The sequence below is a fragment of the Heterodontus francisci genome, chromosome 5 (genome assembly GCF_036365525.1).
Source record: "Heterodontus francisci isolate sHetFra1 chromosome 5, sHetFra1.hap1, whole genome shotgun sequence".
NCBI lineage: Eukaryota > Metazoa > Chordata > Chondrichthyes > Heterodontiformes > Heterodontidae > Heterodontus > Heterodontus francisci.
The window spans coordinates 153345692-154499124 of NC_090375.1; the positions used below are offsets into that span (position 1 = coordinate 153345692).

At 44.0% G+C, this 1153433-nt stretch overlaps 1 protein-coding gene across 3 annotated transcripts; it reads left to right on the forward strand.

Annotated features, from left to right (window-relative positions):
• Window positions 1-186345: 186345 nt before the first annotated feature.
• LOC137369635 (cAMP-regulated phosphoprotein 21-like) lies at window positions 186346-944703 on the forward strand. Of its 3 annotated transcripts, XM_068030967.1 has the most exons (21): window positions 186373-186413; window positions 257420-257487; window positions 484594-484641; window positions 666567-666737; window positions 704303-704519; window positions 705080-705121; window positions 712226-712315; window positions 754245-754395; window positions 765936-766014; window positions 771067-771126; window positions 780579-780719; window positions 781058-781166; window positions 784768-784805; window positions 786582-786641; window positions 786731-786957; window positions 793662-793889; window positions 800326-800495; window positions 812154-812402; window positions 852406-852532; window positions 940364-940515; window positions 944018-944703. In XM_068030967.1, the coding sequence occupies exons 5-21, from the start codon at window positions 704343-704345 to the stop codon at window positions 944273-944275; spliced, it is 2358 nt and encodes a 785-aa protein (XP_067887068.1). In that variant the 5' UTR covers window positions 186373-186413; window positions 257420-257487; window positions 484594-484641; window positions 666567-666737; window positions 704303-704342; the 3' UTR covers window positions 944276-944703. The 3 variants fall into 3 exon arrangements, with proteins under 3 accessions (XP_067887067.1, XP_067887068.1, XP_067887069.1); XM_068030966.1 differs by lacking the exon at window positions 257420-257487 and having other exon boundaries at window positions 186346-186413; XM_068030968.1 differs by lacking the exons at window positions 186373-186413; window positions 257420-257487; window positions 484594-484641 and adding an exon at window positions 588401-588467.
• The last annotated feature ends 208730 nt before the right edge of the window (window positions 944704-1153433 follow it).

The window sequence follows — 1153433 nt, forward strand, 5'->3', positions numbered from 1 at the left end:
ATTCGGTGAGGAAAGATTGATTTTGTCTATGAATCCTCCATGTGAAGAATATCTTGCTGATGCTCATTCACTAATATCCCCATTGACATGAATAATTAACGACTTGAGCAAGTTATCAGGGAGTATATGGCATCCCTGAAACTGTACCTCAACAAGGAATCAATGCATTCTGGAAAAGAGAAAATTGTGTCAGGAAATGTATATTTCTCAACTTCGTAATGTTGCAAATTCTCTATAGGAGAACTTCTAGCAGCCAGGTTACCTTAGTTAGCGAATGATTGCACATAGCAAGCAAAGTAATTATAATGCAAAATTAGATCAAAAGGCATAACAGGCCAGCACAGACTATAAAACTATTTCTTCCACCACACAGTGGGAATGTAAGTAATCCACAGAAAATACCAGGAGAAATGCTGGCAACAACCATCCTGCAGCTGATTTGATCTTGCATGACTCAAACTGTAATTCTTTATGGCTCCCAAAGCTCCAGCAAAGACAATTATTGGCAGTAAAACTTTGTGGCCAGAAATAAGGGCAGATTAAATAATGGAGCTTTGCACAAATAGCAAAAGGGAGAAACAATCTCCAAGTTCAGAAAAAAAGGTGATGTCATTTTGGAATGCTGACAGAGATGTTGGCATCAGCAACAACTGTTTCCAGCCTCGATGTAGCAGTACCATGCACAAATGATTGACAGAATGCCCACAGCAACCTTGCCAGTTCAGCTCACTGGCAGGACTGACAGTCAACTGCAAAACACATAGTAAACCTACCTTCGAAAGAACGTGCATTCTTATCAGGGCACTCCAAAACATTTTATATCCAATGGGTTAGTTTTTGAAGTGTAATACTGATGTATTATTCTGCTCAAACCAAGGTTCCATGAACGAGAGGTGATGGATAGTCTGGGTTTTTTTGGTGTAATCTGGCATCAGGAAAACTCCCTTCTCCTCTTCGATTAGTGCAGGATCTCCTTGGACAGGAGATAGGGCCTTAATCTAATATCTTTTCTGAAAGACAACAATTCTGATAATGCAGCACTCTACTGCAATGAGGGATCAACCTACATTATGTAACCTCTAAAATACTTTTCATTTTCACACTTATAGGCAAGTATTTCTTTTCTTTGAAACTATACAGATCCAGATTTTACCCAAGGAGGTAACATTTGAGGTAATTAATCAGTTCTCCCTATGGTTTGTTCCAAATGAATTCAAAATTCAGAATGTTTAACCTGCCTGAAACATTGCCATATAACGCAAATATATCCTTGAGTACAATCAACAAATATAATTGTGGGTGAGTAAAGGCATTTTCTCAAGTCTGGAAGTATCCTGAGAATGGTTATGTGTATGATTATATTGCAAGTTAGTTTCCTGTTAATCATGAGTGGATTCATTGGGGTATAATGTGCTTGCTCATACACTTTCCAATTTTTCTGTGCACTGTCTGTCCTTCCACCTTAAACAATGCTCTTATTCCCTGGCTTTTACTATTTGAAGTGCTAATCTGGATGAGGTCCACAATGTGCTGGAAACAGAGAAACAATGAACAACTGTTTTGTTCACTGCTTTTAGCATAGCTATGCTCATTACAGATCAATCTTCTGAATGGTCCCTTGACTTCTGACAGAGAATAGAAACTGTTTGCATTGCAAGTTGAAATTAGGAGCAAAGGAGTAGGCCATTCAGCCCCTTGATCCTGTTCCACCAATTAGTTAGATCACGACAGATCTACACCTTTTGTCTGCTTTAGTTCCATATCCCTTAATTCCCTTACCTAACATAAATCTATCAATGGAGAGACCTGAGACGAGATGTTACACGGTCCATGCTGCCACCAGGATCCTCAATGCTTGAACAGATCAGAGAGACTGCTACATTGCACACAGGAGAACGTCACGAAGATTATTGTTGTTTTTGTGTCCTGCAGACCTAACCATGGAGCCGACAGGAGAAAAGAAGTGGCAACATACAAATAAGAAGACTAGGCTGGCATTACTAAGTGGAATTGATTACACAACAATAAGCTTAGTCAGGAAGAGTTATCAAGCAGGGTTTAGTAGAACAATACCTTATAGATCCAAAACACAATGATCATCTCCACAAATGACAATTCTCTCTACTGGGCCAAGCCAGTCCCATCCTGTGGAATCTCAAACCAAGAGACCCGGCAAGATACATTAGTGGGTCAGTCATTCAGTCAACTGAACTTTTATTAAACCTAAAAGAGTATGGTACAGGTGTGTGCAGTTTATTTTTCCCCAGTGCTTCCCCTCAGTAACAGTGTATGTTCTACATTGTAACTAAAGGCTCCTTCTAACTGATTCGTCCCACAGTGGTAGGATGAAGTAAGGCAGATGGCTGCTGGATATTAGTGTGAGCCACTAGGGATGGAGGTAGCCCATTTCTTCTTTGTGTTGGGTCAGAAGATGGCCCTGCAATGCAGGCATCGCTGGAATTGATGAGGTTGCTGTTTGGACCTAAGGACTTAAGGACACATCAAGTAGGGTGGTACAGTTGTAGGGCCTTGAGAGACATCACCATAATCCACTACTCTCCCACTTCTGGGCGAAACTTCCTCAGCATAGCTTTTTCTACCAAACACGGCCATCAAGACCTCGGCTACAGACCTGGAACGAATATGAATTGTCAACTGCTCCATGGGTGTCCCCAAACTATACAGACTGCTTGACAAAACTTCAAATGACTCAGTGAAGTGCTGATATTGACCTATTAAGTTACCTATCTACACAGGCCAAATCCTTGGGCTCAGCAGCTAAATGAGCCCAGGAGCTAGCCCTTCAGCCAGCATGTTGCCTCCTCTGCATGGTGTTGCAGGGTGCTCAGCTGAGGCTGTTTTGTACCTTGCCACCAGTTGAGCACCTGGAGAAGCAGAAGAACATACTTTACAATGCTTGCAGTAAGGTACCCTTTGAGCTGTTGCTTCATATGGCAGTGGTAGGTTGAAATGCTGAAATGTCTGCCTGTGTGCAAAGGAATAACTAAATGAGGCAATAAGCAATGGTAAACAAATGTTACAAGCCTTGAGCTTGTGGAGGCCTCCAACTTCACCCTCCTGCCTGCTGCCAGCACTGCCTCTATGCCCAAAATTTCCATGGTCCTCTCTTCCTAAGGAGTGAAAAGTCACTGCTTTGGTGACCTCCTCAGCCCCAAATGTGCTATGTGCTGCCTCTAGTTAAGTGCAGCCCTTTCCTAACAGCAAATATAAAAAGGGACACATGTTGAACAAAGGATAGTGAGAGAAAATGTGTGCCACCCAAGTGTTAACTTATGAGGACCGGTTCCATAAAATTGGCTTTGTTCCCTTGAGTTTAGAATTTTCAGATGTTTGTACTGTTAAAAAGATTCAATAGAGTAGATACAGAGAAACAATTTCCTTTGGTGGGGGAATCCAGAACAAGGCCATTTAGGAGTGAAATCAGAGAGCCCTTTTTCACATAAAGGGTATTAGAAATCTGGAAATCTCTGCCCCAAAAGGCTGTGGATGAGGGGCTAATTGAAATTATTAAGTTTTAGATCAGTAGATTTTGGCTAGGAGATGGTATCAAGGGATATGGAGCAAAGGTGTGTAAATAGAATTGAAGTACAGATCAGCCATGATCTACTTGAATGTTGGAGCAGGCACAAGGGGCTAAGTGGCCTACTCCTGTTCCGAAGGACCCAATTCTAAAGGAGATGTGGACACAGTGAATGGAAGGCCTGAAGAGGGTGGTGTACCGGCATCTATGAAGGAAACGAGACCCAGCTAATTTTAATATAAGAACCACATTTGAATAAGAGAGTTTGGGGTCCTGCTGGTGGGAATGCTGTCAAGGTGAGCAGGAGAAAACTGAGGCCAGAGCCGGCCTCTGCAGGGGAACTAAGAGAGCGGGCTATGGCAGAAGGCAATTCCTGGGAGAGGGTTAATAAATGCATGCCATTGAGAGGAGGGGGACTTAGGGCAGAGGCAGGAGCGATCCAAAGTTGTCTTCCTGCTGCTCTGAAGGTTCAACAATGTTGCTTATCTTGGTTCTTCTGGCCACTCTGCTGCATCCCTCCAGGTTTCTCTGACTGTCTTCATACCAGACGGGCATTGCAATGTCCATATAAAAATTACGTTGCAGCACCGATGGTGTCATCAACCTGCAAATTTACATTTAAATAAGGCCCTCACTTGCCTGCAATGGGAGCCTCAGAACAACAGATAAGATGTCGCTGGGCAGGAACAGTGTGGCCACAAGCCGTTAAGTTGATCTGGCCTGATTTTAACTCCTCCCATGCACCATTCCTGCTGGCGAATAGGGTTATAATCGACCCCTTTGTTCCTAAATGCCTAGGACATTAGTAATCTTCTGTGACTGTATGATCATACAGCATTAAGAAGGCTTGTGCTAGTGTTGTCCTTGTTACTTACTCCATTTAATGGACAGCATGGTTAGCACTTTGATATGTCTACATTAAACTGTGTCATTGATGAACATTATCAAGTCTGTGCATTTGGCAAGATCGGCAGTTTGCAAAGCCTTGTATTCTTTGATGGTGCTCCAACGTTATGGTGAAAATAGAACATGCTTCACTAGAAATCTATTAAGATGGTGCTTGAATAGACCGACAAATATCTTCCACACAGGTGATACTGTGCTTATACTCTCCCTCACATCCATCCATTGTGCTCTGACTCTACTCTACTACTGGGTGGACCTCCCCCGCAAAAAAAGGCTACTCTTCACTGAAGCACCTCCTGCAACAATGGACTGGATTTAGTCGTGCAGGTGGGACTCCTGCTCCAGACTAAAAAGGCAAGATAAACCACGCCTCAGCCTTTCGGAACTCCTCCAGCACGATTCAACAGCACTCAGGCACTGAAGTGCCTGGCGTGGGATTCCCATTCCCGAAAGGACTGAGATCCCGCCCCCAAGAGCTGCCAGCTAATCAGAGAGCTGGTGGATCAGTAGAATCAGCAGCACCACCGGTGGCAGTACCCACTGCTGGTACTACAGGAGGCTTGGGAGCAGGTTCAGTGCTGGAGACCGGGACAAGAGGGTAGGTGTGGTTGCTGGGGCCAGTTCGGCATGGCGGGGTGATGGTGTGGGGGTGGGGATGGTGAGGGCAGGGGGCATGTTAACGGAGGGATGACCTTTGCTGCTGGGGGTCCTCCATGGGCCACAGATTTCCCACAGAGAAAAGCCCCCCAAGCCCATAGGGTGGCCACCTCATTTCACCGGACAACTTTCCCACGTGGTGGAGGCCTCCATCCATCACTGACAATTCCAGAGGTGGTGGGAAGAGGCACTTAAGCGGCTAATAATTGGCCACTCAAGTGTCTCATTTGGGTGTGAAGGCCATCTTTGGCCTTTCCCATCTCCGACTTAATCGCAATGAGATGGGAAGTCGAGGGATCCTCTGCCCCGCCTCCCATCGCAATTCTCTGGACCTCTCCACCTCCCAGCCTATTTCTAGAGGTCCCATTAGATCTAGCATAATATCTCTAACACTAAGTCACTGTAATGGGCTGTTGCCCCCAAATACATTTCACACCATGCAGTTGTACAGTTTCAAAAGTAGTTGGCAGCCCTTTATGACCTGCTAGTGCCAGATATCCCACCCCCAATCTCTGATGGCTCCTAATACATCATGTAGTAAATGCTAGAAGTGTCTGAAATTTCTAAATTAGCTAACATCAGATAATAGAGCCCCTTGCGCTTGATATCCACAAGTCTAGGTGCCACTGACTGGGGACTATACTCCCCACCCCATAATATATTGCCTCAGATTTTGCAGTAGGAATAATGGTGAAATCATCAGCGTTCATTGACGTTAAAGTGTAAATCAGACAGCAACCTCCAGCAACCACACATGCACAGTTAAACAAGAAATTAGGAAGTTGGTGTCTGAGTTGCCCAACTCCTCCAAAAGCTTTGCTACAACAGTATCTCACCAAGAGTTTGAGAATAAGCATTCAAACACATGAAGGGTCTGAAGTTGTGGTACTCGCCCACTAGACACCTACTAAACACACCAGAAAAAAAGAGAGCTTGTCTATTCAAGTGTAAGGGAATTTTTAACATCATGATAACTCTTAATTACTGTGTCATGCACATGCAAGCATCATTTATAGACTGTAAAGTGAACTGGAGCAATTATGAACTGGAAAAATGAACTGATAAATTAAACTCCAAAATATGGACACATTTGCTACAGACAAGATGGAGTAAGAGGTCAGGTGACCCCTCCTATACAGCAAATATACATTGTGACTGTTGAAGACTAAACTCTTCATTACGTCTGAACTAGTCCTGGGGAAGACACATTCAAATGTTAAACAAGCCATTCAATGTTAAATGGCTCCTATCTTCAGCAATTGGGCTGACAAAGACCTTCGTAGATACAGCGACTCCGAATGCAAAGTCAAGATAATAGGTGGGAAATAACGCCACTTTATCCAGATCAGCCACATTCAAACCCCGTTGTGTAACAGTGGCCACGCGTTTAAAGACGTTGTATAAACACGCCAAGGAAGACCATCCATGGTCATCTGACCAAAGCCCCAAACTGATAAGGGTTTTTCTTAAAAAAGAGATTTCTCAGAGAGACAGGCAAAGAGAAAACCAGGAGCTGAGAGATCAGTGCCAGCCAAGATGAGGACCCTGCCTGCAACATCGCTAAACCACCGAGGCAGAGACTGCAGAGGTGACCTGGAAAACTCCCATCTGAGAATTTTAACAAGATTGTTCACCGACTTTGACTGAGTCTTAAACAAAGGAATCTGCAATATTTCAGTGAACAAGAAAGCAACGCTGTTAAAAAACCCTTCCGGAAAATGAAGAAGGCTTCAAAATGTAGTCTTTCTACAGCAATCAGACTTAAATGCATGCTATCCTCAATCTCTATCTTTTCTTGTGTGTGTATGTATGTGCTTGGGTGAGTGGGTGAGGTTGTGAATATTTTTGGGCATTATTAAATAAATAGTTAACTTTCTTTTAAGCCTATGAGAAAACCTGTTGGTAGTCTGTTAATTTGACCCTTAAAACACTCAGGGACTATAACACTAAAACATATTTAAAAAAATAATCTGCTGTCAGTTGAGAGGTGAAAAATGGAAATCATCTATACTATCTCTCATCTGTCTGTAACAACTGCCAAACAGCTTCTCTAGCATGAAAAATTAACTTACATTCCTTCAGATTTTAATTATTTTTGTAAATTTAACAAAAATAAAATCTTTTTCCTTCTTTCTCTTTTATCTCTCTTTATCTCATATTTCTTTCCATCTCTTTATTTTGCTTTCTGTATAAGATTGTACATTGAATTAAATATCCTAACTTACAATTCTTGGTTGAGTCTCTGTTTGTCTCAATGAGGATTCTTCGATCTGATTGGTTGAAGAGACATGCTCACACAGGCCCTTGTTCCCCTATAGAGGATGCTGCACTGTATAAGGTTTCAAATCACAAGTTCCAGTGCAAATGCCCATAGAAACTCTGTGGTCAAGTGTAAGTGTATGAAAGTCTAGCATAATTCATCAGCCACACACTGCAAAATCTAGGCTATTAAAATTCAGCATGTAGAAACACATGCAATGACTGGGCAGTGATATTAGGAATCCTGCTGGGAACCTGCCATACATATCAGATAATCCCTGCCAGGAACCTGCTGTACATATCAGATAATCCCTGCCAGGAACCTGCTGTACATATCAGATAATCCCTGCCAGGAACCTGCTGTACATATCAGATAATCCCTGCCAGGAACCTGTTCTACATATCAGATAGTTTCTGGTCAAGAGAGATGGGTAGTAGTTCTGTTGTGTACTGTTGTTAGTGTAGTTCGAGCGTTGTTTACAGATGTCTTGGAGTCTCTGTATGGTTAAATAGTAGCTCTTTATTTTGTAGACTTAACTATTTACACTCTCATTAAGCCTGTCCAGTGAGCACCTCTCATGATGCTTCCAGCTTCTTCCAAGCCTAATACCCATGTGACTATTACATCATCCTCACTACAGTGGGAGTGGTTATTTCCACTGTCCCAAACATTAACCCTTTCAGATCCTTATACTACACCCCCTAAGTCTTTGTCCATATGTGTATATATATATATATATATATGTTCATTCATTTTGACTTTACATACTACCCCAGCTCCTCCCAAGTCTCTGACATCACAGATTCAGTCTGTCAGGAGACTTCACGAGTCTCCCTGATCATGTTCTTGTTGGGCTCAGAAGATCTGTAGTCTTTCTTGAAAGTCTTGTTCGATGACTTGGATGATCTTAGCCAATGTTTGCAGTATCTTGTTGTCTCTGGGTTTCTTGATCGTCATTTGGTTCTTCCAGAAGTATGACTGGTTGTTGTGTTTGCGGTATAAGGTTTCTCCTATTTCGACATATAGTACCCTCAGGAGTGAGTACTACATAAGATCTCAGATGAACCTCCATAGAAAAGAAAAATTATGGTACAGAAGAAGACCATTCAACCTCATCTCTCTGGATGACTCTACTTTCATGTTCTAGATCTCTCCTTCCTTTACGATTGGCAGGTTTCTGGTACAAAATCTCTCATTGTAATAGGGAGCTTGTTGGTTCATGTAAGACTCCTCTCTGTCTTGAACTTTTTTGTAGTCTTGTACGTCTAGCCCCAGAAGTAGTTTTCTGGGTAGAATAGGAACTTGAGTTTTTATCTTTGTTCCCATCAACAGCTCTGAAGGTGAAAGTCCACATAACAATGGAGCAGATCGATAATTCAATAATGCAGTTGGAAGATAGACAGGGCTAAATGATCCCACAACCAACGATCGGATCTAAGCTCTGCAGTTCTGCCACATCCAATCATGAATGGTGGTGAACAATTAAACATCTAAGAAGAGGAGGATGCTCCACAAATATCCCCATTCTCAATGATGGGGGTACCCAGCACAGCAGTGCAAAAGACAAGGCTGAAGTATTTGTAACCATCTTTAGCCAGAATTGCCCAGTGGAGATCCACCTTAGCCTCCTCCTGAGGTCCCCAGCATCACAGATGCCAGTCTTCACCAATCCGATTCACTCCATTTGATATCAAGAAATGACTGAAGACACTGGATACTGCAAAGGCTATGGGCCCTAACAACATTCCGGCAATAGTACTGAAGACCTGTGCTCCAGAACTTGCCACGCCCCTAGCCAAGCTGTTCCAGTACAGCTACAACACTGGCATCTTCCCAGCAATGTGGAAAATTGCCCAGGTATGTCCTGTCCACAAAAAGCAGGACAAATCCAATCCAGCCAAATACCGCATTATCAGACTACTCTCGATCATCAGCAAAGTGATGGAAGGGGTTGTCAACAGTGCTATCAAGCGGCACTTGCTCAGCCATAACCTGCTCAGTGACACTCAGTTTGGATTCCGCCAGGCCCACTCAGCTCCTGACCTCATTACAGCCTTGGTGCAAACATGGACAAAAAAGCTGAACTCCAGAGGTGAGGTGAGAGTGACTACCCTTGACATCAAGGCAGCATTATGGCATTAAGGAGCCCGAGCAAAACTGGAGTCAATGGGATCAGGGGGAAAACTCTCCACTAGTTGGAGTCATACCTAGTGCAAAGGAAGATGGTTGTGGTTGTTGGAGGTCAATAATCTCAGCTCCAGGACATCACTGCAGGAGTTCCTCAGGGTAGTATCCTCAGCCCAACCATCTTCAGCTGCTTCATCAATGATCTTCCCTCCATTATAAGGTCGGAAGTGGGGATGTTCGCTGATGATTGCACAATGTTCAGCACCATTTGCGACTCCTCAGATACTGAAGCAATCTGTGTCCAGATTCAACAAGATCTGGACAATATCCAGGCTTGGGCTGATAAGTGGCAAGTAACATTCGTGCCACACAAGTGCCAGCCAATGACTATCTCAAACAAGAGAGATTCTAGCCATCTCCCCTTGATGTTCAATGGCATTACCATGGCTGAATCCCCCACTATCAACATCCTGGGGGTTACCATTGACCAGAAACTGAACTGGACCAGCCACATAAATGCTGTGGCTACAAGAGCAGGTCAAAGGCTAGGAATTCTGTGGCGAGTAACTCACCTCCTGTCTCCCCAATGCCTGTCCACCATCTACAAAGCACAAGGCAGGAGTGTGATGGAATACTCTCCACTTGCCTGGATGGGTGCAGCTCCAACAACACTCAAGGAGTTCAACACCATCCAGGACAATGCAGCCCGCTTCATTGGCACCCCATCCACAACCTTCAACATTCACTCCCTTTACCACCGACGCACAGTGGCAGCAGTGTGTACCATCTAAAAGATGCACTGCAGCAACTCACCAAGGCTCCTTCAACAGCACCTTCCAAACCCACGACCTCTACCAACTAGAAGGACAAGGGCAGCAGATGCATGGAACACCACCATCAGAAAGTTCCCCTCCAAGCCACACCATCCTGACTTGGAACTATATCGCTGTTGCTTCACTGTCACGGAGTCAAAATCCTGGAACTCACTTTCTAATAGCACTGTAGGTATACCGACACCCAAGGATTGCAGCAATTCAAGAAGGCAGCTCACCCAACCTTCTCAAGGGAAATTAGGGATGGGCAATAAATGCTGGTCTAGCCAGCGATGCCCACATCTAATGAATGAATTTTTAAAAAAATCTTTGTTCTTCTGCATCAACAATTTAACAGTCCGTACTCCTCTCTCCACTTCACCATTCGATTGAGGGCAACGAGGGCAACTTGTGAGATGTTCAAATCCCCACTTCCTCGCAAATAGTATGAAATATTCATTTGCAAACTGTGGTCCATTGGCTGACACCACCTCATCTGGAATACCATGTGTTACAAAGATCTCTTGTGAAGCTGTAATAACTGATTCTGTTGTTGTTGAGTACAATCTTTTCACTTCAATCCATCTTGAAAAATAATTGATCACTATGGTGTAAGATTTTCCACTGTACATAAATAAATTAATTCCAAGATGTTCCCATGATCTGGTGAAAATTATGCAGTTATCAGAGGTTCCCTTTGGTCTGTTTTGTGTACCGCGCATACCTGGCAATCCAAGGTCATATTTTCGATGTCTTTGGATATTCCTGGCCACCAAACAGATGATTGAGCTTGTGCTCGGCATTTTGTGATACCCATGTGGCCTTAATGTATCCTTGCCAAGATATCAGATCAAAGAGAAATCAGAATGATCAGTCTGTCGTTATACACCAGCAAATCATCCACAATTGTGAAGTGTCTCCTGAATTCAAAGAAAATTTTCATTACCTTCCCACTAGGAGGTTCATGTGGCCAACCTTGTGTACAATACTGGCTATCCGAATGCATTCTTCATGACCGTGATGAATTTCTTGAAGTTTTTGTGTACTTGCCAGCCTTGTGATGCTGTATAGTAAATACAACTCTATTTCTTAGTTAACATCCTGTTGTGTCGGATGGTCAACAGTTGCTCTTCAGCAGAAGTTTGCATCTTTCCCTGAACATATACCATCTCGTAGGTATATCCCATCAACCTCACTCAAAATCTCTGAATTTTTGGAGGCAACTTTGCAATTTCTTACTCATCCAGTAAGAGAACCAATGGTGTGTGGTTTGTCTTAATAATCACTTTAAGGCCAATAATGTAATCAGAAAACTTCTCGCAAGCCCATGCATAACTTGTTTCTGTCTCGGACAAAGCTCTAGATGCATAATAGATCGGTCTTCGACATCCATTTTGTTGTTCTTGAAAGAAGACTGCCCCTAACCCTGTAGATGAGTCATCTGCTGCGATTATAGTTGGCAATGAAGGGTTGTAATGTGCAAATATCTCCAGTGAGTCTAGCATCTTCTTAATTCTTTGAAATGCTTGTTCTTGATGTGAGTTCCAACACCATGCTTGATCTTTTTTCAAGAGTTGTCATAATGGTTCTGTTACCTGTGCCAAATTGGGTAAAAATTTTGCCAATTGATTCACCGTTCCAAGGAATCTTTGGTTATGCTGGACTGAAAATGGGATTGGGAATTCACTAATGGCTCTTGACTTTTGTGGGTCTGCCATTATGCCCTTGTTACTTACAATATGTCCCAAGAAACAAATTGATGTTTTTGAGCATTTACTCTTATCATTAAGTGCCATCCCTTCTTCCCGAAGATGACTTAAAACTGCTTTTACTTTCTGATCATGTTCCTCGATAGAAGTTCCATGGACAAGACTGTCATCCATGGGACATATCACCCTGTTAGGCCTTGCAGAATGTTGGACATGGTCCTTTGGAAGATTTCAGGTGCAGACGCTACACCGAATGGTAAACGATCGAAGCAAAATCTTCCGAGTGGTGTGATAAATTTTGTGAGTAATCTTGACTTCTCATCCAACGGAACCTGCCAAAAGCCACTATTCACATTGAGTTTAGTGAACATTATGCTTTTGGATAGCTTTGCCAGGCTGTTATCTACTGAAAACATAGGATGGATTTCCCTTGCCACGGCTTTGTTAAACTGTGTTAAATCCACATAGATAAGAAGAGTACCATTTGGTTTTTGAACTGGAAGCATCGGTGAACACCATTCTTGTTGGTTTTGTGACTGGAGAAATGGCTCCCATTCTGGTCATCTCTTCCAACTGATTTTGAACTTGGTTCATCAACGGGTGTGGTATCTTGCTTGGTGTAAAGATACATATTGGTCTGGCATCTTCTCTTAATGTTATGCTATATTCGGTCTTCAGTCTTCCTAGACCTGAAAATAGTTTTAGAAAGTCTGCTTGAAAGCGACTGTTGGACTCTGGCTGTTTGATTTCATCCACCTTTTTTATTAAATGCAGAACTAAGCACGCTTTTCTGCTTAACCGAGAGAATTCTTAGTTTTTTTTAGAATGTATAGGGTTTCCATCATCCGCCTTCCCCTGAAATGAAGTGTAGATTGTAACTTTCCTTTGACTTTCAGTTCAATCCCTCCTGGACCGTGTAACTGAATGTCAGGGGTTGTCAGCAATGTGTCGACAACCAGGGCTCTTGGTCTGACAGAACTATGGCACTTGCACCTGTGTCCAATTTGAAATTAGTAATATGTCCATTGACATAAATGACTGCCATCCCGAATGTCTGTTTGGGGTCATTAATTTCCCCTAGGAAGTCTCCTGGTTTGTCTTCCAATGGAAGTTGTTCCACTTCATTCACAGTCCGAGGTGTGAAGGCTTTTTGTTTGGCAGTTCTGTGAGAAGAGGTTTTGCTCTGGCACATCTTTCCGAAATGGCCTGTCTTATTGCAATTAAAGCATTCAGCTTTATTAGCAGGACACCGTTCATGTCTGTGGGTCTTTCTGGCTCCGCAGCGCTGGCAGGGTTTCACGGCATCTTGTACCTTCCCCCCTGAGTGTACCTTCTTTTCTGTAGAGTGCTTCTTTCTGTTCTAAGGCTTCTCTTCAGCTCACTGGCTCTATTTCGTCTTCTGACCTCTGTCACACAATCTGAATCGCTTTCTCAAGATTGAGGTCATCTTTTGACTGTAAGAGATCTGAAAAAGACTCGTCAGCTATTCCCACTACTATTCAGACTTCAGTTCTCCATACTCACATCCCTCAGCCAATCTGTACAAATCATTAATGAAAGCATCCGTTCACTCGCCCAGCTTCTGGACTCATTTAGTAAACTTTATTCTTTCCAGGCTCTTATTCCTTCTTAGATTAAAGTATTTGTCAAAGGTTTGAAACACATCATCAAACTTGTCTGAAGCTTAATTCATACCTTGCCTTACAATTATGTCACCTGCAATTGCACTGGTGGAGTATAATAAGAGTATTAACTTGCTCAACCTCAGATTTGGTGTGCAGCTGAGAAGCTATTCTAAATCTTCGGAATTTTTTTCTCCACACTGACCAAATCTGTAGCTAATTGGGTCCTTCCAAATTCTGGAAGCTTTCAGGCATCGTATATTTTGAATCCATTTTTTCCTAACTCTTTAGGAATTCTCTTTCTTTTAATAAATTTTTCTTTGCTTTACTGGAGGTGTTCCCACTCTTTTTGGGGATTTCCCGCTCTTTTCAGGTGTTCCCATGTTTGTAAGAATTCCTACTGTTTTTGGTGTTGCCACTCTTTTCCTCGGTGGTCTGCTCGAGTAATGGCCGCCGACTCCAGACTTGCCCTTGCAAGGGATCTACCATTTTCTTTCCCGTTTCACCTACCCAGTATACTGTGGAACACTAAATGCACCCTTTGAAAAAGGTTTCTCACCCGATCCCTGACTGTCGCTTGGTACTGTGACTTGCAGCCCGATCACTGGACCTGGTCTCTGCTCGCAGAGAACCATGCTTCTGGGGTGCAGCCTGAATGCCTGCATGGCTGACTCACCAACTGTCCTTGTCTTTCTTCAGCTATGGAGCAGCTCTGGAGCTCTTCGCAGTCTCCCTTCAAGATCTGCTGTCTTTTTAGTGGTATTGTATGAGGTGAGGTCTGTCAATAATTTCTAGGCATTTTCACCACCACCACCATATTGTGTAATGTTGTTAGTGTAGTTCAAGCATTGTTTACAGATGTCTCAGAGTCTTTGTATGGCTAAATAATAACACGTTTCTTTTATATACATAACGATTTAAACTCACATTAAGCCTGCCCAGCTAGCACCTCTCATGATGCTTCTAGCTTCTTCCAAGCCTAATATCCATGTGATTATTACATCATCATCACTAAAGTAGGAGGGGTTACTCTCACTGTCTCAAACATCTAACCCTTTCAGACCCTTATACTACAGTTTCCCTCTCACTTGCTGTAACTCTGCTCTGGAAAGGAGAGTCTGGCAGCTCTGAGATAGGGAAATATTAACCTAACTCACTGGGTGGGAAACCTATGGGATCAGGTGGAATGCTGATACTCCACCCCGCCCAATGGAGGCAATTTCCCACCAGTCAGGAAACTGACAGGGTTGGAAGCAATGTTGCTTTTACACCCTGCCCAATCTTCCTCGCCATTGAAGTCAAAGAATAATATTGTGTGGGATGTAAAAATCAGCATTGCACCTAATCCTCTGGGTTTCTCACCTGGCAGGTTAGTAGTAAATTGTTCCTGGGCTCTGGATGTAGTACTATTTGGAAGGGGAAACCAAATGACTGGGAGTACCGGGAAAAGGGGAAGTGCTAGGAATACTGAACAGGGAGATTCAAGCAACACTGGGCAGTTCCTGCTATCTGAGATCATTGAGAGAGGGATCCCAGGATATCAAGTCATTGGGGAGGGATATCACAGGCTCTGGAAGCATTAGTGCAATGTTGGCATCAGAAAACACTGGGAATGCATTGCCAGTGCACCAACCATGAGTTTTCCAATTTCTACAGTGTATGGGGAAAGATCAGGGGAGTGGGACTAATTGAATAGCTCTTTCAAAGAGATGTTATAAGCCTGATATGCCAAATGGTCTCCTTCTGTGATGGATTATTCTATGATCCTAAACAACAGAGGTTCTGAATTTCTTCAGATATTCTACACCTCTGTAACTTAGCCATAAATGGGGCAGAAAGTCTATTAACACACATAGATCAGTCTCTGCCGCATTCCCGGTGAATTTACAGTAGCATAGCAGCAGAAAGCCTAAAATGTTTTTAAAAATTCATTCATGGGATGTGGGCATCGCTGGCTAGGACAGCATTTATTGCCCATCCTTAATTGCCCTTGAGAAGGTGGTGGTGAGCTGCCGCCTTGAACCGCTGCAGTCCATGTGTGGTAGATACACGCACAGTGCTGTTAGGAAGGGAGTTCCAGGATTTTGACCCAGCGACAGTGAAGGAATGGTGATATAGTTCCAGGTCAGGATGGTGTGTGACTTGGAGGGGAACTTGCAGGTGGTGGTCTCCCCATGCATCTGCTGCCCTTGTCCTTCTAGTTGGTAGAGGTCGCGGGTTTGGAAGGTGCTGTCTAAGGAGCCTTGGTGCATTGCTGAGTGCATCTTGTAGATGGTACACTCCGCTGCCACTGTGCGTCGGTGGTGGAGGGAGTGAATGTTTGTAGATGGGGTGCCAATCAAGGGGGCTGCTTTGTCCTGGATGGTGTCGAGCTTCTTGAGTGGTGTTGGCGCTGCACCCATCCAGACAAGTGGAGAGTATTCCATCACACTCCTGACATGTGCCTTGTAGATGGCGGACAGGCTTTGGGGAGTCAGGAGTTGAGTTACTCGCTGCAGGATTCCTAGCCTCTGACCTGCTCTTATAGCCATGGTATTTATATGGCTACTCTAGTTCAGTTTCTGGTCAATGGTAACCCCCAGGATGTTGATAGTGGGGGATTCAGTGATTGTAATGCCATTGACTGTCAAGGGGAGATGGTTAGTTCTCATGTTGTTGGAGATGGTCATTGCCTGGCACTTGTGTGGCACAAATGTTACTTGCCACTTATCAGTTGAAGCCTGGATATTGTCCAGGTCTTGCTGTATTTCTACATGGACTGCTTCAGTACCTGAGTATTCGCCAATGGTGCTGAACATTGTGCAATCATCAGCGAACATCCCCACTTCTGATCTTATGATTGAAGGAAGGTCATTAATGAATCAGCTGAAGATGGTTGGGCCGAGGACACTACCCTGAGGTGCTCCTGTAGTGATGTCCTAGAGCTGAGATGATTGACCTCCAACAACCACAACTAGCTTCCTTTGCGCTAGGTATGACTCCAACCAGCTGAGAGTTTTCCACTTGATTCCCATTGACTTCAGTTTTAGTCGGGCTCCTTGACGCCATACTCGGTCAAATGCTACCTTGATGTCAAGGGCAGGCACTTTCACCTCATCTCTTGAGTTCAGCTCTTTTGTCCATGTTTGAACCAAGGCTGTAATGACGTCAGGAGCTGAGTGGCCCTGGCGGAACCCAAACTGAGCAGGTTATTGCTAAGCAAGTGTCACTTGATAGAACTGTCAATGACACCTTCCATCACTTAACTGATGATTGAGAGTAGACTGTTGGGGCGGTGATTGGCCAGGTTGGACTTGTCCTGCTTTATGTGTACAGGACATATCTGGGCAATTTGCCACATTACCGGGTAGATGCCAGTGTTGTAGCTGTACTGGAACAGCTTGGCTAGGGGCGCAGCAAGTTCTGGAGCACAGGTCTTCAGTACTATTGCTGGAACATTGTCAGGGCCCATAGTCTTTGCAGTATCCAGTGCCTTCAGCTGTTTCTTGATATCACATGGAGTGAATCAAATTGGCTGAAGTCTGGCATCTGTGATGCTGGGCACTTCAGCAGGAGGCCGAGATGGATCATCACATTAACATTTCTGACTGAAGATTGTTGCAAATGCTTCAGCCTTATCTTTCGTACTGATGTTCTGGGCTCCCCCATCATTAAGGATGGAAATATTTGTGGAGCCACCTCTTCCTGTTAGTTGTTTAATTGTCCACCACCATTCACAGCTGGATGTGGCAGGACTGCAGAGCCTAGATCTGATCCGTTGGTTATGGGATCGTTCAGCTCTGTCTATCGCATGATGCTTATGCCGTTTGGCATGCAAGTAGTCCTGGGTTGTAGCTTCACACAATTCTGCTGCTGCTGATGGCCCACAGCGCGTCATGGAAGCCCAGTTTTGAGTTGCGAGATCTGTTCGAAATCTATCCCATTTAGCACGGTGGTAGTGCCAACAACACGATGGAGGGTATCCTCAATGTGAAGGCAGCACTTCGTCTCCACAAGAATTATGCTGTGGTCACTCCTACCAATACTGTCATGGACAGATGCATCTGCAGCAGGCAGATTGGTGAGGACGAGGTCAAGTATGTTATTCCCTCACCACCTGCCGCAGACCCAGTCTAGCAGATATTCCTTTTGGACTCAGCCAGTTGTGCTGCTACTGAACCACTCTTGGTGATGGACATTGAAGTCTCCCACCCAGGGTACATTCTGTGCCCTTGCCACCCTCAGTGCTTCCTCCAAGTGGTGATCAATATGGAGTACTGATTCATCAGCTGAGGGAAGGCAGTATGTGGTAATTAACAGGTTTCCTTGTCCATGTTTGAGACTTCATGGAGTCCAGAGTCAATGTTGAGGACTCCCAGGGCAATTCCCTCCTGACTGTATACCACTGTGCCACCACTTCTGCTGGTGATGGCAGTGTCTGGGATATTGTCTGTTAGGTGTGATTCCGTGAGTATGACTATGTCAGGCTGTTGCTTGACTAGTCTGTGGGACAGCTCTCTCAACTTTGGCACAAGCCCCCAGATGGTAGTAAGGAGGACTTTGCAGGTTCGACAGGGTTGGTTTGTTGTTGTCATTTCCGGTGCCCAGGTCGATGCTGGGTGTTCTGTTTTATTGACTTTGTCACAGTTAGGTAGAATTGAGTGGCTTGCTGGGCCATTTCAGAGGGCATTTAAGAGTTAACCACATTGCTGTGGGTCTGGAGTCACATGTAGGCCAGACCAGGTAAGGACAGCAGATTTCCTTCCCTAAAGGACATGATGGGTTTTTACAACAATTGACAATGGTTTCATGGTCATCATTAGACTAGCTTTTTTTTTAAATTCCAGATTTCTTTTATTAATTGAATTTAAATTCCAACTTCTGCGGTGATGGGATTTGAACCCATGTCCCCAAAGAAATACCCTGGGCTTTTGGGTTATTAGTCTGGTGACAATACCACTATGCCACCGCCTCCTCCTCTCCCCTCCCCTCCCCCCCATTTATACTGGAGATTTCCATAAACAAGCAATATTACCTCATAAAATGTTCAGTAGACAGATCTTTCAACTGAATTTTCAACAGCAATAAACAACAATCCCTTCTCTCTCTTCTCTATAAATAAGCTCTTTGTTTTTTAATCAAAAACACAGGAACCATCAACATTGACGTCTCTGTTCCCTTGTGCTCCATTTCACAAGTGCTGCTGTCAATAAACTTAAATAAATGCCAAACTTTCCTGAAATAAACTTTTGAGAATTCAATTTATAGTTTCTTTTGGAAAAAGCAACAAAACTTTCAATTCCTTGCAAGATGAGGAAACATATTCTTCTTATCTTTCAACTCCTGGTGTTGTAGATTGCATGCTGGGAAATGCTGCAAGCTGCACATGCTCAGAATACACAGATGTGATTGAAAGCTCTGGGCATCAGCTGTGAGGTAAACCTATTCAACCTTTCTGAAGCCTTGAATCAAAACAAAACATCGAGAACATCAGTAGTAGGAGCACAGCTAGGCCGTACAGCCCTTGAGTCTGCTGCACCATCCAATAAGATCATGACCGAACTTTTACATCAACTCCACATTCCTGCCCCATTCCCGCATTCCATAATTCACTTAGTGCCCAAAAATCTATCAATCTCAGTCTGGAATATACTCAACGACTGAGCATTCACAGCCCTCTCAGGTACTGAATTCCAAAGATTCGCAACGCTCTGAGTGAAGAAATTTCTCCTCATCTCAGTCTGAAATGGCCGATCCCTTATCCTGGGATTTCCTAGTTCTAGACTCTACAGCTGGGGCAAACAGCTTCTCAGCATTTATCATGTCAAGCCCTCTAAGAATTTTATACATTTCACTGAGATCACCTCTCCTTCTCAGAGAATATAGGTTCATTCTAAGCAAGCTCTTCTCATAGGACAATCCTCTAACGCCAGGAATTAATCCAGTGAACCTTTGTTGCACTCTCTCTCAGACAAGTCTATCCTTCCTTAGGAAAGGGGACCAAAACTGTACACTGTACTCCAGGTGTGGTCTGACCAACACACTATATAAATTGCAGCAAGCCTTCTTTATTATTATACTCTAACCTCCTTGCCATAACAGTTAACATACCATATGCTTTTCTAATTGCTTGCTGTACCAGCATGTTAACTTTCTATGATTTGTGTACGAGGACCCCCAAATCCTCTGAATACCAACATTTACAATTTTACTACGTTTTAAAAAATAGTTGCTTTTCTATTCTTCCTACCAAAGTGGATAATTTCACATTTCCTCACATTATATTCCACCTGCCACCTTCTTGCCCACTCACTTAACCAGTTTATATCCCTTTGCAACCTCTTTGCATCCTCTTCATAGCTTACTTTCCCACATAGCTTTGTATCATTCGCAAACATAGATACATTATACTTAGTCCCCTCATCTAATTCATTTATATATAATGTAAATAACTGAGGCCCAAACAACGTGTTACAACCTGCCAACCCGAAAACGATCCATTTATTCTGACTGTTTTCTGTCTGTTACCCAATCCTTAATCAATGCTAGTAAATTATTCCCAATCTTAGAACCCTAACTTTGTGTAATAACTTTTTGTGTGGGACCTTATCAAATGTCTTTTGAAAATCCAAATACACTACATCCACTGGCACCGCTCCCCTCCCCTCACCCCCCACCCCCCCCCCCCCCCCGCCCCCTTATCAACCCGGCTAGTTACTCCCTCAAACATCTCTATAGATTTGTCAAACACCATTTTTCTTTCATAAAACCATGTTGACTCCGCCTAGTCCTATTCTGATTTTCTAAATGCCCCATCAGCATGACCCTAGTGATAGATTCTAGCATTTTCCCTATTACTGATGTCAGGCTAACTGGCGTATAGTTCCCTATATTCTCTTTCCCTGCTTTCTTGATTTGAGGGTTTAGATTGCTACCTTCCAATCCATGGGGTCAGTTCTAGAATCTAGAGAAGATCAAAAGCAATGTATCCACAATCTTGTAGCTACCTCTTTTATAACCCTAGGTTGTAGGGTATCAGGTCCAGGAGTTTGTCAGTCTTCTGACCCATTAGTTTCTCCAGTATTTTTTCTTTACTTACATTAATTACTTTAAGGACTGAATTTTAAGGGACAAAGTGGATCGGGACAGAGGCATGGGGAACATGAAATCGGGATGGGACACATCGGGCAGGAAGTCTGACGTCATGATGTCCCATCCCAAATTTGTCAATGGTGGCAAAATGGAGGGCAGAAGTCCAACAATGATGCTGTGGGCAGACAATCAAGGTACTTCAGAGGCCAATTGAAAGCGATTTTATGGTCTGGATTAGATTTTTCAATTGGCGCACGAGTGTCGTGGGGCTTCAGAGGCTCACTTCCTTCAAGGAGGCGATGTGGAGGTGGGAGAGCATGGCTGCCTGCTAGGGGAAGCCATTGGGAGGACAACCATTGAGGGCCTGGCATGGTTGCAAAAGGAGGGCTGAGCGCATTGCGTAAGGAGTAAAGGGAAGGTTGTTTGAGCTGTGGAGGGAGGGATGGGGACATTGCAAGGGGAGAATTGGGCAAGTAACACCTGGGCAAGGCTCACAAATGGGGCAACAAGGGACGGCTGCTGGCAGGGAAGGAGTTAATTTCAGGGAGAGGCCACCAATCATGGGTCACATTTATTCAGGCTTCGGGGACCCTGCTGAAGATGAGGTGCAACAGAGTGCGAAAGAAAGCCTGGCACCTGCAGAGGTACTGCAATGACCTGTGAGGCCACTGGAGGGTCAACAATGGCTTCCAGACACTGGAGAAGGGTGCAGAGAGGAAAGAGAGAGAGAGGGAGCTGCCCTATGCAGAAGGGGGTACCCTCCAGAGTTGGACAAGTTGAGGCTCAACTATCTGCAGATGTGCAAGACACAGTGCCAACGAAAACTCTGCCTCTCCAGGGAGGCCTTCACAGACCCATGTGCTATATTGCAGAATGAGCTGTGCCCCAGGGAACTTGGTGGGAATCCGATGCCATTGGCCCTGAAGGTCACCGTGGTGCTGAACTTCTATGCCCCTGGAACATTCCAGCGATCCACAGGAAACATGTGTGGGATCTCACAGTCAGCGGCCCATCAATGTATCAAGGAGGTCACCAATGCCCTTTTACAGAAGGGCCAGAGACTATGTGCACGTTCACACTGATCCCAACTCTCAAGCTGAGATGGCCATTGGGTTCGGGGCCATCACTGGATTCCCCCAGGTGCAGGGGGACAACACCAGCCAGTGTCCTTTATCACCAGGAAGGGCTTCCACTCCCTCAATGTACAACTGGTCTGCCACCACCGTAAATGGATTCTGCAGGTCCCTGATGTGACCGTAGTTACTAGTGACCGTAGTTACTAATGCCCTATCACCTATGTTAAACTCTGAACCCCTTCCTGACACATTCTTCTTGAGTTTAACCAACACATTACTCTGTTCTATAACATTGACTTTTCTCTTAATAAAGGTATGAAAAAACTCAAAAGACAATTTAATGGATATAGTTAATCATGCAATTTAAAATATGAGCTTTTTAAATTGTCATTTTCTTTAAAATCTTACTTTGAACATTATGATGCTGAAAATCCACAACTCCCTTGGAGACTGTAAGTGCAGAAGGAGTACAGTACAAGGGCAATGCATTAGTCTGCAATGTAAATCCTGAGGTTTCCAGGCTTCCCCTAAGCCCAACTCCCCCTATTTCCACAAAACCTTGTTAGAACAGAGCAACTGTCTGCCCCAGACATGCCCCCCACCATTTCCCACATCCTCCACTCAGCCTGCATTAGAAGGCTGTAGCAGGAGGAAAGAACACACAAGTCTAGTGACTCCTTTCCTTGGTCTGGGAATCCTCGGAGGGGTATTTCCAAGCATTGAGTAAATTCATATCAATTATTTTCATGGCTCTCTCCATAATGTTCTACTAGAAATGATTTGCCTATATGGGCGAGTGGAGGAAGAAAATGAGTGGGGAGGCCTCTATTTTCAACCTGGACCACAACTTCAGCCCAGGATATGAAGCATGAGTTCGATTGCCATTATACCAAGCAACAGGTGATGATGGCTGGAAAAGCTGGTGGAAGGGTCAGAATATTCAAGAAAGTTCAGCAGCATTGCCAATTATATTGTTCTCTAACAACATTTCTGCCCAGGGATGGAATGTGATACCTGTGTTGATTAGGCTGTGGAGAAAGCCCTTTCCTGAATGTAATACACTGCAGTCACACAGTGCACCAGACTCTATGACGATGCCTGCCACTCTACCCTCTACAACACTGGAAATATGTATCCACTTAAAAACATTCCTTGACCACAGCAGCATCATAAGTTTCTGGTACTTATCTATATATTTCAGGAACACAAGAGTTGCTGCATTTGTATCGCACAATTCTATATCAATCCAAAAGGTCTACATGGGACACTATCAACAAAGCTTTGTAGTGTTCTCCTATTTGATGATCCCTCTAGCACACAGAATTGTCACATGGTATCCTTGTATGCAGAAGTTCAAATGCAGATTTAATCATTACTTGCTATATTAGTGTGGATGTATTTTATATTAGTATTAATATATTAGTATGTGACATCTCTGAAATATTTACCTATGTCTTTCTGTGCTCCGAGGCCACCAGGGGTCAGGCCTGTGACACACCAACCTTTGTCACAGCAGTCTATGACCATACCCAGTGGTTATGTCATCAACTGCATAAATAAATTCAGCACAGTGCCATATAGTTTTAAGGATATTTTACTTCATGAGACTCATAACTGTCACCAAATGATGAGACTCCAAAATAAACTGAGACTTGAAACAAAATGTAGTTGATAATGTCGAAAGAAATAACCTCTCAACCAACAGCTGTCAGTGACAGTCATTCTTGCATGGTGCAGCTGACACATTGCTGCCTTTATTATACATTACCACAAAACCAGTAGAGTGTAATGTAATATTGAGGTGAGCTGAAGTGAGAGTGGGATGATTAAAGCTGATCAAAATTTATTGATATATGTACCTAACAGAAAATATCTGGCAGTGCTGAGCTTCAGTTGGCCCATCATAACCACTGGACTTCTCACAGTGGTAGGTATAACTTTTGTATACAATGTGGTTAACAAACTTTTGAAGGTTGAAAATACCATTCACCCGTAAAGAACCCTTACAGTGCTGTTGGTGAGCATTCTTATCCTGAAGCTGCCTATGAGTGAGATCCTTTGGTAGAGCCCATTCACTTCGTGTTTACACTTAAGTGATTGACTTGGTCAATCTTTACATTTTTCAGCCATTAAAGCTTTGAATTGCTGATGCATCCAAAATATATTTTACATTTGTTGTTGACATGTGAGTAACTGACCAGCAATATTTAATGTAGCTCTTTAGTTTCTCTGAGAGTCAACCATGCAGTATGAGATTGGAGTCACATGTAGGCCAAACCAGGTAATGGTGGTAGGTTCTCCTCTCTGAAGGTCATTATTAACCCAGCTGAATTTTTTACAACAATCATTGTCATCTTTTGATTCCTATCCACAAATCACCAGATTGTTTAAGTTTAATTTCCTGATTGGATTTGAACTCCTGGGACAGAATCTCCTCCGCCCCATGGTGACAGGTCTGGGGGCGTGGGGACTGAGAAAGTTGCATAAAGCCCTGTCAGGACAGCTGCCCAATGTGGTCCCACCTATGGGCTAGTTTCCCAGGGGTGGCCTGCTACTGGAATTGGCAACCCGCTCCATGGAGGTGGGCAGCCAATCAATATAATTAAGGCCTCAATCAAGGTCCATTTTCTGACTGTACTGTGTTGGGGTCCTGGTAACGCTTTGGAGGCGGCCTCTCGGTAGGAGATGAGAAGGCCATTGGAGGCTGATTGAAATGGCACTATCAGGGCTCTTCAAGGCTCAAAGAGGATCAATTGCAGCTGCAGATGTATTTGTGGATGGCTTTCCCCTCCCCTCATGGTTCTGGCACTTATTTTTGGAAACTGAGTTTGGAGTTTTCGTGAGCACTTCCATTTTGAGGCGCCCCCTAGGTCTCCCTCTTCAGCAGCACTCACCTCTCCCCATGGGGCTGTCAGCCAGATATTCCCGTGGGCCCTTCCATTGGTTCTCCCACCTCCCTGTTCCAACCACCATCCTTAGTTGGATGGTGAGCATGGAGGTGATCTGATAATTGGCTGCCTTCCGGGAGATCTCCCCTGCCAGCGCACGCTGACTCAAGCAAAATCGGGTCCTGGAAATGGTCTCAATGCCTTAAACTTTTATAAGTGCTGAAGATTCCAAAGGCAGAATTGTCCCAGTCCCACGGAGGTAGGTTTGAAGATAGGAGCGAGACAAGATTGGAGTCAAGGGCATTGGGTTGGTGCCACGACATGTTCCTGCCTCCCAGCATTCTTGTCAGAGGAGGGCGACCATTGGTAGCGCTACCCATCCAGCAGTAGTGGGCAGCCAATAATGATCTATTAATGGACTAAAGAGGGGGTTGGGGAGGACGCCGCTAGGATCTTCCTGGCGACGGTGCAGCCTCCAGCTGAGCACAGACAGCCTGACAGCTGCATGGAGGCAGCCTCCCAGTGACAGGCCAGGTGGCCTTCGGAATCATGCCCCACTGACAGGACCACGGGTCTGAAAGGCCAACCCGCAGCCCAAGCGAATCCTCCAGAGGGGTTTCCCCTCCACTTTGATTGCCCTACTGGCTTTGGGCCTCTTTTTTTCTTGAAATTATATGAACTCTTCCAAGGACACTTTCATTTTGAGTGCTGTGCGCACTCTTTCCTACCTCAGCAGCACCCACCTCTCCCGGTGGGGATGATGGTCATCCACAGATACAGGCCCTCTGATTGGGCCTGCAGCCTCAGGAACCTGCCCGCCATCCTAAATTGGATGGTGGATATGAAGGCCGCCAATGAGGAGGCTGCCTCCCAGAGGACCATGCCGGAGTGCGTGCAGCAGACCTGTGCGGGATCGGGGCCCAGAAATGGTACTGAAAATATTCAATCAGCACAAGATTCCTCCTATTATCTCATAGCCACTAGGCTAACATGCCCAAAATAGATGATGTGGATCATGAGAAAAGTTCAATTATTTTTAATAAGGAGAAACATTAAACTGAAGGTTGTTTAGGTAGAAAAATAGGACTGAAAAAAAGAGGAAATAAAAGGAAATGAGTCAGAGGGATAACAGGGTGACGCACTGCATGGAAATGTTTATTTAAGTAGTTTAGTGTTTCTCCTACAGTAACAAAACTACTCCTGAAACTTGATTACATTCATATCAGATTCTTTGTTGACGAGGATACAAAATGCCAATGCTATTCCTGGACATCCTCTCTGTCTGATTGTTATTACCTCATTCATTATTTCATGCCCCAAAAGACAGCACAATATACAATAATTATTTCCAATTAAATTTAAAAGCACTTGGCGGGCTTAAGGTCCTATCTGTTACACAAAGGACACTGCCATTTTGCACTCCTGGGCAGAAATACACATCATGGGAACATGTATTAGGAATTCGGGAACATAGATCTGAGAGTCCAGTCCTCTGTACCGGTAGTACTAAACTATAATATTTTCCCCATTATTGCTAAACTAGGAACACAGGAACAGAGGAGATCATTCAGTCACTGGAGCCTGTTCGGTCATTCAATCAGATCATGGCTGATCTGGACCTCAACCCATTTATCTACTTTAGCTCCATATCCCTTGATTGCCTTATGTAACAAAAATCTATCAATTTAGTCTCAAAAGCTCCAATTGTCCCAGCATCCACAGCATTTTGGAGGAAGAATTCCAGATTCCCTCAAGTACTTCTTGATTTTCCTCCTAAATGGCCTCGTTCTAACTTTAAGATTATGCTCTTCCCGTTCTGGATTCTTCCACCAGAGGAAATACATTCTCTTTATCTATCCTATCAAAAGCTTTAATTATTCAAGAACCTTAATTAGTTATCCCTCTATCTTTTATAATCAAGCCCCAGTATCATCCTGATGAATCGACTCTGCAACTTGCAATTAAATCCTCAAATGTAAGATAGATAAATGCTCTTTTATATCAAAGTGCTCTGGCAAAGAGCAGTTGGTTGCATGCATTACACTTACTTCATAAAGGAGAGGCACAAGCAAAATCAAAGCTCTTCTCCCTAGGAAGCATAGAAAATAATCAGAAGATTCAACATCCTGGACAGCTTAAATATTTTTCCTATGTTGCAGAATGGCCTGAGGAAAGGCCTTGGCAGCTGGGCCACCAGCACTTTTACTGGGAAATTATGAATTTCACAGAGGAAGGAAAATCACAGGGAGGAGAAAATACTTCCTGTCACAAAAACGTGCTTTATGACAAATGATGATTTTTAATCCACTGCCTGGAAACCTGAATTGAATTTTTAAATAAAAAAAAGACTGAAGGTGACTTGAGGTCACAGCTATAGTTGGCTCCCCCAATTTGCATCACTGTACCTTCCACTATCCAATCCATTTAGATGGAGAAACCATGTCTGCAAAGACCCATCAATGACCTGGGGAATATGAGTGGAACCACATATCCTGTCCCTATTAGCAAGGAATCAAGGAAATCACCTGAGTTATTTAACTGGTGGAGACGAACCACTAAACCTAATAATTTGAACAATAGAACCCTATCTGTGAGACGAGGATTCCCAGACTTGAACTGATTAAGTTGCAAGGGGAATACATTAGTAACAGCCATGTTTGAATCACTGGGTGATCACATGTGACAGGCCCACCCTTCGTTTGTTTAAGCTTCTGCTTTCTCTGCAGGAAAAGACCATCAGCTGAGACGCTGTCAAGAGTAGACCTGTGTGGGGTCTCTCCTTCCTCCCTCTCTTTCCAACCCATCTTGCAAGCTTTGAACCCTGTTTGCTGACCATGACCACCCAAGGACGCCCCTGCTGTAGATAGAGGCTCCTTGAAGGAAATCAACCTTGCACTGCTGTCTCCAGGAGAACAGCCAAATAAGCCATCTACATCTTTAAATCGGAAGCATTACGATCACCGAGGGAAAGTCGTACAATCACCGAATTCAGCCTGAGGCCAGCCAAGTCACCAACCTCCACAGACACTATGCCCCTTTTATTTCTCTGAACTCTAATTTGACCAATCTATCCTTCCCCATTCTGTAACCTATTTGTATGTGTGTGCGAACTTTGAGTGTGTCTGAAAGTCAGAGGGTATTTTATTATTTTACTTAGATCAGTTTAAGTATAATAAAACTAACCTCTTTCTTTGTTAGACTAAAAAACAATTGATTGGTTCTTTTATGATCATGGCGCGTAAGCAGTTAAACACTTATTGAATTGACAAGTATATCCTTTTCAAAAGCGAAGTAAATGTCTTGCAGTCAAACAGGGGGAGGGAAAGGCAGGGAGTCATTCGGTCCCTCCTCATCTGATTGTAGCACTTCCAGTTTTATTCTGCTATAGTATTATTAAATTTGTTGGAGAAATCAAATTCTGAACATACTGTTGGAGCTTGTCTTGCCTTATAGTACAAAACTTTTTAAAAAGGAAGCACCATGTGTGCAATCTGACAGATTTCTTCCTCCTCTTTCAGTGAGGCAACCTTTGCATGCCCTATCTAACCATCCTGCCTTTAATTAAAGTTTGCAACAATGTGGCTCTGACACGCTCGATGAAAGGCTTACCACTTCTATTTCTGCTCCATTGATCTTTTTCTCTATTTCTCATGGCTCAAGCATGTTCAACGTCTTTGCTATTTCAGTCTGAATAAAATATTTACCAGCAGTCAGCTTTTGTAATGACCAGCAAGCATTCAAAATAATCTGAAATTATTTAAAGTTGCATTGTCCTATCAGGGTATTAACATGTGAATATTGGAATAGGGATTATATAATAAAACCAAACCAGAACTGTACTTAGCTCTCTGGTCGCCGGTCTAGCATTGATTGGAATACTCCCCACTTGCCTGGATGAGCGCGATTGCAACAACACTCAACAAGATCAACCACCATCCAGGACAAAATATCTGCTTGATCGACACCTCAACTACTAGCCTAAACATTCATCATCAGTGAATGAAAGTGAACATTGTGCAATCTTTAGCAATGAGACCCAATTCTGACCTTTTGATGGAGGGAAGGTCGTTAATGAATCTGATGATGTGGATCAGTCTAGGACACTTAGCAAAAGGAACTCCCGCAGAAATGCCCTGGAGCTGAGATGATTGGTTTCCAACAACCACAACCACCTTCTTTCATGTTGGGTAAGACTTCATGCACTGGAAATTTTCCACCTTGATCCCCATTGACTTCAGTTTTGCTCAGGCTGCTTGGTGCCACACAGTCAAATGCTCCCTTGATGTCAAGGGCAGTCACTCTCACCTCGTTTCTGGAACTTAGCTCTTTAGTCCATGTGTGGACCAAGGTGGTAATCATAGAATCATGGAATGGTTACAACACTGAAGGAGACCACTTGGTCCATCGTGTCCATGCCGGTTCACTGCAAGAGTAACTCATCTGGGAGAGTCGATGCAGACACGATGGGCCGAATGGCCTCCTTCTGCGCTGTAACAATTCTGATTCTGTGACTCTGTGAGGTGATGCCTTACCCCTACTGCCATTGCTGTGGTAGTGCCACCCTCCCCATGCTCCACATCGTACTGCATAGCTATTTGCAATCAGTATTAAAAAGCGACTTATGGAGCACGCACCTTGGCAGAACGCAGGAGGTCATTGACCCTCTTTTGGCACTGTACCCAGTTCCAGGGAGTGAGCCCATAGCTGCTATCCTCCTCAGCTATCTCAATCCATCCTTGCTTGGTCAGGCGGGAGGACCTCTTCTTGCCATCGCTGGGGAAGAGAACCTCCAACCTTTCCCTTGCAGCCAGAAGGAAAATCTGGAGGTATGCATCACTAAACCATGGGCCATCCTGCGTCTTGGCCCAGCCATCCTAAGGGGTCCACCTCGGGGAGTTGGGGGATCCAGGAGTCACTCCAACACAGGTTTCAGCAGTTAAGGATTGTATAAGATTAAAAGAAAAGGCCTATAAAGTTGCCAGAAATAGTAGTAAACCTAAGGATTGGGACAATTTTAGAAAACAGCAAAGGAGAGCCAAGAAACTGATAAAGAAAGGGAGAATAGAATATGAATGTAAGCTTCTACAGGTATGTAAAAAGGAAACATTTGGCTGACAAATGTGGGTCCATTACAGGCAGAGTCAGGAGAATTTATAATGGGGAATAGAGAAATGGCGGAGAAGCTAAATGATTACTTTGTGTCTGTCGTCATTGAGGAAGATACAAGAAATCTCCCAGAATTAGAGATCCAAGTGATTAGGGGGAATGAGGAATTGAAAGAAATTAGTATTAGTAAGAAGGTTGTATTGGAGAAATTAATGTGGCAGAAGGCTGATAAGTCCCCAGGACATGATATTCTACACCCAAGAGTGTTGTAAGAGATAGCTATGGAGATAGTGGATGCATTGGTGAGCATCTTCCAAAATTCTATAGATTCTGGAGCGGTTCCTGCAGATTGGAAGGTTGCAAATGTCACTCCACTATTTAAGAAGGGAGGGAGAGAGAAAACAGGGAATTACAGACCTGTTAGGCTTACATCAGTAGCAGGGAAAATGCTTGAATCTATTCTAAAGGATGTGATAAATGGACACTTGGATAGTAATGATCTGATTGGGCATAGTCAACATGGATTTATGAATGGGAAATCATGTTTGACAAACCTGTTGGAGTTTTTTGAGGACTTAACAGACTAATAAAGGGAAGTAGGTGGATGTGGAATATTTGAATTTTCAGAAGGCTTTTGATAAAGTCCCCCACAGGAGATTGGTTAGCAAAATTAAAGCACATGGGATAGGAGGTAATATACTGGCATGGATTAAAGATTGGTTAACAGGCAGAAAACAGAGAGTAGGAATAATCGGGTCATTCTCGCATTGGCAGGTTGTGACTAGTGGGGTACCGCAAAGATCAGTGCTTGGGCCCCAGCTGTTCATAATATATATCAATGATTTGGACTTGGGGACCAAATGTAGTATTTCCAATTTTGCGGATGACACAAAACAAGGTGGGAATGTGTGTTGTGAGTAAGATGCAACAAAGGTTCACCAGACTTCCCAGGATGGCGGGACTGTCCTATGAAGAGAGGTTGGGGAAACTGGGCTTGTATTCTTTCAAGTTTCGAAGAATGAGAGATGATCTCATTGAAACCTACAAAATATTTAAAGAGATAGACAGGGTAGATGCAGGTAAGATGTTTCCCCTGGTTGGGGAGTTTAGAACCAGGGGACACAATTTCAAAATAAGGGGGAAGCCACTTAGGACAGAGATGAGGAGAAATTTCTTTACTCAGAGGGTTTTGAATCTTTGGAATTCTCTACCCCAGAGGGCTGTGGAAGCTCAGTCATTGAGTATGTTTATAGCAAAGATTGACAGATTTCTAAATACCAATGACATAAAGGGATATGGGGATAATGTGGGAAAATGGCATTGAAGTGGATGATCAAGCCATGATCATATTGAATGGCGGGGCAGGCTCGATGGGCTGAATGGCCTACTCCTGCTCCTATGTTCCTATGTTAACAGGAAACAACAAATGACTCTAAGGCAGCAATGAAAGCAGGCTGGCAGAGCTTTAAATATGGCGCCAGCACCTGCTCCGGAATCATCTGATGCCATCATCGGCGTCTCGCCTCCCGCCCCCACTGCATGATTGGGGGGCCCTACACCTCCACTATGCAAAATGGCCACCTACCGCATAATCGCATTGGGGCAGCCACCCATGTGAGTAACAGAAACAGAGCCCATTTCCGGACCCACCACCGGGACTGGCAGCGGGCTTACTAAATTCAGCAAGGTTTCCATCTCATCTACCGATTAGGCACACTACAGCCTGCCGGACTGAACATTGAGTTCAATAATTTCAGAGAATGACAGCCCCCCATTTTACTTTCATTTTTAGTTATTTTTTCTTCCTTGTTTTTACATTCTTTTTAACATTTTTTACAATCTTTTTTTTGCATTTATTTCATTTCATCTTAGTTTGTTCAGTTTGCTTACCCACTGTTTTTTTTCAGGTTTGCACTTGCTGCTGTTCAATATTCAGTGTATTAACACCTAATCTGTACTAATGCTTTGTCTTTCAACACACCATTAACATATTGTTTGCCTTTGCTCCGTGACCTTTTGGTCAGCTATATGGCCTGGTCCAATCTGCACCTTCTCCTTTGTTATCTCTTGCCCCACCCCCACCTCACTTGCTTATAATCTGTGACTTTTCTAATATTTGTCAGTTCCGAAGAAGGGTCACTGACCCGAAACGTTAACTCTGCTTCTCTTTCCACAGATGCTGCCAGACCTGCTGAATGATTCCAGCATTTCTTGTTTTTATTCCATTGCACTCTTGCTTATTCCATTCATTCTGAAATGAGCCATGACAACTGGTTCTTGGCCACCCTTCTAGCCACTTTGTGATGTCCCTCACCCTGGAACCAGCAAGACAATAGACTATTCAGAACTCATGATCACAGTTGCAAGACATGTTATTAGTGCCTCTTATTATGGCGACCCAACCACAATGAACTTATTCTTCTCCTTTGCAACTTTGCCCTCTATCCTTGAGTAGCCACCTTCCCTACAGTACTGCTGTGCTGATCAAGATCAGTCCCCCCATGTCACCATTTTTGTCTTCCTATAGGCACCCTCATCTATCACAATCGACTTTCTTCAGGACTCCAGGGTAGAATACCATTTTAAAAAATTTGTGTATGGCATGTGGACGTTGTCGGCAACGCCAGCATTTATTGCCCATCCCTAATTGCTCTTGAGAAGGTGGTGGTGAGCCGCCTTCTTGAACCGCTGCAGTCCATGTGGTGTAGGTACACCAACAATGCTGTGAGGGAGGGAGTTCCAGGACTTTGACCAAGTGATGATGAAGGAAGGTGGATACATTTCCAAGTCAGAATGGCCTGTGATTTAGAGGGGAATTTGCAGTTGATAGTGTTCCCATGCACTGGCTGCCCTTGTCTTCCTACACGGTTGAGATCACGGCTTTGGAAGGTGCTGTCAAAGAAGCTTTGACAAGTTGTTGCAGTGCCTCTTGTAGATGATACACATTGCTGCCACAGTGAGACGGAGGTAGAGGGAGTCAATGTTTAAGGTGGTGAATGGAATGTCAATAAAGCAGGTTGCTTTGTCCTGAATGGTGTCAAGCTTCTTGAGTGTTGTTGGAGATGCACTCATCTAGGAAAGTGGAGGGTATTCCATCACACTCCTGCCTTGTGCCTTGTAGATGTTGGAAAGGATTTGGTGAGTCATGTGGTGAGTTACTCACCACAGAATCCCTGCCTCAGACCTGCAGCCACGGTATTTATGTGGCTGGTCTAATTTAAGGTTCTGATCAATGGTAAACCCAGGATGTTGATGATAAGGGCTTCAGTGATGGTAATGTCATTGAACGTCATGGGGAGAGGGTTAGATTCCCTCTTGTTGAGGATAGTCATTGCCTGGTACTTGTCTGGCACCAATGTTACTATCCACTTATCAAACGAAGACTGAATATTGTCCAGGTCTTACGTATACGTGCATGAATTGCTTAAATATCTGAGGAGTTGCGAATGGAACTGAAAATTGTGCAATCATCATTGAACATCTCCACTTCTGACCTTATGATGGAGGGAATATCTTTTATGAAGCAGCTGAAGATGGTTGGGCCTAAGGCACTACACTGAGGAACTCCTGCAGTGATGACCTGGGACTGAGATGATTGGCCTCCAACAACCATAACCCTTTTCATTTGTGCCAGGTATGACTCTAGCCAGTGGAGAGTCTTCCTTTCTGATTCTCATTGACTTCAAGGGCTCCTTGTTGCCGTACTTGGTCAAATGCTGCCTTAATGCCAAGGGCAATCACATTTACTTCACCTCTGGAATTGAACTCTTTTGCCCATGTTTGGACCAGGTATGTAAGTTGATATCAAGCTGAGTGGTCCTGACGGAAACCAAACTGAGCATCAGTGAACAGCTTATTGCTGAGCATGTGGTGCTTGATAGCACTGTTGCTGACACTTTCCATCATTTTGTTGATGATCGAGAGTAGACTGATGGGGCGGTAAATGGCCGGATTGGATTTGTCCTGCTTTATTTTGTGGACAGGACATACCTGGACAATTTTCCACTTTGTTGGGTCGATGACAGTATTCTAGCTGTATAGAACAGCTTGGCTACAGACACAACTAATTCTGGAGCCTTCATCACTACAGCTGGGATGTTGTCAGGATCCATAGCCTTTGCTGTCTCCAGTGCGTTCAGCTGTTTCTTGATATCATGTGGAGTGAATCAGATTGGCTGAAGACTGGCATCTGTGATGCTGGGGACCTCAGGAGGAGGCCGAGATGGATTATCTACTTGGCACGTCTGGCTGAAGATGGATGCAAATCCTTCAGTCTTGTTTTTTGCAATCATGTACTGGGCTCTGCCATCATTGAGGATGTGGATGTTCATGGAGACTCATCCTCCCATTAGTTGTTTAATTGGCCACCACCATTCATGACTGGATTTGACAGGACCGCAGAGCTTTGATATGATCCGCTGGTTATGGGATTGTTTAGCTCTGTCTATAGTTTGCTGCTTCTGCTGTTTAGCATGCATGTAGTCCTGTATTGTAGCTTCACTAGCCTTCAATTTTCGGTATGCCCAGTGCTGTTCCTGGCATATTCTCCCACTCTCCTCATTGAACCAGGGTTGATTCCCTGCTTTTTGGTAATGGTAGAGTGAGAGATATGCCAGGCCATAAGGCTACAGATTGTGGGTGGAATACAATTCTGCTGCTGTTGACAGCAGACAGTGCCTCATAGATGCCCAGATTTGTGCTGCTTTGTCTGCTCTGAATCTATTCCATTTCGCAGGGTGGTGTTACTGCACAACATGATGGAGGGTTTCCTTAGTGTTAAGATGGGACTGCATTCCTGTGTCTCCACAAGAACTGTGGAGTGGTCACTTCTACCAAAACTTTCATGGATAGATACATCAACAACAGGTAGATTGGGTAGGATGATGTCATGCAGGTTTTTCCCTCGTGTTGGTTCTCTCACCATCTGACGCAGGCCCAGTCTGGTAATTATGTCCTTCAGGACTCAGTTGGTCAGTAATGGTGTTACCTCTAGAACACATGGTCCAGAAACTCCTTGATCTCCCATACACTGATAGCCCTATTGGCATGCAGTATGTTCTCAAATCAACATTTATAGGAGGTCACATTGAAGGCATAGTTTTGCATGTTTGTGCAGTAGTTTAAGATGCTACAGAATCAGGTGTGCTTGGGGATGGAAGGCAACCAACATAGCAGGACATAATTCAAAAGGACTCTCCAACCTTCTCTACAAGTACTTTTAGTTGGGTTATAGGAACATAGGAAGTAAGAGCAAGAGTAAAAGCAAAATACTGCGGATGCTGGAAATCTGAAATAAAAACAAGAAATGCTGGAACCACTCAGCAGGTCTGGCAGCATCTGTGAAAAGAGAAGCAGAGTTAACGTTTCGGGTCAGTGACCCTTCTTCGGAACTGACAAATATTAGAAAAGTCACAGGTTATAAGCAAGTGAGGTGGGGGTGGGGCAAGAGATAACAAAGGAGAAGGTGCAGATTGGACCAGGCCACATAGCTGATCAAAAGGTCACGGATCAAAGGCAAACAATATGTTAATGGTGTGTTGAAAGACAAAGCATTAGTACAGATTAGGTGTTAATACACTGAATATTGAACAGCAGCAAGTGCAAACCTGAAAAAAAACAGTGGGTAAGCAAACTGAACAAACTAAGATGAAATGAAATAAATGCAAAAAAAAGATTGTAAAAAATGTAAAAAAGAATGTAAAAAAAAAGGAAGAAAAAATAACTAAAAATGAAAGTAAAATGGGGGGCTGTCATGCTCTGAAATTATTGAACTCAATGTTCAGTCCGGCAGGCTGTAGTGTGCCTAATCGGTAGATGAGATGCTGTTCCTCGAGCTTGCATTGATGTTCACTGGAACACTGCAGCAATCCCAGGACAGAGATGTGAGCATGAGAGCAGGGGGGAGTGTTGAAATGGCAAGCAACCGGAAGCTCAGGGTCCTGCTTGCGGACTGAGCGGAGATGTTCCGCAAAGAGTAGGCCATACAGCTCCTTGAGTCTGCTCTGCCTTTCAACTAGATCATGACTGATCTTCCACGTCAATGCCATTTTCCCACAATATCCCCATATCCCTTGATATCTTTAATATCTAGAAATCTATCGATCTCTGTCTTGAACATACTCAATGACTGAGCCTCCAAAGCCCTCCGGGGTAGAGACTTCCAAAGATTTACTACCCTCTGAGAGAAGAAATTCCTTCTCATCTCAGTCCTAAATGGCCTACGTCTTATTCTGAGCCTGTGTCCTCTGGTTCTAGACTCCACCCCCCAAGCCAGGGGACACGTCCTTCCTGCATCTACCCTGTCGAGCCCTGTAAGAATTTTGAATGTTTCAATGAGATCACCTCTCATTCTTCTAAACTCTAGAGAATATAGGCCCAGTCTCCTCAACCTCTCCTCATAGAACAATCCCACCATCCCAAGGACCAGTCTGGTGAACCTTCATTGCACTCCCTCTATGACAAGTATATCCTTCCTTAGGTAAGGAGACCAACACTGTACACAATACCCCAGGTGCGGTCTCACCAGTTGAAGCAAGACCTCTTTACTCCAGTACTCAAATCCTCTTGCAGTTAAGACCAACATATCATTTGCCTTCCTAATTGCTTGCTGCACCTGCACGTTAGCTTTCAGTGACTTATGAACAAGGACACATTCCCACCTAGTTTTGCATCATCAGCAAACTTGGAACTATTACATTTGGTCCCCACATCCATATCATTGATATAGATTGTGAATAGCAGGGGTCCAAGCAGTACACAACTAGTTACAGCCTGCCAACCTGAGAATGACCTGTTTATTCCTACTCTGTTTTCTGTCCGTTAACCAATTCTCAAGCCATGCCAGTGTATTACCCTCAATCCCCTGCACTTCGTGTACAACTGGAGATCAGTGATATTGTGCTGTCATTGTCTGTCTAGTACAAGCCATTCCTCCCTCCTAAGAAGCGTCATAGGAAATTCCTGAGTGGTGTATTCAGGTACTTGTGACAGGAGACTGGTTGTATCGACCTCCAGGAAAGGGATCCTGACTTTCAGTTTTAGGTAGATGCCATGCATTGTGCACTATGTTTAAGGGAGTTACTAATTAAGGAAGTCCCAAAGGTTGTTTTCATATCTTCATGCTCCTCCCTTGAAGTATAGAGTGAAATAGTGAAAGGATTTACAGACTAACAAGCTTCAACATGCACTCTCCTTCCATGACTGTTATCATCTTAATACCAGCTGATCAGGTAGTTAGTCGTATGCAGTGGGAGAGTTTTCTGGACTAGGACAAACCATACAATTAAATGGAGGGGGAGGGGGTGGCATGAACACTCACACCAATGTGAGTATTCCACAGAATAGAGAATTCAGAACCAGAGCTCCAGTCTCCACCCACTGGGACTGTCTGCAGTGGGGTTCAAACCCTACACTTTCTGACTCAAAGGTAGGAACATTACTTCTAAAACAAAAGCTTCCTCATGGTTGAGATTACAGGTATCAAAGTGAAAATCATATCAGTTCCATTGAAGGGAATTGCAACTTTTTATATCAGGGAATCAATCAGCAATAACTTTAACAGTTTTTGTATCTGGCTATAAACAACATGAATTTAATTTTGTACTAACCTATCTGATTGTAAATCCAGTGGCAAAGACATCAACAGACGCAGACTGTAAAACAGATTTCACACAGTTCTGTTTTTAACTCTTTCTGAACACTATTCCTATTATAATGGCATCTGGCGTAAGGACAAATAGCAGATTTCAAACCCAGCTGGTGAAGTTTGCGACAATCCCTTCAGCTGTCCCTCCTCACTTCTCACTAACTGATTCCCTTTTTGTATTTCTCCCTTTCCAGTATATTTATATGCTTCTGTCATTTCACAGGCTCATCAGATTTCTCCTCTCTTGTCTTTTTCTCAGGAGGCATTAACGTTACAGCTGCAAAGCTGCAGTTCAGATCCCAGCCAGGCAGATCACTATGTGCACTGCTTGGCTCTCACCTGGTTGGGCATCTAATTGTCCTATTACGAAAGAGCTTTGCACAGGCCTGGATATACACATGGTTGAGTTCTCTCCAACGGTTAGCAGTTCAAACATTTATAGAGTGGGGAAGATAGAATCCCTGTTCCCTAAACATTGAAGTTGAGGTCAGGTACATGCAAAAAATGTCCAGAACATTTTAGAAATTCCCCCAACCTGAGCACTTTGCAAACTAAGTAGAAATAGAAATGGTGTAAACCAAGTCCTTCCAGTGTCTCTCACTATTGCTGTAGAGTATGGCTGGGTCCTGACTCCAAATTTACACTGCCAGCTTAGCACTGACACAAAGCAGAGCTAAAACTGCTGTGTAAATGCACCCTTAGTCTTGTCATTTGAGACAAAGCGCAACTACTCGTCCATTTTTGGTTTGGGACTGTTCTGCTTAATCTTGGGTTGAGGGAATTTAAACATCATGAACTTTAAGAATACTACATTGTACTTTAATAGGGATGAGGTCCTGACCACAGCACAGAAACAGTATAATATTTTTATCATTGTTCAGCTATTTCACAATTCGATAACGTCTTTTAACATGAAATTTGTAATGTTACTTTTCTGATCTTGTGATGTCCTCGGGACTGAATTGAGGTTTAACTGAGTTCAGCATAAGGTATGAAGCAAAGGCAGAGGAACAAAGACTTCTCCCTTTATTCTGTTTTAGTTTCACTTTCTCTTTGCTAGCATAAGTGTTTTACAGCAGCCTCAAGAGTGCAGAATGCACAATGCAATTGCAATTTCAAAACACTACAACACTACATCCTTCCCATTCTTAATAAATGAGATATATATCTTGTTTCAATGGTTTGTTTCCAAAAATGTAAACAATCAACATAAATAGTTCATTTTGTAACATAGTCACTGAAGTATGATGGGTGTTTTCTCTCACAAGTAGGATATCATCTGACATCAGGTGTAATCTCATTTCACTCATGTTCTTCATCTGTGGTGTCAATGTCAGAATTGGATTCAATGCTTGCAAGTGATGTTTTCAGTTCTTTGAAGAATGATGCATTTCTTGTGATGATTTGTGAACCGCACTTAGCAGTGATCATTGATCCTTTTGTGTTGGTCACAACAAATACTTGGATGTTATAAGGGGTTGTTTGCTTTCCAACATGACCATCACGTTTCACAAGTACTTTATCTCCTGACTTAAGTGGTGTAGCTCTAGGTTTCATGTTTCGCTCCATATTTTCTGTCATTCGATCTTTCTGTTCTTGATCGCCATTCGCATACATGTTGATCATTAGCTCTGTAGAATAGCTCAGGTAGATGTGTGTGCAAAGGATGTGCAAAGATGAGTGTAGCTGGAAGTTTTCCAGTAGTCAAGTGAGGTGTCGCTCTGTAATTACAAAGAAAGTGATATAACTCTTGCTTCCATAACTTGTTCTCAGCTGCAGCTGTACGTATCACTTTTGTCAAGGTTCGCATAAATTCTTTGACTTCACCATTATCTCTTGGCCAACAGAGTGTGATCTTCCTATGAGTGAACCATAGATAGTTTGCGAATTTACTGAACTCATCACTGTTGAATGAGGGGTCCATTGTCACTTCTTACCATTTGAGGGTTTCCAAACAATGTAAAGTTCTGGTCAAGCTTTGCATTTGACTGCTTTCATTGAAGTTGACATAACTAATTCCACGATTGGGAATCTGCTGTAGTCATCAGTGACAACAAGTAGGTGTTCACCTGTGGGCAAATCTGTGAAATGAACGCTGACTTCAATCCATGGTCCTGAAGGTAGTTCAGACATCTTCAGCGGATCATGAAGATTTGACATTGTGGTTGCTTGACATGGCAACACTGATTGATTTGATGCTCTATTGTACGGTCAGTTCCTGGGAACCATTCCTCTTCCCTAAGGAGTTGATTGGTCTTGACAATTCCCTGTTCTCTTTCATGTGCTATTTCAGCAACACATTCCCTCAATGAGTATGGAATGACAATACACTTGTTGTGTAATACGAGATCAGATGTGGTTGTAATGGTGAGCTCATTTCGAACATTGTGAAGACTTTGTAGGGTGTCAGTGATTTTGTTTGTAGATGCTTTCTCGATCACGACTTTCCAGATTTGTGATCCCATAACTTTCATACATAGTTGCAAAAGCTTCATCTTGTTTTGTTGTTGCTTTGATATCAGCTAGTTTTAGCAACAGTGACACCACAGTTATGCTTACGTAGTTAAGATGTTGTTCAACAACCTTTTCCTCATGGCTAGTAGGTCCGCCTGTTGACAAAGGATGTCGTGAAAGGTAGTCCGCTGAGTTGAGCTTGCCTTACTGATACTCAACCTGGAGCTCGTACTCTTGTAGTTTGAGTATCCAATGTTCTATTCGAGTGGGTAGTTTTCTATGTGGATTGTTGAACAAACTCATTAGTGGTCTACTTTAAATTCGCTTCCATTTAGGTAAAGATGAAAGTGTAAGATACCCCATGTGATTGAGAATGTTTCTCTCTGTTTGTGACTAACATAGAAAATAGGAGCAGGAGTAGGCCATTTGTCCCTTTGAGCCTGCTCTGCCATTCATTATGGTCATGGCTGATCAGTTGCTCTACAGGAGTTAACGACCTGTTTGTCATTGCAACAATTGTTTGGTTACCTGTCTTGCCTTTCTGTACAAGAACTGCATTTAAGCCAATGGGGCTTGCATTCACAACTAGCTAGGTGGTTTTCTCAGAGTCAAAATACGCATTTATGCAACTTGCTGACAAGTGTCGTTTGATCTGGTGCACCACCTGTTGGTGTGATTTAGTCCATTCCCACTTTGTGGTCTGTTTTGTCAGATCCCTTAGGGGGGAGGATAGTGTAGCGAGTACAAGACTGAAGTGACCACAGTATGTGGCATGTCCTAGCAGATTCCAGACTTCTGGCACATTTGTAGGATCCACACTGTTTGCAAGGGCTTCAACTTTCCATGGATTTGGTGATACTTCTTCACCACTGAACACATGACCAAAGAATTCAATTCTGCTTTCATTGTACAAACACCTGTCTTTGTTCAAGGTGAGGTTACATTTGCTGAGACATTGTAGGTATGCATGGAGGCGTGTCTCAAGTTCCTTTTCAGTGCGACTGTAGATGATAATGTCATCACTGATGTTCAGCGTGCCTTCAAGTCCTTGAAGTGCAGATTGAATCAAATGCTGAAATACCTCAGCTGCCGAGCTGACTTCAAAGTTGAGTCTCTTGTATCGGAAAAGTGAGTAGAGAAACTAGATTTCTCAATTCTTCTGCAAGCTCGATTTGATGGTAGCCTGCATTGAGGTCCAGTTTAGAGAAGTGTTTAGCACCATTCATTTTCTCTATGATATCATCGATTGTCAGTGTCAGGAGTCTTTTTCATTGCATGGCTTGGTTTGGTGATCATACAACAACGCAGATTCTAATCTGGTTCTTGCTCTTGGGTTTCTTGATGACTTGTATGGCTAAGACCCAAGGGGCAGGCTCATCCCCAATTTTCTCAATAATATCAAGGCTGAAGTTCCTTCTCTGTCTGTTTCCTGACATGAAATGGGATTCGTTGCTGTTGATGCACAAGTGGGGGCACATTAAGGTCTACATGCAGCTTGCATGTAACACCTTTCATGTTGCCTATATAAGTGAAGCGATCAGCATACAGTTCGAGAATTTTTTTGTTATGCGAAAGAATCGCGTATGTGACTGCAATCATGTGCAGATCTGTTGCTGCGTGGAAACTGATAAGCATGTCACATTCTCCAGTTATGACATAGAATACAGCATTCATTCTAGTGACTTTGATAGAGACTGGCGTTTCAAAAGTTCTGAGAATTTTCAATGCTTTGTCACTATTTTAAGGGAAAATTTTTGTATTCCCAGCTTTGCAGAGAATGGGGCAATCGTGAAGTCTGTAGAATGTTTTGTCTCCCATGACATTGACAGATGTTCCTGTGGAGATGAGAGTATCTACATCTGAGTAGCCAATGGTCACTGTCACATGTGGTTGTTTGCTGTGTCTGAGAGAGAGCTCAAAGGTATATCCAGGGTTATTCGCCTCTACTTTGGTTACATTCTCTCGCCCTTTTTGCTGTGGTACGCATTGTTAGCATTGCTTTTCACTGATTTTGCGGTGAGCGTCAAACAAGAGCAAAGTGGTTGGGTTTTCCACAAGTTTTCCACTGTTTACCGGTAGCAGGACACTGTGTCTGATGTGGATAAGCACCGCCATGGTGGAAACATTCTTTGAATAATTTGCAGCTCTGTTTGTGAGATGGCTGCTGTTGCTTTGAGGTGGTTTTCTGGTACATGAGCAACGAATAGTGTTCACGGGAGCTGAACTTGGAGTACGATAGTTACTATTAGCCTCAACTTCAATAGCTCTGGACTCTGACAGCGATAATGATCTTGCTAACTCAAGCAGCTCTGATAGCTTTCTGTCTTTCTCAAGTGCTTCTCAGTGTAGTTGACTGGAGAGACATTCGATTATTTGTGTTTTGATTTCCTGTTCGACATGTTCAGCATCACTGAAGTCACTAGTTGCCTCAAATGTGTGCAAAATTGGTCAATTGTCCTGTTTGCTTCTTGCATAGTGCGTCAAAAGACAATGGTTTCATATATGGTGTTTTTCTTAGGCGTAAAGTCGACGCAAGGTTTGCTGAGTCATAGTCATTTAGCTCAGACATAAGTGTCTAAAAGATATCTTCTAATTCTTCACCTCCATAATGTCAAGTTAGGCCTTTGTGATTGCAAGTTTGAAACTTTGCAGCCGCTTTTGCCAATGTGGGGGTACAGATAATGGCTCTGAATGTATATCAAAAGGTGCTAGATTGAGCATAGATAACACCATACTGATCAGCAAAGGATCCGGGCTCACGTTCCTTTCAGAGGAAATTTCTCTGCAGTGATCCTAGATTATATATATTTTTTTGATTGGATGGTTATTTTGGAGAGATCAGTTGTATGAGTATACACTGTACAAGCTTCCTGTGTGTGTCTAATACAGTCTTCAAGTTAAAATGCTGTCTGTGAAAGTAGACAAAAACCTTCAAAAATTTGCATACCTGAAAGCAATGTTTCTGGTTTTCTTTTTCATCCTTTTGCTGTTTACCATGTCGCCATTATGATGTCCTCGGGACTGGAGTCAGGTTTAGCCGAATTCAGTATAAGTATGAGGCAAAGACAAAGAGACAAAGACTGCAGCAGCTGAATATAAAAGCTTCTCCTTTAATTCTGTCTTAGTTGCATTTTCTCTTTGCTAGCATACGTGTTCTGCAGAAGCTTTTAGAGCACACAATACACAATGCAACTGCAATTTCAGAACACTACAACACTTCCGATTTCTTCCTTCGGACAGGGAAAATATCCAATTGAATACAATCCAGAAATGTTCTCAATCTGTATTGAACCAATATCTCTGGGTTTTTTCTGTTAATGTATTTTACATTTTAAATTTGTCATTTAAAGAGAGCCTGGGTTCAGATGTTTTGTGTCAAACACTCTCTTCTCCCCACATCATGATTTTGAAGTCCAGTGAAATCATGGAAAACACATTGGGAGATATTTCATACAGATAGAGTGAGATGAAGCAGGCTGGGAGGAGATTCTTGTGGAGTGTACATACCAGCGTGGACCTATTGGACTGAATGCCTGTTTCTGTGTTGTGAATTTTATGGACACACATTTTTATTAATAAAAGATTTATTTACAACACTCCAAAATTGTAGCTCTAGCAGCTTTAGTTGTTTAAATTTGAAGCAGACAGACTTTATAATATTGATGAAATATTCAGACTAACTATTTTTAAGGTTTTTTGATTATCAGGTAATTGCTGGTATTGAGTTGCAATCAAAGCCACTAAGATCGAGTTTCAATCATCTCCAGAGTCTTTATTGATTTGTCTTTGTGCTGACTCTTTAGTCTACTTTTTATCTCACTCTGTAAATTCAAGCTTTTCTGACACCACAGTCCTTACAATTTTTGTAATTGATTTTGAAGAAACCAAATCAGACACAGCAAGCACTGGGCTTGATATTAACTCTTCCTCACAGCAGGCAGGAGGAGGTCAGGGAGGAGGTTAAACTCTAAAAAGTGCAAATTGTGACCCCAACCCGACGTCACATGGCACGTGAAAGAAGGGGCACTTCATTAGCTATTTAAATCAGGCTCCCTCAGTGCAATTGCGGGCCTGATTTTAAATTTAACTGCTCGGCTGCAAAATGGAGGTGAGGGCCACCAGCTCAAGACAGTTAATTGCATTTACAGCACTCTTTGTGGGCTAGGAGGAGCAGGAACTCTACCCTGCCCCCTCGAAGAAGTCTTTAGCCTCCCCTGCCAATCCTGACCCCTCTTTAGCCTCTGCCATGATTGGCGACCTCCCCCCACTCCAACCCCGATCTTCAGTCTGCTCCCCTGCCACGAACATGGCAGACCCCTCAAAGCCCAATACGTGAGTACTGTTTCTTCCAGTGTGAAAAATAAATGCAATCAATAACTATTCAGCAAATCACCTAACACTTAAAGACAAAGAAATGTTACCACAACACCCTGTATTTGTGCAGGACAGGTCCCAGCCACTGGAGTCCTTCACACTGAGTGCAGCAGTACTGTAGATCGAGGTGTTTGATTGTATTGCAGAGTCCAATGGGTTGAGACAGCACTGCGCAGTCAAGTAGGGCCTGCTGTAAATCCTGAAAATGAAATGTTTCCACAATCCCACAGAAGCTCGAGCCAGTCCTTTATTCTGATATTCAAACAGGTGGTGCCATATGTTCAGGAGGTCCCTTTTACTAGTTTCACTCGCCATATTTCCAATTTTCCTCCAACCTTCTCCTACACCTGGCAACCAGCCAGCCTGTCAATTTGGCCAGCTGCTGGGTGGCACACAGAAGTAAAAATGATGAAATCCTGCTGTTAACTTCAGCAGGTTCTCTGTGTCCCTGGTCTTGCTGGCTTTCAGCCTCCCCACTCCCTCCTGGCATCCCAGGAGTATTGGACCCATTATGACAACTTGGTTAAATATTTGGGAGGTTATTTTGGTGAAAGGATGTTAAATTGATGCTGTGCTAATAAGCTATGCCTATTTGAAGGTTTAAGCATGCAATTCTGGTTCTAATTACTGGTTACCATAATTTGAACTTGCCTGGAGGTGCTAAAACTGACACCTGCAGGTTTAGCACTCAAGCACTGATTAGTCCCAGTTTTTGTGATACAGTGTATCTGGCTCCACATTCTTCCACAGAAGGTGTGGTAACTGACACAGAGTGCCTGTCTTCAGGGTGTACAGGTTCTTACACTCGGTACCAGAGGTCATGGTAGAGAAGGTCCTGAGGAGGAGGGATATCCTGTATCCGCAGGGGGAATGAGTTCACCTCACCCTCCTCTCCCACTTGTCTTCTCTCCTGTTGGCTGCTCTGCCTGACCTCATATCCTTCTCCCATTCCTCCTGCAGAATAAGGGAGAAACCTAGCTGATGACCTAGCAATCCCTTTCTCCTGGTAACTCCTTGAAGGTGTCCAATAAGGTAGAGTAGCACAGCACTCCTTTTAGGTGAAGTCCTCAGAACATTTCTGGAATTAATGTTGATAGAGTGTTGGTGAAGTCTTGACAAAGTGTCTCAGAAAATCTATTGATGTGTTTCAAAAGCTCTGTTTAAACCCTCAGCAGCAAGTGAACAGCAAAAGGTAATACATCTTTAAGTAGTGCTCAAAATCTTCTGCAACGGCTAGTTTACTCCTATTCAGCTTGTTTTTAAAAAAATATTCTTTCATGAGATGTGATTGTCGCTGGCAAAGCCAGCAGTTGTTGTCCATCCCTAATTGCCTTTGAGAAGGTGGTGGTGAGCCACCTTCTTGAACCTCTGCAGTCCGTCTGATGTAGGTACACCCATAGTGCTGGTACGAAGGAGTTCCAGGAATTTAAGCCAACGACAGTGAAGTCGCTGTGAGGATAAGGTATTAGATCAAGCGCTAGCCACCAAAATGTCATGCAGCCTCTTTAATGAGTGCTAGCAGGCATTTTAAGTAGCAATGAGCTGTTTAATGATTCTCTCAGCAGCCGCTGTGAGTGCAAGTTTCTGCTCCTTTATCAAGATAACTTTTTGTGCTAAACGCTGAAGTATTCAGGGAAAATCTCTCCTCGCACCCCCTCATCAGTATCTTACAGCAGAGCAACTTCAAATTATGCACCTAGTTCCAGTTGTGTGGCATGCATAAGGATATATATATATGTATATATATGTATATATATTTTTATATATATATGAGCTTCATATTATATGTGCTATATATACATTGGCAAATATATACATATAGTTTATGTATATGTGTAGTGTAGAATATATGTACATTACATACATTCAGAAAATGTATATGTATGCTATATGTACATATGTAGTACATGTTAGAACCATTACATTTTTTTTTGTTAATTTAAAAGCCCATGTTTTTGGACGGTTTTTCTGTTTTTGTTTTTAACTTTAATCAAGGAGAAATATCAGTGGAGTAAGAAACTGTACTCCCAAAAACCAGGGTATATTGAGAGAAAATCAGTATAAAAAAAAAAGGCTGAAACTGCACAGCATGTTCCAATTGTAAATCCTCAGGAGTTTCCTGGAAGGTCTGCATGAGGTGATCCCCTTACACGGCCATTGAAGAGGAAAAGGCCCAAACTGTAACACCTCATACTGAGATCTCCAACACATTGCCTTTAACTCCACTCTGCCTTAAGGTAATGCTTAAATGTAATAATTTTCTTTGTTGATAATTGTTGTACAAATGGCCTGATATTCCATGGAGGTTCTCCTGGTCTCCACCATCTTTAAGTGAGTGATCTCTCACCAAAGTTACTGTTGCATTATTGCTTTTATGCAGCAATAAGGAACCAAACAATCTTAAGTTGAGTGGTCATAAACTGTGGGTTCTTTATTTGTAGAGTAACACATTTACAAGAGAGCTCGGTCTTACATATGTGACTAGGTGTCTTGCTGAACTCCAACTAACTGGTTGCATGCTGAATGGCATCACTTCCTGTGATGCCATGTGGAGGACTTACATTGTTAAAGTGATGTCACAACAGCCCCCTTTCCTAAAATGGAAATACACAAAAGATAAATTATAATGGAATGAAATGACTTTGAAAAGTATTTACACATGCATTGACTCTAACGTTCTTTAGTCAAGTATCTCTGAAGTGTACAGGCAGTCTACTGACTCGACCTGATCTTGTCACAGTGTAGCTTGATGAAGAACGAGACTTATCATCTTTCTTTGCTTGACTTTAATGTGTATTCTGACAGTCACTCCGTGCTTGACTGTTACGCTGGTCATTTTCTCTTGCTACATTCTGCAGATCTGTGTGTGACTGTGTTCTCGATGCAATAGGATTGTCAAGCACAGTGTTGTTAGCTCGTTCTCTTAGCTGACTTTGATTTCTTCTTAGCACTGCCCTGTTGGGAATGGTTACTTCTAAGATCTTGGTTTGTTGCAGACTTTGGACACTTCTGCAGGGAACCACACTTTTTCTTGAGGACAAATTCCCCTAACTTTCTGTCCTAGCTGTAATGGTGGTAATTATACACTCGCATACCTATTGCGCATCGCCTTCATATCTTGTTTTACTAGGAGCCTATATTGTATTAAGGAAGATTTCATGAGATGGTGACTTGGAAGTGTTGTCTTAACCTGTCTTCCAAATATGATTTCTGCAGGGGATGGCAGCCCTGTGTCGATTGATGTCGCCCTCAGGTGTCACATGGATATATGTAGATCCTATTCAACTTCTTGACAATGAATGAGTTGACTGTGTGTACCATTCTTTGAAAACTTTAGTTAGACTCGATAGGGTCAAACTTGTTCTGGTCATGTGTCCTCAGCACACTGCTGATCCCATGGATTATTACCTTTGAAGCTCACTATATGCTGGCAGGCCTGCAACTGCTGGACCATCTGTGTTAACAATGCAGAAAACCTGTTGTGACCAGAGGTTCCACACCTGCACTTCAACCTTAGTGTACCTATGCAGTTGATCAGTGTACCATTGTACGCGATGAGTCTTGTCTTCATCGGTTGCATCATGGTTTTCCATCTCACCGGGTACATGTTCTTCACTACTCTTAGCAGCAAAATGTTTGCACTTGCCCTTGTATTGATCTTAAGCTGCAATGTATGCTGACCACTTTTCTGTCGACCCACATCCATTTAGTGTGCAAGGGTTACTGTGTGGAAGGCTTGCTCACCTTTAGTGCCCTGTACGCTATTCACATCTCTGTCAATCTCGAGGGAACCTCTGCATTTGGTTTGGCTGTTGGCAGATGTATCACTGTTGCTTCCACAAGGTGGTGTCTGTTTCTTGTCAGGTTGCGGTCTGTTGTGACTCCTGGCCAGATTTCCATTATTAGAGCTCCTGCACAGCCTTGCCCAGTGCCCTTTCTTGCTACACACCTTTCAGTTGTCCATATAGGCAGGATAATTCCTCAGTTGGTGAATCAAACCACACTTGCCACATGTCTTGCTTGACTGAGGTGTCCTGGTTATCTCATCTATAGCTATGGTACCATGTACCCATATGCGCTGCCTATTTGCATCAATTGCTTCTAACTTCCTGCCTTCTTTTAGGAGACTTTCAACATCATATCCTTTTTCCTCATTAAGTAGCTCTAACTGAAAAGCTTCCATCAGGGTAAGACACAATCACCAATTCCACAACCTGTTCTGACAATTCCACCTCTGAGAAGTCACAGAGATTGCCTTTCTTGCGATACCTGCTCACAAATTGGTTAATGGTGTCTCTTGATTGCTTCCTGTACGTCATCAGCTCTAGGGGGTGAATTCCAAAATTAACCCTGACTTTGAGCTGGTCCTCTAATGTAGACCACAGTCTCGCTGGGTCCTTCTGTTGCACTTCAGAAAGTCCCAAGGTGTTAATACGGTGTAGCCCACCGTTACCGATGTCTATTTTTATCTTGACTGCTTGTTTTTCCAGCTCTGTGATGGTCAGATCCAAGAAAAACAACTCCATCCATTGTTTAAAGAGTTGAAACTTGTGAAGGAGGTATTTGGCTTTTCAATTCATGGAGGGATATTTAGTGGACATGGTGCCAAATTCCCAGTGTCAAAAAATGCAGCTGCCGCTTTCCCCTTAAATCGCAGCCTCTCTTTTTTTCTTGAGTCTTTCCCTGGAGAAAGAAAAAGAACTTGCAGGTCTACTGTGTCTGCAGCGTTGATCTTCGGCCACACTCAGAACCTGTGCTTGTAGTGCCGTCAATCAGAGAGGCCCCGCCCATGAAGCACTAATGACGGGAAAACACCCAGTGCATAATAACAATACCGATCCGCAGCCTCAATGAGAACCGACCTTGCTTGCTTTTCCCGTCACGATTCCAATCAATGCCTGCTGTTTTTTTCCAGCCACAATCGATCTGAACATCTCCCTTTGTTTACTCACTGTGTCTTGAGCACCAACTTTATGGAAGGTCGTTGAACTTTCCCGTGCCAAATCACCGCCATCCCCGATGATGAGTTGTGCTGCCCTGTCCGTGTTGGACTGTGACAGAGAGATCGCTGGTCTCAATATCCTTCCCGAGATCGCTGGTACGACACATACAGGCAAGACAGGGAAAAGATCATCAGGCACTTGGAGAGGTTTGAGTTAAGGGGAGCCAGCACAGATTTGTAAAAGTCAGAGTTAACGTTTCGGGTCAGTGACCCTTCTGAGTGAATCCAGCATTTCTTGTTTTTGTTTCAGATTTCCAGCATCCGCAGTATTTTGCTTTTATTTGTAAAAGTCAGATTGTGTTTGACTAATCTAACTGACTTTATTGCTGAAGTAACAGAGAAGTTTGATGAAGGGAATGTAATGGATGTTGTCTCTATGGATTTTATGGATTTTAAGAAAGTGTTGACAAAGTACCACACACAACAAAGTTGAGGTTCATGGAATAGGAGGATGTCAGCTTGGATAAAAAATTGACTTAAGGACAGAAACAGCAGGTGTGTTAAATGATTGTTTTTCTGACTGCTGGATGGCAAATGCTGTTCCCCAAGGGTCAGTGCTCGGACCACTGCTTTCTTTGACATATATATATGTGTAGAGAGAGAGAGAGAGAAAAATGACTTGGATATTGGAATATAGAGTAAAATTTCAAAATTTGCTGACCACACTTCAGGAAGGAAGTGAAGGTCCTTGAGAAGGTGCAGAGGAGATTTACCAGAATGGTTCCAGGGTGAGGGCAATTAGCTACAAGGTTAGATTGGAAAAGATGGGATTGTTCTCCTTGGAGCAAAGGAAGTTGAAGGGAGATCTGATGACAGTCTTAGATAAGATAGACAAAGACAAGCTGTTTCCATTAGCTGATAGTAGAAGAACTAGGGAACACAGATTTAAGATTTTGGGCAAGAGATTCAGGGGGATGTGAGGAAGAACTTTTTATGCAGCAAATGGTAATGACCTGAAACTATGAGGTTAGTGGAAGTGGAAATGATCAATAGTTTCAAAAGGAAATTAAATAGGCACTTGAAGGAAATAAACTTGTGGGGCTAGGAGGACCGAGTGGGGGAATGGATCTGAACGGATTGCTCTAAAGAGAGTCGGCATGGACTCAATGAACCGAATGGCCTGCTTCTTTGTCATTATGGCTCAATGGCTGTTGCTTGACTGATCTGTGGAACGGCTCTCACAATTTTAGCACAAGTCCCCACATGTTAGTGCAGAGAACTTTGCAGGGATGAATGTGCCTTTGTTGTGTCTGGTGCTTAGGTTGATGCTGGGTAGTCTGTCCAGTTGTATTCGTATTCAACTGTTCTATAGTGGTTTGATACAACTAAGTGGCTTGCTAGGCCATTTCAGAGGGCAATTAAGAGTTGATCACATTGATGTGAATCTAAGTCACATGTAGGCCAGACCAGGTAAGGACAGCAGATTTCCTTCCTTAAAGACCATGAGTGAATCAGATGGATTTTTACAACAATTCAGTAGTTAAATAGTTATTACAGTTATCAGCTTTTTATTCTAAATTAATTGAATTTAAATTCCCCCACATTCTGTGCTGGGAATTGAATTATTGTCTCCGGAGCATTAGTCCAGGCATCATGATACCTAGTCCAGTAACATTGCCACGATGCCACCATTCCCATCTTTCTCATCCAAAAGACCACTGACTCAGAGGTGAGGGTGCTGTTACTGAACCAAGGCTGACATCCTTTATACCATGATAGAAGAGCTTGACAATTATCTGGATGATGAGATATGGAAGGGAGGGGACATGGGTCACACTATTCGGGGTTGGTAGTAATATGTGGAGGGGGGAGATAGGGAGACATACGGCGAATTTTGATTAGATATTCTTTCAGATTATCGAATCTCAGCAGTAGTGAAGGAGAGTCAGAATGGAGGGTGGCCAATGCTTCAGAGGTGGAAGGTCATATATGTAGAAGGAAGTTCAGGTTGGCTTGAGCTGAATACTAAGTGCTAGAACTTCTTCTGCAATATCACCTGAAATGTGTGGGATAAAGACAGGAAATGAGGCAAAATTAGACAGCAATGTCAACTGCCACTCCCTCGTCAGCTATCTTTTGCTCCCTTCGCCCATGCCAGGACCACTGCTGTCTACCCCCGTCCTTGTCTGCTGCAAGCAATTTCTAAGTGGTGAGGGGGTTGGGGGGCTCGCTTTCTGGCTCATTCCATCTTGTCCATTCCTCTTATCACTGCTACCTGTGGCTACCTTGTGTAACATGGGGGTGGACCTGGCATATCAGAAGAAAAGCCTTGATATAGATGGGCTGGTAAGATGGGCAGAGCAGTGGCAAATGGAATTTAATCCTGAGAAGTGTGAGGTGATGCATTTTGGGAGGGAATATAAAATGGATGTTAGAACCCAAGGGTCAGAGGGACCTTGGTGTACTTGTCCATAGGTCACTGAAGGCAGCAGCACAGGTAGATAGGTGGTTAGGAAGGCATATGGGATACTTGCCTTTATTAGCCAAGGCATAGAATATAAGAGCAGGGAGGTTATGATGGAGCTGTATAAAATGCTAGTTAGACCACAGCTGGAGTACTGTGTACAGTTTTGGGCACCACACTATAGGAAGGATGTGATTGCACTGGAGAGGGTGCAGAGGAGATTCATCAGGATGTTGCCTGGGCTGGAGCATTTCAGCTATGAAGAGAGACTGGATAGGCTAGGGTTGTTTTCCTTAGAGCAGAGAAGGCTGAGGGGGGACCTGATTGAGGTATACAATATTATGAGGGGCATTGATAGGATAGATAGGAAGAAACTTTTTCCCTTAGCAGTGGGTTCAATAACCAGGGGGGCATAGATTTAAGGAAAGGGGCAGGAGGTTTAGAGGGGATTTGAGGAAAGCATTTTTCACCCAGAGGGTGGTTGGAATCTGGAACACACTACCTGGAGGGGTGGTAGAGGCAGGAACCCTCACAACATTTAAGAAGTATTTAGATGAGCACTTGAAATGCCATTGCATACAAGGCTCTGGGCCGAGTACTGGAAAATGGGATTAGATTAGATAGATGCTTGATGGCCAGCATGGACATGATGGGCAGAAGGGCCTGTTTCTGTGCTGTATAACTCTATGACTCTCTGATTTTTCTAAATGAGGGAACAGGGCCTAATAGGAGCCTCCTCTTCCTTCAATTCTGGCTCTATACACTTACCATTGTACGCCTTGGTTTCAGCCAGGCCATCAAATGTTGTATAGGCCAAGCGGAGAGGGACAGCAAGAAAGAAAGACTTTATATAGCACCATTCACAACCTCCCAATGGACATCCTAAAGTGCCATAAAACCACTGAAGTACTTTTGAAGTGTAGTCACTGTTGTAATGTAGGAAACATGGCAGCCAATTTGCACACCGTGCGGTTCCCCCAAACAGCAATAGATAATGATCAGATAATCAGTTTCAGAGATTTTGAATGAGGGTTAAATATTGGCCAGGATACTGGGGAGAACTCCCCTGCTTTTCTTTGAAATGTGTCATGTGATCTTTTACATCCAACTGGGAGGGCATCGGAGGCCTCAATTTAATTTCTCATCTGGAAGATGGCACTTCTGAGTGCAGTGCTCCCTCAGTACTACACTGAATTGTCAGCCTGGATTTCATGCTAAATTCTCTGGAGTAGGCCTTGCACCCACAGCCCACTAACTCAAAGGCAAGAATTTTACTACTCAGGCACAGCTGATGCCTAAATGGCTATTTCTCTGACTAACCTGCTGACATATCAATTTCAGTCTCTGTTCTTCATGCATCAAGGATATTGTCTATCATGTCTTCATTCAAGTAATAGATAGCAAAGACAGTGGACAATATAATTTGCTCACCTTAAATCAAATCATTAATTTTGTTTAAGAAAAGCTATTTGTTTTGAGAAATGTTTTTGATGCCACTTATATTTTATTATAGTTTCTTTATATAATGAAACAAGTTCCTTTTGAACTTAAATGCTCCTTATTCTGTTGCAACTGCCAGAGTACCAAGTGCTGATTGGCGCACTGTAATTTTTTTTTCTAACTTGCAGGCTGCCTGCCTGTTTATGACATGCCTGTTATTAAAGGTTTCAATCATCTTGGAGTCAGAAGGCCATAAGAAATAGAAGTGATAGATATGATGAGACCGCCAGGAATGTGTCCAATCAGAATTGACAATCTTAAGCAGGAGTATTCCTCCTGGCTCCACATGGAAACCCCTTTCCAGAGGTCGTAACCCGATTCTCACTCACTTCTTGCCTGTTCTGGTTTCCTATTGAGGTCTGTGAGTTAATGGTTTCAAATTTTCTCCACTGAGTGCATTTCAAACTTGCTTTGCCCCTCACTCACCTGCCATTGAAATTGACCCCCCCCAAAATAATTAATTATTTGCAAAGCACTTTGAAACATCCTGAAGATGTGAAATGTGCTTTATAAATGTAATTTCTTTCTTTACTTAATGTAAGTAGAATTGATGCAGGACCTTCTGATTGATTAATCTGAAGATTGCATCCTGACAGACACAATGGGCAGGATTTTTGTTTTGGGGTTAGGACCCTGACATCGGGACAATTTCCAGGTCCCGACCCCACTTCACATCGTGCTTCAGGCCCGTCACAATTTTTGAAAGGCTGACCAATCAGTGGCCAGGGTGCATGCACGCTATCCAATCAAGGATGGTGGGCAGGGTCCCGAGACTGGAGGGGCCAATAGGCAGCCCTCCAGCCCGGAGAGATCGGCAGCCCTACTGTCAGAAGTGGGAGCTGCCGATGTAGGTAAGAGAGAGAGGGTGCCTCAGGATGGAGGCATCCTCTGTAGACTTTTAATGAAGCTTAAATTCATCCTGGCCACAGCTGCAGCTGCAGGCCACCCTGTGGAGGTGATCCCCTTCAATGTAGCAATCTGGCAGCTGTGGCCATCTAACAGACATGGCCACAATGGAGCTTAAAAATGTTATTATGGAGTGCTGCCCACCACCCCCGCTGCCCCCCCTCCCCCAGAGGAGCGAAAGTTTACATTTGTCACAGTCACATAGGATGTCATTTGTGACTTTGATAAGAGCCGTTTCGGTATTGTGGCAGGAGTAGAAAACAAATTGGATGGATTCAAACATGGAATTTTGGGAAAGATGGGCAGGATTTGGGAAGTGACAACGTATTCAAGGACTTTGGAGAGAAAATGGAGTTGGGAGATGGGCAGTAGTTTAGGATGGAGGGGTTCATGGTTTTTTTTTTAGGAGAGGCAGATTCAAAGGAGAGAAGGACAGTACCTGAAGAGAGAGAGAACATGAAAGCACAGATTGTGAAAGCACAAATTGTAAACCACGAACTATTAGAATTATAACTGAGGATCCAAAAATATACTTTGTATTCCACCCTGCTGTAACATGAATGATTTCCTCATAGGGCATTCTGTAGGCAGAATTTATTCGTGCGGGCGGGGCTCCCGGCACTGGGCCTAAAAAGTGAGAGGAACCCCACCTCGGCCCTTCGGAGCACTCCCAGCACCATTCAACAATGCTTGGGCATTTAACAGCCTGATGCCGGGATCCCTGTCCTATTTACGCAGGCCCTGGTGATGAGGGCGGGTGTGGGGGCGGTGGCATTTGTTACCAGAGGGGCAGCCTTTGCCACCGGGGTACTCCATGGGCCACAGCTTGCCCACAGAGAAGGCCTCCTTCCAAGCCCGTAGGGTTGTCACCCCGTTTTACTGGGTGACCTCCCCGCCTGGCAGAGGCGCCCCCCCCCCCCCCCCCCCCCGCACCGTCACTGCTTTAATTCCAGCGGTGGAGGGAAGAGGCCTTAAAGTGGCTACTCGTTGGCCACTTAAGAGCCTCAAATGGCCTCTGGGCAGGAAGACAATCTTCGACATTTCCCACTCCCAACTTCATCGCGGTCCAACAGGCCCTCCACCCCCCGCCTTCTGTCGTAATTCTATGGGGCCCTTCACCTACTAGCCCGTTCCCGGGGGCTGGTGCCATTAAATTCTGCTCTGTGTTTCTATTCCTAATCTTGGAAATGTCAATTGAAATAAATTACAGAATTATTTTGTTCTGTCAGTCCAGTCTGCTTGAATTAATGGGCCTTGTAGCATCATTATACATGTACCTTGGTACTTGTGGTCTATGAGAAAGAAGCACCCCCATAAATAATGAAAAAATATCTTGCCATTGCTATCAGTAAAGGTCAATCCAAGAGCACAACTACAAAACATTATTATCTTCCAGTTCATTGCTGGAGAAACTGTGACTGACAATATCTCTTAGCAGCAGGTGAAAGGGTTGTATTGTAAGTAAAGAAATACAGATAATGTACTAAGGATTCAGGTTATCTCTTGATGAGAAGTCCCCAAAGGTTTCCAGATGTGCGAGTTTTATAAAATGCTTCAATCTGACAAAGGCAATCGTTCCTGCACTCTCTCACTATCTGCATTCAACAGATGACTCGCCCAGCAACTCCTCATAATGTAGAAATCTACTCAATCACACTCATTTCAGAAAGATCAGAGATGGAAATGTGCCAAAAGTACACTTGCTGGATTAACAGATCATCATTTATCATGCATTCTTCCTTCCAGGAAGGGGAGGTACCTTTGATGTTAAAATAATTGAAATTGTGTTGTTTTCTTTCATTATATCATGGGGCGGCACAGTGGCGCAGTGGTTAGCACCGCAGCCTCACAGCTCCAGCGACCCGGATTCAATTCTGGGTACTGCCTGTGTGGAGTTTGCAAGTTCTCCCTGTGTCTGCGTGGGTTTCCTCCGGGTGCTCCGGTTTCCTCCCACATGCCAAAAGACTTGCAGGTTGATAGGTAAATTGGCCATTATAAATTGCCCCTAGTATAGGTAGGTGGTAGGGAAATATAGGGACAGGTGGGGATGTGGTAGGAATATGGAATTAGTGTAGGATTAGTATGAATGGGTGGTTGATGGTCAGCACAGACTCGGTGGGCTGAAGGGCCTGTTTCAGTGCTGTATCTCTAAATAAAATAAAATTAAAAAAATATATATATTTAACAGCACTGAAAGCTGATGCAAACTTGCTGTGTTGGTTTTTCCTTGTGGTGTTTTACTACAGTTATGGTCAATACAAACTGAAGTCTATAGGATATGCAAATACTCCAAAACGTTAGAGCTGCAGTAAATCTGTCACGATATACTGGCTCTGTCCCCAGATTTGAAACCAAATTAAAGCATAAAAATGGCAACAGAGCACAAATTCTAACAGGGAGAAACTACTGGTTGGGTAGAACTGTATATTCCAGTGAAGGGATACATTGAAGAAAACCAAGCGATTGTTTTTTGGCACCAAGGATAAGCAATGACACAAGGCGGTGGAAAGGCCTTGCTTTTAGAATCATCAAAGTAAGCAAAGTTTTAAGAAAGCAAAAGATTATGGTAAAAGAAATAAGGTGTTAAAACACGATGCTAGAATGACAATAACACATAATAATGAAAAATATATAATTAATGGATTAAGACTGTTACATCAGTCACCCATCTTACAGAAGGGAAAAAGCTGAAGCAGGCAGAAGGGTAATCAACCTGTAATCCAAGGGATCAGACATCTCTTCTGGCTCTTGAGGTTTTGCTAATATACATAAATTGCCTTTAGTTAGGTCCTACAATTTAGATCCTCCAGACTCTGAGCATATAATCTAGGCTGATATGATTATTTCCTCTTAGTGTGAAGTTGGTTAATTGAAATTGCTGGATAGTTCAAGTATTTTGTTTGTGAAAAATTACTTCACATTATTAGAAGTAAACTAGTTAGGTATAGTCCTGAGGGGTGATGCACTGCCACAGGGGCTGCCCTTTGGTTGAAATGTCAAACTAAGACCCTGCCTACCCATTATGGTTGATGTTAAATAGCTCTTGGCATTATTTCAAGACGACCAGTGAGCTCCCTTAGTTATTCATCTCATTTCTGCTTTAGTCAAAATGGCTGCCATATTTGTCTTACATAGCAGCAATTCACTTCAGCTCAGCATCTGAGGGTGGCCTTCAAATGGCTAACCCCTTTTCTGCTCCCTTGCTGCTATCTCTACTTGCTCATGTTGTGAGTATTGCAGTGCTCCCTGCTCTAATTCTGACACATCATCTGATTCTGAGAGTGGATACTCCTGGACTGGTGCTCAATGCATGTGAATAAGTGATGCTTTGTGGTACAAAGCAGATGCACCACAGCCTCAGACTTTGCAAGTTGCTCATCTTCAGCCATCTCTATGGATACCTAATAGGAAGAAACATTTAGTGTTCTCAGCCAGCCACACTTAATACCATGCTTCATTCCTTAGCATAGCATGTGAAGGAGTTCACTAATGTTTTAAAAGGCAGAATGCCAAAGTGTACAAAAATTCAAAGATGAGAGAAAGAGCAGCCATAATTTGCCATCTGCATGTCTGTCTCCAATGGGATCTATAAATTGTAAGGTTAGTTCCTTCAGCTGATTAGGGGCTTGACTGTAGGTGCCTTACTGCCCATTGTCAGCCTTTTCACTTCTGTTCTGGGATATTTCTTCTTGCAATCATAAAGAGATGGGTCAAGTGTTTGGCTAGTTCAGGTGCCCTGCCATCAATATGCAATTAGCCATGGTGCTTCCCAGAACAAGAATGTGCAGTGCGTGCTTTTGGAGATGTCCGATGTCCCAGCCCACCATCTCTGAAAGATATTCTTGCCAGAAAGACTCCCTATAGAAGAAAAATAAATCCTGTGTGTGTATGTAACAGTTGGAGGTGAATATATGTGTTGCTGCCATACTAGAATCATGAAAAGAGTGCTCTTCAGTACAAACTGAGCTTGGTAAACTTCTTCAATTTGCTAAATATTTTGTGCAACTAAAATGTTGGCCACCTGACTGCAGAAATTCCATTCATTTGTTTTTTTAAAAATAATTTTTCAGGATGTGTGCATCACTGGCAAGGTAGGCATTTAGTACCCAACCCTAGTTGCCCTTGAGGTGAACCTTCTTGAACCATTGTTCTGCCACCTCTTCCCAAGTAGCTGCATTAAGAGGATGGTGGTCTTCCAAACCAAAGATGATAGGTTCCCCACTCTCCCCAACCCCACTTGTCTCACCTCTGTCAGCATCAACCTGGGACCTCTCTCTGAACAGGCATTAGTGCTCCCTCCTGCCTGGGGCCTTATGGACTCCTCAGATATCTTCAGCAATGTTAACAATAGTCAAGGAGGAACAATCTCAGGACAGGACATACAGGTGCTGCATGAAAGTGCAACAGCTACTGTTCCATGCAGCTGGATAGGCCACACACCCAGAGGACCCATTCTGTGTTCAGAACACTTCATAATTATTTAAAATGAGAAAATACCCCGGGGGAGTTCCAGCCCAGACTTGCAGTGCAATGTGTACCAGTGCATTCTTTTGGTAAGCCACCACCGCGCCCATAGAAAAAAAGTTGCATTTGTATAGCTCCTTTCATGCTCTCCCAGAGTGTTCACAGTTAATGAAATATTTTTGAAGTGCAGTCACTGTTATAATGTAAGGAAATGCATTAGCTCAGTGCCATACAGCAACGTCCCACAAACACCATAGAGATAGATGATGGTAGTGACACTGGGAGCACTTTCCTGATCTTCTTCAAATGATGGCATGGCATCTTTTACATCTGCCTGAGCAGGTAGGTGAGATCTCCCTTTAGCCTGTCATCAGAAAGGCAGCACCTTCAACAGTGCAGCACTTACTCAGTACTGCACTAAATTGTAAATCGAGATTATGGGTTCAAGCCTGGTGTGGGGCTTGAATGAATAGCTGTCTGACTCAGAGACAAGTGTGATGTTATTGAGCCAAGGCTGACTTTATTAAAAGTCTCCTCCATCATAATCTGGCACCCCTCCTAAGAATCAAAGATCCTTTTTTCCACCATTGAATTGGTAACTGCAGCTGCAAATAAACTGAAGACTTGAAATACCATTCAAACATTTATTCCCAGGGCACTTGAATTTGTCTGAATCTAGTCACTAATTTGAGCATTGGATTATGCAGGAGTAATTCATTCTCTTTACAACTTGCTGTAATTTTTATCTTAAGTATATTTCCTTTCCTTCCTCTATTACATGAAACTAAAAATTGGATAAGCCCCATTAGCGGATTCAAGGATTCTGATACGTGATTACCTTTGCGCTGCCTGCTCAAGCGCTGAACACGTTGCTGAGTGGCCCACGCTCTCAGCAGTGGGCCCAGTTTCGCGCAAGGCTAGCACCAATTAAAGCAAGCCTGCACTTCTTAAGCCAGTCTGCACCCCATATAGGGTGCATTCTGGCTGCAGTAGGGGCTGGAAGTGGCTGTGAAAGACTTTCTGATTCAGAAGAAATTGAAAAAATAGAGCAGCATGCCAGAGAGAGGGCTCCCAGGTTCTCAGATGCAGCACTGAAGGCCTTATTCATGGATGTGGAAAGGAGGAGAGAAGTCATATTTCTGTAGGGGGATAAGAAGCCCTCCAGACATCCACTTAGAAGGGAATGGAAACAAATAGCCACAGAGATCAATGCCAGTATTCTGGCCCTGAGGACATGGATACAGTGCCAGAAAAAGTTCAGTGACCTCACATGAGTCATCAAGGTCAGTGAATACATCTTCAAATATCATCTCCTACTAACTGAACCAGTTGCCTCACACACTGCTCAATTGACCACAATCCTATTACATACTTATCAACAATTTCTCACAATCAGGATTCACACTTAGCATTCATATGGTCCACTTTACCCTCACAAGCTTACCACATCTTGCAACTTCTGCATAGAAATATCGAAAGATTTATGGCACACATGCAGGCTATTTGGCCCATTGTGTCTATGCAGAACAAAAAAAGAGCTATCCAATCTAATCCCACCTTTCAGCTCTTGGTCCATAGCCCTGTAGGTTACAGCACCTCAAGTGAATACACAAGTGTTTTTTAAATGTTGCGAGGGTTTTTCCTACTACCACCCTTGAAACCCCGCCACACTCTAGATAAAAAATTATTTCCCAACTCTCTTCTCATCCTTCACCAACTTTTTTAAATCTATGCCATCTGGTTATTAATCTCTCTGCTTGGTCTTTCCTATCCTCTGTATCTAGGCCCTTCTTATTTTTATACACCTCAATTAAATCTCCCTTCAGCCTCCTCTGTTCCAAAGAAAACATCCACAGCCTCTTCAACCTTTTCTCACAGCTAAAATTCTCCAATCCTGGCAACATCTTTGTAAATCTCCTCTGTACCTTCTGTAGTGTGATCATATCCTTTCTGTAATGCAATGACCAAAACTATATGCAGTACTCTAGCTGTGATATAACTAGTGTTTTATATAGCTCAAGCATAACTTCCTTGCCCTTATACTTTAGGCCTTGGCCAACAAAGGAAAGTATCTTGTATTGTTTGAAATGGCTGTCTAATAACATTATAATATCTTCAGAAATTTATTGCATCTTATAGAAATAGTTCTCTCTCTTATTAAGAAGGATTCTATATCAGGCAGACAGGACAGTGTAGGCCTGTTATCTCTGCCAAGGACATGACTCTAGATCAGGATGTGAAACACGACATTCCAAAAGTTGATAAAATGGAGCCTCGTATTCTCTATAGACAAGCGCCTGACAGAAGTTTGAAAACAATATCAAGCACGAGATAAGGTGAAAGTTGGATTCAGGGGGAAGACTGATGGGCATGGGAGGCATTTACCTTTAGTACTGTCCCTTGATGATTGAGAAACTACTAGCCCCTAGAAATAAAGTATATAAATAGCTGCTCAGGAGGGAAATCTTCAGTCTTCCTCAGATGGAAAAGAGCTTCTCAAGGTGGATCCATGCTGGTTCCAGCCTAACACTTTGTTTAGCTCAAGAAGACTGAGGACGCCCAAGGACCGAAGACACCACCAACACCTCGCCTGCCTCATCCATCAGGGAGACTGACAGCACTGTTCTGTCCCACTGTATGATGTGAGATCAGCAATCAGTTCAATCTGTTATGGGCCGTATGTCTTTTCTGTATATTTAGCTTATGCATCATCATATTTAAACTGCTGCTTCTTAATATACATTATATTTAAACTGTTGCTTCTTAATAAACTACATTAAAAACCACCTATGACTTCCACTCCCCTTCATTGAGTACCTGTGACTCCTGAACCTAAATCTTACAGTGGTGTCAGAAGTGGGATTCACAGTGGTCGAGATATCATAGGCTTGAAATTGAGAAGCAACAGTCTTAAATCATAGTTCCTAAGTGAAAGCAGGAGTTACAATGACATTGGCATATGCTAGAGAGCAACTGATAGAGAGCTTGACAGAGAAAACTGGGGCAATGGAAGCGAAGATATACTGGGGATCATAAAGGACCGTGATGGGAATTACAAGTGCATTCTTGATAGGCTTTCTGAGGAGGTTCAGAAATGTAAATTTCAGTTAAAAAAGGGCTGGGAAAAATTGTGCTCACAATTAAATAGAAAAAAACACGAACTAAGAGAGCAAGTGGATAAGTCACAAAAAGAAAGTAAAGGTTGGCAGGACAGCATAGCTAACCTGCACAATCCGTTACACTGGGAACAAGAAGCACATAACAGAGCACATTATACAAGGAAAGAACCAGAGAAAATGCTGGAACAAAATATTGAATTACAGCCCGAAAATACCAGACTAAGTGAGGAGCTGAAAGATGCAAGAGGGGCTTTGAGGGAGTTAGTTGGGCAACCATCTATCACTTTCCCTGAAGCAGACCATGCCCTGTGTTTAGCTAAAATCCATCAACTCCAGGCACAAATTGGCCAACTGTGGGCAGTGGCGGCTGCTGTCTCCAAAAGCAGAGCAGGTGACCCCAGCCCTTGTTGGAACACTATAGCTGAGAATCTCACCCCCTCTGCTCCACCTCTCCCACACAAGACTTTCAGGAAAATATGGATATATGTGGTCACACAAACCAGGGCCACAGGACAGACTAAGACCAAAACAGTGGAGACAGTGAAAGGTGGTGAAGGACCACCCTCATCAACTGGGGTCAAGAAAGAGGTCACCAACACGACCTTTCACAGCCCCTTTCCCCAGGCCTCTGAAAGAGGAGTTGGGGGGTGGGGGGAGGTGACAGTGGATGTGAACACCAACCTCCTCCTCCTCACGCTGAAATTAGAAATTTTTAAGACCTCACACCCAGAGTTAGAGAAAGATGACTTTAACCACGTCTTCCTAGCTGCATGCTCCCCAAAGTTAAAGCAAGAGATGGACAAGTCACTATGAGCAAAGGCTCACTCAAGAGGGTAGAGGATGACTTAAAAAGGGTTCTAGGGGAAGGGAACATTGATTTTCACAAGGTCCTTGTTAGCCTTAAATAGGCCCCCACTGAGACTCTGAGTGTATTCACAGATAGGTTGCATGACAGTTATAAGCGCACGAGGGGTGATAAAGATCACTATTTTGACTCCCCAAGCTTCAAAAGCCTCCTTTTGAACAGCCTCCAACTATTAGTCCATAGCGCATTGGGCATTTATAACCCCAAGACAACAATGGAATGAGTTGCTCCCCCATTCCTGTATAATCTGGGATCCATGGTAGCCATCTCCCTAGCACCAACGAAGGCTAAGGTAGCGGCTGGCAAGGGACCATTGCCGAGCCAGAAATCTGGACCATCCAGGAAATTGGTGCCAAGAAGGGGCATCCTGGTGTGTTGCTTTAATTGCAACTGCCTGGGCCACTATGCCCATGACTGCTGTAATAGTCGTGTTGTGGAGGCTGACAGTAACAGTGAGCTCTGCTTTCCCCTTCCTCCTGTACACTGAGTCCTGATCCTATCGAACAATGGCTGGAGAGGATGGAGGCAGCAATAGAAGCCATGCAAATTAGTAACAGAGCTTGGCCAGTTGCTGCGGTACATCAGGTACCCAGGCAAATAACTCCAGACCCCTACAACTTCAACGGGCCTCCCTCAGAGAGATGGTTTCTCTTCTCCGATACAATGGTAGTGGGAGACCTGTAGTCTGCACTTTTGATACCAGAGACCATTGTATTTGTAACCCACAAAAATAATTGTGGAAACATGACCAACTCAAAGATCTTAGCAGACTGGTCCATGCTCCTACGAAGCAGTACCCTTACACAGCTGCGAGTATACCGTATATTCGAGCCACTGCTGAGTCATTGTTAAAGCAGGGTGTTGTTCGTAAACATCAGAAATTTAAAAATTGGTTTGAGAAAGAAGCTAATAAGTTTGGAAACAACTGCAGTTTAATCTAAAATGCTCTCTTCCCTGATGTAAATGTTTTCCTTTGAAGTTGATAATGTTACCACTTGAATTTTGCTATTTTCAGTTCCTAAGGATAAAAGAAATAATGTGCAAATTTAAAAAGGGCTCCAAAACTTGGGAAAACATTTTAAACTGTTTGGTTCGTCTTCGATTGAAAAAAAAGTTATGTGAAGTGACGCAATTGCATGCATCTGAGAATTTTTTCTCCGCCCCTTGAAAACAAGCAGAAAAGTTGCGACAGGTTTTTTTTCAATTAATTCACCACACAACCTTTTTATTGCTGAGTGTAAATTTATATATTGGGAATTATTGCATTTTAAGTTTCTAAATTGACAGATATGTTTGGACATATTAACCCAGAATGGATTCTTTGTGTTTTTTGTTGACAGGTGACAATAGTTTTTGGACCACATGAATACTGATATCACAGCAAGAGATATAGCAGGTTTTTTTTAAATTTAAGAACTTATCTGCAGACATCAAATGTCACAGCACTTGGCCTTAACCCATTCAGGCCATTTGTTATCTTCCAAGACAAACTGCCTGAGAAGGGGAGATATTGAAGTCATCTTGAAATATTAAACCATCAAGCCTAGGCATTACAACAAATTGATATGAGTAGCTATTTCAAGCACTCAAAGGGAAAATGTACCTGAAATTTAAGGGGATAATCACATTCTCATTCAACAAAAAAACTGATGGAAAAGCAGCCTAGGTGGTTCCTGAGTATCAAAATAAAGGTTTCTTTTGGGGAAAAACAAATTGAGCATGGACAAAACCTGTCAGCCCAACAACACTGCTGTTTGAATTTGGGATAATTTTGAAATCTTTGAAGCATAAAAGGTCATCTAAAATAAAGAACAAACAAACAAATGTGTTAACAACTGGGACCACTTGGGAATGTATGATTTTTGTTCTAAAGATGTTATGAGAATATTGTATTGGACAGTAAAGTCCCTCCAGGGCTCATGAAGAAGTTAACATGGTAATTAATGGGATGCCTCACTTAGAGTAAAAGATAGATATGGGAAAATCACATCACCAAATGGGAGTTAGAATAACTCACCTTGTGTTTGGGTCAATGGAATATATCGATCTGGTAGCCATGTACATTCTAGCAAAAGTCAGGAAAGTGTAGCTGAGACTTGTAAATCGACAGTGGAAGCTTGCCTGTGGTACCCATGATGGACAGTCTGGCTGCCACCAAGATAGGGGTCGTGCATATCTTTGATGAATGAGTAACAATGGGAATTTATGTGCTTGCAGGAGAAGAGAGCTCATTACGCAAAGGAGAAGTCAAGTACCGAAGGTGGCATGTCCTACATGATCATCCTTCCGCCTTTGGAAGAAGAGGCATTGGAGTTGGGAGAAATGGAGACAGGAAAGGCAATCACGAATGGTAAGATGGGTGTGGAGCCCTGAGAGAGTTAGTGACCTAATAGATGGGTGCAAGAGACTCTGCCAACCGGTCACATAGAGCTCCAGATGATGAGTAATGAAAAGCAAGTGGTAAAGTGAATTGCCCTCTCATCACTCTTCTCTCTCTTGCAAGTCATGGACAAGAGCCCTAGCAAATGCATGGGAACACCACCACCTGCAAGTTCCCCTCCAAGTCACACACCATCCTGACTTGGAACTATATCGCCGTTCCTTCATTGTCGCTGAGTCAAAATCCTGGAACTCCCTTCCTAACAACACTGTGTGTGTACCTACCTCACAGGGACTGCAGCGGTTCAAGAAGACAGCTCACCACCACCTTCCCAAGGGAAATTAGGGATAGGCAATAAATGCTGGCCTAGCCAGCAACGCCCACATCCCATGAATGAATAAAAAAAAAGCGGCCTGCTTCCCAGTCTGAGGAGGAAGACGACACCTCAGAGGGTTCACTGTCAGATCATTCCCCCACACCCTCCACCAGTGCAGATACTCTCACATCGATTAGTAACAGGGTGACAAACTGGTGAACACAACACAGCCATGCTCAAGCAACTGATGGAGGCAGTGACAATTGAGGCCACCCAAACTCGGAGGATTGTGAGAGGGCCCTGCGATGCTCAGCCTCAGGCGGGTGACAAGCCTCTGGAGTCATCCACAAGGTGGCAGATACTGGAACTGCAGTGTGAGGTGCATGTACACCTGACAGAGCTTCCAGAGGCTATGTACACCCATGTGAGGACAATGGACGTGTCCATCCAGGCCATGAGTGATGCTGGCATGAATGTGCTTGGCTTCCTCCATTGAGAGATTGGTGACCTTTGTGGAGAGCTATATCCAGCAGACCAATGGATGTCGGAGAAGCATGCGGTCCTGCAGGCCATTGTCTCCTCCATGAGCTCTGTGGAGCAATGGCTGCACGAGAGGCAGATGAGATGCCTGCAGCCATTGCCAGGTCCTTGTACTTCTCAGGTGAGCAGGGAGGGCCAAGTGTTCCCTGAAAGGGTAGAGGAGCAGCTGTCTGGGGTCTCCTCTCAGGGTGCTCCTGGTGTGGACAGTGGCCTCTCAGCCCCTCTGATGATGACACCAGTGCCTCAGGAAGCAGTGAATTCAGAGGTGACTCCTGCATCTGTGCAGGAGGCCCTCAATATGTCAGGGCCCTTCAGGCCTCAGGCAACTAGAGGACAACCACCATTGTCATTGAAATCCATGGAGCGGCAATGTCAGCAGCCTGGCTCCACCTCAGCTGACAGTGCAGGGGGAGAATTATATAGGAGCACCCGCAAGGGTGGGAAAAAATCCACCTGGGGACACTTGGGTTTCAAGGGTTTATATTTTGATCTTAGATGTCACCTTAAATGTGTCTTAAATGAATTCTGAGATGGTGCACCACAGAAAGAAGGCTTTACTATTTTAAACACTGCTGGATTGCAGGCTCCCGCAAAGGGTGTGATGGGAAACACCACACCAGATGAGGTCAATGCATTTCCCATGCTGTTGCCTCATGTGATGACGAGTCCGGGGAAAAGATGAGAGCGTTCAAGGAAATGGTAACAGGTCTGCAGAAAATGAAGGGTTTATTGGATTGATCGGGTGTGAAAGTAAGGCTAATGTGAAATGTGCCTGTTTTCGTGAGCCAAAAGCCTCCCTCACGTGCATCTCATTGTGCCTTAACTGCTGTCACTTGGGGTCTTCATCCTATTGCACCTGGTCACCATCCCCCTCCATATCCTCATCTTCAGCGGAGCTTCGTGTTCCAGGATGTCCCCATTGTTCAAAGTTTCTCCCACCACGATGCGCAAGACTCTTGCAAGACCCTTGCTGGGGTGTATTGAATGGCTCCATCAGATCTATCCAGGCATCAGACCTGCATCATCAGAAGGCCTATGGCCTTCTCGATGGTCACTCGAGCAGCTGTTGTTTTTCTTCTATGCATCTGTGCTTGGGTTCTGCACTGGCATCAGTAGCCATCTCTTTAGTGGCTAGCCCCTATCACCCAGTAGCCAACCTTCAAGGTGTGTGAGGGGCCTGAAAATGTCAGGCACCTGGGGCTGCCTTCGTATGAAAGCATCGTGACAGCTTCTCAGGAACCTTGCACAGAACTGAAGGATTCATTTGTGGTGGTGTGGTGGTTGCCGGTTGCATATTCAGCGAGTGGAACCTACATTGAATGGGTTTCAATTCATGGGTCACTGGCACCAGTCATGGGGAAAGAGGGAGCTATTCCATTGGGACAGGTTTCACTTGAACTGCGTTGGCGCCAGTGTTCTGGTGAATCAAATAACTAGGGCTGTAGAGAGGGCTTTAAGCTAAATAGTTGGGGTGAGGATTCAGGTGAGGGGAAATTTAGAAAGTTAGAGAAAGGACAAGGCAATAGTGCAGGGTAGTGATATGGGTAACGATAACCAGAGTATGACAGGAAAGGACAGAGCATAAGAGTGCATCAGCAAATAGGGTCAGAAGAGGGAAAAATGGTAAAAAGACAGAAATATAGGCTCTTTATCTGAATGCACATAGCATTTGTAATAAGATCGATGAATTGATGGCACAAATAGCTATAAATGGGTATGATCTGATAGCCATTACAGAGACGTGGGCCAGTATTTTACCGGGCTCCATGGCAGTGAGGGGCCAGAAGATGGTTACGGCAGAGGCCCGCCACGGAGCTCGACGCTAGGAGGGCCCGGCCCAATCCTTCCTGCGGCAGCAAGGTTCCATGGCGGCTCCACCACCACAGGGCATTAGGACCTGAATTTCAATATTTAAAACAATAAAATGAATACATTTAAATAAACTTACGTTTGATCTTCTGAACTTGCTGCGATCTTCAGTGCAGTGGCCGGGACTCCCATGTCTTCACTTCTCCATCTGGGGAAAGCAGGCATGACACTGGTATGGAGTGGGGGGAGTCAAGGTTTATAGTGCGGGAGGGGGACAGGGTTAAATCATAGTAATGAGTGTAGGGGATGGTGGGAAGGGGTGAACTTTAAACTTTGTACAGTCTGTGACGGGAAGCAGATTTCAAAGGTAAGTGTTTTGGGGGGGAAAGGCAGATATTTAATTTATTTGTTATTGGAGGTCTGGAAAAGGGGTGTTAGAATTTTATTCCATACGTTTTGCGGGGGGCAGGGGTCTGTTTAGACCAGTGACTACGCAAAGGCAGCTGACACCATTGCTGGTGTCGGACAGCCCACCCCCTCCATGAGATTGGGGGAGGGCGCACTGACCCAGCTATTTAAATGAACCGCAGTGCAGGAGATTGCGGCGGCTGTGCGGTGTGCAACACGCACGTGCGGAACGCCATTTTTTTCGGCAGCGGGCTCTTAAAATCCGGCCCCCGGTTGCAAGGTAAACAAGGCTGGCAACTGAATATTCAAGGATATTTGACATTTTGAAAGGTTAGGAAGAAAGGAAAAGGAGGTCATGTAGCTCTGTTAATAAACGATGAGATCAGTGCAGTAGTGAGAAATGATCTTGGCTCGGATGATCAAGATGTAGAATCTGAAATGGATGGAGATAAGAAATAGCAAGGGAAAGAAGTCACTGCTGGGAGTAATTTATAGGCCACCTAACAGTAGCTACACTGTAGGACAGAGTATAAATCAAGAAATAATGGGGGTTTGTAAGAAAAGTACTGCAATAATCGTGGGCAATTTTCATCTTCCTATAGATTCAACAAATCGAATTGGCAAAGGAAGCCTTGAGGATGAGTTCATTCCGTGCATGTGGGATAATTTCTTAGAACAATACGTTGTGGAACCAACCAAGAAACGGTTATTTTAGATCTGGTAATATGTAATGAAACAGGATTAATCTCATAGTAAAGGATCCTCTAGGGAAGAGAAACTATAATATGACAGAATTTCAAATTCAGTTTGAGGATGAGAAACTTGGGTCTGAAACTAGTGTCTTAAACTTTAACAAAGGTATGAAGACCGATTTGGCTAAAATAAACTGGGAAAATAGGTAAAAAGGTAATAGGTAGATAAGCAGTGGCTGACATTTAAGAAGATATTTTGTTATTCTCAACAAAGATATATTCCATTGAGAAAAAAGAGAAGGACGAACCATCTGTGGCTATCTAAACAAGTTAAGGATGGTATCAAATTGAAAGAGAAGGTGTAAAATGCTGCAAAGATTAGTGGTAGGCCAGAAGATTGGGAAAATATTAGAAACCAGCAAAGGATGACTAAGAAAAATTAAGCAGAAGAAATTAAAATATGAGAGTAAACTAGCAAGAAATATAAAAACAGACAGTAAGAGCTTCAACAAGTATAGAAAAAGGAAAAGAGTAGCTAAAGTAAATGTTGGTCTCTTAGAGGATGAGACTGGGGAATCAATAATGGGAAAGGAAATGGCAGAAACTTTGAACAAGTATTTTGTATCTGGCTTTACGGTAGAAGACATTAAAAGCATCCCAAGAGTAGCAGAAAAATAGGGGCAAATGGGAAGGAGGAACTTGAAACAATCACTATCACTAGAGAAAAAGAACTGGGAAACAAATGGGACTAAAGGCTGACAAGTCCCCTGGACCTGAAGGCCTGCAACCTAGTGTTGTAAAAGAAGTGGCTGCAGAGATAGTGGATGCATTGGTTGTAATCTTCCAAAATTCCCTAGATTCTGGAAAGGTCCCAGCAGATTGTAAAACCACAAATGAAATGCCCCTATTTGAGAAAGGAGGAAGACAGAAAGCGGGAAACTATAGACCAGTTAGCCTAACGTCTTTCATTGGGAAATTGCTGGAATCCATTATAAAGGAAGTAGTAGCAGGACATTTACAAAATCATAATGCAATCAGGCAGAGTCAATGTGGTTTTATGAAGGGAAATGTTTGACAAATTTATTAGAGTTCTTTGAGGATGTAACAAGCAGGGTGCATAAAGGGGAACCAGTAGATGTAGTGGATTGGGATTTCCAAAAGGCATTCGATAAGGTGCCACATAAAAGGTATTGGGGGTAATATATTAGCACGGATAGAGGTTTGGCTAACTAACAGGAAACAGAGAGTCAGGTCATTTTCAGGTTTGGCAAACTGTAATTAGTGGGGTGCCACGGGGATTAGTGCTGGGGCCTCAACAATTTACAATCTATATTAATGACTTGGATGAAGGGACCGAGTGTTGTAGCCAAATTTGTTGACGATACAAAGGGAGTATAAAAGTAGGGAAGTCTTGTTACAACTGCACAGGGTATTGGTGAGACTGCACCTGGAGTACTGTGTACAGTTTTGGTCTCCTTATTTAAGGAGTGATATACTTCCATTGGGGGCTGTTCAGAGAAGGTTCAATTGGCTGATTCTTGGGATGAAGAGGTTGTCTTATGAGGAAAAGTTGACCAGGTTTGGCCTGTACTGGAGTTTCGAAGAATGAGAGGTAGATATTATTGAAACATATAAGATTCTGAGGAGGATTGACAGGGTAGATGCTAAGAGGATGCTTCCTCTCCTGGGGCCATCTAGAACTAGGGGGAATAGTTTCAGAATGAGGTGTCTCCCATTTAAGACAGAGATGAGGAGGAATTTCTTCTCTCAGAGGGTCGTTAATCTTTGGAATTCTCTTAATTCTCTTCCCCAGAGAGCAGTGGAGGCTGGGTCATTGTATATATTCAAGTCTGAGTTAGACAGATTTTTGATCTACAAGGGAGCCGAGGGCTATTGGGTGGGGGGGGGGGGGTGCGCTGTCAGGAAAGTGGAGTTAAGGCCACAATCACATCTGCCATGATCTTACTGAATGGTGCAGCAGGCTCAATGGATGAATGGCCAACTTCTGCTCCTATTTCCTATATAAGCCCTTCCTGTTGATGAAGGTCTCTGCCTGGTCTGTGGACCCTTGATGGCCTCATGAGTGCAGTCGATTACACACTGCACCTGAGGGAATCCAGTGATGGCCCCGAATCCTACGGTCCTTTCAGCCTGACTGTTCGGATCGGTGTAAAAACGTATGTATTGGTTGTCCATCTTGAACATGGCATTGGTGGCCATCTTCATGTAGCGATATGCCACAGACAGGGAGACCCCACAAATATCTCCAGAAGATGCCTGGAATGAACCTGAGGTGTAGAAATTCAGCACCACGGTGATCTTCAATATGAAAGCCTGCCCTTTCCCATAAGGCTCAGATTATCTTCCATCGTGGCACACAGCTCAGTGACTGCCTCTCTGGAGAGACGTAGACTTTGGCGACACTGCTGCTGCAACATTTGGATGAAGTTGAACCTCTGACTGTAATCCATCCCTGGTGGGTACTGTCGTCTGAGCACAAGAGGCTGGTTGTGTGCTTCTCTGCACCCTCCTTGCCCTGCCTCCTTCTAGGCTGATGACCCTGTTGCCCTTCTGGGTCCCGCTGCCCTGCTGCCTGTGGCTCCAGCTCTCTTCCTCTCTGATGCTTCTCCTCACTGCAGATCTCAAATCTTGAGTAAATGAGGCCCATGACAAATAGCTGCTCTCAGTTCTCTGGGCCTCCCACTCCATTTGCTCTGTACATACAAATGCCAAGTCAAGCAAAATGTCCCCACTGTGCTCGGCAAGTTTGTCTTTGCTCCGGATTGCTACTTCCACTGTCCATTTATCTCCACCCTCCCTGCCAAGCCATGCTACCTTTCGCAATGACTGCCAACTGCAGCCAATACTGATTTTCCACTGATCCCCCGCCACATTATTGCTGGCGAGGCTCTGAAGATCCGTTATTCCTGTGAGCCCCTTGTAAAATTGGAAAAGCCTGGTAAAATTGCAGTTAATTTCCTGTTTAACAGACTTAATTATCTTCCTGCCGCATTCCAAGGTGACCTCCTCCCACCAGGCTTTACGTAAATCTGGTCACGACATAAAGATGTCAGGCTTCCCTCCCAATGCCTTTCGCCACCATTTTACCATCTCACCCACCTCTCAGCCCATTCACAATGGGCTGATCACATTCAGGTCCCTTAGTTTTTCTATACTTTTCAGAATTTGCCCTCCCCAAATGCATTACCTCACACATCTCCAGACTGAATACCATTTGCCACTTTTCTGTCCACCTGACCAGTCCATTGATACCTTCCTGCAGTCCATAGTTTTCTTCCTCACAACCAGATGCCAATTTTTATATCATCTGCAAACGTCTTAATCATGGCCCCTATATTTAAGTCTCAACCATTGATTAATACCATGAAAAACAAGGAACCTAATACTCTTCCTTAGCTACAATATCTGCTTTTGTGAAAAGAGGTGCAAAGTATCCACTCAAGTGACATTTTTGGTCCTAATTGACCCTATTCATTCCTTAGTTCCAGCTTACTTCCAGCTATCAGGCACATCATCCAAACACATTCCAACACGCTCACTGGCACTCTTCCCTCTCTCTTGCAGGACAAGGTGGCACATAAAAGGAGGCAGCAGCAAAGAACTGGCAGGGTACAGGCATGATTGTATGTCCTCAACCCTTTGGAAGAGATGGTACTTTGAATTAATAGTGCAGCCTTCACTGAGGGGTTGGCAACCAGCATCGCTGAAGCCATCCAGGATGTTGGTATGTAATGACCTTAGGCACCTTCCCAAATCCAACTTCACCTTCATACAAACACAGCCTTGTGCCATACAAGTTCAGGCTGCTGCCACCATGGCTCTGGGTATGAGCGCTCAAAGGGACTTTTGGGGTTTCACAGCAATCCAGTCATCTGCTACAGTAGAATACTAGGATTGCTGAGGTCCCAACCTGGGGGAATGACCATGGCTTCATGGTGCATGAACCTACTGTACTCCCTTAGGATGACAGCATTCGTGCTCCCACAACTGAAACTCTGCCAGTGCCTTTCCTGTTTCCTGTCAGCCAGCCAGTCCAGATTGCTGCCAAACATGCTGAGGTGCTGCAGTGCAAAGCAGGCTCTCAAGGTCCAGAGCTGCTCGATGGCATTCTTCAAAGCCATATGCAGTCTCCCCCAGCAGAAGTCAGCAGCCTTCCACCAGCATTGCTGCAGCCACTGGGGTAGAACTACATAGGAGCACTAAGCTAGGAAAAGGTACCTGCAAGACAGGGACTAAGGGAATGCACAAGGGTGAACAGTTGAGCTTTGAGTGTATTTATTGGAACTGTTGTTGGTTTGAAATGGTTGTCTTGTGGTATCTTTTATTTCAGAATCTTGGCCAAGAGGATGTTGTGATGGTCCATGAAAGAGATGGAAAGGAGGGGAAGTGTGGAGCATTGGTGATCCGCAGATTTTTTCAGGAACTCGAGTCTGATGAGAAGCTCACAGATAGCCAATCTGGAGCGATGATGTCCGAGATGCCTCCTCTTCTCCTCCTCTACCTCCTCCTTCTCCTGAGATGGTTGCCGAAGCCCTGGTGGCAATGACTGCACCCTCATGATTGCCAGGTTGCAGACGATGCTGCAAACCATGAGTCACGAGGCACACTCTGCCATGCATTGGAGGGCTTCCCCCATGCAGCAGAACAGTTGTTTCAGGATGCTGATGGTCTTTTCCATGGCTTTCCTAATCACAAAATGGCTGTCATTGTAAGAGCAGTGTCCACGAATTGCAGAGGGAGTCATTAGTCACGTGTAAAGCGGGTAACCCTTGTCACCAAGCAGCCACCCTCTGGATCAACCTGATAGCTTGAAGATGGCGGCAACAGCTGACAGGCACAGGATGAAAATACCAGTTTTTAAGGATGGAGATCCTGCCTCCCAGAGCTGCTGGACGATTACAGGGTCCACAGCTAATTGTATTGGCAGTGCCACCAGCAGCAGTGGCCAATGCCAGTACTACGATAGGCCCATGACCAGGACCAGCACTGGAGCCCTGGACCCCAGGTAAGTGTGACAGGATTGCGGGTGCCAGTCTGGCATGATATTAGGGAAATTTGAGGGACTAAAATCTGACAAGTCCCCAGGACCAGATGGCCTAAATCCTCGGGTTCTAAAAGAGATAGCTGCAGAGATAGTGGATGCGCTGGCTATGATTTTCCAGAATTTTTTAAATTCAGGAATGCTGCCATCAGATTGGAAGTTGGCAAATGTTACGCCGCTTTTCAAGAAAGGGGGTAAAGAGAAAACGGGGAACTACAGGCCAGTTAGCCTAACATCAGTTGTTGTGAAGATGCTGAAAACTATTATTAAGGAAGTCTGAACATTGCACTTGAAAAAGCATAGTATGATTAGAACAAGTCAGCATGGTTTTACTAAAGGGAGATCCTGTTTGACAAATTTATTAGAGTTTTTTGAAGATGTAACTAGTAGGGTAGATAAAGGGGAACCAGTAGATGTAGTATACCTGGATTTTCAAAAGGCATTCGATAAGGTGCCACATAAAAGGTCAATAGGCAAGATAAGGGCTCATGGTGTTGGGGGGCAATATATTAGTGTGGATAAAGGATTGGTTAACAGACAGGAAGCATTTTAAAGTTGGCAGGCAATGAATAGTGGGCTGCCGCAAGGATCAGTGCTGGGGCCTTAGCTATTTACACTTTATATTAATGACTTGGATGAAGAGACAGAGAGTAACATATCTAAGTTTGCTGATGATACAAAGCTCGGTGGAAAGGTAAGCTGCGGGGAGGATGTAGAGAGGCTGCAAAGAGATATAGGTTCAGTGAGTGGGCAACAAGATGGCAAATGGAGCACAATGTAGAGAAGTGTGAAGTTGTTCACTTTGGTCGTAAAAATAGAAAAGCAGAATATTTTTTAAAAGATGTGAAACTGGTAAGTATTGATGTTCAGAGAGACTTGGGCGCACTCGTACAAGGAATACACAAAGTTAACACGCAGGTGCTTCATCATTGAATAAATTTAAGGCTGGGATAGATAGATTTTTGGTCTTGCAGGGAATCAAGGGATATGGGGAGCAGGCAGGAAAGTAGAATTGAAGCCCCGTAGCCATGATTGTATATAAAGGCAGAGCAGGCTCGATGGGCCATATGGTCTACTTCTGCTCCTATTTCTTGTGTTCTTGTATGATAATCTGTCCATGCTGCATGCTTCCAGCATGCACCCTGGATGTCCATGCTGTCATCCTTTCAAACTTGGCATTCGGCAGGGACCATACTGGAAGTTGTCAGAAGCATACCCCCCACCATTTTTGCCAAATTTTGCAGCTATGATGTTCCCAAACCACACAAGATTCCAGATGTGAGATTGAGCAGGAAGCTATTCCTAGATCACTGCCAATGTTGTTTAAGTGGTATTGGGAGATACTCAAACAAGGACTAGGATAATCCTTAATTCCTTTTCTCTCTTCTTCACTTAACTCCTCATCATGGCAGCACAACCGAAATCAAGAAATCATTCGGTGGAGAAAATTGAGACACTGTTACCCACCTCCTCAGACTATAGCCAACTGGCAAGTGACAAGGAAACCATTATTTCATTATTTGGAGTGCATTTCTGTGCATCCAATTCAGTGATGATGGGCACACGGCAGTCTGTCACTATTCATATTCAGTATTGTTTCATTGTTATTAGCCATTAGCTGTGTTTCCCAAGTGACTACACATGAAATAAACTTAATTGGCTGTAAAGCTCTTTAGTACATTCTGAGGTCATGATAGGCACTATATGACCTTTTAGTGCTACTTGTGCAGGCCTTCTGCTTAGTTTTATTGAGTGTAAATTTGCACAAACTTTCAATTGGGCACTAGTCAACATTCCCAATATACAGTCTCCACACACAAAGCTTTGCATCAGCAGTACTAGAGAAGAAACGTGCCCCAGAGTGTGTACTATAAAATTAACAGCCAGACAGTAATAAAGCTGCAACGTAATCAAGTTCCACCTTTATAATTTATGATACCACCTGAACAATTCACTTGAATTAGGCTATGACTCACTCTCAGACATCTATAATTGTTTGCATACGCTACCACGAAGCATAGAGTGAATGATGAACCAGAAGCATAGTTTGGAGTTTGATTAATGTTAAGTAATGCTTTTTTAGACAATGTGCCTATCAAGACAGGTTGTTAAGCTGGTTTGTCCCATTATCCTCTCGACAAAGCTCATACTTTCTACCATTCCTTTCATTATTAATTTCATAACAAGACCTGGCAAGAGGCCTGGTTCAAAAGTGGTGTGAAATCTGCTTCCAAAAAATATTTGGAGTGTTTAACAGGTTAGATTTTCAAGAGCAACAAAATGTTTCATTCCAGAAAGCCAGGAGGTGAAGGATAGAACTGGAGCTGATATTAACACACATTTATAAGGATTTATTTAAAGAGATACTTCTTCTTTTTTTTTTTCTTTTGGGCCTCCTTATCTCGAGAGACAATGGATACGCGCCTGGAGGTGGTCAGTGGTTTGTGAAGCAGCGCCTGGAGTGGCTATAAAGGCCAATTCTGGAGTGACAGGCTCTTCCACAGGTGCTGCAGAGAAATTTGTTTGTTGGGGCTGTTGCACAGTTGGCTCTCCCCTTGCGCCTCTGTCTTTTTTCCTGCCAACTACTAAGTCTCTTCGACTCGCCACAATTTAGCCCTGTCTTTATGGCTGCCCGCCAGCTCTGGCGAATGCTGGCAACTGACTCCCACGACTTGTGATCAATGTCACACGATTTCATGTCGCGTTTGCAGACGTCTTTATAACGGAGACATGGACGGCCGGTGGGTCTGATACCAGTGGCGAGCTCGCTGTACAATGTGTCTTTGGGGATCCTGCCATCTTCCATGCGGCTCACATGGCCAAGCCAGGCCTGGACAACGTATGCCAGCCAAGAGCGACGTCTCAATTCATTCCATCTTCGCTGCCTTCGGAGAATACTTGGCATCAGGTGGCAGGACTATATTTCCAACACAGAAGTCCTTGAAGCGGCCAACATCCCCAGCTTATACACACTAAAGAGATACACATTACAAAGATGTACCTCCTATGCTAGCCACCACAATTTCATTCTGTCCCTATTTATAGGGGCACAAGTGAATCCCCAGTTGATGTCCACCACCTGCATACAATTAAGCACAATCAATATACAATTAACAGATTCCCTTCTTTCTCTTTAAATAAAAGTTAGAATTTATATGTAAAACTAAAATTTCAAAACAAATTAAATCAAAGGCTTCCATATTCTGTTGAAAGCATTACATTGCAAGAGATCCCTCTTCCAGGACACCTAATAATCTCTCCATTCATACATTTCTTTTTGTAAAACAATCAGACAGTTCATGACTTGCATCCACTCATTTAATTTTAGTGATTTCTTCTCTCTCCAGCATTTGTTTCAAATCAGCAAGGTCAACCCATAATCTATACTCACTCACACTTTTCATTGGACTGAATTTGTGCTGGAGGTGGGGCTCCCAGCACCAGGATGTAAAGGTGGGAGGAACCCCACCCCCCTGCATTTTCATGCACCCTCCCCCCCTCCAAGAGCAATCCTCCAGTCTTTTTAAATCAAAATTTCAGGAGGTGGGATCCCTGTCCCTGTAAAACTTTAAAGGGATGGGGATCCCGCCTCCAAGAGCTGCTGGCCAATCAGAGGGCCAGCAGCTCAGCAGTATCGGCAGCGTCACAGGGAGTGGTGGCCACTATCAGTACTGCAGAGGCCTCGGACCCAGATCCAGCGCTGGAACCCCGGACCAGAGGGCGGCACAGTGGTGCAGTGGTTAGCACCGCAGCCTCACAGCTCCAGCGACCCGGGTTCAATTCTGGGTACTGCCTGTGTGGAGTTTGCAAGTTCTCCCTGTGTCTGCGTGGGTTTCCTCCGGGTGCTCCGGTTTCCTCCCACATGCCAAAGACTTGCAGGTTGATAGGTAAATTGGCCATTATAAATTGACCCTAGTATAGGTAGGGAAATATAGGGACAGGTGGGGATGTGGTAGGAATATGGAATTAGTGTAGGATTAGTATAAATGGGTGGTTGATGGTCGGCACAGACTCAGTGGGCCGAAGGGCCTGTTTCAGTGCTGTATCTCTAAACTAAACTAGGTGAGGCGCAGTTGCCAAGGCCAGTCTGGAAGGCCCTGTTGAAGTGGGGTGATGGGTGGTCATGCAGTCCAGGGGAAGGGGGGACCCGGGGGGTAAAGTTGTTCCCAGTGGGAGTCCTCCATGGGTCATAAATTGCCCATGAAGAAGGGACCCACCCCAAGCCTGCAGGGAGGGTACCTCATTTTCCAAGGCATCGTCCCCATGTGGCAGAGACACCCCCCGCCCCTGCTGCTGGTAAGGTCCCAGCAGAGGTGGGAGGAGGCCATGAATTACCCAATAATAGGTCATTTAAGAGTTTCAATTGGCCTCTGGGAGGGAAGGCCATTGTCAGCCTGTCCCGCCCCTGGAAGATCGCTGTGCGACGGAGAGGTGGCAGGCCCTCCACCCTGCAGACTGCTGCCACCCGCTGTGATACTCCGTGCGCCCCCGCCTCCAACCCCGACTCACAAAATCATGGCCTTAGAGTTTAAATTATCCCAAAGTGAACAATTATCTATATAACATTCAATGGATTTAATATCTTCATTACACCCATTGTACAGAATCCCACTTACAATATTTGACAATTAGAATCCAATATCCAATGTCTCCACAAGAGCCAGTGTTTCGGCAACCAGTGGACATTTAACAACCTTTTTCATTTTATTAGCTTCCCAAGTTAAAGGGCAACATTTCCCATTCTCACCCAACAGAATACCCATCGGGAAGGTTAGCACATGAAGCATCATTAAAAATTACTAGCTTTATGTTCTTTAGGTCACCTAAGAATGGGAACTTAACTATACATTTATCCACATTAATGTTTTATTATCCCTTAAAACATGCTCAATTTTAGGGTGTTTTATTATAGTACTCAACTCCAACACATCAAAACCAGCATCTAGTCCAGTCTGAGTGTACAACCAGTTCAATTAACCAATCAAGCTTCACAATTGCTATGTCCCTTTTTTAGATACAACATCATCTTTCTTTGATGATCTATGATTAACTGAGATGGGGAATAATACTCTCTAAATAGGATTATTGATTTAATGTAATTGCAGACCTACTTTGCTTATTATCTGAACCAATATATTTAAAAGCCCCACAAGCCTGACTTCCAATTTTTAACGCTACTCTAATCTTATTAAAAACACATTTCCCAAATTCCGCAGTACAACTGCATAAGAAATCATCAACATGCGTCATCAAAATGCCTGAAAGTTTTCCTTTATGATACCAATAAAACATTGTGGGATCGGGATCTGCTTTTAGTTGAATAACCAATTTTCAGCAAAACAGATCACACCCAAAAATATCATATCCTGGAAGCATCATTTAACCATAGATGCAGTTGGTTAGTTTCCATAGTTCTCCTTCTGCATCTGCTGCCTCTTTGTATGGTTTCAGAAACACTTTATTCTGAACAGGATCATCCTGCAGAAATATAGCTTTTATGTTGATTGACCTACACTCCCATGAATGTGTGGCTAAAAAGAACTAAAAAGATTTTTAAGATTACTTTTCCAGCTGTGGGGGAATCGAGCAATTATATCATTAAATTGCTGTTCAAAACCCCTAGCAACTAATCTTACTTTACCTCGCCTTACAAGTACCATCCACAAGGACTTTTTCCATACAAATCCATCTATGCGACAAAGTTTTTTGACCCTTATACCTCAAAATAAACTCGAAACTCTCTTCGACTAGCTAACGCCCTTTGTTTTGCCTCTCTTATTAGTTTACCCTCAAGTTTATTGACAGTCACCAAAACGTCATGACCATGAGGACTTCTACTTCTAGTTCTGTTACATGACTTTTTTGCCATTTTTATTTCTTTGTTTAATTTATTCAAGCTATGGTTTCTACTTGCACTTTTATGTCTGTCAGGACTACTACTGCGAGATTTTCTTCTTGCACAATTGGAGGTTCTTTCTCCTGTACATGATCATTTTCTGATGCAAGATTCATTTCTGGACCCACTATCAATATTTGAGTATTGCTGAAAATAGAGACGTTTTGTCGAAGCTTTTTGTCTTGCACTCATCAGGACAATTCACCAGAATACCAATGTAAGGGAAACAGCAACTTTATACTGTATGAGAACAGAGTGCCGATTGGTTGGTAAGTGGACTTTGATTGGTAGAAGCATTGCCTAGTTTATGGTGATTGACAGTTAACTGCCAAGCGTTGTTTGAAATTTAAACCAGGCAGCTTAACTCTGATTGGTAAAGGCATTGCCCTGAGGAATGAATCAGAAAATGGCTGTCACTTATTTTGTTTAGCTGAAAAAGGCGCAATGTGTGTACATGTTTTTTCTGTCTGCAAAGAACAGGGCCCTGTGTATTAATATATGTAGCTTCCAGTATGCACAAATGTGCCACACTGCGAGCCTGGCTAACAATCTTAAATTGGTTAAATAGGAGATAAAGAGAATAAAGCAGATATAATACTTTCATTCATTTTTTTGACAATTCTTCTCCCAACTTCCTGTCATAGGCGTACAGGTCATAGGAGCAGGAGTAGGCCATTCAGCCCTTCGAACGTGCTCCGCCATTCGATAAGATCATGGCTGGTCTGGTTGTGGTCTCAACTCCACTTTCCTATCTGCCTCCCATAACCCTTGATTCCCTTGTCTATCAAAAATCTATCTAATGCAGCCTTGAATAAATTTAATGACCCAGCCTCCATTGCTTTCTGGGGAAGAGAATTCCACAGACTAATGATCCTTTGAGAAAAAAAATTCTCCTCATCTCTGTCTTAAAAGGGAGATCTCTTATTCTTGAATTGCTTCCCCTAGTTCTAGTCTGCCCCACAAGAGACAATATCCTCCCTGTATCCACTCTATCAAGTATCAAGTCCCCTCAGGATCTTATATGTTTCAATAGGATTCCCTCTCATTCTTCTAAACTCAAATGGGCCCAACCTATTCAATCTTTCTTCATAAGATAAGCCCTTCATCCCCGCAATTAGTTGAGTGAGCCTTCTCTAAACTGCTTCTATTGCAACTGTATCCTTTTTCAAATAAGGAGACAGAAACTGTACACAGTACTCCAGATGTGATCTCGCCAAGGTCCTGTACAGCTGCAGTAAAGTTTCCTACTTTTATACTCCATTCCCCTTGCAATAAACACCAGAATTCCATTTGCTTTCCTAATCACTTGCTGTACCTGCATACTAACCTTTTGTGTCCTGAAGGTATGATTTCCTCTAAGCCACAGTTCCCATCTAATAATTCATACAAGTGGACATCCTTCTTTCATGAGCTTATGCAATGAGTATCAGAAGACTCAATGACAAGAAGGTGGCGGGCACCCCAAAGCTGAGTACTTTTTTAGCAGGATCACAGAATGCCTATCAGGAAGGAGGTTAGTTGTAGTGACCCTACCGCTCTACAAGCAACTCAGCACTGACTGGGAAGCAAACACACAGCTTTCTGAACTGTATGGTCTAGTATACTGGGGGAAAGTGACCTTACCTATTAGGAATGTAAATCTGTTTCAGTATATAGACAAAGGCTGCAGTCCTGTGCCCGTACTAATAATGAATTCAAGCATATATATCCCTTTACCCACTTTCAGTACCAGTTCCTATCAAGATGTTCCTAAATCTGCTAAATATTATGATCCCAAAGATGCACAGAAAGCATTGGTGATTGGACTAGCAAGGAATAAAAAAAGAACTGAGTGTCCAGTAAGGGTGAAAAGTGATCGAAATGTGAACAATGCGGAAGGATGTTGCACACGACCTCCCTACTCACAAATTTTCAGCTTTTCTGCAATCATTCAATTCTAATCCTAAGCTTTTATTTTTTAAAAAATGCAGAATTAAATTGAATCTAAGAATATAAATGGATTCTCTTAATATTCCTCAATCTTATTCTCTAACATTAGACACTAACATTAGACACTAACATTAACACTAGACGACCCAGGGTGTCCTGAAGTAATGGAGGGTGAATTTCCAAAGGGGTTCCCCCACTTGTCTGTTGCTGCTTCAGTGAAAGAGCCATGGAAATTATGGGAAAACAGCATAAACAGCAAAAGAAGAATCATCTGGAATGAATATCCACATAATATTTCAATGTGTTAAGTATTAATGTTGAGAGCAATATTAGTATTATAATAATAAAGCCATTCTTGTTATTTCAGTAGCATTATTAGTGGAGTATTAGAGGATTTTTCAGCATCACAGTGCATGAACTGAAACATCAAAATATAACTGACCAGCCAGTGGGCACAGAATTCCCTGGATGCATCTGCAATTATTTGATGAAACCATACTCTTGTCACTTCAAATAGTGGCAGCTTTTATAATTCAAATTTTAACAATAACATTGTCTTCTCACAAAAGTTCCCTATGCTATAAATGTGTATTACTGGCCAATATTTATCACTAAAACAGTTTATCTGGTCATTTACCACATTGCTGTTTGTGGGAGCTTTCTGTGCACAAATCGGCAACTATGTTTCCGACATCACAACAGTGACTACACTTGAAAAGTACTTCTTTTTTCCTTTTTTCCTTTTTGGCCTCCTTGTCTCGAGAGACAATGGGTAAGTGCCTAGAGGTGGTCAGTGGTTTGTGGAGCAGCACCTGGAGTGGCTATAAAGGCCAATTCTAAAGTGACAGACTCTTCCACAGGTGCTGCAGGTGAAGTTGGATGTCGGGGCTGTTACACAGTTGGTGCTCTCCTTACACTTCTATCTCTTTTCCTGTCAACTGCTGAGTCTCTTCGACTCGACTCTTTTCAGCCCTGCCTTTATAGCTGTCTGCCAGCTCTGGCGATCACTGGCAACTGGTTCCCACGACTTGCGGTCAATGTCGCAGGACTTCATGTCATGTATGCAAACGTCTTTAAAGCGGAGACATGGACCTCCAGTGGGTCTGATACCAGTGACGAGCTCACTGTACAATACGTCCTTGGGGATCCTGCCATCTTCCATGCAGCTCACATGGCCAAGCCATCTCAAGTGCCACTGGCTCAGTAAGGTGTACATGTTTGGGATGTTGGCCGTCTCGAGGATGTCTGTGTTGGAGATACGGTCCTGCCACCTGATGCCAAGGATTGTCCGGAGGCAGCGAAGATGGAATGAATTGAGACGTCGCTCTTGGCTGACATACGTTGTCCAGGCCTCGCTGCCGTAGAGCAAGGTACTGAGGTCACAGGCTTGAAACACTCAGACTTTTGTGTTCGTGTCAGTGCGCCATTTTCCCACACTCTCTTGGCCAGTCTGGACATAGCAGCGGACGCCTTTCCCATGCGCTTGTTGATTTTTGCATCGAGAGACAGGTTACTGGTGATAGTTGAGCCTAGGTAGGTGAACTCTTGAATTACTTCCAGAGCATGGTCGCCAATATTGATGGATGGAGCATTTCTGACGTCCTGTCCCATGATGTTCGTTTTCTTGAAACTGATGGTTAGGCCAAATTCGTTGCAGGCAGCCGCAATCCTGTCAATGAGACTCTGCAGACACTCTTCCATGTGGGATGTTAATGCAGCTTTGTCAGCAAAGAGGAGTAGAGGCCTGCTTTAGGTCGGGAAAAAGAACCCGACCGAACCACAGCGGGCCCGAGCCCGACCAGGCCCAAGCCCCTCCGATTTTGCCCCGAGCTCGACCCAACCCGAACCCGCCAATACTCGGCCTGACCCAAGCCCAACCCAACCATCCCTTTACTTACCTCCCTGACATCGAACCTGCAAGAAGCTGCAGCGCATGCGCGAGACGTCATAGTGACACCACTTGCTCACTGCGCAGACTCAGTTTCGTCCCGGCCTCCCGGCTCAGGTAAGTTTTTTTATTTTTGATACTTAGCAGCAGAGGACTTACCCTGTGTGTCCGGTCTGACCTGACCCGACTCAATCTGGACTCGGCCCGAGCCCGAAAGCCGGCCCCGGAAGAGGGGCCCGACCTGACCCGCACCCAACACATGTCATCAGGTTCCATTGGGTTCGGGTCGGGTAGCAGGCCTCTAAAGAGGAGTTCCCTGATGAGGACTTTCTGTACTTTAGTCTTCGCTCTAAGAAGGGCAAGGTTGAACAATCTGCCATCTGATCTTGTGTGGAGGAAAATTTCTTCTTCTTAAACGTGTGCGAGAGCAGCAGTGAGAAGAAGATCCCAAGCAGTGTACATGCGAGAACACAGCCTTGTTTCACACCATTCAGGATGGGAAAGGGGTCTGATGAGGCACTGTTCTGATGAATTATGCCTTTCATATTGTCATGGAATGAGGTGATGATACTTAGTAGCTTTGGTGGACATCCGATCTTTGCTAGTAGTCTGAAGAGACCACATCTGCTGATGAGGGCAAAGGCTTTGGTGAAATCTATGAAGGCAACGTAGAGGGGCATCCGCTGTTTGTGGTATTTCTCCTGTAGCTGGCGATGGGAGAACAGCATATCAATGGTGGATCTCTCTGCTCGAAAGCCATACTGTGCCTCAGGGTAGACACGCTCAGCCAGTTTCTAGAGTCTGTTTAAAACGACTCGAGCAAAGGCTTTTCCCGCCATGCTGAGTAATGCGATTCCATGGTAGTTGTTGCAGTCACCCTTGTTCTGATAGAGGGTGATGATATTGGCATCGCGCGTGTCCTGTAGTACTGCTCCCTCATCCCAGCACAGGCAAAGCAGTTCATGGAGTGCTGAGAGTATAGCAGACTTGGCGCATTTGATTATTTCAGGGGTAATGCCGTCCTTTCCAGGGGGTTTTCCGCTGGCTAGAGAATCGATGGCATTACTAAACTCCGATTTTGTTGGCTGTTCCTCCAGCTCATCCATGACTGGCAGAGACTGGGCTGCATTGAGGGTGGTATCAGTGACAACATTTTCCCTGGAGTACAGTTCTAGGTAGTGCTCCACCCAGATGTCCATTTGCTTGCCATTTGCTCAACCTCCATAAATTTGCCCAGGCATGCGCCATGGAGAGGTCACTCCATAGTTGCCTCACAGCGACTGAAACAACACGCAAGGCAGCAGTTACGGGTTATAAGTCCAGATAAATTGGCGTAGAAACTGGGCGCCACGGGTTGCCTTTGTTGGTGGGAGAGGTCATTGCACCTCACTGGACAGCTACCGCCCGCCTCAAACCGGGCAGCCCCCGGTCAATAAGGTTCTGTCCCGCCACAGTCTGCCTGCTTCAATGGGTGCTTGGAGCTCAGGGTCATTGCCCGAAAGGTGGACTGATACACCGCACCAAACAACATGAAAAAAGGAAAGAAGGTACCAGCCCTTCGCTTTGCAAGCTGGAACGTCAGAACTATGTGTCCTGGCCTGTCGGAAGACCTTACACAAATCAACGATTCTCGGAAGACCGCCATCATTAACAACGAGCTCAGTAGACTCAATGTGGACATTGCAGCACTTCAGGAGACTCGCCTCCCCGCGAGTGGCTCTCTAGCAGAGCAAGACTACACCTTCTTCTGGCAGGGCAGGGATCCTGAAGAACCAAGACAGCATGGAGTGGGCTTCGCCATCAGAAACTCCTTGCTCAGCATGATAGAGCCTCCCTCAAATGGCTCGGAACGCATACTGTCCATCCGACTGCTCACCACCTCTGGTCCAGTACACCTACTCAGCATCTATGCTCCAACACTCTGTTCCACACCTGAAGCTAAAGACCAGTTCTATGAACAACTCCATAACATCATTAGCAGCATCCCCAACACCGAACACCTATTCCTGCTGGGGGACTTTAATGCCAGGGTTGGGGCCGACCATGACTCATGGCCCTCCTGCCTTGGGCGCTATGGCGTTGGAAGGATGAATGAGAACGGGCAGAGACTGCTTGAGTTGTGTACCTATCATAACCTCTGCATCACCAACTCGTTCTTTCACACTAAACCCTGTCACCAGGTTTCATGGAGGCACCCAAGATCACGTCGTTGGCACCAGCTAGACCTCATTGTCACAAGGCGAGCCGCCTTAAACAGTGTTCAAATCACACGCAGCTTCCACAGTGCGGACTGCGACACCGACCACTCCCTGGTGTGCAGCAAGGTTAGACTCAGACCAAAGAAGTTGCATCATTCCAAGCAGAAGGGCCACCCGCGCATCAACACGAGCAGAATTTCTCACCCACAGCTGTTACAAAAATTTCTAAATTCACTTGTAACAGCCCTTCAAAACACTCCCACAGGGGATGCTGAGACCAAGTGGGCCCACATCAGAGACGCCATCTATGAGTCAGCTTTGACCACCTACGGCAAAAGTGCGAAGAGAAATGCAGACTGGTTTCAATCTCATAATGAAGAGCTGGAACCTGTCATAGCCGCTAAGCGCATTGCACTTTTGAACTACAAGAAAGCCCCCAGCGATTTAACATCCGCAGCACTTAAAGCAGCCAGAAGTACTGCACAAAGAACAGCTAGGCGTTGCGCAAACGACTACTGGCAACACCTATGCAGTCATATTCAGCTGGCCTCAGACACCGGAAACATCAGAGGAATGTATGATGGCATGAAGAGAGCTCTTGGGCCAACCATCAAGAAGATCACCCCCCTCAAATCTAAATCGGGGGACATAATCACTGACCAACGCAAACAGATGGACCGCTGGGTTGAGCACTACCTAGAACTGTACTCCAGGGAGAATGCTGTCACTGAGACTGCCCTCAATGCAGCCCAGCCTCTACCAGTCATGGATGAGCTGGACATACAGCCAACCAAATCGGAACTCAGTGATGCCATTGATTCCCTAGCCAGCGGAAAAGCCCCTGGGAAGGACAGCATTACCCCTGAAATAATCAAGAGTGCCAAGCCTGCTATACTCTCAGCACTACATGAACTGCTATGCCTGTGCTGGGACGAGGGAGCAGTACCCCAGGACATGCGCGATGCCAACATCATCACCCTCTATAAAAACAAAGGTGACCGCGGTGACTGCAACAACTACCGTGGAATCTCCCTGCTCAGCATAGTGGGGAAAGTCTTTGCTCGAGTCGCTCTGAACAGGCTCCAGAAGCTGGCCGAGCGCGTCTACCCTGAGGCACAGTGTGGCTTTCGTGCAGAGAGATCGACTATTGACATGCTGTTCTCCCTTCGTCAGATACAGGAGAAATGCCGTGAACAACAGATGCCCCTCTACATTGCTTTCATTGATCTCACCAAAGCCTTTGACCTCGTCAGCAGACGTGGTCTCTTCAGACTACTAGAAAAGATCGGATGTCCACCAAAGCTACTAAGTATCATCACCTCATTCCATGACAATATGAAAGGCACAATTCAACATGGTGGCTCCTCATCAGAGCCCTTTCCTATCCTGAGTGGTGTGAAACAGGGCTGTGTTCTCGCACCCACACTTTTTGGGATTTTCTTCTCCCTGCTGCTTTCACATGCGTTCAAATCCTCTGAAGAAGGAATTTTCCTCCACACAAGATCAGGGGGCAGGTTGTTCAACCTTGCCCGTCTAAGAGCGAAGTCCAAAGTACGGAAAGTCCTCATCAGAGAACTCCTCTTTGCTGACGATGCTGCTTTAACATCTCACACTGAAGAATGCCTGCAGAGTCTCATCGACAGGTTTGCGTCTGCCTGCAATGAATTTGGCCTAACCATCAGCCTCAAGAAAACGAATATCATGGGGCAGGATGTCAGAAATGCTCCATCCATCAATATTGGCGACCACGCTCTGGAAGTGGTTCAAGAGTTCACCTACCTAGGCTCAACTATCACCAGTAACCTGTCTCTAGATGCAGAAATCAACAAGCGCATGGGTAAGGCTTCCACTGCTATGTTCAGACTGGCCAAGAGAGTGTGGGAAAATGGCGCACTGACACGGAACACAAAAGTCCGAGTGTATCAGGCCTGTGTCCTCAGTACCTTGCTCTACGGCAGCGAGGCCTGGACAACGTATGCCAGCCAAGAGCGACGTCTCAATTCATTCCATCTTCGCTGCCTTCGGAGAATACTTGGCATCAGGTGGCAGGACTATATCTCCAACACAGAAGTCCTTGAAGCGGCCAACATCCCCAGCTTATACACACTACTGAGTCAGCGGCGCTTGAGATGGCTTGGCCATGTGAGCCGCATGGAAGATGGCAGGATCCCCAAAGACACATTGTACAGCGAGCTCGCCACTGGTATCAGACCCACCGGCCGTCCATGTCTCCGTTATAAAGACGTCTGCAAACGCGACATGAAATCGTGTGACATTGATCACAAGTCGTGGGAGTCAGTTGCCAGCATTCGCCAGAGCTGGCGGGCAGCCATAAAGACAGGGCTAAATTGTGGCGAGTCGAAGAGACTTAGTAGTTGGCAGGAAAAAAGACAGAGGCGCAAGGGGAGAGCCAACTGTGCAACAGCCCCAACAAACAAATTTCTCTGCAGCACCTGTGGAAGAGCCTGTCACTCCAGAATTGGCCTTTATAGCCACTCCAGGCGCTGCTTCACAAACCACTGACCACCTCCAGGCGCGTATCCATTGTCTCTCGAGATAAGGAGGCCCAAAAGAATGGAGGTCAGTGATTGTGTCCCCTGATTTAGACTTGAGTGGGGTGATCGTCTTGAGGGTTGGCCTAAAAGCTCTCTTAATGCCGTCATACATTCCTCTGATATTTCCGGTGTCGGAGGCCAGCTGAATACAACTGCATCGATGTTGCCAGTAGTCATTTGCACAGCACTTGGCTATTCTTTGTGCAGCGCTTCTGGCGGCTTTACGTGCTACGGATGTTAACTCGCTGGGGGCTTTCTTGTAGTTCAGCAGTGCAGTGCACTTGGTGGCTATGACTGGTTCCACCTCTTCAAAGTGAGATTGAAACTAGTCTGCATTCTGCTTCTCACGTTTGCCAAAGGTGGTCATTGCTGCGTCATAGATCGTGTCTCTGATGTGGGCCCACTTGGTCTCTGCATTCCCTGTAGGAGTGTTTTGAAGGGCTTTTTCATGCAAATTGAGAAACTTTTGTGACAGCTGTGGGTAAGAAATTCTGTTAATGTTAATGCGCGGGCGGCCCTTCTGCTTGGAGTGATGTAATTTCTTTGGTTTGAGTCTAACTTTGCTGCACAACAGGGAGTGGTCGGTGTCGCAGTCCACACTGTGGAAGCTGCCTGTGATTTGAACGCTGTTTAAAGAGGCTCGCCTTGTGACGATGAGGTCCAGCTGGTGCCAACGACGTGATCTTGGGTGTCTCCATGAATCCTGGTGACAGGGTTTAGTATGAAAGAACGAGTTGGTGATGCAGAGGTTGTGATAGGTACACAATACCAGCAGTCTCTGTCCATTCTCATTTATCCTTCCAATGCCATAGCACCCGAGGCAGGAGGGCCATGAGTCATGGCGTTAAAGTCCCCCAGCAGGAACAAATGTTCAATATTAGGATTGCTACGAATGATATTATGGAGTTCCTCATAGAACTGGTCTTTAACTTCAGGTGGGGAGCACAGTGTTGGAGCATAGATGCTGAGTAGGTGTACTGGACCAGAGGCGGTGAGCAGTCGGATGGACAGTATGCATTCTGAGCCATTTGTAGGTGGCTTTATCAGGCTGAGCAAAGAGTTTCTGATGGCAAAGCCCACTCCATGCTGTCTTGGTTCTTCTGGATCTCTACCCTGCCAGTAGAAGGTGTAGTCTTGCTCTCTTAGTGATCCGCTCACAGGGAGGTGTGTCTCCTGAAGCATTGCACTGTCCACATTGAGTCTACTGAGCTCGTAAAGTGGCTGTAAAGTGCATTGAGATGTCTTGGGGTTGTGAAAGGTGTCATATAAATGCAAGTCTTTCTTTTTCCTCTCACTACAATGAAAATAGCTCATGGAACTCCTGGAAGTGGCCCATGGTGATCAGAAGTAAATGGACTCAATAAGTTGACTCACCTGATCAAGTTGCAACTCTGCAGAAAATCCAAGTTGAAAATATGCAGTTTTTGAGCATAATAGATGTGTATCATTTCTCAGCATTTCTCCTGAACCCATAGTTGACACATGTGGATGTAAACATATCACATGCGATACAGTCCGAAAGCATGACCCCGAGCTTCTGGTTGCTTGCCATTTCAACACCGCACCCTGCTCTCATGCCCACATTTCTGTCTTTGGCCTGCTCCAGTGTTCCAGTGAACATCAATGCAAGCTTGAGGAGCAGCATCTGATCTTTCGATTAGGCACTCTACAGCCTTGCGGACTGAACATTGAGTTCAATAACTTCACAGCATGACTGGCCTTTTTTATATTTTTATGTTTTTTATTTTATTTTATTTTATTATTAACCATATGCCTGTTTCTCATGTAGACAGAGCTGCTCATTATTCTGCTATTAACACTGTCTGGACTAATGCTTTGTCTTTCACCACAAGCATTAACACACACTTTGCCTTTATCCCAGGACAGCTTTGTTACTTAATCTCTCTTGCGCTTTTACAAGCCTTCCCTTTTGTTCTCTTCCCCACTATTCCCCCCCCCGCCCCCTCCACCCCACTTGCTTAAAGCCTAATTCTTTTCTAACCTTTGCTAGTTCTGATGAAAGGTCACAAACCTGAAATGTTAACTCTGCTTCTCTCTCCTCAGATACCGCAAGACCTGTTGAGTATTTCCAGCACTTTCTGTTTTTATTTCACATGTGATACTCTCACTTTGTATCCTTCCTGGGTCAGCTGTGTTTATTATATAAGGGCAAGCGATAAATCTGAAGCAAACTATCGTTTATTGTTGATAAGTTCACAAGTGCTCAGCTGTGAGTTTGAAGTCGCAAGTATCTTTTTTCTCAACTGGGTACCAGTGAAAGCTCTGACAGGACAATAGTGTGATTATGCATGCACTATATGATATAATTGCAACTTCAGGCATAACGAAGGATTCTCCAGATAGAAGCTTATCCTTGACAGCGGTAGTCCTGAGCTGTCAGCTTGCTGCTGTCATTCTCTATTAAACCATACAATGTTTTGATAAGGCTGTCGAGTTCAATTGCTGTTAAGTATCCTGATCCATACACAAGAGCTAAGCTACCTAAAACTGGGCTAACCTCCATCTCTGGTATGTGTCAGCTCAGGGAGCATTTTCATTTAAAATATAAATAATATAAACAAAATGATTTTTTGTTCAAATCTGCAAGAACCTTCTTCATTAATAAGTTCTTTGTGAAATTCAGCCGATCTGTACACAATATTTAGGGCACAAAATGTATTTATATCATTAAAAGTTTTGCCTCAATCATCTGCCTGTCTCACCTCAAAGTGTCACACTTGAGAGTGTGCTACACACATGAACCTGATTGGCTGAAATATCACTGCGATAAGAATGTAGTATTTTTGTTTGCGTAATGTTGGCTTGGTAGCTCTCCCTTTAAATACAATGTTACGACCAGGTGAGAAAGTTGTCTAGGGGTCTTTTACTATCTTCACCTGGTCTTATTGTAACAGGGTTTGATTTTTAAACACACTGTTTTGAGCTCCCCCTTTGTGAATCCTTGTTCACCACTTTCCAATTATAAGGCAAAGAAATGAGCACACCAGGTTTTCTTAGGTTTAAAGAAGAACAGTGAAATTTATTAAATTTACTTAAACTCTAATTCAGTTAACACCGATGGATATATGACGTGCCCACACAAGCATGCACACGCGATACACACATGCAAATAGGGATGGAAAGGAGCAAAGGAAAAATAAAGTAGAGAGGTTTGAGGCAGTCTCTGAAGGGGTTTCTTGTTACTGTTTCTGTGTTTCCAGCTCGCCGTAGAGTCTTTGATTGTAGACAGATCTTACTTTTCGTGTGGGCCCAGTATTCTTCTTCAACCTTGTTCATGTAGGAGACTTTTCTCTCTTTAAGTTCAAATGTCTTTAATGGGTCTTCCGTTCATTGAGAAAGAGATGTGAGCAGACAAGAGAGAGGTGTTCACAGTCTGGGAGCAAACAGATTTTTTTCAGTTTCTTTCTCTCAGCAAGTTCAAATTCAAACAGCCAGTTAGTCATGTGACTAAACTCGCCTGACCAGGTTTTCTGTGTATTGGAGAAGCAGGGACTGGGTCCTTTGTTCCAACACTGTCTGCCAGCATGCAAATGTCTTTCCAGTCAGGGGCTTGGCAATTCCTTGTGATAAGCCTTCTTTTCTTCCGAGCCACAATTTTAAGTTTTAATGTTCATGTGATGAAATAATGTATGCCTGAGTCTTGGCAGGTGGATGCCTGCATGACAACAGTCACAATATATAAAAGCCCTGTATTTGCTTCAGGGTTGTCCCAATCTTCTGTTGTAACTTTGGCAGGAGATCAGAGAAATAGTATAACAAAGTGAAAACAAGTACAAAATGAACTTTATAGTGCAGGAATATTATAGGTGTTATGTTTTTGGAATGCAAATGGAAGAGAGAGAATCCCAATTATTTCCCCTTAGTTGATGCTGGATTATTGCCCCACAGCTATCAGCAGTACCTTCCTCAAATGTTTTTCCTTCATGTCTGAACTGCGAGTGTTGCATTCTATAGGCTGGATTTAATGCAGCTGTTGAGGGTGGGTATGGTGGCATGGAGGATGGAAAATCGTAACGCAATGGGCCTCCAGGAAATTCAACATCATGAAGTCAGTCCCGGATTTTGTCGGTTGGGGGAAAGCACAATGTCAGCATTGCCGCTGCAACACATCGGGAACCTATTTTCAATTGCTGAAATGCCGATTTACATGCATTTAAGTATAATTACAAGCAATTTAATGATCGGTGAGCGATTCTGTGAATGGCGGGTGGCACTGACATGACTCCGGATTTACAACCAGTAAAACCTGGCGGCACTGAGGCGAGAGGGCACATTGACACGATGTTTAGGCAGACTGGAGCATTGCTGCATAGGGGAAGAAGGGGGTTTGGAGGCCATTGACTAAGTTGCTGCGTGCTCTGCCCTGGGGTCCGGAGTCTCAGGGCTCCGCAAAGGGGACCAGGGTGCAGTGGGGTCTGCAAGGGAGCTAAGTGCAGGTTTGGGGGATTGGTGGGAAGAGGTCAGTATAGGGTTGGCAAACTGCTGTGTGATGGGTCTGTTTGCTCACACTGCTGGAACAGAGGGTCGGCCATCATCAAGTTTGGGCTCTGAGGTCCAACAGCAACTCTGCCGACAGAATTGGCACGTCTTCAGGTGCCAAAGCAGGAGGTCAGATGGGTTCGGCAACGCACAATGGAGGCCATAGACAACCTCATAACGACCTGTTTAGAGCCATCCTGGTGTCCATTCACAGAGAGTGAAATAAAGGCTCACCTTAATGCCTGAATTCTGTCACATCCTTTTCATTTGTGGCCACTGTCTTGTGTTACGACCAGGTGAGAAAGGTGTCTAGGGGTCCCTCTCAGTCTTCACCTGGTCTTACTGTAACAGGGTTTAATTTTAAGCACATCGTGTTTTTAGCTCCCCCTTGGTTGATCCTTGTTCACCACTTTCCAATTATAAGGAAAGAAACCAGCACAAACAGTCTTTCTTAGGTTTAAAGAAGAAAAGTTGAAATTTCTTAAACTTAAACTCTAATTCAGATGATACCTACGGATACACGACACACCCACGCGAGCATGCATACGCGATAAAATGGAAAGGTTTGAGGCAATATCTGAAGTGTTGTTATTACGGTTCTTCGAGCTCACTGTAGAGTCCTTGATTGTAGGTAGATCTTGCTTTTCATTGGGACCCAGTATTCTTCTTAAACTTATTCACTGTAGGAGACTTTTCTCTCTTGGGATTCATGTATCTTCAGTGGATTCAGAGGCTTGTGAGAAAGAAATGGGAGCAGACAGGAGAGATCTTCTCAGTCCAGGAGCAAACAGACACTCTGCCCAAACTGTTTGTACAAATTTTAAAAAACTCAGGTTGCCCGGCAGGTTAGTCATGTGACTAGCTGGTTTGACCATGTCTGTTTGTGTATTCGGCCATGTTTGCAGTCAACCTAGAATGTGAGCTCCCCCACCTTCAATGTCTGATGATCAAAAGTCCATTGTGGGTTGAATGTGTCAGGAAATGGCTGCTTTGTCTTTCCAAACACTATCTGTTAATATGTAAATGTCTTTTCCAGCCACAGCTGATCTGTTTAACAAGTCCTCCCCTCACTCCAGTAATAGTTTAAAATCAAAGTTCATGACAAAATTAATGTGCCTCATTCTTGGCTGGTGTGGGCCTAGCATGACCCTTGTGAGCGGAAGCAATGTGCACTAGTGCCCATGGTAGACCAGATGTTAATGAGGACTGTGGTCACATCAGCATTGCTCTAAGGGGGAAGGGGGAGGTCAACCTGGCATAATTAAGGCATAATAGCGCATGGCTTTCAGGCAATGAAGCCTAATGATCCGAACAAAGGATCTTTTAATTGTCTAACACAAACTTATATTGCACACCCCTGAGACTCAAAGTAAGCTATGTGTTCTTCTTAATACATTTGCGGGTGGTCCTACGCATGGCTTTTGGCCTGTGATCACTTTGGTGGGTGTCCTCTGGCTGCCTGAGGCCTGGAAGACCCCAGCAGCCTAGGAGTGTCCTGGACTAGTGCAGGACTATCCTCAGGTGTCGCAGCTGCTGCAGCTGGGCTCACTGGTGGAGCAGCCAGTGGCCACACTCAAACCACCCTGAAGGGGGCCTCCAGATGAGGATGGCAGCCTCTCCTCCTCCCTTTGAAGGATTTCTTGAACCTCTCTGCTCACCAGAGAAAGATCAGGAGCTACAGAAGCCACCAAACACCTGTTCCTTCTTTCCCTTGCCACTGCTGCTTTGAGCTCATGACCAAGGTGATGGTGTACACGTCTGCATGCATCTGTGGGATCTGGTTCTCAATGAGGATCGCCAACCTGTCGATGTATGAAACCATGCGCTCATATGCCTGGAACATGGCAGCACTCGTGGCATGGATGAACTCCTCCATCATCCACTCGTGGCTGGACATAACCTCTGGCATCTCCACCAGATGTTGCCTTATCTCTCTCTGCAACTCCTGCATGCCCTGTGCTGTCGACACCAGAGGCTCATCATCATCCTGGGGGGGCTCAGCATGGGCCTGGCCACCCACAGTCCTCCAACTGTCAGAGACCTCGGCTGTCTCAGTTTCAGCCAGTTGCTCGGGCACGTATGTGATACTTTCACCAGCTTGTGACCCTGATTCGAATGCTCAGCAGTTACCCATCACTGGTGGAGGGTGCAGGGGAATCATGGGACTGTCCATCCTCTAAGTGGTCCTCCTCCTCAGAGGTGGATATCTGTCCCCCTATGGAACCCCTGTGAATGGCTACCTGCAAGAGAGATCACAAACATACGTGGGTTAGGCTGTGAAGATCTCCGGATGTCAACCAGCCGTTATGTGGGTCTCCAACATTGATGCACATGCTGACAACAGGCAATCGTCACTCTCTTGCACAGGGATTCCAATCTCCTCATCTGATATTGCACAGCCACCCTGGGTGCCCACCTGCTTCAAGGCCCCTTCCTCAGCAAAGGTGAGTGTACGCAGATCTGAGAGTCCTCCGCCTGTCTGGGCCATCTCCCGCTAATTATGGGCCCTCTTGTCCTGCAAGAGGAAGGATGGAGATGGTTGAGAATGACACAGAGATCAACATGACATTTATGCTCATTTCAGACCCTCATTTTGACACTCACTGTCAAGGGAGTTAAGTGGGTGAGCTATGGAAGGATGGTGGCCTGTGGCCCAGATGCAGCCACGCATCTGTCAGGAAGCGACAGACCCCTAGCCACTCAGCCAATGCTGCAGCATTGCTACGTTCCCCATGTCATGCAACTTCCTGCGTTCTCACATGCAGTGCTCAGAAAGGCAACTGGATGGAGCATTCACCTTGGTAGCATGCAGGAGGTCATTGACCCTCTTCATGCACTGGACCAGTTACGTTGGGTGATGCCACAGCTGCTAACATCCTCTGCGATCTCCACCCAGGCTTGATTGGTCAGGTAGGAGGACCTCTTCTTGCCATCGGAGGAGAAGAGAATCTCCCACCTTTCCCTTTTAGCCAGGAGGAAAATCTGCTTGGAAGCATCACTGAATCATGGGGTCATCCTCTGTCTTGCCTCTGCCATCGTCTTCTGCCCTCCTCGGGGGGGTGGGGCGGGGTGGGGGGTGGTGGTACTAGAACAATCAGACAGAGTTGTAGGCTGCAACAAGCTGACAATGAATGTAAGGCAGGTGTCAATGCAGGGCTGGCAGGTCTTTAAGTATGGCACCAGCACCTACTCTGGAGACATTTGAGGTCATAATGAACAACTCGCCTCTTGCCCCCGTCACTTGATTGGGGGGACCCATGCCTCCCCTATGCAAATTGGCTACGCACCACGTAATCACAGTGAGGCAGGCACCCATGTGATGGACGGGAATGATGCCTTTTACGTGGCCTGCTGCCTGGACTGATGGCATGATCATTAAATTTGCCCTATAATACTGATATTCCACTTCTTGTCTCAACTGCTCTAACACTTGACTTACTGGCCTCCCATGTTCCACCTTCCTTAAGCTTCAGCTTGTCTAAAACTCTGCCACGTGCATCCTTGTGTTAAGTTCTTTTCACCCATTATCCTCACTGACTTAAACAGGACATCCCATTACCCCAAAACTTTACAGTTAAAATCTACACCTTTGGCAATAAAACTCTTTATGGCCTTGTTACCCATGTCCCAAAACCTGACTCTGGTGTTGTAATTGCCCCTAGTCCCAAATATACTCTATGGGCTGGATTTTGCCTCCGGGGGTAGGAAACAGGACTCGGGATTGTTTCTGAACCTGCCCCTGGGAGCAAACAGTCACACTTTGGGATTTTTATGGAGGCGACCCCTTCATTGGCATGGAGACAGGTTCTCTGTCCAATCAAGGGCAGCAGGTGGGCTCTCCAAGCTGGAGGGCCGATCAGAGGCAGTCCAGAGATCCGATGCAGGACACTGGTGACACAGTGGGGAGCAGCTACGTATTTCAGTGTGGTGGGCAGGGGGGGAGGTTGCTGGTGGGGAATGGGGTCAAAGTAATCTGATTGGTGTAGGGGATGGTGGGAAGGCGATGAAGTTAAAAGTTTAGAAACAGTGGGAGGAAAGGTCAGGTACACAAGGTAAGTATTTTGGGCGGGGAGAGGGCAAGAAATGAACTGACGGGGTGGGAGAGGGACTGGAAACATTAATTTAACTTTTTAAATAAAATTTAAAAGGCCTGTATCTTTAACTATTTAAACTAAATTGAAGGGCTCGAAGCCCTTTAAAAATGGAGTTGCCGCCTGTGCAATGGTGCCCAACGCCGTTGCCCGGTACGGACCGCCCGCTCCTTCCATGTCATCGGTTGGGGGGGGGGGTCCGCCCTCGCCATTTAAATGAGCCATCACATTTAATATCACAGTGGCTCCACGACAAGCGGTCCGTGCATGCAGACTGCTATAGTTTACAGCCGCCGCCAATCACAGGGGCGGCAACATAAATTTCAGCCTATTAACTCTGTTTCTCTTTCCACAGCTGTACCTGACCTGCTGAGTAATTCCAGCACTTTCTGTTTTCATTTTGGCTTCCGTAGGTGTTGGTCTTCTGCTGCTGCCAGTTCTTATATATCTGTCATTACCCATCTGTCACCTGTCCAAAGACCTTCCAAGCATCCTTAAAAGACCTTCCCCTTTAATGTGGGTCATATCACATGATCCCCAGAATGTATATTGTAGGTCAGGTTCCTTCTCACCAAACCTCCAGACCTTGACATAATGACCAAATTGAAGGTTTAACTGATAATAAATTTAACTTGACGTTTTCTGTCTGCCATTATAAAGGAACAGTAGATATCGTAGATCATTCCAGATAGTTAATGTGATTACTAGCTGGTCTATTCATCAATTTTCTTACTCGCCATTGTTCCAGTTAACCTCCAAAATTAACGCATATTCTTATCAGACCATGAGCTCGATATGTGATTATCTTCGATGAGACACTTGATACAAAGCATTTTCTAACAGACTATACATCAAGAATTTGAATACATGCTCCCCATGATTTTCTGTCCATTCAATGGGAGGAGCATGCTCCTGACTTTCCAAAATGCACTCCCAGGGCTGAATTATGTGCTGACGGTGGGGCTCCCAGCACCGGGCCAAAACGGTGGGGATCCAGCCACTTGGAGCCGAAGACAGTGGTTTGTTTGATGGCAGGGGCCCTCATGGACCACAGATTGCCCACAGAGGAGGGCCCCCCCCACCAAGCCAGCAGGGAGGTCGCCTTGTTTTACTGGGCGAGCTCCCTGCAGTGTGGAGGTTCCACTGCTGCTGGCTTAACGCCAGTGACAGGGGGAAGAGGCCCTTAAATGGCCATTAATAGGACTCTTAAGGGACTCAAGTGGCCTCTGGGCAGGAAGGCCTTCTTTGGCCTATCTTGCCACCAACAAAAATGCATTGTGACGGGAAGGCAATGGGCCCCTCTGCCCAACCCCCCTGCCCCCCACCCACCACCCCCCCCCCCACCCCCACCCCACCCTCGGCTTCCCATTGCAATTCTGTGGGCTCCCCCATCTCTGAATCCATCTCCATAATGCCCATAAAATTCAGATCCCATGGAGCACGACTCCTCGTTAAGTGCACAATTTTGTAAAATCAGACTTAAAGTGCCTATGATAATTAGACTGAGTTCATTTTTGACTTGGCGGTGATGGACCTGTTTAATATGTTTTGACTAAAATAAACAGGTCCGTTACAAGTTAAACAGCTTTTACACTTTTAAAGTGTAAACTTAGGGAAATGAGCATTGTCTTATTTCCAGTGAGAAATAGCTGTATGAGGGCAATGTCTGGCCAGCCATTCCAGCGGCCTCATTGATTTTTGGCAGGCAAGCTATAGTGTGCAAAACATGTGTTCAGGTCAGGGGTCGGCAACATATACATACATGGACACCAGTGTCCATGGTAAAAATGTTCAGGTCCGTGGTAATTTCAGGGATGAGAAATTTCTCATTGGCTTCTTCTTCCAGACCAGACAGATTTAAAAAAAAATCTCAGCTGACAGGTGCGTACAGCAGAGACAGCGTTTCCAAACCTTGGACAAGTTCATGGTTTCTGGCGGGTTCAAGCTTTTTTTTAAAGCCCACTGAAAACCACAAACTTGTCGACTTTTTTAAAAAAAAGGACCATCCACAAAGGTGCTCTGGGGAGAGTTCCCGCTCTCTACAACTGTCAGAGAGAGCGAAGCGGGGGGGGGGGTGGGGGTGGCGGTGGAAGAGAAGGAGAGAAAGGGAGAGAGGGACGGTGGGGGGGGGGGGAGAGAGAGAGAGGGTACGACAGGGAGAGTAGGAGAGAGAAAGAGAGGCAGAGTGAGAGGGGGGACAGGGATAGAGAGAGGGGAGAGAGAGGGGGAGAGAGAGAGGAGACAGTGGGGGAAAGAGAGGGCAGAGAGAGAGGGAGGTAGAGAGAGAGAGAGGGGAGAAAGAGAGAAAGGAAATAGAGTGGGCGAGAAAGAGGGCAAACAGAGAGAGAGCGGGGACAGATAGGGGGACAGAGAGGAGGGCCAGAGATAGAGAGGGTAGACAGAAATAGAGGGGGGACACAGAGAGGGGGACACAGAGAGGGAAGGGAGAGAGACACACACAGTGAGAGAGAGAGAGGAGAGAGAGCGATCAAGATCATTCCTGGAAGATGGACATCTATCTGGAATACTCCTCATTGCTACAACAAGTGTGCAGACAAACACTGACTACCTGTGTAAGCAAAAGAAATGCCAGGTATCTCACTAAATCAGTGTCCAACATAGTGATGAGAAAGTAAGTCAATAAATTAGTCTTCTCATTTAAAGCTTCTTCACAAAAATGCACAATTTTTTGTTGTTTTGATTAATAGTAAGATAAATTTATAATGCCTTTATCTTTCTGAAACTGTCTCACATGCCCCCTATGTAAGACAAAAATTGTAATGTGGTCCTCCCACGCTAAAAGTTTCAGCATCCCTGTTTCAATCCTTTAACGTTGTCTTTTAAACTAACCTAACAACTAGGTTATTTTAACACACAAGTTTAAAGGCTTGAGTTATGTAAACTCATTTTATAATGGCAGAAGTTACTTAGAGAATGTCTCAATTTCTGCCCTATTACTTTCACCTGAGACACAAGCTCAGTGACATGTGGAAAGTTGCTGAACTTCCATTTCTATATAAATTTCACAATCTGCTGCTATCCATTCGGAATCACATTGTTCCAGAATTTGTATTGAGGGGAAAACAGGCAAGAAAATCCAAGACATATCCAGAAGTCAGCACTGAGTTCCTCGTGAATACAACAATATGGTGTAATATTGTGATTGTGATTGCAAAAACAGAATGCTGCTGACCCATATACAGTAGTAAATACAATGTAATAGATAGCTTTAATAAACCTTAATTTATGATGAACTGTCCATGATTACTTAACAAAATCTATGCTGCATTTACAGTTTTAAAATCTGTCAGGGAAGACATAGTAAAAATTTATGATGTATCAATGACCATGTTAGAAACAGTCATTAACTATTTTTTTCCTGCAAATTAGATTAAAGTACAAGTTTTACAAGTATGTCAAAGATCAGTAATTGCAATGTACATCATTTACTAGCCAGTTGGAGGGCAAATAACCTGAGTGGCCAATGTCATTTGAAAGGTGTTTGTATCATGTAATTGCATTACGTTAAAAGTGCACATTTGCTAATAGGTAATAGATTTGGCCGAGATGTAAATTGGTTGATCTGGAGTACAGTCTTATAGATAGTGACTAAATATTTTCTAACTGAATAATACATGCAGTAACAACTGGTCAACTTTTTGTGGAAAAGCTTTTTGTTCATAATTATCTTGTCAGAGCTGAATTAGAAATCGAAAGTAATAAACTGAAATATCGGGCTGGATTTTAAGAGCCCGCGCCGATCTCAGTGGCGAGCTAAAAAAAAATGACGGCCCTCCCGTGCGGGTCGCATGCCAAAAAGCTGCCACAATCTCCTGTGCAGCAGCTCATTTAAATTGCTGGGGCAGCCCGTCCCCAATTGTGGAGGGGGCAGACAGTCCATCCCCAGCAATGGTGTCAGATGCCTCTGCGCAGGCGCTGGTGCCATTTTTAAAGGGCAGCCATGCCCTGCCGGCACATTAAATTTTTAAAGAGGAATCCCCCCCCCCAAAGTTAAACAAATAAATTCACAATGCCCTTTTTCCACCCCCCCCATAACAATTACATTATCTATTTGCCCTTCCCCTCAAAACACTTACCTTTCACATCTGACCTTCCCCCCCGAAACTGCACAAAGTTTAAGGTTCAACTCTTCCCACCATCCCCTACACCCATTACATTTATTTGAGCCCGTCTCCCCAACCCCCACACTGACAAACTTATCCCTCCACCCTCTCCACCGCGTTTCCCCAGATGGGGATCTGAAGGCGCAGGAATGCCGGCTGCCACACCAAAGATCGCAGCAGGCCCTCAAAATCGCTGGTATGTCTATGTTAATTTATTGATTTTATTTATTTGCATTTTTAAAGTCTGGTCCCATCGCCCAGCAGCGGGAGGGCCGCCATGGAGCCTCGTCACTGCCAGGTGGATCGGACCAAGCCCTTCTGGCGTCAAGGTCCATGGCGGGCCTCCTCCAGAGCCATCTTCAGGCCCCCCTCGCCATGGAACCTGATACCTGGGGGAGAATAAAATACAGCCCACAGAACAAGTGAATTTAAGACAATCACTTTATTGGAGGAAATGAAGGTGCTCTTTATTTGTAATTGTGTTGACATAATTTTGTCACTAGGTTTGGTGAGCAAAAGACATTTTGTCCATGAGAGATTCTGTTGTTTCTGTATGTTAGAATCCAGGACCTAGTTTAACAGCCTGTCAAGATGAATAAACTAGTCATGGCTACCTAGCATTAATCTCTCTGTCCCTTTTTGTCCCACTCTGCTTTTCTGTTTTATATGACTCTTCTGAAGTACTATCTCCCTCACCCTATAAAATTCTCTTGATTTGGAGATCACTGCCCTTTTGTTGGCTGCCCTGTCTTCAGACACATATTACAAGCAGGTGGAGAATTTGCACAAACATTGACCATCATGGGTCAAATTGTCTTGTGACAACAGCAGTGTGAGAAACGGTCCATCTTCCTATTGCTGATTTTTCTACCGCCTCACTTCAATAACCACAATAACAATCCTCTCCTTGAGTTTCATGGTTTATTGGATGAATTTGCACTCCTGACACAGTGTGAATCTACAGAGGTCATCTGATAAGGTCCATCTACCACCCCATGACATGGTGTAGCTAGCTCAATTCTGTCAACAAAAGTGATTCGCATTGGCATTGCTTACTATTTTACTTGCTAGCTAGCTGATATGGTCATGCTGCTCTCCCATTGATATTTGTATGCTTAGCTACTTTATTTACAGGGAGAAATGTGTTTTAAATAGGACTGTGTTTTGATGGCATTAGGTTGGCTATACACTTTATATACAGATTAATTGCCCCCATATCCATGGCTGAGTCAATAATTTGGTCAAATGTCTTTGGTACAAAATGTTGGTGCCCTTCCCTGATTCCAGTCAAGCTTGAGGTCTCAAGATTGGGCTAGTGCGACTGCCAGCAAGGTAAATTGCTGGGGTAGGGTTGCAACTGTAGAGGGGGTGGCTGTGGACAAAATTATTTCAATACTCACAATTGGCGGACCTATTCGGTTCCATTGCCCATGGAACGGGGCAGGCTGCAACCAGTTCCAACCTAAAATGAAAATCATGATCCTATTTACACCCTGGGGCCTCAATATCTAGATTAACAGGGGCCTATTGGCAAAAGCAGGTCGGCGCTTTCGACACCCAACGGCTATCCCCTTTCAAAACTGAGCCAGGCACATCACTGGTCTTAATGGGGTGCTAAGGTTACTTTTTGAGGCCATTATCAACCCATTAACATGAGGTGAAGACACTCATTATTGACCACATTGAGTATTATAAACCTGTTACTGGCGCATCTCATTGAGATAATGTTTAATATACATAGAGATTTGAAATTAGAGACAAAATGCATTTGCAAGGTGCAGCAGGGGTTGTACATCTTAATAAAGGGGTTGTACCATCAAACTTAGTTTCCATGGAGACTGGGCACAACGCGCACAACCATAGTAACACAATTAAATTAAGTCAGTTGGATATGTTAATAAATGCTGTGATTTATCCTCAAGAGCCAGATAGTTCTTGTTGTTTACCCAAACTCAAAACAAACTGATTTCTGTATGAAGTTTGGGCTTATCATTTTTCATTTAACCATTAATACAAATATGTTAGAGACACACTTACTCTATAACATAAATCCTCCAGTGATCATTAAAGATATCAGTTTTATGACCTTAGCTTAGCATTATTGTGTTTACAAAAGCAAATGTAATGCAGGAGTTGAATTCTGATAAGCAGACGACTGATTTACAAAGTCATTTGGAAGTAAAATTTAAGTCTCTCCTTCATTTGCTGTACTGCAATTTGCACAATGCTGCGGCAACAAACAGGGAGTTGAAATTTATACTTCCACTGCCGTAATCGGCGGCTGACGTAAACAATGGTGGTCTGCTTGCGCAGGCCGCACGTCTTGGAGCTGCCGCGATATTAAACGTGACTGCTCATTTAAATGGCTGAAGCGGACTAAACCCCCCCCCCTCCCCCACCCCCACCTGATGACGTGGAGGGGGCAGGCGGACCGTCCCCAGCAATGGCGTCAGCTGCCTTTGCGCAGATGCTGACACCATTTTTAAAGGGCTTCGAGCCCTACATGTCAATTTAAATATCTAAGGAAATATTGATGTTAAATTGATTGAAATAAATTAAATAAATGTTTCTAGCCCCTCTCCCCCCGCACCCCCCCCAATAACCATTACCAGAATAAATTGCCTGCTCTCTCCCCACCCACTTACCTGGTGACCGGAACGGCGGCTGGCGGACCTGGGAGAAATCTCATTCTGATCGGGACCTGAAAAGCAGAGAACGGCGCTCGAAGCCCTTACTTACCTTGTGGCCAGAGCGGCGGCGGGCTCTGTCTCTTTCTCTGTGCCGGCGTACGCTGAGATTCGAAAGAGGAAAAAGAATTTACAGTGCCAACACGGGAATTCTGCAAGTTAATTGGTTGTGTAAGTAACAGCTGTTAGTGCATTTAAGTAGCTTAAAAAAAAATAAGGGGAAAGTTTTTTTGGAAAAAAACATCGAAACCTACTGTATAAGTGTTACGGTGAGTACTACTAAAGTGTAATTTTTAAATCAGTGTAATTTATTAAGGACTTTAGATTGTAGTGGGTAGTGTTTGGAGTAGAACAAGGTGCCTACTGTAATTAGTATTTTTTATAGGGAGTAACTAAGTAATCTAAAGGTAAGTCATGGCAGGAGAGCTCAACCCCGTGATATGCTCCTCCTGCGCTATGTGGGAAATCAGGGACGCTTCCAGTGTCCCTGATGACCATGTGTGCAGGAAGTGTATCCATCTGCAGCTACTGGCTACCCACATTACGGAGCTGCAGCTGAGGGTGAATTCACTGTGGAGCATCCACGATGCTGAAAAGGTTGTGGATAGCACGTTTAGCGAGGTGGTCACACTGCAGGTAATGGCTGCACAGGCAGAAAAGGGATGGGTGACCACCAGACAGAGTAGTAGCCGCAGGCAGGTAGTACAGGAATCCCCTGTGGCCATCCCCCTCTCAAACAGATATACTGCTTTGGATACTGTTGGGGGGGGGATGGCCTCCCAGGGGAAAGCAGCAACAGCCAAGTTCGTGGCACCAAGGATGGCTCTGCTGCACAGCGTGGGGGGGGGAGGCAGTGGGGGGGGGGAAAGACTGGGAGAGCTATAGTGATAGAGGATTCAATTGTAAGGGGAACAGACAGGCACTTCTGTGGCCGCAAACGAGACTCCAAGATGGTATATTGCCTCCCTGGTGCTAGGGTCAAGGATGTCTCGGAGCGGCTGCAGGACATTCTGAAGGGGGAGGGTGAACAGCCAGTGGTCGTGGTACATGTCGGTACCAATGACATAGGCAAAAAGAGGGATGAGGTCCTGCAAGATGAATTTAAGGAGTTCGGAGCTAAATTAAAAAGCAGGACCTCAAAGGTAGTAATCTCAGGATTACTTCCTGTGCCACGTGTTAGTGAGTATAGGAACAGGAAAATAGACCAGATGAATGCGTGGCTGGAGAAATGGTGCAGGAGGGAGGGATTTAGATTCCTGGGACATCGGGACCTGTACAAGCGGGACGGGTCACACCCAGGCAGGCCTGGAACCGATGTCCTCACAGGGGCGTTTGCTCATGCTGTCGGGGAGGATTTAAACTAGAATGACACGAGGATGGGAACCTGAGCAGTGAGACTGAGGAGGAGAAAACAGGGATAGAAACGAAAGACAGGAAACAAAAAGGCAAAAGTGGAAGGCATAGAAATCAAGGGCAAGAAACAAATCGGGCCATAGTGTGAAATAATGTTAAATGACAAGGAATATTTTTTTTAAAGTCTAAAGGCATTGTGTCTCAATGCGCAGAGTATTCACAATAAGGTAGGTGAATTAACCGCGCAAATAGATGTAAATGGATACGATATAGTTGCGATTACGGAGACATGGCTGTAGGGTGACCAAGGATGGGAACTGACCATCCAGAGGTATTCAATATTTAGGAAGGACAGGCAAAAAGGGAAAGGAGGTGGAGTAGCATTGTTAGTAAAAGAGGAAATTAATACAATAGTGAGGAAGGATATTAGCTCTGAAAATCCTGATGTGGAATCTGTCTGGGTGGAGCTAAGAAACACCAAGGGGCTGAAAACATTGGTGGGGGCTGTACATAGACCCTCACATAGCAGTGGTGATGTAGAGGATGGCATTAAACAGGAAATTAGAGATGCATGCAATAAGGGTGCAATTGTAATTATGGGTGAATTTCATCTACATATAGATTGGGCAAACCAAATTAGCAATAATACTGTATAGGAGGAATTCCTGGAGTACGTATGTGATGGTTTTTTGGACTAATACGTTGAGGACCACATCTGGAGTATTGTGTGCACTTTTGGTCTTCTTATCTGAGGAAGGATGTTCTTGCTATGGAGGGAGTGCAGCGAATGTTCACCAGACTGATTTCTGGGATGGCAGGACTGACGTAAGAAGAGAGATTGGGTCGATTAGGCTTAAATTCACTAGAGTTTAGAATAATGAGAGGGGATCTCATAGAAACCTACAAAATTCTAACAGGACTGGACAGACTAGATGCAGGAAGGATGTTCCTGATGGCGGGGGAGTCCAGGATAAGGGATCACAGTCTAAGGATAAGGGGTAAGCCATTTAGGACTGAGATGAGGAGGGATTTCTTCATCCAGAGAGTAGTGAACCTGTGGAATTCTCTACCACAGAAAGCAGTTGAGGCCAAATCATTAAACATATTCAAGAAAGAGTTAGATATAGTTCTTAGGGCTAAAGGGATCGAGGGATATGGGGAGAAAGCGGGAACAGGGTACTGATTTTGGATGATCAGCCATGATCGTATTGAATGGTGGTGCAGTCTCGAAGGGCTGAATGGCCTACTCCTGCTCCTATTCTTTCTATGTTTCTATGTTTCTAAAATACTTACTATATAATACTTGCCTGACCTTCCTCCCCCCAAAGTTCATAAACTTTACACTTTACCCCTTCCCACCACCCCCTACACCAATGAAATTACTTTGACTCCTCTCCTCCACCCCCCGCACTGAAAAACTGAGCTGCTTCCCCCTCCCCACCAGTGTTCCACCTCAGAACCACTGGCCACAGGTATCAATATTGCAGCAGGACAGAAGGCAGAGGCACAGGTCTGATTAATTCATAAATTTTAATGGGTTTAAATATGTTAATGGCTGTCCCATCGACGAGCGGCGGTGGGGGGGGCCCTCACGAGGCATCAACATGGCCGGCAATATCGGGGTGGGTCTGTGATGGAGGTATTTTCCAGCCCCCACCCTCACCACAGCCCCCGAATGATTTCTGATGGACTTGTGATGAAACTTGTCCTGCATAAAATGAGAAATATTTATATATTTTTGTGACCAACATAAATTTAAATTTGGCTTTGGTTAACTTTTAGTCTAGAATTTTCTCGGAGCTGCACCGCTATAACTTAGGCAGAAAATGTGTCTGAAATGTCGTTTATGCATGGAGACTTATTTTCCGCCTCACATCTGGCAAAGTAACAGTGGCAAAACAGCTGCACACTAATTCCGGGTCTACAGTCTGGAAATTATTTTAAGTCTGATTTGGGGGAATGGGCAACATGCTCATAGTGCATGTCAGAGGCTGAAGGCTGGTCCAGAATTGGCAATCATCTTAATGGCCTGGAGTTTACAGTAGTAAATACAGTGAAATTGTCAGTGTTCATCATCAGCACATCTGAAACTGACAGCAACTTCTGGAGTCTACACATGCGCAGTTAAATGCACAAATCCAGAAGTTGCTGTCAGTGATTCTACACTTCTCCAGAGGATTCGCTGTTGAGACTACAATCAATTGGAAACCTAGAAACTGATTAAGACTTCGATTCTTACATTCCTAATCTAGCTGTTAAACATCTTGAAAAAGTTTTATATTGTTGAATGAGGTATAACTGGATTTTTAAAGGAGGGCTAAGTTCAGAATTACTGCTAAACATCCTCATTGGCCCCAAAAGAGTTATTTTATATTGTTAGAATCACAGAATAGTTATAGCACAGAAGGAGGCCATTTGGCCCATCATGTCCATGGTGGCTCTCTTTAAGAGCAAGTCAGCTAGTCTCACTGCCCCACTTTTTCCCTATAACCCTGCAATTTTTTCTCTTCAGTAACTATCCAATTCCCTTTTGAAAGCCAAAATTGAATCTGCCACTACCACACTCTCAGACAGTGGATTCCAGATCCTAACCACTCACTGCAAAAAATATTTTTCCTCATGCCACCTCTGGTTCTTTTGCCAATCACCTTAAATTGGTGTCCTCTGGTTCTTGACCCTTCTTCCAATGGGAACAGTTTCTCTCCATCTCCTCTGTCTAGACCCCTCATGATTTTGAACACCTCTGTCAAATCTCCTCCTAACCTTCTTTTCTCGAAGGAGACAAGCCTCAGCTTCTCCAATATATCCACGTAACTGACAGCCCTCATCCCTGGAAACATTCTTGTAAATCTTTTCTGCACCCTCTCCAAGACCTTCACATCCTTCCTAAAGTGTAGTGTCCAGAATTGGACACACTACTCCAGTTGAGGCTGAACCAGTGGTTTATAAAGGCGGACCATTACTCCCTTGCTTTAGTACTCTATGCCTCTATAAAGCCTAGGATCCCATATGCCTTATTAACTGCTTTCTCATCCTGCCCTGTCACCTTCAACAATTTGTGCACTTACACCTCCACGTCTCTCTATTTTTGCTTCCCCATTAGAATTGTAACCTTTATTTTGTATTGCCTTTCCTCATTCTTCCTACCAAAAAGTATCACTTCATACTTCTCTGCATTAAATTTCATCTGCCAACTGTCTGGCATTCCACCAGCCTATCTATGTCCTCTTGAAGTTTTGTATTATCTCTAAATCTCAAGTTTGATAAGAAATTCCATATATTTTTAAAATAATATCTTTTTAAAAGCTTGTTTATGATATTTTGTCTTCTACCTTAATCCCATGTATGTGTCCCAACCATTTATTTTACTATCTGTAAAAATCTTAATTAAAAGTGAAGGGATTCAGTGGTTTTTACTTTCTGGTTTGCTGTCTGTGAAACTACTTCAATATGATTGGCTGTTTACCCTGCTTGATGACACCACTGTTGCTGGACCCCTGGTGATCCCCTTAACTTGGCTCCAGATTCAAACTAAAATCAGGAAAGGGGAAATTCATGCCACAGCTATCGATAGATCATTGTGTGGAGCATTCTTTGAGGTCAGCAGTAATTGCCGTCACTTTGCTGCTGACCGCAAAATTCAGGCCAATATTTCTAGTAGCGCCCCCCAGGTAGGTGCTGATGTTGGAGGGAAGAGAACAGGACAGGGCTGAACACAGACCAGCAGCAATTCACAGTAGTGCTGGCAGGAGTACTGCTACTCCTTCTGTCTCCGTAGTAAGGAACATTTTTAAAAATAGTTACGCTTTTGGTGGTAGCCTTGGACTGCTGGTTAGGCCACAGAAGGCATCAAAAAGCTATGCATTGCAGACAAGGTGTTTATTCGGTACTGGACAATTTCCCAAATGGATCCTTAAACAGGAACTAGGCCCCTCATTAACATATGCAAAGGCCTTAATGCCTGATTCAGGCAGTCAGCAAGGTTGACTGAATATCTCCTAACCAATGGATGTATTTCAGGCATGCTTGGGATGCAGGATATTGCTGGGAAATTTGACATTTTGTACCCATTTCACCTCTGTAAAATGGACATAGATTGGTCCAACAACTATGCCTTGAAAGGATTCCCTTTCTTCTTTGAGGGTCATGCATGAAATTGTGCTAATTCATTTACATATCAAAGTTTGTAGATTGGGAAAAGTGGAGTATTTATAAAAGCAGAAAATACTGGAAATACCCAGCAGGTCTGGCAGCATCTGTGGAGAGATAAACAGAGTTAACGTTTCAGGTCTGTGACCTTTTATCAGGAACTTTCCAGCATCCACAGCATTTTGCTTTTGGAGATAATTTATCAGGTGGAACTGGTTTTCATGTTAATGGGGGTGGGTAGAGATAGGTTGATGGGTTGGTAGCTGGTTGCACAGGATACCTACCCATCCTGTGCCTGATGTATTTTCTGGTATCATTTTGGCTGGATTCCAGAAGCATTGGCCCAAAGTTGAGCTGGCAAGTTTAAATAAAGTGATTAACATCACGTTAACATTATGCATCACAAATCCATCGTTATCACTGACTGCTCTTCATGGCAGCATTCAACAGATGTCCCACGTGACTAGAAAATACAAAGTGCAGAGGAAACTTTAAATGCCCACAACAAGCACCATAATTGAGTGAATCATTTTACCTTCAACATTTCTATATTACTGGAATTTGACAACAGCAGTTGAGCCGGAAACATGATCCCTGTTGACAATGTTGCCTGAGCCTTCAAGCTGCTGTAGGTATACACTTCTTGCATCAGCAACCGATATCTGTTCCCTTTCTACTTTAATAGCAAACCCCAAGTACAGGTGGGAATACCACCAAAAATATTTTAATGAGACTCTGGGGTGTTCTTATTAACCTGAAAGTTCAAGAATCAGCCAAAAAGATTTTAATATGGTTTTCTAATTTTATTGACATTAAGACAGTACAGTTTTTCCAGATAAAAATGTCATACAACCATATCTAGGGAGCATAACTCAGAAACAAGGGTGGTCAAGCCATTGTTCAGAGAGAGTTGAGGGGTTTACTTCCTCATTAATGCTTTTCTCAAATGTTGCTTGTGGTTTCTTGAAAACCAGTGCAAACTTGCCTGTTTTATATTTTTCCTTTCTGAATCCTCGTTGTTTTTCCGTAGACTCATAGAACTTTACAGCATAGAAGGAGGCCATTCAGTCCGCTGTGCCCATGCGGCCCTCTGAAAGGGCTATCCACCTAATCCCATTCCTCTGCTGTTGCCCCATAGTTATTAAAATATTTTTTGTTAAATATTTATGCCCTATCCTTTTAAAAATGATTCTGGATTCAACAGAGCAGTTGTTCCTTTGTTAGGAGTAAAAGTGAGTTACAGACAGTATATTATTTCTCAAGGCAGCTTTGAGCTGTAAACTAGCCTACGATTCTTTTCGACCTTGGTCAAGTTGACAATTATGGCCCAGTGGCCTATGCTCAATTGGTGTTTCAATATAGTGAATCAACAAAGCAGGGTTGGGAATTGCCTAATTGTTTAGGAATTGCCTAATCTTGATGCTTCAGCCATCATGGAGTGTGGAACAGGCTTGGAGGGCCATCTTCATTTCCTGCCCGTCCATTTCATTTTTTTCATGCGTTCCTCGCCAAGCGATCAATCCTAAAGTAGTCCACCTGTAATTTTGCTTTGATTGTATTGGCTGCACAAGTTATCATTCTTGTATTGTTCACATTTTTAATCCATTAAGCTCTTTTACCAAGTATTCACCCCACTAATTTCTTCATCCACCTCATGGTTCCTGAGTGACCAAAACTTGACAGATCCCATTCCATAGACCGTACCTAGTCCTCCTTAAGACCAGGCACCAAAACGTTCACATCAAAAAGCTCAAAATCCTTCGGGGCTAACTCCAGGAAATTCCCCCAGGATCAGAAACAAGTCAATCACACAGTTAAAAGATTTGCCATGCCACACTTCCAGCGGCTTTGCCACCAGAGAAGTATGTTTTTGCCTATTATCTCTGGTGAACGACCCATTGGGATATACTTGAGAGGAAGCTAGTTAATGCCTCAGCTTTAAAGGCTGTGACACAAACAATTTTGTTCACATGAAGGCCCTGCCATACCCGTTCAACTTTACTTCAGCTGTCAGCTCATTTTTGGTTTTTGAAATTGACAGTGAATTCCACAAAGTGGGCAAAATGTCACCTTACTCATGTATAAGCATTAGATTGACAAGTCTGCAGAAGACTTTCTTTCGAAGTTCTTGAAGATTATCAGACAGTGTAAGTAATGCATTCTGAGCAAAATATTTTAACCTTTCGTGGACTGATTCAGCCTTTAGTACTTTGTAAGTATTTATAGCATTAGTATTTGGCTGTGTATTTATATTTCTGTGTAATGTCCTTGTAAACAAATATGACTATTAGTATTCATCTGAATGAAATTGTCTGGTGGTGTGGTACTTAGCACCTTTCGAAATAAATAATCAATGGGCATCCCACATACTGTAATTAAAGGGGTAATTGTTAGACGTGTGGCATGTTAGAATTACAATAAACCTTCTAACATACAGTGATTTAGTGGTCAGTCCATTGCTTCGACTGATGTGTTATTTTCAGTTATTTAAATTTTAACAGTAGGTGATTTATGATCTTTGTGTAGCATTTTAAAAAGCTTCAGAACATTATACTTGTGCTAGTAATGAATTGTGTACTGAAGGTGCTGACTAATCACCCCCTAATCCACCATTTAGACACTCTGGGGTTTTGCAAATGTTCTTGGGCAGTGCATAAATTGGCAATGGTGATTCAGCACCACACCCAATTTGCTTTTCCAATATACTCCAAAGGTAATGGTGCAGGAAGAATTTGAGCAAAGAATTAAATGCCCCAGTGGACAATTGTAGCTTAAGGCGGATTTTTATAGGACAGTATGATCCTGTCAACAAAACGTCCATGTCCAAGACAAGTATAAAGATCGTTGTAAAGAATGATTTGGTGCTGCAGTCGAGCAACTTGGTAAGTTGCTGAAGAGAACGATCAACAGGAGGTGATCTGTGAATGATCTGTGAGTGAAAGACTGTTTTTTCAGTTTGTGTGAAAGTGTATGTGATTTGTGGAAGGTACAGCAGTTTCTTTTGTTTGAATGTTTGTCTTTTTTTAAATCTATTTGAGTCAGCTCCACTGTTCTGTGCACAGAACTAAAAGTTGTTTAACTCTTTATTCTCTTGTCTTGGATGTTGTTTTAAGTTTGTTGTTTATTCTATGTGCGTACACATTTATATTATTGGTGAGATTTTGAACTGGGTGAAATTTTAAATGTTTCTTAAGGCACAAGACCTGTGAAAAGGACAGAATTTGGCACTTTGGGTTTATAACTCATTACAGGGATCAATATTTCTAGGTTGCATGTAAATATGAAAGTCTGAATGTGATTATTGAGTGTGTTCATTTCAATTAGAGATTGTGTACCCAGAATTGGATTTTTAAAAATTTGACTAAAGTCTACTTGCAGATCTGTAGGCAGGATAAATGTTCAGTGAGAAGTTAAAATGTGAGAAATATAAGCATGCTCTAAAGAGATGTGGAACTGATTTTGGGATGTTGAAATGTTGAGACAGGTGGTTATAACAGTTCCCAAGGGTGAAATGAGAAAAGGACTGGGACTCTTGGCTGGGTTTTCAGTGTTCCCTTCATCCTTTTCATTATGTCATTACATCTCTCCCATATACCAGATAAATGTGTTAAGAATTTTGCAGGAGGTAATGGGTCTGCGTGAGGACCCAAACTGTGGGGTGAATTTTACAGACCCCCTTGAAGCGGGGTCATGGCAGGGGGGCCAGAAAATGCCTTCGGGAGAGACCCGCTACGGAACTCAACAACGGGTAGGCCCGGCTCCATATTGCCAGCGGCAGCGAGGCCTCATGGCAGCTCCGCCTCTTGGTGGCGGCATCAGAATTTGAACATTTAAATTTATTAAAAGTAATGATTTAAATTCTTACCCGCTCCTGCCGTCAATTCCGGTGCGTTATTCATGCTGGTGACCAGCACTCCCACGCCTTCGGATCTCCATCTGGAGATCCAAGACGTAACACTGGTGGAGAGGGGGGAGCACGTAAGTATTTCAGGGTGGGAGGGGGGAGTGGGGTCAAACTTAAATGATTGGTGTAAGGGATGATGGGAAGGGTTAAGGATGAAAGTTTGTAAACTAAGTATTTTGGGAGGAGAGAGGGCAAGGAATGAAGTGTTTGGTTATTGAGGGGTGGGAGAGAGACAAGGAAAATGTGTTTAATTGTTTTTAATAAAATCGAACTCACTATTTCTTTAAAAATGTAAATGAAATGTAAGGGCTTGAAGCCCTTTAAAAACGGCATTGCGCCTGCACAATGGCGCCTGAGGCCATTACCGGGGGTCTGCCGCCCGCCCCCTCCAAGCAAATAAAGTAGGGATGGGGCAAAAGATAACAAAAAGGAAGGTGTTGATAGGACAGAGGGTCACAGAGAATAACTGACAAGAAGGTCATGGAGCAAAGGCAAAGGATGTGTTAATGGTGTGGTGAAAGACAAAGTATTAGTGTAGAGAGGGTGTTAAATGACAGAATAATGAACAGCCCTGACCAAAAGCACAAACATGAAAAAAAATGGGCGGGCACATGGTAAAAAAAATGAATGATGGAACAAACTAACATAAAATAAACATAATAATAAAAAATAAAGAAGAAAAAAGAGAACTAAAAATAAAAATGGGGGGGCCAGTCTTGCTCTGAAATTATTGAACTCAATGTTCAGTCCGGTAGACTGTAACGTGCCTAATCGTTACATGAGAACAGCATCCTTGTGGTCAAACAAGGAGAGGGAAAACAGGGAAGCCGTTTGACCCCTCTCACTTGACCGTAATTGAACTTTGGGGGCTCACGTCTGGAATCAGACCCAAAGACAAATGGGAAATTGGAAGCGGGAAATTAAATTGATCCCTAGCAATAATTGTAAAACTTCAGTACAGGTTTTCTTGTGGTTTTCAGTGCTAGAGTACTAAAATGTCCACATTCGAGGCCAGTACCTTCCTAGAACAGAGTGAAATAACTTGGGCCAGGTTAAAAGCCCTATCTGTTGAAGATTTGAGGAATGTAGCTGGGTAATTAGAGATTACAATCTGTCCAAAAGCTATGAAACCTGAAATCCTAAAACTTGCGGCCAACCATTTTAAAATTGACACTGAAGAACTGGAGATAGGCATAGAATCTGAAACAGACAAAGTAACATTAGTTAAGGTACAATTAGAACAGAGGAGACTAGAATTAGAATTCCAGAAGGAGAAAGAGCAGAGAGTTTCAGGAAAGGGAAAAGGGAGAGCTTTCCAGATAGAGAAAAAGGAGAGAGAATTCCAGGAAAGGGAAAAAGAAAGGGAGGAAAGAGAAAAAGAAAGAGCTTTCCAGAAGGAGAAGGAGGAAAGGGAATTAAGGCAGCTCGAACTAACTAGGGGAAGACCCAATACAGCCAGTGAAGGCACCGCTAGTGAGGGAGTTACCCCTAGCTCAGGACCAGATGCTGTGCTCTTAAAGTTCTCCCAGTTGATATCAAAGTTCAATGTAGTGGATGTGGAAGCATTTTTCGTCTCTTTTGAAATGCTTGCTAAACAGCTGAAGTGGCGGCAGAGAGCTGGACACTGTTATTGCCAAGCAAATGAACAGGAAAAGCCCATGAGGTTTATTCACTGTTGCCTGATGAGAGTTCATCAGACTATGAGATGACTAAAATTGCTATCCTAGGCGCATATGAGCTAGTACTGGAGGTGTAGCGGAGGCATACTGCCAAAAATGCCGAACCCTCCAAAAGCAGCCTAAACAAACTTACCTTGATTTTCAAAGAGTGAAGCAGCTTGCTTTTGACCAGTGAATACGGGCACTTAAGATAGAGTCCACCTATGAAAACCTCAGAGATGTGATCCTCCTCGAGCAATTCAAAAACTCGCTTCCCCTTTCCATAAGAAACCACGTGGAGGAACAAAAGGTTTCAAGTGCCAGGCAGGCAGCAATCCTGGCTGATGATTATACACTTATTCACAAGCCCTTTCCCCAAGGGAAACCCTTCCCTAGTCACTTCCAAAAACCTGAAAAGGATAGAAGACGGGAGGGTGATTTTGTGACTCTGGGGAACACGGAGGAAGCAGGAGGCTTATTCCAGTGGAAAGAGTGAGTCTGATTAGACCATTGAAAAGAATTGTCAGTAAGGATATGGCTATCCTGGCCAACGTTTCCCAGTGGTTTGCTACACTAACCTGATGTCATTGCTATACACTTCCATAAAGCAGGTGCACAATGATGACATCATACTGGTATAAAGACAGGTATGCAATGATGACATCATAATATAAAATAGGTGTATTTTAAACCAGGCTTTCGGGTTTGTAAAACAAAATCTCTTAAAGCTGCAGTTCCCATGTATTCTAAGTCACAGAGAAGAAGTTTTCTTTTACAAACTTGGGTAGTTATTGATGTTTTTCTTTACCTTTTATTGCTTTGAGGTCAGATCTCAGATTCCCAATGTTTTTTTTTATGCATCTACATCTGACCATTCTGGTGATTTCGTCTCTGTTTAGAACCAACCTCTGCAGGGTAAGTTGGACATTCCTTTAGAAATTCCTCTCATCAGCACAGAGGATCAGAAGGATTTCTACCAAAGGGAGCATTGGTAGGTGTGCCTTCTACCCAGGAAAGTCAGTGGATTCTCTCCTATCCCAGGAAGTGGTGTAGAGACAACACCACAATTACTTAGGACCTTCAGACGGGTTCTACATTCACCTCTTACACATCACCATGGAAGTGATCTGGAAATTGGGTTATGTCTTACAATGAGTTATTTAAACTTCCTCCATGACTGGGAAGACTGTCCATGGCAATGAAGGTCACCACTGCCTTGCATTCCTAAGTCTCTGGGCTTCCATCCAAACTACCAAAGGTGATAGCTGTAAGATCAGCTAGACTGCAAACATCAGGTCATTGGTGAGTCACTTTTTGGGGTTGAAGACTTCATCCATTTTTCAAAGAACAATGACTATCCATAAGAGAGAGCTTTACACTTTTGCAGAGTAATGGCTTCCTAAGATTGCAGGGCTCCATTGATGAAATCCATGTGGTCATACAGGCTACTTGGACCAATGCTGCAGCAGTTATACACAGGGAGGGCTTCCTTTCCATTAATATCCAGGTCAAATGTGACTATCATGCAGTTGAGTACCGGGTACCCGGGAAGCTGCCACAATGAATTTATTCTACTCCAGTCAACAGTCCCACCATTATTTCATAGTCCTGCTGCCATAGTTGAATCTTGGGTAACTAGCAATACCACCTCGAGTTCTGCTGGTGACAGTGATGTGGATTGCGGTAACTGCACCAAGAAGGAAATATAATGAGATATATGGCTCCACAAGGATACAAATAGAGTATACAATAGGCATGGCTAAAATGAAGATTCCAGCATCGGGATAGGTCCTGGAGTGAAAAGATCTCCAAAATTATAGTAGTGTGTGGCATGCTTTTTAAAAATTCATTCATGAGATGTGGGCATCACTGGCAAGGCCAGCATTTATTGCCCATCCCTAATTGCCCTAGAGAAGGTGGTGGTGAGCTGCCTTCTTGAACCCCTGCAATCCTTGGGATGTAAGTAGACTCACAGTGCCATTAGGATGGGAGTTCCAGGATTTTGGCCCAGCAATAGTGAAGGAACGGCGATATAGTTCCAAGTCAGGATGGTGTGTGACTTGGAGGGTGGTGGTGTTCACAGGCATCTGCTGCCCTTGTCCTGCTAGGTGATAGAGGCCGCAGGTTTGGAAGGTGCTGTCGAAGGAGCCTTGATGAGTTGCTGCAGTGAATCTTGTAGATGGTATACACTGCTGCCACTGTGCGTCGGTGATAAAGGGTGTGAATATTGAAGGTGGTGGATGGGGTGCCAACAAGTGGGCTGTTTCCTCCTGGATAGTGTCGAGTTTCTTGAGTGTTATATGAACATATGAATTAGGAGCAGGAGTAGGCCACTTGGCCCCTCGCGACCGCTCCACCATTTAACAAAATCATGGCTGATCTGATGGTAACCTCAACTCCACATTCCTGCCTACCCCCAATAACCTTTCACCCCCTTGTTTATCAAGCATCTATCTACCTCTGCCTTAAAAATATTCTAAGACTATACTTCCACCGCCTTTTAAGGAAGAGAGTTCCAAAGACACACAACCCTCTGAAAGAAAAAAATTCTTCTCATCTCTGTCTTAAATGGGTGACCCCTTATTTTTAAACAGTGACCTCTAGTTCTAGATTCTCCCAAAAGCGGAAACATCCTTTCCACATCCACCCTGTCAAGACCCCTCCGAATCTTATATATTTCAATCAACTCGCCTCTCACTGTTCTAAATTCCAGCCGATACAAACCTAACCGGTCCAATCTTTCCTCATAAGACAACCCGCCCATTCCAGGTATTAGTTTAGTAAACATTCTCTGAACTGCTACCAACGCATTTACATCCTTCCTTAAATAAGGAGAACAATACTGTACACAGTACTCCAGGTGTGTGCTCACCAATGCCCTGTATAATTGAAGCATAACCTTCCTACTTTTGTATTCCTTCTTGGAGCTGCACCCATCCAGGCGAGTGGAGAGTATTCCATCATGCTCCTGACTTGTGCCTTGTAGATGGTGGATAGGCATTGGGGAGTCAGGAGGTGAGTTACTCGCCACAGGATTCCTAACCTCTGACCTGCTCTTGTAGCCACAGTATTTATGTGGCTGGTCCAGTTCAGTTTCTGGTCAATGGTAACCCCCAGGATCTTGATATTGGGGGATTCAGTGATCGTAGCGTCATTGAACATCAAGTGGAGATGGTTAGACTCTGTCTTGTTTGAGATGGTCATTGCCTGGCACTTGTGTGGCATGAATGTTGCTTGCCACTTATCAGCCCAAGCCTGGATGTTGTCCAGGTCTTGCTGCATCTGGACAAGGGCTGCTTCAGTATCTGAGGAGTCATGAATGGTGCTGAACATTGTGCAATCATCAGCGAACATCCCACTTCTGACCTTATGATGGAGGGATGAAACAGCTGAAGACAGTTGGGCCTGGGAGACTACCCTGAGGAACTCCTCCATTGATGGTCTGGAACTGAGATGATTGACCTTGGGTATGACTCTAACCAGCAGAAAGTTTTCCCCCTGATTTCCATTGACTCCAGTTTTGCTAGGGTTCCTTGATTGCCTTACTCAGTCAAATGCTACCTTGATATCAAGTGCAGTCACTCTCATCTCACCTCTTGAGTTCAGCTCTTTTGTCCACGTTTGGACAAGGGCTGTAATGAGGTCAGAAGCTGAGTGGCCCTGGCGGAACCCAAACTGAGCATTAGTGAGCAGGTTACTGCTGCGCAAGTGCCACTTGATAGCACTGTCAATGACCGCTTCCATCACTTTACCGATGATCGAGAGTAGACTGATAGGGCGGTAATTGGCTGGGTTGGATTTGTCTTGCTTTTTGTGAACAGGACATACCTGGGCAATTTTCCATATTTTCAGACCGATGCCAGTGTTGTAGCTATACTGGAACAGCTTGGCGAGGGGCATGGCTGACACCTCATTTTTAGGTATGCCTGGTGCTGCTCCTGGCATGCCCTCCTGCACTCTTCATTGAAACAGGGTTGTTCCCCTGGCTCGATAGTAATGATAGAGTGGCAGATATGCTGGGCCATGAGTTACAGATTGTGGCTGACTACAATTCTGCTGCTGCTGATGGCCCACAGCACCTCATGGATGCCCAGTTTAGCATTGTTAGATCCGTTCGAAATCTATCCCATTTAGCAAGCAGTCGCGCCATACAAAACAATGGTGGCTCCCCTCAATGTGAAGACAGGACGTTGTCTCCACAAGGACTGTGTGGTGGTCATTCCTACCAATACTGTCATGGACAGATGCATTTACGACAGGTAGATTGGTGAGGACGAGGTCAAGTCTGTTATTCCCTCTTGTTGGTTCCCTCACCACCTGCCGCAGACCCAGTCTAGCAGCTATGTCCTTTAGGACTCTGCCAGCTCAGTCACTAGTGGTGCTACAAAGCCACTCATATGATGGACATTTAAGTCCCCCACCAAGAGCGCATTCTGTACCCTTGCTACCCTCAGTGCTTCTTCCAATTGGTGTTCAACATGGAGAAACACTGATTTATCAGGCGAGGGGGGCGGTAGGTGGTAATCAGCAGGAGGTTTCCTTGCCCATGTTTGACCTGATGCCATGACACTTCATGGGGTCCAGAGTCAATGTTGAGGACTCCCAGGACAACTCCCTCCCAACTGTATACCACTGTGCCACCACCTCTGGTGGATCTGTCCTGCCGGTGGGACAGGACATACCCAAGGATGGTGATAGTGGTGTCAGGGCCATTGTCTGTTAGGTATGATTCCATGAGTATGACTATGTCATGCTGTTGCTTGACTAGTCTGTGAGACAGTTCGGCCAATTTTGACACAAGCCCCCAGATATTAGTAAGGAGGTCTTTGCAGGGTCGACAGGGCTGAGTTTGCCGTTGTCGTTTCCAATATGTCGGTCGATGCCGGGTGGTACATCTGGTTTCTTTCCTTTTCTTATACTTTGTAGCGGTTTGGTATAACTGAGTGGCTTGCTAGGCCATTTCAGAGGGCATTTAAGAGTCAACCACATTGCTGTGGGTCTGGAGTCACATGTAGGCCAAACCAGGTAAGGACAGCCGATTTCCTTCCCTAAAGGACATTAGTGAACCAGTTGGGTTTTTACCATAATCGATAATGGTTTCATGGTCACTGTGAGACTAGCTTTTTAAATTCCAGATTGAATTCAAATTTCACCATCTGCCGTGGTGGGATTTGAACCCATGTCCCCACAGCAGTAGCTTAGGTCTCTGGATTACTAGTCTAGCGACATTACCACTAAACCACCACCTCATCTTGCCGCACAATTGTGCTGAAGGAAATGATTCATCGTGCGGTCAGCCAAGAGGATGGTGGTTAAGAAGAGCTACAAGAAGACGAAGGCAAAAAGTCAAAGCTGCTGAAGTGAAACAATGGCATGGAAGACAAATTCATCTCATTCAAACCTGGAAGCCCTTAATAATAACATTTCTGTGTCAAGTCCCAATAAGGTTTCACACAAACCCAAATGACATTATGACCCGAGAGTTCACTCCACCCACCAAGCACATACATTCATATTAATGGAAAGGTGTTTGGTTCCTAATTCTTATCCCATTGCTTCCCCTTAGTGTCTGTGTATTGTGAATGTATTCTACTGCCTATTCATGGCATAGAGTCATAGAGTTATACAGCATTAAAACAGGCCCTTTGACCCATCGTGTCTGTGCCAGCCATCAAGCACCTATCATTTCTAATCCTATTTTCTAGCACTTGGCCCACAACCTTGTATGCTATGGCATTTCAAGTGCTCATCTAAATAGTTCTTAAATGTTATGAGGGTTCCTGCCTCTACCATCCTTCAGGCAGTATGTTCCAGATTCCAACCACCCTCTGGGTGAAAAATGCTTTCCTAATATTCCCTCTAAACCTCCTGCACCTTACCTTAAATCTATGCCCCCTGGTTATTGACCTCTCTGCTAAGGGAAAAAGTTTCTTCCTATCTATCCTATCAATGCCCCTCATAATTTTATATACCTCAATCAGGTCCACATTCAGCCTTCTCTGCTCTAAGGAAAACAACCCTAGCCCATCCAGTCTTTCTTCATAGCTGAAATGATCCATCCCAGACAACATGCTGGTGAATCTCCTCTGCACCCTCTCCAGTGCAATCACATCCTTCCTATAGTGTGGTGCCCAGAACTGTACACAGTACTCCTTTTGTGGCCTAACTAGCGTTTTATACAGCTCCATCATAACCTCCCTGCTCTTATATTCTATGCCTCAGCTAATAAAGGCAAGTATCCCATATACCTTTCTAACCCCCTTATCTACTTGTGCTGCTGTCTTCAGTGATCTATGGACAAGTACACCAAGGTCCCCCGACCCTCTGTACTTCCTAGGGTCCTACCATCTATTGTATATTCCCTTGCCTTGTTAGTCCTCCCAAAATGCATCACCTCACACTTCTCAGGATTAAATTCCATCTGCCACTGCTCTGCCCATCTTACCAGCCCAACTATATCGTCCTGTAATCTAAGGCGTTCCTCCTCACTATTTACGACACCACCAATTTTCGTGCCATCTGCACACTTACTTATCATACCTCCTATATTCACGTCTAAATCATTAATGTACACTACAAATAGCAAGGGCCCCAGCACCGATCCCTGTGGTACACCACTGGTCACGGGCTTCCACTCGCAAAAACAACCCTCGACCATTATCCTCTGTTTCCTGCCACAAAGCCAATTTTGGGTCCAATTTGCCAAATTGCCCTGGATCCCATGGGCTCTTACCTTCTTAACCAATCTCCCATGTGGGACCTTATCAAAAGCCTTACTCATGTCCATGTAGACTACATCAACTGCTTTACCTTCATCTACACATCTCGTCACGTCCTTGAAAAATTCAATCAAGTTAGTTAGACATGATCTCCCCCTGAGAAAGCCATGATGACTATGCCTGATTATTCCCTGCCTCTCCAAGTGGAGATTAATCCTGTTCCTCAGAATTTTTTCCAACAATTTCCCAACCACTGATGTTAGACTCACCAGCCTGTAATTACCTGGTTTATCCCTGCTGCCCTTCTTGAATAATGGTATCACATTCGCTGTCCTCCAGCCCTCTGGTACCTCTCCTGTGGCCAGAGAGGATCTGGAAATTTGTGTCCGAGCCCCTGCTATCTCCTCCCTTGCCTCACATAACAGCCTGGGATACATCTCATCTGAACCTGGGGATTTATCCACTTTTAAGCCTGCTAAAACCGCTAATACTTCCTCCCTTTCAACGCTAATTTGTTCAAGTATATCACAATCTCCCTCCTTGATCTCTACACCTACATCGTCCTTCTCCATAGCGAACACAAATGAAAAGTAATCATTTAAAACCTCACCTATGTTTTTTCATGCCCCTCTTCGCTCTCCTAATTACTTTTTTAAGTACCCCCCTACTCTTTCTGTACTCCTCTAGGGCCACCACTATTTTCAGCAGACTGAATCTGCCATAAGTCTCCTTATCCAATCCTCTATATCCCTTGACATCCAGGGTTCCTTGGACATGCTGGTTTTACCCTTCACCTTAACGGGAACATGTTGGCCCTGAACTCTCACTATTTCCTTTTTGAATGACTTCCACTGGTCTGATGTTGACTTTCCTGCAAGTAGCTGCTCCCAGTCCACTGTGCTAGATCCTGTTTTATTATATTGAAATCTGCCTTCCCCCAATTCAGTACCTTTATTTCTGGTCCATCTTTGTCCATTTCCATAATTACCTTAAATCTTACAGAGTTATGGTCACTATCCCCGAAATGCTCCCCCACTGACACTTAAATCACTTGTCCGGCTTCATTCCCTAGGATTAGGTCCAGTACTGCCCCTTCTCTTGTATGACTTTCTACATGCTGGCTCAAAAAGCTCCCCTGAATGCACTTTAAGAATTCCACCCCCTTTAAGCCTTTGCGCTAAGACTATCCCAGTTGATATTGGGGAAGTTGAAATCCCCTACTATTATTACCCTATTATTTTTACACCTGTCTGAGATTTGCCTACATATCTGTTCCTCTATCTCTCCCTGACTGTTTGGAGGCCTGTAGTACACGCCCAGCCAAGTGATTGCCCCCCTTTTTGTTTTTAGGTTCCACCCATATGGCCTCATTTGAGGAACCTTCTAAGATATCAATCCTCCTTACTGCAGTAATTGACTCCTTGATCAACAGTGCAAAGCCACCTTCTCTTTTGCCCCCTCCCCTGTCACACCTGAAGATTCTATACCCTGGAATATTAAGCTGCCAGTCCTGTCCCTCCCTCAACCATGTCTCTGTGATAGCAATAATATCATATTCCCATGTCTTAATCAATGCCCTCAATTCATCTGCCTTACTAGTAAGACTCCTTGCATTAAAATAGATGCAAACCAGCCTTGCATTATTCGCTTGTGCCTTAACAGGTCTATATTTGCTCTGACTTCCAGACTGACTCAATTTCTCTTCTATATTTGGCTGTGCATCACCTCTTACTGTACCTCCACTCAGTATCCCATCCCCCTGTCAAATTAGTTTAAACACCACCCCCCCCAACAGCACTGGCAAACCTCCCAGCAAGGATGTTGGTCCCGTTCCGGTTCAGGTGCAACCCGTCCAACTTGAACAGTCCCACCTTTGCCAGAAACAGACCCAGTGATCCAGGAAACTAACGCCCTCCCTCTTGCACCATGTCTTCAGCCATGTATTCATCTGCTCTATCCCCCTATTTCTAAACTCACTAGCATGTGGCACTGGGAGTAATCCAGAGATTACAACCTTTGAGGTCCTGCTTTTTAATCTGCTACCGAGCTCTCTAAATTCTTGTTGCAGGACCTCATCCCTCTTTCTACCTATGACCCTAGCACCAGGGAGGCAACATACCATCCTGGAGTCATGTTTGCGGCCATAGAAACACCTATTTGTACCCCTTACTGTAGAATCCCCTTTCACTATAGCTCTCCCACTCCTTTTCCTCCCCTCCTGTGCAGCTGAGCCACCCGTGGTGCCACAGACATGGCTCTTGCTGCATTCCCCTGAGAAGCTATCTCCCCCAACAGTATCCAAAGTGAAAAATCTGTTAGATAGGGAGATAGACCCAGGGGACCCCTGCACTACCTGCCTAGTTCTTTTACTCTACCTGGCGGTCACCCATTCCCTTCCTGCCTGAGCAGTCGTTACCTGCGGTGTGACCACCTCCCTGTACTTGCTATGCACAATGATCTCAGCCTCGTGGATGCTCCACAGTGTCCCCAGCCACAAGCTCCAGATCCGAAACGTAGATTTCGAGTAGATGCAGCTGGAGACACTTCCCGCACACGTGTTAGCCCTGGACACTGGAAGTGTCCCTGAGTTCTCACATTGCACAGGAGGAGCACTCCACATTGTTGAGTTGCCCTACCATGACTTACCCTTAATTTACTCCCTTAAATTACCCAAAAATTAGATTATTTACACTAGGGATCTTGATTCCCTAAAAAAAACTACCTACTATATTTTTAAAAATTGTAGATCTTCTCTTTACTTTGGCTACTTACCCAGCTATTTAGAGTTATTCCCTAACAGCAGTTACTCAGCAACCACTCACCTTGCAGCTTTCCTGTGATGTGCTCCTAATAGGTGCTATTCTTATGGGAGAGGGAAATGAGGTGGCTGCTGTGTGCCTCTGAGGATGGCCTGCAGCTGAATCTCTATCAGCTTATAACCACCCTGACTAATCTTACTAATGACTGTGTTTGAGCTTTTAGATTAAGCAATTTTAATACTTTAAGAAGTACAAAGTTTTTCTTCAGCTTTATCTTATATTGCGAAATCAATAAGTAGCACAAAGTTCTGCTCGATTGAGTGCTGTGAGACAGAGGGCTTAACTTGGGAATTTGGTAAGTGGGAATTCAGTGCAGTGAGGGAGGAGGTACTATTCTGATCTTTAACTGAACAAGCAGTAATCCAAGAGAAGGAGCCGGAGACAGTGAGACCTGAGAGCTGAAGTCCAGAGGCTTTAATTAGGAAGCAGGTAGTTTATTGATTGGTGAGTTTTATGTTTTGTTTTTTCTATCTAAACTGGGGCAGTAGTTTAAACTGGGACTGGGAAAATATATCATCAAATTTGTAGCTTAACTAGTTAAACTACTTAATATAACTACAAATTATCAGTGATATTTCTAAACTTGAAACTTAATTAGTTAAATAAAATGGCAGGGCAGGTGCTGTGTTGCGGTTGCAGCATGTGGGAGCTGGTGGACACCAGTGTGATCCACGGCAACCATATCTGCAGTAAGTGTCTGCAGATCGAGGAACTTCAGCTCAGAGTTGATGCACTGGAGTCCAAGATTCGAACACTGCAATGCAACAGGGAGGGGGAAAGTTACCTGGATACTTTGTTCCAGGAGGCAGTCACACCCCTTAGGCTAGGTACTTCAGATTTGGTACGTTCTCAAGGACAGGAGGGTGTGACTAGGTGTGGGGGTCTAGAAGGTAGCAAAGGTAGACCCTCAACCCTTGCACTTGTCTAACATGTTTGAGGTTCTTGCAGCTTGTGTGGATGGAGAGCAGGGACAGTAGGGAAGATGAGCAAACTGACTACAGCCCCATGGTGCAGGGGGCCATTCAAGTGGGGGGAATGAAAAGGAATGTAGTAGTAGTATGGGACAGTATAGTTTGAGGATGTTACGACTGAGGCGGGAGGAGTGCACTGTTTATTCTCGTTCCACTTCTCCACAGGTCACAACATATATTTAAATTTTTTCTCACTTACAGATACGGTCAATCATTGACTCTTTTTATCCCAGAATAAAACACGCCATCCAGATATCTTTAATAAACAACAAAATTATAAGTTTATTATAAAACAAGACTTAACCAGTAATGAAGTAAAGCATAAACACACAGATTGAAATATTAAAGTTCCCTTTATACATTAGCCCCCTCTCACACACATATGCATACACTGGTTAACCAGTTAAAAAAAGAGATTGTTGTTTGGAGCTCTGTTACAAAAAAAAAGACAAAAAAAACCTTAGGTTGAATACTTGCTTATTCTTGAAGTAAAAACGGATGATATATGTTGTGTTTCAAAACTGGCATACAGCCTAGTCTCCAAGTACAGGTAGACAGGTCACTGGGATCTTTTAGAAAGTTCTTTTCAGGTGGCATTGAGAATTAATTTAGCAGACTTTTCTTCAAAGACAGGAGACCAGATGAGTTGACACAGTGGACTTCTTGGAGTGTTTTTGAGAGGTTCTGGAAAGCTGAGCTGGGTTGTGGTCTTCTCTCCTTCCTTGGGAATTCTCTTCTCTCCTTGCAAGTTCTCTCCCTTTATAAACAGTTGAACCCCAACTCAAAACAATCCAAAAGGGAAACTGACAACTGCAAGTCAACCTCTTGACCTCCATCAATCTTGACCTATCAATTCTTTGTAAACAACTTCTCCAGGTATCCAGAGTTCTCTGTTGTTTATTGATCTGGAAGTCAGGTGGTTTCCTGGAAAGGCTTGTTGTTGTTGCTGGGAGTCAGGTGGTTTCCCGGAAAGGCTTGTTTTCCTCACAAGACCTCTCAGTGCCCCATTTAAAAAACATTTCCAGGGACTGTTTTTTCAAAACCAAGTGGCCTTTACATGACCACCCCCCCCCCCCCCCCCCCCACTTTGAAGACCACAAAATCTTTCAAAAATGAATCCTCAAAAAATATATTTAACAAAACACAGAGGCACTTTCGTAGCAGGGGATAGATACTGTTCTCTGCAACTGAGACCTTGTGTCCCAATGGCTGTGTTGCCTGCCTGGTGCCAAGGCTAAGGACATCTTTTCAGGGCTGGAAAGGAACTTGGGGTGGGAGAGGAAGGATCTATTTGTCATGATCTATGGTGGGTACCAACGACATAGGTAGGGCTAGGAAAGAGGTTTTGCTAAGGGAGTATGAGCAGCCAGGAGCTGAATTAGAAGGCAGAACCACAAAGGTAATAATCTCTGGATTATTACTGAGCCACGAGCAAATTGGCATAGGGTAAATAAGATTACAGAGTTGAATGTGTGGCTCAAAGATTGGTGTGGGAGAAATGGGTTTTGATTCATGGGGCACTTGCACCCGTACTGAGGAAAGAGGGAGGTATACTGTTGGGATGACCTTCATCTGTATCATGCTGGGACCAGTGTCCTGGTGAATCGTATAACTAGGGCTGTAGAGACAGCTTTAAACTAAATAGTTGGGGGAAGGGATCGGGTGAGGAAAATTTAGAAAGTTAATGAGAAACCATAAGGAAATACTGCAGGATAGCGCTAACCAGAGTGTGACAAGACAGGACAAAACATGCAAAGATCAGAGTGCACCAGCAAATAAGGTCAGAGTAGGGAAAATGGTAAAAAGACAGAATTATAGGCTCTATCTGAATGCATGCAGCATTTGTAAGAAAATGGATAAATTGACAGCACAAATAGAAATAAATGGGCATGATATGATAGCCATTACAGAAACGTGATTGCAAGGTGACCAAGCCTGGGAAATAAATAATCAAGGGTATTTGGTATTTTGGAATAAGAGGAAAAGGAGGTGGGGTAGCTCTGTTATTAAAGGATGAGATAAGTACATTCATGAGAAATGATCTTGGCTCGGAAGATCAAGATGTAGAATTGGTTTGAGTGGAGATAAGAAATAGCAAAGAAATGAAGTCACTGGTGGGAGTAGTTTATAAGCCCCCTAACAGAAGCTACACAGAATATAAATGAAGAAATAATGGGGACTTGTAGGAAATGTATTGCAATAATTGTGGGTCATTTTAATCTTCATATAGATTGGACAAACCAAATTGGCAAAGGTAGCCTAGAGGATGAGTACATAGCATGTATGAGGGGCAGTTTCTTAGAACAACCAACCCAGAAGCAGGCTATTTTAGTTTAGACATGGTAATGTGTAATAAGACAGGATTAATTAATGACCTTATAGTAAAGGATCCTCTCAGCCAGAGTGATCATAACATGATAGAATTTCACATTCAGTTTGATGGTGAGAAGATTGGGTCTGAAATTAGTGTCTTAAACTTAAATAAAGGCAATTACAAGGCGATGAAAACATAGCTGGATAAAGTGGACTGGAAAAATAGGTTAAAAGGTAAGAAGCAGCGGCCGACATTTAAAGAGATATTTCATAACTCTCAACAAAGATATATTCCATTGAGAATGAAAGACACTATGAGAAGGATGCACCATCCATGGCTCACTAAGGAAGTTAAGGATGGTATCAAATTGCAGTGAGCCTGGAGTCACATATAGGTCAGACAAGGTAAGGATAGCAGGTTGCCTTCCCTAAAGGACATTAGTGACCAAATGTTTTTTTTAACTGCAATCAGATTATCACGATTACTGATACTGATCTTTTAGTCCAGATTTTTAAAGTTTATCTTAATTTAAATTCCACCAGCTGCTGTGATATGATTTGAACTTATGTATTTGGAGTATTAGTCAAGTTTACTAGTCTAGTAATATAACCATTGTGCTACTGGTGCTGCTGGAGCTGCCTAATTATAATGGTACTGGCATTTGTTCAGTGCAGGACTATCCCCTTGGAAAGGGCTCACACCCAAAAGCAAGAGAGGCTATGTACCATTGAGAAGCCTGGGAGGCTTTCAACAATGGCAATAGTTAACGATGTAGGGCCCTTCTGGCTGTGTATCTAAAACTGCAGCTTGAAGGCATTCAGTCTTAACACTTGTCCTGATAGTCCTGTAAAGAATTCATGCATGTTTTTGGATCCTCCTGAAATTTGGTCTCTTCCCCATCTCAGATTCTTTGATCTGAAGGGATTGAGCATAAGTGCTAAGATCTGCTTGATGTTAGCACTGATGCAGGAAATTGAGCGAAGAGGTGTGCTGATGACGTTCATGCCTCATTATCTGTTGCAGGCAAAGGCACTCTGTCTCTACTCGGGGAAATCCTCATTAGTGTCAGTGAGGTATAAACCCCAGCATCACAGGTTTGCTCTGCTTTGAGCCTGGGAAATAACTATACTTATGTGGCACCTTGCTGTGTGAAAATTGGCTGCTGCATTTCCTACATTACACTTCAAAAAGTACTTCATTGGCTGTAAAGCACCTTGGGACATGCTGAGGTTGTGAAAATCACTGTATAAATGCAAAACTTTCTTTTTCTTTTTCTCTTCTACTTCAGATTATTAGCAGAGGAATGTCAGCTCCAGATATTTACTTTGGCCAAAAAAATCATTCTTACGTTTTGGAGTCACGTTAAATTAGCATCTAAAATTTAATTAGCAGCATGAAGCAGCTCAGTCAGTGCCTATGAGCTGCAGGATGTTAGTCATACAAAAGCACATTAAAGGACATAATTCTGTTCCTTTCTCTCCTGCTAAATATACAAATGTAAAATATACACGATTTATGTATTCCATTGAGATAATTTTTATGTAAGATTCATAGGAAATTTATTATGTAAAGCATAATCACGGATAATTTTGTGTATTGCTTCAGAGCCCAACAATGCAAGCAACCTAATTCTGTTCAAAATATAATGAGCAATTCAACCGGAGACTTGTCAACAACTCTTATTTATTTATATTCTAGTTCCTCATGTCGGGTAAATTCTGACCACACTCCTTTCGTATATTGTCCAAATGTGTTCCCCTCCATCCCAGTTCTCCCATTAAAATCCGACAAATAGCTGTAGCTGTTAAAATTATCTTAGAGAACTGGTTTAGAGGAGTTATAGATAATCATAAAATCATTGAATTTTACAGCACAGAAGGAGGCCATTCGGCCCATTGTGCAACTGCCAGTTCTCTGAAAGTTCTATGTTCTTCAATCCATTATCCTATTTCTTTTCCCCCGTACCCTTTTAAATGTTTATTTTTCAAATGTTTACCCACGTGCCTTTTAAAAGCTATTATGGATTTCACTTTTACCCACCCACCCTATACCTCCCAGGGCCTCATCTCTTTCTGGTTGTGTCCTCCATGTTTTAACAACACCGAGCAGGATTTTTTAGGTCTGACTGAGAGTGAGAACAAAGGCAGACAGGCACTAAAAATAGCACCATCAGCTGGCATGCAGGTTTCCTGTTGCCTTTCTGACTGCGGCAAGTTTCATCACGATGGGGGAAGGCAGGCTCTGGCAACTCACCCAATTCTGCAATGAGGCCAATTAAAATAGTTAAGAGACTCATTGAGAGCTCAAAGAGGGCCAGTTTAAGACTTTGGTGTGACCTCTGAAAATTGCAGCTTGCTGAATTTGTCATTTCTGACCAAAATGTGAGGTGCACTGGGCTCATTGTTGCTGAATCAGTTCTCTTGTGCCTATAGAAGGATTGACTTGACAAATACTTGACAGAGAATGTTTGGATTTTGGACTTTTTTCTGATCTTTTTTACTGTTAATCTGAGTCTTGCCTATCAATATATCTTTTAACAGTTTTATCCATTTTCTTTATCCAAAGTCTTAGGTGTCAGCTGTCTTAGATACTTGACATCCTCCTCTGGACCTCCCCCACCATGACCTCCAGTTCTGCGTCCAAAAAGCTGTGCGCCCTCTCCCTTTGTCCCTGAGCCATCCTGAAAACTGCCATTGTGTGTCAGCCAGCGAACTCCACACCGTTAATGGAAGTGTATGTGTGCAGTCCACATATTCTGCTTTCGAAAATTGCTCCAAATCAGCAGTATATGTGGACATTTAATACAGTCTATCATAAGAGGCTATTAACTAAAATTGATGTCCATGGAATTGAAGGCAAATTATTGACCGTGTTCGGAAATTGGCTGAGCAACAGGAGACAGGGACTAGGGATAATGGGCAGGGACTCTAATTGGCAGGATGTGGTGTCCTGCAAGGATCTGTGTTGGGGCCTCAACTATTCACCGTATTTGTTAATGGCTAAGATGATGGTACAGAAAGCCACATATCCAAATTTGCTGCTGCACAAAAAATAGGTGGCATTGTAAGCAGTGTAGGTGGAACATGGATGCCAGAAAAGGACACCCTGAAGGTTTCACTAAAGAGTTTCAACATCACCCCAGAGACATGGGAGAAACTTGCACAAGATCACTCTATAATTGGGGCAGTCTCATCGACAAAGGTACCACCTCCCATGAACAGAACAGCTTCACATTGGCCAACAGAAAACGTGAGCTTCACAAGTCCGGAGCCCCAAGCACCTCTTCCACACCAACAATACATATGTGTCCAACATGCAACAGGTCTTTTCATGCTCAAATTGGACTGATTAGTCATCTTCAAACACATTGCACCTGAAACTTATTGAATTCTAATTGATGTCATGATCATCTTCAAGTACGAAAGACAAGCATGTGATGGAAGCATAAAATTACAAAGAGGTATTGATAGATTAAGTGAATGGCCAAAACTGTGGCAGATGGATTTCAATGTAGACAAAAGTGAGGTCATACACTTTGGACCGAAAAGGGATAGAACAGGGTGTTGATGAATAAAAGAGAAAGTCCTATATGAACCTCACATTGACCCTTACTGTTGTTACAATATGGAATAGTTTAGCTAAATAGCAGCACTGATGAAACTTTGATTTTTCAAACAAATGCAGACAAACGCGCTAAAAGAATAGACACGCCCAATGGGGTGATTGTTGCTGTCCCCATGTGCATTTATGGTTTGTATCAGTACTGTATAGTTCATTAACATCCTTAATGCATGATGATACAGGGATGGCACTGATTTAAGAAAGGCAAGATTCTGCAGCCCAAAGGGTACACTTCCATTTGTGCAGTCTGTTGTTCTTCCTTTCTAGGTTGCATTGAAAACAATTTCTGCCCTTCCAGTCCCATTTTGGTGGGCGAGGTTTTGGCCATCCAATTGTGCATGTTGATGCTGCAGTCAAAAGTTACCCCTTACAAGGGTTAAGGTAGAATTCTATAGTGCTGTGCTGATTTTAGAAGTCCTTTCTTGCTCATGCCTTTAAGAGTGATGTCCCTTTAAGATCTTAGTATGCTAATGAGCTAAGTACCAGGACATAATCATGTGACTGAAAGCCTGAGTCACTCTGCAACTCCAATACCCAGAGTAAGATTCTGTAAATAGTTAGCTCTGTACTGTATATAATAGTCTAGCTGTAAATAAACCTGTTTGAGATCTTCAACCAACTGGATTCCACGCATCTCATTTATGTTGCACAGACAACATAAAATAACTCACTACATAGGGTACTTTATAAATGGTGAAAGGCTAGCAGCAGTGGAGATCCAAAGAGACTTTGGGGGTCCAAGTACATAGATCATTAGAATGTCAGGTACAGAAAATAATTAAAAAGGCAAATGGAATACTGCCCTTTATATCCAGAGGACTAGAATACAAGAGGGTAAAAGTTATGTTTCAGCTATACAAAACCCTGTTAGACCACACCTGGAGTACTGTGAGCAGTTCTGGGCATGACACCTTAGGAAGGAAATATTCTTGCAGGCAGTGTAACGTAGATTTACCCGAATGATACCTAAACCCAAGGGTTAAATTATGAGTAGACATTGCACAAACTTACGTTGTATTCCCTGGAATTTAGAAGATTAAGGGGTAATTTGAATCATGTTTTCAAGATATTACAGGGAACAGTTAGGGTAGATGGATAGAAACTATTTCCACTAGCTGGGAAGTCTAGGACGCGGAAGCAGAGTCTAAAAATTAGAGGCAGACCATTCAAGAGTAAAATTAAAAAATATTTCTACACATAAAGTATGGTAGAAGTTTGGAACCTTCTTCCCCAAATGGCAATTAATGCTCAATCAATTGATAATTTTACTCTGAGATTGAAAGATTTTTGTTAATCAATGGTATTAAGGGATTTGGAGCAAAGGCCAGTAAATGGAATTAGGTCGCAGATCAGCTATGATCTTATTGAATGGTGGAACAAGTTCAAAGGGCTAAATAGTTTACTCCTGTTCCTAAGATCCTATGTTCCAGTGGTCCTAAATAACACCAAAATTTGCACACTGAAACCAAACTTTCAAACTGGTGTGTCTTATGAGCATTCATTTAGTAGTGTTTTCACACTTTCACCAAAATGATTCCCCTGGATTTTTCACCACTTCCAAGGTTTCTGGGTCAGGTGAAGAGTGTATGCATTGTGATTACATTTGAGTGAGACAGGATGAATGGACCTGTCCATTCTTTTCCTGTCCAGCAATTTTGTATGATCGTGTGGATCTGTCACTGTTTATTAGAAGATCAGGTCTAAGATCCACCAGGTATCTAGTGGTATGAGTGCAAGGATAAACCTAGTTATCTCTTAATATATTAGTAGTTCACCAATATCACTTCTGGGGGAGAATGCAGTGTGTATTACTAATAAACTAATTAACTAATAAATAAAGGAATGGCAGGGTGCTTCAACCTCGACAGTGCACCTCTTGTGTTATGTTGGAGCTCCAGGATGCTTCCCATATCCTGGAGAACCGTTTGTGCAGGAAATGTTGTTAATTGCCGTAGTTTGAGCTCTGGGTTTTGGAACTTGAGCGGCAGCTGGCGACACTGTGGTCCATTCGTGAAGATGAGTGCTACGTGGATAGCATGTTCATAGATGTGGTCACCCCACAGCTTAACAGTATGCAGGGAGAGAGGGAATGGGTGACAGGAAGATATTGATGGTCTGGTCAGATGGGCAGAAAAGTGGCAAATGGAATTCAACCTGGAGTCGTGTGAGGTGATGCATTTGGGGAGGTCAAACAAGGCAAGGAAATACACGATTAATGGGAAAATGTGAGAAGTGTAGAGGAAGTGAGGGACCTTGGAGTGAATGTCCACAAATCCCTGGAGGTAGCAGGACAGGTCGATAAGGTGGTTAAGAAGGCATATGGAATCCTTTCCTTTATTAGCCGAGGTATGGAATATAAGAGCAGGGAGGTTATGCTGGAACTGTATAACTCATTGGTTAGGCCACAACTTGAGTACTGTGTGCAGTTCTGGTCACCTCATTACAGAAAGGATGTAATTGCACTAGAGAGGGTACAGAGGAGATTTACAAAGATGTTGCCAGGACTGGAAAAATGCAGTTATGAGGAAAGATTGGATTGGCTGAGGTTGTTCTCCTTGGAACAAAGAAGGCTGAGGGGAGATCTGATTGAAATGTACAAAATTTTGAGGGCCTGGATAGAGTGTAGGTGAAGGGCCTATTCATCTTAACAGAGAGGTCAGTGACAAGGGGGCATAGATTTAAAGTGATTGGTAGAAAAATTAGAGGGGAGCTGAGGAAAAACTTTTTCACCCAGAGGGTGGTGATGGTCTGGAACTGACTGCCTGAAAGGGTAGTTGAGGCAGAAACCCTCAACTCATTCAAAAGAAGTCTGGATATGCACCTCAAATAATCTGCATGGCTACGGACCAAATGCTGGGAAGTGTGATTAGAATAGGTGGATTGTTTTTCGGCTGGCACAGACACGATGGGCTAAGAGGCCTCTTTCTGTTCCTTAAACTTTCTATAATTGCTATGATTCTATATTAAACTAATTGCACAATGCCACATTTCTGTTGCACATTATGTCAAGCACTTACAGCTTTGCAAGAAGATAAGATAAAACAACAGGTGGCTTGGCCACAGAGTAATCGTTTGGCTGGCACACAACTGAAAGGTCACAGTACCACATACAAGATAATTTGTATAACAGAAGTCAGTGTGGATGAGTACAGTGATGAGCTGGATGAATATCCTTGTAAATTTGATAGGCAGGATTGTACAGCCTAGATATTCAGCACCAAGAGGCAGGAGACTTCCAGCTGGCATCTCAAGGGCAACAAATACTGGATTTGCCAATGACACATTCCATGAAAGAATTTTTAAAATTTGATGTAGCAATGTGTCCTCCACAATCTACTCATTTAAATAATATTGGGCAGGCAGGCAGTCCAAATATAGCATACTGCACCACAATGGACACAGGCGAGGTGAGAATTTGGTTCATGAAGAAAGAACAACTTGCATTTATACAGCGCCTTTACCGCATGGCTACCTGAGTTCTCACACTTCCCACGTCTGCCCTCCCCAGCAAATCCACTCCATCATTTACCTTTTTCTCTCACTCACCTTTTTCTCTCACTCACCAACTCAGAGAAATCTTGATGGATCTGATAAAGATTTATCATTGGGTAAGGTTCAGAACAAAAGGGTCCTGGAAGAATTAGTGAATTCTGACAGTGGGACCAAAGGCTCTCAAAGATATCAATCCCTAGCTCTACAACTGCTGAATCCGAGCTCAGCGTCCTGCAGACCAAGTTGCTGGATCAGTGTTACATTTACTGAGGACCATTATGGAGGATCTGAGACAGGTGCAGAGGTCACAGCAAATTCCAATGACCCTCAGTACCAATAGCTGAGAACGATTTGACAGAAACAGCACTGCCTGGGTTGGGTGGCAGTATCAGATAAATTTGCATATGTCCTTAACTGAGAGGGCTACGGAACAATGATTCCACTGTGCAAGAATTGACAAGGGACCTTCAGATCTCAGAGGGTCCTATGGAGACTGCCTCCCAACAGCTTTAGGATGCAATATCTCCAGATCTGCAAGATCTAAATGCCACCCTCAGGTCTGCCTTCTGGCTGATCGGTGGAAGGTCAGATCCAATGCCCACCACAAACAATGGGGCAAGTGTCTACTTTCATGAAGCATTTTCATTCATGGTCACTGCCAATGTGAATCTATCCTTTCAGATACCTGTTCATGTAGGTGACAGGATACAGGACCAGGCTGCCCATGCACTGCAGTAGCAATGCAGCTTGTTTAAGTGTCCCTCCAAGAGTCAGAAGTCCAGAGAATAGAGTATTGGTCCTATGAGACTCCTGATACCACAGTTCAGCCAAGAACCAGACTGCCTGTCAGGGAACATCTAGACAGAATACCATAAAAAGATTGAGGCCAGGAGAGAGAGACACCAGAGGGAAGTATGGTGAAAAAAATCACAAAAAAAAGGTAAAGGGGAACCTGTCGATGTGGTGTACTTGGAGTTCCAAAAGGGTGTCACATCAAAGGTTACTAAATCAGATAAGAGCTCATGGTGTAGGGGGTAACATATTAGCACAGGTAGAGGATTGGTTAGCTAACAAGAGGCAGAGAGTAGGGATAAATGGGTCATTTTCAGGTTGGCAAGTTGTTACTAGTGGTGGGCCACGGGGATCAGTGCTGGGGCCTCAAATATTTACAATCTGTATAAATGACTTGGATGAAGGAACCGAATGTATGGTAGCTAAATTTGCTGATGATGTAAAGATAGGTAGGAATGTAAGCTGTCACGAGGGCATCAAGAGTTTACAAAGGGATTTAGATTGGTTAAATGAGCCGAATGGCCTACTCCTGCTCCTATTTTCTATGTTTCTATGTTTCTTACCTCCCTATGATTACATTGAATACTCAAGCCTGAGTCTAGATCTGTCCCCCTACTAAATCCAACTGCCCCCTGTGACTGTGACCATTCCCTCTGCCAGTGAGTACCCTGAGTGTGCCTCACAGCACTCCGACATCGACAGAACTTACCCCTCCCTTCAGGCCCGTCATGACCACTTTAATCTTCTTCTCAAAACAACCCTTCCAGCCCTGTCGAGCTGCAGCAGCAACAACATCTAGTACACACCCTGGACGCTAGACAACTCCCTCCCCTATGCCTCCACTCACCAGAGACCACAACCCATGTCCTCCACGGCTACCCACCCCCACGCCTCCACCCACCCGAGACCCCACCCTGTACCACCCTGCCATGCCTTCCCCACCTTCCCTGCAAAGGAATCACCCTTTCTGGCGCCAAGCCTGGCACAAAACATCCATTCCAATGTTGGCCTGCCTTGTGCTGAAGAGTTCAGGAAAGAAAACTACTGACCTCAGACACGACTGCACAAAACTGACTGGTTTTAAAGCTACCTTTAGATGAATGTGAACCAGGTGCCATGAGATTGCCATGCGCCGCTGACTTAATCTGGCAGGTAGAACTTAATTTGAAATAATTATAAGGTAATAAGTACCAACGCTATGCATATGTATGGAAAGCTGGAACCTGACATAGGACGGGGTGAACCCTGACCCGCCAGAAACATGCCGCTGACTTAATGTCAAAAATATAACCCGCCATCAAGAATGTGAAATATCACCTCTTGCCTCATGAAATCATCCTGCCAGCCGCAAAAGCCATTCTTGCAAGCCCCATAAAATTCCCTCCATATGTTCTAGAGAGGTCTAGTGAATGGAGGGATGTGACCATTGTGAGACATGTAGGAAAAGCTAATGGCAAGTGTAAATATTGGTTGAATGTTAAGGATGATGGCCAAGAAGTGAGGTCCATGGACTGGCAGAATGGGGTGAAAGAGTGGAGGGTAAGAAAGCGCAGCGCAAGTACCGATAGTGAGTTTGGAAGTGACACTGGTGTCAGAAAATGATCACGTACTGGAGAAAGAACCTCTAATAGTGCAAGAGGGAGATCTCGCAGTGGTAGTTCCAACTGACATAAAAGTGCAAGTGGGGGCAGAGCTTGATTGGAATAGATAATGAAATAAAGGCCACAGAACAGTCTCGTAACAGAACTGGAAGCAAAAGTCCTCATAATGTAATGTTTTTGTGGCTGCCAATAAAGTTGAGGATAAACTAACAAGAGAGGCAAAACAAAGGGAGTTAGATAGTTGAAGAGAGTTTGGAGTTTATTCTGAGGTACCAGGTAAGGGTCAACCAGCCTTGTCGCATAGGTGAATTTGTACAGAAAAAGTCCTTGCAGATGGGACTTATAAGGCTAAAGCAAGACTAATTCCTAGTGGTCTTGAAGAGCAACTGGGTGTTACAGATGTTGGAGTGGATTCTCCCACAGCTGGAAAAGTAATCTTAAAAATCTTTTTAGTTCTTTTGGCCACATATTCATGGGAGGTAAGTTCAATAGACATAAAAGTTACATTTCTGCAAGGCGATACTTTTTCAGAGAGAAGTATTTCTGAAACTGCCCAAAGAAGGAGCAGATGCAGAAGGAAAACTATGGAAACTAAACAGATGCATCTATGGCCTGAATGATGCTTCCAGGGTGTGGAATTTTTGAGTGAGACCTGCTTTGCTGTAAATAGGTTGTGTTCAACTAAAAACAAATCCCACTATGTTTTACTGGTATCCTAAATTCATGATGTATGTTAATGATTTCTTATAGGAACATAGGAGCAGGAGTAGGCCATTCAGCCCATCGAGCCTGCTTCGCCATTCAATACGATCATGGCTGATCATCCACTTCAATGCCTTTTTCCCTCATTATCCCCATATTCCTTTAGTCATTATTATTTAGAAATCTGTCAATCTCTGTTTTAAATATGCTCAATGACTGAGCTTCCACAGCCCTCTGGGGTAGAGAATTCCAAAGATTCACAACCCTTTGAGTAAAGAAATTTCTCCTCATCTCTGTCCGATGTGACTTCCCCCTTATTTTGAAATTGTGTCCTCTGGTTCTAGACTCCCCAACCAGGGGAAACATCTTACCTGCATCTACCCTGTCTATCCCTTTAAGTATTTTGTAGATTTCAATGAGATCACCTCTCATTCTTCAAAACTCCAGAGAATATAGCCCCAGTTTCCCCAATTTCTCCTCATAGGACAGTCCAGCCATCCCAGGAACAAGTTTGGTGAACCTTTGTTGTACTCCCTCTATGGCAATAATATCCTTCCTAAGGTAAGGGGACAAAACTGCACACAGTACTCCAGGTCTAACCAAGGTTCTATACAACTGAAGCAAGAATTCGCTACTCCTGTATTCAAATCCTCATGCGATAAAGGCCTACATACCATTAGCCTTCCTAATTGTTTGCTGCACCTGCATGTTAGCTTTCAGTGACTTATTGACGAGGACACCCAGGTCAATTTATATATCTAACTTTCTAATCTCTTAACATTTAAGAAATACTCTGTACATCTGTTTTTTCTAACAAAGTTGATAACCTCACATTTTTCTACATTATATTCCATCTGCCATTTTCTTGCCTACTCAGTAAGTCTGCCCAAATCCCCTTGAAGCTGCTTTGTATCTTCCTCACAAAACACATTCCCACCTAGTTTTGTGTCATCCGCGAGCTTAGAAATACTACATTTGGTCCCCACATCCAAATCATTGATATATATTGTGAACAGCTGGGGCCCAAGCACTGACCCCTGCGGTACCCCACCAGTCACAGCCAGCCAATGCAAGAATGACCTATTTATTCCAACTCTCTGTTTTCTGCCTGTTAACCAATCCTTAATCCATGCCAGTATATTACCTCCTATCCCATGTGCTTTAAATTTGCTAACCAACCTCCTGTGGGGGACTTTATCAAAAGCCTTCTGAAAATCCAAGTATACCACGTCCACCGATTCCCCTTTATCAACTCTGTTAGTAACATCCTCAAAAAACTCCAACAGGTTCATCAAACATGTTCTCCCAATCATAAATCCATGTTGATCATTATTATCCTAGTGTCCATTTATCACATCCTTTAGAATAGATTCTAGCATTTTCCCAACAACTGATGTTAGGCTAACAGGTCTTCAGTTCCCTGTTTTCTCTCTCCCTCCCTTCTTAAATAGTGGGGTGACATTTGCTATCTTCCAATCTGCAGGAACCGTTCCAGAATCTATATAATTTTGGAAGATGATCACCAATGCATCCACTATCTCCATAGATACCTCTTTCAGCATTCTGGGATGTAGAATATCAGGTCCCGGGCGGTGGTTCTGCGGAATTTGAGAAATATGTATTTAATAAGATTAGAGTAGAATTTAGAATTGGGAATAAGTCTTGTCGGGCTTTTAAAAATATTGGTTTAAAGATTAAATATAGTAGGTGTGCATCTGCAATAACTTTAAATCAACAATCCTATTTAGACAGTGTTACTCCCATCCTGGTTAATCATGCTAAGTCAGCACAGAAAGTTGATGTTATATTTAAAGAAGAAACAGAGCAATTGCACAGCTTGATTGGCAGTTGAGCTGGTTGTGCTCTCAAACTGGACCTGATGCTGCTTTTGTTGTGTTGGAGTAAAGTACTACGATGAAACATCCTGCAGTAGAGAATGTTTTGAGAACAAATAAAACATTGAACCATTAATTATGGATAAATACTTACTTACATTTCCATCCTAAGATGACCCAAACAACACAAAACTCATAATTTTTAGCAATGCTTCACATGCTAACCTTTCTGATGGGTATTCTGTACAGCTGATTTCATCATATTTGAATGGATGTGAATGGGAAACGTTGTAATTTAGCTTGGGAAGCAAAGAAAATAAAAAGGGTTGTTAAAAGTACTCTGGCTGATGTAACACTGGGTCTTGTGGAGGCAATGGATATGGGATTCTATTTGTCAAATATTTTAGATTCTGTATAATGGGTAAACTGGGGACTGAGCTGACTGCCTCTAGATCAGCTGAAACCATAATGGTTGCACCATGTGGGAATAAGAGGAAGCAGATGAGAAAGACTTATTAGTTGCACAAGGTACAATGCACTTGTATGTTTATACCCAGGGTAATCGCATTATACTGATGCTTATTTCAATGAACAAAAGGTTTTACTTGAACTCTTCATCCTCATGGCCATTACTTTGTTGCATCCCCCATTCACTTTGGACAGTAGCGTTCAGTTGAATGGTGTGATAGGTCCCTATGAAGCAGTGAATGTTATGCTTGTCTGGTTGACTGTTGAAATAAAGTGTGTCTTGGGCCGGGGGCAGAGACAGGGGGCTGAATTTTACCAGCGCTTTGGGGAGGGGCTGGAAGGTGGGAAGGCTGTAAAAATGGCACAGGAAGGCATTGGGTGGCGTGCCCAATGTCTTACTGCAGACGTGCCATTTTGCCAGCAGCGAGAAAGCTGACAAGCAGCCCAATTGAGCAAGTGGCCAAATAAGGCCCTCTTCCTGCCTCAACTGACATTTTACCAGTGGTTGGGCAGCCCGCTGCTGCATGGGGAGACCACGAGATAGACCCTGGCAGCCTCCCAATGGGCTCCGGAGGGGGCCCTTCTTTTTGGGCACTCTTTGACCCATGGAGGGGCTCTCCAGCTGCAATGGCTACCCCGCAGCAATGGTGCCACCTGCCCTCAGCGACCCCCTTCCCCTCTTCTGGGCCTGCCTCATCACCCGCCAACCCCATTTACCTGACTTTGAGGGTTATGGCCATCGAGGCGCCCTCATTCTCCAGCTGCAGCCACGGTAATGGCACTTCTGAGGCTGCTGAGCTGCCAGCCCCCTGGTTGGGCCAGAAGCTCGTGGGTAGGCCGTTATCCTTAATAGGGATGGCAGCCCCAGTGACAGCTATTTAATTGGCTGCCACCAGCAAAATACAGCCCCTGGTCCTAACGCCGCTGAAGCAGGGTTGCCCCCTTGCTTTTGGCCATGGCAGTGGGATCTCTGCTGCCTCTGCTAAGTCCAGGCCAGTATTTTTGATGACACTCTCAGATGGCCTCACCCACACATATTAAGTGAAACATGCATGGATGCGTCTGTCACAGGCTTCTCTGGCAGCCAGTTGTGTGCCTGCAGGACCATGCCGCATTTGCCTCCTTGGAGAAGGACAAGGAGGAGGGGAGGAGGAGGGTAACAGGCGATCTGCATCTTCCTCTTGCTGCAGCTCCACTCCCCTCTGCAGTGCAATGTTATGAAGGGCACAGAAGACCACAACCATTCTGGAGACCCTTGATGGTGCATATTGAAGGGCGCCTCCAAATCTGTCGAGGCACCTGAAGTGTATCTTGAGCAATTCAATGGCTTGTTCTATTATTGCCCTGGTAGTGATGTGGCTGCTCTGGTTCCTTATAGGAGTCATCAGCCAGGTCTTCAGAGGGTCGACCTTGTCTCCAAGGACCCAGTCTCTGAGGCTGTTTGGAGGAGCGAAAACCTGCAGGAGATGTGATTGCCACAGAATGAATGAGTGAGTTATGACTCCTTGGATATCAAGTACCGGTAGTCACAAACTTTCTGAACATCGAGGGAGTGGAATCCCTTGCAACTGATGAAGACTCCAGGCTGATCTGAGGGGCCTTGATAGCCATAAGTATGCAATCAATGACTCCTTATCTAGGACAATCCAGCCAATGCAGCAAAGCCGATAGCCCTCTGTGTTTGACTGACCTTATCCATGGCAAAGTTCACATAATTGGTGGCCTTGCAAAACAAGACATCCGTGGCCTGGGAAATGCATGTATGGTGGCAGATTAAGAGATTTTTGAGATGTCACCAACCGATGCTTAGAAGGTGCTGAGGTGAAGAAATTCAAGGCTATGATGACCTTGACAACACGTGCCCACCTGGTCTTCTTGGAAAGAGGTCTTCATCCAGAATGCTGCAAATGTCAGCAGTGACCTGATACAAAAGCCTGAGCCTCCTGAGGCACTGTTGCTCTGTCATGTTGAGGTAGCTCACTCTCTGTCTGTATATGGTGTGCTGGGAGTATCACCTCCTTTGAGCTGCTGCTCTCTGTCCATCCCCTCTGTCATGTGGAACAGCATGTGCCTGAAGAGAAGGCTGCAGCTTTTGGTGCTGTTGCAGTTTCACTCTTCAAAGGCTTTCCAACTTGTCAATTTCATGAAACTATCACTCCCCGCTGTGGTCTTGGCTCATTGACCCTGGCGAGATGCAGAGAGCTCAGGAAATCTGTGCGCTAGCTGGTAAAGCCAGAATACAGGATTAAATTCAAAGTTAATTAACTGTCTGCATATTATAATGACTTTCCTGGCAGCTGCACGAGGCTCACCTGCAAACCTGCCTGTGTCAAATTCGGAAGTGCAAAGGATCATGTCAGCTTCCTGACCTGATGCCACTTTTCAGGAATTTAGCCCTGCACCAGCCTTCATTTGGCAGTTCTGTCCTTATATTCCACTGAAACCTCTTTCCTATCATTGGGGTTTTCATACAATGGTGTCAATGTGAGGACCTTACACACAATTGGACCTATATCAGGTTCATTCTAGAGAAAATAGTTTCCAGTGTTGGGGGATTTCAATCCTTTCAGTCATTTCCCTTTACAGATCACTTGAAAAGCCTGGCCTGGCTTGGCCACCACAGATTTGAATTATTTTGTTTATTTATCTAATATGCCTTCAGTTGTCAATATATCAGATTTAGACTGTTAATTCAATTCTTCTCAGTTTGAAGCCTTTTGAATCTGAGAGGCAAATTTTAATCTTTAAGAACCAATGGGTTAGGAACAGGTGGGCATGGGTATAAATGTTTTTGATTTTCTGAGCCAGGGTGCAACATGGCTCCAACTCTAATTCTGAGTTTTACAGTGTTGCATTAGGATGCCAACAAGAAACCTAGATGCTGAAGTCCAGGATTTATTAATTGTATATGGGCAGGAACTTATTGGCAGGTAAAATCAAGAAAAACCCAAAGATGTTATATCAGTACATTAAGAGCAAGAGGATAACTAAGGAAAGGGTAGGGCCTTATGCGAAGGGAACTTATAAGGGAACTTATGCGTGGATGCAGTAGATGTGGGCAGCGTTCTTAATGAGTTATTGTCTCTGTCTTCACAAAGGAGAGGATTGATGCAGACATTGTAGTTAAAGAGGAGTGTGAAATATTAGATATGATAAGCATAATGAGAGAGGAAGTACTAGAGGGTCTGACACCCTTGAAAGTGGATACATTGCCAGGGCCGGATGGATTGTTTCCCAGGTTGTTAAAGGAAGCCGGGGAGGAAATAATGGATTCGCTGAGGATCATCTTCAAATCCTGACTAGAAAGAGGTGAGGTACCAGATGATTGGAGGTCTGAGAACGTTGTACCATTGTTTAAAAAGGGTATGAGGGATAGGCCAAATAATTATAGGCCAGTCAGTCTGACCTCACTGGTGGGTAAACTGTTAGAATCAATTCTGAGGGGCAGGATAAACTGCCACTTAGAAAGGCACAGATTAATCAGGGATAGTCAGCATGGATTTGTTAGGGGAAGGTCATATCTTACTAACTTTATTGAGTTTTTTGAGGAAGTGATGGGGAGGATTGATGAGGATACTGCAGTGGATATGGTCTACATGGATTTTAGTAAGGCACTTGACAAGGTACCGCATTGGCAGACTGGCCAGTAAAATGAAAGCCCATGGGATACAGGGGAATGTGGCAGGTTGGATCCAGAAGTGGCTCAGGGACAGGAAACAAGGGTAGTAGTCAACGGATGGTCTTGCGAATGGAAAGCTGTTTCCAGTGGCGTTCCACAAGGCTCAGTGTTGGGTCCCTTGCTGTTTGTGCTATATATTAATGATTTGGAATTAAATGTGGGAGGCACGATTGGGAAATTTGCTGATGACACAAAAATTGGCCGTGTAGTTGATAGTGAAGAGGATAGCCATAGACTCCAAAATGATATCAATGGTTTGGTTGAGTGGGCAGAAAAGTGGCAAATGGAATTCAATCCAGAGAAGTGTGAGGTAATGCATTTGAGGAGGGCAAATAAAGCGAGGGAATATACAATAAATGGGAGGATATTGAGAAAGGTAGAAGAAGTGAGAGACCTTGGAGTGCATGTCCACAGGTCCCTGAAGTTGGCAGGACAGGTAGATAGAGTGGTAAAGAAGGCATATGGAATGCTTTCCTTTATTGACCGAGGTATAGAATACAAAACAAAAGCAGGGATGTGATGCTGGAACTGTATAAAATGCTGGTTAAGGCCACAGCAGGAGTATTGCGTACAATTCTGGTCACCACATTACAGAAAGGACATAATTGCTCTGGAGAGAGTACAGAGGAGATTTACAAGAATGTTGCCAGGGCTTAAAAGTTACAGCTACGAGGAAAGATTGGATAGGCTAGGGTTGTTTTCCTTAGAACGGAAGAGGCTGAGGGGTGACTTAATTGAGGTGTACAAAATTATGAGGGGCCTAGACAGAGTGGACAGGAAGGACCTGTTTCCCCCAACGGGGAGGTCAGTTACCAGGAGACACGGATTTAAGGTGATTGGTAGAAGGATTAGAGGCAACATGAGGAAAAACGTTTTCACCCAGAGGGTGGTGGGTGTCTGCAATTCGTTGCCAGGAACGAATGTGGAGGCAGAGACCCTCAATTCTTTTAAAAGGTATCTGGACATGTACCTGAAGTGCTGTAACCTGCAAGGCTACGGATCAGGTGCTGGAAGGTGGGATTAGATTGGGCGGCTAATTTTTTTGGCCGGCGTGGACATAATGGGCTGAATGGCCTCCCCTTGTGCCGTAATTGTTCTATGGGTCTATGGTTCTATTAACATCCTTAGGAGATGTTAATGAGGTCCTAGCAAATTATTTTTAACTTTGCTCCAATTTAACTTGTGCAACATGGGTTTCCCGTGGCTCTGACCAAGGAAATGGAGTAATATTGAGCTGCAGTTAAGGTGGCTATTTAAACTTGTCCCATTTGAATAAAAGATCACTTATTACAGCTGCTGTTTCAGTTTCCTCTGGCAAACTAATTTCAACAGCTTTATTGAGATAAAATTTATATTGCGTGTGCTTTTAAAAAGAAAGGCTGCTGTGTGTCTGTGAGAATGATTAAAAAATATACCTGTAGTTTGGCAAAGAGCTCTTGTGTGGATACAATTTTTTTTCCATCTTGGAGACTTTCAAACTGATATCAGGGTGGGAAGTGCATTGCATGTGTTTGACAACACATTAAAAGAGGAAGACCATCACCACAGCATGTACACATGAGGGAGGTGTGCAGGAGGTGAGGCTGAGGCTGCAGGAGGCAGTACCCACAAAACAGGGTTTACAGACAGTGTCTGAGCTTCCTTGACTGCTCGGAAGAGCAGTGTTTCCATAGGCTAAGGTTGGCATATCAGGTGCTGGCAGACATCTGCTGTCTCCTACAGGAAGATCTACTACCTGTTGGACCTGGTGGTCACACATTACCAGTGGCTGTGAAAGTGACCATCACCATCAACTTTTTCACCTCTAAACCGTTCCAGGGCACCACCAACAACATATCTGTGATCTCGCAGTCTGCTGCTTGTAACTGCTGGTTTGTTTGCCAGGGCAAATAATGTAAACTTCCCTGTGATGACAATAGTAGAAAGAGCAAGCACTCGGATTTTCTGTGATGAAACGTAGGTATAATATGCTTAATTAGGTAGAATTTAGATATAATTAATACGTTATACCTTTAAGAATTAAAGATTGAATAAATGGTCAGTTTTCAAGACTCACTGAAATTCCCTTTTAAGAGCACAGTTAAAAATTTATATGCATCCCTGTTACAATAGAATGTGAACCAGAAACACCTCTTAAGTTAAAAAATCCATTCCAAGGTCTTCCAAGATCTCTGCTACAATGGAATTAGAAGATGAAACTCACTGGGACATCCTATGTGAGGTCAGTACTGATGACAATAAACTTAATTAGTTGATAGTGTTAGTGGTATAGACAGACTGACTCAAGAGGATAGAACAAGGTACCATAAAAAGACAATTACAGATGGTAAATTACAAAATGAAATGGTACTTACAAAAACAGATGCCAAGTAAACCCAATTACAAACATTTTGACCAGATAAAAGTTCACAACTTCAAGGGAATTTCAAGCAAATACATTAAGTGGGAATGGTAGCTAATGATATTACCATAAACAGATCTCAAAAGCAGGAAAAACACGCACAGAAAGGGAACAGCTACGTTCTAAAAGATGAGATGATAGATTAGAAATGGTATAAACATAAGAGTTTTGAATCAAAAAAACAGAAGTATTGAATTTCTGATCAATGCTTCTCAACCTGTGGTACTCGGGGAATGTAAGGTAAAAGTTTACTTCAAATTTTGATGGATATTCTAAGATATTTTGCTGTAACATTGGCAAGGTTAAACTTTTGGATTCTATTTTAGAAATAAGATTATGTTTTATATCTCTTAGTAATCATTGATATTGTAGTATACTTAGCCACTTAAAGTGTATTGCATGTTCAATGCTTTAATAAATATGTAAATGTTAATACATCGTCTCATGTAGCATTCTATATACAATGACAAGAACCCCCTTCTCTGTGTCTCCTTAAGTGGGGAGATACTTATTGAAGAGAGTTTTCCAGACCTTTATAGTATCTGGGATATTTATAACTTAGCTATAATTATTTTTTTAAATAGGCCATCTGAAAGATAGTAATATTTTCTGTTGGTTTTCTTTCTTTGAGGGAAGACTAGTTCAGTTCTTCAGACCCAAACAAGTGTCTGTGTGAATCTGTCTGGTTTGAACTTAATTAGGAATGTACGCTTGATTTGATTTAGTCTCCATAAGGGGTTAAAGTCAGAAATCACTTCATCTCCTCTCTGGCTGGATTTCACAGGTACTGGATGCCATCAACTGCACTCATGTGGCAAGCCCAGCATCACCACAGCAACCAGGAGTTTTCATAAACTGCTTAGGATATTCATCCATCAATGCTGAACTGCTATTCAACCATAAGAAGAGACTCTAGGAGGAGTGTGCTATATTCCCTGGAAGCTGTTGTAATGCATTCATATCACAGTAGTCCAATATAGCAGACGTTTTCATTCTGAGAAGCAGACTTAAGGGCTGGCTCATTGGGGTCAATAGATAACTCCTTCAAAGTGGCCCATGACGCCTGTGAGGCACCTCATCAATGAGGCACAGGAGTGCTACAACAAGAGCCGCATGACCGTCAGATTTGTCATTGAGCAAGCAATCAGAATGTTGAGAATGTGCTTCAGGTGCTAAATAGGTCTGGATGTGCCTTTCAACAACATTGTGCAGCAGAGAGGATTGCAGGTGAAGAAACACGAAGAAACTCACCACTCATCTTAATGGCGGAGGTGGAGGAAGATGATGTTGGGGTACCCATTGCCAGACCAGTTGCTTACATTGCTGACAAGGCATCCCTAATATTGCAAAGGTTCATAGAGTCATAGACTCATAAAGTTATGCAGCACAGAAACAGGCCCTTCGGCCCATCGTGTCTGTGCAGGCCATCAAGCACCTAACTATTCTAATCCCATTTTCCAGCACTGGGCCGGAGCCTTGTATGCTATGGCATTTCAAGTGCTCATCGAAATACTTCTTAAACGTTGTGAGCATTCCTGCCTCTACCACTTCTTCAGGCAGTGCATCCCAGATTCCAACCACCCTCTGATGAAAATAATTTTCCTCAAATCCCCTCTAAACCTTCTGCCCCTTACCTTAAATCTATACCCACTGGTAACTGACCTCTCCGCTAAGGGAAAAAGTTTTTTCCTATCTACCCTATCTATGCCCCTCATAATTTTGTATACCTCAATCAGTTCCCCCCTCAGCCTTCTGTGCTCTAGGGAAAACAACCCTAGCCCATCCAGTCTCTCTTCATAGCTGAAATGCTCCAGCCCAGGCAACATGCTGGTGAATCTCCTCTGCACCCTCTCCAGTGCAATCACATCCTTCCTATAGTGTGGTGCCCAGAACTGTACACAGTACTCCAGCTCTGGCCTAACTAGTGTTTTATGCAGCTCCATCATAACCTCCCAGCTCTTATATTCTATGTCTCGGCTAATAAAGGCAAGTATCCCATATGCCTTCCTAACCACCTTATCTACCTGTGCTGCTGCCTTCAGTGATCTATGGACAGGTACACCAAGGTCCCTCTGACCCTCTGTACTTCCTAGGGTCCTACCATCCATTATATATTACCTTGTCTTGTTAGTCCTCCCAAAATACAGCACCTCACACTTCTCAGGATTAAATTCCATTTGCCACTGCTCCGCCCATCTTACCAGCCCATCTATATCGTCCCGTACTCTAAGGCTTTCCTCCTCACTATTTATGACACCACCAATTTCGTGTCATCTGCAAACTTACTGATCATGCCTCCTATATTCACGTCTAAATCATTAATGTACACTACAAACAGCAAGGGTCCCAGCACTGATCCCTGTGGTACACCACTGGTCACAGACTTCCACTCACAAAAACAACCTTCGACCATCACCCTCTGCCTCCTGCCACTAAGCCAATTTTGGATCCAATTTGCCAAATTGCTCTGAATCCCATGGGCTCTTACCTTCTTAGCCAATCTCCTATGTGGGACCTTATCAAAAGTCTTACTGAAGTCCATGTATACTACATCAACTGCTTTACCCTCATCTACACATCTAGTCACCTCCTCGAAAAATTCAATCAGGTTGGTTAAACACAATCTCCCCCTGACAAAGCCATGCTGACTATCCCTGAATAATCCCTGCCTCTCCAAGTGGAGATTAATCCTGTCCCTCAGAATTTTTTCCAATAGTTTCCCTATCACTGATGTTAGACTCACTGGCCTATAATTACCTGGTTTATCCCTGCTACCCTTCTTGAATAATGGTACCACATTCACTGTCCTCCAATCCTCTGGTACAGCTGGTGTGAAACATTAAAAATGAAATCCTATGGTCCTCTTCCCGAGCCCCTCCCTTTGCACTAAACGTTCCTTCAACCACTGATCCATGCATTGCACAACCCACCCAATAGGCGCCATCATGTGTTTAGTCTATATGAAGGTTAAAGACCCCATGTTTATTGCATTACCTTTGTTATCAGCTCTTCTTATTTCTTGATTAGAACTCTGTCCAACTGTATTGGACAAGGGTAGCTGTTCGAGGGCCCATAAACTACTCCCACTAGTGTTTTTTGCCCCTTGTTATTTCTTATCTCCACTCATACTAATTCTACTTCCTGGTCTTCTGAGTCAAAACCTCCCTTTATACTGTCCTCATCCTTTATTATTATGGCTATCCCAACCCTCCTTTTCCATTTTTTATGTTTTTTTAAAATGTCAAGTACGCTGGAATATTTAGTTCCCAACCTGGTCACTCAGTAATCACTTTTGTGTAATGTTTGTTAGATCAAATGCATTCATCTATTTGTGCCATTAGTTCCACTATCTTGTTACAAATGATTCTTGCATTCAGATAAATAACCTTTTAGCCACTTTTCCCTGATTTGACCTTAATTACTGTTGCACTATCACTGTTAAACTCTCTGTCCCTTCCTGCCACACTCTGCTTACCTTTACCAAAATCTCTACACTGCTCTATGGCCTTGACTTACCCTTTAGATTTAAAAATTTCCACTCACATGAACCCTCCACAGCACACTTTTAGTTTAAAGCCTTATGAACAGTCCTAATTATTTTATTTGTTTCAAGTTCCTCACTTTCTGTAGATCTCACTAGTCCCAGGCTTAGTGGAGGAACAGCTGTCTCTTTCCCCACTACTGGTGCCAGTACCTCATGAATAAAAATCTCTGTCTCCACTTCACTTCTTGAGTCACACATTCAACACTTTGATCTGTTTGATCCTATGCCAATATACACATGGCTCAGGTAGTAATTCAGAGATTACCTTTGAAGTTCTGTTTGTTAATTTGAGCCCTAGCTCCTCAAACTCCCTCAGCAGAACCTCATTCCTAGTTCTACCTATGCCATTGGTTTCTACCTGGATCATGACAACTGAATCTTTCCCCTCCCATTCCAAGTTCTTCTCCAACTGCAAGGCGATATCCTTAACCCTGGGACCCTGCAGGCAACATAGCCTTCCGGACTCCCAGTCATGGAAGCAGAGAGCAGTATCTATCCCCCTGACTATACCCCCTCCCCCACTTGAATGGCCTTTTATACCACAGTGCCATTTTCAAATTGCCTATCCTCTCTGCAGTCTTTGTTCTCATTCATACAGAGAGCAAATACCTCAGACCTGTTGGACAAGGTCAAAGGATGAGGAGTCTCCATCACTGCATCCTGGGAACCCCTTACCTTCCTGACTCACAGTCACATCCTCACGTCCCTGACCACAGACTAAATCTAAACTAAGGCCTAACGTAAGGACTGCCTTCTGGATCAATGTCACCAGATAATTCTCCTCCTCTCTGATGCAATCCAATGGCTGGAGCTCAGACTCCTGCTCAACAATTCTGAGCTGAAGGTTCCCAAGTTGCAGAAACTTACTGTAGGTGTGCTTGCTTGGGATCTCACTGGTCTTCACAAATTCCAGTATGCTGCAGTTACAGCAGACCCCCTTCACTCGATATTAGCTAATTAGTTTATCTCGCTTTACATTATTGATTTGATGAGGTAATAGCTATATTTTTCGAGGGCTTCGTTTCAACTAATGCCCTAGCTGAAAGAGCACAAAAAAGGTAATACTCATGAACCACTCTATTGTTCTGTGATGGCACTCCAGAGGCTGTATTTAGTGCAGCTGTTAGGAGCAGGAATGGAGGCATGTGGGACTGTAGAATAACGTCAGACGAGTCGGCCCGGAAATCTGACATTGAGACATTGGTTCCGGACTTAGTCAGCAGCAGGAAAGCACCAAGGTGGCCTTGCCCACCCACCACTCCAAAACCAACACCCCCCCACACCCCCACTGTGACGGAAGTGTAATTTAAATTGTAGAACAGTTAGTTTTAATATATTTGCATGTAATTGTAAGCAATTCAATGGGGCGCTTGGAATGAAGTGAATGACCGGCGGCCCTCACACGCCTTCGGAGCCCTGGCCGTTGAAAGCTGGCGGCACTGAGGCGAGGCCTTCATCAACAGGAAGAGCTTCCATTCTATCAACATTGAACTGGTCTGTGACCACCAAAAGCTTTTCCTGTAGGTGTGTGTCCGCTTCCCAGGACTAGTCACGATACCTACATACTTCAAAAGACCCAGGTGCCACAGCTCTTCAGGCCCCCTGCTCACCTCCAGGGATGGATTCTCGAAGACAAGGGCTACCCATTGAAGACATGGCAACTGACGCCTGTGAGGATCCCTTGATCTGCAGTAAAGGAGAGGTACAACACTTGCCATACCTCCACTCAAGCGACCATTGAGCAGGCCATTGGGCTGCTAAAGATGAGATTCTCGTGCCTGGATCGATCCAGTGGAGCCCTGCAGTATGGCCCAGGTAGGGTCTTGCATATCGTGATGGTCTTGCATATCGTGATGGTCTGCTATGCTGCACAATCTAGCACTATAGAGGGGGGAGGCCTTGCATGATGAGGACATGATTGAATGTCACTCCTCAACCGACGAGGAGGACACGGAGGAGTGTGATGAGCAGACAGCACTGGAAGTTGAAGCCCTTGCACCAGAGGCCAGGCAGATTGAGTGACGGGCCAAGGAGGCAAGAGACAATCTCATACTGATCTGCTTCCAGCCACCATGAAGGCCTCTCAGAGTAAAATCAATACGGACTCACCTCAATGTATGTTGTCTGTCATCTCCTTTCTATTTGTCTTCTGGCCTAGCGCCTAGTGGAACTACATGCTATGACCCATGGGAGGCACTAATCAAATGAGGGCTGTGCCTCTATTGTGTCATGCAGGCCTCCACCTGCCAAGAATAAGGCACATTGGTTTTGTCATATGAGCATTGATTTTAAACTGTTGCTGGAGCAAGGAAATGACTTGTTAAACAGATCAGCCGTGGCTGGAAAATAATATTTACATACTAACAAACATTGAAGGTGAGGAAACGCATTCCAGGGCCTACTAAGGAGAATACAATTCACAAGGGCCAGGACTGGTTAGACCAGCTGGTCACTGGCTGTTCCAGAGTTTTTTGAATGAGCCACAGAGAGTTTGGATGGAGAAGGACTGAGAAGAACTCTCCTGTCTGCTCCCATCTCTTTCTCACAAGCTTCTGAATCCACTGAAGACACATGAACCCCAAGAAAGAAAAGTCTCCTACAGCGAACAAGGTTTAAGAAGAATACTGGGCCCCAACGAAAAGCTAGATCTACCTACAATCAAACACTCTACAGTGAGCGCAAAGAGCCGTAACAAAAACTCTTCAGACATCGCCTCAAACTTTTCCACTTTATTTTTCTTCCGCTCTTTTCTGTCTCTATTTGCATGTGTGTATTGCGTATGCATGCTAGCATCGGCACGTCGTGTATCTGTAGGCGTTAACCGAATTAGAGTTTAGGTTTAAGTTTAACAAATTTCAACTTTTCTTCTTTAAACTTAAGAAAACCTGTTTGTGCTGGTTTCTTTGCCTTATAATTGGAAAACAGTGAACAAGGATTCACCAAGGGGGAGCTAAAAACACAGTGTGTTTAAAATTAAACCCTGTAACGGTAAGACCAGGTGAGAGCTGAGAGGGTCCCCTAGACCCCTTTCTCATCTGGTTGTAACAATTGGCATCAATTAAGGGGGAAGGGGGAAGTCAGCAGTTCACAATTAAGGCATGGTAGAACAATCATTTTCCACAGTGAAAGTTAATTTCAAAAACAGAAGAACGTCATATGATAAAACAATGGTCAAATGTCAAGCACCTGTGAAACCCCAAGTGTCTCTAGGTAGTTTTCTTTATACATGTACGAGTGCTTCTATGATGTGTAAGCCCTGTGTTAGCAGCTGGGCTGGAGGAAGGCTGCTGATCATGCTGACCCTTGGACTGGGGTGACTTCAGCAGACGTCCTCTGACTGCCTGATGTATGGAGGGTCCCGGCTTCCTGCACTCATGCAGGACTCTGCTCAGGCATCATGGCTGCTGGAGCTGGGTTCACTGGCAGAGGGGCTGAGGAGTCGGTGTCCACACTCGGAGCGACCTGAGGGGAGCCCCCAGCTGTGGAGCGCAGCCTCTCCTCTGTTAATATCCTGAAAGCTTGTTATGGAACGATAATGCTGGAGCCTATATTTACTCAGTTTCACGATTATTGTGCAGAGAAAAAGGACTACAAACATGTAGCTCCTCATTCAAAACCCTCCACCAGTCTCAGTGAGTGTCTGCTTATAAGTGCTCAACTAAGACCACACTTAACACCCTTCACCTGCATTGACACACAATTAACAGATTAACATCCTCCTCCCTTTCAAGGCTCACTTGAACCTCCCTGCTGACCAGAGAAGGGTGAGGAGCGGGAGAAGACTCCAGGTGCCTCCTCCTTCTCTCGCCTTGCCACTGCTGCATAGAGCCTGTGGTGAAGGCAATGGTGTGCAGGTCTGTGTGCATCTGTAGGATCCGGCTCTCCATGAGGGTCACCGACCTCTCGATGGAGGAAGCCATGCGCTTACATGCCTGAGACATGGCAGCAGTCACGGCATGGATGGACTCCTCCATTGTCCGCTCATGGCTGCACATGGCCTCTGGCATCTCCACCAGCTGTTGCCTTAGCTCTCCCTGAAGCTCCTGTATGCCCTGTGCTGTCAACACCAGAGGTTCGTCATCATCCTGGGGCTCACAATGCGCCTGGTCACCCACAGTCGTTCAACTGTCAGAGGCCTCGGCTGTCTCAGCCTCAGCCAGCTGCTCGGGTGTGTGTGCAATGCTCTCACCAGCTTGTGACCCTGATTCTAAAGCCAAGCAGAAAGCCACCAAGGTGAAAGTATCTGCACTGGTGGAAGGTGCAGGATGGTACATCCTTTGTCTGTGGATCCTCCTCCGAGATGGAATTATGTGCCGCTTCTACTGGAGTCTCCTGCAGATGCTGACCTGCAAGAGAGAACACAAACACGTGTGGGTTGAGCATTGCAGATTTTTTCATGCCAGGCACGCATGATGTGGGTCTGTAGAAGTGTGTCGGACACAATCCTCACCGTGAATCCAGTCTCTCCATCCACTATTGAGTGGCCATTCTCAGTGCCTGCTAACTCGAGTGCTTCCTCCTCAGCTGTCAAGAGAAGCCATATGTCAGCGCTTCCTCCGCCAGTCCGCGAGGCCGCCCTCCTGTTGTGGGCCCGCATGTCCTGCAAGTGGACAGAGAAAGACTTCACAGGAAGAGTGAGATAACAGTTCTGCTAGTGGCAGCCCCTCATCCCCTGCTGGGTTTATCGACATGGCTTTTCCCCACATGTGCTGTCAGGGGAGATAATGGGGGTTTGCTGTGTAAAAAGTGGCCTGTGGCTGAGATGCATCTATGCATCTGCCAGGAATGGTGATGCCTAACCCCTTTTGCCTGCACCTTTGTGGTGCCTCTATCCACATGTCACTCCACTTTTTTCATACCCACATGCAAGAACCAAAAGGAGAGAGGTGGAGCACTCAACTTGGCAGACCGAAGGAGGTCGCTGACTCTCTTCCTGGACTGGGCCCATGTCCGGGGGGGTGGTGAGTAAACCCACGGCTGCTGCCCTCCTCTGCGATCTCCATCCAAGCTTGTTTGCTCAGGCGGAGGACCTCCTCTTACTATCCCTGGAGTAGAGGACCTCCTGCCTTTCCCCTGCAGCCTGGAGAAGATTCTGCAGGGAGGTATCGCTAAATTGTGGGGCCACCCGGTGTCTTGCCTCAGACATGGTCCCAGTTCGAACAGGCTCTGTCCCAAGGGTTGGAAGTGTAGTATTAGGGTCTGAAAGGGTTAATGTTTGGAACAGTGAGAGTAACACCTCCCACTGTGATGATGACATAAGAGATAACGGGTAATATGCTTGGGAGATGCAAGAAGCATCATGAGTAGCAGAAGCTAGACAGGCTTATGGAAAGTGTATATAGTCCACATCAATAGAATAAATGAGTTACTATTTAGCTTTACAACGGCTCCGAGATCTCTGTAAACTAAGCTCAACCTAGCATCTAAAATACTAGCAACAATATCCAACAGGAAGTCCTGGTGCAGCGGGGTCCAGGAGTTACAGACACAGGAACCAGCAGCCACTGTAGTCTAGCAAGGGGTTGCAGCAGTTCAAATTATCATCAAAGGGCTTCAGTAGCACTCCAGCTTCACTGCCTCACTGAAAGGCAATAATATAAACAGGCCTGGGAGTGCTTTAAATATGGTGAGGCAATCTCACTTTGAAGAGCTGGAACCTGTCATAAACGGCAAGCGCATTGCACTGCTGAGCTACAAGAAAGCCCCCAGCGAGTTAACATCCGTAGCACTAAAAGCAGCCAGAAGCGCTGCACAAAGAACAGCCAGGCACTGTGCAAATGACTAGTGGCAACAGCTATGCAGTCATATTTAGCTAGCCTCCGACACCGGAAACATCAGAGGAATGTATGATGGCATTAAGAGAGCTTTTGGGCCGACCATCAAGAAGATCGCCCCCCTGAAATCTAAATCAGGGGACACGATCACTGACCAATGCAAGCACATGGACCGCTGGGTGGAGCACTACCTAGACCTGTACTCCAGGGAAAATGTTGTCACTGAGACCACCCTCAATGCAGCCCAGTCTCTGCCAGTCATGGATGAGCTGGACGTACAGCCAACAATATCGGGACACAGTGATGCCATTGATTCTCGAGTCAGTGGAAAAGCCCCTGGGAAGGACGGAATTACCCCTGAAATAATCAAGAGTGCCAAGCCTGCTATACTTTCAGCACTCTACGAACTGCTTTGCCTGTGCTGGGACGAGGGAGCAGTACCACAGGACATGCGCGATGCCAATATCATCACCCTCTATAAAAACAAGGGGGACCGCAGTGACTGCAACAACTACCGTGGAATCTACCTGCTCAGCATAGTGGGGAAAGTCTTCGCTCGAGTCGCTTTAAACAGACTACAGAAGATGGCTGAGTGTGTCTACCCTAAGGCACAGTGTGGCTTTCGAGCAGAGAGATCCACCATCGACATGCTGTTCTCCCTTCGCCAGCTACAGGAGAAATGCTGTGAACAACAGATGCCCCTCTACGTTGCTTTCATTGATCTCACCAAAGCCTTTGACCTCGTCAGCAGACGTGGTCTCTTCAGACTACTAGAAAAGATCGGATGTCCACCAAAGCTACTAAATATCATCACCTCATTCCATGACAATATGAAAGGCACAATTCAGCATAGTGGCACCTCATCAGACCCCTTTCCTATCCTGAGTGGTGTGAAACAGGGCTGTGTTCTCGCATATACACTGTTTGGGATCTTCTTCTCCCTGCTGCTCTCACATGCGTTCAAGTCTTCAGAAGAAGGAATTTTCCTCCACACAAGATCAGGGGGCAGGTTGTTCAACCTTGCCCGTCTAAGAGCGAAGACCAAAGTAGGAAAGTCCTCATCAGGGAACACATCTTTGCTGACGATGCTGCATTAACATCCCACACAGAAGAGTGTTTGCAGAGACTCATCGACAGGATTGCGGCTGCCTGCAACAAATTTGGCCTAACCATCAGCCTCAAGAAAACGAACATCATGGGATAGGATGTCAGAAATGCCCCATCCATCAATATCGACGACCACGCTCTGGAAGTTGTTCAAGAGTTCACCTACCTAGACTCAACTATCACCAGTAACCTGTCTCTCGATACATAAATCAACAAGTGCATGGGAAAGGCTTCCACGGCTATGTCCAGACTGGCCTAGAGAGTGTGGGAAAATGGCGCACTGACACGGAACACAAAAGTCCGAGTGTATCAAGCCTGTGTCCTCAGTACCTTGCTCTATGGCAGCGAGGCCTGGACAATGTATGTCAGCCAAGAGCGACGTCTCAATTCATTCCATCTTCGTTGCCTCCAGAGAATCCTTGGCAGAACCGTATCTCCAACACAGAAGTCCTCGAGGCGGCCAACATCCCCAGCTTATACACCCTACTGAGCCAGCGGCACTTGAGATGGCTTGGCCATGTGAGCCACATGGAAGATGGCAGGATCCCCAAGGACACATTGTACAGCGAGCTCGTCACTGGTATCAGACCCACCAGCTGTCCATGCCTCGGCTTTGAAGATGTCTGCAAACGCGACATGAAGTCCTGTGACATTGATCAGAAGTCGTGGGAGTCAGTTGCCAGTGATCGCCAGAGCTGGTGGGCAGCCATAAAGGCGGGGCTAAAGTGTGGCGAGTCGAAGAGACTTAGTAGTTGGCAGGAAAAAAGACAGAAGCGCAAGGGGAGAGCCAACTGTGTAACAGCCCCAACAACCAATTTTATTTGCAGCACCTGTGGAAGAGTCTGTCACTCTAGAAATGGCCTTTATAGCCACTCTAGGCGCTGCTTCACAAGCCACTGACCACCTCCAGGCGCTTACCCATTGTCTCTCGAGACAAGGAGGCCAAAGAAGAAGAGTCAGCTGACAGGCACATAATCTGCGCCTCGTGTCCATCCCTATCGTGTAATTGGATGGGCCCTGCACCTCCATTATTGTAACTGGCCACCTGCCATGTGATTGCGGTCGGCCCACTGCACATGTGATGAGCGGAAATGGTGCCCACTTCCAAAATTCAGCCCCTTGTTTAATTTTTGGTGTCTCTCTGCTCCCACTCCCTACATCCCATCGCTCTCGGTTGCTGGCTTTGCTCTCACTTTTTTCTCTCTCTCTGCTCCCACTCCTATTTTCCCTACTGCTCTCAGTCATTGCTCTGATTCTTGCTGTGCTCTCTTTCTGCTCACATTCATTTTATCCCTCAGCACTCGGTAGCTGGTTCCTCTCTCCCAGTGACAGGTGAAAAAAATGGCAGTTTCAGTATTATATTTAAATTCTGAATTTGGGATTAGTGAAATTACAGTGATTATCGTATTTCTCTTGGAAATGCAAAGCAGACATTTGATCCTTATGCTTTTTTAAGTACAATTGAGTGATTTAATTAAATTTGACCACAACATAAAGTGGCCTCAACCATAGTTCTCCACTAGAGCATGTTCTTTAACCTAAACCATCAGCGTACAAAGCCATAGTTTGATAAAATTGCTAATTATGTTCCAACATCTTCACATTGTTACAACCAGATGAGAAATGTGTCTCGAGGTCTTTTGTTGTCTTCACCTGGTCTTATTGTAACAGGGTTTAATTTTAAACACACTGTGTTTTGAGCTCCCCCTTTGTGAAACCTTGTTCACAGCTTTCCAATCAAAAGGCAAAGAAACCAACACACGAGGTTTTCTCAGGTTTTTTGAAAGGGAAATCATGTTTAACCAATTTGTTTTTATTCATTCATGGATGTGGGCATCGCTTGCCAGGCCAGCATTTATTGCCCATCCCGAATTGCCCTTGAGAAGGAGGTGGTGAGCTGCCTTCTTGAACTGCTGCAATCCATGTGGGGTAAGTACACCCACAGTGCTGTTAGGAAGGGAGTTCCAGGATTTTGACCCAGCGACAGTGAAGGAATGGCGATATAGTTCCAAGTCAGGATGGTGTGTGAATTGGACAGGAACTTTCAGGTGGTGGTGTTCCCATGCATTTGTTATCCTTGTCCTTCTAGTTGGTAGAGGTCGCAGATTTGGAAGGTGCTGTCTAAGGATCCTTGGTGCGTTGCTGCAGTGCATCTTGTAGATGGTACACACTGCTGCCACTGTGCTTCGGTGGTGGAGGGAGTGAATGTTTGTAGATGGGGTGCCAATCAAGCGGGCTGCTTTGTCCTGGATGGTGTCAAGCTTCTTGAGTGTTATTGGAGCTGCACCCATCCAGGCAAGTGGAGAGTATTCCATCACACACCTGACTTGTGCCTTGTAGATGGTGGACAGGCATTGGGAAGTCAGGAGGTGAGTTACTCACCACAGGATTCCTAGCCTCTGACCTGCTCTTGTAGCCATGGTTTTTATATGGCTACTCCAGTTCAGTTTCTGGTCAATGGTAGCCCCTAGGATGTTGAAAGTGGGGGATTCAGCGATGGTAATGCCATTGAATGTCAAGGGGAGATGGTTAGATTCTCTCTTGTTGGAGATGGACATTGCCTGGCACTTGTGTGGCACGAATGCTACTTGCCACTTATCAGCCCAAGCCTGGATATTGCCCAAGTGCTGCATTTCTACATATTGTCCAGGTCTTGCTGCATTTCTACACGGACTGCTTCAGCATCTGAGGAATCGCAAATGGTGCTGAACATTGTGCAATCATCAGCGAACATCCCCACTTCTGACCTTATGATTGAAGGAAGGTCATTGATGAAGCAGCTGAAGATGGTTGGGCCTAGGACACTACCCTGAGGAACTCCTGCAGTGATGTCCTGGAGATCAGATGATTGACCTCCAACAATGACAGCCATCTTCCTTTGCGCTAGGTATGACTCCAGCCAGCAGAGGGTTTTCCCCCGATTCCCATTGACTCTAGTTTTGCTAGGGCTCCTTGATGCCATACTCAGTCAAATGCTGGCTTGATGTCAAGGGCAGTCGCTCTCACCTCACCTCTTGATTTCAGCTCTTTTGTCCATGTTTGAACCAAGACTGTAATGAGGTCAGGAGCTGAGTGGCCCTGGCAGAACCCAAACCTAGCGTCACTGAGCAGGTTATTGCTAAGTAAGTGCCGCTTGATGGCACTGTTGATGACACCTTCCATCACTTTATTGATGATTGAGAGTAGGCTGATGGGGCGGTAATTGGCCGGGTTGGACTTTTCCCGCTTTTTGTGTACAGGACATACCTGGGCAATTTTCCACATTGCAGGGTAGATGCCAGTGTTACAGCTGTACTGGAACAGCTTGGCTCGGGGTGCGGCAAGCTCTGGAGCACAGGTCTTCAGTACTATTGCCGGACTATTTCATGGCCCATTGCCTTTGCAGTATCCAGTGCCTTCAGTCGTTTCTTGATATCACGCGGAGTGAATCAAATTGGATGAAGTCTGGCATCTATGATGCTGGGGTCTTCAGGAGGAGGCCGAGATGGATCATCAACTCGGCACTTCTGGCTGAAGATTGTTGCAAATGCTTCAGCCTTATCTTTTGCACTGATGTGCTGGGCTCCCCCATTATTGAGGATGGTGATATTTGTGGAGCCACCTCTTCTTGTCAGTTGTTTAATTGTCCACCACCATTCACGGCTGGATGTGGCAGGATTGCAGAGCTTCAATCTGATCCGTTGGTTATGGGATTGCTTAGCTCTTTCTATTGGAGTTCTTTGAGGGTGTTACAGGTACTGTGAATAAAGGGGAACCGGTGGATGTATTGTGCTTAGATTTCCAGAAGCCATTTGATAAGGTGGCACATCAAAGTTTATTGCAGAAAATAAAAGCTCATGGTATAGTGGGTAACATATTGGCATGGATAGAAGATTGGTTATCTCATAGGAAAAAGAGAGTAGGCATGAATGGATCATTTTCTGATTTTCACGACGTAACGAGTGGTGTGCCACGGGGATCTGTGCTGGGGCTTTTTACAATTTATGTATATGACATGGATGAAGGGACCGAGGGTATGGTTGCTAAATTTGCTGATGACACAAAGATAGATAGGAAAGTAACTTGTGAAGAGGACAAAGGAGGCTACAAAGGGATATAGATCGGTTAAGTGAGTGGGCAAAGATGTGGCAAATGGAGTATAATGTGGAAAAGTGTGAAATTGTCCACTTTGGCAGGAAGAATAAAAAAGAAGCGTATTATCTAAATGGTGAGAGACTGTGGAGCTCTGAGATGCAGAGGGATCTGGGTGTCCTAGTACATGAATTGCAACAGGCTAGTATGCAGGTACAGCACGTAATTAGGAAAGCTAATAGAATGTTATTGTTTATCGCGAGGGGAATGGAATACAAAAGTAGGGAGGTTATGCTTCAGCGATACAGGGCATTGGTGAGACCACATCTGGAGTACAGTACTGGTCTCCTTATTTAACGAAGGATGTAAATGCATTGGAGGCAGTACAGAGAAGGTTTACTCAATCGATGCCTGGAATGGGTGGGCTGCCTTACGAGGAAAGATTGAACAGTCTAGGCTTGTATCCACTAGAATTTAGAAGAGTAAGAGGTGACTTGATTGAAACTTATAAGAGGGGCCTGAGGGGTCTTGACAGGGTGGATGTGGAAAGGATTTTTCCCCTTGTGGGAGAATCTCAAACTAGGGATCACTGTTTAAAAATAAGCAGTCGCTCATTTAAGGCAGAGATGAGGAGAAATTTCTCTCAGAGGGTCATGAGTCACTGTTGTAAGTGAGGAAATGCAGCAGCCAATTTGTACACAGTAATCTCCCACGAACAGCAATGTGATAATGACCAGAAAATCTGTTTCCATGATGTTGATTGATGGACAAACATTGCCGGTACACTAGGGACAATTCCCCTACTCTTCCCTGATGTAATGCCAGGAATCTTTTGCGTCCAGTTGCAAGGGCAGACAGGGCCTTGGTTTAACATCTCATCTAAAAGGCAGCACCCTCTCAGTACTGCACGAGTCTCTGGACTGGGGCTTGAAGCCACAGCCTTCTAATTCAGAGGTGAGAGGGCTACCCACTGAGCCACAGCTGACACTGTAGTCTTAGATAAAAAAGCTCTAGTAAACACGATGATATAAATCATAAAGCATCACCATGACAAACATTATGCATGACTCATTTATTTTTTTTCCCTTTCCAAAAAAATAACTTTATCAAACACTTTTCCACAAAAGAATATTAATTTCGTAGTGTTGCATAAGCTATCTTTGCCTCATTATTCAGCACTGATTATTGCCTTGAATTATATTAACTTGCAGTTAGTCCTTTAAATCTACCTCTTTGATCAAACTGCCCTAATACCTCCTTATGTGGTTCAGTGTCAAATTTGTTTTATAAAGCTCTAGTGAAGCACCTGGCAGCACCTGGCAATGTTTTATTACTTTTAAGAGCATGATATAAATACAAGTTGTTGTTAGCGTTAGCTAAAAATGTCAGCTGACAAAATGATTCACCAGCAAATTGAACAGTAAGATACAGGCTCACATTCATAAGTCTCTATATTGCTAATTCCCAGTCTTGTCAGAGAAATTGGAAGAGTTGGGAAAGGTCCCACTAACGCAACATTCATTACTCTCTAACACAAAAACAAAATATTGTGGAATGTTGGAAATCTGAAATAAAAACAGAAAATGCTAGAAATACTCAGCAGGTCAGGCAGCATCTGCAGGGAGAGAAACAGAGATAACATTTCAGGTCAATGCCCTTTCATCAGAACCAGAGATCTGACAATTTATAATTAAGTACAAATCCAGGGAAAAAGATGCGGAAAGGGGACGGGGCATGGGGGAAGGGGGGGTTAGGTGGTTGGGAGAGAAAAGAAGGAGAGATTACATGACAAATGGGATGATGGTTTAAGACAAAAGGGGATGTTAATGGAATAGTAAGGAAACAAAAGAAAGTTGCAGGAGGTGTAAATGGTAACAGCAGAACTATTAACACCCCACTTGCTGTCTGAGAAAGTGGGAGCACTGGTTATGATCTGAAATTTTTGATCTCAGTGTTGAGTCTGGAAGGCTGTAAAGCACCAAATTGAAAGATGAGGTGCTGATTCTTAAACTTCATTGAAACAGTGTAGGAGACCAAATCAGAGAGGCCAGAGTGGGAGTGGAGCAGAGAATTAAAATGGCAAGAGGCAAGAAGTGCAGAGTCATGCTTCTGGACTGAACAGAGGCGGCCATTAAAACAATCACCCAATCTGTGTTTGGCCTCTCCAATGTAGAGGAAACTGCATTGTGAGTAATGAATACAATATACTAATTTGATGTTTCACTTGGAAGGAGTGTTTGGAGCTGTGGTCCCTGGGAAGGGAGAGAACAAAAAGGCAGGTGTTACATCTCCTGCACTTGCATGGGTTCAGGTGTTGGGGGTGATTGAAGATTGGACCAGGATGTCATGGAGGGAATGGTCCCTTTGGAATGCTGAAAGAGGAAAGGAGGGGAGGATGTGTTTGTCAGTGGCATCACCCTGGAGGTGGCTGAAATGGCAGACAATGATCCATTGAATGTGGAAGCTGGTGGGATGGAAGGTTAGGATAAGGGGAAACTATTGTGGTTCTGTGAAGGATGAGAAGGGTTGAGGGCAGAAGTGCGGGAAATAGGCTGGGCATGGTCAAGGTCCCTGTCAATCATGGTAGAGGGGAATCCTTTGGTGAGGAAAAAGGAAAACTCAAGTGACGGTGGGAATTTGGAAGCAAAGTAGATTAAATTTTCCAGTTCAGGGTGAGAAGTGGCACTAACACAATCCTCAAAGTATCAGAAAAAGAGGTAAGAGTGGTGACCTGAGTAGGACTGGATCAAAGAATGTAGCACATATCCCGGGAGAAAGCAGTTATTGCTAGGACACAGATGGATTCTGTAGCAGCACTTTTCATTTGGAGGAAGAGAGTGGAGTTAAAGGACAATTTGTTCAATGTAAGAAATTGTTCAACGAAGTGGAGGAGAGTGGAGGATGGGGAATCGTTGGGCCTCCATTCAAGGAAGAAGCGTTGGGCTTGCATACCATCCTGGTTGAGGATGGAGGTTTTGAGGGGCTGGATGCCTATAGTGAAGATTTGCTGGTTAGGACCAGTAAACTGGAAATGGTTAAGGTGGCAGATAGCATCAGCAATGTCATGGATATGGGCCGGAAGAAACTGGACAAGGGGAGGAAAAAGAGAGTTGAGATAGGAAGAATAAGCTTCATAACTGTATCACATGGTTGCAAAATCACTCTATCCATAGGTGATCACTTATTCCCCGAAGTTTTATTCGACAACTCTGGTGTGTCCCAGGGTATTGTTCTCTTTCCCCAGCCTGTTCCTTCTTCATACTAATTACCTCTTCTATTCAGCATCAAACCTTATCCATTCTTTTAATGATGTTTCCTCTCTGCAGATTTCAACTTCCTTCAGTCCTTGCCAAGACAAAGTCCCATCTTTCACTGAGAATTCTCACCATCATGTTGTGTGGCACTACTACCGTGCTAAATGGGGTAGATTTTGAACAGATCTAGCAACTCAAAACTGGGCATCCATGAGGCGCTGTGGACCATCAACAGCAGCAGAATTGTACTTCACCACAATCTGTAACCTCATGGCCTGGCATATCCCCCACTCTACCATTACTAACAAGCTGGGGGACCAGCCCTGGTTCAATGAAAAGTGCAGGAGGGCATGGCAAGAGCAGCACCAGGCATACCTAACAATGAGGTGTCAGCTGGTGAAGCTACAACACAGGACCACTTGCGTGCCAAACAGTGGAAGCAGCATGCGATAGACAGAGCTAAGAGATCCCACAATCAACGGATCAGATCTAAGCTGTGCAATCCTGCCACATCAATTCATGAATGGTGGTAGACAATTAAACAACTGACAGGAGGAGGAGGCTCCACAAATACCCCCATCCTCAACGATGGGAGAGCCCAGCACAGCAACTCAAAACTGGGCATCCACGAGGTGCTTTGGGCCATTAGCAGCAGCAGAATTGTACTCACCCACAATCTGTAAGCTCATGGCCTGGCATATCCCACACTCTGCCATTACCATCAAGCCAGGAGACCAACCCTGGTTCAATGAAGAGCGCAGGAGGGCATGCCAGGAGCAGCACCAGCCATACCTCAAAATGAGGTGTCAACCTGGTGAAGCTACAACAGAGGACTATTTGCATGCCAAACTGCGTAAGCAGCATGCGATAGACAGAGCTAAGCGATCCCATAACCAACGGATCAGATCTAAGCTCTGCAGTCCTGCCACATCCAGCCATGAATGGTGGCGGACAATTAAACAATTAATAGGAGGAGGTGGTTCCACAAATATCCCTATCCTTAATGATGGGGGAGCCAAGCACATCAGTGCAAAAGATAAGGCTGAAGCATTTGCAACAATCTTCAGCCGGCAGTGCCGAGTTGATGATCCATATCGGCCTCCTCCTGAAGTGCCCAGCATCATAGATGCCAGCCTTCAGCCAATTCAATTCATTCCATGTGATATCAAGAAGTGACTGAAGGCACTGGATACTGCAAAGACTATGGGCCTTGACAACATTCCGGCAATAGTACTGAAGACCTGTGCTCCAGAACTTGCCGCACCCCTAGCCAAGCTGTTCCAGTACAGCTACAACACTGGCATCTACCCGGCAATGTGAAAATTGCCCAGGTATGTTCTGTACACAAAAAGCAGGACAAATCCAACCCAGCCAATTACTGTCCCATCAGTCTACTCTTGATCATCAATAAAGTGATGGAAAATATCATCGGCCGTGCTATCAAACGGTACTTGCTTAGCAATAACCTGCTGACTGATGCTCAGTTTGGGTTCCACCAGGGCAACTCAGCTCCAGACCTCATTACAGCCTTGGTTCAAACATGACAAAAAAAGCTGAACTCAACAGGTGAGGTGTGAGTGACAGCCCTTGACATCAAGGCAGCATTTGACCAAGTATGGCACCAAGGAGCCCTAGCAAAACTGAAGTCAATGGGAATCAGGGGAAAACTCTCCACTGGATGGAGTCATACCGAGTGCAAAGGAAGATGGTTGTGGTTGTTGGAGGCCAATCATCTCAGCTCCAGGATATCACTACAGGAGTTCCTTAGGGTAGTGTCCTAGGCCCAACAATCTTCAGCTGCTTCATTAATGACCTTCCCTCCATCATAAGGTCAGAAGTGGGGATGTTCGCTGATGATTGCACAATATCCAGCACAATTCACGACTCCTCAGATGCAGAAGCAGCCCATGTCCATATACAGCAAGACCTGGACAAAATCCAGGCATGGGCTGATAAGTGGCAAGTAACATTCGTGCCACACAAGTACCAGGCAATGACCATCCTGAGCAAGAGGGAATCTAACCATCTCCCCTTGACGTTCAATGGCATTACCATCGCTGAATCCCCCACTATCAACATCTTGGGGTTACCATTGACCAGAAACTGAACTGGACCAGCCACATAAATGCTGTGGCTACAAGAGCAGGTCAGAGTCTGGGAATTGTACGGTGAGTAACTCACCTCCTGACTCCCCAATGCCTGTCCACCATCTACAAGGCACAAGTCAGGATTGTGATGGAAAATTCTACACTTGCCTGGATGGGTGCAGCTCCAACAACATTCAAGAAGCTCCACACCATCCAGGACAAAGCAGCCCGCTTGATTGGCAGCCCATGCAGCACACTCAACATTCACTCCCTCACCACTGATGCACAGTGGCAGCAGTGTGTACCATCTACAAGATGCACTGCAGCAACTTACCAAGGTTCCTTTGACAGCATCTTCCAAACCCACAATCTCTACCACCTAGAAGGACAAGGGCAGCAGATGCATGGGAACACCACCACCTGCAAGTTCCCCATCCAAGCCACACGCAATCCTGACCTGGAACTATATCACCGTTCCTTCATTGTCGCTGGGTCAAAATCCTGGAACTCCCTCCCTAACAGCACTGTAGGTGTACCTACACCCCAAGGACTGCAGGGGTTTAAGAAGGCAGCTGACCACCACCTTCTCAAGCCCAATTAGGGATGGGCAATAAATGCTGACCTAGCCAGCGACGCCCACATCCCACGAACGAATAAACAAAAAGATCCCATACATTCGGTGCTCACCACTCCAAATACTCTTGCTGAATCACTACATCTGGATTTCCTCTGCATCCTTCAGTGCAGAAATGAAAGTCTTGTTTCTGTCAGTTCTTCAAAGGCCTGTCTTCCTGTCTCTTACAAGTTTACCCAACCACCTTTTTCCTTTAAAGAATTTTAGAATTAGAACATTACAGCGCAGTACAGGCCCTTCGGCCCTCGATGTTGCGCCGACCTGTGAAACCATCTGACCTACACTATTCCATTTTCATCCATATGTCTATCCAATGACCACTTAAATGCCCTTAAAGTTGGCAAGTCTACTACTGTTGCAGGCAGGGCGTTCCACGCCCCTACTACTCTCTGAGTAAAGAAACTACCTCTGACATCTGTCCTATATCTATCACCCCTCAACTTAAAGCTATGTCCCCTCGTGTTTGCCATCACCATCCGAGGAAAAAAACTCTCACTATCCACCTTATCTAACCCTCTGATTATCTTATATGTCTCTATTAAGTCACCTCTCCTCCTCCTTCTCTCCAACGAAAACAACCTCAAGTCCCTCAGCCTTTCCTCGTAAGACCTTCCCTCCATACTAGGCAACATCCTAGTAAATCTCCTCTGCACCCTTTCCATAGCTTCCACATCCTTCCTATAATGCGGTGACCAGAACTGCACGCAATACTCCAGGTGCGGTCTCACCAGAGTTTTGTACAGCTGCAGCATGACCTCGTGGCTCCGAAACTCGATCCCCCTACTAATAAAAGCTAACACACCATATGCCTTCTTAACAGCCCTATTAACCTGGGTAGCAACTTTCAGGGATTTATGTCACTGGACACCAATATCTCTCTGTTCTTCTACACTACCAAGAATCTTCCCATTAGCCCAGTACTCTGCATTCCTGTTACTCCTTCCAAAGTGAATCACCTCGCACTTTTCCGCATTAAACTCCATTTGCCATCTCTCAGCCCAGCTCTGCAGCCAATCTATGTCCCTCTGTACCCTACAACATCCATCGGCACTATCCACAACTCCACCGACCTTAGTGTCATCCGCAAATTTACTAACCCACCCTTCTACACCCTCTTCCAGGTCATTTATAAAAATGACAAACAGCAGTGGCCCCAAAACAGATCCTTGCGGTACACCACTAGTAACTAAACTCCAGGATGAACATTTGCCATCAACCACCACCCTCTGTCTTCTTTCAGCTAGCCAAATTCTGATCCAAAGCTCTAAATCACCTTCAACCCCATACTTCCGTATTTTCTGCAATAGCCTACCGTTGGAAACCTTATCAAACGCCTTACTGAAATCCATATACACCACATCCACTGCTTTACCCTCATCCACCTGTTTGGTCACCTTCTCGAAAAACTCAATAAGGTTTGTGAGGCACGACCTACCCGTCACAAAACCGTGCTGACTATCGCTAATGAACTTATTCTTTTCAAGATGATTATAAATCCTGTCTCTTATAACCTTTTCCAACATTTTACCCACAACCGAAGTAAGGCTCACAGGTCTATAATTACCAGGGCTGTCTCTACTCCCCTTCTTGAACAAGGGGACAACATTTGCTATCCTCCAGTCTTCCGGCACGATTCCTGTCGACAATGACGACATAAAGATCAAGGACAAAGGCTCTGCAATCTCCTCCCTAGCTTCCCAGAGAATCCTAGGATAAATCCCATCTGGCCCAGGGGACTTATCTATTTTCACACTTTCCAAAATTGCTAACACCTCCTCCTTGTGAACCTCAATCCCATCTAGCCTAGTAGCCTGAATCTCAGTATTCTCCTCGACAACATTTTCTTTCTCTACTGTAAATACTGACGCAAAATATTCATTTAACACTTCCCCTGTCTCCTCTGATTCCACACACAACTTCCCACTACTATCCTTGATTGGCCCTAATCTAACTCTAGTCATTCTTTTATTCCTGATATACCTATAGAAAGCCTTAGGGTTTTCCCTGATCCTATCCGCCAATGACTTCTCGTGTCCTCTCCTTGCTTTTCTTAGCTCTCCCTTTAGATCCTTCCTAGCTAGCTTGTAACTCTCAAGTGCCCTAACTGAGCCTTCACGTCTCATCCTAACATAAGCCTTCTTCTTCCTCTTGACAAGCGCTTCAACTTCTTTAGTAAACCACGGCTCCCTCGCTCGACAACTTCCTCCCTGCCTCACAGGTACATACTTATCAAGGACATGCAGTAGCTGCTCCTTGAATAAGCTCCACATTTCGATTGTTCCCATCCCCTGCAGTTTCCTTCCCCATCCTACGCATCCTAAATCTTGCCTAATCGCATCATAATTTCCTTTCCCCCAGCTATAATTTTTGCCCTGTGGTATATACCTGTCCCTGCCCATCGCTAAGGTAAACATAACCGAATTGTGATCACTATCACCAAAGTGCTCACCTACATCTAAATCTAACACCTGGCTGGGTTCATTACCCAGTACCAAATCCAATGTGGCATCGCCCCTGGTTGGCCTGTCTACATACTGTGTCAGAAAACCCTCCTGCACACACTGGACAAAAACTGACCCATCTAAAGTACTCGAACTATAGTATTTCCAGTCGATATTTGGAAAGTTAAAGTCCCCCATAACAACTGCCCTGTTACTCTCGCCCCTGTCGAGAATCATCTTCGCTATCCTTTCCTCTACATCTCTGGAACTATTTGGAGGTCTATAAAAGACTCCCAACAGGGTGACCTCACCTCTCCTGTTTCCAACCGCGGCCCATACTACCTCAGTAGACGAGTCCTCAAACGTCCTTTCTGTCGCTGTAATACTCTCCTTGATTAACAATGCCACACCCCCCCCTCTTTTACCATCTTCTCTGTTCTTACTGAAACATCTAAATCCCGGAACCTGCAACATCCATTCCTGCCCCTGCTCCAAAATGGCCACTACATCAAGATCCCAGGTACCAACCAACTTCATCCTTAGTCACTCATCTATTATATTCTTGGCCTTACTTGGCCAAGTTTCCGGATGACCTTCCTACATCTGCTCCACTGACATATCTGCCTCTAAGAAGCTTAGGGGCAGTTCTTCATCTCCTAAGCACACATTACGGAGCGTATGCGGTACTACAAACTCAAATCCAACAAAAATTAGTTCTGTTTGATTCCTGCTGCTTTTGAATCTTGCTGTATCTTATGATTGAACCCAGGGGAAATAGCAGAATGCAAAGCAGGTAGGAGCTTCATTAGCTTATATAAAATGGGAAAGGAAAGGGTGCCATGCCATCTTCATGCATGTTTGACAAAGAGCCACTAGCAAATCGATGAAAACCTGGGAAGGTGGCTTTGGGCAGACCTGCAGGTAGAAGCTCTTTAAAAGTTCCAAAGACTTTGAAAATAAGTGGATTTGGCCTTTTATAGACCCTTCTAGTAATTTAAATGCAATTGTGCCACCTGGCACATACTTTCATGAACCTTGGTGCCAGTTATGATTTTTTTTTTACCTTAAGCTCCTTTTCTTGGCACCAGAGGTTTTGCTGCTGAGGAATTCTCCAAGCTGACATGTTTGGAAGAGGAGGAGCTGTGGAGGGTTGTCAGGCAGAGCAAGGGGTGCTCTGTGCCCTTCTACTTGCAACCATTTCCCCACATGTGCAGGGAGACGTAGCAAACCTCACTTTGACAGAACTGGAGGCTCCTCCCTCGAAGCAGACAGCACCTTCAGTTGGATGCGAATGGCTGATTTACCCTTATGTTGGAATGTTCTTCAGAAGCACCCCAAGCACAGCATGCTTTGTTTTACATAGCACTGCATGAAAGAAGGCCTTTTTACTCGAATGGTGACAAGCCAGCATTGGCCTGTTTGGCTACAACATCTCCAACATTATTGCATGCAGCACCATCTTGACCTCAGAAGAGGAGGTTTGTGCAGTCACTTGTCTATTTACTCATTCCTGTATCTATAGTTTCCTTGCCTTCATCCTGACATGCTCCTTCTTGTTACCTACTTCCTTCAGTTTTCCAAAATGTTGCTGATGAGTTATCGTTTAATGCTGTCCAGAAGCTTTCTAAATTTTTGACTCCTTGTGACTCTCCCTTCTAATGAGGGTTTCCAACCTTGGTTGGATGTATTTTGGAAGGTTCATCACATACCTCCTGCCTCCAATTGCCCAGTCCCCAGGCTGCTGCTATTATCCATCCTCAAGGTGCACCACCTGCTCATACCAACTGGAAAGTGAATAGACTCTTTGTCACCAGATTTGTTGATTCTTGACTGTCAGTCAAACAGTTTTCTTTCATTTTCTATCATTTTTAGAAACACCCCTATGCTTAAAATCTCCAAACCAAACTAATAAGAAATCTGCACAAATAGTTAAATATGCCTGATAAAGGAGTGTACAATCAGTCCTTGTAGGGATACAATTTGAGACATTTGCTGAATGTGCTCCAAATCCTGTTGGGACTTCTTTCCAATTCCCACTGAGGCCAAGAAGGTATTTGTCAGGTAAATTAGTCCTTTCTGCTTGTGCCGTTTTACAAGTTGTAATTTTATAAACTCATTAGCCACATTGGCATTTCAGAATAGTCATAAAATGTCTTAGTGTTCTGATACTGTGCTCATTTATAACATTAGTAGTTGTATTAGGGAATATAACTGCCAAAGGTGCAAAATAAATCTGGGTAAATGTCAAGTGTTCCAGTCCACATTTAAACAAGCCAAAAATGGCTTCAAGTACACTGAAAATCACTTTACCAACATGGGGAGGGCAGGTGAAGGAAGGATTTTATTTTAAAGAAAAGTACCAAGGTGAGAAGATAGATACCAAGGTGAGAATACAGATGATAGTGAAAAATGCAGACATTTTTCGATAGAGGCTGTCAGTTATTTAGCTAGATGTTGATCAAAAATGAAGTGCAGGTCTAAGGCAAACTTTGGTGTCTTGGTTCAGTGTTTGAGCTCTCACCTCTGAGTCAGAAGGTCTCCCAGGTTGTTGTAAAAGATCGCATGCCACTATGCAAAAAAGAGCAAGAGTTTTGCCAATAATTATCCCTCAACCAACAGCATTAAAAACAGTTTATATGGCCCTTATCTCATTGTTGTTTGTGGGTGCTTGCTGTGTGCAAATTGGTGGTTGTGTTTCCCAGTGCTATTACAGAGATAATATTTCAAAAGTACATCATTTGTTATGAAGTGCGTTGGGACTTCCTGAGGTTATGAAAGATGTTATATCAATGTAATTTTTTTTATTATTACCTATACTTAAACCCCATTGACTCAGTACCCTTCAATTGCAAAACAAATGGTAATAATGAAAATGGACTGAAAACTAGAATAATCCTGATTATCAGTGATCTACGTAAGGCAGGTTCTGGCTCATTTCTCCAAATGCTCTGTGTTGGGCTTGTCTCTTCATTTCTCCATAGGCTCTCCCATTCCTTAGAAGGTCTAGAAGTACCCCTCTTTGCCTGCTTTTTGGTCTTTTGCCTTCCATTCATTCTTTCAAAATCTCATCGCTTTTTAAAAATTCATTCATGGGATGTAGGCGTCGCTGGCTAGGCCAGCATTTATTGCCCATCCCTAATTGCCTTTGTGAAGATGGTAGTGGTGAGCTGCCTTCTTGAACTGCTGCAGTCCATGTGGGGTAGGTACACCAACAGTGCTGTTAGGAAGGGAGTTCCAGAATTTTGACCCAACGGCAGTGAAGGAACGCAATTATAGTTCCAAGTCACGATGGTGTGTAGCTTGGAGGGGGACTTGCAATGGTGGTGCTCCCATGCATTTGCTGCCCAGTCCTTCGAGTTGGTAGAAGACATGGGTATGGAAGGTGCTGTCTAAAGAGCCTTGGAGCATTGCTGCAGTGCATCTTGTAGATGGTGCACACTGCTGCCACTGTCCGTCGGTGGTGGAGGGAGTGAATGTTGTGCATGGGGTGCCAATCAAGCGGGCTGTTTTGTCCTGGATGGTGTCGAGCTTCTTGAGTGTTGTTGGAGCTGCATCCATTGGGGCAAGTGGACAGTATTCCATCTCACTCTTGACTTGTACCTTGTAGATGGTGGACAGGCTTTGGGGAGTCAGGAGGTGAGTTCCTCAACACAGGATTCCTAGCCTCTGACATGCTCTTGTCTCCATGGTATTTATATGGCTACTCCAGTTCAGTTTCTGGTCAATGATAACACCTAGGATATTGATAGTGGGGGATTCAGCGATGGTAATGCCATTGAATGTCAAGGGGAGATGGTTAGATTTTCTCTTGTTGGAGATGGAAATTGCCTGGCACTTGTATGAGGCGAATGTTACTTGCCCAAGCCTGCTTCAGTATCTGAGGAGTCGCGAATGGTGCTGAACATTGTGCAATTATCAGCGAACATCCCCACTTCTGAACTTATGATTGAAGGAAGGTCATTGATGAAGAAGCTGAAGATGGTTGGTCCTAGGACACTACACTGAGGAACTCCTGCAGTGATGTCCTGGAGCTGAGATGATTGAGCTCCAACAACCACAACCATCTTCCTTTGTGCCATGTATGACTCCAACCAACGGAGAGTTTTCCCCCTGATTCCAATTGACTTCATTTTTTTTCGGGCTCCTTGATTCCATACTTGGTCAAATGCTGCCTTAATGTCAAGGGCAGTCAGTCTCACCTCACCTCTTGAATTCAGCTCTTTTGTTCATGTTTCAACCAAGGCTGTAATGAGGTCTGGAGCTGAGTAGCCCTGGCAGAACCCAAACTGAGCTGATTATTGCTAAGCAAGTGCTGCTTGATGGCACTGTCGATGACACCTTCTATCCCTTTACTGATGATTGAGAGTAGATTGATGGAGTGGTAATTGGCTGGGTTGGATTTGTCCTGCTTTTTGTGTACAAGTCATACCTGGGCAATTTTCCACATTGCCAGGTAGATCTAGATTTGTAGCTGTACTGGAACAGGGGCACGGCAAGTTCTGGAGCACAGGTCTTCAGTACTATTGCCGGAATATTGTCAGAACCCATAGCCTTTGCAGTATCCAGTGCCTTCAGTCATTTCTTGATATCACATGGAGTGAATCGAATTGGCTGAAGTCTGGCATCTGTGATGCTGGGGACTTCAGGAGGAGGCTGAAATGGATCATCAACTCGGCACTAGTGGCTGAAGATTGTTGCAAATGCTTCAGCCTTATCTTTCGCACTGACATGCTGGGCTCCCCCATCATTGAAAATGGGAATATTTGTGGAGCCACCTCCTCCAGTTAGTTGTTTAATTGTCCACCATCATTCACGACTGGATGTGGCAGGACTGCAGAGCTTAGATCTGATGCATCGGTTATGGGAATCACTTAGCTCTGTCTATCGCATGCTGCTTATGCTGTTTGGCAGGCAAGTAGTCCTGTGTTGTAGCTTCACCAGGTTGACACCTCATTTTGAGGTATGTCTGGTGCTGCTCCTGATATGCCCTACTGCACTCTTCATTGAACCAGGGTTGGTCTCCCGGCTTGATGGTAATTGTAGAGATTGTAGAGTGGGGAATATGAGGTTACAGGTTGTGGTTGAGTACAATTCTGCTGCTGCTGATGGCCCACAGCGCCTCATGGATGCCCAATTTTGCATTGCTAGATCTGTTCGAAATCGATCCCATTTAGCACAGTGGAGGGTATCCTCAATGTGAAGGTGGGACTTTGTCTCCACAAGGACTGCGCGGTGGTCACTCCTACCAATACTGTCATGGACAGATGCATTTGCAGCAGGCCGATTGGTGAGGATGAGGTCAAGTACGTTTTTCCCTCTTGTTGGTTCCCTCACCACCTGCCTCATATGCAGTCAAGCAGCTATGTCCTTTAGGACTTGGCCAGCTCGGTCAGTAGTGGTGCTACCGAGCCACACTTGGTGATGGACATTGAAGTCCCCCACTCAGAGTACATTCTGTGTCCTTGCTACCCTCAGTGCTTCCTCCAAAGTGGTGATCAACATGGAGGAGTACTGATTCATCAGCTGAGGGAGGGCGGTACGTGGTAATCAGCAGGAGGTTTCCTTGCCCATGTTTGACCTGATGCTATGAGACTTCATGGGGTCTGGAGTTGATGTTGAGGACTCCCAGGGCAACTCCCTCCTGACTGTATACCTCTGTTGGGTCTGTCCTGCCGGTGGGACAGGACATACCTGGGGAATGTGATGGCAGTTTCTGGGACATTGTCTGTAAGGTATGATTATGTCAGGCTGTTGCTTAACTAGTCTGTGGGACAGCTCTCCCAACTTTGGCACAAGCCCCCAGATGTTAGTAAGGAGGACTTTGCAGGATCAACAGGGCTGGGTTTGCCATTGTCGTTTCTGGTGCTTAGGTCGATGCTGGGTGGTCCGTCCGGTTTCATTGGCTTCGTAGCGGTTAGATAGGCCAATTATTAGGGCATTTAAGAGTCAACCATATTCCTGTGGGTCTGGAGTCACATGTAGGCCAGATCAGGTAAGGACAGCAGATTTTCTTCCCTAAAGGACATTAGTGAACCAGATGGGTTTTTATAACAATTGACAATGGTTTCACGTCGATCATTAGACTAGTTTTTAATTCCAGATTTATTAATTGAATTCAAATTCCACCTTTTGCTGTGGTGGGATTTGAACTGTTGTCCCCAGAGAAATACCCTGGGTCTCTGGGTTACTAGTCCAGTGACAATACCACTACACCACCGCCTCCCCCTTCTGATGATATCATCATTCTTGCATCATTGCCAACTTTTCTCATTACTTTTCTTGTCTTTCTTTCCTGATGCTTCTCCAAATCTAATATCACAGCTCTCTAGGACCTGACGTCATCTTTTGTTAAGCTTCCATGTTTCACCATCACAGTACCACACCCCATATCAAACTCTTCAGTAATCTTTTCTTCAGTTGCCTATCCAGTTGTTCAGTCAATGTCCCCATCCCTCTATTAAATGCAATTTTTCCTAATATGATCCTATCTCTATTTCCTTGGCTCAGCTGCCATCTTTAGTCAATATGCTTCTCAGTTATTTAAACTTGATCACCTGATCTGATTGTTCCTTGTTTATTAAAATGCTCACTCTTTCACCTGCGTTCTTAGAAATTTGCATAACTTTGGTTTTGCCATTATTGACCTTCATTCCATAATCCATTGCTACATGATTCAGACTATCAATAACTGCAGCCCATTCATGATACTTGCTACCAAAGCTTACTTCTCAGTAAATTTGACAGCTTGCATGAGCTGATCTCCAGCTTTCACTCCTTGCTCTACCTGAATCAGCATTTCTCTTAGCATTGCTTCTGCATTTAGATTTAGCAACACATGTGACAGAAAGCATCCGTGTTACACTTCTTTTCTAATCACTCCTGGTTCTCACTGTCCATTTTCTATCCTAAAAAGTACATTTTATCCCATATACAAATCCTTTATTAGGTGTGTGTTTTAAATTCATTCTTGGGACGTAGGCTTTGCTGGGAAGGCTGCCAATTATCCATAGTTGTCCGGAGATGATGATGGTGAGTCTTCCTCTTGAACCACTGCAGTCCATGCAGTGAAGGTACTCCCAAATGCTTTTAGGTAGGGAGTTCCAGGATTTTGATCCACCGATGTGTAAGAAATGGCTGTCTAATAACCTTATAAAACCTTAAGAAATTTAATTGAATATTATAGAAATAGCTATCTCTCTCTCTTATTAAGAAAGATTCTATAACAGTCTGCCAGTCTGACAGACATAGGACAGTGTAGGCCTGTTAACTCTGCCAAGGACATGACTCCAACACAGGTTCTGAAACAAAACATTCTTAAAGCTGATAAGATGGAGCCTCGTACCCTCTCTGGACAAGTCTCTGGCAGACATTTACAAACAGTTCCAAGCATGAGAAAAGATGGAAGGTGACTCCAAAGGCAGAGTGATGGGCAGAGGAGGGGTTTACTTTGGGTACCTGCCCCTTGTGGATTGGCAATTGGAATCGACCAAGTGATTGACATGGGACACACACCAGCACCAAGAAATAAAGTATAAAAACAAGTGCTCAGGAGGGAAATCATCAGTCTTCTTCAGACAGAAGGAGAGAAGAAAAGCTTCCCAAAATGGAGTCTGTTCTGGCTTTGGCCTAAGTTTTGGTTATCTCAAGAAGTCTGAGGATCCTGAGGACCATAGAAACAACTAATGACTTTCCTGCTTCATCTGTTGGGGAGACTGCCACCACCGTTCTGCGCCACAGTACGATCAGTACACCGTTCAACGTGTTACAGTCGTACATCTTTTCTCTCTATTTGGTTTTGTGCATCATCATATTTAAACTGCTGCTTCTTAATAAACTACTTTAAAACCACTTATGACTTCGATCCCATTCTTTTTAGGTAATCTGTAACTCCTGAACCATATCTTAAAGACAATGCAGAGATGACAATATATGAAGGATGGTGTATAACCTGAATGGTGACTAGGAGATGGTGGTGTTCCCTTCAACCTGCTACCCATGTCCTTCTAAGACAGTGGTGATCATGGTTTTGTGAGGTGGTGCCAAAGAAACCTTGGTGACTTGCTGCAGTACATCCTGTAGATAGTACATACTGCAGCCATGACTGAGGGGCTGGATATTTAGGCTGGTAGATGAGAAAGTCAAAAAGGAATACAGAAGTTGGAGAACTGTGAAACCCCAATGCACTGTTGGGAAGTGATGAAGGCAAGCATCTAGAGGTTCTTCATCCTCAAAGGTGTTCAGAAGACAAGAGACAGAGACAGAGGGAAATATCCTGACTCCAGAAAAGCATGCAGAATCTGCTCCTGCTGCAGTCGATGACAGCTGATGACAGGGAGGATCTCCAAGAGATAAGAGCCAGCAGGCCTTGGTCTTTGCCTCGGAGGCCTCCAAGAGCATCTCCCGGTCCAGAGTCCACTCAGCGGAGCAGGATGAGACGTGCTCATGTTTCTTCTTCCAAGAGGTACAGAGAGAGAGTTCGCTAATCAGCAGTCTGAAGGAAGAAGACGGCTTGGTAATGTCATTGCAGCCTGACATACTAAGGAGCAGCAAATCCATTTCTGTCAGGCTGTAGGGTGGGAAGCCCACAGACAGCATGACCTCCCGGTCCTTCCTATCCTCTATCACCAAGGTCTTAGAGGACAGTAAATGGGAGAGTCTGGACAAACTGCTAACTCTGGACAAGCTGACAAAGACTGTCAGGTCCTTTGAGATGAGTAAAACTCCCAGAAGTGCTGGTTTGCCAGTGCAGTTGTATTCGACTCTATGGGACTGGCTTGGCCCAGACCTTTTGCTTCTGGCTGGCAGCATATCAGAATCCATGAGGAAAGGCATCATCAGCCTCATCTACAAGCAGAAGGGAGATAGGGAGGAAACCAGAAATTGCCAGCCCATTTCATGCTTAACGTGGACTACAACATTTTGCCTAAGATGATCGCCAATGGGGTCAAGTCTACTATGGAGTTGGTGATTCATCCTGTTACACCAATGTGTTTTGTTGAATGATAATTTTCTTTAATCCATTGATTGGAGATATGAATTTGTATTTTTTTAAAAGACAAGCTGCCAGCAAGGTCATCCTTTCAGCATAAGATGATCACCTAGTTTGCTACACTGTATCCTACATTACAAAGGACTGTGAGGAGAGAGATGAAATGTCTGCTCAGTCCCCAGCAAGAACCAAGAACCACGAAGGTCAAAGGAACTATCTGTTCTCTTAGCAAGAAGAGAAATACTGCTAATTGCTATGTTTGAATAACTGTGTGACTGTCATGTGACAAGCCCCTCCCCATCTGTGGTTTTAAGCTGGTGTTTTCTCTGCAACAGAGGAGAGCAACTGGACTCTGACATGAGCAGACCCTAAGTGGGGGTCCTTCTCTTTCTTTCTCTCTCTCTGTCCATTCCAGCTCGAAAGCTTTCAAATCCTGCTTGTAGACTGACCACCTTTGCCTACTCCGGCTACAATCAGAAACCTCATTGGAGGAAATCATTCACATTGTTATCTCCAAGAGACTCATTGAACCAGTCATCTACCTCTTCAAACTAAAGGCCTCAGGACCACTGAATTCAGCTAGAAACTAGCCGAATCACCAAAGTACACAGACTGAATACCTTTTTCCTTGGACTGTAACTTAACCAATCTACCTTTCCCCACTATTTGTTTGTATGTAAACCTCTAGCTTGTGTGTGAGAGTAAAAGTTGGCATGTTGTTTATTATTTTATTAGTTCAGTTTAAGTACAATAAAGTTAACCTCTTTCTTTGTTCACTTAAGAAAACCTATCTGATTGGTTCCGGTTATGATCATAGCAAGTAAGTAATCAAACACCTACTGAATTGGCCAGTACATCCACTTTAAGAAAGAATTAAACCTGTTGTGTTCTAACAAGGAGAGGGAAAAGACGGAAAGCCTTCAACCCCTCTTCACTTGACCGTAAGAACTCTGATCAGACCTGCGCTGTACCCGGCATGCAGATCTCTGATGGCCTCGTGCTACTCAGGGATACAATCGTCTACATGCGGGACAAGAAGGTGGACACCTGCCTCATCAGCTTGGACCAGGAGAAGGCTTTTTAAAAAAATGCACACCTACATGATGAAGGTGCTCTCCAAAATGGAGTTTGGGGACAAAATCCACAATTGGATCCAACTGCTCCACACAAACATCAGTAGCATAGTTTCAGTCAGTGGGTGGGAATCAGAAATCTTTACAATTATATCTCGAGTCAGGCAAAGCTGTCCTCTCTCATGGTATTGGTGGTAATATATTAACATGGATAGAGGACTGGCTAACTAACAGGAAATAGAGAGTCGGGATAAATGGGGCACTTTCAGGTTGGCAGATTGTAACTAGTGGAGTGCTACAGGGATCAGTGTTGGGGCCTCAACTATTTGCGATCTATATTAATGACTTGGATGAAGGGACCCAGTGTATTGTAGCCAAATTTGCAGGCTATACAAAGATAGGTAGGAAAACAAGTTGTGAGGAGGACACAAAGTGTCTGCAAAAAGATATAGATAGGTTAACTGAGTGGGCAAAAATTTGGCAGATGGAGTATAATGTGGGAAAATGTGAGGGTCTCCACTTTGGTAGGAAGACTAGAAAGGCAGAATATTATTTAAATAGAGAGAGACTGCAGAAGCTGTGGTACAGAGGGATCTGGGTGTCCTTGTAAATGAATCACGAAAAGCTAGCATGCAGGTACAGCAAGTAATTAGGAAGACAAATGGAATTTGGCATTTATTTCAAGGGGGAATAAAAGTAGGGAAGTCTTGTTACATCTGTACAGGGCATTGGTGAGACCGCATCTAGAGTATTGCGTACAGTTTTAGTCTCCTTATTTAAGGAGGGATATACTTGCATTGGCAGCAGTTCAGAGCAGGTTCACTCAGCTGATTCCTGGGATGAAGGGGTTGTCTTATGAGGAAAGGGTGAGCAGGTTGGGCCTATAGTCATTGGAGTTTAGAAGAATGAGAGGTGTTCTTATTGAAACATGCAAGATTCTGAATGGGATTGACAGGGTAGATGCTGAGAGGATGTTTACCATCCTAGAGGAATCAAGACCTAGGGGGCACAGTTTCAAAATATATTCAAGGCTGAATTAGATTTTCCATCTACAAGGGGGTCAAGGGTCATGGGGACAGGCAGGAAAGTGGAGTTGAAGCCATATTCAGAGCAGCGATGATCTTATTGAATAAAGCAACAGGCTCAATGGGCTGAATGGCCTCCTCCTACTCCTATTTCTTTTTTTCTTATGTTCTGTCTTGTTGGTGTGCTCCATTGAACCTTTTGTCGAGTCCATCAGGAACGATGCAGCCATAAGAGGGGTGATGATCCTAGGCAGCGGAGGCACTCAGATCAAAGCCTGTCTGTACAATGATGATGTTGCCATATTCTGCTCAGATACGCTGTCAGATGTGCTGAGTATTTCTTAAATAGTAAGAGATGGGAAAGTGTAGATGTACAAAGGGACCTGGGTGTCCTCGTCAATAAGTCACTGAAAGATAACATGCAGGTGCAGCAAGCAATTAGGAAGGTAAATGGTATGTTAGCCTTTATCACAAGAGGATTTTAGTACAGGACTAGCGAGGTCTTGCTCTAATTGTACAGAACCTTGGTTAGACTGCACCTTGAGCACTGTGCAGTTTTGGTCCCCTTACCTTAGAAAGGATATTATTGCCAGAGAGGGAGTACAAGACAGGTTCACCAGACTTGTTCCTGGGATGGCGGGACTGTCCTATGAAGAGAGACTGGGGAAACTGGGCCTACATTCTCTAGAGTTTCTAAGAATGAAAGGTGATCTTATTGAAACCTACAAAATACATAAAGGGATAGACAGGGTAATGCAAGTAATATGTTTCTCCTGGTTGGGGAGTCTAGAACCAGGGGGCACAATTTCAAAATTAGGAGGAAGCCACTTAGGACAGAGATAAGGAGAAATTTCTTTACTCAGTGAATCTTTAGAATTCTCTACCCTAGAAGGCTGTGGAAGTTCAGTCATTGAGTATGTTTAAAGCAGAGATTGACAGATTTCTAAATACCAATGACATAAAGGGATATGGGGATAGTGTGGAAAAAAGGCATTGAAGTGGATGGTCAGTCATGATTGTACAGAACGGGCTCGATGAGCTGAATGGCCTACTCCTGTTCCTGTGTTTCGATGTTCTTGTGTTCCTAACAGTGATCAACCCCGTAACTGCCAACTTGTAGAGTTTTGGTTGTCCATTCAGTAAATTTCACCATGGTGCTTTCTTCTGATTGAAACATAGCTTAATATTGAATAATTTCTTCAGATAGGTAACACAAAGCAGACATATTTAAATCATCTAATCTACCTGTTCCACTTTGTTACTCTCAAATCATTTGTTAGCACAGGACAAGGTTAGGAATAGGGGACAGACCCCTCCAAAAAGCCCCTAAAAATAAATTATATGCCATCAAGGACAATGCCTGTGAGTCTAAGTAGTTTTTTTGCTTGATATGGAGAGTAGGTTCTCTTCCCATTGGGAAATCATCCCAAGTGCCATCACTTAGTTAGACCAAGAGAAATTAAGTGAGGCTGGCAGAGGCCACTAGTTAGGGGTTCAATATTTTGAGAGGTTCTGATAAGTTATATTGGGGAAACCTAATTCTACTGATCAATGTGTTGGTAACAAAAGGACTCAATTAAAATCAAGATTGAAGTGAGAGGCTAGGAGACATTCATTTACATGAGTTGTTAGGACATGGATTGGCCAAGCAAAAACAATGGTGGAACCAGGGAAATAGGTCTAAATGGATAATTATTTCAGAGAGTTGGCACAGGTGTAAGTGGGCTGATGAATTTTAAGGCAATGAAGTGGACGGGAATGGAGGCAAAGAGGACATACAATTGGGATAAGACACATTGGACAGAAAGCCCAACGTCACGAAGTCCCATCCCCATTTTGAACATGGTGGCAAACATGGAGGGTGGTGTTCCAATGGTGACATGTTAGGCAGGTAATTAAGACAGTTAACAGGCAAATTGAATGTGATTTTCTAGACGGGAATGAATTTTATAAATGGCGCATGTGTCTTACAGGACTTTAGAGGCTCACCTCCTTCTACTCCCTTAATGTACAACTGATCAGTGACCATCGTAATGGATCCTGCAGGTCTGTGCACACTTCCTGGAAAGTTGCTGTGATGTCTACATTTTATGGGAGTCCCAGGTGCCAGAATCATCAGGCCTCCCTCCAGCTTCCAGGGATGAATCGTTGGAGACAAGGGCTACCCAGTGAGGACATGGCTACTGTCGCCTGTGAGGAAGCACATACAGATGCAGAGGAGAGATACACTGCCTGTCATGGGACAATGCGAGCTACCATTGAGCAGGCCATTGGTCTGCTGAAGATGCGATTCAGGTGCCTGGATCAGTCGGGTGGAGCCCTTCAGTATACCCTGGCAAGGGTCCCATGTATCATCATGGTCTGCTGTGCACTGCACAACCTGCCCCTGGAGAGTGGGGAGCTGATGAGCAACAAGGATAGCAAGGAGTGTACTGGCTCCTCGGATGATGAGGATGTGGAGTGGGAAGGTGGGCAAGCCAGGCTAGATGAAGGGCCCCAAGAACAACAGGAAAGTGGCCAGGAAAGACATGCAAGGGAGGCTCGCGATGCCTTTTACATTTACATTTCCTTTAAAAGCATAGAGCCATAGAACCATAGAAAAACTACAGCACAAAAGGAGGCCATTCAGCCCATCCTGTCTGCGCCGGCTGAAAAAACTATCCAATCCCACCTTCCAGCACCTGGTCCGTAGCCTTGCTGGTTACAACACTTCAGGTGCATGTCCAGATACCTTTTAAAAGAGTTGAGGGTTTCTGCCTCCACCACCATTCCTGGCAGTGAATTTCAGACACCGACCACCTTCTGGGTGAAAACGCTTTTCCTCATGCCCCCTCTAATCATTCTACCAATCACCTTAAATCTGTGCCTCCTGGTAATTGACCTCTCCGCGAGGGGAATCAGGTCCTTCCTGTCAACTGTCTCTAGGCCCCTCATCATTTTATACAATTAAGTCACCCCTCAGCCTCCTTTGTTCTAAGGAAACAACCCTAGCCTATTCAATCTGACCTCATAGCTGCAACTTTCAAGCCCTGGCAACATTCTTATAAATCTCCTGTGTACTCTCTCCAGAGCAATTATGTCCTTCCTGTAATGTGGTGACTAGATCCTTACTGCGACTTGTACCTTCACCAATAAAGACTTAACTTTGTGCAGCCATGTTGCCGCCTTCCTTCCTTAAGGATGCATTGCCTTATTGAACATTCAAACAGAGCAGATCTGGTGAGGTTCCAGAGTTGACCCTCGCAGCATATTCTATCACCCCCAGCCTCTTCATAGAGTCTGGGTTGCAGCAAAGGGCTAAGTTCTTGATGGAAGAGAAAGGAAGGGAGTCCATGCTCTGCAGAAAGATTTATTGACATTCAGACTGCAGACTGCCATTTGCATCTGAAGCACACACTCACCCGTGATAACCCTGTGATTCTACATGCACTTCTTAATTCTCTTTGGTGGACTCCTACGCGGTGCTGGCCCTGTGCTGTCAGCTGACGTGGAGGCTGCCTAGGGTTGACCTTGGCGGTTGTCCTCTTGATGCCTGAGGCCTTGAGGGCCTCCTGCACAGAACCAATACCACTGTCTTTCGGCAGGGATGTTGGAGGAACTGGTGACACTGGCAGAGGGGCAGAGGATCAGCTGCCTACACCAGGAGCATCCTGAGAGGAGCCCCCAGCTGCGGGAGGCAGCCGATCCTCCTCCCTAACAAGGCAGAGCTGACCTGGGAGGGTGAAGGACCTGGTGGTAACTTCAGATTCCCTGTCCCTCTCTCACCTTGCTACTCCTGCCTTGCGCCCACGGTCAAGACAAGTGTATGCAGGTTTGCGCAAATTTCCAGCAGACATTGAGTGCTCTGCTGGATGCAGCTCTCCAGGACAGCAGCCAATCTCTCAATGGAGGATGCCACTCGACACCAGTCAGAAATAATATCGAGCTCAAGACCAGGATGGACTCCTCCAGTGTCTGCGCTTGGGCATGCATTGCCTCTGGCATCTCTGCCAGATGTTGCCTGACCTCTTGCTGTAGTTGCAGCATTCCCCGTGATGCTGCTGAAACCAGAGGCACGTCATCAGCATAGGCTTGGCCTCCCACAGTCCTCCAACTGTCAGAGGCCTCAGCTGTCACAGCCTCCATCAGCTGCTCGGCCGCATGTGTGCTGTGCTCTCCAGCTTGTGTGCCCAAATCTAAACTTGTGCACAAAACCACCCCAAGGTGCAAGCACCTGCACCAGTGGAGGGAGCAGGAGTATGAGGTGCTGATGGACCCTCTGAGGCTCCTTTTTTTGTTTCTTTCATGGGATGTGGGCGTCGCTGGCCAGGCCAGCATTTATTGCACATCCCTAATTGCCCTTGAGAAGGTGGTGGTGAACTGTCTTCTTGAACCGCTGCAGTCCATCTTGTGCGAGTACACTCACAGTGCTGTTAGGGAGGGAGTTCCAGGATCTTGATCCAGCGACATTGAAGGAACGGCGATAAATTTCCAAGTCAGGATATTGTGTGGAGGGGAGCATGCAGATGGTGGTGTTCCCATGCATCTGCTGCCCTTGTCCTTCTAGGTGGTAGAGGTTGCGGGTTTGGAAGGTGCTGTCCTAAGGAGTCATGCTGAGTTGCTGTAGTGCATGTTGTATATGATACACACTGCTACCACTGCGTGCTGGTGGTGGATGAAGTGAATGTTTAGGGTGGTGGATGGGGTGCCGATCAAGCGGGTTGCTTTTTCCTGGATGGTGCCAAGCTTCCTGAGCGTTGTTGGAACTGCACTCATCCAGGCAAGTGGAGAGTGTTCCATCACACTCCTGACTTGTGCCTTGAAGATGGTGCATAGGTTTTGGGAACGCAGGAGGTGAGTTACTCGTTGCGGAATTCTCATCCTCTGACCTGCTCTTTTTTTAATATTCTTTTCATGGCGTGTGGGCTTTGCTGGAAAGGCCAGCATTTGTTGTCCATTCCAAATTGCCCTTGATAACTGAGTGGCTTGCCAGGCTATTTCAGAGGGCAGTTAAGAGTCAACCACATTGCTATGGGTCTGGAGTCACATGTAGGCCAGACCAGGTAAGGACAGCAGATTTCCTTCCCTGAAGGACATTAGTGAACCGGATGAGTTTTTACGACAATCGATGATAGATTCATGGCACCATTACTGAAACTAGCTTTCCAATTCCAGATTTTTAGTAATTATTTGAATTTACCAGAAGTGTAAAGACCCTACACAATGGGAACCCCTTTTAACTTGCTGATGTAGATGGTGTGCCTGCAGCTACCTCAGTCGGGTGTTTAAATTATTCATGTGATTTCCCAGACCAAAGAGAAGATTTACAGTTGGAAATAATTAGTCTAATTTGCTATCTGGGACATATGTATGTACCACATGCGATGGAGATCGATGATGCAGGGGGTGTGTTTTTTTTTGATCTGTGTGCTTGCTGACAGAGACAACCTGTTGGCTTCAGACAAGCAGTTGGCTTTCAGTCAGTTGGCTTTTGGAAAACTCTTGGCTTCAGGTAAGCAGTTGGCTTTTGGAAGTCAGTTGGACTCAAGAGCAAAGAGGCCATCAGGAACCAGGGGTGTTTGCTTTGAGTAAGGCATGTGCTCAAACTGGGAAGTCCAGATTCGGGAGATATATCTCCAAAAATAGCTGAGAAACTAAGGCATCAAAGTGAATCCCTAAGAGCTGTGGTTCATTGGATTGGTCCCAAGAGAAGTGAACAAACTGCCAAGATCCTGTAAAGTAGGGGGACTCCTGGGGTGTAAAATTGTAGTGTTTAGTCAGCAGTGTTATGCCTTGTTTAGCTCTTGCACAGTGACGTTTTTTGTTTAAAATATGAAATCTCGTGGCATAATTCTTTCAGTAATAGCTAGGAATTCGACTTTCCCTTTTTAAAAGTTAACAATCCCTACAGGATCGTAACTTTTGAAGGAAACTCGGTTTTGAAAGGTTTTCCCCAGGTCTGCAGTGGAGGCAGGTTAACAGTTCTTTATTCAGCATCAATTACCAGAGACTTCAAAAACAGACAGGTGCATGAGCCAAAAAATTGTATTTTCAACCCATTTCAGAGGTGAAACTATGCAGATGTGGGAACATGCAAGTGATTTCAGCCTATGGGGGGAATTTCCTCCACGAGCTAGAGGAAGAATTGCAGAGACGTTTGGCACAAACATGAACCCTGGATCCAGTCAGCGCATGAGCCCCATCCCCAAGGGGCGCCCCCGGCAGAACAGCGCGCCAACGGACAGTGCACAGTGACAAAATAAAGCGGCAGGGAGCGCGCTTCGGGGAGGAGCGCACACTGACAGACGGGACCGCGCAGAGCCAGAGTGCACCGGGACGTGCGAGGGGCAGCGGAACGTCTGAGCAGCACCGCGGTAAGAAATCGAGAGGCCGGGCAGAAGGCGGGTGGAGGGCAGGGGGCACAGGTTCAGGCAAGCGCTGTGATGGGCCAGTGTAACTTTGACTGTGTGTCACTGCACTAGGGGACAGTGCTGTCAGTATCAAGGAGACTGTGTGTCACTGCACCAGAGGACAGTGCTGTCAGTGTTAGTGGGACTGTGTGTGACTGCACTAGGGGACAGTGCTGTCAGTGTGAGTGGGAATGTGTGTCACTGCACCAGAGGACAGTGCTGTCAGTGTTAGTGGGACTGTGTGTGACTGCACTAGGGGCCAGTGCTGTCATTGTGAGTGGGACTGTGTCACTGCACTAGGGGCCAGTGCTGTCATTGTGAGTGAGACTGTGTGTCACTGCACTAGGGGCCAGTGCTGTCAGTGTGAGTGGGACTGTGTGTCACTGCACTAGGGGCCAGTGCTGTCAGTGTGAGTGGGACTGTGTATCACTGCACTAGGGGCCAGTGCTGTCAGTGTGAGTGGGACTGTGTCTCACTGCACTAGGGAACAGCGCATTCAGTGTGAGTGAGACTGTGTGTCACTGCACCAGGGAACAGTGCTGTCAGTGTGAGTGGGACTGTGTGTCACTGCACCAGGGAACAGTGCTGTCAGTGTGAGTGGGACTGTGTGTGACTGCACTAGGGGACAGTGCTGTCAGTGTGAGTGGGACTGTGTATGACTGCAGTAGGGGACATTGCTGTCACTGTGACAGGGACTGTGTGTCACTGCACTTGGGTACAGTGCTGTCAGTGTGAGTGGGATTGTCGGTCACTGTACTAGCAGATAGTGCTGTCAGTGTGAGTGGGATTGTGTGTCACTGAACTGGGGGCCAGTGCTGCCAGTGTGAGTGAGACTGTGTGTCACTGCACTAGGGGCCAGTGCTGTCAGTGTGAGTGGGACTGTGTGTCACTGCACTAGGGGCCAGTGCTGTCAGTGTGAGTGGGACTGTGTCTCACTGCACTAGGGAACAGTGCATTCAGTGTGAGTGAGACTGTGTGTCACTGCACCAGGGAACAGTGCTGTCAGTGTGAGTGAGACTGTGTGTCACTGCACCAGGGAACAGTGCTGTCAGTGTGAGTGGGACTGTGTGTGACTGCAGTAGGGGACATTGCTGTCACTGTGACAGGGACTGTGTGTCACTGCACTTGGGTACAGTGCTGTCAGTGTGAGTGGGATTGTCGGTCACTGTACTAGCAGATAGTGCTGTCAGTGTGAGTGGGATTGTGTGTCACTGAACTGGGGGCCAGTGCTGCCAGTGTGAGTGGGACTGTGTGTCACGAAACTAGGTGACAGTGCTGTCAGTGTGAGTGGGACTGTGTGTCACTGCACTAGGGGACAGTGCTGTCAGTGTCAAGGAGACTGTGTGTCACTGCACTAGAGGACAGTGCTGTCAGTGTGAGTGGGACTGTGTGTCACTGCACCAGGGAACAGTGCTGTCAGTGTGAGTGGGACTATGTGTCACTGCACTAGGGGCCAGTGCTGTCAGTGTGAGTGGGACTGTTGTCACTGCACTAGGGGCCAGTGCTGTCAGTGTGAGTGGGACTGTGTGTCACTGCACTAGGGGCCAGTGCTGTCATTGTGAGTGGGACTGTGTGTCACTGCACTAGGGAACAGTGCTGTGAGTGTGAGTGGGACTGTGTGTCACTGCACCAGGGAACAGTGCTGTCAGTGTGAGTGGGACATTGTGTCACTGCACGAGGTGACAGTGCTGTCAGTGTGAGTGGGACTGTGTGTCACTGCACTAGGGGACAGTGCTGTCAGTGTGAGTGGGACTGTGTGTGACTGCAGTAGGGGACATTGATTAGATTGATTAGAGATACAGCACTGAAACAGGCCCTTCAGCCCACCGAGTCTGTGCCGACCATCAACCACCCATTTATACTAATTCCTACACTAATCCCATATTCCTACCAAACATCCCCACCTGTCCCTATATTTCCCTACCACCTACCTATACTAGTGATAATTTTTTTATAATGGCCAATTTACCTATCAACCTGCAAGTCTTTTTGGCTTGTGGGAGGAAACTGGAGCACCCGGAGAAAACCCACGCAGACACAGGGAGAACTTGCAAACTCCACACAGGCAGTACCCAGAATCGAACCCGGGTTCCTGGAGCTGTGAGGCTGCAGCGCTAACCACTGCGCCACTGTGCCGCCCTGACTGCACCAGGGAACAGTGCTGTCAGTGTGAGTGGGACTGTGTCACTGCACTAGAGGATAGTGCTGTCACTGTGACAGGGACTGTGTATCACTGTACTAGGGGACAGTGCTGTAAGTGTGAGTGGGATTGTCGGTCACTGTACTAGCAGATAGTGCTGTCAGTGTGAGTGGGACTGTGTGTGACAGCACGAGGGGACAGTACTGTCAGTGTGAGTGGGATTGTGTGTCACTGAACTAGGGGCCAGGGCTGTCAGTGTGAGTGGGACTGTGTGTCACTGAACTAGGGGACAGTGCTGTCAGTGTGAGTGCGACTGTATGTGACTGCACTAGTGGACAGTGCTGTCAGTGTGAGTTGGACTGTGTGTCACTGTGCATGGGGACAGTGCTATCAGTGTGAGTGGGACTGTGTGTGACTGCATGAGGGGACAGTACTGTCAGTGTGAGTGGGATTGTCTGTCACTGCACCAGGGGACAGTGCTATCAGTGTGAGTGGGACTGTGTGTGACTGCAGTAGGGGACAGTGCTGTCAGTGTGACGGGGACTGTGTGTCACTGCACTAGGGAACAGTACTGCCTGTGTGAGTGGAATTGTGTGTCACTGCAGTTGGGGACAGTGCTGTCAGTGTGACAGGGACTATGTGTGACTGCACGAGGGGACAGTGCTGTCAGTGTGACTTGGACTGTGTGTCACTGCACTAGGGAACAGTGCTGTCAGTGTGAGTGGGACTGTGTGTCACTGAACTAGGGGACAGTGCTGTCAGTGTGAGTGCGACTGTGTGTGACTGCACCAGGGAACAGTGCTGTCAGTGTGAGTGGGACTGTGTGTCACTGCACTAGAGGATAGTGCTGTCAGTGTGAATGGGACTGTGTGTGACTGCAGTAGGGGACAGTGCTGTCAGTGTGACAGGGACTGTGTGTGACTGCACGAGGGGACAGTACTGCCAGTGTGAGTGGAATTGTGTGTCACTGCACTTGGGGACAGTGCTGTCAGTGTGAGTGGGACTGTGTGTCACTGCACCAGCGAACAGTGCTGTCAGGGTGAGTGGGAATGTGTGTCACTGCACCAGGGAACAGTGCTGTCAGGGTGAGTGGGACTGTGTGTCACTGCACCAGGGAACAGTGCTGTCAGTGTGAGTGGGACTGTGTGTCACTGCACCAGGGAACAGTGCTGTCAGTGTGAGTGGGACTGTGTGTCACTGCACCAAGGAACAGTGCTGTCAGTGTGAGTGGGACTGGGTGTCACTGTACCAGGGAACACTGTTGTCAGTGTGAGTGGGACTGTGTGTCACTGCACTAGGGGACAGTGCTGTCAGTGTGAGTGGAATTGTGTGTCACTGCACCAGGGAACAGTGCATTCAGTGTGAGTGGAACTGTGTGACTACACTGGGGGATAGTGCTGTCAGTGTGAAAAGGACTGTGTGACTGCATTAGCGGATAGTTCTGTCAGTGTGAATGGGACTATGTGTGTCTGCAGTAGGGGACAGTGCTGTCAGTGTGACGGGGACTGTGTGTGACTGCACTAGGGAACAGTACTGCCAGTGTGAGTGGAATTGTGTGTCACTGCACTTGGGGACACCGCTGTCAGTGTGAGTGGGACTGTGTGTGACTGCACCAGGGAACCGTGCTGTCAGTGTGAGTGGGACTGTGTGTCACTGCACTAGGGAACAATGTTGTCAGTGTGAGTGGGACTGTGTGTCACTGCACCAGGGAACAGTGCTGTTAGTGTGAGTGGGACTGTGTGTCACTGCACCAGGGAACAGTGCTGTCAGTGTGACTTGGACTGTGTGTCACTGCACTTGGGGACAGTACTATCAGTGTGAGTGGGATTGTGTGTCACTGCTCTAGGGGACAGTACTGTCTGTGTGAGTGGAATTGTGTGTCACTGCACTAGGGAACAGTGCTGTCAGTGTGAGTGGGACTGTGGGTCACTGCACCAGGGAACAGTGCTGTCAGTGTGAGTGGAACTGGGTGTCACTGCAGCAGGGAACAGTGCTGTCAGTGTGAGTGGGACTGTGTGTCACTGCACCAGGGAACAGTGTTGTCAGTGTGAGTGGGACTGTGTGTCACTGCACTAGGGGATAGTGCTGTCAGTGTGAGTTGGACTGTGTGTGACTGCAGTATGGGGCAGTGCTGTCAGTGTGAGTGGAATTGTGTGTCACTGCAGTAGGGGATAGTGCTGTCAGTGTGAGTGGGACTGTGTGTGACTGCAGTAGGGGGCAGTGCTGTCAGTGTGACAGGGACTGTGTGTGACTGCACTAGGGGACAGTACTGTCAGTGTGAGTGGAATTGTGTGTCACTGCACTTGGGGACAGTGCTGTCAGTGTGAGTGGGACTGTGTGTTACTGCAGTAGGGGACAGTGCTGTCAATGTGACAGGGACTGTGTGTGACTGCACTAGGGGACAGTACTGTCAGTGTGAGTGGGACTGTGTGTGACGGCTGTAGGGGACAGCGCTGTCAGTGTGACATGGACTGTGTGTGACTGCAGTAGGGGACAGTACTGTCAGTGTGACTGGGATTGTGTGTCGCTGCACTCGGACACAGTGCTGTCTGTGTGAATGAGACTGTGTGTCACTGCACTAGTGGACAGTGCTGTCAGTGTGAGTTGGACTGTGTGTCACTGCACATGGGAACAGTGCTATCAGTGTGAGTGGGATTGTGTGTCACTGCTCTAGGGGACAGTACTGTCAGTGTGAGTGGAAGTGTGTGTCACTGCACTTGGGGGACAGTGCTGTCAGTGTGAGTGGGACTGTGTGTCACTGCACTGGGGAACAGTGTTGTCAGTGTGAGTTGGACTGTGTGTCACTGCACCAGGGAACAGTGTTGTCAGTGTGAGTGGGACTGTGTGTCACTGCACCAGGGAACAGTGCTGTCAGTGTGAGTGGGACTGTGTGTCACTGCACCAGGGAACAGTGCTGTCAGTGTGAGTGGGATTGTGTGTCACTGCACGAGGGGCCAGTGCTGTCAGTGTGAGTGGGACTGTGTGTCACTGCACTTGGGGACAGTGCTGTCAGTGTGAGTGGGACTGTGTGTCACTGCACATGGGGAACAGTGCTGTCAGTGTGAGTGGGACTGTGTGTCACTGCCCCAAGGAACAGTGTTGTCAGTGTGAGTGGGACTGTGTGTCACTGCACTAGGGAACAGTGTTGTCAGTGTGAGTGGGACTGTGTGTCACTGCACCAGGGAACAGTGCTGTCAGTGTGACTTGGACTGTGTGTCACTGCACTTGGGGACAGTGCTATCAGTGTGAGTGGGATTGTGTGTCACTGCTCTAGGGGACAGTACTGTCTGTGTGAGTGGAATTGTGTGTCACTGCACTAGGGAACAGTGCTGACAGTGTGAGTGGGACTGTGTGTCACTGCACCAGGGAACAGTGTTGTCAGTGTGAGTGGGACTGTGTGTCACTGCACTAGGGAATAGTGCTGTAAGTGTGAGTGAGACTGTGTGTGACTGCAGTAGGGGGCAGTGCTGTCAGTGTGACAGGGACTGTGTGTGACTGCACTCGGGGACAGTACTGTCAGTGTGAGTGGAATTGTGTGTCACTGCACTTGGGGACAGTGCTGTCAGTGTGAGTGGGACTGTGTGTTACTGCAGTAGGGGACAGTGCTGTCAATGTGACAGGGACTGTGTGTGACTGCACTAGGGGACAGTACTGTCAGTGTGAGTGGGACTGTGTGTGACTGCAGTAGGGGACAGTGCTGTCTGTGTGAATGAGACTGTGTGTCACTGCACTAGGGGACAGTGCTGTCAGTGTGAGTGGGACTGTGTGTCACTGCACTAGGGGACAGTACTATCAGTGTGAGTGGGATTGTGTGTCACTGAACTAGGGGACAGTGCTGTCAGTGTGAATGAGACTGTGTGTCACTGCACTAGGGGCCAGTGCTGTCAGTGTGAGTGGGACTGTGTGTCACTGCACTAGGGGCCAGTGCTGTCAATGTGAGTGGGACTGTTTGTCAGTGAACTAGGGGACAGTGCTTTCATTGTGTATGGGACTGTGTGTCACTGCACGAGGGGACAGTGCTGCCAGTGTGAGTGAGATTGTGTGTCACTGTACTCGGGGCCAGTGCTGTCATTGTGAATGGGACTGTGTGTCACTGCACTAGGGGACAGTGCTGTCAGTGTGACTGGCATTGTGTGTCATTGTACTAGCGGATTGTGCTGTCATTGTGTCTGGGAATGTGTGTCACTGTACTTGCGGATAGTGGTGTCAGTGTGAGTGGGAATGTATGTTACTGTACTAGGGGACAGTGCTGTCAGTGTGAGTGGGACTGTGTTTCCCTGTACTGGGGGCCAGTTCTGTCAGCGTGAGTGGGACTGTATGTCACTGTACTAGGGGACAGTGCTGTCAGTGTGAGTGGGACTGTGTTTGACTGTACTGGGGGCCAGTTCTGTCAGTGTGAGTGGGACTGTATGTCACTGAACTAGGGGCCAGTGCTGTCAGTGTGAGTGGGACTGTATGTCACTGTACTGGAGGCCAGTGCTGTCAGTGTGTGTGGGCATGTGTGTCACTGCACTAGGGGCCAGTGCTGTCAGTGTGAGTGGGACTGTGTATCACTGTTGTTACGACCAGGTGAGGAAGAGGTCTTGTGCTCCTTTTCTGCCTTCACCTGGTCTTGCTGTAGCAGGTTTTTATTTTTAAGCACGTCCTGTTTTTATCTCCCCCTTGTTGAATCCTTGTTCACTGCTTTTCAATTATAAGGCAGAGAAATGAGCACAAACAGGCTTTCTTAGTTTTAAAGTGGAAATGTGAAATTTTGTTAAACTTAAACTATGAGTCGTTTGACACCTCCGGATACACGACGCGCCCACGCTAGCATGCATATGTGATACTCACATGCAAATAGAGACAGAAAACGCAGAAGGAAAATAAAGTGGAAAAGTTTGAGGCAATATCGGAAGAGTTTTTGTTACGGGTCTTCGAGCTCACAGTCGAGTACTTGTTTGTAGGAAGATCTTGCTTTCATTTGGGAAAGTATTCTTCTTAAACCTTGTTCACTTTAGGAGACTTTTGTGTCTCATGGTTCATGTGTCTTCAGTGAATTTTTGGAGTTCCGTGAGAAAGAGATGGGAGTAGACAGGAGAGACTGTGGCGAGCCAGCCAGGAGAGGTCTTTTCAATCCAGGAGCAAACAGCTTTCTGCAGACTCTTAGTTCAAACTGTACAGTTCAGAAAAATACCCAGACTGCTAAGCAGGTTAGTCATGTGACTTAAATAAAAACAAGAAATGCTGGAACCACTCAGCAGGTCTGGCAGCATCTGTGGAAAGAGAAGCAGAGTTAACGTTTCGGGTCAGTGACCCTTCATCGGAAGTCATGTGACTAACTGGTTTGACTACGTCTGTTTGTGGATTGTATTGGAGTAGGGGAACGCTCCTTTGTCTCCAAACACTGTCTGTTAATATGCAAAAATGTCTTTCCAACAAGGCAACCCCTTGTAACAGGCCTTCTCTTCTTCCCAACAACAATTTGAAATTTAATGCCTTTGTGGCGAAATTCATGTGCCTCATTCTTGGCAGGTGTGGGGCCTGCATGACACTGTCCTAGGGACCAGTTCTATAAATGTGATGGAATTAGTACTGTGTCACTGTACTAGGGGCCGGTCCTATCATTGTGAGTGAGACTGTGAGTCACTTTCTAAGAGGCCAGTGCGTCACTGTGTGAGTGGGTCAGTGTGAGTGGGACTGTATGAGGGTCCAGTATGATAGGACTGTGTGTTACTGTACTAGGGACCAGTGCTGTCACTATTGGTGGGACGGGACTGTGTGTCACTGTCTGAGGGGCCAGCGTGATTGTTCCTTTCTGTTATTATATGAGGACTGACTGCTGTCATAGTGAGTGGGGTTCTCTTGCTGTAGAAGGGGGTCAGTTCAGTCACTGTGCATACTAGTCGGTAATAGAAATAGGCAAGCAGCACTATGCACAAATAATTCTTCAGCAGTTTGCTATACTTTCCATATAAGCAATGCCACATAATGGCAGATGAGCACTTGTCTCAATGCCTGAGAACTACCTTTTAAAAATATTTGTTTCGGAAGGTGGGTGACATTGGCAAGGCCATATTCATCACTAGTTGCCCTGAGGGTATTAAGGGTTAATTATGTAGTGTGAGGCTGCAGTCACATGTAGGCCAAACTGGACACGGATGGTAGGTTCTCCTCTTTGAAGGTTTGATTTTTAATGACAATCTGGGGGATTTTTAATGCATATTTTAATGGGTTCCAGTTCATGAGTGACCAGATTTTACTAAATTCACTTACTCAACCTGCCATGATGGGATTTGAACTCACAAGCTCTGGATTGCTCGTGCAGTACCATAACCGTTGGGATCATTTTGCCTCTGGTATTTTATAATTTTGGATAGCTACATCTTATTTCACCTGTTGAGGTCTGAGTGCGAATGATGTGGCGAGAACCATTTTGACATGTTTTCACATGTTTGTGCCTCAGTGTGGCTTGTGCTCAAGCTGTTGATGGTCATAATTTGAATGCAACTTTGAGTTTGTATTGTTATTTCAGTTTTCCAGGATTATGAGCTGGGCCTCAAATTGTTATTTTGATTTATTTTGAAAGCTGTGTGCTGTTCAGTCAGCAGACTGAAATTTTTAATGTAAGTTATTAAGTGGTAATTCGGTCTGAGCGAATCTTTCGTGTTGTGGACTGATGCTTTATTATTTGATTCAGTTTAGTCTCATTTAGTGTTAGTCAAAACTAGAGATACAACACTGGTATTCTATCCACCCCAGTGATAAACTGGATATATAGGGAATCATAGAATAGTCATACCACAGGAGGCCATTCAACCCTTCGAGCCCATACCAGCTCTTGCAAGAGCAGTTTAGCTAGTCCCATTCCACCCCCCTTTCCCTGTAGCCTTGCATTTTCTTCTCTTTAGGTGCTTATACAATTCCCTTTTGAAAGCCACAGTTGAATCTGCCTCCACTACCCTCTCAGGCAGTGCATTCCAGATCCTAACCACTCGCTGTGTAAGTAAAGTTTTTCGTCACCTTTTTGGGTTCTTTTGCCAGTCACCTTAAATCTGTGTCCTCTGGTTTTCGACCTGTTCGCTAATGGGAACAATTTCTGTCTACCTATTCTGTCTAGACTCCTCATGATTTGGAACACCTCTATCAAATCTGCTCTCAACCTTCTTTGAGGAGAACAATCCCAGCTTCTCCAATCTATCCACGCAACTGAAGTCATTCATCCCTGGAACCATTCTCGTAAATCTTTTCTGCACCCTCTCTAAAGCCTTCCCATCCTTGCTAAAGTGCAGTGCCCAGAATTGGACACACTGGCTGGGATTTTATCGGCATGCCATGGTTCCAACGTCAGGACCCAGTGCGGGTCCTGAGCCCGCGAAGGTGAACGGCGGGACCACAGCAGCAATTTTACTAGTAACGGCCAATTAATGTATCATTTCATGCTTCTCTGCATTAAATTTCATCTGCCAAGTGTCTGCCCATTCTACCAGCCTGTCTCTGTTCCCTTGAAATCTATCACGATCTCTATAGTACTTCCAAATTTGGTGTCACCTGTAAATTTTGAATTTGTACCCTGTACACCCAAGTACTAAGTCATTAATATATATCAAGAAATGGAGTGGTCCTAGTACTGTCCCCTGGGGAATCCTACTGCATACCTTTATCTAGTCCAAATAACAACCATTCACCACACTTCTCTATTTAATGTCACTCAGCCAACTTCGTATCCATGCTGCCACTGTCCATTTTATTCCAGGGGCTATAACTTTGCTGGAAAGTCGATTATGTGGCTCTTAATCAAATGCCTTTTGGAATTCCATATACACCACATCAACCGCATTACCCGCTTCAGCCCTCTCTGCTACCTCATCAAAAAAACTCAATCAAATTGGTTAAACATGATTTGCTTTTAACAAATCCACACTGGCTTTCCTTAATTAATTTACACTTTTCCAAGTGACTGTTAATTTTGTCCCGGATTATCATTTCTATAAGCTTTCTTACTATTGAGGTTAAATTGACTGGCCTGTAGTTGTTGCTGGGTTTTTCCTTACACCATTTTTTGAACAAGGGTGCAACATTTGCAGTTCTCCAGTCCTCTGGTAGCACCCCTATATCTAAGGAGGATTGGGAAAATATGGCCAGTATCTCTACAATTTCCACCCTTACTTCCCTCAGCATTCTCAGATGCATCCCATCTGGTCCTGGTGATCTTTCAACTTTAAGCCAGCCTTTCTAATACCTTTGCTTTATCAATTTTTAATCCATCCAGTATCTCAATTACCTCCTCATTCACTCTAACTCTGGTAGCATCTTCTTCCTTGGTAAAGACAGATGCAAAGTACTCATTTAGCCCATCAGCCGTGCCCCTGAATCCATGTGTAGATCACCTTTTTGGTCCCGACTTGACCCCACCCCTTCTCTTACTACCCTTTTACTATTTATATGCCGATAGAAGATGGTTGGATTCTCTTTTATGTTAGCTGCCAGTCTCTTTTCATACTCTCTCTTTGCCTCTGTTATTTCCTTTCCTACTTCCCCTCTGAACTTTCTATATTCAGCCTGGCCATTCCACATTTTTAGCAGGTAGCATGCTCCTGCAGTCCAGTCCTGGGGTGCATGTTATGCTCTATTATATTCTTCAGATGTTAAAGACGAGCAGCATCAATAGAAAGAATAGCTAAAATAAATATAGCAAAGCTAGCTCACATACCAGAGGTTGATGGGAAATTTCTATAAACGGCACAACAGTGTTGTAGAACAGTGTGATGTCTGCTGCAGAACTGTAAGCAATCCATCACACAGGGTGAGTGGACTGCAGTCCAGTGACTGATACAGTTATCAGCAGGAAAGAAATGGGCAAATGTGACTTTGTGCAATAAAGCAGTGGTTTTGAATTATCAACACTACTTACTTGGATTCAGCTAAGGTACTTGCATGAAGATATTTGATTTCTGAAAATGGTTTTCTGATACGTTTGCCTTTTAAATATTGGACAAATTGAACGGGTAGCACAAGGCACTGAACTAATTCATGTCTTATGCACTATAGTTTTGGAATACAGTGTTATGTTAATAATTGTTTCAGCGTTCCTGAATAAAATTTGTTGAATAAACCTAGGGTGGCTTTCCGTTATGGCAATTAGTTCACAGGTGTGAAAATTCCTCAATCAGTAACAGATGCAAACGACTATTAGTCTTGATAGAACCCTTTGGAATGTATTTCACATTTGTGCAATGTCCTTTAAAGCTTGTTTTAGAACATAAATTCATATTGCTCTTAACTGCTGTTGGAAATTGTTATTGTGACTTGTTTGGGGCATCATATTCTGTATTAATGTATCTGTCCAGAGAGTGTTTAGTTTAGTTTAGAGATACAGCACTGAAACAGGCCCTTCGGCCCACCGAGTCTGTGCCGACCATCAACCACCCATTTTATACTAATCCTACACTAATCCCCATTAGTGTAGAATGATTGGATGTGAGTTTGTGTTCTCAGAGCAAAAACGGGATGGGACTATTATTGGATGTGTCTATTTATCCAGCACTTGATTGCAATATGTTATCTTTGGAGGTTTCAATTAGTTTAAAAGTTCAATAATAAGGTTCCCATTATGAATTTCAGTCACTAAATTTTTAAAAGCATTTACTCTCAAACCTCTATTGTTTTCCCCTTAATATTTGCTTTGTAATATTGTACCATAAGAATCTTCAAGAGAAAGGAAAAGAATGGGGTATATTTCTTATTAAAATTACTGTGCACAGTTGGCAAATTTAAGTCTTTTTTGGAGTCTTTTCCATTAAAGCTATGTCAGTTGTGGTTCAGTTGGTAGCACTCTTGTCTAAGTCATAAGGTTCTAGGTTCAAGCCCTACTCCAGACTTGAGCACAAAAATCAAGACTGACACTGAGATACTGTGTTTCAGATGCAAGATGATAAAAGATCCCATGGCACTATTTTGAAGAAGAGCAGCGGAGTTATCCCCGGTGTTCTGGCCAATATTTGTCCCTCATTTAACATCACAAAAACAGATTATCTGGTTATTTATGGGAGTTTGCTGTATACAAATTTGCTGCTGCATTAAAGCCTGGCTCGGGTATAAAATTAAACCCCGACCCGACAACAGCCAACCTGAACCCAAACCGGGTCCGAGTCCTTTAATTTTTTTAAATGCCCAACCCGACCCGAACCTGACACATGTAGTTGGGTTCGGGTCGGGTAGCCAGGCTTTACTGCAGAGTGCGGAGTCCGGACTTCAGATTTACCGCCTTGACGTCCTGAATGTTCATTTGAAGATTACTTCCCGGAGCAAGGCAGCACCGTCCACATCCAGCCCCACCTGACCCGAGCCCGAATGCTGGATCCGGAAGAGAGACCCGACCAATCCTGAACCCAACACATGTCGTCAGGTCTGGTTGGGTTCAGGTCGGGTAGCCATGCGTTATTCTGCATTTCCTGCATTGCTACAATGACTACACTTTTTTTTAAAAAGTGCTTAATTGGCTGTAAAGCACTTTGAGACATCCGACGGTTGTAAAAAACACGATATTAATGCAGGTCTTTTTTTCTTTCTAATCTGTAGCTGAACATCTATTTGCACTGCTATTCTTCCACATTGTTGGGCTGCTGACGTGTTGCTTTCACATCAGACTCTGGGAAGTGTACTTCAAGGTGCTCAGTGTTGTGTTATGAAGTGAAAAAAGAATGGCATTCCAGAATAGCCTAACTCATTGCAACCATGCCCAAATTCAACCAGCAGCCAGACATGAAAGGACTACCAGCACAGGCCTAGGACCATTTAATTTGTGAACTGGACCAGCGGGACAGGATTCAAACCAACCAGTTCTGTGCACCAATCTAAAGTCTAACCCAGAACCCTGCTGGACTCCATCAGACCCAGCCCCATTTAGTAACTGTGCACCCTGCCCGATTCTACCCTCCACTATCAGTTTTGCACCTGTTCCCACCAGTTCCCAACGGGCAGGCTAGAATAAAATTCTCTCCTTAGTGTGCCAAACTTAAAAAAAGAAAAAGTCTATGCGAAGGTTCTGGGATCAATTTTAATCCCCTCCCCTGCTGTGTTGATGCCATTCCCACTGCTTTGGTTAGGAACCTGTTTCGGGTTATTCAAATGATTCCCTGGAGTTATCATTTCCCAGACCTTATGTTCTTAGCAGTCAAACATATTGCCGCCTGCTTTGGCCCAGCACCCCCAATTCCCAGACCCAACTTACAACCACACCCTCTGTGTTCATAGCGCTCTCCCCTCATATAATAAAGGTATGTGCAAATTGTCCTCCCTTATTATGTATCCATTTTTAACTAAACCCCATTTGCTCGTGTGTGATATTAAAGAATGCGGTGTGGGATGTGCAGGTAATTGTCCGCAACACTGCCTGCCCCAGTGAATCGACATGAACACGAGTGGCACCATGCCAACACATTTCTCCCCTGCAGTTTTATAGAACCTTAATATGCCTGTCAAACACATTCAAAACACTTAACATTAAAACACTTAAGATCCCACAAACAGCATTGTAATGAATGACTAGATAAATCCTTTTTTGGTAATGTCCTTTGAAGGAGGAATTTTTGCCAGGACAGTGGGAGAAATCCCCGTATTTCTTTGAATAGTGCTGTAGAATCCTCATCATCTACCTGAACTACTGGAACAGGCAGATGAGTCCTCAATTTAATCTCATACACAGGAACTGCACCACCTCCAGTGTAACATTCCCTCACTGGAGTATCCAGCAGACCATGGGGGTAATATTCTCTTTCGACAGTGCCAGAAAACTGGCGGTAGTGGATTGGCTACCTGACCTGAAATATGTTACAAATGCATGTTGTTGTTGCAGCAGTAGTTGTTGTAGCTTAGCTAGGGCATTGTAGATAAAGTCTAGTAGTCTAGCTTAGGTCAACTAATAACTGTTTCACTCTCTTCAAGCCTTCTTCGATAGTATCCTTCGTGCTGCTACTCTCTTCTTCCAAAAGCCCATTACCATGTGACTATTACATTGTTACAGTCAAGTGAGGAGGGGTTAAAGGGCTTCCCTCTTTTCCCTCTCCTTGTTGGACCACAAGAAGTTTAATTCTTTCTTAAAGTGGATGTACTGGCCAATTCAGTAGGTGTTTGATACTTACTTGCTATGATCATAACGAGAACCAATCGGACAGGTTTTCTTGAGTTAATAAAGAGGTTAACTTTATTGTACCTAAATCGAACTAATAAAATAATAAAGAATGTGCCAACTTTCACTCACACACACACTCTGGAGGTTTATACACACACACAGGTTACGGAGTGGGGAAAGGTAGTTTGGTTAAGTTAGAGTCCGTAGAAAAAAAGGTATACAGTCTGTGGAGTTTGATGATTCGGCTGAATTCTAGCTGAATTCAGTGGTCTTGAAGCTTCTAGTTTGAAGAGGTAGATGTCTGGTTCGATAAGTCTCTTTGATTTCCTCCAGTGGGGTTTCTGATTGTAGCCAGAGTATGCAAAGGTGGTCAGTCAACAAGCAGGATTTGAAAGCTGCCAGGCTGGAATGGAGAGAGAGAGGGACCCCCACTTAGGGTCTGCTCATGTCAGAGTCCAGTTGTTTCTCCTCTGCTGCAGAGAAAATACCAGCTTAAAACCACAGATGGGGAGGGGCTTGTCACATGACAGTCACACAGTCATTCAGACATAGCAGTTAGCAGTGTTTCTCTGCTTGCTGAAAGAACAAGTATTTCCTTTAAACTTCCTGGGTCTTGGTTCTTGCTGGGGATTGAGCAGACATTTTATCTCTCTCCTCACAGTCCTTTCAATGTTGGATACAGTGTGGCAATCTAGGTGATCATCTTAAGCTGAAAGGATGACTTTGCTGGCAGCTTGTCTTTGAAAAATGTTTTTTTTTAAATATATAAATTCGGATCTCCAATCAGTGAATTAAAGAAAATTTTCATTCAACAAAGCACATTAGCGTAACAACATCATCATCTCTACGGTGGGAGGGGTTTCTCTTACTGTCTCCAAATTAACCCTTGCATGACCTGATACTACATCTTCCCCCAAGTCTTTATCCAACATTTTCTTAAACCTATATACATTCTTGACATAACCTACTATCCTTTCTCCCCCCAAGTCTCTGACTTCACAGATTTAATCTATTCGGAGGTTTCATGACTCTCCCCAATCTTGGTCTAATCTGAGTGGGATGATCAGTAGTCTTCCCTGTAAATCTGGATCATTGACTTGGTTGATTTCTATTAAGATTTGTAGTATTCTGTTTGCTTTGGGTTTGTTCAACTTCATCTGGGTCTTCCAAATGAATGATTGACTGTTGCTTCTTGGGAATAGGGATAATGTTTCCCCTATTTCAACATATGTTTCCTTCAGTTGTGTGAACCACATACGATCTCTGGTAGGTTTCATCTCTGTAGATTACAGTACCTTCCTTTTCTAGATCTCATATCCATGCTCAGGCCTTCATTCAGTTTGGGTAAATCTTTGACACAAAATCCTTTGTTGTAATTTCGAGTTTGTTGCCTTCTAGAAGAGTTTTCCTTACTCTCTCGTAGTCCCAGACATTCAATCTTGGAAGCAATTTTTTAGGCAAACCAGGAAGTTGCATTCTTCTCTTCCTGCCCAACAGTAACTGTGCAGATGATAGCCCACACATCAGTGGTGTAGATCAATAAATTAGAAGTGAGGTTGGAAGATGTTTATTCTTCTTCGAAAAGGACTTTATGGTTCTTACACCTCTTTCCGCTTCACCATTTGACAGTGGATACTGTTGTGAACTTGTGAGGTGTTGAAATCCCATTTTTGTTGCAAATTGTGTGAAACATTCATTCGCAAACTGTGGTCCATTGTCTGACAGTACTTCGTCAGGGATACCATGTGTCGCAAAGATATCTTGTAGGACTCTTATAGCTGCTTCCATTGTAGTTGAATATAACCTTGTCACTTCTATCCACCTTGAGAAGTAATCAATGATGATTATGTAGGACTTTCCGTTGAATATGAATAAATCCATACCTAGATGTTGCCAAGATCTGGTTGGAAATTGAGAAGTTCAAGGAGGTTCACCCTGTTCTGGTCTTTGTATTGCACAGGTCTGACACTTCTGGATCAGAATTTCAATGTCTTTGGATATTCCAGGCCACCACACCGATGATTGTGCTCTTGCTGTGCACTTCGTTATTCCCACATGACCTTGATGTAGACGTTCTAAGATCTCCAATCTCAGTGAACTAGGAATGACTAGCCTGTCATTATAAACTAGCAAATCATCGATAATTGTGAAGTATTTTCTATGTTCATAGGAAGTTTTCATCATTTTCCCACACAAGGATGTTCTTGTGGCCACCCTTGTGTGCAATACTGCCTTATATGAATACACTCTTCATCGCTTTTTTGGGCTTGACAAATTTCTTGCAATTTCTGTATGTTTACTGGCCAGTTTTGTGCAGTATACTGCAAATTTGACTCTCTTTCATACACAAAATTCACATCTTGTGTTGGATGGTCTACCGGCGCTCTTGATAGGGCATCAGCAGATGTTTGCTTCTTTCCCTGGACATATACTGTCTCATACGTATACTTCATCAATCTTAAAGAAAATCTTTGGATTTTCTTTTTCAATTACCACATACTTTCTGTCTCTGTGTCGGACAAAGCTCTCGATGTGTAGTATATTGGCCTACGAGAACCATCAGGCTGCTCCTGGAGAAGGACTGCCCCTATCCCAGTTGAGGAGGCGTCGGCCGCCATCATCATTGGTAATGTAGGGTTATAGTGTGCCAAGATGTCCAGTGATATGAGCATATCTTTAATCTTCTGGAATGCTTGTTCTTGGTGTGAACTCCAACACCACGCTTGCTCTTTACTGAGGAGCTGTCTTAGTGGTTCTGTCACCTGCGCTAAATGAGGTAAAATCTTTGCTAATTGATTCACCATTCCCATGAATCTTTGGAGTTGCTGAATGGAAGTATGAGTAGGGAATTCTGTAATGGCCCATGTCTTCTGTGGATCTGCCATTTATACCTTTACTGCTTACTATATGTCCCAAGAGACAAATTGAAGTCTTGGAAAAATCGTACTTCTTGCTCAGAGTTAGCCCTGCTTCTTGAAGTCGTTGTAGAACTGCTCTGACTCTTTGGTCATGTTCCTCTACTGTCCACTCATGTATCAGGATGTCATCCACATGACAAATAAATCCTTTGAAGTAATTAGGAAGGCAAATGGAATTTTGGCCTTTATTGCTAGGGGGTTAGAGTTTAAAAATAGGGAAGTCCTGTCACAACTGTACAGGGTGTTGGTAAGGCCACACCTGGAATACTGCGTACAGTTTTGGTCCCCGTATTGAAAGAAGGATATACTAGCATTGGAGGCAGTTCAGAAAAGATTCACTAGGCTGATTCCTGGGATGAAGGGCTTGTCTTATCAAGAGCGGCTAAACGGGTTAGGTCTTTATTCATTGGAGTTTAGAAGAATGAGAGGTGATCTTATAGAACCATATAAGATTTTAAGGGGGCTCGAAGGGTAGATGTTGAGAAGATGTTTCCACTAGTGGGGGAATCTCGAACTAGGGGACATAGTTACAGAATAAGGGGCACTAATTTAAAACTGAGATGTGAAGGAATTTCTTCTCTCAGAGGGTGGTGAATCTCTGGAATTCTCTGCCTCAGAGAGTTGTGGAGGCTAGGTCACTAAATGTATTTAAGGAGGAGGTAGATAGATTTTAGAAATCTCGGGGAGTGGAGGGTTAGGCAGAGCAGGCCCGAAAGAGAAGTTGAGGACTGGGACAGATCAGCCATGATCTTATTGAATGGCGGGGCAGGCTTGAGGGGCTGAATTGCCTACTCCTGCTCCTAGTTCTAATGTTCTTATGTTTGAGCCCTTCGAAGATGTTGGACGTAGATCTTCGGAACATCTCTGGTGCAGAAGTTATTGCAAACGGTAACCGATTGAAACAAATCCTCCCGAAAGATGTTATAAATGTGGTTAGTAATCTTGATGTCTCTTCCAAGGATAGCTGTCAAACTCCACTATTGGCGTTGAGTTTGGTAAAAATGGTGCTTTGAGACAATTTCGCTAAGCTGTCATCCACTGTGGACATTGGGTGAATCTCATGTGCCACTGCTTTGTAAAGCTGCATTAAATCCACCCAAATACGTAGAGTTAAATTTTGTTTGAGGACAGGAACTGTGGCCGATCAGCACTCCGTTGGCTGTGTAACCGGAGAAATGACTCCGTCTGGCCATCTCTTCTTGGTCTTGAACTTGGTTCATCAATGGATTTTGTTACTGTGTAAATTGAAATATTTGTCAAAGAGCTTGTAGCACAACCTCAAATTTATCAGAAGCCACATTTATCCGTTGCCTCACAATCACATCATCCACAATTGAACCCATAGAATATAAAAGGGTATTTACTTATTTTATTTCTGAAGTAGTATGGAGTTGGGAAGCAAACCTAAATGTAGGAATTTTATTGTCCATAAGGACCAATTTTGTACCTGGCTGACTCCTTCCTGATCGTGGAAGCTTTCAGGCATTCTGAATTTCGAATCTATTCTGTTTATTATGCTTTGTTAGGCTTTTTAAGGTGTTCCCCTTTCTTTTTAAATTATACCTGCTTGAGTGAAGGTGTTCATGCTCTTTCTGGGTTTTCCCAGGCTTTCCGACTGTTCCCGCGCTTTCTCTCCATGGTCTGGTTGAGTAATGGCTGCTGTCTCCGCCCGACTCCCGAATCGCCTTTTCACCCTATCGACCTACTACTTTTATTGACCCATAGCGCAGTTAGCCAAGAATGGCCCCTTTGAAATTCTCTCACCTGATTCTGGACCGTCGCCTGGTGCTGAGACTCTGAACCCGATCGCTGGACCTGGATGCTTCTTTGCAGACTACCACACTTCTGTGGTGCAGTCTAAATGACTGCATAGCTGACTTATCGACTGTCCATATCTTCTTCAGCTGTGGAGCAGCTCTGGAGCTTGTAGAAGTCCCCCAACGAGATCTCCTATTCTCCTGGCGCTACTTCATGAGGTAAGCTGATTTTCAACATTTCCTGGTTGTTTTAACACGTGCCATCATGTTGCATGTTGTTGTAATAGTACTTGTTGTAGCATAGCTAGGCTGTTGTAGATAACGTCTAGGAGTCTAGATTTGGTCAACTAATAACTCTTTATTATATATATATATTACTATTTACACTCTCCTCAAGCCTCCTTAGCTAGCGTCCTTCTTGCTGCTATGCTCTTCTTCCAAAAGCCCATCACCATGTGACCATTACATCATCATCTCTACAGTGGGAGGGGTTGCTCTCACTGTCTCCAACATTAACCTTACATGTCCTTATACTACAGAGACAATTGTAGTATAAGGGTATCAAAGGGTTAATCTTGAGAATGTAAAGATTACCGCCCACCATAATGAGATAAGAGATCCTGTGGGAGAGAGTCGAACAGTTACTGCGTGGCTTTTGAAGGAGAGACAAAGGCTAGTGTGGAGTCTATTTCGTTACCATACAATAAAAATTAATGTTTAAACAATATAGTCTAAGAACCTCTCTGGCTAGACTCTATATGGTGGCAGCATAAAGAACCAAATATATAATATGATGAACAGCGCTGGGATAGAAGTCCTATACCCAGAAGAGAAAACTTGAAGCAACAATCATCCTTCAGCCAGAAGAGAAGAAACTTTAAAACAAGTAGCTGAAGAGAAAAAACAAACTACATACCATAGAAGGCAGAGAAAAGCTCCGTAGAACAGAAGGGTGGCTGAAAAGCAAGCAAGGGTGAGTTATTGTGTCAACAATTGAGAAATCCCAGTTTAACAAAAAAGCCTTTGAAGAGCTTAAAAAATTAATCTCTAAATGCTCTGTGTGAGCGGGAGAAACAAAATAAAGGGGAAAACCCAATCCCTTACTTGGGCTGAACACGAGGGCGGAGAGTGGGAAAACCCTGAGAAGCGCGTGAACTGAAAGAAAAGTCTAATAGTGAGAAAAAAAAGTGTGGCAAACCTCTAAACATAGCAGAGTCTCCATTAACGCAGCTAAGCTGAAGAGAAAAGAAATCATTAAAGCAGTCAAGCTTGCACAAAATAAATAAACTCTAGCTTAACAAAAAGTAACTGGAACTGTCGATCGAACAGCTTTGTCATGTCCAATAGTCAGCTGTATAAACATTTCAGTGAACTGCTGAAAGAAAGGGGAGGTCCCTGCCAGAAGGCTATAGAAAATAAACAGGCAACACTGTCAAGCACCTGCTACACTGCTAAACTCCATCAAAGCAAGCTAGCTGGGAAAAAAAAGAGTTTTTTAAAGGGGATAATTCTAAAAAGCCTATAATTTTTTTTTAAATGGATCAACATTTGGAAGTGCCAGAGAGTTTCAAAAACCATGAGGGATTCAATCAGACTCAGACTGTGATGCAAAAACTTCCCACAGGCATCAACAGTGTATTGCCAATAGAGCAGAAAGCTTGTATTGCCAAAAAATAGGGCATTTCAGTAAGATGTGCCGAAATAAAATCTCGACTACCTCAACCTCTAAAGGAAATGTAGTTAAGAGTAGAGAGGTAAATGAAGGTACGCAATCTCCTGCAGCAGACCAATCAAAATATTTTCTGGGTGAAATCAATGAATCGAAACAAGCATTTTGGTCAGCAGACGTATATATCAATAGACATATCACTAATTTCAAACTCGACACCAGAGCAAGTGTATCGGTCCGGTCAGATAAAGAGCCATGGCTTTACACACACATTCTGTAACCAACAGAAACTCAGTTACGTGGCCCAGGAAGTGTTGTACTTGTAGTAAAGGGAAAGTTGCAAGCAATGCTTCAATATAAAGGAAAGCAGATATTAGAAACAGTGGCCGGAATTTTACGCCCCCCAAAAGAGGGGGCTGGTGGTCGGGGTGGAGGTGGGCGTAAAATGGAGTGGGAGGCTGGGGGAGCCCTTCCTGAGCCGCTCCTATCTCCGCTGCCAATTTATGCGGGACGGCGGCAGCGAGAAACGGCGCACCTGCCCGAGGCCAATCAAGGTCCTTAAATGGCCAGTTATCTGCCGCTTAATGTCTTCCACCTGCTGCCACAGGGATTTTACGTTTGGCTGGCAGGCAGCTGAGGCCTCTGAAAACTCGCCTGATAAAACTAGGCGGCCTTCTGGGGGCTGGGGGTGGGGCCTCCTGTTCGGGCACCCTGTGCCCCACAGAGGGCCGCCCCCAAAGCCCCAACTGCCCCCAACGCACAACATGCGTCCTGCCCCCCAACCAATTCCCTTTGCCTTGCTGTGATCCGATCGATTGTCCCCGGTGAGGCCCTAAAAATGTACCTTTTTTCCGGGGACGTTCGATATCTTCCTCCTGCAGCCGGGTGGCGTTGCTGGGACTAAGAGTTGCTGACCCGCTGATTGGCCAGCAGCTCCATTAGACGAAACCTCCTTCCTCAATGAGGTGGAAGTCCCCCCAAAGACCAATTAAGGGCCTGGGGATCGTAAAATCCGGTCTGAATCCCCAGGCTCAGCGCAGGTGGGCATTCCACTGACTTTTCGGCCAGTGCATGGGTCCCTCCCCCACATCGTAAAATTCATCTCAATGTATATCCTAAGAAATCAGGAATTCTCACTCGTAAGTAGAAGAGCTTGTATTGACTTTCATATTATAAAGGAAGTTGAAGAAGATAAACAAGAAGAATCAAGGAACCAGGACAGAGGGAGAGCCCACAACCTGATCTGAGCACTGCCAAGAGTCCGGATTCCTCCAGAGAGCCCGCACAACACGACACAGCCCGTCGTGCCACTCCAAGAGCGCGAAAGAGAAATACAGCAAGCTCCTACAGGAGTGCTACAAGGACAGAGAACTTGGGAAGAAGCAAGTCCAACAAATTTGTCAGGTACACAAACAAGATCAGAGAGAACCACTACTTTCGACCCAATTCCCAACTGGACTGTGGGAACGATTGGCGATGGATTTATTCTTCTTTGAGGGAAGATACTATCTAATTATAGTTGATAACTTCGATCCATCTTGAGAAATAAAGTGGATGTACACAACAACAACTGAAGCAGTCATCAGAGTTTTACAAGAAGTTTTCGCAACATATGGTATACCTGATCAGATAGTATCTGATTACGGACCACAATTTGCAAATGATTACTTCATGCACATTGCTGAAGAATGTGGATTTGTTCACCTAACAAGCTCTCTTAAGTATCCACAATCAAATGGAGAAGCAGAGCAAGCAGTCAGAACCTTTAAAACTATGTTGATTAAAAATAAAGATTTCCAGTTAGCGCTACTGACATACAGAATATTACTGTGCGGATTAGCACCATCAGAATTTTTAGTGGGAAGAAAACCTTGAACACAACTTCCAATCCTACCCAAGAAATTACTTCCAAAAGCAAGGATTATCAGAAAGTACAAAACAAAGAAAAGTTGTATCGAAACAAATAGATCCATAATTATAACAGAAAATACTGTACCAGAAACCGACCAAAGTTGTCAGAAGAGCAAAAGGTACAGGTACGAGACCAAAATAGAGGATTAATTCCCCAGAAAGACGAAAATCAACAGCAATCTTACCTAGTAGGCACTCAAGAAGGTTCTATATGGAGAAATAGAAAGAATCTTATTTCTTTCCATCAAAGACATCAATTGGTCATACATTTAGACGATTCCAATGATGCACCAAATGCTACAAACCTCAATGAAGGCTGTCCAAGTCAAGAAACAAGGGATCAGAGAAAGACTAGCAATCTTCCACATCTGACCACAAGAAGATCAGGGAGAGTTGTGAAGCCTCTTGATAGGTTGAATCTATGCAGTCAGAGACTTGGGGGAGATGGGGAAGCATGTAAATAAGAAAAAGTGAATGAATGTAAATATATATTGGGATAAAGACTTGGGGGAGATGTTGTATATGAGTATCAAAGAGTTAATCTTGAGAGACTGTAAGGATTACCACCCACACAATGAGGTAAGATATCATGTGGGAGATACTCAAACAGTTACAGCCTGGCTTTTGAAGAAGACACGCAGACTAGAGTGGAGTGTATATAGTTACCATACAATAAAGATTATTGTTTAAACAATACAGTCTAAGAAACTCTCTGGCTAGACTCTATATGGTGGCAGCATAAAGAACAAAATATATAACAACTATCACTGAGCAATGTCGCAGGAGATCTGTTTGTGCCTTAAAATATTTTTGCAGCACCTAACCCCCTTTCCTCCATTACTCAGTGGCTTAATTTCCTTATCGAATGGTCGGCACTGATAGCTGACAGTTTTATCAAGGTGTACGCTCTAGGAAAAAAAGAGTGTATAGTTTAGGGGTGAGCAGATGGGACTCAATGCTTGAGCTTTCAAAGTCTAGCACAGTTAGTGATTGAGCCATGTCAAAACTTGAGATAGGTTAGATAAGTCATTGAAGGAAAGTGGCACAAGGGGACATGGGATATGGGATGAGGACTACAGCACACTTACTCTATCTGCAGAACACTTCTCTCGTACTAATTCCTGTACATACAGTACACCAGCTGCAGAAGTTCTCTCTCATACTAATTTCTGCACCCCTGTTACTCCTGCAGCTAGAGTCCTCTCTTACACTAATTCCTGCACACTGGTTAATTGTATAGTATTTGGTTGTTTAATTGCATTCAGGTGGTGGACATTAACTGGGGAGTCACTATTGGAGCAGGCGTAACCTTTTGTTGTTGGATTGGAGGTGCACAATATGTAATGTGTGTCTCTGTAAATAAAAGCTTATAAACGTATAAAGACTAGGCTGCAGTTCTGTTCTACACGATCTGGTTATCTGAGATGTAACACTTGTTACTCCTGCAGCTCTAGTCCTCTTCTACATTAAGTGCTGCACACACATTACTCCTGCACAGAGTCCTTTCTTCAGCACCCCTTATTCTTGCTTAGCTCTCTGGGGTTGCTCATACTCCAGGGAATCAATTTTTGGATTATAGGACTACATGCATGTTAAACAGAAAAAGCAGCATGCTGTAAGCAGAGCTAAGCAATTCCATAACCAGCGTACAAGCTTTCAAACCACTACCCGCCCCCCCCCCCCCTCCGCCCACCTCCCCCACAGCCTCATCCTGCACTGTGTGAGTTACATTCAGCCATATGTCCTTTGGATATTCTCTACTAATCTTATTCTGGATCTTAACATTTAGTGTTATTAACTGAACGTGACTGTATCTCATCACCTCTTTATTGGTATCAAATTGCATCATTTGTAGAATTAACATTTTGACTTCTGGAAGGTTGGTAAGTCAGCTGGATTCAAAATGTGGTATTGTGTTAATTTTGCAGAGGTCTTGCATTTGTTCTGACTAGCAATATTTTAATATAATTTTCTATGAGCACACATGATACAAGTAGTTCAGTAGCTTGTAATAGTAATTCAGAAGCATTGGCCTTTTAGGCAAATGATTTTGAAGCAACTTTTAATTGAAACTAGTGTCAATATTAAATTGTCATAATTTTATCTCATAATTTTGAATCTAGCTAATTTGCAAATTTGTAATGTTTTGAAGTTAAACTGATTAAATCCTTTCCCCATGTAGAAACTTTGTGAAATCAGTGTTTATTTGTTAACATTAGAAAACCCTAAAATGCATTCTTTAATTATCCCTCCTCGTCTGCAGCCTTTGACAGGGGTGACCACACAATCCTCCTCCAAGTCCACTCCACCTTTGTCCAGCTGGGTGGGACTGCACTCGACTGGCTCAATTCTTATCTATCCAGTTGTAGCCAGAGAATCACCTGCAATGTCTTCTATTCCTGCTCCCACAGAGTTAACTCGAGTGTGCCCCAAGGATCTGTTCTCGGCTCCCTCCTATTTCTTATCTACATGCTGCCCCTCGGCAACACCAGCCGGAAACACAGCATCAGTTTTCACATGTATACTGATGACACCCTACCTTATCACACCTCTCTCAACCCTTCCACTGTCGCTAAATTGTCAGACAGCTTGTTGAAATCCAGTACTGGAACAGTTGAAATTTCCCTCAACTAAGTATTGTGAAGACCAAAGCCGTGGGCTAGATTTGGTGGATGTGGCAGGGGGCCCACCGTTGGGGCCGAAAGAGGGGATTGACCCTTCTGCGGTGGGTGCTGAGAATGGGGCTGCATTTTGCCGGCATCAGTCAATTAATTGGCTACTGCTGGGGCTGCTGTCTCTTAAGTGTGGTGCTGTCATAATCGGAGGTTGGCAGCTCAGCAGCGCCACTGCTATTGGTGGCTGTACCTGGAGCACTGCCGTGCACCCTCAAAGTCAAGGTAAGTGGGGACTGTTAGGGCCAGTTACTGAGGTGGGGGAAGGCTGGGAAAATGGCACAGGATCCCACCGCCATACCATTTTGCCAGATGGGAAATCTCGCAGACGGCCCCCCACATCTGGAGCCCAATTGAGCCGCTGAAGTGGCTAATTAAAGGGTTCTTCCCACCTCTGCTGATATTGTACCAGTGGCTGGGGCACGGGGAGGCAGCCTCTGCTGTGTGAGGAGACCATCAGGTAAACCCCAGCAGTCTCCCAGCAGGCTTTGGAGGTGACACCTCCTTTTTGGGGTCTCTTTGGTCCACAGAGGGGCCCCTCGGGTGGCAATCACCGCCCTCGTGACAACGGCGCTAATGACACCGAGCTGGATCTGCCTGACAGCAGCCCCAGACCACACTTATCTGACTTTGAAGGTGCACAGTCTCTGTTTGGACCAGCAGCTCCTGGGGACAGGCCAGCAAAATGAGGGCCCGGTTCCGGCGTCCCGCTGACATGGGGCTGGCCCCTCGGTTTCGGCCCCGGCGGCAGGACCCCGACACCTCTGCTGAATCCAGCCCATTGTCTTTGGATTCTGGCATAAATTCCATTCCCTATCCATCGACCCCATCCCTCTCCCTGGCAATTGTCTGAGACTGAACCAGCCAGTTTGCAACCTTGGTGTTGTACTTGATCCCACAATGAGTTTCTGACCACTATGCACCATCACTAAGACCGCCTATTAATTGGGTACCGCTGGGGCTGCTGTGACCTACGTGTGGTGCTGTTGCAATCGGAGGTTGGCAGCTCAGCAGCACCACTGCTATTGGTGGCAGCACCTGGAGCACTGCTGTGCACCCTCAAAGTTAGGTAAGTGGGGACTGTTGGGATCAGTCACTGAGGGGGGGAAGGCTGGGAAAATGGCACAGGATCCCACCGCCATACCATTTTGCCAGCGATGGGAAAGCTCGCAGACATTGCCTGTCTCCACCCCTGCTTCAGCTCATCTGCTGCTGAAACCCTCTTTTATGCCTTTGTTACCTGTAGACTTGACCATTCTAAGGCACTGCTGGTTGGCCTCCACATCTTCCACACTTGTAAACTTCAGGTCATCCAAAACTTTGCCGGCCATATTTTAACTCACCCCAAGTCCCATTCACCCATCACCACTATGCTCGCTGGCCTAATTGCCTTCCAGTTAAACAATGCCTCGATATTTAAAATTCTGAACCTTGTTTTCAAATCCCTCCATGGCCTCACCCCTCCCTATCGCTGTAACCTCCTCCAGCCCTACAACCCTGCTAGAAGATAGCTGTGCTCCTCTGATTCTGGCGTCTCAAGCATCCCTGATTTTAATCTCTCCAGTATTGGTGTTCGTGCCTTCAGCTGCCGATCCCCAAAGTTCTGGAATTCCCTCGCCAAATCTCTCTGCCACTTGACCGATCTTTCTCTTTTCAGGTGCTCCTTAAAACTCACCTCTTTGACCAAGCTTTTGGTCATCTGCCCTAACATCTCCTTAAGTGACTCAGTGTCAAAACTTTGTTTGATAATGCTCCATTGAAAGGCTTTGGGCATTTTACTGTGTTAAGGGTGTGATATAAATGCAAGTTTTTATAGTTATTACATAATTTATTTGATTTTACTTATAATCTATTATGTTTTTGAGTTCTTTCAAATTAATAGAAAAAGAAGATTACTGCACAAGATCATTATTTACACCCGAATGCTGCCAATCCATGAGTTTGTCAACTGAGCTCAGAGGTTCATTAAAATATTTGCTCTGATTTTGCATGTTTAATGGATCCTTGGACCATTGAACCCTTCTTTCTCCCCACACCAAAAATAACAATAGAAAATTGTCAAAATAAGCAGCAATAAAAGAAAAAAGGAAAGCCTAATTTTGTAATAGTTATCATTAGAATATGGAAGCTTTGTAAATGCTTGTCAGAGACAATTTTAATGTCTTAGGGCATATCTTACAGTTTTCTAATCAGTTCCAAAAGGTATTTTTTGTCTTGCTGCACACCCACAAAGCATAATGTAACAGTCCTTGTGAACCAGTAATTGTGAAATAAAAGTAGAAAATGCTGGATATGCTCAGCAGGTCTGGCAGTATCTGTAGAGAGAAAAACAGAGTTCATGTTTCAGGTCAATGACCTTTCATCTAGTAACCAGTAATTGTGAACCCTGTTTGCAAAAGACTGATAGCAAAAGAGCTGTAGATTGATGTGACTTTTGAGATAGATATTTAGATTAGATTAGAGATACAGCACTGAAACAGGCCCTTCAGCCCACCGAGTCTGTGCCGAACATCAACCACCCATTTATACTAATCCTACACTAATCCCATATTCCTACCAAACATCCCCACCTGTCCCTATATTTCCCTACCACCTACCTATACTAGTGACAATTTATAATGGCCAATTTACCGATCAACCTGCAAGTCTTTTGGCTTGTGGGAGGAAACCGGAGCACCCGGAGAAAACCCACGCAGACACAGGGAGAACTTGCAAACCCCACACAGACAGTACCCGGAATCGAACCCAGGTCCCTGGAGCTGTGAGGCTGCGGTGCTAACCACTGCGCCACTGTGCCGCCCATATATTTTGAGTTAAAACATAACAGTAAGTTTGGCACTTTATAATTATGAATATTATTTACAAGTGGCAGCACTTTAGGTGAAGACTAGTTGAACCAATGCAGTCTGTGTGGTGAAGGCACTCTCACAGTGCTGCTAGATAGGGAGCTCCAGGATTTTGACTCAGCGATAATGAAGGAACAGCGATTATACTTCTAAGTCAGGATGGTGTGTGACTTGGAGATGGTTACCTGAAGAGGAATGCCCACGAGACGTCACTATGAAAAAGATTCCCAAAAAATAAACAATGTGGTATGCATCAAATATATGTTTGATACCATGAAAGATAGCTTTCTATGTGAACAGCTCAAACAAAAGCGGACAGCTACAAGTTACTGCAGGAAACAGACCATAAACAGAGATAGCCACAGAGTAATAGTCATCCACCAATTAACCTCCAAAAATACAATTCATACTGAACAAACAGAAGAGTTCTCGAATACTTTGACAGCAGACATACAAAACTGAAACATGGGGCAGGATTTTTGAGCCCCCCATAGCGAGCATGGAGGCAAGTGGGGATGGAAAATTTTGACCACTGGCTGGCATGCCATTTTGCTGGCACCATCCCACTGAGAACTATCTTTCACAGTTGTATAACTTTGTGCTATGGGGTCCAAATGTGTATTGAATGTTTGTTTAGCCTATGAGATTACAGAGATTTACAACAAGGAACGGGTTGTTTGGCCCAGCCAGACCATGTTAACAATTATCCTCCATACAAGCAGTAGTCCTAAACTCAGATGGAGTTCAATCAGGGCAAATGCGAGGTGATGCATTTTGGAAGATCCAATTCAAGAGTGAACTATACAGTAAATGGAAAAGTCCTGGGGAAAATTGATGTACAGAGAGATTTGGGCGTTCAGGTCCATTGTTCCCTAAAGGTGGCAACGCAGGTCAATAGAGTGGTCAAGAAGGCATACGGCATGCTTTCCTTCATCGGACGGGGTATTGAGTACAAGAGTTGGCAGGTCATGTTACAGTTGTATAGGACTTTGGTTCGGCCACATTTAGAATACTGCGTGCAGTTCTGGTCGCCACATTACCAAAAGGATGTGGATGCTTTGGAGAGGGTGCAGAGGAGGTTCACCAGGATGTTGCCTGGTATGGAGGGCGCTAGCTATGAAGAGAGGTTGAGCAGATTAGGATTATTTTCATTAGAAAGACGGAGGTTGAGGGGGGACCTGATTGAGGTGTACAAAATCATGAGAGGTATAGACAGGGTGGATAGCAAGAAGCTTTTTCCCCAGAGTGGGGGATTCAATTACTAGGGGTCACGAGTTCAAAGTGAGAGGGGAAAAGTTTAGGGGGGATATGCGTGGAAAGTTCTTTACGCAGAGGGTGGTGGGTGCCTGGAACGCGTTGCCAGCGGAGGTGGTAGACGCGGGCACGATAGCGTCTTTTAAGATGTATCTAGACAGATACATGAATGGGCAGGAAGAAAAGAGATACAGACCCTTAGAAAATAGGCGACATGTTTAGATAGAGGATCTGGATCGGCGCAGGCTTGGAGGGCCGAAGGGCCTGTTCCTGTGCTGTAATTTTCTTTGTTCTTTGTTCTTTGTTCATAAGCCTCCCCGTTCCCTTATTTTTTTGTAGCCCCTTTTCCTTCATTCACCTATCTGACACACATTTCAATGTTGGCACGGTCTTACTTCAATCACTAACTTCAATAGTGCATTCCACAGCCTAAACTGAGAATGAAAATGTTTCTCCTGATCTTTGAATGAGAAGCATCTGTATGTACAGCCACCAGAAAATGACATTGAGGTAGAAGATCAGCCATGATCTTGTTGTATGGTGGAGCAGGATCGAAGGGCCGAATGGCTTACTCCTGCTCCTATTTCGTATTTTCAACCTTGTGTTGTCACGATTGATGTTTCGTGAAGCAGCTTGTAAATCCTTTTCTTTGAGTGAGAAACTTACTCTTATCACAAATCCATCTGATAAATATATGAGGAAACAGTGGGCTGGATTTTAAGAAGCCCTCGACACGTGATCTGTGGCGGGTGGGGGGGGGGGACCTGAAGATGGCTCCAGATGAGGCCCGCCACGGACCTCGACACCGACAGGGCGTGGCCCGATCCTCCGAGCGGTGGCGAGGCTCCGTGGCGGCCTCATCCCCTGCCGCTAGGCGACGGGAACACAACTTGAATATTTAAACCAATAAAATGAATTAATTTAAATACACTTACCTTCTACCTTAAGGGCCTGCCGCGATCTTCGGCATGGCAGCCGGCACTTCAGATCCCCGTCCGGGGAAACGAGGCGTGACACTGGTGGGGAGTGGGGAGGAGGTAAGTTTATCAGTGAGGGGTGGAACAGAGTCAAATACACATAATGGGTGCAGGGGATGGTGGAAAGGGTCGCAGGCTCATAGAATCCAGCCCAGTGATTGTGTTCTTTGATATTCTGTGATGTGAAAGAAGATCAGTTATTATGAATCATCATGGCTGTGTTGATGTGCAATTGTAAATGGGGGTTAGTGACCATATTTTGTCCATATGCAAAAGAATACATTATAAAAGGCCACTGGCAGTAGCAGTTAGGGTATAGCTTTAAACTTTGCACAGAGAACATGCCCCATTTTGCTGTTACTGCAGTTAGAATATTAGCTTTATTAGCATTTAAGATATTTTAATAGTTTTAAAATCTTTGATTTAATCAAGATTTTGGACAGACATATTTATAATTTCTATAACTGCTGGACAAATAACCATTTTGAGTATATATGGTGCCTTTGAATTTAGAATTATCAAAAGTGTTGAATATTGTACAGGACATAATATATTGTGCCGACAATAAAATGATTTTGGATATGAACAGATCCAGAAAGTGCCCATTCTTAAATGGACGGGAGCATGGAGTTCATTAGAAGGGCAAGCTTTCTGTGTGTCTTTCTTTCATGTAATGATTTCACAGTTTCAGTTATGTTTGTTTTTATATTTTATTTGGCCAACTAAACGGGGACTAGGCGGTATATTTCAATACACTGCAACACGTTATTTTTGTTGGGTAGACTAGCTCCTGCTGTCATTAACAACAGCCCAAGCAATAACTGTTTAGATCAATACAACATTTCTCTGTTCCAAAATGATGCATTATTGTACAAGCTGAACACTAACTGTATTTGAACAAGCTATGCGTTGTAATAATTGAGCCTCATTGGCTACAATAAAATTGCATCCCAAATTGGGCATGAGGAACTATGGGTAAATGAGAGATTTCACCCCAAGATTGATACTGATTTTAGGGTAAAATAGTGATTTTGCTACAGATTCCTCCCCTCCCCCCCCACCACCCCATCCCCACAAACCACAGTGGGGAACATGTGGGGATTTGACAATGAAAAGTTGTAAAAGTTAAGATGTTAAAACAAGGACCATAGGCATGAGTCCGTAGCCCCTATATTGGCCCTTTCTGATAATGTAGCAGGCTGGCCTTATACCCAGAATAATTTGGTAAATAGTGTTATGCCCTTTTGCCCTTTAGTCCTATGGCAATAAATTATGGATTGACATGGGTTGGCCAAATTGGATGAGGAACAGGATAAATGTTTATGCTGCAATGTTAGAAAAATATATATTTTGAATGAGATTTCCAGTTCCTCCCTTCACTGAAGTACATGCTGGATTATTCTCCTTGTAGCTGATAAACTCAGATTGGCTATGTATTGATTACTGCTTATGTCAATAATTGTGTGTACCTTAATTCTTAACAGCACTAAAGTAAAAATAACAAGCCTCTTGCATAATTTGGAGCGGTGAAATGTTTAAGATGCTGCATTTGAACATCTGAGTTGATTCAAGTGTTATAATACTTTAAAAAAAATTCTACTGGCAGCAGTGTTATAATTATCCCACCAAGAGAATTTGTGCAATATGCAAGTGCCTCACAGAAACCACATGCACAGAACAATAATTCTGAGGCAAGGGAGGAGATAGCGGGGGCTCTGACACAAATTTACAAATCCACTCTGGCCGCAGGAGAGGTACCAGAGGATTAGAGGACAGCGAATGTGGTACCATTATTCAAGAAAAGTGGCAGGGATAAACCAGGTAATTACAGGCCGAAAGTTTAACATCAGTGGTAGGGAAACTATTGGAAAAATTTCTGAGGGACAGGATTAATCTTCACTTGGAGAGGCAAGGATAGTCAGCACGGCTTTGTCAGGGGGAGATCTTGTCCAACTCATTTGATTGAATTTTTCGAGGCGGTGACTAGATGTGTAGATGAGGGTAAAGCAGTTGATGTAGTCTACATGGACTTCGGTAAGACTTTTGATAAGGTCCCGCATGGGAGATTGGTTAAGAAGGTAAGAGCCCATGGGATCCAGGGCAATTTGACAAATTGGATCCAAAATTGGCTTAGCGGCAGGAGGCAGAGGGTGATGGTCGAGTGTTGTTTTTGTGAGTGGAAGCCTGTGACCGGTGGTGTAATGCAGGGATGGGTGCTGGGACCCTTGCTGTTTGTAGTGTACATTAATGATTTAGACGTGAACATAGGAGGTATGATAAGTAAGTTCACAGATGACACGAAAATTGGTGATGTCATAAATAGTGAGGAGGAAAGCCTTAGATTCCAGGAAGATATAGATGGGCTGGTAAAATGGGCGGGGCAGTGGCAAATGGAATTTAATCCTGAGAAGTGTGAGGTGACGCATTTTGGGAGGACCAACAAGGCAAGGGAATATACAATGGATGGTAGGACCCTAGGAAGTATAGAGGGTCAGAGGGACCTTGGTGTACTTGTCCATAGATCACTGAAGGCACATGTAGATAAGGTGGTTAGGAAATCATAAGAGATACTTGCCTTTATTAGCTGAGGCATAGAATATAAGAGCAGGGAGGTTATGATGGAGCTGTATAAAATGCTAGTTAGGTCACAGCTGGAGAACTGTGTTGGCATCGCACTATAGAAAGGATGTGATTGCACTGGAGAGGGTGCAGAGGAGATTCACCAGGATGTTGCCTGGGCTGGAGCCATTTCAGCCATGAAGAGAGACTGGGTGGGCTTGGATTGTTTTCCTTAGAGCAGAGAAGGCTGAGGGGGGACATGATTGAGGTATACAAAATTATGAGGGGCGTTGATAGGTTAGATAGGAAGAAACGTTTTCCCTTAGTGGAGTGATCAATAACCAGGGGGCATAGATTTAAGGTAAGGGGCAGGAGGTTTAGAGGGGATTTGAGGAAAAAATGTTTGGTTGGAATATGCAACAAACTGCCTGAAGGGGTGGTAGAGGCGTGAACCCTCACAACATTTAAGAAGTATTTAGACGAGCACTTGAAACGCCATAGCATACAAGGCTACGGGCCATGTGCTGGAAAATGGGATTAGAATAGTTAGGTGCTTGATGGCCGGCACAGACACGATGGGCTGAAGGGTCTGTTTCTGTGCTGTATAACTCTATGACTAATTCATACACACACATGCATATAATTCATGGAGTTTCGTGCTTGTATCTGGAAAGAAGTGTTTTAATTTGGCTTGAGTTTTGAGCTTTGTTAGTATTTTTGACATGAATGGACATTGTTGTCAAACTGCCTTTATATTTAACAATTCATCTGCTTCAATCTCTATAACTCAATAGGTATCACAAGATATTGATATCCAGTTTAATATCCAGAATTTGGTCATTTGTGATGTTCTTCAGGCCTGTAGTTACCTTTTATTTCTTGCCCCTCCCCTGCTTTCTACCCCACCGCTGGCCTCAATCTCTATATGTTCTATATATTCTAGTGCACTTAAAAAGTGAACATTATTTTAATGTAACAAAGAGTTTCCTTTTTTGTATTAAAGCACTTGGATTGAAAGTAGTTACCTTCAACTCAGCACTGGACCTGACTAGAATGGTGATACATAAACGTTGATTTTCTTTTAGATTTAGTTTTAATAATGTGCTATATGGAAGAAAAATCTGTTTAAAACATTTTTCTATTGGCAGGTAAAACCTACTTGTATTTTTGTAATTAAATGAGAAAAATGCAATGTGATAAATGCAACAAAGTGAGTAATGTATTGCACAAATGTTCCATTGATGACATTTAATTAATAAATTGATGTCCAATGATCAATTTTTTAAGGAACATTGTCTGGCAAAGGAAATTGGTGTGATGAGGCAGCAGAAAGTTAATGATTTTTTTATGGCTTAATGACTTCAAAAGAGGGTTGATTGTCTACTGATACCCTGCATGAAGGCAGGTGCGTGTCTGAATGAATCACGGTTGCAATTAGAGCAGAACAAAAAGTGAGGTTTTGCAAGTTATCCCATTAAAGATTATTTAACAACCACAGGAAACATCTCTATAAATAGCTAATGCACAATTTAAAAAAAAAACTTTTGTTCCTTCAGATAACGATACTGTATTCTAGTTACGCCATGGCTTTCATTTGATTGTTTTATTAATGCTGCACTATTCCATAATTTAATGTATACAGTGCAACTAATTACAAGTAACTTGAAACTTTTTTTTGCAGGGATTGTATTTTAAATGTTAATGACAGAGAAAACTTATTAGGAATAATTCCACAGCTTAGGCACTTGATAATTAACTGCAGAGGAAATAAAGGTCACAAACTGCAGATAATTATCACTTAACTCATGCACTAAATGATGTGTTCAAGTAATCCTGTTGAAAAAATACAAGGTTGTAACATTGATGGTGTTTATTTGACATGCTTTTGGCTCATCTGAAAGGTTATTATATTCTAGTTCTTTTAAAACTGTTACAAAAGTGCTTCTGTGTTTTGATAAATATATTTTTTGAGGATTCATTTGTGAAAGATTGAAGAAATGTTAAACATTAAGGTTTTCAAAGGGGGTCATTTAAAGGCTACTTGACTTTGTAAAACAGTCCCTGGAAATGCTTTTAAAAGGGGCACTGAGAGATCTTGTGAGGAAAACAAGCCTTTCCGGGAGACCAACTGACTTTGAGCAATAATAACAACAAGCCTTTCTGGGAAACCACCTGACTTCCAGCTCAATAAATAACAGAGAACTTTGGACACCTGGAGAAATTGTTTACAAACAAGTGACAGGTCAAGATTGATGGAGGTCAGTTTTGCTTTTGAATTGTTTTGAGTTGGGGTTGAACTGTATAAAAAGGAAGAGAACTTCCAAGGAAAGAAGAGAATTCCCAAGGAAGGCGAGAAGACCAGAAACCAGCTCAGCTTTCCAGTACCTCTCTAAAATGATTCTGAGAAGTCCACTGTGTCAACTCATCTCGTCTCCTGTCTTTGAAGAAAAGCCTGCTAAATTAATTCTCAATGCTACAAGAACTGTTCTAAAAGATCCCAGTGACCGTCTACATGTACCTGGAGGCTAGACTGTATGCCAGTTTTGGGACACAACCTAACACATCTGTTTCTTCAAGAATGAGCAATTATTCAGCCAATTTTTTTTTTCTTTAATAGAGTGCTAAAAACAAATATCCCTTGATTTTTCCAGTTAATCAGTGTATGTGTGAGTGTGATGGGGCTAAGGTAAAAAGGGAACTTTAATATTTCAATGTGTGTATGCTTTACTTCATTACTGGTTAAAACTTGTTTTATAATAAACTGAAAATTTTGTTGTTTATTAAAGAAACCTGGTTGGTGTGATCTATTCTGGGATAAAAATAGAGTCTATGATAGAGTCAATCAATAAGTGGGAAAAAGTGTTCATATATGTTGTGACCTGTAGAGAAGTGGAACTAGAATAAACAGTGCACTCCTCCTGTCTCAGTTGTAACAAAACATCTTTTCCAAAGCTGTGAAAGAACATATGTAACACTGTCACCAGTGCAGAGTCCAGATATTGTTATGTTCAATTATTGCTGACCTGGGAATGACATTTTCTCTTAGATGAGAACATAGTTGTGCAAATTGGTATGGAAAAGAGCAAGGTTCCTTCAACAGCACCTTCCAAACCCGTGACCTCTACCACCTAGAAGGACAAGGGCAGCAGATGCATGGCAATGCCACCACCTGCAAGTCCCCCTCTAAACCACACACCATCATGACTTGGAACTATATTGCCATTCCTTCACTGTTGCTTGGTCAAAATCCTGGAGCTCCCTTCCTAGCAGCACTGTGGGTGTACCTACACCCAAAGGACAACAGCGGTTGAAGAAGGCAGCTCACCACAACATTCTCAAGGGCACTTTGGGATGGGCAATAAATGCTGTACTGGCCAGTGACGCCTACATCCCATGAACAAATAAAAGAAAACATTTCAAGAATAGCTGCCCAGGCAAGGTTTTTTACTAATAGTTTGTGTAAAGAAAGGAATTGCATTAACTGAGAAAGAAACTTGCATTTAAATGATTTCCTATCTTGTCTTCAAGATGTACTTTAGTGGCAAATTGCTTTACAAGCAATGGATTACTTTTAAAGTGAAGTCAGTGTTATTGTGTATACAAATACCAATGTGCATGCAACCACACCCCACAAAAAATGAATGAATGATCAGATAATTTTTTTTGGTCGTGTTGGTTGAGACTAATATTGGCCAGATGCCAGAATTCCAACACCTCTTTGAATAGTGCCCATAGATCTTTAACATCCACCTAAGCAGGCAGACAGGGCCTCAGTTTAACATCTCACCTCAAAGATAGCACCTCTGACAATGCAGCACTCCTTTAGTACTGCATTGTTAGTGCCAGCCTAAGTTATTGTAGTATAAGGGTATCAAAGGGTTAATCTTGAGAGAATGTAAAGATTACCGCCCATCATGATGAGGTAAGAGATCATGTGGGAGAGACTCAAGAATAGTTACAGCATAGCTTTTGAAGAAGACCAGACAGGCTAGTGTGGAGTGTATGTAGTTACAATACAATAAAGATTAATGTTTAAACAATATAGTCTAAGAATCTAAAATAAAAACAAGAAATGCTGGAAATACTCAGCAGGTCTGGCAGCATCTGTGGAGAGGGGAGCAGAGTTAATGTTTCATGTCAGTTACCCTTCTTCAGAACTGACAAATATTAGAAATGTAAAATATTTTGAGCAAGTAAAGCGGGGGTAGGGCAAGAGATGAACAAGGTAAAAGAATCAAATGAAAATCCTGTCAGAGAGAAGAGCAGAACTTCTTCAAGGTAGGCATTCCAGGAGAGAAGTAGCAGTGAATTAAGCATTAAAATAAAAGCAAGATACTGCAGATGCTGGAAATCTGAAATAAAAACAAAAAATGCTGGAAATACTCAGCAAGTCTGGCTAGTGTGGAGTGTATTTAGTTACCATACAATAAAAATTAATGTTTAAACAATCTAGTCTAAGAATCTCTCTGGCTCAACTCTATACGGTGGTAGCATAAAGAACCAAATATATAAGAGAGTGAACAGCAGTAGGATAGAAGTCCTATATCCAGAAGAGAAAATTTGAAGCAACAATCATCCTTCAGCCAGAAGAGAAGAAACTTTAAAACAAGTAGCTGAAGAGAAAAATCAAACTACATACCATAGAAGGTAGAGAAAAGCTCCGTGGAACGAAAGCGTGGCTGAAAAGCAAGCGACTGGGTAAGTCATTGTGCTGGCGATTGAGAATACCTGGTTTTTAAAAAAAGCCTTTGAAGACCTTAAAAGATTAATTTTCTAAATGCTCCATGTGAGAGAGAAAAAAAGGAAAACCCAATCCCTTACTCAGGCTGAACACAAGGGCAGAGAGCGGGAAAACCCTGAAAAGCACACAAACTGAAAAAAAAGTCTGATAGTGAAAAAAAAGCATGGGAAACCCCCGAACACAGCAGAGTCTCTATTAATGCAGCTAAGCTGAAAGAAAAAAAATCATTAAAACTGTCAAGCTTGAACAAAATAAATAAACTCTAGTTAAAAAAAAAAGCAAAGGGGAAAACCCTTGAACTGTTTATCCAACAGCTCTGTCAATTCCAATAGGCAGCTGTGTAAACATGTAAGTGAATTGCTGAAAGAAAGGGGAAGTCCCTACCAGAAGTCTATTTAAAAAAAGGCTGCGTTTACTGACAATGCAACCCCTAAGTGGCGCAGTACTATCACATGCTCAAATGCAGCCTCATCCACTGCGACTTCTCAGGCAGCTGCCAGAAATAAAGATGGCGCTGCTCAATTTATCACAAAAAGCAAATTCAACCTGAAAATCCCCTCAGTGGTTGTGATTGCTGCCTCCGTCCCACCCCCAACAGTTCCCCGCTCCCTCCTGTCATTGCACTTCTCTTCGCCGCTCCCTCTTGCGCCGGTCTTCTCATCAATTGCTTGCTCACCACTGCCTTCCCTCAGCCACTTGCTCCCGGCCTCGCTTCTCCCCCTCCGTGGCCGCTCGCTCCCCGCTTCCCCTCCCCTGCTCCAGTCGCTTGCTCCCCGCTTTCCCCGCCTCCAGCTGCTTGCTCCAGGCCGTGCCACTTCCCTCCTCTTGGCCACTTGCTCCCACGTTGCCCCGTCACCCCCCACAACCCACCTTGCTTCTTCGGGCAGTGTGGCGGTGAACAATTGGCTGAGGGGAGGAGGGGGAAGCGGCGAGGCCTACAGTGAGTAGCTGAAGGGGGGAAGAGGCTGGGGAGGGGCCAGCGAGTGGCTGAATGAAGGCAGCAGCATGAGGGGGAGTGAACAGCCGAGTCGGGGGGGGGGAAGCGGCGATTTAAGCTGGAATAATGGGAGGGAGCAAAGTGCTGTTCAGTTGAATGGAGACAGCTATTGAGGCCTGAGGACGTCAATACGTGGTGACGTCATGCGCGCATTCATAGTGGCAAGCTGGCAAATGTTCACATGCACTGATGGCATCCACGATATCTCTGCGCATGCTCTAAGTTGTTAGGAGTCACTTTGTAAAAAAAAAGGAACACTATCAAGCACTTGCTACACTCCATCAAAGCAAGCTACTCTGAAAAGAAGAGTTCCTTAAAGGGGAACACTCTCTTAAAAAGTTTTTAATTTTTTTAAAAAAGGATCAAAATTTGGGAATGCCAGAGAGTTTCAAGTCATGAGGGATCCAATCAGACTCAAAACTGGGTACTATGGAGGAAAAGGTTCCTCAGATACAGAATTGCATTGAAAGTGGACAGCAAGTCTGAAACAGAGCAAGTGAATACATTATAATATTTAATTGGTGCTGTAGCTGATGATATAATAACAAGACAATATATTGATGAAACATCAGCCAAATTTGATGACATCTTAAACGCTTGGGATTGCTACTTCAATTTGTCCAGTAATAACAGACAATCCTGCAAGGTGAAAAAGACCTTGGTTCAGGAAGCCTCCTGCAACTGTTCAGTTCCTTCACCAGAGGGCTGAACAACAGGCACCAGGAAAAAAAAAGGTACACTGGAGAGGGGAGTGGGGGAGAGTGAAAGATTCCTTTAAACCCTGCCAGCGCTGTGGTGCAAAAATGTCCCACAGGCGTGAACTATGCTCCACCAATAGAGCAGAATGCTTTTATTGCAGAAAAATAGGGCATTTCAATCGAATGTGCTGAAATAAAATCTCAACTACCTTGACCTCTAAAGGAAAAGTAGTTAAGAAAAGAGAGGTAAATGAAGATACGCAACCTCCTGCAGCAGACCAATTGAAATCTTTTCTGGGAGAAATCAGTGATCTGAAACAAGCATTTGGTCAGCAGAGGTATCTGTCTGTGGACGTATCACTAATTTCAAACTCAACGCCGGAGCAAGTATGACGATCCTGTCAGATAAGGAGCCGTGGATATCCACACACGTTCTGCAACCAACAGAAACTCAGTTACATGGCCCAGGAGGTGTTGTACTTGAAGTAAAGGGGAAGTACAAGTGATACTTCAATATAAGGGAAAGCAGATATTAGAAACGCTATGTCCGAAGCAATCAGGAGTTCTCACTCTTGAGTAGAAGAGCTTGTATTGACCTTCATCTTATTAAGAAAGTTGAAGAAGATAAACAAGAAGAATCCAGGAGCCATGATAGAGGGAGAGTCCCCCAACCTGACCTGAGCACTGCAGAAAGTCCAGACTCTGCCAAACAGCCCATCCACTGGAGAGAGAACCCACACAACACAACACAGCCTGCCTTGCCATTCAAAGACTACCAGTGCTAGAGAGAGAAATACAGCAAGTTCCTACAGGAGTGCTACACGGACTGAGAACTTGGGAAGAAGCAAGTCCAACAAATTTGTTAGGGACATGGACAAGATCAAAGAGAACCACAAATTTTGACCCAATTCCCAACTAGACTGGAAACGGATGGTGATGGATTTATTCTTCTTTGAGGGAAGATCCTATCTAATTATAGTTGATTACTTCTCAAGATGAATCAAAGATAAGCAGATTTACGCAACAACAACTGACGCAGTCATTAGAGTTTTACAAGAAGTTTTCGCAACACGTGGTATACCTGATCAGACAGTATCTGATAATGCACCACAATTTGCAAATGATTACTTCACGTGCTTTGCAGAAGAATGTGGCTTTGTTCACCTAACAAGCTCTCCTAAGTATCCGCAATCAGATGGAGAGGCTGGGCAGAAGTCAGAACCATTAAAACTATGTTGATGAAAGAACAAGATTTCCAATTAGCACTACTAACATACAGAACTACTTTATTATTGTGCAGATTAGTGCCATGAAAACTCTAAATGGGAGGAAAACTTATTCGTTCATGGGATGTGGGCGTCGCTGGCCAGGCCAGCATTTATTGCCCATCCCAAATTGCCCTTGAGAAGGTGGTGGTGAGCTGCCTTCTTGAACTGCTGCAGTCCATGTGAGGTAGGTACACCCACAGTGCTGTTAGGAAGGGAGTTCCAGGATTTTGGCCCAGCGACAGTGAAGGAACAGCAATATAGTTCCCAGCCAGGATGGTGTATGACTTGGAGGGGAACTTGCAGGTGGTGGTGTTCCCATGCATTTGCTGCCCTTGTCCTTCTGGTTGGTAGAGGTCGCGGGTTTGAAAGTGCTGTTTAAGGAGCCTTGGTGCGTTGCTGCAGTGCATCTTGTAGATGGTACACACTGTTGACTCTGTATGTCTGTGGTGGAGGGAGTGAATGTTTGTAGATGGGGTGCCAATCAAGTGGGCTGCTTTGTCCTGGATGGTGTCGAGCTTCTTGTGTTGTTGGAGCTGCACCCATCCAGGCAAGTGGAGAGTATTCCCTCACACTCCTGACTTGTGCCTTGTAGATGGTGGATAGGCTTTGGGGAGTCAAGAAGTGAGTTACTTGCCACAGGATTCCTAGCCTTTGACCTGCTCTTGTAGCCACAGTATTTATATGGCTACTCCAGTTCAGTTTCTGGTCAATGGTAGCCCCTAGGATGTTGATAGTGGGGGATTCAGCGATGGTAATGCCATTGAATGTCAAGGGGAGATGGTTAGATTCTCTCTTGTTGGAGATGGTCATTGCCTGGCACTTGTGTGGTGTGAATGATACTTAAAGTTATCAGCCCAAGCCTGGATATTGTCCAAGTCTTGCTGCATTTCTACACGGACTGCTTCAGTATCTGAGGAGTCACGAATGGTGCTGAACATTGTGCAATCATCAGCGAACATCGCCACTTCTGACCTTATGATTGAAGGAAGATCATTGATAAAGCAGCTGAAGATGGTTGAAACACAACCTCCAATTCTACCCAAGAAATTACTTTCAGGATTGCAAAGCAAGGGTTATCAGAAAGTACAAAACCAGGAAAAGTTATATCGAAAGAAACAGACACATAATTAAAACAGAAAATACCACACAAAAAGTTGTCAGAAGGGCAAAAGGTATGGGTACGAGACCAAATTAGAGAAGGGGTAATTCCACAGAAAGATGAGAATCAACAGCGATCATATCTAGTCGGCACTCAAGAAGGTTCTGTATGGAGAAGTAGAAGGAATCTTATTCCTTTACATCAAAGACATCAATCGATCATACATTTCGACGACTCAGATGTTGAACTGAAAATTCAAAAAGCACGAATGCTACAAACCTCAACAAAGGCCGTCCAAGTCAAGAAACAAGAGATCAGAGAAAGACGACCAATCTTCCACATCTGATGACAAGAAGATCAGGGAGAGTTGTGAAGCCTCCTGATAGGTTGAATCTATGAAATCAGAGAACTTCGGGGGGGGGGGGCGTGGTGAGCAGATGGGGAAGCATGTAAATAAAAGAAGTGAATGTCTATAAATATATATTGGGATAAAGGTTTGGGAGAATGTAGTATAAGGGTATCAAAGGGTTAATCTTGAGAGAATATAAAAATTACCACCGACCATGATGAGGTAAGAGATCATGCGGGAAAGGCTAGAGAACAGTTACAGTGTGGACTTTGAAAAGAGACACACAGGCTAGTGTGGAATGTATATAGTTACTATATAATAAAGATTAATGTTTAAACAATACAGTTGAAGAACCTCTCTGGCTAGACTCTATACAGTGGCAACATAAGAACCAAGTATATAAAAGTTATATCCAGAAGTGCATAGGGGAGCTTAAACTTACAATGTTCTGACTTATTGGCGAGACTGCCACTAACTGAACCAAGTTGAAACTGGTAGTTGGTAGATCTAGAAATACTAACTATTTAAAGCTCCAAAAGGCCCACAATCCTTGCGTTGCCCAATATTATTAATGGTCATATATGTGCTCATATCTTATAATTTCTTTCCTTTAGTTTTTTAAAAGTTGTGCCACAGCCAGATGATTTGAGACAAGTCAAGTAAGAGTATCCATTAAAGAAAATCCGTGAGATTTGTGGAATTTTGCCTCTTAAATGTAATGCACCTTGGGTTTTATTATGGACAGGTGGGAAATGGAATGGCTGGTTTCCACTGGTAACCTCCTAACTGACCACAGATGAGGCTGAATCTTGTGGTCCCGCCACCGGGAGTGGCGGCAGGCGTAAAAAATGTTGGCTGGCACGCACAGGCTGCTCGCCGCCATACCACCGTGGTCTTGGGTCCGGCGGCTCATTATCATATTCAGGGCCACCCACCCCCCCCCAATCATGCTGCGGGGGTAGGCTTGGCGACGTTGTGAACAGCGTTAACTGTTTCTGCGCAGGTGCTATTCTTAGAGGGCTGTCAGCCCTGCGAAGAAACTGCAGAGTTGCCCCCACCGTTCAACTACACCAAAAATACATATTTGCCCGTGAACGGCCTTCCCACCCCGCCGCCAATTGAATACTTAAATGGGAAATTAATGCTTAGTTAAGGGCCTCATCCCACTGCCACTGGAATTAGCCCAGAGGCAGGCAGGCATGTCGCCACATGGGGAGTACGCTAAGCAAACCCATGCAGGTTGCTTGCTGGCTCCGTGGGGTGAGGGGGGTCCTGTGTGTGGAGGTGGGGGGAGCGGTGTGGTCCCTTGTTAAAAAGTACTTGGTGCCTGAATGAGTGACTTGCCATCTGGAAATGGTGGGGGGGGGTGGTGCCTGCTGAGAGCCACTCCACTGTCCTTCCTGCTGAGCTTCCTACAACCCCCCACTGCCCTGACGTAACTGTGGCCAGGTTCCAGTGCCTCGAGTCATTGCTGTATTGGCAGCAGCAACCGCCTCCATGGTGGTGTTGCTCAGTTAAAGAACTGCTGGCCTGTGATTGGCCGGGAACTCTCAGCAGGTGGGACTTCTGTTGCCGGGCTCCCCTTAATCCCGGGGAAGGTCTGCCACTGTCTACTTCAGTGCCTAATTGACACTTGATCCGGCAGGCTTTCCCCAGAGGAGGCGGTGCGGGGCTCAAGCCAGCCCTTTTGCAGTGGTCGAGACCTCCATTGCCAGGAAAAATCCTGGCCTTGGAAGGTATGCTTTTAAAGTTGCAGACCTGTTCGCTGGCTGTCTTGCCCTTGCTGGGTTGTTGAACTCTTCTGGCAGTCAACACGTCAGTTCAAAGACGGTGCTGGTATTTCTTGGTTCAATTTTCACAGGTGGAGGAGTTGTTCAAAAGGCACTCTCTCATTTCTCTGCTGCAGTTGGTTGCCAACTCGACTGAGCAGGGTTCAACTGTCTTAGTTGGAATTGATCTCTCTCAGCCTTGTGCTGGAATTCAAGATGGCTTTCAATGTTCCCTCTGTGGCTGGAGATCTCAGACTGATGTTCTGATGACTTGATGACTGATGACTTCCTTTGTTTTCCAAAAAGGTTACCTTTAATGGTAAATTCATAAAGTGTTAGTTTTGCCCATGTGACTTTAGGTTTTCAATTTCTGAGGGGCTCTACAATAGCTTCTGATTTCAGCCCATTTTGTCAAGTTGAGGGATGTTCACGCTTTATTGTAGTGATTGTAGCTGGAGCCGGAGAATCTGCAGGTGCCTTTGTTTTGCTCACTTTGGGGATAGCTCGGGTCCATGTGTGATGAGCTGTTTAATTTCAGTGCAGACAGGGTTAATGAGTTCCAGTTCTGGCAGACATGAATGTGTATTTCAGTGCAGGAGAATAATGTATGTGTCATGTGACTTTGTCCTCCATCCTGTTGAAGATAAGTGTGCCAGTCTTTTTAAATTGTTCTTTTTTATAACTCTTCAATTTATTGATGTATTTCCATTGCTGCAGTTCCCGTGAGATATTGTGCCGATTAATTATTGAAACTAAACACTGTTTTGAAAAATTATTTTGCAAATGAAAAGTCACAAACATTTTTTCTGTTAGAGTCTTCAGTTGCCTCAGCCCTCCCTTTGGCACTGCTTTCCTAAATCCCTCTGCCTCTACACTTCACTCTTCAGCTTTTAAAACCCGACTCAAAACCATTCTTTTTGACCTAGTTTTCACTCACTGTTAATAATATCTCTCCTGCATCCTCCCCTTAGTATCCAATTTCCTTATGTAATTCCATTTCAATGAAACTTGGGAAATCATTATTACACTGTTAGCAATTTGAAAATAATGGATGACTACTGGTATGTCACTGAGTTATTGAGGACAGGCAGGTTGATCTGTGGGATGAAATTACAGGTTCAGTTGACTTCCTTTTCTCTTGCTTCCTTCTTGTTTCTAATTAAGCTTTCTGGATTTTGTGTTAAAGTGATCGACATTCAGTCCTCATCAAAAGTTTTTGAAATTGATATTAATGCAATTATAGTGATAAAACATCTGAACTAACCATCCTGTGAGTGATAATCGTGATGACTGTTTCACATCAGAAAAAGTTTTGAGTCTCACTTTCAGCTCCTGTTTCCCTGTGCCCTGGCGCCCTTATGTAGATGAGTGGCTGATGTTGCCATGTTCATTTCTGCTCTTGTAACAGTCGCTAAACACATCAAGGTGAACAGACAACCCCGTGAACCTGTTGTTACTCAGCACCTTGAGTTATACCGTGGGAATGTGTGGGAATGTAGGATTAGTATAAATGGGTGGTTGATAGTCGGCACAGACTCGGTGGGCCGAAGGGCCTGTTTCAATGCTGTATCTCTCTATGACTCTATGACTCTGGCTGTGGATGGCATTTTGCAGAGTTAGCTCTTGGTGCTGGGCCTGTCTTAGAGCCACAAACATGAGTAACTAATGGTCTGATCTGACAGCTTGTAGGCCACCTGTACCTGTAGGTCATGGGTATGGTAGCATAGTGTTTATGCTACTGAGCTAATAATCCAGAGAATGGGAGTTCAAATCTCAATCTGTCAGTTTATGAATATGAATTCAGTTTTTCAAAAATGAAATAAATCTGGAATAAGAAGCTGGTATCAGTAAAAGTGACCATGAAGTTGTCTGATTGTTGTGAAAACCCAGCTGGTTAACTAACTATTAGGGAAGGAAACCTGCCATCCTTACCCTGTGTGGCCTATATGTGACACAAATGTGAAAGCAAAATACTGTGTATGCTGGAAATTTGAAATAAAAACAGAAAATGGTAGAAATACTCAGCATGTCTCAAACGGCATCTGTGTCAAGAGAAACAAAGTTAACGTTTCAGGTCAATGACCTTTTGTCAAAAAAGTGACACCAATGTCACTGACTCTGAACAGCCCTCTGAAATAGCCTGGCAAACCACAGAGCATCTTCTCAAGTGCAACTCGGGATAGGCAATAAATGCTGGCCTTTTGAGCTACACTAATATTCCAAGAATGAATTTAAAAGAACTCCCACTTAAGTGGCCACTCAGGATCATTTTCTTTTTCTTTCTATAAACAGCATTGTCAAACGAACAGATTTCACCTGATTTTGCTCAGACTGTTTTTAACAAATTGTAAAGCACTGATCAACCTTGGCTTGCAATCACAAAATGGAGAATGATCTCAAATTTCACCCCTCCCCATGACAAAGTCAGAGCCTAGAAACCATTGCTGTTTTTGGATAGACTAAGTCCAATACGTGGTACGATCGAAAAGTTGACATCGATCACATTTGTGAGTTCAAAAACGTACTCATTTTTGCTGTCTGTAAATATCGAAAGGAAAGCAAGCAATTTTTCTTATGTGCTTGGAAGTATGTTAGACATCTAGAAAGGAGCTGCAGCTGTTATAGTGAATCTTTGAAATCTGGTACAGAATCATTCAATTACAGGCACTTTTATGTTGTCTAAAGGAGTTAAAAAGCTTCCTTAATTCAACTTTTCACAAGTCTCCAATATTGATGGTTCCTGGACCACTTAGGCATTTTATGCTTGGAGTGCAGCCAATGGAAGAAGGCCAATCTGTTTCCTCTCAGCTGCAGCCTAGAATAGGTAAAGCCACCGATAGCTTTTCCTCTAAGCTTGTGTGGTCTTGGTTCAGTTTTAAAGGAACACTGATGAAAAACACTTGAAAATGAAACTCCAGTAACTGCAAGGTTCTTGGATTAAAATAAAATTAACTGTTTTTAATTACTGTGTTCTCATGGTATGAGGTCTCTCACTATAACTGGGTTGTTGCAGCTATTTGTCTGTCTGTGATTATTTTCAGACATTAGGGCTGGAATTCTACAGCCCCCCTAATGAGCAGGCTGGTGGCGGGGGAGAGGTATAAAAGTGAGTGGGAGGCAGGGGGTGCCATTCCTGTGCTTTCCCACTGCAATTTTACGCGGGGCGGCGGCGGTGAGAAACGGCCTGGCGTCCCAGGTTAATCAAGGCTCTTAAATGGCCAATTAACTGCCATTTAAGGGCCTCCTCCCACTGCTGTGGGTATTTAACCCACAGTCGGCAGATGACAAAGGCCGCAGGAACACCGCCAGGTAAAACCTGCCGGCCTTCTTGCGGACGGGGGTGGGGGGGGTGGGTCCTCCTGATTGGGCACACTGTGTCCCATGGAGGGCCACCCCTGAAGCCCTAACCACCCCCACTGCACTACACGATCCCCCCTTGCCTCGCCGGGGCCTGGCCGATTGTACCTGGTGAGGCCCCAAAAACTAACTGCTGTTCCGGATCTGTTCTTCCTCTATCTTCCAATGGCTGGGTGTAGTTCCAGCAGTAGTGCTGCTGGGACTAAGTGCTGCCAGCCTGCTGATTGGTTGGCAGCTCCATTAGGTGGCACTTCTTGCCTCAAGAAGGTGGAAGTCCTGCTCAAGACAATTAAAGGCCCGGGGAGCGAAAATCCCAGGCTTGCCCCTGTCTTTCCAGCTGGTGGACAGGGCCTCCCACCCGACGTAACATTCCGGCCTATGGCTTTTGAAAGTGTGAGATGGAATGAGGTTGCTGGCTGCTGATATAAGCACTGTTCACTGGGAGGATGGCATGATATTTTAATCCCACACCTGACTGGAGGAGGGGTAGCTCATCATGCTGTTCCATGCTGTCTTTCAGCACCATAGCAATCTGACAATCAGTTGAGGTGAACTTCCTAAGGTTGGAACGATGCTAACAAAGTGAACAGCCATTAGCATATGAACATAGGTCGATATTAGTTCAGGTTTTTAATTGGCGAAAGTGCTAGGAAATACAATTTGCTTTTATCCTTCCCTGGATTATTTCTGTAATGAGACGCACAACATTAGCTGTTATTTAAAGGGAGAACTCCTGATAACTGCTTCTTGCCTAGTGCTTTGCAACAAACCACACTCTATGGGCTGGATTTTGTGTGGGCCTATGAGGCGGATTGTGGGGCGGTGGACCCGTCGCTCAGCGAACTTCCCGGGGAAGGGATAAGCTGACAATGACCTTCCCGCCCAAAGACCAATTGAGGCCCTTAAGTGTCTATTAGTTGTCAACTAAGGGTCTCTTCCTGCCATTGCTGGGATCTTACCAGCAGGGTGGGGGCCTCCACCATGCAGGGAGGACACTTTTTAATACGAGGCGCTCTCCTTGCGAGCTTGGGGTGTTGGGGGGGTGGTCCCTTTCTCTGTAGGCAATTTGTGGCCCCTAGAGGACCCCCAACTGGAACCAATTCACTTCCCGGGACCTCCCTCTCCCCCTGTACTGCAAGACCACCCCCCAGCTCCCCCTCACCAGGGGATTCCGGACTGGTCCCGGCGACCCCAGCTCATCTACCTCTTCTGCGGGGTACCAGCGCTGATCCGGGGTCCAAGGCCTCTGCTGTACTGGCAGTGGCCACCGCTCCCAGTAGTGCTGCTGATACTGCTGAGCTGCCGTCCCTCTTATTGGCTGGCAGCTGATGGAAGTGGGATCCCTAAAGCCTTTAAAGACAGGGATCCCACCTCCTGAAATGTTGATTTAAAAAGACCGGAGGATCGCTCTCAGGAGCGGGAAAAGACAGAGGCGGGGTTTCACTCGCCTTTTCGGCCTGGCGCTGGGAGCCCCACCTCCAGCACAAAATCCAATCCTATATATGCCTCCCCCACCTTCTATGATGCTAAGTCAGCCACCGGAAAGGTCGTGGCATTTCTTCTTTTGGCTGGCCCCGTTGCTGCTTTCATTCTTCTGCAGATGAAATTCCATCTGTATGGGAGGCTTCACAATCTCACTGTTTTTGAATTTTGCCCTATCTAGTAATGCACCACAGCATCTTAGTCTCTTGACGAAACTGAAGCATTTGAACCAGATTTTTGTTGATGTGTATCATATAAGATCTACTGTAGAACTGCGAAATGAATATTTATCGGGAAAAAAGTGTCAATTGTTATCCAGCGGCTGTTCTTTCTGTTCCTTTGCCAAAGTTATCTTGTAATTTTTCTGAACCACTTTTTCACTTTTCTTTCAGCCTGTGCCGTTTACTAACTGCAAAAGAGAAAGCTGACATTTTTTGGCTTACTTTTTCCACCAGCTCTAATCTGAATAATTTTGGTAAAGAAGCTCCCTCTATTTCTCCATTCGGTTCAACCAATGTGACCAACGTTGAGTTTTATCCTCACTGGGTCTCTTGGGAATTCTGTAGGAGCACTGGCCCTGATGGCATCCTCTCATCTTTCTCAAGAAGTGCGTTACGAGCTCACAGCACAACAGTCTTGCTTGTACTGTGTCTTCATTGAACTGAACTCGTGATGGCTGCCTGCAGTGAGTGCCTCATAGTAGAGGTCACATGACTATGGCAAGCCAGGAGGCACATTAGTACAGTATTGCATTTCTATCCCAAACATCCCCCTTTTCATACAAAAAAACAAAAATAAAAAAATTGCATGCATTTACACTGTGAGTTTCCCAAGTTACCCACTATGCACACAGCTGTTCTCATGCATTAGCAGTCCGTTATTCTTGTCAGTCTCTGCACATGCATTGCACACATAGGGCTGAAATGGTGGACGTAAACAATGGTGGTCCGCCAATGCAGACCACACATCGTGGAGTCGCCACGATAATAAGCGTGGCGGCTCATTTAAATAGCTGGGGCGGACCGCCCACCATGATGAAATGGAGGGGGTGGGCTATCCATCCCCAGAAATGGCGTTAGCTGCATTTGCGCAGGCGCTGATGACATTTTTAAAGGACTTTGAGCCCTATATTTCAATTTAAATATTTAAAGAAATAGTGATTTTAAAAGATTAAATAAATTGATCCTAACCCTCTCCCACCCGCCCCCCCCCCAACCATAACCATAGGATTAATTACCTGCCCTCTCCCCCACAAAACACTTACCTTGCGCACTTGACCTCTCCCCGCCCCCCCAAAGTTCATAAACTTTAATCTTTACCCCTTCCCACCATCCCCTACATCAATGAAATCACTCTGATGCCTCTCCCCCCCCCCCCCCCCCACCACACTGAAAAAACCTACCCGCTCCCTCCCACTCCACCAGTGTTCTGCCTCGGATCCCTGGACAGGGATATGAAGGCGCAGGCGTGCCGGGCACTGGCACAAATATCGCTCTGGATAGACGGTGGGAGTGGGAAGCTAACTTATTCATTCATCTAAATTATTTTACAGATGTAAATTTGGCTCCCGTCATTGAGCAGCAATATTGGGCCGGACTTCCCGGCATCGAGGCCCGTGATGGGGCTCTGCCAAAGGCATTTTCCGCCCCCGCCACGACCCCCGATGCCGGGGGATTGGGGTCTGTAAAATTCAGCCCATACTCTTTAAATCGTGCCAGTCTCTTAATGGTGCACATTGTCATTGGCTGTTCATCTAGGTGATTTTTCTTCTCTGGGAGTGTTGTTCCCGTGTCACTTGTTGCCGCAGTAATTGTTGTTCCATTTCTGTTATTGGGGTGCTGTGAGCCTCTGGGACTGATGGTTGATCTGTGGTCTGTGCAGATTGTGAGTTCACATCTTCCTGATTGGCCACCTGCGATGAAGGAACAGCTTCTTCAGTTCTGCATATGTGCCTGCGGTTTCGATAGTATAAATGGTCGTTCATTTCCACCGCGTACGATTGAGGTGACAGCCATTCTACGCAGGTCCCAAGTTGCCAAAGGGCTGATTCTTGTTGAGAGCATTGAAGGTTTGTACCCTTACTGGTTCTCCAGTGCTCAATTCTGACAATGATTTGACAGATTTGTTAAAATGAAATTTGGCTTTCTGCCGTTTCACCTTGATTTTGTCACTCATGCCTGTTACTACTTCTGGCTTCAGTAGCTTTTTTGCTATTGGGAAAGTAGTTTGGGTGTGGCCTGACATTAGTCTTTGTACTGGACTACTTTCCATGCCTTCTGTAGGTGTGTTTCTCCACTCGAGGATTGCCCTGTATACATCTGTGCTGGATATGCTTGCATTCTTTATGATTCCTTTGACGATTTACTCTGCTGTCTCAGCCTTTCCATTTGACTGGGGATAGTGTGGAGATGATGTAAGAGGTTGAATTTCCCAATCCTTTGTGAAGTGGCTGAATTCTTCACTCATGAACTGAGGGCCATTGTCACTCATCACAATGTCTGGAATGCCATGCATTCTACAATCTCACCAGTAGTCATTGAGGTCAACTGGTCTACTTCCCAGGAGTCAGAATAGTAGTCTACAGTGACAAGATAATCAGTTTCTGCGAGAGTGAAGAGGTCTACTCCCAGCTTCATCCATTGGATGTTGTGTGTCATCAGTAGCTCTTTAGCTTGCTTAGCTTGGTACTCATTACACGCACTGCACTGGCTGATGTGGTCCTTGATTAAATTGTTCATGTTTGGCCAGTAGAGTACTTCTCTTGCCTTCCTCAGACTCTACTCAATTCCTTGGTGGCTTCATAGATGTGCTCTAGCATCTCTCCTCTCATCTCCTTAGGGATAATGACTCTATTTCCTTTGTACCAGATGCCATCTTGGGCTGTCAATTCATCTCCGTCAGCCCAATATTTTCTTGTGACCACAGGCATGTCCTTGATGCTGTTAGGCCATCCTTTCATCACTACTTCTTGCAACACTTGGAGAGTTGCATCTTGTTGGGTAGTTTGCTTGATTTGAGCAAGGCGCTTGTCTGTCAGATTCAATGTCTTTGCTGGGTTGATGACTTCCAGAGCATGTCGAGTTTCAGCTTCACGTTGAATCTGGAAGATTTCACACTCTGTCATAGCATCCTCTACTTTCTTCATAGGGATTGCTGCTCTCGACAGCATGTCAGCGATGTACATCGGGTTCCCTTGCTTGTTTGTCATGTCCAGATGGTATCTCTGTAACCAGAGTAACATTGTTTGCAGACGCTTTGGAGCAGAAAGTAGCAGCTTGAGAAAAATGCTTTGAAGTGGCTTGTGGTTGGACTCTACTGTCACTTTGTCTCTTCCAAGTAGACATTGATGAAAATGTTCACAAACAAAGATGATGGCCAGGCACTCTTTCTCAATTTGAGCTTAGCGTCATTCTGTTTGCGTTAACATCCTGAATGCAAGTGCAACCAGTTGTTCTTGCTGCATTAGGATTGCTCCAAGTCCTGTCTCGGTGGCGTCACACTGCGGGTGACTTCATCATTTACGTAATAGTATTTCAGCACTGGTGTTGCCGTCACCAGTTGTTTGATTTTAATGAACACTATTTCTGGTTCTCTGCCCAATACCACTGCACGTCCTTGGCAGTGAGTTGGCATAATGGTTCCCACTCTGATGACAAATTGGGCATGTATTTTGCTAAATAGTTGACGAATCCAACAAATTGTTGCACTGCTTTTAAATCTGTTGGTTGTTGCGTCACAGCTACTGCTCTCACCTTTATCCGGACCAGGGCTAAGACCTTTTGCTATCAGTACATGACCTATGTACTTGAGTTTGGGCATCTTTAATTGCAATTTTTTCTTGTTCAGCTTCAGGTTCATCTGGCGAGCTCTGTCTAGCTGTTGCACTAGATTCTGCTTGTGGTCAGTAATAGCTTCTTCCATTGTGTCTCCACATCCATAAACTAGCAGATTATCCACTATAGTTTCCACTCTAGGAAGATGACTAACTAGCTCATGCTGTCTGCATTGATACTCTTCTGGAGCCATGGAAATGCCAAACAGCATGCGCAACCATCTATATCTCCGGAACGTTGTCCAGAATGTAGTTTGAAAGCTACTGTTTTCGTCCAGCTTCACTTTCCAGCCACCATTCTTCGTATCTGGGATAGTGAAGATTTTTGCCTTTGCAAGTTATGGCAAAATTCCTTTGATTGTTGGCATGGGGTAGTGTGATCTCTTCAGAGCTTTATTTAGATCTTTTGGGTTGATGCATACACTCAACTTTCCAGGTCGTTTCACTGCTACTATGCTGCTAATCCATTCTGTAGGGGTTGTCACTTTCTTGATTACTCCCTTCTTTTCCAGTTCTTCTCTCTTGTCTTTCAGGCTGGCCTTGAGGGCAGCTGGAACTTTCCTCAGCAGATGCTGAATTGGTCTTACCCTCCCATCTACTTTGAGATGATATTCTCTAGGAAGACATCCTAAACCTGTAAACACATTGTTGTACTCCTCTAGGATCTGTTCCACGGTCAATGATTTAGTGTGTTGTGACGCATTGCAAATCTATTTTTGCACTTTGAGGGTTACCAGTCCAAGCTTTAAACTTGCTTCTGCTGAGATGAGTAGCTTTTGCTTGCCGTCTATGATCTGGAACTCCTGATCTTCGTTCTTGTCATTGCATTGAGTAATTTGCCCTCTCGGCACTAGTATGGTACCATCGTATAGCCTCAACCTTACTTTCGAAGGCTTCATTTTTGGATCGCCATGTTGAGCCACTTCACACAGGTGTGTGAAAGTGATGATGTTGCATGACGCACTGGTTCTATCTGGCACTTTATGTTGACTCGATATTCTCCTTCTGCAGTCATCATTCCAACAGTCAGAAACCATTCAACCTGATTGAACTAACCTGTTGTATGGTGTATAGTGATTCACCAGAATCTTCGGCTGATATCTCTCCGGTGGCCATCTGTATCTACTTGTTGTGCTTCCTTCTATCCAAACACTTGTGTGCAAAATGATTCGTCTTCTTTCAGTGAGAACACTGCTTTCCCCATGCTGGACATGCCTTTCTTTGTATGGCGTCTTCTGCAGTATTTGCATCCTGCCCTTTGTCCGTAATCTTTCTGTCCTTTCGGCCTGGAATGTCTTTCAGCATAATGCAAGGCCTAGTCTGTTCGGCCATGAATATGCTCTATCTGCTGATTTATAACCTCAGCACTTCTGCACATGTCGATCGCTTTCCTGATAGTAAGTTTGTCTTCTATCAGTAGACGTGCTCTCACTGTGGGATCTCTTATGCCAAATACAATCCTGTCTTTAATTAGATCATCCTTTAGTTGCGCAAATTCACAGAATTCTGCGAGCTGTGTTAATGCAGTCACATATTGATCAGTGGACTCTTTCACCTTGGGTCCTAATATTGAACATATACTATTCATAAGTTATGTTCACTTGGGATTCAAAGCGTGCCTTCAAGGCTTTCAAAATTTCTGCTGTCTGTTTTTATTTGTTCTTCAGAGAGATTTAGGGTGGGATACATTTTGTAACAGTCTCTCCCCAATAGTCAGAAAAGTGTAGTTACTTGTAACTGCTCTGGTTTGTTAATTAAATCTGTCTTAATTTCATAATTTTGCCATTGCGAGTGGATAAACTGCTAGTTCTGCTTCAGATCACCTTTCATTTCAGCTGGTGCCAGGAGAGGAAAATTTGCAACTATTGTGTCTTACCCAGTGCTTTCAGCTGTGGCTTGTTTCTTTGTTCCTTTTCTGTGGCTTCCTGTGGCTTTTAGCAGTTCTGAACATTCCTGTGTTCCTCTTTTATTAGCTGTGTTTCTATACAGCTCTTCAACACTCAATCTCAGCTCTACTCTGACACCATGTTACGAGCTCACAGGACAACAGTCTTGCTTGTACTGTGTTTTTATTGAACTGAACTTATGATGGATACCTACAATGAATGCCTCATGGTAGAGGTCACAAGACTACAGCAAGCCAGGAGGCACATTAGTACAGTATTGCATTTCTATCCCAAACAAAGTGTGCCCTTGTTCAATGTCATATCTACAGTCTTGCATTCTCAGTCCGTTTTTCGGTCATCTTGCTCACCCTCTCACTAAGAAAGGTGAGTTATTTTACTCTTCAACTACCATACTATTGCCCTTACATTAATATTTTCAAAACCTATGGAAGCTGCTGTTACTTATCTGGCCTAATCCATAATCAGCATTATACTTTAAGCATGATTATTTCACTGGTAATCTTGTTAGCTATATTATGCACATCTGAAACTCTACTTCTGCATGCTTTTATGAATCATCTGCCATTTAATTAGGTAGCTCTGAAATCTTTTCTGGAATCTGGTACCATGAACTTTGAACAAGTTTATTTCATGTAATCTCACATCAAAATTATGTTTGTGGAATTCCAGTTTCTTCTGAAACTGTTCTCTGCTGTTGGATGAGTTGGCTCATCCTCTGATTCAGTAGTTCTCTGCCCTCTGCCTCTGCTGCTTCTTCAAATAAATAGTCTCTTTCTCTCATCATCCAACCCTATTTGTTGCTTTGCTTTTGATACTACTCAATTGTCACATTGGTTCAAAGCACACAATCTCCTGTCCTCTCATACTGTACTTTTGAATCACTTTATCTTGGGCTCCTCCTTACCCCTCGGAACATTCAAATCTTGTTTCTTTCTATTTTTCAAAGTGACAGGCCTCGATATTAATACCCACCATGTCTGGCAGGGTGGGAGGTTAAAAAGTGGAGTGTGCCGAATGTGACCCCAAACCTCCGTGCATGTGCGTATCGTCATTTTTCCTACATCGCCCCTCTTCCCCATTGCCACCCTCGCCCCTCTTCCCCATTGCCAACCTCGCTCCTCCACTTGATTGATGTCCTCAATCGTGCCCCTCCCCATTCCTGACTGCTGGCCTCGCTATCCATTTGGCCATCTCCTGGGAGGGAGGTGGAGCTACAAAATCTTAATCAGGCCTGCTTTTAATATCAGTAGGACCTCTGCATCCCCGGCCTTGCCGGGTTCTTCGGCTGTGAATAAGGCATATCAAGTTTGACAAACTCAATAGCTTTTTTGAAAAAGTGACCAATTTGTTGGATGAAGAGAATGTAGTATATGGTTTTGCTCAAAGGAGACACAACAGGCTTGCTGTAGCATTCATGCATTTGGTATTAGAGGATTGCAGCAGTGTGGCTGCACAGTTAGTTGATGAAAAGGAAACAAAGGGCTAGAGTAAATGGGTGGGCTCAGATTTTAGAAGGATTGGAAGTGGTGTACAGTGGATCTATTTTTGTTCTTGCTGTCTATAAAGGATTTGGACTTGGGTATGAGGTGTGATATTAAAATATGCCATTAACACAAAAGTGGAAGAGATTTGGCAAACATCTATGCATACTTTTTAAAAAAACCTTTAGGAATTACTGATGAACAGAATGGGCAGATGGATGGCAAATGCAAGTGTTAAATAACACCATTTTGGGAGTGAAAGTAAAAAATTAGGTATAAACGTTTAATAGAAAGACAACAGAAGAATCACTGAACCGCTACAGCACAGAAGGACGCTATTTGGCCCATTGTGTCTGTGCTGGTTCTATAAAAGAACAGTTTACCTAATGCCACTTCCCCACCTTCTTCCCTTAGCCTTGCACAGTCTTCATTTTATGATAACAATCCAATTGAATGCCTCAATTGAACCTGCTTCCATCTCACTCTCAGGCAGTGCATTCCAGATCCTAACCACTCACTGCATGAAAAAGTTATTCCTCATGTTGCCATTGCTTCTTTTGCCTATTACCTTAAAGCTGTGTCCTCTTGTTCTCGATCCTTCCACCAATGGGAACAGTTTCTCTCTATCTACTCTGTCCAGACCCCTCATGATTTTGAATACCTCTATCAAATCTCCTCTCAACCTTCTCTTCTCCAAGGAAAACAGTCCCAACTTCTCCAAACTATCCATGTAACTGAAGTTCCTCATTCTTGGAACCATCCTCCTGAATCTTTTCTGTACTGTCTCTAATGCCTTCATATCGTTCCTAAGGTGTGGCGTCCAGAACTAGACACAATACTTCAGTTGAGGCCGAACCAGCATTCTATACATCTTTAACATAACTTCCTTGCTTTTGTATTCTCTGCCATTATTAATGAAGTCTAGGATTAACTGCTCTCTCAACCTGTCCTACCACCATCAATGATTTATGCACATATACACCCAGGTCCTCTGCACTCCCTTTTGAATTTCACCCTTTATTTTATATTCTCTTCACGTTCTTCCTACCAAAATGAATCACTTCACATTTCTCTGCATTACATTTCATCTGCCTACTTGTCTGCCCATTCCACCAACGTGTTTATGTCCTGTTGAAGTTCTACACGATCCTTCTCACAGTTCACAATGTTTTCAAGTTTCATATCATCCACAAATTTTGAAATTGTGCCTTGTACACCAAGGTCTAGGTTATCAATATATATCAGGAAGAGCGTGGGTCCTAACACTGACCCTTGGAGAACTCCACTACAAACCTTCCTCCAGTCCAGAAAACATTCATTAACCACTACTGTCTGTTTCCTGTCAGTCATCACAAGTCTGTTGTGTGACACTTTATCAAATGCTTTTTGGAAGTCCATGTACACACATGAACAGCATTACCCTCATCAACCCTCTTTGTTACCTCATCAAAAAACTCCAGCAAGTTAGTTAAACATGATTTACCCTTCACAAGTCTGTGCTCGCTTTCCCTAATGAAGCTGCATTTGCTCAAGTGACTGTTAATTTTACCTGAATTATCATTTCTAGAAGCTTCCCCACCACCAAGGTTAAACTGCCTGTGGTTGCTGGGCGTATCTTTACACCCTTTTTTTGAAACAGGGTGTAACATTTGCAATTCTCCAGTCCCTTAGTGCCACCCTGAATGTAAGGAAGACTGGAAAATTATTGCCAGTGCCTCCGCAATTTCCGTTCACACTTTTCTCAGTATTCTTGGATAAATCTCATCCGGTCCTGGTGCCTTATCAACTTTAGGTACTGCTAGCCTATCCAATACCTCCTCCTTATCAATTTTGAACCCTTAAGTGTCTGAATTACCACCTCTTTCACCATGACCTGCGTAGAATCTTCTTCCTTGGTAAAGACAGATGCAAAGTATTCATTTAATACCTCAGCCATGCCCTCTGCCTCCATGCGTAAATCCCCCTTTTGGTCTCTAATTGGCCCTAGTCCTCCTTTTACCATCCTTTTACTATTAATATGCCTATAGAAGACTTTTGGTATCCCATTTCTTACGATCAGGTGGGAAGGGATCTAGGGGTTCCCTCTCAGCCTTTGCCTGGTTTAACTGTAATAGGGTTTAATTTTAAAACACCATGTTTTAAACTCCCCTTAGTGAATCCTTGTTCACTGCTCCAATTGTAAGGCAAAGAAATCCAACAAGGTTTCCTTAGATTTAAACAAGAAAGGTAGAAGTTTATTAATCTTAAACTCTAATCCGGTTAATGACTACGAATATTCGACATGACCACACTAGCATGCAGATGTGAGAAACACACATGCAGATAGAGGCAGAAAAAATAGAAGGAATAAAGGGGAAAAGGTTCAGGCAATATCTGGTAATTGCAGTCCTTTAAGTTCAATGTGGAGTCTTTGGTTGCTGGTAGGTCCTGCTATTCATTGGGGCCCAGTTCACGCTTCAACTTGTTCCTATGTAGCAGTCTTTTCTCTCGTGAGGTTTATGTGTCTTCCATGGGAGAAAGCAAGAGATAGAGAGAGACTTCCTTGTTCCAGGTTCCAGCTCAAACAGCCTTCAATGTCTGGTGATCAAAATCCATTGTGGATTAAGTGGACCTGGGAATAGCCCCTTGTCTCCACAAGTACTGCCTGTTAGTATGCAAATGTCCTTCCAGCCAAGTGTCTGGTGAATTTTAGACAAGTCCTTTCTTCACTCCACCAACAGTTTAAAATCAATGTTCATATGATAAAATTAATATGCCTCATTCTTGGCAGGTGGAGGCCTGCATGACACCTCCACACCCAACGAAATGAAATGCGATTTTTAAAGAGAACATTTCATTAAAAGGGTTGAGAGAGAAAATAGATGATACAGGGGAAAAACATGAGTCTCTCTTTCTCATTCATTCATTCATAAATCCTAAAACTTATTACAACCTGTCTTTTATTGGTGCCAGTGCTGTTTTAACTACCCCCTTTTTGGCATCCCAGTAAACATGTGTTTTTTTGGGGGGGAAGCATTTCTTCAGTTTGCCCATTTCCATGACTGCCTAGGGTCTCTGTTCCTGTTGAGGTCTGCAAAGGGCAAAATTAGATTTAATTAGCCCCAAATTGGAATTTTTTTCCAGGAGAGTCAGTAGAGGCCAGGTCTATCCTGAACTCTCCTTCAGTGCTTTGCTGAGTCATGCAAAAGATTTTGACTTCCGGGGATAGGTGGTTCTCTTTTTTTCTGACTGTGGGGAAGGAGTCTTTAATAATCTCTCCTTTGTCCTCTGGGACATTCCTGCCTGCAGGTATTTGTGCAGACTCTACTGCACTCCCCTGTGGCACTTTGACTAGGTGAGGCATCACACTCCTGGTTTCTATGTCCCCTAGAGGTTGGTACTTGTTTCTGCAGGTTCTTGTAAATGCTGTTAGCAATCCTGGTGGGGTGCCTCTAGTGTCTGCATTTACATAGGAAGATGCGGGGTCTAACTTTTCAAATTTTTCAGGGTTTGGCTGACCGGACAGTGGGGGTTTTCATCCGGGATTCCTCCTGGACTTCCTTTAACCTGTCCTATTGGTCGCTTTTTCCCCTTCCCTTTCTAAGCTATTGCCAGCCTTGTGCCTGCCTGTCCCCTTTTGTTCTCGATGGGGTTCCCTTACAGTTCACCATCCCTCTGCTGGAGGGTCCTCCTAACACCAGTACAGGACTTAGGGGTGCAGGTTTCATTGTAGATTGGTGTTTCCCCTCAACCTGGCACATGTGCCAACTTCTGCAGTACTCCACCACATCTTTGTGGTGTTTTGACCAGTCAAACTGCAGTCTTATGTGGGCTTTGGTCTTTCGTATACCGGCATGTACAGCCACTGTAGTCTTGTGGGCCCTTCTTAATATTTCTCTCCGGTACCTCTGTGGCACCACTAACTGGTGAACCACTGTCCATTCTTTGCTCTCAGGTCTGTGAGGAGAACTCCATTTCCTCATCAGTACCTCATCCTTTACATAATAGCAATCAGGGACTCCCTCTGTTTCACTTTCAGACTCGGCAGCCTGTGTTAACTCTCGCAATACTTGGTCGGTTCGCTGAGCCTCAGCTAGGGAAACTGTATTTAATTCATTCCCTGGGTCTTCTAACTTTCCAAAAAAAGTCTCAGATGTACAGACCTCATGGTCATTTACCTGCAGTGTTAATGCAGTCTCCTCTGGGGGAGCTGGTTTGATCATGGCCTGATTCATTACATATTCAGGGAAATTGCAGGGGTCCGTCTCCTACCACTGCCCTGTCTCTCTGACTTCCTGCGGTCTTTCTTTCACTAATGGGAGGGCTATCACCTTCACCCCTGCCAGAACATTACCTAGGAGCAGGCAAACAGGCAAACTTGGGAGAAGTCGTACGGTCACCGGTCCCGAAAATAGGTCACGCTCCAGGTGCACCCGGTGTACAGGTCCAGGCATACACTGCCCTCCAATACCACTCACCACCTTTTTAGAGTTTACTGCACTCTCTGGAGGAAAGGTAAAGCCATTTCCCTGTAAAAGGGATCTAGTGGCCCCTGTGTCCCTGAGAATTACTATAGGCTTGCTTGCCCCACTCGAGGGGTATGGGGTTACTTTCCTTCAGACTCAAAACCTTGATAACCTTCAGGAATCCTATTAAATTTTCCTGCACTTGTAGTGATAGATTTCCTGGGTCTGTCGGTAAAATCCTGGACGAGCCCCCAAATTTCTGTTATGACCAGATGAGGAGGGGTCTAGGGGTATTCTCTCAGCCTTTGCCTGTTTAATCGTAACACGGTTTAATTTTCCCGAGCACATCTCCACCATTCTCCTACCACCTACCTACACTAGGGGGAAATTACAATGGCCAATTTACCTATTAACCTGCAAGTCTTTGGCTGTGGGAGGAAAATGGAGCACCCGTCGGAAACCCACGCAGTCACAGGGAGAACTTGCAAACTCCACACAGACAGTACCCAGAACCGAACCTGGGTTTCTGGAGTTGTGAGGCTGCGGTGCTAACCGCTGCGCCACTGTGCCGCCCATTGTTCACTGCTTTCCAATTATAAGGAAAAGAACCAGTACAAATAGGCTTTCTTAGGTTTAAAGAAGAAAAGTTGATATTTATTAAACTTAAACTCTATTTCGTTTAACGCCTACGGATACATGCCACGCCCCAGGCTAGCATGCATACGCGATACACACGGGCAGATAGAGACAGAAAAGAGCAGAAGAAATAAAGTGGAAAGGTTTGAGGCAATATCTGAAGAGTTTTTGTTATGGTTCTTCGACCTCACTGTAGAGTCCTTGATTGCAGATAGGTGTTGCTTTTCGTTGGGGCCCAGTATTCTTCTTAAACCTTGTTCGCTGTAGGCGACTTTTCTCTCTTGGGGTTCATGTGTCTTCAGTGGATTCAGAGGCTTGTGAGAAAGAGATGGGAGCAGACAGGAGAGACATCGTCTCAGTCCAGGAGCAAACTGTTTATACAAATTCAAAAAACTCAGGTTGCCCAGCAGGTTAGTCATGTGACTAGTTAGTTTGACCATGTCCATTTGCGTATTAGGTCATCTTAGGAGTCAACCTGGAATGCAAGCTCCCCCACCTTCAACGTCTGGTGATCAAAAGTCCATTGTGAGTTGAATGTGTCAGGGATTGGCTGCTTTGTCCTTCCAAACACTGTCTGTTAATATGCAAATATCTTTTCCAGCCACAGTTGATCTGTTTAACAAGTCCTTTCTTGACTCCAGTAACAGTTTAAAATCAATGTTCATGACAAAATTAATGTACCTCATTCTTGGCAGGTCAGGGCCAAACATGACAATAGGGACAAAAAAAGTAGAAGGAATAAAGGGTAAAGGTTTGAGGCAATATCAGGTAGTTACAGTCCTTTAAGTTCAATGTGGAGTCTTTGGTTGCTGGTAAATCTTGCAATTCCTTGGGGCCCAGTTCACGCTTCAACTTGTTCCCATGTAGGAGTCTTTTCTCTCTTGAAGTTTACATGTCTTCCGTGTGGCTTGGGAGAAAGCGAGAGAGGTAGAGGCTTCCTTGTTCCAGGTTCCAGTTCAAACAGACTTCAATGTCTGGTGATCAAAATCCATTGTGGGTTAAGTGGACCAGGGAATAGCCCTTTGTCTCCACAAACACTGTTTGTAAGTATACAAATGTCCTTCCAGCCAACTGTCTGGTGATTTTTTAACAAGTCGTTTCTTCACTCCAGCAACAGGTTAATATCAATGTTCATATGACAAAATTAATATGCCTCATTCTTGGCAAGTGGGGGCCTGCATGACACATTCCATTTTCATACTCTGTCTTTGCTTCTCTTATTTGCTTTTTCACTTCCCCACTGAACCTACTATATTCATTGGAACATAGGCACATAGGAGCAGGAGTAGGCTATTCAGCCCGTCGTGCCTGCCCTACCATTCAATGTGATCATGGCTGATCTTCCACTTTAATGTCCTTTTCCTACACTATCCCCATATCCCTTTATGTCATTTGTATTTAGAAATCTGTCAATCTCTGCTTTAAACATACTCAATGACTGAGCTTCCACAGCCCTCTGGGGTAGAGAATTCCAAATATTCACAACCCTCTGAGTAAAGAAATTTCTCATCATCTCTGTCCGAAATGGTTTCTCCCTTTTGAAATGGAATCCCCAACCAGGGGAAACATCTTCACTGCATCTACCTTGTCTATCCCTTGAAGTATTTTGCCCTACCTTTGCCCTGCATGGGAATATAACTTGACTGTGCCCAAACTATCTCTTCTTTAAAGCTCAGTATCGTTCAGTACCGTTTTGCCTTTGATTCCAATTTATCGGGACCAGATCCATTCTTGCCCCATTGAAGTTGACTTTCTCCCGGTTAATTATTCTTACTCTGAATTGTTCCTTGTCCTTTTCCATAGCCAACCTAAACCTTATGATACAATGATTACTGTCCCCTAATTGTTTCCCAACGAACACATGATCCACTTGGCCCACCTCATTCCCAAGAACCAGGTCAAGCAGTGCCTCCTTTCTCATTGTATTAGAAACATACTGCTGTAAAAAATTCTCCTGAATACACTGTAGGAACTCTTGCCTCTCTCTGCTCTTTACACTACTACTTTCCCAGTCTACATTCAGATAATTAAAGTTCCCCATTATAACCACTCTATAATTTCTGCACCTCTCCATAATTTCCTTGGAAATTTGTCCCTTTACATCTTTCCTGCTAGTTGGTTGCCTATAGACTACACTGAGCAATGTAATTGCACCTTTCATGTTCCTCAGCTCTAGCCAAATAAATTCTGTCCTTGATTCCTCTGGGACATCCTCTCTCCCCAGCACTGCAATGTTCTCCTTAATCAAAACTGCCATCCCTCCCCCTTTCCTTCATTTCCTATTTATTTTTAATTTTTATTTAGAGATACAGCACTGAAACAGGCCCTTCAGCCCACCGAGTCTGTGCCGGCCATCAACCACCCATTTATACTAATCCTACATTAATCCCATATTCCTACCACATCTCCTCAATTCCCCTACCACCTACCTATACTAGGGGCAATTTATAATGGCCAATTTACCTATCAACCTATCTTTCCTGAACAGTTGTGGATGAACAGAGGTGCCTAGAGATTCAAATGCATAATTTCCTAAAGGTCCAGGCGCAGGTAGATTAAAGCTATGAAAAAAGGCCAATAACATTTTGGTTTTATAAGTGTAGCAGTAATACATTTGTGCAAGGTTGTACCGTTGGAGTACTGTGTCACATTAAAGTCATAGGCCTAGAAATTCAGTCATGTCCATTTTTGAGGATGCAGGGACCATCTTTACAAATGGACCACTGAGTTTTGGACATTTAACAGGCAGCTCGCCAACGAAATGCAATTCAAGAAGAGTGGCCTTCAGGTAAGTGGTGGGGGGTGGTCGGTGGGGCAACTGGGAAGGGGACGATTAGGCTGGGGAGGAAAAGGTGCCAGGGTGGGAGGTAGCAGTGGCAATTAGGTAACCAGCAACAGCCCACATGCTCCTCCCAGCTCCATATTCAGGTAAATATATATTTTAAACACTGTAGCGCCCCCTTTAAGGGCCATCTGTAAGGCTGCATGTAGACCTGGTTTTGCTAAGTGCTGCTGGTGCAATCAGACCACATTTGCACTGGGAGTCTCAAACAGGCTTTAGAATCCTTATTTGCATATGCAAAGAGCCTTCATGTATGTATAGATTTACTAGGATGATGAGAAGCTATAGTGTGAGGACAAATTTGAGATATTAGGACTATTTCTGCAGAAGGATAGTTATAGAGGTTGTTACAATTATGAAGGATTTTGTCAGAGTGTATAGGGAAATACTACTTCCTCTACTTGCGGAATCAGTGACAAGAGGCCTTTTGAAATTCTTACTGAGTGAGGAGAGAAGTTAGAAGAAATTTCTTACTCGTAGGGTTGTTGTCATCAACAATATTATGGAAGAGACAATTGCACTTTGATAGGAAAAGTGGATAAACATTTGAAACGGTGGAAGGTACAGGGCTGTGGAGAGAGAGTAGGGTCATGAAATTATTTTTGAATTACTCTAACAAATACAATGGGCCAAGTGACCTCCTTCTGTACTATGGTCTGAAGTTCTTTGGTTCCATATCTCCTGGATTACTAAGGTACCACCGCTAATAAGCTTGTTCTACATAAAAACAGGAAAAGCTGAAAATACCCAGCAGGTCTGGCCCAATGGAGAGAAAAAAAAAGTTAATGTTTCAGGTATGTGACGTTTCATTCCAAAATTTGGTTTCATCATTTGTGCCAAACACTTCTTCTCTTCTCAACAATTCTTGACTTTTTCTAAAACCTTCATTTACAATTTGCTCTGGGAAGGCTCTTCTAACACCTGTGCAATGATCCTGTACACTCTCAAGAAAAATGTCCTCTGATAGGAAATCTCTCACTTATTTCTAGCCTCCACTACTGCTCTCAAAATCAATCTTTCTTATATCTTGTTATGGCCACGTGGTGAGATGTGGTGGGTTCCCATTGTTAAACTCCTCACCTGACTGCAGCAAGTGTGCTTTTGTTACTAATGTTTAACCTCTTGGTGTTTTATTTGTCAAATAAACAGACAACGACAGGTTTTCTTGTAGGTTTAAAAACAGAAAATCAATTTTATTTTATTGATCAATATGCCTTATCCCAAAATTGTCACAACCACATCCACTTACACATTCGCTTGCACGCGCGCACACACATGTACACACACACACATACACACATGCACACACACACACAAGAAGAGACAGATAGAGAGGGAAAAAAGTGAAAATGATTATAAGTGGGTGAGGGGGAGTTAGATTTCAGGGAAGGTTACGATAAACCTGTTGAATTCTCCTGGAAATTGAGTTCTCGTTGCAGACTTCAGATGATTGTAGATTTCTGTCTTGGTTGACAGTTCTGTTGAAGTCAGTGAATCACTTCTAGTTCACTGTTGTATATTGTAGATGCAGAATTCTACAGCTGGGTATGTGCCTTCTGGTTTGCTGGAAACAAGCCTCTGGATGCTGCTTTTCTTCTTTCTCTTTCTGGAGTGTCTCTCTCCAGGCTGTTTTTTTAAGGTATAGCTCTGTTACTTCTCACCTCCTGGTAGGGGACACTTTGGTCTCTTACCCCATGGTGATCGCACAATGGCCCAGGATGTGGCTACTTCACACTGTTTGTTCCAGAAGAAGACATTCAATTCTGGAATGTTTTGGGATGAGTCTAGGATGGGTTTAATTGACACCTCTTAGCTTTGAAGATATCCCTTTGTCCCTATCAGACAGTTTGAATAAACAAAGGCCAAACCCTTTTTTCTTTGGCAGCCATTTTGGAGCATTATTCCCTTTTTAAAAGAAAGGTTCATTTTTAAAAGAGAAAGTCAGTTTTTATAACTCTTCACATTTAGTCCATCATTTGTAGCATTGCACTTTCTGTGTGCATGACAGTCTCCCTGTTTTATTACATAGAATTATATAGAATATACAGCAAAGAAACAGGCCACTTGGCCCAACTAATATGTGCTGGCATTTATACTCCACCTTCCATCTGTCTCATCTCAGCCTTTTAGCCTTTCTTTCTATTCCCTTTTTTCTCATGCTCATCTGGTTTCCTTTTGAAAGCATCTAAACTATTTGCCTTAACCACTAGCTGTGATAGTGAGTTCCACATTCTAATCCCTCTCTGAGTAAAAAAGTTCTCCTTATTTCTCGATTGGATTTATTAGTTACTAGCTTGTATTTATGGCCCCTAATTATGGATTCTCCCACAAGTGGAAATATTCTCATCCACCCTGTCCAACCTATTCATAATTTTGAAGAACTCTATCATGTCATCTCTAAGTCTTTTCTTTTCTAAAGTAAAAAAACCCTGACCTGTTCAATCTTTCCTGGTAGCAGTAATCCTTTAAGTTCTGCTACCATACTTGCAATATCTTTTGTACTTTCTCCAGTGCTTCTATATCCTCTCTGCAGTATGTAGAGCAGGAATTTACTCCAAGTGCCCTGTACAAGTTTAACATAACTTCACTACTTTTTAATTCTATTCCCCATAGAAATACATCCCAGTGCTTTGTTAGCATTTTTATTTGCTTAGCTGAACGGTAATGCTGCTTTTAATGATTTGTTTACCTAGATCCCTAGATCCCTTTGCTCTTCTACCCCGTTTGTTCTTTTTATTTTCTAAGGTGTAGGTGAAATATCTATTTTTCCTACCAAAGTGCATCGCCTCACATTTATCTGTGTGAAAGTTCATTTGCCACTTAACTGCTCAGTCAGCACGTTTTCTAATGTCTTCGTGTATTAAGTAGCCTTCTTCCTGAGTGTTAACAAAATCCCCTAGTTTGATACCATCTGCAAATTTTGAGAGTGAGTTGCTTGTTCTTAAGTCCAAAGCATTAATGTAATTTATGAATAACAATGGTTCCACCACTAATTCTTGCGCAACACTGCTTTCGACCTTCCTCCAATCTGAATAACTACCCTTTACTCCTACACTCTGCTTTGTATATATTTTTTAGCCAATTTGTTGTCCATTTTTAGGTAATTTGACTTATTGATGCAATTATGGGCAGTGTTCCTCTGTACATTCCAGTTTCTCCCTTACCTTACTTAGTCTTTTCTTCCCGCTACAATCTCCAATCCCAGCTCCATGACTCAATCACGAATTCCTGATTTACCTCCATTACTCTTTCCAATTTTTCTGTTACCTTGCTTTACAGGGCTTTGTCCTTCAACTTTGGTTTCTCAATTGATAAACAAGTCAATATGCAATTGGGAAGTTCTATTCCTAAACAACAATTGTCAGTAAAAAACTAACAGAACTTTCTGAAGCCTCAAGTTGCACTTGTGTACCTACAATTAGCTAATGATGAAATGTACTACAAAATGCTCTAAAGGAGCTTTCAAGATGAAAAGCTCTGATATGACTTCGGTCATTAAACAACCACCTAAGGTTTCACGTCTATAGCGCTAAAAATTAATCTTGGGCAGTGTCGATCAGCCACTGGTTCTAAGCAGCACTCAATATTCAATTCCATTGCAGCCAGTGGAATTATATATCGGGTACTGCATAGACTGGGTGGCTGATCTGATACCACCTGTTTTGCACCACTACCTGAGACTAATTTTTAGCTCAGAATCATGGAACTTTACAGCAAAAAGGATACCATAACTCAATCGTGACTGTGTTGGCTCTCTTAAAGAGCTATCAATTTAATCCCATTTCTCAGATTCTTCAAATTATTTGAACAAAAGGCAAAATACTCCAAATGCTGGAAATCTGAACCAAAACTGAACACGATGAAAAATGTCAGCATGTTAGGAGACAGCTATGGAGAGAACAGATAAGTCAGCATTCCAGATGTGTGGACCCTCAGTTATGATAGGGTCAGCACATTTGAAACATTGACTTATCTCTTCCCTCCACAGATGCTGCCTGTGTTTCCAGCAATTTTTATTTCTGTTTCAGATTTATCATGTGTTAAATTTGAAAAGGTAATGCTAAAATAATGGTGCCGTGAATAAAACATTTGTGAGAAATGCATTTGAAAAACAGAATAGCACCTTCATACTTGGACAGGGAATTCAATTTGAAGTTTTTGCTACTAGATTGATTTTCAATATGCAATTTGTGTTTTTGTTAGATTATATTTCCAGGGGAAGGACAATGTTCTGTCTTTAATAATTTCATGCAGAACTTTCGTACATGTGTGTGTATATGTGTATGTATATATTTATGCACTTGAGAACATTTGCAGGATGTTGCTCTAAGAGACCCAAATTTATTGTGCAGTTTAATGCATTATGGAATACCTAATTCAGTCCTCATTCTGTCACTGTTTAGGACTACAAGTTAGACCTGGATGTAAAACTTATAGATTTGTAGTGAGTGCCCTTAAAGTGCTTTCAAGAGATTCTCCCCATGCCATAGAACTCCAAAGTGTCAGATGTATATTTACAAAGAGAGATAAAACTCCAGTAAATATAGCTCGAAATACCATGGTATGTGAACAATTTAACAATTCAGTGAATACATAAACAAAAATTATCCTTAAACTTGCCATAGACTGTTACCTCCAACAGCTTTCTCCTCACAGGCCTTTTTTTTCTCTCTCATGGGTCTGATGTTTGTATCATGCTCTGTTGACAGAAACATGCATGACCTGACTTCCTCTCTGTAGCCTCGTTTTCCCCTCAGTCTCCTGCTGTGTCCTGTACATGAATGCCTTTCTGCCCTCTGTGCACATGTGGGACAGACAGTGCACATGTTCCTTCAGGGGTATCTAGCTTATATTTTTTAAAATAAAAACAAAACAGAAAAAGGTGGCTGGAAATATTTAATCTAAGATCGTACCTGCTAATTTGTCACTCCAAGATTATTGGACAAAGATTTTTTATGTTATTTCCAGAGCTGGTGGTCCCATGAAATTTGAAAGTGTTCCAATGCTACAGCTGTCCTGTTTGGTAATCCAGAGTGGCAGTGAGAGTGCAGCTGAAGCAACATAAATAAAATAGGACAAAAACATTCTATAGATGTCTTCATAAAGGGCAAGTTACATCAGGAAGTTCATGATTCACACTTTCATTTCCTTGCATTTGATATTAATTCAGCATAAAATGATTACACAAATTCACATTCTTTTCCGCCACCGTTTAACAACGGGTATTGTGGAGATGGACATTAAAAATGGCAGAAAGCTGGGATATGAGCTGAAACTGCTTATACTTTTAAGAATAGATTAGAAAGGTGTTTGAAGGAAAGGGGATAAAGAGACAAAGTAATATAGGATTAAGCCTACTGCTTCAGTGGAGGATAAAAGCCAATATGGACCAGCTGGCTATTGCCCTGTTTGAGTGTCATAATTGCAATGTTATGTGCTATCTTTTTTTTCTGACCTTCTAATTTCCCTCCCATCCACACCTCCCCCACAAAAAAGGAGTGATGTATGTACATTGTAGTTTGCAAAATCTGCATTTCTTTGTTAGGAACATGTCATCGAGCTTTCTGCTGCAAGTGAATTAAAACAGTCAGTTTTGGAGTTTGCTAAATCATCAAAATGGTTAATTCAGCAATGAGCCAGCTAAGCTGTTTGAATTGATATTTGTTCAGCCTGGAATTTGCTGCAATTGTTACTTTAACTGTTCCAGTGTTGGCATTGATGGGAGAGGGCTACCAAGAAGTGCAAAAACCACCTGATACTAAGTACTACGCACAGCAGGTACCACTGGGGCATTGAAGCAGTTTTACTACTTTACCAGAAGTTACGAGAATCTGTGTGTTAGTAGTGGCTCAGCTGGGGGCACTTTCACCTCTGAATCAGAAGGTTGCGTCCACTCCAGGACTTTAGCACAAAAATGAAGGCTGATACTCCAGTGCATTACTGAGGGAGTGCTGCACTGTCGGAGTTACCATCTTTCAGATGTGATATTAAACTGAGGACCTGTCTGCCCTCTCAGGAGGATGTAAAAAATCCCATGGCAAAATTCGAAGAAGAGCGGGGGAGCTATATAGTCTTGGCCAATATTTATCCATCAATCAACATCACAAAAACAGATTATCTGGTCATTATCATTTTGCTGTCTGTGGGAGCATGCTGTGTTCAAATTAGATGCTGCATTTCCTACATTGCAATCATTAAGACCCTTCAAAAGTACTTGTTACAACCAGGTGAGGAAGGCGTCTAGGGCTCCCCTCTCAGCCTTTTCCTGATTTGGCCATAACGGGGTTTAACTTTAAAACAGTGTTTTTAGCTTCCCCTCAGTGAGTCCTTGCTCACTGCTCTCTAATTGCAATTGCAAAGAAATCAAAAAGACAGGTTTTCTCGGATTTAAACAAGAAAGGTATAAGTTTATTAACCTTAAAACTCTCACTCAGTTAGAACTACTAAAAATATGCAACACGACCACGCAAGCATGCATACGTGATAAATACACATGGAGGAGGAGAAAGAATTAAAGGGGAAAGGTTTGAAGTAATAGATGGAGTTCAGTTACTGGCTTTGGGTTGGATGTAAAGTCTTTGATTGAAGTGAAGTCTTGCAGTGCTCATTGGGGCCCAGTGCACACTTTCAAACTTGTTTTGCTGGTCTTCTGTCTTGAGGCTTAAGTTACTTTCGTGGATCCCTGAAACTTTGCGTAGAGACAGAGAGAGGGAGTGCTCTCTTCTTAAAGTTCAATTGCAGTCTCTTCAAAAACAGTTCTGTGAGCACAATTCAATTAACTCCAGGTTGGCCAGCAGGTTAGTCATGTGACTAGCATTTTGCTTGAGACAGCCTCGCCTGCGAGGTTTGAGGTTTCCTCACAGTTTACCAGATACTCTCAGTGGGGGGTTGGAATGCTGGCTCTTACACATTCAGTGACTCTCAATGTCTCTTGATTATCACTATTGACAAAACCCATCTGGCTAATTGAATCCAGGAGTACTCCCATTGTTACTCCATGCCACTGTCTTTTAGAATGCAAATGTGCAGCCATATTTTCAGCCACTGTTCTGTGGTCTTTTTAAAACAAGTTATGTTCAATGTCCAGTAAGCATTCAAATAATGTTTCATATGACAAAATTAATATATTTCCAACTGGCAGGTGTGGTTTCCATCACATACTTCATACTTCATTGGCTATAAAGTGTTTCAGGATGTCTGGTGGCTGTGAAAGGTGTGATATAAATGCAAGTTTTTCTTTTTTTTTAATTAGGGACAGAGTGACTGAGCATTTGAACAAATGTGAACTGTTCAAAGAGAACCAGCATATATTTATAAAGGGTAAGTCATGTCTAATGAATCTAGTTCCATTTTTTGAGGAGGCAGTGAATGTGGTAGATATGGGAGTGCCTATGGATATTATTTGTATGGACTTTCAGAGGCTTTCGATAAGGTTGTTAGCAATAGTAAGACCCTGTGAAATTGGAGGCAAACTTTTGGCTTTGGGAAATTGGTTTGGAGGTTGGATGTTGAGAGTTGGGATAATGGTTACATAGTTAAATTGGCAGAATGTGACTAGTGGTGTCTCCCAGGGATCTGTTCTGGGGCCTCAACATTTCATTGTATTTACAAATGACTTATATGAAGGAATAGAAAGCCATATATCTAGGCTTGCTGGCATTAGTTAGGTGGCACAGTAAATAGAGTAGATGGAAGCAGGTAGTTGCAAAGGGACATTGATAGTGGTAAAATGGTATTCAGTGTGGAAAATATGAGGTCATCTACTTTGGACCTAAGAAAGATAGATCTGAGTATTTTCTAAATGGCGAGAAGCTAGGATCTATGACTGAGCAGAGAGATTAAGGGGTCCCAATAACAAACATTATTAAAAGCTGATTGACAGGTCCAAAAATAATTGAAAAGGCTAATAGAATGTTGGCCTTTATCTCAAGGGGCTGGAATACAAAGGGATGGATGTTATGTTTCAGCTGTATGGAGCTCTGGATAGTCCCCACCTGGAGTACTGCATTCAGTTTTGGGCAATACACCTCAGGAAAGATATGTTGGCCTTGGAGTACAATGAGATTCACCAGAATGATACAAGGGCTAAAAGGGTTAAATTATGAGGACAGGTTGCATAGACTAAGCTTGTTTTCCTTGAATATAGAAGATTAAGGGTGATCTACTTGAGGTGTTTAAGATGATCAAAGAAGTTGATAGGGTAGATCAAGAGAAACTAATTCCTCTGGTCGGGTGTCCAGACAAGGGGGTATAATCTTAACAATATAGTGTGGCCATTCAGGCATGATGTCAGAAAGCACTTTTTCACACAAAGGGTAGTGGAAATGTGGAACTGTCTCCTCCAAAAAGGTGTTGAGATTGGGAGTCAATTGAAAATCACAAAACTGAAATTGATCGATGTTTGTTAGTCAAGGGTATTGACGGTTATGGAACAAAGGTGGATTTATGGAGTTACGACTCAGATTACCCATGATGTAATTGAATGGCAGCGAAACAGGCTCAAGGGACTGAATGGCCTATTCCTGTTCTTATGTTCCTGCTTTGCTTTCAATGGCATTTTAATAAGCCGTGCGGTCCTGCGTCCTGCCCACAGGCACTTGATGCATACGTTTAAAAGCTAACTGTACATTTAGATCTCATTCATGGGGAATAGAAGATCTCATCATTTAGTTGTTTAGTTCATTACAAAGAATGCCAAACTAACCAAGAAATGTATTTGCCAATATTATTTTCAATATAACCTACCCATGTAGAGAATGTACATCATTTTCAGAATCTGATAGTTCACGCTTTGTTTCTGATTGCAGAATTTGGAGTTGAGTACACATTTAATACTTGGTTCTACTGCCATAGATAGTAAAGCACTCTTTCAAAACCTTTATAGCTCAAATTCATAGCTCTTAATTTGGTATGGTTTCCTGATCTCTGAGCCGATACCATTGGCCGATACCATGTGACACGTTACGTGACTTGTTATTTGAAAGGTGAAAAATGAGCATTGTTGAAATTGAGTCCAATTTAGGCAAGTTTCTGCTTGTAAGGCTAACAAAATCCTTCAGAACAAACTCATCCAATGGAAAACTGAAGCAATTGTCATTACTATTCAGTGCAGTTTTTTGTCCAGAAAAGACGGTCCAGTTTCAAATAATGGGCAATGTTCTCTCAAAATAGTAATTATAATTTTTTTTAGACTAGACATTACTGTCTGAAATATTGCATGGCCCAGAATGGATCATTTGCATAACTCTTCACTAATTTCTGTCATGTAAACGTTTTACGGCACTTAAGTGCTTCCTCCTGCCGCCGTGGGTATTTTACCCTCGGCGGCTGGATGGCAAAAGCCTCAGGAACCCCACCTGGTAAAATCAGGCGTCCTTCTTGCGAGCTGGGGGGGTGGGACCCTCCTGATCGGAAACCTTGTGCCCCATGGAGGGCCACTCCCCTTGCCCCTACCGCCCCCAATGCACAACACCAACCCCCACCCCCAACCGGCCACGCTCTTGCCTCGCTGGAGCCTGGCCGATTGTCCTTAGTGAGGCCCTAAAACCTACCTGTCTTCCGGGGTCGTCCTTCACTTCACTTGCGACGGCTGGGTGTAGTCCCAGCAGTGGCCACCGCTCCCGGTGGCGCTGCTGGGACTAAGAGCTGCCAGCCCACTGATTGGCTGGCAGCTCCATTAGGCAGGACGTCCTGCCTCGAGGAGGTGGAAGTCCCGTCCAAGACCAATTAAGGGCCTGGGGAGCAAAACATTCCGGCCTGGCTCCCCAGGCCCGGCAGAGGCGGGCTCGCCACCGACTTTTCAGCCAGTGGACGGGGCCTCCCGTCCAATTAAAAATTCCGGCCTATGTCTCCCACAATGTTTTCATGGCTTGAGAGTGCTATGAGTTTAAGGAGCTCCAAGCTCCTAACTTTGATTTCAAAAAGGAAATCATGAAATACTCTATAAATTCAGGCACTTCCTTCCCCCTCTCCCCCACCCCATCAAAACCAAGATTAGACTACCTTGGCTCTTAATAATGCTATCTTTGCAATGTGAAGCTTTCTTACAGATGAGCGTTAGGCTGCTTGCTTATGTATGAAGTTTTTCTTTGATAAAATTTATTCTGAGTTTCTGAGTTGTGGCTTTTTAATAGAACCATACTAGCTATTGCGTTGCAGTGGCATGGCAACAGAGTTGCCACAGAACAGGATTGGGGATTTGATATTTGAGACTGTTTTATGTACTTGCATCAGGATCCAGCAGAGGGAGTTAGTCATGGAGGCAATGCTGTCATTCATCAGGTGAACAAGTGTTTGATCTTCAAGTTAGAAAAATAGCTGTCACAACAAAAGAATGAAGATGAAATGATCTTCTAAAAGGAGTGATTTTAGTTTTATTGGGGTCCAGTTCCGTACACAGTAATGTTCCCATTTCAATCCATCTTTAGTTATGGCCATGAGTTGACTGATTTTGACTTCATTTTGACTGATTACCTAACAATATAAATTGTATCAAATGAGCTTTGATAATGAACAAATTTTTCCCCTGCTTTGTATTTTTCTCTTAAATTCTCTTAAAGGTACAAAGTCACAAACATGAAGTATTGCTTGTGTTCTATTTAATGTACATGTCGAGTAATTTTTAATCTAGATTAAGAAAATTCAAATATCTAGGGAGAAAATTGGCTAACTCACAAAAACGGATATGGAGATTGACCCACCTCCATTAATTATGTTGCAGGCAGCATAGGAAATTTGGGTTGCCTGCTGCTTTACATAATTGCTGTGTGCAGTCTATGTGACCCGTGTTGTTCATTGGTCGCATGCATCAGCAAGGAGCCCAAAATTGTGATTGGCTGGTGCTACTTAAAGGCAGCTTGCACCTCTGAAAGGGGGGGTGCCTTGTGTCTGCAAGCAGTGATGGGAGTCATCTGAAAACTGAGCCTATGCTGTGATACTTCGAGGAATGGCTGAACGTGTGAAATAGGGTGCACCAAGGTTTTCAGATGGTCTTGGTGGAAGAGGTAGAAAGAAGGAGAGATGACCTGTATCTACAGGGTGAGGTGGGGGTGTGCAGGATGCTCAGGGCACAGTGGGAACAAGTAGTAAGCAGCAGAGGTCAGTGCCATGAGCGTTGCTCCAAAACATGGATGCAGTGCAGAAAGAAGTTTAAGATCTCGCACAAGTTGTCAAACTGAGTAAGTTCGTCTTCAAATGGCATATCCTACCAACTGCACCACTAGTCTTATTCACTCCTCAATTTGCTCTACTGCCATCATTCATCTACCAACAATCTCTCTCAATAGGTCCTCACCCTTCATTCATATGCTTTACCTCACCCTTAGCAGTGTTGCAAGCCCACATCCACAGCTCACAGCTTGCACATACTAGCAGCTATTCAACCATGACAGCCACAGCACCCAAAATATATTGTTGGACACTCATTCACACACTTCCCTCTTTCTTGCAGGGGAAGGTGGCGCATAACAGCGGGCAGCCCCAAAGAACCAGAGGCAGACAAGTGTGCCTGCCTTTAGTAAGCCTCAGTGCTGGCCATCATGGGATGAAGCATCACTAAGGCCATGGTCATTGGTGGGCTGAAGCAATCGATGATGAGGGTATCTGCATATCTAATCTTCCTTCTCTCATCCCACTTCTCCCTCATCCTGCAATCTCTTTTTTTGAGTTAGAATCTACAGATGATATCAGCATGCATTTCTTACTTTCTTCTCTCCCCCTGCCACAACCCAACCCTTGACCCTTTTTCATTTCAGATACCCAGAAACTGGCTTCAGTCTTCCCAATATTTAATTGGAGGAAATTTCTACTTATTCAGTGCTGCATGTTGGGTAAGGGACTGAATTTTAAGGGCTGGCAATAATCAGCAGTGTGAGGGGAGGGCGGGACAGGAATTCCTTTCTCCCTCCAACTAAGGCCAATTAAGAGTTGAACGGCTCATCAAGAGCTTGCAAGTGCTGGAAATTCTAAATTTTAAAGGGCAGATGGGTAGCATGTGCCCTCTAATGCCAATCAGCTGTGGGGAGGTGGGTACAGAGTAGGGAGCCAGTCATGACTCCCCCAGGGTATCTCCCTAGCCCTTAAAAGGGTCAGCAGGGCAAAGGGAGACCCAGTTCTTAGTAAGGGGGTGCCCTTGGTGCTGCGCAGGTGGGAGGGAGAGTGGGCACTCAGTACCAGGGCTTTAAACCGTCCTCCTGGAATCGTTGGGGCAAACGGGCAGGTGGCAAGGCTGTCAAGGAAACTTGGGCAGCCACCTGACCAGAAGGAATGCGCGACCTGGCAATGGAGCACAACTATCAGATTTTGGGCCCAGTAACAATGAGGGGCAACACCCTCGACAGGAGTGGAAGAACCCCGGGCTTCAGGAGGGCAATGGAGAGGAAAGAGGTACAGGAAGGCATCGGAGACCAAACCCTGAACATAGCTCCATTTTTGTTGGTAGATCCTATCTGGAGATGACCAAGACCCAGTGCCACAGGAGACTATGATTCTCCAGGCAAATGGTCACAGAGATCTGTGACCTCATCACTGAAGACATTGCATTGCACAGCAGTGGTCTCCATTCCTTGCCAGTAGCCATCAAAGTCACTGTGGCCTTGAACGTCTTTGCTTCTGGCTCCATAAAAGGAACACCTGCAGACCTTGGTGGCATGTTGTAAGTGGCAGCACACCACTGCATCTTGCAGGTCACTGCTGCCTTCTTTGTGAGAGCGGGACAGTACATTTAGTTCACGACACACGCAGCCTTGCAGGGACAGAGGGCATTGGATTTTGCTGCAATCGATTGCACCCATGTGGCCATTAAGACACTGACTGACTGGCCGGTGAGGTTCATTAACAGGAAGGGCTTCCACTTCCTCAATGTGCAACAGGTCAGCGAACACAACAAGAGCTTCCTGTTTGCACTCGCTATGGTGGAAGCTGCTGTGATTCCTTCATCCTCTGGCAGTCCACGCTGCCTCAGATCTTCACTCAAACCCTGGAAGTTCCTGGATGGATCCTCGGGGATAAGGAATATCCCCTGTAGACATGGCTACTCACCTCTTTACGGAAAACCCAGACAGGGAGATACAACCAGAGACGTCTGCTCACCAGCACAACCATTGAGCAAGCCATCGGGCTTCTGAAGATGTGATTCCAGTGCCTGGACTGGTTGGGTGGTGCCCTGCAAAACGCTCTTGCAAGGATTGTCATTGTTGAGGTCTGCTTTGCTCTCCATAACATGGCCCTTCAGAGGGGTGTGGACCTTGAGGTCAGTGAGGCCCTGAAAGGAGACAGCTTATCAGAGGAAGAGCATGAACAGGAGGTGATAGAGGAGGAGGATGTGGAGCCAGAGAAAGATGGTGCATGACAGAAAGGTGCCACTGCTGCACAATGCGGTAGCCGGGCATAGCTTGGGTGCGAAAGGCTCGCGAGGATGCCATGAATGTCAGGGATCTTTAATGCAGGGAACTTTCAACTGAGCCGCTCTGACCCAGGTTGAGGGGCATGCCATGGAAGGGAGTTTGAGTTACCTGTGCTTACATGGAAGATGCAGCCTGGAACTTGTAATCGCTTACCACCAGTGGCAGAAGAACATCTGTCCAGAGGCTTTGTCCTCACTGCAGAGGATCCCATTATGCCATTTACCAACTCAAACCATTTCTCCTGTCATGGCAGCAATAACAGGAATCCCAGATGTATGCCTTAATGTGTCATTCTTTATAAAGTGGCCAGAGATGAAAACAGTTGACAGAGACAGAAGTAAGACATCCCAGTGACACACTTAGTGCTCCTCGTGACATGGTGGCCTGTGTGCTCAGCCATTCTTACATGGTGGCCTTGGAGGACATGGAGGCAGTCTGCTCACTTGACTCTGCTTGCGGCTGAGATGCATGTGGCAGTTGTCCTCATCACAGAGATGCTGTTGGGACATCTCCAGAGGCTGCTGCATCTGAATCATTGCATAGGCAGTTGCCATCACTTGGCCTTGCTGCACAGGTGGTCCCTCAGTTGCAAGGGCTGAGGACAATGAGGGTGCCCCTTGAGGGTTGGCGCCTTCATCCTCCTCCGTGACATCCTCAGCCTTTGTCGGGCATGCTGGATGCCTGGCGGAGGACACCAGCTGGGTACAGCTGGCATCCCCTCCAAAGATCTCAGTGCCACTGACTGGTCCTCGCTACCCAGCAGCACTTGGATCCCGTGGATGTCAGTGGGCAAATCCTGAATCCACTCAGAATGATGCTGCATATGGCTCTCCAAGAGGTTGGCCAGTCTCTCTGCGGAGAGACTCCCTGTGTTAATAACCCTTAGCCATTGTGGCACACATGAGCTGGATGGACATCTCCATGCTCTGTCCATGACTCTGCACTGCCTCAGGGAACTCAGATATGTGGATGCACACCTCCTGCTGCTGTTCAAGGTAGAGCCTTCTTTCATGTGACTCCTGAGGCCCTGCACCTGTGCCCAGCGGAGCAGGGATGTGTCTGTCCTCCCTCCTCCGAGGGGAACTGACTACAGCTCCCTCTACCTCTGGCCCCTCCTCCTGTACACCAGTGATGTGATGATTACATGGTGTCACCATATCTACATGCACGCTAGGATCCACTGAGGTGAGAGTATATGTGCTGGTGGATGATGCACTTGCAAGATGTGACAATGCTTCTTCTTCTTATCCACCCTCTTATAGCTCAGGCCATAGAGTTAAAGGGAGAGGATGCCCTGGGTTGGGCATCTGTACCTGTGGGACACACAAGAGGAGGTGACAAGAGCCAGCCTAGCAGAGTGGAAACCTCTGCAATGCTAATGCTAACCAATGTTACTCAATGTGTGACATGCTATTGGAGGGGGTGGGGTGATCTGCACCCTCTTAATGACCACTTTGCCCTCTGAAATAACCAGGAGCTGCAGTTTTGCCATGCGCCACTGCCTTCTTCACCACAATCCTGGCTATGTCCAAGGCTGTCTCCTCCAATGGGGGTGATTTGATAGAGGAAGGACACCCCTCCTCCCATCTGGGCCCTTTTCCTCACGTTGTGCCTGTGTTTCTCCTGCAAGGACAAAAGAGACCGAGATAAGGCACTGCTGCCATCTGCCCCTATCCATTAGGAGCTCCATGTCACAGTGGTAACAGGTCTTCAGCAGCACTATGGCAGTGAGCCATTCAGAGGGGTCGTTAATTACTCTGGACACACACTGCTCCCATCTTCAGGAGCAGCATGTGCTCTGAGGCTCCTCAGTTATTGTGGCTGCTGGAGGGTGCAAGCCTGAGACCTGTCCTGAGGACTGGGGGTTGCACTCACCTTTCCAGAACGTATGAGGCCATTGAGCCTTTTCCGGCACTGGATCCAGGATCTCCGAGTTTCACTCCTGCCACTCACTGCGGCAGCAATCTCCAGCCAGGCCTACTTGCTCTCAAATGGTGGCCTCCTCCAGCTACCCTCCAGGGAAGGGATCTCCCTCCTTTCCCTCATGGCCTCCAACATGACATTGAGGCCCGCATCAATGAAGTGAGGGGCAGACCTGCCCCAGATACTAGTCCTACAGCTCTCCTGCATCATTTTGCTTCCCCTTGGATGAGGTGAAGGCTTTGGCACGATGCACTGTTGCCCTCAGGGCAGCCAGGAGCCTCAGTAATGGCTGCCATGGAGCCCCCACTGGCTCTAATTGGACAGGAAATGTACCAATTAAGGGCTTCCCCACTGAAAATCTGGACTTAAAACAGTTTCCCTGCCTGAGGTGGGTTTTCGACCCAGAAACAGACCTGGCTCCTGTTTCCTGCCTCCATGGTGCAAATTCAGCCCAAGCAGTCTAACAATTTAGAGACATGGAGAGGTCAAGAGTGATGGTGGTGAGGTAGAACTGGGTGTCGTCAGCGAACAAGCGGAATCTGATGTGTTTTTGGATGATGTTGCCAAGGGGCAGCTTGTAGATGAGAAGTAGGAGAGCGCCAAGGATAGATCCTTGGGGGAACACCAGAGGTAACGGTGTGGGAAAAGAAGCCATTGATGGTGATTCTCTGCTTGTGATTAGATAGATAAGAATGGAACCAGGCGAGTGCTGTCCCACCCAGCTGTACAACGGTGTCGAGGCGTTGAAGGAGAATGGTGTGATCCTCTGTGTCAAAGACTGCAGACAGATCAAGAAGGACAAGGAAGGATAGTTTGCCCTTATTACAGTAGAAGACGATTTCATGAATGCATGCTCCTGGCATGAGACTTTGCATATTGGAACACGTATTAGGAATTGTGTTCCCCATGATTTTCTTTCCATTAATTATAATGGACTGACAATCCTGGGAATTAGGCCTGCAAAATCCTGATCACAAGTGCACAAGCTCTGCTGGGAGGAGAATTTAATATAATCGCCCTTTAGGTACCTTTGCCAAATATGTTTATTCAGAAAGAACCAGTTAGCTGAATATATGGGTTTCTAAGTTTTTACAGTACTGTTACATTATTCTTACAATCATTAGAGATGAAAGGAAACTTTGGGAATACTGCAAATCTGAGATTAAGAACTGACAAAAACAGAAAAACAGAGTCAATTCATTAGCATCTAAGATAGATAACTTAACATTTTGGGTGCAACCCTTTACTAAACTGTTTGATGTTAACCTACCTTCTTCTTGTAGCTGATCTAGGACAGGATTTTCCATTTTGGGTTGGGACCCTGACGTCGGGGTAAAATACGGATCCCGGCCATGCACCCTGTCGGGAGCAGTCACCTGACATCAATTTTTGCAAATTGGCCAATTAGTGGCCCAAGGGCACGGCCGCCATCCAATTCAGGATGGTGGGCAAGCTCCCAAAACTAAAGGTCCAGTTGGAGGTGCTCCAATGATGACATATCGGCTGACCTACCCTGGGTGTTGCTGATTCCTACATAACGAGAGAGAATGGGCACCTCACAATGGTGGCGTCCTCTGAAGAGAAGGTAAAAAAAAATGTAATTTAAAAAAAGGCCACAGCTGCCTGGCCGTGATCATGGAGGGGCAAACCTTCCACTGGACGGCCAAAGGCCACAGTTGTGGCCCGATGGCCATGACAGGTGCTGGGGGTGAAATCCCTAGCGCAATGAAATGCAACACCTTTCCCCCTGCCTCCCCCCCTCAGCCCCGCCACACTGGGAGGCCGCCTTGTTTAACTGGCCATGTTTCGGCCATTGTGTGGGGCCTGCCTGCCGACTGGAAATTCCAGTTGGCGTGGGAGAGTGGCCTTAATTGGCCCCTTGATTACCTCAGTTGGCTGCCTGCTGCTTGTGGGCCCCAACCTGGCCTTCCCAAAAATGGTTCAAGGGTGGGATGGTACCAGCGCACCAGTTGGCTGCAAGAAATTACACACCCGCCTTCCTCTGTTCCCATCCACACTGGTCTCTGAAAATCCTGCCCCGATGATGTGTTGCGCAGTTCCTACTTTGTTTTTACATTAATTTTGTTTTAAAGTTTAGTAAAGCAATTTATGCCCATGCCTGCCAGTATGGACGTTGCATCTGAATGTAGCCTGATGAAGCTAAACGGTACTGTGCTTTGTTCAGGCTACACATTTTAGTACTGTTTTCAGTTCCCAAGAGAACCATGCAAACCATAAAGGCAGAGATGGGCCAGGAGGCTGATCGCTTGTGGGAGTTCTGTGTATATACTAGAATAACTCAGACTCTTTAATTTGGATGGGAGGCAGATAAGACAACATCTTATTGAAATAATAATCGGAATAGAAAAACCAAGATGTACGACAAGGGAATATAGATACAAACTGATGTCAGGAAGCACTTCTTCACACAGAGTGATTAACGCCCGAAATGATAGTGGGGACAAAAACTCCAGAATCATCTGGGTATAATTAGATGGCCTGATTGGAAGAGTCCTATGTTTCTATGGAAGGATGAGCCTGATGGCCTCCCTCATCTATACTCATCTTATACAGTAAGTATTGTAGATTTGCCATGAATTAGACAAATTCATGTAAAGGTTAAAGCTGTTTCAATTCTTAGTGGATGATGGTGTTATAATATATAGGAGTGCATTTTCTAGACACAATTGCAGAAGATATAAACTGTTTAACACTCCTGTATTTCTAGGAAGGCCTGTAGTTTGCTCGCAAATTGCTGACTAACACATCTTCACTAATGCATTTTAAATTTAGGGCAGTTCTGTTCTTCTTACCTTCCTTTCTGATTTTTTTTTAATGTTACCTGCACTTGACTCTAAATGTAGATAAAATGACATCATTTTGCTGTCTAAATGAGGAATAATGGACCTATTTGATTTCTATTTGATTGCCCTATCACCACCTCCCATACCTGAATGTACCCATTATAACAATTAGCCTCTTTTGGGCTACTTATGCCCCTTGCTCCCGCATAAAATACAGAAGATCTGGAACATTTTGAACAGCTCCATGGACTGGTGTGAATCTGAACATTTCACTAACTGTCCACTAACTTTGACTTGTTACTTATTCTGAAGTAAGGTGTGGATGTAGACTGTACTGCATCTGACTTTGTATAGAAAGTGACAAAACTGAGAGTCTTGTTGTGACTTTTAAAGGACAGACAGGTGCAGAGCTACCAACAGTGGAGTCATTACGAGTGATAGTTTGATGGTGAAGAATTATATTATAACCCATGTAGTTATGTTTATATTTTTATGAATAGCGTACATTAAAATTTGTTGAATTTTTAAGCCAAAATGAGGTCTTGCCACTTGAAAAGAATGTTGCCCAACAAAAGTGCTGGTGAGGCCATTCATTATAATCCACAACAATGATTAGCTTCACCAATGACAAGTCTTGGAGTGTGGTGCCGTGAGTCTACAGATTGTATCTGGTTACATCATTCCTCTGTTTCAGACTTCCCATTCCTTAATAACTATCACGTGAAATACAGTGATTGGGGAATAGTTTTATTGATTTTTAAAGTGTAGTTGAAAGCATCCGGTGTCTTGACCAATGTTTTGTTCTCTAAGGAAGTTAAACCAATGGTGTTACTTAGGAGTAATCATGATTATGTTAAAAAAAAAGAAGTGCTTCGTCAGATAGAGTCTGCTTCTTGTGTGCTATTCTAAAATAGCACAAACTCCAGTAGTCCTATCAAGACTTGTTTTAAGGGCTAATCATTTGATATGTTTGACCAGTGAGTGGGCTCCTTGCCTGTACCATGCTTTTGGAAAATCAATACTATAGTATAATTTGCCTGCAATTTTCCTGTGGAAGGGGCTTTACCAGTTGTATTGCTGGTCATTTTATTTCCGTTTAGTTGATGATCTGCTTGGCTGTACTTCATTTTTGTAGTTTATAGCAGATTCCCAACATCGTCTTGTCTCTTTCTATCTTTGTAACTTCTTCCAGGATTACAAATCTTCTCCCTCCACCCCCATGCCCTTTCCCCCACCAACTCTCGCTTTCTGACTGTAGTTTCTTGTTCATCCCCCGGCCCATTTTGCCCCACCATTGGCAGCCATGTCTTCGGCCAGTTAGTCCATTCTCTGGAGTTCCCTCCCTAAACCTCTCTCCTCTCTAGCTCCCTTTCCTCCCTTAAGACTCTCCTTTTTGACCAAGGATTTGAAACTCTAAATCTTTCCATTTTTGGCTTGGTGTCTGTTTTTCATTATGCCTCTGTGAAGTGCCTTGGGATATTTTTTCTATATTAAAATGGCTGTTATCATGCAGGCCCCCACCTGCCAAGAATGAGGCACTCTTATTTTGCCAAATGAACATTGATTTTTAAACTGTTACTAGAGTAAAGAAAGAGCTTGTTTAAAAAAAAAAGACACCAGACCCTTGAGTGGAAAGACATTTGCATAGTAACAGACAGTGCTTAGAAAGGACAAAGGGGCCACTCCCTGCTCCAATTTAATCCACAATGGACTTTTGATTACCAGACATTGAAGGTGGAGAGGCTAGCATTCCAGGTTAACTGCTAAAATGGCTGAATACACAACAGATGTGGTCATACCAGTTTAGTCACATGACTAACTGGCTGTTGGAGTTTTTTGAATTTGAACTTGCCACAGAGAATTTGAACTCAGAAAGCTCTTTGCTCCTGGACTGAGAGCATCTCTCTCCTGTCTGCTCCCATCTCTTTCTCACGGAACTGAAGACCCATTGAAGACACATGAACCCCAAGAGAGAAAAGTCTCCTACAGTGAACAAGGTTTAAGAAGAATACTGGGCCCCAAGGAAAAACAAGAATTACCCACAAGTAAGAACTATCTATAAAAGGACTACAGTGAGCTGGAAGCACAGTAACAAGAATCTGTTCTGATATTGCCTCAAACCTCTCTACATTATTTTTCTTCTGTTGTTTGCTCTCTATTTGTATGTGCATGCTAACATGGGGTGCAGCGTGTATCCATAGGCTTTAACCGAATTAGAGTTTAAGTTTTAATAAATTTCACTTTTCTTCATTAAACCTAAGAAGGCCTGTTTGTGCTCATTTCTTTGCCTTATAATTGGAAAGCGGTGAACAGTGATTCACCAAGGGGGAGCTCAAAACACAGTGTGTTTAAAAATTAAATCCCATTACAATAAGACCAGGTGAAGGCTGAAAGAGACCCCTAGACACCTTTCTCGCCTGGTCATAACACAGTATAAATGCAAGTTGTAGTACAAGATCTATTTTTCTGTGAGTTTTCCTTTATTTTCATTTCAATGTCAGGGTCTACTTCAGTATTCATTATTCATTTATTTTCTTCCTTTTGAGGAGGTGGGGATAGTACTATTATTATCTTCTCTATATATATATATATATATATATATATGAGTATGATTAAACATTATAAATGGTTTCCATAGAAACTGTAGTGCAAGCTTGAGGGTTATTAAAATTCTTTGCATGAGAACGGTTTTATTTTAAGTGTGTGTCTGGCAGTGGAAAAACATTAAAGTGGTAACTGAACTCCTTTCCAATATAATTTAACCCAATTTAAAAACCTGCGATTTTAGACCTGTCGCAGTTTGTGATTGTAGTCATCATCGCTAATGAATGGTGCTGCTTAAATATGTCAGTTTTCACTGTAGTAGTAAGGTTGGGCCAAAAGGCAACTGAGAAATGCTTTTAAGTACCTGTAATTGCTATCTGCCTGTTATAAAGCTTGAGCTTGGTGCATTATTCTTATGGGTTTTGTTTGCTATGTATTACAGATACTGAATAATGGCTTAGGCAAACTATGGTGTTTCTATTTGCAAAGTGGCTACATCACGTTTGAATATTATAGTTTCAGCCTTGTTAATTGTTCACAGTAACCCGCCTACTTCATTGTCTGTGTATTGCAAGTTTTGTCTTCCAATTCTGTATTGTTGCAAAAATTTAAATTGTGTTTGGTTTAGAAACCTGTTTGAAATGCTATTTTTTTAAATTAAAATTTTCAGGTAAAAAGCAGATATTGCATGTTAATGTTCAGGGAAACGTGGGTGTGCTCGTGCAAAGAACACAGCAAGTTTGCTTTTATTTCAGTAAGTTAGCATGCAGGTACAGCAAGCAATTAGCAAGGCAAATGGCATGTTGGCCTTCATTGCAAGGGGATTAATGTACAAGAATAAAGAGGTCTTGCTACAATTGTACAGGGCTTTGGTGACACCACACTTGGAATATTGTGTGCAGTGTTGGTCACCGTATTCAAGGAAGGATATACTTGCATTGGAGGCAGTACAGCAAAGGTTCACTAGATTGGTCCCTGGGATGAGAGGGTTGTCCTATGATGAGAGGCTGACTGAATTGGGCCTATATTCTCCAAAGTTTAGAAGAATAAGAGGTGATCTTATTGAAACTTACAAGATTCTGAAGGGGCTTGACAGGTTAGACACTGAGAGGTTGTTTTTGCTGGCTGGGGAATATAAAACTCGGGCACAGACTCAGCATAAGGGGCTGATCATTTAGGACAGAGAGGAAGAGAAATTTCTTCACTCAAAGGGTTCTGAATCTTTGGAATTCTCTACCCCAGAGGGTTGTGGATGCTCCATCGTTGAATACATTTAAGGCTGGGATAGACATATTTTTGATCTCACAGGGAATCAAGGGATGTGGGGAGCAGGCGGGAAAATGGAATTGAAGCCCAACATCAGCCATGATCATAATGAATGGTGGGTTGTATGGTCTATTCCTGTTGCTATTTCTTATGTTCTTAAAAAATGCCATGGAGTATTTCACTATTTTCATTTTATGTAGACTGAGGGAAATATAAGATGGCTGGTGTTGGTATTGAGCATGAAAAAATTGTAGATTAATTACTCATTTCTGTAAGTAGTAAAGCGTTTCTTTCAAAATTCAAGTGCATACACATTCTTTTATATTCTCATTCTGCTGCATATTGGAAATTGGTATGGCAAGAACATTGAATGAAACTTGTTGCTGGGTATGGTAGTATAGTGGTTATGTTATTGGACTTCTCCCTGCAAGCGGATCTCTAAGAGAGCAAGACTACACCTTCTTCTGGCAGGGTAGGGATCCTGAAGAACCAAGACAGCATGGAGTGGGCTTCGCCATCAGAAACTCTTTGCTCAGCATTATAGAGCCACTCTGAAATGGCTCGAAACGCATACTGTCCATCCGACTGTTCACCGCCTCTGGTCTTGTACACCTACTCAGCATCTATGCTCCAACACTGTGCTCCCCACCTGAAGCTAAAGACCAGTTCTACGAGCAACTCCATAATATAATTAGTAGCATCCCCAACACCGAACACCTATTCCTGCTGGGGGACTTTAATGCCAGGGTTGGGGCCGACCATGACTCATGGCCCTCCTGCCTTGGGCGCTTTGGCATTGGAAAGATGAATGAGAATGGACAGAGACTGCTTGAGTTGTGTACCTATCACAACCTCTGCATCACCAACTCGTTCTTTCACACTAAACCCTGTCACCAGGTTTCTTGGAGGCACCCAAGATCACGTCGTTGGCACCAGCTGGAGCTCATCGTTACAAGGCGAGCCTCTTTAAACAGCGTTCAAATCACACACAGCTTCCACAGTGCAGACTGCGACACCGACCACTCCCTGGTGTGCAGCAAGGTTACACTCAAACCAAAGAAGCTGCATCACTCCAAGCATGAGGGCCACACGCGCATCAACACTAACAGAATTTCTTATCCACAGCTGTTACGTAATTTTCTAAATTCACTTGAAAAAGCCCTCCAAAACACTGCCACAGGGTATGCAGGGACCAAGTGGGCCCACATCAGAGACTCCATCGATGACTCAGCAATGACCACCTATGGCAATCGTGTGAAGCGGAATGCAGACTGGTTTCAATCTAATTTTGAAGAGCTGGAACCTGTCATAAACGCCAAGCGCATCGCACTGCTGAACTACAAGAAAGCCCCCAGTGAGTTAACATCCGTAGCACTCAAAGCTGCCAGAAGCGCGGCACAAAGAACAGCCAGGCGCTGCGCAAATGACTACTGGCAACTCCAATGCAGTCATATTCAGCTGGCCACTGACACAGGACATATCAGAGGAATGTATGATGGCATTAAGAGAGCTTTTGGGCCAACTATCAAGAAGATCGCCCCCCTCAAATCTAAATCAGGGGACACAATCACTGACCAACGCAAGCAAATGGACCGCTAGGTGGAGCACTACCTAGAACTGTACTCCAGGGAGAATGTTGTCACTGAGACTGCCCTCAATGCAGCCCTATCTCTGCCAGTCATGGACGTACAGCCAACAAAATCGGAACTCAGTGATGCCATTGATTCTCTAGCCAGTGGAAAACCCCCTGTGAAGGAAGGCATTACCCCTGAAATAATCAAGAGTGCCAAGCCTGCTATACTTTCAGCACTGCACGAACTGCTTTGTCTGTGCTGGGACGAGGGTGCAGTACCACAGGACATGCGCGATGCCAATATCATCACCCTCTTTAAGAACAAGGGTGACCGCGGTGACTGCAACAACTACCGTGGAATCTCCCTGCTCAGCATAGTGGGGAAAGTCTTCGCTCGTGTCGCCTTAAACAGGCTCCAGAAGCTGGCTGAGCGTGTCTACCCTGAGGCACAGTGTGGCTTTCGAGCAGAGAGATCAACCATTAACATACTGTTCTCCCTTCGCCAGCTACAGGAGAAATGCCGTGAACAACAGATGCCCCTCTACGTTGCTTTCATTGATCTCACCAAAGCCTTTGACCTCGTCAGCAGACGTCGTCTCTTCAGACTACTAGAGCTACTAAGTATCATCACCTCATTCCATGACAATATGAAAGGCACAATTCAGCATAGCAGCACCTCATCAGAACCCTTTCCAATCCTGAGTGGCGTAAAACAGGGCTGTGTTCTGGCACCTACACTGTTTGGGATCTTCTTCTCCCTGCTGCTCTCACATGCATTCAAGTCTTCAGAAGAAGGAATTTTCCTCCACACAAGATCAGGTGGCAGGTTGTTCAACCTTGCCCGTCTAAAAGCGAAGACCAAAGTACGGAAAGTCCTCATCAGGGAACTCCTCTTTGCTGATGATGCTGCATTAACATCTCACACTGTAGAGTGTCTGCAGAGACTCATCGACAGGTTTGCGGCTGCCTGCAATGAATTTGGCCTAACCATCAGCCTCAAGAAAACGAATATCATGGAACAGGACGTCAGAAATGCCCCATCCATCAATATCGGTGACCACACTCTGGAAATGGTTCAAGAGTTCACCTACCTAGGCTCAACTATCACCAGTGACCTGTCTCTCGATGCAGAATTAAACAAGCGCATGGGAAAGGCTTCCACTGCTATGTCCAGACTGGCCAAGAGAGTGTGGGAAAATGGCTCACTGACACACAACACAAAAGTCCAAGTGTATCAAGCTTGTGTCCTCAGTACCTTGCTCTATGGCAGCAAGGCCTGGACAACGTATGTCAGCCAAGAGCGACGTCTCAATTCATTCCATTTCGCTGCCTCCGGAGAATCCTTGGCATCTGGTGGCAGGACCGTATGTCCAACACAGAAGTCCTCGAGGCAGCCAACATCCCCAGCTTATACAGCCTACTAAGCCAGCGGCGCCTGAGGTGGCTTGGTCATGGGAGCTGCATGGAAGATGGCAGGATCCCCAAGGACACATTGTACAGCGAGCTCGTCACTGGTACCAGACCCACCAGCCGTCCATGTCTCCGCTTTAAAGACATCTGCAAACGCGACATGAAGTCCTGTGACATTGATCACAAGTCGTGGGAGTCAGTTGCCAGCGATCGCCAGAGCTGGCGGACAACCATAAAGGCGGGCTAAAGTGTGGCGAGTCGAAGAGACTTAGCAGTTGGCAGGAAAAAAGACAGAAGCGCAAGGGGAGCGCCAACTGTGTAACAGCCCCGACAACTAATTTTAGCTGCATCACCTGTGGAAGAGCCTGTCACTCTAGAATTGGCCTTTATAGCCACTCCAGGCGCTGCTTCACAAACCACTGACCACCTCCAGGCGCTTACCCATTGTCTCTTGAGACAAGGAGGCCAAAGAAATATTGGACTTCTAATCTAGAGAATTTGTATTCAAATCTAACAATTAATCTAATTTCAAAGCAAAATCTGGAAACAAAAATCTGCTGTGTGCCAGTGTTTCTCTCCATGGGCTACCTAGTCTAATCCCACTCTGTTGCTTTCCCCATACCATTTAATATTACCTTTTTGAGCAATTGTTAAATTCCCTTTTAAAATAATTTATGGTCTCTGCTTTATGGCAGCAAATTTCACATTCAACAGTGACAATTATTCCACTTTAACCTCTCATCAATTTGCTACTTGTAAGCAGCTGTTTCCTATTAGTGTGCAGGCTGTCTCCTCTGGTACCTTGGCTTGAGTGGCCACTTTTTTTAGGTGTGAGCCCAAACTCATTTATTCAGTGCCAGTCTTGGTTCAGTCGTAGCACTGTCTCCTCTGAGTCATAAGGTTCTGGAGGCCCACTCCAGAAACTTAAGCACATAATCCAGGTTGATAATTCATTGCAGTATTTTGGGGTACTGCACTGTCAGAGGTGCCATTTTTCAGTTGAGATGTTAAACCAAGGCCCGATCTTCCCTCTCATGTGAATGTAAAAGTTCCCATGGCAATATTTGAAGAAGAGAAGGGAGTTCGTCCCAGTGCCCCAGTCTATTTTTATACCTCAACCAGCGACTAAAAACAATTGTTCGGCCATTATCACTTTGCTGTTTGTGGAATCTTGCTGCGTGCAAATTGGCCGACACGTTTTCCTACATTACAACAATGACTGTACCCGCAAAGTGCTTTGGGATGTCCTGAGATACTATATAAATGCAAGTCCTTTCTTCCTCAATGGAGCATGTTAACTGGTCACAGCAGGCTGTGGTGGCATTGCAGTAGATTCCAATCCTCTCCTCACCTACCGCTCATATTTCCACACTTTAGTTTTCCTGTTGTCACTCTGGTTGCGATCAACAATTTCACCTCAGACTGGATTTTTTCGCTATGATCTCCCTGGTGTCCATTGCTTTGTTCCACACTGCACAGCTATATTTTACTAATTGAACTGTCAAGTGAGGCAAGTGTACAATACTGTTCCTTTCAATCAGGTGACTTGGTTGTATGTTGATATTTTGTGTATTTTAGTGGACGCTTCAGCCAACGTAACCACTATTAAAAAGATATTCAGATCTTACTGTGCATCAAGAGTATTTAAAATATGACTTTGAGTGGCAGTAACAGTTCTAATCCAAAAAGTAACACTGGAAACATTTACATTCTCCAGAAAAATGCTATATAAGATTAAGCAGCTCTGTGGATCAATATACAATATTTCTCTGCCATAAATGTATTAGGACTGTTGATGCAGTGAAATTCACACAGCATATGGTCCATTGATTTAGTAAACAACTAACCTATTTGCTGAGTTCTGATGAAAGATCACTGACCTGAAACATTAACTCTGCTTCTCCCTCCACAGATGTTGTCAGACCTACTGAGTATTTCCAGCATTTCTTTGTTTTTATAACCTATTTGTGGATTATTCTTTAAAATGCATTTCTGTCTATTTAAATTGAAATATTTTCACATCCTTCTGCAGCCATCTACTTTGTGATCTTAGTTATCCAATCTTTGTAATGTTTCAGTAGGTAATTATCAATAAAATCATCATCTTTGGTAAGAGTAGCATTTATTTGTATTTTATGTGATCATGAATTATCCAGTTACTGTTTCAAATACTTGTATCAGACAGTTTTCTGAAGGAAAATATGGAAATCTTACCAATGTAGTGACATACAATTGGGTGGAATTAATAAACTATACTTTGGTAATAAATGGGTGAAGTAATATCATGGTAATGGCCCTAGAATTGCAATCCAGAGATTGTGAGTTCATATCCCACCTGGCAAATTCTGAAATTAAATTCAATAAATCTGGTCATCCTGGAACTTGCTGCCCACGAGGGTGGTTGAAGTGGAGACAGTCATTGATTTCAAAAGGAAATTGGATGGGCACTTGAAGGAAATAAACTTTCAGGGCTATGGGGATTGAATAGGGGAGTGGGACTGACTGGATTGCTCCGCGGAGAGCTGGTATGAACTCGATGGGCTGAATGTCCTCCTTCTACGCGTAAATGATTCTGTGACTCTCTGATTCATTTGTGGGGTGACAAGTTGTGGTAAAAACCAAACTGGTTCACTATGTCCTTCAGGGAGCCTACTGGTTTGGCTGCAAGTGTCTCTTATGGGCATTATTTGAAGTGACCTAACAAGCCACTCAGTTGTTTTACCAATTACTCAAAGAAAAGGAGTATTGGCTGCTCTGGGCCACGAGGGAGGGGCAATAAATACAGCTTTGGGAATCTCCTACATCCCAACAGCAAGCTTAAAAAAAGAGAATTGGTGCACTCAAAGGGTAGATAGAGAGTCCGGAATTTTATCCAGGTGACGGGGGTCTCGAATGTCTGGGAAAGCATCGCCAAGAACCCTACATTGTCTCTTCTGTGGGAAGCCCAACAAATCAGGTGCCAATTAGGCACTTAAATGGACAAAGGTGGGCCTTCCACGGGATCAAGGACCCTGGCGACGGAAGTCCCGTCCTCTGAGAACTGTCAGCCAATCAGAGGCTGGCAGCTCTTTAACTGAGCAGCGCCACCATGGAGGCGGTAGCTGCTGCCAGTGAAGCATCTAGCCGAGGCCCAGGAGCAGTGCTGCATCCAGGCCATAGGTAGGTCAGGGCGAGAGGGGTCTCGTAGGGTAGGAGTTGTGGGGGAGGGTGGTGTAGGGTGGTTGACAGCAAGGCAGAGGGTGGCTGTCAGCAGGACCTCCCTTCCCAATGCCAGTTCCTCATTCAGGCACAAAGTGCCTTTTAACGAGGGATCCCCCTCCCCCCCATCACCCCGCCCACTCCCCACCCCCCACCCCCTGGAGCCAGCAAGCAGCCTACACGGTTTTTGCTGCCACACTTTCCATGCGGTGACAGAGTCACCTGCAGCATGACTAATAGCGGACGGCGGCTGGATGAATCCTTTAATTGGGAATTAATTGCCCAGTTAAGGGCTTCAATTGGCGACGGGGTGGACGGGCCATTTAGAGGCCTTCCTGTCACATGAACATATAAACTAGGAGCAGGAGTAGGCTACTCGGCCCCTTGAGCTTGCTCCGCCGTTCCAAAAGATCATGACTGATATGTTTGTAGACTCAGCTCCACTTTCCTGCCTACCCCCGATACCCTTTGACTCCCTTGTTTGTCAAGAATCCGTCTACCTCTGCCTTAAAAGCATTCAATGACCCTGCCTCCACCGTTGTCCAGGGAAGAGAGGTCCACAGATTCCTGACCCTCTGAGAGAAAAGGTTTCTCCTCATCTACATCTTAAATGGGAGACCCCAGCCTTAATTTTGGTGGAGGCAGGAAGGTGGCATGGTCCCGTCCTCCCCGTCACCATCCCATCCAATTTAATGCTCTCCCTGCCTCCAAACGCGCCACTGGGGAGAGCATAAAATTCCCCCCAGAGAGGGAGGAGGTGTCAGGGTAGGGGATCGAGAACAAGGGGGGCAAAATCTTAACATTTGAGATAGGCCGTATAGTAGTGAAATCAGGAAGCAATTTTTCACACAAAATGTAGTGGAAATATGGAATTCTCTATCACCAAAAGGCTGTGGATGCTGGAACAACTGCTGTGCATGAATTGGCTGTTGTGTTTCCTTACATTACAAAAGTGACTATACTTCAAAATGCTTAAATGCCTACGAAGCGCTTTGGAATGTCATGAGATGGTGAAAGGTGCACTATCAATGTAAGTGTTTTCCTTCCCTGAAAAAGGACGCACAGCTCAAAACTGTCCTGAGCTTTACAATAATTGACAGTAAATTGGCATGTTCACTCAGGGAAGACATATGATACTTGTGGGAAAAAAATACCACACTATTGTATAATGTTATGATGACAATGGATGACCAAATGGAAAGTTTTCCACTTGCTAACACCAGCATTCTCTTACTTGTGCAACAAAATACACAATTTATTTTTAATAACATAGTGTAGCAAAAAGGCCAGTGAGCCAATCCAACTTTGTGTTATCAAGATCATATGTCAGATCTCAGTCTTACATATTCCAAACTTAAATAACTCAATTCTGCTAAATCAGGAAGCAATTCCTGTTGAATAGTTCAATTTATTCAATATTAGCAATGATGGGTCTTTTAGAATCACAGAAGGTTTATGGCACAGAAAGAGGCCATTTGTCCCATCATGTCTGCATGGCCAAAAAAAAACCAGCCTAATCCCACTTTCCAGCATTTGGTCCGTAGCCCTGCAGTTATGGCACTTCAGGCCCCTTTTAAATGAGATGAGGTTTTCTGCCTCTACCACCCTTTCAGGAAGTGAGTTCCAGTCCCCCACTACCATCTGGATGAAAACATTTTTCCTCCTCTCCCCTCTAATCCTTCTACCAATTACTTTAAATCTATGCCCCTAGTCACTGACCCCTCTACTAAGGTAAATAGGCCCTTTCCATCCACTCTATTCGGGCCTCTCACATCTCAACCAAATCTCCCCTCAGCCTCCTCTGTTTCAAGGAGAACAACCCCAGTCTATCCAATCTTTCCTCATGGCTGCAATTTTCCAGTCCTGGCAACATCCCTGTAAATCACCTCTGTACCCTCTCTAGTGCAGTTACATTCTTTCTGTAATGAGGTGACCAGAACTGCACACAGTACTCAAGTTGTGGCCTAACTAATGGTTTATATAATTCCAGCATAACCTCCCTACTCTTATAATCTGTGCCTTGGCTAATAAAGGAAAGGATTCCATATGCCTTCTTAACCACCTTATCGACCTGTCCCACGACATTCAGGGATCTGTGGACATTCAGTCCGAGGTCCTTCACTTTCTCTACACTTCTCAGTATCCTCCCGTTTATTGTGTATTCCTTTGCCTTGTTTGACCTCCCCAAATACCTCACCTCACACTTCTCTGGGTTAAATTCCATTTGCCACTTTTCTGCCCACCTGATCAGTCCATTGATATCTTCCTGCAGTCTATAGCTATCCTCCTTGCTGGCAACCACGTGGCCAATTTTTGTGTCGTCTGCAAACTTCTTGATCATTCCCCTACATTTATGTCCAAATCATTAATATATACCGTAAAAAGCAGGGGTGCTAGTACTGAGCCCTACGGAACTGCACTGCTAACAGCCTTCTGGTGCAAAAACACCCGTCAGCAATTACATTTTGTTTTCTGCCACTGAGCCAATTTTGTATCCACCTTGCTACATTCCTCTGGATCCCATGAGCTTTTGTTTTCTTTTAACCAGTCTGCCATGTGGAACTTTGTCAAAATCCTTGCTAAGATCCATTTGGACCACATCAACTGGACTATCCTCATCAATCCTCCTTGTTATTTCTTCAAAAAATTCAATCATTAGTCAGACACAACCTTATTGATGAGGATGTTATACTTTCTATCCTTTTTAACCTGCTAAGTTTACAATCATGTCTCCTTTTTTAAAATAAGAAATGCATCTCAACATCCATCTCATTGATTTCCTTAATTGTTGGCAAACCTTCCAATTCCTGCTTTTTGTGGGACAGAATATGTGCTGATCGCCTGTAGTTTTCTTTGTAGAGGAAATAAAAATCTTCTTTTCATGCAATTATCTTATTTTTTTCCTAATTTCTCATTCTTTTCAGTTTTCTTTGTCTCTCAATGGCTCTTACCAAACGTTTTTGTTTTCTCCTGCCATTTTTGCCTTGTGCTCATAGCATGGAGACCATGTAGGATGCTCCCCATAGTCTCCTGTCTATTCCAAGCGTGGGCACTGCCAAATTATTGCATTCAGACTAAAAGTAATAGTCACAATTATCTACAAATAAGATAATTACAGAAAGGGAAGGACTGTGTGGATTAAAGCTTTTACGTGGTCGAAGATAGCATTGGCAAGATTATTGGCAACCTTTTTTTCAACATTATTTTTCATATTTTTCTATATTTACTATCGATTACATTTTTAGAACTATATAACTGGGTGTGTGGGAACTCATTTCTGGGATTTGATTGGGTGTTTTTTTTTGTGGTGGTTGTTAGTTGCGTTTAGTACATGAAAAGTTTTGATGCAAATTTTTAAATTGGATTTGATTGGTTGAATTTTTTTGCTGGGTCAAATGTTCCACTGATTAAAAACCAGTGAGTATGTTTCGCATCCCGTGGGTATGCCATACACTTCCCCAAGTCTTACAGACATAGCTCTTAATTTTATGCATAGATTTTTCAAACATCTGGTTCAAACATCAAACAAAGGTCTGGTAGCACCTGTGGGGAAAGAAGCAAAGTTAACGTTTCAGGTCTGTGACCTTTCATCAGAACTCCTTAATAGATCCCAGTAGCAGCCTGGTACGTTACCTGTGTTCATATGAACACTGCCTAGTAGGGTTGTTTGATCATTAGGGTTGGGGAGGTGGATGGTGCAGAGCATCATAGCAGAGCCCAGTCTTTCACTATGCTGATATCTGCACACTACTTTTTTTCCCCTCCTTTCTCAATCTAGAGATGCTGTGTTCAATCATAGTGTTCCACAGCAGAGACAGGAGAATCAAACCCAGGAATTTTTTGAACATCATTTCTTATTTCTAATAGTTATTTCACTTTGGCTTTTTCAAATAATTAAACAACTTCAAATTTGCAATTTTGTGTTTGTATTTTTCCAAATCAGAAGCAGTTTTAGCATGTCCTTTAACACGTTTTGTCATTGTTAAATTTTGTACTGTTTTGCAGTCTTTTGATTGCATCCTTCTCTCTGGTAGAATAAAGTTGATGAAGTCCACATTTAATTTTGAACAACTAATTCCAAGTTCAGTCCTGTGGCTATTCATAAGATGGAATTTTATGGACTCTGTATTGCTTAATTTTTTTTTATTTTCTATTTTTATTATATTATTTAGACCTTCATTTTCTGTGGAGTAAAGTTCCACACAGGTCAACCATGGGATTTAAACAAAAAGAGTTTAAATCTTCCTTAAAGGCAGAGCTGGCTAAGGACTAACTGAACCACACAGGCCAGGAAGGCTCAAGATCAATCCCCACTCTGTGCTGTATTAGCTGATCTCACCCAGACAGTGGTAGCCTAAGTTGCTGACCTTTTTATGGAAGTCTCGACAGTGATTGATAGGAAGCTGTTCGATCATGGAGGCATCACAACCAAGCTTGATCATGTTCACTCCAATAGTGTTAGGTTTATGGGCTAGTCATTTATCCTAATCTGTTACAGTCAAATGAGGAGGGGGGGTCGAAGGATTTCCCTCTTTTCCCTCTCTTTGTTTGACCACAACAGGTTTAATCCTTTCTTAAAGTGGATGTACTGGCCAATCAAGTAGGTGTTTGATTACTTATTCGCTATGATCATAACAAGAACCAATCGGACAGGTTTTCTTGAGTTAACAAAGAAAGAGGTTAAATTTATTGCACCTAAACTGAACTAATACAATAATAAACAACATGCCAACTTTCACTCACACACACTCTCTGGCATTTTACACACACACAAATAGGTTACAGAGTGGGGAAAGGTAGATTGGTTGCGTTAGAGTCCATAAAAAACGGTATACAGTCCGTCAGGTTTAGCAATTCAGCTGGCTTCTAGCTGAATTCAGTGGTCCTGAGGCTTTTAATTTGAAGAGGTAGATGACTGGTTCGATTGGTTTCCTGGAGACAGTGAAGCAGATGATTTCCTCCAATGGGGTTTCGAATTGTAGCTGGAGTATGCAAAAATGGTCAGTCAACAAGCAGGATTTGAAAGCTTTCAAGCTGGAATGGCGAGAGAGAGGGACCCCCACTAGGGTCTGCTCATGTTAGAGTCCAGTTGCTTCTCCTCTGCTGCGTAGAAAACACTAGCTCGAAACCACAGATGGGGAGGGCTTGTCACATGACAGTCACTCAGCGATTCAAACATAGCATTTAGCAATATTTCTTGTTCTTGCTAAAAGAATGGGAACAAATAGTTCCCTTAAACCTCCTGGGTCTCAGTTCTCACTGGGGAAATGCACAGACGTTTTGTCTCCCTCCTCACAGTCCTTTGCAATATAGGACACAGTGTAGCAAACTAGGTGATCATCTTAAGCTGCCAGCAGTCATCCTGCTTTAAATGTTCTTTTTAAATTTCTTTTAAAAAAAATATAAATTCAGATCTCCAGTCAGTGGACCAAAGAAAATTATCATTCAGCAAAACACACTGGCGTAACATAACCCCTTAAAACAAGGTTGAGGAGGAGGAACCATTGAGATGTTTGATTAATCTATTTTTATTTATCAAAACATTGATACAGTTCATTATATGCAATGCCCATGAAATTGGTAACAAAAATAATAAGGTGCAGAGAACTCAACGGGTGTCATAAGCATGTCGTCAAAACTGCTCACAGTAGCCTACAAGACTAGGTAATGGGAGAGAGAGAGAGGGAGAGGGCAGAGTGAGAGAGAGGGCAGAGTGAGAGAGAGGGCAGAGTGAGAGAGAGGGCAGAGTGAGAGAGAGGGAGAGGGCAGAGAGAGAGAGAGAGGGCAGAGAGAGAGAGAGGGAGAGGGCAGAGAGAGAGAGAGAGGGCAGAGTGAGAGAGAGGGCAGAGTGAGAGAGAGGGCAGAGTGAGAGAGAGGGCAGAGTGAGAGAGAGGGAGAGGGCAGAGAGAGAGAGAGAGGGGAGAGAGAGAGAGAGAGAGAGAGGGCAGAGAGTGAGAGAGAGGGCAGAGTGAGAGAGAGGGCAGAGTGAGAGAGAGGGCAGAGTGAGAGAGAGGGAGAGGGCAGAGAGAGAGAGAGGGCAGAGAGAGAGAGAGTCCTGAAGGGTTTCCAGTGTGTTGTATCTTTATAGGGTTAATTACATTTCCCCAATGTGACAATATTACAAATGAACTGTTAAGACCAGGTGAGAAAGGGTCTAGGGGTTCCCTCTCAGCCTTTGCCTGGTTTAACCGTAACAGGGTTTAATTTTAGAAACACTGTGTTTTAAATCCCCCCTCAGTGAATCCTCGTTCACTGCTCCAATTGTAAGGCAGGTTTCCTTAGATTTAAACAAGAAAGGTGGAAATTTATTAATCTTAAACTCTAATCCGCTTAATGACTAAGAATATGCGACACAACCAGGCCAGCCTGCATACGGGATAAAAACACACGCAGATAGAGACCGAAAAGTAGAAAAGAATAAATGGGAAGGGTTTGAGGCAAAATCGAAATTATAATTACAGTCCTTTGAGTTCAATGTGGAGTCTTTGGTTGCCGGTAAGACCTGTTATTCGCTGGGGCCCAGTTCATGCGGCACAGTGGCGCAGTGGTTAGCACCGCAGCCTCACAGCTCCAGCGACCCGGGTTCAATTCTGGGTACTGCCTGTGTGGAGTTTGCAAGTTCTCCCTGTGTCTGCATGGGTTTCCTCCAGGTGCTCCGGTTTCCTCCCACATGCCAAAGACTTGCTGGTTGATAGGTTAATTGGCCATTATAAATTGCCCCTAGTATAGGTAGGTGGTAGGGGAATATAGGGACAGGTGGGGATGTGGTAGGAATATGGAATTAGTGTAGGATTAGTATAAATGGGTGGTTGATGGTCGGCACAGACTCGGTGGGCTGAAGGGCCTGTTTCAGTGCTGTAACTCTAAACGCTTCAACTTGTTTTTATGTCGGAGTCTTTTCTCTGTTTAGGTTTACGTGTCTTCCGTGGGTCTGGTGGCTTGGGAGAAAGCAAGAGAGAGACAGCCAGAAGCCAGCTTCAGTTGCAAACTGCCTTCTGTTCCTTTCTCTGTGGCACAATTAAAAAAAACAGGTTGCCCAGAAGGTCAGTCATTTTACTAACTGGCTTAACCACTTCTGCGTTTGTGGATTGTATTATTTTAGCAGTCCCTGGAATGCACTTCCTGACACCTTCAATGTCTGGTGATCAAAATCCATTTGGATTAATTGGTTCAGGTAATAGTTCTTTGTCTCCACAAGCAACGTCTCTTTGTATGCAAATGTCCTTCCAGCCCAAATGTCTGGTGATCTCTTTAACAAGTCATTTCTTCACTCCACCAACAATTTAAAATTAATGTTCATATGATGAAATTAATATGCCTCATTCTTGGCAGGTGGGGGTCTGCATGACACCTCCACACCCAGCAGAATGAAATGCGATTTTTAAAAAGAGCATGTCGTTGAAAGGGACTAGAGAGAAGATAAGGACAGGAAAACACACATGCATCTCTCTCTTCCATTCAGAACCCTTAGAATTGTTAGAGCCTGTCTTTTCTGGGTAGCAGTGCTGCTTTAAACTGCCCTTTTTGGCATCTCAATAAACATGTGGTTTTTGGGGAAGTTTTCAGTTTGCACATTTCCATGATGCCTGTGGTCTCTTTGTTCTTGCTGAGGTTTGCGGGGGAGGGTTAAGTTTAATTAGCCTTAGGTTGGAGATCTGCTCAGGGGCAGCAGCAGTGGGCAGTTCCACTCTGAACTCTCTTTCAGTGCCTTGATGAGTCATGCAAGGGCTTTTCACCTCAGGGCTTGGCTGGTTCCCTTTCTTCCTGCCTGTGGGGGTGGATTCTTTGCTAATCTTCCCTTTATCCTCTGGGACACTCCTGCTTGCAGGTAATTGTCCAGATTCTACTGCACTCTCCTTTGGCACTTCAACTAGGTGAGGCATCATCCTCACAGTTTCTCTGCCCTCTTGAGGACTTATTGTGTCTCTGCATGTTCCTGTAAATACTGTTAGCCACTCTGGTGGGATGCCTCTATTGTCTGCTTTTACACAGGAGAATGTGGGATCTAACTTTTCAAATATTTCGGGGTTGGCTGGCCAGAAAGTCGGGGTTTCCATTTGGGATTTCTCCTGGACTTCCTTTAACCTGCCCCGCTGGTACCTTTTCCCCCATTCCTTCCTAACCTGTTGCCAGCCTTGTATCTGTCTGTCCCCTTTTGTTCTCAGCAGGGATCTTTTACAGGTCACCAGCACTCTGCTGGAGGGTTCTCCAAACACCGATACAGGACTTACGGGTGCAGTTTTGACGGTAAGTTTGGGTTTTCCCTCAACCTGGCACATGTGGAAACCCCTACAGTACTCCACCATAACTTTGTGGAATTTTGGCCTGTCAAACTGCTGTCTTATGCAGGCTTTGGTTTTTCGTATACTGACATATATAGCTACTGCAATCTCACGGGCAATTATTAATATTTCTCTTCAGTACCTCTTCGGCACCAATAAGTGGTGAACCACTGTCCACTCCTTGCTCTCAGGTCTGCGAGGAGCACTCCATTTCTTCATCGGTACCTCATGCTTTAAATAGTAGCAATCAGGGACTCGCTCTGCTCAATTTCAGACCAGGCAGCCTGCGCTAACTTTCTTAATACTGGATCAGCCCACTGAGCCTCAGCTAGGGAAGATCCATTAAACTCATTTCCTAGGTCTTCTAACTTTCCAAAGAAAGTCACAGATAGATAGATGTCATAGTCATCTGCCTGCAGTGCCAATTCTGTCTCCTCTGGGGGAGCTGGTTTGATCATGGCCTGAATCGTTACACATTCAGGGAAACTGCAGGGGACCGTCTCCTGCCACTGCCCTGTTTCTCTGACCTTCTGCAGTCTCTCTTTCACTACTGGGGAAGCTACCACCTTCATCCCCGCCAGATCATTACCTAGGGGCAGGTCAACCCTGTCCATAGGTAAACAAGGGACAATCCCTACGTTCACCGGTCCTGAAACTAGATCGCATTCCAAGTGTAAAGGTACAGGCAAATGCTGCCCTCCAATACCATTCACCACCATTCCTGAGTTTACTATACTCTTTGGGGGAAAGGTCAGGCCTTTTCCCAGTAAAAAGTATCTAGTGGCCCCTGTTTCCCTGAAAATTACTATGGGCTTGATTGCACCATTCGAGGGGTATGGGGGTATTCTCCCTTCAGACACAAAATCATGATAACCTTCAGGAATCCTATTAAATTTTCCTGCACTTGCAGCAATGAGCTTCCTGGGTCTCATTCTTACTGCAGTTAAAGCCACGGCTTGTTCTGCTGTGCTTTCCATCAGGAGCCCTTCTTCACTGAGCGGGTGTGCCCTGATTAACCCTATTGGTTTTCCTTTTAGTTTCCAACAGTCAGCTCTTAAATGCCCTACTTTATTACAATGGAAGCACTCAGATCTCCGGGTCTCACTCCTGCTTACAGAACCTTCCTTTTTGGCTGGAGGAGGGCCCCTTGTGTCTCCTGTTTTCCTTTCCCTCTCAGGACTGCTTGGGCTCCTATCACCTTCCCACCCTTTGTCCTTTTTGGATTTGTGGGGGTGATTAGGAAAGGTTCTCCCCTGGGAAATTGACTTATAAATGAGAGCAAACTCACCAGCCAGAACTGCTGCCTGCCAGGCTCTATGAATCTTTTGTTCCTCTACATGTGTCTTTATAGAGAGTGGGAGAGAGTTTTTAAATTCCTCTAGCAAAATTACTTCTCTGAGAGTTTCATAGCTGAGCTGCACTTTAACAACCCTCAGCCACTGGTCAAAAGCCAGCTGCTTCCTGCTTTCAAACTCCAGGTAAATTTTATCAGCTTGCTTCTTGAGGGTTCTAAACTTTTGGTGATAGGCTTCCGGTACTAACTCATACGCCCCGAGTATAGCATTTTTTCTCAGTTCATAATCTGATGAACTCTCATCTGGCAACAGGGAATAAACCTCATGAGCTTTTCCGCTTAGCTTACTTTGTAGCAGGAGAGTCCAAGCCTCAGTTGGCCACTTTAACTGCCTTGCCAGCTTTTCAAAAGACGCAAAAAACATTTCCATATCTCCCTCATTGAATTTTGGGATCAGTTGGGAAAGTTTTAACGATCCTGTACCCAGCCCTGAATTACACTCTTCCATTTTGCCCAGGCTTTCACTGGGGTTCCTCGGTCCCCTCCTAGTTAACTCAAGTCGTCTCAGCTCTCTCTCTTCGCAATCTTTCTGCAAGATTCTTTCCCTGTCTGTCTCCCTGCTCTTTTTGTCTTCATGTTCCTTTTGGAAGGCTCTTTCTTTCTCTCTCTCCTGTCTCTCTTTCTTTCTCCTGTCTCTCTCTCTCTCTCTCTTTCTCTTTCCCTATCTTCTAATTCAAGTTTCCTTTGTTCCAATTGTATTTTTGCTGGCAATACCCTGTCAGAGTCTACTTCTAACCCTGCTTCTGCTTCTTCACATTCAAGGGAAAAATGGTTGGCCACTAGCCTTAGGAGTTCAGACTTCCTAGCCTTGCCACGTACAGTGATCCCACACTGCTCAGCCATTTTCCTCAACTCCTCCATAGACAGTGTTTTTAACTTATCCCAAGTTACTTCACCTTGGCTTGGGGAGCTACTCACTTCAGTTGCAGACATGTTAGTATTCAAGCACACACAACCACTAGACAAGCTGTATTGAAATCTTTTCTCTTTTTTTTGATAGGGATCAATTTGGCTTCCCACTTCCAATTTCTTTTTTGTCTGTGGGTCAAATCCTTGACGCTAGCCCCCAAACTTCTGTTACGACCAGTTGAGAAGGGGGTCTAGGGGTTCCCACTCAGCCATTGCCTGATTTAACCGTAACAGGGTTTGATATTAGAAACACCGTGTTTTTAGTTCCCCCTCAGTGAATCCTTGTTCACTGCTCCATTATAAGGCAGGTTTCCTTAGATTTAAAAAAGAAAGGTGGAAGTTTATTAATCTTAAACTCTAATCCGGTTAATGACTAAGAAAGAATATACGATGCAACCAGGCTAGCATGCATACGTGATAAACACACACACAGATAGTAGAAAAGAATAAATGGGAAAAGCTTGAGGCAATATCGGAATTATAATTACAGTCCTTTGAGTTCAATGTGCAGTCTTTGGTTGCCAGTAAGACCTGCTGTTCGTTGGGGGCCAGTTCACGCTTCAACTTGTTTCAATGTCGTAGTCCTTTCTCTGTTTAGGTTTACGTGTCTTCCTTGGGTCCGGTGGCTTGGGAGAAAGCAAGAGAGAGACAGCCAGGAGAGCGGCTTGCTTGTTCCAGCTTCAGTTGCAAACCGCCTTCTGTTCCTTACTCTGTGGCACAATTCAAAAAAACCCAGGTTGCCCAGAAGGTCAGACATATGACTAACTGGCTTAACCACTTCTGCGTTTGTGGATTGCATTATTTTAGCAGTCCCTGGAATGCACTTCCTGACACCTTCAGTGTCTGGTGATCAAAATCCATTTGGGTTAATTGGTTCAGGTAATAGTTCTTTGTCTCCACAAGCAGCGTCTCTTAGCATGCAAATGTCCTTCCAGCCCAAATGTCTGGCGATCTCTTTAACAAGTCATTTCTTCATCCACCAACAGTTTAAAATTAATGTTCACATGATGAAATTAATATGCCTCATTCTTGGCAGGTGGAGGTTTGCATGACAGTACATTCTGCCTATTTGAGTAATGTATGAATATTTTTGTTTAACAAGTTACTACTTCAAGTGACATTGCTACGTTCTTCCCTGAGACACTTCTGCACAATACCATCTATCTCAGTTCAGTGTTCTCTCTATATGAGTAACCACTGTAGTTTAACTTGGTCTTCACTTTATTATCTCATCTTGATTCATTCCGTATATTCCTTTCCTATACCCAGACTATCTGACACCATGCTCATTCATTAACATTTCTCTCTCATCTTTTCCTACAGACTGATATTGAGTCCTGCCTATCACATCAGTCAGACACTGAGATTCGATACTGATTAGTCCCTCCAACAATTCATCTAAAGTATGTGTGGCTATTTTAACTGGTGTGTCTATTCTTAAAATAGTAGGCAGGAGCCAAAATCCTGGTGCTACCCCACATAAAGATAATAATTCTAGCACTTCTACTGCTGCCCTGGTTGAGATCAGCTTATGCCGCACATAGGGGATACAGCCGAGTCTGTGTGTTTACGCAAATTGGAGCCATTTTACCTGCTGTAGTGCCAGTATTTAGGTGATTAAGAAACCTCTGAGGTATCCAAGATGGAATTGTGAGCTTCAGTGCCGGGTTAGCCTGCTTTTGGCACAAGATGCTATCCTGGTATAGGAGTTGAAGTGCGTGCTAAAAACGGCTGCTCCCAGGATGATTAAGCCTCTTATTAGCAATTAAATTGGCTCCTTACGCTCACTAAAGAGGCTGCGCATCATTTTGGTAGGTAACACTCCATTTACAACCTCTTCTAAAAGCCACTAACTGAACACGTCATTGCTGAGGATTTTGAGCATTACTTAAACCATGCTTAGCTTTCAGTGTTCACTTGCTGATTGAGATTGACTGACTACACTGTGTTTGAAGAGGACTTTTGAGATACCTCAGGAGACTATCTGGGACACTTTGTCAAGACTCCACCAACACTCTATCAACATTTATTCCGGAAGTTCTGGTTGACAGGCAACTGCACGTGTAGCGGTGGAGTAGCAGGGTGGGAGTGGTAATCTGGAGAAAAGGCAGTAAGTTCCTGCGCCATGATTTCTATGCCACTACCTCAGGGTTGGAGCGGAAGTGGGGGTGGGGGGTGGCTTCTGGTCAGCTCGCCCAGTGATCTGCTGGAGGACAGATCTCTGGCCATTGACAACACTCTGCAAGACCTCTTCGAACAAAAAGCTCAGAGCCACCATGGAAACTGCCTGAGCTTCAATTGCAGCATTTTGTTTTTCTATTGTTATGACCAGGTGAGAAGGTCTAGGGGTTCCCTCTCAGCCTTTGCCTGGTTTAACTGTAACAGGGTTTAATTTTTTAAAATACACTGTGTTTTAGATCCCCTTTCGTGAATCCTTGTTCACCACTTTCCAATTGTAAGGCAAAGAAATCAATTCAGACATTTTTCTTAGATTTTAAACAAAAAAGGGAGAAGTATGTTAATCTTAAACTCTAATCCAGTTATCGACAACAAATGTGTGACGCAAACATGCTAGCATGCATACAAGGTAAACATGCACGCAGATAGAGACGGAAAAGTAGAAAAGAATAAAGAGGAAAAGTTTGAGGCAATAGATGTGTTTCTATTTTACCATCCTTTGAGTTTGCTGTGAAGTCTTTAGTTGCCGGTCAGACTTGCAATTCGTTGGGGCCCAGTGCATGCTTCAACTTGTTTCGAGGTTGTAGTTCTTTCGCTCTTGAGGTTTGTGTGTCTTCTGTGGGTCTGGTGGCTTGGGAGAAAGCGAAAGAGAGAGGGAGAGGCTTCCTTGCTGCCGCTTCCGTTTCAACTGCCTCCCTTTCTCTGTGGGGCAATTAAAAAAAACCCAGGTTGCCCAGCAAGTTAGTCATGTGATTAGCTGATTTGACCACATCTGTTTGTGGATTCTGCCATCTTAGCAGTCATCCTGCAATGTGAGCTTTCTCACCTTCAATGTCTGGTGATCACAGCCCATTTTGGGTTAAGTGGACCAGGGAATAATCCTTTGTCTCTCCAAGCACTGTCTGTTAGTAAGCAAATGTTTGTCCAGCCAAGTGTCTGGTGATTTTTTTTCAACAGGTCCTTGTTTCACTCCAGCAACAGTTTAAAATCAATGTTCATATGACAAAATTAATATGCCTCATTCTTGGCAGGTGGGGGTCTACATGACACTGGAAGCCACAATGACTGCAATGGAATCAGTCTTGGCTTCCACTGCAGCATTTACATGTTCCATGGAAGCTGTGACCTGTGTCATCAGATGCTGCATGATGTTGTGCTCCACAGGTTGTTGGATGAAATTGGCCAGCCTCTTCATGCTGGAAAGGATGGGTTCCAGGCTCTGTGTCAAGCCATGGTCCAAGCTGGAGGTGGATCCCACCCTCGCCTTAAACATGAGCTCTCGTGTTTCAGGAAGGTTGACCATTGCACCAAGCATTGATGTATCATATCCACCAACCTTCTTCTGAAGCTTGGCCCTTTTGAGGTCCATATCTGACTTCTCTACAGCAGAACTAGTACACAATCTTGTCCCCCGGTAAGATGTCACCTGGCATGGCTGCTGTCTACTACTGCCCTGGCACTGTGGTGATCCCTGTTCTTACCCTAGCTTCTAAGTTAGGCATGGTGCCAGTCTCCAAACTGGTGCCTGCAACTGTGGTAGTGATTGACACAGTGCATTCTTCCTCATGCTGCTCCTCTGGGAGAGGGAGAGGTGGTTTTTGGTTGTCTTCCACTGCCCCGGGAATGCGGGTGGGGGTGCGATGTAGACTTAGCTCCTGGGAAACTGCAGTAATAAAAGTAGAAGTGTTAGGATGCAGCTGTGTAGCCATTATAGGAGGTCATGTGTGATAAGACCATATGGAGCTTGTAAATGAGGATAGGTTTGGGGATTAGGAATCAGGAATAGTTGAAGATCTGTAAGGAAGCTAAAGTGGCCACATACCTCCAAGCAATATGTTCCCTGCTCTGTCTCAGGCCATGGTGTCAGCCACTCCCCTCCTGATCATGGCCAACGTTGCCTTCTCAAAAGGAGTGATCTCATGCAATAGTGCTTACCCTCCCCTGACCAGGTCCTGTTGGCACCTGTTATGTGCTACCTTGCCCTGGATGGGAAGAGTGATGATTGTGAATGAGTGTATTGATAGGTGTGTTTTTGTGTGTGATACCTCACATGGTTGAAGAGCTTTAAGATGTGGCTGAGGTGTGAGTAGTGCCTGTGAAATACAGTAGTGTGAGGTGTGTGGATATCAATGTATAGTTAGATAGTTGGTGTAGTGTGTTGAGGTTGTGATACTGGCATTGATGCAGTTATTTGTTTTGCTTGTGAGATAGGATCTTACCTTGACTCTGATGTGAAGTTATTAAATTTCTTGTGGCACTGGAGCCATGTCCTGGGGGCAGGGCTCCTGGTTGTGACCTCCTGGGTGATCTCTTCCCACATCCACTGCATTAATAGTCTCTGTGGCCTCCTTCTCCCTTGCGGGCCCAGGACATCCCTCCTCTGCTATACCTCTTCCACCACTGCTGCCTCTGATAATCTGTGAGCTCTCTCAGTTCCTAGGCCTTCCTGAGAAGTGCTGTTGTCCTACTCCTTCTCTTTCACTCAGTCAGCATATTTCAGACCTTTAATGGAAGTGCGTGTGTAGAGGCGAAATCTGCAGGTCTCTGTTTTAGTGCTCGAGGCATGTTTAAATCATGATAATTAGCAATTAACCCCAAGATTGTGGGTAAATCCAGAATTTTAAACAAGTGCTCTTTATTGGCACAACACCCACTTAATGTCTGTTTTCACCCTTTTCTTAAAATAAACCCCTCAGTGCCTTCACCAAATGTGCCTTTGGGGAAATTTTGAACTTTTAAAAATTCTGTTCATTTTTGGGGATGTTGTATTCTGAGGTAAATTGCAAGATGGGTTATTGTGTTGTGTAAAAACTTTACTAATATTGTGGTATCATCTATTGGTAAAATTTAAATTCTTCTCTTTAGCATGCATCCACAGTGTTACATCTTTGAAAGTACACTGTGAAAGTCTGGCCTCGTAGGTATAACACTGCAAAGTGACTTAGGTAGTTGGTCAAAACTTCATGATTGGATTAATTAGTTGTTTATCTGTTAAGTTAACAATCAAATATCTGGCTGGCTAAATATAATCAAGTCAACAGCAGTGAGGAACAAGAAACCAGCAGATAATTCTTTTTTTTAACTCATTCATGGAAATCGGGCATGGCTGGCAAGGCCAGCGTTTATTGTCAATTCCTAATTGCCTTTGAGAAGCTCGTGGTGAGCCACCTTCTTGAATACAGCTGAGTGGTTTGTTAGGCCATTTCACAGGGCAGTTAAGAGTCAACCACATTGCTGTGGGTCAGAGTTATATCTAGGCCAGACCAGGTAAGGATGCCGAGTTTCCTTCCCTAAAGAACATGGGATTAAGATACTCAGATAATGGGTCGAGTGGTAATGAGGATTAATGTTCTCAGCAGCAGAGACAGACCCTGGGCAGGAAGGCAATGGAGGCCATACCCTCAGCATTGTGTCTACGACCAAAGAAGAAACTACCTGGACATGTCGGAGAACTAGTGCCACGGACTGCATCTGTCTAGGCAGATGGTCACAGATTTGTGGCCTCGTTGCGGAAGACCTCACTCCTCACAGCACTGCTCGCAATGCCCTGCCAGTGGCTTTCAGTCATTGTGGCCTTGAACAATTTCACCTTTGGCTCCTTCCAAGGATCAGCTGTGGAACTTGATGACGTCTGTCAAGTGCCAGCACACCAATGCATCTCCTAAGTTACTGATGCCCTCTTTGCGAGAGCTGGGCAGCACATATAATTTCATACAGATGGGGCCTTGCAAGCACAAAGGGCAATGGGATTCACCTCAATCGCTGGATTCCCATAGGTGGAGGAGATCATTGATTGCACCCATGTGGCCATCAGGGTGCTGAGTGAGCGGTCAGTCAGAATTATCAATAGGAAGGGCTTCCACTCCCTGAATGCTCAGCTGATCTGCAACACAACAAGACCTTCATGCATGTGTGCGCTTGTTATCCTGGCAGCTGCCATGGCACCTTCATCCTCCAGCAATCCGGGGTGCCACAGCTCTTCATTCCACCAGCCAGACTTTGTCGATGGATTCCAGGGGATAAGGGCTATCCCTTGAAGAGATGGCTACTCACCCCTTCACATCAACCCAAGACAGAGTCACAAAGGCGCTACAACCGCAGCCATCTGCACACAAGGATCACCACTGAGAAGGCATCAGGCTTCTGAAGATGTTCCAATTGCTGGACCGGCCATGTGGCATCCTGCAGTTCACTCCTGCCAGGGTCTTGCGCATTGTAGAGATCTGCTGCGGTCTCCATAACATGGCCCTCCAGATATGTCTGGACCTTGAAAAGGGTGAGAGCCCTGGATTGACACAGCTCATTGGAGGAAGTGGAGGAGTAGGAGGAGGACGTAGAGGAGCAGGAAGAGGAGGAGAATGAATTTGAAGATGCTGAGCAGAGAGGTGCTCGGCTGTGCGGGGAGATGACCGGAGCTGACGTAGCAATCAAAGGTCTTATCAGGATGCCATCAACACCAGGGAACATCTGATTCAGCTAGGCACATTTCACCTGAGAACTTCTAACCCAGGAGGGTTGCATGATGTGGAACTCACTTGGAGCTGCCTGTGAGAATACTTCCATTTGAAGACACAGTCTCGAATGGATCCATTCTTACTGCTAGTGAAGGATGCACATTGTGTCTGCTTGTGGCGGAGATGCCCGTGGCCATTGTCTTTGTCATGGAGATGCCAGTCGACACACCTCCTGAGGCTGCTGCACCGTTGTCAGTGCAGCAGCAGCCTCCATCACAGGGCTCTGCTACATAGTTGCTTCCTAGATGCATAGGTGCCAAGGAGGCTGATGATGATGATGGTGCTCCGTGAGGGGAGGCTCCATCATCCACATTGGTGACTGCCTCAGCCCTTGGTTGGTGCTCCAGATTGCTGGAGGGGAGCACCAGTTGAGGTGCAATTGGCATCCACTGCATGCATCATTGCACCACCAGTGCCAACGCTATATAGCGTTGCACACATTCCATGCATGCCAGTGCTTATGCATCTATTCCAAGTGCTACCGCATTTTGCTCCACATGAGGTTGGCCACTCTTTCAATGGAGGATCTCTTGCGTTCAAAGTCCTGAGGCATGATGGTGCACATGAGCTGAACAGACTCCTCCATTCTCAACCCATGACACTGCACTACCTCAGGGAACTCTGGCATGCGGGTACATATCTGTCACTGCTGGTCAAAGTAGAGCCACCTTTCTTGTGACTCCCGAGACCCTGCATCTGCGCCCAGCTGAGAATGGCTGTGTCTGTTCTCCATCCTCCGAGGGAGACTTCCCACAGCTGCCTCTACCCCTCTCAGCTCCTCTTGCATACTATTGCCACACTCTTCACCCAGTGCTACCCTTCCTAAGCGCACGAGAACCCAGTGATGTGAGTGTATTTGTGCTGGTGGAGGGTGTGCTTGTAAGATGCAATGGCACTGGCTGTGTTGTTTTGTAATCTTCAGATGGCCCTGTTGATGGAACAGAACTCGACATTTGCCCTCTGTGACTGAACTGGTGGAAGACACAAGGAGATCATGAGAAGCAGCCTTTGACAGCAGAAGCCTCTGCAGTGCTGAGGCTTCCCAATGCAGCTGAGTTTTTGGCATACTGTTAGATGTGGGGGAGTGCACTCCACCCCCTTTATCTACGTATAGAAATATCTTTTCACCCTCTCGTCCAGGTATGCCCTTCTCTCCAGCCCCCTGTGGGGTCACCCTGGCAATTTCCATCGCTGCCTTCTCCATTGCACTCACGATAGTGAGGAGGGGCAGGCACTCCTCCTCCAGTGTGAACTCTCTCCCTGTTATTGTGTGCCCCTTTCCCTTGCAATTAAGGACAAAGAGAGAGAGAGATAAGACAGTGCTGGTCTCTCTGACCTATGCCAGCAGCTCATTTAAATAAGTTGCATGTTTCTGTGCTGCCGGGTCCTAAACAGTGTTCAATTTCTGAGCTTTGCTGAGGTGTCAGTAAGTACCCTGGGCATGCATTTCTCCCATGTTCAGGAGCAACATGCACCCTCTGGCTCCTCAACTGGTGTATCTGCTGGAGGTTGAATAGCTAGAGGTCTGTCATCAGGGTCTTGCATTGCATTCACCTTGCCAGAGCAAAGAAGGTCTTTGAAGCTCTTGTGGCACTGCACCCAGTTCCTCCACACTACGCTCTTGCTGCTGACAGTTTTAGCTGCCTCCAGCCTTGCCTGCTTTGTTTGGCTGGGTGGCGTTCTCCCACCCTCTGGAAAGAGGACCTCCTGTTTCTCCATCACAGACTCCAGGAGCACTTCAAGGTCAGTATCAGGGAAGTGAAGGGAAGCCCTGCCTCGGGTGCCAGGGCTCTGCTTCTCCTCCTGTCACCCTCGTGCTTGCATCCTGCTTCCAAATGGCGGCCTCAGTAATGGCTACTGTGATGCCTTTAAATCGGGCCCATACTTTAGAAGTCCAGCCTCCATCCCGCACCCGCTGTTGCTACTTCACCGCCCAACCCAACCTCAAGCCAATTAGCAGCCCGGCTGTATGAAAAAAATGATTACAAAGATATGAAGATGAAGTTGGCTAAAGTGGACTGAGAAAATTGATTAAAAGTGTTACGACCAGGTGTGAAAGGTGTCTAGGGGTCTCTTTTAGCCTTCACCTGGTGTTGATGTAACGGTTTTGTTTTTTAAGCACACTGTATTTTAGCTCCCCAATGGTCTGTCCTTGTTCACTGTTTTCCAATCATAAGGCAAAGAAATGAGCACAAACAGACCTTCTTAGGTTTAAAGAAGATAAGTGAAATTTATTAAAACTTAAACTTAAACTCTAATACGGTTAACGCCTATGGATATATGACACGCCCATGCTAGCATGCACAAGCGATACACACTTGCAAATAGGGACCGAAAAGAGAAGAAAAATAAAATAGAGAGGTTTGAGGCAATATCAGAAGAGTTTCTTGTTTACTGTGCTTCAAGCTCACTGTAGTCCTTTTGTAAGAAGTCTTGCTTTTCGGTGGGGCCCAGTATTCTTCTTAAACCGTGTTCACTGTAGGAGACTTTTCTCTCTTGGGGTTCATGTGTCTTCAATGGGTCTTCAGTTCCGTGAGAAAGAGATGAGAGCAGACAGGAGAGAGGTGTTTTCAGTTCAGGAGCAAACAGCTTTCTGAGTGAAAATTCTCTGTGGCAAGTTCAAATTCAAAAAAACAACAGCCAGTTAGTCATGTGACTAAACTGGTCTGACCCTTCTTCTCTGTATTGGGGAAGCAAGGACTGGGTCCCTTGTTCCAACGCTGTCTGCTAGCATGCAAAAAAGGTCTTTCTGGCATGGGGCCTGGCAATTCCTTATGATAGGCCCTCTTTTCCCAGCACCAATTTTGAGTTTTAATGTTCATGTAACAAAATATGTGTCTCTTGGCAGGTGGGGGAGGGGGAGGGGGGGGGTTACCTGACAAAAGCCAGATGGTATATAAGCAGTGGCAAACATTGAAGGAGATATTTCATAATTCTCAACAAAAATATATTCCATTGAAAAGGGAAGACTCTACGAAAAGGATGAACAAACTGTGGCTAACTAAGGAAGTTAAGGATGGTATCAAATTGAAATAAGATATACAATGCTGCAAAGATTAGTAGTACACCAGAAGATTGGGAAAATTTTAGAAACCAGCAAAGGATGGCTTAAAAAAGGGAGAAAATAGATTATGAGAATAAACTAGCAAACAATATAAAAGCAGACAGTAAGAGCTTCTAGAAGTATCAAGCAACAGCCTGACTTAGTCACACCCATAGAAACATAGAAACATAGACAATAGGAGCAGGAGTAGGCATTCGGCCCTTCGAGCCTGCTCCGCCATTCATTATGATCATGGCTGATCATCCAACTCAGTAGCCTGTTCCCGCTTTCGCCCCATACCCTTTGATCCCTTTAGATCCAAGAGCTATATCTAACTCCTTCTTGAAAACATACAATGTTTTGGCCTCAATTGCTTTCTGTGGTAGCGAAATCCACAGGCTCACTACTCTCTGGGTGAAGAAATTTCTCCTCATCTCAGTCCTGAAAGGTTTACCCCATATCCTTAGACTATGACCCCTGGTTCTGGACTCCCCCACCTTTGGGAACATCCTTCCTGCATCTACCCTGTCAAGTCCTGTTAGAATTTTATAGGTTTCTATGAGATCCCCCCTCACTCTTCTGAACTCCAGCGAATATAATCCCAACCGACTCAATTTCTCCTCATACGTCAGACCCACCATCCTAGGAATCAGTCTAGTAAACCTTGGCTGCACTCCCTCTATAGCAAGAACATCCTTCCTCAGATAAGGAGACCAAAACTGCACACAATATTCCAGGTGTGGCCTCACCAAGGCCCTGTATAATTGCAGCAAGACATCCCTGTTCCTGTACTCAAATCCTGTCGCTATGAAGGCCAACATACCATTTGCCTTTTTTTACCACCTGTTGCACCTGCATGCTTACCTTCAGTGACTGGTGCATGAGAATATCTAGGTCTTGCTGCATATTCCCCTCTCTCAGTTTATAGCCATTCAGATAATCTGTCTTCCTGTTTTTGCTACCAAAGTGGATAACCTCACATTTATCCACATTATGCTGCATCTGTCATGCATTAGCCCACTCTCTCAACTTGTCCAAATCACTCTGAAGCCTCTCTGCATCCTCCTCACAACTCACCCTCCCACCCAGTTTTGTGTCATCTGCAAATCTGGAAATATTACATTTAGTTCCCTCATCTAAATCATTAATAGATATTGTGAATAGTTGGGGTCCTAGCACTGATCCCTGTGGCACCCCACTAGTCACTGCCTGCCATTCGGAGAAAAACCTATTTATCCCTCTTCTTTGTCTCCTGTCTGCCAACCAATTTTCTATCCATCGCAATACACTACCCCCAATCCCATGTGCTTTAATTTTACACACTAATCTCTAAGTGGGACTTTGTCAAAAGCCTTCTGAAAGTTCAAATAAACCACATCCACTGGCTCCCCCTCATCAACTCTACGAGTTACATCCTCGAAGAATTCTAGTAGATTTGTCAAGCATGATTTCCCTTTCGTAAATCCATTCTGACTCTGTCCGATTCTACCACTGTTCTCTAAGTGCTCTGCTATAAAATCTTTGATAATGGACTCTAGAATTTTCCCCACTACCGACGTCAGGCTGACTGGTCTATAATTTCCTGCTTTCTCTCCACCTCCCTTTTTAAATAGTGGGGTTACATTAGCTACCCTCCAATCTGTGGGAACTGTTTCAGAGTCTATAGAATCTTGGAAGATGACCACCAATGCATCCACTATTTCTAGGGCCACTTCCTTAAGTACTCTGGGATGCATACCATCAGGCCCTGGGGATTTATCGGCCTTTAATCCCATCAATTTCCCCAACACCATTTCTCTACTGATATCCTTCAGTTCCTCTCTCTCACTAAGCCAAGTGTTCCCCAACATTTCTGGTATGATATTTGTGCCCTCCTTTGTGAAGACAGAACCAAAGTATGCATTTAGTTGGTCAGCCATTTCTTTGTTCCCCATAATAAATTCCCCTCTTTCTGACTGTAAGGGACCTACATTTGTCTTCATCAATCTTTTTCACTTCACATACCTATAGAAACTTTTACAGTCAGTTTTTATGTTCCCTGCAAGCTTGCTCTCGTACTCTATTTTCCCCTTCTTAATCAATCCCTTGGTCCTCCTTTGCTCAATTCTAAACTGCTCCCGATCCTCAGGTTTGTTGTTTTTTCTGGCAAATTTCTATGCCTCTTCCTTGGATCTAATGCTATCTCTAATTTCCCTTGTAAGCCATGGTTTGGCTACCTTTCCCATTTTACTTTTGCGCCAGACAGGGATAAACAATTGTTGCAGTTCATCCATGCGCTCTTTAAATGTTTGCCATTGCCTATCCACCATCATCCCTTTAAGTAATGTTTCCCAATCCATCATAGCCACCTCATAGAGTCATAGAGCACTGAAACAGGCCCTTCGGCCCACTGAGTCAATGCCAACCATCAACCACCCATTTTTATACTAATCCTACTTTAATCCCATATTCCCTACCACATCCCCACAATTCTTCTACCACCTACCTGCACTAGGGGCAATTTACAATGGCCAATTTACCTATCAACCAGCAAGTTTTTGGCTGTGGGAGGAAAGCAGAGCACCTGGTGGAAACCCACGCAGTCACAGGGAGAACTTGCAAACTCCACACAGGCAGCACCCAGAATCAAACCCAGGTCGCTGGAGCTGTGAGGTTGCAGTGCTAACCACTGTGCCGCACTCATGCCTTATACCTTCGTAGTTTCCTTTACTAAGATTCAGGACCCTTGTCTCAGAATCAACTACATCACTCTCCATCTTGATGAAGAATTCTATCATATTATGTTCGCTCATCCCCAAGGGGTCTCACACCACTAGATTGTCAATCATACCTTACAGCCCATGTCTCAGACTCCTTCATCATCATTCCTGAGTGTGTCCTGTTTTACTGGCAGTACAGACCCACCAGAGGTGGCAACTCAGTGATAAACAGTCAGGAGAGAGTGGTGCTGGGAGTCCTCCACATTCAGGACCCCATAACGTCCCATGGCACCAGGCCAAACATGGACAAGGGAACCTCCTGCTGATTACTGTCCTCATTCAACTGATGAATTCAGTGCTCCTCCACGTTGAATACCACTTGGAAGAAGCACTGAGGGTAGCAAGGGCACAGAATGTACTCCGGGTATGGCACTTCAATATTCATCACCAAGAGTGGCTTGGTAGCAGTACTACTGACTGAGCTGACCGAGTCCTGAAGGACATATCTGCCAAACTGGGCCTGCGGCAGGAGGTGAGAGAGCCAACATGAGGGAAACACCTACTTGACCTTGTCCTCACCAATCTACCTGTCACAGATGAGTCTTTCCATGACAGTATTGGTAGGTGTGACCACTGCTTTGGCGATGATGTTCCATCTTCACACTGAGGACATCCTCCATCGTGCTGTTGGAAGGTCAGAAGTGAGGATGTGCGCTGATGATTGCACTGTGTTAAGTCCCATTTGTAATGAAGCAGTCTGTGCTCTCATGCAGCAATACCTGGACAACATTTACCTGGACAACATTCCGTATTTTGCTGATAAGTAGCAAGTGACATACGTGCCACACAAAGGCCAAACAATGATCATCAACAAGAGTTAATCTAACCATGTCCCTTAGATGTTCACTGACATTGCCATCATTGAATCCCCACCATCAACACCCTGGCAGTCACCATTGACAAGAAACTTAATTGGACCAGCCACGTATATACTATGGCTACATGCAGATCAGAGGCTGGTAATTCTTCTATGAGTAACTCACCTCCTATCTCCCCAAAGCTTGTCCACCATCTATCATCTAGAAGTGTGATGGAATATTCTCCACTTGCCTGGATGAGTGCAACTTCTTGACACCATCCAGGAGAAAGCAGCCTGCTTGATTGGCGCCCCATCCACCACCTTAAAAATTCACTTCCTCCACCTTAAACATTCACTTCCACCATCATCGGCACACAGCTGCAGCAGTGTGTACCCTCTACACGATGCACTGCAGCAACTCACCAACCCTCCTTCGAAAGCACTTTCCAAACCCGCTATGTCTACCACCTGGAAGAACAAGGGCAGCAGACGCATGGGAACACCACCACCTGCAAGTTCCCCTCGAAGTTACACACCATCCTGATTTGAAAATGTATCACCGTTCCTTCACTGTCACAGAGTCAAAATCCAAGAATTCCCTTCCTAACAGCACTGTGGGTGTACCTACACTGCATGGACTGCAACGGTTCAAGAAGGCAGCTCACCACCACCTTCTCGAGGGCAATGAGGAATGATCAATAAATGCTGGCACAAAGCTGTCTTGCAATCAACAGTTCATGCCTCTCACAGACACCCATTGCTCATCTTTAACTCTTGTCATACCATTCCTCAGTAGACCACCTGGCAGGTGACATACAAAAATGGGCACGACGGGACAATGAAGCAGTAAAATAAATTTTGTGGAGCATAAACATGTAATGGAAATGTGACAAAGTAACACTGTGTTAAGCTCCCCAGTGAATACCCTTGTGCAACTACAATTCCTTTATTGTCCCTTTTCTACAGCTCCTAAGTGATTCCTGTGGCTTCAGCAGAGCTAGAGGCAGGCTGCTTGTATCCATCCTCTGACAGCTCAGATGCTCTTGATGACATCCTCTAGTTTTGGGAGGCCAGGAAGGCCCTGTCAGGAACTACTCCATCTGTAACCATTGACAGAGGAGGCGGAGCAGTGGTTAGCACCGCAGCCTCACAGCTCCAGGGACCCGGGTTCCATTCTGGGTGCTGCCTGTGCGGAGTTTGCAAGTTCTCCCTGTGACCGCGTGGGTTTTCGCCAGGTGCTCCGGTTTCCTCCCACTGTCAAAGACTTGCAGGTTGATAGGTAAATTGGCCATTGTAAATTGCCCCTAGTGTAGGTAGGTGGTAGGGAATATGGGATTACTGTGGGGTTAGTATAAATGGGTGGTTGTTGGTCAGCACAGACACGGTGGGCCGAAGGGCCTGTTTCAGTGCTGTATCTCTAAATAAAAAAAATAAAGCCATTCAATAAGATCATGGTTGAAGAAGAGACCTATGAAAATGACCTGTGGAATGTTTTGAGAGGTTGAAAGGAAATCATTTGAGGGATGGGTGTGCTACTGCAATAAGATGAGGGTGATTGTGAGTTGTGGCTGGTTGCATGGGGACATGAGGAGGAGCCTTGACAAAGAGGGATGGTGCACCTGCAAGGTGGATTCATTTGAGGAGTGATGTACAGGAGAGAGCTGGGGAAGGCAGAGTTGGGGGGATGGTTTATACTTGAATGTGCTATGCCACTCACCTCTCCTGTCCTCTTGAGGCTCTATATTCAACGGTGAGCCATTTTATTCCAGCTGTGGACATCCTCTGCCACTTCCAACCATGTCTGCTTGTTCTCAGTGGCAATCTTCCATCTATCTGCAAAGAACAGAATCTCCCAGCATGCAGCATCACCTCCAGATATGCATTGCTGAAGTGTGGTGCTGCCATGCCACACTGAGCCTTCATTTCTGCTGACTTTGGCTCTGTCTACACACCTCTAACATCTTTCAGGTCTGATGTCGCAGGGTCATTTTAAGTAGTGGAGTTGAAAGAGACTGATGTGGCTTGTCATCACGCCCGCTTGCTCTAATTGGTTGGGAAACCTGGAAGTCAGACACAAGTGCAGTGGCTGGCTTAAAAAGCCACTGACAAGCACGCTGCTGAAACTTCGGGGTTCCCATGCATTGCCGGCCTCCAATGCTGCGAGCGCGTCTGAAAGTTAAAATTCTGCCCTTTGTGTGGGAAAAGCCAATGCTGTGCTTGCATCTTTTGCAGAACTGTTTGTGGCATTGCAAATTTATGCATTACAATTTCCTGCTACACTAAGGCAGAAGTGTGCTTGCCTTGGCACTTTAAATTGTGACAATGAATGGTGTAGTTTTGTGGCACTTATGTTAAAAAGCCCAATTTTTTTTCCAGAAACATGTGTTCTTGTTTTTCCCAATGGTGTCTAGGTGTATATTGCTAATATTGGCTAGAATTTAACACCCCCCACCCCCTCCGGGAACGAGCTAGGAAGTGGCGGGGGGGAGGCACAAAATCATATGGGAAGTAGAGGTTGCCATACCTGTTGCCCATCCGCCCTAGGCTAATTGAGGCCCTTAAGTGGCCAATTATTTGCCACTGAATGGCCTCCTCCCACCACTGCTGGCATTTTACTAGTGGTGGACAGGCAATTCGACGTAATACCCTGGCGGCCTCCTTGCGGGATTGGGGGGGGAGGTGGGGCGGTGACCTGATCTGGCACCCTGTGCCCCAGGGATGGCCTCCTCCCCAATATAATGGGCCACCCTTGCTGAAGCTACCCCTTTGCCCTGCTCTCCGACTCCGCCCACCACCCCCCTTGCCGGGGCTTAGCTGATTGTCCATGGCGAGCCCCGACCCCGACTTGCCTCTTTGAAGGGCGATGTCCATCATTCCTCTTCTTGCTGGATGCAGTCCCAGCAGTGGCCACCGTTCCCATTGGCTCTGCTGGGACTGAAGAGCTGCTGGCCCTCTGGCAGACAGCTCTTCGAAGTGGGACGTTTTGCCTCAGAGGGGTTGAAGCCCCAACCGAGGCCAATTGAGGGCCTGGGCTGTGCAAAATAGCAGCATGGCTTTCAGTCTCGGCGGGGCGGGCTCTCCCCTGTCTTTTCAGCTGGAAGGTGGGGCCACCACCATAACGTTAAATTCTAGCCATTACTTATCAGTCTGAATTGCTGAGAAAGCCATAATAGCATTTGACTTACCTGAATTAATTTTAATATTCATGTGACTGTTTTGCTTTATCAATTTGGGCCTTGATCTTAAATACTCTCCCTTCCACCCCCACCCAACAGGACAAAAAGGATGATGCAAGCAGGTAAAATCTTGAAAATCATGATTCTGTCTCCAACCCGCTATATTCCCCGTACTGCAATATCAACATATTAGGCCATTCATGAGGCTCCTGCTAAAGGAAGGCGTGTCCTACTTAAGATGGAAAAGTCATAGCCTGATGACATAATTGGCACCGTGACATATTAGCAAGTGGATGAGTCCAGGGACTGTCTGCTGCCTGGCAGTATAACTATGGTGAGAAGAGCCAGCTGGCTAGAAGAGGCTAAGGTAACTTTAAGAAATGTCCTTCTTTTTGAACTCCTTGTGGGCCAGGAGGAGCAAAACTGGTCCCTCAAGCCCCTTAAGAGAGTACATAGCGCTCCCCTATAGCACACTGCAAGGGAATATCCAGCCCTCCCCGATCATGCACCTTTCAGCACTACAAAATAACAGATTGTAAGATACATTAAAAGTGGCATAATTTTATTTAGTGAATTAGTGTATGTGATGTTTCAGTGAAAACAATGATTTTTATTTTGTATTTCTAAGCTTGCTTTAAATGAAGTCAAGTTATTTGCATGATTATTTCTTTTTCATGTTCTCTACTTCATTAGCTGAGAGAGGAACAGTGGTAATAAATTGCTGAGCCTATGCTTAAGACCAGCTACCTGCATTAACTACAAATTTTGACATGTGGGCAGTAGTTCCCCTGTTCCATAGTCCCTGAGGGTTACTGCATTGAGATGATGCATGCAGCTATGTGATCTCCCAGAACTGCCACTGAGAATTCTTGTCATTTGATTGCACCTGTACATCTGCACAAATGTCAGTGCTGAAAGCCACCTCTTCACAAGTGGAAGTGGAAGATAGTGGTCCTCTATATGGTCATTGAATCCCTTCCAGTTGTTTATCTGTAAGTGAAGGCAGCTTTCATTGTTTTTCTGATCTTGGACTCCAAGGTCTCCATTAGCAACAATGAGACTGATTGATCTTACAATGGTGATTATGAGCTGTCACTTGTGTTGCTGTTTGACAATTGCAAAGAGCCATCACTGTATTGCAGAGAGTCATCACTTGCCCTGTCATAAGAATAGAACCAAGTTCTTGCTCACAAAAGTTCATCTGTTCTAATATCCGCTGTTAGAAAACAGACCTATAGAAGTCTATAGGGTTATCTGGCAGGTGCATGTTAGAGCCCTGGAATGGAACACCTAAATGTCTGGATCTAGACTGCTGATCAAGTATATATGATTAATATTGTAAGTGATGGAGCCAAAAACATCCTTATCAACGATGAGACCAATCTTTCGAGGACCTAATTCACCTTATTACTGGGTTATTTGCTACACAACAATAACAGTAACTTGCATTTATAAAGCACTTTTAATAAAATAAAATGCCCCAAGTTGCTTCACAGGAGTGTTATCAAACAATATTTGGCACTGAGCCACTTAATAAAATATTAGGGTAGGTGACCAAAAGCTTGGTCAAAGAGGTAGGTTTCAAGGAGCATCTACTTTTGTTGTCCTGGGACAGGCTACCCTTCTAATGATTGAGATTGAGTGGATCTGGTCAGCAATCTGTGACTGTACTCTCTAGCACTGCAGTGCAAGCTTTTGGGATGCTCGTGCTCTCGTCAAAAGCAGTTCAATATGCATTTTAAACAGTCTTCCTAAGTCCTAGTTACGGAAATCAGCTTCAACAATTTTGTTGTCCCATTGCAAACAAGCTTTGTGCACTGTATGGTTGGATGCATGAAACATTCTGCATTTATATTGGTGAAGTGGCCTTTTAGTTGGCTGAGAAGGGCGAAAACAGCATTATTATGTTATTGCCTAAAGATCGAGATCACATAGAATTTTAAAAAATTCTTTCATGGGATGTAAGCGTTGCTGGCAAAGCTGTTATTTGTTTCTCATCCCTAATTGCCCTGGAGAAAGTTCCATAAGATAATCACATACACCTTGCCATCTTCATTTGGGTTTGTTATTTTCCATAATAAAAAAAGACTTGCATTTATGTAGTGCCATTCATGATCTCAGGACATCCCAGAATGCCTTAAGTACCTTTGAAGTGTAATGTAGGAAATGCTGCAGCCCATTTGTGTAAAGCAAGCTCCCACAAACAGTAATGAGATTAACGATCAGATCATCTGTTGGTTGAGGGATAATGGGGTGGCCAGGACACTGGGGGAACTTTCAAAATTGTGCCATAGGATCTTTTACATTCACTTGACTGGACTGAGGGAGCCTCAGTTTAGCATCTCATCTGAAAGATGGCATCTCCAACAGTGCAGTGCTTCATCAGTGCTGAACTGGAAGTCAGTCTAGATTATGTACTCAAGTCTCTGGAGTGGAACTTGAACCGATAACCTTCTGACTCGAATGCAAGAGTGCTGCCTCTGAACCAAGGCTGACATCTTGACAGAATTAACCTTTTATTGGGAAAAGTAATAGACAATAAGAACTTAAATAAGTGGCGTAAAATAGAGCGGGAGGCTCAGGAGCCCTTCCCGACCCGCTCCTGCCTCCACATTACGCAGGGCGGGCGGCGGGAAAAAACCAGCCACCCGCCCCAGGCCAATGAAGACCCTTAACTGGCCAGTTTACTCTTTACCAAGGATTTTACCTTTGGCCAGTCGGGCGGCCCACGTCCCAGAAAAGCCACCTGACAAAATCAGGTGACTTTCTGACAGCCTGGGGAGGTTGGGGGGTGGGAGGGGGGGCGCCCTCATGATCAAGCATCCTGTGCCCAACAGAGGGCCGCTCCTGATGCCCCAACCACCCCCAACACCCAATGCACCTCCGACTCCCAATCGACCATGCTTGCCTCGCTGGGGCCTGACCAATCCCCAACGGCACCCCAAAAACTTACCTTCGTTCCTGGGCCATCCTTCATCTTCCTTCTGATGGCTGGGTTGCAGTCCCAGCAGTGGCCACCGCCACTGAGAGCTGCCAGCCCACTGATTGGCTGGCAGGTCCATGAGGCAGGACTTTCTGCCTCAATGAGGTGGAGGTCTTGCCTCGGACCAGTTAAAGGCCTGGGGACCGTAAAATGTGGGCCGGATCCCCAGGCCAGGCAGAGGCGGGTTTGCCACTGACTTTTCAGTCGGTGGACGGTTCCCGTCCGCCAAGGGTAAAATTCAGCCCCTAGTGTTTAAAGTACAATTTATTTTCGGAGTTAATTTCATAAAATTCAAACTCTTGAAACACATTTAATTTGGTGGCTTTGTGCTTGTCAGTTGGGGCTTAGTTAAATGTTATCCCAGAAATTTTTTACTATATGAATTTGTAAACCAACTAAAAGGCAATTATGATGAGCCCGGGAATGTATTTGGATGGTCCAGTCTGTGCAAAGAGGTTTGACTGGCTTCTTTGTTAGTTTAATTTAGACAAATTTTTATCTCAGGGTATTTCCCCACATGTGACAACCACACAGTCCTTGTGGAGATAAAGTCCCGTCTTCACATTGAGGATACCCTCCATCCTGTTGTGTGGAACTAAAATCGTGCTAAATGGGATAGATTTCGAACAGATCTAGCAATGCAAAACTGGGCATCCATGAGGCGCTGTGGGCCATCAGCAGCAGTAGAATTGTACTCAAGCACAATCTATAACCTCATGGCCCAGCATATTCCCCACTCTACAATTACCATCAAGCTGGGGGCTCAACACTGGTTCAATGAAGACTGTAGGAGGGAATGCCAGGAGCAGTACCAGCCATACCTCAAAATGAGGTGTCAACCTGGTAATGCTACAACCCAGGACCACTTTCATGCCAAACAGTGTAAGCAAAATGCGATAGACAGAGCTAAGCGATCCCACAACCAAAAGATCAGATCTAAACTCTGCGGTCCTGCCACATCCAGCCGTGAATGGTGGCGGACAATTTAACAACTAACTGGAGGAGGTGGTTCCAAAAATATCCCATCCTCAATGATGGGGGAGCCCAGCACATCAGTGCAAAAGATAAGGCTGAAGCATTTGCAACAATCATCAGCCAGAAGTGCTGAGTGGATGATCCATCTTGGCCTCCTCCTGAAGTCCCAAGCATTATAGATGTCAGACTTCAGCCAATTCGATTCACTCCATGTGACAGCAAGAAACGACTGAAGGCACCGGATACTGCAAAGGCTATGGGCACTGACAACATTCTGGCAATAATACTGAAGATCTGTGCTCCAGAACTTGCCGTACCCCTAGCCAAGCTACTCCAGTACAGCTGTAACACTGGCATCTACCCGGCAATGTGGAAAATTGCCCAGATATGTCCTGTACACAAAAAGCAGGACAAATCCAACCTGGCCAATTACCGCCTCATCAGTCTACTCTCAATCATCAATAAAGTGATACAAGGTGTTGTCGGCAGTGCCATCAAGTGGCACTTACTCGGCAATAACCTGCTCAGTGATGCTCAGTTTGGGTTCTGCCAGGGCCACTCAGCTCCTGACCTCCTTACAGCCTTGGTTCTAACACGCACAAAAGAGCTGAACTCCATAAGTGAGGTGAGAGTGACTGCCCTTGACATCAAGGCAGCATTTGACCGAGAATGGCATCAAGAAGCCCTAGCAAAACTGGAGTCAGTGGGAATCAGGGGGAAAACTCTTTGCTGGTTGGAGTCATACCTAGCGCAAAGTAAGATGGTTGTGGTTGTTGGAGGTCAATGATCTGAGCTCCAGGACATCACTGCAGGAGTTCCTCAGGGTAGTGTCCTAGGCCCAAGCATCTTCAGCTGCTTCATCAATGACCTTCCTTCAATCATAAGGTCAGAAGTGGGGATGTTGCTGATGATTTCACAATGTTCAGCATCATTCGCGACTCCTCAAATACTGAAGCAGTCCGTGTAGAAATGCAGCAAGACCTGGACAATATCCAGGCTTGGGCTGATAAGTGGCAAGTAGCATTTTTTTTTTCTTTGTGTTTTGGTGAAAGCATGACATCTGATGTATGCATGGCTAATGCAAGTGCCTGCTGTGGAACAAGTCCTTGCAGACATTGCACTCAGCCATGAAGCGCCCGGCATCATATAGCTGCTGGGACAGTGTAGAAGGGGCTTTACTCTGTATTTAACCCCGTACTGTTCATGCCCTGGGAGTGTTTGATGGGGACAGTGCAGAAGGGACTTTACTCTGTATTTAACCCATTTATTTTTTTGTGGCCTTTATACTCCAGGCCCCTTTTGTGTATTTTATGTCGAGGGGGCTTTTATTCCTCAGGCCCCCTTTTTATACATTTGAAATAAATAACTTTATTAAAATCGAATAAATAAAACAAAACTCAAATTAAAATGCCATTCTCAGCATGGCAAGTGATATTCGCACTACACAAGTGCCAGGCAATGACTAACTCAAACAAGAGAAAATCTCCCCTTGACATTCTTACAATTGCTGAATCCCCCACTATCAACATCCTGGGGGTTACCATTAACCAGAAACTGAACTGGAGTAGCCATATAAATACCATGGCTACAAAAGCAGGTCGGAGGCTAGGAACCCTGTGGCGAGTAACTCACCTCCTGACTCCCCACAGCTTGTCCACCATCTACAAGGCACAAGTCAGGAGTGTGATGGAATACTCTCCACTTGCCTGGATGGGTGCAGCTGCAACAACACTCTAGAAACTCGACACCATCCAGGACAAAGCAGCCTACTTGATTTGCACCCCATCTACAAACATTCACTCCCTGACGCTCAGTGGCAGCAGTGTATACCATCTAGAAGATGCACTGCAGCAACTCACCTTAGACAGCACCTTCCAAACCCATGACCTCTACCACCTAGAAGGACAAGGGCAGCAGATGCATGGGAACACCACCACCTGTAAGTTCCCCTCCAAGCCACACACCGTCCTGATTTGGAACTATATCGCCGTTCCTTCACTGTCACTGGGTCAAAATCCTGGAACTCCCTTCCTAACAGCACTGTGGGTGTACCTACCTCACATGGAGTGCAGCAGTTCAAGAAGGCAGCACACCACCACCTTCTCAAGGGCAATTAGGGATGGGCAATAAATGCTGGCCTTTCCGGCGATGCCCACATCACATGAACAAATAAAAAAAATGTTCCAGATAACTGGCACCAAAATAATGATGACCCATTTCTTGTCATCACATTGTAATTTATTCTTTTTTTAGAAAAAACCTGCTCTAGCTGTCTTTACCTTTCCTTGTAACACTCGCAGTTTCAACAACATCCCTTATGGTTAAGGCTACCGATTTATCGTGACTGAGTAAGTCCAATGCCATTTTTATAATGTAGGATTCTACTCTGAGGTATTGACTGTTCTGATCCTAATGTGGCTATACTCTCAATGCTGAGATACAGGATTAAAATTAGACCTATAAATATGTACAGAATTGACAGTAACTTGCATTTCGAAAGCACCCTTCGCACCTAGAAAATGTCAGTTACAGTTCAACTTCAATGGAAAACAAATTGGACAGGGTGTAAACGGGTTGCCAATTTTCTAGCTCCCATTTTGTGCTACCATCCAGGACCAATTTCACTGCCAACTCTCTTGTGAAAAGTAAATTGAGTCTTATTACCTACCAGATACAGTGGGGATATGGTGGTGGGAGTCTGGCTCCTTACTGAGCTTTATGACAAAGTCTGCATCCTTCTCCTACACAGCACCAGTCTTCTTTAATTTTTGAAAACTATCTCTTTATTGCTGTAATAATGTTCTTGATTGGGATATTTGAATTTCTGAATCAGGCTGCTTGTTAGTTCAAGGATGTGTTGCTGGAGTTTTTGCTATAATAGACAAGATTAAGAAATTTGTTTGCAAACTTGCCTCCTGTTCTTTATGAGTAAGGAAAATGATTTCTGTGCTCCTTTGACACTTTGGAAGAGTTTGAGATTTTTCTGTCAAATGGAAATGATTGTTCAAATCTGACTGGGTGATGGGAGTAACTTTCCAGAGTCTGATGGCTAAATCCAAGACATGCTGAGATGCTATCCAATCATGCTGCTACCTGCTTTGCCACTATTTGTGCCCAGACAGTGATTTGCAAAGCTGCAAAATAACAAGCGGAAGAAAACAGTGGCTCAAATGGAGCTGACTTATTGGAGGAGCCAACAAGGCTTTTTAATCAAGTCAACTCTTGCAGATACCTGTCAACAAAGTCTCACTGGGCTAATGATCAAATGCTGAAACTGGCACATTTTCCTTAATACACTTGCCAGCTTTTGGGTGTTTGTTCAATGAGCTCTGAGATTAGAAAGATGGAAGAAAACAGGATTGGTCAGTGTACATTTGATTTGACAGTGCTACCCACTTTAGAGCAGTGCAAGTCAGCTGCTGTATTTAGGCAAAGCCAAGCTCTGCATGTTCATGTTTACACAAATGTCATGCAGACCCCCACCTGCCAAGACTGAGGCATATTAATTTTGTCATATGAACATTGATTTTAAACTGTTGCTGAAGCGAGGAAATGACTTGTTAAACTAATCAGCTGTGGCTGGAAAAAACATTTACGTACTAACAGACAGTTCTTGTGGAGACAAAGGACCATTCCCGGACACATTCAACCCACACTGGACTTTGATCACCAGATATTGAAGGCGAGGAAGCTCACATTCCAGGATGACTGCTCAGATGGCCGAATCCACGAACAGACATGGTCAAACCCGCTAGTCACATGACTAACCTGCTGGGCAACCTGAGTTTTTTTGAATTGTACAGACAGTTTGAGAGAGCGAAACTGTTTTACTCCTGGATTGAGAAGACCTCTCTTGTCTGCTTCCATCTCTTTCCCACAAGCCTCTGAATCCACTGAAGACATGAACCTCGAGAGAGAAAAGTCTCCAACATCGAACAAGGTTTAAGAAAAATACTGGGCCCCAACAAAAAGCAAGATCTACCTACAACCAAGGACTCTACAGCTGGCTCGAAGAACAGTAACCAAAGCCATCTTCAGATATTGCCTCAATCTTTTCCACTTTATTTCTTCTGCTCTTTTCTGTCTCTATCTGCATGTGTGTATCGCGTGTGCATGCTAGCATGAGCGCGTCGCATATCCGTAGGCATTAACTGAATTGGAGTTTAAGTTTAATAAAGTTCAACCTTTCTTCTTTAAACCTAAAAAACCTGTTTGGCTTTTTTATTTGCCTTATAATTGGAAAGCAGTGAGCAAGGATTCACCAAGGGGGAGCTAACAACACAGTGTGTTTAAAATTAAACCCTATTACGGTAAGAGCAGGTGAAGGCTGAGAGGGACCCTTAGACCCCTTTCTCAGCTGGTCGTTACACAAAGCATAATTCTGCTCACCAATATCTAGATGTAAGTTACATTTTCAATGTTTAAAAAAGACCCAGGGAATAAGTTGTTTGTTTGCTAATTAAAAAAAAGTCATTTTAGAAAGACCTTGCACCGATTATATGATGACACAATTCTCCAGGGTGATCTTGTACCAATTCTCAGGACTAAATGTGCAACTAGACTCCACTCCAGTTTGTTTTGGCAGTGTAAGTGTTTCCATAAAATATTTTTAACTGACACTTGCTTTTGTAGAATGTAGTTTTTATTATACTTAATCCTGTTTCTTAACCACAGATATAATGTCACATTGTTTGTAAATAGTCTTTTGTGTTGCTCCTTCCTTGGATAAATCTTTGCCATATCAATAATTTCAAAATACTATTGTACATTTTTCAGAACACTTCAGAATTTACTTTTTTCAACCCACTCTTTGTACCAGATCTGCACATGCATTTATCCATTCCCCAAATCTTCCCTCTTATTTTGGAGCTTTTTAGATTTGACCGATGACAATGACTTGCATTTTTATAGTACTTTTAATGTGGCAAAATGTCCCAAGGCACTTCTCACATGAGTGTTATGAGACAAAATTTGACACCGAGTCACATGAGATATTAGGACAGGTGACTGAAAGCTTGGTCAAAGAGGTAGGTTTTAAGGAGCATCTTAAAAGAGAGGTAGAGAGGTGGCAAAGTTTAGGGAGGGAATGTCAAACTTAGGGGCTAGACTACTGATGGCATAGCCACCACTGAAAGGTCGAAGGAAATCAAAATGCACAGGACATCAGAATTGGAGGAGCACAGAATTCTCAGTGGGTGGGGGGTGTTTTAGGGCTGGGGTGTTGTCCAGCTGAGTGGAACTGCCCTTCCATTACTCTCTATCGATTCATAGCCAGAGAATCACCTGCGATGGCTTCTTTTTCCATTCCTGCACCACTACATCTGGAATCCTTCAAGATCTATCCTTGGTCCCTTCCTATTTCTCATCTTGACTTCTCCCCGACATTATCCGAAAACACAGCGTCAGTTTCCACATGTACGCTGATGACAACCAGCTCTACTCATCACCACCTCTTTCGGCACCTCCACTATCTCTAAATTGTCAAACTGCTTGTCCAACAGCCAATACTGGATAAGCAGAAACTTCCTCAAACTAAATATTGGTAAAACCAAAGCATTGTCTTCAGATTCCACCACAAACTCTATTCCCTAACCACCGACTCCATTCCTCTTCCCAGCAACAGTCTGAGGCTGAGGCAGCCTATTCACAACCTTGCTGTCATATTGGACTCCAAGATGAGTTTATGACCACATATAATCAGTGTAAGACCACTAACTTCCACCTTGCTAACATCGCAACAAACCATGCTTGCCTCAGTTCATTTGCTGCTTAAATCCTCATCTGTGCCTTTGTTTCCTCTAAACCTGACTGTTCCACACACTCCTGGCAGGCCTCCTATGTTCTACTCTCCGTAAACTTGAGGTAATCCAAAACTCTGTTGCCTGTGTCCTAACTCACAAATCCCATGCACCCATCACCTCTGTGCTCGCTGACCTACATTGGCTCCTGGTTAAGCAACAACTTGATTTAAAAATTCTTATCCTTGTTTTAAAATCCCTCCTTGGCCTTACCCTTCCCTAGCTCTGTAATCTCTCCAGCCCAACAACCCTTGAGATTTCTGTGCTCCTGCAGTTCAGGCCTCTTGACTTTAATTGCTTCACCATTGGCAGTCATGTCTGCAACTGCAAAATCCATAGGCTCCCATATTCCCTCTAACCATCTCCACCTATCTACCTGTCTTTTCCCCCTTTAAGACACTCCTTAAAAGCTATCTCTTTGAATGTAATTGAAATTTACGGCCAGCAAGTGTAGCATTCAAATAGTTGAGTCTGGAGCTAAAACAAAGGATGGATGGGAGTTTCAGCAGGAGATGGGCTGAGGCATTGGTGGAGATGAGCAATATTATGGAGGTGAAAGTAGGTCAGAAGTTCAGCTCAGAGTCAAATAGGAGGCCAAGGTTGCAAATGGTCTGGTTCAGCCTCAGACAGTGACCAGGGTGGGGGATGGAATTGGTGGCTAGGGATCAGAAATTTTGGTGGGGACTTACGAACATATGAACTAGGAGCAGGAGTAGGCTATGTGGCCCCTCGAGCCGGCTCTGCCATTCTATAAGATCATGCTGATCTGTTTGTGGACTCAACTCCACTTTCCTCCTGTCTACTCCCGATACCCTTTGACTCCCTTGTTTGTCAAGAATCTGTCTACCTCTGCCTTAAAAACATTCAATGACTCTGCTTTCACCACCCACAGGGGAAGAGAGTTCCAGAGACTCACGACCCTCTAAGAGAAACAATTTTTCCTCATCTCTGTCTTAAATGGGAGACCCCTTATTTTTAAACTGTGTCCCCTAGTTTTAGTCTCTCCCACAAGAGGAAACATCCTTTCAACATCTACTCTGTCAAGTCCCCTCAGGATCTTATATGTTTCAATAAGATCACCTCTCATCCTTCTAAACTCCAATGAATACAGACCCAACCTGTCCAACCTTTCCTCATAAGATCACCCTGTCATCCCAGGAATCAGTCAATCAATCAATCAGGGACTGAAGACAATGGCTTCAGTTTTCTCAATGTTTAACTGAAGTAAATTTCTGCTTGTATTAGATAATGGAGAATGCCATGAAGGATTTTGAAATGGAGATGAGGATTTCAAAGTTGATTTTTAAATTTGTGGGAAGACAATAGACGACCCCATTGGTGGATAAGTAACATAGAAGGTGCCAAACTTAACTAGAAGTATTAAACAGTGGTGAAGCAAAACTCCTTGGATTATGTGTAGTGTACTATAGTGTAATCTGTTGCATTAGATTACATCTTCAAAATAAATTTACTTAGATAGCATTTCTAGGAATTGACATATAATATTGTCCTCAGTACTTGCAATTTCCTAATTCACTTAACTATGCTCCTTTTCCTTGGAAAATTCTATAGTTAATTTTATTTACAGACATGCACCAAATTCTTTCTTCCGTTTTCACCCCAGCATAACTATTTTAAAAAACATATTTTTGACGAAGCTTGAACTGTGCTCTCTTTTCTTGTTGAAAGCATTACTCATCTACTTCCTGTGTGGTGGAAGCAGGGCCCATCTTGCTTCAAACCATAACATTTCTATTATATATTTCATATGAGATTTCAGCTATGTTATGAATTTAAAATTAAACTCTGCTGCTTTCGGAAAGTTACCCAATTGGTGTGTACATGCAATGGTAGGAAGTAGAATAATGGAGCCAGCTGCTAGTTGCCTGGAGAGTTATCATCATACAGAAATTGCATGGAAATTCTCCCTTATTTGAAACATTGGATTCACAGAAAGCCTTCAGATGCATAATGGTCATCAAGGATTGTTCTTGAGACCAGGCTACTTGATGCACAAGTTAGTTGTTAGAGGACAACAAAACCCATCCAAATTCTAGAAGCTAGCAGTTTATGCTGTACCGAATGAAAGGTGAAACTGATCAAAAACATGGTTACATGCCAATTGCAAATAGATGAATTTGGGGGTGGCAAAAGCCTATGTAGAGAAATATAAAAAATAATTGGTTTTATCTATTTAAGAGTTCTCTTGTTTCAAACATTTGTTTCAAAGTTGTGGCAGTGAGACTAAACTCATTAGGCAAAAGCGTGTATTAAAATTCTCAAAGATACTCGTAAAAACTTCTAAAAAGTACTGATGATTTTGTGCACTGATTATTCTGCAATATTCCTTTTACTTCTGTGTAATTAAAATCATACAAATTAGGCATGATTATAAGGTGTAATTTTCTTCATCTTTTTCAGGTGGACAACTTGTACAACTTCCAGTGTAAAATAACTTGGTATTAGTGTAATTCTTAATCTTTCACACTTTGCTGCTGCTATTCAGGCATCTATAGGGTGTTCATTTCAGATCACAGGAGATGTCAGACTGACTATGAAAACTGTAATTTGATATGAACATGAATAAAGAGATTTGGGAGAAATTCTGAATTATAAAGGATGCTCGTCCTTGTTTGTTGAAGAACCTCCCGGTTATTTGGTGTCATTCTACCTTTGTCCATATATCTTTTGCTCAGAGTTCATGGAACAAAACATTGCTCAAAGAAGTCATCTATAATGCCTGTGGTTGTTAGAAGGAAAATCACAACATTTAGTGATGCCTTTCACAATCTCGGGATGTGCCAATTTCTAGCCAGTTAAGCACTTTTGAAGCGTGGTCACTGTTATAACATAGGAAATGTAGCAGCCATTGTATGAACAGCAAGATCCCACAAACAGCATGTGAGAGTAACCAGATAATCTGTTTTAATGGTGTTGGTTACTCTGTGATATTATTGAACTATTGAACGCAGAAAACATCATTTTATGATGCACAGTCATTAAATGTTTTCCATATTCAGTGGCTCTCTAGTTTTATTTTCCTTTTTTATGTACTTAACCATCTGAAGTGTAAGCTGTTAGCTTGGCTTCACCCTTGTGCCTTGCCTGATTGTCTCAACATGCCATTACAAAGCACTTCTGATTGTTCAGCCTCCAGTTGTCTGAATGCCTGCATCATAGAAACCTTTTGTGTTGGCCATATGGACTTCCAATGACTTGCACATTGATTCTCAGAACAGTCAAATAGTTCAGATCTGCAAGAATTGTACTGTATACACATTATGCCACATTACTTTCACATATTATAATCTGTAGGTCCAGTAAACCTTCTTAACATGATATATAGCAATTATAGCAGTTATCGTAATTCTTGAGTTCTGTTATGTTTCTGCAAAGTGAACTACATAACATGAGCTGTATCAGTTTTGAATTTCTGTACTGCAAACTTAAATCTGTCTTATGTTGCAGTAGGCTTCCAAAATCATCAGTTTTGTAAACAGAACAAAATAATTCCAGGTAAGTGTACTGTTACACAAAGATATGTGAATCAAATTTGTAAAAAAATAAGTTTGTATGTGTGCTCTGCATGCTGACATTTAATGTTTCTTAATTTTGTTTATGTCTAAAGGACTAAAATCAGCTTGAATTTGCTGATTGAAAATTTGTCCAATAACTATTACATTCAATTAATGTATTGTTCTGAAATTCTTAGCTCGGTATTCAGTTTGTACTATGTATTTCATTTTCAACTGCAATGGTCTTTGTAATATGAAATGCGAACGAGCAATGAAAAGGAGCAGATTCGTGCATAAAATAACAAGGATTTTACCAATTGGGATTGTGTGATTTGTTTGTGCAAACTGGACAACGTTGCTTTTGAAACTGGGAGGAGATTCACAACTGTGGACTAGCAGAAGTTTGGTACATTTGGAAGTTCCTGTTCCCAAAAGAGGCTAGGGCAGTACTAATGGTCGTAGAAGACAGTGAATCCCTAACGACTGTAATGTTGGATGCCTCTTCACAAGCACCACAATCACAGAATATCATCCTTTCAGTGGGACTGTAGGAAGAAAGGCATGCTAGGATGATCAAAAGCCAGTGCGTCCTAATTGACTGCAACTACCAGGATGTCACCAATGATATCTAAAGGCTCTAGAAAAATCTATCTGGTACTGACCTTCATGGTGTCTGTGCCATCAGAGAGCTAGATGCAAAGCTTTGCCATCTGCAGCAAGGATACCTGCAGTTACCATGCAAAACAGAGCTGATACAATCAATGATAGTTTGGCTTGAAACATGACTCCACTGCTTTCCAGGTGTGTTGCAATGCTGACCTATGGTGGGAGAAGCATCGAGTGGTAAAGAGGACAGCCCTCCTTGCAATCACCTCATATAGCACCTCTCCAACTTCAGCTGCCATCAAACAGTTGGCAGACTGCTCTGATACTTGCCACCCAATTCGCATCTGCACCATGGCTTTCCCTTCACTTTATTTTTGTCTATCACTTCTTAGTTCCTCTTCCATAAAGGCTTTAAATAGGTTTGCATGCCTTTTAAGATTTTCTAAGAGCTTTCTGCAAATGTGGCACTTCTTTCATTGTTCCCATTTCCTTATACTTGACTGACTGACTTTTTGCTCCACCATTAGTGTCCTTCCTGTATGTGGAGCTTTCCTGAATTATGCTAATGAGCTGATCTTGGAAACCTTGGGGTAATTGTTCCTGTTGTATTCACATCAGTGGAAAATCAATTTCTAAATATTTCGGTATTAACTGTTCCCATCTCTGAAAATCCCTCCGAATGTATCACAACTGGACAAAATACAGATGATTAAGGAGTTAAGTATTGGAAATTTATCTTTCAAACAATGTCTGTTAGAAAGTACTTCTATTATTCACTATTTAAGTTTTTATTTTGTTTTGAGAAGAGTTTTTAGAGGATACATTCACAATCACTGGCACAAATTTGTTTCACACTTATGCGACAGTAATTGTGCAAATGCAGCCTGAATCTCGACTTGGGGCCCAGTCCAACTTTGGAACGATGGGGGATTTGCTGTGGAGCCAGGCTGGGCCTTAACTCTACAATCACATAAATGCAAGTTAGTTTGAAGTGAAAATCACTTAGCACCACACTGACAAATTTGTAGTGCAGATGCACTCATTTAAATCTCTACCTTGGCTACTCTCTTCCTGTTACTTTAGCAACATTATAACTTATCCAAATTCTTTCATCATTTTATTATTTTCTGTAGAAAGTCAATAGTTTCCCTGGAATTAGGATCTTACTTTATATTTTGGGGGTGGGCATGGAGTCGTTTGGTTGGGGAGGAGGGGGTGCTGGTGGCAGTTTTCCATATCAACTCAAATTACTGTGCAGTGTTTCCACAAACAAAAAGGAATTTTAGGAGATGGTGTGCTGAAATTGCATTCAGTTGCATTGCAACTTAAAACAGTTTTTTAAATGGCCTGCCATTTGGGAAATCATATTTCCAGTGGCAACTGTTTAATCCAGCACTGTAGTACAATATGTTTTTGTCACAATAAATGCTTAATTGATTCAGTAAACTAATGATTGCAGTAACTTACTTCCACCTTTCATCGATTCAGTAATTAGGTAACTTAATACTAACCTGCTACGGTGTGCTGTTATATTAAATATAGTAACTAAAATGTGCTCATTAGGGCAAAAGATAAACTCCATTCAGTTATATAAAATAATGCATTTTGTATTACATGCCAACTGTACTAATTTGTATTTATATATCATCTTCAACATAGAAAAAACATCTCAAGGCATTACAAAACAAGTACTGTATATACAGTGCAGTTTCATGTGTCAAACCCTACCGTTCAGGGGCTGGCCTGCTCTCAAATTGTTGTTTCACTGTTGTCATTTGGCTGGTAGATGTGGAAAAGTAGTCATTATGGATCATCCAAGCTCCAGACTGCAACATAATGTGAAAAGTGTCCATTCCATTTCCTTTCTTGGTAGGGTTACATTAGCATTGTTGTTATTTTTCTCTGCAGTGTTTTCAAGAGACTGATAAACTGACTGATATTTGCAGTGCATATTCCTTCTGTCACTGGCTTTTGGACATCCATATAAACCCAGATTTCAAACATCTTGGGATATATCCTTGTGACAGAGTGATATTTTGCACAGTCTTATTCGCAAGAATGATGTGGGCAAATTATGAGCTTTGAAATAATTATTTGATGGTCAGAAAGGAGACCTTGTCCCATTTCTGTAATGTGGATAGTATCAAGCATGATATTACCAGTGGCATTTGTAGGTGCCATCCAGTATCCTTGACAGTTGTATGCTTTATCTCCACAGTGGTGTGATAAATGCTTTTTATAATATTAACACTTTGATTCGGTGGCTGAGTGATCAATATATTTGGAGAGAGATGTACAAGATAGTTGTTTTGCAAATTAATCTGGTGGCAGGTTGTACAGATGTCCAGGTAATGGCTGTCTTCAGCTGTAGTAAGTAGTTGCAAATTTTCAGCCAGTAACTGAACATGTTCAGTTTTATTACATTGGTAAGTTACATGGAGTGGTGAGCCCACCTACTGAAAAGGAGATTTTACCTGTTTCTGATTATGTGTGCAACGTCATGCTTTTGATCCAGCACAGCAACAACTCTGACAATAAGAAAGATGGAAATCAGAAAAGGCATTTTGACTCAAGCCCACTCCTTCCATAGACCATGTACCCAATAATGACTTGACCCTGCTTGTTTAATCTCCTGAGAAACAGTTATGCAAAATCATTCTCGTTAATGTTGAGCTCTTCAGTGTGATGCCATTTTGGAGTAGGATACCATGAATTGCGCATAGTATGGAGCTTCACCAATGTCCAAAACAAGGTTAGAACAACTTGTTTAAATTTATACCATTGAAATCCATCTCTGTACATGATGAGCCTTGTTTATAGTGATAGCACACCGACTGGAAGCATTAAAAGATCACTACCCATACCTAATTCCTTGTCCTTTTCCTTTTTAATCAATGAACATCCATTAAACATATGTATGCTTTGTATTTGTTGTTCCACCATGCGCTTATTGGCACCTGGTTCACTTGCTGTTCCTTAGCCCAAACATTTTTGAATGCTTTCTTTTGCTAAGTGCTCCAGACCTTTTTGAATACTTTTCCTCCTTATTTTTGCCACTAGACAAAAAAAGCTTAGCACAAACAATGAATTTTATGCAGAAGTAGTACTCTCCTCCAAGTCATTTGTACATAGCATTAACACCAAGAAAGTGGAACAGACCCTGGCGGAACTCTACAAGTCTCTCTCCACCCCTGAGAGCTTTCATTTTGCATTTATCACCACCTCTGTTCAGTTTACTTATGTTTTTAGTTTTTTTAGTTTTAGTTTTAGAGATACAGCACTGAAACAGGCCCTTTGGCCCACCGAGTCTGTGCCGACTATCAACCATCCATTTATACTAATCCTACACTAATCCCATATTCCTACCACATCCCCACCTGTCCCTATATTTCCGTACCAACTACCTATACTAGGGGCAATTGCTAATGGCCAATTTACCTATCAACCTGCAAGTCTTTTTGGCATGTGGGAGGAAGCCGGAGCACCCGGAGGAAACCCACGCAAACACAGGGAGAACTTGCAAACTCCACACAGGCAGTACCCAGAGTCGAACCCGTGTCACTGGAGCTGTGAGGCTGCGGTGCTAACCACTGTGCCGCCCATATGTAATTTCCATCAGCCTTAATCTTCATAAGTCTCAGATGTGGAATTTCATCAAATGATTTCCAAGAATCCAAGTAACATTGATTTATTAGCTTATTTATTCTTCTCAAAGAACTGCAGCTGATTATTGAGGAATGCTCGACTGCCTCTAAATCCATGTCAACTGCCCCTGTAACTACTGTTCCCATTAGATGAGTGTTGATAGCATCCTGTGTAATGATCTGGAGCTTCTCATCAATTACAGATGTGAGGCTTACAGGTCCAGAATTCCATCATTCCTTACTCCTTTTTTGAATCAAGAATCAAAATTTGCAGCTCCAGTACATATTTATGTAAAATATTTACTGTAATCTTATTTAATTCTTCTTTAATTTTCTTAAGGATTGAGGGGATGTATTTTATCTGATCCATGCATTTTGCATCCTTTTGAGTACTTTAATATTTACCTGTATAATAAATTTACAGTAGCAGGGTCATTTGAGACCTCAGGGGATGGTTGTCCCTGCCCTTTTACAAGTTGCCCCAAGCCCAGGTAAGGATCCCATGCTCAGGTTACAAGCCATGGCCAATGGTGGAACCAGTGAATTTTTGGTGGTGATGGCAGAAGAACTAGACCCTCGAGGGACAGTGGCTGCTTACAGGCAGAGGATCCTTCAGGAAGAGGACTTGAGTTTCCTTTAAAGCACAAAGGAGGAAGGCGATGGGAAACCACTTCATTTATGGTTTTCCTAGTCATATTGCTCATTTCTTGTGGCAGTTAAAAATTGGGAGGCTCATACAAGCAACAATAACACAGGATCATGAGGTATGGAAAATGAGCAGAGAACCTGCCCTTGGGCAGATCACCACGACTATGATAAATTCCCAAGCTAAAATGATTGGACCTGGAATTTATTTTCAATGGATTTCATAAATTATTCTTACACAGTGAGCACACCTGTAAACTCCTAGAATGATTTGATGTGTGCATCTTTTATACTATCAATTGGGAAAACTCACTGCAAGATGGGCCGCACAGATGCACAGTGGTTAGCACCACAGCCTCACATGCCAGCGACCTGGGTTCGGTTCTGGCTACTGCCTGTGCGGAGTTTGCAAGTTCTCCCTGTGACCACATGGGTTTCTGCCAGGTGCTCCGGTTTCCTCCCACAGCCAAAGACTTGTAGGTTGATTGGTAAATTGGCTATTGTAAATTGCCCCTACTGTAGGTAGGTGGTGGGGATGTGGTAGGGAATATGGGATTAACGTAGGATTAGTATCAATGGGTGGTTGATGGTCAGCACAGACTCGGTGGGCCGAAGGGCCTGTTTCAGTGCTGTATCTCTCTCTATGACTATGACTCTAAGATCAGTTATAGAAGAGGTATCATTAAGGTGGGATGGCGGTGGGGTTCAGATTTTAACAAAAGGAAATGCTATATCTGTAAAAGCTAGTCTTCGATATGTGGTCATTTCTTTCTGTAATGTATGTGGCATTACTTGTAGCCTCTTCCCTAGGAAAAAGCAATATTTGCCTTACATTAGAAGTCCTGGAATGTAAACTGGGAAAAGTTAGGTGCCACAATATGGCACAGTATTTCTACTGCCAGAGTAGCAATCAATTTAGGTCTGCTTATATGCTTATGATTGGTTTGTAGAGAAGAGGAGCATAGCTTGGGAAATTCATAAGCTCTTTTTTTTCCAATGCACTAAGTCTCCTTACAAATAGCATAAACTCATTTTAAGATGCTGTTTGCCTGAATTATGCTTTTGGTGCTATCAACAGATCTTGCACCCGCCTAGGCTGGCAAGACTTCAACCATGAATATGATATTATTGTTATCACAGAGGCATGGTTGAGGGAAGGGCAGGACTGGCAGCTCAATATTCCAGGATATAAAATCTTCAGGCGTGTGTAAAAGAGGAGGTGGTATTGCACTATTGATCAAGGAGTCAATTACTGCAGTCAGGAGGGATGATATTTTAGAGTTTAGAGAGATACAGCACTGAAACAGGCCCTTCGGCCCACCGAGTCTGTGCCGGCCATCAACCACCTGTTTACACTAATCCTACACTAATCCCATATTCCTATCACATCCTCACCTATCCCTATATATTTCCCTACCACCTACCTATATGAGGGGCAATTTCTAATGGCCAATTTACCTATCAACCTGCAAGTTGGAAGCCGGAGCAACCAGAGGAAACCCACGCAGACACAGGGAGAACTTGCAAACTCCACACAGGCAGTACCCGGAATTGAACCCGGATCGCTGGAGCTGTGAGGCTGCGGTGCTAACCACTGCGCCACTGTGCCGCCCCTATCTGAGAAGGTTCCTCAAACGAGGCCATATGGGTAGAACTTAAAAACAAAAAGTGGGCAATCACTTTGCTGGGAGTGCACTACTGGCCTCCAAACAGTCAGGGAGAGGTAGAGGAGCAGATATGTAGGCAAATCACTGAGAGGTGTAAATAAAATTGGGTAATAATAGTAGGGGATTTCAACTTCCCCTATATTAACTGGGATAGTCTTAGTGCAAAAGGCTTAAAGGGGGCGGAATTCTTAAAGTGCATCCAGGAGAGCTTTTTGAGCCAGCACATAGAAAGTCCAACAAGAGAAGGGACAGTACTGGACCTAACCCTAGCGAATGAAGCCGGACAAGTGATATAAGTGTCAGTGGGGGAGCATTTCAGGGATAGTGACCATAACTCTGTAAGATTTAAGGTAGTCATGGAAAAGGACAAAGATGGACCGGAACGAATTGGGGGAAGGCCGATTTCAATATGATAAAATAGGATCTGACCAAAGTGGACTGGGAGCAGCTACTTGTTGGAGAGTCTATATCAGACCAGTGGCTCTCATTCAAAAAGGAAATAGTGAGAGTACAGGGCTAGCATGTTCCCGTAAAGGTGAAGAGTAAGACCAACAAGTCCAGGGAACCCTGGATGTCAAGGGATATAGAAGATTGGATAAGGAAAAAAAAAGAAGGCTTATGGCAGATTCAGAGGGCTGAAAACAGCGGAGGCACTAGAGGAGTATAGAAAGTGTTGGGGGGTACTTAAACAAGTAATTAGGAGAGCGAAGAGGGGGTATGAAAAACATTGGTGGGCAAGATAAAGGAAATTCCTAAGGCATTTTTTAAGTATGTTAAGGGCAAGAGGATAACCAGTAGGGCCCATTAGGGTCCAAGTGGCAATCAGTGTGTGGAGCCAGAGGATGTAGGTGAGATTTTAAATGATTACTTTTCATCTGTGTTCACTATGGAGAAAGACGATGTAGGTGTAGAGATCAGGGAAGGGGATTGTGATATACTTGAACAAATTAGCATTGAAAGGGAGGAGGTATTAGTAGTTTTAGTGGGCTTAAAAATGGATAAATCTCCAGCTCCAGATGAGATGTATCCCAGACTGCTATGTGAGGCAAGGGAGGAGATTGCAGGGGCTCTGACACAAATTTTCAAATCCTCTCTGGCCACAGGAGAGGTGCCAGAGGACTAGAGGACAGCGAATGTGGTGCCAGAAGAGTAGTAGGGATAAACCAGGTAATTACAGGCCAGTGAGTCTAACATCAGTGGCAGGGAAACTATTGGAAAAAGTTCTGAGGGACAGGATTAATCTTTTTTTAAATTCATTCATGGGATGTGGGCGTCGCTGGCCAGGCCAGCATTTATTGCCCATCCCTAATTGCCTTAACTGAGTGGCTTGTTAGGCCATTTCAGAGGGCATGTAAGCGTCAACCACATTCTTCACTTGGAGAGGCAGGGATTAATCAAGGATAGTCAGCATGGCTTTGTCAGGGGGAGATCATGTCTAACAAATTTGATTGAATTTTTCAAGGATGTGACTAGGTGTGTCGATGAGGGTAAAGCAGTTGATGTAGTCTACATGGACCTCAGTGAGGCTTTTGATAAGATCCTGCATGGGAGGTTGGTCAAGAAGGTGAGCCCATTGGATCCAGGGCAATTTGGCAAATTGGATCCAAAATTGGCTTGGTGGCAGGAGGCAGAGGGTGATGGTTGAGGGTTGTTTTTGTGATTGGAAGCCTGTGACCAGTGGTGTACCGCAGGCATCATTGCTGGGACCCTTTCTGTTGGTAGTGTATAATGATTTAGATCTGAATATATGATCAGTAAGTTCACAGATGACACAAAAATTGGTGGTGTCGTAAATAGTGAGGAGGAAAGCCTTAGATTACAGGACGATATAGATGGGCTGGTATGATGGGCAGAGCAGTGGCAAATAGAATTTAATCCTGAGAAGTGTGATGTGATGCATTATGGGAGGACTAACAAGGCAAGGGAATATACAATGGATGGTAGGACCCTAGGGAGTACAGAAGGTCAGAGGGATCTTGGTGACTTTCCATAGATCACTGAAGGCAGCAGCACAGGTAGATAAGGTGGTTAGGAAGGCAAATGGGATACTTGCCTTCATTAGCTGAGGAATAGAATATAAGAGCAGGGAGGTTATGATGGAGCTGTATAAAATGCTAGTTAGGCCACAGCTGTACTGTGTACAGTTCTGGTCACCACACTATAGGAAGGATGTGATTGCATTGGAAAAGGTGCAGAGGAGATTCACCAGGATGTTGCCTGGGCTAGAGCATTTCAGCTATGAAGAGAGACTGGATAGGCTAGAGTAGTTTTCCTTAGAACAGAGAAGGCTGAGGGGGGACCTGATTGAGGTTGAGGTATACAAAATTATGAGGGGCATAGATCGGGTAGATAGGAAGAAACCTTTTCCCTTAGCAGAGGTGTCAATAACCAGGGGGGCATAGATTTAAGGTAAGGGGCAGGTGGTTTAAAGGGGATTTGAGGACAACTATTCTCACCCAGAGGGTGGTTGGAATCTGGAACACACTGCCTGAAGAGGTGGTAGAGACAGGAACCCTCACAACAGTTAAGAAGTATTTAAATGAGCACTTGAAAACGCCATAGCATACAAGGCTACGGGCCAAGTGCTGGAAAATGGGCTTCGAATAGATAGGTGCTTGATGGCCAGCGTGGGCACGATGGGCCGAAGGGCCTGTTTCTGTGCTGTATAACTCTATGACTCTATAAATTCCATGGGAAAATCAATTTTTATTTTGAAAAAAATCACTGACATTATTTAATGATAAAAAGCAATCTAAGTAACTTATACATCAGTTGTAACTTGGAACAAAGTAATTGGATAATCAAATAATATAAATAAATGCAGAAATAACTTGCATTTATATAGTGCCTCAGAGCACCCTGAAATGCTTTACAACTGACACTTTTGATGTGTAGCCACTGTTGGAGAGAAATCATGCAACCAATTTGCACAGATCAAAGTCTCAAGCAGCAAATGAATGAATGATCAGATACTCTACTTGAGTTGTTCATTTCTGGCTACAGCCTGTTGCAGAGAAATCAGACACCCTGGCTGACATTGTGGTGGTGGCTAACCTTTCAAATCTCATGAACCAGAAAAATATATATAGACAAAGAACCAGAAGTTTTATAGTATATGTGCTTTAGTTCCAAACATACACAAATCCCAATTACGCCTTCATGTCCACAGTAATACTTGGCATGAAATTGGGATGGGTAGTGCCTATTGTTTTGGCACTACAGGTGCCATTTGGAATCCAAAATTTCATCTGTGAAGCATGCACACACTTTTGGAATGAGTTGTGCTGGACACCATACAGGTGAGAGTATTAGTGAGTGCGCAGTGAACAGCCGCCAGAAGAATGGACAGCTGACAGACCATGACCTCACTCAGAGTTCAACACTGATTTGATGTTAATGGTGCCATTTTGTAGCTCAACGCTCCAGCTAACACCCTCGCTTAACCTTGTACAGCTAAATAACGGTTCAGCAGCAGGAAGGATGTTATTTATATGAACTTCTAAAAGGCATTTGATAATGTCCCTCGTAAGAGCCTTCACTAAAATTGAAGCTTATGGAATTGAGCCAAATTATTGACCTGGTTAGGAAATCGGCTGAGTGGCAGGAGACAGAAGATCGTAGACAGATAATGAGCAGGCACACTTATTGGCAGGATGTGACTAGTGGTGTGCCGCAAGAATCTGCACTGTTCTCACCTACTTCTTCTGAAACCCTGGGATAGAAACCACCTAGTCCTGGGGATTTGTCACTCTTTAGTGCCACTATTTTCATCATTACTCTTATTTTGCTTATGTTAATTTTTGAGAGTTTCTGTCCCTGATTCAACAAGTTTCCTTGGGATTTCTGGCATGCTGACCTCTTCCTTTACTGTAAAATTGATGCAAAATAATTATTCAGCATGCCTGCCATTTTCTTATTTTCATTGACAATATTACTGATATCAGTTTGAAAGGGGCTAACCTTGCTGCTGACCACTCTCTTTTTCTTAATGTGATTGTAAACATTTTTTATGTTGGTTTTGATGGCCATTGCAAGTTTATTTTCATACTCTCTTTTTGTATCTCTTACTTTCTGAGTTGTAGCCCTTTGCTATTTGTTTTGTATCTTTCCCATTTGCTAGTATGCTGCGCTATTTTTTGGATTTTTGTATGCTTTTCTTTTAATTATGCAGTCTCTTACCTCTTTAGTTGCTAAATGCTGTCTTTTTTGACAAGTAGATCTTTTGCCCCTTAAAGGTATAAACTGGTTCTGTGTCACTTTTTTTTTGAAAACTTCCCACCGATTTTCTGTCATTTTGCCCATTAACAGATTTACGCGTATACTGTGGAAAATCTCTATCACATAACATTGACGTCAGCCTTACCTATATCTAGACTCTGAGGTATAAAAACAGAAAGTGCTGGAAATACTCAGCAGGTCTGGCAGCATCTGTGGAGAGAGAAACAGAGTTAACATTTCAGGTTGATGACCTTTCGTCAGAACTGGCAAAGGTTAGAAATGTAATAGGTTTTGAGCAAATGAAGGGGGGGTGGGGAAGAAGAACAAAAGAGAAGCTCTGTAATAGGGCAGAGGGAGGGAGAGATTAAATTACAAAGATGTTATGGAACAAAAGGCAAAGAGAGTGGTAATAGTTGTAATAAAATACAAAGAATTTGTAGTGAGAGAGTGTTAGTGGCAAAATAATGAACAGCTGTGTCCGAAAGCAAAAACATGAAAAACAAGTTTAAGACTGGCACATGGTTAAAAATAAACACAATCAAAATAGGGTCATGGTCTGAAATTGTTGAACTCAATGTTGAGTTCAGAAGGCTGTAAAGTGCCTTATTGGAAGATGAGGTGCTGTTCCTTGAGCTTGTGTTGAGCTTCATTGGAACACTGCAGGTCTAATCTAGTCACCTCTTCAAAAAATTCAATCAGATTCATCAGGCATGACCGTATAATTATAGCTGAAAACTAATCTTTGAACGTAGAAACTTGAACAGATGATCTACTTGGGGAAAGATCAAAGCATTTTTTAATGCCTTTTTTTGTCAAACTGTAGTGCAGATTCATGTCAAATACTGTGCTAAAGCATTGGTGTGCAATATATTTAAATAATAGAGTTATAAGGACACATTGCTTGTAATTACCTCTTACCCCCTTTTTCTCTTCTTTGCGGAGAATTGATCCAGAATTATGTTTTCACTTCCATATTATTCAAGATTACAGTTTTAGTATTCTTGAACAAAAATTGCTTAATATTTGAGATACCAGAGCAGTAATATGAGGTTGCTAGCTGCACTTCAATTCTTTTGAGGAGTATGTTTGCTGCAAAATATTTTCAGTTTATCTGTTTCAGGAGTCCTGGAGCAAAAAGTAAAAAGAGATTACATTATAGAAACAGGCCACCTGGCCCAACCAAGCAATGACACCGAATCACTTTTATTCAGCCTGGTCCCATATCTCTCTATCCTATTTTCCTTCATCCACTGATCGAATCTTGAACCCTGACATAGTTTCTGGCAAACCCAATAACTTTGGAGTGAATTCCATAGCCTCACAACTCTCTAAAGAATTTTTTCTTGCACTCTGTTCTAAATCATCTGCAATTAATATTGTATATATGGCCTTCTGCCATATTTTCAGTTAAGTTCAGTGGCCATTTCTGTACACAATGTATATCAATGATTTGGATGTAGGCCTAGAGGGAATGGTATCTTAATTAGTAAGGGGTTATGATATAGTAGCGATTACGGAGAAATAGCTGCAGGGTGACCAAGGATGGGAACTGAACGTCCAGGGGTATTCATTATTTAGGAAAGACAGGCAAAAAGGGAAAGGAGGAGGGGTAGCATTGTTAGTAAAGGAAGAAATTGATGCAATAGTGAGGAAAGATATTGGCTCAGAAAATCATGATGTGGAATCTGTATGGGTGGAGTTAAGAAACACCAAGGGGCAGAAAACATTGGTGGGGGATGTCTATAGGCCCCCAAACAGCAGTGGAGATGTAAGGGATGGCATTAAACAGGAAATTAGAGACGCATGCAATAAGGGTACAACTGTAAGCATGGGTGACTTTGATCTACGTATAGATTGGTCAAACCAAATTAGCAATAATACTGTGGTGGAAGATTTCCTGGAGTGGTTACGTGATGGTCTTTTAGACCAATACATTGAGGAACCAACTAGAGAATAGGCTATCCTAGACTGGGCATTGTGCAATGAGGAAGGATTAATTAACAATCTTGTTGTGTGGGGTCCCTTGGGGAGGAGTGACCATAACTTGATAGAATTCTTCATTAAGATGGAGAGTGAAGTAGTTGAATCCTAAACTAGGGTCCTGAATCTAAATAAAGAAAACTACGAAGGTATGAGGCACGAGTTGGCTGTGGTAGATTGGGGAACTGTACTAAAAGGGTTGACGGTGGATAGGCAATGGATGATATTTAAAGAGCGTGTGCATAAATTACAACAATTATTCATTCCTGTCTGGCGCAAAAATAAAACTGGAAAGGTGGCTCAACCGTGGCTTACAAAAAAAATTAGGATCGTATTAGATCCAAAGAGGAGGCATATAAAATTGCCAGAAAAATCAGCAATTCTGAGGATTGGGAGCAGTTTAGAATTCAGCAAAGGAGGACAAAGAGGTTGATTAAGTGGGAGAAAATAGAGTATGAGAGTAAACTTGCAGGAAACATAAAAACTGCCAGTAAAAGCTTCTATAAATAGTGAAGAGAAAAAGATTAGTGAAAACAAATGTAGGTCCCTTACAGTCAGAAACGAGGGAAATTATAATGGGGAACAAAGGAATGGCAGAACAATTAAACACATACTTTGGTTCTGTCTTCACAAAGGAGGACACAAATAACCTCCCAGAAATGTTAGGGAACCTAGGGTCTAATGAGGGGGAGGAACTGAAGGAAATCAGTATTAGTAAAAAATAGTGCTAGGGAAATTAATGGGGTTAAAAGCTGAAAAATCCCCAGGGCCTGATAATCCCAGAGTACTAAAGGAAGTGGCCCTGGAAATAGTGGATGCATTGGTGGTCATCTTCCAGAATTCTATAGACTCTGGAGCAGTTCTACAGATTGGAGGGTGGCAAATGTAACCCCACTATTTAAAAATGGAGGGAGGGAAAAAACAGGGAACTACAGACCAGTTAGCCTTACATCAGTAGTGGGGAAAATGCTCGAGTCTATTATAAAGGATGTGATAGCAGAACACCTGGAAAGCATGAACGGGATTGGACAAAGTCAGCATGGATTTACGAAAGGAAATCATGCTTAATAAATCTGCTGGAGTTTTTTGATGATGTCACTAGTAGAATAGATCAGGGAGAACCAGTGGATGTGGTGTATTTCAATTTTCAGAAGGCTTTTGATAAGGTCCCACGTAAGAGGTTAGTGTGCAAAATTAAAGCATATGGGATTGGGGGTAATATATTGGCATGGATTGAGAATTGGTTGACAAACAGGAAACAGAGAGTAGGAATAAACGGGTCTTTTTCTGGGTGTCAGGCAGTGACTAGTGGGGTACCGCAGGGATCAGTGCTTGGGCCCCAACTATTCACAGTATATATTAATGACTTGGGTGAGGGAACTAAATGAAACATTTCCAAGTTTTCAGATGACACAAAGCTAGGGGGTAATGTCAGCTGTGAGGAGGATGCCAAGAGGCTCCAATGTGATTTGGACAAGTTGGGTAAGTGGGCAAATGCATGGCAGATGCAGTATAACGTGGATAAATGTGAGGTTATCCACTTTGGTTGTAAAAACACAAAGGCAGATTATTATCTGAATGGTGATAGATTGGGAAAGGGGGAGGTGCAACGAGACCTGGGTGTTCTTGTACACCAGTTGCTGAAAGCAAGCATTCAGGTGCATGCAGTAAGCAGTTAGGAAGGCGAATGGTATGTTGGCCTTCATATTACGAGGATTTGATTACAGGAGCAAGGATGTCTTACTGCAGTTATACAAGGCCTTGGTGAGACCACATCTGGAGTATTGTGTGCAGTTTTGGTCTGCTTATCTGAGGAAGGATGCTCTTGCCATGGAGGGAGTGCAAAGAAGATTTACTAGGCTGATTCCTGGGATGGCAGGATTGACATATAAGGAGAGATTGGGTCGACTAGGCCTATATTCACTAGAATTCAGAAGAATGAGAGGGGATCTCATAGAAATCTATAAAATTCTAACAGGACTAGGCAGGCTAGATGCAGGGAGGATGTTCTCGATGGCTGGGGAGTCCAGAACCAGGTGTCACAGTCTCAGGATACGGGGTATGCCATTTAGAATCGAGATGAGGAGAAATTTCTTCACTCAGAGGGTGGTGAACCTGTGGAATTCTCTACTGCAGAAGGCAGTGGGGGCCAAGTCATTAAATATATTCAAGAAGGAGATAGATATATTTCTTAAGGGATATGGGGAGAAAGCGAGAACAGGGTATTGAATTAGATGATCAGCCATGATCTTTTTTGAATGGTGGAGCAGGTCCAAAGGGCTGAATAACCTACTCCTGCTTCTATTTTCTATGTTTCTATGTTTTAATTTATAGATGATACAAAAATAGGAGGTACTGTTTATTCTTTAGAAGACCAAAGGAAGTTGCATAGGGATAGTGATAAGATGGAGGAATGGGCTAAAAAGTGGCAAATGTCAGTAAATGTGAGTTGGTACATTTTGGTTTTTTAAAAAATCAGTAATTATACTCAGAATTGTGGAAGAGCAGAGCGATTTGGGGGTATAGTTCAGAGGACATTACATGGGGTACAATGGCCTTGTCATTATAACCTTTAAATTGTTAGTCTAGTAAATTTCACCATGGCAAGTTGGGGAATTTAATTCATTAAAAACTGGTAATTTGTTGCTGGCACCAGATAAAATAACCATGAAAGTTTCTGGATTATCATTAAAAACCCTACTTATTCAATAATGTCCTTCAGGGAAGAGAACCTGCCACCCCTTTCCATTCCTGCCTCCAGGTGACTCTGGTTCCACACTACATGGTTGACTGTGAATGCCCTTGGGATGGGAAATAAATGTGGCTTTAACAACATCAGCCATATCCACAAAACAAGTACTTGAGATTGATAAGGCTGTAAAACAAAAAGCTAATGGAATTCAAGGTTTTATTTTAAGAGGTATGGAACATGAAAGACAAGAGGTAATGATTAACATTGATAAAACTTGAATAAGTCGTCACTTGGAGTACTGTGTGCAATATTGGGCTGCACACTATAGGAGGGCTATTGGAGAATTAGAGAGGGTACAGCACAGATTCAGTAGGATGCTATAATAAAAACAGAAAGTGCTCGAAATATGCAGCAGGTCTGGAGGCATCTGTGGAGAGAGAAACCGAGTTGACGTTTCAGGTCTGTGACTTTTCATCAGAACTCTGAATTATTTGGACCCCAAAGTTAAACAGGCATCAAGTGTAATTCTTTGCAATGAGAATGTTACTATTTATTTTTAAAAAATTGATTAGTTAATAGACTTAAGTTTATGTCTCCATTTTTCTTAAGCCAGAAGAGTTGACATTGTAGCATAATTGGAAAAACATACAATCTGATTAAGGTCACAGACCTGAGGCGATGGCTCGGTTTCTCTCTCCACAGATGCTGCCAGACCTGCTGTATATATTTCCAGCGCTTGTTTTTATTTCAGATTTCATGCATCTGCCATAATTTGCTTTTATTTCAGTAGGATGCTGTCTGGGATGAGGATATATGAAGAAAAACTTGAAAAACTGCTTCATTTTTCATTGAAACAATGCAGATTCTAGGGCAATATGATAAAAATGACATTATGAAAGGATAGAACAGGGTAATTACAAGCAGACTGTCTCCAGTAATTAAGGTGTCAAGAGCAAGAGGTCATAGGAGCAAGGTTAAAGGTCATAGGAGCAAGGTTAAATGTCAGAGAATTAGAAAATAGTGCAGAAGAAATTTCTTCAAAGCTATGAGGCTGTGGCATTCACTTTTAGGCAGGGTTAGTGGTTAAGATAGAAACTGTCGACATTCAAGATTAGAGTGGATAGGTGGATGAAGGAAAAGAAGTTCAAGGAATATGGGAACAGGGTGGGCAGATGTATTAGGACTATTTGCTCACACGGAGGGTAATTGTAGACACAAACTGGTTGAGTCAAAAGTTTGTGTTGTAACTTCTTATATTTCTAGGTACCTGTAATCAGGGAGGGAGGCTGTATTACTGATTGGAGTCTGCAGATCTGCAGGCTTTGAAAGTGCATCTGGTGTTAGAGCTCGAGCCACTGGCATGTCTGGAGCCTGTAACAGCTGGGAGCTCAATGCTGGGAAAACCAGTTGATGTGCACCTAGATGCGTTAGAGGAATAATGAAACCCAAATATGGAGCATGGAATAAGTGTAATATAGACAAGTTATTCAACTTTTAAAAAAAAATTCATTCATGGAATATGCGTGTCACTGGCAAGGCCAGCATTTATTGCCCATCCCTAATTGCCCTTGTGAAGGCAGTGGTGAACCGCCACCTTGAACTACTGCAGTCCATGTGGTATAGGTATGCCCACAGTGCTGTTAGGGAGGGAGTTCCAGGATTTTGACCCAGCGATAATGAAAGAACAACACTATAGTTTCAAGTCAGGATGGAGTGATCTGGAGGGGAACTTGCAGGTGTGGTGTTCCCATGAGCCTGCTGCCCTTGTCCTTCTAGGTGGTAGAGGTCACAAGTTTGAAAGGTACAGTCTAAGAAGGCTTGATGAGTTGCTGCATTGCATCTTGGAGATTGTATACACATGTGCCACGGAGCACTGGTGGTGGAGGAGTGAATGTTTAAGGTGATGGATGGAATGCCAATCAAGTGGCTGCTTAGTCCTGGATGGTGTTGAGCTTCTTGGGTGTTGTTGGAGCTGCACTCATGCAGGCAAGTGGACAGTGTTCCTTCACAGTCCTGACTTGTAGATGGTGGAAAGGCTCTGGGGAATCAGGAGGTGAGCTACTCACCGCAGAATACCCAGCCTCTGACCTCCTCTTGTAGCCACAGTTTTCATGTGGCTTGTCTAGTTATTTGCTTTTGATTTACACTTCAAAATTTATCTCAATTACAGGCAGACCTTTTCAGTTCGTCAAGGAAAAAAATAATCAAATGCATTTTAGACCATAAGTGATGCTCACCTGCACCATATTTACCACACTTTGACTCCTGGCTTGTGGAGGTACACTCACTTCCATTGATCTTTTAAATAATGCAAGAGGTTGTTTATCTGGATTTTCTAGTAAAGTTCCAGTGGAAAACACCCCATAACATCATGTACATAGCCAGCTTCACAACGGTGCTGGGGCATGTTTTCTTGTTAGGATGTTCATGCTACATGTTAAGAAACATGCAAGGCAAACCATACCTCAGAGAACCCAAGCTTGATAGCAACCATATTTGCTCCAGTGCAAGGCTGTTTATTTCAGCAGTTCAATGTACTGGTACAGTGATTGCATTCTTAGACTTCTGCTGAGTCAAAATCCATCCACTATCTGTGGCAGATAGGGGAGCGGCTTAGCTCAAACTGTTCCCTTACTTAATACACCTGTCACCAGTAATCTCCCTTCACATAAGCAATAGTAATTTTGAAACTAAATGCCATGCTGTTAGATATACAGCATATTTGATTGCAACCCTGGCTGGGGAGTCCAGAACCAGGAGACACGGTTTCAGAATAGGGGGCAGGCCATTTAGAACTGAGATGAGGAGGAATTTCTTCACTCAGAGGGTGGTGAATCTTTGGAATTCTCTACCCCAGAGGGCTGTGGAAGCACAGTCATTATGTTCAAGGCTGAGATCGATAGATTTCTACATATTAAAAACATCAAGGGATATGAGGATAGTGCAGGAAAATGGTCTTGAAGTAGAAGATCAGCCATGATCGCATTGAATGGCGGAGTGGGCTCGAAGGGATGAATGGCCTACTCCTGCTCATATTTCTTATGTTCTTATGTAACTCAGTTCCTCTATGGACTGATGTGGATTTGCTACGGTGCAAAAAATGATTTATCCCAGGTTTGTAGAGATGTGTTAAGATTGATGCAGAGCCCATTACTTGTTAACAACAGAATATGTTCCTACTTTAGAACAAGTCCTTATATAGAGGCCATCCCCATGGCAATCTAGAATTTGAAGTGTTTTCAGGTGGGCATTTTCACACAAGGACATCTAAGATAGATTATGGTTTCAGCACTGATCTTTACAATATTGTCCTGGAAGCTCACATCTTTTCTCTTTCTGTTTCTTTCACTCACTGTTTTTCACTTTCACTGTTGTTCAAAGATCTTGCAATCCATTCCCAAAGTCGAGCAATTGTACATCCATTGTTATGGAACCCTAAAAGTGGTTATTAGTTGGTAACTTACTTTATAACTAAGGCTAGACTTCCCAATCTATATAAGAAATTACTATTCTCAAATGTGTTTGAGAGTACAGTATTCAATCAGTTATTGTCCTTCTATGAGCTATAATAAATCCTTTTGGAGCATCAAAGGGAACGTTTAGCCACTTCCTTTGAATGGCCTTATTCTTATATCTTCATGGAGAAAATATCTATCTAATTGAACAAATATAATTTTAATGTAACTTTTTTTTAAGAAGTTGCTCAAGATGGCTGTGATTCTGGTTAGAGACGTTATTAACTCTAAATGCGATTGGGATGACGAAACTGATTTTTGGGATGGTGAAACATGACACTTCACTTATTCATTGCTTGCACAGCCATTTCACTTGTTTACTTTATTATGGAGGAAAGAAAGATGTCTCAAAGCTGTGGAAAAAGAAGTAAAGATGTGGGGAGCATTTTCTTACAAATATTGCAGGATTAATCCAGCCTTATTCTGGGATGCTTCTTTAAGTGTCATTATAAAGTTTAAGTAGCACATCATGGATACAAAAAAATAGCCTCATTCTCCATAAATTTGGCAGGAGTTTGGTCATGGTTTCACAGTAAGAATCTTGTAAGTCTCTAGTGGAATAAACTCTACTCAACAAGACATTCTGACTCCTCATTTTCACACTGATGGAGCCTGAGAACTGCTGTTTTCTCAAAGGGACAAATGCTTTCTTTGAGAAGTTTCTTTCTAATGTCTGGTTTTATGTCCTCTCTCCCATTCCCTTTAAAGAAGACATGCAAAGTTTGAAATCTATACCACTAGCTGGTAAATAATGTAGGGCATTAGGATCTTAGCCACTAGCAAACCGAGGAAACTATTCTAGTTTTGTGGTTGTGGCCACAAACCAAAACTGAATATTTTAAAACTTTGAGTAACATATACATCCAGATGTCTGGTCTGTGGAAATCTATCACTTACACATTTTTATTCTTGCATTCCAACAGGTGCAGCAATGTGCTGTTGAATGTATTTCTACTTCCAGGGACAACCCATTTAATTTTTTGCTCACCCCATAGCCAGCGAATCAATCTTGGTTTTTAATAAACTGTAGCCTTTAGTTATGAAATATGCACTTTAACCTTTAATCTTTCTAAAAGGATTATGAGCAAATCTTGCAGTCTATTGTTAGTTTTAACTGTGCATAATGAAAAGCAGACATTACTATACATATCCTTTAAATATGTAAAAGTGGCAAATTTACTCATTTGGTACAAAGCTTTAATGGACTAAATGTCTGATGCTTTTGAACTTTCTCGCTTATGCTCTTCCCAAATAGTGTTGTTTCTTCATGTGCCTCACCAGTGCGGCACAGTGGCGCAGTGGTTAGCACCGCAGCCTCACAGCTCCAGCAACCCGGGTTCAGTTCTGGGTACTGCCTGTGTGGAGTTTGCAAGTTCTTCTTGTGACCGCGTGGGTCTCCGCCAGGTGCTGCGGTTTCCTCCCACAGCCAAAGACTTGCAGGTTGATAGGTAAGTTGGTCATTGTAAATTGCCGCTAGTGTAGGTAGGTGGTAGGAGAACGGTGGGGATGTGGTAGGGAATTTGGGATTAATGTAGGATTAGTATAAATGGGTGGTTGTTGGTCGGCAGAGACTTGGTGGGCCGAAGGGCCTGTTTCAGTGCTGTATCTCTCTATGACCTTACCTTTACAAATCCATGCCAGTGCTCTATGATCAGCTGAAAATTTTCCAGATGTTCAGTTACCCTATCCTTAATTATAGACTCTAGTAATTTTTCAACAACAGATGTTAAGGCTAGCTGGTCTATAATTCCTTGGCTTCTCTCTGTCACCGTTCTTAAATAGTGAAGTGACATGCACAATTTTCCAATCTAAAAGAACGGTTTGCAAATTGAGAGATCTTTGGAAGATTATAGTTATATAAGACTGACTTCAAAGCAATGAGGGCTGTGAGGAACCGGAGGAGTATACTGTACAGTAGGAATGTGCTCCAGGATATACAGCACAAAGCGGTTCAATGACCAAAGCAGATAGAAAAGGTGAGAGAAATGGCACATTCACCTGTATCCTGATGTGCACATCCCCCCGCAAACTCCTCACTCTGCCTTCTTAAGCCTACTCCAGCACAGCACTGCTTACACCAACTTACTGTTAGGGAATTTCCATATATTTTTTGTTCAAACCTGGAATCTGTATTTTTAAAACTGAAGAGGCTGACCTTTGGGTGTTTTTTTTTCAAGAAGGTTGACCTGTGGACAAGTTTTTCTGGAAAGCATGTGATTTCCAGTAAACATAGCAGGGGGTTTTGACCTAAGAGCTACCCTTTGTTGTGATAAGGGAGAATTTATGACTTAGCATTAGACTTGCTTGGAAAAAGTTCATTTCACTTTGAACTGTTAAAAGATGCTTTTTTTTGGCCTAAAAGCAGGCAGTTGGAATCTGCATATGGACCTGCCAGGAAATCAGAAGAAAAAAACAGATAACTGTTACCTCTCTTTGAAGAATCCCTGCTAATGAAAAGCAAAAGCTTGTATGAAGTGGTACTGTTGCCTCCTGCATTAAGAAACCCTGAATGCTTGCAGAAACCTTGTATCTTAAAAAAGGGCTTTTGCATCGAATGTGTGTGAGAACTGACACCTGTTGCTGCACACCTGATGGAAGTCCTATGTGAAGCTTCTGCAGTTGAATTTATTTGAACACCTACCCAAAACAGACTGTTTATCAACATCACCTGGAAGGACTCTGAGTGGCATCCAACTATTCGACTTTGCGATAACTTGCTAAAGCAAAGGACTTCCACCTCTTCGCTTCAGTATGTTTTTTTTAATTCCTTTTATTCCTTTGAAACAGCTGTAAACAAAAATCCTTTTTTTCCCGGTTAACTGGTTTTTGGATGTATGTGCGTGTGTGCGAGGGCTAGGATAGTAATACGGGGCTTTAATATTTTGTTTCGTGTATATATTTACTTCATTATTAGTTAAGACTTGGTTTTATAATAAATGGGTAATTTTGTTGTTTATTAAAGAAACCTGGTTGGTGTGCTTTATTCTGGGGACAAATAGAGTATCTAATTGGTTGTTTCGGTAAATGGGAAAATTTATTGATATGTTGTGACCTGTGACATATGAGATGTGGGACTGAATTAACAGTGCATTCCTCCCACCTTGGCCGTTGCATTACCTTGCAGATACATTGATCCCTCTCAGTTTATGCACTTCTTCACATCCCCATCTGTCCATTCACCACTGACATTCACCCTCATCATTATGCAATGTCATGCCTCTCCCTCATAGTCACCCTCAACAAATGCCGTCCATCTATCCATTCTATACATGCCATTACTTTCATCCATAGGTCCCTTAAGTGGCAGTTATTGGCACTGGATATTTCATTGTTTGTTCTTATCGATGATGTGTTGTTTTGTTCAGGCTTTCTTTTGAAGCTCTGTATCCTTGTCTGCTGTGGTTTCTGCGAACCTCTTGGTGAAAATGTTGATGACTGTTGGCATGTAGAATTCCAAATAAAGTTTGGAGCTAAAGTGAGTTTCTACAAGATTTTATTAAGTGAAGCAGCAGCAGATTACATGTAAACTACATCCACTTAGCTAATGAGAATTTTACAAGAACCAAGAAACCTTCCTTTCTGCTGCTACTGTCCCTTATAGGCTTCACATACTTTTAGTAACACACTCACATCTTTATTAACATTGATTATTAGGATGTGCCCAAGTCCCTCATGAATATTAGGTCTCTTCCTTTGCCAACCAGTAAATTTTAGTTCCAAAGTCTTCTTCTTTCTCAGTCCTTGGGCCTTATTTTGTTTTTATAGTCCTAGCCTTTCTCCATTTGATCTGACTTCTCTACCCTTCAAATTTGTGCCTATTCCTGTTATAGTCTGGAATTAATGGTTTTGAGCCATTATTGTCTAACTGAGTAATTTTCCAATATGAGCTCAGCATAAGCAGAGAACATATATTCCCTATAGAAACCACACATTGATTTTAATCTATCTGTTGCCAATGGTGAAAATGATGATGATCATCTTACAGACAATAGTACAGTCTATATCTTAGGAAACATAAAACTTCCTTTCACTTTTATGTGCAAAACATTTGCATACATCTGAATATGTTAATAGATATTCACTGTAGAACAACTTGGCAGGTGCTATGCAGTGCATCATTGCTCAGTGAGGAAAACTCAATGTTTCAGCACTGATGCTAATATGTGGACAGTACATGAGAGAAGCTCAGGCTGGCCTTGCATTGTAGCTTGCATCTATACTGTTGGAGAAGTGACAGTTCCATGTTTGAAGCCTCTCTTTAGTTAGTTGGCCATGATTGAGAATTTTTATGGAAAACTGAGCTTGCAAGCCCATGTCCTACTGCTCTGACACACATCACCTTAGAGAACCTACACAGTGCATAAGAAATAGGAGTAAGAGTGGGTTATTTGGCCCATCGTGCCTGCTCTGCCATTCAACAAGATCATGACCAATATTCTACCTCGACTCCTCCTTTCCGCACTATCCTCATATCGCGTAATTTCTTTAGTACCTAAAAATCTATTGACCTTTGTCTTGAATGTATTCAACAGCTGAGCATCCACAGCTCTCTGGGGTAGAGAATTTCAAAGATTCATAACCCTTTGAGTGAAGAAATTTCACCTCATCTCAGTCCTAAATGGCTGACCCCTTACTCTGAGACCATGACCCCGTGTGTTAGATTCCCCAGCCAGGGGAAACACATTTTCTCAGCATCTACCCTGTCAAGCCCTTGAAGAATTTTATGTTTCAATTAGATCACCTCTCATTCTTCTAAAACCCAGGGAATATTGGTCTAGTCTACTCAATCTCCCCTCATAGGACAATCCCCTCATCCTAGGAACCAGTCTAGTGAACCTTCACTGCATTCCCTCGAATGCAAGGATGTTCTTCCTTAGGTAAAGAGTGTGTTATGGACAGGGGAGAGATGATAGGAATGATTCCCCCTTTTTCACTTCTCGACTCTCTGAAGACTCTCTCTTTTAAAGATGTTTATTTATCCCCTGAGTGCTTCAGTTGTTAAGAGCAGACAAATGACAGGTTTTCTTGTATTTAAAAAAAAAGATAAATGTTTATTTTCCAACACCTGAAATATATGCAACAACACCCAATCTCACACTCAAACAGATACACACACATTCAAGAAAAGATAGAGATTATAAAGATAACGTGTTAGGTTTGATGATTTTAAAGAGTCATCTGTTAAACTTGCTTTTCCCCGGGGTTTTTTCATTCGTTCATGGGATGTAGACCTCGCTGGCAGGCCGGCATTTGTTGCCCATCCTATTTGCCCTTGAACTGAGTGGCTTGCTAGGCCATTTCAGAGGGCAGTTAAGAGTCAGCCCCATTGCTGTGGGTTTGGAGTCATATGTAGGCCAGACCAGGTAAGGACGGCAGATTTCCTTCCCTAAAGGACATTAGTGAACCAGATGGGTTTTTATGACAATCAATGGTAGTTGCATGGCACCATTCCGGAGACTAGCATGTTCTTGCCCACTCACCCAACCTGTCTCTATCCCTCTGCAGCCTCTTTGCGTCCTCTTCACTGCTTACTTTCCCACCTGAATCTGTAACATCAACAAATTTGGATATGTTACTCTCAGTCCCCTTGTCCATCTTACCAGTTACATTCTCAAAAATCTCTAACAGATTTGTCAAACACAATTTCCCTTTCATTAATCTGTGTTGACTCTGCTTAATCATATTATGATTTTCTAAGTGCCCTGTTACCAAGTCCCTAATAATAGCTGCTATTGATGTTAGGCTAACAAGCCTATAGTTCCCTGTTTTCTCTCTCCTTTCTTAAACAGTGGGAGTATGTTTGCTACCTTCCAATCTTTGGGACCTGCACCATAATCTAAGGAATTCTGGAAGATCAGAACCAATGTATCCACTATTTCTGCAGCTATCAAGCGGCATTTGCTCAGCAATAACTTGCTCATTGACACTCAGTTTGGGTTCCACCATGATCACTCAGCTCCTGAACTCATTCCAGCCTTGGTTCAAACATGGACAAAATAGCTGAACTCCAGAGGTGAGATGAGAGTGACTGCTCTTGACATCAAGGCAGCATTTGACCGAGTATGGCATCAAGGAGTCCTAACAAAACTGTATTCAATGGGAATCAGGGGGAAAATTCTCCACTGGTTGGAGTCATACCGAGTGCAAAGGAAGATCATTGTGGTGGTTGGAGGTCAATCATCTCAGTCCCAGGACATTACTGCAGGAGTTCGTCAGGGTAGTGTCCTAGGTCCAACCATCTTCAGTTGCTTCAACAATGACCTTCCTTCAATCATAAGGTCAGAAGTGGGGATGTTCGCTGATGCTTGCACAATGTTCAGCACCGTTCGCGACTCCTCAGATACTGATGCAGCCCTGTCCATATGCAGCAAGACCTGGACAACATCTAGGCTTGGGCTGATAAGTGGCAAGTAACATTCACACCACACAAGTGCCAGGCAATGACCATCTCAAACAATAGAGAATCTAACCATCTTCCTTTGACGTTCAATGGCATTACCATCGCTGAATCCCCCACTATCAAAATCCTGGGGGTCACCATTGACCAGAAACTGAACTGGACCAGCCACATAAATACTGTGGCTACAAGAGCAGGCCAGAAGTTGGGAATTCTGTGGCGAGTATCTCACCTCCTAACTCCCCAATGCCTATCCACCATCTACAAGGCACAAGTCAGGAGTGTGATGGAATACTCTCCACATGCCTGGATGGGTGCAACTCCAACAACATTCAAGAAGCTCGATCCCATCCAGGAAAAAGCAGCCCGTTTGATTGGCAGCCCATCCACAGCTTTCAAGATTCATTTCCTCCACCACCGACACATAGTGGCAGCAGTGTGTACCATATACAAGAATCACTGCAGCAACTCACTAAGGCTCTGTCGACAGCACCTTCCAAACCCACGACCTCTACCATCTAGAAGGACAAGGGCAGCAAATGCATGGGAACGCCACCACCTGCAGGCTCCCCTCCAAGCCATACACAATCCTGACTTGGAACTATATTGCCGTTCCTTCTCCGTCGCTGGGTCAAAATCCTGGAACTCCCTTCCTAACAGCACTATGGATATACCTGCAGCCCAAGGACTACAGCGGTTCAAGAAGGCAGCTCACCACCACCTTCTCAAGGCAATTAGGAATGGGCAATAGATGCTGTCCCATCCAGCGACACCTACATCCCACAAAAAAAAATAGGCAGACCACACTTGGAGTTGAGTGAACAGTTCTGGTCTCCATATTATGAAAGGGATACTGAGGAACTGGTGTAGGTGCAAAGAAATTACTAGAATTATACGAGAACTGAGAAGTTATACCTATCAGGAAAGATTAAACAGGCAAGGGCTCTTTTCTCTCGAGAAGGGAGGACTGAGGAGTGACCTATTAGAGACCTTTAAGATTATGAAAGAGGTTGGTAGGATAGACATAGAGAAGATGTTTCCATTTGCAGGGAGACCAGAACCAGGGCCCATAATTATAAACTCATCACTAATAAATCCAATAGGGAATCGGGAGCAGCTTCTTTACTCAGAGAATGGCTGGAATGTGGAACTCGCTACCACAAGTAATTTAGGCACCAGAATAGATACATTTAAGGAGAGCTAGAAAAGCACATATGAAAGAAGGGAATGGAAGGATATGTCAATGGATATGTTGATGAAGCAGGGTGAGAGGAGGTTTGTGTGGTAAATAAACACTGGCATGGGCTGTATGGCCTGTTTTTGTGCTCTAAATACTACATAATACTATGTAGCACCACAGTCAATCTGTGTACAGCAAGGTCACACAAACAACAATAAGATAAATAAAGAGATCATTTGTTTTAATAATGCTTGTTAAAGAATAAGTGTTGGCCAGGACTCTAGGAGAATTCACCTGCTCTTCCTTTAGTACTGCCATGAGATCTTTTACATCTGAGAGGGCAGACAGTGCCTCAGTTTAACGTCTCATATGAAAGACGGCACCTCTGACACTGCAGCACTTCCTCAGTACTGCACTGAAGTACCAGCCTGGGTTACGTGTTCAATCTCTGTGGTGGAGCTTGAACCCAAGATCTTCTGAATCCCAGGTCAGTGTACTATGGCACTCTGTTTTATCTATTGGCTCTTCTCAATTCACAAGAGGAATAAACAAAACATTTGTGAACATGATGGTGTTTTTTTTAGAAAGGCTTGCTATTCATGCAATGCACATACCAAAAACAATCTGAAATATTTATATGCAGAATTTGTGAAAATTAGGATGAAAAATTGTGGATTCTACTTGAAATGTGACCTTTCCCATTTATTTATTTCTTTTGCTTTCTGTGCAACTGTTATTCTCTTTGATATTTTTTCTTTGTCCCTCAAGCACATGCAGTAATGATATGCCAGCTCCATATGCTACAGAAAGGACTTTGTTACCTGTATAAATCGATTTGTCTGAGCGAAAAATAGACTATTTTTAGACATAGCTCTCGCTGTTGCTTTGAAGCATCTTTACAGCTTGTTACATAATACAATGTCTGGTGGTCAGTGAAAGAACAGAAATAATCTGATAATGAAAAAACATTCATGATATGGAATGTGTTAATTGCTTCATTGTAAAGATTGTAAATCAGATGTTGTAGTTGCAAATAGCAGCTACACTGTCTAATTGATTTGGAATTTTCTTATAGTCAGATTGTTTCAATATAGCATTCAGTAGTAGTACCTCTACGTAGCATTCCCACAACTCAATCAGTATCAACATAGATGAGCCTGACTAGATTATTTTGTCACCTCACAAATACATGATGCATTTTATTTCTTTTCTGGCTATAATGTACTCCAATCAATGGCTTCCTTGTAGATATTTCCCCTAATCTTTCAGCCCAAGAAAATGTAGTTAAAAGTATTTACAATGTAGCTTTAACAAAGTGTTATCACATCTGTTGAAAAATGAGCCCTTCCTCATGCACATGTTACAATGATTTTATTAGGTTGAAATGCAGTGTCTGGGTGTAACCTTTCTGCTTGTTAGCTAACCAGTTTTCCATTTTGACTACTGGTGAGGGTGATGGTTCCTCAGAGCAGTGCAGCCAGAGCCAAGTCCGTGGCACCACGGGTGGCTCAGCTGCACAGGAGGTTAGGAGGAAGAATGGAAGAGCAATAGTAATAGGGGATTTTTTTAGCTCAGGCAACAGATAGGCGTTTCTGTGGCCTTAGACGTGACTCCAGGAGGGTATGTTGCCTCCCTGGTGCCAGGGTCAAGCATGTCACAGGGCAGCTGCAGGACATTCTTCTGGAGGAGTGTGAACAGCCAAAGGCCGTGGTCCACATTGGTACCAACGATGAGGTCCTGAACGCAGATTTTAGAGAGTTAGGAAAGAGATTAAAAAGTGGGACCTCAAAAGCAGTAATCTCAGGATTACTCCCAGTGCATGTGCTTGTGAGCATATGAATAGGAGGATTAAACGATTGAACATATGAGGGGAGAATTGGTGTGGGAGGGAGGGCATCAGATTTCTGATGTTTTTAAAAAAATATAGTAGGTAGTTTTTTTTTAGGGAATCAAGGTCCCTAGTGTAAGTAATCTAATTGTTGGGTAATTTAAGGAGATAAATTAGGGGTAAGTCACGGCAGGGCAGCTCGGCAATGTGGAGTGCTCCTCCTGTGCAATGTGGGAAGTCAGGGACACTTCCAGTGTCTAGAGCGAACAGGTGTGCAGGAAGTGTCTCCAGCTGCAGCTGCTCGAAATCCGCGTTTCGGATCTGGAGCGGTGGCTGGAGACATTGTGGAGCATCCATGAGTCTGAGATCATCGTGGATCGCATGTACAGGGAGGTGGTAACACCGCAGGTAAAGACTGCTCAGACAGAAAGGGAATGGGTGACCGCCAGGCAGAGTAGAAGAACTAGGCAGGTAGTGCAGGAGTCCCCTGGGTCCATCTCCCTTTCTAACAGATTTTCCACTTTGGATACTGTTGGGGGAGATAGCTTCTCAGGGGAATGCAGCAAGAGCCAGTCTGTGGCACCACGGGTGGCTCAGCTGCACAGGAGGGGAGGAAAAGGAGTGGGAGAGCTATAGTGATAGGGAATTATATCATAAGGGGTACAGATAGGTGTTTCTGTGGCCGCAAACGTGACTGCAGGATGGTATGTTGCCTCCCTGGTGTTAGGGTCAAGGGTGTCACGGAGCGGCTGCAGGACATTCTGAAGGGGGAGGGTGAACAGTCACAGGTCGTGGTACACATTGATACCAATGACATAGGTAGAAAGAGGGATGAGGTCCTGCAACAAGAATTTAGGGAGCTTGGTAGCAGATTAAAAAGCAGGATCTCAAAGGTTGTAATCTCTGGATTACTCCCAGTGCCACGTACTAGGAATAGGAGGATAGAGCAGATGAATACATGGCTGAGGAGATGGTGCAGGATGCTTTAGTTCCCTGGATCACTGGGACTGTTTCTGGCAAAGGTGGGACCTGTTCAATTTGGACAGGTTGCACCTGAACCAGAACAGGACCAACATCCTTGCTGGGAGGTTTGCTAGTGCTGTTGGGGGGGTATAAACTACTTTGGCAGGGGGATGGGATACAGAGTGGAGGTACATTAAGGGGTGATGCACAGTCAAATATAGAAGAGAAACAGAGTCAGTCTGGAAGGCAGAGCAAATATCTACCGATTAATGCACAAGTGAAAAATGCAAGGCTGGATTGCATCTATTTTAATGCAAGGGGTCTTACTAGTAAGGCAGATGAATTGAGGGCATTGATTAGCACATGGGATTATGATATTATTGCTATCACAGAGACATGGTTGAAGGAGGGGCAGGACTGGCAGCTCAATATTCCAGGGTATAGAATCTTCAGGCGTGACAGGGGAGGGGATAAAAGAGGAGTTGGTATTGCACTGTTGATCATGGAGTCAATTACTGCAGTAAGGAGGGATGATATCTTAGAAGGTTCCTGACATGAGGCCATATGGGTAGAACCTAAAAACAAAAAGGGGGCAATCACTTGGCTGGGAGTGTACTACAGGCCTCCAAACAGTCAGGGAGAGATAGAGGGGCAGATTTGCAGGCAAATCTCAGACAGGTGTAAAAATAATAGGGTAATAATAGTAGGGAATTTCAACTTCCCTCATATCAACTGGGATAGTCTTAATGCAGAAGACTTAAAGGGAGCGTAATTCTTAAAATGCATACAAGAGAGCTTTTTGAGCCAGTACGTAGAAAGTCCTACAAGAGAAAGGGCAGTACTGGACCTAATCCTAGGGAATGAAGCTGGACAAGTGGTAGAAGTGTCAGTGGGGGAGCATTTCGGGGATAGTGACCATAACTCTGTAAGATTTAAGGTAGTTTTGGAAAAGGACATAGACAGACCAGAAATAAAGGTACTGAATTGGGGGATGGCCGATTTCAATCTGATAAAACAGGATCTGGCCAAAGTGGACTGGGAGCAGCTACTTGTAGGAAAGTCTACATCAGATCAATGGGAGTCATTCAAAGAGGAAATAATGAGAGTTCAGGGCCAACATGTACCCGTTAAGGTGAAGGGTAGGACCAAAGGTCCAGGAAACCCTGGATGTCAAGGGATATAGAGGATTGGATCAGGAAAAAAAAGGAGGCTTATGGCAGATTCAGAGTGCTGAAAAAAGTGAAGGCCCTACAGGAGTACAGAAAGTGTCGGGGGGTACTTAAAAAAGTAATTAGGAGAGCAAAGAGGGGACATGAAAAGACACTGGCAAGCAAGATAAAGGAAAATCCATTTTATAACTATATTAAGGGCAGGAGCATAAGCAGGGAAAGAGTAAGGCCCATTGGGGACCAAAGTGGCAATCTGTGTGTGAAGCCAGAGGATATAGGTGAGATTTTAAATGATTACTTTTCATCTGTGTTCACTATGGAGAAGGACGATGTAGGTGTAGAGATCAGGGAGGGGGTATTGTGATATGAACAAATTAGTATTGAAAGGGAGGAAGAATTAGTGGTTTTAGCGTGCTTAAAAGTGGATAAATTCCCAGGCCCAGATGAGATGTATCCCAGGCTGTTATGTGAGGAAAAGGGAGGAGATAGCAGGGGCTCTGATACAAATTTTCAAATCCTCTCTGGCCACAGGAGAGGTACCAGAGGACTGGAGGACAGCGAATGTGGTACCATTATTCAAGAAGCATAGCAATGATAAACCAGGTAATTAGAGGCCAGTGAGTCTAATATCAATGGTTGAGAAACTATTGGAAAAAATTCTGAGGGACAGGATTAGTCTCCGCTTGGAGAGGCAGGGATTAATCAGGTAGAGTCAGCATGGCTTTGTCAGGGGGAGATCGTGCCTAACTAACTTGATTGAATTTTTCGAGGAGGTGACTCGATGTGTAGATGAGGGTAAAGCAGTTGATGTAGTCTACAAGGACTTCAATAAGACTTTTGATAAGATCCTGCATGGGAGATTGGTTAAGAAGGTAAGAGCCCATGGGATCCAGGGCAATTTGGCAAATTGGATCCAAAATTGGCTTGGTGGCAGGAGGCAGAGGGTGATGGTCGAGGGTTGTTTCTGTGAGTGGAAGCCTGTGACCAGTGGTGTACCGCAGGGATCAGTGCTGGGACCCTTGCTGTTTGTAGTGTACATTAATGATTTAGACGTGAATATAGGAGGTATGATAAGTAAGTTCGCAGATGGCACAAAAATTGGTGGTATCGTAAATAGTGAGGAGGAAAGCCTTAGATTACAGGACGATATAGATGGGCTGGGAAGATGAGTGGAGCAGTGGCAAATGGAATTTAATGCTGAGAATTGTAAGGTGATGCATTTTGGGAGGACTAACAAGGCAAGGGAATATACAAGGGATGGTAGGACCCTAGGAAGTACAGAGGGTCAGAGGGACCTTGGTGTACTTGTCCATAGATCATTGAAGGCAGCAGCACAGGTAGATAAGGTGGTTAGGAAGGCATATGGGATACATGCCTTCATTAGCCGAGGCATAGAATATAAGAGCAGGGAGGTTATGATGGAGCTGTATAAAACGCTAGTTAGGTCACAGCTGGAGTACTGTGTACAGTTCTGGGCACCACACTAGAGGAAGGATGTGATTGCACTGGAGAGGGTGCAGAGGAGATTCACCAGGATGTTGCCTGGGCTGGAGCATTTCAGCTATGAAGAGAGACTGAAAAGGCTAGGGTTGTTTTCCTTAGAGTAGAGAAGGCTGAGGGCAGACCTGATAGAAGTATACAAAATTATAAGGGGCATAGATAGGGTAGATAGGAAGAAACTTTTTCCCTTAGCGGAGGTGTCAATAACCAGGGGGCCTAGATTTAAAATAAGGGGCAGGTGGTTTAAAGGGGATTTGAGGAAAAGTTTTTTTCACCCAGAGGGTGGTTGGAATCTGGAACGCACTGCTTGAAGAGGTGGTAGAGGCAGGATCCATCACAACATTTAAGAAGTATTTAGATGAGCACTTGAAACGCCATAGCATACAAGGCTACGGGCCAAGTGCTAGAAAATGGGATTAGAATAGGTAGGTGCTTGATGGCCAGCACAGACACGATGAGCCAAAGGGCCTGTTCCTGTGCTGTATGACTCTATGACTGTGAGTCATTGGGACAAGTTCTGGGGCAGGTGGGACCTGTATAAGATCGATGGGTTCCACCTTAGCAGGGACTAACAACCTTGCAGGGAGATTTGTTAGTGCTATTGGGGAGGATTTAAACTAGATTGGCAGGGGGATGGGAACCTGAGAGGGAGCTCAGATTGGAGAGGAGCAAAACTGGTAACAGGAGGTCGAAAAGTAGTCAGCGAAATTAGAAGACAGACGAAGCAAAGGCAAGCATTAAATAGGATCAGAATGTGAAATAATGTTAAAAAGACAAAGTTAAGGGCATTCGCAATAAGGTAGATGAATTGAAGGTACAAATGGAGGTAAATGGGTGTGATTGCCATTACAGATATGTGGCTACTTGGTGACTAAGACTGGGAACTGAATATTCAAGGATATTCGTTATTTAGGAAGGATAGGCAAAAAGGAAAAGGAGGTGGGGTAGCCCCCTTAATAAGGGACAAGATCAGTACATTAGTGAGAAAGGATCTTGGATCAAAGGATCAAAATGTAGAATCAGTTTGGGTAGAGCTAAGAAACAGCAAGGGGCAGCAAACATTGGTGGAAGTTGTTTATCGGCCACCAAACAGTGGTGGTAATGTTGGGCACAGTATCAATCAGGAAATTAGAGGTGCGTGCAACATGGGTAATACAATAATAATGGGCGATTTTAATTTACATATAGACTGGGTAAACCTAATTAGCACTAATGCTGTGGAGGCTGAATTCCTGGTGTGTGTACGAGAAGGGGTTCTGGAATTGTACGTTGAAGAAGCAACTAGGGATCGGACTATTTTAGATTTAGTATTATGAAATGAGAAAGGGCTAATTAATAACCTTGCTATAAAGGAGCCTTTGGGAAATAGTGACCATAATATGATAGAATTATATATTAAGTTTGAAAGAGATATAGTTCATTCTGAAACTAGGGTCTTAAATCTGAACAGAGGAAACTATGAACGTATGAGGGGCAAGTTGGCTACGGTGAATTGGGAAAATACACCAAGATTTGATGGGTGGACAGACAATGGCTAGTATTTAAAGAAGTATTACATGGTCTACAACAAACATACATTCCTCTAAGACACAAAAACCCAACAGAAAGGGTGAATCTTCGTGACTACCAAAAGAAGTTAAAGATTGCATTAGATCAAAGGAAGTGGCTTATCAGGTTGCCAGAAAACGTGCTAAGCCCAAGGGTGGGAGTAATTTAGAATCCAGCAAAGGATGACCAAGAAACTGATCAAGAAAGGGAAAAGAATATGAATGAAAGCTAGCGAGAAACATAAAGGTGGAATGTAAAAGCTTCTTTAGGTATGTGAAAAGAAAAAGACTAGCAAGAACAAATGTGGGTCCATTACAGGCAGAGACAGAAGAATTTATAATGGAAAATAGGGAAATGGCAGAGAAACTAAACAATTACTTTGTATCTGTCTTCATGGAGGAAGATACAGAAAGTATCCCAGTAACACTAGGGAACCAATGGATTGGTGAAAATGAGGAACTGAAAGAAATTAGTATTAATAAAGAGGTAGCACTTGAAAGATTAACTGGATTGAAGGTTGACAAATCCTCTGGAGCAGATGAGCAACGTCCCAGAGTGTTGATGGAAGTGGTTGTAGAGATAGTAGATACATTGGTGGTTATCTTTCAAAATTCTATAGATTCTGGAAAGGTTCCTATAGACCGGAAAGTAGCAAATATAACCCCATTATTTAAGAAAGGAGGGAGAGAGAAAATGGGGACATACAGACCTGTTAGTTTGACGTAAGTAGTAGGGAAAATGTTAGAATTTATTATAAAGGATGTGATAACTGGCCACTTAGAAAATAATGATATGATCGGGCAGAGTCAACATGGATTTGTGAAAGAGAAATCATGTTTGACTAACCTGTTGGAGTTTTCTGAGGATGTCACTTGTAGCATAAAGGAGAACCAGTGGATTTTTAAAAAATTTATTCATGGGATGTGGGAGTCACTGGCCAGCATTTATTGCCCATCCCTAATTGCCCTTGAGAAGGTGGTGGTGAGCTGCCTTCCTGAAACACTGCAGTCCATGTGGGGTAGGTATACCCACAGTGCTGTTAGAAAGGGAGTTCCAGAATTTTGACCGAACGACAGTGAAGGAATGACGAGATAGTTCCAAGTCAGGATGCTGTGATTTGGAGGGGAACTTGCAGTTGGTGGTGTTCCCATGCATTTGCTGCCCTTGTCCTTCTAGTTGTTAGAGGTCGCGGGTTTGGAAGGTGCTGTCTAAGGAGCCTTGGTGCGTTGCTGCAGTGCATCTTGTAGATGGTACACACTGCTGCCACTGTGCGTCGGTGGTGGAGGGAGTGAATGTTTGTGGATGGGGTGCCAATCAAGTGGGCTGTTTTGTCCTGGATGGTGTTAAGCTTCTTGAGTGTTGTTGGAGCTGCACCCATCCAGGCAAGTGGAGAGTACACCATCACACTCCTGACTTGTGCCTTGTAGATGGTGGACAGGCTTTGGGGAGTCAGGAGGTGAGTTACTTGCCGCAGGATTCCTGGCCTCTGACCTGCTCATGTAGCCATGGTATTTATGTGGCTGATCCAGTTCAGTTTCTGGTCAATGGTAGCCCCTAGGATGTTGATAGTGGGGGTTTCAGCGATGGTAATGCCATTAAATGTCAAGGGGAAATGGTTGGATTCTCTCTTGTTGGAGATGGTCATTGCCTGGCACTTCTGTGGCGCGAATGTTACTTGTCACTTATCAGCTCAAGCCTGGATATTGACAAGATCTTGCTTCATTTCTACATGAACTGCTTCAGCATCTGAGGAGTCGTGAATGGTGCTGAACATTGTGCAATTATCAGCAAACATCCCCACTTCTGACCTTATGATTGAAGGAAGGTCATTGATGAAGCAGCTAAAGATGGTTGGGCCTAGGACACTACCCTGAGGAACTTGGATTTTCAGAAGGCTTTTGATAAAGTCCCACACAGGAGATTAGTAAACAAAATTAGAGCACATGGGATTGTGGGTAATATACTGGTATGGATAACAGACAGAAAACAGAGAGTAAGAATAGATGGGTCATTCTCAGGATAGCAGGCTGTTACTAATGGGATACTGCAAGGATCAGTGCTGGGGCCACAGCTGTTAACAATCTATATAAATGATTTGGATGTGGAAACCAAATGTAATATTTCCAAATTTGCTGTTGTCACAAAACTAGGTGAGCAGGATGCAAAGAGGCTTCAACAGGACTTGGACAGGCTAAGTGAATGGGCAAGTACATGGCAGATGGAATATAATGTGAACACATGTGAAGTTATCCACTTTGATAGAAAAAAACAGAAAGCTATGAGTATTTCTTAAATGGTGAGAGGTTGGGAAGTGTTGATGTCCAAAGGGACCTGGGTGTCCTTATTCATGAGTCACTAAAAGCCAGCATGCAGGTGCAGTAAGCAATTAGGAAGGCAAATGGCATGTTGGCTTTCATCGCAAGGAGATTTAGGACAGGAATAAAGATGTCTTACTGCAATTGTATGGAGCCTTGGTGAGATTGCACCTGGAGTATTGTATACAGTTTTGGTCTCCTTATCTAAGGAAGGATATACTTGTCATAGATGGAGTGCAACGGAGGTTCACCAGACTAATCCCTGGGATGGTGGGATTGTCTTATGAGGAGAGATTGAGGAAACTGGGTCAGTATTCTCCTAGAGTTTTGAAGAATGAGAGTGATCTCATTGAAACTTACAAAATTCTTACAGGGTGGATGGAGATAGGATGTTTCCCCTGGCTGGTGAGTCTAGAACAAGGGGACATAGTCTCAGAATAGGGGGTAGGCCATTTAAGACTGAGATGAGGAGGAATTTCTTCACTCAGAGGGTGGTGAATCTTTGGAATTCTCTGGGAATAGCACAGGTAAGTGGAGTTGAGGTAGATGGTCAGCCATGATCTAATTGAATGGTGGAGCAAGCTCGATGGGCTGAATGGCCTACTCCTGCTCCCATGTTCCTAGCCAGATTCTAGGCTACCTTTCTTCAGTAGGAGAGCCCCCTTCCCCACCCTCCACCACTTTCTGTTCACAGTCATTCCTATATAATTCTATTCTTTGCTGAATAAATGCATCTCTTTCTCTTGTTACTTTTCCACGCAGAAGTGAAATGAAACAAAAATACAGATCTGTTCTAACCCTACAGGAAATGTTGGTCCAGTGTTGACACAGTTTCAATATTTCCCCACAGTGCTTCTTTTATTGTGCAGCGATTTTTGTGATGTTGTCTTAAGGACATAAAAGCTTATTGACGATAGGAAAAGACCATTTAGTTCATCAAACTTTTTTGATTGAATAACTTACTTTTGACTTGGTGTGACTTTTATCACTTACCTTATTGGCTCTTCAAGGCAGTTACATTAGTTGAATGGAAGATTGCTTTGTTTAATGCATAAAGTATCTTGGAGCGCAGCAGCAAGTTTTAAAATTCCATTGAATAGGCTCATTACTATTCTGTTATCCAGTCTCAGACACAGTTATTAATATGCGTGCACCTATTGATGGATTACATAGTTATTGTGGGTATGATTCCTTGTGCAATGCAGTAATATGATCCAAGAACTTTTTAAATCTGAAATTATCAAATATTTTTCTGTCAGAAAATAAGCTGGAATAGTTAAAAATAGGTAGATAACTTTTTTTAATCGTTCATGGGATGGGAGCACTGCTAGCAAGGCCAGCATTTACTGCCTATCCCTAATTATCCATGACAAGGTGGCGGTGAACTGTCTTCTTGACCCTCTGCAGTCCTTATTGTTTTTATATACCCACTGTGCTATTAGGGAGCAAGTTCCAGGATTTTAACCCAGCAACAGTGAAGGAAGTTGATGTAATTCCAATTCAGGATGTTGTGTGACTTGAAGGGGAACTTATAGGTGATGGTGTTCCCAGGCATCTACTGCCCTTATGCTTCTAAGCAGTAGAGGTTGCGGGTTAGGAAGGTGCTGTCACAAGCGTCTTGGCGAGTTGCTGTAGTGCATCTTGTAGATGGTACACATTGCTGTCACTGTGTGCCAGTGATGGAGCAAGGAAATGCTTCAGGGGTTTGTTACGGAGAGAAAGGAAATTATTGAGGTGGTTTCCCTTTTCACCTCTCAACTGACTACAGAGTGTTTTTATCAGAATTATATTTTAACCCCTTGAGTGTTTTAATGGGCAATAAGCATAAATGACAGGTTCTCTCATGCGTTTAAAGGAAGATAAACGTTTATTAAACAAAAAACCCGAAATTCGCAACTTACCCACACACATATGCACACACACAAGAAAATATAGAAATTAAAAGATAGCATGCATTTAGGTAGTTTTTTTTTAAAGAGTTCATTGTGAAATCTTGTTAGTTTTCTTGGGAGGAAAATTTAAACAGTCCATGCCTGTTCTTCCTTTTCTCCTGGTTCACTGGAGTCAAGCTTTGGAGAGTTCCAGGTGGATGGATGTTTTGCTGCAGACTTCTTTGGTTAAATCCCACTTACAGCCTGATGATGTAGATCCTGTTTCAATCTCTCAAGTTTTTTTCAAAGGTAACCTTTTCATCTCTGCCTCTTAGTTTTTAAAATGGTATTTGGCAGGGTCTCTTTCTTAGCTGGAATAGATCTCTCTCAGCCTCCTGGCTGGTGGCTTTCTGTCTGCTCTGGCTTTCCTCACAGAAAAGTCTTTTTTAAACAAAGAAACCACATCAGGCTTGCTTCCTGTCAGGTGCCCAAAGTTGCATTCCCCTGGTGTTTTCATACAATGCATTTGAATGTGTGGCCATTGTTAGACAATGGTGTTTGAATGTTGCTCATCTTGATAAAGTGCTGTTTGGTCACACCTGTGAACCAGAGTTTGGGTCTGGAGACGCTGTGTCTGCAAAGGTCGTTATTAGTCCAACTGGTTGAAAAGGTAGCCATTAACATTGAATGGGGCTATCAGCATTTCTCCTGCTTTCTTCAAGGCTGGCCCAGAGATGGTGATGGTTTCAGTCTCCAGAAATCAGTATGTATATTTGCAGTACAGGAGAGGTCAACTGACCTCTTACTCCATTTTATTTGGTAGCAAAAGTGTGTCCATTTTTTTGGATGCTTAATTCATCAGTTCGTTTTTTATAGTTCATAATTGCTATTTTTGTGAGCATGACATGGTGGATACAGTGACAATCAAGCGGGCTGCTTTGTCCTGTATGATGTTGAGCTTCTGGTGTGTTGTTGGAGATCCTCTCATCCAGAAAAGTGGTGCACATTCCATCACACTCGTGACTGGTGCCTTGTTGATGGTGGGAGTGACATTTCTCTGAACAAAGGGGAGGTGAGAGGCACTGTCCACATGTGCAAATGTCTACAACAGCCTTTGAGGAGCAATGAGCTTGTGTTTGCAGCGAGCCTGGAAAATAGCAAGGAAGAAAGGTGAAGCCTGAAATGTGCAGTGGTGGACAAGATGGACAGGTCTGTCTGGGGCACAATTGTGCAGGGAATTTTAATGTGTAATGAGTAAGCTAAGTAGATTTTTGAAAAGTACCTAATTTTATTGTATTATGTTATAAATTTAATTTAGGAATATAATACAACGTATAGGAAAATGATAAAACAGCTTTGAAAACAAACATAATGGGGGAGAAATAAAAACAAGAAATGCTGAAAATACTCAGCAGGTTTGGCAGCAACTGTGGAGAGAGAAGCAGAGTTAACGTTTCATCAGAACTGATGAAGGGTCACTGACCTGAAACGTTAACTCTGCTTCTCTCTCCACAGTTGCTGCCAAACCTGCTGAGTATTTTCAGCATTTCTTGTTTTTATTTCAGATTTCCAGCAGTATTTTGCTTTTATTATAATGGGAGGGAAATTGGTTCGCTTAGTGCCGCTTTGAACGGTGGCCACTGCCAGAACTGTAGAGGCCTTGGACCCATGCCCCGCATTGGACTGCAGGGGCCTCGGACACAGCCCCAGCACTGGCGACCCGGACCAGAGGCAGGTTAGGTGGGTTGCTGGGGCCAGTCTGGAAGGCCCCCGCTGGGGGGGCATGGGGGCGGTCGTGTTGTCCAGGGAGAGGGGGGTCCAGAGGGGTGAAGTGGATCGGTGAGGGACCTCTGTGGGCTACAGATTGCCCACGGAGGAGGGAACTCCCATCCAAGCCTGCTGGGAGGGCATCTCATGTTACAAGTCATCCTCCCCGCTTGGCAGAGGCACCCCCCAATGATGGTAAGATCCCAGGGCGGCAGGAAGAAGCCCTTAATTGGCTGTTAATGGGCCACTTAAGGGCCTCAATTGGTCTCCAGACGGGCAGCCCATCATCGGTCTATCCCACCCCGGGAAGATCGCTTGGCATTGGGCCTTCCGCCCTCCCCCCAACCACCCGTCGTAATACTCCATGCCCCCTGCCTCTGACCCGCCTCAGGGGGCCACATAAAATCCCAGCCTTGCTCTGTTTTATGAAGGAGAGGGTTTACAGTTCATTGATTTAATTCTCAAATAACTCGCCAATCTCACTTGGTGTGCACATGTGGAGCAAAGACCAAGTGTAGCCTTAGGGTGAGAGGACAGGATAATTGGGTCAGGGTAGGTGGATGTAATTCAATCCCCATTTGAAGTCATATATGGATATTCATGATGTGAATGCCTTTGGCAAAGCAAAACCTATTGCAGCCTGACTAATCAGTTGGATGTATTTTCTCACACTCAGGTCTGAGGTCTCTATGGTGGTAGTGTCCCGAATATGCCTGGTTTCCCTGTCATCCTTCTCAGTGAGCACCATCTCCTTACTGGATAAGTTCAACCATTATCAAACAACTCAAAAATGACCAACTTATGTTCTTACTGAAACCTTGTGGCGGATTATAATCCTAGCCACTTTGGGACGATCTCAGATCAGGCGTACTTCTCAGATATTTACTCTCAAGTTAAGATTAAGTTAGCCAAATCCTGAAGACACTTGAATGGGTCTAAAGGTCTGGTCTAGCCCTCCCCAAAGGAAAGGAACAAACCATGAATATTACCATTCTCCAGATAGCTCATTTTAGTAAATTCCAGCCAGATTATAATGACACGGATATTGTAAGGGTGTGGGGGTCTCTCCTTAGTAATGTACCTCTTCACCAATGACACATTTCAATCACAAACAAGAATCTTAAACTTAAAGCCAATTACGAAAGTATGAGGGGAGAACTGGCCAAGGTTAATTGGGTAAATAGACTGGAAGGCATGGCAGTAAATGAACAGTGAGAAACATTTAAAGAAACAATTCAAAGGGTTCAACAAAAATACATTCCATTCAAAAACAAAAACTCGTCCAGAAAGACCTATTTGTGGCTCATTCAGGAGAGTATTAGACTAAAAGAAGAGACTTCAATGTTGCAAAAAATAGTAGCAAGTCTGGGAGTGCTTTAGAAACCAGAAAAAGGGCTACCAAAAAGTTGGTAAAAAAGGAAAAAAATAGAACATGAGAGTAAGCTAGCCAGCAACATAAAAACAGATTGTAAGAGCTTTAATAAGTAGATAAAAAGGAAGAGAGTAGCTAAAGTAGGCATTGGTCCCTTAGAGACAGAGACAGGAAAAATCATCCTGGGGAATGAGGAAATGGCAGAGGTACTGAACAAATATTTTGTGTCTGTCTTCACAGCAGAAGACACAAGTTCCATACCAGAAATAGGCAATAATCTAAGGGCTAAAAAGAGTGAGGAAATTAAGGATATTGATATCAGTCAAGAAAAAGTATTGGAGAAACTTGAGGGACTAAAAGCTGACAAGTCCCCGGGACCAGGTGGTCTCTATCCTAGGGTTCTAAAAGAGATAGCTGCAGAGATAGTGGATATGCTGGCTATGATTTTCCAGAATTTCTGAGATTCAGAAATGATCCTGTCAGATTGGAAGTTGGCAAATGTTACACCGCTTTTCAAGAAAGGAGGTAAAGAGAAAACAGTGAACTACAGGCCAGTTAGCCTAACATCAGTCATTGGGAAGATGCTGGAAGCTATTATTAAAGAAGTCTTAACATTGTACATGGAAAAGCATAGTATGATTAGAACAAGTCAGCATGGTTTTACTGAAGGGAGATCCTGTTTGACAAATTTATTAGGGTTTTTTGAGAATGTAACTAGTAGGGTAGATAAAGGGGAAACAGTAGATGTAGTATACCTGGATTTTCAAAAGGCATTCAATAAGGTGCCACATAAAAGGTTAATAGGCAAGGTAAGGGCTCATGATATTGGGGTAATATATTAGCATGAATAGAGGATTGGTTAACAGACTGGAAGCAGAGAGAGGGCATAAATGGGGCATTTTCAAGTTGGCAGGCAGTGAATAGTGGGGTGCCACAAGGATCAGGGCTGGGGCCTCAACTATTTACACTCTATATTAATGACTCGGATGAAAAGACAGAGAGTAATGTATCTAAGTTTGCTAATGATACAAAGCTCGGTGAGAAGGTAAGCTGCGGGGAAGATGTAGAGAGGCTGCAAAGAGATTTAGACAGGTTAAGTGAGTGGGCAACAAGATGGAAAACAGAGTATTAATATAGGGAAATGTGAGGTTGTTCACTTTGGTCATAAAAATATAAAAGCAACATTTTTTAGAAAGGTGTCAAACTGGTAAGTGTTGATGTTCAGAGAGACTTGGGGGTACTCGTACAAGGAACGCCCAAAATTAACATGCAGGTGCAGCAGGTTATTAGGACGGCAAATGGCATGTTGGCCTTTATTGCAAGGGGATTGGAGTACAGGAATAAAGAAGTCTTACTAAAATTGTACAGGGCTTTGGTGAGACTACACCTGGAATACTGTGTGCAATTTTGGTCTCCACATTTAAGAAAGGATATACTTGCACTAGAGGCAGTGCAGCAAAGATTTACTAAATTGGTCCCTGGGATGAGGGGGTTGTCCTATGATGAGAGGCTGAGTAAATTCGGCCTATATTCTCTGAGTTTAGAAGAATGAGAGGCAATCTAATTGAGACATACAAGATCCTGAAAGGGCTTGATAGGGTAGAAGCTGAGAGATTGTTACTACTGGTCAGGGAATCTAGAACACGGGACACGGTCTCAGGATAAAGGGTCAATCATTCAGGACTGAAATGAGAAGAAATTACTTCACTGAAGGGTTGTGAATCTTTGGAATTCTCTACCCCAGAGGGTTGTGGTTGCTCTATCATTGAATACATTTAAGGCTGAGATAGATAAACTTTTGGTCTCGCAGGGAATCAAGGGATATGGGGATCGGGCAGGAAACTGGAATTGAAGCCCAAGATCAGCAATGATCATGTTGAATGGAGGAGCAGGCTTGATGGGCCATATGGTCTACTTCTGCTCCTATTTCTTGTGTTCTTATGAGTGTATGGCGATGTGGTTCACAATTTAGTGAAACAGAAGAAGATGTGAGACAATATAAGTTCTACGTTATAGAGAAATTTATCAAAGAACAGACATGCAATTTACAGCTGGTGAGACTGTTAATTGCAACATTAACAGTTCCTAGGAAAAGTAAAAACCATTATCTTATTTCTAGTAGAGAATCCAACTTTTAAATCTAAATATTGTTACAGTAAAATATTCTTAGAGCTAGTTAGGTAGTTTATTCATCAATGATTAAATTATTAAAGTAGCATGTACCGTAAACCCCTGAGTAGCAGAAGGCTATAGAGCTGTTGAGCTGTCTCTGTCTCAGTTAAGGGGATGATCATGCTCACCTTGCTTTGATAGCCAACAAGATCGGCTCCAGTGAACCTAAGCAAATCTATAAACCTAATCTTTGGTTCCATTATTTATACTATTTTTTAAGTTGCATAACTAATTTCTTATCTATGGGTGTATTAACCTCAACTGTAAGTAAGTTCTCCCCCCCACCCCTTTATTTCCCAAAGAAGGCTTTTTTACTATTAATTTCTAGGTAAGGTCCAGGCCTCTTTAATTTCTCAGAGAACCAGGCTAGTAGCAACCTGTGAGCCTCATGATGGTGAATTTTTCATTAGTCATGTAACTATGTTTCAAGAGTATAATTCAGTTTTTGGATTTGGTTAGCTTTGCCAAATATTTAGTTGACTGTGATTTAGGGCTAGCAGCATAAAACCATCTTATCAAATATTACACTGTGGTAGCTTTTGTAACAGTTTGCAAAACTATGTTATCAGTGTTTTATTTTGTGGTGAGGTTTGTGACTTTAGAAGGGAATCCCACTTACCAGAGGATTCCTTTATTGGTTCTAATATGAGGCAAGCTTTTTCACTCAGAGGCTTGTGTCCATTTAGAGATAGACTTTCTTTTTACCTTTTAGGAAGATGAACCATTTTAAATTTGTTAATCCCTCATTTATAGGAAAATAACTCTTTTAACCTTCCTTTAGTATCTTTGGAACCTGTAACTGTTCAGTAGATCTGAGACATATAATAATGCTTTGTTTTTATACCAATTTTATGATTTAAACATCCATTGTGGAAAAAAATCTTCCTGTCTCAACTCATCCATCTTGATTTGTTGCTCTTTAGTGCCATTAATTTCTCCATTAATATTGTCCCTGTCCCTGATTCAATAATAGTTTCCTTCAAATGTCTGACGTGCTGACCTCTTCTACTACTGTAAATACTGACGCAAAGTAATTATTTCAGCATGTCTACCATTTCCTTATTTTCTTGACAACATCACCATTATCGGTTTCCAAGAGCCCACATTGCTTCTGACCACCTCTTTTTCCTAATGTAATTGTATGAGGTTTTTGTGCTAACAACAAGGGGGCAGGCCATATTCGATTTAGTAATGAGTGGTAAGCCAGATTTAGTTAATAACCTAACAGTGTGTGAACACTTATCAAATAGCGATCATAATATGATCAATTTCAATGTAATGTTGAAAAGGGAGAAACGTGAAATAGCTACTGACATTCTATATTTAGGTAAGGCTGACTTCAGTGGGATGAGATAGCAACTGGGCAAATCTGTTAATGCGAAATTGACAGAAGATAAGTAGGAGGTGTTTAAAAAAAGAATTTAATATGATGCAGAACCGGTTTTTATGCCTAAAGACCATGAGTTCCACTCGCTAAACAGACATAACATTATGCCCGCCATAACATTAAGCTAAACAAAAAAGCATACCAAGTGCAAAAAATAGAACAGATCCTAGTGAATGGGAAAGATGCAAACAGCAGCAAAAGGTGACAAAGCAGACAGTAAGTGCTACAAGAAAGGGAATATGAAAATAAACTTGCAAGGGATGTCAAAATCTATTCAACAAACTTTTACAAATTACATGAGGAAAAAAGAGTCAAAAACAATGTGGGCCCATTGAAAACTGATAACTGTGATATTGTCAATTTATTTTATTCATTCATCGGATGTGGGCTTCGCTGGTTAGGCAAGCATTTATTGCCCATCCCTAATTGCCCTTGGCAAGGTGGTAGTGAGCTGCCTTCTTGAACCACTGCAAAGAAAATAAGGAAATGGCGGTCATTACGAATAATTACTTTGCATCAGTTTTTATAGTAGAAGAGGGGGTCGGCATGCCAGACATCCCAAGGAAACTAATCTGAATCAGGGATTCAACAAAATTAACATAAGCAAGATAACAATGGAGAAATTAATGGCACTAATGAGCAGCAAATCCCCAGGACCAGATGGTTTCCATCCCAGGGTTTCAAAAGAAGTAGGTGAGAACATTGCTGATGCCCTAATTATATATTCTTTTAAAATTCTCTCGATTCAGGAATTGTTCCTTTAGATTGGAAAATTGGGAATGCCACTCTACTATTTGAGAAGCTAAGAGAGGGAAATCAGGGAATTATAATCCAGTTAGCCTAAATTTGTTGTTGGAAAATTGCTAGAGTCTATATCTAAGAATAGGGTGACTGAACACCTTGAAAATTTTCAGCTGCTCTGAAAGGTGTCTAAAGTAGTGGACAGAGCAATGTCTATGGATGTTATTTACATGGTCTTTCAGAAGGCATTTGATAAAGTCCCTCATAAGTGACTGTTAATTAAAGATGAAGTTCATGGAATTGAAGGCAAATTATTAACCTGGTTAGTAATTAGGCTAAGACAAAGGGCTGAATTTCTGGTTCTCCCCCCACACGCTCCCCCCCCCCCCACTCCCACCACCATCCCCCCCAAGGGTGGGAACGGGTGGGCCCAAAAATATTGGTGCCAGCTCGTGTGTCAGTTTAAGGATGCCGTTCCTGGTGCTGGCAATGTTAAACAGGGCAGGACAGGGATCCTGCTTTCCTCCCTATTGAGGCCAATTAAAATAGCTGAAAAGCTCATGAAGAGCTTGTTGGGGAGGGAGAAATTTTGAAGGGGTCGTATGGTTTAAGGAGGTGTCTGTTGAAGATCAGCTGAAGGATGGTGGGTACAGAGTGGGGAACCAGTCGTGGCTGTCCCAGGGAATCACCCCAGCCCCATGAGAGGGTCAGCAGGGCAAAGGGAGATTGAGTATTTTGCAAAGAGATGCCCTTGGTGCTTTGCAGTGGTGGGAAGATTAGGCACTCAGTGCTCATGCATTGAAAGGGGTTGTCATCCCCTGCATTGCAGGGGCAGAAGAGCAGGGGCGCAAGGCTGTCAAGGACAGTTGGGCAGCCACCTGTCCAAAATGAAGGCTATGGCTGGCAATGGGGCCATGACTGTCAGATTTAGGGCCCAGTGGCGATGAGGGGCAACACCCTCCACAGGAAAGCCGGAGCCCTGAGCAGCAGGAGGGCATGGGAGTGAAAAGTGAGGCAGAAGGGCAATGGAGGCCATACCCTCAATACAGAAACTACTGCTGAAGGCAGAGTTGCCTGAAGATAACTGAGACCCATTGCTGTAGGGGACTGTGATTCTCTCGGAAAATGGTCACAGATATCTGTGACTTGGTCGCTGAAGACATTGCACCTTGAAGTACTGGTTGCCATGCCCTGACAATAACCATCAAAGCCACTGTGGCCTTGAACTTCTTTGGTTCTGGCTCCTGGCTCCTTCCAAAGATCAACTGCGGACCTTAGTGGCATCTCAAAAACGGCTGCACACCACTGCACCTCAAAGGTCACCGATGCCCTCTTTGCCAGAGCTGGATAACACAGTCCTTTCACAGGGACAGAGAGCAGTGGGTTTTGCCTCCATCGAAGGCTTCCCCCGGGTGAGGAGAAACATTGATTGTGGCCATCAAGGCCCCCATTCACCAGCCAGTGTGATCCATCAACAAGAAGGCTTCCACTCCCTCAATGATTAATTGGTTTGTGACCAGAACAAGAGCTTCCTCCATGTGTGTGCTTGGTTTCCTGGCAACTGCCAAGACTCCCTCATCCTCCACCAGTGCAGGCTCTCAGATCTTCATTCCAACCCCCAAAATGCAGGGAAAAATCATAGGAGATAAAAGATATCCCTTGAAGACATGGCTACTTACCCCTCTACAGGAGCCCCAGCCAGAGGCGATACAGTCAATGCCACCTTCTCAGTAGGGCAGCCATTGGATGGCACCCTCCAATACCCTCCTGCAAGGGTCTCAGTCATTGTGGAAGTCTGTTGCACTCTCCATAACATGGCCGTCCAGAAAGGTGTGGACCTTGAGGATGATGAGGTCCGAGAAGGAGACAGCTGGTCAGGGCAAGAGCAGGAGCAGGAGATGAGATAGGTGGAGGAAGTGGAGGGGGAGGGTGATGATCCTGATCAGAGAGTAGCTCCTGCTGCATGACGAGGTGGCTGGGCACAGCTTGAGGCGTGAAGGGCTCGTGAGGATGGCATCAATGTCAGGGATCTCTTGATTCAGGAACATTTTAACTGAGCCCCTCTGATGCAGGTTGAAAGGCGTGGCATGTAAGGGAGCCTAAGATGCTTGTGCGAACACATCCATAGAAGATGCAGCCTGGAACATCTGGGGATGGATTTTCGCTTTGGAGGTGAGAGAAAGGAACTGGCTCTGGTTCTGGGTCAGAAACTTGCCTTCAGTGGGAAACTGATTCAGATTGGGAATTTCAAATTGGTGAGCCCTTAATTGGTATGGAGATGGATTTCCAATCCACTCAGTCAGTGGGGCCAGGAATGGAGGTCAGTCAGATCAAGTGTGGGATTCATGTAGACTCCCGTGCAGCCATCACCGAGGCTGCTTGTTATTCTGAGTGGGCGATCTGCCTTCCACAGCACCAGAGGGGAGTGAGATGTCACAGGGGAGCTGGAGGCCCAGCACTAGGGGCAGGGCAGACCCTCGCTTCATTGATGTCGACCTGGATCTAATGCTGGTGGCTGTGAGGGAGAGGAGGGAGGTTCTCTTCCCAGAGATAGGCAGGAGGAGGTCACCTTGTCGTGCAGCAGGCGCACCTCTCTGTTCAGTGTTCTCCCCTTCTGCCTCCTCTTCCTCCTTCTCTTTTACCTTCTGCTTATTTCCTCGAGGAGCTGTCTGTTTCTAGGGCCTCATTGTCCTCAAGGTCCATACCTCTCTGGAGGGCCATGTTATGAAGAGCACAGCAGATGACCACAATGACTGAGACCATTGCAGGAGGGTATTGAAAGGTGTTATGACCTTAGTAGAGACTGTTAACTTTAAAACAAAAGAATGAACTCTCCAGACCGATTAACGAATTACATGACAAGATTTCACATTTTAACACTTTTACTATAACAACTAAGCTAAAAAAAAATCAACATTAACTAAACAGTAATTAATAGGTAGCTAATACACTAAATCACAGAGAAAGGTAATTTCCTATTAACTTATTAATACGCTTGAAAATCCCACACCACATTTATGTTACACGGTGTTCTCCTCGAAAAGGTATACTTGTAGTTAAAAAATCCCAAACTTCTCCCAGTTGCAGTTGGTTGGATCTCCCAGTGACCTTCTCAAAGCCAATATCATCTTCACTCACTTCTCCTCCCGAGCACATTCGACTGGTCTTCCATTAATAAGGCAATCTCTGGTGACCCCGTTGGTCTTTTCTCATCCGCAAACCTCAATTTTCGAATCGAATTCAAGTCTTAGCATCCTTTTGCTGTATTGGTGATCTGAGAGCAGTTGTTTCTCGCTCTCTTTTGAGGCTGCCGCTGACTGCTGGCCTTCCTTTCTTCCTTACAGCCTGCCTGACCTCGGAAAGCCTGTTGCATCTATCCAGAACAAACATCAACAGCTGTTTGCCTTTTACAATTCTCAGAGTCCATAAGTCTGACCATAGAAAAGTCACCGAGGTCTTCCTTTGTTTCCATGTGTTTAAGATCGCAACTCGAATTTGCATTTAAGAGTCCCTGGCTCCATGTTTACCATCTGTGAGTCTGGGAGAATGAAACGCATTGTCCTTTAGGTATTACCACCTTGCACCCTGCTTTCAAAAGGGTCTTTGATCTGGGTTCCTTGTTTCCATGGTAACTAAGACTTGGCTTGTCTCTGGGCAGAATTGTTATGAGGTCACCTGTCTCTTCCAAATCAACTTTACACTGCATTAAAGATCACAGTTTTTAAAACCATACTACAAAGTCCAGCATTCATAACAGAGGACACCAACCAGTCTAGACACTGGAATTGCATCGTCAGATGTCTGATGGCCTGCCCAATGGTTGGCCTGCTGAGTGGGTGGCATTGGTTGTATCGCCTCTGTCTGATGTTCGTATAGAGGGGATAGTAGCCATCTTTTCAAGGGATATCCCTTGTCCACTTGTATCTATCCATGCTCTTTTGGGTATGGAGTGAAGATCTGAGGCATTCTGGACTGGTGGAGAACGAAGGAGTCATGGCAGCTGCTGGGAAAGCAAGCGCACACATGGAGGAAGTTCTTGTTGTGGTCGCAGATCATTTGGATGTTGAGGGAGTGGAAGCCCTTCTTGTTGACAGATCTCACTGGCCAGAAGCCCAGGCCCATCTGTGTCAAAGTGGATGTAGTCCCCCGCCGTCTGGAATATGGCATCCGTGACCTACCTGATGGCATGATGAGATGCCACTTAGGTCTGCAGATTATCTCTGGAACGACCTGTTTGCATAGAAATTCAGGATGACGGTGACCTTGATGACTGCAGGTAAGGGAGGGGGGGGGGGTGCGGGGGCTGTGAGGTCTCAGATCATTGTGGATCAGAGCAAAAAGGTGCAAGACCATCGACCTGGATAGGCACAGCCTCCTATGGCACTGTCCCTCTGACATTTGCAGGTGGCTGACTCTTGGGTGGTGGAACCAATGTCCTGGGTCGCACCTTCTTCCCCTGGCAACCCCCCGCTGTGCTCCTCTGGCCTCCTGCTGTCCAGGAGGTTGCATTTGTTGACGCTCATCCTGGCTGCTCTGTCCAGTGTCAGAATTGACTGCTGCCATCTGAACTCCCTCAGCACGGGTTCATTCGTTCACCAGGCCTTCCCCTGCCAACTTCAGGTGCCCGTGATGCCAGGGGGCTCATGCACCCTCTCTGGTTTCCTGCTAATCACCACTAAGAAATACAAATCTCACAGCTCCAGCAATGGCTACTCTGGCACTTTTGGAGCAGCTGCGCTTTATTTTGTGGCTCAGCATTATTTTAGTCGGCCCTTCCTATAGCCCTCATGGCCCTCCGCTTTGTTCACATCTCCCAAACCCTGCTGTGTTCCATATATGGCGTTCTCCCCGTTCCCTACCTTTAAGAATCCCAAACTGTTGCTAACAAGCCTGGTAATGAGCTCCATAATCAGGTTTTTAATTGGAGGTGTGTGGGCTTGCCATTCCCTCCCTCCTGGCTTCCCTTTAAAAATAAATAGCTTCGCGTTCGGAGGCCAGGGGTCAGCAACATGTCGGTACACAGACACCAGTATCCATGGTAAAATATGTTGAAGTCCGTGACTGGTAATTTCAGGGATGAGAAATTTCCCATTGGCTTCTTCTTTTCGACCAGAGCAGCTGTAGAAAAAATCGCAGCTGTCAGTTACACAGCTGACTACTGACAGGCATTGGGAGCAGGAACAGCAGTGTCTAAACTACGGACAGCTTTGAGATTTTCCTGCGGATTTTGATTTTTTTTAAAAAGCCCGCCAGAAAACCCTGAATTTGTCTGAAGTACAGAAACCATTGTCCCGGTCAGAGAGAAGGGTGGAGAGAGGGGGAGAGGGAGAGTGTGCAGGGAGAGGGATGGACACAGAGCAGGGAGAGAGAAGTGAGAGAGATGGACACAGAGAGGGGAGTGAGAGAGAGGGGTGAGCAGAATTATGCTTTGTGTTATGACCAGGTGAGAAGGGAGTCTAGGGGTCTTACCGTAACAGGGTTTAATTTTAAACACACTGTTTTAGCTCCCCATTAGTGAATCCTTGTTCACTACTTTCCAATTATAAGGCAAATAAACCAGTCAAACAGGTTTTCTTAGGTTTAAAGAGGAAAGGTTGAACTTTATTAAACTTAAACTCTAATTTAATGAACGGCTACGGATACGCGACGTGCCCACGCTAGCATGCATACGTGATACACACATGCAGATGCAGATATAAAAGAGCAGAAGAAATAAAGTGGAAAAGTTTGAGGCAATATCTGAAGATGGTTTTTGATTACTGTTCTTTGAGCTCACTGTAAAGTCCTTGATTGTAGGTAGGTCTTGCTTTCCACTGGGGCCCAGTATTCTTCTTAAACCTTTTTTGATTTAGGAGACTTTTCTCTCTTGAGGTTCATATGTCTTCAGTGGGTCCAGAGGCTTGTGAGAAAGAGATGGGAGCAGACAGGAGATGTCTTCTCAGTCCAGGAGCAAAAACTCTCTCTCTCAAACTCTCAGTACAATTCCAAAAAAACTCAGGTTGCCCAGCAGGTTAGTCATGTGACTAGCTGGTTTGACCATGTCTGTTTGTGGATTCGGCCATCTTAGCAGTCATCCTGGAATGTGAGCTTCTTCACCTTCAATATCTGGTGATCATGGTCCATTGTGGGTTGAATGTGTCAGGGAATGGTCCTTTGTCTCCACAAGCACTGCCTGTTAGTATGTAAATGTTTTTCCAGCCACGACTGATCTGTTTAACAAGCCATTTCCTCGCTTCAACAATAGTTTACAATCAATGTTCATATGACACAATTAATATGTTTCATTCTTAGCAGGTGGGAGTCTGCATGACAATATAGAGAGTGGATAGGGATTGACACAGAGAGGGAGAGAGAGTGAGAGGGGAGAGAAAGAGATTGAGAATCACTCCTGACAGATGGACATCCATCTGGATTTTCCGCATCGCTATATCAAGTGTGCGGGCAGACATTGACTACTTGTGCAAGCAAAAAGAATGCCAGGTATCTCACTAAGTAGGGAGAAATGCGTTTTAAATTGGATTGTGTTTTGATGGCATTAAGTTGGCTATACACTTTATATACAGATTAATTGCCCCCATGTCCATGGCTGAGTCTATAATTTTGCCAAAGGTCCATGGTGCAACATGTTGGTACCTATCCCTGGATGGGACCCAGTGCCGACCTCCAAGAATGCAATCTTTAAATTGCACTCGCACCTGCATCCACACCGAGTGGACTTTAAAAATCCTGTCCCTTGTCACTTACCCACCAATGAAGGAAGCACATCTGCCCAGAAGCTTTGCCCTGTCTGTGGAGAATCCCATTATCTTTTTCATTACTTCATACCACTTTTCATGTCATGGCAGCAATAAAAGGAGTCCCAGACACCTGGCTTAAAGTGTCATAATTCAAATAGAGGAAAACAGTAGACAAGAGACAGTAAGAAAACAACGTAGTGACCTACTTAGTGCTCTGCGTAATACGGTGGCCTCCTCCTGCCACCCTCCAGAAAGAGAACCTCCCTCTTCTCCCTCGTGGCCTCCAACATTAGATCCAGGTTGGCATTGATGAAGCGAAGGGCAGCCCTGCCCCGGGTGCCAGGCCTCCAGCTCTCATGTGGAATGCTTTGGCACTATCAGCGGAAAATTTCTCTCTTAGGACAACCAGCAGCCTCAGTGATGGCTGCTGTGGGGAGTCTAAATCAGTCCCTCACTTCAGCTGACCCACCTCCGATCCTGCCTCCACTGACGGTCATTGGACAGGGAATCCGTGTCCATATCAATTAAGGGTTCACCCCTATGAAAATCTTAACTTTAATCAGTTTCCTGTTGTAAAAAAGTTTCTGATCCAGTAACAAACCTGTCTCCTGTTTCCCACCTCCATGGCAAAAATTCAGCCCAGAGAGTCAGGATAATGTGCAGGTACTCTAATTGGAAGGACGTGACTCGTGGTGTCTCACAAGGATCTGTGTTGGTGCCTCATCTATTCATTGTGTTAGGTAATGACTTAGATGATGGGATGAAAAGCAACATATCCAAATTTTCCAATGACACAAAGATAGTTGGTATTAAAAATAGTGTAGATGGAGGCATAAATTTGCAAGGAGATATTGATAGATTAAGAGAATGGACAAAACTGTGGCAAATGGATTTTAATGTAGACAAATGTGAAGACATCCACTTCTTTGGATCTTAAAAGGATAGAATAGAGTGTTTTCTAAGTGGTGAAAAGCTAAAAGCAGTGGAAGTCCAAAGAAACATGGGAGTCCAGGTACCAACAACATTAAAATGTCATGTAAAAAGTACAAAAAATAATCAAAAAGGCTAATGGAATGTTGACATTTAGATCAAAAAGTCTGGAATACAAGGTGGTAGAAGTCATGCTTCAGCTAAACAAAGCCCTGATTAGACAACACTTGAGGAGTACTTTGAGCAGTTCTAACACCACACCTAAGGGAAGATATATTGGCCTTGGACGGAATGCAGAGTAGGTTTACTAGAATGATACTTGGCCTCCAAGAGTTAAGCTATGAGGAGAGATTAAACAAATGAGGATTATTTTCCCTGGAATTTAGAAGGTTAAGCGGTGATTTAATCAAAGTTTTTAAGATATTAAGGGGAACAGATGGGGCAGATTGGGAGAAGCTATTTCTGTTAGTTAGGGAGACTAGGATGAGGAGACGTAGCCAAAAAAATTAGAGCTAGACCTTTCAGGAGTGAAATTAGGAAAAACCTCTTCACGTAAAAGGTGGTGGAAGTTTGGAACTCTTGTCTGCAAATGGCAATTGATGTTAGATAAATTGTTAATTTTAAAACTGAGATTGATAAATACCTTTGGCTAACAAAAATGTAAGGAATATGGGGTAATAGCAAATTTATGGAATGAGAACAGAAAGTGCCGGAAATACTCAGCAGTATTGATGAAGGGTCGCAGAGCCGAAACGTTAACTCTGTTTCTCTCTCCACAGATGTTGCCAGACCTGCTGAGTATTTCTGGCACTTTCTGTTCTCATTTCAGAGTTCCAGCATCCGCAGTATTCTTTAGCGAATACGTGGAGTTAAGTCGCAGATGACCTTATTGATTGGCGGAATAGGCTTGAGGAGCTAAATAGCCTTCTCCTGTTCCTATGATTTCACTTGCATCAGATGCTACTGCGATGCTGCTGTGTGTGGGAAGATGATGTGCTGAAGGTACAATTCAGTTTCTGGAGTCTGAATTCATTTGTAAAGCTATCTGTCCCTCCCCATTAAATGACACCCTAGAAGCTTTCCCCAGGTTACTGCATTTATTCTGTCTTGATATTTAGCTTTTAGGTATAACACTGCTCTTCTGCCTGTCAAACATCATTTGCTTAGCGAGCGAGCCTCTCAGAGTCAGAAGTTCAGTGAATTCTACATTGGCTGTATCTGGGGAGGTGTGACAGTTGCCTCAACTAGATTAGGCCACAATCTATCCGCGACATGGAATGAGTGAACCTGCTACAGTACTGCTTTTGTGTAGTGCATAATGCTTCTCTAAAAGAATGCATTTATTGTGTTCACTTCTGACAGATGCATGGAATTAATTTCATCCAGTAAAGGATGTACATTGATGATAAGCACTAAAATATACCCCAGCGCAGTAGCATGAAAGTCCTTAACAGTAATTGGATAACAAATTACTTCTTTTGCATACAGACCTTTTCACACAAATGATACCTTTTGAATTTATGCAAAAGAAGGTCTGAAAGCTGCTTCATTTGTATTCAAGTCATCCGATTGGCATTTGCTTTTGCTTTTAATGGAAAGGATATAAATATTTGATTGGAGTCAAAAAGTAATAAGGCAAAAATTTGCAGTGAATTGAACAGTATTGGTATAGGATAGAATATTTTGGTGAGTTTTCCAGAAGGCATATTTTTAAGAAAGATTCTTGATGTTTAAGGATGTGACTCATGCAATGCAATGGGTAATGTGACTACAAAATATACAATAGGACAATGGTTAAAAAAACAATTAAATATTTACTTGATATAATTTAAAGTTTAAAAATGTGGCAAACCCTTCGGGGGAAAAATGTGTTTGAGTAGTGCTGCTTCAAGCTTATGTCAATTCTCTAGGGACGGACAGTGCCCTGGGCTGCTACCCATGTAGCATTCCTCATTGATATCGTTGCTGAAACCTGCACAAGAGTAGCCCAAGGCACTGCCTGCCCCATGGTGCTATATGAATGAGTTTTTCCCCCTAAGCTTTTTTTACTAGATTCTATACCTAAAAGAAAATGTTACTTTTATATTGATGGATGATTGGATGTCATTTGATCGTTCCTCTGTGATTTGTAAACTCAGTTATGTTGTAGTATTGTCTTTTTCTTCCATGTCTTTGTTGGCTGAAGTTTTTTTGTAATTAAAACACCACTTAAATTGTTTCAATAGTAAAAAAAAAATACAAACAGGAAAAGACCCTCTGGTCCATCCAGCCTGTTTAATACAATTATGATTCCTTGTGTATCACAATATATACACTCTCCAGTAAGTTATATATTATATGTTTAAAATTTAATTAAAATGTCTGCATTCATGAATACACTTCATTAAATATAATGAAATTAGGCTTGTTGGTGCCTACGTTTGGGGGTCTACGAGTGCTCTTATAGCTACAAAACTGCATCAGTAGCACGTGCAGAGACTTGTGGGGCAAAGTGCGTCAGGTGCCATATTGCTGAGGGCATTAACATGCACACAGTGAACATCTGACAGAAGTATGCGGAGTAAGCAGATGACGATTTGATGACAGCAATGCTGTTTTGGAACTCAATGCTCTAGATAATGCCCTGTCTTCACCTCGCACAGCTGAACGCATGTTCAGCAGCAGGAAGGTTCACCCACCATTGTTATTTAAGGAGATCATCAACTACTTACAGGTTAATCGCTGATTGATTTCTTCTGAATGCTGCTGTGATTCTGCAAGTGTTTGGTGCTTTCTACAGTTATTTCAGGTTGCAAAAGTCTACAGAGAGTGCTGTGGTAGGTGCTAAAAGAGTTTTTGCTGATTTCAAGGCTTCTGCACAAACCAGTAGCTCCCAGAATTGGGCACAGTAAGTAGGCATTTTCTTTGGAATACAACATGACTTGGAGATTGAATAGAAGCCACACAGAGCAAAACAAGCTGCTGGAAGAGGAGGGGGAGAAGAGTCTCAGCAGGAGGCCATGTTCACCTAGCTCGACACCATCCAGGACAAAGAAGCCTGCTTGATTGGCACCTCATCCACCACCTTCAACGTTCACTCCCTCCACCACTGACACACAGTGGCAGCAGTGTGTACCATCTACAAGAGGCACTGCAGCAACTCACCAAGACTCCTTCGACAGCACCTTCCAAACCTGCAACCTCCACCATCTAGAAGTACAAGGACAGCAGATGAATAGGAACACCACCATCTGCAAGTTCCGCTCCAAGCCACATACCATACTGACTTGGAACTATATCGCCGTTCCTTCACTGTCGCTGGGTCAATAATCCTGGAACTCCCTAACAGTACTGTTGGCGAACCAAAACCCCAAAGACTGCAGCAGTTCAAGAAGGCAGCTCACTATTACTTTCTCAACGGCAATTAGGGATGGGCAATAAATGCTGGCATAGCCAACGATGCCCACATCCCCCGAACGAATAAAAAAAGGGGTATCCAGGAAGCAATTCTCCGATCTGAACCTTAGGGAGGAACAGCGTATGAAACGTCTGTGCTTCAGTAAGGACATCCTCACTGAAATCTGTCACCTGCTGCAGCCGCAACTGCAACCTCATGGCAGGGCAAGGACTGCATTGTCTGTGGCTGTGAATGTGACTGTGGTGATGAACTTTTATGCATCTGGTTTCTTTCAGACTGGAGCTGGCGATATTTGCAACATCTCATAGTTTGCCATCCACTGTTGCATAAGGGAAGTCACTGAGACTCTCTACTTATTGAGAGCTAACTAAATTTCATTCTGTCTTGCCAAAGAGAAGCAGTTGAAATGAGCACGCAGCTTCCCCGATGGTGCAGATTGACTGCACACACATCGCTTTGTGGGCACCGCATATCAACTCTGCCCTATACTGGAACCAAAATGGAAACCAGGCTATCAAAATCCAGCTGGTGTATGACCATAGGCAGAGAATCATGCAGGTCAATGTCCAGTATCCTTGCAGCAGTCATGATGCCTTCATTCTGTGCCAGTCCTCTGTGTCAGCTACATTTGATTCACCATGACAAACCAAAGGGTTGCTACTGAGAGATAAGGGCTATCCACTGATAACATGGCCAATGTGCAACCTACCCACACTTGTTCAGCATACAAACAATGAAAGCCATGCTGTCACACAAAATGTGATAGAGCAGATCATTGGCATGCTGAAACAATGCTTCTACTGCCTGGACCACTCTGGAGGAGCCCTGCTGTTCTTGGCGGAGCAGGTGCAAGATTTGTGGTATTCTGCTCACTGTCATGAGGGAACAGCCCTTGTCACCAGCTATATGGCAAGTAGCTGAGCAGGAGGAGCAGTAGCGGGAGGAGGAAAAGCAGGAGCAAGTGGGGTGGGGGAGGAGGATGAAGAGAAAGAGAGCAGGCAACCTAGACAGCCCCTTTCTAGCCTGGCTGTCCATGAAGAGCTCATCCAACTCTGATACTGGTGAACATTGCCCCGGTTCCCCATGAACTAACATACCCAAACCTTTCCTTGACTCTGTTACTGACCAACACAGCATCCGCTTGGCCATAATAAAAAAGTAAAAGCCAACTCAAAATAAATATTCCAAACCAAATTTATTAATCAAAGCATACCATATTACATACAAATGTCAACTAATCACCCATAAACAATCCCTTTGTGCCTGTCTTCCATGTGCCTTTGCCTATCCTAGTGTTACTCCAGTGGCAGGAACATTGGTGTTAGAAGGCTGCTGACTTTCAGTGTAAGAGACTTCAGGTGGTCTTTAAGGACGATCGCGAGCAATTTGGACTGCACCATTTCGGCATGGGCAGCAGCAGCCTGGGCTGGCAGATGTCACACAAAATGTGTTAGAGCAGACCATTGGCATGCAAGGACACCAGCAGAGTGATAGTGTTGGGAGGCCAAATGCTGTCATATTGAGAGGGAATAATAGAATAGAATAAAAAGAATGGTTACAGCACAGAGGGAGGCCATTTGGCCCACTGTGTCAGTGCTGGCTCTCTGCAAGAGCAATTCAACTAGTTCCACTCCCCTGCCCATTCTTCATAGCCCTGCAGATGTTTTCCCTTCAGATAATTATCCAACTCCCTTTTGAAAACCATGACTAAATCTGCCTCCACTATATTCTCAGGCAGTGCATTCCAGATCCTAGCCACCCACTGTGTAAAAATGTTTTTCCTCATGTTGCCTTTGGTTCTTTTGCCTTAAATCACTGTCCTTGGATTCTTGACCCTTCCACCAATGGGAACAGTTTCTCTCTATTTACTCTGTCCTAACCCTTCATGGTATTGAACATCTCTATCAAATCTCTTCTCAACTTTTTCTTCTGTAAGTAGAACAACCCCAGTTAGAGTCATGGAGTCATTTATGGCACAGAAGGAGGTCATTCGGCCCTTTGAGTTCATGCTGGCTCTCCACAGAACTATGCTGTCAGTCCCACTCCCCCGTTCGATCCCTGTAACCCTGCAAGTCTATTTCTCTCAGGTGGCCATCCAACTTTCTCTTGAAGTCGATCATCTCCACTTCCACCATCCTTGAGGGCAGCGAGTTCCAGATCATTAACACTTGCTGCATTAAAAAAAATGCTTCCTCATTTTCCAATGCATCTTTTGCCCAAAACTTTAAATCTGTGTTCCCTAGTCCTTGCACCATTTGTTGATAGGAACAGCTTTTCCTTGTCTAACTTCTCTAAGCCTATCATAATCTTGTACACTTAGAAAGTTTAAGGCACAGAAAGGTCACTTGGCCCATCGTGTCTGTGCCGTCTGAAAAATGATCCACCTATTCTAATCCCATCTTCCAGCATTTGGTCTGTAGCCCTGCAGATTACAGCACTTGAAGTGCAAATCTAGACTCTTTTTAACGAGTTGAGGGTGTCTGCCTCAACTACCCTTTCAGGCAGTGAGTTCCAGACCCCCACCACCCTCTGGGTGAAAAAGTTTTTCCTCATCTCCCCTCTAATTTTTCTACCAATCACTTTAAATCAATGCCCCCTCAACACTGACCTCTCTGCTAAGGTGAATAGGCCCTTCACCTCCACTCTATCCAAGCCCCTCAAAATGTTGTACATTTCAATCAGATTTCCCCTCAGTCTTCTCCGTTCCAAGGAGAACAACCCCAGCCTATCCAATCTTTCCTCATAGCTGCATTTTTCCGGTCCTGGCAACTTCCTCGTAAATTTCCTCTGTACCCTCTCTAGTGCAATTACATCCTTTCTGTAATGAGATTACCAGAACTGCACACAGAACTCAAGTTGTGGCCTAACCTATACAGTTCCAGCATAACCTCCCTGCTGTTGTATTCTGTACCTCAGCTAATAAAGGAAAGGACATGCCTTCTTAACCACCTTATTAACCTGCCCTGCTGCCTTCTGGGATCTGTGGACATTCACTCCAAGGTCCCTCACTTCCTTTACACTTTTCAGTATTTTTCTATTAATCGTGTATTCCTTTGCCTTGTTTGACCTCTCCAAATGCATCATCTCACTCTTCTCTGGGCTGAATTCCATTTGTCAGTTTCCTGCCCATCTAACCAGACCATCAATACCTTCCTGCAGCCTACACCTATCCTCCTTGCTATCTACCACACGGCCAATCTTTGTGTCGTCCGCAAACTTCTTGATCATGACCCCTACATTTACGGCCAAATCGTTAATATACAGCACAAAAAGCAGGGGATCCAGTACTGAGCCCTGTGGAACGCCACTGGAAACAGTCCTCCAGTCGCTAAAACAGCCGTCAACAATTACCCTTTGTTTCCTGCCACTGAGCCAATTTTGTATCCACCTCCATCTCTGACACTTCCCTTCCCTTCCTCGACTTCTCTGTCTCCATCTCTGGGGATAGGTTGTCTACCAATATCCATTATAAGCCCACCGACTCCCACAGCTACCTCGACTACACTTCTTCACACCCTACCTCCTGTAAGGACTCCATTCCATTCTCCCAGTTTCTCCGTCTCCGACGCATCTGCTCTGATGATGCTACCTTCCATGACGGTGCTTCTGATATGACCTCCTTTCTCCTCAACCGAGGATTTCCCCCCACTGTGGTTGACAGGGCCCTCAACTGTGTCCGACCCATTCCCCGCACCTCTACCCTCACCCCCTCCCCTCCCTCCCAGAACCGTGACAGGGTTCCCCTTGTCCTCACTTTTCATCCCACCAGCCTCCATATCCAAAGGATCATCCTCCGCCATTTTCGCCACCTCCAGCGTGATGCCACTACCAGTCGCATCTTCCCCTCCCTTCCCCTGTCAGCATTCCGAAGGGATCGTTCCCTCCGCGACACCCTGGTCCACTCCTCCATTACCCCCACCACCTCGTTCCCGTCCCAGGGCACCTTCCCCTGCAATCGCAGGAGGTGTAATACCTGCCCATTTACCTCCTCTCTCCTCACTATCCCAGGCCCCAAACACTCCTTTCAGGTGAAGCAGCGATTTACTTGTACTTCTTTCAATGTAGTATACTGTATTCGCTGCTCACAGTGTGGTCTCCTCTACATTGGGGAGACCAAGCGCAGACTGGGTGACCGCTTTGCGGAACATCTCCGCTCAGTCCGCAAGCAGGACCCTGAGCTTCCGGTTGCTTGCCATTTCAACACTCCCCCCTGCTCTCATGCTCACATCTCTGTCCTGGGATTGCTGCAGTGTTCCAGTGAACATCAACGCAAGCTCGAGGAACAGCATCTCATCTACCGATTAGGCACACTAGAGCCTGCCGGACTGAACATTGAGTTCAATAATTTCAGAGCATGACAGCCCCCCATTTTACTTTCATTTTTAGTTATTTTTTCTTCCTTTTTTTTTTACATTCTTTTTTTACATTTTTTACAATTTTTTTTTGCATTTATTTCATTTCATCTTAGTTTGTTCAGTTTGCTTACCCACTGTTTTTTTCAGGTTTTTTTTCAGGTTTGCACTTGCTGCTGTTCAATATTCAGTGTATTCACACCTAATCTGTACTAATGCTTTGTCTTTCAACACACCATTAACATATTTTTTGCCTTTGCTCCGTGACCTTTTGGTCAGCTATGTGGCCTGGTCCAATCTGCACCTTCTCCTTTGTTATCTCTTGCCCCACCCCCACCTCACTTGCTTATAATCTGTGACTTTTCTAATATTTGTCAGTTCCGAAGAAGGGTCACTGACCTGAAACGTTAACTCTGCTTCTCTTTCCACAGATGCTGCCAGACCTGCTGAGTGATTCCAGCATTTCTTGTTTTTGTTTCAGATTTCCAGCATCCGCAGTATTTTGCTTTTATTTGTATCCACCTTGCTGTTTATCCCTGGATCCCATGGGATTTTATTTTTTTAACCAGTCTGCCATGTGGGGCCTTGTCAAAAGCCTTGCTAAAATCCATGTAGACCACATCTACTGCACTACCCTCATCTATCTTCCATTAAGTCTCCCCTCAATCTTCCTTGTTCTAAGGAGAACAAACCCAGCTTTTCCAATCTAACCTTGTAACTAAAATCCTTTATCCTTGGAACCATTCTGGTAAATCTCCTCTGCACCCTCTCAAGGGCTCTCATATCCTTCCTAAAGTGTGGTGACCAGAGCTGGATGCAATACTCCATTTGGGGCCTAACTAGAGCTTTATAAATGTTCAGCATAACTTCCTTGCTTTTGTACTCAATGCCTCTATTTATAAATCCCAAGATGCCATATGCTTTGCTAACCACTCTCTCAATATGTCCTGCCTTCTTCAAAGATCAATGCACATGCACCCCAGGTCCCTCTGTTCCTGCAAACTCTTTAGAACTGTGCCTCTCCCTATTCCTTCTGTCAAAATGCACCTTCTACCTTGGTCAAGAGAGATGCAAAGTACTCATTTAGTACCTCATCCATGCCCTCTGGCTCCATTCATAGATCCCTTTTTTGATCCTTAATGGACCCACCCCTCCTTTTTCTACCCTTTTACTATTTATTTGCCTATGGAGGACTTTGGATTCCCTTTCATGCTAGCTGTCAGTCTCTTCTCAGACTGCTCATTGCTTCTCATTAATTTTTTTCACTTCCTCTCTGAATTTTCTATGTTCAGCCTGGTTCTCACTTGTATTATCAACCTGACATCTGTCATACACATCCTTTTTCTGCTTAATCTTACCTTCTATCTCTTTTGTTATCCAGGGAGCTCTGGCTTTGTTTTCCCTACTTTTCTCCTTCGTTGGATGTACCTCAATTGTAACTGAACCATCTTTTTAAAGGCAGCCCATTGTTCTGTTACAGTTATGTCTGCAATCTTTGATTCCAATTTACCTGGTCAGATTTGATCTCATCCCATTGAAATTGGCCCTCTCCCAATTAATTATTTTTTCTTTGGATTGCTCCTTCCCTTTTCCATAGCTAACCTAAATCTTATGATACTATGATCACTGTCCCCCAAATATTCCCCTACTGACAATTGATTCCCTTGACCCAGCTCATTCCACAGAACGAGATCCAATAATGCCTCCTTCCTCATAGGGTTGGAAACATACTGATGTAGAAAATTCCCCTGAACACCGTTCAGAAACTCTTCCCCCCTCTGCCCTTTACATTATTACTAACCTAGTCTCTATTTGGATAATTGAAGTCCCCCCATTTTAACTACTCTATAGTTTTTGCACCTTTTTATAATTTCCTTACCAATTTGTCCCTCTATCTTTCCCAATAGTTGGTGGCCTATAGAATATACCCAGTAGTGTAATGATACCTCTATTGTTTCTTAGCCCTAACCAAATAAGCCCCTTCAGGACATCCTCTCTCTCCGACACTGTAATATATTCCCTAATCAATACTGACACCCCTCCTCCTTTCTTTCCTTCTCTAGAACAGGTTTATGCTCCATGGAGCTAATGCTACTTCCTCAGGGCAGTGTCTCAGTAATCCTAGTAATCTGTTGGAGGACATATTTCTGGACTGCTATGAGACTGTACAAGCCACTTTGAAAACTGGTATCCACAACCATGTTGTCAGCAGTTTGAGCTTGCTTGGCAGCAACCTGTGCTTACGTGAGAGCAGCCTGAGCTTGCATACCAGCAAACTGATCTTCCATGACATAAGTTTGAGCTTCGCTTGCAGTAATAACATTGGGTTGCTCCTATGTGAATTGGAATTAGCCATCAGATGCTGCATCATAATTGGGTCCACAAATGTGCGAATGGAACAAAGAACAAAGAACAGTACAGCACAGGAACAGGCCATTCAGCCCTCCAAGCCTGCGCTGATCTTGGAGGCCTGTCTAAACTAAAACCTTCTGCACTTCCGGGGACCGTATCCCTCTATTCCCATCCTATTCATGTATTTGTCAAGATGCCTGTTAAACGTCGCTATCGTACCTGCTTCCACCACCTCCCCCGGCAGCAAGTTCCAGGCACTCACCACCCTCTGTGTAAAGAACTTGCCTCGCACATCCCCTCTAAACTTTGCCCCTCGTAGCTTAAACCTATGTCCCCTAGTAACTGACTCTTATACCCTGTGAAAAAGCTTCTGACTATCCACTCTGTCTATGCCACTCATAACTTTGTAAACCTCTATCATGTCGCCCCTCCACCTCCGTCGTTCCAGTGAAAACAATCCGAGTTTATCCAGCCTCTCCTCATAGCCAATGCCCTCCAGACCAGGCAACATCCTGGTAAACCTCTTCTGTACCCTCTCCAAAGCCTCCACGTCCTTCTGGTAGTGTGGCGACCAGAATTGCACGCAATATTCCAAGTGTGGCCGAACTAAGGTTCTGTACAGTTGCAGCATGACTTGCCAATTGTTACACTCTATGCCCCGACCCATGAAGGCAAGCATGCCGTATGCCTTCTTGACTACCTTATCCACATGCGTTGCCACTTTCAGTGACCTGTGGACCTGTACGCCCAGATCTCTCTGCCTGTCAATACTCCGAAGGGTTCTGCCATTTACTGTATACTTCCCACCTGTATTAGACCTTCCAAAATGCATTACCCCACATTTGTCCGGATTAAACTCCATCTGTCATTTCTCCGCCCAAGTCTCCAACCGATCTATATCCTGCTGTATCCTCTGACAATCCTCATCACTATCCGCAACTCCACCAACCTTTGTGTCGTTTGCAAACTTACTAATCAGACCAGCTACATTTTCCTCCAAATCATTTATATATACTACAAACAGCAAAGGTCCCAGCATTATCCCTGCGGAACACCACTAGTCACAGCCCTCCATTCAGAAAAGCACCCTTCCACTGCTACTCTCTGTCTTCTATGACCGAGCCAGTTCTGTATCCATCTTGCCAGCTCACCTCTGATCCCATGTGACTTCACCTTTTGTACCAGTCTGCCATGTGGGACCTTGTCAAAGGCTTTACTGAAGTCCATATAGACAACATCCACTGCCCTTCCTTCATCAATCATCTTTGTCACTTCCTCAAAAAACTCAGTCCAGTTAGTGAGACACGACCTCCCCTTCACAAAACCATGCTGCCTCTCGCTAATAAGTTCATTGTTTCCAAATGGGAGTAAATCCTGTCCCGAAGAATCCTCTCCAATAATTTTCCTACCACTGACGTAAGGCTCACCACCCTATAATTTCCTGGATTATCCTTGCTACCCTTCTTAAACAAAGGAACAACATTGGCTATTTTCCAGTCCTCTGGGACCTCACCTGTCGCCAATGAGGATACAAAGATTTCTGTCAAGGCCCCAGCAATTTCTTCCCTTGCCTCCCTCAGTATTCTGGAGTTGAAAACCATTTCCATGCTGGAAAGTTTGGGCTCTAAGATCTGCGGCAAGGCCTGTGCAAAGTTGGTGCTGCACTCTTTCCTGATTCTTCACATAGCGCGCAGGTTTTCCAGCAGGCTTCTGATTGAACTAAGAAAATCATTGTGTATACCCATCAGTCTTCTTCCATAGCCTACCCCATCCAAGTGCTCATCTAAGTCCTCTGCAGCAGAACTTGTGTGTGACCTTGCCCTCCAGTGAAATGGCATCTGTGTTCACCTTGCCCCCTGCCCTGGCTACAGGCCACTCGTGCCCAGTGTATCATCATGTGCAGGTCTCACCTATAAGCTACCCTCTAGATTATGCGCCGTGCCAGTATCTGAGCTGGTGGCTGCGAGCTTGAGGTAAAGTGATGGTGTTTCTTCATTTATCCATGTCTATTTGCCTTCCACCTCTTGCTATTCCACCACTGCTTGGTCAAGTGGCAGCTCTTGGTTATCCGAAAGGAGAATGGAACAAGGGTAGATTCGTGTTGTGGAAGTGGGAGTGGAACTAAGATGTGCATGCTTAGACCATCTGAAGCTTCATACCATAAGAGATTGCGAGATGAGTGGGTAGTGGAATGTGAGGAGGAGGATTAGGTATGAGGATGCCGTCATCTTCTATGGTTTTAGCCTCGTTGTTGGCCATGATGTTGGCCATGACATTAGCCATGGCTGCTCCAATGATGGCGAACACCGTTCCTCGAAGGGGATAAGGACATGCAGGTGCGCCTGTTTCCTGTCGGTTATCATCTACTGCCTCCAGTTGTGAGTCACCTAGTTCTCCAAGAGAGAGGGATGTGTGTCAGTGAGTGTAATCTGTTTGGATAATATAGCTGTCATGGTTGACTAGCTGGCACAGAGTGCAAGCTGTGAGATATGGGTATGAGACTTGCAGCAGTGCTAAGTGTGTGAGAGTGCGGTGAAGCTATGAATGAAGTTATGTGTCCTGATTGACAGAGATTGTTGGCAGGGGAGTGATGGGCATGCGGTGCATTAAGCAGTTGCTGAGATTAATGGTACAGTTGATTGGCTATGACATTTGAAGATGCATTCACTGATTTTGACCATTCGAGTGAGGTCATTGAACATCTTGTGTTATTGCATCCAGGTCCTCGAGAGTTGACTCCTGGCATTGACTGCCATAGCTACCTAGTGCCACTGCCTTCTAAGAGTTTGCCTGGAGGGCCTCCTGTGGATAGAACACATTTTCCTCCTGTGCCCCTCCTGCACCAAGGTCTGCAGTGCAGCATCGATAAACCTTAGAGCCCACTCACATTTTTTTTCTCAAAAATATACTTTATTCATAAAAATCTGTAAAAAATACATTATAAAACAGTTTAAAACAGCACCAAGTTGACATTCCAGAAAGTGCTTGGGAAATCAGTTTTCTTCAATAGAAGAGTGAGTTGCCTCACAACGTTCCATTCCATTTAACATACAATGTACATTTTACAGCAAACCCATATTTTGGTGTATACAGCCCGAGGGGTTTTCCATGGGGCCAGCCCCTCAGTTCACTTTGAATGGAAGACCTTACACTGTGGTCTTTCCCTATTGAGCCTTTGTGGCAGCTGCCCCAAGCTTTAGTGTGTCCCTCAGCACGTAGTCCTGGACCTTGGAATGTGCCAGTCTGCAACATTCGGTCATGGACAACTCCCAGCATGCTTTGGGCAGCCCAAAGAGCGTCTTTCACTGAATTGATGGTCCTCCAGCAGCAGTTGATGTTCAACTCGGTATGCATCGCTGGGAACAGCCCGTAGAGCACAGACTCCTGTGTTACAAAGCTGCTTGGGATGAACCTCAACAAAAACCATTGCATCTCTTTCCACATCTGCTTTCCAAAGGCACATTCCAGAAGGAGTGGGCAACAGTGTCTTCCCCACCACATCCATCTCGAGGGCAGCGTGCAGAGACGATGAGATTCCGGGCATGCAGGAAGGATCTGATGGGGAGGGCCCTTCTCACCACCATCCAAGCTACGTTTTGGTGCTTGTTTGAAAGTTCTGGTGATGAGGCATTCTTCCAAATGACTTTGGCAGTCTGCTTGGGGAAACAGGATCCACCATCTCCTTTTTCTGCAGGGCCTTGAGGACATTCTGTGCAGACCACTGCCTGATGGATTGGTGGTCAGAGGTTTTTCTGCGCAAACTTTCTACGAAGGATAGGTCCAACTGGATGGAGCGTTTCGCGGCAACGAGGCCAGACCCATCCTTCGCAACACCCGGGGACAGATAGAACCTCAGCACGTGGCGACATTTGGTGTTTGTGTACTGGGGCTCTACGCACAGCTTGATGCAGCCACACACGAAGGATGAAGGCGACGTTGGGTACATTTCTTCATCCATCAAGCTGATTTCTCTAATATCCTAGCATATCCAGCATTGCATCCAAATACATTTTGAAATAATCTATCTTCGATTCTAGGCTTCACATTCTCTATGCCATTCAATGTTGTAAGCACCTGAATGAAGTTGCATTTTACTTTCTCTCTACACTGTAGACCTTAAGCTTCTTTGATCTTTCTTTATAGCTCATCATTTTTACAATGATGATTTTTCATGATGTCAATGTCCAAGTTTGTCATCCACTCTACGGCCTCTGGCGATACAGAATGACTAGAAGCCATTTAACCAGGGATGATCTTAGGAAGCAATGGTTCACAAGATGTTCCGTGGTTTGGATAGCCTCTGCACAATCACACATAAGTCTACCATTCATCTTCCATTTACATAGCAGTGGTTGCAGTTACAATGTGGTTCACAGTGACTCATATGTTACATGGCATGATGAAGCCAGGTGGTTGATCTGCAGGTCCATGATCAGGTCTTGATTCTGAACCCTGTTTCCTGCCTCCTCTGCCACTTGTCTTTAGGTTAGAGTTCTGAGGTTTTAAGAAATATGGTGGCTAACCAGAATGGGTTCCAGGACTTCAGGTGGCACAGTACTTGGAGGGAGTGCTTCACTGTCTGAGGTCAGATGAAATATGAAACTGAGGCCCTATATAACCTTTCAAATGTATGTTAAAGATCATGTCCAAAGGAGAGCAGGAAAGTTCTGTTTGTGTTCTGGCCACTATTTACCCCTTGACCACAATTGCTAAAACAGACTATCTGGTCATTATTTCATTGCTGTTTGTACGACCTTGCTCTGCTTCAAAAGTATTTAATTGGCTTAAAGCACTTTAGGACAACCTGAGGTCATGAAAGGTGCTAAATAAATCTTATTTTTTATTTCTTTGAAAGGTACATAACATAGAAATTTAGTCATCATGGTTGTTCATAAATGATTAAGCAGAAAGATTTTCCTCTCCTTGAGGAATGCATCAATTCAATGGACTGCATAGGTGCTTAATTCAAAGACTTATCTGCAGGAGGTTGCCAACCCACTTTTGGAATATTTGGCATTCTTGCTGCTTGTTGTGCCAGTTCATTCAATACATGCTCAATTAAGAAGTCCTAGCTTTGAGCACTATTCAGAGATGACAAGATTGCAGGAACATTGTGCATAGTAAATTTATGATTCCATACAGAACCTAATTGTTCAAAGTTATTCCTTCAAATTTTTATTCCAGCAGCCATTTTGTTTCAAAAAGTTTTTTTTTGTTTTATCTTAAGCTCAGAGCTAAAAACTCATCTCCAGTTAGCCACTGATGCAATACATTCTGTTAGGTCTGTCTTGGGTCACTGAATATTAGTTTCATTCCTATTAACTGGATTTTGAAGATGGTAGATATTGACTTCTGCAAACATTTGAGAAACTGCTCAGGTGACATGAGAAAAACTCCACAAAAATATAAAGAACCTCATCCGAAATCATTTAATAATAGCTCAACAGATTTTAAACTAGATCAGAATGAAAATCACATTCTCACTGATGCTTTAATATAGTTTTCTATCCTTGAGCACAGCATAAAATCTACTGAATTATTTACATTTTCCCAGTTCACTAAAAAAGTGTAAATATATTTACCTTCCCCCCAAAAATGCAGTCAATTCTTGAGTCTTTTGTCCACTGTAGTTCATCATTTAATATTCACTGTGCACTAATAAAACTATAATTTCTCCATAACCCTGTAAGTTCCTCATTCTCAAATACCTGCTCTTTTAAAATTATTATGGAATCAGCTTTCATCACCTTTTCAGGTAGAGTGTTCCACATCCTGAGAATTCAAAGTGAAAATTTGTCTAATATTTTGGTCATTGTCTACATTTTGTTAACCAATTTTCGAATGCTACATTATTTCTTTCCGTTAGGTATCATTCCAAGGTTATAAATGATGATTCAGTATACTTAAGGAAGGCAGTAATGAAAAATCTGGTACCTTTTATATTGGCGTCAGATATGGAGAGTGATTTTATAGCACCAGTGAGAGTTCAGTATTTTAATTGTGAGCATTTTGATCTGTTTAAAGCCTGTTGTGCTACTCACAAATACTTAAGGATGAGATGTTATTTGTGGTGTTTTGCTCATTTCCCCCTCTCCCTTTGGTAGTTTAGAATTAAAAATGATCCTTTAATCCAAAGCAATTAATGACTGCTGGTTCCCTTATTAGAACTATTTCAGTTACCTATGTGGTAGCTTAATTCAACAGGTTATTAAAAATCACCCATTAATACATACTGTAGTAGCATTAATAATGTGCTATTGATATTATTTCCCTTGTGTTTAAAACCTAACAATCAGTTCATGAATATTCTTTGCAAGTATTAATAGCATAAAAAGTAAGAGGACATAAGCCTTAATTAAAAATAATTCCAGAATGTTAACAGGAGGAACTTCAGATATCTCACAGTCTTCACTAGCATTTTTGCTTATAAATTATTTTTTTCAACAGAGGCAAAAGGAAGGAAGTCAGGAAGTGCAATGTTTTTAGAAATTCTAAACGTCTGCTTGGTTCAGTTAGTGACGCTTCATTGAATCGGTAGATTGTGAACTCGTGCACCTGATTTGAGCATTTTATCCAGGCAGACACTCCAGTGCAATGCAGAGATAATGCTGCATTGACAGAGATCTTGTCCTTTGGATAAGATGACAAAATTGAGATCAAGCCTGTCTGTTGGTCCGAAGAAGAGCAGAGCATTCCTGATATCCTGGCTCACATTTAATGCTTGGCCAAACTGATTATTCACCTTTTGTTTGGAGGATCGTATGATCAGTAAACTGACTGCCATATTTGCCTATATAATGGACTGCAGCAGTTCAAGAAGGCATCTCACCACCACCTTCTCAAGGGCAATTAGGGATGGGTAATAAATGCTGGCATAGCCAGTGACGCCCACATCCCATGAATGAATTTTTAAAAATAGCAGTTTTTGCACTCAATACAAATCAATTCAATGACTTCAAGAACGTTGAGAGGTGCATTAAGGTACTGTACAAAGTATATAGGGGAAGAAATTCATCCGCTTAGCACAGGTATGCAGACTTAGGTTGATTGACGGCAGTTACACTTTGACCATATAGCTTCCTCCATTGATATCATTGAGGAACACCACGCGGGCTGCACAGTACTGGCGATTGCACTGCTTGCCCCAGTGAATCGATGTCGTGCTCTGCGAATGAAGTTCTCCCCATAACATTTTTTTTCCAGCCATTTAGATTATTGTGCTCTCTTTAAAAGGTTTTCCCACAACTCTTCAAACTGTTCATTTTAAAACCTTTGTAAGTCGATGCAGTGATTTAAAAAATATTCTTATGGTACAGGTGGCTCTAAAGGGTTGTGGAAGCCCCTAAAACTCTCCCGCCGTAGAGCACTAACCCCCCTATCGGCGGGTAAAAAGATAGTTCCGGCCATGGAAGAATAATTCATATCACGGTCAGTCAGACTATTAATTGGTCTGTGAATACATCTACTACTTCACATTGTTCTCCAAGGAAAGAGCATGAAGATATGAAAATAACAACCACTTCTCTGTTTTCTCCTAGCATAGGCTGGACAGCATTGCATTTTGGGCAGTTGCGACTTTTTAATGCTAGCAATTAGGGTGGTGTCCGTAAATAAAACGAATTAAATAAATGCACCATGACCTTTACTCATACTATGTGACCTGTTTTGCACACCAGTCCTCCTAATGGCCTCTCCGGGTGAGACTTTCAATTTGAGTGCAATATGTTCTTACTAGGAAGTGAACTTGAAACTGATCAGACCCTTGGAGTCATCAGGGAGTGTCGACGTTCATCCCCTTCATTTGAAAGAAGAGAAAGACTTGGAATTCATATAAGGTCTTTCACAAACTCACGTTACAGCTGATTAACAACTCTTGAAGTGTAGTCACTGTTGTAATATAAGAAACACGTCTGCCAATTTGTGTACAGCAAGGTCCCACAAACTGCATTGTGGTAATGACCAATTAATCTGTTTCAGTGATGTTGGTTGAGGAATAACTATTGATTAGGATGCCAGGGAGAACTCCCCTCCCTTTCTTTGAATAGTATCAAGGGCTCTTTCAAATCCACCTGAGCCTCAGGTCAACGTCTCAGCTGAAAGACGGCACCTTCGACAGTGCAGAACTCTGTCAGTACTGCACCAAAGTGCCAGCCAGGAATATGTGCTCAAGTCTCTAAAGTGGGGCTTGAACCACAAGCTCTGACTCAGACAGGACTCAAATTTGGGCTTGAATTAAACATCTTCTCAAAGGTACAGTGTACTATTTTTCGCAACTAGGCAGTACTTCATTAATCCTTACATTCTTAAGGTAAATCAGAGAAATGGTACTTTTTCAGTTGATCAGTGTATAACATATATTAAGCATAATCAGAATTGACATCAGAAGGAGGTCATTCATTTCTTTTTCTGTTGTGTGATAAGCACATTTTAAAAATATTTGTTCCGAATTGCCAGCTGGACACAGCTTCACATTCTGCTTTGGTGGCAGTTATTGAATCAAGATAATTAGCATCCTGATGAGTTATGTTGTATCCAAAGGAACAGTTGCTTGACTTGGCAACGTATATTTGTTATCTCAGATACCTCATTTAAAAAAAAATAGTCAGGGGGGATAGTGGAATGGTAATGATTAGGATAAATATGGTAATATGTTGAATTTTACTTCTGAGCTAATTAGCATAGTTTGTTTTTCAGTGTGACATGAATATTCATGTTTTCAACTGCAATAAATTGTATATCTCCACCGTTAAATATAATTTTTCTTCTGATATTGTGTGCATTACTTATAACAGTACACATTTTCATGTTCCTAGAATTAAATCCAAACTCAGTGTTTTACATGGTCTTGACTATGTTTCCTTAAAATAAATTGCTTGTCTTTAATCCATTTAGTTTGCAGTGTTCTCTAATTTGGTCCTACAAGGTGGAGACATGACAGTAAGATTCTACAAATATGGACTGACAAGCGTAAGTCTTAAATCCTTATTATTTATGAGGATTTATCAGTTGTAGCAGTTATCCTGGGTACAGCTGTTCTCTGAACTGAAGTGAATATAGTACAAGCTTAATGCAATGTATAAAGGCTTATTTTACCAGATGTAATATTTTTACACAATCATCATCTATGAGATTTGTTTTTTATAGTCCTTCACAATCATGTTCTTGCCTGATCGATCCACTGTGGGAGTATTGTGGCTTCTATGAATGCTAGTAATTTAGAGGCAAAAGCTTGCTCAAGAAAATAGCTAGTATTCAGCCTGGATTCTTGTTTGTGAAACAGTCTGTAAAGTGGGTCAGGTAAAAATACTTTATTTTTGCAAGCAGAATAACATGAATATAACACTGGATACTCCAGAGAAAAAAAATGGAAATTATATTATGAAGGTATTTCCAGCTGTAGTAACTGATAACTAAATTACTAGCTATGAATTACTGCTGGAAAATCTACACATGATGCAGATATGTGCACTGTCTCAGTGGCAACCACCGTATACTGGGAGAGCTCCATATGATAGCATTTTTAGGATAAAGACATTTTAAGTGACCAGGCAAGATCAAGTTGAGATGTATAATTGCAACTTTTGCTATAGTATTGGTTCAGTTTTATTTTCCGACCCTGAGGCAGGATTTTAAATTGGTAAGTGTGCGTTTTTCTTATCCTAGATATGAGCACTTGCTTTTAAGTGTATAATTTCTTCACAACTTACTTCATTTTCTTCTGAGAAAGGGAAAAAAAAGTGCATTTATATATTACCTTTCATGACCTCAGATCCAAAAATGCTTTGCAGCCAATGAGCTACTTTTTTCAAACTGTTGTAATGTAAGAAGCACTGCAGCTAATTTACGCAGAGCAACATCCCACAAGCAACAATGTGATAATGATTATATAACCTGATTTAGGCAATTTTAGTTGAGGGATAAATATTTACCAGGACATTGGTGAGAACACCTTCTTTGAAATAGTACCACGGGATCTTTTACATCCGCTTGAGACGACAGGTGAGGCCTCATCCAAAAGATGGTTCTTTTGATAGTGCAGCTGTCCCTCAAGTGCACTGAAGTGTCAACCTTTAGGCTCACATGTACTCACATCTCTGGAGTGAGACTTGAACCCACAACTTTCTGTCTTAGAGGTGAGATTGGTACCACTGAGTTGTGGCTGTCACCAGAAAATATTGGAAACGCTCAGCTGGTCAGGCAGCAATGCAAAGGTTCCTTTCAACAATTCATCTGTTGTGTTGCTTGTTTCTGTTGTACAGGATTTTAGCTGACTTGGCATAGATTGGAAATCTAATGTGGGTTCATTCTGGTCTCAGGGGTTCAGCTATTTACTCTGACAACCAGCTAAACCGCTGTGGAATCTTCAACCATGTGTTACGTTGGGCTTGATTTTAACTGTTTCTGCTGGGTGGGAAACAGCAAGATGCAAAATGGATGACTGAACTGCTGCTGCCCGATGTTTGCTCACAGGCGCAGTTAGAGTTAGCCCCTTTGTCCTTATGATGACTGTCATATGCACTGTTGGTAGCTGTTGAAATTTATTCACTGTTGCAATAACTTTCAGGTGGAGTGCCTGATAATTAAGAATTTTATATAACAGACTTTGAAGATTACAGTTTAAAGTAACCCTATTTACAATTTTGTGCTCCTACTGAATCTTAGAAATAGAACCACAGAATCATAGAAATTTACAGCACAGAAGTAGGCCATTCGGCCCATTGTGTCTGCACCAGCCGACAAGTAGCCATCCAGTCTAATCCCACTTTCCTGCTCTTGGTCCGTAGCCTTGTAAGTTATGGCACTTCAAGTGCATATCCAAGTACGTTTTAAATGTAATGAGGATTTCTGCCTTTACTACCCTTTCAGGCAGTGAGTTCCAGATCCCCACTACACTCTGGGTGAAAAAATTCCCCTCAAATCCCCTGTAAACCTCTAACCCTAAAACTATGTCCCTTGGTTATGAACCCCACAACCAAGGGGAATAGGGCCTTCCTATCCACTCAATCTAGACCTCTCATAATTTTATACACTTCAGTCAGGTCTCCCCTCAGCCTCCTCGGTTCCAAAGAAAGCAACCCTAGCCTATCCAATCTTTCCTCATAACAAAAATTCTCCAGTCTAGGCAACATCCTCATAAAGCTCCTCTGTACCCTTTCTAGTGCGGTCACATCTTTCCAATAGTGCAGTGACCAGACTGCATGCAGTACTCCAGCTGTGGCCTAACCACTGTTTTATACAGTTCAAGCATAACCTCCCATCTCTTATAGTCTATGCCTTGGCTAATAAAGGCAAGTCACCTTATCTACGTTTCCATCCATTTTCAGGGATCTGTGGACATGTACTCCAAAGTCCCTCTGTTCCTTTACACTTCTCAGTATCTTACCATTTATTGTGTATTCCTTTGCCTCATTAGCCTTCCCCAAATTCATTACCTCACACTTCTCCGGATTGAACTCCATTTCCCCGTTCCGCTCACCTGACTAGCCCATTGATATCTTCTTGCAGTCTACAGCTTTCTTCTTCATTATAAATCGTATAGCCAATGTTTGTATCGTCTACAAACTTCTTAATCATACCCCCTACATTCAAGTCCAAATCACTGATGTATACCACAAAAAGCAAGGGACCAAGTACTGAGCCCTGTGGATCCGCACTGGAAACAGCATTCCAATCATTATAACACGCATCGACTATTACCCTTTGCTTCCTGCCTCTGAGCCAATTTTGGACCTAACTTGCCACTTTGGGGCTTTTACTTTTGTGGCCAGTCTGCCCTGTGGGACCTTATCAAAAGTCTTGCTAAAATCCAAATAGACTACATCAAATGCACTGCCCTCATCAACCCTCCTTGTTACCTCCTCAAAAAATTCAATCATGTTAGTCAGATACAACCTTCCCTTAACAAATCTGTGCTGACTGTCTTTGATTAATCTGTATCTTTCTAAATGAAGATTTATCCTGTCCCTCAGAATTTTTCCCTATAATTTTCCCACTACCGAGGTTAGGCTGACTGGCCTGTAATTACTTGGTCTATCCCTTTCTCCCTTTTTAAACAATGGCACAATGTTAGCTGTCCTCCACTCCTCTGGCACCACACCTGTAGCCAGAGAGGACTGGAAAATGACGGTCAGAGCCTCTGCTATTTCTTCTCTTGCTTCCCTTAATAGCCTAGGACATATTTTGTCCAGGCCTGGAGATTTATCCACTTTCAAAGATGTCAAACCCCTTAATACTTCCTCTCTTTCTATGTTAATTTTATCTAATATTTCACACTCTTCCTCCCTGATTGCAATGTCTCTATTGTCCCTTTCTTTTGTGAAAACCGATGCAAAATATTCATTCAGAACCATACCAACCTCCTCCGCCTCCACACACAGGTTACCCTTATGGTCCTAATAGGCTCTGCTCCTTCTTTAGTTAACCTCTTGCTCTTTATGTATTTATAACAAATCTTTGAGTTTTCCTTTACTTGTCAATGTTTTCTCATGCCCTCTCTTTGCTTTCCTAATTTCCTTTTTAATTTTATCCCTACACTTTTTATACTCCTGTAGGTTTTCTGCAATATTGAGCTCTCAATATCTGTCATAAGCTTCCCTTTTTTCCTTTATCCTCTGCTTTAAGCCCATTGACATCCAGGGGGTTCTGGATTTGTTAGCCCCCACCCCCTTTTTCTTTAAGGAATATATTTGCTCTGAACCCTAGCTATCTCTTCCTTGAATGCCTCCCACTGATCTGTCACTGATTTGACTTTAAGTAGGTATTTCTAGTCCACTTTAGTTAAATCACATCTCAGCTTAGTAAAATTAGCTTTTTCCTAATTGGTCTATCTTTGTATTTTCCAAAACTACCCCACACTAGATGTGTCATACTGGAGTTACATCAATCTCAAAAAGACTTTGCTTATTTCCCCCTCTCATCTCCTCCCCTCCCCTTCACTACAAAGAGAATAGCCACTGTAATATTACTTGTCCCTTTGGTATGTGAACTATTGTAAGATTCACAGGACTACAAGTAATAGCCAAAGAAAACTTGGGTTTTATTGTACTTTAAAGTAGAACAAATATATAAAGTTACTGCACAAGCACATTTAAACACAACTCACTCTATCAGCTACACTCACAACCAACTGGTCATGTGTGACGTGACATCACTACCTCTGGCGATTTCCACTTACAGCTCTTAAGGTGATCCGCTCTTAAGGTCTGCCCACAACAGCCACTAAGTGTTATTGGAGAACTCACAAATGTGGATCTGAGGCCTCGCTTAGTAGACAGCAAGAACCAGGGACTACTTACAAGTGGCCTGATGAGCAGCACAAGAAACCATTAAATGTATGAATGCATTACTGCTACTCTGGACTGATGAGCATGCCATAACATGGTGGCGCAGTGGTTAGCACCGCAGCCTCACAGCTCCAGCGACCCGGGTTCAATTCTGGGTACTGCCTGTGTGGAGTTTGCAAGTTCTCCCTGTGTCTGCGTGGGTTTTCTCCGGGTGCTCCGGTTTCCTCCCACAAGCCAAAAGACTTGCAGGTTGGTAGGTAAATTGGCCATTATAAATTGCCCCTAGTATAGGTAGCTGGTAGGGGAATATATAGGGACAGGTGGGGATGTGGTAGGAATATGGGATTAGTGTCGGATTAGTATAAATGGGTGGTTGATGGTCGGCACAGACTCGATGGGCCCAAGGGCCTGTTTCAGTGCTGTATCTCTAAACTAAACTAAACTAAACAAAACAACTATTAGACATAGGCAGCTTTAGCAGCAGCTGCCTGCCTCAAGGCTTCAGGCTCGGCAAGGCAACGTAACAGGCTCGGTAATGGTAACGACGTGTTTCAACAGGCAGGTCCCACTTCTGGTCTCCTGTTCCTGGAGCCTGTTGTCTGAAGTGGGACCTCCCAAAGCACATAGTTCCTGCACCTGCTAAGTTGTCTTACGAAGCCTGGAGGCAGGGAGATGCTGCTGTTTATCAGGCGACTTGTAACTAGTTCCTGGTTCTTGCTGTTTATCGAGCGAGGCCTCAGAGCCACATTTGCTACAGGCTCCAGGCTTAGGAACCAATGTGCTTTGGCTCGCAGGCTTCACTTCAGGTTTTCTCTCCAGTCACACTCCGAAGACTGAGCGCATACATAGGTGTGTCAAGTGCCCACGCACAAAGGGACCAATTTGCCTTGCTAGTAATCACTCGGGCATTCTTTAGGTGAAGTCCTCTGGGAATTTCTGGAATGTTGCTCAGGTGTTGGTGAAATCTTGATGAATGTCCCAAAATGTCTCCTGATAATATTTCAGAGGTCCTGTTCACAGCCACAGCAGCAATGAGCATGAAATGGTGAACAGTTGCTCGCTGTTAGGAGAAGGTGTGAAATGAAGTGCTCGCCAATGCTGTGCAGCTTCTTTAATGAGCAAGTGTTGTAAGAGGCAATTAACCCCTTAATGAACCTCCAGGTGGTCATTTCTAATGTTGGCTTCAACACCTATACCAAGGTGACATCTTGCCCTAAATGCGGGTAAACCAGGGGACTGAATTTAGTGCTGGCAGCAGGGGTTCTGCTGCTAGTCCCAAAAGCGGGGGGTGACGATTCAGTGGAACCTGGGGCTGCATTTTGTCAGTGGTAACCACTGGGACGGCTGTCCCTCTTAAGGACGGTCTCTTGCTTCCAGGAGCTGCCTGCCAATCAGAGGGCTGGCAGCTCAACAGCGCCACCGGAAGCGGGAGGCACCGCTGGGGCTACACCTGGAGGAAGAGCACACATTGATGGACCAGTTAGGTGGGGTTACCAGGGCCAGTCGGGCAGGTCCTGGGGAGGGGTGATGTGTGGTTTGTGAAGGCAAGCACGGGAACAGCCATTGCTGCTGGAGGGGCCCATCCATGTACAAAAGTGTGCCCATAAAGGAGGGACCCCAGGAGCCCGCCAGAAGGCTGCCAGGGTTTACCTAGTAAAATGCCAGTGGAGGTGGGAAGAGCCACTTAATTAGCCAGTTAAGTGGTTCAATTGGGCTCTGGGCCAGAAGGCTGTCCACCATCTTCCCCGCTGCTTACAAGATGGTGTCGCAGCTGGAAGATGGCGGGCACGCCACATCCCATCTTCCCATGCCAGTTTACGGGCCCTCCCTTCTCCCAACCTGTCCCCATCCAGTGTTTCAGCTTACGAGCCCATCTGGGTCATCCCTTTCCTTCTTCAATGCCCAAAGAATTCAGCAAAAATCACCCCTGGAACTCTTAAGTGATGCAGAGGAAAAAAATGAAATTGTTTTAATTGGAGAGGATTGAGAGGGTACATGATCAGGTCTTTAAAATAGTGTGAGGTGCTGATCTAAGTTTACTTAGGTTTCTCAATTTCAGCCACAAGCACAGAACTAGGAGATGAGCCCAAAATGGCAAGCCGTAAGTGAAATTAAAGATTGGAATTCTTTTTCCCTACATTATAGACTATAACCAAAAGTATTTAACGCTGTCTTGATGAACTCCTTAACAATACAGCTGGGTAAATAATGATCTAACAAATGCATTAAAGATTATAAAGGAGGTGATCAAAAATCATATTGAATACTTTTGTTTCTGTGCTGCTGGGATGATGGAATGAAAATTGTCAGGATCAAATAATGTAACATTTTGATGTTAGATTGGTATCCTGGAGTTTCACCAGATTACCTTTGAGGTTGAGGGAAAATTTTATAGAGCAATATTCATTTGGAAGTTTTGTTTGTACTTTTTCTCCCCCCTTGGATGATTAAATAGTTTGGATAGTCCATGTCAAAGGTAGCTGATAGAATAATTTTAACTCCTGGATAGAAAGCCAGCAGGTGAGCTGCCAACTTGAAACGGGCATCCAGATGCCACTCACTTGGCTCTGGATTGCAAACATTGGGCAGCCCAGAAGTGCGATTGGCCGGCACTCGGGTAAGTTGCAGAGGAGGTTTGAGAGGATTTTGCAAACATGGAAGAGGGAAGTGAACCAGTGGCAACACCCTTAAAATGTCTATTTGATACAGATTTTTTTGTGGGTCCAGAAGCACATTTCTGCTCCTTCTAGGTACATCATTTTTTAATTGCCACACAGCCCTTCCACTTCTGCTCTGATCACTTCTACAGAGCAAAGCAGACACAGCAGACACACTGATCAGTAGGGCATTAAAATGGCTTCTGGACCTGATGTAAATGATAGAATCTCAATTTGCATATATCCTGGAGGCAACCACCTGCATTAGGCATCAGGGAGGGTAAGCAGCAGCTTGATGAAGCCTGCAGAACAGTGAGTGACTGCGTTCATGTTCCATTCTGTCCAATTTCCAGCAGGCAGAGGGAGTTAAGATCCCCTACCTAGTTTATATCTATGGAAGGAATAGGCTTGATCAGCCAAATTGTCTTTTCTTGCTCTATACTTGCTTCTCATCTTGTGAATGTAAAATTGTTTTTATTTAAAAAATCTGTATCAAATATTCAGATGCTAATTGATGTTATTGCTCAGGTAGTCAGGGAAAAGAATGAGAGCTTTGATAAATTACTTGAACAATTTCACTGTATGGCATCTGTATGTAGTTGCTGCTTTGCAATAATATGTGGACCCAAATGAATTGCTAAGTAACGTTAAAACTTAATTTATTTAGTACAGGGAAAGCTTTAATTGGGCTAGTCTAATTACTAAAATATGTCAGCTTTTTGATAAAAGAGCTGATTAAATATTCATCTAAGGACGTATTTTAATAGAGATTTGCCCAGGCTATATCATAAACTGTTCAAAGAAATGCTGATATTTTTGGAGTTAAGCCAGTGTAGGTCACCGTCATGTAGACCATCTTTAAAAATGCACATTAGATACCACACTTTTGTTGCACACTGATACATAACAAACTGCTAATTACAATGCAGACCAATGTGATGTTAATGATTTAATAGTTTTGATGGTGCAGTTTGTTCTAGCTAACTATTCTAAGATTTTGCATGATATATAGACTACATTAATACATTTAAGATGGTGGTTACTGCGTATGGTTGATTTAAATGGACTAAGTCTATAAGATTTGATTTTTGTTTTATCATTCTTTAAGATGTGGTGTTGCTGGAAAGGCCACCATTTATTGCCCAACCCTAGTTATCTTGGACAACTGAGAAGCTTGTTAGACCACTTTAAAGGGCAGTTAAGAGCCAACCATTTTGGTGTGGAACTGGAGTCACATAGAGGCCAAACCAGGTGAGAATGGGAGATTTCCTTCCCTAAAGAACATCAGTGAACCAGTTGGATTTTTATGACAATCTGACAGCTTCATGGTCACTTTTACTGACACCAGCTTTTTATTTCCAGTTTAAAAACTGAATTCAAGTTTTCAAGCTACCATGGTGAGATTTGAACTTATGGGCTGAATTTTACTGGCCCCGGGATGATGGGATGGGGGGTGGGTGGGGGGGAACAGTAAATTGGCTAGGGAAGGCGTCAGAATGGAACCCCAATGTGTTCTGCCTTCGGCTAATTTTTCCAGAGGCTGTCGGACAGCGGGGTCGAGATGGCGCATGGCAGTGGTGAGCAGGCAATTAAGCCTGTTGAGATTGCTATTTTGAGCTGGTTTTTAAATTTTACCAGGACCGCATGGGATCCTTAGAGTTTCAGTGCTCGCCAGCTATGAGGAAGCAAGAGCTCAGCAGCAGGTGAGTGGTGCCTGGAGGTGGAAGCCATTGAGAGCTGCAGGGTTTCAACCTAGGAAAGGTGAGAGGCATTAAAGAAAGGAGGGAGTAGCTACAGCTACTGCCAAGTGGGCACACACATTGGAGGCAGATTGTGGGAAGGGTTTTTCTGATGTTCAAGTCATATCTGCAGAGTTAGGGGATTGAGAGGCTTTGAGACCTGAATGCAGCAATTAGCAAAGGGTCTTATGCACTCAGATTTTGACTCCTCTAGTGAGGAGGAGAATGAGAGAGAGACAGGTACAGGCACAAGGAGCAGGACTGCAACATCCAGAGGAGCAGCAGGCTCATGAGTGAAAGAGGATGAGGAGGGCAGAGACTGTCATGATTGGAGGCTTATGGTTGCGCAAGGTGCTACATTGCTGAAAGTGTTTACTAGCAAAGACTCTGCAAAGACAAAGAGGTGGTGGTGTAGTGGTAATGTCACTGGACTAGCAATCCAGAGACCTAGGCTAATGCCCAGGGGACATGGGTTCAAATCCCACCACAGCAGCTGTCATGTGATTATAAGCCATTAAATTTAATTAATACAAAATCTGGAATTGAAAGCTATTCTGCGTGATGGTGCCATGAAACTATCATCGATTGTTGTAAAAACCCATCTGACTCACTCATCTCATTTAGGGAAGGAAATCTGCCTGGTATGGCCTACATACAACTCTCAGAAATTTGGTTGACTCTTAAGTGCCCTCTGAAATGGCCTAGAAAGCCACTTAGTTGTCAAGGGCAATTAGGGATGGGCAACAAATGCTGACCTTTCCAGTGACGCCCACATCCCATGAAAGAATAAAAACAGGGTGTTAGTTTCTACGAAGACTGTGGCTGTCCAGACAGGTGGTGTCGGAGCTGTGTGCAATGCTGGAGAAGGATTTGAGGCCGTTGGGATGTGGTGGCCATCCATTGCCTGTGGCGGTGAGCGTCATCATGGTCCTCAATTTTTACAGCTCAGGATCGTTCCATGGATCCTCTGGAGACATATGTGGGATCTCCCAGTTAGTGGCCCATCACTACATCAAGCAGATCGTGGATGCACTGTACTAGAGGGCAGGCCAACACATATGTTTTTGCACAGATCGGGCCAGTCAGGTCAAGAGGGTGATACAATTCGGGGCCATCGCTGATTTCCCCAGGTGCAGGGGGAAATCGACTGCACGCATGTGGCCATCAAGGATTCCGTGAAATGCCAGGAGCCTTTGTCAACAGGAAGGATTTCTGCTCGCTGAATGTATAGCTAGTATGTGACTACCGCAAACAGATCCTCCAGGTATGTGCAAGGTTCTGGGAAATCTATCACGACTCCTACATCCTGAGACAGTCCCAGCTGCCTCAGCTTGTCAGGTCACCCGAATGCCTTTGTGGATGTATACTGGGTGACAAGGTTACGCTCTGAAGACATGGCTCCTTACACATGTGCGGCACCCCAACACATAGGCAGAGGACACCTACAACCTGCCATGTGACCACAAGGTGATATTTTGCTTCAGCTAAGGTCATAGGCCTTCTGAAAGTGAGTTACCGATGCCTGGATAGATCTGGGGGAGCCCTGCACTACGCGCCATCATGGGTCTCATGTTTCAAGGGGAGGGGTGAGTAAGGAGAGCATTGCAGTGCTGGAGAAAAAGGATGCCCCCCAGAGGGGTCGAGGACAGAATCAATTTGGCTAGAGCTAAGGAACTAAAAAGGTGTAGTTACATTGTTCGGTGTTGTCTATAGGCCACCAGCTGGTGGGAAGGAAGTGGAGGAACAAATTTGCAAGAAAACTATAGAGTAGTTATAATGGGGGACTTTAATTATCCAAACATAGACTGGGATAGTAGTAGTGTAAAAGGCAGTGAGGGGCAAGAGTTCCTTGAGCGTGTTCAAGAAAAATTTCTACAGCAGTATGTTTCTAGGCCAATGAGAAGGGAGGCATTGCTAGACCTGGTTCTTGGGAATGAAGTGGACCAAGTGGATCAATTGTCAGTAGATCATTTATGGGATAGTGATCATTGTATCATAAGGTTTACGCTGACTATGGAAAAGTACAACGAACAATCCAGAGTAAGAATTATTAACTGGGGGAAAACCAACTTCAATAGTGTAAGAACGGAGCTGGGGCAAATAAATTGGATTCAAAGGTTGGCAGGAAAAACAGTAGCTGAACAATGGGCTACTTTCAGAGAAGAGATAGTTTGGGCACAGTCAATGTCTGTTCCCTCAAAGGAGAAAGGTAGGGCAAACAAATCCAGAGCTCCCTGGATGACAAAAGAGATAGAGATTAAGATAAAGAAGAAACAGTGTGCTTATGACAAATGCCAGGTAGAAAATACTATCGAGAACCAGGCTGAATATAGAAAGTCCAGAGGGGAACTGAAAAAGCAAATAAGAGAAGCCAAGAGAGAGCATGAGAAGAGACTGGCAGCTAGCATTAAAGGAAAACCCAGAGTTTTCTATAGGCATGTAAATAGTAAAAGGGTGGTAAAAGGAGGAGTGGGGCCGATTAGGGATCAGAAAGGGGAATTACACATGGAGGCAGAGGGCTTAGCTAAGGTATTAAATGGATACTTTACATCTGTCTTTTCCTGGGTTGCATCTTCTTCCTTGTAATGTTGAAAGAGGAGGTAAGTCAGACACTAGAGGGGATTAAAACTGATAAAGAGGAAGTATTAGATAGGCTGTCTGAACTTAAAGTGGATACAGCACGAGTGCCAGATGAAATGCATCCAAGGATACTGAGGGAAGTGAGGGTGGAAATTGCAGAGGCACTGGCCATAATTTTTCAGTCTTCCTTAGGCTCGAGTGGTGCCAGAGGACTGGAGAATTGCAAATGTTACACCCTTCTTCACAAAAGGGTGTAAAGATAAGCCCAGCAACTACAGGCCAGTCAGATTAACGTCAGTGGTGGGAAAACTTCTAGAAAAAATAATTTATGGAAAAATCAATAGTCACATGGACAAATGCAAGTTAATTAAGGAAAGCCAGCATGGATTTCTTAAGAGAAAATCATGTTTGACTAACTTGCTGGAGTTTTTTGAGGAGGTAAGAGAGAGGGTTGATGAGGGCAATGCTGTTGATGTGGTGTACATGGACTTTCAAAAGGCATTTGATACAGTGCCACACAACAGACTTGTGAGCAAACTTGTAGCTCATGGAATAAAAGGGACAGGAGCAACGTGGATGTGAAATTGCCTGAGTGACAGGAAACAGAGTAGTGGTTAATGTTTTTGGGCTGGAAGAAGGTTTGTAGTGGAGTTCCCCAGGGATCAGTGTTGGGACCCTTGCTTTCCTGATATATATTAATGACCTAGACCTTGGTGTACAGGGCACAATTTCAAAGTTTGCAGATGATATGAAACTTGGAAGCATTGTGAACTGTGAGGAAGATAGTGTAAAACTTCAAAAGGATATAGACAGGTTGGTGGAATGGGCAGACATGTGGCAGATGAAGTTCAATGCAGAGAAAGTTGAGGTGATTCATTTTGGTAGGAAGAACATGGAGAGACAATATAGAATAAAGGGCACAATTCTAAAGGGGGTGCAGGAGCAGAGGGACCTGGGTGTATATGTGCATAAATCATTGAAAGTGGCAGGACAGGTTGAAAGAGCAGTTAATAAAGCATACAGTATCCTGGGCTTTATTAATAGAGGCATAGAGTACAAGAGCAAGGAAGTTATGTTGAACTTGTATAAGACACTAGTTCGGCCTCAGCTGGAGTACTGCGTCCAATTCTAGACGCCGCACTTGAGGAAAGACGTGAGGGCATTGGAGAGAGTACAGTAAAGATTCACAAGAATGGTTCCAGGGATGAGGAATTTCAGTTATGAAGATAAATTGGAGAAGGTAGGACTGTTTTCCTTGGAGAAGAGAAGGCTGAGAGGTGATTTGATAAAGGTATTCAAAATCATGAGGGGTCTGTACAGAGTAGATAGAGAGAAACTGTTCCCACCTGTGGAAGGATTGAGAATGAGATTTCAAGTATTTGGTAAGAGAAGCAAAAGTGACATGAGGAAAAGCTTTTTCACGCAGTGAGTGATTAAGGTCTAGAATGCGCTGTCTGAGAAAGTGGTGGAGGCAGGTTCAATTGAAGCATTCAAAAGGGAATTAGACTGTTATATGAAAAGGAAGAATGTGCAGGGTTATGGGGAGAAGGCAGGGGAATGGGACTGAGGAATTGCTCTTTCAGAGAGCCAGTGCAGATGCGATAGGCCGAATGGCCTCCTTCTGTGCCGTCACAATTCTGTAATTCTGTTGTGTGATGCTGTGCTCTGCACATCCTGGCGCTGGAGAGGAGAGGAGACTTAGAGAATTAGGATCTCCTGGAGCATACATCTTCCTTCTCCGAATCTGGAAGGGGCTTGAGACCAGGTGGCCAATGGCAATGCACCCAAGGTGCTGATGCCAATGGGCATTGACATGCATACCAGGGAGACACATGAATCACTCATATGGACACGTTTCTCCTGAGTCTACCTTAAACGTCTAAGTAAACACTTCACTTTTCTCCCTTGTTGGCCTTTCCTTGATTGCTCTTACCATCTCAGTTGACCCATCATGAAAGGATACCAAGGCATATATTTGCCATTGCCCTCATGCAGTGCAGATCTTCTCCTTACCTCCTTCTCAAGAGCTCACCATCTGGTAATGGCCCGATGGAGTAGAAATGAGCACTCGAGACCTTAACTGAAGCAAAACATCACCTTTCACTTTATACATTGAGCTACATCTTTGCCATTACACAATAAACTATCACCCGGTGAGACCCAAGTGCAGCTAGGTGGTTTTACATGAACACTTGCAGGTGCTCCTACATTGTGCAGTTGTGGCGCATGCAGCTGAGGTGGATGCAGGCTGCTTGATTTTCTGATCGGGTGTTTTAGATGACCATAGCATTTGCCATCTGGGTGGCTGAGGTCTTGAGGACCCCGGCACATGGAGGGCCACTTCTATCTGTACAGGAGTCACCTTTGTCATTACAGCTTCATGAAGCATTGGTGTCACCATCAAGGGGGCCGAGGAGCTGCTGTCGACACCAAGAGTGGCCCTGAGAGGTGCTCCCAGGGACTTCAGGCAGTCGCTGCTTCACCCTTTCAGTTCCCACCTGTGCTTCCCTGCACTCATGGAGTGCTTGTGCTCCTGATGAGGGGCCCATGTGTCTCAGCCCCATCTCACCCACCCATTGCTCCACAGAGCTGAATGCTTAGTCATGGTATGCAGGCCAGCTGGGTGGTATGCTGCACATTGCTCTCTATGAGGGTTGCCACTCTCAATGGAAGAGGCCATGAGCCCATAAGCCAGAGACATGGCACTACTCATGCCATGGATGGACTTCTCTATCATCTACGCATGGATGTGAACAGTCGCTGTGAACTCTGACAAATGTCCACACGTTTCACGCTGCTTCACCAGCATCTGCCACTTTGATGATGACTCCTGAGGCTCGCCATCTGTGTGAAGCTGAGCATCGCTCAGTCCTCCAATGGGAAGTGGCTGCAGCTGTCAGTGCCTCCTTTAGCTTCTGTGTTGTGCTGACCAGTTGGTGCCGCCTGTTCGAACCGTGTGCTAATGCCCACTGACATGTGAGTATGTGAGCTGGTGGACAGTTTGCTAGAATGATGTGACACCATCTTTTCAGATGGTGACTCCTCTTCTGAAGTGTTAAGTGGTTGCTCTGCCCTTGTTACCTCATCTGCTACTTGAACTGTGAGAGAGATATGAGTGACGTTAGGGCGCTGCACTTTGCACCAACCCCTTCTGCCTGTCATGCATCTGGAGTTCCCTGTGTTCATCACTGGCCACAGGTGCACTATAGCTAGTGCATGTCTTAAGGCCAATGGATGCTTCCATGAAGCAACACTCTCTCCATGGGTTCCACACCTGCCTCATTCCTAGTGAAAGACTGCCCTGTTGAAACCTTTCCTAGCTTCATTGCCTTCTCCTCCATCGGCGTCAATACTGTGAGCAATGGCAATCCTCCTCCAGTTTGTCTCCGCTCCCTGGCATTGTGAACTCATTTCTCCTGCAAACACAGACATACACCATGTCACTGCTCTCTCATAGCCCAGCTGCACTCATCATTCTGTGCCAGTTTCAAGGTCCAGCAATCTGCCACTGGGGGACCTGCTGTTAGGGGCCATTTAGTATTGGCAGTGCAGCAATCAACGCTGACTGACACAATCTCTGCTGTGAGGCTACTATGCATCTCGTTGGAACCATGCCCATGCCTGGATCGTCAATCCCTTCTCACATTTCATCGGCACATTTTGAGACATCCAAGGCTGCGAGCTTGATATAACGAGGTCCACCCACTTTGCCAGATCTCAGGTCATTGAATCTCTTGCGGCACTGCAACCATGTTCATGCAACCATGCTTTATGGCCTCTTCCTCCCATCGAGTGCATACGAACATACAAATTAGGAGCAGGAGTAGGCCACTCAGCCTTTCGAGCCTGCTCTGCCATTCAATAAGGTCATGGCTGAACTGATTACTCCACATTTCCACCTACCCCCGATAACCTTCCACCCCCTTGCTTGTCAAGAATCTATCTACCTCTGCCTTAAAAATATTCAAAGACTGCTTCCATTGCCTTTTGAGGAAGAGAATTCCAAAGACTCACGACCCTCTGAGAGAAAAAAATTTCGCCCCATCTCTGTCTTAAATGGGCAACCCCTTATGTTTAAACAGTGACCCCTAGTTCTAGATTCTCCCAGAAGGGGAAACATCCTTTCCACATCCACCCTGTCAAGGCCCCTCAGGATCTTATATGTTTCAATCAAGTCGCCTCTTACTCTTCTAAATTCCAGCGGCTACAAGCCTAGCCTGTCCAATCTTTCCTCATAAGACAGCCCCCCCATTCTAGGTATTAGTCCAGTAAACCTTCTCTGTACTGCCTCCAACGTATTTACATCCTTCCTTAATTAAGGAGATCAGTTCTGTACACAGTACTCCAGATGTGGTTTATATCCCTTTGTCACCCCCTTATGTCCTCTTCACAAGTTACTTTCCTATCCATCTGAGTGGGACAAGCACCTCCTGCCATGCCCATGCCACCAGGAGGAGCAGCTGCAGAGAGGCATCTCTAGATCTGGGCACCACTCTTCCTCTAACTGCAGCCAATCCTTGAAAGCAACCCTTGATTACTGCACCTTTCAGGCTCCTCTCTGTGATGCCTTTATACCGAGTGCTGCCATCCCTTTAATTATGGCACCTGCATATCAGCTGCTGGAACTTCCTCCCACTCACCATCCATTATTGGCCGGCTCTCATGCCTGCTGGCTGTTAATTGGACGCAGGTGACATAACCATTTGCATGTCCCGCCTCCTGCTCAAGTGCCCATGCAACCTGATTTGGGCCCCGACAATTCCAGTAAAATTGAGCCCAGGTTCTCTGGATTATTAGTGAAGGCCTCTGAATTAGTAGTTCGGTAACACAACCATTACTGACACTTTATCTTAGAAGGTTAGCTTCCTGACATTTATTAAATAGGGCAAACTTATTTAATGTTGGAAAATATTGTAACAATGGAGGAAAGTATTTGGAAATTAATGAACAGGAAAAGGCCATCTGGTCCCTTGAGCTTGTTGTGCAATTTGTAGCTCTGCATGGCAAAACATTTAGCTCCACTGGTTGATGGTGATTTTGAGTTTGCTTTGCTTGTGTTCAAAAACAGGGCCACAGCAGAACCAAAATGGAGCAGCTGCTAGTCCTCCTGACATACCGCTGCTTTGACATCCAGTTGAAATTTTCAGGCAGATTTGAATCCTGGTGGCCAGAGCTCTTGTCAGAAATAGGCTTGAGCCTCATGTACTTGCAGCTGACATCATATAGACCTTGCTGATATTTTCAACTCTGCCCACTTATCTCTCTCCATTCCCTCTCCTACCTACCAACCATGGCTTGTACAAGTCAAGAGGCAGTTATTTCCAGCGCTACTTAACAGGATCTTCAGCTGCTGTCAGGTAAAGCTGGATGGTGCTATTGGAGATATTTTTCTAGCAGTCACTTGTGGGTTTTTCACCTTTGAAAGCTGATGCACATGCTGTTGTAACTCCTGCAGTTATTGCCTATTTCTCCTTTCTCTTCCCAACGAAGAATACATCTCCCCTTTAAGCTGCTGCTGTAAGCCCTTCACAAGTGGCATTACTGCTCAATCTTTTGCCTCCGAATCAACGAGCCACCCATCTGCATTATTGTTCACACTGGCAGTCCACCAACTGTATGATAACAAGGTCCAACCCTGAAGATGGCCACAGTTTGATGCTGAATCCTCTGGGCAGCCACTGAGCATACTGTACCTATTGCTTTGCCCAACATCAATAATAAAAAAAAATTCATTACTATTTGTGTGGCCTTGCTATGGTCAACAGTGATTACATTTCAAAAAGTACATAATTGGTTGTAAAGTGCTTTGGGATGACCTGAGATTGTGAAAGGTGCTTAATAAATGTAAGACTTTCTTTCTGTCTCTCTTAATGGCAATAGAATTTAAAAAAGTAAATAGAAACTGTAAGTAAATATGTTGATTTATGCCACTTCCCATTTTATACACCGATAGGGGGAATTTTATGCTCTTCCCCTGTGCCAACTTTGGAGGCGGGGAGAGCGTATAATCGGGCAGGTTCCTGCCTCCACCCAAATTAAGTCTGGGTTGGAAAGGCCTGTGAATAGCCTTCCCACCCTGCTGCCAGTTGAGGCCCTTAAGTGGGCAGTTAATGCCCAATTAAGGGCCTCAGCCTGCTTCCACTGGTATTAGCCCAACGGCGGGCAAGCCTATCGCCGCATGGGAGCATGCCAAGCAAACCTCTGTGGGTTGCTTACCAGCTGCAAGGGGAGGGGGGTCCTCATTAAAAGGCACTTGGTGCCTGATTGAGGGACCCAGCATCGGGAAGTTGAGGCCCACTGAGAGCCAACCCCTCCCCAGCCTTTCTGCTGATTTCCCCCCCCACACACCCCTCCCCCGTGACCCCTACCATGTGAAATCCCGCCTACCCTGACTTACCTGTGGCCTGGATCTCACGCCTCTGGTGGGTCCAGTACCGGCAGCAGCCACTGCCTCTGCAGTGGTGCTGCTCAGTTAAAGATTTGCTGGCCTCTGATTGGCCAACAGCTCTCAGAGGATTGGATTTCCATTGCTGGGGTCCTTGATCCTGGGAAATGGCCGCTGCTGTCCACTTAAGTGCATAGTTGACACTAGTTTTGGCCAGAGGAGGTGATGCAGGGCCCTCACAGGTGCTTTCACTGGTTGTTGAGACCCCTGTCATCCAGATAAAATCCCGGCCATGGTGTGTAAGCACTTGGATCATTTATTCATCTTTGGTTGCATTCACATTCCACTTGGAATGTTATTGGGTCCCAAGGTCTGAGCTGGGTCCCAAGCGAAGCATGGTAAGATGAGCTTGTTACTTAATTACTTTTGGTATCAGATCAGGCCTGATGTCTACTTCGGGGTGTATCGAAAATGGAAGTATAGTCTTATGGCACAGGACTAGTAATCCAAAGGCCTGAGCCAATTCTTCGGAGACAAGAATATGAATTTCCTCATGACTGATGGGGGAATTTAAATTCAATTAATTAAATAAATCTGGAATAAAATGCTAGTCTCAGTAATGGTGACCGTGAAACTACCAGATCGTCGTAAAAGTCCATCTGGTTCACTAATGTCCTTTTAGGGAAGGAAATCTGCCATCCTTACCCAGCCTGGACTACATGTGACTCCAGGCCCACTGCAAAATGTTCAGCTCTTAACAGCCTTCTGAAATCGCCTAGCAAGCCACTAAATTGTATCTAACTGCTATGAAAAAAGCCGAATAAGAATAAAACTGGACAGACCACCCGGCATCGACCGAGGCACTGGATATGACAAGTCAACCCTGCAAAGTCCTTCTGACTAATATCTGGGGATTTGTGCCAAAATTGGAAGAACTGTCCCACAGACTAGTCAAGCAACTAGCATAGTCATATTCGCCGAGTCATATCTTCAACCAGCATCCAAGACTCTTCCATCACCATCCCGGAGGTAGCAGCACAGTGGTGTACAGTCGAGAGGGAAAGGCCCTGGGAATCCTTAACATTCACTGAGGCCCCAGGAAGTCTCATGGCATCAGGCTAAACATGGGCAAGGAAACCTCCTGCTGATTACCACCTTCTGCCCTACCTCAGCTGATGAACCAGTACTCCTCCATGTTGAACATCACTTGGTAGAACCACCTTGGATAGTAAAGGCACAGAATGTACTCTGGGTGGGGGGGATTTCAATGTCCAACACCATGAGTTGCTTGGTAACACCACTGCTGGCCAAGCTGGCTGAGTCCTGAAGGACATATCTGCCAGACTGGGCCTATGACAGGTGGTTAGGGAACCAACATGAGGGATAAACCTACTCAACGGCGTCCTCGCCAATCTACCTGTTCCAAACGCAACTATCCTTGACAGTATTGCTAGGAGTGACCATGACATAGTCCTTGTGGTGATAAAGTTTTGTCTTCACACTGAGGAAACCCTCCATAATGTTGTATGGCACTTCTACCATGCTAAATAGCACCATGAATCATAGAATGGTTGCAGCAAAGAAGGTGTCCCTGCTGGCTTTCTACAAGAGCGAATCCTCTAGTCTCTTACCTGCAAGTGCTTATCTAATTCCCTTTTGAAAGCAATTATTGTATCTGCCTCCATCACACTCTAACGCAGTGGCATTCCAGATCCTAAATGGGATAGATTCAGAACAGACTGAGCAGCTCAAAACTGGGCAGCCATGATGTGCTGTGGGCTATCAGCAGTGGCAGAATGGTTTTCCACCATAATCTGTAACCTCATGGCCTGACATCTCCCTGACTGTACTGTTACCATCAAGTGAGAGGAACAAGCCTGGTTCTTTGAAGAGTGTAGGAGAGCATATCAGGAGCAGCAACAGGCATACCAACTGGTGAAGCTATAATACAGGACTATATGCATGCTAAACAGGAGCAGCATCATGCTATAGACAGAGCTAAGCAATACCATAACCAACAGATTAGATCAAAGCTCTGCAGCCATGCCACATCCAGATGTGAATGGTGGTGGATAATTAAATAACTAATGGGAGGAGGAGGCTCCACGAACATCCCCATCCTCAATGAAGGCGGAGCCCAGCAAGTCAGTGCAAAAAACAAGGCTAAAGCATTTGCAACAATCTTCTGCCAGAGGTGCCAAGTGAATAATCCAATCTTGGCCTCCTCCTGAGATGCTCAGCATCACAGATACCAGTCTTCAGCCAATTCGAATCACTCCACGTGAAGACATGACTGAGTACACTGGATACAGCAAAGGCTTTGAGTCCTGACCACATCTCGGCTGTAATGCTGAAGACTTGTGCTCCAGAACTAGCCATGCCCCTAACCAAACAGTTCAGTACAGCTACATCACTGGCATCTATCCGACAATGTGGAAAATTGCCCAGGTATGTCTTGTCCACGAAAAGGTCAAATCCAATCTGCCCAATTACTGCCCTATCAATCTACTCTCAATCATCAGCAAGGTGATGGAAGATGTTATCAACAATGCTGTTAGGTGACACCTACCAATAACTTGCTCACTGATGCTCAGTTAGGGTTTCATCAAGGTCATTTGACTCCAGATCTCATTACACCCTTAGCGATCTGGACAACATTCTGGCTTGGGCTGATAAGTGGCAAGTAACATTCATGCCACATAAGTGGCCATCTCTAACAAGAAAGAATCTAATCGCCTCTCCTTGATATTCAACAGCATTACCATTGTTGAATACCCCATCATCAACATCCGGAAACTTAACTGGATCAGCCATATAAATACTGTGGCTAAAAAAGCAGGCCAGAGGCTGGGTATTCTGCCGTGAGTACCGCACCTCCTGACTCCCAAAAGTCTGTCTACCATCTACAAGACACAAGTCAGGAGTGTGATGAAATACATTTCCACTGGCTGAATGGGTGCAGCTCCAACAACACTCAGGATACTGGACAGCATCCAGGACAAAGCAGCCCTTTTGACTGGCACCCCATCCGCCACCTTGATCATTCACTTCCTCCACCACAGGCACACCATAGCAGCAGTGTGTACCATATACAAGTGGCACTGCAGCCAACAGCAAGCCTCCTTCGAGAGCACCTTCGAAAGCCACAAATCTGCTACCGACAAGGACAAGGGAAGCAGCGCATGGGAACAACACCACCTGCAAGTTCTCATCCAGGTCACACCTCATCCTGACTTGGAAATACATCGCTGTTCCTTCATTGTCGTTTGGCCTAAATCCTGAAATTCCCTCCTGCGCAGCAATGCGGGTGCACCTACAGCACATAGACTGCAACAGTACAAGTTGGTGGCTCACCTTCTTGAGGGCAATTAGGGATCAGCAATAAATGCTCGCCTTGCCAGAAACACCCACATTCTATGAACAAAATAAACCACAGCATAGGTGGAAAGCTAAACTCTGTAAACACACCTTTTGAAGCTTAGACAAATTGTGAATGATAGAATACTGAAAATTGAGATTCTTGCATTGATGTACACCTTATATCTTTAAAAGATGCTTGATTCCTTGTAGCTTTCAGCATAATCCAGAAGTGGTCTACAAAATAATAGATTATTTGTTAATTTACAATTCTCATCTTTTACTTCTGTGGCAGATCTTTACTTAACTGCTTATCAGTCATGGCAGTTCATCATGAGTACTGATAAGTAAGGAAACCTACCCAAGAGCAAGTCTAACACAGAGCCCTTCTGTTGAGGTATTGGAGACATCTGGTAAACCTTGGTGAGACCATCTGTAACTAAATCTTAGGAGCCAATTTGGCAATTGCTCAGAGAAAGGTTTTGCTACTGAGGGACTTCCTTGGATATCTAAAATCAGCTGGAGTGCTTCCTCAGTTGGCAATAAAATCATAAGTCCTTTTACGTCATGGCTGTAGCTGCATATTCCAGTTTGCCAAGCTCTCCATGAATCTGTTTCATTACTCAAAGTTTGTCCAAGTACTTCTCAGGAACAAGGTCATGGTAGATATAAGAATTATTCACTGTTAGAAATATGGTTTATTTGAAAACAAATGTAATTGGAATGTTGACATTTATATGTGTATGATTAATAACACTCTTAAGTATTGTATTTTATGACCACTATGGCAAATGTGAATCACAAAGTGCATATTTTAAAATGTACAAAATATGTGAACAGCATTGTTTTGTACTAGTTGCAGTTTTTGAACAAACCAAATGCCTCCAATTAGCATACGTCTGGTACGTTCTATATTGGCTTTCAGTGTTACTGCAGCAATTAGGTCTAAAATTCTGTTTTGATATTGAGTGCATTTTTCTTCTGACCTAATTTATATAATTTCAGACTTTGAGGATGGTCAAGCACTTTAACATACAATTTATTTTCTTTTTGTAAAATATGCTTTGACAGCTGGTTAAATTGATCCATTGGATTGTCTTTTGTGCCTTTTTAATGTCTTCATTAACGTTTTTACTTGAAGGTCACAGAGTTATCCAAAAGCCTGATCATGAACTTAAGATTTTTAGCCAGGACTGTGTTAATGTGAGCTGTATTTGGATTGTGCAGTTTGATCAGGTCTGGTTTACATAATTTCCTAGAATGCATCAGTAGTGTTCAGTGATGGTGCTGATGTGCTTTCTATCCAGTGGGTTGAAAAGCAAGAGGACAAATTTCAAATGCTTTACAAGGGTAGAATTTATATTAGGTGCATTTTTGTATTAAAAAAATGCTGGGCATCTTTTGCATGTGTAAATGAAAAAATCAGAAAAAATGACAATGTTCTAATTGCACAGCTGTTGGAGTTTTTCCTTTGAGTTTCATAAACTTTTGAAATTGGAGTATGCTGAAGGAGGGAGAACAAGGTAATGCTAGTTCAGTTTTCAAAATGATCTGTTGAATCTAGTAAATTATCCAACCTATTTTGGCAGGAAAGGCAATCATTAATCCCTTACATCTAAAAGAGAGAGAGAAAGGCATAACGTCAGATTTGAATTCAGAAGCAAATTAATCCTTTTTGAGGGAAACAATTAAGAATGGGGGAGGTGGCAGAAGTAGGTTGAGGGGGTCTATGGGGGATGGTGAAAGGTGAATAATAGATTGAGGGTGAGATGAGCGACAGTGGTGTAAGGGATGGAGAATATCCAGGGATTGAGTGAGTAGTTCAAAGGTGAGGATGGTGATGGGAGTTAAGTAGGTAGTAGGAAGAGGAGGAGACGAAAGGTGACTAAAGGGGTCAGACATGTATTGGGAGTGAGGAAATGAAGAGAAGCATCAGTGATTGGGAGAGGGGATGGGAAGGGAGCCGTTGAGGACTACAGTTTCCTTATGACCCAACCCCAGGTCCAAAGTACAGCTGTCGATAGCTCCCTTCTGCTCTACACTGTACATCGATCATGCCATGCCATCCACCCCTTCCATTTAGAAGAAAAGAATAAAAGAATGTAAGACAGAGAGAAAAGCAAAAAGAGTTGAGGGCAGCAGAAGTGAAAAGAGTGGCAGAATAGGCAAGGCAGAGAAAAACAGCAAGATTAAGACAACAAAGATAAGTAAGAGTGACCATATGCTCTGACTTACTGTAAGAAACACCACAAGTGAATGACTAGTCATATATTAATATATTGGAAGTCTCGCATCTTAATGCGCTTTCTGTTTGTCTTAATTATTTTGTGTATCATGATTTGGTTACATCTGGTGTGACAGTTTACTCATCTTTGAGGTAATCCCTGTTGTCACTAAATGCCATAGGAAAATGACTACATATTAAAGATGCTTACTTTATAATGCAGGCCTCCTAACAGTAAGTGGTGCTATTGCGCCGCTTCTTTCCAGCTCCTCTGCCCTAATGCTGTCCTTGACCAAACCTACCATCTCGCTTTGCAACCTTCCTGCTCAGCTGCTAATACTGCTTGCCATTTCATTTTTTATTCCAGGGGCCAGTTACTTCCTGCTTCCTAATCCCTTTGACCTTGGACAGTAATCTTGCCCTGTGCTGCTTGCCTCCTTAGCCACTCCTGGACCTTTTGTTGCTTTTCAGCTATACTGTTGGAGATGGTGTTTTTTGGATGAGGTGTTAAACTCCCAGTCCATCCACCCATCTCTACTTCATCCTTCTCCTGAGGAAAAGAAGCTCCTCTTTCTGCCCCTTAGTCACCTGTGTTCCCTGCCCTGCAGCCCAGTACGTTCTGGTCCATCTGCTTATTCATCTGTCCAAATTGTTCCTTGACTCACCTGCTAAGAATCATTACAGCTCGTCTGCTTCACATCTTAAATGCTTTAGCAGCCTATTTGCTTGTTTGCTTTCCTGCTCGCTCACCCACCTAGCCTGAGTTTTTCCTGGCCTTCTCATCCTGTGCTTCCTGCTCTCTCAACTCATTCCCCAATTCCAAATGAAAAGCAAAAGAATGAGGCCTATAAGGTACAATATAAATAAGTAATTCATTCATGCTTTTCTTAATTTTTCAAGGAACTTTCCAAATTTCCCATCTTGTTTACTGTGCAAATTTCCATACTTCACCAGAACATGCATCGCTATCAACTGAAAAGTTTGAATACTCTGAATAATATTTGTTGCTAACATACATATTTCTTTACATTGCTCACAAACACATATATGACTGGACTGCATCTGTTTAGGCACAAACATTCTACAATCAGCATTTTTCGTATCATTGCCTATTGCTTCTTCCATTGCCTCAGTATCATCAGTAATTCTTTGAAGAGTTTTACAATTTGTTTTTTAATCATTTGTGGGATGTGAGCATCCCACCTGGACTGCAGTAGTTAAGAAGGTGGCTCACCACCAGTTTCTCAAGGGAAATTAGGCATGTGCAATAAAAACTGGCCTTGCCAGTGACGCTCACATCCCATGAATGAAAAAAATATAAAACTCTGAGGCAATGAAACAAACAATAGGCAATGATATGTAAAATATGATTTGTAGAATTTATGTGCCTAAGAAGATGCAGTCCAGTCATATATCTGTCTGCGAGAAAAGTAGAAAAATATGTAGGTTAACAAGTAACTATTCAGAGAATTCAAACTCTTCAGTTGATAGCGATGCATGTTCTGGTGAAGAATGGAAATGTGCACAGTAAACAAGATAGGAAATTTGGAAGGTTCCTTGAAAAATAGAAAAGAAGAGTATTAATGGATTATTAATAGGAGTATAAATAGATACTAGATTTAATGACTGGAAGAATGTTGATGGAAGAAAACAGCTGACATTATGGGGGCAGGGAGTATGAAACAAAAGTGAGAAATTAGAAACAATAACAGACAGCAAGGCTCCAAGTAGAAGGTACTGAGAGACGCTAGCACAAGGCAATTAATTGTAATGGGGATTCCATCATTAGTTATGTGTTGGAGGGACTCATGTTGTGTTTTCAGTTGGCTTAGGAGAATAGTAATGTTGAGTGTTCTGACCCTACACTAAAACGGCTGAAAAAGTGTTCATCGTTTGATTTATACTGGAGGCCGATGATCCAGGCAATTGAAAGCCCTCAAAAAATTATGGATATATGTTTCTGAGGTTGAAAAAACTTCAAATTTATTAAAACCTAGACTACTGCCTGTGATGTCTTGGAGCTATGAACTGCTGAGTTGACTGACTGACTTCAATGTTTGGTTAACGATTGGTGCAAGTAGAGTAGAAGAATCTAGGATTAAAATTGGGATTTTTTTTGCAGGTGCAATAATCTCCTCTGAAAAGATTGGCTGTATCTAAATAGGCAGAGTTAGGACATTTGCCTCAATGTTTTATGTTCATTTGTGGCATGTTTAAACTGGACGTCAATAAGAAAATCACTAATACTAAGGCAAAATACTGTGGTTGCTTGAAGTTTGAAATATAAATAGAAAATGCTGGAAACACTCAGCAGGGCGAGAAACATCTGTGGGGAGAGAAACTGAATCAAGGTTTCAGGCCTGTGACCTTTGCTCAGAAAAATTTGACTTCTCTATATAGATTCTTCAACTCCGCTTGCAACAATCTCTAACTAATCACCTGAAGTCAGAAAAACATTCAATGGCCCATAATAAACATAACAGGGTAACTCATGATGATGAGGGAAGAAAGACATTAAGAAACCTTTTTCTTATATCAATAAACACATATTTGATAGTAGGAGTCACTACAATACTGGTGTACTTTATTTCCTCATGTTAAAGGATCAAATTATGTAGTTTATGCATGGAACGAGATAATTTAATCAATTTGAGGCATTATTGCAGTCTGAAGATGGACATGAGCTACATATGGTGATGTTTAGTAAAAGTAACAAACACAGGTAGGTGAGAGGCATAATGTTGCCAATAAGATAGAATCTGTGAATCACAGAAATTTAATGTTGGGGTGCGAAGAGGACTGAGCCAGTTTAGTAATGCTGAGGGAACTGTTAGAGCAAAAGAGTATGTCAGATTTATTCAAGCTAAAAGGGGAGCATTGTACCAAAGGAAAGTACAGTTATGGTGATCTTAATTATCCATATGTGGAATAACTGTGGGAATATTTCAAAAACAGGAGGTTTGTTAGTGGAGTTAACATATGTTTCTTCAGTCAAGGGTCCTATTCTGGGTTTCATTATAGAGTCATTATGGCACAGAAGGAGACCATTCAGCCCATCAAGTCCATGCCAATTCTTTGCAGGGTAATCCAGTCAATGCCATTCCCCTGCTCTATTCCCATTGTCCTGCAAATTTATTTCCTTCATGTGCCTATCCAATTTCCTTTTGAAATCATTGTCTCCACTTCCACCATGCTTGTAGGCATCACGTTCCAGGACATTTACCACTTGCTGCATAAAAAGTTCTTTCTCACATCCCCTGCCTGCACCCTCCTCCTCCACCCCAATATTCCTTCCTCAAAACCTTAAATCTCTATGCCTTAGGCCTTGTACCATCAGCTAATGGAAACAGCTTTTCTTTGTCTATCTTACCTAAAACTGTCATTATTTTGTACATCTTAATCAAATCTCCACTCAATCTGCTTTGCTCCAAGAAGAACAACCCAGATTCTCCAACCTAACCTTGTAGCTAAATTCCTTCATCCCTGGAACAGTTCTGGTAAATCACCTCTGCGCCTTCTCAAACAGGGCGTAATAGAGCAGAAAGGTGGATGAAGATCTGTTCCATTTAAAAAGGATGTTACAGGAGGATTGTTTTTAATGATGCAAAAATTTCCCAGGGACAATGTCATAAAAATGACCCCATTATTTCCCAGTGTTCAGTCAAATTTTGGATTTACATTTTTTTCATGTAGCATATTTCACATCCTCAGAATGTCTCAAAGTTCTTCACAGCCAATGAAATACCTTTGATGTGCAGGCACTGTTGTTTTGTAGGCAAACTTTGCATACGAGGTCCTAAAAATAGCAATGAGGTACATGATCAGTTAGTTGTTTTGTTGGTTGAAGGATAAATGTTCGTCAGGACACTTGGAGACTTTCTCTGCTCTTCTTTGGTCTTTCACACTCTCTCTAGTGTTCCCTTTAATGACTGTTGTTTAGGTTCCCATAGCACTTGAAAAAACTAGTTGGAGCTTGTACAGTGCAAGCTTTAGCTGGTTTGTTTTCCAAAAATTTTGAAAATATGTTCTTAAATCAGGCTTTAAGCTCCTTATTAACATATTCAAGCATCCTAATGTCTGTTTTAGACTTATGCCCGAATCAAAATGTTTCCAATGCTGTTCAGGCACGGAAAGTTAGCCCCCTAAATTGGATTTCTGTCTGTTTGCTACTCAAACAACACGTTCAACAAGGTCCAAGTCTAATTTCACCTCCAATGGCTATAGAAACATTCAACAAAGATTTGGATGGATTTCTGATTGCTGAAAAAGTACAGGATTATTGGTTTGAAGCATGAAAAATGAAGTAACCAGATTTTGAAGTGGAATATTGAAGGTGGAGAAAGATAGACAACCTAGATTGACTGGTCTCATTCTGGATTTAATGGAAGAGTACAGCTCAGTTGTATTACACATAGAAGTAAAAAAATCAGATCAGATTAAAGCTCTGCAGTTCTGCCGCATTCAGTACAAATGATGGTGGACAAATAAACAACTAATGCAAGGAGGAGGTTCACGAATATCCTCATCTCCAATGATGGCGGAGCCCAGCATTTCAGTGCAGAAGATAAGGCTGAAGCATTTGCAACCATCTTCAGCTGGAATTGCCGAGCGGATGATCCATCTCAGCCTCATCTTGATTTCCCTACCAGAAGACACAGAAGTCAGTCTTTAGCTAATTCGATTCATTCCACGCGATATCAAGAAACAGCTGAGTGCATTGGACACAGCAAAGGCTTTGGGCCCTGGCGACATCCCAGCTGTAGTACTGAAAACGTGTGCTCCAGAGTTAGCCACACCTCTAGCCAAGCTGTTCCATTATAACTACAACACTGGCATTTACCTGACTGTGGAAAATTGCCCGGGTATATCTTGTCCACAAAAAGCAGGACAAACCCAATCCAGCCAATTACTGCTCTATCAATGTACTCTCCATCATCAGCAAAGTGATGGAAGGTGTTGTCAACAGTGATATCAGGTGGCACTTACCAATAACCTGCTCACCGAAGCTCAGTTTGGGTTTGCCAGGATTATTTGGCTCCAGACGTCATTAAACAGCCTTAGTCCAAACATGGACAAAAGAGCTGAATTCCAGAGGTGAGGTATGTGTAACTGCCCTCAGCATCGTGGGCAGCATTTGACTCAGTGTGACATCAAGGAACCCTAGTAAAATTGAAGTCAATGTGAATCAAGGAGGGAACAGTCTATGTTGGTTGGATTAATACCTTGCACAAAGGAAGATGGTTGTGGCTGTTGGAGGTCAATCATCTCAGCGCCAGGACACGAATTCAGGAGTTCCTTAGGATAGTTCAGCTGCTTCATTAATGACTTTCCCTTCATCATAAAATCTGAAGTGCAGATGTTCGTTGATGATTACATGATGCTCCGTTCCATTTGAAACTCCTCAAATGGCGAAGCAGTCTGGCTGCATGCAGCATGACCTGGACAACATTCTAGCTTGGCTGATAAGTAGCAAGTAGCATTCACGCCACACAAGTGCCAGGCAATGACGATCTCCAACAAGAGAGAATCTGACCATCTCCCCTTGACAGTCAAAGGCATTACCATTTCCCTCACAATCAACATCCTTGGGGTTACCATTGACCAGAAACTTAACTGGATCAGCTACATAAATACTGTGGTTACAAGAGCAGGTCAGAGGCTGAGAATTCTGCAGCGAGTAACTCACCTCCTCACTCCCCAAAGCCTGTCCACCATTTACAAGACACAAGTCAGAGTGTGATGGAATACTCTCCACTTGCCTGGATGAGCACAGCTCCAACAACACTCAAGAAGCTCAACACAGCCCAGGACAAAACACCCAGCCTGATTTGCTACCCCATCCACCATCTTAAACATTCACTCCCTCTACCATTGGCGCACTGTGGATGCAGTATGTATCCTCCATAAGATGCACTGTAGCACTTTGCCAAGACTTTGACAGCACCTCCCAAAGCCTCGACCACTACTGCCTTGAAGGACAAAGGCAGCAGGCACAAGGGAACTTCACCACATGCATGTTCCCCTCCCAATTACACATCATCCTGCTTTCGAAATATATCACTGTTCCTTCTTTGTCGCTGGATCAGAATCCTGGAACTTATTACCGAATACCACTGTGGAAATACCTTCAATATATGGATTGCAGCTATTCAAAAAGGCAGCTCACTTCCACCTTAAGGGCAATTAGGGATGGACAATAAATGCTACTGACCTACCCAAACTGATGTCTGGCATGGTCTGCATCAAAAGTCTGTGCACACGATGCAGACTCCAGTTTGGATGTATTGCAGCCCCCACTGGGCCGAAAATACAGGCCCTACGGAGCTGAATTTGGCGGCTGCACAGCCTAAACTTGGAAGTGCATGCTAGAATATTTAATTCAATGTAAAAATATGTACAGAAAGCAAAATAAAGAGCGGGAAAGAAAGATAGGATTGAGAGAGAGGTAAAAGAGACAAAGAAAAGGTTAGAAAAAGATTATTTAGATTTAAATTTTTGAAAAAGTTCCAACAATAATTAAAAAGTGAAGAAATAAGACACCACAATTATAAAAATAAGTGTTCAGTGCCAGAGAAGGGTTTTTTGCATTAATTAAGACTTATCACGCTGTTAAAATTTCACTTACGCCTGAATGGACAAGCCCTAGCCTTTTCTAGATTGCTGAATGGGTATCTAGTGGATAAGTAAATTGTAAATTCACGCCCTTACATGTGTTTTAATGCCAAGTCTCTTGGCGAGGTGCCAGTATCGCGAATCCTTTGGAGAAGCAGGATAAATCACACAGCAATTTGCATATTTTCACATTTTCCTTCACCTGTTTGGATGACAGAAATAGCAATCTGATTTATTTCATTATAATGGTTGGCCTTTAACTTGGCATTAATAGTAAAAAAAGGTTGAGTTCATTATAAAGCATTTTGGGTTAATGTGGTCCATGTGATTCCCAAACCTGGTGGTGCTCCTGGGGGAGTTTGGGGATCTGAAGGCCTGGCCCTCATTTGAATATAAATCCTGGATTCCCACACGAACCAGTCAGATCCACTACCTATCAAGTGGGCAGGAGCGACAGGAGGCTGCAGCTAAGGACCCATATAAATGGTGCCCAGCCATTAGTACAGGGAAGTGTCTGGAGACCATTGGGGGAGGGGTTTCTAGCCATGATCAGGGGGACGGGCATGATTGGGGTGATTCTGGTTGCAATCTGGAGGGAGGGATACGATTGGGAAAAGGGGAGGGGAGTTCTCTGGTCACAATTGGGGAAGGGAGGACTCTGAAGGCAATCATGGGGGTTTTTTGGCTGTGATTGGGTTGGGGGGGGAAGGGGGATAGCTCAGGGCAAGGAAAATCTAAGGTTTCCTTGTTAGGTTTTGAGGACCAATCCTGCCAATAAGGAAACCTAAAATTTAATTTTCTGGAGTTAAGTGCCTGCTTTGAAGGTGACATATCCAAAAACGGCATCCAAGATGCACCTGCACACTTATGATGGGAAGTGCAAAGTGCGCCATCATGGTAAAGGGCTTAGGGCAGGTGTGCACTTACAGAATGTCAGCAACATGTAGCGGAGGGAGATCATGACATGAATCAGCATGCAACACTGAACTGAGGTAACCATTGCCATTTTACAAGGCCTCATTCAGTCAAATGTCCTATGTTCACGTTGTTCATCAGAACACGACACAAAAGGGCATGAAGGACCAACCCACTCCCCCCCCAACCCCACCCCACCCCCCGCCAGTGATGATTAAACGGATCATACTGGTAATTGCTGGATTACAATTTTTGGCTGTTGCTTGACTTATAGGCATTTTTTTGTTCAGTCAGTAATTTAGAGATATCTCTGGTTTCTCTTGCAGTCCTGTGGCTCTTACCAACTACACTAATTATTTTCCTCCAGACATGGGTTGCCTGGTAGGGATACCTTTTTTATTCATTCATGGAATGTGGGCATCGCTTTTGATGCCAGCATTTATTTCCCATCCCTAACTTCCCTTGAGAAGGTGGTGTTGAGCTGCCTTCTTTATTCGCTGCAGTCCATGTGGGGTGGGTACATTCACACTGCTGTTAGGAAGGGAATTCCAGGATTTTCACTCAGCGACAGTGAAGGAACAACGATATAGTTCCAGGTCAGGATGGTGTGTGACTTGGAGGGGAACTTGCAGATACTGGTGTTCCCATGTATCTGCTGCCCTTGTCCTTTTAGGTGGTAGAAGTCGCGGATTCGGAAGGTGCTGTCTAAGGAATTTTGGTGCGTTGCTGCAGTGCATCTATTAGATGATACACACTGCTGCCACTGTGCGTCAGTGGTGGAGGGAGTGAATGTTTGTGGACGGGGTGCTAATCAGGTGGGCTGCTTTGTCCTGGATGATGTCGAGCTTCTTGAGTGTTGGTGGAGCTGCACCCATCCAGGCAAGTGGAGAGTATTCCATCACACTCCTAACTTGTGCCTTGTAGATGGTGGACAGGCTTTGGGGAGTCAGGAGGTGAGTTACTCATCGCAGAATTCCTAGCCTCTGACCTGCTTTTGTAGCCATGGTGTTTATACGGTTACTCCAGTTTAATTTCTGGTCAATGGTAACCCCCAGGATGTTGATAGTGGGGGATTCAGCGATTGTAATGCCATTGAATGTCAAGGGGGGATGGTTATATTCTCTCTCTTGTTGCAGATGGTCATTGCCTGGCACTTGTGTGGAGTGAATGTTATTTTCCACTCATCAGCCCAAGCCTGGATATTGTCCAAGTCTTGCTGCATTTCTACATGGACTGCTTCAGTATCTGAGGAGCCGCGAATGGTGCTGAACGTTGTGCTACCATCAGCGAACATCCCCACTTCTGACCTTATGATTGAAGGACGTCATTGATGACGCAGCTGAAGATGGTTGAGCCTAGGATACTAGTCATTTCTTGATATCATGTGGAGTAAATTGGATTGGCTGAAGACTGGCATCTGTGATGCTGGGTACTTCAGGAGTTTGCCAAGATGTATCATCCACTCGGCACTTCTGGCTGAAGATTGTTGCAAATGCTTTAGCCTTATCTTTTGCACTGATGTGATGGAGATATTTGTGGAGCCACCACCTCCTGTTAGTTGTTTAATTGCCCACCACTATTCCCAACTGGAAGTGGCAGGAGTGCAGAGCTTAGATCTGATCCGTTGGTTTTGGGATTGCTTAGCTCTGTCTATCGCATTCTGCTTATGCTGTTTGACACGCAAGTAGTCCTGGGCTGTAGCTTTACCAGGTTGACACCTCATTCTGAGGAATACCTGGTGCTGCTCCTGGTATGCCCTCCTGCACTCTTCATTGAACCAGGGTTGATCCCCCAGCCTGATGGTAATGGTAGAGTGGGAGGTATGCCGGGCCTTGACGTTACAGACTGTGGCTGAGTAGAATTTTGCTGCTGATGGCCCACAGTGCCTCATGGATGCTCAGTTTTCAGTTGCTACATTTGTTTGAAATATATCCCATTTAGCACAGTAGTAGTGCCACGTAACACGATGGAGGGTCTTCTCAATGTGAAGATGGGATTTCGTCTCCACAAGGACTGTGCAGTGGTCACTCCTACCAATACTGTCATGGATAGATGCATCCATGACAGGTAGATTGATGAGGACTAGGTCAAGTATGTTTTTCCCTCTTGTTGGTTCCCTCACCCCCTGCCGCAGACCCAGTCCAGCAGCTATGTCCTTTAGGACTCGGACAGCTCGGTCAGTAACGGTGCTACCGAGCCACTCTTGGTGATGGACATTGAAGTTCCCTACCCAGAGTACATTCTGCGCCCTTGCCACCCTCAGTGCTTCCTCCAAGTGGTGTTCAACATGGAGGAGAAGTGATTCATCAGCTGAGGGGGTGCAGTAGGTGGTAATCAGCAGGAGGTTTCCTTGCCCATGTTTGACCTGATGCCATGAGACTTCGTGGGGTCTGGAATAGATGCTGAGGACTCCCAGGGTAACTCCCTCCCGATGATTTACCACTACCGCCACCTCTGTTGGGTCTGACCTGCCGGTGGGACAGGACATACCTGGGGTTGGTGATGGTGGTGTCTGGGACATTGTAAGGTATGATTCCATGAGTATGACTATGTCAGGCTGCTGCTTGACTAGTCTGTTGGACAGCTCTCCCAACTTTGGCACAAGCCCCCAGATGTTAGTAAGGAGGACTTTGCAGGATCAACAGGGCTGGGTCTGCCGTATAGTTTCCACTGCCTAGATTGATGCCAAGTGGTCCATTCTGTTTCATTCTTTATTGACTTTGTAGTGGTTAGATACAACTGAGAGGCTTGCTGGGCCATTTCAGAGGGCATGTAAGAGTTAACCACATTGCTGTGGCTCTGAAGTCACATGTAGGCCAGACCAGGTAAGGACAGCAGATTTCCTTCCCTAAAGGAGATTAGTGAACCAGATGGGTTTATCTGAATAGAACACGATTGGGTGCATGAAGGAGGACACAACAGAGCAGGATAAAATGCCAAAAGAAGGATGAAGCAAAGGATGTGGGAACTCACGAGGAGCAGGCAGGAGACCATATCCGCAGAGGGTCTTCAGGGAACAAATCTCCTACCTTAACTTACAGCAGTGATTTTGGTCCCTTGCTCCTTCACCAGTTTCAGTGTGCTGTTTGTTGTTATCTGCTTCCTTCTCTTACTAGAAAGAAGAATTAAAGAAAGATTTGAATAGAGCCTTTCATGACCTCAGAATGTCCTAAAGCACTTTACAGCCAATTAAGTAGTTTTTGAAGTGTTGACACTGTTTTAGTATCAGAAAAGTGGCAGCCAATTTGTACACAGCAAGCTCTCATAAACAACAATGTGATAATAACCAGATAATCTGTATTTGTAAATTGATTGAGGGATAAATATTTTGCCAGGACACCGGGAAGGACTCACATACTCTTCTTTGAAATACTGCCGTGGCATCTTTTATGACTACCTGAGAGAGAAGACAGGCCTCAGTTTAACATCTCATCCAAAAGACAGCACCACCAACAGTGGCGCACCTCTTCTGTACTGCACTCTGTTATGACCAGTCAAAGCCCCCAATCAAAATATATGATTCTGATTGTGGTGGGAGAAGTGCACTGATAATTCAATCCCGTCGCTCCACAGATTGCCTAATGTATTATTTAAGATTTTCCAAATTAAAGAAAGACTCAGCCAAATTGTACCATCTATTTTCCCCTGAATGAGGTTAACCAAACCAGGTGTCTTTAAATCAACAAATGAACTCTTTAATTAGAAGAACTAAATTCTTAAACACTATGAAGATATGAACAACAATTAAAATAGAAAAAATTAGAGTCCTTGCAAATTTACAGTCCAATGTTGCTTGAAGTCCTCACAGTCGTCCGATGCGGGAAAAAAGGTTCTTCCACAGTAGAACAGTCAGTAGTCTAACTTCAGCAGTAGGTGATGCTTTCTTTCTTCAGTGAATTTCAACAATTAACGACTTGCAAACACTTTCAATAGAATCAAGCTGACTTCAGAGTTTTTGAGGGATAAAAGATTGTAACAGTCTAACTTCCCTTTCTTCAATTTAAATTACCAGAGATCTCTGTTTTGGCTTGACTTTTTTTAGAATTTTGAGAGATAATAATAAAAAAACTAAAATCCTATTCCTTCAGTTTAAATGGTTGTGAGCTCTTTCTTCAGGTGCCAACACCAGCTGTATCTGTATGTCTCAGTGTCTGTGTTCTGTTGGAACAAACTGTCTTCAACTAAAAAGCCAGTCCAAAATTGAATTGTAACAAATGTATCACTTAATACTCACTCCTAGTGGCTGTATCTATGGTAACGAGAATGCACCCTTTGAATTGCAGTCTCTAAATGGCTGTTTCTAAGGCAACGAAAATGGGCCTTCCTATAACTCCTGAGGCTTGCTGGTTCTTAAAGCAATACTGATCCTTTGCAAACCTTATAGGCGAACCGCATATTCCCGAAAAAAAATACTACAGGCCCATGACAACTCAAGTGTCAATCTAGATTTTTATGCTCAAGTCTCTGGACTGGAACTTAAGCCCACACCCTGCTGACTCAGGTGAGAGTGGTTTCCAATGAGTCACAGCTAACAAAGAGGGAAATGTGCTGGTGAGAGTCTTGCGAAATGTTTGGGTGATGTGCCTGTCATGGTTGAATACCTGGCATTTTGTGTGTGAAATGTGAGTTGTGGGTGTCAAGCTTGCAATAGTACTGTGTGTGAGGGTAAGGTTAAGCATATCTATCGAAGTACTGTGTTAGAAATTGTAGGTGGGTGGGACTTGGGGTGATGTGAATTCACAAATTGACGAACCCATCAGCGGTGCAGCTGGTATGAGATGTCAGTTGAAGGTTCACCTTGATTTGACAACTCTTGTCAACTCATTGAACTGTATCTAGGTACGTGGAGCCATATTCCTGTCATTCACCTCCTCTGTGAACTCCTTCTATTGCCTCCATATCAGGTGCCTTGAAGGTTCAACCCCCCCCTCCCCCCCACCCCCGACTGATACAAGATGTCCCTCTTCCTTTCTAACTCCTGCAATAGGGCCTCCAGTGCAGCATTGGAGAACCTTAGTTGCACAGTGTCTGCCAGCTTCTGCCATTATTTTACACAGGAAGATCTTCCAGTTAACTTGTAGCCAAAATCAGGCTAGTTAAATCAAGGAATTAATGACAGCTGTATTAGGATAAATTCTCATCTTTGCTACAGATTGCCCGTCTTTTATTGAACCCGTATGATTAGTGGACTTCGGTAACTGGCAGATACCTTGACTAACAAAAAAATATTTGAGATCACTCCCAGGAGATCTGTGGATAAAGTATATGCCCATGGGATCAAAGATGAAGCTGTAAATGTCATTGTGAGTTGATTAAACAATTTCAGGAAGAACAATTAGTTGTAAGTAGGAAGCTACACCCAGTAGTCTTTCTCCCAGGAACAGGCTAAGCAGAATCTGTGCTGCACATAATAACTTCAACAAGGTAAGTAGAATGTCTTGGGTGTATCTATACAGCATAACTTGCATTTATATATTGAAAAACATCTCGAGGTGTTTTACAGATGACTAAGGAAAAATGGATGCCTTACCAATCTAGGAAATATTAGAGCCGGTGACTAAAAGCTTGAGCAAAGAGGTTGTGTTTTAACTGGGGAAGATGGAGGAAGAGAGATTTAAAGAGGGAGTTCCAGAGTATGGGATCTAGGTGACTGAAGCCACAGGCGCAATTTTGAGGCGAACGGAGAGGGAATGCACATGAAGTCAAAGTCAAAGGAATGGAGGGTTGATGGGGTGGGATGGTGTGGTAGTGCTGGAGAAGAAAACAGCAAAACTATGGATGGATTTAAACAAAAGGATGAGCATTTTAAATTTGAGTTGCTGAGGAACCAAGAGACAATGTTAGTGAGAATGGTGTGATGGATGAATAGGATTCGAGGTGGGATAAGAAACAAGAAGTTTGGATCAGCCAAGTTTGTAGAGGGCGGCAAATGGAATGCCAGCCAGCAAAGCATTGATATACTCGTATCTGGAGGTGATAAAGGCATGGGTGAGGATTTTATGGGCCCATGTGCTGATAAAGGGATGGCGGCAGGAGATGTTACATCTCTGTGATGGAAAGGATATAGGATTGGAAGCTCAGCTTGGGCCATATAAGGTGCTTTTGCCTTGGACGGTAACCAGAGAGGGAATGAACCGATAGTTTATGTCTTTACAATGTTTAGCTGGCAGAAATTGCATCTCATTCAAGACTGGAGGTCAGACAAGCAATCTGACCACAAAGAGACATTGGAGACATCAAGAAAACTGGGAGAGTAGTAGAGCTGGGTGTTGTCATCATACATGTAGAAGCTGACACCATATCTGCAGATTTTGTTTTTATTGTTGAGATGTGGGTGATCACTGGCAAGGCTGGCATTTATTGCCCATCCCTAATTGCCCTGAGAAGGTGGTGATGGGCCACCTCTTGAACTGCTGTGGTGAAGGAGCCCAGTTGATGCTGTGAGATAATGCTCTTGAGCATTTTGATACAACTGAATGGCTTGCTAGGCCCCTTCAGACGGCACTTGCCAGTCAACCAGCTTGGGGCTGAAGTCACATGTAGGCCAGACCAGGGATGGAGGACAGATTTCCTCCCTGAAGAACATTCTCGAACCAGTATGGACATTTACAACAATCTGAGAGCTTGGTGCTCAAGATTACCGATACCACATTTTAAATTCCAGATTATTAAAACTAAATTCAAATTTTCAAACTGCCTTGATGGGATTTAACTTGCATTCTATGGATTATTGCTCCTGGCCCCTCTATTCCCAGTCTAGTAACATAACCACTTCATGACTGTACCTCCTTGTTAGTGCAGCTTGTGGATGAGGAAAGGAAGGGCTCAAGGATGAGTCCCAGATGAATGGGTGAGGAGTGAACCCATTGGTAGATATGAACTGGCTGTGATTTAGCTATCCAAAGTAGAACCAAGCAAGGACACTGCTGACGTGATGGACAACAGAAGAGAGATAGATGTTGAAGAAGGATAATTTGATCAACTGTGTCCAAGGGTGCAGAGAGGACAAGGGGCGATTAACATACCATGACCACAGTTATAGATAATGATCTTCAGGACTTTCATAGGGCTGTTTACCTCAACTAATGGTGTGAGACTGTAGTATAAGGAGGTAAAGGGTTAATACTGAAGCCAGAGTGATCGCTGCCACTGTGGGAGTGATGATGTCACAGTCACATGGTATGAGCTTGAGGAGAAGAGATAGCAGCACAGAGGATGCTAGCTTAGGAGACTTGTGGAGAGTGTATAAAGTAAATGTAAATAATAAAGTTGTTAGTTGACTTTATCCAAAGTCTAAGACTTTCTCCAGAGAGCCCCAGCAATGCTACAAATAAGACAACAGAGACTTGTAGCTGCAGAATTATTTCCACTTGAGCAGTACCTCGTGTACACTACCTGATTCTCAATTGAACAGTTAGGGCACGTGCAGAGCACTGTTCTCAGATGATAAATGTTACATGTTTTGAGAGCACAATTGCAAAATACTGGCATTCTTTGAAGAATTAAACTCCACCTAATTTTATAAAGTTCAACATCCTGGGTAGGGTCTCCTCGGTATTTTTAAAACCTGGTCTGGCATGGCAACATATTCCATTTGGTGTTGAACTTAAAGTAGTGTGATACAAATTCCTTTCCAGAATAAGTGATACTGTCACTTTTATGTTGCTCCAAAGTGGAAACTGTTTTGCAATGACGCAAAAGTAACAATAAAGCTACCCTTTAATTTTGTGTGTATTGCAAAGTTCTGTCAAAAAGGATATTTCAAGAAGGGAGTACTGTTAAGAGACAGCAATGGTAACTTAGCAGCTGAACAGTTGATGGCAAAAAGTAATCAATACTGAGAAATGCATGATGGTGCTAAAATAGCAAATTTAATTAAACAATAAACAGTATATTGTTAAATGAGTTGTGACATCTAACTATGCTTATTGACCAAATGTTGAAAGTGTCATTGCATTGTACAGCAGCAGTTGCCAAGAAACACAGAGCGGTGTATAAATTCAAAAGATTATTGCAATTTTATAAACATAGGTGAGCCATACTTTGGAATGCTATCTAGTGTGGTAACTATGAATGGAAAGACAATAGAAGCTTTGGAAAGGGTTCAACGAATACATGAGAGTTATGATTGAGTTGTGAAGAGGAGTCACTAGCTCTAAATAAACTAACTGGGACACCATTTATGTTTTAAAAGCACATAGTGAATCAATAATGGAGAACTCCTTTTGATGGAATCTGGTGAACTGAAATACAATTGACTTAGGAAATTGCAAGCTGAATATAATGTTAGTAGTAATCACACAACACTTAATTGTCATGTTATATAATGGACCACCTCTTAGTGCAACAATTGCAAACTTCATTAATACATATTATATTTAAAGCAAACCATGATTTAAACAGGGAGTTAATGAATAAGGGATTTGTCTGAAATTAAGTATAAGCAAAAATTCACACTTATATAGTATCTTTCAAATCCTCAGGATGTCCCAAAATGATTCACAGCCAATAAATTACTTTTGTAGTGTAGTCACTTGTAGGTAAACGCAAGAGCCAATATGGATACAGCAAGGCCCCACAAATAGCAATGAAGTAAATTTTTGATGGTGTTGTCAGGGATAAATTTTGGCCAAGACACCAGGAGAGCTCCCTTGCTCTTGTATGGATAGTGAGGCCGCACTTTAACATCTCACCTGAAAAACTATACATCTGACAGTACAGCATTCCCTCTGTCCTGCACTGAAGTACCAGCCTATTTTATGGTACTCAAGTACAGGAGTGGAGCTTGAATCATGAGCTGCTGACTTAGTGGTGAAGGTGCTGGCACTTAATATGTAGACCTTCTATGAAAATCTAAAGATGGGAGCAACCAAATGGCATTTTCTATTTGCGTCTCATTTATTGTGTTGTCAGCTGTCAGTTTATTACAGAAACCCACAAAAGGCATGAACCATATGATGCCTTTGCCATGAAATACAAGTTACCACTGCTTTTGCTAATCTGATCATTTTCACGGTTACCAAAATATTAGAATATATTACTCTGAGGAAGGGTATATAATTCATATACTGGCAGTGCTGTGGTGATGAATGTGTTGATATAAAGAATTATTGAAATACTTATTATCTCAGTTTCTAGGAATATGCATTTAAAGAAAACTAACATTTTATTAACGAAATAGCTTACAACCAATAAAAGGGAGTCCTTTCAATGCTATGATTTAAATTCTACTTTCACTTGATTGGCATATTTTAGGTATGTATATATTGTAGTACTTATTTTCTACATCATGAATGAAGCAAGCATTCACAATAGTTATATTTGCTGCCTTAATGAGAATAAGTGAAGCTCAAGTTATATACTAGCCAGTATTCTAACCAGAAAATATTGGCCTGGATCTTTGGTATCATTTTAATCTTGGAAGCAACCAGGACAAAGAATCAAACTAAATCTACAGTGATCTGAATTAGGCTAGTATGATGTCATTTGGCAAGTACCCAAAAAAACAAGTTTGATTTAGCATTTTCATTTTTTTTAAAATTATGCATAGAGATGCAAGGCACATCAGGAGGGGGAAATTGGCCTTCTGTGTGTGATGCATCTGTCTGAATGGCTTTTTGCAAGTAAAATGCTGTTTGTCAACTATGGGCCAGAATTTTACATTCAGGAGGTGGCCCTGTTCACTGGCTGAAAAGTCAGGGGCGAGCCTGCCTTCGTTGGGCCTGGAAGCCATGCAGCGATTTTGTGTGGCCCAGGCCCTTAAGTGGTCTCGGGTGGGATTCCGCCCCTCTGAGGCAGGAAGTCCCGCCTCCAAGAGCTGCCGGCCGTTCTGGGGGCCGGCAGCACTTCAGTTCCAGCTGCGCCACTATGAATGGTGGGCGCTTCTGGGACTGCACCCATCCAGGACCAGCGAGATGGAACGGGCCCCGGAATCGAAGTAAGTGTATGGGGCCTCGCCTGGGACAATCGGCTGAACCCTGGTGAGCCAGGGATGGGGACTGTCAGTCGAGATGCGGGGGTAGGTGGTCCAGCGGGGGTGGCTTGTGCTGCTGGTGGGGGGCCCTCCGTGGGGCACGGTGCCCGATCAGGAAGGCTCCCCCCCCCACCCCCGAGCCCACAAGGAAGCTGCCTGGTATTACCAATGGCGATGGAAGGAGGCCCTTAAAGGGCATTCAATTGGTAAAATGGCAGCGGGGGCGGATAAGCTATGGGAACAGCACTGCCTGTTGCCCACTCGACTTTAGCACTCCACCCCCCCCCCCCCACCCCCCGCACCTCCAACCTGCTGCCGGCATGGGGCATAAAATTCTGGCCATTGTCATTAGAATAGCTAAACTACAGCACAGCTAATCTTTTAAAGCTGTTTTACATTTGATTGTATGTGAGTAAAAACTATCAGCTTTTCGATTTGCATAGCATGATTTTAACACTTGTACTTTGGAACCTAGAACACAGGACATAACAGCATAGAATCTGAGTAGGCCATTCAGGCCCTCAAGTCTCCTCTACCATTCAGTTAGATCATTGCTGATCCGTACCTTAACTCCATTTATTCACCATTGATCCATATCCCTTCATAACCTTACATAATAAAAATCTATCAATCACAATCTTATTGACCCAACATCAGCAGCATTTTCGAGGAGATTCCACTTTTCTGTTACCCATTCTGTGAAGAAGTCCTTCTTGATTTCATTGCCAAATGGCCTAGCTCTAATTTTACGATATTGTCACCTTGTTCTAGATTTTCCCAACAGAGGAAGTAGTTTCTGTGTATACACTCTAACAGACTCCAAGTCCCTTGACCTAAAGGCCAATGTTCCCCGAGCAATTTTGAATACTATTTGTACCTGTGCACTAGCTTTAGGTGATTTGTGTACCTGGACATCCCTTTGCTCCTCCACGGTTCCTAGTCTCTTGCCATTAAGAGAATCTTTCCATGTGTTGTTCTTGGATCCAAAGTGGATTACCTCACACTTCCCCACATTAAACTCTACCTGCCACAGTTTTGGCCACTCACTTTATGTAAGTTCTTGCTCCCATCTACACAACTTATTGTGTCTCCTAACTTATCGTCATCTGCAAACTTGGATCTATGACTATTCCTTCATCCAAGTCGTCAATATATATGGTGAAATTCACTGTCAGGCAAACTGAAATTTTAATCCTTTGAATTCAAAAATGCTTAACTTTCCGCAAAAAAGTGCAAATTTATTTATTGTATGATGAATTTATTTGATATACAATGGTCCACCAAAGGATTATTTCACCCAGTGTGTGGTTTAGTAACTGCTGATGTACTGTGCAAATCTGAAGGAGCTGAATAGTTAGATAATGTCGCTGTAAAGTCCTGAGCTGCAAAACTCAGCTCTGGTAGCTCTGGTAGTTTCGGTGCTACGGGCGACGTTTTAGTACCAAAATTATTTCCATGCAGTGCATGCACACTTCTGCGTGGCCCACAGCAGGTGCCATTTTCAGCGTGGGTGTGAGGAGCGTGTGCCGGAATATGCAGTGTAGGTGAACCATAACACAAAAGCAAAATACTGCGGATGCCGGAAATCTGAAACAAAACAGAAAATGTTGGAAATACTCAGCAGGTCAGGCAGCATCTGTGGAGAGAAAAACAGAGTTAATGTTTCAGGTCTGTGACCTTTTATCAAATAAAAGGTCATACCTGAAACGTTAACTCTTCTTCTCTCCACAGACGTTGCCTGACCTGCTAGATAAACCATAATGTCAGTTAGCGTATAACACAGATTTAATGAAAGCACTGCCAATTTACCTGTCGCCGTTCCAGCTAACACCCTCTATTAAACATACACAGCTGAACATGTGTTCAGCAGCAGGAAGGACCCGCCCACCACACCAAATATTTAAAGGGATCATCAACTACTTTCAGGTTAGTTGCTGATTGATTTTGACAGGCTCTGGCTGAGTTTGTAGCAGTGCTGTGAGTTTTCTAGTGCTATTTAAAGTTGGGAAGTCAACAGGGAGTGGTATTGCACATGGTGAAGGCCTTGGTTCTGATTTCAAGTGTTCTGGTCAGACCATTTGCTTCCAGTCATGGGTACTTTAGTTAACATCCTTCTTGGTCTGCTGCTTGACAGGAGGATTGAACAGAGGCATCACAGAGGATGGAAAAGATGCTCACAGAGGGAGAAGAAAGAGGGGGAGAAGGACTTTCAGCAGCAGGCCTATCCACTGAGGGTCTTCAAGGAGTATTTCTCTTAACTCAACCCAAGCCAGGAAGTGTGTGTAATGTCTTCATTTTACGAAGGGGTGCTCACTGAAATCTGCCACCTCTTGCAGGCAGACCGAAAGTCTTGGAGCAAGGCAAGGACTGCTCTGCCAGTATCTGTGAAGCTGACTGTAACCACAAATTTCTTCACATACAGATCCTTCCAGGCTGGAGCAGGTGACATCTCCCAGTTTGTCATCCACTGATATATAATGGAGGGGGCTAATGCTGTTTATGCCAGGAGAGGAGAGTACAGTGGGGGGGGGGGGAATTTATGTGGGCGATGGGGTCTCAGCCACTGGCTGAAGTGCCGGCGAGAGCCCCACGTCACTTCCCCTAGGGAAGGCCCACCGCATTACACGCCAATTGGACACTTAAGTGGACAGCGGCAGGCCTTCCCCAGAATTAAGGACCCCAGTGATGGAAGTTCCACCAGCTGAGAGCTGCTGGCCAATCGGAGGCCGGCAGCTCTTTCAGTGAGCAGAGCAACTGCAGAGGTGGTGGCTGCTGCCGGTAATGGACCCACCAGAGGCGAGGGAGCTAGGCCATAGGTGAGTCAGGGAGGGAGGGGCTTTGTGGAATGAGGATCATGGGTAGGGGGGGGGTGGGGGTCAGCTGCAAGGGCAGGGGGTGGCTCTCTGCGGGCCCCCCTTCCTGATGCCGGGTCGCTTGATCAGGCACTAAGTGCCTTTTAACACAAGAACACAGGAAATAGGAGCATGGGTAGACCATATGGCCCATCGAGCCTGCTCTGCCATTCAAAATGATCATGGCTGATCTTAGGATTCAATTCCACTTTCCTGTCCGCTCGCCATACTGCTTAATTCCCTGAGAGACCAAAAATCTGTCTATCCCAGCCTTAAATGTATTCAACGATGGAGCATCCATAACCCTCTGGGGTAGAGAATTCCAAAGATTCACAACCCTTTGAATGAAGTAGTTTTTACAGGCCAGTTAGTTTAACATCAGGGTGAGAAAGGTTTTAGAAACAATAATCAGGGAAAGCATCAACAGGCACTTGGAGAGGTTTGAGTTAATTAAGGATAGCCAACATGGATTTGTAAAAGACAGATCATGCTTGGCTAATCTAATGAAATTTTTTGATGAAGTAACAGAGCAGTTTGATGAAGGGAATGCAGTGGATGTTGTCTATATGGATTTTAAGAAAGTGTTTGATACAGTGACACATAAAAGGCTGGTTAACAAAATTGAGGCTCATGGAATAGGAGGGTCAGTGTACAACTGGATAAAAAAATTGGCTTCAGCACAGAAAACAGTGAGTCATGGTAAATGATTTGTTTTTCAGACTGGAGGATGGTAGACAGTGGTGTTCCCCAAGGGTCAGTGCTGGGATCACTGCTTCTTTTCCTACATATAAATTACATAGATCTTGGAATTGTTACGACCCAGGTGGGAGGAGTGCACTATTTTTTCTAATTCCATTTCTGCACAGGTCACAACATATATTTAAATGTTTATCCAGTTACCGATACTGTCAATCATAGACTTTATTTTCATCCCAGAATAAAATACACCTACCAGGTTTCTTGAATACACAACAAAATTATCCGTTCATTATAAAACAGGACTTAATCAGTAACAAAGCAAAACATTAACACACAGATTGAAATATATGAAAGATCCCTTTTTACCTTAACCACACAAGCACACACACCAAAAAAAAAGAAATTTTCTTTTTAGAGCTCTGGTACAAAAAAAGACAAAAAAGAATACTTTGGCCAAATACTTGCTAATTCTTGAAGAAAAGAGAAGATATGGAAAGATGTCAGTTGTCCCTTTTTTAGTTTGACATCCCAAATACGCGTAGAAAAGTCCAACATTTATAGAATCATTTTTTTCAGCTTGAAAACACAAGTACTCAAAAATTTAACAAAAAATGGAAGTACTTTCATAACTGAATACAGAGTAGAATTTCAAAATTTGCCGATGATACTGAACTTGGAGGAGTGACAAACAGTGAGGATGATGTGAACCGTCTGCAACAGGACATAAATAGGTTCGCAAAATGGGCCGACAAGTGGCAGATGGAATTTAGTATGGACAAGTGTGAGGTGATGCATTTTGGCAGAAGGGATAGGGTGAGACAATATAGACTTAATAGTGCTGTTCTAAAGAGTATGCAGGACAGAGGGACCTGAGGGTGCATATGCATCGATCTTTGAAGGTGGCAGGACAAATTGAGAGAGTGGTCAGCGAAGCATATAGAATCTTGGGCTTTATAAATAGAGGCATTGAGTACAAAAGCTCTGGTTAGGTACCAGCTAGAGTATTTTGTCCAGTTTTGGTCACCACACTTTAGAAAAGATGTGAGGGTGCAGAGGAGATTTACCAGAATAGTTCCAGGGATGGGGATTTTATTTACAAGGTCCAGTTGGAATAGCTGGGGTTTTTCTCCCTGGAGCAAAGGAGATTGAGGTGAGATTTGTTAGAGGTGTATAATGTCATGTCAGGCTTAGATAAGTTAGCCAAGGAAAAGCTGTTCCCTTTAACTGATGGTACAGGACTAGGGGACGCAGATTTAAGGGTTTGGGCAAGAGATGCAGGGGGAATGTGAGGAAGAACCTTTTTACGCAGTGAGTGGTAATGGCCTAGAACTTGCTGCCCACGAGGGTGGTGGAAGCGGAGACAATTGTTACGACTGTTGCGGGAGGAGTGCACTGTTACTTCAGTCCCACTTCTCCACAGGTCACAATATATTATTTAAAATGTTCCCACTTACTAATGCAGGCAATCATATACTCTATTTTTCCCAGAATAGAACACACTAACCAGGTTTCTTTACTGAACAATAAAATGATCAGTTTATTATAAAACAAGTCTTAACCAGTAATGAAGTAAAACATAAACAGATTAAAAACTTTTAAGATCCCAACATCAAACTTTAAAAGTTCTCTTTTTTACCTTAGCATCTCACACTCACACGCACACACATATACGTATAGCGGTTAACTGAAAAAAAAGGGATTTTTGGATCAGAGCTCTATTACAGACAAAAAAACACTTGGGCAGATCATTTGCCCACCCCTGAAGAAAACAGCAGATGAGACTCACTGCACCAAAACTGGCAGACAGTTCAACCTGTTCGGGCGGCGTTGACAAGCAACTGTAGCAAGCCCTCGTCAGAGACAGGAGATGAGACAAATTGACACAATGGACTTCTTAGAGTCTTTTAGGGAATTGCAGGAGAGCGAGCTGGGTTGTAGTCTTTTCTCCTTCCTTGACACTTCAGCAGTCTTGATTTTATCTCCTTCCAGAAGGTAAAACACACTCACTCTGACTGACAACTAGAAAGTGGTTAGCACTGCAGCCTCACAGCGCCAGGGACCCGGGTTCGATTCTGGGTACTGCCTGTGCGGAGTTTGCAAGTTCTCCCTGTGTCTGCGTGGGTTTCCTCCGGGTGCTCCGGTTTCCTCCCACATGCCAAAGACTTGCAGGTTAATAGGTTAATTGGCCATTATAAATTGCCCCTAGTATAGGTAGGTGGTAGGGAAATATATAGGGACAGGTGGGGATGTGGTAGGAATATGGGATTAGTGTAGGATTAGTATAAGTGGGTGGTTGATGGTCGGCACAGACTCGGTGGGCCGAAGGGCCTGTTTCAGTGCTGTATCTCTAAACTAAAAAACTAAACTAAAGCTTGTCAGTTTATCTGCCCATCCCAGGTGCTCTTCTACTACTGGGCTGAACCAATCAAAGGAACGCTTGTGACTTCTCTGCTCCTGTTACTGGGGTTTCTGCCTGTCTCCAAACTGTGCCATGTGACAACCAGCAACAACGTTGCCAAATTAGTTCTTCCAGTGCCCTCTTAATTAAAAAAACAATTTTCAGTTTAACTATAAATTGCTTGAAAATATTTTTAACAGAAAAACAATCACTTTCAGAACACAATTAATGACTTCAAAAGGAAATTGGATGGGCACTTGAAGAAAATAAACTTGCAGGGTTATGGGGATCAAGCAGGGGAGTAAGACTGACTGGATTGCTCTGTGGAGAGCTGGCATGGACTCGATGGGCTGAATGGCTGCCTTCTATGCTGTCGATGACTCTGACTCATTCCGGATTCCAGTGTTCCTACCTGACACACTCCTCCCCAACACACTCTCTTGCTTTGTCAATTCTCCATTCTCCAGCCCTTTGCCATGAAGAAATGAAAACACAACCAGGGAATACAGCCGTATCAGTGGTGAGAAAGTTATTGGAAGGGATTCTGAGAGACAGGATTTATATGCATCTGGAAAGGCATGGTCTGATTAGGGATAGTCAGCATAGCTTTGTGCGTGGGAAATCATGTCTCACGAATTTGATTGAGTTTTTTGAGGAGGTGACCAAGAGGAATGACGAGGGAAGGGGATGGACATTGTCTACATGGACTTTAGAAAGGCCTTTGACAAGGTCCGCATGGTAGGCTGGTCCAGAAGGTTCGAACACATGGGATCCAGGGTGAGCTAGCAAATTGGATACAAAATTGGCTTGGTGATAGGTGGCAGAAGGTGGTAGTGGAGGGTTTTTTTTCAGATTGGAGGTCGGTGACCAGTGGTGTACCGCAGGGATCGGTGCTGGGCTCTCTGTTGTTTGTCATATATATTAATGACTTGGATGCGAATGTAAGGGGCATGATTAGTAAGTTTGCAGATGACACCAAAATTAGTGGTATAGTGGACAGTGAAGAAGGTTGTCTAAGGTTACAACAGGATATAGATCAACTGGGAAAGTGGGCAAGGGAGTGGCAAATGGAATTTAACACAGACAAGTGTGAAGTGATGCATTTTGGGAAGTTAAACCAGGGAAGGACATATACAGTGAATGGCAGGGCCCTGGGGAGTGTTATTGAGCAGAGAGACCTTGGGGTACAAGTACATAGTTCCCAGAAAGTGGCAACACAGTTAGACAGGGTGGTGAAGAAGGCGTATGGCATGCTTGCCTTCATCGGCTAAGGCATTGAGTACAAGAGTTGGGACGTCATGTTACAGTTGTACATGATGTTGGTTAGGCTGCACTTGGAGTACTGTGTGCAGTTCTGGTCGCCGCACTACAGGAAAGATGTGATTAAGCTAGAGAGGGTGCAGAAAAGATTCACAGGGATGTTGCCTGGTTTGGAGAGCTTGAGTTATAAAGAGAGATTGGATAGGCTGGGTCTGTTTTCCCTGGAGCGAAGGAGGCTGAGAGGGGACATGATAGAGGTATATAAAATTATGAGAAGCATAGATAGGGTAGGTAGCCAGAGTCTGTTTCCCATGGTAGGGGTGACTAAAACTAAAGGGTATAGATTTAAGGTGAAAGGGAGGAGGTTTAAAGGGGATCAAAGGGGTAAATTCTTCACACAAAGAATAGTGGGTATCTGGAATGAGCTGCCTGAGGAGGTGGTGGAGGCAGGAACAGTAGCAACATTGAAGAGACATCTGGACAGGTACTTGAATGAGCAAGGCATAGAGGGATATGGAATTAATGCAGGCAGGTGGGATTAGTATAGTTAGGCATTATGGTCGGCATGGACGCGGTGGGCCGAAGGGCCTATTTCTATGCTGTACGACTCTATGACTCTAAGTCTGCCTTAGTGCAACAACATGCCCAGTGTGTTATCCAATAACAGTTTGATGTTGTGCACAAGAGTTATCACTCAAGTGACCCGCAAAGTGACATTACTGATGGGGTGGCCTACACTCGTGCCCACCCCTATGAGATATTCCCCCTGTGGCTGAAGATGAGGTGGAAGCAGTCTCCTTGCTAGTGCCTGCCTGGGCCTGAGATGCCTGTGGTGCTCGGCCTCATCTTGGAAGTATTGGGGGGCTCCTCCAAAGGCTGTTGCACTCGCATCACTGCAGGGGAAGCCTCTGTCACAGTGCGAAACTCTACAGATTCTTCATGGCCCCTCTGATGAACAGAGACAGATGATGATGATGAAGAACTCTGTGAAGGGTGGCCCCTCTCATCACCATCTGTTGCCACCTGAGCCTCATAGCATCCTTGGTCATTACAGGGAACCATCAGCTGGGGCATAGCTGATATCATCTCCATACTTCTTTGCACTCTTAGTGCCTGACCAGTCAACGCTACAGACTGCGGCATGCATTCCGTGCATGTCAGTGCGCTGAACCTGCATTCACTCAGAGTGATTCCACATATGGCTCTCCATGAGGTTAGCCACTCTCTCAATGGAGGAGTTCATGCACTCAAAGCACTGAGACATTGTGGAGCACATGAGATGAATGGACTCCTCCATTCCCATCCCATGACTTCACGGTGCCTCAGGTAACTGTGACATGTGGGCACACATCTCATGCTGGTTCTCCAGGTAGAGCCATCTGTTTTGTGACTCCCTGGGCTCTCTTTCTCCGCCCTGCTGAGCTGGGCTGTTCCTGTCCTCCATCCTCCGATGGGGAATGGCCACAGCCGACTCTGTGTCCCCTGTATCCTGGAATCATAGAAAGTTTACTGTGTGTTTGCGCCAGCCAAAAAATGAGCCACTGAGTCCAATCCCACCTTCCCGCATTTGGTTTGTAGCCCTGCAGGTTACAACACTTGAGGTGCATATCCAGACACCTTTTAAATGAGTTGAGGGTTTCTGCCTCTACTACCCTTTCAGGCAGTGAGTTCCAGACCCCCACCACCCTCTGGATGAAAAAAGCTTTCCTCATCTCCCCTCTAATCTTTCTACCAATCACTTTAAATCTATGCTCCCTTGTCACTGACCTCTCTACTAAGGTAAATAGGACCTTCCCATCCATTCTATCCAGGCCCTTTACAATTTTATACATTTCAATCAGATCTCCCCTCAGCCTTCTCTGTTCCAAGGAGAACAACCCCAACCTATCCAATCTTTCCTCATAGCTGCAATTTTCCAGTCCTGGCAACATCCTCGTAAATCTCCTCTGTACCCTCTCTAGTTTAATTACATATGTTGCAGATGCATCTGTCGATGACAGTATTGGTAGGAGTGACCACCGTACAGTCCTTGCGGAACTAAGTCCCATCTTCACACTGAAGACGTGCTCCACAGAGTGTTGTATAGTACTACCAGTCGGCTAAATGGGATAGATTCAGAACTGATCTAGCAGCTCAAAACTGGGTATTCATGAGGCACTGTGGGCCATCATCAGCAGTGGAATTACATTGAACCACAATCTGTAGCATCACGGCCCGGTATATCCCTCATTCTACCATTAGCATTATGACAGGGGACCAACCCTGGTTTGATGAGGAGTGTAGGAGGGCATGCCAGGAACAACACCAGGCATACCTGTTGAAGCTGCAATGCAGCACAAACAGTGGAAGCAGCATGCTATGGACAGAGCTAAGCAATCCAACAACCAACAGATCAGGTGAAAGCTCTTCAGTCCTGCCACATCCAGTCATGAATGGTGGTGAACAATTAAACAACTGAGTGGTGGAGGAGGCTCCATAAACATCCCCATCTTCATTGATGGCTGAGCACTGCACATCAGTGCAAAAGGCAAGGCTAAAGCATTTGCAACCATCTTCAGCCGGATGTGCTGAGTGGATGATCCATCTCAGCCTCTTCCTGAGGCCCCCAGCATCACAGATGACAGTCTTCAGCCAATTTGATTCACTGCACGTGATATCAAGAAACAGCTGAAGGCACTAGATACAGCAAAGGCTATGGGCCCTGACAGCATCCCGGCTGTAGTACTAAAGACTTGTGCTCCAGAACTAGCTGCACCCTTAGCCAGCTGTTCCAGTACAGCTACTGCCATCTAGCCTACAATGTGGAAAATTGCTCAGGTATGTCCTGTCCATAAAAAGCAGGATAAATCCAATCCTGTCAATTACCACCCCTTCAGTCCACTCTCGATCATCAGCAAAGTGATGGAAGGTGTCGTTGAAAGTGCTATCAAGCACCACTTACTCACCAATATCCTGCTGACCGATGTTCAGTTTGGGTTCCGCCAGGGCCACTTGGCTCCATGCCGCATTAAAAGCATGGACAAATGAGATGAATTCAAGAGGTGTGGTGAGAGTAACTGCTTTTGACATCTGGGCACCATTTGACTGAGTATGGCATCAAGGAGCCTTAACAAAATTGAAGTCAATAGGAATCGAGGGGAAACTCTCCACTGGTTGGAGTCATACCTAGCACAAAGGAAGATAGTTATGATTGTTGGAGGTCAGTCATCTCAGCCTCAGGATATTGCTGCAGGAGTTCCTCAGGGCCCAACCATCTTTAGCTGTTTCATCAATGACTTTCTCTCCAATATAAGAACAGATCTGGGGATATTTACTGATGATTGCACAATGTTCAGTCCCATTTGCAACTCCACAGATACTGAAGTAGTCTGTGCTCACATGCAGCAAGCCCTAAACAACATTCAGGCTTAGGCTGATAAGTGGCATTCACTCCACACAAGTGCAAGGGAATGACCATCTCCAGCAGGAAATAATCTAGCCAGTACCCCTTGATATTCAATGGCATTACCATTGCTGAATCTCCCACCATCAACATCCTGCAGGTCAACATTGACCAGAAACATAACTGGGCCAACCATATAAATACTGTGGCTACAAGAGCAGGTCAGAGGCAGGGAATTCTGCAGTGAGTAACCCACCTCGTGACTCCCCAAAGCCTGTCCACCAACTACAAGGCACAAGTCAAGAGTGTGATGGAATACTCTCTGCTTGGCTGGATGAGTAGAGCTCCAAGAACACTCAAGAAGCTGAACACCATTTAGGATAAAGCAGCCCGCTTGACTGGCACTCCATCCACCACCTTAAATATTAAGTCTCTAAACCATGGGTACACAGGCAGCAGTGTATACCATCTACAAGATGCCTTGGCAAGTTGCTGCAGTGCTCCTTTGACATCACTTTCCAAACTTACAATCTCTACCACCCAGAAGAACAAGGACAGCAAATGCATGGGAAGATCAGCACAAGTCACACACCATCCTGACTTGGAAATATATCGCTGCTTTTTCACTGTTGCTGGGTCAAAATCCTGGAATTCCCTGCCTAACAGCACTGTGGGTGTAACTACACTACATGGACTGCAATGGTTAAAGAAGGCAGCTCAACACCACCTTTTTAAGGGCAATTAGGGATGGACAATTAATGCTGGCCTAGCCAGTGATAATCACATTCCATGAATAAATACAAAAAAAAACACTCTGTAGTTTCACTTTGGTTGCAAGCATGTTCAGATGACCTACATATCTGAATAATGGGAATTTGCTTTTTTGAGGCATTATTTCAGAATGAGATGAACTGCTCACTTTGGGCTCATTTTGTGTGCTGCTACATCATTAATTTTATCTACAATTACTGTTTTAAGATCTGTTTTATTATTATGTAGCATCTTAAAGGATCACTAAAATTGTGCTTCCTTCTTAGTTAATAATTGACCAAAATGAACAGTTTCCATAGGGTTAGATTAAATAATAATCTAAGCTAAATAGGTATGTGAGGAAAAAAGGAATAGAAGTTTATACTGGTAGATTTAGAGGAAAGGGTGTGAGTGGAGGTTCATGTGGAACATAAACAATGCAGAGACCAGTTGGGTTGAATGACCTGTTTCTGTGCTGTAGACTTGATATCATTCAATATAGTTGTGTGTCCTTTTTAGTGGCTGAGCCAAAGCAGCTCTTAAATTTACTTGACGTACACAGGCTCACAGGGAATTCATTTAATCAGTATCACATAATGCTGGTTTTATATATAGTTCCACACTTTTTCTTTGCAGTCACAATTCATTTTTCAAGGAAATTGTGGCCTATTTCAGGAAGACCTTAATATTACAAATGATCAGTCTTCACTTGCACATTAGCTGAATTATAAAATGGATGGGCTAGAAATTTGTTCGTGTAGTGTGACTTCAAAGCAGTGCTACGTAGATTATGTCAATTCCCTGGGGGAAGGTAATGCCGCAGAGAGGGAGGTAAAAGGGGTGGAGGAGTTGCATTACTGGTCAAAGAGGATATCACAGCTGTGCTGAAGGAGGGCACGATGGAGGACTCGAGCAGTGAGGCAATATGGGCAGAACTCAGAAATAGGAAGGGTGCGGTAACAATGTTGGGGCTGTACTACAGACCTCCCAACAGCGAGCGTGAGATCGAGGTACAAATATGTAAACAGATTATGGAAAGATGTAGGAGCAACAGGGTGGTGGTGATAGGAGATTTTAATTTTCTCAACATTGACTGGGATTCACTTAGGGTTAGAGGTCTAGATGGAGCAGAATTTGTAAGGAGCATCCAGGAGGGTTTTCTAGAGCAGTATGTAAATAGTCCAACTCGGGAAGGGGCCATACTGGACCTGGTGTTGGGGAATGAGCCCGGCCAGGTGGTTGAAGTTTCAGTAGGGGACTACTTTGGGAATAGTGATCACAATTCTGTAAGTTTTAGAATACTCATGGACAGACGAGAGTGGTCAAAAAGGAAGAGTGCTAAATTGGGGGAAGGCCAACTATACCAAAATTCGGCAGGAGCTGGGGAATGTAGATTGGGAGCAGCTGTTTGAAGGTAAATCCACATTTAATATGTGGGAGGCTTTTAAAGGGAGGTTGATTAGCGTGCAGGAGAGACATGTTCCTGTGGAAATGAGGGATAGAAATGGCAAGATTAGGGAACCATGGATGACAGGTGAAATTGTGAGACTAGCTAAGTGGAAAAAGGAAGCATACATAAGGTCTAGGAGGCTGAAGGAAGACGAAGCTTTGAAAAAATATCGGGAATGTAGGACCAATCTGAAACGAGGAATTAAGAGGGCTAAAAGGGGTCATGAAATATCTTTAGCAAACAGGGTTAAGGAAAATCCCAAAGCCTTTTATTCATATATAAGGAGCAAGAGGGTAACTAGAGAAAGGATTGGCCCGCTCAAGGACAAAGGAGGAAAGTTATGCGTGGAGTCAGAGAAAATGGGTGAGATTCTAAACGAGTACTTTGCATCGGTATTCACCGAGGAGAGGGACATGACGGATGTTGAGGTCAGGGACAGATGTTTGATTACTCTAGGTCAAGTCGGCATAAGGAGAGAGAAAGTGTTGGGTATTCTAAAGGGCATTAAGGTGGACAAGTCCCCAGGTCCGGATGGGATCTATCCCAGGTTACTGAGGGAAGCGAGAGAGGAAATAGCTGGGGCCTTAACAGATATCTTTGCAGCATCCTTAAACACGGGTGAGGTCCCGGAGGACTGGAGAATTGCTAATGTTGTCCCCTTGTTTAAGAAGGGTAGCAGGGATAATCCAGGTAATTATAGACCGGTGAGCCTGACGTCAGTGGTAGGGAAGCTGCTGGAGAAGATACTGAGGGATAGGATCTATTCCCATTTGGAAGAAAATGGGCTTATCAGTGATAGGCAACATGGTTTTGTGCAGGGAAGGTCATGTCTTACCAACTTAATAGAATTCTTTGAGGAAGTGACCAAGTTGATTGATGAGTGAAGGGCTGTAGATGTCATATACATGGACTTCAGTAAGGCGTTTGATAAGGTTCCCCATGGTAGGCTGATGGAGAAAGTGAAGTTGCATGGGGTCCAGGGTGTACTAGCGAGATGGATAAAGAACTGGCTGGGAAACAGGAGACAGAGAGTAGAAGTGGAAGGGAGTTTCTCAAAATGGAGACGTGTGACCAGTGGTGTTCCACAGGGATCCGTGCTGGGACCACTGTTGTTTGTGATATACATAAATGATTTGGAGGAAAGTATAGGTGGTCTGATTAGCAAGTTTGCAGACGACACTAAGATTGGTGGAGTAGCAGATAGTGAAGGGGACTGTCAGAGAATACAGCAGAATATAGATAGATTGGAGAGTTGGGCAGAGAAATGGCAGATGGAGTTCAATCAGGGCAAATGCGAGGTGATGCATTTTGGAAGATCCAATTCAAGAGTGAATTATACAGTAAATGGAAAAGTCCTGGGGAAAATTGATGTACAGAGAGATTTGGGTGTTCAGGTCCATTGTTCCCTGAAGGTGGCAACGCAGGTAAATAGAGTGGTCAAGAAGGCATACGGCATACTTTCCTTCATCGGACGGGGTATTGAGTACAAGGGTTGGCAGGTCATGTTCCAGTTGTATAAGACTTTGGTTCGGCCACATTTGGAATACTGTGTGCAGTTCTGGTCGCCACATTACCAAAAGGGTGTAGATGCTTTGGAGAGGGTGCAGAGGAGGTTCACCAGGATGTTGCCTGGTATGGAGGGCGCTAGCTATGAAGAGAGGTTGAGTAGATTAGGATTATTTTCATTAGAAAGACGGAGGTTGAGGGGGGACCTGTTTGAGGTGTACAAAATCATGAGAGGTATAGACAGGGTGGATAGCAAGAAGCTTTTTCCCAGAGTGGGGGATTCAATTACTAGGGGTCACGAGTTCAAAGTGAAAGGGGAAATGTTTAGGGGGGATATGCGTGGAAAGTTCTTTACGCAGAGGGTGGTGGGTGCCTGGAACGCGTTGCCAGCGGAGGTGGTGGACGCGGGCACAGTAGCGTCTTTGAAGATGTATCTAGACAGATACATGAATGGGCAGGAAGCAAAGAGATACAGACCCTTAGAAAATAGGCGACATGTTTAGATAGAGGATCTGGATCGGCGCAGGCTTGGAGGGCCGAAGGGCCTGTTCCTGTGCTGTAAATTTCTTTGTTCTTTGTTAGAACAAAGAACAAAGAAAATTACAGCACAGGAACAGGCCCTTCGGCCCTCCAAGCCTGCGCCGATCCAGATCCTCTATCTAAACATGTCGCCTATTTTCTAAGGGTCTGTATCTCTTTTCTTCCTGCCCATTCATGTATCTGTCTAGATACATCTTAAAAGACGCCATCGTGCCTGCATCTACCACCTCCGCTGGCAACGCGTTCCAGGCACCCACCACCCTCTGCGTAAAGAACTTCCCACGCATATCCCCCCTAAACTTTTCCCCTTTCACTTTGAACTCGTGTCCTCTAGTAATTGAATCCCCCACTCTGGGAAAAAGCCTCTTGCTATCCACCCTGTCTATACCTCTCATGATTTTGTACACCTCAATCAGGTCCCCCCTCAACCTCCGTCTTTCTAATGAAAATAATCCTAATCTACTCAACCTCTCTTCATAGCTAGCGCCCTCCATACCAGGCAACATCCTGGTGAACCTCCTCTGCACCCTCTCCAAAGCATCCACATCCTTTTGGTAATGTGGCGACCAGAACTGCACGCAGTATTCCAAATGTGGCCGAACCAAAGTCCTATACAACTGTAACATGACCTGCCAACTCTTGTACTCAATACCCCGTCCGATGAAGGAAAGCATGCCGTATGCCTTCTTGACCACTCTATTCACCTGCGTTGCCACCTTCAGGGAACAGTGGACCTGAACACCCAAATCTCTCTGGACATCAATTTTCCCCAGGACTTTTCCATTTACTGTATAGTTCACTCTTGAATTGGATCTTCCAAAATGCATCACCTCGCATTTGCCCTGATTGAACTCCATCTGCCATTTCTCTGCCCAACTCTCCAATCTATCTATATTCTGCTGTATTCTCTGACAGTCCCCTTCACTATCTGCTACTCCACCAATCTTAGTGTCGTCTGCAAACTTGCTAATCAGTCCACCTATACTTTCCTCCAAATCATTAATATATATCACAAACAACAGTGGTCCCAGCACGGATCCCTGTGGAACACCACTGGTCACCCGTCTCCATTTTGAGAAACTCCCCTCTACTGCTACTCTCTGTCTCCTGTTGCCCAGCCAGTTCTTTATCCATCTAGCTAGTACACCTTGGACCCCACGCGCCTTCACTTTCTCCATCAGCCTGCCATGGGGAACCTTATCAAACGCCTTACTGAAGTCCATGTATATGACATCGACAGCCCTTCCCTCATCAATCAACTTTGTCACTTCCTCAAAGAATTCTATTAAGTTGGTAAGACATGACCTTCCCTGCACAAAACCATGTTGCCTATCACTGATAAGCCCATTTTCTTCCAAATGGGAATAGATCCTATCCCTCAGTATCTTCTCCAGCAGCTTCCCTACCACTGACGTCAGGCTCACCGGTCTATAATTACCTGGATTATCCCTGCTACCCTTCTTAAACAAGGGGACAACATTAGCAATTCTCCAGTCCTCCGGGACCTCACCCGTGTTTAAGGATGCTGCAAAGATATCTGTTAAGGCCCCAGCTATTTCCTCTCTCGCTTCCCTCAGTAACCTGGGATAGATCCCATCCGGACCTGGGGACTTGTCCACCTTAATGCCCTTTAGAATACCCAACACTTCCTCCCTCCTTATGCCGACTTGACCTAGAGTAATCAAACATCTGTTCCTAACCTCAACATCCGTCATGTCCCTCTCCTCGGTGAATACCGATGCAAAGTACTCGTTTAGAATCTCACCCATTTTCTCTGAGTCCAAGCATAACATTCCTCCTTTGTCCTTTAGTGGGCCAATCCTTTCTCTAGTTACCCTCTTTCTCCTTATATATGAATAAAAGGCTTTGGGATTTTCTTTAACCCTGTTTGCTAAAGATATTTCATAACCCCTTTTAGCCCTCTTAATTCCTCGTTTCAGATTGGTCCTACATTCCCGATATTCTTTCAAAGCTTCGTCTTTCATCAGCCGCCTAGACCTTATGTATGCTTCCTTTTTCCTCTTAGCTAGTCTCACAATTTCACCTGTCATCCATGGTTCCCTAATCTTGCCATTTCTATCCCTCATTTTCACAGGAACATGTCTCTCCTGCGCGCTAATCAACCTCTCTTTAAAAGCCTCCCACATATCAAATGTGGATTTACCTTCAAACAGCTGCTCCCAATCTACATTCCCCAGCTCCTGCCGAATTTTGGTATAGTTGGCCTTCCCCCAATTTAGCACTCTTCCTTTAGGACCACTCTCGTCTTTGTCCATGAGTATTCTAAAACTTACGGAATTGTGATCACTATTCCCAAAGTAGTCCCCTACTGAAACTTCAACCACCTGGCCGGGCTCATTCCCCAACACCAGGTCCAGTATGGCCCCTTCCCGAGTTGGACTATTTACATACTGCTCTAGAAAACCCTCCTGGATGCTCCTTACAAATTCTGCTCCATCTAGACCTCTAACCCTAAGTGAATCCCAGTCAATGTTGAGAAAATTAAAATCTCCTATCACCACCACCCTGTTGCTCCTACATCTTTCCATAATCTGTTTACATATTTGTACCTCTACCTCACGCTCGCTGTTGGGAGGCCTGTAGTCCAGCCCCAACATTGTTACCGCACCCTTCCTATTTCTGAGTTCTGTCCATATTGCCTCACTGCTCGAGTCCTCCATAGTGCCCTCCTTCAGCACAGCTGTGATATCCTCTTTGACCAGTAATGCAACTCCTCCACCCCTTTTACCTCCCTCTCTATCCCGCCTGAAGCATCGATATCCTGGGATATTTAGTTGCCAATCATGCCTTTCCCTCAACCAAGTCTCAGTAATAGCAATAACATCATACTCCCAGGTACTAATCCAAGCCCTAAGTTCATCTGCCTTACCTACTACACTTCTTGCATTAAAACAAATGCACCTGAGACCACCAGTCCCAGTACATTCATCATCTGCTCCCTGCCTGCTTTTCCCCTTAGTCACACTGACTTCATTATCTAGTTCCTTACAGGCTTTTGTTACTACCTCCTTACTGTCAACTGACCTCCTCAATTGGTTCCCATCCCCCTGCCACATTAGTTTAAACCCTCCCCAACAGCGTTAGCAAAAGCACCCCCAAGGACATTGGTTGCAGTCCGGCCCAGGTGTAGACCGTCCAATTTGTAATAGTCCCACCTCCTCCAGAACCGGTCCCAATGTCCCAAAAATCTGAACCCCTCCTTCCTGCACCATCTCTCAAGCCACGCATTCATCCTGACTATTCTTTCATTTTTACTCTGACTATCACGTGGCACTGGTAGCAATCCTGAGATTACTACCTCTGAGGTCCTACTTTTTAACTTGGCTCCTGACTCCCTAAACTCTGCTTGTAGGACCTCATCCCGTTTTTTACCTATATCATTGGTGCCTATGTGCACAACGACAACTGGCTGTTCACCCTCCCCCTTTAGAATGTTCTGCAGCCGACCTGAGACATCCCTGACCCGTGCACCTGGGAGACAACATACCATTCGGGAGCCTCGTTTTCGACCACAGAACCGCCTATCTACTCCCCTTACAATCGAATCCCCTACGACTATAGCCCTTCCACTCTTTTTCCCGCCCTTCTGAACAGCAGAGCCAGCAACGGTGCCATGAACCTGGCTACTGCTGCCTTCCCCTGGTGAGCCATCTCCCTCAACAGTATCCAAAACGGTATACTTGTTTTGGAGGGAGATGACCGCAGGGGACTCCTGCGCTGCCTTCCTGCTCTTTCTCTGCCTTTTGGTCACCCATTCCCTTTCTCCCTCAGCAATCCTAATCTGCGGTGTGACCAATTCACTAAACGTGCTATCCACGACCTCCTCAGCATCGCGCATGCTCCAAAGTGAGTCCATCCGCAGCTCGAGCGCCGTCATGCGGTCTAACAAGAGCTGCAGTTGGACACACTTCCTGCACGTGAAGGAGTCAGGGACATCAGCCATGTCCCTGAGCTCTCACATTTAGCAAGAGGAGCATGACACGGGTCTGAGATCTCCTGCCATTTTTAATCTTAAGCTTAACTTAGTTAAATGAAAAAGGAAAGAAAAGTTTTTACCAATCACGATAAAACCAGAGAAATAGAAAAAACCTTACCTTATATACACCCCACCGAGTCCTTTTTTTTGGTTAGAGGAGGAGGGCGGGTGGGAGACACTACAAGTGTGGTGTCTCGGGTTCAGAAACCGCCCAAATATATAGTGTTTTACTTACCCAGCAGCCCCCTGGCCTCCACCGAAAACAAAAGGAAATTAAGTTTACTTTCAAACTGACCTTCCCAGCTGCTCACTCGCTCGCACTCTGCTCCTGAAAAAGCTGCTGCAATGAAAGGAAAGTTATTTTAAACCGCCCAAATATATAGTGTTTTACTTACCCAGCAGCCCCCTGGCCTCCACCGAAAACAAAAGGAAATTAAGTTTACTTTCAAACTGACCTTCCCAGCTGCTCACTCGCTCGCACTCTGCTCCCGAAAAAGCTGCTGCAATGAAAGGAAAGTTATTTTAAACCGCCCAAATATATAGTGTTTTACTTACCCAGCAGCCCCCTGGCCTCCGCTGAAAACAAAAGGAAATTAAGTTTACTTTCAAACTGACCTTCCCAGCTGCTCACTCGCTCGCACTCTGCTCCCGAAAAAGCTGCTGCAATGAAAGGAAAGTTATTTTAAACCGCCCAAATATATAGTGTTTTACTTACCCAGCAGCCCCCTGGCCTCCACCGAAAACAAAAGGAAATTAAGTTTACTTTCAAACTGACCTTCCCAGCTGCTCACTCGCTCGCACTCTGCTCCCGAAAAAGCTGCTGCAATGAAAGGAAAGTTATTTTAAACCGCCCAAATATATAGTGTTTTACTTACCCAGCAGCCCCCTGGCCTCCGCCGAAAACAAAAGGAAATTAAGTTTACTTTCAAACTGACCTTCCCAGCTGCTCACTCGCTCGCACTCTGCTCCCGAAAAAGCTGCTGCAATGAAAGGAAAGTTATTTTAAACCGCCCAAATATATAGTGTTTTACTTACCCAGCAGCCCCCTGGCCTCCGCCGAAAACAAAAGGAAATTAAGTTTACTTTCAAACTGACCTTCCCAGCTGCTCACTCGCTCGCACTCTGCTCCCGAAAAAGCTGCTGCAATGAAATGTTCTTTGTACCTACGAAGCCTGTGCAGGTTTCTTCAATGATATCAATGAGAAAATCTGCAAGGGCCATGCAGATAGCATTCCTGTGATGTTATCTGCCCCGGGCAATTTTGGCCTCTTGTGAATCCCCAATTTTCATCACTCCACCATTAGCAGCCCTGCTTTCAACTGCCTGGCCCTAAGCTCTGTTCAAAATATCCAGAAAGCTGCCATGATGCCTTCATTTTGTGCCAGTCATGTTTCCCACTGATCTTCCAAACTCCAAGCAGTTTCAGCGGATGGCTCCTTGGAGACGAGGGATACCCTCTATGGAGGTGGATGATGACACCTGTGAGGCGCCCCACCACTGATGGGAAAGTACAACAGAAGCTACATGAGCACTAGAGTGTTAATTGAGCAAGCCATTGGGCTGTTGAAGATGTGATTCGGGTACCTGGACAGAAATGGGGCATCCTTCAGTATGTATGAGCAAGGGTGTTCTGAATGATACTGGTGTGCTGTGCCTTGCACAACATGGCAGAGCAAACAGTACTGTTGAGGAAGTTATGGTGATACTGCACATATGGATGAGGAGGAGGAGGAAGCGGAACAGGAGCCTGATTTGGCCACGGTCCTTGCAGACACTCACCGAGCTGCCAGAAATGCCCTTATACAGGCACGATTCGGCTAACCTGAGGCAGTGCAGCCAAGTGGCTCATCAATACTGAACCCACTGCCTCCCAACCCCAGCACAAAGCATTCCCACAGTCAGTAATCCTTCCATTTCATTGACACCCACTGCTCATCTTCTACTTTTGCCATACCATTGACCACAAATCCGATTGCTTCTTGGCAGGCGAGACATAACAATGGAGATGACTGGACAATGCAGATTTGAAATAAAGTTAATGGTGCATAAAAATTTACAATGAATTTAACAGATTTCTAAACACTCAGGTGATTTCTCTTGGGAAACTACAGTGCGAGGAATTTAGTTGAGCCGGTGGGGCTTCTGGCTTCAGGCCGAAAAGGTGATGGGAACCATGCCTCGGCCTTTCAGAGCCCACCTCCCCCCGTCCCCAGGTGTGATTCAACGACGCTCAGGCATTTAACAGCCTGCCGCCAGGTCCCTGTCTCTATAAGGACAGGGATCCCGCCTCTAAGAGCTGCTGGCCATTCAGAGGGCCGGCAGTTCAGTAGTATCTGGAGTAGTGGCCACTGCTGGTACTATAAGAGGCCTGGGACGAGACCCAGCGCTGGAGCCCTGGACGATCGGATTTAAGATCTGCAGTCTTGCCACATCCAGTCATGAATGATGGTGGACAATTAAACAACTAACTGAAAGAGGAGGCTCCACAAATATCCCCATCCTCAACGATGGGGGAACCCAGCACCTCAGTGCAAAAGACAAGGCTGAAGCACGTGCTTCCATCTTCAGCCAGATGTACCATGTGGATGACCCATCTCTGTCTCCTCCTGAGGTCCCCAGCGATTTATTCCACGTGATATCAAGAAACTGCTGAAGGCACTGGATACTGCAAAGGCTTTTCGTTTATTCATTCATGGGATGTGGGTGTCGCTGGCTAGGTCAGCACTTATTGCCCATCCCTATTTGCCCTTGAGAAGGTGGTGGTGAGCTGCCTTTTGAACCACTGCAGTCCGGGTGGGGTAGGTACACCCACAGTGCTGTTCGGAAGGGAGTTCCAGGATTTTGACCCAGCAACACCCACATCCCTGGAACAAATAAAAAATATGATCCAGTATCAATTTGCCAATTGGTCTGGATCTAATTTTTAGATTATGTCCTCTCGTCCTTGACTCCCCAACCAGAAAAAATAGTTTCTATCTACCCTATCTGCTCCCCTTAATATCTTCAAACTTCAATCAAACCATCCCTTAACCTTCTAAATTCGAGGAATACAACTCCAGTTTGTGTAATCTCTCCTCATAATTTAACCCTTGGAGTCCAGGTATCATTCTGGTAATCCTACACTGCACTCCCTCTAAGGCTTCCTGAGGTGTGGCATCCAGAACTGCTCGCAGTACTTCAAGAACTGTTTAACCAAGGCTTTGTATGGTGGAAGCATCGCCCTCTTGGTCGAAGACCCCCGAGGCTCAACAGCTGCGTCCAGCTGTGCAAAGCTAAGAGGGTTCTGTGCTCTCTGACAGGGATTCTCCATTTCTGTTGCTGTTTCCAACACCTGCTGCTGCTCGCTTGTGATGTGAGAACCCAGTGACCTGTCCTGGAGGCCCCCACTGAGGAGCGTGTATCTGAGCTGGTGGAGAGTGCACATGAGTTGTGTGATTGCACTTCCTCCAGAGTGTATGACTTCTTCTGAGGACTCCTCAGCCTCCCCCTGCATTATCTCCTGTGTTGTATTGCAGGTCCTGTGGAAGATTTAAGATATATGATATAGGGGCGGCACAGTGGCGCAGTGGTTAGCACCGCAGCCTCACAGCTCCAGGGACCCGGGTTCGATTCCGGGTACTGCCTATGTGGAGTTTGCAAGTTCTCCCTGTGTCTGCGTGGGTTTTCTCCGGGTGCTCCAGTTTCCTCCCACAAGCCAAAAGACTTGCAGGTTGATAGGTAAATTGGCCATTATAAATTGTCACTAGTATAGGTAGGTGGTAGGGAAATATAGGGACAGGTGGGGATGTTTGGTAGGAATATGGGATTAGTGTAGGATTAGTATAAATGGGTGGTTGATGTTTGGCACAGACTCGGTGGGCCGAAGGGCCTGTTTCAGTGCTGTATCTCTAATCTAATCTCTAATCTAATATAAATTAGAACTGACAGGGGAAAGGGTTCAAAGTTATCATTGTGCAGATGATCAAATTCAGTTACAGGTGACACCAAATCAACATGAGTGATTGTAGTGTGCCATTTGGCTGTGTGATATCTAATTCTCTTACCAGGTATCTGGGAGACCCCCATCTTTCCATTTCTAATGGCCATGCACTCTGTCTCTTTTCTGATATCTAGTGCATTGTCGTCTGCAGCAGTCAGGATCGTGCCACCCTCCCAGTTCTCTGCCTCTCCCTGGTGTTCTGTGTTCTCTTCTGCATGGAGGAAAAGCAGAAAATTAGGAGTATGAGAAATGGATTGTGATGAGAGAATTGATGGGACAATATTTGTGGAGGGTCACTGTGAGGGATGAACACGACATTGTTATAAGATGGTAGTGAGTGTCAGTGGTGGCTGTTCGGATGGGGATGTAAGGAGATGCCTCGAGAGAGAGGAATGGATGGAGCAGCAAATTGTGCTGTTCTGAGGAGTGTTGTGTGATGTCAGAGTGATGGGTCGGCACTTGAATGTGGCATGCCACTCACCTTTCTTGCCCTCTTGAGGTGTTGAATGTCTTTTGGGACTGTATCCAAGAGCGAGAGACCACAATCCTGCTGCTCACCTCTTCAGCCACTTCCAGTTACGCCTGCTTGGTTTCAGAGGCTGGCCTCTTCCTCCTGTCTGGTGGGAAGAGTATCTCTCTTTGGACCCTAATAGCCTGCAGCACGACCTCCAGGGATGTCTTGAGAACGAACTGGAGGGTGAGGTGGGGTGAGGCTGGCGGACTTCCCACATTGAGACTTCATTATTGCAGTTGCTGTTTGTGTACTGGCCGTTGTAGTATGAATCCATTCTGTCCCCGACCAGGGATGAGAAATTTCTGCCGAACGGTGGATTTTAAACCTTGGGGTTTTGGAAATTGGGCAGCTCGGTGAGTGAGTGAGTCAGTGGGATGACTGCTGAGGGGGGAGAGGGGGAGAGAGAGAGGCCGAATGGAGAGGTGGAAGCAGGCCAGCACACAGCCAGTGGTACAGGGCAGAGCGGCACTGAGGGAGCACACAGAGACAGTCAGGCAGCCCTTTAAACCAGCCTGGGGAGCGGGGGGGGGTGGTGGGTGGGAGTGAGACACAGAGTGGGGGGGTGGGGGGGAATGGTGAGTGGGGAAGCAGGAGAGAGAGACACACACACACACAGAAAGAGACAGAAAGAGAGGGAGAGAGAGAGAGGGATACAGAGAGAGAGACAGACATCTAGAGAGAAGGAAAGAGAGAGACTGAAACTGGGAGAGGGAGACAAACAGACAGAGAGAGAGATAGAGACAGACACAGAGTCGGGGGGAGAGAGACCGACAGAGTGGGGGAGAGAAAGAGTGATCAAGATGACAGATGGACATCTAACCAGAGTACTCCCCATTGCTACGTCACGTGTGCGGTCAGACATTGACTACTTGTGCAAGCAAAAACAATGCCAGGTATCTCACTAAATTAGCGTTGAACATAGTATTGAGAAAGTAAGTTAATAAACTAGTCTTCTTATTTAAAGCTTGTTCACAAAAATGCATATTTTTGTTGTTTTTATTAATGGTAAAATAAATTTTGAATGTCTTTATCTTTCTGAAATTTGCTTACCGGTCCCCTATGTCGGACAAAAATTGTAATGTGGCCCCTCATGCGAAAAGGTTGGACACCCCTGCAGTTTCTGACCTTCAACCCCCAAAAGACCGACTTAAAAAAAAATTTGGAACTGTCAGTTTCACTGACCGTTGCTGCGACTAGGAACTGCTGCTTCTAACCTTCGGGGCAGCTTTGTGGTTTTCCGGCAGGCTTTAAAAAAAAAATTGAAACTGACAGTTCTGGTGTTAAATTTTACTTCATCCTTAATAATTACATGATGTACTAACTGTACTAAATGTTAGAATGCTGAGGTCACTTTGGTTATTTTATACACTTGCATTGGTCCACTGTCTTGACGGTAATTGAAGATCAACAAAGGGAAAACTAACACATTTGAAGTGTCTGGAAGCATTTGTATTCATGACAGATCATTAACAATGCTATAATTACCTGATTCCTTGTCAAAAAACTTTTTTAGACTTTTTTTGTCTTTGACCACTAATTTTCAGACGTTTCGGTCTTTGGCCACTCTTTGCCCTGCCTCTGATTCCCCTTTAAATAGTAAGGCTTGAGCAGTCAGGTGTGGGGCGTCATTATGTATAGCCACTCTGATAAGTCAAGAAATCTGGAAACAAGTGCTAATGCCGTGGCTGAGTTGAAAAGCCATGGCAAAGCCCGCTCCACTAATGTTAGGGTTCCCGACCTACTGCTGGGCTCAACTGCCTTTAGTAGTACATCAGTTAAAATTCTGCCCATGTCTCTTCATCGTATTTATAATCAAGCAGTATTGCTTGGGATATTGTACGTTAAATGGTTAGAGAATGTCACTAGCTCTACAGAATTTTTCTGATTTGTGTTAGTTGTGTTTGAAACTGCGTCTAATAACATAAAGTTCCAGTTATGAAGAGAAGCAACAAGAACATTCAACATGATATAAAATATAAGCAATTGAATTTCTTCAGTTAGAAGCAACAACTAACAGAAACTATTGATATTTTGGTTCAGTCCTTTGTATCGGTGCCAGTGTTAGGTTAATAACAACAGGAGAAGATGCTGGAAATACTCAGCAGGTCAGACAGCGCCTGTGGAGAGAAAAACAGAGTTAACGTTTCAGGTCTCAGATACTACCTGACCTGCTGAGTATTTCCAGCATTTTCTGTTTTTGTTTCAGATTTCTAGCATCTGCAAAATTTTGCTTTTGTTTCCATTTAAGTTAATAGTGTTTCATATAAATTGAAAAAGACATCATACTAGATTTGGGTCTTCTTTAGTTATATTGCCATAACAAAGGGATTCATGGTTGTGGTTTTCCTGACTTTATTCAAGGAGTCAATGAAGTTCATATGATGGGCATGGCAAGTTCGGCATAATAATTCACTTAATGAATGGTCATTATCAAATCCTAATGTTCTAAGTAATGTAGGTTTTTTTTTTAGTTTTGCATTGGTAATTGTAATGAAATTTGAAGGTTAAAATTACATTTTTGATGCAGTGTTTCACTCTGGTTTTAGCTGTGCTGGCATCCATAGTAGATTTGTCAACCTTTTTCTTTTATACCTGTATAGCACTCAGCAAAAGCAGAGGACTTGTAAAAAGAGAGAGGGAAGAAGAAATTTGTTTCTGAATAGAAGAGTCTTGAAGTTTCTAAATTTAAAAAAAGTGTGTTCTTGCATTTGCTTTTTTGTAGCCTCAACTTCTGAATCCTTTTTTATAGTCCTATAAAAACATTGTTCTGCAAAATCTGAGGTCTCCCAATTTAAATGAAAAAGTAGAAGTATTCTACATTACTGACTGAGGGGTTTCCACAGTACTGTGTTTTAGTGAAGGAGTTGTTCAGGCACTGGCAACAATTCCTGATGTTTGGAGTGCCTTGAACATTGTTGTGATGTGCCAGATACTACATCATCTCACTATTTAATTCTGTGCTTTCCCATTATTTTAAAAGAAAACAGAGTGCAGCTAATAGTCATTTCTGTGCATCTTTACTGTAGATATTAGTGCTGATTCTTATTTCTCACCAATTTTCTCTCATTCTCTCCTTTTTGTAGTACAGTTCCATAAGCATTTGTTTCCTTGTGGTATTTGGCCCAAATGGTCATTATTCTTGACAGTGAATCTTGACAGATTTTCAAAAATAAGGGAGTATCACTGCAGATCTTGATCCTTTCTTCACCCAGCATCTACACACGTGTTCCTTCAGCAGGGATTGTTCAATTGCATAGCTTTTATATCTTTCACCCAAACTCTGGGAGTGACATCAATTATAGTACATTTCTCTGTTACTATAGTGCCCCTAAAGTTGCTCTGCCTTTGATTGACTGACTGACCCAGCATAGATAGGGGATCAAACTTGGGACCCACCAGCTCTTCATGGCTCAGCAAATCATTGGATAGACTCACCAGGGCGAGCTTTCTGTCTATACAGAAATTTTAATTAAGCCTTACAATTGTGAAATATTGATGTACTTTTGCATCTAGATCCTGAGTCCCAAGGGATTTTTGGAACGTTGAGTTTTATAGATGAACATATTTTCTGAGTAACTTAGTTTGTATAGTTAAGTTTGCTTAGCATACATTGTAAATCATAGAATATAAGGGCTTTATCATCTAAGTTTGGATTTAAGTTGGGATGGTGGGACCTGACGTGTGAGGAGAGATTGAGTCGGTTAGGATTATATTCGCTGGAGTTCAGAAGACTGAGTTGGATGATCAGCCATGATCATAATGAATGGCGGCGGAGGCTCGAAGGGCCGAATGGCCTACTCCTGCTCCTATTTTCTATGTTTCTATGTAATTTAAAGGTAATGGCATGTGGAAATTAGATTGAATTGCTAAACTCCTAAATAGATTACCTCCATAAGTAGAGTAAACTCACTAGCAGGCTGAAATGCATGAAAGTTTGTCTTTGCCTTCTCTTGCCTTGTTACACAGGCAAATTAACTGATGTGCCAGGATATTTCCCTCCCCAAACACACATTCTTTCTGTGGTCACGTGAAAATGTTCCAAGACAGGATTGGCTCCAGTGTTGATTTTACTGGTTTCAAGTCCAGTAACAATCCACCTTAGATTGTTGGTCTCACTTAAAAGAGCTGTAAAAAAACTGTTCAGTGGGTGGTAGAGTCACACTGGTTCAATCAACAGTGACCCAAAACTGGAGTTTAGGCAAATGCATACATGCTATTTGCCACAACCACTCCATGTGGTAACAAGTTCCGCATTCTTACCACTCGAGAATAAATAATTTTTTCCTGAATTTCTTACTGTATTTATTAGTGACTTTTGTTTTTTATGGCCCCTAGTTTTGGGCTGCCTCAAAAGTTTTTTTTAAATTTGTTCTTAGGATGTGAGCATTGCTGGCAAGGCCAGCATTTATTCCCCATCCCTAATTGACCCAGTGGCCGGAATTTTACCGGCATTAAACCTGTCTCTTCGGAGGCGTCCGGATGGTAAAATGAAGCGCGATGATGTCGGGCCGTATCCCCGGCGTCATTAAGCGCAGACGTCATTTTACCAACGTCGGAAGTCGGGCGTGAGCGAGTCTGCACCCTCCGCCCGAATACAAGTAATTGAAAGGTAATTGAGGTCGTTTAAAAGCAATTGACTACAATTTTGAGGTCTGATTTAATGTCCGTAAATCGGCTCGTGGGGCGTGTCCACCAGCCGGCAGCTACATAAGGGTGGCAGGCATTGATTCAGGAGGGAGTTGGAAGTACAATTTTCAGTTTTACTCTGAAATAATTCTAATGCTATTTGTATATCCTGACAAGGTGTGTGACTTGCAACTAGTGCTAAAGGATTCATCTGAATGTTCTGCACTGCTGATGGGGACCCATCAACTTTGATTTATGTGGTGAAAGGAAGGGGATCTCGTGAGCCAGTCCTAACTGCTGGAAGCTATTACCTGTGGTCAGAGCATCTGGTGAGTAGTACAGCAATGGGAATTGTTCAATGTGGAGGTGGATCATCAGATGAGGAGGACCTTGCCCCTATGAGGGACAGAAGGACAAATGTGCAGGGGAACATGCAACAAGCTTACCCAGTGCACCATCGTGATGTGGGAGGGAGAGCAGGTGGCAGAGTCGCCCGTTAGCAAACACGTGTCAGGATACGTGCCTACCCACCAGGAGGGGCATACCGGCCGCGTCTGAGCTACCTGCAGCTGTCAGATCACCAGTGCAGAAGAAGACTGCGGCTGTCACGGGAGACTGTCACATCTCTTTGTGAGATGTTGGCAGTGGATGTTTCCTCAAACTGTATCGGAGGCCATCCAATGCCGGTCACTCTAAAGGTTACAATATCTCTTAACTTCTATGCGTCTGGCTCATTCCAAGCCTCAGCAGCAGACTTGTGTGGAGTCTCACAAGCAGCAGCGCACCACTGCATCAGGGTTGTGACTGATGCATTGTTCCAACGTGGTAACCAATTCATCACGTTCAAGGCGGACAACACTTGTGAGGCTGAGAGAGCCAGAGGTTTCAGCACTATATCTGGGTTTCCAATGGAACAGGGCGTGATCGACTGTACTCATGTGGCCTTCAGAGTCCCAGCAGGTCAGTTGGGGGCATTGATTAACCGCAAGAGATACCACTCAATGAACGTTCAGCTCGTCTGTGATCATCGTCAGAGAATCATGCAGGTGTGTGCACGTTACCCTGGGAGTTGTCATGATACCTTCATTCTCCGAAACTCCCACGTACCTGCACTTTTCAGGCCTCCAGACAGAATGGAGGGATGGATACTTGGCGACAGGGGGTTATCCTCTGAAGACATGGCTCATGACACCAGTGAGGAATCCAAGGGGTCATGCGGTGGAACGATACAATGAGAGCCAAGCGGCCACCACAGTGACCATCGAACAACTATAGGCCTCCTTAAGATGAGGTTCAGGTGTCTTGACCGCTCAGGTGCAGCACTGCAGTACACACCTTCAAGGGTTGCAAGAATAATTGTCGTCTGCTGTGCCTTGCATAACCTGGCGACTGAAAATGGAGAGGCACTGGAGGAGGATCAAAGTCAGCGCGATGTGTCATCAGATGACGATGATGTTTCTGATGATGAAGCTGGACACCACTGACTTGATGGTCATGGAGCGGAAGCTGAATTTAATTTGGATCTAAGTGCTTGATAGACAAGGGTGTCTTTAAGAAGCAGACGTTTCTATTGAGAGTGTGTAAATTTTCGCACTATTGGGATTACCGTATGACAAGACTAATTGTGAGGCTCTGAAAGGGCAAATTCACTCACCTTCACGGGGAGAGAGAATGAATGATGCAATCCTTCACATCATAAGGAACGCCACCCAGGTGTGAGATCTCACATGTTGAACTACTTTTGTTGAGCAACGATGTTGGAATTGACTTCAGGAAAGCCATGACAAAATCTCAGAGAACCCGATTTTATTACAATATTTTATAACACATTCAAACAAAAAACCTTTCAATTCACCCCGTGAACCATTAGTGATGTTAGAGTGATTTCTTAAATCTTTTCTGAGTGCTCTTTCGGGTGCATGATCCCTCGCTACCAGACACACCAGAGGCAGGTGGCTGAACTGTTTGCCGCCCTGCTTGTGATGACTTTGGCGGATGTCCTCTGCTTGCTCACAGCCGTGAGGACCCTGGCATCTCCGGGTTCCCCTGAGAAATCTCATGAGCATCCTGTAACACCCTGGGATATCGCTGATCACATGTCCCTGGCAGAGGGAGCAAGGAGCTGGAGGATACATCAGAGGCTTTTTTCGTCAGTATTTACAGTGGAGAAAGAAAATGTTGTCGAGGAGAGTACTGAGATACAGACTATTAGGCTAGATGGGATTGAGGTTCACAAGGAGGAGGTGTTAGCAATTTTGGAAAGTGTGAAAATAGATAAGTCCCCTGGGCCAGATGGGATTTATCCTAGGATTCTCTGGGAAGCCAGGGAGGAGATTGCAGAGCCTTTGTCCTTGATTTTTATGTCGTCATTGTCGGCAGGAATAGTGCCGGAAGACTGGAGGATAGCAAATGTTGTCCCCTTGTTCAAGAAGGGGAGTAGAGACCTGTGAGCCTTACTTCGGTTGTGGGTAAAATGTTGGAAAAGGTTATAAGAGACAGGATTTATAATCATCTTGAAAAGAATAAGTTCATTTGCGATAGTCAGCACAGTTTTGTGAAGGGTAGGTCGTGCCTCACAAACCTTATTGAGTTTTTCGAGAAGGTGACCAAACAGGTGGATGAGGGTAAAGCCGTGGATGTGGTCCATATGGATTTCAGTAAGGCATTTGATAAAGTTCCCCACGGTAGGCTATTGCAGAAAATACAGAAGTATGGGATTGAAGGTGAATTAGTGCTTTGGATCAGAAATTGGCTAGCTGAAAGAAGACAGAGGGTGGTGGTTGATGGTAAATGTTCATCCTGGAGTATAGTTTCTAGTGGTGTACCGCAAGGATCTGTTTTGGGGCCACTGCTGTTTGTCATTTTTATAAATGACCTGGATGAGGGTGTAGAAGGGTGGGTTAGTAAATTTGCGGATGACACGAAGGTCGGTGGAGTTGTGGATAGTGCCGAAGGATGTTGTAGGTTACAGAGGGACATAGATAGGCTGCAGAGCTGGGCTGAGAGATGGCAAATGGAGTTTAATGCGGAAAAGTGTGAGGTGATTCACTTCGGAAGGAGTAACAGGATTGCAGAATACTGGGCTAATGGGAAGATTCTTGGTAGTGTAGATGAGCAGAGAGATCTTGGTGTCCAGGTACATAAATCCCTGAAAGTTGCCACCCAGGTTAATAGAGCTGTTAAGAAGGCATATGGTGTGTTAGCTTTTATTAGTAGGGGGATCGAGTTTAGGAGCCACGACGTCATGCTGCAGCTGTGCAGAACTCTGGTGCGGCCGCACCTGGAGTATTGCGTGCAGTTCTGGTCACCGCATTATAGGAAGGATGTGGAAGCTTTGGAAAAGGTGCAGAGGAGATTTACTAGGATGTTGCCTGGTATGGAGGGAAGGTCTTACGAGGAAAGGCTGAGGGACTTGAGGTTGTTTTCGTTAGAGAGAAGGAGGAGAAGAGGTGACTTAATAGAGACATATAAGATAATCAGAGGGTTGGATAGGGTGGATAGTGAGAGCCTTTTTCCTCGGATGGTGATGGCAAACACGAGGGGACATAGCTTTAAGTTGAGGGGTGATAGATATAGGACAGATGTCAGAGGTAGTTTCTTTATTCAGAGAGTAGTAGGGGCGTGGAACGCCCTGCCTGCAGCAGTAGTAGACACGCCAACTTTAAGGGCATTTAAGTGGTCATTGGATAGACATATGGATGAAAATGGAATAGTGTAGGTCAGATGGTTTCACAGGTCGGCGCAACATCGAGGGCTGAAGGGCCTGTACTGCGCTGTAATGTTCTATGTTCTAGGCGCCCTGAGAGGAGATCCCATATGCGATCTGCTGTCCCTGTGCCCTCGTGAGGCTCTGACGATCCTCAATGGTGACATCAGAGGGATGAGCAGCCTCGACCTGGTGCCAGCGCATCAGATTCTGCTCTCTGATGCTCTGGTCCAGGGAGGCCACAATCGATCTGACGTCACGAAGTGCATCCAGAACTGGCCCTTCCACTGCAGCCGCCAATCTGTCAATGGGGGAAGCCAGATGTTCAATTGCCTGAGAGTGAGCAGAACTCATACTCTGGATGGATGTAGCCAGGGTTTGATTAATTCTGCGCAGTCTCAGGCAGCTCCGCCAGATTTTCAAGGACCGCTTGCTGCATCTGCAACATCTCCCGCTGAATGGATGTTCTCAAAGGCATGTCATCAGCTTGCTGCTCTGCACTGGCCTGGCCTCCCACACTCCTCCGACTGTGTGAGGCATCGGCCGATTCTGCCTCCAGTGGCTGGCCTGGCACCTGTGCTGTGCTGACACCTGGATGTGAAATCGAATCCACGGACACGCAAATCCCAACCGAGGTGTCTGTATCTGCGCTTGTGTTTGGTGCGTCGCGAGGATGTAACGCTGCACCCTCTGAGGCGCCCTCCTCAACCTCAGAGGTGGATGGTGGTACAACTGAGACGCTTCCTGTTCCATGCAGTCGGTCATCTGCTGGGAAAATCATATTGATCAGTTTGATCAGAAAGCCAGAGTGGAGAACGTGTATTTGAGTTCATTATGGTCACATCAGTGTGATGGGACCTTTGAGGGCTTAATTATGTTCATTAGTAACTCATAACAACATTGGCCCATCAACCTCCCCCACCCTGCCCCCTCCCCCCTGAAATGCACTAATACACCACTTTCTGGATCACTCACTCTCATGGCCATGTCCACTGGCCTCGCCATCTGCTATGGCTCATCTTCCTTCCTCCCCTGCTATCATCAATGCTTCCTCCTCCATTCTACTGAGGAATGCTGGACAGGCCACGCCACCACCTGTCCGGGACCTCTCTCGGGCGTTGTGTGCCCTCTTTTCCTAATGAAAGACAAAAATTAGGTCAAACATCTGTGTGCGCATTTCACGCAATCACCCAAATGGGTTGATGTGGCATTTAACTGCTGTGCCATTGCTGAGCATGCCCTCATCAATCCCTCCTTAACGTTCATCTCACATATGCCCATCTTGCATCCCAATGCAAGGAGGCAGCCAGGCAATGATCACACAGGGGTTCCACATTGCATCATGAATACAAATACACCCTCCCTTGACAAAATAACGATTAGATGAATGAGGAATGCCCCTTACCCGGGCAGAGCGAAGCAGGTCATTGAGGCGCCAACGGCACTGTATCCATGTGCGCCGAGCGACGCCACGGCTGCTGACCTCCTCCGCCACCTCCAGCCAGGCCCTCTTTGTCACTGTCGACGGTCGCCTTCTACCATCTGGGTTGAAGAGGATATCACGCCTCTCCTCAACCGCCTGAAGGAGGACCTGTAGTGAAGCATCTGAAAAACAGGGGGCTGAGCGAGTGCTTCTCCCCTCCATGACTTCCTCCACCTGTGTTTAAATCTCTAACTCCTTCTGCACTAACAGAATTGTAGCCTCTCAGTGAACCACAACTACTACTGCATATTTTTAAACAATGAATGAGTACCTGGTCAATTTCATTGAGGTAAACATTTGTCAAGGGTTTACGTCAGACGTTCCCGGATGTGGCTCCGCCCCCAATGATGTATATCTTCCCGCCCGCAGCAGCCGATTCAGGTCTCAGTTACGCCGCGGGGCCACTAATTGGCTGCCCCGCGCGTGATGCCGGTGGATAGGAGACGCAGCGCGGGAACGGAGGCCGCATCCGTTTGAGTTCCACCCGTGCCGGAGCCAGCGATTACAGTAAAATTCCGGCCAGTGTGTCTAATCTGTCGGTGGTTCATTTTGCACCTTCTGACTTATGGTACTTATGCCTTTGTGTTATGAGTCAGACTTACGAACATAAAAATTAGGAGCAGAAGTAGGCCATTCGGCCCCTTGAGCCTGCTCCGTCACTCAATAAGGTCATGGCTGATCTGTTTGTGTCTCAAATTCCACACTCCCATCTACACCCGATAACCTTTTATTTCCTCTCCTAAGAAGAATCTATCTGCCTCCGCCTTAAAAATATTTAATGACCCCGCCTCTGCCACTTACTGAGGCAGAGTGATCCAAAGTCGCAGAACACTTCGAAAGAAAAAATTTCTCCATTTCTGTCCTAAAAGGATGACCCCTAATTTTAAAACAGTGCCCCCTAGTTTTGGACACATCCACAAGAGGAAACATCCTTTCCACATCCACCTTGTCAAGACCGTTCAGGATCTTATAAACTTCAATCAAGTCTCCCCTCACTCTTTGAAACTCCACTGAAAATAAGCCCAGTCTGTCCAACCTTTCCTCATAAGACAACCCGTTCATTCCAGGTATTAATCTAGTAAACCTCCTCTGAACTGCCTCCAATGCATTTACGTCCTTCCTTAAATAAGGAGACCAAAACTACACACAGTATTCGAGATGTGGTCTCACCACTGCCCCGTATAACTGAAGTATAACATCCTTACTTTTATTTTCAATTCCTCTTTTAATAAAGGAAAGCATTCCATTAGCCTTCTTTATTATTTGCTGTACCTGCATACTAACTTTTTGTGACTTGTGCACTAGAACACCTAGATGCCTCTACACCCCAGAATTGGGCAGTCATTCCCCGTTTAACTAATACTCTGCTTTTTTTATTCTTCCTGCCAAATTGAACAACTTCACAGTTTCCCATATTATACACCATCTGCCAGATTTTTGCCCACTCTCAACCTATCTATAATCAGTCTGCAAGCTCTTTAGGTCCCTCATGGCAGACTGATACAAAAGGTGAAGTCACATAGTATCAGAGGGGAGCTGGCAAGATGGATACCGAACTGGCTCGGTCATAGAAGACAGAGGGTAGCAGTGGAAGGGTGCTTTTCTGAATGGAGGGATGTGACAAGTGGTGTTCCGCAGGGATCAGTGCTGGGACCTTTGCTGTTTGTCGTATATATAAATGATTTGGAGGAAAATGTAGCTGGTCTGATTAGTAAGTTTGCAGATGACACAAAGGTTGGTGGAGTTGCGGATAATGATGAGGATTGTCAGAGGATACAGCAGGATATAGATCGGTTGGAGACTTGGGCAGAGAAATGGCAGATGGAGTTTAATTCGGACAAATGTGAGGTAATGCATTTTGGAAGGTCTAATGCAGGTGGGAAGTATACAGTAAATGGCAGAACCCTTAGGAGTATTGACAGGCAGAGAGATCTGGGCGTACAGGTCCACAAGTTACTGAAAGTGGCAACGCAGGTGGATAAGGTAGTCAAGAAGGCATACGGCATGCTTGCCTTCATCGGTTGGGGCATAGAGTATAAAAATTGGCAAGTCATGTTGCAGCTGTACAGAACTTTAGTTAGGCCACACTTAGAATATTGCGTGCAATTCTGGTCGCCACACTACCAGAAGGATGTGAAGGCTTTGGAGAGGGTACAGGATGTTGCCTGGTCTGGATGGCATTAGCTATGAGGAGAGGTTGGATAAACTCGGATTGTTTTCACTGGAACGACGGAGGTGGAGGGGCGACATGATAGAGGTTTACAAAGTTATGAGCGGCATGGACAGAGTGGATAGTCAGAAGCTTTTTCCCAGGGTGGAAGAGTCAGTTACTAGGGGACATGGAAGCAGGTACCATAGAGACGTTTAAGAGGCATCTTGACAAATACATGAATAGGATGGGAATAGAGGGATACGGACCCCGGAAGTACAGAAGGTTTTAGTTTAGGCAGGCATCAAGATCGGCGCAGGCTTGGAGGGCCGAATGGCCTGTTCCTGTGCTGTACTGTTCTTTGTTCTTTGTCCTATTCACAACATACTTTCTTACCTAAAATAAAAACAAAATACTGCAGATGCGGGAAATCTGAAATTAAAATATAAAATAGTGGAAATACTCAACAGGTCTGGCAGCATCTGTGGAGAGAGAAGCAGAGTTAATGTTTCAGGTCAGTGACCTTTCATCAGAACTGACAAAGGTTAGAAATGTAATAGGTTTTAAGCAAATAAAGCAGGGGTGGAGCAAAAGATAACAAAATGGAAGGTGTTGATAGGACAAAGGGTCACAGAATAGCTGACCAGAAGGTCATGGAGCAAAGGCAAAGGGTGTGTTAATGGTGTGGTTAAAGACAAAGCGTTAGTGCAGAGAGGGTGTTAAATGACAGAATAATGAACAGCCCTGGCCAAAAGCACAAACATGAAAAAAAAAGTGGGCTGGCACATGGTAAAAAAATGAATGAATTTGTGCTTCTCTGTTGATCCCATCTCCTAGCCCAGTAACCTAGTTCACTTCAGCTAGCTCAGCTTTCATGCCCACATAGTTGCCCTTCTTTAAGTTTAAAATACTAGTCTTAGACCCAGTCTTCTCTCTTACAAACTGGATGTAAAATTCAATCATACTAGAATTTCTGATGCCCTAACACATTTGCAGATCCCTTGAGTGCATTCTGCTAATAGAGTAAAACCATCCCTCAACATGAGAACCACTAGATTTTTATTTTTATCAGGAGATTTTATTGTGTCCACATTTCCCAAAACCTATTTCCTTAGTGAGAGTGGTTTGTGTGCACTGTGTCGTCTCTCCAAGGACAAGACCCCTGTTCATCTTTTTGTGCCTGCCTATATTTTTTTTTTAATAAAGAGGTGTGGCAATTCTTTCTCCAAGTCACAGGGGTTCTGCTATGTGCTTAGTATTTACTTCAGCTTTTCCATCAAGCTATTGCTTTGAGAGTGAAGGGGCTCCAGAGCCACCTTATGTCACACTGCTTTTATAATTGCCGGACTAAGTGGACATTTGAACCAAATTTCTACTGGAATTCTGACCTGTGAAAATATTTCTAGCAAGGACTGTGTCTACGTCAGACCCATTTTTGTATTTTGTCAGTGGTGAGATGGAGGATTGATCTACTGGACTTCTGAAGCCTGGATTTATGGTGCTAGAGTGCTGAAATTTCCATGTTTTGGTTGATTACCACCTTACATGGATTACCTTGCAGCAAATGTCCCCTTTTCCATTAAATATTTCGTAAAACTCACTCCCTGTACATACTTTGTAGAAGATAGAAAATTTATGCCACTGTTTTGGGGTTAAAGTAGGTGGATTGTCTTATACATTATTATAAACACTAAGAAATTCAGGAAGCATTCCCGACATAGCCTTTCACAATCAGCTTCCTGTCCTATCTTCACAAAGTTATTCTCAGGTTCCCAGATGACGGGTAGCACCCAAAAGGCAGCATGATCAATTTATTAATTACGTTATTTTTTGTTTCAGGGAATAGCATAAGGTCTGAATATCATTTAAGGCAGTCAACACAAATACATATTGAAAGTGTTGCTCACATCTGGGATCTATAGAGGGACATATGCACAACAGCAACAGCCTCCCATCAAAATGTGGCACAATACAAGGTCTTGCTCCAGCTCTGGGGCCCATATGAGTAATGGAGACTGTGAGCTCAAAACAGTAGAAGTTTAGAAGAAATAATTTAGCAGCATGATTGACAAAAGACTAAAGTTGGACAATTTAGGTCACATGAATTCCTCTACCTGACTGGCAGTGCATTTTCTGTCACAAGTGCTACTGTGATTGCATAATCCACCAATGCCACAATACATCTATTCTCAAATTTACTGCAGTCAAGCAGTATTCCCACTACATATATGAAATATCCTTTCACCAAAAATAATCCTCGCCTACAAAACTGACTATGCCCCCAGGTCAACATGCCAAGTTTCCAAAGATTACATCCGTTAGGGGGTGTTTTGCACATTGCACCCATATTGTCAGGCATACAGCACCTGTGGTCAAATTAATTCCAAACCTCCGACTACTACAACCTAGAAGGACAAGGGCAGCAGATGCATGGGAACACCACTACCTGCAAGTTCCCCTCCAAGCCACATACCATCCTGACTTGGAACTATATCGCCATTCCTTCACTTTCACTGGGCCAAAAATTCTAGAACTCTTCCTAACAGCCTTGTGGGTGTACCTACACCTCAAGGACTGCAGCAGTTCAAGAAGGCCGCTCACCACCACCTTTTCAAGGGTAATTAGTGATGGGTAATAAATGCCAGTTTAGCCAGCGATGCCCACATCCAATGAGCAAATAAAAAAAAATTAATGCAGTGTTACTTACCTGTACCTATATTGACCAACAGTGAATTGATGCCTGGCCCTACTGTGTTTCTCCTGCTGCTGCTGCTGTAAATGCTTTACATTCAGTTTAAATTAGTCTAAATTCAGTCAATTGCTGCAGTGTAGGACACACCTGTGAGGCTTCAGTTGATTGCTGGTCATAGGTTTTATGTATTAAGGGCAGATCAAAGCAGTCACTGGATGCCAATTGCAAAGTAAGAGCAATCATAGAAGCTCACAGCACAAAAGAATACCATTCGCCCCGTCGTGCCTGTGCTGACTCTTTGATAGAGCAGATGCGCTTAGACCCACTGCTTACAGACCCCCTGTAAGTTCCACATCCTCAAGTACAGATCCAATTCCATTTTAAAATTATTTGTGGAAACAACTTTCACCACCTTTTTAAAACAGTCAGTTGAAGAATGACTCATTTCCTGGCATTCCCACCGTTGTGTAGTTTTGGGGAATGCTCAGTTCCTGTCACGATTCCATTATGCTCCTTGATTTTTTTTTACTTGTTCATGGGATGTGGGCATCACTGGCTAGGCCACATTTATTGCCCATCCCTAATTGCCCTTGAAAAGGTGGTGGTGAGCTGCCTTCTTGAGCAGCTGCAGTCCTTGGGGTGTTGTTACTGTTGTATGATCACCTTGAGAGTGATGTCCCTTTAAGATCTCCGTATGATAATGAGTTAAGTACCAGGATGTAGTCACGTGACTCGAAACCCGAGTCACTCTGCAACTTTAAGGTTCTGTAAATAGTTTGCCCGACTGTACTGACTAGTTTAACTGTTAATAAGCCTGTTAGAGATCTTCAACAAACTGGACTCCACGCATCTCATTTATGTTGCATCAGACAACATAAAGAACTCATTACAGGTATACCCACAGTGCTGTTAGGAAGGCAGTTCCAGGATTTTGATCCAGTGACAGTGAAGGAACGGCGATATAGTTCCAGGTCAGGATGGTGTGTGACTTGATGGGGAACTTGCAGTTGGTGTTGGCATGCATCTGCTGCCCTTGTCCTTCTAGGTGGTAAAGGTCGCGGGTTTGGAAGATGCTGTTTAAGGAACCTTGGTGCGTTGCTGCAGTGCATCTTGTAGATGGTACACACTGCTGCCATTGTGCGTCGGTGGTGAAGGGAGTAAATGTTCTTCATCCTATGGTGATAAGAGAAGTGGCTAGTGAGATAGGTGTCATCAACAGTGCCATCAAGCAGCACTTGCACAGCAATAACCTGCTCAGTAACGCACAGTTTAGATTCCGCCTGGGCCACTCAGCTCCTGACCTCATTACAGCATTGGTTCAAACATCGACGAAAGAACTGAACTCAAGAGGTGAGGTGAGAATGACTGCCCTTGACATCAAGGCAGCATTTGACCGAGTATGGATTCAAGGAGCCTGAGCAAAACTGAAGTCAAGGGGAATCAGGGGGGAAACTCTCCGCTGGTTGGAGTCATGCCTAGCGCAAAGGAGGATGATTGTGGTTGTTGGAGGTCAATCATCTGAGCTCCAGGACATCACTGCAGGAGTTGCTCTGGGTAGTGTCCTAGGCCCAACCATCTTCAGCTGCTTCATCAATGACCTTCCTTCAATCAACAGGTCAGAAGTAGGGATGTTTGCTGACGATTGCACAATGTTCAGCACCACTCGCGAATCCTCAGATACTGAAGCAGTCTATGTAGAAATGCAGCAAGACCTGGACAATCTCCAGGCTTGGGCTGATAAGTGGCAAGTAACATTCATGCCACACAAGTGCCAGGCAATGGCCATCTACAATAAGAGAGAATCTAACCATCTCCCCTTGACAGTCAGTGGAATTACCATCGCTGAAGCTCCCACTGTCAACATCCTGGGGGTTGCCATTGACCAGAAACTTAACTGGAGTAGGCATATAAATACCGTGGCTGCAAGAGCAGGTCAGAGGTTAGGAATCCTGCGACGAGTAACTCATCTCCTGACTCCCCACAGCCTGTCCACCATCTACAAGGCACAAGTCAGGAGTGTGATGGAATACATTGTGTGCAATTCTGGTCGCCACACTACCAGAAGGACGTGGAGGCTTTGGAGAGGGTACAGAAGAGGTTTACCAGGATGTTGCCTGGTCTGGAGGGCATTAGCTATGAGGAGAGGTTGAATAAACTCGGATTGTTTTCACTGGAACGACGGAGGTGGAGGGGCGACATGATAGAGGTTTACAAAGTTATGAGCAGCATGGACAGAGTGGATAGTCAGAAGCTTTTTCCCAGGGTGGAAGAGTCAGTTAGTAGGGGACATAGGTTTAAGGTGAGAGGGGCAAAGTTTAGAGGAGATGTGCGAGGCAAGTTCTTTACACAGAGGGTGGTGAGTGCCTGGAACTTGCTGCCAGGGGAGGTGGTGGAAGCAGGTACAATAGCGACGTTTAAGAGGCATCTTGACAAATATATGAATAGGATGGGAATAGAGGGATATGATCCCCAGACATGCAGAAGGTTTTAATTTAGACAGGCATCAAGATCGGCGCAGGCTTGGCGGGTCGAATGGCCTGTTCCTGTGCTGTACTGTTCTTTGTTCTTTGTACTCTCCACTTTCCTGGATGGGTGCAGTTCCAGCAACACTCAAGAAGCTCAACACCATCCGGGACAAAGCAGTCCACTTGATCGACACCCCATCCACAAACATTCACTCCCTCCACCACCGATGCATAGTGGCAGCAGTGTGTACCATCTACAAGATGCACTGCAGCAACGCACCAAGGCTCCTTAGACAGCACCTTCCAAACCCATGACCTCTACCACCTAGAAGGACAATGGCAGCAAATGCATGGGAGCACCAGCACCTTCAAGTTCCCCTCCAAGTCACACACCATCCTGACCTGGAACTGTCGCTAGGACAAAATCCCGGAACTCCCTTCCTAACAGCACTGTGGGTGTACCTACCTCACATGGACTGCAGCGGTTTAAGAAGGCAGCTCACCACCACCTTCTCAAGGGCAATTAGGGATGGTCAATAAATGCTGGCCTAGCCAGCATTGCCCTCATCCCCATGAATGAATAAAAAAAAAACACAGCAAGGGTACACAAAAGATGAGCTTACAGTGATAAGTAGGAACAATATTGAATTTATATCATAAGATTGTAGTTTTATGCCACATTACAGGATTCCAGTACATAATGTGGTTTGTGACTGGTATGACATATGAGTCTGTCATTTCAGTGCAGTACTAAAGAAGTACTACATTGCCAGAGGTGATGTTTTTTGGATGAGATATTAAACTGAGGCCTGCTCTGTTTATTTTGGGTGGTGTAATGGCTATGTAGAGATGGTGTGGCTGGTTTCCACCGTTCACCTCTCAACTGTCCACAGACAATGTTTTTTTTATTCATGTTTTAGCCCCTTCATTTTGTTTGCCAAATAAATAGACAGTGATGGGTTTTCTCATAGGTTTTAAAGACAGAAGACTAAATATATATTGAACTATATTCTTCATCCAAAATATTTGTAACACTACCCATACATGCATTCACTCTCACAAACACACCCTAGAAGATAGATAGAAGGTAAAGGCAGAGGTATGAAGAGTTCAAGGTGTTAAAAGTCTGTTATTTAAGGAGAACATGTGGGATCCTCTCGGAAGGTGAGTTTTAAAGTTGCAGGCCTGTTTGCTGGTTATCTTGTATTTGCTGGGTTGTTGAAGACTTCTGGCAGTTCACTTCAGTTTGAAGATGGTGCTGATATTCTTAGTTCAGTTTTCACAGGTAGAGGAGTTGTTTCAAAGGCACTCTCTTTTCTCTGCTGCAGTTGGCTTTCAATTTGTCTCAGCAGGGTTAAAATGTTAGCTGGAACTCTTTCTCTTTCTATTTTTCTCTTTCTCTTTTTCCCTTTCTCCTTGTCTCTTTCTCTTTTTTCTCTTTCTCTCTCTCTTTTTCTCTTTCTCTTTCTCTCTCTTCCTCTCCCTCTTCCCCTCTCTCCCCATCAGCCTCGTGCTGGAATTCAGGATGGCTTTTGATGTTGACTGTGTGGTTTGTGTCCAGACAGATGTTGATGACTTGATGACTGAACTGGAAAATACTCCTTTGTTCTTTAAGATTTAAAGATAAACTCATTAAGTGTTAGTTTTGCCCATGTGACTTTTGGTTTCAGTTCCTGACAGGCTGTACAATAGCTTTTGATGGCCTCATAATAACATAAGGGCTGTTCACACTGTTGTGGTGAAGGGTAGCTGGAGATGTAGACTGTGGAAGTGTGTTTTAGTTTGTTTTGTGTATAGTTCACATCCATGTGTAATAAGCTGTCTCATTTCTATGTAGACGGGGTTAATTGGTTTTAGTTCCAGTAGACATAGATGTAGATTCAAGTGCAGGAGTTGCTGTGGGTCATGTGACTTGTCCTCCATTTTGTTGACAGCTAATGTATCCGTCTTTTAAAAGTTGTTCTAATTTTTTTATGACTCTTCAGTTTGTTTCTGTATTTTATCGCTGCACTTCTCATGAGCGTGACAGTGGACATAAAAGATTCCATTAAATTTTCTCAAAGAAGAGCAGGGAGTTCTCTTGATGTTCTGGTTAACATTCATCCCCCAATGAACATCACCAAAAGAGATTAATTGGTCATATATCTCTTTGTTGTGTCCAAGACCTGTCTATGAGCAAATTATCTGCTGTGTTTATCTGCATAAAAATAGTATCTACACTTTTAAAGTAACTGTTAGTTGTGAAGTGCTCTGGGATGTCCAAAAAGCACCATATATTTTCATTTTTCTTCTAGATCAAACTCAGGTGGTAAGGTTAATTGATTGAAGAGCTCAGAAAATCATAAAACACTAGGCTATGTATTGAGAGGCCTGATTCAAATGATACATACCAATTCCAAGCCCCATTTGTGGTTGGGAAGCAGCTGATCAGTAAATACATATACTGGCAATTTTAATATTTTGTCCTTCTCAGAATAAACCTTAGAAAATTATACAGCACAGAAGGAGGCCACTTGACCCACCATGCTGGCTATAAATATTTTAACTTATTCTGGAGCCCTACTTTATAAATTTTTACATAATTCACTTTTTCTCATAACAGTTAAACAACAGCAAAAACAACTTGCGTTAATTTACTACCTTTAATCTAGTAAAATGTTCCGAGGTGTTTCACAGGAGCACAGAGTGGTCAGGGAACAGAAGGCTTTGGAAACTGAGTGCTGAAGTTGTGTATTTGGTGCAAGTGGTAATTCGGTGCAGAGGGGGAAGAAGGTGTTGCTTTTTACCTCCAGTACTTGCTTGTCTTTTGTGTTCAGCCTAGGACACTGTAACTTGCTATTACTTTGCTAAATTAGTAACTAGTTAACTAATCAAATAAATAAATAAATAAGATTAGACAGACATGGCAGGGCAGGTGATATACCATAACTGAAACATGGGGGAGTTTGGAAAGCACTGCATTCCTCGGCAACATCTCTACAGAAAGTAGTTGTAGCTTGAGCAACTGTCCTGAGGGAGAGATCTGCAGTTTGTGCCAAGGCCTTCCACTGCACCAGAGGGAAGCGAGATGTCATAGGGAGCTGGAATATATTAGCATGGATAGAGGATAGGCTAACAGACAGGAAGCAGAGAATAGGGATAAACAGGGCATTTTCAAGTTGTCAAGTTGTAACTAGTGGTGTGCCACAAGGATCAGTGCTGGGGCCTGAGTTATTTACAATCAATATTCACACCTTAGACGAAGAGACTGAGAGCAACGTTTTTAAGTTTGCTGATGATACAAAGCTTGGTGGGAATGTAAACTGTGCAGAGGACACAGAGGCTGCAAAAAGATATAGACGGGTTGAGAGAATGGGCAACAAGGTGGCAGATGGAATATAATGTGGGTAAGTGTGAGGTTATTCACTTTGGTAATAAGAACAGAAAAGGAGAATTTTTTTTAAAGGTCTGAAACCTTTAAATGTTGATCTTCAGAGGGACTTGGGTGTACTCGTAGAAGGAAAACAGAAAGTCAGCATGCAGGTACAGGGCTTTGGTGAGACCACACCTGGAGTACTGTATGCAGTTTTAGTCTCTATATTCAAAGAAGGATATACTTGCATTAGAGGCAGTACAGCATAAGTTCACTAGATTGGTTCCTGGAATGAAAGGGTTGCCCTATTATGAGAGGCTGAGTAAATTGGCTTATACTCTCTGGAGTTTAGAAGAATGAGCGGTGATCTGATTGAAACATACAAGATTCTGAAGGTAGACACTGAGAGGTTGTTCCCCTGGCTGGGGAATCTAGAACACAGGAGCACAGTCTCAGGATAGGTGGTCAGTCATTTAGGACTAAGATGAGGAGAAACGTCTTCACTCAGAAGGTTGTGAACCCTTGGAATTGTCTACCCAGAGGGCTGTGGATGCTCCATTATTGAGTATATTTAAGGCTGAGATAGACAGATTTTTGGTTGCTCAGGGAATCAAGGGATATAGGGAGCAGGAGGGAAAGTGAAGTTGAGGCAGAAGATTAGCCATGATCGTATTGAATGGCGGAGCAGATCTACTCCTGTTCCTACTTCTTACGTTTTTATCAAACAAAATAACTCATACTGACTATTCAAATGAACCCATCAGGAGAAACAGGCATTAGTGTGAGAATTGCACATTGTGCCTGGTTGTACGTATTCACAATTGATGAGTCACTGTCTCATCCAGGAAATAGCAAGAATCTATAATCTTATCTAGGCAACCATTATCAACTTATAGTCAACCTTCCCCACCTGCTCTGAGAAGGAAGAACATTATTTGCAATATGTCATGTCACTTTCTGTGTTCTACCATGAGGTTGTATGTATTTTTATTTGGTCGCTGGATAGTGCTTGTTAGTGCCCATTCCTGATGGTTTTGAGGTTGGGGTTATCTCTACATTGTGTAGCAGACCAGGAAAGATTGCATATACATATTAACTTATGAAAGTTTACACCAAAGTAGGAGGCCATTCAGTCCATGTTTCCTGTACCTTACTCACGGAAAGAACTATTCACTTATTCCTTTGCACTGTCCCCATTTTTTTCCCCAAAGTTTCTTGTTAGAATGGTTATCTACTTTTTAATTAAAAGTTATTATTGTCTCTGCTTCCAGGCATTCTATGTCCTAACAGACCTCCACCTAAAGAAAATCCTCTCACTTTGTTCTGCTCATCTCTTTGACAGGATTTCCATTTTTCTTACCTGGTTGACCTTAATTGCTTTTTCTTTCCCTTCTCGTCTTTGATCAGGCATCTACCAGAACCCACTTTTGGTTAGATACTTTACAGACTTCCAGACTCAACACGGAGTTTAACCATTTGAGATCATTATCTCTGCTCCCGTTTGTTTGGACAGCGGCTGTTGGTAATGATTCTGCTATACCCATTTACATCACCTCCAGAACCATTTTTTTTTAACCATCCCCTTTTACCTTGCATCATCAGTTCTTTTATCAGGGAATCTCTCCTGCCTTCCACCCAACTACAGACATTTCCTTTTTGTTCTTTCCTCTCGTCTCCCCTTTCCCTGCCTCTACTTGCTTAAAACCACCCTCTGTGTATAGAAGTGTTTCCCAATTTCACGCCTGAAATGTCTGGCTCTAATTTTTAAACAATGCCCCCTAGCCTTAGATTTTTCAATCATCAGAAATAGTTTCTATTTACCCAATCTGTTCACCTTAATATCTTGAAAACTTCAATCAAATTGCCCCTTAACCTTCTGAATTCCAGGGAATACACTAGGTTGTGTAATTTCTCCTCATAATTTAACCCTTGGACTCCAGGTATCATTCTGGTTAACCTGCACTGTATATCCAACAAGGCCAATATATCTTTCCTAAGGTATGGTTCCTAGAACTGTTCACAGTACTCCTGGTATGTCTAACCAGGGCTTTGCATAGCTGAAGCATGACTTCTCATCCCTTGTATTGTAGACCTCTAGATATAAAAGGGCTGCATTCCATTTGCTTTTTTGATTATTTTCCGTACTTGTTCATACAATTTTAATGATCTATGTACCTGGATGCCCAAGTCTCTTTGCACCGTCACTGTGTCTAGCTTTTCATCATTTTTTTCTATCTGTTTTAGATCCAAATTGCCTACATTGAAATCCATTTGCCATAGTTTTGGCCATTCATCTAATCTATTAATATCTCTTTGTAATTTTATGCTTCTATCAACACTGTTTACAATCCCACCTATCTTTGTGTCATTGGAAAATTTGCATAAATGGCTTTCTATCTCATCATCTAAGTCTTTAATTGATATAGTGAATGCTTGAGGCCCCAACACAGATCCTTACGGGCACCACTAGTCACAAACTGCCAGTTAACGTATCGGCCCATTATCCCTACTCAATGTCTCCTGTCACTAAGGCAATTTCCAAACCAGATCAATTATTTGCCTTCAATTCCATGAGCTTCAACTTTAGCTAACTGTCTGTTATGAGGAACTTTATCAGATGTCTTCTGGAAGTCTATATAAATAATATCCATATATATTCTCATGTTCACTACTTTTGTCACCTCTTCAAAAATGCAATCAGGTTTGACAAGCATGACCTACCATTACAAATCCATACTGGGTCTCTGATCGCTGCAAACTTTCAAAGTATTCACTCATTTACTATAAATGCTAGTAATTTCCTGACAACACATGTTAAGCTAACTGGTCTATAATTCTCTGGTTTCTAATCGAAAGAAATGGTTCCAGAATCGAGAGAATGTAATAAACTTTTAATTAGTGTATCTATAATGTTCTCACCTACTTCCTTTAAAACCCTGGGATGGAAAACATCTGATCCTAGGGATTTGTCATCTTTAGTACCATTATTTTCTTCATTGTTATTTTGTTCACATTAATTTTGACAAATTGCTCTCCCTGATTCAATAGTCGTTTCCTTGGGAGTCTGAAATATTGACCCCTTCTTCAGCTATAAATACTGATACAGAGTAATTATTCAACATGCAACTATTTCCTTATTTTCATTGACAATATCACTGTTATCAGTTTTCAAGCAGCCCACATTGCTCCTGACCACCCTCATTTTCCTAATGTAATTGTAAAAACTTTTCATGTTGATTTTGTAAGCTTATTTTCATACTCCCTTTTTATAGCTTTCTGCCTGTCTTATCACCCTTTGCTGTTTTTTTTTTGCATTTGTCAAAGCTATTTCTTTTAGCTTTATGTTGTCTCTTATCTCTTTAGTTGTCCATGGCTGCTTTTATTGGCAAGCAGAGCATTTTCCCCTTAAGGGTATAAACTGGTTCTGTATCACATTACATTATTTTTGAACCCCCCCCCCCACTGATCTTCTGTCATTTTATCCATTAACAGATTTGCCCAGTTTACTGTGGATAGTCTTTTTCTCATTGCACCGAAGTCAGCTATAATCTATAATCTTAGTAGCTATTTCACCTATTTTCCTTTCAAACATTATGTGGAACCCAATCATATTGTGATTGCTATTGACTCGCTGACCATTGAAAATAGTTTTCATTCTTTACCTGATCATGACTTCTCATAATGTTGAACATCTCTATTAGATGTTCTCTCAACCTGCTTTGTTCTGATCACAAGAGCCCCAGTTTATGTAATGTTTCCTCATTAATAAATCCCTGATATTCTCTTAGTGAATGTCTTGTGTACAGTCTTCATGTGCACTTTTAAGACTTAAGGTTAACTTTGACTTAACAGTTATAAGAATACAAGAAAAAGGAGCTGAGTAGACCCGTATAGCCTGCTCCGCCATTCAATACGATCATGGCTGATCTTTGGTTTCGATTGCACTTTCCCACCTGCTCTCCGTATCCCTTGATTCCCTGAGTGACCAAAAATCTATTTTACCCAGCCTTAAATATATTCAATGATGGAGCATTCACAATCTTCAAGGGTAGAGAATTCCAAAGATTCACAACCATTTGAGTGAAGAAATTTCTCCTCATCTCAGTCCTGAAGAGGTTGTTTTGAACTCTTCTGCATTTAAATGGTGTGCTGATGTGTGCAGGTTGTGAAACAGCTATCTTCACGATGTACTATAGTGTATTTAAAATCCATTTTGCTTGAGCACCTCTTGCTACCTTTTTAATTATGCACTTCATGCACTTTGGGAAAAATGTAGCAGAATTATGACATTGTCATTTTGATCAACTTTAACAGATCTATGTAACTTTACTTTCTGTAACACTGGATAACAATGTTAGCAATGTGACACCAGAGTTCTGCTGAGATTAGAATTTTGTTGTTCGCATTGGATAGTTTGAAAGGGGAATTTCTTGGGTTCAGTCCTAATGAAGCTGCTGAAATATATCTCTTCTCTTATTTTACTATTGTATAGTTATCAGGCTATAGCAAGATCTACTGTGATCAGTAGGTGTTTGAAAGTTAATGGAATATATATTTAAACTTTTTCCATAGGACAGGACGATGCAATGATGCTTATGGGGTCCAAACTAATCTCATCCCTTCTTACAGATTTATAGTTTAAGTATGACTTCATGTAAACAGAATAGCCTGGATTTTAACTCTCATTAAGAGTTGTGTGGATTGGGCCTGAGACAGTGTAGAAACTCTCTGACCCTCCTTAGCAGGAGGCCTGGGCGATTTTAATTCCTGGGGCACATCTGCTTGAATCTGTTGGGAAGTGCTATTTGGCCGTCAGGATATTAGGTGGCAGGAGGCTGCTGCCAGTGACCCGAAGAAAACAGTCCCAAGGAGTCAGGATAGGAATTAGAGAAGGTGGTCTGGAGGCCATCACGGTCATAGAGGGGGCGGGAAGCCTGGGGCAGGGGAGGCCCAAGGTTTCCTTCTGGAGCCCAGAGCTCCTAGCACACAAGAAACAAAAATAATCTGCTTAATTTCTGGACCTCTTCTGGTACTGGATCTGCTTGCTGGCAGGTTTTATTGGCAGATCTAGCACTGGGTGGAATTGCGGCAGTTCTTAACGAAAGCTCCTTTGCGGGGGGAGTAGGGGGGGCGGTCATAATTGTACCATAGGATTACAGTATTTTACATATTCATGAGGCCTTAGGGTAACTCAGCCACCTTCAAAAGAGTGAGGTTAAAATGGTGGCAGGTGGTATGATATTCAAGGATAAGTACTGTACCACTATTTTAATCACCCACTGTCCATTTCTGTCAGTCAGGCAGGTTTGAAATGGGGGTTTATGTAACTAAGACCGGAAAGAGGGATCTGGAGAAACATGATAACTAGCACTGTGGGTACCCCACAGAGGAGAAACTGAAATTGTGCCCTCTTAATGTGATATGTTTTAAATAAAAGTTTTACTTTGAGAACTGAAATCCTTTTTCCTTCTAACTGAATGTCTCATTATTGACAAAGCAAGATGGTCAAATGTTTATATCCCATTTTTTATCATAAAGTAGGTATCAGTTAATTCCTCTAGAAACATAGAAACCAGGAGCAGGAGTAGGCCATTCGGCCCTTCGAGCCTGCTTCGCCATTCATTATAATCACAGCTGATCATCCAACTCAGTAACCTTGTTCCCGCTTTCACCCCATATCCTTTGATCCTTTAAACCCAAGAGCTATATCTAACTCCTTCTTGAAAACATACAATGTTTTGGCCTCAACTGCTTTCTATGGTAGTGAAATCCACAGGTTCACCACTCTCTGGGTGAAGAAATTTATCCTCGTCTCAGTCCTGAAAGGTTTACCCCGTATCCTTAGACTATGACCCCTGGTTCTGGACTCCCCCACCATCGGAAACATCCTTCCTGCATCTACCCTGTCAAGTCCTGTTAGAATTTTATAGGTTTCTATGAGATCCCCCCTCACTCTTCTGAACCCCAGCGAATATAGTCCTAACCGACTCAATCTTTCCTCATACATCTGTCCCCCATCCCAGGAATCAGTCTGGTAAATCTTCGCTGCACTCCCTCGATAGCAAGAACATCCTTCCTCAGATAAAGAGACCAAAACTGCACACAATATTCCAGGTGTGGCCTCACCAAGGCCCTGTATAATTGCAGCAAGCCATCCCTGCTCCTGTACTCGAATCCTCTTGTTATGAAGGTCAACATACCATTTGCTTTTTTTACCGCCTGTTGGACCTGCATGCTTACCTTCTGCGACTGGTGTACGAGAACACCCAGGTCTCGTTGCATATTCCCCTCTCTCACTTTATAGCCATTCAGATGATAATCTGCCTTCCTGTTTTTGCTACCAAAGTGGATAACCTCACATTTATCCACATTACACTGCATCTGCCATGCATTTACCAACTCACTCAACTTGTCCAAATCACCCTGAAGCCTCTCTGCATCCTCCTCACAACTCACCCTCCCACCCAGTTTTGTGTCATCTGCAAATTTGGAGATATTACATTTAGTTCCCTCATCTAAATCATTAATATATATTGTGAATAGCTGGGGTCCTAGCACCAATCCCTGCGGTACCCCACTAGTCACTGCCTGCCATTCGGAAAAGACCTGTTTATCCCTACTCTTTGTTGCCTATCTATCAACCAATTTTCTATCCATTGGAATATACTTCCCCCAATCCCATGTGCTTTAATTTTACATGCTAATCTCTTCTGTGGCACTTTTTCGAAAGCCTTCTGAAAGTCCAAATAAACCACATCCACTGGCTCCCCCTCATCAACTCTACTATTTAGTTTTTTTTTATTTAGAGATACAGCACTGAAACAGGCCCTTTGGCCCACCGAGTCTGTGCTGACCAACAACCACCCATTTATACTAACCCTACAGTAATCCCATATTCCCTACCACCTACCTACAATAGGGGCAATTTACAATGGCCAATTTACCTATCAACCTGCAAGTCTTTGGCTGTGGGAGGAAACCGGAGCACCCGGCGAAAACCCACGCGGTCACAGGGAGAATTTGCAAACTCCGCACAGGCAGTACCCATAATCGAACTCGCGTCCCTGCATCTGTGAGGCTGCGGTGCTAACCACTGTGCCACTGTGCCACCCTTAGTTACATCCTCGAAGAATTCTAGTAGACTTATCAAGCATGATTTCCCTTTCATAAATCCATGCTGACTCTGCCCGATTCTACCACAGTTCTCCAAGTGCTCTGCTATAAAATCTTTGATAATGGACTCCAGAATTTTCCCCACTACCGACGTCAGGCTGACTGGTCTATAATTCCCTGCTTTCTCTCTACTTCCCTTTTTAAATAGTGGGGTTACATTAGCTACCCTCCAATCTGTAGGAACTGTTCCTAAATGATTTAGGGCTGAATTTTATATACCCGCTGCTGAAATTTAAAAAATGTCGTGGAGCCGCTGCAATCCTAAGCGCGGCAGCTCATTTAAATAACTGGGGCGGGCTGCCCCCCAATCGCATAGAGGAGGCGGGCTGTCCGGTCCCGGCAATGCCGTCAGCTGTCTGTGCCATTGTTAAAGGACTGTTAACCCTACCGGCATATTTAAAGGTAGATTTAATTAAATTAAATAAATACATCCCTTTTGCCCCTTCCCCAGCCCCCAGTAACACACAAATTAATTTGCCCTTCCCCCTCAAAAAATACACTGACTTTTACCCTTTCCCCCCACCCCCCCCCCACCTCACAAATGGTACAAACTTTAATCTACAACCTTCCCACCATCCCCTACACCCATGGCATTAATTGACCCCATTCCCCACTCCCTGCCTCCCCCCAATAAACCTACCCCCCCTAGCCCCCCTCCCACCAGTGTGGTGCCTCGTTTTCCCCAGATGGGGGATCCGAAGGCACAGGAGTTGCAGTTGTGGGGCCGAAGATCATGGCGAGTCATCAGGAGGCGACGTATGTTTATTTAAATTAATTATTTAAATTGATTTGCATATTAAAATTGTGATCCTGTCGCCCAGCAGCAGGGAGGCCGCAACAGTGCCTCGTCGCTGCCGGGAGGATCGGGCTGGGCCCTCACAGCTTCGAGGTCCATGGCGGGTCTAATCTGGAGCCAGCTTCAGGCCCCCCTCTCACCCTGCCACGGAACCTGACGCCTGGGGAAGAACAAAATCCAGCCCTTAGTTTATTTGTGGGGAATATAAATTCACACTTTAACATAATTTGCGATTTGTCCATCTTCAACAAAGTATGGTTTACATTTGAACTTACTGTTAATAAACTGCAGCAAACTGAAAACTGTGCTTTGGGAACAAGTTATAATGCAAATATGAAATTACTTAATTTTGTAACAATTTTCCTGAAATAACATTGGATATGGTTGCTGCATTACTATATTATAGTTTTGTACTAATTTACGGAAGCTGCTGTTAATCCATGGTGAGCAAAATGTTGAAGAACTCAAAGCGAACACATTAAAGTCTTGTTTAGGCACACAGCTAGACAGCCTAGAGATAGCCAGAACTGTTGCACTTCAGTACTTCAATGTGATTGGTTAATGGTAGTCAAATGGCCGATTGTCAGTGTATGTTTCGGAACAGGTGCTGGTGCAGCATTGCACTTGGTATCTGGCATACCCTCGTGTCGCCTGTTTGGCATGGTCCACACTATTATATCAGGAAGGGTTGGTTTCTGAGCTTCATATGTGTTTGTCTATGAGGTGAGTGCTGTTTTAAAGCTCATATCTGAGATTGTATTTAATTAGAGGTGGAGGAATTGGACGGACAGTCATGTTTAATGAGAATATTGCAAGTGGTTTTAAGGGAGTATAATCCTTAATGGAGCCCCATGTTGTCATCTTGGAAGTCTGATCTCTGGAAATGTTCTGTAATAGGATCCAAGATCAGTGACTTGGAAAGAGAGCAGATGTGGATGTCTGCGTACCAGGAAGATCACTGCCATTAGCATGTAGACTGTTTCATATGTGTGTACTACAGCTGATCTGTTAAAGAAGTTGAAAGATTCGATGGTGAATATGCTCCAAAAATGAAACAAAAAATCTAAATTCACTGCGTGTCTTTTTGACTGTTCTTGCTAAACAGTTTTACTGATTTGTTTCTTCTTTTTGTTTACCCTTGTAATTTACTTCAACTTCATTGCTAAGGAACTGGTGTGTGAGGGCAATATTGATCAGGTCAACCCTTTCCCCAACCTCTTCCAATTAAGTAAACTTAATAAAGTGTGATCTCAGCTCACTGCCGATACCTCTGAACAGATGTCCATGGAGCCTGTGGGGGTTTTTTACTCACAAGTACTGCTGATGACTACTGGTTCCCTGGAGATCTATGTCTCAGTAGTGTAGCATTTGATGTATTTTGTTCAGGAAAGTTATTAGCTTGGCAGGATTGACCTTGTTACATAAGTGTAATCCTGCATCGTAGCATCACACTGCATGTCAGCATTCAGTCCATTCCTGTGCTGCATAACATTCTTTCAATTCTTGAATATTAATGTATACATATTGTGACTTAAAATGTTACTCTACTCTGAGTCTGATTTAGATTTCTTTTGGTTATAGGTTGTTTCACATTCTCTGGTAACATTTGAGGGCAAAATCTAAGATGTGGTAAGTACATATGTTTATTTACGTCACAGTTTTTTTGTTTAATTGGGTGTCTTCAATGTTCTGAATGAATGCAGTGATGCATTCTTATTTTTTGCTGGTATTTGCCGTTTGGCCTATTTTAAAGGATTAAGAGAAAGTTTACTCATCTTTTTGCTGGTGGTTTGGGATCTGTGCTGGTACAAATTACTTGCATTAATAAAATGAAATGTGTGAAATTTCACAAGTGAGCTTGAAAAGAATGTATTTTTACACCTTGTGGTATAGAAACTTTTCAGCCCAATACATTTACATTTCAGAGGAATCCTGTGAAAATCCAATTAACAAATAAATTGTTGATTCTGACACTTAAGAGCTGAAAAAAACTCTTTTCCACTTTACCCACACACTTAAAAATGGTCTTTTAAAAATGTTTGTTCTGGGAGGGATGTGCTGAATGCAATGAGCTGACTTAATCTAGCTCTATACATCACTCAGTATCACTTGAAGTGCTAAAGGATTGAGGGCCCAATTAAAGGAGGACATTTTATATAAAGAAAAAGAACAAAACTGTACGCAGGCATGATAATTGTACATTATTAAACAGTAAAATGTAGATAGCATTGCTTCTTTAATATCAACTGTGAAGCAGAATAGCAAGCAGAATTTTTGGAAGGGAGAAGAACAGGTTAGATCCAGAGGCTGCTTTCTTATTGATAGAAACTCTCTTTGACAATTTGAATATGCTGGGCTAGAGTTTGAAGGTAAATAAATAGCAGCAGCTGCCTTGTTTGCTATTGGAATTGTTGTAAATCAGGAGTATTGGAAGGCATTTCTCCCTGTAGAAAACAAAACCATTATTTCCAAACAATATGGGAGTCATGCTAGTCAATAACAACAGTAACTTGTATTTATATAACACCCTTACCACAATAAAACATCCCACATAAAACGCTTCACAGAGGCATTATCAAACAAAATATGACACCGAACCACATAGGAGATATTAGGGCAGATGCCCAAAAGCTTGGTCATAGAGGTAGGTTTTAAGGAGTGTCTAAATGGAGGAAAGTGAGATAGAGAGGTGGAGAGGTTTTGTCATGGAGTTCCACAGCTTAGGGCCTAGGCAGCTGAAGGCACCAATAGTGGAGCAATTAAAATCAAGAGTGCTCAAGAGGGCAGAGTCTCGGCCTAGTTGTGGGGTTGGAGGAGATTACAGAGCTAGGGAGGGGCAAGGCCGTGGAGGGATTTGAAAACAAGGATGAGAATTGTAAAATTGAGGTGTTGTTTAACCAGGAGCCAGTTGAGGTTAGCACAAGAAAGGGTGTTGAGTGAATGGCGTTAGTAATGGAGTTATAACATGCCTGGCCATTTGTAAAATGGAGTGTATTATTTTTAATTTCAAAACTCATACATTGATTGCACATGAGAGTAAATATTTTGGTTTGAATTTTCGGGCCCCCACCCCCCCCCCCCACCTACCCCGAAGGCGGGAATGAAGGCAAACACAAGCACTGGCTGGTGTGCCAGTTTCATGATGCTGTTTCTGGTGCTGGCAATAATCACCAGGATGTGTGGTGGGTGGGACAGGAATCCCATCTCTGTGTCGAAAACCACACCTGCCAAAAAATGAGACATATTAATTTCGTCATATGGAACATTATTTTTGATCTGTTACTGGACTTGAAATAACTTGTTCAAAAAGACCACAACAGTGGCTGAAAACATGGCTGCACATTTGCATTCTCAAAGACAGTTGCCTAGAGAAGACAATAGGAGTGTCCCTGATTCATTTAGCCAGATGGATTTTTGTCAACAGTGATGTTCAAGAGACATTGAATGTTTAAGAGCCAGCATTCCACCCCACTCCACTCAGAATGTCTGCTAAGCTTGAAGGAATCCACAAACCTCGCATGAGAGACTTTCCAAATAAGGAGCTAGTCACATGACTAACCTGCTGGCCAACCGGAGGATTGTTTGAATTGTGCCATACAGAAAGGAACAGACTGCAATTTGAAGACAAAAGAGAAGGACGGTCTCTCTCTCTCAAGCAAAGTTCCAGAGACCCACGGAAGTAACTTAAGCCTCAAGATAGAAGACCCCGGCAAAACAAGTTTGAAAGTGTGCACTGGGCCCCAACAAGAACTGCAAGACTTAACTTCAATCAAACACTGTACATCCAACTCAAAACCAGTAACTGAACTCCTTCTTTCTCCTCCTCTGTCTCTATTTGCATGCGTGTTTATCGCACATGCATGCTAGCATGGTCGCGTTGCATATTTTTATTAGTTTTAACTGAATTAGAGTTTTAAGGTTCATAAACTTACACCTTTCTTGTTTAAATTTGAGAAAACTGTCTAGTTGATTTCTTTGCCATTACAATTAGAGAGCAGTGAGCAAGGACTCACTGAGAGGGAAGGTAAAACACGGCGTTTTAAAAGTTAAACCCTGTTAAGGCCAAACCAGGAAGAGGCTGAGGGGGGAGCCCTGGACCCCTTTCTCACTGGTCATAACACCTCCCTATTCAGGCCAATTAGGTTTGTTAAAAGCTCGTTAAGAGCTTGGTGGAAGAGGAGAGTGGAATGCTTAAAGGGGTGCATGTGTTTCTGAAGCTGTCTGTTTCTGATCAGCTGAAGGGAGCTCGGTACAGAATGAGGAGCCAGTCATGGCTGCCCCAGAGCATCACCTCTGCCAAGGGTAAAGGGGGACTCAGCACTTGTCAAGTGGGTGCCCTTGGCACTATGCAGATGGCGGTAATAGTGGGCACTCAGCACTCAGGCATTGAACAGTGTCATCACCTCCCTGGCATCGCAGAGGCAGAAGAGTGGGGGCAAAGCTGACAAGAACAGTTGGGCAGTCACCTGTCCAAAAGGAAGGCTGCAGCTGTCAGATTATGGGCCTAGTGGGTGATGAGAGGCAACATCCTCCGCAGGAAGGGCAGATTCTCGGGCATTAGGAGGGCATGGGAGAGAAAAGAGGGAGAGGAAGGCCAAGCTCTCAATGTAGGATCAATCGCTGAATATGGAGCTACCTGGAGATAACAGAGAACCAGTGTCGCAGGAGACTGCGACTCTCCAGGCAGATGGTCACAGACATCTGTGACTTCGTTACTGAAGACCTCACACCTCACAGCACTGGTTGCCATGCCCTGCCAGTGGCATCAAAGTCATGGTGGCCTTGAACTTCTTCGCTTCTGGCTTCTTCCTTGGATCAGCTGCAGGCCTTTAGTGGTATCTCGAAATTGACTGAACGCCACTACATCTCACTGCTCACTAATGGAAAGTACATTCATTTCAGAATAGACACTGCTTCGAAGGGACAGAAGATACTGGGTTTTGCCTCTGTCACTGGATTCCCTCGGGTGCAGTTCATCATCAATTGCACCGATGCGGTTATCAAGGCACCCGATGACCAGCCAGTCAGATTCATCAACAGGAAGGGCTTCCACTTCCTCAATGTTCAACTGGTCAGTGACCACAACAAGAGCTTCCTTCATTTTTGCGCTCTTTCCTGGCAGCTCCCATGACTCCTTCATCCTCCTCCAGTCCAGGCTGCCTCAGATCTTCACTCCAACCCCTCAAAGTCCATGGATGGATCCCGGGGGACAAGGGAAGAGGAGGCTACTGACCTCTCTATGGGAGCCCCAGCCAGAGGCACAGGGGCGATACAATCAATGCTATCTGCTCAGTAGGACATTGAGCAGGCCATCGGGCTTCTGAAGATGCGATTTCAGTAATGGACCAGTAGAGTGGTGCCCTCCAATCCCCTCCTGCAAGAAACATGGTCATTGTGGTGATCTGCTGCACTCTCCATTACATGGCTGTCCGGAGAGCTGTAAACTTAGAGGAAGATGAGGCCCTGGAAGGAGACATCTCCTCAGAGGAAGAGCCGGAACAGGAGTTAAGACAGAAGGAGGAACAGGAGATGGAGGGAGATGATGTTGAACAGAGAGGTGCCCCTGCTGCATGACGAGATTGTCTCTTCCTACCTCCCTCCTCTCTCTCATGGCCTCCAACATTATATCCAGGTCTGCATTGATGAACCGAGGGGCAGCCCTGCCAGGCCTTTGTCTCATCTGTGACATTTCGCTTCCCTCTGGTGCAATGGAAGGTTTTGGCACAAACCACAGATCTCTCCCTCAGGACAGCCAGCAGCCTCAATGATGGCTGCATTGAGAGTCTGAATGAGTCCCACACTTTATCTGGCCCACCTCTTTTCCCACCCCCACTGGCTCTAAGTGGACAGAAAACCTGTCCCATACCAATTATGGGTCTACCCACGTGCAAATATTAACTTTAATCATTTTCCCACTGGAGGCAGGTTTCTGACCCAAAAATCCTGCTCCCATTTCCAGCCTCCATGGCAAAAATTCAGCCTTTTGTGTCTAGCAGCGGAGATTGTATTTCAACATCGAACAAACAGTATTGTCTGTTAATCAGGCTGTGCAATTTTAATGCTCGGCTAATTGATTTTCTGATATTTAGAGCAGGACTAACATTACTTAAAAGTTAAGTGGACATCAAACCAGTAGGTGCCAAATGAGTGTTATTTTAGTTGAGTCCTGATTGGGCAGATTTCTGTTGGTATGGCTGAGGAAATTATAGTGTCTATCAAACTCACCCAACAGTAATTGAGGTTAGCATTTCTATTTAACGGGAAGTTAGATAAACACATGAGGGAGAAAGAAACAGAAGGTTATGTTGATAGGTAAAGAGGGGTAGGAGGAAGCTCATGTGCAGCATAAATACTGGCATGGATCAGTTGGGCTGAATAGCCTGTTTCTGTGCTGTCCATTGCTACGAAAGTGCTTCCATTTTTAAATTTTTTTTTTGAGGGCTTGTGTTAAAACTGAAAAGATACCATGGATGTGTTTTTTTTTACCAAGTACACTGAAAGGACACTTGAGGTGTTGTTTGAAAACAACCTGTGCTGGAAATCATGTGCTTTAAGCACAATAAACAACAGAAACCTTGGTGACCTGGAGAAGATGTTTACAGAGAAGCCACATGTTAAGGTTTATGGAGGTCAGGAGGTTAACTTTCTGCTTGGGGACGATATTGTTTTCAGTAGGGGTGTGAACTGTTTTGAAATGTTATGACTGAGGCGGGAGGAGTGCACTGTCTTTTCTAGTTCCACTTCTTCACAGGTAACAACATATATTTAAATGTTTACCCAGTTACCGATACGGTCAATCATAGATTCTACTCTTTATCACAGAATAAAATACACCAACCAAGTTTCTTTAACAAACAACAGAATTATCAGTTTATTATAAAACAAGACATAACCAGTAACAAAGCAAAGCATCAGCACACAGATTGAAATATGAAAGTTCCCTTTTACCTTAGCCACTCTCTCACTCTCTCTCTCTCACTCACTTGCTCACTTACTCACTCGCTCACTCACTCGCTCACTCATTCACTCACTCACTCACTCATTCACTCACTCACTCACATGCTCACTCACATGCTCACTCACTCACACATATTAGCCAGAAAAAAATAGATTTTCTTTTTAGACCTCTGTTACAAAAATAGACAAAAAAGAATACTTTGGCCAAATATTTTCTAATCCTTGAAGAAAAAAAGATAAGATATGGAAAGATGTCAGTTGTCCTTTTTTGGTTTGGTGTCCCAAATACGTGTAGACGGCTGTTACTGGGATCTTTCTCTTGGGTAATTTGTTCAGGTGATGTCGAGGATTTATCTGGCAGGTTTTTCCAGCATCTCAGGAGAAATGTAGCAGCAGGGGTTTGAAGCAGGCCTTTCAGGACGAATGTAGCATCAATTTCTCTATTTATTACACTAATTTCTAAGAGCTTCTCAAAGAAATGGAAAAACTGGCAGGCTTTTCAAAGAGATGGAAGAGGCTGAGCTGGGGTGACTGCTGTCCTGGTTGTTTTTTTTTTAAACTCCAACTGACTGTCCAAAACAAAACCAAAAATAATCTTTAGAGTCAAGCCTCCTGACCTCTATAAATCTTGACCTGCCACTTCTCTGTAAACATCTTCTCTAAGTCAAAACAGCCCCCTGCTGGATATTTATCTGAAAACAGGTGACTTCCAGTACATGTTATTTGCAAACAAGACCGCTCAGTCCTTTCAATGACCCCAGTGAAAAAAAAATCCATGAAATCCTTTTCAGTTTCCCCAAATAAAACATAAGTCCTCAAAAATTTAACAAAAAATGGAAGTACTTTCATAACAGTAGACATTTGGTGTTTTGCCTGCCAAGGGAAAATAAACCACCCAGCTCACCTCTTTCTCTACCTCTTTGAAGAAACCTTGCAAAGATCCAGTGTGAGAGAGCTAAAATCCCTGGTGCTACATCTCTCCTGAGAAGCTGGAAAAGCCTGCCAGATTAATTCTCAATGCCGCCTGAGAAGGACTGTTTTAAAGATCCTAGTAACCCGTCTCTGTATACCTGGACGCCAGACCAAACAGAACAACTGACTTCCTTCCATATCTTCTCTTTTTTTCTTCAAGAATTAGCAAGTGTTTGGCCAAAGTATTCTGTCATGCTAGGCCCCCACCTGCCAAGAATGGGGCACATTAATTTTGTCATGAACATTGATTTTAAACTGTTGCTGGAGCGAGGAAATTACTTGTTAAACAGATCAGCCATGGATGGAAAAGACATTTGCATATTAACAGACAGTGCTTGGAAGGACAAAGGACTGTTCCCTGACACATTCAATCCACAATGGCCTTGATCACCAGGTATTGTGTGTGAGAGGAGCATTACAGAGACTGCTAAGGTGATACAGTCCAGGACTGGTTAGACCTGCTGGTCACATGACTAACTGGCTGTTCCAGGGTCTTTTGAACTAGCCATAGAGAGCTTGAACTGAGAACGACTGTTTGCTCCTGGACTGAGAAGATCTCTCCTGCCTGCTCCCATCTCTTTCTCACAAGCCTCTGAATCCTCTGAAGACACATGAACCCCAAGAGAAAAAGTCTCCTACAGTGAATAAGGTTTAAGAAGAATACTGGGCCCCAATGAAAAGCAAGATCTGCCTACAGTGAGCTCGAAGAACCATAACAAAAATTCTTCAGACATTGCTTCAAACCTTTCCACTATATTTTTTTCTTCGGCTCTTTTCTGTTTCTATTTGCATGTGTGTATCAGGTGTGCATGCTAGCATGGGAACGTTGTGTATCCGTAGGCCAAATTAGAGTTTAAGTTTAATAAATTTCAACTTTTCCTCTTTAAACCTAAGAAAACCTGTTTATGCTGGTTTCTTTGCCTTATAATTGGAAAGTAGTGAATAAGGATTCACCAAGGGGGAGCTAAAAACACGTTGTGTTTAAAATTAAACCGTTATGGTAAGACCAGGTGAAGGCTTAGGGATCCCTAGACCCCTTTCTCAACTCTAAATCCCATCTCCCACCACCCGATGAGTAATTGATATATTAATTGCCCTCTCCCCCCATAATAAACTTTTATTAGTATCCAGAACTTTCCCCCCCAAAATTAGTTCGCTTTGACCCTCAACCCCTTCCCACCATCCCCACATCCAGTTAAAATTGATTTCCCTACTCCTCCACCCCACCTGCCCTGAAAATTCTATTGCTGCCCCCTCCCCACCAGGTTCTCGCCTGGAATTCCACGTGGAGTTCCGAAGGCCTGTGGAGCACGAACGGCGGCCGTAATATCGGAGTGGGACGGCCGCCACCTGCAAGTAGGTTTCGTTAGGCCTCATTTTAATATGGAGATGAAGGACCCGGTGGGGTTGGGGGTGTTGCCGCACTGATGTCCCACCACCACCAGGGATATGCGGTCGACACGTCTCGAAGTCACGGGTTGAAGCGGGCCTCTCCCCGCAACATTTTAATGGCCCCTGCTCCACGGCCTGCGTTGTTGAGGGGCCGGTAAATTCAGCCCAGTGTATGTGTAAGTGTGTGTATGGGGAATTTTAAACAGGAACTTTCATATTTCAGTCCGTGTGTTAATGCTTTGCTTTGTTACTGGATAAGTCTTGTTTGATAATAAACTGATAATTTTGTTGTTTATTAAAGAAACATGGTTGGTGTATTATCTTCTTCTTCTTTGGCCTCTTTGTCTCGAGAGACAATGGGTAAGCGCCTAGAGGTGGTCAGTGGTTTGTGGAGCAGTGCCTGGAGTGGCTATAAAGGCCAATTTTAGAGTGACAGACTCTTCCGCAGGCACTGCAGATAAAATTGGTTGTCAGGCCTGTTGCACAGTTCGCTCTCTCCTTACACTTCTGTCTTTTTTCCTGCCAACTGCTAAGTCTCTTTGACTCGCCTCTCTGGTGTATTTTATTCTGGGATAAAGAGCAGAGTATACGATTGACCGAATCAGTAACTGGGTAAACATGTTTTTAAAATATATGTTATGACCTGCGGAGAAGTGGGACTAGAAAAGGCAGTGCACTCCTCCCACCTCGGTCGTAACAACATTCTATTTAATTCTAATAGATATCATGAAAATAAAAGTCACAAGTTTAACATCCCGATTTCTAAATGTGCAAAACATGCCAGTGGAAAAAATTTCCAGTCGAATTTCAACAGAATGGCATTTTCACTGGTTTTTGCTCCCATCAACCTCTCATGAAGTCAGTCACTGTGGCATGGATGAGGGTTCAGAAAAAAGACTGCCAGTTTTACCATTCAGATATCACAGCACTAAGAACAACCTTTCCTAATGCCAAATAATTTGCCCATTAAAGCCATTAGCAGCTCTTGAATGTAACTGTGTTGCTGCTGTATTTCCAGCATTTTCTGTTTTTATTTCAGATTTCCAGCATTCGCAGTATCTTGCTTTTGTCTTGAAGGAAACTGTTACCTTGTTTTTACCGATAATCAATTTAAATGTTTCTCTACAATTTTGAATTTTCTTTTGAAGTAATATTTTCCTATAAGTGTATTTAGTGGATGTTTAGATATGCAAGGTTTTAACTGGCAACTTATTTTCGGTGAACAGAGGGGCTGTTTAAGAAAAGTAACTCACTAAATTTATCAGACATATTTGTGTAGTGATAGGTTTTGTTGATCACAATTATAACAAATTACCAGAGTACTGTTGCATTTTAGTCAATACCAGTTGTATATTTAAGTTGTCCGTATAATCAATAAATTAACACATACTTGCTGCACTGGTGAAGTTCTTCTTTCTTCCACATACAAAAGGCCCTTCATGCAACTCTACATTAGTTTCCACTAAAATTGACAGGGTGTATTCTGGTATGCAGTGCATTCATGGTCGGGACATCTGCAATTTGGGTCCATAATTGCGGAAAGGAACCTATGAAGATCAGGTGGGGAGAATTACGTTTAAAGCAATACCATGGTGACGTCATTGGAAATGTGGCAAGCAACATGATTGGGGGGTGGTGAGCGAATAGCTGATCGGTTGCAGGCATGTGGCTAATACCCACACTGCACTGTTTCTCCCCAGCAGCAACAGTACCCGAGAGACCAGCAGCCAATTCCAAGAGACTCCGGAGCAAAGCTGGGAGGGTTGGCATCACAAGTAGGAGACATAAATCTAAAACCGAGATGGTGACAGGTCTTGGGAGTGATGGATTATAAGAGTTTCATGGTTAATATTAACCCCTCCACAACGGGTGGGAGGAGGCTGAGTGTGGCAGTGAAAGGGAGGTGGGTGCTGCTGGCTCCAGAAAGTAAGTGGCTTTTTTTATAGCACTCCTTGTGGGCCAGGAAAACCAGGAATGCTCCCCAGACCCCTCAAGGAAGCCCTCAGCCTCCCACCGACTATCCGGCTACCCCTGCCACAATCCAATGGAAGAATGATTTGTATTGTATTGAAAAATCTTTACTTTTCTACATTACGTCAAAGATTTCATCATTGTAATAGATTTTCCCTGGGTTCCAGTGTTCTTGTTGAAGTTACCTTAGATGCATAAATCTAAGAGATTAACTGTAATGATAAAAAGAAAGAATTGTTGAATACAACCCATTAGGACAAATGTGTAGGGAGATTTTTATAATTTCACATGTCGACAAAAGTTGTGAAATCTCTCCCACTATGTGGCACAAAGTGTATCTTAAGATTAATCTATCAGATGATTTTCCAAATGGAACATGTTTCATTACTGCAGCTGAAAAGATCTTTGCAATCTTTGAGAGGCTACTTTTTTATTTTGCTAAGATTGGTTCATATGGGGACATATTTGTTTTACTAAGTTGAGCTCAGGCTCACGGGGTTTAAGGTCCTCACCAGGACTCCAAAACTGTTTCTATAAGTTCTATCATTCATCATTTTCCTACAAGATAAAACTAAATGAAAAGGTTTGCAGTAGTTTTGGACTAAGGCTACACACTTGTGAACGGTATAAATTATTTTTGTTACTTGCTGTGCCTTAAGGAGTTGTGGCGAGAAACAGAATTTCAAGTGAAATAAGTGAGGAACAGTTAATCCAGAATACTGCTTCAATTTAAGCCACGACCGTAGGACAAGGGCACAGGTTTAGACTAACAAAAATCAATTTAGCATGGATGTCAGGAGATGATTCTTCATATAAAGGGTAATCATCAGTTGGACTTTGGGGTTGGGTAGTAAAGGCAAAAACTTCAGAATCATTAAGTTAGATGGCACAGTCAGTAGTATAGATGGAATCAGAAAGTTGCAAAGGGACATTGATAGATTATGTGAGTCTGCAAAACTGTGGCAGATGGAATCTATTGTGAGGAAGTGAGTTTTGTGAGGTCATCCACTTTGGACTTAAGAAAGATAGATAGATCAGAGTATTTTCTAAATGGTGGGAAACTAGGAACTGTGGAGGAGCATAGAGATTCAGAGGTCCATATACAACAATCAAAAAGGTAGTGGACAGGTGCAAAAAATAATTTAAAAGGCCAGTGGAACGTTTGGCCATTTATCTCAAATTGATAGATAATCGGTTTTGGTAGTAACTAGTTAATTGTTTTTGGTGGTGATGGTACGCATTTCAAGTGCTCATCTAAATACTTCTTAAATGTTGTGAGGGTTCCTGCCTCTACCACCCCTTCAGGCAGTGTGCTCCAGCTTCCAACCACCCTCTGGGTGAAAAAAAATTTCCTCAAATCCCCTCTAAACTTTCTGCCTCTCACCTTAAATCTATGCCCCCTGGTTAGTGACCCCTCCGCTAAGGGAAAAAGTTTCTTCCTATCTAACCTGTCAATGCCCCTCATAATTTTATATACCTCGATCAGGTTCCCCCCTCAGCCTTCTCTGTGACTAGACTAGTTCCTGAGATGAGGGAATTGTCCTCTGAGGAGAGATTGAGTAGACGAGGCCCATATTCCCTGGAATTTAGAAGAATGAGGTGATCTAATTGGAATATATAAAATTCTTAAGGGGCTTGACAGGGTAGATGCTGAGAAAAGGCTTCCCCTGGCTGGGGAATCAAGAACACAAGGTCACAGTTTTAGAATGAGGGGTCAGCCATTTAGGACTGAGGTGAGGAGAAATTTCTTCACTCAAAGGGGTGTGAATCTTTGGAATTCTGTACCCCAGAGAGCTGTGGATTCTCAGTCGTTCAGTATATTCAAGATTGTGGTTGATAGATTTTTGTGTACTAAGGAATTAGGGGAAATGGGGGTAGTGTGGAAAGGTGGAGTTAGGTGGAAGATCAGCCATGAGCTTGTTAAATAGTGGAGCAGGCTCGAAGGGCCAAATGGCCAATTCCTGCTCCTATTTCTTATATTCTTATGTTCAGTTACTGGCCATAGTAAGCATAGTCTAGTTTAATGACATGGGATGTATTTAATACTTTTGTGATTGCCTAGACATTGGTGCAGCTTGTACAGAATATAGCTGTAGAAGAAAAAATAGTGGTTTATAACATTATAATGCCTTTTGTAGAAAGAAAATGCGAGAAATATTTGAGAAGATTATCATAGGTTTGAGAACCTATTATTCTCTTCTAAAACAGTCTTATAATCTCTAATAAGAACCACCTGAAGCTGCTTTTCTGTCTGTCTAATTTGGACTTGAGGAACTGGCTGTTGCTGATGTGCTTTACATTTTCCTTTCTGTAACCTGCCGGCAGTTTTGTGGATCTGGTTTTACTTACTACTCAGCTTCAGAAGGTGAATTTGCCTGGATCTACGAGTCTGCTGAAATCACATGTAACAGTGTTATTACAAAGGGGCAGATCACAGATGCAGGGACCACACAAGTAAAATTAAAAGAGTAGCTATCAAGTCAGTTTGAAGTGATTGTATAATGCCTTTGATGAATAATTTCACTATAAATTGTTGAGGAAGTTTTACTGCTGTAACACTTTTCAGAATATTTCCCATGTATAAGCAGTGAGTCCAAGAGACTGAGTGAGTTCTTTTGTTGAAAGGGTGAAAAAAGGTGCTAAATGGTGATGTGCTAAGATTCATCTGCTTGAAAGTATGGGCTTAGCACACAATTTTCACCTTAATTGCTGATTACCATAATTTGAACTTGCCTGGAGGTGCTAAAACAGACATCTGCAGGTTTAGCACTCAAGCACTAATTAGAAACAATTTTCATGGAGCAGTATGTGTGGGCTCCATGCATCCACTTTTACTGAAGGTGTGGAGTGTGCTGACTGGCACAAAATGGTAGGTTCGAGGATGGCTCAGGGACTGAGGGAGAGGGTGCGCATGTTCAGATGTGGCACTGGAGATCTTGGCGAAGGAGGTCCAGTGGAGGACGTCTGTCCTGTACCCGCAGTGGAAAGGAGTCCATCTTGCCCTTTTGTCCCTCTCTTCTACAGCAGTTAGGCCCAATCATCTTCAGCTGCTTCATCAATGACCTTCCCTCCATCATAACATCATTAGTGGGGATGTTCGCTGATGATTGTACAATGCTCAGTACCATTTGCAACTCCTCAGATACTGAAGCAGTCTGTGTCCATATGCAGCAAGACCTGGACAACATTCAGACTTGGGCTAATAAGTGGTAAGTAACATTTGTGCCACACAAGTGCCGGCAATAACCATCTCCAAGAAGAGAAAATCTAACCATCTCCCCTTGACATTCAACGGCATTAACATTGTTGAATGGCCCACTAACAACCACCTGGGGGTTACCGTTGACCAGAAACTGAACTGTACCAGCCACATAAATACAAGAGTAGGTGAGAGGCTGGGAATTCTGTGGTGAGTAACCCACCTCCTGACTCCCCAAAACCTGTCCACCATCTTACAAGGCACGAGTCAGGAGTGTGATGGAATACTCTCCACTTGCCTAGATGAGTGCAGCTTCAACAACACTCAGGAAGCTCAACACCATCCAGGACAAAGCAGCCCGTTTGATCAGCACCCCATCCACCACCTTCAACATTCACTCCCTCCTCCACTGACGCGCTCCCTCCACCACTGACGCACAGTGGCTGCAGTGTCTACCACATACAAGATGGACTACAGCAGCTCACCAAGCCTCCTTTGACTGCACCTTACAAACCTGCAACCTCTTCCATCTAGAAAGACAAGGGCAGTAGATGCATGGGAGCAACACCACCTGCAAGTTCCCCTCCAAGTCACACATACTATCCTGACTTGGAAATATGTCGCCTTTCCTTCATTGTCGCTGGATCAAAATCCTGGAATTCCCTCCCCAACAGGACTGTGGGTGTACCTGCAGTAGATGGACTGCAGTGGTTCAAGAAGGCAGCTCACCACCATCTTCTCAAGGGCAGTTGGGGATGGGCAACAAATGCTGGCCTTGCCAGCGACGCCCACATCCCATGAACGAATAAAAAGAAAGCTAGTGCTGCTCTGCTTGGTGTCATTTTCTCCTCTCATTTCTGCTGCAGACCAAGGGGGACCCCTAGCAAGGTGCCCATGACCAAGCACTCTCTTTCTCCTGATGACTCTTATAAGGTATCCCATAAGTTAGAAGTCCTCAGAGAACTTTTGGAATAAATATTGATAGTTTTAGTGGAGTCTTAGCAAACTGTTCCAGAAAGTCTCCCGATGCGTTTCAAAAGCCCTCTTCAAACCTCTAGCAGCAAGTGAATAGTAAAAAGTGAATGTGAATTTAAGTAGTGCTCAAAATCTTCAGCTGGCTCAAAAGCGATCCACCAAAATGCCATGTCGCCTCCTTATTGAGAGTTAATAGGCAATTTACGTGTTAATTAGCCATTTAACGATCCTCGGTTGGCGTTCTTAACACAAACTTCAATTCCTTTACCTAGATGATGGACTGAATTTGCCAGCCCGCCGATGTCGGGGTTCATGGCGGGGGGTGGGGGGGGGGCACCCCCCCACCCCCCGACCCCCCGATTACTCACCTCGTCCCGCTGGCCGTCCCGCTCCGATATGACAGTCCATGGCCGGCACTCCTACACCATCCGAACTCCAACCGGAGATCCAATGAGGGACACTGGTGTGGAAGGGGGAGGAAATACGTATTTCAGTGTTGAGGAGTGGGGGGCGGGGTCAAACGTACCTGATTGATAGTGAGGGTGATGAGAAGGGGTAAAGGTAAATGTTTCTGAACTTTGGGGCAGGGGGGCAGCTCAAGTACTCAAGGTAATTATTTTTTGGGGTTGGGGGAGAACAGAAATGATACGTAAGGCTATTGTGGGTGGGAAAGGGGCTGGAAATATTTTTATTAATTACTTTCAATACTGTTAAATTCATTGTTTCTTTAAAAATTTAAAATGCCAATTAGGGCTCTAAGCCCTTTAAAAATGGCGCCAGTGCCTGTGCAGTGGCACTGGACACCGTTGCTGGAGACCGTTGCTGGGCCCTCCACGTCATCGGGTTTGGGGGTGGGGTGGGGTGGGGTGGGCCTCCCCTCCCCAGCAATGTAAATAAGCCACTGCGTTTGATATCGCAGCGGCTCCGTGGAGCAAATCCCGCACGTGCGCCCTGCCATCTTTGAAGCTCACCGCCGAGGTCGGCAGCGAGCTGGTAAAATGCCGTCCAATGTCTTGTGCTAAATGTGGGTTAAACTGATGTTTCAGCTCAAGGCTCCATCATGGCCACCTCATAGGCTCTTCTAGTACCTGGAAGAGCCACAGAAAATTGCCCCCGAGTCTCTTCAGGCTGTCTACATATATGATGTACTCATACTTGCGCATGCAGAGACTTTTCTTAGTCTAGACCTTAGCACTCTGATTTTGTGAAAGAAGTACTTCATTTTATCATATAACAATAATGTCTCAAAGCCACAGTGAATGACTTTTGGAATGTTGTAATTATTTTTATGCAGGCAAATGAAAGCAACCTACTTTCCTCATTTACATTTTCAATTACTATAATTTGTTTGTGGAAGTTTGCTACAAATGACCTTTTGAATATTGTACTGTCCAGCTACATCAAACTTTGTTTATCATTCACAAATGCATGGTTCAGTGATGAATGAACAACAGCAGAACCCCTATAGTTCAACTATAGCTTATTTACTGCCATTAATAATTAGTCTTAAAACATGTACAATTTAATATTTTTGTGTATTTTTTCTTCAGTGTTTTAGGTCATCTGCTTATGTTGCTGTTTTACTTGTCTGCACGCAAGTTTTGTGTATGGTTGTGTTATATCAGATGGAATTTCAGATTTTTCTTTTCGTTTTCATGTGATGGAAGAGTAGTTTGTTAGAAATGAAAGGAATGAAAACCTTATATATTATAATGCTAATTTCATGGTCCACCTATATTTTCTGAGAATTACTTAAGAGTACTGTGACTGAATACAGACGAAGACCTGGGGCTGAATTTTATGGAGATGGGGCCAAAAGCAGGAGGCGTCCCTACATCGGTGGGCAGCATTTTGCCAGCAGCAGCCAATTAAGGATGGCGGCCCGCCCCCAAGAGCTGCCGGCCCTCTGTGCCACCGCTAGCAGTGGTGTTTGCTGGGGCTGCAGCTGCAGGGAGAGGGTGCCTCAATGGGTGGATGCCCTTGAAGGCAGGCAAGTGGGGTTGGGGGATTCCGGGGCCAGGCAGCCAGGTGATTGGGGGTGGGGTTTGCTGAGCACTGGCATCACTGTTGCCGCGAGGGCCACCGTTGCCTTTGTGGGTGGTGGTGGTGGAGGAGGGGGTGGGTTGCCTGGAGTGTCCACAAAAGAGGGTCCCCCACTGCCCCCACCCCGGGAGTCTGCTGAGAGACCGCCGGGTTTCACCTGGCAGTCTCCCCACACGGGGGCGGGCCCTCCCAACGCAGGAAAAATGCTGAGATGGGATGTGGCACTTAAGTGGCTCAATTGGCCTCCCATCGGGGGTCCAAGCCAGCAACTTTACCGCCGTTAGCAAAATGGCATTGTGACAGTCATGCATCGGGCACCCTCCCAATACCTTCCCGTGCCGGTCTTCCCACCTCCCAGTCCATCCCCAAAGGACCCGAAAAATTCCGACCCTGGTTTATCCTTCATTGGTTTGTTTGCTAGTAATTATCATGTGAGGTTTAGTAATGTATAGGATGTGTAGGTTTCTAGAAATGTAAAACAGACCACATTTTCCCTCCAGCATGTGGCTATAATAGTTGATGTATCTGTGTTCTGTTTTGTTGACATTTATAGCAATATAATGATTGAGGGACATAAGTAAGACAAAGATCAAAGTAACAGATTGGCAAAAAGCTAATTTTGAGTGGATGAGAATGGAACTAGGGACTGAAAATGGGAAAAATAAATTGACAAAGAGATAGAGCAACAGTGGGAAATATTTTTTAAACTTGATTAATAAAACCCAATAGCTCCAGAAATAATCTTTGAACAGCAGTTGGGTAATTTAATTAGGAGTTTGATACTTTCAGTTGTGTGTGTTGTTTTTTCTTTGTAAATCTTGTCTAATTTGTAAAGTTAATTTTATCTTCCTCATTTTTTAATAAATAAATAGTGCATTTTAAATAATGTGACTTTCTCCAAATGACGAGCTGGGAGAGACCGTGAATGTATTTATTTTAGCTTCATATTGTTGGTTGGAAATTTTTGAAAATTTTCATTTGGCAAAGAAAAAATAAGGTGAAACGTGGAAAGTAGTAATAATCTGTACTTTATGCCTTTAAAAAATCAGTATCATACCTTACTTTATATATATTTTAAGTTTATATATATATAAACTTTTATATATATATATATATATACATATATATATAGTTTATATATATTTTATGGGTGGCACAGTGGTGCAGTGGTTAGCACCGCAGCCTCACAGCTCCAACGACCCGGGTTCAATTCTGGGTACTGCCTGTGTGGAGTTTGCAAGTTCTCCCTGTGTCTGCGTGGGTTTTCTCCGGGTGCTCCGGTTTCCTCCCACAAGCCAAAAGACTTGCAGGTTGGTAGGTAAATTGGCCATTGTAAATTGCCCCTGGTATAGGTAGGTGGTAGGGAAATATAGGGACAGGTGGGGATGTGGTAGGAATATGGGATTAGTGTAGGATTAGTATAAATGGGTGGTTGATGGTCGACGCGGACTCGGTGGGCGGAAGGGCCTGTTTCAGTGCTGTATCTCTAAACTAAACTACTTGAAGGAAAAAAAAATAAAGGGCTAATGGAAAAGGATGTGGCAGTAAGACTAATTGGATAGCTCCTTCAAAGAACCAGCACGCTGGGCTGAACGGCCACCTTCTATGCTGTACAATTTTATGATATTTCTATGATTTTAAGAGTTCAGGAGAAATAAATTCTTCTAAAAAGTGAGAACAGAGTAGCCAACAATGAAATGCTATGGATTAATAAAGAGATAAAGGCACAATTGAATTTAAGGAAAAAGGCATACAGTAAGTACATAGACAATTAAGGAGAAGATGACAAAAGGAAATACAAAGAGCTTAGGAAAGAAGCTTTAAAATAACAAAGAGCAATTACCAAATGAAATTATCAAAGAATATAAAAAGAAATAGTAAAATATTCTATAGACACACAAATATAACAAAAGAAAAATTAAGGTAGAGATACAGCCACTTACAGTACACAAGATAAATTCACAGGTAATTAAATGGCAGAAATATGAAATAGTTACTTTGCCTCAGTTTTTAACAGGGAGACTAACAAGGCAGATATGACAGAGGAAGAAATCAAAAGGGATTTGAAGACATTTAAGGAGGGAGGTTATTGATAAACTAGCCAAACTTATAAAATTCCAAGTCCAAATGGATTGCATCTGCACATATTCAAAGAAACTAGGAAATAGATAGCATGGATAGTAGTATACATCAGTACATATAAATATAGAATCATAGAATGTTTGCAGCACAGAAGGAGGCCATTTGGCCCATCATGTCCATGCTGGCTCTCTGCAAGAGCAACTCAGCTAGTCTCATTCCCCTGTCCTTTCCCCGTAGCCCCACAATTTCGTTTCTCTTCAGGTGCTTATCCAATTCCCTTTTGAAAGTCATGATTGAATCTGCCTTCGCCACATTCTCAGACAGTACATTCCAGATCCTAACCACGCACTACATAAAAAAAGTTTTTCCTCACATCAACATTGATTGTTTTGCCAATCGTCTAAAGTAGGTGTCCTCTGGTTCTTGGCCCTTCTACCAGTGGGAACAGTTTCTCTCCAGCTATTCTGTCCAGACCGTTCATGATTTTGAACACTTTTATCAAATCTCCTCTCAACCTTCTCTTCTCTAAGGAGAACAACCGGAGATTCTCCAATCTATCCATGTAACTGAAGTCCCCCATCCCTGGAACCACTCTCGTAAATCTTTTCTGCACCCTCTCTAATGCCTTCATGTCCTCTTCCTAATGCTTGTTTTATATTTAATTTCCAATCATTTTAAAGTGTCAGCCTGGCTCCACTGTGTGGCAGCACTCTAACCTCTGAGTCAGAAAGGTCATGAGTTCAAGACCCACGCCAGACTTCACCATGTGATCTAATGCTTCACCGAGGAGATGCCATTTTTTGGACAAATAGGAAAAACAGAGGACTGGCAGACAGCTAATTTTATTCCTGTATTCAGAATATAAGCCCACTGAGTTAAACTTCCCTTAATGGTCCCCCCTGCCCTAGCCTGGAACTCACATCTTTCTCTAGTTTTTCTCCTATCTCCCATAGTGCTCTCTCTCAGCTCATCTCGTCCATGAGACCCACTGCTTGCTCCCTTGAACCTATTCCCACAAAACTACTGAATACCCAACTTCCCTTCCTGGCTTGCATTTAGCTGATGTTGTTAACAGCTCCCTCTCCTCAGGTACTGTCCCTGTCCTCTTCAACTCTGCTCTCATTGCCCCTGTCCTCAAAAAACCCAACTTTGACTGCTCTATCCTTGCAACTACCATGCACCCCATCTCAATCTTCCTTTTCTCTTCAAAATCCTCAAACGTATTGTTGTCTCCTAAATCTGTGCCAATTTTTTCCCTGTCATCAGGTTTCTGCCCTACCATAGTACTGCAACAACCCTTATCAAAGTCACAAATCACATCCTACATGACTGTGACCAATAAACTATCCTTCCTCATCCTTCTTGCCTTATCTGCAGGCATTGACACAGTTGACCACATCATACTGCTCCAGCATCTCTCCACCGTCACCTAGCTGGACGGGATTGCCCTTGTCTTGATTCATTCTTATCTACCAAATCTCTTATAGATTCTCTTCTCTTTCCTACACTGTTACCTCTGGAGTCCTCCAAAAATCTATCCTTAGATCCCTTCTCTTTCTCATTGACATACTGTCTGTCAATGACATCATTTGAAAGCACGTCATGTTCCACATGTAGGCTGATGACACTAAGTTCTATCTCACCACTACCTCTCTTGATCTTTCTGCTGTCTTTGATTTGCCAGACTGCTTGCTTGATATCCAGTATTTGATAAACAAAAATTTCCTCCAGCGAAATATTGCAAAATCCAAAGCCATTGTCTTTGCTCGCCACCACAAACTTTGTTCTATGGCCGTCGATTCCATCCCTCTCCCTGCCAATTGTCTGAATCTGAGCCAGAAAGTTTGCAACCTTGGTGTTCTGTTCGACCCCGAGATGAGTTTCTGTTCACATAACTGCTCCATCATCAGGGCTGTTTATTTCCAGCTCTGTAGCATCGCCTGACTCCAATCCTGCCTCAGCTCATCTGCTGTTGAAACCCTCATTATTGACTTTGCTATCTCTGGACTTGACTATTCCAATGTTCTCCTAGCTGACCTCTTCCACCCTACATAAACTTGTGCTCATCCAAAACTCTATTGCCTGTACTTCAACTTGCACCAGGTCCTGTTCATCTATCGCCCTGTGCTTGCTGACCTACACTGGTTCCTGATCTGGCATTGCCTCAATTTTAAAATTCTCATCCTTGTTTTCAAATCACTCTGTAGCCTTTCCCCTCCCTATTTCTGTAATGTCCTCTAGCCCTACAAGTCTTTGAGATCTGTGCGCTTCTCCAACTCTGGCATCTTGCACATCCCCAGTTTTAATTGCCCCACCATTGGCAGCTGTGCTTTCAGCTGCCTTGGACTTAAGCTTTGGAATTTCCTCCAGAAACCTCTCCACCTCTCTAACTCTCTCTCCCCCTTAAAACCTACCTCTTTGACCAAGCCTTTTGTCATCTGTCTTGATAGTTCCTTTTGTGAGTAGCCTATTATATTTTGTGGCTGCACCATTATCAGTAAATTCCCTGAGGGTTCTCCTGATCTGCTGTAACTTCCGCGGAAGCCTTAGAAAAATGGGTTAAATGGTGGAGCATGCCATTTCTTCAGCTTTTGTGCAGAAATCCTATTCTGACATCTTTAAGAATATTAGTACAAGTATAGACATACTTGCACACTGCGATCATTATATTTTATTTCACCAATGAGCCAATTTTTTTTATTTTCACTGCTTAAAAGCCCACAGTGAATATACAGTATTAATGTATATTGTATATTCTGCATACTGCAATTATCTAACTATTGTCAGCAGTGGATTTGTGGAAGTCAATTAATTAATCTGAGTTTTTAATATCTGGTCCCAACGGCATTTCTGCCTGATTGAACTTCTTAATATATGATGTCATTATCCTGCTGTTTGTAAATAAGTTGAGACCTCTGATTATATTTGTTAAGGAACTTAATGTCTCTGGAGAGTTCCATATTTTTTATCTGTAATGCACCACTGTAATAAAAAAATCTATTCCACTGTTTATTAGTTCTGTATTAATGAAGTGATTCACATGTGTGACTCTCAAACCACTGTAATGCATTGGTGTCTTGGTTCACTGATTGTTAGCCTTTGGTACTGGTTAAAGGAGAAGCTGTGGATGGGAGCAGCATTTGCAGTTTAAAATAATTCACAATAGCAACTCTGGTCAGTAAATGAGACATTTGTACAAGGAAGATATTAGCCAAGAAGTTTCTAGCATGTTGGGATGCTGGGGGTGAAGGGAGGTCAGGGGCCGAACTCTGGGGGGAGAGAGATCAGAAGTCAGGATATCAGTGACTTGGGTGATGGAGGGCATGGATTTCGGAGATGCTGCTGAAGAAGCCTTGGCAAGTTGCTGCAGTGCTTCCTATACACAGTATACACTGTAGCCATGGTGTGCTGATGGTGGGTGGAGTGAGTATTTAGGCTAGTATGATGCATTGGGGCAGCATTCGAAGATGAGAGGGAATTATTTAAAATATTCAATTCCTATAACATTTCTTGTTTATTGACTAAATTATTTTGAACTTCCTAGATGTGCTGGAAGCTGGATCTTCTCAGTTTAATAAAGGATATTTAAAAGCTGGTGGTAATATAAATTATTAGTTTAGTTATGGATTTCAGATTGTTATATCATGGGAATGAAGCCTGTGATTAGATAGTCTTAAAAGCACATCATAGCATTTAATATTTATAACCTACCACTTTACTGTTAGGCAGAGGTTTGACTTTAGTGTTGCATTAGATTTATGATTGCAGTTGATGCCAACACTTTATATTAAGGATGTCCAAACTGTAACCACTCCCCATTCAAGTCTTGTTATTCCAATAAACAAAGCTTGGGCACATTACAGTGGTTTGAGAATCACACGTGTGAATCATTTCAAGAATACAGTACTGAACGAATAAACAGGGTAGATATTTTATTACAGTGGTGCATTACTCATAAAATATATGGAGCTCTCCAGAGATATTGGGGAAATTTTCCTAACCCCATGGAGACAGGTTTGGAGGTGGGGGTGCTGGGAAAGTTGTGGGAATCCCAACTCCCCGACACTGTTCTGTCTCTGGCGAGTTTCCTAGGGGCGGTCTGTCACAGGAATCAGCAACCTGCCCATGGAGGTGGAAAAAACAATTAGGCCAATTAAGGCTCAGTTTAGGAGCCATTTTTCCATACTGACGGAACTTTCCCGGCATTGCACTGAACCCTCGCTGAGTTCGAAGCCCGGCAAAGATTTGGCGGCCTCCCGGCAGGAGGTTGGAGGGCCATCGGAGCCTTCTCTCAAACTCCCAATCACAGAGCTACAAGGCTGAAATGGCAACAGCTGAGACCAAATCATTCTATTGGAGGGTTTCCCCCACCACATTGATGGCTCCAGCAGCTCTGGGCCTTTTTATAAAAATGTTCTGCAGCCATCCCAGAGTGCCTCCATTTCGAGGTGTCCTCGCACTCACCTATGCTGCCTCAACACTGCCCGTCTCTCCCAATGGGGCTACCGGTCGTCAAGTGTTGTGAGCACTCTCACCATCCTTAATTGGATGGAGAACGCGAGGTGGCCAATTGGGCACCAGCCTCACATAAAGTTCCGTCAATTGCTGCACTGCTGACAAGTGCGGGTTTGGAGCCTGCATATGGTTCTGGCATCGGTGTAATTCTGTCCTTAAGTTCAATAACAAAAATAATGAGGTCTCACCTTATTTACAAACAGCAGGATAATCACATCATATATTAAGTAGTTCAATCAGGCAGAAATGCCTTCAGGACCAGATATTAAAAACTGGGATTAATTAATTGACTTGTACAAATTCAGTGAGATGAGCTGAGTTGCTCTTGCAAAGAGGTGGCACAGATATGATGGGTGGAATGTCCTCCTCCTGTGCTGTAACCATTCTATGGTTCTATGATAAAAGCTAGTGAAGTTTGGACAATAGACAATTGTGTTATGTAGTGAAGCACAGTGAGGTACTACATATTCACTAAGGGCTTTCACAGTCACTTGTTTATTTTGTTTGAATTGAATGGGTCAGAAGGTTTGGAAAGGGACATTTTTTATGTTGCTATCTCACTGAAAGATATATCCTAAATCAGAACACCAAGTTCTGTTGACAATTTCAGATATTGGTATATTCATGGAATTAACCATGGTTTGCACCGATACGCCACATGTAGCCAAAATCTTGAAATACCTGATATATACATACAAAATGATTGAATTTCAACAGAATTATTAATTATGACCTCAGTGCTGCACACTTACTAAGAAATGAGGTGCAGCAGATTACTGGGAAGTTGAATTTGTCAATCATTGCACAGTTTCATACAGACTTGTACAGATTAAATTCATTATATTTCTAAAAAAAAAACTTTGGGCTGAATTCTGCCAGCCCATTATGGATGGGAAGAGTGGTAAAATGGCAGCGAATGCTGTCAGGAGGGAAAACCTGACGTCTTTACGTCGCACCTAGATATTACTAAAGCAGGCCGGGCTGCCGGGAGGAGGTCACGCTGAAACGCAGCGGGCAGGCAATTAAGGCCTAGGAACAACAGCGCTTCAGATCGTTGCCAACTGTTGCAAGGCGGCGGCTTAGTGGGATCTCAGTGTTGGGTGCAGTCGGCAGCCACTGTGAGCTGTAGCGTGGCTTGGCAGGGCGGTGGAGCTGATCGTTCAGAGAAAGTAGCAATCGGGAGCAGGGGCAAACTTGCCTAGCACAGCTGGGGCATGCTGCTTGAGTGCCCTCTCTTGGTACTTGTATGTACAGAGCAAAGTGGGTGGAAGGCCCAGAGAACTGAGTGCAGCTATTTGCCATGGGTTTCATTCACTCAGGATTCGAGATATCCAGTGAGGAAGAGCATCAGAGCAGGAGAAAGCTGCAGCCAGAGGCAGCGGGGCAGCTGCAATCAGAGGGGCAACAGGATTATGAGCCTGGAAGGGGGCAGGGAGGAGGAGGGCACAGGGGGACACACAACCGGCCTCATTCATGCAGAAGATAATACCCCTGAGAGAGGCTCAACTTTCTGCAAATGTTGGAGCAGCAGCATTGCCGACGACTGCCTCTCCAGGAAGGTGGTCACCGAGCTGTGTGTCATGATGGCAGGTGAGCTGAGCCCTATGGGGAGGGGTGGGCACCCAATGTCTGTGGCATTGAAGATTACCATGGTGCTTAATTTCTTAGGATCATTTCAAGGATCTTCTAGAGATACCTATGGATCTCCCAGTCTGCGCTTCATTGATGCATTAAGATGGTCACAATGCCATGTTCAAGAGGACTAGCCATTTTGTGTGCTTTTACGCGGATCGAGACAGTCAAGCTCAAAGAAGCGTAGGACTCGAGGCATTACTGGATTTCCCCAGGTACATGTGGCCGTCAGGGCTCCCACAGACCAGACAATGACTTTCATCAACAGGAAGGGCTTCCAATCGCTCAATGTACAACTGATCTGCGAACACTGCAGATGGATTTTTCAGGTCTGTGAAAGGTTCCCTGGAAGCTGCCACAATGCCTACATACTAAGGCAATCCCTGATGCCCGACCTTTTCAGGACCCTGGTGTACCTTCAAGGATGTATGCTAGGTGACAACGACTACCCACTGAAGAGATGGCTGCTGATGCCTCTACGGAACCCAAGAACAGATGGAGAGGAGAGTTACAAAAGCTGCCATGGGACAACTCATTGAGCAGGCCATAGGGCTTCTGGAGATATGGTTCAGATGCCTGTATAGATCTGGTGGAGCCCTTCAGTATACCCCAGCAAGGGTCTCGCGTATCGTGGTGGTCTGCTGTGCTCTACACAACCTGGCGCTACAGAGGGGAGAAGCTTTGCATAATGAGGACATCCTGGAGCATGATGTCTCCTCTCAGGATGAGGATATGGAGGGGCATAGTGACAATGCAACAGGATGAAGGTCCCCCAGAGATAAGAGGCAAGGCACAATCAGGTGCACACAAGGGACGCTCGTGCCGCACTAATACAGGCACGTTTCACGTGGGCCTTACTTACACACCCAGTCAATTCAATAAGTCTGCCACCTTCTACAGACCTGTTGTCATTTCCTTAAATGCCCTTACCATTTTCCTGGAGCCGTCATCACAGGAGCCAACAGGATGGGAAATGCCCTGAGCCCGCTCAATGTGCTTCTTCCCATCATGCCCTTTGTGGGAGCCAGTGACCTACTAATGGCCCAGTAATGTTTAAAAAAGGTAAAGAATTCTTTTGCTGGTGCACACAAGACACATACACATTAAGTTGACATCCAACGTCAGGACATATCCCCCTGAAATCCAAGTGCAGCTGTGTGGATATATTCAAATACTTACAGATGTTCCTACGTGGTGCTCCCCCTAAACAGTCAGCTGAGGTAGAGGGCAGACTGCTGTGCTTTCTGCTCTGTGACTTTCGATGACCAAGGCAGTTGTCCTCTAGTTGCTGAGGCCTGGAGGGCCCCAACATATTGAGGGCCTCCTCCACAGGTGAAGGGGCCCTCTCTGTCTCAGTGATTTCATGAGCTACTGGTGTCACTGTCAGAGGGGCTGAGGAGCTGCCATCCACACGAGGAGCATCCTGAGAGGAGTCCCCAGATGCTGTAGACAGCTGCTCCTCTACCGTTTCAGGGCACTCTTGGCCCTCCCTGCTCACCTGAGGAGTAGGAGGACCTGGCAATGGCTGCAGGCGCCTCATCTGCCTCTCGCCCAGCAATTACTCCACAGAGCTCATGGAGGTGGTGATGGTATGCTGGATACAGCTCTCTGTGAGGGTTCTCAGTCTCTTGATGGAGAAAGCCATGCACGCACACACCAGAATGATGGCTGCACTCATAATCTGGATGGATTCCTCCATCATCCCTGCATGGGTGTGTACAGCCTCTGAAAGCTCCGCCAGATGTTCCCACACCTCACACTGCAGCTGCAGCATCTCCTGCCTTGTTGATGACCCCAGAGGCAGGTCATTAGCCTGAAGCTGAGCATCACCAGGCCCTCCCACAAGCCTCTGGGTGTGAGTGGCCTCAGCTGTCACTGTCTCTGTCAGCTGCTCGGGCACATCTATGCTATGTTCAGCAGACTGTGACTGTTACTAACTGTGCACAACTACCCACCGATGTGACAGTATCTGCACTGGTGAAAGGTGGGGGAGAATGATGTGACAGTGAGCCCTCTGAGGTGGCAGGCTGTCGCTCAGGCTTGGTGGTTGGTTGCTGTTGTCTATGACCTGCAAGAGAGATAAGACTGATGAGGAGAATGTGTGCTTTGTTACATCTGTGGCTCAGTTGGTAGCACTCTTGCCTCTGAGTCACAAGGTTCTGGGTCCAAGTCCCACTCCAGTGCAGTACTGAAGGAGTGCTGCATTGTTGGAGGTGCTGTCTTTCGGATGGGACATTAAACTGAGGCCTTGTTTAGTTTAGTTTAGAGATTCAGCACTGAAACAGGCCCTTCGGCCCACCGAGTCAGTGCCGACCATCAACCACCCATTTATACTAATCCTACACTAATCCCATATTCCTACCACATCCCCACCTGTCCCTATATTTCCCTACCACCTACCTATACTAGGGGCAATTTATAATGGCCAATTTACCTACCAACCTGCAAGTCTTTTGGCTTGTGGGAGGAAACCGGAGCACCCGGAGAAAACCCACGCAGACACAGGGAGAACTTGCAAACTCCACACAGGCAGTACCCAGAATTGAACCCGGGTCGCTGGAGCTGTGAGGCTGCGGTGCTAACCACTGCGCCACTGTGCCGCCTCTTTTTTCAAATCCATTCTTGGGATGTGGGCATCGCTGGCTAGGCCAGCATTTACTGCCCATCCCTAATTGCCCTTGAGAAAGTGGTAATGAGCTGGGAAGGGAGTTCCAGGATTTTGACCCAGCGACTGTGAAGGAACGGCGATATAGTTTCAAGTCAGGATGGTGTGTGGCTTGGAGCGGAACTTGCAGGTGGTGATGCTCCCAACCATTTGCTGCCCTTGTCCTTCTAGGTGGTAGAGGTTGTGCATTTGGAAAGTGCTGTCTAAGGAGCCTTGGTGCATTGCTGCAGTGCATCTTGTAGATGGTACACACTGCTGCCACTGTGCATCAGTGGTGGAGGGAAGGAATGTTTGTGGATGGGGTGCAAATCAAGTGGGCTGCTTTGTCCTGGATGGTGTTGAGCTCCCTGAGTGTTGTTGGAGCTGCACCCATCCAGGCAAGTGGAGAGTATTCCATTACCCTCCTGACTTGTGCCTTGCAGATGGTGGACAGTCTTTGGGGAGTCAGGAGGTGAGTTACTTGCCACAGGATTCCTAGCCTCTGATCTGCTCTTGTAGCCACGGTATTTATATGGCGACTCCAGTTCAGTTTCTGGTCAATGGTAACCCCTAGGATGTTGATAGTGGGGGATTCAGCAATGTTAATGCCATTGAATGTCAAGGGGAGGTGGTTTGATTCTCTCTTGTTGGAGATGGTCATTGCCTGGCACTTGTGTGGTGCGAATGTTACTTGCTACTTATCAGCCCAAGCCTGGATGTTGTCCAGGTATTTCTTTAAATGGATACGGACTGCTTCAGTATCTGAAGAGTCGCAAATGGTGCTGAACATTTTGCAATCATCAGCGAACATCCCCACTTCTGACCTTCTGATGGTGGGAAGGTCATTGATGAAGTAGCTGAAGATGGTTGGACCTAGGACACTACCCTGCTTACTTGGTTGGATTTAGAAGATCCCATGGCACTGAAGAGCAGGGGAGTTATCCCCGGTGTTCTGGCCAATATGTATTCCTCAATTAACATCACAGAAACAGATTATCTGGTGATTATCACATTGCTGTTTGTGGGTGTTTGCTGTGCGCAAACTGCTACATTTCCTGCATTACAGCAGTGACTGCACTTCAAAAAGTACTTCATTGGCTGTAAAGCGCTTTGAGATGTCAGATGGTCATGAAAGGTGCTATGTAAATGCAAGTCTTTCTTTTTATTTCTCCCTTCCTCCCTCCCTTCATCATCTGGAGCTCTATGTGAGTAGTGATCCACACATGGGCACGATGCTTTGTGCTCACCGGACGGTCTCTTGCACCCATCCATTAGACCACTCACTCTCTTGGGGCTCCACACCAATCTCACCATTCGCGATTGCCTTGCCTGCCTCCATTCCAATCAGATCTAGAGCCTCTTCCATAGGAGTGAGGATGGCCATGTAGGGCATGCTTCCTCCGATTCTTGACATTTCCTATGCATTGTGAGCTGTCTTCTCCTGCAAGCACATACACTCCCATTGATAGTCACTCATCAAAGTGACACATGACTCCTATATTGATGGCAGCCTGACTGTCCGATGTGGTACCACAGGCATGCTTCCTGCATGCAGCCACTCAGCACTGGCTGTGCAGGAGTCACCTTTGCCTGACCAGTCTCCTGCATAGTGAGTCTAACATGTATCTGACAGCCAATGCTGATCCTTGGTCATCTCCATTAACAAGGTGGGCACTTCCATCTCCAATCTCTTAATCACCTTCAGTCACATTTAAGGCTGAACGCTTAATGTTATGCGTTGCATTCATCTTGCCAGAATGCATCGGGTCATTGACCCTTTAATGCCATGGCAGAGCCACAATCCCGTGATTGCTGACCTCCAGGCCTGCTTGGTTTGCCGCGTTGGTCTCCTCCTCTCGCCCCGAGGGAACAGGACTGTTCCCTTACAGCCTGGAAGAGAACTTCCAGGGAGGCATCATTCAATCTTGGGGCAACAATTGATCTACATTCAGCCATGTCTTCACTTTATACTGCTTCCAGGGCGCTCTCACTGAGCCAAGGCTGTTGCATTAGCATGTGCTGCTGGCTGGCTTTTAAAGATGGCGCCAGTGTTTCAGGATGCCTGTCCCGCCTTCTAACACTTAATTGACCATCCCTGACAATATCGCATGCACAGCTCCACCGTCCCCCTCCCACCCCTCCCTGCCCGCACGGCCATGCCGCCCACTTTTGATCCCGGCAGTGGGACTTGCTTGCTTCATGTAAAATTCTAGCCTACATGTATAATTATTTGAAAAAATATTTTAAACTTCCTACTTTAAGAAAGTTAATGCCATTGTGCAATAGTAGGGCAGACATTATTTGAAAATGATATTGACAGCTTGTGAATTCCTTTATTAGGTTTCACTGCTAGTCTGTGCTCATTCAAAGCAACGGTGCTGCATTGGAAGCTTAACGGGAAGCATTAGAAAGTTCCTGATCATATTGCTGTGATGGCAATGTCAGCTGCTTGAAGTATGTGAGTAATGCATGTGTTGGCAACAGTCTTAAGAAGACAGGAGTCAAAATGCCACTGATCTGAGGCCTGGGACTAGCTATTTTTAGGCAGTAGCAGCATAAACGATTCTTGGACCTAACTTCTGCCACTAGGTGTTGCTGTAATGTTACAGGGGCCCTGTGGCAGAATTTATGAACAGCAGCAATGTGGTACCTGTAACTTGAAAGGGGGATCGAGGGTTAGAATAGGAAGCATGTTAGGTTTCCCCAAGCACTGAAAAGTGAATGGAAGCAAGAAAATGACAGGGCAATGACTGCACCTGGTGATTATTTAGATAATCACAGTTGAGTTGATGCTTATGTAAGAGATATGGTCCTGTTGCTTCTGATCTTTATGCAGGTTTGGAGAGAGCAGAAGTAGCTGTCATCAAAACTGTTAATTGACAACAATACAATTTGTTCCGCATGCACATATAATAGAATATAAATTGCGTCAGTTGAGGTTTTAAATATTTATGCATCTAACTGCTACCTTTCCTCCTATCTTGGGACTTGTATGGACTAAAACTTGTGCCCTTGCTGTGGCTCAGATGGTTCTGCTGGGCTTGGTGGTAATGTGTCTTGTACTTGACTCATGGCAGTGCAGTAATTCTTAATAGTTCAAAGAGAATGCACTTTCCGGGTGACACTGAGGCTTGTGGGCTCTGTTTTGCTCTTTAGCCTTCTGGTCTTATTAAAGGTTGCTTGAGAGGGCTCTGTGATGGTCTTAGTTTGTGGTCTACTATTGAGAGGCTTAGCTGTAAAGGAACAAAGAGTAATGCAGTAATTTTTATATGATTTCACTCCCAGCATAGAACATCTCCCATTAGGAGCGCATAATCGGGAATTTTGAGATGAACTTCCCACAATTTTCTATCCATTCATTGGAATTGCACCTGAATTCCTGATATACAGGCCGAATAGGTAAAGTTTCAAAAGAGGATGTGATTTTGAAAAGTTGACACTAAGATACCATATTAATTTTCGAAAGGGGTCTCTCCATCTTCCTCAGTTTATGGAGGAGCTTAAATGTTCTTGGTATCATTTGATAGGTTGTGAGATGGCATATGCAATATCATCCATATTTTTAAGAAAAGTGTAGCTGAGAGGGAGACAAGTGACTTGATCAATGGTTTCCACTAATGTCAGTGTCTCACCAGCCATAGGTGCACAAAAGCAGTATCTTGTTGACTTTCTTTTGCTGTGATGAGCTGTCCATTGCTAAGCTCATTGTTTGGGGATTCACAGTACAAATGTTTGTCCTACTGACATGTGACAGTGCACTTTGCTACATAAAGCTACTGACTTTCTGTTACTCAATGCTTTGAAATTTGGCTTTGAACGAAAATATCCTTAGTGTAATGTATTTTTAAACTTGAAGAATTTTTCTTCTTTGCTTAATATAAATGTATTATATGCTCCATCCGAGGTGACTTCACTGTGATGGTCTTGCAAAGTTAACACGGGATACGGGTAATGAAGGATTCAATAATATGTGACAGCAATGATAAAATGGGTGAGGAGCTTCCTCAAGGTACTGAGAGTTAAGGTGCCTCAGGGTGAGGAATGTTGGTGCCAATTTACTGATAACATTTTCCCTGTGTTGGAAAACGTTAAATCTGGGCAAGTTGTGGGTTTGTTCTAAATTTCATTAACATGTTTCTGTGCCAGACACTGCAATTTTTGTCAGATCGTTTTACTGTCCTTTTTCAGATGGTTTGAATGTATCTGAGGAATATTTGATTGTCATAGCTCTAAAATTGATGGTGTTGGTGAGTGAGTATTGTCATGAAGGCCCCCACCTGCCAAGCATGAGGCATATTAATTTTGCCACATGGACCCTTGGCTGGAAAGATATTTGCATATTAACAGACAGTGCTTGGAAAGGACAAAGGACCAATCCCTGACACATTCAACCCACAATGGACTTTTGATCACCAGACATTGAAGGTGGGAGAGCTCGCATTCCAGGTTGACTGCTAAGATGGCCGAATACACAAACAGACATGGCCAAATCAGCTAGTCGCATGATTAACCTGCTGGGCAACCTGAATTTTTTGAATTTGTACAAACAGTTAGAATGCAGAGTGCCTGTTTGCTCCTGACTGAGAAGATCTCTCCTGTTTGCTCCCATCTTTTTCTCAGAAGCCTCTGAATCCGCTGAAGACACATGAACCCCAAGAGAGAAAAGTCTTCTACAGCAAACAAGGTTAAGAAGAATACTGGGACCTGAAGAAGAGCAAGATCTACCTCCATGCAAGGACTCTACAGTGAGCTCAAAGAACAGTAACAACAACTCTTCAGATATTGCTTCAAACGTTTTCACTTTATTTTTCTTCTGCTCTTCTCTGTCTCTATTTGCATGTATGTATCGCGTATGCATGCTTGCGTGGGCGCATCGTGTATCCATAGGTGTCAACCGAATTTGAGTTTAAGTGTAATAAATTTCAACTTTTCTTCTTTAAACCAGTTTTTTCTGTTTTCCTTGTCTTATAATTGGAAAGCGGTGAACAAGGATTCACCAAGGGGGAGTTAACACACGGCATTAAAAAAAAAATAAACCCTGTTACAGTAAGGCCAGGTGAAGACTGAAAGGGAACCCTAGACCTCTTTCTCACCAGGTCATAACAGAATGAAATGTTTTATTTAATGGGTTGTTTACTCTGTTTTATTTTAGTTCTGTGATTGCACCAATGATTTTATATTATAAGTTGTAATGTAGGGTTGGTTATTACAGAAATTACTTGTCACTGGTGTGAGTTTGAAAGATGCAGAGTGTGAAACATAGCTAGCAGCATGAAAGTCAAGCTGGGAGCTGCAAACTTTACTATTAACAACCAGGAGCGATTTCTCTGCATTGGTGTGTACACTAAGGTACAGAGTTCCACTTCCCAGCCAATAAATTTAATGTTTTGAAAGCAAAGGCATGAGTTTCGACTTTCTCGAAACATTGCAAAACTTCTATGCAGGTTTATAAAGTGTCAAGGATGTCCAACATTTCTAACCCGCCAAGACACCACACAGTGTGAAGTCCAAGCAATGTAGTGCAGAGTCAGATTGCAACTTTACAGTGCAAAAGTTGAGCATAATTGCACGTTAAGTCTCCTATGTTATAAAGGATGTAATTCACTTATAAAAATCATGTAGCTCATCTTTCTACAGTCAATGAGCCGCATCTTATAATTACCTTTGTGATAATTTGCTAAATACACTAGAGCATGGCTATTTATTCTCCTATGTTCACTGACTTGTGACTTTAATACTTTAATTAAAGATTGAATTTTCTTTTCTACCAAATGTATGCGATTTCCTTTTACCAGAATTGCTTTGGGACAATGACAGCTTTCTGTGAAGTGGTGTAATTACCTTGGACAATTTCCTCCATTGTTTTTTAACAGTTGCCATTTTGGAGCTTCTGCACATATGTAAGCATTCATTTGTTAAAGAATGCAAGCATCAAAGTAGTGTAACCTTGTTGCAATTAAAAGTTAGACAAAAATATGTGTTTGTTAACAGAACTTAAATACATTTTACTACTTGGCAAAAATATTGAATTCCATTACTGATTTTCTTTTAATTGGACTTTTACAATAACTTTCCACAGGTGTGCACAATTTGTGAATGTTTCTCATTTTTTAGATTAAAATTCTTAAAACTCTATTGTACAATTGCATGGGATTTTTTTCAGCAGTCGAATGGTAAATCCTATTGAGTTGGGAGCGAGAGATGTGGTAGCAGAAATCTTAATCTGTAGCTGCCATCAACATGATGTGTTTCAAAAGCTGCTGTAAATGAGATTCACTTGTACCTGTCACTGTCAAAACAGGATTTAGAAAAAAATTTCCTTCATTATTTCAACTGGCCTAAGGGTTAGTATTCTGAAATGCTGAGGTTAGTTGCTATTTTGGATCCTTTGTGTATTGAGCATAATTTTCAACCTTTATTTTGCAAAACAGTAATGCATACTATTAAATACAATGATTGTTTCTTAATTTATAAAACGTGTAAAAGGACTCTTGTATGTTTTACTTTTTCCCACTAATTTGGGCAATTTACTGTTCAAATTCCAGTAAAATGATTGTGTGCATTGAAGAGCCCAAGTGCCCGTAAAATAAAAGACAATGTAAAGGTTCTTTTCTTTAAGAAGATTAACATTTTAAACATAATGGGCGAAAGATTTTCTGTGCTTTTTTGGATGTAGGGTTCATAATTCGCGACCAGTCCACACCCATTGAGTAACATGTAATGCAGCTATCTTTCCGTTCTTAAACACAGTCTTTTCCTCTTAAAGGGAAGATGCACTGAATTACAGGAGGCTGTTGTTGAATGCTATTGCCGTAATTCTAATCAAGTAAAGTGGAGCAGCAGGGCAGAGAGTATGCTCCAGAGTCACTGGAGGCCTTAGTGGTGGAGGGGAGATGCCATAGTTCTGCGGGGACCCAGGAAGCCCTCAAAGATCACTGTCATAAGCGTTTAGGAGCTGGTGGCTAGGGAGGTCAATTCCCAGTGCCTGGCCTTGAAGGCCTGGCACCAGTGCCACAACAAGTCTAATGACCTCACACGGTGATCATGGCCAGTGAATACATCTTCGCGTGACCTCTCTAACCATCGCTCCAATGCACCATGGCATCATCACTCACCCAGCACGGGTCCCTGGCACTCAGGACTCATATCCAGATACTCCACCTCACCCTCACACACCTACCTGCTAGTCTTACGCCCATCTCTTACAGCCTCTACATCCTCAGCTGTGGCAGACACATCACCCAAACACAGTGAAATATAAACACTGACATTCTTCCCTCTCTCTTGCAAGATAAGGTGGCACACAATAGAAGGGAGCAGAGCTAGGACGCCTGCATTTCCTGAGCACTATGAAGGAAATGGCTCTCCACCTCATGGGCCTGCTGTGACAGAGCCCTTGGCATCTGGCGTCACTGAGAACATTGAGGATGATATTTTTCTGCCTTGTGCTCCTTCTCAACTTGAGCTCCTCCTCAACCTGTACTCTGGCATGATGAGCAGGCTGCAGATGATGTGACCATGGAGCTCTTGCTCTCCACCCCACCTCTCTTCTCTCACTCCAACTTTTCCTTCTGATTTTCTGCTTTCTGACACCCAAGAACTGTCTGCTCCCCAGCCATAGCAGCCCCAGGAGAGTAGAGAGTAGAGAGCAACAGCACAGCTCTGATGAAGATGCCGGTCATTTGATCTGATACTCGTGCTGCACATAAATTGGCGACTAGAGGCTGAATTTTATGAGCGCGCCACAATTCGTGGGGGGGTGCCCCACCAACTGGCATATTATTGTGGGCCGTCGTGAGGAAGATCATGGTGGCGCTCATCCCATATGTGCGGGTCACCATTTTCTTCGCCTGCTGCTGCTCCCCGCAGCAGGTGCATAAAATCCAGCCCATAGGTAGGCTAGCAGAATGGGCCAACAAGTTGCAGATAGAATTTAGTACAGACAAGTGTGAGGTGATGCATTTTCACAGAAGGGAATAGCATGAGGCAAAAGAGACTTAATGGCACAGTTCTAAAGAGTGTGCAGGAACAGAGGGATCTGGGAGTGCATGTGCATCAATCTTTGAAGGTGGCAGGACATATTGAGAGAGTGGTTAGCAAAGCATACTGGATCTTGGGCTTCATAAATAGAGATATTGAGTACAAAAGCATGGAAGTTATGTTAAACCTTTATAAAAGCTCTGATTAGGCCTCAAGTAGAGTATTGCGTCTAGTTCAGGTCACCACACTTTAGGAAGGATGTGAAGGTCCTTAAAAGGGTGCAGAGGAGATTTACCAGAGTAGTTTCAGGGATGGGGCATTTTAGTTACAAGGTTAGGTTGGAAAAGCTGAGTTTGTGGTCCTTGGAGCAAAGGAGGTTGAGGGGACATTTGACAGAGGTGTACAAGATTATGACAGGTTTCGATAAGTTAGACAAGGAAAAACTGTTCCCACTAACTGATGGCACAAAGACTAGCAGATACAGATTGAAGGATTTGGGCGAGAAATGCAGGGGGAACGTGAGGAAGAACTTTTTATGCAGCGTGTGGTAATGACCTGGAACTTGCTTCCTACGAGGGTGGTGGAAGCAGAGACGATCAATGACTTCAAAAGGAAATTGGATGGGCACTTGAAGGAAATGAATTTTCAGGGCTATGGGGATTGAGCAAGGGAGTGGGACTGACAAGACTCCACTGTGAAGGGCCGGCATGGACTCGATGGGCTGGCGAGGTGAGAGTGACTGCCCTTGACATCAAGGCAGCATTTGACCGAGTATGGCATCAAGGGGTCCTAGCAAAACTGAGGTCAATGGGAATTGGGGGGAGAACCCTCCGCTGGCTGGAGTCATACATAGCGCAAAGGAAGATGGTTGTGGTTGTTGGAGGTCAATCGTCTGAGCCCCAGGACATCACTGCAGGAGTTCCTCAGGGTAGTGTCCTAGGCCCAACCATCTTCAGCTGCTTCATCAATGACCTTCCTTCAATCTTAAGGTCAGGAGTGGGGATGTTTGCTGATGATTGCACAATCTTCAGCACCACTCATGACTCCTCAGATACTGAAGCAGTCCGTGTAGAAATGCAGCAAGACCTGGACAATATCCAGGCTTGGGCTGATAAGTGGCAAGTAACATTCGCGCCACACAAGTGCCAGGCAATGACCAGCTCCAACAAGAGAGAATCTAACCATCTCCCCTTGACATTCAACGGCATTACCATCGCTGAATCCCCCACTATCAACATCCTAGGGGCTACCCTTGACCAGAAACTGAACTGGAGTAGCCATATAAATACCGTGGCTACAAGAGCAGGTCAGAAGCTAGGAATCCTGAGGCGAGTAATTTACCTCCTGACTCCCCAAAGCCTGTCCACCATCTACAAGGCACAAGTCAGGAGTGTGATGGAATACTCTCCACTTGCCTGGATGGGTGCAGCTCCAACAACACTCAAGAAGCTCGACACCATCCAGGACAAAGCAGCCCGCTTGATTGGCATCCCATCTACAAACATTCACTCCCTCCACCACCGATGCACAGTGGCAGCAGTGTGTACAAGATGCACTGCAGAAATGCACCAAGGCTCCTTCGACACCACCTTCCAAACCCGCGACCTCTACCAACTAGAAGGACAAGGGCAGCAAATACATGGGAACACCATCACCTGCAAGTTCCCCTCCAAGTCACACACCATCCTGACTTGGAACTATATTGCCCGTTCCTTCACTGTCGCTGGGTCAAAATCCTGGAACTCCCTTCCTAACAGCACTGTGGGTGTACCTACCCTACATGGACTGCAGCGGTTCAAGAAGGCAGCTCACCACCACCTTCTCAAGGGCAATTAGGGATGGGCAATAAATGCTGGCCTGGCCAGTGACACCCACATCCCATGAATGAATTAAAAAAAAAAGTCCTTCTTCTATGCTGTAAGTGACTCTATGAAATACAAGTGGGTTTTAATATTGACCTTTGTTAGCTTGATATCACTCAACTAAGAGACATCAGTTCTTGGTGAAACTGAAGTGGAATAATACCTACTAACATAATATCTGAATGAAAAAGAAATTGAATAAATAACAAAAGTTGAAAAAAATTAAATTTTTTTGATGGTGCAACCTCAACAGGAACACTCAAAATTCAAATTCATTTATTTAAGTATTAATGTTTTGAAAATTAGTTACATTGCTATTTTGCACCAAGTGCTGCTGGAACTTAAATTAAAACCATTATACCAATTTTTCATATAAACACCCATGGAAAAAAATAGAGGGCTGGAATTTTACAGCCTCCTCCCCCCAACGAGCGGGCTGGTGGCGGTGAGGGAGGGGTGGGGGGGGAAGGGCGTAAAATTGAGTGGGAGGCAGTGGGGGTGCTGTTCATGACCCCCTCCCACTTCAGCATCAATTTTAAATGAGGCTGCGGGGAGAAACAGACCGGCTGCCCCAGGACAATTAAGGCCCTTAAGTCAAGTGCCACTTTGCCAGGCCTGGCGGAGACGGGCTTGCCCCCGACTTTTCGGTTGGAGGGCAGGGCCTCCCGCCCAACAGAAAATTCCGGCCGAGGTCTTTGCTTTTGAAATGTTCTACAAAGTGACTGAGAAATTAGTTGGTTTTAAACAAAATGGTGGTTCGCATCAAATGTCGCCAGAACTGAATTAAACTTTTGTAAAAATGTAAATAATGTAGTATTAAAATCACACAAAACCCTCCCATACATCACAATTCTTGTGGCCCCCTGATTACATCACTTGTATAATGCACCTGTTGTTTCTAATTTTTTTCCTTATGCATTTTACTGTTAATAATCTTGTTTGTTTGCCACTTTGTTTCATTGTATTTGTTTTCTCTCCTCTCTGGTTGTTGAGAGATGGGTAAACACCATCTACAAGTTAACTAAGAAGATTGTCAGCAGTGGGTGTCTGAAAAACTCTGAACTGATGGGGCGGGGAAGGCTCGGAGGGATGAAGCATTGGGCAGGTGTCCTCATTAGTCGGCAGCTAAGAGGATAGCTAATCGGGCATGAAGATGTTAAACACCTGGGTACGTCTGAGACATCATGTGGTAAAGACAGTGGGAAAGTGTCAAAGAGAGCGGCTTGCAACAAAGGCACGTACCAGACAAGGAAGGTTCGTGAAGGATAGCAAGGAGGCCAGAAATATAATAGGACGCAGGCAATCAGGACACCATCAAGAGGATGAGGTGGAAAGAGACACAGTTGGAATAACAAAACTTTGGAATAGTGTGTGAGCAAAGGAAGGACTTGGTCCAATGTTGGAGCAAATGGGATGCAGGCAGCCAGGCCAGAATGTGGATTGAGAATGACAAATGTGGGCAGGAGGTGTTGAGGGGGAAAGAAAGTAATTTAAAAAGTTGAAAAAAAGAATAAAAAGTAAAATGTGCAAAGCATTTTTAAAAATTAATGATAGAAACTTAAAAGAACCTAACTTTACTAACTTTAGAGAGGAACAACATGGTGTTGGAGCTGGCAGAAACATTTCAGAGACCTGCTCTAAGGTGACAAGACTGAAGCTTGCAACTGCATGTTAACTGAAAACAATGGGGTAGTTTTGACTTTGGGTGACAGTGTAAAGCAAATGATACCAGATCAGCTGTGTAGTCAATGGAAATAAGAATCGAGAGAGCTGTAAAATGGGCTGCTGGTACGATATCACTCATTCTATTCCAGCTCCCAAAATCAAAATTATCCCAGTCTTTTTTAAACCATACTCTCAATACAAAATAACAGTTACTTTGTGAGAAGCTCTTCTATCACATAACGTTGTGTGACATATAGGGCAGGATTTTCCCCGTGGGCTTCTGGACCCAACATCAGAGTCAAATGGGGGTCAGAAGCCACACTGTGTGGAGAACAGTCACCCGGCTGTGAGTTTCCCCGAATTGAAAAAATTGGTGGCCAGAGGGCAGGCATACCATCCAGTTAATGTTGGCAGGAGGGTTCTTGAAGCTGAAGGGCCAATTGGATGCCCTCCAGCACTGAAAAAATACCAGACTGCTGGTATATATTGGTTTATTGTTCATAATCATTTTTACAATCAATGCTAATCTTTTTAAGGTTTTATAAAGCTTTTATAAACCATGTTTTAAACTTGGTGTGATGATAACTTTAGGAACCTGACAGAAACCAGTAATAATAACTTCTATAGTTTTGTTTTTAAAACTTCTGCCTTATCATAAAATTCAAATCAGTTTCTATCCTAGTCGATAGAAATGTGCACCCACCTATGTTAAGCACATCACCAGTAGCTGAGGAATCCCTCAGATTTTGGGGAGGTGGGAGAAGAAGGAAAAGGCGAAAAAGTCTTTGAACCAGTCTAATTAACCTGCAGATGCAGAACATTGGGATTTAATTTTCAATTTCATAACTTTAATTGCATTATTAGAACACCAAACCATGACCTGTTTTACTGACTTATACAGATTGGTATAAGGTTTTTAAAAACTGCTTTTTTCTGAAATTCCCTTCCTGTCTAGAATGCTAGAATCTATAATAAAGGATGTGATAACAGCACACTTAGAAAATAATGGTAGGATTGGGCAGAGCCAACGTGGATTTATGAAAGGCAAAACATATTTAACAAACCTGTTGGAGTTTTTTGAGGATGTAACTAGCAGAATAGATGAGGTGGAACTGGTGGATATGGTATATTTAAATTTTCAGAAAGCTTTTGATAAGGTCCCACACAGGAGGTTAGGAAACAAAATTAGAGCACAGGGGATTGGCGGGGAATATACTGGCTTGAGAACTGGTTAATGGACAGAAAACAGAGAGTAGGAATAAATGAATCTTTTTCAGTTTTGCATGCTGTGACTAGTGGGTACCGCAAAGATCAGTGCTTGGGCCCCAGCTATTCACAATCTATATCAATGATTTGGATGCAGGGATTAAATGTAATATTTCCAAGTTTGCAGATGACCTAAAACCAGGTGGAAGTGTGAGTTGTGAGGAGGATGCAAGAGCAAGTGGGAAAAAATTTGGCAGATGGAATGCAATCTGGAGAAATGTGAGGTTATCTGTTTTTTTTCTTAAATGCCGAGAGGCTGGAATGTGTTGAACTTCAAAGGAAATTGGGTGTCGTTGTTCATGAGTCATTGAAATCCAATAGGCAGGTACAGCAAGCAATTAAGAAGGCAAGTGGTATGTTAGCCTTTATTATAAGAGGATTTAAGTATAGGAGTAAAGATGTCTTACTGCAATTATATAGAGCCTTGGTGAATCCGCACCTGGAGTATTGTGTGCAGTTTTGGTCTCCTTACCAAAGGAAAGATATACATGCCGTAGAGGGAGTGCAACAAAGGTTCATCAAGCTAATTCCTGGGATAGAGGGATTGTCCTATGAGGAAAGATTAAATATTCTCTGGCGTTCAGAAGAATTAGAGGTGATCTCATTCAAACATTCAACATTCTTGCAGGGCTCAACAGGGTAGATGCAGGAAGGATGTTTCCCTGGCTAGGGAGGCTAGATCCAGGGGACACAGTCTCAGAATAAGGGGTAGGATATTTAGGACTGAGATGAAGAGGAATTTCTTCACTTAGAAGGTGGTGAATCTTTGGCATTCTCTACCTCAGAGGGCTGTGGAGGCTTAGTCGTTGAGTATGTTCAAGACTGTGATTGATAGATTTCTACATATTAAAAACATCAAGGGATACGGAGATAGTGCAATAAAATGGTGTTGAAGTAGTAGATCAGCCATGATCTCATTGAATGGCGAATGGGCTCGAAGGGTTGAATGGCCTACTCCTGCTCCTGTTTCTTATATTCTGTCTGAAAGCATTGATTCTCTTTAGTAGAGTACAGTTCCATGGGAAACGGTTACTCTTCAGCATGTGATTACGAATGTAACATTCGTGCATGAGCCTTGACAGGCTGCACAGCCATGCACGACATCACCACTGCACCAGAACCTGCCCTCACCTAGCAACCACATTTGCATACTTCAAGCAGAGGTCATTACATAACGATCAGGAACTCTTGCCAATTTTCCTTCCTTCCTTCCGAGGACTTTAGCACAACTACACCAATGAAATCTGCTGACTCTGCAGACAGAGGGTTAATTTGGCACCTTCCTGGTCTGTATGGCTAAGACAGTAACTTTTCTCAGCGTGGTTACTTTTATAGCCTGGCTGAATATCTTGTGCGTTGGGGGTGATTAGGGAGCGAGTGGGATGGAGTGACAAAGAGAAGCAATGATCGCGGGATGGAGTGGGTTACTGTTGGGGTGAGAAATGGAGGCCGCAGTCGCGACCATTGAGGGGTAAGGGGTTTGGGTTCAATTCGTTTGTTTGTGTCAAATTGAGCAGCGCCATCTTTATTACTGGCAGCTGCCTGAGATGTTGCAGACAGTGACCTTTCAGTCAATGGGGCTGCATTTGTGCATGTGCCAATACTCCGCCACCTAGTGGTTGCTTTTTCAGCGCACGCAGCCTTTAAAATTACCAGCTATGGACCTCAAATTTTTTTACCACAGACACTGGTGTCTGTGTACAGACATGTTGCTGATCCCTTTGGAACCGTTTTGTATCCTTCTCGTCGCTTACTTTCCCACCTAACTTTGTATCGCCAGCAAACTTGGATGCATTACTCCGTCCCCTCATCTACGTCATTAACATAGATTGCAAGTAGCTGAGGCCCAAGTACTGATCCTTGCAGTACCCTGCAAGTTACAACCTGTCAACCTGAAGATTTCTTGTTTATTCCTGCTCTCTGCTTTCTGTCCATTAACCAATCCTCAATCTATGCTATAATAAAAAAAGTGATGGAAATACTCAGCAGGTGAGGCAGCATCTGTGGAGAGAGAAGCAGAGTTAACGTTTCAGACCTGTGACTTTTCATCAGAACACATTCAATCCATGCTAATATGTTACCCAAATCCCATAAGTCAAATTTTGCATAATAACCTCTTGTGAGACACCTTATTGAATGCTGTTTGAAAATTCAAATATACTACATTCACTGCTTCCCACTTATCCATCCTACTAGCTACATCCTCAAAAAACTCTAACATCTAGACCGTGAAGCTTAGTGGGAACAAGGGACATTAAACACAGTAGTTTGAATGAAATAGAGAAAAGCAGCAAAGGTTGTAACGATGGTTGAGAAATTGCAAGGTCGGGTGAGATAGAAATTGCCCTTTAGATGAGTATCTTTTACTTGTATCTGTCCAATAGTACAAGGAAGTTGCGAAAAGAGTATTCCCAGATACACTAACAGTATGAAAGGGCAGAATTTTGTTGGCCCCATGGTAGTGGGTATGGAGGCAGGGGACCGGTAAAATGGCATGGGACAACTCCCTGATGCCATCCCACAGCCAAGCAATTTTACGATTTGCGGGCGGTGCAATGGGTCAATGGCTAACAGATTGGTGGCTGTTAAATATCCAATTGTCTGGAATTTTGTGAGCTTTCTGTGATTGTGTGAAGGGTGCACGGGTGCTCAGCAGCTTGCAAGATTTGCGCGGCAGCTCAGTGGTGGAAGTAAGTGGCAGGCAATGTTTGCAGCTTTCTGCTGAGACAGGCAGTCTGTGTGTTTAAGACGCAAGGCTATCATGTCTGATTGCACTGCAGAGGGTGAATCCAAACTTAAGTGCTGTTAGTGGAAGTCTCATCAGTCCACAGCAGCCACTGGAGGCAGGACAAGGTTCTTGAGAGGCTCATTGCAGCACAGGCTTTATTTGGCTATCGGGTCCATGCTTTCAGGGTTTGACTCCTCCAATGAGGAGGAGGGTGGACAGAGATGGGGATGCAGCCACATGGAGTGACTGTGCAGCGGGCAGGGGAGCTCCATTGTATTTGAGGAAGCCATTGGGTGTGGACGAGGAGAACACATGGGGGCAAGAGGGAAGTCTCATGGTCACAGAAGGCACTACGCAGCTCAAGGCTCAGCTTCATGGTGCTGGCTGTGCACCAATGTCTACCAAGACTGCGTGGTGGAGCTGTGCAATATGCTAGAGCATGAGTTGATGCCATTGGGAAGTGGTGGACACCCAGTGCCTGTAATGTTAATGATCATGTTGGAACTCAGCTTTTTCACCTGTCGTTAATTCCAGGATTCGTCTAGAGATCTATGTGGCATATCTGTCAGCGACTCATCACTGCATAAAGGAGGCCACCGATGCCATGTACCATCAGGTTGGCCAAAAAGTCAAGTTCAAAACCAATTAAGCCAGTCAGGCCAAGAACACAGTTGGGTTCTGAGCCATGGTTGGATTTCCCCAGGTGCAAGGGATCATTGGCTGTACTCATGTCACCATCAAGGTTCCCTTAGAGCAGCCAGGTGCCTTTCTGAACAGGAAGGGGTTCCACTCCCTGAATGTTCAAGCCATCTGCGACCACTGTGAGCAGATCATGCAAGGTTCCCTGGAAGCTGTCAGAACTCCTACATCCTCAGACAGTCCCAAGTCCCTCAAGTCTTCAGGCCACCTGAACGTCTTCGTGGCTGGATCCTGGGGGACAAGGGGGGTATCCACTGAAGACACGGGCTTCTAATCCCTGTATGCAACCTCAACATAGAGTCAGAGAATGCATACAACTGCTGCCATGTGACTACAAGGGCCACCATCGAGCAGGCCATTGACCTTTTGAAGATGAGGTTCAGATGTGTCGATTAGATCAGGGGAGCCCTGCAATATGTCCCACCAAGTGTATCCTGTATCATTGTCATCTGCTGCACATTGCACAACATGGCACTCCAGCGGGGACAGTAATGCTGGAGCCAGAGGAATACACTGAAGGAGCATCATCCTCAGAGGAGGAGGATGAGCATGAGGCACCTCAACAGGTGCCAGCTGATGAAGATGGTGACGCGGGGCCCAATTCACCAGGCAGAGACATGCATGACAGAGGGACTCGCGACTCTCTGATCAGCAGACACTTCACATGAGGACAAGTTCAAGAGGCCACTGAACCAAGAGGTTCTCTCCCAGAGGCGGCCTTGCTGACCTTTCATAAAAGGGCTTTACCATCTCTCTGTAACCGTCAATGCAATATGCCAAGGCCTTCTGTTAACACAGGTGGTCATGAGATGCTTACCTTTATAGACTGTCCATAATTTTATTCCACATCAGGCCACTGCCAATTGGTGCACAATTGCATGCCAAGATCTTTAACTCTTGTAACACATGAAAGGCTTCTGAATTGAACAAATAATTATCACCCAGTAAAATTACAAGTACTACTCCATTTCCCCACTCTATCCTTGTAGCACTGCAAGTTTATTTCCCTCATGCCCATCCAATTTCCTTTTGAAATCATTGATCGTCTCTGCTTCCACCACTCTCACAGGCAGCGAGTTCTCGGTCATTACCACTCATTGCATAAAAAAGTTCTTCCTCACATCCCCTTTGCATCTCTGCCCAAAAACGTAAATCTGTGTCCCCTTAGCCATTGTATAATCAGTTAATTAGAACAGCTTTTCTTTGTCTTCCTGAATTAAACTGGTCATAATCTTGTACACCTCTATCAAATCTCCCCTCAATCTCCTTTGCTGGAAGGAGAACAACCCCAGCCTCACCAACCTAGCCTTGGAGCTAAAATCCTTCATCTCTGGAACCATTCTGGTAAATCTCCTCTGCACCCTCTGAAGAACCCTCACATCCTTCCAAATATGTGGTGACCAGAACTGGACATAATACTCTAGTTGTGGCCAAACCAGAGCTTTTACAGGTTCAGCATAACTTCCCTGCTTTGTACTCAATACCTCTAATTATTAAGCCCAAGATCCCACATACTTTGTTAATTACTGTCTCAATATGTCCTGCCATCTTCAAAGATCTATACACGTGAACCCTAAGGCCCCTCTGTCCCTGCATACTGTGCTATTAAGTCTATATTGCCTCTCCCTATCCTTTCTGTCAAAATGCATCACCTCACACTTCTCGGTATTAAATTCCATCTGCCCCTTGTCTGCATGTTTTGCTAGCCTATCTATGTCCTGTTGCAGTCAATTGGTATTATCGTCAATGTTTGTCACACTTCCAAGTTTGGTATCATCAGCAAATTTTGAAGTTTTACCTGTATTCCAATATCCAAGTCATTTATATATATAAAAAAAACACTGTTCCCAGCACTGACCTTGGGGAAAGTGACTGTCTACCATCCTCCAGTCTGGAAAAACAACCATTTACCATGACTCGTTGTTTTCTTTCCTTAAGCCATTTTTTTATCCAGGCTGACACTGACCCTCCTATTCCTTGAGCCTCAATTTTAGTAACCAGCCTTTTATGTGGTACTTTGTCATAAGCTTTCTTAAAATCCATATAGACAACATCCATTGCATTCCCTACATCAACCTTCTCTTCATCAAAAAATTCAATTAGATTAGTCAAACACGATCTGCCTTTTGCAAATCTGTGCTGGCTCTCCTTAAATAACATAAACCTCTCCAAGTGCTTGTTGGTTTTGTCCCTGATTAGTGTTTCAAAAACCTTACTCACCGCTGATGTTAAACTGAGTGACCTGTAGTTACTAGGAATGTCCTTACACCCTTTCTTGAATAACGATGTCACATTTGCCACTCTCAATGCTCTGGTACCTCCCCCGAATCTAGGGAAGATTGGAAGATTATGGCAAGCCCTTCCACTATGTCCACCCCCACTTTGTTTTGCAACCGGGATACAAACCATCCAGACCAGGCGACATATCCACTGTAAGCATAGCCAACCTTTCCAGTACTTCCTGCTTATCAATTTTCACCCCATCCATTACCTCTATCATCTTCGCTTCCACTGATATTTTGTCAGCATCCTCTTCCTTAGTAAACACCAATACAAAGTACTCATTAAGTATTTTAGCCTTGCCCTGTGCCTTTAAGCATATATTACCCTCTTTTTCCCAATTTAGGCCCATCTGCCTACTACCTACTATTATTTACATGCTAGCAGAGGATTTTTGGGTTACTTTTTATGTTAATTGCCATTCTATTCTCATATTCTCTCTTTGCCAGTCTCATTTTCCTCTTCACTACTCCATTCAATTTATTGTATTTAGCCTGTTTCTCGCTTGAATAATTCACCTGACATACATCATACACCTCTTTTTTTTGTTTCATCATATTCTGTAGCTCCCTTGTTATCCAAGGAGCTCTGGCTTTGGATTCCCCCTTGTTGGAATGTGCCTAGCCTGTGCCAGAAACATCTCCTCCTTAAAGATCACACATTGTTCATTTTACAGTTTTTCCGGTCAGTCTTTAGTTCCATTTTACCCTGGCTAGATCCCTTCTCCTCCCATTGAAGAAAGCTCTCTTTGATATGATGATCACTCTTACCCAAGTGTTCCCCAACAGATCCAGCAATGCCTCCTTCCTAGATGGACCGAGAACCTACTGGTCGAGGAAGTTCTCCTGAACACCTTTCAGAAATTCCTCCCCTTCTTTCCCTTTACTCTAACATTATCCCAGTTGATAGCCAGGTAATTGAAGTCCCCCAATAACACCACTCTATAGTTCTTGCACATCTCTGTCATTTCCCTGCAGGTTTGCTCCTCTATCTCCCTCTCACTATTTGGAGTAGCATGATCATGTCTTTGTTGCTTCTCAGCTCTAACAAAATAGATTCTGTCCTTTCCCCCTCAATGACCTCCACTCTTTACAACACGACAATGTCTTCCCTAATCAGTACTACCACCCCACCTCCCTCTTTTCCTTCCCTATCTTTTCTGAACACTTTGTAACTTTGAATTTTAAGTGCCCGATCCTTCACATTTTTAAGCCACATTTCCGTTATTGCTACTGCATCATATTCCTATTTGTGCTTGTAGCTCACCAACATTATTAACTACACTTTGTGCGTTTATAGATGTGCATTTTAAAACTGTCTTTGTATTCTTTGTAGTCCTTCTTAGTGTGCTCCTATTTAACATGGTACTACTTCCTTCTCTACTACGATCCAACAGTTTCACTTTTTATGTAGCTTATTTCTCTTTTCTACTTCTATATGCTGGTGCCCATCTCCCTGCCACTTTAGTTTAAACCCTCCGCAACCACACTAGTGAACTTCCCCGCAAGGATATTCGACCTAGTCCTGTTGAGATGTAATCCATCCCTTTTGAATAGGTGCCTCCTGCCTCTGAACCCATCCTAAGAATCTGAAGCCCTCATTCCTGCACCATGCCTCAAGCCACACATTGATCCTTCCTGTCTTCCTATTTCAGCTCTCGGTAGCACGTGGCACTGGGAGTAATCCAGAGACTACTACTTTCGAGGTCCTACTTTTTTAACTTCCTCCCTAGCTCCTGAAAATCTGACCATAAGATCTCAATACCTGCCCTCTCTATGCAGTTGGTACTGATGTGTACCACAACTTCTGGCTCACTCCCCCTGCAGAATATTCTGCACCCTCTCCTTGATATCCTTTACCCTGGCACCAGGGAGGCAAAACACCCTGCGGGACTCATGATGACAGTGACAGAACTGTCCCCCTAACTATGTAATTTCCTATTCGTTGCTGTTCCCCACCACCCACCACCTCCCCAACCCCTGCCGTGCAGTCCCTTGCCCATTGGTGTCATAGTCTGGACTGTACTCCTTCAAGGTGTCGTCACTCTCAGCAGTCCAGTGCTGAGTACCAGTTTGAGAGTGGCACACACCCTGATGACTTCTGCACTTCTTGCCTCGTCCTACTGCTCCAGACAGTACCCATCTGCTATCCTGAACTCTTACTGCCTGTGGGGTGACTACCTCCTGGAACATACAATCCAGGAAGCTCTGATCCTCCCTGATGCTCCATAGTGAGCTGAGATGCCCCTCAAACTCAGAAATCCTGAGCTCAAGCAGCTGGAGACACTTCCTACACATGTGGTCCACCAAGACACATGAAGTGTCCTAAAGTTCCCGGATGGCGCAGGAATTTCAAGCAACAGGTCTCAGCTGCACATCCATGATTTAAAAACCCTAATCCCTCTTTTAGAATCTAGTTGCTACCTTATTTAAACTATTAATTTTAATTAATGCCTCTAAACCTGCTCTGTGCTAATACTCTTATTCATACTTACTGCTATACTTACCCAGCATGTGCTGATGATACTTTTAGTTTATTTGCCTTCCACCATGATGCTGTCACTCACTCCACTCTGCTGCTCTGTCCCCAAACTCATTCATACGCACTCCTCACCTCCGGGCTCTCCAAACAACCAGTCGCCTACCTGCTGTTCTGTGATATCACTCCTTTTTTTGTTGGTTTATTCTCACGTTGCTCTCACCAACTCCCGCTGACTTCCACCGGCTCATTCTCTCTTGGATTCCCGCTGACTCCCCACTTTTATCTGTGGGTTTCCAGCACTGTTTTCCCTCAGGCTCACTCCCTCTGACTCCTGTTGTCTCCCTGTCTGCTTTGATCTGTGGGTCTCTGGTACTGTTTCCCCTCAGGCTTGCTCTCTCTGATGGTAGATACACCTTCAGAGTTTTAACTTAACTCTGTCATTTGCAATTATGTTTAAGTATTTTTTCAGTGCGCCTGTATACTCCTGCTCCTATTTTCTATGTTTCTATTAAACCTTTCAAGACTGAGATGAGGATAAATTTCTTCACCCAGAGAGTAGTGAGCCTGTGGAATTCACTACCACAGAAAGCAGTTGAGGCCAAAACATTGTATGTTTTCAAGAAGGAGTTAGATATAGCTCTTGGGTCTAAAGGGATCAAAGGTTATGGGGTGAAAGCGGGAACAGGCTATTGAGTTGGATGATCAGCCATGATCATAATGAATGGCGGAGCAGGCTCGAAGGGCCGAATGGCCTACTCCTGCTCCTATTTTCTATGTTTCTGAATATATGCATGTTTTTGAACTTCTAAAAAGCAGTAAGTTTTTTAGATGTGTTCTTAAGGTTCTTCCACATCGAGGAATGTTCTGGTACAGATCAAATTGGAACCCCTTCATGTTATTTTTTTAGTACAGTCACTGTTATATATACAATATAGTGAATTTTCCTATGATTTACTGTTTAGCTATAACCTAGTAATACTCCTAGTCCTATCACATGATCCCATATACCTACAGGTCCCAAACCATAACATTGGTAATACCCTTTCTCCAACATCATAAGGGACAACTTTCATCTTCAAATGATACTGGGAAACTTTCACATCAAGCAAAAGGAATTCTGGACTACTCTACAATGGTAAGAAAATTATTTTCAGAAGAAAATTCACCGTATTTTATATTCTAGACAAAGAAGTATGTGCTAATCTAATCCATATGTTCCAAGCTATTAAATGCCATTCTCTTGGCTTAAGAGACCCTTGAAAGGGATTAGTGCTTTGCACTTGGAGTGCAGATAACCATTGTCATCCACGTACATTTATAAACAGTTTATTTTACCTTAAAGAGACAGGATTCTTCCAGCAAAGTATTACAGATGTTGTTTAGAAACAAAAAAAATTCTAAACACTTCAATATTATAAATTTGTTCTTTAAATTTTATATCATGTGAAAAAGACACACCTGCTCAGCATTTAATTAACTTGGTTGTACAGATGTTTTAATAGCTTATTATCGAAATTTCAGAAATGCAATGTTTTTGTTTGGAGGATTTGTCATCTTTTATTCCTGCCCACATTGTCTCCGATTTTGTTCTAACCTAGCTATGCACATCCTGTAGCCAAGAGGTCAAGTCGGTACCCTGTTCAAAGACCTGTGTCGCTTCTAAGCTAGTTGTTGGTAATGCGCCTGAGAGAGGTCTGTGCTCACTGGTCTCTTCAGTTTCTTCCTTCCTAGTGAGAATTGCCAGACCCTTGCTCAGAGCCTCTCCATAATAACATGGAACAGCATGGCAGAAGATTGGACCATGCCACCATGAATGATTGGATAAGTGTGTTGACTGATGGGATTCCAAGATGGCAGACTTGAAGCAGCATTTAAATTTATGGTGTGTTTAAGGCAAAAAATTAACTTTCTAGATCTTTTAAAAAAAAGATGTTGAGAAAAATTATTTCAATTAATCTTGTTTTTTGCAAAAACACCAAGTTGTTGAATAATCGGAGAAATGTAAAGAGCCAGCAGCCCATTCAGAGAGTGAATGAGATGGAGCCGAGCAACATCAACCTTCAGAAAGTAAGAATGTGCAACAGTGCCAGTGGCAGCCTGCAGTGAAAAAGCGAAGGAAAGCGATTGGGAGGATCAGTGACAGACTAAGATAATGAAGGTGCTTGGGGAATGGGGGGAGGCTGGACAGTGGTAGCAATCCAGAGCCTGAAAGGCAGTGGGGCAGTACCATGACTAGTAGCAGTGGGGACTGGATAGGAAAAATGCTGTCTTGAAGAGAACATGGAAGATAGCATAAGCACCGCTAGTGAAAGAAAAACAAAGACAGCATATCATAGAGAAACCAGTGCCAACATAGGAGAAGGGTTAGGCCAAACCAGGCTAGAAATTGTATTTTTAATATATATTAAAACATATATTAAAACTTGGGACACTTTAGGACAGGAAAGGACATTTTAAGGTGACAGGAAGTTTATACATATTTTTCAATCAAGCTCTCAGTTGCTAAGGGGCATGGAAGGTGAAATGAGTGCAGTGATTTGTGTGCTGTGTTATATTTATGGTTATTAGAACTGTAGAGTTCAGGCATGACTATTGTAAACAGTGTTAACCTAATGAAGCTTTGAAGGAGAGGAATAGTGGAATTGGAGAGTAGGATTGGTGTGCTGTTGGGGTTTGGTGAGTCTAAAACTTTTATAGATGATACACGGTTGGTATTGGACTCTGTAGAAGAGACAACTGGTGTATAAAGAGCATGCTATGGAAATGGCTAACGAAGAAAGGCTATAAGAAAAATAGAATGAACAGTGGTGATAACGGTGTTCAGTCAGTTTCAGGCACTTGATAATGCTAAGGGTAATAAGAAGAGGAAATTGAAGAAATATTAAAGATGCTTGGGGAATCTTAGTGAAGTTGTAGATAGAAGAGGGAGATTGTAGTTGTACAAGATTCAGTGATGCGATTATTGGACAATCACTTTTGTTTTAAGGCTGAAGCTAAAGAGTCAGTAATTTTTCAATGGGGCCTATATTATGGGTATTGCAGAAAGGGTAGGTGGGCTAGTGTGGAAGTCAGCGAGGAGCTGGTAGTGGTCCGTCTGTAAGTTAAAGTTATAGACAAGTAGAAAGTGGTGTTCAAGGATAGCGCACATTGTATAAGAACTGAAAGAGAATGTTATCACTAGTACTCTGAAGATGAACAGAGTTCACTCTGACGAATTTTTCAATGCACAACTCTAAAAGAGCATCTCTGTTTCTGAACCTTCAGACTGTTCCTCACCTTTCTGAAGAGTGACGGAAAAGTTGGAGATGGAAGGAGATGTTCTTTTAAAGTTGTGCATTAGAGAATGCAGAGAATTGGTGTTTGCTAGAATTATTAAAATATTGTAATTAAAACTTGTAAAAGTGAGAGTTAGTTAATCAAATTTTGTAGCAGTTAGGATACGAAGTGTCCAAATTTTTGAAATCTCCTGAGCAAGGAAAGCAAATACATCTCATTATTTTTTTAGATTTAAATTACTAATGTACTGTGGGGTGACTTCAATGTCACTATGTACAGCTGGAGTGGAGCCTCAGTACAGTTCAACATTCTCTCAAGATTCATTAGTAATAGACTCATTGTTCCAATTATATTATGCATTGTAAGTTTACATTTTTATAGTACAAGTTAAATAAAGTTTGCAATGACAACAGTGTATCAATCTTGCTGATTTGGGGGTTCATGGATGGTTTGAGTATCTGGGTCAAGTACGTTTTCCAGGCAATGTCTGGAGGTGCAAGTGTTCAAACTCAATATTGGTAAGTGTGAAGAGCAACAGTCACATACTCGGGGCAAATGGGTTTCCAGAACACATTATATGATGTGATCACCCAACAGTGATAGAGGGCAGGGACTGAGTGTTAATTGTATGTTAGTTGGGTGTTTTATTGTATTCAGGTGGTGGACGTTAATTGGGCATTCACCTGTGCTCATATATATACTAGTAGTATTAGGCATCCGTCCATCTTGGAAGACAATGAACTGCACCCAAGATGTATGTCACTTCTGAATTGAACATCGTCTGTTGTGGCTTTGGAGGCCGACTTGTGAGTGGCAATCCATTCCACAGCTGGCACAGATGAATAACGTTGATCCGAGGTCAACTGATGTTTTTTTCCTTCCGCAGGGCTCTCTTATCCGCCATCTGGTCATTTCTTTTGTCCTCTGCTTTTTCCACGCCCTTCCTGACTGCCATTCTCCAAGAACTCCAGTCAGCACCAAGGACTTCTCATGCATCGACTCTGATCTTGGTCACCTTGAGGTCTCGCTTGCACACATCCTTGTATCAAAGGTGTGAGTAAACTGTTGGTCTTGTGCCAATAGCAAGCTCACCATAGAGCATGTCTTTGGGGATGCGGCCGTCATCCATTTGGTGCACATGACCCATCCAGTGGAGTCATCACTGACTCAAGAGGGCAGACATTCTGGGGATCCCTGCATGCTGGTGTACTTCCGTATTCAGCACTCTGTCCTGCCAGGGCATGCTCAATATCTGTCCGAGTCAGCGGAGGTGGAAGCTGTTCAAGCGCTTTTCTTGACTTGCATAGGTTGTCCATGCTTCGCTATTATAAAGAAGGATCCTGAGAACACAAGCCCGGTACATGCAAAGCATTGTATTTTCAGTTAATTTGCTGTTGCTCCACACTCGTCTTCTCAACTTGGACATGACAGCTGAAGCTTTGGCAATCCTGGTGCTGATTTTGGCATCAAGGGACCGATTACTGGTGATTGTTGATCTGCAAAGCTGTCGACAACCTCCAAAGTGAGGTTGTCAATGTTGATGGAAGGTGCAGTCTCTACATGCTGGTCCATAACTTTGGTCTTCCTGACGCTAATGGTCAGTCCAAACTCCTTGCAGGGCCAGGAGAATCGATTTACAAGTTGCTGCAAGTGAACTTTATTGTGGGATGTTAGAGCAGTGTCATCAGCAAACAGCAACTCATGGACTAAGACTTTACGCATTTTAGTCTTGGTCCACATTCTTGCCAAGTTGAACAGCTTGCCGTCAGCTCTGGTATGTAGGTGGATACCCTCATTTGAGTCACCAAAAACATACAACAGCGGCATGGAGAAAAATATGCCAAAGAAAGTTGGCGCCTGGACGCAGCCCTGCTTTACCCTGCTGCTGAGCTTGAAAGCATCTGATGTTTCTCCATTGTAACTGAGAGAACTGTGCATGTTCTCGTGGAAAGAAGACATGATGTCGAGGAGTCCAGGAAGGCAGCCTATTTTCTGTAGCAGTTTGAAGAGTCCGTCTCTGCTGATGAGATCGAAGGCCTTAGTGAGGTCTATGAAGACACTGTGGAGTGATCTGTGCTGTTCACAGCACTGCTCCTGTAACTGTCAGAGTGATAAATCATGTTGACTGTCCATCTGCCAGCTCTGAAGCTGCATTGAGACTCAGGATAGATGCGTGACACCAGGCTCTGCAATCTGGTCAGAGTACCACGAGCAAAGACCTTCCACACAATACTTGGCAAGGAGATGCCTTGGTAATTGTTGCCGTCACTGCAATTCCCCCTTGTTTTTGTACAAGGTCACTAAGTTTGCATCACACATATCTTGAGACATAGATCTTTCCTTCCAACAGACACAAGAGTTTGTGGAGATGCTGCACCAATGCCAGTTTTCCATTTTTGATGATTCCAGGTGGAATTTTTCAGGGCTTTACCACTAGCAGGATGGTCAATGGCCTTGTTGAGCTCTACAATGGTGAGCTCGCTGCCCAGCTCCTCCATGACAGGGAAGTCTGGAATGGGGCTGAGAGCTACTTCAGTGACAATGTTCTTTGTTCCATAGAGTTCGAGGTAATGCTCCACCCATCTTTCCATCTGCTTGCTGGGTTCAGTGATGATCACCCCTGTCTTTCTCTTCAAGAAAGCTGATTTTGTTACTGCTGGGCCCGTTGCTTTCTTAATGCCTTCAAACATCCCTCTACCATCCCTGGGTTCAGCTGCAGATTGTATGCTGTTGCAGAGTTTCAACCAGTATTGATTGGCGCAGTGCTGAGCAGTCTGCTGACACTTGTTTCTGGCAGCTCTGAGAGTATGTAGGTTTTGTTGTTGGGGACTTGCTTCTAATTCATGAGGGTTCTCCTCTTAGTTGCAGAAACTGGCTCCATTTCGGTCCAATAAGCCTCAAAACAGTCAGCATTCCTCTGATCTCTTTTCCCATACGCAATGAGTGCAGAGTTATAGATGGTGACACGCAAGTGTCATGGATGGCACGTAAGGTGACATAGGTGACACGCAAGTGTAATAGATGGTAACACGCAAGTGATCTCATTTTGACACCGCAAACAGACCTTGGGCATTGTTGTCTGAAAGAGCCTGATCGAGGATGTTGGAACTCCTGGGTCCTTTTTGGGTCAGTGGTGCGGCAAATGTTGATCTGAGGGCGACCCTCCGTCTTGGAGTAGTGTAACTTCCTTGGCTGAAGCCTGACCTTGCTGCACACCAGGACATGGTAAGTGTCACAGTCAGTGCTGTGATAGCTGCGAGTGATAAGGGCACTGTTGAGGGTGGTATGTCTGATGATAAGATCCAGCTGGTGCCAGTTGTGTGATCTCGTATGTCAGCAGGACACCTGGTGGTACAGCTTGGTTTGGAAGTAGCTGTTTGTCACTGTCACACTGAGTCCATGGTGACAGCATAGCTCCGACAACCTCTATTCATTTTCGTTCATCTTGCCAATCCCCTGGTGCCCTATGCACATTGGCCAAGCTGTGTGGTCGGTACTCACCTTTGCGTTGAAGTCCCCTAGAAGATACAGTCCCTCGATGCTGGGAATTCTGCTGATGACAGAATCAAATGTCTCATAGAATTGATCCTTGACATCTGGGGCATAGATGCACAAGAAGTTAACTGGGCCCGTGCATGTCGACAACCGAAGAGTAAGAAGTCTCTCTCAGCCTTCTGTGGCGGGTGGGGTTCAGTCATTGCAAGTAGTGTTTTTTTAACTGCAAAACCCATTCCACACTCACGTGTTGCTTCTTGGGCTTTCCCCTGCCAGAATAACATGGAGTGTTTCTCTTTAAGAGGGGGGGGGGTGCTTTGCTGAGGCAAACATGCTCAACAATGAATACCAGTACCAAAGATGACTCAGGATTGGGCAATCACAAGCACAGCTGTGGCACAGTGGAAAAAAAATGTTTGCCCCAAGGCAGGGAATTCAGTGCATGAATGCAATGGTCATCAAAATTCAGTAGATGTGTCCATCACTGTAAATGCATATAGGTCTGTATGATGTACTAGAGGGATAGAAAAAAAGGATGGGAAAGCTTCATATTTTCAACAGAACTTGAAAATGAATGAAATCATCCTGGAAGAATTTACAAAGTAGTTTGGTTGGAGATAACAAGTAGGCGACTGACAGTAGAGCTAGATACAGGCTTCCTTCTCTCCCCAGGATAAGGATGGCAACAGATGTTAAGAATGGTATGTGAAAAGCAATGGGCAGAATTTTCCCAGCCAAGTGGTGGCAGGTTCCAGTTCATGTGGGGTTGTCAATTCCTTGAAATTGACATCCAGTCTGGATTTCAACATCATCCACCCTCTTCCGGCTTTCCCCAGGGCGGATTCGGACTCCAGGGGGAATCCTCTTTGGTCTGGCGGTAAAGCAATTGAGCCAATTAAAAAGGCAATTAAGAGCCTTTTTAACCATGACTTCCTTCTTTCCCAACAGCACACATGTTCCACGCTGTGTCTGCACAGGGTTGGAGTTGGGTTGGAGAAGGTGAGTGTACAGCAGGAACTCATCATAGAATGAAACTGATCTGATATGAACAGTATAAAAGGGTGAAACCGGCAAGCTTGTGGTCAGCTATAGTGAAATGTTAGCACTGACGAGCATTTTTTTCCACCTAAAAGCGCTGATTTCATTGGGAGCAGCAAATTTGTGTAACTTCTATCAAATGCCTTGGATTCCACTGTGGATAATCTCACCTTATTGCCTGTGAGACTTCTCTGTAACATGGGTTGCACATAATCTGCTGTTGCTTGGATCTCTGAGGAGAAGTTGGATCTCTGAGGAGAAGTTGCAGCATGGTTCAGTTCAGCAGCCACAGCAATTGGGGCACCAAATCCAGCAGCAACAGCAGCTGCCTTCTCCACTGCCACATGCAGCTGCAAGGAATAGAGGGGATGGACACAGGGCTGCGATATCTTCAGCATAGGGTGTATAATCCAAGGGTCAGCTTCCTCAGCCTGCCTGAACAATAGTGCCTCGGAAGGCTCAGGCTCTTGTAGCAAGTAGTTGCAGAGATTTGCAGCTTCTTGGAAAAAGACCTACTCCCAAGAGGTGGCCACTCATTGCCCACATCCCTAAATTTTTTTAGCGTTCGGGTCCTTCTAGAGATTAGCCGCTGACATGTACGATCTCACAATTTGCAGCCCATAACTACATCAGCCAGGTCACTGTTGCCTTGTTTGAGAAGGTTTCCAACTGTATTAACTTTGAGATGGGTGAGGCCAGTCAACCCCAGAGGGCTGTCGGCTCTGTTTCCAATGCAGGATTTCCATAAGTCCAGGGGTTGATGGGCTGCACTCATCTGGCAATGAAGGTGCTATCAGAACAGCCAGGTGTCTTTTTTAATCAGAAGGGCCTCCACTCCCTTAATGTGCAGCTGGTATGTAATCACCACAAGTTAGAATCACGGCAGCTCCCTGGATACTTGGTGCTTTCATCCTTCGGCAGTCTCAAGTTCTGCAGATCTTTTCTCTACAAAACAGCCTCAGCATTTTGCTCTGAGGGAGAAGGGATAGCCACTCGAACTGGCTGATGATCCCAGTGTGGATCCCAACCACAGAGATACAACAGGAACCATGCCATCACCAGGTGTCAATAGAACAAGCCATTGGCATGCTGAAAATGAGGTTCCGCTGCCTTGACAGATATGAAGAAGCCCTTCAATATGCCCCAGCAAGGGTCTCCAGGATTATAGTGGTTTTCTGTACCCTGCACTGGAGTTGGTGCCCGAGGAAGATGGACAGTGTCCAGCTCCTCGGAGGAGGATGAGGAGCAGCATCCTGATGTGCCATTGATGCCTGTAGCTGCAGATATGCCTGCCAGAGAAGACTGTGATGGCCTCATCCAAGCACACGTCACTTGAAAAGTGTACTTGCACACTTGAAAGAGTGGCCAACCTCATAAAGTATCAGATGTGGCAAGTCACTGAGTACATCCTGGACCACAGCAATGTCCTGCAAACCATGGCTGCCAGTTTACACAACATCGATCAAAGCCTCACCTTGGTGACAATGCCACAATGACATGCAGCCAGTGTCAACCATGCCAAAGGCTGCAGACTTGTCGAAAAAGACAAGGATGAATAGTTATATGTTATGTGTATTTTTTATATTTAGAAAACGAGCAAGGAAGTTCTTCCTGTTGTCCTGACCATCATTTATCTGTCAACCAACACTATTAAGACAGACTATCTGGTCACTTTCACATTTCTGTTTGTGGGTCCTTGCTGTGTGCAAAATGGCAGTTGTTGTTTCCTACGTTACAACAGTGATCATACTTCAAAAAAAAGACAAGTATACGGTGATAGAATGGCATTAACGCAGGGTAACTTACAAGTGGGCCCAGAAGTAGTAATAATCTTATTACTTTCAATATCAAGAAAATATGGTGAAGCAATGCAAATATCTAATTAAATGAATAGAAACATTTTACTATGTTTACAATGTTTACCATTTTACAATTCATCACATTATGCCGGTGCAGGATCTCTGAAAGAGCTATCCAATTAGTCCCACTCCCCCACTCTTTCCCCTTAACCCTGCATAATTTTTCTTTTTCAAGTATATATATCAAATTCCTTTTTGAAAGTTACTATGTAATTGCTTCCACCACTCTTTGGTCACCATGCCACCTAAAATATATACTTGCACTGAAATGTGTACAGAGCACAGCAACAGGATTAATGGCAAGTGAGGAAAGAGTAAAGAAGGTTAAGTTTTGTAATTTAGAAAGAAGCTGGGTGGGAGGAACCTGATCAAACTACGTAAATTATTAAATGGTAGAGACCAAGTAAGATTAGATTCCTTCAATATTAGCCAGGAAAATTGATACCAAAATATTGAAAAATAAATTTTAACCAATATCTGAAAACCTTTACTCAGTGAAAAATGTTTGGGAGGATCTGCAAGGCAGGATAATAAAGGCATAAACACAGATTGTTCAATATTCAGTTGGCTGGTATTTTGGGAGAGTAAAGGAACTAGAAGGATGAGCTTCATTATGCAAATAGCTGTTTCTCATTCCTGAATTTTTCTATTAATCCTTACCTTTTAAATACTAAACCAGTACCTTTATAGAAAGATTATAATAAGATCAAAGCCTTCAATAATTTGAGGTAAGTGTACACAAGTCAGTGCATTCAGACCTTTAGCTGGAGACATAGCTCCAAGTGAGGAGTTGAAGTAACATAACAGCAGTCAGTACAAACCAAAGAATTCCCAAAGTATATCAATGTATATGGTAAAATACTGCCCAAAATGAAGACTAGGAATGATTTTTAAGTAAATCCGCTGATCTTATATTGTCTTTATGCACTAGGTTCGTTTACTTGAGCAGAATATGAATCTCTTGAAGAATGGAATTTCCCTCGGTTCTCAAAAACACAGAAACTGCATTGACAGTGCTCAAGTGGTGTCAGAACCACATCTCTGCTCCTAGATCTGAAAATTCTCCTCCCTTACATTCTGATTTCAGGAGTCCTTCCCCCAGTGAACCCAGAACCTTGGGATCCCCCAATCGATATACTGTGAAACCATGAGACCCCCTTCCCTGTGCTCGCCGGTCCCAGGGCTGTCCTGATGTCAACTTCCTACATAATACAACTTGCTTTAATACCATGTTATAAAACCTCTGACTTATCCTGAGTAACACCACAGAACATGTGCTAGTAAGTTATTAAATGTTTCATATATAAGGCAGATTTCCAATAATACATTTCCTGTCCTGATTTCTGTCATGTTTTTCTGTCACATTAATACTTACCTATTGAGTCCACTGGCTTTCTTCTCCAAAATGATATGGTCTGTGCATCAATTGGCGTAACATTCCTTGCTCCAACAACACTGGATAAAGAAAGTTAATTTAATCTCTCTCCTCATTCACTTAGTAACAATTTTAAGTTATTGATTCTTCTTCACCATCATGATGGAATAGACTTCCTCTATTCATTATATTGAAACCTCTCATAATTTTAAAATCTCTTTTAAATTTTCCCTTAGCTTTCTTTGCTCAAGTGGAAATAGTTCCAGTATCTCAGATCTCTTGTCAGTAGTGTTTTCCATCCCGAGCATCATCTTCTAGGTAGATCTATGCTAATGTCTTTTCTGTAATGGGTCATCCAAGACTGCACACAGTAGGTTAAATGTGACCAAACCATCACCTTGTATATCAAGGTATGTCAGTATCACATTCGCAAAATTGATTCATTTGCAAAATTGAAGCCTTTGGGATTGAGGGGGCAGTGGTTGTGTGGACACAAAATTGCTAAAAAATAGAATGCAGAGAGTATAGTGATGAACAGTTGTCTATCAGATTGGAGGGATGTATTCAGTGCTGTTAATACCCACAGGGGTTTGTATTTGGGACCACTGCTATTTTTGAAAACTATTAATGATCTGACTTGCGACCAGCTGCAATGAGCGCTTGTGCCTATGGGAGAACATATGTTAATGAGATCTGCAGTCACATTGCCATGACAATGAGGGCTGTGGTCACATTGGCACTGCACTAAAGGGTAGGGTGAAAGTCAGAAGCTCGCAATTAAAAGCATTATGGAACATGGGTTTCACACAATGATGGCTAATGATCAGCACAAAAGAATGTTTAATTAAATTCCAAAGTACATACTTGCAACACCCGTGAATCCCCAAGTGTGGCTAGGTGCTTTTCTTAATATGTTTGCAGGTGCTTCTATGCTGTGTGACCCCTGTGATAGCAGCTATGCTGGAGGCAGGCTGCTGATCAGGATGCCCCTTGGCCTGAGATGACTTCAGCGGCTGTCCACTGCCTGCCTGAGGCCTGGAGGGCCCCAGCTACCTTAGGGTTTCCTGCACTGGTGCAGGATTCTCCTCAGGCATTGCAGCTGCTAGACCTGGGCTCGCTAATGGAGGGGTTGAAAAGCCGGTGTCCACACTCAGAATGCCCTGATGGAAGCCCCCAGATGTGGAAGACAGCTTCTCCTCCTCCCTCTCAAGTCTCGATAGAACCTCCATGCTCACCAGAGAAGGACGAGGAGTGGGAGAAGTCTCCAGGCTCCTGGTCCTACTCTCGCCTTGCCACTGCAGAGTTGAGCTTCATGGCCAAAGCAAAGATGTCCAGGTTCTCTGTGGAATCTGGCTGCCCATGAGGGTTGCCAACTCTTGTATGCCTGGGACATGACAGTAGTCATGGCATGGATGAACTCCTACAACATCTGGTCAAGCCTACCATGGCCTCTGGCATCTCTGCATGTGTTGCCTAACCCCCCTCTACAACTCAAGCATGCCCTGTGCTGTTGACACCAAAGGCTCATCATGGGTCTGGCCACCCACAGTCCTCTGACTGTCAGAGGCCTCAAACGTCTCAGTCTCAGCCAGCCTGTCTGGCGCGTATGCGGTGCTCTCACCAGCTAGTGACCCTGATTCTAAAGCCGATCGGTTACCTACCGAGGTGAAAGTATCTGCACTGGTGGAAGGTGCAGGAGAGTCATGGGACAGTGCATCCTTTGAGTGGTTCTCCTCCTCAGAAGTTGATGGCTGCCCCTCTGTGGCTGCAGTCTCCTGCTAACATCGACCTGCATGAGAGAACACAAACATGTGGGTTATGCTGTACATATCCTGGAATGCCTAACATGCTTGATGTGGTTCTCCATAATTCTTGAATATTTCGATGAACGGCAATAATCAGTCTCTTGCGCAGGGACTGTAGTCTCCTCGTCATATATTAAAGATGTCATCAGCATCTGATCTGCTGTCAGCTGATGCTGTAATTGGTATGTCGCCTCTTGCCCCCACCACGTGATTGGGGGTGGCCGGTGCTTCCATTATGCTAAATGGCCGCCTGCTGCGTAATTGTAGCAGTGTGGCCGCACACGTGATGCACAGGAATGCTGCCTACGTACAGGCCCACTGTCGGTCATTAAATTCAGCCTATTCCAGCCTTGACCATATTGGCCCTAAAATACTCACCCAGCAGACAGTTCTCTTAATTAATCTCGGTGTAAACCCAAGCTTACTTCAATGGAACTGGACATTGTAGTCTTCAAGGGACTTATGGCAGCAGGTTACGAAATGGCTTTGTACTTGGTTTCATATTCTTCACTATATAAAATGACACATTCTCTGACTTCGCTTGACCAAGACCAAGGAGTTTTTCTAGTTTTAAATAGGATTTCAAGAATACATGTATTTTATGAAATTATTAAGATTTTGATTGGATGGTTCTTGCAGAAGAGCATTTTTTATTAGATTTGTTATAATGACTCCATACATGGTGAGTGATGTCCGTTTAAGGATTGAAATTTTTTTTTTAGTTTCAGTTCCTGGAGTTCGGTTGGCTTTTGGGAACATTTATCTTGCATAACGACATGCATTGATTGGGATCACTGTGTCTGCCTCACTACAGGTGGATTAATATTTTACTGACTTACTTTCTTATATTTATCTGCTCTAATCTTGAGAGGTTGATGGTTGTGGAAGAAGGGGGTCAGAAGAGGCTTCTGTTGAATGAATTTCTAGGATGTGGGCCAGATTAATTAGGATTTTAGCTTGATTGAGCAATGGCATTCTTACCTCTGTGTCAGGAGGCCATGAATTCAAGCCCATATCAGGATTTAGCCAAATAATCTAGCCTGACACTTCTAAGTAGATCTGAGTACTACATTGCTGGAGGTGCTGTGTTTTGGATGAGATGTTAAATTGTGGTTACGTTTGCTTTCTCAGCTGTATGAACAGCAAAGAAATTCTGGTGTCTTGACCAACATTTAACCCTCAACTAATGCCATTAAAAACAGATTAACTGGTCAATCTTATTGCTGTTTGAAGATTGATTACTGTGTTTGTCTACAAAACAGTAGTGACTACACTTCAAAAGTAATGAATTGGCTGTGAAGTGCCATGCATTCTGAGGATGTGAAAGATGCTGTATAAATTTAAGTTCTTTCTTTAGGATTTTACTAGTTCTAGGCAGAGTTGAAATTATTTGTTCTGATTGGGATATCTCTCAGCTATTTCGGTTACAAATGTGTTATAGGAAGAGTTGTGTTCCTTTATAGTGAGAACTGTATTCTCGTGCAGCTAGCTGTGGTAGTTATGTAATAATTTCATTTTTATGAGTATGCAGTAGTTTTAAGGAAAATCCTTACAATTTTTTGCCACTGTTTCAATCAAAATTAATGTCAACCAGTTGGTTCAATTAGACATGATAGATTGCTGGAATGTTGCACAGTGGTGGGTAAGATTTGGGTTTGGTCTGACATTCTACATACTGTTCTCAGCTGGGAAGGCAGAGTACTTTTCCAGAATGATGGGTAAGAAGAATTGAAGGATGAATCAACTTGAGGCTCTACTCTAATTTGCACGTTCAGTTAGTTAATCGTACTGTAGTATTGACAAAAACATGAAAGCTGTTTTTCAATCCAATCAGTATGGTGTTTGGAGTGGGCAGAAAAAGTATTTTTTTTTTTCCTGTTTCTTTCCAGAGCATTTTTCTTGCAAAATGCCCAAGTAATAGGTTGAGACGGGTATTCAACTCTCATTGCACATATTGCTCTCTCTCTCTCTAAATGTCTGTCCCTTTCTCTAATAACTCTTGTTGTACAATATTGTGCAAAAAGGCTGGGATTGGTCTACTTTGATGCAATGTGGCACAGCAGCTGTTTGAGCACATGGGATTTGTGGCCTGATGATTCAAGGATTTGGAGAACAGACTGGAAACTTATGGTACTTGGAAAGGAAGGGACTGATGATCAGATGACTTGGACAGAGAGAACAGATGTCCATGAGATTTTGGAAGGAGGTGGAAGCTGGTCTTGGGTCTCGGACAAGGGAGTAAATGATCTTGGGACTTGGGGAGAAGGAGCCGACTGATTATAGTCGTGAAACTCAACGAAGAGGAGACAGTTGATCAGAGGATTCGAAGTCTTCAATGTTTAAAGTATCAAGCCAGACGTTCAGTTTGGTCTTTTCGTCATAGGGTGTTATGCCTGTAGGGCAGCTCTGATTATAGCAATAGTTCATTTTTCCAGATATTGTGAATTTTGGTAATGTGTCTGCTGTGTGCCATGTGTCAGTGTAATGGCCTTGTGTATCAGTACAGGCCAGTTTGTGAGATCAATAATGTGGTATTATTTACTGAACATTTTAAGTTTGATGGGACACAACTGAGATGTAACTAGATATATTGAACATGGTAAGTGTGATATGGTGAAAATATTTAATATTTGCAGAAGAATCTCGAGTGGAGAAGGCCTGGCAGTTGTTCTGCGCTGCACTGTTCAGTTTGACAGACAGATCCAAAACAGGCAATACGCTGCCTCATTTACAGTGGGTTAGATGCCTTTCAGGTATTCTTCGATGCAGGGTGTTGGACCCCATAATTTGCCCTCATTGAGCCTATTTAACACCAGTCAGAATGAGAAAAGATCATCTAGTTTGAATAAGTGAAAAAATTTCACTTGTGCACAAGATCATAAACCTGTGCACGAAGAGCAAGTTTTTGTTGCATATATTGCACAAAGGAAATTTCCCTCCATAGTTCCATTAACTTTTGTTTCTGATTTTATTTAGTTTGTTCACCTTCTGCCCATTCATATCTACCCAGAGCAACTTTGTTTCTGATCAAGAGGGGAGGCCCGGAGTACTTAATTGCACCTTGAAAAATAGATGCAGTGATGAGACCCAACAATTCAACAGAGTAAGAAGTAAAGAAAATAAAATCCCCATATAATGTACAAAAGAGGAGTAACAGTAAAGTGATTACAGGACTGTGATCTAATTAAGATTTAATGATATCTGAGACAAAAGTCAAGCAGTTTATGAACTTATGTCCACTTGAAGTAAGACCCTTGACTGTAATTCACCTCCATGTATTTGCGCTGTTCTTTTCCTGTTAGTACAATTTTATGCCACCAATTTGCTAACCCTTTCTCTTGAAGGCATGGACATATGGTGAAGGGCTGATTGCCCTCTTCACTCCCATTGAAAGTTAGTGTTTTAAGGGAATACTGGTTGAGAAATTGCAATTCCAGAGACCTGATTTCCCTGTCCATTTAAATTGAATTTGCAATTTGCAGGTTTCGTTCTAGTGTTTCTAACCAGCACTGGGCTGATCTTTTACACTCGGGAAGAAGTCCTGCCACCGGCATCAAAAGCGGTAGACAATTCAGCACAGGAAGGTAGCAGGACCTTAGAGTGGCATTTTATTGGCGGCGGCCAATTAAGAGGCCACTGCTGGGACCGCTGTCCAATTGAGAACAACAACCCACCTGCCAGAGCTGCTGGTCCAATTAGAGGGTCGGTAGCCACTGCTGAGGCTGCAAGTTGAAAAAGAGGGCGCCCTTGAAGACAAGGTAATTTTTTTACAGCAAGCCCTTTACAGTAGGCCCTGGTGATCAGAGAGAGGGTGGGCACCTTCAGATGGCGCCATAGCATGGGAGTGGCCATTGACATGCAGGTATCCCTCTGTGGGCCATGCAGTAGCCATAAAGGAGGGGCATGCCCCGACCCCGGGAACCTGCTGGCAGGCCGCTAGGGATTACCTAGTGGTCTCCTCACATGGCCGCAGCTCGTCCTGACAGCAGGAAAATGCTGGTGGGAGGGTGGTTGGAGGTGGCCCTTAATTGTGCACATCTCAGTGCGCTGGTAAAATTCAGCCCACTGTTTCACCATGAGTGCCTGATTGGAGAATCAACTCTGTGACTCCACAGGTACTTCAACCAAGTGTGAGCCTAGGCAGCGAGTCTTGAAAGGCTATTTATTACGGCTAATTCAGATCCCATCATCACTCAAAATCCATGCACACAAACATTTTTGCTGGCGGCAGTTAGCGTGTTTGCCTCAATGTCCCTCTGAACTTAATGCATGGTGACTTTCCTATTGATGATTAAGGTAATCACTGCAGCTTGAGTCCTATTCTCCAGCTAATTACCATAAACTAAAACTGTCAGTGTATTTTTATTTTGTAAGTCACATCATCCAAATCAAGTGTCTCTCCATATGGGCTCCCTTTAAAGGGGAAATGGTTCAGGTGCAGTTGAGGTACATTTTCCTGAAAGGTAGGGCAAGCAAAGCCAAAGCTCCCTGGATGATGAAAGAGATACAGAGAAAGATGAAGCAGAAAAAGGGGCCATTTGACTGATGTCAGGTGATAATACAAATGAAAACCAGGCTGAATATAGAAAGTTCAGAGGGGAAGTGATAAAGAAATTAAGAAAAGCAAAGAGGGAGTATGAGAAGAGACTGGCAGCTAACATAAAACAGAATCCAAAAGTTTCTACAGGCAAATAAGTGGTAAAAGAGGCATAAGAGGAGGGTGGGGGATTAGGGATCTAATCCAAAAAGGGATCTATATATGGAGGCAGAGAGCATGGCTGAGGAACTAAATGAGTACTTTGCATCTCTCTTTACCAAGGAAAAAGATACTACCAAAATCATAGTAAAAGAGGAGGTAGTTGAGATACCTGATGGGCTAGCAATTGATGAGGAGGTATTAGAAAGGCTCGCTGTATTTGAAGTTGATAAGTCACCAGGACCAGATGGGCTGCATGCAAGGATGCTGAAGGAAGTAACGGTGGGAATTGCGAAGGTACTGGTCTAATCTTTCAATCCTTCTTAGATTCGGGGTTGTGCCAGAAGACTAGAGAATTGCAAATGTTACACCCTTGTTCAAAAACGGGTGCAAGGATAAAAACCAAGAAACTGCAAGCCAGTCAGTTTAACTGTGCTGGTGGCAAAGCTTTTAGAAACAATATTCCGGGACAAAATTAATGGTCACTAGGACAAGTGTGGATTAAATAAGGACAACCAGCACGTAAAGGTAAATTATGTTTAACCAACTTGATTGAGTTTTTTGATGAGGTAACAGAGAGGGTTAATGAGGGTAATGTGGTTGATAAGGTGCCACATAATAGGCTTGCCAGCAAAGTTGAAGCCCATGGAATAAAAGGGACAGTGGCAGCATGGATACAAAGTTAGCTGTGTGACAGGAAACAGAGGATAGTCATGAACGGTTGTTTCTGACATAAGAGCATAAGAAATAGGAGCAGGAGTAGGCCATTCGGCCCCTTGAGCCTACTTTGCCATTTAATACGATCATGGTTCGTCTGATCTTGGCCTCAACTCCCCTTTCCTGCCTGTTTCCCATGACCCTTGACTCCTCTGTAGTTCAAGAATCTGTCTATCTTAGACTTGAATATATTCAATGACTCGACCTCCACAGCTCTCTGGGGTAGATGATTCCACAGGTTCACGACCCTCTGAGAGAAGAAAATCCTCCTCATTGTCTTAAATGGGAGACCCCTTATTCTGAAACTATGGCCCCTAGTTCTAGATTACCCCATGAGGGGAAACATCTTCTCAGTATCGACCCTGTCAAACTCCCTCAGAATCTTATATGTTTCAATAATATCACCTTTCATTCTTCTAAACTCCAGTGAGTATAGACCCAACCAGCTCAATGTTTTCTCATAGTACAGCTCCTTTATCCCAGGAATCAACCTAGTGAACATTCTCTGAACTATCTCCAATGCAAGTATATCCCTCCTTAAATAAGGAGACCAAAACTGTACACCGTATTCTAAGTGTGGTCTTACCAACACCCTGTACAATTGTAGCAAGATTTCCCTACTTTTATACTCTCTCCCTCTTGCAATAAAGGTCAACATTCCATTTGCCTTCCGAATTACATGATGTACCTACATGTTAACTTTTTGTGTTTCATGTACAAAAGGATCTGGGTGTCTTGTACCGCAGCATTCTGTACAGTCTCTCTATTTAAATAACATGTTTTTTTCTATTCTTCCTACCAAAGTGATAATCTCACATTTTCCCACATTATACACCATCTACCAAATTTTTGCCCACTCACTTAACTTATCATTGTCCTTTTGCAGACTGTTTGGGCTAGATTTACAGGTCCCGCCAGGCGGCAGGAACGGAGGTGGGTGGGATGCAAAATACCGGCATTGGCCATCAAGCCGGTTTCCTGACGCTGTTCCCGTCACCGGCCATGTTTACCAGGGAGGGGAGGGTGGCCCCGCGATCCCAGCCAATCCCTGATTAAAGACAATTGCTTTGGTTAAGGAGTTCATTAAGAGTTGTTAAAAGGCAATGTTGTGATTTTTGCAGGGGCACATGGGCTGTCTGGGGAAGACCAGGTGAAGGGAGGCGGATGCACAGTGGGGCGCCAGTCATGGCTGCCCCAAGTGAATTAGCTGTGCCCCATAAAAGGATGAACGCTGCAGAGCAAGATTTGGCCATTGGAAAACAGGTGCCGTTAGTGTAATGCAGGTGGCAGGGAGAGTGGGCAGTAGGCGCTTGGGTAGTGCAGGGGATCATCACCCTCCTAGCATTGCAGGGGCATAAGAGCAGGGGGTAAGGATGCCAAGGACAATTGGGTGGCCACCTAAGGACAAGGAAGGCAGCAACTGGCAATGGGTGCTTGGCTCTCAGAATTTGGGCCCAGTGGTAATGAGAAACACCCTCCACAGGAAGGGTGGCGCCCTGGACATCAGAAGGGCAGCGAGAGGAACGAAAGGTAGAAAGGACACGGAGGCAATACCCTCAGCATAAGATCTACCAGCGAAGAGGAAGTTCCTGGAAATGACCGATATCCAGTGCCTCAGAAGTCTGTGACTCTCCAGGCAGATGGTCACAGAGATCTGTGCCCTTGTTGCCGAAGACCTCACACCTCACAGCACTGGTTGCTCAACCCTGCCAATAGTTGTCAAAGTCACTTCTGGCTGGAAGGTGAACCTCTTTGCTTCTGGCTCCTTCCAAGGATCAGCTGCTGACCTTGTTGGCATCTCAGAAATGACAGCTCCCCACTGCATCATGCAGGTCACTGATACGCTATTTATCAGAGCTGGACAGTACATTCACTCCACGACAGATGGGATCTCCTGGGCACAGAGGCCAGTGGGTTTCACTGCCATTGCTGAATTTCCCCAGGTGCAAGGCATCATTGATTGCACCCATGTAGCTATCAAGGCACCCAGTTACCACACAGTGAGATTCTTCAACAGGAAGAGCTTCCACTCCCTCAACATTCAGCTGGTCTGTGACCACAACAAGAACTTCCTCCATGTTCCATATGTGCTTTGCTTTCTGCCATGACTCTTTCATCCTCTGGCAGTCCAGGCTGCCGCAGTTCTTCACTCCACCACCCCCCCCCCACCCAAAGTCTGTGGCTGGATTCGAGAGGACAAGGGATATCTCTTGAAGAGATGGCTACTCCCCCTCTATAAGAGCCCCAGACAGAGGCACAGAGACGATACAACTAAAGCCATCTGCTCACAAGGACCACCATTGAGCAGGCCATCAGGTTGCTGAAGATGTGATTCTTGACCAGTTGGGTGGTGTCCTGAAGTATACACCAGCAGGGGTCTCACTCATTGAGAGCTCTCCATAACATGGCACACAGAAAGGTGTAGACCTTGAGGATGGTGAGGCCCTGGAAGGTGACAGCTCATTGGAGGAAAAGGAGGAGCAGTACCTCAAAGAGGAGGAGGCAGAGTGGGAGGATGCAGAACATCCTGGTGCTCTGGCTGCAGAGGTGGCCGGGCACGGCAAGGGGCTCAAAGCTCTTGTCAGGATGTCATGAATGTCAGGGATGATCTGATGCAGGAACATTTCAGCTGAGCCCCTCTGACCCAGGATGAATGGCATGATGTGGAACTCACTTCGAGGTGCCTGTACTGACACTTCAATTGAAGATGCAGCCTGAAACATGTAAACTCTTACCGCCAATGTAGGATGTACATCTGGCGAGAGGTTTTGCTGTCACCATTGAGGAAGCCTTGATCTCTCTCACCACCTTATACCTCTTTTCCTGTCCCACCATCAATAAAAGACATCTCACACATGTTGCTTCAAGTGTTATTATTTACATTGTGCTCAGAAAGGGAAGCAGTGCACAGTCAGAACAAGAAGAGACCTGAGTGATCCATGCAGTGCTCCGCACGACATGGTGGCCTCTGTACTCGGCCACTTCTATGTGGTGCTCCCGTTGTGGCCTCGGAGGAGGTGGAGGCAGCCTGCCCACTTGTCTCGGCTTGCAGCTGAGATGCACATGGTTGTCGTCCTTGTCGTAGAGGTACCTGTGGGGGCATCTCCAGAGGCTGCTGCACCTGCATCATTGAACGGACATTCTTTATTATTTGGCCCTGCTGTATAGATGCTTCCACTGTCCGAGGAGCCAAGGATGATGAAGGTGCCCCATGAGGGGTGCCATCCTTATCCTTCTCGGTGACATTTTCAGCTGTGGCTGGAACTCCGGATGGCAGGACGGAGCATCAGCTGGGGCTCAATCAGCATCCCCTCCAAACATCTCTGCGCCACTGACCGGTTCCAGGTTCACAGTGGCGCAGTGGTTATCACCGCAGCCTCACAGCTCCAGCGACCCGGGTTCAGTTCTGGGTACTGCCTGTGTGGAGTTTGCAAGTTCTTCTAGTGATCGCGTGAGTCTCCGCCAGGTGCTGCGGTTTCATCCCACAGCCAAAGACTTGCAGGTTGATAGGTAAGTTGGTCATTGTAAATTGCCGCTAGTGTAGGTAGGTGGTAGGAGAATGGTGGGGATGTGGTAGGGAATTTGGGATTAATGTAGGATTAGTATAAATGGGTGGTTGTTGGTTGGCAGAGACTTGGTGGGCCGAAGGGCCTGTTTCAGTGCTGTATCTCTCTATAACCTTACCTATACATAGTGTGGCATGCATCCTGTGTATTTTAGTGCGCAGTTCCTGCATGCATTCCAAGTGCTGCCATATGGCTCTCCATGAGGTTGGCCACTCTCTCCATGGAGGAGCTCGTGCTCAAAGCCTTGAGCTGTGGTGGTGCACATGAGCTAGATGGACTCCTCCATTCTCTGCCTGTGACTCTGCACTGCCTCAGGGAACTCCGACATGTGGAAGCACATCTGCTGCTGCTGGTCTAGGTAGATCCGTCTTTCCAGTAACTCCAGAGACCCTGCAGCTGTGCCCAGCTGAGCAGGGCTGCGTCTGTCTTCCCTCCTCTGAGGGAACTGCCTACAGCTGCCTCTGCCTCAGGCAGCTCCTCCTGCCCTCGGGCCACGCTTCTCACCCAATGCCACCCTGTCTAAACATGCATGAGGAAAAACCGAGTTAAGTGTATCTGCACTGGTGGGCAATGTGCTTGTAAGGTGTGACAGTGCTTCTGTGGAGCTTCCCTGGTCATCTTGTCCTGGTTATGGAGAGGGAGAAGGTCTCCTTGGCTCGATATCTGCACCTGTGGGAGGCACAAGATGAGATCATGAGAACTAGCCTTGGAGAGCAGAAACCTCTGCAGTGCTGAGGCTTCCCAATGCAACTCTGTGTTCAGCATGCTGTTAGATGGGCTGGAGTGCAATGCACCCCCTTAATGAGCGCATTGCCCTCTGTAATCACCATCTCCACCATGAGTGCCCATTTTGCCGGGGCCAACTTCCTTATGGTCTCAGATCCTGGTTATTTCCATCACTCCCTCCTCCGTTGTTGTGACAACGTGAAGGTAGGATACCCCTCCATCTGTTTAGGCCCTCTGTCAGGGATCACGTGGCCATTTCTCCTGCGAGGTCAAAAAAGAGCAAATTAAGGCACTTAATGGCCAACGACTGCTGCTCCAGTTCATTGAAGGGCATACCTGTCAGTGGTTATAGGTCCTCAGCAGCACTATGACTCAGCCATTCTGAGAGGTCAGTCAGTGGCCTGTGCACACATCCCTCCCATGTTCAGGAGCAGTAGGCACCCTGAGGCTCCTCAGCTGGTGTGTTTGCTGGAGGGTGAATATCCAGAGGCCTGTCCTGAGAGTTGGGGGTAGCACTCACCTTGCCAGCGTGTATCAGGCCATTGAACTAGATCCAAGGGTCGCAATGTTCATGTCCTGCTTAGTCTGGGTGGGTGGCTTCCTCCTGCCACCCTCCAGGAAGTGGACCTCCCTACTCTTCCTCATTGCCTCCAGCATAACCTCCAGGTCTGCGTTGGAAAATCAAGGAGCTACCCTGCCCCAGGTTCCAACCCTCTGGCTCACCTGAGATGTTCTGCAAATGAAGTTTTCTGTGATCCTTAACTGTGCAGTCACAGCAGTGAAACAGCAGCCACAGTAATGACTGTTAATTGGCTGCAACCTGTTTTCATGAAATTCTGGGCCCATTTCTTTCTCCCCCGGGGGCGAGTTCGGGACCCTGAACAGTCCCGATTTCTGTTTCTCATTTCTGATGCGAAAATCCAGCCCTTTGCGTCCTCCTCGCAACTTGCTTTCCCATCTATCTTTGTATCATCCGCAAATTTGACTACAATACCCTTGGTCCCTTCATCCAAGCCATTAATATAGATTGTAAATAGTTGAGAGGCCCCAGCGTTGATCCCCGTGGCACCACACTAGTTACAGTGTGTCATCCTGAAAATGACCCAATTATCCTGGCTCTCTTTCCTGTTAGCTAGCCAGACCTCTATTCATGCTAATATATTGCCGCCAATGCCATAAGCTCTCATCATATGCATTATTTGTATTGTATTGTGACATCATTGTGACAATAACTGGTTTTTCATTTCCTTATGTCTTATGTTACTGAGTTTAAAAAAACCTCCCTCCAGTGGCAAACAGGCTCTGGCCCCACACTGAAATTTGGAGGACAGAATTATGCTTGGTTAGTTTCTCATGCATCTTGGCAAATGACTATATGTGGCATTGAAATTGTGGACTGGGAGTAAGTTGCATATTCTTCATCTCAACAACAATAATGGATACTTCCTCTACTCCAGCACTCCTGGCAGAGTTCTTTAATAACCTCACTGCCTTGCTCTATATTTCCCATTTTCAAAACAATTCCTTAATACCTTTTCAATAAGGCAGCCTTTCCAAACTCCACTCCCTACTGCTGTTTGGCTAACGTCCCATCCTCCACATTTGAAGCGCCTTTGTATTTTTTCTACATTAAAGGTGCAGTTTGCATTTATTCTGTATCTATATAAGAGTTTAATCCACTCTGTCTTGCATCTGTAATATGTCACACATTAAATCTGAATATCAAGCTTTAATGATTGTGTTAACCATCATCTGTTCAGTTAACAATGCTGATTTGCTCAAATATCTAATTGTCACTAAAAAGTTGGACATGTAGGGGCAAATTATTTCTCCTAATCACAAATGAGGAAGCTGCACAGTAATGTCACAAAACTTGTTTTCAAAGCTATCAACTTGAATGGATAAAATCACTAATCAATCAAATTGCTCAGAAGTAATTTTGCATTGCTTTTTGTTGCACTGCACTACATATCCCAAACAATTACATCTATAACATAAAAAATGCATTAAGCGTTACATATGTCTTAAAAACAAGCCACAAAAGTTATCCGCAATCTAATCCATTAGGGTCACAGAACATTACAATGCCGGGCATTAAGGCTGCACTGTTATTTTGTTTCACGTAAGTCAGATATTCTAATAATCCAGCTCACTTGCCATATCTTTCAATACTCCCCTTTATCAAGCAACTATTTAATTTCATGTTAAGAATATTTATGGACTCTGTCTGGAGCACTGGGATCCAGATGCTGGCACTATTTAAAACTTGCAATGTGATGATGCAGATATGAAAACAAAACATCTGTCAGAGCTATCAATGGTCCAGACTCCTCATTAATGTGGAATGGGTGAGAGATACATCAGGTTTCCAGACTTGGTCTTGAGGCTCATAGATCGGCCTACGATTTCCAGCTCTGACGGGAGTTTGAGGGTGGACACATGCCTGAGAGGTTAAAGTGAGGTAAGCACAGTTCCCACTGAATTTCCTGCCATTTGTCTTAATTGAATCCTGGATGTGAGGCTGCCAGGCCCTTGGTCTATAGTTCTAAAGCTGAAGAGAGTGCACGCGCAACCCCTTACCCCCAAAGTATTTTCAGGTACCAGATACATTCCCCAGGGCTCAAAGGCTTCTACCACGTGCTATTGGTTTTGCACTCCCAATGAGCACTTCCCAATCCTGACACTCCAGATCCCATTTCCACCTTCTTGGCTCTGCTGTCAAACCCTATCCCATCCACTCCATTACCATGGTCCAACTACTTCCCTTGGCCTCAGCTCACCTCACCACACTCTTTCCCTCCCCCACCCCCGCCAATTTTCCTCAGACACACCTCTTTCAATCATTTATGGTACAGCACCTCTTACCACCCACGCCTCCAGTTCAGTATCTATTGCTTCCCATCTTTCTTCCCTAAATCTTTACAAAAGATAAGAAATATCAAGCACATTAATAAAGGACTATATGCCAGCTCCGACACCGGTTTTTCACTTTGCCCGGCAATTTTCTGTTTGGCACATCAGTTCACTGGGAGATAGTGCATCACAGCTAATTAACTGTTGTGTGGCACTACCACCGTGCTAAATGGGATAGATTTCGAAGAGATCTAGCAACTCAAAACTGGGCATCCATGAGGTGCTCTGGGCCATCAGCAGCAGCAGAATTGTATTCAAGCACAATCTGCAACCTCATGGTCTGGCATATCCCCCAATCTACCATTACTCTTAAGCTGGTGGACCAACCCTGGTTCAATAGAGAATGCAGGAGGGCATACCTAAAAATGTGGTAAAGCTACAACACAGGACTACAGCAGGAGCAGCATGTGATAGGGCTAAGTGATCCCATAACCAACGGATCAGATCTAAGCTCTGCAGTCCTGCCACATCCAGTTTTAATTAAACAACTAACAGGAGGAGGATGCTCCACAAATATCCCCATCCTCAATTATGGGGGAGCCCAGCACATCAGTCAAAAAGATGAGGCTGACGCATTTGCAACAATCTTCGGCCAGAAGTGCCGAGTGGATGATCTATCTCGACCACCTGAAGTCCCCAGCATCACAGATGCCAGTCTTCAGCCAATTCAATTCACTCCACGTGATACCAAGAAACAGCTGAAGGCACTGGATACTGCAAAAGCTATGAGCCCTGATAATATCCCGGTAACAGTCTTGAAGACTAGTGCTCCAGAACTAACTGCACCCCTAGCCAAGCTGTTCCACTATAGCTACAACACTGGCATCTACCCAGCAATGTGCAAAATTGCCCAGCTATGTCCTGTCTACAAAAAGCAGGACAAACCCAACCTGGCCAATTACCTCCCTATCAGTCTACTCTCAATCATCAGCAAAGTGATGGAAGAAGTAGTCGACTGTGCTATCAAGCAGCACTTGCTCAGTGATAACTTGCTCACTGACGCTCAGTTTGGGTTCCACCAGGACCACTCAGCCCCTAACCTCATTACAGCCTTGGTCCAAAGATGGACAGAAGAGCTGAACTCCAGAGGTGAGGTGAGAGTGACTGCCCTTGACATCAAGGCAGCATATAACTGAATATGGCATCAAGGAGCCCGAGCTGGAGTTATCGGAAATCAGAAAAAAACTCTCCACTGGTTGGAGTCATACCTAGCAGAAAGGAAGATAGCTGTAGTTGTTGGAGGTCAATCATCTCAGTCCCAAGGGACATCACTGCAGGGGTTCCCTCCATCATAATGTCAGAAGTGGGGATGTTTACTGATGATTGCACAATGTTCAGCACCATTCGCGACTCCTTAGATACTGAAGCAGTCTGTGCCCAGATGCAGCAAGATCTGGACAACATCCAGGCTTGGGCTGATAAGTGGCAAGTAACATACATGCCACAAGTGCCATCTCCCCTTGACATTCAATGGCATTACCATAGCTGAATCCCCCACTATCAACATCCTGAGGGTTACCATTGACCAGAAACTGAACTGGACCAGCCATATAAATACTGCAGCTACAAGAGCAGGTCAGAGGCTGGGAATTCTGCAGCAAGTAACTCACCTCCTGACTCCCCAAAGCCTTTCCAACATCTACAAGTCAGGAGTGTGATGGAATACTGTCCACTTGCCTGGATGAGTGAAGCTCCAACAACACTCAAGAAGCTTGACACCATCCAGGACAAAGCAGCCCACTTGATTGGCACCCCATCCACCACCTTCAGCATTCACTCCCTTCACCACCGACGCACAGTGGCAGCAGTGTATACCATCTACAAGATGCACTGCAGCAACTCACCAAGGCATCTTTAAACAGCACCTTCCAAACCCGCAACCTCTACCACCTAGAAGGACAAGGGCAGCAGACGCGTGGGAACACCACCACCTGCAAGTTCCCCTCCAAGCCACAAACTATCCTGACTTGGAATTGTATCGCCGTTCCTTCACAGTCACTGGGTCAACATCCTGGATCCCCCTTCCTATCAGCGCTGTTGGCTTGCTCACATCCCAAGGACTGCAGCGGTTCAAGAAGGCAGCTCACCAGCACCTTCTCAAGGGCAATTAGGGATAAGCAATAAATGCTGGCCTAGCCAGCAACACCCACATCCCTTAAAGGAATAAAAAAAAAACTGTTGCTGCAGTTGATGCAATGAGTGCCTTAATGGCTAGTTTTACGTTGTCAGTGCTTTTACTGACAGCGTGGGTGATGTTCTCAGATGGGTACATCGCTAAAGATGTAATTGGTCAGAGTTGAGCAGAAAGGTTCAGTATGAATAGCACTGGCAGATGGTTACTCCACGCATCTTCCTTGACCCCAAGGTCTCAGCACATGATAATCATAACTGGTGCTCCAATGACGAGGTCTAGCACATAATAGAATTTAAAGCTACTGCTGTGATGAGCGATCTCTGGACTTTTCATGATGTTACAGTCCAGTTCATGGGTTATGTCAAATAAGCCTTTGCCCACAATGTTAATGGACAGTCTGACGTATGCAATATATTTTGTAGTGTATAGTTTCCAAATTGGAGAGTTCTTCTGGCTAGGTCTTATGATGGTGATGTCCCTGGAGGACATTCTGGATAAAATTTGACTGTTACATGCCTTTACACAGGCAGCACTAGACACATTGGTCCAGAATTTACTGAAAAAATAATGGCATGTGAATGATGTACACAAGTATTAATGTGCAAATAGGCGAGAAACCTATGGCTGATTTGCACCATCACAAAATGGCATCTTGCCCTTAACCTCCCCTGAATTTCATGAAGTTGTGCATTGCACATTATTTGCCCAGTAAACTCATCACAGAAAGTTAAGTCTAGTAATTTACATCGTAAGCACCTTTTTAACAATATAATTGTTAATGACTACCAATCAACCTCTTTTGCACAGGAAGTGAACATTTAGAAATGTGGAGTCTCATTCCTTCAGGTAGTGAATTGTTGAAGATTTTTAAAATGTCAAATATGACATCTATTTTTTCTTTTTTTTTCTCTCTCTCCCCCCTCCCCCATTTCTCATTCTTTCCCTCTCTATTTCACTTTTTGCATATTTGACAGAGAATTCACCCACTCTAATTCACCTTCCTTCTCACTCCTTCCTCTGTTTTTTCTTAATCCTTTGATCTAATTGGTTAAGAAGATAAACCATGTGTCCTATTGTTCACCAAAGTCCTAGATGCCCTGTTCACCTTGCTGTGCCATTATCAACTCGCACTTACAGCAATTTTGTGGGCAAAATTTTTTAAGACAAAACATGCACAAATAAGTCTAAACAAGAGGGTTGCCACGAGATCCCTCGCTCCAGAAAAAATCTACATCATTAACTTCATTTTTCAATCTGCAGTGTATGAGGAAGGCTGTTGCACCTTTTGATCTGACGTTACAATAGTCTAGTTTATTTGGCTGAATTGACCTTTGCTCGAAAGATAGGCCTCATTTACTGGGCTATGAGGAAATTGTTTTTCTGTATAGTTCTCATTGTTATTCCAAAGGCCTGTAATGTTCACACATAACATCTTTATTCCTTTACAGGAGACACTGATGGGATTTTATGTTTTTATGTAACCTATTGATTGTACCCATCACTAGTCTCAAACAGGGTTCACTAGTGGCTTATGACTTTACTTACCATGCTTTGCATTGTCAATATACTGCTTGATAGTCCCATCAGGAAAACAAGCAGAAAGTACTTTAGATGATTTAATGTTTCCTGCCCCTTTGTTACCTGTCTTGTGCTCACAGTGCTAGTCTCTATACTTTCACAAGACACTCGCATTAGCCTCTTTCATGCATCCAACCTGTGTGCCTACTTTTCGGGTTTCTTGTGCTGTAAGCTCTGGAATTCTCTTCGTAAACCTTGCGATGTTTGTGACTTCATGGAAGTGAGGACAGTTTTGTGAAGCTGCTGCAGTCCACCGCAGTTGGCACAGCTGAAGTTGTGCTTCGGCCGAGATGCTGTGAGACTCCCCCTTCCAGCTGTACATATCTTGTAGTGCCATACACTCTGCTACTCATGGCTGTATTTCTGGCATGTGAAGTAAAATATTTGAGCCTCCATTCTGTGGTGGAAGAAGTAAAAACTGAAATGAAAACAGAAAATGCTGGAAACACTCAAAAGGTCAGGCAGAATCTGTGGGAGAGAAACTGGAATTAGTGATTCAAGTAGATAACCATTCATCAGAATTTCTGAGCACTTCCAGCATTTTCTGTTTGTTTTTTTTTCAGATTTCCAGCTTCTGCAATATTAAAACCCAATGCTGTTTACCATGATTTTCAGGTCTGCGCATGTTTCAACGTAATTTACTAATATTATAGATAGTGATAGATTTAGCAGTAATTCACCGTAATATAGGTAGCAATAGAATCAGTAACAGATCACTATAATATAGGCAGCAATATTTTGATTTTAAAACTCTCATCCTTGCTTTCAAATCCCTCCATGACCTCGAACTTCCCGATCTTCGGACCCTCCTCCAGCCCTACAAATCTCCAAGATCTTTGTGCTTCTCCAATTCTGGCCTTTTGCGTATCCCCAATTTTTCATCACCCAATCATTGGTGGCAGTGCCTTCAGCTGCCTATACTGTAAGTGCTGTAATTCCCAACCTAAACCTCTCCATTTCTCGACTTCTCTTCCTTCCTTTATGATGCTCCTTAAAACCCTACATCTTTGACTAATCTTTTGGCCACTTGTTCTAATATTTCATTATGTGGCTATGTGATGAGACTTTTTAAAATTTGTTCATGGGATGTGGGCATTGCTGGCCAGACCAGCATTTATTGCCCATCCCTATTTTACCTTGAGAAGGTGATGGTGAGCTGCCTTCTTGAACCGCTGCAGTCCATGTGGAGTATAGGTACACCCACAGTGCTGTTAGGAAGGGAGTTCCAGGATTTTGACCCAGTGACAGTGAAGGAACGGCGATATAGTTTCAAGTCAGGATGGTGTGTGGCTTGGGGGGGGGGGAGCTTGTAGGTGGTGATGTTCCCATGTGTCTGCTGCCCTTGTCCTTCGAGATGGTAGAGGTCGTTTGGAAGGTGCTGTCTAAGGAGCTTTGGTGCGTTGCTGCAGTGCATCTTGTAGGTGGTACGCACTGCTGCCATTGTGCGTCAGTGGTGGAGGGAGTGAATGTTTGTGGATGGGGTACCAATCAAGCAGGCTGGATGGTGTTGAGCTTCTTGAGTGTTGTTGGAGCTGCAACTATCCAGGCAAGTGGAGAGTATTTCATCACACTCCTGACTTGTACCTTGTAGATGGTGGACAGGTTTTGGGGAGTCAGGAGGTGAGATACTCGCCGATGGATTCCTAGTCTCTGACCTGCTCTGGAGCCACGGTATTTATACAGCTACTCCAGTTCAATTACTGGTCAATGGTAGCCCCCAGGATTTTGATAGTGGGCGATTCAGCGATGGTAATGCCATTGAATGTCATGGGGAGATGTTTAGTTTCTTTCTTGTTGGAGATGGTCATTGCCTGGCGAATGTTACTTGCCACTTATCAGCCCAAGCCTGGATATTGTCCAGGTCTTACTGCATTTCTACACGAACTGCTTCAGTATCTGAGGAGTCACGAATGGTGCTGAACATTGTGCTATCATCAGCGAACATCCCCACTTCTGACCTGATGATTGAAGGAAGGTCATTGATGAAGCAGCTGAAGATGGTTGGACCTAGGACACTACCCTGAGATACTCCTGCAGTGATGTCCTGGCATGAGTTAATACATTAAAGGCACTATATAAATTCAGGTTTTCATAGTTGTTGTAGTGGAGAACAATACTGGACTATTTCACTATAATAGGTAGTAATAGATCCAGTGGCAGCTCACTGTGTTAAGGCAGTAATTCACTAATATAGTCAGTGATGCATTAGTAATTCACTAATATAGACAGTGACAGATACAGTAGTAATTCAGGAATATAGATGATGATGGACTCAGTAATAATTCAATAGTCAGTGATAGGTACAGTAGTAATTCACTAATATAGGTGGTGATGGATTCAGTGATAAAATCAGAAATAGAAGCAGGAATAAACCATATGGCCCATCGAGCCTTCTCCACTATTCAAGACAATCATGGCTGATCTGCTGCCTCAACTCCACTTTTCTGCCGAACCCCATATCCCTTGATTCCCTGTGTCATGCAAACCCCCACCTGCCAAGAATGAGTCATATTAATTTTGTCATATGAACATTGATTTTAAACTGTTGTTGGAGCGAGGAAATGAATTGTTCAACAGATTAGCCGTGGGTGGAAAAAATATTTACATACTAACAGACAGTGCTTGTGGAGACAAAAGACCATTCCCTGACACATTCAACCCACAATGGACTTCGATCACCAGATATTGAAGGTGAGGAAGCTCACATTCCAGGATGACTGCTAAGATGGCCAAATCCACAAACAGATATGTTCAAACCCAGTTAGTCATATGACTAACCTGCTGGGCAAGCTGAGTTTTTTTTGAATTGTACAGACAGTTTGAGAGGGAGAGACTGTTTGCTCCTGGACTGTAAAGACCTCTCCTGGCTGGCTCGCCACAGCCTCTCCTGCCTGCTCCCATCTCTTTCTCATGGAACTCCAAATCCACTGAAGATGTGAACCACAAGAGAGAAAAGTCTCCTACATCAGACAAGGTTTAAGAAGAATACTGGGCCCCAACGAAAAGCAAGACCTACCTACAATCAAGGACTCTACAGTGAGCTCGAAGAACAGTAACCAAAACCATCTTTAGATATTGCCTCAAACTTTTTCACTTTATTTCTTCTGCTCTTTTCTGTCTCTATCTGCATGTGTGTATTGCATATGCATGCTAACGCGAGCACGTCGCATATCCGTAGGCGTTAACCGAATTAGAGTGTAAGTCAATTAAAGTTCAACCTTTCTTCTTTGAACCTAAGAAAATCTGTTTGGCTGGTTTCTTTACCTTACAATTGGAAAGCAGCGAACAAGGATTCACCAAGGGGCAGCTAAAAACACAGTGTGTTTAAAATAAAACCCTGTTACGTTAAGACCAGGTGAAGGCTGAGGGGGAACCCGAGACCCCTTTCTCACCTGGTCATAATACCTGAGAGACAAAAAAATCTGTCCTTCTCAGCCTTAAATATACTCAACGATGGAGCATCCACAGCTTTCTGGGGTAGAGAATTCCAAAGATTCACAACCATCCAAGTGAAGGAATTTCTCCTCATCTCAGTTCTAAATGATCTACTGCTTATCTTGAGACTCAGCCCCCCATGTTCTAGATTCCCCAGCCAGGGGAAACAACCTCTCAGCGTCCACCCTGTCAAGCCCCTTCAGCATCTTGTATGGTTCAATGGGATCACCTCCCATTCGACTGAACTCCGGAGAGTATGGACTCAATTTACACAGCCGCTCATCATATCACAACCTTCTTATCCCAGGAACCAATATAGTGAACCTTCGCTGTACTACCTCCAATGTAAGTATATCCTTCCTTAAATATGGAGACCAAAACTGCACACAATACTCCAGGCGTGGTCTCACCAAAGCCCTGTACAATTGTAGCAAGACTTCCTTATTCTTGAACTCAAAAACCCTTGCAATAAAGGCCATCAGGCCATTTGCCTTTCTAATTACTTGCTGTACCTGCATACTAATGTTGTGCTCCTTGTGTGAGTACACCCAAGTCTCTCCAAACATAAACATATAGAAGTTTCACAGCTGATAAACAAAATTCTGCTTTTCTATTCTTACTACCAAAGTGAATAATCTCACACTTACCCACATGTTACTCCATCTGTCACCTTGTTGCCCACTCACTTCAACTGCCTATATCTAGATGCAGTAGTAATTAACTAATTGGTGGCAGATACAGTAGTAATTCACAGCGAGTGATAGATACAGTAATAATTCACTAGACGGTGAAAGATACAAACACATTTTCTAATATGGGTGGTTACAGATACTGTAGTAATTCCACATACATGGTGACAAATAAAGCAGTAATTCAGTAGGCATTGACAGATACAGTAGGAGTTCATTAATATAGGCTGTGACGGATGCAGTAGTGATTTACTAATATAGGCGGTGAAGGATACCATTGGAATTCACCAGATGGTGACAGATACAGCAGTAATTCATTAAGATAAACAATGACAGATACAGTAGTAATTCATTAATATAGGCAGTGACAGATACAGTGGTAACTCGCTAATATAGATGGTGAAGTAACATTAACATAGGCATTGACAGATATAGTAGTAATTCACTAATATGGACAGTGACAGAGTAGTAATTCATTAGTTTAGGCTGTGACGGATGCAGTAGTAATTCACTAATATAGACAGTGACAGTTACAGTAGTAATTCACTCCTAGCGACAGATACAATAGTAAATCACTGACATATGTATTGACTGATACAGTAGGACTTCACTGAGTTGTGACAGATACAATATTAATTCACTAATATAGGCAGTGATGGATAGAGTAATAATTCACTAGATGGTGACAGATACATAGTAATTTACTAATATAGGTGGTGACAAATACAGTTGTAATTCACTAATATAGGTGGTGAGAAATAAAGCAGTAATTCAATAGGCAATGACAGATATAATAGTAATTCACTCATATAGTTGGTGATGGATACAGTAATAATTCACTAGCTGGTGTTAGATACAGTAGTAATTCACTGATATAGTTGGTGATGGACACAGTAATAAGTCACTAATATAGGCAGTGACAGATACAGTAGGAATTCATTCATAGAGGATGTGACATATGCAGTAGTAATTCACTAGATAATGACAGATACAATCGTTATTCACTAATATATGGGCAATGATGTATATAGTAGTAATTGACTAATATAGGCAGTGAGGGATAAGGCACTAATATACTATTGTAGGCGGTGACAGATACAGTAGTAATACAAAAATATAGCTGGTTACAGATACATTAGTAATTCACTAATATAGTTGGTGACACTAGGTTCTGACAGATACAGTAGGAATTCATTAATATAGGCGGTGACAGATAGAGGAGTATTGAGCAAGACTTCCATAGTCTTGTACTCCAGTTCCCTTGCAATAAAGGACAGCATTCCATTTACCTTCCTAATTGCTTGCAGTACCTCCATGCTAACTTTGTGCTCCTTGTACGAGTACACTCAAGTCCCACTGAACATCAACATTTACGACTTTCCCGTCTTTTAAAAAATATGCTGCTTTTTAATTCTTAATACAAAAGTGAATACCCTCACAATTCCCTCCCCCCATACTCCATCTGCCACCTTGTTGCCCATTCACTTAGCCTGTCTATATCTCTTTGCAGCCATTTTGTGTCCTCCTTCCAGCTTACATTCCTACCTAACTTTGTATCATCAGCAAACTTTGATATATTACTTTTGGTCTCTTCGTCTAATGCATTAAAATAGATTGTAAATACCTGAGGCTGCAGCACTGATCCTGTGGCACTCCACTCATCACAGCCTGCCAACTTGAAAATTCCCCGTTTATCCCTATTCTCTGCTTCCTGTCCGTTAACCAATCCTCTATAGAGTCATAGATTTATACAGCACAGAAACAGGCCCTTCGGCCCAGCGTGTTTGCGCCTATCAACAAGCACCTATCCAATCTAATCCAATTTTCCCACACTTGGCCCATAGCCTTGTATGCAATGGTGTTTCAAGTGCTCATCTAAACAATTCTTAAATGTTGTGAGGGTTCCTGCCTGTACCATCCCTTCAGGCAGTGTGTTCTAGATTTCAACTCTATCCATGTTAATATATTACCTCCAACTCCATGAGCCCTTATCTTGTGTATTAACCTTTTGTGTGGCGCCTTATTGAATGTCTTCTGGAAATCCACATATACTACATCTACTAGTTCCCCTTTATCTACCCTATTTGTTACATCCCCAGAAAACTCTAATAAATTTGTCAAGCATAATTTCTCCTTGTTGACTTTGTCTGATCATACTATGATTTTTTAAGTGAATTGTTAAGACTTCCTTATAATAGATTCCAGCATGTTACCCAAGACTGGCTTACTGGCCTATAGTTCCCTGTTTTCTCTCTCCCTCCTTTCTTGAATAGCACTGTTACATTTGTTAACTTCCAATCTGTTAGGACGGTTCAAGAATGGAGAGAATTTTGGAAAATCATAGCCAGTGTATCCACTCTCTCGACAGCTGCCACTTTTAGACCCCCAGAATGTAGGCCATCAGGTCCTAGAGATTTGTCAGATTTTACTCCTGTAACTTTCTCCAATACTTTTTCTCTGCTGATATTAATTACCTTAAGTACCTCACTTTTATTAGCCCCTTGCTTACCCTCTATTCTGTTACGTAATTTATGTCTTCTACTGTGAAGACAGACCCAAAATATTTGCTTAATGTCTCTGCTATTTTCTCCTTCCCCATGATAATTTTTCTTGTCTCTGCCTCCAAGGGACCAATGTTTACTTTAACTACTCTCCTTTTTATATACTTGTAAAAGTTCTTACAATCGTTCTTTATATTTCTGATTATTTTACTCATTCTATTTTTTTCCTTTTTATCATGTTATGACCTGGTGCGAAAGGTGTCTAGGGGTCTTTTACTGTCTTCACCTGGTCGTATTGTAACAGGGTTTCATTTTTAAACACACTGTGTTTTGAGCTCCCCCTTGGTGAAACCTTGTTCACCGCTTTCCAATTATAAGGCAAAGAAATGAGCACACCAGGTTTTCTTAGGTTTAAAGAAAAAAAGTGAAATTTATTAAACTTATTTGAACTCGAATTCGGTTAACACCTATGGATATACGACGCGCCCATGCTAGCATGCACACGCGATACACATATGCAAATAGGGATAAAAAAGAGCAGAAGAAAAATAGAGAGGTTTGAGACAGTCTCTGAAGGGGGTTTCTTGTTACTATTTCTATGTTTCCAGCACACCGTAGAGTCTTTGATTGTAGACAGCCCTTACTTTTCATTGGGGCCCAGTATTCTTCTTAAACCTTCTTCATGTAGGAGACTTTTCTCTCTTTGAGTTCACATGTCTTCAATGGGTCTTCTGTTCTGGGAGAAAGAGATGGGAGCAGACAGGCGAGACAGCTTTCTGAGCAAAATTCTGTGGCCAGTTGAAATTTAAAAAAAAATACATCAGTTAGTCATGTGACTAAACTGGTCTGACCACATCTGTTTGTGTTTTCGGCCATCTTAGTAGTTAACGTCTGGTAATCAAAAGTCCATTGTGGATTAAATTGAAGCAAGGAGTGGCCCCTTTGTTTGTTCTAAGTACTGTCTGTTACTAGGCAAAAGTCTTTCCAGTGAGGAGCTTGGCAATTCCTTGTGATAGGCCCTCGTTTCTTCCTAGCCACAATTGTAAGTTTTAATGTTCATGTGGTGAAATAATGTGTGCCTCAATCTTGGCAGTTGGGGCGCTTGCTTGACACCAGGGTATTGAAATGTGATTTGAAAAAAAAAATGGCGCATTTCATTACCGGGTTTGAGAGAAATATAAGATACAGAAAGAAAAAACATGCATTTCTCTCATTCATTTCCATTCATTCACCAACCTTAAAGCTTATTAAAATGGTCTTTTCTGGGTGCCAGTGCTGCTGTAATTTCCCCTTTTTTTTCCTCAGGTTAGTAGTGGACGGGTCTATCCTGAACTCTCTGAGTCATGCAAAGACTTTTGACTTCAGAGGATGGGTGGTTCCCTTTTCCTCTGACTGTGGCGGATGCTTCTTTGTTAATCTCCCCTTTGTTCTTTGGGACATTCCTACCTGCAGGTATTTGTGCAGACTTGACTGCACCCTCCTGTGTCGCTTTGACTAAATGAGGCATCACCCTCACGGTTTCTGTGCCCCATAGAGGTCTCTCTTTGTCTTTGTAGATTCCTGTAAATGCTGTTAGCATCTCTGCTGGGGTGCTTCTAGAGTCTGCATTTAGACAGGAGGATTTGGGGTCTAACTTTTCACATTTCTCGGGGTTGGTTGACCGGACTGTAGGGGTTTTCATCCGGGATTCTTCCCGGACGTCCTTTAACCTGCCCTCTTGGTCACTTTTTCCCCTTGTTTTTCTAAACTTTTTCCATCTGTGTGCCTGCCCGTTCCCTTTTGTTCTCAGCGGGGGTCCCTTACAGTTCACCAGCCCTCTGCTGGAGGGTCCTCTTAACACCGGTACAGGACTCAGGGCTGCAGTTTTCACTGTAGGTTGGGGTTTCCCCTCAACCTGGCACATGTGGCAACTCCTGCAGTACTCCACCACATCTTTGTGGAGTTTTGGCCAGTCAAACTGCTCCCTTATGCGCTCTTTGGTCTTTCGTATACCGGCATGTACAGCCACTGTAGTCTCATGGGCCCTTCTGAATATTTCTCCCCGGTACCTCTGTGGCACCACTAACTTGTGAACTACAGTCCACTCCTTGCCCTCAGGTCTGTTAGGAGAACTCCATTTCCTCATCAGTACCTCATTTTTTTAATAGTAGCTATCGGGGACTGCCTTTACTTCATTTTCAGACTGGGCAGCCTATGCTAACTCTCGCAATACTGGGTTGGCTCACTGAGCCTCACCTAGGGAAAATCCATTTCATTCCTTCCCTATGTCTCCTAACTTTCCAAAGAAAGTCTCGGACAGGCAGACTTTGTGGTTATTTGCCTGCAGTGTCAATGCAGTCTTCTCTGGGGGAGCTGGTTTGACCATGGCCTGATCCACTACACATTCAGGGACTCTGCAGGTGACCATCTCCTGCCACTGCCCTGTCTCTCTGACCTCCTGTGGTTTTTCTTTCACTACTAGGGGGGCTACCACCTTTAGCCCTATCAGATCATTACCGAGGAGCAAGTCAACCTCATCCACAGACAAACTAGGGACAATTGCTACGGTCACAGGTCCCGAAACGAGGTCGCACTCCAAGTGCAGGTACAGGCATACACTGCCCGCCAATACTATTCACCACCATTTTGATGTTCACTGCACTCTCTGGGGGAAAGGTCAGGCCTTTTCCCAGTAAAAGGGATCTAGTCACCCCTGTGTCCCTGAGAATCACTATGGGCTTGCTTGCCCCACTCGAGGGATATGGGGTTACTTTCCCTTCAGACACAAAACCCTGATAACCTTCAGGAATCCTATTAACTTTTCCTGCACTGGCTGTAGTAAGCTTCCTGGGTTGCACTCTTACTGCAGGTAAAGCCACAGTGGGGCTTTGCATCAGGTCCCCGTCTTCACTGAATGGGTGTGCCCTGATTAACCCAACCGGTTTCCCCTTTAGTTTCTAGCAGTCAGCTTTGAAATGCCCGCCTTATTACAGTGGAAGCACACAGGTCTCCGGGTCTCACTCTTGCTCACAGCACCTTCCTTTTTGGTTGAAGGAAGGCCCTCTGTGTCTCCTGTTTTCCTTTCTCTCCCAGGACTGCCTGGGCAGATATCACCTTCCCACCCTTTGTCCTGTTCGGATTTGTGGGGGTGATTAGGAAAGGTTCTCCCCTGGGAAACCGACTTATAAATTAAAGCAAACTCATCGGCCAGAACGGCTGCTTACCGGCCTCCCTGAACCCGCTGCTCCACTACATGGGTCTTTATTGAGTATGGGAGAGTTTTTAAATTCCTCTAAGAATTACTTCTCTGAGATTCTCATAGCTGAGCTGTGCTTTAAGAGCCCTCAGCCACTGGTCAAAAGTCAGCTGCTTACTTCTTTCAAACTCCAGGTAAGTTTGATTAGTTTGCTTTTTGAGGGTTCTAAACTTTCGGTAATAATTCATATGCCCCAAGGATAGCATTTTCGGTCACTTCATAATCTGATGAACTCTTATCTGGCAAAAAGGAATAAACCTCATGGGCTTTTTCAATTAGTTTGCTTTGTATTAAAAGAGACCAGTTCTCAGCTGGCCATTTTGGCTGCCTTGCCAGTTTCTCAAAAGACACAGAAAATGCTTCCACATTGAATGTTGGAATTAATTGTGCGAATTTTTAGCAATCTTGTACCCAGCCCTGAATTGTGCTCCTCCATATTGGACCTGCTTTCACTGGGGTTACTCTGTCACCCCCTCGCTAACTCAAGCCACTTCTGCTCCCTCTCTTTGGATTCTTTCTGGAATATTCTTTCTCTCTCTTTCTCTCCTGCCTTTCTTTCTCTTCCCGTTCCTTCTGGAAGTCTCTCTCTTTCTCCCTCTCCTGCCTCTCTCTCTCTCTTTTTCCTGTAATTCAAGTGTCCTTTGTTCCAATTATATCTTTGCTAGCAGTACCCTCTCTGGGTCTGCTTCTAACCTTTCTTCTGCTTCTTCAGGTTCAAGGGAAAAATGGTTGTCCACTAGCCTTAGGAGTTCAGACTTCCTAGCCTTGCCACATACAGTGATCCCACACCGCTCAGCCATTTTCTTCAACTCCTCCATAGACAGTGTTTTTAACTTATCCCAAGTTACTTCTCCCTGGCTTGGAGAGCTACTCACTTCAGTTGCAGACATGTTAGTATTCAATCCACAACAAAGCCTGCATTAATCTTGCTCTTTTTTGATTGGGAACAATTTGGCTTCCCACTTCCAATTTCTCTTGTTTGTCTGTGGGTAAAATCCTAGATAAGCCCCCAAATTTCTGTTATGACCAGGTGAGAAAGGTGTCTAGGGGTTCGTTTTAGTCTTCACCTGGTATTATTGTAACAGGGTTTGATTTTTAAACACACTGTGTTTTGAGCTTCCCCTTGGTGAATCCCTGTTCACCGCTTCCCAATTATAAGGGAAAGAAATGAGCACACCAGGTTTCCTTAGCTTTGAGGAAGAAAAGTGAAATTTATTAAACCTTAAACTTAAACTCTAATTTGGTTAACACCTACGGATACACGCCGCGCCCCATGCTAGCATGCATATGCGATACATGCATGCAAATGGAGACAGAAAAGAGCAGAAGAAAAATAAAGTAAAAATGTTCGAGGCAATCTCTGAAGAGGGGTTTTTACAGTGCTTCATGCTCACAGTAGTCCTTGATTGTAGGTAGTCTTGCTTTTCGTTGGGGCCCAATATTCTTCTTAAACCTTGTTCACTGTCGAAGACTTTTCTCTCTTGGAGATCATGTGTCTTCAATGGGTCTTCAGTTCCGTGAGAAAGAGATGGGAGCAGACTGGAGAGAGATCAGTCCAGGAGCAAACAGCTTTCTGAGTTTCAGACACTCTGTGGCAAGTTCAAATTCAAACAGCCAGTTAGTCATATGACTAAACTGGTCTGACCAGGTCTTCAGTGTATTAGAGAAGCAGGGACTGGGTCCTTTGTTCCAACACTGTCTGCTGGTATGCAAAAAAGGTCTTTCTGGTGATGGGCCTGGCAATTCCTTGTGATAGGCCCTCTTTTCTTCCCAGCAACATTTTTAAGTTTTTAATGTCCATTCGCAAAATAATATGTGCCTCATTCTTGGCAGATGGGCATTCTTGGCAGATGGGGGCCTGCATGACAAACCTGTTGTGGTCAAAAAAGGAGAGGGAAAAGAGGGAAGCCCTTCAACCCTTCCTCACCTGCTCGTAACAGCAGTGATAGATACAGTAGTAATTCATTAAAATAGGTGGTGACGGATACAGTTGTAATTCACAAATATAGTTGATGACACAGAAGTGATTCACTAATTTAAGCGCTGACGGCTACAGGAGTAACTCACTGATATAGGCAGTGACTGACACAGTAGTAATTCACAAATACAGTTGGTGACGCATACAGCCATAATTCATTAATATAGGCAGTGACGGATACAGTAGTAATTGACTAATATAGGTGTTGACAGATACAGTAATAGTTCATTAATATAGGCATTTATGGTTACAGTAGTAATTCACCAATATAGGTGTTGACAGATACAGTAATAGTTCATTAATATAGGTGTTGACAGATATAGTAATAGTTCATTAATATTCTTTTGTTCTTTCTTTTGGGCCTCCTTATCTCGAGAGACAATGGATACGCGCCTGGAGGTGGTCAGTGGTTTGTGAAGCAGCGCCTGGAGTGGCTATAAAGGCCAATTCTGGAGTGACAGACTCCTCCACAGGTGCTGCCAATTGCTAAGTCTCTTCGACTCGCCACACTTTAGCCCTGCCTTTATGGCTGCCCGCCAGCTCTGGCGATCACTGGCAACTGACTCCCATGACTTGTGATCAGTGTCACAGGACTTCATGTCGCGCTTGCAGACGTCTTTAAAGCGGAGACATGGACGGCCGGTGGACCTGATACAAGTGATGAGCTCGCTGTACAATGTGTCCTTGGGGATCCTGCCATCTTCCATCTGGCTCACATGGCCAAGCCATCTCAAGTGCCACTGGCTCAATAGGGTGTATATGCTGGGGATGTTGGCTGCCTCGAGGACGTCTTTGTTGGAGATACGGTCCTGCCACCTGATGCCAAGGATTCTCCGGAGGCAGCGAAGAAGGAATGAATTGAGACGTCGCTCTTAGCTAACATACGTTGTCCAGGTCTCGCTGCCATAGATCAAGGTACTAAGGACACAGGCTCGATACACTCGGACTTTTGTGTTCCGTGTCAGTGCGCCATTTTCCCACACTCTCTTGGCCAGTCTGGACATAGCAGTGGAAGCCTTTCCCATGCGCTTGTTGATTTCTGCATCGAGAGACAGGTTACTGGTGAGAGTTGAGCCTAGGTAAGTGAACTCTTGAACCACTTCCTGAGCGTGGTCGCCGATATTGATGGATGGAGCATTTCTGATGCCCTGTCCCATGATGTTCGTTTTCTTGAGGCTGATGGTTAGGCCAAATTCATTGCAGGCAGCTGCAATCCTGTCGATGAGTTTCTGCAGACACTCTTCAGTGTGAGATGTTAATGCTGCATCGTCAGCAAAGAGGAGTTCCCTGATGAGGACTTTCCGTACTTTGGTCTTCGCTCTTAGACGGGTAAGGTTGAACAACCTGCCACCTGATCTTGTGTGGAGGAAAATTCCTTCTTCTGAAGACTTGAATGCATGTGAGAGCAGCAGGGAGAAGAAGATCCCAAACAGTGTAGTTGCGAGAACACAGCCCTGTTTCACGCCACTCAGGATAGGAAAGGCGTCTGATGAGGCACCGCTTTTCTGAATTGTGCCTTTCATATTGTCATGGAATGAGGTGATGATACTTAGTAGCTTTGGTGGACATCCGATCTTTTCCAGTAGTCTGAAGAGACCGCGTCTGCTGACGAGGTCAATGAAAGCAACGTAGAGGGGCATCTGTTGTTCACGGCATTTCTCCTGTAGCTGGCGAAGGGAGAACAGCATGTCAATGGTGGATCTCTGTGCTCGAAAGCCACACCGTGCCTCAGGGTAGACATGCTCAGCCAGCTTCTGGAGCCTGTTTAAAGCGACTCGAGCGAAGACTTTCCCCACTATGCTGAGCAGGGAGATTCCATGGTAGTTGTTGCAGTCACCGCGGTCACCCTTGTTCTTATAGAGGGTGATGATATTGGCATCGCGCATGTCCTGTGGTACTGCTCCCTCATCCCAGCACAGGCAAAGCAGTGTACAGTGCTGAAGGTATAGCAGGCTTGTTACTCTTGATTATTTCAGGGGTAGTGCCGTCCTTCCCAGGGGCTTTTCCGCTGGCTAGAGGATCAATGGCATCACTGAGTTCCGATTTTGATGACTGTACGTCCAGCTCATCCATGATTGGTAGAGACTGGGCTGCATTGAGGGTGGTCTCAGTGACAACATTTTCCTTGGAGTACAGTTCCAGGTACAGTAAGTGTTCATTAATATAGGCAGTGATAGATACAGTAATGGTTCATTAATATAAGCAGTTGCAGATACTATATTCATTCACTAATACAGGTGGTGACACATACAGTAGTAATTTACTAATATAGACAGTGACAGATACAGTAGTAATTCGCCAATATAAGTGGTGACAAATACAATAGTAATCCGATCGCTAGAGACAGATACAGTAGTAATTCACTGATATAGGTGTTGACAGATACAGCAGTGGTTCATTAATATAGACAGTGACAGATATATCAGTAATCCAATAGACGGTGACAGATACAGTAGTAATTCACTTATATAGTGTCATGCATGGAAGGAACCGTGATGAAATGAACTGGAGGAATTATTAAAAGTAAAAAGTCAACTGTTAAAATAAACCGCAAGAACATGGACACTTCTACCACAGGCAAAATTGAGTAGCGGTTAAGTGAACCCTCCTGTACTGGTAATTATCAAACCTGTTGGCAAAGATGAAACTCATTAACTGCATCTGAATAGCTCTGGGGAGAACCCATTGAAACTGAAGCGAGTACCATTGCATACTGATGACTACGATCTACATGAATGAGCTAACAAAGGGTTCTAGAGAAAAGCTGACTCACAGCCCGAAACAAAATGAACAGTTGTGGAGTAGCACCATTATAACAGAATGGCCCCCATTCAGATATCAACAGATAGCCTTGGTTTTCATATCCTGATCCATTGCGTGGTCACACCAGGGGAGAGAGCCATGTGTCACCTGACAGAAAAACAAAGGTGATGGAGTTACCTTAAAAGGAAACCCTCTGGAGAGAGAGGAGAGATCGAGAAAAAAGCCAACAAAAGCCAGTCCAGCCAAAGGCTGTGAGATCTGACCAGCACAAGGAAGAAGTCCTGCTGTTAATTCTACACTTTAGCTTGCTGCAGCAGAGAATCTAAAATGATCACCACCTCCAGTCTGAGATTTTACAACCAGAAATCTTCAATACCTCAGCAAGTCCACAACTACAAACATCCGGGCCTGCACCTTTAAAAAGACATTTCCTACTGAGAAGATACAACGGGTTTTCTGTAACCATGAACTCTTACTTCCCTTTGAACTTAAATTGCATCCTACCCTTTCTCTCTCTATCTATCTATTCTTGTGTATGCATGTGTGTGAATGCGTGAGTGGGTGAAGGTTGCTAACTTTGGCTTTTTGCTGATTAAATAAGTTTCATCATTTTTTAAATCTACGGGAAAACCTGTCGTATGTCTGTTTATTTGACCCTAAAACACTTGTGGACTAACACCATTTTTAACAAAACATGATTGCGGTCAGTCGGGAAGTGAGGAGTGGAAGTTACCCACTTACCACCTGTCCGTAACAACAGGCTCTGACTGCAGTCATAACTCACTAACATAGCTGGTGACATATACAGTAGTAATTTATTAACATAGGCTGTGATTGATACAGTAGTTGGTGGCACATACAGTAGTAATTTACTAATATAGGCAGTGACAGATACAGTAGGAATTCAATAATATAGTTGGTGGCACATAAAGACATAATTCACTAATATAGGCAGTGACAGATGCATGAATAATTTATTAGGTGGCGACAGATACAGTAGTAATTCACTAATATAAGCGGTGACAGATACATCAGTAATCCAATAGCCGGAGACAGATACAATAGTAATTCACTGATTCTAGATCCAGCATTCATGGTGATATAGGTAGTGATAGAGTCATAGCTGCCTTTGAAATTGTGGCTAGTGATAGATACAGTCATAGCTTCCTTTTTACATTTTCTAGCTTTCAAAATTATTTTAAAAGCTGACAGTTGCAACATATTGCTTTTCAAATACAATTATTTGGAATTTATTTTATAGGTCAGCTTACCAAGTGCATGGACCTTCTTCCCTGGAGGAAGAAATAAATCAGGAAATGTTATCCCGGATCCACTTCCTTACTCATCCTGACAGTCTCTGAGTAACATCAGCAGAGGCTTGACAGCAAGTCACATGTTTCCCTTCTAAACTACGGTTAGCAGAATGAGACCTAGTTGAGCAGAGAGAAGTAAATAGCTAATTTGTACAAGTTTAAGGTAAAATGAGATTTGATGGTGCAGGTCATAAAATAGATTCAATGTTTTCCAGTATTATTGGCTAAGGATAAAACATTCATTCCATTTTTAAAATGTAATATTGTGTACAAGAAAAAGTATCACAATGGAGAGAAAGGATATGACAAGCTAACCAAATATAACTTAAAAATTGACCACAAAAACTTAAGGTCTTAAGGTGGCCAAGCTCACAGATTGTGTCCATTCTCAATTTATTCAATCAAAGTTGTGAGTACCATCAGTTATTTTGCAAAGCTGGTTACTAGCTGGTGTTAGATATGACATGCTTTCTGCTCACAAATATAGTAGCACATTAAAACAACAAGATCACTCTTGATTTTCAAGTCACCAGCTCCAACAAGATCAGCGTTCCAGAGACTCTTGATAGGATGGCAGAAATGCTGCTTTTCGCTTTCAATCCTGGAACTGCTGCTGGAGGGAGATCATTTAAGCACCCTTCTCTGGTCCAGGCTTTGGAGCCACAGTGGATACATGAGGAAGCTTGGAGCCACTAGATGAGCTGGTAGATCAACTACTTCAGCTGTTCCAGACAGCGAGAAAGCAAATAGAGCATTTTGATTATTTGCCAATTTCAACTATTTGCAGGGAGTCCGCAGTTAAGCAGAGGGAAGAAAAGTATTCCCTGTCTGTCACACGTCTCAAGTGTCGCACTTCAAAAAAGGATAAAGAAACAAAGGAACTCTTTAGGAATACAAAATACCAGAGCAAGAATCTCCACAGTCTTTTCAATTTTCCTTTGATTGACTCACAAACCTACACTTTAACAGAAGATTGATATGTTGGGATAGAGTTTCTGTTTTGAGGGCAATCAAGAAATTGCATTGAAAATGTTATAGTTAAAGTTTTCAACAAAATTCATTTGCATAATCACAAAGGTAATATCTTCAATGAACCAGTGTAATCAGGCAGCATATTACAGAGTAATTGGTTCGATGTTTTTCTTTTCAGTAAAAGGTATTCCTTGATGTATTTAAGGGTGATAATTTAGTGAAGTTTTATTAAAATTGCTGAAATGGGTTTATCACCAAAAATGAGAATTCTTAAAAAAAATGTCCAGTCCTCTACCTGTGAGTAACCTGATTCTAAATCACAGTACTGAACCAGTCAGTAGTTTCATTGTTCTACACTAGTTAGTTTCTCAGTAATTTACATATTTTTGATATGAAAAAAGTAGTGCTCGTCTTGTTTTAATTCATCCACAGGATGTGGGCATTGCTGGCAAAGCCAGCATTTATTGTCCTTGAGAAGGTGGTGGTGAGCTTCCATTTCTAGGCCATTTCAGAGGACAGTTAAGAGTCAACCACATTGCTGTTGGTCTGGAATCACACAGAGCCCAGACCAGGTAAAGACAACAGATTTCCTTCATAGAATTACATTGAATATATAACACAGAAACAGGCCATTTGGCCCAACCAGTCCATGCCAGTGTTTATGGTCCACTCAAGCTTCCTTCCATCTTTCCACACCGAACTCTTATCAGCATAATCCTTTATTCCCTTCTCACTCATATACTTATTTAAGTTCCCCTTAAATGCATCTCTGCTATTTACCTCAACTACTCAGAGTGGTAATGGAGTGCAGATTGCAAGCTAAGTGTGGAGAATTGAGTTTGGTGAGTGGGGATTTTAAGTGTTGTTGGCTTTATAAAAGTCTGGTCTGCAGTTAGCATTTACTGGGATTTGCACTCTAGATAAAGTTGGGTTAAGAAAGTAAAGTAAGTTTCTTACAGTCTTAGGTTAAAAGACATTAGTGAACCAACAATCTGGTCATGTCATGGTCATCATTACTGATACTAGCATTTTAATTCCAGATTTATTTAATTGAATTTAAATTTTCCAGCAGTCATGGTGGGATTTGAACTCTATCATTAGTCTAGGCCTCAGAATTACTTGTTCAGAAATATAACAACTATGTTACCATACCCCTAATACAAGTGGACCTAAAGAAAAGCGCAACTTGAAGAACTTCCTGAATCAGTGTAATCAGCAGAATCACACAATTTTGAACTTGTAGCCAGTTTTGTGGGCAGGGCATGATCTGGCTGAATTGAATCTTAAACCAGCATAAAAGATCATGGAAAACTCACACATAAATGATTTTGGGCATAACTCACTTACTTGTAAAATTCCCAAGTCTTTTGCCCGAGTTCGGCTGATTTTGCCTATATTCCGCTGATATTACTGGCTTAAACCCACAGAATAATATATTGGGCTGGATGTTACGGTCAGCGGCGAAGCAACAGTGCTCACCTCTGACCTCGAAGAAAGCTGCCCAAAAAGATCTAGCGATCTCTGTGCTGTAGATTTCCTCTTTCCCGATGTCAGTTTGAATATGGCACTAAGTCAAGGGGGTTTCCAGGTGTCCAGCAACAGTGATGTTAACAAACAGGTTAAGCAGCCAATCACGTTGAAGTATTCTCACAGCGAATCAGGAAGTTAAAAAAACTACTGAATTCCTTCACTTTTAATTTTTCACTTTTACAGATAGCGAAATAAATGATTGAGACATGCACATGGGATTAAGGTAGAATCTAAAATATCATAAATTGAAAAAAATGTGGAACTTTTTTACCATAATGGAGAAATTTGACATTCAATACATACAAAATTATGTTATCAGGGCCAGTGAGGCTGTTTAGCGATAATTATGAAATTAATACACCGTTAAAAATCCTGTTAGACCTCATTCAACAAGTGTAACATTTTCAAGGATTTGTACAATGAGACTAAGAGCTTAAAAGTGGAAGTTCTCATTACTTCAACGATTTCCAATTGATTGGGTCCTGCATTACAACAGTGACTACACTTCAAAAGTACTTCATTGATTTGAAAGCACTTTGGGGCATCCTGTGGTTGTGAAAGGTGTTATATAAATGCTGGTCTTTTATTGCAGTCTGGGGAGACCTCAATAGCGCACCCTCTGCTTGCTGTCAGTTTCAAAGGAGTAAGGATGACTAATTCTGACAGTTATGCCAACATTACTACTGAAAAATCCAGGCCATTAAAAATAGTGTATCTGCATGTCCAGGGATTACAATTCAGATGCCATACTTTATTACAGATGCAAAACAATCTTAATGTAATATGCCTCTTATCTGAAATCTAAAAGTAATTAACACACTCAAAACTTCATAGTTCCTTATCAAAACAACAATTAAACTCTGAGTCACCATTGAGTTTATGTTGAACTTTTTAAAAAGCTATTCTGACAGAGATCAAGGCAGGGGACCAGCCCTGGCTCAATGAAGAGTGTAGGAGGGCATGCAAGGAGCAGCACAGGCATACCTAAAAGTAAGGTGTCACCCTGGTGAAGCTACAACACTAGACTACTTGCGTGCCAAACAGTGGAAGCAGCATGTGATAGAGCTGAGCGATCCCACAACCAATTGATCAGATCTAAGTTCTGCAGTCCTACCACATCCAGTCATGAATGGTGGTGGACAATTAAACAACTGGCAGGAGGAGGAGGCTCCACAAATATCCCCATCCTCGATGATGGGGGTGCCCAGCATATCAGTGCAAAAGACAAGGCTGAAGCTTTTGCATCCATCTTCAGCCAGAAGTGCTCAGTGGATGATCCATCTCGACCTCCTCCTGAGTCCCCAGCATCACAGATGCCAGTCTTCAGCCAATCCGATTCAATCCATGTGATATCAAGGTACGGCTGAAAGCATTGGATACTGCAAAGGCTATGGGCCCTAACAACATCCCAGCAATAGTACTGAAGACCTGTGCTCCAGAACTAGCCACGCCCCTAGCCAAGCTGTTCCAGTACAGCAACAACACTGGCATCTACCTGGCAATGTGGAAAACTGCCCAGGTCTGTCTTGTACACAAAAAGCAGGACAAATTCAATCAGGCCTACTACCGCCCTATCAGTCTACTCCCAATCATCAGTAAAGTGATAGAAGATATCATCAACCGTGCTATCAAGCAGCATGTGCTCAAGCTTGTTCACTGATGCTCAGTTTGGGTTCTGCCATGGCCACTCAGCTCCTGACCTCCATACAGCCTTGGTGCAAACATGGACAAAAGAGCTGAACTCCAAAGATGAGGTGAGAGTGACTGCCCTTGACATCAAGGCAGCATTTGACCGAGTATGGAATCAAAGAGCCCTAGCAAAACTGGAGTCAATGGGAATCAGGGAGAAATATCTGGGCTGGTTGGAGTCATACCTAGCACAAAGGAAGATGGTTGTGGTTGTTCGAGGTCAATCATCTCAGTCCCAGGACATCACTGCAGGAGTTCTTCAGGGTAGTGTCTGAGGACCAACCATCTTCAGCTACTTAATCAATTACCTTCCCTCCATCATAAGGTCAGAAGTGGGATGTTCGTTGATGATTGCACAATCTTCAGCACCATTCGCGACTCCTCCAATACTGAAGCAGCTGGCGTCCAGATGCAGCAAGACCTGGCCAATATCCAGGCTTGGGCTGATAAGTGGCAAATAACATTCGCACCACACAAGTGCCAGGCAACGACTATCTCCAACAAGAGAGAATCTAACCATCTCCTCTCGACGTTCAAAGGCATTACCTTCGCTGAACCCCCACTATCAACATCCTGGGGGTGACCGTTTACCAGATACAGAACTGGACCAGCCACATAAATACTGTGGCTACAAGAGCAGGTCAGAGGCTGGGAATTCTGCGGCAAGTAACTCACCTCATGACTCCCCAATGCCTGTCCACTATCTACAAGGCACAAGTCAGGAGTGTGATGGAATACTCTCCACTTGCCTGGATGAGTAGAGCTCCAACAACACTCAAGAAGCTCGACACCATCCAGGACAAAGCAACCCACTTGTTTGGCACCCCATACACTACCTTCAACATTCACTCCCTTCACCACCGACCCTCGGTGGCAGCAGTGTGTACCATCTGCAAGATGCACTGCAGCAACGCACCAAGGATCCTTAGACAGAACCTTCCAAACCCATGACCTCTACCACCGAGAAGGACAAGAGCAGCAGATGCATGGGAACACCGCAACCTGTAAGTCCCCCTCCAAGTCACACACCATCCTGACTTGGAACTATATCGTCATTCCTTCACTGTCGCTGGGTCAAAATCCTGGAATTCCCTTCCTAAGTACACTGTGCGTGTACCTACCCCACATGGACAGCAGTGGTTCGAGAAGGCAGCTCACCACCATGGAATATATGCCTAGTCTACTCAATCTCTCCTCAAAGGACAACCCCCTCATCCAGGAGCCAGTCTAGTGAACCTTCATTACGCTCTGTTTAGGACAAGTATGTCCTTCCTTAGGTATGGAGACCAAAATTGCACACACTACCCCGGCATGGTCTCATGAATTCCCTGCACAATTGTAATGAGACTTCTTTGCTCTCATACTACAATACCTTTGTCACAAAAGCTGATATACTATTTGCCTTCCTACTTGCTTGCTGTACCTGCATGTTAACCTTCTGTCATTCATGTCCAAGGACACACAGGTCCCTCTGAATACAAACATTTCCCAGTCCCTCATCATTCAAAAAATATTCTTTTTATTTTTCCTACCTAAGTGAATAACTTGACACTTCACCACATTGTATTCCATCTGCCATGATCTTGCGCATTCACTCAAACTCTCTCTATCTCTCTGCGGCTTCTTTGCATCCTCCTCACTGCTTACTTTCCCACCTAACTTTGTATTGTCGGCAATCTTAGATACATTACACTCAGTTCCCTCAGTCTAAGTCATGAATGTAGATAATAAATGGCTGAGGCCCAAGTCCTGATCCTTGCAGTACACTGCTAGTTATAACCTTCCAACCTGAAAATGCCCCGTTTATTCCTGCTATCTCCATTAACCAATCCTCAAACCATGCGAATATATTTCCTCCAATCCCATGAGTCATAATTTTATGTCATAACCTCTTGTGTGGTACTTTATCGAATGCTTTTTGAAAATCCAAATATACTACATTCACTGGTTCCCTCTTATTCCTATGAGTTATATCTTCAAAAAACTCTTAACAGATTTGTCAAACACCATTTCCCTTTCATGAATTGCTGAATCATATTATGATTTTCAAACAGCTCTGTTACAGCATTCCTGATAATAGATTCTAGCACAGTGGCACTGCAGCCTCACAGCTCCAGCGACCCGGGTTTGGTTCTGGGTACTGCCTGTGTGGAGTTTGCAAGTTCTCCCTGTGACCGTGTGGGTTTCCGCCTGGTGCTCCGGTTTCCTCCCACAGCCAAAGACTTGCAGGTTGATAGGTAAATTGGCCATTGTAAATTGCCCCGAGTGTAGGTAGGTGGTAGGAGAATTGAGGGAAGGTGGGGATGTGGTAGGGGACATGTGATTAATGTAGGATTAGTATAAATGGGTGGTTGATGGTCAGCACAGACTTGGTCGGCCGAAGGGCCTGTTTCAGTGCTGTATCTCTCTATGACTCTCTCTCTCTATGATTTTGCTTACTACTGATGTCAGGCTACCTGACATATAGTTTCCCATTTTCTCTCTTCCTCCTTTCTTAAATAATGGGTTTATGTTTGCTGCCTTTCACTCCTTCGGAACTGTTGTAGAATCTAAGGAATTCTGGAAGATGAAAACCAATGTATCCGCTATTTCTGCGGCGACCTCTTTTAAAAACCTACATTGCAGGTCCTCAGGTCCAGGGTATTTGTTGTCACTTAATCCATTAATTTCTCCAGTATTATTTCTTTACTTATTTCTGGTTGCTTTAAGTTCCTCATTCTCGCTAGGCCCTTGGTTCCCCATTATTTCCAGAATGTTTTTTGTGACTTCTGCTATGAAGACAGATACAAGGTTTTTGTTCAGTGTCTCTGCCAGTTCCTTATTCCCCACTATAATTTCACCTGTATCTGCCTCTAATGGGCCCACATTTACTTGCACTAATCTCTTCCTATTTACATACTTAGATACTTACATACTAGAAATGTTTGAAATCTGTTTTTACGTTTATTACTAGTCTACTCTCAGTCTATGTTCTCTTTCCTTATCAATTTCTTGGTCCTCCTTTGTTGAATTATAAAATCCTCCCAATCTTCAGGCATACTACTCTTTTTGGTAGCATTATAAGCCTCTTCCTTTCATCTAATACTATCTTTATCTCTTGTTAGCCTCGGTTGGACCATTTTTTCTGTGGGGTTTTTGTGCCTTACAGTAATGTGTATTTGTAGCAAATTATGTTTTAATTCCTTAAATGCAAACTATTACTTGTCTACCAGCATATCTTTTCATGCAGTTTCCCAATATACCTTAGCCACGCGCCCCTCATACCTATGTAGATTGCTTTGTTTAGATTTAAGACCCCAGTTTCGGACTTATCCAATTCACTTTCAAACACAATATAAAATTCTATCATATTATGATTACTCTTCCCTCAAGGCCCCTTTACTACAAGATTATTAATTGACCCTTTCTCGTTGCACAATACTAGATCCAAAATAGCCTGGTCCCTAGTTGGTTCATTGGCATACTTCTAGAAAACTATATTGTATACATTCCATGAATCGGTCCTCCATACTATGGGCTGGATTTTGTGCTGGAGGCAGTGCTCCCGGCACTGGGCCAAATAGGCAGGGGATCCCCGCCTCTGCCTTTTTGCACACAACTCCCCCCACCCACCCACACCAGAGTGATCCTCTGGTCTTTTTAAATCAAAGAATCATGAGCCGGGATCATGGTCCCTTTAAAGACAAGGCTCCCGCCTCCAAGCGCTGCCGACTAATCAGAGGGCCTGCAGCCCAGCAGTATCGACAGCGCCAGAGGGAGCGGTGGCCACTGCTGGTACTGCAGAAGCCTCAGACCCAGGCCCAGTGCTGGAACCCTGGACCAGAGGTAGGCGAGGGGGCGTCGGGGGGGGGAGTGGTCATGCAGTCCAGGAGGAAGGGGGGTCCTGGGGGGGGGGGCGGTAAAGTTGTTTTCGGTGGTGGTCCTCCATGGGCCACAAATTGCCCATGAAGAAGGGATGCCCCCCTCCCAAACCCAGAGGGTGGGTGCCTCATGTTGCAAGATGTCCTCCCTGTGCGGCAGAGGCTCCCCCCCTGCTGCTGGTAAGATCCCAGCGGCGGCAGGAAGAGGCCCTTAATTGGTTGTTAATAGGCCACTTAAGGGCCTCAATTGGCCTCTGGATGGGAAGCCTGTTGGCCTATCCCGCCCCCCCGGGAAGATCGCTTGGCGACTGTCCCTCAGCCTTGCCGGCCTCTCTTGCCACCTGTCATGATTCTCCATGCCCTCCCCCCAACTCTGACCCCGCCTCAGGGAGTTCCATAAAATCCAGCCCTATAACTGCAAATTTGGTTTGTCCAGTCTATATAAAGGTTAAATTCCCCCATGTTTACTGTATTACTCTTTAAAAGCTACTGTTTGGGAGCCTATAACAATACCTACCTATGTTTACTGCCCCTTGCTGTTTTTTAGCTCCACCCAAACTGATTCTATTTCTTGATTTTCTGAGCTAAGATTCTTTCTCTCTACTGTTTTTATCAAATCCTTTATTATCAGGGTGACCCCTCCTCCTTTTCCTATTTGCCTCCCTCTTCTAAATGTTAGGTATCCTGGAATATTTAGTTCCCAAACTTGGTCACTTAGCAACCACGTCTCCGTAATGGTTATTAGATGATAATTTCTATCTGTGTTATTAATTCATCTAATTTGTTGTGAATGTTTTGCGCATTCAAATATAGTGCTTTTAGCTTTGATTTCTATCTAATTTTCCCTGAAGTCACCTTAGTTATTAATGCCCTATTACCTTTGTTACTCTCACTGTCCCTTCCTGACTTACTCTGCTTATTTTTTATCCAAAAACACTGCTCTGCTCTGGAGCCTTGACATTTTCCTTGCTGTTTTTGAATTTACCTTTTCCTGAAACCTCCCACACCCTCTTGCTTAGTTTAATGTCCTGTCTAGTGCCCCGTTATTGGATTCGTCAGGACATCGGTCCCAGCCCAGTTTAAGTGGAATCCGTCCCAATGGAACAGCTCTTTCCCAAGTACTGGTGCTAGTGGCCCATGAAATGAAGCCCTTCCCTAATCTAATACAGCAGGATCAGCTGCTATACAAGTAAATGACTGCAATGTGTTGCCATAACAACAAAAATGGCATACAGTAACGCTTTGAGCAGGGAATTGTTAAACACCATAAGGAAAGTCTGATAGAGAAAACAAGATCGGATGTGGTTTTTGTGTGGGTGGTACTATTTGATTGGGCCAAGTAATGGATCATCTTTCAAACAGAGACCACCTTTAAAATCAAAATGTGTGTGTTCTTGTATAATGTAGTGCTTTAAGGCATAAGTTTAATAGTCAACTAAATAGAGGCATGGCAGGGCGGCTCGGACCCGTGGAGTGCGCATCCTGTTCCATGTCAGAACTCCAGGGCGCTTCTCGTGTCCTGGACAACCACATGTGCAGGAAGTGTCATCAACAGCAACAGCTGGCGTCACTGCAGCATATCCGCGATGTTGAGAGTTTTGTGGATAGTATGTTTATAGATGTAGTCACTGCATAGCTTAAGGCTGTGCAGCCAGAGAGGCAATGGGTGACTGCCAGGCAGTCAAGGATAACCAGGAAGGTAGTGCAGGAGTTCCTTGAATGCATCTCGCTCTCCAACCAAAATTGAATTCTGAATACTGGTGAGAGTAATGGTTCCTTTGGGGATTGTAGCCAGAGCCAAGTCCATGGCACCATGGCTGACTCAGCTGTATGGAGTGGGGGGAGGGGGCAAGAGGAAGACAGGGAAATCAATAATGAAAGAGGATTCAGTTGTTAGGGGAACAGACAGGCATTTCTGCAGCCGCAGACATGAATTCAGGATGATATATTGCCTCCCCGGTGCCAGGGTCAAGGATATCATTGAACGGCTGCAGAGCACTTTGAGGGAGGAGGGTGAATGGCCAATGGTTGTGGTCCATATCAGTACAATGACATAGTTAAAATGATAAGGTCCTGAGAGCAGAGTTTAGGGAACTAGGAAAGAAACTAGCAAGTAGCACCTAAAAGGTAGTTATCTCTGGATTATTCCCAGTGCCATGCACTAGTGAGTACAAAACTGGGAGGCCGGAGCAGATGCATGAATGGCTGGAAAGATGGTGCAGGAGGAAGGGATTTAGATTCCTGGGACATTAGGACTGGTTCTGGGGAGATAGGGACCTGTACAGGCCAGACGGGTTGCACCTGAACAGAGCCGTGACCAATATCCTTGTGGGGCAATTTGCTAGTGCCATTGGGGAGGGTTTAAACTAACTTGGCATGGGTGTGGGAACCAGGAGTTAATATTAGCGAGAATTGGGAGAGTCAGATAGCATGAGACTAGAAAATAATAAGGTATTAGATGGAGTCAGAGTAAGAGTGAATGAAATAAGTTCCACATTAAGTTTACTGTGCATGTATGTGAATGCGTAGAGTGATGTAAATAAGGTTGGTGAGCTGCAGAGGCGCAGATAGCAATGTGAAAGTATGATGTCTTGGCAATAACTGAGACGATGTTCACAGAAGGGCAGGACTGGATACTAAATATTCCTAGATACCAGGTGTTCAGGAAAGATAGGGAAGGAAAGAAAAGAGGAGGGGTAGCAGTACTGATTAAGAAGAGCATTACAGTGCCAACTGTGTAACAGCCTGACAACCAAATTTTTCTGCAGCACCTGTGGAAGAGCCTGTCACTCTAGAATTGGCCTTTATAGCCACTCCAGGCGCTGCTCCACACACCACTGACCACCTCCAGGCGCTTACCCATTGTCTCTCAAGATAAGGAGGCCAAAGATAAGACAGTGCTGGAGAGAGAGGATGTCCGGAGAGGTCAAGAACAGAATCTATCTAATTGGAGCAACGAAACAAAAGAGGTACCATTACACTACTGGGTGTATTTGATAGTACACCATCTAGTGGGAAAGATATAGAGGAACAAATTTTCAAGGAAATTACAGAGAGGTGCAAGACTTATAGAGTAGCTATAATGGGGGGGGCTTTAATTATCCAAAAATAGACTTGGATAGTAATAGTATAAAGGGATGAGTTTATGAAGTGTATTCAAGAAAATTTTCTCGATCAGTATATTTTTGGCCTAATGAGGAAGGAGGCACTGCTGGATCTGTTTTTTTGGGAATGAGGTGGATCAAGTATATGTAGGAGAAATTTTTAGGGGACTGCATTCATAGTATCATAAGGTTTAGGTTAGCTATGGAAAAAGACAAGGACCAATCCTGAGTAAAAATAAATTATTGGGGGGGTTGCAACTTCACTGGGGTGAGACCAGACTTGGTACAGGAAAATTGGAATCAAAGATTGGCCGGTAAAACCATAGCAGAACAATGAGCTGCCTTCAAAGAGGAGATAGTTTGGGTACAGTAGAGATACATTCTCATGAGGTGGAAAGGTGGGACAAACAGATCCAGAGCTCCCTGGGTGGTGACATTGATAGAGAGTAAGATAAAGCAGAAAAAGGGTGTGAATGGCAGATGTCATGTGGATAATACAATTGAGAACCAGGCTGAACATAGAAAGTTCAGAGGGGAAGTGAAAAAAGAAATGAGAAGCAAAGACAGAGTATGAGAAGAGACTGGCAGCTAACATATAAGGGAATGCAAAAGTGTTCTTTAGGCATCTAAATAGTCAAAAGGTGGCAAAAGGAGGAGTTGGGCCAAATTAGGGACCAAAAAGGAGATTTATGCATGAAGGCGGGGGCATGGCTAACATCCTGAATGAGTTCCTTGCATCTGTCTTTACCGAGGAAGGAGATGTTGCCCAAGTCATAGTGAAAGAGGAGGTAGTTCAGGTACTAGATGGGCTGAAAATGATATAGAGGAGGTGTTGGAAAAATTGGCTGTGCTTGGCGTTGATAGGTAACCAGGGCCTCGTTAGGTACTGCAGGAAGTAAGAGTGGAAATTGTGGAGGCAATGGCCATAATCATCCAATCCTCCTTAGATATGGAGGTGGTGCCAGAAAGCTGGAGATTTGCAGATGTTACACCTTTGTTCAAAAAAGGGTGCAAGGACAAGCCCAGAAACTACAGGCCAGTCAGTTTAACCTTGGTGGTGGGAAAGCTTTTAGAAATGATCGGGATGAAATTAACAGTTACTTGGAGAAATGTGCATTAATTACGGAAAGCCATCACAGATTTGTTAAGGGCAAATCGTGTTTCATTAACTTGCTTGAGTTTTTTGATGAGGTAGCAAAGAGGGTTGATGAGGGTAATGCAGTTGATGTGGTGTATATGGACTTCCAAAAGGCATTTGATAAATGTCCACTTAATAGGCTTGAGAGCAAAGTTAAAGCCCATGGAATATAAGGGACAGTGGCAGCATGGATTCGAAGTTGGCTGAGTGACAGGAAACAGAGAGTAGTGGTGAATGGTTGTTTTTCAGACTGGAGAAAGGTGTTAAGGGGGTTCCATAGGGCCGGTGTTAGGACCACTGCTTTTCTTGATCTATATTAATGATCTGGACTTCGGTGTACAGGGCACAGTTTCAAAATTTGCAGATGACACAAAACTTGGAAGTATTGTGAACTACAAGAAGGATAGTGATAAACTTTAAGAGGACTTGGACAGGCCGGTGGAATGGGGGGCAGGTGGCAGATGACATTTAATGCAGAGAAGTGTGAAATGATTCTTTTTTGTAGAAAGAACAAGGAGAGGCAATTTAAAATAAAGGGTACAATTCTTAAGAGGTGTGCAGGAGCAGAGGGACCTGGGGATATATGTACACAAATCATTGAAGATGGCAGGGCAGGTTGAGAAAGTGGTAATAAACATACAGGATCCTGGGCTTGTAAATAGGGGATTAGAGTACAAAAGCAAGGCATTTATGATAAACCTGCATAAAACATTGATTTGGCCTTAGCTGGAGTATTGTGTCCAATTCTGGACACCACACTTTGGGAAAGATGTGAAGGCATTACATAGGTTGCAGAAAAGATTCATGAGAATGGTTCCAGGCATGAGGAACTTCAGTTAGATGGATATATTGGAGAAGCTGGATCTGTTCTCTTTGGAGAAGAGAAAGTTAAGTGGAGATTTGATTGAGGTATTCCGAATCATGAGGGGTCTGGACAGAGAAAAAGAGAGAAAAACTGTTTCTTTTGGTGAAAGGGTAAAGAACCAGAGGACACTGATTTAAGGTGATCGGCAAAGAAAACAACAGCGACATGAGGAAAAGCTTTTCTACGCAGTGTGTGCTTAGTATCTGGAATGTACTACCTGAGAGCATGATGGAGGTAGATTCAATTGTGGCTTTCAAAAGAGAATTAGATAATTATCTGAAACAAAAAATTTGCAGGCTATGGGGAAAAGGCATTGGAGTGGGATTAGGGGAGTTGCTCTTTCAGAGAACCGGCATGGACACGACAGGCTGAATGGCCTCCTTCTGTGGTGTAACTATTCTGTGATTCTATGACTTCCATTTTACACCACTATATTTTGACTTCCCGGTTCCCCAGTCACCTTTGCAATTCCTAAGGGTTTTGCTTTGTAAACAACAGATCTGTTTTGTTCAATCCTGTCCACATCCACAGTGAATAAGTAAATTTTTATTCAGGCCTTTGATTTTTCTGTGTGATGCTCTCAATTTTTCTGTGCGACTTTGTACTTGCATTCAACAATGACAACTTGCACTTAAGAAGGACCTTTAATGTCATGGATGAGAGCAGCTCCAACAACTCTCAAGACTCTCGACATCATCCAGGACAAAGCAGCCCACTTGATCGGCACCCCATCCACACCCTTAAACTTTCATCCCCTCCACCACTGATGCACAATGGCAGCAATATGTACCATCCACAAGATGCACTGCAGCAACTTGCCAAGGCTCCTTCGACAGTAGTTTCTAAACCCACAACCTCCAATACCGAGAAGAACAAGGGCAGAAGACACATGGGAACACCACCACCTGCAAGTTTCCCTCCAAGCCACAAACCATCCTGACTTGGAACTATATCGCCATTCCTTCTTTTCACTGGGTCAAGATCCTGGAACTCCCTTCCTAACAGCTCTGTGGGTGTACCTATACCACATGGACTGCACCAGTTGAAGAAGGCAGCTCTCCACCACCTTCTCAAGGGCAATTAGGGATGGACAACAAATGGTGGTGTAACCAATGATATTCACCTCCCATGAACAAATTTTTAAAAATGTAGTGTAATATTGTAACCTGTTTTGCAAAGGACAGTTAAACAGTTGAAGAGGTATTTCCTGAGGGAGGTTTTGCAAGTGGAGAAAGATGTTTCAAGATGGAGGAGGGACAATACAATATAAGAGAATAGTGCGGTTGATTGTCGAAGACAGGAGAGAATGAGAATTGATAAGGTGCTGCAGTCACATAGACAGTCGGTGGCTTTGACCAGGACTGTCTTGGTGCCATGAGTGAGAATGAAACTGGATTGATGGGAGAGTTGGCACAGGGATGTTCAACATTTATGCAATTAATATCCTTAAGTGTGGGAGAAAATTAGAATTGCGTTGGTAGTTTGAGACAATGGAGAGGTCCATAATGGGCTTCCTAAGCAGTGAAATTGATAACATCGATATGAAGGGGATAATGTGGTAAGCTTTGGGTCAAGTAGAGATTGTTAAATAATGAGTAGCAAGGACAGCAAGGGATCAGATAGAGGATTTTCTGGAGAATGCGAATCAGATGAAGGTTGAGAGGAAGAACTTACAAAATAGTCCATGGTGGGAATGCAAAGGGTTGTTACAAACCAGAGACAGTAGATGAATGAGGCAGCTGAGCAAATTGTCTCAGTATTGGAGATGAAGAAATTCCTGAGCTGATTAAACTTGGTGTCAGAGATGAGGATGGAGAAGCAAGGGCAGAAGTCAAAGGATATGAATTGCGATGGAGAAAAGGAATTTGGTTTAATTGGCGGATTTATCCATTAGAAGAGCAGCAATGTTACTTGAGGTGGGCAAGTTAGATCTTGTCATTTATGTTGAAAAATGATTTGAGATTGTGTAGATAGGTATTGTAAAGGGAAATGGCAAGGGAGTATGACCATAATTACCTGGTGAAGATAAGGGCTTTGAGGGCAGAAACGAGGGCTGTTGTTGAACAGGCTGTTAGAGAGAGCTATATTTTGGAAGACTGACTGAGCAGAATGGGGATAAGATTTTAGTAAGGAAATCACCAGTGGGTGTGGGAGAGCTTGGGTGGGTGATAGATAATGAAGACTTTGAAGGACAGCCAAGAGGGGTAGTAGATTGTGAGATGCTCAGACAGAACCAATGGAATAAGGGAACTTGAAGATGAGAGTCATGGTGTTTGAGTGGGAAATGATTGTAATGTGTAGTTAGGTGACACAGATTGCAGCTTTGACAAAGGGCAAAGAATCACGATCAGTGAGCTAGGTTTCAGTTAGACCCAATCATTCGTACGACTTTCCTATTCTGCTCTTCTTCTTTGAACAAATAAAAGTGTGCCCTCTTCTGACATTTGTATTAATCGCCTAGACCACAGCAGCAGGGTAAGCTACTTTGTGGACAACACCATGGATTTTAGCCATATTAGTTCCTGATTGATTCACCCAGGCAGTTTTATGGAGATTATATGCAGCAGGAGGCCAGAAGAATTAATGAGATGTTCTGGGAATCTAGTTCTCAGCACGCAGTACTGGCATTGCTATGATGCCACAGGGAGGTATTTCATTCCCTTGTGTAACAGAATCATCTATTTATCTTTGGATTAATGTGCTGAGCCTTCCTTTGTCTGACTGATGCTGTGGTGTACAAAACTGTGGCTAAGCAGGAACCACTGGAGGCACTATTTCTGACTGTTCAGAACCGACTTTCTGCATTCATAATTTATGCAGACACTTGCCTTTCATAAAAATTGCTGAAACTCAAGATTTATAAACCAATCAAAGAAATCTTTGCAATGCAGTTTAATGATGCCACTGATGAAGTCAGTGTGAAAGAGTATTGAATTTTTCAGTAGGAAAATAACGAATGAGGTTCTAGCATCTGGGTGAAGGAGAGGATCTTAAACTGACAAGAGTCTCTTTGGTTGTATACTTCCCTTACCCAGGTAGTGGAATCCAACTTCGTGACAATCAAAGGTTTCTTCACATTTGTATGTGAATGTGGTTACTGTCATTGTAATAATTTTGTCTCAAAAATCGTGAATTGCTAATTTGTGGCAGGTCCCTCCGTGAAGGACATTAGTGAGCCAGTTGGATTCTTTTCAACAATCCAGCAGTTTTCCTGATAATGTTTCTAGTGCCAGCCTAAAAATTACCAATTTTATTGAAATCACTTTCACAATTTGCCATGGTGAGATTTATATTCGTGGGCATCTAGATCAGTTTAGACACCAGCCAAGTTGCTCCAGATGGTCTGGTTGGAGGTGAGAATGATGTCTGGCAGCACCCGCTGGATTTAATGTGGAGGCAGGAGGGATATTCCTGCTTCTAACAGTTCCAAAATAAGATAAGTGGAAACTTCAAACTTAGCTTTTGTGTTGGGCAGCTTCCAGTGGTCCTGCTAAGGTTTGAGTGCTTGGCTGCTGAAGGAACGAGCTACAACTTGCACAACACATGCTGCGATCATTTGCAATTAAATTTCGCAATGTAGCCTAAACCAGGAGTAAGGCTCCAATTTGCAGATGCTAATGCCTATGGAAGAGCCCTAACCATTTAAAAAAAATTTTCACGGTATGTGGGCATTGCCACCAAGGTCAGCATTTATTGCCCATCCTTAATTGCCCTTGAGAAGGTGGTGGTGAGCTTCTTGAGTGTTTACGGAGCTGCATTAATCCAGGCCAATGGAGAGTATTCCATCACACTCCTGACTTGTGCCTTTATAGATGGTGGAAAGGCTTTGGGAGTCAGGAGTCACTCACCACAGAATATCCAGCCTCTGACCTGCTGTTGCAGTCACAGTATTTACATAGCTGGTCCAATTAAGTTTCTGGTAAATGGTGACCCCCCAGGATGTTAATCGTCGGATATTCAATCATGTTAATACCAATGAATGTCAAGAGGGGGTGGTTAGACTTGCGCTTGTTGGAGATAGTCATTGCCTGGCACTTGAATGGCGCAAATGTTACTTGCCACTTATCAGCCCAAGCCTGAATGTTGTCCAGGTCTTGTTGCATGTGGGCACGGACATCTTCATTATCTGAAGAATTGGGAATGGGATTGAACACTGCAATCATCAGCAAACATCCATGCGTCTGATCTTATGATGAAGGGTAGGTCATTGATGAAGATGGTTGCGCCTAGGACATTGCCCTGAGGAACTCCTGCAGTGATGTCCTAGGACTCAGGTGATTGGCCTCCAACAATCACAACCACAAAACCTTTGTGCTAGGTATGACTCCAACTAGTGGAGCGTTTTCCCCCGATTCCCATTGACTTCAATTTTACTAGGGCTCCTTGATGCCACACTCGGTCAAATGCTGCCTTGATGTCAAGGGCAGTCACTCTCATCTCATCTCTTGAGTTCAGGTCTTTTGTTCATGTTTGGAACAAGGCTATACTGAGTTCTGGAGCTGATTGGCCCTGATGGAACCCAAACAGCATCGGTGAGCAGGTTATTGATGAGTACGTGCCACTTGATAGCACTGTTGGTGACCTCATCCATCACTTTGCTGCTGATTGAGAGTAGGCTGATTGGGCAGTAATTGGCCAGATTGAATTTTTCCTGCTTCTTGTGGACAGGACGTGCCCGGACAATTTTCTACTTTTTCAGGTAGATGCCAATATTGTAGTTGCACTGGTTCAGCTTGGCTCGAAGCGAGACTAATTCTGGAGCACAAGCCTTCAGCACTGCAGCCAAGATGTTTTCAGGGCTCATAGTCCCTGCTGTATCCAATGTGTTCAGACTTTTCTTGATATCACTTGGTGTGAATTGAATTGGTGAGAGACTGTCATCTATGATGGTGGGGACCTCAGGAGGCGGCCAAAAGGGATCATCCACTCAGCACTTCTGGCTGAAGATGGTTGCAACCACTTCAGTCTTGTCTTTGTCACTCAATTTGGCATGCTACATACTTCTGGCATGCAATGAATATCTCCCATTGGTGCTTGTTTTATGTCAGTTTCTTAACCAGAGTCTCTGGTTTGTTAGTCTATTACCATAATCATGAGGTTACCATACTTCACCACAGGCACATTAAAATATTTTTTTAAAGCTCTGTTTTGTTTTAAGGTCAGAGTTCATTGAAACAATATTCTGTATGTTCAACATTCAGTGTTTGTGGGGCAGCATACTGGCCCCTGATCCTGCAAGTGATAGGATATAACTTGCACTCTCTGAAGTAACCATGAACATTTTTAGCTTTGACTGCAGCCTGAGAAAGGTAGGGAGTGAAGGACAACCATCTTCTGAGATGAAAAGAAACAAGAATTACCATGGAGTAATTGCCATTTCACAACCTCTGGCTGTTGAGGTGACAATAGTATCCTGCATTGGTTATGGGAATGTTGTCAAGTCTATTTTAATATCTTCACCTTTGGTCTTCTTACAGACTAATGCATCAGAGTATGTGCCTTTTCTGAAAGGAAAAGGTATGTGTGGAATTGAGTGGCACAGCTCATTCTATAAAGGTTTTTCTTGCTCCCATCCAAGATGAACAGAGAAGTCCTGCAGCACCACAACAGAGTTACAGGAAAAAATAATCAAGCTCAAACTGTCTTACTGATCAATGTGATTATTTATCTCAGGATGGCCATTGCTTTAGTCACCCCTTTGTGTTCTCAAAACTGATTCAATCCTGTCTACCAAAAATAGTTCAGTAATCCTTATACAGTCTTAATGTTAGATTCAAAAACCATACTACACATCCTCAAACCTTATCACAGAACAATTGAATCTTTGTCTATCCATTCTGATTATCTGCCCCTAATCTGAAATATTTGGTTAATTTAACCTTCTTGCCCATTTGCTTAATCAGGGACACCTGTGACTATTTATTTGGAGCCCAGATTGATGCCAACATTCACTCCCTATTGTCCTAGTGCCCTATAAGATTGGGAGTAGATGTACACTTTTTAACATCAAGGATTAACAGCTACTCATTGAAAGACGATTGAAAGAGGGAACCAGATCTGACGATGTTACTCTATTGCAATATTTTGTATAATAGGCACATTAATTTACATGCTGAAAGGTTGTGTGTGTTACTTTTTTTTATATATGAAAATGAACATCAAAGGTACTTGTGCATATATATAAGTGCACAATTCCATGTGACATGCACTTGTTTCCATGGTTTCTGTTGCAGCCAGTTCTAGATATATGAAGTTCCTCTCTGCAGCTCAGTGTGAAGATGTGGATTTTAAGAGAAAAGCTTAAATTATGGGCTAGTTATTTAACGATTAGTGATTGGAGTTCAATATGTGAATTCATACCAGCAGTACAACTGTTCATAAGATGATAAGAAATAGGAGCAGGAGTAGGCCATTCAGCCCTTTGAGCCTGCTCCGCCATTCAATAAGATTGTGGTTGATCTGATTGTAGCCTTAACTCCACTTTCCTGTCAGCCCCCGCCTCCCCCCCCCCCCCCCCATAACCCTCGACTCCCTTGTAGATTAAAAATGCATCTAACTCAGCTTTGAATATATTCAATGACCCAGGCTCTACTGTTCTCGGGGGAATAGAATTCCAAAGATTAACAACCTTCTGAGAGAAGAACTTCCTCCTCATCTCCATCTTAAATGGGAGACCCCTTATTTTGAAACTGTGTCCCCTAGTTCTAGATTCTCTCACAAGGGGAAATATCCTGTCAGCATCTTGTCTGTCAAGTGCCCTCAGAATCTTTATATGTTTCAATAAATCATCTCTCATTCTTCTAAACTCCATTGAGTATAGGCCCAACCTGCTCAACCTTCCCTCATAAGACAACCCCTTCATTCCAGGTGTCAGCCTAATGAACCTTCTCTGAACTGCTTCCAATGCAAGTATATCCCTCCTTAAATAAGGAGACCAAAACTGTACACATACTCAAGTTGTAGTCTCACTAATGCCCTGCACAGCTGTAGCAGGTCTTCCCTACTTTTATACTCCATCCCCCTTGCAATAAATGCCAACATTCCATTTGCCTTCCTAATTATTTGCTGTACCAGCATGTGAACTTTTTGTGATTCATGGACAAGGACACCCAGATCCCTTTGACCCACAGCATTCTGTAGCCTCTCTCATTTAAATAATCTGCTTTTCTATTCTTCCCACCAAAATGGACAACCTCACATTTTTGCACATTATACGCCATCTGCCAAACTTTTGCCCACTCACTTAACTTATCTATATCTCTTTGGACCACCTCCAGGCGCTTACCCATTGTCTCTCGAGATAAGGAGGCCAAAGAAGATCTCTTTGGAAACATTTTGTTTCCTCCTCACAACTTATTTTCCTACCTATCTTTGTATCATCTGCAAATTTTGTTACAATACTTTTGGTCCTTCATCCAATTCGTTTATGTAGATTGTAAATAGTGAGGCCCCAGCACTGATCCCTGTGACACTCCAGTAGTTACAGTTTGCCATCCTGAAAATACCGCATTTATCCCGATTCTCTCTTTCCTGTTAGTTAGCCAGTCTTCTATCCCTGCTAATATATTACCCCAACACCATGAGCTCTTATCTTTTGTAGTAACCGTTTATGTGGCACCTTATCGAATGCATTTTGGAAATCTAAATATGCTACATCTACTGTTTTCCCTTTATCCACCCTGCTTGTTACATCCTCAAAGAACTCTTAATAAATTTATCAAACACAGGTTCCCTTTCATAAAACCATGTCGACTCCTCCTGATTGCATTATGATTTTCTAAATGACCACAATATGGAAATAAATTGTACATAGGAACAGGAGAAGGTCATTCAGTCCCTAGACCATGCTTTGCTATCCACCTAGATCATGGCTGATCTGTATCTTCACTCCATCTACCTGCCTTGGTTCCATAACCCTTAATACCTTTTACTAACTGTTACTTATAGGTGGGAGGGGCGTGGGTGGTTCCCACTGTTCACCTTCCAAATGACCGCAATCGTGTTTTGTAAAAATGGTACTTCAGCCCCTGAGTGTCCTTAGCATCAAATAAATGGACAAGTTACAGGTTTTTTCACAGGTTAAAAAAATAACTATTTTTTTAAAAATCCCGAAATGATCGCAACACCACTCCCACATACATACACCCACACATACATACACAAGAATAGATAGATCGAGAGAAAAGCATAAGAGGTCATGTAAAGTCCCAAAATAAGTATTTGTGGTTTACAGAAGAGTCTTCTCAGGAGGAAAAATCTTTTTTTTAAAGTTGCAAACCTAGTTATTCATAGTCTTGAATTTGCGGCTGTATTGTAGAGCTCTGCTGGGTAAACTACAGCCCAAATCTGAGGGTGTGTAGTTTGCTACCTTCACAGATGGTGGACTGGGGAATCTCCCTGCTCAGCACAGTGGGGAACGTCTTCGCTCGAGTCGCTTTAAACAGGCTCCAGAAGCTGGCTGAGCGTGTCTACCCTGAGGCACAGTGTGTGGCTTTCGAGCAGAGAGATTCACCATTGACATGCTGTTCTCCCTTCGCCAGCTACAGAAGAAATGCCGTGAACAACAGATGCCCCTCTACGTTGCTTTCATTGATCTCACCAAAGCCTTTGACCTCGTCAGCAGACGTGGTCTCTTCAGACTACTAGCAAAGATTGGATGTCCATCAAAGTTACTAAGTATCATCACCTCATTCCATGACAATATGAAAGGCACAATTCAGCATAGTGGTGCCTCATCAGACCCCTTTCCTATCCTGAGTGGCGTGAAACAGGGCTGTATACCCGCACCTACACTGTTTGGGATCTTCTTCTCCCTGCTGCTCTCACATGCGTTCAAGTCTTCAGAAGAAGGAATTTTCCTCCACACAAGATCAGGTGGCAGGTTGTTCAACCTTGCCCGTCTAAGCGAAGACCAAAGTACGGAAAGTCCTCATCAGGGAACTCCTCTTTGCTGACGATGCTGCATTAACATCCCGCACTGAAGAGTGTCTGCAGAGAATCATCGACAGGATTGTGGCTGCCTGCAATGAATTTGGCCTAACCATCAGCCTCAAGAAAACAAACATCATGGGACAGGACGTCAGAAATGCTCCATCCATCAATATCGGCGACCATGCTCTGGAATTGGTTCAAGAGTTCACTTACCTAGGCTCAACTATTACCAGTAACCTGTCTCTCGATGCAGAAATCAACAAGCGCATGGGAAAGGCTTCCACTGCTATGTCCAGACTGGCCAAGAGAGTGTGGGAAAATGGCGCACTGACATGGAACACAAAGGTCCGAGTGTATCAAGCCTGTGTCCTCAGTACCTTGCTATACAGCAGCGAGGCCTGGACAACGTATGTCAGCCAAGAGCAACGTCTCAATTCATTCCATTTTCGCTGCCTGCGGAGAATCCTTGGCATCAGGTGGCAGGACCGTATCTCCAACACAGACGTCCTCGAGGCGGCCAACATCCCCAGCATATACACCCTACTGAGCCAGCGGCGCTTGAGATGGCTTGACCATGTGAGCCGCATGGAAGACGGCAGGATCCCCAAGGACACATTGTATAGCGTGCTCGTCACTGGTATCAGACCCACCGGCCGTCCATGTCTCCGCTTTAAAGACGTCTGCAAATGCGACATGAAGTCCTGTGACATTGACCACAAGTCGTGGGAGTCAGTTGCCAGCGATCGCCAGAGCTGGTGGGCAGCTATAATGGCGGGGCTGAAGTGTGGCGAGTCAAAGAGACTTAGCAGTTGGCAGGAAAAAAGACAGAAGCGCAAGGGGAGAGCCAACTGTTTAACATTCCCGACAACCAATTTTATCTGCAGCACCTGTGGACAAGTGTGTCACTCTAGACTTGGCCTTTATAGCCACTCCAGGCGCTGCTTCACAAACCACTGACCACCTCCAGGCGCTTACCCATTGTCTCTCAAGACAAGGAGGCCAAAGAAGAAGAAGAAGATACAAAGTCACTTTGTGACTTTGATTGATGTCTCTGCTATGGTGGCTGTTCGTGGTTATCAGGGTTCTTCTCTTGCCTGCTGGATCCTTCTCACAGGCTTTCTGTGATGTTGGCTTGATCTCCCCTCTCTCTCTCTCTCTCTCTCTCCAGAGAGCTACGTTTTAAGGTAAAAAAAATCTGTCGCATTAGCTTCTGTTAGGAGACACATGGTCCTCTCCTCTGTTGTTACCACACAATGGCCAGGATATGATAACCATGGCCATTGTTTGATGTTTGAATGGGAATCATTCTGTTACGATGTTGCTGCTGCACACCTTATTCCTGATTTGGCTAAGAGCCAGACTGTCTCCAGCATCCTCTGTTAATCCATTCAAGTCGATCAGAGTTAGAAATATGGAAAGCTTTCCTTTATTGGCCGAGGTTTAGAATACAAAAGCAGGGATGTAATGCTGGAACTGTATAAAACACTGGTTAGGCCACAGCTGGAGTACTGCGTACAGTTCTGGTCACATTACAGAAAGGACATAATTGCTCTGGAGAGGGTACAGAGGAGATTTACAAGAATGTTGCCAGGGCTCGAAAGTTGCAGCTATGAGGAAAGATTGCATAGGCTAGGGTTGTTTTCCTTAGAACTGAGAATGCTGAGGGGTGACTTAATTGAGGTGTACAAAATTATGAGGGGCCTAGATAGAGTAGACAGGAAGGACCTGTTTCCCCTAGCGCAGAGGTCAGTTACCAGGGGACACAGATTTAAGGTGATTGGTAGAAGGATTAGAAGGGACATGAGGAAATCTTTTTCACCCAGAGGGTGGTGGGTGTCTGGAATTCACTGCCTGGAAAGGTGGTGGAGGCAGAAACCCTCAAATTTTTTAAAAGGTACCTGGACATGCACCTGAAGTGCTGTAACCTGCAAGGCTATGGACCAGGTGCTGGAAGGTGGGATTAGATTGGGCGGCTAGTTTTTTCGGCTGGCACGGACACAACGGGTTGAATGGCCTCCTTCTGTGCCGTAATGTTTCTATGGTTCTGTGGTTCTATTTGCAGTCGCTCCTTTCAATTTCTAAGGGGTTCTCCCCAGAGCTATTTCATACGAGGTTAACAAGCCTTGTCCTGGCAGATGAGTTTGTGGATTTCCAGTACAGGAGGGGTCCCATGGCTGCTACTCCATTTTTACTGTATTTAAGTGTCTGTGTTCTTGTGATTTCGTTAACAGTTGACTCTTTAAAATTCATAGTTCTTCCATTTCATTCTTTATTTCATCACGGCTCCTTCCGTGCATGACACGAGCAAAAATCTGAAATAAAAACAAGAAATGCTGGAAATACTCCAGGTCTGGCAGCATCTGTGCAGAGAGAAGCAGAGTTAACGTTTCAGGTCAGTGACCCTTCTTCAGAACTGAAAAATATTAGAAATGTAAAAGATTTTAAGCAAGTAAAGCGGGGTTGGGGCACGAGATAACAAAGGTGAAGGTGTTGATAGGACAGGGTCACAGAGAATAACTGACCAGAGGGTCATGGAACAAAGGCGAATGGTATGTTAATGGTGGGCTGAAAGACAAAGTGTTAGTACAGAGAGGGAGTGAATGACTGTAAAGTATAGAGCACTCCAATCACAAACATAAAAAAATTTATAAAAACCAAAACAGTGGGTTAGCACAGTGGAAACAAACTAAACAAACTGAAAAAGCTAAAATAAAATAACCAAATAAAAAAGGGAAAAGAAAAAATAACTAAGCATAAAAAGGGGGACCTGTCATGCTCTGAAATTATTGAACTCAATGTTCAGTCTGGCAGGCTGCAGTGTGCCTAATCGGTAAATGAGATGCTGTTCCTCGAGCTTGCGTTGATGTTTGTTGGAACACTGCAGCAATCACAGGACAGAGATGTGAGCATGAGAGCAGGGGGGAGTGTTGAAATGGCCAGCAACTGGAATGCTTACGGACTGAGTGGAGGTGTTCCGCAAAGCGGTCACCCAATCTGCGTTTGGTCTCCCCAATGCAGAGGAGACCACGTTGAAACCAGCGAATACCGTATACTAGGAGGTAAATTGGCAGGTATTACACCTCCTGCGATTGCAGGGGAAAATGTCGTGGCAAGGGGATGAGGTGGTGGGGGTAATGGAACAGTGGACAAGGGTGTCGTGGAGGCAATGATCCCTTCGGAATGCTGAGAGGGGAAGGGAGGGGAAGATGAGTTTGGTAGTGGCATCACGCTGGATGTGGCGGAAGTGGCAGAGGATGATCCTTTGGATCTGGAGGCTGGTGGGGTGGAAAGTAAGGACAAGGGGAACCCTATCACGGTTCTGGGAGGGAGGGGAAGGAGTGATGGTAGAGGTGCAGGAAATGGGCCGGACACAGTGGGGGGGGAGTCCTTGGCTGAGGAAAAAGGAAGACATATCAGAAGCACTGTCGTGGAAGGTCTCATCATCAGAGCAGATGCGTCGGAGAAGGAGAAACTGGGAGAATGGAATGGAGTCCTTACAGGAGGCAGGGTGTGAAGAAATATAGTCGAGGTAGCTGTGGGAGTCGGTGGGTTTATAATGAATAGTCGTAGACAGCCTATCCCCAGAGATGGAGGCAGAGAAGTCGAGGAAGGGAAGGGAAGTGTCGGAGATGGACTATGTGAAGGTGAGAGAAGGGTGGAAATTAGAAGCAAAGTTAATAAAGTTTTCTAGTTCTGGGCGGGAGCAGGAAACGGCATCGATACAGTCATCAATGTGCCGGAAAAAGAGTTGGGGGAGGGGGCCTGAGTAGGACTGGAACAAGGAATGTTCGACATATCCCACAAAAAGACAGGCATAAGCCATGCGGGTACCCACAGCAACACCTTTTACTTGGAGGAAGTGAGTGGAGTTGAAGGAGAAGTTGTTCAATGTGAGAACAAGTTCAGCCAGGCGGAGGAGGGTGGTGGTGGATGGGGACTGGTTGGGCCTCTGTTCCAGGAAGAAGCGGACAGCCTTCAAACTGTCCTGGTGGGGGATGGAGGTGTAGAGAAATTGGACGTCCATAGTGAACAGGAGGTGGTTAGGGCCAGGAAACTGGAAATTGTCAAAATGACGTAGAAGAGTCACGGATGTAGGTGGGAAGAGACTGGACCAGGGGAGAAAAGATAGAGTCAATAGGAAGAAATAAGTTCAGTGGGGCAGGAACAGGCTGAAACAATGGGTCTGTCAGGAGAGTCCTGTTTGTGGATTTTGGGAAGGAGGTAGAAGCGGGCTGTCTGGGGTTGTGGGACTATGAGGTTGGAAGCTGTAGAGGGAAGATCTCCAGAGGAGATGAGATCAGTAACAGATCTGTGGACAGTAGCTTGATGTTCGGTGATGGAGTCATGGTCCAGGGGGAGGTAGGAAGAAGTGTCTGAGAGTTGGCGCTGAGCTTCTGCAAGGTAGAGGTCTGTACGCCAGACAACAGCACCACCCTTATCTGCAGGTTTGATGACAATGTCGGGGTTAGACCTGAGAGAATGGAGTGCGGCAAGTTCAGAGGGGGACAGGTTAGAGTGAGTGAAGGGGGCAGAGAAATTGAGACGGCCAATGTCTCGCCTACAGTTTTCAATGAAAAGATCAAAAGTGGGTAAGAGGCCAGAGGGAGGGGTCTGGGTAGAGGAGGAATGCTGGAGGTGGGTGAATGGGTCTGCTGGTTGCGGGGAGGACTCCTGGTCAAAGAAGTGAACACGGAGGCAAAAGCGACGGAAGAAGAGCACAACGTCATGGCGAGTCCTTTGCTGAGTACAGAACGTTCAGCATCAGAGAGGGGGAGGTCAGAGGGTATAGTGAATACACAGCAAGGGGTCAGATCAGAAGGGGTGGGGTCAGAGGGAAGTGAAGGGGAAGAAGGATCTGGAGGGGCATTAGTCCCCATCAGCTGCTGGAGCTTGCGTTCCTTAACACCTGAAAGGAAGAAAAAAAGTTTTTTGTTAATGTGTCGGATGAGACGAAGGATGAAATGAAACTGCGGAGTAGGACAGCTTTGAGATAAGGTGAGGCAGTGCTTCTGGAGAGAGGGGTCAGTGCGCATGGCACTGAGTGCGGATCTCAGGATGCAGCGAGAACAGCAGTCCGAGGAATGTTGTATTTCTCGGAGATACCTATAATCCTGGGTGGATTCAATACACGAAGGATGAAACTTCAGTTGGAATCCAAGTGGAATAGGTCAGAGCTGGAGACAGTCATTGAGGAAGGAGATGTGGCTGTGCTTTTATACTAGCAAAAATCTATCTCGAGTTTTGAAATTTTCAATTGTTCGAGCCTCACCGACATTTTAGGGAGAGGGTTTTGGATTTCCAATACCATTTGTCTGAAGAAGTGTTTCATGACATCATCCCTGAATGACCTAGTTCTTACTTTAAGTTTATGCCCCTTTGTTCTAGTCTCCCCACCAGAGGAAATAGAAGATTTCTATTGGGCGGCGCAGTGGTTAGCACCGCAGCCTCACAGCTCCAGCGACCCGGGTTCAATTCTGGGTACTGCCTGTGTGGAGTTTGCAAGTTCTCCCTGTGTCTGCGTGGGTTTTCTCCGGGTGCTCCGGCTTCCTCCCACAAGCCAAAAGACTTGCAGGTTGGTAGGTAAATTGGCCGTTATAAATTGTCCCTTGTATAGGTAGGTGGTCGGGAAATATAGGGATAGGTGGGGATGTGGTAGGAATATGGGATTAGTGTAGGATTAGTATAAATGGGTGGTTGATGGTCGGCACAGACTCGGTGGGCCGAAGGGCCTGTTTCAGTGCTGTATCTCTAAACAAGATTCTCGATATCTACCCTATCAAATCCTTTACTCGCCTTAAACACCTCAATTAGGTCACCTTTTAATTTTTGATACTCAAGGAACTACAGGCCTAATCTATGCAAATTGTCCTCATAATTTAACCCTTTTAACATTGGTATCATTCTGGTGAATCTGTGTTTCACCCCTCCAGGCTAATACATCCTTCCTGAAGTGCAGTGCTGAGAACTGAACACAGTATTCCAAATGGGGTCTAACCAGAGCTTTATATAACCAGAAACATAACATCTACCTGCTCGTATTCCAACCCCAATGAGAAAAAGGCCAACATTCCTTTAGCCTTGTAAATTAATTTTTGTACCTGTGCAGTAGCTTTTAGTGGTTTCTGTACATGGACCCTGAAATCTCTCCATAGTTCCTAGCCATTTAGAAAATATTCTGATCTGTCTTTCTTAGGTCAAATGTGGACGACCTCACACTTCTCACAATTAATTCCACCTGCCATAGTTTCACCCTTTCACTTGATCTATAGAATCATAAAATGATACAGCACACAAGGAAGCCATTTGGCCCATCATGGCTATGCTGTCTTTTGGGTAGAGCTACCCAATTAGTCCCACTCCCCTGTTCTTTCCCCTATAAATGTCCTTTCGCAACTTCCTGCTCATATCTTCCTAAAGTATGATGCCCAGAACTGGATGCAATGCTCCAGTTGTGGTCTAACCAGAGCTTTAGAAAGGTTCGGCGTAACTTCCCTGCTTTTGTGCTCATACCACGATTTATGAAGCCCAAGATCCCATGTGCTTTGCTAACCACTCTCTCAATATGTCCTGCTACCTTCAAAGATACATGCACATGAATCCCCAGGTTCTTCTGTCCCTGCACACTCATTAGAACAGTTCCATTAAGCATATATTGCCTCTCCCTATCCCTTCTGCCAAAATTCATAACCTCACACTTCTCTCTATTAAATTCCATCTGCCAGCTCTCTGCCCATTCTGTTGGCTTATCTATGTCCTGTGCAGTCAATTGGTATGAGCCTCACTTTTGCTATGCCTCCCAAGTTTGGTACTATGGGCAAATTTTGAAATTTTACTCTGTATTCTAATATCCAAGTCATTTATAAAAAATCAAAAAGGCAATGGTCCTAGCACTAATCCTTGGAGAATACCACTATCGACGATTCTCCAGTCTGAAAAATCAACCATTTACCACAACTCACTGTTTTCTGCCCTTAAGACAATTTTTTATCCAAGTTGACGCTGACCCTCCTCCTATCCCATGAGCCTCAGCTTTGTTCACCAGCCTTTTTATCTGGTACTTTGCCAAATGCTTTCTTAAAATCTATACAGACAACATCCACTGCATTCCCTTCATCAACCTTCTCTGTTACTTCATCAAAAAATTCATTTAGATTAATCAAGCACAATCTAATCCGTGCTGGCTCCCCTTCATTAACTCAAATCTGACCAAGTGCATGTTATTTTTTTCCCTATTGTTTCTAAAACCTTACCCACCACTGATGTTAAACTGACCTTCCTGTACTTACTAGGAATGTCCTTACACCCTTTCTGAACAATGGTGTCACTATTGCCACTATCCAATCCTCTGGCACCTACCCCTAATCTAGGGTATTCTGGAAGATTATGACGAGTCCTTCCACTATCGCTACCCCCACTTCCCTTAGCAACTTGGAATGCAAGCCATCTGGACCACATGACTTATTGGGTGGGATTTTCAGTTGCAGGAGGGGGCGAGCAAGGGTGTGGGGATGCATTGAAAATTGCATTCCCAGAGGGCGTCACTGGATCCCGATGCTACCGGGCCATGACGCAATTTTCAAAGGGAGGGCAGTAGGGGGTGAACGGGGAAATCGCTTGCCTCCAATTAATGGCCTAGTAACGGACCAAGCAGGGACAGGAGGCAATTTCCAAAGCAGGAATCACCAAATCTGAACAGTCTGGTGCAATTTGAGCAAAACTGAGGTCAATGGGAATCAGAGGGAAAACCCTCCGCTGGCTGGAGTCATACCTAGCACAAAGGAAGATGGTTGTGGTTGTTGGAGGTCAATCATCTGAGCTCCAGGACATCACTGCAGGAGTTCCTCAGGGTAGTGTCCTAGGCCCAACCATCTTCAGCTGCTTCATCAATGACCTTCCTTCAATCATAAGGTCAGAAGTGGAGATGTTCGCTGATGACTGCACAATGTTCAGCACCATTCGAGACACCTCAGATACTGAAGCAGTCCGTGTAGAAATGCAGCAAGACCTCGACAATATCCAGGCTTGGGCTGATAAGTGGCAAGTAACATTTGCGCCACACAAGTGCCAGACAATGACCATCTCCAACAAGAGAGAATCTAACCATCTCCCCTTGACATTCAACGGCATTACCATTGCTGAATCCCCCACTATCAACATCCTGGGGGTTGCCATTGACCAGAAACTGAACTGGAGTAGCCATATAAATACCGTGGCTACAAGAGCAGTCAGAGGCAAGGAATCCTGAGACGAGTAACTGACCTCCTGACTCCCCAAAGCCTGTCCACCATCTACAAGGCACAAGCCAGGAGTGTGATGGAATACTCTCCACTTGCCTGGATGGGTGCAGCTCCAACAACACTCAAGAAGCTCGACACCATCCAGGACAAAGCAGCCCGCTTGATTGGCACCCCATCTACAAACATTCACTCCCTCCACCACCGACGCACAGTGGCAGCAGTGTGTACCATCTACAAGATGCACTGCAGAAATGCACCAAGGCTCCTTCGACAGCACCTTCCAAACCTGCGACCTCTACCAACTAGAAGGACAAGGGCAGCAAATGCATGGGAACAACACCACCTGCAAGTTCCCCTCCAAGTCACACACCATCCTGACTTGGAACTATATCGCCGTTCCTTCACTGTCGCTGGGTCAAAATCCTGGAACTCCGTCATTAAGAGCACTGTGGGTGTACCCACCCCACATGGACTGCAGGGGTTCAAGAAGGCAGCTCACCACCACCTTCTCAAGGGCAATTAGGGATGGGCAATAAATGCTGGCCTGGCCAGCGACGCCCACATCCCATGAATGAATAAAAAAAAAATTTAGTGCACAGCTGTCAGCTTCAATGTGGAGGGACTGCAAAGTTTTTTCATGGAACGTTAAAATTTTTGCTAACAAGTGTTTCGCTGCAAGATCAGGCACGGTACCATTTACCTTGCTATTTGGTTGATTCTCTGCGCTGAGGCCTCTGGCCCTCCGAATGCCTGCCTCCTCTCTTGTTCAAGGCAGCAGCAGGCTCCCTCATGGCTGCCATTTGCTTTTGAGGCTCCTGATCCAAAAGTCATCTCCTGCCTTCTCGCAGAGCTTGATGCCACTAATTGGGCATTGAACTCATCTCCAGCCCAATTGACACTAGCATTTGAATATTGCATCGCTAATGCGACACAGACACAGCACAGGATTGGGACCGGAAGTTATATGGGCGTCTGGTTCCTTACCCCAATTTGAAAATCCAGCCCATCCACTCTAAGTGCAGCCAACCTTTCCTGTGCGTCCTGCCTATCAATTTTCATCCCATCCATTACCTCACCATATCCACTTCTACTGATATAAAAACAAGAAATTCTGGAACCACTCAGCAGGTCTGGCAGCATCTGTGGAAAGAGAAGCAGAGGTTAATGTTTCGGGTCAGTGACCCTTCTTCAGAACTAGCAAATATTAGAAATGTCAAAGCTTATAAGCAAGTGAGGCGGGGGTGGGGCAAGAGATACCAAAGGAGAAGGTGTAGATTGGGTAAGGCCACATAGCTGACCAAAAGGTCATGGAGCAAAGGCAAATAATATGTTAACGGTGTGTTGAAAGACAAAGCATTAGTACAGATAGGGTGTTAATGGACTGAAGATTGAATAGCAGCAAGTACAAACAAGAAAAAAAAACAGTGGGTAAGAAAACTGAACAAACTAAGATGAAATGAAATAAACAAAAAAAAATTGTAAAAAATGTAAAAAAGAAAAAAAGAAAAAATAACTCAAAATAAAAGTAAAATGGGAGGCCTGTCATGCTCTGAAATTATTGAACTCCATGTCCAGTCCGGCACGCTGTAGTGTGCGTAATCAGTAAATGAGATGCTGTTCCTCGAGCTTGCATTGATGTTCACTGGAACACTGCAGCAATCCCAGGATAGAGATGTGAGCATGGGAGTAGGGGGGAGTGTTGAAATGGCAAGCAACCGGAAGCTCAGGGTCCTGCTTGTGGACTGAGCGGAGGAGTTCCGCAAAGCGGTCACCCAGTCTGTGTTTGGTCTCCCCAGTGTAGAGGAAACCACATTGTGAGCAGTGAATACAGTATACTACATTGAAAGAAGTACAAGTAAATCGCTGCTTCACCTGAAAGGAGTGTTTGGGGCCTGGGATAGTGAGGAGAGAGGAGGTAAATGGGCAGGTATTACACCTCCTGTGATTGCAAGGGACGGTGCCATGGGACGGGGACGGGGACGAGGTGGTGGGGGTAATGGAGGAGTGGACCAGGGTGTTGCGGAGGGAACGATCCCTTCGGAATGCTGACAGGGGAAGGGAGGGGAAGATGCGTTTAGAAGTGGCATCACGCTGGAGGTGGCGGAAATGGCGGAGGATGATCCTTTGGATATGGAAGCTGATATTTTGTCATCATGCTCTTCCTTAGTAAAAACTGACACCAAGTACTCACTAAATATTCCAGCCTTGCCGTGCACTCTAAGCTCTTTATCCCTCTTCCGCCTCACCCCGTTTCTTACTATCTGCTTACTATTTACATGTCGGTTGAAGATTTTTGGGTTCCGTTTTATGATTACTGCCACTCTATTCTCATTCTCTCTTTGCCAGGCTTATTTTCCTCTTCTCTTCCCCACTCAACTTATTGTATTTGACCTGGTTCTCACTTGAAGAATTCACCTGAAATGCATCTTTTTTTATTTCATCATATTCTCTATCTCCCTTGTCATGTAAGGAGCCATGGCTTTGGTTCCCCTACCTTTCCCCCTTGTTGGTATGTATCTAGCCTGTACCTGAAACGTTTACTTTTTAAGGATTATCCACAGTTTTTCCTCTCAATCTTTGGTTCCATTTTACCCTGACTAGATCACCTCTCATCCCATTGAAGTTATCCCACCTCCAATTTCGAAGTTCTACTTTAGATTGTTTCTTGCTCTTCTCCATTACTAATCTGTACCTTCAAATACAATGATCACTCTTACCCAAATATTCCTCCAGACTCTTGGTCTGCTTGGCTCACCTCATTCCCCAGCACCAGATCCAGTAATGCCTCCTTCCTAGTTGAAGAGAGAACATTTTGATCAAGGAAGTTCTCCTGAATACATTTCATTAGGCTAATAGGCCGACAATAAACTGGTTTACCTCTCCTACCTTTCTTGAGTAATGGAGTTACAATGACAATTCTACAATCTAAGAGGACAATTCCTGAATCAAGAAAGTTTTGGAAAATTATGATGAGAGCATCTACAATATTTTCTCCTACTTCTTTTAATACTCTGGGGTGGAAACCATCAGGCCCTGGATATTTATCTACCTTTAGTCTCATTATTTTCTCCATTGACATTTTTCACTTATATTACATCTCGTAAGTTCTTCCCATTGATTATTTTTGGTTTTCCTCCATAATCTCTGAGACCTTATTCTCATTTTCTACGATGAGTATTTAAGTATTCAGCAAGTCTACCATGTCCTGATTTTCAATTACACTATCAGTTGCACATGTCATTGAAGGCCCACATTACTTTTAGCTACCCTCTTTTTCTTAATATATTTGTAAAAACCTTAAGTGTCTCCTTTGCTGTCCTTCATAAGCTTTTACTCATATTGCAGCTTTTACTGCTTTTACTACTTTCTTTGTATCCCTTTGCTGTTCTTTGCCTCTCTCCCAGTCTGCGGGATCACCACTCTTTTTTGGAATCATATAAGGGCTTTCTTGAGTTTTATGCTATTTCTCACTTCTCTTTGTGACCAAGGTTGTTTAATTACACAAGGAGAGCTCTTTCCCTTTAGGGGTATGTACAGTCTTGTATTCTACTAAATAGTTCTTTGAACACCTCCCACTGTTCATCTGTATTTTTATCTGTTAATAGTTCTGCTCAATCGACTGTGATCAATTTCTGCCTTATCCCTCCAAAGTCAGCCTGACCTAAATTACATAGACTAGAAATATGGGGAACTGACAGCACATAACAGTCATTCAGCGAGCTGGTCTGTGCTGGTGTTTATCCTCCACACAATTTTTTTCCTACCATAGTTCATCCAACCCTATCAGCAGAAATTTAAAACTTTGTTTATGATAATATTTGTGCTTCAGGAGTAGTGGTATTGGAGAAGCATCAGAAGAATAGACGGATACAACTAGACAGGAGGGCAATTAGAAGACTGTGGGGGCTATTTTTCCTGCTGGAGCACCAATAGTTTAGATGCTAAAGAATGTCTGAGGTGACCAAGATGAAGTGTTGCATCACCTGTAAAAGATGCCATCTTGGTAAAGGAGTTGAAGTAGGCACTTGGAATTGCTGCCCTCGAAGATGATTAAGGTTCTGATGATCAATAAAATTGGTTCCAAACACTCAGTAAAGAGGCTGTAAGCCATTTTGCTGTCTAATGCTGCAATTAACGACCCGTTCTAACAGTGACCAGCTAGAGTAAAGTCGTCGTTCTTCAGAATTGCGACCGATACTTAACGCCATGCTCAGCATTCAATATTGACTTGCTACTGGAGATCAACTAACTTTACTGCAGTTGAAGAGGGGTACTTTGAGGATGTAACAAGCAGGGTGGATAAAGGGGAACCAGTAGATGTAGTGTATTTGTATTTCTGAAAGACATTTGATAAGGTGTCACGTAAAAGATTACTACACAAGATAAGAGCTCATGGTGTTGGGAGTGATATATTAGCATGGATAGGGACTGGCTAAATAACAGGATACAGAGAGACAGGGTAAATGGGTCATTTTCAGGATGGCAAACTGTATCTAGTGGAGTGCCACAGGGATCAGTGCTGGGGCCTCAGCTATTTACAATCTATATTAATGACTTGGATGAAGGGGCCAAGTGTATTGCAGCCAAATTTGTGGATGATCCAAAGATAGGTAGGAAAGCAAGTTATGAGGAGGATACAAAGAGCCTGCAAAGGGATAGGTTAAGTGAGTGGCCAAAAATTTGGCAGATGGAGTATAATGTGGGATATCTGAGGTTGTGCACCCAACTCCAGCTCCTCGAGAACCGCGTTAGGGAACTGGAGCTGGAGCTGGATGAACTTCAGATCATTCGGGAGGCGGAGGGGGTTATTGAGAGGAGTTATGGGGAGGTAGTCACACCTCAGGTAAAAGAAGTAGGCAGATGGGTTACCGTCAGGGGAAGGAGAGGGAACCAGCAGGCAGTGCAGGGATCCCCTGTGGCCGTTTCCCTCAACAACAGGTATACCGTTTTGGATACTGTTGCGGGGGACGACTTACCAGGGGTAAGCAATGGGGTACAGGTCTCTGGCACAGAGTCTGTCCCTGTTGCTCAGAAGGGAAGGGGGAAGAGGAGCAGAGCATTAGTCATTGGGGACTCCATAGTTAGGGGAACAGATAGGAGGTTCTGTGGGAACGAGAGAGACTCACGGTTGGTGTGTTGCCTCCCAGGTGCCAGGGTTCGTGATGTCTCGGATCGTATTTTTGGGATCCCTAAGGGGGAGGGGGGAGCAGCCCCAAGTCGTGGTCCACATAGGCACCAATGACATAGGTAGGAAGAGAGATGGGGATTTAAGGCAGAAATTCAGGGAGCTAGGGTGGAAGCTTAGAGCGAGAACAACCAGAGTTGTTATCTCTGGGTTGTTGCCCGTGCCACGTGCTAGTGAAGTGAGGAATAGGGAGAGAGAGGAGTTGAACACGTGGCTGCAGGGATGGTGCAGGAGGGAGGGTTTTGGTTTCCTGGATAATTGGGGCTCTTTCTGGGGTAGATGGGACCTCGACAAACAGGATGGTCTTCACCTGAACCAGAGGGGTACCAATATCCTGGGGGGGAGATTTGCTAGTGCTCTTCGGGGGGGTTTAAACTAATTCAGCAGGGGAATGGGAACCTAAATTGTAGTTCCAGTGTACAGGATGTTGAGAGTAGTGAGGTCAGGGATAAGGTTACAAGGACGCAAGAGGGCACTGGCAAGCAAGAACTTGGTTTAAAGTGTGTCTACTTCAACGCCAGGAGCATCCGGAATAAGGTGGGTGAGCTTGCAGCATGGGTTGGTACCTGGGATATCGATGTTGTGGCCATTTCGGAGACATGGGTAGAGCAGGGGCAGGAATGGATGTTGCAGGTTCCGGCATTTAGATGTTTCAGTAAGAACAGAGAAGATGGTAAAAGAGGGGTGGGGTGTGGCATTGTTAATCAAGGAGAGTATTACAGCGGCAGAAAGGACGTTTGAGGACTCGTCTACTGAGGTAGTATGGACCGAGGTTAGAAACAGGAGAGGAGAGGTCACCCTGTTGGGAGTCTTTTATAGACCTCCGAATAGTTCCAGAGATGTAGAGGAAAGGATAGCGAAGATGATTCTCGACAGGAGCGAGAGTAACAGGGTAGTTGTTATGGGGGACTTTAACTTTCCAAATATCGACTGGAAATACTATAGTTCGAGTACTTTAGATGGGTCAGTTTTTGTCCAGTGTGTGCAGGAGGGTTTTCTGACACAGTATGTAGACAGGCCAACCAGGGGCGATGCCACATTGGATTTGGTACTGGGTAATGAACCCGGCCAGGTGTTAGATTTAGATGTAGGTGAGCACTTTGGTGATAGTGATCACAATTCGGTTAAGTTTACCTTAGCGATGGGCAGGGACAGGTATATACCGCAGGGCAAGAATTATAGCTGGGGGAAAGGAAATTATGATGCGATTAGGCAAGATTTAGGATGCGTAAGGTGGGGAAGGAAACTGCAGGGGATGGGCACAATCGAAATGTGGAGCTTATTCAAGGAGCAGCTACTGCGTGTCCTTGATAAGTATGTACCTGTCAGGCAGGGAGGAAGTTGTCGAGCGAGGGAGCCGTGGTTTACTAAAGAAGTTGAAGCGCTTGTCAAGAGGAAGAAGAAGGCTTATGTTAGGATGAGACGTGAAGGCTCAGTTAGGGCGCTTGAGAGTTACAAGCTAGCCAGGAAGGATCTAAAGGGAGAGCTAAGAAGAGCAAGGAGAGGACACGAGAAGTCATTGGCGGATAGGATCAAGGAAAATCCTAAGGCTTTCTATAGGTATATCAGGAATAAAAGAATGACTAGAGTTAGATTAGGGCCAATCAAGGATAGTAGTGGGAAGTTGTGTGTGGAATCAGAGGAGATAGGGGAAGCGTTAAATGAATATTTTTCGTCAGTATTTACAGTAGAGAAAGAAAATGTTGTCGAGGAGAATACTGAGATTCAGACTACTAGGCTAGATGGGATTGAGGTTCACAAGGAGGAGGTGTTAGCAATTTTGGAAAGTGTGAAAATAGATAAGTCCCCTGGGCCAGATGGGATTTATCCTAGGATTCTCTGGGAAGCCAGGGAGGAGATTGCAGAGCCTTTGTCCTTGATCTTTATGTCGTCATTGTCGACAGGAATAGTGCTGGAAGACTGGAGGATAGCAAATGTTGTCCCCTTGTTCAAGAAGGGGAGTAGAGACAGCCCTGGTAATTATAGACCTGTGAGCCTTACTTCGGTTGTGGGTAAAATGTTGGAAAAGGTTATAAGAGATAGGATTTATAATCATCTTGAAAAGAATAAGTTCATTAGCGATAGTCAGCACGGTTTTGTGAAAGGTAGGTCGTGCCTCACAAACCTCGAGTTTTTCGAGAAGGTGACCAAACAGGTGGATGAGGGTAAAGCAGTGGATGTGGTGTATATGGATTTCAATAAGGCGTTTGCTAAAGTTCCCCAAGGTAGGCTATTGCAGAAAATACGGAAGTATGGGGTTGAAGGTGATTTAGAGCTTTGGATCAGAAATTGGCTAGCTGAAAGAAGACAGAGGGTGGTGGTTGATGGCAAATGTTCATCCTGGAGTATAGTTACTAGTGGTGTACCGCAAGGATCTGTTTTGGGGCCACTGCTGTTGTCATTTTTATAAATGACCTGGATGAGGGTGGAGAAGGGTGGGTTAGTAAATTTGCGGATGACACGAAGGTCGGTGGAGTTGTGGATAGTGCCGAAGGATGTTATAGGGTACAGAGGGACATAGATAGGCTGCAGAGCTGGGCTGAGAGATGGCAAATGGAGTTTAATGCGGAAAAGTGTGAGGTGATTCACTTTGGAAGGAGTAACAGGAATGCAGAGTACTGGGCTAATGGGAAGATTCTTGGTAGTGTAGATGAGCAGAGAGATCTTGATGTCCAGGTACATAAATCCCTGAAAGTTGCTACCCAGGTTAATAGGGCTGTTAAGAAGGCATATGGTGTGTTAGCTTTTATTAGTAGGGGGATCGAGTTTCGGAGCCACGAGGTCATGCTGCAGCTGTACAAAACGCTGGTGAGGCCGCACCTGGAGTATTGCGTGCAGTTCTGGTCACCGCATTATAGGAAGGATGTGGAAGCTTTGGAAAGGGTGCAGAGGAGATTTCCTAGGATGTTGCCTGGTATTGAGGGAAGGTCTTACGAGGAAAGGCTGAGGGACTTGAGGTTGTTTTCATTGGAGAGAAGGAGGAGGAGAGGTGACTTAATAGAGGCATATAAGATAATCAGAGGGTTAGATAGGGTGGATAGTGAGAGTCTTTTTCCTTGGATGGTGATGGCAAACACGAGGGGACAAAGCTTTAAGTTGAGGGGTGATAGATATAGGACAGATGTTCGAGGTAGTTTCTTTACTCAGAGAGTAGTAGGGGTGTGGAACGCCCTGCCTGCAACAGTAGTAGACTCACCAACTTTAAGGGCATTCAAGTGGTCATTGGATAGACATATGGATGAAAATGGAATAGTGTAGGTCAGATGGTTTCACAGGTCGGCGCAACATCAAGGGCCGAAGGGCCTGTACTGCGCTGTAATGTTCTAATGTCCACTTTTGCAGGAAGAATAGAAAAGCAGAATATTATTTTACATCGAGAGAGACTACAGAATACTATGGTACAGAGGGACCTGGATGTCCTTGGACATGAATCACAAAAAGTTAACATGCAGGTACAGCAAGTAATTAGGAAGGCAAATGGAATGTTGACATTTATTGCAAGGATAGATTATAAAAGTAGTGAAGTCATACCATAACTGTACAGAGCATTGGTGATACCGCACCTAGAGTACTGTGTCCAGTTTTGGTCACCTTCTTTAGAAGGGACATATTGCATTGGAAACAGTTCAGAGGAGGTTCACCCGGCTGATTCCTGGGATCAGGGAATTGTCTTATGAAGAAAGGTTGAGCAGGTTGGGCCTATACTAATCGGAGTTTAGAAGATTGAGAGGTGATCTTATTGAAACATATGAGATTCTGAGGGGGTTTGTTACTGAGAGGATGTTTCCCCTTGTGGGGAATCTAGAACTAGGGAGCACAGTTTCAAATTAAGGGATCTCCCATTTAAGACAGAGATGAGGAATTCCTTCGCTGAGTGTCATTAGTATTTGGAATTCTCTTTCCCAGAGAGTGTGGAGGCTGGGTCATTGAATATATTCAAGGCTGAGTTAGACATATTTTTGATTGACAAGGGAGTGAAGGGTTATGTGGGGTTGGGGGCGGGGGTGCGCAGGCAGGAAAGTGGAGTTAAGACAACAATCAGATCAGCCATGATCTTATTGAATGGTGGAGCTGTCTCAAGGGGCCGAATGGCCTACTCTTGCTCCTATTTCTTATTTTCTTATGAGTTTTGATACACATTGGGACACTTTGTGAGACACTTTGTCAAGACTTCACCAACATTCTATCAACAATTTTTCCAGAAATTCAATGCATAGTTGCTGTACTATTTTATTGGAGACTTATAGGAGATGCACTGCAGCACCTCCCAAACCTGTGACCTCTAACATCTACAAGTACAAGGGCAGCAGACGCATGGGAGCACCACCACCTGCAAATTCCCCTGCAAGTCATACACCATCCTGACTTGGAATTATATAGACGTTCCTTCACTGTCACTCAGTCAAAATCCTGAAACTCCCTCCCTCACAGCACTGTAGGTATACCTACACAAGTCGACTACAGCGGTTCAAGAAGGCAGCTTACCACCACCTTCTCAAGGGCAACTAGGGATGGGCAATATATGCAGGCCTTTCCAGTGACGCTGACATCCCAAGAACAAATATGAAATAACAAAGTCACCAGGAGAAAGGGAGTGGTTAATCTTAGGGATCTTGCTAGGGGTCCCCCTTGATCTGCAGGAGGAATAGGAGGAGGAGATGTGGCCAGGTAGACCAGCACCAACTGCTGGAGGAGAGTGGGACAGGAGGATCAGGAGTGCGAAGAGGACTCAAGATTCATGCTGACTTGTTACAAATCTGGCAATCATGAGAGACCAGCCATTACACCACCAATAGTGCCAGAGGGTCAAGCTCAGAAGCCACAAGAGGAGGAAGAGGAATACCAGGGCTACAATCAGAGGTTTATAAGGAGACATCCATACCTGGAAGGGACACTCGCCACCATCTAACCGAAGACCGTTTTTGAGAGACATCCTCCACCATCAGACTTTGGAGCACTGTTGCCACTATTATTCTTACATGGCTGAGGACCCAGCAAGACGTCGACCATCTGCACGCAATCCTTGCAACCCCTTCCCCATGAAGAATGCAATAAAAAAGACAACCAATTCCACCACTACCCAATTACCATAATTACTCTTTATTTAGAGCAAAAACAAACAATAAAAGCGTGACACAACTCAAACAACTAGCAAACAACAACTTGTAATTATATAGTGCCTTTAATGTAATGAAATGTACCAAGGCACTTCACAGCAGGATTATAAAGCAGAATTTGATACTGAGCCACATAAGGAGATAATAGTCCAGCTAAGAAAATGTGTGGTTAAAGAGGTAGGTTTTAAGGAGCATCTTAAAGGAGGAAAGAGAGACGGAGGCAGATATTTTGGAAGGGGATTCCAGAGCTTACGGCATCGGCAACTGAAGGCATGGATGTCAGTGGTGGATCGATTAAAATCAGGAATGCTCCAGAGGCCAGAATTAGAGGACTGCAGTTATCTCACGGGGTGGCTAGAAAAGATTTCAAGATAAGGAAGGTTAAAACCACGGAGGAATTTGAAAACAAGGATGAGGATTTTAAAATTGGGAGTTGCTTAACCGGTAGCCAATGTAGGTCAGCAAGTAAAGGGCTGCTGGGTAAACAGGATTTGGTGTGAGTTAGGACGTGGGCAGCAGAGTTGTTGATGACCTCCACTTTAAGGAGGGTAGAACATGGGAATCCAGCCAGGAATGCTGCAGTAGCGGTGGAATTGAGCAATGTTATGGAGGTGGAAATAAGTGCTCTTAGTTGATGGCACAGATATGTCATCAGAAGCTCATCTTGGGGTTAAATATGGTACCAGGACAGCGAGCAGTCTGTTTCCACTTCAGATATTTGCCAGGGAGAAGAATGGAGTCAATGGCGAGGAAATGGAGTTTGTGGCAGGGACCAAGGACAATGGCTTCGGTCTTCCCAATATTTAACTGGAAGATGTTTCTGCTCATCCAGTACTGAATGTCGGCCAAGCAGTTTGGCAATTTTGAGACAGTAGAGGGGTCAAGAGACATCGTCGTGAGAAGTGCTGGTTGTCGTCAGCGTACATGTGGAAACTGATGCTGTATTTTCAGATGATGTTGCCAAGGGGCAGCATGTAGATGAGAAATAGGAGGCGAACAAGGATAGATCGTTTGGGGACACCAGAGGTAACTGTGCAGGAGCAAGCAGAGAAGCTATTGCAGGCTACAATTAGATAGATAAGAATGGAACCAGATGAGTGCAGTTGCACCCAGCTGGACGACAGTGGAGAGGTGTTGGAGGAAGATGGTCTAGTCAACTGTGCTCAAGGGCTGCAGACAGATCGAGAATTATGAGGAGGGATAGTTTATCTTTGTCACAGTCACACAGGATGTCATTTGTGACTTTGATAAGAGCTGTTTTGGTACTGTGGCAAGAGCAGAAACCTGATTGGGGGAATTCAGACATAGAGTTCTGGGAAAGATGGGCACAGATTTGGGAGGCCGCAATGCATTCAGGACTTTGGAGAGGAAAGGAAGGTTGGAGATGGGGTCATTGGAGTTTGCAAGGGATCAAGGTGTGTTTTTTTAAGAGAGGGTGATGACAGCAGATTTTAAAAGGGGGACAGTATCTACAGAGAAAGAACCATTAACCATATCAGTTAACATGTGAGCCCAGAAAGGAAGTTGCATGGTAAGTGGTTTAGTAGGAATAGAGTCGAAGTAGCAGGAGGTGAGTGTCATGGACGAGGTGAGCTTGGAGAGAGCATGAGGGAAGATAGTAGAGAAAGTAGATAATGATGCAAGGTCAGGGCTGGGGCTGTGAGGAACTTCAGAGGAAGTTTAGCTTGGTAGACTAGGGGAAGGGGGTGAAGTGACAGAGGCAGCTGATAAGATGGTCTTAATCTTAGTGACAAAGAAGTCCATGATTTCCTTCCACTTGTTGGAGATAATCCTGGAACAGTAAGATGTTTTGACAGATGACAGCATGACCCAATAGTGCTTTATGTGGTCAAACCAGATCGGGCGGTGAATGGCTAAACCAGTTGTCTGCCATAGCCGTTCAAGAACAAACATTAAACTATTCACCTTGGTGCTTACCCTTATTGGCTATCTATAAGTGCTCTTGCTTATTCTGGTACTTCTACGAAATGCAACCCGAATGGCAGCAGCATGTGAGATGAACAGCTGCTGAGAATTTGAAGAGGGCAGTTGAGATTTCCTCGAATGATGCCTCTGAGAAGCTGTGGACATGATGGCCCTGCCTCAGACTGCTCCATCTCCACATGGGTTTGAGCAGTCCAGGGCACCTGGCAGACAGGCAACTGCAAGGGTGTTGGTGGAGTGGTGAGGGAGAGAGCAGGAATGTTGCCATCTGAGAGAAACTGAGTAGGTTCCTGGTCCATGAATTCCATGTATGCCTCAGGTCATCTGTTCCACTGACCTAGTGATCATTTCAACTGGGGAACCTGTAGCCACCATGGCAGCTGCCTGAGCTTCCATTGCAGCACTCTGGTGTTCCATGGAAACTGTTTGAAGTTCCATGTAAGCTGCTATGACAGCATTGGAATCTGCAAACCCAGTCATCAGTAGTTGCGTGATGTTGGGCTCCATAGATTGCTGGATGGAATTGGCCAGCTTGTCCATGCTGAAGAGGGTGGGTTCCAAGTTCCGCATCAAGCCACCACCTAAACTGGAGACAGACCCCTGCATCAGCCTAGCCATGATCTGTAGGCTTTTGCCAGGCTGTTCATTGAATCAAGTATTTGATTTGTCGTACCCGTCAGCCTTCTTCTGAAGCTTGGTCCTGCAAGATCCTCTGCAGCAGAACTAGAATGTGACCTTACCCTGCCCTGGAAATGTGGCACCTGTGGTGTCCCTTCCATCCAGCATGGCTGTTGCCCTGTCGTGCCTGGTGTGTGTCACTATGAGGAGCCATGTTCTACCCTAGCCTCTAAGTTACACTTGGCTCTAGTCTATGAGCTGGTTCCTGCATCAGTGGTAGCAATTGACGCTGTGCCTTCTTCCTCGGTCGTCTCCTCTTCCTGTTCCTCCAGGGGTGGGGGAGTGGGTTGCAGGCAGGTCGGTGATGAGGGAAGGTAGATGTGCAGTGAAGTGGCTCTTCTTCCTCTTACAATTCCTCCAGGGGTGAGGTGGATCTAGCTCCTTGGAAACTGCAATGATAAAGCTAGAAGGGTTAGAGTGCAGCATGTGTGGCTACTATAGGAGGATGGGTGTTATGAGGCCATATGGAGGTTGGGAGTGAGAATAAGTTTGGGGGATTAGGAATCAGGACTAGCTGTGGATCTGTAAGGAAACTAGAGTGCCTCCATAACTCGAGGTGATATGTCCCCTGCTTGGCCTGTGGCCACAGCATTTGCCACTACTCTTCCAATCACGGCCAGTGCTGCCTGCTCCAGGGGAGTGATGTCAGACAGTCATTCTTACCTTCTCCTAGTCAAGTCCTGCTGATAATTATGAATGAATGTATTGATAGGAAAGTGTGTGTGATGCCTCATATGGTTAAAGAACTGTGAGATATGTCTGAAGTGTGAATAGTGCCTGTGAATGTCACTGTCAGTTAGATGGTGGTTACAGTGTGTTGAAGTTGTGATGTTTGTCGTGCTACAGTCGTTGAGAAGCTTTTTTGTGAGATGGGATCTTACCTTGACCACTTATGTCAAACCTTTAACTTTTTGCAGCACTGAAGCCAGGTACCAGGGCTAGAATCGTTGACTGTGGCCTCTTCTACAATTTCCTCCAATATATGCCACATTACTTGTCTTTGTCCTTCCCTCCTGCAGATACAGGACATCCCTCTTCTGCTGTAGCTCCTCCGCCAAGGCATCCACTGCCATATCTAAAAACCTGTAAGCCCCTCCCTCCATCTCCGTGCCATCCTGATGCATACCATTGTCTGTCAACCACTTTCAGTGGAAGTGGGTGCGTGAAAGCTACATATACTCCTTCACGAAAATTTCTCCTGATCAACACTTGAGTGTTAAAAGTGCAGGTGTCCATTTTAATATCTCCTGGCACATTTAAATCATGGTAATCACCAATTTGCTCCAAAATTGCAGACTAAAACCAGACTTTAAAACTGGCATGTCTTATCAACACAGCACCCATTTAGCACCTGTTTATAGCCTATCCCCAAAATAATCTCCTGTAGATGTATTCTGCCACAGAGGAGGACTCGATATAGAGGTTCAAACTGTTTAAGGAGAAGTTGAAACATATGCAGAGCTGGAAATTACTTTGCAAGGACCACCTTTGATTCCAAGAGTAAAAGTAACACCAATTATCCATCCTTCGGCTCCTTGGAGTTCCAAGTTCCTTGCTCTCAACTCTTTTATTAGCTGATGCACCAGCAAACATAATAAGACTTCTTTGTTGATAGGGATAGCTCTATTACTGTTGTATTTTGGGTTCAAGTCCCACTCCAGAGAATTGATCAGATAATTAGGCAGACATCCCAGTGCAGTAGTGAGAGAGTACTGCACTGTTGGAGGTGCCGTGTTTTGGATAAAACATTTGGCTGAGGCTTGAGGGTCGGCGTCAAAGATCCCATTGCAACATTTCAAAGAAGAGCAGGGGGATTTTTTTGGTGTCCTGGACAATATTTTTTTTTCAACCAACATCACTGAAACTGATTATCAGGTCATTATCTTATTACTGTTTGTGGGACCTAGCTGTGCAAATATTAGTTGCTGCATTCCTACATTATAACATTGACTATGCTTCCATAGTACTTCATTGGCTGTAAAGTGCTTTGGCACCTCCTGAGGTCTTGAAAGGCACTCTATAAATGCAAACTCTTCTTTCTCTATACAGCTAAAACAAACACAGGTTAAAAGATAAGCACTTCTGCTCACCTCACCATTCCTTTTTCCCTTTATTTTCTTCTTATTTTAACTTTACCCATTTCATGTCAAGCTAGCATAAATTATTCAAACTTTTTCACTAATTTTAAAAGTTTAATCATTTGCCTTTTTTATGAACCTCTACCCAATAAAAGTGGAATAGTCATCATTTATAATGGGGTTCTGGCTTAAAAGTCAGTCTCAGAGACTTGTTTTTTCCTGCCAGTTTCAACTCAGGAATGTAAAAGTTGACATGGAGGTATGACACAACCTCTGGATGAGTATCGCAAACAATTAAAATTTTGAAATTTATTTATGTAATGTTGCCACCTGATCAACTAGTTTCTTGAATTAGTCAAGCTTTAACCAATCAGATTTAGTAATTGGTTATGGATGGTATTTAAGCTGTCTTTATAGTAATGGCTGATATCACCATATATATGGTCTTGAATGTGGAAGAGCCATGCCTTTCAAAGGCCAAACCAGTGTGGTTGGAGCACCAGGGCATGAATTTGGTCTTTCTGCTTGTTGGAAAAGTCATTCGGAGTAATTACTGTGCTCTGATTTATAGACTGAAGATGTGTCACCTGTGTGCTCTGATGCTTAAATGTTGTTACTGTAGATGCTCTATGCCATATTCATGGGTGAAGAATTGTCTAAAATATCTTAACGCCCAGGTATCTGCAGGTTATTATCTTTGCAAGGTGTGTTTTACCCTGATTACAGGGTACCCTCATTTTAATCTTTTGGTAAAACTGTTGCCTCTATAATCGTTAAACAAGTTTCATTCTGGTTCTGAAAGCTAAATTCTTTATCAGGTGATTTGATCAATTATTTCAGTCTGATGGTTTGTAGAAAACTACAGCTGTTGTCCTGAAAGTGTTGATGTTCTATTATCCTAGGCTACTTTTTATTTTAGTGATGAATTGTTTTATCAAAGCATGTGTTAATTTAGCTTTGTTCAAATCAAACTCTCACTCTGGCCTCCTTGAGGTCTTGTTGATTAATACCAGTAATTGTGTGACTCATTAAAATAACGGCATAGTCGCCAGGTTAGTGAGATCAACTGCGTGCTGTGTTAGTAATGGTATGTAGTGCACGTAGGATTTCCAACCATCCTGGAATGACTGGGAGTCGTAGAATCGGAGGTTCCTATCCCAAGTATTGCCTCCAGCAGTCCAGGAGATTAGCGATTTTAAATTTCCCACTGCACTGTACCACATAAACAATGTGAGGTACTGTAAATAATTACTAACTGTTAGCCTGCTGTTGCAAGTCAGAATGAGGTGAAACTGTATTAATCTTAAAAAGATTAATTTCCCAGCCTTTTCCACAGAGTTTGTCACCGGCTGCTGAAGATGATAACTGGCTGGGCAAGGGAATCAATTGGCCATTCAATAAGATCATGGCTGATCAGATTGTAACCTCGACTCCACATTCTCACCCGCCCCAGATAACCTTTCATGCCCTTGCTTATCAAGAATCTATCTACCTCTCTGCCTTAAAAATATTTAAAGACTCTACTTCCACTGCCTTTTGAGGAAGAGAGTTCCAAAGACTCATGACCCTCTGAGAGAAAACATTTCTCCTCATCTCTGTCTTAAATGGGCAACCCCTTATTTTTAAATAGTGACCCCTAGTTCTAGATTCTCCCACAAGAGGAAACATCCTTTCTACATCCACCCTGTCAAGACCGCTCAGGATCCTATATGTTTCAATCAAGTCGCCTCTTACTCTTCTAACCTCCAACAGATACAAGCTTAGCCTGTCCAACCTTTCCTCATAAGAGAAGTCACCATTCCAGGTTTTAGTCCAATAAACCTTCTTTGAACTGCTTTCAACTCATTTACATCCTTTCTTAAATAAAGAGACCAATACTGTACACAGTACTCCAGATGTGGTCTCACCAATGCCCTAACTGAAGCATAACCTCCCTACTTTTGTATTTAATTCCCCTCGCACTAAACGATAACATTCCATAAGCTTTCCTATTTATTGCTGAACCTGCATACTAACCTTTTGCGATTCATGCATTGAGACACCCAGATCCCTCTGTATCTCAGAGCTCTGCAACCTCTCACCATTTAGATAATATGCTTCTTTTTTATTCTTCCTGCCAAAATGGACAATTTCACATTTTCCCATATTATACTCCATTTGCCAGATCTTTGCCCACTCACTTAACCTATCTTTGTCCCTTTGTAGCCTCCTTATGTCCTTTTCACAACTTAGTTTCCTACCTATCTTTGTGCCATCAACTAATTTAGCAACCATACTTTCAGTCCCTTCATCCATGTCATTTATAGAAATTGTAAAAAGTTGAGGCCCCAGCACTAATTCCTGTGGCACACCACTCGTTACATCTTGCCAACCAGAAAATGAACCATTTATGCCTGCTCTTTGTTTCCTGTTAATTAGCCAATCTTCTATCCATGATGTGCCATTCTTGTGTCTCTTACAAGTCAGAATCAGTTGTAAATTGCCTTCCAACACCAGTTCCAGCCACAATGCATCTCCCTTTTAGGAGGTGCAAGCTGACCTTTAGTGGTGAAGACTAGCTTTAAATGATGCTAGTCTCTCACAATTTGGGGCTCCTTGGTGAGGTGTGCAGCATGGTTAGCACTGACTGCATGCTACAGTCATGGTAATGAGCAAGAACACAAACACCTGTTTTCAGGAGTTATAGAATTTTGCCCCCAAAACTTAAAAGGTAAGGGGCTCAGTATTCACAAAGGAGGAATCTAAATGGATTTGTGGTTGCAGGAGAGAACGCCTACATAGATACTGTTAACATGTGCAGAGTGACTTTCTGCTCTGCTGTAATTTCTATAATTCTATGAAAACTCTCTTTTATTGAGATTGACCCCATCAGTGGTGAAGAAATGTTGGTCCTGAGCTGAGTTGAGGACGATATGTGATGTGAGAAGTGCCCACCACTGAGTCCACTGCAATTTGTACGATCCCGCCGTTTGGTTCAGTTTTGACTTCTGAAGTCCGAGTACAGATCAGCTTTGACTGAGCCACTCAGTTTAGAGTTGTCTCCTTCATATAGAATCTGAGTCTAAACCAGAGTCCAAGGAGATAGAGAGAGAGATTGGGTCAGTTAAATGTGGCATCAACTGGCGGGAGGTGGAGTGGGGGCATAACCTGACCGCACCGTGTACAGTGCAATGGACTTCTGGTTGCAGTTACAGGGTGAATATTAGCCAGTTATATTATTCCTACTACTTACAGGTAGGATATTGAGGCATTAAAACCATTACTACCAGTTACATCTAGACCATCAGTGAGTTGTTGTATTACAGTCGTTTATGGGGGGAAACTAGGTGTTACCACTATTACTGTTAATTATCGGTTCAATTTCAGTGAGATCCTAGGAATTACTGGTGGAATGAAAGTTTCTGTCACCTCTGGTTTCCCCTCTGCAATCACTCCCCCACATTTAGGGTTCTCCTCTTCCATGCCCTCAGGTTCCCCTGTTCTTTCCCCTCAGCTTCCCCTGTTCCCCACCCCGTCTTCCCTACCCTCATTTACCCCTCTTCCCCGCTATCAGGTTTCCCTCCTCCTCCAGCCTTACTTCCTCTGCTCCCCATCCTTGCTTTCCCTTTTCCCCCATCCTCGCTTTCTGCTCTTACCCCTCCATTCTCAGGTTGCCCTCTTTCCTTCGCCTTCACGTCCCCTCTTCCCCACATCTTCTGGTTCCCCTCTTCCCCACACGCTCGGGTTCGCCTCTTTCCCTGCCACCAGGTGCCTCTCCCCAACCCCCCAATCTCAGGGTCTCCTCTTCCCCTGCCCTCAGGTTCCTCTCTTTCCCCCACCTTAGGCTCCCCTCTTCCCCACCTCAGGTTCCCCTCTTCCCCATCTCAGGTTCCCCTCTTCCCCACCTCAGGTTCCCCTCTTCCCCACCGCCCTCAGGTTCCCCTCTTCCCCCCCTTCCCTCAGATTCCCCTCTCCCCCCTGCCAATTTCCCCTCCACCCCCAGGCTTCCCTCTTTCCCCCACCCCCCACTGGTTCCCCTCCCCACGCCACCCCCAGTTCCTGTCTTTGGTTTCCCCTCTTCCCATGTTCACAGATGGTTCTTGGAACTTCTCGCACAACAGCTGGTATAAAAACATGGGCAAAATAATCAACTGCAGTGGACCCAACCTTTATGAGGTGAATGCAGTAACATTGGTTGATGTCATGTGGTCAGATGTCATGGACATCACATGGTCAGAACATCGTGACCAAACCTCCAAGAATGCCTCCAACCAGACTTGTCAACCATAAATACACCACAAATTTTCCTTTGCTTAAGCTTAGGGATTGTGAATCCATCACTGTTTTGACAGTTTGTCTGAAAAAAAACTTCTCCATGAAAAGTCATAAAAATAGGGTGTAGCAGTGGCTGAGCCTCAGGATTGGCAGCTTTCAGACCAACCCATGTGAGCTTGTTCGTGGTTGTGCCAATGATGTCTTGCTGTTAGTTTGCATAAAACAACAGGCAACAGTTGGGCCAGCTGGAGTCTCAGTGGTATTTGGCATCCAAATTCAAAGATGCCAGTTTGGGAGATCGATTGGTGGTGCTACATACGTGGTCACTGCAAAGCTTTGGACTCAGAGCGTTGCAATCTTGTTTCCCTTTCCTAGCATTGCAATTTTTAAAATATGCTTTTTATTTTTTTTTAAATCCTATGCAAATTATTTTTGGTAACTGTTCCAACTCCAGAAATGCTTTTTAAACAATGTATGGCTTCGCTGGTAACTTCCCCACAAGGTGCAAGAGAGGTTAAAAATGAAAAAAATGGGAAGGCAATGACAAACCGCTGTGCACATACCTGCTGTGAAGAGGCAGGGTACTTCATTAGCATATATATGTAAATGAGGCTCCCACACTGCAATTGGGAGCTTGATTTAAATTTTACAGTTGCTAAATGGGTTTCCCAGGGATCTGGAAACCAGGCAGTGAAAAGGAGGCAGAAGTTGCTGGGTCAAGAAGGTGCCTTTTAAAGCGCTCCTTGTGAGCCCGGAGGAGCAGGAGTGCTCCTCCCAACCTTTCAAGGAAGCCTTGAACCTTCCCTCTGCTGATCGCGGCCTTTCTTGCCCACCCTGTCCTCCTTCCCAGCACTGAGTCCTCCCCATGCTGCAGCTTTCCTCCTATGAGGCCTGTCTCTCCCCCAACCCCCAGTTCTGATCTCCGGCTTTCACCCCTTTTGATTGGCAGAGAAAATCCTCAAGGATCCCTGGCTGTGTCGTCTTGCCACTGGTTTTCCTGCCTGGCAGCCAGCCAGCTTTCCAATTTGGCCAGCTGCCAGGCAGGAAATGGAAGAAAAAAAATGAGGATGCGGTCCTGCTGGAAAACTCGGCAAGGATCCCATGTCCCCAACCGTTTTCACCCTCCTCACACCCTCCCCTTAAATATAGGGGCCTATGTGCCTGTCAAATCCCCAAGTCATATATCTTATCTACAGCTGCCTAAAAATCTGCAAAAATCACGTACAGCTCAAAATGTGCCGTCTATTTAGATAAATCATGGGCTGTATGAGCAAAATTTCTGAATATCCATTCCTGATGGGTGAGAGGCTGCACTTGAGTCAATTACATCTGCACATGTGCAGTGCGTTTTAATCTTGCTTTCTCCAGTGTTTCCTAAGTTGCTGCTTATGAATGAGATTATCAGAAATAGTAATCCCAAACTCCTGGATCATATTGGGAGTCTGACCACTGACCAGACTTTCTATCTTCAGAAGAGAGACAAAGGGGATCAAATTGGTCTTTGCCAGTAGCACAGAACAGACGCATAGTGAAGTGGCAGCCAGTTTTAACCATTGTGAGCCTGTTTCATGTTATTGGCGAAGAACAATTTCACCCCTAGGATATTCCACATAAATGTATTGCCTGCATTATTATTGCATTAGTCTGGGTTAGTGCAATTGTTGTCTCTGCTAAGACCCACCAGGATATTACAGTTTCCTGAGGTGCCACCAGACCTTTTTTATTTTACAATATCTTCCCTTAGAGTCATAGAGCGATACAGCACTGAAACAAGCCCTTCGGCCCACCAAGTCTGTGCCAACCATCAACCACCCATTTATACTAATCCTGCATTAATCCCATTCCCTTCTCACATCCCTACCTTCCCTCAATTCTCCTACCACCTACCTACACTCGGGGCAATTTACAACGGCCAATTTACCTATCAACCCGCAGGTCTTTGGCATGTGGGAGGAAACCGGAGCACCCGGAGGAAACCGAAACCCACGCAGGTCACAGGGAGAACTTGCAAACTCCGCACAGGCAATACCCAGAACCGAACCCGGGTCGGGAGTCTTTGGAATTCTCTTCCTCAAAAGGCGGTGGAGGCAGAGCCTTTGAATATTTTTAAGGCAGAGGTAGATAGATTCTTGATAAGCAAGGGAGTGGAAAGTTATTGGAGGTAGGTGGAAATGTGGAGTAATTAGTTCAGCCATGATCTTATTGAATGGCAGAGCAGGCTTGAAGGGCCGAGTGGCCTACTCCTGCTCCTAATTCGTATGTTCGTATGTTTAGTGGGGGAGGGGTGCTGGGTTTTAGGGCTGGAGATCTTCTCTGAGAGTACAATTTCAATGGATATGAAAATTAGGAGAAATGTATAACTGGTGGCTGAATTGATATTGCCTATTTTACACTATCACCCAAAGTCAGAATTACCCCCTCTGTCTCTTGTGCCGAACCCAGAAAAAGTTTGTTATCTGATAGATAATCCTTCTATTTTCATGAGCCAAAATCCTTTCTTTCTCCAACACATCTACACTAGTTCCTTTCTATTTTACTGATAATGCAATAATCAGCGATCTTCTGACTGTCTCCCCATTATAATTCTCAGTGCTAAAATCAATAAGACTCATTGCACAGTCTCCCACTTCGTGACCTAAAAACTGCAGACATCCTTATTACCTTTAATCATCCTTCTTCCTATAATCTTAAGACTTGTAAAACCAAAACTTGTTATTCTCTCCCTTTTACCTCAGTTTCTCTTTTATTCCTTTCAATATTGATGAAGCAAAGAGCCTTGGCCCTTTACCTTGAACTTACAAGAAAATCATTTCTTTATGACTTAAGCTTTCATTCTTTTCTGACTTGGTGGTCTCATACAATATGGCTCTTAGCCTGTCATCTTGGTTTCTGAATTTTAAAAAGAGTAGTTAGATGCAAAAGTAATGCATTTCAATGTTGGACCACTGCATCAGTGGACATCCACCAGTAGTGTTTGTATTGACTCCCCATATCTTGTTACATTTTGCAGTGCCCAAAGAAGCAGCACTAGGAAGATGGAAAGTGAAATCTGAGTCCAGTGTGCATTTGAGACAGATATTCCATTGTGGTTGCTCTTCTAATCATGCTATCACAAAAGCACTGACAAGATGTTTTTTGTGTTCACTCAGAAGGTTGGGCAGTGAAGGTATTGGATCCCTCATTGCCTCCCAAGTTTCCTCCAGCTTTTACCCAGAGCCTTCAATACCAGCTGGTATTGAAATACAGGTTTAATTAGTACTTAAACACAGAGATGTTGGTCATATACCCTCTGCTTTTGAATTAGCTCCGCTATTTGATTAGTCACAGAGTATTGACAAATGCTGCAGCTTGAAGTGATGGGGATATAGATATCATGAATCTCTCAGCTCATGAATAAGTTTACATCACTGAATTTTGGCAGAGTGCCAAATGAGGACTGCCCGCTTCTGAAAAACCTTCTGAAAGGACTAATTTTAATTTAGTAACTGTGGTTATCTGGTAATCTTGCAGCATATGTTGTTATATTTAAGGAATCTTTTTAGAACTTAGTGAGGGAAAAATTTGTTCATGTAGTGCCGCTTCAAGCAGAGCTTACCAGAGACTGTTGATTACCCCAGAGCAGACAGCGCTATATCTGTGCAGCATTGTTCAGTGATATCAATGGAGAAACCCATGCGGGCTGCACAGGTAGTGGCCCAGGGAGCTGTCAGCTCCTGGGGAATTGACATAAGTCTATGCAGCACCACTTGAAGCATCGCTACAAGAACAACTTTTCCCTCCCAGTGTCAGTTATACAACATTGTTCCCAGGACTGATGTTGAGTTCAGGTAGCACACCTTTATACCAGAGATGTTTTCCCTAATGAAGAGGACAACAAGTGAATGGAACAATGAGATAGACTTCAGCTTATACCTGCTTCTCCCCCACCCCACCAGTTCTAAACAAATTTCCTTCAAATATGAATCCCACATTGCAGCAGAATAGGTGTGCTTATTTTTGATATTATTTTCTTGAGCTGGCACTGTTACTTTCAAGTTAAACACCATTTCTTTTCCAACTAATTTGGCTCTCTGTCAGATTGATGTGTGACAGACCAAATCAATATTCCTGGGTCCTGGTTGGTATTGACAGACTATGCAAAATCTTCATGGGCACAAAGGAGACTATTTTAACTATCGCAACGACCACATAAAGACCCATAGACAGATTGATGTCCCTGTTATTTCCATTGTTGCTTTGTTTGATCAATCAATGGTATCCAGAGGAAAATTTATTTATGAAATAATGGAGCTAGATTTAAAGATTCAGCTTTGATTCTACCTTTGTGCTGTAATTTAGTTAAATAAAATGAAATTGCTGGGTTTTCTGTGGTGGATTTCTTGACTACTTCCTAGAACTTTTGCAGAAACCCTGGAGAAATGCCTTAAACAACTGTTTAAGCCATTTATATGGCAGAAGATTGGGAGAGCCTGCATGGAAATTCTAACCCATTGTTTAAATTTAGTAATAGAAAAGTTTGTTCAAAATTTTCAGGTGAGCTAATTTATTGATGTTAAAGTACTCATTTGGATGGATATTTCATTTTGGTATTTTATAAGATGAAAGTGGGACTGCAGCACAAGTGTATAGCGTGTGTAAGGTCAGGTATAACCAAGCAGTACATATGGAACCACTTTTTTTAAATAGACTCAAAATTGAATATCCACTTAACTGATAAATTAAGTAGTACAGTAAAGAAAGAACTTTCTTTTGTGTAGTGCCTTTTATGACCTCAGGACATCCCAAAATTAAGACATTTTTGAAGTGTAGTCACTCTTGTAATGTAGGAAATGGGACAACCAATTTGCACACAGTAAGGTTCTACAAAAAGCAGCAAAATAACTGACCAGATCATCTGTTTTAGGTGTTGGTAGAAGGATAAATGTTGATCAGATCACTGGGGCAACTCCCATGCTCTTTTTAGAGAAGTGCCCTGGGATATTTAATGTCCACCTGAGAAAGCAAATAGGATCTCAGGTTAATGTCTTATCCAAAGACATTGCAATACTGCGCTCTCTCAGTACTGCACTAAAATGCCAGCCTATATAATGGGCCGGATTTTATTGAGCTCCTGGGGATGGGGGAGCGGAGGGGGTTTCTGGAAGATCGCACCAGCCTGCTATGGAGCCCGACACCGCAATGCCGGGCCCAGTCCTCTCGGCGACAGAGAAGATCCATAGAACCAGAACCATAGAAAAGTTATGGCACAGAAGGAGGCCATTCAGCCCATCATGTCTGCACCAGCTGTATCAAACTAGCCATCCAATCTAATCCCACCTTCCAGCACCTGGTCCGTAGCCTTGCAGGTTACAGTACTTCAGGTGCAGGGAGGGTTTCCACCAACCCTGGCAGTGAATTCCAGACACCCACCTTCCTCTGGGTGAAAAAGTTTTTCCTCATGTCCCCTCTAATCCTTCTACCAATCATAAATCTGTGCCCCCTGGTAATTGACCTGTCCGCTAGGGGAAACAGGTCCTTCCTGTCCACTCTATCTAGACCCCTCATAATTTTATATAATTAAGTCACCCTTCAGCCTCCTCTATTCTAAGGAAAACAACCCGAGCCGATCCAATCTTTCCTCATAGCTGCAACTTTCAAGCCCTGGCAACATTCTCCTCTGTACTCTCTCCTGAGCAGTTATGTCCTTCCTGTAATGTGGTGACCAGAACAGTATGCAATACTCCAGCTGTGGCCTAACCAGCATTTTATACAGGTCCAGCATTACACCTCTGTTTTTGTATTCTATACCTCAGTCAATAAAGGAAAGCATTCCATATGCCTTCTTCACCTCTCTATTTACCTGTCCTGCCACCTTCAGGGACCTGTGGACATGCACTTCAAGGTCTCTCACTTCTTCTACTCCTCTCAATATCCTCCCATTTATTGTGTATTCCCTTGCTTTATTTGCCCTCCCCAAATGCATTACCTCATACTTCTCCGGACTGAATTCCATTTGCCACTTTTCCGCCGACTCAACCACACCATTGATATCTTTCTGGACTCTACAGCTATCCTCTTCACTATCAACTACCTGGCCAAGTTTTGTGTCATCTGCAAATTTTCCAATCATGCCTCCCACATTTAAGTCCAAATCATTAATATATACCACAAACATCAAGGAACCCAACACTGAGCCCTGTGGAATGCCACTGGAAACAGCTTTCCATTTGGAAAAAAATCTGTCAGGCATTAACCTTTGTTTCCTGTCACTGAGCCAATTTTGGATCCAACTTGCCACATTCCCCTGTATCCCATGGGCTTTTACTTTTCTGACCAGTCTGCCATGTGGGACCTTGTCAAATGCCTAACTAAAATTCATGTAGACCACATCCACTGCACTACCTTCATTGATCCTCCTTGTTACATCCTCAAAAAATTCAATCAAGTTAGTAAGACATGACCTTCCCTTAGAAAATCCATGTTGACTATCCTTGATTAATTTATGCCTTTCTAAGTGGCAGTTTATCCTGTCTCTCAGAATTGATTCTTATAATTTACCCACCACAGAGGTCAGACTGACTGGCGTATAATTATTTGGCCCATCCCTCACATTCTTTTTAAACAATGGTACAACGTTCACAGATTTCCAATCCTCTGGTACCTCACCTATATCTAGTGAGGATTTGAAGATGATCCTCAGAGCATCCGCTTTTTCCTCCCTGGCTTCCTTTAACAACCTGGATACAATCCATCTGGCCCTGTTAATTTATCCACTTTCAGACCCTCTAGTACTTCCTCTCGCTTTATGCTTATCGTATCTAATATTTCACATGCCTGCTCTTTTACTACAGTGTCTGCATCATCCCTCCGTGGTGGCACATCCACTGCTCTGCAGCAGGACTCAGATTTCAATATTCAAATCAGCTTTAAATACATTTAAATAGAGCTAGGACATCTTACAGGCAACTCCGGATCTTCGCGGGGTGTGCGGCATTCCGGTGCCTTCACTTTCCCATCTAGTGAAAGCTGGCACACCGAGGTGAGGAAGCGGAGAGCTCTGCATTTGTTGTGAAGTGGGGGGAAGTGGGGGAAGAGGTTAACTCTGCATTTAGATCAGTTGGCAGGGGTGGGGGGGTGGGGGTTCTGGTGAAAGGGGTCAACTCTACACTTAGTGCAGTTGGGAAGGAAAAGGAGTAATCTGGGCTCTTCTATTGTAGTTGGGGGGGATGCATCAAACTTTATTTTTTGTTGCATTTGGGGGGCGGGGTCAACTTTGATCTGTCAACGCAGAGCTGGCAGCCCTATAAAAATTGTGCCAGTGCATGCGCAGAAACAGGCAACGCCATTGACACCGTCGCCGAGGCCGCCCCTGCCACGTCAATGGGGGCGCGGCCACCCTGCATATTATAATGAGCTGCTGTGCTGAATATCGCAGTGGCATGGCAACGTGTGGCCCGCGCTGCAAACTGCCTTTTTCTCCTGCCTGCCGCCTCTGTTGACGGCACAAAAACAGAATTCAGTCGCATGTGTGCAGGTCTCTGGAGTGGGGCTTTAGCCTCTGACAATCAGACTCAAGCAAGAGTGCTAGCATTCAGGTTTGAATTTGTAGCCTTGCTGACTGATACTCACCTTAATAATTTTACTGACTGTTCATTATGCTGTTTCTATGCGGCAAAACATTTTTAGTGCTTTTTGACCTCTTAATTAATTTTCTAACATCTGTGTTACAATGTGCAGACATTAAAAATTGCTAGTTTGAATCTGTTCTCTATTTATACTACAGTTAGTCACCTACCCACCTAGGGATAATCGTAAGGATGCATGATCCAGGAGAAAATTTTGAAGAGCCCCCTCTATGATTGCGCCCTCCCCAGTAATTTTTCTACTGCTTTCGTTGATTGTGTCATGAAGACCTCCACCTGCCAAGAATGAGGCACATTCATTTTGTCACATGAATATTAATTTTAAACTGTTGTTGGAGTGGAGAGATGACTTGTTTAAAGAGATCAGCAGTGGCTGGGAAAACATTTGCACTCTAAGAGACAGTCACCTAGGAAAAGACAATGGGAGCAGCTCAATTAACAGAGATTGGCCTGCGCAATGGTGATCCACATCTTGTTGGTGTAAGAGACAGCACTAAACCACCCGCAACACCCACCCCCACCCCCACCCCCGCACCCAACCTGCACTCAGAGCTTTGGAATCCACAAACATAGGAGCTTGTTGAAAAGCGAGTCACATGACTAACCTGCTGGCCCAGGTCTGGGTTTGAACTGCTCATAGGACAGCTTGGGTCAGACTGCAGATTGCAACTGAACTTGGAAGAGGAGAGCCTCGCTCTCTCTCTCTCTCTCTCTCACACACACACTAATCTCCAAATCCACTGAAGTCACTTAAACCTCAAGAGAGTAAAGACTGCTACATTGAAACAAGTTTTAAAGTGTGCACTGGGCCCCAATGAAACTGCAAGACTTAGCAGCAACCAAAGACTCTACATCGAACTCAAAGGACCGTAAATAAAACCCAGATATTGCCTGAAACATTTCTCCTTTATTCCTTCTACTTTTTCTGTCTCTATCTGCGTGTGTGTTTATCGCATATGCATGCTAGTGTGGTCATGTCGCGTATTCGTAGTCGTTAACCGAATTAGAGTTTAAACTTCCATCTTTCTTGTTTAAATCTAAGAAAATGTGTCTGGTTGATTTCTTTGCCTTACAATTGGAGCAGTGAACAAGGATCCACTGAGGGGGAATTAAAAACACAGTGTTTTTAAAATTAAACCCTGTTATGTTTAAACCAGGCAAAGGCGAGACCCCTTTCTCACCTGGTCGTAACAATTATATTACATCATCTTTGTGAGGGATGTCATTAATCAACTACTGCTGCTTTCAAGCACAGTTTTTTAACTCATTTTCTACCAACAGTTCAAGTTAAACCTTTAAGGACTGACACCTGCAGGAACCTCTTTCTGTTAGCTGTCACCAATCATTTGCTTCAGATTTATCTTCCTTTATACCATGATTCTGCAACATCTGCATGCGCTTCTAGAAAAGTGTGAAACTTAAAATATCCAAGAAATGTGCTCTTTTATTATAAATGAGAAAGCTGACATAAAATAATATCAAGGACAGCATGTCCCGTTTTAACACTTTGGGAATTGATAGATAGGTATAAATTAGGATACACTCCTTCAGCATCATGATAAGCTGCCAGCAGAATCCCAGATATCAAGACCAAGGCCAAGAGAATTTCAAGAACTGTAGAATCACCCTTAGCACTAACTTGCAGTTGGTTAATATAACATATATTCCAACTCAAAGCTAGGAAAAGCTGACCAACAGCTTTGAAAATCTGGCACCATCCCCAAAAAACTGACAGCTCAAAAAAAGACGGAGCAAGGGGGAGAGTACAGTGATACATGTGCTTGACAAAACCTTGTTCGTAGGTTTTTTCTTTGTAGTACACAAAGCATAGTTAGCACCAATGGTAATTGAGAAATTGCTGAAGAGGATGTAAGTGCAGGATGCACAAGTTTTGTTTTCTATGGGGGTGCATGCACCTCTTCAGAACACATTGATTTTAGTGGAAAAGAATACTGAACAAAGTTCAAAAGAGGCTGCCATTATGTTATCACCTGTTTTGCATTATCGGCCACATAAATCTCACCCTGACTGATTTTGGAAACCTGATTTGGTGCATTTTTGACATAGAATTACATATAATGCACAGCAAATAAATAAGCTATTCAATCATGCCTCCGTTTACAGTTCACATAAATCTTCTTCCACCCCTCTTCATCTCTCACTATCAGCATAACTTTCTATTCTTTTCTCCCTCGTGTGTTTATCTAGCTTCTCCTTAAATGCTTCTATGCTGTTCGCCTCAACTACTCCTTGTGGTAAGCAAGTTTCACATTCTAACCACTCTTTGGGTAAACACCTTCCTCTTGAATTCCATATTTGATTTATAAGTGACTACCTTATATTTAAGATCCCTAGTTCTGTCACCACAAGTGGAAGTATCTTCTCTATGTCTACCCTATCAAACTTTTGCATAATATTAAAGACCTCTCTCAGGTCACTCCTTAGCCTTCTCTTTTCTGGGGAAAAGAGTACCAGCCTATTTAGTCTTACCTGACAGGAATAACCTCTCAGTTCTGGTATCATTCTTGAAAATCATTTTGGCGATTTTGCCAATGCTTATTGGCATTTTATAACTGTATGTAATTCTGAGTGTGAATCTTATATTTTACTTAATTAAAAAGAACTATCACTCCAAACCACTCCCTATTTTATGTTAAAACTATGGCAACTCTACAAGTATCGTGTCAAGAATTGTCAAATTAAGCCAATGAATACTATGGATCATCCAACTTATCTCACAAAAGCAGTTGCAAACAGTATTACATTGCAACCAGTATTAAGGAGCATAAGCCTTTTATATAAGGCAATGCATTTTTCATACTCCTATTTAAAAATAGGAAGTGATTTCATGGATATGTGTGATGCAGGGGTCAGTGCGTTTTGTTTTCGTTTCTTGGACTCAAATTCAAATCCAGTCCAAACGGATCAAATGAAAATGTTTTCGGTTGGCTGTAAGATCCTATTTGAAATGAGTTTGGCTTCCTTCAATGTAGTTCCGAATTGACATTAGCCCACAACACAAAACTGTCCAGAATTTGACAATATATCGGAGCAAACTGGCATGTCCCAGAAAACCTTTGAGGAAAATCAAACATTTTTGAGAAACTGCATTTTATAAGTGACTATCTTATACTTAAGGGCCAGAATTATACGCCTTTCACCTCCCCCCCCACCCCCCCCCCCCCAACCCCATCCCCCATGGGAGAGGAGTGGTAGCAGACTTAAAATCAAGTGGGAGGCAGGGGAAGACGCCATTTTTGTGGCCTATCCGCCCCTGCTGCCATTTTACCAGCGGCAGAGGAGATGGAAAACAGTCCACTTGCTCCAGGCCAATTGAGGCTCTTAAGTGGCCAATTAATTGCCACTTAAGGGCCTCCCAATGCCACTAGTATATTACCAGCAGCAGTTGGGCACTTTGCCAGCTGAGAAGGCCGCCTGGTAATACCTGACAGTCTCCTTGCGAGCTTTGGGCAGGGGCCATCCCGATCGGGCACCCTGTGCCCCACAGAGGGCCCGCTGCAGTGGCATAAGCTGCCCCTGGGAAAATATCGCTAAGGGAAAGACCAGAGGGGAAAATACAAAATAATTTCACTCGGGACCTATGCCTTAGATATTAGAGAGGAGGCTATCAGGGCTTGCATGTATGAAATGAATGAAAGGAAAATGGGCCGGTTCCTTTCCAGGTAGATCGTCCAACTCACCCAATGTTCCGATATTCACTCTGCCCAGGTGATTTTAGTTACTTGACTGCAGTAGACATGATTTAGAGTAAGTAGGTTACCCTGTGGGTGCTGTTTATTGTCTTGCTCTCATCTGTGACAGACGAGCAAGATACTTGTTAGATGCTTCTCTGGGTATGACTATTAACAGGCACAAAATATATTCATTAGCCATTGTAATCACTCAACACCTTTTTAAGGTGTATAGCTATAAACTGGATGCTTGTCCTGTTGTTGATTTACGGCAATAATGATTTTTTTTGTTGTTGCCATGGGTACCAGCATTTTAACAAGGCCGAACCGTAAATAGAAAGCAAGCCTTTATGATTATTTCAGTGTTTTTGTTTGTGCTTGGCCAGTAGTTATACAATACATGGGGGGAAAATCAAATTGTTATCAGTCTTTAGATAACAGGTTCACTGCTTTAAGCTACATAAGCTTCTCTTTTGTTGAAACCTTGTGAATGAACAGCACGGCTTATTGTAGATGAAGCAGCTCTTCAAATATCCAGCGACCAATGGCTTTATACCAGACAATCATCTGCCTCTGAAGCGTCATGACCAAAACTGGTGAGAAAGAGGATGGTTATCACATAGCTACAGTAGACCTAACAACCCTGTGTGTGGGTGGAGTGAGCTCTCATTCTTGAGAGCAGCAGGGGAGAAGGAAAAAATCATGTCTTCCAGGAAGGCAGATACATAGCAGCATTGAACTGTGAGTTTCTGAAAAAAAAACTTGGCTTCTGAAATTTAGCTGAGGTAAGAAATGGTATTCATTTTTCAAAGTGCTTGTTGGCTTTCTTGTAGATTGGTTTTGTAATATTGCATGTTAATAATGCTTCAGAAACAGCCTTCAAAAATCAAAATAATACATATATATACTCGTTCATAAGTTGTATGCTGCATATGGTAATTCCTTCTCTTGATTTGATGTAATGTTAGTTTTTAATGCTGATCTGGCAGTGCATTGTAAGCACAATTTGCTTAAAGAAAACTGTTGAGACAAAAAAAGCCCTTTCCTTTATTTGCTGTATTTCACTGTCTTTTATCCTGGAATCTTATCATCCTGGAGCGCTGATCCAGCTATCAGTACTGTTCTACACTGAAAGCTGAAACACAATAATAAGGTCAATTGTGCATTGCCACGCCACTATAGTAGTTGCAGTTGCAAAACAGCCAGGGTCTCTACTGTTCAAGATAAATGTGCTCAGTCCATATTCATAGAAAATTGTGAGAATAGAACAGTTGATTATGACACCACTCCCTTGATTAATTTCATTGTTTCAGTCAGTACTGTTCGGAATTTGTTATTCAGGAATTTTTGCTATGAGGATCTCTGACGACCAGAAAAATCTTGCATCCAATACCATACTTCAGATTTGCTGATCTTAGAAATTAAATAGTTTGAAATTTCTGACAGACAGAGGATAGGTAATGTGAGAGAAATAGATGTTGCAAAGTTAATATGTGTGGTGCATGTCATTTTTCTTAAATCTAATAATTTATTTTACTATTGAATGGCCGGATACAGTAACTGTACTGTGTAGGAACCAGAGAGCGTGTGATAGCAAATTTATTTGAATTATCTTGTGTATTAAAGAGTTTTGTTACCAAGACAACCATGACATCTTGATTATTGGAGCAAGCTGTACTTCAGCAACCACAATAGTGCAATTTTTAGTATCATTTAAATAATGTAGGACCATGTTGTGCAGAGGGTGCAAGTATGAATGAAAGAGATAGGTAATAAATGTATCTGAGCCATGGGAAAGAAGCAAATGAGATTTAAGTAAAGTAGCGCTTGTGACAGCTATCAATCATGAGCATATCCTTGACATTGCGGAGCTATTATCAAGTGTGCAATAATAGGGTGTAAAGCTTGCAACTTCTTAAAGTTTGATTCAAGACACTAATATACTATTATTGCAGAACATTAAATACCTTGTGGAGAATTGTGCCCATTATGTGTGGGCATGTTTTCTTTACCAGCATAAGAGGGTGGTAATTGAGCAAAAATCCAAGCCTTACTTAAAAATGTCAATTTGTTCTACATTTCGCTGCAAATACCTGATAAAAACTACTTGTAGAAGAAAAACAACATCTTTCTTTTTCCCCAATCTTCAAATAGATATGCACTGCTGGTACTTAAATGTGTTAAATGGTGTGACAATCAGCATTGTGCTTCTGTTAGTTGATTTAAGTTTTTAGGGTTTACATTTCAGTTTTTACTGATCTGTGGCTGAAGCATTAATTTTGTTTAATCCCACAGTGTTTTAGTTCAGTTCTGTGAAATGTTTGTGTTATTTTGCGATGCTGTTACAGTCAGCATGTTATCTTTGCGGTGTCAGTGACCAACTCCCTAAGAATGATGTTGGTAAAAATATTTAAGTCGCAATAACGTAGAATGTGGCTACATAGCATTGTATTCCAGTTCCCCTCTTCACCCTGTAGTAATGAGAAATGTTACTAGACTTGTTCACGCATTGAGAATACACAACAGTGTCATTACCAGTTTATATTTGTGGTGCGTTCTCTTTTTTAATGTTACTGACTACTTTTGAAAAGTGTTGCAGGTCAGAATGTTTAAATGCTCTAATTACATATTAGGAGTTTGAACGTGGTCTACTTTGGCAGCAATTTCTTTAATGCCCAGAGGCTTTACCCAGGTCATTAGTAATGGAAACAAGTTTTTTTTCAGCAAATTAATTAAAAATTGGTAATCCTGTAACCTAGGGTAAGCACTGCACTGCACCTGAAATTCTCAGTAACAAATATTAGTTTTTTAATTGTGTGCCAACATCACCTGAGTGGAATTAGTACCTTTTTCTCGGGCTCAAACAGTTGAGTAGGGCTTTAAATCAAGGTGCAAATAGGTCATCGGAACACCATGCATAATTGGCTTCTGGTAACTAACCTGAATACATGTTACCAAGACAGTTGTTTTTTGTTTAGAAATGGTCATGAATAAAGAGAGCTTTTTATTACTAGAGTGTAAATTTTTAATATCTTGTAAAATAACACCATTTTGTTAGTATATGCTGTACAATATCATAAGGAGCTGCAAGTCGCAGAATCAAATAAAGTCAACTAAAGATTGATGGTTGGATTTCTGTTAGGAGCCCATGATGAGCCTCGGTGGTAACATAGGAAAACAAAAATTGTTTTCTTTTTGGGGGGCTGTCTTAATATTTGCTAAGCGAGCACAACTGCAAATTCCTACAGGTGAATGAAGATTCTAACTTCTTGATGCCTCCATCAAATGAATGATTTTGTAAATTTTGGCAATTCAACATTAATTTTATTCATTCTTTGTGAAGCAAAATTCAGAGCTTATAATGTACTGTTGCAAATAGTGTATTAAAGCCAAAGACCAAAAAAAAATGAACTGCGTATAAAAATTGGTGTTTAACTCAGCACGGTACTGTAAAAACTAGTGAATGAGTTCCACCTTCAGGCAGGTTTTATGTCCTTCACGCAGTTATGGCTTGTACACTTGAGTAACTTTGTAGTTACTGTTGCAGAGGAAAGTCTATAAACTACATTTTCTGGTATTTGTTGTGTTGATTATACTCTTAATGGTGTTTTAATGCAAGGAGTTTTAAAATGGAATCCCCAAACCCATTGGTTTCTGCAATTCATCACCTAAGGTGATCAGATATTTCATTCATTTGGGGATTGGTATACAGGGAGCATAACATACAGGGAATTCTATATTCTGTTTTTTTCTGTACATGTTGGCTTACATTATTTTGATGTATACTAACAAAATTATCCTTCTGCTATAGTAATGTTATCTTTTGGATAGCGGACGCTGCTTTTTCGAAGTTAAGGCAGGAGATCTCTGAGAGTGTGTTAATATTTACAGGGAATACAACAGTATCATTGACTAAGAGGCATTTGCTTTACGACGATGGGGTGCTGACATGCTTCCTAATTTGTTAGGGATGTTACAATTTTAGATGTTCACAATTACTGCTGATCCTGCTTTTTATTGTGTTTAAAGTCTTTTCGATCGATTTGATTGCCACCGATTGTTGTTCTGTCATCAAATGTGCAATTTGCTGGTCTGGGTTCAAATGTCAGCTGTGGTAGCACTGTTGCCTCTGAGTCAAATGGTTGTGTGTTCAAGTCCCCCTCAGGACTTGAGTGCAGAAATCAAGACTGTGAGGGAATGCTGTACTATTGGAGATGATGTATTTTGGATGAGACTTTAAACCAAGGCCCTGTCTGCCATCAGGTAACATAAAAGATCGAATGGTGCTATTTCGAAGACGAGCGGGGGAGTTATCCCCAGTGTCTTGGCCAATATTTATCCCTCAATCAACATCACAAAAACAGATTATCTGGTCATTATCATATTGCTGTTTTGGGAAATCTTGCTGTGTGCAAATTGCCTGCTGCGTTTTCTGCATTACAACAGTGACTACACTTCAAAAGTACTTCATTGGCTGTAAAGCCCTTTGGGACATCCAGTAGTCATGAAAGACACTATAGAAATGCAAGTTTTTCTTTTTGTCATTTTGGGAACATGTTCTGAGGAAAAATGCTGTAATCTCATATCACAGCCCTTCTCCATCCTAGTTCCCATTGTTGTCCTTAAGGTTTAATTTGAGCCAACACACCTTTTCTTCAATAACCCTTCCTCTCCCAAAACACCTTCCAGTTCTTAAGGATAAATGCTCCTACACTAGAGGGTCTGAATTTTATTGGGGGGGGGGCATAAAATTGGAAGAGAAGACGGCATACAGGAAGTCCGATGTCGTGACGCCCCTTCTGGATTTTACAGTCAGCAGAAACATAGAGGGCAGCCTACGCATGTGCACGAGGCAGGAAGCCAATTAAGGTATTTAAGAACCCAATTGACATCAATTTTAACTGAAGTTTAGAATTTTCTTGATGGCACACGAGAACCATGGGTTTTCAAGGTCTTGCTTGGTAAAAGGAGGAAGGAGGCAACAAGGAGGCGGGAGCTCAGTGTTGGTTTCACTTGGAAGCCATCGGGTGAGGCAGCATCATTTGGCAGAAAGGGTGGAGGAGAAGGACATCGTGAAAGAGAGTCAGGATTGGAGGCCAAGGTGCCAGCACTGTGGGCACCCACATCAGGGTGGCAACGAGGCAGTGCCACATCATTGAAGAGCACAAGCTGGGGGGGGGGGGGGGGGGGGTGGTGGTGGTGTAGAAGGTTGGTTTGGCAGAGAGGCCTTGCGCTCTGGGTGAGGCAATCTCTCATAGGCCTCATTCACCTTGGCTTTGAAGCCTTCATGGAAGAGGAAGAGGAGCAGAGAGGGAGGGAGGTTGAGGCACGGGCTGGGGAATGTTGGCAAAATGGGGACTCTCAGGACAGCCAATTCCAGGCATAGGAGGCTGGAGAATGTTGTGGAGGGGCACAGAAACAACCTGTGGCGCGTAGAAGAAGCCACCCTCCAGAGAGGGTCTATCGGCTGCAGATCAGCTACCTGCAGATGTCCAAGTGGCAGTGTTTCCGAAGGCTGAGCCTCTACAGGGAGGGTGTCATGATGCAGGATGAGCTGAAGCCAATGGGACTTGGTGGGCACCAGGTGCCAGTAACATTGAAAGTCACCGTGCCGCTGAACCTCTATGCCACTGGGTCATTCCAGGCGTCCACTGGCGATATGTGTGGAGTATCACAGCTGCGGTTCATCGGTGCATCAAGGAGGTCACCAATGCTATGTTCAGGTGGCCTGGTGACTATGCAGTCATCTCTGCTTCTGCAGAGATCCACAGTCAAGCTGAGAGGGCTGTAGGATTCAGGGCCATTACTGGATTCCCCCAGGTGCAGGAGGTGATTGACTGCACGCATGTGGCCATCAAGACTCCATGGACCAGCCTGCAGCCTTCATCAACCAGAAGGGCTTCCATTCCCTCAATGTACAAATAGTCTGTGACCAATGCAAATGGATCTTACAGGTATGTACATGATTCCTGGGAAGCAGCCATAATGCCTACATACCAAGGCAGTCCCAGGTGCCTCTGTGCCCCCACACACACCTTCAGGAATGGATCCTTGGAGACCAGGGCTACCTACTGAGAACATGGTTACTGACAATTGTGAGGAACCCACGCATGGATGTAGAGGAGAGGTATAACACTTGCTACAAGTCAACCCAAATGACCATCGAGCAGACCATTGGTCTGCTGAAGATAACATTTGGGTGCTTGGATCGATCCGATGGAGCCCTTCAGTTTGCCCTGGTGAGGGTCTCGTGTATTGTGGTGGTCTGCTGTGCGCTAAAGAGGGACGAGGCTTTGATCAGTGGAGCGAGATGCCTCCTCCTCTGATGAGGATGAGGAGGAGAATGCTGCCCAAGCAGTGCCAGATGAAGGGCCCCAGGCACAACAGGAAAGGCGCCATGAGATACGCAGGAGGGAAGCATGAGACGCCTTTATACATTCACATTTCCTTTGAGCCTTACCATCTTCCAAAACCGTCACAATAAAACCTGACCTTTAAGCAGCCTTGTTGTCGCCTCCTTCTTTCTCAACTGCAGCACCCAGGTGCACTTCGCAAAGTGGCAAGCTGAAGCTCCTCCATCAGTGTAAGAACATGGAAATATGGTGCTCCACTGCTGGTCTTGGCACACTCCTTCCTGTTGTGGGCAGTCTTCTCCTGCAGACACAACGAGGGACAAAGTTAGTCTGCCAGCAGATAAAAGTCCCAGACCTCTGATGATGAAAGTCCATTGAGCCATGATGGGGGCTCACATATGCCTCCTGCAAGTGGCCAGTCTCGAGGGACCAGGCGGGAGAATGGATTAACAGACAGGCAGCTCTAACTGAGGTGCGGTCATGCCTCGGGCCCCACTGGCGATTCCAGAACCCCATTGCCACGGCTGGGTGGAACCTCCCTCTCCACCAACTGCATTCTGTCACTCTGACACAAGCTCGGTCCAATGTGTTGGAATTGAATGGAACACTCACCTTGGCAGACCAGATCATGTCATTGACCCTTTTCCGGCACTGGATCCAGGTCCTTGGGATGATCCCACGGCTGCTGACCTCCTCCATTATCTCTGTCCAGGCTTGCTTGGTCAGATGGGCTGCTCTCCTCCGCCCATAACTGGGGAAAAGGATCTCCTGCCTTTCCCTTGCAGCCTGGGGTACAGTCTGGAGGAAGGCATCACTGAACCGTGGAGCCACCCGGGGTCTTCCTTCTGCCATTCTTCCTGCAGGTTTCCAAACTGATGTCTGGCACTCCTAAATGCAGGGCCTCTCTTGAGGCTATGGACAGTTAAGCAGGAGCTGTTAGCCCTTTAAGTATGACAGTATGACACCTATTTGCCACAGCCGCCTCCACTGCCACCTCCGTCCTCTCACAGGACGGCCCCTGCGAATCCTGATACTTAATTGGTCGGCCGTCGCTCAATCACATACAGCCGGCCGCTGATTGCGCCAATGGATGCCGCACTCGCTTCTGGTCCAGACGTCGGGACCTGTGGCCTAGAAATAAAATTCAGCCCATGGTCTCTTTTACTATCAACTTTGTTCACATCTGTTTTTCGCAGGAATTCAGCTTACCGAGATAAGCATCCAATCTTTTAATAGCAGATCAGTGTTTCAAGATCACATTTTAGCCTTGCGTTCTAACAGTTTGTTAGGATTTTAGGGCAAATAAAAAAGTCATTAGGATGAGAGCAATTTTACTGGACTGTCCAGCAAAATGTATGATGTCAAACATGATCCAGCAAGGAGGTGATTCTTTTCTGTGACTCAAATTAATCAGTCGTTTTCTTCTTCCTTCTTGGTTTGCTCAGACTTCACATTGCTATAACCAGTAATCACAAAATGACTCCTCAGGACACCAATGGCTTTGCTTGTCATTTTTGAATAGGATTGCTGCCACTGTTTAAATTTTGAGGAAACGTATTTTTTTTTTAGTGTATGCGGTTATTACAAAGTTATGCGGGATGCTAATATCTTTCATATATCACTTCCTATTGTCTCTCCACCCAATGCATTAGGTCTCGACAACAGACTAGATAATTCATAATTTTGCAGCAGCAAAGTGGCAACAGTAGTTCTGTTGTTCCTCAGTGACTAGTGTCTCATTAGTGACTAGTGTTCCTTGCAGGTGAGATTCCTTTGTTTCACCCTGCCAGAGAGGTCTTCCCTGAATAAAACTATAATCCTGTATGGAGAATGAATTACTGAAATTTCTTATTGTCAAACTGCCCAATGTAAGCCCTCATCTGAGTTTGCAGGGCAATATGTATTGCAGAAAGAAGATGGGATGTCAGTGACCATCAACCAGCTCCTGATATTGAAGGAGTTTGAGTTAAATTCACTATCAGAGTCTTAATTGAACCAGCCACATGAACACTGTGGCTACAAGAGCAGGTCAGAGACTGTGAATTGAGAGATGATTTGATAGTTAGAGGAGTAGACGGGCATTTCTGTGGCCGCAGCCATGAATCCAGGATAGTGTGTTGCCTTCCTGGTGCCGGGGTCAAGGATATCACTGGCTGTAGAGCATCCTGAGGGGGGAGGATGAACTGTCAGCAGTCATGGGCCACATTGGTACAAACGACATAGGCAGAAAGAAGGATATGGTCCTGCAGTCAGAATTTAAGAAGCTAGGTAGGAAATTAGCAAGCAAGACCTCAAAAATAGTAATTTCCGGATTACTCCCAGTACCTCATGCAAGTGAGTATACAAATAAAAAGGTAAAGCAGATGAATGCATGGGCTGGAAAGATGGTGCAGGAGGGAGGGCTTTAGATTCTTGGGACATTGGGACCGACTCTGGGGGAGATGGGACCTGTACAGACCAGACGGGTTGCATCTAATTAGAATCGGGACTGAGTTCCTTGCAGGGCGATTTGCAGGTGCTGTTGGGGAGGGTTTGAATTAACTTGGCATCGGTGTGGGAACCAGGAGGAAATATCAGAGAGGAGTACCAAGGTGTACAGAATACTGGGAAAGATAGCTAGCACCAGAGCAGGGAATAATAAGTTACGAGGTGGGGTCAGAGCAAGGGAGAAAGTAATAAAGTCTAAATCAGGGTTAATGTGCATGTATGTGAATTCAAGGAGTGTGGTTAAGATTGGTGAGTTACAGGTGCAGATTGATATGTGGAAATAAGATGTTGTGACTATAACAGAGACCTAACTGAAAGAAGGGCAAGACTGGGTGTTAAATATTCCTGGATACAAGTTGTTCAGGAAAGATAGAAAAGGAAGAAAAGGGGGAAGGTTGATTAAGGAGAGCATTGTAGTGCTGGAGAGAGAGGATATCCCAGAGGGGTCAAGGACAGAATCTATTTGGCAAGAGCTAAGGAACAAAAAAGGTGCAATTACATTGCTTGATGTATGTAGTCTATAGCTTCCAACTAGGGGAATGAATGAAGAGGAACAAATTTGCAAGGAAATTACAGACAGGTGCAAGAATTTTTTGGGTGGCACAGTGGCGCATTGGTTAGCACCGCAGCCTCACAGCTCCAGCGAACCGGGTTCAATTCTGGGTACTGCCTGTGCGGAGTTTGCAAGTTCTCCCTGTGACCGCGTGGGTTTCCGCCGGGTGCTCCAGTTTCCTCCCACAGCCAAAGACTTGCAGGTTGATAGGTAAATTGGCCATTGTAAATTGCCCCTAGTGTAGGTAGGTGGTAGGGGAATATAGGGACAGGTGGGGATGTGGTAGGAATATGGGATTAGTGTAGGATTAGTATAAATGGGTGGTTGATGGTCAGCACAGACTCAGTGGGCCGAAGGGCCTGTTTCAGTGCTGTATCTCTAAATAAATAAATAAATTGTAGGGTAGTTATAATGAGGGGCCTTAATTATCCAAACATAGACTGGGATAATAGTAGTGTAAAGGGAAGAGAGGGACAAGAGTTCCTAGAGTGTGTTCAGGAAGATTTTCTACAGCAGTATGTTTCCAGTCCAACAAGAGGAGAGGCACTGCTGGAAATGGTTCTTGGAAATGAGGTAGTCCAAGTGATCAAATATCAGTAGGAGAACATGTAGGGGACAGTTATCATTGCATCATAAGGTTTAGGTTGTCTATAGGAAAGAACAAAGAGCAACCCTAGAGTAAGAGTAATTAACTGGGGGAAAGCCAACTTCAACGGGGTAAGAATGGATTTGGACCAAATAAATTGGAATGAAAGGTTGGCAGCAAAAGCACTAGCTGAACAATGGGCTACCTTCAAAGAAGTGATAGTTCAGGCACAGTCAAGGTGTATTCCCTCAAAGGTGAAAGGTAGGGCAAACAAATCCAGAGCTCCCTGGATGACAAAAGAGATAGACATGAACATGAAGAAAAAAAAGTGTGCTTATGACAGTTGTCAGGTAGATAAGGCAATGGAGAACGGGCTGAATATAGAAGGCTCAGAGGGGAAATAAAAAGGCAAATAAGAGAAGCAAAGAGAGAGTATGAAAAGAATCCTAAAGTCTTCTACTGGCATATAAATAGTAAAAGGGTGGTAAAAGATGGAGTGAGGCCAATTGGAGACCAAAAGAGGGACTTGCGCATGGAGGCAGGGAAAATAGCTGAGGTATTAAATGAATGCTTTGCATCTGTCTTTACCAAGGAAGAAGATGCTACCCAGGTCACAGTGAAAGAGGAGGTAATTAATACACTAGAAGGATTTAAAATTGATAAGGAGGAGGTATTAGATTGGCTGTCTATACTTAAAGTTGATAAAACTTGATTTTTTAAATTCTTTCATGGGATGTGGGCGTTGCTGACAGGCCAGCATTTGTTGCCCATCCCTAATTGCCCTTCAATTGAGTGTCTTTCTTGGCCATTTCAGAGGGCAGTTAATAGTCAACCACATTCCTGTGGGTCTGGAGTCACATGTAGGCCAGACCAGGTAAAGACGGCAGATTTCCTTCCCTAAAGGATATTCGTGAACCAGATGGGTTTTTACAACAATCGATGATTAACAGTTTCATGGTACCATTGCTGAGACTAGCTTTCAATTCTGGATTTTTTAAACTAATTGAATTTAAATTCCACCAGCTGCTGTGGTGGGATTTGAACCAATGTTCCCAGGGCATTAGCTGGGCCTCTAGATTACTAGTCAACTGACATTACCACTATGCCACCGTCTCCCCGATGAGTGCATCCAACCATACTGAGGGAATTGAGAGTGGAAGTTGTGGAGCACTAGCCATAATTTTCCAGTCTTCCTTAGACTGAGGGGCGGTGCCAGAGGACTGGAAAATTGCAAATGTTACACCCTTGTTCAAAAAGGGATGTAAATATAAGCCCAGCAACTACAGGCCAGTCAGTTTAACTTCAGTGGTTGGGAAACTTCTAGAAATAATATTTTGGGACAAAATTAATAGTCACATGGACAAATGTGGGTTAATTAAGGAAAGCCAGCACAGATTTAAGGGAAAATCATGTTTAACTAACTTGCTGGAGTTTTTTGAGGAGGTAACGGAGAGGCTTGATGAAGGCAATGCTGTTAATGTGGTATACATGGACTTCCAAAAGACATTTGATATGGTGCCACACAACAGACTTGTGAGCAAAAGTTATAGCTAGTAGAATAAAAAGAACAGTAGCAACAGGTAGCCAAAATTGGCTGAGTGAAAGGAAATATAGAGTAGTGGTTAATGGATATTTTTTGGACTGGACAAAGGTTTGTAGTGGAGTTCCCTAGGGATCAGTGTTGGGACCCTTGCTCTTCCTGATGTATATTACTGAGCTAGATCTCAATGTGCAGGGCATGATTTCAAAATTTGCGGATGATACAAAACTTTGATCACCTTCCTCCAGTATTAACAATACTGAACTGTATTTCACCTAAATGGGAATCTTCCTGTTGAGCACCTCTCTCATTGAGCTAGAAATGCTTTTCCAGATCAGGAAGGACAGTTGTACTTTTGGTGAACTGAAGGAGTGAGTTATACATTACACCCTAGCTCAAAATTTTTCACAAAGCTGCAATCTTGATTGTTTGCAATGACAATAACTTGGCTGAAATAAGGCTGTCAAGAGCACAGTGCATTCTATCTGGGCCAAGTCAGTTTCCTCGTGCGTATCAAATGACAGGATTAAGATAACAATTACAAGGTGCTGAAATGTGGAAAATTAAACAGTGATGTAGTTATGTGATCACAGCTGTGTCAGGCTGAATATATTGATAACAGCAAAGGTTTTGTTAATTTTCTGTGCTCATCCATGGCAAGCATTAGCAGAATGGGTAGAGAATATGTTTTAAGTACAATCTAAATCTGTGTGGAAACAAGAGCAATATACTACGGATGCTGGAAATCTGAACTGAAACAGAAAATGCTGGAAATACGCAACAGGTCAGGCAGCATCAGTGGAGAGAGAGACAGAGTTAACGGGCAGAATTTTCCTGGCCCCAGGGTGGCGGGCCTGGAGGCGGTGAGAGCTGGGAAAATAGCGGGGAGCCCCATTGGGATGGCTCCCTGGCACATTCCTGCCACTGGAAAAGTTTCCCAGAGGTGGGCTGAGATTGGATTGACTGTCCGCTGAACAGAGGCAGGCAGCAAATTTAATTAAGGGCCCAGATGTGGCGATTTAGAAGGCCCGTCAGCATTTTACCAGCGGCAGAGCGGCCCCTGTCCCCACGTGGGGAGGCTGCCACCTCAATGGAGATGGCTTTCCTGAAGCAGGCAGGGGTGCCCTCAGAGCTCGGGGCTCCAAACCTCAAAGTAGGGGTCACCGGCACCAAAGGCCACATCCACAGCCCAAACGCTGGTACCAGAGGGATTTCCCCTCCATTCTGAGGAGTCTGTCTGCTTGGCTCCTCTGAATTTATAGTTTAAATTTTGGCGTCCAGGGCACCTCCATTTTGAGGTGTCTTCGAGGTCTCGTACCTGCCTTAGCAGAACCCACCACATCCAATGGGACTGCTGAGGCTCACGAGCTGCCGGCCCTGTGATTGAACCAGCAGCATTGGAGCTTGCCTGCCCTCCTTAATAAGATGGTGAGCGCAGAGGCGGCCAATTAGGAGGCCGCCTCCAGGAAAATAGCTCCCCTGTCTGGCTTCTGGCAAGTGTGAGCTCAGGAGCCCATTTGGTCCCAATGTTGGAGCCCCAAAGCCCACGGGAAAATCCTACCCAACGTTTCAGGTCGATGGACTCTCATCAGAAGGTTGAAGCTCGTGAAGAAGTAGAAGACCAGCAGGATCATCAGATATCACCTTATTCACAGACGTCCAGATCGAAAGTGCTCAGAGAAGTGAGCAAAGAGGACATTGCTATTTCAAAAGGTCTGGGAGATCCATCTCATTTCAACTGGGAAGAATTTAGGGCTTTTAACTGCACTGATTTCACCATCAAAGAGGACTATGTAACGTATAAGTGTGGTGTGATGTTGTCAAACATTTTGTAAAGAAAACACCTTTGTCACACTTACGAGAAGTGTGATGATGAAAAAAATACAAACTCAAACTGAAGAGTTATAAAAATTGACTAACTTTTTTTTTAAATGGAGAATTCTGTAAAGGATGGCTGCACGTGTATTTGAACATTGCCACACTGTTTAGAACAAAGGAGGCCTAACCAGGTTGAGAGGTGTCAATTACACCCATCCTGAAACATTCCTGAATTGAAGGGGTTCTACTGGGCTATTGTGTGATTATCATGGGGGAAATGGGGGAGAGACCAAAGTGTTTGCTACCGGAAAATGATGTGACAAACTTTTTACCTTAAAAAGGCAGCCATTGAAGAGAGAGAGACAACCAGAAAGAAGCATCAACAAGGTGCTTGTCCAGTTTAGAGCTGGGAGATAATCCAGCGATCCGGAAGGGAGGTACCCTGCTGTAAATTCTACATTTTTCACTTATGCAGCAGTGAATTAGAACTTTCCAACAACAGAGAAGCCTACAAACACCTCAGGACTGCAACCAACAAAAACCTGGTATCTGAGAGAATTCAACAGGTTTACCGTGAACCCTAAAACCATATCTCAGTTGAAAACCACTTACCCCTTTTCCTCTCTATCTGACTCTGCTTGTTTGTGTGTGTGTGAGCGAATGGGTGTGTGGATGCAGTTGTGACAATTTCGGGATAAGGCATATTGCTCAATAAATAATTAATTTTCTATTTTAAAGCTACAAGAAAACCTGTTGCTGTGTTCATTTGACATAAAACACAATGGGGTTAAACCCTGATAATGGAAAACACTTGCTTTGGTCAGGTGGGAGTTGAACAGTGAAAACCACCCACACCCCTCACCATGTGGGCATAACACCCTCCTTTGTAATTTGGGGTATCAGCTACTTACAAAGTACTATTTAGTTAATGGGGATTTCTTTTAGTTTGGTTGTGATAATAAAATTCTTAAAATGTGAAATCTTATCATGCAATCCTTAAATTAGTCTGGGGGTTCATATCTCATATATTTCACATTAACAATCTCACTGAGGTCATAACATCATTTTGTGAACACTGTTCAAGTGATGAAGACTGACAAAATAGAAATTCTTTAAGGTACCCTGCTGCAGGTGAAAGAAAATCTGCCAGTTATGCCTATCAGTGAAGCGCATTGCTCTTATTGGGCAAGGCTAGGTCACTCAGTTTACATTTTATTTCGTGAGTTGTCAGAACGCACAGAAAGATTATCTTGCGGTTTTGCCCCGACATCTAACACCCAATATTTTAAATCACAAACTCTCCCCCATTCAACATTCGAAATGCTAAGCTCAAAAAGAGTTTATTCTAAATTCTGAAATAAAACAACAGATTGTCAGGACAGCATTGCTAATGTACAGCATATGCTGTGTTCAGTGGGTTCAGGCATCAGTGAGCATACAGTGGTTGTACCAGTTGTGCCCATCAAAGTCAATCCATGTACCAAGTCAAAGTTGCATTGCTATTTGTAATGTATCCCTCACCAGTCAGTGTACCACATTTAAACATGCATTGTATTTTAGCAGGTATTGAAATTGTATCAAAAATGGAAATGTACTACTAAAACAAACTGATCAATCAGACTATGAAATAAACGTATGAAACAGATCTCCTCACCTCAGGCTACATCCAGAAACAACATACAGTCATCGTGCTACCAAACCTGAGGGGAACCAATAACTCACAAATTTCAAAACAATCAGAAATTTTGTTTTCTACCCTTCAGTTCACCACAAGCAAAATATGAGCTGTAAAATGCATTATTTCTATCTGTATGTGGCATTAAAACTTCTTGTGCTGCACAGACTGGATGATTTTGCAAAATTTAATTTTTTAATTGTTTTCTTTAAATGTTTAAATGTTTAAGTTGAGTGTTTTATCTTATCCACTCACTTTGAAGTCATTGTTATTTACAATACCCTTTCATGGAGCTCTGAGTGCCTACCATTTCCTTAATAATACAGTAAAGTGCCAGTTAGCTTAGTTGATAACATCTGACACTTGGGCCAGAATATTTTGGGTTTGAACCCAGTATCAGAGATTGCATTCATAATGCAAGTTAACACTCCAATTCAGTATGTTGGTCTTACGTTGGTGGAGGTGCTAAGCTTCCCATCTGCTGGATCCAGAGACCCCAGGGCGCAATTTGAAAAAGATCAGGGCGCCTGGTCAACATGCTTCCCTCAGTGAATACCACCTAATAAAGACCAAATGTCTTGATGATTCAGTTCACTGCTGTTCAGTAGACAAATGGCTGCCATATTTGTAGATATAACTAACCACTGCACTTGTGAGACACCTATAATGTATGTGCACCTGAACAGGATCCCTTACATTTGGAGCAAGTCATGGGCAATTTTCAACTGACACCATCAGGGTGATTAACATTTGAAAATTATTGAGGGGAGGGGGGCAGTGGCAGAGAGGGTCACATCCATTGCCCACCTAAGTCTTGCCCGATTTTGAGTTTCGAGCAGGACTCGAAGGGCTGAACTTAGTGACCACCGTCACAGGTCTCAGTGGCAGAACCGGAAGCGAGTGCTGTTGCCACCTGTGACGTGTACGGCTGGCCGACCATGATCACATGGCAGGCGGCCACTTATCATAATGGAGGCATGGGCTGGGTTCTGTGGCGGTGATTGTGATGTGGGATGACGTTAACACATATGCTGGCATCATATTTAAAGGGCTGTCAGCACTGCTTGTACTGCTGCCTTTCAGTGAGTCAGTGAAACAGGACAGTGCTGCTGGACCCGGCTGATGAGGTGTTGGATCTCCTGCACACCCCCCCTCCCCCCACCTCACCTCTGTACAAGGGCATACCACGGTTGGGACAGAGCAGGTGCAACCTTTCACCATGGCTGAGGCAAGACACTAGGTGGCCCATGGTTTAGTGATGCCTTCATGGAGATTCTCCTCCAGGCTGTAAGGGAAATGTGGGAGGCCCTCTTTCCAAGGGATGGCAAGAAGAGATTCATCGGCCTGACCAAGCAAGCCTGGATGGAGATCGCTGAGGAGGTCAGCAGCTGTGGGGTCACCCACACAACTGAGTCCAGTGATGGAGGAGAGTCAGTAACCTCCTTTGTTCTGTCAAGGTGAGACCTCCATACCTCTCTCGTCTTTGGGGAATGCCTGTTGCTACGTGGGAGGGAGCGCTCACAAAGGTGCTGGCAGGAGAATTAGGCATTACCACATCCTGTCAGATGCAGGGTTGCTCTCGGCCACAGGCTGCCTTCTTTCACAGCTCACCCCCATTACATCTCCTGAGAGGGGATGTGGGGGGGGAGCCTTGTAGGAATCCCCATCGGGGGAAGTGGGGCAGTCACGAGCGTAACTGCTCTGTTGCTCTTTATGCAAGGTCTAATTATGTCCCTTTTTCCACTTGCAGGAGAAACGGGCCTATAACATGAGGGAAACGTCAAGGACTGTTGGGGGCATCTCAGATCTTTGGCCTCTGTCAGCAGACAAGGAGGAGGCACTACAGCTAGTGGGGGCCCAAGGTGGCCATTAAATAGCAGATGGTGAGACAGAAGTCTGTGCACAAGAGAGTGAGGAATGTGTTCATGTGACCTCCAGCACACTTCTGGAGATCCACATCACATATGGTTGGCATGATGAGATATGAACATCCTAACTCACAAATGTTTGTGTTTTCTCATACAGGTCGTTAACCGCAGGAGGCTCGCCCTGATGTTACAAGATGGGAATAGCTGTTGACCTCTGAGAAGGAGGAAGAGCAGTTAGTGGATGCACCATCACATAATTCTGCTGCACCTTGCACCACCACAGATACTTTCACCTCAGTGGGTATGCATTCGGCCTTAGATTCAGGGTCACAAGCTGGGGAGAGCACCACACATGTGCCCAAGCAGCTGATGGAAGCTGTGACAGCTGAGGCCGCTGACAGTCGGACTGAGCCCCGGCTAATGACAAGCCTCTGGTGTCGACAGCAGAGGGCAGGCTGGAGTTGTAGAGAGACGTAAGGCAACATCTGGCAGAGCTCCCAAGGCAATGTTTGGCCATGAGCGGATGATGGAGGAGTCCATAAATGCCATGACTACTGCCATGTCTCAGACATGTGAGCACATGACTTCCTGCATCGGGAGGTTGGCGACCCTCATGGAGAACCAGATCCCACAGATGCGCACAGACCTGCACATCATCACCTTGGACATGAGCTCAATTGAGCAGTGGCAAGGCGAGAGAAGGATGTGGCACCTGGAGTCGTCTTCAGGTCCTCATCCTTCACTGGTGAGCAGGGAAGTTCAAGTGAGCCTTGAAAGCAAGGAGAAGAGGCTGACTTTCACAGCTGGGGGCTCCCATAATGGCACTCTGAGTGTAGACAGTGGCTCCTCAGCCCCTCTGCCAGTGAGCCCAGCTCCAGTAGCTGCGACGGACTCCCAAGGAGAGTCCTGCACCTGTACTGCAACACCTGAGCCAGCTGGGGCTTTTCACGCCTCAAACGCCCAGAGAACAGCTGCCAAAGTCATCCTAGGCCAAGGGACAGCCTGATCAGCAGCCTGCCTCCAACCAGCTGCTGACGCAGGGAACAAACCTCATGGAAGCACACATAAACCTATAAAGAAGAGCACCTTGATGCACTTGGGGATTCGCGGATGTATTACATCTGCCCTGTATCTTCAGGTCTGTTTGCGGCTGCTCAGTCAGAATGACCCATCCCCTTTCCTCACCAACCCAACCCTCAGTCCTGACTTCCAGCTCAGTTCTACAAGAAAACACCAAATTCCCAGCCCTGCCCACCAAAGTAGAAAGCTGATTGTGTGCACTTGCTGTGAGTTAGGAGCTCACCCAAAATGCTTAGTTGAGGCTCAGTCATAAAAATGCCTCTGGCATTTTGGTGGAACCACCGGACAGATGGCACGATATGTGTTCCTCTCCACTTTTTTTCATTAAAGTGTTCGCAGATATGAACAAAGAACCCTGCAATGTGATATACTTTTACAATCAATTCATATTAAAACAAAAGCTATTTGCGATGCATTTTGAGATGAGCACTGTAAAATCTAGAGGTTTGGTGTACAAATTATGCTTGTAACTTTTGTTTCATCTTGAGATTGACTGGACAATAAACCATCCGTCACACAGGTATAAATTTCTCATTCCAGACTTACAGATCACCATTAAGGTGTGAGGATCGCCCGATTTGGTGAAAGTTGCTTTTGTATTCAATTGTTTAGCCTTATTCTAGTTTATAAACAGATGCTGTTCAGGGAAAAAATCTTGTATGCCCTCAGGATATCCCAAATTACTTCACAACCAATCAAGTATTTTGAAGCTTAATCATTGTTACAAATGTAGGGAAACACAGCAGTCACAGCAAGGTCCCAAAAGCAGTAGTGAGATTGTGACCATATAATCTGATCCTGGTGGTGTTCTTTGAGGAATAAATGTTGATTAGGACACCAGGGGAACTCCCCTATTCTTCAATTATTGATATGGGATCTTTATATCCACCTGAGAGAGTAGGTGGGACCTCGACCTTATGTCTTATCTGAAAGATGGCACTTCCAGCTGTGCAACACTCCCTCAGTACTGCACAGAAATTAGAACAACATATCTGCTATTACCACCTTAAATGTTAAATTATTGCAGCAATAATATTGCAGGATTTTTGAAAAGAAATTACAAGCTGTAGGGTATTTTCTCTCCTTTTAGCTGTGAGTCATCCTTTGAAAATAGATGAGATGAGCTGCAGATGTATTAACAATTAAATTATGAACTTCCACAATTTTATGTATGGACACCCACGCGTTACTTCTCTGAATTAGAAATGGGTGCATTTCTCAGAAGAGCTAGATCCAGTCCTGAACAAGGTCCCATTTATTAAAATCAACATTCCCTCTAAATTTTTTGGCGCGGCCACGCACGTGCGGTAATTTAAAGTGGCTAACTTGTATGCAGCCTGTGCAGAGACTTTTAGGTTGCCGCACATCCAGCTTAGAGAGAGCATTGATTAAAGTGCCTTGAAAGCTATATTTCAAATATAGTACTATATTAAGTTTGATTGCGTTTATAATTATTACATCATCCCAAAATCATTACACTGTAAGGCTTACGTTGATCATGATGACCCTATTTTGGCAGATACCCAAAGCAGTTCATAGGTTTCCAGTATTATTGGATAAGGGAGGGACTGTGAAGGATGTTGAAGGTGAAATGTGCACTAAAAGTTTAAAAGCTGTGGGCCCAAAATTTCATGGTCTTTCTGACGTACGCACAAGAAGACTCCAGCAGAAGTGTGCTGTGGGGATGGAAATCAGCACAGGACCCAGGCTAACGCTATCAGTATCATGGATCCTTGTAAAGGGCAGAACGTCCGTCACCCCTTATAAGGACACCCACGTCAGGGAGGCTGAGGACTCCCTACGCTAGGACCACCCATGTCCTTGACCTCACAGGACCCAGCATACCACTATGCTTAAGTGAGAGGTGCCTCTTGAAGGGTGAAAGTGAGGGCCAGCATGATGGTCCAGGCCATCAAACTGGCCCACACCCCTGATGACTCATAAAAGGCCAATCATCTGTTTTTGCTCAATGCAACCTCCTTACAAAGGAAGCTATTTAAAGATGATTTTCAAAGTTGCTATATGGGGATGGGGTTGGGAAATATTATTTCCTCATCCAGACATGGTGGCAGGGACCAAATTTTCTAGTCACTTGTGGTAGCCAGGATATGCCACTACAGAACCCGCCAGCCTCATGCTAATTTGATACCCCTCCTACCCCACTCCTCCATTCTGAGCTCATATACTCTGGTGGGTTAGCATTGAAGGGCACCAATGGGAATGATTTTGGCACAAGTGCCAGGATTATGATCTTTGGGATTTCAAGCCCTGCATTGTTTGTCCAGACTGGGTGTCTCATTTTTGTTTGGTAGAAACATTTGCCAGTATGGAGGGAGAGGGATGGAGAAGTGAACATCAGGAGAAGTGGCATCATTGTGAGCCTTAGGCAATTTTAAGTTCCAGACCTCATTAAAACATCCACAGGTTCACTCCCATCTGAAGTCAATGGAAATGGCATCGCGATCGGTGATGGGAGTGACATTTTGAACAGCAGGAGGTCATCTTTGCTGCCGAGAACCAGAGGTAGCAGTCCTCGGCAGGATGATAAGTGGTTGGATGATGGAGGCAGATGGCAATCACTGCTGGGGGAAGGGGAGGGGATTGCTATACAATGGATAAGAGAGGCCCAAAGTTTCCTTCTGGGGCTGGGAACTTGTCTTGACAAAAACTTTAAAAATGACTTATTGGGCCTCTTCTGGCACTGGATCCTGTCTGCCGCTATCTTTTTTTGGAAGTTTCGGCAGCTGTGGATCCCCAGTTAAATCACATCATTGAACCCTGATATCTGAATATTTATGAGACCCATGCCTGTTGTGGATGGCCTCAACGCTCCCAAACATCCAGAAGTTAAAACGGCAGTGGGCGCAAAAGCAGCGTGTCATGTTCGACCTCCATTTAAACTCCCATAGTAACCATTCCCAAAGCAAGGTTAAAATTGCACCTTATATTCTCATTTAAAAGGGAATTGGACTAGTATTTTAAAATGAAACATGTTTCCCTACATTACGACAAGGAGTAGAATTCAAAAGTACCTAATTGGCTGGGTTGTCCTGAGGGCTTGAAAGACACTATATGAATGCAAGCTATTTCTTTTCATTCTACTGAGAAAGGGCAGGAAATTGGGATTGAAGTCGATAGAGTCAGTAACTGCCATTGCACAGGACTGACGGGACATCTTTTTTGGTGCTGTTATTTCTATGATTTTTTTTTGTGCTATTCTTTTTTTAGAATGTTTTAACATTGCAATGTATACAGATGTATAAAAAGCAAAAGAAAAAAACTTGCTTTTATGTAGCACGTTTCACAACCTCAGGACATGCCAAAGTGCTTTACAACCTATAGAGTACTTTTGAAGTGTAACCACTGGTATAATGTAGAATACAAATGGAGTTTTGAATATCTTCAGAGTGCACTAGGGAATGACTGCTGTATGGAATAATTTAAAGATTGGTAGAAAGTTAGAATGCAGTGCATCTTATTAATAAGGAACTATTAAGGCACTTAGAAAATCATATGATTAGGCAGAGTCAATACGGTTTTATGAAAGGGAAATCATCTGACAAACATATCAAAGTTTTTTGAGGATGTAACTAGCAGGGTAGATAAAGAGGGACCAGTGGAGGTCGTGTATCTGAATTTCCAAAAGGCATTCGATAAGGATGTTGTACAAGATAATTTAAAGGGGTTTAAGGGGTTGGAGGTAATATACTAGCATAGATAGAGGATTGGATAATGGACAGAAAGCTGAGAATAGGGATAGACGAGGCATTTTCAAGTTGGCAGGCTGTAACTAGTGGGTGCCACAAGGATCAGTGCTGAGGCCTCTAATAACTTAGATGAAGGGACTGAGATTAATGTATCCAAGTTTGCTGACAATGCAAAGCTAGATGGGACAGTAAGCTGTGAGGAGGACGCAAAGAAGCTGCAAATGGATATAGACAGGTTAAGTGAGTGGGCAATAAGTTGCAGATGGAGTATAATGTGGGGAGATGTGAGGTTATTCACTTTGGTAGAAAGAATAGAAAATCAGAATATTTTTAAATGGTGAGAAATTTTTAAATATTGATGTTCAGAGAGACTTGGATGTCCTCGTATAAGAAATGCAGAAAGTTAACGTGCAGGTACAGCAATCAATTTTGAAGGCAAGTGGCACGTTGGCCTTTATTGCAAGAGGATTGGAGTAAAAGAACAGTTGTACAGGACTTAGGTGAGACCACACATGGAGTACAATACACAGTTTTGGTTTCCTTATCTAAGGTAGGATATACTTGCCTTGGAGGCAGTGCAGCAAAGGTTTACTAGATCAATTCCTGAGATGAAAGGATTGTCCTATGATGAGAGGTTGAGTAGATTGGGCATATAGTCCCTGATGTTTAAAAGAATGAGAGGTGATCTCATTGAAACTTCTAAGGTTCTGAAGGAGCTTGACAGGGTAGAGGCTGAGAGGTTGTTTCCCTTGGCTGGAGAGTTGAGAGCTAGGGAGCATAGTCTCAGGATAAGATGTCAATAGTTTAACACTGAAATGAGGAAGAATTGCTTCACTCATTGGGTTGTGATTCTTTGGCATTCTCTACCCAGAGCGCTGTGCATGCCCAGTCATTGAGTATATCCAAGCTGAAATAGATACATTTTTGGACTGTAGGGGAATCAAGGGATATGGGGTTTGGGCAGGAAAGTGGAATTGAAGTCAACAGTCAGCTATGATCTGACTGAATGGCGGAGTGTACTTGAGGGGCCATATGGCCTATTTCTGCTTCTATTTCTTAAGTTCTTAAAGTGATCATCAGCCAGCAAAGCCTGATTGGTCAAACCCCACCATGTTGCTGCTAACTTAATTTTCAGGCATCACTGTACCTACTTGGCAATAACTTGGGGACTACTGTGTTCAGAGAGTCAGTCAGCAAGGAGCCAGATGCAGAATAGCTGTAAGTTCACTTGCTGCTAACACACAGCATAAGGCAGACACAGCCAGCGACAGCACCTGTCAACTATAGCCTCAAGCATATCTCCACCTCCTTCCAGTCATATTGCTGTGTGAACTTTTGAGGATGATACTATGGAGTGGTGCAGAGTATTGCTCCTTGAGCCCACCTCAAGCAGCAGCTCCTCCATTTCTGCAGCCATCAAAAGGGATGCTGAGCTAACTGTCAGTTGCCTTTTTAACCTTTTTAAAGGCTTTCTGAATTTTTGTCAATTTGTTGTAAAATATCCTTTTACTTGCTCCCATCCCTCAGAATTCCACTATTTGCTCCCACTTGTATGCTCGCTGCACGTGCCCAGATCTGCTCCTGGATCTGCGAATAATTTGCAAACAAGCAGCAGATGCATGGGAACACCACCAGCTGTAAGTTCCTCTCCAAGCCACACACCTTCCTGACTTGGAAATATATCATCATTCCTTCACCATCGCTGGGTCAAAATCCTGGAACTCCCTCCCCAACAGCACTGTGGGTGTAGCAACACCGCATGAACAGCAGTGGCTCAGCAAGGTGGCTCACCACCACCCTATCGAGGGCATTTAGTGATGGGCAATAATTGCTGGCCTGCCTAGCAATGCCCACATCCCATGAGCAAATTTTTAAAAAGAAGGCCCATGAAATTTGATGCATTTAGTACATTACTGTTTTGGTGAGTTTATGACCAGTTCTTAACCATTTAAAACTGACACCAGTAGGTGAAAATCAGTCCCATGGTGTGTAGCAATCTTATTTATGTTGAATAGCTTATGATTCATTTAAATTTGCAAGGAAAAGTTTTACATTCTTTGTCCTGTTTTCTATTTCTGTGAATATTTTTAGTGATCCGTTCTCCAGCACTAACATCACTAACCTGGACCCAAGTCCAGGTCATTTATATAGAACAAGAAAATCCATGGTTCGAATATTGACCCCCAAGGGGACCCCACTACATTTTTCCTCCAGTCAGGAAAATAACTCTCTGCTATATCCCTTAGTCAGATTTGTACCCAAGTTGCCTCAATCCCTTTAATACCAAGTACTTCTATTTTTCGAATAAGTCTAATGCGGTACTTTAACAAATGCCTTTTGAAAGTCCAAATATACATCTACTGCACTATCTTCGTCAATCCTCTCTGTTACTTCACCAAAGAACTCAATCAGGTTAGTCTGACACAATTTGCCTTTAACAAATCAATGCTGGCTATCCCTTATTGACCCATGTTTCTCCAAGTGAGAATTAATTTTGTCCTTAATAATGGTCTCTAGTAGTTTTCCCACCTGTGATGTTAAACTATAGTTACCAGGTTTATGCCCTCCTCTTTTGAACAAGAGTGCAACATTTGCAGTCCTCAAGTCTTCTGGTACCACTACCATATCCAAGGAGGATTGAAAGATTATGGTCAGAGCTTGTACTATTTCCACCCCTGCTTCCCTCAGCAACCTACGATGCACCCATCTGGGCCAAGTAAATTGTTAACTTTGTTTGATGCCAACTAAATAATTGCCTCCTGTATCTATTTTTATCCTATCCAGTATCACTACTCTCCCTCTCCTCTGCTGCAACATTAACTTTATCCTTCAAAGTACTCATTCAGTATCTCAGTCATGCCCTCTGTTACCCCAAGATTTCTTTTCTTGTCCCGAATTGGCCCCAGCATTCCTGTAACTATTCTTTTACTTTTTATGTATCGCTAAAAGATTTTTGAGTTCCCTTTTTCGTTACACTCTAATCTTTTCTCATACTTTCTCTTTTCCCGTCCTATATCCTTTTTCAATTTGTCCCTACACTCTCTGTATTCTGTATACAACAGCACACCATTAAGGGCTAGAATAGTGTTCACAGTAAGTAAGCATTATTATTGAAATAACCAGTTGTTAGAGATATATTAGCAGGAAAATGGAGAGCTGCAAACAAGCCAAATTTTGTTTAAATTTGTGCTTTTGTTGGAACACCAGTAACTATAAAATTTAAATGATCAATATTGTCAACTTGCAGCAAGTAATGTTTGTTTCCAATCATGCTTTATGTTTGGTCTCAAATTTCTAAGAAATAACCATTTTAACCAGAAATGATAGTTACAAAAGTTCAAAAAATGTCTGCCCTTGGTCTATCTAGAGACTTCAGTTGAAACATCTTGGATGATAAATAACCAAGATCATTTCTCAATATGCAAAGTAAGAACTGTTGCTCTGATTCCAATGGGCATACGTTCAGATTTCTCTTTCTTTTTTAAGATTTTTCCATTTTTAAACCTGTGTCTTTGCACATCTTTCAGTTTGAAAATGAGTTGGACAGACCTACAGGCTAGTACAAAATGTTTGACAATCAAGTCCTTTTAGTAGGCATGATTGATATGCATGTGTACATTCTACTGCCATTTGATTTTAACCTAAATGATTTTCTCACCAGTGAGGACATTTCTCTGGGGGGAAGGGGGTATTTTAGTGATTTTTTTTTTAATACATCTTTTCAGTCATTTGTGACACATTGTCAATTTTTCTTAACAAATAAATTTAGGATTAAAAAAAACTCAGCACAATTTACACCCAGCAAAAGCCTTCTGTGTACTTGCGTAGCTGATGCAGACTTTATTTCCTAGGCTCCTTCCGTGACAATGGTATAATGTGCTAGCAGCCCACCTTGCAGCTGTCTCTGCATTTTAGACAGATGGCTGCCTTCATCCGTTTTGACAGAAACAAAACTTGATTATTTCTAAGTGCCTCAAAATTAGCAACAGCTTCGTAACTATTTTCTCAATTGTTTGCTGTTCCAATGAAAGTGTTACTTCAGGATGTGCTCAGTGAAGTATTTCTCATACTGTATTCTCTGATGGATGATTTAATCGGAATGTCACCAGATTTGAATCAAATGGAAGTTTGCATTTATTCTTTAAACACTTTTGAATTTTACACTGAAATTGGAAACAATATACCATGTGCAAAAGAAATTAAACAATATGCTTACGAAACTTGGGTTTGATTCAAAAGATGTTGGCTTGGCATTGTTGGATCCAGCAGCTGAGTTGGGCTCCATTTATCTTGTAGGTTTTTCTGGAGTGATCCCATTCCATAGTTTGCAGTAAACTTGGCTGGTAGCATTGCATCATAGCTGACTGGTGTGAAGGTAGAGTCGTCTAGAAGTAATTTAAATAACTACAGTGAGGTTATCCTAACCTAAAAGGGCTTATGATTTGTTAAATGTAGCTGGCTTGCATTTCTAAGATTATCAAAATGGCAAGAAATCTTATTTGTAATTTTGTTCATTCAACTTCAGTATAATTTTAATATACTTTTAATTGTTTTATATTGCATCTATAATGGGATTTTTAAATCTGTTTACTAGTTCCATTTCAGTGGAGTGTGAACATTTCCAGTGGTTCCCAAAAATAGGCTTTGTTGTAAAGGGTCAACATGGAGATGAAATTTCTTTGGTCAATAATGCTACTTAAAAGGCAACAAGTGTACAAGACGGGAGATGTTTTTAATTCGTTTATGGGGATATGGCTGGTGCTGGTCAGGCCAGCATTTATTGCCCATCCCTAATTGCCCATGAGAAGGTGGTGGTGAGCTGCCTTCTTGAATTGTTGCAGTCCATGTGCGGTAGTGATGTTGGGAAGGGAGTTCCAGGACTTTGACCCAGTGAAAAAATCTAACTTGTACTCTTTCATTTTATTGATGGGATGTATTTCAACCCCCATCAGTGTACATTCTTTCATATGGTAGATATTTTGCAAACTCATTAAAGTGCAATCATTTTTTTCTGGTTAAAATTAATTCTGCCATTCTCTCAAATAAGAGTCAGCTTGACTCAGTTGGTACAACTTCTGTCTAAGGCAGAAGGTTATGGGTTTAAACGCACTCCAGAACTTGAGTGCACAATCGAGGCACACATGTCAATGGTATTTTGAGAGAGTGCTGCATTATTGAAGGTGCTATCTTTTAGTCGAGACGTTAAACTGAGGCTTCATTTGCCTGTTGAGTGTATACAAAAGAGGGAACCTTTTTCTATGTTAAAGGTGTTACAAGTAGTGTTTCCTTTTAAATGTTGCTACTGGAAGTTTGCCTGGCCAAAACTTAAATTGTGTAAGAACTGGAATAGAAGGTTCATTCAGTTTTTTTGTATTAAAATATTTAGATAGGTCACATCCACTACTACTAAAAGATGTGAATGGATCATCTTTCTTGCCATTATTGTGCTGCTCAGTATTGTTTCTTTTGTGCATTAGAGAGAGTGATGCTGAAGATGATGCTTCAACAATAGTCAATGCAGGAAACTTTCAAATATATTTAAATATTAAATATTAAAATATTTCAAAACTATTTCATACCTATTACCATAATATAATCTGAATCAGATTTGTATATTCCAGTAGCTTCAAAAATAATACGTATATTTTTGTAGCAAATTTCAGTACCTGATCAAGCAATTTCTTTCTTAGATAAATCCTTAACTTTCGTTGCAAACCGAAAAGTGCTAGTGAATGTTTCCTGCATTGACTATAGTTGAAGCATCATCGTCAGCATCACTCTCTCTAATGCACAAAAGTAACAATACTGAGCAGCACAATAATGACGAGAAAAATAAGGCCCTGTGATCCATTCACATCTTTCAGTAGTGGTGTATGTGACCTATCTAAAATAGAAAATACTCTAGTTTAAGTTTGTTATATGTGTATAGAAAGTGTTGTGTATGGTTGCATATATGATGATTTTCTGTATTCAGATGAAACAAACCAGTAATGTAGGTTGTATAATTTTAACATTAATGAAAAGAAGAATTGTATATGGTAATTTTTTGTGCCGTGGTCTACAGCTGCAGATCAATGTTATCCCTGATTTTCATTCAGTATTATATTGCTTTCCAGTCTTCAGTCTCTTTATTTATTGCTTTAAAGAACAAGCATGAACAAAATTTCTTAATTAATAATATCTACCAAAGTACATTGTGTAACCACTGTAGTTACAAAAAATACTGCACATTTTTAATGTGTCTGGAAAAACAGTGAGAACCTGAGGCAATTCTAGTTCAGACTACTTGAACAGTACAGAGGGCCTGAATGAAAGCAGCACACGACTAGAAATGCGTAATCGTCAAGTGTAAAATAATTGTTAATTTTAGCTCTTTGCGTAGGAGCTGTTATGATTGAACAGCCGTTTCTTGCCTTTATTAGAGAAGCAGCAAGCGGTTTGAGACAGGTGAAGCTAATTCAAACTGTGAAGCAGATTTGCTTCAAGCAGGTCATCAGTGCAGGAAATCTGCCTCTACTCGAGACTTTCCTTAACCCATTTTCGTCATTTCTTTCAGGTTAATGATGGTCCATCAAATCCTCTTTGGGAACAGCATGGAGGTTGTCATTTTGGACTGTTGATGAGGACATGGGACGCATTTTGTCATTGATCAGTCGTGTTGATTTTAACAGTGAACAGCATCAGATAGAAAGCATCAACACACCAACGCAGAAACCGTGTACTGAAGGTAATTTTCATTTCCAAATTGTGAATGTAAAACCTTACTAACTTTACTGAAGTGAAGATTACTAATGGGTTTCGTTTTATTTTAATTTGGTGAAGAGAAGCAGAGAAATTTGAAGGTACATTTTAATTTACATTATCAAATCATACCATACTTTATTATTGTCTAAATTTCATCAATACACAATAGGATACCATGGCTAGTGCTTAAATTTTACAAATTCACCGACCTATATACAGCAGAAAGAGGTATGATTTGCAGAGCATGGGATTTTCAAAAAAGGTTGTAAGAAATTTAGTCTTGTGTGAATAAATTGACCTTTATTCCTTTACTTATATCAATAGCAATTTTCACTATTGTAAATGTCACTTGTGTAAAATACACCTTTAGGATGAAGGTAGGATGTATACGTGAACAAGCCTGTGTGTTTGAATCTATTAAGTTTCACCATTTAGCAAATCTTCACTCTTTTTGCACTACCATCTTCTTGGCGAGAAATGATAAAAAAAATTAAATTGTTAAACTAGTGCATATTCTATACGTTAACAAAAATAAATATATATATATTAGCATGAAAATATAATGCAAAATAAATCTGTTTTACTTGCATTTGTGCTTTGAGGGCAGGAAGACATTTTCATTTGGATAGTAACTGCACAGTATGGATTGTACATTGTTATAGTGTAGTTTTTTTCAACCTGACGTGGCTTAGGAGTACTATAGATCATGATTCCTTATGTTGAAACCTGCATATGTTGCTAGGAATGTGCATGAACAATGACCAGCATTATTGTAGGTTGATATTGAAAGCATTTATCCCACAGAAATTCTAAAGCACGCAGGGCTATCTTTACCAAAAGCAGTGCACTGCTGAAAGTTGGATTGCTTTCTAATGGGCTTTTTACTTGTTAATATCCTTAAGCATTCTAAAAAAAGTGACCATTTATCTTTTGTGAATTCTTGTAAAATATAAAGTATAAAATAAATGGTTTGGTGTTGTAGTATTTTATAATTAATTCAGAATCCTTCTGCTTTAGCTGGCAATGTAGTTGCATAGTGATGCAGATAAAATATACATTGTATTTATTGCCCACAATGTGGAATTGAACTTCTGACTACAGCTTTTATTTCTACACTGCATTCAACGTTAAATGAATATGGATATTTAATATTTTAATTTATGTAGGATCTTGGAGCTAAATGTTCTTACTGGCTCTTTTGACTTATTATTGAATCAAGTTGAACTTGGAACATGTACAGTCTTTCAAATATAATACATCATAATCTACATTTAAAAGATTCTCAAGATGGCAGCCTTTCCCTGCTGAGAAGAGGCAAGAACCAGCTCACCTTACCTAAAAGTGAATATTTTTATATCTGTCAACTGAACACTGAGTCTACCTCGGTCATCCACATCAAATTGCAGTTTCAGGGTCCCTTGAATATGGGAACAGAGACTGGGAGCCCCCGAAAATGCCACCACCGGGCGACGTGTCAATTTCAAGGCCCTGCTCCCAGCGCCAGCAATAATCAGCAGTGCGGGCGGAGGGTGGGACAGGAATCCCACTGTCCTCCCCACTGAGGCCAGTTAAAAAGTTTAGAAGCTCGTTATTGGCTTGTCAGAGGCCGATCTTTTTATTTTTAAAGGGACAGACAGTTTACCCCTGCATTCAGAAACTGACTAACTGAAGGCAGGCAGGTAAAGAGTGGGGAGCCAGTCATGACTGCCTCATAAGATGGTTAGCAGGGCAAAGGGGACTGGCACTTGGTAAGGGGTGCCCTTGTCACTGCACAGGTGGCAGGGAGAGTGGCACCTCAGCACCTGGGCTTTGAATGGGGTGGGCATACCCCAGCACCGCAGGGACAGAAAAGCACAGGGCAAGGTTTCTAAGGAAAATTGGACAGCCACCTGACCAGCAGGAAGGCCTCAGCTAGCAATGGGAGAATGAATGTCAGATTTTGGGTGCAGTGGCGATGAGGGGCAACACCCTCTGTAGGAAGGGCAGAGGCCCGGACATCAGGAGGGCACGGGAGAGGAAAGAAGGGCAGGAAGCCAACAGAGGCCAAACCCTCAACACAGGATTGCCCGTTGAAGACGGAGCTTTCTGGACATGACCGAGAACCAGTGCCACAAGAAATTGTGACTCTCCAGGCAGATAGTCACAGACATCTGTGCCCTCAACACAAAAGGCCTCGCACCTCACAGCACTGGTCGCCATGCCTGCCAGTGGCCGTCAAAGTCACTGTGGATTTGAATTTCTTCACTTCTGGCTCCTTCCAAGGATCAGCTACGGACCTCAGTGGCATCTCAAAAATGGCTGCACACCACTGCATCTCGCTGGTCACTGATGCTGGAAAGCACATTCATTTAAGGACAGACACGGCCTCGCAGGGACAGAGGGCATTGGGTTTTGCCTCCATCACTGGATTCTTCCAAGTGCAAGGCACCATCGATTCCACCCATGTGGCCATCAACGCACCCAGCGACCGGCCAATAAGATCCATAGACTGGAAGGGTTTCCACTCCCTCAAAGTCCAACTGGTCTGTAACCACAACAAGAGCTTCATCCATGTATGCACTCACTTTCCTGGTAACTGCTATGAGACGTCCATCCTCCACCAGCCCAGGTTCACTTCACTTCAATCCCAAAGTGCGTGGATGAATCCTAGAGGATAAGGGAAATCCCTTGCAGAGATGGCAACCGCCCCCTCTATGGGGAGCCCCAGTCAGAGGCGATGCAACAATTGCCACCTGGACAGTTACTGAGCAAGCCATTGGACATCTGAAGATGCGATTTGATATGCTCGAAATTAAATATTTTCACATAATAAATCCTTTAAAAGAATCCCAAATAACAATGAGGTTTTGATAGAATAAACAGAGAAAAATTGTTCTCTCTGGCAAATGAGTCAATAACTAGAAGTCATAGATTCAAAATCATTGCTGAAAGATCGAGGAGAAATTTTTTCACTCAGAGAATTGTTGGGATTTGGAAGGCTGGACCTGAAAAGATGAATAATGATTCCATCAAAATGATAAAAGTCAATTGGACAGGTACTTGAGGATGAGGAAGTTACAGGGCTGCAAACAAAATGTAGGAATTTGGGACTAAGCATGACTGCTCTTTCAAAGAATTAGTACAGGCACAAAGGGCCAAGTGGCCTCCTTCTGTGCTGTATGTTTCTATGATTCTATAAAATGTGACCATTAATTTAGCTCCAACCAATCACTCTCTGGCTTCCACAAACATCACAATACATCCTGCTGAGTACCTGCACATCCTGAGATCCGGGTGCACCCTCCTATATTTCATAGGCTGCCACCTGATGCCCCACATTGACTCCCAGCACACTTCTATCCCAATTAGATTACAATGCTCAAGAGTTGTCATTTAGTTTGCACAATGACCAACTGAATTCCTGGCATTGAGGCCATCCACTGCTTCTGACATATGTGGAAAATGGTCTGCTGATTTCCCAACTTTGTCTTTTTGTGTCATGTAGCTCAGGAAAGCAAATGGAACGCAACTGAGAATGAGTGGGCCAAAAGAAGTCAAAACATATAGCAAATCAAGTCAGGGCTAACTGAGTGAGCTTGTGATATCAGTGCAGAGAACCACCAACCAGCAGGAACCTACATATGTAAGAGCTCAACCCATCTAATCTGTGAATACCACCATAGGAGATCAGCTGGTGATTTATAAATATAAATAACAGGATTTCGCTGTGGCAGAATGGATAAATGTCACAGGATTCAACCTTCAAATAGTGATTGGAACTGAATCAACTTGGCAGCAGTGGAAATGCTACAGGTGGCCTTATGGTCCCAGGGCTAGGCTAGGGTGGGAGGGGGAAATCAGCTACATTTTTCTTTCCTAACTGGTACATGTTGGAAGGATCTTGGAGGGAATTTTATGCTCTTCCCCACTGCAGGTTTGGAGGCAGGGAGACCATATAGTCGAATGGAATGGTGACGGAGGGGGGGAGGGGATCCCTGTCACTTTCCCGTCTCTGCCAAAATTAAATGCGGGGCGGGAAGACCTGTGAACGGCCTTCTTGCCCTGCCACCAATAGAGGCCCTTAACTGGGCAATTAATGCCCAATTAAGGGCCTCATCCCGCCACTGCATGGGAAGCATAGCAGGAAAACAGTGTGGACTGCTTGCCGGCTCTGGGGGTGGGGGGGGGTGGTGCGGAGTGGTGGTTGTGGTCCCTCGTTAAAAGGCACATAGTGCCTGAATGAGGGACTTAGCATCAAGATGGGTGGGGTCTCGCTGAGAGCCACCCCCCTGCCCTTGCTACCGACCCCCACCCCAAGAGACCCTCCTGCCCTGACCTACTTGTGGCCTGGGTCCAGCACTGCTCCTGGGCCTTAGGTGGGTGCTCCACTGGTAGCAACCACTGCCTCCGCAGTGGTGCTGCACAGTTAAAGAGCTGCCAGCCTCTGATTGGCCGGCAGCTCAGAGGGCGGGACTTCTCTTGCTGGTGTCTTTGATCCCTTGGTAGGCCCACCGCTGTCCACTTTAGTGCCTAATTGGCACTTGATTCGGCAGGCCACCCAAAGAAGAGGCAACACAGGCTTCTCGGCGTCGCTTTTGCCGGACGTCGAAACCCCTGTTGCCCGGATAAAGTCCTGGCCCTTATGTGAGGTAAGTACATACATACCAGGTAAAGGCAAAATCAGGCTTATCTTTTGATGCCCATCCTTGAATAGCCTGTTGGTTTTCTTTGTTTAGCCTCATGAGCAAATAATCTCCAGTTAGGCAACTCAGTGCAAGACATGGCTTTCAGAAGAAAAAGGAGGAGAATTAGAGGGACAAATAACATAAATCTTGTATTTTAATCGTGTTTAATATGCCCAGTCAGTGATGCACAGATATGTCTGAGGCTGACCCTGAAAATATTGGTTTCAATGGGCTGGATTTTAAGCTCCCGACACACAGGGAGCAGGGGGCGGGGATGATAATTCTGGTAATGTGCAGAAAACCCAGAAGTAATGTCAGTGGCTTTTTAACACAACCACTGCATTACCATATTATTTCTGGGTTTCCCAACTAATTAGCATAAGTGGGTGTGATGATGACCCACATGAGTCAATTCCGGCTCCAGTATTTAAAAGGACCCTCCAAACATGAAATTTGGTGGAATTTGAGGTTGGGAGCCGAACGAAAGGAAATAATAGAATGGAGTCTGCACATTCAAAGGCTGTGCCTTGATTTAGAGATGCCTTCCTGGATGTGATGCTGGGGGCTGTATTGGTCCCCAGGGATATACTGTTCCCTACTGATGGGAGGAAGAAGCCGACTAGTGAAACAAAAAAGGTGTGACTGAAGGTTGCTCACGAGGTCAGAAGCAGGAGTGCAGTGTTATACTCCAGAAAACTTGTTGTTGAAGGATTATGCTGAAGCCAGTCTTTACTCAGTCTTACATTATTTTACAAAGTAAAAAGATTACAAACATGCAGCTCCTCATTCAAACCTTCACCCAGTTTCAGTAAGTGTCTCCTAATATGTACTCAAGTAAGACCCTAATTAACACCCTCCACCTGGATATAATTAAACACAATTAACATGCAGTGCCACACTTATGGATTCAATGCCGAAAATGGTTTGATAACCTAAGCAAGGCAGGAAAGATGAATACAGTGGCACATTCACTTATGTTCTGATGTGTGTGTCACACCTACCCCCTGCTTTGCTTCCTCAAGCTCACTCCAACATATCACTGCTCACACCAACTTACCTTACAGGTGCACCCATCTCCGTCTGTGCACTTCCCCATATCCTCATCTGTCCATCCACCACTGACACTCACCCTCATCTTTCTGCAATATCATGTTCTCCCTCATATCACCCTCAACAATTGTTCTCCATCTATATGTTCAGCACATGCCATTACTCTCACTCATAAATCTTTTCTTTTCCTCCTTTTAGAAGAGAGCACACAGAGGAGAGGCAGAAAACAAAAGGTATCCCTCCAGCCATCTCTCAACTGACACATGCAGTGGAGGAAGCATTGGTCATAAATGGCAGCGTGTGTGCCTAGCTTTTGAAGATGGAGAGATGGGGGCCTCACAACTACCTGGTGACAAAATTAATTATCAGGCAGCCACATGGAATACAACACACACTCATGTTGATTTGATGTCAGCAGCGAGTGAAACATGATCATGTACATAATAATCACTGACAACATTCATACCTGGACAGTTCTTATTCATGTCTTTAATCTTCCACAGGGCCTTCAAGCATTATGCAGGAGGTGGTTCAGGAGAATGACAACAACTCCTCAGAGGATGTCACTCCCTCTGAGAATGCACTCACAGGACTCATGCAGACCATGCACCAGCATCAGATGCTCATACTTTGGTGGGACTGGGAAAGCTGATAGTTAGGTTTTTACATGGTGGCTCACACATCACAAGTGAGTGAGAGCAGATGATGGAGACAGGGCCGGCAGAATCTGGGTTGGAGGCTGCAGGACATGCCAAGCTCTGCTCAGGGACAGTCGATGAAGAGGATATCTCTGCAGCAGCTGCACAGAATGTGTGATGCACTGACAGGCTTTCCAGCTGCAATGTGTACCCTTTGCAGAGAGATTGGAGGATTCTGTTTCAAGCATGAGTGGCATGATATCGCAGGCCTTTACAATGATGTCTTTGTCCATGAAAAAAGTGGCAAACTACATGAAGCATCAAGTGTGGCAATAATATGAGTGCATGCAGGCTTTTGCCAATGGTTTGCACACTAGTCTTGGTTGTTCATTGCCCCACTGATCTGCAGCCAAGTGTTCTGCAGCACATTACTAGCTATGAAGTGCGCCTGGGCCCTGAGAGGGATGATAGTGGAAGGGAACATGGAAATGGGGAGTGAGTTCAAAGTGCTTCCATTTCTCACCCATTACCATGCACTCCCCCAGGCATTACCCCACATGTTGCCTTTGTCCCGATGGCCAAGTCTGTTCCGGCACAGGTACGGGTGGAGCAATCTTTGGCGGTGCTCTCACACGCTCCAAAACCCAGAGGATGTCAGTCAAGAACATCCCAGTAGTCAGAGCAGGGATCTTAGCAACCTGCCTTCTCCTATTACACCATGTGGAAGTGCAAGGAAGGGGAAGAGTAAAGATTTGTAGTAGCACAAGGATATGTCCATGGATGTGTTACACAATATTAGATTGATAAGTTTCTGTTTTATTATTGAGCCACATAAATATGATTTCTGTCGACCGCTTTCCTGTCTTGCCCATTTGGTTGCTATCCGACAAGTGGCCTTTTCACCTGTTTTGAATGATAAGACATGAATTGAGGCCGAGCTATGAGGCACTGTGAAAGGGATGTTTTAGTTGTTTGTTTGCTGCTTTGTGGTGGGGGAATAGGCGGGTGGGAAAGTGGCTTTTGCATGTGGCTTTCAGAGTGGTGGAACCTGCAAGAACCTCAAAATAGTTCAGGCATGGCCGGACAGCAGTGTGTGCTGCAGGTGCTGCATTGGCCACATCATGCTCTGCCTCCTACTCCTTGGAATTGTCTGAAGAGACTCTGTATTCTGTGCCTTGTTTATCCTGCACATCCAAAAGTTGCTGCTGTGAAATGTTGTACAGATTGCAGCACACCATTCTGCTGCATAGTAAAGGGTGCCTCATGCCAATGGCTTGCTCGATGAACATCTAGTCATATGGCTTTCATTGTATCATGGGGTACGGTAGCATAAAGGTAATGTTACTGGACTAGTAATCCAGAGGCCTGGACTAATGCTCTGGAGACATGAGTTCAAATTCTGCCAATTCAAATAAATAAATCTGGAATAATCAGTAATTGTAGCCATGAAACTAACGGATTGTCATAAAAGCCCATCTGGTTCACAAATGTCCTTTAGGGAGGGAAATAAGCTAGTCTGGCCGACATGTGACTCCAGACACACAGCAATGAGGCTGACTCTGAACTGCCCTCTGAAATGGCCTAGCAAGCCACTCAGTTGTATCAAACCACTTCATAAAAGCCAAATAAGAATAAAACAGGGTGGACCATCTGGCATCAACCTAGGCACCAGATATGAGACAGGCACACCCAGCCCAGTTGATCCTGCAAATTCCTCCTCACTAACATCTGGGGAATTGTGCCAAAATTGAGAAAGCTGTTCCACAGACTAGTCAAGCAACTTTTTTTGCTCCAGGGAGAGCAGCCCGAGCTTCTCCAATCTATCCATGTAACTGAAGTGCCTCATTCTGGGAACCATTCTTGTAAATCTTTTCTGCACTCTATCTAATGCCTTCATATCTTTCCTAAAGTGTGGTGTTCAGATTGGACACAATACAATGGACTGGTCAGTGGACCAGAAAAGTGGCAAATGAAATTCAACTGAGAGAAGTATGAGGTGATGCATTTGGGAAGGTCAGACAAGGCAAAGGAATACACAATTAATGGAAAATACTGAGATGTGTAGATGAAGTGAGGGACCTTGGAGTGAATGTCCACAGATCCCTGAAGGTAGCTGGACAGATCGATAAGGTGGTTAGGAAGGCATATGGAATCCTTTCCTTTATTAGCCGAGGTATAGAATATAAGAGCAGGGAGGTTATGCTGGAACTGAATAACTCATTGGTTAGGCCACAACTTGAGTACTGTGTGCAGTACTGGTCACCTCATTACAGAAAGGATGTAATTGCTCTAGAGAGGGTACAAAGGAGATTTACGAGGATGTTGCCAGGACTGGAAAAATGCAGTTATGAGGAAAGATTGGATAGGCTGGGGTTGTTCTTCTTGGAACAGAGAAGGCTGAGGGGAGATTTGATTGAGATGTGCAAAATTGTGAGGCGCCTGGATAAAGTGGATGGGAAGGGCCTATTTACCTTAGCAGAGAGTCAGCGACTAGCGGGCATAGATTTAAAGTGTTTGGTAGAAGGATTAGAGGGGAGATGAGGAAAAATGTTTTCAGCCAGAAGGTGGTGGGGGTCTGGAATTTGCTGTCTGAAAGGGTAATAGAGGCAGAAACTCTCAAGTCATTTAAAAGGTGTCCGGATATGCACCTCAAATGTTGTAACCTGCAGGGCGACAGTCCAAATGCTGGAAAGTGGGATTCGGCTGGATGGCTCAACACAATGGGCCGAGTGACCTTTTTCTTTGCCCTAAACTTTCTTTCTAATGCTTCAATTGAGGCCGAACAAATGTTTTATAAAGGTTCATCATAACTTCCTTGCATTTGTACGTGCTTCTATTTATAAAGCCCAGGATCCTGTTAATTTTAAATTATTAATTTTCAATCTGAGATTGATGAGATTTTTGTTAACCTAAAGTATTGAGGGATATGGGGCATAGATAGGTGTATGAACTTAGGTCAGAGATCATCCATGATCTCATTGAATGGCAGATCAGGCTCAAAATGGCCTAGTCCTTTTTCTATATTTCTATGTTCCTTCAATTAAATATTGGAAAGACCGAAGTAATGGTCTTCAGTCCTCAATCCAGTTCGGTTCCCTAGCCACTGACGCCATCCCTCTCCCTAGCAATTATACGAGGCTGAATCGCACTGTTCAAAACCCCCTGGTGTAATATTTTACCCTGAGATGAGCTTCCAACCAGTTAAGCGCTTCATCTCCATGATCACTTACTTTCGCCTCTGTAACATCTCCTGACTCCACTCCACCTCTGCTCATCTGCTGCTGAAATCCTCATCCATGCCTTGATTACTTCTAGACTCGAATATTCCGACACACTCCTTGCTGGCCTCCCATTTTCTACCCTCCATAAACTTGAGCTCATCCAAAATTCTGCTGCACGTGTCCTTTACTCGCACCAAGTCAAATTCATCAATTACACTTGTGCGTGCTGACCTACAGTGGCTCCCGGTTAAGCAACATCTTCATTCTTAAAATTCTCATCCTTGTTTTCAAATCTTTCCATGGTCTCGCCCTCCCTTTCTCTGTAATCTCCTCCAGCCCCACCGGCCTTCGAGATATCTACGTTCCTCTAATACTGGCCTTTTGAGCATCCCGATTTTCATTGCTCCACCATTGGTGGCTGTGCCTTCAGCTGTTAAGGCCCCAAGGTCTACTACTCCCTCCCTAATCCTCTCTGCCCCGATACCTCTCTTTCCTCCTTGGAGTCACTCCTTAAAACCTATCTCTTTACTATGCTTTTGGTCATCTGATCTAATATCCCCTCATGTAGTTCAGTGTCAAATATTACTTCATAAAGCTCCTGTGATATCCCTTGGGATGTTTTATTACATTAAAGGTGCTATATAAGTACAGTTTGTTGTTTATCTATAAGCTGTTAATCTGATAAAGATGAGCCATTTAGGAAGAATATTTGCCCCTTTATTTACTTCATTTACTTCATTTGTTCTTTTAACGTATTTGTACTTCATTGGCTATAAAGCGCTTTGGAACATCCTGTGGTTGTGAAAGGCGCTATAGAAATGCAAGTTAGTATGCAGGTACAGCAAGTAACTGAAATGCAAACTGAATGTTGGCCTTTATTGCAAGGGTAATGGATTATAAAAGTGGGGAAGTCTTGCCACAACTGTCCAGAGCATTGGTGAGACCAATCCTGGGGCTGGATTTAGCCGTGTCGGGCCAAAAAGGCGAGGGGAACCCTGCCTCGGCCTTTCTGGAACCCCCCAGCATGATTCAACGGATATGAGGCACTTAAGTGCCTGTGCCAGGATCCCCATCCCTTTCTCCAAGAGCTGCCAGCCAATCAGAGGGCCAGCAGCTCAGTAGTATCAGCAGTGGCACTGGGAGTGGTGGCCAGTGCCAGTACTACACCGGGCCTGGGAGCGGGCCCAGTGCTGGAGACCCAAAGAGGAGATAAGTGATGTGGGGTCGCCAGGGCCAGCCCAGCAGGCCCCAGTGAGGGGGGTGGAGGGTGGGCGATGATGGCGGGGTGTGTTAACAGAGATGCGGCCTTTGTCGCCCGGGACCCTCTGTGGGCCACAGATTGCGCACGGAGGAGGCCCAACCCCCAAGCCTGCAGAGAAGTTGCCTCATTTCACTTGCCATCTCCCTGCATAACAGAGGCCCCCTCTGCCACTGATTTAATTTCAAAGGTGGTGGGAAGAGGCCCAAAGTAGCTAATAATCGGCCATTTAAGGGCCGCAATTGGCCACTGGGCAGGAAGGGCGTCTTTGCCCCTGGCTTAATCATGGCGTGACGGAGAGATGACGGGCCATCCGCCCTACCGCCCCCCCCCCCCCCCCCCCCGCCACCTCCCGTTGCAATTCTATGCAGCCCGTCTTTGGTGGGGGGGCCATTAAATCTATCCCCTAGAGTACTGCGTATAGTTTTGTCTCCTTATTTAAGGAGGGAGATAGTTTAGAGAAAGTTCACTAGGTTGATTCCTGGGATGAAGGTGTTGTCTTTTAAGGAAGGGTTAAGCAGGTTGGGCCTATACTCATTGCAGTATAGAATGATGAAAGGTGATCTTATTGAAACAGATAGTAAGAGTTTCTATAGATATTTAAAAAAGAAAAGAGTCAACAAAGTGAACGTTGGTCCTTTAGAAAGTGAGTCCGGGGAATTAATAATGGATAATAAGGAGATGGCAGATGAATTGAACAGATAATTTGCATCGGTCTTCACAATTGAGGATACCAGTAACATCCCAGTATTAGCTGTAAATCAGGAAATGGAAGGGAGGGAGGAACTCAAGAAAATTACAATCACCAGGGAAGTGGTACTGAACAAATTGTTGGAGCTGTGGGCTGACAAGGCCCCAGGTCCTGATGGACTTCATCCTAGGGTGTTAAAAGAAGTGGCTAGTGAGATAGTTGATGCATTAGTTTTAATTTTCCAAAATTCCCTAGATTCGGGGAAGTTTCCATTAGATTGGAAAATAGTGAATGTAACTTCTTTATTCAAAAAGGGAGGGAGACAGAAAGCAGGAAACTACAAGCCAGTTAGCTTAACAGTTGTCTCAGGGAAAATGTTAGAAGCTATTATTAAAGATGGTATAGCAAGGCATTTAGAAAAATTCAAGGTAATCAGGCAGAGTCAACATGGTTTTGTTAAAGGGAAATCATGTTTAACTAATTTATTGGAGTTCTTTGAGGGAATTACATGTACTGTGGATAAAGGGGAACCAGTGGATGTATTGTACTTAGATTACAAGGCATTTGATAAGGTGCCACATCAAAAGTTATTGCAGAAAATAAAAGCTCATGGTGGAGGGGGAAACATATCGGCATGAACAGAAGATTGGCTAGCTAACAGGAAACAGAGAGTAGGCATAAATGGGTCATTTTCTGCTTGGCAAGATGTAACGATTAGTGTGCCACAGGGATCTGTTCTGGGGCCTTAACTTTTTACAATTTATCTCAATGACTTAGATGAAGGGACGGAAGGTATGGATGCTAAATTTGCTGATGACACAAAGATAGGTAGGAAAGTAACTTATGAAGAGGACATAAGGGGGCTACAAAGAGATGCAGAGGGATCTAGGTGTCCTAGTGCATGAATCGCAAAAGGTTAGCATGCCGGTACAGCAGGTAATTAGGAAAGCTACTCGAATGTTATTGTTTATCATGGGGGGAATTGAATAAAAAGTTATGCTTCAGCCATGCAGGGCATTGGTGAGACCACATCTGGAGTACTGTGTACAGTACTGATCTCCTTATTTAAGGAAGGATGTAAAGGCATTGGAGGCAGTACAGAAAAGGTTTACTAGACTAATACCTGGAATGGGCGGGCTGTCTTATGAGGAAAGATTGGACAGGCTAGGCTTGTATCCGCTGGAATTTAGAAGAGTAAGAGGCGACTTGATTGAAACATATAAGATCCTGAGGGGTCTTGATAGGGTGGATGTGGAAAGGATGTTTCCCCTTGTGAGAGAATCTAGAACTAGGGGTCACTGTTTAAAAATAAGGGGTCACCCATTTAAGACAGAGGTGAGGAGAATTTTTTTTTCTGAAGGTCGTGAGTCTCTGAAATTCTCTTCCTCAAAAGGCGGTGGAAGCAGAGTCTTTGAATATTTTTAAGGCAGAAGTAGATAGATTCTTGATAAGCAAGGGGGTGGAAAGTTATCGGGGGTAGGTGGAAATGTGGAGATATCAGTTCAGCCATGAACTTATTGAATGGCAGAGCAAGCTCGAATGGCTGAGTGACCTTCTCCTAATCCTAATTTGTATGTTCGTATATAAGAGGGGCTTGTCAGAGTAGCTGTTGGGAGGATGTTTCCCCTTGTGGGGGAATCTAGAGCTTAGGGGTATAGTTTCAGAATAAAGGGTCGCATATTTAAGATGGAGTTGAGGAGGACTTTCTTCTCTCAGAGGGTTGTGAATCTTTGGAATTCTCAACCCCAAAGAGCTGTGGAGGCTGGGTCATTGAATATATTCAAGGCTGAGATCGACAGATTCTTTACTATAGGGGTGTCAAAGCAGGAAAGTGAAGTTGAGGCGAAGATCACATCAGCCATGATCTTATTCAATGGCAGAGCAGGCTTGAGGGACTGTATAACCTACTCCTGCTCCCATTTCTTATGTTTTATATTATGCTGCCACTTAACATTTGCATTCGCTCATTTTGAATTGCTCTCACCACTAACTGAAATGTAAGAAGATGCAGAATGTGGAACATAGGAACATTGGAAATAGGAGCAGGAGTAGACCATTTGGCCTGTTGAGACTGCTCTGCCACACAAACAGATCATGGCTGTTCATCTACCTCTACACCATTTTCCCCACTATCCCCATATCCCTTGATGTCATTTGTATCCAGATATCTATCGATTTCTGTCTTGAACATGCTGAATTATTGAGCTTCCACAGCTCTCTGGGGTAGAGAATTCCAAAGATTCACCATCCTCTGAATAGATCTCCCACAGGTCCCTGAAGGCTGATGGAGGAGGCCAAGGAGTCCTCAGAGGAAAGCAAGACTCTGAGGAGGCACCGTCACTTGACTCATGCACACCCTCCACCAGCACAGATACATGCACAACATGGTGGGTATTACAGTAGAGATAGGTGCTGGAGACAGGGATAGCAGTGAAGAGTCCCCCATCAGCGGGCGCAGGACACTCGAAACTCTGCTCAGCTGGACGTACATGCTGAGCCTCAGGAGTCACCCACAAAAGGGAAACATTTGGATCAACAATGGGAAATGTGTGTTCTTCTGTCAGCATTCCCAGAGACAGTATGCACACTTGGAGAGAGATTGGAGGAGTCCATCTCTGGCAGGAGTGCCATGATGTCCAATGAATTTGTGCTGAATTTCATCTCCATGGAAAGAGTGACCCTCATGGAGAATCAGACGTGCAAGCCACCAAGTGCATGCAGGCCCAGACTAATGGCCTGCACACTCTGACTGCCACTTTACACAGGATGGAGGAAAGCCTCGCCTTGGCGGCTCAGCACCTCACAGGTGCAGGTGGAGCTGACTTTGGCGAGGCCTTTAGGGGCTCCAAAACCCAGAGGACGACTGCCAGGGGCATCTCATCTGTCAGAGCTGGGGAGTGAGCAACCTGCTTCTAGCTCTCTGAAACCACAGGAGTAATAGGAAGTGGATGAGAAAGACCTATTAGTTGTACAAGGGAATTCATTTTGGTGTGTATAACAGTGCTCATGATGTTATGTATATGGTTATTTCAATGAATCAAGCACATTATTTAAACTCTTCATTGTCCTGCTGTGTACGTTGTTGCCTCCTGCATGCCAAATGGACATAGCCTTCAGGTGAATTATATGACCAGATTGGAAGACTAGGAATGGGTGTGAATCTATCGGTTGGATTTTTGACTGTGGGAAAGATTTATGATGTGGAGGGGAGGGGGGGGTGGGGCTGGTCACAGGGTTGATGATTATGCTGCCATATGGCCTTATGCAATCAGATTAGTTGAAGCATGCCTATATGAAGCCATTGAAAATGTTTCAGGGAGCCAAATGAGCAGCTGCAGACACCCTGGCCACATCCTGTTCCTCCCCTTCTCCTTTCTTCTCCTCCTCCTCAGAGGATGCCAAGTGATCTGCTCCTTCCTCTTCCTGCAACTCCATTCCTCTCTTCAGTGCAATGTTGTGCAAGGAACAGCAGACCTCAACCACTTTGGAGAACCTTGCTGATGTATACTGAAGGGCGCCTCCAGATCTGTCCAGGCACCTGAATTGCATCTTCGGCAACCCAATGGCTTGCTCAGTGATCACTCTTGTAGTCATGTAGCTCCTGTTGTACCTATCCTTTACATCAGTGGTGGGGCTCCTCAGCAGTCATCAGTCAGGTCCTCAGAGGGTAGCCCTTGTCTCCAAGGAGCCACCCTCTTACATACTGTGGATGTGCAAAAGTCTTCGGGAGATGTGACTGTAGCAGAATGAAGGCAACATGGCAGCTTCCAAGCTATCTTGTACAGAAATGCATGGTAATCTTTCCATGGTCACATACAAGCTGAATATTGAGAGAGTGGAATCCCTTCCGATTGATAAGGCTGATCTGAGGGTTCCTTGATTGCCACATGTGTCCAGTTAGTGACTCCCTATTACTTTGGGAATCGAGCCACTGGAGCAAAACCGAGAGCCCTCTGTGTCTGACTGGCCTCATCAGTGTCAAAATGGGCATAAGTGTCAGCCCTGGCAAACATGGCATTGGTCACCTGGGAGATACACTTGTGGGAAGCAGATTGTTAAATCCTACAGATGTCATCAGCAGATTCCTGGAAGGATCTTCACCAGAGGTGAAGAAATTCAGGGCTGTGGTGACCTTGGCCACTGGTTAGGCATGCCCATCAAGCCCTCTTAGAAGGAGATCTTGTTTCAGAAGGCTGCAGATGTCAACAACAACCTGCCACGAAAGCCTGAGGCACTGTTATTCCATCATGTCAAGGAAGTTGACCCTTGTGTGTAAACCCTCTGCTGGATTTTATTCAAGCAATGGGGGTCCTGGCAGCGAGCCGAAAAATGTGGGGAGAGCCTGCCTTGGCCCTCCCTCGGACCCCTGTTGCTATTTAATGGCATGCAGCCAATTAAGTACCCGTCGTTGGGGAAGCCATTCGTTTAAGGGATGAGCTCCCAACTCCAGAGCTGCCGGCTAATTAGAAGGCTGGCAGCTTTGCAGTACCAGCAGCGCCGTCAGGAGACTTCGGGACAGGTAAGTGGGGTCGGGGTCACTGGGGCCATTCAGGTTGGCCCCGGCGACGGGGTCGAGGATGTGGAGTTAGTGAGGGGGGGCCATCGCTGCTGGGGTTGGGGGCGGGGTCTCTGGGGGCTCTGGATTGCACCCTAAGGAGAGACCCCCACATTCCCATTAGGAGGCCACCATGTCTCACCTGGCTGCGTCTGTTGTCACCTGTTGTTACTGCTGCTCCTGCTGGTGCTGTTGGTGTTGCTGCTCCTGCTGCTGCTGTTGCTGTTGGTCTTGCTGCTCCTGCTAGTGCTGGTGATGTTGGTGTTGTTGTTGCTCCTGCTCCTGCTGGTGCTGTTGGTGTTGTTGTTGCTCCTGCTGTTGCTGGTGATGTTGGTGTTGTTGTTGCTCCTGCTGTTGCTGGTGATGTTGGTGTTGTTGTTGCTCCTGCTGTTGCTGGTGATGTTGGTGTGGTTGTTCCCATTGTTCCTCATCAGAGGTTCCTGCTGTAGCTGCATAAATTGCTCCCATGCTGCAGTGAAGGCTGGCAGCAGGGAAGTTCAGAGCAAGGTGAATAAAGTCCAAAGTAGGTGAAATGACTTCCAAAAAGTTGAAAATCACCTGAGAGACAGTAAAACCATACTTTCAGAACAAGTGCCGTGAGCACAAGCATTTCACATGGGCAGGCCATCAGTTATGCACTTTCCCTGTTTAGAGGCTTTCACGTCTGTCAGTTTCATTAATCAATGAGTACCAGCGGTGCTGTCACCTTGTTGACCTTGGCGTGTTCCACACAGCTCGGTAAACCTGTGCACTGGCTGTTAAAGCCAGAATTCAGGGTTAAAGACTCAATTAATGGATTATTTAAATATTTGAATGACTGACTTGACAATTCCATTGGGTTTCCCAGGGGGTTTCCTGCTTGCTTCCAAACGCGCCCCAATAAAACCCGGAAGTGGGCAGGATCATGTCGGGTTTCTGACCCACCAGTATTTTTCAGGATTTTAAACCCTCGTCCGCACCTGAACCCACCCACCCCCCCACCTCCCCTGGCAGTTAAAACTGCTTTCTGGATCAACAGTACAGCAACCATTGTATTCTAATGAACAACTTACTTTATTCTTGATAATTGAATGAATTTGTACTTACTTTGTGCCTTTCACAACCTCAGGCCATCCCAAAGCACCTTGCAGCCAGTCAAATATGTTTTTTAAATGTAGGGGGGGTATTTCCCCAGCCAAATGAAGACAGGTTTCAGTGCGTGTGGAAAGTTAAATCCCCTGAAATTAACATTGGGTTGGGTCCCACGTCATTCCGCCCTCTTCTGGTTTTCCCTGGGGCAGGTTCCGAGTCCCGGGGGAGCCCCTTGGGTCTGGCCAGAAATCAATTGAACTAATTACAAAGACATTTAGGAGCCTTTTTAACTCCGGATTTGTTCTTTCCCACCCAGTACATGAGTTCCACACTGTGTCTGCACCTCACCAGGGTGGAGAAGGTAGGTACACAATGGAAACTCATTGGGCTGGGTTTTGTATGGCACCCTTAGGCAGTGTCTGAGGTGGATGGGGCATAGAGTATCGCAATGGGTGGGGGACGTACAGTGGAGAGCCCATCGCCAAGCCATCTTCCTGGGGGTTGGATAGGCCAACGACGGCATTCCTGGCCAGAAGCCAATTGAGGCCCTTACGTGGCCTATTAACAGCCAATTAGGGTATCTTCCTGCTGCTACTTGTATCTTACCAGTGGCGGGGGTGGGTGGGGGGCGTGTTGACACTGCCACATGGGGAGGACGCCTTGTAAGACAAGGCGACCTCCCTGTGGGCTTGGCTGGGGGGTTCCCTCCTTCATGGGCAATTTGTGGATCACGGAAGACCTTCACCAGAAACAGCTTTACCTCCTGGGATTCCACCCCACCCCCCACCGCAGGACTGCACAACCAACCCCCCCCCCCACCCATCCCAATGTCCCCCTCAACAGGACCTTCTGGACTGGCTCCGGCGACCCCGTCTTACTTATCCCTTGTCCGGGGTTCCAGCAGTGGGCCTGGGTCCGAGGTCTCTGCAGTACCATTAGTGGCCACTGCTCCCGGTGACACACCCAATACTGGCCAGCAGCTCTTGGAGGCGGATCCCTGTCTTTAAAGGGATGAGGATTCCGGCTTGTGATTCTTTGATTTAAAAAGACCGGAGGATCGCTTCAGGGGGCGGGGTGCAAAAAGTCAGAGGCAGGGCTCCAGCCACTGTTTTGGCCTGGTGCCAGGAGCCTCACTTGCAACACAAAATCCAGCCCATTGTTGAGTGAAACTTACCTGATAGCAACAGTGGAAAGGCTGAAATCAGCAAGCCTGTGATCAGCCACAGTGAAAGCCTAGCGCTGAGAGGAGCAGTTCTCTCAGCCTAAATTCACTGCTTCCTTTGTGATCAGCAACTTTGACTAGCTACAAACAAGTGCCTTGGATTCCACTGAGGTTAATCCCACCTTATTACCTGTGAGACCACCTTGTAACATGGGTTCTACATATTCTGCAGTTGCTTGGATCTCTGATGAGAAGGTGCAGTGTGGTACAGCTCAACAGCCACATCAGCTGCCTTCTCCACAGCCACATGCAGCCACAAGGAACAGAGGGGATGGACACAGGGCTGCACCTTGAACAAGGGCGATACCTTCCCAGCATAGTGTGATAGGCCAAGGGTCAGCTTCCTTGATCTCGATGAACAGCAGTGCCTCAGAAGGCTCACACTGTCACAGCAGGTAGTCACGGACATCTGTAGCCTCTTGGAAACTGACCTCCACCGAAGAGGAGCAGGTGGCCAACCATTGCCCATGGTTGTCGAGGCGACCACAGCCCTCAATTTCTTCATGTAAACCTCCTTCCAGAAATCGGCTGGTGACATCTTTAGAATCTCACAATCTGCAGCCCACCACTGCATCACCCGGGTCACCGATGCCTTGTATGCAAAGGTCTCCTGACTATATTCACTTTGAGACGGATAAGGCCAGTCTTTAGGGGAGGCGGTGGCATAGTGGTAGTGTCACTAAACTAGTAATCCAGAGGCCTGAGCTAATGCCCTGGGGACATGGGTTCCAATCCCACCATGGCAGCTGGTGGAATTTAAATTGATTTAAAAGCTAGTCTTAGTAATGGTGCCATGAACCAGTCATCGATTGTCGTAAAAACCCATCTGGGTCACTAATGTCCTTCAGGGAAGGAAATCTGCTGTCCTTACCTGGTCTGGCCTACATTTGACTCCAGACACACAGCAATGTATTTGACTCATAACTGCCCAGCTGTCAAGGGCAATTAGGGATGGGCAACAAATGCTGGCCTCGCTACTGATGCCCACATCCCAAGAAAGAATAAAAAAGAACCCAGAGGACTTTCGCCTTTGCTTCCCTCACAGGATTTCCGCAGTCCAAGGGGTCGCAGACTGCACTCGTGGCAATCAAGGCTCCATCATATCAGCCAGGCGTCTTTGTTAAACAGAAGGGCCTCCACTCCCTTCAATGTGGAGCTGGTATATGATCACCGAAAGAACATAATGCAAGTCTGCACCAGGTATCTAGGAAGCTGCCATGACTCTTTTGTCCTTCCACAGTCTCAAGTTCTGCAGGTCTTTTCTCCACCAGATAGCCTCAGCATTTGGCTCCTGGGAGACAAGGAATACCCACTCAAGACTTGGCCTGTGACCCTAGAGAGTAACCAACCACAGAGACACAGGAGGGGTACAACAGGAACCATGTCACCACCAAATCTGAAGGTGCCCTTCAATATGCCTCAGCAAGAGCTGTGCCCTTCACAACATGGCTCTGCGGAGAGGGCTGGAGCTGGCACCAGAGGAAGGTGGAGAGCACCCGACATTCTCGGAGGAGGATTAGGATGAGGAGGAGGAGGAGCATTATGATGTGCTATTGGCGTCTCCAGGCGCAGACTTGCCTGCCAGTGAAGCCCGAGACTGCCTCATCTAGGCACATTTCACTTGAACAGTGTGCTCAAATCATGGAAGCTTTGCATCAAGACTGCTGAGCAGCCACAACCAGCCATCCCCAAACCCACCGCCATCAAACCTCCTCCCTATATTTGCCAAGCCAACCATCACATTCAAAGCCTTTCATCCTCATCAACGCTGCTCATTCCATTCACCAGAATGAAACGGAGCAGGGTCAGTGGAGGATCCAACAAAGTTCAGGCCAGGACATTGAGTACAAGCAAACTCATTCTTTCATTCAAAAAAAGAGCATCAACGGAATAGTTACAATGTAATAAACACCCAAGTGAATCTCTCTGTGCAACTAAGACCTAATTCTCTTAGGCTTTTTATTACTTCTATGTGGTGCTACCCCTGTGACTTCATCAGAGCTGCAGGCAGGCTGGTCGTTCCCCTGCTCTGACACAAGATACCTGTGGTGGATGTCCTCTAGGTTTGGAGCCCATGAGGGCTCTACCAAAGACCTCCCCACTTACACCTGTGCAAGGGCGTGCTCAGTCATCAGGGCACAGGGCAGCATGTGCATCTGTGTCTAAGTGGGGAGGAAAAGGGCCGAGAATTGGGGAATCTGGAGAAGAATCTCCACTGCCATCAGCCCCTTACCCATCTTCCCATCTCCCCTCTCAGGGCCCACCTGAACTTCCTTGCTCATCAAGAGCAGGAGAGCACTTGGCTATGTGTCAGTTTGGCATTCAGTCATCATGGCGAGGCTTTGATCAATGTTGTGAAAACTGGCACTCAGAGGGCTGAATTTTATGGGCTCCTCTAAAATGGGTTTGAAGGTGGGGGAGGGTCCATAGAATTACAACAGGAGGCGAGGGGGTGGGGTGGCAGATGACCCATCGCCTTCCCGTTGCAACACAATTTTGTCGGAGGCGAAATAGGTTGACGATGCCTTCCCGCCCAGAGGCCAATTAAGGCCCTTAAATGGCCTATTAACGGCCACAGTACAGGCAGTGGCCACCACACCCAGTGGCGCTGCTGGTACTTCTGAGCTGCCGGCCCTGTGATTAACTGACAGCTCTTGGAGGTGGGATCCCTATCTTTAAATGGATGGGAATCCCGGCACAGGGCTGTTAATCGGCCCGGCGCCATAGAATCCCTCTGCAGGGGGGTGCTGCAGCTGGCTGAGGCAGGATTCCCCTTGCAATTTTGGCCAGATGCCAGGAACCCCGCCGTGGGCACAAAATCCAGCTGAAAGTGTGCAACCCATCGGCCTGCACCATCATGCACTTATTGGCCGACCAAGTCTGATTTTCCATGAGGTTGTTTATTCTTTCTATGGAAGTCGTCATCAGCACAAATGTCTGTGACATCAGGGCACTCATGAAAGAGATGGGCCCCTCCATTTTCTGTACAAAGGGTGTGCACTGCTTCTGGAAATTCACATTTCCTGTTGCTGCTTTACAAGTAGCCTTTTATTGTATGAGTCCTGAAGCTCAGCATCTGTGTCCAGGTGAACTGAGCTTGAAGTGTCCTGTACCCTCCAATGGCAACTCTCCACTGCTGTCCCAGTTTCCAGCACCAGCTCCTGCTCATATGTTATGTGCTCCTCACCATGTGCCACCCTATCCATCTGAGATGCAGATCCACTGATATGTTTGTGTCTGTGCTAGTGGAGGGTGCGCAGGAATCATGTGACAGTGCATCCTCAGAGTATTAGTCCGCCCTCATCTCCTCTGTCAGCACCATCAATATACCTGTGAGGGATGAAAACATGAGTTAGTGCTGAATATAGGTGAAATAGGGTTCCAAATTAGCATAGTGCAGATCATGACATTTAATGTATTCGTTGCATCGATTCAACATGAATGACAGTTAAGTGACAAGTGGCAGTGTGACATCTAATTCTGTTACCAGGTGGGCATGGATGCAGCTCTATTCCGGGTTCTCTGCCTCTCCCTGGAATTGTGCGCTGTCTTCTCCTGCAAAGGCAGAGGGTTAGGAGTGTGAGAAGTGAACTGATTGCTGAGGATGGAGGGTAAACATTTGAGGAGGTTGACTGTGAGGAATGGGTGCAGAGGACAATTGGACGATAGTGAATGTGAGTGTTGTTGAGATGGAGATTTGAGGAGGAAGCTGGAGGGAAAGGAATGTGTGTCACAGCAAAGTATGTTGATCGGAGGAATGCTGTACAGGAGAATGCTGGGAGATGAGAGAGTGATGGCTGCCAGCTGAGAGTTGCAAGACATTCACCTTACCAGATCTCATGAGGTCGTTAAACGTTTTCTGGAATAAAGACAGAAAATGCTGGAAACACTCAGCAGGTCTGGCAGCATCTGTGAAGAGAGAAACAAAGTTAATGTTTCAGGTCGATGTCCCTCATCAGAACTTTTTCTGGCGCTGGATCCAGGTCCTTGGTACCACACACTGCAACTTACAGCCAGGCCTGCTTGGTGGGTCTTGCTGGCCTGCTCCTGCTGTCCTAGGGGAAGAGGACTTCTCTTTGTTCCCTCACTGCCTCAATCACTTCCAGGGCAGCCTGTCCATGTCTTCCATCCATGTTACATTGTGAGTCCTGCCTTGATCCCCTTAAATAGAGATTGTTCATTGCTTAGTTGGGTGCTTCATCCCACCTGCCCTACCTTTTTGGTCGGGAACCCAGAGGTAGAATGGAGAGCAATGGCAAGGCGCACAAATTAGTTAACGATTTCCCAACCTGAAAATGGTCCCGCCGTTTGGGCAGGGACTAAGTTCACAAGATTCCGTCCATAGTTACTGTTGTAATGTTGGAAAGGCAGCAGTCAATCTTCTGTTGATGATTTTCTGTTTCAGCATGCATTACCTTTATAATTCATCTGCTCTTTCATTCACCCATTTGTCAATTCCCTTGGAATGTCATTTATCCCCTTGTAATAGTGATCTGGTTACAGTGTTCAGTGTCAACAGTAAAATAGTAATCTCCTACATATCATTTCTGGAGACCCTCACTCCCCTCTTTTTCCCTCCCTGTCCTTATCTTCACCTTCCCTTCACCTCTGCTTTCACTTTCTCTGCCTCTCTCTCATTCCCTTCTTTCTTCCCCATCTCTCATTCTCCTGCTTCCCCCTCCTGTTTCCCCATCTCTATTCTTGTCCTCATTCCACACTCAACTCTCACATTACCCTTCTCTGTCTCACCCATCGCTCTCTCTCTCTTTCTCTCCTCACCCTTCTCTCTCTCCTCACCCTTCTCTATTACTCTCGCTCTTCAACCTTCTCTGTCTCTCTCCTATGATCGAATCATAGAAGGTTTAAGGCACAGAAAGAGGCCACTTGGCCCATCGTGTCTCTGCTGGCCGAAAAACGATCCACCTATTCTAATCCCACCTTCCAGCATTTGGTCCGTAGCCCTGCAGAATATGGCACTTGAGGTGCATATCCAGACTCCTTTTGAATGAGTTGAGGGATTCTGCCTCAACTACTCTTTCAGGCAGTGAGTTTCAAACCCCCACCACCCTCTGGGTGAAAAAGTTTTTCCTCATCTCCCTTCTAATTTTTCCACCAGTCACTTTAAATCTATGCCCCCTCATCACTGACCTCTCTGCTAAGGTGAATAATCCCTTCACCTCCACTCTATCCAGACCTCTCAAAATGTTGTACATTTCAATCAGATTTCCCCTCAGTCTTCTCTGTTCCAAGGAGAACAACCCCAGCCTATCCAATCTTTCCTCATAGCTGCATTTTGCCGGTCCTGGCGACATCCTCGTAAATCTCCTTTGTACCTGCTCTAGTGCAATTACATCCTTTCTGTAATGAGGTGACTAGAACTGCACACAGAACTCAAGTTGCGGCCTAACCAATGAGTTATACAGTTCCAGCATAACCTCCCTGCTCTTATATTCTATTCCTTGGCTAATAAAGGAACGGATTCCATATGCCTTCTTAACCACCTTATCGACCTGTCCTGCTACCTTCAGGGATCCGTGGACATTTACTCCAAGGCCCTTCACTTCCTCTACACTTCTCAGTATTTTCCCATTAATCGTGTATTCCTTTGCCTTATTTGACCTCCCCAAATGCATCACCTCACACTTCTCCAGGTGGAATTCTATTTGTCACTTTTCTGCCCATCTGACCAGACCATCAGTATCTTCCTGCAGCTTACAGCTATCCTCCTCGCTATCTACCACATGGCCAATTTTTGTGTTGTCTGCAAACCTCTTGATCATGTCCCCTACATTTACGTCCAAATCGTTCTTCTATACCACAAAAAGCAGGAGACCCAGTACTGAGCCCTGCGGAACGCCACTGGAAACAGCCCTCCAGTCGCTAAAACAGCCGTCAACAATTACCCTTTGTTTCCTGCCACTGAGCCCATTTTGTATCCACCTTGCTGCATTTCCCTGGATCCCATGGGATTTTATTTTTTTAACCAATCTGCCATGTGGGACCTTGACAAAAGCCTTGCTAAAATCCATGTCGACCACATCAACTGCACTACCCTCATCTATCTTCCTTGTTACTTCTTCAATAAATTCGAACAAGTTGGGCAAACAAGATCTTCCCTTAACAAATCCATGCAGAGTATTCTTGATTAACCTATGCCTTTCTAAGTGACAGTTTATCCTGTCTCTCAGAATAGATTCCAATAATTTGCCCACTACTGAGGTTAGACTGACTGGCCTATAATTATTCGGTCTGTCCCTCGCTCCCTTTTTAAACAGGTACAATGTTAGCAGTTCTCCAATCCTCCGGCACCACACCTGTGTCCAGTGAGGACTGGAAAATGATGGTCAGACCTTCTGCTATTTCCTCTCTTGCTTCTTTTAACAGCCTAGGGTACACTTCGTCTGGCCCTGGTAATTTATCAACTTTCAAGGATGCTAATCCCATTAATACTTCCTCTCTCCCTATGTTTATCACACCCAATACTTCACACTCCTCCTTCTTAACTACAATATCTGCACCATCCCCCTGTTTTGTGAAGACAGACGCAAAGTACTCATTCAGAACCATACCAAGATCTTCCGCCCCTATAAGTGTTACCTTTTTGGTCTTTTATGGGCCCTCCTCTCTCCTTAGTTATCCTGTTACTCTTAATGTATTGATAAAACATCTTTGGGTTCACCTTGATTTTGCTTGCCAATATTCTTTTCTGCCCTCTCTTTGCTTTCCTAATTTCCTTTTTAATTTCACCCCTCCACTTTCTATACTCCTCTCAGCTTTCTGCAGTGTTGAGTTCTTGGTGTCAGACAGAAGTTTTCCTTTTCTGCCTTATCTTACCCTGTAAGCTCCTTGACATCCATGGGGCTCTAGATTTGGCCGTCTCACCCTTTTTCTTTGTGGGAACGTGTTTACTCTGAAGCCCTTGAATTTCCCCTTTGAATGCCTCCCACTGCTCTGACACTGATTTACCTTCAAGTAGCTGTTTCCAGTCCACTTTCGCTAAATCACTCCTCAGTTTAGTAAAATTGGCCTTGCCCCAATTGAGAACTCTCACTCCTGTTCCATCTCTGTCCTTTTTCATAATTATGTTAAAACTGACTGAATTATGACCACTACCACCAAAATACGCTCCCCCTGCCACTCCTTCCACATGCACATTTTCATTTCCTAAAACTAAGTCTGACCAGAAACTGAACTGGAGTAACCATATAAATACCATGGCTACAAGAGCAGGTCAGAGACTAGGAATCCTGCAGTGAGTAACTCACGTGACTCCCCAAAGCCTGTCCGCCATCTACAAGGCACATGTGCGGAGTGTGATGGAATACTCTCCACTTTCCTGGATGGGTGCAGCTCCAACAACACTCAAGAAGCTCAACACCATCCAGGACAAAGCAGCCTTCTTGATTGGCACCCCATCTACAAACATTCACTCCCTCTACCACTGAAGCACAGTGGCAGCAGTGTGTACCATCTACAGATGCACTGTAGCAATGCACCAAGGCTCCTTAGACAGCGCCTTCCAAACCCACGACCTGTACCAACTAGAAGGACAACGGCAGCAAATGCATGGGAACACCACCACCTGCAAGCTCCCCTCCAAGTCACACACCATCCTGACTTGGAACTATATCGCAGTTCCTTCACTGTCGCTGGGTCAAAATCCTGGAACTCCCTTCCTAACAGCACTGTGGGTGTACCTACCTCACATGGGCTGCAGCGGTTCAAGAAGGCAGCTCACCACCACCTTCTCAAGGGCAATTAGGGATGGGCAATAAATGCTGGCCGAGCCAGCGATGCCCACATCCCATGAAGGAATTAAAAAAAACTGCACCCTCTCTTGTTGGTCTAGCTACATACTGGGCAAAAAAGTTCTCCTGAATGCACCTCAAGAATTCTGCTCCCTCAATTCCTTTCACACAAACTATCCCAATTAATATTGGGGTAGTTAAAATCCCCCACTATTAGTGCCCTATTGTTCTTGCACTTCTCAGAGATTTGCTTCCAATTCTGCTCTTCTATCTCCCTCTGACTTTTTGGGGGTCTATAGCACACTCCCAGCAGTGTGATTGCCCCTTTTTTGTTCCTTAGCTCATTCCATATGGCCTAATTTGATGAACCTTCCAACATATCATCCGTCCTCAGCTGTAATAGTTTCCTTGACCAAAATTGCCACACCCCTCCTTTCTTATCTCCCTCCCTATCACATCTGAAAACCCTTTAACCAGGAATATTGAGCTGCCATACCTGTCCCTCCTTCAGCCATGTTTCTGTAATAGCTATGATATTATACTGCCACATGTCTATCTGTGCCCTCAGCTCATTTGCTTTATTTGGTCGACTCATTGCATTGAAATAGATACCCTTGAGCACTGCCAAACTTTTTTTATTTTCTAACCTTTGTTTCCTCTGTCTTCCAGACTCATCCATTAATTTTCTGCCTTCAATTTTCATTTTTGATTTTGTCCCAACTGAGTCTACCCTCAGGTCTCCACCCCCCCTGCCAAACTAATTTAAACTTTCCCCAACAGCAGTAACAAAACATCCCGCAAGGAACTCAGTCAGGCTCTGTTCAGGTGCAACCCGTCCAGCCTGTACAGGTCCCATCTCCCCCAGAGCCGGTCCCAATGTCCCAGGAATCTGAAGCCCTCCCTCCTGCACCATCTTTCCAGCCATGCATTCTTCTGTCTTATCCTTCTATTTCGAGACTCACTTGCGCATGGCACTGGGAGTAATCCAGAGATTCCTACTTTTGAGGTCCTTCTTGCTAATATTTTACCTAGCTCCCTAAATTCTGATTGCAGGACCACATCCCTCTTTCTACCAATATAATTGAATTGTTGATCTTTCACACAATCACATCAATGCAGGCACAATATTAACCTAACCTGCCTGGTGGGTTGCTGATATGATCAAATATGCCACCCATTTCATAAACTACCCATCAGTGGAAAGTAAAATCAGGCAATATGTAAAACAGGCAGCTGATCTGATCGTGTCTGTTTCCCACCGAGCAGGTGAGGTTAAAATTACCGTTAGATTCGATGATGTGGTATATCAAGAGTAGCTGTTCTTCTGAGGGCAGCAGTGTATTTATTACCTATACACAATTTAATTCAGAGAAAATTAAATACCATTATTGCATATTGCATTACATGCATTTTGGTAAGATTTTGTCAGCTTTTTTATTCAGTGGACTAGTTATTCAACATCATTAAACATTCTGATGGCAATAAACAAGGAAACTTCTTGGGTCTCCTTGCAATTTGAAAGCAATTGCTTAATGTTGGTGATGGTGCCAAGCAATGTGGCCAAGTCATTAGTATAAAGCTTTGCTCTTTTGATTTGGTGCCTTCTTTGTCCCATGAGTAATTACTGTCTTAGAATTAATTCCTATACTTCAATGATATACTTATCGATGTAATTACCAGCCAATTGAAACAAACGCTGATAGTAATGTGACTACATAGTTAAAGAATAAGTTTGATTTGTCAGGCACTCTATAGAGAAAATTGAAATCATACCTATGATGATTAAATACACTGTCCGTAGGTCTAGGAATTTAATTGAAGTTGAATATTATCAAGTACTTTGGATCCAAAGTTAGCTGCTTATAATTTTACACTCAGCTGTACTGAATGAAATGTTTAATTTTATAGGGTCTTCAGAGAGAGTTACATTGGCAAAAATATGTAAATTTTCTGTAACACGTACTTGGCCTGACCCATGATTATTGATGTACTCTATTAACAATTCTCAACGTAGAATTGTTACATAATGTCAGAACATCTAACAAAATACTCAGTTTATATCATCAGTGAATCATAGAATAAAATCATAGAATTGTTACAATGGAGAAATACGCCATTCAACTCATCGAGTCCATGCTGTCTCTCTGCAGCAGCAACACAGATAGTTGCACTCCCTCGCCCTTTCCCCCTAGCCCTGCAAACTTTTTCCCTTTAAGTGCTTATCTAATTCCCTTTTAAAAGCCACAATTGAATCTGCCTACACCACCCTTTCAGGCAATGCATTCCAGATTATAACCATTCACTGTGTAAAAAAGTTTTTGCCTTTGGTTCTTTTGCCAATCACCTTAAATCTATGTCCTCTGCTCCTGACTTCTGCGACTGGGAACAGTTTCTCTCTATCTCCTCTCGACTGTTCATGATTTTGAACACCTCTGTCAAATCTCCTCTCAATCTTCTCTGATCTAAGGAGAACCTCAACCCCAGCTTCTCCAATCTATCTACATAACTGACATAGATGCTTCCATCGGAGGCAGTGCAGTGAAGGTTCACTGGATTGGGCCCTGGGATAATGGGGCTGTCCTATGATGAGAGGCTGAGTAAATTGGGCCTATACGCTCTGGAGTTTAGAAGAATGAGAGGCAATCTCATTGAAACATACAAGATCCTGAAGGGGCTGGATAGGGTAGACACTGAGCGATTATTTCCACTGGTCGGGAAATCTAAAATGTGGGGGCACAGTCTCAGGATAAGGGGGTGATCATTTAGGACTGAGATAAGGAGAAATTACTTCGCTCAAAGGGTTGTGAATCTTTGGAATTCTCTATCCCAGAGGGTTGTGAATGCTGCATTGTTGAACACAATTAAGGTTGGGATAGACAGACTTTTGGTCTGTCAGAGAATCAAGGGATATCGCAAGTGGGCGGGAAAGTGGAGTTGAGGCCTAAGATCAGCCATGATCGTACTGAATGGTGGAGCAATCTCAATAGGCCATATGGACTACTCCTGCTCCTATTTCTTGTGTTCTTGTGATGTCCCCCATCCCTGGAACCATTCTAGTAAATCTTTTCTACAGCCTCTCCAAGGGTTTCACATCCTTCCTAAAGTTCGGTGCTCAGAATTGGACACAATACTCCAGTTGTGGCCAAATCAGTGTTTTATAAAGGTTCAAGCCCGTCTTCACCCCCTCACAACCCCGTCCCAGCCCGCCCCCCCCTCGCACCATCTTCACCCCGCACCCCCTTCCCCTGCACCCCCCCCCCCACCCCCTCCCTCTACCCCTCCCCCTTGCATCCCCTCCTCCCACCGGCACCATCCTACACCTGTGTAGGGGCCCCAACAACCCCACTGCCTTGTGGGCGTCTCGGGAGAGACCAAGGCTAAGGGAGTAAACCCTAACAGAAAATCCGGAGCGGAACCCCGTAGGCGGTCATGTGTCACCTTTGGCATGTTTCCGGCAGTTCCTGCAGCCATACTGGTGCCAAACGTCGTGTCCTGCACTCCTTTGGACCCCACCAGAAAGGCCGAGAGGGGGGTTTTGACGACTGGGCAACTCTCAACCTCCATAAATTTGCCCAGGCATGCGCCATGGAGAGGTCACTCCATAGTTGCCTCACAGCGACTGAAACAACACGGAAGGCAGCAGTTACGGGTTATAAGTCCAGATAAATTGGCGTAGAAACTGGGCGCCACGGGTTGCCTTTGTCGGTGGGAGAGGTCATTGCACCTCACTGGACAGCTACCGCCCGCCTCAAACCGGGCAGCCCCCGGTCAATAAGGTTCTGTCCCGCCACAGTCTGCCTGCTTCAATGGGTGCTTGGAACTCAGGGTCATTGCCCGAAAGGTGGACTGATACACCGCACCAAACAACATGAAAAAAGGAAAGAAGGTACCAGCCCTTCGCTTTGCAAGCTGGAACGTCAGAACTATGTGTCCTGGCCTGTCGGAAGACCTTACACAAATCAACGATTCTCGGAAGACCGCCATCATTAACAACGAGCTCAGTAGACTCAATGTGGACATTGCAGCACTTCAGGAGACTCGCCTCCCCGCGAGTGGCTCTCTAGCAGAGCAAGACTACACCTTCTTCTGGCAGGGCAGGGATCCTGAAGAACCAAGACAGCATGGAGTGGGCTTCGCCATCAGAAACTCCTTGCTCAGCATGATAGAGCCTCCCTCAAATGGCTCGGAACGCATACTGTCCATCCGACTGCTCACCACCTCTGGTCCAGTACACCTACTCAGCATCTATGCTCCAACACTCTGCTCCGCACCTGAAGCTAAAGACCAGTTCTATGAACAACTCCATAACATCATTAGCAGCATCCCCAACACCGAACACCTATTCCTGCTGGGGGACTTTAATGCCAGGGTTGGGGCCGACCATGACTCATGGCCCTCCTGCCTTGGGCGCTATGGCGTTGGAAGGATGAATGAGAACGGGCAGAGACTGCTTGAGTTGTGTACCTATCATAACCTCTGCATCACCAACTCGTTCTTTCACACTAAACCCTGTCACCAGGTTTCATGGAGGCACCCAAGATCACGTCGTTGGCACCAGCTAGACCTCATTGTCACAAGGCGAGCCGCCTTAAACAGTGTTCAAATCACACGCAGCTTCCACAGTGCGGACTGCGACACCGACCACTCCCTGGTGTGCAGCAAGGTTAGACTCAGACCAAAGAAGTTGCATCATTCCAAGCAGAAGGGCCACCCGCGCATCAACACGAGCAGAATTTCTCACCCACAGCTGTTACAAAAATTTCTAAATTCACTTGTAACAGCCCTTCAAAACACTCCCACAGGGGATGCTGAGACCAAGTGGGCCCACATCAGAGACGCCATCTATGAGTCAGCTTTGACCACCTACGGCAAAAGTGCGAAGAGAAATGCAGACTGGTTTCAATCTCATAATGAAGAGCTGGAACCTGTCATAGCCGCTAAGCGCATTGCACTTTTGAACTACAAGAAAGCCCCCAGCGATTTAACATCCGCAGCACTTAAAGCAGCCAGAAGTACTGCACAAAGAACAGCTAGGCGTTGCGCAAACGACTACTGGCAACACCTATGCAGTCATATTCAGCTGGCCTCAGACACCGGAAACATCAGAGGAATGTATGATGGCATGAAGAGAGCTCTTGGGCCAACCATCAAGAAGATCACCCCCCTCAAATCTAAATCGGGGGACATAATCACTGACCAACGCAAACAGATGGACCGCTGGGTTGAGCACTACCTAGAACTGTACTCCAGGGAGAATGCTGTCACTGAGACTGCCCTCAATGCAGCCCAGCCTCTACCAGTCATGGATGAGCTAGACATACAGCCAACCAAATCGGAACTCAGTGATGCCATTGATTCCCTAGCCAGCGGAAAAGCCCCTGGGAAGGACAGCATTACCCCTGAAATAATCAAGAGTGCCAAGCCTGCTATACTCTCAGCACTACATGAACTGCTATGCCTGTGCTGGGACGAGGGAGCAGTACCCCAGGACATGCGCGATGCCAACATCATCACCCTCTATAAAAACAAAGGTGACCGCGGTGACTGCAACAACTACCGTGGAATCTCCCTGCTCAGCATAGTGGGGAAAGTCTTTGCTCGAGTCGCTCTGAACAGGCTCCAGAAGCTGGCCGAGCGCGTCTACCCTGAGGCACAGTGTGGCTTTCGTGCAGAGAGATCGACTATTGACATGCTGTTCTCCCTTCGTCAGATACAGGAGAAATGCCGTGAACAACAGATGCCCCTCTACATTGCTTTCATTGATCTCACCAAAGCCTTTGACCTCGTCAGCAGACGTGGTCTCTTCAGACTACTAGAAAAGATCGGATGTCCACCAAAGCTACTAAGTATCATCACCTCATTCCATGACAATATGAAAGGCACAATTCAACATGGTGGCTCCTCATCAGAGCCCTTTCCTATCCTGAGTGGTGTGAAACAGGGCTGTGTTCTCGCACCCACACTTTTTGGGATTTTCTTCTCCCTGCTGCTTTCACATGCGTTCAAATCCTCTGAAGAAGGAATTTTCCTCCACACAAGATCAGGGGGCAGGTTGTTCAACCTTGCCCGTCTAAGAGCGAAGTCCAAAGTACGGAAAGTCCTCATCAGAGAACTCCTCTTTGCTGACGATGCTGCTTTAACATCTCACACTGAAGAATGCCTGCAGAGTCTCATCGACAGGTTTGCGTCTGCCTGCAATGAATTTGGCCTAACCATCAGCCTCAAGAAAACGAACATCATGGGGCAGGATGTCAGAAATGCTCCATCCATCAATATTGGCGACCACGCTCTGGAAGTGGTTCAAGAGTTCACCTACCTAGGCTCAACTATCACCAGTAACCTGTCTCTAGATGCAGAAATCAACAAGCGCATGGGTAAGGCTTCCACTGCTATGTTCAGACTGGCCAAGAGAGTGTGGGAAAATGGCGCACTGACACGGAACACAAAAGTCCGAGTGTATCAGGCCTGTGTCCTCAGTACCTTGCTCTACGGCAGCGAGGCCTGGACAACGTATGCCAGCCAAGAGCGACGTCTCAATTCATTCCATCTTCGCTGCCTTCGGAGAATACTTGGCATCAGGTGGCAGGACTATATCTCCAACACAGAAGTCCTTGAAGCGGCCAACATCCCCAGCTTATACACACTACTGAGTCAGCGGCGCTTGAGATGGCTTGGCCATGTGAGCCGCATGGAAGATGGCAGGATCCCCAAAGACACATTGTACAGCGAGCTCGCCACTGGTATCAGACCCACCGGCCGTCCATGTCTCCGTTATAAAGATGTCTGCAAACGCGACATGAAATCGTGTGACATTGATCACAAGTCGTGGGAGTCAGTTGCCAGCATTCGCCAGAGCTGGCGGGCAGCCATAAAGACAGGGCTAAATTGTGGCGAGTCGAAGAGACTTAGTAGTTGGCAGGAAAAAAGACAGAGGCGCAAGGGGAGAGCCAACTGTGCAACAGCCCCAACAAACAAATTTCTCTGCAGCACCTGTGGAAGAGCCTGTCACTCCAGAATTGGCCTTTATAGCCACTCCAGGCACTGCTTCACAAACCACTGACCACCTCCAGGCGCGTATCCATTGTCTCTCGAGATAAGGAGGCCCAAAAGAAAATAAAGGTTCATCATCACTTCCTTGCTTTTTTACTCTATGCCTCTATTTATAAAGCCCAGGATCCTGTTTGCTTTTTTAGCTGCTTTCTCAACCTGTTCTGCACTTTCAACGATTTGTGCACATATACCCCAGGTCTCTCTCTTTCTGCATCCACTTTAGAATTGTTTATATTGCCTCTCCTCTTTCTTCCTACCAAAATGTTTCACTTTGCACTTCTCTGCATTAAATTTCACCTGCCACGTGTCCGCCCATTCCACCAACCTATCTATGCTCTCTTGAAGTCTATCACCGTCTTCCTCACTGTTCACTACAATTCCAAGTTTCATGTAATCTGCAGAGTTTGAAATTGTGCCCCGTACACTCAAGTCCAAGTGACCAGCACAAATAGCAGTGATCCTAGTACTGACCCCTGGGGAACCCCACTGTCTACCTTCCTCCAGTCCAAAAAGCAACTGTTCACGCCTACTTTCCTGTCATTTATCCAATTTCCTATCCATGCTTTCACTGCCCCTTTTATTCCATGGGCTTCAACTTTGCTGACAAGCCTATTATATGAAACTTTATCAAATGCCATTTGGAAGTCCGTATGCACCACGTCAAACACATTACCTCATCAACACTCTCTGTTACTTCATCAAAAAACTCAATCAAGCTGGTTAGATGCCTTTAACAAATCCATGCTGGTTTTCCGTAATTAATCCATATTTGTCCAAGTAATGGTTAATTTTGTGGTAGATTATCGTTTTACCATTGAGGTTAAACTGACTGACTTATAGTTGATGGGTTTATTCTTACACTCTTTTTGAACAGGGGTGTAACATTTGCAATTCTCCAGTCCTCTGGCACCACCTCAGTATCTATGGAGGATTGGAAAATTATGGCCAGTACCCCTGCAATATCTACCCTTTCATCCCTCAGCAACCTAGGATATATCCCATCCAGACCTGGTGACTTATCTACTTTAAGTACAGCCAAACCTTTTAGTACTACCTCTTTATCAGTGTTTAGCATATGCAGTATCTCAACTAACTAACTCCTCTTTTACTGTGACTTTGGCAGTATCTTCTTCCTTGGTAAAGGCAGATACAAAGCACTCATGCCTTCTGCTTCCATGTGTAGGTTTCCTTTTTGGTCCCTAATCAGGCCCACCACTCCTCTAACTACTGTCTACTATTTATATGCCTATAGAAGACTTTTAGATTTCCTTTTATATTAGCTGCTTGTCTATTCTCATAGTCCCTCTTTGCTCCTCTTATTTCCCCTTTCACTGTGGGAGTACCTATACCAGATGGACTGTCATGGTTCAGGAAGACAGCTCACCATCACTTTCTCAAGAGCAATTAGGGATGGGCAACAAATGCTGGCTTTTCACATCCCCTCTGAACTTTCTATATTCAGCCTAGTTCTCATTTGTATTATCAACCTGACATCTGCCATCTGCCCCCTTTTTCTACTTCATCTTATTTCTCAATTTCTTTCACCATCCAAGGAGCTTCTGCTTTTTCGTTGCCCTACCTTTCCCCCCTCATGGGAATGTGCCTGGGCTGTACTAGAACCATCTCCTCTTTCAAGGCCACCCATTACGATTACATTTTTGCCTTCCAATCTTTGATTCCAATTTACCCAGGCCAGATCCCTTCTCAATGTGCTGGCTTTGGCCCTCTTCCAATTAATTATTTTTACTCTAGATTGCTCCTTGCCCTTTTCTGTAGTTGATCTGAAGCTTATGATACCTAAATGTTCCCCTACTAACACTTGGTCTACTTAACCTACCCCACACCCCAGAACTAGATCTTGGAATGCATCCTTCCTTATTGGGCCAGAAACATACTGATCAAGAAAGTTCTTCTGAACACACTTCATAAATTCTCCCTCTTCTCTGCCCTTTCCATTATTACTATCCCAGTTTAAATTAGGATAATTGAAGTTCCCCATTATCACTGCTCTCTAGCTCTTGCACCTCTCTGTATTTTCCTTGCCAATTCGTTCGCTTATATCCTTCCCACAAGTTGGTCGCTGATAGAATACACTGAGTATTGGAATGGCACCTTTATTGTTTGCTGTCTCTCCAGCACTGTTATATTCTCCTTGATCAATACACCACCACCACCCCACCACCCTCACTTTCTTTTCTTCCCTGTCTTTCCTGAACACCTTGTATCTAGGAATATTTCGTTCTCAATCCTGCCCTGTTTGGAACCAGGTCTCCATTATTGCCATTATTCCCATGTGGTTATTTACACTATCTTGGACCTTCTTATATTCTCTCTTAGTCTGATCTCACCAAATGCCATATTATTTGTTCCCCACCGCTATCTGTCTCTCCCAACCTTTTGTGCACCTTGTTTCTCCTTTCTAATTCCTATTTCCTGGTGCCCATTCCCCTCCCAAATTAGTTTAAACTCTCCCACACAGCATTAGTGAACCTCTGCCCAAGGACATTGGTCCCAGCTCAGTTGAGGTGCAACTTGTCCAGCCTATAAAGGCCCCACCCACCCTGGAAATGGTCCAAATGCCCAAGGAATCTAAGGCGCTCCCTCCTGCACCATCTCTCTAGCCACACAATCATCTGCCCTATCCTCCTATTTCCATACTCACTAGCGCGTGGCACAAGGAGCGATCCAGAGCTAGGTCCCTCAAATCTGCCTGTAGGACCTCATCCCTCTTTCTGCCTATGTTGTTGGTACCCATCTGTTCCATATCTCTCTGTACCTCCCTCAGAATGTTCGGCAGTCGCTCAGTGACATCCTGGACCCTGGCATCAAGGAGGCAACACACCATCCTGGAATCACATCTGCGGCTGCAGAAACACCTGTCTGTTCCCTAACAATTGAATCCCCTATCACTATTACATTCCTGATCTTCCTCCTCCTCCAAAGGTGTTTCCAGATCATATTATTAATTTAATTTGATTGTTTTGAAAAATATTTTGTCGTAGTTACAAAAATGCATTGATTAGACAAGTTTTCCTGCAGATTCCATCCAATAGGTAGATTTCATGAATTATTTGCCTTGCAATTGCCCCTGAGAAATGGAAGCTGTTGCTTAATTACATGCATTTGACAACAGTGTTTGCTAAATGCACTGCCAACATTGTTGCACTATTTTCAAATTTATAAGCAATACAGTGAACGTAGGAACAGGAGTAGGCTGTATAGTCCCTCGAACCTGTTCTGCCCGCTGTTCAATGAGATCATGGCTGATCAACGACAACTCCAAAGGAAGTCAAAAGCAAAATACTGCAGATGCTGAAAATCTGAAATAAAAACAGAAAATGCTGGAAATGATCAGCAGGCCTGACAGCATCTGTGGAGTTAACGTTTCAGGTCAATGACCCTTCATCAGAACCATTTAGAAGACATTGCTACTAGTGCGGTGCCACAAAAATTGAACAATATTCTTATTTATGCAAAGGTGTAACCTTACATAAATCAGCCAATAAAGATAATATATTAGACCTATTCTTTCACTTATGACGAGGGTCTATAGATTCATATGGATTTGCAACAAATAAGGCAGACAATAATAGTGCAAGTGTATGCTTCTCTACTGAATACAATTCTGGCACAGCAGTACTTTTTCCGAACAGTTTCTGCTTCATCTCTTACTTTACCTCCTACCCATGACACTTCAGCTGGTGTACAATACATCCTGTTGAGATTTTCAAATGGTCTAGCATATGTTGGGGATTTAGTTATGTGTAAAACTGACACAAACAGTTAGGAAGCTAAACTTTAAAAAGAAAATATCAGGTCCTATTATATACAGTGAAGGTGATTTTTATTTTGAGCATTCACATAACTGATAATGTTATTCTTGAAATGGCCAATCGATCTTGTACTGCAGTAATTTAATTTGATCTTGTTGCCCTGAAAAGCTAAATAATTTAAGGCATTCATTTTGGAACCAACTGGTGAGGTTAAGAAGTAAGTTCCCAATGAGCTTCAAGAAAATCCATTGGCATTAACAGGTCTACATTTTGGTTGGCTGGAACTTTTCTTGCTCATGTTTCGCAAACACCAAACTGACAAGGAATTCAGAATGAGCCTTATAGTATTAATAATATGGCTGTCAGTTTGGCCAAGAATGATGACCACAAGGGTTGACTTTTCAAATGTATCTTTCGTATTTGTTTGAACTATTGCATTTGAAATTGGTAATGTGTTGAATTTAGATTGAATGTTGAATGTATACAACTTGAAATTTGTCTCAAATGGGCAATTGTAATAATTTTCTGCAGAATAAATGTCAAAAGGAAATGAGGGGACTCATTCTGGGAATAAAATACTCTGTTTTTTAATGTCTTGACCCCATAGGTCACTGCATCTTCTACTTGTGTAATTCTTTTCCGTGAGAATGTCTGAGAAAGGCATAGTGAACCAAGAGGCAGTGGAGGAAGCTGGAAATGAGCAAGAAACTGAGATTTCTTCACCCACTCCAGAGACATGCATCATTAAAACTGAAAGCTTGGAGGTAGAGGAAAAAGAGAAGGGAAAAGAAGATAAAGCAAATGACACAAAGACTGACCATCAGGTGAGATGGCCTATAGGATATGAGTGTCTGTATGTCTAACTGCTAGTTTTATTGATTACTGTGCTCTTAATAATACAGGATCATTGCATTTTGTTTTTGTGTGTGCCTCATCTGTTCAACAAAATGATCAATTTGATCTTCTTGTACAAGTAAGGCACAGGCTTTTGTTTTGTTTATGGAGTGTTATTGCGTTGATAGTTTTTAATGAAAATCACTCTCCTAAAAGTTGTGCCTTTGATGTTAAGTAAAATACTTGGCTTTTGATTCCAGGGAAAAGGAATTTAAGTTATAGGTATAATTTGGAATAAGGCCTTTTTGGAACTGTGTGAAAATAAGAAATAAGATTCTACAGTTATCCTCAAATTATGTTTTTCTTTAAATCAGAAGTTTACAAACATGACTGTATTGACATCACTCTGTAGAACAGGTTGCAAATTTTATCATAATCAATGAGGCTTTAATATAATATTTCATTGAAACAGAAATAAAAACCATGACATTTCTAATTTTCCTGTCACCTTTGTCCAGTGAGTGACAATTGTTTATAATTTGCTGCGCAGAAACGAACGACAAACCAGGGGCAGCAGAGGAAAAGAGCCAAGGTAGGGTCATCTTCAATGCATGTCAAAGCGGAAAGAATTCAATAAATTAATATCCAGGTGATTGTCCTTGGACGTAGCAGTGAAATTGTGTCAATCTTTGCAGTTCAGTTGGCAAAGCGTTTAGTTAGAAGCATATGTTCCAGAGTGAAGGGCAGCTTTGTGTTTCACATTGATATGCTTGATATGATGCACCTTGTGTCATGAAAACATTTTTCTTCTTTATGTGGACTAATGCAAACTTCCCATTTAAAATTAAAATGAGATGACCTGAAAGTACTTTTACAGATGAGTAATAAGGCATTTTATTTTTTCATGAGATGTGGGCATCGCTGGAAAGGCCAGCATTTGTTGCCCAACCCTAATTGCCCTTGACAACTGAGTGGCTTGCTAGGCCATTTCAGAGGGCAGTTAAGAGTCAACCACATTGGTGTGAGCCTGGAGCCACATGTAGGCCAAACCAGGTAAGGACAGCAGATTAAAAGCAAAATACTGCGGATGCTGGAAATCTGAAATAAAAACAAGAAATGCTGGAACCACTCAGCAGGTCTGGCAGCATCTGTGGAAAGAGAAGCAGAGTTAACGTTTCAGGTCAGTGACCCTTCATCGGGTCAGTGGTCCGAAATGTTAACTCTGCTTCTCTTTCCACAGATGCTGCCAGACCTGCTGAGTGGTTCCAGCATTTCTTGTTTTTATTATTAAGGACAGCAGATTCTCTTCCCTAGAGGACATGAGTGAACCAGATGGCTTTTTACGACAATTGATGATAGTTTCATGGCACGATTACTAGGATTAGCATTCAATTCCAAATTATTAATCAATTGAATTTATTATTTAATTGATTTTAAATTCCACCAGCTGCCATGTTGGGATTTGAACCTGTGTCCCCAGGGCATTAGCCTGGGTCTGTGGATTATTAGCTCAGTGACATTACCACTATGCCACCCTCTCCCCAAGTCAGTGGAAGTTATTGCCATAGAAAAAATCTCAAAGATAAAAAAGGATATGTTTAAACTGGTCCCAACGACCCCAACCCCAATCACATGTCCTGGGGTCTCCAGTAGCGCTGCCAGTACTGCACAGCTGCCGGCCCGCCGATTGGCCAGCAACTCTGGAGGCGGGAACTCGTCCCTTAAAGGGATGGTGGCCCTGATGGTAGGTGGTTAATTGGCTGCCCGCTATGAAATTGCAACAAGTGTCCAATGGAGGGTGAGGCGGGTTCTCCCCTGCTTTCCAGCCCACCACCGGAATAAGATCCGGCCTCATTATCTTGAAAGCGCTCTCCTGTGCAACAATAGTTTCCTCATCAAGGATCATTAATGCAGGGTACTTTTTGCACCCTCTGATTACATATGAACTTTGCTTTTAAATATAAGAACAGTGGGAATTGAGAGGGCATGATATATTCCAAGGAAATCGTTTCCTACAGTACATTCCCTTTTTCACCTTCTTAACCTTTTTGTGTGTCAGTACATTTTTTTCAAATATCTTTTACAGCTTTCCATGTATCTATTCCTAGTAAAACTACATGACAGTGATATTTATGATGTGACTGTAAGTGCTTCCATAAGCTGTAGAACTTTTTCTCACTTCCAGCCATGCTGATTTTGATGTTGAGAGTATGTTCACCATGCTCATGACATTCTTCTGTGACTGCTTGTTCTTATGTGTGTTCAGGAGCCACCTCACACTATCGCCAAAAAAGGGCATTGTGATGCTCTGTTACACAGTCTGTGAAATGCACATATTGCAGCATTTTCTTTCCTTTCATTTTAATTGATGCGAAGCCTTGCAGGGCACCACCCCAAATTCCCGATGTGCCTTACTAGTGTGTGAAGTTAGGAGCACAGATATGTAAAGCTTACCCTTGTGCATTGTTCTTGGATAGCCATATGCAGCAGCATTGTGAGTGGGTGCAGGAGCAGTGCTGATATGCACAGAAAGAGTGACACACTCTGTAGTACAGACCGCTCAATGTTGCTGATGGTGCAGACATGCTCGGAGTGGAAGCCAGCTCTGCCCCAGTTGGTGGCCGCAGCCATCATTCAAGGGTTCCAGGAAAGGGCTGAGTCGGTCCAAGCGGCAGATGAAGGGGCACTGGCATCACCCTTCGGCCCCTCGCCCACTTTGACTCAAGCACCATCTGTGTTCCAAGGCCCTGTGATAGAGGGTAGGCCCTGCAATGACACAGGCATGGCAGCCTGTGGAGGAGCCCCCACGGACACGTCCAAGATGAGGACTGAAGCCACAGGCAACCCAGCTGGAGACAGAGAGTAAGGAGCAGGCTGCCTCCACCTCATTTTCTGCCACGGTGGGAGCACCCTGTAGAAGTGGTAGGGAGAAGAAGGGGCTACACCACTGAATTCACTTAATGGGTCACCTGGTTGTTGTTCCACACATTTATTTGTTCTTTCATCATCATCACAATATTGCTAGTTTGTGTTGTTACTCTGATACATGTGTTGTTGATGTTTCATCTCAGAAGGGGGACGTTGCATTGTGGGATGGAGGTGAGAACATGGTCTCTGGAAAAGTAATGTGCCCATGCCTTGTGATGTTGGACAATGTTGGCAGAAGAATCCTCAATCTGCATGCTCATGGCTGGCAATGAGACATCACAGTTAAGGGTCATAGTGGGAAAATAGCTCTGTATGCTGGAAGATAGGTTTTAGGGTCATTAGCCACAAGGGCTCGGGGTGATCAGGTGAAACGCTGCTGAGTTAGAGTCGCCCTTGCTGTCATGCCAGTCTACAGTTCACCCTGAGTTCTGGAACAGTGTCGCCAGCTGTTCTTTGCTGCCTGGTCACCAGCCATTTCTTGAGCAAGCTCTTCCTCTTCTTCCTCCTCTTCTTCCTTCTCCCAGTCCTCTCTGAGGTGGAGTGGTGTTCCAGCCCCTCCTCTTCATCCATCTCCAGGCCTCTTTGCATTTTCATGTTGTGCAGGGAAAAGCAGATGACCATGTTACAGGACACTTCGGCTGCTCATACTGGACGGCACCACTCGACTGGTGAAGGCAGCGGAAGCACATCTTCAAGAGGCAATGGTCTGTTCAATGCAGGTCTGTGTTAGGAGATGGCTGTGGTTACAGCACTTCTCTACATCCGTGGCTGGGTTTCGAACAGGCTTCAAGAGCCCTCTCTTTAGGGGATAATCCTTATCCCCCAGCGGCCGCGGAGTCTGGATGTGGACCTGAAGAGGTGCGAACCTGGGACGCTGTCACAGGACAAAGGAGTCATGACAGCTGCCCAGGAACCAGGCGCAAAAAATTCACTTCCTGCGGTCACAGAACAGCTGGACATTCAATGAGTAGTAGCCCTTTCTGTTGAGGAATCTGATTGGCTGGTCTCTCAGTGCCTTGATGGCGCCCTGGACCTGAGGAAATTCATCGATGGCGGTAAAGCCCTCTGTGCCCATCTTTGTCAAAGTGGATGTATTCCCCTGTCTTCGTATATATCGCATCCGTGACTTGCCTGATGGCGTGATGAGCTGCCGATTGCGAAATGTCACCTGTGTCCACAGCTGATGCTCAGAGTGGACGCCAGCCGTGCTTCAGTTGGTGGCTGCAGCCATCATCCAAGGGTTCCAGGAAAGGGCTGAGATGGTCCAAGCGGCAGATGAAGGGGCAACCCCTCGGGGGGTACCGGCATCACCCTTCGGCCCCTCACCCCCTTTGACTCAAGCACCATCTGTGCTCCAAGGCCCTGTGACAGAGGCAGCCCCTGCAATAACACAGGCATGGCAACCTGTGGAGGAACCCCCACGGACACATCCAAGATGAGGACAGAAGCCACAGGCACCTCAGCCAGAGACAGAGTGTAGGGAGCAGGCTTCCTCCACCTCATCCTCTGCCACAGGTTGCGTAGAAATTCAGGGCGATGGTGATTTTGACAGGTGCAGGTAAGGGACTGCCATTGGGGCCACGAGGCCTCAGGTCACTGTAGATCATAAACCGTCTGCCTGGATAGGCAGAGCCTCCTATGGCACTGGTGCTTTGTCATTTGCAGATAGCTGACTGTTGGGCGATATACCCGATGTCTTGGGTAGTGCCATCTTCCCCTTGCAGCCCCCCGCTGTACTGCTCTGGCCTCCTGCTGTCCGGGAGGTTGCATCTGCTAAAGCTTGCATGTGCTTTCGTAAAACACAAATTGCTTAACTGGAACAGAAAACTGCCCAGTCATGATGGAACTATGATATGTTCTGCTTGCACTTTTCATGCATCTAAATTGCATGTTACTGATGTAAAGTTCAGTAATCCAGCTGTAGAGTACACATTCCTTGTGCCTCCCTAGCAATGAAAATAAAAGTCTCAATTTACCCACAAATTGTAAATGAAGATCTTTAAATCTTCACTAAAGGGGTTCTGTAAAATCAAGCATTTTTCTCACTTTGGGCATTAGACTAACCAACCTGAATCACCAAGCTTTTGTTTCATTCTTTTTTTGAATACTGGAATTACATGTGCCAGCCTCCAAACATTGGGTACTGCTCCAGTATTTATAGATTTGAAAAGTATCAACTGAAATGTACTTATTGTATGAAGATTAAGGCGAACACATAAATCCCAAGTAAAAAACCTAAATTCAAATAATGAAGGGCTCTTTATTGATGCACACATCATATTTCTAAATCGTTTGTAAGAAAATATTTACAATTCGTATATCCTATTGTGATCTGAAAAGTAGTGACTGTTGTCATGGTTAGAGCACTTATATTAGTCCCAATTCTAACAATGTAATAATTGGGCGTTTCCATTTAAACCTATTATGATTTCAGTGTAAATAATTTGTAAAGTACACTATTTTGCACAATTCCATCATGCTTCAAATCATATAATTTATGGTTGTTTTTTTTAACTTAGCCAGGCAAAATGGACTTCAGGTCACTGTATATTTCTTGAGAGAGATCCTTTATCTTGATATCAGGGTTAAGTTGTATGCTCAGTTATCTAAAAACATATGCATCTCAATTAGGGGCCACCTCGCCTTACTGGTTAACCTTCAAATGTTAATGCAGGTAGGTTGCCAATTGGATGAGAAGACAAAAGTAGTGTCTTTGATTGCTGGCCATCAATGGAGCTTCACACAATTTGAAATTACACTGTACAATATTGTATCCACTGGGGAGGTGTCATAAATAAATATTTTCACAGATAGCCAGGAAACTGCTGTTCACACTCTGTCTACTTTGAGTGGTAGAATTGACTGATAACATATTTGTCTGCCGAGATAAAGAGCTTCTTTATTCTGGAGTGTCGAAGCTTGCCTTTGAAATTGTACAAGTGCTATTGTTCTTCCTGCTATCTCTAGCTTCCTGATTACAAAACTGTTTCCATTTTAAGGCAGGGTAAGGGACTGCGTGCAGTTTAGTGCCAATATTATGCTCAGTTAGAAGATTCTGGATGGACCTATTAAGATTTTGGATTCTTATTTTGTTTCAGAGCAGCTTAAATGTTAGTGAAATACTGTACTACTAATTACTGGCTATATTCTTTCCTTCTGTGTAATTATACTCTTGTACATAACCCTTACTATTAGCTTTGGCCTGAACAATATGATTTGACAGCATGACATTTTCCCCTTTCAGAGTGGACAGGAGAGCACGAGACAACCCACGCAATCTCCGATGCAAATTACGGAGTAAATGGGTAATTGTTAGTACTGAAATACGCCATCCCATTCATGTTATACATAAATAAGAAAGCAAGTTTCATTTCATAGGAGACATCAGTCTGCTTATGGAAACTGCCTTTTTGTCATGAGCCCAAGTTGAAAGTGTAGGGAGGGAAGCTAAATTACAACAATTACATTTTTAGAAAACACATCTGAATTGTGTATAATGTTGTTGTAGTATTTTTATTGTGTTATACTTGGATTATTTTTAAACAATGTATATGAGTACCTGCTCTGCTGATACGTCAAAATCTTACACTTTGAGCAACTAACATTCATGTTCTCAACATAAGTTCAGAACTATCTTTTTGGCTATATCCTTCCCTCCCACATCCACACAGTTCTAAAGAAAGTACTTGCACATATTTCTCAGGAAATGTCTTGAACAATGTTCAACAAATAACGTTACTACCAATCTGATCTCATCTAGAACCAGAGAAATTTATAGTGCAGGAGGAGCTCATTTAACCCATCACATCTGTGCTGACTCTTTGATAGATACATTCAAAACTAGTCTCTCTGCTACATTTTCTCCCCATAGTCCTATATCATCCTCTGCTTCAAATATTTTCTTAAAAGATTCAGTGCCCTCTCTCGCAGCAGCTCTTTGTGGTAATTCTTCTAATCTCTCTTAGTGATGGTTTTAAATTCATGGCCCCTTGTCACTTCGCCCCAACCAGAGGCAATAATCTTTCCCTATTCACATTTTAGGATGGGCACAAGAGTCAGTGTGTGATTAAAAATGGATGAAAATTTAATTACTGCTTTTGACTAGTCTTGGTTATCTGTTTTCATTTTTACTTTATCCCTAATCTTAAACCAGAGGAAAATCAGACAATCCTAATCATTTAAGATTGGAATGCCAATTTGTAAAGGGTTAGCTAATTCTAAATTCAAATCTCACATTTTAACAAATATTTGAAACAAAATAAATTGAAAATTTCTGAACCCAGACCTTCGGTCCGAGGTTTGATTGTGCCACTTTCTGTATGTTCATCTGCTGTTGATGTCAATTTTAGTTTTGGTGATCTAAATAGTAAACCTGTGTGATGTAGTGTAAATTTTCTGTGTGCTGCAGAAGCTTCCCAGATAGTAGTCTAGGCAGTGTTTGATTTCATTATTTTGTCAGGTGTTTTTTTTTCATTTAACTTTTATTTAGAAAACATTTCTTAAATTTCCATTAGTCATTCCTTTTACTGAATTTGAAATATGATTAGTAATCTTGTTTTATTGGAGCCACATGTCACACCATTGACTTGTGGTGATGTGCTCAAAACATTGGTGAAATCTTTTACTCAAGAAATGCCAGATGCAGGTAAAAAGAAATTTTACAGTTCATTTCATGGCAAATCTCTGTTGCCTTTTAAGTAGGTTGTAATATAATTGTTTCTAAAGTACTTGTGAATAATATGATGATCACTTTTTCTGTGCCTTTCAGTCAGGAGCTAAAGGTAAACTGGTGAGAAGTCTTGCCGTTTGTGAAGAGTCTAATCTGCCTCTCCCAACACAAGCCGCTCCAGAGGATCAGGTACGGCTTCAATGCTGCTGTAGCAAATTCAATTTTGTTTTTTACGTGTGTAGTTTTTAGGGCTCCGTGTTGTTGGTTTTTATCAATATTATCAATTTCAGATTTTTCTAAATTTGTAGTTCTCCCAATTTTCAACTGAGTTTTTCTTCATTGTCTTATTCCTCGATTAAAAACCCAGTTTTTTTTTTGCGTTTCAGTTTGAGCTGAAATACTGATCACAATTACCCAAAGCCTCACATTTTCTCTTTGTACCCAGTCTGAGGTACTAATACCTTTGTCAGCTCCTGGCTACCATGTAAAATCAACAAAAGGCTACTGTGCCCTATATGCATGAGAGCAAAGACAATTTTGGAGCAAATAACAAATCTGGTTAAGGAGGAAGAGAGATCAAGGATTTTGCTACCTTTGAGTTGACTGCAAAACAGGTAAAATCAAGGAACATTTCCCAGCAAGCTGTAGGCCAAACTGAAGCTTCAAGATTGGGAAGATCGAGGAGTGCAGCTTTTTCCTCGCGTACCATGGAAGAGAGGAATCAGGACACTGATACGGATGCTTTGGAAATGCATTGTGCTTTGCTGTACAATTTCTGTATGTAGCTCAAGGGGCCATGGGCAACTTAATGCAGAAGTATTGTGTTTGTGCAAATATCCTTCTTAATGCAAGCAATCTAAAGCCCAAGTGCCTGGCTGAAAATGGCAGTGTGTTAATTGGATAGATGTTGGGATACATTAAAGACAACTTTGGCATCAAGTATTTTGTTTGACTCATAAGCATTCTTTGGATCATCTTTCTCTTGTTTCTTCTTCTGACCCTTTAATTATTGTGGTGACAAAGGCTTTTGTAAATTTTTCATTTCCATCATCTGTTACAGAGCTCGTGAGCAGTTACATTTGACATTACTGTGGTTTGATGCAAGAACAAGTAGTGGTGTTTAGCATAGCATACATGACAAAATATACACAAGAAGTGAAACTCAATGTGAATCCAGATCTTCTCGATGCTCACCTCCCCCACTGCAATTGCAACAATCTCTACTGAAGGACTGAATGATGTGGAGTTCTTTCTGATTAGCTTTGAGGTTTAGGCATGCTAGTAAAACCATGATGTAAGAAGCCAAACACATCTCGAAAATAGCCTCATCCAACAGCTGTCTCACACCACAACTTGAAAAAATTAACTGGATTGAAAGTTGATAAATCCCCTGAGCTACATCCCAGAGTATTGAAGGAAGTGGCTATAGAGGTAATGGATGCATTGGTAGTTTTCTTTCAAAATTCGATAAATTCTGCAAGGATTCCTGCAGACTGGAAAGGAGCAAATGTAGCGAACTATTTAAGAAGAGAACGAGAGAGAAAACAAAGAACAACAGACCTATTAGTTTGACATTAATAGTAGGTAAAATGATAGAATTTATTATAAAGGATGTGATAACTGGACACTTGGAAAATAATAATATTATTGGGCAGAGTCACCATGGATTTATGAAAGGGAAATCATGTTTGAAAAACCTGTTGGAGTTTTTGAGCATGTTACTTGTAGCATAGATAAAGGGGAACCAGTTGATGTGGTGCATTTGGATTTTCAGAAGGCTTTTGATAAGTTCCCACACAGGAGGTTAGTGAACAAAATTAGAGCACAGAGGATTGGGGATTAATATACTGCTATGGATTGAGAATTGGTTAACAGACAAAAAGCAGGGAGTAGGAATAAACAGGTCATTCTCATGGCAGGCTGTTACTAGTGGGGTGCTGCAAGGATGAGTGCTTGGGCCACAGCTGTTCACAGTCTATATAAATGATTTGGATGTGGGGACCAATTGTAATATTTCCAAATTTGCTGATGGCACATAACTAGGTGAGGAGGATGCAAAGAGGCTTCAATGGCACTTGGACAGGCTAAGTGAATGGGCAAGAACATGGCAGTCGAAATATAATGTGAATAAGTGTGATCAACTTTGGTAGATAAAACAGAAAGGCAGAGTATTTCTTAAATGGTGAGATGTTGGGAAGTGTTGATGTCCAAGGGACCCGGGTGTCCTTGTTCATGAGTCACTAAAAGCTAGTATGCAAGTGCAGCAAGCAATTAGGAAGGCAAATGGTATGTTGGTCTTCATTGCAAGGGGATTTGAGTACAGGAGTAAAGATGTCTTGCTGCAATTGTATAGAGCCTTGGTGAGACCACACCTGGAATATTGTGTACAGTTTTGGTCTCCTTATCAAAGGAAGGATATAATTGCCATAGACGGAGTGCAGCGGAGGTTCACTAATGTCCTTTAGGGAAGGAAATCTGCTGTCCTTACCTAGTCTGGCCTCCATGTGACTTCAGACCCACAGCAATGTGGTTGACACTTAAATGCCCTCTGAAATGGCCTAGCAAGCCACTCAGTTATATCTAACTACTACAAAGTCAATAAAACAGAATGAAACCAGACTGACCACCCGGCATCGACCTAGGTACTGGAAAGGACAATGGCAAACACAGCCCTGTCAACCCTGCAAAGTCCTCCTTACTAACATCTGGGGGCATGCGCCAAAGTTGGGAGAGCTGTCCCACAGACTAGTCAAGCAACAGCCAGACATAGTCATACTCACGGAATCATACATTACAGACAATGTCCCAGACACTGCCATCACCAAGTGTGGTTCAGTAGCATACTACTGACCGAGCTGGCCGAGTCCTAAAGTACATAGTTGCTAGACTGGGTATGCGGCAGATGGTGAGGGAACCAACAAGAGAGAAAAACATACTTGACCTCGTCCTCACCAATCTGCCTGCTGCAGATGCGTTTGTCCATGACACTATTGGTGGGAGTGACCACCGCACAGTCCTTGTCGAGATGATGCCCGCCTTCACATTGAGGATACCCTCCATCGTGTTGTGTGGCACTGTGCTAAATAGGATAGATTTCAAACAGACCTAACAATGCAAAATTGGGCCTCCAGGAGGTGCTGTGGGCCATCAGCAGCAGCAGAATTGTACTCAACCACAATCTGTAACCTTATGGCCCGGCATCTTCTCCACTCTACCGTTACCATCAAGCCAGGAGACCAACCGTGGTTCAATGATGAGTGCAGGAGGACATGCCAGGAGCAGCACCAGGCATACCTCAAAATGAAGTGTCAACCTGGTGAAGCTAAAACACAGGACTATTTGTGCACCAAACTGCGTAAGCAGCATGCGATAGACAGAACTAAGTGATCCCATAACCATCGGATCAGATCCAAGCTCTGCAGGCCTGCCACATCCAACCGTGAATGGTGGTGGACAATTAAACAACTAACTGGAGGAGGTTGCTCCACAAATAACCCCATCCTGAATGATGGGGGAGCCCAGCAAATCAGTGTGAAAGATAAGGCTGAAGCATTTGCAATAATCTTCAGCCAGAAGTGCCAAGTTGATGATCCATCTCGGCTTCCTCCTGAAGGCTCCAGCATCACAGATGCAAGACTTCAGCCAATTCGATTCACTCCGCGTGATGTCAAGAAATGACTGAAGGTACTGGATACTGCAAAGGCTATGGGCCCGAACAATATTCTGGCAATATTACTGAAGACCTGTGCTCCAGAACTTGCTGCAGCCCCAGCCAAGCTGTTCCAGTACAACTACAACACTGGCATCTACCGGCAATGTGGAATATTGTCCAGGTATGTCCTGTACACAAAAAGCAGGACAAGTCCAAGCCAGCCAATTACCACCCAATCAGTCTACTCTCAATCATCAGTATAGTGATGGAAGGTGTCATCGACAGTGCTATCAAGCGGCACTTGCTTAGCAATAACCAGCTCAGTGACGCTCCGTTTGGGTTCTGCCAGGGCCACTCAGCTTCTGACCTCATTACAGCCTGGTTCAAACATAGACAAAAGAGCTGAACACAAGGGGTGAGGTGAGAGTGACTGCCCTTGACATCAAGGCAGCATTTGACCGAGTATGGCATCCAGCAAAACTGAGGTCAATGGGAATCAGGGGAAACCCTCCGCTGGCTGGAGTCATACCTAGCGCAAAGGAAGATGGTTGTGGTTGTTGGAGGTCAATCATCTGAGCTCCAGGACATCACTGCAGGAGTTCCTCAGAGTAGTGTCCTAGGCCCAACCATCTTCAGCTGCTTCATCAATGACCTTCCTTCAATCATAAGGTCAGAAGTGGGGATGTTCGCTGATGATTGCACAATGTTCAGCACCATTCGCGACTCCTCAGATACTGAAGCAGTCCATATAGAAATGCAGCAAGACCTGGACAATATCCAGGCTTGGGCTGAGAAGTGGCAAGTAACATTCATGCCACACAAGTGCCAGGCAATGACCATCTCCAACAAGAGAGAATCTAACCATCCCCCCTTGACATTCAGTGGCATTACGATCGCTGAATCCCCCACTATCCTCGGGGTTACCATTGACCAGAAACTGAACTGGAGCAGCCTGCGACAAGAGCAGGTCAGAGGCTAGGAATTCTACGACGTGTAACTCACCTCCTGACTCCCCAAAGCCTGTCCACCATCATTTTCTGGGTGGCACAGTGGTGCAATAGTTAGCACCGCAGCCTCACAGCTCCAGAGACCCGGGTTTGATTCTGGGTACTGCCTGTGCGGAGTTTGCAAGTTCTGCCTGTGACCGCGTGGGTTTCCGCCGGGTGCTCCGGTTTCCTCCCACAGCCAAAGACTTGCAGGTTGATAGGTAAATTGGCCATTGTAAATTGCCCCTAGTGTAGGTAGATGGTGGGAGAATAATGGGGATGTGGTAGGGAATATGAGATTAATGTAGGATTAGTATAAATGCGTGATTGTTAGTCGGCACAGACTCGGTGGGCCGAAGGGCCTGTTTCAGTGCTGCATCTCTAAATAAAATATAAGGCACAAGTCAGGAGTGTAATGGAATACTCTCCACTTGCCTGGATGGGTGCAGCTCCAATAACACTCAAGAAGCTCGACACCATCCAGGACAAAGCAGCCCACTTGATTGGCACCCCATCCACAAACGTTCACTTCCTCCACCACCAATGCACAATGGCAGCAATATGTACCATCTACAAGATGCACTACAGCAACGCACCAAATCTCCTTAGACAACGCCTTCCAAATCCGCGACCTCTACCAACTAGAAGGACAAGGGCAGCAAATGCATGGGAACACCACCACCTGCACATTCCCCTCCAAGTCACACACCATCCTGACTTGGAACTATATCGCCGTTCCTTCACTGTCGCTGGGTCAAAATCCTGGAACTCCCTTCCTAACAGCACTGTGGGTATACCTACCTCACATGGACTGCAACAGTTCAAGAAGGCAGTTCACCACCACCTTCTCAAGGGCAATTAGGGATGGGCAATAAATGCTGGCCTAGCCAGTAATGCCCATATTCCATGAATGAATAAAATAATACCCTGGGGTGGCAGGATTGTCTTATGAGGAGAAATTGCAGAAACAGGGCCTGTATTCTCTAGAGTTTCGAAGAATGAGAGGTGATCTCATTGAAACTTATAATATTCTTACAGGGCGTGACAGGGTAGATGTGGATAGGATGTTTCCTTTCGCTGGTGAGTCTCGAACCAGGGGACACCGTCTCAGCATAAGGGGCAGACCGTCTAAGACTGAGATGAGGAGGAATTTCTTTACCCAGAGGGTGATGAATCTGTGGAATTCTTTACCCCAGAGGGCTGTCAAAGCTCAATCATTGAGCATGTTGAAGACTGAAATCAATAGATATCTGGATACCACTGACATTAAGGGATATGGGGATAGTGGTAAAAAATGGTGTCGAGGGATATGATCAGCCAAGATGTATTTGAATGGCGGAGCAGGCTCAGCAGGCCGAATGGCCTACTCCTGCTCCTATTTCCTATATTCCTATGAATCTCTATAGTTCTGCCATCCAAATTATCGATACATGGAATGCGTTGGTATATATCTTTTGTTTAAGTCTGTAACTTAGTGGGTCAAAAGTAGATGTTTGCAAAGAGCTGAGTGGAAATGTAGGATAGAGCCAGAGATCCAGATGGAAAATGGACATCCTGATGGAACATATTTCACCCTGCCCATTGTAAAGAAGCAGCTGATAGTTTCACCCACCAACATTAAGGATTTTTCCAGCATGTCAGGGTTCGTCTGTTCCTTGATGTTCAAATTAAATTCTGAGTTGCATTCCAAGGGAGAAAATTGGGAATGTGGCAACGAAATCCAACTTTTCATTGAAATATTACCTAAAGAAGACCAAAGAGAGCTAATTTCAGTGTTGTAGATTTCTGCAATACCGTACATGACAAATGTGAAGTCACCTTCGCTCAAAATATAAATTCATAAGTTGTTCATGCCGATAACCTCTTTTGGAATGCCACACCACTAGTTGACAACTACAAAGCAACCATTAATGCCGATACCAACAATATGCAATATGAGTCTGTCCTGTTTGCAACTCTTGAGGAGGAAGGAATACTTAGTGATGAATTTACTGCCCAAATGGGAATGCCAGCCTTGGATGGCATTTATTCATTGGACTTCTGACAGTTGCAATTCATAATACTGTCTCACCTCAGCCACATTACTTTCCAACATCTCTATATGTTGTCTGGTTTTGCTGACTTTGACCGCATAGGGACGGATTTTTAAAGCCCATTGGGGGCGGGAGCAGATGTGCGCTTGATTTAAATATCATGTTCTTGGAGGTCGGTACTGGATCCCAGCGCCTCTGGCACGTGAACCATTTTTAAAGGGTCGCTGGGAGGGAGGGGACGGCAACCCTGCACGTCTCCAATTAAGTGCCTGTTGAGCTCATTGAGGAGCTCATTAACAGGCTTGTCAGCAGCAGTTTACAATTTTTTAAGGAGGGGCATGTGGCAAGCACTATGCCTGGAATACGACAGGGTGTACAACTCATGAACACTGTGGGGGGGCTTGAGTGCTGTGGGAAGGGTTGATTAAAATAATGTAGAGGCACAAAATAAAGTTCAGCTGCTTCAAAGGTGCCACAAACTTGCTTTTCTCAGTGGTGAGTGGCAGGAATCCGGAGAGCGACACAAGGCCGCTGGCATCACTGGGGCAGCTGGGGTTGTCAGAGGAAGGCCTGGTGAATACACAAAGCCCAGCTAAAGGAGCTCAGATGGGAACAAGCTACTCTGACATTGGACAGAGTATCCAGGATAGCTGCAGCAGATGAAACCTCCTGGACAGCAGGAGGTCAGAGGAACACAGCAGGGGGCTGCAAGGGGAAAAAGTGCTACCCAAGACATCAAGTCTACTGCCCAAGAGTCAGCCTCCTGCAAATAACAGAGCACCAGTGTCGTAAGAGGCTGTACCTATACAGGCAGATGGTCTTGGACATTTGTGCTCTGATCCACAATGACCTAAGGCCTTGCAGCGCCAATGGAAGTATCTTACCTGCAGCCATCAAGGCCACCCTTGCCCTAAACTTCTGTGCAACTGTCTCGTTCCAGGGATCAACTGTAGACCTAGATGGCATCTCGTAGTCGGCAGCTCATCACGCCATAAGGCAGGTCACAGATGCCACTGTCAGGAAGGAAGGGGAATACATCCACTTTCTGACAGATAGTCCAGCACAGGCACAGAGCGCTTTGGGCTTTGCCACCATCCATAGATTCCCTCAGTCCAGGGGGTCATCAATTGTACCCACATAGCCATCAGGGCACCGACAGACCAGCCAATCAGATTACTGAACATTGACTATCCAGCTTGTCTGTGATTACAGGAAGTGAATCTTGCAGGTCTGTTCCTGGGCAGCTGTCATGGCTCCTTTATCCAGCGAGAGGCCCAGGTGTCGCATACCTTCAGGACTACATCCAGACTCCCTGGGTTGCTGCTGGGAGATAAGGATCCCCCTAAAGAGGTGGCTCTCGACGCCTGTTCAAAACCCAGACACAGATGCGGAGGGGCACTACAACCAGAGCCATCTCCTAACACAGACCTGTATCGAACAGATCATTGGCATCTTGAAGGTGCGCTTCCATTGCCTTGATCAGTCAGCAGATGCCCTCCAATAAGAGCCAGCCAGAGTGTCCCGTTTCGTGGTCATCTGCTGCACGCTGCACAACATGACAACGCAAAGAGGCCTGTAAATGGATGAAGAGGAGGAGCTGGAACATCACTCCAGCTCAGAGGAGGTAGAAGAGGAGGAGGAGGAAGGGATCACGCCAGAGGTGCCCAGGCAGCAGTTGATGCCGGCCAGTGCCATCCCAGACCTCGGGGTGAACTACAGGCTGGCATGGCAGCAAAGGCCACGCTGATTCAGCTGTGTTTCACCTGATCTTCCTGAGTCCTTGTGGCTGATAACTCCTAAACTCACCTTCCAGCATGCAGAGCTATTTTGCCGCTATGACCCTTATCAGCGAGGTCTCATTGACAGCGATGAAGAGTTGAGGATTCCTCCATCCAACATTGTCCAGCATCATAAGGCATGGGCACATAACATTTTTAGGGGCCCATGTCTCCCCCACCTGCGCCAAAATGCGACGTTCCACTTTTGAGATGTGACATCAACAACACACCTGTCAGATTGATGACATGAAGAAATTATAGTGCGGTGCAAATGCAATAACAGTCATATGAGCCAATAGCACCCAGGTTACCCATTAAGTGAATTCATCGCCATGGCCTCTTCCTCTCCCGACCTTTTCTATAGGGTGCTGCCCCTATGGCAGAGGATGAGCTGGAGGCAGCCTGCTCCCTACTCTCTGCCACCTGCTGAAATGCCCATGGTTTCTGTCCTCGTCTTGGTGGTGCCCAAGATGGCTCCTCCACAGGCTGCCATGCCTGTATCTTGCAGGAGCTGCCTGTGTCACAGGGTACTGGCACACAGATAGCTCCTGAGTCAGAGGGGTCAAAGAGCCAAAGTGTGACGCCGGGGCCTCCTGAGAGGTGCCACTAGGACCGTCTCAGCCCTTTTCTGGAACCTGTGGATGCTGGACGAGGCCACCGACTGGGACGCAGGTGACATCCACTCTGAGCACCTTTGCAGCATCAGTGGCACTGAGCAGTCAATGCTACAGAAAGTTTCATTCCTTCTGTACATGTCAGCACTGCTCGTGCACCCACTCAAAGCGGTGCTGCAAAGGGCTGTTCAATCTCTGAATAGAGGAGCTCATGCGATTGCATCCCTGGGTCATCACAGAGTACATGCGCTCCATGGACTCCTCCACTACCTGCCCATAGTTCCGCAAAGCCTCAGGTAACTCTGATGAATAGCAACTCATCTGCTTCTGGTTCTCAAGGAAGAACCTCCTTGTGTGTGACACCCGAGGCCCAATATCTTCGCACAGTGAAGCATCGCTGTGTCTGTCCTCCCTCTTCCGAAGGGAACTGCCCAGAGCTGACTCTGCCTCATCCTCCTCCTCCTGTTCACACATGCTGTGAGATTTACCCAGTACACCCCTTTCTACACTAGTCTGTGGCCCAACTGAGGTGTGTCTGCACTGGTGGAAGGTGTCGAGGTATGATGTGCAAGTTCTGTGGACACCCCCCCACCCCCGTCGAGGATGGTGGCGCCGATACGACAGGCCCACTTTGGTCCCACTCTGAAACTGACCCTGTGAGAGACACAAAAAAAATGGTAACGAGAACTGGTCCTATTCAACAAGTGCCCCAGCACAACCATCACTTTAGATGTCTGTGGTCTGAGATCCATACCTCGCATTGGGCAGGAGTATGCTCCATGCCCTTCACCTTAAGAAAGAGCTATCTAATGACCCTGTTGCTCATGGCGTCCAGTTTTGCCATCCCCCACCAAATGCCTCGAGGGCACCCTGGTGATCTCCAGCACTGCCTCCTCCATTGTTGTCAGCATATGGAGCTGCCACCCTTCTATCCATTCTGGCCATTTCCTGTGTATAATCGACTCTCCTGCAGGATGAGAGGAGAAAGATTCATGAGTAGGCTGCCATCCTTCATCTCTTCCAGCGTGACATACAAGTGGGCTGATGTTCCCCTCAATGATGCCCCCTTCTGAATGTTGCCCCATATTTGAGGATGAGCGCATCTCAGTATTGCGACCGTTCAACTTACAATGACGCTGTGAGGGAGAACTGTGGACATTGTGTGAGCTCAACTTGCTTGCATTCAGGTGCGCAACGACTGGGTGCTGCTGACCACCCACCTTACCAGACCTCAAGAGGTCATCAAACCTTTTCTTTCACTGGACAGAGGTCCTTCTCATGGATCCCCAGTTGCTGACTTCCGTGGCTGCCTCCCATCTAAGCCCTCTTGGTCTCGCTGGATGAATTTCTCCTTCCTGAGGCCAGGAAAAACGGCTCCTTTGTGAGACTGCATCATTGAGCATCTCCAAGGAGGCATCAGAGATATGGGGTGCTGCCCGGGGACGCATGCTCATGCCCACACAGGCCCCAGTATCCCTGGTGCTGCATTACTGAAGGCAATCGCTGTCGCTTTACTTTTAAAATTGCCCTCAGTGATGTGTTCCCACCTCCAGCATGCTTCCGGCGCCTCTAAGTGGATGCCGGGCTCGCACCCAGGCCAATCAGCAAGTTTACATTTATAAAGAGCGTCACATCAGTGATGCTGACGTTGCACAGGGTCGGGACCTGGAAATGTTCCAGGCATCGGGTTCCCAACCTGGTAATGAAAACTCAGGCCCTATTCTCAAACATGCCTCATCCTCAGTATAGTTGGCAAATGAGCTTCACGCATTAGGAAACCAAAATTCCAAAACAAAATATAACCGGTTATAAGTTCATGTCACTTGTAACTGTATTCTAATTTCCATTTTTTTTACTGCAACATTAAATGAGATTAAATTTTAGAGAGCCTATGTTTCCAATTTAATTACAAAAGTTAGATGCACATAAATAGCAGTGTATTTTATTAATAAAAAGAGGAAATAAGTTCAGGCTTAAATACATTATTTGCTTTTTAAACACATTATAGAAGAGTTAACCTTTTTCTTTAACTATAGCACATAATTTTATTTTATTTCTACTGAAATATATCTTGTATTTTTTGATAAATTTTTACCACTTTTGAACAATCCAAAGTGATTAATGAGAAATTCCTGGGAAATTCTTTTTCCACAAAGTAACTGAAAATGCGGAGCTCTAGTAATTCATATTTCTGAAGCTTTTACTGTATATGCCATGGCTCTATCCTTCTGTGTGTTTGTCCACAATAGCGTATCCAAATATGACTTCTTGTTAGTCGTTCTGTTTTTACAAAAAATAAATGTGGTGAGAACCTTTAATGTGTTCCATTTGCATGTCTATAAATTGTGATAATGTTTTTCAATCTAAACTGTAGTATTTCCACAAAACTAATTATTGGGTTCATCTGATCAGTCTTTGGAATGATATCAGAAATGGGAATGCTGGAGTAATTGTGTATCCAATTGTGTGTCTGTGAAGCCATTGTTTTTTTGAATCTCAATGTTCTTGTTCCGCTGTCAGTGAAAAATAGGCATTTTATAAATGGTCAGACTTTACAGGTTAGAGGAGAGTTGTTTGTTCAATAACTAAAATGCTTTCAGATTTTCAAATTTGCCAATTAGCTTCCTCTTGAGAGATGTCCTATTGTCACTGAAGAACATAATAACAATGGCATCATTTGTTGTTAAAGGATGCGATCTTCACAAATATATTGCTGAAGCTTTGAACAAAAGAAAAACAAACAATATTATAAACAGCCCAACATGTGTTCTAAGCCATCTTCCTTCTAAGAATTCCCTGATCCAACGCCAGAAGGAGCATTCAGACTCAGCCCTCAACTAGCATGCTTCAGGGGTTGGGTCATCTTACTCAACAGCAGATCTGCATCCCCTCAACCTTCATTCATTCCTTCCCTAGCCCATTGGTAGTGTCCCAATATTTGCATGTTATAGAATAAGAATTTAACTTTATTGTGATCAGGAAAAGGCAAATGTATCCAACACATCCCACCTTGCTCCAACTATCTGTTTCCTCACTATAGTGTCCAATTAATTCTCTCTGCAAATCCAGCCAAATGCCTCTTGAATACTTCAGCTGTCCACTCCCCCCCCCCCACAGCCCCCCAGCTGTAAGTAACTGTATTATCCTTTTTTTGATTAAAAGGTTGCGTCTGATTATTCTTTTCAACGTCATGATTTTTTAAAACTTCTGTCCCGAGTCAAACACCGTTTTCCAGGTTTCATTATCCCTGGCTACATTTACCCAATGGGATAACCTGCAATATGCACAGGAATGAGCCTCTTCACTGCTAATGGTTTGAACCAAATCTGTGTGGTTGTTATCAAGCTTTAGCTTTTGAAAGTCGTCTCAATAAGCATATCCTTGCACCAGTGTCAATGGTCATCGTGGCCGGAATTTTACGCCCCTCCAAAGAGCAGAAAGGTGGCCGGAGGGGTGGTGGCGGGTGGGTGGTGCAAAATTGGAGCGGGAGGCTCAGGGGGCTCTTCCTGACCCGCGTCCGCCTCCACCACCACTTTACATAGGGCAGCGGCAGCAAAAAACAGCCCGCCCGCCCCAGGCCAATCAAGGCCCTTAAGTGGCCACTTAAGGGCCTCCACCCGCCTCCATTTTAACCGTGTCAAGCGGGCGGCCCAGGCCTGAGAAAAGCCACCTGTTAACAGCCTGTGCCTGGTGGACGGCCACCCCTGCTGCCTCAACCACCCCCAACAACCAACACAACTCCCGTCCCCCCAGTTGACCACCCTTGCCTCATCGGGGCCCGACTGATCAACCCCGGTGAGGCAACAAAAACTTACCTTGGTTCCAGGCTCGCCAACATCTTCGTCTTCAAGCTGGGCTGCAGTGCCAGCAGTGGTCACCACTCCCGGAGGCGTTGCTGGGACTAAAAGCTGCCGGCCCGCTGATTGGCCGGCAGCTCCATTAGGTGGGACATCTTGCCTCAAGCAGGTGGAAGTCCCGCCTCAGAAGAATTAAAGGCCGGGGACCCACAAAATGCGGGTCAGATCCTCAGGCCAGGCAGAAGCGGGCTCGCCACCAACTTTTGAGTCGGTGCACGGCTCCTGTCCGCCAAGGGTAAAATCCCGGCCCACATCTCCCTTGGATACAGCTGCTTCCCACTTGTGAAATATTTTGAGATAGTGTGGTAAAAGTGGCACCCGCTTCGGAGCCATATTGCTAACACTTACCTTTGGTTTGTGTGCACTGTTTAATAGAACCAATCAAGTATCTTCAGTTGAATTAACCTCATCTGTGTATCCTTGGGCATGAAAAATGCATTTCACCAAATTTTAGATCCAGTTATTTCAACCCTGGAATCCTTCTGCCAAATCTTGTACTGTCTTCTACTTTGCTGAATATCTTGTAAATTTTAGCAACAAAGTGAAGTTTATGCTTTTTATCGAGACAAATTTCTTGTAATTAGATTAGATTAGATTAGAGATACAGCACTGAAACAGGCCCTTCGGCCCACCGAGTCTGTGCCGAACATCAGCCACCCATTTATACTAATCCTACACTAATCCCATATTCCTACCAAACATCCCCACCTGTTCCTATATTTCCCAACCACCTACCTATACTAGTGACAATTTATAATTGCCAATTTACCTATCAACCTGCAAGTCTTTTGGCTTGTGGGAGGAAACCGGAGCACCCGGAGAAAACCCACGCAGACACAGGGAGAACTTGCAAACTCCACACAGGCAGTACCAGGAAAGTCATCTGAAAGTCATGTCTCTTTGTGTTGCAAGAAACTATAAAATTGCTTATAAAGATCTGCTGAATGTACTCCATTGGAATGATTTAAGAAGCCTTTTTTTCATATGCATCCCTTTTTATTTGAAAATGGGCAAAAACTCTGCATAAACTTTTATCATAATGGCATTATCCGTAGGTGACGGATTTGCAATGCATTTTGATATATGTATGGAAACAAATGTGAAAGGATTGATGAATGTAGAATGGGAAAGCTTGGGCAAATATTTTTTCAAGAAAATGGGCGAGCCAAGGGAGAAGTATCTTTGTGCACAGCAGATTTGTTTTCTGTTAAAGTTGCTAGGTTTTTGGTTGCATTTTTTGTTCTTCAGTTTTCAATGTGCATTACTTCATGCTTAAGATTTTAACGTAGAATGGTGTATAACTTACACTTCACCTCTCAAAAGTAGGCCTTCTCAAAATCTTTGGTGCACTTAAGTAATCAGAATTAGCAGTGAAAACTATCTTTTAGTTGGTGTCAGTTTTGATCAGATGTACTCACAAACTTTAGACTCTCGGGGTGAAATTCAAATTCAGGGGTAGTGCAAAACAACCAATAGCAGGTCAACAGCACATTTTACATCCCACCAGATCTCCTTTTCCATTGATACCACTGCCATTTTGTGCTACTACTCAAGCCAAAGATTACCCCCACAATCTCAAACAGTAACTAAATTAGGGGTTAATCTCACCAACCACTACATGGCAACACCATCTACTTACTTTTTACAATAGCATATGTATCATTAGTATGTTGTTTAAATTGTGTATTTTTCCTGCTGAAGTTTGTGATAATTCCAGAAACATATGCTTCATAGCCCCAAAGGTCGACGATTTAAGACTTCAAGCACAGATCTTAATGAGAAAATTCAATAATAATCAAGCAGTTGTGTCCTTGCACTGGACATGGAAGGGTGGCGGTAGTAGGGGAGTGAGAGGGGAAATGCAGTGCAGTGTGTCCTTGTTTTATATGTACCCTAATTTATAATACCATTGCACCCATGTGTTGGATTTTGAAAGTCTGTCTCTGTGGGCTGAATTTTAGTAACCTGTCACGGGACCTGACAGCGGCACCAGATGAGGGTGGCTTCACCACATGTCACGTGCTGGACCAGTTGACTGCGATCTCGTGGTGACTTGCCCATTTGAATGCAGGAGGCATGGGGCCCATCCCATTGGAGGACGGGAGCAGACAATGAGACATCAATGGCGTCGTCAGTAGAGTTGTCAGCAGAGACAAACGCAGGTGCTGGTGCCATATTTGAAGCGCTGCCAGTCCTGCTTGGACTGCTGTTTCACTTAGTGAGTTCTTTACTGCTTTGCCTTTGTGCTGCTGACCAGCCTCCCCCCCCCTCCTCCCCCACCGCTCCCAACTAGAGACGCTGTGCTGGTGACCCCCTCTGGCTGGAGACTCTGTGCTGCTGGCCCCCTGGTTGGAGTCCCTGTGCCACTGTGTTGCTGACACCCCACCCTGGCTGGAGACCCTGTGCTGTTATGCTGCTGGCCAAGGCCGCATAAGGCCACGAGCTGACCAGGAGCCAAGAGGGACCATGTCAGGTAGGTAACTGAGGCGAGTCCAGTACATACTTTGCCACGAATAGGCCCTTGTTGGTGCGTCCGGCTGCTGTGGCTCCCCTAGTCGATTGTCACCAGCTTGCCCAGCCACCGCCTGGCCCTGCCTCCCTCTGAGTCTCTGCTGCACAACACAGGATCTACAAAGCTGGGTGTATGAGACCCATTCCAGCTGGTTGCTCTCCTTCCTGTGTGCTGTCCCTGGAGAGAGGAACTTACCTTTTGAACCTTCGCCTTGCTGCTCTCCTCTGAACATGGGCTAATGTCCCTCAGCACCCATCCTTGCATAGAGCCCACCATCCAAAATGAAGCCCACTCTTGCCATGAGAGCTTCCACCCCTCTGTGCCTACCCTTGACACGAGGGCTGCATGCCCTCTGCACCCACTCTTGCCTCAAGGACTGCACTGCTGTCAGGCAATGGCCACCTCACTCCCCATTCCCCTTACTGCTTTCATCCAACACTGCCTATGGCTGCCTTCCTGCGGCGGCATTGAGGCCTCGCCTCTGTGCTACCACCTTTAAACAACCGGGGATCTGAAGGCGTGTGACCCCCCTTGCGCCATTTGCTAAATTGGAAACCCCCAGAAAATCTGAGTCAGGCCACTGCAAATGAATGCAATACCAAGCATGTAGATGTTATGAAGTGTTGCATGCTCAAAGTCAGATGAGCAGGAGAAGAACCTAGTGTATTTTTTCAATTCATTCACAGATGTGGGCATCACTGGGAAGGCCAGCATTTATTGCCTCTCCCTAATTACCCCTTGAGAAGGTGGTGGTGAGCTGCCTTCTTGAATATGATTGAGTGGCTTGCTAGGCCATTTCAGAGGACAGTTGCTGTCAGTCTGGAGTCACATAAAGGCCAGACAGGGTAAGGACAACAGATTATTCCTCTGAAGGACAATAATGAACCAGTTGGGTTTTTACAACAATCCAGTAGTTTCATGGTCACTGTTACTGATGTTAGTTTCTTAATTCCAGATTTATTTAATTGAATTTAATTTCCTCAGCTGCCATGGTGGGATTTGAACTCATTCAGATCATTAGCTCAGACATCAGGATTACTGGTTCAGTAACATAACCACTGTGCTACCATGCTTATCATGCATGAGTTATTTAGTTTCATGACTACTGCCACAAGGCTATTGTGAAAGTAAGTAGGGTATTAGGATGTATTGCCAAGACTATTAAATATAAAACAACAAACATTACCCTTTCTCTTGTTATGATCAGGTGAGGAGGGATCAATGGTCTCCCTTCTTTTCCCTCTCCTTGTTTGACTACAGCAGGCTTGTTTCTTTTTTAAAGTGGATATGCTTGCCAATTCAGTGAGTGTTTTATGATTTACATGCTATGATCATAAAAAGAGCCAATCGGACAGGTTTTCTTGAGTTTAACAAAGAAAGAAGTTAGCATTATTGTACTTAAACCGATCTAAGTAAAATAATAAACTACACACACACACAAAAAAAATAGGTTACAGAGTGGGGAAGGATAGATTAGTCCAAAGAAATAAAAAGGGGTATACAGTCTGTGGAGGTTGGTGACTCGGCTGGCTTCAGGCTGAATTCAGTGGTCCTGAGGCTTCCGGTTTGAAGATGTGGATGACTGATTCAGTGGTTCTCCTGGAGACAGCAATGCAGATGATTTCCTTCAAGGGGCAGCAGTGATAGGCCTGGGTGGTTACGGCCAACAGGCAAGGTTTGTAGCTTGCAAGGCGGATTGGAGAGAGAGAGGAAGGAGGGACCCGACTTGGGTCTTCTTTTGTCAGTATCTAGCTGCTTGTCTGGTTGCTGAAGAGAAAACACCAGTTTAAGCACACAGATGGTGGGCCTGCCACATGACCGTCACCCAGTGATTCAACATGATGGTTACCAATGTGTATTCCCTCTTGTAACTTAATCAGTCCATTCTAAGAATTCCCTTCGCTCAACCAGAGTCCCATTGTTCAAATGATTAGGTTTGAGTGGTTTGTCTCCACCAGTTTAATGTCCAAGTGATGGCCTTAATGTCTTGCTAATGGGAGCAGGATAGGTAGTTCAATCAGATTCCCCAGGTCATTGTTCTTGCTGGAACTGTGCAGACAATTCATCTCCAGCACAATGCATTGGAATGTGGAGTATAGTGCTGCAAATTGGGGTGGCCATCTTAGTTGCTACCTTTTATCTGTTTCTTTTGCTTTTAAATTTAATTCAGGTTTATAGCTGGTGGATTAAAAAATCATCATTCGACATAGCACGTTTGCGTGACACTGTATATGGCCTCATTCAGGCTACGTCTAGAAAACCATGTCTAGCTTTGGTCCTCTCGCATAGTAGCAGAATTAGTACTGGAAAAGGTTCAAAGGAGGACCACTAGATTCATATCTAGCTTAAGAGTCCTTGGTTATCAGGCTTGACAAAGGGAACTGGATCTTTTTACTTTGTGAAAATTTGAGTGAAGTCTTTAAAATAATGAAAGGATTAGACTCAGTCCAACCAGATAGGCTAAGTGATCTGGATATGTTAGAAAGGACCGGGGACATAGATACATTACAAAAGCAAAAAAACAGGATTAGATGCTATGAAGTACTTATTTTTTGTGAATTGTCAAACTCTGGAATAAGTTGAGTACAGATTTGCTGTAAAATTCACAAGGTATCTGGATGAGTTCCTGAGAATGGCAAACATCTACATACAGAAGGTAGGTGCGTTGCTGGAGTTGTGCCACACAATTTTCTAGCGCTTGCTTTGGAAATTGGAGGGACATTTTTGTTGAGATTTTCCTAAATTGTCCTAAGGTTTTTACTTTTTTTTTGCCTCTCCCAAAGAGGTTTCAATGAGGTGATGGTGTTTCAATGAGGTTGACCTGTGCTGGGATGGGTTGTGTTTGCTGGGTCAGTTTGTTTAACATGATTTTCCCCATCAAATTGTCTCATTTTTATTTGCTTTTGTTTCTCCACTGATATTTTTTCCATGTTGGAAAAACTATGTACAGATTTCACAGCAGCTTCCTTTGCTACATTGCAAGCAAGAAGCTAGAAACTGGAACCTCGGAATTTGCTCTCTCTCTCTCTCTTCCAGTACCACATCCTGCTTAGCCTTAGCTGTCTTCAGAATTCTGGGATCCTGAAGATCAATTGTGAAAAAGGGAAGGGAAATCTTTATTTGATAGAGGAGTCATCAGAAATACAGCACCATTCATTGCTTGTGGTACCACAGGGGAATACATTCCTGCCCGTAAATCCAAACCAGTTCTAAATGATCCACTTGAACCATTTGATCATGGAAAATGGGACACCTGGATCAGTTGAAAATTATATTAGCTCCAGTTGCGACCAGTGAACCTGGTTCCAGTTGAAAATTATATTGGCTCCAGTTGCGACCAGTGAACCTGGTTCCAGTTGAAAATTATATTGGCTCCAGTTGCGACCAGTGAACCTGGTTCCAGTTGAAAATTATATTGGCTCCAGTTGCGACCAGTGAACCTGGTTCCAGTTGAAAATTATATTGGTTACAGTTGTGACCAGTTAGACTGGTTTCTGGTTGAGACCAGAGTATTAACTTGTGAAAAGTATTCCTGTAAGTACCAATAAAAGGCTAAAATTACCGATGTGGTATGTGCTGTGGTCATGCAGTGAAGTTAAAAACAGTCTTGACTGCACTGTTTGTTTCAAATTTTATTGTGATGCAGAAAACCGCAAATCATAGTTACATAGCAAAAAACAAATTAAACACAGTACAAAAATCAAGAAATAAGTGAACACAGCAGTTAAAGTGCAAAAATGTTAAATTACAGCTGTAATCAAAATACAAAACTTAAACATTAATTACATTTAAATAAAAGCAAAATACTGCGGATGCTGGAAATCTGAAACAAAAACAAGAAATGCTGGATTCACTCAGCAGGTCTGGCAGCATCTGTGGAAAGAGAAGCAGAGTTAACGTTTCGGGTCAGTGACCCTTCTTCGGAACTGACAAATATTAGAAAAGTCACAGATTATAAACAAGTGAGGTGGGGGTGGGGCAAGAGATAACAAAGGAGAAGGTGCAGATTGGACCAGGCCACATAGCTGACCAAAAGGTCACGGAGCAAAGGCAAACAATATGTTAATGGTGTGTTGAAAGACAAAGCATTAGTACAGATTAGGTGTGAATATACTGAATATTGAACATCAGCAAGTGCAAACCTGAAGAAAAACAACCTGAAAAAAACAGTGGGTAAGCAAACTGAACAAACTAAGATGAAATGAAATAAATGCAAAAAAAGATTGTAAAAAATGTAAAAAGGAATGCAAAAAAAAGGAAGAAAAAATAACTAAAAATGACTAAAAATGAAAGTAAACTGGGGGGCTGTCATGCTCTGAAATTATTGAACTCAATGTTCAGTCCGGCAGGCTGTAGTGTGCCTAATCGGTAGATGAGATGCTGTTCCTCGAGCTTGCGTTGATGTTCACTGGAACACTGCAGCAATCCCAGGACAGAGATGTGAGCATGAGAGCAGGGGGGAGTGTTGAAATGGCAAGCAACCGGAAGCTCAGGGTCTTGCTTGCGGACTGAGCGGAGATGTTCCGCAAAGCGGTCACCCAGTCTGCGCTTGGTCTCCCCAATGTAGAGGAGACCACACTGTGAGCAGCGAATACAGTATACTACATTGAAAGAAGTACAAGTAAATCGCTGCTTCACCTGAAAGGAGTGTTTGGGGCCTGGGATAGTGAGGAGAGAGGAGGTAAATGAGCAGGTATTACACCTCCTGCGATTGCAAGGGAAGGTGCCCTGGGACGGGGACGAGGTGGTGGGGGTAATGGAGGAGTGGACCAGGGTGTTGCGGAGGGAACGATCCCTTCGGAATGCTGACAGGGGAAGGGAGGGGAAGATGCGACTGGTAGTGGCATCACGCTGGAGGTGGCGAAAATGGCGGAGGATGATCCTTTGGATATGGAGGCTGGTGGGATGAAAAGTGAGGACAAGGGGAACCCTGTCACGGTTCTGGGAGGGAGGGGAAGGGGTGAGGGTAGAGGTGCGGGGAATGGGTCGGACACGGTTGAGGACCCTGTCAACCACAGTGGGGGGAAATCCTCGGTTGAGGAAAAAGGAGGTCATATCAGAAGCACCGTCATGGAAGGTAGCATCATCAGAGCAGATGCGTCGGAGACGGAGAAACTGGGAGAATGGAATGGAGTCCTTACAGGAGGTAGGGTGTGAAGAAGTGTAGTCGAGGTAGCTGTGGGAGTCAGTGGGCTTATAATGGATATTGGTAGACAACCGATCCCCAGAGATGGAGACAGAGAAGTCGAGGAAGGGAAGGGAAGTGTCAGAGATGGACCATGTAAAGGTGAGAGAAGGGTGGAAATTGGAAGCAAAGTTGATAAAGTTTTCTAGTTCGGGGCGGGAGCAGGAAACGGCACCGATACAGTCATCAATGTGGGCGGCACAGTGGCGCAGTGGTTAGCACCGCAGCCTCACAGCTCCAGGGACCCGGGTTCGATTCCGGGTACTGCCTGTGTGGAGTTTGCAAGTTCTCCCTGTGTCTGCGTGGGTTTTCTCCGGGTGCTCCGGTTTCCTCCCACAAGCCAAAAGACTTGCAGGTTGATAGGTAAATTGGCCATTATAAATTGTCACTAGAATAGGTAGGTGGTAGGGAAATATAGAGACAGGTGGGGATGTTTGGTAGGAATATGGGATTAGTGTAGGATTAGTATAAATGGGTGGTTGATGTTCGGCACAGACTCGGTGGGCCGAAGGGCCTGTTTCAGTGCTGTATCTCTAATCTAATCTAATCTAATGTACCGGAAAAAGAGTTGGGGGAGGGGGCCTGAGTAGGACTGGAACAAAGAATGCTCGACATATCCCACAAAAAGACAGGCATAACTAGGACCCATGCGGGTAGCCATAGCGACACCTTTTACTTGAAGGAAATGCATGGAGTTGAAGGAGAAGTTGTTCAATGTGAGAACAAGTTCAGCCAGGCGGAGGAGGGTGTTGGTGGATGGGGACTGGTTAGGCCTCTGTTCCAGGAAGAAGCGGAGAGCTCTCAAACCATCCTGGTGGGGGATGGAGGTGTAGAGCGATTGGACGTCCATAGTGAAGAGAAGGCGGTTGGGACCAGGAAACTGGAAATTGTCAAAATGACGTAGGGCGTCAGAAGAGTCACGGATGTAGGTGGGAAGAGACTGGACCAGCGGAGAAAAGATAGAGTCTAGATAGGAAGAAATAAGTTCAGTTGGGCAGGAGCAGGCTGACACAATGGGTCTGCCGGGACAGTCCCGTTTGTGGATTTTGGGAAGGAGGTAGAAGCGGGCTGTCCGGGGTTGCGGGACTATGAGGTTGGAAGCTGTAGAGGGAAGATCTCCAGAGGAGATGAGGTCTGTGACAGTCCTTTGGACGGTGGCTTGATGTTCGGTGGTGGGGTCATGGTCAATGTTTGGTGATTCGCCAGATTTTGGTCTTCTATTGAGGTCTTGTATTTTCTAAGAGATGTTATTGTTCTTCTTACTGAGCTGTTTCTTGACAGATTCTTCACTCAGCTGTTGGGTTTGGAGGTGAGGAGAGTAGCATGCTTCTCAGCTGATGAATCAGTACTCCTCCATGTTGAACACCACTTGGAGGAAGCACTGAAGGTGGCAAGGGCAGGATGTACTCTGGGTGGGGGACTTCAATGTCCATCATCAAGAGTGGCTCTGTAGCACCACTTCTAACCGAGCTGGCCGAGTCCTAAAGGATATAGCTGCTAGACTGGGTATGCAGCAGGTGGTGAGGGAACCGACAAGAGGGAAAAACATACTTGACCTCGTCCTCACCAATCTGCCTGCCGCAGATGCATTTGTCCATGACACTATTGGTATGAGTGACCATTGCACAGTCCTTGTGGAGACGAAGTCCTGCCTTCACATTGAGGATGCCCTCCATCACGTTGTGTGGCACTACCACCATGCTAAATGGGATAGATTTTGAACCGTTCTAGCATTGCAAAACTGGGCATCCATGAGGCTCTGTGGGCCATCAGCAGCAGCAGAATTGTACTCAACCACATTCTGTAACCTCATGACCTGGCATATTTCCCACTCCACTGTTACCATCAAGCCAGGAGACCAACCCTGGTTCAATGAAGAGTGCAGGAGGGCATGGCAGGAGCAGCACCAGGCATACTTCAAAATGAGGTGTCAACCTAGTGAAGCTACAACACAGGACTACTTGCATGCCAAACTGCGTAAGCGGCATTGATAGACAGAGCTAAGCAGTCCCCTAACCAACTGAACAGATCTAAAATAAAAGCAAAATACTGCAGATGCTGGAAATCTGAAATAAAAACAAGAAATGCTGGAAATACTCAGCAGGTCTGGCAGCATCTGTGGAGAGAGAAGCAGAGCTAACGTTTGGGGTCAGTGACCCTTCTTCGGAACCCAGTTCGACAGTGTTATCAAGCAGCACTTGCTTAGCAATAACCTGCTCAGTGACATGCAGTTTGGGTTCCGCCAGGGCCACTCAGCTCCTGACCTCATTGCAGCTTTTGTTCAAACACAGACAAAACAGCTGAACTCAAGAGGTGAGGTGTGAGTGACTGCCCTTGACATCAAGGCAGCATTTGACCGAGTATGGCATCAAGGAGCCCTAGCAAAACTGGAGTCAATGGGAATCAGGGGAAAACTCTCCACTGGTTGGAGTCTTACCTAGCGCAAAGGAAGATGGTTGTGGTTGTTGGAGGTCAATCATCCGAGCTCCAGGACATCACTGCAGGAGTTCCTCAAGGTAGTGTCCTAGGCCCAACCATCTTCAGCTGCTTCATCAATGACCTTCCTTCAATCATAAGGTCAGAAGTAGGGACGTTCGCTGATGATTGCACAATATTCAGCACCATTCGCGACTCCTCAGATACTGAAGCAGTCCGTGTAGAAATGCAGCAAGACCTGGACAATATCCAGGCTTGGGTTGATAGGTGACAAGTAACATTCGCGCCACACAAGTGCCAGGCAATGACCATCTCCAACAAGAGAGAATCTAACCATCTCCCGTTGACATTCAATGGCATTATGATCGCTGAATCCCCCTCTATCAACATCCTCGGGGTACCATTGACCAAAAACTGAGTAGCCACATAAATACCATGGCGACAAGAGCAGGTCAGAGGCTAGGAATCCTGCGGCGAGTAACTCACCTCCTGACTCCATAAAGCCTGTCCACCATCTATAAGGCACAGTGGCAGCAGTGTGTACTATCTAGAAGATGCACTGCAGCAACGCACCAAGTCTCCTTCGACAGCACCTTCCAAACCCACGACCTCTACCAACTAGAAGAATAAGGGCAGCAAATGCATGGGAACACCACCACCTGCAAGTTCCCCTCCAAGTCACATACCATCCTAACGTGGAACTATATCGCCATTCCTTCACTGTCACTGTGTCAAAATCCTGGAACTCTCTTTCCAATAGCACTGAGGATGTAGCTACCTCACATGGACTGCAGGGGTTCAAGAAGGCAGCTCACCACCACCTTCTCAAGGGCAATTAGGAATGGGCAGTAAATGCTATCCTTGCCAGCGACGCCCACATCTCATGAATGAATAAAGAAAAAGAGAAAGTCACAAACTTCCAAAACAAGTGATAGAGGCCTCCCTGCCAAGCTCCTGTTAAGAGAGAGTTGTTATGTTCTGAACTCTAATTAACTAATTAACTAACTGTAGACTCTACATGAGGGCAGTATTCAATGGTTCAGTCTCACTGAATAACCTAAGTCATTATGGAGGCAAATTTAACATTGCAGCAGATGTCATAATGATCCATCACCTTCTGCTGAAACCAACAATGATTATCTAATGTTTTGAAAATTAATTATAAGAATCATTAGCTTGCCATTAATTGCAGAATACAACTGCTCGCTGGCCTCTTCATGCTCTACAAGAATTTGGGTTTGCTGACTTTGCCTGCTTGGTGCTGGGGGTGCACGCATGTCCGACACTGCTTGCTTGCCTGGTACTGGAGGTGCACTGCCACGCCTAGGCATGTCCGATTCTCTTGCTGCAACATGAGGAAAAATAATTGACATCACTCATATATCAGAGTCAGGAGGCCATTTGCACAACTCCAATTTACTCCATCATCTGTTTCCAATCATACAGAGATGCAAGGTCCCTGACTTTAGCCCAGCTCTTGGACAAGACAAAAAGGGCAACAGACAATGGTTTTGGCGCAACAAGTCAATAGAATAAATGCTTAAACAAAATACTTAACAATAGGCGATAGTCGACAAACCGCTTTGGAGCCTTTCTCCTTGAAGCCGCCTGGATATGGGTAATGATGTCTTCGGTCCTTCTCTGATGTCTTTTTTAACTCTGGCTTCTTCTTCTGTCTGAGTCTTCTTCTGTATTTCTTCCTGTGTCTCTGTCTCTGCCTGTACATTCAGTGCTTCTTAGGACCCTGCATTTGTATCTTCTTTTTCAGAGCTGCCTTGTGCCAAGCTCTGCAGCTTTCCCTTTCTGACCTTATATGATTTATGCTTTTTTCCTAACCTGGTTTAATTTGATTGTTGTCTCCTGTCTCACCCCAGAGTTTAAGACACGATCTGTTGCAAGTGAACTTTCATAAAACAAAATCTTTAAAAACTAATACAACAATCCTTTCAATAAAAACCTTTTCATAAATGTCTTTCCAATCAAAACATGAATTTAAATATATTTATATTTTTTTAATCAGAACATGAATTTAAACAAATTTACACGTTGTCACGGAGCAATATTAGTCAGAGAAAGAGGTGCAGCAATACAGAATACAGTCCAATTCAATGGATATCATATAGGCAACTCTGGAAAAAAAAGATACAAAATCAGAGTCATAAGAACCGCAGATACACGTGTATTTTTTTTAAACTGCACGCAGTCTTACTGGTTTGATTAAGCCAATCTAGTTGGATTCAATCAGTAATATTTTCCAGTTCATAGATTCTGCCTGCCAACTGGTTACAGTTGAAGAAACAATATGTCAACTGGCTCCACTTAATTCAAACTGGTTCCACTTTGTCTGCCAGCTGGTTCCAGATGAACCAGTCAGCAAGCCAATTGGTACCAGATGAGCCCAAATAGTTCCAATTAAAGTTGTCTGAGCAACTGGGAATAACAAATGGTTACCAGTTAAGATTTCCAGTTATCCCAGCTGTATCTAGACAACACCAGTTGAGATCACTTACTGTTGAGACAAGAAAAGACCAGTTAAGACCAATTTATATTTTTAAGTGGTCTCAACTGGTTTGGAAATACAGGTGACAACACTGCAGAAATTAATTGGTTTGCCAATGATAAAGTTAGTTGGCAGCTGGAGATGGGTTCAGGTTCAGGTTCAGGTTCAGGTTCAGGTTCAGGTGAAGTCACTAGCAGCAAAATAGTGATGTGAATGTTTCCATTTATAAAGTGCCTTTCATGACTTTGGGTTGTCCCAGACCACTTCACAGACAATTAATTACTTTTAAAGAGTAGTCATTGCTGTTTTGTAGGCAACTGGGACAGCCAGTTTGCATACAAGATCCCACAAACATCAATGAGATAAATGGCCATTTCATCTGATTTTGATGATGTTAGTTGAGGGACAGATGTTGAGTAGGACATTGGAGAACTGCTTTGCTCCTTTTTCAATAATGCCATGGATCTTTTACACACAGACAAGGCCTTGATTTATCATCTTATCTGAAAGACAGCACTCTTTCAGTACGACACTGAAATATCAGCCTCGATTGAAGTCCTGAAGAGGGGCTTGAACTCATGACTTTTTGATTTGGAGGTTAGAGTTCTACCACTGAGCCAAGCTGACACATTTAAGTTGAATATTAACCTTCTCAGAATCAAAAATAGCGAGCAACATAGAAAATCAAAATGAATAGTATTAAGATTCAACATCAGAACAGATGCAGTTGATGGTAGAATGGCATTCACAGATCCTACATACAAGTTATTTATGCTGAGTAGGTAATGTATTAAAGCCAATTCAAATCATTACAAGCCCATTACATTGATTTTGCTAACATACTCTATGATATAAAAATAATTTTCAGATGATGTAGAACACTTTAGGTAAGTCAAAAAGACTGTATGTGGATATAGTCTTTGATTGTAAAATGTAAGCAGGAAAGGACCATGGTAACCCATCACTTAGCAAACTTAAATAACACACTCCAGCTAATAACATTCTGATGTCATCGCCCATTAAGAACATGTCGGGCCCTTCTTAAAGCCTTGATTTTATTATAATGGAGTAGCCAAAGGAAACTAACCCGAGCTGGCAAATGAACCATCCTTTACCCCTGACCTGGCTGCAGCCCACTTGTGCCCACCTGACTCACCAGGTGCTGATTTCCAGCTCTACATTAGCCCCCAAGGTGCATACAGTGCCAGTATCTGAGCTGGTAACTGCGAGTGTTAGATCAAGTGACGGGGCCTCTTCATCAGTACAGGACTGTTGCTCTCTCTCTTCCTTCTTAGACTGCTGTGGCTAGGCCAGGGCAGTTCTTGAGTGTCTGAAAGCAGGAAATCAAAAGGGGAAGGTTGTGGGGTGGGGGGAGCGTGGGACAGTGCGGTATGGGGTGGGAAGCAAGATCCATAATCACAACACCTGCAGCTTGCACATCATGCCAGATAACAGGATGAGGCTGATATGGAAGTTGAAAAGGGGCATAAGGCAGGAACATATCATCCTCCAGGTTCACTGCCGACCCCATCTCCTCTGTAGGGCTCAAAAGGTTCAGGCGCCTTTGTACCCAGCCAGTTCAGCTCTGCTTCCTTCTATTGTGTGCATGTTGTCCTGCAAGGAAGAGGGCAGAATGTCAGTGATTATGCAGCTCTGTGTTTGGGTATGTGCCTGCATAGCTGAATGTATGTGGAGGCAGCACAAGGTGGGTATGAGTTTGGCAGCATCGGTAGGTGTGTAAGGGTGAGATGAAGTATCTGATTGGTAGATGTGAGTCCTGAGCACCAGGTACTGGTGCTAGGTGAGTGATGGAGGTATGGTGCATTGAGAAGCATGAGAGGCTGGTGGAGCAGTGAGTAGGAGATGAAGATGCATTCACTGACCTTGACCATCCTGTGTGGTTATTAGACTTCTTGTGGCACTGCTGCCAGGTCCTGAGTTCCATACACTGGGCATTGACCTCCTTTACACCTGCTCCCACTCCCTTCTCAGGATGGTCGGGATGGCCTACTGCCTGCACCCCCAACAACCCCCCCCCCCCCACAAACAACAGAACCGTGGCAAAGCCTTCTGAAAGTCCAAATAAACCACATCCACTGGCTGTCCGTCATCAACTCTACTAGTTACATCCACAAAGAATTCTAGTAAATCCATGCTGACTCAGTCCAATTCTACCACTGTTCTCCAAGTGCTCTGCTATAAAATCTTTGATATTGGACTCTAGAATTTTCCCCATTCAGCCTAGGGTTCCCTTTCAGCCTTCACGTGGTCTTACCATAACAGCGTTTAATTTTAGCTCCCCCTTGGTGAATCCTTATTCACCGCTTTCCAATTATAAGGCAAAGAAACCAGCACAAACAGGTTTTCTTAGGTTTAAAGAAGAAAAGGTGAAATTTATTAAACTTAAACTCTAATTCAGTTAATGGCGACAGATACACGACGCGCCCCACGCATACATATGCGATTTACACATGGAAATAGAGACAGAAAAGAGCAGAAGAAAAATAAAGTGGGAAAGTTTGAGACAATATCTGAAGAGTTATTGTTATGGTTCTTCAAGCTCACTTTAGAGTCCTTGATTATAAGTAGATCTTGCTTTTTGTTGGCGCCCAGTATTCTTCGTAAACTTTGTTCACTGTAGGACACCTTTCTTTCTTGGGGTTCATGTGTCTTCAGTGGATTCAGAGGCTTATGAGAAAGAGAGCAGACAGGAGAGAGATCTTCTCAGTCCAGGAGCAAACAGACACTCTGCCTTCAAACTCTCTGTGGCCAGTTCAAAAGAAAGCCCTGGATCATGTGACCAGCTAGTCTAACCAGTCTTGGCTCTTGTGGATTGTATCCTCCTTAGCAGGTCCTGGAATGCGCTTCCTCACCTTCGATGTTTGTTAGTATGTAAATGTTTTTTTAAGCTGCGGCTGATCTGTTTAACAAGTCATTTCCTCATTCCAACAGCAGTTAAAAATCAATGTTCATGACAAAATTGATGTGCCTCATTCTTGGCAGGTGGGGACCTAGCATGACACCTCCATACCTAGCGGAATGAAATCCGATTTGAGGAATGGTCTAGAGAAAAATATAAGATACAGAAGAAAAAATGCATTTCTCTCATTTATTCACAAATCCTAAAACTTATTCAAATTGACTCTTTTTTGGCATCCCAAAAAACACATGGTTCTTTTTTGGGGGAGTTTCTCTTCTGTTTCCCATTTTCATGGCTGCCTAGGGTCTTTGTTCCTTTTGAGGTCCGAAAAGAGGGGGGTGATTTAGATATAATTAGCCCTAAGCTGGAATTTTTTTCTCAGGAGAGTCAGTAGTGGTGGGTCTATCCTGAACTCTGTTTCAGTGCTTTGCTGAGTCATGCAAAGGCTTTTGACTTTAGAGGGATGGGTGATTTTCTTTTTTCTGACTGCGGGGGAGGATTTTTTGCTAATCTCCCCTTTGTCCCAGAGGACACTCCTGCCTGCAGGTATTTGTACAGTCTCTACTGCACGCCCCTGTGGCACTTCGACTAGGTGAGGCATCACCCTCCCAGTTTCTGTGCCCCCTAGTGGTCTTTCTTTGTCTCTACAGGTTCCTGTAAATGCTGTTAGCAACTCTGGTGGGGTGCTTCTTGTGTTTACATTTACATAGGAGGATGTGGGATCTAACTTTTCACATTTTTCGGGGTTGGCTGACCGGACAGTAGGGGTCTTCATCCGCGATTCCTCCTGGACTTCCTTTAACCTGCCCTCTTGGTCACTTTTTCCCCTTCCCTGTCTAACCTTTTGCCAGCCTTGTGCCTGCTGGTCCCCTTTTTGTTCTCGGCGGGGGTCCCTTACAGTTCACCCTCTGCTGGAGGGTCCTCCTAACACCGGTACAGGACTTAGGGGTGCAGGTTTCACTGTAGGTTGGGGTTTCCCCTCAACCTGGCACATGTGGCAACTCCTGCAGTACTCCACCACATCTTTGTGGAGTTTTGGCCAGTCAAACTGCTGTCTTATGCGGGCTTTGGTCTTTCGTATACCGGCATGTACAGCCACTGTAGTCTCGTGGGTCCTTCTTAATATTTCTCTCTGGTACCTCTGCGGCACGACTAACTGGTGAACTACTGCCCACTCCTGGCCCTCAGGTCTGTGAGGAGAACTCCATTTCCTCATCAGTACCTCATTCTTTAAATAGTAGCAATCAGGGACTCCCTCTGCTTCACTTTCAGACTGGGCAGCCTGTGCTAACTTTCGTAATACTGGGACGGCTCGCTGAGCCTCAGCTAGGGAAAATCCATTTAATTCATTCCCGAGGTCTCCTAACTTTCCAAAGAAAGTCTTGGACAGACAGACCTCATGGTCATTTACCTGTAGTGCCAATGAAGTCTCCTCTGGAGGGGCTGGTTTGATCATGGTCTGATCCACTACATATTCAGGGAAATTGCAGGGGTCTTTCTCCCGCCACTGCCCTGTCTCTCAGACCTCCTGCAGTCTTTCTTTCACTACTGGGGGATCTATCACCTTCATCCCCATCAGATCATTGCCCAGGAGCAGGTCAACCCTGTCCACAGTCAAACTAGGAACAAACCCCACGGTCACCGGTCCCGAAATGGCCGCTTGCCGGGCTCTCTGAACCCGCTCTCCTCTACATGGGTCTTAACAATTTTGTACCCAGCCCTGAATTATGCTCCTCCATATTGACCATGCTTTCACTGGGGTTACTGTGTCGCCCCCTAGTTAACGCAAGCCACTTCTGCTTTCTTTCTTCACATTCCTTCCAGAATATTCTTTCTCTCTCCCTCTCCTGCCTTTCATTTTCTTCATGTTCCTTCTGGAAGGCTCTCTCTTTCTCCCTCTTCTGCCTCTCTCTCTTTCTCTGTCGTCTAATTCAAGTTTCCTTTGTTCCAATTGTATCTTTGCTAACAATACCCTGTCAGAGTCTGCTTCTAACCTTGTTTCTGCTTCTTCAAATTCAAGGGAAAAATGTTTTGCCACTGGTCTTACGAGTTCAAACTTCCTACCCTTGCCACATGCAGTGATCCCACACTGCTCAGACATTTTTCTCAGCTCCTCCATAGACAGTGCTTTTAACTTAACCTAAGTTACTTCACCCTGGCTTCGGGAGCCACTAGCTTCAGTTGCAGACATGTTAGTATTCAAGCGCACACAACCACAAGAAAACCTGTATTGAAATTTACTCTTTTTGATTGGGAACAATTTGACTTCCCACTTCCAATTTCTCTTGTTTGTTGTGGGTAAAATTCCGGACGCTAGCAGCCAAATTTCGGTTATGACCATGTGAGAAAGGTGTCTATAGAAACATAGAAAATAGGAGCAGGAGTAGGCCATTCGGCCCTTTGAGCCTGCTTCGCCATTCATTATGACCATGACTGATCATCCAACTCAGTAACCTGTTCCCGCTTTCCCCCCATATCCTTTGATCCCTTTCGCCCCAAGAGCTACATCTAACTCCTTCTTGAAAATATACAATGTTTTGGTCACAACTGCTTTCTGTGGTAGCAAATTCCACAGGCGCACCACTCTCTGGGTGAAGTATTTCTCCTCATCTCAGTCCTGAAAGGTTTACCCCGTATCCTTAGACTATGACCCCTGGTTCTGGACTCCCCCACTATCAGGAACATCCTTCCTGTATCTACCCTGTCAAGTCCTGTTAGAATTTTATAGGTTTCTATCAGATCCCCCTCGCTCTTCTGAGCTCCAGCGAATATAATCCAAACCGACTCAGTCTCTCCTCATACGTCAGTCCCACCATCCCAGGAATCAGTCTGGTAAATCTTCGCTGCACTCCCTCTGTAGCAAGAACATCCTTCTTCAGATAAGGAGACCATAACTGCACACAATATTCCAAGTCTGGCCTCACCAAGACCCTGTATAATTGCAGCAAGACATCCCTGCTCCTGTACTCGAATCCTCTCGCTATGAAGACCAACATACCATTTGCCTTTTTTACCACCTGTTGCACCTGCATGCTTACCTTCAGCAACTTGTGTATGAGAATACCCAGGTCTCGTTGCATATTCCCCTCTATCAGTTTATAGCCGTTCAGATAATAATCTGACTTCCTGTTTTTGCTTCCAAAGTGGATAACCTCATATTTATCCACATTATACTGCACCTGCCATGTATTTTCCCACTCACTCAACTTGTCCAAATCACCCTGAAGCCTCTCTGCATCCTCCTCACAACTCACCCTCCCACCCAGTTTTGTGTCATCTGCAAATTTGGAGATATTACATTCAGTTCACTCATCTAAATCATTAATATATATTGTGAATAGCTGGGGTCCTAGCACCGATCCCTGTGGTATCCCACTCGTCACTGCCTGCCATTCGGAAAAAGACCCATTTATCCCTACTCTTTGTTTCCTGTCTGCCAACCAATTTTCTATCCATCGTAATACACTACCCTTAATCCCATGCGCTTTAACTTTACACGCTAATCTCTTACGTGGGACTTTGTCGAAAGCCTTCTGAAAGTCCAAATAAACCACATCCACTGGCTGTCCGTCATCAACTCTACTAGTTACATCCACAAAGAATTCTAGTAAATCCATGCTGACTCAGTCCAATTCTACCACTGTTCTCCAAGTGCTCTGCTATAAAATCTTTGATATTGGACTCTAGAATTTTCCCCATTCAGCCTAGGGTTCCCTTTCAGCCTTCACGTGGTCTTACCATAACAGCGTTTAATTTTAGCTCCCCCTTGGTGAATCCTTATTCACCGCTTTCCAATTATAAGGCAAAGAAACCAGCACAAACAGGTTTTCTTAGGTTTAAAGAAGAAAAGGTGAAATTTATTAAACTTAAACTCTAATTCAGTTAATGGCGACAGATACACGACGCGCCCCACGCATACATATGCGATTTACACATGGAAATAGAGACAGAAAAGAGCAGAAGAAAAATAAAGTGGGAAAGTTTGAGACAATATCTGAAGAGTTATTGTTATGGTTCTTCAAGCTCACTTTAGAGTCCTTGATTATAAGTAGATCTTGCTTTTTGTTGGGGCTCAGTATCCTTCGTAAACTTTGTTCACTGTAGGAGACTTTTCTCTCTTGGGGTTCATGTGTCTTCAGTGGATTCAGAGGCTTGTGAGAAAGAGGTGGGAGCAGACAGGAGAGATCTTCTCAGTCCAGGAGCAAACAGTCTTTTCTTAGTTCAAACTCTGTGTGGCTAGTTCAAAAGAAAACCCTGAAACAGCCAGTTAGTCATGTGACCAGCTGGTCTAACCAGTCCTGGCCCTTGTGGATTGTATCCTCCTTAGCAGGCCCTGGAATGCACTTCCTCACCTTCGATGTCTGTCAGTATGTAAATGTTTTTTTCAGCCACGGCTGATCTATTTAACAAGTAACTTCCTCACTCCAACAACAGTTAAAAATCAATGTTCATGACAAAACTGATGTGCCTCATTCTTGGCAGGTAGGGATCTAGCATGACAAATCTGTAACAAGGAAGTAGCAGTAAGTAATCTGGAATATTGTGTGCTCTTTTGGTCTCCTTATCTGAGGAAGGGTGTTCTTGCCATGGACGGAGTGCAAAGAAGATTTACTAGGCTGATTCCTGGAATGGCAGGATTGACGTATGAGGAGAGATTGGGTCGACTAGGCCTATATTCATTAGAGTTTAGAAGAATGAGAGGGGATCTCATAGAAACCTATAAAATTCTAACAGGACTAGACAGGCTAGATGCAGGGAGGATGTTCCCGATGGCTGGGGAGAGTCCCGAACCGGGGTCACAGTCTCAGGATATGGGATATGCCATTTAGAACCGAAATGAGGAGAAATTTCTTCACTCAGAGGGTGGTGAACCTGTGGAATTCTCTACTGCAGAAGGCAGTGGAGGCCAAGTCATTAAATATATTCAAGAAGGAGATAGATCTATTTCTTAATGCCAAAGGGATCAAGGGATATTGGGAGAAAGCAGGAACAGGAATTAGACGATCAGCCATGATCTTTTTTGAATAGCGGAGCAGGCCCGAGGAGCCGAATGGCCTTCTCCTGCCCCTATTTTCTATGTTTCTATGAAATGTGTTTGTCAATCACCAATATTCTCATATGGCTTTATATAGTTTGAAATTATCTGGTTCACTTTTGCAGCCAACATTGTTCCCATTAAATTCAATGAATTAACCATATAAGTTCACTTTTTTTTAAACCAAAGAAGCCAAATTATATTTTGAAAAGATGTCCTTTGATGTGGTTAATTTTCTTATTGATCAACTAATATGGGCACTGCTACAACGTGTTTAGTTTCTTCAGAGTCATAGAGTTATTACGCGCAGGAGGATGCCACTTGGCCCCTCAAAACCTTGCCGGTTCTCTTAGAGCAATCCAGTTAGTCCATTTCCCTGCTCTATCCCCGTAGCCCTGCAAGTTTATTTCCCTCAAGTGCCCATCCAATTTCCTTTTGAGATCATTGATCACTTCCACCCCCCTCTAAGGCAGCGAGTTCCTGGTCATTATCATTCGCTGCGTAAAAAAGTTCCTCACACAGCTTTGCATCTCTTGCCCAAAACCTGAAATCCGTGTCCCCTAGTCATTGTACCATCAACTACTGGAAACAACTTTTCTTTGTCCACCTTATCTAAACCTGTCATAATCTTGTACACCTCTGTCAAATCTCCTCTCAATCTCCTTTGCTCCAAGGAGAACAAGCCCAGCTTCTCCAACCTAACCTTATAGCTAAAATCCCTCATCTCTGGAACCATTCTGGTAAATCTCCTCTGCATCCTCTCAAGGGCCCTCACATCCTTCTTAAAGTGAGGTGACCAGAATGGGATGCATTATTCTAGTTGGGCTCTAACCAGAGCTTTATAAAGATTCAGCATAACTTCCCTGCTTTTGTACTCGATACCTCTGTTTATGAAGCCCAAGATCCCATAAGCTTTGTTAACTAGTCTCTCAATAGGTCCTGGCACCTTCAAAGCTCTATGCACATGTTCCCCAGGTCCCTCTATCCCTGCACGCTCTTTAGAAGCCAATAAGTTTATATTGCCTTTTCCTATCCCTTCTGCCAAAATGCATCACCGCACTCTTGTCTGTATTAAATTGTCTGCCTGTTCTGCTAGCTATCTATGTCCTGTTGCAGTTGATTGGTATCAACCTCACAGTATGCCACATCTCCGAATTTGGTGTCATGGACAAATTTTGAAATTGCATTCTGTATTCCAATGGCCATGTCATTTATATATATCAACAAAAAGCAGTGGTTCTAGCACTGACCCTTGGGGAACAACACTGTCTACCATCCTCCAGTCTGAAAAACAACCATTTAACACGACTACCTGTTTTCTGTCCTTAAGCCAATTTTCTTCCAAGCTGACACTGACCTCCTTCTTCCTTGAGCCTCAATTTTGGTAACCAGCCTTTGAGATGGTACTTTGTCAAATGTTTTCTTAAAATCCACATTGACAACATCCGTTGCATTCCCTTCATTAACTTTCTCTGTTACTTCATCAAAAAAAAAATTTGATTAGTCAAACACGATATGACTTTTATAAATTCATGCTGGCTCGCTTCAGTTAACTCAAAGCTATCCAAGTGCCTGTTGATTTTTTCCCTGATCATTGTTTCTAAAACCTGATCCACCACTGATGTTAAACTAACTGGCCTGTAGTTATGAGGAATGTCCTTACACGCTTTCTTGAATAGGGTGTCACATTTGTCACTGTCCAATCCGCTGGCATATCCCCTGTCTCTCGGGAAGTTTAGAAGATTATTGCAAGCAATTCCGTTATCTCCACCCCCACTTCCTAATGTAACCTGGGATGTGAACCATCTACTTTTCCACTCTAAGCTTGGCATAGAATCATAGAATGATACAGCACAGAAGGAGACCATTTGGTCCATCATACCTGTGCTGGCCCTGGTAGACCTATCCGATTAATGCCACTCCCCTGCTCTTTGATATAGCCTGTATTTTTTCCCTTCAATGTTTATCCAATTTCCTTTTGAATGTAACTATTGAATGTGTTTCCACCACCCTTACAGGCAGAAAATTTTATCTGCCAATTGTCTATCCACTTTACCAATATGTCACTAATCTCCTCATAGTTTACTACATTTCCAAGTTTCATGTATAAACTTTGAAATTATGCCCTGTGTACCCAAGTCCAGGAAATGAATATATATCAAACAGAGTAGTAGTCCTACTACCGACCCCTGCAGAATAACAATGTATCTTCCTGCCAGTCTGATTACTGTTTTCTGTCCCTTAGCCAATTTTGTATCCATTCTGCCATTGCCCCTTTAACCCCAAGGACTTTAATTTTGTTAGTAAGTCTATTATGTAGTTCTTTGTCAAATACCTTTTAATAGTCCTTATGCACAATATCAACTGCACTACCCTCATCAACTTTCTCCGTTACTTCTTCAAAAAAATCAAAAGTTAGGCAAACACAATTTGACTTTAACAAATCCATGCTGACTTTCAGTAATTTGCCCATACTTTTCCAAATGCCAATTTTGTCCTGGATCATTGGGTTGGATTTTACCTTAAGTGGATGGGAATTCACCACCGACGTAAAAGTCAGTGGCAAACCCGCTTCTGCCTAGCCCGGGGATCCGAGCGGCATTTTACAAGTCCCCGGGCTTTAATTGTCCCGAGGCGGGACTTCCACCCGCTTGAGGGAGGAGGTCCCGCCTCAGTGAGCTGCCGACCAATCAGTGGGCCGGCAGCTCTTAGTCCCAGCAGCGCCACCAGGAGCGGTGGCAACTGCTGGGACTGGAGCCCAACTAACGCCATTGAGCCAGGTGGGTAAGTTGGGCATGCTTCACCAGGGGGACTGGTCGTTTGGGGGAGGGTGGCGTCTTGGGTCCCAGGGGTGGGTTGGGAGGCAGGGGCGGCCCTTAATCGGGCACCCTGTGCCTGACTGCCATAGCCCCCCCCCACGGCGCGCGGAAAGGCAGGCAGCTATCGTTGGGCGGCCTTTCACGTCCCCAGCATGCCCACTTGCCACGAGTAAAAATATCATGGCCACGGGTAAAATAAGTGGCCACTTAAGGGCCTTGATTGGCCTCGGGCGGGCAGGCCGTTTCCCCCCCACCACCTCCACCTGACTGCTGTAAAGTTGACCAGAGGCGGGAGCGGGGCTAGTAGGCTTCCCGGAGCCCCACGCTACCATTCGACCCACTGGGGCGGCGTAAAATTCAGCCCATCATCTCTAGAAGTTTTCCCACCACCGACATTTGGCTGACTGGTTTATAGTTGCCAGGCTTATCCCACTCCCCTATTTTAAATTGGGGCGTAACATTTGTATTCATTCAGTCCTCTAGCACGACCCCACGTCCAAAGAGAATTGTCAGATTGTGGCCAGAGTTTCCACAATTTCCACCCTTACTTCCCTCAGCAACCTAGGATGCCTTCCATCTGGACCAGGTGACTTTTCTGCTTTGAGGACTTTGCAATCTTTAAGTGCATCCTCTTTACCTATTTTTATCCTATCCAATATCATTACTACCTCCTTCTTTACTGCTACATTTAGCATCCTGTCATCCAATGAAGACATGCAAGATACTCATTTAGTACTTCAGCCATGCCCTCTGCCTCCTAATTGGCCCCAATCTTTCTTTGACTACCCTTTCACTATTTATTTGTATAACCACAAGTAAAAATTCCTGTCTTATTAATATTGATTCATTTATCTTAATATGTACTCAACAAACTTAAGGAATGAAATGTCTCAGTGGCTTTAATGCAAAGTTCACACCACTGAAGTGTCAAACACTCTGACGTAATGAAGCATCATTTGGCAGCTCCTTGACCCATTTGCTCCATTGTGGAATCAACCCATTTGATGTCCTGAAGAAAGGCCTTGCAGTGAGTCACAATGCAGTTTCCCCTTTCCTCTACCCGCCCCCCTACCCCCACCCCGCAAAAAGTTAAATCAAACAGACCCCGGATTATTTCTAAGTCCCTCATCCTGGACCTCTTCTCATCTTTGGTGTTATTTCCCATGGTCTGAGAATTGACTCTGCCTATTAATCCTAATAATTGACAATCCTGTTGTGAATTAGGGATGCACGTAGCATTTCTTAAAATGTCATTCTGCAGCATTGACTTCTTCAGCTGAAAGTCTGTTCCACTTGTCCACAACTCAGCTCTTGCAACTTCAATGAAGTTTGCTAATTTTATCCATTGTACATTTTTAAAGTATTTTACTAAATACATTTTGATTTCAACATCACAGACCACTCCCATCTGTGAGCATTCACTCCATCACCACAAGGACTACAGTGGTTCAGGAACAAGGGCCACCACTTCCTTCTCAAGGCAACCAGGGATGGGGAATAAAGGTGGCCTTACTGGCAGCACCCACACCACAAGAGCAAATAAAACTGCAGATTTTAGGATTAATTTTCTGACTATTTTCACAACGACTGCTTGTGATGGAAACATTTTCAATGGTCAAGTAGTAATCCATTATATACATTGTAAATATTACTCTGATTAGGATAAGAACACTTATTAAAACTACTGAAAATATTGATAAAGCAACTTAGAAGAATTGTTTGACTGTCACAAAATTTTCAATTCACATCTCTTCTCATTTACTTCTATCTCAATCTTGTGTTACCCTGCCAGCAGAATCTGCCCATCCAAAAACCTGACAATGGTATTAGTATCTGAAGGGCAGATTTGTTTGTGCAAATTTTTTTATAAGAAAAATCAATGGATTTATTTTTAATATTTCATGAATGCTGCAGCAGGAATCATAGACTGATCTGTAATCACTATATTAATTTCGTTACCGAAGATGTCATTGCTAAACTCTACAACAATGACTGCATTCTCCATGACTAGACAAAACATGTTCTAGTATTTATAAAGTCACTACCATACATAGTGACAGAAAATCAATAACCTGCATCTCTAAGTCGAGTCCATTTTAGAATGATCATTTTGCTGTGCAGCTGAATTGTTTGTAATATGGTTTTCTTGCAATATTTTCCAATTCCAATCCTGAATTTTGTCGTGTCACAAAATTTCTTAATGGCCTAAAGAAATAGTTTTATTTTTTTAACCAATAATTTTCTTTATTTATTTGAATGTGAAGTAGTTTTCTAAGTGTTGTAGAGTATTGGTAAAGGCCTTCAAGATAGAAAGAGACAAGTGCTATCATTAATGAGCTAAAATATATGTCTTCTTCATAGACATTACTTGTTTTCTAGGCAAGCATCTTCAGTCTGGGCATGACAGTCTTGGACCCCCATTGTGTATGAATGTCTATCAGCAACAAAAAAGTTACATTAGGTTCAAATGGAATGAATTTAGTAGTGACAGCTAGTAATACACACATCGAATCAGCCTAACAGGTTTCAAATCTGGGAGTAACTGCACCTCCTCAAAAAACTCCAGCAAGTTAGTTAAACATGATTTTCTCTTAAGAAATCTATGCTGGCTTTCCTTAATTAACTCGCATTTGTCCATGTGACTGTTGATTTTGTCCCGAATTATTTTTTCTAGAAGTTCTCCCACCACCCAAGTTAAACTTACTGGCCTGTAGTTGTTGGGCTTATCCTTACACCGTTTTTTGAACAAGGGTATAACGTTTGCAATTTTTCAGTCCTCTGGCACCACCCCCGAGTCTAAGGAAGACTGAACAATTATGGCCAATGCCTGTGCGATTTCCACCCTCTTTTCCCTCAGTATCCTTGCATTTTGGTCCTGGTATTTTATCCAGTTTAAGGTTATGAAGATTTTTTATGGAAACCTTTAGAAACTTTGGAGCTAATCTGAACTCTTGGCAACATCAGCTGAGCCACCCTTTCCATAGTTCTCCTGATTTTGTAAAGCGGCCAATATTGGATTGCCTGCCCATTCCATAGCTCTGCTGAATTTTGTTTTAAATGAAAGTCAATAGAAAGGAAAATTGGGAGAAGAATATAATGGGTGGCTGATCCAATGTTACCCATTTTACACTATCGCCCGAAGTTCAAATTACCCTCTTTGCTTCATTATGTAAAAGCCTTTGTTGATTTAAACATTGTGCTGAATATTGGTATGAAAATATTTGACAGTGGGACAGTACTGATGAATCCTGAAAAGAGAAAAATGTAACTACCCCAAAATGTAAAGTTGAGATTTTCTATTAACATTCTTAATGGGTTTTGTAGTGCTAAGCATTAAAATGCTAAGCACTAATCTAGCTTTGGATCTTTTGGTATATAATACAAACAACTTGTCACTTTAAGTTCACTATTATAATTAAAATGTCTGGTTTATTGTTATCATTTCCTTTAATTTTGTCCAGCATTACAATATTCATCAGACATGTATGTAAAAAGAATTGGGGCATTATACCAGTTTGCGCTAGTTAATTTTAAGCTTCTATAAGAGGCAAGAGTGGGCCTATCTACACTGCACAACATTTCTTAGCAACATAGGATCGTAGGATCATTGGAAATAGGAGCAGGAGTAGGCCATTCAGCCTGTTGAGCCTGCTCTGCCATTCAAACAGATTATGGCTGATCAACAGTGCTGCACCTGACTCAAGATGATGTGTAAAGCTATATAGTGGGAGAGGGAGGATGCTTATCACATCACACTTCCTTGAGGAAAATATTCATGTAAGTGTTGCATTGGAAATCTGGTGCATTAGGGGTATTAAGGTATAGCATGCGTCAAAGCATTATACCTGTTCACAGGCAATGAAACTTCTTTATATTGGAATTTGAAGCAATTAAGAACATATTTTCACAAGTAATGTGGATTGATTTATTTAATTACTACACACCCTGAGTCTGTTAAGACTACAATGTATTATTAGTATAATGAAACTGTGCAAAATGAGTTTGTATTGGACAATTATTTTCTGTTATAACTCAAAACATGTGCTCTCTGTTGCTATGCAACCAAGAAGCTGTAATTCTCTGCAGTTTCAACTCACTTTCATACTGTACTATTTTATCAAACATGCTGCAAAGCTGTAAGGGAGGAGGCTCCATAACAAAAGCAAGGATTGCTTATGATGTCGCTACTTTTCTCTGCAAGATTTTCTTCACCTCAGTCCTCAAAAGGAGGAAATAATAACACTGAAACGATTGCAGGCTGAGAGGCATTAACCCCAGTTCAGAAGCATTCCAGCTGCATGGAGAGGACTTTGGATAACTAAGAGGAGTGCTGAACAAAAAGGCAACCACGCATCCTATAATTCATATGCTTTCATAGTGAAATTCTGATACTAAATATTCTGTTTTAGCATCAAAAGAGCTTTAACTATTCTATAATGCATGTGCTTTCCAGATGACGGTATCATGTCCAACGTAAGCATTTAAGGACATAAGCTTAAGACTGCCATGGGCTGAACATTGTTTCTGAAATCTATATGGACCAAGGATTGTGGAACAAGAAGTCAAGCAATCTTAATTGAGAAACCTGTTTTAGGGACAGGAGAAGGGAAATGAGGGAAGAATGCTACATTCTAGTTCTGTCATTTCCGGAATCTGGATGCATTGACCTGGTGGCATGCGTATTTATTCACTGTTCAAGAACTGGATGATTTAGATTAAAATCACAGCTGTGTTGGCCTTTAAACCTGGGAAAATTTCCAGTCTTGATGCCAAGGTTTAGGTGGATTGAGGTGCTTGGTTAAAGGAAGAGCAGAGAAGAACTTATCAGTACACCACAATATCTCCTAGCAGCAGAGCCAGGAGTGACTCTGAAGTAATCAAAACCACCCAACCCTCCTGCGGGGGAGGGGGAAAGGGCAGAAACAATGGGGGAAACATATTGAAACTGAAGAACGAAACTGAAAATCATCATGTGTATGACATTATATTGGTCAATTGCAGCCTGCGACAACCAGCTTTTAACCACAGGACATATTTCGGTGAACTGTAGAACTAATGTTTTCGGCCATTCAGAAATCCAATTTCCACTCTCCATATTATAAGGTTCACACTTGTAACAATGAGGATTATTGGAGACATTTTCCATTAAGGTCTCAATTACATCAATATTAAATTCGCGATTGTTTAGATTACTGTACATTCAAAATATATTGAAGCAACTTTGTGCTTAGTTTATATCAGTGTTTTGAGATAAAATGTACTTTGTTCTTCCAAAGACCAAGTATTTCAGAATATTCTGCTAGCTTTTATTGTGAACATTTGTACAACTTTTGTAATTGTTGACTTGGATATACATTGATATTGTAGAATAATTTTCTTTGGACTGGCCATCAATCTCAATTTATATAAAAACTAAGGGAGTATACTGTCTATACTGTTATCTGCCATTCATTCCCATTGCTGTTGGTGAGATGATGTGATTTGAGCATTACTTGTAAAAAACAGATACTGCAAATTATGATCAAGCACTTGTTTCTATGAAAGACAATCTTGTGTTACAAAATTAATTTTAAATTGTGGACATTTGTCATGATTGTTCTCAGCTGAGGAAGACAAGTAATACTGATCATTTCAAACTGTGCTTTAATTGTCATTCTTTAGGAGTTGATTTTCAGCAGCCAATATATGCGGGATAATCTATAGTTAACGATTCATTGTAAGTGATAACAACATAACCAGTAATTTTACAGATGAAAGGAATTATTATTTCTTAGTCATTTTTGTGTTGCAGGATTCAATTCAGCTGCAGCTCACCAGCTCTCCAGGTTTTCAAGATGATGATAAAACTAATAAAGAGGAGTTGGAGAAAGAAAAGGACAAGGATAAAAACAGAGAGAAAGAGAAAACTAGTGAAAAACCTAAAATAAGAATGTTGTCAAAAGGTATGCAATTGCAATCAACCCCCTTTCATTACTCAAGGAAAAGTAGTAGGTGCAGTAGTTCTACTTACTTTGCAATCTATGATGAGCAAAATTACTTAAAATGTTCATATTCAAGGAATGGTTAAGACTGACCTGATGACGGTTGTGATAATCTATAAAATCTGATTTGAAGGAGATGTGAGGTTTGATGCACTTTATTTGACTTTAATTCATATAAAGCCTCCATTATCCAAAAATGGTGAATTCAAAAAAAATCATGTTTATGGACAAAATGCTTTAGCTGGTAGCCCTTAGCTGTAGCTCCTGGGAACATGTAATGAGAATTACAGTAACCTACACAAAACATTTCACATATTTTAATATACTTTACAATAAACTGTGCTGAGATTACCATGACTTACTGGAGTCTATTCCATTAATTCATACCAGTATATCGGTCATGTTCACAACCCTGAAATGCAATGCATTTCTACATTTTCACATTTCAAACCATTACATTTGCATTTGAAAAATAAAAGGAAGCACTTAAATGGATTAATTTATCTATAAATAGTCATTGATAGATTTAATATTAGAGTGAATGACAAATTCTTCATCAAACTTGAATTCAAGTAATAAACATGCAAACAAATTATAACATCGCTTCTGTTTTCCTGCACTTACACACTTCACATTTAACTCAACAATGGTTATGAAGAACATAGATAAGCATGTTGTGTCATCCTTCAATAGTAGACAGTTGCAAAACGACAAGTCTAACACTTGTACAATATGTGAACAATGTTTAAATCATATATCTGCTTAAAATTAATAGTTGCCGTGGCATACAATGAAATTGATTGTGGAACTCATAAATGCAATTTCATGGAGAGATCACATAAATTCAGTGTACAAAAAAAAAACTTCAAGCAATTACATGGAAGAAGCTTATGCCAATGAAAGGTATAGTAGAGCAAAACAAAGCAGATTGTAATCAGAAACACAATAGGCCCACACTTCGATGTTTTGCTCTGTCAAAACAACTAGAGAAAATGAGCCCTCAGAATATGTAAGCACATCAAGATAACACCACAAGGCTGTGACAGGATTAGAAAATTAATAACCATAACTGATTATGGACTCAGGACTAGGAAGTACAATATCAAAATTTGCAGATGACACGAAATTGGGGTACAGTTAATACCGAGGAGGACTATGACAACATACAAGCAGATGTGAACCCAATTGCAGAATGGGCATATAACGGCAAATTATTTTAATATAGGTAAGTGTGAGGTGCATTTTGGTAGAATGTCACCTGGTCCTTGGAAATAACGCCACAAAATGCGGTTACATAGTGCCTGTATTTTCAGTGCAGTGAGTATAGTTTCAGTATCAAAATGGCATCTCTTTCTGCATGTGCAAACTTCTGGTCCTGGCTGAGCCAGATGCCATTTTGGGTAGGTCATTGGTGCAGGTGCAGGGAACATGCACCAGTAGTATACAGGGTAGGCAGATCATGACATCAGTCAGGGTGTAATGCTGATTTGATGCCATAATGCTGGCAGAAGGCCATATCTGCCAGAGTCTTCAGGGAGCATTTCTTCTACCTCAGCCTCAATGAGGAACAGTGTGTGTAAAATCTCCGCTTCACTAAGGAGGTGCTCACTGAAATCTGCCACCTGTTGCAGACAGGCCTGCAGCCTCAGAGCAGGGTGAGGACAGCATTGCCAGTGGCTGTGAAGGTGACCATGGCCTTGAGGTTTTTTGCATCAGGCTCCTTCTGGGCTGAAACAGGCGATATTTTCAACGTTTCCCAGTTTACTGTCCACTGTTGCGTGAGGGAGGTCAATGCGGCTCTGTACACAAAGGCAGACAAATGTATTTCCTTCTCTCTTGCCAGAGAAAAGCAGGAGGAGCAAGCATGCGACTTCACCGGGATAGCAGGCTTCCCCATGCTGCAGGATGCTTTTGACTACACACATGCTGCTTGGCGGACACTGCATGTAAATTCTGATATATCCCGCAACTGGAAGGGATTCTACTCCCTCAATGTCCAGTTGGTGTGTGACCATACTCAGCACATCATGTGGGTGAATGCCCAGTATCCTGGCAGCAGTCACGATGCCTTTGCTGTTCCATCAACATTTGCGTGACCATGAGAAACCAGAGGGTGGCCACTATCCACTGACCACCCGGCTCATGACTCAGATGCACACCTCATGTGGGCAAAATCTTATCAGCCGCATGGAGGAGGCTTTGGCAGGGGGCGGGGGTGGGGAATTTTAGAAAATCTCACATTGGGGGCAGCTCCTCCAGCAGTCTTGCTGGAGGGGGTTAAGACTGGCATCAGCTACCCGCCTGGCAGCAGTAGTTAGTGGCAAATTGGTGATGCCGCTGGTATCTTACCAGCGGCGGACAGGCCTGCAGCTGAAGCCAAAGCCCAGCGTGTGACTGGAGGCAGCCTCCTGGTGACTGGCCAGGAAGCTTGCAAGGCCTCCTCTAATTCCCCCCATATCTTTGAGACGCAGGTGCCAGAGCAGTACAGCTGCAGCCACAGGCCATTGTGTGGAGGGGCTCCCCCTCCAGAATAATAGCCTGACAGCTGTGGCCACAGTTTATTTTCATTTTTTTGCAGTCTTCAGAGAGTCCCTCCATCTTGAGGTGCCCTCTCGGTCCCCCACTTACAGTGGTAGCACCCACCTTTCCTCATGGGGCTGCCGGCCACCCAGAGACTTGGGCGCTCCCCCTCCCCCATGTACTGCCCACCCACCGTCCTTAATTGGACGGGCTCCCGGCGGCAGCCTCTTAATTGGCTGCCTCCAGTAAGATTACAGAGGGAGGAGGCCTCAAAAACCATCAGGGTCGGGACCCAGAAATGGTCCCACCACTGATGGAAAAACTAAGGCGCTAAGATTCCGCCTAATGAGAGCCATGCTGCCACACGAAATGTCAATGAGCAGACCTTTGGGGTGCTTAAGCAAACCTTCCACTGCCTGGACTGCTCTGGAGGAGCCATGCATTACTTACGAGAGTGCATGTCACAATTCGTTGTGGTCTGCTGCATCTGCACAACCATATCATGATGAGGGCACAGCCCTTGCCACCAGTTATAAGGCAAGCAGCTGAGGAGAAGCAGGAAGAGGAGAAGGAAAGGAAGAGACAAGCAACACATCCTTTTTCCGGCCAAGCTGTCTATAATCAACTCATCCGACTGCGCTACGAGTGAATGTTAGCCCAATTCTCTATTCACCAACAGTCCCACAACATACCTTTCCTCTGTAATTGAACATATCTTGGCCGCAATGTTGATATCAAAGCAAGTGTTCCAAACCAACTTTATAAATTAAATTCTCTAATATTCCATACAAGGTCAACCATTCACCTGTGTATTGTCTTAGTGCTTGTCCTCCCTGTGCATATGCCTGTCCTCATGCTCTTGCACAGACCCCAGTGGCTGCAGCATGGTTGGCAGAAGGCTGCTGACTTTCAGTGGGGGCTGGCTGCTGATAGGTAACAGCAAGGTAGAGTGGGAGTGGTGGAAAGACAAATGCTGTTACCCTGAGCGAGGACAGCAGGTTCTTTCTCCACAGGCCACTGCCACACGTCTGAGGCGGTGCCTCAGCAATCCTAATAATCTGATGGAGCACATATTGCTGAACTGCTTTGAGCAGTGGTATCCACAGCCATGATGGCAGCAGTCTGAGCTTGCATGACAACAAGCTGACCTTGCATGACTTCAGTCTGAGCTTCCACTGCAGCACTCAGATGTTGAGTGGCTTCTGCTTGTGCTGCAGTGGAAGCTGACACATCAGCCATCAGATGCTGCTTCATGGTTGAGTCCACAAATGTGGCAATGGAGTTGGCCACCACTTTCACACTGAAGATGATGGGCTTCAAGCTCTGTGCAAAGTCCTGTGCCAAGTTGGGCCTGGACTCCTCCATGCTCCTTAACAGTCACTGCAACCTTGCTGGCAGGCCTGCCAATGCACCAAGCATTTCTGTGTGCAAATCCTTCAGCCTTTTTCTTTGTAGCAGAACTCGTATGTGACCTTGCCCTCCAGTGACTGGCACCCGCGTTATCTTATTCCCCTGCCCTGGCTGCAGACAACACATGTCTTGCGTCTCACCACGTGCAGATCCTGCTTCTAAACTACCCTCTTAAGTACGCTCAATGCCAGTACCTGAGCTGGCAGATGCGAGTATTTCTTCATCACCAGTTTTATTTGCATTTAAAGGGAAGCTAATTAAGTACCTGTGGGAGAACGAAATAGTAGGATAGGTGGATAACGTAAGCTGAAATAAATAGAGTGGGATGTCTGGATCATAAACAGCAGCAGAGACTGTTGGTCTAAATGTCCTGTTTCTGTGCAATAAATTCTATGTAATCTATGTAATTCTTTGGGCTGGATTTTACCAGCCCCCCCCACCCCCCCCTGTTGTCGGGGGTCATGGCGGGGGGGGCTGGAAAATACCTCAGAGAGAGGCCCGCTACGGGCCTCACACTGGGAAGGCCCCGCCCCATATTACCGGTGGTGGCAAGGCCTTGTGCCCCCCCCCCCCCCCACCGCCCCCACTGCTCAGCGACAGAACCTTAACTTAAATATTTAAATACATGGTAATGAATGAATAACTGCTTAACCCCATCACAACGGCCGTCCCGCTCTGATATAGGGGTCAGTTGCCGGAACCTAGGCGCCTTCAAATCTCCGTTTAGAGATCTGTGGCGGAACACTGGGGGGGCAGGGGGGAGGAGTGAATTTTTCAGGGTGTGGGGGCTGTGGGGGGAGTGGGATAAGCTCTTCCATTGGTTGAGGGGATGGTGGGAAGGGGTTGAGGGTTAAAATTAGTAAAGTTTGGAGGAGGAAAGTTCGGGATCAGAAGAAACGTTTTTTGGGCAGAGAGGGCAATTAATAAAGTGATTAGTCATTGGGGAGTGGGAGAAGAGATTGAAACTGTGAATAAATTTTTCTATTTAATTTTCCCTTCACTTTCACATTAAATATTAAAATGATGAGAAAGGGCCTGAAGCCCTTTAAAATGGCGCCTGCGCACGCACGGTGGCGCCAGACAGCTTTGCGGGGATGGAACGCCTAGCCCCTCTACGTCATTGGGGGCGGACGTTCTGCACCCTCCATGTAAATGAGCGGCTGCGATAAATGTCGTGGCAGCTCCATGGGGCAAATCCCGCGCATATGCCCCGCTTCTTTTTAGCTTTAAAAATTCCGGCAAATATGAGTATTTGGGATTTCAATCATTAGAAGGATTGAGGTGAATCAAGAATTGGATATACTTCATAGAAAGGAATAAAGCATTTACCTTATTGAATTTTTAAAAATGTGTTCTTTGGTGTGAGCTTCACTGGCTAGGCCAGCATTTTTATCCATCCATAATTGCCCTTGAGAAGGTGGTGGTGAGCTGCCTTCTTGAACCACTGCAGTCCATATGGTGTACGTACACACGCAGTACTGTTAAGGAGAGAATTCCGGGACTGTTACCCTGTGACAGTGAAGGAATGGCAATATAGTTCCAAGTCATCTTGGTGTGTGACTTGGAGGGGAACATACAGGTGGTGGTGTTCCCATGTGTCTGCTGCCCTTGTTCTTCTAGGCGGTAGAGGTTGTGGATTTGGAAGGTCCTGTTGAAGGAGCCTTGGCAAGTTGCTGCAGTGCATCTTGTAGATGGCACACACTGCTGCCACTGTGCACTGATGGTCGAGGGAGTCAATGTTTAAGGTGATGAATCAGGTGCCAATCAAGCGGGCTGCTTTGTCTTGGATGGTGTCGAGCTTTGTGAGTGTTGTTGGAGCTGCATTCATCCAAGCAAGTGGAGAGTATTCCATCACACTCCGATCTGGGGTCAATCTCCAATTAAAGTTACTGTTCTGTGTTTACTTTAAGATCAAGTAAAGTTGGGTCTCAATTTCAGTTCTGTAAGTAGACATTTTGACAATAGGAAATATGGTAAAACAATTAGTAAATGGAATAGAATGATGCGGTTGGATGTACCTGATTGAAGTATAGAACATAAAGCAATAAAATACTACTGCTAAATAAGACAGGTGGTACAGAGAATATAAATTTAAGTAAGAACGAACTTGTGGAAATACAACAGCCAATTTGCACACTGCAAGGTCCCACAATAACAAAAGATTTGATAATCTGTTTTCGTGTTGCTGGCTTAGACACCAGGAGAATTCTCCTGCCTTTCTTTGAACAATGCCATGGGATCTCTTAATTCCACCTGGGGCTTTAATGTCTTGTCCAAAAAATTGCATCTCCTCGGTGAAGCATTAGATCATGTGGTGAAGTCTGTCGTGGGTCTTGAACTCATGACCATTCTGACTCGGAGGTTAGAGTGCTACCACACAGTGAAGCCAGGCTGACGCTTTAAAGTTATTGAAAATTAAATCTAAAACAAGCATTAGTAAGAGGATGTGAAGACATTAGAGAGGGTGCAGAAAAGATTTACAAGATTGGTTCCAGGGATGAGGGACTTCAGTTACACAGATAGATTGGAGATTCTCCGGTTGTTCTCCTTAGAGAAGAGAAGTTTGAGAGGAGATTTGATAAAGGTGTTCAAAATCATGAATAGTCTAGACAGAATAGATGGAGAGAAACTGTTCCCACTGGTAGAAGGACCAAGAACCAGAGGACACCTACTTAAGATGATTGATAAAACAAACAATGGTGACATGAGGAAATACTTTTTTATGCAGCAAGTGGTTAGGATCTGGAATGCACTGCCTGAGAGTGTGGTGAAGGCAGATTCAATCATGGCTTTCAAAAGGGAATTGGATTAGCACCTGAAGAGAGAAAATATTGTGGGGCTATGGGGAAAGGACAGGGGAATGAGACTAGCTGAGTTGCCCTTGCAGAGACCCAGCATGGACACATGGGTCAAATGGCCTCCTTCTGTGCTGTAATCATTCTATGATTCTATAACTTATTTGCTCAAAGACAAACAAATGTCCAGTAGGATAGTAGGGACATAAACATTAAGCATATTCAAAGAATCATTTGATCCAAATATGGAAAGGTGGGATAAACATTGGGTTCATTGCTCTTTTGTCCTCAACTTTTCTAATGTTCAACTTCCAGCATACACAGCAGACTTCATTATATTGGCATAAAGTCTGGGTTTTTTCCCCCTGCTATGAATAATTAGAATAATTTTAAACTGAATATATTTTTAAATCATCAGGCCAGTACAATACTTTGGGCTTTGAAATTTGTCATAACAATTGCACAATGAGTATAACCTTTTTGTGTCAACCTCTAAGTTGCACTTTTCTTCTTTTAAATTCACATGTTTGCTTCCTCTTCAATGTGTCATGGAGATTGTCATCAGTGCCTTCCATTTTCATTAGATGGAAAGTGTAACTGAGCTGTCACTTAGAATAATAACCTAGTTCTTAAAATTAGGTCTCATTGTAATAAAGAATCAAACATGGTTTTGAAGGTCAGAGCAGAGTATAACTGTACTAGATTATCCAGATTGGTTCATTATTTCATGGGATTTTCCCGATCAAAATATTCGTGGTTCTCAATCTTTTGTCATGATTAAGTGCCAGAACAGTTCAGAGTTGGTGTTGATAGGTACCAGTGGTGTCACCAATTAGGATATGCGGAATAGCCATCGGGAAATAAAGTTATGAATTTACATCATAACCAAAAATTGCATTTATGCTCAGATTTAATTTTGAAGCTTTCTCCAAGTACAACTTTAATTTGATTGTTAAGGGAAATTTGACTGTTATTTCAACTAAACAATAAATGTTTGGTAATAGTAACCAGTAAGGAAAACCTTACCAGTCCTTATCCCCGCTTTCCATAGAGGAAGATTTGCTTCCATACTTCAAAAGTAATATACAGTATGCAATCCTTGTAATTTTTGTCCACAAAATCTAAAGGATGGAGACTGTTTGTGGATCACATAAGCCCTCCCTCCTCCTTCCTGCATAAACAACCTGCCTGAATAAAAAAAGTCAGATTTCACCAAGTGTTCAGTGTGCTACTATCACAATTATATTTTTATTCATTCGTTTGTGGGATATAGGCACCGCTGGCAACACCAGCATTTATTACCATCCCTGAATACCCTTAAGAAGATGGTGGTGAGTCACCTTCTTGAACCAATGCAGTCCATGTGGTTTACGTACACACCCACAGTGCAGTTAGGTAAGGGGTTCCAGGATTTTGACCCAGTGATGATGAAGGAACAGCAATGTATTTCCAAGTCAGGATAGTATGTGGCTTGGAAGGTAATTTGTAGGTCGTGGTGTTCCCATGTGCCTGCTGCCCTTGTGCTTCAAGGCAGTAAAGGTTGTGGGTTTGGAAGGTGTTGTCAAAGAAGCCTTGGTGAGTTGCCACAGTGCAAACTGCAGCCACGGTGCACTTGTGGTGGAGTAAGTGAATGTTTAAGGTGATGGGGTGCCAATCAAGTGGGCTGCTTTGTCCTGGATGATATTGAGCTTCTTGAGTGCTGTTGGAGCTGCACACATCTAGGCAAATGGAGAGTATTGCATCACACTCCCTGTAAAGAACCAAAACAGCCACTTTTTAAATACCACTACAGCAAAATATTACATCTAAACATACATAATAGCTTGTTTTTATATAATAAACTCCCAATGCATTCACGAAGGAGAAACAGACATTGAGCATTCATAGAAGAGTTATGGAAGGTGACCAAAAGAAGCCAAAGGGAGGATTTTTGAGGAAGATTTTGCAGGTACAAAGGAACTTGGCAAGGCAGAAAGTTTTAAGGAGGAAGTTCCAGAGTATAGCAAGGCAGCTGAAGGTTGTAACACCAAGCGAGGTGAGGGGAGAGGGCATGCACAGAATTGTAGAATTTCAGAGTAGGCATGTGATGCTGCTTTGGTTTGCAGATTCATTGCCTTAAGCTGATGCTTATTTATTAGCTATCCTCTCCATAAGGGCGGCACAGTGGCGCAGCGGTTAGCACCGCAGCCTCACAGCTCCAGCGACCCGGGTTCAATTCTGGGTACTGCCTGTGTGGAGTTTGCAAGTTCTCCCTGTGTCTGCGTGGGTTTCCTCCGGGTGCTCCGGTTTCCTCCCACATGCCAAAGACGTGCAGGTTGATAGGTAAACTGGCCATTATAAAAATTGCCCCTAGTATAGGTAGGTGGTAGGGAAGTATAGGGACAGCTGGGGATGTGGTAGGAATATGGAATTAGAGTAGGATTAGTATAAATGGGTGGTTGATGGTTGGCACAGACTCGGTGGGCTGAAGGGCCTGTTTCAGTGCTGTATCTCTAAACTAAACTAAATTGCTACTCAGTTACTTTAACAGTAGTTCCTCAGCAGCAGCTTGACAAAGTGCACTTGTCGGATATTTATAGTGCTCTGTGAAATTTATTGTAGAAATGCCTAATGATAAATAGTAATTAATATTGTTGATTTTGAACATATTGCCTGCCTTTTTTTGGGAATGCTTGTGAACATAAATAATGTGGCTTAATATAATATGCTGAGTGCTGGTATTATTAAAATATAGTGTTTTGCCATGTAACAGTGTTGGTCTCTTCTGTCTATGTGGTGGAATTTATAAATTAATGTACTCACACAGCATGAATGTGTGTCAGGAATTCAGAACTTGAAGTCAGTATGATTTTCAATCCAAACAGATAAAACAATTGTGCAGGGAGTGCTGATTTTAGCACCTAAGTTGTTAATATGAACTCCAGTCATGCAAAGTTCTGTACCATCTCCCCATAGATTGCTCCTTTTCTCAGAGATTTTAACAATAATGGAATTGAACTCTCATTTATAGTGTGCTTATAATCCAAAACATTTCTTGTAATCTCTCCTCCTCGTATTTATTTTTGGAGGGGTAAATATACTGTGTAATGTTTTTATCTGAACTGTTTAGAATTTACAGATTGCATATTTTATAAACTTTTCAAAATCATTTGATCCCATCACTTAAAATGCCTTTTTTGTAACACTCCCTTTTTGGTAAAGCACCATCTTCCATTCCCCTTCCCCTTTTCAGCAAAGGGCATACTTTGACAATGTCATTATGAAATCAGCTGTGAGGAACTGGGTGGGTGGGTGTGGCCGTCGTGAACTTTGCTCTCAAATATGTTTCTGTTGCCATCCTTGCTGCAGAAAAGCTTAATACTGTGATTTAAACTTTTAAAACACAAACTTTTTCTGAATTATGGATGTGCTTATTGAGTTTCTTTGTCTTTGGCAAAGGAGACCCCAGTATATTTCTTCCCAGTCTAACGAAGTCCATCAAGACAACTCTTATAATGTGAAGGAACATGTGGGAGAGCTGATTAACTGATGTTGCATGGCTAATGACACCTTTTATTCAACCTAAATACAGAAAATAACATTGTGTACTATCGCATTTACGTGTACAGCACCAGTTCAATAGGGTTGTCTTTTGTTAATTAGCACACCCTTAAGATGCAGGAAATACAGTAGCCTGGGAAGTTAATTCACAACATGAAGATGTTGGGCCAGAAATTGCTGGAGAAATAAAGGGGAGTTCATGGCACACACTGCTATTCGTGTGTAAAAAAGCAATTTGTGGCAAAGAAGAGGTACACCATTAATTGCAAATTGCCACAAATTGTTGGATGATTTCCACTGCTCAGCCATTTGCCTTGCAAGAATGGGTGCTCGCCGTCAGCCTCCCTATTGACATTCATTGAGTGTCAAGACATTGCTGGATTTTCACTGTAAATACAAATTGATTTCACTGCAGCCATTTAAGGTTGGTAATAAGGACCCTGTCGATGATGTGATTTATGGGCCTGACATGCCACTCGACCCTGGAGGCTCAAAAAGGAAACAGTAAAGCTATGGAGTCTCACTCCTGCAGGTAATAAATTGTTCCTAGAGGTTTTTAAAGTTTTACGTTTATTTTTCTTTCTTTTCCTGCCTATCTCTTTTCTCTCTCTCTTTTAATCTACTTTCTTTCCCTCTCTTTATTTCTCTTTCTGTATCTAATTTGACGCTAATTCACCCTATTTCCTTCTCTGTCATTTGCTCTGTTTCTTTCTCTAGCCTTAAATTTTATTTTTCTATGAGAAAGACCATTGGATCCATCGTTCAGTAGGCAATGATTAACATTGCTATGCTGTTATTAATTAGTATTTCCAGCAATTTGCAGCGCAAAAATAATACGATTGGAAGGGTGGGGTAAAAAATCTAATTTGTGGCGCTTGCCGTGAGGTGCACCAATCCAGCAATTTCTGGATCATTGTAACTTCCATGGGATATGCACATAAATGTGCTGCTCCATTTCGTTAATTGCTTATGTTTTAAAGCCTTTGCTTCCCCTTAGCCTGGCAGCCTCTGAATCGCTTAAGATGTTTTTGAGTGAATTGAAACTAACACATGCTGCTTTAAAGTTTAGTCTGAATTATAATGCTGCACCTCCATTTACCAATTTAGGGTTGAGCTGTGAAAGTCACTATCTCCAGCTCAATGGTCCACATGAAAGCAACATCTAATTTATAAATGGAAAATTTAGATTAAAAGTACAATGAATGCCTTTGTTGAAAATGTCTTCTTTTGTTGCAGATTGCAGTCAAGAGTATACAGACTCCACAGGGATAGATTTGCATGAATTTCTTATTAATACATTAAAGAATAATCCCAGGTTAGTACCTCCGTCTTTAAAGGGATAACTGTACCCAGTAAACATTTGTTTCACAGGTTTTTTTTTACAGTATTTTATATCCTAAAACTTTGCATTATCAAACTGTGGTACATTTACCAAAATATGTGAGATGAAACAGCAGGTTTAAATTACACTCAGATATACCATGGAATTGGAATAATGGGGTGGTTTTAACGCCCCCCCCCCCCACCAAAACAAAAACAGGTGGGTATTGTTCAGGTGAGAAGTTAAAATGTTTAAAATCTGAAACAGGAAACCAACCCACCTTGAAGCCGCCAACTTCCAGTTTAATGAAGGTGGGATAAGGGCTGGGGAATCAATCCATTCTCAGGAGGCCGATCGATCATGGAAACCTTTAATGGAGGTTGCATGCTTCTATTTTTACAGGATTTCTATTTTTAACCCATGTTGTCTGCATTTTCCCTGTCTCAGGAAACCTGGTAAAAAGAGGGACAAGGGTAGGATTCATCAGGTAAATGCCTTTCCAGCACTAGTTGTGGACCAAGATGAGCAGAATGTTTCCCCATGGCCCAACAATCTAACCATGTAAACAGCACCACCTCCATGATCTCCTCTCGACAACCCTCATCACTGACCTCCCCCATTACTGTCTCTCCCCGATCACTGACCCCCAATCTTCCCCAACCCCCTGCAGTCTCAGATTCTCCTGCTGACCTACCCATCTCTCCCCCGATCTCCAGTCACCCCACGATCATCCCCAACCCTCCAACCACACATTGCTCACCACTTCCACTCCTACCCTGATATCCCTACCCCCAACAACCACAAAACTTACCTGATCCTCATCTGTACCCTTTATTTGGAGAACTTCCAAGCCTGGAAGGCTGCCAACCCTATCAATCAGCCTGGCTTCTGAGCAGGGAATCTGTTTTTAAAAAAACAGCACATATGCTTGGAGTTAAAATTCCACAGTTTTCGGGGAAACCTGCCCATCTGGGTTTCCCAATCATACCCCCTCCTGAAAATCCCACCCCAGTGAATATAGGGGCAATGTGTGTCGTTGTCACATTGAGAACATTAAGACAAAATTTTGTTTAATTTTTAACTGACAAAAATTGGCATCCTTGTTGGTTAAATGCAGCATCGGTTACGACAAAAATTGAATCACAACAAAAGAAACTGCCACAAAATTACAAAATGCTGGAAATGCCAAGCAGGTTATTAGCAAATGTAAGGAGAAAGCAAAGGTTAACATTTTGGGTGTATCTTTTGTCAAATAAACTGTCAGAAAACAAGAAGGAGAAAGATTAAGAACAAATAGACAGCCACAAACTGGGGGGAAAGGGATAAAGGAAATCTCTTGTTTCAAAAGCTGATATCTTGGGTATAGTATTTTCTGGTGAATCACAGAATTATCCTTTTGAATGTTTTGTAGTCCAATAACCTCCTTATCCATGATTTCCAATTAATAGCTTTCTCGTGATATAATTGCCTAAGTTGGTTAACTTCATATGATTGTGTCATGAGTGATAACATTTAATTTCTTCCAGACGTAACTTAAATATACAAATCATTGTGATCTCTCCCACCCTCCTTCTGGAAAGAAATGACTATGCAATTAGATAAAATCGACTTAAAAGAATTACTGTCATCATCAGAGACTTTAGTTCTTCCTGAGTTTGAATATAGCCCTTACAAAAGAAGTAAAGTTCTTTCCCAATGAGGGCTTTCAGTAGATCTCAAAAAAATTGGTTCATGATCATTTCAGGCAGCTCTATACTTAAAATGCCAAGGTGTCATTAAATAGTCACATTCTGATGAATGTTTTCTCTCTGACTGCCATTCAAAATATGCATTCTTTTGTGTGCATTTATTGCTAATAAAATACTTGTATGGCTACTTAGAATCGAAGGGTGCAGACTGTCTATGGTGAACAAATGGTTTAGTCATTCATCTCCAGATCTTGCTGAGCCACATAAAGCACTACCGGTCCTGCTCTCCTCTACCAAACAGCTTACTATTTCAAGACCATACTGGAAAACAAAGTTAACCCCCAACTTCTCCACTACATACCATCTTGTTAAACTCCTCTCCCCTGCCTCATCCGCACCTCCAGCAATAAATGTGAGGAGCTCTTCAACTTCTTCATTGAGACCAGCCTTCAGGTGCCTCTGCTGCTTCTCTCCCTTCTCCTAGCAGACCAGACAAAATTTCCCCAATGGTTTCCCCCTGCCCTAGCCCTGAACATGCATCTTTGTCTTGTTTCACACCTATCTCCCATCATGTCCTCTCAGAGCTTATCTTGTCCATGAACCCACATCCTGCTCCATTGTCCCTAACTCAAAAGACTACTGATGACCCAGCTTCCCTTCCTGGCCCCCACGTTAGCTATTGCTAACGGCCCCATCTCCTCAGGTACTGTCCCCCCTCCCTTTCAAATCCGTAGTTATCAGCCCTCTTCTCAAAAACCTGCCCTTGACGCACCCCCCCACCCACCCCCCGTCCTTGAAAATACGGTCCAATCTATGTCTTATTTTTCCTCTACAAAGTGCTTGAATATGTTGTCACCTCCCAAATCCATGCTCATCTTTCCTGCAATTCCATCTTTGAGTCCCTCCAATTAGGTCCGCCGCACCACCACAGAACAGAAACAGCCCTTATCAAAATCACAAATGACATCCTATGTGACTGTGACCGTGGTAAACTAAGCTTCCTGATATTTTTATTTTATTTATTTATACAGCACTGAAACAGGCCCTTTGGCCCACCGAGTCTGTCCCAACCATCAACCACCCATTTATACTAATCCTACATTAATCCCATTACCTTCTCACATCCCCACCTTCCCTCAATTCCCCTACCACCTACCTATACTAGAGGCAATTTATAATGGCCAATTTACCTATCAACCTGCAAGTCTTTGGCTGTGGGATGAAACCAGAGCACCCAGCGAAAACCCACGCGGTCACAGGGAGAACTTGCAAACTCCGCACGGGCAGTACCCAGAATCGAGCCCGGGTCGCTGGAACTGTGAGGCTGCGGCGCTAACCACTGCGCCACTGTGCCACTTTTCGATTTGTCCGCAGCCTTTGAAGCAATTGACCGTCTCTAATGCCTCCCCTCCCGTCATCCAGCTGGGTGGGACTGCACTCTCCTGATTCCATTCTTATCTATCTAATCACAGCCAGAGGCTGCAATGGCTTCCCACTCCCACACTGTTACCTCTGGAGTCCCCAAGGATATATATCCTTGGTCCCTTCCTATTTCTTATCTACAAGCTGCCGCTCAGCAATATCATCCGAAAACACGTCAGGTTCCACACTTAGGCTGACGACACTCAGTTCCATCTCACCACCATCTTTCTTAACTCCTCCACTATCTCTGATTTATCACACTGCTTGGTCAACATCTCACAGAAATCTCCTCAAACAATTTGTAGGAAGACTGAGCCATTCTTTTCAGTCACACCACAAATTTTGTTCCCTTAACTCCATCCCTGTCCCTGGCTGCTGTCTGAGTGGAACCAGACTGTCCTTAACCTTGACGTCATATTTGACTCTAAGCTGAGCCAAGGTGCGTTTCCAATGACATATCCACTCCATATCCAAGATGGCTTACTTCCACCTCTGTTTCATCGCCTGCATCCAGCTTGCCTCAGTTCATCTGCGGCTGAAATCCTGAACCAGAACTTTGTTAACTCTAGACTTGACCGTTTCAGTGCTCTCCTGGCCAGCCTGTCATCTTCCACCCTACAGAAATTGGCGTTCTTCCAAAACTCTGCTGCCCATATTCTAACTGGCACCGGGCCCGATGCACCCCTCACCTCTGCACTCAATGACCTACCTTAACTCCCGATGCAGCAACTCCTCTTGATTTAAAATTCTCATCCGTGTTTTCAAATCCCTCCATAGCCTTGCCCTTCCCTTCCTCTGTAATCTCCTGCAGCCTTTTGAGAACTCTGCACTCCTCAAATTTTGCCCTTTTGCCTATCCCTGATTTTAATCACTCCACTATTGGCTTTCATGCTTTCAGCTTCTAAGCCCTAAGCTCTGGAAATCCCTAAACCTCTCCGTCTTTCTACAGCTCTTTCCTCCTTTAAGATGCTCCTTCAAACCAACTCTTCGGTCAAGCTTTTGGTCATCTGCCCTGATATCTCCTTATCTGGCTCAGTTTCACATTTTGTTTAATCACACCCATGTTGAAGTGCCTTGGGACATTTTACTATGTTAAAGGCACTATATAAATGCAAGTTGTTGCTGAAAGAGGAAGAATCTGGAAGACCATTCTGACCCTACAAAGTAAAATTTTTGTGAGTCATTCCAGAATATGGAGAATTACCCCTTGCTGGCCCAGCTGAAGGATAATTCCATGTATGTGGGGGAGATTGGGAAGATAACTTTCAAAAAAAGTGACTTAAAAAGTATTTATTTTGAAAAAGGAACTTAATATAGTCATGATGGAAATTACTACTCTCATCTTCATTTGATAACTCAGCTTCTGTGAGGAATTTACCCATTCATCATTTTGACATCTTTTGTTCTTGGAAAGACAGATTGTCCAAGAAAAGACTAAAACCTTAAGTATTGAAGAGCAATTCGTATGACGCAATGAACACACATAGTTTGGTTGAATGCTGCCTCTTACTGGCACTGGATTTGTTTAAGCAAAATGGAGCAGTTTTAAACAACCTAGTCAGGTATGAAAATTCACATTAAGATAGATTGAATGAAAGTAGCCTGAGGTAGTACAGTACTGATCCCACAGTGCCAGAAGTGTTAGGAGGTGGGCACTCACTCTCGATCTCTCAATCTTTCCATGCAATGAGTTCTCAGTGTTAGCCAGCAACCAATAGAAGGTGGTGATAATCTGAGGATGAGTCAAACTTGTAGAAGTCAGTTCAAGAATCAAATTGACAGAGACCTGAGAGGAAGTGGCCTTCTCATTCTGTTGGTTGGGAAATGATGTTCTGAGGTGCACAGAACAACTCAAATCAAAGTAAGGGAAAGTATTCATTTAATGTTTGTCACTAATGTCTATATTTATATTGACTTAATGGTTATCGTTTTACAGGGACAGAATGATGCTTTTCAAAATGGAACAGGAACTAATAGATTTTATCAGTGATAACAAGTAAGTGACTACATTTGTACCTGTTGCTTTCAACATAAACATTTTAGATGAGATTTATTTCAGTTTAATTGTGAATTTTATTAACTGCTCATACAATATCATGTAATTTACTACAGTTTTTAGATGATGCTTAAATAGTTTTAGTTTTTAAGTGAATTTTGTGTTTGGGCTTATTAACTACAGGTACTTATAGATATTAAATTTCATTAGCAATAAGTATTAAAGGAAACGTGCAGGAGAAGGAAGATTAGATGCCATATTTTTTTCTGATTGAGTAATTTTTGCATAAAGTACTGCTCCATTTTTTACTGAAAAGGATATATTGATTAAAAGCTTGGTTTTATTATATCTCACCAAGCCTGATTGATAACATCCCTGCTTCAGACACCAGGGGCTGAATTTTCAGGCCCTGCCGGGATCAGGAACGGAGGCAGACAGGGCACAAAATACCGGTTCCACTGGCATACTGGTTTCCCCATCCCGTTCCTGGCACCGCCCATTTTTGCTGAGGTGGGTTTGGGGCTGGCAGGGGTACCTGCCCCCAAAAGGCAGGTAGCCAATTAGGTTCATTAAGAGCCTTTTTAACCAGTTAAAGGAGGCCAATTGGGATTTTCTGGTCTGCCTCCAGTTTCCTGATGTGATGGTGGCCAATTTAACTGCCCGGAGGCATGCACCAAGTGGCAGCCCAGGGGAACAGCACTCCAGGCAGGCCTGCAGGCCCTCCCTGCCTGCCTGGGTGCAGCTGCAGCCAAAAGCTGCCCTGTAAAGGGACTCCCCCACCCCTCCCCCCATCCACTGGCTGTTTTTTCTCTTTTCTATTCAAAGATTTAAAATGTTGCTGAGAGAGCGCTTCCATGTTGAAACGCCCTCTCAGTTACTTACCCTCTACTGCATCCTGCTGCTCCTCTCATGCTGGAAGGCCTCTGAATGGCCCTCCAGCCCCCCCACTCTTAACTGGAGAGGGAACTAGTCTCCATGCCAATTAAGGGGGCGCCTCCGTGAAAATCCCAAAGGGTGACTATTTCCACCCCAGGGGCAGGTTCAGGGCACGTAAACAGTGCTGACTCTGTTTCCCACCCCCGAAGTGAAAATTCAGCCACAGTTTCTTTTAAAACTAAGTATCTTTAGAACCTCGTAGTGACTCAGTCTTTGATTGTATTTTGTGAACAAATAATGGAATCATAGAATGTTACAGTACAGAAGGAGACAATCATGCCTGTGATGGCACTTTGAAAGAGCTATCCAATTAGTCACACTTCCCTCTGCTTTCCCCACAGCTCTGCAATTTTTCCTCATCAAGTATTTATTCAATTCTCTTTTGGGAGCTGCTATTCAATCTGCTTCCAACAGCCTTTCAGGCAGTGCATTCCTATCATAACAACTTGCTGTGTTGAAAAATAGCTCCTGATCAATAGTTCTTTTTCCAAATACCTGTGTCCTCTGGTTAACAGCTTCCCCTTATTTACACAACACCTCAATTAAATCTCTCCTTAACCATCTCTGCAGTAAGAAGAATAACTCAGCTTCTCTAGTCTCCCCATGTAACTGAAGTCCCATATCCGCAGTGCCATTCTAGTAAATCTCCTCTGCACCCTTTCTAAGTACTTCACATCCTTCCTGAAGTGTGGTGTCCAGAATTGCACACAATATTCTTAACTGAGATCTAACCAATGATTTATAAAGGTTCAACATAACTTCCTTGCTTTTATACTCTTTGGGCAGAATTTTGTGCTGCCCTTGGAGACGGGCACGGAGGCGGGGGGCAAATAAAATGGCAGGGACGCCATTCCCAGCATCGCCTGGCCTCCCTGCAATTTTGGCCAGGGTAGGGAAGGCCGAGGACAGCCTTCCCTACCCGAGGCCAATTGGGGCCCTTACACAAGGCGGGCCTCTTCCTGCCTCCACTTCAATTTCATTGATGGTAGAGGGGCCCGCTGTCATGAGGAAGCACCGCCAGACAAAGCTTGGTGCCCTCCTAGCAGGGTCGGGGGCTCCCTGTTTTGGGGCAATCAAGGACCCCGAAGGACCCCCCTGGTAGCTATGCCCACCCCTAGAAATACCCCCCCTCACCGAACCCCCCCCTCCCCCATCTGTCTGAATGGCCCTGGCAACCTCGACCCTATTCACCATTCCTGGGGTCTTCTCCATTCTTTGGTACTGCAGGGCCTCCTGCAGTGCAGGTTGTGGCCACCACTCCCAGTGGTACTGCCAGTACTGCAGAACTCAGCACTGGAGTTGGGAACTCATTCCTTAAAGGGATGGCATCCCCGATGGTGGGCAATTAATTGGCTGCCAGCCATGTGATGACAACAGAAGTCCGACGGAGGGCTGAGGCAGGGTCTCCCCCACCGCACCCCACCCCCCCGCCCCCCAGCCTTTCAGCCCCCCACCAGGACCTATGCCTCTATTTATAAAGGTGTGGATCCCATATGATATTTTAACAGTTTTCTTAACTTGTTCTGCTTTCTTCAAAGACTTATGTACATACACCCCCAGGCCTCACTGTTCCTGTATCACCTTTAAAATTATACCATTTATTGGTTTATATTGCTCTCAGTCATCCTACCAAAATGCATCACTTCACAATTCTCTGTGTTAAATTTCATCTGCAGTGTGTCCACATCTCCTGAAGTCTGTTGCTATCCTGCGCACTGTTTACTACATTTCTGAGTTTCATGTCATCTGCAAACTTTAAAATTCTGCCCTGTTTACCTAAGTGCAGGTCATTAATATATATCAGAAAGAACAGTGATCCTAATACCGACTCCTACAGGACACCACTATATATTTCACTCCAGTCTGAAAAACAAGTGTTCACTACTATTCTCTGCTTTTTGACCCTTAGCCAATTTTGTATTCACACTGCCATTGTCCTTTTAATCCCACAGTCTTCACTTTTGCTAACAGTTCTATTGTTAGTGGCACTTTATTAAACGCCTTTTCAAAGTCCACATACATAACATTACTCGCACCACTTTCATCAACCCTCTCCATTTCTTCGTCAAAGAACTCAATCAAGTTAGTTAAGTAGGATCTACTATGAACAAATCCATGCTTGCTGCCATTTATTAACCCATATTTTTCCAAGTGACAATTTTGTCTTCGATAATTGTCCCTAACTATTTCCACACCATTGTTGTTAGGCTGACTGGCTTGTAGTTGCCAGGTTTATCCCTCTCCTCTGTTTAGAACAGGGATGTAACATTTGCAATCTTCCAATCCTCTGGCATTGCTCCCACACCTAGGGCTGGATTTTATGGGCCCCCTGAGGCAGAGGTGGCGGGGGGGCATGAAGAATTACATCAGCTGGCAGGGGAGAGGGGGATCGGAGGGACCGTCGCTTCCCCCCCACCATGCACAGCTATTTGCAATCTATGTTGATGACTTAGACAAAGGGACTGAGAGTAATGTATCTAAGTTTGTTGATGATACAAAGATAGGTGGGATGTAAGCTGTGAGGAGGACACAAAGAGGCTGCAAAGAGATATGGAGAGGCTAAGTGAGTGGGCAACAACATGACAAATGGAGTACAATGTTGGGAAGTGTGAGGTTATTCACTTTGGTAGTAATAATAGAAAACAAAATTGTTTTAAAAGGTTTGAAACCTCTAACTGTTGATGTTCAGAGGAGCTTTGATGGACTCATACAAGGAAAGTTAGCATGCAGGTATAGCAAGCAATTAGGAAGGCAACTGGCATGATGGCCTTTATTGCAAGGGTACAAGAATAAGGAAATCTTGCTACAATTGCTTTGGTGAGACCACATCTGGAGTACTGTGTGCAGATTTGGTCTCCATATTTAAGGAATGAGTTACTTGCCCTGAAGGCCATACAGTGAAATTTCACTAGATTGGTTCCTGGGATGAAAGGGTTGTCCGAGGATGAGAGGCTGAGTAAATTGGGCCTTTACTCTCTGGAGTTTAGAAAAATGAGAGGTGACCTCATTGAAATATACCAGATTCTGAAGGGGTAGACACTGAGAGATTGTTTCCATTGGCTGGGGAATCTAGAACACAGGGATCAGGATAAGGGCCCAATCATTTAGGACTGTCATGAGAAGAAATTTCTTCACTCAAAGGATTGTGAATCTTTGGAATTCTCTACCTCAGAGGATTGTGGATGCTCCATTGTTGAATATATTTAAGGATGAGATAGGCAGGTTTTTGGTCTCTCAGGAAATCAAGAGATATGGAGAGCTGGCGGGAAATTGGAGTTGAGGCAGAAGATCAGCCATTATCATATTGAATGGCAGAGCAGGCTCAAGGGATCATATGGTCTACTCCTGTCCTATTTCTTATGTTCTTATTTTTAAAGTCAGCCATGCCCTCTGCCTCCACAAGGAGATCTTGTTTTTGGTCCATAATTGGCCCTACCCTTCCTTAAACTACCCTTTAACTGTTTATGGGTTTATAAAATACTCTTGGGTGCCCTTTTATATTGTTCACTAATCTATTCTTATATTCTCTCTTTGCCCCTCTTATTTCAAAGGCCTCCCATTATTCACCCACTGTTTTTCCTGCCAGCCTTTGTTTCCAATCCTTCTGGGCCAGATCCCCTTTCAACTCATTGAAAATAGCCCTCCTCGTGTTGAGTATTTTCATATTTGATTGTATCTTGCCTATTTCTATAACTTCTAAATTTAATGATATCGTGATCACTGTTTCCAAAATGCTTCCCCAAAGGATCATGCTCCATTTGCTCCACTTCATTCTCCAGAACTAGATCCAGCACTGTTTTTTCTCTTGTTGTACTGGATACATGCTAATCAAGAACATTCTCCTATACACATTTCATGAATTCTTCCCCCTATTTGCCCTATACACTATTATTTTGCCAGTCTATATTAGGATAATTGAAGTCCCCCATTATCGCCACTATAAAGTATTTCTATCTTTTTGAAATTTGCATCAAGTTTGCTCCTCCATCTCCTTCCCACTATTTAGTGGCCTATAGTATACAATGGAGATAATGGCATGAAATTTCTTCTGAGATCCCATTCCATGTCAGGCATATGTGGCAGAAGCAATGGGAAAATGGGACAGAGAAACTAACTGTCACATCTCTGCCCTGACCTAAAGTTTTCTCCAACCCCAGGGGGAAAGGCCAATGGCAAATCCTTCCACACTCAGTTGCCCATAAATGATAACAGGGAATCAGGGCTGGGAAACCAAGCTAATTTCCCTGCTTTCCACTGCTAATCCTGCTAACCCTCAGACCCACCAGGAGAGAGGTGATTAATATCTCTCTTGGTTATGTGCTTCTTCCTTCAGGTCCCTACGTGGCTACCTTTTTAGGCCTGCTTGCATACTGCTGTGCCCTCACCTTTCATGGGACAGAGCTTGCCCATGGATAGTTGTAAAGCAGGGTTGTGACCCGCGGGCCAGGATCTGGTTTCCATCTGGCCCGCGGATGAATTTCAAAGATGAGAAATTTTCCATTGTCTTCTTTCAGACTGACTTTTTAAAAACAGCTAACAGTTGCTAACATCGGGAACAGCTTCAGACAGATTTGTGGTTTTCCAGCGGATTCCGACCCTGAACCTGCCTCAAGCTCAGAAACTGCTGTTCCCGATGTCAGCACCAACAAAAAAAACTGACCAACCACAAAGCTGCTGTGCTGAGCACTCCTGCTCCCTGCAACTATCACAGAGAGAGAGAGAGGGGGGAACAGAGAGAGAGAGAGAGAGAGGGGGGGAACAGAGAGAGAGAGAGAGAGAGAGAAAGGGAGGAGCAGAGAGAGAGAGGGGAACAGAGAGAGAGAGAGGGAGAGGAAACAGAAAGAGAGATAGAAAGGGGGGAGCAGAGAGAGAGAGAGAGAGAGAGAGAAAGGGAGGAGCAGAGAGAGAGAGGGGAACAGAGAGAGAGAGAGGGAGAGGAACCAGAAAGAGAGAGAAAGGGGGGAGCAGAGAGAGAGAGGAGAACAGAAAGAGAGGGGAGTAACAGAGAGGGGGGAACAGAGAGAGAGAGAAAGGGGAACAGAGTGAGAAAGGGGGGAACAGAGAGAGAGAGGGGGGAACAGAGAAAGAGAGGAGGGAACAGAGAGAGAGAAAAAGAGGTGGGGACAGTGCGAGAAAGAGGTGGGGACAGGGAGTGAAGACGACACAGTGAGTGAGGACGACACAGAGAGTAGAGAACACCACAGTGAGGGGGAAGAGAGAGGGGGAACACAGAGAGAGAGAGACATACAGATAGACAGAGAGAGTGATCAAGATCACTCCTGACAGATGGACATCTATCTGGAATACTCCACATCACTATAAGAAGTGTGCGGGCAAATATTGACTACTTGTGCAAGCAAAAAAATGCCAGGTATCTCACTAAAGCAGTGTCCAACATTATGATGAGAAAGTAAGTCAATAAATTACTCTCCTCATTTAAAGCTTCTTCACAAAAATGAACATTTGTTGTTGTTTTGATTAGCAGTAAGATAAATTTTTAATGTCTTTATCCGAAATTGTCTCACTGGCTCCCTATGTAAGACAAAAATTGTAATGTGACCCCCCACCCCCCAACCACGCGAAAAGGTTGGACAACCCTGTGATAAAGGATGGTGATGAAGCACTTTGGAATATTGGCTGCTGAATATGGTTATGTGAGGATGACTATGTCAGATTGTAACTTGACTAATCTGTTGGACAGCTCTTCTAACTTCAGTGCCAGACCCCAGATCAGGGGTCGGCAATGTGTCCGTACAGAGACACCAGTGTCTGTGGTTAAAAACTGAGGTCTGTGGTAATTTTAAATGTCCTGCTCCAAGCCTTTAAACTTAACAAGACATTTAAAATTACCAGGAGCAAAAGTAAGAAAGGGTCAAGTTCGTCAGGGCATCGGGCAAGGTCAGGGTTGTCCAACATATAGCCTGCAGCCCACCAATCCTGAGTGACTGCCAGTGGGCTGCCTGGGTGGTGTTAGCGATGATTGGCTGTTTGCGGCACAGGCGCAATGGGATCGGCCACCTGTTGTTTTCAGGCAGCTTAGGGAGTAAGCGTTTGAATAGAAACAGCTGCTGCGGGGGAGGGGAAGAGAGGCCAAGGGGAGAGCAGGTGATGAGAGAGTTGTTTATTTTGTGAGTGGTGTCCCTTGACTATGTCACTTGCTCAGCTACAACGACGCTCTCAGCAGTATTGACCTCCCTTCAATGGATGCTAAACAATGCAGAAGGGAGTAATTTTATGAATGTTGTATTCTTGAATCACATGCTGAAGAGTAACTGTTTCCCAGGGAACTGTACTCTACCAAAGAGAATAAGTGTCTTCAAAAAGGAAGAGGATTTCAGAGAAAAGTATTTTTAAAAAAACCTTATACCAATCCGTACAAGTCATCATGGTTTGATGTTCTGATAATGTAATTAAAAATATGAAATAGAAAATTAAATCACAATCTTGTGCATCTGCAGGTTAATTAGACTGATTCAAAACCTTTTTGCCCTTTTCCTTATTTTTCCCACATCCCCAAAATTTGAGGGATTCTTCAGCTGCTGGTGATGTGGTTAACATAGGTCGATGCACGTTCCTATCCACTATGATGGAAACTGGTTTGAGTTTTATAGGGTAGAAGTTTTAGAAACAAAACTATGGAAGTTATTACTACTGGTTTCTGTCAGGTTCCTAAAGTTATCATTACACCAAGATTAAAACATGGTTTATAGAAGTTTTATACAACTTAAAGATAAGCATTGATTGTAAAAATGATTATAAACAGTAAACCAAAGACTATTGCTGAGTGCTGAAATTTGATTACTTAAATTTCAGGGAACAATGTGATGAACTGAAGTTCTATTCTGTCAATGAAAGTAATTTGCATTGGCATTGAATACTGTTTTGGTTGCTAGCTAGCTAATATTGTTGTGCTGCTCTCCATTGATGTTTGTATGCTTAGCTACTTTATGTATAGAGAGAAGTGTGCTTTAAATAGGACTGTGTTTTGATGGCATTAGGTTGGCTATACACTACAGATTAATTGCCCCCATGTCCATGGCTGAGTCAATAATGTTGTCAAATGTCCATGGTGCAACATGTTGGTGCCTATCCCTGCCTCAGATGTTCATGAGAAGGACTTTACAGAGCTAACATGGCTGAGATTACCTGTGTCTTGTCTCCCAATACAGTGCCTGGATCCTTGTCAATAGGTCCACCCAATACTTCTATTATTGTATTTCATAGCAATTTATTTACAACTGAGTGGCCATTACATAGGCCATTAAGAATCAACCGTGTAGTGTGGACTAGTGTCCGGGCCAGTCTTGGGAGGGGTAGCAGATTCCTTTCCCTGTAGGACAGTAGTGAACCTGTTGGGATTTTACAATGATCCAGTTGCTTTCATGGCAATTTTTCCTGGCCCTGAAATGATCAGGTGTATTGAATTCACTTTCATAATTGTCATTGAGGGTTTGAACTCTCAGATGCTGGGTTCCAATTCCATAACCACACAGTTTCAGTAATGCTTCCTGTCAGAAGGCTATTTCTCTTTTAAATGCCTGGGACTTGAGTTCATGGGCTTTCCCACAGTTAACATTGCTCAACCAGTTGGCGGGCTACAATTTGTAAAATCCACCAGTGTCTCTCTGTGCTCTGCAACTCCCTCTGAGTCTCATAGATACTATCATATTTAGTATCCAGGAGAGGTGCATAGCACACTCGGGCTTTTTTATCTTTGACAAGAGGGTTCACAGAAGGTGCCAGGACTTACTGTTTGTAATTCTCATTTCACTCCTAATCAAGAAGATCTGACAGCATTAAAACCAGGGGGATTCATTATTTGGAAACCTGTTAAATATTTACAGTAGCAGTGAACATTTTTGTGAAGCAGAGTAAAGTATGAATATTTGCACTACATCTAAAATACCTATCACAGTAAAAAAAGGAGCTTCTCCTGCTTGTTCACCATAATTTCAGTGAAAGAGTTGTTTTTCAAGGGTTACTGCAGCTCTTCTGGTGAATGAGAGGGAGATTGTGTGTGAAATTTCATCCCCAGTGTAACTTGCAATGTATAATTAAGAGTTTTAATACACACATGCTATATATAATATATGATGCACCCTGTTATCCCAGCCATAACTCCAGGAAATACCTCTGCTGTTTGACCTGAGTCTGAGGAACATCTTTCAGGCTTCAGACCTTGCTGCTCCCAGTTACCAGATAACAGGAGACTGGCCACAGTTCAGCACTGCTTCTACTCAGACCTCGCATCCTATTTATCTTTGCTCCACCTTCCATTGTGCCCACCTGATCTGCTTCATGGCCCAATATTAAATTTCTCACCTGACTGCTTTGCTTCTCTTCCTGCACCCTATTTCCCAACTGAGTGCTCCGCTCCCAGCTTTGCCTCAGATTAACCTCGTCCATCAGCGTGCAAGATCTACTATTTTCAAGTAAGTCTATGACTAGTGCCACATCCTGAAGCATTTTCTTCGTGGGGAAGGAGTTGACTTTATTTTTTTCTCCTCTCCTTCTAGCAATCACTATAAGAAATTCCCTCCAATGTCATCATATCATCGGATGCTGGTGCACAGAGTAGCAGCTTATTTTGGAATGGATCATAATGTAGATCAAACTGGAAAATCTGTTATAATCAACAAAACTAGCAATACTAGAATGTAAGTATTGCCTATTCTTAATGTTGATTCTCTTTCAGATATGATCTATATTGAGTAATTCTATTTTATTGTTCATTGACACAAATGATTCTATCACACATCATCCAGCACAACGATCTAGTCTATTCAAAGCTTACAGTTTGTCCCTTCCTGCTATAGCCTGTGCATTATCCACAGGCTGAACATCCATTGCAGCCCTCCAAAGTGCCAATACTGTTCTGTAATTGTGGACTTTTACATGTCGCTAGTACAAGAAAATATTCTGAAAAATGACAGTGAATCAGCTTTGCAGAAAAACTGGTTTAATTTCATTTTTGTGTTTTTAAATATGCCAACAGACCAGAACAAAGGTTCTGCGAGCACATAAAAGATGAGAAGAATGATGACTCCCAGAAAAGATTTATTTTAAAAAGGGATAATTCTAGTATGGATAAAGAAGATAATCAGGTATGTAATGCTGTGTGAAGCTTGAGAATAAAATTTTTCATGATAATATCCAGCAGCAAAAGCTATTCAATTTTTAATCCACTGATTCAGTTAACCTTTTATACATATGACAGCAGTAATGTGTGTACTTTAACTAATCTGCTCAAACCTCAATTCAATTGGATGGGATTTTAAATAGGTTTATGTGTAAACGAACAGTATTTCATATCCTTTCAGGAAATGTTTATCTTGCAGCAAAATAGGATTCATCCATTTAGAGATGATAGAAGAAGTAAATCAATTGAGGAGAGAGAAGAGGAATATCAACGAGTAAGAGAGAGAATTTTTGCACAAGATGTAAGTAATTTCTCTGCTAGCCTCGTACCCCATTTACACGGGGCTATCAAATTGAGTTCGGATTCAATGATCTGAATTGAATTTGGCCTCCCTAGCGTTTGCACTCACCTCTCCCCTGAACCAGTACATGTGTCTGAACAGGATTAAATTAAATTACCTGTCTGAGGGATGTGCTGGCTAATTGGGCAGAACAAGAGCTCAGCAGAGGTTTGAATCAGACTGTTGATGCCAGACTGATTCAGATCCTTTCCTTCTGTACTGGATTTAAACCAGTGTCGGAGGGTGAGAGATTTTATATCAGAGTAAATAAATTGATATCATTAATTGTCGAACCAAAACAGCTGTAAATTCAAAATGATTTCAAATTTACAGCTGTAGTGTAAACGGGGCTGTAGACAGGCTGAAGTCATAACTAGATAATGTAAATATGGCTAATATCCCAAATAAATAGATCATAAAAAAATCTTCTATATTACATGTCCCATTAATGCATTATAAAATTCAAAATTCTGAACTCATTATAAAAATAACTGAGGAGAGTTTGCTAAATAGTTGGCATTCGAAGTTGCCTAACTTTATTCAAATTAAAAGAAGTTTTAAATTAGTGTAATTCAACATGAGATTTTAATGTTGACACAAAAGTGATTTGTACTGTACTGTCGCAATAAAAAAAACTGTCAAGTAAAAATGCTTTTGGTCATGTATAAAAACCATTTATCTGTCATCAGCTAATATGTTTCAACACATGGAGCCATTAGCAATATTAAGCAGATGGAAAATAAGTCAAAACAAGGGAATTAATTTAATCATAAATCTATGCAGCACTTTGAATAAGAGAATTAGACGAAGAGATTCTATTGAAAAATCAAAAACGATTTTTCTGCTGTTATAGGTAAGAAAGTTGGAGCTTATTTGTATAACATTTTCTATACATCTTTAAGTCTAATCCTATGTTCCTTTATTTTATATTGCCAAATCTGAAGGTTTGCATACCAAAGTTAGTCTTGAAACTGAGTACTAAAGAAGCTGTATTTAAAATAAAGATGGAAAAGACTGGGCAAATGCAGCAGATCAGTCAGTATGTGAAAAGAGAAAGGAAAGGTTAATGTCTACAGCTGGGACCATTCATTGTCATAAAGAAGCTCAACCTTAAACCTTTTGCTAGCCTTTCCTATTTTCAGATGCTCACAGTCTTGCTGTGATTTCTGTTTTTTCAGCATTAAGTTTTTCTTTTCTCATCCCTATAGATTATTTGGCAGCTAAAAAGGGAGGTTCATTATTCAAGGAGATTAAATATTCAAGGAGATTAAATATTCATCGTGGCTATCTATTAAATGTATTTTTTTTCCATAATTTGCTTCCTCCTCTTCTGATTGCACTGCCTTCTGCTGGGGTAAAGTTCCAGAGTACCACACTCAAGTGGCAATTTATCATGTGAGGTTAGACAGTAGGTGTTGGCAGGTCACTGGACTATGAGGAACATCATCATATCCAAGTTTGATTTTGTTCTCCACCATCATCCACACAGGCGCTTACCAGCAGGGGTCGGACCAGGAGTGGGAATCCTGGTTGATTTCCTCTCCCTCATTCAAGGGCACTGAGGCGAATCATAATGCCCCTCCTGTCACTACAACTGACTGAACACAGACCAGAAATCAAACCTGGGAACTTCTGGTCTGTACAGTTTAGTCGTTCACTGCCTTTACTGATTGATTATCGGGGAACTCTGGCTATGTACCTGTCAAACATTTAAAATTAATCATTATACCTAATCCCCAAGCATTAAATTGTGTTTTACTGATGATCTGTACAAATGGTGCAACATTGAAATAAAAGTTAAACAACTAAATATATAGGAAAATAACTTTAGTGATGCGAATCTTAGTTTCCTTATTTCAATTAAGTTGCTGCATTATTTTGCCTTATCTTATATGTTATAGAGATGAGCTTAAACATGTTCCCACAGTATTTTTCTTGTTTCTCCCTCTGTCCCCATTATTCTTCCCTTTTTATGACTGTATTCTGTTATCACTGGATGTGGAAAAGCATTTTTGTAGTGTAATCCTGAAGCGTGTATTTTTTAAACAATTTGCAGATGTCAACATGTATAGCAAGGTTCTGTTTTGAATTCTTTTTGTTCCTGTTTAAGAGTGGCATCATGAATTTATTAAAGAAGTGCAGTTAAATTGAAATATACTTTGATCTGCCTTAAGAACTCTTTTGTCATTTATATTGTGAGTAAATTTTGCGAGGTAAGGCTCCCAACACAGAGAAACAATGTAGAGATTAGTGCTCCCAATGTTTCGTAATCCTGATTGGCTAGGCATTCATTTTAACGACTGGAAAGTTGGGAGCACTGTGAATCAGGCATATTTACCAGTGACCCCAATTCTCTGATCCTCACTCCCACATCAGGAGCAGAGCTTTGCAAAATTTACCTTGTTGAATGAGGTTAGCACTTTTTAAAATTCAGCTGTTTGTATTATTGCAATATTTATTACTTGAGTCTTGTCATTGCCACTCGTTTGAAAATCAGTTGCAAAAAGTTATGATAAGATTCCTTTGGTCAATTGATTTCAGTATTTTTGGTATTTTTGTTTAAAGTGAGAGCTAATGAAATTATGATGGATGCTCACTTAGATAAGGTTTTGAGCCCAACTATGTATGAGGCCTACATAAGTATCAACACAAGTGATCATTAACCTGGGTATTTCACAGTCAGCTATGTATACCGTTTAACATCCTCACCCTGTTGAATATAGCAACCTTATAAAACAATATGCTTTGTGAAGCCATGAGCATCATCTGATTAAGCAAACCAATTCAAATAGCAAGAAAAATAGGCAAAAACATCACTTTTTCCTAATGTTTGTTTCAAAACAAAGGGTCCTTGTGGTAAATCTTCTATAATCTATTATTTTCCTTTCTGATGACCATTGTCATGCATTCTTCTTTATGGGAGGGCAGGGTGTTCTGGGCTTGGTACCTCAGAAACAGCTACTGTCAATCACACAAGTATGCTTCAATGGTCCAGTCCATTTGTCCAGTCTGCAGATGAGGTGTGTTTTACCATAAAATGACAAATTGCCATTTAGCCAAGACAGGGTTTTGAACCCATGGGGTTTATGGATTAGAGCCCTAAACTGGTAGAGGTACCTGACTGTGTGGTCTACAAAATGCTACTAAACTATTTTGTGGAGAATTCAGCTAGAATGCAAGAATATGCAGCAAATTGTATGTTGAAATGTTCCATTTTTCTTTACAGTCCACATGTTCCCAGGACAGCCTGTACTTGGAAAACAGGTAGGCAATATTTAATTAAAGAGTGAGCAATAAGACATAGGCTGGTTATCAGAAACTATGTGTCATTTAGCTATTCAGCCAATTGAAATTCCTGAAAATGGGAGACATTTTAACTGCCACCAGATTTACAGCAGGAAAATGCTGGTTTCAATTAGATTCCCATCCACCGCAGCAGTTTTATTCACTGGGCTCCATTTATATGCAGCCTGTCCACTGCCGGCTCAGAATGGTCGAGAAGTAGATGGGAGGTAGATGCCAGCCTCTGGGATATAGGGTCATGCGCCAGCATTGAATTAAGTGTGGGGAAGGGCGTTCCAGGATGGGTGGCTGGAGTCCAGGGAAATGGGAGCCTAAGCTTTACTTGTGAGGCCCAAAGAAGCACTTCTATTCCCCCTCGCCCCTCAAAGGACAGTAAAAAACCTGAATGGCCTATTCAGCTTCCCAATCTTCTTCATGATGGCCTTCACCTGGTGGGAAAACTGTGGTAACTTCCTCACTCAAGCTGAAGTTGAAATGGCTGTTCGAGCCCAATGGCATAATTGGGCCCTTATTAGCATATGTTAATTAGCCTCCTTCCCCAGCTTTGGGTGGGAGGTACAGTTGCTTGTCCAGAAGCCCCTGTTAAAATTTGAAATGACAGCATCCAGTGGGTTTTACTGCAGGTAACTTCACAGGGGCATTTTAACTACCCACCCCACTTAGTTTCCACCAGCTGGGTAGGCTTAACAGCAAGTATAATTTTGTTTTGAGCTGAACACTAGAATTTTCACAAAGACTAATTGAGACAATTTGTACTTACTCGTAAGCTGAAGTGTTGATATTCCCCTTTGGGTCTACTAGTCTGTTCTTAAAGTCACAAACTACATAGGAAGAGAAATCTAATTTTCTCATATACATTGAACTGCACAGCAACACTAATGCTGTTTCCATCCTCTCTTAGTTCCCCTTATTCCTCCTGACCAATTATACATAGATGTTCTCTCTCAGCTTTTATAAAAATGCCTCAGACAGGTAGAACAGAATGTTGAGTAAATACAGCACTTGATATCCACAGAAAGTACTGAAATGTGAAAGCATGTGACAATTTTTTTATTATATTAGTTGCAAAGTTTAACAAGACTAAAACAAGATTTTTATTAGTTTGCAGCTTTTATTCTATTGTTGTTTACTCAACATGTAATTATATAAGGAGCTCCCTTCCTTCCTCTTCTTTTCAAAAGGTAAATTTAATGTGCCTAGTCCTTGTCAGTATGTTATTCTATGCAACAAATGTTATAATTAACAAGTAGATCCTCTATTCCTGCTAGTTCTGTATTCCCCCACCTTGTCTCCATCTGGCATGGAGTAGGGACATCATAATCTACTGTATCAGGCTAGGAATGGGATCAGACTGTGAGAGCATATAGTTCCTTTATTTGCCTTCCTTCAGTAATGTATTCCTTGCCTTTACCCCCTTCCCAGTTACTTTCATAGCATTCATCATTCTCTGACCAGTAACCTGCTGCCAGTAATAGCACCCTTTGTGCTGTTAAAAAGTAGTATGTGAGAGCAACCTGGACTGATCTATATACTGATGTTTTTTGGGGAAATTTCTGATTTTTCCTCTCTCTCTCTGACAAAGTGTTGTGCTCCCACCTGATATCTACATACGATGAGGTATCTGAGATTGGAAACTTGTTATGTGTGCAGTTTTAAATCACTTTGAAAGTTGTGTGACAAGAGGAAGGCATATTGTGCTCGATGCAGAATTTTTACTAATACTTTTTGTTTTCCCAGCCGCATTCTCGAGGATATCAGCACATTCAATGACACGCAGAAGAAGAGGCAGCTATTTAGGTTTGTTATGAGGCAAATAAAGATGAGATTTCAATCAATTCAGTGGATAAACTGGTATTAATGGTCCCTTTGGGGTTTTTTTGCTTTAGAAATAATAGAGATGGAACAGGAAAAACATCAGGTAGTCGGCAGAGCAGTACAGAGTTGGATGTGAAGTGGACAGATCAGCGACCCTGGAGTAGCACTGACTCAGACAGCTCAAATCGAAACTTGAAGCCTCCTGTTACGAAGACAGCAAGTATCGGTGGCATAACTGTATTAACACGAGGTGACAGCACAAACAGTAACAGGAGTACAGGCAAACTCTCTAAAACAGGTAGCTGGTATTTGATAGATTTTGTAGCTGAGTCTTGCTCCATTGCATTCCATGATAGCAAATGGGAATTAGTCCATACAGCCTGAAGTAGCTCATTCAATGTCTTATTGATGACAGCAATAATAAACCGCATGCCAATTGCTACAGCATTATAAATTTTATTTGTTACTGATTATGCCACTTACCCTTTAACAAAACATCCTCAGAGCAGATCTTGTTAAAGGTCAGAGAAGCCATTTTATTTATCTTTGAGTGGTTTTACATTTGATCTCCTCTACTCAACATTTCCTGGCTGCTGGAGCAGATGAGCAACATACTCAGACATCTGCCTAGCCTATTTTGTAACTGGAGCTAAGAGCAACATAAGAGTGGCACGCATTTTGTCTTCCTCCATTTTTTTCTTTTCTCCCATCTTCGCAATTCCCCAAAGGCTTGGTTGATATCAACCTGCATTGACCCTAACTAATCCAATTTGCAAAGCCACTTACATTTTTACAATATTTTAATTTTACTTTGTATATAGGCAATTTCTAGATTGGAGGTCACATATCACACTGAGTTGTCAGCTCTTCCAATCTCAAACTTCAGTTAAGTCAATGAAAAGCTATTTTTTGTGAAACTTTTTTTTTAAATAGTGAATAAGATTCATCTTCCTGTGTTTGTGTTTGTTGAACAACAGGTGTGTTTTTCAGTAGGGATACCAAAAGGAATTGTTGTACCAGGCCTGCCAAATCTAATGATTAGCTCCCTGCACCATCTGGTGACTCTTCCAAGAGCTGGACCACAACACTGTGATCCTGTTCACTATTTTAAAACTATTAAGATGTCTCTGTTGCCTATTGTAGAATAGAGAATGCGCACGAGGTTGTTCATCCGAAAGCACAGCATTAGTTTTCACATGTATGCTGAAAACACTCAGTTCTATCTCACCATCACTTCTCTCATCTCCTCCACTGTTGCTAAGTTATCAGACTACTTATCCAACACCCAGTACTGGATGAACAGAAATTTCCTCCAATTAAATATTGGAAGACTGAAGACACTGTTTTCAGTCTCCGCTCCAAACTCTGTTCCCTAGCTACCAACTCCATTCTTCTCTGTGGCAACAGTCTGAGATTAAGCCAGTTTGTTTGCACCTTGGTGTCACATTTGACCCCAAGATGAGGTTTCAACCTCATATTCGTGCCATCACTAAGACTGCCTATTTCCACCTCTGTATCATCACCTGACTTCGCCCCTGTCTCAGCTCATCTGCTGCTGAAGCCCTCATTCATGCCTTTGTTACCTCTAGACATTATTCTAATGCACTCCTGGCTTGTCTCCCACATTCTACTCTCCATAAACTTGAGGTCATCCAAAACTCTGCTGCCCATGTCTTAACTCACACCAAGTCCCGTTCCCCTATCACCGCTGTGCTCGCCGACCTGCATTGGCTCCCTGTCAAGCAATGTCTTGATTTTAAAATTCTCAGTCTTGTTTTCAAATCCCTCCATAGCCTCACCCCTCCCTATCTCTGTAATCCCCTCCAGCCTCACAACCCTTCAACTCTTCTAATTCTGGCATCTTGAGCTTCTCTGATTTTAATCACTCCACCATTTGTGGCTGTACCTTCAGTTGCCTAGGTGCAAGCTCTGGAATACCCTCCCTCCACCTCTCTGCCTCTCCACCTCGCTTTCCTCCTTTAAGACACTCCTTAAAATCTACCTCTTTAACCAAGCTTTTGGTCATCTGACCTAATATCTGCTTTTGTGGCTCGGTGTCATACTTTGTTTTATAATGCTCCTGTAAAGCACCTTGGGACGTTTTATTACATTAAAGGCACTATATAAATGTAAGTTGTTGTTGTTCTATATGACTGTAAGGACAGAATGTGCTTGTATTTCTAAGATGCAAATTGCCATGTGCCTTCCCCCAATCTGCTGGTGTAACTTGGGTGGAAACCTTAAATACGCGAATAAACTGTGTTTCTGCCATTGTATGTCAGTGGAGCAGGAGAAGCTGCAAATGGGCAGAGAGTTGAGTAACAGTGAGAAACTGTGCTTTAGGCACTACAAGTAAAGAGAAAACTAAAGGATTAAAGTAATTAAATCAGGAGAGAGAAATTAAAAAATGTGAATAAAATATGAGAGCAGAAGGGCAGGTTAAGGTGTGTGGTCCAAAAATGTGTTCTTTATATAAATACATGGAATTCAGGCACAAATTCAGCTTGGAGCATATGACATGGTAGTCATTACTGAGACATGGTTACAAGATGGTCAGGACTGAGAACTAAATATACCAGGTTATAAGGTCTACAGGAAAAATAGAGAAAATGGTAGCGGGAGGAGTAGCCTTAGTGATTAAGGATGAAATCTCTTCAATAATAAGAGAGGATATAATGAGAAGTAAGCAGGCAATGGAAACTTTATGGATAGAATTAAGAAATAGAAAAGAATTTAAAACTGTGGTGGAAGTTGTGCATAAGCCCCTGGTAGCAGCCATGAAGTGATAGATTGTATAAATGCTGAGGTTAGGCAAGCATGTAGCAAAGGCAGAATGATTTTAACAGAAGATTTTAACTTTCATATAAATTGGAATAAAAGCGTAGTGAATTTCCTGAGTACGTCTGGAATAGTTTTCTGCAACAATGAGCTGGATTTTGTGTGGGGGCGGGGGGAGGGGTGGTGGTGGCACGGAGTATTGTGACAGGTGGCAGGGCGTGCAGAGGGCCCATCACCTCCCTGTCGCCAAGAGATCTTCCCGGGGGCGGCATAGGCCAACAATGAACGGAATATTAAGGGCCTCCTCTTGCTGTCTCTGGGCTCTTATCAGCGGCAGGGGGTTGCCGCCTCGTGCAGGGAGGACACCTTGCAACATGAGGTGCCCCCCCCCCTGCGGGCTTGGGGTGGTGGGGGGTGGGTGTTTCCTCCTTCATGGGAATTTTGTGGCCCATAGAGGACCTCCACCGGGAACAACTTCACCCCCCCGGGACCCCCCCTCCCCCTGGACTGAACGACCACCCCCCGCAGCCTTCTGGACTGGCCCTTGCGACCCCGCCTCACTTGCTTGTGGTCTGGACTTCCAGCGCTGGGCCTGGGTCCGAGGCCTCTGAAGTACTGGCCTTCTGATTGGCCAGCAGCTCATGGAGGTGGGATCCCCATCTGTAAAGGGACCGGGATCCCATCTCGTGATTCTTTGATCTTAAAAAGACCAGAGGATCGCTCCAGGGGGGCTTGACAAGGCAGAAGCTGGGTTCCCCCCACCGTTTTGGCCCAGCGCCAGGAGCCCCGCCTCCAGCACAAAATCCAGCCCAATATGTCCGAGAGCCAACAAAGGAACAAGGCATATTAGATTTAGTAATGAGTAATTAGCCAAATTTAGTTAACAGCCTAATGGTGCATGAACATTTCCCTAATAGCAATCATAATATGATAGAGTTCAACATAATGTTTCAAAGAGAGAAACATGAAGCAGCTATAAGATTCTAGATTTAGGTAAGGCTAACCTCAATGGAATGAGACAGAGACAGTCCACAATTAACTGGTCAAATCTATGAATGGGTAATATGACAAAAGATCAGTGGGATGTGTTCAAAAAAGACTTTAATGTGATACTGAAGCAATTTATATGGCTAAGGGGAAGAGCTCTACTTGCCAAACAAAAGCCATGAATGACCAAAAAAAGCATAAAATGAAAAGAAAAACCTTACAAAAATGAAAAAAGCACAGATCCTAGTGAATGGGAAAGGTGCAAAGAATAGCAAAGGGTGGTAAAACAGAAAGTAATAACTACAAGAAGGCGTATGAAAAGAAATGTGCAAGGGATAGCAAAATCAACACAAAAACTTTTACAATTAAGGTAGGAAAAAGAGGGTGGTCAGGAACAATGTGCGCCCCTTGAAAACTGATAATGATATTGTCAATGAAAATAAGGAAATGGAAAATATATTGAATAATTACTTTGTGTCCGCTTCTACAGTTGAGAAAGAGGTGAGAATGTCAGACATCCCATGAAACCTAATATTGAATCAGGGACAAGGACTCACCAGAATTAACATAAGCAAAATAGTAATGAATAAAATAATGGCACCAAAGAGTGATAAATCCCCAGATGTTTTCCATCCCAGGATTTTAAAAGGACATTGAAGATGCCCTAGCTCTAATCTTCCAAAGTTCACTCGATTCGCAAACCATTCCTTTAGATTGGCAAATAATACATGGCACTCCGCTATTTAAGAAAGGTGATGGGGGAAACCAAAGAATTATAGGCCAGCTAGCCTAACATCTGTTGTCGGGAAATGATTAGAGTTTATAATTAAGGGTAGAGTGACTAAACATCTTGAAAATTTTCAGCTGATCAGAGAGAGCCAGCATGGATTTGTAAAGGGTCGGTCATGCTTGACAAACCTGATTGAACTTTTTGAAGAGGTGACTAAAGTAGTGTCTATGGATATTATTCATATGAACTTCCAAGGGCATATAATAAGAAGTTTCAAAACAGACTGTTAGCTAAAGATGAAGCTCATGGAATTGAAGGCAAATTATTGACCTGGTTAGGAAATTGGCTGAGCAGAAGGAGACAGAGATTAGGGATAATTGGCAGGTACCCTATTTCGCAGGCTGTGACTCGTGGTGGCATGCAAGGATCTGTGTTGGGGCCTCAACTATTCACCATATTTATTAATGACTTAGACGATGGGGTAGAAAGCCACATATCCAAATTTGCTTTTGACACAAAGATAGGCGAGATTGTAAGCAGTGTGGATGGAAGCATAAAATTACAAAGAGATATTGATAAATTAAGTGAATGGGCAAAACAGTGGCAAAGAGATTTCAATACAGGCAAATATGTAGCCATCCACTTTGGATCTAAAAAGGATAAAACAGTGTACTTTCTAAATGATGAAAAGCTACAAACAATGAAGATCCAAAGAGACTTGGGTTTCCAGGTGCATAGATAATTAAAGTATTATGACCAGGTATAGAAAATAATCAAGAGACTAATGGAATGCTGGCCTTTATGTCCAGAGGATTAGAATACAAGAGAGTAGAAGTCATACTTCAGCGACATAAAGCACTGGTTAGAACACACCTGGAGTATTGTGAGCAGTTCTGGGAGCCACACCTTAGAAAAGATATATTGGCCTTTGAGGGAGTTTAGCATAGATTTATCAGAATGTTACCTGGATTCCAAGGGTTGAATTATGAGGAGAGATTACACAATCTAGGGTTGTATTCTCTGGAATTTAGAAGGTGAAGGGGTGATTTGATTGAAGTTTTCAAGATATTAAGGAGAACAGATAGAACATAAGAACTAGGAGCAGGAATAGGCAATTCAGCCCCTCGAGTCTGCTCCGCCATTCAATACGATCATGGTTGATCTCAACTCAGCCGCAACTCCACTTTCCTGCCTATTCTCCATAACCCTTCGACCCATTTCTTTTCTTCTTTCTTTTCTTTTGGGCCTCCTTATCTCGAGAGACAATGGATACGCGCCTGGAGGTGGTCAGTGGTTTGTGAAGCAGTGCCTGGAGTGGCTATAAAGGCCAATTCTGGAGTGACAGGCTCTTCCACAGGTGCTGCAGAGAAATTTGTTTGTCGGGGCTGTTGCACAGTTGGCTCTCCCCTTGCGCCTCTGTCTTTTTTCCTGCCAACTACTAAGTCTCTTCGACTCGCCACAATTTAGCCCTGTCTTTATGGCTGCCCATTACTAATTAAAAATCTGTCTATCTCCTCCTTAAATTTACTCAATGTCCCAGCATCCACCGCACTCTGGGGTAGTGAATTCAACAGACTCACAACCCTTTGATGGAAGTAATTTCTCCTCATCTCTGTTTTACATCTGCTATCCTTATCCTAAAACTATGACCTCTTGTTCTAGATTGCCTCACCAGAGGAAACATCCTCTCTACGTCTACTTTGTCAATCCCCTTAATCGTCTAATATACCTCAATTAGATCTCCTCTCATTCTTCTAAACTCTAGAGAGTAAAGACCTAAACTGCTCAATCTCTCTTCATAAGACAAACCCCTCATCTCTGGAATCAATCTAGTGAACCTCCTCTGAACTGCCTCCAATGCAACTACATCCCTCCTCAAGTAAGGGGACCAAAACTGTGTGCAATACTCTAGGTGCGGTCTCGCTAATGCCTTGTACAGTTGCAGCAACACTTCCCTTCTTTTATACTCTATTCCTTTAGCAATAAATGCCAAAATTCCATTTGCCTTCCATATTACCTGCTGCACCTGCATACTAATTTTCTGGCTAGATAGGCTAGAGAAAAACTATTTTCCTGCTGGTTGGGAAGTCTAGGACTAGGAAGCATGGTTAAAAATTAAAGCCTGGCCTTTCAGGAGTAAAATTAGGAAATATTTCTACACACAAAGTGTAGTGGAGAAGTTTTGAACTCTTGTCTGCAAATGGAAATTGATGCGAGATTGATTGTTATTTTTAAAACTGAGATTGATAGATTTATCAATCTATGTATATGAAATTAGGTCACAGATCAACCATGATTTCATTTAATGGTGGAAGAGGCTCAAAGAGGCTAAAAGGTCTACTTCTGTTCCTATGTTCCTATTGCATTAAAAAATATACAAGAAAGTGAGCTTCTCTCATTCAATTTTGGGAAAATTTTCAATGCTGCTAGGAAGGGAGTTATTAATACATGCACAGCAAGGTGTGTTTCTGTCAAGTAAATTTTGACAATTGTTTTACATTTTCCAGGTTCAGAGTCTTCCAGTAGTGCAGGCTCCTCAGGTTCATTGTCACGGAACCATCAGCCATTACAGAGTGCATCTGTTGTCCCGGCACCAGTCAACTCTACAGGCTCAGTCTCCTACCCAGATGGTGGAATGGGTGGACAGGTGGCACCTACCAACACCAGCTACATTTTGCTTCCTTTGGAAGCTACAGGTATACCACCTGGCAGTATTCTGTTAAACCCACACACAGGTTAGTGCAACTGTTACTACAGCTCAAGGCTAACAAAAATCCAAGCAATATTAGGGGCCATCTATAATTGTCCTTTTTCACAAGAGTGTAAAGAATAATCGTCTGCTTATTAACAGATATAAATCTATTTCTAAAAATTATGTAAATTATGTTTTATGTATATATATATACACATGTTTGTATTAAACCCCTCTCTCTTTGGTTCTCTTAAGAAAATGATAGTTATGGATGTTGCCTTGGTATGTCACATATTAGAGTTGAGTTTTTGCAGTATCTCTGACCTTAAGTGTATCTTTTAATTGGGTTCGGGCGTGCAGCGGGGGGTTCAACAAAGCAATTGGAACTAGCAAACAGCTGGCCCGTCATTCATTTAAGCTCCTGCTGTGGCTATTTAAATGGGGGTCTGTTGAATTAATGTCCAAAGGGCGGTCTCACCATTGAATTAAGAAGGGCACGCGGTCTTTCGAAGTTGGAGGGCCAATCAAAGGCCTTCCAGCTTAAAGGAGCAGCTGGCTGTGATAGCAGGTAAGAAAGAGAGAGGGCACTTCAAAATGGAGTAGCTCTTTCTCCAACTTTTTAAACTAATTTTAAATTAAAAAATGAATTTTGCAGCCAGGGCCACCACTGTTGGAAGGGTGGAGGTAATCCCTCTGCAGGGCAGCCTGCAACTGCTGCAGCAACAAGGCAGGCAGGGAGGGCTTCTGGTCTACCGCCAGGAGGCCGCCTCCAGGCACCTAATCGAGCTCCCGCCATCTGCGGGAACCTGGAGGCCGACTGGAAGACCCCAGTCGGCCTCCTTTATTTGGGCTTAAGTGGCCCTTAATGAGCCGTGTCGGTTACCCGCTGCGTGCGAAGGCTGCCCTTCTGCACGCCCCCCCCCCCCCACCCCCCCACAACCATTCCACCTCTGCAAAAATGGCCTGGGGGTAGAATGAAGCTGGGGAACCTCCCTACTGCTTTAAAATGTAGAGTGAATTTTATCTGTGTACATTAGTGCAATTATTCACAACCCAAAACTATATTTGACTTCCAATCCTAAATCAGAAAAGCAAGTCCTGCTCGTATCAGCAACTTCAGATACCTACAAATTAATAAGAAGCTAGATTTAAACTTTACATGTGGATTCCAAGGCTTCATGGTATGCACTAATGTGGCCCGCGAATACAAAGGGCTGAATTTTTGCCGCAGAGGTGGGAAACAGGAGCTGGGGCTGTTTTTGAGTCAGAAACCCACCTCTGGTGATAAAATTGATTTTCTCAGGGTTGAGTCCTTAATTAATATGGAGACGGGTTTCCTGTCCACTTAGAGCCAGTGAGAGCAGGAATGAAGGTGGGTCTGATGAAGTGTGGGATCCAATTAGACTCCCCATGACAGCCATAACTGAGGCCGTTGGTTGTCCTGAAAGAGAGATCTGCGGTGTGTGCTAAAGCATTCAACTTCACCAGAGGGAAGCAAGATTTCGCGGGAGCTAGAGGCCTAACACCCAGGGCAGGGCAGCCCCTCACTTCATTGTTGCTGACCAGAATCTAATGCTGGAGGCTATGTATGAGAGCGGAGAGGTCCACTTCCCAGAGGGTGGCAGGAGGAGGTCACTTTGTCGTGCAGCAGGAGCACCTCTCTGATTATTATTAACTATGATTCTATCCCCCTTAGCCTCCAATTCCTCCTCTTCTCTTACCTCCTGCTCCTCCCCCAATGCGCTGTCTCCTTCCAGATTTTCACCATTCTCAAGGTCCACACCTCTCTAGAGAGCCATGTTATGGCAAGTACAGCAGACCACCACAACAATGACTGAGACCCTTGCAGGAGGATATTGGAGGGCATGACCCAACAAGTCCAGGCACCGGAATTGCATCTTCAGAAGCCCAATGGCCTGCTCAATGGTTGTTCTGCTGAGGAGGTAGCATTGGCTGTAACACCTCTGTCTGGGGCTGCCATAGAGGGGTCAGTAGCCATCTCCTCAAGGGATTTCCCTTGTCCGCTAGGATCCATCCGTGCAATTTGAGAGATGGAGTGAAGATTTGAGGCAGCCTGGGCTGGCGGAGGATGAAGGAGTCATGGCAGCTGCCAGGAAAGTGGGTGCACATGTGGAGGGAGCTCATGATGTGGTCACAGATCAGTTTGATGTTGAGGGAGTGGAAGCCCTTCCTGTGGTTGGATCTTACTGACCGGTCACTGAGTGTCTTAATGGCCACATGGGAGCAATCGATGATGCCCTGCACCTGGGGGAATTCAGCGATGGTGGCGAAACCCACTATCCCTCTGTCCCTGCAAGGTCGTGTCTGTCATTAAATGAATGTGCTGTCCATCTCTGGCAAAGAGGGCATCGATGACCAGCGAGATGCAGTGGTGTGCAGCCATTTTTGAGATGCTACTAAGGTCCGCAGCTGATTCTTGGAAGGAACCAGAAGCGAAGAGGTTCAAGGCACAGTGCCTTTAACAGCCATTGGCAGGGCATGGCAAACAATGCTGCGAGGTGCAAGGTCTTTGGCAACGAGGGCATAGATCTCTGTGACCATCTACCTGGAGAGTCACAGACTCCTGTAGCACGTTCTTGGTCCTCTCCAGGTAGCACCATCTTCGGCAGTCGATCCTGTTTTGAGGGTTTGGCCTCTGTTGTCTTCCTGCCCTTCTTTCCTCTCCCGTGCCCTCCTGATGCCCGTTCCCTAGCTACCAATGCCATTCTACCAACTCCATTCCTCTCCCTGGCAACAGTCTGAGATTAAGCCAGTCTGTTCGCAACCTTAGTGTCAAATTTGACCCCAAGATGAGCATCCGACCTCATATTCGTGCCATCACTAAGACCGCCTACTTCCACCTCCATAATATTGCCCAACTTCGCCCTGTCTCAGCTCATCTATTGCTGAAGGCCTCATTCATGCCTCCATTACCTCTAGACTTGACTATTCCAATGCACTCCTGGCTGGTCTGCCACATTCTACTCTCCGCAAATTTGAGATCATCCAAAACTCCGGTGTCTTAACTTGCACCAAGTCCCATTCCCTTATCACCCCTGTGCTCATTGACCAGCATTGGCTCCCAGTCAAGTAACGTCCAGATTTTAAAATTCTCATCCTTGTTTTCAAATCCCTCCATGGCCTCGCCCCTCCCTATCTCTGTAATCTCCTCCAGCCCTACAACCCTCCGAGATATCTGCACTCCTCTAATTCTGGCCTCTTGCGCATCCCTGATTTTAATCACTGCAACATTGGTGGCCGCACCATCAGTTGCCTAGGCCCCAAGCTCTGGAATTTCCTCCCTACACCTCTCTGCCTCGTCACCTTGCTTTCCTCCTTTGAGACTCCATCTCCTTTGTGGCTCGGTGTCATACTTTGTTTTACATTGCTACTGTAAAGCACCTTGGGACATTTTAATAAATTCAAGATGCTATATAGATATAAGTTGTTGCTGTCACCCGGCGTTCTGCCTATTCTGTGAAGGGTGTTGCCCCTCATCGCTATTGGGCCAAAATTTGACAGTCATGCCCTCATTGCCTGCTGGAGCCTTCTGGGCAAATGGCTACCCAATTGTGCTTGGCAGCCTTGGCCCATGCTATTCTGCCTCTGCAATACCAGCAGGGGGGAGGGGGGTGGGGTGCTGACTTCATTCAAAGCCCAGGCGCTGAGTGCTGACTCTCCCCGCCACCTATGCAGTGCTAAGGGAACCCCCCTTACCAAATGCACAGTCCCCGTTTGACTGCTCACCCTCTTATGGGGTCAGTGTGATGCCCTGAAGCAGCCGTGACTAGTTCCCTACTGTGTTCCCGCCTCCCCTCAGCTGCTCTGAAACTGCCAGCTTCTGAAACCCTTGCGCCCCTTTAAATATTGCACCCTTCCCCTTCAACAAACTTTAAATGAGCTTTTTAACAAGTTTAATTGGCCACAATGGGGAGGAGTGGAATTCCTGTCCTGGCTTTTTCCCCCCCGCCCCCCGCACTCGTGATTATTACCAGGGATCTGCACCTTGAAATTGGCATGCCTCTCAGTACTGGTATTTTCAGGCCTCCCCCCTCCCCCACCCCCCACCTCCCCTGCAACGTCTTTGTTCCCGATTTTGGGGGGCCCTGAAAATTCAGCCCAAACTATCAGACTCTGACGATCAGAGAAGAGAAAAAGCTGCAAACATGAAAATAAAGTAAGTTATTAGTATGATGCATTTTTGTAAAATGCATCAATGTGCCGTGTGGCAAGAATGCTGAAAATTATTTTTCGTTGCACAATTTCTTGCCATAAAATTATCAGAGTCTGTCAAATACCTTTTTGGGATTAATTTTGTGGATTCAGTTATATTTGAGATCTACAGCTGCTCCATATTAAATTTTGTTATTTGAAAATGTCTTTATATGCTAGATTGACGCTTATCACATCTCTCATTATATGTTTTAACAATAGCAGCAGCCTCCTTTCAAGCAAGTGTTTTTCTGTTTCTCAGCTGGCAGTTCGATTAATTGTCATGCAGTAATTGAGTGTGGGAGGGAAGGACAAGCTGTCTGAGTTTTGTTGCAACAAAATGAGTCCTCTATCAAACGATATGGAGCGACATAGACAATTGCGGCAGCGTTAGAGTATCAGACCTGGAAGTTTAAGACATGAACAGGATGAAATAAACCTTAATACACGAGCCCTAATACTACACTTTGCATGTCCTTTTGTTGTAGCTCCCCATTGAGAGCTCGGGAGCATGTGACTTATCATCGAGTTCATGATTTGGCCATTATTGTATCTTCTTTTACTTCTTTGGCCTCCTTGTCTCGAGAGACAATGGGTAAGTGCCTAAAGGTGGTCAGTGGTTTGTGGAGCAGCGCCTGGAGTGGCTATAAAGGCCAATTCTAGAGTGACAGACTCTTCCACAGGCACTGCAGATAAAATTGGTTGTCGGGGCTGTTATACAGTCGGCTCTCTCCTTGCACTTCTGTCTTTTTTCCTGCCAACTGCTAAGTCTCTTGAACTCGCCACTCTTTTGCCCCACTTTTATGGCTGTCCGTCAGCTCTGGCGATCACTGGCAACTGACTCCCACGACTTGTGACCAGTGTCACAGGACTTCATGTCACATTTGCAGACGTCTTTAAAGCGGAGACATGGACGGCCGGTGGATCTGATGCCAGTGACGAACTCGCTCTACAATGCGTCCTTGGGGATCCTGCCATCTTCCATGCGACTCACATGGCCAAGCCATCTCAAATACCGCTGGCTCAGTGGAGTGTCTATGCTGGGGATGTTGGCAGCCTCGAGGACTTCTGCGTTGAAGATAAGGTCCTGCCACCTGATGCCAAGGATTCTCCAGAGGCAGCGAAGATGGAATGAGTTGAGATGACGCTCTTGGCTGACATACGTTGTCCAGACCTCGCTGTCATAGAGCAAGGTATCAAGGACACAGCTTTGAAACACTCAGACTTTTGTGTTCCGTGTTAGTGCACCATTTTCCCACACCCTCTTGGCCAGTCTGGACACAGCAGCGGACGCCTTTCCCATGTGCTTGTTGATTTCTGCATCGAGTGACAGGTTACTGGTGATAGTTGAGCCTAGGTAGGTGAACTCTTGAACCACTTCCAGAGCATGGTTGCCGATATTGATGGATGGAGCATTTCTGACGTCCTGTCCCATGATGTTCATTTTCTTGAGGTTGATGGTTAGGCCAAATTCGTTGCAGGCAGCCGTAATCCTGTCGATGAGTCTCTGCAGACACTCTTTAGTGTGGAATGTTAATGCAGCATCGTCAGCAAAGAGGAGTTCCCTGATGAAGACCTTCCGTACTTTGGTCTTCGCTCTAAGACGGGTAAGGTTGAACAACCTGCCATCTGATCTTGTGTGGAGGAAAATTCCTTCTTATGAAGACTTGAACGCATGTGAAAGCAGCAGTGAGAAAAAGATCCCAAGCAGTGTAGGTGCGAGAACACAACCCTGTTTCACGCCACTCAGGATAGGAAAGGGGTCTGATGAGGCACCGCTATGCTAAATTGTGCCTTTCATATTGTCATGGAATGAGGTGATGATACTGAGTAGCTTTGGTGGACATCCGATCTTTGCTAGTAGTCTGAAGAGACCACGTCTGCTGACAAGGTCAAAGGCTTTGGTGAGATCTATGAAGACAACGTAGAGGGGCATCTGTTGTTCACGGCATTTCTCTGGCAAAGCTGGCGAAGGGAGAACAGCATGTCAATGGTGGATTCAATTATTGTATAATTGAATTGAAATGTGTGATCCTTTGTCATGTGATCTTCTGTTAGAAACTTAATTCTGATTTTGATCATTCATTTCCAAGTTTGCATGTGTTTAAGAAAAGAAGAAATGTAATTTTTTTGTACTAAAGTATGTGTAATGATCGATCTGCACAGTCTAAATGTGAGTATAATTTATTGTATGTACTTTCAAAGAAAAGGTTTAAATTACACTATCTCTGTGTTAGATTTATTGTCTTTGCTGTGGTTTGTTGCAGGTCAACCTTTCGTGAATCCTGATGGCACACCTGCGATTTACAATCCCCCTGGTGGCCCACAATCAATTAGAAGTCAGCTTCCTGGACAGGCTCAACCACAGGCTGCTTCACAGTCACAGCCGCAGCAGCAGCAGCAACAGCAGCAGATGTCCAGTCATCTGGTACCACAGGTGAGTCAGACACATTGTGTACCTACTAAATCAACCATTGCCCATTGCTTACCACATCCACACCCTCACTCTCCAAACATGAGATTCCTTATTTTGATGGGATTTTCATGTGCAGAGTAACAGAGTGGTGGAAATCGTGGGGTAAATATTGGATTAGGCTAGAAAACAGGGGCAGGGATTGTGATGCGCAATTAACCTACGCCCATTCATTGTGATACAGGTACAACACAAACTTTGTGCTGCCTGCTAATTTAAAGTGATAGTGTGCTTAGCGCTGGTGAGTGGCTGCATGCCTCAGCAGTGGGTTCAATTTCATGCGAGGCTAAGACCACATAAAAATTGCCTGCACAACCTAAAGCCAGACTATATCTCATGAAAGTGAGGTGCATTCTGGGGCTGCAGCAAGTGCTGGAACTGGTTACAGAAGAGTCTCTGAGCAGGAAGAAAAGTGGGAGTGGTGTAAGAGGACAGAAAGTATGCTTCAAGATTCTCTGATGCAGCACTGGAGGTCTTGGTACAGGAGGTGAGCAGGAAGAGAGAGACTCTCTTCCCACAGAAAGCCAGTAGACCCTCCAGGCAGACACAAAGAAGGCAGTGGAAGCAAGTAGCTGTCGTGGTCAATGCCAACAGTCTAGCCCCAAGGACCTGGATGCAGTACAAAAAAGAAGTTTAATGATCTCATATGACTGATCAAGGTCAGTGAATGCTTCTTCAAATGCCATATCCAAGGGCCACTGGCATCACAGCACGACTCAGGCCTCCGATTCATAGCCTCACCTGCACTTAGCACTGCTGAAAGAATCACACTCACATTCCTCAGCTTGCACACACTGCTAGCTATTCAGCTGACTGAGATATCACCAAAACACACTGCAGCACCCTCACAGACACACCTCTCTCTCTCTTGCAGGACAAGGTGGCTCATAACCAGAGGCAGTATCATTTAACCGGCAGGTGACAGACAAAGCTGCATGTCCTCGCCCCGACGGAGGAAATGGTGCTGGCTATCATTGGAACGGTCACGACTGAGGCTGTGACCAGTAGCCGGGCTGATACCATAGAAGATAATGCTATGTTTCCAACCCAATCCACCTTCTCAGATCCCAATTCCCCCTCTTCCCACAATTTCTTCTGAGTCACAAGCTGCGGATGGTGAAAGCATGGACCTCTTGTTTTCCCCCAACTTGCCTCAACCCAACCCTACCCATGTGCATTTATCCTTTCAGATCCCAAGAACTATGACCTGGCCAAGCACTGGTGTGAAATCCAAGAGGAGCAGGGCACTGATGAAGAAGAAATACCATCCTCAATCTCTCACTCACAGGCAGCAGCTCAGATCCTGGCACTGTGTGTACTTTAGAGGGTAGCATAGAGGCAGGATCTGCACATGGTGAGTTATTGGGAATGAGTGGCCTGTAGCTAGGGCAGGGGGAAGGGTTGCGCATATGCCAGCTCACTGGAGGGCAAGGTCGCACATGAGCTCTGCTACAGAGGAGTCAGATGAGGATTTCGATGTGGTGACCTACAGAAAAAGGCATTCATAATGAAATACTTAGTATTTTATGGGCGGCACAGTGGCGCAGTGGTTAGCACCGCAGCCTCACAGCTCCAGCGACCCGGGTTCAATTCTGGGTGCTGCCTGTGTGGAGTTTGCAAGTTCTCCCTGTGTCTGCGTGGGTTTTCGCCAGGTACTCCGGTTTCCTCCCACCACCAAAAGACTTGCAGGTTGATAGGTAAATTGGCCATTAGAAATTGCCCCTAGTATAGGTAGGTGGTAGGGGAATAGAGGGACAGGTGGGGATGTGGTAGGAATATGGAATTAGTGTAGGATTAGTATAAATGGGTGGTTGATGGTCGGCACAGATTCGGTGGGCCGAAGGGCCTGTTTCAGTGCTGTATCTCTAAATAAATAAAAAATAAAGTACATTGCAGGCCTGCTAGAAATCCTGATATCAACGTCAAGGAGCATGGAGGAGTCTGAGCTCAACTTAGCAGACGGCTTTGCACAAAGCTGGGAGCCCATCTTTTCCAGTGTGGAAGTAGTGGCCAACTCTATGAGAATTTTTTATGGACCCATTGCACCTGCTGGGTGATTTCTCAGCTTCAATTGCAGCACAAGCAGAAGCCACCCAGCGTCTGAGTGCCGCAGTGGAAGCTCAGACAGAAGTTATGAAATCTCAGCTAGTTGCCATGCAGGCTCAGATCATGGCTGCAGATACCAGTGTTCAAAGAGGCTTTCAGGTTCTCACAACAGCCCACCAATCTATGTTCCAGCAGATTACTAGGATTGCTGAGGCAGCAGCCCAGGGGAGTGGCAGTGGCTCTGTCGAGCACGAACATGCTGTCCTCTCTCAGGATGACACCATTCATCTTCACACCACTGCCAATCATGTCAGGTTCCTGCTGTTGCCTCTCAGCCAGCTAAGAACAGAAGAAATAAGCAAGAATAGGCCATTCGACCCCTCGAGCTTGCTCTGCCATTCAGTGAGATTATGGCTGATCTGACTGTGGCCTTAAATCCACTTTCCTGTCAGCCCCCCATAACCCTTGACTCCCTTGTCAGTCAAAAATCTGTCTAACTCAGCCTTGAATATAATCAATGACAGAGCCTCTGCTGCATAAGAGAATGCCAAAGATTAACAACCATCTGAGAGGGGATATTCCTCCTCATCTCTGTCTTAAATGGGAGACCCCTTATTTTGAAACTCTGCCCCCATAGTTCCAGATTCCCCCAAGAGGGGAAACATCCTCTCAGCATTGACCCTGTCATGCCCCTCAGAACTTTATATGTTTCAATAACATAACCCCTCATTCTGCTGAACTCCAATGAGTATAGGCCCAACCTGCCCAACCTTTCTTCATAATACAATCTCTTCATCCCATGATCAGCCTAATGAACCTTCTCTGAACTGCTTCCAATGCAAATATATTGCTCCTTAAGTAAGGAGACTAAAACTGTACACAGTACTTTAGGTGCAGTCTTACCGATGCCCTGTACAGCTGTAGCAAGATTTCCCCACTCTTATACTCCACCCCCTTGCAATAAGTGTCAACATTCCATTTGTCTTTCTAATTACTTGCAGTACCTGCATGCTAATTTTTCATTATTCATGTACAAGAACACCCAGATCCCTCTGTACCACAGCATTCTTCAGTCTCTCTCCATTTAAATAATATTCTGTTTTTCTATTCTTCCCGCCAAAGTGGACAACTTCACATTTTCCCACATTATATTCCATCTACCAAGTTTTTGCCCACTCACTTAGCCTATCTATATCCACATAGGTAACCCATACTGCTGCTAACCATGCCAAGGCAGTGCATTCCGAAGCCAGGCCTTTTAGGCTCAAAGCTGCCCGAGGGTGTCCTGCAAGGCCATCTGCAGTCCCCTCCATTGAAAGTCAGCAGTCATCCACCAGCCATGCTGCAGCCACTGGGGTAACACTGCGTATATGGACAGGCAAAGGCACCCGCTAAACAGACACTAAGGGAATGTACAAGGGGGATTAGTTGACTTTTGTATGGAATAGTGATGGTTTGTTGGATTTAGTTGGTTTGGAATGGTTGTTTTGTGGTGACTTTTATTTCAACATTGTAGCCTTGTGTTGGTCCGTAACAGAGGGAAGGTAAGATCACTGTTGTACAATAGGGATTTCTGTTTTATAGTACCATAATCAGATGAGGCGATCATGGACAGCCCAGCTGTAAAGGGGATGTGTTAGTTCCCTCCTTCTTTCCTCCTACTCCTCCTCTTACTCCTCCTCCTCTTCCTCCATCCCCTCCTCATCCTCCTCCTGCTCCTGAGTGACTCACCATATCCCTGGTGACAAGTGCTGTGCCCCCATGATAGCCAGAATATGCAGGATAAAGCAGACCAGCATGAATCGACACACACACCGGCGAGTACCACAGGGTTCCTCCAGAGCAGTTCAGGCCACTGAACTGTTGCTTCAGTACTCAAATGGTGTGCTCCATGATGTTACGTGTGGCAGCATGGCTCTCATTGTATGCATGCTGGCTATGTGTGGTTGGGTTGTGAAGTGGAGTTAGTTGTTAAGCGGATGACCTTGGTTACCCAGCAGCCACCCTCTGATTTGTCATGGTGGCTCAAATACTGAGGGAACAGCGGACTGGCCCAGAATACAAGCATCATGACTGCTGCCAGGTTAGCAGGCATTCATCAACATGATGCGCTGAGTATAGTTGCACACCTGCTACACATTTAGCAAGTGGTAACCTTTATTGTTGTGGTACATCTCAGTATTTAGACGCAAAGGCTGCTAAGCCACATGTGTGCAGTCGATGGCACCCTGCACCATGGGGAAACCTGCTATCGTAGCAAAATCATGTGCACGCTCTGCCTGCTTCTCTCTGGTCAGAGAGAACAAAATGAACTCCCCTTTCCTTGCATAAAGAGCACCTATAACCACTCTGATGCAGCAGTGAATGCGAACTAGGAGGTGTCGCTGGTCCAGCCTGGAAGGATCCCAATGTGAAGAAATTCAGGGCCATAGTCACCTTCACAGCCACTGGCAACACCATCCTTGCCCTGCTGTGAGGTCTGGTGGCAAGAGGCAGCAGAGTTCTGTGAGCAGCTCCTTCATAAAATGCAGATGATGCACACGCTGCTCCTTTCTTAGGCTGAGGTAAGAGAGATGCTCCCAGAAGACTCCAGGTGGATAAAGCATCCTGCTGAGATACCTTCTCCCCTTCCTTGTCCTCCCTCCGTGAGCAGCTTGTCCTCTTATGTGCTGGACCTGCTTCATCTCTCAAGCTCCAGGTCAAGGGTGGCGTGGTAACTGCAGCATCCATGACTGGGAACAAGTGATCTGAGCAGAACCCTTGAAGTCAGAAGCAAGACCTTCTCCACATGCAGCAGCACTCCCAGTCGACTTCACCAAATTTAAGCAACTCTGGAAGCTGTAGCACTTTTGGTTTTTTAAAAACACTCAGAGAAAAAACACAGAGAAGGCTGAGGGGAGATATGATTGAGGTATACAAAATTAAGAGGGGCATTGATAGGTTGGATAGGAAGAAACTTTTTCCCTTAGCGGAGGGGTCAATAATCAGGGGGCATTGATTTAAGGTAAGGTGCAGGAGGTTTAGAGTGGATTTGAGGAAAACAATTTTCACCCAGAGGGTGTTTGGAATCTGGAACACACTGCCTGAAGAGGTGGTAGAGACAGGAACCCTCACAACATTTAAGAAGTATTTAGAGGAGCACTTGAAACGCTATGGGCCAAGTGCTGGAAAATGGGATTAGAATAGTTAGGTGCTTGATGGCCAGCACCGACACGATGGGCCGAAGGGCCTGTTTCTGTGCTGTCTAACTCTATGACTCTACTTATAGCTCGTTTTGACCCGCAAATTACAAGAGAACAAATTGATGACTCATTCAAAAGATTGTTATGCTCAATAGGATTAATTTATCTGTACCCACTGTTACAAAAGGTTTTATTTTTGTACTAAAATTTTAAACTTCTGTGTGCTTTATAAAACTGAAAAAGGATTTTCAGTAGACTTGGACACCTGCAAATAGCTGGAAATTTTGGATGTTGACTTTGTATGCAAAAACAGGGGAAGCAAGCAGTTTCAAGGAAACAGCAAGGAGTTTTGACCTTTGCATGACAGAGGAGACACACTGGTCATATGATTGGCTCAAGAAGGTTTTTTTTTACTTTGGACACTTTTAAAAACAGTTAGTTGGACAAAGAGCAGGATTTTGAAATCTTTGCTTTGACCTGCCTGGAGCAAGAGAGGAAGACCCAGAAAAATGTTACCTCTCTCTCTAAAGGAATCCTACATCTTTTGAGAAGAAACCTTACATTTGAAAGGTGGCAGATTCCTATTGCCTCCAGTCTCTGAAGAATTCCTGCATCCAGAGTGGTTCCTGTTGCCTCCTGTGTTTTGGGAAACCCTGGAACCTACAGAAAGCTTCTACTGCTAGACTGCTGCTTTAAAAACCCAAGCAGACTTGTTGCTACACCCTTTGCTGAAAGACCTGTGTGATGCCTGCTGCAGACAAATTGCCTTGAACACCTACCCATCACAGACTGTTCATCAACCTCGCCTGGAGAGATTTCGAGTGGCATCTGACTATTCGACCCTGGGACACATCACCGTACTAAAAACATCCTACCAAAATGTGATAAATGCAATCTTTTTTTTTCCTTTTTAATTCCTAAGAAACAGCTGTAAACCAAAAATCCTTTTCCCCGGTTAACTGTATTTTTTTAATGTATGTGTGCGTGCATGAGGGCTAAGGAAATAAACAGTTTTTCCATATATATAGATTTATCTTGTTAATAGTTAAGATCTATTATTACTTTTCTAATATATAGTTAAAGTTGTTGTTTAAAGAAACCTGTTTGGTTTGCTTTATTCTGGGGGACAAATAAAGTGTTTAATTTGGTTATTCTTCAGTAGGTGGGAAGCTTTTTTGATATGCTATGACCTGCGGAGTAGTGGGACTGAATTAACAGAGCATTACTCCCGCCTTGGTCTTAACACCACGATTACAGGAAAATTAAAATGATTACAGATTTAACAGGTTGAGAAAAGAGAAAAGAAAATAATAAAAAAAGCAAAACTGCCTTGTTACTCTAATCCCAGAAAATGAATGCTTCAACAATATCCTGAAGTGGCCAGGTCCCGTTGATTGCAGACTCTACTTCCGATGCTCGGTCAGGCTTCCAAAACGCGATTGGGTTCCTCCTTCCCTTGACAGTGCTGGTGTCTCAAGACTGCAGCAAAGATCTTCAATGTGTTTAACATTTTATACCCTTTGTAAAGGGATGGGGTTCGTTTACTATATTGACAGGCCACACCATCCTATGAAGCTTCTTTTAAAAGTGCAATAACTAATTATATTCTGTGCCCTTTGTTTAACTATATGGTTTGAATCCGACCAGAAAGCTGTCTATTTCTCTTTCACTTTCTCCAGTAATTTTCCATAATGTGAAGCCCCTTCCAGACAATCTTCCAGAAAAAGATGTTTGTATTTTGCTGGAACACAGTGCTCATTTTATCTAAGTTGTACTGTCTTTCCAAGGCCTAGTGTTCATAAATTCAAAACACCAGTGTCTCTCACTTGCCTGCACTATCTCTTGTTGTTTTTCCTCATAGTATTTGTTTTTTAATCTCTCAGCTCAGCAAGTCCAGTGGGTTTATTTTTGACAGACTGAACCTTGCACCAGAGATTTTGTTTTCAGTCCAGTTCATTTTGTTGCAGGGCATGAGGGGGGAGATGGTAGGGTGATGGTAATATCACTGAGCTAGTAGTCCAGAGGCCCATGCTAATGCCCTGGGGAGACAGGTTCAAATCCCACCACAGCAGCTGGTGTAATTTAAATTCAATTAATCAGTTTTTAAAAATCTGGAATTGGTGCCATGAAATTATCATTGATTGTCATAAAAAACCCATCTGGTTTACTAATGGCCTTTAGGGAAGGAAATCTGCCATCCTTACCTGGTCTGGTCTGCTTGTGACTCCAGATCCACAGCAGTGACTCTTAATTGCCTTCCTAAATGTCCTAGACAACCACTCAGTTTTCGAGGGCAATTAGAAATGGGTAACAAATGCTGGCCTTGCCAGCGACATCCACATTCCATGAAGGAATTGATAAAAAAAAGACGAGGAATATGGCCAAGCTTGTTTTGCCCTGAACTTGTTTTAAAATGTCTTTTTTTTTTGTCCTACATTTCCCTCTGAAGTGTCTAGTGTGACATGACATACTATGACACGTCTAACAGTTATTTCTTTTCAGATTTTCCCATCAGTGGTGGGCTTGATACTGTTATGTTCTGATTGTAGTAATCTTTGTTCCAGATCGGTTAATATCCCTTTAAGCTTTACTAAATGTTCCAAGCAGGGGTAGAATGTTATGACCAAACTAATGACAAATTTCAGCAAGTTGGATCTAAATGCATTATTTACAAGCACCACTATAGCAACATGCTGTAACAATATTCATCAAGCATACAACTTAGCTATTCCTACCGTTGTATGCAATATTAAGTGCCTACAATTAATTATAGCCACACCGAGTCACATACTGGTGTAATTGTTCTTTTAACTCATTTGCAGTATTCTAACAGATACAGTTCCTAATTAAGCCCTTATCCTTATAGGCAGCTAGTGAATATATTTGAGAAGTAAATATCCTTATTGACTTCTCATAATCAGCCCCTTACTAACTAGCTATTGCTAACAGGTGTATAGATTGGCACTCCCCACCTGTAGATCACCTCACTCAATGATATTCCTTATCTTTTTGCAGGAGTGCTGCTAATTCTAAGTTATTAGCACATAAGTACATACAATTCAGGTAACTGATTATGATACAAAAAATTCATAATGCATCATACAGAAAGCTACACTTCACCATATCCTCAATAAATCTTGAACGTAAAAGACTCTCCAGCTCTAGCTTTACCCCTATCCATCTTGTGAATAGTTCTTACTAAGTGTTATTTCTCCCTAGCCCTTAATTATCCCTATCTAAATTTTGTATCCCTTTTGCTTTAATTTTACCCCTTCTGACCATTGCCAATATCTTGATTGTTTTAAGTCCGTTTGTCTATGGAGTATGTGTCAATGCATTGATGATTTAAAATGTTGTCTCACTCTACTGGCCACTTTAACCATTTCATGTTTTGCTGTTGTCGAGTAACTGAGCATGTTTGAGACCTGTTATTTAGTGCAAGGTCACCATGCTTCACGTGTAGCAAATCACATCTGCACACTCATACCATATCCAAATATCATGCCACATGTTCCATCCATTCTTAGAATTTCAGGTGATCTTGGTCAAAAGACCAAAGTAGGATTGACTGCCTGAAGACCTTTGCTTATCTCTCCTGCATGGTTCCGATGTCACGGGTAGTGGCCAAACTATCAAATGCAATTCTCTTAAAAAGTTCATAGGCAAGGATACAAACACCTCCAAGAGAAAGCTATTAATTTACTCATCTATACTTTCCTGACTTTCACTGGAATGTTCTGGCTTTCTGGGATATTCTGCATTATATTAAGACAATGGTTTGAGTTCTGATTCTGCTAATGTTGGTGTTGTTGGTCCTTTCCCAAAGTTCTTTTATGATCTCCCGATTCAACTCAATTTATTATTACAGGCACCCCCTTGTGATGCACATCATGGTACAATATCATCCTAGTCTGAACTATCACTAATCCATTTAACTTCCTATAGTAGCTGAACCATGTATGCCATGGGACTGTCTTTATCCTTTTTTTTGTTCATTCATGGGTTGTGGGCGCCACTGGCTAGGCCAGCATTTATTGCCCAGCCCTAATTGCCCTCGAGAAGGTGGTGGTGAGCTGCCTTCTTGAACCGCGGCAGTCCATGTGGGGTCGGTACATCTGCAGTTCTGTTAGGAAGAAAGTTCCAGGGTTTTGACCCAGCAACAGTCAAGGAATGGCGATATAGTTCCAAGTCAGGATGGTGTGTGGCTTGGATGGGATAATATAATACAATACAATCCCTTGTACAGGGGCTCAAACACACCCACCCTCACATGATACGAAACTATCGCCTGGCTCCCCACTTGCCACTCTTGTGGCTTACTGGGAAAACCTTTTGTTGGATTGCACCCAGGTGATTTTTCCAATTCCCATTTGGTGGTGTGATTTTCCTGACTCTATCCTCAGTAGGGCATCCCATTAATTACCATTCTATATCATTCAGGAGCTTTGGAGGAATTTTACTGTCCAATACAATATTCTCATAATACCTTTAAAACAAAAATCATATATTCCCAAGTGGGCTCAGTTATTAACACATTTTGTTTGTTTGTTTGTTCTGTATATTAGACAACCTTCTACTTTCTTAAAAGTAACCTGCTAAATTGTTCCTGACATTTTTTTCATTTAAAAATTTATCCCAAATTCAAATAGCAGTATTGTTGGGCTGACAGCTTCTGTGAGTGCTTTGTGCCACCACCAGAAGCGAATTTCTACACTGAATTGCTTATGCACACCAGAATAACATTTGTTTGGTTGTCGGTGATGATTCAGGGCCTAGTTTGTTTACTGCACTACTCCATCCGAACCAAATTCAAATAAAATTAAATATTTTGAACCAGGTTTTTTTTGTGCCATTTTTCTTCTTTAATCTCTTCAGGTTTTTTAGCTATAAATCAAACTACAGAATTTTTCTCTGTCATTAAATAGCAACCAGATTGCTTGATGACTTGTTAACATATGTTGCATGTATAATAATGTCTACTAATAAATACAAAGAGCTATCACTTCTCAATATCTTAACTACCATTTGTGATATCTTGCTTCCTTTCATTTTCTATTCTTTGTATATCTGAATTGTATCTTCTATATCTGACTTTGGTGATTAATTCTCTTCCCAGCCTGTGCAGGCTATGCAGCCTTCTTCCCAGTCTGTCCAGTATCCAACGGTTTCTTACCCTCCCCAACATCTACTGCCAGTTTCACCAACGCAGCAGTTTCCTGTGGTACTTAATCAGTTTCATTTTATCCCTTTTACACAGTAATTCTAACATTTGCAACATGTGTATAAATGTAACTGCAGTATGTTTTTGTGTGCTTTGCTTCACTTTCAGTGGTGATTGTTCACTGCATTAACTGTAGTTGGCAGTTCATGGCTGAGGGTAAATCTGTATTACTTGCTGAAATATTTGTACAGTGTGTGTGAGAAACTTGTTTGACTCTGTGTTGAGGTTGAAGCACAAAAATGATATTTACAGTGATTCTCACTTTCAAAAAAACTTCCATGCTGGTAAAATGAGGTATATATTTTTCACAATCCGTGCACATTCACTGAATTGTTGTGCTTCATACTGCTGTGATGGTAGAAATTGGAAATTTGTGACATTTTAATTTTTTTAAGCAATTGATTTTACAAATTGCTCTAGTTACTAATTATGTATAGAAGACCCTGTTCCATTTCCTTGTATACCTATCAGCTGAAAAGTTTGAGTTCAATGAAATGGACTTGACATCAAATTTAAAAATTAGACATGTGCTCCCCACATGATTTTGACTTTGTACAATAGTGTAAAAACAGGCAATAGTGAGTAAACAGCCTGCCATACGTCTCTCCCAATTTATATTTCCATTGACTTAAGTAGAAATAAAAATCGAGAGAGAAGTAAAATGGGCTGCCAACCCACCATCACTCACTTTAATCTATGACAGAAAGTCAAGATCTACCTTTGTGGGTTTGTCCAGTGCGTAGACTATTCATACAGAGTTAAAAGCTCTTTGGTACTCTAGTCAATCACAGCCGAGGCAGTGGTAAGGGCATTACAGTTGGCCTTAGTGCTTCTGGGTTAAAGAAGAGCAAATCAATCATGGTATCCTCCTCTAGTCACTATCCAGAGACCCTTGATGGAAGAGTGTTTGTATAAACGTCAGGTCAGGCCACAATTTGGCTTGGAAGATTAGTTACTAAATTCAGAACTTTTTTCATTGTTATGTTTTCATAGTAGTTACTAACCTTGACATGGAGCCAAACAGAGCATGATTTACTACGAACGTGTGTTCTGTCTTGTAGTGTCTTTGTGTTGATGCTTGTGTTGCATGCAAGACATTTGTTGTCAAAATTTTTTCTTTTATTATTACACTCAGATGTATTATTCACTATTTTTTTATTGTCTGCATTATAGAGAGAAGACTTGGCTTCCCAGTTTAACCAGATGAGCTTAAGTCGACAGTCATCAGGAGATGCCCCTGAGCAACCTTCTGGTTCTGTCTATCCATCACCAATCTTGCCTCAGCCCCCGCAACAAACAAGCTACATCATGGCATCACCAAGTCAACAGCTTCCCCCAGGAAGTTTTACTGGATCTGGACAGCCCATGTCTCAGCAAGTGCTACAGCCACCACAAGGATATGTACAACAGCCACCTGCGCAGGTATGCAAATAAAATGGAACTGGAATAATCTTGTTAAATAATAGGAAGGATGCGCTGAATCTCAAATGCAGATGCATGACTACAAATGTCACATTTGGGCGGCACAGTGGCGCATTGGTTAGCACCGCAGCCTCACAGCTCCAGCGACCCGGGTTCAATTCCGGGTACTGCCTGTGTGGAGTTTGCAAGTTCTCCCTGTGTCTGCGTGGGTTTCCTCCGGGTGCTCCGGTTTCCTCCCACATGCCAAAGACTTGCAGGTTGATAGATAAATTGGCCATTATAAATTGCCCCTAGTATAGGTAGGTGGTAGGGAAATATAGGGACAGGTGGGGATGTGGTAGGAACATGGATTTAATGTAGGATTAGTATAAATGGGTGGTTGATGGTCGGCACAGACTCGGTGGGCCGAAGGGCCTGTTTCAGTGCTGTATCTCTAAACTAAACTAAACTAAACATTCGATTCCAAACAGTAAGCAAATGGAGACATGGTGGTTAACACCATCTGTACTATTTTCTGAACTAATAAAGGAAAATACTATGTGAGAAATCTAAAAGAGTTAGTCTCATGTGGAGCATACTCATTAATGTGAAGATATTAATCAGTATACCTTGCTGAATCTGCTATCTGCTGCCAATCAAAATGTATCTCTTTGATTAATTAATGTAGCATGTATGGTATAATACAGGTTATGTACTTACACCCCTATCTAATTTTCTCCATAATTCACACCTTTGGTATACACAAAGTTACTGCAGCTGGATGAATTTCTCAACTCCTTATTGTAGTATTGGCATTGGTGTAAGAATATGAATCTTATGCCCATGTTTCTGTTGATTTGTCTCATTCATAGTTTTTAACCAAGGGTGTATCCAAGTTTTGGCAGGTAGGGGGGGGAATGTGCAATACCGCATGGGAACAGGCTGAAAAATATAAAAGGAAAATAAAACGTACAAAATATGGGGTGGAAGGAGAACCATTGGGCAGAATGGTTGAAGTAGAGTCAGCAAGCATATTTTTGAGGTTTAAAGGATTTCATCAAGTACAACATTATCCCCTCTCAACACCAAATTAGCCTGTGTTTCATGAAATTTGAATCAATTCAGGAATATGGAAGATGTCTTGCTTATGTATGGATGGAGGAGGAGCTGTGTTCAAAGCCAGCATAATTTGCATTAAATTGGCAATTTTGTTCTAAGATAGCCAGTGGATGAGTGGTGTGAGAAGTTGAAAAATGCCACACTGCTGTTACAGTGGGGTACTCTTCTGAGTTTGAGGGTTCAGGTTTTTTTTTGAGACAGTAGAGGAAATTTTACTCTGTATCTGGCTGTGCTATACTTGGCCTGAGTGTTTGATGCCGACACTGGGATCCAGCACTACAATACATCAGCTTGTTGAACATAAAGGTCACAGGAAAAGTTTTAAGAACTAAATGGATGTGGATTTATCCAATTCCAACTTCATTTCTGATATAATAAACAATGTATTACTGACTAAACTTACAGTGATTCATTGGTTGCTATTGGCCGTGAAGAGAATCTATCTTCTTACAGATGCTTCTTTTTGTTGTTATGTTTGTAGCCGTATTTATAAAGCAGTGAACTAGATGGAAGGATTATGATATAACTACTTCAGCTGCAGGTACCCTGCAGTTAACTGAAACAAGCCTGCTACAAAGCAAGCCTCTAGAAAATCAGCAGAAGATTGTTGTTAAATTAGCTCTTCTAAGCAATAATTTTACAGTTTACTCTTTTCTTTTCCTTCGACCCATTTTTAAAATGTGTTTTCCTTCTCTTTTTGGTTCCTTTGAGCCTTCCCTGACTAAAAGGCTGGATAAGAGACCAGTTTCCCAACTCCTGGCAACATTACTCCATTATTGGCTACTTGAAGGTGCCTGACAGCAATCCAAATAAATAATATAATAATAATACTCGCATTTATATGGTACTGTATCACATCAATCGACTCAAACTGTATCACAGGTTTTGAAATACAGTGACTGTTGTTATGTAAGAAAACACTCACAGTATTTACCAGACTTGTCCATGGGAAGTTGATTGCCAGTCTTTCTCGTCTCATTATGGGGAAATGTCCAGTACCCTTCCTCTGATGCCTAGACTGGGAATTTGTCATTTGAGGAACTTTGGACCAATAAACTAACACTGAGTGGTAAAACTTATGTACTATTACTCCACTTCTTTCAACATTAGAAAGAAAGACTTGCATTTATATAGCGCCCGTAACAAGGTTGAGGTGTCCCAAAGTGTTGTACAGCCAATTAATTACTTCTTGAAGTGTAGACAACAATATCAATTGAATGGCAAAATTCCTAATGCTTAAAATTAGTGTTTATTTGCCTCTGGGCTGTTAAGTACAATAAACACAAAAAATAAAACAAAGTAAAAGCTTTCTGCTATATGTGGGCCCATTTTAAAACAGTACAATAGCACCATGGAAGTTGGACTATGTTTCATTTTTTCATTGGCCCTGAGGGGAATACTTGTCTTAATAATTAGGGTTTCAATGTGTGGAATGAGCTTCCAAATAGAATGGTAGAGACAAAAATTCTCAAGAATCATTTAAGAAAAAAAATGAATGCTATAATTGGGTCATTTTAGGGTCTCTCACTGGGTGGATGATTGAAGATCGGCCAAATAGCCTTCCTCATCCATAACTATCTTGCAATTTCTGCCTATTTATGACTCAGGTTTAATTCATAGTTGCATCTAATTCAATGGGAGAATACTTGTTTCCTCTTATTGTTTTTGAGTATCTCCTCTGAGCTCAAATGGAACCCACATAAATCCATTGCTAAAATGTCTCAAAGATGTTCAGTTTCACATTGAAATCCACATACAACTGTTCCCATTAACAATTCTAAGTTTGCTATAGAGCCCTAACTCATCTTAAACTTGAATATCATCCCCGTAGCCAAGAGGCTATTAACACCTTTCTCGCACTTCTTGACATGATACAAAAGAAAGCTTGGTGTCTGATGATTAATAAAAAGAAAAAAGAAACACTTGAAATTATATATTGCCTTTGACAACCACTGGACATCTCAAAGCTTTACAGCCAATGAAGTACTTTTGTAGTGTGGTCACTATTGTAATTTAGGAAACATGGCAAACAATTTGCACACAGCAAGCTACCACCAACAACTATGTAATAATGACCAGATAATCTAATTTTTTGTGTGATGTTGACTGAGGCATAAAGATTGGCCAGGACACTTGGGGTAACTCCATTGCTGTTCTTCGAAACAGTGCCATCTTTTACATCCACCTAAGAGTGCAGGTGGGGCCTCAGTTTAACATCTCATCCAAAATATGGTATCTCCATCAGTGCAGCATTTACTCAATATGATACTGAAGTGTCAGCCTATATTTTTTTTGATCAAGTCCTGAAGTGGGACTTGAACCCCCAAGCTTCTGACTCAGAGGCGAGAGTGCCAACTGAGCACAGCTGACACCTTCTTGCACCCCTAATCTTCAACATACATTTCTCTTTGCAACATTTAAAAAATCTATTTTATTAATATTTTGGCCATTCCTCCTTTGAGTGTTGTCTCTCTTGTTTTCCCTAAGCTTTAAACATACCATCTTGCACATTCTTTCATCTCCCTGCATCCACACTGTGTCAGATTGAAGACTTACCATACCATCTTCCGCTCTGTCATTCTTTTCCAGATCCTCAAAAGGGAACTCCTTACCTCCCTTATTCTTCCCTTCACCCAGAAATTCTAATATTTGAAGACACAAGCCTAGTGTGGCCTAATTTTTACCTCATCACCTCTCGTCCTCAAAAGGAGGCAGGCATCCCAAATTGGGATTGCTCCATGATGTGGTTTAGACATGGGGTGCTGGTCTTGTGTTTTGGTTGTGTTGGTCTTTTATAGGGTTGTTGACACATTCCTAGAGAGTTGTTCTCATTGAGTAGATCTCTAAGATGGGGGTCTTAGTTGCCTGGATATTTTGTTTTTTCCATACAGATGCAGTTTATCGTATCTCTAGATTCCCACATATTCCATAGATGCTCTATTAATGTTTGCTGTGGGAATGCTTGTGCTTCATCAGAGTTTGGGATTTCACCTCTCTGCTGCTGATTTCAGTGTTTGTCCATCTCTGAAGACCTGAAAAGTAAGCATTCATGTTTAATGGTTATATTATACAATATACATATACAATGGTTTGGTGGATGAAGCGAGAGAGAGCAGAGTTGATATTAAAATTGAGCATTCCTTAATTGCTGTACATACCTATTTTCTAATTTTTGTTCAACCATTAGCAAAGATCAGGCAAGTTAATGGAGCTGGAGTCTTGCAGTCAGTGGAATAGAAATCCAGCCATTTCCTCAATCAGAAGGGAATAAAAATTGTGTGACAGTGAATGGACTACAATTACTGAGCTAAGAATTGCTGCTGCAACAAATAGATGCACGGATTAGATATCTGAAGATTTTAATTTATACTCAAAGCAAGTTTTCTTGCTGTTTTAGCTTTTTGGGATGGTTTGTTTTTTGGGGGGTTAGTTGCCAGCAGATTTTATCTTTTTAACTTGGTTATTTAATCTGTGTATTTTTTATAATTATTTTAGTGTCATTGCAAAATTGTTTCTTATTAGCAAAGGTGAATTGGCAATGTCATAGCTGAACCAAGTTTTTCCAACTTCCCAGCCCAACCATCATTTGCACCGGAAACAAAACTGTGAGATCAATCACACAAACACAAATTAATTCTCAACTAGCTCAAGCACATTCTGTTTTTTTTTAGAGAGATACAGCACTGAAACAGGCCCTTCGGCCCACCGAGTCTGTGCCGACCATCAACCACCCATTTATACTAATCCTACACTAATCCCATATTCCTACCACATCCCCACCTGTCCCTATATTTTCCCTACCACCTACCTATACTAGGGGCTATTTATAATGGCCAATTTACCTATCAACCTGCAAGTCTTTGGCATGTGGGAGGAAACCGGAGCACCCGGAGGAAACCCACGCAGACACAGGGAGAACTTGCAAACTCCACACAGGCAGTACCCAGAATTGAACCCGGGTCGCTGGAGCTGTGAGGCTGCGGTGCTAACCACTGCGCCACTGTGTTAATTATAGTTAATACAGAAAATACTTCTGAATGCACTACACTTGGGGAAAATGGAAGATGTGGAACTAATTTGCCAGTTTACTGAAGTAATGAAAAATTTAAGTAAATTACAATTTAAATTTTTTGCATTAATTGGATTTGTAATTGGAATAATGTGAAAGCCTTCTCAAAGGAAAAACAGCAAGTATTAACCATTTTCCTTCACCAGTAAGAATCTTATTAATTAATTGCCAGGTTGGTGATAAAAGTATCTTCATGAAGGCGAAGGATCTGCTGGTCACCCAGGATTTCTGTTTGTGTGATCTTGCTGTGTGTAAATTGCCACATTAGAACAGTGGTTGGACTTCAAAAAAAAAACGTTTTTGGCTCGAAAGCACTTTGCGATGTCCAAGGCCATGGAAGACGCTATATAAATGAAAGTTCTTTCTTTATAGATATCAACAGATTTTGCTTTCTATAAAGTTAAGTATTTTCTATTTAAAAGTTTAAAAAATAAAGCTGGTGATATGTTTCAAAGGCAATATTTCACTCATCCAGACAGTACGTGCAGGTAGCCCTAGATTCCACTTTGCATTTCCGGGCATACTTCAAAACTCACATCCTTGTTGCTCATTCAGTGCAATGGCTGGATGAATGCATCTGAAACTGCTCCATGCCTTTCAATGTGACAATGAAATTCTTAAGGTAAATTTTCTGAATGCGCACTCCCAACATGGAGTCTCTCTTGCCGGGACCGCTTGTCAAGAAATCACTCACAATTTTCCGTTATACTTCTAATGGACAGAAAATAGGTGAAGGAGCGACCGTTTCCCCATATACACTCATGGCAGGCAAGGTTCCACACTAAGAATGCACGATTAGAAAATTGACCTTGCTTCTCTGTATTTTTAAGAAGTGCTGAACTAGAAATTCGATCATGCTGCATCTGTTCTTTTGGGAACTAAATGGGCGGAACAGTGGCGCAGTGGTTAGCACCGCAGCATCACAGCTCCAGTGACCCGGGTTCAGTTCTGGGTACTGCCTGTGTGGAGTTTGCAAGTTCTCCCTATGGCTGCGTAGGTTTCCGCCAGGTGCTCCAGTTTCCTCCCTTGCAGGTTGATAGGTAAATTGGCCATTGTAAATTGCCCCTAGTGTAGGTAGGTGGTGAGGATGTGGTAGGGAATATGGGGTTAATGTAGGATTATTATAAATGGGTGGTTATTGGTACAGACAACGGTGGGCCAAAGGGCCTGTTTCAGTGCTGTATCTATAAATAAAAATAAATAAAAAAAATAAATGGATGCATAAGCCTCAATTATGGTGGGCAGGTGCTCAGTATTATTGGGAGCAGAGACAGAGATTTACAAGTTATCCAAGGCACTCACTGCACCAAAACATAGCTGGACAGTATGTTGGGAGCAGACATACACACTGTACCAAATCCTCATGCAAGCTCCCTAAATTATGTAAATTAGGGTACCTGGCCAGAATGTAGCTGGAGAGCCTGAGTAGCACTCCTGTTGTTGAAATACCCACTAACAGTGGGTGCTTCAGAAAGGCCAGTGAAGATGGCAAAACATTTAGAAAATGTTGATTCTGGATAGTCTTCACCTTGATGTTCACCAGTGAAACCCAGCAGCTGGTCTTATCAACTCCATGCTTGCAACTCAAAAATAAAAGTTCAAAAATTCAGCCTCTTGGCTGAAGAGTTTGTATTGTACCAAGCAATTTATTATGGTTCAGTTTATCCACACCCCTTAAAACCTTAATATGGTTCCCTTGAGCCGCCAATGTAAACATTCCCAATTTTCTGACCATCTCCTTATAGCCCAGTTGACTAGTCATAAAGTCATAGAGTCATTACGACAGAGAAGGAGGCCATTCGGTACATCAAGTCCATGCCAGCTCTCTGTAGAGCAATCCAATCGGTCCCATTGCCCCGGTCAATCCGCATAGCCCTGCAAGTTTATTTCCATTAAGTCCCATCCAATTTCCTTTTGAAATCATTCATCATCTCCACTTCCACCACCATCATAGAACCATAGAAGAACCATAGAAAAGTTATGGCACAGAAAGAGGTCATTCAGCCTGTCGAGTCTGTGCCAGCTGAAAGAAAACTAGCCGCCCAATCTATTCTCACCTTCCAGCACCTGGTCTGTAGCCTTGCAGGTTACAGCACTTCAGGTGCATGTCCAGGTACCTTTTAAATGAGTTGAAGGTTTCTGCCTCCACCACCAATCCGGGCAGTGAATTCCAGACACCCACCAGTCTCTGGGTGAAAAAGTTTTTTCTCATGTCCCCTCTAATCCTTCTACCAATCACCTTAAATCTGTGCCCCCTGATAATTGACCTCTCCGAGAGGGGAAACAGGTTCTTCCTATCAACCCTATCTAGGCCCCTCATAATTTTGTAGACCTCAATTAAGTCACCCCTCAGCCTCCTCTGTTCTAAGGAAAACAACCCTAGCCGATCCAATCTTTCCTCATAGCTGCAATTTTGAAGCCCTGACAACATTCTTGTAAATTAACAGTTTGTGTCTCCCAGATTCTGCAAAATCTGTTGAGAAAATTGCTGGACCAAGCAGATAGTGCACAAATCATAGGCAGCGGGTTCCAGGTTATTACCACTCACTGCGTATACAAGTTCTTCCCTTCATCCCCCCCTGCATTTCTTGCCCAAAACCTTAAATCTGTTCCCCCATTCTTTATACCATCAGCTAATGGGAGCAGCTTCTCTTTGTCTACCTTATCTAAAACTGTCATAATCTTGTATACCTCCATCAAGTCTCCCTTTAACCTCCTTTGCTCCAAGGAGAACAACCCCAGATTGTCCAACCTAACCTTGTAGCTAAAATCCCCCATCCCTGGAGCCATTCTGCTAAATCTGCTCTGCACTGTCTCAAGGATCTTCACATCCTTCCTAAAATGTGGTGACCAGAACTGGACGCAGTACTCTGGTTATGGCCTAACTAGAGCTCTATACAGGTTCAACATAACTTCCCTGCTTTTGTACTCAATACCTCTATTTATGAAGCTCAAGATCCTATATGCTTTGCTAACCACTCTCTCAATATGTCCTGCCACCTTCAAAGATCTATGCACATGAATTCCCAAGTCCATCCATCCCTGTACACTCTTTAAAACTGTGCTATTTAGTCTATATTGCCTCCCCCTATCCCTTCTGCCAAAATGCATCACCTCACACTTGTCTGTATTCAATTCCATCTGCCACCTGTCTGCCCATGCTGCTAGCCTATATATGTCCTGCTGCAGTCGATTGGTATCATTCTCACTGTTTGTCACATCTCCAAGTTTGGTATCATCAGCAAATTTTGAAATTTTACTCTGTATTCCAAGATCTAATTCATTTATAAATATCAATAAAGCAGTGGTCCTAGCACTGACCCTTGGGGAAGACCACTGTCTACCATCCTCCAGTCTGAAAAACAACCATTTACTATGACTTGCTGTTTTCTGTCCTTAAGCCAATTTTTTTATCCAAGCTGACACTGTCCCTCCCATTCCATTAGCCTCAATTTTGTTAAACAGCCTTTTATGTGGTACTTTGTCAAACACTTTCTTAAAATCCATCTAGACAACATCCATTGCATTCCCTTCATCAACCTTCTCTGTTCCTTCATCAAAAAATTCAATTAGATTAGCCAAGCGGGATCTGTCTGTTAAAAATCCATGCTGGCTTTCCTTAATTAACTCAAACTTCTCAAAGTACCTGTTGATTTTTTTTCCCTGATTATTGTTTCTAAAACCTTACCCATCATTGGTGTTAAACTGACCAGCCTGTAGTTACTAGGAATGTCTTTACACCCTTTCTTGAATAAGGGTGTCACATTTGCCACTCTCCAATCCTCCTATCTATGGAAGATTATGGCAAGCCCTTCCACTATATTCACTCCCAATTTCTTTAGCAATCTGGGATGCAAGCCATCTGGACCAGGCGACTTATCCACTCTAAGCACAGCGAGTCTTTCCAGTACTTCCTGCCTATCAATTTTCACACCATCTGTTATCTCTGCTTCTACTGATATTTTGTTAGCATCCTCTTCCTTAGTAAACACCGATACAAGGTACTCATTATGTATTCTAGCCTTGCCTTGCACCTCTAAACATATATAACCTGCTTTGTCCATTGTAGGCCCCACACCCCACTTCTTACTACCCACTTACTATTTACATGCTGGTAGAAGATTCTTGGGTTCCCTTTTATGTCAACTGCCATTCTATTCTCATATTCTCACTTTTCAAGTCTTATTTTCCTCTTCACTGCCCCTCTCAACTTATGGTATTTAGCCTGATTCTGGCTTGAAGAATTCACCTGACATCCATCATACACCCTTTTTTTATTTAATCAGATTCTCTATCTCCCTCATCATCCAAGGAGCCCTGGCTATAGTTCCTTTCCCTTTCGCCCTTGTTGGAATGAACCAAACCTACACCTGAAACATCTCTTTAAAGATTACCCATCATTCCGTTTGATTTTCCTGTCAATCTTTGTTTCCATTTTACCCTGGCTAGATCCCCTCTCATCCAATTGAAGTTAGCCGTCTTCCAATTTAGAAGTTCTACTTTAGATTGTTCCTCGTTCTTCTCCATTACTAATCTAAACTTTTATGATACAATGATCACTTTTACCCAAGTGTTCTCCCACAGACACTTGGTCCACTTAGCCCACCTCATTCCCCAGCACCAGATCCAGCAAAGCCTCCTGTTTAGTTGGACTGAGAACATACTAGTCAAGGAGGTTCTCCTGAACGCATTTCAGAAATTCCTCCCTCTCCTTACCATTTACTCTAACATTATCCCAATCTATATTTGGGTAACTAAAGGCTCCCACTATCACCATCTTATAGTTCTTTCACATCTCTGTGATTTCCCTGCAGATTTACTCCTCTATCTCTCTCCCACTATTTGGAGGCCTATAGAATACCCGCAGTAGTGTGATCATACCATTTATGCTTCTCAACTCTAACCAAATGGATTCTGTCTTTGCCGCCTCCACGACATCCTCCCTTTCCAAGGCTACAATGACTTCCCTAATGAGTACTGCTACCCCACCTCCATTTTTTCCTTCCCTGTCTTTTCCGAATACTTTGGGCCAATCAACTCAGCATTCCAGCAGTGCCACATGGAGTGGTGGCCATTCTTGGTACAGCAGGAGGCCCAGAGCAGCAGCCACGAAGGAGGCAGCAGAAGACAGGTGAGTGGGGCAGGCTTGCTGTGGTCAGTCAGACAGACCCTGTCGAGGTGGGGAGAGGGGGGAGTAGTTGTGAGGGCAGGGGCGTTTCTTTCAGCAGGGCGGCCATGCCTCGGGGTGGCGGGTGGGGGGAGACCTCCGTGGGCCCAGGATGCCCGATCAGGTGGGCCGCTCCCAACCTGAGCCCACAGAGGCTGTAATCCTTTATTGGGCGGCCTCCCCACGTGGTGAAGGACCACCCCCGCCTTTGATAATATACCAGCGACGATGCGAAGAGGCCCTTATGCCATTAATTGGCCACATAAGGGCCTCAGTTTGCTTTTGGTTGGGAAGGCCAGAGGCCAATTGAGGCCCCTAAGTGGTAAAATTCAGCCCTTTGTAACCATGAATATTAACCAGCTAGTCCTCGCCCTTTGTAAGCCACATTTCCATAATTGCCACTACATCATATTTCAGCATGGCTTTGTGGTCTTAGCTAAACAACTTTATTCACACTTTTGTGTGTTCATGCATTGTAAATGCATTGTCATGCATTGTAAACCTGTCTTTTTATTCCTCGCAGTCCTTCTTAGTCTGCTCCTATCTAATGTGGTACCACTTACTCCTCTAGCACTATCGAACACTCTCACTCCTTTATGCACCTTATTCCTCTTTTCTACTGCTATATGTTGGTTCCCATCCCCCTGCCAATTTAGTTTGAACTACTCCCAACCACGCTAGTGAACCTCCCTGTGAGAACATTGGTCCCAGTCCTATTGAGATGCAAACCGTCCCTTTTGAACGGGTGCCTTCTGCCTCAGAACTGGTCCTAATGTCCCTAGAATCTGAAGCCCTCCCTCCTGCAGCAAGCCTCAAGCCACACATTGATCCTCCCTATCTCTAATCTCGCTCATGCATGGCACTGGGAGTAATACAGAGATTACTACCTTCAAGGTCCTACTTTTTAACTTCCTCCCTAGCTTCTGAAAATCTGGCAATAGGACCTCAATACCTGCTCTCTCTATGTTGTTGGTGTTGCATTATCTCTTTCTGTATTAATACAAACGAAGCTGAAGGGCAAGCATAAAGATTGAGCACAGAGTTTTAATGGAGACTTGTTGCTTCAGCTTACATGTGGTAATTGACTGTGCAGGAGAACGGAACCACATGATATTGCATCACTTCCTGTGATAACATATATATTAACATAAACATATATTTAAATGATTATATTTAACATACTAACAAATACACTATCACAACAGTTGGTACTGATGTGTACCACATCTTCTGGCTCACTTCCTTCCCCCTGCAGAATATTCTGCACCCTCTTTGTGATGTCCTTTACCTTGGCACCAGGGAGGCCACACTCCATGCAGGACTCACGATGACAGTTACAGAAATGCCTGTTGTCCACCTAATTATGAAATCTCCTATAACGACTGCATTGCTACTCTTTGCTGTTCCGTCCTGTGCAGTTCCTTGTCTATTGGTGCCATCGTCTGGACTGCACATCTTTAAGGTATCTTCACTCCCAGCAGTCTCCAGTGCTAAGTACTGGTTTGAAAGTGGCACACACCTCAAAAACTCCTGCACTTCCTGCCTCTTCCTACTCTTCCGGATGGCCACCCATCTACTATCCTGAACTCTTACTGCCTGGCCTGGAATGTACAATCAGGAAATTTTCAGCCTCCCTGATGCTCCACAGTGACACCAGCTGCCCCTCAAGCTCAAAAATCCTGAGTTCGAGCTCAAACAGCTGGAGACACTTACTACACATGTGATCCGCCAAGACACATGAAGTGTCCTGAAGTTCCTACATGAAGCAGGAATTGCAAGCAACAGGTCTGAGCTGCTGATCCATGATCTAAGATAATATCTCTATTCCCTCTTTTATAAACTAGTTAGTATCTTGTATAAACTATGAATTTTAATGAATGCTTCTAGACCTGCTCTGCGCTATTGTACTTATCCTGATTGAAATTTTATGAATTAAGCTAAGCTGTAAATTTAATACAGCACTTTATAGTTTCCCAGTCCTAGTTTAAACCACTGCCGTCATATGGAGAAAAAAAGCCTTAAAACTCACTGACCTATCTGCTGTCCTCTGATATCACGCCTTGCTTTTTTTGGAAAACACCATGGAAGGTCCATGCTCTTCCCTCACTCTGATTTATCAAGCATCACCATTACTGCTGCCTCCAAACAGGTCCACTTTTCCCCCACTCTGATTTATCAGCTTCCGCCGCTGCTGCCTCCAATCTAATCCTTGGTATTCATTTAGCTGCCCTTCTCTGTGCCCTCTCCCAAAACCAGGATATCTTAACTGTAATTTGATGACTGGTACTGTTCACAATAGCTCCAACCCTAACCCCCAAAAACTTGAGAGCCCTTCATAGTATGGTTACCACTATCTCAGCCGAAGTCAACTAGCTCAGCAAAGACAAAGGACTGAAGTGTGATGTTCTTGCCCTGTTATAGCCCAAATGTCACTTCATTGGCATACTTAACCAATGAACCATTGGAAGAGTTTGGTTACTGATCTGGCTGTTGAGCATTCCCATAGTTTCAATTGTTTTGACTAGCCTTGCTGTTGAACCAAACAAGTTTTCAAGCTTCCCTGCATGTCCAGTGACTGATAGTGAAACAGATCTAGCTTTCTCAATTAGACAATGTTAGACAACCTGCATGATTAAAATGTGCTGAAGCACTGTGCAAAATGAGGTCATTTATCAGGATATAAGAACAAAAATTGGAGTTGCTCAGTTATCTCAAGCAGTTCATCACAGCAGTGAAATAAAAGCAAAATACTGCAGATGCTGGAAATCTGAAATTAAAAACAAGGAATGCTGGAAATACTCAGCAGGTCTGGCAGCATCTGTGGAGAGAGAAGCAGAGTTAACCCTTCTGAAGAAGGGCCACTGACCTGAAACATTAACTCTGCTTATCTCTCCACAGATGTTGCCAGACTTGCTGAGTATTTCCAGCATTTCTTGTTTTTAATTTCATCACAGCAGTACCCGTTAAATCCATTGGGTGGAATTTTCCCAGCCAAGTGGAGGCGGTTTTGGTGCCTGCAGGGAGTTAAATCCCTCTGAAATTGACATCGGGTCAGGATCCCAACGTCATCCCACCCTTTTCCGGCTTTCCCCGAGGTAGGTTCTGAGTCCAGTGGGGAACCCCTTGGGTCTGGCGGGAAAGCAAGTGAGCCAATTAAGAAGGCAAATAAGAGCCTTTTTAACCCTGGATTCCTTCTTTCGCAACAGCAGATGGGTTCCACACAGTGTCTGCACCTTGTCAGGTTGGAGAAGGTGAGTGCACAATGGGAACTCATTTTTTAAAATTCATTCATGGGATGTGGGTGTCGCTGGCCAGGCCAGCATTTATTGCCCATCCCTAATTGCCCTTGAGAAGGTGGTGGTGAGCTGCCTTCATGAACCGCTGCAGTCCATTTAGGGTAGGTATACCCACAGTGCTGTTAGGAAGGGAGTTCCAGGATTTTGACCCAGCGACAGTGAAGGAACGGCAATATAGTTCCAAGTCAGGATGGTATGTGACTTGGAGGGAAACTTGCAGGTGGTGGTGTTCCCATGCATTTGCTGCCCTTGTCCTTCTAGTTGGTAGAGGTCACGGGTTTGGAAGGTGCTGTCTAAGGAGCCTTGGTGCATTGCTGCAGTGCATCTTGTAGATTGTAGAGTCTTTTTTTTTTCTTTCTTTTGGGCCTCCTTATCTCGAGAGACAATGGATATGCGCCTGGAGGTGGTCAGTGGTTTGTGAAGCAGCGCCTGGAGTGGCTATAAAGGCCAATTCTGGAGTGACAGGCTCTTCCACAGGTGCTGCAGAGAAATTTGTTTGTTGGGGCTGTTGCACAGTTGGCTCTCCCCTTGCGCCTCTGTCTTTTTTCCTGCCAACTACTAAGTCTCTTCGACTCGCCACAATTTAGCCCTGTCTTTATGGCTGCCCGCCAGCTCTGGCGAATGCTGGCAACTGACTCCCACGACTTGTGATCAATGTCACACGATTTCATGTCGCGTTTGCAGACGTCTTTATAACGGAGACATGGACGGCCGGTGGGTCTGATACCAGTGGCGAGCTCGCTGTACAATGTGTCTTTGGGGATCCTGCCATCTTCCATGCGGCTCACATGGCCAAGCCATCTCAAGCGCCGCTGACTCAGTAGTGTGTATAAGCTGGGGGTGTTGGCCGCTTCAAGGACTTCTGTGTTGGAGATATAGTCCTGCCACCTGATGCCAAGTATTCTCCGAAGGCAGCGAAGATGGAATGAATTGAGACGTCGCTCTTGGCTGGCATACGTTGTCCAGGCCTCGCTGCCGTAGAGCAAGGTACTGAGGACACAGGCCTGATACACTCGGACTTTTGTGTTCCGTGTCAGTGCGCCATTTTCCCACACTCTCTTGGCCAGTCTGGACATAGCAGTGGAAGCCTTACCCATGCGCTTGTTGATTTCTGCATCTAGAGACAGGTTACTGGTGATAGTCGAGCCTAGGTAGGTGAACTCTTGAACCACTTCCAGAGCGTGGTCGCCAATATTGATGGATGGAGCATTTCTGACATCCTGCCCCATGATGTTCGTTTTCTTGAGGCTGATGGTTAGGCCAAATTCATTGCAGGCAGACGCAAACCTGTCGATGAGACTCTGCAGGCATTCTTCAGTGTGAGATGTTAAAGCAGCATCGTCAGCAAAGAGGAGTTCTCTGATGAGGACTTTCCGTACTTTGGACTTCGCTCTTAGACGGGCAAGGTTGAACAACCTGCCCCCTGATCTTGTGTGGAGGAAAATTCCTTCTTCAGAGGATTTGAACGCATGTGAAAGCAGCAGGGAGAAGAAAATCCCAAAAAGTGTGGGTGCGAGAACACAGCCCTGTTTCACACCACTCAGGATAGGAAAGGGCTCTGATGAGGAGCCACCATGTTGAATTGTGCCTTTCATATTGTCATGGAATGAGGTGATGATACTTAGTAGCTTTGGTGGACATCCGATCTTTTCTAGTAGTCTGAAGAGACCACGTCTGCTGACGAGGTCAAAGGCTTTGGTGAGATCAATGAAAGCAATGTAGAGGGGCATCTGTTGTTCACGGCATTTCTCCTGTATCTGACGAAGGGAGAACAGCATGTCAATAGTCGATCTCTCTGCACGAAAGCCACACTGTGCCTCAGGGTAGACGCGCTCGGCCAGCTTCTGGAGCCTGTTCAGAGCGACTCGAGCAAAGACTTTCCCCACTATGCTGAGCAGGGAGATTCCACGGTAGTTGTTGCAGTCACCGCGGTCACCTTTGTTTTTATAGAGGGTGATGATGTTGGCATCGCGCATGTCCTGGGGTACTGCTCCCTCGTCCCAGCACAGGCATAGCAGTTCATGTAGTGCTGAGAGTATAGCAGGCTTGGCACTCTTGATTATTTCAGGGGTAATGCTGTCCTTCCCAGGGGCTTTTCCGCTGGCTAGGGAATCAATGGCATCACTGAGTTCCGATTTGGTTGGCTGTATGTCCAGCTCATCCATGACTGGTAGAGGCTGGGCTGCATTGAGGGCAGTCTCAGTGACAGCATTCTCCCTGGAGTACAGTTCTAGGTAGTGCTCAACCCAGCGGTCCATCTGTTTGCGTTGGTCAGTGATTATGTCCCCCGATTTAGATTTGAGGGGGGTGATCTTCTTGATGGTTGGCCCAAGAGCTCTCTTCATGCCATCATACATTCCTCTGATGTTTCCGGTGTCTGAGGCCAGCTGAATATGGCTGCATAGGTGTTGCCAGTAGTCGTTTGCGCAACGCCTAGCTGTTCTTTGTGCAGTACTTGTAGAGTGAAACTGACTTAACAGCAGTATAAACGCTGAAACTGACAAACCTGTGGTCAGCCACACTGACGAGCAGTTCTTTCAACCTAAATTCACTGATCTCATTGGGAACAGCAACTTTGTGCAACTACTAGAAAGTGCCTTCAATTGCACTGAGGGTAATTTCACCTTATTGCCTGTGACATTTCCCTGTAACATGGGTTCTACATATTCTGCAGTTGCTTGGATCTCTGAGGAGAAGATGCAGCGTGGTTCAGCTCAACAGCCACAGCAATAGGGAAAGCAACTCCAGAAGCAGCAGCAGCAGCTGCCTTCTCCACATGCAGCTGCACGGAGCAGAGGGGATGGACACAGGGCTGCACCTCGAAGGAGGTGATACCCTCGGCACAGGTTCTATAGTCCAAGGTTCAGCTTCATCTACCACTCTGAACAACAGTTCCACAGAAGGCTCAGGCTCTCGCAGCAGGTAGTCACAGACATCTGTAGCTTCTTGTAAACTGACCGGGTCTTTCCAGGGATCAGCTGGTGACATCTGTAGGATCTCACAATCTGCATCCAGGTTTTGTATGCCTTGTTTGCAAAGCCTTCCAACTATATTAACTTTGAGACGGATGAGGCCAGTCAAACCCAAAGGGGTGTCGGCTTTTCTTCCCTCGCAGGATTTCCGCAGGTCTGAAGTGATGGACTACAATCATGTGGCAATCAAGGTGCCATCAGAACAGCCAAGCTTATTTGTTAATCCAAAGGTTTTCCACTCCCTTTAATGTTCAGCTGGTCTTGACCACCGCAAGAAGGTAACGCAAGGTATCCAGGGAGCTGCCACGACTCTTTCATCCTTTGGCAGTTTTATGGTCTGCAGGTGATCTCACTACCAGACAACCTCAGCAGTTGGCTCCTGGGGGACAAGGGATACCCACACTAGACCTGCCTGATGAGGAACCCAACAACAGAGACACAACAGAGGTACTACAGGAGCCATGTCACCACCAGGGTGACAATAGCTCAAGCCATTGGCTTGCTCAAATGTGGTTCCGCTGCCTTGACAGATCTGCAGGCGCCCTTCAATATGCCGCAGCAAAGGTCTTCAGAGTTGTTGTGGTCTGTTGTGCCCTGCACAATATGGCGCTGCAGAGAGAGGACCAGAGCTGGTGCAAGAGGAAGACGTAGAGCGCTCGGCATCCTCAGAAGACAAAGAGGAGGAGGAGGAGCGTCCTGATGTACCATTTGTGCCTGCAGCCGCAGAGAGGCTCACCGTGACCTCTATTCACGCTTCACTTGAGAAGTGCGCTTGCAGCATTGCCTTGCAATACTTCACAGCCTTAACTCCTCATCAAGGCAGTAAAAAAAAGGGACACAGCTATCAGCACTACAAAAATAGAATCCATAACAATTGAGATAAAAGATAATAAAGGATCAATCACACTAATGGGTGTAGACTACAGACCACCTAATAGTGGAGGAAGAAATGTGCAGGCAGATTAGGGAGTAAAAATCAGAATAATAATCATGGGGGATTTCAACTACCCCGATATTAATTGGACAGAAGAGGTCAGTAAAGGGGATAAGGGAATGGAGCTCCCACAATGTGTACAAGACTCCTTTCTAACCCCATATGTCAAAAGCCCAACAAGGGAAGATTCACTATTAGATCTAGTAATGGGGAAAGAACCAGAGCAGATAAGAGAAGTAAAAGTAGGAGAACATCAAGGCAATAGTGACCACAATATTATATGCTTTAAGATGACAATAAAGAAGGACATAAGTGTGATGAAAACCAGGTTAATAGATTGGCGAAAAGCTGATTTTGAGGTGCTGAGAATAGAACTTGGGAAAATAAAATGGGCAACAATATTGGCAAACAATGATGTAGAACAACAATGGGAAACAGTGTTTAAAATGGTGTTCAACAGAGTGTAGGAAAAATAACAAAGTAATCACTAGTGAGACTCCATGGATGAATAAAGACATAGGGAACAATTGAGGGTTGCGAAAGAGGCATACATTAAGAACATAGATTGCAAAGTCATGCCTGAAAAGAGAGAATATGAAGAGATTAGGAGAGAAGTCAAAAATAAATTAGGAAGGAACTATGAAATTACATTATCAAGGAATATAAAATAAAATAGTAAAATATTTTGCAGGCACATCAATAAAGGAAGGAAGGCGGGGATGGGAATAGGACCATTAAGGGATAGACAGGATAATAGCACAGGTAACGATAGCGAGATGGCAGAAATATTAAAGAATTGTTTTGCTCCGGTATTTACCAGGGAGATAGAACAAGTAGACATGACATTGAATGATGAGATGACGAATGAGATAAGTGCATTTAAAATAAAAAGGGGATATGTTGAATAAACTAATCAAACAGAGTGACAGAAGTGACAGAAGGTGGGTAAGGGTGTTGCTCAAGGATCAGTGCTGGGATCACGGCTGTTCACAATTTACATTAACAATTTTGGACTTTGGAATCAAAAACACAATTTCTAAATTTGTGAGTGATGCCAAATAACAGGAGGGGGGGAATAATCAATACTGAGGAGGACTGCAACAACTTACAGGAGAATGTTAATAAACTTGCAAAATGGGCAAATAATTGGCAAATGAAGGCAACACAGATAAAAGTGAGGTAGTACATTTTGGTAGGAAGAATAGGGAGGTTACTTATTACTTGGAAGATGGGAGTTCAGGTGGGGTAGAGGTAGAAAGGGATCTCGGTGTACAAATACAATCAAGCACTAAAAGTTGTACCACAGGTTAGCAAGGCCATTAATTAAAAAAAAAGTAAACCAAGCACTAGGCTTTATTTCTAGAGGGATTGAATTGAAAAATAGGGAAGTTATGCTAAACCTGCATCAAATCTTGGTTAGACCACATTTAGAATACTGCAGTTCTTGTAGCCATGTTATAGAGAGCATATACAGACACTAGAGAGGATGCATAGAAGATTTACAAGGATGATACCAGAAATGTGAAGGTATACCGATCAGGAAAGGGTGAACAGGCTGGATCTCTTTTCTCTTGAAAAAGGAAATCTGACCCAATAGAGGTCTTTAAAATTATGAAAGGTTTTGATAGAATGGATGGAGAGAGAATGGGCTGAATTTTCCTGGCCAATTGAAAACTGCTTGGCTGGAGGGAGGGCTGTCAATATGGCGGGAGAAGACATCGGGCAGGGAGCCCGACGTCTTCCATCTTCCCATCGGGCTGCTAATTGAGCCACTTAATGGCACAGTTAAGGACCACTTTCCACCCCTGTGGGCATTTTGCCCACATCGGAAGGGCTCGCCACCACGTGAAGAGACCTCTTGGTTAGCCTTGGAGGCCTCCCAGCCCCTCTCGGTGGCAGTGATTGTCCCCACAGCAACAACACCACCAGCACACAATGACCATTCCGATCCTGGCCCTGCCTGCCTGGCCCTGGCTTCCCCACAAAACTCATCACTCTCTGAGGGTGCCTTACCATTGAGGCACCCTCATCCTGGAGTTGCCACCTCTGGTGGTGGTGCTGACAAGGCTGCTGAGCTGCCAGCCTTTGCATTGGGCCAGCAGCTCCAGGGGCAGCCCTGATGGCAGCCTGTTAATCAGCCACCACCGGCAACTTGCCACGCCAGGGTGGGGTTGGCTTCCGCTTTTGACCCCTGCAGCGGAACATCAGCCTCCACCAAAAAATTCTGCCAAATGTTTTCACTTGTGGGGAAGAGCATAACTAGAGGCCATCAATATAAGATAGGCACCATGAAATCCAATAGGGAATTCAGAGAAACTTATTTACCCAACCGCAGTGATAATGTGGAACTCACTACCACAGAGAGTGGTTGAAGCAAATAGTATAGATGCATTTAAGGGGAAGCTAGACAAGCATATGAGGGAGAAGAGAGTAGAAGGTTACGATAATAGATTTAAATGAGAAAAGATAGGAGGAGGCTCGAGTGGATCATTAACGACGGCATGGACAGAATGGGCCGAATGGCACTATCCTATGTAATCCTATGTAATGGCTGCTCATTCCATTCTCCGGAATGAAACTGACCAGAGTCAATGGGGGATCCAACAAAGTAGAGGCCATGACGATGAGTAGTTCACATAAACTCATCCTTCCATTTAAATAAAGATCATCAATGGAAAAGTAACAATGTAATAAGCACCGACATGAATCTCTTTGTGCAACTAAGATCTTTTCTTTGTATGCTTTCTATTACTTCTATGTGGTGCCACCCCTATAGCTTCAGCAGAGCTGGAGGCAGGCTGCTCATTCCCCTGGTCTGACACATGAGATGCCTGTGGTGATGTTCTTTGGGTTTTGGAGCCCATGAGGATCCCGTCAAAGATTGTCCCACCTGCACCTTTGCAGGGACAGACTTGGTGCTTGGTCAAGACGCAGCTTGTGCAGTACTGTTGGGCGGGGGTGGTGGGGAAGGGCCAACCGCCCAGAATTAGGGGTGCCTTGTGAAGAACACCCACTGCCAAGAGCCCTTTTTCATCTTCCCTCTCAGGGCCCATCTGTACTTCCCTGCCAACAGGAGCGGGCGAGCACTTGGCTACATGTCCATGTGGCATTCAGCCACCAAGGAGAGACTTTGACTGATGGCAACCAGAGTACACAGGCCATTGGTGTAAGCTAGCATGCACTTGGTGGCCTGCTGTGTCTGATTCTGCATACTTCCATGGCCACTCTTCCATCGAGGTGGTGATCAGAACAAATGCCTAAAAAAATTGGGCTGGATTTTGTGCTGGAGTCAGGGCTCTTGGCGCGGGCCAAAAATGCGGGGGGAGCCCGGCCTCTGCCTTTTCATGCCCCCCCCAGAGCAACCCCCAGCCTTTTACCTTCTAGGTTTCACAAACTGGAATCTTCGTCCCTTTAAAGGATGGGGGTCCCACCTCCAAGAGCTGCCAGCCTATCAGAGGGCCAGCAGCTCAGCAGTATCGGCAGTGCCACTGAGAAAGGTGGCCACTGCCGGTACTCCAGAGGCCTTAGACCAGGCCCAGCACTGGAACCCAGAACCAGAGGTAGGTGAGGTGGGGTCGCCGGGGCCAGTCTGGAACGCCCCAGTACAGGGGCAGAGATGGGGTTAGGGGTGGTTGTACAATCCATGGGGAGAGGTGTCCAGGGAGGGAAAGTGGCTCCCAATGGGGGTCCTCAGTGGACCACAAATTGTCCACGAAGGTAGGCCCCCCCACAATCCCACAGGGAAGGCACCTCCTGTTAAAAGGTGTCCTGCCCTGCATGGCGGCGGCCCCCTCCCGCCGCTAGTAAGTTCCCAACAAGGGCAGGTACAGGCTGTTAATTGGCCATTAGTAAGCTCCTTAAGGACCTCAATTGGCCTCTAGGCAGGAAGGCAGCTGTTGGTCTATCCCACCCCCGGGAAGACCGCTTTGCGACGGTCCCTCTGCCCCCTCTACCATCCCTCACGATACTCTGTGCACCCGGCCTCCGACCCCGCCTCCGGGGCAACACAAAATCCTGACCATCATGACACTAATGCTGGAGATGGATTCCTCTAAACTCTCTGCAAAGTTGCACAGTATCTCTGGAAATTCTGACAGAAGCACACACATTTCCCATTGCTGTTCCACAAGTAGCTTTTTAGTGTTTGACCCCCGAGGCTCAGCATCTGTGTCCTGCTGAGCAGTGCCTGAAGTCTCCTGCACTCTCTGACAGGGACTCCCCACTGTTGCTCCTGTCTCCAGCACCTTCTCCTATTCACATGAGATGTGCTCCTCACGATGTGCCACCTATCTGAGAACCTGGACCAATTGAAGGCTATGTACCTGTGCTGGTGGAAGGTGCATAGGACAGTGCATCCTCAGAGTGCTGGTCCTCCTCTGAGGACTCCTCTTTCACTCCTCCATTGACCTCGTCAGTGCACCTGTGAGTGGTGAAAGGCACGAGTTAGTACTGAACATGGGTGAAATAGGGTTCCACAGGTTAGCATCGTAGAAATCATGACATTTAATGTTTTGATGACATTGATTCAACATGAATGATAGTTAAGTGCCGAGTGGCAGTGTGATATCTAAGGCTGTCACCAGGACTCTGGATTACCCCCATCTCTCCATCAGCAACAGTCTGTACTGGTGCCACCAGTACCAGATTTGCAAAGCCTCCTCCTCCATCGTGGTCGGGGTGGCCATGGCTGCATCTCCAGCCCCGGTTCTCTGCCACTCCCTGGAGTTGTGGGCTGTCTTCTCCTGCACTGAGAAAAGGAAGAGAGTTAGGAGTGTGAGCAATTAACTGATTTTTGAGGATGGAGGGTAAACATTTGAAGTGGGTGACTGTGAGGTGTGGGTTTGAAAGGGATATAAGATGAGAGTGTGTGAGTCTTGTTGAGATGGAGATTTGAGGAGGAGGCTGGAAAGGAAGGAATGTGTGTAACAGCAAGGTATGTCGATCAGAGGAGTGCTGTACAGGAGAATGCTCGGACATGAGAGAGTGATGGCTGCCAGCTGAGAGTTGCAAGATACTCACCTTACCAGACCTCATGAGGTCATTAAACATTTTCTTGCACTGGATCTAGGTCCTCGGCACCACACTTCGACTGCTGACGATCTCTGTGACTTGCAGCCATGTCTGCTTGGTGAGGCTGGCTGGCCTCCTCCTCCCATCCTCAGAGAAGAGGACATTCATTGCCTCAATTAACACCTCCAGGGACGAGTATGTGAACTAGGGAGCAGCCTTTCCATGTCTTCCTTCCATAATGCAAGATCTTTGCTCCTTCCCACTGGATTGTATGCTGCAATCACCGCTGCCATTGTGAGTCCTGCCACGGTCCCTTTAAATAGAGATCCTTCATTGCTTAATTAAGCATGTCATCAGTCCTGCCCTCCCTGATTGGTCAGGGAACCCAGTGGCAGGATGATAATTACGTTGGTCTGGGAAAGAACAACGATAAGACGCACATATTAGTAAATGGGGTTCCCGACCCGAAATTGGTCCCGCAGTTGCAGCAAGGACTAAGATCACAAGATTCTACCTGATGTACGTGTTTTTATATGTGATAGTCACATCAGGCGTAAAGATTCCCAGCAACTACTTAGCAATTCAATTACACTTCACTTTGTGCCATGTTGCAGGTTAAGCATCCCATGATGTACATCAAAAGAACATACAACATTTATGTCCTGTTAATAGTTGAACTGCATTGACAGCTTAATTTCACATTACTCTGCTATATAAACATCTATTGATTTATGATGATTCTAAAATGTTCTGAATATACTGCCACCTGTTATGGAAGATTGCCCATATTCCAGCTGCCTTCCTTGCTCTGAAGCAAGTACAAAAAGCATATTGTGGTGTGGGCGATTAATCAATTTACTATGAGTATCTAGTCTGACCTACAAACAGACACAGAAGAACTGAATGGAATAGCAGAATTCTTGTAGTTGTTTCTACCCAAATTAAAATATATTATGACTACTCAGGACAAAGGCCCCACTCAAAATATATGATTCTGATTGCAGTGGGATCACTGCGATCCCAATAGAAAAAAAAAAATCTTTGCAGATTACATTCCTGTTGAATGGAGTTTTCCAATACAACACAGTCAAAGTTCACTTGCAGTCTTCCAGAGATAGGGGTTTGACAGTTCAGCTGTTATAGTCTTTAACTCTTGTTTTCCAGCGATGAACACAGCAGATCTCAATAATTTGTTGTGAAAGACAAAAGCCGTTTTTCTTATTTCTTTAAGGAATTAATTTAGCTTGATGCTTTTTAGAATTTTTAGAGAAAAAATAAATCAGCTTCTCTTCCTTTAGTTTAAATTGTCTCAGAGAGCTCTTCTTCCTTCACTTGCTGAAACAGTCTGACGCTCAACTGACTGCTGTTCAGCTAAATTCTAAAAGTCAAAATTGCAACATTGAATCTCTGTTCTCTCTCTCTGTATGGCTGTTGCCTGACAACCAGAATGCACTTTGGCTCACTGTCTCCAGAGAGTTCTTAAAGATGCACTGATCTCTTTACACTCTTAAAGGCACACTGCAATCTTTCTGAGGAGAGAAAAAAAAAACAGGACCGTGACACCTCCGCCCTTGGCGAAATGAAATGCCATTCCTGAAATGCATTTCATTACAGTGCAAAAAATAGAAATTAAGAAAACACAAACTTTTTCCCATATTTACACACCATTCACACTACTAATAATTTGCAGCATTTTCTTTATACCATCACCATCTACATAAGTTAACATGGTTAAATCCATGACAAAGCCTCCTTGATAATATTTTTAACCGAAATATGTATACAATCCTCTAAAATGATAAGACTACAGCTGTAAGTTCCATTAGAACATTTTTAGCTTTAACTTTTATAAAGCTGTCCCAATTAGCCCATTTCAACCTTCCAAACATAGTCTCCCAGTTGTTTTGTGTTTTCCTTCCTGTTGTCCATAACCTCAGCCAGGTGAACAGCATAGCTAGGAACACTGGCCACTATTGGGTTCACTATTCTCTGAGAAGTTTCTCGAGTACCCCTTAACCTGTGTGGCAGCGCTTGATACTGGAAAACCCTGTCCGGTGTAACAGATGCTGACTTTTCCTTTTCTTGGGGTGTCAAAGGAATTTGACAGTATCCCTCCAACACATCTGTCTCTTTAAGACACATTGTGTTGTCCACTCTGTCCATACAGTATTTTCAATAAGAATTTGGGTAGGAGTCTGCCTTCGTTAGTGCAGTGACTTTTCTAGAGTCTATGCAAGTTTGAGTCGACCCACCAGGTTTCGGCATCAAGACCATCTGCGAATTCCAGCCGTCCTGACTAGGTTCAACTAAGCTGCCCTTCAGCATGTGTTGTACCTCTGCTTCCACTTGGGCCTGTCTGTCTGGACTTAAGCGGCAAGAATGTTGTTTGAAAGGAATGATTCCCCCTATACCCACGTCATGTGTGGCTAAGGTTGTACATCCTGGCTTATCCCTACAAACTCTTTTAAACGTTGTGAAAAGCCTGGTTAAGTCTTCACTTTGTTTTGCCTCTCAGTGCAAAAGCATATTATCTAATCTTCCTAGCCATTCTGTATTCGCTAAGCTGATAGTTGGAGGTTCAATCTGAGAATTTCCTAGGCCTTACTCTGCCTCATCCTCACTATCCTTTTCCTTTTGGACAGTACCAATTACCTGATATACCTGCACTGGCTTATCCTCCTCCCTGTGGTAATATTGCTTTTAACATATTGATGTGACACAATCAGTTCTTCTTCAAGCGATCAGGGGTGTCAATCAGGTTATCTACCTTACCCACTCTTTTGATCACTCTATATGGGCCACTGAATCGTGCTTTTAATAGTTCTCCATGTCATGGTAACAACCCTAATACTTCATCCCCTGGTTGAAAATCATGGGCTTTTGCAGTCTTGTCTACCCATTTTTTCATATTGGCTTAGGATGCTTTAAGTTGTCCCTGAGCTACACTGCAAGTTTTTGTGAGCCTTTCCTGGAACACAGATACATAGTCTAGTATCAAAGATTCTTTCTTTTGTTTCAAGAATCTGAGTTTATAAATTTTAGAGGACCTCTTACTTCATGTCCATAAACCAATTCGAAAGGATTGTCGACTCATTCAGTGAGTCTCTGGTGGCAAATAAAAGAAAGTCTTGTCCATTATCCCAGTCATGTGGATATTCATGACAGTATGTTCTGATCACTGTTTTGAGAGTTTAGTGAAATCTCTCTAAAGCTCCCTGTGACTGTGGGAGATATGCTGAAGATTTCAACTGTCTAATCCCCAAATTGCCCATGACTTCTTGAAATATCCTAGACATGAAATTAGAATCTTGATCTGATTGAGCTTCAAGTGGCAACCCATATCTCAAAGAATTGGATTAACTTTTTTTATTTTATTTTATTTTAGAGATATACCACTGAAACAGGCCCTTCGGCCCACCGAGTCTGTGCCGACCAACAATCACCCATTTATACTAACCCTACAGTAATCCCATATTCCCTACCACATACCTACACTAGGGGCAATTTACAACAGCCAATTTACCTATCACCTGCAAGTCTTTGGCTGTGGGAGGAAACCGGAGCACCCGGCGAAAACGCGGTCACAGGGAGAACTTGCAAACTCCGCACAGGCAGTACCCAGAATCGAACCCGGGTCCCTGGAGCTGTGAGGCTGCGGTGCTAACCACTGCGCCACTGTGCCACCCATATTCTACCACTATTCTAGCAGTAATTGTCCTCAAAGGTTGGCTGAGTTTCACCGGCCCCTCGATGCCACGGGTCGTGATGCAGGGCCGGTAAAACGCTGCAAGGGGAGGCCCGCTTCGACCCGCAATGACCAGAAGGGCCCGCTGCATATTACCGGCAGAGGCGGGACCTTCATCTCCATATTAAAATAAGATCTAATGAAATGAAAATTCACCTACCTTCAGGCAGCGGCCGTACCACTCCGATATTACGGCCGCGTTTGTGCTCCACGCGCCTTCAGAACTCCTTACGGAGTTCCGGGAGAGAACCTGGTGGGGAGGGGGGAGTAATAAAATTGTCAGGGTGGGAGGGGTGGAGGAGTGGGGAGAATACATTTTATTGGATGTGGGGATGGTGGGAAGGGGTTAGAGACCAAATGTTCAAAGGTTTGGGGGGAAGGTTTTGGGAAGGGAACAAATTATTTTTTGAGAATAAATGCCACTTAAGTGACCATTGGGGAGTTTGGGGAAGGGCTTTAACATCTTTATTCATTACCAATAAAACTTCCTGATGACTGCACCTTTAAAAGTTAAAATTACTTTGTAAGGGCTTAAAGCCGTTTAAAAATGACACCGGCGCCTGCGCAGTGGCGCCAGACGCCGCCCCTTACGTCATCAGCCCAGTATTAATGTCCCACTTTTGTTTTTGGCAAGGGTCCTATACAGTCTACCAATACCCTGCTAAATGGTTCCTCAATCACTGGTATGGGAACTGGTGATGCCGGTTTTATGGTAGGTTGTAGTTTTCCAACCATTTGACATGTATGGCATGTCCTACAAAATCATCTCACATCCTTTGTAAGACCTGGCCAGTAATAATGTTGGCTTGTGCGTGATTTGGTCCTCCGAATTCCCCAATGTCCTGCATAAGGAATGTCGTGTGCTAACCTTAATAATCCCTGGCAATATTTAGATGCTACCACTATCTGTTCAACAACTGTCCAGTATTCATCTGCAGGTCTGTGAGGCAGTCTCCATTTCCTCCTCAAAACCCCATTTGCCATATAATAGCCTTCCAAAACTCCTTTTGCCTCAGCTTCTATCAGCGTCTGTGCTATTCGGTATATCTCTGGATCAGCTTGCTGTGCTGCAATGATAGACAATCTGTCAAACATCTCATTTGGATTATCTAAATCCCCAAATAATGTTTCAGATACTTGGCTATCTGTTTGTGGTGCCCCTGTTACCTCCGACAATATTTAGCCATTGCTAAGGTGACTACACACGCAGGAAATATTCCTGGAACGTGTTCCTGTAATTGCTCCATTTCCTTAATTTCACTTGATTCCTCTGTAATTATAGGAGAAACTGACACTTTTGATCCATCCAAATCATTTCTTAGGAGTAGATCAATTCCCTCTACCAGCAAACTATGGACAGCACCCACAGTTACTATCCCAGATATTAAGTCACTCTCTCGGCGTATTTCTATAAAATTACGGGTATATACTCCCCGCCAATTCCATTAGCTAAAATTTTAGCATTCAAGGCCCTCTCTGGTGGGAACGGTATATCTTTCCCCAGAAAAAGCATTTGGGTTGCTCCTGTATCCCTGAGTATAATGATAGGTTTTCCTTCCTCACTTACAGGATATGGAGCTACTCTCCCCTTTGACAAAAATTCATTGTAACACTCGGGTATTTTATTCTTAACCTCTACACTCCTTTTAGTTTTTGTATCTGGTTTTACAACTGTTGTTAAAGCTATAGCCTAGTCTGCTATACTCTCAGTCAGAGTCTTTTCCTCTGCACTAGCTTTGCGTACCCCAACAAGTCCTATGGGTTTGCCTCGCAATTTCCAGCATTCTGAATGAAAAGTACCCATTTTGTGGCAATGATAACACGTTGGCTTGGCTTGCGAATTTCACTTCTACCCTCAGGACCTTCATTTCTAACCTGAGGAGGTGATCCTGGGGCATTCTCAACTGTTCCTTCTTGTCCCTGGCTACTTGCCTTCCTTTCACTCTCCCACTTTCTATCCTTCTCGGGGTTATGGGGTTGACGGACAAAAGGTTTTGGCTTATTCGCAAGCTCAAAATTATCAGCAATCTCTGCTGCTTGCCTAGCTTTCAAAACTTTCAGGTTATCGACATGAGTTCTCACTACTGAAGGAATGAAGTTTTTAAACTCTTCTAAGAGAATCAACTTCCGAAGGTTCTCATATGTTGTACCATCTTTAATGCCCATATCCAACGGTCAAAATTAATTTGCTTCACCCTCTCAAATTCTACATATGTCTGCCTAGTCAATCTCCATAAGTTCCGAAACTTCTGACGGTAAGCTTCAGGGACTAACTCATACGCAGTGAGAATAGCCTGCCATCTCATAATCTCTTCATCTCATAAGCCTCTTCAGGAAGCATGGCATGAAGTTCATGAGCTCTGCCTACCAACCTGCTTTGTATAAGCAGTGTCCAACTTTTCTTTGGCCATTTCATCTGTTTGGCTATTTTTTCAAAAGATATGAAAAATACCTCTACGTCCTTTTCCTCAAACTTAGGACGAGCTTGAATAAACTTAAACAACTTTTCGCTGGGGTCCTGAGCTAAATTCAGATTCTTCCTGATCTGAATTTTCCCTAGATTCAAGACTACCCCTTTGTCTTAGTTCCATCTCTTTTAGCCTAAATTCCCTCTCTTTTTCACTTTCTCTCAGAAGTTTATGAAAAAAAAACTAAAATCTTAAACACTGCTCAGATAAACCAATATCTAAAGACATTATAACTTGGTATTTAAAAATCTAACTCCCGCATTCGCATACATATACTCGGTTTTAAATCAGCTGACCGAAAAATAGAAAAAAATAAAGTCTTTACAGATTATGCTCCCGACGAACAGTCCCCCAATACACACAGTCAAAGTTCACTTGCAGTCTTCCAAGGTCTGATGAGAAGAGGGTCCTTCCAGAGACAGGGGTTCAACAGGTGATGTGTCACGGCTCCAACATGTGGGAGCTCCTAGATGTCAGTGTGATCCAGGGCAAACATGTCTGCAGTAAGTGTTTGCAGCTCGAAGAGCTTCAGCTCAAAGTCATTGAACTGGAGGCCGAGCTGCAGACACTGTGACACATCAGGGAGGGGGAAAGTTACCTGAACACTTTGTACCAGAACGCAGTCACACACCTTAGGATAGCTTAGGATTTGGTCATTGGTCAGGGCAGGAGAGTGTGGCTGCAGCTGAGGCAGGTAAGGGGTCTCAGAGGGCAAGAGGGCAGGACCATCAGCCTTTGTGATTGTCCAACAGGTTTGAGGTTCTTTCAGCTTGTTTGGATGAGAGTGGGGGCTGCAGGGTGGATGAACAATCTGACCATGGCACCATAGTACAGGAAGCCTTTCAAATGGAGAAAAAAGGAATGTAGTGGTAGTAGGGGACAGTATAGTTAGGGGGATTGACACTGTTCTCTGCAGCACACGAGAGTCCAGACGGCTGTGCTGCCTGCCCGGTGCCAGGGTTCTGGCCATCTGCTCAGGGCTGGAGAGGAACTTAGTCGGAGGGCGATGATCCAGTCATCATGGTCCATGTAAGTAGCAACGACATGGGTAGGATAAGGAAAGAGGTTCTGCATAGTCAGTATGAGGAATTAAGCACTAAGTTAAGAAACAGAACCTCAAAGGTAATAATCTCAGGATTATTACCTGAGCAACGTGCAAATTGGTGTTGAGCAAATAAGATTAGAGAAATTAATGCGTGGCTCAAAGACTGGTGTGGTAGAAGTGGGTTCCGGTTCATGGGGCACTGGCACCAGTACTGGGGAAAGTGGTGGCTGTGCTGTTGGGATGGCCTATACCTGAACTTGCTGGGGCCGGTGTTCTAGCGAGCCACAAAACTAAGGAAGTAGAGGGGATTTTGAACTGAATAGTGGGGGCAAGGGATCAAGTTTGGGAAGATATGGTAAATCAAGGAGTAGAGAGAAGGCAAGAGAGGAAGGTATTTAATATGGGAAACAATAAACAGACTATGACAGGAAGGAACAGAGCGAACAAATCTAAGAGTACATCAACAGATAAGGCTAGAGGTTACAAAAATAATAAAAGAACAAAACTAAAGGCTCTGTATCTGAATGCACATAACATTCAAAACAAAACAGATGAACTGAGAATGTAAATAGAAATAAATAAGTATGATCTGATAGCCATTATAGACACATGGCTGCAGGATGACATGGATTGTGACCTGAATATTGAAGGGTACATGGCATTTAGGAAGGACAGGATGCTAGGAAAAGGTGGACAGGTGGCTCTGTTAATTAATGATGGTATCAGCGCAATAGAAAGGGATGACCTAAGTGCAGGAAACCAGGATGTAGAAGCAATTTGGGTAGAGATGAGAAATCATAAAGGCAAAAAGTCACTGTGGGAATGGTATACAGGCCACCTAGTGTTAACCATACCGTAGGACGGGGTATAAAGGAAGAAATAATAGCAGCCTGTCAGAAAAGTATGGCAATAATCATGGGGGATTTTAACCTACATATAGACTGGAAAAATCAGATGGGCAGAGGTAGCCTAGATGAGGAGTACATAGAATGTTTTTGGGATAATTTCTTAGAACAGTACGTTCTGGAGCCAACCAGAGAGCAGCTCTATTAGACCTGGTATTGTGCAACGAGATAGGATTAATTAATGACCTCATAGTTAAGACACCCCTATGTAGCAGCAATCATAATATGATTGAATTTTACAATCAGTTTGAGGGAGAGAAGAGTGGGAACAAGACCAGTATTTTAAACTTAAATAATGGCAATTATGAGGGCATGAAAGCATAGCCAGCTAAAGTAAACTTTAAGAAAAAGCATATAATTATGCAAAGATGGGAAGCAGGTCAGAAGATTGGACAGAATATAAAAAACAGCAAAGATTGACTAATAGATTGATAAGGAAGGTAAAATTAGCGTACAAGAGAAAGCTAGCTAGAAATATAAAGACAGATAGTAAGAGTTTCTATCGATATTTTTTAAAAAAGAGTTAACAAAGTGAATGTTCGTCCTATAGAAAGTGAGTCTGGGGAATTAATAATGGATAATAATGAGATGGCAGATGAATTGAACAGGTATTTTGCATCGGTCTTCACTATAGAGGATATAAGTAACAGCCCAGTATTAGCTGTAAGTCAGGAAATGGGAGGGAGGAACTCAAGAAAATTACACTCACCAGGGAAGTGGTACTGAACAAATTGTTGGAGCTGTGGGCTGACAAGGCCCCAGGTCCTGATGGACTTCATCCTAGGGTCTTAAAAGAAGTGGCTAGTGAGATAGTTGATGCGTTAGTTTTAATTTTCCAAAATTCCCTAGAGTCAGGGAAGGTTTCACTTGACTGTAAAATAGCGAATGTAACTCCTTTATTCAAAAAGGGAGGGAGACAGAAAGCAGGAAACTACAGGCCAGTTAGCTTAACATCTGTCTCAGGGAAATGTTAGAAGCTATTATTAAAGACGGTATAGCAGGGCATTTAGAAAAATTCAAGGTAATCAGGCAGAGTCAACATGGTTTTGTTAAAGGGAAATCATGTTTAACTAATTTATTGGAGTTCTTTGAAGGAGTTACATGTGCTGTGGATGAAGGGGAGCTGGTGGATGTATTGCACTTAGATTTCCAGAAGGCATTTGATAAGGTGCCACATCAAAGGATATTGCAGAAAATAAAAACTCATGGTGGAGGGGGAAACATATCGGCATGCATAGAAGATTGGCTAGCTAACAGGAAACAGAGAGTAGGCATAAATGGGTCATTTTCTGGTAGGCAAGATGTAACGAGTGGTGCCACAGGGATCTGTTCTGGGGCCTCAACTTTTTATAATTTATATAAATGACTTGGATGAGGGACTGAAGGTATGGTTGCTAAATTTGCTGATGACAGAAAGATGGGTCGGAAAGTAGGTTGTGACGAGGACAAAAGGAGGCTTAAAGGGATATAGATAGGTTAAGTGAGTGGGCAAAAATATGGCAGATAGAGTATAATGTGGGAAAATGCGAAGTTGTCCACTTTGGCAGGAGGAATAAAAAAGCATATTATCTAAATGGTGAGAGATTGCAGAGCTCTGAGATACAGAGGGATCTGGGTGGCCGAGTGCATGAATTGCAAAAGGTTAGTATGCAGATACAGCATGTAATTAGGAAAGCAATAGAATGTTATCATTTATCGTGAGGGGAATGGAATACAAAAGTAGGGAGATTATGCTTCAGTTATACAGTGCATTGGTGAGACCACATCTGGAGTACTGTGTACAGTATTGGTCTCCTTATTTAAGGAAAGATGTAAATGCGTTGGAAGCAGTTCAAAGAAGGTTTACTAGACTGATACCTGGATTGAGCAAGCTACCTTATGAGGAAAGATTGGACAGGCTACGCTTGTATCCACTGGAATTTAGAAGAGCAAGAAGCGACTTTATTGAAACATATAAGATCCTGAGGGATCTTGACAGGGTGGATGTGGAAAGGATGTTTCTCCTTGTGGGAGAATCTAGAACGAGTTATCACTGATCACAAATAAGGGATCGCCCGTTTAAGACAGAGATGAGGAGAATATTTTTCTCTCAGAGGCTCATGAGTCTTTGGAACTCTTTTCCTCAAAAGGCAGTGGAAGCAGAGTCTTTGAATATGTTTAAGGCAGAGGTAGATAATTATGATAAGCAAGGAAGGTGAAAGGTTATCGGGGGTGGGTGGTAATGTGGAGAAATCAGTTCAGCCATGAATGTTATTTATTTAGAGATACAGCACTGAAACAGGCCTTTCGGCCCACTGAGTCTGTGTTGACAATCAACCACCCATTTATACTAATCCTACATTAATCCCATATTCCTACCACATCCCCACCTTCCCTCAATTCCCCTACCACCGACCTAAACTAGGGGCGATTTACAATGGCCAATTTATCTATCAACCTGCAAGTCTTTGGCTGTGGGAGGAAACCGGAGAACCCGGCGGAAACCCATGCGGTCACAGGGAGAACTTGCAAACACCGCACAGGCCGTACCCAGAATCGAACCTGGGTCGTTGGAGCTGTGAGGCTACGGTGCTGACCATTGCACCACTGAATGGCAGAGCAGGCTCAAGGCGCCGTGTGGCCTACTCCTGCTCCTAATTCGTATGTTCATATAACAGTTCAGCTGTTGTAGTATTATGCTCTTTTTTCAGCGATGAACACAGCAGATCAATAATTTGTTGTGAAAGAAAAAAAAAACGCATTTCTTATTTCTTCAAGGAATTAATTTCGCTTGAAGCTTTTAGAATTTTGAGAGAGAAATAAATCAGCTTATCTTCTTTCAGTTTCAATTGTCTCAGAGAGATCTCCTTCATCCTTCACTTGCTGGAGCAGTCTGTCTCTTGACTGACTGCTGCTCAGCTAATTTTAAAAGTCAAAATTGCAACATTGAATCTCTGCTGTCTCTCTCTGTATGGCTGTTGCCTGGCAACCAGAATGCACTTTGGCTCACTGTCTCCAGAGAGTTCTTAAAGATGCACTGATCTCTTTACACTCTTAAAGGTGGGCTGCAATATTTTCGAGGAGAGAAAAAAAACACAGCACCGTGACTCTGTTCACAGATGCCACAGATCCCATGTGAAGGGCACTGTGCTGTACAAGACGCCTGATTAGAGGAAATCTCCGCTGACAAACCCATGAATGTCTGTGGTAGCTGTCAGCAAGTTGAATGGCATCCTAGAAATTCACTGCAGCTTTTAAAAAGAACTTACAGATGCCGTTTCTTTGTTTTTTTATTTCTATGGACAGCACTTTTTTTTTAAACTGATGTTTTGAGTACATTTGCAAGGGAAACTAACTGTAGCATTTACTTCATGAACGAGAAGCATCTGAAAACTTACAAATATTAAAGCCACAAATTAGCACTGCAAATCTTCATGAGTATATTGGATTCATTATTCCACAGCTGATCATTGAGTATCTTGATTATAAACAGGTGGTTTATGCAAGTAAAACTTTAAAATGGGCTGCTGTTGTCACAAGGCTGTATCCTATGTATGCACTGTAGATACATAATAGGGCCCGACCAAATTCACGGCCATGAAAAATGCATCATGGATCATAAAAGCGTGGGTCCTCCATGAAATCGGCCATTTTGTTCATTGACACAAGGCTCACCTCGCTGATTGCTGGGCGTGTTGCAAACACCGCGTATTTTAGTGATTGACACAAGGCTCAATTCACTGACTGGTAGATGAGGGAAGGCTTCCAATGCAGTTTTGAGAGAAGCAGTCTCAAGTTTTCGCAGACAAGTGAAAATGCCAGAATGAGGAAATCAAAAGTGGCCACAACCATGACTATAGCACAAGAAGTCAAAGAATTTGGAAGCCAAATTCTGCATGCCAGTGGTGGAATACTGTTTTGTACAAGCTGAAATGTTTTGTTAGATCACTCACAGTGGGCTACGGTTCAGCGTCACTTAGAGTCCGAAAGCCATCGCAGTAGATAGCATCCTGCACCGCACTGCTGGAAAACAAACATGCAATAAAATAAGCAACAATTTCGTCTCTTTATAAGAAGTTGACAGAGAGTTCAGAAAATTGTCAGTTGATTACAGTGGAACTTGTGGATGCTATTGCAAGCGCCAAGGTACCATTGGAAAAACTTGATCACCCAAACCTGTGGGTATTCATTCAATGTAATGTGCAAAATGGTGCCAAGCACAAATAAACTATGACAGGGTTACCTACCAAAGGTTTTTATTACACATTGTGAGGAGATGAAGTCTCAGATTAATGCATGTGAATCTTTTGTAATTATTTGTGACGAGTCCACCGATGGACAAGACAACTACGTGCTGCATGTTTTGTTTGATTTTAGGTCTGGTAAGGTCAAAGATGTACGGTCGGGAAAGCTAACAACAGCACTCGCAGACTGTGTCCAATTAGAAGCTGTTAACTACACCACAGTCTCCCTACCGATAATCAAAACCATTTCAAAATAGGGTGCAGATTTCAACGAAGTGTCTGCTTTCATTAGTGACAATGCAACTAACATGACAAAATCTTTCAAATCTGTTCTGCAAGGTGTAATACCTAATGCTGTCTCTTTCATATGTAATGCACTTATAGGCCGGAATTTTGTGCCACCCCAGCGAGCCTGATGGTGGTGGGGGGGGGGGGGGTGGATGGTGGGGGGAGGCGTGGCGTAAAATGTAGCAGGAGACTCCGGGGGGCCTTCCCGACCCACTCCCGCCTCCATCCCACTTTACATAGGGCATGGGGGGGCAAAAAACAGACCGCCCCAGGCCAATCAAGGCCCTTAAGCGGACACTTAACGGCCACTTAAAGGCCTTCTCCCGCCTCATGGGGATTTTACCCATGGCAAGCAGGCATCCTGGAGCCAGAAAAGACAGCCCAATGAGAATTGTCAGCCTCACCGCGCCCCGGGAGGCCCTGACAATCGGGCATAGGGTGCCCGATTGAGGGCCGCCCCACTGCCCCAACCAACTCCAGGACTCATGATGCCCCTTTCCCCCCGGTGAGGCAACCTAAACTTACCTACAGTCCTGGCTCCATGTCCTCGCCTGGGCTGCAGTCCCAGCAGTGGCCACCACTCCCGGTGGCGCTTCTGGTACTAAGAACTGCTGGCATGCTGATTGGCCATCAGCTTAATAAGGCAGGACTTCCTCCCTCAAGCGGGTGGAAGTCCCGCCTCGGAACAATTAAAGTCCGGGGACCCATACAATGTGGGACGGATCCCCGGGCTAGGCGGAAGTGGGTTCACCACTGACTTTTACGTCGGTAGCCAGCTCCCGTCCGCCCGACTTAAAATGATGTGGAAAAGAGAATTTTGTAAAGTCGGCAAACTGGTCAGTTACATTAAAAATCTTCCAACACTGCCCTAATCGCAAGCTTCGATACAGGCAACATATTGCAAATGTGGCTGAAATGGCTGAAATTGGGGAACAAAACATTTCTCTTCCTCCAGAGCCAGTAATTACACTTTGGAATTCTTTGTTTCGGGTAGTACAGTATCATGCAGCTCACCTAAAATACTACTCAGACTTCATCTCAGAAGAGCTCACAGTGATACCGGAAACACAAGTTTTAACAGACATTGTAACACTTATAAATGATGCTCAGCTTAATGAGGAGGTTCAGTTTGTTGCCAAGAATGCTGCATAACAGATGGATTTAATCACTTGGTTTAAATCTCAACATGTCACAATCCACAAAGCTTACAATAAAGTGATGGATGGACTGTTTTCGTCTGAAGAACAGTCAAATGAACAACACTCTGATGTCACTGAATTAAATGCCTGTGCTCAACAGGTGTTTTCTTTCATGGCAAAGAAGCTGAAAACAATATTGCTGCTATGGGGAAAAGTCAAGTGATGAAGAAAAAGCAGCTCAAAGGTTTCAACAACCTTAATTGGCATTCCAGAGAGCTGTGCGTATCTTTGACCCAGCACAAATGCACCTGTTGATAGTGGATTTAAGCTCATTTGATGTGATTCCTGGCTTTGACAGGCAGGACATTCCTGCTTATAAAAGCATTGCAATAGAAGCAGATTGTACTTTGCCTGTGCCGCAGTTTTGGAACTCTCTGGATTGCAGAATCCCCCACCTTGCAAGGCTAGCATGGTTCTGTCTGACAATTCCAACAAACTGTGTGGACACGGAGAGAGCTGTGTCTAAACACAGGTGTTCACAGCACAAAGACAGGGAATGAAGAAAGAAACAGTTGCAGGATGCTCCATGCTCACATTCAACCACTGACTCCAGTGAGTAAAGAATGTGATCTGTTAAAGGTCAGCTTTTTACAATAGTCTTTAAGTATACAATAAATTCCATATGAAACCAGAAACCTCCCTTATCTTTTTTGTTTTAAATAAATCATTTTCAGTTTGTTGTGTTATGAAAGTGCTTCCATTTTTAATATTTTTTGAGGACTCATGTTTAAAAACTGTGGAAATGGATTCACTTGAAAGACTGAAGAGATTCCCTGGATGCTGTACTTGGGTTTTTTAACAAGGTCACTGAAAGGACTTGAGATTTTGTTTCAAAGCATACCCTTCTTGGCAGTCACATGTCTTAAGCTAAGTAAACAGCAGGAGCCTTGGAGACTAGGGGAGTTGTTTACAGAGAAGTGACATGTCAATATTTATGGTGGTCAAGAGTTGGTTTCGTTTTGGATATTGTTTTGAGTCATTTGGGGGTCAGCCTGCTAAGAGAGAAGCCAACAGCTCATCCTTTTTCACCTTTTTGAGAAACACCAAGAATCCAGTGTGTGGACTGGAGAAATTGATGCTGCATTTCTCCTGAAAAGCCTGTCAGACTAAGCCTCGACATCACCTGAAGAGAACTGCTCCAAAAAAGATCCCAGTGACAGCCGTCTATGAATATCTGGACTCCAGACTAAAAGGACCAGCGGAGAACATTGCACATCTTACCTTTTTTTCTTCAAGAATTAACAGTATTTGGCCAAAGAATTTTTTTGTATTTTTGTAAAGAGATCTCTGCATAGAAAACATTTTTTTTCCTTTAACCAGTGTGTGTGCGTGCGTGTGCGCTGCCTAATTTAGAAGGGAAAATTCATATTTCAACCTGCGTCAATAAGCTTTGCATCTTTATTGAATAAGTCTTGTTTTATAATAAATTAATAATTTTGTTGTTTATTAAAGAAACTTGGTTGGTGAATTTTATTCTGAAATGAAAATAGAGTATATAATTGGCCGTATCAGTAACTGCGTAAAACATTTAAATATATGTTGTAACCTGTGGAGAAGTGGAACTGGAGAAGGACAGTGCATTCCTCCCATAGCAGTTGCAACATCGTGAAATTTCCAATTTAAATACGTGACATCGTGAAAATCACGATACTTAAAATGCTGTGACCATGAAATTTGCAAAATTTAATGGTTAATTTGGTAGTCCCTATACATAGAGGTTTCTGGTTCTTTACCATTGTTTTCCAATTGACGAAATGGAAATAAAGACTTCATGAAGTAAAAATAATGTGTAGATGACCCTGCTCAGTGATCAGCTTGAAAATTGACTTAGTTGGTCTAATTTGGGTTCAAATTTGTTCGGCTTTGACCCAACTTCTCTCTGCAAGATTTTAATATCAAAGCTGACTGTACCTCTCTTAGTTCCATCATTGAGAATAAGTACATTCACAGTGGCTTATCTTCATGGTTTTAAGATTGGAAAGAGTTAGGAGGGAGAAAAATGTTGATTGGCACATGTGTTTTTTTCTAAAACTAGTGACAATCCACATAGGTAACTGCACTCTGGCATAGCTATAAAACTACAAAGCACCGATTATTTCCTCAAGAAAAGAGTCAAGGAAAGTCTTGTGTACATATGGCCTGTATTAAGGATGCAGAGATCACTAGCGTAGATCCTGTGTAAATACCCTGCAACCTATGCTTTATCGAGAACAGTAATTCTCAATTTTATATTTGCCATTAATTGCATCTGTCTGTGACAGATATACAGGAATTAGTACTTGTTTTAAAGCATGCATGCCACAAAAGAGTGAGAGGTGAAGGAGAAAGAAATGCAGAGTGAAACCCATCTGTTGCGAGACTAAAATTTAAAGGCGTGTTACAATATCAATATGTTGGATTTGCCATAGAAACAGTACATCAGTTCCCAAATGGCAAACATATTGCTTCGTTGTATTGAATGAATATTATTATGTAAGCAGTTATGATTGCAATTTCTTTTGTTATATCTTGGTAAGGCCCATTTGGAGGTTATAAGCTTCCATTAATAATATTTAATTGACTTGAACATGCAGAGTCAGCAATTTTCTGCCTTTATAAAGACTGATCGTATTTCATAACATCTTACTAATACGTTCCTGGGAATAAAATATCTCACTAGGCTAAAAGCTGAATATTAAATTGGACCAATATTGAGAAATGATGCAGAAAGTTCTTTCCTTGCACATTTATCCATTTAATATGTGCTCTCAGAGCTATGAACTTTAATACAAATACTTATCGGCAAGTTTTTAAAGACATCACCTACTCTGTGAATAATTGTTTTGTTTCCCCATAGCAATTAGTTACAACTAGGGCTGAGCAGAATTTTTGTAAACTTGAAATTTCATGAGCCAGCAAACAAGCAAATTGCTCCCTTTTGACAAAAAATGACTGGAAAACTGAAATATCTGCACATCTGTCTCATTTCTACAATTATCCTAAATTAATTATGGAGGTGTCAGACAAAAATGATTATTTTCTGTGATCTGCATTCATTTCCTATTGTATGTACACTTTATGTATCTGTCTGTTTGACCTGTGTGGAACCTATTGGAACAGATTGTTTTCCCAGGTCATTAAATACCAAAAGAAAGTAATCCACCGTGGATAGTGCTGTTTATCTGGGAACATCTTACTGTTTTTTATATATATCTATTATCTTGCTACTAGCTGCCTGTAGCTCCCTGGAGCTTGAGCTAATTGTATTGGGAATTGGGCTGAAGTAAAACACAACAGTTGGTATCCTAATTTATGGCTTCACACAGTGATAATGAGATTGATGGCAGCATAGTGCATCTGGAAATAGGTTACTTAGAGGAATCCAAAAGAGAAAATCATTTATCTGATGAATAACAATGTTGAACAAATGTATTTTAATCCATTAAATCTTTTGTTTTCGGTAGTTTTATTAAGTATCATACACTAATGAAATTAGTTAGAATCATACTTATGTTCTTGAATATTTTACCAAGTAATTAGTTATGTATGCACTGTTAAGGATTGAAACTTTGAAACTTAAGGTGTTTTCTTTGAATTTCTTTCAGATGCCAGTGTATTACTATCCATCTGGCCAGTACCCTACCTCAACAGCCCAACAGTTCAGGCCTGTTGCTTCTGTTCAATACAATGCACAGCGAAGTCAGCAGATACCACAGACCACACAACAGACAGGTATTTCATTTCTTCTATATTATCCGATTACCCCAAGTGAAACCTGCAGGTCTGTCCTTGTGCTTGTGCCTTATCTTGACTTGGAGTCAGTTAGAATTAGGGACAACTGAAAAACAGGCAGCCACAGCTACATCTCACATTCACCCATGGATCAAAATCTTGGAGCCCTTTTTGAGTTCACATCCAGCACACATTTCCCTTTGCCTTTCAGTTCCATGTAACACTTGTTTATGTGCTTGCATTACAGGTTTGGGTGATTTTGCACTATACTCATGTTTAGTGCCCCTGATGACAGTTTCTGTAAGTGGACTTTGCCCTTACAATCAGAAATTTGTAATTTTTCACTTGCTCTCCTAGCAGAGTGCAAGAACCTGGAGATTAACAATGATCCCATTTTCAGTATTAATGCTGCAAATAATGTAGGATTCCCACTATACCTTCAGTCTGTTTGAGCAAGTGAAAATCACAGATCAGAGATTTGCCAAGTTAAAACAGATAACCAAATTCATTGGTACTAAACCAGCTAAAGTTATACAATACAGTGAATAAGGCCATTGAAAGAGTGAATGTCAACACAGGGTCTTTGTGTTTCTTGATAGCAGAATATTGTCTTGCATCATATCACTTGTTCTCTTTTGTCTGAATTTCATCTGAATCCAGCAGAGACTGCAGATAGGCTCTATGTTTTATTTTTTTAAATTTAGAGATACAGCACTGAAACAGGCCCTTCGGCCCACCGAGTCTGTGCCGATCATCAACCACCTATTTATAGTAAACCTACATTAATCCCATATTAGTCCCTACCACATCCCCACCTTCCCTCAATTCCCCTGCCACCTCCCTATACTAGGGGCAATTTATAATGGCCAATTTACCTATCAACTTGCAAGTCTTCGGCTGTGGGAGGAAACCAGAGCACCCGGTGAAAACCCACGCAGTTACAAGGAGAACTTGCAAACTCCACGCAGGCAGTACCCAGAATTGAACCCAGGTCGCTGGAGCTGTGAGGCTGTGGTGCTAAACACTGCGCCACTGTGCTAGTGCAATGTTAACAAAAAGAAATGCCGTAAAATTGCACCTCATAGATTCACAACTGTCCATAGTCACTTTCAAGCTACCAGCATTACCCCACTAATTGCTAATTACATTGCACAATAAAATTTCTATAAAAAATTTAAATTCAAAATGAAGTGGCAGGGTCCAATTTAGAGTCCCATCAAATCAATTTCTTAAAATCACAGGACCTGGCAATTAGATTTGTTACTTTAAAATATTTAGGTAAGCTGGTTTCCAAGGAACAAAGGTTAATCACACCCTTCGAAATAAAGAAAGCAATCAGTCACTTTTAACACTTAGTTCAAAGAATACTCTTTATATATCCCAACAATGAAACAGTTCAAATATTGCTATTTGTGGCAGCATGATGTTGCTCTGTACAGGTAACAAGTGCAGTTGTGCTAACATTTATGTAATATTGGGCAATGGAAGTGAAGCATAAATGCAAAACAGACTTTTCTTCTAAAAGTTAAAAATCATCGCCAACAAAATGAAAGGCTATTACAGAATTTCCAAGCAGTCAAGTAAAATAATACTCAGTGTTTATATCTATTGAATATCACCATTTCCGCTACAGTGTTCAAGGGTGTGATATTATTTAGTTAGCTGCCTAAATTATTTTTTTTAAGGGATATAGTTTCTCCACAGTAGGAATGATACATATTGAAGATGAGAGATATTTAGCATGTATCTTGAAGAGTCGGCTCATTGGACCTTGTACCAACCAACTGGAGAGGGGGCCGTTACACTGTAAGAGAGTGAGTAACAGGTCTCACAGTGAACCGGTCTCTTTTCCAGAAGCCACATACTCATCTGACAAAAATACTGTTGTTTTATTAGAAAGAGTAGAATCTAAATTTAGAATTGTTTTACTTCTGTATCTTACAGTTAGTTATTTTGTATTTCTTTTCTGGAAATGTGCTAAATTGAGTTTTTGTGTGAATGACTTAGCCATCACCAATCTCCTTTTGTTGAAAACCTTGACATCATGTCATTGTTCAAACCTTGGTTAGGCAGATACTGATCAAATAGACATTTTGTGAATTAATTACCCTTCTGATGCATTATTAATTGAATGTATTTAATGCTGGTTTTATTTGTGTTGGTTTTGTTTGTGCATTTCGAAAAATCTTCTCGAGTGGCCCTGTTCCTGGGCTGGTAGGGAGAGTTTTATCCTAATGTATGCCATTCAGGAAATTACTTGGGCTGGATCTCAAAGGCAACAATTTGCTCTCCTTTTTCCAACCCATTCCCAACCATCTAAGGGAAAACAAATCTGATCGGTGTGTTAATTACAATATGAGTGTTCACACCGATTTTACCCTACGTTCAAGAGCATCTTTATTGTGTAACAGTATAATTATGATATGAGTGTTATTTTAAGCTAATGGTTTCAGCTAATGTATTTTTCTAAATCTTGGCTGAATTTTGTTAGGGCAACGGTGGCTCCATCAGCGGGCCAGAAAGCGGGGCACAGCCCCGCCTCGGCCATTTCCGGGAGTCCCGACCCTATTCTGTGGCCATCAGGCAATTAACTGACTGGCTTCAGGGCTCCCATCCATTTAAGGGCAGAGATCCCGCCTCCTAGAGCAGCCGGCCAATCAGAAGGCTGGCACTTCTTCAGTCCCAGCAGTGCCACTGGGAGCAGAACCCAGGTGAGTGGGGTCAGGGTTGGTGGGGGCTGTCAGGTGGGGTAGGTGCGGGGGTGCTACAATTGTTGAGGGTGGTGGCCGCAGGGCAGTCCTTGTCACCGGTGGGGGCCCTCCTTGGGCCACAGAGTGTCAATCGGGAGAGCCCCACACCCTCCAAGCTCGCAGGGAGGTCGCCAACCTTTGCTGGGCTGTCTTCCCATGCAACTGGTAGAACGCCAGGGTCTCAATTGGCTTCTGGATGGGAAGGCTGTCCTCAGCTGATAAAATTGCACGGCATCGGGAAGACAATGGTCACCCCTGTCTTCCCCCGCCATTTTACAGTCCTCCCCTGTCTCCCAGCCCGCCCCTAGAGAATTAGTAAAATACAGCCCCATGTTTGCTTCATACATCCATCAATGCAAACTCTTGAGCACACCTTTTGTATAAGAACAGTGAAGTTGGGCAAACCTAATTTATTCTGATGTGTCCATGAAAGTAACAACGTGGAATTCTAAATATTCTAAATATATAGCAGGGACAGCCTAGGTACGTTCCAACAAGAAGGAAAGGTATGGGAACCAAAGCCGGGGATTGTTGGATGATGAGGGAGATAGAGAATATAATGAAACAAAAAAAGAGGGTGTACGATGCATGTCAGGTGAATTTTTCAAGCGAGAACCAGGCCAAATACAATAAGTTGAGAGGGGAAGTGAAGAGGAAAATAAAACTGGCAAAGAGAGAATGTGAGAATAGATTGGCTGACAACATAAAAGGGAACCCAAAAATCTTCTGCCGGCATGTAGATAGTAAGTGGGTAATAAGAAGCAGGGTGGGGCCTGTTATAAACAAAGGGGGTGATATATACTTGGAGATGCAGGGCAAGGCTAGAATACTTCATGATTACTTTGTATCTGTGTTTACTAAGGAAGAGGATGCTGACAAAATATCAGTAAAAGCGGTGAAGTTAAAGCTAATGGATGGGGTGAAAATTGATAGGCAGGATGTACTGGGAAGGCTGGCTCTGCTTGGAGTGGATAAGTCACCTAGTCTGGATGACTTGCATCCCAGGTCGCTATGATAAGTGGGAGTTGAGATAGTGGAAGGGCTTGCCATAATCTTTCAATCTTCCCTAGATTGGAGGAGATGCCAGAGGATAGGAGAGTGGCAAATATGACACCCTTATTCAAGAGAGTGTATAAGGACATTCCTGGTAACTGCAGGCCAATCAATTTAACATCAGTAGTGAGTCAGATTTTAGAAATAATAATCAGGGAAAAAATCAGCAGGCACTTGGAGAGTTTCAAGTTAATTAAGGAGAGCTGGCATGGATTTGAAAAAGGCAGATTGTTCATGACTAATCTATCTGATCTTTTTGATGAAGTAACAGAGAAGGTTGAAGAAGGGAAAGCAATGGATGTTGTCCATATGGATTTTAAGAAAACGTTTGACAAAGTACCGCATAAAAGGCTGGTTAACAAATTTGAGGCTCATGGAATAGGAGAGTCAGTGTCAGCTTGGATAAAAACTTGACTTTAGGATAGAAAACAGCAAGTTGTGGTAAATGGTTGTTTTTCAGACTGAAGGATGGTAGATAGTGGTGTTCCCCAAAGTTCAGTGCTAGGACCATTGCTTTTTTTGATACATATAAATGACTTGGATATGGGAATACAGAGTAAAATTTCAAAATTTACCTGACAAAGAGTGAGACTGATAACAATCAACTGCAACAGGACATAGATAGGCCAGCAGAATGAGCAGACAAGTGACAGTTGGAATTTAGTACAGAGAAGTATGAGGTGATGCATTTTGGTAAAAGCGGTAGGGACAGGCAATATAGACTTAATGGCACAGTTCTAAAGAGTGTACAGGGACAGAGGGACCTTGGGGTAAGATCTTTGACGGTAGCAGGACATAATGAAAGAGTAGTTAGCAAAGCATATGGGATCTTGAGCTTCATAAATAGACGTATTGAATATAAAAGCAGAGAAGTTCTGCTGAACCTTTATAAACTTATGGTTCAGCCACAACTAGAGTATTGTATCCAGTTCTGGTCACCACACTTTAGGAAAGATGAGATAGTCTTTGAGAAGGTGCAAAGGAAATTTACCAGAATGATTCCAAGGATGAGGGATTTTATCTATAAAGTTAGGTTGGAGAAGCTGGGGTTGTTCTCCTTGGAGCAAAGGGGACTGAGGGGAGATTTTATAGAGGTGTACAAGATTATAACAGGTTTAGATTAAGGTAGACAAAGAAAAACTATTACCATTAGTTGATGGTGCAAGGACTCGGGGACACAGATTTAAGGTTTAGGGTAAGAGATGCGGGAGGGTATTGAAGAAGAACTTTTGTATGCAGCAGGTGGTAATGGCTGAACACTAGCTGCCTATGAGGGTGATGGAAGCAGAGACAATCAATAGTTTCAAAGGAAATTGTGTGGGAACTTGAGGGAAATAAACTTGCAGGCCTATGGGGCTAGAACAGGAGAATGGGACTGACTGAATTGGTCTACAGAGAGCTGGCATGGATTCAATGTGCCATATGGTCTCCTTTTGTGCCATAACGACTCCATGATTCTATCTATCTCTATAATACATCAAAAATCTTACATCTTCACCTCATTCTTGCCACTTTTTCCCATTATAAATTGGAATGTGCATCCACATTTATAATGGAAGCTGTCTATGTAAACCTGTCATACTGTAACTACACCCTTCCCACCATACAGACTGTATGAAGGAAAAGTTTGTTCGCTCAGTGCCACTTATGCAGATTACATTAATTCGCCTGGGACAGGCAGTGCTGCGGTCTGCTACCTGGGCAGACCATGCAGCGTTCCTCAATGATATCAATTGGGAAACCTGCGCAGGTAACAGTGCTGCCTGCCCCGGGCAATCGATATAAGCCTGCTTAGCGCTGCTTGAAGTGGCGCTATACAAACTAGTTTTTCCCCCTGAGTTTAAAGTAGGATCAGAATTAGTTCTGCATGCTGTTGTCTAATTATCCTACACTGTCTAACCCCACTTACCATGAAATTGCACTTGGTCTTGACTCCCTATGTGCCATCCTACACGATTTAAACTACTGACATGTAAAGTCTTGCATAGAGTTCACACTTCCTGTCAGTATAACAGGATGTAAATGTAACTCGTTTCACTTACCCACTGTCTTCTTTATGAAGCCTGTTATGCCAGTGCGTTTTGTTGAATGAAGATTTTCTTTGGTCCACTGACTGGAGATCTGAATTTATATTTTTTTGAAGAAATTTAAAAAGAACATATAAAATAGGATGACTGCTGGAAGCTTTTGTTGATCACCTAGTTTGCTACACTATGTCCCACATTGCAAAGGACTGATAAGAGAGACAAAATGTATGTGCATTTCCCAGCAAGAACCAAGACCTAGGAAGTTTAAAGGAACTACCTGTTCTTTTCAGCAAGCAGAGAAATACTACTACCTGCTATGTTTGAATCACTGAGTGACTGTCATATGACATGCCCCTCCCCATCTGTGGTTTTCAGCCGGTGTTTTCTCTGCAGCAGAAGAGAAGCAACTGGACTCTGACATGAGCAGACCCAAGTGGGGGGGGGGGTGGGGGTCCCTCTCTCTCTCTCTCTCTCTCCCTCCCTCTCCATTCCAGCTTGAAAGCTTTCAAATCCTGCTTGTTGACAGACCACCTTTGCAAACTCCAGCTACAATCAGAAACCCCATTGGAGGAAATCATCTGCATTGCTATCTTCAAGAGACTCACCGGACCAGTCATCTACCTCTTCAAACTAAAAGCCTCAGGACCACTGAATTCAGCTCGAGGCCAGCCGAGTCACCAAACTCCACAAACTGTATACCTTTTTTTATGGACTCTAACTCAACCAATTTACCTTTCCCCACATTGTAACCTATTTGTATGTGTGTAAACCTCTAGTGTGTGCGAGAGTGAAAGTTGGCATGTTGTTTATTATTTTATTAGTTCAGTTTAGGTACAATAAATTTAACCTCTTCCTATGTTAATTCAAGAAAATCTGTGCTATTGGTTCTTGTTATGATCACAGCAAGTAAGTAATCAAACACATAATGAATTGGCCAGTACATCCACTTTAAGAAAGAATTAAACCTGTGCTGGTCTAACAAGGAGAGAGAAAAGAGGGAAGCCCTTCAACCTCTCCTCACTTGACTGTAACAAGCCCTATTCCCTGCTGATTTTTTGATCTGCTGTTCAATCCTGGTTCCCATATCTTCCTGATGTCGGGATGCAGTCCTTTCCAGTCTCTCCCGCTTCCCAAAGCATTGGCCTGTGACCTTGTCTGATCTGATCTATTCCCTAAATTGCCAAAGAATTGACAGAAAGGTAAGAAAAGGGAAACTGAAATGGAAAGGGAAGTCAGGCGCGGTGTATAGCAGGCTGCCAATACTATATTGCCTGTTCTCTGTCCCCGCCAAAATAATCCCCAAAGTACGAGAAAATGATAAGGGCATATATTTCTGACCGAGAGTCAGACAGAGTGAAAGAGAAAATACCAGAGAGTTACAGCTGTTAGACCCCACCTCCGCTTATTCAGCCCCGGCTGTCAGGCACACAGTCTCCCCACTCATCTAAGACTTGTTTCAGCCATTGAGCAGTCCCATCCCCTATGAGATCCCATCTGCCTAGATCCCTGAAAGAAGCTGCTGTTAATCACAAAAAGAGTTTTGAAAACTGTCTTTGCCATACCTACACCAGAATATAGACAGCAAGTATTATAACAGCAAATTTAATACTTAAAGAAACATTTTCTGCCATGGCACAAGTTAGTGGCAGGGACCGATCAGGTCACATTGCCCTGGGCTTGTCCCACTCGCAATGTTACCATACCCCTGCACCCAATTTATTGCACCTCCGCCATCTTCAAGGCCCTGGACCTCCCAGCAGATCCCTTACCTCAGTGTGAGCAACACCACAGGAAATTCAAAAGAGATCAATAAAAAAACGCATCTCCAAAGAAATCTAGCAGCTGCTGTGGTTCAAGTTGAATTTTCAAAGCATTTAACTCTAGATGGTTACTGTTACTTTTTGTATTGCTTATTTGCTTTGGTATTGAACAGAATTGAGTAATCAATAAACTGCTGAGCACTAGCCTATGCTGCACAGTATGGATTACTTCAGCTCTTTTTATGTTCGAGTTTGTCCTTTTTTGATATAGAATGGAGGAGAACTTCAGCTGAGATTATTTCAGAAGAGATTCTGAAAAATGTATTGCACTGCTGAGCCTAGATAAAAGCAGAGTTGAATAGCTGAATAAATTTCTATTTTCAGCATAGAGGTTTGAGGCAAGTGGATCAAGGCAAATGGCTGTAGCAGGTGAAAAGGTGGAGCTTTATCATAAAGGATATGAATTGAGTTCTAGTTAAGTTTATTATTTACAATGGCTGAATTATAGAAAAGTGTAATCGTTGATATCTTTGATTCTTTCCTATGAACAGTCATGTTCCAGCTCTGCTCCAGATTACAGACTTGGAACCAATCATATTTTCTGGTGTGGTGGGAGAAAGAGATTAAAATTCCAAAAGCTAGTGTCCTGTTTAAGTGATCATCACAATGAAATTTTTTGGCTTGCCGTTGAAATTAATGAAGGAGCTGTGATAACGATTGCTTATAAGCAAAATCAAGTGTATTGCACTCTGATTTCTGTTATTCCAGTGAATGTGTACATTATTTGCATGATGAAAATTATCTTATTGTGCAAGAGATGTATCTTTTCTCCATTATAAAAAAGGCTGTACAGGGTTTAAGAAATGAAGCTGAGCTATGTCTCTTATGTTTTAATCAAAATGAAATTATAAAGATAAAAACATGACGGATTCAATGTACCTGCTAAAGTGAATCCACGCCCAGCTGACTATTTACGTACATGTCTACCGACAGTGAATGTGCTCATCAATCAGTGACAGAAATATTAATTATTTTCCATTTTAACCCATCAAATTTACCAACCCTTTTGTTGTTGTTCAACTAGTAGAGATTTCTATTCTTGTTTGTGTTGCAAAGATTTTATTTAATTTTTTTACATTCCATTGATAAGCTATATCTATCATTGAACTGCAAAGAAAATCCATGCTCTGCAAATAAATTCTAAAAACAGGGCAAGAGGTGGATTATAATCTCAATCTAATGAAAGGATTGCCACTGATAATGAGAGAAAATTTCTTGAGCTTTGCATTTCAGGGTTTTGATTGTCATTTTTTTAATTGTATTGTAATTATTGTTTCCAGTTTTTGGATTTACCTAAGCCAGTTGTCGGTCAGTTTAAATTTTGACAATATAAATAAAGAATATGAGATAGATGAAAAGGGTTATTCTAATATTTAGATTACTGAAAGAGACTGTCAGCAGGAGCTTTCCTAAGAGCTATTTTTTCTCCCTTTGTATCTGAAGAATGTGCAGTTCCTGGGTGAAAAGCACAGGCAAATAATGGGCGGATTGGGGTGCTGGGGAGAGGAAGATCTGTGTCCCCTCTCCTTTACATTGTGCCGAGATTTCCTGGAACTCCCCGGTAGGGGTGGGAGGAGACAGAGGGTTAGCGGTGGTGGTGGAGTGGGGGGGGGGGGGGGGGGGGGGGGGCAGGGCAGCGCAGGAGAGCCAGATGTGATATGCTCCAAGAAAACACACAATGAGGCAGGAGAAAACATAATCATGCCCCCTATCTCACTGTCCTCTCCAAGCACCCATTCTTCGGAGGGCCAAGAAGAAGTGGGCTTTAGGTTCAGCATTCAGCCCTTTTGAGATCAGAAGATGAAACCCAGAAATGGGCAACTTCCTTTCCTTTACAAGTAACAGATACAATACAGCATTGTTTGGACACCATTACTTTTTCAGCATACCTGACCCAATAGAAATTTCGAGGGTCATTTTTACCTACTCCTTTAGACATTAAACAAGTAAAGAGGTGGCCAAAATGAAGTCTTGAGCATAAGATGCCATCCTAGTAAATGAATTAAAGCATGCATTGGGAACGGCTGCCCAGAGTTTATTTAAGGGGCTGATTGCCACTTAAATTGCCTGGTAGCATTCATCAAAGAGGCTGCACAGCATTTTGGTGGCTGGTGCTTGTCCTAATGCCTTCTCCTAACAGCAACCAGATAGTTGGAGTAAACAAGCCATTGCTGAGGATTTTGAGTGCTACTTAAAGGCAAAATCACCATTTCATGTTCACTTTCTGCTGGAGGTGTAAAGAGGACTTTTCAAAAACATTGGGATACTTCCTGGGAGTTTTTTAAGACTTCACTGACATTTTATCTACATTTATTCTGGGAATGCTCTGAAGACTTCGCCTAAAGATAATAAATGATATGTAACTGTACCTTGTTGGACACCTTATATGAGTCACTAGGAGAAAGGAAGTGCTTGGTCATGGGCACTTCGCAAGGAGTCCCCTTTGGTCTGCAGGAGAAATAGGAGGAGGACATGAGACTAGGCAAGCAGCACCAGCTGCTGAATGAGAGAGGAACAGGAGAGTGAGGTGGACTCCATATCTGTTGCAGGTACAGGTCACCCCCTCTCCTCTGGGCCTCCTTCACCAGAATATGTGCACCCTCTCACTGGGTCACTGAACCAGCCTGAATTTGCCACTGTGTGCCAGCCAGAGCACACCACACCTTCAGTGGAAGTGGATACGTGGAGCCCGCATATATTGCTGCGTGTAAATTGTTTTGAATCTGTGCTTGAGCGCTAAACCTGCAGGTATCTGTTTAACACCTGCAGGACATGTCTCAGGACATCGCTGCATGAGTTCCTCAGGATAGTGTCCGAGGCCCAACCATCTTTAGCTGCTTCATCAATGACCTTCCCTCCATCATGAGGTCAGAAGCGGGGATGTTTACTGATGATTGCATCGTGTTCAGTACCATTCATAACTCCTCAAATGCTGAAGCAGTCCGTGCCCCCATGCATCAAGACCTGGACAACATTCAGACTGGGGCTGACAAGTAGCAAGTAACATTCAACAATTAAGCCCAAAATTGTATGCTCAAACCATACTTTCAAGCAGGTGTGCCTTATTAGCACAGCACCCACTGAGTGCATGTTTTTACGCTTTCACACAATAACCCATTTAATGTATGTTGTCCAGATTGCCATGACAAAAGATAAAATACAAGAGGAAGCCTAGCAATTGCTGTAATTTGTGCATTCACAGACGAAGACATTAGAGGGCTGATTTTGATTTTAATCTAATTTGATTTTCAAACAAATTCAATTTTGAAAGCAAACCAAGCCATTTTGAGGGAAATAGGTAGGAAAGGTAGAGAGAAGGAAAATGTATTGAAGACAAGAGAGTTGCTGGCGTATAGGCCCTACCCATGGGCTATTGTAAACATTGTTTGTCGATCAAGGGCCTGAAAGACATGACAATTAATTGGATAGCATGATTAAGTTGCTAATATGACTGATATTGGGTTTACTAGGAGATGCAACAAATGGAAACCTGTGAGAAGAGATGAATAAAGAACATTATTTTCTTATTTGTTCATGGGATGTGGGCATCGCTGGCAAGGCCAGCATTTATTTCCCATCCCTAATTGCCCTTGAGAAGGTGATGATGAACTGCCTTCTTCAAATGCTGCAGTCCATCTGGTGTAAGTATAATCACTGCTGTCAGGAAGGGAGTTCCAGGATTTTGACCCAGCGACAATGAAGGAACAGCGATATAGTTCCAAGTCAGGATAGCGTGTGGTGTGGAGGGAAACTTGCATGTGATGGTGTTTCCATCCATCCATCTGTTGCCCTTGTCTTCCTTGGTGGTAGAGGTCGTCGGTTTGGAAGGTGCTATTGAAGGAGGCTTGGCAAGTTGCTGTGGATTGTACACACTGCTGCTACTGTGCACTGGTGGTTGTGGGAGTGAATGTTAAGGTAGTGATGGGGTGCTGATCAAGCGGGCTGCTTTAACCAGTATGGTGTCGAGCTTCATCAGTGTTGTTGGAGCTGGACTCATCTGGGCAAGTGGAGAGCATTCCATCACGCTCCTGACTTGTGCCTTGTAGATGGCGGACAGGCTTTGGGGAGTCGGGAGGTGAGTTACTCACCACAGAAATCCCTGCCTCTGACCTGCTCTTTTAGCCACAGTATTTATATGGCTGTTCTAGTAACATTTCTGGCCAATGGTAACCCCCCAGGATGATAAGGACGGGGGATTCAGCGATGTTAATGCCATTGAACATCAGGGGGAGATAGTTAGATTCTCTCTTGTTGGAGATGGTCATTGCCTGGCGCTTGTGTGGCGTGAATGTTACTTGCGACTTGTCAGCCCAAGTCTGAATGTTGTCCAGGTCTTGATGCATGCAGGCACGGACTGCTTCAGTATTTGAGGAGTTGTGAATGGTACTGAACACGATGCAATCATCAGTAAACATCCCCGCTTCTGACCTCATGATGGAGGGAAGGTCATTGATGAAGCAGCTAAAGATGGTTGGGCCTCAGACACTATCCTGAGGAACTCATTCAGCGATATCCTGAGACTGAAATGATTGGCCTCCAACAATCAGAACCATCATCTTTTGTGCCAAGTATGACTCCAGCCAGTGGAAAGTGTTCCTTCTGATTCCCATTGACTTTAATTTTGCTAAGACTCGTTGCTGCCACACTCAGTCAAATGCTGCCTTGAGGTCAAGGCCAGTTACTCTCACCACACCTCACCCCTGGAATTCAGCTCTTTTGTCCATGTTTGGACCAAGGTTGTAATGAGGACCGGAGCTGGTGCCTCTTGCGGAATCTAAACTGAGCACTGGTGAGCAGGTTGTTGCTGAGTAAATGCTGCTTGATAGCACTGCCAATGACACCTTCCATCTCTTTGCTGATGATTGTGACTGATGGGGTGCTACGTGGCCAGATTGGATTTGTCCTGCTTTTTGTGGACAGGACATACCTGGTCAATTTTCCACATTGTCAGGTAGATGCCATTGTTGTAGCTGTACTGAAACAGCTTAGCTAGCAGCGCAGCCAGTTCTGGAGCACAAGTCTTCAGCACTGCAGCTGGGAAGTTGTCAGGGCTCATAGCCTTTGCTGTATCCAGTGCATTCAGCTGTTTCTTGATATTATGTGAGTGAATTGAATTGAAGGCTGACATCTGTGATGATGAAGACTGTAGGAGGAGGCCGAGATGGATCATCCACTTGGCACTTTTGGCTGAAGATGATTGTAAAGGCTTCAGCCTTGTCTTTTGCACTGATGTGCTGAGCTCCGCCATCACTGAGGATGGGGATATTTGTGGAGCCTCCTCCGGATAGTTGTTTAATTGTTCACCACCATTCACGACTGGACATGGCAGGACAGCAGAGCTTAGATCTGATCCATTGGTTGTAGGATCACTTAGCTCTGTCTATCACATGCTGCTTCTGTAGTACTGTGGTGAAGCTTCACCAGTCTGACACTCATTTATAGGTATGCCTGGTGCTGCTCCTGACATGCTGTCCTGCACTCCTCATTGAAACAGGGTTGATCCCCTGGCATGATGGTAATGGTAGAGTGAGTGGAGTGGTCAATTACCAGGGCACAGATTTAAGGTGATTGGTAGAAGGATTAGAGGGGACATGAGGAAAACTTTTTCACCCAGAGGGTGGTGGGCGTCTGGAATTCACAGCCCGGATTGCTGGTGGAGGCAGAAATCCTTAACTCTCGTAAAAGGTATACGGATATGCACCTGAAGTGCTGTAATCTGCAAAGCTACGGACCAGGTGCTGGAAAGGTGGGATTAGATTGGGCAGCTAGTTTTTTTTTCGGCAGGCATGGACATGATGTGCTGAATGGCCTCGTTCTGTGCCATTACCTTTCTATGTTTCAATGCCGGGCCATGAGATTACAGATTGTGGTTGAATACATTTCTGCTGCTGCTGATGGTCCACAGTGCCTCATTGATGCCCAGTTTTAAGCTGCTTGATCTGTTCTGAATCTATCCCATTTAGCACGGTGACAGTGGCACACAACACGATGGAGGGTTTCATCAGTGTGAAGATGGGAACATGTTGAAGATGTATAGGTGTACAAATGGTGAGATCTGAAGAGCCCCAGATATTGGGCCTCAGATATGACTTGAATGAAATTGACACTGCAAGAGGAAGCGGCACAGGTAAGTGATGGATTTGTTTCACGGGATTTGGGGTGATTGTGGAGCCTGTGGGATGACGAATCATAGGGCTGAGGAAGAGCCATCAAGCCTTCGGGGGGAGGAGCAATCAGGGTTTTGGCGGGGAGACATTGGGGCCTTGGCGGGGAGACATTGGGGCCTTGGCGGGGAGACATTGGCGTCTCAGGAGGAAGACTTTAAGGATCATGGAGGAAGACATCAGGGATCTGGGAGAGAGACATTGGGGCCTCGGAGGCTGATATCGTGGCCTTGGTGGGTGATTTTGGGGCCTCACCAGGGCCTTGCGGAGGGAAACACCAGGGCTTCAAGAGGGAGACATCAGAGCCTCAGGGAGGGATTCATCAGGGCCTCGGTGGTGGATATCAGGGTCTCAGAAGGAGGCATTGGGACCTCGGGGAGGGAGAAATTGGGGCCTCGGAGAGGGAGGCATCAGGACCTTGGAGGAAAATATCGGGGCCTCAGGGAGACAGACATCAGGGCCTTAGAGGAAGACACTGGGGCCTCGGAAAGGGTAACACCAGGGCTTTGGAGGGAGATATCAGGGCCTCACACAGAGGCATACATCGTGACCTCGAGAAGGGAGACATCAGGGTCTTGGTGGGAGATATCGGGGCCTCGGGAAGGGAGACATTGGGTCCTCGGGGAGAGAGAGACACAGGAGCCTTGGGGAGAGAGACACCGGCGCGTTGGGGAGAGAGACACGCCAGGGCCTCAGGGAGAGAGAGAGACTCCAGGGCCTCAGGGAGAGAGAGACACCGGGGCCTCGGGGAGAGAGAGACGCCAGGGCCGCAGGGAGAGAGAGAGACTCCAGGGCCTCAGGGAGAGAGTGAGACGCCGGGGCCTCGGGGAGAGAGTGAGACGCCGGGGCCTTGGGGAGAGACAGAGACTCCAGGGGCTCAGCGAGAGAGAAACACCGGGGCCTCAGGGAGGGAGACACCGGGGCCACGAGGAAGGTGACACCAGGGCCTCGGGGAGAGAGACACTGGGTGAGTGGGAACAGAGACATGGAGGCCTCGGGGAGAGAGTCACTGGGTGAGTGGGAACAGAGACACGGGGACCTCGGGGAGAGAGACACCGGGTCAGTGGGAAAAGGAATGAAACCGGACAGACCACCCGGCATCGACCTAGGCACTGGAAACGACAACGGCAAACCCATACCTGTCGACCCTGAAAAGTCCTCCTTACTAACATCTGGGGGCTTGTGCCAAAGTTGGGAGAGCTGTCCCACAGACTAGTCAAGCAACAGCCTGACATAGTCATAATCACGGAATCATACCTTACAGACAATGTCCCAGACACTGCCATCACCATCCCCGGGTATGTCCTGTCCCACCGGCAGGACAGACCCACCAGAGGTGGCGGGACAGTGGTATACAGTAGGGAGGAAGTTGCCCTGGGAGTCCTCAACATCGACTCCAGACCCCATGAAGTCTCATGGCATCAGGTTAAACATGGGCAAGGTAACCTCCTACTGATTACCACCTACCGCCCTCCCTCAGCTGATGACTCAGTAATCCACCATGTTGAACACCAGTTGGAGGAAGCACTGAGGGTGGCAAGGGCACAAAATGTACTCTGGGTGGGGGACCTCAATGTTCATCACCAAGAGTGGCTCGGTAACACCACTACTGACCAAGCTGGCCGAGTCCTAAAGGACATAGCTGCTAGACTGGGTCTGCGGCAGGTGTTGACAGAACCAACAAGAGGGAAAAACATACTTGACCTTGTCCTCACCAATCTGTCTGCTGCAGATGCTTCTGTCCATGACGGTATTGGCAGGAGTGACCACCACACAGTCCTTGCGGAGACGAAGTCTCGCCTTCACATTGAGGATACCGTCCATCGTGTTATGTGGCACTATCACCGTGCTAAATGGGATAGATTTTGAACAGATCTAGCAATGCAAAACTGGGCATCCATGAGGCGCTGTGGGCCATCAGCAGCAGCAGAATTGTACTCAACCACAATCTGTAACCTCATGGCCCGGCATATCCCCCACTCTACCATTACCATCAGGCCAGGAGACCAACCCTGGTTCAACTAAGAATGCAGGAAGGCATGCCAGGAGCAGCACCAGGCATACCTCAAAATGAGGTGTCAACCTGGTGAAGCTACAACACAGGACTATCTGCGTGCCAAACTGCGTAAGTAGCATGTGATAGACAGAGCTAAGTGATCCCATAACCAACGGATCAGATCGAAGCTCTGCAGTCCTGCAACATCCAGCCGTGAATGGTGGTGGACAATTAAACAACTAACTGGAGGAAGTGGCTCCACAAATATCCCCATCCTCAATGATGGGGGAGCCCAGCACATCAGTGCGAAAGATAAGGCTGAAGCATTTGCAACAATCTTCAGCCAGAAGTGCCGAGTTGATGATCCATCTCGGACTCCTCCTGAAGTTCCCAGCATCACAGATGCCAGACTTCAGCCAATTCGATTCACACCGCGTGATATCAAGAAAGGACTGAAGGCACTGGATACTGCAAAAGCTATGGGCCCTGACAATATTCCGGCAATAGTACTGAAGACCTGTGCTCCAGAACCTGCCGCGCCCCTAGCCAAGCTGTTCCAGTACAGCTACAACACTGGCATCTACGCTGCAATGTGGAAAATTGCCCAGGTATGTCCTGTACACAAAAAACAGGACAAGTCCAACCCGGCCAATTACCGCCCCATCACCAACTCTCAATCATCAGTAAAGTGATGGAAGGTGTCATCAACAGTGCCATCAAGCGGCACTTGCTTAGCAATAACCTGCGCAGCGATGCTCAGTTTAGGTTCTGCCAGGGCCACTCAGCTCCTGACCTCATTACAGCCTTGGTTCAAACATGGACAAAAGAGCTGAACTCAAGAGGTGAGGTGAGAGTGACTGCCCTTGACATCAAGGCAGCATTTGACCGAGTATGGCATCAAGGAGCCCTAGCAAAACGGAGGTCAATGGGAATCAGGGGGAAAACCCTCCGCTGGCTGGAGTCATACCTAGCGCAAAGGAAGATGGTTGTGGTTGTTGGAGGCCAATCATCTGAGCTCCAGGTCATCACTGCTGGAGTTCCTCAGGGTAGTGTCCTAGGCCCAACCATCTTCAGCTGCTTCATCAATGACCTTCCTTCAATCATAAGGTCAGAAATGGGGATGCTCACTGATGATTGCACAATGTTCAGCACCATTCGCAACTCCTCAGATACTGAAGCAGTCCGTGTAGAAATGCAGCAAGACTTGGACAATATCCAGGCTTGGGCTGATAAGTGGCAAGTAACATTCGCGCCACACAAGTGCCAGGCAATGACCATCTCCACCAAGAGAGAATCTAACCATCTCCCCATGACATTCAACGGCATGACCATCGCTGAATCCCCCGCTATCAACATCCTCGGGGCTATCATTGACCAGAAACTGAACTGGAGTAGCCATATAAATACCCTGGCTGGAAGAGCAGGTCAGAGGCTAGGAATCCTGAGGCGAGTAACTCACCTCCTGACTCCCCAAAGCCTGTCCACCATCTGCAAAGCACAAGTGCGGCACAGTGGCGCCGTGGTTAGCACTGCAGCCTCACAGCTCCAGCGATCTGGGTTCGATTCTGGGCACTGCCTGTGCGGAGTTTGCAAGTTCTCCCTGTGACCGCGTGGGTTTTCGCCGGGTGCTCCGGTTTCCTCCCACAGCCAAAGACTTGCAGGTTGATAGGTAAATTGGCCATTATAAATTGCCCCTAGTATAGGTAGGTGGTCGGGGAGTTGAGGCAAGGTGGGGATGTGACAGGGTAATGGGATTAATGTAGGATTAGTATAAATGGGTGGTTGATGGTCTGCACAGACTCGAAGGGCCTGTTTCAGTGCTGTATCTCTAAATAAAAAAAATAAATAAAAGTCAGGAGTGTGATGGAATACTCTCCACTTGCCTGGATGGGTGCAGCACCAACAACACTGAAGAAGCTCGACACCATCCAGGACAAAGTAGCCCACTTGATTGGCACCCCATCTACAAACATTCACTCCCTACACCACCGACGCACAGTGGCAGCAGTGTGTACCATCTACAAGATGCACTGCAGCAATGCACCAAGGCTCTTTAGACAGCACCTTCCAAACCTGCGACCTCTGCCAACTAGAAGGACAAGAGCAGCAAATACATGGGAACACCACCACCTGCAAGTTCCCCTCCAAGTCACACACCATCCTGACTTGGAACTATATCACCGTTCCTTCACTGTCGCTGGGTCAAAATCCTGGAACTCCCTTCCTAACAGCACTGTGGGTATACCTACCCCAAATGGACTGCAGCAGTTCAAGAAGGCAGCTCACCACCACCTTCTCAAGGGCAATTAGGGATGGGCAATAAATGCTGGCCTGGCCAGCGTCGCCCACATCCCATGAATGAATTTTTAAAAAAGAGACACAGGGGCCTCGGGGAGAGAGACACTGGATCAGTGGGAACAGAGACACGGGGGCCTCAGGGAGAGAGACACTGGGCCTCGGGGAGAGAGACACCGGGTCAGTGGCAATGGAGATACCGGGGCCTCGGGGAGAGAAACACTGGATCAGTGGGAACAGAGACACGGGGGCCTCGGGCAGAGAGACACTGGGCCTCGGGGAGAGATACACCGGGTGAATGGGAACAGAGATACGGGGGCCTCGGGGAGAGAGACACTGGATCAGTGGGAACAGAGACACGGGGGCCTCGGGGAGAGAGACACTGGGCCTCGGGGAGAGAGACACCGGGCCAGTGGCAATGGAGACACCGGGGCCTCGGGGAGAGAGACACTGGGTCAGTGGCAATGGAGATACCGGGGCCTCGGGGAGACAATCTCTGGGTCAGTGGAAATGAAGACACCTGGGCCTCAGGCGGCGAGACACCGGGGCCTCGGGCAGTGTGACACTGGGGCCCCGGGCAGCGTGACACCGGGGCCTCAGGTGGCGAGACACCGGGGCTTTGGGGAGCGAGACACTGGAGATGGGGTAAACAGATATCACAGCTTCGGAGAGGGAGATTTCAAAGCCTCATTGGGAGATGTCGGGGACGTTAGTTAAGTTGAATGGAGATCAGGGGCCGGGGGCGTGGAAGTCAGGCCAGGAGAGGGAGACATTGGTGGTGAGGATAGGGCCTGGCAGTTAGTGATGTGGGTTCTCAGGTCTGGAAGTGGCATTGGCAGTGTTGATTGTGGTAAGTAACTTAACTTTTGTTCTATATTGGTGATATTTAGGATAGTTTTTCCTGAAGCAGCCAGCAATGTTGCAGTGGGGACAAAGCAGGCCCAGTCCCCTTACTTACATATGCAAACAGCCTAACACCTACTTCAGGTGTGGATAAAGGCTGCCTCTTGTTTGTACTTACCCAATATGACAGGTGGCGCACCTTAGGTCAGAAGTGTGCATCCTGTTTCTTCTGACCATTTTAGGGCTTTTGGAGATATGTAGCATCTGAAAAATGGGGAATGCGTGACCCAATTTAACCATCAATGAGTTACTAAGTAGAATTATGGGGTAAATGAGTGGCTAGCTAATTAATGTGATTATAAAGAAGAAATAATACCTGCAAGTAGTAACTTATTAAGAAATATACTGCATGGTTACCAAAGGAGAAATCCTAAATAACAGACATTTTTTGACTCTGAAGATGTTATGGATGAAGTAGATTGTGGCAGTCCCTATAATATCGTTGATTTAGACTTTCAGGAGGGCTTTGAAAAAAATCAGTGTGAAAGATTTTTAATTAAAACAAGAGCCTTAAAATGCAATATAGTGTATGAGACTGGATGAGAAACATGGCACTAGTTAAACAATAAAAAAGCAGAGTGTGCTTGGTGGAGTATAATGACTAACTGGGGAAGATAATGCTCGGTAAAATCTTACAAGGATCAATGCTTAGGTCCCGATTATTTCTGATCTACACCAATGGCCTGAATATGAAAACCAAGTGTAAAGTCTTCAAATTTGCTGATGATACTAAATTAGGGAAAGCAGAAAAGCCAGAAGAAAGGGAACTGGGAATAATCGTGGCCATGCAACTTTCAAGGTACAATTGATAGAGTAAAAAGCTAGTAGAATGCTAGGATATATAGGCAGAACAGTATTTTAAAGTGCCATTTTTCTGGTAGAGGCAAAAATGAGGGTGTTCTGGCCCATGATACTCAAAGGATGGGCTGCACCAAATTTTCCAACAAAAGTCCAACTCTAATTTGAATGGCCTGCTAGCTGGGGAATGGAAAACTGAGCAAGGCAGCAGCTCTTAAAGTGCTTCAACTCCCCTTTAAAGATGTGCTGTGATGGTGACAAAAAAGTTGGATAATTGTTCAGTGAAGAAATGTGAGTGGTAAGGCCATTTTTGACATGAAAAGTTAGAGATCCTGCTATAGAAGATGTGCCAAAGGAGAGTGGCCCAATTTTGTAGTGAAGGACCACCCTCCAGTAAAAGCACAGGTAGCAGCTGCACAGAATGAGGTTGTTAACTGACTCAGTGCAGTCATCCAAGTACCTGGTTTCAAATGAGAAAGAAGTTTGCTGATACTAGAGGATGGATATAGAAACGTATTCCTCAATTTTGCTGACATTTCCTATGGGACCCAACAATCATGGGCAAACCTAAGTTGGGAATTGTTGCCCCTTCTGAAAGTACCATTTGTAGCATACAGAACTGTTGCCCTTTGCGTACAATTCTTTCATCATGCCAAAGCTGCATGGCACACTACTCAAAGGTGGAGGTGACACCCAAGGAAAACCAATACTGAGGTGCTAAGGCCAAGGTCTATGCTGTTAGAGAATTTCTAAGTGGGATGAGCAGTCACGGGTATAAAGAATAGTCCATCTTCTCCAAATAATGCAGGCATTGTATACTGGCATCATACCTGTTTCTCCAATGACTGTCACTGATGCAAGTAATGATGTTTCTGTGGTCAGGTGCCATCTGAACAGTTATTAACCATAAACCCTATCTTTTGATGTTACTATATGGGATTGACATGAATGTTCTTGATGCCTGCATGGGGGCCAATTACAATGCCCTGCACAGTAGGAAACTCTGCCACCCAGTGAAGACTGCAAACATTATTGGATTGTTAATGTTTCGTTTCCAAAGTGTCTGTCGTATAGGTACAGACTGTAGATTGTCTGATGCAGCATATATCTCCTTTAGTGGACTAGAAGACTGAGGTGGTGTGAAATTTCATGCTATGGTAGCCTTCCCTTCTATGAAAAGGCCTCTTCCTGTTCCAAATGCACCTGCAGATTATCCTGCAGCAGATGATACAACTCTGTGGCAGCCACACTTGTATTGCTCATTGGAGAGCCGGTGAAGACATGATGTGCCGAATGACCTCCTTTTGTGCTGTAACAATTCTGTGATTCTGTGTAGCAGATGTGATGAAGATGCATCTGTTGACATGTCCAGATAGGTGTGGAGGGATCTGTATACATGGGTCCCAGTAGGTATGGACCAAACATCTAAAATGTCAATGCATCTGCATTTATTAGTCTATATGTCCTCCATATCTACATCATCATCACACCATAAGGAATTCCCATTATTGACATTTTGTACAGCAACCTATAATAATAAAGTTAAAAAGCAAAAACAAAGCCCAAAAACTTTAAAGGTAAAGGAATCCTGGATGAAGAAAACACCCAATGAATGGAGCAAGATGTAATTGAAAAAGTAAAAAGATTCAATTCCCATTGGGGTTGTTCTGATCTTCAGCTGCAACTTTGACTAAAAATCCATAGAAACATTGGAAAAATGGTCTGGTATTTTAGTTAATGATACACTCTGGGAATGACCAGCATGCTAGTGTGCTTTCCAAAAAATGGTGGGAGTACCTGTACAAGGTGCATGCAAAGTTCAAACATCCGTTATCCTAGGTTTCATTCAGACATGTCCAAATAACATAGTATAGAATTGCAAGTAACCAGACTGAGTGGAATTAATCTTTCACAGGAAAAAGAGGCTAAATGTAGAGTTTATTTGCTGCAAAGGAAGCATTGGTTGGGAGGGACAGATAGGACTGTGCTACTTTTGAACTAATCTCACCGATGCTCTGTAATAAAAGCAAAATACTGCGGATGCTGGAAATCTGAAACAAAAACAAGAAATGCTGGAATCACTCAGCAGGTCTGGCAGCATCTGTGGAAAGAGAAGCAGAGTTAACGTTTCGGGTCAGTGACCCTTCTTCGGAACTGACAAATATTAGAAAAGTCACAGATTATAAACAAGTGAGGTGGGGGTGGGGCAAGAGATAACAAAGGAGAAGGTGCAGATTGGACCAGGCCACATAGCTGACCAAAAGGTCACGGAGCAAAGGCAAACAATATGTTGATGGTGTGTTGAAAGACAAAGCATTAGTACAGATTAGGTGTGAATACACTGAATATTGAACAGCAGCAAGTGCAAACCTGAAGAAAAACAACCTGAAAAAAACAGTGGGTAAGCAAACTGAACAAACTAAGATGAAATGAAATAAATGCAAAAAAAGATTGTAAAAAATGTAAAAAGGAATGTAAAAATAAGGAAGAAAAAATAACTAAAAATGAAAGTAAAATGGGGGGCTGTCATGCTCTGAAATTATTGAACTCAATGTTCAGTCCGGCAGGCTGTAGTGTGCCTAATTGGTAGATGAGATGCTGTTCCTCGAGCTTGCGTTGATGTTCACTGGAACACTGCAGCAATCCCAGGACAGAGATGTGGGCATGAGAGCAGGGGGGAGTGTTGAAATGGCAAGCAACCGGAAGCTCAGGGTCCTGCTTGCGGACTGAGCGGAGATGTTCCGCAAAGCGGTCACCCAGTCTGCGCTTGGTCTCCCCAATGTAGAGGAGACCACACTGTGAGCAGCGAATACAGTATACTACATTGAAAGAAGTACAAGTAAATCGCTGCTTCACCTGAAAGGAGTGTTTGGGGCCTGGGATAGTGAGGAGAGAGGAGGTAAATGAGCAGGTATTACACCTCCTGCGATTGCAGGGGAAGGTGCCCTGGGACGGGGACGAGGTGGTGGGGGTAATGGAGGAGTGGACCAGGGTGTCGCGGAGGGAACGATCCCTTCGGAATGCTGACAGGGGAAGGGAGGGGAAGATGCGACTGGTAGTGGCATCACGCTGGAGGTGGCGAAAATGGCGGAGGATGATCCTTTGGATATGGAGGCTGGTGGGATGAAAAGTGAGGACAAGGGGAACCCTGTCACGGTTCTGGGAGGGAGGGGAAGGGGTGAGGGTAGAGGTGCGGGGAACGGGTCGGACACGGTTGAGGGCCCTGTCAACAACAGTGGGGGGAAATCCTCGGTTGAGGAAAAAGGAGGTCATATCAGAAGCACCGTCATGGAAGGTAGCATCACCGATGCTCTAGTTCTCCATGCACCATCCAGCCCGATCCACTGTTGCTGATAATTCAACAACTTCCTTCAGATAGCATATCCTGGAATATCTGTAATCTTGCAATGTAATAATTGAATCATTACACTTGACCTGCTTCATGCCCTTTAAATAGTTAATGAAAATCTTGTTTTCCTAATTCTTCAAAGGCACAAGGGGAAATTTGAACTACCTCTGCTCAACAGAAGCCAGAAGGAACAGAATCTCTTTTTTGATGCAACTAAGTGGCTTGCTAGGCTAATTCAGAAGGCAGCTAAGAGTTAACCACATTGCTGTGAGTCTTGAGTCACATATAGACCAGACATTATAAGGATGGCAGTTATACTTTCCTGAAAGGACGTTAGTGAACCTGTTGGGAATTTACTGCAATCCTGTAGTTTCATGGTCACCCTTACTAATCATAGCTTTTTATTCCATCTTTATTTAATTAACTGAATTTAAATTCCCCAACTGCTGTGGTGGGATTTAAACTGATGTCTCTAGATTATTAGTCCAGGCTTCTGGATTACTAGCCCAGTAACCTAACCACTATGCCACTGTAACCTATTTTAATGGTGCTGTTTGCTTGTATGGGTGAGGCGCCCATCCAATTCAACTTGAGTATCATGAGTACGTCTAAATTGGCATCCTATGATGCAAATAGAACCTAAAGCTATTTTCACGTTCTACTGGTCGTAGGCTCCATCACAAATGTTCTACTCAGTAAATCTGGCGGGCCAGAAGTGGAGGCCTTTACAGGTAAGTGAAAAAATTATTTTTGTGGGACCAGGAATCCACCTGTGGGACCCACAAAGCAAGTTTGGTCTGCTGCCAGCATGAGCTCTTTCTGTTTTCCTGAACCCTCCCTCTGCTGGAGCTGTGGGGTCTACAAGCCAACAGATATTTACCAGCCAAAACCTAGCAAGCTGTCTCTGATCACCTGCTTTTTCAGGGAGCTCACCACCTCTGTGTAAATGAACTGAGCTACTTGCTGAACCTCAAGAATGGCCAGCCCATCTGTTCTGCCAGCCAAAGTACTTGGGAGTTAAAATTCCCCCTACAGTTTCTTTATGTTTATCCGAAGTGGAGTTTTCTCTTGTTTTTCGATTTCTTTGCTGATTTTCACAATTAAGTTTATTTTCTTTCTATTCCTGTTGATTCTTTATTGGGGTACATTTATACAGGGACTGAGCCTCTTTTGATACCTTTTTCACAGTGATTTTGCTCGTGAGTGTTGCAGGAGTCATCACAGCTTGCCTGATTCTATCCTCACCCAATATCCAAACACAGAGCAGGTCATTGGATAGTAATCAGCAGTATGGGGTGGAATTTTATGAACTGTGCAAGAGCGGATTTGGTGGTGTACGTTGTATTTAATGAGATGAGCGGTGTTTTACCAGATTCCCAATGGCGGGATACTTTAGAGAAGTTAAGTCGGCGGATTGTTTGCGGCTTTCTGGGGCTCCCCCCGGTATGGTGGCAGATTGCAGCTTTGCATTAATTTACAAGCTGTGGATACACATTACCCTACGCATAGTTACAATTAAGTCCTACTTGCCAGATTAAGTGAACGGCAAGCTGTATTCCATGCCACCCCATTCATGATTGTTTCACCATGGCATGCAGCAGTCAGATTTGTGTTGTTAAGTCTCAAGTCTGAGTTTTTCTCTCTCTTAATCATCAGCCAAACGAACGGCAGCAATGGAATAGATGTTTGGGTGATTCTTCTCAGGGGATAGCAGCGAAGGCATGGGGGGGAAAGGGGGGTGCGATCTACATGGAGGATCAGGGGAGGGTACTCTGGAACAACAGGGCGCTGTGATCAATTGCATGGAAGAGCAGGGCAGGGTGGAGTGGAACATCCAGGGTGTGAAATGGTTGCTGTTGTTGCTGAATCTGGATGTTGGCGGCTGCGGGGGTGATTAGAGCATTTTGGTCAGAAGATAAGGGGCAATGACCTAAAGGGAGGGATGAGTGCTGTCAATGTTGGGGATTTGTGGGGCAAACTGAAGGTACTGACTGGCAGAGGGAACAGTCACAGTCAATGGTGGCAAATGGATTCTGTAGGGGGGAAGGCCAAGACGAATGGTTGGGTATTTGACAACTTCATAGGGAGGGGAACAGGACTCGCCAACAATGGTCATGTTGATTTCAGGAAGATCAAGGGTAATAGTCGGCATGTTGATAGTAATGGGAGTAGGAATGGGGGAGGGGTGGCATGAATAAATGATGATTACACTGTGCACGGTAATGGGAGGAGGTTCAGAGGGAAGGGTAATGATAACATTGGGTGTGTCCAAATACGATAAAAATGTTCTCACTGAGATATGTTCACTGCTTTTCTCCCTCAGCCTCTACACTGGAGGACTTCTCATCCTCAGTGATTTCGATCTCTATCTCAACTAATCATACTCTCTCTCCTCTGAATTCATTGCCCTCTTATCCTCCCATAATAGGTCTCTCCATCTAAACACCCCAATTCATGTTCACAGCCACCCCCTTGACCTTGCCATCTCACGTGGCATCACTATTCCCTTTGTGTCAACCACAGATAAGGCCATCTCTGATCATTTCCTTGTATCACTCTCCACCCACATCTTCTTTCCACCTCCCAACACCACCTCTTTCTGTGTCCATCCTGGACAAAAATGTCCTCCAATTCACTTGCAACTGTACTTTAAAAATCCCACTGTCTAGTCTTGGTCCTTCGTTCACCACAATATTTCTGCAACTACTGATTTACTCAACCACACTATCACCTTCACCTTTGATGTCATAGTCCCCACTAAAACTATTACTCTCTCTCACCTTGTCCATTCCCCCAGTACGGCCCTCATCTCCATTCCCTTAAGTCCAAGGGATGCAGACTTGAATGGATATGATGGACAACTGGTTTAGCCATTCACCGTCAGATCTGACTGGACCATATAAATCACTATTTGGTCATGCTCTTATCTGTTAAAACTGCTCACTATTCCAGGATTATCCTGGAATGCAAAGATAATTCCCGGGTTCTTTTCTGTACTGCAAACCGTTTCCTAAAACCCCTCTCCCCTCCACACTCAACTCCAATAACAAGTGCGAGGAGCTCATGGACTTCTTTGCCACTAAGATTGAAACCATCCAATCAGCTGCCTCCGCCACTTCCCTCCCTTCCACTAGCCCACTGGGCCAAATTTCCTGCCCTAGACATGAAATCGCATCTTTCTCTTGTATCTTTTCTATCTCTTCTCATACCCTCTCTGGACTTATCTTGTCCAGAAGGATCACCTCCTGCTCTGTCAACCCTATTCCCACTAAACGGCTGACCACCCAACCTCCCTTCCTGGTCCCCATGTCAGCAGATATTGTTAACAATTCTCTCTCTTCAGGTATTGTCCCTCTCTCCTTCAAATCTGCTGTCACCACCCCTCTCAAAAAAACAACCATTGACTCCACCGTTCTTGCAAATTACTGTCCCATCTTCAACCTCCCTTTCTCTCCGAAGTCCTTGAGCATGATGTCTTCCCCCAAATCTGTGCCCATCTTTCTCAGAACTCCATGTTTGAATCCCTGCAATCAGTTTTTGGCCCCTGCCATAGGAGCAAAACTGCTCTTATAAAAGTTACAAATGACATCCTATGTGACTATGACAAAGGTAAACTATATTTCCTCATCCTTTTCAACCTGTCTGCAGCCATTCACATGATTGACCACACCATTCTCCTCCTGTGCTTCTCCACTATTGTCCCGCTGGGTGGGACTACACTCGCCTGGTTCAATTCTTATGTATCTAATTGGTGCCAGAGTAAAATTTGCAGTGGCTTCCTGCTCCCACACAGTTACCTCTGGTGTCCCCCAAGGATCTATCCTTTTCCCCCTCGTATTTCTCATCTACATGCTGCCCCATGGCGACATCATCCAAAAACACAGCGTTAGTTTTCACAGGTACGCTGCCGACACCCAGATTTTCCTCGACCACTACCACCTCTTTCAACTCCTCCATTGTTGGTAAATTATCAGACTCCTTGTCTGACATCCATGGCTGGATGAACAGAATTTCCTCCACCCGAACATCAGGAAGACCAAAGCCATTACCTTCGATCCCTGTTACCAACTCCATCCCATTCCCTTGCAACTGTCTGAGACTGAGCCACAACCTGAGTGTCATATTTGACCACAAGATGAGCTTCAGACCATATATCTGTGCCATCACTGAGACTGCCTATTTCCACTGCCGTAACATTGCCCGACTCTACCCTTGTCTGAGCTCATTTGTTGCTGAAACTCTCATCCATGCCTTTGATACCTTGAAACCTGACTATTCCAATGCACTCCTGGCCAGCCAATACACCATAAACTTGAGGTCATCCAAAACTCTGCTGCCCATGTCCTTATTTATACCAATCACCAATCCGCTCGCTGACCTACATTGGTTCCTGGTCAAGCAATGCCTTGATTTTAAAATTCTCATCCTTGTTTTCAAGTTTCTTCATGCCCTTGCTCCTCCTTATCTCTGTAATCTCCAGCCTCACAGCATTCCAAATTATCTGTGCTCAACTAGTTCTGACCTCTTGAGCATCCCCGATTTCAATTGCGCCGCCATGACGGATGTGCCTTCAGCTGCCTCAGCCCTAAGCTCTGGAATTCCCTCCCTAAACTTCTCAGCATCTCTACCTCTCTTTCCTCCTTTAAGATACTCCTTAAAAGCTACCGCGTTGACCAAGCTTTTGCCATTTGCCCTAATATCACCTTAAGTAGTTCAATGTCAAATTTTATAACACTCGAGCGAAACATCTTCAGACATTTTATTACATTAAAGGTGCTTTATAAATACAAGTTGTTGTTGTTCAAAAGCTTTTTTTACAGAAAATAAATAATCAGAAAAAAGAGAAATTCAATCCTTTAATGATGGGCTGTTCTGACCTGGAGCCAAAGAATTTTGCTCTGACCTCAATTTAGATTACTTTCCCCAGTGGTGTGTCACTTAAAAACTTGCCAATAAATTTTAAGGTGTTTTCGCAAACCCCGCGAAGTTCATGCTGCTAATTATTATCTAATGATCCCCATCCCCGCCGTGTGTATTCCAGCATCATTTCAGAACCTTTACTGAAAAGCACAATTATTGTTGCCAATATGTACCTGTGTACTGATTCCGGTTTGCTTAAGATTAAAAGAAACCAAAAGCATTTCATGGGAAAACACCCTATTAAAGTGATTTGTCAGATTTTATCAGAATTAAATCAAAAAATTAAGAGGAGCTTTTATGGAATTTTTCCAGGTACGTTTTGATTATCGGCCAGGGGCAAGTTGTTTTTATTCTTTTTTATTCATCCATGGGATGTGGGCATCACTGGCTAGGCCAGCATTTATTTCCCATCCCTAATTGCCCTTGAGAAGGTGGTGGTGAGCTGCCTTCTTGAACTGCTGCAGTCCATGTGGGGTAGGTATACCAACAGTGCCGTTAGGAAGGGAGTTCCAGGATTTTGACCCAGCGACAGTGAAGGAACAGTGGTGCAGTTCCAAGTCAGGATGGTGTGTGACTTGGAGGGCAACTTGAAGGTGCTGGTATTCCCATGCATTTTCTGCCCTTGTCCTTCTAGATGGTAGAGGTCGCAGGTTTGGAAGGTGCTGTCAAAGCAGCCTTGGTGCGTTGCTGCAGTGCATCTTGTAAATGGTACACACTGCTGCCACTGTGCATCAGTGGTGGAGGGAGTGAATGTTAGTGGATGGGGTGGCAATCAAGCAGGCTGCTTCGTCCTGGATGGTGTCAAACTTCTTGAGTGTTGTTGGAGCTGCAGAGATGTCCTGGAGCTGAGATGATTGACCTCCAACAACCACAACTGTCTTCCTTTGTGCTAGGTAAGACAGCAGCCAGCAGAGAGTTTTCCCCCTGATTCCCATTGACCCCAATTTTGCTCGGACTCCTTGATGCCATACCAAATACTGACTTGATGTCAAGGGCAGTCACTCTCACCTCACCTCTTGAGTTCAGCTCTTTTGTCCATGTTTGAACCAAATGGCCCTGGCAGAACCCAAACTGAGCGTCACTGTGCAGGTTATTGCTAAGCAAGTGCTGTTTGATAGCACTGTCGATGACACCTTCCATCACTTTACTGATGATTGAGAGTAGACTGATGGGGCAGTAATTGGCCGGGTTGGACTTTTCCTGTTTTTTCTGTACGGGACATACCTGGGCAATCTTCCACATTGCCGCATAGATGCCAGTGTTGTAGCTGTACTGGAACAGCTTGGCTAGGGGCGCAGCAAGTTCTGGAGCACAGGTCTTCAGTACTATCACCGGAATATTGTCAGGGCCCATAGCCTTTGCAGTATGCAGTGCCTTCAGTCGTTTCTTGATATCACGAGGAGTGAATCGAATTGGCTGAAGTCTGGCATCTGTGATGCTGGGGCCTTCAGTCGTTTCTTGATATCACGACGAGTGAATCGAATTGGCTGAAGTCTGGCATCTATGATGCTGGGGACTTCAGGAGGAGGCCGAGATGGATCATCAACTCAGCACTTCTGGCTGAAGATTGTTGCAAATGCTTCAGCCTTAATTTTTGCACTGATTTACTGGGCCACCCCGTCATTGAGGATGGGGATATTTGAGGAGCCACCTCCTCCAGTTAGTTGTTTAATTGTCCAACACCATTCACGGCTGGATGTGGCAGGACTGCAGGGCTTAGATCTGATACGTTGGCTATGAGGTCGCTTAGCTCTGTCGATTGCATGCTGCATATGCAGTTTGGCTCGCAAGTAGTCCTGGGTTGCAGCATCACCAGGTTGACACCTCATTTTGAGGTCTCCCTGATGCTGCTCCTGCAATGCCCTCCTGCACTCTGCATTGAACCAGGGTTGGTCTCCTGGCTTGACGGTAATGGTAGAGTGGGGGATATGCCGGGCCATGAGGTTACGGATTGTGGTTGAATACAATTCTGCTGCTGCTGATGGCCCACAGCGCCTCATGGATGCCCAGTTTTGCATTGCTAGATCTGTTCGAAATCTATCCCATTTAACACAGTGGTAATACCACACAACATGATCGAGGGTATCCTCTGTGTGAAGGCGGCACTTTGAGTCCAGAAGGACTGTGCGGTGGTCACTTCTACCAATACTGTCATGGACAGATGCATCTGCGGCAGGCAGATAGGTGAGGACGAGGTCAAGTATGTTTTTCCCTCTTGGTTCTGTCAACACCTGTCGCATACCCAGTCTAGCAGCTATGTCCTTTAGGACTCAGCCAGTTCGGTCAGTAGTGGTGCTACCGAGCCACTCTTGATGATGGACATTGAAGTCCCCCACCCAGAGTACATTCTGTGCCTTTGCCACCCTCAGTGCTTCCTCCAAATGGTGTTCAACATGGAGGAGTGCTGATTCATCAGCTGAGAGAGGGCGGTAGGTGGTAATCAGCAGGAGGTTTCCTTGTTCATGTTTGACCTGATGCCGTGAGACTTCATGGGGTCAAGAGTCAACATTGAGGACTCCCAGGGCAACTCCCTCCTGACTATATACCACTGTGCCGCCACCTCTGCTGGGTCTATCCTGCCGGTGGGACAGGACATACCCGGGGATGGTGATGGCAGTGTCTGGGACATTGTCTATAAGGTATGATTCCGTGAGTATGACTATGTCAGGCTGTTGCTTGACTAGTCTGTGGGACAGCTCTCCCAGCTTTGGCACAAGCCCCCAGATGTTAGTAAGGAGGACTTTGCAGGGTCGACAAGGTTGGGTTTGCCATTGTCATTTCTGGTGCCTCGGTTGTTGCCGGTGATGCATCTGGTTTCATTTTTTGTTGACTTCATAGGGGTTAGATACAAATGAGTGGCTTGCTAAGCCATTTCAGAGGGCATTTTTAAGAGTCAACCATATTGCTGTGGGTCTGGAGTCACGTATAGGCCAGACCAGGTAAGGACAGCACATTTCCTTCCCTAAAGGACATTAGTAAACCAGATGGGTTTTTACAACAATCAACAATGGTTTCATGGCCATCATTAGGCTGGCTTTTAATTCCAGATTTATTAATTGAATTCGAATTCCACCTTCTGCTGTGGTGGGATTCGAACCCATGTCCCCAGAGCAATCCCCTGGGTCTCTGGGTTACTAATCCAGTGACAATATCACTATGCCATCACGTAGAAGGGGAGGTTGGCGTTTCAGTTGGGAAACCCAGAAGTCCGGTTTCCCCTGCATGCTGTGGAGTTTTAACTTCACAGTGTGCCAACTTTTTTTTTAAACAGGATCCCCGCCCTGGAATTGGCCTCATTGACAAGACTTGGCTTCCAGTTAAATGGGGCCACTCCAGAGTAGGCCACAGCTGCTGTTGCAGGTAAAATGTCTGCAGATGCTAGTGGGAACATGATCGGTGGCGGTTCCAATCCCCGACCCCGGTGGCAATGAGGGGGGGTGTTCGGATCCAATCGCAGGAAAGCTTGGGTGGTCAGTGGGGAAGCACTCCTGCTCCCCCTGACCCACAAGCAGTGCTGTGAAGGCACTTACTTTGAGCTGCTGGGATTTCTGAGGCATGGGAAACCTGACTGGCCAGGTTAAATGTGAGGCTGCCAGCATTATTATAATAATTCAATGACCAACCCACTTGGGAATGGGTTGGTGACCTGCCCCCACCCCACTTCCATTATACCCAGAAGTGGGGTGAGTTGGGGATCAGGTTTAAGATTTTTTTTTACAATCTCACCCAACCCCAACCTACCTCTTTTTGGGGGATCAAAATTTCCTCCATTATGACAGTTGTCTTTCTTAATGCTTATGAAAGGAACTTTGACCCAGTGAAACTAAAGTTAATTTGTTTTCCAATTATATTCAGCCAGATTTTTTTTAACATCTTTTGCAGTTATTATAGGTGCTTGTGAATAATTTAAATTGAATTTTGAGGGTATTTTTTTCTTGGAAGTTTGCAGATTAAAAGCAGGGGCTGCAGTTTCCCAGGCCTGCGGAGGTGGGGTAAGAGGCGGGACCTGGAGCAAAATCAGAAAATAGGGGATTGGGTCAGCTACCCGATGCATTCTTTGAGCAATCATGCCAAAGCAGGGGTAAGCATGGCAGAGGCTACCCACATGGCAGCAGTGGGTAGCCAATTAAGCCCATTATTGGGCTAATTGGGGAAGAGATGCTGCCACTACCAGGATCTGCCTGATGGTAGACGGGCCCCACCTGAAGCTTCCTTTCCATTAGCCCCACACAGACCCACTGGAATGCAACAATCACAGCCACTGCCCCATGTCATCCTTTAGAGGGGTTTCCCCTCCATACCGATGGTCTGACAGCTGTACCCCTGAGGGATGTTTAACTTTTTACAATCCAACAGAAAACGCCTCCATTTTGTGGCACCCTTACAGTCTCCTGCCTGCCTCAGCAACATCTACCTCTCCTCGTGGGGCTGCACAGCAGCCCTACTGATTGGGCTTCCCACTTTAATGGTCTGCCCACTGTCCTTAATTGGACGGGCCACCTGGAGGCAGCTTCTTAATTGGACACCTTCGGAAAGACCTTGAACGACGTCCCGCCATGGTCACTTCTGGTTTCCTAACCCGGAATTGAGCCTGACGTCAGGGTCCCGACAATCTCGACAAAATCTAGCCCCAAGTGTCCGAAGCTTTGCCTTACTCATCCCAGAAGAGAAAGGGCTCTTAGCTGAATGATAGAATTCATGTCTAATCATATGTTTGAATTGAAATTGACCATGGCATTTTAGGGACTGAAAATGATTACTCGATCCCTCTGGTGTTTTCTTCTTCTTCTTAGGCAGTCCCTCAGGAATGAGGATGACTTTCTGCCACTCCAAGGTTGTGGGTCGTTAGGTGACTGAATAGTCCAATTCTGGATCCACACACTCTGCCACAGGTGGGGCAGGTGGTGTTTGATGAGGCAAGTGAATGGGATGCTCGAATTTCCAAACGCTCCTTCTGCTGTTTGTACTTGGCCACTGCCTGGGCATGTTGACGTCGTTCGAACTGGCTGGCAACTTCACAGATGCTTCTGCTCCATTTTGGGCGGTCTCAGGCAAGAAATTCGCACAAATCAGTGGAGATGTCATATTTTTTCAGGGAGGCTTTAAGGACATCCTTATAGTGTTTACTCTGCCCTCCTGGTAACCTCTTGTCGTGACGGAGCTCAGAGTAGAAAGCTTGTTTTGGGAGTCTTGTATCAGACATGTGGACAATGTAGCCCACTCAACATAACTGACTAGCCATGACCAGTGTCTCGATACTGGGGGTGTTGGCCTGAAAGAGGACACTGATATTGGAGTGCTTGTCATGCCATGGAATATGTAGGATCCTGCAGAGGCACCTCTGGTGATATCTCTCCAGGGCTTTGAGATGTCTGCTGTACAGTGTCCATGTTTCCGACGCATACAGGAGGGCAGGTAACACCGCAGCCATGTAGACCATGAGCTTGGTGCCAGATTTGAGGTCTTTGTCGTCAAACACTCTTTTTCTCAGACGACAGAAGGCTGTGCTGGCACACTGGAGGCGATGCTGAGTTTCATCATTGATGTCTGTCCTTGTTGAGAGGAGGCTGTCAAGGTATGGGAAGTGATTCACGTTGTCCAGTGGTTCACTGTGGATCTTGATAGTGGGGGGGGGCAGCGTTGCACTGCGGGAGCAGTCTGTTAGAGGACCTGTGTCTTCTAGACGTTTCGCTTAAGGCCCATTCTTTCATACGACTCCGTGAATGCATCAATGAGGGTTTGGAGCTCGGCCTCTGAGTGTGCGCATATGCAAGCATTGTCAGCATAGTGCAGCTCGATGACAGAGGTTGGAGTGGCCTTGGTTTTGTACTGGAGATGATGTAGGTTAAATAGTTTCCAGGTCATCCAGTAGAGTAGATCTACTCCAGCAGGGAGCTTCAAGGAGATGAGGTGGAGTGTTGCAGCAAGGAAGATGGAAAAGAGCGTTGGTGCGATGACACAGCCTTGCTTGAGCCCAGTTTGCACTCTGATTGGGTCAGTGGCAGATCTGTTGGCAAGGATTACAGCTTGCATGTCATCGTGCAGCAAGTGGAGGATGGACGATTTTGTCCGGGCAGCCAAATTTGAGGAGGATGTTACATAATCCCTCCCAGTTTATAGAGTCTTTGTGAGGCCATGTATAAAGGTTGCTGCTGCTCCCAACATTTTCCTTGGAGTAGTCTTGCTGTGAAGATCATGTCTACTGTGCCTCTTGATGGACGGAATCCACATTATGATTCCGGTAGGAGATCTTCAGTCACGGGGAGGAGGCGATTGAGAAGGACTCTTGCAGTGACATTCCCTGGGCGGACAGCAGGGATGCCCCTCTGTAGTTACCACAGTCGGTCTTGTCACCTTTTTTGAAGATGGTCACAATTACGGCACCTCGGAGATCCCCTGGCATGCTCTCCTCCTTCCAGATGAGGGAGATGAGTCCATGTATTTGTGTCAGGAGTGCCTCTCCGTCATATTTTAGAATTATGGCGGGAATTCCGTCTACGCCGATAGCCTTATTGTTTTTTAGCTGTCAAAAGGCCTTTCACGTCGGGCTGGGATTGTGCTGAGGTCATGGCGGGTAGCAGGCTGTGGAATGTGGTCGAGGGCACTCGCATCAAGGACTGAGTCGCGATTTAGGAGATCTTTGAAGTGCTCCTTCCAATGAATGCTGACTGCCTCTCTGTCCTTGATCAGCACGACTCCATTCTCCATTCTTTCCTCTCAGTGGGGTGGGCTAACCTGGTGGTAGGTATCAAAATATGACAATTGATTTAAATATAGCGGTTTTTGATTTGATCATCAAATTGAATTTCAGTCAATTTCTTCTTAAGTCTCCAATTATTCACCAAAACTTGGGATTTTTTTTCGTTCTTGGGATGTGAGCATCACTGGCAAGGCCAGTATTTGTTACCCATCCCTAATTGCCCTTGAGAAGGTGGTGGTGACTCGGCTTCTTGAACCACTGCAGTCCTTGTGGCATCGGTACACCCACAGTGCTGTTAGGGGAGGAAGTTCCAGGATTTTGATCCAGCAGCAGTGAAGGATAGTATGTGGCCTGGAGGGGAACTTGCAGGTGGTGGTGTTCCCATGCGTCTGCTGCCCTTGTCCTTCTAGGTGGTAGAGGTCACGGGTTTGGAAGATGCTGTCGAAGGAGGCTTGGTGAGTTAATTCATAAGTTGATTCACCTAAGGGATGGCTTGCTTTTGGTTAAAAATTATTGCTGTAAAAGATATTATAAAAAATTATCTCAATGAAATGGAAATGAACAGGTGTGGTGCTGAGCTATGTGTAAATACTATAAGGGAGGAAGTAACACATGAGCATTATGTGTTCTTTGTTCCATTTTAGTGTGACATTCAACTTTTCTTGCCTTTCTCTAATGTCTTTGCCTCCAACTAAAAGGATTCATGGGTATCAGCCATTGAGTTATGTGTTGCAGCACCTGAGTTGGCAGTTTAAATTTTGTCTTCCTCTCAGGGAACTGGAAGGGCAGCTGTAGATTCTAAAGTAACACTTTGAGTGCCTGGCAATTGAGTTTATTCAGTTTATCACACTTTTCTGGTGTAGTTATAGCTTCATTGCTCGACTGCCTGATGCTGGGTAATTCTCAAAAAAAAAGAATCAGAATTATTCTTAGTAACTGAAAGTGCATAGAGTCATCCATCCATCCACAGCATAGAAGGAGGCCATTTGGCCCATTAAGCCCATGCCCGGTATCCACGGAGCTATTCAGTGAGTCCCACTCCCCAGCTCAATTCCCGTAGCCTCCTTTAATTGCACAAGTGCATTTTTTTTAATTGGGTAAATGTGCTGCTGGCTGTTCGAGAGTGAAATCATATATGTTAGCAGCATTGCAATATTTAGTTGGTAGATTATTGCTGTTAGTTTTGTCCCTGGATTACAATCCCAGAAGATGTCAAGATATGCATTTTTTTTAAAATCACCTGGTTGAGATGGTACGTTGGTGCCTTGACAACTGAGCAGTCCATCACTAGATTAGTGTTCAATTTAAATTGTGTATTTTGCCTGTTTTAGGGCATGGGTGAAGTTAATATTGATTTCAAGTGCACCTGAATTGCTTCAATAAATCATAGCTGTCAGTGTAAAATTTTTATTATTTGCCACTGCAATACATTATTTTTATGCATTATAGCCTTCAGATGCTCCAGGCTTTTTTGTCCCCCAGTGAATTCTAAAGTATCATACACTGTTGTTGAATATTTGATCAGGCAGTGCAAATGTGTTTTCTAAAAAAAAGTCACTGATATAGCCAAGGAATTTCTATTTCTATTTTAATTTTAAATAGATCTATAGAAGGTATTAAAATAAAATGGAGAAATGGGTTGGAATTTTGGGCCCCGCCAGGGGGTGGGAACAGAGGCAGACAGGACCCAAAAGTACCAGTGCTGGTTTCCCAATGCTATTCCTGACACCGGCTATTTTTGCGGAGGCAGGAATGGGGCAGACAGGGCTTCCTGCCTCTATGCAGCAGGCAGCCAATTAGGCTCATTAAGAATCTTGTTAAGAGAAATTAAAGGAGGCTGATTGAAATTCTCCTTTCGGTTCCACTTTTCCGCACCAGCGGGGGTCAGTTTAGGTGCCTGGAGACGGCACCCAGCGGCAGACTGGGGGACCAGCACTGGAGGGCCCACCTTGCTGCCTGTATGCAAGAGCACCACGTGCCGCCCTATAGAGGGGTTCTCCGCCCACCCCATCAGTGGTTGCCTGGCTACAAGAACCACTTTTTAGTTAAAATTTTTTAAAAGTTGGAGAGAGGTTGCTGCCATGTTGAAGTACCCACTCTGTTACTTACCTACCATCACAGCCTGCTATGCCTGTCAAGATGGAAGTCTCTGATCGGCCCTCCAGCTTTGAGAGCCTGCCCATCACCCTTAATTAGACAGGGAATCTGTCTCCATGCGAATTAAGGGGGTGCCTCCGTGAAAACCAAATGAGTGACTGTTTCCACTCTGGGGTGGGTTTGGCAGCTGGAAACAATCCTGTTTCTCATTCCCATAGGTAAAATCCAGCCCATGAAATCTGCCAGTGAATGGTACAAGGATGCTGTCTCAATCTCCCAGAATCATTGTGGTTCTGACTGTGATTGGGTTGGGCTCCCAATTATTTTCACGTCAGTTTTCACATTTATCAGGTGTACGTTGACTCAAAGAGCAGCATAACTTGGGAGTCAGGTTCCGAGCTAACCCTTGACAAAGCTTGGGGGTAAGTGAAGAAAGGGATACAAGATCACCTTCTACTAATAATCTTACACCATTTGGCTTTACACTGAGTGTATTATAACTCCAGCCAGTTGTGAAGCTGTGTTTTAAAATTATTTGATTCCATTGAAAGCTTTGTGCCTAGTATGGAATGTTTATGATGTTTTGAGAGGAGACGCTCCCATCAAAGTTCTCATTAGAACTTAACAGCCCAAGGATTGGAGCCAAGTTTTGTATCATCCACAAACTGCAAAATTGTATTCCCTCTACCTAAGTTCAAGTCATTTATATATATATCAAGAAAAGCAATGATCCTAATATCAAGCCCTGGGGGAACCCCACTACATACTTCTATCCAGTCAGAATAATATCTGTTCACCACCACTCCCAGCCTCGTATTCCTTAGCCAATTACGTACCCAAGTTATCACTGTCCTTTTAGTATCATGTGCTTCTAATTTCATAATAAGTCTGTTTTGTGGTATTTTAGCAACGGCCTTTTGTAAATTCATATGTACAACATCTACTGCACTACCTTCATCAATCCTCTTTGATAGGTCATCAAAGAATTCAATCAGGTTGGTCAGATTACACTTTCTCTTTAACAAATCTGTTCTGGCTGCCCCCAACACATGCTTCTGCAAGTGAGAATTAATTTTGTCCTTGACAATGGTCTTTCATTGTTTTCCTACCACTGATGTTAGACTGATTGACCTAGTAGTTACTAAGTTTATCTCCCTCTTGTTTTTGAACAGGGGTGTAACATTTGCAGTCCTCCAGTCCTCTGGCACCACTCCCATATGCAAAGAGAAAAATTATGGTCAGAGCTTCTGCTATCTCTACTCTAGCTTCCCTCAGCATCCTAGCCCATCAAGACCAGATGATTTGTTAACTTTGAGTGATACCAACCTATTTAGCATCTCCTTTTTATCTATTTTTATCCTGTCCAATATCTTTCCTTTCACTCCTCTACTGTGATGTTAATTCCGTCCTCTTCTTTTGTGAAGACAGATGAAAAGTACCTCATTCAGTATCGCAGCAATGCCCTCTGTCTCCACAAGACATTTTCCTTTTTTGTCCCTCATTGGCTCCACCATTCCTTTTATTTTCTATATATTGATAAAAGATTTTTGGGTTCCCTTTTATGTTACCTATTAATCTTTTCTCATACTCTCTCTTCTTCCTTCTTGTATTCTTATTCAGTTTCCCTCTGCACACTTTGTTTTCTGCCTGATTTTCAATTGTATTTTATGCCTGACATTTGCCATGAGCCTCCTTTTTCTGTTTTATTTTAACCTCTATTTCCTTTATCATTCAGGGAGCTGTAGTTTTGGATGGCCCATCTTTCATCCTTATGGAAATATGCTTGGTTTGTATCTGAAGTATCTCCACCTTGATTGCTCATTTACTGTTTTCCTAGCCAATGGATTAGATGAAGTGGTGGGGGGGGCGGGCGGGGTGGGGAGTGGAGGAACATAGACCAGTTAGTTCTGTGCTGTAAGTTCTATGTAGTATTTCTGTACTTAGGAGTAAATTTGAAATACTAGTTCCTTAAAATCTTGATAGATACCATTGTTGGGCAGAACAGTTGCTTACTGGTTTGTCTATTTTATCTACGATGGTAGTTTTTAAAAAGTGATTCATGATTTTATTGATTGTACCAAAAGCTACCAAAAAATAATGAGCCGAAACATGAAGTGTTGCAGCTTACAGTAATATAGTCTGTACTTAATTTTATATCTAATTAACTCATCTATTGTGTAAATTGCATATTATATTGTCTGTATAATTTCACCCATGTAATCTAGTTGCTGGAATGGATTTGAGATTGGTGGATTTTTCTGATTCTATTGAAAAGCTGTTACAGTTTAGCCTGTCTTTAACGTAAATAAAAGCACTGGAAATGCACACTCTCAAAATCTAGGCCATTTCTGCAGGTTTTTGATTGGTGTGTATGTCCTTGTGTGGTCATGGGATCAGCCATGGTACCTAATTTAGAGCTATTATGTTGTGAAGCAGATGGACTGAGGTGGCAGTCCATCCATCAGCAAAGGAGTAAACCACGAGGCTGTCATTACTGAAAATCTCAGCAATAAGGGCTTCATAAGCTTAGAGTTCTATATTTAACAAGCAGCAGGTACATTTTGTAGTCTTGGCAGTGATTCAACCAGTAGAACTAGAGCGGCAGGAATCCTCCAACTGCAGTGAAAAGATGCAGCATGGAGCACAATGTGCTTAAACTTCAACAAAACCCGAATTCTTTTATTGATTGATCACAATCACCCAAATAGGCAAGCAACATTGTATGGCTGTTAGTTTCTCTTAATGATGTCTGACAAGAAATGGTTTGGGTGATGGTCTGGTTGACACTAATTATATTATTCAGTTAGGCAGTACAAACCCCTAAATTGGTATATGGTGAATGAAGCAGAGTTCATTACTTCCAGCGATAATCAGTAATTGTCTTTCTGTCTCTATTAAATACCTGTATATTGTTAGTTATAAAATGTAATAACACATTGTATTGTGGCAATTCAGTTGAGGCTTAAAACAATTATCAGGAACTGTGGTCGATGGGGTGACACGATCCTGGTTTGTGCAACTGCATTCGTCAAATCTGATATAGATGGTCAGGTTCTCAACCAAGTACCACCTAGCTTCATTAGTTCACTTATCGGCATGTTTTTGTCTGCTGTTCAATTCAGGTGCAAAAAGAACATTGTAAAATTTAACATTTGCCAGCTTTTGTAGGTTGATTAAATAAGTAGATTTTTGTTAATGTTGCAGAGAAAGGGCTAACTTACAAATATGCAAAGTTGAATATTAATAGTGTAAAAATTTTGAATAAAAAGATTTTTTTCGTAACAATCCTGCCCTGATAGAAGATGGTGCTCTGTGAAATCAATAAAATCACTAAGTACTCTGGTTTACATGAAGGCAGCGGTTCTACAAAACCAAACACTGCACAGTATCTCCCAGGCCTTTTACTGTGTGTGCTAAAATCTTCCTCCTTGTGACAGTGATACACTTTCAGCATTAGAGCATTTATCTGTGCTGGTCCTGGTCTGGAGGCCTGATGTTTGTACACACCTTTCCAGCAATTATGTTACAACAAAGAATCATCATTATGCTTCTGTGACAATACAGGATGAGGCATTTAGATTGTTTATTTTTGTTCGACAAATGAAGTGGGGAAATAAAGAAATTACTGAAGATTAAAAGAGTTTATCCTAGTGTACTTATTTTTCATCAGCACCCAATCAGAAGCTATTTTACTTTTCTGAATAAGTTTTCCAGGGTAGAAAAACAGAATAAAAGATAACAGCAGCTATTTCTATAACATGTCATGCTTCCGTGTTAATTCAGAAGCAATTAGCATTTCAAACCTCAGTAAGAGAAAGGCTCAGCTGCAAACATCACTGCTGCTAAAGCTCGCCACCAGCTGCCTCACATTCAATCACAAGTGTGGGAGTCACCTGCTCATAGGACCACACATACACAGGAGATAACACTCGAATGCAGAAGACATTTGCCTGCAGGATTCAAGGCAATCTCAAGACATCATGAGAATCCCAAGCTGAATTTTGTCAACAATTTAGATGAACACTAAATGAGAACTGTTGACTATCAGTGTGAAAAGTTGATGATTGGCATCATTATTCTCCAGATTAGTATCTAAGGAGTTACATCTAATATGAAAATGAGCTTTCTCATCTCCATGATCCTGGTCCCTTTTCAAAATCTACTTAAAGTTCTTCAAATAATGATTCTCATCAAACAATCTCAATGAGTCTGTATTTCACCAATAGGCTCATTTGTTTTTGATTTCTCTGGAACGCTGCTATCATGCACAAAATATGTTTTATGAATTAAACATTAAAAATGGAACATTTCATACATTGTGTAAATGACATAATCTGTGATATGTTCTCCCACTTATGATAACACAAATTAATCGTGTTTTTCTTTGTTTAAATTCAACATTTCTTCTCTTAATTTCTCCTCCTCCCCAATGCTTAGCAAACAACAGCAGCACTATTCCCACAGGATAAGGGCGCTATCTGACAATTCCTTTGAATGTAATTGGGAACCACCATTAGCAATGCATTGCACCAAGAGTTAAAAAAAGCAATGAAACAAAACTTCAATGACCAAGTCAAGCACTTCAAAATAAAATATTTCAACTTGTAGTGGGTGAGATCTCTGAAAGAGGAAATTCACCTCGTGAAATTGTAGTTATCATTTACCCACATTGACTCCATTTTCTACATACTTTCAATCATTCACTTTCATGTGGTAAATAACTTGATTGAGTTCTTTGGGGAAATAGCAAAGAGCATTGATGATGGTAATGCAGGAGATGATCTGTATATGGACTTTGAAAAGTCATTTGATAAAGTTCCACATAATAGAATTGTTAACAAAATTGAAGCCCATGGGATTAAAGGGTCAGTTTTGGCAGTGTGGATACAAAATTGGCTAGTTTGAGAGACAAAGTACAGGGTGGTTGTGAACAGCTGTTGTTCGGACTGGAAGGACATAGGGGAACAGTATTAGGATCACTGCTCTTTTTAAAATCTATTATTGACCTGGACTTGGCTATAGAGGCCACAACTTTGAAATTATCAGGTGACACAAAGCTTGAAAATGTAGTAAACAGTGAGGAGGATAGCAGCAGACTCCAGGAGGACACAGACAGACAAGTAAAATGGGCAGACATGTGGCAGATGAAATTTAGCACAGAGAATGTAACTGATGCATTTTGGACGGAAAAAAAACAAAATGAACAAAATAGTACAATTTTAAAAGAGGTGCAGGAACAGAGAGACCTGGGAGTAGATATGCGTAAGCCTTTGAAAGTGGCAGCATAAGTTAAGAAGGCTATTGAAAAGTCAGATGGGATTTTTGGCTTTCCAAATAGAGGCATAGAGTACAAAAGCAAGAAAGTTATGCTAAATTTTTATAACTTATTCGTTAAGTCTCAGCAAGAATATTGTGTCCAATTCTGGGCACCACACTTTAGAAAGGATGTCAAGGGCTTGGAGAGGGTGCAAAGGAGATTTACTAGAATGGCACCAGGAATGAAGGGTTTAAGTTATCTGGATAGAAGCTAGGATTGTTCTCCTTAGAGCAGAGAAGGTTACGGGGAGATTTAATAGAAGTGTTCAAAATTGAGGAGATTTGATAGAGTAGAGTAGTAAAGTTTTGGCAGGCGGGTCAGTAACAATCAGGCACAGACTTAAAATAATTGGTTAAAAAGCCAGGGGAAAGATGAGGAGAATTTTTTTACGTTGCAAGTGTTACGACCGAGGTGGGAGGAGTGCACAGTTAATTCAGTCCCACTTCTCCACAGGTCATAGCATATCAATAAATTTTCCCACTTACCGAAATAGCCAATTAGATACTCTATTTGTCCTCAGAATAAAGCACACCAACCAGGTTTCTTTAATAAGCAACAAAATTAACCGTTTATTATAAAACCAAGTCTTAACCAATAATGAAGTAAATCTATTTACGAATTGAGATATTAGAGCTCCTTAGTTTTTTCCCTAGCCCTCATGCACACGCACATACATCCAAAAACTGGTTAATTGGGAAAAAAGGGATTTTGGTTTACAGATGTTTCATAGGAATAAAAGGAATACAAAAACGTAGACTTGCCATGATCTAGAAGGAAGTTCTTTGGTTTGGCAAAGTGTCCCTACGTTGAATAGTTGGATGCCACTCGAAGTCTTTCCAGGTGAGGTTGATGAACAGTCTGTGATGGGTAGGCGTTCAAAGAACTTCAACGGTAGAAGGCTTAACATAGGCCTTCTATCAGGGGTGTAGCAACAGGTGTCAGTTCTCACATTCAATGCAAAAGTCCTTTTTTAAAGATGCAAGATTTCTGCAAGGGTTTCTTCGAAAACGCAGGCAGCAACAGTACCACTTCATACAAGCTTTTGCTTTTCGAGAGCAAGGATTCTTTACAGAGAGGTAATACCTTTCTGCTTCTTCTGATCTGCAGGCAGGTCAGAATCAAATTCCAATTGCCCGCTTTAGTCCAAACCCACTGGCTTTTAAACAGTTCAAAAATGAAACGAAAACCTTCCAGAAACAAGTCATAAAGATGTAAATGCATTGGAGGCAGTACAGAGGTTTACCAGACTAATACCTGGAATGGGCGGGCTGACTTACGAGGAAATATTGGACAAGCTAGGCTTGTATCCGCTGGAATGTAGAAGAGTAAGAGGTGACTTGATTGAAACATATAAGATCCTGAGGGGTCTTGACAGGGTGGTTGTGGAAAGGATGTTTCCCCTTGTGGGAGAATCTGGAACTAGGGGTCACTGTTTAAAAATAAAGGTCGCCTATTTAAGACAGAGATGAGAAGAAATGTTTTCTCTCAGAGGGTCGTGAGTCTCTGAAATTCTCTTCCTCAAAAGGCAGTGGAAGCTGAGTCTTTGAATATTTTTAAGGCAGAGGTAGATAAATTCTTGATAAGCAACGGGGTGGAAGGTTATCAGGGGTAGGTGGAACTGTGGAGTAATCAGTTCAGCCATGAACTTATTGAATGGCGGAGCAGGCTTGAGGGGCCGAGTGGCCTACTCCTGCTCTTAATTCATATGTACTTTCATATAAATTCTGCCTTGTCACACAAAGGGTAACTCTAAGGTCAAACCCCCTGCTGGTTTCCTTGAAATTACCTGGTTTCCAGTATTTGTTTACTGGTCAAAACCAGGAACCTCTCATTGACCCTGCCTTCCTTCAAAACGCATCCAGATGTCTCAATGTCCGCTGAAATCCTTTTCAGCTTTTAAAAATATAGAATCCCAAGTTTTGATACAAAAATTGGAAATCCTCATAACACAAGTTGCTATGATCTGGAATGCATTGCCTGAGAGGGTAGTGGAAGAAGATTCAATCATAACTTGCAAAAGGGAATTGAATAAATACTTAAAAAGGAAAGATTTGCAGGGCAGGTTTCAAGACTAATTGGTATCTCTTTTATAGCAGACACAGACATGATGGGCCAAGTAGTTTCCTTCTGTGCTGAATGATTCAATAAGATGCAAATTGAGTTCCAATGTAAACTACTGAAGAACCTTTACAGTATTTATTGAAATTTTCTTTCAGAGATACAGCACTGAAACAGGCCCTTCGGCCCACCGAGTCTGTGCTGACCAAGAACCACCCATTTATACAGTAATCCCATATTCCCTACCTACACTAGGGGCAATTTACAATGGTCAATTTACCTTATCACCTGCAAGTCTTTGGCAGTGGGAGGAAACCGGAGCACCCGACGAAAACCCACACGGTCACAGGGAGAACTTGCAAACTCCGCACAGGCAGTACCCAGAATTGAACCCGAGTCCCTGGAACTGTGAGGCTGCAGTGTTAACCACTGCGCCACCCTATGATTTTATGATTAATCCTTCATGACTGCTGATTTTTAGCTTGTTATATGTTTAGTTTGATTTTGTTATGCTGTTTAAAATGAGAAAGTGATACTTCAGTCGTGCCTGTATACTAACATGCTGCACCCACAGATATTAGGGCTCCAATTTGTGCTGTAATATCCCACATGGAGTTCCTCCTTCAGCTCGTAGACTGGAGATAGTGCTGAGCAGACTCAAGGTGCTTCACTACAGAAGTGTAAAGGAAATTGGAAGTCGAATTGATTATGGTTGCTCTCCTGTGCTTTCTAACATTGGGACTCAAAACCATGACCATTTGGCTTGAAAGCAGGCAGTCTGCCACCTGCGGTATCAGTTCCTCAGTATAAATTTTCCAACAGCTGATTAAATAAGGTTTCTGTAATCTGATGAGACTTGTGCACTATTTCAAAGAAAGTTACCTGATTTATAAATGTTCACAGTTGTAAAAGTTTTGAAGCCCTTTCACTGACTTTGAACTTGCCTGAACTCTTTGGAGAAAATAAACTGACCACAGCAAATGATTGGCAGGCTGCTGTCAAGTGGGCAAATTATCAGATAGTGATTAGAGTTATTTTTTGCAGTCAAATATATCTTTCAAGAGTTAAACAAAACAAAGCTGTAAACAAATGTTATGCATGTATCTTAAAAAACCCTTCTATCTTCCTATTTTCTTGCTTTTCTCTGTAATCCATATTTTTCTGCCACTCCATGTGATGCAGTGCATTGAAGAACTGATCTGTTGCATTACCAAAACAACTCCTCCTTCAGTCACCACCCCCCCCCCCCTCCCACCCCATCCCATTAAGCAAAAAGTAAAGTTATAGTTAGTTTGGCCAAGTTTTTGTGAAGAAGAGCCTATAAATTAGATGGTGACCAAATTGGGGTGTAATTCTCTTGCAGTGGCATTCGGTCGTCTTATTGTACAATTGTAAAACAGGTGTAGCGCGATCCAATTTCTAGGCAGTGAACTCTCATGTTTCTCAATATTCTTCTTTAATGAAATTTACTAAGCAAAATTGCCTTGCATTGCTAGGCCGCAAACATTTTAAGATATTCCCTCATCCCCACTTGGTATTTCAGTCACAGTGCAGAAATGTCTGGAGAACATTGAAATTTACCTTACGAATACAGAATACGTGTAACATAGAATGGAGGCGAAATGAAAGAAAATTGTCTATGGACGTTTGAGTATCTGATCCGTCATTATTGAAAGCACATAAATGGGGCAGACAAGATTAATGTAATTAATAACGTTTAGTATTGCAGTAATATGGGATTTAAACATTAATTGGATTTTCTTGTTAATGTTTTCTGATTCAAGGTCATCAAATATCTCTGTTTTTGGGAAGGTGAAGGGAATTTAATAATCAAGATGTTTCTGGAGTATATGTTCATGAAGCTCAGCTTCACTGCACTATTAAGTGTTAGTTATGATTTCTAATTGGGCTTTGCTTCTTCGCACTAAAAGAAAGTTTGTGACTAATTTGACCACTTAAATTTATTACAGTTTATTTGTGGAAATAGTAAAGAGATTTGGTAAGCTGGTAATGAAATTTAATGTTTGATGAGATTAAATATAAAAAGAAATATATATGGAGGGGTGGGGGAAATGCAGTAGCTTGGGTAATTAGGGTTCAGATAACGTACTGCCAAAAAAACTCCTATATCACAACATGAGGGATTTTAACTCGGCCAAGCTTGGCAGGTGTGCTTTTAAAATCCCCCATGGGATTCAGCTGCCAACTTCCCACTTTCTTCCCACGGCTTCTGGTTTTAACTTCCTCTTCTAATTAGACAAGAAGGAAACTCTATTTGACTTTCTTTGTGGGGCCAGACAAAGAACAAAAGAACAAAGATAATTACAGCACAGGAACAGGCCCTTCGGCCCTCCAAGCCTGCGCCGATCCAGATCCTCTCTCTAAACATGTCGCCTATTTTCTAAGGTTCTGTATCTCTTTTCTTCCTGCCCATTCATGTATCTGTCTAGATACATCTTAAAAGACTCCATCGTGCCCGCATCTACCACCTCCGCTGGCAATGCGTTCCAGGTGCCCACCACCCTCTGCGTAAAGAACTTTCCACGCATATCCCCCCTAAACTTTTCCCCTTTCACTTTGAACTCGTGTCCTCTAGTAATTGAAACACCCACTCTGGGAAAAAGCCTCTTGCTATCCACCCTGTCTATACCTCTCATGATTTTGTACACCTCAATCAGGTCCCCCCTCAACCTCCGTCTTTCTAATGAAAATAATCCTAATCTGCTCAACCTCTCTTCATAGCTAGCGCCCTCCATACCAGGCAACATCCTGGTGAACCTCCTCTGCACCCTCTCCAAAGCATCCACATCCTTTTGATAATGTGGCGACCAGAACTGTACGCAGTATTCCAAATGTGGCCGAACCAAAGTCCTATACAACTGTAACATGACCTGCCAACTCTTGTACTCAATGCCCCGTCCGATGAAGGAAAGCATGCCGTATGCCTTCTTGACCACTCTATTTACCTGCGTTGCCACCTTCAGGGAACAGTGGACCTGAACACCCAAATCTCTCTGGACATCAATTTTCCCCAGGACTTTTCCATTTACTGTATAGTTCACTCTTGAATTGGATCTTCCAAAATGCATCACCTCGCATTTGCCCTGATTGAACTCCATCTGCCATTTCTCTGCCCAACTCTCCAATCTATCAATATTCTGCTGTATTCTCTGACAGTCCCCTTCACTATCTGCTACACCACCAATCTTAGTGTCGTCTGCAAATTTGCTAATCAGTCCACCTATACTTTCCTCCAAATCATTAATGTATATCACAAACAACAGTGGTCCCAGCACGGATCCCTGTGGAACACCACTGGTCACACGTCTCCATTTTGAGAAACTCCCTTCTACTGCTACTCTCTGTCTCCTGTTGCCCAGCCAGTTCTTTATCCATCTAGCTAGTACACCTTGGACCCCAAGCGCCTTCACTTTCTCCATCAGCCTGCCATGGGGAACCTTATCAAACGCCTTACTGAAGTCCATGTATATGACATCGACAGCCCTTCCCTCATCAATCAACTTTGTCACTTCCTCAAAGAATTCTATTAAGTTGGTAAGACATGACCTTCCCTGCACAAAACCATGTTGCCTATCACTGATGAGCCCATTTTCTTCCAAATGGGAATAGATCCTATCCCTCAGTATCTTCTCCAGCAGCTTCCCTACCACTGACGTCAGGCTCACCGGTCTATAATTACCTGGATTATCCCTGCTACCCTTCTTAAACAAGGGGACAACATTAGCAATTCTCCAGTCCTCCGGGACCTCACCCGTGTTTAAGGATGCTGCAAAGATATCTGTTAAGGCCCCAGCTATTTCCTCTCTCGCTTCCCTCAGTAACCTGGGATAGATCCCATCCGGACCTGGGGACTTGTCCACCTTAATGCCCTTTAGAATACCCAACACTTCCTCCCTCCTTATGCCGACTTGACCTAGAGTAATCAAACATCTGTTCCTAACCTCAACATCCGTCATGTCCCTCTCCTCGGTGAATACCGATGCAAAGTACTCGTTTAAAATCTCACCCATTTTCTCTGAGTCCAAGCATAACATTCCTCCTTTGTCCTTTAGTGGGCCAATCCTTTCTCTAGTTACCCTCTTTCTCCTTATATATGAATAAAAGGCTTTGGGATTTTCCTTAACCCGTTTGCTAAAGATATTTCATGACCCCTTTTAGCCCTCTTAATTCCTCGTTTCAGATTGGTCCTACATTCCCGATATTCTTTCAAAGCTTCGTCTTTCATCAGCCGCCTAGACCTTATGTATGCTTCCTTTTTCCTCTTAGCTAGTCTCACAATTTCACCTGTCATCCATGGTTCCCTAATCTTGCCATTTCTATCCCTCATTTTCACAGGAACATGTCTCTCCTGCACGCTAATCAACCTCTCTTTAAAAGCCTCCCACATATCACATGTGGATTTACCTTCAAACAGCTGCTCCCAATCTACATTTCCCAGCTCCTGCCGAATTTTGGTGTAGTTGGCCTTCCCCCAATTTAGCACTCTCCCTTTTGGACCACTCTCGTCTTTGTCCATGAGTATTTTAAAGCTTACGGAATTGTGATCACTATTCCCAAAGTAGTCCCCTACTGAAACTTCAACAACCTGGCCGGGCTCATTCCCCAACACCAGGTCCAGTATGGCCCCTTCCCGAGTTGGACTATTTACATACTGCTCTAGAAAACCCTCCTGGATGCTCCTTACAAATTCTGCTCCATCTGGACCTCTAACACTAAGCGAATCCCAGTCAATGTTGGGAAAATTAAAATCTCCTATCACCACCACCCTGTTGCTCCTACATCTTTCCATAATCTGTTTACATATTTGTACCTCTATCTCACGCTCGCTGTTGGGAGGCCTGTAGTACAGCCCCAACATTGTTACCGCACCCTTCCTATTTCTGAGTTCTGTCCATATTGCCTCACTGCTCGAGTCCTCCATAGTACCCTCCTTCAGCACAGCTGTGATATCCTCTTTGACCAGTAATGCAACTCCTCCACCCCTTTTACCTCCCTCTCTATCCCGCCTGAAGCATCGATATCCTGGGATATTTAGTTGCCAATCATGCCCTTCCCTCAACCAAGTTTCAGTAATAGCAATAACATCATACTCCCAGGTACTAATCCAAGCCCTAAGTTCATCTGCCTTACCTACTACACTTCTTGCATTAAAACAAATGCACCTCAGACCACCAGTCCCTTTATATTCATCATCTGCTCCCTGCCTGCTCTTCCCCTTAGTCACACTGACTTCATTATCTAGTTCCTTACAGGCTTTTGTTACTACCTCCTTACTGTCAACTGACCTCAATTGGTTCCCATCCCCCTGCCACATTAGTTTAAACCCTCCCCAACAGCGTTAGCAAAAGCACCTCCAAGGACATTGGTTCCAGTCCGGCCCAGGTGTAGACCGTCCAATTTGTAATAGTCCCACCTCCCCCAGAACCGGTCCCAATGTCCCAAAAATCTGAACCCCTCCTTCCTGCACCATCTCTCAAGCCACGCATTCATCCTGACTATTCTTTCATTTTTACTCTGACTATCACGTGGCACTGGTAGTAATCCTGAGATTACTACCTTTGAGGTCCTACTTTTTAACTTGGCTCCTAACTCCCTAAACTCTGCATGTAGGACCTCATCCCGTTTTTTACCTATATCATTAGTGCCTATGTGCACAATGACAACTGGCTGTTCACCCTCCCCCTTTAGAATGTTCTGCAGCCGATCTGAGACGTCCCTGACCCGTGCACCTGGGAGGCAACATACCATTCGGGAGCCTCGTTTTCGACCACAGAACCGCCTATCTACTCCCCTTACAATCGAATCCCCTACGACTATAGCCCTTCCACTCTTTTTCCCGCCCTTCGGAACAGCAGAGCCAGCCACGGTGCCATGGACCTGGCTACTGCTGCCTTCCCCTGGTGAGCCATCTCCCTCAACAGTATCCAAAACGGTATACTTGTTTTGGAGGGAGATGACCGCAGGGGACTCCTGCGCTGCCTTCCTGCTCTTTCTCTGCCTTTTGGTCACCCATTCCCTTTCTCCCTCAGCAATCCTAATCTGCGGTGTGACCAATTCACTAAACGTGCTATCCACGACCTCCTCAGCATCGCGCATGCTCCAAAGTGAGTCCATCCGCAGCTCGAGAGCCGTCATGCGGTCTAACAAGAGCTGCAGCTGGACACACTTCCTGCACGTGAAGGAGCCAGGGTCATCAGCCATGTCCCTGAGCTCCCACATTGAGCAAGAGGAGCATGATACGGGTCTGAGATCTCCTGCCATTTTTAATCTTAAGTTTAAACTTAGTTAAATGAAAAAGGAACGAAAAGTTTTTACCAATCACAATAAAACCAGAGAAATCGAAAAAGCCTTACCTTATAAACACCCCACCGAGTCCTTTTTTTTGGTTAGAGGAGGAGGGCGGGTGGGAGACACTACAAGTGTGGTGTCTCGGGTTCAGAAACCGCCCAAATATATAGTGTTTTACTTACCCAGCAGCCCCCTGGCCTCCGCCGAAAAACAAAAGGAAATTAAATTTACTTTCAAACAGACAGAACAGGACTGCATCTCTGGGCCCCACAAGGAAATTGTAGGCCTTCCCTACCATAGTATTCCCCTTCCTGTAATAGGGTAAACCTTCTGAAACAACCTTTCTGGCCACTTAGAATAATAAAAGATTTTATGGCACAGAACGAGCCAATTCGGCCCATCGTGTCTGGGCCAGCCAAGTGGGCGGCACAGTGGCGCAGTGGTTAGCACCACAGCCTCACAGCTGCAGAGACCCGGGTTCGATTCTGGGTACTGCCTGTGCGGAATTTGCAAGTTCTCCCTGTGTCTGCGGGGGTTTCCGCCGGGTGCTTCGGTTTCCTCCCACCTCCAAAAGACTTGCAGGTTGATAGGTAAATTGGCCGTTGTAAATTGCCCCTAGTGTAGGTAGGTGGTAGGAGAATGGTGGGGATATGGTAGAGAATATGGGGTTAGTGTAGGGTTAGTATAAATGGGTGGTTGTTGGTCGGCACAGACTCGGTGGGCCGAAGGGCCTGTTTCAGTGCTGTATCTCTAAATAAAAATAAATTTAAAAAAAATAAAAATATCAGTCCAGCCAAATCCCACTTTCCAGGTTTTGGTCTGTAGCCTCATAGGTTATGGCACTTCAGGTGCGTGTCTAAGTATTGTTTCAATGAAATGTGGGTTTCTGGCTGTGAGTTCCAGACCCCCACCACCCTCTGGATGGAAGAGGATTCTCAACTCCCTCTAATCCTTCTGCCAGTTACTTTAAATCTGTTTCATTGGTTATTGACCTCTCTGCTAAAGGAAGTAAGTCCTTCCTATCCACTGTATCTAGGCCCCTCATAATTTTATACACCTCAATTAAATCTGAAGGGGTGGTAGAGGCAGGAACCCTCACAACATTTAAGAAGTATTTAGATGAGCACTTGAAACGCCATAGCATACAAGGCTACGGGCCAAGTGCTGGAAAATGGGATTAGAATAGATAAGTGCTTGATGGCTGGCACAGACAAGATGGGCCGAAGGACCTGTTTCTGTGCTGTATAACTCTATGACTCTCCTCAGCCTCCTCTGTTCTAAAGAAAACAACCCAGTCTATCCATCTTTTAACATAGCTAAAATTCTCCATTCCTGGCAACATCCTTGTAAATCTCTTCTGTACCCTCTCTAGTGTGATCACATCCTTTCTGTAATGTGGTAATCAGAACTGTACACAGTACTCCAACTGTGGCTTAATTTGTGTTTTACACAGTTCCAGCTTAACTTCCCTGCTCCTATGTTCTATGCCTCGGCTAATAAAAGTAAGTATCCCTTATGCATTCTTGATCACCTTATCTACCTGTCCTGCTACCTTCAAGGATCTGTGGACATGCACTCCAAAGTTTCTCTGTTCCTCTACACTTCTCGGTAATCTACCATTTATCGTGCATTCCTTTGCCTTGCTTGCCTTCCCCAAATGCATAGCTTCACACTTCTCCAAATTAAGTTCCATTTGCCACTTTTCTGCCCACTTGACCAGTCCATTGATATCTTCCTGCAGTCTGCAGCTTTCTTCCTCACTGTCAACCACAAGAACGATTTTTGTACCATCTGCGAACTTCTTAATGTTGCCCCCTACATTTAAGTCTAAATCATTGATGTGTAGCATAAAAAGCAAGGGACCTAGTACTGAACCCTATGGAACCACACTGGAAACAGCCTTCCAGCCACAAAAAACACCCATTATCTTTTGCTTCCTGCCACTGAGCTAATTTTGGATCCAACTTGCCATTTTTCCTTGGATCCCACAGACTCTTACTTTTCTGACCAGTTTGCCATGTGCAACCTTGTCGAAAGCCTTGCTAAAGTTCATGTAGACTACCTTCATCAACCCTCCAAGTCAACTCCTCAAAAAATTCAATCAAGTTAGTGAGACACCGTCTTCCCTTCATAAATCCACGCTGACTGTCCTTGATTAGCCCATGCCTTTCTAAATAATGACTAATACTGTCCCTCAGAATTTTTTCCACTATTTTTCTCCCTACCGAGGTTGTGTTGATGGGCCTGTAATTACTCAGGCTATCCCTTTCTCCCTTTTTAAACAATGGTACAATGTAAGCAGTTTTCCAGTCCTTTGGCATGCCTGTAGCCAGAGAGGATTGGAAAATGATGGTCAGAGCCTCGCTATTTCTTCCCTTGCTTCTCTTAATGGCCTGGGTTACATTTCTTCTGGGCCTGGTGACTTATCCACTTTCAAAGACGCTAAATCACTTAATACTTCCACTTTCATTATGCTTATCCCCACGAATATTTCACATTCCTCCTCCTTAACTATAATGTCTGCATCGTCCCCCTGTTTTGTGAAGACAGACACAAAGTATTAATTAATAACCATGCCCATATTTTCCACCTCCATGCACAAGTTACATTTTTGGTCTCTAATCGGCTCTACTCTTTCCTTAGTTATCCATTTGCTCTCTGTATTTATCAAACATCTTTGGGTTTTCCTTGATTTTACTTGCCAATACTTTTTCATGCCCTCTCTTTGCTTTCCGAATTTCCTTTTTAATTTCACCCCTGCACTTTCTACGCTCCTCCAAGCTTTCTGCAGTATGAAACTCTCAGTTTCTGGCATAATCTTCGCTTTTTTACCTTATCTCATTCTGTATGCTCCTTGACATTCAGAGGTCTCTAGATTTGGGAATCCCATCCTTTTTCTTTGTGGGAACATATTTCTCCTGAACCGTCACTATCTCCTCCTCGAATACCTCCTCGTGCTGACACTGGTTTAGTTTCAAGTAGCCGCTTGCAGTCCACTTTTGCCAAATCACATCTCAGCTTAGTAAAATTGGCTTTTCCCCAATTGAGAACTTTACTCCTGGTCCATCTTTGTCCTTTTCTATTACCGAGTGCCAGGACTATCCCTTCGATCACCTCCTGCCTTGCGAGATTTTGATTCCATCTGTGTCCAGCTTCCACTTCCCACAAGCCAGTTTTCGGCAGGATCCTGACTGAGCAAATGCAGATGCAGGAGTTAAGCTCTCCCCAACCTCCTCAGCCCCTGCCCCCACGACTGTCACCCTCAGATAATATGTTGGATGGGAGGGCTTAAATCCTTACTATTCTTAGAGGATGTTCCATTCTTTATTACTTTGTACACAAAGGATTTCAACAAAATATCATAGAGTAGTTGCTGCATATGAGTGTATTGTAAGGCAGCAAGTAGTCTAATGAAGAGATTTAAATACAAAGAGCATAATATTGAGAGGTTATCGTATCATTATATTGGGTCAGGAAATCGGTGGTGGCATTACTGTTTGTTTTAGATCTCGTGCACCAAATCATTAACGTATTCATTGTTTAGTGGAAATCTTTTCTACTTGTTTATTTTCAAAATGTAATGGGACATGAAAATAGATTTATCCCTGGGGAAGCTGTGAGAAATATTTTACTGTTCCATTGTTAAAACAATTAACATAGTCCTGTATATCATCTCTATGAATAATCACAGTGAATTACATAATTTTTCCAGTTATCATGTAAATGTGTGCTGTTCGCAAGCATTGGACTGGATTTTAAGCACAGAAGTACTGGGACAGTGGAGGTGGGGTGGGGCGATGGCACAGGAGAAACCCAGATGTAAGTGCAGTGCATCTGTCAGTACTTTTTAACTCAGCCACCCTATTATCATTCTAGTCCGTGCTTTCCATCCAATTAGTGTCAGCGGGCATGATGACTATGTGCATAAAGAGATTTCAACTCCAGTATTGAAAGGGACACTCCAAACATGCAAGGTGAAGGAGTTTGGAGTTGTCATGGAGAACCACAGACCTCTTGCATTGGAGACATAATGGGTAAAGACTGCAGCCTGCTTCAGCAACACCTGCTTGAATGTGCTGTTGGCGGCTGTAAGAGCCCAGAGAAAGATGCTGTTCCCTAGTGACAGGAGTAAAAAGCCTTCAGCTAAGACAAAGAAGGCATGATTGGAGATTGCCAAGGAGCATGATGCCACACTCCTGAATCCAATGTTGGAAACAATTCAATGACCTCAGCAGGGCAGGAAAGGTGAGAACAATGGCACTTTGCCCTATATCCTGATGTGCATATCACCTTAACCCCCTCACTGTGCCTCCTCACACAAACATATATTGCAGGTGAATCCATCTCTCTCTAGATGCACTTACCCACACCCCCATCTATCCAACCACCACAGACACTCATGCTCATTGTTACTACCGGGTGAGAAAGTTGTCTAGGGGCCCCTCTCAGCTTCATCTGGTCTTACTGTAACAGGGTTTTATTTTTAAATACATTGTGGTTTTAGCTCCCCCTTCCAGAATCCTTGTTCACTGCGTTCCAATTATAAGGTAAAGAAATGAGTACAAATAGGCTTTCTTAGGTTTAAAGAAGAAAGGTGAAATTTATTAAACTTAAACTCTAGTTTGGTTAACGCCTATGGATACACGACACGCCCACGTTAGCATGCATAAGCGATACACACATGCAGATAGGGACAGAAAAGAGCCGAAGAAAAAATTAAGTGGAAAGGTTTGAGACAATATCTGAAGAGTTGTTACGGTTCTTCTAGCTCACTGTAGAGCCCTTGCTTGTCGGTAATTCTTGTTTTTCCTTGGCACCCAATATTCTTCTTAAACCTTATTCACTATAGGAGACTTTTCTATCTTGGGGTTCATGTGTCTTCAATGGATTCCGAAGCTGGTGAGAAAAAGATGGGAGCAAACAGAAGAGGCTCTTTTCAATCCAGAAGCCAAGAGCTTTCTTTCTTCAAACACTGTTTCTCCAATTTAAAACTCTCGGTTCAAAACTCTGCAGCAGCCAGTTAGTCATGTGACTAAACTGGTCTGACCACGTCTGTTCTGTGTATTGTATGGGAGCAGGGGATAGCACCTTTGTTTCAAAACCTTCTGCTGATATGCGACAATTTCTTTCCAGCTAGGGGCCTGGTAATTCCTTGTAATAGGCCCTCATTTCTTCCCAGCAACAATTTGAAGTTTAATGTCCATGTGGCGAAATTAATTGTGTCTCATTCTTGGCAGGTGGGGGCCTGCATGACACTCATCCTTATACAATGTCATGCTTATCCCACGTAGTCACCCTCAACAAATGCTCTCCATCCATCAGGTAAACACATCCCATTATTCTCACTCATAGGTCTCTTCTTTCCCTCCTTACAAGAGAAGAAACTAGAAAACACCAGGGAGAGGTAAAGAACCAGAAGTGACCATCCAGCCATCTCTCAATTAACATTCGCAAAGGAGGAGGTGCTTGAGATCAGTCAAGTCTCAGTGTACCTGACCAACCACCTGATGACAGAATTAAATATCAGGCATCTCAAGGCATGCAGCATGTTGACTTGATGTCAACAACCACTGAAATATGGTGAAATGCATCATGGTAACTCCAAGTATTCTTACCTTCGTAGTATTCATTCATGTCTTTTATCTCTCACAGGGCCTTCACGCATCCGCCAGGAGGTGGTCGGGGTCACCCACGACCATGCGACTCCTCAGAGGAGCTCACTCCCTCTCAGGCTGCACAGTCACAGGACTTGTGCCGAACATGCACCAGTTCAGATACTCACACTTCCATGGGACAAGTTAGAGAGATAGTTGGGTTTTCACATTATGACTCACACTTCACAAGTGAGCAAGAGCAGATGGTGGAGTCAGAGACAGCAGTGAAGAGTCTATGTCGGAGGCCACAGGACTTCAAGCTCTGCACAGCTGATGCAAATGTTGTAACTCGGGGCCGTTGATGATGATGGTCTGAGCAGTAGCAGAGAATGTGCAATGTACCGACAGGTGTTCCAAGTGCACTGTGCATAACTGTAGAGAGATTGGAGGAGTCTGTCTCAAGCATGAATGGCATGATGCTGCAGGCCATTGCAATAATGTCGTCATCCATGGAAACAGTGTCCGTGTGCATGGAGCATCAAATGTAGCAATCACAAGTGCATGCAGGCCTTCAGTTTTGGATTGCACACTCTGGGCTGGATTTAGTTGGGCTGCCAGAAACAGTGTAGGAGGTGGGGTCCCATAGAATTGCAACAGGGAGCAGTGCTATTAAGTCGGGGTTGGGAAAGGCCAAGGACAGCCTTCCCGCCCAGAGGCCAATTGAGGGCCTCAAGTGGCCAATCAGTAGCCATTAAAGGGTATCTTCCTGATGCTGCTGGAATTAAAAAAGCAGCAGGGTGAGGGGCTGTCCCCCACGCAGGGAGGTCACCCAGTGAAACGAGGCAACCTCCCTGCAAGCTTATGGGGGGGTGGTGCTGCAGGCCTCCTCTGTGAGCAATATGTGGCAGAGGCCACCCCTCCAGTAACAACCCACCCCCCCCACCCCCACCCTCATCGCCAACACCCCCCTCCCACCACTGGGGCCTGCCGACCTGGCCCCAGCGACCCCACCTCACTTATCTTTAGTCCCGGACTCCAGCGATGGGCTTGCTCCAGGCCTCCTGTAGTACCAGCAGTGGCCACCACTCCCAGAGGCACTGCTGATACTACTAAGCGGCTGTCGCTCTGATTGGCTGGCAGCTCTCAGAGGCAAGATCCTGTCTTTAAAGGGACGGGGATCCTGGCTCCTGGCAGTTAATTTCCCGAGTGCTGTTGAAACATGCGAGGAGGCTCCGAAAGGCCGAGGCAGGGTTCCCTTCGCCTTTTCAGCTCAGCGGCGTGAGCCCCGCTGCGCGACTAAATCAAGCCCTCTGAACGCCACCTTAAATAGAATGGATGATACCCTAGGTTAGCTCTTTCATCACCCCTATGATCGGTAGCAAAGTGTTCTCCCTCACTTTACTAGCAGGGAAGAGCAGTAGGGCTGTTGCCCCCCTTCCACCTACACCCGACCCCCACACCGCCCGCAAGTACTCCACATGCAACCTTGTCTTCCATTGGTTGAGTGCAGGTGGAGCAGACTTTGGCAGGAGCCACACAGGTTCTAAAATCTAAAGCACGTCAATGAAGAGGAACCCAAAAGTCAGAGCATCAGATACATGAGCTGCCCACTGTAACTGCTGAAGCCATAGGAGTTGCACACATAGAAGTGCTATGAAAAGGAAGAGTAAAGATTTGCACGATGGTATACATATTGTTAGATTGTTAAATTTCCATTGGCCATTTGAACCACATAAATATTAATCCTTTGGAGTATTTTCCCATCTTGTCCCTTCTTGGTTGCTGCTGGCAGTGGCTTTTTTAGTTGTGTGATGATGAATGGGAAGGTATGAATTGACACCATGCAGCGGGGGCTGTGAAAGAGAGGCTTGGTTGTTTGCAGGACATTTTTGTGTTAATTGCATTGGGTGGGGTATGAGTGGGGATGGGGTGGGAAAAAGTGGCTTTTGCATGTGGTTGTGAGCTGGTGCACTGGTGGAACTTAAGCGAACCTCGTAATAATCAGAACATCCCAGTCATCAAGGTGAACTGGTGGTGGTGCACAGCCCACATCACCTTCTGACTCCTCGTCTTCCTCCTCCCTCCTTCACCTCCTCTTCAGAATCCTCAGAAGAGGCTGTGTGCATTGCACCTTATTCCTCCTGCAGATCCAGCCTTCTATGCTTTATGGTGCAGAGTGCAGCACACCACAACCATTGTGGGGACCCTAGCTGGTGCTTACTGGAAGGTGCCTCTAGATCTGTCCAGGCACATGAAGCGCATCTTCCACATGCTGATGGCTTGTTCAATCACACATCTGGTGGTCATATGGCATTCGCTGTAGCATTCCTGGGCCTAATTCCTCAAGTTTCTGAGAGGTATCATCGGCCACGTTTTAAGTAAGTATTTCTTGTCTCCATTTCCAGGTGCCATGAGATCAGGGAAGGTGGACTGCCACAGGACAAAAGCATGATGGCAGCTGTCCATCAATCATGCACGCACCAGCTGCACATCAATGGAGTGAAAGCCCATGCAGTTCATAAACACTCCTGAGTGATCTATGGATGCCTTAATTGCCAAATGTATGCAATTCATGATATCCTGAACCTGTGGGAAGCCAGCCAGAGCTGCAAACCCGAGCACCCGCTCATTCTGACTGACGTCATCACAGGAAAAGTTGACACAATTTGCAGCCCTGGCAAGAAAAACCATGAGTCACCTGTCTTATGCATTTGCATGCTGCCTACTGTGACATCCTGCAAATTTCTCTCAGACCTTTGGAAAGATCCAGAGGCAAAAAAGCTGAGGGCAGTGGTGACTTTGACAGCCATTGGTAAAGCATGGCCACCAGGTCCAGCTGGAAGCAGATCTTGTTCCATTAGGTTGCAAATGTCTGCCACCACCTGGCGTGACACCCTTAGCCTCCTGAGACACTGGTGTTTCAACAGTTTGAGGAAGCTTATTCTCTGCCTGTAGACCCTGTGTGCCAGGTGTGGCCTCCTGCAAGCTGCATCTCTCTGCTGAACCCCTCTGTCTTGCAAAGCTGCTGCTGCTGGTCATCATGGTTCTCATATGAGATCCATTCTAACAGATTGTAAGTGGCACCCATACTGATCTAATAGAACAGAGCAGCAAAGTGCAGATCAGCCTTCCAAACTGTAGATGAGACCTCCAAAATGTGTAAAGTAACCTCTTAGTACAAGTACTGTGAACAAACAGAAGCAGGGAAGAAAGCAGGTGTGAGTACTGAGAATTTATTGGCATTTTTCCCTGTCATGGCATCAGCACCCTCAATTGTTGCTGTGTTCTCAGCTTGCTTTCACTGGCAAGTATTGGGAAGCCCAGGGACCCAAAGTTACTGTGCAAAATCCACATCAATATTGCTTTAATTGAGCAATGAACATATGTCAGTTGACAACCTGCCTCTCCTGAGGGGGTTGTGTGCTTGCAGCTTGACGCGCTGGAGTGAAATGTGGAAGTCAGCGGGTTGAATCTGGCTTCCGGGTGTGCACATATTTTTGCTGAATTTACCGTCTCCACCCCCCCCCCCTCACACCACAACACCCAACCCCACATACTCCTCCATGCTATAATTCCCACTGTTGACTTTATGTCCCATCATTTCTCATGTAAACCTATTCATTTATTTATTTAAATACAGCTGTTTACATGAGGTTTTGCCTCAGCTCTCAATATGCACCTGAATATTTGCCTAATGTTTGCTGTTCATTTCTAATGACGCTCTTGATGAGCTTATATGATTACAGATTTCAAAAGATTGCAGAATAACCTAAATTTCATGCAAATAAGATCTCTTTCATTAAATTATGGGCTGGATTTTACAGCCCCCGCCCCCCCCACCCGCTGACATCAGGGGTCATGGCGGGGGGGGTGGGGGGCTGGAAAGTGCCTCCGGCAGAGACCCGCTACCGGCCTCAATGCCAGGAAGGTCCAGCCCGATATTGCCGGCGGCGACGAGGCCGCGTGGCGACCCTCCCACTGTTCAGTGACGGGACCAAAATCTGCATATTTAAAAAATGCAAATAAATGAATTAACCCACTCCAATATTGGTGCCAGTGGACGGCACTCCCTCGCCTTCAGATACCCATCTGGGAATCCAAGGCGTGACACTGGTGGGGAGGGGCGAGCAGGTAAGTTTTTCAGTGCGGGAGGGGGGAGGGAGTGGTGTCAGAGGGATTTAATTGGTGTACAGGGTGGTGGGAAGGGGTAAAGATTAAAGTTTGTGAACTTTGGGTGTGGGGGGGAAGGTCAGGTGCAGGAGAGAGCAGGTACTTAATTCTAATGTTCATGAGGGAGGGTGGAAGAGGGTCAGGATCAAGTTATTTAATTTTTTATAACAAATGTCCCTTTAAATTTTAAATGGCAATGTAGGGCTTGAAGTCCTTTAAAAAATTGCGTCGGCACCTGCGCAGTAGAATCCGACCATTAAAATGAGTCGCCACGCTGAATATCGCGGCGGCACTGCGACGTGCAGTCTGCACAGGCGGACCACCATTTTTGCAGCTCACCGCTGTTCTTGGCAGTGAGCTTGTAAAATCCAGCCCACATGTCTTTTTATTCATGTCCACAGTACAAATACACAAACTGTTCAGTGAAGGAAGTCATCCATTTTAATCAATTGGCTAGTTTTCAGTCCTAAGGTTATGGGGGATGAAACTAGTCGTTCTCTTCCTTTGAACAGAATGGAAAATAGGATGTGGCGTTAAACAGGTGGCCTATTTACTATCACCTATTTTGTGCTCCCACTGAAGGCCAGTTAAGAGCATATATGCAGCCCCCAAGAGGTTTGAAATGTCAAAGAGATTCCATGCTTCTCTGATACAGGAGGCATGGAAGGGGCCCACAGTAAAACAGCTGCACAGCCCTTCAGCTCATAAAGGAGCTATCAAGCTGGCTCTGAAAGGTCAACCCTCCAGAACCAGTTTCTTTACCACGTTGCCTTTATTAGTCCTGTTACTTGCTCTTGGCAGGAGTGGGTTCTGTTGAGCTTTTCCGGTGGCACACTAAGCAGAACTTCAAGGGATAGCCGAGGAATTTCCTCAGACAGCAAGTAGAAGATCTGTCCATGTACCCCAAACCCCTTACTGGAATTTCACAACAACCTCCCCACTGGTTGGAATTTGGCAGAACAGGATTCTGCCCCACCCTGAATGCACACAGGGACTTGAAAGTATTTGGGGCTTTGATTCTAACTTTGGCTGCAGGTCCATTTGTTGCATCAGCTCGAAAATCTTAAATATCTGCTTCAGTCAATTCTGATGGTCGTGTACAGCCATGTAATTCCAAAAATACCTGCACAATGTCTTCTTAGCACCAGATTTCTGAATGATATAGGTCAAATTTTGTACCCTCTCAATGTATTGCCACAAACAGCCTGCTATATATGGGTCCTGAGATTAAAGACAGCAGCCATTATAATGGTACCAGAAGAAGGTGTGCAGACGGCACAACTGAACTTAATACCATTGTGATTCAACCTTTTTGTGCAATGAAACCTGAAGTTACTTTGGTGAATACGATATCTCTATCAGTTTGGGGACTCACTATGAAGGGACCTAAACCCAAGGTGTGTGAAATGATCTACAAGGTTCATGGCACATTAAGAGACTTCACTATGAGTAATATGATTGGCTCTCCTGTTTTTCTAGAGGAGGATACAGCAACAATCTACAGAACCATTTCTGATGTCCAGATTTTTGCTTGGCATTGTAATCAGTGACGTACTTCGGTGTAAAATATTAATTGAACCTCTGCGTAACTACATTGTAGTCATAGTCACTCAGCTCTCCAGTTTCTGACAGTGTTTCAAACATTTTGTGCACTCCTTGCCCTGTTTAAAGGCACATTTACTTGCATTGTCTGTTACATCAAAAGCAGCAAACTTTCAATTTAGTGCGTTCATGTTTGCTATCATTGCACCCTGAAATTGGATCGATCTCAATGTGCAATTCTGGGAACATATGAACAGGAGTAGGCCATTCAGCCCCTCGAGCCTGTTCCACCATTCAATCAGATCATGGCTGATCTGCAACCTAACTCTACGTAGCTGCCTTTGCCCATATCCCTTAATAGATTTGGCTGACAAAAATCTATCAATCTCAGTTTTAACAATTGATTTTAGCATTAATTGCCATTTATGGAAGAGAGTTCCCAATTTCTACCACCCTTTGAGTAGAGACATGTTTCCTAATTTCACTCCTGAAAAGTCTGGCTCTAATTTTTAGACTATGCCCCCTAGTCCTAGACAATGAACAAAGAACAGTACAGCACAGGAACAGGCCATTCAGCCTTCCAAGCCTGCGCCGATCTCGATGCCTGTCTAAACTAAAACCTTCTGCACTTCCGGGGATCGTATCCCTCTATTCCCATCCTATTCATGTATTTGTCAAGATGCCTCTTAAACGTCGCTATTGTACCCGCTTCCACCACCTCCCCCGGCAGCAAGACTCTCCAACTAGTGGAAATAGTTTCTCCCAATCTACCCATCAGTTTCCGTTAATATCTTGAAAACTTTCTAAGTTCCAGGGAATACAGCCCCAGTTTGTTTAATCCCTCCTCATAGCTTAACCCTTGGAATCCAGGTATCATTTGAGTAAATCTACACTGCACTCTCTCCGGGTCACTATATCCTTCCTAAAGTGTGGTGCCCAGAACTGCTCGCAGTACTCCAGGTATGATCTCACCAGGGCTTTTTGTAGCTGAAGCATGACTTCTAATTGTTTGTATTCTATTCCTCTAGACATAAAGGCCAGCATTCTATTCACCTTTTTGATTATTTTCTGTACCTGGTCAGGACATTTTAATAATCTGTGTACCTGGATCCCGAAGTTTCTTTGGACCTCCACTGTTTCTAGCTTTTCACCATTTAAAAAGGATAGAACATGGTACTTTCTGGGTCCAAAGCGGATGCCCTCACATTTGTCTACATTGAAATCCATTTGCCAGAGTTTTGCCCATTCACTTATTCCACCAATATCTCTTCGTAGTTTTACCCATCCATCTATACTGCTTACAGTACTGCCTATTTTTGTGTCATCTGCAAATTTGGATATGTGCCTTTATATCTCATCGTCTAAGTCATTAACGAATACAGTGAATAGTTAAGACCCCAATACAGATCCTTGTGAGACACGACTAGTCACATCTTACCAATTACAGTGCCTGCCCATTATCCCTATTCTATCTCCTTCTACTCAGCCAATTTCCCTAATCAGGTCAATAATTTGCCTTCAGTTCCATGAGCTTCAGCTTTACTTAACAGTCTCTTATGAGGGACTTTATCAAATGCTTCTGGAAGGCTTTGTAAATAATACCCATAGGCATTCCCCTGTCCACTACTTGAATTGCCACTTCAAAATTTCAATTAGATTTGTCAGTATAGCCTACCCTTTGTACATTCATGCTTGCTCTCTCTGAGCAGCTGAAAATTTCAGGTGCTCAGTCACCCTATTCTTAAATATAGACTCTAGCAATTTTCCTACAGCAGATGTGAGGTTAATTAGTCTGTAACTCCCTGATTTCCCTCTGTCACCTTTCTTAAATAGCAGAGTGACATGTGCAAATTTCCAATCTAAAGGAATGTTTCCAGAATCAAGAGAACTTTGGAAGATTATAGTTAGAGCAACTTCAATGTTCTCACCTACTTCTTTTAAAACCCTGGGATGGAAACCATCCTGGGGATTTGTCACTCTTTAATGCAATTAATTTCTTCATTACTGTTGTTTTGATGTAAATTTTGGTAAGTCTCTGTCCCCAATCCAATATTAGTTTCCTTGGGAGTTTGGCATACTGACCTGTTCCTTAACTGTAAACACTGACACAAATTAATTATTCAGCATGTCTTCCATTTCCCTATTATCATTGAAAACATCACTGTTTTCCATTTGAGAGGCGCACATTGCTTCTGACCACTCTTTTTTCCTAATGTAATTGTAGAAGTTTTTTCTGCTCATTTTGATATCCCTTGAAAGTTTGTTTTCATATTCCTTTTGTAGGTCTTGCTATCTGCTTTGTCACCCTTTGCTGCTCTTTGTATCTTTCCCATTTTCCAGGATCCGTGCTATTTTTTGCCTTTTTATATGCTTTTTCTTTTTAATTTTTTTAATTTTATGTACTCTCTTACCTCTTCTATTTTACCTCATCTATTTTGACATGCAGAACTTTTTCCCTTCAGGAGTATAAACTGGTTCAGTATCACGTTAAATTATTTTTTGAACAGCTTCCACTGATCCTTTTACCCATTTACAGATTTACCCAATTTACTGTCAACAGTCTCTGTCTCATCCCATTGAAGTCAGCCTAACCAAAATCTAGAATACTAGTAACTGTTTCACATTTTCCCCCTTTCAAACATTACGTTGAACTCGATCATATTATGATCACTATTAAGTAAATGTTCGCGCACCGTTAAGCTGTTAACTAAATTTGACTCATTACATATTACTAAATTTAGTATGGCCTGTCACCTTTTTGGTTCTAAGACATATTCTTACAGAAAACTATCCCAGACACACTCAAGGAATTCAGTATCTTACTGACAAGTGTCAGTCCACTTATACCAATCTATATGAAAATTAAAATCCTCCATTAAAACCATTCTGCCTTGCTTAACCTCAACATTTATACAAGCTACACTTCACAGCTACTACCGGAGGCTGATTCACAACTCCTGCTACAGTCTTAAATCCTTTTCTATTTCTTAATTCTAAGAACACAATGTCTCCACTGCCTGCTTACCTCTCGACATATCTTTTCTTATAACGGAAGTGATTTCATCCTTAATCATTAAGGCTACTCCTTTCCCACCTTTCTTGTAGACTTTATAACCTGGTATGTTCAGTTCCCGGTCCTGGCTGACTTGCAGCCATGTCTCAGTAATGCTACCATGACATGCCCTCCATGTTGAATTTGTGCCTGCAATTCATTCACATTGTTCCTTCCATGCCATGTTCTTGTATAAAGAATATTTATTCAGGCCACATACCCTAACCTGTACTTCTGCTCAAATGGTTTACTCACACATTTCCTATTTCTCTCTCCTGATTTAATTACTTTACATCTTTTTAGTCTTCCCTTTACCTGTAGTGCCTAAGGCGCAATTTCTGACTGTCACTCTGCTCTTTTTTTGTATGTTTTCAAACTATTATTAAGTCCACGCTTTCCACCTGAGCCCTCCAAAACTCTCTAGTTTAAAATCCTTGTGACTGCCCTATTTGTCCTTTCTGCTAGGACCTTGATCCCAGTCCAGTTCAGGTGGAGCCTATCCCAATGTACAGTTCCTTCTTGTTCCTGTACTGGTGCCAGGGTCCCATGAAATGGAACCCCGCTTTTTCCACAGCACCACTTCAGCCATGTGTTCACCTCCCTCATCTGTTTATCCCTTTGCCAATTTGCACAAGGCTCAGGTAATAATGCAGAGATTATAACCCTTGATGAAGCTGCATCACCCCAAGCAGAAGGGCCACCCGTGCATCAACACTAGCAGAATTTCTTACCCACAGCTGTCACAAAGGTTTCTTAATTCACTTGAAAAAGCCCTTCAAAACACTCCTACAGGGAATGCAGAGACCAAGTGGGCCCAAATCAGAGACGCCATCTATGACTCAGCAATGACCACTTTGGCAAACGTGAGAAGCAGAATGCAGACTGGTTTCAATTTCACTTTGAAGAAATGGAACCTGTCATAGCCGCCAAGCGCATTGCACTGCTGAACTATATGAAAGACCCAGCGAGTTAACATCCTTAGCACTGAAAGCCGCCAGAAGCACCGCGCAAAGAACAGCCAGGCGCTGTGCAAATGACTACTGGCAACACCTATGCAGTCATATTCAGCTGGCCTCCGACACCGGAAACATCAGAGAAATGTATGATGGCATTAAGAGAGCTTTTGGGCCAACCATCAAGAAGATCGTCCCCCTCAAGTCTAAATCAGGGGAAACGATCACTGACCAACGCAAGCAAATGGACCACTCGGTGGAGCACTATCCAGAACTGTACTCCAGGGAAAATGTTGTCACTCATACCGCCCTCAATGCAGCCCAGTCTCTGCCAGTCATGGATGAGCTGGATGAACAGCCAACAAAATCGGAACTCAGTAATGCCATCAATTCTCTAGCCAGTGGAAAAGTCCCTGGAAAGGATGGCATTACCCCTGAAATAATCAAGAGTGCCAAGCCTGCTATACTTTCAGCACTCCATGCTTTGCCTGTGCTAGGATGAGGGAGTAGTACCACAGGACATGCGCGATGCCAATATCATCACCCTCTATAAGAACGAGGGTGACCACGGTGACTGCAACAACTACCGTGGAATCTCCCTGCTCAGCATAGTGGGGAAAGCCTTCACTCGTTGTAAACAGACTCCAGAAGCTGGCTGAGTGTGTCTACCCTAAGGCACAGTGTGGCTTTCGAGCAGAGAGATTCACCATTAACATGCTGTTCTCCCTTCGCCAGCTACAGGAGAAATGCCGCGAACAAGGGATGCCCCTCTACGTTGCCTTCATAGATCTCACCAAAGCCTTTGACCTCATCAGCAGACGTGGTTTCTTCAGACTACTAGCAAAGATCGGATGTCCACCAAAACTACTAAGTATCATCACCTCGTTCCATGACAATATGAAAGGCACAATTCAGCATAACGGTGCCTCATCAGACCCCTTTCCTATCCTGAGTGGTGTGAAACAGGGCTGTGTTCTCGCACCTACACTGTTTAGGATCTGCTTCTCCCTGCTGCTCTCACATGCGTTTAAGTCTTCAGAAGAAGGAATTTTCCTCCACACAAGATCAGATGGCAGGTTGTTCAACGTTGCCTGTCTTAGAGCGAAGACCAAAATATGGAAAGACCTCATCAGGGAACTCCTCTCAGCTGACGATGCTGCATTAACATCCCACACAGAAGAGTGTCTGCAGAGACTCATCGACAGGATTGTGGCTGCCTGCAATGAATTTGGCCTAACCATCAGCCTCAAGAAAACGAAAATCATGGGACAGAACGTCAGAAATGCTCCATCCATCAATATCGGTGACCACGTTCTGGAAGTAGTTCAAGAGTTCACCTACCTAGGCTCAACTATCACCAGTAACCTGTCTCTCTTTGCAGAAATCAACAAGTGCATGGGAAAGGCACCTGCTGCTATGTCTAGACTAGGCAAGAGGGTGTGTGAAAATGACACACTGACACGGAACACAAAAGTCCAAGTGTTTCAAGCCTGTGTCCTCAGTACCTTGCTCTACGGCAGCGAGGCCTGGACAACTTATGTCAGCCAAGAGTGACATCTCAACTCATTCCATCTTCGCTGTCTCTGGAGAATCCTTGGCATCAGGTGGCAGGACCATATCTCCAATGCAAAAGTCCTCGAGGTGGCCAACATCCCCAGGATATATGCCCTACTGAGCCAGCGGAGCTTGAGATGGCTTGGCCATGTGAGCCGCATGGAAGATGACAGGATCCCCAAGGACACATTGTACAGCGATCTTGTCACTGGTATCAGACTTACCGGCCATCCATGTCTCCGCTTTAAAGACGTCTGCAAGTCCTGCGACATTGACCACAAGTTGTGGGTTTCAGTTGCCAGCGATCGCCAGAGCTGGCGGACAGCTATAAAGGCGGGGCTAAAGAGAGGGGAGTTGAAGAGACTTCGCAGTTAGCAGGAAAAGAGACGGAAGTGCAAGGAGAGAGCCAACTGTGTAACAGCCCCGACAACCAATTTTATCTGCAGTGCCTGTGGAACAGGTCTGTCACTCTAGAATTGGCCTTTATAGCCACTCCAAGCGCTGCTCCACAAACCACTGACCACCTCTAGGTGCTTACCCTTTGTCCCTCGAGACAAGGAGGCCAAAGAAAGAGAAAGAAATAACCCTTGAGGACCTGTCTCTTAATTTAGATCCTAGTTCCTGGTGTTCTCCAAACAGGACCTCTTGCCTACTCTTCTCTATCTTGTTGGCTATAACATGGACCACAACTGGATTCTCGCCCTCTCTCTCCAATATACTTTCAAGCTGGTTTGAGATGTCCCTCACCCTGGCACCAGGTAGGCAATAAACCATTTCAGTGCTGCTTACAAAGGATTCTAACTGTCCCCCTAATTATTAAATCCCCTCTAAATACCACATTAGGCTTCCTCTCCTCCCTCTCCTTTGGACAGTCTCCTGTTCAAAGCTGCCATGGTCTCCATTCTGGTTGTCCTTACAACAGTCTTAATCCTGATCTTCATAGATAGCAAGTATATTGTAGCTGTTGGATAGGATCAGTTTCAATGGTTCCCCATTCTCTATCTTACCTGGATTCCCCTTACTATTGGTCACACCAACCCCTGAAGTCTGGAGCAAGTTGTCCAGAAACTGCGTCCCATCCCCCTATGACCCTGTTGCCTTCTCATGGTCTATCTCCTACTCTTCCCTTCCTTGACTTCTCTGACTCCATTTCTGGGGATAGGCTATCAACTAATATTCACTATAAGCCCACTGAATCTCTCAGCTACTTTGTCTACATTTCCTCACAACATGTCTCCTGTAAGGACTCCATTCCATTCTCCCAGTTTCTCTGTCACATCTGTTTCAGCGATGCAAGCTTCCATGCTGGCACTTCCGATATGTCTTTCTTTTCCCTTAACCAAGGACTCTTTCACCCCCATCCCACCATGATTGATAGGGCCCTCGACCATGTCCATTCCATTTCATTCACTTCTGCTCTCACCCTTTCACCTCCCTCCCAGAACCATGATTGGGTTGCCCTTGTCTTCACCTTCTACCCCATCAGCTTCTGTATTCAATGGATCATTTTCCTCCACTTCCAGCATGATGCTACCACCAAAACAGCTTTCCCTCCTCTTCCTTTCAGCATTCCGAAGGGACCACTCCTTCCTCAATCACCCCCAACACACAATCCACTTCCCACAGCATCTTTCCATGAATACGCAGGAGATGAAACACCTGCCATTTTACTTTCTCCCTTCTCATTGTCCAAGGCCTCAAACACACCATCAAGGTGAAACAGTGATTAACTTGTACTTTTTTCTATTTAGTATATTGTATTCACTGCTCATGATGCAGTCTCCTCTACACTGGAGAGACCAAATCGCAGATTGGGTGATCGCTTTGCAGAACACCTCCATTCAATCTGCAAGAGGGAACCTGAACTTCCAGTCACCTGTCATTTTAATTCTCCACCTTTCTTCCACTCTGTCCTTGGACTCCGACACTGTTCCAATGAAGCTCAATGTCAACTGGACGCACTGCATCTCATCTTTCAAGTTGGCACTTTACAGCCTTCCGGACTCAACACTGAGTTCAACAATTTCACATTGTAACCTCTTGCCCATTTGGTCTCCTTTCTCTTTTGTGATTTTGTTTTTTTTTTCTGTCTTGATTTGCTTTTTTTTTTGCTTTCAGACAGCAACTATTCATGATTCTGCCATTTACACACCCTGAAAACACATCTTTTGTTTCTTTACTTCTCCCATTAGCCTTGCAACATGAACCCTTTGTCATTTAATCACTCCTGACTTCCACAAGTCTTCCCTTTTGTTCTTTTTCTCCACCCTCCCCTCTTTCACTTGCTTAAAATCTTTTACATCTCTAACTTTTCCCAGTTCTGATGAAAGGTCACAGACCTGAAAAGTTAACTCTGTTTCTCTGTTCGCAGATGCTGACTGACCTGCTGAGTATTTCCAGTATTTTCTGTTTTTATTTAACATTTTTAAATTTTATTCAACAAAGTTAGTCACTTTCAGACTCCGGTCCTCCACAAATTTAGTGAATAAAAACGTGATCCAATATTATTCAATAATATCTGACCAATATAATCTGCTCTAACTATCTTCTACAGTTCTGCTCATTTCCTGAGAAAGGCACTTCCTTTCTTGTTATCTCTTGTCTTCCATGAGATCTTTGCTTGTCCCAGGTATGGAACATAGATCAATACATTACCACATCAAGTGTTATCGCTTCCCATTTAACTTTCAAGAAGATTTCCTTGGACTGAGAACGTACTGGTCAAGGATGTTCTGAACAAAATTAAGAAATACTTCTTTCATCTTAGTTTGTTCAGTTTGCTTACCCATTGTTTTATTTTCATGTTTGTACTTGCTGCTGTTCAACCTTCAGTCCATTAACACCCTATTTGTCCTAATGCTTTGTCTTTCAACACACCATTAACATATTGTTTGCCTTTGCTCCGTGACCTCTTGGTCAGCTATGTGGCCTTGTCCAATCTACACCTTCTCCTTTGTTATCTCTTGCCCCACCCCCGCCTCACTTGCTTATAACCTTTGACATTTCTAATATTTGCTAGTTCCGAAGAAGGGTCACTGACCCGAAACGTTAACTCTGCTTCTCTTTCCACAGATGCTGCCAGACCTGCTGAGTGGTTCCAGCATTTCTTGTTTTTATTTCAGATTTCCAGCATCCGCAGTATTTTGCTTTTATTTAAGAAAGACTTCGCCCTCCTTTCCCTTTACTCTAACATTATCCTCATAGATTTCACCAAGGCATTCGACACTTTGAGCAGAGATAGACTTTGGAAAATCCTTGAAAAACTTGGATGCCCACCCAGGTTCCTGGCCATGGTGAAGCAGTTTCATGAAAATCAGTACAGACAATTCAAGCAAAACAGCGACCTTTTGAGTCCCTTCCGAATCCCCAGTGGTGTGAAGCAGGAATGTGTGCTGGCCCCAACCTCCTTATTCACCATCTTTTTCAGCATGATGTTGCAGCAGGCAATGGAAGACCTGAAGGAGGGAGTTTACGTACGCTTCTGGACCCTCAGGTGTCTTCAGGCTCACACAAAGACACAAGAAAAACTCATCCATGAACTTGTTTTCACCGATGACTGTGCTCTCCTGGCCCACAGTCAGTCAGACCTGCAACGTATAGCTACACGTTTTTCCGAGGCAGCACAACTCTTTGTACTAAAAATCAGTTCAAAGAAAACTGAAGCCCTGCATCAGCCTGAACCCCAAAAGGAATATAGACCACCAAGCATTGTCATCGAGGGAACTGGGCTCAATGCCATCAAGCAATTTACTTATTTGGGGAGCGTCATCTCGTTTGATGCCACCATAGACAAGGAACTGAAAATAGGCTCTCAAAAGCAAACAGTACAGTGGAACAGTGGCGCAGTGGTTAGCACTGCAGCTTCACAGCTCCAGGGACCCGGGTTCGAATCTGGGTACTGCCTGTGCAGAGTTTGCAAGTTCTCCCTGTGGGTTTTTGCCGGGTTTTTGCCGGGTGCTCTGGTTTCCTCCCACAGCCAAAGACTTGCAGGTTGATAGGTAAATTGGCCATTGTAAATTGCCCCTAGTGTAGGTAGGTAGGTGGTAGGGGAATTGAGGGAAGGTGGGCATGTGGTAGGAATATGGGATTGATGTAGGATTAGTATAAATGGGTGATTGATGGTCAGCACAGACTCGGTGGGCCGTAGGGTTGTTTCAGTGCTGTATCTCTAAAATAAAAAAAAAGGTACATTCAGCAGACTGTACAAATGGATGTGGAGCAACCACAGCCTCAGAGCACAGACTAAACTCAAAGTGTACAAAGCCATTGTCCTCACCACCCTTCTGTATGGCACCGAGTCATGGGTCCTATACCACTGTCATGTATGCCTTCTAGAGTACTTCCATCAGCGCTGCCTCCGCAGCATCCTCAAGATCCACTGGCAGGACCGCATCACAAACATTAAAGTCCTGGAAGTAGCCAAAATCACCAGCACTGAGGCCATCCTCCTGCATTGGACGGATCACGTTGGCCGGATGGGAGAGCTAAAAGGAACAGAGAGGCCCCATGCAAACGTTTCAAGGACTCCCTGAAGAAGTCCCTCTGTGTGTGCCACATCGACCATTGCCAGTGGGAAGTGCAGGCCATAGATCATGATGCCTGGAGATACTACATCAGGAGGGCTACAGACACCTTTGAGACTGAGTGAAGAGCCAGCATGAAAGAGAAAAGGAGGAGAAGGATAAATCTATTTTCCCCTAGCAGTGACTACACCTTCTCTTGCACCTGCTATGGGAGAATCTGCTGGTCACAGATAAGCCTGACTAGTCACCAGCAGGCCTGCAACTGATGAGTACAACCTTCCCAAAATCTTTGTCTGCAAAGAAATGCCAAGAGAGAACATTATCCTAATGAATATTTGGATAATTAAAGTCCCCCAATATCACCACTCTATATTTCTTGCACATCTCTGTGATTTCCCTGCAGATACGCTCCTCTACCTCTCTTCCCCTATTTGGAGGCCTATAGAATACTCCCAGTAGCATGATCATACCTTTCTTGCTTCTCAATTCTAACCAAATGGATTCTGTCCTTGCCCCCTCAGTGACATCCTCTCTTGCCAACACTACAATGCCTTCCCTGATCAATACTACCACCCCACCTCTCTTTTTTTTCTTCCCTACCTTTTCTAAACCCTTTGTATTGTTGAATATTAAGTGTTCAGTCCTCACCAATTTTAAGCCACGTTCCCGTTATTGTACTACATCATATTCCCACAAAGCTGTTTGTGTTTGTAGCTCACCAAACTTTGTATGTTTACATACATGCATTTGAAACCTGTCTTTGTAGTCCTCGTAGTCCTTTTTAGTCTGCTCCTATCTAATATGCTACTATTTCCTTCTCTAGTACTATCAAACACTGTGACTTTATGCACCTCTTTGCTCTTTGCTACTTCTATACGCTGGTACCCACCCCCTCCCATTTCAGTTTAAACCCTCCCCAACCACAATAATGAACTTCCCCAAGAGGACATTGGTCCCAGTCCTGCTGAGGTACAACCCATCCCTTTTGATTAGGCTCTTGCTGCCCAGAACTAGTCCTATTACCCCAAGAATCTGAAGCCCTCCTTCCTGTATCATGCCTTGAGCCACTATGAGATCTTAAGCAGGCTTTGATAGGTTATCTTTATATACTGTGATAGCTAATGAAGGATGGGAATGTTATTTTGGCAAATGTGTGACTTTCTCTTAGGTTGTTGTCTGATCAAGTATTAAATTATAAATGTGGTCAGCAATAGATCCAGGTTCCATGAAAACTTTTCAAAAGCAAATCCTGACAGATTTTGTTTTTAAACTTGGACAGACAGATGTTTAATAAGTTTAGTTAGAATTTATTATTCAGCAACTTTGTAAATTTCTTCAGAAATTCCACTACAATGTAGCCATTTTGTTTGAAGACCTGCTGCATATTGTTTCTGTTATGACCAGGTGAGAAAGGTGTCTAGGGGTCCCTCTCAGCCTTCACCTGGTCTTACCGTAACAGAGATTAATTTTAAACACCCCGTGTTTTTAGCTCCCACTTGGTGAATCTTTGTTCACCGCTTTCCAATTATAAGGCAAAGAAACCAGCACAAACAGGCTTTCTTAGGTTTAAAGAAGAAAAGTTGAAATTTATTAAACTTAAACTCCAATTCGGTTAACACCTACGGATACACGACATGCCCATGCTAGCATGCATATGCAATACACACATGCAAATCGAGACAGAAAAGAGAAGAAAAATAAAGTGGAAAAGTTTGAAGCAATATCTGAAGAGTTTTTGTTACAGGTTTTCAAGCTCACTGTAGAGTCCTTGATTGTAGATAGATCTTGCTTTTCATTGGGGACCAGTATTCTTCTCAAACCTTGTTCGCTGTAGAAGACTTTTCTCTCTTGGGGTTCATGTGTCTTCAGTGGATTTAGAGGCTTGTGAGAAAGAGATGGGAGCAGGCAGACAGGAGAGGCTGTGGCAAGCCAGCTAGGAGAGATCTTCTCAGTCCAGGAGCATTCTGCTTTCTGCCCAAACTGTTCGTACAAATTCAAAAAACTCAGGTTGCACAGCAGGTTAGCCATATGACTAGCTGGTTTGACTATGTCCGTTTGTGTATGGGGCCATCTTAGCAGTCAACCAGGAATGCGAGCTCCCCCACCTTCAACATCTGGTGATCAAAGACCACTGTGGGTTGAATGTGTCAGGGAGTGGCTACTTTGTCCTTCCAAACACTGTCTGTTAATATGCAAATGTCTTTTCCAGCCATGGCTGATCTGTTTAACAAGTCCTTTCTTCACTCCAGTAACAGTTTAAAATCAATGTTCATGACAAAATTAATGTGCCTCGTTCTTGGCAGGTTGGGGCCGAGCATGACAGTTTCCATTCAACATCCTGTGATTAAACACTTTATCAGGTACTGCAGGCAGTGTTAAATATAATGTACTTTTATGCACTATGCATTGCTGCATTAAAGTTAATAAGACTGGCTTCTTTAACATAGAAAACACATATTGAAATAACTATCCTTTTGCTAGGTTTTATGATCAGTTGTGCGCAACTTTGATGAAGTGCATACTCTTTTGTTAATGTGAGCACCAGCCAAAGAGTGTACATATGTACAACACAATCTTCTGAGTGGAGGAAAAATAGGGTTGAGGTGGTCGAATGTGCAGGCTCGTTTGCACCTGTAGACACAGAAGCTGTCTGGCCCAATTTTATACATAGCATTGAATTTAAAAGCAAGGAAATGATGTTGAATATGTAGAAGACTGAGTACAGTTTTTAGACATACCATATTAGAAGGATATTAGAGCCATGAAAGGTACAATGAATATAGTACTGAAGACTTGTGCTCCAGATCTAGCTGCAGCCTGAGCCAAGCTGTTCCAAGACAGCTACAACACTGGAATCTACCCGGCAATGTGGAAAATTGCCGACGTATGTGCTATGCACAAAAAGCAGGACAAATCTGACCCGGCCAATTACCGCCCCATCAGTCTATTCCCGATCAACAGCAAAGTGATGGAAGGGGTCATCGACACTGCTATTAAGCAGTACTTGCTCAGCAATAACCTGCTCACTGGGTTTGGGTTCAGGTTCCGCCAGGGCCACTCAGCTCCTGACCTCATTACAGCCTTGGTCCAAACAGGGACAAAAGAGCTGAACTCAAGATGTGAGGTGAGAGTGACTGCCCTTGACATCAAGGCAGCATTTGACTGAGAATGGCATCAAGGAGCCCTAGCAAAACTGGAGTCAATGGGAATCGGGGGTAAACTCTCCGCTAGTTGGAGTCATATCTAGAACAAAGGAAGATGGTTGTGGTTGTTGGAGGTCAATCATCTCAGTCCCAGGACATTACTGCAGGAGCTCCTCAGGGTAGTGTCCTAGGCCCAAGCATCTTCTGCTGCTTCATCAATGACCTTCCCTCCATCATAAGGTCAGAAGTGGGGATGTTCACTGATGATTGCACAATATTCATCACCATTTGCGACTCCTCAGATACTGAAGCAGCCTGTGTCCAGATGCAGCAACGCCTGGACAACGCCTGGCTTGGGCTGATAAGTGGCAAGTAACATTCGCGCCACACAGTGCCAGGCAATGATCACCTCAAACAAGAGAGAATCTAACCATTTCCTCTTGATGTTCAATGGCATTACCATTGCTGAATCCCCCACTATCAACATCCTGGGGGTCATCATTGACCAGAAACTAAACTGGATCAGCCAAATAAATACTGAGGATACAAGAGCAGGTCAGAGGCTGGGAATTCTGTGACAAGTAACCCACCTCCTGACTCCCCAATGCCTGTCCATCATCTACAAGGCACAAAGTCAGAAGTGTGATGGAATACTCTCCACATGCCTGAATGGGTGCAGCTCCAACAACACTCAAGAAGTTCGATACCATCCAGGACAAAGCAGCCCGCTTGATTGGCACTCATCCACCATCTTCAACATTCAGTCCCTCCACCACCGATGCACAGTGACAGCAGTGTGTACCATCTACAAGATGCACTGCAACAACTCACCAAGGCTCCTTAGACAGCACCTTCCAAACCCACGACCTCTACCACCTAGAAGGACAAGGGCAGCAGATGCATGGGAACATCAGCACCTTCAAGTTCTCCTCCAAGCCACACACCATCCTGACTTGGAAATATATCACCATTCCTTCACCGTCGCTGGGTCAAAGTCCTGGAACTCCCTTCCTAACAGCACTGTGGGTGTACCTGCACCCCAAGGACTGCCCTTCTCAAGGGCAATTATGGATGGGCAATAAATGCTGGCCTGGCCAGTGATGCCCACATCCCATGAATGATTTAAAAAAAATACTAGAATAATACTGGGTAGAATTGGTCACAATAAAGAAAGGCTTGAAAATTGTGCCTTTTCTCACTGAGACAGATGTTAAGGATGGACCTAATAGAAATTGTCAAGATTCTGAAAAGTTTTGACAGTCAATGATGCTGGCAAATTGGTAACAAGAGTGCAGAGAATGAGGATCATCAAGAGAAGAGTAGAGGGGATGGTAGGGTCACAGCCCTGGTAGTGTGTCTATCGTTTGTAAGCAATCCATGAGACTTGTAATCAGGAAAATAGCATGGACACTTGATGGGCTGAATAGCTCTTTTTCCACTCTTAATGGTAATATCAGTAAAATAGAGAAGGCCCAGAAAGGGTAATAAAGTTTGCAGGCTAGAAGTGAAGGATCACTCATCGCTATGAAGCTTTTCCCTGTGTCCTGTCCTGTCGTATTAGAGCAACGCTACAAGAGTTTCCAAGAAATGGTAGCAGTATTCATTCCAGGGCTTAATAAGTATATGAAAAGTTGTTGAGAGGCACAGCAGAAATCTATTCTTGGAGGTGTCCTTAGCAATGAAGAAGATGTGGGAATTCCACTTAAGGTCAGAGGGAATAGTAAATGGCAACAGTGTACATAGATGAAGAAAAACTAAGTGTGGAGTCATAAAAATATATCAAATTACTATCCAGTAGATATCCGAGAATATTGATTAACTCGCAGGTGACAAACATTATACTATCAATAATCGGATGCCCTTGCTCACTGCCCTATATTGATCCAGCAAAGCCTTGATTTTAAAATTCTCATGCTTGTTTTCAAAGCTCTCCATGGTCTTGCCCCGACCTATCTCTACAATCTACTTCATCCCTACAGCCCTTAGAGATCTCTGTGCTCTGCAAATGCTGGCTTCATGCGCATCCTTTATTTGTATTGCTCCACCATTGGTGGCAGTGACTTCCGCCACATAGGCCGTTAGCTCTGGAATTCTCTCACTAAACCTCTTTGCCTCTTTACCTCCCTCTCCTCAAAGAGTACAAAGAACAGTACAGCTCAGGAACAGGCCATTCGGCCCTCCAAGCCTGCGCCAATCTTGATGCATGCCTAAACTAAAACCCTCTGCACTTCCGGGGACCTCTATCCCTCTATTCCCATCCTATTCATGTATTTGTCAAGATGCCTCTTAAATGTCTCTTTGGTACCTGCTTCCACCACCTCCCCCAGCAGCAAGTTCCAGGCACTCACCACCCTCTGTGTAAAGAACTTGCCTCGTACATCTCCTCTAAACTTTGCCCCTCTCACCTTAAACCTATGTCCCCTAGTAACTGACTCTTCCACCCAGGGAAAAAGCTTCTGACTATCCACTCTGTCCATGCTGCTCATAACTTTGTAAACCTCTATCATGTCGCCCCTCCACCTCCGTCGTTCGAGTGAAAACAATCAGTGTTTATCCAACCTCTCCTCATAGCTAATGCCCTCCAGACCAGGCAACATCCTGGTAAACCTCTTCTGTACCCTCTCCAAAGCCTCCACGTCCTTCTGGTAGTGTGGCGACCAGAATTGCATGCAATATTCTAAGTGTGGCCTAACTAAAGTTCTGTACAGCTGCAACATGACTTGCCAATTTTTATACTCTATACCCCGACCGATGAAGGCAAGCATGCTGTATGCCTTCTTGACTACCTTATCCACCTGCGTTGCCACTTTCAGTGACCTGTGGACCTGTACGCCCAGATCTCTCTGCCTGTCAATACTCCGAAGGGTTCTGGAATTTACTGTATACTTCCCACCTGCATTAGACCTTCCAAAATGCATTACCTCACATTTGTCCGGATTAAACACCATCTGCCATTTCTCCGCCCAAGTCTCCAACTGATCTATATCCTGCTGCATCCTCTGACAATCCGCATCATTATCTGCAACTCCACCAACCTTTGTGCCGTCCGCAAACTTACTAATCAGACCAGCTACATTTTCCTCCAAATCATTTATATATACTACAAACAGCAAAGGTCCCAGCAACGATCGCGACGTTTAAGAAACATCTTGATAAATACATGGGAATAGAGGGATATGGTCCCCGGAAGTGCAGAAGGTTTTAGTTTAGGCAGGCATCAAGATCGGCGCAGGCTTGGAGGGCCGAATGGCCTGTTCCTGTGCTGTACTGTTCTTTGTTCACTGATCCCTGCGGAACACCACTAGTCACATCCCTCCATTCAGAAAAGCACCCTTCCATTGCTACCCTCTGTCTTCTATGACTGAGCCAGTTCTGTATCCATCTTGCCAGCTCACCTCTGATCCCATGTGACTTCACCTTTTGTACCAGTCTGCCATGAGGGACCTTGTCAAAGGCTTTACTGAAGTCCATATAGATAACATCCACTGCCCTTCCTTCATCAATCATCTTTGTCACTTCCTCAAAAAACTCAATCAAATTAGTGAGACACGCCCTCCCCTTCACAAAACCATGCTGCCTCTCGCTAATAAGTTCGTTTGTTTCCAAATGGGAGTAAATCCTGTCCTGAAGAATCCTCTCTAATAATTTCCCTACCACTGACATAAGGCTCACCGGCCTATAATTTCCTGGATTATCCTTGCTACCCTTCTTAAACAAAGGAACAACATTGGCTATTCTCCAGTCCTCTGGGACCTCACCTGTATCCAATGAGGATGCAAAGATTTCTGTCAAGGCCCCAGCAATTTCTTCCCTTGCCTCCCTCAGTATTCTGGGGTAGATCCCATCAGGCCCTGGGGATTTATCTACCTTAATGCTTTGCAAGACACCCAACACCACCTCCTTTTCGATAATGAGATGACTGAGATTATCTACACTCCCTTCCCTAGGCTCATCATCCACCAAGTTCTTCTCTTTGGTGAATACTGATGCAAAGTACTCATTTAGTACCTCGCCCATTTCCTCTGGCTCCACACTTAGATTCCCTTCTCTGTCCTTGAGTGGGCCAACCCTTTCCCTAGTTACCCTCTTGCTCTTTATATACCTATAAAAAGCCTTGGGATTTTCCTTAATCCTGTTTGCCAATGACTTTTCATGACCCCTTTTAGCCCTCCTGACTCCTTGCTTCATTTCCTTCCTACTGTCTTTATATTCCTCAAGGGCTTCGTCTGTTCCCAGCCTTCCAGTCCTTACGAATGCTTCCTTTTTCGGTTTGACTAGGCTCACAATATCCCGCGTTATCCAAGGTTCCCGAAACTTGCCAAACTTATCCTTCTTCCTCACCAGAACATGCTGGTCCTGGATTCTAATCAACTGACATTTGAAAGACTCCCACATGTCAGATGTTGATTTACCCTCAAACAGCTGCCCCCAATCTAAATTCTTCAGTTCCTGCCTAATATTGTTATAATTAGCCTTCCCCCGATTTAGCACCTTCACCCGAGGACTACTCTTATCCTTATCCACAAGTACCTTAAAACTTATGGAATTATGGTCACTGTTCCCGAAATGCTCCCCTACTGAAACTTCAACCACCTGGCCGGGCTCATTCCCCAATACCAGGTCCAGTACGGCCTCATCCCGAGTTGGACTATCTACCTATTGTTTCAAGAAGCCCTCCTGGTTGCTCCTTGCAAATTCTGCCCCATCCAAGCCCCGAACACTAAGTGAGTCCCAGTCAATATAGGGGAAGTTAAAATCACCCACCACTACAACCCTGTTACCTTTACATCTTTCCAAAATCTGTCTACATATCTGCTCCTCTACCTCCCGCTGGCTGTTGGGAGGCCTGTAGAAAACCCCCAACATCGTGACTGCACCCTTCCTATTCCTGACCTCTACCCATATTGCCTCGCTGCATGACACCTCCGAGGTGTCCTCCCGCAGTACAGCTGAGATATTCTCCTTAACAAGTAATGCAACTCCCCCACCCCTTTTACATCCCCCTCTATCCCGCCTGAAGCTTCTATGACGCTCCGTAAAACCTACCTCCTGTTATCCTATCTCCTTATGTGGCTCAGTGTCAGATATTGTTTGATGAAGCTCAGGTGAACCTTGGTGCAGTTTACTATGTTGAAGGTGCTGTTTAAATGTTAATCATTGTGGTTGTGCATCACTCCAAAACATAGAGCAACAATAACTAAAGATGATCCAGGTGTCTGAGTACTACAGTCAATTCCAATTAATTTAATGTTACTTCATTCAAATTATCTGATAAATCAGATTTTCGCACTAAATTCTCATTTTGCTATGTTCTATGTTGCCTGATTCAAATTATTGGATAATTCAAAGATTTTTAGTGTAAAGAAAAACTGTTTTGGCACAAAATTCGGATCCTTACCACCCATTTTTTGGATGCTATTAATGACCTTAAAGGACCAAAATGACATCCACGATATCCATGAACAATTCTGGAGTGAGTCACACCAGACGTCATTCTGGCAAAGACATTAGCACAGGCGCAATGAATGTTCACCAAAAGTATGCAGAGTAAGCAGATCATGACATCAGTTAACAGGTAACATTGATTTGAAGCCAGTGCTGCTATTTTGGAGCTCAATACTCCAGTTAATGCCCTCTCCTAATCACACACAGCTGAACATGTTTTCATCAGCAAGAAGGAACCCCACCCCCAACCCCCAACTAGTGCTATTTAAAGGGATCATCAACTACTTTAGGGTTAGTTGCTGATTGAGTTCTGCTGGTTGTTACTACAATTATACAACGAAATGGTGCTTTTTAGAGTTCTTCACATTTTCTAAAGTCTACAAGGAGTGGTGTAGCAGCTGCTGAAGGACTTTGTCCTGACTTCAAGGCCTCAGCACAAACCAGTTGCTCACAGACGTGGCTGCAGTTGTTGGCATTTCTCTTGGAATGTAGCATGATTGGGAGAATGAGCAGAGGCAATGCAGAGCAGGGCAAGTTTTCTATTCCAGAAAGCCAGATGGTGAAGGACAGAACTGGAGCCAATCTTTAAACACTCTAATAAGCTTTTATTTACAGAGATACACATTGCAAACATGCACCTCCTCATCCAACAACCACAATTCAGCCTGATCCTATATATAGGAGTACAGGTGCATCCCCAGTTAATGTCCACCATGTGAATAAAATTAAATTCTCAATTACTATTCAATTAACAGCAAGTTACTAAGAGTTGTTGGGGGTGTAGGGGCGGTGGGGAGGGGGAGGAGGGAGAAGGGCATTCTTACTGAAAGCTACCACCTGTTGCAGCCACAACTGCAACCTCAGAGCAGGGTGAGCATCGCATAGCCAGTGACTGTGAAGATGACCGTGGCAGTGAACTTTTGTGCGTCGGGCTCCTTCCAAGCTGGAGCTGGACATATTTGCAACAGCTTGCAGTTTGCCATCCACTGTTGCGTAAGGAACTGAATCTCTTTATTCAAAGAGGACTAACTACATTTCATTCTCTTGTAACAGAGTAGCAGGTGGAGTGAGCAGGCCCTTCGCGGGGATTTCAGGATTCTCTATGGTGCAGGGTGCCATTGACTGCACGCATGTTATTTTTCAGGTGCCACAGGTCAACCTTGAGATATACTGCAATGAAAAGGGATTCCACTCACTTTATGTCCAGCTGGCGTTTTCCAATATAAGAATCATGCTGGTCAATGTCCATTATTCTGGCAGCAGATATCATGCCTTCATCATGCGGCAGACCGCTGTGCCATCTGTATTTCAGCTACCATGGCAAAACAAAGGGTGGCTACTGGGTGACAAAGGCTATCCGTTAGGCATGCCTCATGATACTGGTGCATAACCCAAGCACGCATGTGCAGCATGCATAAAATGAAAGCCATGCAGCCACATGAAATGTAATAAAGGGCAGAATTTGATGCAGCCGTTTAATGCAGGTATGGTGGCATGGGAGGACAGAATCGCGTCAGAACCGTCCGCCTGGAAATCTGGCGTTATAACATCTGTTCCGGAATTTGACAGTGGTGGGAAAGCACCAAGGTAGCAATGCTGCCCCTACGTGATGGGAAGCTTTTTTAAATTGTTGAGAGGTTGTTTATAATGCATTTACATCTCATTATTTGGAATGTAACAGTTGGCTCTTGATATTGTGGATGGCGGGCAGCACTCACCTGCCTTCAGTTTTGCGACATTAAAACTTGGCAGCACTGAGGCGAGAGGCTTCAGTACGTCAACAGGGAGGTGGACCTAAGTATTGCTGCATAGGTGAGGGGGGGTGGGTGGGGTTAGCAGGCCATTGTCTGACTGTGTTACTGTGTGATCTGCAAGGAGGCTCAGGTTCTTGGGGGCTCTACAAGGGCCTTGGGGTCTCGGGAGCTCCACACAGAGGCTCGCAATCTCGGGGGTTCTGCAACAGTTTTGCGCGGATTGGGGGGCCTGAAATGGGTTAGGAAATGCAGTGTGATATGTTTGTTTGCTTATACAGCTGGAAGAAGGGGTTGGCTATCTGCAAGGCTGGCCTTTGAGTGCCATCAGGGACTCGGCCGAGAGATTTCGCAAAAGATCAGTTGCCAAGGCAGGGTTGTTTTTGCTTCAACTACGCACTGTAGGCCCGTAGGTCACCTGGCGTCGGTCTCAGACACTCTGCTTTTTGGACCCCCATGGCGTGATGCGATGCCTCTGACAGATAGAGAGCCAACAGGCTGCACCTGTCGGTGACGATAAGAGCAACAGCAGCCGGCAAACCACCTGTGCTAGGGAGTGTACTGGACTCGAATCAGCTCCCTCCAAATGTCTAAGTGGCGTTGTCAATAAAGACTGCACCTCTCCAGAGAGGCTGTCACCAACTTTTGCACCATGCTGCAGGACAAGTTGTGACCTCTGGGCTTTGGGGGTCACCCTGTGCGAGTGGCCCTGAACATCACCGTGGCACTCAACTTCTAGGCGTCTGGATCTTTGAGGGATCCACTGGGGACATGTGTGGCGTCTCCCAGACAGCAGCTTATCACTGCATTGAGGTGGTGACCAATGTCTTGTTCAAGAGAGCCAGTGACTATGTGTGCTACCGGACTGACCCTAACAGTCAGACCAAGAGAGCCATCAGGTTTGGGGTCATCGCTGGATTTCCCCGGGTGCAAGGTATGATAGATTGTATACAGGTGGTCATCAAAGCTCCAACGAACCTGCCCGACACCTTCATCAAGAAAGGGCTTCCATTCAATCAACGTTCAACAGATGTGTGACCACCAAAAGTGTTTCCTGCAGGTGTGTGCCCACTTCCTGGGAAGCAGTCACGACACCTACATACTTCAACAGTCCCTGGTGCCACTGCTTTTCAGGCCCCCCTGCTCACCTTCAGGGATGGAATCTTGGGGACAAGGGCTACCCATTGAAAACATGGCTACTCACATCTGTGAGGAACCCTCACAATGCAGCGGAGGAGAGGTACAACAATTGCCGGGATATACACGAGCGACCATCAAGCAGGCCATTGGGCTACTGAAGATGAGAATCTGCAACCTCGATCGATCCGGTGGAGCCCTGCAGTATGCCCCAGCGAAGATGTTGCATATTGTGGTGGTCTGCTGTGCTCTGCACAATCTAGACCTGCAGAGGAGGGAGGCCTTACTTGAAGATGAGATGCCTGAGCAACACCCCTCCACCGACGAGGAGGACACAGAGGAGGGAGGGGAACAAGCAGCACTGGATGGTGGAGACCTTGTGCCAGAGGCCAGGCAGATTGAGCAATGTGCCTGAGAGGCAAGAGACAACCTCATAATCACCTGCTTCCAGCTACCCTGATATCCAATCACAGAGACTCCAATGAAGACTGACCTCAATGCATGTAGTCTGTCGCCTCCTTTCCATTTGTGTTCCCTGACTTTCGACAAGCGACAATGCCCACTAGTGCCCATGGGAGAACATATGTTAATGAAGGCTGTGGGCACATTTGCATTGCATTAAGGCTGAAGGGGAAGTCTGTAGCTCACAATAAAGGCATAATGGAAAAATGCCCCCAGACACAGATCCTTAACGATTGTAACAAAAGAACATTTATTTAAAGATGCATGGGAACATCACCACCTGCAAGTTCCCATCCAAGTCAAACACCATCCTGACTTGGAACTATATTGCCATTCCTTCACTGCCGCTGGGTCAAAATCCTGGAACTCCCTTCCTAACAGCACTGTGGGTGTACCTACCTCACGTGGACTGCAGCGGTTCAAGAGGCAGCTCACCATCACCTTCTCAAGGGCAATTAGGGATGGGCAACAAATGCTGGCCTGGCCAGTGATGCCCACATCCCATGAATGAATAAAAAAAAAATCAATAAATTGCATATGTTATACACCCGTGAGACCCTAAATGTGGATAGATGGATTTCATAATACGTTTGCTAGTGCTCCTACACAATGTGATCCCTGTTACAGCAGCTGGGTTGGAGGCCTGTTGCTGATCGGGCTGCCTCTTGGCCTGTGATGACTTTGGCAGGCATCCTCTGACTGCCTGAGACCTGGAGGGCCCCGGCTGCTGAGGGTGTCCAGGACTGGCTCTAGAACTCTCTTCAGGCATTGCGGCTGCTGGAGTTTGGCTCACTGGCAGAGGGGCTGAGGAGCCGGTGTCCGCAATCAGAGCACCCTGAGAGGAGTCCCCAGGTGTGGAGGACAGCCTCTCCTCCTCTCTTTCAAGGCAGCCCCTGGACCCTTTCTGGGCTTTCCCATATAATTCACCCTTCCGTCAGCTCTCAGGGGAGTTAATGGGAGTGAGCTGTGAAAGAGGGTGGCCAATGGCCGGGATGCAGCCGTGCCTCTGTCAGTAGGAGGTGATGCTTGACCCCCTTTGCCAGTGTTTTTGTGGTGTGTTCCTTCCCATGTCCCGCTTCCTCCTGTGCAGCCACATGCAAACCCTCAAAAGGAGGGTAATGTGGAGCACTCACTTGGCGAAACAAATGAGGTCATTGACTCTCTTCCTGCACTGGACCCAGTTCCGGAGGGTGACCCCACAACTGCTGGCCTCAGCGATCTCCTTCCAGGCTTGCTTGGTCAGGCGGGAAGACCTCTTCTTAACATCCCTGAGGAAGAGAATCTCCCGCCTTTCCCTTGCAGCCTGGAGGAGAATCTCCAGGTAGGCATCACTAAATTGTGAGGCTTCCTTCTGCCATGGGCCATGGTCAGTGCAGCCTCCGTTTCAACAGGCACCGTTTCAGCTTCCTTGCCTCTCAGTTCGATGCAGGGGTCCTGGGCCAGCAAGTGGCAGTTGAAGGGGTCCTGTACCCGCACGTGGCAGCTGAAAGGGTCCTGAGGCACCAGGTGCAGCTGAAGGGGTCCTGAGCCAGCGAGTGGCAGCTGAAGGGGTCCTGAGCCAGCGAGTGGCAGCTGAAGGGGTCCTGAGCCAGCAAGTGGCAGCTGAAGGGGCCCTGAGACAGCGAGTGGCAGCTGAAGGGGTCCTGAGCCAGCGAGTAGCAGCTGAAGGGGTCCTGAGCCAGCGAGTGGCAACTGAAGGGGTCCTGGGCCAGCGAGTGGCAGCTGAAGGGGTCCTGCGGCACCAGGGGCAGCTGAAGGGGTCCTGGGCCAGCGAGTGGCAGCTGAAAGGGTCCTGGGCCAGCGAGTGGCAGCTGAAGGGGTCCTGATCCAGCGAGTGGCAGCTGAAAGGGTCCTGGGCCAGCGAGTGTCAGCTGAAAGGGTCCTGAGCCAGCGAGAGTCAGCTGAAAAGGTCCTGGTCCAGCGAGTGTCAGCTGAAAGGGTCCTGAGCCAGCGAGTGTCAGCTGAAAGGGTCCTGAGCCAGCGAGTGGCAGCTGAAGGGGACCTGAGCTAGCGGGTGGCAGCTGAAGGGGTCCTGCAGCACCAGGGGCAGCTGAAAGGGTCCTGGGCCAGCGAGTGGCAGCTGAAGGGGTCCTGGGCCAGCGAGTGGCAGCTGAAAGGGTCCTGGGCCTGCGAGTGGCAGCTGAAAGGGTTCTGGGCCAGCGAGTGGCAGCTGAAGGGGTTCTGAGGCAGCAAGCGAATGGAAAGCAGTCATTTTCAAAGGACAAGAGTGAATGCAGGCTGGCAGGCCTTTAAATCTAGCACCAGCACTTGCTCCAGCGACATCTGCCGAAGTGATGATCATCTCGCCTCCTTTCCCAGCCATCCACATCGCATTTGGGAATGGTGCCCATTTTCAAGCCCACCACCAGGACTGGTGGCAGGCTCACAAATTTCAGTCCAAAGTGTACATTGGTGAGCTGAAACAATGGGCTGTATTTTACTGGGACAGCAGAAGACACCCTGCCGGGGCCAAAGATGGGAGGCGACTCTGATTTGGCAGGCAGCGGGACCTGGGGATGCATTTTACCGGCATCAGCGGTCCAGCAGTAGCCACTCAATTGGCTGACACTGGGGCTGCTATCCTATTAAGGACAGCGGCCTGCTCCCAAGAGCTGTTGGCCCAATTAGAGGGCTGGCAGCTCAGCAGCACCACTACTAGCGGTGACTACTAGGATTGTTGAGGCAATGCCCCAGGAAGTGACTCCGTGAAGCACGAACCTGCTGTCCTTTCTCAAGAAGACAGCAGTTTAACTCCCACCACTGCTGTGCCACCAGTACCCTCGCAGTGACCTTGACCGTTCTTATGAGGTCATTGAACTTTTTTGCAGCACTGCATCCAGATCCTTGGATCTTGACTCCTGGCATTATGACTATCTGGCCCCACAACCTCCTGAGCGGCTTAGCCAAATGGCCTCCTGTGGATACAGCACTTCTCCTTTGTACTTCCTCCACCAAGAAAATATTCGACGGACTACGGGGAAAAGGCGGGGAAGTGGAACTAGGTGAGTTGCTGTTACAGTGCTGTAACCATTTTATGATTCTAAGGCCTCCAGTGTAATGTCCAAGAACCTTTGGAGCATGATATCTGCCATGTTGTGCCATTATTCAGTCTTTTTCCATGTCAGAGTGGCTTGTGAAAGGACTTACATCACCTGCTCCTGCTACACTGCACATCCCCTGTGGAGGTACAGACTGGCCTTATGTAGTGCAGGCTAGCTTTAACTTGTGCGAGCCTCTCCTGATCTTGGGCTCCCTGCCTAAGACTTGCAGCCACTCAACAACGTGGTTATCACTGGCTGCACACATTACAATCATACTAATGAGCGGCAGCACGAAGTTGACTTGCTGCTTATATCACATTGAACAGGTGTGGACTAATCGTGCATCACAGGTCTTGTGCCCATTTTCAGGTGCTGCCTAATTTAGCCCCCTTTGAATTCTCGGGAGTACACTGCCCCTAATCTTCAAGCATAAAGGCAATCCACTCCAGAGTTTCTGGAACTAAATTAACCCAGGGATATTTAAAGTACACAATCATATTAGGAATATTCAATCAGTGAGCATCGAGAAGGTCAGCTAGAGGCTTTTACCAAATCCTCCAGGATTCTGCTAAAAAGTCATGAAATTTAAATCTGATCAGTGAAAATGCTTCTGCATGTGGTGTTAATGGGTTAATTAGGGGCACATATATTTAATTATGATTGCCTTTGGCAGAGATATTCTGAGTGCAAGGCATCTTGAATGCCCCATTATTGTTTTAATTGCTATTATCTTCAGACAGCTTGATTACTACTGTAGCTGCTTTTTTCTATATATTTACAGCCAAGCCTTTTCTTGTCAGGCAAAATAATATGTATTTGTAATTTCACAGTGTTGAACTTGTAATGAGCACCAGAAGACGAGGTTGAATTCAAAGATAAGTGCTGTGACCGACTCTTTCCCCTTCCAGGTTTTCAGGCTGTGTTGCCTAATCAGCAGCAAGGGTTTCAAGGCCTACTGGGAGTGCAGCAGCCGCCCCAGAGTCAGAACCTGTTGAACAACCAACAGGGAAATCAGGTGCCAGGTGTGATGGTCCAATATCCAGCCATGTCTTCTTACCAAGTAGGTTATCACTAGCGATTTTGATGTCTTTCAGTTGCTGCTCCAATCTGAAGATGTTTACAATTTGTTTAGAGAGTTAGAAAAGCTGTACAAATAAGACCTGCCACTGTGGGATTTGTGTAATAATTGCTTGCAAAAGCAAAATGTAATGTGTTGCAAGCTGTGCTGGTTAACTAAAAATAACCACGCTTACAAAGTAATAGTATATTTTGTCCTTAAACAAAGAACAATTCATGCCTGGCTCTAATTTCCTTATTGTAACTATTATTTCTCAATCTACTGTTATGATGACCATGTTACTTTCTGCGAGATGGATACTTAAATCTTGTAACATTTCCAAATTGCCAAGGTGAATTAGATACACATCGCTGAGGATGAATAGCAGGTCTAAAACTGTATTAAATCTCAAAACAAACTAAACTTAGTTATCCCTCATTGTATTGTTTCTTTATTGATGCATTAAAAAATCCTGTTTTTGGTTTCATTATTCCTTCAGATATTACATTTCTATTTTCCCCTATTAAAACTAACATATGCAACTTCTAAGTTACTGATATTAAAGTAACTAGATTTGTTGACAGTTTTTCAGATCATTAAATACTTTGATTTGTCTATAAGAAAATCTAACAGAACATTAATGTCAGTATTGGTGGATCTTCCTAGTAGCCACACTGCATTGTATAAAATGGTATTCTGCCAAAATACTAAGTAAGGTCTGTAAATTGACTGCCAAATGAGGTACTTTGTCAACATTATGAAACTGCATTGCTCTGTTTAACACAATTTTATCAAATCAAGCTGTTGATACAGCTTGGACTTTCCCCAATGCACTTGTCTTCATTGCCAAAATATAATTTTGGTGATCAGACCAAGTCTTCTATGGTCCAAAAACCTGACTCCATTTATATTCAGCATCTGAGATAGCATGCTCAGGATTAAAAATGACATTTAATTGTTGTGTTGAACACGCCGTTCCCTGGCTCTTAAGAAAGATGAGAAATAGCATACTGCCGGAACAAACCCGACAGGTTAAAACTAATACAGATCTAATAATGCATAACAACAAGCCTAAATAGAGTCAGTCCACAACAATAACTTGCAATTATATAGTGCCTTTAACATACTAACCTATTCAGTAGTCTGTTTTAAAATATATTTTTACACAACCAGGTAAGTGACAGATCTTTTAGATGGAGCAGTCTTCTCTAGGCCCTCATGATAAGCTATTACATGTGCATGATGCAAATATTCAGTACACTCTTTGAGTTCAGATATCTATGCATAACTAAAATCTGTATGAGAATTTCCCAAATTTAAACAGTCCAAAATCCTCTGAAGTCATAGCTTCCAATAATCCTTGATTAATAATGCAATGATAAGGAATATTGCATAAAAGCTTATAAGTAGCATTGCATATTAGTGTTCATGTCTAACTTTTCTGTTAATACTTTGACCATGTATAGTTTAATTAGCACCTAGCAAAAAGACCCTGTATCCTGACTAATTTACAGCATGATCAACTTGCCATGTAGACAACATGGAGTCGAATTTTAACTTGCCACCTAGACATAAACTTGCGTTGTGGATCAGCCACCTATTATAGAAACTAGACGGTTTTCATTTCTATTGACAATTGGGAGGTATCTCCAGTGGGTTGCCAACTGCAATGGCAGTTTCACCGTCAGCCAGCTTAAGAGCCACCCTCTTGTTTCCCACGCTACGAATACGCAGCGCGATAATCACACATGCAGATAGAGACAGAAACAGTAGAAGGAATAAAGGGGAAAAGTTTGAGGCAATATCTGGATAGTAGTTACAGTCCTTTGAGTTTGATGTTGAGGCTTTAGTTGCTGGTAAGTCTTGCTGTTCGTTGGGGCCCAGTGCATGCTTTAACTTGTTTCGATGTAGGAGTCTTTTCTCTCTTGAGATTTATGTGTCTTCAGTGGGTCCAGAGGCTTGTGAAAAAGTGCGAGAGCAGGCCAGGAGAGAGGCTGTCTTGTTCCAGGTTCAGTTGCACTCTGCAGTCTGAATTCAAACTGTCCTGTGTCTAGTTCAAAAAGCCTGGACCAGCCGGTTAGTCATGTGACCAGCTGGTTTAATCACTTCTTTGTTTGTGGATTCCAAAGCTCTCGGTAAGGGGTGGGAGGTAGTGCTGTCTGTTACCCCAACAAGATGTGGATCATCATTGCCCAGACCAATCTCTGTTAATTGAATCAGTGAGCAATTTTTTTTGTCTCTCCAAGCACTGTCTCTTAGTATGTAAATGTCCTCCAGCCAAGTGTCTGGTGATCTCTTTTTAAACAAGTAATTTCTTCACTCCAGCCACAGTTTAAAATTAATGTTCATGTGACAAACTTAATAGGCCTCATTCTTGGCAGGTAGGGGGTCTTCATGACACTGCATACAGACCAAGACTCAAAAAAAAAATCAGTATCCATATATCTTGCAGCTCCTCTTAGCAAGCTCTTAGACACATGGGGCAATGTCAACCTAACCCATGAATAGGGAAACTGACGTGATCATGTATAATCCCACCCGATGTTACTCTCCATTGAGTAAACCTCCAGCAAGTTAGGTTAAGATTAACCCCACATATTTTGTATAAAGACTAAAGATGATAAGAGAGCCCCTGGATTCTAAGGCTATCTTTTCTATTGAAGATCAAACAATTGCCATACCTTTCTAGGCAATGTGGTAAAGGCTTTAAATTAGTGTCTTCCTTCATATTTTTTCTGAGACTGTGCTTAACACCTCATCAATTCCATCTGTCCAACTGCACACATTAATATTTCAGTATCATCCATTAAAGGTGTTTCATCTTGATTAAGATTCAACCGCAGGGCATTGTCTTATTATTAACAGATTAATTATCCCCTGCCTTCCATTTTGACACTTAACAAAGAGAGCATTTTGAATCTAGCTGTTTTGAAATCACATGAAATATAGCCAAAAATGTCTGTTTCTGTCACACAATGGTAAAAGTGTAACAGGGAACATGTAATTATAGAACATTATATAAAGCTGAAGAATATATTAATGCAATTGCCTGCTTCTATTTTATCATTTCAATCTTCTTAAAGCTGCTACATCAGCAGCCAGACCTGCACACTGTGGTACCAACTGTCTGAAATCTTGCAGAAAGCAAGGAAATCAATGATACAGTGGCTTAAGGACTGGAAATTTGTGAATAGCTTTAATGAAAAAAAATGCTTAGCTTCAGCTTATGCCAGAAAGAGTTAAATGAATGTCTTTGAAATAGGAGTGCCAACAGTTCATGTTTTATTCCCCTGCAAAGTGAGCTAATGTTACAACTTTAGACTAGGCATGTTAAGAATGCCAGTGAAATTCTTTGGGAAAGATGAGATTAATGAAACTTGTGTTATTAATTGTTAATTCCAGATCTATTGAAAATCCAAAACTTTATTACATGAATATAAGTGGATTGTACATTAATATTAAATAAAAAAACTCTGTACTGATTTATTTAATATTTTATTGTTAGGTGCCAATGACCCAGGGTTCTCAAGGGATGCCTCAACAATCTTACCCACAAGCTATCATGCTACCCAACCAGTCAGGTCAAGGAACACTTCCAGCCACTGGAATGCCTGTCTATTGTAATGTTATACCTCCTTCTCCACAAAACAACCTAAGGTTGGTAGCACCCCACTGTCCTACCAATAATGTACCGGTGATCCCTGCTAACTGCAGAACAAACTGTACAAGTATTAGCAGCACTGGATGGCAGGTCAAATACTGACACTGTGGCTCTGTGTGAATAAGATAATATCAAAATGCATTTTTGGACATAGTAACTATGGCCTTCACAAAAAAAGATGGGACGTCAGTTGAGGAAATAAACGATTAAGTTTTCAGTTGATCACTGCTGGTATTCTGTTTAAAAATACATTTCTAAAAAATGTTTGCTGGTCACTGGTGCATTTTAGTCATGTCCCCACTAGGTCTGCCTTTGTAGCTTAGCTGAGTGACATGGATTCTCTGAGGTAAGACCTCTCCCTACCACTGAGCACCACTGTGTAGATTGTAATACCCCAATACTGATTAGTTTTGTACTTGGTGTTGAGTTTGTGAAGCTGAGAAGTATTGCAATTATTATAATAAAATACACAATGTACCAAAGCTGAAATGGAAAGAATTGCTGTATGGAAGGAATAATTTATATACACTATAGAGTTTTTTATGGATATATACTGTATTGTAGTGTTTAATCACAATAAAACTATTTGACCTCATGGGTAAAGGTCACATTTCTACCATGTGAGTTGTCTCTTCTCTTGATGTTTTAATTTGTTGAGTGCCAGTTTAAGTATTTCTGACAGTAGTTCAAATCTTGTTCACAAAGCAATTGCTAACTCATTTTGTACTGAATTTGCAGCTGTTACTAAACTAAAACACTGAAACTGCAAATCTGTTTACATCACTATTACTGTACAGTAAAAATACATGCCTCTTGCTCCCAGTTTTAAGCCAATTATGAATCATAATAGATGCAAGCTTGATCAAACACTGATTTTCTGCACTTCTATGACATGTTACTAGATCCAAGCTAAATTTGATGAACCCCCCACTCATACAAAATATGAAAAATATTTAATGTGGATGTGGCATTAAGTAGATTGGTATTTTTATATAATGGGTAAATATTTTGGAACATTAATTATATTGTTAATCTTCATAATTTTAATGCAGCTTGTGTGATGTGATTTAACTGTTTCATTGAGAGCAGAGATTCTCATGTTAGAAATTGTTGCAAATACTCTCTAAACTTCCTATTGTATCAGAAAGTTTTACTGTGATCCATCCAAGGGCACATCTGCTTGTGGACAAACTCTTAAGCTTTCCTAATTTTTCTAAGTGACTTGATTGAAATACCTATTGTAAATTTTGAACTGTATTATTTTGAGCTGCAACTGGCTAGCATATTTAATATTTTGTTTTTGTGTCTAAGGAGTTGGTAAGAGATGCGAGAAAATAACAATTTTCAGATAGGTTCCTACAGAAATCTCAGCTAGCTGGTCTCCATGTAGGAGTGATTCTATGACAGATCGAACTGCAGCAGCTGAATGCATGTTAGTCACAGTCTGCTCATTGGACAGATCTCTCTGTGTTTCTCAAAGTACATTTCTGAGGGAAAAGTAACAAATACAGTTTCACTTCAACATTTGCTACTAGGAATTGAAATCCAAGTAAAATGCATAATCTAATTTTTAGCTATTGCCTCACCTTAATTTATATTCATGTAAAAGTCACAGCTTAAAGCTGTTTTTTTAAACCCTCTTATATTTTGTGTAATTTACTGTGTTGGGAGAGGCAGCAAGGAAAAAGTATATAAAACTTGTCGAAACCCAAATGATGGTAAGAAGGTGTTGCATTTCATTAAAAGATTAAAAGTGTTCAAATCCACTTAAAATTATAACATTAAAATTAGATAATTTGGAAAAGCTAAAAATTAAATTATCTTCTAAAATTATATGGATTTTTTCTGTTTCAAGTTTTATTAAATTAGCAGTTTGAAATGAATGGAACATTAGATTTATTCTCCATGTATCAATGAATTACACCACTCATACAGTGGGGGGAGGAGATGGGGGGAATGACACAAAGCTACGTTTAGCACACATTTCTAGGCAACAGGCAGATGAACAAGCCCATCATGCCACCTTTGCCCAATACCCACATGTGGGCACTTTCCACCAGCGATCACTGTGATCAGGAACAAAAATTCTAACTAATTTTCCTCCTCCTAGCCTGTGGATGCTGAGCATCCATCTGCTTCCATTGTTAAATTGGCTTCTATCAGCCAACAGCACAAATTGGGGATTAAATTCGGCATAATCCTGGTATGCAAAACTCATTACCACGCAATGGAGTATATTTCTCTATTGAACTTTTGTGGAACTGCAGATCTTGTTATTCACTGTTCAAAATCCCTTTAAATGTTGTCTCTCAGTGACTTTGAAACTGAGTCTTGGTGTGCATTAATATATCTCTGGTACTGGAGCATTTTATTGTTTGTTGAAGTAGTGCTCAGTCTCATTTTCAGCCAGACTCTAGAGTTTGTCACAGAGGTTTTCCAATTGATAATTATGATCTAATCATATAACATGATATAACATCATGGATTGCAAAGATTGCCTGCATCTTTTGAAAAGGCACATTGTGAGCAACTCAATATCAAATTATTATACTTGACAGATTAGCTTGAAGCACAAACAAGAAATGATGAGCCTTAGATTTACTGGTATAGAAAGAATGAATAAATAAATCTAGAGGGCATCACAGGGATCAAAGCAATATCAAGGCTTTTGGTGAGGCAAACTATGGTCCACCTGACTTATCTAGGCATGGTCAATGACCTTGTACTTAATTCATTACATCCTTCTTGATCCATGCAGTTCTTGCCCTCATAGTTCATTATTGGCTGACACCGAGAGAGCCACTGCTTCTTGGGCATCATAGTATCATCGACCTGTAAGCCCTCAACATCAATCCAACTATCACCTCTGCCAATAGAGCTTTTCCCAGTATCCAGACTTTGTTGCATAGATTACACTTGACTTGGTCAGTCTCAGTGTGAATTGATAGACTCAAATTAGTAGCTTCAGTGTTTAAATTTTTTTCATGAAGATCATGTGATGTCATGGTCATATGTTATTTATTATTCAGTGTCTCTGACATGGGACAGAACACAAACCCAAGTCTGGTTTGTGCTCAAAGTTTTATTCTTTCTAACAATGCTGTGATTTGTCTCACTATCTATAGCTGTTAGAGGTTTTGCTTCAGAAATTTGTCCTGGCATAAATGCCAGAATTGTCAACATTGATGCTGCTACAATCAGCACTGACTGACACATTTGACTACCTCAACATCTTTCTTTACCTGTTACCATGGAAATGAGTCCAGGCAGTTGGGTATTTTGAGTGAATAGCCATCCTCCCAAAGGAATCATTCCAATGAAGCTGGAAGCACACTAGTTACTGTTTATGCACCAGCAAGTGTCAGAGACACAAACTCTGTCCAGGGATTCCCAAGATTATCTAAGAAATGTAATATTTCCCTGAATGAATAACACTTTGCAGACTACAAAATTGCTGGAACTCTTCTGCACATGTGATCAAAGGGAGCATCGTTTGTTGCCCAAGATATCTTGATCCACCAACACATCAACTTTGAAGTTTTTGTCTACTGCCAGGCAAGTGGTTGAAAAGAATACGTTTCTGCCAATTATATCTCAAGCCCACTTCAGAAGACACTTTTTGATAAGTTTCATGCTTAAATAGCATTAGTTTTGGATATACCTTCCCCAAAATGTCTAGTCATTGCTGAATGGAGTAATTTACCACTATCAGTTTTCTTGGATTTCCCCTTCCATTTGCAAATGACATTTCATTGATTTTATTTGGAAAAGTCCACACTGGTTTACTTTGAAACTGACCAGTGAGAACATATTTCATAGAATGAATATCCACTGAGGAAGTTCTTATGACTTCTCATGCATTTTTCAGTGATATTCTAAGTACAGAATAAATGTAGGAAGTCTCTTGTGTGAAGAAAGAACTCTGTACTTCCTGAGAAGGAAAAGATGAAAATGGATACTTGGGCAGTTGTGTGTACTTTGCAGTAAATTGTAGAAATAGAAATGGCTGCATAATTATCCACCAAAAGGTGCCTTAGACTAAATCCATTGTCAGGTTGCCCAAGTTCCTATAATAGATTGATGGCCTCATGCTGCACAACCTCAAACTTATAATATGGCCTGTTATTCATTGAGGTGGGTTATATTCTGGTAGCCTGTATAATATACTTTGATCTCCTATTTTTCAGGATCCTTTAATTTATTCACATTGCATCTTTTATAGTATCTCTGCTATGTAGAGGAGCATTGAATGCTCACATTCTCAAATCTCACAAATACTAACCTGCACCTCTTCTCACCAGATATCTTTGCTGCCCTAACATGACAGTTGTCTCTGGCATAATTACTCTCAGGTGGTTTGTTTTTTGAGAGGAGAACATTGTTTAGTATAGGTCCTGTGCTTTCATTGGTTAACAAAATCATGGCATCCATTCTAAATATATATATATATATATATAAAACATCAAGTGGAGAAAATACATTTTATGTTATCAAGACAACTACTTCACAGCCATCAATTCTGACAATAAGTAATCTTCCTTTATGTACAATTGGACTCTGGCATAGTTGATTAAGATTAATTTACTGTCATCACAGACTTCTATCCTCTCATATATAGAACATTCAAAGGTTATCATTTGCTCACATAGAGGTTCATGGAAGGAGCCTGGAAGATCAATCATTTTGTCTGACATCCAGAACCCAGGCTAAGTTTACAATCTTGTAGTCCATGAACTTATGAGTGCTCTCTTTTAGCTTTTGGCATCTTGTGGCCTTAAATTTCTTATTCTGAGCACAGTCACATTCCTGGCCTTAGGTAAAATGTTTTCAGTCAATGGGATACAACATATTTTATTTAATTCTCACAACCATACTATTCTTACATCACATTTGAGATTTCTGCTTAAAATGGTCCATTCCCATTTTTCGGAAGAGTTTATGGTGCTGAAATTCTTTTCTACCATCTCAGAATGTTCCCTTGGATGTTGAACACAGATTTTACTGTGTACATATCTTAAAGCTTTGTCATACTATATCACTAAGAATAAAGGTATCTGTAAATCTAAACAATTATTAATTTTATTTGGTGATAAAACATTAGATAACATCATCGCCAACAAATGTATTTCTAGATGGATAGTGGAATGTATTTATCATTTTTTGTTTTTTTATAATCTTTTTTATTTGAAAATTAATAGCAAATGAGAAGGAAATTGTATGATATGACTTACAGTCATTTGTACAGCTTCAATAAACAGTGTTGTGTAAATACTTAAAATTTTAATGGCCTCTATGACTCAGTTCTTTAACAGGAAATTTGATTTTCTACTAGTTCCTATCCATTATCTCTACCTGTTCTCTCCTGCTGTTATGATTGTGGTGATTTGTGGTTTCAGCAATAACTGTATCACCTAGGTTTCTATTCCATACATTCATAGAGTCATAGAGTTATACAGCACAGAAAAAGGCCCTTCAGCCCATCGTGTCTGTGCCGGCATCAACCACCTATCTATTCTAATCCCATTCAAACACATCCACTTAATAACCAAAAAAGAGGTTCAACCTGGCCCAATGTGACTTTATTTTAAAATCAAAACCATAGAATGATACAGCACAGAAGGAGGCAATTTGGCCCATCATGCCTGTGCCAGCTCTTTGAAAGAGCTGTTCAACTTGTTACACTCCTTTCTCTATAGCCCTGCAAATTTATCCAAACCTCTCCTGAAAGTTACTATTGAATCTGCTTCTACCATCTTTTCGGGCAGTGCATTCCAGATCATGGCAACTCACTGCATAAAAAATGTTTCTCATGTCACCTCTAGTTCATTTGCCAATTACCTTAAATCTGTGTCCTCTGGTTACCAACCCTTCTGTCACTGGAAACAGCTTCTCCTTATTTATTCTATCAAAATATATCATGATCTTAAACACCTCTATCTAACTTCCCCTTAACCTTCTCTGCTCTAAGGAGAGCAATCCCTGCTTCTCTAGTCTTCCTACATAATTGAAGTCGCATATCCGGTACCATTCTAGTTAACCTCCTCTGCACACTCAAGGCCTCAAAATTTCTCCTAAAGTGCTCTGCCCTGAATTGAACACAATACTTCAGCTGAGGCCTAACCAATATTTTATAAAGGTTTAGCAAAACTGTCCTGCTTTTGTGCTCTATTATATTGTATTATATTTGTAATTCTTTTGTATGTCTAAAGCCCAGGATCCCATATGCCTTTTAAACAATGTTCTCAACTTGTCCTGCCACATTCAAAGATTGGTGTCTCTACACACCAGGTTTCTCTGTTTCTGCATTCCATTTATAGCTGTACCATTTATCTTATAATACCTCTCCTGATTATGCCAACCAAAATGAATCAATTCACACTTCTCTATGTTAAATTTCATCTGTCATATATCTGCATGTTTCACCAGTCTATGTACTCCTGAAAACTCCTCCTGTACTCCCACTATTTAATATGTTTCTGAGTTTTGTGTAATTTACAGACTTTGAGGTTATGCCCTCTATACCCAAGTCCAGGTCATTAAAATATATCAAAAAGAATAGTGGACCTAATACCGACCCATGGTAAACATTCCTCCAGTCTGAAAAACCACTGTTCACCACTCCTCTCTGCTTTCTCTCCCTTAGCGCTGCATTTTATTTTTGTGATGGTGATCCCGGCGGCGAGCCAGAAGGCAGGGGGAGACCCCATCTCATGCCTCTGTAGGACTCCCAAAGCCATTCCACAGTGGGCAGGCATCCCTATAAGGGATGAGCTTCCGCCTCCAGAGCTGCTAGCCAATCAGAAGTGGCAGCTCTGCAGCACCAAAGAAGAAGGAGACCCCAGGAAAGGTGAGTGAGGTTGGGGTCACCGGTGTCAGTCAGGTAGGCCCCAGTGAGGAGGTGGAGGAGAGTTGATGAGGGTGGGGGGTGTCTTCCTGTGGGGGTGGTGATCGCTGCTGGGAGGGCCCTCCGGGGACCCTGGATTGCCCCCAAAGAAGGGACACACCCTGATCTCACTAAGAGGCAACAAGGTTTTACCTGGTAGTGTCTCCCTGTGACAGCAGGCCCCTCCGCCTCCCTCAAAATTGATGTGGAAGTGGGACGAGGCCCTTAAGTGGCCATTAATTTGCCATTTGAGGGCCTCAATTGACCTGGGATGGGAAGGTCATCCTCAGCCTTCCCTGCCCTGCACAAAATTGCAGGGGGCCTGGGCAACATCTGAACGGTGCCCCCTACCATTTTGCTTGCCCACCTGCCTCCGTGCCCACATCCAAAGGCAGGATAAAATTCTGCCGTTAGTCAATTTCAGATCCATGCAGCCACTGCCCCTTAAATCCCATGGGCTTCAATTTTGCTAACAAGTGGAACTTTAACAAACTCTTTTTGAAAGTCAATCTACACATCAACCACAAAACTCTCGTCAGCTCTCTCCATTACTTCATCAAAGAACTCGATTAAGTTAGTGAAACACAATTTCCCTTTAACAAACCTGTGCTGACTTTCATTTATTAGCCCATATTTTTATAACAGCTAAACAGTTTGGTCTACAATTATTGCCTCTAAAAAAGGTTTCCCGCCACCCCCGGCCCCTCCACCTCATCACTGTCAGGCTGACTGCCCTGTAGTTGTCGGGGTTATCTCTTTCCCCGTATTGAACAGGTGTTTAGCAATTGTCATCTACCAGTCCCCTGGCATCACTCCAATATCAAAGGAGGATTGGAAATTTGTGATCAGAGCCTCCTCAACTTCCTCTTTTACTTCCCTCAGCAACCTAGGATGCATTCCATCTGGACCAGGTGACCTTTCTACTTTTGAGCACTGCCAACATTTTAAGTACTTGCTTTTCATCTATTTTTATCCTGGTCAGTATTGCTACTGTCTCTTCCTGTACTGTGATATTGGCAACATCCTCTTTAGTGAAGACAGAAGCAAATTATTTATTTAGTACCAGGCCTTCTGCCTCCACAATATCATCCTTTTACCCCTTAATCAGTCCCCCCCTTCCTTTGATTACCCTTTTGCTATTTATATTTTTATAAAAGACTTTTGGTTTCTGTTTTATGGTACCTACTGATGTATTCTCAGACACTCTCTTTGCCCTCTATTCCTCTATCTGTTCTCTGTACTTTCTGTATTCAGCTTGGTTCTCTACTGTATTATGAACCTGACATTGATCATAAGCCTCCTTTTTCTGTTTCATTCTAATCTCTTTATCTTGAGTCATCCAGGGAGCTCTAGCTTTGGAGGCCCTTTCTTTCACTCTCATGGGAACTTGTCTAGTCTGTACCTGAAATATCTCCTCTTTGAAGGCCTCCCATTGCTCATTTACTGTTATACAATGGATGGTAGGACCCTAGGAAGTACAGAGGGTCAGAGGGACCTTGGTGTACTTGTTCATAGATCACTGAAGGCAGCAGCACAGGTAGATAAGGTGGTTAGGAAGGCATATGGGATACTTGCCTTTATTAGCTGAGGCATAGAATATAAGAGCAGGGAGATTATGATGGAACTGTATAAACTGCTAGTTAGGCCACAGCTGGAGTACTGAGTACAGTTCTGGGCACCACACTATAGGAAGGATGTGATTGCACTGGAGAGGGTGCAGAGGAGATTCACCAGGATGGTGCCTGGGCTGGAGCATTTCAGTTATGAAGATAGACTGGATAGGCTAGGGTTGTTTTCCTTAGAGCAGACAAGGCTGAGGGGGGACCTGATTGAGGTACACAACATTATGAGGGGCATTGATAGGTTAGATAGGAAGAAACTTTTTCCCTTAGCGGAGGGTTCAATAACCAGGGGGCATAAATTTAAGGTAAGAGGCAGGAGGTTTAGAGGGGATTTGAGGAAATATTTTTTCACCCGGAGGGTGATTGGAATCTGGAACGCACTGCCTGCAGAGGTGAGAGAGGCAGGAACCCTCACAACATTTAAGAAGTATTTAGATGTGCACTTGAAATGCACTAGCAAACAAGGCTATGGGCCAAGTGCTGGAAAATGGGATTAGAATAGTTAGGTGCTTGATGGCTGGCACAGACACGATGGACCGAAGGGCCTGTTTCTGTGCTGTATAACTATATGACTCTATGACTCTCTGGGTCCTGAAACTCTGTCTGTATGCCCTCAACCCTTTTTCTTCTAGTGTCATTGATTCTAACATGGACTGAGACTTCTGATTGTTCCCCTTCCCCTGTAAAATGTTCTGCATCTGCTTCATGACATCCCTAAGTCTATAAGATTGCAAGAAATAGCAAGAGTAGGCCATTTGGCCCCTTGAGCTTGCTCTGCCATTCAATACAATCATAACTGATCTGATTGCGGTCTTAACTCCATTTTCCTGCCATCCCCCCCATAGCCCTTGACTCCCTTGTAGATCAAAAATCTGTCTAACTCAGCCTTGAATATATTCAATGACCCAGCCTCCACTGCTCTCTGGGGAAGAGAATTCCAAAGATTAACTACCCTCTGAGAGAAGAAATTCCTCTTCATCTCCATCTTAAAAGGGAAATCCCTTATTTTGAAACAGAGTGCCACAGGTAGTTTAATGACCATACCAGGTCAAGTAAAGTAGGAGGAGCAGCCATGCTTGCAAGAATGAACTGTATCGAGATTGTTGGCCGTTTAAAACCACCTCCTCCTCACTGTATTGAAATACTTCAAGAATGGACTATTAATGCTATGGATACTGTTACACACATAGGGCTCATAGGGTTTTGTGGCGGGGGCCGGAGAATCGGAGTGGAACTGCCCATCACGGAACCCAACGCTGGGATTCCCGATTACAATTTTCCCTGGGAGGGAGGGAAAGGTTGACAATGACCTTCCTGCCCAGAGGCCAATTCAGATCCTTAAGTGGCCTATTAACAGCCAATTAAGGGCCTCTTCTGGGATTGTACCAGCAACAGGGTGGGGGGACGCCTTGTAAAACGAGGTGGGGGTGGTGGTGGGCACCTCCTTCGTGGGCATTTGTGGCCCATGGAGGACTCACCCAGGAACAACTGTACCCCCGGGACCCCCCTCCCCCTGGACCGAATGACCAGCCCCCCAACCCCTCGCCGGGGCTTTCCGGACTGGCCCCGGCGACCCCACCTCACCTCTCTGTACTCCAGGATTCCACCGTTCGGCCTGGGTCCAAGGCCTCTGTAGTACCAGTAGTGGCCACTGCTCCCGATGGTGCTGCTGATACTGCTGAGCTGCCATCTCTCTGATTGACAGGATCCCTGTCTCTATAAAGTCTTAAAGGGACGGGGATCCCGCTTCCTAAAACTGTGACACTAAAAGACCAAAATATCGTTCCAGAGGGGGCCGCAAAAATGTAGAGGCGGAGGTCCCCTTGTCTTTTTGGCCCGGTGCCAGGAGCCCGGCCTCCTGCACAAAATCAAGCCCATAATTTTCTTCTGCAAGTGTTCCTTCACTCACAGCCTTACTTGCACCCCACTACAAATTTCACATTGGCATCCAATCTATTGCTCAGATTAAGAACCTGCTCTCATCCCCAACACAGTCTGTCTGCAGACACTTGTATATTACTGCATCTCAGGGCAACCATCGGGCATTCTCCCTTCTGTATTCTTAAAGAGAATCCTTTAAGAGAGCATAACAAGAAAGGGATTGGTCATAATTCTGGCTTCCATAATCTCTGCCCTCTCAGTCCTACAAGGGGGAAGCAATGGAGTTCGTGGGGAAGCAGCCAACAGAAACAATTGGAGACAGGAAAATTGGACAGCATCCACTAACTGCAGGTTTGTTAAGACATACAACATCTCTTCATTCACAATCTATTTTATCCTGCCAGCACTTTAGATCATGAAATCTTCATGTACTGAAAGGCACATGTGAACCCAGCTCCTCAGCAACCCATTCTAATTTCTTCTTCCACAAGAAGAAGCAGGAGAAGGAAGAAGTGCCTCTGGCATTGCTAACGCTTCATTGCAGTAAATCATCATCTCCTTGCCATGCACTGCCCAGGTATATCTATCCAAGGGCCATGAAGAACATGTGAGTGGTAGGTGCACAGGATCATACACTGAGCATGACTAGGCAAGATGATTTGGGATGGAAGATACGAGCTTCAGGATCTCAGTCACATAGATACTGATTTTAAATGAAGGGTTCTTGCAGATTATCAAATTAATTTTTAGGCATAGAGGACACTTTCCAACAATGTGCAGCAGCTGGAAGATCAATTGACAGAGACCACCACTCCCATTTGGAGCACCATGTTGGATACCTTCTCAACACTGCAAACCAACTGGAGTATGTGGCAGAGCCAGGCCAGTTTGCAGTATTGGCTCCAACACAGAAGGACTTAACTTCTGTCATGGATGCAAAGACCTTGAACACCAACTTCCAGCTTCCAAATGACTGTGGCTGAAATGCAGACAAGTATCAGTGGAATCAGTGACCATGCAGTATAAATGCTGTTTTTCCTGAGGCTTCCAACAAAATTGCAGTGGATAGCCAGGAGAACACTTGTGGAAATTAATCTCCCCCACTACTGCCAGGTACTGGCATGGCAGGAATGCTCTTACATGATCCTGCTGTATATTCGAACAGCAGCACACATGGTCCCTCCTGCCAGCCCCTCCCACCAGATGTCTATATGTTGACAGAAAGCGTCAAGCCCTGGCTGCCCAGCAACAGCACAGCTGATGCAGTCTGCAACAAATCCATATCAGGACTTAACTGATATAATACAAGAGCCACCAGTCATAGATATAATACTAGCCAGTCACCTTTCACATTCCTGTTACTCAGGTAGCACCTTGGAGAAGCACTAGGTTAGGTGTAAGTGATCACACATCGCATTTTGGCATTGAAGGGAAGCATAGTGGTAGGCACACATGACTGAACTTTATGGAGGCAACAGGGGTCCCAACAACAGGCCAGATAGGTGTGGGGAGTGGGAGGGGGGAGGAAACGAGGTACCCCACCTCAGCCATTTTGATGTTACCTGGCTGCATTTCACGGCACTCAGGCGCTGAACTGCCTGGTGCCTGGGTTCCCATCCCTTTAAGAACAGAGATCCTGCCTCCAAGATCTGCAGGCAAATCAGAGGGCAGGCAAGTCAGCAGACCCAGCAGCTCCACTGTTGGAACTGCATCCAGATAGAAGACGCTACATGAACACCAGCCTTGGAATTGGGTAAGTGGGGGCGAGTTCGCCGGGGCCAGTCAGGCAGGCCAGGGCGAGGAGATTGGGGGAGGCCTTGTTCTGGAAGATGGGGAGGGATGTTGGCACAGGGGCAGCATTTGGCACTGGGGGGGTCCACCACAGGCCACAGAATGCCCAAGAAGGAGGACCCTGCCGCCCGCCCACCAGCCCACAGGGAGGCTGCCCTGATACACTGGGCGGTTTACCCACATGGCAGGGCTCCCAACAGCCACTGGTAAGATAGCAGCAGCAACAGGAAGAGGCCCATAAGTGGCCAATTGGTCTTTTTAAAAATTTGTTACTGGGATTTGCGCATCGCTGGCTAGGCCAACATTTATTGCCCATCATAATTGCCCTTGAGAAGGTGGTGGTGAGCTGCCTTCTTGAACTGCTGCAGTCCATGTGGGGTAGGTACACCCACAGTGCTGTTAGGAAGGGAGATCCAGGACTTTGACGCAGCGACAGTGAAGGAACAGCAATATAGTTCCAAATCAGGATGATGTGTGGCTTGGAGGGGAACTTGCAGTTGGTGGCGTCTCCATGAATCTTCTGCCTTTGTCCTTCTAGGTGGTAGAGGTCACAGGTTTGGAACATGCTGTCTAAGGAGCCTTGGTGAGTTGCTGCAGTGCATCTTGTAGATGATACACACTGCTGCCACTGTGCATCGGTGGTGGAGGAAGTGAATATTTGTGGTTGGGGTGCCAATTAAGCGGGCTGCTTTGTCCTGGATGGTGTCGAGCTTCTTGAGTGTTGTTGGGGCTGCACCCATCCAGGCAAGTGGAAAGTATTCCATCACACTCCTGACTTGTGCCTTGCAGATGGTGGAGAGGCATTGGGGAGACAGGAGGTGAGTTACTCATCGCAAAATTCCTAGCTTCTGACCTGCTTTTGTGGCCACAGTATTTATGTGGTTGATCCAGTTCAGTTTCTGGTCAATGGTAACCCTCAGGATGTTGATAGTGGAGGATTCAGCGATGGTGATGCCATTGAACATCAAGGGGAGATGGTTATATTCTCTCTTGTTTGAGATGGTCATTGCCTGGCACTTTTGTGGTACAAATGTGACTTGCTACTCATCAGCCCAAGCCTGGATGTTGTCCAGGTCTTGCTGCATCTTGACACGGACTGCTTCAGTACCTGAGGAGTTGCAAATGGTGCTGAACATTGTGCAATCATCAGCTAACATCCCCACTTCTGACATTCTGATGGAGGGAAGGTCATTGATGAAACATCTGAAGATGGTTCGGCCGAGGACAGTACCCTGAAGAACTCCTGCAGTGATGTCCTGGCACTGAGATGATTGACCTCCAACAACCACAACCATATTCCTTTGTGCTAGATAAAACTCCAACCAGTGGAGAGTTTTACCCTTGATTCCCATTGACTCCAGTTTTCCTAGGGCTCCTTGATGCTGCCTTGATGTCAAGAGCAGTCACTTTCACCTCACCTCTTGAGTTCAGCTCTTTTGTCCATGTTTGGATCAAGGCTATAATGAGGCCAGGAGCTGAGTGGCCCTAGCGCAACCAAAACTGGGCTTCAGTGGGCAGGTTATTGCTGAGCAAGTTCCGTTTGATAGCACTGTCGACGAAATCTTCCATCACTTTGCTGATGATCGAGAGTAGACTGATAGGGTGATAATTGGCCAGGTAGGATTTGTCCTGCTTTTTCTGAACAGGACATACCTGAGCAATTTTCCACATTGCCAGGTAGATGCCAGTGTTGTAGCTGTAATGGAACACCTTGGCTAGGGGTGCGGCTAGTTCTGGAGCACAAGTCTTCAGTACTATTACTGGAATGTTGTCAGGGCCCATAGCATTTGCAGTATGCAGTGCCTTCAGCCGTTTCTTGATATCATGTGGAGTGAGTCAGATTGGCAGAAGACTGGCATCAACCCCTTTTTCTCCCCCACCCCCAATAATCTTTCACCCTCTTACTTATCAAGAATCTATCTACCGCTGCCTTAAAAATATTCAAAGACTCTGCTTCCATTGCCTTTTGAGGAAGAGAATTCCAAAGACTCATGACCCTCTGAGAAAAAAAATTTCTCCTCATCTCTGTCTTAAATGGGCGACCCCTTATTTTTAAACAGTGATCCCTAGTTCTAGATTCTTCCACAAGAGGAATAATCCTTTCCACATCCACCCTGTCAAAACCCCTCAGAATCTTATATGTTTCAATCAAGTCGCCTGTTACTCTTCTAAACCCCAGCAGATATAAGCCTAGCCTGTCCAACCTCTCCTAATAAGACAACCCACTGGAGAACAGGCCATCCTAGACTGGGTATTGTGTAATGAGAGAGGAATAATTGACAATCTAGTGGTGCAAGACCCCTTGGGGACGAGCAACCATAATATGATAGAATTCTTCATCAAGATGGAGAGTGATGTAGTTGATTCTGAGACAAGTGTCCTAAATCTTAGTAAAGGAAACTACGAAGATATGAGGCACGAGTTGGCCATGACAGATTAGTGAACGTTACTTAAAGGGATGACGGTGGATAGGCAATGGCAAACATTTAAAGAGCGCATGGATGAACTGCAACAATTGTTTATCCCGGTCTGGCGCGAAAGTAAAACAGGAAAGGTAGCCAAACCATGGTTTGCAAGGGAAATTACAGATAGCATTAGATCCAAGGCAGAGGCATACAAATCTGCCAGGGGACAAACAGAACTGAGGATGGGGAGCAGTTTAGAATTCAGCAAAGGAGGACTAAGGGATTGATTAAGAAGGGGAAAATAGAGTACACGAGCAAGCTTGCGGGGAACATAAAAACTGACTGTAAAATTTCTATAGGTATGTGAAGAGAAAAAAGATTGGTGAAGACAAATGTAGGTCCCTTACAGTCAGAAACAGGGGAATTTATTATGGGGAATAAAGAAATGGCTGACCAACTAAATGCATACTTTGGTTCTGTCTTCACAAAGGAGGACACAAATATCATACCAGAAATGTTGGGGAACACAGGGCTTAGTGAGAGAGAGAAACTGAAAGAAATCAGTATTAGTAGAGAAATGGTGTTGATGAAATTGATGGGTTTGAAGGCCAATAAATCCCCAGGGCCTGATGGTATGCATCCCAGAGTACTTAAGGAAGTGGCCCTAGAAATAGTGGATGCATTGGTGGTCATCTTCCAAGATTCTATAGACTCTGGAACAGTTCCTACAGATTGGAGGGTAGCTAATGTAACCCCACTATTTAAAAAGGAAGGTAGAGAGATAGCAGGAAATTATAGACCAGTCAGCCTGACGTCAGTAGTTGCAAAAATTCTAGAGTCCATTATCAAAGATTTTGTAGCAGAGCATTTAGAGAACCATGGTAGAATTGGGCAGAGTCATCATGGATTTACGAAAGGGAAATCATGCTTGACAAATCTACTAGAATTCTTCGAGGATGTAACTAGTAGAGTTGATGAGGGGGAGCCAGTGGATGTGGTTTATTTGGACTTTCAGAAGGCTTTTAGCAAAGTCCCACATGAGAGATTAGCATGTACAATTAAAGTGCACGTGATTGGGGGTAGTGTATTGCGATGGATAGAAAATTGATTGGCGGACAGGAAATAAAGAGTAGGGATAAATGGGCCTTTTTCCGAATGGCAGGCAGTAACTAGTGGGGTACCGCAGGGATCGATGCTAGGACCCCAGCTATTCACAATATATATTAATGATTTAGATGAGGGAACTAAATGTAATATCTCCAAATTTGCAGATGACACAAAACTGGGTGGGAGGGTGAGTTGTGAGGAGGATGCAGAGAGGTTTCATGGTGATTTGGACAAGTTGTGTGAGTGGGCTAATGCATGGCAGATGCAGTATAATGTGGATAAATGTGAGGTTATCCACTTTGGTAGCAAAAACAGGAAGGCAGATTATTATCTGAATGGCTATAAACTGAGAGAGGGGAATATGCAACAAGACCTGGGTGTTCTCATACACCAGTCACTGAAGGTAAGCATGCAGGTGCAACAGGCGGTAAAAAAAGCAAATGGTATGTTGGCCTTCATAGCGAGAGGATTCAAGTACAGGAGCAGGGATGTCTTCCTGCAATTACATAGGGCCTTGGTGAGGCCACACCTGGAATATTGTGTGCAGTTTTGGTCTCCTTATCTGAGGAAGGATGTTCTTGCTGTAGCGGGAGTGCAGCGAAGGTTTACCAGACTGATTCCTGGGATGGTGGGGCTGACGTATAAGGAGAGATTGAGTCGAATATGATTATATTCGCTGGAGTTCAGAAGAATGAGGGGGGAGCTCATAGAAACCTATAAAATTCCAACAGGACTTGACAGGGTAGATGCAGGAAGGATGTTCCCAATGCTGGGGGAGACCAGAACCAGGGGTCATAGTCTAAGGATACGGGGTAAACCATTCAAGACTGAGATGAGGAGAAATTTCTTCACCCAGAGAGTGGTGAGCCTGTGGAATTCGTTACCACAGAAAGCAGTTGAGGCCAAAACATTGTATGTTTTCAAGACAGAGTTAGATCTCGCTTTTGGGTCTAAAGGGATCAAAGGGTATGGGGCGAAAGCGGGAACAGGTTACTGAGTTGAATGATCAGCCATGATCATAATAAATGGTGGAGTAGGCTTGAAGGGCCAAATGGCCTACTCCTGCTCCTATTTTCTATGTTTCTATGTTTCACCCATTCCAGGTATTAGTCTAGTAATCCTTCTCTGAACTGCTTCCAATGCAGTTACATCCTTCCTTAAATAAGAAGACCAATACTCTACACAGTCCTCCAGATGTGGTCTCAGCAAAGCCCTGTATAACTGAAGCAGAACCTCCCTACTTTTGTATTCCATTACCCTCACAATAAACGATAACATTCTATTAGCTTTCCTAATTATTGCTGTACCTGCATACTAACCTTTTGTGATTCATGCACTAGAACACCCAGATCCCTCTGCATCTCAGAGCTCTGCAATCTCTCACCATTTAGATAATATGCTTCTTTTTTATTCTTCCTGCCAAAATGTACAATTTCACATTTTCCCACATTATACTCCATTTGCTAGATTTTTGCCCACTCACTTAACCTATCTATATCCTTCTGTAGCCTGTTTAAGTACTCTTCACAACTTACTTTACTACCTATCTTTGTGTCATCAGCAAATTTAGCAACCATACCTTCAGTCCCTTCATCCAAGTCATTTATATAAATTGTAAAAAGTTGAGGCCCCAGCACTGATCCTTTTGGTGCACCACTCGTTACATCTTGCCAACCAGAAAATGGCCCATTTATGCCTACTCTCTGTTTCCTGTTCGCTAGCCAATCCTCTATCCGTGCCAAAATGTTACCCCCTACACCATGAGATTTTATTTTCCACAATAACCTTTGATGTGGCACCTTATCAAATGCCTTCTGGAAATCCAAGTACAGTCCATCCACCAGTTTCCATTTATCCACAGCACATGTTACTTCTTCAAAGAACTCCAATAAATTGGATAAACATGTTTTCTCTTTCACAAAACCATATTGACTCTGCTGATTACCTTGAATTTTTCTAAGTGCCCTGCTATAACGTCTTTAATAATAGCTTCTAACATTTTCCCTATGACAGATGTTAAGCTAACTGGCCTGTAGTTTCCTACTTTCTGTCTTCCTCCCTTTTTGAATAAAGGAGTTACATACGCTATTTTCCAATCAAATGGAACCTTCCCCGAATCTAGGGAATTTTGGAAAATTAAAACGAACGCATCAACTATCTCACTAGCCACTTCTTTTTTAAGACCCTAGAATGAAGTCAATCAGAACCCAGGGACTTGTCAGCCCGCAGCTTCAACAATTTGCTCAGTACCACTTCCCTGGTGATTGTAATTTTCTTGAGTTCCTCCCTCCCTTCCGTTTCCTGACTTATAGCTATTTCTGGAATGTTACTTGTATCCTCTATGGTTAAGACCAATGCAAAATACCTATTCAATTCATCTGCCATCTCCTTATTTTCCCTTATTAATTTCTGACACTCACTTTCTATTGGACCAACACTTACTTTGTTAACTTTTCCTTTTTAAATATAGAAAATCTTACTATCTGTTTTTATATTTATAGCCAGCTTTCTCTCATACACTAATTTTTCCCTCCTTATTAATCTTTTTGTTGTTCTTTGCTGCTTTTTATATTCTGTCCAAACTTCTGACCTACCACCCATCTTTGTGCAATTATATGCTTTTTCTTTAAGTTTGACACTATCTTTAACTTTTTAGTTAACCATGGATGGTGGGTCCTCCCCTCGGAATTTTTCTTCCTCGTGGGGATGTATCTATTCTGTGTATTCTGAAATATCCCCTAAAATGTCTGCCACTGCATCTCTATCAACCTATCCCTTAACCTACTTTGCCAGTTCACTTTTGCTAGCTCTGCTTTCCTGCCCTCATATTTGCCTTTATTTAAGTTTAAAATACTAGTCTTAGACCCACTTTTATTTCCCTCAAACTGAATATAAAATTTAATCATATTATGATCACTGTTGCCTAGGGGCGCCTTCACTATAAGGTCATGAATTAATCCTATCTCATTGCACAATACCAGGTCTAGTATAGCCTTTTCTCTGATTGGCTCCAGAAAGTGCTGTTCTAAGAAATTATTCAAAAACATTCTGTGAACTCTTCATCTAGGCTACCTGTGCCCATCTGATTTTTCCAGTCTATATGTAGATTAAAATCCCCCATGATTATCACTGTACCTTTCTGACAAGCAGCTATTATTTCTTCCTTTATACCCCTTCCTACCGTCTGGTTACTGTTAGGGGGCCTGTATGCCACTCCCACAAGTGACCTCTTGCATTTATCATTTCTCATCTCAACCTAAACTGCTTGGGTTCTTGAACTTGGGTCATCCCTCTCTATCATGCTAATACCATCATTAATTAACAGAGCCACCTCTCCACCTTTTCCTACTTTCCTGTCCTTCCTAAATATCATGTACCCTTCAATATTCTGGTCCCAATCTATGTCATCCTGCAGCTATGTCTCTGTAATGGCTATCAGATCGTACTTATTTATTTCTATTTGTGCTTTCAGTTCATTTATTTTGTTCCATTTGCCATGTGCATTCAGATACAGAGCCTTTAGTTTTGTCCTTTTATTATTTTTGTAACGTCTAGCCTTGTATAGTAATTTACTCTTAGATTTGTACTCACTGTCCCTTCCTGTCACGGTCTGTTTATCTTTTCCCATATTAATACCTTTCTCTCTCACCTTGCCTCTACTGATTTATCACATTTTCTCAAATTTGATCCCTTGCCCCCATTATTTAGTTTAATACCCTCTCTACTTCCTTATTTATGTGGCTCAGTGGAACACTGATCCCACCGCAGCTTAGGTGTAGACCATCCCAACAGTGGAACACTTTCCCCAGTACAGTTGCCAAACCAGAACCCACTTGTACCATACCAGTCTTTGAACCATGTATTTATTCCTCTAATCTTATTTGCCCTACTCCAATTTGCATGTGACTCAGGTAATAATCCAGAGATTATTACCTTTGAGGTTCTGCTTCTTAATGTGGTGCCTAGCTCCTCATACTGACTATGCAGAACCTCTTCACTTGTCCTGCCTATGTCATTGGTACCTACTTGGACCACCATGACTGGAATGGCCCCCTCCCACTGTAAGTTCCTCTTCAGCTCTGAGCAGATGTCCTGAACCCTGGCACTGGGCAATAACAGAGCCCAGTTCTGGCTCTTTGCTGCAGAGAACTGTGTCAATCCCCCCTCACTATACTGTCCCCTACTACCACTACTTTCCTTTTTGCTCCCTCCACTTGAATGGCTTCCTGTACCATGGTGCCATGGTCGGTCTGCGCATACACACTACAGCCCTCGCTCTTGTCCATACAAGCCGCAAGAACCTCAAACTTGTTGCTCAATTGCAAGGGCTGAGGCTCCTCCACTCCTACCTTCTCAATCCCCTATCTGCCTGACCCACAGTCACACTCCCTGACCACTGACCAAAACAGATGACCCTATCCTAAAGGTTGTGACTGCAAAGAGAGAATGTAACGTGTTATCAGCAGCAGAGAAAATCAATTTAAAAATATTGAAATTGGCTCGGGATCCTGCTGTAACAGCAGCTGGTTCCTTTAATTGCAGTTCTGCCTTTTATATGGAGGTAATTTATAGCTAATTAATGAGGCAATAATGACTTCATTAACGGGAGGCATTCAAATAGGAGGTGAACAGACATGCGCTTTGAGCAGCGGTTCATCAGAAAAATGGGTGGGGGATCTGGCATTGTGACTCCTCACTGTACTTCACATACATAAGAGGCATAGGGCTGAATTTTCAGCACGGAGGCGGGAAACAGGAACCGGGTTTGTTTCAGGTCAGAACCCCCTCCCCCAACCCTCTCTGGTGGGAAACTGATTAAAATTAATATTTTCACATGGGGAAGCCCTTACTTGATATGGAGATGGGTTTCCTGTCCCCTTAGAGCCAGTTGGGCAGGTATGGAGATGGGTCAGATGAAGTGTGGGACTCATTCATTTAGATCCCATGGCAGCCATCCTGAGGGCGAGATTTGCAGTTTGTGCCAAAGACTTCCACTGCACCAGAGGGAAGCGAGATGTCACAGGGCTGCCCCTCGGTTCATCAAAGCCAGCTTGGATCTAATGCTGGGAGCTGTGATGGAGAGGAGGGAGGTCCTCTTCCCAGACGGTGGCAGGAGGAGGCCACCTTGTCGTGCAGCAGGGGCACCTCCCTGTTCAGCATTATTTCCCTCCACCTCCTCGTCCTCCTCCACCTCCTCTTCCTCCTCCTCTGTCACTTCCTGTTCCTGCTCTTCACTCAATGCGCTGTCTCCTTCCAGGGCATCACTGTCCTCAAGTCCACGCCTCTCTGGAGCGCTATGTTATGGAGAGCACAGCAGACCACCACAATGACCGAGACCCTTGTAGGAGGGTATTAGAGAGTGCCACCCGTCCGGTTCTACTCCTGTATAGATCATTCCTGAGGACATATTTGAGATATTATATGAAATGTTTAGGCCCCTCCTTTCAAAAAAATATAGTTGTCTTGGAGAAGGTTCAGAGAAGATCCAGGAGTAAGCCCTCTAATTCAGGAGAAACATTTGAGGAGATGCAGGATTTAAAATGCTGAAAGTATAAATGACCTGAGTTGGCTATGACTTAAATTATCAGAGGTAATTAAAAACATTTATGGTGTTATTTGATGTGTGGGATGTAGTCCACACTTACATATCCAATGGCAGCCAAAGCAACTCCAACAATGGCTTATTTTCCTTATGGAGTGCTCAGTCATGCCTTTGTTAGCTGTAGACCATTCGCAAGCTCTCCTGGCCAGCCTCCCACCTTGCATCCTCTATAAACCTGAGCACATCCAAAGCTCTGCTGGCCTTATCCTAACTTGCACCAAGTTCTGTTCACCTATCATCCCTGTGCTTGCTGTCATATATTGGCTCCCAGTTTGGCAACACCTTGATTTTAAAATTTTCATCCTTGTTTCTTCAAATCCCTTCGTGGCCTCGCCTCCACCCTATCTCTGTAATCTGCTCCAGCCCCACAACTCTCCGAGATATCTGTGCTGCTTCAATTCTGCCCTCTTGCACATCCTTGATTTTAATTGCTCCATTCGCAGCCATGCCATCAGATGCCTAGGGCCCAAAACTCTGGAATTCCCTTCCTAAGCCTCTCCATTTCTCTTCCTTTAAGATGCTCCATAAAATCTACCTCTGATCAAGCTTCAGAGGAAGTGGGGAGAAGGTCATAGAGGACTAGAGATATAGGTGGAGGTGGGCAATAGATAGTATCAGAGATATTGGTGGAGGTGGGGGGAAGATTGTGGAGGGCTGAAGAGGAAGGAGGAAAGAAGCTAGTGGAAGGGGCTGGAAATATCAGGGGAATTGGGGTGAAGATCGCACATGGCCCGTGTTGGACTGTGGGGGTCAGAAATCATGGACCATGGAGGACATCAGGAGGGCATTGGACCATGATAGGGGTAGGTTCCAATTGCTGGGGAGGTTAATAGATTTGCTCAGAGGGATGTGGGGGAACACTGCAGCTCCTCCTGGCACACAAACAGTAGTGAAAAAGCACTTCTCTGTTCCACACAGCAGTTCTTGCCTCCCTTCACCTGTTGGGTTTCCCAAGGTCTGGGAAACCTGACCACCAAGCATTAAAGCTGGAGCAGAGAAAATGCCTCATTCAAATATTTAAATGAGGGACTACCTCATTGGAGCAGCTTGGTTGTCCACCCCCCAAATCACACTTCTATTAAAACCAGAAATGGGTGAGTTCAAGGTGGGTTAAGGTTGAATTTGAAATTTTCTACAATTTTACTTCCCACCAGACTCAAACTCACCTGGATTTGGAGGTTAACGTTTCCCTCGTGGTATCAGGTTTCACATGTACACTGACAATACCCAGATCGATCTCTCCACAACCTCTAACCAATCTCACCCATTTCTCCACCCACTGGCTTTGTGTTCTCAACCTACCTGTCCAATCTCCAGTCCTGGATGATCTGTAACTTCCTCCAGTTAAACATCAGGAAGACCAAAGCCATGGTTTTGGTCCCCGCAATGAATTCTATACCCTTGCTATCAATCCCATTTCCCTGCCCAGTCACTGGCTTAGGTTGAGGGATTTTTCCAACCTCACCATCCTATTTGACCTTGAGCTGAGCTTCTCTCCATCACATCGACCACATATTTCCAGTTCCATAGCATTGCCTGTCTCCACCCCTACCTCAGTCCTTCTGCTGATGGCACTGTCATCGATACCTTTGTTCTCTCCAGACTCAGTTATTCCAATACTCACCTGATCACCCACCTATCCTCCACCCTTCATAAATGTCAGCTCATCCAAACTGCTGCCAGTGTCTGATCCACTACAAGTCCTGCTCACACATTACCTCTGTGCTTACTGGGCGGCACAATGGTGCAGTGGTTAGCACCACAGCCTCATAGCTCTAGCGACCCGGGTTCAATTCTGGGTACTGCCTGTGCAGAGTTTGCAAGTTCTCCCTGTGACTGCGTGGGTTTTCGCTGGGTGCTCTGGTTTCCTCCCACAGCCAAAGACTTGCAGGTGATAGGTAAATTGGCCATTGTAAATTGCCCGTAGTGTAGGTAGGTGGTAGGGAATATGGGATTACTGTAGGGTTAGTATAAATGGATAGTTGTTGGTCAGCACAGACTCGGTGGGCCGAAGGACCTGTTTCAGTGCTGTATCTCTAAATAAATAAATACGTTAGCACCCAGATCACCAACTTATAACTTTCATTGTCAAGTTCAAATCCCCCCATGGCCTCAGCCCCTCCCTATAACTGTAACTTCCTCCAAGAACTCAACGTTCTTCTAATTCTCGCCTCTTGTATATTCTCCATTCCTTTTGTCTCACCACTTCAGACATCAATCTTCTAATTTTGGGAATTCGCTTCCTAAACTTCTCTTCCTCTTCACCTCTCTGTCCTACTTTAAGGCCCTCCTGAAAACCTACTTCCTTGATCAAGTTTGTAAGCACATCTCCCAATATCTCCTTCTTTGACTCGGTGCCATTTTTTTTGTCTGATTGAAGTACCTTGAGATGTTTTGCTATGGTAGATGCACTATATGGGCAGAATTTAGTGAGCCCACTGCCAGGTCCGCGGCGGGCCCAGAAATGGGCACCATTACCAAATGCGACGTCGACGGCCGTACCACCACGATCACGCAGCAGGCAGCCATTTTACATACTGGGGGCGATGGCCCGCATCCTCCCCCCCAATCACGTGGCGGGGGCAGGAGTCAAGACGAACATCACGTTGTTAGATTTAAAAGCCTGCCAGCTCTGAATTCAAGTGTGCCTTTTCAGAACAACTGCCTTCCACAGTTTTGCTTGCTACTCCCAGACTCCTCAAGGTGTCACTTGCTGGCTCAGGACCCCTTCAGCGGCCCCTGGTGCCTCAGGATCCCTTCAGCTGCCACTTGCTGGCTCAGGACCCCTGCATCGGACTGGGAGGAAAGGAAGCTGAAACGGTGCCTGTAGAAACGGAGCCAGTATCGACCATGGCAGAAGGAAGTCAGTTTAGTGACGTCTCCCTGGAGATTCTCCTCCAGGCTGCAAGGGAAAGATTGGGAGGTTCTCTTCCCCAGTGATGGCAGGAAGATGTCCTCCCGCCTGACCAAGCAAGCCTGGACAGAGATCGCAGAGGTCAGGAGCTGTGGGGTCATCCCCTGGAACTGGGTCCAGTGCAGGAAGAGAGTCAACAACCTCATTTGTTCGGCCAAGTGAGTGCTCCACACCACTCTCCTTTTGAGTAAACTGAGAACTGATGGGAGGATGAGTTATATGGAAAGCCCAGAAAGGCTCCACTAGCAGAACTGTCATATTGATGTTTCAGCGAAGTATGACTACCTTTCCACTTGCAAGACAAGACAACCCACAACATGAGGGAGACATCACGGACAGGGTACAGGATGACACACGGTCATGGTTGACATGACTAGATCTGCTCATCCTAACCCACGCATTTGTGTTCTCTCCTACAGGTCGGTGTCTGCAGGAGACACCAGTGGAAGGGGGACAAAATTCCACCTCTAAGGAGGATCAGCAGTCACAGGATGCACCACCCCATGACTCTCCTGCACCTTCCACCAGTGCAGATACTTTCACCTCGGAGGTTTTCTGCTCGGCTTTAGAATCAGGGTCACAAGCTGGTGAGAGCACCACACACACGCCTGAGCAGCTGGCTGAGGCTGAGACAGCCGAGGCATCTGATAGTCAGAGGACTGTGGGTGTCCAGGCCCATACTGAGCCCCAGGCTGATGACGAGCCTCTGGTGCCATGCTGGAGTTGCAGAGAGAGGTAAGGCAACATCTAGCGGAGATGCCAGAGGCTATTTGCAGCTATAAGCGGACAATGGAGGAGCTCATCCATGACATGTGTGCTGCCATGCCCCAGGTGTGTGAGCACATGGCTTCCTCCATCGAGAGATTGGTGACCCTCATGGAGAGCCAGATCCCACAGATGTGTGCACACCTGCACACCATCGCCTTGGCCATGAGCTCAAAGCAGCAGTGGCAAAGTCAGAGAAAGAACTCAAGCCTTGAGACTTGCCCCACCCCTTGTCCTTCTCTGGTTAGCAGGGAGGTTCCAGCGAGCTTTGAAAGGGAGGAGGAAAGGCTGTCCCCCACATCGGAGGGCTTCTCTCAGGGTGCTCCAAGTGTGGACACTGGCTCCTCAGCCCCTCCATCATTGAGCCCAGCTCCAGCAGCCGCGACACCTAAGGAGAGTTCTAGAGCCAGTCCTGGACACCCTCAGGCAGCCGGGGCCCTCCAGGTCTCAGGTAGTCAGAGGATGCCTGCCAGTCATCACAGGCAAAGGGGTAGCCCGATCAGCAGTCGGCCTCCAACCCAGCTGCTGTCACAGGGATCACATCGTGTAGGAGCACTAGCAAACGTATTATGAAATCCATCTATCCACATTTAGGGTCTCACGGGTGTATAACATATGCAATTTATTGATTAAATAAATGTTCTTTTGTTACAATCGTTAATAATCTGTGTCTGGGGGCATTTTTCCATTATGCCTTTATTGTGAGCTACATACTTCCCCTTCAGCCTTAATGCAATGCAAATGTGCCCACAGCCCTCATTAACATATGTTCTCCCATGGGCACTAGTGGGTATTGTCGCTTGTCGAAAGTCAGGGAACACAAATGGAAAGGAGGCGACAGACTACATGCATTGAGGTCAGTCTTCATTGGAGTCTCTGTGATTGGATATCAGGGTAGCTGGAAGCAGGTGATTATGAGGTTGTCTCTTGCCTCTCAGGCACATTGCTCAATCTGCCTGGCCTCTGGCACAAGGTCTCCACCATCCAGTGCTGCTTGTTCCTCTCCCTCCTCTGTGTCCTCCTCGTCGGTGGAGGTGTGTTGCTCAGGCATCTCATCTTCAATTAAGGCCTCCCTCCTCTGCAGGTCTAGATTGTGCAGAGCACAGCAGACCACCACAATACACAACACCTTCGCTGGGGCATACCGCAGGGCTCCACCGGATTGATCAAGGTAGCAGATTCTCATCTTCAGTAGCCCAAAGGCCTGCTTGATGGTTGCTCGTGTGGATCCACGGCAGTTGTTGTACCTCTCCTCCGCTGCATTATGAGGGTTCCTCACAGATGTGAGTAGCCATGTTTTCAATGGGTAGCCCTTGTCCCTAGGATTCCATCCCTGAAGGTGAGCGGGGTTCCTGAAAAGCAGTGGCACCAGGGACTGCTGAAATATGCAGGTGTCGTGGCTGCTTCCCAGGAAACAGTCCTGCAGGAAACGCAGGTGGTTGCAGACCAGTTGAACGTTGATTGAATGGAAGCCCTTCCTGTTGTTGAAGGCAGCTGGCTGGCCTGTTGGTGCCCTGGTGGTCACATGCATGCAGTCTATCACAGTTTGCACCTGGGGAAATACAGCGATGACCCCGAACCCAATGGCCCACTCAGCCTATCAGGATCGGTCCGGTGGCACACATTGTCGCTGGCCCTCTTGGACAGGGCATTGGTCACCTCTTTGATGCAGTGGTGGGCTGCTGCCTGGGAGACCCCACACATGTCCCCAATGGATCCCTCAAAGATCCAGATGTGTTGAAATTTAGTGCCACGGTGATCTTCAGGGCCACACAAATCCCATAGGTCGCAACTTGTCCTGCAGCATGGCACAAAAGTCGGTGATGGCCTCTCTGGAGAGGCGTAGTCTTTGTTGACAATGGTGCTCAGACATTTGGAGGTAGCTGATTTGGGTCTGATACACTCTCTGGCACAGGTGGGCCCTTCTTGGCATTGCCTTTTGTTTCTGCTCTCACCGTGGAGCTTCACGGACAGGTGCAGCAGCCTGTTGGCCCTCCCTCTGTCAGAGGCACTGCATCACTCCACAGGGGTCCAAAAAGACAGGGTGTATGAGACCCATGCCAGGTGATCTGTGGGTCTACAGTGCAATGTCGATGCAGAAAGGACCCTGCCTTGGCAACTGATCTTTTGACAAATCTCTTGGTGGAGTCCCTGATGGCATTCAAAGGCCAGCCTTACGCATAGCTGACCCTCTCTTCACACTGTAAGAGCAATAAAACATTTCACTCTGCAGTTTCATAACCGTTTGCAGGCCCTCAAACCCACACAAAACCCTCGCAGAGCCCCCAAGACCCCGAGACCCCTTGCAGAGCCCGCCAAGACCCTGAGACCCCTTGCAGAGCCCCCAAGACCTCTTGCAGAGCCCCAAGACCCCGAGACTCCTTGCAGAGCCTCCAAGACCCCAAGACCTCTTGCAGAGCCCCCAAGACCTCTTGCAGAGCCCCCAAGACCCCAAGACCTCTTGCAGAGCCCCCAAGACCCCTTGCGGAGTACACAGCAAAACAGTCAGACAGTGGCCTGCTAAGCACCCTCTTCACTTATGCAGCAATGCCTAGGTCTGCCTCCTCGTCGAGGCACTGAAGCCTCTTGCCTTGGTGCCACAAAGTTTTAACGGCTGTAAAACTGAAGGCATGTGAGTGTTGCCCGCCATCCAAAAATCAAGAGCCAAATTTTAAATCCGTCACAATGAGATGTAAATTCATTATAAATAACCTCTCAGCAATTTTAAATCTTTTCCCATCACCTAGGGGCGCCATTGCCATCATGGTGCTTTCCCACTGCTGACAAAATCTGAAACTGACATCATGACGCTGGATTTCCGGGGGAGATGGTTCTGACGTGATTCTCCATCCCCTCACGCCACCGTAGCCACATTAAACGGCCACATTAATTTCTTCCCTATAAATGCAAATTGTTGTTGTTGCATTCTTAAATTTACAAGCACAAGATGAGAGAAAATGGCCATTAACAATTGTCAGGTTGTGTGTATGTTGTCTTTTGTGAGCCAAAGCTTGTAGCTGTTCAGTGTGTATGAGCTGCAGGGAAAATAATCTGTGCTGGGACCATCGCAAGGATTGCTAAACACATTTATAAAGATCTGATTACCTTGAATTGAGTTAATGTACAAAAATAATAAGTGCTGATCATGGGTAATTTGATAACAGAGGAAAACAAATGACTTGGACTGCATTAAAGCCATACACATACAGCCTTGCATTTTTATATTGTTATAATGTTACAGATTCTCTTCAGTATATTTACAAAGAAAGATCCAACCTACACAAAAACAAACAAATATTTTAAATGTCAACCCCAAGTCTACAGTGATCCCAGCCATAGGAATTCCAGCAATATTAACTGCCAGACCCTTATTCTTCACCCATCCTAGGCTAACTAGGTCTTATATAGGCAGGAAGAAAACATTTTCTGTCCTAAGTGATTTATACAAATACGTTTGCTCACACAGATTGTGACATTCAGAAACTCCCAAATTGTTTACCTCTGGTTTTACCAGAACCCAGAGTCAGTACTCTAGGTGCAGTCTCACCAATCCCCAGTTGCACCAAGACTTCCCTACATTTATACTCCATTCCCCTTTGCAATAAAGGCCAACATTCCATTTACCTTCCTAATTACTTGCTGTACCTGCATGCTAATTTTTTGTGATTCATGTACAAGGACCCCCAGGTCCCCCTGCAATGCAGCATTCTGCAGTCTCTCTCCATTTAAATAATATTCTGCCTTTCTATTCTTTCCAAAAAAGTGGACAACCTCACATTTTTCCACATAATATTCCATCTGCCAAATTTTTGCCCAATCACTTAACAGTATCCCTCTGCAGACACTTGGGCTGGAATTTTATGGCCCCAAAAGAGCAGGCTGGTTGTGGGGATGCAAGAGTGGAGCGGAGCATAAAGAGACCGGGAGAGAGAGAGAGAGTGAGAGTTCACTCAGAGAGGGGGAAATAACGAGAGCGGAGCAGAGCATAAAGAGACCGGGAGAGAGAGAGAGAGAGAGTGAGAGTTCACTCAGAGAGGGGGAAATAACGAGAGTGGAGCAGAGCATAAAGAGACCAGGAGAGAGAGAGAGAGAGCGAGAGTTCATTCAGAGAGCGGGAAACAACGAGAGCGGAGCAGAGCATAAAGAGACCAGGAGAGAGAGAGAGAGAGAGAGTTCACTCAGAGAGCGGGATACAAAGAGAGCGGAGCGGAACATAAAGAGACCGGCAGAGAGAGAGAGAGTGAGAGTTCACTCAGAGAGGGGGAAACAACGAGAGCGGAGTGGAGCATAAAGAGACCCGGAGAGAGAGAGAGAGAGTGAGAGTTCACTCAGAGAGCGGGAAACAACGAAAGCGGAGCGGAGCATGAAGAGACTAGGAGAGAGAGAGAGAGAGAGAGAGCGAGAGTTCACTCAGAGAGTGGGAAACAACCAGAGCGGAACATAAAGAGACCGGGAGAGAGAGAGAGCGAGAGTTCACTGGGAGAGCAGGAAACAGCGAGAATGGAGCGGACAGGAGTCCAGGCGCACCGGAGTTTGAAAGCAAACTGAACAGTGACATCACATGAAAGCTGCAAGATGATTGGTTGGTGAGTAACTGCTGTTAGAGAGTATCAGTAAATTGCTGGGTGAGTGCACCACTGTTAGGGTGCATGTGTAAATAGCTGGGTTGTAGCGTCTCAACAACTGACAGACTGAAAAAAGAGTACAAATTATGTGAGGAACAAGTGAGTAGCTGGTGAGTATTATTATTTTTGAGTCAGGTTTATTTTAACTAGTGAACTGTATTGATATTTAGTAGGATTTATCAGAACTGGTAAGGTTTTATTAATAATTCTAAGCTGTTGCAGTATTGGTAAGTTTGTTATGCAGTAGCAAAGGGTCAACGAATAAATAAAGGAATAGCAGGGGTGCTTCAAATTCAATATTGCACCTTCTGTGCAGGAAGTGTCAATAGCAGCAGCTTGAGCTTTGAGTTTTGGAACTTCAGCCGCAACTGGCGACACTGCAGTGCATTCATGAGGTTGAGAGGTACATGGATAGCACATTTATTGATGTGGTCACCCCACAGCTTAAGAGAGAGGGAATGGGTGACCACCAGGAAGTCAAAAAGAATCACACAGGAAGTGCAGGAGACCCCTGAGTGTCTCTCACTCTCCAACAGGTATTCAGTTCTGAATACTGAGGAAAATGATGCTTCACCTGGGGAGGGCAGCCAGAGCCAAGTCCATGGCACAATGGGTGGCTCAGCTGCACAAGGGGGTACAGGGAAGACTGGAAGAGCCATAGTGATAGGTGGTTCAATAGTCAGGGGAACAGACAGGCATTTCTGTGGCCGCAGACGTGAATCCAGGATGGTGTGTTGCCTCCTTGGTGCCAGGGTCAAGGATGTCACTGAGCAGCTGCAGAGCATCCTGAAGGGTAAGGTGAACAGCCAGCAGTCGTGGTCCACATCGGAACCAACGACATAGATATAAAGAGGGATGTGGTCCTGCAGTCAGAATTTAGAGAGTTACGTAAGAAATTAGCAAGAAGGACCTCAAAAGTAGTAATCTCTGGATTACTCCCAGTGCCATGCGCAAGTGAGTATAGAAATAGAAGGACAAGACAGATGAATGCGTGGCCGGAAAGATGGTGCAGGAGGGAAGGCTTTAGATTCCTGGGACATTGGGACCGGCTCTGGGGGAGATGGGACCTGTATAGGCGGGATGGGTTGCACCTGAACAAAGCCGGGACTGAGTTCCTTGCGGGACGTTTTGCTAGTGCTGTCGGGAAAGGTTTAAACTAGTTTGGGAGGGAGATGGGGATCTGAGGGTAGACTCAGTTGGGACAAAATCAGAAATGAAAATGGAAGGCAGAAAATTAATGGATGAGTCTAGAAGACAGAGGAAAAAAAGGTTAGAAAATAAAAAAAAGTTTGGCAGTGCTCAAGGGTATCTATTTCAATGCAAGGAGTATAACAAATAAAGCAAATGAGCTGAGGGCACAGATGGACAAGTGGCAGTATGATGTCATAGCTATTACAGAAACATGGCTTAAAGAGGGACAGGAATGGCAGTTCAACATTCCTGGTTACAGGGTTTTCAGATGTGATAGGGAACGAGATAAGAAAGGAGGGGGAGTGGCAATTTTGGTCAAGGAAACTATTACTGCTGTGAGGAGGGACGATATCTTGAAAGGTTCATCAAATGAGACAATATGGATTGAGCTAAGGAACAAAAAAGGGACAATCACACTGCTGGGAGTGTACTATAGACCCCCAAACAGTCAGAGGGAGATTGAAGAGCAGATATGTCAGCAAATCTCTGAGAAGTGCAAGAACAATAGGGCAGTAATAGTAGGGGATTTTAACTACCCCAATATTAACTGGGATAGTTTTAGTGTGAAAGGAATTGAGGGAGCAGAATTCTTGAGGTGCATTCAGGAGAACTTTTTTGCCCAGTATGTAGCAAGTCCAACAAGAGAGGGTACAGGTGGAAGGAGTGGCAGTGGGAGAGCATTTTGGAGGTAGTTATTATAAATCATTCAGTTTAAACATAATTATGGAAAAGGACAGAGATAGAACAGGAGTTAGAGCTTTTAATTGGGGCAAGGCCAATTTTACGAAACTGAGGAGTGATTTAGCAAAAGTGGACTGGAAACACCTACTTGAAGGTAAATCAGTGTCAGAACAGTGGGAGGCATTCAAAGGGAGATTCAAAGGCTTCAGAGTAAACATGGTCCCACAAAGAAAAAGGGTGAGGCGGCCAAATCCAGAGCCCTGTGGATGTCAAGGAGCCGACAGGGTAAGATAAGGCAGAAAAGGAAAGCTTTTGTCCGACACCAAGAACTCAATACTACAGAATACTACAGAAAGCCGAAAGTATAGAAACTGGAGGGGTGAAATTAAAAAGAAAATTAGGTATGCAAAGAGAGGGTATAAAGAATATTGGCAAGCAAAATCAAGGTGAATCCAAAGATGTTTTATCAATACATTAAGAGTAAGAGGATAACTAAGGAGAGAATAGGGCCCATAAAAGACCAAAAAGGTAACCTATGTGTAGGGGTGGAAAGATGTTGATATGGTTCTTAATGAATACTTTTCATCTGTCTTCACAAAAGAGGGGGACAATGCAAATATTGTAGTTAAGGAGGAGGAGTGTGAAGTATTGATGTGATAAACAGGGGGAGAGAGTAAGTATTAATGGGATTAGCATCCTTGAAAGTTGATAAGTCACCAGGGCCAGACGAAATGTACCCCAGGCTGTTAAAAGAAGCAGGAGAGGAAATAGCAGAAGGTCTGACCATCATTTTCCAGTCCTCACTGGATACAGGTGCCAGAGGATTGGAGAGCTGCTAACGTTCTACCTCTGTTTAAAATGGGAACGAGGGAAAGACCAAATAATTACAGGCCAGTCAGTCTAACCTCATTAGTAGGCAAATTATTGGAATCTATTCTGAGAGATAGGATAAACTGTCACTTAGAAAGGCACAGGTTAATCAAGGATAGTCAGCATGGATTTGTTAAGGGAAGATCTTGTTTGACCAACTTGATTGAATTTTTTGAAGAAGTAACAAGGAAGATAGATGAGGGTAGTGCAGTTGATGTGGTATACATGGATTTTAGCAAGGCTTTTGACAAGGTCCCACGTGGCAGACTGGTTAAAAAAATAAAATCCCATGGGATCCATGGAAATGCAGCAAGGTGGATACAAAATTGGCTCAGTGGCAGGAAACAGGGTAATTATTGACGGGTGTTTTTGTATCTGGAGGGCTGTTTCCAGTGGTGCTCCACAGGGCTCAGTACTGGGTCCCCTGCTTTTTGTGGTATAGATGAACAATTTGGACGTAAATGTAGCGGCCATGATCAAGAAGTTTGCAGACGGCACAAAGATTGGCCGTCTGGTAGATAGCGAGGAGGATAGCTGAAAGCTGCAGGAAGATATTGATGGTCTGGTCAGATGGGCATAAAAGTGGCAAATGGAATTCAACCTGGACAAGTCTGAGGTGATGCAGTTGGGGAGGTGAAACAAGGCAAAGGAATACATGATTAATGGGAAGATACTGAGAAGTGTAGAGGAAGTGAGGGACCTTTGGGGCAGCACAGTGGCGCAGTGGCTAGCACCGCAGCCTCACAGCTCCAGCGACCCGGGTTAGAGTCTGGGTACTGCCTGTGCGGAGTCTGCAAGTTCTCCCTGTGAACGCGTGGGTTTCCGCCGGGTGCTCCGGTTTCCTCCCACTGCCGAACACTTGCAGGTTGATAGGTAAATTGGCCATTATAAATTGCCCCTAGTGTAGGTAAGTGGTAGGAGTATGGTGGGGATGTGGTAGGGAATATGGGATTAATGTAGGATTAGTATAAATGGGTGGTTGTTGGTCGGCACAGACTCGGTGGGCCGAAGGGCCTGTTTCAGTGCTGTATCACTGTATGACCTTGGAGTGAATGTCCACAGATCCCTGAAGGTAGCAGGACAGGTTGATAAGGTTGTTAAGAAGACATATGGAATTCTTTCCTTTATTAGCCAAGGTATAGAATATAAGAGCAGGGAGGTTATTCTGGAACTGTATAACTCATTGGTTAGGCCACAACTTGAGTACTGTGTGCAGTTCTGGTCACCTCATTACAGAAAGGATGTAATTGCACTAGAGAGGGTACAGAGGAGATTTATGAGGATGTTTCTAGGACTGGAAGAATGCAGCTATGAGGAAAGATTGGATAGGCTGGGGTTGTTCTCCTTGGAACAGAGAAGGCTGAGGGGAGATTTGATTGAAATGTACAGAATTTAGAGGAGCCTGAATTGAGTAGAGGTGAAGGGTCTATTCGCCTTAGCGGAGAGGTCAGTGATGAGGGGGCATAGATTTAAAGTGATTGGTAGAAAAATTAGAGGGGAGATGAGGAAAAACTTTTTCACCCAGAGGGTGGTGGGGGTCTGGAACTCACTGTCTGAAAGGGTAGTTGAGGCAGAAACCCTCAACTCATTCAAAAGGAGTCTGAATATGCACCTCAAGTGCCGTAATCTGCAGGGCTACGGACCAAATGTTGGAAGGTGGGGTTAGATTAAGTGGATTTTTTTTCAGACAGCACAGACACGATGGGCTAAGTGGCCTCTTTCTGTGCACTAACCGATCCCGCTTGTCTCACCTGGGCCCAGCCGATGGACCCAGTGAGGCCCTAAAAACATACCTGTCTTCCACAGCCGTCCTTCATCTTGCTTGCGATGGTTGGGTGTAGTTCCAGCAGTGGCCACTGCTCCCGTTGGTGCTGCATGGGACTAAGAGTTGGCCGCCTGTTGATTGGCCAGCAGCTCCATTAGGCAGGACTTCCAGCCTCAAGGAGGTGGAAGTCCCACCCAAGACCAATTAAAGGCCTGGGAGCAAAAAACCATGGCCTGGCTCCCCAAGCCCAGCTGAGATGGGCTCGCCACTGACTTTTCAGGTGGTGGGGGGGCCCAACAAAAAATTCTTGCCTTTGTGTACTCCTCACAACTTGCTTTTCTACTTATCTTGTATCATCAGCAAATTTAGCTACAATGCACTTGGTCCCTTTATCCAAGTCATTAATATATATCAGAAACAGTTGAGGCCCCAACACTGATCCATTCACTAGTTATAGTTTACCAACCTGAAAATGACCCATTTATCCTGACTCTCTGTTTCCCGTTTGTTCACCAGTCCTTGATCCATGCTGACATATTACCCCTGACACCATGAGCTCTTATCTTGTGTCGTAACCTTATATTTGGCACCTTATCGAATGCCTTTTGGAAATCCAATTACTTTACATCAACTGGTTCCCCTTTATCCACTCTGTTTGTTACATCCTCAAAGAACTCTAATAAATTTGTCTAACATGATTTCCCTTTCATAAAACCATGTTGACTCTGCCTGATTGCATTATGATTTTGGAATTGTCCTGCTACTACTTCCTTAACAATGGATTCCAGCATTTTCTCAATGACAGATATTAGGCTAAGTGGCCTATAGTTTCCTGTTTTCTCTATCCCTCCCATCTTGAACAGAGGTGTTACATTTATGGTTTTCCAATCCGCTGGGACTTTTCCAGAATCTAGCGAATTTTGGAAGATTACAACCAATGCATTCACTTTCTCTGTAGCCTTTTCTTTTAAGACCCTAGGATATAGGTCATCAGGTCCAGGGGACTTGTCAGCCTTTAGTCCCATTAGTTTTCCTAGTGCAGTTTCTCTAGTGATAGTGATTGTTTTAAGTAGATCCCTTTCTTTATCTCTTGATTTTTTTACTATTCTTGGGTGCTGTTTGTGTCTTCAACTGTGAAAACAGAAACAAAATACTTGTTCACAGTCTCTGCCATTTCCTTGTTTCCCATTATTGATCCCCTGTCTCATCCTGCAAGGGAACAACGCTTATTTTTGCTACTCTTCTTTTTTACAAACTTGTAGAAGCTTTTACAATCGCTTTTTATATTTCTTGCTAGTTTATTTTAATTTCTCCCACTTTATTTTTTTGGCCATCCTTTGCTGGTTTCTAAAATTTTCCTAATCTTCTGGCCTACTACTAACTAATCTTCACAGCATTGTATGATTTCTTTAAATTTGATACCATCCTTAACTTCCTTAGTTAGCCACAGATGGTGCATCCTTCTCATAAAGTCTTTCTTTCTCAATGGAATATATTTTTGTTGAGAGTTATGACATATCTCCTTAAATGTCTGCCATTTCCTTATCTACTGTCTTATCTTTTAATCTATTTTGCCAGTCTAGTTTAGCCAACTCTGTCTTCATACACTTGTAATTGTCTTTATTTAAGTGTAAGACACTAGTTTCAGATCCACGTTTCTTTCTCTCAAACTGAATGTGAAATTCTGGTATGTTATGATCACTCTTGAGATAATGTAATATTTCCAAGATCGAGGATGACACAAAACTAGGTGGGAAAGTGTGTTGTGAGGAAGGTGCAAAGCGGCTTCAAGGGGATTTGGACAGACTTAGTGAGTGGGCAAGAACGTGGCAGATGGAATATAATGTGGAAACACGTAAGGTTATCCACTTTGGTAGGAAGAATAGATGTGCAGAGTATTTCTTAAATGGTAAGAGATTAGAAAGTGTAGATGTGCAAAGGGACCTGGGTGCCCTTGTCAATAAGTCACTGAAAGCTAACATGCAGATGCAGCAAGCAATTAAGAAGGCTAAAGGTATGTTAGCCTTTATCACAAGAGGATTGGAGTACAGGAGTTGTGAAGTCTTACTTTAATTCTATAGAACCGTGGTTAGACCACACCTGGAGTACTGTGTGCAGTATTGGTCTGCTTACCTTGGGAATAATATTATTGCCATAGAGGGGGTGCAACAAAGGTTCACCAGACATGTTCCTGGGATGGCGGGGCTGTCCTATGAAGAGAGATTGGGGAAACTGGGCCTATATTCTCCAGAGTTTCGAAGAATGAGGGGTGATCTCATTGAAACCTACTAAATACTTAGAGTCATAGCGTCGTACAGCATACAAACAGGCCCTTCGGCCCACCGCGTCCATGCCGACCATAATGCCTACCTATACTAATCTCACCTGCCTGCATTAATTCCATATCCCTCTATGCCTTGCTCATTCAAGTACCTGTCCAGATGCCTCTTAAATGTTGCTACTGTTCCTGCCTCCACCACTTCCTCTGGCAGCTCATTCTTTGTGTGAAGAATTTACCCCTTTGATCCCCTTTAAACCTCCTCCCTCTCACCTTAAATCTATGCCCTCTGGTTTTAGTCACCCCTACCATGGGAAACAGACTCTGGCTATCGATCCTATCTATGCCTCTCATAATTTTATATACCTCTATCATGTCCCATCTCAGCCTCCTTCGCTCCAGGGAAAACAGACCCAGCCTATCCAATCTCTCTTTATATCTCAAGCCCTCCAAACCAGGCAACATCCTTGTGAATCTTTTCTGCACCCTCTCTAGCTTAATCACATCTTTCCTGTAGTGCGGCGACCAGAACTGCACACAGTACTCCAAGTGCGGCCTAACCAACATTATGTACAACTGTAACATGATGTCCCAACTCTTGTACTCAATGCCTCGACCGATGAAGGCAAGCATGCCATATGCCTTCTTCACCACCCTGTCTACCTGTGTTTCCACTTTCAGGGAACTATGTACTTGTACCCCAAGATCTCTCTGCTCAACAACACTGCCCAGGGGCCTGCCATTCACTGTATATGTCCTGCCCTGGTTTAACTTTCCAAAATGCATCACTTCGCACTTGTCTGCGTTAAATTCCATTTACCAATCCCTTGCCCACTTTCCCAGTTTATCTATATCAATATGTAACCTTTGACAACCTTCTTCACTGTCCACGATGCCACCAATTTTTGTGTCATCTGCAAACTTACTAATCATGCCCCCTACATTCACATCCAAGTCATTAATATATACGACAAACAACAGAGGGCCCAGCACCGATCCCTGCAGCACACCACTGGTCACCGGCCTCTAATCTGAAAAACAACCCTCCACTACCACCCTCTTCCTCCTGTCACCAAGCCAATTTTGTATCCAATTGGCTAGCTCACCCTAGATCCCATGTGTTCGAACCTTCTGGACCAGCCTACCATGCGGGACCTTGTCAAAGGCCTTGCTAAAGTCCATGTAGACAACGTCCATCGCCCTGCCCTCGTCAATCCTCTTGGTCACCTCCTCAAAAAACTCAATCAAATTCGTGAGACATGATTTCCCACACACAAAGCCATGCTGACTATCCCTAATCAGACCTTGCCTTTCCAGATGCATATAAATCCTGTCTCTCAGAATCCCTTCCAAAAACCTTCCCACCACTGATGTAAGGCTCACGGGCCTGTAGTTCCCTGTCTTATCCCTGCTGCCCTTTTTAAATAAAGGCACGACATTAGCTATCCTCCAGTCTTCTGGTACCTCACCCGTGGCTAACGATAATGCAAAAATCTCTGCCAGGGCCCCAGAAATCTCCTCCCTCACTTCCCATAGCATCTTAGGATACACCTGGTCAGGCCCTGGGAATTTATCCACCTTAGTGCGCTTCAAAACCTCCAACACATGCTCCTTTGTAATGTTGATATGCTCCAGGATATCGTTGTTCCCTCCCTTGAACTCATTAGCTTCCATGACCTTCTCCACGCTAAATACAGATGAGAAGTATTCATTTAAGACCTCGCCCATTTCCTGTGGCTCCACAGATAGATTACCACACTGATCCTTAAGGGGACCTACTCTCTCCCTAGTAACCCTTTTACTCTTAATATACTTATAGAATCCTTTATCTTATCTTCCAGGAAATCTCATGGCCCCTTTTCACCCTCCTAATTTCCTTCTTAAGTGTATTCCTACATCCCCTATACTCCTCGAGGGACTCGCTTGATTCCAGCTGCCTTTACCTGACATATGCCTCCTTCTTTGTCCTGACCAGACCCTCAATATCCCTCATCAACCAAGGTTCCCTAAACCTGCCAGCCTTGCCCTTCCATCTAACAGGAACATCCACTTAAAGGGATAGACAGGGTAGATGCAGGTAAGATGTTTCCCCTGGTTGGGGTGTCCAGAACCAGGGGACATCATTTCAAAATAAGGAGGAAACCACTTAGGACAGAGATGAGGATAAATAAATGATGCAGAGAGGCTTCAGGGTGATTTGGACAAGTTGAGTGAGTGGGATAATGCATGGCAGATGCAGTATAATGTGGATAAATGCGAAGTTATCCACTTTGTTAGCAAAAACAGGAAGGCAGATTATTATCTGAATGGCTGTAAACTGAGAGAGGGGAATATGCAACAAGACCTGGGTGTTCTCATACACCAGTTGCTGAAGGTAAGCATGCAGGTGCAACAGGCGGTAAAAAAGGCAAATGGTATGTTGGCCTTCATAGCGAGAGGAGCAGGGATGTCTTGCTGCAATTATACAGGGCCTTGGTGAGGCCACACCTGGAATATTGTGTGCAGTTTTGGTCTCCTTATCTGAGGAAGGATTCTCTGGCTATAGTGGGAGTGCAGCCAAGGTTTACTGGACTGATTCCTGGGATGGTGGGACTGACGTATGAGGAGAGATTGAATCAGTTAGGATTATATTCGCTGGAGTTCAGAAGAGTGAGGGGGGATCTCATAGAAACCTATAAAATTCTAACAGGACTTGACAGGGTAGATGCAGGAAGGATGTTCCCGATGGTGGGGGAATCCAGAACCAGGGGTCATAGTCTAAGGATACGGGGTAAACCTTTCAGGACTGAGATGAGGAGAAACTTCTTCACCCAGAGAGTGGTGAACCTGTGGAATTCGCTACCACAGAAAGCAGTTGAGGCCAAAACATTGTATATTTTCAAGAAGGAGTTAGATATAGTTCTTGGGTCTAAAGGGATCAAAGGGTATGGGGAGAAAGTGGGAACAGGCTACTGAGTTGGATGACCAGCCATGATCATAATAAATGGTGCAGCAGGCTCGAAAGGCCGAATGGCTTACTCCTTCTCCCATTTTCTATGTTTCTATGTTTCTAAATTTCTTTACTCAGAGGGTTGTCAATCTTTGGAAATCGCTAGCCCAGAGGGCTGTGGAAGCTCAGTTATTGAGTATGTTTAAAGCAGAAATTGACAGATTTCTAAATATCAATGACATAAAGGGATTTAAGGATATTGTGGGAAAAAGGCTTTGAAGTGGGTGATCAGCCATGATCGTATTGAATGGCGGGGCAGGCTCGATGGGCTGAATGGCCTACTCCTGCCGCTATGTTCCTATTGGGCTGTTCACTGTTGCCTAGAGGATCCTTTACTATGAGGTCAATAATTAATCCTGTCTCATTACTCATTACTAGGTCTAAAATAACCTGTTCCCTGGTTGGTTGCAGAATATATTGTTCAAAGAAACTGTCCCAAATGTTACCTTTGACAATTTGGTTCATCCAATCGATATGAAGATGAAAATTGTCCACGATTATTGCAGTACCTTTCTTACAAGCCCCCATTATTTCTTGATTTATACTTTGTCCAGCAGTACAGCTACAGTTAGGGGGCCTATAAATTACGCCCACCAGTGACTTCTTTCCTTTTCTATTTCTTTTCTCCACCCAAATTGATTCTACCTCTTGATCTTCCAAGCCAAAATCATTTCTTACTACTGTACCGATCTCATCCTTTATTAACAGAGCTAGCCCCTTTTCCTTTCTTGCTATCCTTCCGAAGTGTCAATTACCCTGGAATATTTAGTTCCCAGCCTTGGTCATCTTGCAACCACATCTTTGTAAAGGCTATCATAGCATACTCATTTATCTTTATTTGTGCCATCAATTCATCCATCTTGTTACAAATGCTGCATGTATTCAGATAAAGAGCTTTTAATTCTGTCTTTTTACCATTTTTCCCTACTCTGCTCGTATTTACTGGTGCACTATGTCTGTATGCTCTCTCCCGTTGTGCCACATTCTAATTATCATTACCCATATCACTGCCCTGCACTATTGCCTTGTCCTTTTTCTTTAACTTTCCAAATCTTCGCACATGTGAATCCACACACCCTGCTTCCCCCATCATTATTTCATTTGAAGCCCCTCTCTACAGCCCTACTTATACGATTCGCCAGGACTCTGGTCCCAGCACGGTTTAGGTGAAGACCTTCCCAAAGGTACAGCTCCCTTTTTCCCCAGTACTGGTGCCAGTGCCCCATGAATCGAAACCCACTTCTCCCACACCAATCTTTTAGCCATGCATTCACCTCTCTGCTCTTATTTACTCTATGCCAATTTGCCCGTAGCTCAGGTAGCAATCCAGAGATTATTACCTTTGTGGTTCTGCTTTTTAATTTAGCCCCTAGCTGCTCATACTCCCTCAGCAGAACCTCTTTCTTAGTCCTACCCATGTCATTGGTACCTACATAGACCACGGCAACTGGATCCTCCCCCTCCCACTCCAAGTTCCTCTCCAGCCCTGAGGAGATGTACTTAACCCTGGCACCAGGCAGGCAACACGGCCTTTGGGACTCACTCTCGGCTACTGGGAACAGTATCTATCCCCCTAACTATACTATCCCGTACTACTGCTACGTTCCTTTTTACTCCTCCTACTTGAATGGACTTCTGCACCACAGTATTATGGTCAGTTTTGTTATCATCGCTGCAGTCCCTGCTCTCGTCCACACAAGCTGCAGGAACATCAGACCTGTTGGACAAGTGCAAGGGCTGAGGCACCTTCAGTGCAACCTTCTGGATCCCCAAACCTGCCTCACTCGTAGTCACACCCTCCTGTCCCTGACCATGGACCAAATCTGAAGAGCCTAGCCTAAGGAGTGTGACTGCCTCCTGGAACAAAGTGTCCAGGAAATTTTCCCCCTCCCTAATGCATCCCAGTGTCTAAAGCTTGGACTCCAGCTCATCAACTCTGAGCCAAAGTTCCTCGTGCTGTAGACACACTGGTGACCACCAGCTCCCACATGCTGTAGCTGTAACATACCACCTGTCCTGCCATCTTTACTGTGTTTATTTAAATAATTAGGTTTCAAGTTTTGAAATATTACTAAAGATTATTTGTGCTTGTATTAAGTAGTTTAACTAGTTAAGCTACCAATTTAATACAATACTTTTATCTCCCCAGTACCAGCTTAAACTGCTGCTGCAGTTTAGAGAGAGAAAAAAACATTCAAACTCACCAACCAATCACCTACCTGCTCACCTAATTACTGCCTCTGCACCTCAGCACTCACGTCTCACTTTCTCCGGCTCCCTCTCTTGGATCACTTCTTGTTCGGTCAAAGAGCAGAACAGCACCTTCTCTCTCACTGCATCGCATTCCCCAGGTTAAACACTCTGTCTCGCAGTTCTCAGTCAAGCTGGACTTCGTGCTACTTACTTTGTGTGTGAGGAAAACCTCCTGTATTGATACTAGCTGGAATTCCAGAGACCTGAGGCAGGCCCTACTGAGTAGGGTGCCAGTTCTAACCAGCTACTTAATTAACTAACTTGGCAGCTGCCTGTAGCAGGGATCCTGTTTATCATTGAATATGATTGAAAGAGAGTACAATTTAGGAACAAAGGAACATAAAGTTAAGTTAAATGCTGAATGCAAACTTGACTAGATTTTAGAAAGTAATCAACCCTGAAAATTCCCTCACCAAATTCCCTGAGATAAGCCCTCTGTCTCGCAGTACTCAGTTGAACTGGACTTCATGCTACTGGTAAACTGGTGATAATATGGGATACATTGAAAAACACTTATTAAGATGTGGGTTAATTAAGGAGAACAGTAAAGCTTTGCAAAAAGCAAGTTGTTTTTTACATCTGGGCTGGAATTTAACGAGAAGGTGTTGGCCCTGCCCACTGGGGGCAAGACAGCCTCTGTCAGCCCTGGAAGCCATGACACCATTTTGCAAGACTCAAGCAATTAATTTCCTGAGGTTATGATTTCTGCCCCTCTGAGGCAAGTTGATCCTCCTCGAAGATTTACCAGCCAATCAGTGGGTCGGCAGCTCTCCAGTCCCAGCAGCACCACCAGGAGCGATGGCCGCTGCTGTGACTGCAGCATTCCCCAGAGCAGCAGCCATCAAGGAGGCCCAGGAGTGCAGGTAAGTAGAATTGGGGCTCGCCGGGGCCAATCAGCCAGGCTCCATCAAGGGGGAGGGACATTGATCACAAGGGCAGGGGAGGTCTTTAGCGGGGGCAGACTGTGCCTCTGAGGGGCTGTCCATTGAGCACACGGCACCCAATTAGGAGGGAACCCCCTCCAGCCCACAGGGAGGCTGCCAGGTTTTACTGGGCAGCTTTCCCAGGTGGCAACATGCCCATCCACTGCTGGTCCATTAATTGGCCTCTTGAGAGCCTCAATTGACCCAAGAGCAGGCAGGCATGGCATTCACCCACCCACCTCCCATGGGATTTTACATCCCCCAGCCTCCCAACCCGCTCCCAGGGGGGATTGCCTACAATTCCGGCCTCAGAGTTTTTTGTGGAAGTAACAATAAAGGACATACAGTGGCCATTGTTGGAGATGGAGAGGACCATCTGTATTTATGACTACCTGTGATGGACTTGAATTAGTGCCAGGGATCTCCTTTGTTGGAGACAGTTGAACTCAAGACTTTCAAAAGAGGTACCTACTGTTACTAGGGCAGGACTACCTTGCCACAGAACCCAGAGTGAACTGATGCTGCTCCAAATATGATACAGCTTGGGGCCATGTTCCTATGAGGTCCATGAATCTGTGTTATCATATAACAATTGTCAGCCAAAGAAACCTAGAAAATTTACAGCACAGAAGGAGACCATTCAGCTCATTATGTCTAAGCCAGTCGAAAAAGAGCTATTCAGCCTAATCCCATTTTCCAGCTCTTTGTCCATAGCCTTGTAGGTTATGGCAATTCAAGTGCATATCCAAGTAATTTTTAAATGCAATATGTGTTTCTGCCTCTACCATCCTTTCAGGCAGTGAGTTCTGGATGAAAAAAATACTCCTTAACTCCCTCTAATCCTTCTACCAATTACTTGAAATCTATGCCCCCTGGTTATTGACCTGTCGGTTAATGGAAATAGATCCTTCCTATCCACTCTATCGAGGCACCTCATAATTTTATACACCTCAATTTTAATGAGAGTAAGTGAAGTGTATATTAAAATAAAGTAAAAAAGTAAAACACACATAAAGATGGAAGACAGGTTTTTTGTGTGATTATTAATCAGTCATCCAGTCAACATGAAGCTTTCAACAATGAGTTTAATCAAATACCAGAATGCATCTCAAGGTCATTTGATACAAATTGAAACACATTATACTGATTTTCTATAGATCAGTGGTGAGGCCATATTTAGAATATTGTGTGCAGTTTTGTATACCCTATTGTTGAAAACACTGCAGGAATTCAGTGTAGGCAGATGATATTATTCTGAGGGGATTTAGGGCTCCAGATCATGAAGAAAGAATTCCAGAACAGAAGTGGTTTTCACAGCAGGACAGAATAGTGAGAGAAGATGTGATTCAGATCTTTAAAATGCTGAGAGGCAAAGATAATAAAGATATAAGAAAGCCATTTAACTCAAACTGTGAGCACAGAACAAGGGATTTAGTAAAAAGAATTAACGAGCCTCAAGCAAAACTGAAGATGAGATTTTTCCTCTTTTGAGTAATGGGCTGGAGTCTCAGCAGGAGCAATTGATGATGTGTTGATTCACACCTTGAAAAATGAGTTGGATGGATAACTGGTTAGGAACAGAATTGGAAGTTATAAGGCTAAATATAGAGAGAGATGATTAGGTACGGTGTGACTATGATGATTCGTGAGCTTTTACAACCATAATGCTCTGGAAAACAATTTGTCAAGGACGACATAAGGTTAGATCGGTATTTTGAAGTCTCACCTGGACAAAATTTTAGAACGTTTCCTCCAGTATTGTAGGAGATACAGCCTTTCTAAACCAAACTACTGAGTTCTATCAATTTCAAAAGGGTTAATTCTGGGATTGCTGACCAAGAACCCAATAGAGAGCACTCCTTTCAGGTGAAGCAGCGATTTACTTGTACTTCTTACAATTTAGTATATTGTATTCGCTGCTCACAATGTGGTCTCCTCTACACTGGGGAGACCAAATGCAGATTGGGTGACCGCTTTGCGGAACACCTCCGTTCAGTCCGTAAGCATGACCCCGAGCTTCTGGTTGCTGGCCATTTCAACACACCCCCCTGCTCTCATGCTCACATATCTGTCCTGGGATTGCTGCAGTGTTCCAGCGAACATCAACGCAAGCTTGAGGAATAGCATCTCATTTACCGATTAGACACGCCGTAGCCTGCCAGACTGAACATTGAGTTCAATAATTTCAGAGCATGACGGGCCTCCCCCATTTTATGTTTAGTTATTTTTTCTTTTCTTAGTTTTTCTTTTTTATTTGGTTATTTCATTTTAGTTTTTTTTAGCTTGTCTAGTTTGTTTCTACTGTGCCTACCCACTGTTTTTGTTCTTTTTAATGTTGGTGCTTGGAGTGCTTTGTGCTTTACAGTCTATTCACACCCTCTCTGTACTAATGCTTTGTCTTTCAGCACACCATTAACATATCGTTTGCCTTTGTTCCATGACCTTCTGGTCAGTTATTCTCTGTGACCCTCTGTCCTATCAACACCTTCTCTTTTGTCACCTCTTGCCCCAACCCCCACTTTACTTGCTTAAAACCTTTTACATTTCTAATATCTGCCAGTTCTGATGAAAGAAAGAAAAGAGTTATGACAGTCACAACTGACATCAAATGTTCCCGAAGGTCAATCGGAGTATCTCAGAGGATCATCCAAATCTACAACAACCAAAATAGCAAAAGGACAAGGTTATATGTCTCATATAAAAGCAAAATACTGCAGATGCTGGAAATCTGAAATAAAAACAAGAAATGTTGGAAATACTCGGAAGGTCTGGCAGCATCTGTGGAGAGAGAAGCAGAGTTAACGTTTCAAGTCAGTGACCCTTCTTATATGTCTCATGTTGATATCACAGAGGGACAGTCTATGTACTTAAACACTGGAAATTTACTGATGATACATTGAATATGAATCATAGACTCTACCTTGCTAAGCAGTAGTGTAATGCGAGACATTAAAAAAGACTCCATTGTACTGCATTAAGTAGAACCCAGCTCATGTTAAGATACTGCAATGTTTGCGCCTGTAATGGTTTAGACTCTGTTGGTTAATAATATATAATGAAATGCTCTCTGTACTCTTCAAAGCTTAATCTTGTGATGGTGCTAACTGTGTTATCATTGATCTGCTTGTTAATACAATTCTGTGTCTGACTTCGTCTTTGATGACACTGGCAAGAAGGAGTTAACTGTTTACCTCAGCATCACACTGCATCCCTGCAGTGGTTGGTTTGCCTTGTGCAAGTGGTAACATACTTTGGGCAGTTTAAAATGGTTCAAAGGTGAGCCAATTTACACATCTTTTCAAGCTTTAAAATAAATGGCAAATTCCAACTGAATTCTCTGGCGTGCAATTTAAGAGAGAAAAAGGAAAGATTAATTTAATATCCTTCTACGAAGATTCTTTTATCATCCCCATCATTTAGCATATTGAACTAATTAGGTAGGGCCTATGATAGAGTAAGTTATACCTACTTTGTAGAAAGAACAGTCATGATAAATAAAGAGATCTATTCTTATTCCATGTTTTCTTATATTTAGATTTTCTGCTTATGTTGGTATGACAGGCTAATGGTTACAACAGTAGACTAGCAACTTGGTAATCATGAGATCAAATTTCATCACAGCAACTTGTGAAATTGAATTCAATGAATCTGGTCATTTGTGGATTGGTATATGGTCACAAAAGCTGCCGGACTGTCATAAAAACCCGTTAATATCCTTCAGGGAAGAGAATCACCCATGTTACATGGCTGACGCATAGTGCGATGGGCAATAAAAAATAGCCTTGTCAAGACTGACAACATCCCAAGAACAAATCTTAAAAAACACCAAGTCTCCCCTTTCAAAAAAACCTGATGATTGATCTGGGGCAGGGTGTGAGAGGCCTCTAGTAGGACTTGAGCCAGGCAATTATTCCGAAAGGGACATTGAGTGCTGGTATTTGATGTTTTCTCCTAACTCACTGTCATTCAGTTCCCCTTCTGCTATTATTTTAATTCTTAATCATGTGTATTTTCATATAAAAATATTACTTACTAATATAAAAATATTTCCCTGCTACGTCCCCCCTGGACAAAATGGTTGAAATGAAGCTGAGTTGTAGCTGCTAAATTCTATATGCTATCAGGTTACTGATGTCATCAAACGTTGCAGTGCAGATTGCTTATGGCCACATAACTGTTAGGAAAAGACACTGTAGCAAAATACTTGTGAATCTGGGGTATAGCGATATGAACATGAACTGAAATCCTAGCATCTGCTGTGCACTCATGCACAGATGGTGCTAAATGGAGTGTGCATGACTTGCCAGCGCAAAGGTAGGCTCCCAGAAGAAGAATACTCAATGCAATGGGCTGAATTCTTTGGCGGGGGTTGAGGTTCTGTAGGTAGGGGGACCCTGGGGCAGCATTTTGTTGGTGCCGACCAATTAGCAGGCTTCTGCTGGGGCTGCCGTCCAATTGAGGATGGCAGCCTGCCCCCTACAGCTGCCGGCCCAATCAGTGGGCTGTCAGATCAGCAGCCTCGGTAGCATGACTGCTTACAGTGGCTACTGCTAAGGCTACGACATGAGGGAGAGAGTGCCTCAATGGCGAGGCATCCTTCAAGAGCAGGTAGGTTTTTGTGGGAAAGTTGGGGACAGGCAGGCAGGTTGCAGTGATCGGCGGGGTGGGGAGGTATGGGGGGGTTCATGGCGACCGGTGGAGATGTTGCCGCGGGGGTGGCCATTGCCGCCAGGTGACCATTCTGTGGACCATGGAGTGTCCATCAAGGAGGGACCCCCACCCCACACCCCTGGAGCCCACCAGGCAGGCCCTCTTGACACAGGCAAAATGCCCATGGGGGTGGGAAGACACCTTCCCCTGTATATTGCTGGCCCTCCCTCCTCCCAGCCCGACCCCAATGGGCCAGAAAAATTCAGTCCAATGTTTCAGTGCAGTAATAGGCTGTGTGACATGACAGTGAGTCAGGTATACTAGGTTTATTCCCTAGCCTGAGCTGAATTAGCTGATGTCAGTTAGGACATTCATCAGGGACCCAGACTAAGGGATAGTAGAAATCAGCCAGGCTTTGTGCTCCAGATGTGCTCTTGTGTGAACATCAGGAAAAGTGAGGACCACGCCTGACTGATACCCTCCACTAGCAAATGGCTCACCAACACTCCATCTAGGCTCAAATTTGAAGAATGATCTCTTGGATGAGGTTCTGTTCGCTGCCTGCACTTTTGGTACAGTATCCCAGTACAAGGAAATGTCTGCAGGGCAGTAAAGGAGAAAATAAATTGGGACAAAAGTCTCCATTATTAGTTTAAAATTCAGTTCCTTTGAAATCTAGTCTATTTTCATCAAAGACAACTTGTGTACCAATGAAAACCTAAACCAATAGATAGACAAGTATAAAATTTGAATGCAAATATTATAGTGAAAACATTATTTTCAGCATAGGGAAATTTATCAACAAAATCCTGATACAAGCCTAAAGGTTTTATTGAGTATACATGGCCCATACACTTCAATAATACAGTGGCATTCCCATTGCTTATAGAAGTTCAGAGAGAATCATCTTCATCAGAATGAAGGTACAGTTCACCATATTCCTTGGTGAAACTGCTCCCTAATTACTGCAGGTTATGGAGCAGTTTCACTCTCACTGAGCTGCCTGGGTAATTTTTGCCTACATTAGTGTGAAACTGTCTCTCTCTAAACCTCCTGAGGTAGTTGGGATCAGACAAGAAATGTAAATAGTAGCATGCATGGAAGAAAATAAGAATAAGAAAGAAGCGTAAAGGGAGTATAACAATTACTTCACAGCTGTGTAGTGACTATCCCTAGGTGAGGACTCATAAAGAAACATTAAAAAATAGAAATTTTATGAGACAGAAGGAGGCTATTTGGCCCATTGTGTCCGTGGCAGCCCAGAAAGAGTTACCCAGCCTAATCCCACTTTCTAGTTGTCGCCCTGTATATTATGACACTTCAAGTACATATCCAAGCATTTTTTCAATGTGAAGCCTCTACAAGCCTTTCAAGCAGTGAGTTCCAGACACCCACCACACTTTGGGTGAAAAATTTCTCCTCAACTCCCTTCTAATGTTTTTACCAATTACTTTAAATCTATGGCCTCTGGTTGTTGACCTCTCTGCTAATGGAAATAAGTTCTTTTTATCCACTATCTAGGCCTCTCGTAATTTTATTCACCTCAATTATCCTTACATTTTACCAAACTGCTAATGACAGCTTGAGTGCAGTAAATCCACTGATAACACTCACACACACATATTTTATAGTGTGCCTTCCACATCTGTAGGACATCCAAGTCAATTCACAGCCAATTTTTAAAGTGTAGTCACCATTGTGACTTAGGCAAGCACAGCAGCCAATTTAAGCACAGGCAGGTTCCACAAATGGCAAAGAGAGTTAATCCGTTCTGGTTATTGGCACAGCACATCCTCAGCACATTGCTGTCTGGCAATGAAGCCTGGGCAACTTACACCTACCAAGAAAGGCACAGGACACTGGGAGAATGCCTTGTTCATTTTCAAGTGGTGAATTGAAATCTTTTACGTCCACCTGAAGAGGAACCTTGGTTTCAAGTCTTTTCCAGAAGGTAGTATCTTTATCAATGCATTATTCCCTAAGTACTGCACTGCAGTGACAGTGGATCTTCTGACTCAAGTACTATCATTGAGCAAAACTTTGGAAAATCGATGGTTAAGTGTTTTTAGTTTTCTTTGTTAAGATTAAATTGTTAAAATATTGATTGAGTGAACTGTGTTGCAAGATTAGTAAACCCAACATTCTAGATAGAAATTCCTATAACCAGTCAAAATTTTACCATGATTTAATGTTTATCAAAGTACAGCATTAATATGTTTGTACAGGTTGCATGGGGATGACTGTGCTTCTGGCACAATACGTACAGGGGTGAGAGAGAGGTCACTGCAGCAGGCCCTGGTAAGCAGATAGCTTTCACCCCAGTCCAAATAAAAATGGCAACGCTAATTGACAGTCCAGCTGCTGCACAATTAAAACTGTATGAATGGGTTCAGATTACCACTGCTGGCTCCACTCACATCGCACAATGCTGCTATTTGGCCCTGAGCTTTTTGTTATTAAAACCCGTCATTAGTATGGAGGGCTGCCAATTGTCAGAGACAATACAAGGGAGTGCAGTAGGAATAACCATTTTTATAAAGAAAATGTTGGGAAGCTCCAATAAAGCCTTTTTCACATATACTAATGTTTTGATGAAGGCAAATGACTCTGCAAGGTTTCAAATTAACAAAATATCCTCGCCTCAAAGTGCTGTGTGATTCAGATACCCATGAACATTGGTGCCTGTCATATGCAGAGTGAAACTGAGAAGCAGCAGCGTCCTGTGTGAGAGGAGAATCAATTCTGTATTCAGTCCCTAGTGCGAGATCTGTTCTGAGGCTCAGTAACAGCTTTGTGGACAAACCCAGAACAGGGTGGTAGGTGGGGGGAGAGAATGATGTCACCAAATCACTCGTACAGGGAGTGACAAGAGTTTGATTTCTATTAATGCAAGTATTTAACAAAGACAATAATAACTGCACTGAAATGTAAAATTCTCACAGCAACACTAACACACATTACCTAAATATTAAAAGTGGCATAAATTAACAAAATTAAGAAAATTAATTTGTCAGGGAGAATGTGTGCAAGCACATGCACAAAGCTTTTTGATAAGCACTTCCAGAGAATAAGGCTTTGTGCCCTGAAAGTACACTTGTAAAAGTTCCCTGCAATACGCATCTTTGCTTTTGGAATTCTCCCTGATCCTAAAAGATACAAAATGATTGGGCTTTTAGTCTTGTTAGTTCCCATATGCTTGTATTCAAAACTGAAGATTTCTGCTCTATTTAGGTGTCTTTCCACTTATATTGAGGTCTCAGGCTAAATTTTACTGCAATGGAGGAAGTCTCAATGTCGGGACCCAAATCGGCTCGTGTGGCCACGGGGACGGGAGGCGGGACATGAAAGCGGATTTTGCTGCTCGCATTCAATCACATGGGAGCCAGCCAATAACGAGTGGTGGGCAGGAGGAAGTCCCAGCAGCTTAAACACAAGCACCATATTTAAAGTGACGACAGCACTTGGTTTAAAGGCATCACACAGAGAGGTACTGGAAGCGAAACTAATCAAGGGTTGCTCTCAAAGAATGGCATCAGTTAGCGGAAGAGTGGCTCCGAAGTTTAGTAATGCCTCCCTGGAGGGGCTTCTCAAGGCGGCAAGGCCATGGTGGGAGGTGCCTTTCCCACTGGATGGGAGGAAGAGGCCAGCAAGCCTCACCAAGAAGGCGTGGCTGGAGATCACAGATGAAGTTAGCAGCCGCGGGGTGGTTGTACGGACATGGTTGCAGTGCCGCAAGAGATTCATGACCTGCTGATGTCATGATTGTATGTGTGGGCTTGATTATTAGAGAATATATGGTACTTGGAAGTGAAACTGAAAGGAACTCAGAGTTTTGGGGAAAACACCTGACCTGGGGGTTGTTGTAAGGTCAGATAGGCATATGCTGCTGTAGTGAACAGAAGTGTTTAATAAAGCTTGTTAAATCTTTGTTAACATTAAATCTGTGACTTCAGGAGTGCTTCTTCAGCTTGAGCTGTGACAGCTGAGATCTGACAAAGTGGGTGGAACTCGTTATACCAAGCTTGTAGTCTTGGATGTCTCAAAAGGTACCGATGAAATGTGAGAAGAAGTTGACGAGCCAGGCATGGGGCATGACCAGGCACCAGTGTTCACAACGAGATACATAGTAGCCTCACAGCAGAGGTTGTGTCAGTCAGCGTTGATTGCTGCACTGCCAATACTAAATGGCCCCTAACAGCAGGTCCCCCAGTGGCAGATTGCTGGACCTTGAAACTGGCACAGAATGATGAGTGCAGCTGGGCTGTGAGAGAGCAGTGACATGGTGTATGTCTGTGTTTGCAGGAGAAATGAGTTCACAATGCCAGGGAGCGGAGACAAACTGGAGGAGGATTGCCATTGCTCACAGTATTGATGCCGATGGAGGAGAAGGCAATGAAGCTAGGAGAGGTTTCATAAGGGCAGTCTTTCACTAAGGATGAGGCAGGTGTGGAACCCATGGAGAGAGTGTTGCTTCATGGAAGCATCCATTGACCTTAAGACATGCACTAGCTATAGTGCACCTGTGGCCAGTGATGAACACAGGGAACTCCAGATGCATGACAGGCAGAAGGGGTTGGTGCAAAGTGCAGCGCCCTAACGTCACTCATATCTCTCTCACAGTTCAAGTAGCAGATGAGGTAACAAGGGCAGAGCAACCACTTAACACTTCAGAAGAGGAGTCACCATCTGAAAAGATGGTGTCACATCATTCTAGCAAACTGTCCACCAGCTCACATACTCACATGTCAGTGGGCATTAGCACACGGTTCGAACAGGCGGCACCAACTGGTCAGCACAACACAGAAGCGCACGAACAGCTAACAGAGTCATTGACAGCTGCAGCCACTTCCCATTGGAGGACTGAGCAATGCTCAGCTTCACACAGATGGCGAGCCTCAGGAGTCATCATCAAAGTGGCAGATGCTGGTGAAGCAGCGTGAAACGTGTGGACATTTGTCAGAGTTCACAGCGACTGTTCACATCCATGCGTAGATGATAGAGAAGTTCATCCATGGCATGAGTGATGCCATGTCTCTGGCTTATGGGCTCATGGCCTCTTCCACTGAGAGAATGGCAACCCTCATAGAGAGCAATGTGCAGCATACCACCCAATGGATGCAGGAGGTACGCATTGGCCTGCATACCATTGCTCACCATTCAGCTCTGTGGAGCAATGGGTGGGTGAGATGGAGCTGAGACACATGGGCCCCTCGCCAGGAGCACAAGTACTTCATGAGTGCAGGCTAGCACAGACAGGCCTTGAAAGGGTGAAGGAGCGAATGCCTGAAGCCCTTGGGGGCTCCTCTCAGGGCCACTCTTGGCGTCGACAGCGGCTCCTCAGCCCCTCTGATGGTGACACCAATGCTTCATGAAGCTGTAATGACAAAGGTGACTCCTGTACAGATAGAAGTGGCCCTCCATGTGCCGGGGTCCTCAAGACCTCAGCCACCCAGATGGCAAATGCTATGGTCATCTAAAACACCCGATCAGAAAATCAAGCAGCCTGCATCCACCTCAGCTGCATGCACCACAACTGCACAATGTAGGAGCACCTGCAAGTGTTCATGTAAAACCACCTAGCTGCACTTGGGTCTCACCGGGTGATAGTTTATTGTGTAATGGCAAAGAATTGTCTCAATTCGTGCATCTCCCTGGCACACATGTCAATGCCCATTGACATCAGCACCTTGGGTGCATTTTCATTGGCCACCTGGTGGAGAGCCCCCTCCAGATTCTCCTTCTTGTGCACTCAAGGAGATCATCATACTCCAAGGCTACTCCTCTCTAGAGCACCAGGTTGTGCAGTTCACATCATCACACAACAATACATGAGACAATTGATGGTGCATACTACAGGGCTCCCCCAGACCTATTCAGGCACTGGAACCTCATTATCAAAAGGCCTGTGGCCTGCTCAGTAGTTGCCCTTGTAGTTGCGTGGCACAGGTTTAGGTGTCCTCTGCCTCTCTGTTGGAGTGCCACACAGATGTGAAGAAACATATTTTCAGACCATAGTCCTTGTCACCCAGTATCCATCCACAGAGGTATTCAGGTGATCTGACAAGCTGAGGCACCTGGGACTGTCTCAGGCGTAGGAGTTGTGACAGCTTCCCCCGGAACCTTGCACACACACCTGGAGGATCTGTTTGTGGTGGTCGCATACTAGCTATACATTCAACGACGGGAACCCTTTCTGTAGATGAAGGCTATTGACACTCTGTGGGATCCTTGATGGCCACAAGCGTGCAGTTGATTTTCCCCTGCACCTGGGGAAATCCAGCAATAGTCTCGAATCCTGACTGGCCTGATCTGTGCAAAAGTGTACTGTCATGAAGGTGCTTCCATTATTAATATTTTTTGAGGACTTGTGTTTGAAAGGCTGTGGAAAATACCTGAAGAGATGCTGGACATGTTTTTTTATATAAAGGGTCACTGGAAGGACACTTGGGACTTTGTTTAAAAACAAACACTTACTTGAAGTCACATGTCTTAATTAAACAGCAGGAGCCTTGCTGGCTATTGGAGTTGTTTACAGAGAAGTCATATATCTGGGTAATGGCTCAGGAGTTTTGTTTTTGTTTTGGACTGTTTGAATGGGCAATCAGTGTGTATTCTGCCAAGAGAGCGGCCACCCAACTCATCCTGTCCCACCTCTTTGAGAAACCCAGAGAATCCAATGTGATGGCTGAACTGACTGATACAGTAATTCTCCTGAAAAGCCTGCAAAATTACTCCTCGAAGTTTCCTTCTCCAGAAAGATCCCAGTGACAGCCGTCTACGTGTACCCGGACGCCAGACCAGTGACAGCTGTCTACGTGTACCCGGACGCCAGACCAGTGACAGCCGTCTACGTGTACCCGGACGCCAGACCAGTGACAGCCGTCTACGTGTACCCGGACGCCAGACCAGTGACAGCCGTCTACGTGTACCCGGATGCCAGACCAGTGACAGCCGTCTACGTGTACTCGGACGCCAGACCAGTGATAGCCGTCTACGTGTACCCGGACGCCAGACCAGTGACAGCCGTCTACGTGTACCCGGATGCCAGACCAGTGACAGCCGTCTACGTGTACTCGGACGCCAGACCAGTGACAGCCGTCTACGTGTACCCGGATGCCAGAGCAAAGGACCAGCTGGAACATTTCATATCTTGTCCTTTTTTCCTTCATGAATTAACAAGTATTTGGCCAAAGTATTTTTGTTTTTGTAAAGTTGATCTCTGCATAGAGTGCTTCTTTATTTTTCCTTTGACCGGTGTGTGTATGTGCGTGGGTGTTAGATTATTTACAAGGGAATATATTTATACTTTAATATTTCAACCTGTTTATTAATAAGCTTTGCATCTTTATTGAATAACTCTTGTTTTATAACAAATTAATAATTTTGTGGTTTATTAAGAAACCTGGTTGGTGGATTTTTATTCTGAAATTGATAGATAAATGTATATAATTGGCCATATCCATAACTGGTTAAAATATTTTTAAATATATGCTGTGACCAGTGGAGTAGTGGGACTAGAGGGAGACAGTGCACTCCTCTAACCTCGATCATAACAGTATGCATAGATCTGCCCTCCGGTACCAGGCATCCATGACCAGCTTGATGCGGTCATGGGCCACAGACTGGGAGATCCCACATATGTCTCCAGAGGATCCCTGGAATGATCCTGAGGTGTAAAAGTTGAGGGCCACGGTGACCCTCACAGCCACAGGCAATGAATGGCCAACGTATCCCAGCGGCCTCAAATCCTTCTCCAGCATTGCACACAGCTCCGATACCACCTGTCTGGACAGCCACAGTCTTGGTAGACACTGACGCTCTGACATCCCCATGTAGCAGAGTCTTTGTCGATAAACACTTTTGGGTGGGTAGTGTCTTCTGTGACCATGAGCCTCCAATCATGGCAATCTCTGCCCTCCTCATCCTCATTCCTTTTCACCCTCATGAGCCTGCTGCTCCTCTGGATGTTGCAGTACTGCTTCCTGTGCCTGAACCTGTCTCTCTCTCTCATTCTTTGTATCTGTAGATGGTGCACACTGCTTCCACTGTGCACTGATGGTGGAGGGAGTGAATCTTTAAGGTGATGTATAGGGTGCTGGTCAAGCGGGCTGCTTTGTCTTGGATGGTGTCGGGTTCTTGAGTGTTGTTGGAATGCACTCATCCAGACAAGTGGGGATATTCCAACGCACTCCTGACTTGTGCCTTGTAGATCGTGGACAGGCTTTGGGGAGTCAGGAGGTGAGTTACTCATCGCAGAATTTCCAGCCTCTGACCTGCTGGTCCAGTTCTGTTTCTGGTCGATGGTAACCCCCAGGATGTTGATGATGGAGGATTCAGTAATGACAATGCCATTGAATGTCAAGGGAAAATGGTCAGCTTGATCTCTTGTTGGAGACGGTCATTGCCTGTCGCTAGTGTGGTGCGAATGTTACTTTCCACCTATTAGTCCAAGCCTGAATGTTGTCCAGATCTTGCTGCATATGGGCTCAATTTCCTGCCTGCCACCACTACATGTGCTCTCAACCACGCTGTTCGGCCAACTCTGGAAAAATTGACCGATGGCGGGAACACATCGGGGTTCCATTCTGATGCATTCCTCCGCCATTTTACTGGCCCCCACACACACCCCCACCCCAGCCTCCAATTCTGTCCCCCCAGGGCGGGTAAAATTCAGCCTCTTGTGTCTAGCAATCTGCTGTCAAACTTGAAAGCATGGTACATGCAGGAGGTCTGAAATACAGCAGAAAATACTGGTAACACATCAGTCAATCCATAAAAGAGGAAAAACAGGACAATGTGCTCCAATGAAAGTTTTCTACCCCAAATACCAACCTGTCTCCCCTTCTTCTTGAATACCAATGAATCCATCCCAAATTGCCAGCATTCATTTTTGCAAAGAATATAGAGACTATAGTCAAGGTTTGAAAGGTTGAACTGCAGACTGCCAGCAAACAAATAAGATACATACAGTATATGCATCCACATTTCTGGTGTGCGTTAACGGTGCGCAAAGCTCCCTGCCAGAAAGGCAAAGTTGAAAGTATATATTCTATACATTCAAACATCCAGTCTTATTCAGAATACTCATTGACGTATCTGGCAATGAAACACAGATGCTCTGCAGTCATTCCTCAAATACATGCATTTAAGAAACAATCAGTCCCCCCCCCCCCACCCCATTGATTAAATAGATGAATAAATCCACATGATGTCCTGGCGGGCCTGTAAATGCGTAGCATTCCTGCCTGTTTCTGCTGCTTAAATATACAACTTGGGGTCATACGAGGATATTAGGACTTCATTTGCAATTTTCAGGATCAACTTAGGCCATATGTACCTGGTATTAAGTGGTCTAACCAGTGGTCCTTTGGTCAAATCTTTGTGGAGCCAGGCTCCACACAAATCCTGTTAGTCCATGCTTGACCTCCTCTGGGATTGTCTCCAGCAACCACCATCCTCAACATCCCCACAGGCCCAACCAACCAGCCAGCTCTACATAGGAGTGGGCCAATTTCACATGCTCCCACAACCAATGACCTACAGTGGGGCACCCAGCTGGTGCCCACAATCTGGTAACAGCATTCAAATGAGGCCCTAGTCCAAAAGTTCTTATGCTCTCCCGACACTAGCTTTGGCCGCATGATATGATCACTTTCCCAACTTCACGCCAATGTTGGGTGGAAGTTGGAAATTGTTCCCGTTGTATTAGTCTGCTGATGTGGTACAGCTGTGTCCCTTTAAAACCACACATTCTAAATGCTGTTAAGTAAGCAGAGTCTGGACTTCATCAGACTTCCTATTGTGAAGAATTTTTGCAGATTAGAAGGTTCTTGTACATTCAAGGCTACAGATCAATGATAACAAACAATTATTGTTGTGTATCTGTACTAAAATGTGATATGTTGTGACATCTGGGTTGGGATGCAAGACTCGATGCAAGACCTATATCTATGGTTTCATAGAATCATAGAAATTGACGACACAAGCGGCTAGTCCATATCAAGGGATATGGGGAGTGGGAAGTGTAGGGACCTTAGAGGTCTTAACAATCTAGATTCGGACCCTTACTCTAGATGACAATGAATCAGACGAGACAAAATATTCTCGTGAAACACAGTAACCCTTTTATTAGTCACCAAGTATATTAACGATACAATAATGTTCTCACCCAAGCCTTTTGGATTTGACTTTGTGTGGGAATGAATTCCGTCAGTTAGTCACTCCACCATTGTCCCATCTCTCCATGTCTTTCGATGGTTAACCAGAGCATCTGTTCCCGACTGCAGTGCCGATCTCCGGGGTATCCTCCTCTTAAGTCGATATTCCCACCTTTCACAGGCCCCTTGTGACATCTGTTTGTCTGATGAGACAATTGCTCTTTTCTCACTTGATTAGGTTATCCGATTGTCCTCACTGAACACTGATGTTCAGATTCACAGGATAACCCCTTTTCCTTTGTTCCTGTAGGTGCAGTTCATTGGAACAATCAGTTCCGAAATGCCTGCATGTCTAGCCGAGCACATTTTGGGCCAGATCTTGTTGTCCCGCCGCTGGGAGCGTGATGGGTGCAAAAAATGGCGACTGCCCCACATGGGAAGCAGCACCGCCGAGCCGCTGCAATTCTGCGGCACGCGGCCACTTAACATGCTGACAGCGGCTGCACCTCCCCCAATCACATCGTGGGGGTGGCATCAGCGACGCCATGAATGGCAACCTTGATGCAGGAGCAGGTGCTGGCACCATTTTAAAGGACCTGCATACAAAATGCAGAGTTGCGCCCGTCCCACCCTATCCAGAAAATAATGCAGAGTTGACCCCTTACAACCCTCCCCATCTATACACAGAATACAGAGTTGACCCCTTGTCCTCCTCGGTGGCGCCAGCTTCTCGTGGACAGAAAGTGAAGGCGTGTGAGTGCCACACGTCGAGCTCAAGATCGGGAATGGATGGGAAGATTGCAGTGAATGACGTTGAAATTTGTGCAGAGAGGTATTTTATATATTTTAACTAGGCTCCCGTCACAGAGCGGCGGAGGTGCCACCACGGAGTTTCCCCACCCCAGGGAAGATCAGGTCTGGCAATCCTGGCATTGGGTTCTGTAGTGACCGCTGCTGCTCCGATTCTCCAGCACCTCTCCACACCCCCCCCCCCCCCCGCCACCTACCCCAGCCACACAACCCGATATCAGGCTAAGAACAAAATCCAGCTCTTCATCTTGGTCTCTGTTGTCCTGGTCTATGGCCTTTATTGATCGCTCCTGCCTCAGGCTGGCCCATTAGGCTGGGTTCGTGGCTTTATAGTTGTAAGTAAACAAGACAGGGTTTCTGTGACCACATTATTCTGATCATTCATTAACAACTGAAAAATGTAATCAGTTCAACATACAACCCCTCCCGATTAGCCCATCGACACTTGTAAAATTTCAGTCATTGTACGATTAGGCCATTATTTTATGCCATGGCATATTGTAAAATAGCAACATCCGAATAATTGAAAAAATATGAAAAGATATGGTAACATTCTAGGCTCTGGCCTAGCAGCAAAGTGGAATTGAGGTAAAAGGTCAGCCATGATCTTATTGAATGGCAGAGCAGGCTCGAGGGGCTGTATGATCTACTCCTGCTCCTATTTCTTATGTTCTTATGTGTCGTTGCCAGCCGAAAAATAGCTAACCCACCTAATCCCACTTTCCAAGCTCTTGATTCGTAGCCTTGTAGGTTGCAGCACTTCATATGCATATCTAAGAATGCGATGAGGGTTTCTGCCTCCACCACCCTTCAGGCAGTGAGTTCCAGATCCCCACCAACCTGTGGGTGAAAAGATTTCTCCTCAACTCTCCTCTACCAATTACTTTAAACCTCGTAAATCTCCTCTGTAACTCCTCTAGTGCGATCACCCTACCTGTAATGCGGTGAGTGGAAATGTACGCAGTATTGTAGCTGTGGTCTAACTGTTGTTTTATACAGTTCTAGCATAACCTCCATGCTCTTACACTCCATGCCTTTGCTAAAAAAGGAAAGTATCCCAGATGCCATATGGTGAGTCCCGTATGCCATATGGTAAATCTCCCATTGTGTTCTTTATGGGTACCATGTAATGTGCAATGTATTATTCCTCTGCGATAAAGTTATGAACCTTTCAGACTGCAGAGTCTATCTAATTATTGTAAAATAAAGGCAGCTTCAGTTCAAAGTTTCATTGTTATTTGATGAGTACACTGTGGAAGTTAAAAAATGCCTGCTAATTTCAAACTTCAAGCCAGAGGCACCCAGCATTAAATAACTTGCTTTCTCTTTTTTGTTAGGATTGCTTTAAACTTATATCATAATATTCTGGTGAAAATACACATGCGTGCAATGCTTAAATATATTTTATTTATATAATATATAAATGAATTCTCCAGTGTTGCTCAGGATGAGTCAGAGCATGTTCTGTTTTCCAGGTACAGGGTATTTATTATACCCTATATTTATTATACCCTGTAAAATAGAATGTAGGCATGTGTTTCTTCAAGATTAGAAAGGCAAATGTATTTGCATTTGTTAAAATGAATAGTAAATTCATTTTCAGGCCAGGTTGCAGATGAGAATCTTGGGCTTGTTGAAATGACAAGACAACTAAATTATTAAGGCATTGTGGAGATTGTGTGTACTTAGAGATAAAAGAAGCATAACACACAGTAACTTAAGATTTCAGGCTGCATTTTATTCTGGCGACAGAGATCCTGGCAGTGGGCTGGAAGGTGGGGGATGACTCTGCCTCTGCTCTCTGTCAGACCCCCGAAACCATTTAACGATGGGAAGGCAATTAACTGCCCGCATTCTGGGACACCAACCCTTTAAGCGATGAGCTGCCGCCTCCAGAGCTGCCACCCAATCAGAAGGCTGGCAGCTCTGCAGTACTGGCAGCCCCAAGGACCCAAGGACATCGGAGACCCCGGCATAGGTGAGTGGGGTTGGGGTAGCCAGGCCCCAGCAATGTGGGGGTTGTGAGTGGTGAGGGTTGGGGGGGGTTGTCTTCCCAGGGTGGGGTAGGGCAGCAATTGCCACCAGATGCCCTAAATTGCGCTCAAAGAAGGGACCCCCAACCCCGTGAGGTGGCCACTATGCTTAACCTGGTAGCATCTCCCTGTGGTGTCAGGCCCCTCTGCCTTCAACAAAATTGAGGTGGAGGTGGCTCTTAAGGACTTCAGTTGGCCTAGGGCAGGAAGGCTGATCTCAGTCTTCCCCATCCCGGACAAAATGTTAGGGGGCCCAGGCAACGTCGGGAATGGCGCCCCCTATTATTTTGTTTGCCACCCCACCTCCATGCCTGCCTCCAAGGGCAGAACAAAATTCTGCCCTTCTTTGCATCTGCAAGAAAGAAAGCCAAGTGCAGGATGCAGAATCTGTACATTATTTTAATTGTTATAATCACCTGGTCAAGTCAATCATTTCAGAGGAATGACTCACACATGGCAGTAAAAGAAAACGGCTCATTTATAATCAATTTGGCCTTGATTGAGTGACTGAAAGGGTGACAGAAAAGTGTTGCTGCATGCTACAAGCAAGAGTTTTAATCTGATAGATAGATAGATAGGTAGATAGATAGATAGATAGATAGTTAAAAACAGAAAATTCTGGAAATACTCAGGAGGTCAGTCACCATCTATACAGAAATAAATAAATTTAATATTTCTGGTCGGTGACCTTTTATCAGAACTAGAAAAGGTTAGAGATATAACGGGTTTTAAGCAAGTACAGAGGCAGTGAAAGGAGGGGAGGGGTGGAAAAAACTAAAGGGAAGGTCTTTGATAGGGTGGAAGGCAGAGACATTAAATTACAAGTGGAATGATGGTGCAATTCAAAAGGGGATGGTAATAGGACAAGTAAGGAAACAAAAGATGGGTCTAGAGTGGGTGTAAATGGCAATAGCAGGATCAATTACTGTCTAAAAAATGGGGGCAGTGATTATTATTTGAAATTGATGAACTCAATGTTGAGTATAGAAGTGTCTAATTGAAAGATGAGGTGCTGTTCCTCGAGATTATCTTGAGCTTTCTTAGAACTGTGCAGGAGGCCTAGGATAGAGAGGTCATAGTGAGACTGGGGTGGAAAATTAAAATGACAGGCAACCAGAAGTTCAGTGTCATGCTTGTGGTCTGAGAAGAGGTGTTCAGCGAAGCGATCACCCAATTTGTGTTTGGCCTCCCCAGTGTAGATGAGGCTGAATCATGAGCAGCAAATACTATAAGCTAAATTGAAAGAAGTACAAGCAAATCACTTTTTTAGCTGGAAGGAGTGTCTGGGGCCCTGGAATGTGGGAACGGATGAGATAAAAGTGCAGGTGCATGGGAAGTTACCATGGGAAGGGAAGGGAGTGTTGATGGTTAGTGAAGAGAGGCCAGGGTGTCACAGCGAGAATGGTTCCTTCAGAATGTTGAAAGGGGAGTGGAGGGGGAGGAGTTTTTGGTGGTATCATTATGCTGAAGGTGTCAGAAATGGGGGAGGATGATGTTGAATATGGAGGCTGATGGAATGTAAGGTGAACAAGGGAAACCCTATAATAAACGCAAAATACTGCGGATGCTGGAAATCTGAAATAAAAACAAGAAATGCTGGAACCACTCAGCAGGTCTGGCAGCATCTGTGGAAAGAGAAGCAGAGTTAACGTTTCGGTGAAGGGTCACTGACCCGAAACGTTAACTCTGCTTCTCTTTCCACAGATGCTGCCAGACCTGCTGAGTGGTTCCAGCATTTCTTGTTTTTATTTTATATTATATATTATATAAGGGAAACCTTATCATGGCTGTGGGACGAAGGGGAAGGGATGGGAGCAGAAAGATGGGAACAGGACGGATATGGTTGAGGGCCCTGTCAACCATGGTGGAGTGTAATCCTTGGTTGAGACAGAAGGAAGACATATTGGAAGCACTGGTATGGAAGCTGGCATCATCAGAACAGAAGAGACAGAGATGGAAAAAACTGAGAGAATGGAATAGAGTCCTTACAGGAATTGGGGGTGATAGGAAGTGTAGTCAAACTAGATAGGTAGTTTGATGATAGATACATAGATAGCTAGGTAGACAGACAGGCTGATAAACTGATAGATAGACAAGCAGACAGCCAGACAGACCAAAGTCTCACAGATATTAGACAGAAAAGATTTTCATATTCTAAGCCGGAGCTACATTTGAAACCATAGACTTAGGAGTAAAAGGCCAGGTTTATTTTCTTCTTGCACTTTTTCATTTTCTTTTGCTTTGATTTTGCTGCATTTCTTTCCCCAGCTTCTTCAAAGTTTTATTTAGTTATTGTCTGCCTCTTCCTTTATTTGGCGATGTTGCACAAACTCTTTTCCTTCTACACTGGCGTGCAGCTGTAAGAGTGAGAAAGCTGGGAGGTAGCCTTGAGGCAGCCGTCTTTCAAACAGCAATCTAACTGTCCTAACCTCCTCTCAATGCGTCAGCTGGGGACCAACATACCTCCTTCCTATTCTGCTCACCCTCTCCTACTGTCTACTTGAAATCTGCCATGGGGCCGACAATAACCACTCCTCTTTGCATTTCACTCTCGTGAACAAAACTTGTCAACCATAATTTTATTGTGGATGATTTTGTCGAATTTTTAGCTTTGACTGAAACTTGGCTCATGGTTGGCAACAGCTTGCCCCTTACTGAAGTCTCTCTTCTTGGCTGTGCATCCTACCATCTGCCCTTCCCAAACCTTTATCACCAAATCACACCTTGATCTTTCTCTTTGCTTCTCTGGTATCTTCTTCTCCTTCAAGAACTTTGCCTTATTCCACCTCTCTTACCTCTCTCATCATCCACTGCCCACAGCCCCCACCCCCCACTCCATTCTGAGTTTATTACTCAGATATCCTCCCTCATTTTCCTCCTTCAGCCTCTGCATTGAGTGACTCCATCCTTGGTAATTTTAATCTTCATTTCAGCTCACCTTTCCCTCTCTCCTTTGATTTCACTGCTCTTCTGTCCTCCCTAATACTTTCCATTCGTATAAACTTTCCTATCTATATTCATGACCATCCCCTTTCCATCTCCCATGCTCTCAATTACATCTCTGGCCATTTCCTTGTTATCCCTCACTGTCTACATCCCCTACCTCCTGCCAACCACACTTCCTTCTGCACCCTTCCCTGAAAAAAACACTCTTCCAAGTCAATTACAATGCACTTTAAAAATGGCAACTGCTTAATCCTTGGTTGCCTATTTGCCATGATACTTTTGCAGCCGTCAGTATTGTCAACGACTCCCTCAGCTTCACCTTTAATGCCCTTGTCCCAGCAAGATCTTTACTCTTTCTTGGTTGTATCGGCTAATATGGTCCATGGGCTAAATCTTCGCTATGGAGGTGGGAAACAGGAGCCAGGTTGGTTTTCAGATCAGAAACCTGCCTCTGGTGGGAACCTGATTAAAGTTACCATTTTCACGGGAGATGAGCTCTTAATTTGTGGGAATGGAAGTGGGTTAGATGAAGTGAGGGACTGATTTAAACTCCCCACAGCAGCCATCACTGAGGCTGCTGGTTGTCCTATGGGAGATTGATGGTGCCAAAGCCTTCCAGAGCACCAGAGGGAAGTGAGATGTCACAGAATAACTTGAGGCTCCTCGCTTCATCGATGCCAACCTGGATCTAAAGTGAGGGAGAAGAGGGAGGTCCTCTTTCTGGAGGGTGGCAGGTGGAGGCCACCGCATCGTGCAGAGCACTAAGTGGGTCACTGCGTTGTTTTCTTACTGTCTCTGTCTACTGTTTTCCTCTGTTTGCACTGTATGAATGATGACACTTTAAGCCAGGCGTCTGGGACTCCTTTTATTGTTACCATGACAGGAAATGTGATATGAGATGGTGAAAGAGATAATGGGATCCTCCATGGTGAGGGCATAGCCTCTGGGCAGATGTACTTCCTTCATTGGCAATAAGTGATTGGATATTCCAGGGTGCCTTAATACACATGTAAGCACAGGTATCTCAGACTCCCTTCCATGCTATGCCCCGCAACCTGATTCAGTTGAAATGTTCTTGAATCAGGAGATCCCTGATATTCATGGCATCCTCATGAGCCCTTCGCACCCCAAGCCATGCCTGGCCACCTCGTTGTGCAGCAGGGGTACCTCTCTGATCAGGGACATCTCTCTCAGCTAACACTTCCTCTTCTTTCAGCTCCAACTCTTCCCCTGTTAAGCTATCTCCTTCCAGAACCTCACTGTCCTTTAGGTCCAAACCTCTCTGGGGAGCCATGTTATGGCGTATGCAACAGACAACCACAGTGACTGAGGCCCTTGCAGGAGGGTATTGGAGGGTGCCACCTGACCAGTCCAGGCACCGGAATCACATCTTCAGAAGTTCGATGGCCTGCTCAATGGCTGTCCTGCTGAGCAGGTTCATTGGTTGTATCGCCTCTGTGCCTCTGTCTGGGGCTCCCATGGAGGGGTGAGTAGCCATATCTCCAAGGAATATCCATGCATCCCTAGGATCCATCCATGCACTTTGGGGGTTGGATTGAAGAACTGACGCAGCCTGGATAGGCAGAGGATGAAGCAGCTGCCAGGAAAGCAAGCACACACATGGAGGAGCTCTTGTTGTGGTCACTGACCAGTTGGGCATTGAGGGAGTGGAAGTCCTTCCTGTCGATGGATCACACTAGCCAGTCACTTGGTGCCTTGATGGACACATGGCTGCAATCAATGATGCCCTGCACTTTGGTGGAATCCAGCAATGACACTGAAACCAATTGCCCTCTGTGCCTGCAAAGCCGTGTCTGTCATGAAATAAGTCTGCTGTCCAGCTCTTGCAAAGAGGACATCAGTGACCAGCAAGATGCAGTGTTGTGCAGCCGTTTTCAAGATGCCACTAAAGTCCGCAGCTGATTCTTGGAAGGAGCCAGAAGCGACTAGGTTTGAGGCCACAGTGACTTTGACATCCAGTGCTGTGAGATGCAAGGTCTTTGGCGACGAAGGTTACAAATGTCGGTGACCATTTGCCTGGGGAGTCACAATCTCCTGCGGCACTGGGTCTCGGTTGTCTCTTGGTAGCTACATCTTCAGCTGCAGATCCTGTGTTAAGGGTATGGGCTCTGTTGTTTACTGCCCCTATTTCTTCTCCCTTGCCTCCTGCCATCATGCTTCCTCCCGCTAATGTGATGCCCCTGCTCAAGAGGGGAGGGAGACAAAAAGCAGGAAACTATAGGCCAGTCAGCCTAACATCGGCTGTTGTGAAAATGCTAGAGTCCATTATTAAGGAAGAAATAGCAGGACATTTAGAAAAGCTTAATGCAATCAAACAAAGTCAACATGATTTTGTGAAAGGGAAATCATGTTTGACAAATTTGCTAGAGTTCTTTGAGGATATAACAAGCAGAGTTGATAATGGGGAACCAGTAGATGTAGTGTATTTGGATTTCCAGAAGGCATTCGGTAAGGTGCCATATAAAAGATTCTTCTTCTTCTTTGGCCTCCTTGTCTCGAGAGACAGTGGGTAAGTGCCTGGAGGTGCTCAGTGGTTTGTGAAGCAGCACCTGCAGTGGCTATAAAGGCCAATTCTAGAGTGACAGACTCTTCCACAGGTGCTGCCGATAAAATTAGTTGTCGGGGCTGTTACACAGTTGGCTCTCTCCTTGCGTTTCTGTCTTTTTTCCTGCCAAATGCTAAGTCTCTTTGACTCGCCACACTTTAGCCCGCCTTTATGGCTGCCCGCCAGCTCTGGCAATCACTGGCAACTGACTCCCACGACTTGTGATCAATGTCACAGGACTTCATGTCGCATTTGCAGACATCTTTAAAGCGGAGACATGGACGGCCGGTGGGTCTGATACCAGTGGCGAGCTCGCTGTACAATGTGTCCTTGGGGGATCCTGCCATCTTCCATGCGGCTCACATAAAAAAGATATAAAAGATTATTGCACAAGATAGGAGCTCGCGGTATTGGGGTAATGTATTAGCATGGATTGAGGATTAGTTAACACACAGAAGACAGAGAGTCGGGATTAATGGGTCTTTTTAAGGTTGGACAGACATAACTAGTGGAGTGCCACAAGGATCAGTCCTAGGGTCTCAATTATTTACGATCTATATTAATGACTTGGAGGAGGGGGCAGAGTGTAATATATACAAATTTGCTGATGATACAAAAATAGGTGGAAGGGCATGTTGTGATGAGGACATAAGGAATCTGCAAGGGGATATAGATAGGTTGAGTGAATGGGCAAAAACTTGGCAGATGGAGTTTAGTGTAGGAAAGTGTGAGGTCATGCACTTTGGTAGGAATCTGGGTACTGCCTGTACAGAGTTTGCAAGTTCTCCTTGTGACCGTGTGGGTTTTTGCCGGGTTCTCTGGTTTCCTCCCACAGCCAAAGACTTGCAGGTTGATAGGTAAATTGGCCATTGTAAATTGCCCCTAGTGTAGGTAGGTGGTAGGAGAATTGAGAGAAGGTGGGGATGTGGTAGGGAATATGGGATTAATGTAGGATTAATATAAATGGGTGGTTGATGGTCAGCACAGACTCAGTGGGCTGAAGGGCCTGTTTCGGTGTTGTATCTCTCTATGACTCTAAAAGGCAGACTATTATTTAAATGGAGAGAGACTTCAAAAAAGTGCAGCACAGAGAGATCTGGGTATTCTTGTGCATGAAACACAAAAAGTTAGCATGCAGGTGCAGCAAGTAATTAAGAAGGCAAATGGAATTTTGGCCTTTATTGCTAGGGGGTTAGAGTTTAAAAATAGGGAAGTCTTGTTACAACTGTACAGAGTGTTGGTGAGGCCGCACCTGGAGTACAGTGTACAATTTTGGTCCCTGTATTTAAGAAAGGATATACTGGCATTGGAGGCAGTTCAAAAGAGATTCACTAGGCTGATTCCTGGGATGAAGGGGTTGACTTATCAAGAACGGCTAAACAGATTAGGCCTTTATTCGTTAGAGTTTAGAAGAATGAGGGGTAATCTTATTGAAATGTACAAGATTCTGAGGGGGCTTGACAGGGTAGATGTTGAGAAGATGTTTCCACTAGTGGGGGAATCTTGAACTAGGGGACATAATTACAGAATAAGGGGACACTCATTTAAAACTGAGATGCAAAGGAATTTCTTCTCTCAGAGGGTAGTGAATGTCTGGAATTCTCTACCTCAGAGAGTTGTGGAGGCTAGATCACTGAAAGTATTTAAAGTGGAGGTAGATAGACTTTTGAAATATCGGGGAATTGAGGACTATGAGGAGCTGGCATGAAAGAGGAGTTGCAGTCTGGGGCAAATCAGCCATGATCTTATTGAATGGCGGGGCAGGCTTGAGGGGCCGAATGGCTTACTCCTGCTGCTATTTCATATGTTCTTATGTTCTCCTCGCGGTTCTGTCCTTCTTGCAGAGGGTGTTGCCCCTCATTGCCACTGGGCCCAAAATCTGAAATTGTGCCCCCAGTGTCAGCTGCAGCTTTCCTTTTGGACAGGTGGCTGCCCTATTGTGATTGACAGCCTTGCCCCCTGGTCTTCTGTCCTTCAATGTTGGGGGTGATGACTCCATTCAATACTCAGACCCCTTGCTCCGCTGACCTTCTAATGGGACCAGGGTGATGCCCTGGGGCTCCTCACTCTGTACCCCACTCCCTTCAGCTGATGTACAGCAGGCACCTCCTGAAACCTGTGCATCCTCTTCAGAATTCCACCCTCCCCTCCAACACGCTCTCAACGAGTTTTTAAACTACTTTAATTGGCCTCAATAGGGAGGCAGGAATGGCATCCTGAAATTGAGAAGTTGGCCAGCAGCAGTACTTTTGGGTCCTCCTGCCTCCATTCCTGCCCTCGGGGTGGGGTGGGGGGCCAAAACTTCAGCACCACATCTTTTCTTCCTCAAGTCCAAGAGACATAGAGATAAAAAAAAATATCTGCAGCTTCTTCTCTCCACTACCAGCCATTTCCTTAAACACCCTCACCTCTAACACTGTGAGCAGCTCATGCAATTCTTTGTCACCAAGACTGAGACTACCCATTCAGATGCTTCTGATGCTCCCACTTCATCTTGTCCACCAGGTCAAACACCTTGCTGAAGACCTCAAGTCTTCTATAGCCTCTCATGTCCTCTTTGAGCCCATTTTGCCCATGGGTCACACCTCCTGATCCTTTGACCCCCATTCCCACTAAACTCCTGATTGTCCAACTTCCCTTTCTGATCTTCATACTTCCTGACATTACAATGGTTTCTTCTCCTTCTGTCCTGTTCTTCTCCCTTTCAAACCAATCTCCTCACCCGTCAGAACGAAACCGATCTTTGCAAACTACTGCCTCACCTTCAGTCTTCCTTTCCTGTCCAAATCCATGCTCATCTTTCTCGGAACTCCATATTGTCAAGCAAACCCCCCACCTGCCAAGACACATTATTTTGCCACATGAACATTACAACTTAAAATTGCAAGACCTGACTGGAAGGACATTTGCATAGTGCCAGACAATGTTGAAACAATGGGGGCCCAGCTGTTACTTCCCCAATACACAGAAGTGGTCAGCCCAGTTTCAGTCACATGACTAACTGGCTGTTGCAGAGAATTTGAACTTCCAACAAAGGATTTTGAAGAGACTGTTCCATATAAGGAGCCAGTCACATGACTAGCCTGCTGGGCTACTTGGGAGTTTTTTTTAAATTTGAACTCCCAACAAAGCAATTGGAACAGAATGCCATGTGCTCATGGACTGAGAACATCTCCTCTCCTGTCTGCCTGCCTCCATCTCTTCCCACGGAACTGAATCTTGTGAAAACACGTGAAACTCATAGAGAGAAAGGTTTCCTACGTGAACAATGTTTTAAGAAGACTACTGGGCTTCAACGAAATGCAAGACCATATCTTCAGTCTAGGACTACAGCGAGCTCGAGAAACAGTAATAAGATATTGCCTCAAACTGCTCTACTTATCTTTTCTTCTGCTCTTTTCTGTCCCTATCTGCATGTTTATATCACGTGTGCTTGCTAACGTGGGCATGTCGTATATCCGCAGGTGTGAACCGTATTAGAGTTTAAGTTTAAGGTTTCATAAATGTCATCTTTTTGCTTTAAATCAAAGAAAGCCTGTTTGTGCTAATTTTTTTGCCTTATAATTGGATTCACAAAAAGGGGAGCTCAAGACACTGTGTTTAAAATTAAACGCTGTTACAATAAGACCAGGTAAAGACAGCAAAAGACCCCTGAACACTAAAGGCCTGCTTTAGGTCGGGAAAAAGAACCCGACCTGAGCCCGACTGAACCACAGCGGACCTGAGCCCAACCCAGCCCCAGTCCATCCGATTTTGCCCTGAGCCCGACCTGAACCCGCCCCGACTCTGCCCAACCCAAGCCCGACCCGACCATCCTTTTACTTACCTTCCTGACACCGAACCTGCAAGAAGCGACAGCGCATGCGCGATGACATCATAGTGACATCATTTGCTCACTGCGCAGACTCAGTTTCGTCCCGGACTCCCAGCTCAAGAAAGTTTTTTATTTTTAATACTTACCAGCAGAGCACTTACCGTGTGTGTCTGGCCCGACTCGACCCGACCCGACTCGACCTGGACTCGGCCCGGCCCGACCCGAGCCCAAATGTCGTACCCTGAAGGTGGGCCCGACCCGACCCAGACCCGACACATGTCGTCGGGTTCGGGTCAGGTAGCAGGCCTCTAATAGACACATTTCTCACCTGGTCATAACAATATTTGAATCTCTCCAATCAGGTTTCTGCCTTGCCACAGCACTGAAATAGCCATAATCAAAGTCACAAAGAGATACACTATGATTATGGTATTTTATTCTTCCTTTTATTTCTTGCCTTCCACGCAGCTTTTGACACAGTCGACCACACCATTGTCCATTCAGTGGGACTTCCCTCACTTGCATCTACTCTTAATTATCCAATCTTATCCCGATTAGCTCAAGAAAACTGAGAGTAGAAGAGACTGCCACCGCCAACTACGGAGATCAGCATCACTGCTTCATCCATCCATTCGTCCAATCCAGGACTGGTAAACCATGCCGAGGGAACTGCTGCAGCCAGCTATGGAGATCAGCATCACTCTGTTTCATCTGTCCATTCATCCAATACGGGACCAGTGAACTGTTCTCACCTGTTACAGATTGTATGTCTTTGCTTATGTATCATGTCTAAACTGTTGCTTCTGAGAAAACTGCTCTAAAACCACTGACGACCTCAATTCTGATTTTGGGTACTCTGTGACTCCTGGATGAAATCTTACAGTGCTTCCTGTCCACCATATTGGAGGCTTAGGAGGCCGTTTAGTGCTTGAACAACTGGTTCTGTTTGAATGAATTTCTAGGCTATGTACTTTTCAGGTGTGACAGATTTAAAGCCTGGTGAGAAATAAACCAGGGCACATGAAGGTAATTAATACCCTATTTTAAAATAATTCATTTTGTCCTTACCTTATATTTTCATTGTAAATGTGGGCATAACAATTTATAATGTGACTACCAGAATGGGAGAAAGGCAAACCAGGTGGAACTTGGTCTTTTATCATCTTGCAATTCTTATATTCCTATATAACTACCGATGTAAAGTTGTCACATTGTATTTGCAACACTCCTGCTTGTAGTATTGATACAAAGCCTCTACTGAGGTTGGCTAAAATTATAGTATGACAAATTTACACAGGAAGTTACCATTATGAATCTGGACTTAACTTTTGATATAAAGAACAGCAGAAGGATATAAAGAAAGAAGCAAGAGCTGAAAAAAGGGAATTTAAGAATAACTTCAGAGGATATCAAGGAATTCTCTGAAAGCTTTTACAAGTAAATTAAGAAAAAGAGGATGGCTAATTGTAATTTGGGTCCCTTGAAGACAGACGTAGGTGATATTGCAATTGAGAATGAAGAAAAGTAGTTTTGTTAAATAATTATATTGTATCAGTCTTCATAGAAGAGGAACTTCCAAGCAATCAAATAGTAATGGAGAAAATAATGAAACTGAAGATAGGACCAGTCTCCAGGACCTGATGGTTCAGTTCTGTGCATTGTACCTCAGGAAGGATACTTTGGAGGGGATGCAGTGCAGAGAATGATACCGGGGGTAAAAGTGAAATTATTAGGATAAGTTTCATAGGCTTGTATGGCCTTGAGGATAGAAGATTAAGGGGTGATCTAATTGAAATGTTTAAGATGATTACAGGATTTGATAGGGTAGATAGAGAGAAACGACTTCCTCTGGTGGGGTGACCAGTACAAAGGGGCATTACCTTAAAATTAGTGCTCGGTCATTAAGGGGTGATGTCAGGAGGCACTTTTTCACACAAAGGGGAGTGAAAATCTGGAACTCTCTCTTCCTAAAATTGGTTGAGGCTGGGTCAATTGAAAATTTCAAAACTGAGATTGATAGATCCTTTTTTTAGGTAAGGGTATTAAAGGTTATGGAAACATGATGTGTAAATAGAGTTAAAATGCATATCAGCAATTGAATGGCGGAATAAGTTCAAGGAGCTGAATGGCCTACTCCTGAACAGACCATGCCCAACAACATAACAACAGGGCATACCCAACCAGCCCGTACTTGCAAAACTCAAAACATTAGATGTGATTCCGCGATTGAACAACATTTGCTAAATAATCCTCAGTATGCTAAAAATTACACTGACAACCAATTTAAGATTGTCAGTAGGGCTCACAGTGTGCCACATTTGCACGTACTGGAAGTTACCTGTATTAATACACAGGGTCCTGTTCTTTGCAGACAGAAAGAACATATACATACATTACACCTGTTTCAGCTAAACAAAATAAGTGACAGCCATTCGCTGGTTCATTCCTCAGGGCAATGCCTTGACCAATCAGAGTCAAGCTGTCTGGTTTAAATTTCAAACAAAGCTTGGCAGTTAACTGTCAGTCACCGTAAACTGGTGCATTCTCCATGGCAATGCCTCGACCATTCGGAGTTCATTTGCCAACCAATCAGCACTCTCTTCTCATACAGTATAAAATTGTCGTTTTCCCTTAATTGGTATTCTTGCAGATTGTCCTGATTAGTACAAAACAAAAAGCTTCGACAATGCGTCTCTATTTTCAGCAATACTCAAGATCCTATTTGTGGTATAATTTGTGGCAACTATTTGGGCACCTAATATTGTGGTTTGTAGCTCTTCCATAGCAATGTAGACCCTGTAATCCAAATGATATTATCAGTTGTTGTAGCAAAGTGTGAACAGAAATATGTCATGTTATTTTGTAGAACTGAACCATGTGCATCCATTAGCTTAGTCACTGCAATATTAAGAATTAAACTCCCAGGTGTAGGTTGTAATGTGAACCAATATAGAACAATATGGAAGACTGAGTTTCTTACAACAAAAGATTGTTATAAAATAATTCGATTCTCCATGGAATCACAATGGAAAGTCATTTGCTGAACTGTCCTTAACACTGATTATAATATCTAATTCTCTGAGGGCTTCAGCAGTATTTCTGCAACACAATAAATATGCATTGATGGAGAAATGGTTTATCCATTTCTCTAGTTCACCTTTACAGTGCACCAGCTGGTACTCATAATTCAGAGAGACTTATATTTTAAAAAAATCAGTGCATTCTGAAAGATGAAAAGTACATTAAGTCCTGGAAATGTAAAATGCTGCACCTTACTAAATTCTTCCAACTGTCAGCAGTCTTGGTTCCTAATTACTAGCTCACAGGGAACACTTTGTCACATCAAGAGCTTGTTACTTGAAACCATTGATCTAAAATGATTGTCAATACTGGTGGTGATAATAACCAAGGTTTATCGTTGTGGATTCAGAAGCATGATGAAAGCATTTCTGAAACTGCACCCTGCAACTATGCATGCTGCACCACTGTGTCTGTGTCAGTGCCAGGCAGCATTTTATAAGTTGTCATAATAATTGTTCTACCACCTACCCTTTCCATTCACATATCGGATGATTTTCCACATTATCCCTGCAATGCAATAGGGCAACTGAGTTTTGATGGAATATGGATGTCAGCAGGTGGTGATTATATGGAGAGTGATTTCATTTTGAGGTTGCCATGGTAATGTTACTCCATTTTATTCATGTTATACATTCATTTCAACCAACGGTGCTGCACAGAGAGATCTTATAGAAAAAGGATATTCAAACATACCTTTAAAATCAAATGAATAAATCCCTCAACAATTATATTGAAATTCTTCTGATGTAGTTTAATTAAATCACATTTTAATTAAAATCATCCTTTTATATACCTCACTTGATCTTTCTTTCACAAAAACAGGGAAATCAGCAAGGGTGCATACGGGCAGTTGATCAGCTACCACCTGTTTGCGCCCTTGCAAAATTAAAATTTACCCCCAGTTTTTCATTGAAAAGAAAACGCTTACAGTATTATCACAAAAGGTCATCTTACAAACCAGTGCTTGGCCTGGATTTCCCTCCTGTTGGTGGAGCAGGAATACCAACTTCCAATTGTTATATGATTGCTTTAAGAGTAGTGTCCCTTTAAGGACTCAGTATGCTAATGGGCTAAATACCATGTGACTAGAAGCCAATGTCATTCTGCACTGTAACACCCTGGACCAAAAGTTCTGTGTACAGTTTGCTCTGTATTGCGTATACTAGTTTAGCTTTTAGTAAACCTTCTAGAGATCTTCAAGGAACTGGATTCCACGTACCTCATTGTGTTGCCAAAGGTAACACAAAGAGACTCATGACACCAATGTAAATCCTAAATTAGCCTGCTGCAATTTACACCCTGCCCCTTTACCCTGGTCTTTTCATTTGTGATGCAGGATGGGTTTGGAGCAGTAATATCACTTAATTCGTTTACCAATACTGAGAAAGATGGAAGTGCAGTTCTGGATCTGTCTTTAAATGAGCTCTGTCACAAGAATGATTGAAGCAGCACCTGTAGCATCATGTGTGTCAGCAGTGGAAATGGCCCTGGATGTGCAGACAGATCCCTGGGGGCCATGTTGGTGATAGTAAGAAACAGAAGAGTAAGATTGCCAGACACTAATGACAGGAGGGTCATGCAGGCTGTCTGGAAGGTGGTGAAAGGGACAGTCAATGCAATCACCCTAAGAACTGCCAAACAGTGACAGAAAAGATTCAATGACCACATAGAGTGGCTCCAGCAAGTTTAACTATTCTTACTTACAATAACAACAACTTACATTTATTTAGTGCCTTTAACATAGTAAAATGTCCCAATGCACATCACTGGAGCATTATCAAACACAATTTGACACCGAGCCACATAAGGATATATTAGGGCAGATGACTAAAATGTGGGTTTTAGAAGTGTCTTAAAGAAGGAAAGAGAGGTAGAAAGGCAGAGAGATGTAAGGAGGGTATTCCTGAGCTTTGGGCCTTGGCAGCTGAAGGCATGGTCATCAGTGGTGGAGTGATTAAAATCATGGATGCTGAATTGGAGAAGTACAAATATCTCGGAATGTTGTAGGGCTGTAAGAGATTACAGAGATGGGCTGGGGGGGATTTCAAAACAAGGATAAGAATTTTAATATCGAAGCATTGCTTAACTGGGAAAGTGGGGGGCCCAATTGGAGGGGCTGCAGCGATGTCCAGAAAGCAGCCCCACCTGGAGAGGTGGGCGCTGCTGAGGCAGGCGGGAGGATGCAAGGGCACCTCAAAACAGAGGCGCTCTCTACAGCAATGTGAAAAATTAAAAAGCACACATGGCCACAGCTGTCAGGCCACCATTATGTAGGAGAAACCCTTCCACAGGCAGCATGCGGCCCCATCTGGAGCTATTGCATCCCAGCGGGTCCATGCTGGGATGATTGAGAGGGGGCATCGATGGCCCCCGCCTGCTGCTCCAGTTACCTGCCAGGTTCCAGCCTCAGCAGGGGGGACCCGTCCTCCATCAGGAAGATCCCAGCAGCGCCATCATCAATCCCCAATTTGGTCATTAATGGGCCTAATTGACTACCTGCCGGGCAGGTAATATCAGCCGCGTTAATCCCACTTCCGGCAAAATCATTCGAAGGCAGAATCCATCGGGTAGTTGACTCAACGTGCTATTTTTCAACCTTGTTCCCAGTCCCGCCTCTTAGCCTGCCTCCGTGGGCCTGTGAAAATGCACTCTATCGTTTCAGGTCAGTGACCTTTCATCAGAGTTCAAATTCATCTGTGGAATTCTGATGAAAGCTCATCGACCTAAAATATTGACACTTTTTCTCTCGCCACAGATGCTGCCAGACCTGCTGAGTATTTCCAGCATTTTCTGTAGATCAACGAGCACAGACATGATGGGTGAATGGGACCTGGCGCGAGTTCGGCCACAGGCAGCAGAATTTTGGATGACCTCAGATTTATGGACGGGAAAGTGTCAGAGGCTGGTCACATTCTTTACCATTCAGAAAACCTTCAGGGGAATTCACCAATGCAAAATGACACTCCTGCAAACATCTGAGCACCATCTTTACTCTAAACCACTCTGGCAACTCAGATTGCCTGCCTCAAGGACATATGGCCATGCAACCATACGAACTAGGAGCAGAAGTAGGCCAATCAGCCCGTTGAGCCTGCTCCGCCATTTAAAAAGATCATGGCTGATCTGACATCCGATATAAAGGCACAGCACATCTTCACATGTCACCATCGTAGGATGCATGCACTTGTATGGGGGCAAACATCGATACCACATATGACACAGGAATGTAGGAACAGGAGTAGGCCATTTAGCCACTCAAGCCTGTTTTGCCATTTAATGAGATCATGGCTGATCTGCAACCTAACTCTCTATACCCATCTTTACCCTATATCCCTTGATAGTTTTGGGCCAACAAAAATCTATCAATCTCAGTTTTAAAATCAACAATTAATCTAGCATCAATTGCCATTTGCAGAAGAGAGCTCCAAACTTCTGCCACCGTTCATGTGTAGAGATGTTTCCTAATTTCACTCTTGAAAAGTCTGGCTCTAATTTTTAGACTATGCCCCCTTGTCCTAGACTTCCCAAATAGCGGAAATAGTTTCTCCCAATCTACCCATTCTGTTCTCCTTGATATCTTGAAAACTTTGATCAAATTACCCCTCAACCTTCTAAATTCCATGAAATACAACTCTAGTTTGAGTCATCCCTCCTCGTGATTTAACCCTTTGAGTCCAGGTATCAATCTAATAAATCTCTGCTGCACTCCCTCCAAGGCCAATATATCCTTCCTAAGGTGTGGCGACCAGAACTGCTCACAGTACTCCAGGTACGGTCAAACCAGGGTTTTGCATCGCTGAAGCATGATGTCTACCCTCTTGTATTCAATTCCTCTAGATATAAAGACTGATATTCCATTAGCCTTTTGATTGTTTTCTGTACCTGTTCATGGCATTTTAATGATCTATGACTCTTTGGATCTCCACTGTTTCTACTAGCTTTTCACCATCTAAAAACTACCGTATTCTATCCTTTTTTGGTCCAAAGTGGATGATCCTCACATTTGCCTACATTGAAATCCATTTGCCACAGTTTTGCCCATTCACTTAATGTATCAATATCTCTGTAATTTTGTGCTTCTATCTACACGGCTTACAATTCTGCCTATCATTGTATTATCAGCAAAGTTGAATATGTGGTTTTCTATCCCATCATCTAAGTCATTGATGAATAGAGAGATGAGTTGAGGCCCCAACACTGATCATTGAAGGACACCACAAGTCACATCTAGCCAATTAGACTCTATGCCTACTATCCCTAGTCTCTGTCTCCTGCTGCTCAGCCAGTTTCCAAACCAGGTCAATAATTTGCCTACAATTCCATAAGCTTCAACTTTTAGCTAACAGTCTTGTTACGACCAGGTGAGAAAGGTGGCTAGGCGTTCCTCTCACCTGGTCTTACCGTAACAGGGTTGAATTTTAAACACCCCGTGTTTTTAGTTGCCCCTTGGTGAATCCTTGCTCACCGCTTTCCAATTATAAGGCAAAGAAACCAACACAAACAGGTTTAAAGAAGGAAAGTTGAAATTTATTAAACTTAAACTCCAATTCGGCTGACGCCTACGGATACACAACTCGCCCAAGCTCGCATGCATACGTGATACACACATGCAAATAGAGACAGAAAAGAGCAGAAGAAAACTGAAGTGGGAAAGTTTGAGGCAATATCTAAAGAGCTTTTGTAACGGTTCTTCGAGCTCAATGTAGAGTCCTTGATTGTAGGTAAATCTTGCTTTTCATTGGGGCCCAGTATTCTTCTTAAACCTTGTTCGCTGTAGGAGACTTTTATTTCTTGGGGTTCATGTGTCTTCACTGGATTCAGAGGCTTGTGAGAAACAGATGGGAGCAGACAGGAGAGACCTTCTCAGTACAGGAGCAAACAGTCTTTCTTGTCAAACTCTCTGTTCAAAAAACCCTGGAACAGCCAGTTAGTCATGTGACCAGCTGGTCCAACCAGTTCTGACCCCTGCAGATTGCATAACCCCAGCAGGCCCTGGAATGCACTTCCCCATCCCCTCATTTTCCGGTGATCCACATCTATTGTGGGTTGAATGTGTCAGGGAATGGTCCTTTGTGTACACAAGCACTGTCTGTTAGTATGCAACTGACATGACTTACTCTTTACCATTTCATGTTGGCTCTCTCTGATCAGCTGAAAGATTTCAAGGTGCTAAGTCACCCTATTGTTAATTATAGACTCTAGCAATTTCCCAATGACAGATGTTCAGCTAGTCTGTAATTCCCATTTCTCTCTTTCACATAGTGGACTGATGTGCACAATTTTCAAATCTCATGGAATGTTTCCTGGATCAAGAGAACCTTGGAAGATTATAGTTAGGGCAACTGCTATGCTCTCACCCACTTTTATTAAATCCCTGGGACATAAACCATCTGGTCCTAGGGATTTGTCACTCTTTTGTGCCAATAATTTCTCCATTACTGTTACCTTGTTTGTGTTAATTTTGTCGAGACATATGAACATAAGAATTAGGAGCAGGAATAGGTCATTCAGCCCCTTCATGGCTGCTCTGCCATTTACTAAGATCATGGCTGATCTGATTGTGGCCTCAACTCCACTTTCCTACCTACCCCCGATACCCTTTGACTCCCTTGGTAGTCAAGAATTTATTTATCTCTGCCTTAAAAATATTCAATGACCCTGCCTCCATTGCTGTCTGGGGAAGAGAGTGCCAAAGACTCACAACCCTCTGAGAGAAAAATTTCTCCTCATCCCTGTCTTAAATGGGTGACCCCTTATTTTTTAAACTGAGTTCCCTAGTTCTAGTCTCTCCCACAAGGGGAACCATCCTTTCAGCATCCAACCTGTCAAGTCCCCTCAGGATCTTATGGGCTGTATTTTACTGACTTCCCAATCCCAGGGGCCGTGGTTGGGGGGGTGGGGGTGGAAAATGATTCTGGGAGAGGCCCACCATGGGCCTTGACGCCAGGAAGACCCAGCCTCACATTGCCGGCAGTAGCGATGCCTCTGACGACCCCCTCCCCCTGCCGCTAATATTTTTTAAAATGCTTATTACTGAATTAAATACTTACCTGCTCCTACCGCTCCGGTACCATATTGGAGCTGGCGGTCAGCACTTCCGCGCCGTCAGATCTCCAACCATTGATGTAAGGTGGAACATTGGTGGGGAGTGGGGAGCAGTTAAGTTTCTCAGTGCAGGGGGGGAGCGGGTTTAAAATAATTTCATTGGTCAAGGGTTAAAGATTAAAGTTTGCGAACTTTGAGCTGGGGAAAGGTCAGGTGCACAAGGTAAATATTTTGCGGGGATAGGGCAATGAATGAATTGGTTGGTCATTGGGGTGTGGGCGAGTAGCTTGCAACATTTATTTAATTTGTTTGAATAAATTATAAGTGAATATTTCTTTAAAAATTCAAATTAGATGCAAGGTCTGGAAGCCCTTTAAAAATGGCGTCGGCGCCTGCTCGATGGTGCCAGGCGCCTTTTCCAGGGACGGACCGCTCACCCTCTCCACGTCACCAGGGTGCTGGGGGGTGGGGGGTGGTCCATCCCGGCCATGTAAATGAGCTGCCGCATTTAATATCGCAGCGGCTCCGCGGAGTAAAGCCCATGCATTCGGGTTGCCATTTTTTACGGCCTCCTCCAATCACAGCGATGGCAACATAAAATTCAGACTGTTATGTTTCAATAAGATCACCTCTCATTCTTCTAAATTCCAATGGATGCAGTCCCAACCTGTCCAACCTTTCCTCACAAGATAACCCCCCCATCTTAGGTTTCAGTTGAGTGAACCTTCTCTGCACTGCCTCAAACGCATTTATATCCTTTCTTAAATAAGGAGACCAAAACTGTACACAGTACTCCAGTTGTGGTCTCACCAATATCCTATACAACTGTAGCAAAACATCCCTACTTTTATATTCTATTCCACTTGCAACAAACGACAATATTTTATTTGCCTTCCTAGTCACTTGCTGTATCTGCATACCAACGTTTTATGATTCATGTACCAGGACATCCAGATCCCTCTGTAACTCAGAATTCTGCAATCTCTCTCTATTTAAATAAAAAGCTGCTACTATTCTTCTTGCCAAAGTGGATAAGTTCACATTTTCCCACATTATACTCCATTTGCCAAATTTTTGCCCACTCACTTAACCTATCTATATCCTTTTGCAGACTCCTTATGCTTCTTCACAGCTTACTTTCCTACCTATCTTTGTGTCATCAGCAAATTTAGCAATTCTACATTCAGTCCCTTCATCCAAGTCATTGATATAAATTGTAAATAGTTGAGGTCCCAGCACTGATCCCAGTGGCATTCCACTCGTCACATCTTGCCAACCTGAAAATGACCCATTTGTGCCTCCTGTCTGTTTCCTGTTAGGTAACCAATCCTCTATCCATATTACCCCCAATGTCATAAGCTCCTATTTTGCTTAGTAACCTTTGATGTGGCACCTTGCCAAATGCCTTCTGGAAATCTAAATATAGCACATCCATAGGTTCCTCTTTATCCTGTCCCTGATTCAATAATAGTTTCTTTGGGATGTCTGGCATTCATGCCACTTCCGCAACTGTAAATACTGATGCAAAGTAATTATTCAGAATGTCTGCCATTTCCATATTTTCATTGACATTATCACTGTTACCAGTTTTCAAGGAGTTCACATTGCTTCTGATCACCCTTGTTTTTTCCTAATGTAATTGTAAAAGATTTTTGTGTTGATTTTGATATCCCTTGCAAACATTTTTTTCGTATTTCCTTTGCTAGCTCTTGCTATCTGCTTTGCTGCTCTTTTGAACACCCACCACTCAACTTCTGTCATTTTGCCCATTAACAGATTTGCTCAGTTTACTGTGGACACTCTCTCATCACATTGAAGTCAGCCTCACCTAAATGTAGAAGCTTATTAGTTATTTCATGTTTCTCCCTTTCAAACACTACGTTGAATTTGCACCATTAGGCTGTTAACAATATCTGGCTCATTGGTTATTACAATATCTAAAATGGCTGTCCCCTTGTTGGTTCCAAGACATATTCCTGCAGAAAACTATCCCTTTCACACTCAATATTTAACATTGCCTTCTCTCTCTCTCCAATAGAAAAGACGACTCACAATCAGTATGAAAGAAGAAGACCGGGGAGGAGTAGAAGTACTGAAAGCCCTGAGCACATATGAAGAGGAGGAACTGCACATTGTGGGCAAGAAGCTAGAAGAGCCTATGGGAAAGGGTGAGGTTTTAGCAAAGGTGACAATAGGAAGTTAATAAAAGCTGGAAAATGCACCTCTGTGTAAGTTTATTCACTCCTTATCTCTTGGTAATATATTGAATGGAGTAATGAGTTTCAAACAAATTCAATTGTTCTGACAATATTCTTTCCTTTTTAGATTATCATATCATTTTTGATGCAATCGTCAGTATAATATTAAAGTACAGTTCCCTTAAATGTAACAAATTAGATACTTTGTTTGGGTGATACAGGTGCGTTTTGGTCCAAAACGGCATCTGATGCATGTGTGCACACTTCTGATGTGAAGTGCGGTGAATGCCTTATTGGTGAAGGCATAAGTGCACACATCTAATGTCCACCAGATGTATACAGAGAAGGAGGGGTGCAAGAGGAAAAGTAAAAGGTGGAAGAGGAAAAGGAAGAAAGGAAGGGAGACAATAAGTGAGATAGCCCCTTTCTGTCCAGGCTGTTTATGAAGAACCATTTTGTGTGAGATACCAGTAACTGTAACCCCAGTTCCACATTCACCAACAGTCCCACACTCTTTACTTTCCCTCTGTCACTGAACATCACAGCATCCTCTTGGCACCATGCAAAAATAAAAACTACCACAAAATAAACATTCAAAACCAAATTTGCAAATCATATTGCATACAAACATCAACTGCTCACCCTTATACATTCCCTTAGCACCTGCCTTTCATGTGTCAAACTCATAGTCCCGCAACCCCAGACAGCCCGCTTCTACCTAAAATCCACAACAGGACTGTCCTGGTAGACCTATTGTTTTAGCCTGATCACTGTACTGATTTCTTCCTATCTTGACTCGATCTTTGCTCCCCTGGTCCAGTCTCTTCCCACCTACATCCGTGACTCTTCTGATGCCCGATGTCATTTTGACAATTTCCAGTTTCCTGGCCCTAAACGCCTCCTCTTCAGTATGGACATCCAATCCCTCTACACCTCCATCCCTGTTTCTTCCTTGAACAGCGGCCCAGCCAGTCCCCATCCACCATCACCTTCCTCTGCTTGGCTGACCTTGTTCTCACGTTGAACAATTTCTCCTTCAACTCCACTCACTTCCTTCAAATAAAAGGTGTTGCTATAGGTACCCACATGGGTCCTAGTTATGCCTGTCTTATTTTGGGATATGTCGAACACTCCTTTTTCTAGTCCTACTCAGGCCTCCTCCCCCAAGTCTTTTTCCGGTACTTTGATGACTGTATCAGTGCCGTTTCCTGCTCTTGCCCGAACTGGAAAACTTGACCAACTTTGCTTCTAATTTCCACCCTTCTCTCACTTTCACATGGTCCATCTCCGACACTTCCCTTCCTTTCCTCGACTTCTCTGTCTCCATCTCTGGGGATAGGCTGTCCACTAATATTCATTATAAGCCCACCGACTCCCACAGTTACCTCGACTACACTTCTTCACACCCTGCCTCCTGTAAGGACTCCATTTCATTCTCTCAGTTTCTCTGTCTCCGCGCATCTGTTTTGATGATGCAACCTTCTACAACAGCACTTCTGATATGTCTTCCTTTTTCCTCAATCGAGGATTCCCCCCACCCCTCACTGTGGTTGACAGGGCCCTCAATCGTGTCCTGCCCATTTCCCGCACCTCTACCCTCACCCCTTCCCCTCCCTCCCAGAACTGCAACAGGGTTCTCCTTGTCCTCACATTCCACCCCACCAGCCTTCACATCCAAAGGATCATCCTCCGCCAGTTCTGCAACCTCCAGCATGATGCCACCACCGAACACATCTTTCCCTCCCCTCCCTTCCGTGACACCCTGGCCCACTCTTCCATTACCCCCGACACCTCGTCTCCTTCCCACGGCACCTTCCCATGCAATTGCAGGAGGTGTAATACTTGCCCTTTTACCTCCTCTCTCCTCACCATCCAAAGCCCCAAACACTCCTTCCAAGTGAAGCAGTGATTTACTTGTACTTCTTTCAATGTAGTGTACTCTATTCGCTGCTCACAATGCGGTCTCCTCTACGTTGGGGAGATCAAACACAGATTGGGTGACCCTGAGCTTCCGGTTGCTTGCATTTCAATTCAGCACATTGCTGTCATGCCCACATTTCTGTCCTTGGCCTGCTGCAATGTTCCAGTGAACATCAACGCAAGCTCAAGGAACGGCACCTCATTTTTTGATTAGGCACTCTATAGCCTTCTAGACTCAACATTGAGTTCAACAATTTCACAGCATGACTGGCCTTTTTATTATTATTTTATTTTATTTTTAAACCGTGTGCCTGCCTTAAACTTTTTTTTTATGTTTGTGCTTTTGGACAGAGCTGTCTATTAATGTCAATAACACTCTCTCTGGACTAATGCTTTGTCTCTCACCACACCATTAGCACTCCCTTTGCCTTCGTCCCAAGACATCTTTGTCATTAAAACTCTCCTGCCCCCTGCCCTACCACACACCTTCCCTTTTGTTTTCTTTCCCCCATCCCCACTTCACTTGTTTAAAACCTATTACAGTCCTAACCTGTGCCAGTTCTGATGACAGGTCACAGACCTGAAACGATAACTCTGCTTCTCTCTCCACAGATGCTGCCTGACCTTCTGAGTATTTCCAGCATTTTCTGTTTATATTCCGTGTGCCTTTGCCTGTTCTAGTGCTCCTACGCAGTGCTATCCTCGTGGCTGCAGCATGCCTGGTGAAAGGCTGCTGAATTTCAATGGAGGAGACTGCAGATGGCATTGGAGGATGCCCTCAAGCAGCTCATGCTAGAAGGCCCGGCTTCAGACTGCACCATCTCGGCATGGGTGGTAGCAATCTGGGCCAGCTGGCTGACAGGCAACAACAAGGCCACTGGCGGAAGGGCAGTGGTGAGAAGATGAATGCTGTCTTCCTGAGAGAGGACAGCATGTTCATGCTCCACAGAGCCATTGCCACTCACCCGTGGCAATGCATCAGTAATCTGGTGAAGGACAGATTGCTGGACTGCAGTGACACCCTGCAAGCCCCTTTGAACCCATGTCAGTAGTCGGAGCTCGCATGGCAGCCAGCTGACTCTGTATGACTTCAGTCTGAGCTTCCACTGCAACACTCAGACTTCTGGTGGCAGCTGCTTGTGCTGCAGTGGAAGCAGAGACATTGGCCAACCAACACTGCATTATGGTTGGGTCCACAAGTGTGCTACTGGAGTTGGCCACCACTTCCTTGCTGAAAGGATGGATTCCAAGCTCTGCACAAAGCCCTGTACCAAGTTGGTGCTGGACACCTTCATGCTCCTTGACATTGGATGCATGCTTACTGGCAGGCTTCCAAATGCACCAAACAGTTCATTGTGCATTCCCACCAGCGCCCTTTCATAGCCTGCTCCATCAAAGTCCTCATCTGAGTCCTCTGTAACAGAGCACATGTGTGACCTCGCCCTCCGGTGACCTGGCACCAGCAGGTCACATGTGCCCGGTGTCTCACTATACGCACATACTGCCTCTATGCTAACCTCCAAATTATGCACAGTATCAGTATCTGAGCTACAGGCTGTTTGTCTTCATCACCATTCCTGCTGTTCCTCCACTGCTTGGCAAAATTGCATTTCTTGGATATCTGTAAGCAGAAAGGCACAGCATAAGAATGTGTTGAGGGAAGTGGGGAGGAAAGTAAGAAGTGCATGCTGACATCATTTGCAGTTTGTAAACCAGAAAACGTTGTGAGATGAGGAGAAAATGGAATGTGAGGAGGATTAGGTATGAGAATACCATCATCTTCAATATATTCAGCCCCGCTACTGGCCAAAGCCTCAGCAATTGCCATTCCTAGAATGGCCAGTACTGTCTCCTCCATGGATATAAGGAGATGCAGGCGTGCCTGTCCCCTTTGGTTAGATCCTGTTGCCTCGAATTGTGTGTCACCTTGTTCTGTCAGAGGGTGGGAATTGTGTCAGTGAGTGTGGTGCAACCTATTTGGGTGATGTGCAAGCCGTGATATGTGGCTGTGAGGGTGCATCAGTGCTAAGCTTAATAGGGTGAGGGAGAGCCTATGAATATAGGTATGAGTCCTGATTGATAGAGATTGTTGGTAGGTAAGTGATGGGGATTGAGAAATGTGTGATGTTAGTGGTGCAGTTGGTAGAATACGGCATTTAAAGATAGGTTCACTGACCTTGACTACTCGTATGATGTTATTGAACTTCTTGTAGTGCTGCATCCAGTTAATTGGGGCTAGTCTCCTGGCATTGACCTCCGTGGCTATCTGCTGCCACTGCCTTTTAAGTGTGTGTCTTGAGGGCCTTCTCAGCCCTTGCAGGTAGAGGACATCTTTCCTACGTTCCACTTCCTTCACCAAAGCCTTCAGTGCAGCATTCTAAAACCTTGTTGCTCATTCCCTCCCCTGTTGTGCCATTCTTCATTGTTTCCTACATGACTGCCAACACCTACTCCAGCCACAATGCTCTCTCTCTTTAAGAGGTGCAGGCTAGCTTTAACAGTGCAGGCTAGCTTTAAAAAGTACGAGGAAGTTACGATTTTGAACCCCTGCTGATGCATGCAGCCAATGAATAGAGATCAGCACTGGCTGCATGAAGAAATAATTCCAATAAGCAGGTAGCACGTTGTTGGCATGTTACCTGCATTTCAATCAACGGGCACGGGTTAAAAGTGCATCATGATCCCCACATTCATTTTTGGGGACCACACAATTTAGCCCTCATACAATCTTTGCTATCCTGCACAGCATATGTGATCAGACTCTTTGTTCATGAAGGTTTTTCCTGACATCTGTCTTCTTGTATGATATGTCTCCTCACCATCGGCTAGTAAGTGGCTATTTCTATCTCCTTTTATCCTTCCTTACTAGTATGGCCAACACATGATTGCTGGTATTTTCATCCTCCTCAACCACGCTTGGTTTGTGATTAGTGTGGTCACCTCTCCTGATATGTTACCTTCACTTGTGCATTAAACCTTTTCCAATAATTAGGAACATAGGAGCAGGAGTAGGCCATTCAGCCCATCGAGACTGCTCCACCATTCAATACAATTATGGATGATCATCCACTTCAATGCCTTTTCCCCACACTATCCCCATATCCCTTTATGTCATTACTTCATGAATGATATCTCTGCTAAGCTTAACGCACCATATTCCTACACATTCACGATTTTAACAATTCGAACAGTCCTGGTTGACTACAATTTGTAAACAAGTCCAGAGTACATTGTGCAGTTCTGCTGACTAACACCAGCTTTTCTGTGGTATGTTTGCTGACCCACACAAGCCTTTTCTCCAAGTGCTGCAATACCCTTACACTTAGCAACTATTTCTTCAAGGCGGAATGTCATGGAGAGTTCAGTTAAACAAGCTCTTGTGTTTCACATCATAGGGGTTGCAGGAAGAGTCCAGGCAATTTGATCACCACATGGGCCATGAGTTACCAGCTTGAACTATAGCCTCAACTGCTGCCTCTTTCTCACTAATTGTGCCATGACATCTTTCTTGTCCAAGTATTACCACGGAGACACCACTCAGAAGGCACTCGTAGTGAGTCAGAATGGCTATCACTGAGTGAAGTGGCAGATAGGAAAACTGCTGTTCCTCACCAGAGAGTGGACAAATGAGCACTCTTAGCTGAGGAGACAGTGGTCCAGATCTTATGATTCAGTATTCAAAAGAACAATGATTATGAAGCATTGATCTCAAATGGCTGCAGTGGAGGCAATTTCCATGCTTATGGTTGGACTTCTTTGTCACTAAGATCGAGACCAGCTGATCAGCTGCCTCTGCCGCACCCCTCACTTCCACTAGCCCACCTGGCTAAACTTCCTATAATACTAACCCCTCAGCCTTAGCCCTGAACTCACATCTTTCTCTAGTTTCTCTCTCTCTCCTCATACCCTCTCTGAGCTCATCTTGTCCATGAGACCCGCCTCCTGTTCCCCTGATTCTATTCCCACTAAATTGCTGATCACCTAGCTCCTGGTCCCCATGTTAGCCAATATTGTAAATGGTTCTCTCTCTTCAGGTATTGTCCCCCTCTCCTTTAAAGCTTCTGGCATCACCCCTCTCCTCAAAAAAACAACCTATGGTACAATCTCCCTTCCCTTCCAAAGTTCTTGACTGTGTTTTCGCCTTCCAAATCCATTCCCATCTTTCCAGGAACTCCATGTTTGAATCCCTCCAATCAGGTTTCTGCCCCTGTCACAGTACCGAAACAGCTCTTACCAAAGTCACAAATGACATCCTATGTGACTGTGATAAAGGTAAACTTTTCCTCTTCATCCTTCTCGGCCTGTCTGCAGCCTTTGGCTTGACCACACCATCCCTCTCCAATGCATCTTCACTGTCGTCCAGTTGGGTGGGATTGCTCTCACCTGGTTCCATTCTTATCTATCTAATGGTAGCCAGAGAATCACTGCAATGGCTTTTCTTCTTGCTCCCACACTATTACCTCTGGTGTCACCAAAGGATCTATCCTTGGTCCCCTCCTTTTTCTCATGTACATGCTGCCCCTTGGCGACATCATCCGAAAGCACAGTGTTAGTTTTCACATGTATGCTGACAACACTCAGCTGTACCTCACCACCACTTCTCTTGACTCCTCCACTGTTGCTAAATTATCAGACTGCTTATCTGGATGAGCAGAAATTTCCTCCAGTTAAATATTGGGAAGACTGAAGCCATTGTTTTTGGTCCCTGCTTCAAACTCCTTTCCTTAGCTACTAACTTCACTCCTGTCTCAGCTAATCTGCCAAAACCCTCATTCATGCAGTTGGTACCTCTAGACTTGACTGTTCCAATTCACTCCTGGCTGGTTTCCCACATTCTACTCTCCGTAAACTTGAGATCATCCAAAACTCTGCTGCCCATGTCTTAACTCGCACCAAGTCCCATTCTCCTATTACCCCTGTGCTCACTGATGTGCATTGCCTCCTGGTCAAGTAACATCTTGATTTTAAAATTCTCATCCTTATTTTCAAATCCCTCAATGGCCTTGCCCCTCCTTATCTCTGTAATCTCCTGCAGCCCCACCACCCTCCAAGACAGCTGCACTCCTCTAATTCTGGCCACTTGAGCATCCTCCAATTTAATCACTCCACCATTGATGGCCATGCTTTCAGTTGCCTAGGCCCTAAGCTCTGGAATTCTCTGCCTGTGTCTGCGTGGGTTTTCTCCGGGTGCTCTGGTTTCCTTCCACATGCAAAAGACTTGCAGGTTGATAGGTAAATTGTCCATTAGCAATTGCCCCTGAATAGGTAGGTGATGGGGAAATATAGGGACAGGTGGGGATGTAGTAGGAATATGGAATTAGTGTAGGATTAGTATAAATGGGTGGTTGATGGTCGGCACAGACTCGGTGGGCCGAAGGGCCTGTTTCAGTGCTGTATCTCTAAACTAAACTAAAACTAAACCTCTCCACCTCGCTTTCCTCCTTTAAGACATTCCATAAAATCTACCTCTTTGACCAAGCTTTTGGTCATCTGACCTGATATCTGCTTTTGTGGCTCACTGTCATACTTTGTTTTATAATGCTCCTGTAAAGTGCCTTGGGATGTTTTATTATGTTAAAGGGGCTATATAAGTATCCGTTGCTGTTGTTGCTGTTGAGATGATGGACAAATGGGAGAAGTTCACCATTCACATCAGCAACAAATTGCAGGACATTTTCCAGCATCTGCAGAACTGTGACAGCCTGAGAGATATCTGCAGTATCGAGGTACCAGATCCAGCTCCTGTGGACATATTCTAAGGAAGTAAAGATGCTTTCCACACAGAACTGGGTGGAACTATATGGTCTGTACTGACACTGATCAGTCACACTTCAGAGCCTATGCCTAATGTCACTGGGCTGAAAGTGATGACAGATGTCAGTGTCTCTGCAGAGAGTCGTAGTGATCCTGTTGCCTTAAGGTACCTTCCAATGCTGACATATGAGGGAGCTTCAGGCATGGGCACAGCACCCAGTGCCACTGCAAGACAAAGGCTACTGGAATGTGCTGCCGCTGGGACAAGCTGCTTCACTGAAACTAGAATCATTTCAGCCCACTAGAGCTCAGGACCACGTACTACACAGACTCATCTCAATGAGGAAGAACCTTATAGGAGTAGTGGATTAGAAGCAGAAACAAGTAAGTCAGCTGGCAGAAAGGGTAGACATGGCATCAAGAAGTAGTTCTAGATGGGATAATTGGAATGACTTTTTGGACAATCTGTTTTGTGAAGTAAACATGCTTGTGCATAAAGAATGTGCTCATGTTCATTTTCCTGTCTACTTTCAGTTTTTGGGATTTAAGAACAACATTCCCTCTAAGCTGCGCGGGTGCGCGGCTGCGCAGCAATTGGGAATGTGCCATGCAGGGAACAAACAGGTCGTGCACAAGTAGTGATCCCTTTAAAATGCACATGTGTGGCAACACCGCAATCTTAAAGGGGCTGTGTAGTGCAACAAACAGGCTGCGCACAGTGAAGGGGAATTAGAGGAAATGTTGGTTTGGAATGTAGACCTCTGTCTTATGAAGGAACATGGATGAAGTATTTGGCAGTCAAGAAGTTTGTGAGGATTTTGGAGGAGGAACAGCCAGATGTGAAGTGACTTTATTTTGTAAGTCAACCTTTATATATTAAAAGCACTGGGCTATCAGTCACACTCCTTTCAATACTGCTGACTGTTCTGTCCCATATGTTCTCCTTCCCCTGCACTGTCATTATGTGGGGAGGAAAGTCCTGCTACCTCACCCTGCAATCTCTTCATCATCATTGTCTTCAGTTTCTAAAAGCAGCAAGCTTTGCATAATTGTGATATCATGCAGTACATAGCAAGTTACAATGATTCTTGAGATTCTTACAAGGTCGTTTTGTAGGATTCCACCAGGTTTATCTTGGCACCTCAAACATGACTTGAAAATTCCTACAGTCTGCACCATGATATTTCTGGTAGTGAGTTGGGCCTCATTGAATCTGTTGTCCTTTCTGTCTGAGGAAGCCATACTGGATTCCTGAGCAATGATTGTGGAGGTTAGCCATGATCATCAATCAACCATCTGGATGGAGGGCCCTTAGTCATGATGGTTTATTGTCACGTGATGAAAGCATTATGGCAGTTCCCTGGGTATCTAACATTGATGTACCAGACACAGTAATTAACATGGGGCTTTGAGTAACAATTGCTCCTTGTACCTTTGGAATCCTGCTTGACTGTTGAACTGGATAGCACTAACTCTTTGCCTGCTTCCATTGGGAAGGACATGAGGCAGATTAGACTTCTGGCAGACCTTAAAGAGGACTGGTAATATTTCAGGAAAATAATTCAAGTGCAGATTTTTTTGCACAAGATTTGAGGTGGTCGCCTCCAAGAATCCAATTTACTCTGCCAACCACCCTGAATCCACCCTACACAAATCATTAATAGTAACAGATGATAGGTCACAGACCTGAAATGTTAACTCTGCTTCTCTCACCATAAATGCTGCCAGACTTGCTGAGCATTTCCAGAATTTTCTGTTTTTATTTCAGATTTCCAGCATCTGTAGTATTTTGCTTTTATCCACACAAACCATTGTTTGTTTCTTCATAAACCACTGCTTGTTTCTATATAAATATATAAAGTAGTGTGTTACAACCACATGGTGTGATGTGGATGGTTCCCACTGTTCAACTCCCCACCTGACTGCAGCAAGTGTATTTGCTTTAGAGTTTAGCCCCTTGGTGTTTTTTTTTCAAATAAAGAGACAGCGACAGGTTTTCTTGTAGGTTTTAAAAAACAGAAAATCAATTGTTTATTGATCAAAACGCCTTATCCTGAAATTGTCACAATCACAAGCACTTACACATTTGCTCGCACACACACACACAAGAAGAAACAGGTAGAGAAGGGAAAACAAAGGTGGCCTTTAATGGGGAGCAGGGGGTGGGTGGGGGGGGGGGGGGGGGGTGGAATCTTACGATAAACCTGTTGAAATCTCTTGGACATCAAGTTCTAGATAGATGCAGGCCTGAGATGATTGTAGATTTCTCTCTTGATTGAAGATTCTGTTGAAGACGTCTTACTTCTAGCTCTCATTGCTGTATAATGTAGGTGTTGGATTTTTCAGCAGGGCACATGCTTCCTGGCTTGGCTGGAAGGCAGCTGTTAAATGTTGCTTCTCTGCTGGGTAAGTCTCTCTCTCTCTCGTTCTGGCAGTCTTTTTGAAAGGTAAAACTGTTATCTCGCACCTCCTGTTAGGAAACGCTCTGGTTTCTTCCTGGTAATTGCACAATGGGCCAGGACGTGGCTACTTCACACTTCCTTTGTTTCAGAAGAAGACATTCAATTCTGGAATATTTTAGGATAGGTGTAGGATGGGTTCCATTAACACCTTTCAGCTTTGAAGATTTGTCCTTTGTCTTTGTCAGACAGATTGAATACACAAAGGCCAATCCTTTTAACTTCGGTGGCCATTTTGCTCCATTGTTCACTTTTTAAAATAAAGGTTAATTTTGTAAAGACAAAGTTCATTTTCATAACTCTTCAGAGTTAGTCCGTGATTGTTGTATCATCACACTTCTGGTGTGTGTGACAAGTATTTGTCTATACATTAACGATTGGTTGTCTCGATACAAACCATTGCTTATTTCTACACAGACTTTTTCTGTACAGATGTCTGTACAGATGCCACGGCTTGGTGGGAATTTTACCAGGCCTGCAGGGGTGGGTCAGTGGTGGTGGGGGAGTGAGGGGTGCGTAAATGCTGGCAGGACGCATTTGAATGAAGGTCTGAGTTCATGACATCGCTTTTGAACTTTACATTTTGCAGGAGCCACGGAGGGCGGACTTCACACTATGATATGGCGAGACATTAGTTAAAGTAGTTTAGATGCCAATTAACTTGAATTTTATTGCACATTCAGAATTTTAAGAATGGCGCACGGGAACCATGGGGTTTCAGAGACCTGCCTGGTTGAAGGAGGTGAGGTTCAGTGCTGGCTCTGCCCGGCAGCCATACTGAGAGACAATGTGCAGTAGAAGGGAGGGTGGGGAATGGAGGCCATTGTCAGACAGCGGCAGAAGGGAGCAAAGGTGCCATTACTAACAGGGGTGGGGGGGGGGTGGGGTTTCTGCAAGGGACACAAAGGGACAGTGACACCTGATCCCAAGGAATAGCAAGGGAAAGTTTTGGGGAAGGTGAGCTTCCAAGAACACGCAGGAGGAGAGAGCCCACCTGGCATGGGACTCATCCACCCAGACTTCGTGCCCTCCCGAGGAGGAGAAGGAGGAGCAGCACAGAGGGAGAGAGGTCCAGGTGCCAGCAGTGCTACAACAGGAATAGCAGGAGCAGCTAGAGGGCCACCCTTCCAGATGGGGATGCCAGAGAAGGGCCTATTCCCAGGAGAGAGTCTACCGCACACGGCTCGGCTATCTGAAGATGTCTGAGCAGCAGTGGCAGAACGGACTGAGGCTCTCCAGGGAGGCAGTCACTGACTAATGCGTCATGCTGCAGGACGAGCTGAGACCCAAGGGGGTTTGGTGGACACCCAATGCCAGTGGCCCTTAACATCACCATGGCTCTCAACTTCTACGCCTCCAGATCTTTTCAGGAATCTGCGGAAATGTGTGGGATATCCCAGGCTGTAGCCCATAAGTATATTAAGGAGGTAATCAATGCCAATGTTCAAGAGGGTCGACAACTATGTGCAATACCGCACTGACTCAAACAGTTCAGCAGAGAGGCCCATTGAGTTCGGCGCCATGGCTAGATTCCCCCAGGTGCAGGATGTGATCGACTGATTACATGTGTGTGGCCATTAAGACTCCTATACCAGTCAGCGGCCTTCATCACCAGAGAGGGCTTCCATTCCAGTTGTGACCATTGAAAGTGGATCTTTCAGTTGTGTGCACAGTACCTGGAAAGCAGCCATGATGCCTACATACTTAGGCAGTCCCAGTTGCGAGAGCTGTTCCAGCCGCCCATGCGCCTTCAGGGATGGATTCTCAGGAACGATGGGGCTACCCATTAAAGACATGGCCACTCACACCTTGAAGAGCCCTCGCACTGCAGCAGAGGAGAGAGTTACAACACCTGCCATGAGTCCACCTGAACAACCGTCGAGCAGGCCACTGGGATGCTGAAGATGAGATTCAGGTACCTATACTGATCTGGTGGAGCCCTGCAGTATGCCCTAGCAAGGGCCTCACAGATTGAGATGGTCTGCTGTGCTCTGCACAATCTAGCACTGCACAGGGGGGAGGACTTGAATAATTAGGACATCATCGATCACCACTCCTTCTCTGATGAGGAGGATGTGAAGGAGGCTGCTGAGCAGGCAGCACAGGATGGAGAACCCCTTGCACCAGAGGCAAGGGGAAATCACAGACATGCAAGGGGGCTTCAGGACAATCTCAGGCATACCTGTTTCTTGAGACCCTGATGCCCTTTCACTATCACTGTAATAAAGACTCACTGTTATGCAGATCTGCTGTCGCCTCCTTCATCTTGCACTCCATTGCCTAGCACCCAGGTTCACAGCGCACACTGCCAAAGCTGAGGATCTGAACAAACATGGCCTTCCACAACACTAGCAGCCCACTGAGGGAGCAAGGATGTAGATGATATCTGACAAGGCAGCAAGAAATGAAGGGATGACTAATAGCAGTAAGCCTAACATTTATTGATTGGCACTACAGTATAACACCTTAACATGTACAAATTCTAAACACCTGTGAGCCCCAATTGCATTTAGATGCTCTCCTTAACATGCCTCCAAATGCTCCCATGAGGTGCCACCCCTGTGCCTGCAGCTGCAGCAGAGGCAGGTTGCTGATTGGGGTGCCCCATGACCTGGGATGATCTTGGTGGCCATCCTCTGGCTGAGGCCTGGACAGCCCTGGCATGCTGAGGTGGTGCTGCACGGGTGCAGAAACCTCCTCTGTCATTGTGGCTACTAGAGGCATTGGGGTCACTGTAGAACCATCTTCCTCCTCAGAGGTGGACGGATGGTCCCCACTCTCTGCAGCTGAGTCTCCTTTGGGATTATTGAGACCTGCAGGAGAGAACACAAACATTTAGGGCCAAGGGCTTTGCATCTCCTCATCCCAACCATGCCTGATGTGGAGCTCCATGTGGCCAGTGGAGGCTACATGAGCATTGGGCCTTGTGTCGCCCAGATGCACCCTTCAGCCCCTTCACTTGTTCACTCACTGTCTTGGGTTGACACTCCTGTTCCGTCATCAGCAATTGCTCAGCTGCCCTGTGACCCAGGCAGTGCCAGGGTCTCCTCCTCTGCCGGGGTCAGAGTATGAAGGTTTGGGAGGCCTCCACTGGTCTTGGCCCTTTCTTTATTATTGTGTGCGTGTTTCTCCTTAAAGCAGAAGGTTGAACACTGTTAGTCTCCCCACGAAGACTAGCACAACATTTATGCTAGTGGCAGCCCTTTGGCTCATGAAGTGGTCCCAAAGATCCCTCCTCCATCCGTCAGCTCTCCTGGGATGTGGTGGGCATCAGCAAAGACAGACGGCTGCCTCTTACCAAGATGCAGCCAGGTATCAGAAAGAATATACTGCTGCCTCACCCCCTTGCTACCAACTGGGTGGTATTCCCTTCCCAGCTAGCGCACCCTCTCATGTTGCCACATGCAAGGCCCAAAGAGGAAAGTGGTACGGAGAACTCACCTGAGCAGAGTGAAGGAGGTCATTGACCCCTTTGTGGCACTGCACCCTTGTTTGGGGATGTATCCCCGCACCTGCTGACTCATCTGCGATCTCCATCCAGGCTTGCTTGGTCAGGCAAGACGGTCTCTTCATGCCATCCCTTGGGAAGTGGACCTCCCACCTTGCCCTTGCAGCCTGGAGGAGAACCTGAAGGGAGGCATCGCTAAACCATGGGGGCACCTGATGTTCTCCCTCTGTCATGGTTGCAGCTGCCTCCTGGGCTGATCCTTGGGTCTTCCGTCCTGATGGAGGGATGCAGGGGTCTTCTGTCACGGTGGAGGGGTGCAGGGGTCTTGTGTCCTAGTGGAGGGGTGCAGGGGTCTTGTGTAGTGTTGCTGAAGCAGTCCTTTAAAAGAAGGTAGTAGTGCATACAGGCTTGACAGCCCTTTAAATGTGGTGCCAGCATCAGCCATTGAGTCAGGTAACATCGCCATCGGCGCCTCATTGCCCATCCATGCTTCTTAATTGAATGGGACCCGCGCCTCCAGTTAGTTAATTGGCCAGGTGCTGCGTTATTGCGTTCAGCTGGCCGCATGATGCTCAAGCAGAAGCAGCACCCTAGGGACATTTTACTATGTAAAAGGTGCTATATAAATGCAACTTGTTATTGTTCTCGATGGACCTCTTCGGGTCGCTATGAAAAACTCTGCTTCCCTTTTATGAGGAAACAGATCAGATTCATAGCTTCCACGTTTCACTTTGATTTATTTCTGTCAGAGCATTTCTATTTATGATTCTACAACGACAGTCTGAATGCTTCATCTGGTTGCTGACTAAATTAGACACTGTTAACCCAGTTCCTAGTGGGTATGCAGCCACACCCCACACAATGCATAATTTGGTATCTTCATTCAGAAAATCATCAAGATGGATAGTCTGGAAATTAGGAACATCACATCAGGCAGAAGGGGAGGTCTTTCAAAACTGGGGTCAAGATGCAAAGAGGAACCTATACTCTTACCTCTCACTATCTTGCACAACTGGAGTTTTTATGGTTGACACTGGGTTAAAAGTGGATCCTATCACCAAATATGAGATAGTTCAGTTTGATGAGAGCAGTGATTAAGCTCCCTTTCCCCAAGATGAAAGAAAATGGAATTGGAAAGATCACTGCAGTGTTAGAATTGTTTGTAGAACAGGCCCCCCACGTTTCAAACACATTCAGTCCTATTCTCCATCTTTGTCTTTTGGGCCTCCTTATCTCGAGAGACAATGGATACGCGCCTGGAGGTGGTCAGTGGTTTGTGAAGCAGCGCCTGGAGTGGCTATAAAGGCCAATTCTGGAGTGACAGGCTCTTCCACAGGTGCTGCAGAGAAATTTGTTTGTTGGGGCTGTTGCACAGTTGGCTCTCCCCTTGCGCCTCTGTCTTTTTTCCTGCCAACTACTAAGTCTCTTCGACTCGCCACAATTTAGCCCTGTCTTTATGGCTGCCCGCCAGCTCTGGCGAATGCTGGCAACTGACTCCCACGACTTGTGATCAATGTCACACGATTTCATGTCGCGTTTGCAGACGTCTTTATAACGGAGACATGGACGGCCGGTGGGTCTGATACCAGTGGCGAGCTCGCTGTACAATGTGTCTTTGGGGATCCTGCCATCTTCCATGCGGCTCACATGGCCAAGCCATCTCAAGCGCCGCTGACTCAGTAGTGTGTATAAGCTGGGGGTGTTGGCCGCTTCAAGGACTTCTGTGTTGGAGATATAGTCCTGCCACCTGATGCCAAGTATTCTCAGAAGGCAGCGAAGATGGAATGAATTGAGACGTCGCTCTTGGCTGGCATACGTTGTCCAGGCCTCGCTGCCGTAGAGCAAGGTACTGAGGACACAGGCCTGATACACTCTCCATACAGCAGTCACTTCCTCGCTCACATTACAATTAGGTGCTTCACCTTCTGTGGTAAAAAAATCTTTCATTCAAACCCACTGCTAAGCCATGAAACTCAACAAAAAAAACATGTGCTCACATCTCTCTGTACATCTTGACTGAATTTCAAATGAAGCACATCAAAGTAACGAATAAGAGTTCATTGTGCACTTACATTTCAAACCTTTTTAGTAATTCTCTGACTTTTCCCTTCTGGAAAGCTGGCTTGTCAATAGTCGATTCACCTTAACTGGGCACTTTCAGAAGTCCCAACCAAAACAATCTAGGGGAGAATTTCCACATCGTTCTCCCAATCTCCCAATCTGCCGTAACTTTGACAGAAAGTTTATGTGAACCCTTGAGAAATAGTATAAATAGTCATTTTTATCCATCTAACCCTGCAGAAATTATAGGCATCTATTTTAAATGTGCCAGTGGACAACCATTCTTTATGTGCACATTAGAACAGAAAGTGCTGGAAATATTCAGCAGGTCAGGCAGCATCTGTGGAGAGAGAAGCAGAGTTAATGTTTCAGATCTGTGACTTTTCATCAGAACTGGCAAAGGTAAGAAAAGTATTAGATTTTCCGCAAGTGAAGGTGGGGGTGATTATGGGGGGGGGCGGTGTGGGGTTGGTGGGGAAGAGAACAAACGGGAAGGTGTGTGATAGGGCAGAGGGCAAGACAGATTAAATAACAAAGACATCATGGAACAAAGGCAGAGAGTGTGTTAATGGTTGTGGTGAAAGACAAATTATTTCAGAATTCCAGAATCTGCTTTTACTTTATGTGCACATGTTCTATTTGCTGTTCTGATGTATATTCTCTTACATTTATCCACATCTGCCATTTTCAACTCATCTCTTCAATATTTCCAGATGATCTTGAATGCTATCAAGCTCCCCAACACTGGGCACAGATCTTGGCATCATAGTAAATTTCAAAATATTATAAAATGCTGCTCGATACTATTTTCAGTGCATAATACATGTGTATAGCAGGTGACCTAATATATTCCCTGACAAACACTATTGCAAATGTTACACCCCTGTTTAAAAAAGGGTGTAAGGATAAACCCAGCAACTACAAGCTCATCAGTTTAACCTTGGTGGTAGGAAAGCTTTTAGGAACAATAATTCAGGACAAAATTAAGAGCCACTTGGACAAATGTGGATTAATTAAGGAAAGCCAGCATGGATTTGTTAAAGGGAAATCGTGTTTAACTAACTTGATTGTGTTTTTCAATGAAGTAACAGAGAGGGTTGATGAAGGTAATGTGGTTGATGTGGTGTATGTGGACTTCCAAAAGATGTTTGATAAAGTGCCACATAACAGGCTTGTCAGCAAATTGAAGTCCATGGACAGTAGCAGCATGGATACGATGTTGGCTGAGGAACAGGAAACAAACAGAGAGTAGTGGTGAATGGTTGTTTTTTGGACTGGAGGAAGGTATATAGTCGGGTGCCCCATGGATCCATATTAGGACCACTGCTTTTCTTGATCTATGTTAATGGCCTAGACTTGAGTATACAGCGCACAATTTCAAACTTTGTAAATGACACAAAACTTGGAAATATTGTGAACTGTGAGGATAGTGATAGACTTCCAGGCTGATGGAATTGGTGGAGAGGTGGTAGATGAAATATAATGCAGAAAAATGTGAAGTGATACATTTTGTAGGAAGAACAAGGAAAGGTAGTATAAAATTGAAGATACAATTCTAAAGGGAGTAGAGGGACCTGGTGGTATATATGCACAAATCGTTGAAGGTGGCAGGCAGGTTGAGAAATCCGTTAATAAGGCATATAGGATCCTGGGCTTTATAAATAGAGGCATAGAGTACAAAAGCAAGGAGGTTAGGGTGAAACTTTATAAAACATTGGTTCAGTCTCAGCTGGAGCATTATGTCCAATTCTGGGCACCACACTTTATGAAGGATGTGAAGGTTTTAGTGAGGATGCAGAAAAGATTAGATTAGATTAGAGATACAGCACTGAAACAGGCCCTTCGGCCCACCGAGTCTGTGCCGAACATCAACCACCCATTTATACTAATCCTACACTAATCCCATATTCCTACCAAACATCCCCACCTGTCCCTATATTTCCCTACCACTGTACTAGTGACAATTTATAATGGCCAATTTACCTATCAACCTGCAAGTCTTTTGGCTTGTGGGAGGAAACCGGAGCACCCGGAGAAAACCCACGCAGACACAGGGAGAACTTGCAAACTCCACACAGGCATTACACAGATCTATGAGAATGGTTCCGGGGATAAGAGACTTCAGTTATGAGGATAGATTGACGAAGCTGGGGCATTTCTCTTTTGAGAAGAGAAGGTTTAGAGAGGATTTGATAGAGGTGTTCAAAATCATGAGGGGTCTAGACAGAGTAGAGAGAGAGAAACTGTTCCTATTGGCAGAACCAGAGAACACCGATTTAAGATGATTGGCAGAAGAACCACATATGACATGAGGAAAAGGTTTTTCATACAGTGGGTGGTTAGGATCTGGAATGCACAGCCTGAGAGTGTGATGGAGGCAGATTCAATTGAGGCTTTCAAAAGGGAATTGGATAGTTATTTAAAGAGAAAACATTTGCAGGGCTATGGTGAAAAAGCATGGGAGTGGGACTAGATTAGTAGCTCTTACAGAGAGCTGGCACAGTCACGATGGCTGGAATTTTACCGGCATGCCATGGATCCCCACGTTGGGACTGAAAGTGGTTCCTGAGCTTGCACAGGTGGACAGTGGGACCACAGGGGCGATTTTACAGACAGCAGCCAATTAAGGATTGTGGCCTGCCTCTCCATGCTGATGGAGCAATAAGAGGGCTGGTAGCTCTGCAGCCTCGGCAGCGCCACTGAAGGAGGTGGCTGCTGCTGAGACTGCAAGGAGAAGGGGAGAGTGCCTCCATGTCGATGCACCCATGAAGGGTAGGTAAGAAATGTCTTGATGTACCGGGGCCAGGCAGTCAGGCAGGCCCCAGCGATTGGAGGTGTGAACCCTCCAGTGGTGGCATTGGAGCCATAGGCGTGGCCATTGCCACCAGGGGCCCCTTCTTGGGTCACTGAGACTCTAGAAAGGAAAGCCCCCTCTGGGAAGCCGCTGGGAGGCCACCTTGATGTAGCTGGCGGTCTCCTCATACGGCAGGAGGGTGGCGGGGCATTCCGAGGCTCATAAAATCCTGGTATCCTGTTAAAATGGCTGTCAATAGGCCAATTTATTTGGTTAGTTGGCTCCATGCCTCTGTTCAGCAGGTGGTAGAGCCGCAACCATTCCCCCTTTTGTAATATCCCATGGCAGAGGCAATACATCGGGCTTCCCTCCTGACACCTTTCACTGTTATTCTACCACCCTTTTTGCCTCCCAACCCATCTCCAAAGGGCTGGTGAAATGCAGCCTGATGGGCTGAATGGCCTCCTTCTCTGCTGTAACCATTCTATGATTCTATGAAAGGGGTTTGATGGACATATTGTATTTTCTGATTCCATTCTTCCTGGGACAGCAAGCTTGAATAACCCATGATTCTAGGCTTCTGATTTACAACACTCTGTTCTCAGAATTGATATTCGACTATATGTTGCTATCGTATCATAGAAATATGAAGTCAGTGACATGTAAGGCAAAAAAACTGTTAAGAAAATGGAAGCATTAAATTTCCTGTAGGTACATCATTCCGCATTAGCCCTTTGAAAACTAGAATGGTTCTTAAGTGCCAGGATCGTACCACCATCAAGCTCTTTACTGGTATATAATCTCATATGACAAATTCACAATGTTCTATCAGTTTGTTGTTAGGTGACAACATTCATCTGGAAGGAACATTAACTCTGAAAGGGTTAATTTTACACACCACTGGTTTTGATGCAAAAGGATTGGAGCAACTGGGGTTGTTGAATTTTCTGATGATTACTGTACAGGATTTTATTTCACCATGGTTGCTTGCTGGTCTAATTGGAGGATTCAGATTGCTTTATGCCAAACTGACAGCTTGTCAAAGCCCCAGAGGAGATATTCCTTTCCTGACATTTTCATGCTAATTAGCAGGAATGGCGACAAACAGAAGACAGACCAAAATGCTACATCGTGCAGTAGTCGTGGTGCCAGTGTGCAGTCGCCCAGACGATGACAGAAGCGGCAGATAGGCTCTTTTTGATGTATTCTACAAAAATAGACCTGATTAATTATTTACTTGGGACCAGTGCTCCCTGCATACAAGACTCCCTTGGCTGGCAGTCACTAATTGGAATAAGTTGAGGAAGTTGGATGAGATCATTGGTAGTGTTAAATCAGACATCTGTGTTTTTAAAGTTGAAATAATTTATGTTTTTTTTCTCAGTTCTTTCTTTTAAAAAAATTTGCTCCTATGATGTGGGCAACACTGGCAATGCAGTATTTATTGCCCATTCCTTTGTGTACTAATGATATTGAGAATCAACTAAATAGTGTGGGACTGGAGTCACCTGGAGGCTAAACCGTATAGGGATGACAGGTATTTTTCCCTGAAGGGCAGTGGTGACCCAGTTAGATTTTAAAAACAATTACTTTTGTAAGTTATCAGATTTCTAAAAAATGCAATCTCACAACTTGCCATGGTAAGATATGAACTCATCTATGAATTGCTAGACCAGTACTGTACCTGCTTATGTTGTTCTGCCACATACAGAAAAAAAAGCAATAGTGACCGATTTCTGGGCCTCTGCCATTCTGTTGGCTTTTGGTTCCCCCTTTACCCTCTGATTACATTCAGTGGCCTGGCTTAGTCATCCTGCAGATATTAGATATCAGATGTTCAGTGCTGAACCTGTGGATTGGCACATTTCTCACTTACATCCTGGTACCAATCTTACCTCCGAGGTGCATTCTGTGAGGGGAGGTGAAGTTAGGAACAGGGAACCCGGAAGTACAAGTTTCCCAAATGTCCTGCAGTTTTTAATTTTTTTTCTGTGTGTTTCCCACCTACAGCCAGCTTGATTAACATTGGCTGGCTATCTGTTGGGTGGGAAAGCCTAAAGCATAAGGCCACAGCTGAGCTTAGAGCAGGTAGGTTTAGTAAGAAGGGGGTGAGTGGGAGAGATCGTGGGGGGAGTGAGGGTTGGCGGTCCGAGGGAATATGATTGCAGTGAGAGGGAGTAGATGATGGAGGTGAAGGGTCCGATAAAGGCACTTACCACATGTATTCAACCCTTTTCATCTCCTTCCATCTGCTGGGTTTCCTGAGGCAGGGGAAAGTCAGCCAATTGTGATTACAAATAGAATCACTGTTAAAATGAAGACACACAGGCTCTTTGGAATATTTAAAGCACCAACCACCTCCTGAAAGCGATTGATCACTTGTGCCTCGTCCTACGTCCATTAAAACTGGAAGTGGGCAGGTTCCATATCTAGGGAAGATTGGAAGATAATGGCAAACCCTTCCACGATCTTCACTCCCACTTCCATTAGCAACTTGGGACGCGAGCCATCCGGATTAAGCAATTTATCCACTCTAAGCATAGTCAGCCTTTCCAGTACATCCTATCAATTTTCACCCCTTCCATTACCCCTACCATCACCATTTTTACTGATATTGTGTCAGCATCCTCTTCCTTAGTAAACACCGATACAAAGTACTCATTAAGTATTCTACTTGCCCTGTGCCTCTGAGCCCCATCCTGCCTCTTACTACCCGTTTACTATTTACATGTCAGAAGATGATTTTTGGGTTCCCTCTTATGTTAACTGCCATTCGATTCTCATACTCTCTCTTTGCCAGTCATATTTTCCTTTTCACTTCCCCTCTCAACTTATTGTATTTGGCCTGGTCCTCGCTTGAAGAATTCACCTGACATGTACCTTCTTCTTTTGTTTCATCATATTATCTATCTCCATTGTCATCCAAGGAGCCCTAGCTTTGGTTACCCTGCCTTTCAGTCTGTTTGGAATATACCTAGGCTGTACCTGAAACATCTCCTCCTTAAAGATCACCCATTATTTCATTAGTGTTTCTGGTCAATCTTCGGCTCCATTTTACTCTGGCTAGATCTCTTTCTCTTCTTCACATTGCTAATCTAAATCTTATGATGCAATGATCAGTCTTGCCCACTCTATAACTCTTGCACACCTCTGTGATTTCCTGCAGATTTTCTCCTCTTTCTCTCTCACTATTTGTAGGCCTACAGAATACCCCAAGTATTGTGATTATTCCTTTTGCTTTTCAACTTTAAACAAATGGAATCTCTTTGCCCCTCAAGGACATCCTCTTTCCAACACTACAATGTCTTCCCTAATCAGTACAGCCGCTCCACCTCCCTTTTATCTTTCCCTATCTTTTTTACACACTTTGTATCCTTGAAGATTAAGCATTCCATCCTCCCCATTTTAAGTAACATTTCCATGATTGCCAGTACATAATTTCCCACATGACTATTTGTGCTTATAGTTCACCAATCTTATTCACCACACTTTTTGCATTTACATACATGCATTGTAAACCCCCTATCTTTGCATTCTTCATAGTCCTTTTTAGTCTGCTCCTAGCTAATATGGTCCTGCTTCCTTCTCTAGTACTATCCAACACTGTCACTACTTTATGTACCTTATTCCTCTTTTCTACTTCTGTATGCTGGTGCCCATCCTTCTGCCAATTTAGTTTAAACCCTCCCCAACCACACTAGTGAACCTCACCGTGAGTACATTAATCCCAGTCCTGTTAAGGTGCAACCCGTCACTTTTGAATAGGTGCCTCCTGCCTGAGAACTGACCCCAATGACCCAAGAATCTTAAGACCTCCCTCCTACAACATGCCTCAAGCCATGCATTGAAGTTCCCTATCTTCCTATTTCTTCCCTCGCTAGCGCATGGGACTAGGAGTAATCCAAAGATTACAACCTTTGAGGTTCTATTTTTAACTTCCTCCATAGCTCCTGAAAATCTGACCATAGGACCTCAAGAACTGCTCTATCTATGTCATTGATACTGATGTGTACTGCAACATCTGAATCGCTCCCCTCCGCCTGCAGAATATTCTGCACCCTCTCCATGATGGCAACACACCATGGACTCACAGTGACAGTTACGGAAATGCCTGTCTCTCCCCCTAACTATGAGATTTCTTGTAACGACTGCATTTTTACTCTTTGCTCTTCCCTCCTGTGTAGTCCCTTGCCCATTGATGTCATAATCTGGACTGCAGTCCTTCAAGGTTTCGTCACTCGGAGCAGAAAACCCCGAAGACTGCAGCACTTTTTCCTAACCTTCCAGATGACCACCTTTCTATTATCCTGAACTCTTACTGCTGTGGAGTGACCATCTCCTGCAACATACAATCCAGGAAACTTTCAGCCTCCCTGATGCTCCGCAGTGACACCAGCTCGGAAGTCTTGAGTTTGAGCTCAAGCAGCTGGAGACACTTCCTACATATGTGGTCCCCTATGAAGTGTCCTGAAGTTCCCACATGGGGCAGTAATTGCAAGCAACAGGTCTCAGCTGTCCATGTTCTGAGGAAAAATCTCTATTCCCTCTTTCATCATCTAATTAGTACCTTGTATAAATTATTAATGCTAATTAATGCTCTGTGCTAATACTATTATTATCTCTCTCACTGTTATACTCACCCCAACTAAAATTCATCAAAATGGCAGGCATTGCACTTCCGGCATGGAATATGCACCTGTATGCCGCCCATGATATTGGAAAATAATATATATCAAAAAGAGCAGTGGTCCCAATACTAACCACTGGGCACACCACTACACATTTCCCTCCAGTTTGAAAAGGAACCACTGACCATTATTCTTTGCTTTCAGTAAACAAGCATAGCATGAACCAATTTTTAGGTCTGTAGGTTTCAAATCCCACTCTGAAGAATTCAATAAATTTTGTAATTTGTGACCTAGCACCAGAACATGAGCATGAAAGCTGCCAGGTAGCCATTTAAATCCAATTGATTTGGTAATTGTCTTCAGGGAAGGGAACCTGCCTGCCTACCTGATCTGACCTATTCGTGATCCAGTTTCATGCTATGTGGGTGAGTCCTAATGCCCTCAGGGCAGTGAAGGATGGGAAATAAATACTGCCTTGCCAGTGTTGTCCATATCCTAGGATCAAATTAAAAGAGCTTTAAACAGGCACCTGCTCCACAATACATTCTGAACGGTTTCCCCGATTTAGTACACGAAGACCAATTCACATGAGTGTGAGATAGGGATGGAGGTGAGAGATGAACAGTGAATTCATAGCATTGGCATGGCCCCTGTTTGGTCAATTTGTGATTCAAACCTGCCAAAGCTGAAGTAATGGAGAGGGCCAATGACGACAGAGTGGTTGATTTGTGTATATGAACTTTTGAAAGGTCTTTAATAAAGTACCACACCATAGACTTGTTAGGATAATTGAAGCCCATGGGATTAAAGGGGAAGTGGCTAAGGGCCAGAAAGCAGAGAATAGTGGTGAGTGGTTGCTTTTCAGACTGGAAAGAAGTGTGTTAGTACTGGGGCCACTATTCTTTTTGATATATATTAATGACCTGGATTTGGGTATAACGGACATAATTTCAGAGTTTGCAGATGACACTATACTCAGAAATGTAGTAAATAATGAGGAGGATAGTAACAGACTTCAAGAGGGCATAGACTGATGAAATGGGCAGATAAATGGCTGATTACATTTAATGCAGAGTATTGTGGTGAAGAGTGAGGAGAACCAGTATAAAGAAGATAGTACAATTTTAAAGGGGTTGCAGAAACAGAGACCTGGGTGGTGTATGAACACATATCTTTTAAGATGACAGGATAAATAACAAGGCATTCGTGATCATTGTCTTTACAAATGGAGGCAAAAAGTACAAGAGGAAGGAAGCTATGCTAATCCTTTAAAAAACATTGGTTCAGTCCCAGCTGGAATACTGTTATAGCTCAGGGCACTGCACTTTGGAAGGATGTCAAGGCCTTAGAGATGGTGCAAAGGAGATTTATTAGAATGGTACCAGGGATGAAATACTTCAGTTAAATGGGGAGATCAGAGAAACTGGGGTTGTTCTCCTTATGACAGAAAAGGTTAAGGGGAGATTTGATAGATATGTTCAAAATCATGAAGGGCTTTGATAGACTCAATAGGGTAACCAAAAGACACAGATTTAAGATAATTGGCAAAAGAACCAGAGGAGACATGAGGAAAAAACTATGCTGCAATCTGTTCTGGAGTGCACTGCCTATAAGGGTGGTGGAAGAAGATTTAATTATAATTTTTGAAAGGGAATCGAATAACTACTTGAAATGAAAAATTTGCAGGATTATGAAAAACAGCAGGGCAGAGTGACTAATTAGATAGCTCTTTCAAAGAACTGGTATAAGTAAATTAAAAGAGTAAAAGCAAAATACTGCGGATGCTGGAAATCTGAAATAAAAACAAGAAATGCTGTAAATACTCAATAGGTCTGGCAGCATCTGTGGAGAGAGAAGCAGGGTTAACATTTCAGGTCAGTGACCATTCTTTAGAACTGGTATAAGTACAATGGGTTGAATGGCTTCCTTCTGTGCTGCACCAATTCTATATTTCCAAGCCAGCTGTAAGATGACAGATACTATAGGAGAATGAAAGAGTCCATCACTCACACCAAACATGAGGCACATGGTTGGTTTACAGTTGAACATTGATTGTCATGCAGTATTAGTGGCGAACATACATACGAATATATGAATGAGGAGGAGGAGGAGTAGGCCACTCAGCCCCTCGAACCTACTCCACCATTCAATAAGTTCATGGCTGAACTGATTACACCACGTTTCCACTTACCCTCGATAACCTTTCACCCCCTTGCTTATCAATAATCTATCTACCTCTGCCTTAAAAATATTTAAAGACTCTGCTTATTCAATAAGATCATGGTTGATCTGATTGCAACCTCAACTCCACATTCCTGTCTACCCCCACTAACCTTTCACCCCCTTTGCTTATCAAGAGTCTACCTAACTCTGTCTTAAAAATATTCAAAGCCTCTTCTTCCACCGACTTTTGAGGAAGAGAGTTCCAAAGATTCACAACCCTCTGAGAGAAAATATTTCTCCTCATCTCTGTCTTAAATGGATGACCCTTATTTTTAAACAGTGACTCCTAGTTCTAGATTCACCCACAAGAAGAAACATTTTTCCACATCCACCCTGTCAAGACCCCTCGGAATCTTATATGTTTCAATCAAGTCACCTCTTACTCTTCTAAACTCCAGCTTATACCAGCCTAGCCTCCCATTCCAGGTATTAGTCTAGTAAACCTTCTCTGAACTGCTTCCAATGCATTTTCATCCTTCCTTAAATAAGGAGACGAGTACTGTACACAGTACTCCAGATGTGGTCTCACCAATGCCCTATATAACTGAAGCATAACCTCCCTACTTTTGTATTCAATTCCTCTTGCAATAAATGATAACATTCTATTAGCTTTCCTAATTAAGTGCTGTACCTGCATACCAACCTTTTGCAATTCATGCACTAAGATACCCAGATCCCTCTGTATCTCAGAGCTCTGTAATCTCTCATAATTTTTATAATATGCTTCTTTTTTATTCTTCCTGCCAAAATGTACAATTTCACATTTTCCCACATTTTACTTCATTTGCCAGATCTTTGCATCTGCATCTGCAAAGTAGACTTCAGGCAGTGAACACATTAGTAGTGTCTCTCCGGAAGGCTCAGACCACAGCTGTAGAGGGACTGGGATACAGGATTTATGATGCAATAAATGCCAACTTCAACACATTTGAATCCAGAGAAACATGAGGTAGGAATTCAGGGAACTATTAGGAGTATAATGGCCTGTACTTCAGCAGATCAGTATACCACACAGAAGGCACATGTATGAGCAGGCAGCTGGTGTTCAAGTCTTTGGTAGCCCTTGCCTGCACCTGCCTCTGAATAATAATATTGAAGTTACTGTTAAAAAAAAGGCTGCCTCCCACAGCTGGAGTAGGATAGGCTACTTCTGCCATACAAGCAAAACCATCAGGTGTCTGCAATACATAGGTGATACATGACTAGCTGAACACAAGCAGGTGCTCAGCAAGACACTCGGAAACTCTATATTCAGTACTTTCACCTGGGATTTCAGTGGAGTAGAGCGACAGTATGAACAGGGCATGCAGCACAAGAGGGAGGAACAGCACATCTCATTAAACATACATCATGGCTTCACTACTAATTTCAATAAAATCAAACTACATTGAGGCAGGCTTTATTCCCTGCTCTATCCCCACAGTGGGAATTAAGGTGATGGCAGAGATTTCACTGAGTTCCCACCCACTCACAAAGTTCCCACTTTGTCCTCCTCACAAACAGTCGGGGGTTTGTGCCAAAATTGGGAGAGCTGTTGCACAGACTAGTCAAGCAACAGCCTGATCAAGACATACTCACTAAATCATGCCTTACAGCCAATGTCCCAGACTCGTCCTTCAGTAAGTCTTGCTCCACCTGCAGGACAGACTCACCAGAGGTGGTGGGACAGTGGTATACAGTTGGGAGGGTGTGTCCCTGGGAGTCCTCAGCATTTACTCTGGCCCCCATGAAGTCTTATAGCATTGGATCAAATATGGGCAAGGAAACTACATACCATCCTCCCTCAACTGATGAATCAATGCTGCACCGTTTTGAGGAAACAGTGAGGGTAGTAAGGACACAGGATGTGCTCTGGATGGAGGACATCAATGTCCAGCACCAAGACTGGCTCAGTAGCACTACTGCTGGCTGAGTCCTGAAAGACCCATCTCCCAGACTAGGTCTGCGACAGTTGGTGAGAATCAACATGAGAGAAAATCCAACTTGACCCCATCTCCACCAATTTACCTGTCGCCAATGCATCTGTCCATGACAGTATTGGTAGGTGTGACCACCGTACAGTCCTTGTGGAGACAAAGTCCCGTCTTCACATTGAGGATACTCTCCATCATGTTGAGTGGAACTATAACCATGCTAAATGGAATTGATTTTGAACAGATCTAGCAACTCAAAACTGGGCATCCATGAGGCGCTGTGGGTCATCAGCAGCAGGATTGGACTCAACCACAATCTGTAACTTCATGGCCTGGCATTTCCCTCACTTACCATTACCATCAAGCCAGAGTACAATGATTTATTGAGGAGTGCAGGACAGCATGCCAGGAGCAGCACCAGGCATACCTAAAAAAAAGGTGTCAACCTGGTGATGCTACAACCCAGGACAACAAACAAGCTAAACAGAGGAAGCAGCATATGATGGACAGAGCTGAGTGATCCCACAACCAATTGATCACATCCAAGCTTTGCAGACCAGTCATATCTAGTCATAATGGTGGTGGACAATTAAACAAGTAACCAGAGGAAGAGGCTACACAAACATCCCCATCCTCAACAATGGGGGAGCCCAGTACATCAGTGCAAAAGACAAAGCTGAAACCTTTGCAACTACCTTCAACCAGAAGTACCAAGTGGATGATCCATCTCAGCATCATAGATGCTAGTCCTCAGCCAATTCAATTCACTCCATGTGATATCAATAAATGGCTGATGACACTGGACACAGCACAGGCTATAGCTTTGAACAACATCCCAGATAAAGTACTGAAGAGTTGTGTTCCAGAACTAACTGCACCCCTAGCCAAGCTGTTCCAGAACAGCTACAACACTGGCATCTACCCAACAATGTGGAAAATTGCCCTGGAATATCCTGTCCACAAAGAGCAGGACAAATCCAATCTAGCCAATTATTGCCCCAGCAGTCTACACTCAATCATCAGCAAAGTGATGGAAGGTGTCATTGTCAGTGTTATCAAGTGGTATTTACTCACCAACAACCTACTCATCAAATGCTCAGTTTGGGTTCCGCCAGGGCCACTCGGCTTCAGGTCTCATTACAGCCTTGTTCCGAATGTAGAGAAAATAGCTGAATTCCAGAGGTGAGGTGAGAGTGACTGCCCTTGACATCAAAGCAGCATTTGACTGGGCTTGGCAACAAGGAGCCCTAGCAAAATTGAAGTCAATGAGAATTGGGGGAAATAGGAGTGATACCTAGAGCAAAAGAAGATGGTTGTGGTTGTAGGAGGCCAATCATCTCAGCCCCAAGACACCACTGCAGGAGTTCCTCAGGGTAGTGTCCTAGGCCCAACCATCGTCAGCTGTTTCATCAATAATCTTTCCTTCAACAGAAGGTCAGAATTGGGGATGTTTGCTGATGATTACACAGTGCTCAGCACCATTCGCGACTCCTCATATAGAGAAGCATAGTAGCAAGTAATATTTGCATCACACAAGTTCCAGGAAATGACCATCTCAAACAAGAGAGATTCTCGCCATCTCCCCTTGACTTTCAACAGCATTATCATCACTGAATCCCCCATCATTATCACCTTGAGGGATACCATCTACCAGAAACTTAACTGGACAAGCCACATAAATATTGTGGCTACAAGAGCAGATCAGAGGCTGGGAATTCTGCGGCAATTAACTCACCACCTGACTCCCCAAAGCCTGTCCACAATCTACAAGGAACATGTCAGGGGTATGATGGAATACTCGCCACTTGCCTGGATAAGTGCAGCTCTAACAACAGTAAAGAAACTCGACACCATCCAGGACAAGACAGGCCATTTGATCAGCATCCATCCACCACCTTAAACATTCGCTCCTTCCAACACTGGTGGACAGTGGCAACAGTATGTACCATTTACAAGATGCACTGCAGCAACTTACCAAATCTTCTTTGATAGCATCTTCCAAACCCTCGACTTCTGAGCACATCACCATTCCTTCACTGTTGCTGGGTCAGAGTCCTGGAACTCCCTCCCTAACAGCATTATGGGTGTACCCACACCAGATGGACAGCAGCGGTTCAAGAAGGAGCTCACAATAACCTTCTCAAAGGCAATTAGGGATGTTCAATACTTGCCAGCAAGCTCATATCCCATGAATGAATAAAAAAACCATTGGGGTGCTTAATCAATGCTTCTGCTGCCTGGACCACTCTGGAAGAGGTCTGCAGTACTTGGCAGAATGTTTTTCAAGATACAATATGGTCTGCTACATGCTGTACGAGTCGCCTTATTGAAGGCACAGCCTTTGCCACCAGATACATGGAAAGCAGCTGATGGGGAAGATATGGAGGAGGAAGCAGAAAGGAAGCAACCTCAGCTACAGCTCAGTAGCTCTGGCTGCTGAGTTAGAAAGTTGTGGGTTCAAGTCCTACTCCAGGACATGAGCACAAAAGTCAACAGGTCAGGCAGTATCTGTGGAGAAAGAAAAGTAGAATTAACATTTCAGATCAATGATCTTTCATCAGAAAGTCCATCAGATAAAAGGCCATTGATCTGAAATGTTCTCTCTCTACAGGTGATGCCTGACTTGCTGAGTATTTCCAGCATTTTCTGTTTTTATTTCAGATTTCCAGCATCTGCAGTGTTTTGCTTTTGTGTTGTTATAGCAGAAAAATCAAGGTTGGCAATCCGGTGCAATACTGAGGTAGTGCTGCACTGTCGGAAGTGCTGCCTTTCAGATGAGACATTGAACTGAATTCCTGTCTGCCTTCTCAGGTGGACTTAAAAGATCTCACAGCACTATTTCAAAGAACAGCAGGGGAGTTATCCCCAGTGTCCTGGCCAATATTTACCCTTCAATCAACATCACAAAGAAAACAGATTATCTGGTCATTTTCATAATGCTGTGTGTGGGAGCTTACTGTGTGTAAATTGGCAGTCATGTTTCCTAAATTACACTTCAGACATACTTCATTGGCTGTAAAGTATTTTGGACTGTCCGGTGGTTGTGAAAGGCGCTATATCAATCCAAGTCGTTTCTTTTCAGCCAATACAGCCCTGCCCTGACTGGGCTGTCCATGATAGACTCATCTGACTGCAATATCAGTAAACTCAACCCAACACCTTACCTTCCCACTGTTACTGACCATCACAATGTCTACTTGGCCACAATGCAAAAATATAAGTCACCATAAAATAAACATTCCAAACCAAATTTATAAATCAAAGCATGCCATATTGTATACAAATCCCCCTTGTGCATTCTTTTATTACCTGTCTTTCCTGTGCCTTTTCCTGTCCTAGTGCTCCTACGCAGTGCTACCCCAGTAGCTCCAGCATGGCTGGTAGAAGGCTGCTGGCTTTCACTGTGGGAGATTGTAGCTGACTTTGCAGAAAACCCTCGAGCAGCTCTGGGCCTTGAGGGTCCAGCTTTGAAGTGCAGCACCTCGACATGGGTGGCAGCAATCTGGGCTGGCTGGCTAACAGGCAACAACGAAGGCACCAGTGGAGTGGACAAATGCTGTCATCCTGAGAGGAGAGCAGATTTGTGCTCCACAGAGGCACTGCCACTCCCATGAAGCAGTGCCTGAACAATTCTAGTTGGAGGTCAGATTGGTGGACTGCTGTGAGACCCTGCAAACCCCTTTGAGCAGTGGAATCCGCAGCCATGCAGGCAGCATTCTGAGCTTGCATGACAGAAAGCTGACCTTTCATGACTCCAGTCTGCACTTCCACTGTGTTATATGTTTGAGTTCTGTATATTGCCACCTTATTGAGTCTACCAGAGAGGTTCTTAGACTGTAATATTTAAATATTAATATTTATTTCAGAACAACTATATACACTCCACACTAACCTGTGTGTCTCCTTCAAAAGCCACGCTGTAACTGTTCTGGAGTATCTCCCATATGATCTCTTACATCATCATGGTGGGCGGTAATCATTACAGAGTCTCAAGATTAACCCTTTAATACTTTTACATTACATCAATGCCCCCCCCCCTCAAGTCTTTATCCCAATATATATTTATATACATTCACTTTTTTATTCACTTTTTATTTGCATTCTATTCCATCTCCCTCCAAGACTCTGACTTCATAGATTCAATCTAGGAGGCTTCACAACTCTCCCTGATCTTGTTGTCGTCAGATGTGGAAGATTGGTAATCTTTCTCTGATCCCTTGTTTCTTGACTTGGACGGCCTTCGTTGAGGTTTGTAGCATTCGGCACCTTTTGAATTTTTGAGTCATCATCTGAGTCATCTAAATGTATGACCGACTGACGCTTTTGTTGTAAAGCAATAAGATTCCTTCTATTTCTCCAGAGAGTACCTTCTTGAGTTCATAGTATATTAGATCACTGTTGATCCTCGTCTTTCTGGAGAATTACCCCTTCTCTATTTTGGTCTCATACCCATACCTTTTGCCCTTCTGACAACTTTGGTAGCTTTCTTGTATGGAATCCTCTGTTATAATTATGGGTCTGTTTGTTTCGATATGATTTCTCTTTGTCTTGTACTTTCTGATAATCCTTGCTTTGTAACCCTGTAAGTAATTTCTTGGGTAGAATCGGAAGTTGTGTTTGAAGTTTTTTTCCTATTAAGAGTTCTGATGGTGCTAATCCGCACATTATTGGAGTAATTCTGTATGTCAGTAGTGCCGATGGAAATCTTGATTTTTCTTCAACATAGTTTGAATGGTTCTTACTGCTTGCTCAGCTTCTCCTTTTGATTGTGGATGCTTAGGAGAACTTGTTAAAGGAACAAATCTGCATTTTTCTGCAGAATATATGAAGTAATTGTTTGCAAATTATGTTCTATTATCGAATACTATCTGATCAGGTAAACCATGTGTTGCGAAAATTTCTTGCAAAGCTCTGATGACTGCTTCAGTTGTTGTTGTGTAAATCCATTTAACTTCAATACACCTTGAGAAGTAATAGCTATAATTAGACAGGAGCTTCCCTCAAAGAAGAATAAATCCATCGCCAACCATTCCCACAGTCTAGTTGGGAATTGGGTTGAAAGTAGTGGTGCTCTTTGAGCTTGTCTGTGTGCCTGACAAATTTGTTGGACTTGCATCTTCCCGAGTTCTCTGTCCTTGTAGAATTCCTGTTGGAAATTGCTCATTTCTCTTTCTTGCTCTGGTAGTCTTTGAGCGGCTTGCGGGCTGTACTGTGTTATGCGGATTCTCTTTCCATTGGACAGGCTCTTTGGTGGAGTCTGGACTCTCTGCAGTGCTCAGGTCAGGGTGGGGAGCTCTCTCTATATCCTGGCTTCTGGATTCTGGTTGTTTAACGTCTTCAAACTTCTCTATAAGATGAAGGTCAATATAAGCTCTTCTGCTTAGGAGTGAGAACTCCTGATTTCTTAGGACACATAGTGTTTCCAATATCTGCTTTCCCTTGTACTGAAGTGTTGCCTGTGTCAAGAAAAATGATATGCCAAATAAGGAATATTAATTCATCGGTTGGAAACTTACATTAAACTTTTAATGGAAAAAATCCTGCAGTTAACTTTTAAAAAACTGGCAGCCAAGATGGACACCACGATTTGTATCTGAAACACCTTTTCACAATCCAAGGCCTCCAACCAGAGACAGAGGTCTGGGCAGTATGGACCCAGAACAATGGCTTGCTCTAGTCAATGATTGGTTCATTAGCATGGCATTCTAGGCCATCCTAACACCTTGACTTTGAAAGAGCAAACCACTCCAAATATAAATATTGGCATCCGGGGGCCTGGGGAGCCAATTCTGAACCTCAAATCTAATTAGAATGTGCCAGAGAATACACTGAGGCAGTCATGTGACTGTCTGTCTATCTCTGTGAAAGCTGGGAGTTACCGTGAACAAAGAGAGTCAAGCCAGTAAGTCAGATGGTGCAGCAGCAGGAAGGCTGTGCGCCTCCCTCTTTCTTTTTGTCTCTCTTTCCAGATAACACCACAAGTTTGAAAACCGTCTGTGACTGTGGACCCTCCAAGCCTACAGATCGCTACAGACAGAGACCAAGGGGAGAGAGCCACCTACAAGTCTGCCTCCAAGAAAATCCTGAGCCAAGTGGGCCAGCCAAAAAGTGCACTTTTACCAGCCAAAGACTTCACGAATACAACTTCAGTCGAAAGACCACCGAATTGTCCAACCTCACAGACTGTGTATTTAATTTCCATTTATTCCGGACTCTAATCCAACCACAAAATCTACTTCTCGCTCTGTAATCTATTTGTCTGTGTGTGATTTTTGTGTGAATATGTGTCTGAGTGTGTAGTGTAATTTTATTTTTTTAGATCGGGTTTAGATTGTTACGTATAGCAAACTCACCTTTTTCTTGTTTAAACTGAAGAAAACCTGTCTGATTGGTTCTTTCATGCTCACATTAAAGGTAAAAGGTAAAACACTCACTGAGGTGGTAAACACAACTACTGTTTAAAAAGGAATAAACCCTGTTGTAGTCAAATAAGAGGAAGAGCAAGAGGAGTGACTGTGGCCCCCTCCTTACCTGGCCGTAACATCTCTAACTGCTCCATTACTTTAAATTTAACCCCTCCTGAGCAACTGAGTTCAGGTTGGTTGCAGAAAGTGTGTGGAAAGCTTTGACTCTTTCTCTGATAGGATTGTTACACTTCCTCTGGTGTCGAGATTGAAATTAATGATATGTCCATTGACATATACATCTGCTGACCAAAATGCTTGATTTGGATCTTTGATCTTGCTCAGAAAATATTGCAATTGGTGTGCTGCAGGAGGCTGTTTAACATCATTTATCTATCTACTTGAGGAGCTTACTTGTAGCATAGATAAAGGAGAACAGTGAATGTGGTGTATTTGGATTTTCAGAAGGCTTTTGAGAAGGTCCATCACAGGAGGTTAGTGAACAAAATTAGACCATATAGGATTGGGGGTAATATACTGCTATGGATTGAGAATTGGTTAACAGACAGAAAGCAGAGAGTAGGAATAAATGGATCATTCTCAGGATGGCAGGCTGTTACTTGTGGGATACCACAAGAATCAGTGCTTGGGACATAGCTGTTCACAATCTATATACATAATTTGGATATGGGAACCAAATGTAATAGTTCCAAATTTGCTGATGACACAAAACTCGGTGGGAATGTAAGTTGTGAGGAGGATGCAAGGAGGTTTCAAGGGGATTTGGACAGACTAAGTGAATGGGCAAGAACATGGCAGATGGAATATAATGTGAATAAGTGCGAGGTGATCCACTTTGGTAGAAAAAACTGAAAGACAGAGTATTTCTTAAATGATGAGAGGTTGAGAAAATGTTGATGTCCAAAGGGACCTGGATGCCCTTGTGCATGAGTCACTAAAAGCTAGTATGCAGATGCAGCAAGCAGTTAGGAAGGCAAATGGTATGTTGGTCTTCATTGCAAGGGGATTTGAGTACATGAGTAAAGATGTCTTGCTGCAATTGTGTATAACATTGGTGAGACCACACCTGGAGTACTTTTACAGTTTTGGTCTCCTTATCTAAGGAAGGATATACTTGTCATAGAGGGAGTGCAACAGAGGTTCACCAGACTAATCCCTGGGATGGTGGGATTGTCTTATGAGGAGAGATTGCAGAAACTGGGTCTGTATTCTCTAGAGTTTCGAAGAATCTCATTGAAACTTATAAATTTCTTACAGGGTGTGACAGGGTAGATGTGGATAGGATGTTTCCTCTGGCTGGTGAGACTAGAACCAGGGGACATAGTCTCAGAATAAGGGGTAGGCCATTTTAGACTGAGATGAGGAGGAATTTCTTTGCTCAGTGGGTGGTGAATCTGTGGAATTCTGCACCCCAGAGAGCTGTGGAAGCTCAATCATTGAGCATGTTCAAAACAGAAATGGATAGATTTCTGAATACTAACGACATCAAAGGATATGGTGATAATGGGGAAAAATGGGGGCGGGAGATAATCAGCCATGATGTATTTGAATGGCGGAGCAGGCTTATTGGGCCGAATGGACTACTGCTGCTCCTATTTCCTATGTTCCTATTCTTAAATACTTTTCCTTTAGAGCTTGAGATAGTCAAGATTTCATTTTGGCACATCTTACTGAAATGCTTGATTTTTCTGCAATAAAAGCATTCTGCTCTATTGGCAGTACATTGTTCATGCCTATGGGAACTTTTGGTGCCACATCGCTGGCAGGATTTAAAAGCATCTTTTGCTTCCATCCAACCCCCAGCAAATGTACCTTTTCCCCTAGTGTCTCTTTTTCAGCCCTCTGGTGAAGGAACTGAACAGTTACAGGAGGTGTCCTGAATCAAGAGGCTGGATTTTGTGCAGCTGGCAAATAAAATGGGCTGAGTGTCGCCATGTTGCAGCGGCCCACAATAATGTGCTGGTTGGGCCGCCCCCTCTAATCACATGGAGGGGAAGGCCTTTCTGACACTGGCAATGGTGTCAGCTGCCTGTGCGCAGGCGTGGCCCCCTTTTTAAAGGACAGCCAGCCCTGCCGGCTAATTTGCATTCTTAAAGTTATACCAATCAAAAATCTGTCAGCCCTTTCCCAACCACTCAATAACAATTAAATTCAATATTTGCCCTATTCCTCACCCCCCTCACCAAAACTCTTACCTTCAACGCTTGACCTGTCCCCCCCGCCCCCCAAACTGAACAAAGTGCAGAGGTCAACCCTTCCCACCATCCCCTACACTAGTGCTGTAAATCTGACCCCATTTCCCCCCCCCCCCCTCCACCAGCACTAACAATCAAAAGCTCCCCCCTTCCCCAGACAGGAAAGTGAAGGCACATGAGTGCCGACTGCCACTCAGATGTTTATGGCCCAATAGTAAGACTGGAGTGATTTTTATTTAAATCTATTCATGTGCTAATTTGAATATTTTAATCTGGGTCCTGTTGGCCAGCAGCACAGGGGGAGAGGGGGGTGCCGCCATGGAGCCTCTCTACTGGCGGGAAGACCAAACCCAGCCCTCCTGGTGTGGGGCTCCGTGGCGGGCTGCTGCCAGAATGATATTCCAGCACCCCCTGCCACAGGGCCTGATGTTGGGAGCTCAGTAAAGTCCTGGCCAAGGTCTTTCTTCACCTCACAAGATTGTTCTGCTATTGCTGCACAGATTGAAGTAGGAATCACAAGCTTTTAAGACTTCCGTCAAATTTGGCTGATGTTTCATTAATATCTTATCTTGCTATGATACCATCATCTAAATTTCGATGCAATTCTATATCTGAGAAACCTTTTACACCATAGTACCAAGTTTTGAGTCTGATTTGGTCCCTCGTGACTTTTGAAACTCTCTGGCATTCCCAATTTTTGATCCATTTTAAAAAATGTTATAGACATTTTTTAGAATATTCCCCTTTCAGAATCTCTGTTTTTTTCAGGCTAGCTTGCTTTAATGGAGTGTAGCAGGCGCTTTCAAATGTCCCTTGCTGTTTTTAATAGGCTATTGTAGGCTTTTTTTCTTGAGCTCTTCACTTTATTTGTTTACCCAGCTTGCCTAATGGAGTTGACACAGCTGTTTGATAGACAGTTATATTTTTTATTATTTATTTTTCTTTTTCAGATTTGACTGCGTTAATGGAGTCTCCCTTCTGTGTTCGGGGGGTTTCCTGCTCTTTGGAAGTTAACGCACTTTTTCAGGGGTTTCCCGCTATTTGCCCTCTCTTTCAGCCCGAGTGAGGGATTGGGTTTTCCCTGTTTTTTTTCGCATGATGCCTTTAGAAAATTAATTGAAGCTCTTCAAAGGCTTTTTTTTACCAGGATTCCTCCATCGTCGGCACAATGACTCACCGGATCGATTGCTTTGCGGGCAGCTACGCTTCCATTCTGCAGAACTTCTCTCAGCCTTCTAAGGTCTGTAGTTTTTTTTTCTCTCTTCAGCCAGTTGTTTTAAATGTTCTCTTCTCTGGCTGAAGGATGATAGTTGCTTCAATCTTTTCTGCTGTTCACAATCCCAGCACTGTTCACCATGTTATATGTTTGGGTTCTGTATGCTGCCACCTTATTGAGTCTACCAGAGGGGTTCTTAGATAGTAGTATTTAAACGTTAATATTTGTTTCATAACAACTATGTACACTGTACATTAGCATGTGTGTCTCCTTCAAAAGCCATACTGTAACTGTTCTCGAGTCTCTCCCACATGATCTCTTACATCATCATGGTGGGTGGTAATCTTTACAGTCTCTCAAGATTAACCCCTTCATAGCCTTATAATACACACTGTACCGCCCAGATGTTGGATACCTTCTGTTTGTGCTACAAGGGAAGCTGAGACATTTGCCCTCAGATTTTGCATCATGGTTGGGTCCATAAATGTGCTAATGGAGTTGGCCACTTCTTCCACATTCTGCACAAAACTCTGTGCTAAGTTGGTGCCGGACTCCTTCATGCTCCTTGACAGTGACAGCAGGCTTTCTGGCAGGCCTGTGTGCATTTCTGTGTGCATACCTATTAGGCTTTTTCCGTAGGCCACCCATCAAACTGTCCATCTGAGCCCTCTACAGCAGCACTTGTGTGTGACCTTGCCCTCTGGTCAGCCTGTGCCACCCTGTCCCCTGCCCTGGCTGGAGGCCAATTATGTCTCACCCTGTGCAGATCCTGCCCCTCTGCTATCTTATAAAGTGTCAGTATCAGAGCTGTGGCTGTGCATGTGAGAGTGACTTGTAACAGAGCAGTTGAATTGTAACTTCCCCCCTCAACTTGGTACTCCCCATCCCCCCCCACCCCCGCTGCAAGTGAAATGGGAGAGTGCATTGTGGATACATTTGTACATTCCTGCACAACTCCCCCACATAGGGAGCAGGCATCAATTAGCTGCCCTCCCAACCCAGAATTTATAGGTGTGTAGCAGACTCGACTCTCTACCATGTCTTTACAACATTACATTGCCGAGGTTTTATCTTTTTTTTCTCTTTCTTTACATACTTGGTGTCCAGTGGAAGAAAAGCGTCAAATGAACTGGAATCTTTGTGTGTTCTGAGTGTTTTTAGTTTAGTTTAGTTTAGAGATACAGCACTGAAACAGGCCCTTCGGCCCACCGAGTCTGTGCCGACCATCAACCACCCATCCTACACTAATCACATATTCCTACCACATCCCCACCTGTCCCTATATATTTCCCTACCACCTACCTATACTAGGGACAATTTATAATAGCCAATTTACCTATCAACCTGCAAGTCTTTTGGCTTGTGGGAGGAAACCGGAGCACCCGGAGAAAACCCACACAGACACAGGGAGAACTTGCAAACTCCACACAGGCAGTACCCAGAATTGAACCCGGGTCGCTGGAGCTGTGAGGCTGCGGTGCTAACCACTGCGCCACTGTGCCGCCCTTCCTGCTTAATAGACTGATGGCATGTCATCATCATTATCATCACTGACTTGCTGGTCTTCCAGTTCTTTCTGCTTCACCACTGCCTGGCCAGGTTGCAGAAGAAAGGCACAAGGGTAGGGTTGTGGTGAGGGGAGGAGGGGAAAGCAAGAGGTGTATGCTTACACCATCTGCAGTTTGTAAATCCGAAGAGATTTGGGGATGAGGAGGAGGTGGGATGCGAGGAGGAGGATTAGATATCAGGGTAACACCATCTTCGATTGTTTTAGCCCCACCACTGTCCACCCCATCAGTCATGGCCACTCCAATGATGGCGAGCACTGTCTCCAACATAGGGGTGAGAGCATGCAGCCATGCCCATCCCCCACCAGGTAGGCATTGCTCTTCAGTTATGCACCACCATGCCCTGCAAGAGAAAGGGGAGTAATGGTGCAGTGCGATTGGGTGATATGGCTGCTATGGTTGAATAGCTGGCAGCATGTGCGAGCTGTGAGATGTGGGTGTGAGGCTTCCATCAACCCTAAGTGTGTGAGGGTGAGATGAAGCTATGAATGTGAGGTATGAGTTGTAATTGATCGATTGTTGGTAGGTGAGTGATAGGGTTGTGGTGCATTGAGAAGTGTGTGAGGCTAGTGATACAGCTGGTGGGATATGGCATTTGAAGATGTATTCACTAACCTAGATCATTCATTTGAGATCATTGAACTTTTTGCGGCAGTGCATCCAGATCCACAGGGCTGGACTCCTGGCATTGACTTCCACAGATATCTGTTCCCACTGCCTTTCCACAGTATGTCTGGAGGGCCCTGTGGATATAAAACCTCTTTCCTCCACCAAAGCTTCCAGCGCAGCATCAAAGAATCTTGGAGCATGTCCTCTGTTGTGCAATATTCAATTTTCTCCTTGCTCATACTTTCTTCTGCAACCAGTTTCAGCACCTGCTCTAGCTAGAATGCATCTGCCCTTTACTAAGTGCAGGCTAACTTTAAGTGGTGCTAACAAACTTAGGTCCTCTACTGAGGCATGCAGCCACTCACCAGTGCAGTTAGCAGCTATCATGTGAATTAATAGGCAGCACAAAGTTTGCATGGCTTCCTGCATGGACGGGATAGGGGTGGGTTAACAATGCATTGCAATAGCCGTGCCTGTTTTCAGGCCCTGTCCATTTTCGCAGCCTGTGACCCAGGGCTGTATAAAGCCTTCCACTTGCAGTAGCTCCCTTGCACTCCACCGCTTGCCACCCACCGTCTGCTGTGCTCCATCAGGCTCAGCTGCTACTGTGATTGACTTTCCTCCAACTATTTTGATTTTTCAGAATAAAGAATCAAAAATAGTTCCTATGCTAAGCTGAAAATGTTTAGTCAGGATGAGTAATTTTTCCAGCAGACCTTGCCTGTCAGTTTCTGTGGTCAACCCCATTAGGTATTTCTGAGTGGGTTGGTTGCTGACGTGAATTCCATTCTCCCCAGTTAAAATCGCATTGAGATCCCAATTATAATGTATTAGCCACCCATTGGTTTCTGCTAAATGAGTTTTGGAATAGAGTCAATGGGCTGAATTTTATAAGCTAGCCGCCGAAATCAGCAGCCAACAAAATCACGCCAAAGAGCCGCAGTGATTCCAAGCACAGCGGCTCATTTAAATAGCCGGGGTGAGCGGCAGGCCCCCCTCCCCCACCCCGATCACGTGGAGAGAGAGGGCTGTCCGTCCCTGGCAATGCCGTCAGCTGCCTGTGCGCAGGCGCTGATGCAATTTTTACAGGGCTGTTAGCCCTACTGGCATATTTAAATATCTAAAGAAACATTTAATGAAATTAAATAAATACATCTCTTTTGGCCCTCTCCCACCCCCCCAATAACAATTAAATTAATTATTTGCCCTACCCCCGCACCCCCCAAACACTTACCTTTGCCATCTGACAGTCTCCCCAAACTGCACAAACTTTAAACGACAGCCTTTCCCGCCATCCCCTCCACCCAGGACGTTAGTTTGACCCCATCCCCCCACCCTGCACTGAGAAACTTATCTCTTCCCCTTCTCCACTAGTGTTGCACCTCGTTTCCCCGGACAGGGATCCGAAGGCGTGGGAGTGCTGTTCGCCAGGCCTAAGATCGCAGCAGGACTTATGAGGTGACGTAAGTTTATTTAAATTCATTGTTTTAATTGATTTAAATATTCAAATTATGGTCCTGTCACTGAGCAGTGGGGGGACTGCCACGGGGCCTCGCCGCCGCCGGTAATATCAGCCCGGGTCCTGCCGGAATCCAGGTCCATGGTGGTGGGACCATCTTCAGGCCCCCCCCCCACCACCACGGATCCTGACATCGAGGGCTCCTTATAATTCAGCCCAATAGTTCTGTTAAAATTGGCATTGGTCTCTTCTGGATGAAAATATGGCGGTAATTGGATTTCCCTGATTTTACCTGCTCAACCGCCCTGTTCACGTGTGGGGGGTGGGGGGCTGGTAGGTGGTTAAAATTTGGCCACTGCTCGCTTGAAATGTCTTTTCCAGATAAATGGCAGCAATAATTTAAAGTTGCTTAAAATATAATGGGAGTAACTTTTAACTTCAATGAGAGTGTAAAACTGTTGGTATTGGATCAGCCAATGAAAAGGAAAATGAGGGAGGATGTATAACAGGTTTGATATCATCAGTTTTATATCCCCGACAAAGTTGAACGTTACCCCTAATAAGAAAGGAATTTGCAATGCAATGTAAAATAAGACCTCAGGGAAGAGCTGAACTATGGCCTGGGAAACCAATGCCATCTCCTGCTATGGTTGCTGTAATTTAGTTTCCATCGTCTCCTGAGCTCCTCTTCCACAGTCAACCATATGCCTGTTTCCACTCATGTTTAGAAGCATGCAGCACATGGTTACCATTCTTCCATTTCACTCCTGCAGCATAAAATAGGGTATGCAGTGTGCCATAAGCATTGTATCTGTAGTTTGAGAATGCTGATGATCAGTGCCATGGCCTTTGGAATGTGCTTTGTTCTAGCTGTTTGATAGGAGAGAATACTAGGGTTGTGTGGCAGTGTTATGAGTCATGCTTTGAGCAGGTAACTCATATCTGAGGAGCTAACCATTCAACCTGCTTGCTCCACTAAGAGCAGTCCAATATGGCACAGGGGTCCTCTCAACAGGCGTTAAACCCTTAATAAGCAAATGCAAGGAACCTCAGGCTTATTTTAGTCACCTGGAACACTCCCTTGACCTCACCGCACCCTTATCAGCTCTCACTTCCAGTAACCTGCAGGGAAACAATGGGACCAACAGTCTAGCTCCTTAATCAATGAGATTTAAGGATTGAGAAAGAAAGAGAGGAACGATGGAGAAGGAAATAGGATGAATTAGAGTCAAATTAGATACAGAAAGACAGGGAAAAAGATTGATTGAAAGAGAGTGGAAAAAAGAAAGGAAAAGTAAGAAAAAATAAAACTTTTATCTCTAGCAACAATTTATCACCTACAGGAATAAAACTCCACAGTTTAGTCATCCTTTTCTGGACTGGAGACTGGTTTTGCAGGAACATAAATCTCATCATTAAAAAGGTACTCATGCTTTTAACGACCAGCCCTAAATTTCTGTGGCTAATTTAATTACTAATTAAGGTGTAGATGCAGCAACTTATTGAAACTCATGGAGAGGTTGTGGCAAGCTGTTGTTTTTGCAAGGCAAATGGCAGAGTGCTGCAAATCATTCAGCCACCTGTGGCAATTCACAATGAACAGGATATCTCTTCCTCCCCACAAAATACTGGATGGTTTACATATTAATAAAGGTGTGCATATTATATTCCCCATTACTTAAAAATTCTAGTTCAATATTTAAGTACTATAAAAAAAATAAGAATAGAATTTATCACTGGGATTTTCCTTGTAGCTTTTATTGTCATAATTTTGGCAAAAGCTTCATTTAGGTGTTGCAATCGGGTTTCCTCTGAACTTCCACCAAAGTTACAGTGGTGAAGTAGAAGAAGTCCTGAGGAAATTGACTGAATTATTCTTTCACCCTCCACTACACTTTGCCTGAAGACTACACTTTCTCTTGACTCTCTGGGGTTGGAGTTTGCTGCCACTCAGTTTCAATCACAAAGGTTGTGATATGGCCACAAAGCATACCCAAACCAGGAGGTGCAAAATTGGGCCACAGGCCTCATCTGTGCAAGCTGCCACTGCCTCCAAAGGTAACTTACCCTTGTGCAGGAACATATTTTAGGCTGTTTGATGGCCAGCAAAGACTCTCAGGTTAGTGGTGAGGGTGGGTAGGGAAGGATAGCAACTGAGGGTAGTGCTGTGGAGGCATCTACTCTGCTTTGGGCAGCCCAATTTCTCAGTGATGTCCTAAAACTTGTGTTAGACCCCTCATTAGCATCGTCAAGGGGCCTAATGTCAATTTTAAGCAGCTGCCCTGGTGCCTGAAAATCATCCATTCAATAAGGTGTCAGAGGATTTTTAGATGTCCTTGGACATGCAGGGTATAGCTCTGTTAAATTGGGTTGGTTTGCCTCCGTTGCATCTGTTTTCCAGAAAACAGTGAACAATTTCTACCCCTCTATGTGTATTGTCATGGGAAATTGTCCTGTCTGTCATTTTAAAAATTGGTGTAGGTGTTTATTAGCAATCTTCTTAGCTGTGGTGTTCATGTAATCATCATGTTCCTGTCCCTTTCTAGCAATCTCATTAGCTAGAAATAATCACTAAGTTGTTCTAAGTTTGATCGACAGGACTGTGCACTAGGCTAAGTAGCAATGGACCTGGTATACAAAAATAATTCCCTTCATAAATATGTTTCCAGGCTTATAAATTGTGGAGAGAATGTTTGATATTTGCCTCCCATTTATTATTAAGATAACAGAGTTATATTTAGCTCAGACAAATCCTACTGTAATAACTACATGGGCCCTGGTAACCACTGGACTGTTTCTATGGTAACTCACCATGGTAGTTTTTTGATGCACTGTGATTGGTCAATGGAAAAAGACTCATCTGTCATTGGCCTGCAGTAACCCCTACTCATTGGTCTTTGGTAACCACGTGATTGTACTAAAAAAAAACGGCAAAACAAAGTGACTGTGGATCAGCTTCAACTGTGCCTTCTTGGCCTAAAATAACACATCCATCAAAATGTCTTCCCACGGTATTAAAGAGATGGGATAGAAAATGGAGTGGGAGGGGCAGTTGAAAATGTCTTTCCCATTTATTATGAAATGAATAAAGTAGATTTGTAGTACGGACAAGTGAGCAATGTAAATGGAGAGTTTATCTGTGAGATAGAGGTAGTTTTAGAAGTTAGTGCTCCTTGTGGGGAATGTTGTGTGACGGGACGGTGGATCAGATGCAGTATTGGAAATGAAAGTAGTTACGAGTTTCAAAAGGTATCAGCTGTGAAAATAGATCGCGCCTTCAGTGTTGCACGAAAATGTCAGCCTTGATTATTTTCTGAAGTCATCAAGTGGGGCTGAACCCACAACTTTCTGACTCAGTGGGCTGAATTTCCACCCCAAAAACAGGTGGGTCGGGGTTGGGTGAGATGTTTAAACTTTTAAAATCTCAAACCCAACTCTAACCTGCACACATCCGAGTTTAATGGAGGCAGGACAAGGAGCAGGCAACCAACTCACTCCCAAGAGGTGGGTAGGTCAGTTAGGTATTTTCATGAGACTGGCAGCCTCGGATTTAAAAACAAAATTCTGGAAATACTCAGCAGGTCTGGCAGCATCTGTGGAGAGAAACAGAACTGAAGTTTCAGGTCGATGACCTTTCATCAGACCTGGCAAAGGTTAGAAATATGGCAGGTTTTGAGCAAGTGAAAGGGGGGAGGGAGGGAAGAAGAACAAAAGGAAAGGTCTGTGCTAGGGCGGAGGGTGGGGGAGATTAAATGACAAAGATGTCATGAAGCAAAAGGCAAAGGGAGTGGTAATAGTTATAATGAAAGACAAAGCATTTGTCCAACGAAAGTGTCAATGACAGAATAATGAACAGCTCTGTCCAAAAGCAAAAACATAAAAAACGAGTTTAAGACCGGCACATGGTAAAAATAAATGAAAATGAGGGTCATGGTCTGAAATTGTTGAACCCAATGTTGACTCTAGAAAACTGTAAAGTGCCTAGTCGGAAGATAAGATGATGTTCCTTGAGCTTGAGTTGAGCTTCAGTGGCCGAGGAGAAATGTGAGCGTGAGAGCAGGGTGATGAATTAAAATGGCAGCAACCAGCAGCTCAGGGTCATGCTTGCGGACTGAGCACAGGTGTTCCACAAAGTGGTCACCCTATCTACGTTTTGTCTCCCCAATGTAGAGGAGACTGCATTTTGAATAGTGGTCACAGGTCTGATGATAGGTCACAGACCTGAAAATTTAATGCTGTTTATCTGTCCACAGATGCTGCCAGACCTGCTGAGTATTTCTAACATTTTCTGATTTTAGTCCTGGTGACAGCATGGCTGTCATTCTCAGCATCCCCTCCATGCATGCTCGGGAGGCAGAGGGGAGTCAGGAAGCTGGTGTAAAATGGGTATCCCTTGTCACCCAGCAGTCAGCCTCTGGTCCTTCATGGTGGACTAAATATAGTGAATATGGCTGACTGGTGCAGGATAAATGTGCTGTGTTTGCTGCCATGATAATGGGCATTCACTAACAGGATCTTTTGGGTATGGTCATGGAGTGCATGTTCCATGAAGTGCATGTTCATGGAATGGTAGCCCTTGCATTTGTGGTACACCTTCCCATTGATATTTGGGGCCCCTGCACCATTGGAAATCCTGCCAGACTGGCAAAGTCATATGCTTGCTCTTCCTGCTTCTCTCTGGTAAGAGAGAAGATGATGAAGTTCCTTTGTACAAGACCTCTATCACCTTGCAAATGTCAACTAAGAATGCGCTGGTGTAAAAATTGAGGGCCACGGCGATCTTAACGGCCACTGGCAGGTTGGGTTGAAGGAGCTGGCACAGTTCAGTCACCAACTTCATGGTGAAACAAAAGCACCGCAGACATTTCTCCTGGCTGAGGACAAGTGCCCACAGGTTCTGTTAACACCTTCTCTTAGTCATTTCCAACTGTTCAGCTGCATGAGGGCCTCCCCATCAGCATTATTAAAAATAATCGCCATGGGACTTCCTGATGGGTAGGGCCTTCTGTTACGATTCCTCCTTCTCCTCCCTCTCTGCTGCCTATGCTCATTTTCAAGTCATGCGGCAACCCATAAGGTACAGCAGTTTAGACCCCCATTACTGAATCAGGCTTTCTCCTGACAGGTCTTCCAACTCCTCTGGCCTTCTTGTCAAAGTCCAGCACCACTCCCTTGTAAATCCAAAAGGTTTTCCAAACTCCTCCAATAACACTCAACACAGAGCATCCACTAACTCTGCCCCAGGAAAAGAAAGTCAAAAGCACCTAATCAGAAAGTCCCATGGTGATCCCTTTTAATAGCACTGGTGGGGAGGCCCTCCTGCAGATGAACAGCTGGCAGTGAATAAGAGAAGGCATTAACAGAACCTGTGAGGTTCAAAATTGCAGGCCATGCACTAAATCAGCAACAGAGTCTGTTTGGCATCACGATCTGCCCACTCTGCAAGCATCCGGCATGTCGACACCAGTATCCTTATAGTCCGGGCATGCCACACAGACTGGACCTAAGTGGCTGGAAGTGTTCTGGCTAACACTTTTTGATTTTTGGTCTTCCGTAGCACCAGCATCAGCCGTGCCATGGAGTCAAATTTCACAGCCACAGAGTTTAAATTAGGGAGTATAACTTAGAATATTTAATTAATTGTAAAATCATGTACAGAAATCAAAATAAAGTGAGGAAAAGAAAGAAGGGATTAAGAGAGAGATAAAAGGTAAATGAAGATAAACAGAAAAAAAATTTTTTAATTTTTAAAATCTCCAATACATCAGTAAAATTACATTTTCAGTGCCAGAGAGATTGTTTGGCAGCAATCAAGACTTAACCATGCCATTAGAAATTCACTTACACGTGAATGCATCTGTCCTAATTTTTTCTGCCGTGTTCAGTGGTATCTGATGGGTAAGGATTACAGCTTCATGCCCTGACATGGATTTCAATCCCAAGTCTCTTGTGTATATGCAGACTCAGGATATTGTTGCCTGACTTACTCCATAATAATGGTGAGTGGTCTTAGCTTCATTGTAATTCTCAATGCAAAATCTGCACCATTCTGTTGTAAGTCGCTGTGAGAACAACAAACTGTGTTGCTCATGATGGCTCGGTGAGTAGATATACCTACAGTTTCAATCACTAGTCTGTGTCTGGAATGGGCTGATGGTTGTTGCAATGGGCCTCAGTGCATCTGAGTTTGTTTGGGAGATGAGTTCTGGTTCCTACTTTCTACTGGCATCTCCTGCAAAGCGTGTGTTATGTCTTCTGGTTCCCATAAGTTAGAAATAATCACACTTATTAAAAATACTGGAGCTTGTTGTGCATTTTGATACAGCTCTCCATGATGCTTGGTAAAACTGGTTTTAGACTGATGCAGTATTACATGCCACATGACTCAGTGCAGCAGTGAATGAGGCACACTGGAACACACACATAACAATTAGTTCCTAGCTCTTTACGAATAATATAACAATATGTAACAGTGTGTGCATGTGAAGGTAGGGAAGATGAAATTAGGCTCAATTGTGATGCAATCACATAGGCCAGTAAATATGTTCAGCTACTTATGCAAGTAATAATGACAGCTTGGGCGAACTCGTGAGGCTTACTGGTATAGTAGCCTACCAGAAATGACTGCCTTCGGGAGCAGAACGGATAGGAATTTGGGACCAGGAAAAAGTCAGGTGTAATGCTATATCTAAGTGTCACACAATGATAGGATATGGATTTTTCGCCACAAATTCTCCCCTTGGAAAGTTTCCAATCCTGGAACACCTATCAGTGAAAACCAGTTGAGGGTGGCCCAGAAAACTCCATTCTTGAGTGAAAGGGAAAATTGGTAGCTGTTTCACCCCAAACAACTTAAGGAAAGAATTTGCATTGATTTAGTACTTTATCACATTTCCAGACTTAAACTTATCAAAAGGATTTTAGAATCAATGGATTATTTCTAGGTATAATCACTGTTGTTATGTAGATTAACATGGCAAGGAAATGTGCACACAAGGTTCCACAATGAGATAAATGATTAGCAAATTTGTTTTGGTGGAGGGAGGAATGTTGTTCAGAACTTTGTGTGAGCTCCCTGTTCTTCAAATAGTGCCTTGGAATTTGTTTGCATCCACCTGAACAGGCAGGAACCCTGATAATGCAGATAATGATCTTGACAGCAGAGTGACGTGTAACCCAGGGAGAACTGGAGAAAAGGAAGACAACTCAAAGCATTTTGTGAAGGAGGAAGAACATACCAGTCCCTTATTTAATTGGTGCAGTGAGACCTGTTTGAACAGAATGAAAAGGTTAATGCATTTGCAGTTTACTGAGTGCAGCAACAAAAATACTGCAGTGCAAGTGTGCGGAAAATCAGGTTCAAAGAGCTTATATAAAAGGCTGAACAGTTCAAATGAAACTCAGTGCTTTCTGGATCAGAATAGAATGATGTGAGGTACTGTTAATTGCTAGTTCAAAATGCAGCCTATTAAGGGAATCATGTGAGAAGGCACTTGTATAAGAGCCTCTCATTATCTCCTTATTAACACTGATCATCTTAATCCTGCTGTTTCTTTGTTTCTCTTATTCCACTAAAATGAGAGATGTCAGAAAGGGTGATTCTTTTTTAAAGTATTTGGTTTGCTGTCACATCTGACATTGTGTACTTTGTCTGACAGATCATGACATGACCAAAGGGATGATTTTAATGCAATTACTTTTTTTTTATCTAATCTGGAAAATCCTTTTTATTACACAATGTGTTTGTCTGGTAACAATGGTTGAATGAAAACTCAGGCTGATTGCATCCCATGCCCCCTCAAGAATAGAAAATAATTCCTTCAAATCGCATTAGGGGGTGTAAAACACATCGCTGATGAAAGAAGGTGTAATATTCTAAATGTGAAGCAATACTTGGCCCTTGGGAGCTTAATCTTGGCATTGTAACAAACCCTGCATGCTGGGAATCTCACAAACTAAAAGCAAAATACTGCAGATGTTGGAAATCTGAAACAAAAACACAAAGTGCTGGAAATACTCAGCAGGTCTGGCAGCATCTGGAGAGAGAAGCAAAATTAACGTTTCAGGTCTGTTTCAGGTTTCAGGTTCTGATGAAAGGTCACAGACCTGAAACATTAACTTTGTTTCTCTCTCCACAGATGCTGCCAGACCTGCTGAGTATTTCCAACACTTTTTGTTTTTGTTTGTAATCTCACAAACTGTCTTGTTGGTGAAGAACAGCCTATAGGTGACATGCGTGAAAAATAATCTTCCGAATCAGATGGGTATTTTTAACTCTTACTGATCAGAGGGAAAGAAGAGGAGGAGCAGTTAAAATGGAGTGGCTCGATCTCCCTCTGCACTCCTGCTGATACCCAATTTTATCAGTGCTGGTTTTAGCAGCCGAATAGAACCCCAACACAATTCAGCAGGAGCCTCATTAATAAATTCAGGTACATGGGACCTCAATGGCATTTTAACCTGCTCTTAAGTGATGGAAAAAAAGAAAGGCATACATTCATATAGCACTTTTCATGACGTCAGAGCACCCCAAAGAAGTACTTTTGAAGTGTACTCACTGTTGTAATGTAGGAAACAAGGCAGACAATTCTCGCACAGCAAACACCCACAAACAGCAATGTGATTATGAACAAATAATTTGCTTTTGTGATGTTAATTGAGAGATAAATATTCGCCAGGACACTGGGAAGAACCTATCTGCTCTTCTTCAAAATAGTTCCATGGAATCTTTTATATTCACCCAAGAGAGCAGACAGGGTCTCAGTTTAATGTTTTTTCCAAATGACAGTATCTCTGACAGTACAGCACTCCCTTGTACTGCACTTGAGCAGGACTTCAATCCACAACATTCTGACTCAGAGGCAAGAGTACTACCCAATACCCACTAAGCCACAGCTAATACTCTATCTGATACTTACCAGGGCGTCCTCCACAGCCAACCCACCAGATAAAGCTATTGTGATGCCGATGAGACTCTCCAAGCTAAGCTTAGTTAGTGTGGCCAGAAGCAGCAGGAGTGTAGGCCTCTGCTGTCCCGAGCTTCCCATCAGCCCTTGCCTCACTGCTAGACCCACACAGTATCATCCTTCCTGGAATTGCCTTCCTCTTGGTGCAGGTGAGTGGACCCTGGAACACACGATCTTTGCTCACACTGTGCTCGCTGGCCAGTTGAGCTTTCTGCTAGAGACGGGTGAGCAGCTGATTGGCAGCATTCATGTAAACCCCAAAGAGGGAGAGAGGATTGCTGCCTCCCTCCATCTTTAAAAAGATGATCATACTACCCTGACCATTTGTTCTATTACCCCTATCCATTGGCACTAGGAACCTTTCTGATCTTTCAGACATCTTAGCATGTGGTGCATCGCTGGGTGTGATTTTAAACACAGCTGTGATACCACCTTAGCTGCGAAATTCACTCTGGAATGGGAACCATAATCAGCCCAGTACAAATGGGAGATCGTAAGAAAGCAAGGGACAAGTAACAACTTTCTTCTTCCACATATCGGGCTGAATTTTTAGATCGGAGGAGAGCTTCGAAGACGGCGCAGCACACGCGCGAGACATATTTCGAGATATTTTGCATGGCAGCTCATTAACATGGAGGGGCGGACCACCCGACCCAATGCCATAGAGGGGGTGTGCGCTCTGTCCCCGGCAACGGCGTCCGGCGCCACTGCGCAGGCACCATGTCTAAAGCCCTTACAGGTCATTACCAGTGAGATGAAAACATTTAATAAAAGTTTGGAGCCCCTCTCCCACCCCCACCAATGACCAAACAATTTATTTATGACCCTCTCCACCAAATTAAACTTTTGTTCCCAATCCGAACTTTTTCCTCCGAACTTCATCACCTTTGCCCTTCAACCCCTTCCCACCATCCCCTCAGCCAATAGTCAGAGCTTTCCCCGCTCCCCCACCCCGCTCTGAAAATGTCACTCCTCCGCCCTCCCTACCAGTGTTACACTTCGGATCTCCCATCAGAGATCCGAAGGCGTGGGATTCTAGCTACCGGCCGGAATATCGGCGTGGGACAGCTGTCACTGCAAGGTAAGTAATTATTCATTCATTAAACTTTATTAACATGTTTAAATTAAGGCTTTATCACCGCGCGGCGGGGGGGGTGGGTATTGAGGGGCCACCCCGAGGCCTCACCGCCACCAGTAAAATGGGGTGGGGCCTTCCTGGTGTTGAGGCCCGTGGCAGGCCTCTCCCGGTAGAATATTCCTGCCCCCCCACCCCCCAACCCCCCGTCACGACCTTTGACATGGGGGGCCTGGTAAAATTCAGCCCATCATGTTCAAGCTGTCTAATCATAGCCTCTCCACTAAGCGTTGCATCTTTTGAGGAAATGTTTTCATTAAAACTCAACAATTCTCAAAGATTGTTAATATCTCTCTATCCCCACACATACACTATTTATATTTGGCCTGCTGTTCTCCATAGACTCTATTCTGATGTTGTCTTTGCCTCACTGGTGTAAACATGAATCAAGAGGCCACTGAGGATTAATCAAGTGTCTGCATCTTAGCTGTGCTCCATATGACCAACTGCGGACCATTGGATTCTCTCTCCTGAAAAGAAAATAATTTTGCAAGGTTTTTGTGTTTTTGTTTGTGAATTCAGTATTTAGAAAAGCTTAGTGTAGTTTTTAGAATCTTGTTTTGGGAGTACCCAGTATTTAGTCAGTGTTCCAGCTCTAGTACTGTCAGAATTGTTACATTCTACTGGACTGCTTCAGTCAGTGTTTATGATATGAGACACAGGATTGGTAGCTATGGAACAAATAGACAGCACTTCAAAGACTCGAATGACCATGTAAGTCATTTAATTGACCCCTGTACTCATAGGCGTATAAGTAACTAGAACATTCTGTTTCTGTAATAAATAATAAACTGTTGTTACATGAGCAGCTATTAATACTTCTCATGAACTACTGTGAACAGCAGATCTGCAGATTGCCACAGAATCCTTCTGCTGTTCAAAGGAGCAATGCTTTGTGGGAAAGTGCTTCAACTGCAGCTGACATATTTCCCATTTAGATGGAGGGTTTTGAATATTCTTCCATATTCCTAGTCAGGAAATATTGACAGTTTCATTAATGCTATCATGGGTTTTCTACATCACAATTGTTTCGTTATATTCAGATCTGTTTCACTCTTTGTGAAAAGAGTGGTTAGCACTTTGCCCTTCAGTGGTTAGCACCGCAACCTCACAGCTCCAGCGACCCGGGTTCAATTCTGGGTACTGCCTGTGTGGAGTTTGCAAGTTCTCCCTGTGTCTGCGTGGGTTGTCTCCGGGTGCTCCGGTTTCCTCCCACATCCAAAAGACTTGCAGGTTGGTAGGTAAATTGGCCATTATAAATTGCCCCTAGTATAGGTAGGTGGTAGGGAAATATAGGGATAGGTGGGGATGTGGTAGGAATATGGGATTAGTGTAGGATTAGTATAAATGGGTGGTTGATGGTCGGCACAGACTCGGTGGGCCGAAGGGCCTGTTTCAGTGCTGTATCTCTAAACTAAACTAAACTAAAACAATCAGGTTGCATTGCATGAAGGTGTGACAATATATGATGTTATCTGAAGCATACTATATTGCACTATCTGTATAATCTTGGGTTGTCTTTCACTTTAAAAAAAGAAGCCTGATATCCTCAATGTCTTCATCACAGACTGGTGCTTCCCACCATCAGAAATAACAGAATGCTTACAATTCTTTCAAAAGTGGCTGTGATAACATTCATGACCTTAATGGAATACAGTCAAGGTTCAGTACTATGAAACCCTTCATTAGCAGCAGTGGTAAAGCTGAAAAGAGTCACTTTGAATGGAATTCATGCTTTCTCAATGCACATCATAACCTCCCAGGGGGAAACAACATTCTCATTGTCTGGGACAATTCCAGTTTGCAGTAATGGAACCCATGGCATAAGATCCAAGAATTGAATAACCTTAAAACTGGGCATTGAAGATATTTGTCTAAATTTTCCACTCAGAGGAATGCTGGCAGTAAACAACTTCTAATAATGCTGATTAAGAAATCTATTTTGTGTATATAAAGTGCTCACCTGATTGTTTGTGTGGTGCTTTCTAATCGTCATTTATAGTGTTGATAAGTTAACATTTACAAAAGCTAAATTTCCAATATTTATTATGCAAATTTGAATAGACATCAATTAGGGCCTCAATGCTGATAAACCTACTTCCCAATATTACAGCTGTCATAACATTGCACTAAACAGAATCTCCTCTTAATAGATTTGATTTCAGGAAGCTGACGTTTATAGCGCAAATTGCCAAGACAAGAAAGAGATATGGAGGAATTGAACCTCCATCTTTGAGAATACCATAAATCTACCTTTCTATCTTGTGGAACATGAACAAAACATTGGTAAGCAACTGGATGTCATTCTCTCCAATGAAAGAAGTAAATCACCCTCAACACATTCGAGCAAATATTTAGACAAATATCAAAACATACTGTTCAGTGACGAGCACATAAAATACATTGTCCACCACAAGCTTACATTTTCCCTTTCATTTATAGTTAAAGAAGTGCACTTGGGCAAAACACTTCTCTTTACAATTTTTTTCTCATTTTTTCCTTTTTAGGAATACTAATCTACCCTACACCAAATCCTGTTCTCCATTACCCTATCATTACAAACCCACAGTGGCACCTGGCCCCCCAGGGTCTCAAATGTAAAAGTCTTCTCCTTATATTTAGATCCCACCATGACCTTGAAACGTCCCTAACTCCATAACCTCCTCCCGTCCTACAGCTTCCTCTTAATTCTACATTCCTCTGAGTCCAACCTCTTGAGCATTCCTCCACCTCCCTTCAACCCACCTTTGACAAGTGCGCCTTCAATTACCGAAGTGCTGCTCTCAGAAATTCCCTCCCAAACCCTTCCACCTATCCACCTTCCTACTCTCCCTTAAATCTTTAAATGGCAGATGGTGAAATTTGAATTCAATTAATAATTCTAGAATTAAAAGCTAGTCTAATGGTGACCATGGAACCATCGGCGATTGTTGTAAAAACCGATCTGGTTCACTAATGTCTTTTAGGAAGGAAATCAGCTGAACTTACCTGGTCTGGCCTACATGTGACTCCAGACCCACAGAAATGTGGTTGACTCTTACCTGCCCCCTGAAATGACCTAGCAAGCCACTCAGTCATACCAAACTGCTGCAAAGTGTAAGAAAAGGAATGAAACTGGATGGACCACCCGGCATCGACCTAGGCGCTGGAAATGACAACAGCAAACCCAGCCCTGTCGATCATGCAAAATCCTCCTTACTAACGTTTTTTAAAAATTCATTCGTGGGATGTGGGCATCGCTGGCCAGGCCAGGATTTCATGCCCATCCCTAATTGCCCTTGAGATGGTGGTGGTGAGCTGCCTTCTTGAACCGCTGCAGTCCATGTGGGGTAGGTACACCCACAGTGCTGTTAGGAAGGGAGTTCCAGGATTTTGACCGAGCGACAGTGAAGGAACGGTGATATAGTTCCAAGTCAGGATGGTGTGTGACTTGGAGGGGAGCTTACAGGTGATGGTGTTCCCATGAATTTACTGCCCTTGTCCTTCTAGTTGGTAGAGGTCGCGGGTTTGGAAGGTGCTGTCTAAGGAGCCTTGGTGCTTTGCTGCAGTGCATCTTGTAGATGACACACAGCTGCCACTGAGCGTCGGTGGTGAAGGGAGTGAATGTTTGTAGATGGGGTGCCAATCAAGCAGGCTGCTTTATCCTGGATGGTGTCGATCTTCTTGAGTGCTGTTGGAGCTGCACCCATCCAGGCAAGTGGAGAGTATTCCATTACACTCCTGACTTGTGCCTTGTAGATGGTGGACAGACTTTGGGGAGTCAGGAGGTGAGATACTCGCCGATCGATTCCTAGCCTCTGACCTGCTCTTGTAGCCATGGTATTTATATGGCTCCTCCAGTTCAGTTTCTGGTTAATGGTAACCCCCGGGATGTTGATAGTGGGGGATTCAGCGATGGCAATGCCGTTGAATGTCAAGGGCAGATGGTTAGATTCTATCTTGTTGGAGATGGTCATTGCCTGGCACTTGTGAGGCACGAATGTTACTTGCCACTTATCAGCCCAAGCCTGGATATTGTCCAAGTCTTGCTGCATTTCTACACGGACTGCTTCAGTATCTGAGGAGTCGCGAATGGTGCTGATCATTGTACAATCATCAGCGAACATCCCCACTTCTGACCTTATGATTGAAGAAAGGTAATTGATGAAGCAGCTGAAGATGGTTGGGCCTAGGACACTACCCAGAGGAACTCCTGCAGTGATGTCCTGGAGCTGAGATGATTGAGCTCCAACAACCACAACCATCTTCCTTTGCGCTAGGTATAACTCCAGCCAGCGGAGTGTTTTCCCCCTGATTTCCATTGCCTCCAGTTTTACTAGGGCTCCTTGATGTCATACTCGGTCAAATGCTGCCTTGATATCAAGGGCAGTCACTCTCACCTCACCTCTTGTGTTCTGCTCTTCTGTCCATGTTTGAACCAAGGCTGTAATGAGGTCAGGGGCTGAGTGGCCCTGGCGGAACCCAAACTGAGCTTCACTGAGCAGGTTATTGCTAAGCAAGTGTCGCTTGATGGCACTGTTGATGACACCTTCCATCACTTTACTGATGATTGACAGTAGGCTGATGGGGCGGTAATTGGCCGGGTTGGACTTGTCCTGCTTTTTGTGTACAGGACATACCTGAGCAATTTACCACATTACAGGGTAGATGCCAGTGTTGTAGCTATACTGGAACAGCTTGGCTAGGGGCGTGGCAAGATCTGGAGCACAGGTCTTCTGGGGGCTTGTGCCAAAACTGGAAGAGCTGTCCCACAGACCTGTCAAGCAACAGCCTAACATAGTCATACTCATGAAATCATACCCTACAGACAATGTCCCAGACACCATCAGCACCATCCCTGAGTAGGTCTAGTTCCACCGGCAGGACAGATCCACCAGAGCTGGCAGCACAGTGGTATACAGTCGGGAGGGAGTTTCCCTGGGAGTCCTCAGCACTGACTCTTGGCCCCATGAAATCTCATGGCACCTGGTCAAACATGGAAACCTCCTGCTGATTACCACCTTCCGCACCACCACCCCCCCCCACCCCCCGGCTGATGATTCAGTTCTCCATGTTGAACTCCAATTGGAAGGAGCACTGAGGGTAGCAAGGGCACAAAACGTACTCTGGGTGGGGGACTTCAATGTCCATCACCAACAATGGTTCGGTAGCACCAGTACTGACTGAGCTGGCCGAGTCCTATGGGACATAGCTGCTAGACTGGGTCTGCGGCAGGTGGTAGGGAACCAACAAGAGGGAAAAACCTACTTGACCTCATCCTCACCACTCTACCTGTCACAGATACATCTGTCCATGACAGTATTGGTAGGAGTGACCACTGCACAGTCCTTGTAGAGATGAAGTCCCATCTTCACATTGAGGATAACCACCATCGTGTTGTGTGGCACCACCACCGGGCTAAATGGGATAGCTTTAGAACAGATGTAGCAACTCAAAGCTAGGCATCCATGAGGCACTGTAGGCCACCAGTAGCAGCAGAATTGTACTCAACCACAATCTGTAACCTCATAGCCTGGCAAATCTCCCATTCCACCATTACCATCAAGCCGGGGGACCGACCCTGGTTCAATGAAGAGTGCAGCAGGGCATGCCAGGAGCAGCACCAGGCATACCTCAAAATGAGGTGAAGCTACAACACAGGACAATTTGCATGCCAAACAACGGAAGCAGCATGTGACAGACAGGGCTATGCCATCCCACAACCAACGGATCAGATCTAAGCTCCGCAGTCCTACTACATCCAGTCTTGAATGGTGGTGGACTATTAAACAACTGACAGGAGGAGGCGGCTCCACAAATATCCCCATCCTCAATGATGCTTAGCACATTAATGCAAAAGACAAGACTGAAGCATTTGCATCCATCTTCAGCCAGAAGTGCCGAGTGGATGATCCATCTCAGCCTCTTCCTGAGGTCTCAAACATCACAGATGTCAGACTTCAGCCAATTCGATTCACTCCACGTGATATCAAGAAACGACTGAAGGCACTGGATACTGCAAAAGCTATGGGCCCTGACAATATTCCGGCAATAGTACTGAAGACCTGTGCTCCAGAACTTGCCGCACCCCTAGCCAAGCTGTTCCAGTATAGCTACAACACTGGCATTTACCCTGCAATGTGGAAAATTGCCCAAGTATGTCCTGTACACAAAAAGCAGGACAAGTCCAACCCGGCCAATTACCGCTCCATCAGCCTACTCTCAATCATCAGCAAAGTGATAGAAGGTGTCATCAACAGTGCCATCAAGCTTAGCAATAACCTGCTCAGTGATGCTCAGTTTGGGTTCCGCCAAGGCTACTCAGCTCCTGACCTCATTATAGCCTTGGTTCAAACATGGACAAAAGAGCTGAACTCAAGAGGTGAGGTGAGACTGACTGCCCTTGACATCAAGGCAGCATTTGACTGAGTAAGGCATCAAGGAGCCCTAGCAAAACTGGAGTCAATGGGAATCAGGGGGAAAACCTAGTGCAAAGGAAGATTGTTGTGGTTGTTGGAGGTCAATCATCTGATCTCCAGGACATCACTGCAGGAGTTCCTCAGGGTAGTGTCCTAGGCCCAATGATCTTCAGCTGCTTCATCAATGACCTTCCTTCAATCATAAGGTCAGAAGTGGTGATGTTCGCTGATGATTGCACAATGTTCAGTACCATTCATAACTCCTCAGATACTGAAGCAGTCCGTGTAGAAATGCAGCAAGACCTGGACAATATCCAGGCTTGGGCTGATAAGTGGCAAGTAACATTCGCGCCACACTAGTGCTAGGCAATGACCATCTCCAACAAGAGAGAATCTAACCATCTCCCCTTGACATTCAACAGCATTACCATCACTGAATCCCCCACTATCTACATCCTAGGGGCTTCCATTGACCAGAAACAGAACTGGAGTAGCCAGATAAATACCGTGGCTACAAGAGCAGGTCAGAGGCTAGGAATCCTGAGGTGAGTATCTCACCTCCTGACTCCCCAAAGCCTGTCCACCATCTACAAGGCACAAGTCAGGAGTGTGATGGAATACTCTCCACTTGCCTGGATGGGTGCAGCTCCGGCAACACTCAAGAAGCTCGACACCATCCAGGATAAAGCAGCCCGCTTGATTGGCACCCCATCTACAAACATTCACTCCCTCCACCACCGACGCACAGTAGCAACAGTGTGTACCATCTACAAGATGCACAGCAGCAATGCACCAAGGCTCCTTAGACAGCACCTTCCAAACCCGCGACCCCTACCAACTAGAAGGAAAGGGGCAGCAAATGTATGGGAACACCACCACCTGCAAGTTCCCCTCCAAGTCACACACCATCCTGACTTGGAACTATATCACCGTTCCTTCACTGTCGCTGGGTCAAAATCCTGGAACTCCCTTCCTAACAGCACTGTGGGTATACCTACCCCAAATGGACTGCAGCAGTTCAAGAAGGCAGCTCACCACCACCTTCTCAAGGACAATTCGGGATGGGCAATAAAACCTGGCCTGGCCAGCGACGCCCACATCCCATGAATGATTTTAAAAAAATAGGTCGTGAGTGCACTGCCCAAATGAATACTAGCCCACATGTGAGAAATAAGTGAGCTTTGCCTGACTGTTGCTTAATTATATTACACTGTTTCTTCTATGCACATATTAAAATCAATTGCTAAAGTCCGCTGAATAAGACAGAGGTTTTATATGAGGAAAGATGTCTCTCATCTGCTACATATACTTATGTAGAGGATTGCTTTGTGATAATTTTAAGGATAAATTTAGGTCAAGCCTCATAGCTGAGAGGTAACTTCTGCTGCTGTCAGTTTGGTTACATTCGTTACTGAGTAAGGAGGTTGGGGGGTCAAACTCCTCCAGGACTGAGCACTTGGGTGAAATTTTCAAATACCATGCAATTTTCATGATAAACCGACTGCCACACGCAAGGCTCTGCTGCTAGCTCGGGGTTTGGGAAAAATTTTGCCTGCAATCTGTATTGGCACTTCAGTGCAGTACCAAGGGGAGTGATGGCGCATTGTCAGAGATGCTGGCTTTTGGATAGACATTACACTGAGGCCCTGTCTGCTGGTTTAGGTGGATGTAGATCCCAGGATACTCATCAAATAAGATAATTGGGGTAATAGAGTTCTCTGGTTTCTTGGTCAACAGCTGTCCTGCAACCAAAACCACCAAAAACAGGGTAGTAGGTTATTGACCTCATTTATTGCTATGGGACTTTGCTCGGTGCAAAATTGGCTACTGTATTTGCTCCTGCATGTCAAAAGTATTTCATTCATGGCATTTGGACTTTGTAGATGGTGAAGGCAGGTCTCTGCTGATGTGTCCAAGTAGTTATGACTGGGTCATTTCATGCGATTCTTGTGCCACCTATGAGTGCGTGTCAGATGCCTGAGATACAAGTGCATTTGTCTGATAGTGAGACAAGGAATGTTGACAGCTACTGAGGATTGAGTACACAGCCAGTAAAAGTAACAGATTCGGCCTCTGAGATAGATGAAGAAATTCACCTTGGCTTGTTTACAGGTGGAAACCAAACAGTGCTTGTGCCAAGAGAGGCAGGGTCAAGGATCACCCAAAATTGACACTCAGGCATCATCCTAATAATTAGGATGATCTGCTGGCACTTATTGTACCTCCAAATGTTCCCTCCCATGTAGATGACAGACATGAGGGGAGGGGGGTGGGTAGAGCAGGAGGGGGCACCCATCTCATGAATGCACTCTCTTTCTCCAGGTAAAGCAGATCTACTTCAATCCCACCTTCCTACCTTGTGCATAAGCAGTCATGGCAAAGCTGGAGGGCAATGGACAGTTAAGATTCAGGTGTTACGACCAGGTGTGCAATGTGTCTAGGGGTCTTTGATTCTCTTTACCTGGTCTTATTGTAACAGGATTTAATTTTAAACACACTGTGTTTTGAGCTCCCCATCTGTGAATCCTTGTTCACAGTTTCCAATTATAAGGCAAAGAACTGAGCACATACAGGCTTTCTTTGGTTTAAAGCAGAAAGAGGAAATTTATTAAAACTTAAACTCAAACCCCTACAGATATACGACACACTCATGTTAGCATGCACACATGATATAAATATGCAGATAGGAATAGAAAAGAGCAGAAGAAAAGATAAGTAGAACAGTTTGAGGCAATATCTTGTTACTGTTTCTCAAGCTCTCTGTAGCCCTTGATTGGAGACATAGTCTTGCGCATCGTTGGGGCCTAGTCATCTTCTTAACCTTGTTCACGTAGGAAATCTTTCTCACTTTTATTTCATGTGTTTTCACAAGATTCAGTTCTGTGGGAAGAGATGAAGGCAGACAGACAGACAGGCAGGAGAGGAGATGTTCTCAGTCCCAGGAGAATGTCTTTACTCCATGAGCGCACGGCTTTGCCTCCTGGCAATTCCTTTGTTTGGGAGTTCAAAAATTATGCGACCGCCAGTCAGCCATGTGACCAAAACTGATCAGACCACTTCTGTGTATTGGAGAAGCAGCTGCTGGATCCCTATTGTTTCAACATTGTCTGTTGCCATAGAAACGTCTTTCCGGTCAGGGCTTGCAATTTTAAGTTTTAATGAGCATGTGACAAAATAATGTGTGCCTCAGTCTTGGCAGATGGGGTTTGCCTGACACAGGCTTCAGTGGAATGAACGTTTGCACAAGCATGCACAAAGTGAAATGTGTTTTGATACTGCTTTAATTTCTTTAATACTGATTAACATACTATTGAATAGTTGTCTCCACTGAACGTAGGGCAGAAGGTCAGAGTGATCCTCCCACAAGATTTGGGCTTTGGAATCTGCAGGAAATCTAAAATTGGGGGGATCTCAAATCATTGGGATCTTTGAAATCAGGGATGCCCTGGAATCGGAAAAAGTGGGAAACTGAGGAATGGGGCTCGGGAGGGAGGGAGACTGGGGATTGGGGGATCAGGGAGAGATGGAGACAGGTATATGGGGGTTTGGAGAAGTGAGAGTCTGGGGAATGGAGGCTCAGGCAGAGAGGGAGACTGAGTAATGGTGTGGATGTGGGGACCAACCTTTCCCACAGACTTGGGAACAGCATCAGCAATGTGGCAAGTGGGAGAGGCACTGTGAGATGAGAAACCAGTAAAAGAGGGAGTGAAACTTGGGGACTTTACTGTGGGTAAATAGTGAAAGATTATTTCCACTGGTAGTTGAATGGGAAACTGGGAAATAGAAACTAAGGGCTCTCACTGAAAGAAAGGAGGAAGAATGTTTTTCAGCTGAGGACTATTGACCATGGCATCCTTCCCCATATGTGGCTATTGAGGTACAGTCTAAAATTTCATTGCAAAGGGACTGGAATAAGTAGTAGATCCTGTGATAAGGTGTCAGACATCACATGGTCAGACATCATGTAGTCAGAATGTCATGTGAACAAATCTCCAGGAATGTGTCCAACCATAGTTGGCAACTCTGCCCATGCTGCCTCAGAAATTTGGGACTCAGACCTTCTTTATAGTAAGGAAACCTTGACTGTGTAGTAAAAATAAACAAATTATTAAAGTTCTGGCTGAATTAACAGTCACATTCTGTGATCTTTTACTTCTTATCGTCTTATAGTAACTTCAAATTGTGACAGAAACCATTTCTGAAAATGCCATGCTGCTTTGAAGAAACCTATTGTTTTAGTGGTCCAGATCTTTCTGTCCTGGGTTAGGGAGCCCCCTGTTGTTTGAACTGAGAGAAGCATTACATTTTCAAAGAGGCCTTGAACATTTCAACAGGCAATGGACATGAGAGAGTAAGATTGAATGAGAGTTATGACCATTGTAGTCTCCTCCATTATATCTAATTAAAATTCTTGTTAATGTGCATCTATAAGGAACATGAAAGTTTCTCTCACATCTCAAAGTGTCACGCGCACCAAGTGTCCATCATACCTGTGCTCGTATCCCATGAAATTCTGATTAGTTCAAATATGACATTCATAAAAAGCATTAATTTACTGCCAGCTCAAATCTAATTGAACCAGCAGGAAAGCTGTTATTAACAAGCCATTTGTCAAGACATCGCCAATGTAATTAAAAGTGCTCAACATATTTTTTGAAAGTGCTTTCAACTGCCATCTGACTAACCTAAGGGTACATTGCTAAAAATAAAATTTCTAATGTAATTAAGACATAATAAATTAAATAATTCATAACCAAGGGGCCAAAAATCTGCAGGACAGTTTCTGCTGCAGTTATGCAGAGAGGGCTTCTGCCCCATGGCCAGTTCATCACCGAACCCTTCAGAAGTTGTGAGTTCAGCTCATTAACTTATTGATAACTGTGCCTTGATCCAAACTCCTGACTAACAAGAGAATAAATGACTGGGGATTCTAAAAGCCTCTAGTAACTTAAGGGGGCAGTTCCTAGAGAGACAGCAGTTGTGTTTTTTTTTCCTTCTCTTTTTGACAAAGTGTTCAAAAATTCCTTGTGCTTTCTCAATACCTCATGGAATCCACATCTGGCACTGGAGAATCCTGAGGAAAGCTTCAGGCAATTGGTGGCAGCACAAAGAAATGAGGCCAGAATTTTTATGACGAGGAGTCATGGGTCATTCTGAATGAGATGGGGCAGGAAAAGGTTGCCTGCTGACTTTGTAAGAATGGAGGCCACTGAAATTTGTCATCAGAAGCACGTGGAGGGAAATGGCTGAGGTGCTGAGTGGCATCTCACTCAGCCCGTAGACGGCAGATCAGTGACGGAAGACCTGATGAGGGAAGACAAGATAAGAGAGCATGCACCAATACAAAAGCAAAATACTGTGGATGCTGGAAAACTGAAAAAAAGTAGAAAATACTGGAAATACTCAGCAGCTCAGGCAGCATCTGTGGAGAGAGAAGCAGAGTTAACGTTTCAGGTCATTGACCTTTCTTCTGATGAATCTAGAGGTGATAAAGGCATGGAAGAGAGTTTCAGCAGAAGACAGGCTTAGGCAGGGGCAGAGATAGGCGATGTTCCGGAGGTTGAAGTAGGTGGCCTTGGTAATGGAAAGGACATGGGGATAGAAGTTCAGCTCAGTGCCAAATAGAATACTGAGGGTTCACCCTCAGACAATGGCCAGAGAGATCGATGGAGTTGGTAGTTGTGAAATGGAGTTTATGACAGGGCCGAAGACAATGACTTCAATCTTCCCAATATTTAATTGGAGAAAATTTCTACTCATCCAATACTGGATGTTGGACAAGCAACATTATAAACCAAAGGCAGTGAAGGGTTCAAAAGAGATGGTGATGAGGTAGAGTTCCTGCATTCTTTCTGAAATTAAGGCAGGAATTTTAGCCTGCAAATGGGTATCAGTGCATGCAGGGGTGCTAAAACATCAAAAAAAATTGCTGGTGCGTTGGAAACCTGACATAATACCGCTGACTTTCTTATTTAGTCAGTGCATGTTTGGAGATGTGCACGGCATGCATGTGTTATCGACAGGTAGGAAATGATAAGCGTGATTTGCCTTTTTCACCTCTCAACTGACCAAAGACAGCACTTTTATTAGAAATGTGTTTTAACCCCGGAGCATTTTAATGGTCAAAATGACAGGTTTTCTCTTAGGTTTAAAGTCATATAAATGCTTATTATACAGTACCCAAAAATATTCACAACTTCACCCACACTGACACGCATACAGAGACACAGACACACACAAGAAAAGATAGAGATTAGAAGATAACATGCATTTAGGTCTGATGGTTTTTAAAAGAGTTCACTGCAAACCTTGTGCTCTTCCCTGGGGGGTGGCGGGGGGTGTGGGGGGGGGGGGGGGGGTGGGGGTGGGGGTGGGTAAAGATTTTTTTTTAAATGGCCCAGGCTTGTTTTTCCTTTATTCTGGTTCACTGAAGACAAAACTTGGAAAGTTTCAGGAGGGTGAATGCATTGCTGCAGACTTTGTTTTGCTGTATCTCTGTCACAGTTCAATATTGAAAACCCAGGTACAATTTCTCAGGGAGGGAATCTAAAGCCACTTCCAGTCACTGCCTACTTTTAAAAAACGATGTTCTTAGGCAGATGGTGTCATGATTGTATGTGTAGTCTTGAGTATTACAGAATATATGGTACTTGGAAGTGAAACTGAAAGTAACTCAGTATTTTGGGAAAACACCTGACCTGGGGGTCATTGTAAGGTCAAATAGCCTATGTAGCCACAGTGACCAGCAGTAAGCAAGAACTCTATAGAAGTCTTTTTTATTAAAGCTTGTCTTTGTTCAAGTTAAATCTGTAATGTCAAGTGTGATTCTTCAGCTTGAGATGTGACAGATGGGATCTTTCTTTCTGGCTCTGTCTTTGTCTGCCAGCATATACCTTTACTAAGCTTCTTATCAGACCTTTGGTTTCTGTCATGTGACCATGGTTTCTCTTTACCATTGTCCTCATAAATTGTGTCCAATGATGGGGCCATTTTTAGACAATGGGGTCTCGGTGTCAACCATCTTCATTGCATTTTGATAAAGTGGAGTATTTCACACCCATTCATTTGAGTTTGAATTTGGAGACACCAGGCTGGATTATGTTCCCCCCCCAGGCATCGGGTTCCAAGGCAGGGGGTGGGGGGACCCTGAAGGTGGCTCCGCATGGGCCTCGACACCGGGAGGGCCCGATCTGATCCTCCTGGCAGTGGCGAGGCTCCATGATGGCCCCCCTGACGTTGGGCGATGGGATCACAATTTAAATAGTTAAATGAATGAAATTAATAAATTTACAAAGATTTACCTGCAATCTTGATAGCCCGCCGCGATCTTCGGCATGGCGGCTGTCCCTTCTGTGCCTTCAGATCCCCGTCCGGGGAAATGCGGTGCCACACTGGTGGGAAGGGGGGAGGAAGTACGTTTTCCAGTGCGGGGGGTGAGGGGGATGCAGGGTCAAATAAAAATAATGGGCATAAGGGATGGTGGGAAGGGTTGACCCTTGAACTTTATGCAGTTAGTGGGGGGAAGGTCAGACGTAAAAGGTAAGTGTTTTGGGGAGGAAAGGGCAAATAGGTAACTTAATTGTTATTGCGGGGGGTAGAAAGGGGTGTTATAAGTTTATTTATTTAATTTTAGGGGGGTTACCTCTTTAAAAATTTAAATGTGCTGAATGTGCTGGCTGCCCTTTAAAAATGGTGTCAGAACCTGCACACCGGCAGCTGATGCCATTGCCAGGGATGGACAGCCCACCCCCTCCATGTGATTGGGGGAGGCAGGCCACCCTGGCTATTTAAATGAGCCGCCGCATTGGAGATTGCAGCAGCTCTTTGGCTTGCGGCCTGCATGGGCGGGCTGCCATTTTTTGAGCTCACTCTTAAAATCCAGCCCATCATGTCTGCCATGCTATTGTTAAACCAATTTGTTGAAGAGAGGTAGCCATTAACACAGAATGGGCCATTTACATTTTAATGCCTGGTCCAAGGCTGGTCTGGTCATCAAGGTTGACTCAGGATTCTTGTAGTTTCCAAGTGTATTGGCAATACAGGATGAGGTCACCTGACCTCTTGACTCCATCTTGTTTTTTTGGAAAAGTGTCCATCTTTGGGATTGTTTTATAAATTCATCATATAGTTCATAATTTCTCCATGTGTGAGTGTGACACATGCTACATGCATGCTAAACAACAGAAGCAGCATACTATAGACACAGCTAAGTGATTCCACAACCAACAGATCAGATCCAAGCTCTGCAGTCCTGCCACATCCAGTTGTGAATGGTGGTGGACAATTAACCAACCAACTGGAGGAGCAGGCTCCACAAACATCCTTATCCTCAATGATGCAAAAGACAAGAATGAGGTGTTTGCAATCAACTTCAGCCAAAAATGCCAAGTGGATGATCTATCTCGGCTCCTCCTGAGGTTCCCAGCATCACAGTTGCCAGTCTTCAGACAATTCAATTCACTCCATAGAATATCAAGAAACAGCTGACGGCACTGGGTACAGCAAAGGCTATGGACCCTGACAACATCCCAGCAGTAGTGTTGAAGACTTGTGATCCAGAACTAGCCATGGCCCTAGCCACGTTGCTCCAGTACATCGAGATCTAGTTGTTGGAATCTACCCAACAAAGTGGAAAATTGCCCAGATATGTTCTGTCCACTAAATCCAATCTGGCTAATTACTGCCCATTCAGCATACACTCAATCATTAGCGATGGAAGGTGTCAATGACAGTTTTTTTAAGTGGCACCTAGTCACCAGTAATCTGCTCACCGATGCTCAGTTTGGGTTCTGCCAGGATCACTCGGCTCCAGACCCTATTATAGCATTAGTTCAAGCATGGACAAAAGAGCTGAATTCCAGAAGTGAGATGAGAATGACTGCCCTTGACATCAAGGCAGAATTTGACCAAATGTGGCATCAAGGAGCCCCAGTAAAACTGCAGTCAATGTGAATAAAGAGGTAAACGTTCCATTGGTTGGGCTCATACCTGACACAAAGGAAGATGTTTGTGGTTGTTGAAAGCCAATCATCTCAGCCCTAGGACATCACTGCAGGAGTTCCTCAGGGTAGTGTCCTAGGCCCAACCATCTTCAGCTGCTTTCTCAATGACCTCCCCACCATCATAAGGTCAGAAGTGGGGATGTTCACTGATGATTGCACAATGTTCAGCACCATTCGCGACTCCTCAGATACTGAAGCAGTCTGTGTCCATGTGCAGCAAGACCTGGACAACATTCTGACTTGTGCTGGAAAGCAGCAAGCAACACTAGTTACTGGAAATGGTAATTGCCAACTCCAACAAGAGAGTCTAACCACGATCACCCACGGCCACCCCCCACCCCCACCCCTCCCGCCCGCCCCTTGACATTCAATAGAATTAACATTGCTTAATCATTCACCAGCAACATCTTAGGGGTCACCACTCACCAGAAACTTAACTGCAGCAGGCAGATAAATGCTGTGGCTACAAAAGCAGGTCAGAGGCTGAGTATTCTATAGCAAGTAACTCATGTCCTGACTCTCCAGTGCCTGTCCACCAACTACAAGGAGCAAGTCAGGAGTGTGATGGAATACTCTCTACTTGCCTGAATGAGTGCAGCTCCAATAGCACTCAAGAAGCTCGACACAATCCAGGATAAATCAGCCCACTTGATTGGCACCCCATTTACCACCTTAACCATTCACTCCAACAACCACCGGCACATCGAAACCTCTGTGATTTTCTTTTATGTTAAAGGCACTAAGGGGCAAGGTAAGGTAAACAAATCCAGAGCTCCCTAGATGACAAAAGAGATAGAGATTAAGAAAAAGAAAAAAAAGTGTGCTTATGACAGATGCAAGGTAGCAAATACTATTGAGAACCAGGCTGAATATAGAAGGTTCAGAGGAAGGGGAAGTGACAAAGCAAATAAGAGACGTAAAGAGGGAGTATGAACAGAGATTGGTAGCTAACATTAAAGGGGATCCCAAAGTTTTCTATAGACAGATAAATAGTAAAAGGGTGGTAAAATGAGGAATGGGGCCGATTAGGGTACAACAAGGGGATCTGTGCATGGAAGCAGAGGGCATAGCTGAGTTATTAAATTAATACCTTGCTTCAGTCTTTACCAAGGAAGAAGATATAACCCAGGCAATGGTGAAAGAGGAGGTAATTCAGACACTAGAAGGATTTAAAATTGATAAGGAGGAGGAATTGGATAGGGTGTCTGTACTTAAAGTGGATAAGTCAGCAGGACCGGATGAGATGCATACAAGGATACTGAGGGAAGTGAGAGTGGAAATTGCAGAGGCACTGGCCATAATTTTCCAGTCTTCCTTAGACTCGGGGGTTCAATTCTGGGTACTGCCTATGTGGAGTTTGCAAGTTCTCCCTGTGTCTGCGTGGGTTTCCTCCGGGTGCTCCGGTTTCCTCCCACAAGCCAAAAGACTTGCAGGTTGATAGGTAAATTGGCCATTATGTAGGTGGGAGGGAAATATAGAGAAATGTGGGGATGTGGTAGGAATATGGGATTAGTGTAGGATTAGTATATATGGGTGGTTGATGGTCGGCACAGACTCGGTGGGCCGAAGGGCCTGTTTCAGTGCTGTATCTCTAAACAAAAATTCAGAACAAAATTAATTGTCACATGAAAAAATGCGAGTTAATTAAAGAAAGCCAGCATGAATTTCATGTTTAACTAACTTGCTGGAGTTTTTTGAAGAGGTAACAGAGGGTTGATGAGGGCAATGCAGTCGATGTGGTGTACATGGACTTCCAAAAGGCGTTTTATACAGTGCCGCACAACAGACATGTGAGCAAAGTTATAGCGCATGGAATAAACGGGACAGTAGAAACATGGATACGGAATTGGCTGAGTGATAGGAAAAGAGAATACTGGCGAATGGATATTTTTTGGACTGGACAAATGTTTGTAGTGGACCCCAGGGATCAGTGTTCGGACCCTTGCTTTTCCTGATATATATTAATGACCCAGACCTTGGGGTACAGGGCACAATTTCAAAGTTTGCAGATGATACAAAACTTGGAAGAGTTGTGGACTCTGAGGAGGAGAATATAGAACTTCAAAAGGACTTAGACAAGTTGGTGGAATGAGTGGACATGTGGCAAATGAAGTTCAATGCAGAGAAATGTGAAGTGATTCATTTGGTAGGAAGAACACGGGGAGACAATATAACACAAAGGTACAATTCTAAAGGGGGTGCAGGAGCAGAGGCACCTGGGTATTTAAGTGCTAAAGTCATTGAAGAGGACAGGTTGAGAGAGTGGATAATAAAGTACACAGTATCCTGGGCTTTATTAATAGGGGCATAGAGTACAAGAGCAAGGGGGTTAAGTTGAATTTGTATAATCACTAGTTCGGCCTCAGCTGGAGTATTGCATCCAGTTCTGGGTGCCGCACCTTAGGAAAACTGTGAAGGTGTCAGACAGAGTGCAGAAAAGATTCATGAGAATGATTCCAGGGATGAGGAACTTCAGTTATGAAGATAGTTTGGAGAAGTTAGGAGTGTTTTCCTTGGAAAAGAGAAGGCTGAGAGATGATTTGATAGAGGTATTCAAAATCATGAGGGGTCTAGACAGAATAGATGGGGAAAAACTGTTCCTACTCATGAAAGGATCAAGAACAAGAGGGCACAGATTTAAAATAATTGGTAAATGAAGCAAAAACAACATGAGGAAAAACTTTTTCACACAGCGAGTGGTTAAGGTCTGAAATGCACTGCCTGTGGTGGAGACAGGTTCAATTGAAGCATTCAAAAGGAAATTAGACTGTTATTTGCAAAGGAAGAATGTGCAGGGTTGTGGGGAGAAGGCAGGGAGGTGGCACTAAGTGAAACGCTCATTTGGAGAGTCGGTACAGTCATGATGGTTCTGAATGGCCTCCTTCTGCGCTGTAACGATTCTGTGATTCTGTGAAATGTAACTTGTTTAAGTGTTTTTGTACTCTTCAAGGTGAGTATTCCAAAATTGCAACCTATTTCTAATTCTGAGGGTGGTCTCTGGAAATGTATCAACAAGAATGTGGTCGATTTTTCGAATCAACCTACATTGGGCAGTGGTTGGATGGAATAACTGCTCACCTATCTGATGATGTTCATGGAAGACCTGATCCGTTTTTGTCATCAGACTTCATTTAAATAAGATTGTAATTGCACTGTTTACAGGTAGCTTGCCATTTGGGGGGTCAGGAAATCTAGACGGGCCGAAACTGCTGTGGACCTTCCGCAGCATCAAGAAGGGGAGGGCTGAAAAGACTGGAAGGTCAACAGTGCATACACTTAAGGGCAGGTAAATGTAAAGAATGCACCAAGGAGCAATGAGGTAAACTTAAGACTGTTCATGTAATGAGTTCTACATGCTATCTGATGCAACATAAATGAGATACGTGCAGTCCAATCTGCTGAAGGTTTATTAACAGCTAAACTATCATATACAGTACAAACTATTTACAGAATCTTCATCTGGGTGTTACATTTGCAGAGTGGCTCTGGCTTGTGGTCACATGACTGTATCGTGTATAATGCAGCCCCCCACGTGCCAAGAATGAGGCACATTAATTTTGCCACACGGACATTAAACTTCAAATTGTTGTTGGGAAGAAGAGAAGGCCTTTTACAAGGAATTGCCAGGCCCCTGGCCGGAAAGCCACCTTTGCATACTAGCAGACAGTTTTGGAACAAAGGAGCTATCCCCAGCTCCCAATACACAGAACAGACGTGGTCAGACCAATTTAGTCAAATGACTAAGTGGCTGTTGCAGAATTTGAACTGAGAGTTTTAAATTGGAGAAACAGTGTTTGAAGACAGAAAGCTCTTGGCTCCTGGACTGAAGCAGACCTCCTCTCCTGTCTGCTCCCATCTCTTTCTCACCAGTTTCGGAATCCATTGAAGGCACATGAACTCCAAGAGAGAAAAGTCTCCTACAGTGAACAAGTTTTAAGAAGAATACTGGACCCCAATGAAAAGCAAGAATTACCTTTTAGCAAGGACTCTACAGTGAGCTCGAAGAATGGTAACAACTCTTCAGATATTGCTTCAAACCTTTACACTTTATTTTTTCTTCTGCTCTTTTCTGTCCCTATCTGCATGTGTGTATTGCATATGCATGCTAGCGTGGGCACATCATGTATCCGTAACATTAACCGAATTAGAGTTTAAGTTTAAGTTTAATAAATTTCACTTTTCTTCTTTAAAGCTAAGAAAGCCTGTTTGTGCTTGTTTCTTTGCCTTATAATTGGAAAGTGTTGAACAAGGACTCACCAAGGGGGAGCTCAAAACACGGTGTGTTTAAAATTAAAACCCTGTTACAGTAAGACCAGGTGATGGCTGAGAGGGACCCCTAGACACCTTCCTCACCTGGTCGTAACACCTGGTACTTAGCTTATTAGCATACCGAGATCTTAAAGGGACATCACTCTTAAAGGCAATCATACAACATCCCCATTCTTTCCAAAGTTATGACTCATATGCTACAGGTAAAACACATAAAATTAGATAACATCAAAATTAGTTATATGGAATGTAGATTATAAAATTTACATGTACAAGGATAGGGATTGTAAAATTTACAAGTATAGCGGTTTAAAATCCATATATCATCTCAGTGATTTGACAACACTTGCTCGGGGAATTTGCGTCTCATCTGTTGCTGTTCGTTCTGAAGTTTCTCCCTCTCTGCATTCAGATTCTGTTGCTCTGCCTTCAGCCTGCTAATATACTCTGTTGCTTTTCTCAAGATGACAACTTTTGAGGGATTGGCATTCTTGGAAAGTTCCAGCATCTCATCCCGAAGAGCCAATGGACAATGCTTCAACTCATTCCTCCTTTGCCTCATCTGGACATTGTATGTCCTTTGCCTCTCCTCATCCTCCTCGTCTGAATGCCTGGGCCTCAGGGTCGAGCACTTGCTGGAGGAGTACTTGGCCTCATGGAGGTACCTGTCCATTTAGGCTCTTTGTGGTTCTGGCGATTCTCTAGAGAGAAGAAGTGAAGGCACAGCATAGTTGTGCTGTTGCTGGGTATCCATACTGCACCGTGTGATGTTGGCTAGAGTCTGTGAGTGGGGTCCAGTTGGGAATCTCCCCACTGCCAGCCTTTGCTTCCCAGTAGTTACAACATCAATCTCGTCTTCTGAGTCGCTGGAGCACGAAGAGACACTGCCATTGACGGAGAACTTTCACCATCTGATTTTGGATCTTCATTCTCTTGGTGTTGTGTCTCTGAGAAGAGGCTGATACTCTCCAAACCAGAACTGCTGAGATCCCAGAGGCACTGTGACTCAATACGGGTACGCTTGGTCTCTTCTGCTGTAATGGGCACATTGGTGATTTCGTGGATAATTATGATGTTGAGGTCCCTACAAGCTGGTAGTCCTGCCAGTGCTGGTCCACTTGTATCTGCCAGGTAAAGTATTTGCGGTTTCCATGCTGACTTGCCATAGCTGCATTGCATTGTTAGAGTGCCACTGCAAGGGATGGGTGACCCATTGTACGCAGTTAACTTTGTAGTTGTCAGTTGTATCATTGATTTCCAACAACTCCAGTAGATATCCTTCAGGATTCGGACAGGTAGGATTTTTGCACTAGCTCCCGTGTCAATCTTAACCCTGAGTGTATGTTTGTTAGCTTGCTTTGGGCACGTGATGTTACTGGTAGCAAAAGATTAGATTAGAGATACAGCACTGAAACAGGCCCTTCGGCCCACCGAGTCTGTGCCGAACATCAACCACCCATTTATACTAATCCTACACTAATCCCATATTCCTACCAAACATCCCCACCTGTCCCTATATTTCCCTACCACCTACCTATACTAGTGACAATTTATAATGGCCAATTTACCTATCAACCTGCAAGTCTTTTTGGCTTGTGGGAGGAAACCGGAGCACCCGGAGAAAACCCACGCAGACACAGGGAGAACTTGCAAACTCCACACAGGCAGTACCCAGAATCGAACCCAGGTCCCTGGAGCTGTGAGGCTGCGGTGCTAACCACTGCGCCACTGTGCTGCCCTCTGTTGTTTGATATCATCAACACAATACGTCAGGTTCATAATGTGAAACACCTGCTCACCTGCGGCCTGAGACTTGCTCTACTCTGAGTTTTGTCTCAGGTCTGTTTCGCTGTGGCCTTCGTGTATCGGCTTGCGTTTACACAGTTCTCCAGTGCTCTCCTTGCTGCTGTTGCTCTGTTGCTGCACCTGTCTTCTGTTTGCTTGTGTCCTACTGTGACTTCTGGCTGTGTCTTTGGAGCCAGATTTCTTGTATAGATGGGCCCAGTGTCCTTTTGCACTGCACATCTTGAAATGCAGGATAACTTTGTGATGAGTAGGACAAACCACAGTTACCACACAGCCTGCTTGCTTTTTTGACCTGGTTACCCTTCTAATACTGTTGGCTGCACCTCGTGCATGCAGATGCTGTTGTCTAGCTACAATGACTTTATATTTCCTGCCATCTTCTAGCAGTGCATCAATGCCATGACCTTTCTTTTTCCCCAAAAGGTCTTTCTGAAACACTTCAATGGGTGTTGAGACAATCTCGAGCTCCATTAGTTGCTCTGACAGCTCAGTTTCTGAAAAATTGCATTCATTGCCCTTACTATGGTATCTACTGATGAACTCATCTATTGATTCCTGTGGCTGTTGCCTGGAGGACATCATTTCCAGGTGGTGAATTCTAAAATTCACTCTTAATCGGAGCTGATCTTCTAATACTTTCCATATCTTTGCGGGATCTTTCTGCTCCTTGTCAGATAAGCCAGAGGTGTTGGTTCTGTGTAACCCCTCTTTTCCAACTGCTATCAATATTTTTAGAGCTTTCTTCTCTGGTTCTACAATCTCTTTCTCTGTGAAGCATAACTATATTCTCTATTTAAAAAGTTTGATCTCAGATAGGACATCAATGTCCTTCAGTTCATGCTGGGAAATTTGGTATCCATCTTTCTGCTGTTCTTTTGTTTAAAGACTTGTTCTATGACTCTGAGCAGTTTCCCCTTTAAGACATTCTCTGTTCTTTGAACTAGCTGTTTGGATGGAGAGGAACAGGTGTTTAACAGTGTTTGGTGTTTATCTTACTTGCAGCACTTAAGCTTGTCTGTTTAAACGGCTGTTCAATAGGCAGTTCAATTGCTTTCTTTTGCTTGAGTTTGTTTATGTACTGCACACTCGAGTGGTTTAATGATTTTTTATAGCTGTGGCTGTATGAATGGAGACTCTTCTTGACGCTTGAGTGGTTTAATGATTTTTCTTAAACTTTGGCTGCGTGAGTGGTGACTCTTCAGTGTTTGGAGGTTTCCTGAGCTTTTTGCTATCGGACGTAAATAATGCAATGAAGCCGACCTCAATCAGCCTGGGAGACCAATTTGGTTTTCCCCGTTTTTTTCGATCTCCCCGGAGCCTTTGAAAAAAAACGCAATTTTTTGAGCACTTCAGAGTTTTTTCTTTTTAACTGGGATTCCTCGACCATCAGCACAATGACTCACCTGATCGCAGAAACTTGCTTGCAGCCTATCGTTCTGAGCTCTGTCTTCTACAGCTGGAGGTAAGTTCATTCTTCTTTCCACTGTTTGGGCTAGTATTTCTTTTGAACTTGCTCTCTTGTGGTTGAAGGCAGGGTCGTTTTCATAGCTGTTTTACCCGTGGTCTTCAAACTTAGACTTTGTCTTCTCACCACAGCTGCCACCATGTAATGAGTTCTATCTGCTGTCTGATGCAACATAAATGAGATGCATGGAGTCCAATCTGCTAAAGATCTCAAACAGGTTTATTAACAGCCAAACTATTAAATACAATAGAGAGCAAACTATTTACAGAACCTTCATCTCGGTGTTACAGTTGCAGAGTAACTCTGGCTTGCAGTCACATAACTACATCCTGGTACTTAGCTCATTAGCATACTGAGATCTTAAAGGGACATCACTCTTAAAGGCAATCATACAACAGTTTGGACCCAAAAAGAATGGAGGAAATGTCATTACTGTACCTGCTTCCAGCTTTATTCAACTGTAATTTATGATCCATTTAAATAGTACTGCAATTGGCCATCTCCCAACCTGTACCACCTACTTAGAAGATATATAACATGAATTAGATATTAGCTGGTTGAGGAAGCAGTGGTGACACTAGAATTGGATTAGTGTCCTAACTGTGTCAATGACCCCCTAGTCTAATAGATTTATGAAGCATCAGTCTGTTTTGGGGATAAATTCTGGTTCCCTACATCAAGGTTCACCCATAAATAGTAATGCATGAAACCCCAGCGCCAAATCACTGATTTATAAATCTTTTTTAATTTTCATCCCATCAGAGCATTAGTGCGGACTGAAATCATCCTTGATGTGCTTCCAATTTGACTATACATAGCAATGAGGCAGATTGTTTCCCCTGCTCTCAGTATCCAATGAGAGGATGTATAACATGGGTTCAATGTGGAATGAAGCTCCTTCCCTTTTAATCCAGCAATATCAGCAGCGAACATTTTCCTGAGTAAATGGGACATTTCCATTTCCCACATTGATTAGTTTTAAAATACTCTGAGGGAGACTGCTAACTTAGTGCCAAATAATGGGCCAGTTTTGTGCTAAGGACTCGTAGCCTCTAGGAATAGATTGCATGCCTAAACTCATTGCTTTTCAGACACATTTAACTGTTATGCCAGAGGAAATATTCAGCTCAAGGACCTTGGTCTTGAAAGCTCCAAGTTTCATTACAACCAGACATAACCCATCTGTTTTAACTGCACCAATTAATAGGAATATTTCTCAGTGCTGGAAGCTTCTTCACAGCTGCTCTTGCTCCACTGATGTAACTTCAACCAGATATTCGGTGGAAGCCCTACTTAAAATGCATAAACAGCATTTCGGAGAAAGTTATAGTGGTGAAACTTCCTGGCCACGGTTCTAATCTCAAGATGCTGACTGGTGTTCTTTGAAGGAAAGAATAACTTTAAACAGCCTTGCCCACTGAGAGCAATCACACTTGCCCAGCCCCTAATATTTCACCCATTAAATCAGGAGCTGTGTGCACATGATTTCCCAAAATATACTTTTAATTTTCGATATTTCACTTTGGGATACAACTTGAGCTTTCAAGACTGAGATCGATCAATTATTGTTAGGTAAGGTTATTAAGGGATATGCATGTAAGGTGAGTAAATGGGATTCAAGTACAGATCAGCTATGATCTAACTGAATGGCCCAACAGGCCCAAGTAGTTGAATGGCCAACTCCTGCAATAAATAGGAAACCAGCATAATTGGATTTTAAAACCAACAGAATGTATCAGCATCGTAGTAAATCCAGCCAGTCCAATGCTTCAAGAAACATAATTTTATCCAAACCTCCAGCATAAATATTGAGTTTAGTCCAATTTTAATTTGGAATGAAACTCCCCTGAGAGTCTGCTAAGGGCTGATGCAATCTATTTAAGTTCATGCCAGAAGTAAACATCACACACAGCATTCGGATGCTGGAACTTTAGAATGACACAACAGCTGTGTTTGCAGGTTTTCAAGTTGAGGTTGGCAGAGAACAGCTGATGTGGTGTTAACTGCTGGAAAGAGTTTGCAGCAAGCACTGTCCCCTTAAGCCCCTCCTCCTTGCCTCATCCACCCTTACCTCGATCCAACAAGTGTGAGGAGCACAAGGAGTTATTTGTCACTAAATTTGAGACCAACCACTCAACTGCCTCTGCTGCTTCTCTCCCTTCCCCTAGCATACCAGACTTACCCTATGGCTCCTTCTTAACCTAGCTCTGAACTTGCATCTTTCTCTAGTTTCATCCTATCTTCCCTCATGCCCTCACTGAGCTCATCTTGTCCATGAGACCCACCTCCTGCTCTCTTGATCCTATTCTCACTAAACCGCTGATCATCCAATTTCCCTTCCTGGCCTCCATGATAGCTGCTATTGGAAAGGGTACCCTCCCCTCAGATACTGTGCTCGCTGACTGCTCACAGACTATGGCTTCTAGTCATATGACTATGTCCTGGTACATAGCTCATTTGAGTAATGTGATGTATGAATTTCAATGTCAGGGTGATGCTAGGTATATAAGCCATATGTCCCAAAGTCTGGCGGATCATATCAACAACATGTCCCTTCCACTGTTCGCAACAGGAAAGGTACAGGCCGTACCCAACCAGCCCGTGCTTGCAAAACTCAAAACACAGTGTCCAACATTAGATGTGATTCTGCGATCGGATATTTGCTAAATGATCACCAGTGTGCTAAGAATTATGCTGACACAAAGAACATGTACACACATTGCGCCTATTTCAGCTAAACAAAATAAGTGACAGCCATTTGCTGGTTCATTACTCAGGGCAATGCCTTGACCAATCAGAGTCAAGCTGCCTGGTTTAAATTTCAAACAAAGCTTGGTAATTAACTGTCAGTCACCGTAAACTGGTGCATTCTCCATGGCAACGCCTCTACCAATCAGAGTTCACTTGCCAACCAATCAGCACTCTCTTCTCATACAGTATAAAGTTGTTATTTTCCCTTACATTGGTATTCTTGTGGTTTGTCCTGATGAGTGAAAAGCTTCGACAACATGATTCTATTTTCATCAATACTCAAGTCCTGTACTACCAAATTACTTATCTCATTAACATATTGAGTTCTTAAAGGGACATCACTCTTGAAACAATATTGGGCCCCCAGTCCAGCATTGTCTTGGTATTAAAATTCCCTTCCTTGTTTTCAAATGCCTCACCCATCCCTATCTCTGTAACCTCCTCCAGCCCTAGAAACTTCTGAAATCTTTGTGCTCCTCCAATTCTGACCTCTTGAGCTTCCCTAATTTTCATTGCTCCATTCTTGGCCTTCCACTGCCTGGGTTTGAAGCTGTGGAATTTCCTACATAAAGCTCTCTGCCTCTCTATCTCACTCTCCTCCTTTAAGATACTCCTTAAAATGCTCTTTGACCAAGCTTTAGAATCATAGAATCATAGAAAGTTTAAGGCACAGAAAGAGGCCACTGGGCCCATTGTGTCTGTGCCGGCTGAAAAATGATCCAGCTATTCTAATCCCACCTTCCAGCATTTGGTCCATAGCCCTGCAGATTACAGCACTTGAGGTGCATATCCAGACTCCTTTTGAATGAGTTGAGGGTTTCTGCCTCAACTATACTTTCAGGCAGGGAGTTCCAGACCCCCACCACCCTCTGGCTGAAAACGTTTTTCCCCATCTCCCCTCTCGGTTTTCTAACAATCACTTTAAATCTATGCCCCCTAGCCACTGTCCTCTCTGCTAAGGTGAATAGGCCCTTCACCTCCACTCTATACAGGCCCCTCAAAATTTTGTACATTTCAATCAGGTCTCCCTTCAGCCTTCTCTGTTCCAAGGAGAATGACCCCAGACTATCCAATCTTTCCTCAAAGCTGCATTTTTCCAGTCCTGGCAACATCCTCATAAATCTCCTCTGTACCCTCTCCAGTGCAATTACATCCTTTCTGTAATGAGGTGACCAGAACTGCACATAGTACTCAAGTTGTGGCCTAACCAATGAGTTATACAGTTCCAGCATAACCTCCCTGCTCTTATATTCTGTACCTCAGCTAATAAAGGAAAGGATCCCATATGCCTTTTTAACCACCTTATCGACCTGTCCTGTTACTTTCAGGAATCTGTGGACATTCACTCCAAGGTCCCTCACTTCCTCTACACTTCTCAGTATTTTCCCATTAATCATGTATTCCTTTGCCTTATTTATTTATTTATTTCGAGGTACAGCACTGAAACAGGCCTTTCAGCCCACCGAGTCTGTGCCGACCAAGAACCACCCATTTATACTAACCCTACAGTAATCCCATGTTCCCTACCACCTACCTACACTAGGGGCAATTTACAATGGCCAATTTACCTATCAACCTGCAAGTCTTTCGCAGTGGGAGGAAACCGGAGCACCCGGCGAAAACCCACACGGTCACAGGGAGAACTTGCAAACTCCGCACAGGCAGTACGCAGAATTGAACCCGGGTCCCTGGAGCTGTGTGGCTGCGGTACTAACCACTGCACCACTGTGCCGCCCTGACCTTCCGAAATACAACACCTCACACTTCTCCAGGTTGAATTCCATTTGCCACTTTTCTGCCCATCTGACCAGACCATCAATATCTTCCTGCAGCCTACAGCTTTCCTCCTTGCTATCAACCACACGGCCAATCTTTGTGTTGTCTGAAAACTTTTTGATCATGCCCCCTACATTTATGTCCAAATCGTTAATATACACCACAAAAAGCAGTGGACCCAGTACTGAGCCCTGCGGAATGCCACTGAATGCCAGTGAGTCAATTTTATATCCACCTTGCTGCATTTCCCTGGATCCCATGGGATTTTATTTTTTAACCAGTCTGCCATATGGGACCTTGTCAAAAGCCTTGCTGTAATCCGTGTAGACCACATCAACTGCACTACCCTCATCTATCTTCTTTGTTACTTCTTCAAAAAATTCAATCAAGTTGGTCTGACAAGATCTTCCCTTGACAAATCCATAGTGACTATCTTTGATTAATCTGTGCCTTTCTAAGTGACAGTTTATCCTGTCTTTCGGAATAAATTCCAATAATTTTCCCACTACTAAGGTTAGACTGACTGGCCTGTAATTATTCGGTCTGTCCCTCGCTCCCTTTTTAAACAGCGGTACAACGTTAGCAGTTCTCCAGTCCTCCGGCATCACACCTGTATCCAATGAGGACTGGAAAATGATGGTCAGACCTTCTGCTAGTTCTTCTCTTACTTCTTTTAACAGACTTAGGTACATTTTGACCAACCCTCGTGATTTACCAGCGTTCAAGGATGCTAATCCCATTAATACGTTCTCTCTCCCTGTGTTTATCACATCCAATACTTCACACTCCTCCTTAACTACAATATCTGCATCGTCCCCCTCTTTTGTGAAGACAGATGCAAAGTATTCATTAAGAACCATACCAACATCTTCCGCCCCTACACATAGGTTATCTTTTTGATCTTTTATGGGCCCTACTCTCTCCTTAGTTATTCTCTTACTCTTAATGTATTGATGAAACATCTTTGGGTTCACCTTGATTTTGCTTGCCAATATTCTTTCATGCCCTCTCTTTGCTTTCCTAATTTCCTTTTTGATTTCACCCCTCCATTTTCTAGACTCCTCTCGGCTTTCTGTAGTATTGAGTTCTTGGTGTTGGACACAAGCTTTCCTTTTCTGCCTATCTTACCCTGTAAGTGCCTTGACATCCATGGGGCTCTAGATTTGGCCATCTCACCCTTTTTCTTTGTGGGAATATGTTTATTCTGAACCCCTTGAATCTCCCCTTTGAATGCCTCCCACTGCCCTGACACTGATTTACCTTCAAGTAGCTATTTCCAGTCCACTTTTGCTAAATCACTCCTCAGTTTCGTAAAATTGGCCTTGCTCCAAGTGAGAATCTAGCTGCTGTTCTATCTCTGTCTTTTTCCAAAAATAAGTTAAAACTGACTGCATTATGATCACTACCACCAAAATGCTCTCCCATCTGCCCATCTTCATTTCCTAAAACGAAATCTAAAACTGCATCCTCTCGTGTTGGACTTGCTACATACTGGCCAAAAAAGTTCTCCTGAATGCACTTCAAGAATTCTGCTCCCTCAATTCCTTTCACACTAAAACTATCCCAGTTAATATTGGGATAGTTAAAATCCCTTACTATTACTGCACTGTTGTTCTTGCACTTCTCAGAGATTTGCTGACATATCTGCTCTTCTATCTCCCTCTGATTGTTTGGGGGTCTATAGTACATTCCCAGCAGTGTGATTGCCCCTTTTTTGTTCCTTAGCTCAATCTATATGGCCTCATTTGATGAACCTTCCACCATATCATCCCTCCACACAGCTGTAATAGTTTCCTTGACCAAAATTGCCACTCCCCCTCCTTTCTTATCCCCTTTCCTATCACATCTGAAAACCCTGTAACCAGGAACGTCGAGTTACCATTCCTGTCCCTCCTTAAGCCTTAAGCTTTTAGTCAATTATCCTAATATCTCCTTATGTGTCTTGGTGTCATACTTTCTTTGATTACTCTTTTGTGAAGTACCTTGGGATGTTTTACTGCATAAAATGTGCCATAGAAATGCAAGTTGTTGTTGTTATGGTGTTAATTGCTAGAAAGAGTTTGGAGCAGGCATTTTTGTTCCTACAGAATACAAGATTTCAAACTAGTTTCCTTGAATCTCATCTTTTCTCTTTATTAATCTATAGCTTTAAAATAAATGATTTCTATCTCCAGGTACAATGCCTCCTCACAGGACATTGTGTATGCTAATCATGGTAAAGTGACTTGCATGTAGCAACACTCCTTTAATTCTACCCTGGCACATCATCAGATTTAGGAGGATGGTGAAGACACACGCTGAGAGAATGCCATCAACTCAAAGGTTGATGATCTGAATTGAGTGCAGCCTCATAAGTTTAAACTTGACTGCAGTCTTCAACCCTGGCAAGGAGGTGAATGCACCTCTCAGTTTAATCATCCCTTTAATCCTACACATTACTGATACTGTTCCCATCACTCCTGTAACAAACCCTTCATCACTTCCCTGATTCTGCAATGTGCTGACTGACAGCCAGGAGGATTTTGCAATCTGCTCGAGCCCCTATTATCATTACTTTCAAATGTCAGAGGAACGCAGTCTCCCTCCTCTGCTGAGCCATGAATAATTCAGCTGACAATTCAGCGTGGCATTCATCGAGCGAGGTGGCTAAAAATAGAAAAGCAAATTAAGTTGGTTTGACCTCAGAAATCCCTTGCATTGCTGTATATTGCCAGCAAGGTTTCGAAATCACACTGGGGAGATGGGTCAATCAATCAAGCTTATTTTTCTGTTAGATATAAAGAGTGGCTCTTTTTCCTACACTGCTACACAGATTTCCTTTTTATTAAAGATGCAGCATCTCTTTTTCTTGGTGCACTGTGGGTATAATTTAGACGATTCATTGAGAAACGTGTTTCATAGTGCTATTCAAAAAGATTAGAAAGACTTAAAACTTGGAAAGCAATGTGCACTAAATACAAGTTGCTTTGACATTGAACATACAGATGACCTACAGTGGGGAATGGTGGGAGACACAGTTTATTGCTTGAAACAAAAACAACATCTGCATGGAAGTCACAAAAGGGTTTGAAATATGTACTTAGGTCACTGTTTTATATTATTACGTAGAATATACAGCACAGAAACAGACCATTTGGCCCAACTGGTCCATTCTGGTGTTTATGCTTCACATGAGCCTCCTTGTTCTCCTCTTCATTCAACCCATTCAGCATAACCTTCTATTCAATTCTCCCTCATGTGTTCATCTAGCTTTCCCTTAAATGCAACTATGCTATTTGCCTTAACTACTCCTTATGGTAAGGGATTCCACATTTTAACCACTCTTTGGATGAAGAGGTTTCTCCCAAATTCCTTTTGGATTTATTAGTGACTATCATATTTATGACCCCTAGTTTTTGTCTCCCCACAAATGGAAACATTTTCTCTACATCTACCTTTGCAAACTCCTTCATAACTTTAAAGACTGTCTTAAATCAGGTCACCTATCAGCCTTTTCTTTTCTAGAGTCTGTTCAATTCTTCCTCATAAGTGTAACCTCTCAATTCTGCTGTAAGATAAGAATTGTTTTGTAAATATGCACATCTCATATGGAGCTTCCTGAAACTCACTGTTTAAAGCAAGATAAGAACAGAATGGTAATTGTAATACTACAATGGATACTCAGTGCTCACAGCTGTTTTCTTACTGAGGGGGAGATTGTGGTATAGTGGTAATGTCACTGGACTAGTAATCCAGAGGCCCAGACTAATGCCCTGGGGATATGGATTCAAATCCCACTACAGCAGCTGGTGGAATTTAAATTAAATTAATTAATAACAATCTGGAATTGAAAGCCATGAAACTATCATTGATTGTTGTAAAACCCCCAACTGGTTCACAAATATCCTTCAAGGAAGAAAATCTGCTGTCCTTACCTGGTCTGGCCTACATGTGGCTCCAGACCCCAGCAATGTGCTTGACTCTTAACTGCCCTCTGAAATGGTCTAGCAAGCCATTTAGTTCAAGGGCATTGGGGATGGGCAACAAATGCTGGCTTGGCCAATGACACCCTCATCCCATGAAAGAATAAAAAAAGAGTAGTGGGAAAGGGTTGATTCACAACTTTTGCTGAAAGTTAATTTTCTACACTTTGGAGGTTTGTTGAATCACATCAGGATGAGTGGCACCCTAGCTGCCTTAGATTACCTCAGAAAAGGGGCAATATGACCAGCATCAACAGCAGCAGCCTACTGTTGAGACACTTGCAGCTGGACAGCAGAGAGGGGACCAAAGGCAGCAGCATCCTGATGTTCAGGGAGCTACAGCAGGACAGCAAAGTGGGCAGCAGAGAGGGCAGCAGCAGAGAGAGTGCAGCAGCAGAGACAGTGCAGCTTGCAGGAGGCACAAACCATGAGACAGGGAGTACAGGCAGAGGCTGAGTTTCCTTGACATGACGGAACGGCAGTGCTTCAGGAAACTCAGGTTGTGTGTCAGGTGGTGGCAGACAGCCTCCTAGAAGACCTGCTCACTGCTAGACATGGTGGCCATGTGTTAATAGTGGCCTTTTGTCCTGCCTGACATCTTTGGTCCTGCACGCACACTTAACGGGTGGCTGCTGGGAGTCAAGGGATACCCACTTCAAACTTGTCTGATGACGCCCAAAGGTGCTACAATGAATGTCAGCACCAGGTGTGTGATCGAACTAACCATTGGCATGCTGAAGATGTGTAAGATGCCACAGAATAAGCCAACGACAGTGCTTCGAGGACTGAGTATTATGTGGGCAATTTGATGCAGGTGGGAATTCGATGCCGAGGGGGAAAGAGATGCTTCTTTTTATAACTTTTTTTTCAACCTCCAGTACTTGGTGAGTATTCTTTTGTCTGCAAACTAGGGACTCTAACTTGCTATTACTTTAGCTGAGTAAATTCATAATGAATTGACAAATTAAATAAATAGGGTTAAATAAATAAGGTTAGACAGACATGGCAGGGATGGTGGTGTGCTGTGACTGCTGAATATGGTAATGTGTGAAATGCACTGCAGTCCTGGACAACCATATCTGCAGTAAGTGTCTGCAGCTTGAGTAACTTTGGCTCAGAGTTGCTGAGCTGGAGTCTGAGTTGCAGACATTGCAGGGCATGAGGGAGGGGGACACTTTGTTCCAGGAGGCAGTCTTAGGTTAGGTAGAACTTTAGAGTTGGTCAATGGTCAGGGATAGGAGGCTGTGACTGCGAGTTAGGCAGGTATGAGGATCCGGCATGTTGTAATGGAGGAGCCTCAGCCCATGACTTTGGTCAACACGTACTTGTTCCCTGTGTGGATGAGAACAAGGACTGTAGGGTGATGAGCAAACTAACTGTGGCACCATAGTGCAGGACGCCATTCAAGTGTGGAGCAAAAAGGGATGTGTTACTGATAGTGGACAGTATAGTCAGGGGATACATACTGTTCTCTGCAGCTGCAACTGGGAGTTCCAAAGGTTGCATTGCCTGCCAGGGTTAAGGACATCTCCTCATGGCTGGAGGTGAACTTGGAGTGGGAGGGGGAGGATCCAGTTGTTATGGTCCATATAGGAACAAACAACATAGGTAGAACTAAGAATGATGTCCTGCTGAGAGAGTTTGAGGAGTTAGGATCAAAATTAAAATGCAAAATATCATGGGTAATCATCTCTGGATTATTACCTGAGCAACGTGCCAATTGGCATAAGGTCAAGCAGATTAGAGAATTAAACGCGTGGCTCAAAGAATGGTGTGGGAAGAAGAGGTTTCAATTCATGGGGCACTGGCACAAGTATTCAGGGCAGAGGGAACTGTTCTGGTGGAATGGGCTCTACTTAAACTGGGCTGGGACCAGTGTCCTGATGAATCGTATAACTAGGGCTCTGGATAAGGCTTTAAACTAACAGAGGTGGGGGTGGGTGCGGGGGTGAGAGATCGGGTGAAGGGAGATTTAGAAATCAAAAGAGAAAAGTTGAGGCTAGTGATATAGGTAGACAAGCAGAGTAAGACAGGGAGGGACAGAGAGTTTAACAGTAATTGTGCATCAGTGAGTAAGGTCCATGCAGGGACTAGTATTAAAAATGAAATTAAAGTTTCTTTATCTGAATGCACAAATCATCCATAATAAGGTAGATGCATTAATGGCACAAGTAGAAATAAATGGTTTAGATCTAATTGCATCACAGAGACGTGGTTACAATGCGACCAAGGTTGAGAAATAAATATTCCAGGGTACACAATATTTAGAGAAGACAGACAGAATGGAAAAGGAGGAGGGGTAGCCCTGGTAGTAAAGGATGACATAAAGGCATTGGTGAGAAAGCCGCTTGGCTCAGAAGATCATAAAATAGAATCAGTATGGATGCGAATAAGGAAAAGCAAGAGTCAGAAAATGGTGGTGGGAGTAGTTTATAGGGCCTCTACTAGTAGATATACCATTGGACAGAGCATTAAAAAAGAAATTATTGGAGCTTGTAAAAAAGACAATGTAATAATTGTGAGGGACTTTAATCTTCATATAGATTGGACAAATCAAATTGGTAAGGGTAGTCTAGAAGATGAGTTTGTGGAATGTTTTTGTGACAGTTTCCTGGAGCAATAAATTGTGGAACCAATTAGGAATAAAGCTATTTAAGATCTAGTATTATGTAATGAGGCAGGTTTAATTAGGAATCTCATAGTAAAAGAGTCACTGGGAAATAGTGATCATAAGACAATTGAATTTCGTGTTAAGTTTGAGAGCAACATACTTCAATCACAAATAAGAATCTTAAACTTAAACAAAGCCAATTAAATAGGTAGGAGGAGAGAGCTGGCTGAGGTTGATTGAGTAAGTAGACTAAAAGGTATGACAGTAAATAAACAGTGGGAAACATTTAAAGAAATATTTCAAAATGTTCAACAAAAATACATTCCATTGAAAAATAAAAACTCGGCAAGAAAGATCCATCCGTGGCTTACTCAGGAAGTTAATGATAGTATTACATAAAAAGAAGAGGCTTATAATGTTACAAAGAATAGTAGCAAGTCTGAGGATTGGGAGTGTTTAAGAAACCAGCAAAGGGTGACTAAAAATTTGAGAGAAGGGAAAAAATAGAATACGGGAATAAACTAGCTAGGAATATCAAAAGAGATTGTAACAGCTTTTAGAAGTATATAAAAAGGAGCAGATTAGCTAAAATAAACAATGGTCCCTTCAAAGCAGAAACAGAAGAAATTATTATGGGGAATGAGGAAATGGCAGAGACATTGAACAAATATTTTGAGCCTGTCTTCACAACAGAAGACACAAGTTGCATACCAAAAATAGACGGCAAATAGGGACTAAAAAGAGTGATGAACTTAAGGTAATTAATACAGTAGAGAAAAAGTATTGGAGAAACTTAAGGAACTAAAATTCGACAAATTCCCAGGACCTGATGGCCTACATCCTAGTTTTCTAAAAGAGATAGCTGCAGAGATAATGGATGAGCTGGTCATGATTTTCCAAAATTCCCTAGATTTTGGAAAGGTCCCAACAGATTGGAAGTTAGCAAATGTAACACCACAATTCAAGAAAGCACAGAGAGAAAACAGGTATCTACAGGCCAGTTAGACTGACATCAGTCATCAGGAAAGTGCTGGAATCTATTATTAAGTCTTAACAATGCACTTAGAAAATCATAGCATGATCAGACAAAATCACCATTATTTTATAAAAGGAAAATTTATTGGAATTTTCTGAGGATGTAACTAGTAGGGTAGATAAAGGGGAACCAGTAGATGCAGGATTTTCAAGAGGCATTTGATACGATGCCACACAAAAGGTTAATAGGCAAGATAAGGGGCTGAATTTTACCAGCCCCTCGACGCCGTGGGTCGCGGCAGGGGGCCTGTAAAGTTCTGCAGGGAGAGGCCCACCTCGACCCCGACATCGAGAAGGACCCGCTGCAAATTACCGGAGGCAGAAGGACCTCGGTGTGACACCACCCCCCTCCCCCCCACCGGCCGCTCAGCAGCGGGACCCCAATTACCATATGTAAAGCGCTACTTACCTCTCCAGATAATGCATCCCGCCGCCTCTCGCTCCACACTTCTGCATTTTACTTTGAACAGGCAGCCGTCATGTGCTGTTCCGTTCACGAACATAAAAGCAGATGGGACATCAGAAGCAGGAGTATTCGACAGTGAAGGTAAGTCCAGATATATAGGGGTCTGACCTCTGCATATTTGAAGGGAGGAGGGAGGGGGGATTACAGGGGCCTCAGCTCTGCATACTGGAAGGGAGTTGGGAGGGGGGATGGGATTACTGGAGAGAAACTCTGCAAGCATGAAGGGAGGTACTGTGTACCCTCCCTCCGTAAACAGTGTACGCTCTGCGTTTGTTTGTGTGTGTGAAGGAGCAATGGCACTCGAGTCACCCTGTGTGTGGGAGGGTGCCAGAAAGGGTAGGAGCGTTAAGGTTATATGGATGGTGGGGGCAATCAATACAGCTGGTAGGATCTTTATGTGGTCATGCTGGGCCACTCTGAGTGTTAGCCAAGATGGGCAATGCCATGCCAAGCCGCATAGTTAATCCATGAAAGCACCTGATGTACCCGTCAACACCAATCCCTGCCCTGTTAGGAACATTCGAATAAATAAAGGATACAACTTTATTTATCACATGGAAATGGGTATGGCTCATCCTAGATTGTGTGATCCCCTTGTCCTGAGGATCCATATGCACCGGAGGCAAAATCAACAATCAAGTGCGATCCACGTAGAGTCCCCCTGTCATGAGCAGCAGCCCCCAAGGGGAGCTCACAATTACAGGTCGCCGCGCATCTACAGGCCCCACATGATATGCCATCGGATGTCAAAGTACCAGTGTTAGAGGCGATTGTGCATGTAGAGAGAGTGGTGACATGTATCTGTGCCCCTGCTCAACAATGACCTGCAGCCCATGGACTTCAGTGGACATCCTATGCCTGCAGTCCTCATAGTGGCAGCGGCTCTTAAACTTGACCCCCATGCAGCATTTCAGGGGCCCACCGGAGACGTTTGTGGGGTCACACAGGCAGCAGTGCACCGCTGCATCAGGGATGTCATCAATGCCCTGCATCGGAGGGCCAGTGAATATGTCCGCTTCAGGACGGACTCTCACAGCCAGGCCCAGAGGACCATCGGTTTTGGCACCATTACCAGATAACCAAAGGTTTTAGGGTTCATAGACTGCACCCATGTGGCCATCAGGCCTCCTACCATGCTACCACCTGCAGACATTATCATTAAAGGAATCCTTTCAATCTAGGTGCAGCTGGTATGTGTTCACCGGAAATGCTTCATGCAAATCTGTGCCCGCTTCTCAGGCAGCTGCCATGACACCTGGGTCCTGCGCCAGTCCCAGCTGCCACTGCTGTTCACTGAACTGGCTCAGATGGAGGGGTAGCTTCTTGAAGGCAAGGGATATCTCTTGCAGACATGGCTCCTGACACCAGTGAGAGACCCACACTGCTGCAGAGAAGAGATACAACGGCAGCCACTGAGCTACAAGCGCCACCATTGAGCAGGCGATCGGCATGCCGAAAACGCGCTTCCAACGCCTGAATATATCGGGTGATCCCCTGTACAATGGGCTGAAAAGGCCAGCTCCTTTCTTTGCTGCTCGCTGTGCTCTGCACAACTATGCACCCAATAGGGGGCAGCCCTGGCATGATGAGGAGAGACATCAACATGATTCCTCCTTGGCCTATGAAAACGCTGAGGACCTACAACAGGAAATGCGCATGGGAGGGCAGATGGCACCCAGGCCCTGTGTGCAGGAAGTAATATATTAGTATGGATAGAGGATTGGTTAACAGACAGGAATAAAAGAGTAGGAGAAAATGGGGTATTATCAAGTTGGCAGGCTGTGACCAGTGGAGTGCTGCAAGGATCAGTGCTGGGGCCTCAACCATATTAACTTAGACGAAGAGACAGAGAGTAACGTACCTAAGTTTGCTGAAAATACAAAGGTAGGTGGAAATGCAAGCACTGAGGAGGACACAGAGAGGCTGCAAAGAGATATTGGCAGGTTGGCTGAGTGACAACAAGGTGGCAGATGGGATATAATGTGCGTAAGTGTGAGGTAATTCACTTATGTCACAATAATAGAAGAGCAGAATATTTTTTAAAAGGCTTAAAACTTGTAAATTTTTGATGTTCAGAGAGACTTGGGTGTGCACATTCAAGGAACACAGAAAGTTAGCATGCAGGTTCAGCAAGCAATTAGGAAGGCAAATGGCCTGTTCGCCTTTATTACAAGGGGATTGGAGTACAAGAATAAAGAACTATTGCTACAATGGTACCAGGATTTGGTGAGATCACATCTGGAATATTTGGTGTAGTTTTGGTCTCCATATTTAAGGAAGGATATACTTGCCTTGAAGACAGTACAGCGAAGGTTCACTAGATTGGTCCTTGCCATGAGAGGGGTGTCCTATGATGACAGGCTGAGTAAATTGGGTCTATACTCTCTGAGGTTTTGAAGAATGAGAGGTGATCTCATTGAAACTTACTAGATTCTGAAGGGGCTTGACAGGGTAGACACTGAGAGGTTGTTTCCCGTGGTTGGGGAATCTAAAGCACGAGGGCACAGTGTCATGACAAGGGGACGATCATATAGGATTGAGATGAGGAGAAATTTCTTCACTCAAAGGGTTGTGAATCTTTGGAATTCTCTACCCCAGAGGGTTGTGGATGCTCCATTGTTGAATATATTTAAAGCTGCGATAAACAGATTTTTGATCTCTCAGGGAATCAAGAGTTATGGGGAACAGGCGGGAAAGTGGAGTTGAAGCTCAAGATCAGCCATGATCACATTTAATGGCGGAGCAGGCTCAAGGGGCCGTATGGTCTACTCCTGTTCCTATTTCTTATGTTATTGTAGATGCACAAGGATGCATATGAGGAAATGTCATGTTCAAAGTTTCTGTTCTCTAGTAAAATCACATAAATGTTATTATTTTTTGCGACTTTTCTGTCTTGCCCATTCTTGGTTGCCGGGTGGCAAGTTGCCTTTTGCCTTGTTTGATGATGAGTGGGAAGACATGAATTGTTGGGGACCAATGGGGGAATGTGCAAAGGTTAGTGGTTGCTTGCAGGACTGCTTTGGATTAGTGACGTCGGCAGGGGAACAGATGCCTAGACATATGTGGAGGCATCCTTCAGTATGGACTAGCCAGGTTCTCCAGAATGGTCGTTTTTTTTTTACTCTGCACAATGTTGCGCAGCAGAGAGTTTGGGCCTGCAAGAGGCACAAGGCAAAGAGCTCAGATCACCAGATAATGATTCCAAGGAGGAGGAAGAGGAGCAGGAACATGATGAGGGAAATGCAGCATCTATTACTCACATTGTTACCCCTGATGTCCTTATAATGTATGGTTCAGTTAGGCTGCACCACCTCACAAGTACATGCAACAGCACTCTTCCTGTTCCCCTGCCGACGTCACTAATCCAAAACATTCCTGCAAGCAACCACTAACCCTTGCACATTCCCCCTATTGGTCCCCATCAATTCGTGTCTTCCCACTCATCATCAAACAAGGTAAAAGGCAACTTGCCACCCGGCAACCAAGAATGGGCAAGATAGAAAAGTCACAAAAAATAATAAAATTTATGTGATTCTACTAGAGAACGGAAACTTTGAACATGACATTTCCTCGTATGCATCCTTGTGCAACTACAAAGCTTTAGTCCTCCTTTTCCTACCGCTCCTATATGGTGCAATCCCTGTGGCTTGTGCAGAGGTTGAAGTGTGCTGCTCAGATCCTTGCTAAAATACTCTTGGCTGACACTCTCTGGGTTTTAGAGCTTGTGCGGAGTCGACCACCTGCACATGTGGGACAGACTCAGCCATTGGGAGATAAGCAGCATGTTGGCTATTAATTGATTAAGGAGTGAAAAACAATGGGAGAGAAGTGGAAATGCTTTGAGTGAAGTTTTTGCTTCCATATCTCCTTTTGCATTCATCCCTCTCACTGCCCAGCTGCACCTGCCTGTTAGTACTGTCCTGTAGAGCTCTTTAGTGTATTTCAGTGTGGCCTTGTAAAGCCAAGGTCAAGGTGTCTGTCATCCTATTTAAGATAGCAGCTATATTGACATCCAGAGTGTGCCTGATTGATCAAGACCTACATGGATTCATTTGAATGCTGTATTTGATGTTCACAAAGTTGGCCACTCTAACCATGCAGAAAACATCACTGCAATATTCTGTGGCCTTGAGGCAGTCTCCTCCATTAGCTCTGCAATCTTGTTCAGTGTGCTTGGAAGATCTCTCAATACATCACACGTTTTCTGCTGTTCCTCAATGTTTAACCTTTACATCGACAGCCCAGGGTACAGCATCTGTCTCCAGCTGAGCAGAACTTTGACAGGGCCTCCGATGCAGGCTCTCCTCTGCTGTCCCTGCCATCATCATCTGCTCTTGCTCACTTGAGAAGTGTGAGCCACCGGGTGAAAACCCAACTATCTGTTTTAATAGTGTCACTGAAGTGCAAGTATCTGGGATCATGCATGGTCTGCACGAGTCCTGTGTAGGTGTATCATCAGAACAAATCAGCTCCTCTGACTGTTTGTTACTTGCAAGGTCCGTGGACCACTGGACACGTGAAGGCCCTGTTGGAGAGAAAAGATGTGAATTAATACTGGCATGGTAAGAATGTTGCTACTCAGCATTATGAAGATGATCATATTTCACTTGGTGTTGAAATCAAGTCAACGTGACTAAGTGTTGTGTGACATTTGGGCCGTTGATATTTAATTTTGCCACCAGATAGCTAGAAGGTCCCCATCTCTGATAGCCAAGGATGCAGAAACACCACTGATCTCCAGTTATTAGCTGTGTTATGTGAGTGCTTCTGAGTTGCTCCTCTCTGTGCAGGAAGACTGCTTTGCAGAGAGGAAGCCCCTGCAGTTTGAAAGGTAATAGATTCCTATTGCCTCCAGTCTCTGAAGAATCACTGCCTCAAGAGTGATTTTTAAAAATTCATTCATGGGATGTGGGCGTCGCTGGTCAGGTCAGCATTTATTGCCCATCCCTAATTGCCCTTGAGAAGGTGGTGGTGAGCTGCCTTCTTGAACCGCTGCAGTCCATGGGAGATAGGTACACCCACAGTGCTATTAGGAAGGGAGTTACAGGATTTTGACCCAGCGACAATGAGGGAACGGCGATATAGTCCCTAGTCAGGATGGTGTGTGACTTGGAGGGGAACTTGCAAGTGATGGTGTTCCTATGCGTTTGCTGCCCTTGTCCTTCTAGTCGGTAGAGGTTGTGGGTTTGGAAGGTGCTGTCTAAGGAGCCTTGGTGCGTTGCTGCAGTGTATCTTGTGGCTGGTACACACTGCTGCCACTGAGCGTTGGTGGTGGAGGGAGTGAATGTTTGTGGATGGGGTGCCAATCAAGTGGGCTGCTTTGTCCTGGATGGTGTCAGCTTCCTGAGTGTTGTTGGAGCTGCACCCGTCCAGGCAAGTGGAGAGTATACCATCACACTCCTGACTTGTGCCTTGTAGATGGTGGACAGGCTTTGGGGAGTCAGGAGGTGAGTTACTCGCCTCAGGATTCCTAGCCTCTGACCTGCTCTTGTAACCATGGTATTTATATGGCTACTGTAGTCCAGTTTCTGGTCAATGGTAGCCCCTAGGATGTTGATAGTGGGGGATTCAGCGATGGTATTGCCATTGAATGTCAAGGGGAGATGGTTAGATTCTGTCTTGTTGGAGATGGTCATTGCCTAGCACTTGTGTGGTGCGAATGTTACTTGCCACTTATCAGCCCAAGCCTGGATATTGTCCAAGTCTTGCTGCATTTCTACACGGACTGCTTCAGTATGTGAGGAGTCATGAATGGTGCTGAACATTGTGCAATCATCAGCGAACATCCCCACTTCTGGCCTTATGATTGAAGGAAGGCCATTGATGAAGCAGCTGAAGATGGTTGGGCCTAGGACACTACCCTGAGGAACTCCTGCAGTGATTTCCTGGAGCTCAGATGATTGACCTGTTGCCTCTTGTGTTTTGGGAGATCCTGAAATCTCAAGAAAGTTTCTATTGCTAGACTGCTACTTCAAAATCCAAGTCGACCTGTTGCTACAACCTTTGCTGAAAGAAAGACCTGTGTGGCGCTTACTGCAGATGAATTGCCTTGAACGCCTACCCATCACAGACTGTTCATCAACCTCGCCTGGAGAGACTTTGAGTGGCATCCAACTATTCGACTCTGGGATACCTCACCGACCCGGAAATATTCTACCAGATTGTGATAAACCAATTATTTTTATTATTCCTAAGAAACAGTTGTAAACCAAAAAAGCCTTTTCCCCAGTTAACCAGTTTTTGAATGCATGTGTGTGTGCATGAGGGTTAGGAAGAATAAGGAGTTATAAAATCTTTCCATATATAGATTTATCTCATTATTGTTTAAGAATTAGTTTATTAATAAATAGTTAATTTTGTTGTTGTTTAAAGAAATCTAGTTTGGTGTGCTTTATTCTGGAATAAATAGAGTGTTTATTTTGGCTATTCTCCAGTAGATGGGAAACTTTACTAATATGCTATGACCTGTGGAGTAGCGAGACTGAATTAACAGTGTAATACTCCCACCTTGGTCATAACAGCTGTCGGACCTGTGGAGGATGACCTCCAGATCTCTCCTTCTCCCTAGTGTTCTGTGTACTCTTCTCCTACATCTAGGTAAAGAGCAGACCTCTGAGTGATTGTAATGGCATATATTCACTTGATGGTTGCAGTGCATTTAGTGGGGGTAACTATCAAGGAGAGGCATGAAATTGCACAAGGCTGAGGGTGAGTGGCAGTTGCGGATGGATTGATAGGGATGTGAAGAAGTGCATAAAAAAGGAAGGATGGATGTGCTTGCAAGGTAAGTGGGTGTGAGGAGTGATGGGATAGAGTAGCTGTGACAAGGCAGAGTGAGGAGTTGGGGTGATCTGCACAGTAGGATGTAGGTGAATGTGCAACTGTACTCACCTTTCCTGACCTGGTGAGGTCATTAAATTGCTTCCTGCTGCTGAATCCAGGAACCTGGCACAATGCTCCTGCTGCTGACATCCTAGACCACCTCCAACCATGCTTCTTTGTGGCAGCAGCAGGTTTCTTCCTCCCATTGATGGGGGAGTATCTTTTTCCATCTCATCACTCTCCCCAACATTACATCAAGGGAGGCATCATTAAAGTGGGGCACAGCCTTTGAGTGTTCTGAATTCATTGTCAAAGTCCTTCCTTTTTTGTTGCCAACTCCAAACTCCTTCAAATTCTATCTTTGCGTTGGCCCTTTAAATACAGGAGTTGAGATCGGGACATGCGGGTCCTATTAACACCCACTGCTGCAAGGTTGACGCCAAACGCGGAAGTAAAATGATAATGAGGTAGCTGTTTTAAAATACCACAGACAGATGTGCGGAAATTCCTTCTAGGTTTCCCACACAATATTCCACCTCCCATCCCTCCTCCCCCGCTATGGCTCCCAACACGTCTCCGAGTTAATTTCAAGGCCAGTGTGTTTCAGAAAGTATTCTTCAATCTGATTGGTTTAGGAAACACACCATTGCTTCCCCTGTTCACACAATTCCAGATCCCCTGCAGAGGGCTCCTGCTACTTCAGCTCTCGAATTACTGCAAACCGCAGTGCAAAGTCCCACGGAAACTCTATGTACAACAGCAAGCACCGTACATTCGCTGCTGACCACAAAACCCGGGCCATCATCATTGCTGTAATGACAAATGGAAGATATTAAGAAACAGCAGGGAATAAAATGCATCCCATTCATTTTTCCATTGTGGCATCAAATTCTCTTTTGAATAACTGTGAGGATTTTGCCTGTTTATTTGCTTGCTAGATTATTCCAAACATTTCCTGATATGCTTTAATTTTTTCCTAAGTTATCAACCATAGTTTAGTGACTGCAAACTTGTGTCTTCTCAGTCAGAAGGTTGTGAGTTCAAGTCCCACCACAATGCTGTACTGACGGAGTGCTACATTGTCAGAGGTGCCGTCTTTCTGATAAGTCATTAAACTCAGCCTTTGTCTAGCCTTCAGGTGAATGTAAAAGATACCATGGCAATATTTCGAAGAGCCAGAGTTCTCCCAGTGTGCTGGTCAATATTTATTCCTCAACCAACATCACTGAAACAGATTACAAAAGCAAAATACTGCAGATGCTGGAAATCTAAACAGAAAATACTGGAAATACTCAACAGGTCTGGCAGCAACTGTGGAACTAGAAACAGAGTTAAGGTTTCAGGTTAATGACCTTTCATTAGAATTAAAACACATTATCTGGTCATTATCATATTGCTGTTTGTGGGGCCTTGCTGTGTGCATATTGGCTGTTGTGTTTCCTACTTCATACCAGTGACAACAATTCAAAAAGCACTTAATTGGTTGTAAAGTGTTTGAGGCCATGAATGATGCTATAAAAAACAAATATTTTTACTTTTAACTTCTATTTCATTTCTAGATGCTGACATTACTCTTTTGATCCATTGTGAAATTACAGCTCTGTTCATCCCTATTAATTCAAATTTTACATATGTATGATTGCATTTCCCCTTAACCATCATTTTTCTAGACCTTGTATCTTAAGCTTCTTTAATCTTTCTTCGTAACTCACCTTCTGATAACTTGGCATAAGTCTTGTTGCTCTTTACTGGACCTTTTCCAATATTTGTATATTTTTGTTTTGTGACACAATGACCATAAAATTAGCACAGCTTTTTAAGTCGGTCTGACAAATGCTCCCCACCCTTAGTTTTTTATCAATTCATTTTGATAAGGATAATCACAGTTCTGGTTGTACTGTATGCCAGGGTTTTTCTAATTGCTTCTCCACTTTGTCTAGGCATTGATACTAATGTGCCAGCTATTAGAAAATCTTCCTGCATTAATTTAGTTTCATTCATTCTATGCTTACTTCTCATATTTTTCCAACTTATCAGCAATATTCCACTTGGCAGCCTCCCTCACCAGAATCATATTCTACCTGTCATAAAAGCACGTTGGGAAGGATTTTATATCTGAGTGCCTGCGCTGCTAGCTGTTTCCAGCACAGCCACCCTCTTGAGTAAGACACCTGTGCCAGTATCCCCAGTGTGTACGGAAAGGCTGTGAATCAGCGATATGCTGAAGTCAAACAGCCCAATAGGCTGATTGATGCCAGGATATCTAATTTGAACAAAGCAGGTCCATGTAACAAATTTGTATTTATTCTGCAAACAACAAGCTGAAGATGAGCTCTGCAGAAGTGTTCCTAAAAGGACCAAGAACACAAATTACAGGTATGGTAATTTGTAAGAACTTCGGCTATTGCAAAGTGTCTGGAAGCACTCACACGAGATTGTCTGCCAGGCCAGCCAAATTTGTAATGAGTTATTTTATGTTGTCTGATACAACATAAATGAGATGTGTGGAGTTCAGTTGGTTGAAGATCTCAAACTGGTTTATTTATAGCTAGACTATTATATACAGTACAGAGTTAACTATTTACAGAACCTTACTCTGGGTGTTACAGTTGCAGAGTGACCCTGTCTCTGAGTCACATGACTGCATCCTGGTACTTGGCTCATTAGCATACTAAGATCTTAAAGGGACATCACTCTTAAAGGCAATCATACAACATCCCCCTTCTTTTCAAAGATACGTCTTGTAAGCAAAAAGTAAAAACACGTAAAATTAGATAACGTTAAAATTATTTACATAGGTATAGAGATTATGAACTTTACGAGTATACAGGCTCAAAAGTCCATATATTTTTTTAGTGATTTGACAACTCTTGCTCAGGGAGTTTGCGTCTCATCTGTTGCTGTTCTTTGTGAAGTTTCTCCTTCTCTACATTTAGTTTCTGTTGCTCTGCCTTCAGCCTGCTAACATACTCAAGATGACACACTTTGAGGCCTTGTCATTCTTGGAGAGTTCTGGCACCTCATCTCGAAAATCTTTCAGACAATGCTTCAACTCATTCCTCCTCTGCCTCTTCCAGACATTATGTGTCCTTCACCTCTCCTCATCCTCTGTGTCTGAAGGCCTGGGGCACAAGGTCGAGGACTAGTAGGGAGAGGAGTACTTGGCCTCATGGCGGTTCTTGTCCATTCTGGCTTGTCGTGGTGGTGGCGGTTCTCTAGATAGCAGAAGTGAAGGCGTGGCATAGTTGTGCTGTTGCTGGATTTCCAGACTGCACCGATTGATGCAGTTCAGAGCCTGTGAGCAGGTTCTGGTCCTTGGAGATTTCCCCTTGGCAATGCTCTCATGGATAGTTATGATGTTGAGGTCCTTACACACTTGTAATCCTTCCACTGCTAGTCCATTCGTGTCTACAAGGTAGAATGTTTGTGGTTTCTATGCCGACTTGCCATAGCTGCATTGTATTGTTAGTGTGCCACTGTAAGGGATGGGTGACCCATTGTATACAGATAACTTGGCAATTGTTAGTTGTACCATTGATTTTCAACGACTCTGGTGCATATCTTTGAGTATTCAGACTGGTAGGATATTTGCACTAATGTCAATCTTGACCCTGAGTGTATGTTTGCTAGCTTTCTTTGGGTACATGATATTAATAGTAGTGGAAGCTTCCAGTTGTTTGATTTCATCAACATGATGTGTCAGGTTCATTATGTGAAATGCCTGCTGGTCTTTTGGCTGAGAATTGCTTCTCTCTGAGTCTTGTCTCAGGTCTGTTTCACTGTGGACCTTGTGTATTGGTTTGTGTTTACGCAGGTCTCTGGCTGCTGCTGTTGCCCTGTTTTTGGTTTGCTTGTGTTCTACCATGACTTCTGGCTGCATCTTTGGAGCCAGAATTCCTGCATACGTGAGCCCAGTGTCCTTTTGCTCTACGCGCCTTGCACAGGTCTTGAAATGCAGGACAACGTCACCGTGATTGGCACAGGCCACACTTACCACACAGCCTGCTTGCTCTTTTTAACCTGGTTATCATGCCAATACTATTGGCTGCATCTAGTGCTTGCAGATGCTCTTCTGCAGCTACAATGGCTTCATATTTCCTGCCATCTTCCAGCAGCACATCAATGCTCTGGCCTTTCTTTCTCCCCCAAGAGGTCTTTCTGAAACGCTTCAATGGGTGTTGAGACAATCACCAGCTCCATTATTCAGTTCAACAGCTCAGTTTCAGAGAAGTCACATTCATAGCCCTTGCTATGGTATCTACTGGTCTATTGATTCTGGTGGCTAATGCCTGTAGGACATCAATTTCAGGTAGTAAATTCTAAAGTTTACTCTTAATTGGAGTTGACCTTCCAGCACTCTCCATATCTTTGTGGGATCTTTCTGGTCCTCATCAGATAAGCCTGAGGTATTGATTCTGTGCAATTCCTCACTGCCAACTGCTACTAATATTTTTACAGCCTGTTTTTCTGGTTCTGCAATTACTTGGTCTGTAAAGCATAACTGTGTTCTTTGTTTGAACAGTTGGAACTTGGATAGATATCCAAGGCTTTCCATTTCATGCTGGGAAATTCGGTATCCATCTACCTGCTGTTCTTTTGCTTTAAAACTTGCTTTAAGATTTAGTTTTGTGTCTCTGCACTGGTTTCCCTTTATGAATGTCTGTTATTTAGACTCACTGCTTTGATTGACAGGAGCAGGTGTTTTCTAGTGCTTTGCGTTTATCTTTCTTCCAGCACTTAAACCTGCTCAATAGGCAGTTCAGTTGATTTTTAAAGCTGTTTTTACAGCACCTAAGCCTGTTCCATTTACACAACTGTTTAATAGGCAGTTCAAAACTTTTTTTAGAGTTTATGTTATTCATACTCGAGTGGTTTTAATTTTTTTTACTGTGACTTCATGAATAGAAGCTCTTATTCATGCTCGAGTACTTTTTTTTAAACTTTGGCTGCATGGTTGAAGGCTCTGCAGTGATCAGGGATTTCCTACAAATAAAAGCAAAATACTGCTGATGCTGGAAATCTGAAATAAAAACAAGAAATGCTGGAAATACTCAGCAGGTCTGGCAGCATCTGTGGAGAGAGAAGCAGAGTTAACAATTCAGGTCAGTGACCCTTCTTCAGAACTGGCAAATATTAGAAATGTAAAAGGTTGTAAGCAAGTAAAGTGGGGGTGGGGCAAGATAGAACAAAGGAGAAGGTGTAGATAGAACATGGTCACAGAATAGCTGACCAGAAGGTCATGGAGCAAAGACAAACAATATGTTAATGGTGTGTTGAAAGACAAAGCATTAGTACAGATAGGGTGTTAACAGACTGCAAATTGAACAGCCGCAAGTACAAACATGAAAAAAACAGTCGGTAAGCAAACTGAACAAACTAAGATGAAATAAAGTAAAATAAACACAAAAAAAATTTAAAACGGGAAAAAGAAAAAAATAACTAAAAATAAAAGTAAAATGGAGGGCCCATCATGCTCTGAAATTATTGAACTCAATGTTCAGTCTGGCAGGCTGTAGTGTGCCTCGAGCTTGCGTTGATGTTCACTGGAACACTGCAGCAATCCCAGAACAGAGATGTGAGCATGAGAGCAGTGGGGAGTGTTGAAATGGCAAGTAACTGGAAGCTCGGGGTCCTGCTTGCGGACTGAGCGGAGGTGTTCCGCAAAGCGATCACCCAGTCTGCGTTTGGTCTCCCCAATGTAGAGGAAACCACATTGTGAGCAGTGAATACAGTATACTACATTGAAAGAAGTACAAGTAAATCGCTGCTTCACCTGAAAGGAGTGTTTGGAGCCTGGGATAGTGAGGAGAGAGGAGGTAAGTGGGCAGGTATTACACCTCCTGCGATTTCAGGGGAAGGTGCCATGGGAAGGGGATGAGGTGGTGGGGGTAATGGAGGAGTGGACCACGGTGTCACGGAGGAAATGATCCCTTCGGAATGCTGACAGGGGAAGGGAAGGGAAGATGCGTTTGGTAGTCGCATCACGCTGGAGGTGGCAGAAATGGCAGAGGATGATCTTTTGGATATGGAGGCTGGTGGGGTGGAAAGTGAGGACAAGGGTAACCCTGTCACGGTTCTGGGAGGGAGGGGAAGGGGTGAGGGTAGAGGTGCGGGAAATGGGCCGGATACGATTGAGGACCCTGTCAACTACAGTGGAGGGGAATCCTCGTTTGAGGACAAAGGAAGACATATTAGAAGCGCTGTCATGGAAGGTAGCATCATCAGAGCAGATGCGTCGGAGACGGAGAAACTGGGGGAATGGAATGGAGTCCTTACAGGAGGCAGGGTGTGAAGAAGTGTAGTCGAGGTAGCTGTGGGAGTCGGTGGGCTTATAATGGATATTAGTAGACAGCCTATCCCCAGAGATGGAGATAGAGAAGTCGAGGAAGGGAAGGGAAGTGTCGGAGATGGAACATGTAAAGGTGAGAGAAGGGTGGAAATTAGAAGCAAGGTTGATTAAGTTTTCCAGTTCGGGGCGGGATCAGGAAATGGCACCGATACAGTCATCAAAGTACCGGAAAAAGAGTTGGGGGAGGGGGGCCTGAGTAGGACTGGAACAAGGAATGTTCGACATATCCCACAAAAAGACAGGCATAACTAGGACCCATGCGGGTACCCATAGCAACACCTTTTACTTGAAGGAAGTGAGTGGAGTTGAAGGAGAAGTTGTTCAATGTGAGAACAAGTTCAGCCAGGCGGAGGAGGGTGGTGGTGGATGGGGATTTGTTGGGCCTCTGTTCAAGGAAGAAGCGGAGAGCCCTCAAATCATCCTGGTGGGGGATGGAGGTGTAGAGAGATTGGACGTCCATAGTGAAGAGGAGGCGGTTGGCCACACGAAACTGGAAATTGTCAAAGTGACGTAGAGCGTCAGAAGAGTCACGGATGTAGGTGGGAAGAGACTGGACCAGTGGAGAAAAGATAGAGTCAAGATAGGAAGAAATAAGTTCAGTGTGGCAGGAGCAGGCAGAAACAATGGGTCTGCTGGGACAGTCCTGTTTGTGGATTTTGGGAAGGAGGTAGAAGCGGGCTGTCCAGGGTTGCGGGACTAAGAGGTTGGAAGCTGTAGAGGGAAGATCTCCAGAGGAGATGAGATCAGTGACAGTTCTGTGGACAGTAGCTTGATGTTCGGTGGTGGGGTCATGGTCCAGAGGGAGGTAAGAAGAAGTGTCTGAGAGTTGGCGCTGAGCCTCTGCAAGGTAGAGGTCGGTACGCCAGACAACAACAGCACCACCATTGTCTGCAGGTTTGATGACAATGTCGGGGTTAGACCTGAGAGAACGGAATGCCTCAAGTTCAGAGGGGGGCAGGTTAGAGTGAGTGAGGGGGGCAGAGAAATTGAGATGACCAATGTCTCGCCGACAGTTTTTAATGAAAAGATCAACGGCGGGTAAGAGGCCAGGGGGAGGGGTCCAGGTAGAGGGATTCCCCTCAGAATCTTATATGTTTCATTAAGATCACCCCTCATTCTTCTAAACTCCAATGAGTACAGGCCCAACCTGCTCAACCTTTCCTCATAAGGCAACCCCTTCATCCCAGGAGTCAGTCTTGTGAACCTTCTCTGAACTACGCTCAATGCAAGTATATCCCTCAGAACAATGAAAGGTCACAGACCTGAAACATTAACTCTGTTTCTCTCTCCATGGATGCGGTCAGACCTGTTGGGTATTTTAAGCACTTCCTGTTTTTATTTCAGATTTCCAGCATCCACAGTATTTTGCTTTTATTAATTGTTATCGAGGCTTGTTTCCTGTCTTCTTAAAGCCTGTGGGATTAAAATGACAGTGGGTCAGATGAAGTGTGGGGCTCATGTTGACTCCCACGGCGGCTATCACTGAGGCTGCTGGTTGTCCTGAGGGACAGATCTGTGGTTTGTGCCAAAACCTTCCACTGTACCAGAGGGAAGCGTGATGTCACAGGGGAGGTGGACGCCTGGCACCAGGAGCAGGGCAGACCCTCACTTCATCGATGCCCACCTCGATCTAATGCTGGAGGCTGTGAGGGTGATCCTCTTCCCAGAGGGTGGCAGGAGGATGCCACCTCATGGTGCAGCAGGGGTAGCTCTGTTCAGTGTTATTTCCCTGCACACCCTCTTACCTCCTGCTCCTCCCCCGATGAGCTGTCTGCTTCCAGGGCCTCACTGTTCTCAAAGTCCACACCTCTCTGGAGGGCCATGTTATGAAGAGTGCAACAGACCACCACAACGACTGCGACCCTTGTAGGAGGCTATCGGAGGGTGCCACCCGACTGGTCCAGAATCACATCTTCAGATACCTGATGGCTTGCTGAATGGTTAGCCTGCTGAGCAAGTGGCATTGGTTGTTTCACCTCTGTGCCTCTGTCTGGGTCTCCAGTAGAGAGGTCAGTAGCCATCTCTTCAAGGGAGTTCCCTTGTCCCCTTGGAACCAGGGTCCGTGGCAGCTTGGGCTGGTGGAAGATGAAGGAGTCATGGCAGCTGACAGGAAACATAGAGGAAACTTTTGTGGTCACAGACCACGGTTGGATGCTGAGGGAGTGAAAGCCTTTCCCATTGATGGATCTCACCGGTTAGTCACTTGGCGCCTTGATGGCCACATGGGCACAAGCAATGATGCCCTACACCTGGGGAATCCAGTGATGGAGGCTGAATCCAATGCTCTCTGTGCCTCCACAGGCCCATCTGTGTCAAAGTAGGTGTAGTCTCTGCCCTCCTGAAAATGACATCTGTGACCTGCCTAATGGCCTAATGAGATGCTCACTATGAGACGCCACCCAGGTCCAAGCTGATTCCTGGAACGACCCGGTTACATAGAAATTCAGGGTGACAAAGACCTTGATGGCTGCAGGTAAGGGACTGACATGGGGGCCATGAGGCCTCAGGTCATTGTGGATCAGAGCACACAGGACTGAGACCATTTGCCTGGATAGGTATAGCCTCCTATGGCACTGGTGCCTTGTCATTTTCAGGTAGCTGACTCTTGGGCTGTGCACCCAATGTCTTGGTTAGTGCCTTCTTCCCCTTGCAGTACGCCCACCCTCACTGTTCTCCTCTGACCTCCAGCTGTCCAGGGGGTTGCATCTACTGCAGATCATCCTGGCTGTTCTGTCCAACATCAGAGTAACCTTTTCCCATCTGAACTCCCTCAAATGGGCTTTGTACATTCACCAGGTGCCCCGTGATGCCAGTAGGCTCACCTCTCTCTCTGGTTTCCTGCCACTCACCACTAAGAAATTCAACTCTTCCAACTGGAGCAAGTCACACTGAGGCAAATCTGAAGCAGCTGAGCTTTATTTGCTGCCTGTGCTTTATTTCAATCAGCCCTTCCAATAGCCTTATGGCCCTGCATACTGTTCATGTCTTCATAACCCTGTCGTATTTCCCCCCTTGGCATCTTCAACATTCCCAGTCTTTAAAAGTTGTTCCCTGAAACTGACAAGTCTGTTAATGAGCTCTTTAATGAGCTCAACAGGCAATTAATTGGACGCAAGCGTCTGACCCGTTCTCTCCCTGCTGGCTGCACTGTAAAAATAACATCGCATTCCAGAGGCAGCAGGACCCAGTGCTAATCTCCGAGAATATAATATTCAAATCACGTTCGCAGCCGTTCGCCGTTTGTGTCCTCCTCACAACTTGCTTTCCTACCGATCTTTGTATCATCAGCAAATTGTAATTTACTTGTTCCTTTGATATGTGAACTATTGTAAGATTCAGAGGGCTATAAGTAATATCTAAAGAAAACACGGGTTTTTATTATACTTTAAACTAGAACTCACACATATAAATATATATATATATATATATATATATAAACAGTTACTGCATGAGCCACATCTAAATGGGTGGTTGTTGGTCGGCACAGACTTGGGGGGCCGAAGGGCCTGTTTCAGTGCTGTATTTCTCTATGACTCTATGACTAAACACATTTCACTCTGTCGGGCTACACCCCCCAACCCCCCACGCCCTGGTCATGTGTGAAACAACATCACTTCCTCCAGTGACCTTCACTTACTCCAGTGACCTTCACTTACAGCTTCTTAAGGTGGTCTGCTCTTAAGGTTGTCCAACAACACAAATTTGGCTACAATATACTCAGTCCCTTCATCCAAGTCATTAATATAGAAGGTAAATAATCAAGGCTCCGGCACTGACTCCTGTGGCCCTCCACTAGTTACAGATTGCCAACCTGAAAATGCTGTCTATGGATGTTATTTATATGGACTTCCAGAAAGCATTTGGTAAAGTCCCTCAATACTTTGAAAATAATAGCTGTTAGCTAAAGTTGAAGCCCACGTAATTAAAGACAAATTATTGACCTGGTTAGGAAATCGCCTGAATGGCAGGAGCCAGAAGGTAGGTATAATGTGCAGGTACTCTAATCGGCAGGATCTGACAAGTGGAGTCCCACAAGGATCTGTGTTGGCCCCTCAACTGTTCACTGTATTTATTAACAACTTAGATGATAGTATAGGATAGGAAGCCACATATCCAAAATTGCCAATGACAAAAAGATAGGCAGCATTGTAAGCAGTGTAGATGGAAATATAAAATTACAAAGAGATATTAATAAGTGAAGTCAATGGGCAAAACTGTAGCAAATGGATTTCAGTTTAGACAAATCTGAGATCATTCACTTTGGACCTAAAAAGGATTGAACAGGGCACTTCCTAAACGATGAAAAGCTAAAAACAGTGGAGGTCCAAAGAGACTGGGGAGTCCAGGTACATAGATCACTAAAATGTCCTGAACAGGTACAGAAAATAATCAAAAAAGGTTAATGGAATGCTGGTCTTTATATCCAGAGGACTAGAATTGAAGAGGGTAGAAGTCATGCTTCATTCATGTAAAGCACTGGTTAGACTACACCTGGAATACTGTGAGCAGTTTGGGCATCACACCTTAGGAAGGATATATTAGCCTTGAAGGGAGTGCAGCATAGCTTTACCAGAATGATATCTATACTTCACGGGTTAAATTATGAGGAGAGATTACACAACTGGGGTTGTATTCTCTGTAATTTAGAAAGTTAAGGGGGGGATTTGATTGAAATTTTCAAGATATTAAGGGGAACAGATTGGGTCGATGGAGAGAAACTATTTCTGCTGGTTGGGGAGTCTAGGACGAGGGGGCATAATCTAAAAATTAGAACCAGACCTTACAGGAGTGAAATTAGGAAATACTTCTACACACAAAGGGTAATAGAAGTTGGGAGCTCTCTTCAACAAATGGCAATTGATGCTAGTTCAATTGTAAATTTAAAGGTGAGATTGATAAAGAGTTTTGTTATCCAAAAGTATTAAGCGATAGGGGGTAAGCGATAGGCGAGCCTGCTCCACCATTCATTATGATCATGGGCTGATCATTCAACTCAGTAACCTGTTCCCACTTTCGCCCCATACCTTTTGATCCATTTAAACCCAAGAGCTATATCTAACTCCTTCTTGAAAACATACATTGTTTTGGCCTCAACTGCTTTCTGTGGTAGCGAATTCCACAGGTTCACCACTGTCTGCGTGAAGAAATTTCTCCTCATCTCAGTCTTGAATGATTTACCCTATTTCCTTACACTATGACCTCTGGTTCTGGACTCCCCCACCATCGGGAACATTCTTCCTGCATCTACCCTGTCAAGTCCTGTTAGAATTTTATAGGTTTCTATGAGATCCCCCCTCACTCTTCTGAACTCCAGCGAATATAATCCTAACCTACTCAATCTCTCCTCATACGTCAGTCCCGCCATCCCAGGAATCGGTCTGGTAAACCTTCGCTGCACTCCCTCCATAGCAGGAGCATCCTTCCTCAGATAAGGAGACCAAATCTGCACACAATATTCCAGGTGTGGCCTCACCAAGGCCCTGTATAATTGCAGCAAGACATCCCTGCTCCTGTACTCGAATCCTCTCGCTATGAAGGCCAACATACCATTTGCCTTTTGCACCTGCATGCTTACCTTCAGCGACTGGTGTACGAGAACCCCCAGGTCTCGTTGTGTATTCCCCTCTCTCAGTTTATAGCCATTCAGATTACAATCTGCCTTCCTGTCTTTGCTACCAAAGTGGATAACCTCACATTTATCCACATTATACTGCATCTGCCGTGCATTAGCCTCAACTTGTCCAAATCACCCTGCATCCTCTTCACAACACTACCCTCCAACCCAGTTTTGTGTCATCTACAAATTTGGAGATATTACATTTAGCTCCCTCATCTAAATCATTAATATATATTGTGAATAGCTGGGGTCCTAGCACCAATCCCTGCGGTACTCCACTAGTCATTCGGAAAAAGACCCATTTATCCCTACTCTTTGTTTCCTGTCTGCCAACCAATTTTCTATCCTTCGCAATACACTACCTCCAATCCTATGCACTTTAATTTTACACGCTGATCTCTTATGTGGGGCTTTTCGAAAGCCTTCTGAAAGTCCAAATAAACCACATCCACTGGCTTCCCCTCATCAACTCTACTAGTTACATCCTCAAAGAATTCTAGTAGATTTGTCAAGCATGATTTCCCTTTCGTAAATCCATGCTGACTCTGTCCGATTCTACCACTGTTCTCCAAGTGCTCTGCTATAAAATCTTTGATAATGGACTCTAGAATTTTCCCCACAATCGACGTCAGGCTGACTGGTCCATAATTCCCTGCTTTCTCTCTACCTCCCTTTTTAAATAGTGGGGTTTCATTAGCCACCGTCCAATCTGTAGGAACTGTTCCAGAGTCTATAGAATGTTGGAAGATGACCACCAATGCATCCACTATTTCTAGGCCACTTCCTTAAGTACTCTGGGATGCATACCAACAGGCCCTGGGGATTTATCAGCCTTCAGTCCCATCAATTTCCCAAACACCAGTTCTCTACTAATACTGATTTCCTTCAGTTCCTGCCTCTCACTAAACCCTGTGTTCCCCAACATTTCTGGTATGATATTTTTGCCCTCCTTTGTGAAGACAGAACCAAAGTATGCATTTAGTTGGTCAGCCACTTCTTTGTTCCCCATAATAAATTTCCCTGTTTCTGACTGTAAGGGACCTACATTTGTCTTCAATAATCTTTTTCTCTTCACGTACCTATGGAAACTTTTAGTCAGTTTTTATGTTCCCCGCAAGCTTGCTCTCATACTCTATTTTCCCTTCTTAATCAGTCCCTTGGTCCTTCCTTTGCTGAATTCTAAACTGCTCCCAATCCTCAGGTCTGTTGTTTTTTCTGGTGAATTTATATGCCTCTTCCTTGGATCTAGTGCTATCTCTAATTTCCCTTGTCAGCCATGGTTTGGCTACCTTCCCCGTTTTACTTTTGCCCCAGAAAGGAATAAACAACTGTTGCAGTTCATCCATGTGCTCTTTGAATGTTTGCCCTTGCCATTCCACTGTCGTCCCTTTAAATAACGTTTCCCAATCCATCATAGCCAACTCGTGCCTCATATCTTCATAGTTTCCTTTACTAAGATTCAGGACCCTAGTCTCAGAATCAACTATGTCACACTCCATCTTGATGAAGAATTCTATCATATTATGGTCGCTCATCCCCAAGGGATCTCGCACAACTAGATTGTCAATTATTCCTCTCTCATTACACAATACCCAGTCTAGGATGGCCTGTTCTCTAGTTGGTTCCTCAATGTATTGGTCCAGAAAACCATCCCGTATACACTCCAAGAATTCCTCCTCTACGGTATTGTGACTAATTTGATTTGCCCAATCTATATGCAAATTAAAGTCACCCATAATTACAGATGTTCCTTTAACGCAGGCATCTCTAATTTCCTGTTTAATGCCATTCCCAACACCACTACAGTTTTAGAGTCTATATACAACCCCCACTCAACTTGCAGCTATGTCTCCGTAATCCCGACTATATTATACCCGTTTACATCTATTTGTGCAATTAATTCATCCACTTTATTGCAAATGCTCTGCGCATATTAAAGTCTTTTTTGCATAACTAGATTAAGAATATGCACATTACAATGACATCAGGAAGTAAATTATTTCTATTCTTACATTGTTCTGGCTCTTCAGTTCTCTGAATCCCCATGTTTATAATTAATGCTGATTATCAAAGGTAGCTTGACTGGTTTTAATTAATTACCAAAAAATGTCTCCATGCTATGTGAAGTCAGTTCAGTATTATTTGCGTTTGTTCAAATGTGCACTTTACAATGTAATTGAAAGGAATCGTTTAGTGTCAAAAAACTCTGGTTCATAAAAGAAAAGTACATCTGTTATTACATAAGTACTGAAGGCTAATGGAGACCTCCAATTAATTCATTATGGTAAATTAATAATGATAGAAAAAAATAAAAGAGTTTGATCAGCATGAACCCTAACTTACAATTTGACTTAAAAAGCACCTTTAACACCAAAATGACTGCAATAACTGCCCTAACTGATAGTTCAGTTAAAGGTTTATTTGATCTTTAGAATGTATCCATGCATGTCTTGTATTTAATATTACACTCCTTGTCAGTTGCCCTGAGAAGTTTGTAGCTGTCCTGCTCTCCCTCTCTCTCAATATTGCAATTGAGCATCCAGTAATATTCTCTCAATGCATCAATAGTTGTTTTTAGGTTTAAACTAGGTCTATTGGATTATTAAGGCATGATGGCACTGTAGGCGACAAAAGATGTCAATTACTAAATCTTTACAAGTGGAAGGGGGTGATTTCAGATCCCAGAATTCTCTGAGTATACACCTGAGGCAGAGAACAAATTGTTATCGGGCAGCAGATCATGAAAGAAGGAGATCGATAGGGACAGGCGACCACTGCTTGGAGGACATGGGAAAGTAGATTTGGAGGGATTTTGTTAGCAACTTGGGAGGAAAAGGGATAAATAGAGGCATAAAGCAGGAAAAGAAGGAAAAATGTGTTTTTCTTCAGGTGAGAGTATGCATTTTTTTTCTTCTTACTTACAGGCAGTAAAACCTCCTACAAATACATAAAAAGGAAGAGAGTAGCTAAAGTAGGTGTTGGTGCTTCAGAAATTGAGACTAGGGAATTAATAATGGGAATCAAGGAAAATGGCAGAGACTTTGAAGAAGTATTTTGTATCTGTCTTCACAGGAGAAGACACAAAGAGCATCCCAAGAATAGTAGAAAATCAAGAGGCAAATGGGAGGGAGGAACTTAAAACAATCACTATCTTTGGTATTAACACTTTATATCCTTATATATATCTCCCCCCAAATCTTTACCCAACATTTTTCCAAACATATATACATTTATGACTTCTCTACTACTCTCCCTCCACCCAAGTCTCTGACTTTACAGATTCAGTCTCATCAGAGGTTTGACAACTCTCCTTGATCTGGTTGTAATCTGTCTGGGACGATCAGTAGTCTTCGTAGGAAGTCTGGGTTGCTGACCTGGTTTTCGCTTCTATGGGTTGTAGTATTCTGTTCAGTTTGGGTTTGTTCATCTTCATCTGGATCTTGCAGATGGATTACTGGCTGTTGCTTTTGCTGAATGGGAATGATATTCCACCAATTCCTTTGTATGTTACCTTCATTCGTTTGTATAACATAAGATCACTGGTCGTCCTCATATTTTTGGATTACTGTACCTTCTCGTTCCAGGTCACGTATCCAAACTTTTTGACCATTGTTTAATTTGGGTAAGCTTCTCACTTGAAATCTCCTATTGAAATTCCTGATTTGTTTCCTTCTGTAGGAGTTTTCTCTTTCTCAAACTTTCTCGTAGTCTTGAGTTTTCAATCCAGGAATTAATTGTTGAGGCAATATTGGAAGCTGTGTTCTTAACTTCCTTCCCATTAGTAATTCTGATGGTGATAATGAGGAATTGTTTACCTTTGTTTGCTTGACTTCAACTACCTTTTCAATCAACTGCAATTTCAAGCACACATTCCTGCTCAGTAAAGAAAATTTTTGATTGTGTAATGTCTCTACCAGTTGTCTGCCTTTATGCTGAAGAGTTGCTTGGAGTTTGCCTTTTACTCTCAGTTGTGTCCCCCTGGACCATGTAACTGCATATCTGTCAACTGCAGGTAATATCTTTTCACTCATGGCTCTTGGTCAGACAACACTGTGACGCGAGCCCCTGTGTCAAGCTTAAAATTCATGAGGTGTCCATTCACATAGACATATGCTGTCGACAAATCTTGATCTGAATTATTGATTTCTTCCCAAGAACTCTCCTGGTTTTCTTTTGTCTGTACTGCTGTACTTGATTTGCTGCTCTTTGATGAAGGTCTTCTGCTTTGTACTTTGAAGCACAGAAATTTTGCTGTGGCACATCTTCCCATAGTGTCCAGTTTTTCCACCCTTAAAACACGCAGCTTTACTTGCTGGGCACTGCTGTCGTCCGTGTGTCTTCTTGGTTCCACACCATTGGTATGGTTTTCCTATGCCATGCGCCTTCTCACCTGTACATTTTTTCTGTTCCTCAAAGTGTTTCCTTGGCTTTGGCTTGAGCAGCTCTACGGGCATTGGACTCCTTCTCATCCATGACATGTCTTCAGCTCGTAGGCTATCCCTATTCAGTTTGTGAACTTCAGCCTGTCTTACAATTTGAATGGCCTTTTCCAGTGTAAAGTCTTCCTTGCATTTCAACAGGTCTGACAAGGAATCATCCACTCTGTCGATGACTAGCCTGTCTCTGATTAGTTCTACCTTTAATTCACTGTATTCACAACCTTCTGCCTCTCTTTACAGGTTATTAATATATGAGTTAACAGATTTGCCAATCATCTGTGCCTGCTTATTAAATTTGGCTCTTTCCAAGATTTTAGTGGTACGGAGATTAAAATATTTAGCAAAGGCTTGCAATACCTCTTCGAATTTATCGGTAGCCTCGTTGATCCCTTGTCGGGCAATTATATCGTCTGCAATAGCATCTACTGAAAATAGGAGGGTGTTCACTTGTTCTATGTCAGATTTTGTATGGCGTTGCAAAGCATTTCTAAACCTTAAGAACCTTTTTATCCATGATAGCCAATTTTGAATCTGGTTAGGTCCCTCTTGATTCTGGAAACTCTCCGGCATTCTCAATTTTGGATCCATATTACTTTCTTAATAGACTTTTGATGGTGTTCCCCTTTAAGAAGTTCTGCTTTTTTTTGAGCTTGGTTGCTTTAATGGAGATCCCCAGCTGTTTTAATTGACTTTTCTAGGGTTTTCCACTTTCTTTAATAAATTCACTTTGTTTTTTTTCAGGCTTGGTTGCCTTAATACAGGTATTCCTGCTGTTTTGGGGGGGGGGGGGTTTCCCACACTTCTCTGGAGTTTCTGCGCTTTTTGAGGGTTTCCTGTTCTTCCCCCTCATGTTCAGCCCAAGTGAAGGATTGGGTTTTCGCCACTTTTTTTACTTCCTGAGCACAATGCCTTTAGAAATGTACCACCATCTTTTCAAAGGCTTTTAACACGATCCCTGACTGTCGGTGTTGTGGCTCATCCCATCGCTGGATTTCACTTGCAGGCCACCATGCTTCTGTTCAGTGGTGCAGCCTGTATTTCTGAGCTCTGACGCACCACAGCTGCAGAGCTCTGCAGAGCCTCTTCTGCAAGTAAGTAGTTTTCTTACTGTACCGGACCAAAATTTATCTTTAAACTTCCCTTGTTTCTTTCAACAGTAAAGAGATCTTCAAATTCTTCTGGTCACTTTCATCACTGTTTACCGTTGTTTTACCATTGCCACCATGTTGCATTGTTGGGTTTGTTTTAGTAACATTGCAGAGCATTCTAGAAAAAGTCTGAGAATCTGGTAAAGGTTAAGTAACAACTCTTTATTATTTATACTTATTATATACACTCTCCGCAAGCCACCTAAGCTAGCATCCTTCGTGCTGCTGTACCTTCTTCTTCTCAAGCCTATCTCATGTGTCTGTTATATCATCGCTCATACAGTGGGAGGGATCTCTCTCATTGTCTTCGGTATTAACCCTTTACATCCTTATACTACAATTATCACATTGCTGTTTGCTTGCTGTGTTTAACTTGACTGCCATGGTTCCTACAATGGAATAGTGATTACACTTCAAAAATGCTTCATAGGCTGTAAAGCACCTTGGGATGTTCCGAGGTAATGAAAGAGTCTATGCAAATACAAGCCTTTCTTTTTTTCTTTTTGCTAAACTCCTATCCTTGTATCAATATATTGAATAAACACAGCTAGATTGGTGTATCATTGTTCAAACATCTTCAGGAAAGAGTTTCATCTCCCTGCTGCATAGCAATCTTTTATCATCCTGAGAGTCATTTATTTCTGTTGACTTATTTGAAAACTTGATTAATGAGATCAAGAAACTCATGGTACAGGATTGTATGTCTATCCACCAAAGAGCCAGTAGGTGGCAATGTTCACCAATGAGTCCCAGACACTTGCAAGATTTATCAGTGCTTATTTCCAAAGCTTTGAATTCAAATGGTTGTTTCTATGTGCAAGGAATATGTTTGTGGAAATATTAGCAGTGCATAAGCGTCATATACATGGTGAGAGATATCATACTGTTCCTCCAACCTTGCTTTCACACCTTGTTGATTAATTTCTATCTATACTCCATTAAAAAAAACACATATACAATTTTTTATATGGAACCATTGTTAATGAAATGTGAGGGTAAATTCAGACAACCAGTCTCGCACATCCCCTCTAAACTTTGCCCATTGCACCTTAAACCTATGTCCCCTGGTAACTGACTCTTCCACCCTGGGAAAAAGCTTCTGACTATCCACTCTGTCTATCTCATAACATTGTAAACCTCTATCATGTCACCCCTCCACCTCTGTCTTTCCAGTGAAAACAATCCGAGTTTTTCCAACCTCTCCTCATAACTAATGCCCTCCAGACCAGGCAACATCCTGGTAAACCTCATCTGTACCCTCTCCAAAGCCTCCACATCCTTCTGGTAGTGTGGCGACCAGAATTGCACGCAATATTCTAAGTGTGGCCTAACTAAAGTTCTGCACAGCTGCAACATGACTTGCCAATTTTTATACTCTATGCCCCGACCGATGAAGGCAAGCATGCCGTATGCCTTCTTGACTACCTTATCCACCTGCGTTGCCACTTTCAGTGACCTGTGGATCTGTATGCCCAGATCTCTCTGCCTGTCAATACTCCTAAGGGTTCTGCCATTTACTGTATTCCTCCCACCTGCATTAGACCTTCCAAAATGCATTACCTCACATTTGTCCGGATTAAACTCCATCTGCCATTTATCCGCCCAAGTCTCCAACCGATCTATATCCTGCTGTATCCTCTGACAATCCTCAACACTATCCGCAACTCCACCAACCTTTGTGTCGTCCACAAACTTACTCATCAGACCAGCTACATTTTCCTCCAAATCATTTATATATACTACAAACAGCAAAGGTCCCAGCACTGATCCCTGCAGAACACCACTAGTCACATCCCTCCATTCAGAAAAACACCCATCCACTGATACCCTCTGTCTTCTATGACCGAGCCAGTTCTGTATCCATCTTGCCAGCTCACCTCTGATCCCATGTGACTTCACCTTTTGTACCAGTCTGCCATGCGGGACCTTGTCAAAGGCTTTACTAAAGTCCATATAGATAACATCCACTGCCCTTCCTTCATCAATCATCTTCGTCACTTCCTCAAAAAACTCAATCAAATTAGTAAGACACGACCTCCCCTTCACAAAACCATGCTGTCTCTTGCTAATAAGTTCGTTTGTTTCCAAATGGGAGTAAATCCTGTCCCGAATAATCCTCTCTAATAGTTTCCCTACCACTGACGTAAGGCTCACCGGCCTATAATTTCCTGGATTATCCTTGCCACCCTTCTTAAACAAAGGAACAACATTGGCTATTCTCCAGTCCTCTGGGACCTCACCTGTAGCCAATGAGGATGCAAAGATTTCTGTCAAGGCCCCAGCAATTTCCTCCCTTGCCTCCCTCAGTATTCTAGGGTAGATCCCATCAGGCACTGGGGACTTATCTACCTTAATGCTTTGCAAGACACCCAACACCTCCTCCTTTTTGATAATGAGATGACTGAGACTATCTGCACTCCCTTCCCTAGGCTCATCATCCACCAAGTCCTTCTCTTTGGTGAATACTGTTGCAAAGTACTCATTTAGCACCTCGCCCATTTCCTCTGGCTCCACACATAGACTCCCATCTCTGTCCTTGAGTGGGCCAACCCTTTCCCTGGTTACCCTCTTGCTCTTTATATACGTATAAAAAGCCTTGGGATTTTCCTTAATCCTGTTTGCCTAAGACTTTTCATGACCCCTTTTAGCCCTCCTGACTCCTTGCTTAAGTTCCTTCCTACTGTCTTTATATTCCTAAAGTGCTTCGGCTGTTCCTAGCCTTCCAGCGCTTACAAATGCTTCCTTTTTCTTTTTGACTAGGCTCACAATATCCCGCGTTATCCAAGCTTCCCGAAACTTGCCAAACTTGTCTTTCTTCCTCACAGGAACATGCTGGTCCTGGATTCTAATCAGCTGATGTTTGAAAGACTCCCACATGTTGATTTTTTTCCTTCCCTATCTTTTCTGAACACGTATCCTTGGTTATTAAATGCCTAGTCCTCACCATTTTCAAGCTGCATTTCCATGCTTGCCCCTACATCATATTCCCACAATGGCTATTTGTGCTTGTAGCTCACCAGCCTTATTCACCACACTTTGTGCATTTACATACATGCATTGTAAACCTGTCTTTGTATTCCTTGTGGTCCTTCTACGTCTGCTTCCATCTAATATGGTATTACTTCCTTCTCTAGTACTATCCAACACTCTCACTCATTTATGCACCATATTCCTCTTTTCTACTATGCTGGTGCCTACACCCCTACCAATTTAATTTACAACCTCCCTAACCACAATATTGCACCTCCCTACTCCTGTTGAGGTGCAACCCATCCCTTTTGAATAGGTGAATCCTGGCCCCAGAAATGGTCCCCAGGACTCAGCAATCTGAAACCCTCCCTCCTGCACCATGCCTCAAGCCACACATTGATCCTCCCTATCTTTCTATTTCTACTATTGCTGGTGTGCAGTACTGGGAGTAATCCAGAGATTACTACCTTCGAGCGCCTACTTTTTAACTTCCTCCCTAGCTCCTGAAAATCTGACTGTAGGACCTGAATACCTGCTCTCTCTATGTCATTGGTACTGACGTGTACCACAACCTCTGGCTCACTCCCTTCCCTCTGCAGAATATTCTGCACTCGAGATGTCCTTTATCCTGGCACCAGGGAGGCAACACACCATGTGGGACTCATGATGACGATTACAGAGATGCCTTTCTGTCCCCCTAAATTCCTGCATGACTTCCAGCACTTGCTCCAGCCACAATGCATCTCCCCTTTAAGAGGTGCAGACTAGCTTTATGCAGTGGAGACTAGCTTTAACTCGCCACTCACAATATTGACCCCCTTCTCAGACGTCCAACCAATCAACAGTGCAGTTAGCACTGGCTGGATGATGAAATCATTAAAATGAGCGGGCAGCATTAAGTTGGCATGCTGCCTGTGTTGCGATCATTGGGTGCCGGACTAATTGCTCAACATGAATTTAGCCCCCAATATTTTTAAGATAATTAAATGAAAGATATGTTTCAAAAGAAAATGAACTATTAATTTTAGACAAAAAATGATCAATAACGAAGTCTAAATCTTCTGCTGTATTTGCACCTAAGGAGCCAGTATAACTTCAGCAGAATGCAGCACACAGTTCCTGCTCCACTAGCCCTCTGCTTGTCCATGCCACTTCTGCAGTTTTCCATCAGAAGCAATGGAGAACACAGAAGCCCTCTGTTCAAATATGGGAAGACATATTGCTTGCTATGCAAATGACAGAAATACATCATACATCACCTCTGCCACTTACATCCTGTAAAAAGCCAACAGAATTAATTGCAGAGTGATTTGGTACATAGACACTGTTTGTTCTGTTAAACTGTTAATTCTTTTCCATCCACTTTACAAGCAACACAGAGGTCACCGACCAGATTCAGCTGCAGAGGGTCTCAGATCCTCTAAGACCAATCTCCACGCCATTCCCCCCTCCCCAGCAGAGGTCTAAAGCTATCTAAAATGATTTACATGACCCTGAGGCTGGGAAATCTGCTGAGGTTAAGAGTATATTTTTGCTGCAGGCAAAACAGCCAAACAGAAGATCAAGACCATCGAGTTGGCATCTGCCATCATTTCCATTCTTCATTTTTCCAAACCACACTTTCTAGATGGCTGATCAAATCTTCTGAAGAGGGATGTAAGGTACTTCACATAAAGAGGCTTCCACATTAACAGGCAATAGTCAGACCGTAATAACTAAAATATTAATAATTTGCTATTCAGGCACAAGTTATTTTTTAAAATTCATTTGTGGGACGTGTGCTTTGCTGGCTAGGCCAGCATTTATTGCCCATCCCTAATTGCCCTCGAGAAGGTGGTGATGAGCTGCCTTCTTGAACTGCCAAAGTCTGTGTGGGTTAGGTACACCAACACTGCTGTTAGGGAGGGAGTTCCAGGTTATTGAACCCAGTGACAGAGAAGGAATGATGTTATAATTTCAAGTCAGGGTAGTGTGTGATTTGGAGAGGAACTTGAAGGTGGTAGCATTCCCATACTCATGCTGCCCTACTGCCCATGTTCTTCTAAGTGGTAGAGGTTGTGGGTTTGGAAGGTGCTGCTGAAGGAGGCTTGGCGAGTTCCTGCAATGCATCTTGTAGATGGTACACATTGCAGCCACTGTGCATCGATGGTGGAGGACGTGATTGTTTAAGGTGGTGGATGGGGTGCTGATCAAGTGGGCTGCTTTATCCTGGATGGTGTAGAGCTTCTTGAGTGTTGTTGGAACTGCACTCATCCAGGCAAGTGGAGAGTATTCCATCACACTCATGACTTGTGCCTTCTGGCAGAAGTCAGAAAGTGAGTTACTCACTGCAGAATTCCTAGCCTCTGACGTGCTCTTGTAGCCATAGTATTTATATGGCTGGTCCAGTTAAATTTCTGGTCATTGTTGACCCCCAGGATGTTGATGGTGTCAGATTCAGCATTGGTAATGCTGTTAAATGTCAAGGGGAGATAGTTAGATTCTCTCTTTTTGGAATGATCATTGCCTGGCACTTGTGTGGCACAAATATTCTCCCTTTGGCTTTGCATCATTGAAATGATTCACATCTAATGCTCATCTGTTGTGAGCCTTCAGGTTAGAGTACAGCTGATGTAAGAGCTACTGCCACCTGCTCCTTCCTGCAATGGCACTTTTCTGTGGCAATCAGAAGACGTAGTTCTTCAAATTTCTGTGCTCCAGCGAGGACACTTTGGTGTCAAGTGCTTCAGTTATGTGCAGCCTGTTCCCATCTGTTTAAGTCGTTCTGGCATGAAATGATGTCTTGCTTGCATTAGTCCTTATATCTTAACTTTGGCTGCCAGACAGGTCTACTGGCACCATGAAGCTCTCCATACAGTGCATCTTTTGGTCGGCAACCATCATCCATTCTAACAATGTGGCCTAGCCATCATAGTTTACATTGCTTGAGCATTACCATGATATTTTTTGAATTAGTAAGTGGTAGTACTTCTATGTTGGGGACTGTATGCTGCCAATGGATCCCAAGGATCTTTCTCAAGCAACGCATGTGAAATGAATTCAATCTGCGTTCCTGCTTCTGATATGTTGTCCAACTTTCAGCGTCATACAACAGCCTACTTAATACGCAGGCATTATAGATTCTTAGCGGTGTGGCAATTGTGAGTTTGGGTTTTTCCAAATGCCGCATCAGCACTACCATATGAGCTGATATCTCCTCATCAAGCTTCATTTCGCTTGAGACTGTTGACCCCAGGCAGCAGAATTTGTCTACGTTGTTCAATTCAATGTTTAGTTGTGATGCTGCTTCAGACTGACCACCTTGAGTCATTGTCATCGTCTTTTGTAGACTAATTGTGACCCCAAATTCCTCGGCAGCAGTTGGGAAGGCACTTAGAATTGACTGCAGGCCTTCAGTTGAAGGCACCGCAAAAGCTTCATCATCAGTAAACAGGAGTTCACATATCAGAACATGTCTCATTTTGGTCTTTGCTCTCAAATCCGACAGGTTGAACTGTTTTCCATCTGATCTTGAGTGTAATAATACTCCTTCTCTAAAAACTTTATCCCAAAAAATATACAAGAGGGGGCAGGAAAAGAATATGCCAAACAGCATTGGTGCAAGAACATAACACTGCTTTACTCCACTGAGTAACGGGAATGAATCAAATGTCATTCCATTGCAGACAATTCTTCCTTTCATTTCACAATCGAAAGATTTCATGATCTGGAGTAATTTTGGTAGACAATCACTATTTTGCAGAGGGTGAACAGATCATCTCTGCTAATCAGATCAAAGGCTTTGATCATGTAAGATTATTGACATTGATTGTTAAAGCATTCTCTCTAGTATAGTAGGGTAGAAATGTAAAAGCAGGACATGCTGTAAACTAATATCAAGGTATAGGAATTATGGGAAGTCATGCCTGAAACCATGTGTCAGACAAAAGACCTTTCAAAGCTTTAACTGCATGTGTAAGCTGAAAACACAGGATGTGGGGGCTGTTAGAGATAAGCAACTGAAGGATATACTGATACTGAGATGATGAATGATGAAGTTGTAATAGGGTATGTATCTTTCTGCTCTGGTAAATCATCATAGGGATGAGCATGACTGAGCACTGGGAGGGTTCATTGATAAGAATTAGGATAAAAGATGTCCTCCCAATCAAGTCCATACGGTGGAGAAAACCAGAAAAAAGAAGACAAAGAGAAAAGAAAAGAATTTCAAAGACCAAAAGCTGCAAGAGAAGATGTGCACTCCCCATCCAGGACTAATATGGGAAGTGTATAGCTTGACCGTAAATCACTGCCCAAGTTTATTGCTTAAAACTTAATGAACTTGTTCTGACTTTGTCTCAATAAAGTAGATTCACAATTGTATATTTTATAATAAAATATAATAAAAGCAAAATACTGCGGATGCTGGAAATCTGAAATAAAGAGAGACAGTGCTGGCAATACTCAGCAGGTCTGGCAGCATCCATGGAGAGAGAGACAGAGTTAATATTTTGGGTATGTGACCTTTCATTGAGTTCTGATGAAAGGTCACAGACCCGAAACATTAACTCTGTTTCTCTGTCCACAGATGCTGCCAGACCTGCTGAGTGCTTCCAGCACTTTTCTGTCTTTATTGTATATTTTGTCACATCCGTTCCTGTACCAGTAAGGGGGACAAACCTTATACTTACTATAGTCCGGTCTACAAAAGCAACGTGTAGTGACTTCTGTTATTCTCTGCACTTTCTTGAAGTTATCACAAGGTAAAGATTATGTCCATGGTTGAACGTCCAGCTCTGAACCCACATTGGCTTTCTGAATACACATCATTGGCAAGTTTTTGTAGGCGACTGAGCACTATCCGGACAAAGATCTTTCCAATTACACACAGTAGTGAAATGTCATGGTAGTTGTTGCAATCTGACTTGTCACCTTTGTTCTTGTGCACAGTTATAATTTGGGCATCTCTTATTTCCTGGGGAACTTCCTTTACCAACATGCTGATGATAAGCAAGAACAGTTCATGACTAGGGCCTCCAAGCGTATAGAGTTCTACTGGCAATCTATCAGCAGCAAGCACCAATATTACTTGCCATTTATCATCCCAAGCCTGAATTTTGTCAGGTCTTGCCGCATGTGGGCACAGACTCCTGCAGTATCTGCGGAGTTATGAATGGTACCGAGCACTGTGCAATCATCAGTGAGGATGCCCACTTCTGACTTTATGTTGGCAGGAAGGTCATGGATGAAGCAGCTGAAAATGGTTGGGCCAAGGGCACTACCCTGAGGAACTGCTGGGGCTGTGATGATTCATCTCCAACAATCACAACCATCTTCCTTTGTGCTCGTCATAAATCCAACCCCCCCCCCCCCCCCCCACAAAAGATTTCCATTAACTTCAATTATAACTTCAGTTGAGGCCACACTGTCAGCTACAGGGGAACACAGAGATTTCTTGATGAAAATAGACCACGGTCCATTTAGTTTGCCTTTTACCAGTCACATGATACAATGATAATAGGGTTGTTGACTAATCATAGCACTGGCAAAGGATTGAATGCTGTATTTATTGCAGTAATGAGCTCGCTCATGCCTTTATTGCTTTTGAATTATTTAGTTCTGTTTATTAGTGGAATATATTCTATTGTTAGTGGCTTGACATTGTGTGGGGGTGATTATTGTATGGCATGTTAATTGTGGGTGCTGAACTGGAGGAATCAGTACGGGATCCAATTGCTTGTGGTCCTGGACCTTTAATATAATGTGTCCATGCAGCATTAGCCGAATCATATTCCCCAGAAGGGAGCTCACTGATCTGGAGTTGGGAAATCTGGTGGAACAACAGCACCGTAAAGGGGAGGTGAGGTGTATTTAGCATCAGCAATACAAAGAAGCAGGACTTTGGAGCAGTGTGCAGAACCCACTACAGCAAATATGTAACAGTTCAAGTCTTAAACGTGCAAAACCCACAGCTGACTGCCACAAAATTATCACAGGGAGCTCCATACGGTTTTACCTGACAGCAGTTGGGGATCCCCTTACTCATTGCTGGAAATGGCCGCCTCACCACAGGTACCACCTGTGGTTGATGGGTGGGAGCAGGAACTGGTTTGAGGGTGGGATAGGCTTGGTGGGGCCAAGATGATGATGGAGTTTGGGCACTAACTGCATCATTCAGCTCTGATTGTCACATATGTACAAGGCTCAAACTTGTTTCTGATGGGAGCTCTGGTTACCAGGATGCAGGTCTGGCCAAACATCTGGACAGATGTCAATGCAGCAATAATGTGGCGCAACGAAACTCCAGCAGTTTCAAACACGCAGGAGTTGGTAGTGACATACAAATCACCTCCTATATCTTTTTTACAAATACTTATCTAGGGGAAGTAATGGCTTGTTCCTTTGGGCTGCACAGCACAATATCACTGAATCCCTGCATCTCAGAAATGCCAAAACTCTAATAGAAAAGTCATCCTGAAATCTCAGATTATTTTAATAATTGTGCGCTGACATGAGGCGATGCTTCACTTCCCTGAACAAGATTAAATAATGATGGGGTACATGTAATAAATTAGTTCTCCCAGTACCGAGTCTTTTGTGACAGGAGCACAGATCAGGCGATCTGCCATGCAGGGCAGCAAGCCCTATTTGCAGACCTCCTCATTTTCCGGTCAATAAAATTGATAACCAGAGAATCAGAAGGACCATGACTAGGGCAGACTGACCTCCACAGGCAATCATCTGATCTGCAACCCCCCACCCCCCAACCACCCCCACCCCCGAGACACCACCAACCACCACCCCCCAGCATTCTGTAAAAAATGGAAATAAAGCAAAAGCGTATTTGCATATTTCCTTATCATGTCTCTCAAGAACACCTTCATACAATCTACTTCTGAAAGGCAGTCACTGCTGTCCTAGAGCCAAAGACAGCCTCCAACTCTTGCACAGTAAGGTCCCACAAACAGTAATGTGATAAATGAGCAGTTAATAGGGGCAATTTTAGTCTTGTGTATTTGATGGAAACTGGATGGGTGTACAGTTAAAATCAGCTGGAAGGCTTTACCCACTGATGTTCTGCTCCATTCCTGCAGTCTTCAATTTAATTTGAACCTATCAGGAACTTGCAGGGTCCTTCTTTAAATATGCAGGTCAGGCTTCAAAGACATCACCTGTGCCCGACTACTACTTTAACCATGGTTTAGGTGGGGAAGCTATTGTGACTTTCCGGTCAGGTGAAGCTGGTGGGAGGAACAATCAATGGCCAGAAGAGGCCCAAAAAATTGTGGTTTTGAGCTTTTTTTCTAATTTACCTCACAGGGCAAGCAGGAGCAGGCATGCTCTTCATGGGCATGCAGGAAAGTTTAGGCCCCACCAGCCCCAGGTTTGCCGCGTTCCTGAGCAGGCAGCCCTCCTGAAACCCCTTCCCCCGACGTACTTGAGTACTAGAGAGTGTTCCTTCAGTCCTCGACTGTGACCTGCTGGCACCTGATATTACCCTCCTACTCGCTGGCCAGCTGCCACTTCCTGCCAGTTTTAGGGGTGGGGGTGGGGGGCAACTGGCCAAAGGCATGAAGGTAAATCCCGGAAGATCTGCTGAGACTCATGTTGCCGATATCAGGGTGGATTGCTGCTCGCCTTGGCCCCTGCCTGCCAAATTTTCACCCTGACTTAAAATTGAGGTTAATTTGTTTTGGTGATGATGGATTACATGGATTTATATAGAATTTTCTTGTACAGGAACAGGTCATTCAGCTCAATAGGTCTATGTTTGTGTTTATGCTTCACACAAGCCTCCTCCCACTTCACTTAATCCCACCCTAATAACATATTCTTCTATTCCTTTTTGTCTTATGTGCTTGTCTATCTTCCCCTTAACTGCATCTATGCTATTCACCTCAACCATTCGATGCAGTAGCAAGTTCCACATTCTCACCACTCTCTGAGTAAAGAGTAGGGATGAGGGATGAATGTTGGCTCAGGCACCAGGAAAATCCCCAACTCTTCAGGTGGTGTCATGGGCCAGAATTTCACGAGGAGGTTTTGGTCCCATCCACCAGCTGGAATACCGGGAGTGAGCCTGCTTCCGCCAGCCCTGGAAGCCACGACTGTATTTAGTGGTCCTCAGGTAATTAATTGCCTGCAGTCAGGGCTTCCACCCCTCTGAGGCAGGATGCCCGGCCTCCAAGAGCTGCAGGCCAATCAGAGGCCCAGCAGCGCCACAGGAAGCGGTGGCCACTGGTGAGACTGCACCCAGCAAGAGGAGCCACCATGAACATCGGCTTTGGAACAGGTAAGCGGGATTGGGGCACACTAGGGCCAATTAGCCAGGCCCCAGCTGTGTGGTGAGGGGGACTGATTGAGGGGTTCGGGGATGGCGTGTTCCAGCAGAGGTGGTCCGAGCCATTGGGAGGGCCCTCCATGGGGCATAGGGTGCCCGATCAGGAGGGCCATCCCACAGCCCACAAGGAGTTCACCAGGTATTACTGGGCAGCCTCCTTAGGTGGTGAAGTGCCCATCTGCTGCTGCTAAAATATCAGCAGTGATGGCCAGAGGCACTTAAGTGGCCATTAATTGGTCACTTAAAGGGCTCAATTGGTTTAAGGGCAAGCAGGTTGCCTGCCACCTCCCCTGCCACTGGTACGGTCGCAGCAGGGGCAAGTAGGTGATGGGCAAGGCACAGCTGCTACCCTTCATAATTTCACACTCCCCCACACCACACCAGCCCCTCCCTCCACCACCACCTCCCAGCCTGCTCCCAGGAGGGGTGAAAAATTCCGGCCATGGGACTTTTTTACGTCCTCATGAACAGTTAGTTGGGGTTTTCCTTTCATGTCTTATCCCTTCTGACAATACAGAGTGCTGTCAATACTTTGGTAGATCCTAATTACTGTCCTTTTATTCAACAGTACTTTTCTTGTGCTATCCAACCAATGTATTGCATTAGCTAGAGTTGCAAGCATTTGCTTCAGCGTAAATTTCCACAAGCTTATTCATTTTGTAGGAGTCTTTCTCTGAATAAATGATCTGAATATGTGTGACCTTGGTCCACATCTTTGGACTAAAAATAATTTAATATTTCCTTAACATTACTGTGGGCCATGAAGACAATCTATGGTCATCCCCAGAGTAACAACCTAGTTTTCAATCAGAACAGGGATGGCAATGTGATTTTTACTAATAAAAATATGACTGAATCACAGTTGGAAGGAAGAGAAGGTAGTATGTATTAGAGTCAAACATGGTTGAGTTAAAGATCATGATGCTGACGTTGATGGGAAAGCAGTCATCAAAAAGTTTTACGTAAGTACATATAACCTACTTATATATTTATCTCAATATTAACCTTGATCATGAGATTGTTAGGAAGTCAGAGTTAATTCTAAAAAGTTTTAAAAGGTTTTTGCAGCTACAATTTGATTGTATTGGTTTCAATACTGTTGAGTTGCGCTCAACTCACTTTTTGACTCATTAATGTAATAGGTTCTACATAGCATTCATTAAGCTAGGTTTGCTATTAATAATCCAACGTCCCTATTAATGCCTCTCTGTTCATCTCTAAGTCAGACACTGGGGTTGGGATGTTTTGTTTCAGGGTTCCTGTGGAATGCTAGAACCACATATCAGGAAACTCTGCAACTCATGCTTTTATGTTTCTGACCATTTAAACCAATGGTAAGAAAATCCTGAGCAATTAGACTATATTTCCCAATATGGCATGGACTAGAAGAGCTGAAGCAGAAAGTTATGCCCTTGGTCTTTGCCCCTCCTGCTTCCCTCAGTTCTTCTCTCTGGACCTCAATTTGTAGTTATGTCGGTTGCTGTAGTTTAAGGATATCCATCATTGAATCTTCCACAACAACCAAACTGCCAGCTACACCACAAACAGAACTACTTCCTTTTAGTCAAAGTACTAGAGAGGATTAATACCAGCTAGGCAAGGGGTAGGGGCAAGTCAAATTTTCAAACAGATATCATGGGGGAGGACCCAGATTGGAGTATTGCAGGTGTAAAGTTTTACAGAAGTTCAGTAAGATAGTACATTATCAGAGTCAATGGGATGGCAGGACTAAAAAGGGTAGTAAGAAAGAACAACACCTTTCATGGCCTCAGGACATCTCTCAGCAGTTTACAGCCAGTTAAGTATTTTTGAAGTGTAGTCACTGTTGTAGTGTGGGAAGCAAGGTCCCATAAACAGCGATGAGCTAATGACCAGATAATCTGTTTTAGATATTGGATGAGGGATACATTTTGGGAAGGACACCAGGAGAGCTCTCCTGCTCTTTTTCAAATAGATTCATGGGCCCTTTTATGTACACCTGAGAAGACAAGATAGCAGTTCGGTTTAACATTTCATCTAAAAAATGACATCTTTAATATTCTAGCATTCCCTCAGTACTACATTGGAGTGTCAGCCTCTATTTTGTGTTCAAGTTACCAATGTGGAAATTGAACCCAAACCTTTTGACTAAAAGGTGGAAGTACTAGATGCCTTTATATAATCGCTGGGGGCATTACAAACAAGATAGCACAATTCACCTTAAAGAAAAAGGGTAGCCTCTGGCAAATGCTCCCATGGCCAAGGGGAATTGGTAGGACCAGGAATAAACTACAGAAGAAGATTTATATAAATGGCAAAGAATTAATCACAAGAATAAGGGGCTGGATCTTCTTGTCCCCTTGGCGTTGGGTTCCGTGGAGGAGGGAGTGGGGAGCCTGAAGTTGGTCCACAAGAGGCTCGCCACGGACCTTGATGCCGGGAGGGCCCGGCCCGATCCTCCCGGCAGCAGCGAGGCTGCCCCCCCAACACTGGGCAACGAAACCTCAATTAAAATATTCAAATGAATAAAATGAATGAATTAACATAGACTTTCCTGCAATCTTGAGGGCTCGCCACGATCTTCAACATGGGGGCCGGCACTCCCACACTATCAAATCCCTTTCTGGGATTTGAGGAAGGGGGAGGAGGTAAGATTTCCAGTGCGGGTGGGGGGGAAAATGGGGTCACATGCATGTAATGGGTGTAGGGGGTGGTGGGAACGGTTGAACTTAAATGAGCCACTGCGCTTGAGATTGCAGCGGCTCTTTGGCATGCAGCCAGCAGGTGCGGGATGCCATTTTTTGAGCTCGCCACCGAAATCGGCGGTGGGCTCTTAATATCCAGCCCAAGGACGAGGAGTATTATCGAAAGGATCAAAAAGAAATGCAGAATATAGTAAGGAAGGATAAAAATTAAATCTTCAAATGCTATCAAGGTAATGGATAGTAAAAAAAATGTATATAGGGAGGAGGTTGACTATTCTATCTCTCACTAAAATTGAGGTACATGGATTTAAACATAGTCTCGTGGCATGAATAAGAAAATAGAAATATAGTAACAGAGGAACGGGAGTAGACCATTCAGCCTATCTGAGCCTGAACTAGACATTTTCCTATGTGGAACATTAACAAATGCCTTCCGGAAGTCCATATAAATTACATCCATGGATGTTCCCCTGCCTACCTCTTGTCTTGCTTCCTTAAAAAAATCAGTTAGGTTTGTTAGACATGACCTACCTTTTATAAATCCATGTTGACCTTCTCTAATCAGCTTAAATTTCTCTTAAGTGTTCAGTCACTCTGTCCTTAATTATAGATTGCAATAATGTTCCCAAAACAAATGTTAGACTAACAGATCTATAATTTCCTGGTTTCTCTCTCTCACCTTTCTTAAATAATGGAGTTACATTTGCAAATTTCCAATTTAAAGGGACAGTTCCTGAATTGAGAGATGTTTAGAAGATTATGGCTAAAGCATCTCCAATTTCAACAACTACTTCCTTTAAAAGCCTGGGTGGAAACAATCAGGTTATGGAAAACTGGTCATCTTTAGTGCCATTAGTTTTTCTAATAGTGTTTTCTTACTTACCTTAAATTAAGGGAGTTCCAGTCCTTGATTCATCATTAGTTTCTATGGAATATCAGGCATATTATCCTCTTCCTCAACTGTGAAAACCGACACAAAGTCATTATTCAGCAAGTCTGCCATTTTTTATTTCATTTCCAAAATTATCCCCATCTGTTTTTAAAGAGACCATATTACCCTTCTTTATATCTCTCCAAGTCCCCTGGATCTACACAATTCTTTGAACCTTTATATTCTCTTTCCTTTAGTTGATGCTTTTGTCGACCATGGCTGTTTTATTTAGTAAGTAGAGCTCTTGGCCCTTGGGGGTATATACTTGTCCTATATTGAACTAAATTCTTTTTGAACACCTCCCACTGTTCATCTCTAGCTTTACCTAATAACAGTTTTGACCAGTTTTCTGTCATTGGTCTCTGTCTCATTCTGTTAAAATTAGCCTTACAAAAATCTAGACTCTTATAATTCAGAGTAATAGAATCATTATGGCACAGAAGGAGGCCATTCGAACCACAGAGTCCATGCCAGCAATCCAATCAGTCCCATTCCCCAGGTCTATCCCCATAAGTCTATTTTCCTCGTGCCCATCCAATTTCCTTTTAAAATCATTCATCGTCTCCATTTCCACCAGTCTCTTAGGCAGCGAGTTCCAGGTCCTTACCATGCGTTGCGTAAAAACATTCTTCCTCACAGTCCCCCCTGTACCTCTTGCCCAAAACCTTAAATTTGTGACCCCCCCCCCTCCCCAGTCCTTTTCTATCCTATTCAAACCTGTCAGAATCTTTTACACCTCTATCAAATCTCCCTTCCATCTCCTTCACTCCAAGGAGGACAATAAATACCATCTTCTCCAACCTAAACTTGTAGCTAAAATCCCTCATCCCTGCAACCATTCTGGTAATTCTCCTCTGCACTCTCTCAAGGACCCTCACATCCTTCCTAAAGTGTGGTGACCAGAACTGGATGCAATATTCTAGTTGCAGCCTAACCAGAACTTTATAAAGGTTCAGCATAACTTGCCTGCTTTGTACTCTATGTCTCTATTTATAAAGCCCAAGGTCCATATGCTTTGCTAACCATTCTCTCAATATGTCCTGTCACTTTTAAGATCTATGCACATGAGCCCCCAGGTCACACTGTTCCTGTACATACTTTAGAACTGTGCCATTAAGTCTAAATTGCCTCTCCCTATCCCTTTTGCCAAAATGCATCATCTCACATTTCTCTGTATGAAATTTCATCTGCCACTTGTCTGCCCATTTTGCTAGCCAATCTATGTTGCAGTCTGCCACTCCTCCAAGTTTGGTATCATCGGCAAAATTTGGAATTGTACTCTGTATTCCAATATCCAAGTCACATATGTATATCAAACAATGGCAGTGGTCCTAGCACTGATTCTTGGGGAACACCATTGCCTACCATCCTCCAGCCTGAAAAACAACCATTTACCATGAATCGCTGTTTTCTGTCCTTTAGCCAACTGCCCTTTTAAGACTGAACATTGAATTTGATCACATTATGATCACTGTTAGTTAAATGCTGCCTTACCACTAGATAATTAACTAAGTCTGGCTCATTACTTATTGCTACATCTACTATGGCCTGCCTTCTTGTATGTTCTAGAACATTTTGCTCCAGAAATTTATTTTGAATTGTCATGCAGGCCCCCACCTACCAAGAATGAGGTATATTAATGTTGTCATATGAACATTGATTTTAAACTGTTACTGGAGTGAAAAAAGGACTTGTTAAAAAAAATTACCAGACACTTGACTGGAAAAACAGTTTTGCATGCAAACAGACAGTGCTTGGAGGGACAAAGGGGCTATACCCTGCTCCAATTTAACCCACAATGGACTTTGAGTACCAGGTATTGTGTGTAAGGAGAGGCATTCCAGGGTTGGCAAAGACAAGAGAAGCCACAAACAGATGTGGTCAGGCCAGCTAGTCACATGACTAACCTGCTTGGCAACCTGGGTTTTTCTGAATTGTGCAAAGAGTTTGAACAGAGAAAGATTGTTTGCTCTTGAAGTGAGAAGACCTCTCCTGTCTGCTCCCATCTCTTTCTCACAAGCCTCTGGACCCACTGAGGACACATGAACTTCAAGAGAGAAAAGTCTCCTACATTGAACAAGGTTTAAGAAGAATACTGGGCCCCAATGGAAAGCAAGACCTACCTACAATCAAGGACTTTACAGCGAGCTCAAAGAACAGTAACCGAAACCATCTTCAGATTTTGCCTCAAACCTTTCCACTTCATTTCTCCTGCTCTTTTCTGTCTCTATCTGCATGTGTATATCGCATATGCATGCTAGCATGGGTACATCGCGTATCCGTAGGCATTAACCGAATTAGATTTTAAGTTTAATAAAGTTCAACCTTTTTTTCTTTAAACCTAAGAAAACCTGTTTGGTTGGTTTCTTTGCCTTATAATTGGAAGTTAGTGAACAAGGATTCACTAAAGGGGGAGCTAAAAACGGTGTGTTTAAAATTAAATCCTGTTATGGTAAGACCAGGTGAAGGCCGAGAGGGAACCCTAGACCCCTTTCTCACCTGGTCGTAACAGAATGCATTCAAGAAAGTCACTGCCTTTCTGATTTGAGCTAGTCTGCTCTTATCAATCTATATGAAAATAAAAATTTCTATTAAATTGATACTGCCATCCCACTGAACTCTCCCACCCTATTATGCCTCAATTCAAGGTATTCTTATAGTCATTGAACTCTCCCAACCCACTTAACCCCTTAACTTCCCCAGCCCCCTGGAACACTCCCAGCCCCTTGGAACACTCCCAGCCCCTTGGAACACTCCCAGCCCCTTGGAACACTCCCATTCCCCTGAATACTCCCAGTTCCCAGAAAACTCCCAGTCCCCG

Coding starts and splice junctions, on each gene's coding strand:
- LOC137369635 (XM_068030966.1), top strand. CDS start 704,343: ATGTCTGAGAAAGGCATAGTGAACCAAGAGGCAGTGGAGGAAGCTGGA. Junction 712,316..754,244: donor AAGCCGCTCCAGAGGATCAG/GTACGGCTTCAA, acceptor TTTGTGTTGCAG/GATTCAATTCAGCTGCAGCT. Junction 852,533..940,363: donor ACAGACCACACAACAGACAG/GTATTTCATTTC, acceptor TTCCCCTTCCAG/GTTTTCAGGCTGTGTTGCCT.